Genomic DNA, 1,153,433 nt, shown 5'->3' with positions numbered 1-1,153,433 from the left:
TCCCCCTCCACTCCAACCCAGCTCAGCCCCAGCCCCACATCCTCCCCCCAAACCCACCCCTACTCCACATCCTCCCCCCCCGTCCTGACCCCCAAACCTGCCCCACATCCTTCCCCCAAACCTGCCCCTGCTCCACATCCTCCCACTGTCCCGCCCCCCAAACCTGCCCCTGCCCCACATCCTCCCCCCCGTCCAGCCCCCCAAACCTGCCCCACATCCTCCCCCCCGTCCAGCCCCCCAAACCTGCCCCACATCCTCCCCCCAAACCCACCCCTACTCCACATCCTCCCCCCCGTCCAGCCCCCCAAACCTGCCCCACATCCTTCCCCCAAACCTGCCCCTGCTCCACATCCTCCCACTGTCCCGCCCCCCAAACCTGCCCCTGCCCCACATCCTCCCCCCAAACCCACCCCTACTCCACATCCTCCCCCCGTCCAGCCCCCCAAACCTGCCCCACATCCTCCCCCCGTCCAGCCCCCCAAACCTGCCCCACATCCTCCCCCCAAACCCACCCCTACTCCACATCCTCCCCCCCGTCCAGCCCCCCAAACCTGCCCCACATCCTCCCCCCAAACCCACCCCTACTCCACATCCTCCCCCGCGTCCAGCCCCCCAAACCTGCCCCACATCCTCCCCCCAAACCTGCCCCTGCTCCACATCCTCTCCCCAAACCCACCCCTACTCCACATCCTCCCCCCCGTCCAGCCCCCCAAACCTGCCCCACATCCTCCCCCCAAACCCACCCCTACTCCACATCCTCCCACTGTCCCGCCCCCCAAACCTGCCCCTGCCCCACATCCTCCCCCCAAACCCACCCCTACTCCACATCCTCCCCCCGTCCAGCCCCCCAAACCTGCCCCACATCCTCCCCCCCGTCCAGCCCCCCAAACCTGCCCCACATCCTCCCCCCAAACCCACCCCTACTCCACATCCTCCCCCCCGTCCAGCCCCCCAAACCTGCCCCTGCCCCACATCCTCCCCCCAAACCCACCCCTACTCCACATCCTCCCCCCCGTCCAGCCCCCCAAACCTGCCCCACATCCTCCCCCCAAACCCACCCCTACTCCACATCCTCCCACTGTCCCGCCCCCCAAACCTGCCCCTGCCCCACATCCTCCCCCCAAACCCACCCCTACTCCACATCCTCCCCCCGTCCAGCCCCCCAAACCTGCCCCACATCCTTCCCCCAAACCTGCCCCTGCTCCACATCCTCCCCCCAAACCCACCCCTACTCCACATCCTCCCCCCCGTCCAGCCCCCCAAACCTGCCCCACATCCTCCCCCCAAACCCACCCGTACTCCACATCCTCCCCCCCCCGGTCCAGCCCCCCAAACCTGCCCCTGCCCCACATCCTCCCCCCAAACCCACCCCTACTCCACATCCTCCCCCCCCGTCCAGCCCCCCAAACCTGCCCCACATCCTCCCCCCAAACCCACCCCTACTCCACATCCTCCCCCCCCGTCCAGCCCCCCAAACCTGCCCCTGCCCCACATCCTCCCCCCAAACCCACCCCTACTCCACATGCTCCCCTGTCCAGCCCCCCAAACCTGCCCCTGCTCCACATCCTCCCACTGTCCCGCCCCCCAAACCTGCCCCTGCCCCACATCCTTCCCCCAAACCCACCCACTGGATTGAGCCCCGCCCCTCCTGTCGTCTCTCCCTCGGCAGCCCCGCCCGCAGAGACTCCTGTTCCAGCCCCGCCCATGTCCAGTACTAACCCCGCCCCCATGGGGACTCTCCCTCGATAGCCCCTCCCGCGCTAAGCCCCGCCCCTAGAAACTCCTGTTCCAGCCCCGCCCCGACGCTCATGTAGCCCCGCCCATGCCCAGCGCTCGGCCGCGTCTTCTGAGGCCCCGCCCATCGCCCGGCCTCTCCCGCACTAGCCCCGCCCATGGCATGAGGCCCCGCCCATCGCCGAGCCGGAGCCACCGCCATGAGCCGCCCGTGCGAGGAGCGGGGCCTGCGCGCCCGGCCGGTGCACTGCGAGCGGCTGCCCGGGCGCTGGGACCCGCCCGCCCTGCAGGGGTACGGAGCCCCCGCGCCGCTTCGGGCTGGGGCCCACGGGCGCCGGGGGGCTCGCTGCGCGTGTGGGCGGGGGCGGGCTGCGCGGGGCGGGGCTCGCTGCGCGTGTGCGGGGGGGCGGGCTGCGCGGGGCGGGGCGGGGCTCGCTGCGCGTGTGGGCGGGGGCGGGCTGCGCGGGGCGGGGCGGGGGCGGGCTGCGCGGGGCGGGGCTCGCTGCGCGTGTGGGCGGGGGCGGGCTGCGCGGGGCGGGGCGGGGCTCGCTGCGCGTGTGCGGGGGGGCGGGCTGCGCGTGTGGGCGGGGGCGGGCTGCGCGGGGCGGGGCTCGCTGCGCGTGTGCGGGGGGGCGGGCTGCGCGGGCGGGGCTCGCTGCGCGTGTGCGGGGGGGCGGGCTGCGCGGGGGCAGGCGGTGGCCGGGCTGCGCGGGGGTGCGGGGGCGGGGCTCGCTGCGCGTGTGCGGGGGGGCGGGCTGCGCGGGGGCGGGCGGTGGCCGGGCTGCGCGGGCGTGCGGGGCTCGCTGCGCGTGTGCGGGGGGGCGGGCTGCGCGGGGTGTGGCTCGCTGCGCGGGGGCAGGCGGTGGCCGGGCTGCGCGGGGCGGGGCTCGCTGCGCGGCGGTGCGGGGGCGGGCTGCGCGGGGGCGGGCGGTGGCCGGGCTGCGCGGGATCCCCATGACCCCCCCCCCCGCACCTCCCAGAGCCCGGCGCGGGCCGCGCCTGTTCCGCGCTCCGGGGCTGTTGGGGAGACACAGGGCAAGGTCCCTGCTGCTGGGCAGCCCCGCAGGCTGGGAGTCGGCACCCGCCGGGCTCCGGGGTTGGCGCTGAGCGGTGCGGGCCGGCGGGGGTTGGAACAGGGGTGTGCCGCGAGGACTGGGGTGGAAACGGCTCGCTGGAAAATCCTCTTGATTTGTCCCATCCTAGGTAGAGCAGGACCAAGGCAGCCCTTCCTGGGATGAAATGAAATGCTCTGTAACCTGCGGAACTCACTGCTGCAGGGTGCTGTTGAGGCAAATGCTCTGTGGAGCTTTGTAAGGCTGAGGGGGATCTTTAAGTTTTATTTCTAAGACTAAGAACAGCATCTGTAGTGACACGGAGTGGGATAAAAGCCACAGGCACTCTCAGTCCTTATCCAACATCAAGGCTTGAGTTGACCAGCTGCTGAGTTCAGGAGAAATATCTGTTCTGCAGATGGGGCGGTTTTGTTTTTGTCTGAGGCATCTGGCTCTGGCCACTGCCTGAGCCGGGGACATGGGACTGGATGGCTGTCCTGGTGGCGTGCACTGTGTCTGATTGTTCCCTTCCCCTCACGTCTGCAGTGGGAACGGTGTGATTCTGGAGGGAGAGCTTCTTGATGTCTCTCGTCACCTCATCTTGGATATTAATGGCAGGAAGGTGAGCAAGGTGCCTTGTCCCGGGCTTCCCTTGGGGAGGAAGAGGCGCACAATGGGTGCTGGGGGTGGGGGGAGTCAGAGATAAACGACCATAATCTGTCTAGAGCTTGGTACAGAGAGGGCAGCAGCAGCAGACTTCCCCCAGGCAGGGCACAGAGGGGGCATGCGAGCCAGTCGTGGGAGGGCCTCCCGCCAACGATGATACTTCACACTGGCATTTTTCTCCATATTTCTCAAAGCGCTTCCCACAGATGTGTTAGGATCTTTATAGCCATTTCACAGCTGGGGAAATTGAGGCACAGCGATGGGCATTGACTCTCCTGTGGCCACGCAGGGAGTCGCTGGCAGATCTCCTGGGCCGTATCCACTGTATGTATAGTGCTGGCCATGCAGTGCATAGCTGTCTGTCTGTCCCTCTTTCTGCGCATCTCCTGCTTTTGCTGATGCCTGCCCTCAGGCACTAGGGTTAGGGTTCCTGCTTCAGATGTTTGGCAGTCCAGCGGCGCACCTGGTGCAGAGTGGGAAGGTGCTTTTCTTGCTGATGCAGGTGCCCGTCTTGGGCGGGGTGGGTGGGGTGCCTCCTCAGAGAGGGGCTGGCACCGTGCTGTCTTCCAGAGCACTGTGCTGACTGCCTCCCTTGAATAGATGCTCCCTGGGAATGGCCTATCCCAGGGTGGACTTGTGCTGCAGTGAGCAGGTCCCAGCTGCTGTGTGGGGCTCTGGAGGCTGGGCCCTGGGGGTGTCGGTTTCTGCAGCTGACCTGGAGTGTGGCTGGGTAGTGGCGGCTTTGCCGGTCTAGGTCCTGTTACTGTTTTAAGCACTGGTGCTGTCCCAGGTTCACCCCCTTGCAGCAGGTGGGGTAGGGAATGCCGTTACTCTGGCTGTCACCTCCCTGCGACTGGTGGCAGTCTGCCGGTTGTGGGCTGCAGGCCCTGGAGCAGGGGGACAGGGAGCTGGTGACCTGCTGTCCGGCTGTGAGCATCTCCGGTTCCTCCCTGCTGCAGGAGCGATACTATGTGCTGTACGTCAGGCCTGGCCAGGTCCATCGCCGCAAGTTTGACGCCAAGGGAAGTGAGAGAGAGCCAAATTTCAGCAACGTCAGGAAGGTGAACACCGGCTTCCTCATGTCCTCCTTCAGTAGGTACTGGGAGGAGCCCTCCTGCGGCTCCGTCCTGCCCTGCTCTCCCCAGCGAAAAGAACAGGAGGACTTGTGGCACCTTAGAGACTAACCCATTTATTTGAGCAGAAGCTTTCACGAGCTACAGCTCACTTCATCGGATGCATCAGACTCACGAAAGCTTCTGCTCAAATAAATGGGTTAATCTCTAAGTGCCACAAGTCCTCCTTTTCTTTTCGCGGATACCGACTAACACGGCTGCTCCTCTGAAACTTCTCCCCAGCAGTAGCGCAGAATCCATCCTGGGCACATTCAGCTCAGCCGCAGGAGGCTGGCTCCACCTTTCCATTCTCTCACCCCGGGGGAGGGGGAAGGCTTGTACCTGGGGTCGGGGACTTGTGCTCAATCTCCTGCCCAGTGGTTGTCATCTTGCCCATGTCCCCTGCTGGTTTCCCCTCAACTGGAAGTGGAGGCCAGCGCTCACCTTTGAACTGAGCTGGGGGGAGGGCGTGCGGCTCTCTTTAGCCCCTTGGAGGCGTGAAATACCACTGGCTTTCAGTCCTGTCCGACCCTGATCTCTCCCATTGGGGAAAGTCCTTTACTCATCGTGGGCTGTAGAGGCTCTGTGTTACAGATATCTTGGCACTTTAAGGCACATGTGAACCAGGGAGCTTGGTGTCAGGATCCTCGGGACCAGTGACCAGAATCAGAGCCCACTCCCTCTTCCCCCAGCCCGGGACTCCTGGGCATCCTGTGCACAGCTTCCCTGCTGGGATCCATCCATTCCCCTGCGCTGAGAGGAGCTCAGTCTCCGAGTGCTGGGCATTTCACATACGCTGGCATTTGCTTTGCATGTGGCAGAAGTGGAAGCCAAAGGCGAGACAGACAGGCTGTCCCCCGAGGAGCTGAAGGGGCTGGTGAATAAGCCGGAGCTGCTGAGTGTGACAGAGCCCCACACTCCCAGGCAGGCTGTGGCCTTCTGGCTGCAGGAGATGGAGATGGAGAAGATGGAGCTGGAGCTGGGGACAGAGATCCGTCTGAAAACCCAGGGTGACAGCCCTTTCATATGTGAGTGACCCCCTCCTCCCAGGCTGGGCTCTTTGTGCACCTGCTCCCCATGGTGGCACTGGGTCATTGCTCTTGGCTTTGGGGCACCATCCTCCAGCTGCCTCCTGCCTGTTAGTTACTGGTATTGACAGGGATTGAGGCTCTGTGGCCCTGTGCGTGGTGTCGGGCTTGTCGCCCTTCGGGCGTTCTGAGGCCTTAACCCAGATCCCCAGGGACCTGGAGCAGATGTAGCAGCACCAACACATGCCCTAGGCGTTCCCCAGCTTACCCAGGAATGAAGATTTCTGCTGCTCCTGCCTTGCTGTTTCTTCTCTGCTGGCTTCACCCAGAGACAGCTCAGTCAACTTCCACATGCCAGCTGGGAAACTGCTTCCTCCAGCACCCCCTGCCCCCTCACCCCTGCTTCTGCTCCACGTAGCTCCTTTCTCCCTTTCAGTCTCTCTAGCCAAGCTGCATGCAGGGACAGTGACCAAGTGTAACTTTGTTGGCGATGGACAGGCTGGGGCTTCCTGGACAGACAACATCATGGCTAACAGACCTCAAGGAGGGCCAGCCCCCGAGCCCAGGGGGCAAGGGGACGGCGCAGAGGAGGATGAATGGGTAGGTGGAAATACTTTCTCCCGTTCCTGTTGAAGTGGGGAAGCAGGATCACAGGGCGGGATTAATCTTCTGGAAAGTTCCTCTCTGAGCAAGGTCCAGCTGCTCAGGTTGGAGAGGCTGGGATTGCAGTCTTGGGGGCTGACTCCTCTATGGCCAAGTACCAGCATGGTGGGCTGCCCTAGAGCAGCATGCCTTGCCAAGCCCTGGAGAGGAGAGAGGGGTGGGCAGCTCTCCTGAGAGCACAGATCTGCTAGGGCCGTACTGAGTACACCAACTCATCTTAGAGGCCACTGATCAGTTGTCTGAGTGGGAGAGCTCAGTGTGAAAGGCTCCATCCCCTGGGAGACAGCCAGTCCCCTTGCCTGCAGGAGCTGTGTATTCTGTCTCAGTGTCCTGTCTCTGACAGTGGCTAGTACAAGGTGCGTCACGGGGAAGTGAACAGAACAGGCCAATAGTGATCCAACCCTGTCATCTACTCCCAGCTTCTGGCAGTCCGAGGCCTATGGACACGCAGAGCATGGGGCTGCATCTCAGACCATCTTGACATGTGCACACCTGCATTCTGGGAGATGGCTTCTGTCCTTTACAGCCAATGCTGTGCTTATTCCTGTACAAAGTGGGACTGCCCCTGCTCCAAGGAGCCCCCGTCTCGATTCCTGACTCGTACTTTGTTGTGTTTGCGGCTTTTCCACGTCTGTTTCTTCAGCCTGTGGTCCCATGCTGCTTCTTGGACGCTCCAGATCCGTGGCTGCACAGCTTCCTCCTCGAGTCTGTGATGAGGCCAGCAGTGGGCGCTGCGCCACCAGCCAAACCCCCTCTGCTCTTGCCTTTCCCTCCTCCCTTGGCTCGCTGAGCCCATCCCTCAGTGGCCTCCCCTCTCCTGGAGACCCAGCATAGCTCCTGGGTTCTGAGCCCAGCTAGGATTGTCTTTCGCACTGACTGGCTCTGTTGGCTTTTCCCTTAGGATGACTGAGAGCCGAGGGACCTTCTCCACTGAGGCAGCAGCCGCTCTGTACAGTAACTGTTCTGTTCTCCCTGCTTTTGACTCCATGGCACCAGGGAGGGTGCAGAGCCTGGATGGGGGGATTCTCACCCCTGGGTTGCTCAGGATGCAGTTTGCACTGGGCCAGCCCTGAGAAAGAGGTCTCCATGCCCAGCTGGCCTTCGTATGTTTTGCAGTGTTTGTCCACAGAGGCCTTTGGGGTCCGTACGGCTCTGCCCTGGGTTCCAAGAGTCCCTCTCTCTCCTCCCCACCTGCGTGCTGCTTTGGGCGGAGGCTGTGGCCCAAGTGACCAAGCTTATGCTTCCCTTTGAAATGGATGGAATGGTCAGAGCAGGGCAGCTTGGGCTTTTCCTGACTGCTGTGAGCCATCTGGGGCCGGGTGAAGGTTGGCATTGCCCCTCTGCTTGGTGCACCCTGCCCAGTCGCTGCCCCTGAGAAATCCCACTTGGTACATGTAGATAATGCCTGTCTGCCCAGCCAGTCCCTCTCCCTTGGCCATGGAGTCCTGCTCCTTATGGGACACTAACCCATGTATCTCGCTGATTGGAAATGTCCCAAGCTGTCTGCACAAGCCATCTCTAAAATCCTGCCTGTGCATTTATGAGCAGTGTTTTTTTAATTAATAAATCTCTCAAACCTACACCAGAAGCATGTGACTGATGTTCTCAAAGCCTCCCCAGCCCTCTGCCAAGGGAGAACTGGCTCTTGTATCTTTTCCAAATACGGGCCTCTTAGTTTTGTCTGTAACCTAAAAAAGAAGAAACTTTCAGGGGCAAGTAATACAAGCATCTCTGGCTGGCTGGGAAGAGGAGGGTGGTTCTGTGGGGAACTTCCTTACCTGCTGGCTTAAAAGGAACTGCCCCTTAATTCCGTACCCTGTGTGTGGGTAGAAAGGGCACGTTTTGTTACACGGCCCACCTGGGCTGCCTGCTTTCCGGCAGGGATCTCTCACTGATGAGCTAGAGATCTACTGTAAATTAAAAAGAAGCAGGTAGTCTGCCACACAAGGCTGCCTGGCCCAAGGTGTGAACAGGGAAGAGGGGAGAAAGCATCTCCTAGACCCAGCAGGCCCTTCTGGGGAAGTGCCTCGGGCTGATTTCCCACTTGTGGGCTCTAGCTATGATTGCTGCTGTGGGGCAGCCGCCCACCTCAGAAATAGGGGACGGGAGTGCTTAGAGATGACGGGGTGCCTCCCCTTTTCCCAGGACTGAGTACTGCTGCATTTCAGCACCCCCCATGGCCCTGGGCCTGAGTCTGCCCCATGCAGAGTGATAATATGCCACGTCTGCTTGCCTACCAGCTGCCCCTGTAGCCCGGGCCAGTCCTGCCCCAGCAGTGCCGTGGGGTACAGTGAGGCGGTGTGTGGGAGTGGCACTCACCCAAGGTTAGGCCTGTTTCCTCCCTAAGGAGTGTGAAACTCCTTCCAGCTCCTGGCTCAGCCAGGGTGTGTCCTCCCCAATGGCAGGGCCCTGACCTCAGCAGCCCTGGGTGGTGTCCACTGGCCCTGGCTGCTCACTGTTTGTGTCCCCTGATGGCTGGGCCTGGCCACGCGGCTGCCAGGGGGTGGTAAAAGGGGCAGTTTGCCCCTGGCCCCCAAGCAAGAGGTCAGCTTTGAGTGGTGCTGTATGGAGCGGGGACAGGAGCCAGGAGCCCTGCTGTGCGGTGAGTCTGAGTCTGCCCTGTCTGTGTTCCGTTACTCGGAGGCTGCGCAGTGCTGTGTTGGGCAGGCAGTGGATGAGGATGGAAATGGTGTAGAAGGAAATTGCCACATGGCCTTGCTGAAGCAAGAGCTCTGCTCCAGAGGAAGACTGTTGGGCTGTGACTAACTGGCCTGGGGATGGGATGGCTCAGCAATCGGCAGTTATTGCATGGCGATGGTGTGAGCGCCGGGAGGGATCGGTGCCAGCCTGGTGTCCCAGTCCCGCTCCGTTCGGAGGACACTCAGCACCTTCCCTGGTCGTGCTTTGGCTCTCTGTGCCCATCTGTGCTGCTGCAGAGGGCATGGGTCACCCCAGCAAGCACTAGCGGCTCTTGCTCTAAAGGAAGCTGCCAGGGCAGCTGCTCCCAGCCCTGGGTTTTCTGCCCAAGGCTCCAGGAAGGGCCCCTCAGGCTCCATGGCACCAGCTCGGCTGCGCAGTTTGGGGCGTTAGTTCCGGATGTCGGAGCCAGCACCGGCTCTGCAGCCCCTGTCTGTTCCTCACGGCTCTTTGTGCAGGCTCTTGGCAGCGCTTGACCCAGCGACCATGCCGCTCACTGGTGCCTGAGGCCCAGAGCGCTCTCCTCAGCTGTGGCTGGCCAGGCAGGGGGACCCTTCCTAGTGAGCGATGGCCTGGTCCCTGCCCCAGGTCTGGCCCTTCCAGGCCAGGCTCCGCAGTGGGCCCCACTTCGCGATGTCCTGGATGAAGAGCCCTGTGTCTGCTCCGTGGAGGGGCTCGGCCTGGGGGGCCTGTGGTCCGAGCCACGCTGCTCTCCGGGAGGGCCCTCTGCCACATGGCCCAGCACCGCAGGGCTGCCCCGGGACTCGCACCATCCCAGGTCAGCGTGGGGCTTTCCCAGGACACAGGCCTCCCCTGGCAGCTGGCTCCCCCAGTGGTGCCCCAGAGCCCTGCAGGGCCCAGCACAGCGCCTCTCTGTCTGGTTTAGCCGGGTTCACCTGCTTGTGCCAGAGGCACCCAAGGCCCTGCCAGTGCAGGACAGGAGCGTGGGGGTGGGGCGGGGCGGAAGGGAGTGAGGGGAGCAGAGCAGAGGGGAGGAGAAATGAACAGGGAGGAGGTAACACTTCAAACAGGACAAAAGCCTCCTTGCACTGCAGAAGCCCTGGTTGCCTCCCAGTGTGAGTTGGCTCTGGCAGGCCCTGCTGCTGGTGTCTTGGGTCGCCCAGGGCAGGGGCCATGGGCTGGCGAAGGGGGGGGACGTGTCTGTCCTACTCCCCTGCACTGGATCGCTGCGGCAATCAGCAACTTCCTCACCAAAACATGATTCTGTAGGGGTCCGCTGACTCCGTGGGATGCCCTGAGCAGCAGTGAGAGGCCCGGCCTTTTCCTAAACTGCCCAGCTAGTATCACCCCCAGGCCGTCGCTGTGCACGTGGGGCCCGGCTGGTACCGGCGCCCCGGGCGTCTCCATGTGCGTGGGACCCGGCTGGTACCGGCGCCCCGGGCGTCTCCATGTGCGTGGGGCCCGGCTGGTACCGGCGCCCCGGGCGTCTCCATGTGCGTGGGACCCGGCTGGTACCGGCGCCCCGGGCGTCTCCATGTGTGTGGGGCCCGGCTGGTACCGGCGCCCCGGGCGTCTCCATGTGCGTGGGGCCCGGCTGGTACCGGCGCCCCGGGCGTCTCCATGTGCGTGGGGCCCGGCTGGTACCGGCGCCCCGGGCGTCTCCATGTGCGTGGGGCCCGGCTGGTACCGGCGCCCCGGGCGTCTCCATGTGCGTGGGGCCCGGCTGGTACCGGCGCCCCGGGCGTCTCCATGTGCGTGGGGCCCGGCTGGTACCGGCGCCCCGGGCGTCTTCATGTGCGTGGGGCCCGGCTGGTACCGGCGCCCCGGGCGTCTCCATGTGCGTGGGACCTGGCTGGTACCGGCGCCCCGGGCGTCTCAGTGTGCGTGAGGTGCGAGGGGGTGAGGGTGCGGGCTCGGGGTGCGGGCTTTGGGGTGGGGCCAGGGATGAGGGGCTTGGGGTATGGGAGAGGGTTTGGGGTGCAGGCCCCCCATGGTACTCACCTCAGGCACCTTGTGGGAAGCAGTGACTTGTCCAAGCAGCTCCTAGGAGCAGGGGCGGCCAGGGAGGCTCCGTGTACTGCCCCCGAGTTGGTTCTGCCCCCACAGTTCCCATTGGCTGAGGTTGCCAGCCAGTGGGAACTGCGGGGGCAGAACCAGCTCGGGAGCAGCGCACGGAGCCTCCCTGGCCGCCCCTGTGCTTAGGAGCTGCAGGGACAAGTCGCTGCTTCCTGGAGAGGGCCTGGTTAGCAAGGGTCACACCACCCCTTCAGCTATCTCAGCAAAGCCGTGCCCTGATAGCTGGTCGGGTTTCTTCACCTCCACTGCATATCTGCTGCAGGCCCTGGCAGTGCTGTTTATCTTCGTCAACCTTTGGCAGCCCCATAAAGCAATATAGAAGTCAGATGAAACAGCCAGCTGGGTTCAGAGAAGTGAACGGAGGGTCATAAACCCTTTATCTTGCCGGGTGAAGGTGGCTGCTGCTGAGACACCAGAGCAGCCTGGCACCTGGGCTGGGGCATGACGAAGGGGAAGTTGTTGCCACGGTTACTTTTAGTAAGTCACGGACAGGTTGCGGGTAATAAACAATAGTTCAGGGATGCAACAGCTGTGCTGCTGGGGCTGGGGGGTTGACCACCCAAACCCTGCCGCCCCGGGGTGGGGGTGGGGTTCGACAATCCGAGCCCTGCTGCCGGGGCAGGGCTGACAGCCCGAGTTGCCCTGCTGTCCGCAGGGGGAGGGGAGGGAGCTGGCAGCCCGAGCCCTGCTGCCTGGGGCTGAAGTCGTGGCCTCCGTGACCGACTCGTAGCCTTTCCCAAGCCCTGCATGCGGCGTGAACTCGGCCGATGGACTGCCCCCTTGGCTGGCGCTGGCCGCTGTCTGGCTGCGGGTTGCTGGCACAAAGCAGCACCCAGCGCCGGCATGGCTCCCTTCCCAATGCAGAGGGTAGGGGAGACGCTGGATTTACACCCAGCAAGGGGGACCCCACCCATGGCACAAGGGAGGTTAAAAGCCCTTTACAGGGAGCAGAAATTATCCAAAAAGCTGCCTACGCCCCTCTCCTCCCCCACCAGTGCTTGGGGATTCTGCTTGACTGCGCTCTGAGGGAGCCCGCGGCTCCCCAGGGCCTGTGAACGGTGGTGCACCCTGCAAGGCTCAGCCCCTAGCATGCCCCTTGGCTCACTGTGACTGGGCTACTGGTGACTCCTGCCCAGGTCTGGCCGAGCCACAGCTAACCTGGCAGCTGGGCTGCACGGGACCCACAGGTGCTCTGGCGTGGCTGGTGGAATGGAAGCCCTAGGCCAGGCTGGTGGATTATTGGTGGGAGGTGGTCTGGTCAAGGTCCCCATGTCTCAGTCCGTGGAACTCCGACAAGCACATAGATAACTGGGATCAGTCCGGCTCAGCTGTGGGTTAGTGGTGTTAAAGCAGGTATGAGAGCGATAAAGACATGTTTGGGGGTTCAGACTATGGATCGCTGGTGAGTGGCTGTAGCTCATTTCTAGCAGCTGGCTGCCATGTCGTAAGGGAATATTTGAGCGGGTGCATTGTGAGCCCCTGCGACTGTGTAAATCACCAGACAGGAGAGACTAACCAGTGCGAAGGGCTGACCCCCAACCGCAAGTGTCGCATCCTGCCCAGCAGGGACAGGCCATTGACACCAGGACTGTTGTGGGACGATAAAGAGGCCAAAGGACTTTGTTGTTTTCCTTCCCCAAGATGGGTCATGCAAGTGGATTCCTCCCGTCAGCTGAGTTCACAGCTCGGAGTACATGGCTGGAAGGGACTAAAACCCCTAACAAGAAGGAACTGGACGCTGGGGGCTAATGTTTTCTAAGCATACACAAGGGATCCCCTGCTGCTTAGCCTGGGTTAGCTCTAAAGCAGCATCTCTCAACGTTGTTGATACCCAGGGACCGGCTTGCTGCCTTCCTAAACTGTATCAGGTAGGTCTCAGTGATCAGTGCTGGTCCACAGACTGATCATTGAGAAACACTGCCCTAAAGCAGTGCTACTCAAAGTGGTGGTCCGCGGGCCGGTGCCGGTCTGCGAGCCATTGGCTGCCGGTCTGCGAGCACATTGGGAAAAAATTGCCGGTCCCCCACATCAGATAGCTTGAGAAGCACTGGCCTAAAGCCCAGCTAGAGACTGCTGATTATAGAAGCTTCTATTGCCTTTTGAAACTTAAGATAACTCATTTGTGTGTGTGTTTACTTGCTTTAACCTTGAAAACAATATTTGTTTCCTTTCCTGTTAATAAATCTGTAGATAGTTTATCATAGGATGGGCTACACGCTGATGGCTTTGGAATGCGATCTAAAGTGCAATTGACATGGGGTGAGCGACTAGCCCTTTGGGACTCAGAGTAACCTGAATGATGACGTTATTCTTGGAAGGGCCTATCTGCCACACAGACAGGCTCCCCTGGGTGGTGAGGTGGATCAGCGCACCCAAGGGGACTGTCCATGGCTCCATGTTCAGGCTGTCACAGCGCCTGAGGGGTTCACACTAGATAATGGGTTGGTGCAGTCTAGGTACAGAACTCCCCACCAGTCTGGGGTTTGTGCCCTGGCTCTTACCAGCCTGCCCCGAGCCTGGCACTCGTGCTCCAGGGCTGGCAGGGGCTAAGTGGCCTCGTTAGGGACAAGGGGCATTCGTGGCTCTAAGGGTTGGCTTGAAGTATATTTCAGCAATGGGCGGTGGTGGCCTTTGCGAGGCGGCCCCCCCCCAGGCTGAGGAGGGTGCGCCCCCCAGCGCGGGGCTGCAGCATCTCTCCCCGGTGGATGGGCGGCTGCGGCGGTTTGGGGCAGCACGTGAGGGCTGCGTGCCCCTGGCTGGGGGCTGCTCAGTCCTAGGCGGCTCGGCTGGAGTCAGCGTTCTGAGCTGGCAGCTCTGGTGGCAGCCACCCTGGGGTCAGGTGCACGCTGCCAGTGGGGTGGGGGTGGGGACAGACCCGTTTGTTTCCTCGTGCCCTTCTGGCACATGCTGGCGTTGGTGAGATCCGGCCCCTCCTGGCCAGCTTAGCCATGTGCCTGCCCTGCAGCACTCAGGAGGCCTGGCCAGTCCTTCCGTTCCTGGGCGGGGCTGGGAGCCAGTTCTGCACTGCCCTAGGGGCATGCAGTGGCATTGACATGGGGCAGGCAGTGGAGCGCTCCATTGCCTAGGGAGGTTTCCCTCTTTAGTCAAAACCAGCATGACCCAGCCTGGAGCCCAGTGAGCCACCGCAGCTCTCCCCTGCTGGCTACCTAGACCCCAGGTGCTACTCTGCAGGCATGTGACATGGTGTGACGAAGCAGGACTGTTCTTAACGTTTCCTCTGAATAGTGTGGGGGTGCCTCAGTTTCCCCTATGCAGTTCTTAAGTATCTAGGGGGTGGGGTAAGGGTGTATGATCATTGCAGAGCCCTGGAGGGCAAGTGTGTGCAGGGGTCTGGACACAGAGAATGGCCGACACCCTGTTTCCTGGCAGCTTCCACGGGGTGCAGTACATCCCACCTTTGCCACCAGTTGTCACGGAGGCCCCAGGCGATGCTCTGGAACTGCTCCCTATGAAGCCAGTCAGGACTCTGGGGAAGTCTCCTTTCTGGGAGCAGCCTGTCTTCAGACACAAAGCTCACATAGCTTCCCCCTTCCTGGGTCTGACCTCGGAGCATTCAGCATCCTCTGCCCCTCCATGCGCTTCTCACAGTGAGTCTGCCCAGGCAGGGTCCTGGGGAAGCCAGAGGGTCCTGCCCCCCAACTCCGCAGGAAGACAGGACTCTCAGCCAGCCAGTAAAACAGAAGGCTGATTAGATGACAGGAACATGGTCTAAAACAGAGCTTGTAGGTGCAGAGAACAGGACTCCTCAGTTGGGTCCATTTTGGGGGGCAGTGAGCCAGGCAACCCCGTCTGCACTTCACTCCATGGCCGCAGCCAGCCCCAAACTGAAACTCCCTCCAGCCCCTTCTCCTCTGGGCTGTGTCCCTTTCCCGGGCCAGGAGGTCACCGGATTCCTTTGTTCTCCAACCCTTTAGGTCTCACCTTGCAGGGGGGAAGGGCCAGGCCATCAGTGGCCAGGAAACAGGGTATCGGCCATTCTCTGTGTCCAGACCCCTTCACACACCTGCCCTCTAGGGCTCTGCAGTGATCATACACCCTTACCCCACCACCTAGATACTTAAGAACCTCATAGGGGAAACTGGGGCACACCCATTATATTCAGAGGAAACATTAAGAACAATCCCGCTTCGTCACAAGAGGCTCCAGCCAAAATACCCCCAGTTCCCCAGCCTAAGATCTTTGAGCTGTACCCTCCTGCCCTGGTCAAAAGCTTGACCAGTGTGTGAGTTATTACCCAGTCTGCCACGTCTGCAAAGGAAAGTGGACGTGCACCAACTCTTGTTCGTGAGCAGGGATCTCTCCCCCAAGCACTTCCTTTGAACTACACTGCTTTAGGTAAAATACAAAACAGATTTATTAACTACAGAAAGACAGATTTCAAGTGATAGCAAACAGTTCAAAGATGGTTACCTACACAGTAAACAAAATCACAATTTAAGTCTGATAGACTAGATAGGATTTGAATCAAGCAGTGTCTCACCCTGTTAGGTAGTATAAACAGTCCCCCAAGCATCCATACACAGGCAGGTTTCTTTCTTCCCTGCCTGGGACCCCTGTTCAGTCTTTGTTCCTCTGGTGTTTTCAGGTGTTCTCCTGTGTGGGGAGCCAGGCCCAGTCACGATGTCTTTCCCCATTTTTATCTTCTTCCCACTTGCTGGGAAGCTCTTTTGCTGTGACCTGGGTCAAACCGTTCCTATCATGTAGTGCTATCTCAGAGAGGTTTCTGTTGTACACAGGTGCTGGGGTCATCCTGGTGCCTGTGTGCATTTCCTCCATAAGCCATTAGGATTGTTTGGCCTTTTTATTGTCGTACCTGACAGGCTGCATGTGGGTGTTCCCACCCTCACAACAGGTTTCAGTAGCACACACAGAGCCCAACGTCGTAACTTCACATGCAACGGAAGCACACACAACTCAGCGGGGTATTAATGTTCAACAGATTAAGACATTTGGAATGACACCTCACAAGGCATACTTCGTACAGAACACATCGTCATCATATCACCATGGTGAATATGGGGTGCAGAGTGTCTCTTTGGGGCACACTCCACTCTACTGCCACCTGCCTGGTGGAGATCAGGCGGAGCAGTGCTTGCGAGGACGCAGAGGCTCTGACGTGGGTAGGCTTAAGGCCTCGGTAAGATAGCGGCAGGTGGTGTGAAGTCCAGGGTCTAGCGTCTTTGCGTGAGGGGCTTGTGCCCACACTGCGCGGGCGTATTCAGCAGAGAAGTAGCACACTGCCAATGCAGTCAATCGCAGAGTGGACGTCGATGTCACCAGCTTGCTGAGAATGTTGTTTAATCTGCCAACTTGGCTTTAGTCTTCTCAGCGTGCAGTCGAGAGTAACACCGTGGAATGCGGGATTCATGGAATGACGCTCTTTCATCCCAAGCCAGCTGATGTTGAGTTTGCGTTTGGCCTCTCAGCGTCTGAGATGGAATGTGGTTGCCTGCGTCTTTGTTGGGTTTGCGTGCAGTTGGCTGGCTACATAGTACTTGTCTAGGGTGTTAAGTGCAGGCACCAGGGTAATACACCAAAGTCCTTGTGTTGTGTGGACGCAGAGATAGTCTGCGTAGATAAAGCACCTTGTGCCCGGGCAGGTTGGCTGGTTGTTTGTGTAGATATTGAATAACATAGGTGCTAAAGTATTACTTTGTGGGAGGCCATTCTTTGTTCCAGCTCCATTTGCCAGAAAAGTTCACGAAGAAGCTTCTGTTCTCCAGGATGGTCTGTATTAGCTTCGGGAAGTGGTGGTTCTTCGTTACCACTAGTGCCTTGTCGAGGAGCCCCTGATGACAGATGACAAGACAAGGAGTAATGGTCTGAAGTTGCAGTGGGGGAGATTGAGGTTGGATATTAGGAAAAACTTTTTCACTAGGAGGGTGGTGAAACACTGGAATGCATTACCTAGGGAGGTGGTGGAATCTCCTTCTCTAGAAGTTTTTAAGGTCAGGCTTGACAAAACCCTGGCTGGGATGATTTAGTTGGGGATTGGTCCTGCTTTGAGCAGGGGGTTGGACTAGATGACCTCCTGAAGTCCCTTCCAACCCTGATATTCTATGACTGACTGCACCATAGGCAGCTAAGAGATCAACAGACACTGCTCCTGGCCATATCCGTCCCCTTTCATCCCCAGCTTGGGGCTGGTGGGTCCAATTCAGAATCTGTGCAGTGCGCGACTGACCTGGCCTGTAATAGGGTTGGAGGCAGCAGAGACAAGGTCACAGTTTGTTGTTTTGTGCTTATTTCAGGAGAGGGAAACGGAGCAAAGGAGAGAGGGAAATGAGTCAGCAGGGAACGTTGCCCAAAGTGATGAAGCAGCCGTTTGCCCAGAGCACGCGTGAACCGCTGCAGGGCAGACCGGAGAGGAAGTGCTCATGGCGCAAGATACATCACATGCAGAGCAGCCAAACCCCTTGGGAAGAGGTGCAGGTGTGGGGAGTGCAGGCCCGGGTGCAACATCCCCAAAGACGGGGAGCTAGCCAGGTGCAGGCTTCAGCAAAGCAGCTATTCAGCTGGTGCTGGCAGAAGTGGGGAAGGTCTGAGAAAACCAGAGGTACGGGCAGTCTATGAGGGTGCTAGCCTGCAGAGGGAAGGAGCGGGGCTCGCGGCGCCCAGGTGAAGTGCCCATGTGGCTGGGGAGGGTTTCCCCACGTGGGCACGGGCAGAGCATCCTCCCACTGCAAGCAGGTGGGAGTGATTTGCCCCAGACCCCGAAAAGAGTCACCCAGGCCACCGGGCTTGGGAAGGGACTGCCCTGGGAATGGCCTTCCAGCGGGAAGCTGTGCCAGATCCCACTCCCATCAGTGGGGGTGCTAGAACATGGGGCAACGCTGTGCAATGGGCTCTAATTCTGCACGTGCCTTGGAGCACCCCATGGCACTGGTTCCCGAGCTGTGGGTCTGTGTTTGGGGCAGGGCCTAGAGCGGAGCCAGGGGCCTGAGCCCCACCTTCCCTGGCTCCCCCTTCCCATGCCCACCAGCTGGTGCTGCTCTGCGGGAGGGCCCCAGGAGATGGCGGGGGCTGGGCCTGGGGCAGAGCAGGTGGCGCTGGACTCCCCCCAGCTCTTTGCTGTCTCTCCGTGTCCCATACCCCCTACATGGCACGCACAGTTCAGTGACGCTGGGTCAGCTGCTCTGAAGGCAGCATATGAGCAGCACGATGCCCGTGTCCAGCTCTCCCCGCTCCCAGAGCGAGGTGTGTGTGGGGGAGGAGAGGCGGGGGGGGTGCAGCTTGGCCTTCACTTACCAGAGCAGTGGGCTGGGCAGGAGCTGGGTGTCAAGGAGTGTGGGGGAGTCTGGGCCCTGCACCCCTCTTCCTGGGATTCACTGAGACTCTCAGCCAGCCAGTAAAGCGGAAGGTTTATTGGACCACAGGAACATAGTCCAAAACAGAGCTTGTGGGTACGCCCAGGACCCCTCAGTCAAGTCCTGCTGGGGTCTAAGCTCCCTGGGGTTCCCTGCATTCCTCCACCCAGCACCAAACTGAAACCAACCAACACCCCCGCCCCCAGCAGGCTTCCTCCTGCAGCCTTTGTCCAGTTTCCCCAGCAGAGGTGTTACCTCCCCCTCCCCCTCCTGGCTCAGGTGACAGGCTCTCAGGTCTCCCATCCCCAGGGCACATCCCCAGGTCAACACTCCCCCCTCCCTGCTGCGTCACATCTCTCCCCCCTTGGAGACTGAACTGAGCGGGGTCACGCTGACCAGTGACCTGGGGAAGTTCAGGGCCCCCTCTCCGGGACAGCGCATCCGCTATCAGGTTGGCCCTTCCCTTCACGTGGACCACGTCCATGTCATCACCCTGCAGGAGCAGGCTCCATCTCAGGAGTTTGGCGTTGGCTCCTTTCATCTGGTGCAGCCAGGTCAGGGGAGAGGGGTCGGTGTAGACGGTGAAGTGTCGCCCGAAGAGATAGGGCTCTAGTTTCTTGAGGGCCCACACCATGGCCAGGCACTCCTTCTCGATGGCTGTGTAGTGTTGCTCCCGGGGTAGCAGCTTCTTGCTCAGGTACACGATGGGGTGTCTCTCCCCCTTTTCATCCTCCCGCATTAACACTACCCCCAGTCCCGTGTCCGAGGCATCGGTGAACAACACAAAGGGCTTGTCAAAGGTCTGGGTTTGCCAGAACTGGGCCACTGACCAGAGCCTCCTTCAGCGCCCGGAAAGCCTCCTGGCACTGCTCGGTCCAGACCACCTTGTCTGGCTTCCTCTTCTTGCCTAGCTCAGTGATGGGGGTGGCTATGGCGCTAAAGTGGGGCACAAATCTTCGGTAGTATCCTGCCATCCCAATGAAGGCTTGGACCTGCTTTTTGGTGTGGGGAGCGGGCCAGTCTCTGATCACCTCCACCTTGGCTGGTTCTGGCTTTAGGCGGCCGCTCCCCACCCGATGGCCCAGGTAAGATACTTCCGCCATCCCCACCTTGCCCTTCTCCGCTTTTACAGTCAGCCCAGCCCCCTAGAGTCGGTCCAGCACTTGTCTAACCTGGGACACGTGGTCCTCCCAGGTCTGGCTAAAGACACAGATGTCATCAATATACGCCACGGCAAAACTCTCCATCCCCCTCAGGAGCTGGTCCACCAGGCGCTGGAAGGTGGCCAGTGCTCCCTTGAGGCCAAAAGGCAGGGTCAGGAACTCAGAGCCCCAGAGGGGTGATAAAGGCCGATTTCAGCAGGTCATCTGCATCCAGCGGCACTTGCCAGTAGCCCTTTGTAAGGTCCATGGTGGTGAGGTACCGAGCTCCTCCCAGCTTGTCTAGGAGCTCGTCAGGCCTGGGCATGGGGTAGGCATCAGATACAGTGATGGCATTGAGCTTCTGATAATCCACACAACTGGACCGACCCGTCCTTTTTGGGGACCAGCACCACCGTCGAGGCCCAAGGGCTGGCAGATGGCTGGATCACCCCCAAAGCCAGCATGTCCCGGACCTATCTTTCCAGGTCCTGAGCAGTTTTCCTTGTGACTCGGAAGGGGGAGCATCTTATCGGCGGGTGCGACCCTGTCTGCACCCGGTGGACAGTCAGATTAGTGTGTCCAGGCTGGTTGGAAAACAGCTGTCGGTCTGGATGCAGCACCCCCCTGACCTCAGCTTGCTGGGCAGGGGTTAGCTGATCCGAGAGGGGAATTGTTTCCAGGGGGGAACCAGCTCTGGTCCCATGGAATAGATCTACTAAAGGGTCACCTCCCTGCTCCTCCCACTGTCCACACACGGCCAACACCACATTCCCCCTGGCATAATATGGCTTCATCATATTCACATGGTACACCCGGCGGTGGTGCGCCCGGTTCGACAGCTCCACCACATAGTTTACCTCATTGAGCTGCTTGAAGACCTTGAAAGGGCCCTCCCAGGCGGCCTGTAGTTTGTTCTTTCTCACTGGGATGAGAACCATCACCGGATCCCCGGTGGCGTAGGCACGGGCCCGCGCCGTGCGGTCATACCAGACCTTCTGCTTCTTCTGGGCTCTGGCCAGATTCTCCCTGGCCAGGCCCATGAGTTCAGCCAGTCTCTCTCGGAAGATCAGGATATATTCCACCACTGACTCTCCATCGGGAGTGGCCTTCCCCTCCCACTCGTCTCTCATCAGGTCCAGGGGGCCCCTCACCCTCCTTCCATATAACAGTTCGAAAGGAGAAAATCCAGTCGACTCCTGGGGCACCTCCCTGTACACGAACAGCAGGTGAGGTAAGTACTTGTCCCAATCCTTTGGGTGCTGGTTCATAAAGGTTTTCAGCATCATCTTTAGCGTCCCGTTAAACCTCTCCACCAGCCCGTTGGACTGGGGGTGATAAGCTGAGGCCCAGTCGTGCCGGACCCCACATTTCTCCCACAAGCACCGGAGCAGGGCCGACATGAAGTTGGAGCCTTGGTCTGTCAAGACTTCCTTGGGGAACCCCACTCGGCTGAAAATGGTCAGGAGCGCATCGGCCACGGTGTCTGCTTCAATGGAAGCTAAGGGCACTGCCTCGGGGTAGCGGGTGGCAAAATCTACCACCACCAGAATGTATTTCTTCCCCGACCGGGTCGTCTTGCTGAGAGGCCCCACTATGTCCATGGCCACCTTCTGGAAAGGCTCTTCTATGATGGGCAAAGGTCTCAAAGCCGCTTTCCCCTTGTCCCGGGCCTTCCCCACCCTCTGACAGGGGTCACAGGATCGGCAATACTGCCGGACCGTGGTAAAGACCCCGGGCCAGTAAAAGTTCTGTAGCAACCTCTGCCAGGTGCGCCGGATTCCCTGGTGCCCTGCGAGGGGGATGTCATGGGCCAGGTACAGGAGCCTGCGGCGATACTTCTGGGGGACCACCAGCTGCCTCCTGATCCCACAGGACTCCACTTCCCCTGGGGGAGCCCATTCTCGGTACAGGAACCCCTTCTTCCACAGGAACCTCTCCTGGCAGCCTCTCCCCATGGTCCGTCCCACCCTGAGGTCGGCCAGGTCCCTGAGCTTCCGCAAGGAGGGATCTTTCCTCAACTCGGCCTGGAACTCAGCGGCTGGGGAAGGGATGGGGCCCGGTTCCCTCTCACTGGCTGGGTCTGAGGCCACAGCCTCTCTGAGCCATGCCCCTCGGCGCTCCCTCCCCACCAGGGTAGGGTCCTGCGCCTCCGGTGTGGCACCCTCCCCAAGGTCAGGGCGCAGTGCCCCTCACCGGCTCTGACTACGGGTCACAACCAGGGCGGTCTGGGGCTTGCTTGGCCAGTCCTCTAGGTCTCCCCCCCATCAAAACCTGAGTGGGCAAATCCTTGGGGCCCTCCTTGGCCCCCCATTTCAGGTGTACCCTTGCCATGGGCACCTTGAATGGGGTCCCGCCCACCCCTGTCAGGGTCAGGTAGGTGTTGGGCACCACCCGATCTGGGGCCACCACCTCGGGCCGGGCCAGCATCACCTCCGCGCCCGTATCCCAGTATCCATTGACCTTCCTCCCATCCACCTCCAGGGGAACAAGGCACTCTCTCCGGAGGGACAGCCCCGCGCCCACCCTGTAAACCGAGCACCCTGAGTCCAGAGAATCCAGCCCTCTGGCGGGGCTGGCCTGGGGTACTTGTCCCTCCCAAGCAGGTGGTAAGCTGGCAGCCCCCCTTGCTGGGTCATCTGCCCCTCGTCCAGCTGGGTCCCTACCCAGTTAACCCTGGGTAGGTTGGGTCTGCTCAGTCTGTCCCTAAGGCTGGGGCACTGGGTCCGTACGTGGCCTCTCTGGCCACAGTGATAGCAGCTCAGGTCACGTTGGTCCCCTCGAGCGGGTTGGAGGGGCCCGACGCCAGGCATTCCCCTTGGGAGGGGGTTCTCCACATTTCCCTGCTGGGAGGCCCCCTGGTGACTCTCTCTCTGCATCGGGGGGGAGGGGGGCTGTTCTTTTGGGGCTCCTCCTGGCTACCCCCTGACCGACTGTTCACAAACTCGTCGGCCAGCTGCCCTGCGTGCTGGGGGTTCTCTAGCTTTTTGTCCACCAACCACAGCCTCAGGTCGGAAGGGCACTGATCATACAGTTGCTCCAGTACGATTAGGTCAAGCAGGTCCTCTTTAGCTCGGGCCCCAGCTGTCCACTTGCGGGCATACCCCTGCATCCGGTTGGCCAGTTGTAGGTAGGTGACCTCAGGCGTTTTACGCTGACTCCAGATCCTTCTCTGGTACATCTTGGGGGTCAGCCCAAACTCACGGAGCAGGGCCTGTTTGAACAGTTCATAGTCCCCTGCCTCCGGCCCTGTCATCCGGCTGTACACCTCCACGGCTTTGGGGTCCAGTAAGGGGGTGAGAAACTGGAGCCTGTCTGCAGGGTCAACCCTGTGCATCTCACAGGCGATCTATGTCCTCCCCCTCCTTACGCTGGGCCAGGAAGCACTATTCAAAGCTCCTTGCAGTCTTGGATCCCCCCGCACTCACTGCAGCCGGGGCCCCACTGCTCCTCAGCCTGGCCAGCTCCAGTTCATCCTGTCTCTGCTTCTTTTCATGCTGCCTCCGTTTCTCCTTCTCCTCCCGCTCATGCTGACTTTGCTTCTCCTCATACTGATGCTGCTTTTCATGATCCTCCAGCTCCCTCATTTTCATCTCCCTCTTCCATTCCAGCCGCCTCCGGTCCAGGGATGGGGAGCTCCGCTGGGAGGATCCCCTGCTGGCTGCCGGGGTCAGGGTGCTCTCGGTATTCGCTGGGCTTCCCTCAGGGACAGGGATCGGGTCATCCAAGCGATCCCTCTCCTCCAACTGGGCAATCAGCTGTTCCTTGGTGGACCTCCCAATGCGCAGCCCCCTCTGCCTGCACAGCTCCACCAGGTCGCTCTTAGGGCATTTAGTATATGTCTCCCTGCTGGCCACTTGCAGGCCGGGCAGCTTTCCACGGTTTCCAGGGAGAATCCCAAGTGTGCCAGCCCTTCTTGAGGTCACCACCTCTTTGCCAGGGTCGAGCTGCAGACTCCTCCGCCCCTGGGACCGCTCGCTGCAATCCCCCGGGGGACCCTTTACTGCGAAAGTCCTTCTCTCTGGTCACACACTCCCAGGGGTTAACCGCCCCCTGAAACTGTCTCTCTCTGAATCTTCAGCACGCCTGATCCCCGTCAATCCCCCTTCGTTTTACTGCTCCCCAGTCACTTACTGCAGGAAGCGCCGTCCACGGGGTGCAGTACATCCCACCGCTGCCACCAGTTGTCACGGAGTGTGGGGGAGTCCAGGCCCTGCACCCCTCTTCCTGGGATTCACTGAGACTCTCAGCCAGACAGTAACACCAGCCCTGGGGTTCCCTATGTTCCTCCACCCAGCCCCAAACTGAAACTAAACCCCCCCAGCAGGTCCTTCCTGCAGCCTCTGTCCAGTTCCCCGGGCAGAGGTGTCACCTCCCCCGCCCCCTCCCGGCTCAGGTGACAGGCTCTCAGGTCTCCCATCCCCAGTGAAACTCCCCTGCCCCATTCCCAGGTCAACGCTCCCCCTTCCCTGCTGCCTCACACTGGGCAGATCCTGTCCAGGCAGGGCGATGGGGGTGGTAGCGTCCAGGATGCTGGGCAGGGGCCAGGGACTTTCCTACCAGCTCTGCCGAGGAGCCTGGGGCTTGGTGCCATCAGTGGCACAGACATTGGGTGGCAGGTGCGTGGGCAGCATGGGGCAGAGGCGGCGGAGGTGAGGGCATTGGCGAGGGTCACATCCACATCAGATTTCTCGCTCTCCCATCTGCTCCATTCCCCTGGGCCTAGGCGCCCCGATGCCACGACAGCTCCAGCACATGGCAGGCTTGACGTGCAGCTGAGCCCCCATTTCCAGCCTTCTGGCTCCAGCCCCGTGGAGGGGGAGCAGGTCTCTGTCCCCTTGGCGGCAGGGGCTGGAATGGATATGTGCTGGCAGGGCCCCCCCCCCCCCCCCGGTCCTTCCCCCAGGCAGGGCCCAGCTCCTCTCCCGGCTCTGCCGCCGTTTCCCTCAGGCAGGGAAGAGATGACTCTGTTTGGAAGGAATTTTCCTGCGGTTTCCTCTGCTGCCTGCCCCACACTTCCCAGCCAGGCTTAACCCTTCCAGCGCTGGCCAGGAGCCACTCGAGCATTGCAGGGGCTGGGCCGGGAAGGGCCATGGTGCACACCAAGCCCTTGTGCTGCACAGGGCAGGGAACTGCCCCTGGCCCCGGGGCTGGCAGGGAGCACGGCCAGGGCCGCGCTGCCCCCTGCAGTGAAGCAGCCCAGCTGAAAGCGGAGGAAGGGCTTGCGGGGGCGCTTAGCACCAGCCACAGGGTGTCCCTATGTGCTCCCTGCCCCTTGTGGCAGAGAGCAGCGCTCGGCCTAGCCCCATGGAGCTGCACACACCTGCACATGTGGGAAACGGGAGGCGTGTGCGTGTACACAGGACATGTGGGCAGGACCAGCTAGGGGGTGCAGGCAGCTGCCTACAGGCCTGTGTTGATATGGGCAAAGGCGGGGGAGGGATGTGAGTGGTGGGGGTATACAGATGTATACCCAAGTATACAGCACGTCTGCACTGGGTGGGTTGCTGGCCCGGCACCCTTGGCTCTTTCCCATTCACATGACCAGCTTTTCCTTCCTCTGGGCTCAGCTCCCCCCTCTGGGCTGTCTCTGAGAGCCCGGTTGTGCGGCTGGGAGTGGGCTGTGAGTTGGGGGAGCCCAAGTTGGCAGAGCGTCCCCACCCGTCTCCTCCTGGTGCCCCGCTTGCAGCAGCTGGCTCTTGTGCTCCCTGGCTGTGTCTGGGGCTGCAGTGCAAAGGGGGTCGCAAGGGGGTTACTGACATATCAGCAGGCTCCTCCCTGGGGCAGCAGCTTGCCTAGGCTGGGCCTTTGGGCTGTCCGCTGCCTGGCGATGGCTGCAGGGTGGAAGTCAGTGAGCCAGGTCACTGCCAGCTGGGTGCTCCGTGCCAGGGCAGGCAAGGCGGATCCCACGCGGCCCTCCTCTCCATGGGCTGCCAGCGCAGGCTGACGGGGGCAGGGAGGCCCTCGGTGGAGGGTGGTTTACTAACCACTGGGGTCCCAGCCCTGCTCTGTGCAGATGGCTCAGGCTTCTCCTGGTCCCCATCAGGGGACTCTCCTGCCTGCTCTTGGCCAGACCCCATGCTGCAGCCTGTCTCCAGCAGAGAAAAATCATTGTGCACCTTAGCGAGCCGTGCGTTAACCCCTCGACACCCAGGCTACGCCCAGCGAGCAGCAGGTGTGCCCCTACACACTGCCCCACACAGCCGCCAGGTCCCTGCAGTGGGAAGGCCCCGAAAGGCAGTGAGGCTGGGCAGACCATGGGAGCGACGGCTCTGCCCTGGGGCACTCTCTGGATGGCACAAGGTGCCTGGCTGAACGATGCCTTTCTCCAGTCCTCCTTGTCCCAGAGCGTGAGCCTGGGTGTGGGGTCCCCCACTGTCCCACGTGGCCAGGGCAGGCATAATGGGCCATGAGCCAGCAGCTCCCACCATGGGCCAGGGAGGGGCCGCGCTGAAGGGAAGATCAGAACCACCCACTCGGAGCCACTCCTCACAGCCAGCTTTGGGCCCAGCTCCCTCCAGCCCCAGCTCTGCGAGGAGAAGCCAACTCACTGGGCTGCCTTTGCCGCCAGCTGCCTGTGCCCTGCAGCCAGAGCCCCTGGGTGGGGGTGGGCAGCGTGAGCACCGCGGCAGGGCTGGTTCCCAGCCGGGGCTCTGGAGCCGATAGCAGCTCTTTGGGGATGCAGGAGGGGCTCGGGCCAGTTTCTGGGAGCATAAGCCAGGCCCCCATGCTGTCCGCTCTGCTCCCAGGGGTGCAGGGAGGGGCAAGGCAGTTGGCCGGGTCCCTGGGCAGGGGAGAGTGAGAATTCAGGGGAATTCACCAGCTCATCTCCATCCTCAAGTCGGGATGGCTAGAAGCTGTGCTCGAGGCAGCTGGGAGCAGGCCGGGGCAGTCCCTGGCTGTGCTCTGCCTGGCTTGGACTCTAGAAGGGTGTGGGGCCATGGGGCTGAGCAGGGCCCAAGCACAGAGCCGTGCTGCACAGGGGCTGCCCTGGGAGCCGAGACCCAGAGACCTGCACAGGGGCCCAAGGAGACCCCTCTTGGGCTGGCTTCTGAGGCCTGACCCTCACGCTTCCCAGGAACTCCACTCCCAGCCTGGCTCAGCACGGAGGGGTCGTTACTGTACGAACGACAGGGGAGCAGCTCAGGCTCCAGCACAGGGGTGGTGTCACGGGGCGCGCTCACTCCACAGCGCCTCCTGTTGGTCGCCTCGGGGAATTAGCATCCAGCCTCCGGAGCGCCTCCTTCAGGCCAGTGCCTCGCCACCCCTGGCCCCCATGTCCCTCGCAGATCCCAGTGCCCTGGTCTTGGGTGCTGCTCCCTGGCAGTACCCCCACTGTTCTGGATCTCCCCCTCCCAGGGGAACCCCCACCCACTATCCCCACCTCACCTCAGTCTTCAGCTACTGCCAGTCACCGACTAGCCCCACTCCCTGGGGCAGACTGCAGGATAAGCTCCTCATCACAGGCGAGGGAGTTTGGACCTGCTGCCCCTGCAACCCCCGTACCTAATAGGCCGTCCTGGGCCCAAGCTCCCTTGGCCTTCCCCAGGCCTGCTCCCAATCTGGGCACTTTCTCAGCCCTTGCAGCCAGGTCACTGTCTCACCAAGCTAGAGAGAGACTCTACTGGAACTTCTGGCTCAAAGCCTTTCTAGAGCCAGCTGGGCCCTGACTGGGGCGTGGCCCCCAGCTGCTGCCACTCCCCCCATCAGCCGGGTGCTCCCTTCCCCTGCCCCAGCCGGGCTTTTCCAGCCCCTTCAGGGTTGGAGTGGGTGCTTACCCCACTACAGGTGGGTACCGGGCTTGGCACCCAGCAAGCTCTGCCCTTATCACAGCCTATTGCGCGGGTGAGCGCACCTTGGCACTGGCGTGGGTCCGCTGCAGTCCCCAGGCCCTGCCCAGGGGACTGCGGCCACACGCTGCCCTGGCACGACGTACTCTGCACCTCAGCCGTGCATTCCCCAGCTGCCGTGGGCGTTGCTCCCTTGTTTGCAGTACGGGGCTCCCTGGGTGGCTCATTGCTGTGGGGGGCGGGGTATGGGGCAGGGCTGCTGGCCCATTGTTGTGGGGCGGTGTGTGGGGATGGCATGTGGGGCGGGGCTGGTGGCTCATTGCCGTGGGGTGGCGTGCGGGGCGGGGCTGCTGGCTCATTGTTGTGGGGCGGTGTGTGGGGATGGCATGTGGGTTGGGGCTGGTGGCGCATTGCTGGGGGGCGGCGTGTGGGGCGGGGCTGCTGGGGAGTTCTGCAGGGGGTCGGTGCTAATGCCAGCAACATGTCCTGGCAGTGCCCGCTGCTGCGTCTGGGTAAGTGTGTGTGTGCGCCGGGCGAATGACACGCTCCAGTGTGCCCTCTGTCTTGGGAGAACCCCATGGACCAGAACCGCAGATGGGTCAGGACATGGGGGGCTCCCTCCTGATGGGCAGCTGCCTCACGGTGTCGCCGCAGGCTGGGACAGGGCAGCCGGTACTGGCTGGGGCTCGGTCCCTCCCGGGTCGCCCCAGCCTCTCCCGCGGCTCCCCGTGCGGCCTGGCTCTGCCCGCAGCCCTGGTGCCCAGCACTGCCCTCCCTGCTGCGGCCTGGCTCCCAACGTGGCCGTGAGCGAGCTGGGGCGAAGGCCTAGGCTGCCTCGCTCTCCCCCAGCCAGCATCTGCCCTCCTGGGGAGCTGCTTGGCGTGAGGCCGGTCCCAGGCCTGGGCCGTGGCCCCTCCGCCCTGTGTTGCTGGACCTGGGGGCTCCTCTGGGCGCTGGCTCTGCTGCGCTGCCAGCCCCTGCTCAGTACGACAGGTGCAGGTTTGTGCTCCCTCCAGCCCTCACCATCCCCTGCCGGGAGCTGGCTGCAGCCCAGCACTGGCCCTGAGGCTGCTTGGCCGCCCGCCCTGGCTGCAGCCTCCTTTCATGGCTCCCCTGGGGTTTCCATGAGCCCAGCAGGGCCCGTGGGATCAGTCACTGTCCTTGTTTCCATGATTATTGTTTATGCAGGAGGATAGTTCCACCAGGGGACCAGAAATGCCTTATTCAGCTAGGGGCCAAATGCTCTCGTGGCTCGAAACCCGCTGGAAAAGCCTAAGTAACCAGGCAGTGAGTGAGACTACCCCAGAGTGCAACAAACCCTTCTCGCCTGTGACCGAGGTACGGCCAAAGTGGCTAACCCAGGGATGCTGCGCCCCTCTTGGGGGGCTCCAGCAGGCTCTGGCACGTGGAGCTGTCACGGAGTGTGGGGGAGTCCAGGCCCTGCACCCCTCTTCCTGGGATCCACTGAGACTCTCAGCCAGCCAGTCAAACAGAAGGTTTATTGGACAATAGGAACACAGTCCAAAACAGAGCTTGTGGGTACCCCCAGGACCCCTCAGTCAAGTCCTTCTGGGGGAGCAGGGAGCTTAGACCCCAGCCCTGGGGTTCCCTGTGTTCCTCCATCCAGCCCCAAACTGAAACTAAACCCCCCCCAGCAGGTTCCCTGCTGCAGCCTGTCTTCACATTCCTGGGCAGAGGTGTCACCTCCCCCGCCCCCTCCCGGCTCAGGTTACAGGATCTCAGGTCTCCCATCCCCAGGACACATTCCCAGGTCAACACTTCCCCCTCCCTGCTGCCTCACATCATCACATGAGCAAAGGACCCTTTCAGCGTTTGCTTCATCTGGCCCCTGCTGTAGCCGAGGGCCGATAATTGGTAATGACCCACTTGTTTGTTACAGGGTATGAAAAAGGAGTTCCTTATGGAGCCAATTCCTGACCACACCTGTGGTTTAGTTCTGTTACGTCAGCCCACAGCTCAGCCAGCAGTGACATTTCACTGGGCCACTCCACAGGTAACACAATAACTTGGTGTGCTCATGAGCTCATCCCGTTCGGTCGTGTGCTTTGGGCCCGTGGCCTGTATTCTTCCAGCCCTCCTCGCTGGGCTCCAGGGGCTTGTGACCAGAGTCCTGGTGACTGGGCTCTTTGATATCAGCTGTCGGGCTCCCGGGGTGGGGCACGGGCCTGTATCCTGGCCTCTGGGGCACCTTTGGCATTGGCCTCTTGGTTCTCGGATGTGAACAGCTGTGACGAAGCGGGACTGTTCTTAATGTTTCCTCTGAATAGTGTGGGGGTGCCTCAGTTTCCCCTCTGCAGTTCTTAAGTATCTAGGTGGTGGGATAGGGGTGTATGATCATTGCAGAGCCCTAGAGGGCAGGTGTGGGCAGGGGTCTGGACACAGAGAATGGCCGACACCCTGTTTCCTGGCAACTGATGGCCTGGGTCCTTCCCCCTGCAAGGTGAGAGCTAAAGGGTTGGAGAACAAAGGAATCCGGTGACCTCCTGGCCCAGGACAGGGACAAAGCCCAGAGGAGGAGGGGCTGGAGGGAGTTTCAGTTTGGGGCTGGCTGGGGACATGGAGTGAAGTGCAGACGGGGTTGTCTGGCTCACTGCCCCTCAAAATGGACCTGGCTGAGGGGTCCTGTTCTCTGCACCTACAAGCTCTGTTTTAGACCATGTTCCTGTGGTCTAATAAACCTTCTGTTTTCCTGGCTGGCTGAGAGTCCCGTCTGACTGCGGAGTTGGGGGGCAGGACCCTCTGGCTTTCCCAGGACCCTGCCTGAGTGGACTGGCTGTGGGAAGTGCACGGAGGGGCAGAGGAGGCTGAAGGCTCCGAGGTCAGAACCAGGAAGGGGGAAGCCGGGTGAGCTGTGGGTCCTGCAGACAGGCTGCTCCCAGAGAGGAGACTTCCCCAGAGTCCTGTCTGGCTTCGTAGGGAGCCGTTCCAGAGCATCGCCCGGGGACTCCATGACAACAACCCAATGAAATCCCCTGGCGCAGGTGGCTGGGGCTGGGCCCGGGGCAGCAGAGGTGGAGGGTATGTTGTTAAATCCATCCAGGCAGCGGCTCTGGCTGGGTTCTGGGTTCTGCCCCAAGGCCCAGGAGAGCTGGAATCACTTTAAAGTGCCTGAAACAGCGAGCTGAGCGGACCTGGAAAGGCCTCTTGTCCTCCAGTGCCGTACCCTCCTTGGTGGTAGCGTCGAGTCGGCCCGGCCTGACCGTGCAGGGGCAGGGTCTCTGCGGCGGGGATACAGGCCTGGTTGCAGGGCCCATTAGACAGTCCCATGGAGCAGTGCGGGGCATGCCTGGGGAGAGGGGGCCCATGTGGGATTCTGTGAGCAGCCAACCGCGCCCGGTGCAGTTGGGGATCCCCAGCTGGACACTAATCTCCAGGAACTACCTGCGCCAAGGTCATCCACGCTGGCACAAAGAGCTGTGGCTGGAGTCTGAGGCCGTGGGGTGGGGGAGGGATTCGCTCCCACAGCCATTTCACACTAGACCTGGGGTCGCAAGATACAGATCCTGGCACAGCCCAGTCCCCCTGGCCTGGCTCCCAACTAAGCCTGGTTCCCAACTGACCCCAGTTCCCACGGTTCTTGCTCCTCTCGGATCCCAGCTCCGTACAGCTCCTGTGGTCTCCAGCCTGGGTGGCGCGCTGCACTGGGTGCACGAGCGTGAGCCACGTGTCTCGGCTGCGGTGGAGGGTGAGCACTGCTCTGCACGGGCCAGGCAACAGCCCAGCAGCCTTCGGGATGGACGGGCCAGGATCCCTCGTAACCGCCCCGGCTCCCACATGCCGCGGGGTGTGTGGGACACGCCATGTGCACAGAGCTCCGCTGATGCCTTCCGCTGGCGGCCGGGGGCTTGTTGCTCCAAGGGGTTTCTCCGGCACAGGGCCGTACGTTTCCAGAAAGCACCCGGCACTGCCAGGAATGGGGTGAGGGCCGGCTGGGTCAGCAGGGACTGGGAACTCGCTGAGGCTGGATCGGTGACTGGCGCCGGGGCGGGGCCCATGGCCTGGGATGTAGCAACAGTGTGGGGAGCTGTGCCCTCTTCTCTGATGTGTCCAGCATGGCTGGCTGCTGCGGAGCCGGGGCAGGGGCTCCCTGGGCAAGGCCTAGCAGGCTGCGGCCTGGTCCCTGGCACTGTGTGTGGGGCCGGGGAGCAGCTCCTCGCTCGGCTCCGGGGGCTCCGGGGAGCAGCAGGGGGGAGGCACCGTCCGCGGGCAGGGGGACTCCAGCACCACAATGTCTGTGGGCCGAATCTGATGTCCAGCCTCCAGCTCGGGCCCCAGCTCAGCAACGTGGGCACTCCTCAGGCCCTGGAGCCGGCGCATGGCACGTCCCTCGCTGCAGGGCCTGCCAGCCGCGCCAGGCCTGCTCACGCTGTGAGGTTCCCCAGGGCAGTGCCCTGTTGGCAGCCGTGCCTGGTGGTGGCTGGCCAGCAGTGCAAGGGTTAAGGTGGTGAGTGTGGTTCAGGTCCGGTTACTTCCCCTGGAGCATCGGAAGGAAACTTTCTTTTGCTGCTGGTTTGGGGCCAGCCGAGGGGAGGCGGAGGCGGAGGCAGATTCCGCAGCCCTGTGGCTCCACATCCCTGCTCAGGGGCTGGGACTGGCGGCAGCAGCCCCTGCGGAGTCTGGAGCTCGCACCCTGGGGATGAAGCCACAAAGGTGAGTGGGAGCCTCCTGCTCTGGCTGGGTTTGCTGCATCCCCAGCACCCCACCGACACCCTGCACACCCCTGTGCACACCCCACCTACACCCTGCACCCCCCAAAATCCATCTCCCCTGCACACCCCTGTGCACACCCCACCTGCACCCCCCAAAATCCATCTCCCCTGCACACCCCCTGTGCACACCCCACCTACACCCTGCACGCCCCTATGCACACGCCACCGACACCCTGCACGCCCCCCACAATCCATCTCCCCTGCACACCCCCTGTGCACACCCCACCTACACCCTGCATGCCCCTATGCACACCCCACCGACACCCTGCACCCCCCAAAATCCATCTCCCTGCACACCCCTGTGCACACCCCACCGACACCCTGCACCCCCAAAATCCATCTCCCCTGCACACCCCTGTGCACACCCCACCGACACCCTGCACGCCCCCCACAATCCATCTCCCCTGCACACCCCACCTACACCCTGCATGCCCCTATGCACACCCCACCGACACCCTGCACCCCCCAAAATCCATCTCCCTGCACACCCCTGTGCACACCCCCCCGACACCCTGCACACCCCCCACAATCCATCTCCCCTGCACACCCCTGTGCACACCCCACCGACACCCTGCACACCCCCCACAATCCATCTCCCCTGTGCACACCCCTCTGCACACCCCACCGACACCCTGCACACCCCCCACAATCCATCTCCCCTGCACACCCCTGTGCACACCCCACCGACACCCTGCACCCCCCAAAATCCATCTCCCCTGTGCACACCCCTCTGCACACCCCACCGACACCCTGCACACTCCCCACAATCCATCTCCCTGCACACCCCACCGACACCCTGCACACCCCACAATCCATCTCCCTGCACACCCCACCGACACCCTGCACCCCCCACAATCCATCTCCCTGCACACCCTCCTACACACACACCATGCACCCTGCGCAGCCTGTAAATTCCCTACACTCTCCATACACCCTCTTACACACACATCATATCCCCTGCACAGCCCGTACACCCTCTACACACACCGTACACCCCCTTACCTGCATCTCCCATACACCCTTACACGCACCATATACCCTGTGCACACACCCTGTACATCCCCATGCACACCCCTACACACCCATAGGCTCCTTACACACACGCACACGCACACACCCGGCATATCCCCTACAGACATACATCCTGCATACCCTGTACAGACCTCCTTCACACACCATACACTTTGCACACCCCATATGCCCCCTTACATCCCTACACACATGCCCCCCACCACACATACATTCTGTTACACACAGCCACACACCATATACCCCACATATTCCATACCTTCCTCTATACCCTACCTACCCACCCCATGCCCTGCGCACCCCCCACACCATAACCCCCCACAGTCCTACACACATGCACCTTGTACAGCCCCTACAGCCTGGACACATGCTTACACCCCATCCACCCTACCCACCTCCCCCACATACGCTCTCCCTACCCAGCTCAGACTCTTCCCCTTCTAACCCCTGCACACACTTGTTTGCACCTAGCATGACCAAGTACCTTCTCCCTTTGAAAGGCTGGAGTAAATTAGGGTCAAGTGTTTGGGGCTGATGGGGGGTGGGTGTCACGGCGTCCCCGGGCGATGCTCTGGAACGGCTCCCCAGGAAGCCAGGCAGGACTCTGGGGGAGTCTCCTCTCTGGGAGCAGCCTGTCTGCAGGACACACAGCTCACCCGGCTTCCACCTTCCTGGGTCTGACCTCAGAGCATTCAGCCTCCTCTGCCCCTCCCTGCACTTCCCACAGCGAGTCCGCCCAGGCGGGGTCCTGGGGAAGCCAGAGGGTCCTGCCCCCCAACTCCGCAGTCAGACGGGACTCTCAGCCAGCCAGTAACACAGAAGGTTTATTAGACAACAGGAACATGGTCTAACACAGAGCTTGTAGGTGCAGAGAACAGGACCCCTCAGCCGGGTCCATTTTGGGGGGCAGTGAGCCAGACAACCCCGTCTGCACTTCACTCCATGTCTCCAGCCAGCCCCAAACTGAAACTCCCTCCAGCCCCTCCTCTGGGCTTTGGCCCTGTCCCGGGCCAGGAGGTCACCGGATTCCTTTGTTCTCCAACCCTTTAGCTCTCACCTTGCAGGGGGGAAGGGCCAGGCCATCAGTTGCCAGGAAACAGGGTGTCGGCCATTCTCTGTGTCCAGACCCCTGCACACACCTGCCCTCTAGGGCTCTGTGACAATCATACGTCCTTACCCCACCCCCTAGATACTTAAGAACTGCATGGGGGAAACTGAGGCACCCCCACGCTATTCAGAGGAAGCCTTAAGAACAGTCCCGCTTCGTCACAGGGGGGCAACCCCCAAACAACAAGTGATCTGTGGGTGTGGAGGTGTCCTTGCCCCTGACACAGACCACAGGGTTGGGCTTTTCCCTGCACTTTGGCAACACTTGTGGAATTCATCCTGCTGGTAAAGTTTCTTTGAATGGAACTGAACTGACTGGATGTGCATGGGGGAAGTGGGGAGTGTGTGCATATGGCTGTGGGGTGTGTGACCTGGGTTGCTGTGCATGGGGCACATGGCAGTGAGTCCATGGCATGCATGGATTGTAGGGCAGCATGTGCACAGTGGTGAGGTGTGTGTGTCGGGTGTGTGTGTGAGGCGGGGTGGATGGGGTGTGATGGGGGAAGGGAGAGTGTGTGTGACATTGGGGGTATGGCGCAGTGGAGACATGTGCGGGGTGGGCAGCGAGGGTGTGTGTGACAGAGGGGTGGGGATTACTCTGTGTGAACAAGTTGTGGGAGGTATTTATGTGTGTTAGCTGGCTGGGAGGGCTGGGGGTGGTGTGAGCTGGGAGAGTGTGGGGGGCTGGCCTGGCTGTGCGAGCTGGGAGAGTGTGGGGGGCTGGCCTGGGTGTGCAAGCTGGGGGGTGAGCCTGTGGGTCCCCACCCTTCCCAGCCCCAGAAATCGACTCCAGAGATAGCTCCGGCCAGGGTCATTTGCAGCCTAACCTTGCTTCTGTCCCCCCAGCTAATCTCTGGCGTGAGCTCCACGCCTGCGGAAACATCTGGGGCTGGTTCCCAGGCTGGGGGGTCTGGGGCAGCGGCAGGGGGGCAGAGAGCTGCTTCCCAGCTGGGGATGGGATCATGATATTTTGCTTTTGGAAACTGTCAGTATCTTTTGCCAAAGCAAATCTTCTCCTGTCTGAACACATCCTTCCAGCCTGCGCCCAGCTCCTGGCGTGGGAACTGCTGCAGGCCCTTGAGTCCAGCCCGACTGCTAGGAACGGCCCCACTCCCCAGCTGTGCCAGGCAGGAGAGAGCCTGGCAGAGGGGAAGGCCGTGGGTGTGGCTCCACCACGCAGCAAATAACCAGGGGAAGCTGGGAAGGTTCCCCCCCCAGCGTTCACTGGCTCATTGGCAGAGCTGCCGTGTGCCCGAGCCAAGCTGCAGGCCGGGGGCGGCCCAGGAGGGCTGAGGCTGCATGGGTTTGCCATGTGCTGCAAGGTGCAGGGTTTGCTCCACACGACATCCTCTCCCAAGTCCTGCTGGCTCTGCACTGAGGTCTGGCGCCACTTGCTCCCCCCTGCTGCCCTCTGCCCCACACCAGCTGGGGCACGTGGCAGCCCCAGGACCTCAGTGCACTCCCTGGGGTGGCTCCCAGCAGGGCCCAGAATGGGGGTGTGCCTCAGGCTGCCTGGCTCGAGAGGCCATGGCCCCATGCCCTGCACTGTCGTGCTGCTGTCCTAGAGCTCGGAGAGGGTCGCTAAGCACCCCGGCTTCCCAGTGCAGAGCTGCCTCGCAGACACGCCTCACGTGACTTCCCAGCTCCTGCACCCGGGGGTCCGGCGCTGCAGGCTCACAACTCTGCAAGGACTCAGGATGTGGGGCGCCAGGAACCCAGCAGTTCCTGCTGAGGAGATGGCTGTCCCGGCGTCCCCGGGCGATGCTCTGGAACTGCTCCCTGCGAAGCCAGGCAGGACTCTGGGGAAGTCTCTCTGGGAGCAGACTGTCTGCAGGACACACAGCTCACCCGGCTTCCACCTTCCTGGGTCTGACCTCGGAGCATTCAGCCTCCTCTGCCCCTCCGAGCGCTTCCCACAGCGAGTCCGCCCAGGCGGGGTCCTGGGGAAGCCAGAGGGTCCTGCCCCCCAACTCCGCAGTCAGACGTGACTCTCAGCCAGCCAGTAACACAGAGGTTTGTTAGACGACAGGAACATGGTCTAAAACAGAGCTTGTAGGTGTAGAGAACAGGACCCCTCAGCCGGGTCCATTTTGGGGGGTGGTGAGCCAGACAACCCCGTCTGCACTTCACTCCATGTCCCCAGCCAGCCCCAAACTGAAAACTCTCCAGCCTCTCCTCTTGCCTTTGTCTCTTTCCCTCCCGGGCCAGGAGGCCACCTGATCTCTTTGTTCCCCAACACTTTCAGTCAGCACCTTTGCAGGGGAAGGGCCAGGCCATCAGTTGCCAGGAAACAGGGTGTCGGCCATTCTCTGTGTCCAGACCCCTGCACACACCTGCCCTCCAGGGCTCTGCAATGATCATACACCCTTATCCCATCTCCTAGATACTTAAGAACTGCCTAGGGGAAACTGAGGCACCCCCACGCTATTCAGAGGAACCATTAAGAACAGTCCTGCTTCGTCACAGGGCCTGCACAGCAGCAGCCACTCAAGGTCCTTCACCTACAGACCTGCCTAGGGTTGCTCTGGGCACCGCCCAGGGCCCCTGAGCCTGTGAGCATGTCCCTTGGCGTGGCTTCTCTCTGCCTAGGCCCCTGACTGGCACTGGCATGCGGGAAGTGAGAACGCACTTCCAGGAGCCCTTGTTCAGGTCCTCTGCAAGTTATTTGCTCCCCCATAAGCTGATAAATTTTATTACACGATGGAGCAGATCATGGACTTTGGAAGCCTCACAGGTGGCTGGCAGAGCCTGCAACCACCCCAGCCTGTCTTGAGCGCTCCCACACCTGTCCAGCTCCACAGCAGCCTGCAGATGCTGTACCCCCAGGACCCCCACGTCAGGGCTCCCAGAGCAGGCAAGGGCTCCTGGTGGGTGACACTGGCCCGAGCCTGCCCCTCAGTGTGGGCAGGTGCGTCACTCAAATGCACACCAGCCAGGGAGGTGCACGCACTGACAGCCTGACAATGCATCGCGCTTCCCCTGGGCCTGCCCCAGCAGCACGAGGTACTTTGCAGGCAGCCAGGTGGTGGCCGCAGCACTGTGGAACCGCAGGGCTGGAAGGCCCCCGAGAAGTCACCAAGTACATCTCCCTGGGCCGAGGCTGGACCAAGTGCACCTAGACCAGCCCTGACGGGGGTTTGTCCAACCTGTTCTTCAAACCCTCCCCTGACGGGGATTCCACCACTGCCCTTGGCAGCCTGTTCCGGAGCTGAGCTACCTCTACAATTCGGAAGTTTTTCCTAATGTCCAACCTAAATCTCCCTGGCTGCAGATTAAGCCCATCGCTTCTGACCCTACCTTAGGGAACATGGAGAGCAAACGATCCCCGGCCTCTTTAGAGCAGCCCTTCACAGCTGTACAGGCTGTTCCCAGCTCCCCTCTCAGCTTCTTTTCTCAGGACGAAACAGGCCCAGGGTTTTAATCACTCCTCACAGGGCAGATTTTCCAAACCATGTGTCGTGTTCATTGCTCTCCTCTGGACTTGCTCCACTTTCTCCACATCTTCCCGAAAGCCTGGGACACAGCAGTCCAACTGAGGCCTCACTAGTGCCGAGTAGAGTGGGCCAGTTACCTCCTGTGTCTTCTATATGACACTATGGAGGTGACTGTAAGCATGTCACATAGGGGAAACTGAGGCACAGAGAGGTTAACGGGACCCAGGGTCCCAGAACAAGCCAGACATGGGTCTAGAACCCTGGAGTTCCGATGCCCAGTCCTTCCTGCTTTATCCACTAGCACCCACTCCCCTCCCAGCATTGAGGATAGAACCCAGGAGTCCTGACTCCAGTCCCCTGCTCTAACCATTAGCACACATTTTCACATGTGGTGGGAGACCTGTGCTGGTCCTGTTGGAAGGAGACTGATCCTGCAGGTGCTGCGCACAGATGCCCTGTTTCCCATTAACTTCCTCTTGGAGCAGGTGGGGGTGGGGTTGGGGTGCTTGTCCCAGATGCTGCGAAGCTGCAGTGACCTTTGTGAGCCTCCCAGCCAATTAATACTTCATCCATTAACCCGAGGAGCGGAGAGCCCCCAGGGAGCGGGGGATAAAAGGCTGCTGTGAACCTGGCCCTGTGACTGCCCTGCCTCTCCCTCCCCAGCAGCGCACCATGGCAGCCGGCTTCTTCATCAGCAAGACCCTGGGCATCGTGAGCATCATCCTGGGCGTGGGCGCCGTGGCCACCATCATCGCCCTCTCCGTTGTGTACTCGCAGGAGAAGGAGAGAAATGCAGTGTCCCTGCCCAGCGTCACTTCCCCGCCGGCCAATGTGACCACCACCCCCCTGTCCACCACGGCCGGCCCTGCCAACCCTTGGAACAACTTCAGACTCCCCCAGTCCTTGGTCCCAGAGCAGTACACCGTGACCCTGCAGCCCTTCCTGACCCCGAGCGCCTCCAGCCTCTACATCTTCAAAGGGAACAGCACCGTGCGCTTCTCCTGCCAGAATGCCACCAACCTCATCCTGATCCACAGCAAGAAGCTCAACTACACATTGCAGGGCACCTTCCTCGTCTCGCTGCAGGGGGTGAATGGCTCCAGCCCCCCGCCCATCACAAATACCTGGCTGGAGACCGAGACCCAGTATCTGGTGGTGCAGCTCCAGGGGCAGCTGGAGAAAGGCAAGAGCTATGAGCTCGTCAGCAGCTTCATGGGGGAGCTGGCCGATGACCTGGCTGGCTTCTACCGCAGCGAGTATGTGGAGGATGGAGAGACCAGGTATGGCCCCAGGGTGCCCCCACAGTAGGAAGTGGGCAGCCGGCTAGTGGGGGGCAAGGGAAGGGGCAAGACTGCAGCAGAATTTGGGGTGACCTGCAGCACCGGGGGTGTGCCAGCTGTCCAGGGTTCCCTAGGCACGGGGCTGGCTGCAGGCTCCGGGTCACTCGCTTCCCATTGTGATGATTCTGCAGGCTGCAGCTGAGGGGGTAGAATCAATGTAAATGCCTGAGGGGCAGGGTGTCCCCACGCCCCCCCAGTCCAGCTTCCCCCCATACGCTGCCACAGACCTGTGCCATGTCCAGGAGGAGAGCTGCAAGGTATTTCGGGGCTGGGCACCCCCATCCTACAGACCGAGTATGCCAGCCTGACAGCAGCTGCTGGTGCCAGCTAAAGCCTGGTGAAATTTGGAAACAAAAATCCTACAAGCTGCAGCTGGCAGCCTGGGGCCCCAGGACTCCTCCCCCCACCATCCCTAATGTCACTGGGGGGAGCTCTTTGGGGTAGGGTCGCCTCTCCTGCTGTCTGTGCCCTTCCTCTCATCCCCCCTGGGCTGGGTCCTTCCTCCCCCCATTGCTCCCCCCTGGGCCCAGCCTGCCTGGCCAGGTCCTTCCTCCCCCCATTCCCTCTCCCCAGGCCCAGCCTGCCTGGCCGGGCACCTCCCGCACATTGCTCCCCCAGCCCGGGTGCAACCTGCCTAGCCGGGCTGTCTCTCCCTAGGTGGCTAATGCCCAGCCAACTTGACCGGGACTAACAGTGCTGGCCAGGCCCAGTGCAGGGCAGGCAGGGTCTGCAGCTGCCCCCCTGGCTCCCCTCCCCAGCCCGCAGCGCTGTGTGGTTCCAGGCTGCGGCTCTCCTGTGCAGACAGACCCCGCCGGGGGCTCTGAGCTGGCCCAGGTGTGAGCAGCTCCCTTGGGGTGCCAGCGGCAGGAGGTCAGGGGAGTCCGGGGCCTGCCTGCAGGACCCCCAAGCCATGGCTGCAGAGGGTGGCAGGGCTGGCTGGGCTGAGCGGGCTGCCTTTGATTGCAGGGTCGTGGCCACCACACAGATGCAGGCGCCCGACGCGCGGAAAGCCTTCCCTTGCTTCGACGAGCCCGCCATGAAGGCCAGATTCAAGGTCACGCTGATCCACAGCCCCAACCACACGGCGCTGTCCAATATGCCTGTGGAGAGTGAGTGAGCCGGGGCTCGGCAGCTTAGGAACCGTGTGCCCTGCACCAGCAGCCTCTGCCCTGCCTCCTGCCCCTCCCCAGGGCTGCGCCCCCTGGGCTTCCTCAGCCCCCCAAGGCTCCAGCAGGGCCCTGGGCTGAGTCTGCACCCCGGGACCCATGGGGATGTTCCCTGGCTAGGCCGGGTCACTGGGCGAGATGGAGCCGCTGTGAGATCAGCCAAGCACTGAGCACACCCAGGGCCCCAGATCAGCTGGAGCCCCCGGGGGGCAGGGGGGAGCAGCCAGCAGAGAAGAGGAAGGGGCTGCTGGGGATGAACTCTCACGCAGGCTCAGCACCGGGCTGCCCACTGGCTCCCCTGAGCCTGATGCCCATATGCAGGCCCCAGTAAGAGCCCCTCCTTGCTCGTCACAGGCTTGGGGCCGTTCTGCTCCGAGCTCGGCAGTGTGGTGGGGCAGAGGGACCGGAGCACTCGTCCCCAGCAGTGGAGGGGTGAAGTGGGGTGTGGGGGGAGAAGCATGAGGGAAGCAAAGCAGGAAACCAAACTGGAGTCAGGGGGAGAGATCCCCTGGGGGTAGGGCAAGGAGAGGGCCATGCAAGGGGCCCACTCTCCAGCCATACCAGGGGACTGCAGCCCTGCTTTGGGGGCTGGAAGGGGCCTGGCCGCCGCGGAGTGAGCTACACGCCCGCTATGGGGGAGGAAGGGGCTCCCAGGAGAGACTGTGCCCTGCTCTGGGGTGGGGATGGAGGCACGTGAGCCTCGATGATGGAGCCGTGGCTCTTCTTTCAGGCTCCTGGCAGAAGACCATCGATGGCACCACCTGGAACGTCACTGAATTCCAGACCACCCCCAAGATGTCCACATATCTGCTGGCCTTCATCGTCAGCCAGTTCCAGGCAGTGGAGGACATGCAGGACAATGTGCTGGTAGGTTGCTGCATGGGGCGGGGGCGGCCTGGCTCGGCTGTGGGGTAGGGGAGCCTTGGCTGAGCCTCGAGTCTCCCCCTGCAGATCCGGATCTGGGGCCGTCCGAAGGCCATCACAGCAGGGCAAGGGGACTATGCACTCCATGTGACCGGGCCCATCCTCAAGTTCTTCGAAAGGCATTACAACACGGCGTACCCACTGCCCAAGTCTGGTGAGTGCCCGGGCAACAAGCCGGCTGCTGTGCGCTCGGTGGTGTGTGTGCCAGGTTCTGCTGGGCTCTCACGTGAGGATGGGGGGTTCTGGGCTCTCCCGTGGGGATGGGAAGGTGTCAAGCTGCCTGCAGGGACCCCAAGCGTGGGTACCAACCTCAGGGCAGGCTGGTAGGAACCAGGGCACAAACCCCAGGCTAGCGGGGAGTTCTGTACTTAGATTGCACCAGCCAGTTATCTAGTGTGAACCCCTCAGGCGCTGTGACAGCCTGAACATGGAGCCACGGATAGTCCCCTTGGGTGTGCCGATCCACCTCACCACCCAGGGGAGCTGCACTTTAGATGGCCCTTAAGCCAAGAATTACAGTAATATTACAGTAATATTCAGGACCAGTCACTTACCCCAGGGCAGCTGCACTTTAGATCTCACACCAAAGACTGCGCTTGTAGCCAATTCAATAATAAACTCCATATCGACATATTAATAGGAAAAAGAAACTGGAGAGTTCTTTTCAAGGTTAAAGCAGGTAAACATAGATACACCAATGAGTTACAATCTTAATTTTCAAAAGTTTCAGAGTAGCAGCCGTGTTAGTCTGTATTCGCAAAAAGAACAGGAGTACTTGTGGCACCTTAGAGACTAACCAATTTATTTGAGCATGCACTTCATCCGATGAAGTGAGCTGTAGCTCACGAAAGCTCATGCTCAAATAAATTGGTTAGTCTCTAAGGTGCCACAAATTTTCAAAAGGTAATAGAAGCTTCTATAATGAGCAAGCTCTAGCTGGGCTTTAGGCCTAAGCAGCTGGGGATCCCTTGCTTATCCCTTATAAACCTTGCCCCCCAGAGTCCAAGCTGCACAGAGATCCAGTTCCTTCTTGTTGGTGGTTTTTAGTTCCCTTCTGTCTTGTTGTCTGAGCTGTGAACTCAGCGGATGGGAGAATCCACTTGCACGACCCGTTTTCATGGGGGGATAAGAGGGACAGCAACCAACAGTCTTTTAGAGTAACAGCCGTGTTAGTCTGTATTCGCAAAAAGAAAAGGAGGACTTGTGGCACCTTAGAGACTAACCAATTTATTTGAGCATAAGCTTTCGTGAGCTACAGTTCACTTCCTCAGATGCATATCGTGGAAACTGCAGCAGGCTTTATATATACACAGAGAATATGAAACAATACCTATTCCCACCCCACTGTCCTGCTGGTAATAGCTTATCTAAAGTGATTTCCAGCACAAATCCAGGTTTTCTCACCCTCCACCCCCCCACACAAATTCACTCTCCTGCTGGTGATAGCCCATCCAAAGTGACAACTCTTTACACAATGTGCATGACAATCAAGCTGGGCTATTTCCTGCACAAATCCAGGTTCTCACATCCCCCCCACCCCCATACACACACAAACTCACTCTCCTGCTGGTAATAGCTCATCCAAACTGACCACTCTTCAAGTTAAAATCCAAGTTAAACCAGAACATCTGGGGGGGGGGTAGGAAAAAACAAGAGGAAACAGGCTACCTTGCATAATGACTTAGCCACTCCCAGTCTCTATTTAAGCCTAAATTAATAGTATCCAATTTGCAAATGAATTCCAATTCAGCAGTTTCTCGCTGGAGTCTGGATTTGAAGTTTTTTTGTTTTAAGATAGCGACCTTCATGTCTGTGATCGCGTGACCAGAGAGATTGAAGTGTTCTCCGACTGGTTTATGAATGTTATAATTCTTGACATCTGATTTGTGTCCATTTATTCTTTTACGTAGAGACTGTCCAGTTTGACCAATGTACATGGCAGAGGGGCATTGCTGGCACATGATGGCATATATCACATTGGTGGATGTGCAGGTGAACGAGCCTCTGATAGTGTGGCTGATGTTATTAGGCCCTGTGATGGTGTCCCCTGAATAGATATGTGGGCACAGTTGGCAACGGGCTTTGTTGCAAGGATAAGTTCCTGGGTTAGTGGTTCTGTTGTGTGGTATGTGGTTGTTGGTGAGTATTTGCTTCAGGTTGCGGGGCTGTCTGTAGGCAAGGACTGGCCTGTCTCCCAAGACTTGTGAGAGTGTTGGGTCATCCTTTAGGATAGGTTGTAGATCCTTAATAATGCGTTGGAGGGGTTTTAGTTGGGGGCTGAAGGTGACGGCTAGTGGTGTTCTGTTATTTTCTTTGTTAGGCCTGTCCTGTAGTAGGTAACTTCTGGGAACTCTTCTGGCTCTATCAATCTGTTTCTTTACTTCTGCAGGTGGGTATTGTAGTTGTAAGAAAGCTTGACAGAGATCTTGTAGGTGTTTGTCTCTGTCTGAGGGGTTGGAGCAAATGCGGTTGTATCGCAGAGCTTGGCTGTAGACGATGGATCGTGTGGTTAGTCTCTAAGGTGCCACAAGTCCTCCTTTTCTTTTTGCAACAGTCTTTTGTCCTTTTTAATGTTCCACTCTAGTCCGTCTGGTGTCAACGGCCCGTGCCTGCTGGGGATGACGTGACACCTGCTGTGGGGGGTCAGCCCTTTGCTCTGGTTCATGTCTCTCTCCTGTCTGGTCATTCGCACAGTCACAGGTGCTCAGGTTGCAAACGCTCGGCTACCCCTGTACAGTATGGGACCATACTGCAGTAGCTCACAAGCCTACACACAACGCACATTCTGATCATTCTAGTGCCTGTTTTACAAAACACCCCGCTCAGCCCGACTGGTCCCAGCTTGGCACCTGGCAGCGTGAAGCTGAGACATGGGCACCGTGGCATGAGCTGGCACCTGGGCTGCCAGCATCACTCTCCCAATGCCCAAAGGGGCAGAAGGGGGGGTCTCCGGCACTCCCTAATAAGCCTCAGGGTCTCCCTTTTCTTTACAAGGCATCAGGATGCAGAGCTAGGCTCCGGCGTAATAGTCTGGAATTGGTCTTTTTGGCTCGCTGCACCCATATTAGCAGGGAGTGGCCCGTTAAAACCTTAAATCTTCTCTTATACAGATAAGGCTTAAGTTGTTGAATAGCCCAAACAATGGCCTAGCATTTCCTCTCACTGCCAGCACAATCCTGTTCAATGGGGTCAGTTATTTACCCAGGAAGATAATGGGGGCCCCTTGTCCCCCGCCCCAGCCTGCATTAGCATGTGCCTAGCTCAATGTTACACGCCTCAGGGCGCAGCTGAAATCAGGGCTGGCTAAAACTGGCTCTTTGGACAACGCCTCTTTTATGTCCTTTAAGCCTTTCTCCCAGGCCTGGTCCATACCAGCCAGGCTGGCTTCCCCTTTTTGGTAAGGTCTGTTATGGGGGCCACGATACCCCTTTGCAAACCTCCGGTGATAGCTGGCCAGAGCAATAAAAGATTGGACCTGCTGCTTGGTTCGTAGGGCTGGCCAGTTCTGAATGGGTTCTACTTAGAAAGAATCAGGATGAACAAACCCACTGCCCAACCTGTGTTCCCAATAAGTTACCTAAGAGGGCCCCATCTTGCATTGGGACACCTTGACAGTGAGGCTGGCTTCTCCAAGCCTCTGCAGTACAATTCCCACCTGGCTCAGGTGGTCTTAGAATCATAGAATCATAGAATATCAGGGTTGGAAGGGACCCCAGAAGGTCATCTAGTCCAACCCCCTGCTCAAAGCAGGACCAATTCCCAGTTAAATCATCCCAGCCAGGGCTTTGTCAAGCCTGACCTTAAAAACCTCTAAGGAAGGAGATTCTACCACCTCCCTAGGTAACGCATTCCAGTGTTTCACCACCCTCTTAGTGAAAAAGTTTTTCCTAATATCCAATCTAAACCTCCCCCACTGCAACTTGAGACCATTACTCCTCGTTCTGTCATCTGCTACCATTGAGAACAGTCTAGAGCCATCCTCTTTGGAACCCCCTTTCAGGTAGTTGAAAGCAGCTATCAAATCCCCCCTCATTCTTCTCTTCTGCAGGCTAAACAATCCCAGCTCCCTCAGCCTCTCCTCATAACTCATGTGTTCCAGTCCCCTAATCATTTTTGTTGCCCTTCGCTGGACTCTCTCCAATTTATCCACATCCTTCTTGAAGTGTGGGGCCCAAAACTGGACACAGTACTCCAGATGAGGCCTCACCAATGTCGAATAGAGGGGAACGATCACGTCCCTCGATCTGCTCGCTATGCCCCTACTTATACATCCCAAAATGCCATTGGCCTTCTTGGCAACAAGGGCACACTGCTGACTCATATCCAGCTTCTCGTCCACTGTCACCCCTAGGTCCTTTTCCGCAGAACTGCTGCCTAGCCATTCGGTCCCTAGTCTGTAGCTGTGCATTGGGTTCTTCCGTCCTAAGTGCAGGACCCTGCACTTATCCTTATTGAACCTCATCAGATTATTGAACCTCATCAGTCTTATTGAACCTCATCAGTCTTGCCAAGAGTCACTCAAAATAGCCAAGTGTGACGAAGTGGGACTGTTCTTAATGTTTCCTCTGAATATTGTGGGGGTGACTCAGTTTCCCCTGTGCAGTTCTTAAGTATCTAGGGGGTGGGGTAAGGGTGTATGATCACTGCAGAGCCCTGGAGGGCAGGTGTGTGCAGGGCACAGCTCACACAGCTTCCACCTTCCTGGGTCTGACCTCGGAGCATTCAGCATCCTCTGCCCCTCCGTGCGCTTCCCCCAGTGAGTCCGCTCAGGCGGGGTCCTGGGGAAGCCAGAGGGTCCTGCACCCCAACTTCGCAGTCAGATGTGACTCTCAGCCAGCCAGGAAAACAGAAGGTTTATTAGACGACAGGAACATGGTCTAAAAGAGAGATTGTAGGTGCAGAGAACAGGGCCCCTCAGCTGGGTCCATTTTGGGGGGCAGTGAGCCAGACAACCCCGTCTGCACTTCACTCCTCGTCCCCAGCCAGCCCCAACTGAAACTCCCCCCAGCCCCTCCTCCTCTGGGCTTTGTCCCTTTCCCAGGCCAGGAGGTCACTGGATTCCTTTGTTCTCCAACCCTTTAGCTCTCACCTTGCAGGGGGGAAGGGCCCAGGCCATCAGTTGCCAGGAAACAGGGTGTCGCAATTCTCTGTGTCCAGACCCCTGCACACACTTGCCCTCTAGAGCTCTGCAATGATCATACACCCTTATCCCACCTCCTAGGTACTTAAGTACTGCACAGGGGAAACTGAGGCACCCCCACAATATTCAGAGGAAACATTAAGAACAGTCCCACTTCGTCACACCAAGGCATCTCCACAGGCTTTGGTAAAGGTCTGTAAGCCCTGCAGCACCTCATTGACAGGCCTCTGAAAGGGAGCCCCAAAGGCAGAACCTTACAGAGGCCAGATTCCCCTGGGAACACTGACTTTCTCTGGGCATCAGCATCTGCAGGAATTTGCCAGTATCCTTGAGTCAAATCTAGAGCACTTATGAATTTTGCACCCACCCCTATGGATCCAGTCAGCCCCTAGCTAGGGTGTCACGGAGTCCCTGGGAGATGCTCTGGAACTGCTCCCTACGAAGCCAGTCAGGACTCTGGGGAAGTCTCCTCTCTGGGAGCAGCCTGTCTTCAGGACACACAGCTCACACAGCTTCCACCTTCCTGGGTCTGACCTCGGAGCATTCAGCATCCTCTGCCCCTCCGTGCGCTTCCCCCAGCGAGTCCGCCCAGGCAGGGTCCTGGGGGAGCCAGAGGGTCCTGCCCCCCAACTCCGCAGTCAGACGAGACTCTCAGCCAGCCAGTAAAACAGAAGGTTTATTAGACAACAGGAACATGGTCTAACACAGAGTTTGTAGGTACAGAGAACAGGACCCCTCAGCCTGGTCCATTTTGGGAGGCAGGGAGCCAGACAACCCCGTCTGCACTTCACTCCATGTCCCCAGCCAGCCCCAAACTGAAAACTCCCTCCAGTCCCTCCTCCTCTGGGCTTTGTCCCTTTCCCGGCCCAGGAGGGCACCGGATTCCTTTGTTCTCCAACCCTTTAGCTCTCACCTTGGAGGGGCGAAGGGCCCAGGCCATCAGTGGCCAGGAGACAGAGTGTCACCATTTATGTACTCTGGCCCTTTGCTCTGCAACAATTACATCCCCTTATCCCACCACCTAGAGACTTAAGAAATGCCTAGGGGAAACTGAGGCACCCCTACATTATTCAGAGGAAACATTAAGAACAGTCCGACTTCGTCACATAGGGTGTTGGGTAAGGGTCAAGTTGGGTGATGGCATTGACCCTTCTAAAGTCCAGAGTAAATCTCATGGTTTTATCCCTCTTGGCTACCATTATAACAGGAGACGCTCCTGGGCTTTTTGACTCAGTATTCACCCCATCCCTAGCACGCTCTCCCCCTCATCCTGACTGTGGCTGTATTTCTCCTGTAGCAGGACGTGCTCTGCTAGGAATGCCCATTTTTGTTCGTTGAACCTGGCAGGTTGGAAAGTACCTGCCTGTGGTCTTCCAAGGGGGCCAACATCCAAACCCTCCCAGATACCCGTGTTTTCTAGAGGCGTCTCTTCCTTCCTCTCCCTTGCCAGATCAATTAAAGGAGCAGGAAATGGTCCTTCATCAGCCCAGCAAATCATATTCACCCCCATCTCTCAGTTTTGGGAAGCTTTCAATCTATTGCTATGTGCTGTTTGCACAGCTCTCCTGCCATGGGGTGTCATTGCATCGTAAGTGACCTAATTCATTCACTCTCTCTGGTCACCTCGAAAGGGCCCCCCCAACAATCTCGCACCGTGTTCTTCTTCACTGGGATCAACGCTAGCCCCAAGTCACTATATGACAAGACCTTTCTCTACCACGCCCGTCAAACTGAGCTGTCTGGGGCACCTGACTCTTGTCAAGGCTCTGAGGCACTAAGTCCAGCATAACCTTTCAATTCTCTTTAACAGGAGTGACAGACCCCCCCAGGCTGTCCTGTCTTCCCTGTCCCGCCCTCCAAAGAGCCTCGGATCAAATCTAGGGGTCCCCTCATTTGTCTCCCATAAAGAAGATTAAAAAGGGCAAGCCCTGAGACCCTGGGGCGCACTCCTGTATGTGAATAACAAATAAGGGACCAACACATCCCTTTATTCCCCTGCTGGTAACACACATTCTCAGCATAGACGTCAATGTCCCACTGAATCTTTCTGCCAGCCCGTCGGTCTCTGGATGATGGGGAGGGGGCGGGGGGCAGCCTTTATGTGTCTCACTCCACACAGCTCCCATCACTTTCTGAAAACTACAGACATGAAATCTGAACCATGGTCTGACAAGATTTCCCTGGGAAACCCTACTCTGCTAAAATGGTGACGAGGGCAGTAGCCACGGTTTCACCTTCTGGGGTAGACGAAGCTGTGGCTTCGGGGTGCCTCGTGGCAGAACCCACCACAACCAGTAGATATGCCTTCCCATTTCTGGAAGGTCTGGGTAGGGGTCCCACAATGTCCGCAGACACTCTGGCAACACCTCATTAATGATGGGCAGAGGCTGCAAAGGTGCCCCTTTAACCTCTGATGCTTCTGACATAAGACACGACTCTTGCCATCATTTCTTACTGCCTCACACATGTGAGGCCAATAGCAATTCTGTCGGAGCCTCTCTCCGCCCCAAGTGTCCGGCAAAGGGACAGTCGTGACCCATCTGAAGCACCTCTGCCTTGTGCTTATCGGGCACAGACACCTGTTTGCCAACCTCAGCAGGGCACCTCTTTTCCCTTGTGGAAGCCTCCCTGGACAACTAACCACCTGCTAGGAAAAAGGGACCCTTTCCTTCCCTGGCTGGGGTGTGATTCCTCTCCTGGGCCAGGGAAGGATCAGCCTGTTGAGCCGCCATAATGGCCTTTGGAGGCTCCCTGAAGTTAAGAGCAAAGCAATGGTGTCTTCCAACCCCTCTGCGGCACACCCAGGCTACGGTCCAGGCTAGTGAGTAGCTGTGTTGCCCCTGCTCTTGGAACTGGGGTGCCCTGTCCACCGCTTTACTGCTGTAGCTTCCAGTCCTGGGCTGCTCACAAACAGCCTCCAGCATGTAAGTCACTCCCCACTTGGACTGTGTGCTGCAGCCAGCCACCCCTTGGCGCTTACCAGCCGGGTTTGTACTGCAGGGTGACCCCAACACATCCCCAGGCCTGGATTCCACCCAGAAATGTGTGTGCTGGACTGCCCAGCCCTCTCTTGGAAAGGACAAGCTTATACAAAGTCTCTCTTTTTATTAATAGAAATGACAATGCACAAATCCTAGGGCTGCCAAACCCCAGACTTGTCCTGGAGCCTCCAGGAATTAAAGATGAATCTTTAATTAAAGTGTAGGTCATGTGATGAAATTTCCAGGAATATGTCCAAACCAAACTGGCAACCCTACCAAATCCTGTTATCCCAAATGGACTTTGCCATACACTTCAGTTCAAACACACTGGATTAGCTAAGACAATAAAACAAGTTTATTATCTACAGAGCGGGTGATTTTAAGTGAATGAATCATACAAGTCAGAAATAGTTACAAGAAAAATAAAGATAAAGCACAGCTAAGGACTAACTCAACAAACTAGGTTAAATTCAAAGCCAAGGTTTTCTCACCACATGCTCTCAACAGTCTTGCTGGCCAAACTTTTTAGGCCAGGAGCCCTTTCCCAGCTGAATGGCTGCTTTCTTTTTCCCTTCGGGTGCAGTGAATCAGTGGGCAGAGAGAGAGCAGGGGGGTACACTACCTTGTCTGCCCCTGTTTTTATAGTCCTTTCCCCCCTCTGAGAAGCATTTCCAGCTGGGAACGAGGTAACAGGCAGGCTGTGTGGATGGGAACTCCAGACTGTATCTTTGCTAAGATGTAGATTTTTCGCCCCTGCCCCCTTTCCTGCCAAAGAATGGCCAGGTAGCAGGTAAGGGCCCATTGGCCTTGTTTATACCTGGTTGAGGCATCACCTGGCCCTTTGTCTCTGAGGAACTGGTTTGGCTGCTTCCCAGCCTTGGAACATGTGTTAGGCCATGTCTACCCTGCACTTTCATCATTAAAACTTTTGTTGCTTATGGGTGTGAATGACAAAAGTTTTACTGATGAAAAGCACCGGTGTGGACAGCGGTGTGGACAGCGCTGTGTCGGTGGAAGCTGAGCTCCCATCGATGGAGCTACCAGCCCTCGTCGGGGGTGGTGTTATTTTGTCTCTGGGAGAGCTCTCTCCCATTGACCGCGCACCTTACAATGGAGCGGCTGCACTGGGTAAGGCGTGCAGTGTAGTAACAGCAGACAGTGGAATCTTCCCATATTTGACCAGGAAATTAGGAGTTTTCGAGTGATACCTCCCAGGGCATCCCTTGTACAAAGCTTATTACGACAGTGGACACACCCCTGTCACCAGGGCCAGCTCTAGGCACCAGCAAACCAAGCACGTGCTTGGGATGGCACTTTTCAAGGGGCGGCATTCCGGCCCTTTTTTTTTTTTTTTTTTGCTTCGGTGACACTCCGCTTGGGGCAGCAAAACACCTAGAGCTGGCCCTGCCTGTCACACCCCTTACTCCTGGCTGACAAAGGACTGAGGGCGTGTGTCCCCCCTGCAGCCCTCCCTGCAGTCCACAGACAAGCCAGGCGAGGCAGAGCTGTGCTCTTCCTGGCTGTGAGTTACAATATGTCTGCTTGGGCAGGGCTAGAACCTCCTACCCTCGTCAAGCCTCAGCGGGGAGCAGATCCGAATGCCCATAGCACAATCTCCTTTACAACTCTCACGCTGCAGGTGAAGCTTGGCCAAAGGTCCAGTTCCTGGGGACTCAGCCACAATCGGTTTACATACATTCTTACCAGGAGGCCTGTCTTCCTCCCTTACCCAGCTCTCCTTGACCACAGTGACGTGGGACATGGGGTCCCTCCAGCCTGGGCAGGGTAGGCCATTGACCGTGGTGTTCTAATAAATTCTGCACCACCCTCCACAGGCTCGGTCCTAATCCAGCTCGCCAGGGTCCCTGCTGCTCACCGCTGCTGCTGGGGCACCGGGAGTGGGGCTTGCTGTGGCAGGTGGGGTGTGGATCGTGCAGTTACCTTGTTTTGGCAGGTTGGTTTTAGATGACTGGGAGGTCCACAGGGATGTCAGGCTGCCTGCCTGCCTTCCCTTTTGCTCTGGGCTCTAAACCCTGGGCTCCCTTGCGGTTTTTATCGAAGTTGGGGATAGGTTTATTTCCAGTCCCCTCTTAAGCTGCGTGATGGGGATTTCCCTTCCCTGGGGTAACCCCTCCCCCACCTCTCATGGACCCTTGATTCAACATATTCATCCACAATTTCTGCAGCCTCTAAAATCGTGGCTGGTTTTGGTCCCAGATGGCCACCTTTACCTCATCTGTGACACCTTAACAATTGCTCTGGGGCCATCCGATCAAAGATTTTCTGTCATCACCTTCAGCCCCACTCCCATTGTCCATTTTCTCATGAAATTACACATTTTATGTGCATATTCCACGTGAGTGACATTGTCAAACAGTCTGAGGTTTCTCCACTTCAGCCGATGGGGCTCAGGGGTGATCTTACACCTTTTCAATGCGTTTGCTTTACATTTCTGGTACACGTACATCACCCTCCTCCATCTCATAAAAGATTTGTCTGGCTTCCCCAGCTCCCTGGTTCAGAGGAGAGGCGGCTGTTTATCTGCTGGGATATTGTGCATCCCACGTAGTCTCCCAAAGGCAGACAGGAACCCTTTTATGCATCTCTTTGGGTATCAGTTGGGCAGCTTGTATCCCGCCCGTGTGTCATGGTGGGGCCGCTCTCCAGGTGAGGACGAGCTTCTATCAGCTTCCTGTGCGCCGTCTGCTCAGCGTCTTCATTCGCTTTACCCGCTGCTGTTTGTTCCATCTCCTTGGTGGCTTCAGTCTCTGACCCGCAGTTCTGCCAGCAGTCACTGGGGCTCGCTTTCTCCCTGGGCTCCCAGGTGCTGCAATCGGCCTGTTCCCCTGTGGTGGTTCCTCTGTGGCATGTGGGTCTTCTCCTCCCCTGGGCACCAGATCAGGAGCGAAGCTCTCAGCTCCGGAACTGGGACTTTCTTTGGATAGGATATGCCCCTCTGCAGACTTGGCTAGCTAGGGTCTTTTCTCATAAGACCAGCAGAGCCTGTGGCTCACTCACTGTGTCTGTTCTTTAACCTCCAAAACTCTCACTGTTGAGTTTAAATTTTAACAGCGCTGGGGTTCTGGTCTATGAGCTTAATTGACCTCCAGTATGTGAATCCTGTCAAGCTGCCTGCAGGGACCCCAAGCGTGGGTACCAACCTCAGGGAAGGCTGGTAGGAACCAGGGCACAAACCCCAGACTGGTGGGGAGTTCTGTACCTAGACTGCACCAGCCCGTTATCTAGTGTGAACCCCTCAGGCGCTGTGACAGCCTGAACATGGAGCCACGGACAGTCCCCTTGGGTGCTCCGATCTGTCTCACCACCCAGGGGAGCCTGCCTGTGTGGCAGATGGGCCCTTATGCCAAGGATCACAGCAATACTCAGGCAACTCCCAGTCCCAAAGGACCAGTAATTTAGCCTAGGGCAAATGCACCTCAGATCTCTCACCAAAGACAGAGCTTGTAGTTTATTATAGGACTGGCTATCTAAAGATTTATTAATAGGAAAAGGAAATCAGAGAGTTATTTTCAAGGTTAAAGCAGGTAAACATAGATACACAAATGAGTTATAATCTTAAATTCAAAAGGTAATAGAAGCTTCTATAATCCACAAGCCGTATTTGTCCTTTAGAGCTAATCCAAGTTAAGAAGTTGGGTATCCCTTGCTTATGGCTAGAAACCTTGCCTCCCAGAGTCCAAGCAGCACAGAGATCCAGTTCCTTCTTGTTATGGTTTTTAACCCCTCCTGCCACATACCCCTCCTGACCTGGGCAATCAGCTAATGGAAGGAATCCACTTGCATGACTCGTCTTCACAGGGGGCAGGGGGAGGGCAGAACAACACATGGCTGTTGTCCTCTTTATCGTCCCACAACAGTCCATCTGGTGTCAATGGCCCGTCCCTGCTGGGCAGGATGCGACACCTGCGGTTGGGGGTCAGCCCTTCACACTGGTTAGTCTCTCCTGTCTGGTGATTTACACAGTCGCAGGGGCTCACCATGCACCCGCTCAAATATTCCCTGACGACATGGGAGCCAGCTGCTAGAAATGAGCTGCAGCCACTCACCAGCGATCCATAATCTGAACCCCAAACACATCCTTATCGCTCTCATACCTGCTTTAACACCACTAACCCACAGCTGAGCCGGACTGATCCCAGCGATGTTATTTGTTCGTGTTCAGTGAGGCATGAGGAGCTTGGCATGAGCTGGTCCCTGGTGGGACAGTATTACAGGGGGTCCTGTGGTCTTCCAAGGGGGTCGGGGGGTGTTCCGTGCTCTCCCATGGGGTGGGGGGTTCCGTGCGCTCCCACAGGGGCAGGGGGTTCTGGGCTGTCCCACGGAGGTGGGGATTTTCATGCTTTCCCGGGGTGAGGGTGCAACCCTGCTAACGAGGCCTGTCCCTCTCCCAGACCAGGTTGGCCTTCCAGACTTCAATGCAGGTGCCATGGAGAACTGGGGACTGGTGACGTACCGGGAGAACTCGCTGCTCTATGATCCTCTCTTCTCTTCCATCGGCAACAAGGAGAGGGTGGCAACAGTGATCGCTCATGAGCTTGCCCACCAGGTACCCAGTGTATCCTGCTCTGCCTCCCTGCCAGCCCTTAGCTGGGTGTAGAGATACTGAAGGGCTGGAACTAGTCCAGGATTCCCTGGGCTCGGGGGCTCCCTGGCTGTGTGTGTGTGTGTATGTGGGGGGGCTCTGTCCTGGGGCTCCCTGGCTATGTGTGTGCATGTGGGGGGCTCTGTCCCTGGGCTTGGGGCTCCCTGGATGTGTGTGTTGGGGGCTCTGTCCCTGGGCTCGGGGGCTTCCTTGCTGTGTCTGTCGGGGGGCTCTGTGCTGGGGCTCCCTGGGCTCGGGGGCTCCCTGGCTGTGTGTGTGTGTGGGGGGGCTCTGTCCCTGGGCTCGGGGCTCCCTGGATGTGTGTGTCGGGGGGCTCTGTCCCTGGGCTTGGGGCTCCCTGGATGTGTGTGTTGGGGGCTCTGTCCCTGGGCTCAGGGGCTTCCTCGCTGTGTCTGTCGGGGGGCTCTGTGCTGGGGCTCCCTGGGCTCGGGGGCTCCCTGGCTGTGTGTGTGTGTGGGGGGGCTCTGTCCCTGGGCTCAGGGCTCCCTGGATGTGTGTGTCAGGGGGGCTCTGTCCCTGGGCCTGTGGCTCCCTGGCTGTGTGTGGGTTGGGGGGCTCTGTCCTGGGGCTCCCTGGCTGACCCTCCCCTTCTCACTCTCTCCTCAGTGGTTCGGGAACCTGGTGACCCTGCGCTGGTGGAATGACCTGTGGCTGAACGAGGGCTTTGCCTCCTACGTGGAGTACCTGGGGGCGGACTCTGCTGAGCCTTCCTGGCACATTGTGAGTAGCCCCAGGAGGGGTGGTGCTACCTAGCGGGCTGCAGCGGCAGGAGCTGGCCTTCCCTTGTCACCCGCACGGCCCCTTGGGCCACTGGTGGGCTCGCTGAGGTGGCAGGCTTCGGCCCAAGCAGGATCACCTGGCCGGAAGGAGCTGTGTGCTCCAGGGAGGGGCCCTGCTCTCTGCTTGGCTGCAGCCTTTCCTGGCGCTGGGACCCGGTGATGGAGGCCAGTGGGTCTCGGTCGTCCCTCCAGAGGGGCAGCCTGGTGCTGCCGGCAGCAGTGAGCGAGAGCTGCTTGCCGGGGCAGGGCCCACCCAGCTCCTGGTGCTGCTGGGCAGGGAGGAGGCAGCCCCCTCCGCAGGCCCATCCTGCAGGGGGTGAGAACGCCGAGCCCTAGGCTGGGCTCAGCCAGGCTGGGGGCAGGAAGGGAAGAGACGGCGCCGTGTCTGGGCTGGTAGCAGTCCCCACACGCCCGCGGAGGGGCCGCCCCGGCACCGCCCCAGGCAGGCTGTAACCTGCTGCCTTTGCAGAAAGACCTGATCGTGCAGAATGACATGTACCGGGTGATGAAGGTCGACGCGCTGGCCTCCTCGCACCCGCTCTCCTTCCTGGAGAGCGAGATCAACACGCCAGCGCAGATCAGCGAGATCTTTGATGCCATCGCCTACAGCAAGGTGAGGGACCCGCTGGGACTGCCCAGGGCCCGGGTTGGGGCAAGCCGGATGGGCTGTGCTGCCCTCTCGCGGCTCCTGGACCCTCGCTCAGCGCCTCTCTCTGATCTTCTTGCAGGGGGCGTCGGTGCTGCGGATGCTCTCGGAGTTCCTCACCGAGGACAGCTTCAAGAAGGGGCTGCAGGTGAGGCCCTGGCCGGACCCGCCTCGCCAGGGGCAGGGGCTGCGTGCCCAGCAGAGGGCTCAGCCGGACGCTGCCTGCATGGCCCCTGCTCCGAGGCAGGCATCAGCCTGGGCTCCCTTGGGAGGGTGCTCTGCCGAAGGGGGAACCTGCCAAGCCCCCCCAAACTCTGGCGGTGCTCACCGGACCCGCGGGCAGTCTGTCCAGGAGGCAGAGCCACGGGGGAGGCGCTGGAGGGGCAGAGGAGCGGGCAGGGCCTGAGGGCAAAGGATGGTGCTGGGGGTGTGCCCACGCACACATGCAATGCCCTGCTCAGCGTGAGTTACATGCCTGCTCTGTGCCAGTACCGAGGCTGCAGGCTGGGGCAGCCCCTGGCTACAAAGCCTGGCAATTCACTCAAGTGGCAGGCTTTGGCTTGCAGGTCCCTGGTCCAGTCGAGCGTTGGCCAGCATGGCAGCCATCATGCCCATGGTAGCCGGGCCTGGGGGAGGGCCCAGCCTGCGCACTCGCTCCCACTGTCTCAGTACAGCCCCCGGTGGCATGGCCCTGCGGTGCCCACTCCTGCCCAGACACCCTGCAGGGGAAGAGTGTGGGTGAGCAGTAGGGAGGGCACTGCTGCTGGGAGCCATGGGCCTCTGCCTTTGAGAGCCATGCCCAGAAAGTCTGGGACTTTGCTCAATGCAATGCCTCTGCCTTCGCCTGGCAGCAGGCACGCAGGATGTACTCTTGGGGAGGCGGCTCCCCTGCTGAGCCCCGACTCAGGGATCCCCATCTCATCCCGAGCGAATAAGAACATAAGAAGAACATAAGAGCGGCCAGACTGGGTCAGACCAAAGGTCCAGTCAGCCCAGTGTCCTGTCTGCCGAGAGTGGCCAATGGCAGGTGCCCCAGAGGGAGTGAACAGAACAGGGAATCATCAAGTGATCCTTCCCCTGTCGCCCATTCCCAGCTTCTGGCAAACAGAGGCTAGGGACACCTCCCCTGCCCGTCCCGGCTAATAGTCATTGATGGACCTCTCCTCCAGGAACTTATCTAGCTCTTTTTTGAACCCTGTTATAGTCTTGGCCTTCACAGCATCCTCTGGCAAGGAGTTCCTCAGGTTGACTGTGCACTGTGTGAAGAAATACTTCCTTTGGTTTGTTTTAAACCTGCTGCCTGTTAATTTCATTTGGTGATCCCCAGTTCTTGTGTTATGAGAAGGAGTAAATAACACTTCCTTGTTTACTTTCTCCACATCAGTCATGATTTTATAGACCTCTGTCATATGCCCCCTTAATCGTCTCTTTTCCAAGCTGAAAAGTTCCCATCTTATTAATCTCTCCTCATACGGCAGCTGTTCCACACAAGTGAGCTGTAGCTCACGAAAGCTCATGCTCAAATAAATTGGTTAGTCTCTAAGGTGCCACAAGTCCTCCTTTTCTTTTTGCGAATACAGACTAACACGGCTGTTCCTCTGAAACCTAATAATTTTTGTTGCCCTTTTCTGAACCTTTTCCAATTCCAATATAGGTTTTTGAGATGGGGCGACCAGATCTGCATGCAAGATGTGGGCGTACCACGGATTTATGTAGAAGCAACATGATATTTTCTCTCTCATTATCTATCCCTTTCTTAATGATTCCCAACATTCTGTTTGCTTTTTTGATGGCCGCTGCACATCTAGTGGATGTTTTCAGAGAACTATCCACACTGACTCCAAGGTCTCTTTCTTGAGTGGTCACAGCTAATTCAGACCCCATCATTTTATATGTATAGTCGGGATGATGTTTTCCAGTGTGCATTGCTTTGCATTTATCAGCATTGAATTTCATCTGCCATTTTGTTGCCCAATCACTCAATTTTGGCAGTTTTTGTAGCTCTTCACAGGCTGCCTGGGACATAACTATCTTGAGTAGTTTTGTATCATCTGCAAATTTTGCTACCTCACTGTTTACCCCTTTTTCCAGATCATTTATGAACATGTTGAATAGGACTGGTCCCAGAACAGACCCCTGGGGGACACCAGTATTTACTTCTCTCCACTCTGAAAACTGACCATTTATACCTACCCTTTGTTTCCTATCTTTTAACCAGTTACCAATCCATGAGAGGACCTTCCCTCTTATCCCATGACTGCCTGCTTTGCTTAAGAGCCTTTGTTCAGGGACCTTGTCAAAGGCTTTCTGAAAATCTGAGTACACTGTATCCACTGGATCCCCCTTGTCCATGTGCTTGTTGACCCCCCTCAAAGAATTCCAGTAGATCGGTGAGGCAGGATTTCCCTTTACAAAAACCATGTTGACTCTTCCCCAACAAGTTACTGTGACAATGTGACTCAGCAAGGAGGGGGAGTGTTGACCTGGGAATATGCCCTGGGGATGGGAGACCTGAGAGCCTGTCACCTGAGCCAGGAAGGGGGGGGGTCAGTAACACCTCTGCCTGGGAATCTGGACAGAGGATGCAGCAGGGAACCTGCTGGGTGGGTTTAGTTTCAGTTTTGGGCTGGGTGGAGGAACGCAGGGAACCCCAGGGCTGGGGTCTAAGCTCCCTGCTCCCCCAGAAGGACGTGATTGAGGGATCCTGGGTGTACCCACAAGCTCTGTTTTGGACTGCGTTCCTGTTGTCCAATAAACCTTCTGTTTTACTGGCTGGCTGAGAGTCTCAGTGGATCCCAGGAAGAGGGTGCAGGGCCTGGACTTCCCCACACTCCGTGACAACTGGTGGCAGCGGTGGGATGTACTGCACCCCGTGAACGGCGCTTCCTGCAGTAAGTGACTGGGGAGCAGTAAAACGAAGGGGGATTGACGGGAACCAGGCGTGCTGAAGATTCAGAGAGAGACGGTTTCAGGGGGCGGTTAACCCCTGGGAGTGTGTGACCAGAGAGAAGGACTTTCGCAGTAAAGGGTCCCCCGGGGGATTGCAGCGAGCGGTCCCAGGGGCGGAGGAGTCTGCAGCTCGACCCTGGCAAAGAGGTGGTGACCTCAAGAAGGACTGGCACACTAGGGGTTTTTTCTGGAAACTGTGGAAAGCTGCCCGGCCTGTGAGTGGCCAGCAGGGAGATGTACGCTAAACGCCTTAAGAGCGACCTGGTGGAGCTGTGCAGGCAGAGGGGGCTGCGCATCGGGAGGTCCACCAAGGAACAGCTGATTGCCCAGTTGGAGGAGAGGAATCGCTTGGATGACCCAATCCCTGTCCCTGAGGGAAGCCGCCCGGCAGACGCAGCGTGGGCCCTGGGGCCTGACGGGGCTGGGAGGGATCAGACGGCTACCGAGGACATCCCGAGACCCTTCCTACCTAGGCCTGGGGGAGGGGTTGGGGGAAGCCCAGCGAATACCGAGGGCACCCTGACCCCGGCACCCAGCAGGGGATCCTCCCAGTGGAGCTCCCCATCCCTGGAGCAGATGTGGCTGGAACGGGAGAGGGAGATGAAAATGAGGGAGCTGGAGGATCATGAAAAACAACGTCAACATGAGCAGGAGGAGAAGGAGCGGGAACGTCAGGAGAAGGAGAGGCAACGTAGGCATGAGCAGGAGGAGAAGGAGAGGGAACGTCAGGAGAAGGAGAGGCAACGTAGGCATGAGCAGGAGGAGAAGGAGAGGGAACGTCAGGAGAAGGAGAAAAAAAGACAGCTTGAACTGGAGCTGGCCAGGCTGAGGAGCAGTGGGGCCCCGGCTGCGGTGCGTGAGGGGGGACCCAAGACTGCAAGGAACTTTGGTAAGTGCTTCCTGGCCCAGCGTAAGGAGGGGGAGGACATAGATAGCTTCCTGACGGCCTTTGAGAATGCCTGCGAGATGCACAGGGTTGACCCTGCAGACAGGCTCCAGTTTCTCACCCCCTTACTGGACCCCAAAGCCGTGGAGGTGTACAGCTGAATGACAGGGGCGGAGGCAGGGGACTATGAACTGTTCAAACAGGCCCTGCTCCGTGAGTTTGGGCTGACCCCCAAGATGTACCAGAGAAGGATCTGGAGTCAGTGTAAAACGCCTGAGGTCACCTACCTACAACTGGCTAACCGGATGCAGGGGTATGCCCGCAAGTGGACAGCTGGGGCCCGAGCTAAAGAGGACCTGCTTGACCTAATCGTACTGGAGCAACTGTATGATCAGTGCCCTTCCGACCTGAGGCTGTGGCTGGTGGACAAAAAGCTAGAGAACCCCCAGCACGCAGGGCAGCTGGCCGACGAGTTTGTGAACAGTCGGTCAGGGGGTAGCCGGGAGGAGTCCCAAAAGAACAGGTCCCGCCCCCCCCATGCAGAGAGAGAGTCACCAGGGGACCTCCCAGCGGGGAAATAGGGGGAACCCCCTCCAAAGGGGAACGCCTGGCATCGGGCCCCTCCAACCCGCTCGAGGGGTCCAACGTGACCTGAACTGCTATCACCGTGGCCAGAGAGGCCACGTACGGTCCCAGTGCCCCGGGCTCAGGGACAAACTGAGCAGACCCAACCTACCCAGGGTTAACTGGGTAGGGACCCAGCTGGACGAGGGGCAGACGGCCCAGGCAAGGGGGGCTACCATTTTACCACCTGCTCAGGAGGGAAGAGTACCCCTGGCCAGCTCCACCAGAGGGCTGGATGCTCTGGACTCAGGGTGCTCGGTTTACAGGGTGGGCGCGGGGCTGTCCCTCCGGAGAGAGTGCCTTGTTCCCCTGGAGGTGGATGGGAGGAAGGTCAGTGGATACTGGGATATGGGCGCGGAGGTGACGCTGGCCCGGCCCGAGGTGGTGGCCCCAGATCGGGTGGTGCCCAACACCTACCTGACCCTGACGGGGGTGGGCGGGACCCCATTTCAGGTGCCTGTGGCAAGAGTACACCTGAAATGGGGGGCCAAGGAGGGCCCCAAGGAAGTGGGGGTGCAGCACCATTTGCCCACTGAGGTTTTGATGGGGGGGACCTAGAGGACTGGCCAAGCAACCCCCAGAGCGCCCTGGTTGTGACCCGTAGTCAGAGCCGGTGAGGGGCACTGCGCCCTGACCTTGGGGAGGGTATCACACCGGAGGCGCAGGACCCTTCCCTGGTGGGGAGGGAGCGCCGAGGGGCACGGCTCAGAGAGGCTGAGGTCTCAGACCCGGCCAGTGAGAGGGAACCGGGCCCCATCCCTTCCCCAGCTGCTGAGTTCCAGGCCGAGTTGAGGAAAGATCCGTCTTTGCAGAAGCTCAGGGATCTGGCCGACCTTGGTGTGGTACGGACCGTGAGGAGAGGCTGCCAGGAGAGGTTCCTGTGGGAGAAGGGGTTCCTGTACCGAGAATGGGCTCCCACAAGGGAAGTAGAGTCCTGTGGGATCAGGAGGCAGCTGGTGGTCCCCCAGAAGTATCGCCGCAGGCTCCTGTCCCTGGCCCATGACATCCCCATCGCAGGGCACCAGGGAATCCGGCGCACCCGGCAGAGGTTGCTACAGAACTTTTACTGGCCCGGGGTCTTTACCACGGTCCGGCAGTATTGCCGATCCTGTGACCCCTGTCAGAGGGTGGGGAAGGCCCGGGACAAGGGGAAAGCGGCTTTGAGACCTTTGCCCATCATAGAGGAGCCTTTCCAGAAGGTGGCCATGGACATCGTGGGGCCTCTCAGCAAGACGACCCGGTCGGGGAAGAAATACATTCTGGGGGTGGTAGATTTTGCCACCCGCTACCCCGAGGCAGTGCCCTTAGCTTCCATTGAAGCCGACACCGTGGCCGACGCGCTCCTGACCATTTTGAGCCGAGTGGGGTTCCCCAAGGAAGTCTTGACAGACCAAGGCTCCAACTTCATGTCGGCCCTGCTCTGGTGCTTGTGGGAGAAATGTGGGGTCCGGCACGACTGGGCCTCAGCTTATCACCCCCAGTCCAGTGGGTTGGTGGAGAGGTTCAACGGGACGCTAAAGATGATGCTGTAAACCTTTATGAACCAGCACCCGCAGGATTGGGACAAGTACTTACCTCACCTGCTGTTCGTGTACAGGGAGGTGCCCCAGGAGTCTACCGGATTTTCTCCTTTCGAAGTGTTATATGGCAGGAGGGTGAGGGGCCCCCTGGACCTGATGAGAGACGAGTGGGAGGGGAAGGCCACTCCCGATGGAGAGTCAGTGGTGGAGAATGTCCTGATCTTCCGAGAGAGACTGGCGGAACTCATGGGCCTGGCCAGGGAGAATCTGGCCAGAGCCCAGAGGAAGCAGAAGGTCTGGTATGACCGCACGGCACGGGCCCGTGCCTACGCCACCGGGGATCAGGTGATGGTTCTCATCCCCGTGAGAAAGAACAAACTACAGGCCGCCTGGGAGGGCCCTTTCAAGGTCGTCAAGCAGCTCAATGAGGTAAACTACGTGGTGGAGCTGTCGAACCGGGCGCACCACCGCCGGGTGTACCATGTGAATATGATGAAGCCATATTATGCCAGGGGGAATGTGGTGTTGGCCGTGTGTGGACAGTGGGAGGAGCAGGGAGGTGACCCTTTAGTAGATCTATTCCATGGGACCAGAGCTGGTTCCCCCCTGGAAACAATTCCCCTCTCGGATCAGCTAACCCCTGCCCAGCAAGCTGAGGTCAGGGGGGTGCTGCATCCAGACCGACAGCTGTTTTCCAACCAGCCTGGACGCACTAATCTGACTGTCCACCGGGTGCAGACAGGGTCGCACCCGCCGATAAGATGCTCCCCCTTCCGAGTCACAGGGAAAACTGCTCAGGACCTGGAAAGATAGGTCCGGGACATGCTGGCTTTGGGGGTGATCCAGCCATCTGCCAGCCCTTGGGCCTCGACGGTGGTGCTGGTCCCCAAAAAGGACGGGTCGGTCCAGTTGTGTGGATTATCAGAAGCTCAATGCCATCACTGTATCTGATGCCTACCCCATGCCCAGGCCTGACGAGCTCCTAGACAAGCTGGGAGGAGCTCGGTACCTCACCACCATGGACCTTACAAAGGGCTACTGGCAAGTGCCGCTGGATGCAGATGACCTGCTGAAATCGGCCTTTATCACCCCTCTGGGGCTCTATGAGTTCCTGACCCTGCCTTTCGGCCTCAAGGGAGCGCCGGGCACCTTCCAGCGCCTGGTGGACCAGCTCCTGAGGGGGATGGAGAGTTTTGCCGTGGCGTATATTGATGACATCTGTATCTTTAGCCAGACCTGGGAGGACCACGTGTCCCAGGTTAGACAAGTGCTGGACCGACTCCAGGGGGCTGGGCTGACTGTAAAAGCGGAGAAGGGCAAGGTGGGGATGGCGGAAGTATCTTACCTGGGCCATCGGGTGGGGAGCGGCCGCCTAAAGCCGGAACCAGCCAAGGTGGAGGTGATCAGAGACTGGCCCGCTCCCCACACCAAAAAGCAGGTCCAAGCCTTTATTGGGATGGCAGGATACTACCGAAGATTTGTGCCCCACTTTAGCACCATCGCCACCCTCATCACGGAGCTATGCAAGAAGGGGAAGCCAGACAAGGTGGTCTGGACTGAGCAGTGCCAGGAGGCTTTCCGGGCGCTGAAGGAGGCTCTGGTCAGTGGCCCAGTTCTGGCAAACCCAGACTTTGACAAGCCCTTTGTGTTGTTCACCGACGCCTCAGACACAGGACTGGGGGCGGTGTTAATGCAGGAGGATGAAAAGGGGGAGAGACACCCCATCGTGTACCTGAGCAAGAAGTTGCTACCCCGGGAGCAACACTACGCGGCCATCGAGAAGGAGTGCCTGGCCATGGTGTGGGCCCTCAAGAAACTAGAGCCCTATCTCTTCGGGCGACACTTCACCGTCTACACCGACCCCTCTCCCCTGACCTGGCTGCACCAGATGAAAGGAGCCAACGCCAAACTCCTGAGATGGAGCCTGCTCCTGCAGGATTACGACATGGACGTGGTCCACGTGAAGGGAAGTGCCAACCTGATAGCGGATGCGCTGTCCCGGAGAGGGGGCCCCGAACTTCCCCAGGTCACTGGTCAGCGTGACCCCGCTCAGTTCAGTCTCGAAGGGGGGAGAGATGTGAGGATGGGACGCAGCAGGGAGGGGGGAGTGTTGACCTGGGAATGTGCCCTGGGGATGGGAGACCTGAGAGCCTGTCACCTGAGCCAGGAGGGGGAGGGGGAGGTGACACCTCTGCCCAGGAATGTGAACAGAGGCTGCAGCAGGGAACCTGCTGGGTGGGTTTAGTTTTTCAGTTTGGGGCTGGGTGGAGGAACACAGGGAACCCCAGGGCTGGGGTCTAAGCTCCCTGCTCCCCCAGAAGGACGTGATTGAGGGGTCCTGGTTGTACCCACAAGCTCTGTTGTGGACTGTGTTCCTGTTGTCCAATAAACCTTCTGTTTTACTGGCTGGCTGAGAGTCTCAGTGAATCCCAGGAAGAGGGGTGCAGGGCCTAGACTCCCCCACACTCCGTGACAGTTACATTCATCAATGTGTCTGACAATTTTGTTCTTTACTAGAGTTTCAACCAGTTTGCCCGGTACTGAGGTCAGGCTTACCGGCCTGTAATTGCCGGGGTCACCTCTGGAGCCCTTTTTAAAAATTGGTGTCACATGAGCTCTCCTCCAGTCATGTGGTGCAGAAGCTGATTTAAATGATGGGTTAAAGACGACAGTTAGTAGTCCTGCAATTTCACCCTTGAGTTCCTTCAGAACTCTTGGGTGAATCCCACCTGACCAACCTTCCCTTTCCCTGTGTTTTCACAGTCCTACCTCCAAGCCTTCAGCTACGGAAACACGGTCTACGACGATCTGTGGGATCATTTGCAAAAGGTGCGAAGCTCCTCCCACCAGCTGGAGGAGCATGGCCAGGGGCTGGGGCCGGGGTTCTGTTGCATGACACTTAGTGGCACTTTCCTGTAAGAAGCCCGTTACTGTCAGGGACGGGGGGCTGGGGCCCACCCAGCCGTGATGCAACTGAAATTAAGGTCCCGCAGCCACCTTCTCTCTGCCTCCATTTGCACGACACGCTCCCACACAGGGCACAGTGCTGGCTGCATGCCTGGGCCCCAGCAGGCACGTGGGCAGGCTTGGCGCACGGCTCTGCTGGGCACAGGACAGGAATCGGTGCCGCTCCCTGGCAGGGGCCTGATTGGCGCTTGTCTTGCCTCGCCCGTGCTGCACGAACACAGAGAATGGCATGGCCCCTGCCCCAGAGAGCGCCTGATCCTGCCAGCTCTTGCGCCCGGCTCATGCGAACAGCGCCAGGGAACCCTGCTGAGGCCGGCCGGGACAACCGTACGATACCGTTCTTTCCAGAGCCGGTGAACGGAGTCCTCGTCGCTGGGGGAGGCTGGCGTGATGCCGCCAGTGACTGCCAGAGCTCTAGACAGGCCGTGGCGGGGAGTGTCCCTGTCACAGCGCATGAAGCTGCTGTGGGGGTTCAACCGAACCTTCCCAAACACCGAGCTCTGGGCACTTCTCTCTTCCCCCAAAGGTGCCCTGTAGAAGGGCAGGGGGTGGGGATGGAGCCGGGAGTCCCCAGCCTAGCCTCTGCGGGAGCCGATCCACCGAGAACAGCAGCCAATAGCCCCTTCCTGCCCCCTGCACAGGTGGTGGTTGAAGACAACATTCAGCTCCCCACCACCATCAAAGGCATCATGGATCGCTGGACACTGCAGATGGGCTTCCCCATGGTGACCGTGGACACGAAAGTTGGCTCCATTAGCCAGAAACACTTCTTACTGGACACCGAATCCGTTGTCGAGCGGCCCTCGGCGTTCAAGTGAGTGATCGAGTGGCCCTTTTTCCCCTCTGAGGTCCCACACTGGAGAGGCTGGCTGTCCTAAGCACGGTGGGGCGTGAGCCCCTCCCCTGCCACCACAGAGCCCCATGGCTGTGCCTCTCGGAGGGGGCCCTCTGTGGGATCGTGGCCAGGGCTGCACTGCGGCACCCCCAGGTAGAGCTGAGAGAACTGAGACCTTGAAGTGCTGGGTCCCCTGGAGCCCCATGGGCCTTCTGCCTCCGAGAGGCTGAGGCCCGAGGCCAGCCCCGTTCCTCCGTGCTCCTTGCAGGGACCTCCCCGTGGGGCGTCACCCCTTTGAGGGGTGAGGGTGTGATTTGGGTGAGGCAGCAGTGATCACCGGGGGGGTGATCCCTTGCACTGGGGAGCTGGGACTCTGCCGGGGGCAGAACCAGGCAGAGTAAGGAAGAGCAGGAGAAGATCCCAGTGTCTGTCTGTCTGTCTGTCTGTCTGCAGCTACACCTGGATAGTCCCTGTCACTTGGATGAAGCAGCAGGATGGGACAGAACAGATGTACTGGCTCACCGAGACCTCAGGTACTTGCTGGTCCCTGGCCGTGTCCCAGGGAACTGGTGTTGCTGCAGGACCAGGATATGGTGCTAGCAGTTGCCAGGTTTGCTATGCCAGTGCCATGGTCAGTGCCCTGGGGAGATTTCAGTGCGGTTACTGGGGGTGTCACTACCCCCTCTTCAGCCCAGACAGGTCTGCAGGGGAAGAGTCTTTATCAGGGAGCAGCCCCCAGAGGGGCTCAGTGGGGGGTTCTAGGGGGCAGTCTCTGGAGGGGCTCCGGGGGGGGTTCTAGGGGGTGGCCCCTGGAGGGTTCTAGGCTCAGGCACTCTCTGCTGTAGACTTGAAGGGATGGGCCCCACTAACGTGCTTCCTTTTCCTTTCTCAGCCACCAGCTCATCGTTTGTGGTGGCTGGTGCCTCCAACTGGCTCCTGCTCAACATCAACGTGACGGGGTATTTCCGGGTGAACTATGACCAGGAGAACTGGAACAAGCTGCTGAGCCAGCTGGTCACCAATTACGAGGTACCCGAAAGCCCAGCCTCTGCCCCCGCACCAGCACTCTCAGCCCAGGGGACCAGGCCCCTGCCGTGGGGTGGTCGAGCCCCAAGCTGGGCCAGGGACCCCACAGCCAGCCCAAGCTGAGTCGCCCATTCCAAGGCTCTTCTCTCCGACCTGGTCTGCTCCTGCCCCTGGTAATCGTGTTTGCACTTTTCCAGGTCATCCCGGTGATAAACCGAGCCCAGCTCATTGACGATGCCTTTAACCTGGCCAGGTGAGTCGCCCAAGCCGCTGGGCCGCCACGGGGTGACAACCAGCCTCTGGCCTCCTCCCCCAGCTCCACGGCGGCATCCTCTGCCCACGGCGCCGGAGCGCGGCTGGCAGGCCAGGGAGGAGTCTGTCCCCGCACCCCCCTTCAGGCAGCGAGAGGGAGGCCCCCACACCCTCCGGTTCCCCCTCTCTGGGCTGGGCAGGCCGGGAATCTCCCCCCCGCCCCACCGTTGTCTGGTCCCTGCCACAGCGGGGGACGAGGGGCCGGCAGAGGCTGGGCGCTGGCGTCCCGGCAGGCCCACGGGCAGGGGACTGGGCTGCTGAACATCTGAGGCGTAGCACCTACCCCAGGTACACAGCCAGCCTGCGCCAGGCTCTGTCCCGCCTGGCCCCCTGGGTCTCTCACTGCCGTGCCCTGGTGCAAGGGGGTGAGGGGAGCGTCCGGATGGGGGCTTGTGTGGGGAGCTGGGCTGCACGTCCTCCTCGCCAGGCCAGGCTGGCCCCTGTGCGTGGGGCAGCAAACATCCAGGGGGCAGGCGGGGGAGGGGGAGTAACTGAGCAGGCCCTGCAGGGGCTCTTCGGGATGGACTGGCCACTCTGCTGGCAGGCAAGCAGGGGGTCAGTCTGTGGGGTATTAGCAACAGGGGATGGGGAGGGGTCCATTGCTGGGGGGAATGGGAGGAGGCAGCCAGGTGGAGATGGGGGGGTCCATTGCCGAAGGGGATGGGAGGGGGTGGGGTCCATTGCCAGGCAGGGGGTGGGGAGAGGTTTAATTGCTGGGGGGTGGGATGGGAGGCGGTGGCCGGGCGGGAATGGGTGGGGGTCCATTGCTCTGGAGGAAGGGGAGGGGTTCTATTGCTGGGGGGGATGCGAGGGGACAGCCAGGCGGGGACAGGGGAGTCCACTGCTGGGGGGCGGGGATGGGAGGGGGCGGGGTCCATTGCCGGGCAGGGAGGGCGCAGAGGGCACGGAAATGCCAGCACATCTGGTGCTGTGACAGGAGGACGTGAGCACTGCAATTGGCTGTTTAGGGCTAAACACATCGACATCACGCTGGCTCTGAAAACCACCACCTACCTGAAGGAGGAGCGGGAGTACCTGCCCTGGAGCGCGGCCCTCGACAACCTGGCCTACTTCCGCCTGATGTTTGACCGCAGCGAGGTGTATGGCCCCATGCAGGTGAGCCCCCACCTGCCTTGGGTGCGGTGGATTGTGGGCAGCATGGCCGGATGGTGCTCGGATGGGCGCTCTGCCATCCCCACCTGTGCTGGGATCAGTTCAGCTGTGGGCCTGGCACAAAGGCAGGGCATAGGGTGGGCTCTGCAAATCACCCCCTGCGAGCCAGAGAGATGCCGAGGCAGGCCCCAGAGGGTGGGAGCTGCTCGGGGAAGGGCATGGGGTGAGGGAATGGAGGTGGCAGGAGCCGTGGGCGCGCTGGGTGATTGGGGCGTGGTGGGGGAAGGCTCAGAGCTACTGACCCTTCTGGCAAGCAGCGCTCACCCTGCCCGTCCTCCCCCAGAAATACATCCAGCAGCAGGTGATCCCCTTGTTCCAGTACTTTGGAAACATCACCTCCAACTGGACCAGTCTCCCGGAAGGCTTGATGGCGCAGTGAGTCCCAGCGCGGCGTGTCCTCTGGCCAGCCACAGGGCTGGCCCTGCGCCCCCGGCGCCCCCACGGCCTGGAGAACTGCTCCTCCCGTGACCACTGCTACCTCTCTGGGTCCCCCCTTCCTTGCCCCACCCCTCAGCCAAGGGGGCGCTGGGCCTGGCTCCCAGAGTGCGGGCACGCTGGGGCCGGTTGGGTGGCCCTGTGTTATGGGCATATGCCACTCTTCCAGACCCTGCCTCTCCTCCCGCTCTTCCTCCCTCTGCCCCACAGGACCCGAGAGACAGGGCGTCCCCTCCCCACTGGTGGGATGGCTGAGCTGGGCAGCGGCACCCGCTGGGGAGGAAGCAGAAGCAGCTGCCACGCGGTGCCCGGTGGGAACGGCCCCGGGTTCACCCAGGCCAGCACTGTCCCCGAGAGTGCCCACTGCTCACAGCCTCCGAGCGAGGTGACCCCCACCCAGCCCATGCTGCGCCTGGCAGATGGGGCAGCCGGAGAGACGCCTCCTGGGCCGGGCTGGTGATGGGCCGGTGGGCGCCTGCCTCTGTCACGGTCATTCTGCCTGGTCTCCCTGCCCCCTAGGGCCCCTTCGCCGGGTCCAGCCGCTGACACGGCTCCTCTCCCCACTCAGGTACAGCGAGATCAATGCCATCAGCACGGCCTGTTCCTATAAGGTCCCTGAGTGCAGCCAGCTGGCCACTGCCTTCTTCAACCAGTGGAAGCAAAACCCCAGCAACAACACGTGAGCCCTTCCCTGTGGCCTCTGGGATGGGGGGCTGGGCTGGACCGGACCGGGGCGTGGTACCCCTGGGATGGGGGGCTGGGCTGGACCGGGCCATGGAGCCCCCTGGGATGGGGGGCTGGGCTGGACTGGGCCATGGAACCCCCTGGGATGGGGGGCTGGGCTGGACCAGGCCATGGAGCCCTCTGGGATGGGGGGCTGGGGCAGGCCATTGAGGGAGCTCAGGCAGAATTTGCCTAGTTCCAGCTGGTAAATACCCAGCTCCCCGGCGCTGCCTGGGCCCTTGGTGTCCTAGTGAGATGCTAGCCCTACTCACGGGCCCGCTCTCTCCAGGTGGGGGTCGCCCCCCAGCACTCCTCCGTGGGAGCCTCTCCCCATGGTCTGCGCCAGGGCTCTGCTGAGTGGGGCCCGGTGCCTGAGTTTCCCCGGCACGGCCCCCATGACAGGCATGTTCCCCCCCCAGGATCCCCCCGAACCTGCGCTCCTCCATCTACTGCAGCGCCATACAGATGGGCAGCGAGGCAGACTGGGACTTCCTCTGGCAGATGTTTAAAAACGCCACCGTGGTGGCCGAAGCCGACAAGCTGCGCTCGGCCCTGGCCTGCAGCAAGGAGCCTTGGATCTTGAGAAGGTGGCGGGGGGGAAGGGCACACAGCTGCCCTTGGGGAATGGGGGCCTGTGGGCGTGGGGATGGGGAGGGTCCAGGCTGCCATGGGCACGGGGAAGGAGAAGGGCCTGGGGTTGCCTGCAGCGGTTGGCGGCCCTGCGTGTCCCAGCCCTGCCTGCCCCCTCCCCAGGTATCTGCAGTACGCCCTGGATCCCACCAAAATCCGGAAGCAGGATGCCACCTCCACCATCAACAGCATCGCCAGTAACGTGGTGGGGCAGAGCCTGGCCTGGGACTTCATCCGGGGCAACTGGAAGACCCTTTTCACGCAGTGAGTACCATGGAGGGGCAGCCCGGGGGAGCGGGAGGGGGGCTGGGGAATGCGGGGGAGCAAGGGGGAGTGGGGGAGCTATAGGGGATGGGGGGTAGGGGGATGGAACAAGCAAGGGGGAATGGGGGGGCAATGGGGAGTGGAGAAGCTACGGGGGATGGGGGGGTAGGGGAGCAAGGGGGATGGGACAAGTAAGGGGGGATGGGGAATGTGGGTGGGCAATGGGGAGCCTGGGGGAGGGGGAGGAGCAAGGGGGGATGGGGAATGGGGGTCAATGGGGAGCCTGGCTGGGGGAGGGGGAGGAGCAAGGGGAGAGGGGGAATGGGGGGGGCTCTCAGTCTCTCCCCGCACGTTCTGTGCCCTTCGTGCCATCCCGGGCTCCTGTGGCTCCTGGCGAAGGGCAGGGGGTGCTCCCTGCCCCCATGCCCTGAAGCTCTTCCCTTTGCTGAGCCCTGGCAGAGACACGGCCCCGGGGTGGCTGTTTCTGGGATGCTGCCCCTGTGGGAGGAAGGTGTCACGGAGTCCCTGGGCGATGCTCTGGAACTGCTCCCCATGAAGCCAGTCAGGACTCTGGGGCAGTCGCCTTTCTGTGAGCAGCCTGTCTTCAGGACACAGCTCACCCAGCTTCCACCTTCCTGGGTCTGACCTCCGAGCATTCAGCATCCTCCGTGCGCTTCCCCCCAGTGAGTCCACTCAGGTGGGGCTCCTGGGGAAGCCAGAGGGTCCTGCCCCCCAACTCCGCAGTCAGACGGGACTCTCAGCCAGCCAGTAAAACAGAAGGTTTATTAGACGACAGGAACATGGTCTAAAACAGAGCTTGCAGGTGCAGAGAACGGGACCCCTCAGCTGGGTCCATTCTGGGGGGCAGTGAGCCAGACAACCACGTCTGCCCTTCACTCCATGTCCCAGCCAGCCCCAAACTGAAACTCCCGCCAGCCCCTCCTCCTCTGGGCTTTGTTCCTTTCCGGGGCCAGGTGCTCACCTGATTCCTTTGTTCTCCAACCCTTTAGCTCTCACCTTGCAGTGGGGAAGGGCCCAGGCCATCAGTTGCCAGGAAACAGGGTGTCGGCCATTCTCTGTGTCCAGACTCCTGCACACACCGGCCCTCTAGGGCTCTGCAATGATCATACACCCCTATCCCACCACCTAGATACTTAAGAACTGCCTAGGGGAAACTGAGGCACCCCCACACTATTCAGAGGAAACATTAAGAAGAGTCCCACTTCATCACAGAAGGCACCTGCCCCACGCCCGCCTGCTCACCCCACCCTCCCCTCTGCAGGTACGGCGGGGGCTCCTTCTCCTTCTCGAGCCTGATCCAGGCGGTGACGCAGCGCTTTGCCTCTGACTTCGAGCTGAAGCAGGTGAGGCCCGTCCCAGGCCTGTCGGTGCGCTGGGGGGCGCGGCCCCTCGGGAAGGGAGAGCCCCGACAGGTCTGCTCTAGCCCCCCCCCAGGGCCTGGCCCTGGCTCCCCGCAGCCTGTCCCCGGGGCCTGGCCCAGGTGGGCTGTGAGCCGCCCGAGTGCTGGGGCCGGCACCATTTTGTGTGGGGTCGTCGGAGCTTTGCAGTCCCTCTCCATTACTGTGGCTCAGCCGCCAGGCCGGAGCTCCTTGCCTGGCCACCCTGCAACAGAGGGGTCCTGCCTCCCTGCCGGGAGGGTGAGTCCATCAAGCCCCCGTCACTTGGGGGCAAGCCAGGGCAGATCTAGGGAGAGGTCCAGCTGTGATGACAGCCCCAGGGACGCCAGCGCCCCGCTACCTCCAGACGCACATGCCCCCTGCCCGTTGGCGGGGCTGCAGCCGAGGAATTGGTGCTGCAGGAAACCTCGTGTGTTACCTAAGCACCCCTAGGCCCAGCCCCATGGGCCGAATGCCTGTCCCTTGGGTTCACATCCTGGCTCCCACCCTGCGTGGCCAAGCTGCTTCCCTGCTCCTCCTGAGTCCACCCCTCTGGCCCCGCGGGCGTCTGGGGCTGCGCAGCCCCCTGCCCAGGTCTGAGGTGCCCGGGTGGGTGCCAGGGCCGCCGGAGGGCACCGCGGTGCAGAGGTGGGTGCTGTCCTGCTGCCGCCCGCGCTCACTCTCGGGCCCGCTCTCTCTCGGCAGCTGGAGCAGTTCAAGGCGGACAATGCTGGCGTGGGCTTTGGGTCGGGCACACGGGCGCTGGAGCAGGCCCTGGAGAAGACCGCAGCTAATATCAAATGGGTGGCAGAGAACAAGCAGACGGTGCTGACGTGGTTTGAGACGGCAAGCAGCTGAGTGGGTGAACTCAGTAACACCGAACCCCCCCACGTCTGCCTCCTCCTGCTGCTCGGGGGGGGGGGGGGCAAGGGGGCTGAGCCCCGGGCTCCCGAACCCCATGCCCTGGGCATGCAGCCTCCTGAACTCTCCTGTCACTGGGCCCAGGCTCCCTCCCCAGAGAGCCCCACACCCTCACCCCCACACCCTATTCGGCCTACACCCCCAGCGTGCTCTGCACAGCCTGGGGCTCAGCCTGGCCGGGGTCCCACAAGGATTTGCACACTGGCCCCACTGCCAGGGCCTCGCCACAGCCCTGGTTTCCGTGACTGTCCCAGGGAAGCCCAGGTGCCCGTGGGCTGGTCACGGGCAGACAGGAGGGTGAGGATAGCGGGGCTGTTGACTGGGGACCCCCCAGCCCCGCTGTGGGCCAGGACATGTGCGTGGTGTATAGTCCTTCTCAGCCCAGACATTGTAAATAAAGGCTTAATGTTAAAAGGTAGAGCTGTGGGCTTGGGCTTGGCCTGGCCACACCCACGTCTCACTCTCACGCTCAGCTTGGGCAAGTGCACGGGCTGTTTCCTTTGCCGCCGGCATGGTCAGCGGTGGGGAAGGCAGGGAGAACTGCCGGGGGGAGGACGTGAGCCGGAGGCAGGTGGACCAGGGAGCGGGGGACCTGGGAGAACAGGAAGCGAACCCGCTGAGGCTGGTAGGAGCCCGGTGCTGGGTGGTGGCGAGGCCTGGCGGTGCCCGTCTGACGGCGTGTGTCAGCGATCCCCAGGGGCCAGGCCGGCCCCAGCTCTGCTCCCAGACAGGGCCGTGCAGGCTGGTGCAAAGTGACGCGGGCGAGGGGGGATCCGTGCGAGTGCCGGGGGCAGGGAGCAGGCCCCCTGAGAAGGCACAGGAGCAGCGGGCCCTGGGGGGAGGCAGGGGGAGCAGGCCCCACCACAGAAGCGAGAGGAGAGTTCCCTCCATCCAGTCCAACCCTCTCTCCGTGGTGCCCTGTGGCACAGCCAGAGCTCGGTCCAGCCTGGCTGGGAATCTCCCCCCGTGACGGGGCTCCCGCCCCGTCCCCCGGCGCTGTCTGCCGGGACGTGAGGCTCTGGCGGTGCAGCCCTGGGAGCCTGGCCCTGCAGGGACACGCTGCCCGGCCCTGGCTTTGCAGCTTGGCGATGGGGTCGGTGCCCAGGTCTGACCTGGGCGCAGCGGCCATTTGGAGAACGGGCCGGGGCTGCAGGCGTCTCTGGCTGCGTCGGGGGCAGCGCGGCAGCCCTGGGCTGAGGCCGGAGGTGTGATGTGGAACCTGGGTGAGCACCATTAGCATGTCCAAGCCTGGGGAAGGGGCAGGCAGTGGGGTGGGAAACCAAGGGGGCTCGGAGGCAGAGTCAGGCCTGTGTGACCCGTTCACGTCGTGCCATGCGTGGGTCTGGAGTCACTTGGATAGCAGCCTACTTTCCTTGCAGGAAGGTGGCATCGCCTTCTCTGTGTCCCCCCCTGAGCTCCGGCCCCAGGAGTCCCCTTGACCGCCCTCTGCCTGTGACCCCCCATGACCCACTGTGATTCGCCTGGCCCCATTGCCTCATGACCCCCATCCTTGTGACCCCCATGTTTCCCCTGAGTCCCTGCCCATCTCCCTGAGCACCCAGGTCCTCTGGCTAAGTCGGGGAGCAGGGGCCGGAGCTCCCGGCTTTGGGGGACTCAGGCCGTGTCAGAGGTGTGCTGGGCTGCTATCGCTGTTTCTCCAGGCTGCCAAGGGGCCCCAGGGCTCGCGGGGTGAGATGGGTCCAGTTCCGCTCGCGGTGACTTCGGGCCCTGCCCAGTTGCCTCCAAGAAGCGCCATGGGCAGGGGCTGGCCACGTGGGGAGTGCGCTCGCCCGCGTTCTGTGCCGCACCAAGGGCCCTGCTCCAGGCCACTGCCCGGGGCTGGAGAGACCTGTCAGCCCTACACAGCCCCGCGCCGGGCCCCACACAGCCCCAGGCCCCGCCCAGCCCCGCGCTGGGCCCCCCTCAGCCCCACACAGCACCAGGCCAGTTCCCCCATGTCAGCCCCACACAGTAAGACACTGGGTCCCCTTGGCAGCCCCCTGGGGGGCAGTGTCAGGCCCTGCTCCCAGACTGGGTCATTCTCATGCAGGCAGAAAGCCCAGCGCTGCCCACACAGCCGGGTAGGGAGCTGACAGCACCCATGGGGGCGCTCCCCCTCCTGGCAGGGGGCTAATGAAATCTGGGCCTGCTGGAGAAATGTAACCGAGCATGAGCCAGATCAGAGCATGGGAGGAGCAGGGACCCTGGTCATGCGGTTCCGCATCCATCACCGTCCACCCACCCTGCCTTCAGAAACTGTGTCTGCGGGCTCCCAGAGACTCCCCGCCTCCCCCAGCACCCGCCCACTCCCAGATACACCCCACCCCAGCACCCGCCCACTCCTAGAGCCAAGTCTGCCTAGCACCCACCCGCTCCCAGAGACTCCCCGCCCCCCCAGCACCCGCCCCGCTCCCAGAGACACCCCACCCCAGCACCCGCCCGCTCCCAGAGACTCCCCTTCTCCCACAGCACCCGTCCGCTCCCAGATACACCCCACCCCAGCACCTGCCCACTCCTAGAGCTAGGTCTGCCTAGCACCCACCCGCTCCCAGAGACACCCCGCCTCCCCCAGCACCCGCCCACTCCCAGATACACCCCACCCCAGCACTCGCCCACTCCTAGAGCCAGGTCTGCCTAGCACCCACCCGCTCCCAGAGACTCCCCGCCTCCCCCAGCACCCGCCCGCTCCCAGAGACTCCCCGCCTCCCCCAGCACCCGCCCGCTCCCAGAGACACCCCGCCTTCCCCAGCACCCACCCGCTCCCAGATACACCACACCCCAGCACCCGCCCACTCCTAGAGCCAGGTCTGCCTAGTACCCGCCCGCTCCCAGAGACTCCCCACCTCCCCCAGCACCCGCCCGCTCCCAGATACACCCCACCCCAGCACCCGCCCACTCCTAGAGCCAGGTGTGCCTAGCACCCACCCGCTCCCAGAGACTGCCCGCCTCCCCCAGCACCCGCCCGCTCCCAGAGACACCCCACCCCAGCACCCGCCCACTCCTAGAGCCAGGTCTGCCTAGTACCCGCCCGCTCCCAGAGACTCCCCGCCTTCCCCAGCACCCGCCCGCTCCCAGATACACCCCACCCCAGCACCTGCCCACTCCTAGAGCCAGGTCTGCCTAGCACCCACCCGCTCCCAGAGACTCCCCGCCTCCCCCAGCACCCGCCCGCTCCCAGAGACTCCCCGCCTCCCCCAGCACCCGCCCGCTCCCAGATACACCCCACCCCAGCACCCGCCCACTCCTAGAGCCAGGTCTGCCTAGCACCCACCCGCTCCCAGAGACTCCCCGCCTCCCCCAGCACCCGTGTGCTCCCAGAGACTCCCCACCCCAGCACCTGCCCACTCCTAGAGCCAGGTCTGCCTAGCACCCACCCGCTCCCAGAGACTCCCCGCCTCCCCCAGCACCCGTGTGCTCCCAGAGACTCCCCACCCCAGCACCTGCCCACTCCTAGAGCCAGGTCTGCCTAGCACCCACCCGCTCCCAGAGACTCCCCGCCTCCCCCAGCACCCGTGTGCTCCCAGAGACTCCCCACCCCAGCACCTGCCCACTCCTAGAGCCAGGTCTGCCTAGCACCCACCCGCTCCCAGAGACTCCCCGCCTCCCCCAGCACCCGCCCACTCCCAGAGACACCCCGCCTCCCCCAGCACCCGCCCGCTCCCAGAGACTCCCCGCCTCCCCCAGCACCCGCCCACTCCCAGATACACCCCACCTCAGCACCTGCCCACTCCTAGAGCCAGGTCTGCCTAGCACCCGCCCGCTCCCAGAGACACCCCACCCCAGCACCTGGCCACTCCCAGAGCCAGGCCTGCCTAGCACCCGCTCACAGAGACGCCCCACCTCCCCTAGTCCTTGCCCGCTCCCAGAGATGCCGCGCCTTCCCCAGCACCCGCCCGCTCCCAGAGACACCCCACCCCAGCACCTACCCGCTCCCAGAGCCAGGCCTGCCTAGCACCCGCCCGCTCCCAGAGACACCCCACCCCAGCACCTGGCCACTCCCAGAGCCAGGCCTGCCTAGCACCCGCTCACAGAGACACCCCACCTCCCCCAGCCCCCGCCCGCTCCCAGAGACACCCCACCTCCCCCAGCCCCCGCCTGCTCCCAGAGGTGCCCCGCCTCCCCCAGCCCCCTGTCCACTCCCAGAACTGGGCCTGCCTAGCACCCACCTGCTCCCAGAGCTGCCCTCCTCCCAGCACCCGCCCGCTCCCAGAGCCGGGCCTGCCTAGCACCCACCCGCTGCGAGAGCCACCCCCCTGCAGCGCCCACCTGCTCCCAGAGCTGCCCCCCCCAGCACCAAACCTGGCTGAGTGACCCTACAATAACAAACCAGCATGAGCCAGGGCAGGATGGAAAGGGTTTAATCAGAAGGCATTTCCCTGCCAGGCACGGCCAGAGTGAAGTGCGGGGCAGGGACCTGCCGAGAGCAGAGCTGCCGCCCTGAGCGCTAGTCCGTGAAGAGCCCCGTATCTCCGCACCCCAACGTTGCCAATGTCCTGCTTCTCATCACCTCTTCAGTGCCAGCGGCCCCCCATTCCTGCTGCTGGGCCGGCTCGGCCGGGATACCCCAGTGGTGGCTGCGGGCTGGCTGGGGGCTGGGGTCAATGGACCAGTCCAGGGCTGGAGACATGGGCCCTGCCTTGTGCCAAAAGAAAAGCCGTGTTTAAACAGGTGCCAGGTGGGCCGGCCAGGGCGAAGCGCACTGCACCCGTGCCAGATTCCACCAGCCCCAGTTCTCAGGCACCCCCTTGCCCAGGGCGCCGCGGGGATAGACCCTGTGCGCCTCAGCTGCATTCTGAGGGAGTATTTCCCCCTCCCCGCAAGGCTCTGCGTCAGCCCCAGCTTCTGGCTCAGGGGCCCCGTTGCACAGCCCCTCGGAGTCGTGTGCGGGTGTCACGGAGGCCCCGGGCGATGCTCTGGAACTGCTCCCCATGAAGCCAGGCAGGACGCTGGGGAAGTCTCCTCTCTGGGAGCAGCCTGTCTGCAGGACACACAGCTCACCCGGCTTCCACCTTCCCGGGTCTGACCTCGGAGCATTCAGCATCCTCTGCCCCTCTGTGCGCTTCCCACAGCGAGTCCGCCCAGGCGGGCTCCTGGGGAAGCCAGAGGGTCCTGCCCCCAAACTCCGCAGTCAGACGTGACTCTCAGCCAGCCAGTAACACAGAAGGTTTATTAGACGACAGGAACATGGTCTAACACAGAGCTTGTAGGTGCAGAGAACCGGACCCCTCAGCTGGGTCCATTTTGGGGGGCAGTGAGCCAGACAACCCCGTCTGCACTTCACTCCATGTCCCAGCCAGCCCCAAACTGAAAACTCTCCAGCCCCTCCTCCTCTGGGCTTTGTCTCTTTCCCTCCCGGGCCAGGAGGCCACCTGATCTCTTTGTTCTCCAACCCTTTAGCTGTCACCTTGCAGGGGGGGAAGGGCCCAGGCCATCAGTGGCCAGGAAACAGGGTGTCGGCCATTCTCTGTGTCCAGACCCCTGCACACACCTGCCCTCTAGGGCTCTGCAACGATCATACACCCTTACCCCACCCCCTAGATACTTAAGAACTGCCTAGGGGAAACTGAGGCACCCCCACACTATTCAGAGGAAACATTAAGAACAGTCCCATTTCGTCACAGTGGGGCACACTCGGGGCGCTGCACATTATACAAAGCGATGGGTAGTTCCCCTGGCTGGGCCTCCTGCTCTGCAGCATGGGAGGGTCCAGGTGGTGTCCCCGCAGCAGCAGCAGCCCCGGCAGTTGGCCCTGGCAGGGGGAGCGGGCCCTTGTTTCCAACCAGATGCCCCCCCGTCCAGCCGGGGAGCGGGTGTTGCAGACCCCAGCACCGTCTGCGCAGCAGCGTGCTATGCCCCCGTATTGCCCACATCCTTCCCTGGGCTCCCGGCGCAGAACCCACCTCAGGCCCGGGCAGGGCACAGCGCCAGGTGCCCCGGTAGCACCTGGCTGTCATGGCAGACCCTTGGGGCCCCATGCCCAGCGGCACGGGTGGCTCAGCCCCGGTACTGGGGGGGTGCTTTCTGCCCAGCCACCCTGCCAGGTAGCTTGGGCAGAGTGGCCCAGGGGACCCCAGGGGGCAGAGAGAGGCACATTAAAGGGAGGCTCCTGGCTTCCAAGCTGCTGCTGCTGGAGGGGTCTGAGGAGCCAGCCCAGATCTCTCCTGCATGGCATTCCAATCGGAGCTGTTGTGCCAGGGCCCAATGCCCCAGGCTTGCCCTGCGCAGAGCCCCGGGCTGCAAGCAGGTACTATGGTCCACCGGCTTGGATCCCCTCGGGGAACTTGGCCCGGTGTGGATGCTGCCGGCCTCCTGCGTACGGGGCCGGGAAGGGGCCCCCCAAGCTGCCTGCAAGACAGAGTGCAGTGTGTACCTGGTCGAAAGCAGCCAGCAGGGGGCAGTGCGTGGGCGATGTCCAGTGCCATGCGTCCGTGGCTCCGATCCCGTTGGGCTCAGGGGGGCCAGCCGGGCCAGTGCAGGATCCCCAGGATGCTGTGCCATGGGGCTCTGGAAGGCTCCCTGCCTTGGGGCGGGAGGTGGGCGAGCCCCAGGCCATTAAGTCTGAGATCTGGGCCCCACGGAGCTCCGGGGGAGTCCCTGTTTCAGAGCAGGAGGTGGGTGTCATCCAGGACGCTGCTCCAGCACTTTGAGTCCAAACCAGCTCCGGGGACGTCCCTGCGGCAGGGCAGCAGGTGGGCGACACCCAGGACGCTGCGGCCGGGGGGGACCCCTCCCACGGGGCTGGAGATGCTGCCTGGAGGCCAGGGGTCCTGGCCTGGCAGCAACCCAGCCCCTCGGGGCACAGCTGGCAGCGCCGGCATGGGCCCTCTCTCCTCTGGGCCAGCGTCTCCTCGCTGAGCCCCAGCAGCTCCGACAGGTGGGAGATGTAGCGGATGGTGAGGCGCAGGGTCTCGATCTTGGTCAGGCTCTGGCCGGCCGGTGCCACCGAGGGGGGCAGGTAGCGTCGCAGGGTGTGGAGAGCCTTGGACAGGTTCCTCATGCGCAGCTTCTCCCGCTCGCTGGCGCTCTGCCTCTGCCCGCTGCCTGCCCTGCCCTGTGCCCTCTGGCTGCTGCGGCAGGGATCCGCCCGTTGCTTGGGGGGCAGAGCGGGTGCTCGCCCCGGGAGGCAGCCGTGGAGGGGCTCCTGGGAAGCCAGGAGTGCAGAAGAAGGGGACAGGCTATAGGAGTCTGAGGAGGAGGTGGGAGAGGTGGAGGCTGAGTGGGCCCAGCCCCACTCCTGCAGCAGGGCCTGGCTCGGGAGCAGCTGGAGATTCTGGGCTAGGAGCTGGGCAGGACAGCTGGCCATGGCGTCAGGGCTTGGGGCTTCTCAGGCTGCGTGTGGGGAGAGCGCAGCAGTCCCAGGCTTTATGCTGAGGCTGGAGGTGTGAAGTGGCACCTTCCCAGGTTGCATGGAGGTGTCAAAACCCACAGAGCCCTGGCTGGGGCTGAGGCAGGAGGCCCCTGGGAAAGCCAGCCCCATTTGCAGAGGTGTCAGTTCTGACTCCTCTGCCCTTTAATTGGTGCTGCCCTGAGCTGGGAAGTGTGCAGGGGCCAATTCACATGGCAGTGAGAGCTGCTAATTTTCTTACCATCCCTCCTCAAGTCAACCGGCACAATCCCATAATGCCCCGGGCTGGGCCAGCGGGAGCTCCTCAGTGTGCCGGCTATGCTGGGACCTTGACCTTACCCAGGAGCGGGACCTCAAGCGCTTTGCCATCGTTAATGATGGGCGTGCTAACCTCTTAGAGTGCAGTGCTCAGAGGGCAAGGCTGGGCCGGCGGTTAAAGCCCAGGACGCCTGGGTCCTATTCCCAGCTCCATCAGAAGCATACAGCTGGAGCAAGCAGATTGGTAGATTTAAGGCCAGAAGGGACAGGTGTGGTCACCTGTCTGTGTAACTCAGGCTAGAGACATCCCTGAGTTAATTCCTGGCTGAATGGAGCAGGTCGATTACATTAAATTCAATGGTAGGTTTCAGAGTAACAGCCGTGTTAGTCTGTATTCGCAAAAAGAAAAGGAGTACTTGTGGCACCTTAGAGACTAACCAATTTATTTGAGCATGAGCTTTCGTGAGCTACAGCTCACTTCATCGGATGCATACCGTGGAAACTGCAGAAGACATTATATACACACAGAGACCATGAATCAATACTTCCTCCCACCCCACTGTCCTGCTGGTAATAGCTTATCTAAAGTGATCATCAGGTGGGCCATTTCCAGCACAAATCCAGGTTTTCTCACCCTCCACCCCCCCACACAAATTCACTCTCCTGCTGGTGATAGCCCATCCAAAGTGACAACTCTTTACACAATGTGCATGATAATAAAGTTGGGCCATTTCCTGCACAAATCCAGGTTCTCTCACCCCCTCACCCCCCTCCCAAAAACCACACACACAAACTCACTATCCTGCTGGTAATAGCTCATCCAAAGTGACCATTCTCCCTACAATGTGCATAATTAAGGGGGGCCATTTCCAGCACAAATCCAGGTTTTCTCACATCCTCCCCACCCCCATACACACACAAACTCACTCTCCTGCTGGTAATAGCTCATCCAAACTGACCACTCTCCAAGTTTAAATCCAAGTTAAACCAGAACATCTGGGGGGGGGAGGTAAGAAAAAACAAGAGGAAATAGGCTACCTTGCATAACGACTTAGCCACTCCCAGTCTCTATTTAAGCCTAAATTAATAGTATCCAATTTGCAAATGAATTCTAATTCAGCAGTTTCTCGCTGGAGTCTGGATTTGAAGTTTTTTTGTTTTAAGATAGCGACCTTCATGTCTGTGATTGCGTGACCAGAGAGATTGAAGTGTTCTCCGACTGGTTTATGAATGTTATAATTCTTGACATCTGATTTGTGTCCATTTATTCTTTTACGTAGAGACTGTCCAGTTTGACCAATGTACATGGCAGAGGGGCATTGCTGGCACATGATGGCATATATCACATTGGTGGATGTGCAGGTGAACGAGCCTCTGATAGTGTGGCTGATGTTATTAGGCCCTGTGATGGTGTCCCCTGAATAGATATGTGGGCACAGTTGGCAACGGGCTTTGTTGCAAGGATAAGTTCCTGGGTTAGTGGTTCTGTTGTGTGGTATGTGGTTGTTGGTGAGTATTTGCTTCAGGTTGCGGGGCTGTCTGTAGGCAAGGACTGGCCTGTCTCCCAAGACTTGTGAGAGTGTTGGGTCATCCTTTAGGATAGGTTGTAGATCCTTAATAATGCGTTGGAGGGGTTTTAGTTGGGGGCTGAAGGTGACGGCTAGTGGCGTTCTGTTATTTTCTTTGTTAGGCCTGTCCTGTAGTAGGTAACTTCTGGGAACTCTTCTGGCTCTGGAGGGTGAGAAAACCTGGATTTGTGCTGGAAATGGCCCACCTGATGATCACTTTAGATAAGCTATTACCAGCAGGACAGTGGGGTGGGAGGAGGTATTTTTTCATATTCTCTGTGTATAAATAAAGTCTGCTGCAGTTTCCACGGCATGCATCCGATGAAGTGAGCTGTAGCTCACGAAAGCTCATGCTCAAATAAATTGGTTAGTCTCTAAGGTGCCACAAGTACTCCTTTTCTTTTTATTAAATTCAATGATGGGAATCCACCAGACCCCTTGTAAGTTGTTCCAGTGCTTAGTTACCTGTCCTGGGAAGCACCCACGCTGAATTTCCAGGCTGAATTTACCAGACATTCGATCGTGTTAGACCTTCCTCTGCTAGATTAAAGTAAAACAAGCACTGGAACGTGGGGTCTGGGGGGCACCTGGCCTGGCTTTCCCAGCCCCTAACCTGGGGTCCACATGGCTCCTGGCCTGGCCTCCCCTAACTCCCAGAACCCGGGGTCTGCGGCTGGTCTCAGTGCCCACCCAGTAGCCCCGGCCCTGCTTTCCCTGTTCTCCTGGGCACTTTCCCCAGTGCGGCTCAGCGGTGGTGGATCCAGGGGGTCCTGGGCCCTGGTGTCACCAGGGTAGCTCCACGTCAGCCCCCGGCAGTGCCGGCTGGGGCCAGGGGGCCCTCGGGCCTAGCTCTCCCACTGGGGCAGCCCCTGCCTGTCTCGGGGACGGTTCCTGGGGCCCATTCTAGGGCTTGCGCTCACGCTGCCCTGGGGCGTCTCTGCTCGGTGGGGTGATTCCTGCGTGAGCCGGGACAGTGCGGCCAGGCTGCTACCCCCATGGGTGGCCTGGCTTGTGTCTCCCTGGGAGTGCAGAGCAGGGCAAGCAGGGCCTGGCCGTTCTTGTGTTGCTGCCTCGCACGCTGCTTCGCACACTGGGCTCAGCTGTTTGCACAAGTGCCACCTTGCTGGGCCTGCGGGCAGGGTTGCCAACCCTACAGGACTGGCCTGGAGTCTCCCGGAATTGGCATCAATCTCCCGGTGACTGTTGAAAGCAATCGGGAGATTTTAATATGTACAGTACAATTAATCTCCCAGAACAGCTTCAGCCAGAGTTAGCAACCCCACCCGCGGTTTCAGCTGGGCCATGGGGCAAGACACAGCCCTCCCACCACCCGCAGAGCTGGGCCACGGACCTCCTTCCGGGGCGCTCCCGACCCCCGCTGCCTCCCCCTCCACACACCCGTACCCCACTCCAGCTTGGCACAGGACGCCGTGGGGCGCTCCTGGCCCCCACTGTATCCCCCCACTTCACACAGCCAGCGTGAAGCTGTGCCCCTCACCCGCAGCGGGGCACCCAGGGGAAGGCCCTGGGCTGGAGGGGAGGTCAGGTGCCCCAGCGGTGCGTGGGGTACGAGCCCCTAGACTGAGAGGCTGGGCTGGCAGGGGCTGCGCCTCCCACTTCGCAGCTTTTCCAAACTGGATTTTAGGGATGTCTCCCCTCAACCCTTTCCCTGCCCCCGGGCTGGGAACAGGCGTCTCCCAGCCCTGGGCGGGGAACAGGCGTCTCCCACCCCCGGGTGGGGCACAAGCGTCTCCCACCCCCGGGCGGGGCACATTTCTCTGGGTGACCAGTACAATGCCTGGCTTCCAACCCTGCCTGCTGCAGGGCAGAGACCCATCACTGCCTGCGCCCACGCGCCCTGCGACGCCCCCTGCGCCCACGCGCCCTGCGACGCCCCCTGCGCCCACACGCCCTGCGACGCCCCCTGCGCCCACGCGCCCTGCGACGCCCCCTCCCCCCACGCGCCCTGCGACGCCCCCTGCACCCACACGCCCTGCGACGCCCCCTGCGTCCACACGCCCTGCGTCGCCCCCTGCGCCCACACGCCCTGCAACGCTCCTCCCCCCACCCGCCCTGCGACGCCCCCTCCCCCCATGCACCCTGCAACGCCCCCTGCGCCCACACGCCCTGCGTCGCCCCCTCCCCCCACCTGCCCTGCGACGCCCCCTGCGCCCACACGCCCTGCGACGCCCCCTGCGCCCACCCGCCCTGCGACGCCCCCTGCGCCCACGCGCCCTGCGACGCCCCCTGCGCCCACGTGCCCTGCGACGCCCCCTCCGCCCACCCGCCCTGCGATGCCCCCTCCCCCCACGCGCCCTGCGACGCCCCCTGCGCCCACGCGCCCTGCGACGCCCCCTCCCCCCACCCGCCCTGCGACGCCCCCTGCGCCCACACGCCCTGCGACGCCCCCTCCCCCCACCCGCCCTGCGACGCCCCCTGCGCCCACGCGCCCTGCGACGCCCCCTGCGCCCACACGCCCTGCGACGCCCCCTCCCCCCACCCGCCCTGCGACGCCCCCTGCGTCCACACGCCCTGCGTCGCCCCCTGCGCCCACGCGCCCTGCGACGCCCCCTGCGCCCACACGCCCTGCGACGCCCCCTGCGCCCACGCGCCCCACGACGCCCCCTGCGCCCACACGCCCTGCGACGCCCCCTCCCCCACGCGCCCTGCGACGCCCCCTGCACCCACGCGCCCCGCGACGCCCCCTGCGCCCACACGCCCTGCGACGCCCCCTCCCCCACGCGCCCTGCGACGCCCCCTGCGCCCACGCGCCCCGCGACGCCCCCTGCGCCCACACGCCCTGCGACGCCCCCTCCGCCCACGCGCCCCGCGATGCCCCCTGCGCCCACGCGCCCTGCGACGCCCCCTGCGCCCACCCGCCCTGCGACACCCCCTGTGCCCACACGCCCTGCGACGCCCCCTCCCCCCACGCGCCCTGCGACGCCCCCTGCGCCCACGCGCCCTGCGACACCCCCTCCGCCCACGCGCCCTGCGACGCCCCCTGCGCCCACACGCCCTGCGACATGTTCTGCTCCTGAGCTGCCCAGAACAGTCCAGGCCCCGAGGGGCCCAAAGGAATAGGCAGGCATCAGTTCCTGATCATGCTGCTGGGAAGGGGACGCTCCCGTGTTCGAGCCAGGGGGCAGTACTAGGTGGGAGCGAAGGGGTGAAGCCCAGACATCAGCACTGCGCAGTCCCCGCACAAATCCTGGAGCAGGTCCTCAAGGAATCACTTCTGAAGCACTTGCATGAGAGGAAAGTGATCAGGAACAGTCAGCATGGATTCACCAAGGGAAGGTCATGCCTCACTAATCTAATCGCCTTCTATGACGAGATAACTGGTTCTGTGGATGAGGGGAAAGCAGTGGATGTATTGTTCCTTTACTTTAGCAAAGCTTTTGACATGGTCTCCCACAGTATTCTTGCCAGCAAGTTAAAGAGGTACGGGTTGGATGAATGGACTATAAGGTGGGTAGAAAGCTGGCTAGATTGTCGGGCTCAACGGGTAGTGATCAATGGCTCCATGTCTAGTTGGCAGCCGGTGTCAAGTGGAGTGCCCCAGGGGTCGGTCCTGGGGCCGGTTTTGTTCAATATCTTCATAAATGATCTGGAGGATGGCGTGGATTGCACCCTCAGCAAGTTTGGAGATGACGCTAAACTGGGAGGAGTGGTAGATACGCTGGAGGGGAGGGATAGGATACAGAGGGACCTAGACAAATTAGAGGATTGGGCCAAAAGAAATCTGATGAGGTTCAACAAGGACAAGTGCAGAGTCCTGCACTTAGGACGGAAGAATCCCATGCACCGCTACAGACTAGGGACCGAATGGCTCGGCAGCAGTTCTGCGGAAAAGGACCTAGGGGTGACAGTGGACGAGAAGCTGGATAGGAGTCAGCAGTGTGCCCTTGTTGCCAAGAAGGCCAATGGCATTTTGGGATGTATAAGTAGGGGCATTGTCAGCAGATTGAGGGACGTGATCGTTCCCCTCTATTCGACATTGGTGAGGCCTCATCTGGAGTACTGTGTCCAGTTTTGGGCCCCACACTACAAGAAGGATGTGGATAAATTGGAGAGAGACCAGCGAAGGGCAACAAAAATGATTAGGGGACTAGAACACATGACTTATGAGGAGAGGCTGAGGGAACTGGGATTGTTTAGTCTGCAGAAGAGAAGAATGAGGGGGGATTTGATAGCTGCTTTCAGCTACCTGAGAGGTGGTTCCAGAGAGGATGGTTCTCGACTATTCTCAGTGGTAGAAGAGGACAGGACAAGGAGTAATGGCCTCAAGTTGCAGTGGGGGAGGTTTAGGTTGGATATTAGGAAAAACTTTTTCACGAGGAGGGTGGTGAAGCACTGGAATGGGTTCCCTAGGGAGGTGGTAGAATCTCCTTCCTTTGAGGTTTTTAAGGTTTTTGACAAAGCCCTGGCTGGGATGATTTAGTTGGGGATCGGTCCTGCTTTGAGCAGGGGGTTGGAGGAGATGACCTCCTGAGGTCCCTTCCAACCCTGATATTCGATGATTCTATGAGAACGCTCCCTCTTGCGAGGGGCGGGGGCTAGCGCCAGATGCCCATAGGACCAGACAGGGAGACAAACCTGTCCAGGAGTGCAGGGAGCGGGGGGCGAGGAATGGGGCAGGGGAGCCCACAGCGGCCCACTCGCCAGCCCCTCCTGGGCACACGCTGCGTTTGCTGGGAGGTTTTGCTGCACGCAGCCCCCTGTCCTGCTGGGCTCGGGCTGGGTGCATAGTGAGGAGCTTCCCGGGGAGCTCCCCATCTTGGGGAAGAGGGACGAATAATTGATTCCATATGGTGCTGCAGGCCTGGGGCTCGGCATGCTTCCTCCTGAGGCGGGGCAGAAGCCATGGGAGCAGGGGGTTGCAGCTGAGGCCAGGAGCTGAGCCCCAGCAGCATGCAGGATGGTGGGGGCTCAGCACTCCCTGTGACTGTGTTTGCCAGTGGGGGACGACTGAACAGAGATGACCGAGCGGCCAAACCCCAGAGACTCCGGGAGGTTCCCGGCGCTGGCGAGGGGCATCCCAGGAGTGATGGGCCAGGACCTCCATTCCCTGCCCTGCCCCGTTGAAATGGCTCCAAAGTGCAGTGGGTATGGAAGGCTCAGAGCGGGCAGGGTGCTTCCCGCACTCCCTGTCTGCTCAGCTCCCTGCTGCCCCTCTAAATACGCCCAGGGTCCCCATAGCATGGATGGGATGGATGGTGGATGCTGGAGCCAGCATCACACCCCTGCAGGGACCTCCCCTCCCATTGCAGGGGGTAGGGGGCTCTGATCTGTCACCTCCGTCTGGGACAGCTCGGGTTAACCCTGGGTTCCCAGTGCAGGTGCGGCCGGGCAGAGCCCAGCAGGGAGAAACCCCAGCACTTGTCAAAAACCCAGGTGGGAGGAGGTAAGAAAGGCCCCCCAGCTCCCTGCCCATGGAGTCAGCAGCCAGGGTGTCCGCTAATGGGAAACAGGAGGTGGGACGGGGGCGGAGAAGGGGGCAAGTGGAAATGAGAGCGGGGAACAGGCAGGAGACCCCGAGCACTGGAGCTGGTACAGGAATAAGTCAGGATTCCTGGCCTGGCCTCCCCTAAGCCCTAGAACCTGCGTGTGTGTGTGAACACACCTTTACGAGTGCAAGGAGGGGCTCTGGACATGCCTGTATTACTGCAAGGGCTATGTACACTCTTGTATTAGTGTGAGGTCCAAGTACACACCTGTATTAGTGCGAGGGGGAGCACTGTCCCTGCCTGTAGTCGTGCAGGGGCGTGCCTGTCTGTTGCAGGCCCGTATCTGTGCCTGGGGTCCATCTTCATGCCGGTATCCATGTGGGGGTTGTGCAGTCCAGTGTTAGTGGCTGGGGCCTGCGTACACACCTGTATTGTGCGGGGTTGCGTGTGTGTGTACAGCTCTGTGTCAGGGCAGCGGGTGTGTGTGTGTCTGTGTGGGGACCCTGTATTTTGGAAGCATGTCCCACGCCGCATTCCCTTGAGAGCCTCTCCCGTTTCTGTTTTCTTTTCCAGAATTGCAGCACTGGGTTTCCCTGGTAACCTTTACACCCGTCGTGTCAAGTGCCAGCTGCACTGGGCCTGGGAACGCAGCCCGGGGGTCCCTCCCAGCTCTTCACACCCTCCCTCCCTCCCCTCAGTGAGAACGCTCTGGCTCCAGGGGGACGCGTGGGGGGGCAGGGGGGCGTTCCACCCCTGACACTGCCTTGGGTCTGGACGTCTCATTATAAGAGAGGGGCCCAAGCTGGTCGGGAAAATCCTGGCGTAGCCCAGCCTCAGAACTCTCCAGCAGGGGTGCCCGGCCCCCCACTCAGGCTGGGGTTTGTCATATGGTTGCTTTGGGGGCCCCCGCCAGGGATCAGTGCCCCACAGTGCCAGGTGCTGACAGACACCCGAAGGGGGACACAGCTCCCACCCTGAGGAGCTTACAATCTAGCGCCATGTCACAGATCGGGAAACTGAGGCACAGAGCAGAGACATGCTGTGCTCAGTGAGTTAGTGGCAGAGCTAGGAGCAGAACCCAGAAGTCCTGGCTCCCAGTCCCAGGCCGAACTGCCCAGCCCGTCACATCCCTGTGCCAAGGCGGATTGCGGTGTGAGTGCCAGGGAAGAAGAGGGCTGGCCAGGCTGCTCCAAGGGAGGGCAACTGAGCAAGGGGAAATGGTGCTGACATCAGCCCCTGCCCCCCAGCTGGCACGTCAGCCTGTCGGGTGCCCATCCTTCTGGGGAGAGACACTGGCAGGGGCATTAGCCTCGGGAAGGGCTGGGAGCCCCATGGCTAGAGGCTCTTACCGCTGGAGGAGCCCTGGGGACAGACCTGGCCTGGCCCATGATGGCCTGGCTGTGACCCCAGGGCTCCACATTTGGGGGTTTATCTGGGGGCCTGTGCACCGGGTTGGGCTGCCGGGTGCACCTTGTTTCCCTCTTGTCACCCTCTCACAATGCACTGCTTTGGCCCCTTCCCTGCTGAGGCCCCTCCCGACCCCCCGGGAGTGTCCAGCGGGTATGTGTGTGTGTTGGGGGTGTGTGTTTAATATTCTTGCTTCACAAGTGCTCCAGTTCCCTGGGCACAGGGTCCCTGCAGCTGAGCTGTCTGCCTGGGATGGCCGCAGGCTCTGGGGCAGCATCTCCGAACAGCTGGGGCCAAGCCCACTGCTGCCCCCAGGGTCGGGGGCTCCTGGATACTTCCAGCCCTGCTGTGTGGTGGCTGCCCCCTGGGTGCGGAGGGCACAACGAGCCCCTCGCTGGGGCAGGTGCTTGGTGGCGAGGTGCCCTCACGTTCCCAGCCCTGGGGAGCTGGGTCTGCCCCTCCCCATGACAGCTACCACTGCAAAGGGCCTCTCACCCCATTGCCCCCCACCCCGCACGTGCTGATGGGCAGCCACAGACAGACAGACTGACAGACCCTTCTTCCTGGCCCCCTGCAGCCAGCAGGCCCGGGTGGTGGCAGAGCCCCTGAGCCTGGCCTGGATGTGATAATGCGGCTGCTGGGCTCATTAGTGGCAGGGTGTGAAATGCCATTAGCCTGGGGCCGGGAGGGGCAGGCTGCTCTGGTCCCTCGCTGTCTCCTGCCCCCTTGGCCCAGGCTGCCCGGCGCCTGCAGGGCAGCAGTGCAGTGGTGCCCCGGGAGCTGGCGCAAGGCTCCTGGCCAGGCCCGTGCAGGGGGAATCTCCCTGGGTTGCTGGGCCCCCCCCCGAATGTCGGGGGTTGGGCTCAGGAACCGGCTGGGGAATCAGGGCCTGGAGTTGGAGTTGGGCCCGATGCTCCAGCATCCCGGAGGGATGGGTTTTGGTTCAGGCCCTGCTCTAGGAGGCATCTGCCCCAGGCCCCTCTGGCCCAAGCTCTGCCCCCAGCCCACACTGAGTGAGGACGAGTCTCCTGCCCCATCACTCAGGGCAGGGCCTGGCCAGGTTTGAGTAGTGTGGGATAATGGTTAGCACCTGGGCGTGCAGCCCGGACTCCTGGGTTCTTATCCTCTCTGTGTGGCTTTGGACCTCTGTCCCCCACCAAGTAACATGGCTGCTGGCACCGCCCCTAGGAACACATGCACACAGCCTCTGGGGCGCCCTCCCACATATGGCTTCATCCTGCCCTTGGCAGTGGGGTGCAAGCTACCCCCTCCGAGCTAGTGGGGGCCCAGCCCAGCCACACAGAGCCGCCCGTGCCCTCGCCAGCTGGGCATGGGGACCTGGGCAGGCTCTGTCGCAGGCCGGCAGCTGGGGCTCCGTGGGGTCCGTGACCTGTCACACAGCTCCACCCCAGCTGGGGTAAAATTCAACACCAGCCTGTTCAAAGGAGCTCTCTCCCCCAGCCCCCCAGCCCCCCAGGGCTTTGATGTGTTGATGGTCCCTGCGAAGGTGCCACTTCACACCTCCGGCCTCAGCATAAAGCCTGGGGCTGCTGCGCTCTCCCCACACGCAGCCTGAGAAGCCCTGACGCCATGGCCAGCAGTCCTGCCCAGCTCCTAGCCCGGGATCTCCAGCTGCTCCCGAGCCAGGCCCTGCTGCAGGAGTGGGGCAGGGTCCAGCCCAACACGGAGGGGTACAGCAGCTGCTCCCCAACGCCCTCCACAGACTCCAGCGGCCTCTCACCCCTCTACCCCCTCTGCCCAGCTCCCCAGGAGCCCCGCAGCAGCTGCCCTGCAGCCCTGAGCCTGGTGCTGACGCCAAGACGCAGGGCTGGCCTGCGCCCAGCCTACGGGAGCAGGAAGGGCAGCCGGGGCAGGGCAGGCGGCGGGCAGAGGCAGAGCGCCAGCGAGCGGGAGAAGCTGCGCATGAGGAACCTGTCCAAGGCTCTCCACACCCTGCGACGCTACCTGCCCCCCTCGGTGGCACCGGCTGGCCAGAGCCTGACCAAGATCGAGACCCTGCGCCTCACCATCCGCTACATCTCCCACCTGTCGGAGCTGCTGGGGCTCAGCGAGGAGACGCTGGCCCAGAGGAGAGAGGGCCCACGCCGGCGCTGCCAGCTGTGCCCCGAGGGGCTGGGTTGCTGCCAGGCCAGGACCCCTGGCCTCCAGGCAGCATCTCCAGCCCCGTGGGAGGGGTTCCCCCCGGCCGCAGCGTCCTGGCTGTCGCCCACCTGCTGCCCTGCCGCGGGGACGCCCGCCGAGCCGCACGGGGCGCTCGGCACAGACACGGCCGCTTGGCTTTCGCTCCCTTACTGCCCTGCCGCGGGGACGCCCGCCGAGCCGCACGGGGCGCGAACCCTGGATGCGGGGCCAATGCTGCTGCCAGCTGAGTTTGCAGGCGCGGGCCTGTCCTCCCAGGTATGTTCACGCTCCGCCCCCTCGTCAGCCTAGGCTGCGTCCTCGGTTTACCTGCCAGAGGACGTGTTCGGTTCCCCAGATCTGGGGAACCCGCCTTCCGCCTGGCCTGGCGCTGTGACTGCTGCAGTTGGCAGGGCTCTGCCTGAGTGGCGTCCTCTGGGAACCAGGCACTCCCCACATTCCCGGCCGCTTGCAGTGGCCCGTGGGCCGGGACTGAGCGGAGGGCAGCATGCCCTGCCCGGGGAAGCGGGGGACAGCGGGGAAGGGTTTTCCAGGGCGGGTGCTGAGGCATGGGGAGCTGGGAGTTACATGCTCAGGGCTGCTCAGCCGATCAGCACAGCAGAGCCTGTGGGGGCTTGACACAGACCACCCCGCTTCCCTGGCCCTTGTGGGAGTCAGCTTCGGCTGACAGGGCAGCGCGAATGGCTCAGTGCCCTCGCTCCAGGGTCTCGCTGGCCCTGCCCTGCTTGCAGCCTGTCTGTGCCCTCCAGGGGCAGTTTGTGGGTCCCGCTCAGAGGGCCCCCCTCTCCGTCCGGATCCCGGAGTCAGCGCCCGGGGGTCTGGCCAGGGCTGTGGCTCCACTGATCCCTGTGCTCCTCTCTGCAGGATCTCTCCAGCGAGCTCCTCTCCCTCCTGGAGGCCCTGCTTCCCCAGGACTGATCTCCACTGCCCGGCCAGGGGTAGAAGCCTGAGAAGCAGCCAGTGGCAGAGCAAGTCCTCATGAGCCCGGCTGTAGAGGGCCACACGCACGGGAGGAATGAGAGGGACGCTGTTGCTGTCGCTGGCTGACGGACTCTGCCCTGGATCGTGTGCCCCCTTCTGAGGACAATGCCGCTGTGCATGGCCGTGCAGGCGTGGGGCACGCTGGGCACATGCAGGTCTGGGGCACGCTGGGGACGTGCAGGTCTGGGGCACGCTGGGGACGTGCAGGCCTGGAGCATGCTGGAGACGTGCAGGCGTGGGGCACGCTGGGGACGTGCAGGCCTGGGGCACGCTGGGGATGTGCAGGCGTGGAGCATGCTGGAGATGTGCAGGCGTGGGGCACATGCAGGGGTGGGAGGGTATTTATTGAGTTATTTCCAGGCCAGGGGACAATAGCTGAAGAGATCTGAAAGCTGATGTGATGCTGTGAATGAATAAACCTGTGTCTGTGACCTCCTGCCTCTTGCTGCCATGGCGTCCGGGGGAGCTGGGGGAGGGAAGGGGGAACCATTATGGATCAACAGGCATCTCTGCTTCGGCCTCCTAGCTAGAACTGGACCTGCTGCTTGGGAGGAGGCTGCCCTGCTGTTAGGGCACTAGTCTGGGAGCCCGGACTCCTGGGTTCTATTCGTGGCTTGGCCACAGAGCTCACGCCCCAGCGGTGGGCTCCATGATAAGCCCGTGGGTGGGTAGACATCGATTTGGTGTGGGGGCTTGTTGGGCAGCTCCCTTTGCCCACCCTCTGGGCCTCTGTTTCCCTCGGTCCCACTTGGGGAGGATGCTACACAAGCCCTTTGCCTGCAGGAGGGATTCTCCTGAGCTGTACGGGGGGAGGACCCAGCGTTTCCTTCCTCCCTCACATCCCTGTGACCCCATGGGACCACCACCATGCTGGGGCACCCCCAGGGCAGGGAAGGAGACTCGAACCAGCCAGTATGTGAGGTCCCTTGCCTGGCGCCCACGAGGAGCCGCTGCCTTAAGGAGCCATGGAGGCCACTGCCCCGGTTGTGGGGGGGGGGGGGGGATGGGGGATGGGCCCCTGCTCTCCTCTGCCCTCTCCTGCATGCACAGGCCTGGGAGAGCGCTGCACAGCCCCCAGAATCCCAGCTCTGCAAGGGGCGTGAGGCACCCCTGTGCGGTGGCTGTCCTGCCTTCCCCAGGGCTGGGTGCAGGCTAGTGCTAAGTGCCCCCAACACATGGCCTGGCTACTGGGGCTCATTAAAGATCACTTGGGGCTTAGCCCTGGGGTGGGTGAGCTCAGCCCGTGTCCTGCCCCTGTTCCTGTGTGGCTCATTTCACTTGGCCTCACTAGAGTCCACTGAATGCAGGATGCTTCTGAGCTTCCTGTTCTAACATGCTGTGTCATTTTGCTGCTGCATCCCACCCCAGAGGTGGCTGCATTTCCACAGGGGGTGAGTGATCCCAGTGTACGGGCTGGCAAGCCCTTTGCAATAGACGGTGCGGTGTTAGTTACACATGGTATCAATGGCGACTCTGTGATTCTGTGCCCAATTATCTCACAGCTCTGTCCCCCTGTAGGAAACTGGGTGTCGCAGGCCCAGCTTGCGGGAGTGGGGGGAACGACACAACAGAGAGGATCAGGATTCAGCCCCGGATAACTAGATGGAGATCCCTGTCACAGAGTCCCCGGGCGATGCTCTGGAACTGCTCCCTACGAAGCCAGGCAGGACTCTGGGGAAGTCTCCTCTCTGGGAGCAGCCTGTCTGCAGGACACACAGCTCACCCGGCTTCCACCTTCCTGGGTCTGACCTCGGAGCATTCAGCCTCCTCTGCACCTCCGTGCGCTTCCCCCAGCGAGTCCGCCCAGGCGGGATCCTGGGGAAGCCAGAGGGTCCTGCCCCCCAACTCCACAGTCAGACGGGACCCTCAGCCAGCCAGTAAAACAGAAGGTTTATTAGACGACAGGAACATGGTCTAACACAGAGCTTGTAGCTGCAGAGAACAGGATCCCCTCAGCCGGGTCCATTTTGGGGGGCAGTGAGCCAGACAACCACGTCTGCCCTTCACTCCATGTCCCAGCCAGCCCCAAACTGAAACTCCCTCCAGTCCCTCCTCCTCTGGGCTTTGTGCCTTTCCCAGGCCAGGAGGTCACCTGATTCCTTTGTTCTCTGACCCTTTAGCTCTCACCTTGCAGGGGGGAAGGGCCCCAGTCATCAGTGGCCAGGAGACAGAGTGTCGCCATTTATGTACCCTGGCCCTTTGCTCTGCAACAGTTACACCCCCTTATCCCACCACCTAGAGACTTAAGAAATGCCTAGGGGAAACTGAGGCACCCCTACAGTATTCAGAGGAAACTAAGAACAGTCCCACTTTGTCACAGTCCCATGACACCTGGACCCTGGGCAGAGCGGGGTCCCAGCTCAGAGCACTCTCCAATGCCCTGGTAAGGAAGGCGGGGCTCTGCCCGGTCGTAGGGAGGCTGGGCTCAGCTGCTGGGGCTTTGGCACATGTGTAAATGCAGCCAGGTGCAGGGTGTGAAACCTCCCAGCCCAGGAGGCAGCAGCCTGTGGGGGCTTGTGGGTGGGAATTGGGGAAAGTGGTCACAGCTGTTCCCTGGGGAGTCCCCGCCCCCGTCAGGCAGTGTGGCAACGGGCCTAAGGGGCTGGGCGGGTCCTAGCCCAGGGCTCTCGGCAGAGCTGTGTGGCCGCATTTCCCACCCCAATGCCCAGGGCCAGGACCTGTTGCTCTCTCCTGAGAGCTGAGACTTTCCCCATGACTCCAGGCATGAGGGGCATTGCGGGAGTGGTGGTGAGCACTGTGCTCAGGAATGGGGCGCTGGGGATGTGGGGCAGAGTGGGGCCTGTGTCCACGGGGGCTGGGATCCCTGCCAGCGCTGGCTCCTGACCCTGGCTCTCAGCATGGGGCCCGCTGTGGGGCGGCTCCGCTCCTGGTGTGTGGGGCCTGTCCTGGGCAGCTGGGAGAGCCCATTACAGGGATGTTGCTAATTGGGATTGACAGGGAGATGCTAATAGACCAGAGGAGGCTCCATCTCCTCCCCCCTCCCCAGGCTCTGGGGCAGGAGCTGGGCAGCTAATGAGCCCCACTTAGTTGTGAACTGACTTGCTAATAACATTAATTCCTTCTGCCAGAGGGACACGGCCTTTGAGATGCAAAACACCCCTGTTGTGCCCAGGCCTATCTCAGCATGGGCCACGCTGCCCCCCCCCCCAGTCCTGTGCTCCTCTGGGCACCATCGGTTCCCCCTTGGCCCCAGGTTAAATGGCCAGTAGCCCCGGGGTGCCAGCCTGCACCTCTCTCTGTGGCTGCAGTAGCCTGAGTCTTTGGGCACCCTCCATATGGGAACAGCCCTTCGCCACGGGCCGCTGGCCTGGAAGGGGCTGTGCAACGCACAGGGCCGCGGGCCATGGAGGTGGGGGTGGAATCTCACGGCGAGGTGGGGGCTCCAGGGCACTCAGCACCCCCAACAGATGGAGGGGCTGAGCCTCTGAGAGCCCCAGAACTGCACTCTGGAGCCAGCATGACGCTCGGTTTGTCTCAGAGGATCCTGGCTCTGCCCTGCTTGGTTCCCTGCTCTGCCACCTCAGGTCACCTGCGGAGACAAACAGCAGCCCCCTGTCTGGGCCTGTCTGGGCAAATCTCGGGACAGGGGCCACATGCTGCTCCGCTGAATGCGAGCGTGTGCGATCCCTGCACCCTGACGTGTCCAGGCAGTGCCATGATGCACGCGCAGAGCACATCCCCTGCCCGTGTGAGGTGAGCGTGTGACAGCACCATGCTCCCTGTGAGGTCGCACAGTCCATGGGGACTCAGCACCTCACTGTGTCCTGCGGAGACTCCTGCTGGCAGCTGGGCTGGGGGGTCGGGACCCACCGTGGGGTAGCTGGATTGTCCTTCCCCAGGCCTGTCCCGTGGTGCAGCCAGGCCAAGCGCATCAGCCACAGCAGCGGCTCAGACCTGGGTCCTGGTTGATTGAATCCAGTGTGACGAAGTGGAACTGTTCTTAATGTTTCCTCTGAATAGTGTGGGGGTGCCTCAGTTTCCCCTAGGCAGTTCTTAAGTATCTAGGGGGTGGGATAAGGGTGTATGATCATTGCAGAGCACTAGAGGGCAGGTGTGTGCAGGGGTCTGGACACAGAGAATGGCCGACACCCTGTTTCCTGGCCACTAATGGCCTGGGCCCTTCCCCCCTGCAAGGTGAGAGCTAAAGGGTTGGAGAACAAAGGAATCCAGTGGCCTCCTGGCCCGGGACAGGGACAAAGCCCAGAGGAGGAGGGGCTGGAGGGGGTTTTCAGTTTGGGGCTGGCTGGAGACCTGGAGTGAAGGGCAGACGTGGTTGTCTGGCTCACTGCCCCCCAAAATGGACCCAGCTGAGGGGTCCCGTTCTCTGCAGCTACAAGCTCTGTGTTAGACCATGTTCCTGTCGTCTAATAAACCTTCTGTGTTACTGGCTGGCTGAGAGTCCCGTCTGACTGCGGAGTTGCGGGGCAGGACCCTCTGGCTTCCCCAAGACCCCGGCTGGGCGGACTGGCTGTGAGAAGCGCACAGAGGGGCAGAGGATGCTGAATGCTCTGAGATCAGACCCAGGAAGGGGGAAGCTGTGTGAGCTGTGTGTCCTGCAGACAGGCTGCTCCCCGAGAGGAGACTCCCCCAGAGTCCTGCCTGGCTTCGTAGGGAGCAGTTCCAGAGCATCGCCTGGGGACGCCGTGACACCCGGGTCCAGACATCCGGCAGGCTGTCTGTGCTGGTGTCTGCCAGCTTTCCCCGGGGCTGGACATGTGCCCTGGCCGGCCACGGGGTGTCACTGGAGAGCTGTGTCTGAGGAGTGAGGCCCAGAGGCTGCAGGGCAGGTGCTTTGCCCGGGCCAGGCCTGCAGCACGGGGGCAGGCTGCTGCCAAGGGAGCACTGGGTGCAGAGTGGCCCCCTGCCCAGCACCGCTGCCTCCTATCAGGCAGGGACGTCCAGGCTTCCCAGGCTCAGGGGCGCCCCTTGCACCAGAGGGGAGTCGGAGGGCGCCGGTGGGCCCCGAGCCGATCTGTGAGTCTGGCAGCGATGGGGTGGATGTCCAGCCCCCCACCCTGCCAGCCTCTGGATGCCAAAGCATTGCTTTTGTGGGTCTAGCCCTGCACCACAGAGAGCTTAACAGACCAGCAACCACATCGGTTCAGTGGCTCCTGCTGAAAACGGCCAGGATGCGCTGTGGCCGCAGAGGTCATGCCAGGTCGCCAGGAGCTCCTGGGCTGCTCCACCCTAATGCCAGGTTGCACCAGCACCAGAGACAACCCTGGTGCTGCCGGCTGGGGAGACAGCCCAGCCAGAGGGGAATCCTGGGCACAGGGGAGACAGGCCTACAGCTCACCCCACAGCCCTAAGGACCTGGTGCACCCCAGCCAGGGTCCCCGGCTGTCCTGTCCACTTGGTCCCTGTGGGCAGGGTCTGTACCTGGCCCCTGGGCCCAACATCCCCAGACGTGGATCCAGCCCCTCATCTGCCCAGGGCTTTGGATGGAGGAGCTGCAGAGAGAGGCAAGCTGGGGTAGGGCTATTGTGCTTTGTGATGGGGCGCCAGACACCCCTCCACAGCGGAGACAGGCTGCTTGGCAGGGTTGTGTGCCCCATGCCTGCCCCACTGTCCAGCAAGGGAGGCTGTCCGGACAGACCACCGCACTCGCAGCAGCTCTTGGTGGGAGCACGTGTGTGAGAGCGTGGATGTGAGTGTGTGACCGGGCCTGTGATGCCGTGTTAGTGCACGTCTGACTGGGAGTGCGTGTGAATGAGTGTGTGTGTGTGGGTGTGACTGCATGTGACCCAGGGGTAGTGTGTGTGTGAGTGCGTGTGACCGTGTGTGTGGGTGCCACATGGGGGATGGGTGAGCAAAGCCTTTTAAACACAAGTTTATTCCATCAAGAAGCAACCTGAGCCGTCAAGGGCATCTCATCGACCAGCTGCGTCAGCGTCCAGCGAGTCCCGTGACGGGGGCAGGTGGCAGTGACAGCAGCTTCTCCCCCTCCCAGCCCTGGGACTGGTGGGACTGGAGCCCGAGTGGGGGCTGGCTGTCGGGGGGGCCCACCGGCTGGCTCACTGCCGCGGGGATGCAGTGCGACCCTAATGCCGAGGGAGGCTCCGGACACTGAGCAGGAACCAGCAGCACCAGCTCTGACCCACACAGAGCAGTGGGAGTTTGTGGCCGGAGGTGAGGAGGGGGGTGGGTGGCTTGGGGCCCTGCTCCTTGTCCTCTGCTGTCCCAGCTGGGAGGGATGCATGGGGCAGGGGAGGCTGGGCAGGCATCCCCTTGCCCAGGGGCCGGATGCGCCTGGGGGATGCGGATTGGTGCAGGCTGGGTGCGGGGGCTGCCCGGCCCCACAACCGCCTCAGCAGGTGTCTGGGTGGGACCGGCGGAGGGAGCATCTCCCACTGGTAGCGACAGCGTGGATCCTGTCAGGACGTCCACTCCCCGGGCATGATGGAGGGACGTCCCCTCCCTGGGTATTGCTGTGGACACGGCATGCACCTGTGTCCCAGAGAGTGTGGCACATGGCAAGGACGCTGACCTGGCATTAGAAAAGGTTCAGAAAAGGGCAACTAAAATGATTAAGGGTTTGGAACGGGTCCCATATGAGGAGAGATTAAAGAGGCTAGGACTTTTCAGCTTGGAAAAGAGGAGACTAAGAGGGGATGTGATAGAGGTCTATCAAATCATGAGTGGTGTGAAGAAAGTGAATAAGGAAAAGTTATTTACTTGTTCCCATAATATAAGAACTAGGGGCCACCAAATGAAATTAATGGGCAGCAGGCTTAAAACAAACAAAAGGAAGTTCTTCATTCAGCACAGAGTCAACCTGTGGAACTCCTTGCCTGAGGAGGTTGTGAAGGCTAGGACTATAACAGGGTTTAAAAGAGAACTGGATACATCCATGGAGGTTAAGTCCACTAATGGCTATTAGCCAGGATGGGTGAGGAATGGTGTCCCTAGCCTCTGTTTGCCAGAGGGCGGAGATGGATGGCAGGAGAGAGATCACTAGGTCCTTACCTGTTAGGTTCCCTCCCTCTGGGGCCCCTGGCGCTGGCCACTGTCGGCAGACAGGACACTGGGCTGGAGGGACCTTTGGCCGGACCCAGTCTGGCCGTTCTCATGTTCTTATGGCTCACAGACCCCTGGGACCACTCCGTGCCCGTTGCCAGCCTGGGGGTGGGGGAGGACTGGGAGCTCCCTGTGGGGGGAGGGGGCACCTGCCTTGCTCAGCACAGGCTGATTGCTGGTGACTCCACTACCCCCCCGGGCCAGCCTGGGCCCACTACTGAGAGCGGCCCTGGAGCAGAGACCGAATGGGGCGTTCCCTCTTTAAGGGAGCTGCTGGGGCCAGGGATGCTGTGGGAGCAGCTCTCTGGCCAAGGCAGGCCGGGGAGGTGAGGTGGGCTGTGTTCTGGAGGGTGGGACAGCTCCCGGCCCTCCCCTCGCTGGTGCCAGCTCCACCCTCCCCACTCCGATCGTTAGCTGGAGCCCATCACTGCGGCGTCTGGGCCGCACAGAACGGCAGGACCAGGGAAGTCGGTGAGAGTGGGGAGGGAGGAGAAGCTGTTCCTGGCCTTCCTCGGGGCCTGGTGGATCTTCAGGGAGAGCTTGCCTGCCAGCGTGTCCCCCCGGCTGAGCTCCCAGCCCCCTCCAGGTTCCACTCCCCAGCCGGGGCTCTCTGGAGGCTGCCAGGAAGTGCCCCCGGCTGGCGCTGGGTGCCAGCCACTCATAGGTCATTCAGGAGGCTGCTCCGAGAGGAGAAGCAGAGACACAAATAGCTGGCGGGGGCAGCACGGAGCCGGGCCAGGCCCACTGCCAGGCTGGGGCTGTTGGCTCCTGCCCTTGGCTGGGAGGCTGGTGTCCTATGGGGGAGCTGTCCAAGTGAGGGGTGTGGTGGGAGCCCCTGGGCCTGCAGCTCCCCCCATGCGGAGCTCAGCTGCCCCCTGGCCCAGGCCGACTGCACTGGTACGAGCGGGACCCCTTCATCCAGCTGCGCCAGGCTTCCCCGCCCTGCCGTGCCCAGGCCCTGCCAGGCTGTCTTGGCCCGGGGCTCAGCCCCATAAGGAGGTGCCCTGTGCAGTGCCAAGGATGCTGCCTGGAACCTGTGCCCATGGGCTGGGGGCTCTGCGTGGTGGGGAGTTGCCTCGGGGGTCACACTCCCCGGGAGTGGGTGCTGACGCTGTCTGTCTGTCTGTCTGTCCCAGCAGGGGGAAGCAGGCTGTGCCCCCCGTGTCTCTGTGATGAACGCCAGCCAGGGAGTGGGCCTGGGGCCCTCCAGCAGCCCCCCGCCCTCCGAGGGCAGCTGCGAGGGGGGCCCCTGGCCCAACAGGAGCGAGGGGGCTCTGCAGCTGCCCACCTTCTCCCCCGCCGCCAAGGCCCGCGTCATCCTCACCTTCGGGCTCCTCACCCTCTCGGCCGCTGGCAACCTGGCGGTGCTGTGGGCGGGCGCGGGCGGGCGGCGCGGGAAGCTCTCGCACGTCCGCCTGCTCCTGCTGCACCTGGCGGCGGCCGACCTGCTGCTCACCTGCGTGGTGATGCCGCTGGACGCCGTCTGGAACCTCACGGTGCAGTGGCGGGCGGGGGACCTGGCCTGCCGCCTCCTCATGTACCTCAAGCTGCTGGCCATGCACGCCTCGGCCTTCGTCACCGTGGTGATCAGCCTGGACCGCCAGGCCGCCATCCTGCGCCCGCTGGCCGCCGCCCAGGCCCGCAGGAGGAACCGCCGCATGCTGTATGCCGCCTGGCTGCTGAGTGCTGGGCTCTCCGTGCCGCAGGTACCGCCGGGCCTCCCCGCCCGCCGGGCCTCCCCGCCCGCCGGGCGCCCACCGGGCCTCCCACCCCCCGGATACCCGCCGGGCCTCCCACCCCCCGGATACCCGCCGGGCCTCCCACCCCCCGGATACCTGCCGGGCCTCCCCGCTCGCCGGGCCTCCCCGCCCGGCCTCCCCGCCCCCCGGGCCTCCCACGCCCCAGGTACCCGCCGGTCCTCCCACCCTGGGCACCCCCGGGCCCCACCCCCTGGATACCTGCCGGTCCTCCCACCCCACGGTCCTCCTCACCCGCTGGTCCTCACCCTGCGGATACCCCCTGCCCCTTCCCACCCCACAGATACTCGCCGGTCCCCGCCCCAGAGATACCCACTACCCCCTCACACTGTGGGTACACGCTGGTCCCCCACACCCACAGATAGCTGTTGCCCCCTTGCACTCCGGGTACCTGCCCCCTGCCCCTTCCCACCCCATAGATACTCACCAGTCCCTACCCCACTGATACCCACTGCCCCCTCACACCTCAGGTACACACCCCCTGTCCCTTCCTACCTCAAGTACCTGCCGGTCCCCACCCGCACATGCCTGCTGCCCCCTCCCACCCCAGGTACCCCATCCTCTTCTCCCACCGCAGATACCGCCCCGTTCTCCCCTTCCCCAGGTATCCATCCCATAGCCCCTGCTGTCCTAGCCCTGGGCTCCCACCCCAGTTCTGCCGAAGCCCCTCGTTACCCTCCTGCAGTCCCCTGAGCGGAGCAGAGTCTGCTGGGCCAGTTAGCAATGGGTGGGGATCTTGTGCCGTTAGCTGTGCGCAGAACGGGGGCCGCTGAGCTCTCCCAAACTCATCTCACATGGGAGGGCTCCTCGCACTGCACTGCTCCTCTCCCAGCAGGCTGAAAGGGGCCCCCAGGAGCCTGCCAGGGCTGTGAGTCAGGCTGCAGCAGTGTGAGCTGGGGGGTGGAGGGTGTGGGGGGAAGGGGTGGTATGCGGGGAGCTCTCTGGGGGCTCCCTCAAATGGCAAAGCCCAGCTAGTGCGGCACCCCCCTGTGTGGTATTCCCTGCAGTCGTCTCTCCGGAGCTGGGCTCAGATGGGCACGGCGGACGCCCCCATCTCCCTGCGGCTCAGCTCACACCACAGGACATGGGAGTGCTGGAATTGTCCCCTGATGTCCAGGTCCCCAGCAAGCTAGCTTGGCCCACAAACGTCTGTGGTTCCAAGCCCTGGCCCTCACCCGGGTGTTGGAGGGGTTGGGAGGGGCTGGCAAAGCCCTCTCCGTGTCTGGCTCTTGGCCCACGCCAGGGTCGACTCTCCTCTCTTTCGCTCTGTTTTGCTTCCAGCTGTTCCTGTTCCACACAGTCACCATCCGCTCCCCGCAGAACTTCACCCAGTGCACGACACAGGGCAGCTTCCCCCAGCGCTGGCATGAGACGGCCTACAACATGCTGGGCTTTGCCTGCCTCTTCCTCCTGCCGCTGCTCATCATGGTCTGCTGCTACGCCCGCATCCTGCTGGAGATCTCCCGGCGCATGGGCACCAGCCTCTGTGAGTGGGCTGGGGCTGGGAGGTGGGCCTGGGGACGCACGGGGCTGGGGTGGGGCTGTGGGGGCTGGGGAGAACCTGGTGATGGGGTGGGGCCATGAGGGGTCGGTGCATTGCAGGAGAAGACGGACTCCTTGGGCTGATACTCAGAGGGGCAGGGCAAGCCAGGCATCTCCTTCTGCCCTTGGGCTTCCCACGCTCCCAGATACAGATGGGGCTGGGGAGACGCTGGTGGGGCTGGGGTGGGCCTTGAGGCGGCTCTGGCTCATGCTGAGGGTTGGACCGGTCCTGAGTTCCAGAATCAGGCCCAAGGTCCCTGCCCCGAGGCTCGTCCGTGGGGCCAGGTTACCCAGAGAGCTGGTTGCCCCTGTGTGGAGTGCTGCAGCCAGCCTGGCCCTGGGGCTCACATCTGGGCCCTCACCCTTCGGATGGCCGCTCCTCTCCGGAGACGCCACCGACTAGCAGCGAAGCCCATGGACCTGGCACGCTGAGCGGCGTGGGGCCGCGGGAGGCAGCCTGGGCCCTGGGGTGCGCTAGCGCCCCCATGGCTAGCGTGGTGTGGGGGTGGCTGCCCCCTGCCCTGACAGCCCTGTTCCCTGTCGCGCTAGTCTCCTCCAAGGAGGTGCCCCTGCGCCGCTCCACCAACAACATCCCGCGGGCACGGCTGCGCGTGCTGAAACTGAGCGTGGTCATCGTCAGCTCCTTCATCGCCTGCTGGACACCCTACTACCTGCTGGGCCTCTGGCACTGGTTCTGCCCCCGTGCCATGGCGGAGACGGTCTCGCAGTCCCTCACCCACCTCCTCTTCATCTTCGGCCTCCTCAACCCCTGCCTGGACCCCCTCACCTACGGCCTCTTCACCATCCCCTTCCGCAGGGGGCCGGGGCACTGCTGCCGGGGGGGGCACAGAGCAGGGCCTGAGCCCTGTTCCCCGGCAACTGGATCCTCCCGCTGCTCCGCCACCTCCTCGCATGCCAAGCGGGGCGCCATGGCCACCCGGGCACACGAGACGCCCGGGGCCCAGAGCCACCTGGGCAATGGGACCGGCAGCGTCGACAGCAGCTGCCCGTGAGGCCAGGGCCTGGATGGGCCGGGCTAGTGGGCTCTGCCCTTGTGCCCAGCTCAGCCTGGGGCCATGAGGGGTCGGTGCATTGCAGGAGAAAACGGACCCCTTGGGCTGATACTCAGAGGGGAAGGGCAAGCCAGGCATCTCCTTCTGCCCTTGGGCTTCCCACGCTCCCAACACCCCACCGAACATCATGAATGGTGGAGCCCAAATCCACGCGGCTGGGGGAGGAGCATGGGGGGCACTGGGAGGGCAGGGGCAGGCGGTGACAGCAGCCGGGCCCTCTCCAGGGTCTCTCGCTCCCTAGGATGGGGGATAGGGAGCGAGGCTGGACACAATCAGCAGTGTGGGCCAGGAGCCCTGCAGGCTAGGAGGAGGCCATGTGGGAAGTCTCCCTTCTGAGGTTATTTGGGGCTGACGGTGCTGGCTCCGCTGGGCCCCTGGAGTGGGTGGGCTGCCCTGCTCCCTGGCCTGGCTGCGCCCTGGTTCCCGGCTGGGCCGGTCTCTCTGCTCTGGCCCCGGGGGTGCTGGCTGCACACAAGTGGGGCCGTGCAGGGCACCAGGGAGGGTGAATCACGGAGCGCGTGGCAGGAGTGAGGCTCCCACCGGAATTCACCAGCCAACCGGCAGCGTTAGTGTCAGGTGCAGGGTGTGGGGCAGAGAGCCAGCCCCACTCCTGCCAAGCCAGTCTCAGTGTGCAGAGGGGGCAGGACAGGGCGCATGTGGGCATGTGCCCCAGATGGCAGAAGCTTCTGTGGTGGAAAGTCCCATGTTGTCCTCCCAGCTGCCCCCTCCTTTTGTGTCTCTGCTCCAACCCAGGAGCATCAGCTGGCCCCATCCCCACTGCTTTGGTGCAGCATCCCCAGCTTTGCCAACTCCCCTCAATCCTGACCCGCAGCCCCCCACTATCCCAGCCGTGAGCTCCCCTCCACAGCTCTGCGGTGCCCCTCAATCCTGACCCGCAGCCCCTGCTACCCCACCCCTGGGCACCCCCACTCCGCTGTCAGCGCCCCTCAATCCATCCCGCAGCCCCCCGCTACCCCTCCCCTGGGCACCCCCACACCTCTGCCGGCGCCCCTCAATCCATCCCGCAGCCCCCCGCTACCCCACCCCTGGGCACCCCCACACCTCTGCCGGCGCCCCTCAATCCATCCCACAGCTCCCCACTACCCCAACCCTGGGCACCCCCACACCTCTGCCGGCGCCCCTCAATCCATCCTGCAGCCCCCCGCTATCCCAACCCCGGGCTCCCCCACACCTCTGCCGGTGCCCCTCAATCTATCCCGCAGCCCCCCGCTACCCCAACCCTGGGCACCCCCACAGCTCTGCCAGCGCCCCTCAATCAGAGGGGATGCATGGGGGGCATGCAAGGTCATGTGCCCCCCAGATTTGCTGCTTGGCTTGTACTGAGCATGCTCACACAGACTGAGTGGTGGGTTGCCCTCACTCTGCCCCCCCCCCCACTACCGGCAGGCATGGGTCGTCTCTGCCAATCCTGACTCACAGCCCCCACTTTATCCCAGACCTGGGCTGCCTCCCACAGCTCTGCGGTGCCCCTCAGTCCTGACCCGCAGCCCTCCTGTAATTCCAGAGCTGGAGAGTTCGATTCCTTCCTCTCCCAAACTTCTTTGAAAGGTGGATTTGGCTCCTCTTATGCCATAAATATTCATAATGGGAGTTTTGACTGACAATTGCCCTGCCTTAAAAGAAAGTGGGGCTTAGGGGCTGGGGTCGTACCTCCCCACTAGGGTTGCCAGGCATCTAGTTTTGTCCAGAATGCTTGGTCAAAAAGGGACCCTGGGTGGAGCTGACCGGGCTGTTAAAAGTCCGGTTGGTGGCACAGCGGGGCTCCTGGAAGCAGTGGTATGTCCCCTCTCCAGCTCTTGCGTATTGGGGCAGCCAGGGGCCTCTGCACACTGTCTCTGCCCCAAGTGCCAACTCTGCAGCTCCCACTGGCCTGGAAGTCCGGCCCATGGGTGTCGTGGCGGCAGCACCTGTGGACTGGCCACGTAGGAGCCGGAGGAGGGACATGCTGCCGCGTCTGGGAGCTGCCTGAGGTAAGCGCTGCCTGGAGCCCCCTCCTGCACCCCAAATCACTTATCCCTGGTCCCACACCAGAGCCCGCTCCCCCCAGCCGCAGCCCCCTCTGCACCTGAACCCAGCATTTCTGGCCCCACGTGGGAACATGCACTCCCAGCCCCTCCCACACCCCAACCCCCCGCCTCAGCCTGGAGCTCCCTCCCATACTCCGAACCTCTCGGCTTCCCCCCCCCCAGCCCGGAGCCCCCTCCTGCATCCCAAACCCCACCCCAGAGCCCACCCCCCCAGCCCCCTGAGCCAGCCCTGTGAAAATGAGCAAGCCAGTGAGAATGGGGAGAGTGAGTGACAGAGGGAGGAGGGGATGGAGTGAGTGGGGGCGGGGCCTCAGAGAAGGGGTGGGGCCTTGGAGAAGGGGCGGGGCAAGGGTGTAGAAAGTGGGCAAACCTGTCCCCGGGCAGGCTCTTTGTGTACGATACCAGGTGTGTCTCGTGGTCCTGGCCTGCGTGCTGTGGTCGCCCCTGGGCCTGCGCCCACGGTGCCTGGGTCTGGCTCAGCTGTGGTTGGGGCAGCCAGGCGTCTCCCGGCCAGGCTGAGCTGCAGCCCACGAGGCTCCTGAGGAGTGAAGGCAGCACATGGTGCGCTGTGCAGTGTTCCCTGGTCCCTGGGTGGAGCAGGGCTGCTGGACTCCTATCACGTGCTGCCCCACTGGTCTGCTCCCTCCCCCTCGCACTCGGCATATGCCCCGGGACCCTGCGCTCTGCAGAGGGGCTATGACCGCTCTGGAAGAGAGGGCAAGGGCCCCTCGCTCCCGTTCCCAATGCAGCCATGTGTGGCACGGCCCTGAGCTCGGCCAGGAGCCTGCGCCTCCCCACGGCTCTGTTGCGGGGCCTAACCCGCCTGTCCCTGGGGGCCCACGGGCTGCATCCCAGAGAGCAGATCAGAGCCGCTCTCCTCCCTAGCGCAGGGGTGGGCCATGGAGATCGCTCAATGACGGGGGGACCCTCTGCTCAGCACCTCGGAGATCAGGCCCACAGAGCTGGGCAGGAAGGGGCAGGCCTGACGCCAACAGAGGCAAAGGAACATGCTGCCCCTGTAGATCCAGATGAACTTGCCTGGAGGGCAGTTGGCCAGGGCTCCTTCCTGCCATCTGCGCTCCCTGCCCCACCAGCGGAGATGCCTTGGCAGCAGCCTCTGGGCATGCAGACTCCAGGCCTGGGAGCTGCTCTGGGACAGGGCAAGCCCCTCCCTCCCTGGCTGGGCTCCCCTCAGGGGATGGGGAGGACTGTGCACCGTACCTGGAGCTTCCTCTGCCGGCCTTGGGAATAATTCATCCTTCCTCTGCGTGGGGTGCTGGCTCTGCCTCCCCATCCCCTGTTCCACCCTCCCCTGTGCCCCGCTGGGCCTGCATGGGCCCTAGCCGAGGGCTGGCCCTGCTGTTGGTGGCAGGTGGGGCCAGATGGACACGGGGGTTGCCAGGACATTTGGCTCCAGCTCGTGGGCTCTGTGCCCACCCCTTAATCCCGGGAGCTCGTTCTCCTGGAAATTGGAGCCTCCCTGCTCTCACTGAAGGTCGCTGCTCTCCAGGCTCCGGAGCTGTGCACAGCGACAGCTCCAGGGTCAGAGCCATCTGCACACGGGGCAGGCCACGAGGCGCCCATCCTGGGGAGGGGAGAGCAGGCTGTCTGGGTTGCTGCCATCTGTAGTGTGGGATTTGGGGCAGTGGAGGACCCACGGGGTGGCCAGGAGTGAGGTCTTTGCTGGGACGGACTGGCCCTGGATCTGGGAGGTTCTGGACCCGGTTCCCTGTCCCCAGCACCCAGCAGGGTCTCACTCTACGCCTGGGATGGACCCCGAAGGGCCTGTCCCCCAGGTGAGGGGCTGGAACATGGCCAGCTGGTGCCAGAGCAGCGTGTGCGTCACCAGCCGGCTTTGCTGCAAAGCCGGCCGGCACAGCCAGTACCCGCTGCTGGAGACCAGCTAATCCCTGGGTCCTTGGGAGACACGCCGGCAGGCAGGACCTTGCTTCTGGATCAGCAGCTTCGCCCGCTCTCTCCCCTTGTCCTTGCACTGCTGCTGGCCTCCTTGCCCCCGCTCCACACAGGATGCAGGGCCAGGCTGGGGGGGGGTAGGGGGAAGAGCCAGTCCCAGGCCATTAGCTCTGCGTAGCCCCCCGGCCAGAATGGAGTGGGGGGAGTACCTTGCTGCAGGGTCTGGGAGGAGAGATGGGGACGGGGCTGGGGCAGGGGAATGGGTCGGCCATGGCTCATGTAGCCTGCTGCTTCCCCAGAAGGGCTGATGGGTGCAAGGAGGTGAGATTAGCAAGTAAACCACCCTCCTTCCTGGTGCCTCTGCCCCATCCCTTGCCCCCCTGAAATCAGTTTCTTAATGTATTCAGCTTAGACTTGCGTGTTTTTGCTTTATTTTTGCTTGGTGACTTACTTTGTTCTGTCTGTTACTACTTGAAACCACTTAAATCCTACTTTTTATGCTTAATAACATCACTTTTGTTTATTAATTAACCCAGAGTAAGTGATTAATACCTGGGGGAGCAAACAGCTGTGCATATCTCTCTATCAGTGTTATAGAGGCCGAACAATTTATGAGTTTACCCTGTAAGCTTTGTACAGGGTAAAACGAATTTATTTGGGGTTTGGACCCCATTGGGAACTGGGTGTCCGGGTGCTGGAGGCAGGAAACCTGCAGAGCTGTTTTCACTTAAAGCCTGCAGCTTTGGGGGTGTGGCCCAGACCCTGGGTCTGTGTTTCTAGCAGGCTGGCATGTCTGGCTCAACAAAGCAGGGCTCTGGAGTCCCAAGCTGGCAGGAAAAATGGGCTCAGAGGTAATCTCAGCACATCAGGTGACAGTCCCAAGGGGGTCTCTGTGACCAAACCCATCACAGGACCTATCCTCCATGAACGTATCTAGTTCTTTTTTGAACCCTGTTATAGTCTTGGCCTTCACAGCATCCTCTGGCAAGGAGTTCCACAGATTGACTGTGCGTTGTGTGAAGAAATACTGCCTGCTGTTTGTTTTAAACCTGCTGCCTGTTAATTTCTTTAATAGGTTGTGTGGGTAGCTGGGCCAGGCTGAACTGCAGCTGCATGTCCTGGCTACTTACAGCTTGTCCCTTGGTGTTGTCACAGATCCACAGGGTTGGTGCTATGCCCCCAGCTTTGGAACAGTCTCTCGGGGGAACCCCTTCGATGGGTCAGACCTCCGAGGGGTCTCACTCTGTTTTCAGGGTCAGCTACATGCGCTCACCACCTCCGGAGACTGAACCTCTGGGGCTCCAGCCCTCTTGCTTCACAGGGTGAGCTCTGCCCAGCGAATCCAACTGCGACAGCCTGGCAGAGACTCACCCACTCTGCAGGGACTAAGCACCTCGCCCAGCGGCTGCAGGGACTGTGAAAACAGTCGGGTTATAGTCACCTGGACACAGCTTAGGGAGGCCTTCGGGCAGCACAGAGAAATGAAGGTCCATGCTGGCCAGCCCACAGCACTTCACCAGCCCCACTGCCGTGAAGCCCAGTTCAGGCTCCGTCTCTCCCTGACTGCCTTCCTTATTCGGTTCCCGGATGAGAGCTCTGGCTCCTTTCAGAAGCCAGTTCCTTATTTCCCCCCTCACACCTCTCAGTCCTTTATTGTGGGTCAGCAGCAGCCAATCCTTTTTAAAGACCCCGTTGGTCAGCTCAGTCAGCTAGGTTACACCCTCTCCCCATATCTCTTAGCCTGCCCAGTGAGCAAACTCAATCCTCCCACAGGTGGGTAGCCATGCAAAGTTTAAGGGAAACTGAGGCACACATAGGACTCATAAAAATATCACAAAAAATTCCAGCTCTGTCACAGCCCAATATGAGCCTCTTCCTCCAAAACTGCACCTGCACCCCTGGGCCTCCTGAAATCAATGGGGCTCCTTTCCAGGAGAAAGGCAGCAAGATGGAGCCCAGAGCGGGGACTTCCCATTCTGCACTCCATGCTGGGATCCTTCCTCCCAGTAGCCTACCATGTTCTGGGCTTCCCTGCTGCCATGGGGCACTGCACCGACGGGAGCGGTTTGCCCCCATCCAGCACATCTCTTCCACAGTCAGGAGGGCTCAGCCCACCTTGGACCACTGGTGACGTCTTAGGACAGGCCATGTAGGTGTCACTCAGCCCTTCCAAGCATTTGACAGAAGCTCGAAGAGACCCTGGCCTCCAATGGCCCCTTTGGGCGAAGGCTGCCATAGGGCAGGAGAGCTGCCTGCACAGGCAGCGTTCAAAGGCAACTGCCGAAGGCTTTCCCGTGGAGCAGGGTCCGCGCCCAAACCCTTCATGCGGGAACACTGACGAGGCAGGAGGCTTGCTAGTTGCGTTATAAAACTTTCCCGTAGTAGCCAGGGGAGGAGAGTATCAAACCAGGTAGGGCCCTGTTTGGAAAGGCTCCTGCACCTGAGCTCACACAAGGCCGGGGGGTGAGCTGCGGGCCCAGGGCATGCAGAATTGGGCTAGTGACGTGCCCAGCTAGCCATCCCGTGGGTTCCGTCTGCTGCCCAGCCGCAGTCATGCACTGCTCTGCGGCCGTTTACACTGTCACAAACCCCGAGGAGCGCTGCTCAAGCCAGGGGCCAGAGGCCCGCTGGTTCATTCAGCACAGCTTCAGTGGGGTAGTCAAGGGAATTATGCTGATTTAACCCAGCTGTGGATCTGTTGCCTGGAGCCAAGCACGATGGGGCTCGGGCCAGGTGAGGGAAGGGGAGCAGGATGGGGCCTGCAGTTCCCGGAGCAATGTGCTCCAGTGGCCAGCATGGGGGGTGCAGGGTGATGGGGGCCTACAGGAACAGCAGTTGTGCTGCCAAAGGACGATGATGGAATCGGTAGGAAATGCATTTTATTTAAGGCTTCCTAGAACGTGGGTGTTACAAACAGTGAGCAAAGGATGGGCTGACAGGCCAGTAGCTGTGCCCTGAGAGGAGAGGAGGCTCGCTGTTACTGTATTGCCCTGCCCAGTGCCCGGGGGACAGTGTGTCTAATCAGTGGAGCAGGAAAACTGCGGTCTCATGGGTTTATTGAGAAGTGGCAAAGGTTGCATCCAGTGGTGTCAGTCCGGCTGAGCAGGGTCATTGCCATTCTTAATCCCCCCCACCCCGCCCATCTGGGTGGTTTAGTGCAAAGCACTGTCTGACCAATACTAGCATTGCAAAGGGTCTTGCACAACAGCCTGCGGTATCTGTTGCTGGCAACGTGGGGTGTATTCAGTGTAGTGGTTAAGTCAGGGCCCCTCTCCTGGGACAGTGGCAGGCCTGATCCATGGGGCTCCTGCTTTGTGTTCTGAAGAAATACCAGGACTTTAGCCCAGGAGGCTTTGCTGTCTGAGCAGAGTAGGGCATCCCCACGGGCTGTGCTAGGGAAGGGTCCTCTGGACTGTTCCACGAGGGGAGGTTGGGGCTCGGCAGCTCGAGATTCACAGAGCGCAGGGCAGAAGGGACCAGTGTGATCCCGCAGGCTGCCCCGTGTATAGCACAGGCCAGAGACCTGCCTCAGGAGCAGACCTTGGAGCAAAACCTCCCATCTTGATTTAAAAATGGCCTGTGATGGAGCCTGCACCACACTCCTTGGGAAACCGTTCCAAGGCTAACTCCCTCAATGCCTGATTTGCCCTTCTGGTTTCCGTCATGTTCCCAAAGGTCCCACGTCAGGGCTTCCGCCAATCCCTGCAGCAGCCAGGGCGGGACTCTCCTGTGCACTCCAACACACAATACTGGGTGTGTGTTTGGTTTCTAACTTGCCTTTCTCTGAATGGGGCCTGATCTATCGACTGCATGGAGCATCAGAGACAGCCGTGCTAGGAGATGGGTGATGGGAGAGGAAGGTCCACAGCTCTGGGGTGGCCGCGAGCGCTCCTTCCCCCAGGTGCTGGGCTGGCTGGTTCGTGGTCAGCTGCTCAGGATGTAACTGATCACCATGTGTGGGGTCAGGAAGGGATTTTCCCAGGGTCAGATTGGCAGTGACCCTGGGGGGTTTTCACCTCCCTCTGCTGCGTGTGGGTGGGGGTCACTTGCCAGGATTATCTGGGCATATTCATTTGTTTCCCACCCACTGCAGGTGCCTTGGGCATTGGTGCACCGCAGTCCTGCCTGTTCTCTGCCGTGGCACGTAACAGCCCAGTCTCCCGTGGGCTGTAACACGTTGGTCTCATTTCGGGTGTGGGGCTAGCATGCGGTGCTGGTGGCAAGTGCTATACAGGAGGTCAGGCTAGGTGATCGAATGGCCTCTTCTGGCCTTAACCTCTCTGACTCTCTGGGACCACATGATCCCTTTTAGCACAAACAAACCTGGAGGGAGCCAAGAGTTACCAATTTCTGCCACTTTTATTGAGCTGAATTTGGTGCTTCTCTGTAAAGTCCAGCTCCTGGAGTCCGGTGATTATGGGAGAATTTCAGGTTCCATTAAAAAAATGAGTAAGGTTTATAGCCTCTCTGGTTGGCAGCAGGAGCCACAGCTCACGTAGTGTGCTATGGGCAAGTTCCTGGCACTCTGGCGACCCTGGGCTGAGGGGGCTTCCTGACAATAAGCAGATGTTTGGGCACACCATAGGGGTGAGTGGGGTTGCTCTGACTCTTACCTCGGTCGTGGCCCCGGTTTGCAGCTCAGTGAACTACTGCAGTTCAGGCTGTCTGTACACCAGGGCACGTCTGGTGCCCCTTTGTGACACACTCCCCCACGCTGGCCTGGGACTCTGCTCTGTGCTGGGAGCAGGTGGCCCTAAGTGGCTCGGGGGTAGATATTCCGGCTGCATGTTGTGGTTACACCTCGCAGTGAAGATGCAACAGGGTTACAAATGAGAGTCAAACCAATGCAACGAATTACAGTGACACCGGTGCTAATGCTCCCTGTCCTAAGTCACAGCTCAGCTGCACAGAGAGCCCCAACCCCTGCACACCCATTGCTTCCCGGGGCCCCTCTGAGGCAGCCAGAGAGAGGGTGTTGGCTATTAACAGCTTTCACTCCATTAGAACCGCTGCTTAGGTGACTGTCCCGTGAATTCCTGTCTACTCCCTGTCCAGGTGAGCCGGGCCGGCCCCACTCACAGTCCCTCGGCAGCACTCCACTGTGTGACCCATGAGCTCCCCCAATACCGCCTCGCCACCCCACCCCACCCCACCCCACCCTCTGGCACAGGACCGACTCTGGCTTCCTAGGTGCTGACCGCCCCAGGGGTGGCTCTTGTCTCCGTAAAGAAGCTCTTGAGCAGCATCACTTGGCTGACGCTGACCACGAGGAGGAGGATGGTCTCTCCCACAGACCAGTAGGAGACGTGGTTGTTCAGCTCTTCAGCCCGGATCCGGTCCTGAGCCTCCCGCAGCCGGTAATGAGTCTGGGAGTCGATCACCGTATTTAAAGCTTCGTGAATGGTGACACAAGCAGATTCCATCTGGGGAAACAAACACACCCCCCTTTGTACCTGCATCACTACACGCAGCTGGGCCCAGCTGGGACAATCCACACATCTGCGGCTAGTGGCTGTATTCTGATGAGGGAGTAAAATGCCATCCTCCCACGTCAGAGGGAGGCAGAGGCTTCACGGGCCAGCACCATGCCATGCAAGACTCAACAGGACTGCACAGGAGGGGCAGAGGAGCGAGTCTTTGGCTAAAGACCGTCCTACTTCTACATGCAGGCCCAAGTTTTCAAAAGTGGTCTCTGATTTTGGGTGCCCAACCTGGGGCCTGGGTTTGGAGGTGCTTCGCACCCAGAGCTCTCCAGCTGGAGTCAGTGGGAGCTGCGGGTGCTGATCAGGCCCAGCTGTGTGGGGCTGAGAAATGGAGGTAGCCCAAAGCCAAAGCCACTCTTGACAGTATAGGCGAGTGTGTACATGGCTCACAATGCCTCTCTCTCTCCTTGGCGATAAGCCCAAGCCAACACGTGGACCCAAAGACCTCTGGCCCGGCCCCCAGCTCAGGAAAAATTCTGATCTGGATCTGAATTGTGTGGACTGGGCCTGTCCTTTACCTGAGACTCTGGTACATTTCCTTTTTCTAAGCCAGCTGCATTCTTCCCGTCTGCTGGAACAGGCATTGCATTGCCCTGCACACAGTACCGTTACCCTATGGCTGGAAGTTCTGCTTTTAGCTGAGTGCTAACCTGTGCACATGACCAGGACACCCCCGGGCCTGACAGTTTCTTTCTCAACCCCGGCCATGCTTTACCGGCATCTAACCTCAGAAGGCCTGCACTGTTCTACCACACGAGAGAGTGACGCAATTGCCCCACTCCTACGCAACGGACACGAGCAGGAACCCGACAGACCTGTGTCAAGGCTGTGACCCTGTGGCTCATGTCTGGGAGAATCGGGGGCTCGTCTCCAACTTGAAAGTCAAAGTAGACGGTTTTGTGTGAAAAAGTGGAGAACTCGTTGCTGAAGCAAAACGTGTAGATGCCTGCGGCTTCGGCTCGATGGGAAAAGCTGTCGTACTGCTTCTTCGCTTCTTTGTAAAGGGTCTTGCCATTGGGATCTTCCACGTAGCAGTCCACATCGTAATGCCCCCCTGAAATCACCTATTGAAACAAAGCATGTCTGCCATGGAGGGGGAATTCCCCTCCTGTTCACCCCTGGCTGGGCCTGTCTCCAGAGATCTCCAGGCAGAGCATGGCACTCCCTGTATCTCACTCAGGCCCCGGGGCCTCTGGCTCCAGCCCCCGGTTTTGTGTCATGCAAATACCCTCTGTATTTGCAAAGCTGTCCCTGGAGCCGGCCCTGGAGCCGGACTGGAAGGACCACCCTGAATCCCTGGAGCTGGGGGAGATTTTGTAGCTTTTAGAAATATTCCAGTAGCCCTTGTCTGGCTTGGCAGCTCTGAGCTGAGAAGTGTGTTCTTCAAAGGGATCCCGATTCTTTACACAGAGCTCTGCGGCTGGTGTTGAAATAAAGGCTGGGATGCTCATTATTTAAAGCATGGCCCGGCCCAGGGACCTTTTCTTTATCAGGCATTTCAGCGACCCGGGAATGCTCTCAACGCAGCCTTAAATCCCCGCGTTTTGAGGCAGGGTGGCCAGTGGGTTGCGTGGGAGGGAAGCTCGGCTCTAGTCCGGACCTGGCTGCCTGGCGAGTGCCCCGATCTCTGGCACCGGGCCGCTCCCCTCCCCTGCGGGCCAGGGCCGGGCCGTGTGCGGCGCACACCCGCTGCCGGGCCGCGTGAAAGGCCCGAGGAGTTTAACGGGGGCTCTCGGGATTTGTTCCCTTCCCGGTCACCAGCCGGAGCTGGCCGCCGGCAGGAGCCCCGGACCGGCAGGGAGGACACGAGGCTGCCCCAGACCGGGCAGGGACACCCGGCGCGGGCCGACCCGGGGCCGCCCCAGCCCGGTGCCGGCGGGAGGAGCCAGGCAGCGGGTCCCCGCGGCCGGGCCGGGCCGGGGCTGAGCCGCTCTCCCTGGTGCTGCAGGCTCCGGCCCCGGCCCCTGGCGCTGGGCCCCGGGAGGGAGGCGCCAGCCGGGGGCTCTGGGCGCAGCCGGGCCGGCGGTACCTGGCCCGGGGAGAGCCCGGCCGTGCCTGGGGCTTCTCCGCCCCGGAGCCCGGTCCCTCTGCGGGGACCCCGAGCCGCCCCGCCCCTGGCTCCGACCGCGGCTCCCCCAGCTAGGGCCAGCCGGAGCGCGGTGTTCGGGTTCGGTGCCTCGTGCGGGCTGGCGGGGCCCCCCGGCACCCCCCGCCCCCTCCCCAGCCGGGCCGATCGGGGCCCCCCGACACTCCCCGCCCCCCCCAGCCGGGCCGAGCGGGGCCCCCCGACACTCCCCGCCCCCCAGAGCCGGGCCGAGCGGGGCCCCCCGACACTCCCCGCCCCCCCCCAGCCGGGCCGAGCGGGGCCCCCCGGCACCCCCCGCCCCCTCCCCAGCCGGGCCGATCGGGGCCCCCCGGCACCCCCCGCCCCCCAGAGCCGGGCCGAGCGGGGCCCCCCGGCACCCCCCGACACCCCCCCCAGCCGGGCCGAGCGGGGCCCCCCGACACTCCCCGCCCCCTCCCCAGCCGGGCCGAGCGGGGCCCCCCGGCACCCCCCGCCCCCCAGAGCCGGGCCGAGCGGGGCCCCCCGACACTCCCCGCCCCCCAGAGCCGGGCCGAGCGGGGCCCCCCGACACTCCCCGCCCCCCCCAGCCGGGCCGAGCGGGGCCCCCCGGCACCCCCCGCCCCCCAGAGCCGGGCCGAGCGGGGCCCCCCGGCACCCCCCGCCCCCCAGAGCCGGGCCGAGCGGGGCCCCCCGGCACCCTCCGACACCCCCCCCCAGCCGGGCCGAGCGGGGCCCCCCGACACTCCCCGCCCCCCAGAGCCGGGCCGAGCGGGGCCCCCCGACACCCCCCGCCCCCCAGAGCCGGGCCGATCGGGGCCCCCCGCCCCCCCCCCCCCCCCCCAGAGCCGGGCCGAGCGGGGCCCCCGACACCCCCCGCCCCCCAGAGCCGGGCCGATCGGGGCCCCCCCCCCAGAGCCGGGCCGATCGGGGCCCCCCCCCAGAGCCGGGCCGAGCGGGGCCCCCGGTACCTGGAAGTCCAGCGTGAACTTGAGGCCGCGCTGCAGCCGCTGGTGGAAGCACTGCCGGGCGCTGTCGGGCAGCTCGAAGGTGAGCTCGGCGCCCCCGGCCCGGCCCGCCTGCAGCAGCCACAGCAGCCAGCACAGCGCCCGCCCGCCCATCGCCGCCGCCGGCCGAGACGTGGCAGCCGAGCTGGGCGGAGAGCGCCGCTTCCGGGCCGCCCAGCGCGCAGCCGTGCGCCCTGGGGCCGGGGCTGGGGGGGCTCAGCGGCCGCCGAGGGGGCCCCGGGCGGGGCGGGGGCAGGAGCTGGGGTCCCGGCTGGGGCAGGGGCTGCGCAGGGTGTGCCCGGAGTGAGGGTGTCCCGGAGGCCCCGGGCGATGCTCTGGGACTGCTCCCCGCGAAGCCAGGCAGGACTCTGGGGGAGTCTCCTCTCGGGGAGCAGCCTGTCTGCAGGGGACGCAGCTCCCCCGGCTCCACCTTCCTGGGTCTGACCTCGGAGCCTTCAGCCTCCTCTGCCCCTCCCTGCACTTCCCACAGCGAGTCCGCTCAGGCAGGGTCCTGGGGAAGCCAGAGGGTCCTGCCCCCCAACTCCGCAGTCAGACGTGACTCTCAGCCAGCCAGTAAAACAGAAGGTTTATTAGACGACAGGAACATGGTCTAACACAGAGCTTGCAGGTGCAGAGAACAGGACCCCTCAGCCGGGTCCATTTTGGGGGGCAGTGAGCCAGACAACCCCGTCTGCACTTCACTCCTCGTCCCCAGCCAGCCCCAACTGAAACTCCCTCCAGCCCCTCCTCCTCTGGGCTTTGTCCCTTTCCCGGGCCAGGAGGTCACCTGATTCCTTTGTTCTCCAACCCTTCAGCTCTCACCTTGCAGGGGGGGAAGGGCCCAGGCCATCAGTTGCCAGGAAACAGGGTGTCGGCCATTCTCTGTGTCCAGACCCCTGCACACACCTGCCCTCTAGGGCTCTGCAATGATCATACACCCTTACCCCACCCCCTAGATACTTAAGAACTGCCTAGGGGAAACTGAGGCACCCCCACACTATTCAGAGGAAACACTGAGAACAGTCCCACTTCGTCACAGAGGGACTGTGGGAGCCTGAGTCCCAGGGAATCCATCAGAACCATGTTACCCCAACCTGCCCAGCCCCCCCCCCCATGCACCCTCTAAGAGGCAGTGGGGTCGGATCACTCCCCGGTGGAAAATCCAGTGGGAATTCCCCTGGTAGCCTTTCTGAGGAAGCCTCCACTTCCCAGCAGGTCCGGATCCCTGCCTAGCACCGCTCTCCAGCCCCAAGGGGCCCAACCGGACATGGGGCATGCGGGCGCTTCTCTGGAAACTGTCCACCTCTGACTGGAATAGCTCATGCCCCAGTGGGGCAAAGGCCAGGCACCAGTGAGTAGCCAGAACCGAAAGGGAGCCCCACAAGTTTCATTCTCCCAGAGGCTGGGCTGCAACATGGCAGCTCCCGCTTGGCCGGCCCCAGGGGATGCTGGCACACCTTGCTGTTTGTCCTGGGGGCCTGCTGCCCTTTGCAGCCCGGCGATGGCAGGACACTGGAGCAAATATGATCTGCCAGAGGAGTGAATGGGCCTCTGGATGACTCCCCCTGCATGGAAATGTTGCCCTCCTTCACTGCGAGGGGGGGGTGAGTTGGGCTGCTGGGAATTCCTGAGCAGCCAAAGGGGAGACCCCAGTGGAGGGTCTCTGCCCTGGAATGGGAACGGGGTTAGAATCTGTAACTGGACCCAGGTAGTCCATGGCTGCCTTTGGGCTAAAGGAAACCATCTGCTCAGTTTGAACCCTAGTAGAGGGGCAAGGAACCAAACCGATGAGACAAGCCACAGCCCTCACCCGGCGCCATGGACCCGCCCGTTTTAGGAAGGGGATGTCTCCACTCCCTTCCCTTAGGGCTGCAGGCCTGAGCCAAGCCCCCGGGAAGTCAGAGGAAGACTCCCATCGACTTGGCTTGACTTTGGATCGGGCCTTCAGGCTGGTGGGCCTGGCCCAGCAGCAACCCAGTGGGTATTGCAACAGCAGAGCTATTCACCTGCTTGCCCTTTGCTCACTCGCCCCAGTGCTGTGGGAAAAGCTGGGGCTTCACAGTCTCAGGGGCGTTTGCTGATCCTGTGCGGCTCGGTCAGCTGGGTGCCAGGGGGATGGGGCGCGTGGGGAGGGAAGAGCCCCCGGTTGGGCGGGAAGGGGCCTTGGGGACTGGGCAGGTGGTGCTTGGCCTTGGGCGTGAGCACTGAGCCAACCTGCCAGCGCGGTGCTAGGGGAGCGGGGCCTGTCGCAGCTCCAGTGTCAGAAAGAGGAGCGCAAAACTTGATGCCAATTTTGCAGCCAACTCTAGATGGAAGCACCAGGGTGTAAAACCAGGGATCTGGCTGCCTGTGGTCAGAAGTGGTCCCCTGCTACCTTCACAGGAGAGGAAGCATTAGGAGTGTTAGTTACAAATTACAGTGTGGCTAATATACTCTGAAAACAGAATTTGCCCTGGGTTACTCTAAAGCCCACCTAATGTTTCAGTTCGGTACAAAATTCTCCTTTGCAGGCTTGGGACCTTAACTTCCCAGCTGTCCTGCAGGATGAGTTCCACTGAATAACGCTGGGCTGATTTCCTGTGGCTGGGTGGGAAGGTGCCCGCTGCCCACCAGTGGCTAACTGGCCCTACAGGCTTGTCACGTTATTGACTTGAACTGGGACTGTATAGAACATGGTTGCAACCAAGGTCCTGTAGTGGCACCAAATCTTGTATAAAGGGGGTCAAATAAGGTATCTAAGACAAGGTGTCTAAGGATGGCTGGTTAGGATTATGCTATCTCTATGCACGTATCATTTTGGTATTTAAAGTTATAAGTATTGTCTCTGTAGCTCAAACTTGTGCTGTGCTTCTGGGTGACACCCCAGACAAGCTGGTGTCAGCTCTGCCTAGCCTGCTGAATGGCTCATTAAGGACCATCAGCTACACAAATGACCCACTGAGAGAAGGCAGACATGCCTGGGGACTCAGCCAAGCATGCAGGGACCTGCCTATGGACAGAACTCTGAGGTTTTTCCAGGCCATGGGATGGGCAGCTTGTCTTTGGGACAAAGAAAGCAGAGACCACATGGCAAGAGACTACACGAAGCTGCTGCAGCTCCTCCATCTGGTCTTCAATCCTGCTTCCTACCTCTGGAGGGACTTTGCTACAATTGGAAGCTCTACTCAAAGGACTGAAGGACCCACCCCAGCTGGGCATGTTCTCCAGAGACTTGATTTGAACCTGCAGCTTATTCCATCACTGCTACAAGCCTGAACCAAGAACTTTGCCATTACTGTTTGTCATTGATTCCGTTTAACCAATCCTAGCTCTCATCGCTATCTGTTTCCTTTTATGAATAAACCTTTAGATTTTAGATTCTAAACGATTGGCAGCAGCGTGATTTGTGGGTAAGATCTGATTTGTATATTGACCTGGGTTTGGGGCTTGGTCCTTTGGGATTGAGAGAACCTCTTTTCTTTCTTTATATTTGTCATAAATATAAAGGGAAGTGTAAACACCTTTAAAATCCCTCCTGGCCAGAGGAAAAACCCTTTCACCTGTAAAGGGTTAAGAAGCTTGGATAACCTCGCTGGCACCTGACCACAATGACCAATGAGGAGACAAGATACTTTCAAAAGCTGGAAGGGGGAGAAACAAAAGCTCTCTCTGTCTGTGTGATGCTTTTGCCGGGGACAGAACAGGAATGGAGTCTTAGAACTTAGTAAGTAATCTAGCTAGATATGCGTTAGATTCTGATTTCTTTAAATGGCTTGTTAGGATATAGATATTCAGGCCTGTCTGCAAAGGCCTGTACTTTAAGACTTCAGGTATATTCTTATCACTTGGCTAGTCCTAGAGGTATAAAAGAGAGAATCAAAATCACTGTCTGCCGGTGTAAGAGACTTCTCTCACTGTGACAGTCTGAGGCCCTGTTCTTAGGCTAAGGCCTCTGGCTAAGCAGCAGAGGCAGCCATAAGCTGGGAAGTGACCGGTCACCTCCTCACATCCCGAACTAGTCACATTGAAATAAGGTGCTATTGGGCTGTTAGGAATACAATCCTGTCCTGATAATGCCTGTCACCTCCAGAGAAAGGGAAGTGCCTAGAAGATGTAAAAGGAAACTTAGTTTGCTAGCATCCTGCCTGGCAAGAACTCGCTTATCAATAGCTGGGATGTGAAATCCTCACTTCTGTATTGTTTTGTCATTATAGTTCCCACTTTGCTATTGTTTATTTGCATGGTCTCTATCTGGTTCTGTGATTGTTTCTGTCTGCTGTATAATTAATTTTGCTGGGTGTAAACTAATTAAGGTGGTGGAATATAATTGGTTAATAATCATATTACAATATGTTAGGATTGGTTAGTTAAATTTCAGGAAAATGTCTGCAGTCAATCAGGAAGTGAGTGGGTGGGTGTGGGGAGGTCAGAAATGGGAATGGGGGTGGGGAAAATGGAATCATGTTTTGCTAAGGGGGGTGGAATGGGAACTGGGACACAGGTGTAAGGCTCTCTGGTGTCAGAGCTGGAAAGGGGGACACTAAGGAAGGAAACTGGAATCATGCTTGCTGGAAGTTCACCCCAATAAACATCAAATTGTTTGCACCTTTGGACTTTGGGTATTGTTGCTCTCTGTTCATGCGAGAAGGACCAGGGAAGGAAGTGGGTGAAGGAATAAGCCCTCTAACATGGCTGATAAAATAAGCTGTGCTGAATGGAATGGATATTCCTGTTTTTGTGTCTTTTTGTAACTTAAGGTTTTGCCTAGAGGGATTCTCTATGTTTTGAATCTGATTATCCTGTAAGGTACTTACCATCCTGATTTTTACAGAGGTGATTCTGTTACTTCAATTAAAATTCTTCTTTTAAGAACCTGATTGCTACTTCTTTGTTCTTAAGATCCAAGGGTTTGGGTCTGTGTTCACCTATGCAAATTGGTGAGGATTTTTATCAAGCCTTCCCCAGGAAAGGGGTGTAGGGTTTGGGGAGGATTTTTGGGGGAAAGACGTTTCCAAGCGGGCTCTTTCCTGGTTATATATCTGTTAGATGCTTGGTGGTGGCAGCAATCAAGTCCAAGGGCAAAAGGTAAAATAGTTTGCACCTTGGGGAAGTTTTAACCTAAGCTGGTAAAAATAAGCTTAGGGGGTTTTCATGCAGGTCCCCACCTCTGTACCCTAGAGTTCAGAGTGGGGAAGGAACCTTGACAGGGGTATTGGTTTTCATCACCATTTGTCCCCATAACGAGCGGCACTGGTGGGGATACTGGGAAACTGGAGTGTCTAAGGGAATTGCTTGTGCGACTTGTGGTTAGCCAGTGGGGTGAGACCAAAGTCCTCTCTGTCTGTCTGTCTGGTTTGCCTTGGTGTGCACAGAAACCCCAGCCTTGGGCTGTCACTGCCCGGCTTGAAGCAATTTGTCCTGAATTGGCCCTCTCCGTTGGGTCCCGCCAGGACCAGTGTCATTACACAGGCACGTTTCATTGATAACCTTGGGGGAGGAGTGGTGCAGTTCAGAGGAATGTTACCCTGTTTATTAATAGGACAGGTAATAAAGTCTAAACTATCCCACAGTATCTTCAAACATCTTTGTCTGCACAGGCACGCTTTAAAATGTAACAAACAATATCACAGTATGTTACGCTAAAGGAGAATGTGGCATATTTCCAATCCAATGTACATTGCGCAGGAAGCTCAAAACATACCACCTGCGTTCTGCAGGGCACCATTGTCCTAAATCAGTTGCGAAGGACGTTCACCGTCAGAAAAAAAAAAAAGATTGTAATATCTAGGAATGATCAGAAGTGGCGAACTGTAGGCTTGAAATCCTCAATCTAAAATATATTTCAACAGACACTTCATTACAACAGGGAGAATATGCCTCAAGTTCCATAGAGAAGACACTTGACTTACAGTAAGTATAGACCTTAAGGCTCTAAAAATGTAAGCTCACCTTCGATCTAAAGAGGGTATTGAAATCTGAAATGCACGTTGAAAGAATGTTCTTGTGCAGTTTAAAGCACAGCTCAAGGCTGCTTTGGGCAGGAACCTTGGAAGGTTTTGCAACAGCCTAGAGAACAGCTAGTGCACTGGGGAAGGTACGAGCATCCTCAGGAGAGCTGCAAGAGGGGACTAAATGAAGCGCGTAATTTGGCTGGCCGGGGCAATGACACAAGGACGCAGCGCCCAAGGTCACAGTGAGGTACGTGCCAGGTACGGCTGGGCTGGGCTGGCAGCGGGAGTCAGGATATTGAGGCATTCATGAGCTAAGCCTGTGGCCATTCTCCTCGGTTGGGGTAAACTCGTGACACGTGTTTAAGGGAGATGAACAATCCAAACCGTGGGCGCCAGGGTTAGAAGGAGATTTCCCCTCCAGCAGAGGTTCTGGCTGAGTGGGGTTTAGCTGAGCACCTACATGCCAAACCAGTCCACTCGCCTACCCATATCCACCCCCGTACCAGATGGGGAGAAACACTTCTGGGAGTGGGGGAGTGCAGAGCGCTGAGATGGGGTTAGCTGCCCCAGGCCTTGCTGTCCTGACAAAGCAGCTGCAGCCGGTCTCTATTTAGGCCCCATTCCTGTAATGGGATGCCCGTGCAGAGCCGGCAGCTGAATGGGGGCCCAGGGTCCTCTGACACCCTGCAGGCTGCACGGACCCTACCGCATACAGCTATGTACCCACGTTCGCTCACTCCAGACGAAGGCTAGGCATAGGCCGTGTGGACAGCTCGCTGGGAAACTCATTTTGTAGGGCTGTCCCTGGCTGCCCCTCCCCCCGCATCACTACAGCTCCAGCCCCAATCTGCACTAGCTCAGGTCTGTCCCTGCCACCCTCCCAGCTCAGCTTTTGGGCTGGGGGCAAGGGCTTCCCCTATGAAGAGCCCAGCCTTGGCTTCTGGTGCAGGGAAGGTAACTGCCAAAGCAATGTGACGCCAATCCCAGCCCCCACTCTGGAAGTGGATGGATGGGGGGGGGGGGGAGAGGGCTAGATCAGTAAAACGCCCCGATCCTTGGCTGCAGGTGTAGAATGCACAGTGCAGCTCAGAGGGGTGTTGGCTCAAGGCATCTTTACCCTCCCCCAGGCCTGGACTGGCCTTAAACAGGCTGGTCCCACATCATGAGTTAGAGCAGCCTGAAGGCTGCGCCAATTTGTGCTGCTGCCAGTGGCCCCAAGGGCCTGTTGTGGCAGCTGTGCTCAGCAGGGAGAGATCAGGAGCTGCTGTGCTGTCACCAGAGGGTCCCCCTATGCTGGGCTGAATGGGCTTGGGGCCCCTTTGTGCCCCAGGTGCAGCCGCAGTGAAGCCAAGGGTGAGGGCCTTGCCCATGTCACCATGGATGCAGCGGGTGGGGGCTGACCCTGCAGCCCCTCACTCACCACCTGCAGCTGGCCGGGAACCCAGCGAGGGGCTCCCCCACAGCCTCTCGGGGGGGGCTATGTGCTGTTGGGGGGGCCCTTTGGGGGCTGGGGTCAGATGGCCATGGGGTAGAAATCCTCTGAGCCTCCCTGATTGGAACAGAGCCAGTAGCAGCATGTGACTTAAATGGCCAAGCACCTCCCAGGAGCAGAGCACAGGGCTGAATTCCCCACGAGCCCTTGGCCCGAGACATGGGCCCTGCTCTGCTCCACACTCCGGGTCCCCTCCCCCGAGAAAAGACCTGGCCGAGTCCCCGCCCTTCCCACGGGCTAGAGATGGGGAATGCTGCCCGCCTTCCCTGCCAGGCAGCGCAGTGCCCACAGCAGAGCATCTCGCCAAGCAATGGGGGGCCTGGCAGCCTCAGTGGCTGATTTCCCCCCTGGTGCAGTCCTGTTGCTTGCACTGGAGTGTCACCAGGAGCGGATCTGCTCCATTCTCCGGCCTGTTAAAGTGCTAAGATTTCTTGGAAGTCCTGTCCCTTCTCCGGCTCAGGGCAGGTGTCAATCCCTTCAGCGGGTCAGGGGTGCTGGGCTCTTCCTCCCCCTGGCAGCAGGAAGCCCTGCTCTGTTTCTGGTAGGCACTTGAGAAGTACACCAGCCCCACGGGCACTGGCAATCCCAGGACTGTTTCCATGGGGGTAGGAAAGACTAGAGATCAAGGACAGAGAATTGGAGAACGAAGGAATGGGGATCATGCTCTTTTGTGTGTCTCACACTCTAGGTTCCTCTAGGATCAACTCTTCGCCAGATCCATCCTGCGGAACAAGCCCAGACCTGGGGCACTAGTGGAGAAGCATTTTTAGTACTTGGTGCTGATTCCCCCCGTTTGTACCCGGTGGTGTCCCCGCAGCTGGGCAACGAGATTGTAAAATGCTCCTGGCTTGGCCCCGGTGCCCAGACCTCTGCAAGGTGCAAGGCTGTGGGGATCTGCCCCCTGCCCTGCCCCTCCTGGAGTGGGGGGTGTCAGCCGCAGGGACGCCCCTGTGTGGAGCACAGGAGAGCAGGGACCTTGTGCGTGTTTATGGAAAATCCATTGAAATACAAACTACTGGGCCACTATCTCCTCAAAATGGGGGAGTTGTTTCATTTGCTCAGCCTGCATCGAGTGTCTTCGAAGCAGCTTTGCGGTTCGCAAGCCACCCGTTCTCGGTGAGCTCGGAGCAGCGGGCACTATGGGTTTGAAGCCCCCAGCGAGCGGGGAAGACGGTTTGCTGGAAGAGCCAATGTTGGGAATTGGCGGGTTGGGGTTTACATTCAAAGGAGGCAAATACCCTGGCCGGGTATGAGAAATGTGATCGAGCAGGAGTGTCCCAGAGCCACGTCTTTCCAGCAAATTGGGCGGCCTGCGGCGACTGGTGCCGGGAGACGTGCTGGACATGCTGTCCAGGGATTCCCAGGAGCTGTTGGACTTAGCCAAATGGGAACTAGTGAGCTGTTTTCTCTCCAAAGGCACCTTCCCCGCATCGGCCAGAATGGAGCTGGAGTCACAGTAGAGCTGTGAATCCGAATCGTAATGCGCAGTGCCCAGCCTTCTCCGAGGCAGGGTGTCTTTGCAGGCTGCGGAGCCCGAGCCGGTGGAGCTGGGGTTCTCTGGCTCAGCAGGGACAGCGCCCCTCCTGGCTACGCGCTGAGGAAGGGCCTGAGTTTTGTCATAGGATGGTTTCCTTGATCCCGGCACAGAAGTTGCTGGGATCTTCAGAGCCTGGTCATCCCCCAAAGGGAAGAGGGACAAGTCGCTACCCTTCCTGCTGCCGTTCCTGGGTAAGGAACCCTTTCTGCGGAGCGACAAGTCATTGATGCCCAGGATGATTTCCTCATCTGCACGCACCGTCTTGGCCTCGTCCAGATGGGCAGAGGAGGCGAGAACAGAAGGTGCAACCAAGCCCCAGGGTTCCGATTGCAGCCTCTTCAGCTGCGGCAGACGGGCTCTTCTGGGGTTGCAGAATTTCCTGGTCGGAGAGCAGGGCTCGTGAAGGGCCTGGGCCAGCTGGCACCCGCTGGCATGTGCGGGGTGGAAGCGGAAGAAGGGCTCTTCCTTCGCAGCGGCTGAGGCCCCTGAAGTGGGCGCTTTCAATTCGGTCTCCGAAGGCGTCATGCACACGCCTGGGCGCCGCCTCTCCCCTGGCTCTGGCGATGGCGGGACGTTAAGGTATTGTTGGGTGGCTGTGGTACCTGAAGAGGACTTGTCCGTAGTTATAATGATCACCTCCTTCCCCTTAGCTCTGCAGGCTCTCAGGAGATGTTTCAGCACGTCCTGGTCATGTGCATTGACCGCATAAACCAGAGCAGAGGCTCCAGAATGATCTTCTAGGCTCGGGTCTGCTCCGTTCTCCAGCAGCAGAGAAATGACCTCTTTCCCAGCTCCTCTGAGGCACGCATGCATCAGGGCTGTTCTGCCGGCTTTGTCCTGGATGTTGGGGTCAGCCCCATAATCCAGCAGATACTTCACCATCCGGGCTTTGTCTGTACTCTGCTGATCCACGTGTTTAGTGAGGCAGGCCACCATGAGAGCGGTCTCTCCCTTCTCGTTGCTTTCACTAATGTAGGCCCCACCTTCTAGCAAGAGCCTGGCCAGCCGGAGTCTGCCTAGCCACACTGCCTTGAGCAGGGAATTCCCATCCATCCGCAGCTCCATCATTTCATCCATCGCACCAGCGAGTGTCTATTGGCCGGGAAAGGCAAAGGCAACCGGCACCTGTTAAAGCAACAGAGAAACCAGCCTCAGCACCGGTTCTCAAAGGCCTGGCTCTGTGATCTGGGCTCTTCCCCGGTTCCCCAGGGCATGTCACACTGGCTTCGGGCATCTCCTTTCTAAGGCAGGCAATAAAACCAGCAATGAACTCTCCACAGGGCAGGGGCTGATCTGTGCAGCACCCGCATGGTGCAGGCCCCTGGCCAATAATAGCTGAACTGAGATGGAGAAACGGGTATTTATGCTCTCATTTAGTCTCCATGGAAAACCACCGCTGTTAAAAGTTTCACAAAAAGAAAAGGAGTACTTGTGGCACCTTAGAGACTAACCAATTTATTTGAGCATGAGCTTTCGTGAACTACAGCTCACTTCATCGGATGCATACCGTGGAAACTGCAGCAGACTTTATTTATACACAGAGAATATGAAAAAATACCTCCTCCCACCCCACTGTCCTGCTGGTAATAGCTTATCTAAACTGATCATCAAGTTGGGCCACACACACACACACAAACTCACTCTCCTGCTGGTAATAGCTCATCCAAAGTGACCACTCTCCCTACAATGTGCATGATAACCAAGGTGGGCCATTTCCAGCATAAATCCAAGTTTAACCAGAATGTTGGGGGGGGGTGGTAGAAAAAAACAAGGGGAAATAGGCTACCTTGCATAATGACTTAGCCACTCCCAGTCTCTATTTAAGCCTAAATTAATAGTATCCAATTTGCAAATTGATATATATATCCAATGTGATATATGCCATCATGTGCCAGCAATGCCCCTCTGCCATTTACATTGGTCACACTGGACAGTCTCTACGTAAAAGAATAAATGGACACAAATCAGATGTCAAGAATTATAACATTCATAAACCAGTCGGAGAACACTTCAATCTCTCTGGTCACGCAATCACAGACATGAAGGTCGCTATCTTACAACAAAAAAAACTTCAAATCCAGACTCCAGCGAGAAACTACTGAATTGGAATTCATTTGCAAATTGGATACTATTAATTTAGGCTTAAATAGAGACTGGGAGTGGCTAAGTCATTATGCAAGGTAGCCTATTTCCCCTTGTTTTTTTCTACCACCTCCCCCCTTCCCCCCGACGTTCTGGTTAAACTTGGATTTATGCTGGAAATGGCCCACCTTGATTATCATGCACATTGTAGGGAGAGTGGTCACTTTGGATGAGCTATTACCAGCAGGAGAGTGGGGTGGGAGGAGGTATTGTTTCATGGTCTCTGTGTATATAATGTCTTCTGCAGTTTCCACAGTATGCATCCGATGAAGTGAGCTGTAGCTCACGAAAGCTCATGCTCAAATAAATTGGTTAGTCTCTAAGGTGCCACAAGTCCTCCTTTTCTTTTTGCGAATACAGACTAACACGGCTGCTACTCTGAAACCTGTTAAAAGTTTGGAACTTTCTGCTGATTTGAAGTGAGCTTTATTCACACACCGTGAGATTTTTACAAGTGACTTTCAATGGGACCATGCTCTTCAATACCCAGATGAAGCCCAGTGAGAGTCTATGAGATTTGTGCTCCTAAACCCTTTAGGTGCTTGTGAAAATCTCTCCCGTCACTCATACTCTCAGCAATTGGACTCACTTTGATTGCCTTCCATTGCTTTGTGTCAGTCCCAGAAATGCCTTTCTTGTACTAGCCCCTTGATACCATGGGGACGGGCACTGGAGAAGAACTTGAGCCAGCTGCGCAAACTTGTGTGGTTCTCTGCAGTATGGCCTCCTCCCTGCCGGCAGAGATCTGCTTGATTGGCCTGGCCTTGGCCTCCTTTCTCACTGTGCTACTCGTACTCCGGCCCTGGGCTCATGCTGGCCTGCTGGGCTTCGTGCTTCCTCTCCTGTGCGCTTAGCCCATGTGGAGAGTCTCAAGGCCTTGGCTCATTATTACCCATCAGCCACTTAGCTGCCCCCAGCCCACTGTACAGGCATCACCTCCGAGGTGTTTGCTCTCTCTCTTTATCCTGGCTGCCTCTCACCCAGTTTCGCTTCCTTCGTAAATGTGCTAACAGCTGGAGGCTGCCCGGGAATGTAGATTACCTTCCGGAAGGGCCCTGCTATGCCAGGAGTCCCAATGCTGACCCCTCTCTCCACGCTCCTACCCCCATCACATGAGGCCTGATCTGAACCCTGCTGAAATTAGCCCCTTGGACTAGTGTCGTATCGCTAGGGCAGAGTGTGTCCCATCCATACACGATGTTTGAATCCATTCCAGCAGCTCCTCCCGTAAATCTACACTGGCCCCATGCAGTAAATCCGTCCCTTACGTGAGTGGGCAGCACATGCCCGCCTGAAATACCGAGAGGAGTTTGGTTGTTTCACCATGGCCTACGGGGCCTGGTCCGAAATCATGCCATGCCCAAACGTCCTCTTACGATGACCTTGTATTAATGCTCAGGTGCGCCCTGCCCTGCGTGGTGGGCACCAAACTCATGGGATGGGATCCGGGGGGTGGCGGGGTGTGGACGGAAAAGGTGGATACATTGGGACATCCCCTCAGCATGACTCACTGGCCACAAGGAATGAGCTGAGCTCTGTGTGACCAGTCATGATCCTGAATTGCTGCTACCCTGAGGAACCCCAACTGTCCCTCCACAGCTTGGAGGCCTCCTGGAAGGCTACCTGTGCACGGCCCGTGGAGCCTCACAGGAATGCTGCCCGCTGTGGTGATGAGATGGGAAAGGGCCTAGGAAGGCAGGGCCTGAGGGTGGTGACCCCAAATCCATAGAAATGGTCTGTCTCCTGGATCTTCATCCACTGGATGGTCAGCGGGCCTTGCAGTCTGTTTGCTTCACACCTGCACTTACTCTTCCTATGAGAGGTATCCCTAGCCACCCAGGTGTGGTCACGCCTCCCCTTCCATACCTTGAGCTGTGAAGAGAAGCATCTGGACCTGACGTATGTTTCTAACTCTTCTGCCACCAGTTCCCCTGTTAATGTTTATGAAATCCTGCCCACGGCTGAACTCGGGTCTGTATGTCTGCGTCCCCATCACCACAGTACCTTAGGCCCCAGCTGTGTATAGTGCAAGGGTGCCGTTTCCTGGGTTCTCCCTTTCCTACACGTAAGGCCTGCCTTCTCTGCTGCAGGGCAAGTCCCGTCATATAAAAGCTCGCCCGCACTCCCCGGGTCATCGCAACACCTTGTCGCCCTCCGCTCTCCAGGGGAGACTGGGGCAAACTCTGTAGGGACAGTGCATCCCCCTCATTTTCCTGGGTGGGCCTCTGGGCCCTGACTGTATTTTTAAGGTGCGTGTATCCTTGGCCCTTTTCATTTCCTGCTTGTGCTCCACTGGGTCCTGTACCTGCAAGTAGTTATGTCTGGAGACACATGGAGCTACTGCCATGTTTGGTGTTTCCTTGTCTCTTCCTCTGGCCTGAGATCCAAGGAGAACTCAGACCTGCCCGTTTGCCCAGGAGGGATGATGGTGCCTGGGAACAGAAATGCTCTACAGCTACCTAATGTGGACAGCTCACAAGCTTCCTGGTGGGGCTTTGATCTCACCAGCTCGCTCAGAACAGCTGCTGCCATGTGCTGAGTGTGCGGGTTCTAGCGTGGGCCTTGGCTGCAGTGGTGTCTAAATTCCCCCTACATTTGGCCTGCTTTTCAGTGGGGCCTCCTGCCCGAGCACTGTACCAGGGTGGCCTGACCCATGCAGGAGTGTAGGGATGAGGGGTCAGCCAGCCCCTACTGCGTGGCCGGCCCTGTATGCTTTGGGGAGTTGTGAGGTACACAAGGGCCCAGGTTATGTCAGAAGCAGGGTCCTTGGAGAGAGGAGGCAAACTCCAGTGTTTGGGGAAAACCCCAGGCTCTTGTTCCGTGCACAGCCCAGGACCAGGAGCCTTGTGCTGCAGGGCGGGGAACGGTGCCCCTCTCCCAGCCAACCAGGAGGGCCGGAGTCCTGCCTAGGACAGCCTGGAGTGGGGGACAGCTGAAGGAGGAGCTGGCTGACAGCCACAGCTGCCCTCCATAGTAACCTGGCTCCAGAAGGAGGGCGGAAGGACTCCTGAATGTAGGAGAGGCCTGTCAGAATTAGCACCCCAGGAGAAGGGTTGGGTTGGCGGGGCTAAAGCGTTTTTTATCCAAAGGGGGATGCTTGTTCTCAGAACCAAGCGGTGGCCAGAGCAGTGTCCCGAAGGGCCACAAGGGGGGGCGCTTGGACAGCACACTGTTCCTAGCACACACCTGCGCCCTGGCAATCTGGAAAGCTGGGTACAAGCAAACAATCCGTGTGTTATTCCAGCAACAGGTAAAGACACACAGCGAGGGCCAAGGAACGCCGGCCACGCTTACAGCCTGGGGGCCTCTCTCCTGGGAAGCAGGGGCTGAAAAAGGGGCAGGGGTCAATCCGCTGAACATGGGCTCCCCGGGAGTTGCCACATGCGATGCATGAGCAAGGGACTCTCGCGTGGGAGCCGGGAGGTTATTTTCCCTCTGCGTGGATGCAAGCGCTGCTGCAATCCCCTGTCCAGTTCTGGTGCCCACAACTCGAGTTCAGTGATAAATGGAAGGGGTCAGGGATGATCTACAAGAATGGTTAAAGGATTAGAAAACCTGCCCCATGGTGATAGACTCCAGGAGCTCAATTTATTTAAGAACATAAAACGGCCCTCCTGGGTCCGGCCAAAGGTCCCTCCAGCCCAGTATCTTGTCTGCCGACAGTGGCCAGTGCCAGGTGCCCCAGAGGGAGTGAACCTAACAGGTAAGGACCTAGTGATCTCTCTCCTGCCATCCATCTCCACCCTCTGACAGACAGAGGCTAGGGACACCATTCCTTACCCATCCTGGCTAATAGCCATTAGTGGACTTAATCTCCATGAATTTATCCAGTTCTCTTTTAAACCCTGTTATAGTCCTAGCCTTCACAACCTCCTCAGGCAAGGAGTTCCACAGGTTGACTGTGCGCTGTGTGAAGAACTTCCTTGTATTTGTTTTAAACCTGCTGCCCATGAATTTCAGTTGGTGGCCCCTAGTTCTTATCTTATGGGAACAAGTAAATAACCTTTTAGCTTCACAAAGAGGAGGATAAGGGGTGACTTGACGACCAACATGGGGAACAACTATTTGATAACGGGCTCTTCAGTCCCTACAACGTGACCCAGTGGCTGGAAGATGAAGCTAGACAAATTCAGTCTGGAAATAAGATGCCGGTTGTTACTGGTGAGAGTAATTAGCCATTGGACCATTTCCCCCGGGGGCTGGTGGATCCTCCATCACTGGTCATTTTAAAGTCAGGACGGGATGTTTTGCTACAGGCCCAGCTCTCGGAGGTATGTGGGGCAGGTCTCAGGCCTACTAAGCAGGAGGCCAGGCTAACTGATCACAGCGATCCCTGCGGGCCCTGGCGTGTGCCCCCTTCCACCACTGGCCAGTGTGTGCAGCAGGCCCAGCGCACCCAGGCAGGGAGGGAACCCGCACAGCGGAAGCCCAAGGCAGCTGGGCACTTGCCTCCCTCAGGCCCCAGGGAGAATCCCAGGCTGAATGCAGGGCCAGGCTGACACCCCCGCTCAAGGCCGCTGCCGGCTGCAGAGGTCTGTGCGCAGTGTGCAAGCCGGGGAGGGACCCTGGGCACCCCTGGGAGGCCGGGGATGGGGGAACTCCCCCCTCCCAGCTCAGGGCTGCAGCTCAGTGGCACCTGCAGCCTGCTCTGTCCTAGACCCAGAGAGTAGTGGGAATATGACTGTACCGTTGTGGGGGCAGGTCCCACAGCTGTGACCCGGGGGCTCTGGAAGGGCCTCCAGGGTAAGCGCCCAGAGGTGAGACCTGCCCCGCAGGGAAGCGGCCGCTGACACCAGCTTAGCCCCCTGGCTCCTTCCTGTCTAAGCTGCGCTCTTTGGGCCAGTGCCCCCGAGCCAGGCGCCAGCCAGGGGACACTGCCCCCCACCCCCATGAGCATGGCCTGTCCCCCCGGCCCGGCAGGGACAGCTCGCCTCGGCCCCCGCGGGCCGCTCCCCAGCTACCCGGCTCGGCACAGCCCCTGCCTGCCACCCGCCAGGAGCCCCGCGGACCTTGGGAGCGACACGGGCGGACGGAGGGCCCCGGAGGCGCCGGGCCGGAGCCCCCAGGCGCGGGGGAAACCCGGAAACTTCGAGCCCCTGGCGCGGCAAGCGGGGCTGAGCACAAGCCGCCGGCGAGCGGCCGGAGCCGGGGGAGGACGGGGCGCAGCCCCGCGGGACTGCCCGTAGCGCCCGGGGCGTTAGGGGCTGTGGGGCGAGGGGGGCCCGTCCCCCGCCTTTTCCCAGCTCTCTCCGCTCCCTCCCCGGGTTAGCTGCTGACCCGGCTCGGCCCCTCCGCACCCAGCGGGTCGGGCTGGAGCTGTCCAGCGGCCGGGAGCCCGGGAGCGGGCGCGGCGCCTCTCTCCATGGTGCTGAGCAGCCGCCCGCGCCGCGCCCTGCCCCGCTCCCCGCCGCCCAGCCCCGGCCCCGGCCCCGGCCAGCGGCCCGGCCCCGGTTACCTGCTCCCGGCGGGGCGCATCCCGCCCGCTGGCTCCTGCCAGTTCAGGGGCCGCCGCCAGCGCGGGTCCCCAGGCGGCCCCTGCCGCGCTCCGGGGCGCCTCCGGCTTGGCCCCGGGCTGCGCCCTGCTGGCGACGCCCCGCGGCATGGCTGGCTCGGGCTCCCCGGAGCCGCTGCCCGGCAGCTTGGTCCCGTCCTCTGGGAGCCGAGCGCCTGCGTGACGGGAGCGGGTCTGAGCTCGGTGCCCGGCCCCGACCTGCCCCTGCGCGGCCCCGACCTGCCCCAGCCCGGCCCCGACCTGCCCCTGCGCGGCCCGACCTGCCCCTGCCCGGCCCCGACCTGCCCCTGCGCGGCCCCGACCTGCCCCTGCGCGGCCCCCAGCTGGCCCGGCGGCCCCCGGGCTCCTGGCCCTGCCCCGTGCGCCCCGCGGCGCCGCTGCCTCCCCGAGCCTCAAGCCCGGAGCTCCCGGTGCCCGTGAGAGCTGGCTGGGCAGCTGCAGCCCCGCCGCGTGGAGTCACGGGGGTGGGTGTGTCGGGGCGTGTGTGCAAAGGGGCCTGGAAGTGTGAGTCTGGGCGCGGCGGGGTGCGGTGAGCGTGTCGGTGTCACACCGTGTGTGGCTGCCCATATGAGTTTGGAGACGCAACATCCTCCGCTTTCCCTGGACATTCCCGGCTCCCTTCCCAGCTGCCCGCGCACCCACGGCCCTCAGCCCCTCAGCCCCCCAGCCCCGCCGTCACCCGCGCACCCACGGCCCTCAGCCCCTCAGCCCCGCCGTCACCCTCAGCCCCGCCATCACCCACGGCCCTCAGCCCCTCAGCCCCACAGCCCCGCCGTCACCCACGGCCCTCAGCCCCTCAGCCCCGCCGTCACCCACGGCCCTCAGCCCCTCAGCCCCTCAGCCCCGCCGTCACCCTCAGCCCCGCCATCACCCACGGCCCTCAGCCCCTCAGCCCCGCCATCACCCACGGCCCTCAGCCCCTCAGCCCCTCAGCCCCGCCGTCACCCTCAGCCCCGCCATCACCCACGGCCCTCAGCCCCTCAGCCCCACAGCCCCGCCGTCACGCACAGCCCCTCAGCCCCTCAGCCCCGCCATCACCCACGGCCCTCAGCCCCTCAGCCCCGCCGTCACCCACGGCCCTCAGCCCTGCTGTCACCCTCAGCCCCGCCGTCACCCACGGCCCCTCAGCCCCCCAGCCCCGCTGTCACCCGTGCACCCACGGCCCCCCAGCCCCGCCGTCACCTGCGCACCCACGGCCCCTCAGCCCCGCTGTCACGCACAGCCCCTCAGCCCCTCAGCCCCGCCATCACCCACGGCCCCTCAGCCCCTCAGCCCCCCAGCCCCGCCTTCACCCGCACACCCACGGCCCCTCAGCCCTGCCGTCACCCACGGCCCCTCAGCCCCGCCGTCACCCACGCACCCACGGCCCTCAGCCCCCTCAGCCCCGCCGTCACCCACGGCCCCTCAGCCCCCCAGCCCCGCCGTCACCCACAGCCCCTCAGCCCCCCAGCCCCGCCGTCACCCGCGCACCCACGGCCCTCAGCCCCTCAGCCCCACCGTCACCCACGGCCCTCAGCCCCGCCGTCACCCGCACACCCACGGCCCTCAGCCCTGCCGTCACCCACGGCCCCTCAGCCCCGCCGTCACCCACGGCCCCTCAGCCCCCCAGCCCCGCCGTCACCACGCACACCCACACCCTCCCATGGCCCAGAGCTGCCCTGTTTGAACAAAGACAATTACACGCTTTCCCACTGGCACTGACCCGGTTCCACGGCCCAGCGTGCTGCGGGAGCCCAAGCCCCAGAGAGGCCCCAAGGGGAAGCAAGGCCATCAGAGGGGCGAGGCTCTGGAACAGCCTCCCAACAGGAGCTGCCGGGACAAACAACTTCAGCAGTTTTAGGAGAGAGCTGGATACATTTCTGAGTGGGTGTGACGAAGTGGGCCTGTTCTTAATGTTTCCTCCGAATATTGTGGGGGTGCCTCAGTTTCCCCTAGGCAGTTCTTAAGTATCTAGGTGGTGGGGTAAGGGTGTATGATCATTGCAGAGCCCTAGAGGGCAGGTGTGTGCAGGGGTCTGGACACAGAGAATGGCCGACACCCTGTTTCCTGGCCACTGATGGCCTGGGCCCTTCCCCCCTGCAAGGTGAGAGCTAAAGGGTTGGAGAACAAAGGAACCAGGTGACCTCCTGGCCCGGGAAAGGAACAAAGCCCAGAGGAGGAGGAACTGGAGGGAGTTTCAGTTTGGGGCTGGCTGGAGACATGGAGTGAAGTGCAGATGGGGTTGTCTGGCTCACTGCCCCCCAAAATGGACCCAGCTGAGGGGTCCGGTTCTCTGCACCTGCAAGCTCTGTGTTAGACCATGTTCCTGTCGTCTAATAAACCTTCTGTTTTACTGGCTGGCTGAGAGTCACGTCTGACTGCGGAGTTGGGGTGCAGGACCCTCTGGCTTCCCCAGGACCCCGCCTGAGCGGACTCGCTGTGGGAAGCGCATGGAGGGGCAGAGGATGCTGAATGCTCCGAGGTCAGACCCAGGAAGGGGGAAGCTGGGTGAGCTGTGTCTCCTGCAGACAGGCTGCTCACAGAAAGGAAACTTCCCCAGAGTCCTGACTGGCTTAGTGGGGAGCAGTTCCAGAGCATCGCCCGGGGACTCCGTGACAGGGGGTGGATTTCTTGTCTAAGGGATTCAGGCCGCATCCTCTCTTTGGAGCTGCTGAGGAGTTTGGAAGGTTCGGGACAGTCCCTGGGGGAATGGCTAAGTGGGCACAAAGAAAAGGAGTACTTGTGGCACCTTAGAGACTAACAGTACAGGAGTGGTGGTCAAAGATGCACGACAAATCCAGTTTAACACAGGACCCTGCAATTTAACATGTGGCTATTGCCTCCCTAGAGTGGTATTTACTGTAGCTGTCTGGATCCAATCAGATTAACATCAGAGGAATGTGGCCCACAGTTACCAGGGCACTAGCTCAGATCTCAACCTTCATTCAACAGGAAGAAGAGCTGGGGAACAAAGAACAGGGATGGGGGGGTTTTATTTTCAACAATTTGTGTGAAAAAAGTTCCAGTTTCTTGGTTGACCAAATGTTTTGATGGAAATTTCCTGATCATCTCAAATAATACAAGGATGTGCTGGTAACATGCTAAATTACCAACATCGTGTGTGTGTGTGTGTGAGAGAGAGAGAGAGGTGGATTAAATTATATAGTAGAAACCTTTTACAAACAGAACAAATTTAAAAACACAAACTCTCTCCAGTAGGAACTGACCAGCCATTCTGAAATGCTCCCATTCTCCTCTGTTGAGAACATCGTGATCAAAGAAGGCTTTTGCAGCAACCCCTCTGAAGCAGGTGCAGCCAGACTGGCTCAAGAGAAGAAATCTGGACTATTTCACACACCTCTCAAGGCAATTTGGAGACTAAAGGAAGATGATGGCATAATTGCATGAGACAGGCAAGCAGCAGGGAAAGGAATAAAACGGTGCTTGGCTAACATCAAAGGACAGGTGTGTGAGATACCGGCCCGGGTGACAGGATGGGCAAACCAGCACAAGCACTGATTAACCATGGCAGACAGGGCTACCTGCTCCTATCAGAATTACTGCCAATGAAGAGAGAGCGCCCCTGAGTTTCACAAGTCCCAGCTCAGATTTTGACGGGAAAGACTTTCTAAACATGCTTCTGCAATACACTTTGCGGCACGTGGGATACACGAACATCTCTCCACTGATTGGTTGCACTGTTGGTTTCCTTCCTTTGCATTGACCTGCTCTGAGCAGTGTCTCTTCTGTAGTTCGCTTGTCTCAGTGGCCCCAGGGCAAATCCATTCAGTTCACAGTGTTCTAGGTGTGAATGCAGTGTGGGATCTGAAAGTCAAGCTGGGCTCTTTCCTTCTCATGCGTCAGCACAGCCAGGGGCGGCTGGAGAAGCTTGCTGGTGTACCCCCTGGCCTGGAGCAAGAGCTTTGCCTGAGTCAGGGCCAGGGATACTTAATCGAGCAGCAAAAGGGGCTAACGAGAAGGGGCTGCTGATGGTGAGTGACAAACCATCGAAAACAGCACTGTTGGTACCAATTAGTCATCCTTGAAGGTTTTTAAGGCCCGGGTTGACAAAGCCCTGGCTGGGATGATTTAGCTGGGCTTGGTCCTGCTTTGAGCAGGGGGTTGGACTAGATACCTCCTGAGGTCCCTTCCAACCCTGATATTTGATGATTCTATTCGATGATTCTGTGATCCACTCTGGGGTGCTGAGCACCCGGTTCCTGGGCTGCTCAAACAGGCAAATGAAATGGGAGAAAACAGCGCTAATAACATCTCCCTACTGATCCCACAAACCCTCCCCACTGCCCCTCCCTCTCTTGCTACTCTCCGCGAGATCTGATCATTTCGAAAGGGGCTGTCACTTCCCACCATGTGCCACACTCTACCTTTTAGAGCCGACACGGAGCCAGATCCTGCTCTCAGCGGCCCCAGCATACCTCTGGAGATGCACTGTTGAAGCCAATGATGCGATTCCTGAATTACACTGGTGGGACCAAGACCAGACTCTGGCCTGTTATTGACACTCTTGAAAGGGCTGGTGCTCGTTGTCTCCTCGTCCGTTCCTACCCAAAGGAATTCTGCCTTCTCCTCCCGCCCCGGTCTCTTGGCGTGGTCTCTGGAGGGGCCCAGCTTCTCCTGGCTGACCCTCCTAAGCTGTCTTCAGCCAGGTCAGGTTCGGGACCTTCCCCTCTCATTATGGCTAGCCATGCTTCCAGCTCAGGGCTTGCCCTCTGCCACAGTCTCTCCATGGCTTTCTTGGAGGCAGGCTGGTGCAGTGTGGCCTCCCCTTAGTTACCCCAGGCCTTTCTGCCTGCTCTCCCCTCTCGGTGTTCTCCCCTTCATAGCAGGCCTTGCGTCCTCTCTCGGCTGTGGCTGCGGGGGCCTGTCTGCAGGACTGGCAGCTCAGGCTGCAGTGTGGGGGTGGAATCAAGCTACTTGCTTGTAAACAGGAGAGGGTCTCCTCCCCCTCTGTCTCTGCTCAGCGTGGGGTTTGCACACCCCGTCTGAACAAAGGGTGGCTGAAGAATCCCTCAGGAGCAGTGTGCTGGCAACGCTCCTTTTCTGTTCACAGATTGGCTAGTAACAGGTTGCAATTTTCTCACATTTGTTCATTATTCAAAATTGTTTCCTGGATCATCTCTGGCAATAATGCTTGGCCTGTCGTGTGCCTATGAGCAGTTAATTGTGGGGCGCAGAGACAGAAGCGTGTGCTGTTCTGATTGCAGCCAAAGATCATGTGTGCTGGTTCTGGCCCCTGGCATCATGTTTCTAGGGTGAATTCTCAAGACACTGAGTTTGAAATTTACATCCCATGACTATTTTGTGACATTTGCCAGGAACCAGCTGCTTGGGCCACCACCCCACCAGTGGGCTCGTTTCCCTGGAGGAGTTGGGGAAAGGAATGCACAAGGGGTGCAGACAGAGCTGGAAGAACAATTTGCACTGATTCCAAGAGTCCCCGAAAGTGTTTTTCAGCATTCATCAGGCTCCAGTGTGAACCTTGTCTGTCTTTCTATCTTAGGCATTTCTAAACCAGGCATCACCGTGGGCTTGACACCCAGGTATCCAGCTCTCCCGGCCTCACCGGCTAAGATGCAAAGAATCTGGTCAGCTCCCATTTAAACTAGACACGCTTTGAATGCAGACAAGCAGCGGGGCAGGTGGAGAGCCAGGGAGACAGAGCGGAAATGGTGAGTAGCCTGCAGAGTTGCAGCCTTTAATTGTCTCTGTTTGCTGCCTTTAGAATCCAGCCCACCTGACGAAGGGTTCTGAGCTTCCTACAGTGGTTCCATAAGTGACAGCTGCAGACACAGAATAAGTCCGTGCGCCCCACTCCTGACAGAAGCCAATGCGGGATGGGCTGGGGGGTTCCGGCTCATGCGAGAGTCCCCGAGACTCAGGGGAGCCTTGACAAGCACGTAGCTGGGCTCAGCTGGCTCAGCTGTGGGTTCATGGTGTTAAAGCAGGTGCTAGACTGGTCAGAATGTGTTTAGTGTTCGGCCTTTATTGAAAGCAGGCAAGTTGCTCATAATAGCTGGATCCCATGTCGTAAGGGAATATCTGAGCGGGTGTATTGTAAACTCCCGTGCCTGTGTAAGGCCCCAGACAGAAGAGATGTTGTTGCAGAGACAAGGTGGGTGAGGTAGTATCTTAAGAACATGAGAACGGCCAGACTGGGTCAGACCAAGGGTCCATCTAGCCCAGTGTCCTGTCTCTGGCAGTTGCTGTTGCCAGATGCTTCACGCAGAATGATCAGAACAGGGCCATTTATTAAGTGATCCATCCCCTGCTGACCAGTCCCAGCTTCTGGCAGTCAGAGGCTTAGGGACACCCAGAGCACAGGGTTGTGTCCCTGACCATCCTGGCTAATAGCCATGGGTGGACCTGCCCTCCAGGAACTTCTCTTATTCTTTTTTGAACCCTCTTATAGTCTTGGCCTTCACAACGTCCCCTGGCAAGGAGCTCCACAGGTTGACTGTGCATTGTGTGAAGAAATACTTCCTTGTGTTTGTTTTAAACCTGCTGCCTGTTAATTTCATTCAACTCCACTATCCCCCAAAACAAAAATGCCCCTTAACATGCTGCCCTTGACCCTAGCAGAATTAGCCACCACCAAAAAGCAAAAAAAAACAAACTCACCGTTCTAAAACAAAACCTCTTTACAGCAAGCCACCTATCAGAACCAAAAGTATTCAGTTGCAGTACTCACTAAAAAAATGTTATGTTTTACCCGAAACCAATCTAATCCCTATAGGCATCCTATAAAAAAAAGCTCCTATGTTATTACACAGTGGGCTAATAAATATTAAATAAAAACCAACAAAAAAGGCCAACAGTGTAGGTGTAATAGTTCCTCCCCTTTTAAAAAAACACTTACAAATAATCTTACCACAAAAAAAAAATTTAAAAATATAACTTGCCGTCCAGTTAATATCTCCAATGTAGCAAGCCCAAGTAAAAAAACTCAAAGCCAAGGCTGTTGAGTGTTCTCAAAGGGGGGAGTTGTTGGGAACACTGGGGCATGGCCACTAGGTAACTCGAGGGGATGGAAGACCACGAGTGTTGATGAAGCCCCCTCGCACTAGGCCCCTGTGTCCTTGGCCCCCCACCCCCCGCCTGGAGGCACTCACAGCAGCTCTGCGTGCTAGGCCCCAGTGTCCTTGGCCCCCCCCGCCTGGAGGCACACACAGCAGTTATGCTGAGAATCTGCAACAGTATGTTGCAGAGTCAGACTGCCTGAAACTAAGCAAGGCCAAACAGGGAAAATATGAAAGAACAATGCTGAATAAAGCAGCTTTATGTATAATTTAACAAATAATACAAAGAATCAGGGAACTAGCTGGGAACTGGATTGGCTGGCTATATGAATACTTGGAGCAGCTTGCTATTAAATAAGTATGCTAAAAAAAAAAATGTATAAAAGCCTGTGTAACTTCCTGCTCTGTTGTGCAGGATTTGAAATTTTATTCTCCCTGTACCTTTTTGCAGCTGCAAATAAACTTTTCTGCGTCTCCACCCCGTTGTAATTATTAAGTGTAGCACACCAAGTAACAAACCACTCAAGCTGTTGTTCAGCCTCTCGGCACTGGATGCCGGCAACAGGGTGACCCCTGGTTCTTGTGTTATGTGAAGCCCACAGTTCAGGCCCTGAGCTCGGCGCTGCCTGGGCCTGGCTTTCGGAGCCAGACGGAGACACCTAGCTTTAAAAATCTTGCCTTGTGGTGCATGCAAGTTGCCCCAAGCTCCAGCACACGGGCCGAGGGGCCCCGGCTCTGGCGGCTCTCAGTAGGAAGAGTATCTAGCCAGGGCAGCTGAGGATGCCTGTGACAGAGGGACTCCTGGGCTAGTCTGGGGCTGAGTAGCCACCCTCTCCCCCTGCTCTGCAGAGGGGAGAGCCAAGGCGGGGGGTGGGGGGGGAAGGAGAGCGCAGGGTGCTCTGGCTGAGCCTCATTGGGCACCTCCCTGAATTCTGCCAGGGCTATTTTGGCCCCTGCCACTGCTGCCAGTCCAGGATTGGAGGGGCGGAAAGGAGCTCGGAACCACACTGGCCTCCTGCTCTCCTTAGCGGTATGAGGTGTGAACGTCCTGGATTCTGCTACGTGTCACGCACATTTAGAAACCCAGTTTCCCAGCCCCAAAGATGGGCAGAAATGTTACTGCAAGGAAGCCTGCTACCTGCTGCATCCTACTCTGCTGGAATGTCTAGTAGCTTCCTGTCACAACAACAGGGTCAGTGCAGCGGGGGTTTTGGCTGGTGCTCTGACTTGCTCTGAAAGCCCCCGGCTGAGTGACAGGCACGGGTCTGTCACAGCCCTGGCACAGGACCGGTCACGAGGGTCTGGTTTTGTCCCAGGTTTATATAAACCCCGTTGCTGTGTGGAGACACATCAGGCTGCGATGTGGCACGGTGGTTCTGCCTCCATGCCCAGCAGCAGGGGCCGTCAGCGGTAACTGGAGGGTGGCTTTTGAGGCCTCCACAAGGCCCTGGGCTTGGCAGGGAGCTCCGCTCACAACAGCCATTACGGGGCTTTTGCTCCTGCCTGCCCCACACACGCTGCAGTTGTTGGCATCACACAGCAATAGGGGCAAAGGCAAAAGACGAACCTGTCGTTTGCAAACTGACCCGCCCCCAGTGACCCTGGACCGGGTTCTGTCCGGCGCAGTGCGCTGAGGTCTTCACCGGCCAACCCAGCTCATCAGGCCATGGGGGAGAGGGCGGCTAGCGGGGCCCAACGGGGAGCCCATTGACACTGGCCTGCCGCTATTCCCACTGGCCCCAGGCCTGCTTGGAGGCCTTGTGCTGGAGGAGAGTTGGAGGTGGGGATTATGCATGTGGCTGAACTGTCCCTGGCAAAGTCTGATCTGCCCTGGAGAGAGAGTTTATGGCCTTCTGCAGCAGTGCACGATATCGGGCGCATCTCCCCCCGATGGCCTTATAGGGCTGACCTGGGGCCGCAGCCCTCTGGGCTGAAGAGGGGCAGAAGTGGATCCTAGGCCTTACGCCTCGAGGGGTGACACACAGGAGCAGAGTTCTTTCCCTGAGCCGCCAGTGACCGAGTGTCACTGGGCTGCGAACAGGCCAGCTGGGAGGGAACAGCCAAAAAGCAGGCGGAGCTGCAGGGGTCCGGAGAGCTAATAAAAGAGCAGAAAGGTCAGGCCAGTCCTGCCCCAACCATCCGTGGGACTCTAGCTGCACTGGCTGGATGCCGGTTGCTAAGACACACAGTAGTGAAACCACTATTTACAGCGGGAGCTTTCCAAACACTGAGCTTAGAAAAGTCAAACGGCCACAGCTTTTCCTTCCAGGCACCAGATGAGTGGCCCCACGCTTGCATTCGGTGCACGGACCCCAGTGTGCTGGGCGGGTCTGTATACGTACCTGGCGAGAACAGGGCTAACAACTCCCGGTTGCCTCCACACACCGATAACAACCCTGGACCAGAGATACGGGGTATTGGGAACCCTCCCTTCTCGTGTGTTCATGGAGGTGTGGCTGACACCCTGGGGTGACAGAGCTGGGGCGGGCCGGAGGGGGGCACTCGGCTACCTTTGCTCCCCACTCGCCCCTCCATGCCCCGGGGGGGGTCAGTCAGCAGTGCTCTTGGGAGAGTGGCTGATTTCTGCTAGTTCCATGCCTTTGCTTTCATCTCGGCCACAGAATCGCTCAGGCCTTGGGACTCAGGACTGGAGACTGCTGAACGGTTCTAGTCCAGCACCCCCTGCTCTGGGCCTAACCCCCCCGCTGCGAGGGGTGGGAGAGGGTCGGGGGGTGACGGCTTAGAGTGGGGGAATCTGTGTGCCAGACATGGCACTGTGTTGTGTGGGGAAGACTCAGGCTGGAGGGTCCGAGTGCTGGTCGGGCTGTGTGGGGGCTCAGGCCAGAGGGGTCCACGTGCCGGTCGGGCTGTGTGCGGATGGCTCCGGTCGGGGGAGTCTGAGTGCCGGTCATGCTGTGTGGGGACGGATGAGGAGTATTTCATTAGCCGATAAAAACACCTCTTCAGGAGGTCAAGGCATTGAGCTAGAAACCCTGAGCGCCGTGTTTGTGATCGCTCGTCATTTGAATACATCCAGACAGATCCACTGGAAGCACAGAACGGAGAGCTGCAGGGTCGTGTTTTGGTATGAAAGAATATTTAGGAGCATCCTGACCCAGCAAGTGCATATTAACTTCTGCTCTGAAGTAAATGAAGACTAGGAGAGTTTGGGGTTGTGACGAAGCGGGACTGTTCTTAATGTTTCCTCTGAATAGTGTGGGGGTGCCTCAGTTTCCCCTAGGCAGTACTTAAGTATCTAGGGGGTGGGGTAAGGGTGTATGATTGTCACAGAGCCCTAGAGGGCAGGTGTGTGCAGGGGTCTGGACACAGAGAATGGCCGACACCCTGTTTCCTGGCAACTGATGGTCTGGCCCTTACCCCCTGCAAGGTGAGAGCTAAAGGGTTAGAGAACAAAGGAATCAGGTGCCCTCCTGGCCCGGGAAAGGGACAGAGCCCAGAGGAGGAGGGGCTGGAGAGAGTTTCAGTTTGGGGCTGGCTGGGGACATGGAGTGAAGGGCAGATGGGGTTGTCTGGCTCACTGCCCCGCAAAATGGACCCGGCCATGGGTCCTGTTCTCTTCACCTACAAACTCTGTGTTAGACCATGTTCCTGTCGTCTAATCAACCTTCTGTTTTACTGGTTGGTTGAGAGTCACGTCTGACTGCAGAGTTGGGGGGCAGGACCCTCTGGCTTCCCCAGGATCCCTGCCTGAGTGGACTCGCTGAGGGAAGCGCACGGAGGGGCAGAGGAGGCTGAATGCTCCGAGGTCAAACCCAGGAAGGTGGAAGCCAGGTGAGCTGTGTGTCCTGCAGACAGGCTGCTCACAGAAAGGAGACTTCCCCAGAGTCCTGACTGGCTTCGTAGGGAGCAGTTCCAGAGCATCGTCCAGGGACTCCGTGACAGGGGTTTGCTCTGCCTTTCCCCAAGTGCTTTCTGCTCACACAAGCCCCACGTTTTTGTGCCCTCTGTTCCCATTGAGAGTGTCAGGAAGATCTAACTATTCCAGGCTCCCCGGCGGGTATATTCCGGCCCGGGCTGTAATGTGTGCTGGGCTTCGGGATCCCTGAGCGGACGGTGTAATGGAAATGTCAGTTGTTTATTAGAAGAGGAAATTTTTGATTTAATTGGAGCAAAAGGTCATTGTGAGCCAGTTCGGCTGATTTAATGAGAAGTCACCGAACCTGCATGAGACATTCAGGAAAACAAAGTAGCTCCCCTGAGTGTGACTCCAGAGGCTGCCCGGCCTGGTCAGGTGGCCAGGAGCCCACTGCCCCGACCTGCACTGTGACCTGGGGCTTGCCCTCCGTCTCTCGTCTCCTGAGGGCCAGACTGGGCGAGGCCAGCGGGACTCTGGTCTCTGCTGGGGCTAGTGCTGTACAGTGACAAGGAGGCTGCAGTGCCAGGCTGCACCCAGGGCACTGTCAGCAGCTGGACCGTCTATACCAGGAGCTCTTCAGGTCTGTCTACACTGCAGTGAGGCCCCCGCGGCTGGCCTGGACCAGCTGACTCCGGCTAAGGGGCTGTGCAATTGCCATGTAGACCTTCAGCCCCGGCTACAGTCCGAGCTCTGGGACCCTCCACCTAGCAGGGTCCTAGAGTCCTGGCTCTATCCCGAGCCGGACTGTCTACACCACAATTAAACAGCTCCTTAGCCTGAGGCAGCTGGCCCGGGCCAGACGCGGGGGTCCAACTGCAGAGTAGCCAGACCCTTAGAGCACATGGAGATTTTCAGCCTCTCTTGGGGGCCGTGAGACCTGTGCAGTTCAATTGACTCTTGTCTGTAAAACTTTTTGAGCTGACTTCCCTGAGTGGAGAAAATGCTGGTCCTGGTACCGTGCTGGGGATTGGGAGGAATGGGGTCAGTCACCAGGGGGTATCTTGCGGCCTGGCAAGCTACAGCTCTTTAGTAGCGTGTAGAAAACCCTGACTGCGCTCAGCAGCCAACACCCAGCTACCGACGGTGCTCACGTCTGTACAAACCTTCCCGGGACCCAGCGGTCCAGCCACGCGCCAGGGCTCCTGCACTTACTCAGACGGCAGCTCTTGGAGCTCGATTAGGTTGGTGGCATCTAAGCAGACAGATCTTAGCACTGGACGCAGGCCTCTCGAGGCAGCGGCTCCTGCCTGGTGCCAGGTTCAGTCACCCTCATTGCCAGGAGGCAGGTCAGGCTGTCAGCGATAGTTACTGCCTCCTTCCCTGAAGGCAATGCTGAGCTGCTGCAGGTTTTGTGCAGCTGGGAGGGGACCTGTCTTCTGGGCCTGGAGACACCCAGAACGTGTCCTTGTCCCATCATGCAGGACACCGCCCTGGGATATGGACATGGGGTTAAAAGGCGGGATAAGAACACCCAGTGTAATGGCCCTTGGGCATCAGCATGACCAGGCAGTGCCCCTCCCTGCTGAGGGTCAGAGGTCGGTCCCCTCTTTCCTTGTGCTCCCTCGTCAGCTGTGGAGATATTCTCCCCGGCTAGAGCGCCCCAGCCCTTCTGCCCCCGCGTCCACCAGCTGTCGTGCTCCAGGGCAGCGCAGGGCAAGATTTAGCCCTTACTTCTGAACGTTGGAGCTACTCCGGGAGCTGCTGCATCGGAGCGGCAAGACACCTGCACAGCTTGTAACCGGGTGAGCTAACCAGGCCCATCTCCCAGGGAGCCCGTGCTGCCGGTCAGAGTCTATTTTCGGTGGTTTTTGCAGATCAACTGGTGATCGTTGTTACACTGACTAGAAATAGCTCCCTTTGGAAACCTATTTCTGCTGGCTTGACTGTGCACAGCAGCATCTTTTAGACACACATTTCTCCCCAAGAAGGAAACACCGGAGCGCTCAGGGCTGTCAGCGAGAAGAAGGACAAACAGACAGCGAGTTGCTGGCACAGGGTTATTCAGGTCACACGTCTGAATATTACCCTGCTCTGAGCGCGTCCAAGGGTGGCCACGGCCGAGCCCAGGCCCGCATGGATTGGGCTGCAGCCTGTGACGTGGCTCATGGCTGAGGTCACAAAACAGCCCAAGTGTGTGGAGCTCCGGTGCATGCTGCAGGACACACCTATTTCCATGGCTGCTGCGTGTGTGTGGGGGGGCTTTGGGGCCAATCCGACCGGGGGAGGGGATCTGTTGCTCTGCCGGGGAGCTGACAGAGGCTCTATCACTTGGGACAGCCCCCTGAATGATTTTATAAATCAAACCACTGACAACAACAGTGTCTGGTGCAATCGGACAGTGGGTCTTGGCCCTGCCTTCGGGGGGTGGGGGGTGCTTACGTTAGTGCTGTGCCCAGGCAGAGGTGCTGGTACTGGGGATGTAGGGAGGGCTCCCGCACCCCCGGCTTGAAGCGGTTTACATCAGATCCAGGCTTTGCAGCAGTCTGGTTCAATGGCTCTCAGCACCGCTCCTGTTCCAGCCCCCGTAACCGTGCTCAAGAAACTGCCTCTGGCCCTTGCCCTGTCTCTGAGCCACCCTTTCTCGGGGAGGTCGCTGCGGAGAGTGGGAGAAGGCAGCAGTGACACGGTCTGGGGCTCTGGGACCCACTTCGGTGTGGTTTGCCGTGGCTCCACCTGTAACAGGCAGATTGCCCCTTAAGGGCCGAGGGGCCTGGGGCCGACCAGCCACCCTGATTATTAGAGGCACTAGGCTCACCTGGGCTGGATCAGGTACTAGAGGGCCCAGGTGGCTGCAATGCAGGGAGAAGTTCAGGAAACTGCAGGATGGAAGAAAGGCTTCTGCAGGGAGCCCCCTAAGACAGGCTCTTCTGCAGCCAGAAACCCGAGGCTCCAGCCAGGTAGGACCTAGGAGTGGTGGTAGCAGAAAAGAGCCCAGGCAGGGGGACTTGGGGGCTGCGGGCAGTGAGGGGTCTCCATCAGAAGGGCTGGGGTGCGGGGCATTGCTCTTGCGACCCCAGGTGGGACCAGCCCTAGGAGTGGGCTGGCGAGGGGAGAATGGAGGGGCTGTGATTTGGGACTTTATGAGTTTTATTCTGAAGCTTTATTTAGGTAAATAAATGTGTGCCCTGCCTCTCCCCACCGAGGGGTGGTGAACAGATGAGAGGCACCTGGATGAAGCTGGTTGAGAAGCTCTTTGAAGAAGAAATTGTTAGCAGGGCACCACAGAAGCCCCCCTGCCCAGGGGGTGTCTGGTCCTAGAACACGGCATGTGGAGGGCACCCCATGGGGCCAGGATCCCAGGGGAGACTAAGCAGCTGGAGACAGGGGGAGGTAGGCTGTGGATGGGGCCAAGTGGCAGACGTGTTGTCCAGTGTCGTTGTCTGTAGAATCATCTTCTTCCGAAACATTCTTTTCCTGGCCCTTAACTTGTATCTTGTACTTTTGCCTGGTAGCCATGGAAACAGAGAAGTGTCACTTCTCTCCAGTATCTGAACTTAAACTGAATGATGGCAGTAAACCACCCCTTGTGGCAATCAGAATTAAGGGGCGAGAGAACACCTGGTTTGTTCGGGAGCACAGGGCTCTCAGAGCAGTGTCCAAATCAGGTGGATGTCAGTGATCCTGCCATGAAATACAGAGTGCGCGTGCTTTTGAGATGTCTCTCCTCCAGACAGGATTCGGTGTGTGCGTGTGCACAAACCCTGTGTGTGTAACTGGGGAGAAGCAAGGCCAGGAAGGAGGTGTGCCGGAAGCCAGGCTCTCCTGGGGCCCAGCCTGTGCCCCACATACCAGGAGATCTGGGCTCCGTTCCCAGCTCTACGCCAGCTCCAGGTGTGACTGGGCACATGGCCCTGGTCCTGATCCTGCCAGTGCTCAGCGCTTAGCCTGCGAGCAGAGGTTACAGCGAAGAGCCTAGGGAGCTCTTGGCAGGAGCCGAGCCTGAATGTCTCTGCACCTCCGGCTGCCATCTCTGGAATAAGGATGATGAAGCCTTTAGGCAGGGAATGTCTCGCACTGTGTAAAACACACTTGTTTCACTGTCCCCGGGGCCTGCCAGTCTGTTTCCCCATCTGGTGGGGCTTGTCATAAACCACGGCTGTGAATGGTCTGGGGCAAACATGCTCCTGATTCCTTCTTGGTGCAGCACAGTGGGGCCTAATCCCAGCTGGGGCTTCTAGCAGTTACTGGATATAAACAACAGTGCCCAAAACCCCTTCCCATGGCCAGGTGAGGTCAAATACTTTGTTTAGGCCACCCCTCAACAGAACTGTGGGGCTCTTTAAGAATGTGGGGTTTGCATTGGGTAGCACCTAGAAGCCAGACCCCTTTGTGCCGGGCATCGTGCGCACGGAATAAAGTGCCTGTCGCTAAGAGCTGGGATATTTGTGTTTGCATCAGAAATAAGGCAGGCCCTGGAGAAGGGTCACCAGGGTTCACAATCAGGCACTTTGAACACTGGCTGCAGGGAGCCAATGCACCGCTCTGTGATAATTGTGCTTGGTGTTCCCCTTCTCGCTCTGGCAGGAAAGCCAGGCTGCCCCGGCTGCTGAGCGTCCCTGGCCCCTGCATGGGTCACGTGGCTGTTCAGGGCGCCCCAGGAGCCTGCCTGTCGGGGTCGGCCTAGCAGGGAGAGCTGGGGTCTGCGGGGTAACTCAGCATCCAGCCCAGGCAGGCTCTCCTGGCGCGCAGTCTCAGGGCCCAGTGAGGAATCCCACTGCCCAGTGTCCCAGCATGCCACCACCAGTTCCAGGTACGTCACACCCGAGCAGCAGCTCCCTGGATCCCCTTTCCTGGCTTGGCCTCTTATCCCCAGAGCTGTTACCCCGTGAGCTCAGCAGGCTCTCTGCAGGTGGGACGATCCCTTCTCCCCTCCCAAACGGCCTGCCTTCCTCCTGCACTGAGCTCCTAGGTGACCAGGCTGCTAGCTTCCAAAGGGCTCACACCCACTTGTGCAGGTGTTTGCAGGTTGGTGGCCTCTCTCTCTGACGCAGGATTACAAATGGCACCAGCTCAGGAGAAGTGCCTGTGGCTGTCCTTTCACAGTGGATGCCTGGAGCAATGACCCCATGTCCATCAGGCTTCATCAGTGAGGCAGATGCTTCTTATTCCGCCTCTAGGACGGGGCTTGGGGCTCTGCTTCAGGCCACTTCCCTTGACTGGAGCCCACCATGGCTATGACCAGAGCGGGAGTGGAGAGCAGGCCGCCATGGGGCGCTGCAGCGTGTGGAAGATGGGGCTACGTAGTTCTGACCTGACGCAGCCAGCCCAAGGGCTCCAGCGGATGGCGGGAGTCAGAGGACGGTGAGGTGGCCTGGCTGCTAGACCTGCTGTATTCCGGGCAGGTGCAGGGCCGCGGTGTGCCTCGGGCAGGCTGGAGGAGGAAGGTGAAGGAATACAGACTGGAGATGGGTGGGGTTGACAGAACAGAAGGGACACTTTAGTCGGGGTTAGTAACGCTGTGAGGAAGCAGAGGCTGGCACTGTGTGGGGGAAGAGGGAGCAGGTAATGCCCTCCCTCAGGTGGCAGGCTAGTGGGGAAGGCCTGGAAAGCAAAATCCGAGGAACAGCTGTTTACTTTCAGCAGGGGAGGGGAAGGCAGATCTGTCCCCGAGCTAATTCACGGATGGAGGAGCTTGTGTCAGGGTGGGGAAGGCTACAACAAAGAGTTGGTGGAAAAGCAAATTCCCTGGCTCTCAGCCAGCGTAAAGGACCATGTAGACATCATGCAGGAACTGTTCCTCATGGCCTTGGGTTGAGGGAGGAAGCCCTCCTAAATGCTCAAATAATCACCTGTTTGCATCACTTCTGATTCTCTACTTCCCTGCATTGTAGCAGCTGCTGTTCCCAAATCACCTGTTACTTCTGGGCTCTGCTCTGTTCAGGTTCTTATCTCCTTCCTCAGGGTTGCACCTGAGCATTTCTCCCCTGTTTGGAAAGACGTCGCCCTGTCATTCCCAGTTCAGCATGGCCCTCGCATTGCAGCAACTAGGGCCCAGCAGAAACAGTGTGTTCCAAATGTGCCCGGCTCTGTGTCTGCGTCCCAGCCCATGGCGCTGAGCTCCTGAGACCATCTCAAGAGGGATCAAGAAAGGAAATTGGGCTCCTTCCATAACTGACACCTTTGCAGCATCTTCAGGGTGGGCTAACGGCTGCTAAAGGACCCTGTCTGTGTGGCCCTGGCCAGAGCTAGATAGTAGACCCGCTTTCTGCACCCCTGGGGCAGGCCGAAGCCCAGGGAAGGAGGCTAGCATGGAGGCCGTCAGTGGCCCTGGACAGCTGCATCAGTTGCCCTGGACAGCTCTCTTCAGGGAGTTGAATCCCACTGCCCCGGGGAAGGGAGCGGGTCCCACCATAGACGACACAATCTGGGATCCTGACAGGTTAATTCCTTTTTGCGATTGGCTGAAAACAAGGAGGCACATCTGCGTAAAAGAGGCAATCCTCCTGCGAAACACGGCTCCTCTCTGGGAAGAGTTGGGGTTGGTCTCGGCATCCAGCGGATGACCCGGGTTACTGGCCTGCTCTGGCAGAGTTCGCTGACTCTTGGGACGCTTGGCTCCCCGCTAGGCTTGCACCTGAAAGGGTTCTGAGCACCAAGACTAAGCAAAGCCCAGAATGGGGCTGTAAGATGGAGGCCGAGCTGGGGCAGTGGGTGGTGGTTAAATGGGGATAACCCACCCTTTGTCTGTCTTGTCTAGTGAGATGGTAAGCGCTGTGCGGCAGAGCTGTCTCTCCTGCCCTGTGTCCAGCACGCAGCAAAACCGAGGTCTTGATCCCCTCTGGGGCCTGTTACAGGTGGGATGGCCCTAGAAAGAGACTGGCCATAGCTCCACCTGTGGCTAGTCCTACGTCCTCTCCTCGGAGGGCAGCGGTGGGGCCAGGTGGCGGGACATGGTTACCAGTCTGGCTTGATGCTGAGCTATGTTTGAACAGTAAGAGTGTCCCTTGGGAAAGAGAACGAGGCAATGACACTGGTGGGAACCCTGCTGATGTGCTGGTGGGTGAGTGGGCTGGGGGAGCAGGGAAACTGAGGCAGAGCCAGGATCACATGCTGGGTTTGAGGAGACCCTGTTTCGGAGCCTAATTACCATTGTGATAAACCAATGGGAAATCCACTCCTAGCAATGCAGGGCTGGAAGGGAGCTCCGAGGTCACCTAGTCCAGCCCCTTGCGCCGAGGCAGGATTAATCGCTGGCAGAGCCAGACCCTGTGTGCTTGCATTGCTCAGCCGCATGTCTCCCTGAGCCGTGCCGCGTGCTGTAGCGTTGGTGTGAAATGGTGCGGCTAGTGAATCTGAACACGGGGCGTCTCTGGGCCAGCTCTCGGGAAGGCATTGTGGCTGTCTGGGTTTTGCTAACACAGAGCAACTCTCAAAGGTCTGGGGCCTCCTATGCGGTGACTTAATGAAGCCAGGAGGCAGCCAGTGCTGCAGGGCTTCCAAAAGGGGCTGCGTCCCTGCAGGGAGGGCGGATGTTCCTATAGCAACTGCTGGCTGAAAATAATCCAGGAACAAGTCAGGGAGTCCTGGACTCCTGCCACTGGAAAGCTCCCTGAAAGCCGGGGCTGTCACAGGGGGCCGATCACTTGTGAAGTGATGTCCAGCCGTGTCCCAATAGCCTGGGGATACCGCCTGCCAGTTCTCGCCCTTGCAGCAGGGACTGTCCATCCTCGCCGGGCCCCCCAGCCCACACAGGCTGATCTGTGGGCAGGAGATTCTGGGTCAGACGCTGGGTCATCCCCTTCCGCTAACAGCCATCACACCAGCTTCCCTGGGGTGAAACGTCCCGCCGAGGGACTGGTGTGTGGCTCGCAACGCAGGGGAGCTGGCCGAGGGGGCAGGATACCCTCCCTCCAGCTGGGGGACACCGCAGTGTTAGATCTGGTACCTTGTCCCTCTCCTCCCAATACAAACAAAGGCTGGGCCTGTCTGGAACTACGGCGCATGGAGAGTGGCCCCCATGCTCCCCCTCCTAGAGGCCAGACACCTTGTGGCAGGGCAGAGGGGCGTTCCCTGGCCTCCGGTGACGAGGGTGCTACCCCCAGCATGGTTCTTTCGCACAGGCCCTTGGCAGACGGTCGATACACGTGGCTGCTTGGCAGGCAGGATGGACAAAATGCCTTTGGGAAGGCAGGGGCCCAGTCACAGTGCTCCTGGGACTGGGCTGAACTGTAACCTGGGCAGTTCGTGTGTGGAGCCAGTTCATACCCCACCCTCTGCTCCTTGGTGCTAGGCTGTGAGGAAAGGCCTGCTGCTGTTTTTCTGTTGAACCATTTCCCCAGCGTGCAAACCTCCCCTGCAATGTGCTCACACTTCCCCCCTCCTCCCACACGCAGCGTAACTCTGTGGGTGTGGGCAAGGCGACACGTGGACATCTGGGGCCCAACTTTCAAAAGGAGATGCAGGCACGTTGCACCCTGAATTGCTCGTGCAATTGCACTTGCAAATCAGAACTAGCCGTTGGTGGCTGCTGTCACACAGCTCCCTGTCCCTTCTGTGCTCACAAGTGCCACCATGTAATCCCATGTGCAGCTGCAAGGCTTGAGTCTCCAAACGAAGCACGAGCATTCGTGTGTAAATGCCCATTGATTCTGATCGATAACCTCCATCTCGCCTTGGTTCCTGCCTGTGGACCTGACACAACGAGCTGCTACCCTTGACTTCGCTGCAGGTGACTTGCCAATGTTTCTTCTTTTCCTCTTCAGTGCAAAGGAATAGACGAGAGCCTCCCCCCCCCCCACCCCCGGTGTAGACACTTCCCCTAGCCTCTCTTCCTGTAGAGACGGCTTTGCAGCCCACCCTGCTTCTGTTGAATGGACGTGGCACATCTCCAGCAAAAGGAGACTTATGAATCAGATGCTATCCAAGAGTCTGAAAAACAACCAGTTTCTTAAATGAATTAGAAGCAAATGTAGTGTCTCGAACTGATGACTCAGGTTTGTGTGGGAGCATGGGAACACAGCAAGTGTCCAGCGCCAGGCTCTGCTCCTGGGGCGGTGTGAGCAATGCCAGGGGAATGTGCATGGATCAGACCTGTTGGGATTCAGGTCTGGTTTTTTACTGAAGCCAGCGAAGGGACAATGCTGTTTTTTCCAGGTCTGTTTGCCACCGATCGCTCTCCTGGACTGCCCACGAGCTGCCTACCAGTTGGCATGCGTGCAGAGGACGTGCTCTAGTGCAGTGCATGGGTTTGCTGCTGCTCTTGGGAATTTACAGAGAGCCCCATAAGGGCCCCCCAGAAATGGTCAGTGTCCCAGGCTGAGCTGTGAGTGCTCTTCTGGGGCTGTTCCCAAGGCCAGGACTCAACAGCGCACAAGCCCCAAATCTCCCAAAGGGCCTTACCCTCCAACAGAAATTGCTGGGGGGGTGTGGGAAAGGAAAACAGGTCTTCCGAGCTCGCTTCCCCACCCACCTGCCATCCAGAATTAGATCAGGGAGCTGGTGGGGTGATTACCATAAAATAAGGAAATGGATAAATAGCGAGTCTGAGTCAAAATATTGAGGTGTGTTCGTGAGGGAAGGAGCAGGGCCTGCCTCTTTGGTCCTGCTCTGTGTGCATACCAGGACTGGGGGAGGGGAGGGGAGGGGGGGAATTCGTGAACGTTGGCTTTGTCACACAGAGCGTGTTAGATCTAGGTTGCTAAAGCAGATCCTATGTATACACACACTCACACACTGGTTTAAAAGAACATTTGTAAGGTTGCAGACTCAAGCACTTGGCAGCCAGGAAATGCCAGAATGAAAGTTGCTGGGGAGCCTTAATTTGTCCCCTGCCGTACCTAGGCATTATCTTTAATAGAGCTGGGCAAATGCCCCCCCCCTTCACTGGCAGGTCTGAGGAAAACAATTATTTTTGTTTCCATTTAACTCAAAACCTTTTGGACTTTGGGTATTTTTAATAAGAGCAAAGGAAATGAAGAACTAGTCACGAGGGAGCCAGCGGGGGAGGAAGAAGCCTCTCTCACCTGGGCTCAAGTTCTGGCTCAGCAGGGATCTGAACCCAGGTCTCAGAGGGCCCTAACCATGGAGCAAAGTGCCCTATGCCCGAGGCTGCTGCGCTTTCTGGGGCGGGGTCTGTCTCTCCTATTGTAGCTGGTTATACTGTATGAAATATTGCTGGGCTAGACTGAGCGTGTGATGGTTCGAGCAGTCAGGGGGCCACCTGGGGTCTGCTCCCTGCGCTGCTGAATATTTCAATTGCCCCAGCAAGAGCTGCAGGGCCCCCTCCCCAGGGGAGGGGAAGGGGTGGCAAGGGCGAGGGTTTCCAGGACTTAGCCCAGCAGCTGGGGTGTTTTCTTCTCTTGTCACCCCCAGAGTCCTCTGGGGTGCTATGGGCTGGGTTCCGCATCGCTCTGGGTAGAGCTAACAGCCTGTTGGTCACTAGAAACGCAGCACACTTCCTTAAGTTTCACACCCAACTTCCTTTTCCCCCCCGGGCTACAAATCCTCGGCTACAGCTGAGGGGTGCACAGAGCAGCTCGGGGGGTGCGTGTTCTGAGTAGACTCTGCTCCAGCCGTAGAGCTGGCCAGTCCTCGCTGAAAGCTGCTAATGGTCCCAGGGCTGCTCTGCTGCCATGAGTGGGAGGTGTGAAGCAGCCCCAGTCATGTCTCGTCTTCACCCAGGCCAGATCTCTGACTCCCACCAGGTGTGGATGGTGCTAGGGCGTGGCCATGCAGGCCCAGTACCACTCGAGGATTTCCCCAGCTCCTGTGGCCATCAGCAGAGACGTTCCTGCTCCTGTGTGTTTCCAAGCAGCTCTGCAGGAACTGAGCTTGGTCTCTGTCACCAGACGCATTGCCATCACGCCTCTGGAGTATGTGAACTACTCCATGTCGCTGATTTATCAGAAGGGGGGATAATTTGCTACGAAATCCTGTTATCTCTGTAAAGGAACTAAACTGAGGAGAAACACAGCCATGACTGCCAGCCTGGAGACATTGCCATAGTGTGACGAAGCGGGACTGTTCTTAATGTTTCCTCTGAATAGTGTGGGGGTGCCTCAGTTTCCCCTATGCAGTTCTTAAGTATCTAGGTGGTGGGATAAGGGTGTATGATCATTGCAGAGCCCTAGAGGGCAGGTGTGTGCAGGGGTCTGGACACAGAGAATGGCCAACACCCTGTTTCCTGGCAACTGATGGCCTGGCCCTTCCCCCCTGCAAGGTGAGAGCTAAAGGGTCAGAGAACAAAGGAATCTGGTGACCTCCTGGCCCGGGAAAGGCACAAAGCCCAGAGGAGGAGGGGCTGGAGAGAGTTTCAGTTTGGGGCTGGCTGGGGACATGGAGTGAAGGGCAGACGGGGTTGTCTGGCTCACTGCCTCCCAAAATGGACCCAGCTGAGGGGTCCTGTTCTCTGCACCTACAAGGTCTGTGTTAGACCATGTTCCTGTCGTCTAATAAACCTTCTGTGTTACTGGCTGGCTGAGAGTCACCTTTGACTGCAGAGTTGGGGGGCAGGACCCTCTGGCTTCCCCAGGACCCCGCCTGGGTGGACTCGCTGTGGGAAGCGCACGGAGGGGCAGAGGATGCTGAATGCTCCGAGGTCAGACCCAGGAAGGTGGAAGTTGTGTGAGCTGTGTGTCCTGCAGACAGGCTGCTCCCAGAGAGGAGACTTCCCCAGAGTCCTGACTGGCTTTGTAGGGAGCCGTTCCAGAGCATCGCCCTGGGACTCCGTGACAACTGGTGGCAGAGGTGGGATGTACTGCACCCCGTGGATGTCGCTTCCTGCAGTAAGTGACGGGAGAGCAGTAAAACGAAGGGGGATTGACAAGGACCAGGCGTCCTGAAGGCTCAGAGAGGAGTAGTTTCGGGGGGCGGTTAACCCCTGGGAGTGTGTGACCAGCAAGAAGGACTAAGGAAATTAGTTAGGGAAGTGGATTGGACTGAAGAATTTATGGATCTAAAGGCAGAGGAGGCCTGGGATTATTTTAAATCAAAGCTGCAGAAGCTATCAGAAGCCTGCATCCCAAGTAAGGGGAAAAAAATCATAGGCAGGAGTTGTAGACCAAGCTGGATGAGCAAGCATCTCAGAGAGGTGATTAAGAAAAAGCAGAAAACATATAGGGAGTGGAAAAAGGGAGGGATCAGCAAGGAAAGCTACCTTATTGAGGTCAGAACATGCAGGGATAAAGTGAGACAGGCTAAAAGTCAAGTAGAATTGGACCTTGCAAAGGGAATTAAAACCAATAGTAAAAGGTTCTATAGTCATATAAATAAGAAGAAAACAAAGAAAGAAGAAGTGGGACCACTAAACACTGAGGATGGAGTGGAGGTCAAGGATAATCTAGGCATGGCCCAATATCTAAACAAATACTTTGCCTCAGTCTTTAATAAGGCTAAAGAGGATCCTAGGGATAATGGTAGCATGATAAATGGGAATGAGGATATGGAGGTAGATATTACCATATTCGAGGTAGAAGCGAAACTCTAACAGCTTAATGGAACTAAATCGGGGGGCCCAGATAATCTTCATCCAAGAATATTAAAGGAATTGGCACAAGAAATTGCAAGCCCATTAGCAAGAATTTTTAATGAATCTGTAAACTCAGGGGTTGTACCGTATGACTGGAGAATTGCTAACATACTTCCTAATTTTAAGAAAGGGAAAAAAAGTGATCCGGGTAATTATAGCCCTGTTAGTTTGACATCTGTAGTATGCAAGGTCTTGGAAAAAATTTTGAAGGAGAAGGTAGTTAAGGACATTGAAGTCAATGGTAAATGGGACAAAATACAACATGGTTTTACAAAAGGTAGATCATGCCAAACCAACCTGATCTCCTTCTTTGAGAAAGTAACAGATTTTTTTAGACAAAGGAAACACAGTGGATCTAATTTACCTAGATTTTAGTAAGGCATTTGATACCATGCCACATGGGGAATTTAGTTAAATTGGATAAGATGGGGATCAATAGGAAAATTGAAAGATGGATAAGGAATTGGTAAAGGGGAGACTACAACGGGTCCTACTGAAAGGTGAACTGTCAGGCCGGAGGGAGGTTACCAGTGGAGTTCCTCAAGAATCGGTTTTGGGACCAATCTTATTTAATCTTTTTATTACTGACCTTGACACAAAAAGTGGGAGTGCGCAAATAAAGTTTGCGGATGATACAAAGCTGGGAGGTATTGCCAATTTAGAGAAGGACAGGGATATCCTACAGGAGGATCTAGATGACCTTGTAAACTGGAGTAATAGTAATAGGATGAAATTTAATAATGAGAAGTGTAAGGTCATGCATTTAAGGATTAATAACAAGAATTTTAGTTATAAGCTAGGGACGCATCAATTAGAAGTAACGGAGGAGGAAAAGGACCTTCGAGTATTGGTTGATCACAGGATGACTATGAGCCGCCAATGTGATATGGCTGTGAAAAAAGCTAATGCAGTCTTGGGATGCATCAGGAGAGGTATTTCCAGTAGGGATAAGGAGGTTTGAGTACAGTTATACAAGGCACTGGTGAGACCTCACCTGGAATACTGTGTGCAGTTCTGGTCTCCCATGTTTAAGAAGGATGAATTCAGACTGGAACAGGTGCAGAGAAGGGCTACTAGGATGATCCGAGGAATGGAAAACTTGTGTTATGAAAGGAGACTCAGGGAGCTTGGCTTGTTAAGCCTAAATAAAAGAAGGTTGAGGGGAGATATGATTGCTCTCTATAAATATATCAGAGGGATAAATACCGGAGAGGGAGAGGAATTATTTAAGCTCAGTACCAATGTGGACACAAGAACAAATGGATATAAACTGGCCACTAGAAATTAGACGAAGGTTTTTAACCATCAGAGGAGTGAAGTTTTGGAATAGCCTTCCAAGGGAAGCAGTGGGGGCAAAAGATCTATCTGGCTTTAAGATTAAACTCGATAAGTTTATGGAGGAGATGGTATGATGGGATAACATGGTTTTGGTAATTAAATATTCATGGTAAATAGGCCCAATGGCCTGTGATGAGCTATTAGATGGGGTGAGATCCGAGTTACCCAGGAAAGAATTTTCTGGAGTATCTGGCTGATGAATCTTGCCCATATGCTCAGGGTTTAGCTGATCACCATATTTGGGGTCGGGAAGGAATTTTCCTCCAGGGCAGATTGGAAGAGGCCCTGGAAGTTTTTCGCCTTCCTCTGTAGCATGGGGCACGGGTCACTTGCAGGAGGTCAGACTAGATGATCATAATGGTCCCTTCTGACCTAAATATCTATGACTGTGCAGTAATGGGGTCCCCCGGGGGATTGCAGTAAGCGGTCCCAGGGGTGGAGGAGTCTGCAGCTCGACCCTGGCAAAGAGGAGGTAACCTCGAAGGGCTGGCACACTAGGGGTTCTCCCTGGAAACCGTGGGGAGCTGAGAGCACACAGGCTTGTGAGTCCACAACAACTTGGGAAGAGCAGAGTGATGGCCTGTCACCATCTCCTTAAGAAGGACATTTTTACCCTGTGCAGAAAGAGAAGTTGAGCATTGGAAAGTTCACCAAAGCACAGTTAACCGTGCAGCTGGAGGAGGATGACCGCTCTAAGGAACAGATTCCTGACCCCAAATGGGGCTATAGCAGGATCTGGGAGGAGCCGGAGTGGGAGCCAGGCATCCCCAAGACTCCTGTCCCCGACCAGACAGGGGTCTTCATGATTGGGTTCCCCATCCGGGGATCGGAGATGGATGGGTTGGAGCTGAGTCCGAGAGAGACTCAGCTCCAACTGTGAGAGCTGTGAGAGACAGCGAGAGCCCAAGAAAGAGCTGCAGAAGCAGCAGCAGCAGCATGAACTGGCGGTGGGGGAGCGGAGAGGCCTAGGGGACCTCCCCGGGGTGAGTGGGGATAGACCCCGGGATGCCAGTTCCACAGGAAACCTCAAGACTAAATTGCTGCCCCTAGTTAAGGACGGGGTGGGATGTGGATGCTCACTACCTTTGAGCAGGCTGGCGATTTGAACCAGGGGGACCCTGCAGAAAAGCCCCGGTGTCTAGCTCCCTTGCTGGGTCCCAAGGCCATAGACTCCGTCAGCCAGATGGGTGGGGAGGTGGACAGGCTCCCACTCCTGACCCCAACCTATATGTCTGTGTGGAGTTTCCTGGGGCCAGGCCCCTCGGACCTCCAGTGGGAGTGGAAGGTGATGGTCAATGGGGAGACATTCCTGGAGTGGCGAGATCCTGGGACAGAGAGAACTGTGTCAGGCCCTGGATGGTGCAGCCTCAGATGCTGAGGAACTGGGTGAGGGTCCCAGGGATGAAGCCCCTGGCCCTGCCTATCGCCTGGATCCCTGTGCAGACCTAGGAGGGGTGGGGCTGGCTGGTCGTTGGGGTTCTCCAGGACACCAGCTGCGAGACCCTGTTGTGGGGTGACTGTGTCTCTTTGGGACAGGATCCAGGCCCTGCTCCAGTAATGGCCAAGGGTTTGAATTTGAATCCAGGGAACCAATTGGTGGAGAGGGAAATGGTCAGTGAAAATGCAGATGACCTGGCTGGCAGCGGGGAGGAGCTGCTAGGCTCAGGGTACCTGCCTGCCTGTAACCAGACCCCTGGGGCTGGGTGAGATGGAGAGATGCTCCCCACCCCCTTGCACACCGGAGAGGGGGCTCAGGCTGGCTCTGATGCAGTGAGGAAAGCAGCGAGCCCGCTGCCTACCCCACTGGGACAGCAAGGGCAGCGCTGAGCACAGTGGGAGCTGAGACCCCAGCTGAGCGGGGGAGACACAGACCGGGCAGGGGATCTGTTAGGAGTGGCAAGGTGCTTGGTAAGGAAAGTCTGGATGAGCCTAGGCAGCCTTGTGAGCTGATGGCTGTGTCTAGTCAGCAGGGTGGGAAGGCGAGGAGAGCGGAAGATGAGTGTCCCTGGACCTTACCTGTTAGCTGAGTGGAGAATTGTGACAGTGAAGGAAACGTGTCTGTCAGGGGTATTGACTTGCCTATGGAGGGAGCTACCCTGATCTCCAAGCAGTTGTCTGTGACCAGCCTTGTGTGCTGGGACCAGGGGAAAGAGATCCCAAGCGGTGTGTCTGGGAGAGGAGAAAGTGTGTCCGGCTCTTCTTTGTCTGTGGAGCAGACAGAGGGGGCCTTTCAGCCTGTGATGGTTGAGAATAGTGCAGTTGTCTCAGAGTTGGTTCTGGATTCAGCTAAAGCCCAGGAAGGGAATGGTCCTAAGTTTGTGTCTGCTCGGGAGAATGGCACTGTAACTAGGTCGCATCCCGTTAGTGTCTATGCAAAATCCCAGAGACCAGACAATTCTGGTGCTTGTATTTTGCCTGTTGCTAGTGTGTGGTTGGGAAAGGGTGTCACAATTCTGTCTAATCAGGGTGAGATCCTAGCCAGGGCACAAGGAGAGCACGAAGGTGATGTGATTGTGTTACCTACTGAGGGTGTGGAAACCTGTAGCAAGAAGAAGGAAAAGATTCCTGAACTTGTGTGTGGCAAAGGGAAGGAGGATGCTTCTGACCCTTTATCTAGGAAGTCTGTGAGCTTGCCTGAAAAGGGATTGTGTAGGAATCTGCCAGATGCGCCAGAGGTAATTCTGGATGTAAGGGAGACCCAGAAAGAGTCTGTTGTTGCTCAGGAAAGTGTTCCTCTAGAGCAAGCCCTAGGTGAAGAGGGTAAGGGCAGAATTTCTGGGAGGGATGAACTGTTGCATAGAAAAGCCCTTGGGAAAGGAATCCTCATGGAGTCTTTGCAAGCAGTTTACTGCAACTGAAGGGTGTGAAAGTGATTTAATCAAGAAAGTTTCAGTTCCTAACAGCCAGAAATTTTCTGTTATGAATGGATCCACTGACTTTCCTGTTGAAGGATGCAGTGTGGAGAGCTTTGAGAAGGTCTCAGATGAAGTGAAATCTGTTAAGAAAGTTAAACAGTCCTATAACCAAGTGGCTGTGTTTGGCCAGCATGCTGGGGAGACAAGGTTGTTGAGAAAGGGATGTCTCCATGCTAGTTCTGTAAATGAACAGTATGTGGCCCAGGTCAAGATGGGGGCTCTTAACCAAGAGAGCCCGAATTGCAGGCCTCCAGACTGGAGTGCTGGGAGAAGACCCAATCCCAATTTGACCCCCATGGGGTTTTGGGGTGGCAAAAGGGCACGGGCCGCATAAACCTTCCCGCATGCAAGTGCTATCGACTACCCCCGACCTAAGGGAGGGCGTGAAACTGGAAGGGCCTGGTGTAACTCCCACCAAGGAACGGGACAGATGCTGGGGCATCCATGGGAACGTTGGTGGGTTCGAACTTCCCCAGGTCACTGGCTAAAGTGACCCCGCTCAGTTCGGTCTCAAAGAGGGGAGAGATGTGATGAAGCGGGACTGTTCTTAATGTTTCCTCTGAATAGTGTGGGGGTGCCTCAGTTTCCCCTATGCAGTTCTTAAGTATCTAGGTGGTGGGATAAGGGTGTATGATCATTGCAGAGCCCTAGAGGGCAGGTGTGTGCAGGGGTCTGGACACAGAGAATGGCCAACACCCTGTTTCCTGGCAACTGATGGCCTGGCCCTTCCCCCCTGCAAGGTGAGAGCTAAAGGGTTGGAGAACAAAGGAATCTGGTGACCTCCTGGCCCGGGAAAGGCACAAAGCCCAGAGGAGGAGGGGCTGGAGAGAGTTTCAGTTTGGGGCTGGCTGGGGACATGGAGTGAAGTGCAGATGGGGTTGTCTGGCTCACTGCCCCCCAAAATGGACCCAGCTGAGGGGTCCTGTTCTCTGCACCTACAAGCTCTGGTTTAGACCATGTTCCTGTCGTCTAATAAACCTTCTATTTTACTGGCTGGCTGAGAGTCACATCTGACTGTGAAGTTGGGGGGCAGGACCCTCTGGCTTCCCCAGGACCCTGCCTGGGCGGGCTCGCTGTGAGAAGCGCACGGAGGGGCAGAGGATGCTGAATGCTCCGAGGTCAGACCCAGGAAGGTGGAAGTTGTGTGAGCTGTGTGTCCTGCAGACAGGCTGCTCACAGAAAGGAGACTTCCCCAGAGTCCTGACCGGCTTCATAGGGAGCAGTTCCAGAGGATTGCCCGGGGACCCCGTGACACATAGTAACTCAAGGAAGGGTTGTGTTTAAACAGAAGTAGCTGATTGCTTTCCTCTCGGGTAACTCTTTAAACTGGGCTGTGCTCAGGGTGTGGAGCCAGGTGCACTGGATGGTCCTAATATTTGAAATGGCAAATACAACTTGTCCGCAGAGCCCCTGAAATAAACCGTCTGAGACTGAAGTGCAGTGGGTGGGTAGGGATGGAATCTGTGGCTTGTACCCAATAGCTGTAGGGTGTGAGGCTCCCCCTCTACCTTTCCAGCAGTGATTCACAGCAAGAACGTGACTCCATCCCAGGCTAATACTTGGCTGGTGAGTTGAATGACCTTTCTGGCAGGTACATGCCATGGTTTCAGGTGTGTCTCAAGCTGAGCGAAACATTGCCAGTGACCCACCATGGGCATCCCGTAGTTTGGATTTTTCACAGTCCCCTGAAGTGTCACATCCTGTCTCAGTGGAAGATTCCTCTCCCCAGGTCACTAGCACAGCTTAGTGAGGGAGTTATCCAGGATCTCCAACATGATGGAAAGGGAGAGTCATGAGAGGATTAGTGGCCATAACCGGACTGTTGTTTCTACTCCCTGCGAATTGCAGGGTCCGACACCTCCAGGGTGAGCTGGTGACCCCACTGAGGTCAATGGGAACTTCGCTTTTGCTTCCTTGGAGTCAAGACTGCACCCTACATTTTTAACAATCCACCTTGCTCAAAGTCTCCTGTGAAAGGCTGGGATGGTCAGAGTCTAACTCCAGGGTTTCTTCAGCCCATATGGAAAAATACTCCATTTACTGAGCATATTGCTTACTGAGTGGGTGATGCTCCTAAAAGTATTACACATAAAACCTCTTACAGATAGCAGCTCTGTCACTGGGCATCCTACAGAGCCATCTTCTCCTCCCCTTCCAAGCCCTACAGAATGCCACCTCCCTTTGCTACAGAACCAGGCTGATCCATCACCACAATTCCAGCCCCTCCCCTGCTCCCTTGCCCCATGCCGCCCCTTAGAAAGACTTTCAGCTGGCTCTCAAGTCATCCCAGCAGGATTTAAGGACCCAGTCCAAAGCCCAGCGTAGTCCGGAAGACTCCTACTGACTTCAGTGGGCTTTGGACCAGTGCCCAAGTGCAGGAATGCCCCCCCATCCCCTGGTCTTATCTGAGCCCTGCTTAAGGGGCCCACTACTGGGCACTTGACAGACACGTTTCTCTTTTCTAATTATATAGCTAGCCACACCTGCTCCATCGCTGGGGTTTCCCAGTGCATCTCCTTGTCTCTAGGTCTGGCTTTTAGGCTAATTTCTCAGGGGCAGAGGCTGCTCCATCATTCTGAACCTTGTGTAGCAGGAAGAGAGCCTGAGACATGAGGCATGGTATAAGAGGCCTAGTGTAAGGCTTGAGGCCCAGAGTCACCACCAGAGTGATGGGATTTGTGATAGTCCTCGGTGTTAGAAACTTGAGCAATGCCAGCAATCATACTTGCTTGGTAAATTCTGCTGTCATGAAATTATCTGTTTAAAAAAAAATCTTCTAGTTTTGTGAACACAGGGACAGGCAAAGGCTCCCCATGGCCTAGCGTAACTCGATAAAATACAGGCAAACCTACGGACAAGTTCAGTGCAACACGTCAGCTTGTAACTAGGCTGAACACTTCCAATGGAAAATAACTTCACACTGATATTTCGGGATCTGCTAACCCACAGGAGCTCCCAGACCTGTGGAGGAGGCGCTGAATTGCAATTCAATTTGTAGCAATTATTTCCTAATTAAGACTAGCAGAGGCAAATGTCTGGAACGGGAGGGAAAAGCCTCTTTATTCCAAGGGATGGGTTTGAATAGGAGAGGGTGGGAAACTGGCAAGTACAATTATCGGGGGGGATTAGTTTTGGAGACTCTTGGTTCAAATAGTGCAGCGATGACGGAGGCCATTGTTAAACTGGCAGCACGGCTCACCCGACGACCTCCTGGGAATTCTCTCGGAGTGGGAGGTTGTTCTTGTGGGGCTGACGCCCAGCCCTTCTGCGGGAACCACTCCCCTGGAAGGCCAGGAGATTCTCAGCTGAGTGACGAGGGAGAAGTTACAGAGGTAGATAGAGGAAGGGGTGAGAGCAGTGGGGTGAGGCAGGAGGGGATGGGGTCACTGGAGCGGCAGGTGGAGGCATCTGAGGTAGGGATCAGGCAAGAAACCTGTCACCCTCCCTGAGGAGGGAGGTCCCCACAGGTTGTCTTCATCCTGCCTTGGAAAGCAGCAGCAAGGGCTAGGCTTCCCAATGCAGATCCAATAGCCTGGGGGTTAGAATAGTCCGCTGGGACATGGGACACCCTGGTCTGAACTGGGTAGAGTAGGGATTCACCCATGTCCTCCTGGGCTACTGGCTACCCACCCCGCTCTACCGGGGAATGATGCCTGTGGGAAAGCTGCCCACCTACATGGAGATGTGCTGCGGCTAGTCCTCTTTATTCCGGCAATTGCTTAACGCTCTGTTAGCGAGAGACCAACTCCAGCTGCAGATCATGTCCATAATGACTCAGAGATGCCAGGAGCTGGTCAAGTACTTAGGTCCAAGTTCTCGGGGTCCCATCAGTATATGAAAGTCCGAATAAGCAATCAATGGATCCTGCAGGGGTTGCTCTGAATCTCGAGGTGCCAACATTCCGCGCTGAGCCCGCAACGGATGTCACTTCTCTTGTTCTTGTAGAATTTGTACAATCGCGGCAGCTCACCACGGGCACTATTTTCAGGTCTTTTTTTCATTTACACGTTGCAATTTCATGGGAGCAGCGATAGTGTGTTGGACCCAATAATCTTCAGGTTCTAATGTTGTTAAATGGAATTCCGTAAATATTCCTCCAAATGAAATTAATGCAAAATTATGCAGTTCTTCAGTTTGGCTGGTTTAATTTTAGAAACTCATTTTCTCTTTCGCTCTTGAGTGAGAAGTCATTTCAATGTTCATTGGATTATGTCTAACGTCTAACCCTGTAAGTGTCTCCAAATGGAATAGTATGTTAGCAAATAAAGGGAAAATACGTTAGGGCCTTTTCCTTGAAATTTACAAAGCTTTCAGGCTTAACATTAAAGGTTTGAATTATTACAATAAGCAGAAAAGTGCTTTCCTGATCTGCGTGCAGGGGACTGGACTAGAAGACCTCTCAAGGTCCCTTCCCGTCCTATGATTCAGAGAACAAAGTGTCCTGCAGCTGTTGTATTCAGGGCCCAGAACTTGCTGGCTGCAGGACTGTGCTTCTGACTCTAACTTTTATTTTAAAAATCCTTCTCGACATTTTTATGGTCAGGAAGGAAACCTTTAAAAGCACAAGCTGGATGGGAGCTGCTACAGCACTGGCTCAGTCTGCAGACGGCCTGAGACCATTGCTTTTTCGGGCATGAACCATCCCAGTTATCCCAGCGGGGCACTAACTTTGAAACCAAACATCGGCACTGGGTTATTTTGAGAACTGATCTCTTTAGGAGAAACCTCCATAATTCCAGTCTGTCTTCTGTGCCTTGTGCAGTGCCAGAATCTCCAGATATCCCATAGCCAGCTGCAAAACCTCCAGCACCTTCCCCCATACAATTAAGCATTCTGAGGGCCAAAATCTGGGGCCCCCTGAAACCATAATAGTAAAAATAAACTCATTCAAATATCCAGATGCCACAACCAGTTCTCCTGGGATCTTTTCACTTCAGATGGGATTCATGCCAGACCTCCCTACATGAACCTTGAGACCCCCGCCCCCAGAGCTCCTTTCGGGTCAGGACCCCGACAGTTACAACAACTTGAAATTTAAGATTTTAATAGCAGAAATAATGAAATTTAGGATTTAAAAAAATCCTATGACCATGAAATTGACCAGAAGGGACCGTGAATTTGGTAGGGCCCTAACTATCTGCAAATGTAGCCCAAAGCCCTGGGGCGGCATTGCAGAGCAATGACCTACCTTTCCGATGTCGCAAGTCTTGGGTGCTCCATTTTACTGTCCCGTCTCAGGAGGAGGTTTGCCCAGGGATGATGCTCATGCCAAGAATGATTACAGCCAGCAAGAATAAAACCAGCCAGCGGGACCCTCTTCCAAACTTTACACAAAGGCTCCCCTTTCCCCGCACCTTGGGCCGAGGCCAGGCCTGCAAGCCTTCTCCAGAAAAGCGGCCCAGCGAAAGTTGTGGGTCCACAGTTACATGAACCCCGCACCTGTGCTGGAGGTTACAGCTGCTGTGGAAAGGGCTGGCCCCATCCCTCGGGCCCCGTCACTCACGTTGGGTGGAATAAGGTTTAAAAGCGGGAAGATGAAGTCAGTTGCTGGGCGGCTCTGGCAGAGAGCAGACTGCAGCCCCACCGTGCCCAAGGGGGACTGCAGGAAGGCTTCAGGGAAACTGCCCTCATGAAGGCCACTCACTGACTTCCCACAATGCCTACAAGGAAACAGCCACTGGGCGGGACACGTTTGGCAAGCTGTTAAGAGCTCCACGTTGCTACCCTCGATCCCTTCCTAGGGTAGGGACTGTGGGACTATATTGAGGGGAGCAGGAGCCCCCAGCCTAGCTGGCTCAGTTTTGCAGAGGAGATGCCTGTTTATGCAGACGGGGATGCCCTATGGGTTTTGCAGCGGCCAGACAGCAGGAAGCGCCTGTCGCAGCCTGAGGACGGTGAGAGGGTGGGAAAACACGAGGTTGTAAGTGAGACTGACCTGAGGCATATCGAGCACCGCGTCCAAACGACAGACAGCACCTCCCTGTCGGAGCTCTAGGGGATTCTGCTGCTCAAGGAGTGAGGAGCTCCTGAGTGTTAATCCTGCCTCTGACGCTGGCTCAGCACGTGGTCTTGGGTAGGTCACTTCACCTCTGTTTCCACCACCTCACTGGATACTACGAGGCCTAATCAATTAGCCTGTGTAAAGTGCTTATTAAAATATCGGGTCAGCTTGCTTTTAAAGCAGTATCTGGTGTCATGCAGGGCCATGTCCTGGCCCCTGCGCTCTCGTCAGGCAATGGATTTCATACTGCAGCTCATTCATAGGCATCGAGATGGCCGATCTCTTGCTCTCAAACCTTGATGATGCAGGTGACAACATCCAAAGCTCCGACAGGTTTCGCAAGGCGCTCCAGCAAATGGAGGAGGAGTTGGCCTCCATGTTTCATGGTCAAAGACAAAGCTGCAAAACCTAGGGTCAGACCCTCCCGTGACCCCAATCTTTCTGAAGCAGTCTCCAGCCTTTGCTATTTGGTTCTATACTCACCAGTTCCTGCAACTCGCACATGGAGGTTCCTCACCGGTTTGGCATCGCAGCGTCTGCCATGGGTCATTTACAATGAATATGGAACCAACATCTCAGCCTGACATCCAGGTTCCGTATCTATTGGAGCTGTATCCTCCCCTTACTGCTGTACGGTTGTGAAGCATGGACCCTATGCTGCTCAGAATGGGCAAAGCTGGAGGCTTTCCACACTCAGTGCCAACGTTGTATATTGGGCATAAAGTGGAACAACTTCATCCGTAATGCAGATGTTTACAGTTGCTCTGGTCTACAGACTCCTGGGAACATTGTCCGTGGATGGTGTCTTATGCTTTTCAGGCATGTCACAAGGATGCCACAAGACATTCCAGCAAACGGTGTTCTGTGGGTGGCTTGTGACTTCCAGCCCGGGACAAAATTCCACCAGCTGAGGGGTGGAGGCGGCCCAGAGGCACAGCCCCTGTTACATGGGTGCATTGAGTCTGTTCTGACGTTGGACTTTCAGCCTGTCAAGCCCATGAGGAGCGGACCAAATGGCAAACGACCACTATGGCCGCCCATTCGGCTAAGCATTGGAGAAGAAGCAGTGCACTTTTTGGCATCATTATACAGTCAGAACATAGCAGAGACGGTTTCCTAACTAGACTCTTTTGTGCTTTATTTTGTGGGTTTTTTTAGTATTCCAGCCTACAGTCCTGTAGTGCAACCCAATCGGCATTCCATGAATTCTTTGCATAGAAGAAAAAATGAAGCATGTGGTTTTTAATCTTTAATACCATTGTATTTCTACTTTTATGCCTTAAGAAAACTAAGGTCTTGAGCTGGCATCCATATACTTTACCATTCACATACTTTATCAAATTCCCATTCCAACCATTTCTGTGTACCAAGTAGGTTAGGTAAATATTAGCTCATATCTTTCTGGTAGTTCTATGTGCTTCTAACACTGCTAACAACATCGGAGGATCATAACCAGAAAATAATTCTTCCTCCTTACGATGCCTTGGATGTATAGGCTCAAATTCAGATGTGAGGTGTGAGCTGGGGTAAGGCACCCATCCTGACGAGTTGTGTGGGAACCTCTCTAGGCTGGCAGAGCATTGTGCCGAAAGCCCCCAAGGGGCAAGTTAAATGAAGAGTTTGGCAATTCAAACTCTACGCTCCTCAGTAAATTGCTTTTCTTGCTTCCCTCCCATTTCCTAGCCCGTGGCCACACCCTCGTGCTTTTAAATAATTACCCAGCTGATGCAAAGTCCCGGTCTCGGGATCATTATAGATCATTAGCAGCTGGCTTATGGAGAAAGCATGTAGACAAAAGGCGCGTGTGTGCTGTATAGCCAATATACACACAGAAATGGTATCAAAATGCACTTGGGTGAGAGACTGAATGAGAGATTAGTGATGGGCAAGAGAATCTTCTAGCTCTAGGATGCTGGTTCAAATCCAGCACCGGTCAGTAAGGACTGAAAGCTGGTACAGCTTTATGGTGGCCTTTATGCGGTGAGATTGCTGGCGTTGCTCCAGTTTCTAACACCGAGGACTCTATCACAAATCCCATCACCGCGACTCAAACTAATTGGCAAGCTTGTTCCAGTCCCACCACAGAGGCCATGGCAGAATGTCCCTGGGGACAGGACTTCGGGTATGTCTACACTGCAGTTAGACACCCGCGGCTGGCCTGGGGCTGCAGGGCTATTTAACTGCAGTGTAGACATTCTGCTCTGGGAGCCTCCCACCTTGCATGGTCCTACAGCCCAGGCTCCAGCCTGAGCCTGGACATCAGCGCTGCCCTGTGAGCCCGAGTCAGCTGGCATGGGCCTGCCATGGGTTTTTAATGGCAGTTTAGACAGACCCTTCTCCGGGGGCGAGAGGAGAACTCGTACTCTGCCCTAGAGAATTGTTCTGTAGAGGGCTGCAATCACCAGGCAGGGCAACCAATACAGCAGTTGTGAAGACACAAAAGAAGTTGGATCGGCCTTCAGCTTCCCATTCTGTACAGCCAACACTGGTTTGGAGTTTGTATGTCTGCAACTTTCCTGTGTCCCTCTATGTACTAAGTCCCTCACTGTGATTTTTCATGTAGGTTCTTCCATATGCAAGAGTCACTTTGTGTGAGATTTGGTGTAATGAAATTGGTCTTATACATGAAGTATGTTAAGAAATTGCTTGATGTGAAGTGTTGCTAGGATTCTGGGTTCTGCTCCAAGCTTTGAATGTGACTTTTGTCAAATCACTGCAAATGGATTTACCCATCCATTAAATGAGCACAGTAATCTGCCTGGTATCTACCCTGCAGGGGGTTTTATAAACCTGAGTTAGTGATCGGAGATCTTTGGATTAAAAACCCAGTAGAGGTGCAAAGTAGTACTAGGATTTTCTCCCCATATTTCTTTCTGTCCTTGGTACCATGTTGTTGTCTCTTGCAATGATTCGAGTAACCATACCCTCTCTTCTCCACATTCTGTGTGCCGTGCCACCGGGATTTTAAATGTAAATCCGCGTGGTTCTGAACAGGTGAGCTTTTTGCACAACAGTGAAAATTTAATTTTGTAGGCTGGAAAGTCTAGATTGTGAAAGTTCATGGAATAAGCATGGAAGTCAAGGCTCCTCCCTACGTGTCCAGCCTAGGACATACCACTCCAGAGCAATAGCCTTTCAAAATGCCTGCTTTGCCCACTGTCTGGATGGCTAAAGCAGGTGTGAGTCATACACAGCTGAAGGTCGAGTGATCTGTGCTGAAAAGACGGTCAGAGTGCAGTACTGCACTCTGACCATCTCTTTGCTTGCCAAAGCTGGTGCAGGACAAATGCCGCTTTGCTGGAACAACTCCATGGGCAGAATATTAGAGAAGCTCCTGTTCCAAGCGCAGATGCGAGGATAATTCTAGTTTGATGCATCTTCCTGGCTACAAACCTGAGTGTGTGAAGACCATGCTTTAAAAGCCGCTTGCCTTTCCTAGCTGTTAGAAGGAGGGTGCTAAGAAAGTAAACACCCAGCATCCTAATTCCAGAGCCACACATCTGCCTAGCTGCGGAGTGCAGGCTGACTATGGAGTATTCCCCCTCAGGGATCTGACAACAGTCTTCAGTCTCAGAAATGACCTTTTTAAGAAATATGATTTTTTTTTTAAAGACGCTTGTTCATTCTCCCCTCCCGCATTGTTTCCCTGCACTGCTTGCTGGTCCCTGTTCCCTCAGCTATAGATTTGCTGTTAATGAAGATCCCGAGCTGGATCTGTTTTCTGTTGTTGTCATGGCTATTGTGTTCACCCTGACTGGTTAATTGCCTTCATCCCTGCTTCAGCGTGTTCTCCAGTTGTACAGTGAAACTCTTACCACCTGCCTGGGGCTCTGGGTATTATCCTGTATTTGGGGTCCATCACCCTCCATTTTGCCTGGCCTCTAAACTGGAGAGACTGGGTTCACCCTCTGGCTTACACTGGCCACAGGTGGAAAAGGCAGGTGGATGGGAGGGCGGGTGGGGGAAAGTCTGCAGCAGCTCAAGGCAGCTGCCACCTCTCTGCTGTGGGCCCAGGGGGTGGGGGGAAGCACAGCATGAAAACTAGGCTGGACAGGCCTGGGTGGGGTGTAGCTGGGGCACCCAGGGGATGTCCTGGGGCAGCATTCCTAGGGCTTCTCCTAGGCAGAAACTCCTCCTGCCCCACAGAATTCCCCAGGGAGGTGGAAGTCTGGCTTAGCCCAAGCTGAATCCTTACTGGAGTGCATCACACCTGCCATCTGCACCTCCCTTCGCCAGCCAGAGTGACTTGGGGCTCAGTGCATGGAGGATCCAAGGTGGCCCAGCATGACAACTTGCCCTGGCTCTGTCTAGAGGCTCTGAGTTGTACCCCCAACCTCAAGTCCCATTGGAAATCCATTGTTTTTTCCAATCCCAGAGCCTATTCGTCCACCTCCCCTGGTCTCCACCACTCTGTATGTGTGACCCTGCTCCAGAAGGAACAGGGCGGCCCCCAGGGCAGTGGCAGTACCCCCCGCCCCAGGCTGTGTGGAACCAGCTCCCCTGGCTCCGCTCGGGGCTATGTCATGAGCTTGCACAGCCTCCTGCTTCATCCACAGCCCTTCGCAGTGGATCTTAGCATCCCAGTGGAAGGTGTACCCTGGCTCTCCAGGCTCTGGTCTTTCCACAGTGCAAGGAGCTGCAGTCAAATCCCCTTGGCTGAGCCCCCCTGCAGAAACAACCACGCCAGTTCAGCGGCCGCCCTGCTCCAGGGCAGCTCTGAGGAATGCGCCGGGTGGGCATTCAGTCACTCTGAAAGCAACATGGTGCAATTCAATACAGACAAGTGCCAAGTACTGCAGAGGGGGAGGGAAAGTCCAGTGGGCGACTGACTAGGTGGCAGTACGGAGAAAAGGATCTGGGGGTTAGGGTGGATCACAACTGGAATGAGCGTCGTCAGCGTGGTGCAGGCACACGGAAGCTGAGGGAAGATGTGGACAAATTGGAGAGAGTCCAAAGGACAGCAACAAAAGGGATTGATTCTCAACCAGGGGTCTTCCAGGGGTACATCAACTCATCTAGATATCTGCCTACTTTTACAGTAGGCTGCATAAAAACCACCCAGCCAAAGCCCACACCCCTGCCCCAGCCCGGTGAAAGTGAGTGAGGGGGGGGAAAGCGAGCGACGGAGGGAGGGGGGATCAGAGAAGGGGCAGGGCGGGGGCGGGGCAAGGGTGTTCGGGTTTGTGTGATTAGACCGTTGGCAACGCTAGCCTGAGCTGCGGCCCTGCCCACCACGCTGCTGCTTGGCCACCAAGGCCCTGCCCAGGCTCCCCTACCCCAGGCCCTGCTCTTGCTCGGCCCCCACCTCATGGGGCCCCCCTTGCTGCTCGCTCCTCCCCACCACCCCCTCCCCATAGCCTGCTGCCCCTCCTGCCTTCAGGGCATGTGACGGGGAGGGGGCGGAGAGGAGCGAGTGACGGCCCCCCCCCAGCAGCTGACAGGGTGGGCGGGTGCTGGGGGCCATAAGGGGCAGAGGCACTCCAAAGGAGCGAGTCGGCCTTTTTTGGGGAGGTTTAGCCTCCCCGGCCTGGGACACCCGCTGCCCGTGCCTGGAGCAAAAGCTCAAGTCATCACGGAAGCCTGCAGAGTGCCCCAGCACTGGGGGAGTGGTAAATAATGAAGAGCCCAGATCACTGACTGACACCGAACTGACACGGATTGCCATGCGTTTCTAATAGGGCTAAGTGTGTCTGTCTAGGAGCAAAGTGTGGGACGAGGGACTCTCTCCTGGGCCGCAGTGACAGCAGGATGTGGGGGTCGTGACACTGGCTACGTCTACCCTGGAATGGTCCGCTGACTCGGGCTCGCAGGGCTCCGGCCGCAGGGCCGTAACATTGCAGTGTAGACCTTCCGGCTCAGGCGGGAGCCTGGGCTCTGGGACTCTGCAAGACGGAAGAGCCCAAGAGTCCAGGCTCCAGCCAGGCCCCAAATGTCTACACAGCCATTTTTAGCCCCACGAGTCTGAGTCAGCTGACCCAGGCCAGACTGTGGGCCCTTCATTCCAGGGGAGATGTACCCGCAGTGGCCAAAAGGGCTAATGTGATCCTGGGATGGCTAAACAGGGGACTCTCGAGTAGGAGTACGGAGGTTCTTTTACTTCTGTGTTTGGCCTGGACGTGACCGCTGCTGAAATCCCCTGTCCAGTTCTGGTGCCCACAGTTCAAGAAGGAGGTGGCTAAATTGGAGAGGGTTCCGCAGAGAGCCAGAGGATGAGAAACGGATTAGAAGATATGCCTGATAGTGGTGGACTCAAAGAGCTCAATCTGTTTAGCTTAACAAAGAGACAGTTAAGGGTGTCTTGATTAGTCTCTAAGGACCGACGTGGGGAACAGATATTTGATAATGGGCTCTTCAATCTAGCAGAGAAAGGAATAACACCATCCAATAGCTGGATGTTGAAGCTAGACAAATTCAGACTGGAAATAACCGTGAGAAATTAGCCATTGGAACAATTTATCCAGGGTCGTGGTGGATTCTTCATCACTGACAATTTTTAAATCAAGATGCTTTTCTAACAGCTCAGCTCTAGGAATTACTTGGGGGCAGGTCTCTGGCTTGTGCTATACAGGAGGTCAGACTAGATGATCCCAATGGTCCCGTCTGGCTTGGAATCGATGAATCCGTCATGCATGCAGCAGTTTAGTAGGAAAGCTCCACACCAGGGTCTGATATAGATGCAACCAAGGTTCGAGGTGGAAATGGGACCGAAGTTCCCTTGAATATCTCATTGGGACCCTGTGCTTTTTTAAGGGCTTCAGGTTGCACTCCCTTGTCTCTTTCTAGCTCTGTCTGGTGCAGCAGCTGCGCTGGATCTGAGACACCTGGGCTCCCATTGCTCACCCACCATGCTGGATGTGCCCTCCCACAGGGATCTCCTCCTGGGAGAAGTCGCTGCAGCCTCGGAGTGCCCATGAAGCTGTCGGGGAGACAATGGCAGTTCAGTGCTGCTGCGTGAGGCCTTTCCCCTTCCAGGTGGAAATGGCCAGAGAAACACGCAGCGCTCAGGTGCAAGTAGCCTGGTCCCATTTCTCACTTAGGCGCTCCAGTCACGGAGCAGGACCCCCTGGCACTGGGAGCTGTAAGAACACATCCGTTGGCTAGGATTCCTTGGCAGTTCCAGGGACGTGTCTGCAGCATTTTCTAGCCTCCTGCACTGCAGCATGGTTTGACTTGTGCCTCCTGGCCAGAGACAAAGCAGTGCCTTATCTCTGCGCCGACCTCAATCCAGACCCAGTAGCATGAGCACACGGGGAGGGGACAGGGCTGCTAGTATCTCCCCTAGAAAGCACCAAGAGGGAGTGTGGAACCGAGGCTGGATCTATTGGTGCATCAAGGGAACGGCTGCTTGGAATGGCAGCAGAGAAGTGGGAGACAAGCATCCTTGGGCTGCAGGTCGGGGGTGAGGCCTGGGCCTGGGGTGGGAATGAACTGGACACTCCCCGCTGGCTCGTCTATGTGGGAGGGAAGACGGCGATCCCATCACACCTGAAAAGGAAAGACAACTTTCCTCCCACTGAGGCAAGGAACCGGGGAACATGCGGGCTGCGGCTGCATCCTCCTCCAGCAGCGACTTTATGTGGCAAGAGGAGTTTGGAGCCAAGCTGGGTGAAACTCCCAAGCCCCACTCCCTCAGCAGAAAAGGGAAGCTGCAGCTCGACCCAAACTTGGGGGGGAATTTATCAAATTTGCCAAGTTTAGGGCTTTTGGAAAAAAAATGTTTTAAACCAAAGTGTGACACTTTTGAAGCAAAACCTCTAACGTTTGGATTCAGAATGACTTGGTTTTGAAATTGGCCTTTTTTTTCTTGTTAAAGCTTGAAAATGAAACTCAACATTTGGTTCAACCCAAAACAATTTTTTCCCCAACTTCTTAGTACAGCCCATGAACCAAACCATGGGTTTCTTGCCCAGCTGTGGCTGAGCCCAAATCCCACTGACTTTGTGGGCCTCTCCCCTGGTGTTGCGGGTAGCGTGTCGGTGGCTTGCTGGAGGCCAGCACAAAGCCTCCATTCGGAACAGTTTATAGGCAGAGCTGAGAGCGCTGAGCAGGGCTCCTCCCACAGCCAAGGGCCGCTCTGCGTCTGGGCTCCAGAACGCACCCCTCCGGACGCTCCCCTGTGCTCTGTGTCGGGGGGCTGCAGGAGCCAGATCTGGGGGCTGGGCAATGGAGAGAGGAGATGGGGCCCAGGGGAAGGTGGTCCTGGGAGTAGGTGGTGAGGCAGGAGGGGGGAACTGGGACCAGTGGGGCAAGGCTGAAGGTTGATTGGGACACCTGAAGCCAATCGGGGCTGGCTGAAACTAGTTAAAAGCCTCCCAGTCAGTCAGGTGGGTGTGCATGTCAGGAGCTGTGGGAGGAAGTTGCGCTGTTGGAGAGGCTGTGCAGTACACACCATATCGGGCACAAGGAAGGAGGCCCTGAGGTAAGGGTGAAGTGGAGCTTGAGGAAGTGAGGACTGCTGTGGGGGAAGTAGCCCAGGGAATTGTACATGTCATGTTTCTAAAAGGTCAGCTACCATAGCTGATACTATTAGGGTCCCTGGGCTGGAGCCCGGAGTAGAGGGTGAGCCCGGGCTCCCCCCCCTTTGTCCCCTGACTAATCACTGAGACTGGGAGACAACAGAGACTGTGCAAGGAAGGATAACTTCTCCTCACCTCCCTTGCTGGCTTATGATGAAAATGGCTCAGTAGACTGTAACCCTTGTCTCTAGAGAAAGAAGGGTTATGTGGAGGGTCACAGTGAGCCTCTGAGGCTAGTGAAATCTGCCAGGAAACGCGGGACCCACGGAGGCAAGGACAGAGCTTTGCCACAACTGGTGTGAGAGTGGGATTAGCAGGGAGACCAGCCCGCCTTAAGGTGCACATTACTGCCTCAACTTTCTCCAAGTGGGTTCCCGAGTCTGGCATATGGATGATGACATCATCTAGGTATGCAGCTGCATAACTAGTATGGGGGCGCAGCAGCTTATCCATGAGGCGCTGGAATGTGGCTGGGGTACCACGTAGCCCAAAAGGGAGGACAGTGTACTGGAATAGCCCATCCGGGGTGGAGAATGCTGTCTTTTCTTTAGTTTCTTTGGTCAGAGGAATCTGCCAGTACCCTTTTGTCAGATCCAGTGTAGTCAAGAATCAGGCACTACCCAGTTGGTCAACCAGTTCGTCGATGCTTGTATGGGGTATGCATCAAACTGGGATATTTCATTCAGTCAGCGAAAGTCATTACAGAATCTCATGGTACTGTCAGGTTTAGGCTCTAGAACAATTGGACGGGACCACTGACTGTAAGATTCTTCAATAACACCTAATTCTAACATTTTCTTTACTTCGGCCTTGATTTCTTCTCTTTTGGCTGCTGGGATTCGGTAGGGTCTCAATGTTACCTTGGCTCTGAGGATCGTGTGGATATGGTGATAGGTTTCAGTCTTCCGCCCTGGTTTTGTAGAGAACAAATCTCGGTTGCGATTAATCATGTCGGCTGCCTCGATCTTTTGGATCGGAGTCAAGTCGGATGATATCCTCACTTGCTCGTGTAAGTTATCTTCCTGGGGAAGGGTCTCCTGCATAACTAAGCATGCCTCTCGATCATGCCAAAATTTTAGAAGATTGATGTGGTAAATTTGCTCTGATTTCCGGCGGCTTGGCTGCTGCACCTTATAGTTCACCTCTCCCATGGCTTCAATTACTTCATACGGTTCCTGCATGCAGAGTTCTTATAAAATTTAACACCCCCCCCCCCCCGTTTTTAAAATTTTTTTGGTGAAAATTGCTATTTCATAAACCACATTTCTGTGAGGTATGAAGTATGCATCAAACATAGCCAGAACCCTTTCACAGTCATCTTTATGATTGTCTTCAGTAGAGTCAAAGGATTTAAAGATCTGCTCTGCCTGCTTCCCCATAGCATCAATTAAAGAAGATACATGTATATCTCCAGTTTCTTTGTGGAGCTTGGTAGCAGCATGAAATTTTGCAAACTACTGTTTCCAGTCGGAAGGTTTTGTCAAAGGTGAAGTTCTCTAGGGCACTGAGGAGTGGCTTGTTGAGGAGATCCTGCAACTTATGTTGCTTTGTTCCTCCTGATGCCATGTCATGTCCCTGTACTTGCAATTTCCTGGTGCAAGTACTGGAGGAACCAACTAGAGGGGGAGCTTTTCTTGACCTGCTGCTCACAAACCGGGAAGAATTAGTGGGGGAAGCAAAAGTGGATGGGAATCTGGGAGGCAGTGACCATGAGTTGGTTGAGTTCAGGATCCTGACGCAGGGAAGAAAGGTAAGCAGCAGGATACGGACCCTGGACTTCAGGAAAGCAGACTTCGACTCCCTCAGGGAACAGATGGGTAGGATCCCCAGGGGGACTAACATGAAGGGGAAAGGAGTCCAGGAGAGCTGGCTGTATTTCAAGGAATCCCTGTTGAGGCTACAGGGACAAACCATCCCGATGAGTCGAAAGAATAGTAAATATGGCAGGCGACCAGCTTGGCTTAACGGTGAAATCCTAGCGGATCTTAAGCATAAAAAAGAAGCTTACAAGAAGTGGAAGGTTGGACATATGACCAGGGAAGAGTATAAAAATATTGCTCGGGCATGTAGGAATGAAATCAGGAGGGCCAAATCGCACCTGGAGCTGCAGCTAGCAAGAGATGTCAAGAGTAACAAGAAGGGTTTCTTCAGGTATGTTGGCAACAAGAAGAAAGCCAAGGAAAGTGTGGGCCCCTTACTGAATGAGGGAGGCAACCTAGTGACTGAGGATGTGGAAAAAGCTAATGTACACAATGCTTTTTTTTGCCTCTGTCTTCACGAACAAGGTCAGCTCCCAGACTGCTGCGCTGGGCATCACAACATGGGGAATAGATGGCCAGCCCTCTGTGGAGATAGAGGTGGTTAGGGACTATTTAGAAAAGCTGGATGTGCACAAGTCCATGGGGCCGGACGAGTTGCATCTGAGAGTGCTAAAGGAATTGGTGGCTGTGATTGCAGAGCCATTGGCCATTATCTTTGAAAACTCGTGGCGAACGGGGGAAGTCCCGGATGACTGGAAAAAGGCTAATGTAGTGCCAATCTTTAAAAAAGGGAAGAAGGAGGATCCTGGGAACTACAGGCCAGTCAGCCTCACCTCAGTCCCCGGAAAAATCATGGAGTAGGTCCTCCAAGAATCAATCCTGAAGCACTTACATGAGAGGAAAGTGATCAGGAACAGTCAGCATGGATTCACCAAGGGAAGGTCATGCCTGACTAATCTAATCGCCTTTTATGATGAGATTACTGGTTCTGTGGATGAAGGGAAAGCAGTGGATGTATTGTTTCTTGACTTTAACAAAGCTTTTGACACTGTCTCCCACAGTATTCTTGTCAACAAGTTAAAGAAGTATGGGCTGGATGAATGGACTATAAGGTGGGTAGAAAGTTGGCTAGATTGTCGGGCTCAATGGGTAGATCAATGGCTCCATGTCTAGTTGGCAGCCGGTGTTAAGTGGAGTGCCCCAGGGGTCGGTCCTGGGGTCGGTTTTGTTCAATATCTTCATAAATGATCTGGAGGATGGTGTGGATTGCACTCTCAGCAAATTTGCGGATGATACTAAACTGGGAGGTGTGGTAGATACGCTGGAGGGCAGGGATAGGATACAGAGGAACCTAGACAAATTGGAGGATTGGGCCAAAAGAAATCTGATGAGGTTCAATAAGGATAAGTGCAGGGTCCTGCACTTAGGACGGAAGAACCCAATGCACAGCTACAGACTAGGGACCGAATGGCTAGGCAGCAGTTCTGCGGAAAAGGACCTAGGGGTGACAGTGGACGAGAAGCTGGATAGGAGTCAGCAGTGTGCCCTTGTTGCCAAGAAGGCCAATGGCATTTTGGGATGTATAAGTAGGGGCATTGCCAGCAGATCGAGGGACATGATCGTTCCCCTCTATTCGACATTGGTGAGGCCTCATCTGGAGTACTGTGTCCAGTTTTGGGCCCCACACTACAAGAAGGATGTGGATAAATTTGGAGAGAGTCCAGCGAAGGGCAACAAAAATGATTAGGGGTCTGGAACACATGACTTATGAGGAGAGGCTGAGGGAACTGGGATTGTTTAGTCTGCGGAAGAGAAGAATGAGGCGGGATTTGATAGCTGCTTTCAACTACCTGAGAGGTGGTTCCAGAGAGCATGGTTCTAGACTATTCTCAGTGGTAGAAGAGGACAGGACGAGGAGTAATGGTCTCAAGTTGCAGTGGGGGAGGTTTAGGTTGGATATTAGGAAAAACTTTTTCACTAGGAGGGTGGTGAAACACTGGAATGCGTTGCCTAGGGAGGTGGTGGAATCTCCTTCCTTAGAAGTTTTTAAGGTCAGGCTTGACAAAGCCCTGGCTGGGATGATTTAACTGGGAATTGGTCCTGCTTCGAGCAGGGGGTTGGACTAGATGACCTTCTGGGGTCCCTTCCAACCCTGATATTCTATGATTCTATGATGCTGGATATGGACTGGCTACAGAGCTTGCTTTTACACACCAGATGTGTTGGTCATAGGATCTTTTAATGTTCTGCCAGGTATGGCTGAGGTTTGTTTAAATAAGGTATTTCACGCACAGTGCCACCTAGTGGCTCAACAGTACAGTACAGATCAGCATTTCACTAGGATGGTCTCCAGACATTAACTACAGTAACTCCTCGCTTAACGTTGTCGTTCTGTTCCTGAAAAATGCGACTTTAAATGAAACGTTGTTAAGCGGATCCAATTTCCCCATAAGAATTCATGTAAATGGGGGGAAAGGGGTTAGGTTCTTGGGAAAATTTTTTCACCAGACAAAAGACACACTCTCTCTCTCTATATATATACACACACACAGTATAAGTTTTAAACAAGCAATTTAATACTGGTACACAGCTATGTTGATTGTGAAGCTTGGTTGAGGTGGTGGAGTCAGAGGGGGGGATATTTCCCAGGGAATGCCTGACTGCTAATGATGAACTAGCCCTCGGCTGAGCCCTCAAGGGTTAACACGCTGTTAATCTAGCCTCACACTCTACAAGGCAGCACGAATGGAGGGAGGGGAGACAGCGTGGCAGACAGACACACACCCTGTGTGTGGGAGAGAGATGCGCATTGCCCCTTTAAGTGCATTGCCTTTTTAAGTTAATCAGCAAGCTGAGACAGCAGCTGCTGCCAGGAAGCTCCCTCCGTCCTGAGCCCTGTCGTGTGTGTCCCCTGCTCTATAGAGATGGAGTAAGTGGGGGGCAGGAGCAGGAGGGAGGGGGACACTCTGACATTAGCCCCCAACTTCCCCCACCCTGCCCAGCAAGCAGGAGGCTCAGGGAGCAGCTCCAAGGCAGAGGGCAGGAGCAGCACAAGGCAGTGGGGGGAGGGACAGCTGAACTGCTGGCAATTGCTAGCCTGCTGGGCGACTGCCGCACAGGGAACTTAGGGGAGCAGGGAGCTGATGTGGGGGCTGCCGGCCCATCCTGGTTCCAAGCCCCCACCAGCTCGCTCCAACGGGCTGCTCTTCCCGTGAGCAGTGGACAAAGCAGGCGGCTGCCAAACGACGTTCTAAGGGAGCATTGCCCAACTTTAAACGAGCATGTTCCCTAATTGATCAGCAACAAAACCACGTTAACTGAGACGACAAGGAGTTCCTGTATCCCTTGTTAAGGAAGGGATAAGTGGGACAGACCATGAGTGCGATTAATAGTGTCATGAGGGATAGCGGGTAAGGGCCCAAGCCTGCAAATGCTAACTGGCTGGCCCAGACCTTTTGGTACCCATAGCAGTATTGTGGCCAGCGGTCGGCACTGCCCCAGCAACAAGGGCTTACAGGGCTGGGCCCTACCTCTGGATGACTGAGGAAGCTTTCCCTGCAGTTGGTAGGCAGGGGGGTGATGATGCTGATTCTGATCGTGGGGCACACTGGAGTTGGGCTGTACTCATTGTGTGGAGGATGACTGGATCTCTGCCCTCTCTGTTCTGTCTTAGTCTGCTTACAGGCTACATACACAGACTAGCACATGATCATCTGGATGACTGATTCCTTAAGAGAGAATGAATTTAAGATGCTATAAAATATTGCAAACTTGTTCTTCGGCAGCATCTGTCATCTGAGAATCCTAGAGCGCCACGTCCATGCTCGCTACGCCACCCAGCGCTCTGGAGCGGTGGGGTAGGTCAGCATTATACCCACGTGCGGTACGAGTGGACTGAGACATGAGGAGAGGTGAAGGGACGTGCCCACAGAGCTGTGGGAATAACAGATTTTGGTTTTGTTTGGTGGCAGGACCAAAAACTGAAGAGGGAAAAATTTGGTTTTTGTTAACCCCAAACTAACATTTTTCAGGATTTTTGTCAAATAAAAAGTCAAAACTTTCATTTGGGGATGAACAAAATGTTCTGCTTTCAGGCATCTTAAACCGTCTTAAAAAACAAAAGCAAAGGAAATGAACGGCCAGATTCACAAGGAATCTCAGGTGCCATCCACAAAAGAGGAGGAATTGGGCCTTCTCTCCCATCCCCAGTGGCTAGGACTCCACCAAATTCATGGTCCATCTGGTCAATTTCATGGTCATAGGATTTTAAAAATCTTAAATGTCATAGATTCAGATATTTACACCTGACATTTCACAGTGTTGGGCCCCATGGTTACGACCCAAAAGGGAGTCATTGGGAGGGACGGCAAGGCGATTGTGTGTGTGTGTGGGGTGTGTGTGTGTGTGGGCGGGGGGGTCATGGTCTTGTCACCCTTACTTCTGCACTACTGCTGCTGGTGGCAAAGCTGCCTTCGGAGCTGGGTTCCCAGCCAGCAGCTGCAGAGCTCCCTGCAGCCAGGGGAGATTCCCAGAGGTGGGCCTGACCTGGTCCTGGGGGCGGCCCGTGCAGGGGAAGAGGAAGTCCTGTCCCTCCCCAGCCTGGCCAGGACTAGCAGCTGGAGCCCAGCGCATGGTAGGAGCCCCCGGCTGGGGCGTGCCCAGCCCTTCTGCTCCAGGCCCAGTACTCATGGGTTACGGGGGCCTTGGGCTGGCTGTGTGTGTGTCATCATTTCACCCTGGCCCATCTATACAGCCAGCCCTGCCCCCCAAAAAGTGAGGCCCCCATTCCATGCCACCCTCACTTCTACACTGCCGCTGGCCGCAGCTCTACCTTCAGAGCTGGGGGCCTGACCAACAGCAGCTCATTCCCCAGCTGTGAGCGACGCCCCGCGATGAGCGGTCTCCCACGGACTCGGCGGGACGGGCACCGCTAACCCACAACAGTTTGTCGAACTTTCCAGGCTAACACTTCTGTGATGGTAAAGGGCCCGATCCTGCTCTCCTTGAAGCCAAGGGGAGTCTGGCAGTTGAGTCAATGGGAATAAGAATGAACCAATTAGTTTAAAACCTTTAAACTTCCACCCTCTAGTGGCAAACACCTAGACGACAACTTTCTATTGCCTTTGGATCGATTCTTACGAAGGGGAGGAGCGTTATCCCTGGAATCAGTATCCTGGTCACCAGCCGTACGTGTCAGCACGGAAACTCCTCGTTTCCATAAACTGTCCTGCCCTTGGGCTCGGCTCCTTTTCCATCTTCATTGTCACCTTTGTACCCAAGCCTGCCACAGCTGGGATCAATGGGCAGCAGCCCCAGGCCCTTGTTTTGTGGGCTCCTCAAGGCAGGTGTTTGGTTCCTGCAATTAGTCTCTGATGCCGTGTGTGCCTTGACTGTGTGAAATCCGTCCCCATGGTACCTCCCCAGCACTTCCCAAAACACTGCATTACTGTTCCCTCTCTGTTCCACGGGGTCAGGGTCACGGTCTCCCTCATGTGAATGCGCACCTGTCGCTTGGGCGATTCTCCACCTTCCCCAGCTCAGTAGCAGAAGGAGCCCTGCAGGGCAACTTCTTACACCTCTGACACCGAGTGAGCCTGGGAGAGCTGGGAAGGATGCAGAGTTGACGTCAACAAAAACAAGGTTCTCCATAGCAGCAGGTCGGTGAAGAATCCGTTGGGCCGTGAGCTATAACTGCCCGCGGGAGGGGAGGTGTGTGTAGCAGGGTTGGTCTGCAAGAACAGAAATACTGGGGGTCTGGGCAGAGAGAGACTGTCTCAAGAAACAGGTTTTCTCATGTCCCCGAAATCGTTCCAGTGTGTGAACCAGGCACAATGAAACCCGAGCAGCAAGAACTGCCAGGAAACGTGCAATTCCGGTGTCTTTCCCTGTTTGCGGAGGGCGCAGAGCAGCATTGAGGACTCCCAGTTGCTGTCTGAAAGGTCCCTTTGGTGGGAAAGCCCGGCCTAGGACACCGGCGGAGGAAATGTGGTGTTAGGCTATGTTCTGTCTGCTCTGTGAATACATACTTGGATGGCAGCTATGAGTCTGCCGAGAGGAGGCTCAGGTTTGCTTGCAGTGCCCGTTCGAGGAGGGACTTTGTCTGCAATCTATAGCCTCTTCCGGAGAGAGCATGTATGGAAAGGTCAGTTCAGCCTCCCCTTCATATGGATAATGGGTCCTTGGTTTGCCTCGTGCTAGGTCTCAGCAGTTGCTCACATATGACTGGTCACTTGTGTTAATGGAGAATTAACAGTCTCCAGCACCGAGGGGCAGAATTTTGGGCTGGGGTCTCTCTCCAGGCTGGTGAGGAGAAGATGGATTTGCTGCTTTACCTTTAGAAATAAAACTGATATTTCAACTCTTCCTTCCCAACGGAGCCCTCCTCTGGGCTCCTACCTGAGTCAGAGCTCGGTGTGATCATCGCCCAGGCCAGCTTATTGTGCAGTGATCTAGTTGGTTTGGGAAGTCAGTTTATTTTCCTTCTCTAGAACTACCCACATCTTGTCCATCTTGGAGCACTTTACTAAGCTATAGTCGTGAGGGGTGGGACTTCCTGGCATTGGCCAAACTGGTCCCATTGCAATCCATGGCAAACCTCCCCTCGACTCCCATGGGAACAGAGTTCTGCTGAGCACGAATCTCACGTACAGAATGCCGACCCGTGCGACAGCCACCATCTGACACGCTTCATGGCAGTGAGGGGCTCAGCTTGGGTGAGGATCCCATAGCAAACTCTCTGCTTGCAGAGCGCGATGGGATTTCTAACGCCCTTGCAGAGCAGCTGGGACGTTGGCTCATGAGAACGACCCAAATGCAGTAACCTATAATATCTGCCTTAGGGTCAAAAAGTGAAGGGCTGAGCCGACCCTGCTGGGACTGGAAGCTGTGGTTCCAAGGAGTGCTGGCATGTTAAACCTGAGGCTGGATCACTGAGCTGTCTTGTCACTTTACTGGGATTTCACCCTTTGTCTCTTTCCAAGGCAGAAGTGAAACGTTCTGTAAACGCTTGGCTTTGCAGCCAGAGTCCCGAGCTTGCAGACTGCAGTGCAGTGTCAGCAGCATTCCAGCTGGGACCCACCAATAAGCACTTTTTAAAGCTACCATCTTCCAGTGGCAAGGATTATTTGTGGAAATGCAGTCACACAGCAGAGTACAAGAGATTAACCTGCTTAGCCAGCCCTCTTCCTCTCCAGGGCGGGCTCGGGGACAACTCTGAATGCCTCCGTGGTGGGGAAGCCAAAAACTAGGCTAATCGGGCCTTTAAAAGTCTGCAAATTTGTAAGCAAAAGGGAAAAATAAGGACTGAATTGCACATGTGCTTTGGAGCTAGGCCCCGAGCCAGCAAAGCACTTACATGCTTAACTTTAAGCTAATTAGTAGTCTTGTTAACTAAGCTAAGAATGTACCTGAGTGCTTTGCTGGCTTGGGGCCTTGATGCACTAGACGCTGCAGACGGCTCACTAGTCTGCCGCGACTCCATCCGGTGCAGAGTGTGACGCTCTTCTAGTTCACTTACAGACCGGCCGTTCTGCTCCCTATCGTCTATTTGGGTGACAGTCGCTTCTGCTGCTTTTCTGCTGCCCGCTGCTGGTTCGATGCGTTTATTCATGCGGCTCAGTGCAATTAAGGGTGGCTGGGCGCAGCCAGTTGTGCAGCGACTGATGCCGGGACCGGGGAGCTGTTGCTCGTGCAGGAGCTGGTAGGGCAGTGGATGGAAGGGCCACCTTTGTGCCCACCCCTCCACTTCTCTGGTCAGTTTGGCCCCAGGCAGGGCTGGCAACTCCAAGGGGCAGTTATGCCAGCTGTGGAATCCCAGAGCCTGGCAGGCCTCTGGCTGTGCCCCTGGCTGAGGCTGCCCGGCAGGGGAGTTGTGTGGAGCGAATACCCTGGCTCTGATTTGCTTGGGGGTTCCCCCTGTGACGAAGTGGGACTCTTCTTAATGTTTCCTCTGAATAGTGTGGGGGTGCCTCAGTTTCCCCTAGGCAGTTCTTAAGTATCTAGGTGGTGGGGTAAGGGTGTATGATCATTGCAGAGCCCTAGAGGGCCGGTGTGTGCAGGAGTCTGGACACAGAGAATGGCCGACACCCTGTTTCCTGGCAACTGATGGCCTGGCCCTTCCCCCCTGCGAGGTGAGAGCTAAAGGGTTGGAGAACAAAGGAATCAGGTGACCACCTGGCCCGGGAAAGGAACAAAGCCCAGAGGAGGAGGGGCTGGAGGGAGTTTCAGTTTGGGGCTGGTTGGGACATGGAGTGAAGTGCAGACGTGGTTGTCTGGCTCACTGCCCCCCAAAATGGACCCAGCTGAGGGGTCCCGTTCTCTGCACCTGCAAGCTCTGTTTTAGACCATGTTCCTGTCGTCTAATAAACCTTCTGTTTTACTGGCTGGCTGAGAGTCCCGTCTGACTGCGAAGTTGGGGTGCAGGACCCTCTGGCTTCCCCAGGAGCCCCACCTGAGTGGACTCACTGGGGGGAAGTGCACGGAGGGGCAGAGGATGCTGAATGCTCCGAGGTCAGACCCAGGAAGGTGGAAGCTGTGTGAGCTGTGTGTCCTGAAGACAGGCTGCTCACAGAAAGGCGACTACCCCAGAGTCCTGACTGGCTTCATGGGGAGCAGTTCCAGAGCATCGCCCAGGGACTCCGTGACACCCCCACACTGTGGGAGCCTTCGACTGCCTGGCTGGGGTAGCTTTCCGACCCCACTGCACCCCGGAGCCACACCAAGGGGCTGCCTCAGGCCTGAGGCTGTAGGGCTGTCAGCTACTGCCAACTCACGCCATGCTCTGCAAAGCACAGGCTCTCTGCTGTGCAAAACCATACTCGTACAACGCCCTTCTCATGGGCTTCACCCTCACCCTTACCTCTGCCCTGTCCTGCCCTCTGCCTGCTGTCGCTCTCAAGTTGCAGTGGGGGAGGTTTAGATTGGATATTAGGAAAAACTTTTTCACTAAGAGGGTGGTGAAACACTGGAATGCGTTACCTAGGGAGGTGGTAGAATCTCCTTCCTTAGAGGTTTTTAAGGTCAGGCTTGACAAAGCCTTGGCTGGGATGATTTAACTGGGAATTGGTCCTGCTTTGAGCAGGGGGTTGGACTAGATGACCTTCTGGGGTCCCTTCCAACCCTGATATTCTATGATTCTATGATTCCCCAGTCCGCCCTCCTCCGCTTTCCCCAGGCGCTCCCCTGCTTGCTGGCCTGCATTTCAGCATGCCCATCACTAGCCCCGGCAGGCTCTGTCTCTGTAGGAAATGGGTCTGCCCATCCCCTGGGCCCCAGCAGCTGTGTAACTAGAGGGGTTTGCACCTGGCTGCTGTAACTCCCACTTCATCTGCAGCAGGTGCCTCTTGCAGTGGGCTGCTGCTGGGAGACCTGTGCCTGCTGGCTCCAGAAAGAATCCCCTCCATGGTCACTTGATGGCTGAGGTCTTAGATCCGCAAGGAGGGAACTCGATGGGGTCAGTGAATGAGCTGAGACAACCCCACTGGCCCATGTGGGAGACAGTGATCTTGCCCCGCACTGGTGAGGTGTTTGACACGTGCAGGCTCTCACGTTCCTCGTTATGTAAATCACTGGTCCCAGCTGTTACAGTGGTGTTTCCAGGGCTGTCTTAAGGGCTAGGGTGGTTTTAATATCTCTGCTGAACGAAATTTCCTGGTTCGGCTTTGATGTCCCTCCGGCTGCTCGTGAAATATCCGGATTCTATTATTTTAAAGATGTGGAATTTCCTATTTATGGATTTAATAGAGAGGCTCCATGTTCTGCTGTTCAGCGCTTACTTCCGCTCAGCGAATGGTTTTCCTTTTGATCTGAAACTCAGCCGCCCGTACAGACCAGACTGGGCTTAGTTTCCCTTCGCTGACAGTGGGATTGCTATTGGTTCTGAGAACTCAGCTGTGTCATTCGATTCCCAGCTAGAAGTAAGCCTCCTTTTCATGGCTAATAAAACAGGCCGTGATGAATGAAATGTGAATATGCAACGACAGTTCTCAGGCAGCTCTGTTTAGATAGGGATCAGATGAGGTCTTGCCCATTTCTGAACTCCTCATGCCACGCTCAGCCATGGGAGCTCACAAACCTGGAACCCCCCATCCAGCAGCGAGCTGCAAAAGGTGCACAGTGCTGACCCTAGGAAAGGGAGGGGAACCGGCCGGCTCTTAGTCCCAGTGACTATTACAGCCACCCTGCTGGGGAGTAAATCCCGGAACGTGGAAGAGTAGAAGCTGGGACAAAGGCTCCTTTACCTGTGCTGGTGAGAGAGAGAGAGAGAGAGAGAGATCTACTGGTAACATAAGAGAAGCCCATTCAAAGGCAGACCCCTGAAGTGATCAGCTTGGTCCTTGGGGGTGGGATTAACTTTCTTCCCCCTTCTCCTCATCCTCTACATGCTCAACCTGGTCTCCGCACCCCCTGCCCTGCACAGTCCTATGGGCTGCAACCCCATCTTGGTGCCAGGTGTGCACCACGCCCAGTTCTAGACAATCAGCAATGTTCATCAGGCCCAGCTGCTGATTCCCTAAGGCACAGAGAGTTATGACCAGGCGACCCCGTCCTGCCTGGATAGGCAAAAATCCTCCAGAAAGCAATGGGCTGATAAGGAGCTGAGCCTCAGCCTGCCAGCCTGGGGCCTAGCATCTCAATCTTGTCATAAGCTGCACAAGGGCAGACCTGGAGCATGCATACATCAGCTCAAAAGATGCTTGTTGCAGGACAGGGGCTTTTCTGTGTGCAGGAGGCAGCCCCAACAACTAAAATGTCTATAGCGACGTTTGCTGGAGCACCTCCTGCCCTGCCAGGCGTGAGCAGGATCCACTAGCTCGGGTCGGACTTGCTGCGTGTATAAATGGGGACTAGAGAGAATATCTGCACTGGCACTGGGAGGGACTAGGGAGAGATGTGAAAGGAGCACAGGACAATGAACTGTCCAACTACTATTGAAAGTCAGTGGGCGCTGGGTGCCAAACCTCCTCTCCTAGGTAAACCAGTGTTCTCCACGTAGAATGTCTGTGTTTACCAGTGTTCGATGGCAGGTCCAATTTCATATGTACATCCAGGAAAGCAACCCTCTGGAGCCATTATTATTTTCAGGTGTATTGTACAATCAGCATTTTGTTCAGAGCCATTTGTCTTGACTTATATGAGAAGTGAACAATAGGAGAGCGGAAGCTATAGAAGTGTTTGTATTCAAGTTCTGAATAGTCCAGCCTGGAATATTCTAGTTAACAAATTTAGAAACCTATAGAAAGCTCCGATTTAATTTAAAATAAAGGTATTGTTAGTCTAACACTCAACTATTTACATAATGGGAAAATCCCTCTGACTAATACATGCCAGTCATTGATTTCATTAACAGTTGGCTACTAATCTCTTGTCTCTGACCACTGAGATGTGTGTTTAGGGCATATACTGGAAAGGGATCATGACAAATCAGTAATAAATCTCAGTGACCACTATAATCCCTGGCTAATTGAATGCTTTGCATTTGTAGCAGACCAGTAGCATCTTGTCTCTGCTCCCACAGCCCAAAATTGAGACTAAAGAATAATTCTGGTCCTAAGAAATAACTCTCCCGTGTCATCCCAATAAAGATCTTTCAGAAGCTTTAATCTCACCCCCTTTGCCCAAGCCCTGCTTGCTGAGCACACTGAATGGGACGGGGTTTGATACCCTTCTGTTTCCCCCTCCCTACCCTATGGAAGCGAATGGTGTCTCTGAGAAAGCCAGACCTAATCGCTCTCCTGACTAGACTCTGACCATGGAGCCTGAAATTACGATAGTGACTCGGAATTATGGTGGTTAGACTCTTCCAGAATTCAAAGTCCCTGGGGAAGAACTGGCTGATGTTGCTGGGGCGAGGTAGGCCGCAGAATATCCATGGTAAAGCTGGCAGCGTTCAGAGTACGGGTCCAATCCCGCATACTGGTGGTCCCCGATGGGCCCGATTCTATTCTGTAAAGGGTTCTGGACTGCGTTCCTCGCGCTTGTGTCTGAACGCCTTTGAGAGCGCAGTAAGCAGCGTGATTATGTATCTGTCATGTCTTGTTTATTCTCTCATCATCTCCCCAGATGATGAGAGAACAAACCAGCATGTGCGGTGGAGCGGCTTTCTTTGAATACAAATGTACCTGGTAAAGCAGGCCGGTCAAAGAAATGGGCCTGGCACTTGGAGCAGGAAGTAGCAAGGTTTGGGGTGATCCTTAGTTCTTGTGGGCGTTCGTTCCCCAGCCTGGGCCCACCCAGAGAAAGGCCTGCCTTCGACACAGACAAGCTTTACTCTGCCCAAGGAATGGAACTGATCTGGCCCCTTTGCCCGTGTTTAGTACCTTACTCTGCGCTCAGTTCCATTGTCGCCAACAAAACTACGTGTGCAGTGAGGCATCGCCACGCATCAGGAGTCAGGCTGGCAAAGTGCAGCCTGGGCACAAGGGTTTCTGAATCTGTAACAAACTCGACACTTGGGTCACTAGGGAACCCTTGAATTTCACAGACGTCCTTAAGCCAAACACAATGGCTCTAACTCTGCATTGACTTCACTAGGAGTTGCAGTGAAGTGGGACTTTCAATTATTAATGTGAGCGAGAGCCCAGCTGTAGACAACAGGCCACTCCCGAAATGGCGGGGAGAAACTTTCAGAGACCTGCAAAGGGGGAGGAGCGACTCCCGCCGCTAAGGCAGCCTGGCCACTGGTAGTGGTGGGGTGAGGCAGAACGCTCTTGTTCACGGACTTCACTGGAGAAGTGCTGCTCTGTCGTGAGAGAGACGTGTCACATGTGCTCCAGCCGCAGCGGGTTAGTCCTGCAGCACGTTGGCTGGAGGACGGGTACAGTGTATCAGCCACAGCTTGCTATAGTCAGAACTTTCCATTTATTTTAAACGGCCTTTCCCCACCCCTGAACCAGGCGGGAGCTTGAATGGCAGGTCAGGCCCAACAATGAGAACTAATGTTCGAAATAAAGACACTGCCAGGAATACCCCGAATGTTAGAGAAACAGGCAAGACTCTCAGTGACTAGCAGTTTGGGGGGCCAATCTGAGACTAAGATGTCTCAACCTGGACCCCCAGGCTCAGAGGGGGCCCCAAACCTGAATCTTCTCCATCATCTGTGGAACTGAGCTGAATGCCAAGAAGGGGCTGGCAGTGAGTGGGGGCAGGGCTGGAAGCGACATGGCCACTTAAACCAAGCTCCACCACCAAACTGATGCTTTCGGAGTTCCCGTGTTAATAAAATGGAAACGTGTTTCCTATGCACCAAATCTCTGCAGGATTTCACAGCACTCTGACACTTCCACCCCCGCCCCCGTCAGAGCCTTTCTGTTCTCCTGCGATTGGTGTACCACCTGGAGCTCTTGGCCACCCCGACCCGAAGGCCAGCAGAATCGGATTTTAGTAAACTCAGTTCAGCTGCTTTTCTCTTTGGCAGAGACCTTCTGCACTCACCTTCTGTCTCACTCACAGGAGTGCTTGTAGAAAGCAAAATTTAAGCTTGCAAGGACTGGAGCTCATGGGCCCAATTCTCCCCTTGCTCACTCCAGAGTAATTGCACTGAAATCCATGTAACGCCAATGTAAGCAGTAGGGGCTGGTGCATCTGCTACAGGACGGACACTGCTTGACAGCAAGGGGCCAGCGTTTTCCAAACCCCTCCCTGGTGCCGTGTCTCAGACAGTCTAACAGCCCAGATGAGATCCTGCCCACGCCCATCACAGGCAGGACAGTCTGAGCACCCAGAGTTACTCATTGTGGAGATGAGAGGCCCCTTGTCGCACTCTCTGGCTACTGGACTCTGCCAATAAGCCCTGCAGTAGGTTCATTCCAGCAAAGCTCAGGGCTCGTCTGCACCCACTTTTTGTACTGACCTTTCCAAACCGATAGAAACCCAGTTCAGTTTAAATCCATGCAATTCCCTAGCAGGGATGCAGTTTTGCCAGAATCAAAGTGCTCGGACGGGCCTAGCTATGAGCATCTCTGTGCTGATCTAACTCCGCCCACACAGGAGGGCTGCAGAGACTCGCTGGTTCAGTTAAGTGGGCACAATGTTTGTGTGTGCCAAGCCCTTCCAGGGGCTTTGCTTTTCCTTGGAACAGATCTGTGGGGCAGGAAGGGAAAAGGTTAGAACTCCTTAACTTCCTAATCCAGCTTGTGTCCATGTCCTTCCTCCCCCTGAACTAACCCTAACCCTTTCCCTGAGAAAGTCCAAGCTCCAAGGGCTTCTACAGAGCCGCCTGCTGCTCAGAAGGTGACCATCCTCTAATCCGGAGTGGGAACAGCGCCAGCTCACCATTCACTCCAAACTGTCCCAGGCTGGCTTCTGAGGCTTGAATGCTCGCTGCAGGCTGTTTAGTTGATCTACAGCACTGGGAAAACCCAGGTGCAAAATGTATATAAACGGGAATAAAAATACCTTGGCAGGAATGGCAATCTGACCATTCTGTGGGCATGAGAATAAATGACATTCTTTGCTGTGAATTTCCTCGTTTATTCAGTCGCCCGCTCAGCAACACATCTCACGGCAGCCCTTTGGCATTAAACTTGGAGACAGCCCTACACGGAGGCTGCCTGGGTTTGCGGATGAGTGAAATGACCTCATGCTCTGCAGCCTCCCTCTGTTTCCTTTGAGCCCGCTCATTGACGTGCCAGGCTGCACAGGTAACTGAGGGCAGAGTCTGACTGTGGTCAAGGGATAATGGTGTAGTTACCCAGCTTGGTAACACACCTTGCGATGTTCTGGTGAAGGCACCAGACAGACTCAATGCTATTACGTACCACGCTCGGTGTGTCATAATCTGCTCTATCAAAGGGGCCAGGCGAGATAGTTCACGGAAGACTTCCTGCTCCAAAGAGAGGCATTTATCCTTTGCATTCAGTGGTGAGGGTAGGTTAAAAAATAGAACCTCTGTGGAAACATTCTGGTAAATGAACTTGCAGACCCTTGCTTTTTGCACAGAAGGGGGCTGGGCCCAACCCTGTTATCACTCAGGGTGCTTTTTAACTCGGAAAATTCTCAGAAGTTCTCATTTGTGTGGCCAGTTTGGGAAGAGCCCTTGGTTTGGTTTGCCTCAGGCACCATAGAACGATAGAGACACACCAAGGGTCACCTAGGCACAGGGTCAGCAGGGCTCGGTGGATGGGTTTGGAGCTGCGTGCAGGATCGGGCCCCAAAGGGATCCATTCAGTGCAGCACGTTCTGTAGAGGTTTAAAAAGCCTGTCTAGCTTTCAGCACCAGCTGATACTCGCTTTGGAAAGGGCCATTTGAAGGGTCTGTCAGGAGATGCACAACATTGGGATGGGGTGAGGGGAAGCTCTCCAAAGAGATCCCCCTCAGGGGCTGATCCTGCCATCCCCACCAGTGTCAATGGGCGCTCTCCCTGAGCAAACTGGAGGATCAGGCCCCTGAGGTTTTTTTAAACTGAGACATTCTCTCCCCCTCCCCAACACACCGTCCTGCAGACAGGCAGCCCCCTCAGCTCTCCCAAGTTCCCTACAGTCAGCACAGTGCTGCGGTCCCTCCCTTCTTTTTATTTGTTAAAAATGATTGACTGTAGAAATCAAGGCTCCACTGCACAGAGGTCATGGGAGCTGGTCCCAGAGAAGCAGCGTTTCAGGTTTCCTGTATGAATAATAGTGTTGTCCCTCCCCCCGGTTTGGATCTTTGTCAGGCGCTGCAGCTCACGTGGGCTGGGATGGTTCGGGGCTTGCACAAGTGAAGTAAAAAAGTTAAGGATCGTGTACGTAAGAAAGGGCTGTACGTTGGGTTAGACTCCTCTTCCCCGCAGCTACGCATGCAGATAGTAGAGAAAGTAACAATACTTCGCGTTTCTCACATCAGAAAAATGCCAAAGTCTTCCACGGAATTAACCCTTTGCTTCTGTTAGTCAATTAAGTAATGCATTTCGGAGATCTCAGTCACTAGCTGTAGTCACGCTTAGAGTGTGTACATACACCCATGTGTACACCTACGTATCTAGCTACAGACACATTCATAGAAATATAATTTATAGTTAACTAACATTTTTGATTTATTTTCATAACAGACTACTTTTATTTTTATAGCTTTGGGGATATTTGCTGTTCCATAACCATTGTTTCTTTCATCAACAGTATTAAATGCCATATTGCAACTATTCATCTTAAAATTTAAAGTAAGTACTTGTCTGAAAATGTTTAATGTTTACAGTTCCAGAGGACTAGAAGAAGACATGAATTTATACTTGCACAGTAATTAATTATTCTCTTCACTTTTATACTTTTACTCAATAACCGCTCCCAAAGGACTTTAATGATGGAACTAAGTTCTTTGAAACACAGGCAAACTGTAACATCTAAAATATAATTAAACCCTTTTTATAAACATTATTCTCTATTTTTAAAAAACTGCAAATCTTGGCAGGAGAGCTGTTGTGGATGCTGAAAGATAAAAAGCATGTGATTACATAACATGTCACCGAAAGAGCAAAATCCTATGTTTAACCTTTGTGGTTGTATTGTAAGGAGTTTTACTAAATCAGAGACAAAAACCCATAATTTACGAAGATGCAGCTACAAAAGCGAACACTTGTAAAGTCACAGCGTAGCTACGGCGTCGCTCCCTCTCTCCTCAAGCTGACACCCGCACATCAGAGAATTCAGAAAGTTCTGAATGATTCAGGTGTTCGTCAGGTCGTTCATGTCAGTCACATACCCTTATCAGTTCTCCGTCCAACAGATACAATGAAAAAGCTGGGCTGGAAAAGTGATAAGGACATGAGAATGGCTACAGGAGACTTTTTCTAAAATTTCAGAGTATAAAAAGAGCTAAACAGATAACGATTGAAATAAAGTGTAAGACATCACCGGTCGTCTCTTCTCTCCAGCCCACATCTGGATTGCCTTTCAAACGCACGAGGTTGAACTTGTGTGCTGGCAAGCCCCCAGATGAACCTGCCGCCACTAGAAAGGCTACGCTCTGGTCTTCAGGGAGAGCTTGAGGGAAAAGTTTCAAGTTCTTTGGCTCTTATGAGGTGTCCTGCTGTGTTCGTACCAAAAAAGGAAAAGCGGAGGTGTATGATCTGGTCCCAGCAGCAAACACACCATGTGTGCCTGACCAGCTCTCTCTGCAAACTAACAGACACAGCCCATTCATAAATTTCATAACCTCGAGTCTCCTCCCTTGCATTGTGGGGATTGGACCTTCATGGTTCCTCATTCCTAGTCTACTTAAAGACTACATCTGAATGGCTGTGTGCAATGGTATGTCCTGTGTTAAAGGGGATTAGCCCGTGGGTGGAGTTTTGGCCGCTGAGGCTAATGATTAATGAGTGTAAATTGGCAAATTTGAACCCGTTGGGGTTGTCCTAACATTCCAGAAAGCCAGCGAGTAGCTCTGTCTAGTCTGGTGTCCGTGTTCATTACCTGTGCCTTCCCAAGAGGCCCACAGGAGGCCTGTGGAAAGCAGGACTTTACCAGTGATTTTGGTTGTACCCAGGGAACCTGGCTTTGTTGCTGTTTTTATTGGTTTGTGATAATCGTGGAACCGTGGAACCACACGGTACCGCAGCTGGGCAGACCTGCTCCCGTATTCCCTGCACATCTCCACTCCCAGCCATGTCCGTGGCACCTGAATAGTGACTAGTATCCCACTTGTGGGCATGGGATGTGGCTGTTGCAGCTTGCCAGTCATTAGAGTGAAACTCCATGCTTTTGCTAACCATGAAACCCTACTGTGCTCGGCTGCCCGAGAGGAAGCAGTTAGTGTACCGAGGAGTGGGGGCTAAACCATGGCCCCATGTCCTCCTCATCCATACAAAGCCACGGGCCAGTTAAGTTACAGGGAAACTCCATGAGTGAGGCTGCAGCCTTCCAGCTGGACTCTGCTGTTGTGGGGCTCAGGCCAGGGCCCCAGAAGCCTATAGCTGTCTCCAGCTCTGCAGGGATCTAGAGGCCCAGTGCCTCTGCGTTGTGTGTCCCGAGTGTACCATGCAACCTAGCAGATGGTGGGTTCCCTTAGGAGACAACTGGTCTCTCCAGCACCCAGGGGTGTGGGTGGCATTCAGTGACTCCCAGGAGCAGGCATTTGTGGGATCTGCTGCTCAGAGGCCAGCAGAGACATCCCACCATGTGCTGGAGAAGGATGCAGCGTAGTGTCCCTTCCTATGTACTGCCACCTGCCTGGCCCCCAGTTGAGCCCAGACCGGCCGAGCGTGTGCAGGGAGAACTCTGCAGGCCTAGGAGTGGGGGTGTTGTTGGCCCACACGCTCACCAGAGCTCTGGGGGCAGAGGATAGTCACTTACCTCGTCACAGCTGCACGTCAAACTGCACCGAACTGGCATCCTCAGAAGGGACGGGGAGGAGATGGCCCAGAAAGGGTGGGCGAGGGAGCTGGGCCCTGAAGGACAGTCTGAGGCCAGGTCTCTGTATCTAAGGCCAGTACCAAGGATCTGAATGGGAGACCCACACGTGGAGAGAAAGCAGAACACAAACTATCATAGAATCATAGAATATCAGGGCTGGAAGGGACCTCAGGAGGTCATCTAGTCCAACCCCCTGCTCAAAAGCAGGACACATCCCCAATTAAATCATCCCAGCCAGGGCTTTGATAAGCCTGACCTTAAAAACTTCTAAGGAAGGAGATTCCACCACCTCCCTAGGCAACGCATTCCAGTGCTTCACCACCCTCCTAGTGAAAAAGTTTTTCCTAATATCCAACCGAAACCTCCCCCACTGCAACTTGAGACCATTACTCCTCGTTCTGTCATCTGCTACCACTGAGAACAGTCTAGAACCATCCTCTCTGGAACCACCTCTCAGGTAGTTGAAAGCAGCTATCAAATCGCCCCTCATTCTTCTCTTCTGCAGACTAAACAATCCCAGCTCTCTCAGCCTCTCCTCATAAGTCATGTGTTCCAGACCCCTAATCATTTTTGTTGCCCTTCGCTAGACTCTCTCCAATTTATCCACATCCTTCTTGTAGTGTGGGGCCCAAAACTGGACACAGTACTCCAGATGAGGCCTCACCAATGTCAAATAGAGGGGGACGATCACATCCCTCGATCTGCTCGCTATGCCCCTACTTATACATCCCAAAATGCCATTGGCCTTCTTGGCAACAAGGGCACACTGCTGGCTCCTATCCAGCTTCTCGTCCACTGTCACCCCTAGGTCCTTTTCCGCAGAACTGCTGCCTAGCCATTCGGTCCCTAGTCTGTAGCTGTGCATTGGGTTCTTCCGTCCTAAGTGCAGGACCCTGCACTTATCCTTATTGAACCTCATCAGATTTCTTTTGGCCCAATCCTCCAAAACTACGAGTGCTCTGTACTGGGGCAAGAGGAGATTCTTGCCCGAAGATTTCGTCACGGCACCTGGGAGGTCTCATGTTACTTTGCTAACACATTCTTCAGAGGGTTGGCACGAGGGTGCAAAAGCTGCTACACGCGCAGGGATGGAACCAAGGCCGGCCTGCTGGCAAATCGAAGGCACAGACTTACAAAGAGGAGGCTTTTCTACTGCAGCAGGAGTAGGACGGATCCTGTTCTCCCCTGTAGGCTGCAAGTGCGCGGGCTGCTGCGGCACAAGTGTGGAGGAGACTCTGGCCCAGGAAGGACATGCTGTGAATAGTTTTTTACCCCACAAGCTGGCCTCTTGGCGCCCAGAGCCTAGTCCTGGAGGAGGGGTCTTCTTGGCGGGGGAGCGTGGCAACATCTGGCCCTAGCTGAGCGCAGTCTGTTTCCAGCTCCGGTTTCAGCGGGTGGGTAGCTGTGTACCCTCCCCAGCAGTCCTGGAATCCACAGCTCACGGCTGGCTCGACAGGGTGTGTGGGGGGGTCAGAACCACAGATCCCTAAAATCCAAGAATAAGTGAAATATCCCAAGTCTCCAGGAGCCCTGGGGTGGTGAAGAGCCAAGTTCCGTCCCCAGCGACCTGAGCTGTGAGGGCTGTATTTGCGCCCAGCCTTGCCAGGCCTGTGGAATGGAATGAAAGGTTCACCCTTTTTCTTGGCACTGCCGTTCGAGGAGGCCGGGGTAGAATGCAGGTGTACGACATTCCAGGGCTTTGTGCGTCCTGCCCAGGGAGTGGTTTGATGCCTCTTGCATAGTGCGGTGTGAACACTATTGCAGAACGTGTCCCATGCAATTACACGTCTCTGACTGACTAACTCTTGCTCTGGAATAAGATTTTTCTGGAGGCTGTTTTGGATCTGGGGTTAAGCAACAAAATGTAGCTCTGGATCTTAACTTTCCCACAGTTCAGGGGTGCTCGTATCAGGAGTTCAGGTACCCGCCCGCCTCTAGTCTTGCCTCTTGGTACCTGGCCAGGACTGGACTCAGGAGCACCAATGTACCAGGAAAATCCTACCATTATCAAGCTGCTAGCCCAGGTTTTCAGGCTGAAGACAGGTCAGCAAAGTTTCTGAGAAGCATCTGCAGTGAACATGGTACTGACCTTTGGAGGCTTCCCACCTCTAACTTTTGTTGTTAAATAAATCTCAATTTTTCAGTAGAGAGTGTGAGATTAGAAGTGCAGGGATCCCCTGCCCCCCCTCAAATCTTAACCTTTTGTTACCTCAGTGAAACAGGCCAAAAATGTCAAGTTTGGAAGCTTAAGTTTGACTCCTAAATCCATATTCAGGCACCTAATCAGTGGCTTACTTTTTGAGATCTCTGAAAATCATGCTGTTTATGTAGCCTCTCCACCCTGGAGGTAAGTGCCTACATCTAGGCTCCTGAGCTTAGCTTTTAGGGAGAACAAATGAGGACATTTGTATTCCCACTGTAGCAAATATTCTCCTATCTGTAGATTCCACTGCAACAGTGCATCTGAAATGGCCACAGTTACATGTGTCCTGATTCCGACTGACCGGTAGCAACGGAACAGCAGAGAAAATCACATCACGACTGGTTTGACTTTCTTCAGTGGGCCGTGAACCTGAAATGGGTTGCGACTCCGGTTTGCGGGGTCATCAGGGCAGGAAGCCGCAGCCGGGAGTCCCGCGGGGGGGCTGAAGGCGGGAGGGGTGTGATGTTTTTCTAGTAGAGGCTCCCAATTTTTTTTTTTAAGTCCAAATTAGGTCACCAGCATAACAAATTTGAGAACCACTGATCTAGCTACAAACCCAAGGCTAGGAATCCAGGCTGTCACTCCCTAACTCAGATACGTGCTTGCTTGGCGGCCTGGCATGACCTGTCAGGTCGATGGGTGCAGGCGTGTTCCGGTGGTGCCAATGATGAGAGAGTTACGTGCTGTTGTGTTAAGACCAGCTTAGACTTTTTTTAGTGCCTTTGTCATTGGCCAGAGGAATTAGAACAACTTCTCCAGAGCACGTGTAGGGCCAAAATCATCATGCCAGTCTTTGCTGAACAGCCCCAGGGCTAAATTCTGCTCATTCAAAGATCTCCAGACTTAGCAATAAACCCAGCCCCATCTCCGGAGTAGCAGGACTGGTGGCACTGTGCTGTGCAGGAGGGGAGCCACTGCCCAGGGAAGGGGCACCTCTCTATGACATGGGCCTGGCTCTGTGAGAGCTCCCTGCAGAGCAATCCACAGAGGAAAGAGGCAAACCAGGGCAGAAGCGAGGCTTGGAGACCTGACCAGCGGCTCAGGCTGGGCTAGGGCCTTAATGACTCTGGCACTTTGGTGGTCTCTGGCTGTTCCAGGGAGAGCTGAACGTTCCTGGTTTCTGAGGAGCTGGATGTTTCACCGACGCTGGGACCCTCTCCTAGAGTCAGCATGTGGGGGGCCTCTCTGCCTGGGCATGTCTGAGTCCAGCTTGTCCCTCCTGGCTGCCTGGCCAGGAGTAGCTACCCAGGCGATCCTTTAGTGAGTGCAACCTCGATGGGTAGAGTTGCCATGATTACGTATTCCTCCCTTTATGCTACTCTACAGCTCCATGGCTAGGCCCAAACAACTACGCGCATATGCCAGAAATACCCAGTGGGCCAACCACAGCCTCGACGTAAGATGCAGAACTCCTATGATCTCCAGGGCTGGATCTCATTGTCACTCCAGGGCTGGCCCGGCCCAACATGTATAGCGACTTCCCTCTGCTTCCGTTTTCCTCCTAGGTGACTGTGCCTGCCCCAGTCCGACCCCAGGACAGGGACTCTCTTGGCTGGGGTAGGGGAAGCAGTGCTGCTTCGGTTGTGGCTCTTGTGTGGGGTGTTTTTAACCCACACCATGGTCCCCAGAGCCAGGGAGGGGAGTTACGAGACGTGCCCGGCCCCCTGTGATGAAACACTTACCAGCAAAGGCTGCACCGGAGCCAAAGGATGCCAGGCTGGACATCACACCTTTGGCAGGGAGCGCTTTGGCTGAAACCTCGCTGTGGCCTACCTTTGCTTTCACCGAGGGGGAGATCATAAAACCTTGTGACCCCCTGTCGCACTCTGTGTGATCACTTTCCATCTTGTTTTGCCCTAGGACATGGGTAGGAGTGAGTGCACCCCCTTACCTTCAGTGGAGTTGCAGCCGCTTTCACAGCTCTGGATGGGGCCTGTGCGGGACTGGGATATGTTTGTTACTTTTTCAGTGTTGTATCTGGTGTTTATGGAACCCTGTAATCCAGCCAATGACTTCTGCATTTGGAGCCTGTAGGAATCGCCACAAGTCCACTTACTGCCTGAGGGCTGGAGGCTGCGTTTTGAGTCCTGAGCTCAGATGCGCACAGATCCTTGTTTTTTAGACTGTCGTACCGGCTGTGCAATGAGGAGTTACTGCTGCAGAACTCATTCCAGCAAGGGTCTGAAAGAAATTCTGCTCGGAGTGCGTAACTCTGCTGACAGTGACACCAGTGTGGGAATGCAGAGTAACTCCAGTGACTTCCAAAGGGTGTCCGAAGAATGGTAACAGCATGTGGTTGGGACAGCTGGCACAGCACTAGTCACATCCAGCAAAAATGGCCAGCCCTCCTCATGAGTTCTGGATTGTTTTAGCTTGGATCCAGTCCAGGGTCAGACTTCTCTCAGCAAGGGTTCAAAAGCCAATAAACGAGGGTTGATTCAGCCACAGCTCAATGTAAAGAGGAGAATTCCATCCCGTTTATAGTCCAAGTCACTGAATTTAGTCTGGTTTGGGGTTTGTAAAATCCCCATGAGCAAACTGCAAAAATGTGGAATTTATTCGTTCAAAACTATTTGGGAGTCTGTGCATGATGCAGATCCTGGATTTTAGATATTTGAATCACACACAATTCACCTTCAGCAAATGTTTGAGCAACAATTCTTTATGCTAGGAAAGCCTGAGCACTTGAGTGGTCACAGACAGCGAACACACAGAGGGGTTCTCTGTGTGTCAGCCTCATTGAGATCCATTTTCCAGCTGGAATTTTGTGGCTGTTCCCACTACACGCTCGGCTCACGAATCCCTGCAATGATAAAGAACATGGGGTAGCTCTAGGAGAGCCAGGACCTAACACCTGGGGTGATTCTGGGTTTGCCCAGGCTTCTCTGTTGGCCATGATGAGGGGACCATATCTGAGGTGCACTGCTGTTCAGAATGGCTGGGGCTTGTCTGGCTCTCTGATGCCACACAGTCCCCAGGGGGTGACATCCCAAAAGGCAGCCCTCGCTGGTTCAGAGGTAGAGATTGGTCAAGAAAAAATAGCCAGCTGACTCAAATGCCCCCAAAATCTCCCCTCTTTAATCTGGGATTTTAGGCCCTGACCCAGGGCATAGGGGCCCCTCAGCAGCTCCCATTGCACACCTCTAACCATAGTCAGCAATAGGTTACTTGTAGGGTGGTAGCACCGAAGGGCCTCAGCAGGGATCGGAGGTCCCTTTGTCCAAGGCACTGCACAGACAAATAGCACAGAGGCAGCTCCTGGCCAGAGAGTTCACCATCTAGGCTGCTGCTGAAACTCATGTCACATACTTTACTGAGCCTGCGATTCAAGCTTGGAATAGTCACAAGATTTACAGCAGATAATGGTATTTAAGCATAATGGTAAAGAGCAGTTTGGGGTTTGCATCCATTTCCTCTCAACAACTAGTGTAGCATGGCCCAGGTTTGGTTAGTTACATGGTTTTTATGTAAGTCTAAAATAAAAACATAGAGAAGGAAAAATTGCAAATAAATGTGGAGTCAATAGAATAACTATTTGGATCCATACTTTTGTGAGTGGAATGACCTCCCTAAACGGCTTTTCTAGCCTGCCTGTTTCTTTGTGTAGTGTGTAGTGGTCTTCATTCTGCTGGCCTTCCTCTGGCCCTAGTGTCTGTGTGTCTATCCCACCGTTTCTCTGCCTGCGTGTCGTTGCATGGGTCCCGGGACTTTCACAAGCACACAGACTTTGCTAGGCAGAGGTATCTTTTAGAGGGTTGGAACAGGTTTTTTTTTAACAAGACTTGATGAACTTTGGTTCAGTTCTTTCCTCACAAGATGCTGAGCTTCCTGACCCTTACTAAACTAACCTGACCTGAAAGCTCAGCATCTGTCCTAGACAGCTTATCTACAGGAACTGAGTCTTTGCACTTAGCGCTTACCGCTCCATGCGCAGAGAAAGCCCAACAGACAGAGCAACAGCAACCGCAGCCCGCTCCAGGTGGCCTTATTTTGCAAGCCAGCTGCAGAACCTACCACCACAGCTCTTTATTCTTATACTCTTTTGTGGGGGTGTCTGGGCTAAAGTGAGCACAGCCCCTAGGAGCAGTAAAACTCGCCATGGTAAAGTAACGCCCCAGTGAGTGAGAGCCACCTTTCTTCTCACGCAGTTGTCCTCCGTCTCCCAGCTGCATGATCTTTGCTGCCAGTTTAACGAGCTCAGGAATGTTATCTGTTAAAAGGCCCAATGTTTTATTAAGCCCTTTTCAATCTGGAGCTTGCCCCAGGCTCCTGATGTCCATTAGAGTGAGCGTACAGCTCAGCAACCGGAGCACATCCTGCCGACTCCATAGCCGCAATGGCTTTATAACCTCACTGCTTTTTCAAAACCTAGCTCTGAACTGCTTCCACTTACTGGTTTTAATAAATGTATGCCAGACACAGGCAGAAGTGAAATGAAACTATTGACCCTAGAGCACAAACTATGGAGAACTTAGTTCCTAGGTCCATCCTCAGCTTGAACCGTAACCAGCAAATCCAGCTTCCTGAGTTACTTTGGAATGATGTTTAAGAAGACACTACATCCCTCCCTCCTTTCACCTTGATTTTATATAAAGTTTGTGCCCTGACTCTTGGCCAAGAGCCAAGTTCAGCATCTGACTTTGCTCGAAAGTACAAAACACTTCACTTGAAACGTCTGTAAAGCGCAGAGGAAGGAAAAGAGACCGAGCTCTTTCTGAATTCTAATGAATTTCTCCTCCTTTAGTGGATGTAGCAATGGGTATTGGAAAGAGAGAAGGAAGCACCCACTCTTCTACTTACCAGCCAGTTGAACGTGTATTTGAAACACCAACTTAGTTCTGTTTGCTGCTGTATTCAGACCTGTACCCTAACGCTTTCTGTCATCTGCACGCCTCCGGTGTAGCTGTTTGCACTGGGAAACAAGGGTGGTACATGCCAAATTCAAATTGGTCTGAAACAGCTGCCCGGCTCATAACTCTGTGTGCGCACATGTAAACGAGGGAATTGCGGCCCTGGGCTCACTGGGCCTCTTTGGTGTTTCCCGAGAGCTCATGTGCATGTGGCTAGGGCCTGGCACAGGCTGTTGCCATGATGCGAATAGAGCTCTGACAATCCTTTCCCGAGAACACTTGCCAACGTTTAGCCAGGGTCCCTGGCCACCGAGCCGGAATGCGGGACATGGACGGGCATTTCAGGGGGGTCTCCTGCAGTGCAACCATTCTAGCTAGTGCTAGGCCATAGAGATCTGTGTGATCAGACTGGAACACCTGGGGCTGGTGCCATGTGCGGCAGTTCACACCTACAGAGTGGGTTCCCGCTTCCACGCAGCCTTGTGCCTAGCGCGATGGAGCTCCTCTCTTCCCCTTTCCATGCTCCAAGCTGCCCTTCAACCAGCCCAGCAGGGAAGGCAGCGCTCAGCAAGGAGAGCAGAATTGTTTCCGTGCCAGTCACTCCTGTTAGAGTCCCGTCCCTCTGCCCAGTGTAAAACGGGAGCTGGCTTCCCGCAGCTGGCAGGCCAGGCAGCTGGCAGTGCCCTGCATGGGGCGGTACCGGGATGTGCCTGCTGCCCAGCAAGACGCCCTCACCCCAAGGTGATGGGCTGGCTGCCAAGTCACAGCTGAGCCCTCTGTGTGGCGGGCGGGGCCGGGTCAGGGCGATGCAGCCAGCACCGGGGCTAGCGATTTCCCTGCTCTCAGCACGGCCCCAGCAGCGTACATGGCAGTGCAGCGGGCCCGTGTCTCCAGCAGCAGAGCAGGCTTGGGACGAAGCAGGCTGGGGATAAGGCCACCTTAGCAGCTCCTCGCTCGGGGCAGGGGACAGCCTCAATGGCTGCTAGGGTTTAGCACAGCCCCTGCCATGCAGAACCAACCATGCATTTGTTTCCTAGCCCAAAGATGAGCACTTCTCCCCGCAGCGCCAGGGCTGAGTCTGGCCTGGCCTCCTCCAGCCCAGCCTGCAGCACCTGGCACGGCACAGCCTCAAAGCCATTCCTGCTGGCTGTGGCCGCCAGCTCCCTCCAGGGACAGGCTTGAACCCACTGAGCCTCCTCCAGCCCCCTGTGCCCTCAGCGCATGTTCCGGCCGCCTGCCTGCCCTGGCCTGGCCCTGGCGCTGCGGTGGATGGCCGTGTGTGTAGCAGCCTTGTTAACCAAGAGAACTGCATTGCTGCCCGGTACGTCACTGTCTGACGTGCCGCCCGACTCCATCGCTGGAGCAGAGTCCGTGCACTCTGGCTGTGTAACTGGTGGCTGTAGCATCCCCTACGCAGAGCTTATTAAACTGCTGACAAGTGTTTACAGCCTGTCCGGCCCCAGGAGTCTAATAAAGCAATTCCGTCTCTCCAGCCCTGAGGCAAAGCGGGGAATCGGGCTGCTTCCCTGTCGCAGATCCTTGCAGTCAGAGAAGCAGGGCTGTGGGTTTGCTGAGGGTTAGCGGTCCCTTTTCATAGTTACCAGCGAGTACACGCTGCGTTCTCTGCCTTGCTATTTACCAGTGTCTGAGTGCAGGGCTGCAAAGACAGCTGCTCGCCGAGCTATCTGCTCACAGGCCTCGCCGCTGGGTCAGGCCACTGGGCTCTAGCCGAGCTATCTGCTCACAGGCCTCGCCGCTGGGTCCGGCCACTGGGCTCTAGCCGAGCTATCTGCTCACAGGCCTCGCCGCTGGGTCCGGCCACTGGGCTCTAGCCGAGCTATCTGCTCACAGGCCTCGCCGCTGGGTCCGGCCACTGGGCTCTAGCCGAGCTATCTGCTCACAGGCCTCGCCGCTGGGTCCGGCCACTGGGCTCTAGCCGAGCTATCTGCTCACAGGCCTCGCCGCTGGGTCCGGCCACTGGGCTCTAGCCGAGCTATCTGCTCACAGGCCTCGCCGCTGGGTCCGGCCACTGGGCTCTAGTTCTGTGCTCACTGAAAGAAAGGCACAATCTAAGCTGTGGGAAAGCAATGCCGGGCTCAGCTGAACAATGGCGCCAACATGGCTTGCGTGATTAGCCGCTGCCTGGCTGGAGCCTCCCTTTTATATTTGTGAGCTCCCAGCGTATAATTGCAAAGAGAACAGCCGTGGGCCTCGTGTTGTTTCTGACCATTATGTAGTTGAGTAGCTCGGAGGGATGTAAATGCTGGTTTCAAAGTCTCTGTAGTAGCTTCTGAGCCTCCGCCACAATATCTGATGATGTTGCTTCCCTGGCCATGGAGATAATCCCCAAAACTCAGCTGTGGACCAGGGAGAAGGGCCCTGTTCCAGCGCTGCCCCTGGAAGGAGGTGGGGCTGTTACAGCGGCAGCCTTGGCTGATGTGGCGGACAGAATCAGGGCACCCTGGGGCTGAACGGCTGAGTGGAAGAGCCAGGCGCTGTAGCTGGGGCTGTTACAGACGGGCACGTGCAGTGGGTCAGGCTTGGGGGGAGGAGGCATGTAATGAACACTGGCCAGGGCCACGCACAAAGGTGAGTTTAATGCTTTAGCTTCTCCCCTCCAGAACCAGAGAATCACACTTTACATAACGTCACAGGGCAATGAGTTCAGGCCAATCACTGTTGTGTGTCTGTCACAACCGTGCCTGGAGACCCGGACGGGGATCAGAGCCCTGCACACACAAGTAACAAAACACCCCAGTACCTGCCCCAAAGAGCTGACAGGCCAATAGGGCCAGAATCTCCGATTCAGCCCAGCTCTGACTGGCACAAGGCAGGGAAAGCAAAGGCACCTTTAAGCTGCCTTTGGCCTCCCCTGATCCTGGGGCCAGCCAGGACTTGGTCTGTTTCCCCCAGGTAGGCTGGTGTGTGACTTTCACCTGGCTGCAGGAGTGCTGCAGCACTGTGCTGATGTCCACAGCTGTGTGTATCCCAAGTTGCATGCTGAGGCTTTAAGCCATGAGTTGTCTGGAGCCCGTGTGTCTAGCACACATCAAACCTGAACACTCCAAATGCGGAGACATGGGAAACTGCTGGTTTGATGGTGCTATTTCTGTGTCCAATATTGAAACCCAGAGAAATGCCCCTGAAGCCAGCAGGAGGGGAACTGTAAACCGGGATAAAGAAGATAAAGATAAAGGGTTAAAGAAGCCCAGACATATCCAGCTGAGTCTGAAATCACTGTGGTGTGCACTGGTCACCTTAATCCGTGGTCTCCTCCACCCCTTAGTGTCTGAAAAACTCACTGCTTGTCTTCAGGCCTTTGGGTTGGGGACCAGCTTTTATTCAGTCTGTGCGACACCCAGTGCAACAGGTCCCTGATCCCTGACAGGGTCCCTTGGTATAACCGCAGGACAAGTTGCCTTCCTTCATATGGCAAGAGAGGTGATTAGCAATACTGGGTCAGACCAAAGGTCCATCTAGCCCAGTGTCTTGTCTTCCGAGAGTGGCCAGTGCCAGGTGCCCCAGAGGGAATGAGCAGAACAGGGAATCATCAGGTGATCCATCCCCTGTCACCCGTTCCCAGCTTCTGGCAAACAGGCTAGGGACACCCAGAGCATGAGATTGCATCCCTGACCATTGTAGCTAATAGGTCTATCAATAGCTTTCCTCCATGAATTTACCTAATTCTTTTTTGTACCTAGTTATACTCTTGACCTTCACAATGTCCCCTGGCAACGAGTTCCACAGATTGACTGTGCATTGTGTGAAGAAATACTTCCTTGTGTTTGTTTTAAACCTGCTGCCTGTTAATTTCATGGGGTGACCCCTAGTTCATAGAATCATAGAATATCAGGGTTGGAAGGGACCCCAGAAGGTCATCTAGTCCAACCCCCTGCTCGAAGCAGGACCAATTCCCAGTTAAATCATCCCAGCCAGGGCTTTGTCAAGCCTGACCTTAAAAACCTCTAAGGAAGGAGATTCTACCACCTCCCTAGGTAACGCATTCCAGTGTTTCACCACCCTCCTAGTGAAAAAGTTTTTCCTAATATCCAATCTAAACCTCCCCCACTGCAACTTAACTGGGTCCAGTTCTTGTGTTAAGAGGAGTAATCAACACGTCCTTATTGACTTTCTCCACACCAGTCATGATTTTATAGACCCCAATCATGTCCCCACCTTAGTCATCTCTTTTCCAGCTGAAAAGTCCCAGTCTTTTTAATTTCCCTCCGATGGAAGCTGTTCCATACCCCTCATCAGTGTTGTTGCCCTTCTCTGTATCTTTTCCAATTCTGATGTACCTTTTCTGAGATGGGATGCCCAAAACTGCAGGCAGCATTCAAGGTGTGGGCGTACCGAGGATTTATATAGTGGCACCACAGTGTTTTCTGTCTCATTATCTATCCCTTTGCTAATGGTTCCTACCATTGTTGGCTTTTCCGACTGCCGCTGCATATTGAGCAGGTGGTTTCAGCGACGTTCAAATAGCCAAGTCCAGATTAGTGAGTCCATGGGTAGCTTCGGAAGTGGCTCTCAGTCTGCCTGAGATGCCACCAGCAAACAGTCACAGCAGGCACTGATGTACGCTGTGGTCCATAGTTTGTGACCGGTGTCCACAGCCATACTGTGCATTGTCCCGTATCTTCCAGAGATGTAAGAGATGTCATCCCAGCCAGGCGACGTTCTGAAATGGCTCAGTGGGGACCACAGTTTCCAGGGTAGATTGAAACGTGGAAGTTGTTTTGTGAGATGGGCTGCCAGGTATTTGTTTGGGGCATTAGCATTACCTCAGAGTTCTTCCCAGAGTGCCTCAGGATTGAATGAGGATCCCAAAATGGCTTGTGAGATTTCAGGTGTGTCTTTGGAAGGTTCTGGAGGTCCTGGTGAATTCAGATTGGCCATGCTTCGCTTGTCCTTGGGGTCTCTCTGGATCTCGGGTGGGGATTTCTGTGTCTGTGGGCAGCCATTGAAAGGGTGCGGATTTTAATGCTCCAGTTAGAATTCCTATTGCAGGACTAAGCAGCACGCCCAGAGCCTTGGTGTGTCCCCCGCACAGACTCGTGTGCAATATTCAGCAATTGATGCCGCAAGCTGTTTGCAGGGTGTCTGCCTCTGCACCCCCAGTTGTGCCCAGCAGAGTTTTGGCTGAGTTTTTGGCTAAAACTCCTTGCTTTTACCGTTATGCACGTCTCTCCCACCCGAGCTGTAAACGTCAAACCTCTGTCCAAAGTCACCCCCAAGGACTGGATGGGGCTGTTGACTGCAAAAGGTACCACTCAGTGGTTCCTGGTGGCTCTGTTTAGATAAAAGGCTTTGGAGGTCTTGGGGTACAGCTTCCAATCCTGCCAGTGTCCTGCCATTCTCTTGAGGTCCGTGCGGCGTGTCGCCCGGGTGGTGAGGGCTTTGCCTTGTCCCTCGAGCGGTGTCGTCCGCACAATAGACGAGGGGGGAATTGTCGGGCAAGTTGCTGTGTGGCGCTCTTACTATTGCTGAGCCGTACAGGTGGCTACCAGTAGCGACAGAGGGCAAAGCCCCCAGTCTTCTCCGGGGAGTGAGAGCTGGGTCCATTCTTGGCCCCCGGCAGCAGGGTTTGTGATGAGGGGGAGGTTCCTGGAGCTATTGGTAGGAGGTGGGGTGTGATGGGAACGTGGCACAAAAGGGGCAGGTCTGTGCACCGTGTCCATAGAGCTCTCTGCAGGGTCTCCTCACAGAGGTAGCAGGACCCCGGGGAGGGGGAGAGGGCAGCAAACGGAGCAGGGCTCCTCCCTCCCCAGGGTGTTGGGAGCAAGCAGAGCGGATGGCTGTTTACTGAGCTGTCACCTTGAATTTGCCCAGTGCTACTGTTCCATGTTTCTGCGGAGCACAGAGAAGGTCAGGCCGTTAGTCATCCCAGCCAGTCCGTGTCCCCACTGACTGTCCCTGCCCAGGCCACGGCGGCGTGAGACACGGGGGGGGGGGCGGCAAACCAGTGCTCAGGTCGGTGCTTTCCTGAGAAACGGGAAGCAGCATGTGCGTGCTGGGCTCCTCCCAGCAGTCCCAGCCACACACCTGCTCCCAGAGGGACAGGCGGCTCCTCCCCGCAGGCCCACGGGTGGGAAGAGCTGCATGGTGCCTCCTGCCGTCTACTGCAAGCATCACAGCATGGGGCAGCATCAGCCCCTAGGCTGCTTTCCCCCTCCCCTGTGCAGGCTGGTGCAGGATGTGAACGGAGCCTGGACTCCCCGCAAACCTAGGAACCCTGCCGGGGCAGGGGGGGCAGTCGTCTGTGCCAGGCAGCGAGGGCTATGCCGCATTCGGCCCCGCGGGAGCAAGGAGGGCCAGGGACTTGGTGTGTTTGAGGCACAGCCAGTCCTGGCCAGCTCATGGGGCAGCGTAGCTGTGCACTGCCCCTTCGGCAGGGCTCCTAAAGTCACGGCCCAGCCCCACCTTGTCTCCTGTGGGGGGCCTGGTCCAGGAGCCCCTTGTCAGCCCTGACTCAGACACCGCCCCACTTCCCACCAGTCCTGCCAGGGTAAGGGCTCAGAATAGGGCTGACAGTGGCTTTGTCGCATCAACAGCGATGCAAGGTGCGGGCAGATCTCTTGGGGCACTGGCCCGAGTGAGACAGGGCAAGATGCTGCAGTGACCAGCACCAAACGGCTTCCCCCGCCCGGGGGCAGCGGGGAGGAGACCAGTGCATGGGGCAGGACGGCAGCTCCAAGCCCAGAGGTGGAGGTTTCAGAAGCATTTGACACTGACCAGGGCCTGCCGCTGTTGAGGAGAGGCTCAAAACGCCCAGGTGTGGCTGCAGTCCTGACCCTGGATTTGCTCTCCATGCATTCGGTGGGGGTAGGTCAGCACCCATTAGGATGACCCTGGCCTTCCAGGGCCCTGCGAAGAGGCCAGGCCCACACGGGAGCCCGTGTTCCTGCGCTCTCCCGACAGGCACGATTCCGGCTCACGAGTCCCGGGGGCAGCGGTGAGAGGTCACGGTGTTGCATCCTAGTCCTTTGTGACCGGCATGCTCCCCTCGAGTCCCAGGAGGCACTGCACAGCTAAGGGCAGCCCGCGGGCCGCGGCCCTGCGCGGTGGGACTCCCGTCCCGTCCCGGCTGAATTCCAGAGCAGGCGTGCGCTCCCAGCGCTGCCAGGCAGCCGGCGGGGCAGCTGGCTTAGGACCCTCCCCTCCCCTGCCAGGCTGGAGCTGGGGTGTTGGCAATGCCCGAGCGTGCGCTGATGGGGTTAGCTGGAAGGCTTTAAACACCTCAACTCCTAGGGCCCTCTGCCCTGCTCCCAGCTTCTGCCCCAGGGGCTGCTGAGAGGAGAGGGAGTGTGTTCTTCCGCCGCTCTGCCTCGCTGTTTGTGCTGTGTTGTGCCCCCAGGCAAAGCCCCCCGGTGTACAGATATAACCGGGACAGTCCCTGCCCCCAGACGCCTTCCATCTCAGCAGAAGACAGAGACCACGGCGGGCCGCGAGAGCACGCGTTGCCGTGAGACTGGGCGGTGCTTCAAGTGAGCGGTGGCCTGCACTGCCCGGCAGACGGTTCCCCCACGTTGTCACCGCCACAGCATCCGTGTCAGGGTGCAATCCTGCCCGTTGCTTCTGCAACACGGCACCACGCTGTGCCGAGGGGGCTGGCTGCATGCCGGAGCTCGAGCCAGCCAGGCAGCTGGAGCTGGGCGAATATTGCAAAACACTCACTGCAAATACTGGCGGTCGTCCTCAGGAGGATTTCGTTTGGCCCCGCTCGCACCGGGGGTGTGTGTGTGGGGGGCATGAATGGAAACTGAATTTTAAATTTCCATATATGAGCATTCAGACTGGAACCGCCTGTAGGATACCGCCGATGAGTCATCAGCTGGGACAGAGGTCCAGCACCAGAGCACAGGTCTCTAACACTGGCGCAGGAGGAGTAACTCCAGGAGCTGGCTGCAGTATGAGGTTGTTATCCTCTCTGGGTATGTCAGCACTGCAGCTGAGCAGACAGACTCGCACTAGCTCAGCTCAAGCAAATGCGCTAAAACTAGCATGTGAATGTTGCAGCTTGGGTGCTCGAGCCCTCCCCACCCCCTGGGGCCGAGCTCAGGGTGCCAGCCCAAGCCACAGCTTGTGCCCTAACGGCCACGGCTATTCTTAGCACGCCCGCTCCAGCAGCATAGCATAAGTCTGTCTGCCAGGCCAGGAGGCTGGCTCCCAGCTGCGGCATAGACACATCCCTGGTGGGGGGACATAACCCGTTCAGCCACCATTTCGTCCTTGCACAGCCAGCCAGGCAGGGCACCGAGACCATGCCATGTGACCGCCACAGCTCAGAGTGACAGCACACAAGTACCGAATGCAGAGGGGGAAAGAGCTGGAATACAAACACTGCATCCTTTCGGCTCTGCGGATGGCACGAGCCCGGAGGCGGGGGTCTCACTGGGGACTAGCCACCAGCTAGTGGGCCCAGGGCACTGCCAGGCTCACTCTGTGCTCCTCTAAAACAGAGCAGCCGGTGTCCCCGGCTCGCTCAAGCTGCACCCCACAGGCTGCCAGCTGGGGCCCGGCTGTGCCGGCAGTGGCAGGAGCAGCCCAGTCCCATGGAGCTCCGCTGCGCCCCGTCGGAATCACACCCTGCGGAAGCGTGGCAGGCAGGAAGGAGCTTCTTATGGGCTCAGCCTGTCCTGACCCCTGTCACAGCCCCCACAGCAACGCTCAGATCCAAAGGATTAATCCTGTGAGGGGCTACAGACGGGAGCCCAAACTTCTTCTCCCCGTGGCCTTCTTGCCATGACACGGCACTGTGGTAGATGATGGAACAGCCATGGACCAAGTCTGGACTCTCTTAGTTTAAAAGTGAGGCACCGCTGAGAAGGGCAGGAGGGAGCTCAAGATCGGGAAACGGTGGCTGCTCTGTCCGGCTGTCTCAGAAACCTGGGCTTGTGGATGGCCGAGGCTGACCCGGCCCTGCTGCGAGAGATTTTTCAGCACTCCAGTAATTACTGAAAGCAGCCACTGGATGTCAGTTGTGCTATAAACGATGCGGGGATCGTGTGGTGGGGGGTCCTGCAGGCTCTGAGTGGCAGATGAAGGTGCTGGGACTGACAATAGCGAAGTGATGACTTTGAAAGTCCTGGGTTTTGTTGTTTTCTGAAAGGGGCCTTGGAGGCAGCTTGGAAATCAGTGTTTCACCAAACTCCTTTAAGGAAAACAAGGAATTTCACCATGGCCAAAGTGCTGGATCCAGGCCGGCCTTAGGACCCCGCAGTGCTGTTGTTTGCACGCTCCCGTGTTCTGAAGTGCCAGGTGTGGGATTTAGCTGGGTTAGAACAGGTCACGTGGTGTGGCGGGGCTTCTCACAGGGCACCCCCTGCAGGGTACCAAGAACAGAGTCTGGCAAACCCGGGCCCAGCTCAGCCCCTCTCCAGAGACACATGAGTCCAGCCTGGGCTCTGTTTTTGCAAGTCACAAAGCAGGGCCTTGTAGCTCTGGGTCACGCTTCCTTCAAGCCCCCCAGGGGCAGGGCTGGGCTGTTCGGAGACTCGGCCTGCCGTTGGAACCCAGCTCTGCGGTTCCCGGCACAGCAGCTGCACAGTGACTGGGTTGCTGAGCACTTGCGCAGTGTAAGGAATTCCTGATGCTAATGCGAGCCTGCCTCAGGGCCCAGGTGCCCAGCGTAGAGTCAGGCCAGATTAGTGCTTTGAAGGGGATTGTGGGCCAGGGCACCTGGGTTCCGTACCCAGCTCCGCTGCTGACTTGGGCGGTGACTTGGACAAGTCACTCCTTCTCTCGGGTTCTCCCTCACCATTGCAGTGAGTAGAGTTCTTACCTACTCAAGGCATGAGTGACCCCTCCCTCTTCCTCTCAGCAGTGCTGTGAACCCAGACCAAAGGGCATGCTGCTAACCGCTTATAATCCGTGAAACGGACGGAACCAACCAGGCTGGTTTCGCTCTCCAGGCCTAGCGACGTGCAGGAAGGAAGCGAAGAGCACGCATGGGGCCAGGCCATTAGCTAGACTAGCGCTATTCAGGCTGCACTTCCTGTGGGCTTCTGGCAGAAGGGACAACAGCATCTGCCTCGGTGGGATTGGTGCCAGCAGCCGGTCCATGCGCCCTTGCAGGAGAGGTGGATGAGAGAAGAGGCTGGCAGCAGGTACTCAAGGGCTGAACGGCTGCTTCTGGCTGGAGAGCGAGAACAGCCAACCCTTCCCCGCCTCGCTCTCTGCCCCATCAGAGAATTATCCTCCTCCCCAAGGCTCTCGGTGTAGACAGGGCCCTTGCTGGAAGCAGGGGCTTGTTGTGGGCTATGACACCTGCCCTGTCTTCAGTGTTGGACATGCAGGTGAAGACAACTGGTGTGGGGGGTGGGAGCTAACAAGGGCTGCTTTTGAGTCTCTGGGATGTCTGAGTCATGTTTAAACACCTGATAAACCCTGCACACTGGCCCCTCTCCTCACAGCTTGCCAAGTCGTACGCTGACACCAGGGCTGAATTGGATTCAGCGTCTCACTCTCAGTTCTGGGTATGAGGCCAAGCTCCACTTCGGGAATTAAGGCTCGAGAGGTGAGAGCGCTCCCAGCTGGGCCACACCATCACCGGTATTTCCAAGACGCTGGCTCAGCCCCGGACCGGCAGAGCTACAATGGAACTGTGGAAGGTGCTGGGAGTTCATGGCATCGGTGCCGAGGTGCCAGCTAATGCAAGAAACAAAACGCTCAGCTACTTGGCTGGTCCTATAATAGCTTTTTAATAGGGCTGTCAAGCAATTACAAAAATTAATCGCGATTAATCGCGCTCTTAAACAATAAGAGAATACCATTTATTTAAATATTTGTGGATGTTTTCTACATTTTCAAATATATTGATTTCAATTACAACACAAAATACAGAGTGTACACTGCTCATTTTATATTTATTTTTATTACAAATATTTGCACCGTAAAAACCAAAAGAAATAGTATTTTTCAATTCCCCCATTACAAATACTGTAGTGCAATCTCTTTATCATGAAAGTTGAACTTACAAATGTAAGTAAAAAACCCCTGCATTCAAAAATAAAACAATGTAAGACTTTGGTGCCTACAAGTCCAATCAGTCCTACTTCTTGTTCAGCCAATCGCTCGAACAAGTTTGTTTACGTTTGCAGGAGATAATGCTGCCTGCTTCTTGTTTACAGTGTCACCTGAAAGTGAGAACAGGCATTCTCATGGCACTGTTGTAGCCGACGTCGCAAAATATTTACATGCCTGATGCGCTAAAGATTCATATGTCCTTTGATGCATCAACCACCATTCCAGAGGACATGCATCCACGCTGATGACGGGTTCTGCTCGATAACAATCCAAAGCAGTGTGGATCGACACATCTTCGTTTTCATCATGAGTCAGATGCCACCATCAAAAGGCTGATTTTCTTTTTTGGTGGTTCAGGTTCTATAGTTTCTGATCAGACTGTTGCTCTTTTAAGACTTCTGAAAGCATGCTCCACACCTCGTCCCTCACAGATTTTGGAAGGCACTTCAGATTCTTAAATCTTGGGTCGAATGCTGCAGCTATCTTTAGAAATCTCACATTGATACCTTCTTTGCATTTTGTCAAATTTGCAGTGAAAGTGTTCTTAAAATTAACAACATGTGCTGGGTCATCATCTGAGACTGCTAGAACATGCAATCTATGGCAGAATGCAGGTAAAACAGTGCAGGAGATGTACAGTTCTCCCCCAAGGAGGTCAGTCACAAATTTAATTAACACACTTTTTTAACGAGTGTCATCCGCATGAACGCATGTCCTCTGGAATGGTGGTTGAAGCATCAAGGGACGTATGAATCCTTAGCGCATCTGGCAGATAAATATCTTGCGACGCCGGCTACAACAGTGCCATGAGAACACGTTCTCACTTTCAGGTGACACTGTAATTAAGAAGTGGGCAGCATTAGCTCCCATAAATGTAAACAAACTTGTTTGTCTGAGCGATTGACTGAACAAGAAGTAGGACTGAGTGGACTTGTAGGCTCTAAAGTTTTACATGGTATTGTTTTTGAGTGCAGTTATGTAACAAAAAATCCTACATTTGTAAGTTACACTTTCACAATAAAGAGATTGCATTACGGTACTTATATACTTATATATTGAAAAATTCCCAGAAGTCACCTACTACAGGACAGGGCTAACAAAGAAAATAACAGAACGCCACTAGCCGTCACCTTCAGCCCCCAACTAAAACCCCTCCAACGCATTATTAAGGATCTACAACCTATCCTGAAGGATGACCCATCAGTCTCACAAATCTTGGGAGACAGGCCAGTCCTTGCCTACAGACAGCCCCCCAACCCGAAGCAAATACTCACCAGCAACTACACACCACACAACAGAACCACTAACCCAGGAACTTATCCTTGCAACAAAGCCCGTTGCCAACTGTGCCCACATAACTATTCAGGGGACACCATCATAGGGCCTAATCACATCAGCCACACTATCAGAGGCTCATTCACCTGCACATCCACCAATGTGATATATGCCATCATGTGCCAGCAATGCCCCTCTGCCATGTACATTGGCCGGACTGGACAGTCTCTACGTAAAAGAATAAATGGACACAAATCAGATGTCAAGAATTATAACATTCACAAACCAGTTGGAGAACACTTCAATCTCTCTGGTCACGCGATTACAGACATGAAAGTTGTGATATTACAACAGAAAAACTTCAAAACCAGACTCCAGCGAGAGACTGTTGAATTGGAATTCATTTGCAAATTGGATACAATTAACTTAGGCTTGAATAGAGACTGGGAGTGGCTAAGTCATTATGCAAGGTAACCTATTTCCCCTTGTTTTTTCCTACCCTCCCCCCCGACATTCTTGTTAAACCCTGGATTTGTGCTGGAAATGGCCTAACTTGATTATCATACACATTGTAAGGAGAGTGATCACTTTAGATAAGCTATTACCAGCAGGAGAGTGGGGTGGGGGGAGAGAAAACCTTTTGTAGTGGTAAACACCCATTTTTTCATGGTTTGTGTGTATAAAAAGATCTTCTGTATTTTCCACAGTATGCATCCGATGAAGTGAGCTGTAGCTCACGAAAGCTTATGCTCAAATAAATTGGTTAGTCTCTAAGGTGCCACAAATACTCCTTTTCTTTTTGCGAATACAGACTAACACGGCTGTTACTCTGAAACTTGAAAAATACTATTTCTTTTATCATTTTATCGTGCAAATATTTGTAATAGAAATAATATAAAATGAGCACTGTACACTTTGTATTCTGTGTTGTAATTGAAATCAATATATTTGAAAATGTAGACAAACATCCAAAAATATTTAACACATGTCAATTGGTATTCTATTGTTTAACAGTGCAATGAATCGTAATTACTTTTTTTGAGTTAATCGCGTGAGTTAATTGCAATTAATCGACAGCATTACTTTTTAATATTCCCCTGTGGACATGATCATCGAGCACCTGTGACATGTTAACCAAGAAATAATGGCTGCAAGGCACTATTATGGGGTGTAGGATCGAGGTCCAGCTGTAGCCTTGATACAAAACAAACGCAGAGATGAAGCAAAGACACTTATTTCACAGCCAGAGCTATTGATCCTGTTGTGACAAAGCTTCTTCATGGTGATTTTATTTCATTTATGCCAAGTGACTGACACACATGTAATCATTCTGTCTGTTGCTTGCTGTGCCATTATTAAATAAATGCATTCAGATCGTCTTAGAGAACAGACATCTGTGCTTGAGTCCGAGATCACCCAGCCAGAAACTACTGTGCTCTTATTAATAATGGGTTGGCCTCTGACTGGCTGGGGGTTGGTTGGCCAGTGCTCACCTCTTTAGTATATTCCAGATATTACATTCCTTTCTGTTTGGTAAATGTGGTCAGAGGCTGGAAGCCCCCCTGTCTCTGTGCAACCTGTAGTGAAGTCTATGGAGGATGCTGAAGTGCAACTGAAGGGCTAGCTGGAGCTGCTGGAAACCCTCCGTTGACCGCAATGCTTGGTTCTTTAATGACCACAAGGCATGGGTGCTGCCCTCAGTGGGGTGGGCTTTGGCCTCTTGGTGCAGTGCTCCCCAAGGCTGACCCTGCGCTGCCCGGACCTTTTCCACTCTTCTCCTTGGCCGCAGCTGTGCAGTACGGTGAGAGAAGGCAGAACTCCTGGCAGCAGAACTGGCTTCCTGCTAGGCCTCTGAGACACCCCACAACCGCAGGCCCCTCCCTCACTCCCTTTTCTCTGCTTCAAGCAGCTGGCTGGAATGGGCCAGAGAATTGGGTACTCGGGCTGGCAGGAGCCTCGTGTTAGAGATAATGGCAAAGGGTTGCAGCTCCCACAAACATCTGCACTCTGCCCCCTCAGAATTCCCCGCAGCTGCACCCCCAGGAAGATGCCCCTGATTTGCTTCTTGGGAAACTAGTGGGTTAGGCCAAAAATCCTCCTTTAGTTCCTGTGCCCACTCCTGAATCCCAATTCGTACCTCGGCGCTCCGCCAGGCGGATGCACTTACGCACAGCCAGAGACTGGCGGGGATGATTCTGGCTGATGCCATGTTAATTAACATGATTTATCAGTTTAAATTAGGTGGCATAATCTAAGCATTTTCGTGCTTCATTTCATGTGCTCTGCCTGGAGGCAGGGCGTTTGCCCACTGTCTTAGGGCTGGCAAACCATAGAGTGCGCTGGAAGCTGAATGAGAAGAGGCCCAGAAGCTGCTACTAAAGCTGCTACATGAAACCTAGAATTACCCTGCCTGGTGAACTATACACACCTGCATGGGTGGAGAGGGCCAGAAGGTCACGCCCAGAAGTTTCGCTCTAAAAGGGCTGAAATTCGGCTAATGTCACCAGCTGATGCTATTTTTTTCGAGCAAAAGCATCACTTTCAAATAGGATCCTTCCGCTACTGTCTACTTAAAATAGAGATGGCCACTGCTCTCATGCTTCCAACTCCTGACTTGCTTTCAGGCTTCTGGGATCCCCTTACATTCTGAGATGTCACCTAAGTAGTAACCAGTGGTTGAGCTCTGACAGCCAGCCCGTTTCCCATCACTTTATTGCCTGCGAATGAGCCTGTGTGGTTGACAGCCGTGGCCTGTAGGTGCCAGTCTTGTTCTGCTCAGTAAGCAGCATAGCTGGAGGCAGGAATTTGTTCCTTGACTCCATTTTTTAGGTAGCAGAAGAAGAATACCTTATTTCCATAGTTCTTTTCCAGAGGGTCCCTAACCAGGTTCCAAACCCAGGTGCAACCTGTGACTCCCCAGGAAGGGGACTGTCTCTGTCTCGCACATGGTATAAGGCAGGCGCAGAGAGCGTAAGGCCTGAATTTTCCAGTGTTGGCTAGTTTTGGGTGCCTCCATTTTGGGGTATCCAAGGAGGGAAAGCGGGGACCTGATTTAAGAGGATCTGAGCAGCTGAAGCTCCTGCCAGCCTCAGCTGGTTTTCTGAGTGCTCAGCACCTCTGAAAACACGGCCCCAGGAAACCCAGCCAGGCACCCAAAATTAAGGTCAAAATTGTTCAGAGTTGGGAGCAAGTGACTTGGTCAAGGTCACTGAGCAAGTCATTGGCAAGGGCAAGGACTGAACTCAGCTGTCACTGTCTGTGCCATCTGCTGGCGACTAGACCATACTCCCACTGGGGTGTAAGTGAGACACTGCGCATCCTCCTTGTGCTGGCTCTTTGCACGAGGGAGAATCTCGTCACAGAAGCGGGGGCTCTGCCCTGAGATTCCTGGTGCTTCCCACTCCATAGAGAAGTAACACAAGTACAGCTTCTCATGGCCTTTCCCCCTTTCCAGTCTGGTCCTGTCCAGAAACCAGAAGGGAAAAAACACCTAGCCCCAAGTTCCACAACTTCATATTAAAATGGTTCTGTTCAAGCTAGTTCCTTAAAATGGGGAAAGACTCAGTACAGGTGTGGGAGGAGCGTCTGTCTGTCTATAACCAGTTTGCAACTCTGTAAAACTAAGGAAAAGATTTGTAATAGCCCCTCAATATCTGGGACTTACTGCCTCAGTCTCCATCTCTTTTCAACAGTCTCCTATCTGTTTCAACTCAGGTCGCTGGCTAGCGCTTGCAAGGACTGGCTCACTGGGACGTCTGTGATCTCAGCCCATTTCCCAGCTGCACGGGAGTCCCAGATGCACCAAACTGCTGCCCTAGATGCGGTTCCTCCAGTCTAGGGTTGAATCATGGGGACAGCTGCCTGCACTCCCCCTGCCCCTGCCACAGTGCTGCAGCCAAATACAGGAGCTGTTTGTAGGGCAGGCGGGCGGGCACTTTCCATCTGAAAGCTAAATGCACTCCATTACAAACGTGGCATTTAAGAACCAGGCCCAGGACTGGTAAAATCTCTATTTGATACCCTGCCCTCCCTCCTCAATGGAGCAGCCTCATTTGATAACTGGCCCCATTCCCCACCTCATGCAACAGCATGAAATAACCAATCTGCTCATGTTCTCGTGCTCACCGCTCCCTTGCCGTTCCCCTCCCTCCTTGCCAGGCGGGCCACGCTGGTATCTTCCCTGGGCAGGCGCCTGTTGGAAGGGCGCTAAGGGCAAGGTTGGCCTGCGTTGTGGCTGTTTGTGGTAGTTCTCCACAGCCAGCAAGTGGATTCCCCTGGATGCTGAGGGCAGAAAAGGGATTTCTGAGTGCCCCAGCCCGAGAGCCTCCCCCTGCCCACCAGCCCCGTCTGGAATCCGCTCACGCCGGGCCTGCTGCAGGGCCTCGGAGGGCATCCAGCATGTGACAGAGATGCCTCCCCAGGGGTATGTTTGCCCTGCACTGCAAAGCAGAGGGATTGGCAGGAGGAGCAGGGCAGAGCTGGGCAGAGGAGGGAGGTTCTCTGTCCCACACCTGAGCCCGGTCGTTTCCTCTCGGATCCTGGAGCTACACAACTGGGTGCAAAGTCTAGAAAAAAAGGAATCCCCTCCACACCCATTTTTCCCAACCACTCCCCCACTCACTGCTTCTGAATTGTTTCTTTAGGTCTTGTGAGCGTGACAATTAAACCATGTCCAGCACTAATGCCTCCTACCCTGAAATCCCAACCACCTGCTGGGTCCAACACACCTGCGGGTGAGTGAGGTTCTCCCTTAGCAACACAGCAGCACCTCTGAGCCCAGCTGTGCCATGCGCTCACTCAGTGAATTCCCTCCCCCCCCGGACCTCAGTTTCCCCATTTCTCAAGCAGGGATACTGACTCTCGGACCTGCCTGTGCATCTAACCATCACTATTTGTTTGCACCACCCTGTAATGCTGGGTCTTGGATTCAACAGCAGAGCCGAACTCCCAGGGTTCTCATATTCCAATATAGTCAAGACATGCTAATGCTGGTTGCTGAACTTGGCCCTACCAGCTTCCCCAAAGACCAGGTGATCAGAGAGGGTGCCATACCCTACCTGAAAGTCATTGTTCGACACCACGTCCTTGACATGACCCAAGGAGCTGGGTCTGATGACCCCAGACTGAACTTTTCAGCCCAGGCCTTGCCTCCTGCGTGGCTGCCTTTCGCTCTCCCACCTGCCATGCAAACAGCACCAGCTCACGTGCATTCGGTCCTCAGCAGGCTGCCCACTTTGGGCCGCCAGCCACGCTCTTTGGTGAGCAAAGGAGTGGCTGCCTAAGCTGCCCGTCCAGGAGGGTGAGTGTTCAGAACTTTGGCCGCTCTGAAAAACTCGTACCCTCGTCTCTCTGATCAGCAGGGAAGTGTTACAGCTACTACCATGACGTTAGCAAGGCCGTATACGCTGCACCTGGTCTTCCTCCTCACTGGGCTGTGGTCTGGATTGTGGGACCACATGGACATTTAAAATGGCAGTGCCCTCAGCTGGGTCGCAGAGCTGTAAACTGTCCTAAGTGTGTGGCTGAGGCTGGTAAATGCCAACATGTTATCGAGCTGACGAGACCTGTCCCTGGCACCCCAGCAATACTGTAAAGATCTAGAACAGCACCTGCCGTGATCTGCAAGGGCAGGTGGAATTTACAGGGCAGCGGGACAGGAGGAGCCCGTGGCTTCCTGTCACCAGCAGGGATGTAGCGCTGGCTTGAGAGGGGGGACACACGTTCTGAGATGGCTGCTTTAAAAAAAAACATGAGAAAGTTAATTTTTCCCCCGTGTCACTGAACCACTGACCGTCCTGAGTGCCTGAGTATATCCTGGGTCCGTCCTCAGCACACTGCAGGCTCAGTCTGCCAGCTACCTGCAGGAATTCTCTAGCATGGTAAATAGTACTCCCTGCCCTGCTAATATACCTGCAAAAGGAATAAATCTCCAGGACTCCCAAGCACACGCCTGCTGGGAATATTGTAACAGAACTGCCAATCACCGGAATGAACCACACCTGCAAATCTGCACTGCACAATTCAAGTCCCTCAGTCAAACGGAGGGTCCCACAAAAGGAGTTCTCAGTCAGTAAGACAGGAACTCTTCCCATTTCTGTCTGTTGCTTTTGGCTGGAGCCCCTTTGGCTGGCTTCCCTTTGTGAATTTGCAACAAGACTCAAAGCAGCGTGAAAAAAAAGAAGAAAAAAAAAGGGCAAGTGAAAGATAAGAATTTGTTCAGTTCTTACCAGTTCCCCAAGCTTGGCTCTGTGGTGCTGTTCCCAGATTGCTGTTTCTTTTCAGCAGCTGTTGACACCTCCACATTCAATTTCCTGAAGCTTGGCTCTGTTTCTGCTGCTCCCAGATCATTATTCCCTTCTGCTCCTGTTGACACGTTTACATTTGATTTCCCATTTTGGATTTTTGATACCTTTCTGTCAGCGCTCAGACCAGTGAGATTACAGGATTGTGGGCTATTCTCTTGCAGGGATGTGGAATTCTTCCTGGGAGTAGTTTTTAGATTTATTTATTTATTTATTTATTTTTAAGGAGTGCTGTTTTCATGAGAGGTTGGTAAGAACTATAAAATTACTACAGCTGTAATGACATGACTGCGAGTACAATATACTTCCAGTTGGCATTTTCCCCCTAGAGAGCAAATTATTCGTTATTAAGTTTCATTTTCACATCTACATTGTTCCGCTATTGTAGGAGATGCCCTTTTAATATTTAATATTAGTAACTGAAAGAATGATATGCAAAAATGTTTCCAGTTTAGCTTCTGCACCAAGTCTCTCTTGTAAAGCACCCAACAGAAGAGCAGGATTTTAGCTGACATTTCATTGCACTGCTCCTATTAAAGGGTCTGATCCTGCGAGGTGCTGAGCCTAATTCCTACTGACTCTAGCAGGAGTGGAGGGTACTCAGCACCTGGCAGCATTGCTCCTAATTTTGTTTAGATTTTTTTAAGTTCCCATGAGTATTTTCAACTAAAATATTGAATTGATATTGTGACTATTTTTCAAACTAAAGCTGCAGCACCTGGCGTGTGGCTGGGGATGTGCAATTTATTATAATGTTTTAAAAGGGCCATAGGCAGCATGATCACGTCCTGAGAACTATTTCACTCTCACTCCCACCCACCAACCGCCCCTGCACCCTGCTGGATTAATGCTGTACTAGAATCCCCAAGTGTTCGTCCACTTGGTATCTCAGAGCCAGCGGCTGTGTTCTGAGCAGCCCCATGGAACGGCCAAGCAGGTGGGCTGGGCTGGCGGCCAGGTGTTACTGCAGGGACTCTGTCCCATGGCCCATGCAGCCAACTGCTCCCAGCTCCTGCCCCTGCTATTTGCCTGGCTTTTAACAGAGGGCTGTCTTGTTACACCTGAGCCTCTCACTGATCGGGAAGGATGTCATCCCACGGTACCGCCCACAGCACAGGTTCAGGTGTGGACACTCCGGTAGCACGGTGACAGGCCGTGCTATGGAGCTGTGGGTGCTCACCACAGCCGCTCAGCGGATCTCGTTCTCCTCCAGTCCCCTTTTGCTCTGGACTGACGGTAAACGCTTTGCTGTCAGTTTGCAAGGCCGGGCACTGGAAAGGTGAACTGTGTTGGGTAGTTGTTGTAAATCGTCACATAGGCCACTCTGACTGGATGCACCTGATTAGCCCGAGGCCTTGAAAAGGCCAGTTGGGTTCTGTATCTCTTGGGAAGAGGGAGCAGGCCAGGGAGTGAAGCAGGATGAGGAAATTGTAGACAAACAGTAACCTTTTGCTTTCCAGCTCTCCCAGGCCTTGCACGAGGGCTTCAGGCTTACTGGCTGGGAGCAGCGATTACTTTCACTTCTGTTGCCTCTTTCCCATTGATTAGTTGCATTTGCCTCCCTAGTCCCATTTGTGAAGGGTGTAGCCAGATCCTCGACTGGTTTCTTTAATTTCTTCTGTGCCAGGGCTCTGGTGAGAGGTTTTACAAACATGGACCTCTCCTCCCTACCCCGCTGTCAAGCAGTGGCCTCTTCCAGGTAAAATATATCTTCTCTGATGCAAATGCTCAAGCAAGTGAGCTCAGACTTCACTTTCTGTGGGCAGAGCATTCACAAGTCACTCAAATGAGCCTGGCCAAAATACAGTCAGCTGCAATTCAAGCAAATGGAGCAGTTCTTGTTGCGTGTGCTATTAGTGACTGGACACATGGAGAGGAGGCTGGCTGGAAAACTCGCCAGTGTGGGGGTGGTTAACGCTGGCCAAAACCCCATTGCAGGCCCCCCAAAGGAAGTATGTTGTAGGGAGCCCCACAAAGCTCCACACTTCCCTCCTCCTGGGCAGGGGGTCTTCATGGGGTGCTATTACAGTGCAGTTGGCCCATTGCTGTAAACTACTGGGTAGGTCAGGCTTTCAGAACAAGTATCGCATCTGGGGGGCATTCCTCACCTGGGGCTGAGTCAGCACCTCCTGTGGTGAAACCCAAGACCCCCCCATTCATGCCTGGGGGTACCCAGGTCTGCCCAGTCCCCACCGAGAGCCCTCTGCGAGGGCTGGGGCAGGCAGTGCAGTGGAGACAGGTGCACCGTGTCCCAAGGTCTGCTCCAGGCACAGATCTGGCAGGCAGGCTGACCTCAGGGTCTATGTGCCAGGTCCTTGACACACGGTGTGGTCAGGCCTAATTTCACAGTGGCCTTGGAGCAGTGGCAAACGCAGCTGCCCGCTCCTGTACCGATTCCACACCTGTGTGTAAGGCCAAGACTGGGGGCTGGGACTGGTGGAAAAAGCATATTTCCTGTGGCTAATCCCAAGGCATTCAAACATGCAGACTTCCCCTTTTGCAGTTGGGGACCAGAGGCCCAGAGAGACCAAGGCCTGAATCCCCCAAGGTGTGTCGGCATTGCACTACCTAGCCCCTAGGCAGTTTGCCCCACCCCCCGAGTCCCCAGCCTCATGCTCGGGGAAAGGAGGACAAACAAAATTGTGTTGAAATCTTGACCTGCTCACCTGCTTGCCTGGCTGTGCTGCTCTTCCAAACACCAGTGTCCTGCCCCTGACCTTCCTGCAGCTCTCAGGCCTGCTCAGAGCACACGGGCAGGAAGGGGCCCCGCTGCCAGTCCCCTGTCCAGGGCTCCGGCTTCAGAGCTTTGGCTTGAGCCAGGGCTTGTCAGCTGGGGACAGCGCCAGGGCATCACACACTGACTGATGGGAACTGAGGTGTGAGGTGGGTTTGAGGGCAGTGTTGGGAGTGTCAGTGATGCCATGGGGTGCGCGTAGGCCCAGACCCTGCAAGATACATAGGCTCCTATCCGCCTCTCCAGGTGCCTAATGGCTCGCCAAGGAGCACAGGGAGTCTGTGGCACAGCCAGGGATTGAGCCCCATCTCCTGGGTCCCAGTCCAGTGCCTTAACCAAACAGCCAGCCTTTCTGTTGCACCCACAGTGTCATGGGGTGGGGGTGACATGAGAACATCAGAACGCCCAGACTGGGTCAGACCAAAGGTCCAGTCAGCCCAGTGTCCTGTCTGCCGAGAGTGGCCAGTGCCAGGTGCCCCAGAGGGAGTGAACAGAACAGGGAGTCATCAAGTGATCCATCCCCTGTCACCCATTCCCAGCTTCTGGCGAACAGAAACTAGGGACATCATCCTGGCTAATAGCCACTGATGGACCTATCCTCCATGAATTTATCTAGTCTTGGCCTTCACAACATCCTGTGGCGGAGAGTTCCACAGACTGACAAACTACAGCCTCGCTGGAGCCTGCTACAAGCAAAGCTGGGTGAAGTAGGCACCTGCCTGCACAGGAGAGCCTCCCTCTGGCTGCGTCATACCCCAGAGATGAGATCAGCAGAGGTGTCTGAGCTCCAGCTCTGCGGCTATGGATGAGACGGGGCAGCTGGTACCAGGTGTTCTGCAGGAGGTCCTGCAGCTTTGGAATTTGCTCCCCTCCTTGGTCCAAAACAGCCTGAGGATGTGCTGCAAACGAAGCTTATCTCTTCATGGGCATTTGAAAACCAGGAGGAGAGAGCATGTGTGTAACTGGAGGGGGCTTGTTGGGGAGGGGTGCTCTCCGGTGCGTTGGTTTGCCAGGGCGGGGTATAGTGCAATGGTGGCGCACCTCGGGGGCCAGTGTTGTGGTCGGAAGTTCTGACACAGACCTGTAGAGACGCTCACTTTCATGTCACCTTCTAACTCAACCCGTTGCTGTTCAGAAACTTTGGTGCAAACAGACCCGGCATGTTCCTGCCCACGGCCGCTCACTGGGGCACACCTTTGTTGGCTTGGAAGGAGGGAGGCGCAGACACGGAGGCTGGACATATTCGTGTGGCTATCTGGAAACTGCGGGGTTATGAGAAGTCCACTTAGGAAGCAGGACTGTACCCCAGGACTTGGGTGGCCAGTCACACAGCATGAAGAGCACATACTTGAAGCTACAGTCGTGGTGTCTGCAGCATGAGCCTCCCCAGGCTGCCAGGTGCTCACGTGGGCTGGCGAGCACGGAACGTGCGAGAATGAATACGTCTGTGAAAACTGAGTCCTGCTTGCAGGCCATTCCTGCACAAAAAGTGTTTAAACTTACCAATCGATGATTTGCTGTGAATAAGGTGCCACCAGCCTGCAAGCTGTGGTAACCGTGGTTTGGGGCTGTGGACGCTTGCCCATTAGAAAATGGAGTCATACCCATAGCCATCACCTTTTGGTCACTTCCAACCTGAGCTGGATTTAAACCAGGGCCTCAGATATGAATTGTTTGATATCCCATGGCCAACCACAAAAACCATCCCCCTCTCTCCACTCCTCATTTACGGCATTGCTGGGGCCAGTTCTTTTCCTTCACACTGGCTCCCTGATCTCTCTGTCCACAGTAAGAAACAAATCACAACTTTACTCTGACTGCAATGTAGTCCTCCCCCATAAAGCCTACCCTCTGTCAGCATGCAACTGTGTAGGCATCTGTTGGAGAATTAGCCCCCTACAAGCAATTCAACATAAATAAGCAAGAACAAAGCTGGGATTTTTGAAAGATTTCCAGTACAACCAAGGAAAATGCTGATTAAACACAGTAGGGTTGTTTTTTTTGCAGTGAAGCACAAGCTTGAGATTTCAGCTACCTAGCTACCCATGTGCCCTTCAGGCTCCAGGAGCTCCTGGGGAGCAAGAGGGAACTGAATTTCAGCAGCAATTGCTGGGAGAGGAGGAGAACCCCTGTTGTTTCTATGCAACATGGAGTGTGTTTCAAAAGCTATTTTAACAGAAATAAACTCTAGGTTTGTGGTGGTTTATTTTGTTATTCAAAACACAGCTAGCAAGAAAAGGGATCTGGATCTGAAACTCGCATCTCAGCTGCGTTGACACCTCCAGGCCAGAGAGAAGCAGCGCTCGAGAGGTGCTGGGCCTGAGTTGCTAAGCAGGGTGGTGTGACGTAGGCTAGTGTAAACCCAGGCCATGCAGCAGAAAGTGCTGGGGATTTGAGAAAACATGTTTTTTCATCATCTCCCACTCAGCTGTTTGGGGAAGCGAACACCCAAGCTGCATCTATTACTTCCCTCAGCTAATTACGGTGAGGAGGAGAACAGGCAGGTTCCCCCAGTTCAGCACATAAACAATACTTGGGCTGATTTTTCCATCAAGCCTTAGTCAGGGAATGGAGGGAGTTCTGAGGAAATATTTCACTCGCCTTATTCGCTAAAGAGCAGGGGCTACCCAGTGTCAGAATGTTACATGCCAGAAAAATCCAATAATTGGCCTTCGGTTCTGGAAACACCTTTGCCTCGCCTCCTGCTTCTTGTTAGTATTTGTAATAGACAGTTGGCACTGCAATCATTGCCAGCGTTCCTCTCCAGTTTGGAATCATCAGCATTCTTTTCATCTCTTTAGTTTTCCAGAAGAATGAAAATTGAATAAAAGATCAGAGTTCAGTGATCAAGAGGGCAGAATATTTCTGGAAAGCCTGCAAGCAGCAATTGTTTATGTTCCACGGCACATCACATCCAATGAACGTCGCCGCGCAGCGGAGAGCGGGAGGAAAGATGTCGGGTCATTCCTTAAAGAAGTGGGGGATTTAAATTGACCGACAAAAATGCTTATTGAGAAAGATTTGCATCATGCAATGTGGGGATCATTAGTACCCTCGAGTGTTCTTTTAAAAAGCAAGGTAGGATAAAAGATCTGGGTATCACTGTCTACACGGAAAGAATGTTTTTCATTAGAAAGCCATACTAGGTGAGCCTGGCAACTAAGACAGGCCTCAGCTCCCAGTCCTGAGACTCGCAGTAATGAGAGCCAGCTATTTCTAGTGCATTTGCCTTCTTTGTGTTGGGGGAGGGGGGTGTTTTTTCAGGGAGGCCTTTATTATAGAGGTTAAAATACCACATCGGGCTAATAATGCCCAATCCAGTCTGTGATCTTAATGGGTCCAGGTACACCTGTGAGCTTACATTAGTCCCTCTTTCAACTGGCTGCATTTAAGCTTGTTGCAAGAAGTCACTTGGAGTGAGCACAACATGGAGACGGACATCTGGCCTATGGAATGGCACAATGCGAGGGAGGCCACAGCAGCTCCAGTAAAATGCGCTATCAAAATCTTGTGCCTGGGAAGTGATCGGCCAGGAGAAGAAAGCTTAAACAATCTGCCTCTTAGGAGCTGCTCACGGGACTGACAAGACCCAGGTGCTTAATGGGAGTTGGCATACAATAAAGACGGAGCAGAACGGGGTTGACACGACACAACTGGGACACTTGGGCAGTCTCTTCAGACAAAAGGTTGCCTGATAAGGGCACTCTGAATCCCCTCTATGTGCTTTACTGTCCTTCCTACATATTCCAACCTCATCTGCTCAGAGCTCCGCGAGGTACAGCCTGGGGTCAGCACACAGCCCAGTTCGCCAGGCTGTGCACTAGTGATTTTCATCAGGCAAAGAGCTGACCAGGCCCTAAGCCCTAGTGACAGTGAGGCTGTTTTGCAGCCACTGATGCAGCTTGCGGCCGCAGTGATTTGGACTCCTGCTGCACGGACACACGTGCTCTGCATGCAGGGAGTAGATGGTGCATCTTGGGAGGTGTGGAGCCACCAGTCCCTCCCCAGGGCTCCAGATGCCCCGTCTGCAGTGCCAGGGTGGAGCTTCGGGAGAGCTGTCCGAAGCACAGGGCTCTGTGTGTTCCCAGCGTTTGCTGTGAGCTGTGCTCTGGGGGCAGAGGCCACTGGGATAAACGCACAGGAGCTCTGCTGAAGTCTGTATTGCTGGCGATATAACTGAAATCAGGATCTGCCGCCTTCCGTCCTATCACGAGCCACTTACCGTGCAAGCCCAGCCCAGCAGTGATTTAATTATCCACGGCATGGGTAATTATGGTGAAAAGTGCTCATGAGGGCATTAAACACTAGCCCACACCACGAGCCATGTGCTAACCTCGGTTCGGTTCAAAGGGGATTGCTCAAAGATGTCGCTGTTTACCACGGGGCTGGGTCTCCAGAGACCACACCTGCCTGCAGTTGCTGTCAGTACCAGAGCATGTTCTCCAGCAAATCCATTTATCACAAAGTTGCATTCGCTCATTGGTAAATGATGAGAAGCAATGGTGTGGGAGAGACCCCAGGGAGTACTTGTTGCCCACACTCCCAGGAAAACCCTAGAAATCATTGGGACTTGGAACGGAAAGACAGGGTGGTATATTATGCCTATAAACTAATGGGGTCTAAATTAGCTGTTACCACTCAAGAAAGAGATCTTGGAGTCAGTGTGGATCGTTCTCTCAAAACATCCACTCCATGTGCAGCGGCAGGTAAAAAAGTGAACAGAATGTTGGGCATCATTAAGATAGGGAGAGATAAAAGACAGAAAATATCATATTGCCTCTACATAAATCCATGGTACGCCCACAGCTTGAATACTGGGTGTAGATGTGGTCGCCCCATCTCAAAAATGATTTGTTGGAATTGGAAAAGGTTCAGAAAAGGGCAACAAAATGATTAGGGGTTGGAACGGCTGCCGTATGAGGAGAGATTAATAAGACTGGGACTTTTCAGCCTGGAAAAGAGACGACTAAGAGGGGATCTGATAGAGGCCTATAAAATCATGACTGGTGTGGAGAAAGTCAATAAGGACATGTTGATTACTCCTCATAACACAAGAACTAGGGGTCGCCAAATGAAATTAACAGGCAGCAGTTTTAAAACAAACCAAAGGAAGTATTTTTTCACATAACACACAGTCTACCTGTGGAACTCCTTGACAGAGGATGTTGTGAAGGCCACGACTATAACAGGGTTAAAAAAAGAACTAGATAAATTCATGGAGGACAGGTCCATCAATGGCTATTAGCCAGCATGGGCAGGGGTGGTGTCCCTAGCCTCTGTTTGCCAGAAGCTGGGAATGGGCAACAGGGGATGGATCACTTGATGATTCCCTGTTCTGTTCATTCCCTCTGGGGCACCTGGCATTGGCCACTGTTGGAAGACAGGACACTGGGCTAGATGGACCTTTGGTCTGACCCAATATGGCCGTTCGTATGTTCTTATGTTACTGCATGCGGGCAGAGATGACCAGCAGTGAGTGTCAGCTTAGCTGACATGACCATGCAATTGGTCACAAGTGTTTTTGAGCATTTTCTCGCTGCAAATTTAAGCTGTGCCTATCCTGAGAACTGAAGCTCCTGGGAAACTTCTGGCATTTCTCATTTCACTCAGACCAGAAATTCCACACAAAACAGCCTCGTTCTTGCTGTTTTGTTCCCTTCAGTCCTGGTCAGAACCAAGATTCAGTGGCTGGAAGTTGAAGCTTGATAAATGCAGGCGCAAGGCGCCCATTTTAAAGTGAGGGTGATTAACCCTGGAACAACTTGCCTGGGGATGTGGCGGGTTCTCCGTCATTTGGAGAGTTGAAATCCAGCTTAGGTGTCTCGTTCTAAAAGACCTGTTCTAGCTCAACCAACACTGCAGAAATCAGTGGGTGAGGGTTTCTGGCCCATGTTATCTACGAGGTGGGGCTAGATGGTCACAATGGTCCCTTTAAGCCTTAAAAAACCCCAAACCAACCAACCAAACCCCCTGTGAATCTAAGAAGGGCAGAGGAGCACAGAAATGAAAAAATAATTTCAGATGCTCTCTGGGTTTCTCCTTTGAACCTTAAAATTGTTTTGAGTCTTGAAAGAAAATTCAGCATGGGTGGGTCTGCCTTTCTCTAAACACGTTCCCACTCCAGGCCAGGCGGGTGCAATTTGTCCCAGGCATACCGGGGGAGTTTTCCAGCTCCAGCATTTTGCTGTCTCTTAGTTTAGCTGAGCAGAGTTTCAGTGGACTCCAACTGTTTAAGATTTTGGTTCTGGAGGATGAAGGGATTGCTGAGTTTGACATTTCTCACTGGGGTTCAGGACTCGAGACCTGCATTAATTTATTCGGAAATTCAAAGTGATCTTGCAGGGGAATATGGATTATTCTGAGATGGCTCTTTACATTAAATTGTGGCTCTGATGGTTTCTACTTCAGGGTGTATGTTTGTGTGTTTGGTTCTCTCTGAACACATACATAGGTAGGAATCCTGCTGGTAAGGTAGTTTATAAAAGTGTCTTTCCACATCTCCTCTTTCACTGCATATGCCTGGCCCTGGGAAATCCTCTCCTGCAAGCTAACATACCGTGATGGCGGGGGATTACTTGGTTAATACAATGCAATGTTGCACACACCGAGAAACCAAAAGGAAAGAAACTTTCTGATGCTCTTCTGCCAAGCCCAAGCCCTTCTAATCTAGTATCCTTTTGTTCTGACGTCATATCAAATACTGACCCCGATATAGCGTGGGTTAAAGAGAGACCGGGGCACATGCTCCATCACTCTGAACACATCACTGACACTAGGCCTATTTTAGGAAGGCAGCAAACTGCTAACGCCATTAATAGGCTGAAGGGTATGTAAATCAGCTCTGGAACGAGGCTACAGCTCCCGACAAGACTTTTCTAGGTTTAGCAAAGAAGCTGAGGTTTGCTGTCTGTGGGTGAGGCCCTGAAACGGCCCTTGCACTTGCTGGCCCTACAAAGGCAGCGGGCACTCCGGGGATTGCACCGATCACCTTCGGAGCACTAGTCCCCACAGCGCCCCCTGCCAGGGTGAGGGAGACTCTGATGGCGATTACTGCAGAGGTGGGGAAGCTGAGGCAGAACGGGGGGCCTGGTGTTCAGAGGCGTTATAACGCACTGCTGTCCCTGACTTCAAGTGGGATTTTGGGTGGCCAGCCCCAGTGAAAGTCCGGCCCTAGTGTCTTACCCAGAACCAAGGCGGGAGCTTGCTTTGGTACCAGGACTGGACCCAGCACCTCCACAGCGACCAGGCCCGTGCTCCCCCCACTAACCCCTTCCAGGGAAGAAGGGGAAAAGGGGTGCGTGTTAATTTCAGCTCCCGGGGCTGCTCCTCTTTCCAAAGCAGCACGTGTGACCATGGCTTTGGTGCCTGTGCCGTTGGGCTCCCTCGCTCCCGGGGCTGCTGTGAGCCTTGCCACGTTCTCACCACCATTCGCTCTTCCCTTCCCCTCATACGCAGGGGCTGTGTCTGCTCTCCAACAGTTTTGTCGCAGAAGGAGAGGCCGGCTTGCTCCCTCGCTCGGGCTGCTGGGTCTGGCCCCACACTCTCTTGCTCCGCTCAGGCTGCAGTCCGGGAAATGGATTCTACTCTGGGCTGTGGGGGTGGGAACGTTACCTTGGGGGGGCTCTTGCAAAGCTGTTTAGGATTGAGTGAGGTTCTCAAGACCTAGTGCATGACTATGCTTTGCTGATAGCCCCAGTCCTACTCCCCTGGGGGCAGTGGGCCGAGTAGATTTCCAGGCTGAGAAGCTGGGAGGAGACAGGAGTTGCCTGTGAGCAGCCCCAAAGATTGACTGATGGTTGCTGGCTGGTTTTTGCTGAGGAAAACGGGTGGGGGCGGGGGGCTGGAGACAAGCTACTGCGGGCCCAGATGGTACGCTGGCCCTTGCCAGCACCTTGGCTAAAGCAGGAGGCAGCAGAAGGGAGTCTGGAGAGCTGCTGATGCTTTAAAATGGAGTTTGCCACCACGGGCCGTCCCCTCCCCACGCCCAGCTTGACTCTCCCCTAGGGCCAGCTCTCAGCCAGCCGTGGTCGTGGCCTATATGTTTGTCTAGAATGAGCTGTGCTTTGCGGCCAGGATTCCAGAACAGGGTGTCCAAAGTTAGGCAGCGAAATAAGTGGCCGGCTTAGGACCCCATTTTTATAACTCAGCCCATGGTGCTGTGCTGTTGTGACCAGTGTGTATAGGGTTATGTTACCCATTAGCAAGGGCTGTGGTTCCAATCTCTGGTGGCTGGCCCACACAGGAGAAAAGCCCACCACTGCTACCAGGCCTACTTTAGCTCAGCCCTGGTAGGTCTGCCGCGCTGAAGGTCGCCTGTTCACACTCTGCTGACAGCCCCCGGGGGCGGCGTTGCTACACGTACACTGAGACAGGCGCCGAGTTGTCCCTGGGACAGCTGGAGTGTGTTCTGAAAAGCTGCTCTCCATATCGTTTTCAGAGTATTGTTCCTGGTAACGAATCCATCCCCAAACTACTAGTGTGAACGCAGGCTGCAGGAAGGCTGCAGGACTCCTGACGCGGGAGGCCAGTAAAACTTTCCAGAGGAAGCCATGTGGGCTAGAGGAAAGACCCCCATGCGCCGGAGCAAACTCCCTGCAGTTCAAATAGCTCCACTGAAGCATAAAATGCAAGAGTCGCGGGCTGCCGGGGGAGAGCAGAAATCCACGTCGGAGACGTGAGGCTCAGTGAATCTCCCCCAGCAAGGAAGTAACTCCCAAAAGTGTCGCCCTGCCCCGCCCCCCGCCGACAGAATGATGGTTTTTAGTAGCACTGGCAGTTACAACACACACTATTTTAGGGCTGTTTTCAGCATAAATTACAGCCAGACTGGGAATAAGTGCAATAACGAAGGCTGCAGAACGGTTTTCGTTATTGAGGCCTGTAAATAGACAGGGTAGAGTCCGTTTCCTAACTCTGTGAGCTAGTCACCGTCTCTGGCTCGGGCTCGGCCCAGAAGAGTGTCTGCTGGCATTCGACAAGTGAACAAAAGTGGTTCGGCCATTTTGAGGTGAGGAGGGCGAGGGACACTATAGAAGAAATCTTGCAACCTCTTTTTAAACAGCTCCCCAGGTAAAAAGACTTTGCTGTGACTAAGTGAATAGGCCTCCCCAAGGAGCAAACACATGGTCTTGTTCTGGAGAACCCAGCTTTGGTTTGGCTGAGTTCTGAGTGCCCGCAGGTTGCTGAGTGTGTGTGCACAGCGGCGTCTATTGCTGAGCTCATGAAGGCCCTTGCCCGGCAAACATTGGGCCACCCGACAGAAGCCAATAGGCCTGCTTAGGAGTTTAAAGTTAAGCATGTGCATGTGTGTTTGCAGAATCAGGGCCATAGCTGTGCACCAGTGTCGTGAAGGGGTGGGCAGGTGTGGCTACATGCCCACTGACCTCTCTGTTCTCCAGTGTGCTCCCAACTGGCCTGGACATGCCTCAAATACTCAGTCATTGCACCAGCGGGGGAATAGTAGGCAGGGAATATGGAACAAGTGACTCACTCAGTCACACAAAGGCTGCCGTGTGGAGAGTTCAGTTCCTTAGTGCAAGGAAGTAACTGCCCCCCTCCCCGGTGAGAGTGGGTGACTGCCAGGTTCCCCACTGGGGGACAAGGGGGGCCTGGAAGGCCTAGTGGAGAAGCCATACGTTTCAGAGAGATGCAAGAGCACAGGTGAGCCTAGCTTGCGGGACTGTGTCTCTCCAGCTCCAGATCCTGGTGCCAATTCCTAGCGGGATGGAAGGAGAGAGTAGCAGAGTGGTGGGGGCTTGCTGTGAAGAATGCAGGGGGAAAGCTGGGCAGAGCCTCTCAAAACTAGAACCTTCTTTTCTTTCCACTCACCTGCGCCCACGCTTTCCAAAGAGCCCATTCCCGTAGGTTCAGAAATGAGCTGATGAGTTTTTCTTAAGCGTCTAGTTTCCAGTTACTAAAATACTCCAGGAGATGCTCCTCACCCGTTATCTCCATCCATGGGCAGAAGTGGACATGGCAAAAGGGTCATGCAAAATTCTCAGAGATTCTGAGCCCATGTTTGCATGGTTCATATAAGCACCTGATCCAACCTGCTGGATGTTTTTCCACACTGAATTGGAGCTCCAAACCCTTTGAGTTTAGGGTCATCACTGGCTGAGGCTGGGACATTGGGACATAGGGAGATACTGTGTTTAATTCCACACAAAATAAAATGTACACAATAAAACTAGTCTTAACATCTGACTGGAAGTTGTTAATTTTTCTGGAGAAAGAGGGACATATAATTCCCAAACAGCATCTTTACAATGGTTCCAGGGCGTGCTTTGGCTTCTTTTATGCCATAAATTCAATACTTTCCTTTTTGTTTTCCCTAAAAGCTCCCGCTGTACTTTCTCTAAGGACTGTGGGTTAGTAGATGGAGATTTGGTTTTCCAAAAGAATGCTCTGGGTCCGAGTTGCTTCAGACTGAGGCTACGATCCAGGAACTTGTTGTGTTGGAGAAACAACTGCTGTTCATTTGGGGCTCTTTATTAGAGATATAATTCTATTTATAAGAAAAGAATAGGGGAAATGTATTATAAATCCTTCAAATCTTGCTCCATCGAGAAAGAGTCCAAAATGTTGTAGCAGATGTCTCTGTGTTTGCCTCGGCACAAGTAATTTTTTGAGTGGACGACAGGAGCGATCACGCATAACTGCGCTGTCCTGTGGATCTGGTATTGGCCGATGTCAGAGCCAGACTGTTTGTGGTCTTAGCCAGCATGGCAGCTCTGATGTTCTAATAGGGGCTAGTCTTTTACAAGGAGTAGGAAGAGCCTTGTAATGTACCAAAGTTATGAAAACTCAATTCAATGCTAATGTCCCTCTGGTGACTGAGCATTGCAAATATATACTTGTTCCTTGACTTACATGTCATTTTGACTTACTTTACTAGTCTAAAGCATTCTTGCCACCTTCTGCCCTGCAGGGTAAACATGGCTAATCGCTCAGACTGTGGTCTTTCTGTTTCAGACACTGCACAAATAACTCTACCTCCTGATCTTCTGTTCTGCTGTTTTGAATGTTGCTAGTGCTGATGCGTGTTATTCCAAGGAAATCTCTGGTTTTCTTTGATCTGGAGACATACAGGGAAAACCTTCTGATTTGACTTGCAAATTGAACAAATGTGAGACATAAAGCAGAGAAGGACTTTTAAATGACTCTAATAGGTACATTTTAAGTACAGTAAAGAAGACAGAAGTAATTATTAGCTGATAATATTCTACTGTGGTTGCAGCATGCGTTATGGACGTTCTAATGGTATGTTATTAGTGCTGGGGCTTTGTAATTTTTGCCTAGTTATTTCATATGCATAATAAAGACAATCGGGAGGAAAAGTAAATGTATCCACACCAGAGCCGTATTTTAACAGCACCTCGGAGATTGTTATACCTCTGCTGAGCATATCTCAGCCCTGGAGAGAGGCTGGAATTTGTTCACTGGGCTGGAAACCAGTCAGGCGCATACTTAGCAATTACCGAACTTTGTGCATTTTTCAGCATGTCACTAACATTAACCTCTAATCCTCCCAACACCCCTGCATGGAAGGGAGGTGTTTGCCCCCGTTTGACAGATGGTGCAGCTGAGACAGACAGAGCAATGACGTGTCTCAGGACGCACACACTCAGCAGCATCAGGAGTTCCTGACTTTGGCCCTGTCATCAACCCACAGGAATTTGTTTACTTTCACAACTAACATGCAAGGCTCTGAACTGCCAAGCCCAGACATGCCAGGGCTATGAACTGCCACGCCTAGAGGTGCCAGGACTAGCCCTGGAAAGCCTTGGCACAGATTAAGCACTGCTTACACCACAAGATACTCAGCATTTCTCTGCTGTGTAACATGCAGTGGAATGAAAGGAGAGCTGTAAGGCCGTGCTCCAAAGATGATGAACCAGCTGCACCCAGTAACAGAGTCAAGGAGATAACGGATGGAGTTTGGAGTGCTAATGAGTTGGACACATGAGTACAGCTCAGTGACTGCACTGAACAAAGCCAGGATCCTTTTGGTTCTCTGCTCAAGCTTAGAACCCCAGACCCTGCCTTGTCAAGATCCCTGCCATGTTACCAGCTACCCGCTCTACGTTTGGCTCGTGGAGGAGACACTTGGATGCAATAGAAGAGAGACTCTGATAATGGGAAGAAGTTTAAAAGATGAGGTAGTGGGCAAGCCCTGTTGCGCAAGCCATGTCACACAGCGTGATATGTGAGAGCCACCCAGGTTTCCTTGACATGCACAGGAGGGATGGGAATAGGCAGGGAGTTCCACAGATTAATGGGCAGGAGGCCCATGGACAAAACAGCTACTGTATGTTGCTTCAGTACCAGCATGGAAAGTACCCAGAGCACCAGAGGACTCAAAGCAAAAGAACATTTGTAATCACACAAAAGTGTGTGGAGAAAACTTTGCTATAGACACATACCGCGAATGCATACCAGATGAAAGAAAATGGCTAATAAATCTTTTTACAAATAAATATGAAACCCACCTTAACTAGAGTGGTTTAAAACCTCACCTTGTCTAGAGGCAGATAAAATGGTGAGGTTCCAAGGTTGTGAATGCTGGAAAACAAATTAGTGACCACCTACCCCTTCAATATGAAGTTTGTCAGGATGCAGCATCCTGTGGCCACCCAAACCTGATGTCTGCAGCAGGGATAGAACTCAGACTGACCTCTTCTAAAAGTCACCGACTTGAGCAAAAGAAGAATCTCCTTTAGCAGCCTCTGACCCACAGTTGAGCAGTGCCTAGTCCATGCAGCAGGGGGCAATAGCACACACACACACACAAACACTACCCGTTTCTGTGCAATGATGTGTTAAGGGTTCCTCGGAGACTTGGCTTATGAAGATCTCATAAGGCATTCAGTTTTGGGTTGATTTTTTCCCCTTCTCTTGGGGTTTATTTCAAAATGTTTTTTTGAAGTTAGTGGGTGTCTTGTTGCATTTGGTTTCCTGCTAACCCCGCCCTCCAGAATGGTGCTTTCATGAGGGACAAAGTCATTGTGTGGGGGCTTGTGCAGTAGTTCCTGGACATACGGCCTTCTGCCAGCGTTCTTACCTCCAGGGAAAAGGTGAAAGCGGGGACATACAGATCAGTGAAGTCTTTTGGGCGTGATCCTGAGAACCAGGATCTGGCTGGTAAATTCATCTCTGATTGACCTCACGGCCTTTCGCTGGAAGTGGGGGGCATTTACCTGTGATGTGTCTAAGGGGCTGGAATTAGTACAACTCCATTACACTGGATGTTATCTAATGTGTTTAAATGAAAACGCTGCACTGAAAAGTGTCCTCAGCGTCTGTTTTCACCATCCGAAATGAGACCGTGATGACAGTCGTACTGCAGGAGGGTGGCAAGAAAAGGCTTGCATTGTTCTCCCGTTTGCAGGAGCCGTCCCTGGATCATTCCTACAGCCTGCACTGTGGCCAGCCAGTCCCTGAGTTGCCTTGCAGCCAGCTGCACGCTCGGTCCCCTCCTTAGCTGTGTTCTTGGTGGGAAGAACATTTCGGTTTCTTCTTTGCCATTTATTTTTGGCTCCTAAGATGTCATAAATGATTTGAGCTCAATAGTTCTTTTAAATGCGAAATTGAAACCGCTATTTAAAGCCTTTGCCAGGATGCAGGAGTGTAGGAAACACTTATTTTTAGAACCATTTTTAGCAGAAGAGTCTTGGGCAGAAGCAGTCTTGTCTCCTTCTGCTTCAGGCTGATTGCATGAGACACACTGAAAGTCGAATAGGGAGCCGCCTGGGGACCGGGATACAATGATGTCACTCTTCCCACTCCGGCGCCGTTGCTCTTCCCAGAAGCTTCTCATTGTGTTCTACATTGCAGGCATTGGTCCCCTAGCCCTTAACCTCCTACTGAAGCCTGCCTGCCTTGTCTCCTTCTCTCCTTTGTCCCTTCTCCTGGAACTTCCTCCTCACCCCATCGTGCCCACCTTCTCTTCATTCAAATCCCTCCTTTCAACCACTTCCTCCACTGAGCTCCCAAAGCCACCCCATGTCAGGACATGCTGTCACCACCCTGTTATCCACCTTCCTTGGGCAAGCCCTTGCGCCGAGGCATGGCTCTGTGCCTGCAATTTGTCCTGCTGAAGTCCATAGGGCCACTACTATTGGTAGTTGCTGGGTTGGGGCTGAAATTTACACTGTTCTCTGAGTATCCCAGTGGGTTTGTATCCCACCTTTGTCTCTTTGGATTGTAAGTTCCTGGGGGCAGAGAACAGGTCCTCCCTGGAGCCTTGCATGCTGTCTGTGCTTAACAAACAATAACAATGTTCCATGCCAGTGCCCTGGGGTTTCTTGGGGCCAGGGGAGATGCTGTGGTAATAGGCACCCCTGCATATGCCATAAAAAAACAGTCTGACAAATGGGCCATTCACTGCAGCTCCTGTCCCTTGCTCCCAAAACGGCTTCCCCTGCCAAAGAAGAAATAGGCGAGTCCTATTTAACACGAAGGCCATCATAGCAGAAAAGCAACCCATGAGGCATGACAAGAGCCAGTCTTGTTCTTGAGGTGGCTCCGTGCGTGAGGCTGGCCGCGCCGGCAGGAGGCATGGCATGAGGCTGGCAGGGCTCAGTTCACCCAGTGCCTCTGTGCAGCATGTGCACGTCTTGCTGACTTCTAATTTTTAAATGCTGTGACAGTAAAACGTTGCTGCCTGTCTCTGTAAGATCTGCAAGGGATGTAGGGCTTGGGGGGCTATGAATGCTTGTGACTTTCTCCGATTGCAATACGTGGTGCGCTGACCGAGAGTGAGTTCATCGGGAGTAGCCAGCGTAAAGCAGAATGCAACGATTGCAAAGAGGTTTCCAATCTGACCATTTTCAAAGGTCTGATTAACGGACAGAGAAACTGACTCCATCCATTGTATGCGCGTTGCTAGCAGTCCCAGATGCCAAGTCCTCCTCTCTCTGTATTTTGGTGAGGAAGCCTCACATGTACATTTGTCTTGCAAAGTCCAGGAGTTCTGTTGGCCTCAAATATTTTATTTTTCCACAATGGGGGACTCTAATTCTGATTTAGACTCTTTCTTTGGCCTGCATGTAATTTGCCATAATTCAGAGGTTTTCATAAGTCATGCCTCATATGCTTAAGTGATAATGTGGTATTTCCACGCTGAATCACCAAGTAATGATTTACAACGATGATTTTGTTATTAAATCTGCAGCCCCTGGTTCCAGAGAGTAGCTTTCTGAAGCCGTCTGTTTGCTAATACATGGAGACACTGGAATGCAAGCAGAAAATATTATGAACTCATCATTAGAATGCTGACATATTGATGTGACACCTGCACCTGCCTGCAGCGTTTTCCAAAAAATGCTCTTGAATGTAGCTGACAGATTGGTTATTTTCAAATTCAGCCTGCTTGTTTAATGTGCTGGAGCCAAGCTCATAAACAGCCTGTTTAGGCAGCTAACTCTAGAAAAACACATCCAATGTGGAACTGGAGATGTTTGGGCAGTTACCCTGTAGTCTTGAGTAACCTCCAAACACAAGCTAGCCCCACTTCTATCCTCTCCTTCCAAACGCAGAACTGCAGGGACAGAGAATTTGCGGACAGTCATGCTTAGCTCTCTGCTCGGTACCTGCTGCTCTACAGCATCCCTCCATCATCACTGCTTTGGGATTTCTAGAGAACATGCTTGTGTGTGGCCACTTTCCCCAGTTTCTGAGTGGAGGTTAAGGTCATCTAGGGGAGTCACGCTCAGTTCCAGTTTGACTTACTTTCGTAAGTATGCTGGAAACCAAAACCAGCCCTGAGTTGTACTCTCTCCTGAGCCTGGTCTGTCCTGAGTGCCTGGGAAGCTTTGCTGGTCTGGAGAGGTAGGTTTTCTTCTCTCCACTTTGAGAAGTTGACTTTCCACCAGGCCAAAAAATGCTGCAGTGGTCGGGCATGGCAGGTCTGGTAAGCCGAGGCTTTGAAATCGGAAATCGGAGAAGGCGCCATCTCTCAAAGTGCTCTCAGACGTGAGGTGAGGCCCAGGACTGCAAGGGATCAGTGTATCAGGACACTGGGAGTTGGCTCTCTCAGTGTGAGGTGGGGCCAGGGAGTGGCACAGGGGAGATGTGTTGCAGGCCCAATGTTTGGACTCCAATCCAAATTTCCCCACAGCTCAGAGTAGTTCAGATCTAGGGTTTTGGCTTGGGCCCATTTTTAGTTCTGATGGAAGATTTTCTGCTTACCTGTGTGGGACCTGTGAGACCAAAGAGGTCCAAGCCTTGCCTAGCTCTGCAGTAAAGGAAGGAGAGTTTGTATCACAGACACACCCTGACTGTCCAGAGTTGTGATTACCCAACACTCTGGCCATCGGTCTCTTTTGGATGTTCCAAGATATTCTGGGCAGACCTGGACTCAATTTACTAACTGAACAGACATGAATAAGAATTGGGATTTGCTGACCACCTTACATGACTAACATTTGCATGTTTCAGGCTAGTAACTATCATCGGTTCACAGTTGGTTTTGTAGGTGGGGAAAAATATAGATACCTTAACGTTCAGCTAGCAACTTAGCGGGTGCGCAGAAAGCTATTTACCGGAAGTCAGGGTTCAGGAGCAAACGTTCCCATCAGGGAAGCCTGGTTTCAGTGGCACCAGCAACGGCACAAGGCGTATTATGACATCATGTCCTTTTTCTCTGCTGCAGCTGCTGGTCCTCTCCTGGTGCTAAGGGCACCATCTACTCCCAGGGCACAGTGCAAAAAGAAGAAACGATCTTGTAGCTCTCAGTGAAGCTGACGGCTTTGGCAAATTGACCTCAGCTCCTCCCCACCCTTGGAAGGCAAACCAGATGGGAATTTTTAACAAATTCAGTGGATTGTATTCATGGGGCAGTACAGCAATTTCTATCTGTGGTGATTTCCCCCTAGGAAAATGTGAAGAAATGCATCAAGTAGGTTTCTAGCAAGTAAACACAAAAATGCCTCCCTCAGGGAAAAGGTGAAACAAGTCTCCAGCCGTTGCTTTTATTCATGGTCAGGGTTGCCCAAATAACCATATCCCTTTGCATAAGTTATATATACACTGGGATCCTAGCTACCAGGCAGGACCTCCCACCCCTCACAAATGGGCCCTGTCTGATGAGTGGTGGATATTACCAGGATCCAAGCAAATCACTGCTCCCAGCCCCAGAACAATCCTCAAGGTAACAGTGAATGATGCTCCTGTGGGCTGTTTAAAGACTTATGGGTGTTTCCAGGAGGTTTTAAACATTTGGATATTTTCTGATGTATCAAAAATCCCCAAATGACCAATAACATTTGCAAATAGATGCATGTGAAAGCTGCAAGTATTCAGAGTTCAGTAAAGACACAGGTGACCTCCATGATGACAAGGCAGAGGAAAGCTTTCAGTGACGGTGATTGACAGGAGTGTCCTTTATTCATCTTCACTTCGGTATGACCCAGACTAGTTACATGTGTCAGGTGAAGTGACATGAGACATGCTCTGCACACAGGCTAATATTGGCTACATGCTAGTCATATTCCTTCCCGGGTTGGTATCAGAGCTATGCAAAGCAAAGGGGCAAGACTGTAAATGACCTCTCCTCCTCGGCCTGGGCTAAAGCGGGAAGGGATGCCACAGGTACGGTCTCGTGTGTGAGCCTCTTTGATTCGCAACTGAACAACGGGCCCTAAAGAGGCCTAACTGAGTGATGGACAGTTACCTGGGTGAGCTGTTGTCTTGTGGCTCCTTTCTGTGCTGAAGTAAAGGTGCACAGGTATGAAAATATGGGCTCATTCCGATCTACTCAGGAGCGCTGGGTTTCCCTGATTTCCCATGCTGCCTTTCCTGCTTACAACAGAAATCACTGGAAGAAGCCTCTCCGTGCTTGACATTCCTGCCCAGCAAGGGACGAGCACAGTCCCAGTGGGTGTTCTGGAGGAGAGATGACTTGCAAAACCCAGGTTAGCTCCTGGTTGTCAGGTAACTAAGGTTTGACAGTCGCTCACTTTTCCCTGGAGCTCTGTGTGGCATCGATAATTAATTAGCAGAAGGTTGTAAGGTGCTGTGTAACAGCTGGATGCCGTTACTTACATATCTGTCATCTCAAATATGGATTTGAAAAATTTTATTTTGACACAATGTAGCTTTTTCCAATGTACTTTTTCAGAAACAAGAGCCCTTTGGAACCAGTTTGCATGCAGGGATCTCCACTGAAGAGCTGACAGCTATCAGAAGCTGCTTCACCACCGCTGTTAGTAAATGGCAGCTACTCCAAGACTTGCCCATGTGGCTGTAGGAACCTCACACACCAATGACCAAGTCAAAGCTAAAGACTGAGAAGTGCTTCCTGACAACCATGGTATCAAATGTTGCAGAGGCCAAATCCCATGAAGTGCTGAGCCCCTCCTGCAAGGGGATGGGCTCCTTCAGCTCTCAGCGAAGTCGATGACCCAGGTCCATGGCCACAGAAGTCCATGAGAGCCGAAAGCACCCTGCATCTCACTGCATCAGTCCCTGCTATCAGAAATACCCTTTACAAAGCAAGCAATCCAGGAAGTTTTTGGAAAGCGTAGGGGACAATTTCCTGGCGCAAGTGCTAGAGGAGCCAACTAGAGGGGGCGCTTTTCTTGACCTGCTGCTCACAAACCGGGTAGAATTAGTGGGGGAAGCAAAAGTGGATGGGAATCTGGGAGACAGTGACCATGAGTTGGTTGAGTTCAGGATCCTGACGCAGGGAAGAAAGGTAAGCAGCAGGATACGGACCCTGGACTTCAGGAAAGCAGACTTCGACTCCCTCAGGGAACGGATGGCCAGGATCCCCTGGGGGACTAACTTGAAGGGGAAAGGAGTCCAGGAGAGCTGGCTGTATTTCAAGGAATCCCTGTTGAGGTTACAGGGACAAACCATCCCAATGAGTCGAAAGAATAGTAAATATGGCAGGCGACCAGCTTGGCTTAATGGTGAAATCCTAGCGGATCTTAAACATAAAAAAGAAGCTTACAAGAAGTGGAAGGTTGGACATATGACCAGGGAAGAGTATAAAAATATTGCTCGGGCATGTAGGAATGATATCAGGAGGGCCAAATCGCACCTGGAGCTGCAGCTAGCCAGAGATGTCAAGAGTAACAAGAAGGGTTTCTTCAGGTATGTTGGCAACAAGAAGAAAGCCAAGGAATGTGTGGGCCCCTTACTGAATGAGGGAGGCAACCTAGTGACAGAGGATGTGGAAAAAGCTAATGTATTCAATGCTTTTTTTGCCTCTGTCTTCACTAACAAGGTCAGCTCCCAGACTGCTGCGCTGGGCATCACAAAATGCAGAAGAGATGGCCAGCCCTCTGTGGAGATAGAGGTGGTTAGGGACTATTTAGAAAAGCTGGACGTGCACAAGTCCATGGGGCCGGACGAGTTGCATCCGAGAGTGCTGAAGGAATTGGCGGCTGTGATTGCAGAGCCATTATCTTTGAAAACTCGTGGCGAACGGGGGAAGTCCCGGATGACTGGAAAAAGGCTAATGTAGTGCCAATCTTTAAAAAAGGGAAGAAGGAGGATCCTGGGAACTACAGGCCAGTCAGCCTCACCTCAGTCCCTGGAAAAATCATGGAGCAGGTCCTCAAAGAATCAATCCTGAAGCACTTGCATGAGAGGAAAGTGATCAGGAACAGCCAGCATGGATTCACCAAGGGAAGGTCATGCCTGACTAATCTAATCGCCTTTTATGATGAGATTACTGGTTCTGTGGATGAAGGGAAAGCAGTGGATGTATTGTTTCTTGACTTTAGCAAAGCTTTTGACACGGTCTCCCACAGTATTCTTGTCAGCAAGTTAAGGAAGTATGGGCTGGATGAATGCACTATAAGGTGGGTAGAAAGCTGGCTAGATTGTCGGGCTCAACGGGTAGTGATCAATGGCTCCATGTCTAGTTGGCAGCCGGTATCAAGTGGAGTGCCCCAGGGGTTGGTCCTGGGGCCGGTTTTGTTCAATATCTTCATAAATGATCTGGAGGATGGTGTGGATTGCACTCTCAGCAAATTTGCGGATGATACTAAACTGGGAGGAGTGGTAGATACGCTGGAGGGGAGGGATAGGATACAGAAGGACCTAGACAAATTGGAGGATTGGGCCAAAAGAAATCTGATGAGGTTCAATAAGGATAAGTGCAGGGTCCTGCACTTAGGATGGAAGAACCCAATGCACAGCTACAGACTAGGGACCGAATGGCTAGGCAGCAGTTCTGCGGAAAAGGACCTAGGGGTGACAGTGGACGAGAAGCTGGATAGGAGTCAGCAGTGTGCCCTTGTTGCCAAGAAGGCCAATGGCATTTTGGGATGTATAAGTAGGGGCATAGCGAGCAGATCGAGGGACGTGATCGTTCCCCTCTATTCGACATTGGTGAGGCCTCATCTGGAGTACTGTGTCCAGTTTTGGGCCCCACACTTCAAGAAGGATGTGGATAAATTGGAGAGAGTTCAGCGAAGGGCAACAAAAATGATTAGGGGACTGGAACACATGAGTTATGAGGAGAGGCTGAGGGAGCTGGGATTGTTTAGCCTGCAGAAGAGAAGAATGAGGGGGGATTTGATAGCTGCATTCAACTACCTGAAAGGGGGTTCCAAAGAGGATGGCTCTAGACTGTTCTCAATGGTAGCAGATGACAGAACGAGGAGTAATGGTCTCAAGTTGCAGTGGGGGAGGTTTAGATTGGATATTAGGAAAACTTTTTCACTAAGAGGGTGGTGAAACACTGGAATGCGTTACCTAGGGAGGTGGTAGAATCTCCTTCCTTAGAGGTTTTTAAGGTCAGGCTTGACAAAGCCCTGGCTGGGATGATTTAACTGGGAATTGGTCCTGCTTCGAGCAGGGGGTTGGACTAGATGACCTTCTGGGGTCCCTTCCAACCCTGATATTCTATGATTCTATGATTCTAAGTTTATAGTAACAGGGCGGATCTACAATCTATCCTGAAGGACGACCCATCACTCTCACAGATCTTGGGAGACAGGCCAGTCCTTGCTTACAGACAGCCCCCCAACTCCGCTCTGTGTGTCTGCAGTAAAATATACTGTTGTAGCAAACCCATGTTTACACAATCTGAATCCCACTGGACACCACGGAAATCTAGCAGGCTTCTTTGTTTTGCAGCCTTGTTTTATGAGACTTGCTTTAAAATGGGTCAAATATTGATTCCTTAGTTTTCTCAGCATTGACATGTTTTTCCATGAATGAGATGTTGTAGTTCAAATCTTTCCAGAGTAGCTGGTGTGTAGAGATATAAATAATTTGCCTAGAGCAACATGGTGCTGTCCACTTCTAGATCTTCTCTCTGGCCAGAACAGGTTCACGCACACCGATGTGTATGGCAGGGCTGTGATAAAACAAGGAGGTACAAACTGGGATGTTTGCCCAGCAAGTTGTCCCTGTGTCTAGTTGCCTTATGAATCCAGCTGCAGGGGAGCTCAGATAACTGCAGACTGACTCAGCTGTGCCATCTGAATGTCTCTCTCTCAGAGGCCTAAAGGACGAAGTCAACATGAAAGGGCATCTGTGCTGCCTGAAAAATCACTGTCAGCAATTAGAGAAATTGTCACGGGATCCAATACATGTTTGTGTGTGCGTTCCCAGTGGGACTGACTCTGAACCGCACTTGCCCGAAGGCTGGAAGGGGCTGGGCCCACCGCTTGCTCTAGAATTAAACTGTGAAGTTTAACAGTGTCCCGGGGTCTCTGCTGGCATCATTTGTACGCAGCCTGGCATTCTCTAAGTTAGATGCTATAAAACAGGTTGAAAGTGAAAGCAAAGAAGATAGAATCCAGCAGACCTTAGACAGTCCTTGGGCAAAACTCCCAGTGAACTCAGTGGGAGTTTTGACTGAGAAATGACTGTGGGATTTGGCCCTGGCAGTGCCTTGTTAGGAACATGGAAGTCACTAGCCCTGCATCCGACTTTCAGACCAGTTGTCCCTCTAGTTCAATAATCTGGTTCTGACAGTGGCTAGCATCTGATGCTTCACAGCCAGGTACAGGGCCTGCAACTGCCTGACCTGCCTGAGGAGACACATACTAACCTGAGCAGTCCCACCCAACTCACCAGGACTGCTCATCTCCATGAACGTTTGTAGGCTCAGGGCCTCAAGTCACATGGCATTATGCCTCCCGGACGAAAAGCTCTCCAGGTTATTCAGTCTCTGTGAAACATGCCAAGCCAGTTTATGCACCTATAAACAAAGCCCCCTAGATGCCTGTTAATAGCAACTAGAGGTTGGCAAGTTTCTTGAATAACTCTCTGTGAAGATTCACACAAAGCCTGGCTGTGTTTGCCCCCCTTTGCTTGCTACACCATCACTGTTCCAGCCAGCATTACTGGTAGGAACCTTCCCAGGAAAAGGTTTCAGAGTAGCAGCCGTGTTAGTCTGTATCAGCAAAAACAACGAGGAGTCCTTGTGGCACTTTAGAGACTAACACATTTATTTGGGCATAAGTTTTCGTGGGCTGATGAAGTGGGTTATAGCCCATGAAAGCTTATGCCCAAATAAATTTGTTAGTCTCTAAAGTGCCACAAGGACTCCTCATTGTTTTCCCCAGGAAAAGTAACTATCAGCAAATAATCTCGCCACAAACCTGATTCTACGAATTACGCTGACTCGGTCCTGGAACAGAAGCAATGCCATGTGTGTGTGCATCAGAAGCACCCCCCAGAGCGTGAATTTCAGATGTGGATTACTTGTAAATACCAGCCCACGAGTGTTCTACAAACCCAAGATGATTTGTGGAAATCCTTCAGTGACTAACTCTGAACGCGGAGGAGATCTACAAACATCATTAAACTACTTGTGGTCAGTTCACAAACCGGAAACGATGTCCTGTTGCACGGAGTTAGTGGGACTAACCCGTTCTGGGAACGCCCCAGCGAGGCACTGTGACAGGCCTTTACTTTGCCTCTTAAACTGTGACATACACCGGGCACCGCAGCTGGCTTACTGGAGATGCCAAAGATACCAGTAAAAACTGAAGTCCTCTTGTAGCGTGGCGAGCCCTATGGCCAGCCTGTCTGGATGATCCTATCAATTAATTCTTCTGAAAACTGCCTCGAGTCAAGCCCTGCCTTCAGTGACCTCGTTTGGACCCCCATCTGAGGGCTGCGCGGTGTTACTCGGTGCGTTGCTCCGGGGGGTTGACAAGGGCAGGGGCCAGGGTGTGCAGATTGCACTGCTGACGCAATAGTCCCTGCACTCACACATTCGCACCGTCCTGACACCTCAGCAGCTCCAGGAATCAAAGGGTTGCCTTAAAGATTTTGTTGCTGACTATAATCTCTTCCTTAGTACGTACCTGGGGATACGCCTCTGAGGCCTTTGTGCCTGTGTGGGTTCCAAAGCCAGAAGGGACCATTGTGATCATCTCGTCTGACCACGTGTAACACAGGCCAGAGACCTGCCCCCACAATAACTCCCTGAGCTCGGCTTGTAGAGAAACATCCAGTCCTGATTTTAAAATGGCCAGTGATGGAGAATTCACCACGACCCTTGGGAAATTGTTCCAATGGTTAATTACCCTCCCTGTTAAAATGTGACCCCTTATTTCCAGCCTGACCTTGCCTAGCTTCAACTTCCAGCCACTGGATGGCGTTTGACTTTCCTCTGCTAGACTGATGAGCCCGTTATTAAATATTTGTTCCCCATGTAGATACTTCCCTGCGGGTTCCAGCTCCAGCATGATGCCAGGGGCACGAGCCAGTAAAGCCGTGTGGCACTAGTCCACTCGGGTGCGGCGCAGGCTGCCTGTCTATTGCAGCGGTTGGTACTGTTGAGCCAGCCACAGGACCCTCTTCTCTAGACTAAAGAAACCCACTTTTTTCAGTCTTCCCTCAGAGGTCATGTTTTCTAGACCTTCCATCATTTTTGTTGCTCTTCTCTGGACGTTCTCCAATTTGTCCACATCCTTCCTGAAATGTGGCGCCCAGAACTAGACACAAGACTCCAGTTTAAGCCTAATCAGAGCAGAGTAGAGCAGAAGAATTACTTCTTGTGTCTTGCTTACAACATTCCTGCTGATACATCCCAGAATGATGTTTGCTTTTTTTGCCACAGTGTTACACTGTTGACTCCTAATTAGTTTGTGATCCACTATCACCCCAGGATCCCTTTCTGCACGACTCCTTCCTAGGCAGTCATTTCCCATTTTGCAAGCGGGCAACTGATTGTTCCTTCCTAAGTAGAGTACATCACATTTGTCCTTGTTGAATTTCATCCTATTTATTTCAGACTATTTCTCCAGTTTGTCCAGATCATTTTGAATTCTAATCCTGCCCTCCAAAGCACTTGCAACCCCTCCTGACTTGGTATCGTCTGCAAACTTTATAAGTGCACTCTGTATGCCACTTTCCGAATCACTGATGAAGATGGTGACTAGAACAAGACCCAGGACAGATCTCACCTTGCCCATGCAGCTTGACTGTGACCTATTGATAACTACTCCCCGAGTGCAGGTTTCCAACCATTTGTGCCCCCACCTCATAGTAGGTTTGTCTGGCTGTGGTTGCTCATGAGACGCTCCTGTGAAGGTGTGGTAAGGACCCAGTGCTGGTGCATTAGGAAATTGCATCCTGGGGATGATATTCTCTACCTACAGCAGAGGACAGTCTGGTAAGTTCTCCACGCTGCTGGCAGAGCAATTCTCAAACATGGGTGGTGACACCTGGAATTGGTGTGTGGGAACACAGTCAACATTAGATCTGGTGATAACTGCACAGACGCTGACCAGTCATTTGAACCTGGTGCAGCTGTTTGGTTTGACCCTGCTCATGCCTCTTCTTACCTGTGAGGGGTGAAATCCTCCCTCTCCCCCCACCCCTCAGAAGACCAGCACAAGGCATACGCACCACATAAGTCCCATGTAAGCAGCCATGGAGGCTAGGCTTATCCAGACAGAGCCATCAAACCTTTGGAGAGTTTTTCAATCTCTGTTTCTGATTTGCAATGAGCTAAGAGACTGTAGGCCAGAAGGGCCCATTGTGATTATGAACCTCGCCCAGGGATTCTGCATCAAGCCAATAACTTCTTTTTGCATTCAAGCAGATCTTCTAGAAGAGGCATCAGGCTTGATTTAAAGACTCTGAGTAGTGGAGAACTCACCAATCCGCAGATGAGTTGTTTCAATGGTTAATTCCACTCCCTGTTAAAAGTGCGCACCTTATTGCTAGTCTGAATAATTTGTCCAGCTTCAATGTCCCACCACTGGATGTTGTTATGCCTTTGTTTGCCACATGGAAGAGCTGTCTGCTACAGGAAATCTCTTCCCATGAAGGTACTTGCAGACCATGATTAGGAAGAGAGGGCTCCCCAGAGCTGGACACAGTAACGCCCCTGGGGGAAGAAAGTTAGGAAATGACAAAGGAAGGAGGAACAGAATAGAAGAAAAGTTGACATTTCAAAGCCATACAAAAGTATTTTTGCCAGCTCATCCCAGTGAAGGAGGACTGGAAGGAGGCAGCTGAGAATGGGTCAGAGTCAAATGGATGTAAGCAGAGTCAGGATGAGCTCCACCCTGACATCTGGTGGTGAGGTGTGGCAAGTTGTGGAAAAGAACTTCAGGGGCTGATCTCATTTGCATAGGAACACCCACCCCGCCTGGAATGAGGCCATAGCTGCCCAAATGGTCACTTTGGCTGCTGTGGGATCCCCAGTGTCTCTGTTATTGGGGCAGGAAGAATAAATTGTGATTACCCTGATTATGAGAACTGTGCTGGGAACTGTACGTGGCCTTTTGTTATGATGGAGGGACTCACCATCAACGAAATAGCACTCGCTAGGCAAGGGTCATGGGTTCCAAAACTCTGTGAATTGAGAGAGATTGGGGATAAGTATTAATACTTGGTGCCATGGGCCCCTTGGTGAGGGCCTTATGTGCTAATTGCACTTTCTCCTCTCTTCACTGTGGACTGTCAGAGCTGATTTTGATTCCATTAGGAGTCTAGTCACAGGCTGCTGAGCTCACTTTGGGCTAATGATGCACCAGCACTGAGGCTCCCTTACTACAAGCTGAATTCACCAAAGAGCTGAAGTCACCAAAGAGCTGAAATCACTGAGCGTTGTGTTAAGCAGTGGGGGAGCCTGAAGATATATTGTGGAGCAGTTTGCGGGACGGCTGGAGTGCCTCGGGGACAGGCTGGTGGAGCAGTTCATAGGATGGCGAGATCCGCTTGTGGGACACGGAGCAGTTTGTGGGACAGCGGGAGCTGCTTGTGGGATGCGGAGCTGGCGGAGAGGAGCCCAATGGAGCTGTGGGGCGGTCAGCTTCAGATCACGTAAGGTGCCCCTTACCTCTCTCTCCCTCCCCCATCTCCGCCCAGGTTGGGAGGTAAAGCTCTGCAGATAAACTTTCGAACTCTGGGGCTGCCCTGACCAGGGACAGAGACTTTTGGGTCATTGGACTTTTGGGGATTTGGGTGATTTGGGGTTGCTGGACTCAAGAACCAAAGGGAAAGGGGCATGCCCCAATTTGCTTGGGGTGGGTTTTTGCTCATGGGTTGTGTTATGAATCCTGTTGGTGGTGTTTCCCTGACATAATGCCACATTGTTTCTCTCTGTTATTAAAAGGCTTTTTGCAACACTCAGACTCTGTGCTTGCGAGAGGGGAAGGATTGCCTCTGGGAGGCGCCCAGCGGGGGTGGTATATATTGGTCCCAGGTCACTGGGTGGGGGCTCAAGCCAGTTTTGCATGGTGTTATTGGAATGGATCCCCTAGATATTGAACCCGGCCCTTGTTGCTGCCAACTCTGACGGGCAGAAGGATTATATGTAGGTCTAAAAGGAGGATGTGTGGCAGGGTGAGATTTGAAGGACAATTGGCTTAGAGGACCGGGAAGAGAGAGCTCCACTGAGAAGGGACAGCAGAAGCAGAAGTAGCAGCCTCCATGTGTGGATGGCTGTGGGGACCGGACAAGAGGTAGCTGAGATTGGCAGATAGCAGATTTAGAGTAGATGCGCTGGAGGTTTGAATGACCAGGGGGGTGAAACCTGTGAAGAGTTTGCATACCCTTTGTGAATTGAGTTTCCATGTCTTTAACGGTGCTCGTGACAAGCAAGGTAGATATTTTCATCTGAGCTTACAATGTCTGGGGCAAACACAACCACTCCTACAACAGGGCTAAGAACAGAAGTGGCTTTGGCATTACTCTTGTAGAGTAGTCAATAAAATAAACAGCTTGTGGCAAGCCATCCCTTCGGGTGGACTACCCAGTGTAGAAACACGGTTTTAGCACTCTGCTATCTGTGTTTCGAGTTAGCTCAACTGAAAAATGCTGTTTTAGCTACAGCTTAGTTTCCTTTCTTTTCAAGGTATCTGGTAGCAAAGGATGGGACACATTTACCAACACAGGTTTCCACTCAAGTTCGTGCTTTAACTGTCTGTAAAGTGCCCTGTGCACTAAATAAATAAGGAAGCACGGTACAGTTTAAGTACACATTCTCTAGCGTATTATCCCTGCTTTCTTCTGCCTGAGACTGAGTTCTGCCCGAGAGCCCAAGGCCAAGCCCTACTGGCGTCCACAACCAGATACACCAGCCTGCTCCCGGGCCATTTGTCTGGCTTAGTCCAGCGCAGTTATAGCAATCCTGTTCGATCTCTGCTTTTGTGGTTTAAGGAAATAAGACTGTATTCCTCCTCTTGTGCTAATTGCTAAGGGGCTGAGATCCAAGCTTGGGGATTCAGAAGGATATAGTGCCATGAATGTTTTAATTGTAGTGGTTTTTACTCTCCACCGCAGACTGGACCAGCAGGCCAACGTTCTGTTCGAAATGCTAGAAGCTAATACAATATCTGCAGATTCTGGCAGAATATTCCAATGGGAGATGCAACCACAAGGTGGCTAATGGTAAGACACTGAATGGACATCCACAGCTTTCAGCAAGGAACCAGAGCTTTCCAGTATGGATTAACTCTTTCACAAGGGTCTTTAAATTGCTAGCTGGTTTTATACTGTCGGCTCTATGTAGTCGGTGTCAGATCTGACTATCCTAGCAGACTGTGTGGAGAACGGAGCAAGAATGTATAATGCAATTAGATTTGACAACCTACCTTCCTGGGAAAATCAATGTAATCTGTAAAAAACTTAGATCAGCCATCTGAAATTGCCACTGAGCTACTGCTAAATCAAAATGAATTTCTCTCACGAAGGAATCCTGTCTGTTTCACCCCACACTAACTTGTCAGGTTTAGTTGGAGATCAACACCTTAAGCAGTGAAGCGTGTGCACGGTGTTTTCACTGTTTTAAATTAAGAGCAAAAGGCAGATGAAATTTCCTGGTTCATGCAAATAGCAGAGCCTTTTGGCTGAGGAAGCATCATGTGATACTTGACCAATGTAGCTGCAACCAGCCTGTAGCTCGCCCCAGCAAAGCTTGTCCCGCGCAGTCTAGGCCTAGGGCAGCTACGGCCTTTTTTGGAACCCTCTGGTTCAGAGTGAGGCACTGGGGCCTCGGATGGGACAAGGTCACTGCAGTCTGCAGCCATTCACTTTCATTTAGGAAACAAACCCCTTTTCTCGCTCCTCCCCTGATCCCTGTCCCCTCTCCTTGTGCTGGAGTGAGAGGGTTCCCCGTGGGTTTGTCATTTAGCTTGACATTGTCACTTTGATTTGGTTTTTACAGGTTTAGGTTCAAATACTTTTTAATTTAAAAGAACTAATGAAAATGAAAAACTTGGTCAGTATCTTTCTCCTCTTGTACTTCAGAGGCTTTTTGGCTTTTTTAATTTTCTCTTGAATGTCCAGCCTTCACAACCCAGACAGACAGAACTCGGTACTGTTATATGACCAGATACCTCTGTAGATTTTAATCAGTGCGTAGACTGCAGTTAACTGGTCTTTCCTTTGAGGAGATTCCATTTTCTGACTATACATTCCCTACCCTGCTCAATGAGAAAAGCAATATTGTGGTGAATTTGCTTTGCTTTATAGTTTGCTGTATCTTTTAAAACCTTGATTAGAAGCCTAAAGGGGACAATTTTAGATTCCTATCTAGCTGCTTTTCCTGCAGCACAAGAATGCATCAGATTTACATTAGATGCTGATTCATGTCCTACTTGTTAGTGTTAATTTTATCAGTAGAAGCAATGCCTCTTTGAGCATTTCAAAGACTTATGCTCTTCAACTAACGAACTAGGTAAATGTTTGAGGCTGCTCCTATATTTGCACCGTTGGTTAGGAACATAAGGTACCGAAGAAGACACAGAAACCATCAAGGTCTGCATCTGTAACCAATATTTCACCTTCAGCTAAAAACAAAGCATGAAATGTTTTAAAACTAACAATTACCATCACCAGTGGGCAAAGTGAGCAATCTCTAAATCCCAATTAAATTATAGGGTTTCTGCTCAGCTGCCCTGCAAATCACTCCTCAAACTGACACACAAACAAAGAAACGTAAGCTGAGTGGGAAAGCCAGGAATGAAACATGTCTCGTGGAAGAGGTGGCTGCTGTACCCTAGTCCATAAGGGAACTAGCTCTTCTATTTGACAATTGCTCTCCAAATCTAGCTTTCTTCAGCATGGCTGGTTTCCCACATTAGCCATGTTGTCAGCAGGCCCTGAACTCTGAAAGCCCAAATGTTGAAGACGGCTAACATTGCGATAGCAGCACCCAATCGTCACTGGAGTTAAATTGCATTTAGCGTTGAATCAATATATATTGCGTGACCCACTCAGAGATTCTCTCATTCCAAAGGTCCGGTGAAGACTTGATTGAGACTTGGCTGAACGTAAGGGTGGCAGAGGGTAATTACTTTGCCATAGGTGTCCATTTGGGAATTGCAACATGTTCCAGCTTTTTAGCTCCTTTTCTTCCAGAGCCTGGCTGGTTGTAACCTAGAGAGATGACCTGCTGATTAACAGTTAGAGCTGCTGGGTGCTCAGCACTTGAAAATCCAGCCACTTATTTAAGCTCCTAACTATGGAGTTGAGCCTCACTTTAGATGACCGTTTCTTGAAAAGCTTGGCCTATATGTATGAAGTTCCACGTCCTGCCAGCTCAGACAGGAACTAGAGCCGCGTTGACTGCAACAGTTGTTCACCTCGTAAGATCCGTCCGTCTATTAAACGGGTCTTGGGAGCCTCAATATTTGGAGATCACTCAAAAATGTCCAGGAGCCTTTAGGCCTGCACAATCCAACATCTCAACTAGCCTTTGCACGCTAAGAACAGAGGGTGGGAGAAAGGGAATGTTCAAGGCAGATTCAGCTGTAACAGGGCAGGAATACAGAGTCCAGATCATTATCTGTATCCTTTGGCAGCATACGCCAGAGTGGCAGTTCTTGGTTACTCAGAGTTACGTTTAGTGCAAGGTAACTTCTTACCTTGACCAGGCACTCCTCAGACTTCTCGGAAACCACATGGTTTTGGTTTCGCCAGATCGGCTGGGTTAAGCAAGGGTGAAGTGGATGATGTGAGGAGTGTCTTGCATTGTGCCACAAAGTATAATTCCAATCTCTTGGCTTTATGTTTTCACCAGCCCAGCTTTGTAAATATATTGTTTGTTTAAGTTTTCCTATCTGTATTTTCTTCAAGATGCACTTGTTGGGGGCGATGGATCCATGTCTGATTGTACTGTTCTGTGCGTTTAGCTGCAATGGGAACCAAAGTATAGGCAGATTTCAGAGTAGCAGCCGTGTTAGTCTGTATTCGCAAAAAGAAAAGGAGGACTTGTGGCACCTTAGAGACTAACCAATTTATTTGAGCATAAGGTTTCGTGAGCTACAGCCCACTTCATCGGATGCATTCAAATGCATCCGATGAAGTGAGCTGTAGCTCACGAAAGCTCATGCTCAAATAAATTGGTTAGTCTCTAAGGTGCCACACATCCTCCTGTTCTTTTAGAGTATAGGCAGAGTAAATCTTGTGCATTCTTTATGGATTGAGTACAAAAGGCAGAGGGACACTGAAGGGCATGGGTACTTGTGCACTAAGATTCAGTCGGACTGGGAAACATGCAGCCAAGAGAGAAAGCAGTGTGACTAATCTCGTCACGCTGAGCCATGGCAAGTCAATTTAGGCATTAGAATAGTGGGAGGAAAGTTCCAACCATGCTGTCTGGGGCATGAATTCTCAAGGACCATAGTACCTGGTGGGCAGAATGCAGAGGACAGGCAAGAGAGAATTCCCATTCTGATAGTTGGAGCAGAGATGTTGAAATGTGTTTGCTTTCACTTTGGCCGAGTTTGGGTTCCACATTACCGCAGCAAACCAGCAGGCCTGCGGAAACGTTCTCCAGATAAAGGGAATTTTGTGCAAAGATTGCAGAATTCATAATCACCACCACTTGTCTGATTTTAGGGGTTTGGCTCATCCAACTGGAAAACAAAAATGAAACGTGACAACTGTCCAATCCACACAGCTCAGATTTTGAATACTGAATACATACAACAATATGAATAAACAACAGACCAAGCATTATTCTGAGAAGTTATTTCTACTATTGATTCTCTGTGCCATTCATTCCTGGCTTCACTTGATTTATGTGATCCATCGGTCAGCAGTCCCAGGTCCTCCAAAGCAGGCCACATGACTGAATCTGCGGTAGAGATGAACAACGCATAAAACACACCGACAGCATTGCCACTGGATTTTAATGCAATTCCACTGATGTGCGCCACCCCCATCAATTGCCACCATAGTGCTCAATGTGGTTTCATCTAGAAATAACGGCTCAGACTTGTGCATGGGGTGATTTCCCTCACATCAGTGCTATTAAACCAGGGATGAATTTGGCTCAGTTTCATAGTATTGTAGCCCATCGTGAGATCTCCTGGGGAATGGATTAATGCAGTGACTGGGAAACGAATGCAAGTCACCATGGTAACTAGATCTAGAAACATCATCAAAATGTGTCAAACTCTGGGAATTCAAAAATACACGTTTTGGTGCCAATGAACATGAATGTGTTTTCGTTCAATGCATGTAATTTCTGAAAATATTTTGGTCACATCTTTATGTCATTTTATGGGTAAATTCCTGAGTAGAAATTTAGTATCTAAGCTCCCTGCAGATGCTCCGCTTGGAAAGATCCTCAGGTCTCAGGACTGGCAATAGCCCGTTATCTCATTACCAGACAGAAGAAAATTATTTTAAAATTGTTTCCTCATTTTCAGATTTTCTTGCTCTTACTGATCCACAGAGCTAGCTCTGGTATAGCACTTGGCAGCAGAGGTGAGTATCATTATCCTGAGCTCCCAGAATGGGGAGCAAGATGAAGAGACTTGCCCAAGGTCAGCCCACATGGCAGTGGCAGAGCCAGGAGGAGAATGCAGGTCCTTCGAGTCCCAGGCCAGGGTCCTGTCCAGTATGTACTGCCTCTGTATTATTTATATTACAGTAGCACAAAGGACCCCTGTCGGGGCTCAGGCCTGCCATGTGTTGCGCTGGGAGCTGTACAGAGACACACTGAAAAGGAGGAAGAGCTCCCGGTCTAGGTCCTGACAAGAGGCAACCGGAGAATGAGACAGACACTGAGGACGGGGGCCGGGAAGGACGGGGGGACGGCAGAGCGAGTGAGCTGTCACGCCTTCAGCAGAGGAGAGATACTGAGCAAAGGAGGTCAGGAAACAACCTGCTCTTGTGATGCCGTCACGCACTGAGGAGCTGATCAGGGGAACGTGGGGGACCTGATGCTCAGCCTGGGTGACGGGCTCTGTGTATGGATCCCAAGGAGCAGGAATTCATCCCAAATGGAGCAGTCTGGAGGGCTGACGTGCTGCCGCCCTGCACTTTCTATGCAGCTCTTCCTGACTGCTGGATCCAAATACACGGGATCCAGTTGCCCCTCCCCCAGCCCGCTCCCCTCCATGCTGACACATTCGGAGCCAGTGTAAGAACTTACCCCCCAGTTAAGCTGGGCGCCCAGAAGCTCTCTGGGGCCCAACCCATGCACGGCAGCTCCAGGACTTCAGGGAGGGCTAATGTAACTTGTACAGCTCCCCTGGATTCCCCTTTCCCTTCAGTACGGCTGTGTGATCCTCAGGCTCATGCCGTCCCCGCTGTGTGAAACAGTGGGGACCCCTTGGAGCCAGGTTGGCAAGAGCCAGCTCTGAACACCCTCTGTACCATCCTAGGGGCCCATCCTTAGGGAAAGCTCCTGCCCCAAGCGAGGGACAGTTCGTGTGTAGCCAGCATGTTTCTGGAGGTTAGAAAAGAAATGTTACAAGTCAAACTTGGCTGCCTTGGGAATTGACATGCTTGGGCCCACATGCCGTGACAGGAGCAAGTTATTAATGAGTTTAGTTTAGAAGGTTTAATGCAGAGGCTGGAAGGATTATTCAGAGCACAGTAGCTAGGGCTGTGACACTGAGCAGTGCTTTGTTGTCATTTGGGGGCTCGGGTCATGTAGTTTAATGTGCAGAGTGAGCCCAGAATTCAGGCTCACGGCCCCCGGAGACACGCAAGTGCTTCCTGTCTCCTCCTTTACTCTCTGGCACATTAATTTTCAATACGAGGCAGCATGTTTGTTTTCAAAAAAATAAATTAATTTGTAAGGCATTTGTGCTATTTTAATTGTCACTTTACCATCCCAGGATTTACAATTTAATGCACTACATCAGTTAATCAAAATTCTGTTCCAGCAATTGATTTAATTAAACCCACTTTCGTTCTTTTTTGCTAATTCAATGCGGTAGCTAAAGGCTGCTAATTAGATCATGATTTTCTTTGTTTTATATTCACAACTTACATTACAAAGCAGCTGCAGAAAAGAGCCCAGCCTTGAACAAGCTGTCCGTGAGGGTGGTTCAGTGCATCTCACACACATCAAGGTTCTCTTTTCACTGGCCGCTTTTCCTGACATTTCGCTTTCAGTGACCTAAGGCCAGATACAGCATCCGGAGAAGGGGGCCAGAGACAGATGGCCCAGGTTATTGGAGATCTGAAGGGAGAGACTCCTGAACGAGGACAGTGAAAAGCTGGAGACTGTTTAGTTCAAAGAGGAGGTAAACAAGAAGGAAACAGGGTAGAGGGATACAAAACCATGGACGTTACCTAGAAGTTACACTGGACACTTCTGTTGGTGCTGTGCTGTAATACAAGAAAGAACAAAGGGATCGGGAATGAAGCTGAATGGCAACAATTTAAAACTGGCAAAAGGTGTTTACATCATATATAATTAACCTGTGGGACTCGCTGCCACAAGAAATAATTGAAGCCAAGAGCATAATAGGAGTCACAAAAAGGATAGAAAGTTTATATTGATAATGAGGATGGTTGCAGGTACATCAGGGATTATAAACAACAGTTTCTTAGCAGGAATAATAAGCCTCATGTTTCAAGGCACAAATCAGCTGCTGGGGATCAAGAAGGAATTTCACCTGTGAGCAGGTTTTTCCATAAATGCATCTGGTGCTGGCCACTGTCAGAGGCGTGGCTAGAGGGAGCCCTGTTCTGATCTGAGCAGTTCCTCAGTTTTGCTTGGTGTAGCTCAGTCCAGCTTTTCTGAATAAGGGGATCACCTGGCATGTGTTTCAAGTTACCCGTTCAACTCTAGCCGATAACATTTCTGATATCAATGAGTGCGTGCGCATGCGTGTGAGAGGAGTTTGGGGGGACGGCAGTTCTATAGCTAGAGAAACCTATAGAGCTATGGGGAAACAGGGCAGCATTCCTAGGGGAGCAACTGCAAAGGTTCTCTCTGCAGAAGTTCAATATTTTTCTTTTAAAAGAGCATGGAAACCTCAGTTATTCCATGATGTTATTCTGCTAAATCTGGAGATCACCACGGTGTGAAACAGAGGGATTTTCTTCCTGCTTTCAGTGCAGATTTCAACAGAACCTTATCTTTGGATACCTGCCCCCACCCCACCTCCCACCCCCAGTACCCCATAACGCAGATGGGTTTGATGTTTAATAATGGTTAGAAGTTGGAGCAATAAATTCATTCTTTAATTGTAACTCAGCTTACAAAGTGCAGATCAAAGGCTAAACTGTCAGAATGGAGCAAGTGTCTGATCCATGGGCCCCTTTACAAGTAATTTCCCCGTTGGTTGTTCCAGGTATTGCCGGCTGTGGCTCATTTATTCAGGCTGCGTTTGTGTCTCTGCTAAACGTTCACTTGACATATCAAGTGAAACATGGTGTGACTGTGGCTGCCAGGGCTGGGGTTGTTGTTATCTCCTTTAGCGAGCTCAAGCCGGATTGATCAATGGCTTTGGTTCAGCACGCTGGGAGAGGAGGTGATATTTTAGAAACAGGGGGGCCAGTTCTGCTCTCAGAAACCTGCCCTCATTGGAGTTACTCTCGATCTGCTCAGTGTAATGGAACTGCAGCCTGTGCTGGGTAGAGTACAGAGTTAACAGGGATCAGTTATTTGCCAGGAAATGAGACAATAACGTCTGGTATAGTCAGAGGCGGCCCAGAACAAGGCGCTCAGTGCTGAGGAGCACAGATAAGAGACCCAGACTTCCTGGTGGCTTGTGCGCTGCTGGCCTGTCTGCGATCCCAGCACTGCCTCCTTCTGCAGGGGGACGATGGATGAGCTGGTTTAATCAAGGGTTTGGGTACTGGAGGGAATTTCAGTAGACACAATAGATGGGGACATGACCTGGTTTCAGAGGATGGGGAACTGGAGGTAAGTGAGGATCAGGTAATTGAGGCTATGCAGGGTTCCTGTGTATTGTCAAGCATAGCATGCAGCTCGTAGTAACTCCATGTCTCCGATTTAGTGTTGCCAGCCAAAGCGCTACTGCCAGACAATTGAAACGTGGCAAGTGTTCCCTGCTCCTGACTGGGGTTCTGAAGGATCTCTTTTGTTTGCTCTGTTCTGGTGTCTGTGTTCAGTCTGAATGCATTCTGGAAAAAATCCTCCAGTATCTCACAGGATGTCCAGGAATATGACAATGAGATGGGGGGGGGGGGAGAGGCGGGGGGGAGATAACCCAGAGTTGTGCCTCTCTGTCTTTTATCAATTATCCAGTCCTCCCCTAACACCTAGATCAAACCACTGTCCTAGTTAATATTACAACCCAACACCAAAATTACCAACATCCTGTGAGATCAGCCATGAGTCAGTGAGCCTTGGGCCTGTTCTTGTCTCCGAGACACTGGTGTAACTGCACTGACTCCAGGGGAGTTATTCTGGATTTACACCAGTGTAATAAATTGCACCCCTGGCTTGTACACCCCCCCCCCACACACAGTTACAGTCTGCCTAAGAAATGAAGGTTTCTGTGAGTAGGAAGAGCAGCGGGAGATGAGGCAAGCTCTGTATATTTCATACCAATGGGATGTCACTTCTAATGGGCCAGTCTTGGTAACAGGGGTGACCAGAAACGTTTGACCCTGGACTCCCATTCAGTTAATGTGCTGACGCTGCAAACAGAGGCTAGGTCTGGAGTTAGGGTGCTGGTAAAACACTCGGGGGGAGGCGGTGTGTTCACATCCCTGTCTACTCCACGACAGATTTCCTGTCTGAGGTTTGGCCAGTCACATAGCCTCAGTTCCCCATCTGTATGGCAGGGACAATAGCCCTGCCCTGCCTCACGGGGGAGTGTGAGGGTCAGTGCATTAAAGTCTGGGAGGTACCTAGAGACTGGAGACGGGGGCCACAGAAGTATCTAAATAGACAGAAAGATTTTCTGATCTGCACCTGCTGAAGCCAAAGTGACTTAACTGGGAGCAGGAACCAGCCCCAATTTAGCTCCAGATTGGTTCAAACAGGCCTTTAAAATGGGTAAAATAGAATAATTAAAGGGATGGAACTCAAGATAGCCAGACGGTGATGGATTTTCAAGAGTTCAGCTCCCAAAATAAGTGGCCCATGAGGGGGTGACCTCCTTGAAAAGCTGGCTGTGAATGGCTTTTCAGCTGTGTCTGTCCAAAATGGTTCACCAGAGTCGTCATTATAATGTCATTAATCACAATGGGCTTCCTAAAGTGAGGTATGACAAGAGATGAGTCTTCTCCAGAACTCCCCATGGACAAGCATCCGCCTCCTAGATCAATCACACTGGGCCTCTGGGTTATGCCAGGGGGAGTTTTTAATGTTATGCAGGTTTTAAATGTAAAATCCCACATCTGATCACGGCTTCCTTGTGCTCAGCTGGGCTGAGGAGTTCTCCTCAAGGCAGCCCCTCCCCAGCTAGCTGGGGGCAGAGATCATCCTTTGGCCTGTTGGAAACAAACAAAAACAGAATCCAGCTTTTGTAGGACTTATGGACAAGGCTTTGGAAGAGGACGGGGCAGCCTGGCCGAATGCTCAGAATTTCCTACCAGCTTCTTGCTGGGTTGTGTGTGTGTGTGTTTGTGCGTGCCCTACTGAGGTTGCGTAAGCACTAGGATCTGTGCACTCTCAGTCAGAGATGTTAGTTGGCAATGCCCACAGCTCCATGCTTACACCCTACACATCCCTGTTCTCAGATGCGAGGGTGTGTAGGGAGGGGTAGACCCACCAACCCTCTGCCCACAATTCCTTCTCAGCTGCCCTCAGCTCGAGACGGAGCATTGCAGTGTCTGCTGCTAGTTTTCAAAGTATTTCGTTTTGGTTTATTCCTGTTTGTTATTTTATTTATTTACTTTCAGGTGTGTTCATTCAGGGTGGCTCCCCCCAGGCCTTTTTTAGGGGCGACGAGGGCCTTCTGCCCTCAGCCATCGTCGTGTGCAGCCTCCCTGCTTGGGTAACGTCAACGACTCCAGGTTTCATAGCCTGCCAGGCCCACTACAGGTCTGTCCCCTCAGTGACATGCATTTCAGCGCCTCCCCTGCCTCAGAGAGTCCAGCATCCCATCGAGCACAAGGTCCGCTCCAGATATAAAAGCAGATCTCACAAGCTGGGGGGGGATAGCTTGAAGCTCCCCCTGATGGAGCGCTCCTGGAGGCTTGGAGGATCCGACTCTCCCCCGTGTACGTCAACCTCAGTCTCTCGGGCTGCACCAGTGACTTCCATAGACAATGGGCATTTAAACAGGGCAAGAGACTCCGACAGGAGGAGAAAGTCAGTCCCCTCTCAGGACGGGAACCAAGGAGACTCTGTGTCCCAGTGAGGACACCGCTGAGGTTTCTGCGGGTCCCAGCACCATGCCAGTATCCCCCAAGAGCACTTCTGGCACCACTTGCATGGACCAGTCTTCTAGCAAACGGCACCATGAAGCACCACTGCTGGTACCAGAAGCAGGTGCCACCAGACGCAGAGACTTATCCAGGCAGAAGGACTCTAAGCAGCCTTCTTTGAAGGCTCTGGTACGGCTCCCCTCCAGTCACAGCTACCAGGGGCACGGATGAAGACTCTACCCCAGGACTGCTGCACCTTTTGGAGCTGCACCCTTATCTCTCGTACTGCATCAAGCCCAAGATCTCACTGCCAGTACTGACCCGACTGCCAGCCCCTCCTCAGCCTCTGGTACCAGTACGACCCCTGGTACGGATGCCTGGAGTTCATGCTTTGGACATGGGAGAGGATACCTCCTCTAATTTGGACATTTCCACCTCCTGTCTGTAAAATCCTCCTCTGCAGAAGATCTCAGAATCCCGCAGGCCTCCACATCACCCTGGCAGGAAAATGCCTGGGGACCTTTCCCTTATGCACCCACAGTGGGTCTTCTGGAACCCTTGGGGTCCTTATAGTGACCGGAGCAGAGGGTGCCCTCTTATAAGAGACCCTGTTGTATCAGCAGCCACCAGTATCTCAACAGCCACTGATACTGCAGGGACCTTCCACCGGCAGGAAACCCTGGAGGAGAAAGACCCAGAGGTGGAGGAGGAGACACCTCCACCATCTGATGCTGATGACTTAAACTTAACTGGATCCCTCCAAATCCCACGGAAGGAAGTCCAGGAAACTCAGCACAGCCTGATGGACATTCTGCCCCCAGGGCAAGGTTGCCTGAGCTATTAAGAGGGCTTTACTGCCATCAGCCCATACTGAGTGGCAGTCACCTGCCAGCATCCTGCCCACCTACACGAGGCCAACAAAAATATTATTTACTGGCTAAGGGGCTCCCCTCGCCCCGCAACTCCTTGGCATTGGGCATGGTCAGCAAGAAGAATCAACAAGTTCTCACCAAATCGACTCCCTTGGACAAGGAGCTCAAGCTGCTCTCCAGTTTAGGGTTGCGAACTATCAGGCCTTGATGGCAAAATATGATTAAACAAATTACGCAAAGCTCACACATTTTATTGGCCACCTGCCACAACACCAAAGGCAGCAGTTTCAAGCTCTCATTTCAGAAGGCCAGATGGGTGTGGAGGCTTCCCTTCCGGCCTTCCTCAATGCTGCAGACACAGCCTCACACTCTAGGCAAACGCCATCACCATGCGCTGATCCTCCAGCTTCCTCCGGGAGTCCAGAACGCTGGGGAGAACCTTCCTTTTGGAGCTTTCAATAGCGACACCGACAGCTCCCTCCACTCCCCTCAAGGGTTCCAGGGCGACGCGGCCATGCTTCAGGATCTAGACACCTGTAACCGAGATGATGTAACAATCACAGACTGCTGGGCCCTAAACAAACTGAATCAAGAGTGAGCGGTCGCTATCCTAATAGCACCATCCTGGCCAAGGCAGGGTTTTGTCCCTCTCTGCAAGCGCTTCGTCCCTTTCCTCTCATAGCACATCTCTTGACATGGGATTTGGTTGCCATCGCTCATCCCAGTTGCTCTTCTCTGCCCCTCAGGGCACGGCTCCCAGGTGTAGAATTGGGCAGCTCTCCCACGGTTCAGTCTGGACTCCTGGGCAGTGGGAAACCAGGCACTAGGAAAACCTATTTGCAGAAGTGGAGGTGCTTCCGAGTGTGGCGTACCCATCATGCTATGCCCACCTCTGAATCTCTCCTCATGGGCAGCTGGATTTAAAACACAAGGGTCAGTACTGAGCCATTGCAGCCTTTCATCCTCCAGCCAAAGGATTTTCTGGTTTTGCTCATCCTGCCACAGCCAGGTTCATTAAGGGTTTGACTAATCTGTTTCCTCATGTCAAGGATCCCACCCACCCTGGACCATAATCTGGTTCTCCATGTTTTAAGCAACCCTCTGTTTGAACCTGTGGGTGGCTGTTCACGCCTCCACCTACCTTTCAAAGCTTTGTTCCTTGTAGCCATAACTTTGGCCAGAAGGGGAGGGGAGGAAGGAGACTTGCCTCTAGAGCCTGGAAGTGAGGCAGGCTCTTGCTTTCTACCTCAGCAGAACAAGATCTTCTTCGCCAAGAGAATCTAGCGGCAGGCAGGTGTGACGCAGAGGGGATGAAAGTGGATTTCTGGATGCAGCCTAGCTTGTTACAAAGCTGCTGGAGCACATCCTTCTGGCAGAGCGACTGCCCATTCTGCCAGGGCCCAACAGCCCGGCTTCAAGACATTCCCCGTGTGGACGCAAGCCGGGCAGCAACCTGGTCCCCCATTCACACAGTCACCAGGCACCGTGCTCGTCTACCTGCTTCCAGAGCAGAAACAGCCCTAGGTGACGCTGCACTGGATCCGCCTCCTCGTTAACGTACCACGGGGGAGTCTCCTGGGCGCAAGCACCCGCGTGTCTCCTCTACACGGCAAGAGACACCCCCGTGGTGGGGAGTCTCAGAGTCTGCGTCACCTGACAGGCTCACGCTATGGGGCTAAAAGTAGCAGTGTCGACATTCCTGCTCAGGCAGGAGCCCGGGCTCGAAAACTTGGCAAGGAGGGTTGGGGTTGCTTAGTCCTGTTCCAGCACATGGGGCTGGACCTGATGACCTCTCAAGGTCCCTTCCAGCCCAACATTTCTATGATTCTGTCTGAAAAATAGGGGGGAAATGAATTTGCTATTTTCTTTCTAATTTTCCTCAATCTTTTGACTCTCGTGACCTGTTCAGCCCAGTTCCTGTGGCCCGGGTCTCTGTCCTCTTGCTACATTGCTAGCCCCTGCCCCTGCCTGGCTGAGCCTGTGGGTGAGTCTCGGCCTTGCAGAGTCACACTGACTCTGAGCAGTGATTGCAGGAGGATGCCTGTGTCCGCGTACCGCTGTCTGTGGTCACAGCGGGCAGAGAGAATGTGTGCCTGAGTGGTGGTGCCGGCCTCCTTCCTTCCCCAGCCTCCGGCCACACAGCTCATGTTCCTTCCAGCCCGAGAGGCCTCCCTTCCCAAGGCTAGGAACTGCTCCTTTACCTGAATAGCTCCTCCGAAACAGCCACGCTCTGCGCAGGCTCCCTGGAACAGGGGAGCCCTGCAGCAGGGGGTCCAGAATTTCTGCTACCTTGACTGTCCTTTTTCCATAGATACATATTCCAGGGGTATCAGCCCAGCACGAACGCCTTTTAGTGGTGAGGATAAAGCACATCTCGTCTCAGGCTCCAGACATTCGGTTTGACTTTGGATGTGGCTTCAGAAGGGTAAGGTTTGTATTACAAGGTGCATGGACTTGCCAAAATACTCAGGCTGCCAGGTCTAGATTTAAACATTAGCACAATGGAGGTGCTGCCTAGGCGGCTGGACTCTCACTTTCCCAAATCAAAGCAATAAACGGGAAGAAGCCACATTTCGGTGCTGTTTCCAGTAGATCACTCTTATGTAAATAATCCACCTTCTGCAGGCTTCAGAGCTGGCTAGCATGCTAATGGGGATGGGGCATTAATGTCATCAAGACAGTTTAATTAGGAAAACCAGCTTGAGATTTCTTGGTGCACTTTGCTGGCGTGGAGTCTGTCCCCGTTAAAGATGTCTGGGAAACGACGTGCCGGCACAGGCTCCTGCTGGAGGGGTGTCGACAGAGCTGTGCGGGCAGGAGATGGTGCTGTGCTCCTGCTGATGGCGGGATTTCCGTTCTGCCAGCGAGGCGTGCTGCAGAGTGACTATGTAACACCGCTGTATTGGGTACTCGTTCGCCTTCGCATCTCCAGCCGGTTTTTTTTAACTATGAAAAGAAGCATTTAAAATCCTTGTTCAGAATACCCGTAGGCTGGATGGATTGGCAGGAGTTGCTGGTGCAATGCATATATAAATAGCCAGACTTTGAATCGAGAGCAGAGCTTTGGCCTGTCTCAGACGGGTGTACTCACAGAGGAGAGAGCCCAGGTGTGTCTCCTAATACAGAAGAGGCAGGTCTGAGGTTTGATGGATATACAAAGGATTCTTTATCGAGGCTGCTGGATGCAGACAGACCCTGTGGTTCTCTGTGCGTCTAGCTCCCAGACTCACTAACACAGCCTCTGCTACCTACCGCCTACTGTCACCACGCAGGGTCGCCTCACGTCTTGCCCCGGACTCACCACCACGGGTAGGTCTCTCACCAATGCAGGAGACCTCTTCCTTTTCCCCTTAGCGCTCACAGGTAGGAGCAGAGCAGGATACAGAGTAGCCCGGGTGAGACACCCTCCTGCTCCATTGGCCCCAGGGGATTGGTCACCCCGTCAGATGTCATGGGCAGCCTTGGGACCCCGGTCCCCTGTGCTGCTGGGGGTGGCTGGCATTGGGCTGTGGTGCACCTGATTCTTTATGGAGCAGCAGCAAGAAGCACTGTAGAGCGATTCCCCTCCCCCCCCTCCCCACCCCCAGACCTGCCTGAGCTATCCTGCCTTGTGCTTGCTGGATGGGACAGAGACTTAGCAGCCCCTGCTCTGCTTCTCTTCCCTTGCCTGCCCCAGCGGGAGTTGCAGGCCTGCAGCCTAGGTGTTGCCTTTAGCGACTTAGCTGCAAGAGCAACTTAGACTTAGTGGGATAAAGACTGCAAATAATGATCTGCTACGGGCCTGATTTCCGGGGGGGCAGGGCCACCCCTGCAGTGGAGGTCAATGAGAGCTGCAGGTTGTTGGCACCTCTGAGCATCAGGCCCGAATAATGTTATTGCCCAAACTTATTTCAATCTATACAGGAGATTTCTGACCTCCAGGAGAGGTTAAACCTTAATACATATATTTTACTAGTCCCATGGTATTAAACATGCAACCAGTGTACAGTTAAGTGTAAACCCAATACATGGTTGAGGTATTTTAATGTTACCCAAGGAACTATTATTGTATTTGGCATTGCTAACGTCTTTTGTCCCCATCAGACTTCCAGTCTAGGGCTTACTTGTCTCTGCCATGGGTGAAAAGCTAATGAGATCTGCACTACGTTAAGATACTTGCAGAGGAGTTCTTCAGTCCATGCGTTTATATGGAATATGCTGACATGGCATGCTGTGATAGGCACAGGTGAAGTCAAGGTGTGGACCCCCTTTTTACTCCTGAATGTATTTGCAAAGCAAACTAAAATCAGTATGTTAAAAATCCATGGAAGAATTTAGCAAAGGAATTTCCTTCCAGGGAAAATTCACTGCAAGGTTCAAGGTGAAAAGTACTAAGCCACAGAGACTGCTGGAAAGAAAGAACGGAAAATGCCGGTTTAAATAGATTGAAGCAATGTACACATTTGACTAGAGAACGTAACAGTGCTGGGATTGTTAGGTGCGGTTAGAGAAGGATAAGGAAATTGGAGTACTGTACAGGTATTTGGAAATGATACATACAGCAACGGAGAAGACAGAACGTGGATTTGATATGTAGAATCTTTGAATGGCTATCGCACTCGTTGACAACCGCAAGCAGCACGAATTAGCATTAGCAAATCTAAGCTGAGGAGCCCTGCTACAAGCCCTGGTTTATTCTTCGCTTGGACGGTAGTTTTCGTTTGATCACAGTTAAATAAATTATGCTGCCACCTGAGGGATGCAAGTCGTATTGCATTTTCAGAGCGATTGCTCAGGAGTAAATCACTAAAAGTATCTGACTTTTGATAAGAAAGGTATTTATGCCTTATTGTTGGTAGGTTTCAAAAATATCTAACGCTGTTGTTAGTCTGGTTCTCAGTGTTAGGCGTCGTTTACACAATACTGTTCTTTCTCTAACATCGATGTGCTCCCGCTTCTAAAGACTTGGGACACGAGTAAACAAATCACAGGTTACTTCATAGAATCATAGAATCATAGAATATCAGGGTTGGAAGGGACCCCAGAAGGTCATCTAGTCCAACCCCCTGCTCAAAGCAGGACCAATTCCCAGTTAAATCATCCCAGCCAGGGCTTTGTCAAGCCTGACCTTAAAAACCTCTAAGGAAGGAGATTCTACCACCTCCCTAGGTAACGCATTCCAGTGTTTCACCACCCTCTTAGTGAAAAAGTTTTTCCTAATATCCAATCTAAACCTCCCCCACTGCAACTTGAGACCATTACTCCTCGTTCTGTCATCTGCTACCATTGAGAACAGTCTAGAGCCATCCTCTTTGGAACCCCCTTTCAGGTAGTTGAAAGCAGCTAACAAATCCCCCCTCATTCTTCTCTTCTGCAGGCTAAACAATCCCAGCTCCCTCAGCCTCTCCTCATAACTCATGTGTTCCAGTCCCCTAATCATTTTTGTTGCCCTTCGCTGGACTCTCTCCAATTTATCCACATCCTTCTTGAAGTGTGGGGCCCAAAACTGGACACAGTACTCCAGATGAGGCCTCACCAATGTCGAATAGAGGGGAACGATCACGTCCCTCGATCTGCTCGCTATGCCCCTACTTATACATCCCAAAATGCCATTGGCCTTCTTGGCAACAAGGGCACACTGCTGACTCATATCCAGCTTCTCGTCCACTGTCACCCCTAGGTCCTTTTCTGCAGAACTGCTGCCTAGCTATTGATAAAAGCCTCCATTGTTCTACATGTCAGACATGCAAATTGTGCATCGTTCACCTTAATCCCAGGCCTGCATTACTATCACCGCCCTCTCCAGTACCTTTCGGAAGCTCTATCAGGTACTGTTTGTATTTCATGGCTCTGGTCCCAAGCTGGTACTAGGGAATGAATCGCTGGTGTGGGTTGTATATTTTGGGTAACTGATTTTGAAAATTGTATTTATTGATGTCACTGAAATCAGCTGGAACTGCTGTCAGCTCCAGTTCTTTTCTCACGTAAGCAAGAAGACAAAGCGCTCTCTCCGGTGCCCAACGCAAGCGACTTAGCTGGCTGCTGGGGAGCTCTGTGGAAATCTCACTCCCAGGGTATGGCGTCAGTGGAGCTGTTCCCAGGCCACTGCTCAAGCCTAACGAATGAAGCAGCCTAATGAACAGTCCCACGTACCCCACTGTACTGGGAAAAGGCCTGGGGAATTCATATACACATTGTATCCTTTTGCCACACCAGGGTCCTCTGCACCCATGGAGGATGGAGCAGGATATGCCCCACACCAGTGCAGGATCATCAGCTATAGTACGTTTTAAAGTCTATTTTTAGAAGTCTCTAGGAATAGGGCATCTGCTGCTCACCCTGAAAGGTTCTGGCTCTGATCCCAATGGCACAGAACTACAGAGCTTAGCCGTCTAGATGCTAAAACAGTGAAACTGTGTGTTCCGCTTTGAGGCAGGTGCCAGAGCTCCCTGGTTTACTTTGGAGCAGATTGTACAAGGGCTGTGGCTTAGATTTTCACTGGAACCCATCGATTGGGGTGGTTCTGTATTCTTCCCACCAACACAAGGTCATGACTCATCTGCAACCCAGTCTCAGCCAGGCCCTGGGAAAGTGCAAATGCACTGAATCAGGTGGGCCTGATTTCAAGCCAAGTATCAGCTATTCTATCCAATAGAGACATAGGAGTTGCCCATTTGGATGGGTCCCAAGGTCCATCTCGCCAAGGGTCTGGTCTCTGACTGTGGCAGCACCCAAGAATCCCACAAGAGCAGATGGGGATAATCTGCTCCCACATGAGGTCTCAGCCTGGCGTCTGATAGATAGAGTCTGGCTGAAGCCCTGAAGCAGGAGGCTGAATATCCCTTGTTCCCATTAGCTATTAGAACTCTGGATGTCCTTGTTACCCACATGAATGTTCAGTCCCTTCTTGGTTCTTGTTAAGTTCTTGGCCTCAAGGACTTCCTAAGACAGTGTGACAGGGCATTGTCCCACTTCTCTTTCCTAGCCACAAACACTGGGAGACCTTTGTCTGGTCAAACACCTGGTGCAATTTATTTACACTGTTCTCCCCAGCAGCCTTATAAACTTTGTGCAGCTCTGTATTTACCTCCCCAGGTCACTCAGCCCTGGGAGGGGTGGAACAGAAAGTAGCTTCCCCCTGAGAGATCTCTCCTGGCTCCGACTCTCAAGGATCGGGTCAAGGTCAACATCAAAGCATTTCCTTCCTCTGCCTTTTGTACTTACTGGGCTAATGGGTAAATTAGTCTTGTAGCTCTCTCCAGCCCATCCCCCAGAGACCAGTTAGGCCCAGCGTTACCCTTCAGGTTTGCTCCTGGGCGATTTAATTGGTGAGCAGAGTGCCCAGATAACTGCTGTTGTCCGCACCCTGTCACACGTGGTGAGTTCCACCATCGCATTACGGGCTGTGTGAAAAAGTGTTTCCTTTCACTGCTTGTGAATTTCCCACTTCTAGAGTGTCTGAGTGTTCCCTTGTGCTCTACTACAGGAAAACGGACATTCCTGATCTCTGTTCTCTAGACCAGTCGCTATTATACAGACTTCTGTTGCATCCCCTCTTAGTGGTCTCCTCTCTAGAGCAACAATCCAGTCTCTTCAATCTCTCTTTACAGTAGAGTTTCCCCAGGCCCTTGATCATTCTCATCACGCTTCTCTGAACCCCTAGTTCTGCTAGATCCATGTGGAAGTTCTAGTTTCATGTAGTTGATACTCTACCCGGAAGCAGCATACCCAGGGATGCAGTGCCCGCGTGCATGTTGGCGATACACCCGTTAAACGGTGTCCGCAACAGACTGAGGCAGTTTGCTCAGCTTCAGAACCTCCTTTATCACACAGATGATGCCGGGAGATCATTAGAACCAGGTTCACTCTGAAATGGTGCAGCCTGCCATTCTCACTGAGTAAAGACAGTCCACTTAAGCCAGTGTTGCTCTAAAAATGAAGCCCCTTAGCCCTAATCTGTTTTTAAGTGGGAGCAGGCATCAAGGATTTTGAAGTAGCCTATTGTTCTTGCTGACTATATGTTTTACATTTCAGGTAACTCCTAAATTAGCTGCTTTCCTCAGGAAATTGCACAATGAAATGACAAAGCCACTCATAGAATACTGGCATACAGAGCTCATAAAATTCCTCACAGACACAGTTCCTTCTCCTTCAGCTGAATTTCTCATTCCATCCCAAAACCAAACCGCTCCACAGCAATTGACACCTGATCTGTTATTCAGATTCAACAATGATACCTGCTCTGACAACTTGCTAACAAGCTTCTATGACAACAGTCAACATTCTGAAGTAAGTGGCTTTGACAGTGCCTTTGCTAAATTAGCAAATGTAAATGTAATGCAAAATGTTATTCTGAATTTATGGTAGTCATCTTGTGGCAAAGGCGGACTAAATATATTATCACCATTGCAAAATGCAATATGTATTTACATGATATTTGGTACTCTGCAATAAACTGTATCCCTCATAACGGCCCAAATACAACCTTCAGTTAAACTTCTCCAAGGAGGTCTCTACAGACTCCCATTTGTGGGATGTTCCTTCTGGTGCTACTGGGCTCCATGAATCTTCTCATTAAGCAGTGCCATTGAGAGTATTCGCTCTCAGCATTGAATGCTGAGAGCTGAGGTTATAACAGGTTATGCTGCACCCAGCTGCCTCTGTCCCTACCATGGCTTGGTGGGAATGTTAAGATCCATAGTGCTGTGCATGGAGAACATACGCTGGGGTCAGAGCAAGGGTCCATCTAACCCAATATCCTGTCTAAGACAGTGGCTCGTGCCAGATACTTCAGAGGGAATGATCAGAACAGGACAGTTATTGAGTGATCCATCCCCTGTTGTCCAGTCCCAGCTTCTGGCAGTCAGAGGTTTAGGGACATCCAGAGGATGGGGTTGCGTCCCTGACCATCTTGGCTCAGAGCCATTGATGGACCTATTCTCCGGGAACTTTGTCATTCCTTTTTTCAACCCTTTTACTGTTTTGGCCTTCACAACATCCCCTGGCAAGAGTTCCACAGATTGACTAACACTGCATTGTGTGAAGAAATACTTCCTTTTGTTAGTTTTAAACCTGCTGCCTGTTAATTTCTTTAGGTGACTGCTGATTCTTGTGTTATGTGAAGGGGTAAATAATACTTACTAATTTTCTCCACCCCAGTCCTGATTTTATAGACCTCTATCATATCCCCCCTTAGTCGTCTCTTTTCCAAGCTGAAAAGTCCCAGTCTTATTAATCTCCCTCATATGGAAGCTGTTCCATCCCATTAGTAATTTTTATTGCCCTTCTCTGTAGCTTTTCCAATTCTAATATTTCTTTTTTGAGATGGGGGCAACCAGAACTGCACACAGTATTCAAGATGTGGGCGTACCATGGATTTATATAGAGGCAACATGATATTTTCTGTCTTATTATCGATCCCTTTCTTAATGGTTCCCAACATTCTGTTCGCTTTTTTGACGGCCGCTGCACACTGAGTGAATGTTTTCAGAGAACTATCCACACTGACTCCAAGATCTCTTTCTTGAGTGGTAACAGCTAATTTAGACCCCATCATTTCTTATGTATAGCTGGGATTGTGTTTTCCAGAGTTCATGACTTTGCATTTATCAACATTGCATTTCATCTGCCATTTTGTTGCCCAGTCACCCAGTTTTGTGGTCCACCGTGCTAGGCATTCACATCTTACCATGCCCCATTAATGTGTTTAAACCTGAATGGACCATAATTACAGGCAGTCTTTGTGGTTTCCTCCCCTGAGGTCTGACTCTAATCAGATCAGCAGTTGCATAGTTGAGTACAGAGCATTGTTTGTCAGTGCTAGAAATGGCTGAGCAGCTCATTGACCTGGTGTTGGCAGCCAACTTCAATGTGGTCCCATCAGGTGGAAACACTAGCACTTGGAAAGTGGTCAGGGAACCTTTCTGCCACACCAGCTGTCCCCGCTGCACATCACAAGAAAGGCTTTAAAGATGTTTTGCTGCTCACTTGGGGCTTTTCTACACACAAAGTCTGACTGGACACTCTTATTCTGGAATAGTTACTGCGCTTTAAATTCATGCCCTATCTTATGTCAGAATAGCTAGACAAGCCCTTTATCTTGTAGCTCGAAAGCTCATCTTCTCTACTTTGCATAAGGGGAGAAGGTTCTACCGAAGCAGGCTTTCTATTTCAGAATGGCTCCCGTCTTCTAAAACTTACACCATGCTCTTCATCCCCAATCCAGTTTGTCAGCTTCAGGTGATCAGGGACAGTTTGCCAGCAGGCAGCCTGGAGGGAGGCAGGCTACTCCTCCGGTTACCAAAAATGACAGCAATTAGCCGAGCTGTCACACAACAAGGCCCCCAGAGGCTAGGCCGTGGAAGGTCAGGCCGAAAGGACGTTTCTGTGCTTGCATGTGTGTCTTTTTGGATCCTAGATGTTCTTGATACTTGTGATTAGTTAATATTGTTGATTGGATAAGCTGAAGTTCTGGCTAAGTAAGTGGAGTCACTTTACTTTCTAGACCCTGTTTTATGTTGCTTTGTTGACATTTCTCCATAGTAGACCTTGGGTGACCCATCCTGGAGATCTAAATATTGTACTCCTGGCCTTAATGGATCCCGCACTGCATCATGCTGACTTGTAGTCCAACGGGGGAACCCAACCCATAAAGGAGATTAGGGACATGAGGCCCCAGAACTACAAGTCCGATGACTGCAGAGGTATTTCCATTTTTTTTTCAGATGTAATTTTTCAAATTTTTAATGTTCTTTTTTATGAAGTCAAAATTTTCTACAGAAAGATTAAATGAAATTTTTCATAATCAAAAACCTGTTTTTTCCATAGAAAAACAGTTTTGTCAGAAAACTTTTGCCCAACACTCGACCCTTTCTCTTTTTTTAAAAAAGTGTTTTAATTTACTGAGGTGCAGAAACGCACAGATCATGGTTAGATTTCCCTGGCTCTGAAACATTCCTACTGTTCCTCTTCACCACACGTACACACCAAGACCAACTGAATGAATCACGTTTGGCATCAAGCCGGTTTTGAAACTAAGTAACTGACATGCTGATGACAGGAAATCTGTTCTATTTACTTGTACAACCAGTAACGCCAATCGCCGCTTTTCCTTTCCAGCATCGTTTCGAAGGCATGCTCATCCATTTACTGGAGTCAACGGGAACCAAGAGACCAAACCCAACATTTGACACATCTTAGACTGCTTGGAAAGATTGTTTTTATATGCAGCAAAACCCAGCAAGCTTGACATTTGAAACTCACTTATTTCACTGCAAGGCAACATCTTATGCCTTTATACAGGATTTTTCCTGCTGTTTCTCAGCCCAGGAACGCTTGCTTACTGTAGCTTCAGATTGTTATGAACTGACCAGCATGAAAACAATCTATGCAGTAAGAATAACACTGGCATGGAGACTGCCGAAATCTGGATTGTCCAGGTGGGTCAGCCTTAGAGGACAACTCCTGTACCCACCCACACACTGGCTTTGTTACTCCCATATAGTCATAAGCAAGGAAGAGATGAACAGCAGTTCTCATCCTGACCACCTAAGCCACAGGAAATATAAGACTTAAAAAGACTGTTTGATGTTTAGGTTTTTTTAAATTAATTCATGTATTAAATAATAATGGCTGAAGTGCTGCAGCATGCATTAATGTAAAACATTTACCCTGCAGGGATGAAAAAAAATTATATTTTAAACTTTCATGGACTCTGAACGTTCATACAGCTGCTCCAGATACTTGAAACCTTTAATCCATCACTTGAGTGATTTTCCTCTTCCTTTCTCAGACCCTGATCGTGTTGAGTAGACTTACACTTACACCTGCTTTGTTAAGGCACCTCCTATCCTTGATTTTTTCCTGCCTTTCCCTTGGTTTGCCGGCGGAAGGAGTTCAGGGGAAAATGAGTTGATTGGTGTCCAAGGTTCTGTTTCGAATGCCTGGAAGTCAACGGCCCCTTTAGCTCGTTCTTCCTACAGCTGTTATCCCATGGCTGCTGTTGCACCACGTAGGGGGGCGGTTAGAAAGGGGTTAAAAGCAGTCAGGGGAGGCTGGTTGGGTGAACAGCCGCAGGTGTGGCTGCACCCAATTCGGCCACAGCTGACCCTGATAAAAGGGCAGGCTGAGGGAGTGAGAGGACCAGGCTGCCTGGGAGAGCAAGCAGGGTACCTGGGGCAGAGCAGGGCTGAGGAGCTCTGGCCTGGTGAGTCCCCAGGCTGAGGCCTTGCTAAAGGCCAGGGGAGGTACTAGGGCTGCAGGGAGGCAGCTGGGGCTGGAAAGGCCGCAAATCCAACCCCCCGGCCGATGATGAGTGTCCATTACAGACTGCAGTTTGCCCCTGAGGAAGGGGCTAGATAAGGACTGGCAGTGGGTCACTGAGGCGAGGTGGGCTTAGGGGATTGGGTTCCCTGGGGAAGGGAGACCCAGAGTGTGGGGGCACTGCTGTGGGGCAGCACCCCAAGGTACGGGGCACCAGGATCCGGGAGGGACACAGGGCTGGAAGTGCTCTAAGTGGTGGAGGTCGGGAAGAATCAGGCACTGGTAGGAAGACTCTGGCCAGCAGGAGGCGCTCCGAGGCTGGAACTGAGCTAGTTCCCAGAGGACCAGCAGGAGGCGCCGCAGCGGTGAGTGCCCACCGTGCTGCACACCAATAAACCCTTCTCTGAGCCACAAGAGAGGGCAATGGTGGCAAGTCATCTACCAGAACTCTCTTTTCCACAGTGCCGTTCTGCCTGTGTTCCACTGAGTTGCCTCCATTGTTTGGACCTTGTTCTGTATGGCCTCTGATAAAGCCATTGCTTGTCCCCATTAAATACCTCCTTTATTCTTTCACATCTCTGATTCTGGGACCTTGCGGGGACACCCAGGGGTTCAGAGCTGCACAATACAGGAGCTGGATATTTTCAGTGTTGTGGCCTGGTGGCTCATGAACCAACTGTGGTTCTTCTCTTTCTTTTGTGGAGGTGACGAAACCGCTACGGCAAAGGCGCACAAAGCGGAACCGCTGCAAATCGCCAATGGTCAAGTCATGGTTTTCGGTAATTCCAGGAAGTGGGGCACACGGGGTTGAATTAGTGTTGCACAGAGGTCCCTGCGGTTCAGAGGGTAACACGCTATGTTACGCAGGAGCAGCGGGGGTGGGCGAGTCAGTCCCATGGAGCGTGCAAGACCCCACACAGCCCTGCACTAGTCCCTGGAGTGCATCCAGTTCAGAACTCTTCTCTTTGCTGCCAAGGCTCTGGGCAGCTCTGTCCCAGCCCGCTGCCCCTTGCAGCTGGTCACACACCACGCCCTTGTTCTGGCTCCTCGTGCTTCCATTCCTGCTTCTGCCCAGGCCCTTACTTCCTCCTGGCTCCTGAGCTCCCAAACCTTCTCCTCTGGTGCCCCCGTCCAAGCATGTCCTCTCCTCACCTGTTCGCTAGGATACCTCCCACCCCTCCTCTTCCCTGCTCCTCAGACCCCTTCTTTCCATTCTCCTTTCCCCCAGCAGTGACTCCCTGTGAGTTATTTAGAAAGATGACCTGCTCTCTGAGCATATGTGTTGTGTCCAACACACCACCCAGTGCCGCACTCATACATTCCTCCATCCTCCGCCGGTCCTTCCTCTCTTTGCTGGCTGTGTCCAATCGACATTATACACGCCTGGGCAGGCCCATGGCCACATTCTCTCTCCATGCACCCGGCACGCCTCTGGCCCAGGTGCAAATGGCAAAAACAATGGGGACACACCCGTGGTACCCAATATCGACAAACCCTGGGAGTTGACAGGGAGTTGGCTGCCCGAAACCCCAGACCATGTCCCTCCATCTTCTCCACATTCTTTCCTGCCTTGCCGTGTTTCCTTCCTGTCTTCCCTTCCCTCCCCCCTTGCACGAAGATACAATTCATGTAAAAGAGACAAAGCCCCACCCCAAACCCTATCTAAACAAAAAGGAATTTTGGGACTTCCATGCGACCTGCATGCTGCTTGCTCTGCTTGCACCACAGACCCCTGTGTCTCTCGCCTGTGGTGTGTAGTCTCTTTAGGGCACGGATGGGTTTGTACAGCCCCTAACACAGTGGTGCCCTGCTCTTGATTGGGGCCCTACCATAATACAAATAACAGCAGTGCTATCTTTCCTGTGCTCCTCTAAACTAGTGATGCTTTCTCAAATCTTCAAAGGCGCATGGGGCTCAAGGGACTCGTCGTAGGAGGTATGGATATCACAGTGAATGATTTATGAGCTATTTTGAAAACAGAGTTGAAGCCCCTAGAGCCAAGCTGTCTTTTCTTTCTAAGCATTATCCCAGAACTGCACGGTCGCTCCAACGCTGGAGCACGTGGAATGATTTTTATAGCTGTAGCTAGGGTAGAGGTTGCCAAAACAGTCCTTCAGCTTTAGTCAGCTATTTGCCAAGCAGGCTTCTCGCTGTCGTGGGCTGGAAGAGCGTGTTGTAGCTCTGGGTCACTCCGCACCGACATTGTCAACACTTCCTTGCTGCCCTGCTTGAAATGCCGGCTGTTCCCAGAGCCTGCAGAAATCTTCCCTTCCTGGGGGCAGCTTGGCTGGTATTTATTAGTATGTGATCTCACGTTGCTAGCCAAGATGCAAAATGCAATGGGAAGCCAGCTGCCAGGTCCTCTCCTCAGTAATGATCTTTGTGAGAGGTTCCAGGTTAATGCATCAGTGTGGACGGAGAACCAGGGACCAGGTCCCTAAGAAAGGAGTATGACATGTGGACTGGCATTCAGCATTACAAGACCCGGGGCTATTCCTCGTGGCTGTCTAAGACCAGCTCAGAGGCACGGACACAGAGGTAAGGGCTTGATTTTTGGAGGTGTTTGGGTGCCTCGCTGCATCTTTAGGAGTCTAAAATATCTTTACAAATCTAGTCTAACTCCCTAGGGAAGGGCTCCTTCTCTATTGCCAGGGGATAACTAGCTCAGATCACACAAAATGGGCAAGCAAAAGTTTCAGAGACTTACAAGTGGAACAGGGGAAAGCCAAACTAATGATCACTGAAGGCCAATTAATGTCAGTTAGTGCTTGGCCACCAGGTGCACTGAGCTACATCAACGGAGAGCTCAAGAAAGTAGTGTGGGAGTATTGCATAGTGCTGGTAAGAGCCAGGGTGGGCTGGCTGGAGATTAGACCAAGCCACGTGCTTTTCTGGTTTGTGCTAGGCATGCTTTTCCCTTCACCTGGCTCCTTACCCATTGGGTCCTGCAGCAACCACCCGAGCAAAGGGGTGGCAATTCTTGTGTGCAAGCTCTATTTTTCATGCTTTTCAGGCTTATATTTAAGGTGAGTCAAAGAGGCTGGAAACCCCCCTTGAAGCCATTTTAACTTCCTCTGTCCTGGCTGGCCTGACGAATTACAGCACTGCTTACAAAACTATGAAATTAACACTCTACAAAGTCAGTGCATTAATTAGATGGATTAAAAACTGGCTAATAGATAGATCTCAAAACTAATTGGATGATGATTCCCCATTTACAATTAGGGTGTGTCTACTGAGGTCCCGCAGGGAGCTGTTCTTGGTCCAGCGCAATCCAATGTCTTTATCGATGATCTGGAAGGAAATGGAAAATCGCTGCCGGTAAAGTTTGCAGATGACACAAAAATTGGTGGTTTGCAAAATAGCAATAAGGTCAAGTCAATTCTACAGAGCAATCTGGATCTTCTGGGAGCTGGGCACACTGGAACAAAATGCATTTGGATACACTGAAGTGCAAGGTCAGAATCCATCAGGGGACAAAGAATGTAGGTCACACGTATAGGATACGGAATGTACTTTGGAAAGCAGTGATGTAGAATAGGACTTGGGGATCCTCATGAATAACCAAGTGAACATAAGCTCTGAGTGGTGCAGTGGCTGAGAGCTAATGCAATTCTTGGATGTAAAAACAGAGGGGTATCAGGTAGGAGTAGGGAGGTCGTATTAGCTCTGTCTATGCATCAGTGAGATCATTACTGGATACGGTGCCTAGCTCTGGTGTCCACACTTCTAGTAAAAGGAAATTTGATAAATTAGAGAGGGATCAGAAAAGAGCTACACGAATGATTTGAGGTCTGGAAAACTTGCCTTACAGGGAGAAGCTAAGTAAATTCAATCTATTCAGTTTAACATGGAGGTTAAGAGGCAACTTGATCACAGTCTGAGAGTATCTACATGGAGAACAGAAATTTGATTCTAGAGGGCTCTTCAGGCTAGCAGACAAAACTATAACAAAATCCAGTGGTTGGAAGCTGAAGCTAGACAAATTCAGACTACAAATTAGGTGCAGATTTTTAACGGTGTGGGTATTAACCACTGGAACAATGAGCTCAGAAGGGAATGGACTCAATGCCATCTGAAGTTTTTAAATCAAAATCTCATGTCCAGCTTAAAGATCTGCTCCAGCTCAAGCGAAAAGTACGGGCTTGAAGCAGGATCCCCTAGCAGACCGTCTCTGGGCTGCGTTCAGCAGGGGCTCAGGTCAGAGGACACTCGCTTCCAGCCTTGGAATCTAGCACTCAGTGCATTGATTGCAGCACGAGGAGCTGCTCAGTCACTCAGGGCAGTGAGCGCATACACACCTGAGAAACAAAGTCGCCTCAAGCCTGAGTCTTCTCTCCCCAGTGCGGGTACGAATTGAGGTGCTGGGTAGCTGTGGGTGCACCTCAAAAGGCTGGGTGCGGAGAGACACCCCTGAGTGCCCTCGATTTGTTCATCACTGCTGCGGAGCTTTGCAGGAGGCGGGTGTTTGCAGCAGGGCCTTTTAAAGGGCCAGTGAATCTCTTTTTCATATCTCCCATTGAACCCAATCGCCCTGTTCTCCCGTGCTGCAGTCGCATGAGCATTTCTAGGGTTACCCTCGCGGGCAGTAACTGGCTGCTCTCCTGGTACCCACCACTTCTGGGAGCCCTGATTCTCCCGTCTCTCCTGGATCAATGTAAAGCACTGAAGTGAGTGAAGTTCTGCTGGGCTGAGAGGAGACCCCAGCCCTGGGTGTGCACACAATGGTCTGGATTGTCCCGTGGCAGGCGGAGTGACAGCAGCCTGTAAGTGCTCTCCTCATGCTGGGAAGCTCGCTGCCGGGTACAGCTGGTGGAGGCCGCAGAGCTGTCTCCTGGGCCAGCTGCTTTCCCTCCCCCTGGCAGGAAGGGAGGAAGGAGGCATGTCAGAAGTGTGCTAGGCAGGGTGCATGGCGGGCAGGGTCCCTGGGGCTCCTTACCACAGCAGCGTTAAATGTGAGCTCTCATTTGGGCCAGGGTTCTGCAGCTTATGCTCCAGGACCTTGGATGCAGGTAAGAATATGGCGTAGTGTATTTGTCCAGCCTACCATGCGCTGGGGACCAGCAGGGAGTCTATTCAGGACTCTAGCTTTACCAGCTGCATTTTGTTATTACCGATAAACATAGACAGGAAACTCGGCTTTCAGACCCAAAGTGCCCACCAGCCTACGGGCATCACCAGAAATCAATAACAACACCCCATTGCCCTGGGCGTTATGGCTGTGCACCCCAGGGAGAAGGGCTCCTCAGATTGATCAGTCTGATCTCCGAAATGAACACCAGGAAGAAAGTGAAACATCTCTATTATTTGCACTGCCTGCCTGAAGTTTCTAACTAGGTCATGTCACGTATGCAGCAGCCATGGTCGAAGTCCAGTAACCACCTGAGTGAGCAAACTGATGTGAAGGGCGTGATGGGTGAAATGCTGGTGCCGTGTGCTGGCATAATCCTCCTCAAAGACAGAAATATGGATGGACTGGGAAATGCCAATCGAAAGTGCTTGTACTAGAAAGCCACTGGCTTAAAATAAGTAATTGACATTGTGACAAAGTTCTTCCTCTGCCTTGGTGGGTCCTGCGCTTATTGGTGGATTTTCTCGCCTCAGAGGTTCACGGCAGCCCTCAGTTTGGCCACTTTCGTGGCTCATATCTGCCGTTCACTCAGTTAGCCTCATCACTGGCCAGCATGGAGAAAGGAAGAAGAACAATCCCCGCAGTCTCTGCTGATCCACCTAGTGGATTGGGGAACAGGCCAGAGACCTTCCCCCCAGTGGAACCCACAATCCAGTTCAACTCCTCCGGTATCAAGTAGGGAGTTGGGGGGATGGGGGGAACCCGGGCCCGCCCTCTACTCCGGGTTCCAGCCCAGGGCCCTGTGGAATGCAGCTGTCTAGAGTGCCTCCTGGAACAGCTGTGTGACAGCTACAACTCCCTGGGCTACTTCCCCATGGCCTCCTCTCAACACCTTCTTTATCCTCACCATAGGACCTTCCTCCTGGTGTCTGATAATGCTTGTACTCCTCGGTCCTCCAACAGTACGTGTTCTCACTCTCAGCTCCTCGTGCCTCTTGCTCCCAGCTCCTCACACATGCACCACAAACTGAAGTGAGCTCCTTTTTAAACCCAGGTGCCCTGATTAGCTTGCCTTAATTGATTCTAGCAGCTTCTTGGATTGGCCGCAGGTGTTCTAATCAGCCTGTCTGCCTTAATTGTTTCCAGAAAGTTTGTGATTGTTCTGGAACCTTCCCTGTTTCCTTACCCAGGGAAAAGGGACCTACTTAACCTGGGGCTAATATATCTGCCTTCTATCATTCTCCTGTAACCATCTGGCCCGACCCTGTCACAACATTAACCTACTAGCAAGATAGCAGGGACAGTGGGGGCATTACTTCAGGGACAACTCGCAGGAGAGGTAACTGCATGACAGCGAGGTGGCTTCAAAATGTTGATATCAATACAGAGCTGATAATTAACATAACTTGGGGGGGGGGGATATTAGGTAAGGAAGATGCTTCTCTTCCATGCATTGAAACAAAATATATGTGTCCTAGAAGCAGGGGAACTGCGAGTGAGATCTGAAATGAACCAAATTAAGAGAAAAATTCAAGTCCCAAAGCAGGACAAGTAGAGGGGACAGAGGACTCCTCATTAGACCTTATGAAAAAAAGAGTGAGCCCCATCTTCCTTCAGCTTCGCACCTAGGAGGTGGTTTCTTTGGGGCATCCTCCCCCTGGGGAAGAAGCAAGCAAGGGGGATGTTTTTCTTCACCTAACTGAAGAGAGAGAATTTGGTACCCAGGATCCAAGAAGTGGGAGTTATGGTGGCAGGTTTTTCCCAGATTTTTCCACCCTCTTCCTGTTCTATGCCAATCCCTTTCCCTACCATTTTTTCTGGAGACGAAGTACCTAATATGCATGTGCTGAAGACGAAGCCCTTAAGCACACGGGTAAATCCCACTGAAGTCACTGAGATTATGCATGTGCTTAAATTCTTTGTTGAACTGGGATGGACTTGAGCACGTCTGTTTGGCTGATTTGGGGTCTAATATAGCCCTGCTTAGTGTAGTCAATGAAGGCTGCCTTCATCCATGTAGGAAATGGCTAGTGCTCAGATTCATACTTACTCCGTCTGTCTGCATGTAGCTTTTTCATTCCACATTGTGTCTCCTGCATTTGATCTTTCAAATTCATCAATGAAGGAGAGGAAAACTTGCAGTGAAAAGTCTTTCACATCCCCTGAAATAGCATCACTCCTCCCTCCCTTTGTGGCAGACTGCTGAACAAAATCCCCATTATTACAGAAAAGTCACTTGTAAGATACAGAAGCCGCACATAATGTCTGAAAACTCACCCTCAGTAAGGCTTTCTTGTCTCAGGTGGTGCTAAGAGCCAAATGCCAGTTCATTGTTACCTCCAAATGTAACTTTGGAGCCACACATAACTTGGTAAGAAGCAGTGGCTTTACTCCTGTCTATTTGTGGATAAAGTGTCACTAAGAGTTGTGGATCTCACCGTGCTAACCAGGGATCTGACTGGAATCAGCCGTTTTCAAGAAGAGAAATAGATTTCTCCTCATAATGCGCCGCGAAGCACAATATTTTCAAGCTTCTTAGCAGATGGATCAGGCCCGCTCAGTAGATCTCAAACTCATCAGCTCCCCGACAGCTCAGAAAACAAAACAACAGTTTGAGTCTCTTGGTGAGAGAAGGGCATTTCTAATCCAACTAGCTACATGCCATGGTCTGGTGATTTAAAACACCCAGCACAGTATTTGATTCATGGTGTTGGAAGGGCCCCATTCTTACTCCTATCTTGCCGCGTTTGGTAGTCTCATTTTAGTGGTCACATAAGGAGCAACACAAAGGAAGCCATTTGTTGTGCACAGCAACAAGTGTTATTGGTCCTATAAAACCTGATAACTATGCTACATCCTCTTGAGTGCCATCTGTTTGGCCCTTCTCTATTAACTCACCAGTGACGCGTACAGCCATAAAACACTCCCATAACGCCATTGATTTTGGCTGAGCTGCTCGTGCAAAGGGAGGCAGAGAAACCATCTTCGGGCCCAGTCACGCAGAGCAGATCCGTGGGGTCTGGGGCTGTGAGAGTTAATGTGCACCGTTTCTGTTACGCTGCCAGGCCGGAGTGGGGGGCGGGAAGGTTCCAGGAGCAGGGAGAGAGGCCTGAGGAGCATTGAGCATAACTGTAAAACGTGTTTCCAAAGCCTCCTTCATTTAAAAAACCTCTTTCCTGAGCCCCATGTGAAGTGCTGCACAGACGTGACCCTTCCTCAGGAACCAGTTTCTAGCCTAGTTTCCAGACAAAGGCGTTTGGCTAGCAAAGTGTTACTTCCTAGGGGCTCCTCTCGTGAGAGCTCAAGTGTTTAGCTGAGGCTGGTTTTTAGTTCTATCCAAACTCATTCTCCCATCACACCTGGGGATGAAATGGGGACGCCCCGGTAGCCAGTTCAGCTGGCTTTCTGGAACCTTTGCAAGGGGCTGCCGGCGCAAAGCAATGAGAACGGGGCCAGAATCAGAATCCGCATCAGAACTGCGTTTCAAGGCAACAAAATCCACCCTCTGCTGTGCGCTCTGTCCGGGAGATTCTGTTTGATAGAATTGCCAAAGAAATGTCACGTGAGTGTGTTACTATCCAGTGCAATAGGATTTAGTAGAAAATTCCTTGTTTTCAAATGAAATTGATTTTGTCTCCCCCCATAGTCCTGGTTTCAATAGACCAGCAGTTTGTTTAAAGTGCTTTCCTCATGACAGAAAATCTATGGGAAAGCAGCAGCGTGATTGACTATTCTGAAAGATTTTATCATCAGTTCTCACCCACTGCAAAAAGCAATTTATTTTTAGTGAGCTCTGGGAACTGAGCAGTAATATTTTTAAAAAATTCATTTTTTTTTTGTCACAGAGCCTGTAGTTTTGTCACTAAGTTGTTGTTCTTTGCAGCCTATTTGTATTCCAGACCATACACTGCTGGGGATGATCCATGGATACAGGGCCTGGGTTTTAAAAGGTATAATTTTCTAACACTATAACTTTAAACACAGTCAGGTAGTTAATGCAGAGCAAATGCCTCAGGCCCCAGCCCTGTAAACACGTACATCCATGGTTTAGCTTTACTCACACAAGGAGCCCCGCTGAAGTCAAGGAACAATAGGCGGGATGCCGGAGCCAGGGAGATGAGTGTATTAATGAGGAGGAGGTGCAAGACAGACACGCACACCCCCTCAGAGGGTTATAGACACCAGGGATCACTTGGCCACATCTTGCAGGCAGGTGGAGACAGCCAGCCAGAATCCTCTCTGCCCATCTCTCCTCTTTAGCTGAGCCATGAGCCAGCCAGTCCAGTTATCTGACTGTCAAGCTCTCAGGATTTTCCCACGGCTGGTAGAAGATTCTGGCTGTCTGCCTTTCCCGCCTCCCCACCGATTCCTTCATGGTGTGTTCAAAGTGACCGCAGTCTCTCAAACCTGGTGAGGGTTCCTGTCAGCCTGCCCACACCTCTTGCTCCAAGGGCTCATTGTTAATGCCCTGGGTGAAATACTCTGCATGCCTTGCTGTAACCAGCTGTAACATAGGTCCCCATCCAAGGGGACTCAGCCATTTCTACCTGCGCTCCTAGTTCCCCCACAGGGTCCAAATGGGCAGGAATACCCTCAAGGGAAAAATACAATAAAAACTAGAGGGATTTTCTTGGGCACCTAAAGGCTGAAATTCAAGCAAGTGAAATTCATCTCTGGGTGTTTTAAAAACTTTTTCTTCATTTGGGGCTGTGATTCCGAATGCAAGGCTGCCACTCTGACTAGCTGCTAGCTTGGATTCTCCCCCAGTGCTTGACTGCACTGCTGTAAAGAGAGAGATTTATAAAATATCCTCTCGGAATGGAGATGTAACCCTTTGTATCTCGTTAACAGATGGTGCCCAAGCAGCTGGCAGATGGACCTGGTGTGGTTTAATTGCACTGCTAATATGTCCTTTCCAACTATGAATCACCACATTTACAAGCAAGCATGTTGGCCGGTACAGAAAGAATACAGCTGTGACATTCCATTCCATATTCCCTAGGAAAATATGCTTACAGTATGAATACGACATAGCGGAGATGTACTTTATACACGATAGCTCATGGGAGATATCACTGGAAAGGTTCTGATTTACTGAATGTGATTATCCAGTTTGTATGCCTGTATCATTTCTGTATTTGAAGTTAGGAATATTAACTATGTATCTGTATTTAAAATGTGCTACTTTGGGTGTCACCCCCAACCAGCCCTTCAGGTACAACAATGGAAAAGCCAGACAGGGATAATAGGCCATTAACAGAGACAATGGACTGTGAAAGCGCTTAGCCTTCCTGTGGACGCTGGAGACAGCCCATGAGCCATGGCTGCCACAGTCCTGCAGAGACATGGGTCCGAGTCACCTGGGGCTGGATACCTCTCCTCCCCTTTTGGAATGCCAGTGGTTTTCCACTAGAAGACAAAGGGTTCCCTGCCTTACACAAGAGCTATATAAGGCAGGAGAGTGACATCATCATGGTTCTCCTCTGTCTCCCCACTCGAAGAGACACAGAAAAAGACCTGGAAGCAAGAACTGAACAGGGCGGAAGAAGGGTTGAATCCAAGCTGGAAGGGCATCTAGCTTGTGAGTCTCAAGAGGGAGACCAGTGTAGCTGCCTTTCAAGACTTTCTGTAATCTGCCTGTAACAATATCTAGGGTGAGACATACTGTTTGTTACCAATTTCTTTGGTGAAATTAGCTTCATTTGCATGTTTGGTTTCATTTGCTCAGTAATCTGGTTTGTTCTGTTCGATTCCCCTTTTACCACTTAACATCTGCCTTTTGTAGTTAATACAGTTTGTTTTGTTTATAATGTAACCCAGTTTCTGTCATTTCTAACGGGGGGGGGGGGGGCGTGAGAAGCTGTGCATACCTTCCTCCACACTGAGGGAGGAGGCGAATTTCATAATATACCTTTGGGTCTGCACTCCAAGAGGGGGGGTCACCTGAGTGCTGGAGCAAGTCCCTTAAGCTGAGTCTTCCCAGAGCTGATCTGCAGCTGGGTGTGGCCCTGCCTGTGTGTGTGTGTTAGAGGAGGTTTTACTAGCCTGGCTCAGCAAGACAGGTAAAAGGGGGCCAGGCTGGCAGAACAGGTAAACTTAGTGGTATCTCAGATGGCTTCCTAAGGGGAATAACCCATCACAATGGCCGCTGCAGCATGCTGCAGCTAGAGGAAACCCAGATTTTAAAATTGTACCTTCCCATCCATTAATTCAGTGCAGGAAACCAAAAACGATCGCAGCTGCTGTTTATTCAGGCTGTACAGCCAGCCTCAGGTTTAGAAGCACATATTCTGTAGAAGATTTATGGCAAGGGATAATAGCTTGTTTCCATGTACTTATGGAACGAACTTCTTACTTCATCTTTGGCCCAAAGACCTGGAATAGCCGTAGTGTCACCAAAAGAGTACTTCAGAATAAAATACTTGATCTCACACTTTTTTAACATTTCAGAAGAATCTACTTTAGGGAGGTAAAGTTTTCCTAGAGCCTGTTTTCAGTGAGCAGGGTATTAGGAGAGAAATCTGTGCATTGAGGTTTGGTTTGGTTTTGACAATAATGAACAGCCCTTGCTGTACCATGATATTAGCTGTATGTAAGGCTACACACAGACACTGATGCAGCATATATGCTCACATGAACTTCGTAAGCAAAAAAGATCATATAATTTCATTGAATTGGTTAAATGATGAAAAATGATATTTGTGAATAATTAATTAAAGAAAAATGCCAAAATTCATCAGATAATTTATCTGAAAATAATTTGACCCACTTTAGTGCTGAATAAACACTCAGGGCCTGATTCAAATTCACTCTCAGACCCTTTTACACGGCTCTGGCTCTGCACTCCCACTCTAAGTCCCCTTTACACTGCAGGAGCCTTAGTGTAGATGAGAATCAGGCCCTCGGATCTCCATTTCGGGAGCACAGAATACATATCGCAAGTGTTCAAGGCAACAGTCTCTTCTTCACGAAGAATGTAACTGGTGGGCCAAAAACTAAAGTATGTTCTCCATGTTTCCTACTCTGCACATTTCCATGGAAGAAGAAAAAGATACATCTTGCTAACAAGCTTTTTAGCTGTGCATAAATCATAGAATCATAGGACTGAAAGGGACCTCGAGAGGTCATCTAGCCCAGTCCCCTGCAGGACTAAGTATTCTCAAGTCCATCCCTGACAGGTGTTTGTCTAACCTGCTCTTAAAAATCTCCAATGATGGAGATTCCACAACCTCCCTAGGCAATTTATTCCAGGGTTTAACCACCCTGACAGGAAGTTTTTCCTCATGCCCAACCTAAACCTCCCTTGATGCAATTTAAGCACATTGCTTCTTGTCCTGTCCTCAGAGGTTAAAGAGAACAGTTTTTCTCCCTCCTCCTTGTAACAACCTTTTATGGACTTGAAAACTGTTATCATGTCCCCTTTCAGTCTTCTCTTTTCTAGACTAACCAAACCCAATTTTTTCAATCTTCCCTCAGAGGTCATGTTTTCCAAATCTTTCGTCATTTTTGTTGCTCTTCTCTGGACTTTCTCTAAGTTGTCCACATCTTTCCTGAAACGTGGCGCCCAGAACTAGACACAAGTCTCCAGCTGAGGCCTCATCAGTGCTGCTTAGTATTGTTAATAATACTATTGGGAGGAGGAGTGCTAAGAAAGTGGCCCCTTACTTCTGAAATACCGTGTTGGCTACCCTAGCTCCCAGGGCCACACCATGGCCCAAAGGGCTAATGCCATCCTTCGGTGCATTAAACAGAGGAATCTTGAGTCAGGTAGGGACTTCTGTGACCTCTGTATCTGGCACTGGGATACCACCTCCAGCTCTGGTGCCCACAAGTCAAGTAGGATGGTGGTGGATTGGAGAGGGTTCAGAGAAGAGCCCTGAGGCCGATTAAAGGATTGGAAAAACCTGCCTTACAGTGAGAAACTCAAAGAGCTCAGATGACAGCTTATCAGACAGGAGGCATGAGGATTTGGGAATCTGTCTGCACAGTTTAGTAATTCAGTGTGAGATTATGAACTTTCTGCTCATATCAATACCAAACTGCCAACTCCATTGTGAACATGGGGGCAAATTGCCCTCTCTGTTGGGCTGTTACCTCCATATCAGACTGAAATGCCAAGGCGCCAGGCTGGCAAAAGAGGGTAATTAACTTGGTTGGCCTGCTATTCAAATACAAACATCCTCCTACACAATAGACTAGCTCCTAACCAGAGGTCACCTGGCAGGGGAGGGGTCACCTAGCAATGAAGTCACCTGGTAGAGGTTTGGGATCACCTGAGGCTGATCCAGGAATCACCTGACGGAGGGACTGGGAGGTTATAAAGGGCAGGGCCTGAGCTTCAGCCATCTTTACCAGCTCATGAAGAGGGAAGCTGCTGCAGAAGCCTGGTGAGGCAGGGGAGCCCCGCCTACCTGAACCCAGGTAGTCTCCCAAGGGACGGGTGAGCTGAGGGAGGGGCATTGTGTTCGGGGGCGGGGGCTTTTCTCTGTGATCCGCACTTGGTGAATTACAGCAATACTCAGACCTCAGGGGTTCAGGAGCCAAATCAGTGATCAGCATTACCCCAAAGAGCCACAGGAGAGTGACCTCATTGTGTCATAGCGCTGGAGATTCACGTGGAAATATTCCATTGCTATTTATTATTCTCACAGGAAAATGACTGCCCAAGTCGTAGTATTTTACGTACAGTTGCTTAAGAATGCAGGAAAAGGCTCCTGATGGTTAATATCCTGGGCTGCAAGGAGCTGCAGAAGACACATTAAATAGCCACTTGGGCTTGCGGGCCTCGGACCACCCCGGGTGCATGACGCTGCATGCAGGGCATGTTAGAATCTTCTGCAAAGCGTCTGCGTGCTAAGGGTTCCCCCCTCCCTTGCAGATCCCTGGAGAAGTAACCCTGCGGGCTCGCGCCTGGCGGGGAGATCTGGGAAAGGGGTGACAGATGAAGGGTCCGTTCCTGGGAAAGGTGCCCAGGAGGAGCCAGGGCTGCAGCAGCCTGAGGCCCAGGGACGCTGAAAGCGCATGGGGGTTTGGGGTCTGGATCCCCTTGCAGCGAGCTGGGGAGCTGCCAGCAGGGGACCAGGTCTGTGATGAGGGCTCAGGGGTGAATGGATCATAGCCTGCCGGGGGACCAGATATGTGATCCCAGAGAGCTCGTCAGCCTAGCAGACAGAGGCGCAGTGAGGCCCCGTGGCTGGAAGTTGAGGTTCGATCATTCAGACTAGACACAAGGGGCACGTTTGTCGCAGTGAGGGTAACTGAGCGAGGGGGAGGGGGTGGATTCTCCGTCCCAGGCAGAAGGGGAAGGTGCTTTATCAGTAGCAGAGCATCCGTTGTCCAGCTGTCCGTGCTGACGGGCCGGCGTTTCGCCCCAGGCTAGGTCAATGTGGGGTGGGGTAGGCGGCAGGCCTACGTTACCCACCGAAAGCTAGTTTGAACTCTGGGGATGGAAAGCGTTGCGAAAGTGCTAAGAATGATTGTTATAGCCCCAAATATACGAACTTCCTTCACCAAAAAGCAATCGCGTCAGCTGGCTGCCAGCTGGAGCGCCTTCCTGACAAACCAGGGAAACACAGCAAGGGGGGGAAGTTTCACACATAATCCCGAGGAGTCTTAATATAGCCGGTCCCCCAATGAGTGATGTCACAGTCTGCAGCGCCAGAGCTGAGGGGCCCTTGCTATCCTCGCAGATTTCCTGCAGGAGCATCGAGGGGTTCCTTGCACGCGTCAGTCCGTAGTGCGAGCAAAGCCGGGCACACAGTCTTGTGGCCAGGTAGCGACAGCTAGTACAGAAATCCCTGCGTGGCCGTGGTTCTCCGGGGAATGGTATGGGGTAGCGCTGTGAGGCCCACGCACAGCCACTGCCTGCCCTGTCTCAGATCCTGGGGCGTGGTAACTCCAGGGAAATGCTTATGCCTTAATGATGACCACCGTCCAAACCTGGGAACGGTTCGGCATTGGAGTTCCTCTCCAGCCCCGTTGTGCCAGCAGCGAGAGCCGGCTCCCGCTGACCTCCCTGCAAATTGGGGGGCTTGACACCAGGCAGGACTGAGCCCTTGGCCCCCGTCTGGGACCTTCCAGGGGAGCGATTCTGACAGGAAACGTAAACACTCAAGCCAGGCGCTGGGAGCGCACCCCAAAAGCTACATCGTTATTGGGGTCCAAGCCCTGAGATTCTTACTCCGGTGTAGGAGGGGCGGGACTCTCCACAGCTGTGCCATAGTCAGCTCACTCCCAGATCCCCCCTCCACACAACGGGGGTTCTGCTTGCGGAAGGACTGCAGGGTCAGGCCCTGTACACTTTGTCCCTCTCCTGCGTCTTTGCTTTCGCTAATCCGCAGCTGGGCTGGGTTCCACTCCAGCGCAACAAGGGAGTGAGGGGCCGACGCTGTAGCCCAGACAGTTACAGGGCTGGGATTTCATACAATTTTTGTACGTTTCTGCGACATGGGATGACACCAAAAGAGAAAAGCCTCCTCAGGGAGCAAGAGCGTAGCGTTCCTGAGCTTGGGCTGTTGTTTCCTGCCTGCAGGGTATGTTCAGACGGGGGGGAGGGGCTTTCTGATCTTCACGTCAGTGGGGCAGAATAAACTACCCGAGGTACTGAACACCTCATTCCCCTCGCCAGCCCCTTACCATGGTCCAGGGGCGGATTCCAGGGAGGAAGTCAATGCAGACATGTTACCACATCAGGCATTTGCCAAATGTCAAAGTAGCAGCAATCAGGGAGATGCATTTATGTGCCGGGCAGCTGCATGAAATGTAACTTACCTGCTTTTGGAGGGTTGAGTCAAACCTGTAGCTCAGGCCAAAGCCATCAAGCTGCCAGTGAATCTGGGCTGGGGTTCAAGTGAAACTGCTCCAGCTCGAAACCCTGTGAAATGTGGCAATTTTAAAGGAGTTTTGCTTTCAGCGTTTGGTTCCATTTGAAGCAAGCAAGACTCCAGGTAGAAGTCGTGGGGTAGGGAGCTAGGAGGAGAATGGACGTGAAACAAGACCGGGAAGTAGATTTGTGCAAACCCCTGCAAACTCAAACTGCTGCGCAGTGCAAAGTTAGCTTATTTCAGACCCACCAATGGCAATAGGCACCAGCTTGGGCTCCGGAGACCAGAGCTAAATTCCCAGTAGTGCCACAGATTCCTGGTGTGACCTTGGCAAAGTCATTTAATCTCTGTCCCTCTGCTCCCCCTCTTTAAAATGGGGGTAATATAATAATGTGCCTTTTCTCCCATCCTTTGTCTCGTCTGTTTCATTCTGAGCTGTTCAGGAATGAAGAAACCAGTAACAGGTCTCCCAGCCAGTAACTACATGTCGGGCAAACCAATCTCGCCAATAACAAATGTTTGCTGAGAAGCGAGGAATAAATGCAGCATGTCATGGATGCATTAAAAAGCCAGACTGAAGCTATCAACAGCGCATTTATCGCCTGGGAGAAAACCAGCAAGGTTTAGAAATATTCACGTTGCCTCATAGAGAGCTGAGAATAGCCTTCTCCCCCTCTGGCGAGGCCGGCCACATCCGTGTCTCAGAAAAATTAACAGGCTCAGATTGAAATTAGACACTGGTGGTTGTCAAATGAAGATGTCAACGGGTTTAATTCTGCCACCTGGTGGCTAGCGGATATAACGCTTTAGCAAACTAGGCAGCCAGGCAGTAAGAGGAAATACCGTGCACCTGCTTCTCTGTTCGGTGTCAGAAGAGGTTTCATCAGGGCTCTGCTCTGGTCTCTCGGGCTTGAAGCATTTAGCAGACACATACTAGCTGGAGGCCTAGACGTACTGGCCAGAAGAAGATACCAAACATGAGGGCACTGGGCTGGGGGCAGGGCCCTGCTGAGAAGTCAAGCCAGCCCGTCCCCCTCAGCTGTGAGGAAGAAGGAGAGAGCTGGGATTTCTACCCAGGGGGGTCTCTGCTATTCTACCCCTCCCCCAGCCTGGCAACGGCATGGGGAGGGGTCTGCAGTGCTCTCCATCTCCTGTGCAGCGTCAGCGTGAGGCCAATGTGATTCCTGACAGGTATTTGTGCACCCTTCCAGGAACACGCTCCTGGCTGCTGGGCACCTGCCCACTGAGGCCAAATGGTCTTTGCAGCTGCTCAGGTTCCTAGGGCAGCCCCACGTCTCCGGGAAAGATCTGCTTCTCTAGGATAGCTGGCCCATCATCGGATTCTCCCCTGCTCCGTTCTGTGCATGCTGCAGGGATGCTATGGGAAAGCAGGATTAATCCTGTAGCAGTGTAATTCCCTGACGGATTCTATTTTTGCAAGGTGTGGGGGCTGTGGCATTGGAAGTGGGGCACTCTGCTTGCCAAACAGCAGTTGTGTGCAGACAAATAACTTCATCGGGACTCTCGTTTCTTTGCAAAGCAATTTGAGTGCAGTGGGGTTGTGGAGAGGAGCAGTTAATCCTTCTGGGCATCCACACAGTGGCCTTCATTTGTATAATCTGACCCGCTTGCCTAAGCAGCTACTGGAGATCTTCTTAGTTTATAACAATGAAACATTTGCCAGCCTCTTCTGAATTGGAAATCCACCTGACCATTGTAACTGATGGAAACCTGGCCCCTCTGCAGCGCCTCAGATTGTTGGAGCTATTTATAGGCCTGTCCTCTAGTAGGACTCATTTCACACATTAAAATCCAAACTCTGCACTTATCACACTTCTTCAAACAATCGCTTATTAATCCAAAGGTCCGTGGGATTTTTGCTCCCTCTTATGCCTGCTGGGAGGAAGAGAGGCAAAATCCATTTCTCCCTGATACCATGTATCACCATCAATTACTCACCAAGAGCCAGATATGAAACTCTTAATTAATTACCAATGGGTAAGAATTAAAGTAATAGTGCCCACAAATTCCAAGCTGATGAATCTCTTCCTGGGTGAGCAAAAGGAACAATCCCTGGTTCACATTATTTCCAGAGGGTTGTTCCCGTGACACTGAAATCTTACAAAAGTGGGTCCCAAAGGTTAGGTGCCTCGCTGCTTCTTTAGGCCCCTAAAGTCTTTTGAAAATCTGGCCCAGGCTGAGCTGCCTTCAGCTGCCCAACTCCCACTAACCCTAATGGGAACTGAGCAGCCAAATCTCTTAGGGGGCTTTGAAAACCTCACCCCTAAATTCCTATTTAAATGAGCGCGGCTAGATGTCAGGTGATCGGCCTGGCCCTAGCAATGTAAAAGCTTAAATATGGATTACAATGACTAATTTTATGCACCCAAGTTTGCACCCAAGTATGCACCAGTCGGCCCTGGTGTTTCCCATAACATACTAGTCCCAGAATGAGTCTCTATCAGAACAAGTTATTTCTTAGTCCCTTACCTGGCTCTCACACGGCAGCAGAACCCGAAATGTGCCGAGTGGTGTCGAGTCCTAGAGGAAGAGACGGTCACTGCCCCCGTGCAGCATCAGGTCTGTTAGTGGCCACGTGGCATTGCACTGACTCCCTAGGAACGCAGGGGCCGGGCTAGCGGGTCCCAGGCAGAATCAGCGTCTCAGGTCTCGTGTTCAGGTATCTCCCAGAGAGGGATCTTTTCAGTTTTGCCTTTTCACCCTCCCTCATTTGGGAGCATTCTGTGCAGAGCCATCCAAAGCCTGGACCTTTCGCACTCCCTGGAGGTGGTGCTCAACATGGGGGCAAACAGGCCCCAGTTCTTCATGGTGTCTCTTCCCAGCCCAGAGCCTGGCTGTAGGGAGTCATCAGCACGGTCCCTAAGATCACAACAGCTGCAGGTCGTTTTTAAGTTTATTTTTATTATTGCTGTTTGGAACGGCCTTCAGAGGCCTCCTATGGATGAGAGGATCTGCACACACAGGATGGCTGCATTTCATCAAGGGGCAGACTAGGACAACCCTTAAATCCCTGATTTCTGGTTTTATTTTTGGATGATTCTGAAGCCCACTAGAAGCTGGAGAGACCATGTTACTCACTGGCACCCAGACTCCCCGTTCTGTAGCTGGGACAGGCCCGGCTTTCGAGTGTCCTTCATCCTGTCCTGCAAGCTTTGTGTTGTGTGTTCCCAGCCCTGCCCAAGGTGCTGTGGGCCTGCCTCCCTTCCCGAGCAGCCTGTTACCAGGACCCAGATCAGGAGAACTCAGTGTCTTACAGTGTTGGATCAGGAGCGGCTGAGTGATGACTCTGAGTGCCAGATGTAATGGATTAATCCTTGGCCACGAGTGTGAAAGGAAACAGCCCAGCAACTAGGAAGCAAAGTCACTTCCCTAGTGAGAGAGTTGTCACAGAAATGGCCTCGCTGAAATACTGCATCAGAGGAGGCATTCTGACATTTGTATAATCTTATCTCCCAGCCCGGCTTCTCAGTGGCCCCTGCATTTATTGTAATAATTGACAGAGGGGCCCTCCGGACGGCATCTGGGATCCTCACACGCTAAAACTAACATCCACTTATCAGCAATCACAACAGACAGCTCCACTGGCTCATCTGTGCTCAGCCAGCCATCCACAGGCAAGGGAGAGGAGACAAGACCATGTCAGCGTAGACCCATCCAGCAGAAGTATAGCTGGGAGGGTGGGCCTTGCTCCAGGCTCTGAGCGCTACAAACATTCAGGCTCTGATTAACTCCCAGGGATCAAGGGCTGGAGCCTAGGATGTCCTCGCCCTCCCCCCACCCGAGAATGCCCAGCCTCTTGGCCTCCAGATCTTCCAGCTAGGGGCAGGCAGTGGGATCTGGCCGTGAGACTTTCTTTGGGAGATGGTTGAAGAGCTGGGGATCCAAATGTAACCGGAGATTGGACACCGCTTTGCCAAAGATGCTCCTATTCTCCTCATAACCCCCATCAGTTCCTCTGGCGGCTCCCTGCTTTAGATAAGCATCGCCTTTGTCTCCTCCAGCATCAGCCAGCTCATCCCTATCCCAGTCTCTGTCCCAGCTTTGCACTGGGCCAGCAAGGAAGCAGCACAACCTGGATGCGATGAAAAGCGGCAGTGGACCTGAGCGCCCTTATTACATCCTGATAACGCTACACCCTGAATGCCTCCCCGCCCCAGCCCAGTGCAAACCTGGCCAGCAACTACCTAACGCCAGAAGGGGACCAATCTGCTTCTGAGCTGAGGCCTTCTGGATTCACCAGGCTGCTCCTCCCAGCCAGGGGAGCGCACTCCGCCCATTGCTCACTCAGCAGCTCTGTAATGACAGGGTGTGACGCAGCAGGGATGGGGAGTGTTGACCTGGGAATGTGGCAGGAGAGTTTCACTGGGGATGGGAGACCTGAGAGCCTGTAACTGAGCAGGGTCACTCTGACCAGTGACCTGGGGAAGTTCGGGGCCCCCTCTCCGGGACAGCGCATCCGCTATCAGGTTGGCACTTCCCTTCACGTGGACCACGTCCATGTCGTAATCCTGCAGGAGCAGGCTCCATCTCAGGAGTTTGGCGTTGGCTCCTTTCATCTGGTGCAGCCAGGTCAGGGGAGAGTGGTCGGTGTAGACGGTGAAGTGCCGCCCGAAGAGATAGGGCTCTAGTTTCTTGAGGGCCCACACCATGGCCAGGCACTCCTTCTCGATGGCCGCGTAGTGTTGCTCCCGGGGCAGCAACTTCTTGCTCAGGTACACGATGGGGTGTCTCTCCCCCTTTTTCATCCTCCTGCATTAACACCGCCCCCAGTCCCGTGTCGGAGGTGTCGGTGAACACCACAAAGGGCTTGTCAAAGTCTGGGTTTGCCAGAACTGGGCCACTGACCAGAGCCTCCTTCAGCGCCCGGAAAGCCTCCTGGCACTGCTCGGTCCAGACCACCTTGTCTGGCTTCCCCTTCTTGCATAGCTCGGTGATGGGGGTGGCTATGGCGCTAAAGTGGGGCACAAATCTTCGGTAGTATCCTGCCATCCCAATAAAGGCTTGGACCTGCTTTTTGGTGTGGGGAGCGGGCCGGTCTCTGATCACCTCCACCTTGGCTGGTTCCGGCTTTAGGCTCCCCACCTAATGGCCCAGGTAAGATACTTCAGCCATCCCCACCTTGCCCTTCTCCGCTTTTACAGTCAGCCCAGCCCCCTGGAGTTAGTCCAGCACTTGTCTAACCTGGGACACGTGGTCCTCCCAGGTCTGGCTAAAGACACAGATGTCATCAATATACGCCATGGCAAAACTCTCCATCCCCCTCAGGAGCTGGTCCACCAGGCGCTGGAAGGTGGCCGGCGCTCCCTTGAGGCCGAAAGGCAGGGTCAGGAACTCATAGAGCCCCAGAGGGGTGATAAAGGCCGATTTCAGCCAGGCATCTGCATCCAGCGGCACTTGCCAGTAGCCCTTTGTAAGGTCCATGGTGGTAAGGTACCGAGCTCCTCCCAGCTTGTCTAGGAGCTTGTCAGGCCTGGGCATGGGGTAGGCATCAGATACAGTGATGGCACTGAGCTTCCGATAGTCCGCACAGAACCGGACCGACCCGTCCTTTTTGGGGACCAGCACCACCGGTGAGGCCCAAGGGCTGGCAGATGGCTGGATCACCCCCAAAGCCAGCATGTCCCGGACTTCTCTTTCCAGGTCCTGAGCAGTTTTCCCTGTGACTCGGAAGGGGGAGCATCTTATCGGCAGGTGCGACCCTGTCTGCACCCGGTGGACAGTCAGATTAGTGCGTCCAGGCTGGCTGGAAAACAGCTGTCAGTACGGATGCAGCACCCCCCTGACCTCAGCTTGCTGGGCAGGGGTTAGCTGATCCGAGAGGGGAATTGTTTCCAGGGGGGAACCAGCTCTGGTCCCAGGGAATAGATCTACTAAAGGGTCATCTCCCTGCTCCTCCCACTGTCCACACACGACCAACACCACATTCCCCCTGGCATAATATGGCTTCATCATATTCACATGGTACACCCGGCGGTGGTGCGCCCGGTTTGACAGCTCCACCACATAGTTTACCTCATTGAGCTGCTTGACGACCTTGAAAGGGCCTCCCAGGCGGCCTGTAGTTTGTTCTTTCTCACGGGGATGAGAACCATCACCGGATCCCCGGTGGCGTAGGCACGGGCCCGCGCCGTGCGGTCATACCAGACCTTCTGCTTCCTCTGGGCTCTGGCCAGATTCTCCCTGGCCAGGCCCATGAGTTCAGCCAGTCTCTCTCGGAAGATCAGGACATACTCCACCACTGACTCTCCATCGGGAGTGGCCTTCCCCTCCCACTCGTCTCTCATCAGGTCCAGGGGGCCCCTCACCCTCCTGCCATATAACAGTTCGAAAGGCGAAAATCCGGTCGACTCCTGGGGCACCTCCCTGTACGCGAACAGCAGGTGAGGTAAGTACTTGTCCCAATCCTGCGGGTGCTGGTCCATAAAGGTTTTCAGCATCATCTTTAGCGTCCCGTTAAACCTCTCCACCAGCCCATTGGACTGGGGGTGATAAGCTGAGGCCCAGTCGTGCCGGACCCCACATTTCTCCCACAAGCACCGGAGCAGGGCCGACATGAAGTTGGAGCCTTGGTCTGTCAAGACTTCCTTGGGGAACCCCACTCGGCTGAAAATGGTCAGGAGCGCATCGGCCACGGTGTCTGCTTCAATGGAAGCTAAGGGCACTGCCTCGGGGTAGCGGGTGGCAAAATCTACCACCCCCAGAATGTATTTCTTCCCCGACCGGGTCGTCTTGCTGAGGGGCCCCACGATGTCCATGGCCACTTTCTGGAAAGGTCCCTCTATGATGGGCAAAGGTTTCAAAGCCGCTTTCCCCTTGTCCCGGGCCTTCCCCACCCTCTGACAGGGGTCACAGGATCGCCAATACTGCTGGACCGTGGTAAAGACCCTGGGCCAGTAAAAGTTCTGTAGCAACCTCTGCCAGGTGCGCCGGATTCCCTGGTGTCCTGAGAGGGGGGTGTCATGGGCCAGGTACAGTACCTTATGGCGATACTTCTTGGGGACGACCAGCTGCCTCCTGATCCCACAGGACTCCACTTCCCCTGGGGGAGCCCATTCTCAGCACAGGAACCCCTTCTCCCACAGGAATCTCTCCTGGCAACCTCTCCTCATGGTCCGTACCACACTGAGGTCGGCCAGGTCCCTGAGTTTCCGCAAGGAGGGATCTTTCCTCAACTCGGCCTGGAACTCAGCGGCTGGGGAAGGGATGGGGACCGGTTCCCTCTCACTGGCCAGGTCTGAGACCACAGCCTCTCTGAGCCGTGCCCCTCGGCGCTCCCTCCCCACCGGCGCCTCCAGTGTGGCACCCTCCCCAAGGTCAGGGCGCAGTGCCCCTCACCGGCTCTGGCTACAGGTCACAACCAGGGCAGTCTGGGGGTTGCTTGGCCAGTCCTCTAGGTCCCCCCCATCAACACCTCAGTGGGCAAATGGTGGTGTACCCTCACATCCTTGGGGCCCTCCTTGGCCCCCCATTTCAGGTGTACCCTTGCCACGGGCACCTTAAATGGGATCCCGCCCACCCCTGTCAGGGTCAGGTAGGTGTTGGGCACCACCCGATCTGAGGCCACCACCTTGGGCCGGGCCAGCATCACCTCCACGCCCGTATCCCAGTATCCATTGACCTTCCTCCCATCCACCTCCAGGGGAACAAGGCACTCTCTCCGGAGGGACAGCCCCGCGCCCACCCTGTAAACCGAGCACCCTGAGTCCAGAGCATCCAGCCCTCTAGCGGGGCTGGTCTGGGGTACTCTTCCCTCCTGAGCAGGTGGTAAGCTGGCAGCCCCCCTTGCCTGGGCCGTCTGCCCCTCGTCCATCTGGGTCCCTACCCAATTAACCCTGGGTAGGTTGGGTCTGCTCAGTCTGTCGCTGAGCCTGGGGCCCTGGGTCCATACGTGGCCTCTCTGGCCACAGTGATAGCAGCTCAGGTCACGTTGGTCCCCTCGAGCAGGTCGGAGGGTCCCGACGCCAGGCGTTCCCCTTGGGAGGGGGTTCTCCCTATTTCCCCGCTGGGGGCCCCCTGGTGACTCTCTCTCTGCATCGGGGGGGGGAGGGCGGGACCTGTTCTTTTGGGATTCCTCCCGGCTACCCCCTGAACGACTGTTCACAAACTCGTCGGTCAGCTGCCCTATGTGCTGGGGGTTCTCGAGCTTTTTGTCCACCAGCCACAGCCTCAGGTCGGAAGGGCACTGATCATACAGTTGCTCCAGTACGATTAGGTCAAGCAGGTCCTCTTTAGCTCGGGCCCCAGCTGCCCACTTGCGGGCTTATCCCTGCATCCGGTTGACCAGTTGTAGGTAGGTGACCTCAGGCGTTTTACGCTGACTCTGGAACCTTTTCCTGTACATCTCGGGGCTCAGCCCAAACTCACGGAGCAGGGCCTGTTTGAACAGTTTGTAGTCTCTTGCCTCCGCCCCTGTCATCCGGCTGTACACCTCCACGGCTTTGGGGTCCAGTAAGGGGGTGAGAAACTGGAGCCTGTCTGCAGGGTCAACCCTGTGCATCTTGCAGGCTTTGTCAAAGGTCGACAGGAAGCTATCTATGTCCCCCACTCCTTACGCTGGGCCAGGAAGCACTTATCAAAGCTCCTTGCAGTCTTGGGTCCCCACTCATGCACCGCAGCCGGGGCCCACTGCTCCTCAGCCTGGTGAGCTCCAGTTCATGCTGACGTTGCTTCTCCTTCTCGTCCAGCTCAGTTTGCTGCAACTTCTCCTCATGCTGACGCTGCTTTTCATGATCCTCCAGCTCCCTCATTTTCATCTCCCTCTCCCATTCCAGCCACCTCCGCTCCAGGGATGGGGAGCTCCGCCGGGAGGATCTCCTGCTGGCTGCCAAGGTCAGGGTGCCCTCGGTATTCGCTGGGCTTCCCCCAACCCCTTCCCGAGGCCTAGGTAGGAAGGGTCTTGGGATGTCCTCGGCAGCTGTCTGACCCCTCCCAGCCCGGTCAGGCCCCAGGGCCCACGCTGTGTCCACCAGACAGCTTCCCTCAGGGGCAGGGATCGGGTCATCCAAGCGATCCCTCTCCTCCAACTGGGCAATCAGCTGTTCCTTGGTGGACCTTGGCGCAGCCCCCTCTGCCTGCACAGCTCCACCAGGTCACTCTTAAGGCGTTTAGCGTACATCTCCCTGCTGGCCACTCACAGGCCTGGGCAGCTTCCCACGGTTTCCAGGGAGAATCCCTAGTGTGTCAGCCCTTCTTGAGGTCACCACCTCTTTGCCAGGGTCGAGCTGCAGACTCCTCCGCCCCTGGGACCGCTCGCTGCAATCCCCCGGGGGACCCTGTTACTGCGAAAGTCCTTCTCTCTGGTCACACACTCCCAGGGGTTAGCCGCCCCCTGAAACCGTCTCTCTCTGGACAACAGGAACACAGTCTAAAACAGAGCTTGTGGGTACAACCAGGACCCCTCAGTCAAGTCCTTCTGGGGGCGCAGGGAGCTTAGACCCCAGCCCTGGGGTTCCCTGCGTTCCACCACCCAGCACCAAACTGAAACTAAACCCCCCCAGCAGGCTCCCTCCTGCAGCCTCTGTCCACATTCCCGGGCAGAGGTGTTACGTCCCCCTCCCGCTCCTGGCTCCAGGGCTGGGGTCTAAGCTCCCTGCTCCCCCAGAAGGACTTGACTGAGGAGTCCTGGTTGTACCCACAAGCTCTGTTTGAGACTGTGTTCCTATTGTCCAATAAACCTTCCATTTTACTGGCTGGCTGAGAGTTACAGTGAATCCCAGGAAGAGGGGTGCAGACCCCGGACTCCCCCACACTCCGTGACACAGAGTTCAATGACAAAGCCCTCATCACAACTCTAACCTACTGGCAGAGGTGTGGGACATGAACTGGTAGGGGCAGCATGGGAAGGCTTGGCTGGAGGGTGTCAGTCTCCAAGTCTGGTAGTCATGTGCCTTTCACTAAATTCACACTGGGGAAATAATGAAATACATTCATTTCAGGAGCCAAACCTTCAGCAGGTGCGGAGAGGGAGTCAGCGTGGGAACAATGTGCCCACGTGTCCCTGCGTTGACCTGCAGATCAGGCAATTGTGCAGGCAGTCAGGTCGCTGTTCACATGCAGTCTCCATGTTCTGGGTTCAGATACAGGTGCCCACTTGCCAGTGTGTGTCCAGGCTTCAGCGTCAACTTGTTGCAGATTTGGATCTAGCTGTTGAAGAGCGGCGAGGAAAATGTTTGAAAACACTTGTGCAATTGGCTGATTTGGTTGGAAATGAGTTTGTGGGGATCTTCATTGCCACATTTAACACAGAAAAGAACCTTTCCCCCTTCTTGCTTCTCTTTCTTCTAATGTAAAGAGACAGCATTTAAGGAACAGGAGCCAATCAATGCTCTGAAGAATGGAGAAGAACATAGCTCATGCCCCATAGAGGGAATTGAACAATTTAAATGCCTAGGACTCGGAAAATGCTACTTTCTGGGCCTTTGAGAGCACAAGCCCCAATGGCAGGGTGGGGTTTTTTACCCTAGTGTGCAGCCTTCAGAGTCTGCTGATGCCAAGGAAATGATAAAGGGAGGAGTGCAGATGGGAGAGCTGGCACTGCCTGAGGGACACGAAGGGAAGGAAATGTCATGGGATGAGACCCGTCTGTAACTCGCCCATTGGTCCTGCTGTTCGTTAATCTCAGACCCTAAACCACTGTTCCCCATAAACGCCCTGCCTGTAACTAACACAGAGCTTCCATATCCCATGTAGCTGCATTAACCCCTCAGAGGGACAATGCCATGGAAAGGCACTTCCTAGCAGAACTGCTGAGCTGTATTACCCTGGCAATACATCAACCCTACTAGGTCACTCCATAACAGCACTTCCTATCCAGATGATGCTAGTGGGATAATTATTAATGTCCATATTTAATACATAAGAAGAAATGCACCAGCAGAGCAAACTATGGCTCCCAGTGTGAGAACTATGCATGATCCAGCCCTAGTTCTCACCATCCGTCTGGAAACACGTGCACAGAGCAAACCGGGCAGCACGCCAGCCACACGCTGTGCTAATATAAATAAGAGTCTCGGATACAACAGCTTGTCTGTCCGGCTGTGAACAGGCTGCTGCCCGTCCTGCTGCCCCCTCGCTGCAGTCTGCACTGAAGAGCTCTGCCCTTTGCTTTCACATATATTATGCAAAATGCAGATATTGCGATCGCTACATTAATCACTGCATGTGAGTCGACATCTCCATCCTGCCTTCAGTCTCCCAAGCACACACTCCACCCCCCAGGGCAGAGCTGACCTGGTGTCTTTCTAGGTTTGCTTGTGCCAGCTGGAGATGGTTTCATGACCCCTGGTAACATCAGGTGTGCAGGGTCCCCCAGAGTTACAGTGAAGCAGGAATCCACATTAATGTCAGTGGTGCTCAGGAGACAGAGTCTGCCTCTGCCAGCTTCTGAACTGTCCAGAGTGTTTGAAAATTTTGGCATGATGCCATTTGCCTGGTCTCCCCATGCACCTGTCCAGGAACCTGCCACAGGGATCAGGCTTGTGCACCAGGGGGTAGTCCCTCTTCTGGTAGTGGGCTCATTAGGGTGCATAGACTGGGCATTTGGGGCCCACCAGTGGCTCCTGCACATGTCAGGAATCCCAGGTTTTTAAATCCCTTGGTTAGCTCTGCCCCTCTGGCCAATTGAATGTATCTGGAGTTAGCGCGCATAGCAGAGCAAGCATGGCCACACTGTGCTGTCATGCCCTCGGTTCAGTGACAACAATTCAATTCCCTAGTACAAACACAGCCTCGCTGTTTTATTTAGCGCCTTCACCAGTGTCACATTTAACACTTCATCACGGCTTTAATTATTTGTTTACTTGTTCTTCACCAGTGCAATGCCGCATTCGTTCAGCGGGAGGACAGAAAGTCGCACAGTCACTCTCCTAAAACTACAGTTTAAAAAAGTATTTAACGCTGCAGTTAGTCTTTCCTCTTTCACCTCAGCTGAGAGCCTGCTTAGAGGTGGGACTCAGGATAAAGGAACCCCGCCAGCATCCCTCTGAGTTCAGAGAGCATCTGCAGCGACATTATGGTGACCACACACAGGTACCAGGCTTGTTCAGTTCTGCATCCCAATGGGTAAGGCAGGAGCCACTTTTGCCTTTTGCTTGGAGGCCCATGCAAATATTGTTATGCCCCTGTAATGATAGCTCTGGAACAAGTGTGACCTGCTGTCATTCATCCCAATGGAGCATTAACTCTGAACCCTAACAAGGGCAAGCGTGCGATTAGGTTAAGTTGAACGGATATTCCACAGGAAAAGGTTTAGATTTAAGCATGCAAACAATTGCACCAGAATCTGTGACAGGGTCCTGGTACTAGGGCGCAGATGCGTTAGAAATGTTAGTGGATAGATGAGATCGATAGAAGGCTACAATTGGATGGTCCATGAGAGGGGCATGCTGGGAAAGGCTTCTGTATAAAGGATAAGCCCACATGGAAGAGTTCACTGGTACCCAGGCAGGCAGGCACAGAAGACATGGCCAGAGATCTGGAGGAAGGATGTGCTAAGGGTTTTGTTGAGGAAGCTTGCGATGATTCAGCCAGTTATGCACTTTAACAGGTTTCAGAGTAACAGCCGTGTTAGTCTGTATTCGCAAAAAGAAAAGGAGTACTTGTGGCACCTTAGAGACTAACCAATTTATCTGAGCATAAGCTTTCGTGAGCTACATCTCACTTCATCGGATGCATACCGTGGAAACTGCAGAAGACATTATATACACAGAGACCATAAAACAATACCTCCTCCCACCCCACTCTCCTGCTGGTAATTATCACCCCACTCATAGTCTCTGTGTATATAATGTCTTCTGAAGTTTCCACAGTATGCATCCGATGAAGTGAGCTGTAGCTCACGAAAGCTCATGCTCAAATAAATTGGTTAGTCTCTAAGGTGCCACAAGTCCTCCTTTTCTTTTTATGCACTTTAGTTTACTTTGATGATCTGTTTTTTGTAACAACCATCCAGGTGTCTTGGGGATGCCTAGAGTTTTTCATCATCCTGTTGCTAGGAAGACTAAAATAAAAGATAAGGCCTGTGGAATTATAAAAAATAGTTTGACTTTAAACTACCAGCTGAATAAATGCATCTGTTAAGTTATTAATACTCATCTGACCGTGCTTTAAAAGTCCCATGGATTTTCTGGCAGGTGTTCTGAAAATTTTCCACCGATTCTGGGACAAACGTTCCCATGGCTTTCCAGTGGCTCTAGTCATGATCTTACCAGAAAGCAGGCCGCTCCAGAGAGAGTGCCAATGGAAGGTTTCAGAGTAACAGCCATGTTAGTCTGTATTCGCAAAAAGAACAGGAGTACTTGTGGCACCTTGGAGACTAACCAATTTATTTGAGCATGAGCTTTCGTGAGCTACAGAACATTTCCAGAAGATAATGGCCTCCTGCTGCTAGATAAATGCCTTGGCTGTCTTTCTGATTCTATGGAAATGAGATGCTGAAGCAAAGCTGAGATGTTTATTTTCTAAGCAAGAGTCACTGGTCCTGTAGCAAAGGCCTGTGAGCTAGTTTGTTGCTCCCAGAGCAAACAGGGTGTCTTGCGTGTTTGCTCAGTGTGTGGTGCAGTGCAGTGACCGTAGCTCCTGCTGTGTGAAATTCACCCAGTGCAAAGTGCCACTGCAGAGACAGGTCACGTCTGCCGTACGGGACACGGTGCAGGCCAGGGGCCAGGACACCGGGGAGGGGGGGGAACCAGAGACGCCGAGTTCTAGTCCTGCTGTCGACTCAGAGTGTGACGGGGAGTACGCCCTGCAAATGGCCCCAAACTGGGCACTCACGTTTAGTGGAGGCTTTTGAACTTAGCTTCAGCCTCTCTGGGTAGGTCCCCGCTGCAGCTGGGAGACGGCCTCGCACACTTGCACGAGCCTGCTCGAGGTAGCGTTAGTGTGGACAGGTGGCAGCTTGGGACCAGGGGATTGGGCAGGCTTGGATGCCGGCGGGCTCGAGCTGCTGTCCAGGCTGCAACGTCCACACTGTTATTTTGAGCATGCTAGCAGGAGTCTGCCTGCCTGGGCTCAGCCGCTCACTCCTAGCTGCAGCGTGGACATAGCCGCTGCACCTGAGCTAGGACGGCAGGTCTGGGCCTGTGCTCAATAATAGGCAGGAGCCCAAAGATACAGTCCTCCAGTCCTTATACACACACAACGTATTGAGTTCACTGGACGTTTTAGTTGAGTAAGAACTGCAGGATTGGGCCCCAAAACTGTCCAGAACGTTTCTTCCTCCACAGAGAACTGCTGCAGGGACACTTCATTTAATTACCAGGCAAGTTGTAAAGGGCCAGGGTCAGCAAAGAGCCTCACCTGGCCCAAAGCCTCAGAAACCTTCCAGCATGAATCTCATAGACTGGAAGTGTGGTCTCTACAACTCGGGCTGGGACGGCAGAAGGGTGGGGTCCCTTCTCAGCTCTTCCCGGCACACTGTATGGCCGTCACTTTGGCCTCAGAGGAGCATTGTAGGGAGTGGTTCTTTCATACTGAGACAGTGCTTGGAGATCTTCCGACAGGAGGTTCTAGAAAAGCACAATGTGTTGTCTGGCAGGCTGCCTTCGAGGTATCGGCACGGCCCATTTAGAATTACCGTGGAGTCTGGAGCCACGTCCCGTGCCGGACACCAGACGAATGGACTTCACTGGGCAATTGGTGCATGGAGTAGCTGGGCCCTGCGGAGAGAGGTTGAGAAGGAGATGAGAAATGAGTCAGTCACTGATATTTATTCCATTCCCTTTCCCTCTGTCATTGTTAAGGTTCAGGCTAAGAAGTAAGAGAGCAGTTCACATCTGCTGCCAGGAATACATCAACCCTCTAAACGTCTTTTTTCAAATCTATCTGCAAAGACACGCGTAATAGATCCTAGAAATCATCTCACTGCTTTGATGTGCGGCTCTCTCCTTCCCAATCATCTGATTTACTAAACAGAAATGATACAGAACCATGTGTTTGCGCTCTCCCACGCAATCCAGAATATTAATAAGGGTCTGTTAAATGCCACGGGAAAAAACAAGGCTCCGGCTGGAAATCAGTAGTAAATAGTATTAGGAAGTAATTTCAGATATTCCATATGTAGCCCTGTAAATTGGGGAAAATGCATTGGTTCAAACCAAAGGCGTAGATTGTCCATTTCCCTTTCAACTCACACCTTAAATTCTAATCTAAATGCTCCAGGAGAGCCCCTGTGGGCTCCGATGTGCAAATAAATTCCTGGGCTCCTCCAAATAATGTAACTCTTTAATATCTAATCCTGTCTCTGTGGGAGGTTTGACAAAGTCAGTGTTGCCAACAGCAGCTTAAGGCAGCCTTGCGGTGAACAGGCAGGAGGCAGGAAGAGCACAATATCCAACTTTTCCTTGGGAGGCAGCTTTCCCTCTGATCATCGGACAACAAGCTGCTCCTTGTATTTGCTGTTTAGCCCCTTCACACTTTTCATCTGCAGAACTCCGCGTCCCCCCTGCTGCCAGCTGCAATGCACCTGCTGCCTCCGACCCCCTTAATATTCTGCATCAGGAAGCGAGTGTATATTCTGTTGAAAGAGAATGGAAGGAGATTTCTTAGGTGTCTGCCTCAAACTGAGGCCGCAACGCTAGCTGTTGCTATTAAAAAAGAAAAGAAAAGAGCTGTAGTTGGAAGATGCCAGGTAACTCCAACAAGAAAATGGCAAACCAGGTGCATCCCAGAATGAAGGCTATACAGCAGGGTGCAGGTGCAGGTATTTGTGAATTACATTCCTGTTTCTCCAATGTCAGGGGACATTTAGCAAATCTGCAATTATGATCTTCAGTGTATTTGCGGGTTTCAGATGGCATCCGATGAAGTGAGCTGTCGCTCACGAAAGGTTATGCTCAAATAAATTGGTTAGCCTCTAAGGTGCCACAAGTCCTCCTTTTCTTTTTGCGAATACAGACTAACATGCCTGCTACTCTGGAGCCTCTGATAGTGTGGCTGCTGTGATTAGGCCCTGTGATGGTGTCCCCTGAACAGATCTGTGGACACAGTTGGCAACAGGCTTTGTTGCAAGGATAGGTTCCTGGGTTAGTGGTTCTGTGGTGTGGTGTGTGGTTGCTGGTGAGTATTTGCTTCAGGCTGGGGGGCTCTCTGTAAGCGAGGACTGGCCTGTCCCCCAAGATCTGTGAGAGTGATGGGTCGTCCTTCAGGATAGGTTGTAGATCCTTGACGGTGCGTTGGAGAGGTTTTAGTTGGGGGCTGAAGGTGACGGCTAGTGGCGTTCTGTTATTTTCTTTGTTGGGCCTGTCCTGTAGTAGGTGACTTCTGAGTACTCTTCTGGCTCTGTCAGTCTGTTTCTTCACTTCAGCAAGTGGGTATTGTAGTTGTAAGAATGCTTGATAGAGATCTTGTAGGTGTTTGTCTGTGTCTGAGGGGTTGGAGCAAATGCGGGTGTATCGCAGAGCTTGGCTGTAGACAATGGATCGTGAGGTGTGGTCAGGGTGAAAGCTGGAGGCATGTAGGTAGGCATAGCGGTCAGTTGGTTTCTGGTATAGGGTGGTGTTTATGTGACCATGACTTATTAGCACTGTAGTGTCCAGGAAGTGGATCTCTTGTGTGGACTGGTCCAGGCTGAGGTTGATGGTGGGATGGAAATTGTTGAAATCATGGTGGAATTCCTTAAGGGCTTCTTTTCCACGGGTCCAGATGATGAAGATGTCATCAATGTAGCACAAGTATAGAGTAGGGACGTTAGGGGACGAGAGCTGAGGAAGCGTTGTTCTAAATCAGCCATAAAAATGTTGGCATCCTGTGGGGCCATGCGGGTACCCATAGCAGTGCTGCTGATTTGAAGGTATACATTGTCCCCAAATATGAAATAGTTATGGGTGGGGACAAAGTCACAAAGTTCAGCCACCAGGTTAGCCGTGACATTATCGGAGATAGTGTTCTTGACGGCTTGTAGTCCATCTTTGTGTGGAATGTTGGTGTAGAGGGCTTCTACATCCATAGTGGCCAGGATGGTGTTATCAGGAAGATCACCGATGGATTGTAGTTTCCTCAGGAAGTCAGTGGTGTCTCGAAGGTAGCTGGGAGTGCTGGTAGCGTAGGGCCTGAGGAGGGAGTCTACATAGCCAGACAATCCTGCTGTCAGGGTGCCAATGCCTGAGATGATGGGGCGTCCAGGATTTCCAGGTTTATGGATCTTGGGTAGCAGATAGAATACCGCAGGTCGGAGTTCCAGGGGTGTGTCTGTGCGGATTTGTTCTTGTGCTTTTTCAGGGAGTTTCTTGAGCAAATGCTGTAGTTTCTTTTGGTAACCCTCAGTGGGACCAGAGGGTAATGGCTTGTAGAAAGTGGTGTTGGAGAGCTGCCGAGCAGCCTATTGGTCATATTCCGACCTATTCATGATGACGACAAAACCTCCTTTGTCAGCCTTTTTGATTATGATGTCAGAGTTGTTTGTGGTGTTACATTTGTCACATTTAACTGCTGCCTGCCAGCAGGGACCCTCTATCCTTTACAGGATCAGAAAAAATATCAAATCCATTTTGTGCTCAGCAATGCTGAGGCATTTGTAAAACCTTGGAGGTTTCAGAAATGCCTCGATACTATGGTCAGCCGGCAGCTTGCTAGTCTGATCTGCCATGTGATGAAAATTCATAAACCACTGTGTTGTATCACTTCTTACCACAGATTATCTGTCGCAGCAAAACCAGCTTCCCTGTAAGAGCTCAGCAAAGTATGTTCAAATGCACCTAGCTAGGATGCCTATAGGAACCTATTTGTCCCTAACACTGTACTTGTATCTCTGAATGCCACTGTCAGTTCCCTGTCTGACACCATCACCAGTGACATATTTGCCCTTAATCATGCACTTGTCGTTCAGCGGTAACACCATCATTTCAGGTTTCAGAGTAGCAGCCATGTTAGTCTGTATCCGATGAAGTGAGCTATAGCTCACGAAAGCTTATGCTCAAATAAATTGGTTAGTCTCTAAGGTGCCACACGTCCTCCTGTTCTTTTTACTATCATTTCAAACATTACTTCATATTTTTCCCTGGAGGCTCACTGTCTGGCGCTACCAACCCCACCCCGGTATGTTCACAAGCACATAAAAGGTTGTTACGAGGAGGGAGAAAAATGGTTCTCCTTAAGCTCTGCGGACAGGACAAGAAGCAATGGGCTCAGATTGCAGCAAGGGCGGTTAAGGTTGGACGTTAGGAAAAACTTCCTGTCAGGGTGGTTTCAGAGTAGCAGCCGTGTTAGTCTGTATCCGCAAAAAGAAAAGGAGGATGTGTGGCACCTTGTTAGTCTGTAAGTTGCCACAAGTCCTCCTTTTCTTTCTGTCAGGGTGGTTAAACCCTGGAATAAATGGCCTAGGGAGGTTGTGGAATCTCCATCATTGGAGATTTTTAAGAGCAGCTCAGACAAACACCTTCTCAGGGCTGGTCTGGATACCTAGTCCTGTCAGGAGTGCAGGGGTCTGGACTAGATGACCTCTCGAGATCCCTTCCAGTCCTATGATTCTATGTTATCACAAACACTGACCAACAGCTTCCAGGCTCTCAGTAATGTTCTCCCCTGATCTATGACATTCGTATTTATTTGAACGTATTAAGGTGAGGATCACAACTGAGGTCAGGCCCCCAGGTGCTGGTGGGGTACATACACAGCGTGAGAACCGGGCCCTGCCCTGAAGGGCTCTAATTGGAGCTGCCAAAGGATGTTCTGGAGGGATGAGGGCCCACCACGGACACCCTGGCGTCTGTTGGGGGTCCAGCTCTGGAGTCTCAGCCCCGTGCCTTCACCACAGGCCCCTCCTCCTCCCACACTGCCGGGCCGTGACCGCAGCACTGCCAGGACTGGGCTGGCAGGTCTCCCGGTGTTTCCATGAGTCCTGCGGTGCTGAAGCTTTCCACCTGGCCTCTCGCAAGCCGGGCCAAGCCTCTCCCTGAGCTGTCGCTGATGCGGATTGCTGACCCCAAGGGCAGCTGGGGAGACTGAGCAATGGGGGGAGGGATAGCTCAGTGGTTTGAGCATTGGTCTGCTAAACCCAGGGTTGTGAGTTCAATCCTTGAGGGGGCCATTTAGGGATCGGGGGCAAAAATTGGGGATTGGTCCTGCTTTGAGCAGGAGGTTGGACTAGATGACCTCCTGAGGTCCCTTCCAACCCTGATATTCTATGATTCTATGAAACTGTTCTCATCCTGCAGAGTGAGTCTCAGCTCCCCTGTGCCAGGCTTGGTCCCAGGCACCCTGGGGCCGGGGCAGCAGCAGGCTCCTCCTGCCCTCTGCAGCTGCCCAGCACTGAGTGGGGTGAGAGAAGCAAAGGGGAACGGGAGGGGGAAGGGTGGTAGATGGAGCCTAGGCGTGGGGCCCCGACCTCCCCAGCGGGCTAGGCAGGGGCACTGTCTGAGAGGAGGAGCTGGGCAGAGAGCAAGGCAGGAGAAGGAGAGAGGGCAAAGCAGAGGGCAGTTTCCAGGGGAGGGAGGTAGCTGAGATCAGTGCCTGGGGAAGGGACGGGGAGTGCCCCCCGCCCAACCAGCAGGTGCCCAGGTTGGACGTAGCTTTGTGCATTTCAGGGCCAGTGGCCGGAGTAATTTGGGATTCCTCCCTTCCGGTTCAGGAGTCGGAAAATGCCAGCGGAGGAGGGGCTAAAAGTTCATGAGCGGTTTTTAGTCTCTTTCTTGGGGGGGTGGGGGAGGGGCAGGTGTCTTGTCTCATGGCGTTTGGACTGAAGGGCAGCCTTACCCACCTCCTGTTAGAGGGGAAAAGGATACACCTGCCCCAGACACAGCTGCCCAGCCACCGTCCGGCTCCGTCAGAGATTGCTTGCAAAGAGCCAGGCGTTCTCTGGGGTCTCGTTCCTAGCGCTGCAGACATTTACACGAGGGTCCCTGCAAGCTCCGAGTGGCCATGTCTGTCTGTCTAGTCTGAGTCAGATCGGCAGAGACCGTGGGAGGTTTCGCCTTCCTCTGCAGCATGGGGCACGAGTCACTTGCAGGGTTAAACTAGTGGAGTCTCTGTGACCTGAAGTGCTTAAATCAGGAGTTGAGGAGTCCAGGCACTCAGTTACTGGTCGTTACAGGTTAGGGGACATTACAGGAGGGGGTGGGCAAGATTCTCTGGCCTGCGACGCGCACGAGGTCAGACTAGAGATCACGATGGTCCCTTCTGGCCTTGTAGCCAGGAGTCTGTTTGAGAGGGGCCCATCTCTGCTGTTGCTCTTGCCTGGATCACCCAGCCTGGACCCAGACGTCGAGTGATGCAGAACAGGGAGCGGTGCATGTTTGTGTTGATGCCTCTGTGCTCAGCACTTGCGCTGTGCACCGGGACAGGTGCTGGGGCAGTGGGGAGAGAAACAAGGTAGGAAATGGGGCCCAGAAAGGGAATCCAAGATGGTGTTTGTGGGCTCAGCCCTGACACCTGCGTTCAGTGCTAGACTGCAGGGAGCAGGGCATCACTGTGCCCAAAATACTGGGGGATATTTGGGGGGCAGGGGGATTTACCTTCTCTGTAGGATCACAGGACCCCAACACTCACCCTCAGCCTTCATTAGGTTCACGCCACATGGCTTTCTTTCTCCCCACCCCTCTTAAAGAAAGAGACCCCCCAGTACTTACATTAGTTCCCCTGCCTCTCCTGTCATGCCCCCTGCCCCATCTCTGCCCCCCAATAGATTCCTCCCCCTTGTGCCAGTCCCCCCATCTCTGCCCCCCAATATCTGCTCCCTCCCAATAGCTGTCACTCTCTTTTGGAGGCTGGGACCTGTGCCCATGCAGCTGTCTCTCCCCACGCATGACTCTCCCCGGGGGGACGTCCAGTGAGAAGCTGCTGCTCTCCCCCAGCCCCTGGCTCTGCGGACTGCGACCCAGCAGGGGACAGGCCCTGAGAAGGACAGAGCTGAGCCAGCTGCTAGGGGCATCCACAGCCACGGGAGTGCTGGAGACAGGCCCAGCTCCCCCAGAGGGCCGGGGGCACATGTTAGAACAGCCTTGCTGCCCCCTTGTACGTGGTGAACAAGGGCTGCCACTGGCAGTAGCCTCGGGTGGCCCCAGCGCTCCCCTGATGAGCACAGGGCTGGGCTGGGGCCAGGGCCCTGCCATGGGGTGTGAATGAGGAAGGCTTCTTGCCTGCTTCTCCCACCCTAGGGGAGACCCTGCCGCGTGGTGGCAGTGAGAACCCAGGAGCAGCAGGGCAGGGATGCCCAAAGAAGCAAGGGCCGGTTAGCGTGACTGGCTACAGATGGATAAAAGGCCCCCTCTGAAGAGTCCGTGGCAAGGTGAACAGCTAAAGAAAGACTCACCTGGCTACCCACAGCCTGGGGCCCTGTGGTGCCTGTCTCCTGTCAGGAAAACTGCAGCAGAGAGTTAAAACTGGACTCCAGGGACACCCTGAGCTGAGGACCGGCTCTGAGAGCAGGGAGTGGTCCTGGCCCGCACCTGGGTGTGTCAGTTCAGATCTTCCGCTCAGATGGGTGTCGAAAACTGTAGCTACCTGAGTTGACAAAGTGATTGGTGGTGATGCAAATCCATACAGCTCTTGAACCGCAAGACAAAATCTGGCTCTCATTGCCCCTGCTCACCTGACGCTGCAGAACCAGCTCAGCCACCAACGGACTTTACAAACAAACAGCTGGTTCCCACTGGAAAAAGAAGGCAGGTCCCATGAGCCTGGCGTGAATGGAGCCTAGCAATGAATGAGGCTTTGGGCTGTCAGCATGCGGGGCAGAGCTGCACTCCACTTCAGTGCCCCTGCTTCCGTTTCACCATCCCTGGATTTTTGGTCATTTCTTCAGCACCATTTACCTCAGCCTCCTGGTTAGACCCTGGCGTTTCTGCTGTAAGCCTTGCTTTTCTGAAGCTTCTGCCCTGGCTGGGAGGAGTCATTCTGGGCAGAAAGCTGGCCTCTCTGTTCCAGGCTGTGCAATTACAAGCAGTATTGTCAGGGCTGGCGAAGTTGTTTTCGTGCTAGGGCGGGACTGTTTGGTGGTCTGTGTGGAATGAGTTTGGTGGCCTCACCCAATTCCCAGTGGACACGGGTCTACACTGCAGAAAGTGTCTCCACATTTGGCATGGACTGACCTTCTTCACAGCCCTGGAGAGACTCCGAATTGGAAACAGGCCTGGAGCCTGACCTCTCCTCTCATCCGCCGAGCGCTGGGCCTGGCAGGCTGGGGCAGAGTCACATTGGCAGGGCCCTGTTGGGATGCTCATGGCGCCACGGTCTGTTCTGTGGATGGAGGACTTCAGTCCCCCGTGGGCCACACACCATCATTAAATCACAGAATCGTAAGAGTGGAAGGGACCTTGAGAGGTCTCCTCGTCCAATCCCCTGCACATAAAGGCAACACTTTTCTTCTAAGTCTGTTAAGTGGCGAATCTTGCATCCCAGCACTGCATAAAGAGGAACAAGAAGATTTGCCAACAGTCATCTCTGCATGCTCTGAAAGTAAGTGAGAGAGATGTTGGCATAAATTACCACATTGTCATCCAGAGCTCTGAAATTCCCACAGAATATTTAGCGGTTCAAAGGGCTGTTGAAATAATTTTGCAGAGCCTAAGAACAGTTGGTGAGCTTGCCATTTAAAGTATGTCAACAAAACCCTGATTTCCTAGCACAGAAGATTTCCTGGCATCAGCAGGTCATGTGCAGCCGGCCCTTTTTTACACCAAACACAGCGAATTTAGTCCCGAGTGATTCATTAGCCTAATGAACACGCTGTGCCTTCGTTCTTGCCTGGTAGGCCTGAGGTATACATCACGCTCCCCCTGCACTTCAGCCCGAATGTCACTTTCCCGTCTGCTCCGCTCGCATGTTCCTGACTGGAGTCGCTGGCAATGTAATCACAACTTTGAAACATCAGTGTTGTCAAACCAACATGGTCCGAGCCCAGCCGGTCAAAGGGAGCTGTGATATGAAGGTGTCCAGTGCAGTCATCACAGCAATGTCTGTGTACAAAAGAGAGGCCGGCCGTTCCAATGACACTGGACAAGCCCATCACACACTGAAAAGCCAGTTAAAAACCAGTTTTGATTTTAACCACTAGATGGGAGGGAACTGCCTTCTGGGTAGAGTCACAGAGTCGGGCCTGAAGGGAGCACCACATCATCTAGTCTGACCTCCTGTGTGTCGCAGCTACCAACAGAAGGACAGGGCCATCACTGGCTATTAGCCAAGATGGTCAGGGGTGCACCCCATGCTCTAGGTGTCCCTAGCCTCTGACTGCCAGAAGCTGGGACTGGACGACAGGGGATGGATCACTTGATAATTGCCATGTTCTGTTCATTCCCTCTGGGGTACCTGGTTTTGCTGTTGGAAGACAGGGCACTAGGCTAGATGGACCATTGGCCATTCTTATGTTCTTAACACCATCCAGCACCCACTCACTAAACCCAGCAACCCAAGTATCACATCCCACAGCAGACTAGACTGTGATGTGCCACAAGCAGAGACTAAGGGGCACCAGTGCCCCAGGCCCCCACAGGGGCAGGGAATGGATTTAGTGAGATACACCCAGACAACGCTGGGAAGTGTCCCACACCCACGCGCTGCAAAGGAAGGCAAAACCCCTCCAAGGTCCGGAGGGAAAATTCCTTCCCGACCTCATGTATGGTGCTCAGGTAGACCCTGAGCATGCAAGCAAAAACCAGCCAGCCAGGCACCTGACAGAGAGTGCTCGGAGAAACTAGCCTAGTGATGCAGGCTGCAGGAGCTTTTTGAATGGCTTGAATTTTCTCTTACAGCCATAACTGATTATTTCAGATTTCTTGGTTGCTGGATTCTCACTTGAAATCAGGGCTGTGTACGCAGGGAAATGCCACTTTTAGAGCCCACTGCTGGCAGTAGCTCACGAAGAGCCCAGTGGCTGGCCACACCCAGGAACTGGAGCTTCCCATCATTGGGGAAGGTTTTTCTGTGGCAGGAGGAAGGTTCTCTGGTGAACTGTGAGCCAGCAGGGTGCACAGGCTGCTCCTCCCCTTCCCAGTCCAGTGATTTGATGATTAATGGACCCTTTTCAGTTCCAGGCCCCTGCCAGGATGGGCTGTTATCTGTACGTAGGAGTCAGCCTTGTGCAAACCCCACAGCCTGCCACTCCCAGCTGCCCTATGAGGTTCCTGCAAGTGAACGACCAAAGCTGGTAACTGCCACCCACTCGCCACTAATGAAAGGAGCCTGTGTGTTAGGCGTGACACGGCCCCACACGGCAGGGACTTGGCTGGAGATCTAAACCCTCCTCTGGCTGATGGTGCAACACATTCATGTCACTGGTGATGATTATGGGACTTCTAGAGGTCAATATCCATGGGAAGGTCCTGCCAGGGGAGCCCCTGGTCGTGTGGGGAAAGGGGGGTGGGTGTGATCTCCCAGGCTGATAGCTCTGTTCTCTCCACCCCCTTCCAGGCACTGGGCGGGGAGGGGGGAGGTTCCTAGCCAGAAGCAGGGGTTACGCTCCCCAGTGAGATTCTGGCCAGCCCAGTGCAGGAATAACAGGGGAAGGGGAGCTGATTATGTCCAACCCCTGGTGCGTTGGCCCAAGGCTGATCAGGACTAGCTCGGTGATGCTGTTGATTCTGGAGCGCTGACCAGTGTATCCTGCTAACCGGTAGAGGGGAAAGATCACTGTGTGGTGCAGTGGCGGATAGGAACCCAGCCAGCGTGCCTATGGATTTGGATGGAAGAGTCGCTGAGTTTGAGGCCTAGGCAGGACTTGTTTCCTCTTTAAATCCCAAATTGTAGCATTTCTTAGGCAAATACACAGAGCACTTTGCAAATTGGTGTGTGATACAAAGTGGGGGCGGAAAGGGCACTGCTGAGCTGTCATTTACTGGCTCTTCTGTTGGTTTGGGCAGAACATATGGAAAGCAAAGAGTGGAAAAGCAGCTGCTCAGGGCACCCCTTAGGTAGGGTGACCAGACAGCAAGTGTGAAAAATCGGGATGGGGTGAGGGGTAATAGGAGCCTATATAAGAAAAAGATCCAAAAATCAGGACTGTCCCTATAAAATCAGGACATCTGGTCACCCTACCCCTAGGATCTGCTGTAGGTCACTCAGTGCAACCAAGCATCCCGTTAGCACATCTCCAGTCACCGAACTCCGCAGGTCTCAGCTCGGAGCCACACAGCGCATACAGGTTTATCACACAATGTAGACAGCAGAGTTGTGTCTGACTGGCAAAGACCGAGGGCAGATCCAGCTCTGGTTAGGGCAGCTTTGCACATACCCTGCAAAGCTGGCAGATCATGCCAGTAGAGAATCTCCTTGTCTAAGTGAATCCCCAGTTGGCACAGACCTGTGGCATCTATTCCCTATCCCCTCCCATCCCCTGGCAGAGTGGGCATGGCTAGGGAGAGAAGGGTGTGGCCAGGGCATCCCTTTCTCTGTCATGGGTGGATGGTACGATTTAGACCAGCCTTCAGACTGCTCTGAGTTGCACATCAGGACATGACCAGCTTAAAGCAACCTCCCTGTCACCCACTTCTGCTGCACCCCCACCCCCCCCTGCACCGGGTGCACAAAGCATGGACCCCAAACTCTGGCCCACTGTTACCCCCTGTGTTGTTTTATTCAGACTCCTTCTCCTGCTGTGCTTGATTGGAACATGGATTTAAAATGATCTTGACTGGTTTCTTCAGTAAAGAAAGCCCCGTGATGGATTCAATCGGTATCTAATAGCACTTCACTTCTACCTGGCATTCAAACAATTGCTTAGCTACTGCTAAGGTTTGGCTTGATTGTTCTCCTGTCCAAATACGCAGTGAACAGAGATTGTGTTAAGGGCCATTTACAGCCACTGAGCATACACTGCATGTAAATGCTTCTAAACCAAAACTATCAGTCTCTGTGATTGCACATGTATACACAACAGGTTATTCCTGACTGGAGCCCTGTTTGAATTTTAACCCTATCCTCCAAAGCACTTGCAACTCCTTCCATCTTTTGTAATTTGACCTAGTTTCCACTTTTTGTAGGACTTTTTTTTTCTTTTCTTTTTTAAGATCATTGAAGGTCTCCTGGTTAAGCCATACTGCCAGACTTCCTGTCTTTCCTATGCAGTGGGATAGTTTGCTCTTGTACCCTTAATAATGTCTCTTTGAAAAACTGCTAATTGTCTTCAGTTGCTTTTCCCCTTAGAATTGCTTCCCATGGGATCGTACCTACCAACTCCCTGAGTTTGCTAAAGTCTGCCTTCTTGAAATCCATTGTCTCTATTGTGCTGTTCTCCCTCCTACCATTCCTTAGAATCATGAACTCTTATGATTTCATGATCACTTTCACCCAGGCTGCCTTCCACTTTCAAATTCTCAACCAGTTCCTCCCCATTTGTCAAAATCAAATCTAGACCAGCCTCTCCCCTGCTAGCTGTCTCCACCTTCTCAACTAAAAAATTGTCTCCAATACATTCCAAGAACTTCTTGGATAATCTGTGCCCTGCTGTGTTGTTTTCCCAACATATGTCTGGGTAGCTTGTCCCCGATCCCCACCAAGGCCTGGGCTTTGGATGATTTTGTTAGTTGTTTAAAAAAAGCCTCACCCACCTCTTCTTCCTGGCTAGGTGGTCTGTAGTAGACCCCTGCCGTGACATCATCCTTGTTTTTCACCCCTTTTATCCTGACCCAGCGACTTTCAACTAGTCTGTCTCATTTCTATCTCAACCTCAGTCCAAGGATGTACGTTTTTACTATATAAGGCCACACCTCCTCCCTTTTTTCCCTGCCTGTCCTTCCTGAGCAAACTGAATCCTACTCTACTAATATTCCAGTCATGTGTATTAGCCCACTAGGTCTCCGTGATGCCAACTAGGTCATAGTTGTGTTTATTTACTAGCATTTCGAGTTCTTCCTGCTTATTCCCCATACTTCTTGCATTAGTATACAGACATCTCAGATACTGATTTGATTCCCCGCTCCCCCAGTTCTGTCTTGTCTCTCCCTTATCCCTGCTATAACAGCCCATGCTCCCCCCAAATTCTGACCCTTCTCCCAGGTCTCCATGTTTTTGACTTACGCGTGCGCTTTGGTGTCCTGCCCCCTTCGAACCTAGTTTAAGCCCTCCTCACTAGGTTAGCTAGTCTGTATCCAAATATGCTCTTCTCCTTCCTCGATAGGTGGACCCCATCTCTGTTTAGCAGTCCTTCTTCCCAGAACAGCATCCCATGGTCAAGGAAGCTGAATCCCTCCTGGTGACACCATCCTCGCAGACAGGCATTCACCTCCAGGATGCATCTGTCTCTGCCTGGGCCCCTACCCTTGACTGGAAAGACTAAAGAGAACACCACATGTGCTCCGAACTCCTTCACCCGTACTTCCAGAGCCCTGGAGTCACTTCTGATCTGCTGAGGGTCATACGTTGCCCACATGGATGAGTAGCATGGGGTAGTACTCAGAAGGCTAGATGATCCTCAACAATCCCTCCATAATGTCTCAGATACAGGCCCCTGGCAGGCAGCATACCTCCCGGGATGCCATGTCAGGGTGACAGATGGGTGTCCCCGTCCTCCTCAGAAGAGAGTCTCCAACCACCCCTACCCTACGTTTCCTCTTGGGAATGGTGGGTGTGATTCTCCCAGCCTTGGGAGTACATGGCTTCTCCTCCTCCTCCCTTGGGGGTGATTCCTCGTTGCCAGGGCAGCATAACTGTTCTCCATGACCATGGTTGGGGGGTTGGGAGTAGGGTTGGAGTACTGTCTGCTGCCAGAAGTCACCGGAGCCAGTGTTCTCCCTGTGACAGAGCCACGTCGTCCTCCCCCGAGGGTGTGACAGCAGTCCTCTGTAGCTGGATAGCTTCCTCAGCCTTGGATGTCTCCAGGTGAATACTCTCGAGGAATTCCTCGTGTGCAAGGATGCTCCTCAGCCAAGCCACCTCCTCCTGTAGCTCTCCCACCTGCTTCCTGAGAGATTCCACCAGCAGGCACCTCGCACACCGGATGGTCCCCCCAGCCTGGGTTTCTGTGAGTGGGAAATGCAGGCTCCTGTCTCTGCAAGTCCACACCAGGATCTGGGTGGAGGCCTCCACGGTCAGGTTCTCCGTCTGGACACAGGCGCAGGTGGAGGAGACAGGAGCAGCGTGGGCATTGGCGATGCGGCCTTTCCTACCCGTAGCGACTATATTACGTCTCCCTCCTACGAACTCCCTCTCAGACGCCCCTTGGTCACTTACCCTCTGGCTTTCAAGGCCTTCTCTCCTAGCTCAGCCCTGCCCCCTCGTTAATCACACAGGGGGAGGGTGATCACAAGGCTGACTGAGGCTGATCAAAGATGATCAAGGATGATCCAGGGAACCAAAGGTTCAAACAGGCCCCAGACACACAATCCCAACTGACCCAGTAACTGAAATAACTTGAAAGAGAGAGAGAGAAAAACACAAACAGCCAAACAAACTCACTCACCCCAAAGTTAGTACTCGCGCCCTGTTCATTCAGAAGGGAGATCTCCTTCTCCCCACCTCAGACTCCCCTGTTTTATCAAGTGATCCATCTCCTGTCATCCACTCTCAGCATTTGAAGTCAGAGGCTCAGGGACACCCAGAACACGGGGTTGTCCCTGCCCATCTTGACTAATAGCCACTGCTGGACCTGTCCTCCATGAACTTATCTAGTTCTTTTTTTGAACCCAGTTATAGTTTTTCCCTTCACAAGTAACATCCCCTGGCAATGAGTTCCACAGGTTGACTGTGCATTGTGTGAAATAATACTTCCTTCTGTTTGTTTTAAACCTGCTGCCTGTTAAGCAAGGATGTTGTGTTTTTACACAACAATTGGTGTAGATTTTTCTTTGAGATATTGTCCCAGTCAACCCATGGTTTATGTAAAGTCCGAATGGGCTTGCATAGCCTCTGGTACCCCAATTTTGCACCAGTGAAACTTCATTAATGACAATAGAGTTACTCCAGATTTACACTAGCCCAAAGAAGAGGAGAATTAGACGCAGTGTGCAAGTTCTTGTTTGCTTGTGAGGCATGTGTACATGTGTGTGTGCGGGGCGTCTGAGCACGTTGTACTCCTGACCTGGGCTGCAAAGCCGTTGGTCTGCTCATTTAAATCCCTGTGACGATTCACTTCTCCCACAATCCCTACAAGAAACGACCTGACTGCGGGTGCCGCTCATTCACTCTAGCTATTTATCTGCTCATTGCAAAAAATAGATTCGTAGCTGCATTGTGCTGTGCACTGCCCCACTCTGAACAAGGACATCGGTGCCCCTGATTTTCAATTCCTGCCCCCACGTCCTCTTTGCACCTCTGGTTGGGCCGTCTGCAGATAGTTTGTACACTTCTTACGGCAGGGCTCATGCCATCCCTCTGCCCTGAGAGGCACCTAGCACATCCTACTGCCAGTACAGTAATAAGCAATAGTAACAATTGAATGCGTACAATTTTCATTGTTTGTCAGCGGACTGGGGTACCAGAGCAGATAAAGCATCCAAGCCTCTTAACGAAGTCATTTGCTTTTGCCACGAACCAGGCTGCAAGTTTCTGACTGCGTCCATCGGCGTCAGTGTTCGTTAGAATGTTGATTTTCAGGCGCTGAGCGTATTGCACGTGTGGGAATCATTAAGTACGCTTCCCTCCCAGCTATTGAAAGGAACCTGTGTTACGTGCACACATCAGCCATTGATAACTGCAGCCTGGGGAAACGAAATCCATTACACACAAATCGCAGCTCCCAGGGGAGAGGATTTGACAGTGTCTGACAACGCGTCTGGTGCCCCCGCTGCAGGTGGGAGCGTTGCTGAAGCAGGGCGGAGGAAACACCGCCTCTGTCTGTTACACAAAACTACAGGGTTCGTGGAATTTGGGCACTTTTACAACCATTTCTTACGGGCTTCTTTCATTTATAATCAGCCTGCTGGGCTCCCCAGAGCCATCCCAGCCCCAAGCCACTTCTATCTCCAGCAGGGCCAAACTGCAGCCCCTTTGGTTTAAGCAGCAGCTTATCCGACTTCAAATCTTCCTCGCTGCGGACTGGGTTATACAGAACGGCTCAGGACAGGCCCGCACTGGGGTTTGCTGCCCTGGCGTGCAGGGAATGAACCAAGGCCCCACAGACCAGTCGGAGACACGTGACGGGATGAGCTGTGGCCTGGGGGGCTGTCAGCCTCAGCTTTGCTCTAGCTTTAGGGCTAGTGCTTCACTGCAATCGCAGCGGAGCGGAAGGTTGGTCTTTAGACAGTGAGAGTGGTTCACAAAGCAGCCCCCACACCGAGGGGTCTCCCACCAGCACATCCACGCTACGTCTGGCGCTGGTGTCCAGAGTCACACAGCTAGCGGCTGTGTAGCCATTGAAAAGACCTGGTAGCTCTTGGCCACCCGCTCGTGGCTGCTGCATAAGTCCGCACCCGCCGCAAACCGGGAACGCGCGGTGGCTCTGCAGAGCGCTGAAGGAAGAGAGGATAGCGAGCGATGCAGTCTGAGGCGTGTGCGTCCCACGGGGACGGTGCCGGGGCAGTGCTTCACTTCCAACCATCTGCCTGCTGTCAGCGCGCACGCATTCAGTCCTGGCAGTAGGATGCAGGTGGAAAAGGAAACCGCCCTAGCTAGAAACCAACATCCCACCTCCACCAGCCTTTGGGGGGTGTATTCAAACCAAGGGAAGCAAGCTAAACAAACCGGGGCGGTGAGAACCCCGAGCCAGCGGCGCACGGGCAGACCTCGAGCACACGTGGCCCCGGGTTTGCAGGGCTCGCTGATGGAAGCAGAGCTGAGCCTTGGCGTAGCCTTCCGAGTGTGGAGTGGGTATGGAGAGCAAGGGCCTCTCTGTGTCCTGCCTGTCAGAGCTGCCAGGGGCTTGTCCAGTCCGTCTCTGCTCCTGTTCGGGCACCTGCGCCCACTGAGGCCAGTGGTAACAGTCCGCTACACGTCGATGGATGCAGGACCGAGCCTTAAGGCCTGATCCAGTGCTCATTGGCTGCAGTGGGTGTCTTTCCACTGAGGTGGATCAGGCCCTGATTCACAGGGGGTGTGTTGAGTCCAGTAAAGGCTGTTTCCTGCCCGTCCCGTGACTGGGCCGTAAGGAGAGTGAAAGGAAGGTATCGTCTGAACCCCTTCTTTGAAAGTGGTGCCCAGCCGCTCAGCGCACAGCTGGTGTAAAGCAGGCCTCGGCTCATTCTAATGCAGCAGCAGCAACAGAGGGAGAGAGGAAAGAAGCTGGGAGGGCGGCACTTCCAGGAGCGCCATGCAGCCCCCGGTAGTGCTCCGAAACTCTAGCTGCAAGGCCCCCCTTTGGTGCAAGCACTGGCTGGGAAGAACTCCCGGGATAGCTAGGGCAAGGAGGGTATTCTGCTGCAAGTTTCATGTGGGTTATTTTGGCTCTTCTCCAGTTTTTTCACCACCAGAGCCTCTAAAAACTTGAATCTGATTCAGGAAATCATGAAGGTTATTGTACAGTGTAAATCACTGTAGTTTGGTGCAGAACCAGCATTCCTTCCTTTGTATTTGGTGTTTTGTGCCTTTGGGAGAAGAAAAATTCAGACGGGCGACTGGGTCATGATCGTTCTGTGGGGAATTCTGAAATTCTGCAGTCCTGCTGTGGATTCTGCATTTCATTATTCAGGACACACCTCTGAATTTTATGGGCAGGTTACAGTGAACGCAGGCTAGCTGTCACTGCAGTACTCAGAACACTCTGAACAGGATTCTAGTGACTGTCTGGGCAACAGTCCTTGTGTGTGTGTGTGTGCACACGCACGTTCATATTCTCTCTCTCTATTTATATGTTAACAATATCTATAACAATCTATAATTAATACAACCCTAATAGTTTCTTCACTTCTAGTCATGGAATAGTTCCCTTGCACTGGTGCAGCTGAAATAGTTTCCTCTGATCATCCAGAAGAAGCTGTTGAAACAAGGTGATGCAAATAGCTCACGAAAGCTCATGCTCAAATAAATTGGTTAGTCTCTAAGGTGCCACAAGTCCTCCTTTTCTTTTTGCAAATCTAGTCCGCAATCCTGCAAACTCTTATGCATCCAAATAGGCCGGATCCACCAGTCACCCAACTGAAGCTTTTCTATGAACCTCTGACCTTGCAACAGACCTGCATGTGGCTCTTTAAAACACTCAGAGTTCTTTGCTAGCGTGAAGCTTTCTGTTAGTTTGTAGTATCCACGCTCCCACACACGTGTCTTTTTCTGTCCCCAGCAGCTTGGGCCAGCGTCTGCATTCACGCTGACGGTCTGTTGCCCCACACAGGGGGGCATGTGAAATGCCTGAGCCCAGTTCTCTGAACATCACTTTCTCTCAAGCTTCATTTAACGTGAGAGCAGCATGATCGTTAATGTGAGCAGAGAATTGCTCAGCCAATACCGAGCAGCATGACATCTGCCGACTGCAGTCCAATCTCATCCTTTCAGCAAGTCTACAAACCTTTCGAGTTCTTGCAATCGGCAAGCGTGCTTCAGCGTCGCATTCTCACTGCTATGGCCTGTGCGCCTGAGCCCCATGGTACCTTGCACGGGCTCTGCAGCCTGCCTCGTAATCATGGTGCGCCTTCTGTGCGCTCAGCGTCGCCATTGCTCACGGATGGTGCTTCAGAAGGCTACAGCATAGGATGCGATCAGGAGTAGGGACCCTGCTAGCTGGTGATGTCAAGAGTCCCGGTGCATATTCTGGTAAACATACACATCTCAGGAAAGCACCTGGACTTGACAAGCATGTCGTGTCCGAAGGCTGAAATTCACATATCAACCAACTGCGCAGAAAGAAACCTCTCTGCTTCCAAGGATGAGGAATCTGCTTTACAAGTAGGAGCACAGGGAGTAAAACACTTGCCAATAGCGTTGGATCAGTGAGAAGTAACGTGTGTAGAATTACCAAAGAGCATTTTGGCGTGGGAGGGACGTATTCCATGCGGGTACCTATCAAACGGGCGTTCTTCTGCCAACCCACAGGCAGCAGAGGTTGATTCTGGCCAGACATGTGCCAGGTGACACAAAAGTAATTTGATCAGTTGGTGAATATGGATGTACGTCAGTGAGCTACCAGTTGGGATACCAGGATTTAGGATCTGTCCTATTCCTATCTGCCTGTGGAGCCAAGTAGAAGAGTCTGGACTGCCTGGACTGATGATGGAAAATGGCAGATTGTGACCAGCGTGTGTACATAACTTTCTTTATCTGTAAGGGAGATTATCTACGCACACTGAAAGTGAAGTATGTGCCTCTTTCTTCACTATGACCTACTTTGCTTTCTCTCTCTGTTAATTCCATCCTCTTGGTCCATATCCATTAGGAATCATTGAAATTGATGCCCAAATATCTCAAAAACCTCCATGTTCTTAGGCAGGTACCCACGCGCATGCGGATTCCCAGTATTTTGCAAACATATGGTCTAGATAATAGTTAGTCCTGCCACGAGTGCAGGGGACTGGACCAGAAGACCTCTTGAGGTCCCTTCCAGTCCTACATTTCTATCCAATAGCTGTGCAAAATTAACAGTTGATGTTTGATGGAATGTGGTACTAACTTCTTGTGCTGCTTTGTGGAGAGTTCACCCTTCTTTTGACAAAGTGGCTATTTTTGATCAAAATATGCGTTTTTATGGTTTCTCTGTGGAAGCTCCCAAAACAATCTGCTTTTGCTCAGGAACAGGCCTGGTGAAGGGGCCCATTTTCACTGGGAAGTGCGTGCACCTTAACGGAGATAGCTGGGAAGACGGCCCCTTTCCCAGTTCATATGGAAATATTGAACACCTTGCATTGCAAACAACTTTGCCTTTCTTTCTACCTATTTTGCACATCTCTGAAGCGGACCCTGCCCCCAGCTGTTCCATTCCAGGGGGCTCTTGTCTAGGGTTCAGTTTGTATTTAACGTGTTCATTACACAAAGTAAAACTATTTCCCCATGTTTATTTCCCCCCACCCCCACTGTTTCTCACATGTTCTTGTCAACTGCTAGAAATGGCCCACCTTGATTATCACTACAAAAGGTTTTTTTTCTCTCCTGCTGGTAATAGCTCATCTTAAGTGATCGCTCTCCTAACACCCATTGTTTCACGTTCTCCATGTATATAAATCTCCCCACTGTATTTTCCACTGAATGCATCCGATGAAGTGAGCTGTAGCCCACGAAAGCTTATGCTCAAATAAATTTATTAGTCTCCAATGTGCCACAAGTCCTCCTGTTCTTTTGGCGGATACAGACTCACACGGCTGCTCCTCTGATTCCTGAGCTGAATAACCCTGGCTAAGATCACAGAGGTTTCTTTACTAATGAAAACGAGGGGGAAATGTGGTTGGCCAAGATCAGTTTGTGCCTACTGGGGCCTGATTAAAATCAACGTGGTTGTTGCTCTGGCTCATATAATTAGAGACACTCAGTTGTTTCTATCCTCTCTATACAACCACTGTAAACTGTTTTGTGTTTGGCATTTCCCTTTTATATTCCTTTTCATTCTACATTGTCCACGGGGCAAGTAATGACCACGTGTGTCTGATTTACATGAGAAACGCAGGAAAAGCTTGCAGAGAGATCGGTCATAATCTAGCCGACTTCACATTGCCAGCCATGCGGTGGGACACGCACCCATCCCACTGGTGGACAGGCTAACGAGCATTCCTGCACTCAGACAGTGCCAGCTGGTGCCCCTGCATAACATGCTCCACCTGGAGAAGTGGCGTTTAAATGGGTGAGACTGGCCGCAGAAGAGGGGAGGAGTTTTCCCAGGAGCAGGAGGCTGTTTGGGACTGCTAGGAAGCTGCAGAAGTAAGGGAATCTCAGCCTGAGGCAGTTGTTAGCCTTCTCCCACCCCCCCTTGTTTGGGGGCAGCTTGATACTATGAGCTTGGTCCTAACAAGGGGCCCTGGAGGGCTGCTCCCAACTGGTAACCTGTGGTAGGACCTGGGGGGGCCCTGCCAAGAGACTAGAGGTAAGTGGACTATAACTGGGCTCAGAAAGGACCCCAGGAGTGAGCAGAACTCCCGCTGGGAACAGTGAGGCTGCCCAGGAGTGCAGGCTCCAGTAGGACACGTGGGGGCAAGAGCCTCCGACTGGTGCTGAGCCCAGGCTGGGGGTCAGCTGCCTACCAGTAGCTACTCGTGATAACGAAAGAGCTTTCCCGTGCATGGACAAGGTAACTCCAAGGGGCCCACCGCGAATCCTCTGGTTTGCGTTCATCATCCGATGCTCTGGTCCCAGCCGCAGTGAATGGCCATGAAGATAGAGGGCTACATTTGGATTTAAAGCCCTGGCGGCCAGGCAGTGGGGAGCAGGGGTCACCTCGCAGAGTGTGCTTCAGCAGGGTTATGGATGACCCAGACAAGGCGCCCCCAGGAGCTAGGAGAGGTGCCAGGGGTTATGAGCCCTGCCCCTTTTTATGGAACCGGGGGTGGGGTGGGGGGGGTCCTGTTTCTGTCACCGCTCTCTTGGCCTCCTTTGGGGAGTCTAGTACCAGCCGTGAACACCAGGCCTGGGTTGCCTTTGCACTCCCCACTGGTCCCATGGGTGGCCCTGGCACAGGGCACAGTGTGGGACGGGGCAGGATATTTGTGCCCTGCTGCCATGCAGGGCCAGCCCCGAATGCTCAGCGTGGGCTCTTCGAAAGCACTCAGCGATGGCCCAGCGCTGCCCTGGTTGGGATCACAGGCAATTTGCCACCGACTGCGGCGGAAGCAGGGTCAGGCCAATGTGTAGAGCTTTGAAAACGCCACCCGTATGCCACACCATGGGGTTCCACAACCCGTGGGTCATGACCCAAAAGTGGGCCACCAGAATGTGTCAAAGGGTCACAGGGGAGATGCGGGGGAGGGCCAAGATTGGGTCCTACCTCCGGGAGTGGGGGGAAGCCCTGGAGGGGTGGTTTGCAGAACCTACCTCATGCTCACCCTGCCACGACGGCTCCTCTCCTGCGGCACCACTCAGGTCTGGCCCAGCCTCCCCTCTGGCGTGATGACAGGGGGGCTGGCCTGGGCAAATCTCAGCGACCGGTACTGTGACCCCCATCTGCCAGTCGCAACCCCAGCGCAGGGAGCTGAACCCAGCCAGCCCTGCAGGACAGGAGCTGCCATTGCAGGTGAGTGTGGGGCAGGCTCTGCAAACACCCCCCAGGATCGCCCACCCCCCAGGGCAGGACCCGGCCCCCTCCCAGAACCTCCCACCCCCACAAGGGTGGGACCGAACCCCCACACAAAGCTTGTCACGTTGTGACAGGATGCAATGCCCAGAGTGGGGAGCCGAACTGAGCCAGCCCCACAGGACAGGAACCATCGTGGACCGTTGACAATTTAGGGACGTACAGGGTCATGCCAGGCCATCGAGGTTTACAAATGGGGTGTGACCTCCTGAAAGGGTAAGAACCGCTGCTCCACAAGGGAGTTCCCTGGAATGTTTGCTGGTTGGGTGAAAGAGAAGCTGGATTAGGAAGGGGTAAGGACTGGAGATGAAAAGAATGAGACGAGACTTGGCCTATTAGCAGAGAATTATTTGTGCAATAAAATGCTGAAGCTGTCTATCTGCCATGGCTCTTGGTTACTGTGAAAGAATGACGTCCAATGAAAGGGGACAATGATCTGACCCTTGTAGCACTGAAAATTTGTGAGAGATACTAAGTAGAGGGTGGAATGATCTATAGTACATATGGATCCTCACATGGTGTAAACTGGCATAGCCCCACTGTCTATGCTTGGTTTGTTTCCTCCTCACTGTTACTTGATGGTTGCATTTAAAAAATACGGCTTGTCTCAGAACCTAAGCTAGGGTATCTTCTTATGTAGAGTTGATGGAAAGATTTTCTGCTTTGGTTTCTCATTGTGAGATATCTATTAATATCTATTCAGGTACCAGTCCCAGTGTGTATTCAGTGAAATCTGTTCTTAATAGAAATCCACAGGACTAGCAAAAATTGTTTGCCTAGCGAACTAAAGGTTAAATATACCTGCACTGGAAACTTTACAGACAAGGGGTTTTCTGTTTGGGGTTATCCCTCATGTCGGTCTCACCATAATCACACTGGGCATGAATTTCATATGTACCCCGTGGGCTGGGTGCTGCTGAAAAGGGGAGGTGCACTGGAGATGTTTGCCCCACCCCAGTCCTAGGGCTGGTTCTGCACCAGCCCAGACTCTGGCGTACGTAGAGCAGCCTTGGGGCTGAGGTAAAGTATGCTGGCTCCCAAGGACATTCCAGCCGTCAGAGATGGCTGGCGCACGCTCTCTCTTCTCCAGGAACCTCCCCCTGCCATGACCAACAGCCAGCAGGTTCCCCTCTCCAGGGCCAGAACTACTAGGTTTAAGTCCAAGCACAAAGCCGAACTAGTGGAGCCCAGGCTCTGACCCAACGACGTCTCACTTCTGGCCAAGTGCAAGAAGCATATAGGGAAAAGCTTTTCAAAGGTGTAAAGGGCAGTTTGGCACCCAACTCCCACTGAAAGCCAGTGAGAGTTGGGCACCAAATTCCTATTCATGCCTTTGAAATTTTCTTCCCTTGACTTCATTCCCCCAAAGGTGAGCAAAGCGAGCTGGCTAAGGAGGGCGGGCAGAAAGGGTTACTGGAGCACGTGGGGGTGAGATCAGGGAAAGGTGAGCAGGCTTTCCCCAAATCCTCCATTGTTCTAACAGCCCAGAGCCTCAGAAATAAATGTCCGGGGACTGACTCTGATACCTCCACATCCACTGATGATCAGGGGGCTAGGACAATTTGGATTGTGGGAGTGCTGAAAGCCATTGAACCAAACTGTAACCCCTGGATATGATGGAAACCACGTCAAGCCATGGCGTGCGGCAGCCTCCCAGCACCTATGCTGGTGATCTAAGAATGAGAAGACCTGGCTTGGCTTTGCTCTCTAAATTGCCTTTCCGATTCATCCTGTGATCAAACAACTTTGCATTTTTCAATTACAGAATTACCATGTAACTATCCAGTCTCCTCTTTACCCATCTAGTCCTGGCCTAAAGTACAGCCTCAGTGAACAGGAATTAAACTTCGGTAGGACGTCACATACCTGGTACGTGTTAGCCTTGTTTTTATAACTGAAACGCTTGTTCCCTGGCCCCTAAAAGTGCAGCTGAAACTCCTTCAACAAAGTGGGGGGGTTTCAAAAGCACCAAACAGTACATCTACACAGCAAAAAAACCTCATGGCAGCGAGTCTCAGAGCCCGGGTCGCCTGCCTCAGCCTTGCAGGGCTCACGCCATGGGACTAGAAATAGCAGTGTAGCTGTTCCTGCCCGGGCTGGAGCCCGGACTCTGAAAGGCGGGGAGAGGTGAGGGTCTCACAGCTGGACTCCAGCCCGAACGGGAACAGCTACACTCTGTTTCTAGTGCTCCGTTTGCTTGAGCCAGCTGATGCAGGTTCGGAGCCTCGCTGGTGTGGGATATTGTTTTGCAGTGTAGACACACTGTCAGTGTCTTAGGCACAGAAGTCCCATTGGCCTGACTCTCGGTCGTGCTCAGAATCCTAAATCACGCAGGTGCTTTTCAACCGCAACCCTGCCCCCCAGTGTTCATGTGGGAGTCAGGTGCACGTAGCTTGTTTCCGCTCTAAAACGTACCTCACCCAGGGAAATCTGAGCATTCAAACTGGAGCGTAGGTGAGGGCGTCTGAGGTGTGCATCGTGTGGTCACTGTCAAGATTTTGGTAAAGAAAACGTGACCCAATTGTCACAGCTCTGGAAGTTGCTGTCCTGGGAAAGACATTTCAGTGACCTCAAGTGTCAACCCCTGACCTGCCCCCTCTGCTGCTTCCCTGGGCCAGAGCTGACGACCAGGCCGGTGCCGCAGAACCGTAGCTGTATGAAAATGCCCAGGCTTCAGTGCCACCTCGGGAGTCGGGACACTAACGTGCAATCTGCCGTGCGAGCAACTGAATGGGCTGCGGCGTTTGGAGCTCATGGAACAATGTCCAGGTTCTGACTTATGTGCTGGCTTTTGGCGAGCTGATCCGCTCTGCTAAGCTAGCTGAGGTTTGTAGGCATGTCAATCAAACCAGGCCTCGCAGTGCAGGTCTGAGACAGGAGGGGAGCATTTGGTAAGCCCCAGCTCCCACGTTGTCCAGCAGTGTGTGGTAGAGAAGGAAAGGGTTTTGTTTTGTGCACGTGTTTAAGGTTAGTGTGCTCAACCTGTAGCTAAACCAGGGTGGCTGGTAAGCGTGAGGACCTTGTCCGGAATCCATGAACAAAAGAGAGAGACCAGCATTACACACAGGGCTGATCACTGCCCACGCTGCAAGGCTGCATTCCCCCCAGGTAGTGCATTTGGAGCACACCTTTGCTCCCTGCATGCAGCCTACACACTGCTGGTCCCTGAATGTCAGCAGGGGGAGGAGGCCTGGGGGGTGCACCACACTGCTCTTTGACCTTAGGATGAATGTTTATTAACCTGCTGTTTGCCCACTGCTGGCTCATGTCCGCAACAGATGCAGCAGATGCGGGCGCCCTGGTAACCAGCCCCCTGCTAGGTTCCTCTCGAGTGTATTTCACACACACCGGCAGCACCGGTACTGAAAAGCCAGCCTTGGCGTGTGCTGGGTGTCACAGTCAGGTGGGGGAGGGAAAACGGAACATTCTGAAACGAGGTTGTCAGGGCACAGGGAGCAAAGCCAATTTGCGTTGTCTGTGGCTTTACAGCAGCACTCAGAATAACAAATCTTTTCTTCCATCCAAGCTTGAATGCTGGCGGAGACTCTGTAGAAACGGAATTGATTAGCAGGGTGCTGGCACATAAAAGATAGCTGTCTGCACAGTAACTGAGCTGGCAGTGGGCAAACGCAGGAGCCTAAATCCCCCGACAAAACAAATCCCAGCCCATCTCACCCCTCTCTCCCCACTATATTGGCACAGCAACGGTGCCAGGCTTGTGTTAGTAGACAGCCAATCTGCAACCCTAGTTATTGTAACCCCCACAACAAGCGCTGTGAGATCAACTGGAACTCAGCAAACCCACATCACCGGCCTTCTAGTATTATTGCCAAAATGACCAGCCACTCGACTGAGCGACCTTCGCTGTGGGACAGGCGAGGGGCTGGACTCAGATTTTTAGAACTGGACATTACAATGTCTGTAGCTGTCCATGAAAATGAACACTACGCCCTGGAACCGCTTATCTGCACACACACTTACCGCAGCTGCCGGTGCAATCACAGCACCTGCAACTAACTTATCTCGTTGAATGTTTGACATGCAGAATTGTTCAGAGCATTTCTAAATGTTGGGGCCTTGGTTTGGTGCCTTGGCCAATGGTCCAAACACCACTTACTCACCTCACTGTCGTCGCATCCTTTGGCCCTGCAAACCATTCAGAACATGTACTTTAGAGCTGCATGAGGCAGCGTTCCATTTCTCTTTGCAGTATGTTGAAATACACGCTGTATAGAAAATATACAGTGCGGGGCCCTTTCCCTTTGCCACAGTTCTGTTATTACCTGCTCGTCTCTCCTGGGATTCTGTCCTGGGCCTTTGTGCACCACTCATGTTCCTCCTCCTGTCCTGTGCACTGGGACAGCAGCCCAGGGCCCGCTCTTTATGGGTGTTGCACTTTTTTCATCTTTGCCGTTACATCTTGCACTTTTTCTCAGGTATATGGGTGGGACTTCAGACTGGAGGCCTGGGAACATACTGTGAGTAAAAATACATGAATGAGCTTCACACAGGGCGTGGATTAGAGTTGGGCTGGGTGAATGATTTTCTGCAAATAACATATTGGGAAAATACATTACAGATCTAGTGTGGGCAGCAGCCATCTTTGTTCTGTTTTTATACAAGGAGAGCCTGGCCCCTAGGTGCTTCTCCAAATAAAAATAACGTAAGTTTAGGCACAAGTATGAAATCCCAGGCCTTGGCCTTAGACTGCTATCATGAGCAAGCAGCGCAAGAGAGAGCTTTAAAAGTTGATTAAGGACAGAGAGAGAGAAGAAAACATTGCCATTAAAATATTTGGAAACAGAGAAAGAAATTAACATTTGTTCTGGAAAAAAAATCCTTTTTATTATTGGTTACATAAAGGTTTCAGAGTAGCAGCCATGTTAGTCTGTATTCGCAAAAGGAGGACTTGTGGCACCTTAGAGACTAACTAATTTATTTGAGCATAAATAAATGGGCTACATGGGCTTCGTGGGCTACAGCTCACTTCATTGGATGCATTCAGTGGAAAATACAGGGGGGAGATTTATATACATAGAGAACATGAAACAATGGGTGTTACCATACACACTGTAACAAGAGAGTGATCACTTAAGGTGAGCCATTACCAGCAGGAGAGCAGGGTGGGGTGGGAACCTTTTGTAGTGATAATCAAGGTGGGCCATTTCCAGCAGTTACATAAAGTTTGTAAGTTAAAGATGTCAGTAAAATGCCCTGGCAACTCACCCTGTTCCTTTGGGTGGAAAGAAAGATCAACTCAAACATTCTAGCTTGGGCCTGATTCTCCAGCTGTCAACTGGAAGCAGATCCACAGGAGGTCCCAGTGTTACAGCACTACAAGACTGGAGTAAGGAAGAGCAGAGGCAGGCCCATTTCCTCAGCAGCTGGGATTAATTCTGGCTAATTCATGTAGAAGACAAGAGAGAGGATAGAAAACAAATCAAAGTTTCTTGGTGTGGTGAATTATTCTTTTCCCAGCCTGCTGCTCCTGGACACATGGGCTCATTTTTTGCTGGCATGTTTGACATTCAGCCACCAGTTCTTTCACCCCAGCTGCGTGACATTCAGCCTGTCATGGTACAAAGCACTTGAGTCAATTGTGACTGCCAGGACTGGAAACAAAGAGACAAAGCTACATGCTGGAGAGTGCCTAGGACAGGCTAAGACCGTATGTTAGGGAATATTAGACTGGGGTGGGGGGATAACACAAGGTATCGCAGGCACTTGAAGCCTGCGTTGTCTTTGTGGTTAAGGTATGATGTCCTCTCTGGTTTCCGCAAGGGTGTCGCTGTAGCCTCGATGTGCTTGCCAAAGCCACACCTCCAGATCCAAACACCAAAAGGTCCCCGTGGGGCACTAGACATGGCCACCAAGGGTGTGGTCACATGAAATGTCCAATCAAATCAGTTCCTCGGTGCCTGCAAATGTGAACAACCTTCTTATTGCCCAGACCATTCCTCGGTGTTACCATGGCAATTTGTGACCTCATTAAAGTCCTTGGAGGCCTTCTAACATTTTCAGTCAAATTAACATAGTTTTCCCGATTCCCTTCGTGCCTGCTTATGGGAGCTAGGTCACACCCTGGGCCGGGGGCCAGGGGTTCCTTTTCCACCTCCTCAGCTTAGCCATGTTTTCAAGCAGCAGGTTCATTAGTTCAGGGCCTGGTCCAAAAGCCCATTGAAGTCAACAGGAGCCTTTCCACGGCTTCCAGTGGACTCCGATCAGGCCCTTGCAGTGTTTACACCTGTGCGGATGGGGAAACTGTCACAAAAGCATGATGTCAGATATAACTCTACAGAAGTGAATAATTGTCCTCTGTGCGGCTCCCCGCGAGGCTTGCAGATCGGCTGGCAGCCGATATAAAGTGCACGGCATTTGTGGACATACAGGGCCTCACTGTCTTTCAAAGGCCTCAGCCCAACACCTGACTTTGCACAGGTGCAGTGCTGCAAAGGCCCCTCTTCCATCCCCCTTGCCCCCGATCAGCTGCCACTCCACTCAGGGAACTGAAATTTCTGCCTGGCGTAGGTTTTACTTACCATGGTATCTAGGGAAGCTGGGCAGAGTTTGGTGCCATAGCTCCTGTGTAGGGGAGTGGGATGATACACATTGGCAGAGCCCTGTCCTTCCTGCCGGCCAGAAAGGGAAGGGGTAACACCCTACAGCTTCCCCTTCCCCTTCCCCTGCACACAGCTCTCGCCTGGCTGCTTCTGTGATTTTCTTCCACTCCGGAAGTACACAAGGGCCAAAAGGAAGGAATTGCAGGAAACTAAATTAGCCCAATGGAAATAAGCAGAGGGGTCTCCCTTTCTCCCCCTCCCCCACCTGTTCCTGTGCTCAACTGGTACTAAACCATTGGGGTGGCCTGGAATATCACCTGGGGGTTGTGATGGGAAGCAAAGGAGCAAAGACAACCGGGAATGGGGTTGGAGGTTTTTGGATCAAGAATGCTTTGGCGTTCAGAGGGTTGGTCTCACATTACCCCAGCCTGGGAGGATCCCAGCGTACACAGATTAGGAGATTCCTATTCAAGCTGAGAGCTCAGGGTGGGAAACTGTTTACATTACTCCAGCCAGGCCACAAAGCCCCTTACAATGTAGCCACAGGCGGTAGTTAGTAGTTAACAGATTACTGGGCCGTTAATCAGTGAGACTCCCTACGCTGAGGGAGAGCTCCCCGAGCTCTGCTCTCGGGGGGAGGGCGGCACTGAGGGGCGATGGAGGGGGCCGGCCTCCTTCAAATCCAAATCCAACTGCCCCAGCTCGCAAAGGACGGCCGGGCTCTGCAGCCGGACTGCGCGCTCTCCTTGCCCCCGAAGGAGAAGCTGCGCATCTCGCCGCAGGGCTAGCGCCTGCCCGCTCCCGTCTCTGCTCCCGGGCGGGGGACGCAGCCTTCCCTGTACTTTCCACGCCAGTGTGTAGGCGAGGAGAAGCTAAAAATACCGCCGGCTCTGCCGTTAAGGTGCCGCCCGCCGCACGCCGCCGCTGCGCCTCGGACGCGGCTGGCCGCACACTCGCGCTTCTCTCCGAGGGGCCGGGAAGGGCTCGCCCGGCGCGGGGCCGCTGGGGTCCCGCGGGGCCCGGCGCCAGGGGCGCTAATTGCGCGCCCGCGGCCAGGAGCCGGGGGCTCTGCGCGCGGCGCTGAAATTCGCGGTGCGCGCCGGACGCGCTGAGCCCGGGGCAGGGCGCGATGCAGCGGGGGCCGCCCCGGCGGGCTGCGGGCACCCGCCTGCCCTGACCCCCCCCCGCCCCGGCCGCGCCCGCCCTGCCCTGCCCTGCCATGGAGACGCGGCCGCCTGCGCGCCCGGCAGGTCCCCCCTGCCCGTAGCGGGCCGTGCGCGGCGCGGTCCATGCTGCCGCTCCTGGCTCGGCTCGGCTCGGCTCGCATCACATGACTCCCCCGCTGGCAGGATCCGGGGCTCCCGCATCCAGCCGCGCTGCCAGCCCAGCGGGGACGCGTCGGGCTCGGGCTCCGTCCCCCGCGCGCCGGCCGGGGCCGGGCGCCGGGCGCCGCTCGCCGGGGGCCGGCTGAGCACCATGCAGAAGGGGATGCGGCTGAACGACGGGCACGTCGCCTACCTGGGGCTGCTGGCGAAGCGGGACGGCAGCCGCCGCGGCTACCTGAGCAAGCGCGGCGGCGACAACACGAAATGGCAGAGCAAGTGGTTCGCGCTGCTGCAGAACATGCTCTTCTGCTTCGAGAGCGACTCCAGCTCGCGGCCCTCCGGCCTCTACCTGCTGGAGGGCAGCGCCTGCGACCGGGCGCCCTCCCCCAAGCCCGGGCTCTCGGCCAAGGACTCGCTGGAGAAGCAGGTCGGTGCCGCGCGGGCTGGGCGGGCGGCTCGGGGCCCCGCAGCCACCCCAGGGCGCGGGGCTGCGGCTGGCCCGGGCCCGGCCCCGCACAGGGCGAGCGGGCAGGGACCGCTCCTGGGCACCCCGGCAGCGCGCTAGGGACCGCCCGGGGCGGGGGTCGCAAGGGCCAGGCTGCCAGGGAGCCCTGGGGTAGAGTGTGCAATACGGTGTGCGCGTGCAAAACAGTGCGTGCGTGTGCAATGCCGTGTGCAAGGCAGGGCGCGCGTGCTCCATCGCGTGCAATACGGCGTGCAATGACATGCATGCAGCATAGCGTGTGTGTGCAAGATAGGGCGTGCAACACAGTGTGGCTAGGTGTGCAGTCTGGCGTGTAGGTGTGGGCAGTACAGGCGGTGTGCACGCACGGTCGGTAAAGCCCCGGGCGGGCACGGTGCTGCCGGGGATGCTGGCGCGGCCAGGTAGCGCGGGAGCTGCAGTGGCGGGGGCCGGGCCAGGAGCGGGCTGTGCCCAGCACCGGGTGCCCGTCGTGCCCGCAGAGCCGGCGGGTTCGCGGGCGCTGCGGTGCGAGCTCTGGCTCCCGGCCGGTCATTAGCAGGCTGGAGCCCGCTGCGAAATGCACCGACCGGCGGGCGGCTCTTGGAGGCGCTACGGAGCCGCAGTGGCCAGCTAATTAATTAGCGTTCCGCTGGGGACTATCAGGAGAACGTTTCCCCTACATTATGGGTAATCAGCCGGATTTAATTAGGCGGGTCCTTGCAACGCAACGGCGCCCTCCGATGGGCGCCGAGGGGAAGCGGCTCTTCCGCAGCCCCCTCTGCCCCCAACGCAAAATCCGCGCCGGAGCCGCGTTTCCGCGGGGGGAGGCTGGGCGGGCGCAGCTGGCCTCTGTCCCTGCCCGGCCTCGGGGCCTCGCTGTGCAGCGCAGGGTGCTGCTGGGATGGCACCAGACGAGTATCCTCATGTGCTTCCCTTGGAGCCTAGGGACAAACCAAGACTGGGCTCCCTTGTGCCCGGCGGGGCACAAACCCAGAGGTGCCATGGGCCCTGGTCCAGGACGGCTGCGGGGTGGGCGAACAAGGGCATGGCAGCAAATATGTGATTTCCGGGGGGTGTTTCAAAAACCACTGAGGGTGTGAGGAAAATACCTAGGAGCGTGGGGCTGGAGAAGCCCTGTGGGGCCAAGGAATCCGTGCCAGGAGCTGGTGCAGGAGAGCGCCTTCCCACTTATTTCCCAGCGCTGCCCTTTGCATTAGTTCAGGGCCTGGTCCAAAAGCCCGTTGAAGTCAACGGGAGCCTTTCCACGGCTTCCAGTGGACTCCGATCAGGCCCTTGCAGTGTTTACGCCTGTGCGGATGGGGAAACTGTCACAAAAGCATGATGTCAGATATAACTCTACAGAAGTGAATAATTGTCCTCTGTGCGGCTCCCCGCCAGGCTTGCAGATCGGCTGGCAGCCGATATAAAGTGCACGGCATTTGTGGACATACGTGGCCTCACTGTTTTTCAAAGGCCTCAGCCCAACATTTGACTTTGCTCAGGCTATGTTGTGCTCTGGCTGTGGGCACGCACGGCAGTGTTGACATCTGCCTTCCGGAGCTATGCACACAGGAAGATAAGTAGATGTCTCCATGCTGTCAGTTGCGGCCATAATTAATCTTGGGTGCCCAGCTGCAGGTGCAAATATGTGGTGCAGAATCACATCTGACACACCAGAGGCCAGTGGGAAGCCCCTGGAAGATTCAGGGCCGTTATGTTTGTCACCAGAGCTTTGTCTCGGTTCTACACGTCAGAAGACTCGCTACGTGTTTTTCCAACCAAAGGTCCTATGCTAGGTTCCCGCCATCTTGGAGGCACTTAGGGTCGAGACTCTCACGTAAGATAACATTTCATCAAGCGTTACGTGTTTCCAGTGTGCCCATTAGGATATCATCTGCCTGAATTGTGGTATGTCTCCCATAAGGGAGACATTAATGCAAATTCTACAGCTACAGGAGAAAAAAAGTGTTTTCAAATCCGTGAATGCCAATCCACATCCCAAATTTGACAAATGTATCCCAAGCCAGCTCTGTTCTACGGTGTAGGCAGTAACTGCTTTATTGTAATGGCATTCACCACTCAGATTATATCCTTTCAGTGACACTGCACATGAAGGTCAACACCTGAGGTCGAGAACATACAATCGAGCATCTCAGAAGTGTCAATAAGGATTCATTTCTCGTCATTTGATGTCAAGTCTGTGCATTGACAAGAATCCCAATACATTGTGGGTCTAGTCCTGAAGTTCTTACATAATTCTTCCTCGGGCAGAACTCTCACTTACAGCAGTGAGAGCGGCTTGACTCAGAAGTGCAGGATTGGGCCCCCAGGGGAAGATTTAAAAGGTGACATATTCTGGTGGATCAATCCGTGCCTAACTGTCTCCAGATGAAGATGGAATGCTCAGCACTCAGGAAATAGCAACGTTACATTAGTAAATCTATGCTGTAGCCCTCGCACACCCTGGCAGATTTTGCTGAAGGAAACCTTTCCAGCGTGGGTTAGGGTACAAATGGATATGTCCTCATTTGCAGTCACTGGCCTTCTTTCAGTTTGCAAGGCTGAGCAAAAGGGAAAGTTCTATTCTCAAATATTTATAAAGGTAGGAGCCTGGCTTCCTTGTATCTAGCCTGCATGGAGTGTGATCAGCTCTCAAGGGGACTTTCACACTGCCGTACCAATTACAACAGCCCACCTCCCTTTAGAACGTAACTCTATAGATAGTCCTGCTCACATCGAGTTGCTCTTACACAGTGCTGGCTAGCTGCATTATCACTGTTTGTATTTGTTGTAAGGAGCTTCAGAGCCGTTAAGCCCTAACATAAGAATGTCAAAATCCCTTCAGATTTCAAATTGCTCCTAGAAAAATGATCCTAAAGGTAAAAGGCAGATTGTTATCACATGCTGTAGTAAGCGCCTGCCGAACCTGTATCCAGCGTAAATACTTCGGAGTCAGTGAAACTACGTTGATTTACAGTGGTTTTGGATCTGGCCCATACTGTCATATAATTTGTTAGGGCAAACAATTATATAAAACTACTCAAGCAGTTGAAGGCCTACTGCTTTGTAAATGAATTAATCAGCGCTTTAGATGAGGTAAATGGCAGCACAGTTGTGTTCTGGATCTGCAATATGTTCTGTCAGAGGCAGTGGAAGAAGAAAATGGCTAGCAAGATTTGAGGTTTGCAGCTCCTAAAAAGAAAGGTAGCTGAAGTCTGTAAAATGAATGCAATATTTCCTTAATACACCCCTTGAACAGAACCATATTCCAGGGACACAGGCCTTTCCCTTCCATTCTAATAATAGATCATTGAAACTAATTTGAAAGGAAAAGTGCTGAAGACTTTTCCAGCACTAGATATGGTTGTTTTTTATTTGTTGCCTATGGATACTTATCTATCTAGACAGCTATCATTAGAGCCGTGTGGAAGATGGAAGTTCTGTTTCACAAAGGGTTTTGAGATTTCACAACATGGCTCCATTCTGAATCATTGTGAAATTGTTTTGGGCCATTCAAAACATTTTTTGTTTTGACAAAATTATATCATTTGTGTTTTGACTTTTTGTATTATACCTTATAATAATATCGAATATAATACAACATAAATGACAAAAGGAAAAGCCATTTCAAAATGAAAAATCAAAATGTTTCATTCCCAAAATGTTAAAATGTCCTGTGATTAATTTCCCCCCAATTTTTCCCTAAACAAGTTCCAGTGAAATTGATTTGATCTGTGTTTTGATTTCAGCTGAACCATGTATTCCAGCAGACTATGGTCCCATCAAAGTTTCTCTGCCCAGCTCTAGCTATCCCACTCATCCCCAGAGTCTCTGAGCACCTGGTCTGTTCTAAAGAGACTACTCGGAGGGATCTTTTCTCTCTCCATCCATGCCCCGTTCCTGGGTTACTGTGTGTTTTGAACTGATGATTGTTGTTGTGGGGAGCCAGTTTGGAAGAAGCCAGCCTGGTCTTTCAGTCTGATGGCAGTGAATTGTGATCATTCTCATCAGCTCCGGACTGAGCCAGCTGTCTGAAAAGCTCCATCTCCAGGGGCAGCCCTTTCATCCTAGGATTCAGCATTGTAGAATCAGTAGATTCAGTTCCTTCAAGTAATCTCACTTGATGTTATGCTCGTGATTACTGAGTTCTATAGGAGAGACCACATGGGCTAAACAGATGGGGGTATGTAGGGTCGCTGTAGGGCTATTTATGGTTTATGGTCTGAGTTCATCAGTGTGCTAAAGGAGCAGTTGAAGGGATGAGTTCCGCTTTCAAGGCACTCTCTTGGTTGTCTATGCATCACTGTGTGTGAGCAGGGCAACAGAAAGGAACCTGAGCCTTGTCCTTTGAGCAGCGCTGGCCTGTCTGCACTGGCCCTGGTCCAACACGGATTGCGGGCTGTGCACCTCTCAGTTGCACAATTTGTTTGTAGCCAGCAGTTGTCTCCGCATCTGTTACCTGAGCGCGTGTGGCATGGAGTCAAGGGGTGGTGCTGGGCCAAACCCTTGACTTGACATTCAGATCCAAGGATTCATGGACGTGCACTGTCTAGCTGGAGCCATTTTCCCATCTGTGAGACTTGTGCCAGGCATGACGTGGATTGTTCGCCCTGTCAGGATGGCCGTGGGAATTTGAGGAAGCTTTGCATTATGTACTGTAAACCTTGAGTTGAGTTGGTCAGCTGGTTGGAATCACATGGGATTTGTTCTGGTTCCCTGATTGGCTGGATCGACTGCATGTGGTTAGAAGGACTGCAGAAGCCATTTCCACCAGTGTCTCGGAGGAGAGGCTGTCTTCCCGCTCTCTGTAGCGCTTTCATTTCTGTCCCTTTCCTGCAACAAGCTGAAGCAAGAGCTGGGGGCCCCATAGAATTTCGCCTGCACTGGCTGCAGGAGCTGGATAAGCAGTGTAAAGCCATCCAGCCTGCACACGACACCTGCAGAGTTTGTGTGCCACTTTGCAGCTGTCTGGCAGCAATGGCCCCTGCGATGGGGTGTACCAACCCCACCCCAGGCCAGAAGGGGTTAACGAGAACCTGTGGGCTCAATCAGTCCTGCCCTGCTACACCTGCAAGAGGTGTCAAGCCTGGAGGGAGGAGTTCAAGGGACTGAACCCAGGTCAGGCGGGGCTGATCAGGAAGGAGAGCAGCCCTGACTCTCACTCAGTGAGAGAAGCCTAGTGGGAAACAGGGAGCTGAGATGTCCTGCTGGCAGACACCTAGAGGAAGCTAGGCCTGCCACAGGAAGCCCAAGAGAGATGGGGAGGAAAGCTGGAGGGGGTGAGTCTGCCCAGGGTTTTCCACGCTGGTGGAGGGGCCTGCGGGGACAGCCCTGCCAGGGGATTAGAGAGAACTGGCCTGCAGCAGACCCGGCTGGGTGGCAGGCCATGCTAAGAAGCTCTCCAGGGAAAGGTTTAGAGCAGTGGTTCTCAACCAGGGGTACGCAGGGGTCTTCCTGGGGTACATTAACTCAGCTGGATCTTTGTCTGTTTTTACAACAGGCTACATAAAAAGCACTAGCAACGTCAGTGCAAACTAACATACAGACAGTGACGTGTTTATACCTCTCTAGGTACTATACACTGACATGTAAGTACCATATTTCTATTCCAATTGATTTGTTTTATAGCTATATGGTAAAAAGGAGAAAGTCAGCCGTTGTTCAGTAACAGTGTTGCTGGGACACTTCTGTATTTTTATGTCTGATTTTGTAAGCCAGTAGTTTTTAAGTGAGGTGAAAGTTGGGGTACGCAGGACAAATCAGCCTCCTGAAAGGGATACAGTGGTCTGGAAAGGTCGAGAGCCGCTGGCTTAGAGCACGTCTGATACACTGCATGCCCGGGAAGAGGCTGAGGCAAAGGTTGGAGACAGGGCAGGGTAGCAGGTGCTCTAGAGGAACAGCAAGGGGGGTAATAAGCTGGGGAGGCCCGACAACAAGGGGTCTCTGGACTGGAACCCAGGAGAGAGGGCGGGCCAGGGTCCCCCACCAGGCAGCGGGGAAGGTGGAAAGGAACCCCCCCTGACTGAGGTAAGGACTGTTGGAAACCCCTCAATCCTGGGATAAGGACTACTAAATCCAGAGTCTGACCAAAGGCCCCTCGTGAGATGGATGGCGGGTTGTTGGTTGGACTATTGGCTTGCTCTGGAGGGGGTGAGACTGCATGTGACCCAGCTGGAGAGACCACTGCAGGTCAGAGCAGCTGTCAGCAGGGGCTACAAAAGGAGGGGAACCAGCTACCTCACGCCTAGCCAGGAGGGGTGTACTGGCTGGTGAGTCGGGCCCCTACAGTCCAGCAGCCCTGAGCAATGTCCCCAGGCCCACCTGGCTCTGCAGTGAGACACAGGGAAAGAAGCAAGCCCAGCATTGGGCCTAGACTTGCCGGGCGTGCGGGGCGGGAAGCTGGTGCACTCTGCTCTCAGCTGTTCTGTGTGGTGGCAGCCTCACCTCTGACATGATCCCCAACTGCTGAGCGCCTGGCTTTGGTACCGTAGCGCTCTTTCAGGGCAGTTTGGTATGCAGTGTCCATGGGACGGGGCGCAGGTTAACACAGCAGGGGACAAACTCTGAACCTCTCAGCAGAGCCCCTGCGCAGAGGCAATTCAACAGGGCAGACCAGGGTCTGGCCATATAAGCTGGATGGGGTGCACGCATGCTGCTGCTCTGTGGGAAAGAGAGGAGGAAAGGGTACATCTACATGCTGCTTTGGGAAGGAAAGTCAGATGCTCGAAAGTACCCTGATCCTGTTCATCTGCAATCCCTCTCTGAGAGGTCTGTGCTCCAGGGTTTTTTTTGAAGTCCTCCTGATAATACAAGTTCTGCTTATCCAGTCAAAGGGTAGCATAGGTGTGTGTGTGTATGAGACAAATTACAACTAGGCAACAGAACTGAAAGTTTGACGAAAGAACGTCTAGTACTTGCAGTGACTGGTTCAATCCCCAGACTAAAAAAATTCTCCCCCAAATTTGACACGTCAGTCCAAATAATGAGGAAATTTGAGGAAATCAGTCTTCTTGCTGGCTCTCTGTGCACAGGAAAAGAATCTAAAGTCTTATAATTTATTCTCTCAGTGGTAATCGTAACACAACTGAGAAAAACAATAACATATGAGGCAAAGCTACGTTTCAAGCCGAAAGCTAGATTTATTGCCATTTACAACCATCACCTTGAATCCAAAACCACGCTGCTGGCAGTGGGAAGTAGAGCAAATGAATGTGTTGTATTTATGAACTGTTCAGTGCAGGGTTTGCTAAATATCCTAATTTACCACAAGCAATCAGGGGTACATTTTTCGAAACACTGACATAAGAAAGGATTCAAATGTGCCTTGATCAATACAGTTCCCTGTTGTACATCATCAGAAATACAAATCACATTTTAATTAAAATAGTTTCTTGCACAGTTTCCCCGTCTGTCACATACAGCTCCAAGTATATCTGTTCATCGCACCATCAATATTAGACACTCAAATGCCCCTGAGCCCTCAATCAAGTGCAAATTTCACCAGATTCCTGATATTTTGCCAGCCAATATTATGGGCCAAATTCTCTGTAGGTGGAAATAGGCACAGTTCTGCTGCAGTCAGTAGAGCTGCACCACTTAGAGCTGCCGGGAATTTGGCCTTGTGTTTCTGGCATATGTGTAACCTCTACCGTTAAACAGTTAAGATTTATTCGGTTTTTTTGTTTTCTCTGTTGCTATTAACTTGCATTCCATTCCATGAAATCCTGGCCCCATTAAAATCAATGGCAAAGCTCTTAGTGACTTCATCAAGGCCTGAATTTCACCTCTTGTATCTTTTTTACTTTTGATACTGGGAAATCTTAGAGCATGGACTTAGCCCTGCTCAGGCCCAGCTTGTTCCCTCCTGCCTGTCTCTGCCGCAAAGGAGGGTCAGATTCTGCTCTCCCAGCTGTGCGAAGCCCATTTGCCATTTCTCTGTTCACACGCACAGCTATTGGCCTCTCATTCTGGCTCTGAGAGAGAGTTGTGGTTGGAGCACAGGCCTGGCATCAGGAACACAACGGTTACAATCTCAGCTCTGACACAGGGATGTCTAGGTGGGTTTTGTGATATGTTCCCCCTGAGGTGCCATTTGGAACTGGGGTACCACTGAGCCCACCTGACCCACCAGCCTGGGCTCCCTGTGACAAGTTGCCAAGCTCTCCAAGCTTGCTTTTTCACCAGCATACACACAGGTAGGGACACACCCAGCTGCAGCTTCGCACAAGTGCTGAGATCAGCTCTGCATGGGAAGGCTTAGCTAAGGAACTGCCCAGTTACTCAAGTGCACCCCCCCTTTGAAGGGTAAACCTTAAATTATACCCTCTTGCACTACACAGGGAACTGTACAGCGTAAGCTCGTGAAGTTCACCCCCTCCCTCCATGTGGAGGAAGATGTGCAACAGCTCTCTGCTCCCCGGCCCCCAGTTATGATTTCCAGACACTGGGTTTAGACCAAACAAAAACAAGTTTATTAAGTACAAGAGGTAGATTTTAAGTGATTATAAGGGCTAGCAAACAGATCAAAGCAGATTACCTTAGTAAATAAACAAAAACCGCAAACGGAGCTTGACATACTAGATAGGAGGATATGAATTAGCAAATTCTCACTCTGGGTGATAAACAGGCTGGCAGAGGCTTAAGGCACAAGCTGCCTTGGCTTTCCCAGGTTTTCATACACTGGCTAAAAATCCTTCTAGCCTGGGACCATCATTTCTCACAGTTCAGTCCTTGCCCCTCAGGTGTTTCCAGGTATGTTGTTGCAGGGAGAGTGGGGTCCCCCCATGATGTCATTTTCCACTTGCTGGAAAGCTCTTTTTTTGTGACCTGGGTCAAACAGTTCCCATAATGTAGTGCTATCTTGGAGAGGTTTCTGTTGTACACAGTTCCTGGGGTATAACCTTTGTGCTTGTGTGCATTTCCTCCATGAGCCATTAACATTGTTTGGCCTTTTTGCGGTTGTACCTGAAAGGCTGCTTATGGGTGTGTTCAACCTCACAACGTGTTTCAGTAACACATACATCTCCAAACTTCATACGACGATAGCATGTACAATCCAACGAGATATTACTGTCTAGCAGATCAAGATTTTTAGAACGATACCTCACAAGGCATACTTTGTACAAAACATATCCTGATACATGACGGGGTGAATATTGGGGTGCCAGGGTGTCATAGGTTTGAACAAGTCTCTTAATCTTCCTGTTCCATGGCTACAACGAGGAAAACGGGGACTTTTTCCAGAGCATCTCAGTGACAAGTGACATTAGTAACTGTACAGAATTGCTTTGGCTAGTCACCAAGGTGCTTCTGAAAATGTTACCACCTATTCAAAACATTGTTTGAGTCTACATCCTTGGAGTTTCAAAACGATTCACGCCCCCTCCCAGGAGTGCAGGGAGCATTAATGAGTTATTCTGTACAGTTTTTACTGTGCCAGCTCACACTGGAGTTTAGGGAAGATGGAATAAAGCTGCTAAAGTGACTAGGTGACCAACCAACCAAGACTGCTCCTGGCTGCATGGCCAGAACCCTCCTCCAAAAGATTAAGGCAAAGTTTTTCACAATTTCATGACGAATGCTAGGTTCCAAAATCCAGAGCTAGACCCCTAACTGAGTGGCCTGATTTTAAAAAAAATTGGGAATATGTGATTTGTTTTGATTTTATGATTTTTTTTAAACAAAATTATAATCAACATTTTAATAAAATAATTTAAATCATTATCAAAATGTTTATTGAAATGTCATTTACTGAAGACTGGATTTTCAGTAAAACTTGGTTCCTGATAAACAAAATATGTTTTTGATTTTTAAAAAGTCATAAAAATAGCAAAAAAATGAAAAATTTTGAATAAATCAACAAGTTTTGGGGGTTTGTTTTCAAAAATGAAAATTTGATGGGAAAAATCTTTTGTCCATTGCCTCTCCTGAGTCTGCAGCTGTTCCCATTGACTTTAGGCACCTGGCTTTGGGAACCTTGGCCTAAGCCTCCATCACATGCTAGATATCCTGTAGACATTTAAAAGCTTTTAATTGAAAACTTTTTCTAGGCTCCCGCATCATTAGCCAAGACCACTGCAATAGGTGGAGCCTGTCAGAAACTCAGCTTCAGGCTAGTCAGTGTTAGAAACCTGAATTTATCCAGAGGAAATCGGAATTTGGAACATACACCTACGAAGTCACAGACTTCCCTATTTGTTTTTGAGCCAGGACCCTCATGTCAGTCCTTCCATTTTTTCAAACATTCTCATCTGATAGATCTCTAACGCCTGCTGCCAGAGACCCAAATTGCCCGAATAAGAACGATACCATCCCTGACAAGCACAGCCACGGCAACTCCAGGACACCCTGTGCTGTATTCACTCAGCGACACATACCCGGCTTGCAGATTGCTGTAGCATCTCAGCCTCTTTACAAGCAATCAGAATATTAATTATGTAAATATTTTACTGCACTATGAATGTCAAACATTGCCAGGCGTAGGGACGTCATATAAGAGTAATAAGTTTCTTCCAGTGACTATTTTAATGAAGAATAAGGACCCTGCATATTAACACACTTCATTTTCAAACCCACAATAAGGTGAATTTCTGTATTATTTGGGGCCTTCTCTTTCTGTCTAGCTCCCAGCAGTCGTTTGAGTGCAGTGTTACCTGCTCACCTGAGCTTGGATAGGTTTTCACGCTGACATTCACATTTACCACATAAAAAAGAGACGCAGGGGATGAGCTTTTCCATTCCATTGCTCCAGAGGCAACTAAGCACATCATCACTGCGTCTCTCAGGGAGCAAAAACCATTCACACAAGCAGTCCTGTCATCTTCATTCCAGCCCTAACCTGCCAGTAGAAAGCACTGCCCAGACTCCCAGTGCAGTAGAAATCAGCACAATAATCAGAGCAAGGTAGGAGAATTCAAACGAAAGAACCCAGAACTGGGAATCAATGCCCCAGAGAGAGAGAGGGAGAAATTGATCAACATTAAAACAAATCTAAATATTGTGTTACTACAAAAAGCAAAGGAAACAATTAGGATGAAATTCACACCGGGTGAAATTCACTCCTGTGCAGCGGGGTTCACTCCAGGGTCGGGCAATAATTAAGTCCCAGCAGGCCAATGCGCCCTCTATCACCCAAAGGCTGAAGCAGAACATAAGGGGTGCAAAGATCTGGTGCAAGCTCTCTGCAGAATGCCCTGGAGTGGGGATTGGAGCAGGGAGGGGCTTGGTAACAGGTCACCAATTTGAATTCAGCCCCAGGTCAGTACTGACCACAAGTTGCTACCATCTGCTGTTGTATAATGAACCCGTTCCCAGTAGACATACGTCCAGACTACAGACAAAAGCACGTTGCAACTGGCACTCTTGCTGGCTATGCTCCGAGGGAGCCTCGGACAGAATAGGCTGTGGAAGTGGCTACACATCCTATAGGAAATTAGTAGTTGCTAAAAATCAAAATGAAAATTGAATGGGAACAGGGTGCAGGTCCAACAAAGGTGATTCTGCACCTTGCAGAGCGGACCCCCCTGGCTCTGCGTTTTCTCCACTCACAGGAGCGTGCTTGTATTCGTCATTTATGTGCACATGCACAAGGAATATTACTTTATGGCCTAAAGCTGAGGGCAAACATTTTGGCCTTGGGATTTTCTGTTCTTTTCTGTAGGCAAATGAAGGGTATGGGTCATTCATCCCCTTCTGTCTGCATGACAGGCCCTGCCTTCTGCAATACAAATGAGATTTAGGTCAATGAAGTTAAAAGCTTTATTGCTAGCTGTTGATTTTTAGGCTCATCCACCCAAAGCAGGAGAATGCCGCCGTCTCGCCCTTTATGTCAGCTGCGATAACCGTCAGCTGCTTGAACGCACCTACCCGCCATGACAACTGGAAGGCAAATTGGGTCTCGGGTTAGGCACTCTCGCCAGTTCCAGAAGGCACTCACAAATAAGTGAACGTTGGGAGACTAGGATAGTGCATAAAAGGCCCTAGGTAATGACACGACAAAACCACTTCACGTACTCAAGGAAAGGGATTGCTGCTTGTGACTCGGCATGGTTTCTAGTGGCCATCTTCCGTCAGCGTTGAGGTCTGCTGCAGGTCCGATGACTGAATTTCTGTAGAATTTCCTAGCCATCATATCTAGGGTTGAGCTAGAGGAAGGCGGTGGCCAGGGGAGAAAAGCAGTGATTTTCTACCAAGCCCCACCCATGGAGCTGCCAAAGTCCCATGTATTCTGTTGGGCTCCACTGCCTGCTCTCTCTCCCTGAAACTTCCCAGCAGTGTTGAACGGGAGGGTAAATGAGGGGGAGCCCTGCTGCCCCCAACCAGGGAGCCCTCAGGATGTGTGACGGGTCACCCCACCACACCTGAGCCCTCTCGAGGTCTGCTCCACCCCGCCCCCCGTAAGCCGTGGTGGCAGCACCTTGGAGTGAAAGGCATCGCAAGGGATCCACATGGTCACTTGATTCTCACTCGTCCTTGGCCTCCAGCCCAGACAGACCAGGCTGATGGCCGTCGGCACCACCGGGATTACTCGGGTCACTTTGGCACAACCTGATCTAGAACCTTCCAAAGGGTCTTCTCATCTGAGCAGTCCGCAGGCACCCAAGCTGTTTCCGCTCCTCACAGCCCCGTTCAGCCTCGGTCACCCGCCAGTTCTCACAAAGGACGGTCGTACTGGCTTTACCTGCGGATTGCACACCCAGATGCTACGGTAGCAGCCAGGTAAGTACCACGGAGAAACGAAGGAGCGAGAGTCCGGGTAGGAGCAGTGGACCGGGGACCCTGGGGTGAAATTCACCCCATGCAGAAGCCAGCACAAATTTGTGCATCACTTCAGGCCTCGCTAAGTTCCATTCTGAGGGCTTCCGCGGTACACAGGCCCTGTGCTGGTCCTCTGCGAGGCAGGGCCGGATTAACCGATTAACCCTCCCCAGAGCGAGGGGCCAGCCAGGGGCAATGGGGCATGGCATGGCAGGGGCGGCCCTGCTCCGCCCAGCGCGAGGGCACTAGTCCCTTCCCCTCAGGGGCGGGCTCATGCCGCGCCACACAGCCCCCCCACCCAACACCCCCCCGACTCCCTATGTCCAGAGCCCCCCCGAACCCACTGTGCCCAGCGCCCCCCCAGATCCCCACACACAAATGCACAGTGCCCTGCACAACACCACCACTGCCCACAGCCCCACCACAACTGCCCAGCACCCCCCGCAGAACCCCTAGTGCCCCAACACACACACATCCTCCCCGCCCCTTCACAGCCCAGCACCCCCCCAGACTCCCCACAGCCCCACTCCCCCACGCCCTGCCTCCCGGCCGCACGCACCGGCCCTGCTGGGAGGCGACTGTGTCTGCCGGGCTGAGCCGGCAGCGCAGCCAGGGCTGGTCCCAGGGCCGGGAATCGCTCCGGCCCCTCGGGAGTGGCGCGATCAGCTGGGCCAGGGCCTGCCCCGGCCGGGCTCCCTCAGGACCCACTTGCCTGGAGGGGCCCAGCCAAGCCCCCTCTCCCCCCAACAACCTCCCCTCCCCCCACCTGGCTGAGACTGGCCAGGCTTCTGCACCAGTCCCAGGCGGCTCGGCTCCGGGGAGACAGGCGGGGCCCCACAGGTGGTGGAAGCGGAGCCTGCCCGGAGCTGGAGGTGTCCTGGGGTCTGGCCCGGGGGCTGAGAGGAGCAGGGGATGGGGCCAGGAGAGGAGAGGATTCCTCGGCCAACTGGCAGGCAGGCCGAGAGGAGCAAGTGGTGGGCGGGGGGAGCCAGCGGGGTCTCGGGGCGCAGTGCAAGTGTGGCAGGCTGGGGCCCCTTCTGAGCATGGGCCCAGCTCCATGGAGCCTCTGGAGCCATTGTAAACCCGGCACTGGCAGGGGGTGAAATGGGACAACTTGCCCGAGCCAGAGGGGCTACCAGATGGGCTCTAGATATGAGGGGAAAACCGTCTCCTGAGGTCGGTCAGTGGAAGCTGTTGGCAGGACCTGGACAGAAAACACCTGAATGTGCTGAATGGGAAGGTGTTGCAGGATTCTGCTAAAGAGAACGGGGGAAGGGAATGACTAGACGCTGTCAGCCGAACACACTGTACAGCCACACGGCTGTAACGGAGACAGGGAGAAGGGTGCTGGGTGAAACTGCTGGAGTAACAGAATATAAATCAGACTGTACACCTCGACCCCGATATAATGCGGTCCTCGGGAGCCAAAAATCTTACTGCTTTATAGGTGAAACTGCGCTATATCGAACGTGCTTTCATCCACCGGAGTGCGCAGCCCCGCCCCCCCAGAGCGCTGCTTTACCGGGTTATATCCGAATTCGTGTTATATTGGGGTAGAGGTGTGTTTAGATGTGAAGTTCTTTTTAGACCTCCCCTGGAATACTTAACCATCGCTGCAGGGCAGATTGTCCTCGAGGAAGTGCAATGTGGAGGATCAGGAAGGTTTGGGTCTCAGAGAACTGGAACAAAAACCAGCTTAAATAACATTGTGGTTAGTTTAAAATACAAGTGCCGCTAAAAGCCAAAGGTGAAGGTTGCCTCCACACTTCGCTCCTGCTGCTACGCCTGTTTGACACCTGGGCTGGACTGAAAGAGCCCAAATGTCACAACCCTTGGGCACTGAAACACTTTCAAATGGTTATTTTTACAGTATAAATACCTAGTGGAGAGGCCACGAGGTTGGAACAGAGACTGTGTCTGAATCCAGTCCCCACCCCGTTCGCAGACATTGAGCCCCATGTTCAGATCCGTATTATCAAGCTTTAGGCTGGGATTTTCAAAGCAGCCTAAGGGGGTTAGGCACTCTGTTCAGTGGGAGTTAGGCATGGCAGCTAACTCTCGTAGGTAGGCCATGAGAATCCCAGCTCAAGACACAAGTCTGTAGTGCAGTGTGATCAGTGCAGTGATCGCTGCAGCCAGCTCCAGTCTGCCCCACAAACAGCCCCGTGGGCTGATGTCCCAATCTGCCCAGGGATCAGACTGTTCCACTGAACAAGGAACACGATGTGGGGAGCCATGCGGGGTGCCAGAGAGCCCAGCTCCCCACACAGGTAGGTCTGCCATCAAGGCAGGGCTGATGGACCCCCCGCTATCCTAATCCACTAGCCATTGCCCCACGGGGATGGGATGCAGGTCAAGGGGCTGGGAGTACTGCAGCCTCGGGGGAATATGTCTGCCCAGTGGTCCGCTCCCTTACCAGGAGCCACCCTGTACCTGGCTACCCAGTCAGAACAGGTGCAGAGGGTTTACCCATGAAGCAGTCGGTCTATGTATGTAACATGTACATTATAAAATCATAGAATATCAGGGTTGGAAGGGTCCTCAGGAGGTCATCTACTCCAACCCCCTGCTCAAAGCAGGACCAAGCCCCAGCTAAATCATCACAGCCAGGGCTTTGTCAAGCCTGACCTTAAAAACTTCTAAGGAAGGAGATTCCACCACCTCCCTAGGTGTCATGTGCTTCTTCCCTTGGCTGTGAGAGGAGGGTGATGATACCGATCTCCTTCAGAGAGCGCGTGGTGATGTGCTGATGAACAGTGCTAGGGGTTGGCATTGTTACTGGCTGTTAATGGCATGGCCTGATTCTGCAGTGCGCTGGATCTGGTGCAGTTCTGTACCAGACAGTGAATAGCTACGTAGAAAGGCTTTAAAGTATCGTGGATTATAAGGGCTCCAGTGTGCTGGGTTCCTAATACCCCGGGAGGGACATCAGATGCATCAGGATGAAATTCCTGTGGAAATAGTTCCTGCCCATTAATGGCTCGACCAGTCTCCTTCATTAATCCAGAGTCATTTGTGAATGACGGGGAAGTGGAAATAGCTTCTAGGCAGACGCTTTGCTAGTGTCTGCACTTGTCTCAGTAAAAACAGCCAAACGAGGGGTTGGGGCTGGTCGGAAATCAGCAAATGCATCAAATGAAGCTCCCGGAGTTGAGAACGCTCTTGTGCAGCTTCAGTTTTGTACAGCTCAGCTGCGAACCCCAGTGTGACGGGGTGTATGTGTCTCTGGCTGTACCCCTGAGAGACTCCAGCCCCTGGGCTGGGCTGAGAGGAGAGTCCCAGGCTTTAGAGACTGCTCCAGCTGCTAGGCCCGGAGAGAGGTGCTTACAGCTCTGGCCTGTTCAGATATGTCTGCGCTGCAGCTGGGGCAAGGCTCCCAGGCCGGGTAGACAGACTAGTTCGTGGGGAGCAGTGCAGCGTGCTAACAGTAGCTGTGTGGACGTGGCGGCTCCGGTGGAGACCTGGGCCAACCACCTGAGCTCAGACCCAGGGGCCGAGTGGGCTTCTGAGCCCGAGCTGCTATCTGACCCACAGTGTCCACACTGGTGCGTTTGGTGCGCTAGCCGGAGCAGAACTAGCATAAGTTGGTTTCCTGGGCTGGGCTGCTCGCTCCCAGCTAGCCATACCCGCCGGCTGCTAGGAACCAGCGCTGACCACTGTGCCCCCAACCAGTGCTGCCAGGTAAGATGCAAGGGGCCCTGTGGGTTTGGTTCTGGAGTCTCTCGGGCTAAGAACAACCAAAGCATTTCTTCCTTGTCCCTCCCTCACCTCAGAGTGGGAAGTAAGGAGAACCCAGGCAGCTGGCCACCTTTCCTATACAGGAGGGTACACAGGTCCCCAGACGGTATAAATACAATGAGGCCCACTTTATTCTCACTGGGACCAGGTGAAAGGCAGCTGCCCTGGCTTGTTATGTTTCCCTCTGGGTGAGGCTGCAGGAAGCTGGGACTGACACATCTTTTCTTTTGGGCTGTGGCTTCCAGGGGCTGTGACCCCAAGGTGGGCTGGTCCCATGACACTACTGCAAACCCAGCTGTGGGAGTGTGAATGGTGCTGACCTTGTAGGGATCTCTTTGGTACAAAACATAGGTACAGGAATGCCCATCCCCATCTCCCAAAACTAAAGCTGTCTGCTGCGTGGAGAATCGGTGTTGTTTGGGCTGCAGTGAGACAATCATTAATTATGTGTGTTGCAGTAGTGCCCAAAGGTTTCAGTTAGGGCCCTGTTGGGCAAGGTGCTGTGCAAATACTCAGGGACATGTGGTTCCTGGCCTGAAGAGCTCACGGTCTAAATAAGTAGGTAAAACAAAAGGTGGGAGAACGGGGTGCTGGGTCCCTGCAGTGATCAGGCTGAAGAGGGGCTTGTGGACTGTCAGTTCTGTTACTGTTTTTGATTCTGGGGTGCTGCAGTGGAGATTGGTGGATAGGAAGCATGTAGTTGGATGGCAGGGGCCACTGGAGGACAGGTGCCTCCCCATCATCAAAAATGCATGGTCTTCTGAAGAGCATTGTGCCAGCTAGAGAGATCCCACCAGGCCTCGTGCAATGAAGTGCAAAGAATCTCTGGGACAGCTTCACAGGCAGCACCAGGTAGGGTCAGGGCATGCACGGTGTCAATGCAGAGATCGAGAGAGAGCGCAAGGTGCTGCGGTGGTTTTGTCCATCCCAGTGACATGGGTGTATGAGGCTGCTTTTGAATGTAATGAGGGACTGGAGCAAGGCCAGATCACTGTGAAATGGGGACTGTTTGCACAGGCAGAAGAGTTTATGCTGTTAGCATATACCCTGCTCCAGAGGGTCCAGGTTTCTGACCCATAGAGCAGTACAGGTGTACGCAAGTTTGAGAGATCCTGAACTTTGTCTCTGTGCAAACATGTGGTTGTGGCCATAGGCGAGACTGGGTGTCACTCAGGAGGTGGCGAAACCTGTTCATTGAAGAATGTCCTGACTGTTTGAACTCTGCTTATGGCCTAGGTAGATGAACTTGTCAGTGTTCTTCACTGTACTCGATCCCACCCGCACCAGGGGTTCTGGTGGCCCAGTTCAGAGGTTCTGGACCTTGGTCTTCAGCCACAAGACATTCAACCCCATAGTGTGGGTGGCAAGTTGGAGACCTTGGAGGGTGGGGCTGAAATTCTGACTTCTCCTCAAGCAAGGCAGCGTCATCAGCCTAATCTTGGTCATTAAATACGTCTTGAACAACCTGGATTCTGATGTATGCAGTGGCAAGTCCTAATATCCAATCGATAGCTCAGCAGAATGGTGCTGGGGCTAGAATGCATCCCAGTTGCTCACCTGAGATTGAGCAAAAACATGGCAAAAGCCATGAACCGATGCACACTCTTGCACCAGTGCCAGCATGAAGACCATGCACATTTTTAGCAGAACATCTGGAATGCCAAAGTGCTGACCTGTCAGCTGAGTCAAGAGCTGCTTTGATGTCGATATGTGTCATGTGAAGCGGGTGGTTAATTCTTGGGACAGCTGAACCAGAAGGGAAGGACAGCATTTGTTGCTGACTGCCCACAGTGAAACCTGATTGCTGTGCATGATGATGTCTGTTAAGGTGCGGCTGCCTCCTACCCACCAGCATGTGCACAAAGACCTTTCCAGGGGAGCAGTAACAATGAGATTGGTTTGTAGTTCCACGCTCAGTGTGGTGTGTCTCCACGAGCTCCACTCCCTCACCCCCAAAGTCTGGGGTACATAAGAGAGCTCAGACTGGGTCAGACCAAAGGCCCCTCTAGCCCAGTGTCCTGTCTTCCGACAGCAGCCAATGCCAGGTGCCCCAGAGGGAATGAACAGAACAGGTAATTTTCAAGTGATCCATCTCCTGTTACCCATTCCCAGCTTCTGGCAAACAGAGGCTATGGACACCATCCTGGCTAATAGCCATTGATGGATCTATCCTCCATGAACTTATCTAGTTCTTTTTTAAACCCTGTTATAGTCTTGGCCTTCACAACATCCTCTGGCAAGGAGTTCCTCAGGTTGACTGTGCATTGTGTGAAGAAATACTTCCTTTGGTTTGTTTTAAATGTGCTGCCTATTAATTTCATTGGGTGACCCCTAGTTCTTGTGTTATGAGGAGTAAATAACAATTCCTTATTAACTTTCTCCACACCAGTCCTGATTTTGTAGTAGGCTAACTAGGAGGCAGCCACCTATTCTTTTAAGGTTGCTTATTCTTGAAAAGGGCCAGATTAACAGTCTGGACACTGATGCTCCCTGCAAATCTCTCCCCAGGTTGTACCAGGGTAATCCCCCCTTTGACGTGGGACGCGCACCTGTGAGTTAGCTCAGACTCCGGGTCCACTCAGGTCCTTGGCCTGGTTGCTGGGACTGATCACTGCTGTGCTGGGACTGAAAAGAGAACCCAGGCACGACTGTGGTTGAATGCTATTGAGAATGAATGGGTGTTTGCAAAGCTCTCTGAGGGCCTTGGAGGTGAAGTACTAGCATGTGCCAAGATGCAAATATTATTACAGGTCTGTCGTTAGGGTTGGCTTTGCATTAGGAGACTCTGATGTCTGTTGTTTATAATTTTTGCCAAACTTAAACCATTCAGGGTAAAATTTTCCCTGCTGGGTGTCTGCCACAGGCTGAATTATTTGGGGAAATTTCAGCTAAAGTGGTTCCGCCATTTCTGAGGATAAGATCAGGGGGAAAATACCTTGTTTTGCCCATGTGAAAACATTCTTACCACGGTTTCAGTGAGAAGCTCTATTATGTCCAGGATTAAGCACAGAGAATTGAAAGTTGGCGAGGGGTGGGTATGCTGGTGGCAGGGAGTTGCCTTTGCTGCTTGCATGAAAATTTGCCCAAGTTATAATCCTTTGAAAAATCTCAGTTCAGACATGCTCAGGAGAGACGGGTTACAGTTTGGCTACTAAATTCTCCAAAGAGTCTGTGTGCACTGAGCATGCTCCATCCCCTCGCAGCTCCTACATGCCGAGCAGACTGCCTGCACCGTTCTCACCGATCAGCCGAGCATGCGGCATCCTGGGACTGCAGGGGTGGAGCAGGATTTCCCTGCAATTGCTCCTCCCGCTGCTGGGGGCTGCTGTGCTGCTGGTCACCAAAATAACCTGCAGGCGGACAGTCTCTCCTCTGCTCTCAGTGCTTCTGCTGCTGGGGCCACGAAACGTGGTGCGGAAGGAGGAATAGAGGGCAAGAGCTATGGTATGGGAGGGTGGGTCAGAGGAGAGAGGGATAGGAGGGAACCCAGGAGTCCTGAGCCTCACCATTCCTCTGATAGCACATCGATGTGGACTTATTGTTGCAACATAAACTTCCCAAAAGTATGAAAAATCATAATCTAGTCACCTGACACAAAACAGACAATTAATTAACAAGCAAGAAACCCCAAGAGACCAACAAACCAAACCAGCAATAGATTAAACATTGTTTAGAGCAGGCCCAGGCCCTATGCTTTGTACAGCAATACATTAGCTGCTGCTCAAAGCCTCAGTGACTTCTGTTTTTGCCTGTTGGCGTTTCTCGCGGAAGGTTAGTTAGAAATTACAAATGATGAATAAATTTGTAATTAATAGTTAAGGCCAGGCAGCGAATATAATAGCGGCAATCTAGCCCTATGGGCTACGGAACCCACTGGCAACGTGTGTGATGCTTGCTTCACATAGAAGCTAAGATTACTACGGCTACCCGTTACTCTCTGAGCTCAGATGGGAGAGTTCTGAGCTGTGGATCGAAATGTCCACATCCTGCTGATGACTCGTGTGGTTCCTCGTGACAGCATTTCTGTCTTTTTGGTAGTGGGTTTTAAAGTAGAAAATAACATTTAAAAAACCTGTGGTAAAAGAATGTTAAGGGTGCAAAGTGAAGCCCTCAGAAGCTAGGAAAGGCCAGAGTTAAGGTTGCCTGTGCAACGATTGGCGGGCGGGAGAAAATGCCTGACAGCGAGAGGCTTGAAGAGCTCGATCTGTTTAGCTCGTCACAATGCAGCCTAGATGACAGCGTCAAAGCGCCGTCACAGAGGAGATACTGGGAGCTAAAGGGTCTAGGAGAGGAAGGCAGAACAAGAGGCAAAGTCTGGAAGATAAAGCCAGACAAATTCAGATTAAATCCAAGGCACAACGTTTGAACAGTGAGGAGGATGAACAAACTCCCAAGGGAAGTGGGGATTCTCCAGCCCTTGGTGTCTTCACATCAAGACGGGCAGCTGGGGGATGCTGTTAACCAAACACAAGTTATTGGGCTCGCTGCAGGGGTAACTGAGGGAAATTCTGTGGCCTGTGATATCTACAATGCCATGATCCTGCCAATGCAGGCAGACACTTGTGCCTGTAGGGTGCCCTATGGGGCACAAAGGCCCACTTGTGTGGATCTGACTGTAGCATCGAGGCTCAGACAGTGCTTGCCGGGTTCCATCCCTAGCGCCAAGCGAGGTCAGAGGCTGTGACGTGTGGGAGCCTCAGCCCACAGTGTTAGCGTGCTCCTTTCAGAAATAATGCCAGGGTGTTGAGTTTGATGTGTGAGTGTGATACCAGAGAGGGATCCTAATTCAGTAAGAGAGAAAAGGTGGTGGGAGTTTTATTATTCAAACATAAAATAATTTCCTTCTTTCACATGCACCGTGCTTCCTGAGTTCTGTCTGGGAATAAATCCGTCAGAGTGGTACAATGAACCCCCAGGTATACGTTCCAGCAACTCCCTGAATTAGATTTTAATTGTATATGAACTGACTTTCACTGCTTCTAGCATGAGCAAAATCCTCTGGTCTAGTCACATGAGTGACTTCAGCCGACTGCCTGCCTGACGTGGGAAGATTTAGCCCCCATGTCTTCAAACCTGAAATTGGAATGCAAGGTACAATTACAGAGAGGATTTAAACTGCAATTCACTGGAGAAGTGAAACAAAAACCCCAAAGGTCCAACTATCAGAACCGGCCAAAAGACAGACACTGTAGGTGGAGTTCCCCACAGGAAAGTGCATTGCACACAAAGACATTTTTGATCCTGGCCCTGGCATGTGTCCCACTGTCCCTGAGCTGGCAAGGACTTGTGGCTAAAATCAGTGATAGGATGGTGGTCCAAGATAGATCCTCTTATGCTCATTTCAACCCCCTTGGTCCTGCTCCTCCCTGTTGTAGCCATGTGAAGGGGAAGCTTAGTGCCTGTCACTTGCACTCACACCGTCTTCTGGCTCCTGACATCTGACATGGATCCCAGCTACTTTATCTTTCATCTTCTTAAATCCTCACGCTTCAGGGCATAAACCAAGCTCCAAGAAATGAAACTGATTAAGGCAGATACTTCCCTGCAGGTAGGTCACCCATAATTGCCTCCTGCTGAATTTATTGCTCCTTCCTCTTAAGCAGTCGGTGCTGGCCAGTGTCAGAGACAGGAGAATGGGCTAGCTGGAGCCCTGCTGGGACCTGCTCTGGCAATTCCTACGTTCTTTCTGTTCCTCAGGGTGTAACTGGGACCCACTTGGGCTCCGTACCCATTGGTAGAGAGGAGGCAGGTAACCCTAAGGGGTTCCAACTTCCACCTCCTTGCATGTCCTGTCTAAATGTGGCCCTGTGTACGATACAGGAGAGGCAGCTTCTGGTGCTTCTCCAGCCCGTGAGGAGTGACGGGAGGAAAGCTCAAAGCTGTTCTAGTTCCTGGGACGAAGGCTGGTCACTGTGATGTGGGGCTTTGCTGGGCAGGGGTGTACAGTGCGGGGCTCCCAGGGCTCAGCGGGAATACAGGGGATCACTGGGGAACACAGAGTTGGACTGTGACCTGAACTGACCAATGCAGGGATGTTTCCTGGTTCAGCACAAGGGGCTAGAGCGGGGAACGTTAAGATAGCAGCATTCAGCTTTGACACTGCATGTTTGAGCCTTAAATGGGACTCTCCAGATTTTTGGACTCCTTAATTTTTTCCTGTAGGTTTTATGGTGTGTGTTTATCTTGAGGACACAGTAGGTGATGCCTCCCTTCCTCAAGTCAAGGCTGAACAAATGCCCCAGCTCCTAATCGCTGGGCCATTCACAGAATCATAGAATATTGGGGTTGGAAGGGACCTAGTCCAACCCCCTGCTCAAAGCAGGACCAATCCCCATCTCAAAAGAAAGCATTTAGGTACGTGTATGGCCCTCATCACCCCCGGATCTGAGCAGCTCCCAAACTGATATAAAGAACAACCAAAAGCTCTCTCTCTTCTCCACCTGTACAAGCAGCTTGAAAGACAGCAGAATGCATTCCTTCCACCTCTCCCTCCGGCTGCCCCATGCAAGCCAACGGTCAGAAGAGGCAGGAAAGCGAAGTCAAAGAAATACTTGCATGTCATTCTGAGCACAGTGTGGTCTCTTGTGGCACTGAGTTCCACCGTCCAGGCCCAACTCTTGTGAAAGGTTTCTCTCCCATGCTCTCAAACCTTCTCTCACTGCCTGACAGGTTCGTTGTGCCAGTGGAGTGTAGCTGGCATGGGAAGTCCTGGTTGCAGAGGGAGAGGCGATCTCTCCAGTAGCTCAAGCCATTCCCATGGTGGGCATTGACTAGCAGGACAGAGGTCTTGCACTAGCCTCGTTGCTCAGTGGGGAGCGATTGCAGAGAGCAGAGCACCTGGCTGTTGTGTTCGCGGAGACCCATGTTGCTGAGCAGAGAGGCTGCTGAGGTTGGTACCAGTTGGAGATGTTTAAGATGCTTTGGCTTCATGCGCAGATCTATGAGGTACAACACTGGAGACCAGAGATCACAAAGGCATGAATCCCGGGGGCAGATCTGTGCCTGATGGGGTGAAGTGCAGACTTCTGGTCAGCTCTGGGTCACGAAGGGCATTTTCTGCAGCTGTGGCTATTTGAACATCCGGAAGCCCTGGGGCACCCAGAAGGGCACAGAGGCTGTGAACTGACTTTAGCATCATTAAAAATCCTATGGCATGATCAGCAGGAATGCTGAGTCTGTGAACTCCAGTGCCCCAGGCAAATGCTTACACAGGCAGTTATGTTCCTAGCCCATCGTACACCCCTCTCAAGTGCCCCGCATGGTGCAGGACATCCTGCATCTGCCCTGACTTGTAAAGTAGTCCTGTGGTCCCAAATTGCCATTGGGAAATCCTGCTCCAGCAACTGGACACACCCATGCCCGACAGCAGTGGTAGATCCCACCTCCGCCCTCTCTGCATGCACCGCACGTCACCCCACGTCCTTCCAGGACAGTGGGCAGCTGAGAAAGCTCTCCGTGGGGCTGCTGGGGACCAGGCTGGGCAGCAGGGGTGGGACAGGCCCCATGGGGAGGGGAGGGAGTTCTGACATGGGGAGAGGGTGGACTGGGGATCTCTGACACAAGGACGAATGGGGGGTAGGGAGGGACACAACACAATAACAGTGAGCATTAGCGCAAATGGACTTTTTATTTTGCTGTAAATAGTGGCTTTCTGCATAAAGTGTGCTGTGTGCACAGCATCCTGGTTTGGCTTCAGTATCAGAAGTTCCAGGTCATTTGTTGGTTTAATAAAACAGTGTGTTCAGTACAGAAAAAATGATGTTCCTCAGGGTCCCCCATTTCTGAGGCCAGGGGGTCAGAGCTGGACTGTAGGACTTACGTTCCCAGGCTGGTTTCAGCTGGGGAAGTTAATGTTCTCTTCTGTCTTTAACAGCTAGGTCCTGTTCTGTGTGCTGTGAAATAGCCACCATGCCCTTCCCCAGAGATAACCGCATTTCACTGCGGAGGAAGTGATCCCCATGTACAGCCTATAAAACAGGGCCAGTTCCATTGAGAGATGAGAAAAGAAAACCTCCATTTACATCTAGATGCTGTGAAAAGGCTCATTTCCATAGCTTTCAAAGCCTTCCTTTCGGTAGTTACATTTACAGTGTAATTATGTTGGAAGCTTAATTAAATTCCCAGAACGGTAAAATGTATCAGCTTTAAATCAAAGGCGCTGGAGTGGTGCTAGGCCCAGTTCGCTCACGCTCTCCCAGGCTTGTCACAAGTAACGTAGCAAACGCCACAGCAGGCCCCTGCGGGGCAGCACCCACAGATATAGAGGTCTGGCCTTGTGTCATTGGATCTGTAATTATTGGTGGGCAACTGCCCTAGCTGAAAGTGTGCAAAGATCTAAGTCATGACCAAATCCTCTAGAAGAACAAGCTGGATGGCCTTGAGCCTCCAGCTGGAAAGAGTGCGACCGGCCCTAAGAAGGGGTATGGGTTTGCTCCTGAGTAAGGCAGCTGTCATCTTCTGCTGGAAAATCAGTTGTGACAGGCTTGCAGCTCTGCGTCCACGCCCCACGGAGCTTTGAGTTTAGACTCCATGGCAAAGCAGTGAGATGTTTTGCATGCATCAAGTGAGAACAATATCCCCTTCCTAACAGGGCAGCATGCCTGGGGGACGTGGGCAAAGCCGGCAGCCCTGCTGACAACATGGCCTGGCGGAGGAAGGGAGTTCCTGAGGGAAAGAGGGGGACTTTTTTTTTTCTTGCAAGCAAGATGCAAGAATACGTTGGAAGGATAAATCTTGTCCGTGGGATCAGCAGCGGAAAGGGACTCAGGGAGACATCTCAGGCGGAAAATTCTTCATGAGATGGTGGGAATAACCCGGCATTAGGTGGCGAAATCAGCGCAAGACTGCTGGCATTTTCAGAAAAGTTCTGGAGAGGTCACTGAATACATGCGAACTCTGAGGGGGGCGGGAAATGTCCTTTCCATGGCTGGTACAAAACACTGAAATGTTCTAAAGGCTTTGACTGCCAGAACCCCCGGGGTTCTGTGTGTTAGGTTCAGGCTGCAGCCACCTCTCCCCCACGCCATTGCGCACCCTTCCCTGCGCCGCGCACTGTAGCTAACACGCTAGAGCGGGTTTATGGTGCACATTCCTATTTCACTAGCTGGGGAGAGCTTCAGGACTAAGCTCTCTTGCAGATCTAGTTAGAGAACTGCAGCAGGTAGAGAAGGGCGACAGATTCCCACCTCTGAAAGGACCATGTGTTGGAGCATGTGAAGAGCCTGCCCCACCTGGAGCGATGTACAGGAAGTTCGCTCGGGGTCAGGAAGAAATAGAGCAGACCCTGTTGGTATCCAGTGATGCGCCAGTTACTGAGACAGGGTAGCCAGCCAAGCCGGCCTTGTTCTAGAGGACAGGCATCACTTCAGTCTTCCCACAGGTCTGTATAAACCAGCCACAGCAGACGGTTTGTGCAATACGCTCATGTGCTCTCTGCATCTGCCTGGAGCTGCAGGTCAAAGCCGCCTACAAACTCCGGGTAGCCCAGCACTCTGCTCCTGGCCTGGGAGCAACAAAGGCCTGTGCACAAGGCCCCGCCATTGCACTGGACTCCTTCATTTCTGAGCTGAATGAAGAGACCTCGTCCTAACCTACAAGGGCCAGGACTGGAGACGTCAGAGGCTGCCTCTCTATCCACGACGACCCACCAAGACGAGTGCTCTCTGCAGCCCGCTGCAGCTAGCCAAGCCCAGAATAAGGTTCTCAGACCTGGGGGCCCAGCGTTTCCAGCAGTGAGACCTGGCTTTGGGAATGCTGTAGAGAGGAGATCGGACTGAGGCCACACCTGTCCCAAGTCCTGGTTTAACTGAAAACCTCTCCTCTCCTCAGTAGTGACACCTGCCTCTGGCCACCCCAGGAGGTGCCTGTAATGGAAGTTAGGACAAAAAGAGAGAGTGGAGGAAGAGAAGGATCAGAACAGGCTGTGGGGGACGTGGGAATGGGGGCAGACGGAGTAGAGCACCTTTGGGGAACACTCAGGGCTGCCTTGTCCAGCACTTGGAATATCACTGTGATGAGCAACTTATGGCAGGTAGGTAGATAGGCATGCCTGACCCTGAGTGACCTTCAGTATACAGTTAGCACATTTCCCACAATAAACCCTTCTAACCAGGGAGAGAATTGCTGTGAAATGTGTGTGTCTTGTCTACTAGCTGACAAAAAATCCAAATTCAAAAATAAACGGCCATGGTCCATAACCGAGCTACTGTCTGCCTGTAATTACTGTACCCGCTTATGTGGCTCAATGGAATTTGTGCTAGCAGGCATCCTGTTACCTGGAGGTCTCGGAAATATTTAGACAAATCATAGAATCATAGAAGATTAGGGTTGAAAGAGACCTCAGGAGGTCATCTAGTCCAACCCGCTGCTCAAAGCAGGACTAACACAGACTAAATCATCCCAGCCAGGGCTTTGTCAAGCCAGGCCTTAAAAACCTCTGAGGATGGAGATTCTACCACCTCCCTAGGTAATACAAGTGAGTAAGCTGCAAGCTGTTAGTTTTTTGCAGAGATCTCTGTTAATTCAGGTTTCTTGCTAAACTTTACTACAGACCAGAAGCTAATGGCAGAATGAGCATGTTCTAACAGGGTTTGTATGAGTTCGGTGTAGTGTCTGACATTAGAGTACATTACCTGTTTCCTAGGAGACAACAGGAAAGTTCATGAACAGCGAAATCCTGGTTCCTGTGCTGGCTGCCACCATGATCACAATTAACACAAATACTGTAAATGTCAAGGGAAGCTAAATATAGTTAGTGCGCTGAGTCTTATTGTGCTGTTGGCCATTTGAGCCTTGCTCTCTGCTGCAGGCACATGGAGTGGGGCCTGCACTGAATGTCAAACCAAAGTCAAGGCATCAGGGATTGAGTTTAGGACACGCTGTGCCATGGTACGTCCATGGTCATGCCTCTCACTTCCATTCGCACGTAGGCAATGGCTAAAGGCCAGGCTGAGATTCCCCAAGCCTGCCACAGGGGATTGCCGTTTGTACCCCCCTGTGCCAGCTCGGCCCCAGGGGCCAGGGTGAGGTTTACTCCGAGAAGCACTCACCTGGCTTCTCTCCTGGGTAGCTGCAAGCGGCTCACCCTGAATGTATATGGCAGATTCTATTTGCCAGTAACAGAATTCAGTCGGACCCTCTTCCCTGCCTCTTTCTCATTTCCACCTTCATTCCCACGTACAACGTGCTGACCTGGCCTTCCCACCGGGCGCCACTCTCTTGTCTGACGCTTTGGGTCCAATATATCTGTTTCGCAGGCTCTTCTTAGGCAATATTTCAATGAGCTTCGTAACGAAATGAAACGTGGATGATCATAAAGTAAAAGCTCTGTTCCTAGTGACCCTGGTATGTTGGTAATCGTAGTATCTTTCTTTTTGCAGCATTATTTTACGGTTAGTTTCAACCATGACAATCAGAAAACCCTGGAGCTGAGGACAGAGGATGCCAAAGACTGTGACGAATGGGTAGCAGCGATAACTCACGCAAGGTATCACCTTCTGAAATCGCAAATGCCAAGTGACCTGGAGCATTTGGCTGCCAGGTGCAGAGCAGCAGTTTCAGAGTCCAAACAGGAGTGCTGTTCAGTTAATGGAAAACGATGGTTTGGTGAAGGGGCCTAAATTGTCACAACTCCCTGCTGCTTAAACAAGCTGCAGTTGGTCAACCTGGGGCTTGCTCTTGCAAGAGGCCGCTGGTGTCACTGGGAGTTGCGGGAGTGCGGCAGCTTCATGGGAGCAGAAATGTGTGTGTGTGCAGGAGGCCCAGCTTCAAACCCTACTGCCCTGGGGGAGCAAGAATTCTAAGGGCCTGATCCTGCAAGCTGCTCTGTGTGGATGGATTCCAGGTAGGTGCACCCACAGGCAGAAGCTGGCAGAATCTGGCCCAGGTTAATAGTTGCCTCTCTCTGACCCGACTGACTGGCCAATGGATTAGACCCAACTTTGGTTTCAGAAAAAGTTACTTAATTTTTGTTCTGATCTAAAGAAAATCTGCAAAGAGCAAAGATGAAAGAATAGCATTGGACAGAAAGAGATACTCAAAGCCCATGTTCTCCTGGTTTGAAAAGGGGAATGCAGCTCATTTACAATTTTTGGGTGGGAGAGTCCGTGTGGCCAGCAGCCTGCATCGCTAAGGAGAAATACCCAGGCTGGGGATGGGGGGAGAAGATGTATAGTATTTGTGGGATGTTGGATAAACCTGTCTGGTGCAGTCTCTTAACAAAGGTGGATGTTTGTAAGAAAAGCAAGAGACAGCGACTTCCCTTCTGCTAAATTCATGGAACTTGACTGGCAGCTGTGATGGGAGAGGGGAATCTGGCCCTGAACGTTTTAATCTCTTTGCCACGTCTCTAGAAGTCACACGCTCTCTGGGTTTGATTCAGGTTCAGATGCTGATGCCTCTCACTTGTCATCAGTTCTGACTGAGTGTGTGCAGCCAGGCATTTCCGCACCCCATGTCAGAGAAGGGCATTTGCCCGGCGGAAGAGGCTTCTTGCCTGGTGATAAGGAGCTAGGAAACACTGGAGTAGTGGCCCTGATCCTGCGTAGCTTTACTCATACGAGTAACCTCATCAGAATCACGTGAGCAAAGTTATGCACGTTCTTAAGTGTCTGCAGGATCAGAACCAGCAGAGCCAGATCCCGCATGACTTAGTCTGGCAAAGCTTTCGACCAGCTTCAACAAGCCCTTGGCCTGAGCAAGGCTTGCAGGGTCAGATCTGTAGAATATTCCTCGCTGGCGGAGCGTCCAGTGGTTCCTGAGCCCCTCGCCTGTAGTGGGCTGGTGTCCGTAACCGCAGGTACCATAGCACAGACTGAGCAAGCAGCAGAGAATAGAGAGCAAGGAGGTAAAGGAGGATGGAAGGGAAGGAAACATTTTAACTGATGTGTCTATATAACAGTTATAGGAATCTTGCTACAGAGCATGAAGCTTTAATGCAGAAGTACCTCCATTTACTTCAGATTGTGGAAACCGAGAAAACTGTTGCCAAGCAACTAAGACAACAGATTGAAGATGGGGAAATCGAGATTGAACGTCTGAAATCGGAGGTAAAGAGCCCAACTCTCCAATGATACCGATCATTCTGAATTCAAAGCAAGAGGCACTGTTGTTTCATTTCCAGTAGGTTACTGGAAACATGCAGGTCACTTGGTTATATGGGTGTATTTATCACCTCATTTATTCTGGCATAAAGGTGAGAGAAAAGGACCATAGTCATTGATGGAGTCATTGGATGCAGTTACACCAGGAAGAGGATTTGGCCCTATGCGTTTATATTGTCCTACAAATTCTCCTACTCAGGGTCCCTGCAGTGGGTTGTCAAGGTGTTTTCTAGTGTCATTGCAGTGTTGGTCTAGCTGTATTGGTCCAAGTACATTAGAAAGATGCCCACCAGGTGTTTCTAGGGTCATGAAATTTTCAGCAGAATCTGCGATCCCATCTGAACCAATGACCTCTCTGACTCTCCCCTGCCCTGCCCCTTGTGTGGTTATTTACAGCAGTGCAAAGGAGCTGTAAAACATTCTCTTTTGGAATTGGAGGCATGCCACGCCCATTTTGCAGTTACTTTACACCGTTGCCAGTGACCACAAGAGCTACAAGGCAGTGAAAATTCTGCACTGTTTCTAGCAATTAGGGGCAGCCGTTCAGCCTGTTGGATGCATGCTTCTGCCTAATGCCTGGAATAGAAGGCCTGTTTGGGCTGCATGTAACACATAGGTGAGTGATTTTAAAAAGTGACTATATTTTACAGGTCAAGGTTAACGCTGGTGGTTTGAGGTGGTGGGTGGAGAAAAGTAGAGAATTCCTGTGTTATTTTTGCCCGTTGTTCTATGTAACCCAATAATTAGATGTCCATTTACAGTAAAAACTTTCATAAAGAAGTCAACAATTAGGTGGCTAGAAAGAAGGAAAAGGAAAAAACATGAAAATGGATATGATCTGCTGTTTCTAGGGCCAGGTCAAGCTTTGTAAGTGACTCTCCCTTTGCTATATACAAACTGCCATGACGTTGGTACCTAAATACATTCAGGGCAATTCATGTTAATGAATGCTTTACATTACATTGACAATTCACTAAGACTAAGCAAGTGGCTTTGAAAAGAGAGCAGCTCTGAAAACGTTTCTAAGTGCTGCACTGCCTTTACCACATTGCAGCTGTGGCATATGCATCAACTTAATGCCCTGTAATTGTAAATGTGCAGGATACAGCAGGAATAGAGACAATGGAAATTAAAACATGCAAAGCAGCAAAACACAAAAATTATTCAGCAGAGCAATACTGAATACGAAAGGGGGAAATCATTAACGTAATTTAGACTGAAGGCAAAAGTCTGGGGATCTGTTATACTTTATATATTTGCCTCTATTGTTAAGAGTGTAAACATATGGGGATGTATGTTCCCCAACTTGGCATCCCATTAATGATATCATGAGCTGTAGAGATGACTAAGGGGAGAATTACACCTCATAAGCTCAGTTCCATATCTCTTGTTTTACCATTTTTAATAGATTTTTAAGCTGATGGTGTTGTAATAATCAAGGTGAACCAGTAGGTGGCACTCTTCCTTGAGCCCCTACTGACTACCGGCCCACTCTTACCGTACAGTGCTGGATCACTTCGGGATGAGTCATAACTGGAGGAGAGCGGGAAACCGTTTTCTTCTCCTGCAAGAATTTTCGAGATTTAGAAGAGGGTTCCCATCCCAAACCGGCATGAAAATCCGGCAGCTCGAAAATAGTCACGAACCAATGCGCTGAACGTTTATTGGATCAGGTCAATCAAAAGGGAATGTTTTAATAATTTCAAAATGTTTGGTTTACATTTTGCCCTTTCTGTATTTTTTACCTTTTTTTAGTAAAAATTACCTAAAATTTCGAAACAAAAAGTTGTGCTGAACCGAAAACAAAACTGTTCAGTTAGAAAATGTCCAAGTGGGACGCTTTGACATCTCTGAAACTTTGTTAAAACAAAGTTCCGATTGGGAGAGTGGTTGAAACGGAACCTTTTTTGGACAATCCCTGACCCACTCTGGTCCTAGCACTCGAGACGCTAGCCGGGAGGGTTGTTAACGATCCCATGGCAGTATTCTAGGCAAAAGAGTCAGCCCTGGGATCCTGGTTACTTGGGATACTGATTCTTCCTTTTTACATTTTAATGATGCTTGACTACAAAAGTCTCTGGGTGCCTGTGCACCAGCACCCCCCCAAAGTAATCAAAGGGACTCCCTCTCCCCCAGAAACTATGCCCACCCACCTCCCAGCCAGCAGCCCAAGGACAGAGAGAAGCTCTGGGCCACATCCTACAAATTAACAAACTCTGTCGGAGCAGCAGGGGGAGAGAACTTCATAGCTGAGGGGCTTTGCCACCAAGAACGCTTGGTCACCAGCTGCCTTGCCCTGAAATCTGGTGCCTGGTAGCTCAGTTTCCCCCCCCCCCCCCGAGTTTTCCCCTAGCAAGGGGCTCTCTGTGCAGTGCCTAAAGCAGAGCCAGCATCTCAGCCAGGACCCTGGGCTTTAGAGATCAGTGCAACACTTTGAATTACACCCAGAACTGAACAGGCCTGCAGAGCAGCTGGCAAAATAATTACAGCTAACAAAACTGGGGTGTCCTGGGCTGTCTGTGGCTGGTTCCACTATGCAGGGCTGGCAGTGAGAAAAACACACTCCACTCTCTGGACCCTGGGCGCAAGCTGGTGCTTGCCAAAGGCAGAGAAGTGAGCTCTTCTGAAACACCCGGATGAGTCCGGCATAAACGTCACCTCTGCAAGGGTTATCTTGCAATATGCAAAGAGGGAGTAAGTGCCATCCGCAGTACCCTCCATTTGGGGGCAGGATTTTTACGAGAATGTCACTGAGTCCCAGGCCTGCAGTTGGATCCACCGGGGGGCAAGTGCGCACACTGCAGGACAGAAAGGCCGAGCTGACCCTGAGGAGCTCTGGAAAAACAACCCCACGGTCCGGTGTACTGAGATTTTGTAATGCAGGCTTTATTATTTATAATCACCAATTCCTAAGTGTTAGCACTTGGAATTAAAAACAGCTGGCTGGTGTTGAACCCCTGAGGCCTGATAGAGATGGTAAATGAAACCCTATGGACCCATGGCAGTTGTTAAATAAAAATACAGCTGTTACCGCTCTCCGAAGCGATGGATGAAGTGAGCTCTCCTAATATCCATTTTCTGCTGTTAATCTCAGCTGGGTCAAGTTTTCCATCCCGCCTGTCCCTGGCGATAAAGGCCTCAGTGATAATTATTGACATTTTAATAAGGCAAATATGGGAGTTGTGTGCAAACCCTAAAATTGGCCAAGGGATTATGGATTAAAAATGCCAAGCAATCAATAATCTAGGAACTGGCCAAGTGCTAGCAGTTAATTAGCACTTCCCTGAGCCCAAATGCATTTGATTTTACCTTGTGGTTTTTTTCCCCTCTTCCGTGTTCTTTGAAGTAGAGATCAAATAATCAGCTTCTGCTTTAATGTGCAAATTCTGCTTACTTGATTTAAAAAAGAAAGAAAAGAAAACCCAGCCCTTTCCCACACTGTGTATTAGTTAGATGATTTAAGCCTCGCTCCCAGCTCGGAGAAGTAATTTCACCCATTAGATTGTAGGAAATCTGAAATAATTCAGTTTTGTCATTAATGTGCTGTCTTTGATAAATTCTAATTATTAATTAATTATGCCGTTTTGCGGCTGGCCCTGTGGTGCAGTTGGCAGAGCTGAGGAGACCTGCTTCCAAGTGAGGCATCTGCTATTCTGGAGCCAAACCTTAGAACTCCTGTTGCTCGGCCTAGCAAGGGGCTGGGAGCATTGTGGAAGAGATACTCAGGCCAGATCCTGCATAGTTCTGATTGCTTCCGAGTAGTGCTGAACCCCAGCAGCTCAGAGAACGCAAGGGCGCTTGGGACCTCTTGGGAGCGCTCAGCACTTTGCAGGTTTGGGCCCTTAGGCCCAAATTCAGAAAAACATCCTTGTTCAGCAACGCGCTTGAGGAGGCGCATAAGTCGAGTGGATTGAAACATATACTTAAAGTTAAGCACATGCTGCTTTCCTGAATGAAATGCTTCGCGCTAGAGCAGAGCGGTGGCAGTCTGGGTCGCTCTGTACGAACGGCTGCAGCTGGCTGTGCAGTGAAAATTCAGCTGCAAAACGACCTGTTGCCTGTCAGTCATAAAACAAGGACTGGAAAGGGAGATTTGAAAAGTAAAAGAGGGCCCTGGAAGGACGGGAAAGAACAACTCTGCTTCATCTTGTCTTTCCTTTGAATCAGCAATTCCTTGGCTTGGAAAGCCCCATACCCATACGGAAAGGCCGGATAGAATTGGATAGAGAATGTTACCACCTTGCTGTAGCGTTTTTCATGCAGCCTATCGAAGTCTATTGCAGAAGTGCAATTTCTTTAGGTTGGTTTAAAATTCTGTAGAGAGGCACCCCATTCCGTATTAAATTCTATATGTTAAAAATCACTTCTATAGGAACCTATTTAATTTCTATAGGGGTTACTGATTTCATCCCTAGTAAATTCTATAGGGCTTTATAGGGATATGGAAGAAATGTTTCCTGTTAGGGATACAGCAGGTGTTCTGTCAAGATCCCAATTGCCCAAGATTCTAACCGCTTTGTCAGAATGGTCTTGGCACAGTTCAAACCCTGGAGAAGGCCTGTTTTGGATATTCACACAGTTGCCCCCATGTGACAGAAGCTATTTCAATTTCAAACTCCACCCACCTTCTTCTGCCTCTCCTCTCTTGTCCTGAGATGATGTTCTCCGCCTCCTTGCACTGGTGACCCCCCAGTAACCCAGCGTATTGCTGTTTTGCACCATAGTCACCCCGTTCCCAATACTAGGACAGCACATTGAATAGAGCAAGTTGATTCCTTGTTGGAAACTCTTTTAATTTTAATTTTAGTTTTATTTGACAAAATTGAAAAAAGTCAATTTTTTTTCAGTTTTGTTCTTTGAATTATGGTGTTTTCTCTCCCCCCCCCATTCCCTCTTTTCCTGCCCCGTTTTCAGTGACAAGATGGGGGAAGGAGAAGGGAAGGGAGGAAGATTTTTTTTAAAAACTGAAATTATTTTGACAATGAAAATTTAATAGCCTAAAATGTTCCATATAAATGTTCATGCAAAATGGTGAATAAATGAAAACTTGTTCATTTTTGAAAGGTGCAGGATGAAAGTGACTTGAGAATTTTCTGCAATTTCTTCCCACCCTATTTCTTGACAAGCTCTGTCTGGAGACTTTATCATAGAGCAGGTGCCCAGTTTTGCATTTGGTATCTGGCAACGTTTCTAGCCTAGAACTGTTACATGCTATTTCCCATTTTTTAAAATATCTTGGATAAAATGTGTTCAACCCATATTTCAGATACATTCTGATACATACAACTGGTTTATTTTGTTGATCTTTACGATACTCTTGTTGTCTTTTCATCAGTGCATCCGTAGTGCTTTCTCATTAAAGGCAGAATCAACACAATCTATTACATTGTAATTTAAAATGGAATCAGGGCTAGATCTCAGCACTGCACGGGAGTCGAATGACTTTATCACGATTCACTTCTGACCCTTGGAGTTACTGGCTGGTGCCTGCATGTAACTGGGGACAGGACTTAGCTCACACATGTCTTTTCACTTCCCGCGCTTGTGTACCGAGATGTCTCGCAGTGCCGGTGTTGGACCTGTTGGTCAGCGTGTTTTCCTGTGTGTTTGTAGATTGCCTCCTTGCTTAAAGATAACGAGCGCATCCAGTCCACTCAGAGCAGTGTGCCAAATGACGATGACAGCGATATCAAGAAAATCAAAAAGGTTTGTTTTGTCGTGTTAAAGACGTTCGCAGAAGTTGTGACTAAACCCTGGCACTGGGTACTTGCTAATGGCCTTTAAGGAGCTGTGACGTGAACACTTGACTTGAAATTTATTTCAGGGAGTGAAGCTTGGTCTTTGCTACCTGTTTGGGTGTTGCCTGGGCTGGGCTGTTCGACGAGCCGTCCCCACTCTATGAATTCATGAAGGAGAATGTGCACCACTGCTCTGCAAAGCTTTATGTTAATTGTCTCTGTCTTCTTCAGTACTGACCCCTTCTGCTGTTGGCGTGGGCACCTCACTGCCCTAATGGTGCCAGCACCTAGATGAATAGCCCCGTCTTAAATCTTGCCACATCCGTGCAGTGGGGACCTGTGAAAAGCAGGATTCCCTACAGGCAGAGATTTACAGACTGCGAGATGCTGCAAGGAAATTGTGTTAGAATGGATTATTCCTTGCAGAGAACAAATAGTCCTTTAAAGCAATCACTATTTGTTATACAGCCTGCTCTAATATTTCTAAAGCTACCAGCAGAAAAGGAGTTAAATCTGACCATTGCAGGAGAGCATCTTGGGCTAACTACATCTTGCACACAAAATCATCACCGTCTCTTCTTGGGGTCAGTTTCACCTGCACAGAAACCTGGTCCTGCAGTTACTCCACCTCCATGGAGAACTCCCACTGACTGCAGTTAGAGTGACACATGTACAGGAGAAGGAGTCCTGGCCATGCCCCCACCAGTGCAGAGCTGTTGAGTTGTTGGGATGCCTTTGTTTGTTGTGTAGGAGATTTCAGCCTTAAAACATTGCACTTTCAGGTTTAAGTGGGTGTGCGGGGCTGGCTGCATATATCTGTCTGTGGCTAGATCTAGATACAGATTTGGGTATATTCCAAAAGCTTTTTGTTTTTAACTTAGCAAATCTGTCTCTGTGTGCGCACAAACCTACTGGTTGATCAGTTAATTGGTAGATGGACAGATGGACAGATATGTGTTAGGTACTGGGTTGGTTGGGTATTTTCATACCCTGACAGTCCTGCTGACAGTATAAGGCGCTGTACTTTTTACATGTGCAGTGGAAGGGGCAAATGTTAATGGGGTTTTCTTTTCATTTAATAGTGAGACTTACATTCATCTTTGTAAAAGGAGAAAGAGGCGATCTCATTTAAATGAGTTATTGTTCATTTCCCTGCAGCGAGGACATACCGAAGTACAGATAACAGAAACCGTTATGAACGGTTCAGCACAAAGCCCCATGAACATCATTAGCAAATGTATTGAGGTAGAACTGCCACACAATGGTCTGTTAATAGAAGAGCTTTTTGGTCTTTGCACCTAAACTGCTGCATAAATGCTAGCCCAGGCTATCGTGTAAAACCCCTAATGAGATTGTCAATCTGTTAACAGGTCCAGAGCTTTCTACGGGGCTGGCTATGCAGGAGAAAATGGAAGACGATCATTCAGGACTATATCCGATCTCCTCACGCTGACAGCATGAGGAAAAGGAACCAGGTTGTCTTCAGCATGCTGGAGGCAGAAGCAGAATACGTTCAACAGCTGCACATTCTGGTCAACAACTTCCTTCGCCCGCTGAGGATGGCAGCGAGCTCCAAGAAACCTCCCATCACCCACGATGATGTCAGCAGCATATTCCTGAACAGGTGAGCACCGTTCTTGGATGACCCATGCTCAGAGGAAGCTGGCGGTGTACTGACGGTAACGGGACAGGATGCAAAGGAAGCGGGGGTATATGCCCAGTCCCCCCTTCACAACTGGCTGCTTGGTGATTGCAGGCACTTTTGCTGGGTTTAGAGCACTTGGTGTCGGTGACTGTCCAACCAGGGAGCACGTTCCTGCGTCAGGGAGGTCAGGGTTGTCAATGGATTCACTAGACCTGCCATGGGATTTTGGTCACTCTGATGAGCGCCTGCAGGCCTGGGCAGTGCCCGGCAATGTTCCCGACGGAGGGACTCCTTGACAGAGCTCTCTGCAGCTAAGCATTCAGAGTCACCCCTAAGGGTGCTCTTTCTCTCGGGAGCAGGGGTTTCAGAGGCCTGGGGAGAATGAGCGGGAGAATACAAGGAGACTCTTGGCCCCCCTCTTGCCTAGCCTGTCACCTACATTAGGCCTTTTCTGCATGGGACCAGATTTAGGAGTTTCTCAGCTCACCTACCCATCCCCCAGTCCTCTTCTTACTTATCCAGAAACAACTTCCAGTGTTCCACACGGGGGAGCATGAGGCCAGGTGATGAACAAATAGCCCAGGCCTTGAAGAGCAAATAAATAGAGGAATCAGCTTCCCTGATTTGCTATAAGGTGCTTCTCATACCTAAGGTTTCCCCTAGTTTTTGGATGGCTCCAGGGCTTACATCAATCCCACCCACGTTCCAAGCGTAAAAAAGTTTCCTTACGGCTCTGCTCCCTGCAGTAAGGGTGGGTGCCTGGTATCTAACTAGAAAAATGTCAGTCAACTCCCTGCCACAGGAAGAAATCCAAATGTGCAAAGGGTCTGTTGTGCACAGAGGAGCCATACAGTGAAATCTCTCAGCAGCGACTGTGTGTTCATGCACTCATTGAAAACGGGAAGTGCTACGGATCCTTGTTTTTCAAAAGAGTTGAGTTCTGTGCCAGCTGCTCTGTCCTGAGACAATGGGATGTGCACCGGGACTGACAGCTGAAGGAGCTAAGTTAGATTGCTTTGGTTTCCCATTGGCTTAGGCAAGAGAGCTGAGGTTATCTCTGTATAATGAATGGGTCACTGAGGAAAAGGAACCAGGTTATCTTCAGCATGCTGGAGGCAGAAGCAGAATACGTTCAACAGCTGCACAGAAGAAAAAGGGAAGGAGAGAACATACTATCTGGGAGATGTTTTGTGTAGAGAGAGCAGGTGTAATCCCTCACCTGCGGTCTGCATAATGCTCTGTGCTTTGAGCGATGCTGTAGGTCAGAGCCACCATGAACTGCACAGAGCCCAATCCATCCACAGGCCCTGGCTGAGGAGGAAGAATTAAGATGCGTAAATCCGGCCTGGGCCAAACAAAGGCATTGCCAAGTGTGTCTCTGTGACATGCCAGGTTTAACAGTAGCAATCCCTGCTGAATCCTGCATGAGGACATCGACTCTCGGACAGATCGTAATACAAAGTCCTACTCTAGAGCTGGTCTTGCTAGAGAGAACGGAAACCCGCCATGGCCAACATCTGCCCGATGGGTAACATCTGGTGTGCGACATCCCCTAGAGCACAGTTCAACTCCTCGGCGGTTGGGGTACAAAGCTCTTTCAATAGAGTCGTTCCTGGCTCACTCCTTTAAGGTTCCCAGTGGATACGCTCAGTCCGATGTCAGCCTTAGCAGGCCCCTGGTGTGGGAGGGAAAGTTTAGCACTATGTTACTATTTACTACACAAGTTGATCATCTGTCTCCCCCTCCCTCCCCTCCACCTCCTACTGTACCCCCAGAAACCTCCTACTCTCCCTGTCTGGGTTGTCAGTCCAACTGACCTAGGAAGAGAGGGGAGAGACGTAGAAACCCCAACCCAGCATCAGTGTTATTTTCCCAAGGGCCCGTCAGAATTCAGTGCTGGTTTAAGGTGCTGATACCCGAGTGGTTTTGTTCTGGCTATTTACTTTCACGGATCATGTGACAGAAAATGGTTCAGCAGGAAGCAAGGAGAGACTCTGCAAGGCCTGTGAGGGAGGTGGTCTAGTCTGGGAGAGCAGAACTTCGCACTGGCTGCTGTCGGGTTTGTCCATTGACGGGCTGAACTAACTAACCTAGGGAAAGAAAAATCCCCTAGTGAGTTAAACTGCAAGAGGCCAGCTGAACAGTGCAGGCCATGCCCAAGAGGGATTTGGCCTCCTAATTACTAGGAGAGGACTGCAGAAGGCACGAAATTTGGACCAAACCTTAGGACTAGAGGAGATTGCAACCTCCCCTGGGAAGAAGTAAGTTCTTCAGCGTTAAGGACACACACACTTGAGGGGATGCTGCTGCCGTTATCTCGCTGCAACTTCCACAAAGCTGTCCAGGAAACCAAACCCGCCTCATGTGGGATTTTCCAGTGCACGCCCATGGCAGGCAGTGCTGAGCTCACCCCTTCAGGCCAGCCCAGTGCAGTGCTGAATGCTCTGTCAGAGGGAGCTGAAACTCCCTGAAATCCTGCTTTCATCACTGCGCCTGTCATCCAGAAACCACTCGCTCTGTTGCTATGGCTACAGATGCACTGTATCCTTCCCAGCACTGAAAGTGCCAACCCGGCATTCATTTATGGGCAGACTCTCTAGCCTGTTTTCCCCCTCCCTTAGGTTGGGGCCAGTTTTAACTGGGATTGGACTAATGAAAAGTAAAATACTTGTCCTAGAGTGTTGTAACACCCAAAGGACAGAAATGGTCCCTGGCGACAGAATTCCAATCCTCACGTTCCCAAAGCTCCAGGCCCATTTGCAGCTGGGGTTTGGCCCATTATAGAGAGATGGAGAAGCTGCAATTTGACCCTGGATCTTGATCTGAGCTTTCCCAAACTCTGCAACTGTTCACATCCAGGATTTTGATTCAGGACCGTTTTTAATTCTAGGCCTTCCAAGATCTATGTAAATGCATTAAGTTAGACCACCCCTTAGCCCCCATGTTGCCTTGTTTAGCTTACCTAAAGATAAGCCCTTCCTTTGGATTAGTGTTGAGTGGATATTGAAATATTCAGAGACACATCTGAACTTATCAGAACAGCCCTCTCTGTTCTGGGAATCAGGAGATCTCATTAATTTCCTGGTATTTCCCAGTTTTAGGTAACTCAGAACTATACTAAGAAGAGAATTTTTCAGGCTATTTCTGATTCCAGCTTAAACCAGAAAATGCAGAGCCCTACGGAAATGGGCGAGAGAAAGTTAGTTGACTTTTACTGACCCTCAGAAACGGTTTGGCTGAGTTAGCAGTGAAGTATCGTTAGTGTGTTCAGAGGGGCCACACAGGAGAGGGAGCCCTGTATCCTGACTAGCTTCCGACTCTGGGGATTCCTTTCTTCATGTAGGACAATGGCAGAACCTATTTCCCCGTTTCCTTGCTGTCGCATTGCTGGCTAGCGCAATCCACCCCACAGCTCTCCGTGCTTCAGTTGTGGGTGAGCGGTTCCATCCCCTCTGGGAAATGCAGTGACAGCTCTTGCTCCTGCTGTAATGAGACGAAGTAGGTTGAAGAGGTGATGCTTTCAAGAAGATGGAGATTATCTGATACAGCCTCAGGGAAATCATCAGACATCAGACTGGAAGGGGTCATTGAGTCCGGTCCCTGCTATCCAGGGCCGGCTTTAGGGAAAATGGCACCCTGGCCAAACTTCTATATAAACTCCCCCCCCCCCCATCACCCCTAGCCTTCACGGGCTCTCCCCCACCCACACCAATCACCTCCAGGCCCTGCTGCCTCCCCCAGTGCTTAATTTGTATTGAAAGGGGTGCCAGAGCTCAGCCCCGGCACAAATTAAGCCCTGGCAGATCCTTGTTGGGCGAATGTCCATTTTTTCAAACCCAAAATACAGACACGAACCCATGAGTGAAATTTCACTCCTATAAATGTGGCACACAAACCCAGAGCAGTGGCTACCATCTTCATTCAGACCGGGCGGAGGTGAGTGGTGTGTGAAACTGTCCACCAGGCACCGATGCCAGGGGGAAGGGAGGGCCCTGAGAGGTATCCCCATCAGGCACCAAGAAGCCTGCAAACACAGCCAAGTGACTTTGAGAGAGCGTGAAAAATGAGGAGAGCAGCACAGCCGCACCCAGCAAAGAAAAACTCTGCAAGAGGGTCACAGAACTAATGAGATCTGTGCCTGGGGCAGCAGGTCAGGGAAGGCAGCAGGAAGGGTCTGGCAAGCAGATGGCAAAGGTCATTTATGTACTGCTGAAAATTAAACAACTCCTTTGCCTCCCTGTCAGTAAAGGAAGATGAGGGAAATGTAGCAGGGGAAAGCAGAAATTCCCCAGAGAAGGAAAAAGTCGTAGCAAAGGAGGAAACCCTAATCGGCACCTTGCCTGCAAACTGGGGAGGAAGAGACCTGACAACTGTCCCAAGCCGGGGGCATCCCGCGCTGAATGCAAAAGACAACAAAAACTAGGCAACCCTAACCTACCAAATCAGACACCTGTGCAGAGGGGGGGTGGGCGGGGAATAGCCGAAGGACTTGCTGATAATAAAGCCAGGTCCTTGGTACAGGAAAGTACAGACCTGCACATTTGAATTCTGCAGGTAGGATGATAGTGGTAAAACTAATTATGGCTGTAATGGTGAAGCACCTAGACTGATGAGTTAATCGAGGACTGTCAACTCTGAATGCTGGAGGGAAATCGTAACTAATTGATGCAAAATTATTTTGGGGTGCTTCGATAGAGAGTGGAATGGAAGCTGGGGAAATCTACGGGGCAGGTGCAAGGTCAGGGCCCACCTGGGCCGCTGTGCAGCCTTCTGCTCACCTGGTTATTAAATGAAGAAGAGAGACAAGGCAGGGACAGAGCAGAGGCTAGGAGCAGCAGACAGAGGCTCAAAGAGGTTATTTAAGAGGGTGTGAGAGAAACTCGACAAGCTCCAGCACTCTGCATATCATTCCCAGTCCTTTGTGGAGGGGAGCAGCAGCCAGCTGGACTCAGGAATGGCCCCAGTCGAGGTGTGGTGTGCACGTTTGGTGTCTTGCTAGGGAGTGGCTTTGGGCAGCTGCCCGTCTCCAGGGAATCCGTCTCTCCAGACTGAAATACAGGACGCCTCTTGCTAGTGCACGGTTCTCTTGTTGTCCACGTCCCCGGGTGTGGTGCTGGCTGCTTGTTTTAAATGTTCCCCGGGATGATCCTTCATTACAGCACTTAGGAGACTATTCACGGGATCCTACATCTCACTACTGGGAAACAGGACCTGCTCACACTTTCCCTTTCTTCCTCATATCCCACTATTCCCACTAATTCTTCCCCTCGTCCCACGCTGAGGAATTTCTCTCCATCCGTCACTCTTTCAGTCTCTCCTCATCAGCCAGTCCACCCAGTCTCATCCTCATTTTGCAGTGCTTATCTGGCCTCCCCCCGTTAGAAGTGCCAGGAGTCTTACATTGTTAGCTGGTTCTTGTTCATCCACCTCTTTACCTTTTGGTTTATCTTTCAGTGAAACAATCATGTTTTTGCACCAGATCTTTTATCAAGGCCTGAAAGCAAGAATCTCTAGCTGGCCAACGCTAGTGCTTGGTGAGTAGATGCTGTTTCTTTATTGCATGTTCTTCCTCACTCTCATTAGCTCTTGCCTGTCCTTTCTTCTAATAAACTTTACAGTTGTTCTCTCTGAGCTACGTCACTGCACTGAATTGTTGCTAATTGTTGTGGTAAGGCATACATTTTTTTCATTCGTGGGAAAAAACCCCAAACCCATTCTAGTCGACCATGCAGCTCAGGTCCTAGTTTTGTAATCCAGTGACCTGACTGGCTGACCTCATGGGACTTTTCTTTATTCACAGAAGAGTTTATTGTGATGCTGAAGGTTCTTGACATGTGCCCAGGCATGTTACCCACACAGCCCTGGTGGATCCCACAGTTACATCACAGAGATTTGCCAATCCAGCAGCTCCTCGCTGACTGTTCCACCCCAGCTCCTCGTTCAGGAGCTGCTCCAGTGCTCTGCGCAGTAGTTCTCAGACAGGGAGCACAGTCTTGAGTCCCCCATTGTAAAGCTCTCTTCCTGTGGTTTTTGTGGGCGCTCAGAGGGTGCAGGGTGACATGCCTCACCCCTCAATGCCATAGGAAACATGCAGCAGGCAGGGCTTCTCCACCTGGCACGATGCAAGTCCCAGCACCCCCACCTACTGCCTGACACACCTTGGAAGGTGCATGTCCCTAAAGCGGTGAGCTCCAGGAAGGCCAGCCAAACTGGGCTTGGATTTCCTCGCTGTGCAAATGCCCATTTCTTCAAACCCAAAATCCAGGCACAGAGCCAGCGTGTGACGTGTCACTCCCGTAAATGTCAGACACACCCACAAATCAGTGGCTCCCGTCTTCATTCGGGCCAGGCACGGGTGAGTGAGCCTGTCCGCCCGGCACCGATGCTGCCGTGGCTGGAGCCCAGTGGGAGTGCGAGGCTCTCATGCGGTGCTGTAACCAGCTCGTTGCCTGCTTGCTTGCAGCTGATTTGTTTGACATCCTGCTGCCCATGCTGAACATCTACCAGGAGTTCGTGAGAAACCATCAGTACAGCCTGCAGATCCTGGCCCACTGCAAGCAGAACCGCGACTTCGACAAGCTGCTGAAGCACTACGAGGCCAAGCCGGACTGCGAGGAGAGGACGTTGGAGACCTTCCTGACGTACCCCATGTTCCAGGTGACACGTGGCTCTCGTGGCAGGCGCTAGCGGGCCATAAAATTCAGCGAGGAAGCCTCTTGCTCCCCAGATCTGTTGAGTCTCCTGCGCGCTGCGTATAAATAGTCTCCCAGGGCAATGGAGAAGGAGGGGGCCTGGCTGGCTGTTTAGAAGAGGAGTTCCTTTGCAGTATTCCAGGCCACGAAGTGACCAGCCAAACGTAGGCTCAGCCTCTCTGAGCCCGGTCACAGCCCAGCGGGCTCCCTCCCTGCAGACAGTCATTCGCACCCTGCATGGGGGCAGGGATGGCCCCTAGGTTGGCTTCCTAGCCTTCCAATCCCACCTCCCACCCCCTCCACCCCAGCACCATAGACCATTCTGGAGTCGCTCTAGACTGAGCTCAGGGGGGTGCCTCAGCCTCAGCCCCTCCTTACAAGGGCACTGGAGACCTGGCAGTGTGAGAGCCCGACTCCCTCAGCCGGGAAAGCCACACCCAGCTTGAAACACTCACCCACCAGGTAACGAGCCTGTTGGACTCTGAGTTACTCCCATCGCCGGGTCCCTCTCCATTCACCCACGGCCTCCGGCTGATCCTCCAGAGACCCCAGGGGGCAGAGTCAAAGCCAGCCAGTACTCCCCGGGGCAAGCCTGGGGCTCCTCACTTTGCTGCCATGCTCAGTGATGGGAAACGAAGCCCCTGTAAGTCTCAGCATCCCTAAGCATGAGCATTGGGCGGGGCCCGCCACCCTCTGCCTGTCCGAGACCGTGGCAAGCAGAGTACACGTGAGCGCGAGAGCCGTTCTCGCTTTCCCAGACACAGGGAATAACTCCGCTTTAGAACCACCATCCTGCGAGCCCCCTGCCCGCCATGGCTGGGTGGGACATAAGGGTTATTTTTGAAACGAAGCCTCCAGCTGAAACTTGTGAGTTCCGGAAAGACCAGGGTGAGGCCCAGTTAACCATTAAATGCTGGTACCTGAATTACAGGATATGAACCGGGGCTTGGTGGAGGACCCCAGTAGTGGTGCTGGGGCAGGACCTGGGCCTGTGCATGGGGAAGGGGTCGCTTTCCGGAGTGGGGCTCGGTGCAGGGCTGGATAGGTGGGCGCTCGTGACTTTATGGAGCAGCACAAAGAAGTTTGTGGAGGCTGGGGGCCCAGCCTTCCCTAATTGCCCAGTTCACTTTGTACAAACCAGTCGTCCTTACGTGAGAGTTAATGCTAATTCGCTGCCGTGATTGTTCCTTCTGCTGACCCCTGATTTCCGGTTCCGACTCAGATTCCCAGATACATTCTGACGTTACATGAGCTGCTGGCGCACACGCCCCATGAGCACGTGGAGAGGAACAGCTTGGACTACGCCAAGTCCAAGCTAGAAGAGCTTTCCAGGTCAGAACCATCACGGGTCGATTCCTTCTCCTTCCAAGGAAGGCTTCAAAGGCTCTGCCACGGCAGCGGTTCTTGTCTCCATAGGGCAGGCGTGGTGGAGAGGCCGTGTGTATGCTGGGGGAGGGGAAGGGGTGTTCCTTTTGAGGTGAAATATAGGAGAAGCTAAGGGGAAGCTGAATCCTTTCTTAGCCATTTCCCTCCCAAATGCGTGAATATCATTCTGGTCTGCTGCTCCATGAGGCCATCCATGAACTTGCTGAGTGTGCCGAATCTGTCGGCACTGCTTTGTGGCTCTATGGTAGTGAGTCTGCCGGGGGGACCAAAGTGGCGTCCTGAGCAGAATCTGTGGTGCACAGGGTGCAGGGGAAAGGACGGGTCCAAGGTGGCCTGTATTATTTCAGGTTCGGACCTTCCCTTTGAACATCATGATGCTCGTTGTACGAATGCTGAGAAGCATTGAACGCTCCTTCACCTGCGGGTGCCAAGGGCATGAAACCACAAACCTCCCAAATAGAACCGAGCACTTGTGTCACATCCTGTCGTTCTGAGCTCTGTGATTTACAAATCAATGAATTAGATTTGTCAATGAATCAATGAATTAGTCCCATTTGCCTCCCCTCCCAGAAAAGGACAGAGTCCTCCTAAAACACAGTAGTTTTGTCCAGACCAGGACAAGAAGCTGCTGCTGAAGCTGGTTGTCTGTGTCGATTTCCCCTGAATCAGTACTGAGAACAGAGCAAGGGTGAGTAAATCAGTTCCAGCAGCACTTCAGAAAGTGTCTTGAGACACTGCTAGCATTCACAGCCTCTTTAGCACTGATCTGGGGGAACCAGTGCTGAAATCCATTTTCAAACCCTGTCCTCCAGACAAGACTGAGGAGTTCGAGCTCGCGGAATCGTTGCTGCACGGAAGGGGTAAGAACCGGAGCCATTAAATGCATCCGATGCATCCGATGAAGTGAGCTGTAGCTCACGAAAGCTTATGCTCAAATAAATTGGTTAGTCTCTGAGGTGCCACAAGTCCTCCTTTTCTTTTTATTAAATCCTCTGGAACCCAGAATTTGTCATGCGAATCACAGGGCTCTGTGCTGGCTGCTCCCGGAGCCAGTCACGTGGGTGCCAGCCTGGCAGCACCTGTACTGGCTCGAAATGAGTCTGCTTTCAGGTGCATGCCTGCACAGAGGGGCTTTTCCTCTCCTTTCCAAGTGCGGCGTGGAAACACTCACATTTCAAGTGGTTTCGGTTTCCTTCTGAAAAATGCAAACGCTGTTGGCCATGTCCTCGCAACAGTGCACCGAGTTGATCTGAGTGGCATCACTTGTTGCTGGCACAGTCCAGCCTGCACCATTTCTTCCTCCTCGAGCTGTAGAATCAGCTGATGCAGGCCATGCTGTGGGCAGAGCCCGGAACTGCAGCACTCGCATACAAAATGCAGAAAGCCTGTCTCCGGCCCTGACCCTGCAGCTGGGCCCACGAGTGCAGACCAACAAGCCTGTGTGGAACCTAGTGGGCTCTGGGGTCCAGGGTAGGACCCAGAGCCAATTGCAGGATTAGGGCCTATATTTTTATCTGCAGTCTGTGCTCTGTCACTGGCTCTTGCAGTTAGGTATCACAGATTGAGTATGTTGAGGTATTTTAGGCCCTGATCCAGCTAATCACTTGAGCACATACTTACTTGTAAGCGTGTGCTTCTCCCCACTGACTTCAGCGGGGCTGCTTGTACGCTTAAAGTTAAGCACACACGTAATTGCTTTGCCGGGTCAGGAGCTTGACGCTGACTCAGGTGGGTGAGGAGCTCGCTAGCATGGCACGCCCAGTAGCCCCGAGACCAGTGCCACAGGCTTCCTCTTGTACGTTGTCTGGCTGTTGGAAGAGTTTGTACAACGCACTGTGCTTTCCTATCGGCAGAGCACATCTGGAATAGGCCAGCTCCAGCCGAGAAGGGCTGCCCAAACCGGAGTGCTTTAGCATTTGTAATCCGTAACGAGTCGGCCGGTGACGGGGTGGTGGGGTGGGATTTGCTGCTGTGGATTCAGGGGTATGCTGTGTAGCAGCAGATGTTGGAGAACATCCCAGTATTCCCGGAAGTGCCATCCTGGGGTCAGAGGTCTGAAAAAGGCTTGACAGACGCATGGGCCTGTGAACACCCTACCCAGGGCCAGCTTTCGGATTGTGGGGGAACCCGAAGAAGCGCTCTTGGGGCTGGGGGGTTTCTAGCCTCGTCCTGTTCATGGCGTGATGATGTCAGTGCTTGCCCTTCCCTCCTTTGTGACGTCTGACGACACCGCCGACACCATTTTGAAAAGCGCCTGCCACCCTGTGCCCGCATGATCTCGTGCAGGAACAGCGCGTGGGGTCACGCTGGCGGGGGCGGAGCTGCGCGCTCTTCAGAAGGACGTCATCTGTCTGTGATACTGGGCAAAACCACGTCCAGTTTTGTCTGTGCTGGACGGGGATAAACCACAGGGAAAAAAGGACCCTCTGGCTTAAAACCAGACAAATGGCCTGCCTAGGGAGAGGTCATCCAGCCAGACGGGGCAGTTCCCAGCAAGAATGGAAATTCAAAAATCCGCCAACATTTTTATATTTAGAAACGTAGCAACTCCAGGTGGACGTGTGTTGTCTCCTAGCCTCCAGGGTATAGGGCTGTATGTAGAGGGCAGTGCTGGGTTCCTTTTGCCGTCCTTTATCTCAGCTATGCTTAATGCAGCTACTGTTGAGTGTAAAAGCCACATTGCCATCTTCACCAACAGTTCTCTGGCAGATTTCACTGTCTCCAGTTGTCTCTTCTCCTCTTTAGGATAATGCACGACGAAGTGAGTGAGACAGAAAATATTCGAAAAAATCTGGCAATAGAAAGGATGATTATCGAAGGGTGTGAAATTCTCCTGGACACCAGCCAGACTTTTGTCAGACAAGGTATAACGTTTACACCTGTATAACTCCCCCCTCCTCTGTCCGTGCGATGCATTGCACTGGTGAGCTGCCTGGCTGCCCGTTTCCAGTACGGTGACACCGCGTCGGGCACAGTGCCATGACATTGCGTGGAGAGCTGTAACATTAGAAATAGGGACCATTCATTCCTGCTGTAAACCTACTGGAGTGCGGACGGTCTCTGTTCCTGGATTGCCCTGCTCCACAGAGCTGGCATGTGTGTTATAGCATGAAATAGTTTTCTAGTGCCAAGTATTGGGCGGGATCCTGACCTTCTGGTAACCGGCACCCAGGGGAATGCCCAGGGTGGCGAGTCAGTTTAGCCTCCAGCCCTGTGGAGTGGGCATGGCCTGGAGAAAGGGGCATGGCCGGGGTGCTGCTGCTCTCTGGCAGCCCCCCACGGTCAGACCAGCCATTTGGTAGCTTGTGTGCCACCACAACTTACAAACGCTGCCCTGCAGGGCTGGGCCAAGCAGGGAGGGCTGGCCCTGGGGCTCCAGCTCGCTGGCCCTGGCCTCCTAGTAAGCGTTGCATCCCGTGAAGGATGTGGCTTTGTACCAGGGCCATTCCCCAGAGAGCTCGTGGTGGATGGATCCCTTTCTTTGTGCCTTTTCCCCGAGGTCTAATTGCAGCCCAGGTTTGGGTCAGCCATGGTGAGGTGCTGCTGTTCTCCACGGGGCTCCCACAGAGACTTCCCCTTAGTGGGGGACACGCCAGTGTATTGGATCCCTGCCCTTACTGCCCTTAGATGTGGAGAAGAGTCAAGGGCCTTGTCATGAGGAGCTCCAGCAAGCCTCCAAGGGCCCCCTTCTCACCACGTCATGGCTCGGAGGTCCAGTGGCAGGAGGCGGTCGAGCACGCTTGGCTGGAGGGGCTCGGGGCCTGCCATGGAGTGAGAGTGGCACACAGACCCCCTGCAGCACAGCGGGTGTGCAAAGGCCCCCCTACATGGCTACTCCGCCAGTAGTGCTCCCCCGGCAGCCCCACCATGGGACCTTGGGGGTGGGAAAGTCGGTGTGGGGGCCCCTGGGATGTCTCACCCCGGAGCACTCTTTGTGTGCCAGGGCTGCTAACGGAAGCCTTCATTTGATCCGCTTCCCTGGTTCACAGCTGTGACAGCTGGGTCTTCCTGCCCTTTGCAGCACATGGCTTCCTGCCTGAGGCATCCGGCTACTTTCTTCACCAGCTGCCTTGCCAGTCTGACTCTGTCATCGTGTGTCTGAAACAGAACTAACTACACCCCCTGCAGGCGAGAAGAGACACAAAGGGCCAATAATGGGATTTTGTCCTCTCAACAGGTTCCCTCATCCAAGTGCCGATGTCCGAGAAAGGGAAAATCACCAGAGGGAGGCTGGGCTCCCTGTCCTTGAAGAAGGAGGGCGAGAGACAATGCTTCCTCTTCTCCAAGCACTTAATTATCTGTACAAGAGGCTCAGGTGGCAAATTACACTTAACCAAGGTGCGAATTGCAGAAAGGGCCAATTCTCTCACACTCGTGCAGATAACGAGCCCAGTACGGGGGGGAGGGGGGGGTCACCTCGCCCAGCAATCCCCTTTGAAGTGTCATTTCACTGTGGGAGCTCAGGGTGACCCATCCGCCCCCGCTGCTGGGCAGGGTCAGTACAGCAACGCCGGCATTCAGAAGAAGATCAGGGGTGGAATTTCCAATTGGCCTCCAGCCAGACCCTATTTCCCTGCCCCTCCGTTTGAATGAGTAACTGACTGTGTGCACAAAATCCACCTCTAAGTGAGCAACTGTGACTGCAGAAGCAGGCAGTGGGAAATGGAGGGTGCAGCTGATACTTTGTCCTAGAAAGCTTTAACCCCACCAGGCCCTGAAATGCAGCAGGAGCAGTTCCATGGCTTCTCTACTGTGGGACTTCAAAGTCAGCCATGCTCCAGGGCGACAGCTTTCCAGGCAGTGTTGTAAGAGAGAGATCTGCCATGAGCAGCCTTCCAGTCCCCTAGAGCCTTATTCTCCGAGTGCTGCTTTCTGCAGCTGTGTGGGACATGGATAGTCCATGGAACACCACTGGAGAACTGCAGCACTCTAGATTCCCAATGGGAATTAGGCACCTGAATACCTTTGAGGAGCTGAATTTCTGTCTCCGTTAAAAGTAAAATGGATGGGGGGACTCCAGGAAGCCAGGCCTGCCAGACTAAGCCTTTCCAATGTCCTATCAAACTCAGTAGGTCTGGAATGCGGGTTATAGTCTGTCTTATTACCGTCACCTTTGCAGCTCCTAAAACAGGTTTCTTAAGGTGCCAATTTCCCTCACATAATTGTAGCTTTGCAGATGTCTAAATGCAATCAAACAGGGCAGTTCAGCGTATTGCATGTGATTAGGACATCCTGTCACTTACGGAATGAGCTCTGTGTCATGTGCTAAGATAAAAATTACAAGTTCTCAGCAAGAGAAGTTATTTGTGATTTGCTGCGAGAATACTGACAATCTATGCAGTGGGAATCTTTAATTAGGCCTAAATTTGTACATAACACTTACAGGCTTCTCCAAACCATTCCCAAGACACTCACATTTGTCTATGGATGTTTTGCAGTTAATTTAGTGAGAATCTTAGAAAAATGGTTCTTTACTGACATTAAATTACCAGTTTGAAAGATTACAGTCCATGGCAAAGAGTTGCTGATTATCACAACAGACTTTGGGGAAACTTAATTTACTGTTCTTATTAAATAATTTATAAACAAATTCGTTTGATCAGCAGTACAGGGAAAATTGCAATTTCCAAGCATTTAATAACTTATTTTCTACCAGTTAAAACACTGAATTCATTGGCAATAGGATCTGCTTTCAAATTGTAATAAATAAGGCCCCGATCCTGCAAACACTTGAGCACGTACTTAACTTTATGCCCAGGAGTCACCCTGGTGGGTTCCTGTTTGCAGGAACTGGGCTCAAAAAGCAAAGAAGATGGACACGTCTCCCCCTGGCCGCCCCTCCGAGGGGTTTCTGCAGAGATTGATTGATGTGTGCCTGTGCGAGTGTCACATTTCTTCCCTCTGTGGCTGTTCCTCTCTTTCAGAATGGTGTGATCTCTCTCATCGACTGCACCTTGATGGAGGAGCAGGAGAGCACTGATGAAGAAAGTAGGTATCAGCTGGAGCTGGGCAAACCCAACCCCCGAAATCCCTGTCCATTATTATTGGTGCGAATTTAAAAAAGAATTCCCTTCGGGCGCGTGCAAGCCCCGGGTGCGTTCCTTGGAGCTCTCCTCACGCACCTGCTAATGGAAGGAGTCATGTTGGAAACGAGTACTGGCCCCGTGTTTGGTGTGGGCTTGGACGCTGCCTGACCCAACAAGGGGGCAAAGTCTGCAAAACCCTCCTCAGAGCCAGGACCCAGAAGCGTTAGAAAAGACCCATAAGGACTGACCATCCGCTTGCGATGAGGATTAAGGGCATGTGCAGTTAGGTTATGTGTATGTGATGCAAGAAAATGAATATAAATTCGGGGTCCAGCCAGTAACTCAATCAACTCATTTTGCTCCCAAGGCAAAACCTACGCCTCCCAGACAGAGAAAAGATTTCAATGGCCCAACCCTGCTTAGCAGCTGCTTCTCCCTAACCTGCCACCTGCGTCTGGGAGATTCCAAGCCCAGGCGGCTTCTAAGGCCACAGTCTTGAATACAAGAGTAATTCTCATCAGACCAGGACACGGACGTCGTACTCTGTGACCCACAGGCCATTTGCAATCATCCAGCATGGCTGGAGTTTTCATGGCAGTTGACAGCGACTTGCAGGGAGCTGTTTGCAATCAGTCCATAGAGGGTAAAACCAAAAGTGCAAACAAGTTGGTTGAGCAAATTCAAATAACGAATAATTCAAGGACAGTGTGATCCACTGGCAGCCATTCCATAAGCGGAAAACAAGGTGTCATGAATCAAATACATTATCTGCCGTGAACAAAACAGAGGCACGTCTATGCAAATATAACTAGGGTGACCGGATAGCAACTGTGAAAAAACGGGACGGGGGTGGGGGGTAATAGGCACTGTGACAAAGTTCCTCCTCTACTTTGGTGGGTCTTGCGCTTATTGGTGGATTTGCTCACCTTGGAGCTTCACGGCAGCCCTCAGTTTGGCCGTTTTCATGAACCCTCAGTCCAGGTCAATTCCTCCTGTGTCTGACCAGGACTTGGGAGGTTTGGGGGGAAACCGGGCCCACCCTCTACTTCGGGTTCCAGCCCAGGGCCCTGTGGAATGCAGCTGTCTAGAGTGCCTCCTGGAACAGCTGTGTGACAGCTACAACTCCCTGGGCTACTTTCCCATGGCCTCCTCCCAACACCTTCTTTATCCTTACCATAGGACCTTCCTCCTGGTGTCTGATAATGCTTGTACACCTCAGTCCTCCAACAGTCCACGTTCTCACTCTCAGCTCCTAGCGCCTCTTGCTCCCAGTTCCTCACACGCACACCACAAACTGAAGTGAGCTCCTTTTTAAAACCCAGGTGCCCTGATTAGCTTGCCTTAATTGATTCTAACAGCTTCTTGATTGGCTGCAGGTGTTCTAATCAGCCTGTCTGCCTTAATTGTTTCCAGAAAGTTCGTGATTGTTCTGGAACCTTCCCTGTTACCTTACCCAGGGAAAAGGGACCTACTTAACCTGGGGCTAATATATCTGCCTTCTGTCACTCTCCTGTAGCTATCTGGCCCGACCCTGTCACAGCGCCTATATGAGAAAAAGTCCCAAAAAATGGGACTGTCCCTTTAAAAACGGGGTGGATGGTCACCCTAAATATAACCTTCCGAAGGTGGCCAACCTCGTCATGCACTGCAGTGTTAATGGCCTAATAAAACCAGGCTGCTGTAGGAGTGCAGCAAGCCCTGTCTAATTACAGTCTTTGTCATGGAAAACTCAGCTTGCTATTTTCTGTCCTCTTCAAAATCTTCCTCATACAACTAAGAGCAGTGTGGCGAAACTCCGCCCACCTGTGACAGCCGCACACCTGGCTGTCGGGTTGGAGGAGTGACCCAGGGAGCCAAACGTTTGCAGCCAAGTTCTCAAAACTAGCCTCTTGGCTTTTCCTTAATCTAAAACTGGGGAGTCCCCCACTTTATTGCCTCTGTAGGTCACACTCCTTGCTTACCTCAGGGGCTCTTTCCATCCCTCCATTCCCCCCACAAGATCCCTGTGGGTCATGCTCCCACCCACCCCCCTCTCAGCCCACTCCCCTTGCTCATGCTAGGGGTTCTGCATGGCCCCCCTTCCACCCACTGTTATTTCGCAAAGTCACTCAGGGTGTTAAACTCTATTGGGAGGATAAACAGAGTGTAACCCAGTTCTGTGGTCTATGGATAATTACAGACCTGGCTGAGGATGATGGCTCTGCTAACCGGACGCATGGGGCTGTATGTGTTCCCCATTTCTCCTTTCTGGCTTTCTCATTTTGACCAAAATCAATAGGATTTGGGCCACTGATGCCTAAAACATTCCCAGAAGTTTTGGAATTGATCGGATGCAGCATTCAAAAGGTATTGCATTGAAAGAGCCAGATACCATCAACTTGAGAACAGGGCCTCACTTTGGTCAGCCAAAAAAAGCTATTCAGAATGAAAGTATGGGTTTGCTCTCTCTGCATGAAAGCACAAATCCACAGGCTCCCCCCAGTAATGATGCTCCTTGCATCTGCGAGAAGGAGAAGAGGAAAGCAGTATGAGTTGGTGATTCATGGCCAACATGGAAGCTTAGGCTCTGAATTTGTATCCTCTGCACGGTTAACTCTGCATGCCATGGCCGAACAAAACCACAAAGTGCAAATGTTGTTTACAAGCCTATTGGAAAATGTCCTAGAAAAAAACCCTCAAACCTTACTCTGCTTGTTTATCTTGTCTATTACAAAGCAAAAGCATCAGGGCAAGACATAGACCATCTTGATTTCAAAATTGTAGTGGAACCAAAGGATTCTCCATCCTTTACTGTTATCTTGGTGGCATCATCCAGGCAAGAAAAGGCTGCATGGACCAGTGATATCAGTCAGGTAAGAAGAAATCGAGCAAAAAACCAATCCATTTTTGGACACCTAACGAGGTGGGCTGATTTCAGAGTCGCGCTGGGTTTCCATGGCTGTTGCAGATTGCTTACTGCCTCTGAAATCAGGCCATTTATTTGGAAGCTCACATATGGGTATCATGCCTGACTTTAGGCACCTGAGTTGGAGAACATCTGCATTAATCTTTCTATGCATCACTTTTCTTATCTAGAAAAATAGAGACAGTGCTTAACTCATGAGGGTATTGTGAGGTTGAAGTCATTAAAATAACTAGAGCATCAGGAGAAAGTGCCATGTGAAGTATTAATAATTCTTATTTCTTATTTTATTTTGTTGAATTCAGGCCTTTCTGGCCACTCGGCAGTTCACACGCACACATCAAAGGTGGGAGTAAATCTATGCTAAAATTGGGGTCCATTCCATTTGGAAAAATACTATTGGCCCAACCCTCCCTTCCCGTGCAGCCAGCGGATCATTTACATTTGTGCAAAAAGAGCATAAAAGGCTGCCAGCTCTGACTTTCCCACTCACTCCCACCAGTGGCAGCCATTTACACCGACTTTGCACTCACTTTGCAGACCGTACATGATGCCACAAGGTGCAAAGAAGTGAAGAGTTGGGCCCATATGGTTACGTGAAATGTATGGTCTGCTCTTCCAGCTGGGAGGAAGAGAAAAATGAATGATTTCAATGGCAGATTTTTATAACATCTCGTTCTTAGCCACCTTTTCGCTGTGCAATGTCCTGTATTCTTCAGCGAGGAAGCAGTGTAGTATGTTTAACTCTTATCATAGCTTCCCAGGATAGATATAGGCAGGAACCTTAGATACGCAGGTGTAGGCCACATGCTGAGAGAGGCTGCCATAGAGTATATAACCGAAACTAGGTGGGCCAGGTAATATCTTTTATTGGGCCAACTTCTGCTGGTGAGAGAGACAAGCAGGGCAGCTTGAAAGCTGGTTTCTCTCACCAACAGAAGTTGGTTCAATAAGAGATTATCTCACCCACCTTCTGCACTAGTATCCTGGGACCCACACAGCTACAGCAACACGGCATATAGTGTGTAACCGGCAGAGGAGGAGGGGTCAGGGCACTCAGACTAAGGTGTGAGAGAGTATTTCTACCAGGACTATCAGGCAGAGTCCTCTGAGAGGAGACTTGGGCTGGAAGAGTCTAACTGGGAGAACAGAGGTGGAGAGAGCATTTCTGGAGATCCCTGTCTGTGGTTTTGCCCAGTCCACCTCTGATAGTTTCAGTCTAAATATGCCAAATCCTGCATTAGAAGAAAAGCTAATTTGTGTAGCTCTCTGTAACATCTCCACTAGCAACTGGAATAAAGACTGACCGCCATGAACTCTTCTCCCTCTGGTCACCCAGTATTTATTGCCATTCATATCTGAGGAAAGCAGCATTTCGAGCATCAATTTCATATCAAATGGCCCTTGGCAGATAAAATGAGTGAGGATGTATCCAGTTTGGATTAGTTCAACATCACGTCCGCTTATGCTGTGATCTCAGCAACTGATCAAATCCTATATCGAGCCTCGAAACAAATTCTCTTTCAAGTGTAACTTGCGTTCTCCATTCCCCTGACCCTTCTGTGTTTCAGTGTGTAGACAACATTCGATGCAATGGCCTCATGATGAATGCATTTGAGGAGAACTCAAAAGTCACCGTTCCCCAGATGATCAAGTAAGTGCTTTGTGCGTTGGGAGACGTGTAACGTTGAGTGCCTGTGCAAATGTAGCTTGGCTACAGAGGCACCTGGGTTTAACTCTGCCCCTGAACCTGCAGAACTCCCTTTGGACCCCATAGCGTTCAACTCACTGGGATGGCTCCATTTGGAAGCCGGTGGGAGCTTTGCCTGCGTAATCAGTGCAAGACTAAACCCTTTGTATGTAATCCTACTTGTCACACACCAGTAATCGATGACCACCATAGAAATATTGTAACAGTTAGTGATGGGCAAGGCTGAGGAGACATTCTACAACAAAGGCCTGTGATGTTTGTTTGGGGCCCTGGAGATTTTTCTTTGTGTCTAGGAGCTGTTGTGTGCTCTGTTGAGGTAACGAAGCACATTAGCAGGGTTTTGTCGGTGGTGTTTGGGGAGAGGACATTTGCTCAGGGCTGTGTGAGGGGAGGTGGGAGGAGCTGTGTGGGAAGGGGGGAGCTTCAAGAGGACAAATGCGGAGGAATAAAGAAAGGGAAAAACAAAAGATTAAAAAGAAAGGGCTCAAGGAAATAGAAAGGCAGCTACCTCTGTGGATGCCGTATATACTGGTGCAGTGTGTATTTCTCCTGGTCTCCTCCCATGCTGCTCACAGGCCTTTACATTGGCGTAATTCCATTCTGGGCGTTAGGATTCTATGGTTTCTTTGTCAGTGATCTGGCAATAATTATTACTGACGTAATGTTTTCTAAAATACAGATGAAATGGGTATGGGGGCGATGAAGGTGGGGAAGGAACCAGAGTCCCCTACCTCGCAGTACACTAGCAACCAGGCCAGGCGGATATGGTTCTATGACAGGACATCTTCCAGTAGACACCCATCATGTTCCTCCTGGTCCACAGTCCAGCGAGTCAGTCCTAGCTCTTATCAATGCCAGGTGGAGGTGCTGGAACTGGGGGTGCTGGGGGTGCTGCTCCCGCGCCCCCTGGCTTGAAGTGGTTTCCACTTTGGGTCGTTGGCTCTCAGCCCCCCCCGTACACATTGTTCCAATAGCCTTGATGCCAGGAAGTTTCCACCCTCGACCCCATTTCATTCTAGTCTCCCCTGACCACAAAGCAGTGTTGAGCCTCGCTCTTGGCTGACCCTTTGCTCCCTGTGACAGATGGGGATGAGCCCAGTTCATCCCTGCGGTAACCCCACAGCTCTTAGTGCATCTCGGGGAGGGCGGGGCTATGGCTCTGCCCTCTTCCCCGTACCCAGCCAGCCTGGCATGGCCTGGGGAGTCCTCTGTGCCTTTTCCAGGGCGGTGCAGCCTGCGCACCTGCGTCTGTTGCAGGGGAAAATTCCTGCTGATTCAGGCTGCAGCCGATGCGTGGCCGTCCTGCCCCCTCTCTGAGGCGCCTGGTTGTGTGGAAGCCACAGTAAGAGTGTGCGCATCCCTAAATTCTGACAAACCCCTCCCGGGGGCAGGGGCTGTGGGCCGCTCTGCTCAGCTGCTTTCTCACGCCGCAGACACTGCAGAACTTCAAAGTTTAACTCGTTTACAGCAAATCTGCTGCTTTTGCATGTCCCAGAGTGTTTCCATGCACACTGGGATGGCGATTGTCACGTTCCCCTTGGGAGGCTCACAAATCAGAACGTTAATTAAGAGGCTCTCCAAGAGAACACCAGTGTTCAGTTAACCCTGGATATTAGGAAAAACTTTTTCACTAGGAGGGTGGTGAAACACTGGAATGCGTTACCTAGGGAGGTGGTAGAATCTCCTTCCTTAGAGGTTTTTAAGGTCAGGCTTGACAAAGCCCTGGCTGGGATGATTTAACTGGGAATTGGTCCTGCTTTGAGCAGGGGGTTGGACTAGATGACCTTCTGGGGTCCCTTCCAACCCTGATATTCTATGATTCTATGATTCTATGAACCGTGGGGAGTCAGTACTGTCTCACTCTGCACCCCACGTAGGTATATCCAGGTGAAGTGTATCTGCCTACACAGCGCAGTGGTGTCACTCCAGGCTGGATCAGAGAGTTTCTGTATCCCCCGCAGGTCTGATGCCAGCTTGTATTGTGACGATGTCGACATTAGGTTCAGTAAAACGATGAATTCCTGCAAGGTCCTTCAGATCCGCTATGCAAGCGTGGAGCGGCTCTTAGAGAGGCTGACGGACCTGCGGTTCCTTAGCATCGACTTTCTCAACACGTTTCTGCATTCGTACCGGGTGTTCACCACGGCGGTGGTCGTTCTGGACAAACTCATCACTATCTACAAGAAACCCATCAGTGCAATTCCTGCCAGGTGAGGCTGCTCAGCCTCCTCTGTGCGTGAACCGGAGCCCTGACACCCAGGGGAAGTGGCCTGTGATCTGGGGGCTAGAGAAGGGGCTCTGAGGTTAGGACTCCTGGGTTTTATCCCTGGCTCCCTCAGTCCCTTGCTGGGTTATGCTGGGCAAGACATACATTCACTTGTGTCTCAGTTCCCTGTCTGTAAAATGCTCAGATGTCACCCGCCCGCCCACCCCATTATGAATTTAATTTGGCTGGAGTGTTGTTCTTTAAAGTTCCTTGATAATTTGAACACTACTGTTACTACTGCTCATATTGTAATGACACAACTTCCCCCATTTATCCACCGTGTTGCAAGAGTTAGCTACTTTTAGCTTTGGCTAAGCAATGACTTGGGAAAATAAGTCTACAGAAATCAAGGAGAAAGCAGAGTCTTTCAGAACAGTGAAAAGGGCTGGAACGAGGAATAAGAGGCAGAATTAGGAAGGGGAAGATTCGGGCTGAATAGTGGGTCACGCGAGCCCCTCCTGCTGCCTGCCTTCTTGGGGATGGCCCAAGGTCCCCCCCACCTCCTGCCCGCTTGAGACCAGCCCGAGGCCCCCCTACCTCCTGCATGCAGGGCTGGCCCAAGATCCCCTGCCACCAGCCCGAGATGCTCTCCCAAGCCCTCCCTCCCACTCAGGGCTGGCGTTGCTGCTTGCCCCCTCCCCCTCACATGTTCCTCTGCACTCCACTAGGGGTCGCACCCCACTAAGGGTTGCACCTCGCTTTTTTGGCTGATCATCAGTTGACAAGAGCAAAAGGGACAAATGCCCAGTTTTGCCAAAAAAGTCAGGACAGCCAGGACAGGGCTTAAAAAAGGGACTGTCCCAGCCAAAACAGGACCTATGGTCACCCTAGCTTTAAAGCAGGATGAATGGGAATCCGCTTTTGTTTCAACGCAGGTCACTGGAGCTCTTGTTTGCAAGCAGCCAGAACACCAAACTGCTTTACGGCGAGCCGCCCAAATCTCCAAGAGCAAATCGGAAATTCTCATCCCCTCCCCCGCTGTCCATCACCAAGTCATCCTCTCCGAGCCGAAGACGGAAGCTGTCCTTAAACATCCCCATCATCACGGGAGGGAAGGCTCTGGACCTGGCTGCACTGAGTTGCTCCTCCAATGGCTATGCAAGCATGTACTCTTCCATGTCACCCTTTAGTAAGACCACTCTTGATATAAACAAACTTTACGTGTCCAGTAACTACCCCAATAAAATACCTGATGAAGGTGAAACTGCATCTGAAAAACAAGAGGAGACTCCTCCGAACAAGCCAGGTAAGTCACTGTTAGTTCACAGGCTGGTGAGAGGTTCTCAGGCAAACAGTGGGGATCTGAGCAGAGGGAGGCAGTAGCAACGGGCCCAGTTTTTTCTTGCAAGAGAAGAGTGTGTGGCATTTGTAGGCTTTAGCAGGAATGTATAATTCACATGCAAGAGGCCATGAAACTTACCCCAGCCTGCGGGGACCATGCGGCAATCCAACCAACCTAACGTGGGGAAGAAAATGTCTGTAGGTGGCTGAACACACACATTAGTGCCTGGCTGTGGAGAAGTGAGGTCAGGGCACCCAGAGCAACAGCTGAGGCGTGTGAGTCAGGCGACATGGAGAGGCCAGGACACATGGAGACCCCCATAAGGTGCTGAAGGAAGAGAGCCTGAGCCAGGTGGGAACACAGCTGTCTTACCACAAACGGAAGGTGAACTGTCCTGGCTGCTGGCTGCCGGCAGCCCCAGCTGACATCAAAACACAGACCTATAAATGCCAGAAAGACAGAGCAGGAGAAAGGAAGGGGAGGCCAAACCTGGCCAAGTGTAACTGTAACCCTGGCTCACAGCACAATCCGTGGGGAGGGACACTCTGAGCCGGGCAAACTGACCAGCCCCTCAAACTGCTCAGTGCCAGGGATTTGGGATTAAACACCCACCCGACATTAGCCAGGTCTCCTGCCAGGTACAGCTCTAAGGATCTGACCAGAGCCTGTCGGATCAAGGACCGGGAAGAGCATATTAACTTGGCAGGCCTGGCACCGTTTCTCTCCATCTGATTGACAAAGTCACAGTTATTTGCACCTGCAGTTTGTGGGTGAAAGAGCAAAGGGCAGCTTTAAAAAATCTCTCCCTTTGTGTCCAAGCGGCGCCAGTAGGGAGCCAATCCTGCAGATACCACTCAGAACTGGCCTGTCCTTCGCCAAATCCAGGCTCCCACCCCTTTGCGCCAGCCCAGTTGCATGGTGCAAGTGAGGGCAGAGATGGGAACTTGGCCTGGCTAAGGAGTGCAGGGTCAGCTACTACCAGTACGTTGAATTAAATGAGGCTCATGTCAGACTGCTGCTGGGAGAAGCATGTCACAAGCCACGATTCAGACATGTTCCCAAACCGTCCCAACTTGTCCTGTTGGGAACACAGTGTTACTGGTGTGTGCCGTGGTTTATCACAGGTCAGTGAAAATTCCTGGTTTGACGTTGCCAGCATCTCCCTGGAAGTTATCAAAGACAAAGAGCCTGATCCCCGGTTGGTGTAAATCAGCTTAACACCTCTGACTTCTGTGGAGCTACACCCATTGTAGGAACGATGGGGACAGATTGGAGAAAGTCCAGAGAAGAGCAACAAAAACAATGAAAAGTCTAGAAAATATGACATATGAGGGAAGATTGAAACAATGGGGTTTGTTCAGTCTGGAGAAGAGACGACTAAGAGGGGACATGAAAGTTTTCAAGTACATAAAAAGTTGCTATAAGGAGGAGGGAGAGAAATTATTCCCCTTAACCTCCGAGGACAGGACAAGAAGCAATGGGCTTAAATTGCATTAAGGGAGGTTTAGGTTGGACATTAGGAAAAACTTCCTAACTGTCAGGGTGGTTAAACACTGGAATAAATTGCCCAGGGAGGTTGTGGAATCTCCATCATTGGGGATTTTTAAGAGCAGGTTGGACAAACCCCTGTCAGGGATGGTCTAGACAATACTTAGTCCTGCCACATGTGCTGGGGACTGGACTAGATGACCTCTCAAAGTCCCTTCCAGTCCTATGATTCTAGGATTTACACTAGCTAAGAATCTGGCCTCAAAAGTCTAGAAAACGTTGTTTGAAAGGGAAATGCTAAGAAAGAGATGGACAGATCTATAACTAGTTACTCCCAATTAACACATGCGCCTCCTAGAATCTGCCCCATTTTCACTTGGTATTCACTTGGGTTGTGAACACCACTAGGCCCCCTGCTGTCCTGAGGGCACTCTCATTTGTACGCACACACCTCAGCTTGTGTGTGGAAATGTTATCATTTGAGTGTACAAAGTGCACTCTGACCTTGGTTCATGAACTGTACCCACTGGTGATTGGATACACACAGTTAGAGGCCCTGAGCCAGGCAGAAGACCAAAGGCCCATGTGGTGACATTCTGAGATGGCATGGGATGTGCAAGTGGGGTAGGATAGGCATCATGGAACCCCACTTCCCATTGACAGGTTTCAGAGTAACAGCCGTGTTAGTCTGTATTCGCAAAAAGAAAAGGAGTACTTGTGGCACCTTAGAGACTAACCAATTTATTAGAGCATAAGCTTTCGTGAGCTACAGCTCACTTCCTCAGATGCATATCGTGGAAACTGCAGCAGGCTTTATATATACACAGAGAATATGAAACAATACCTATTCCCACCCCACTGTCCTGCTGGTAATAGCTTATCTAAAGTGATCATCAGGTGGGCCATTTCCAGCACAAATCCAGGTTTTCTCACCCTCCACCCCCACACACAAATTCACTCTCCTGCTGGTGATAGCCCATCCAAAGTGACAACTCTTTACACAATGTGCATGACAATCAAGCTGGGCTATTTCCTGCACAAATCCAGGTTTTCTCACATCCCCCCCACCCCCATACACACACAAACTCACTCTCCTGCTGGCTATTACCAGCAGGACAGTGGGGTGGGAATAGGTATTGTTTCATATTCTCTGTGTATATATAAAGCCTGCTGCAGTTTCCACGATATGCATCTGAGGAAGTGAGCTGTAGCTCACGAAAGCTTATGCTCTAATAAATTGGTTAGTCTCTAAGGTGCCACAAGTCCTCCTTTTCTTTTTTCCACTTCCCATTATACGTAGTGATTTGGCCTGAAGCGTTCAGTGGATGACCAGTATAAATTCCCCGCGTTACACCATTAACCATCTATTCCATCCCAGTGACCTTACACCTACGTTTAATTTGCACTAGGCTGTTGTGTTGCTCAGCAGTTCTGTTACCATGTTCACCACCAATAAACAGAGCCTCCATCTTCTGAGCCCGACGCAGACATTTCAGCGTAGAACTTCCAAACCCCGGGAACACCGTCAGCTGAAGTTATTTACATGCCGTGTGGCAACTAAAAGCTGAATAACTTTCTGAGCTGTGTAAAGGCTTGTGGGTTACCCAGGTCAGACAGTGACCAGTTTAATTGTGCAAAACATTTTAGAATTCAGGACCAAAGAAAAACCAAAAATAATTCTCAGGCAACAGAACTTTGGTGCTTTTGATTCTCGTGTGTCCAGTGCTGAATAAAGCAGGGTAACGAGTCCCTTTTGGACTGTAGAGAGATTTGAAGGCGCTAAAACGTGCCTGGTTCACACCGGCTTCCAAACCTTGTTTTGCTGCAGTATCGACAGTTACAAGTGGGGAATCTGAACCAGCTCCTTGTTTCCTCCAGGTTCCGAGGTATCAGTTCGGGAGGAGTCAGACACTGATCCAAACCAGAGTGATGAAGCAGAAACGGAGACCTCGCCAACGAAATCTCCAACTACTCCTAAAGCCGTCAAATGCAAAAATTCATCAGGTAACGTGTGCAGAAAGTCATCTAGCACCTGGGATATTTGCACCACTACGTTTAGGATCTTTAGACCTGATTCTCCTCTCAGCTCTGCTGGAGTAAATCAGGAGAAGTTCCATTGAAGTCAGTGGAAATACACTGGTGTAAAACTGGTGTACATGGGAAGAGAAGCAGGACCTTTCTCTTGATTTTTTTTTTTCCTACAAGAATGGTGAAGGGCAGAGTTTTGTCTAGTTGCACCTGTGTCCTGCAGATGTTTCACTCTGGCCCAGTGGATGAGTACCTTCCTCCAGGGCTGCAATGCATTCTGCAGTGAATGTTCCTGTGATGATGTGAGCTCTGGGGTGACGCTAGGAGCCACGCTCTTTGAGTGTCTTGTCAGAAATAGTTCTCTTCTCCTTTCTGAGGGTGTTAGCAACCTGAGCAACAACTGGAGTGTGTTAGCCAGAGCCCCTTTGTGAAGCCATTCAGCCTGGGCTCTGAACTGCAAGGCCTAAGAATCAGTGCTGCATCATCGTTTAGGTCTGCCTCAAACTTCTATGCTGTGCTAGGTGTCCCAGGGAGGAAACTAGGCCTGCATCCCATAAAGGGGTTAGGGTGTGTGTAGAGATTTGTGAGATAATAGACTGTGCACACAAGAAATAAGTATTGCATAGCTTTGTGGGGCAATGCCTAGAGAACATGAAAGCATTCTGTACGTTTTAACCCCCATTCTGTGGGATTGAACAGAGAACTCTGTCGTTCAGTGAGACGTTTGATAAAGCCTAGGGGGAGGATAGACTCCTCTCGTAAACTCTCCCGTGGTAGATGTTTTGAATTTCTGTAGAACACTCTTGGTTTATGCCCTGCTAAAGCTGAGAAGGTGGCAGTTGGGCTACGAATTCTGGGGATGCTGCTCATGCGTTTCCAAGGGCAGCATTCTGTCCCATGGGGAAATGGGTAAACGAACGGGTAAAGCTGAGGAGACGACCTTTACCTTCTGTGCCTGACCTAGTTCTCCCGCTTCCTTTTCTAGATTTCTCATTGTTTTCTTATAACAATGGAGTCGTTATGACGTCTTGCCGGGAGCTTGACAATAACCGCAGTGCCCTGTCAGCTGCTTCCGCTTTTGCGATTGCGACTGCTGGAGCCAACGAAGGCACCCCGACCAAGGAGAAATATAGAAGGATGTCGTTAGCAAGTGCAGGTGAGGATGCACTTGGGAGAACAATGCTCTGTAGCTTGGGGCAGGTTGCAGTTCTCCCACGAGAAACGTGAGCTACACAGCTATGGAGTATGGGACAAAGAGTTTATTTATAGGGCGACCATCACCGCTGTATCTGGTTACTGTTCCCTCAAATAAATGCAGCATCATCCCATATTATTCAATAGGATGCTTCCCTTAAAAAAAATAGACTAAGGACAAAGGACAACCCACTGCATATTAGATCATGCTGCAGCAGAGAGCATGTGGCCAGGTGTAGTCGGCTGGCCCTCAGCTTGGACTTAAGCCGTGGTAGCTTTGAGTCTCTTGCCCCTGGGTGCCCAACATGAGCCCCCACTTGTGGGCAATCTCATTGTTCTCGGCGGGAGTTCCCCTCACTCCTCGAGTCCTTTTCAGAGCTCGATTGACAGTCCCCTTCTCGTTAGCCTCTAGGAGCGCTTCCCCGCCCCACCCCCGCAGCCCCCCAGGGCCTTCGCTTGTATGCATCTTGTCAAATCCGACTGCCTCAAACAGGGGGCTGAAGGGAAAGGTTAGCAACTGCCTCAGGCTGAGCTCGCCTTGTTCCTGGGCACTAGCCTTCCCTGTCCCTGGGAAAACTCCCCACCCCCTTCTGCGGCCAGTCTCACCCATTTAAACGCCACTTCTCCAGGTGGAGCACGTTCTGCAGGGGCACCTGAGTACAGGAATGCTCGTTAGCCTTTCCACTGCAGGGATGGGGGGTGCCCCACCACACCAGGGGACCAGCAGCTCAAACATGGCTACTCACCTGTGCGGTAGCTGGGCACAGTGGGAAGGATGGACTCTGAGAGAAAGGGATCCCAGAGGATTTAGCCCTGTGCAGGTGATGATCAGTGTATTGTATTGCACCCATCCATTTGCACATGCGAATGCCGAGTCTCCATTTGCATGTGCAGTTTTGTTTGCGCACCCAAATCCAAGTGCTTGAATGCACACAGCTCTCTCGTGTGCCCGCCAGAGCCTCTGCCTACAAACAGGGTTAGTTCTCAGAGTTTCCCTTTAAATGTAAGGGATTAACTGGCCATTCGGGCTGTTCCACATGATTTCTGTTAAATTGTTAATATTTTTAAAAAAGAACAGGAGGACTTGTGGCACCTTAGAGACTAACAAATGTATTTGAGCATAAGCTTTCATGAGCTACAGCCCACTTCATCAGATGCATGCAGTGGAAAATACAAGTGAGGAGATTTATATACACAGAGAACATGAAACAATGGGTGTTACCATACACACGTAGCTCACGAAAGCTTATGCTCAAATAAATTGGTTTGTCTCTAAGGTGCCCCAAGTCCTCCTGTTCTTTTTGCGGATACCGACTAACACGGCTGCTCCTCTGAAACTTAATATTTGAAGTAATTCCTAAAATAATTGTATATGTGCTAAGTTCTTTGCAATGATTTTAGGCTTTCCCCCTGACCAAAGGAATGGGGACAAAGAGTTCGTGATAAGGAGAGCTGCAACCAACAGAGTGCTCAATGTTCTGCGCCACTGGGTCTCCAAACACTCGCAGGTACTTGTTAGCCCTGGGACAAAGGGATGGTTGCGCGTCTCTATGGCTGTGTTAGGCGGAGGCTGCACTGAGGCAATAGGATGAGATTTTACTGAACAATACTGGGACAATGAGCAGTCCTGTTGATTACGGTGAAATTCACCCAGTGCAGAGGGCTCTGTACACCCCTTAATAGGCCTTGGGGGTGCTCTCTGCTTGGGGGTGAATGCCACTGTACGCTTATTGGCTGAGCATGTTGGCCATCAGCTGGAAGAACTGCCTTTCCCTGTGTTTGTATAATTTGCACAAGGAGAGAAAAGCTCCGAGCTGCTGAAGAGGGGAGGCTGAGGAATCTGCAGATGCAAAACAGAACAGTCACTGATGTTACAGCAACGTAGCATGTACTGAGCATCCAAACCAACAGAACCCTCATTGTTTGTCCAACCCGGGTACCAAAATACAAGGCTGGGTCATAACAGTGGGTTGGGTTTTGTGTGCAAGAGGAAGGGGTTGCAGGAGGAGGTTAGTAAAACGTGTTCAGGATTGAAATGGCCTGAGGGCTGCTCAGCTCCCTGGGGCACCATTCCCCTTTCTCTCTCCTGCCTCTCAGCGCTGGCATTGCTTTTGGTGCTATGTGGAGCCACAGGAGCACCGCAGTTTATTAACAGTCGTGCCCCAAACTCTGCTCTGTCCAGATGCCGTTCATGCAAATGCAGAGACCAAAGTGGGTGCAGGGCCCTCCCTTTTCAATTCCTCTCTTGAAGATCTTCTGCGGCACAAACAGATTGTAACTGACAAGAGGACAAGCTGTTTTTCTTCCTTAGGAGGAGCAGACAGCATGTTCTGTCTCTTCTTGCAGGCAGAGATACCATAATCTCTGCCTGCAATTAATCGCGGAGAGGTTTATAAAGGGAAATAAGACAGTGAACCTGCTTGTAATGTACTATAATCTGAATAAAATGCGTGAAACCCTTTAACTGTACATGCTTTTGGCAGGACTTTGAAACCAATGATGAACTAAAATGTAAAGTGATCAGCTTTCTGGAAGAAGTTATCCATGATCCTGAGCTCCTGACCCAGGAGAGAAAAGCAGCAGCCAACATTATAAGGTAAAGGCTTATTAGTGGGAATGCATGTTTTCCCAGAGCATTATGCTGTTGTTAGCAGCTACCACCTGCTTTCACCCAGGATGGAGGGGGAGTAACATGTTCTTTGAGCAGTTTTACCAGTAATTAGATTATACGATTCGGGAAGCAAACATCAAAGATGAGCCAGATTCTCTGTTCAGTGACACTGCTGTAAGAGCGGCAAGTTACTCCCTGCCCAGACTGAGTTTGTATATTTAGATTTTTACAAGCTCCAATGAAAGAGCACAACCCCTCCAGGGCCCTGGGCGCCGGTCAATACTCCATGAACAACATACTAAACAAACACATCCTTCAGTCCCCCCCAGTTGAATCAGATAACCCAGCATAAATCACCCACCCCTCCCCGCCCATGATATCCAGAGTCCCACACCACTTCTGCCAGCCCCGCCCAACACCCAGCTCCCCACAGGTGAGGGAGAGAAGGTGGGACTGATGACCCGCTCTGAGGGCTGGTAGAGCCCTGAGGAAGGAGAGAGTTCCAAAGGTCAGCAGCAGGAGTAAGTGTCACGACTGGGGCTTGGGTGGTCACCCCAAGTGGTCAGAGTCAGGCTCAGAGCCAGAGTCAGAGCGTCAAGCCAAGAGTCGGAGACGGGGGCAGGAACCAGGTGAGGCGGCAGGGTCCAAGGTAGCAGCCAGCCAGGAATTCGCCCAGTTGGACAGAACTTCCTGTGCCTCCTTCTGGCTTAAATATGGCAGCTGGCTCAATCGGGGCCGGGCGCTCCTCCGATCAGGACGCCTGTGGGCGGTGCTTCTGGTGGGGCCAGAGTTCCATTGGCCACTCAGCCCACTAGTTACTAACCAGCCCCCGGACGGTGGCTGTGCAGGCTGCTTGGGGACCCGCAGACCCGGGTTCAAGACCCAGGGATCCTCGCAGTAAAACCTGTTGGCCAGTCCTGCAAACAGTCACTGCAGCACGGTGAGTTATCCCTGCGGGGAGGCCTGCTGACTGCAGTGACACCCTGCGCAGGAGGAGCTGTCCGCGCCGGAGTACCTGATGGCGGGATTGAGCCATGCCGTGGCCTCCTGGGCATGCCACGGGCTGCCCATTCCCTACACACACACTACCTCTTCTCTTACCTTGCAGTGAAGAGAAGTGGGGGGGGGGGGTTGAGATGTGCTGCTGTCTCAGTACACAGGGCTACGGCTCATGCTTACCCTTCTCTGCACCAGGGACAGTCTCCTATCGCCCTGGATCTGGAAAGCAGCAGCCCGGCATGCCTCGCTTCCCTGCGCACGAGCACCTGCAGGCCCAAAGCCTTAGCTAGAAAACTCGTGGGGCTGGGAGCCAGGCACACGGTTCCCATTCTCCAGGGCTGTCGCTGTTTGGCATGTGCTTTGTGCGCATGAGCGGGCCTGTCCGTATGGTGCGCTACTGAGCAAAGGCAGCGTGCGGATCTGCCTCCGTTCAGTCATTGTCCGACTGACATTAGGATGGCGCTGCCTGTGTGCAGGAACGCATTTGTTACACTGATCCTCTGCCCACTCAGCATGTGGCATTCCCACCGAAGTCAACAGGAGGCACTGGGGTGGAATAGCCATGTAGACCGGTGGGAAAGAGAAACAGACCCACCACTTCACACAGGACGGTATTGGCTCACACCTTTTCAGTGTGCGGGGCTAAGTCTGCAGACCCCTACTGACCCCAGTGGGAGTTGGACTCACAGGGATCTGAGGTCACAGTTTGGCGCATTAACTTTTTCTTTTTAAATAAGTAAAATGACAAATCTGACTCCACAGAAGCAGCTTCTTCCATACTCCTAAAAGTTTACTCTATCAAAATATCCACGGAATGAAACTCTAAATGTAAAGCTGTGTTCTAGACCCGCGGCTCTCAGTCTTTCTGGACTACTGTACCCCTCTCAGGAGGCTGATTTGTCTTGCGTACCCCGAGTTTCACCTCACTCAAAAACTGCTTGCTTACAAAATCAGAGGTAAAAATACAGAAGTGTCCCAGCCACTGTTACTGAACAACGGCTGACTTTCTCCTTTCTACCAGGGAGCTTTAAAATTAATCAATTGGAATAGAAATATGGTACTTCTATGTCAGTGTATAGTATATAGAGCAGTATAACCAAGTCCTTGTCTGTATGAAACTGTAGTTTTTTACTGACTTGGGTAGTGCTTTTTATGTAGCCTGTTGTAAAACTAGGCAAATATCTAGATGAGTTGATGTACCCCTGGAAGACCTCTGCATACCCCCAGAGCCAAGAAAATGTATACAACCTGTTGTTCTTTCAGCTAAAGTAACACTGCCTTTCTATTGCATAGAACTTTGACTCAGGAAGATCCAGGAGACAATCAGATAACACTGGAGGAGATCATACAGATGGTAAACAATTTTCTCCCCTCACTTCTTTTAATTATCATCAGGTTGATAGAGTGAATTACTAATATTCTGCTGTGAGGCACCCAGTCAGTTTTCGCATAGCCTAGATGTATGGTAGCATGATTGGCTGGTAACCCCTTCCAGCCGTGCTTTATTTGGACTGCTCAATTTGTCACATAACCCTGTCCCTTTGTAATTGTCAACAGAGATTATTTTCTTTAGGCTCTTTTATAAGGTGCAGCTCTCCGTTACCCTGTGAATCATCTGGTGCTAAAGCTGGGTAAATAATGCACAAAATGTCTAGAGAATTTATGCTTGCATGTTTTTGTGTGCCTGTACTTGGCCCTTTGTGTTAGCTTCCAGCTAGTCATGAACATTACTAGTCACGTTTCACTAGCATGCACTCATGGAAAGCAGATTTCAATGTCCCATGTGCAAGTATTTTCAACGATGAATTTTAAATTCACACACACAATTACCTCTAGTGGAAGGGCTCTTGTGCTCATCCAATCTGGGACAGAAACTATCTAACCAATCAAAATTAAGAAATACAGCTAATTGTAATTGAGAGTAAAACAAATTAAAAACCTATTCCTAGCACAGATTAAAATAATGAAAACACATGAAAAGTTAGCCTGCTCTCAGGCAAAAAAAGTCAAATTTCATCCAGCAAATCATTCATTGTGAATTATTGACATAACTCTATCCAGTGTGATACAGCTGACCACTGTCTCCCCTAGAGCCACCGAAAGGTAATGCACACTTTCAGCATAGTGCATGGGGAGCTGGTCACACAACTCTCCATGTCTGCAGAATTTGTGTACAGGTTTCACCAGGAACTGGATTGAAATAACAAACCCCCGTACATCAGGGTTTCAGTTCACCAAAGGGTGGCTTTTCCCTTGTGCTGGTAAATCCCCAGACACATGTAACATGTATTGATATCTGAGTGCTTGTTCTGACTGCATCCAGTTCAGTATTGCCAGCCCCAAACCTTCAGAAATCCTGAGACAGGTCCCAAATGTCATGAGATGAGCTTTCAGGAGATTTACCGAAATAATAAACGTTGTTGTCTTTTTATTTGCCTTCTGGCTTCTGGTTCCTTAGGGTTCATTCACTTCACGTTTTCAAGCTTTTCTCTACAATCATGAGGGCTAGAAACTTACTTTAAAAATACCAAACAATGTGGAGATTCTTGTGCAGTCTCTCGATCCCAGCAGCTGGGATTTTAGGAATAACACCAAGCACTGCGAGACTCACAGGGAACTCCTAAGAATTGGCAGCACTGTGTTCTGGATGTTAAACATGCCCATGTGCACTCAGTCATTTGGGCGTGTTCTGATTTGAGGTTTCATTTCACCCTAATCATGAACTTTGAGACCAGGTCTGGGTCTGGGTGTTATTCAGGGTTCTGGTTTCGGCACATCTTGAGTGTTCACCTAATTTTTGTCCCTTGCAGCATTTCCACATTTTGTCCCTACTGGAGAATCAAAGGGTTAGAAGGGACCATGGGGTCATCTAATCTAGCCCCTGTCAAGATGCAGGATTTGTTGTTTCTAACCCATCCCAGAGAGGTGGCTCCAGATGTCTCCTTTTGCAAACCTCCAGTGAAGGAGCTTCCACAACCTCCCCGAGCATCTGTTCCATTGTCCCACCGCTCTTACAGTGAGGGAGGTTTTCCTGAGGTTGGATCTAAACCTGCTCTGCTGTAGTTTGAACCCACTGCCTCTTGTCCCGCCCTCTGTGGCAAGAGAGAACAAATTTCTCCATCTCTTTCATGGCAGCCTTTCAAGTATCTGAAGACTGCGATCCTGTCTCCCCTTAAGCTCCTCTTTTCCAGACCGAACATACCCAGTTCCTTCAGCCTTTGCTCGTATGGCTGCATTCCTTCCCTTTGTCATCTTTGTCGCTCGTCTCGGGATCCTTTCCACATCCTTTCTGTACATTGGTGACCGATGCTGGACACAGTTCTCCAGCTGAGGCCTAACCAGTGACAAGCAGAGCGGAACTATCTCCTCCCGTGACTTGCATGCTCTGTACCTCTGTCAATGCAACCTCAAATTGCATTGGCTTTTTTGCAACAGCATCGCATTGCTGACTCATGTTGAGGTTGTGATCCACCCCAACTCCCAGATCCTTCTCAGACGTGCTGCTGCCAGGCCAGTTCTCCCCCACTCTGGAATTGTGCATTTGGTTTTTCTTCCCAAAGTGGAGCATCTCACATTGGTCCTTGTTGAATGTCGTTGTGTTGTCAATAGCCCAGGTCTCCAATTGATCCGGATCCCTCTGAATTTTAGCTCTGTTCTCCAAAGTGTTGGCAACCCTCTCCCCAGCTTTGTGTCACCTGCAGACTTCATCAGCGTGCTCTCTAGTCCTCCGTCCAGGGCATTAATAAAGATCCTAAATCACACCGGGCCCAGAACTGATCCCTGTGGAACCCCACTGGAGACCCCTCCCTCCAACCTGACCTCATTCCATTCCTAGTCACTCTTTGTCTGTGGTTGTTTAACCAACGATGTGTCCGCTTAATGGTAGTTCTGCTGAGCCCACATTTCTCCAGCTTACTTGTCACAATGTCTTGTGGGACTGTGTCAAAAGCCTGGCTGAAGTCCAGGTATATTATGTCCACCGCATTCCCGCTATCACCAATCCAGTTACCCTGTCAAAGTTGGAAATCAAGCTGGTTTGGACGATTTGTTCTTGGTAAATCCATGCTGGCTACGAGTGATTGCGCCTTCATCCTCCAGATATTCGCAAACTGAATGTTTTATACATTGCTCTGATACATGGGTGGCCAAACTTTTTGGCCCAAGGGCCACATCTGCAAACAGAAATTGTATGGCGGGCCATGAACGCTCACAGAATTGGGGTTGGGGTGTGGGAGGGGGTGAGGGCTCTGGTTGGGGGTGCAGGCTTCGGTCTGGGGCCAGAAAGGAGTTCAGGGTGTGGGACAGGCTCCAGGCTGGGGCAGTGGGTTGGGGTACGGGAAGTGGTGCAGGCTCCGCTGGGGCTGTGGGCTCTGGGGTGGGGCTGGGGGGCTGGGGATGAGAGGTTTGGGGTGCAGGAGGTGCTCCGGATTGGGATCGAGGGGTTTGGAGGGGGATCAGAGCTGGGGCAGGGGGTTGGGGCATGGGGAGAGGCTCGGGGGTGCAGTCTCCCAGCAGCACTTACCTCAAGCGGCTCCTGGAAGCAGCGGCATGTCCCTTCTCCGACTCCTATGCAGAGGCGCAGCACGTCGGCTCTGCACACTGCCCCGTCTGCAGGCACCGCCCCTGCAGCTCTCATTAGAGCGGGGCCATGCTTCCGGGGAGCTGCGTGGACCGGCCCCTGATGCTGCGCCCAGGCTGGAGGGCCAGAGAGGGGCAAGCCCCAGACCCTGCTCCTCAGCAGGAGCTCAAGGGCTGGCTTCAAACAGCTCACAGGCCGGATCCGGCCCAGGGGCCGTAGTTTGCCCATCCCTGCTCTAATAGCTTCCCAGGTATCAAAGTCGTTAAAGTTTCTGTTTATCTGGCCGCGTAAAGTATTTGCTGTAGCCTCCATTTGGATAGTCTGGCCCCACTTTGGCTGGCATGGGACCTGCCGATAGGCCCCCTTGACTCTGTGGGCACTAGAGATATAGTCACAAAGAAAATCCACTTGGACATTTTCTTCCTGGAACCCATTTGTACAGAACAATTCCCTTTGGCCAGCAACAGACTTTAACTAGCCTCTTGACTCCCGTTCCACCTGGCTGGCTTTTAGCTGCTGCTGTCAATGAGGCTGGAGTTAGTTGCTCAGCAGAGCCAAGCCGTATTTTACTTGAGCAGCCTAGGAGATTGCTAGCACACTCCAGTGCTTCTGCTAGGGAGGGAACCCGGGTCTAATTCAGCTCGTGTTCGAGGACGTCTCTCCCCGTCCCCCTCCCCATGATGTCTTCTTGCACAGGGAATGTCAGACACCGTTCTGAATTCTCTTTCTTTGCTGGAGTCCTTGGTTTCTGGACAGTAGCTGGGAGAGTCTGTTCCCGTTCGGAGGACAAAAAGCTCTATCAAAATCCACTTTAAAAAACAAATCAGAGAAGGGAGAAGCAGCCTTGCATTTCATACCCCCTGCATGTGCAGGCCATGCCACTTCACAGCTAAGCCCATTGCCATGACTGATCAAGGTATACCACTTCCCCCCAGGAGCTAGACAAGTGCCCCTTATGCTTCGCATTGCAGATACTCACAGGACTGAGGCCAGGACTAGAAGTGCTGAAGCAGCAAAGTATGCCTGGCTGTTAATTCCTTGAACAGAGCTGAGATACTCTTCAGATCAAAGACCGTATTAACATTGCATGGCACACTGTGCAGGGTACAACAATGCAAGCATTTCCTTTGGCAGACATTCTTCTGTAGGAGGATGGGCTGTGGGCATAGGGCAGGCACCCACTGGCATGCTGGGGAACTGTATGGGGTCTGTGTCGCACGTGGGAGCGACCAGGAGGAATTGCAGCAAAGCCATCCAGAATCCCTCCAGGGGAGCACATGCCAGAGCAGGGGCCCCACCATGTTTTCAGGGAATGCACTGTGCTCTCCGCTCCACATCCGGCCAGTTTGAGGGAACGGGGGGACATTGCTTGGCCTTGCCTTATGCTGCCTGCACCCTTTCAGGCAGCTAATGCCCATGAAGGTGTGAGCTGAGGGCACAGACTATTTGCCCCAGGGAGATTCAGGCCAGCAGCCATACAGAGGACAAGAGCAGGGGCGTGAGTGCCTTGCACCCCACACAGGGGCACTGCCTTGGGGTCCCTGAGAGTAGCCAGGGGAGCAGCAATCACCAGTTTAGAAATTCCTTATCATGGCACTTCTCTTAGGTGGAGGCCCAGTCAGGCACTGACCATGTCTCTAGCCCTGGATTGCTCCTGGCACAATCTGTTCCTAACTTCCTTACGGCCTTGACAGTTCAAGGTACCCAGTCTGCCAGATCCCCTCTTGCCGGCTGCTGGGAGGATAGAAAATCTGCTTGTTTTCTGGGGAGAGGGAAGCTGTGGTGGTCTATGTTTTCCTGGCAGGCCCCCCAGGTTGCTAGGAGCATGTGCCTCAGCCGGCTACTGATCTCCCTGGCCTTGGATTAAAAGGGGACAACAGGTCTGAGGAGGCAGCGTTCAGGCCTGGCTCTGGATTAGGCTTAGGTAGGGGACATGGTTCAAACTGTGAAGTCTTGTGACCAGTCGTGGTGACATTTTGGAGCCAATTGCTAGACTCTCACTGTTTGGAGATGGCAGCCATTTTATCCCAAACCAGAGTCGGAAGATAGGCACTCGCACTCTTAGCGCCACCGCAGAACCAGACCCAGAGAGGTGGGTTTGCTCCCCCGGGACTCAAATCTGAACCTTGTCCCCTAAAACGTGCAGGGGTGGGGATATGAAATTCCAGTTTTGGCTCATCTCAAGTTTTAATGCTCTGGGCTGAATTCTCCGCTAAATTCACTGGTGCAGTCATCTACAATTGCTTTGCTTGGTGGAGGCAGCGGGGAATTTTTGTGCTCGTTAGAAATTATCCCATTGGCTCTATACAACCTGGAACTAGTATTTTTAAGCCCAAGCAGTAGGCTCTCTATAGATCACTTGGTAAACTGGGTGCCAGTGAACAATATGCATTTCAACATGACAGATGTAAAGCCCTACATCTAGGGACAAAGAACGTAGGCCACACTTACAGGATGGGGGACTCTGTCCTGGGAAGCAGGGACTCTGAACAAGATTTGGGGGTTGTAGTGGATAATCAGCTGAGCATGAGCTCCCGGTGTGATGCTGTGGCCTAAAGGGCTAATGTAGTCCTGGGATGAATAAACAGGAGAGTATCGAGGAGGAGCAGACAGGTTATTTTCCCTCTGTTTGGCACTGGTGCGACCGCTGCTGGAATCCCCTGTCCAGTTCTGGTGCCCACAATTCCAGAAGGACGTTGATAAATTGGAGAGGGGTCCGAGAAGAGCCATGAGAATGATTAAAGGATTAAAAACCTGCCTTGTAGCGATAGACTCAGGGAGCTCCATCTACTCAGGTTTTCGAAGAGAAGAGCAAGGCCTGGGTTGATCCAAGTCAGTAAGTACCTGATAACAAGGATGTCGGGTGAAAAGCCAGCCTGTCACAGGAATTAATGCTCCTTGATTTGTTACATTTTAACATTTAAATTATTTAAATGTAAACGTTGATTACTTGTATAGTATCACACGGAAGCAGACGATTCCTTAATTAACCTGAGCAGATTCTCAGACATTTGTAAAGTCACCCCGTCACAAATCCATCTGTGTAGGATGGGTTTCGCTTCAGAGCCCAATCCTGCTTCTGTTGAAGCCAATGGCAAAATTCCTATTGACCTTAATGGACACAGGACCAGGGCTTTGTTTTCGGGCCACATTCGACAGTCTATCCCTGCTCATGACAGCACTCAGGTACGTGCTTAGTCAAGCTGGTGGATTTAAGCATGTGTTTACCTGCTCTGCTGGCCTGGGGCCTTGGTGTCACCAGCCTAGCAACAGCAAAGAAGTTTGGCCTGGAAAGTCCTGGTGCTGATCCGAATGTGGGTAGATCAGACAAGAAAACAACCTGACTCAGAGACTCCGTGTTCACATCCGCACAGATCGTTTGAGCCTCAAAGAAAACCAACTTCCAGGACATTATGGACACAACTGGGCTCCTCTTCCTCTCTCTTTGCTACCTAAGCTTGTCGGTGTCGTTCACGGAACAGCTGCTACTGCATACTCATGACCCTGTAGAAAGATCTGTGGCTCAGGGCACCACGGACAGGGTATGGTTGCTGGTAACTGGCTGTGTCTACACTATATCATGGATAGCGCCGCCGCCGCACTGACGCACCTGGGCCGCGGCCGCACCTCTGGTGAAGACGCTCTACGCTGACGGGAGAGAGCCCTCCCGTCGGCTGAATCACTGCTCCCTCCCCCAGGGGGCGCTCTCCTGCCGGCATAGCGCTGTCCACACCGGCGCTTAGGTCAGTGTAACTCCCGGCGCTCGGGGGGCGGATTATTCAAATGACTTCTTATTACTGATTGGTTGATTATTACTTCAAGTTATACCAAAGTGATTTGTAATGTAGACGTAGCCTCGGAGTGTGGTGGTGGACCCCTCGCCCATATTGGTGGGCAGTTACTCACACACGGAGTCCCATTAAGAGAATGGAAATACTTGTGTGAGTCACTGGCCAGTGTGTGTAAGGGGATCACAGTGTGGCCTTCAAATGATGCTTGCTGCATAAGCTGCATTCTTATTTGTTTCTGGCTAAGATAGCAGGGCTGTAACACTTTGGGGAGACTCTTGTATTGGATCTGACATTCGTTTTATTTCAGTGCACAGATTGCAAATGATTCTTAATATATTCTTAACTAAATCATCCAGTAAAACACATGTTGACTCTTTAATTTAGGCAGAGGGAGTCAAAGCAGAACCCTTTGAAAATCACTCCGCTTTGGAAATAGCAGAACAGCTGACATTGTTGGATCACCTGGTCTTCAAGAAGATCCCATATGAGTAAGTACTGACCGTTCTCTGGCATTACACTTTGTCGCCTCTCCCAGCCGGACGGTTGCTGGTTGCGATGATCAGGTCTACAGCACGATGATACAGGCAGGATCCACCTGCAGCGTAGCAAAGCCTTGTACGGACTCCAGGACTGTTTCTAAATGCCCCTCGCTAGGGGCAGGGGAAGTAGCAGTGTTGGGGATGTGCCTGCGAGGTGGGTGGCCTAGGCAGATGAACACGCTCCCCTGCTGGCATCACGAAGGCAAAGCCTTGTCCTTCCCTAAGCGGGGCTCTCCCGTGGCTTTTCCAACCAGACCCCCACCCTGTACGTGCCCGCTGCTGTCAGCACAGCTCTGCCCTCTGTAAACTGGCTTCCCGTCTCCACCGCCAGATGCTGAAATGGGGAGTGAAGCAGTGAGTTTCCCATGAGCCAGCCCTGCCTCACCCGTCCCGGGGCTCAGGGTAGCCATGGAGCCGGTGGCACTTCTCCCGGTTTACCTGCGTATGCTACTAGGACACGGCCTGTGGTCCCCGCCCCTCCCAGAGTCACTGGTTTCTGGGCAGGCTGTGTCCCGGGCCAGCACCGATATCAAACCGGGCGCGGTTTGGCTGGTATCATTGTGCACGCACGGAGGGTGCCGTTTCGCAGAGCGCACTGCCCTGTCCCTGCCACCATCACCTTGCTCGTAGCGCTCGTGCGAGGTCGCACCGGTAGGGACAGTAGAGTTGCCAACTTTCTAATGGCACAAAACCGAACACCCCTGCCCCGCCCCTTCCCCTAGGCCCCGTCCAGGCCCCGCCCCTTTTCTGAGGCTCCGCCCCCACTCACTCCATCCCTCCTCCCTCTGTCCTTCTCTCCCCCCACCCTCGCTCACTCGCTCATTTTCACTGGGCTGGGGCAGGGGGTGAGGGCTCCGGCTGGGGATGCAGGCTCCATAGGCCAGAAATGAGGGGTTCGGGGTGCAGGAGGGGGCTGTGGGCTGGGGCAGGCCAGGGATGAGGGGTTTGGGGTACAGGAGGGGGCTACAAGCTGGGGGGTGGAGCCAAGGGGTTCAGAGTTTGGGACGCAGCTCTGGGCTGAGGCAGGGGGTTGGGGTGTGGGAGGGGGTACTGACTCTGGGCTGGGGGGTGCGGGCTCTGGGGTGGGGCCAAAAATGAGGGGTCCAGGGTGTGGGAGGGGGCTCCAGGCTATGGCAGGGGGTTGGAGTACAGGGGAGTGCGGGCTGTAGGGTCCAGGAGGGAGATTGGATATGAGAGGGGGCTTAAGGCTGGGACAGGGAGTTGGGGTACGGGAGGGGGCTCAGAAGGGGGTGGGGTAGGATGCAGGCTCTGGGAGGGAGTTTGGGTGCACAAGGGGGCTCAGGGCTGGGATGTGGTTGGGGTGCAGGAGGGGGTGCGGGCTCCGAGCGGTGCTTACTTCAGGGGGCTCCCCGGAAGCTGCAACATATCCTTCGGTGTAAGCAGAGGTGCAGCCAGGCAGCTCTGCGCGCTGCCTCCGCCCCCGCAGCTCCCATTGGCCGCACTTCCTGGCCAATGGGCGCTGCGGAGCCGATGCTCAGAGCAGGGGCAGCGCGTGGAGCCCCGCTGACTGTGCCTCCGCCTAGGAGCTGAGGGACATGTCGCTGCTTCCAGGAGCTGTGCGGAGCCAGGTAAGAAGCCTTCCCACCCTGCCAACCGGACTGTTAATGGCCCAGTCAGCAGTGCTGACTGGAGCCGGTAGGGTCCCTTTTCGACTGGGTGTTCTGGTCAAAAGCTGGACACCTGGCAACCCTAAGGGGCAGCCCCAGAAGTCCTGTATTCTAGGGATGCATGCGTCAGTGGTTTCTGCAGAGTAGCAAGACAATAGCCCTTGTCTCTCAAGAGCCCAGCTCATGCGTGACAGCTGTGGCTCCTCTGGTCTTGGCAATTCATGTGTCAAAGTTTTCTGTTATGCGGCAAAGATGGGGGTGGAGAGAGGGAGGGAGGGAGGGAGGCCGCCTGATTCCTTCCCCCTTGCAGATGCAGGAAATTAACCTTCTTCTAACAGAGAATCCCTCCTCAGTGCTCCAGGGATGACTTAGAGCCAGGGGGTCTCAACCTCTTTCTTTCCAAGGCCCCCCCCAACATGCTATAAAACTCCATGGCCCCCCTAGGTCACAACAACTGGTTTTCTACGTATAAAAGCCAGGGCCGGCGTTAGGGGGTAGCAAGCCGGGCAACTGCCACCATGCTACAGGGGCCCCCACGAAGCTACATTGCTCAGGCTTCAGCTTCAGCCCCGGGTAGCGGGACTCAGGGTCCCAGATGGCGGGGCTTCAACTTTCTGCTCTGGGCCCGTGAGTCTAACGCTGGCCCCGGACTCCTGGTTTAGAACCACTGACTTAGAGAACCCCAGTGTGTCTGGGGAGAACTTCCTTCCTAACCCTGCATGTGATGAGTTGTGAGAGAGTATCTCTGTCACCAAGCCTCTTCTATCATTTGTCCTGGGATACCGCTGAGGCTGACCATTGCCCAGTTTTTCTCTAAACGAAGGAAGGCAGCTTCTTCCTGTACATCCGGATGCTTCGTTCTGAAGGGTGAGAGCCCTCCTGGTGAGAACTCGTTCCCCAGGGTATTTCTTAGGCAGTGCAGGGTATGGGGAAGAGTCAGTGATCCAGGGAGATGCAATAGAATTGATCCTGGATTTTGTAATTTGCAGAGAGTTTTTTGGGCAAGGTTGGATGAAGCTTGAAAAGAATGAAAGGACTCCTTACATTATGAAGAATACTAAACACTTCAATGATGTAAGTACAGCGCAGGCAGGCAGGGATATCGTGGTGCAGGTGGTGTAGGAGGAGTCAAGGCTTGCGTTGCATACCCTACGTCTGAGATTTACTGACCCCATTTCTATGGTGATTTCCACAGTGGGAGACGAGGCTGAACGGAATCCCAGTACAATGTGCTGATCCAGTTCTCTTAGAATGGGCCAAACCAACCCCCAGACCCAACACAAGGGAGTGAGGGGGTAAAATCTGAATCCAAACTTCCCCCTAGTTCAGGTTGTTCAAATCTGGCCCATTGTACAGGGAGATCTGAGCTGAAAACCTGGGTCCAGGGTTTGGGTTTTGGACCCATCTCAGCATAAAATATGTCGGAACTGTGTTCTTACCCAGAGCAAAGTGAAATGGCCAGGGAAATACAAACTGAAGAGCATGGGCCACCATTTTCAATTTTGGACAGTTGAAGTTCAGCTCCTAGAGTGAAATCCTGACTCCCTTGGAGTCCCGGGCAAAACTCCCTATGACTTCAGGGCCCTGGATTTCCCCCCTAAATCTGTATCTGGATTCCTAAATCCGTGGCCTGCTTTCAAAGTGCTCGGCACCCGTCGCTCTGCCCTCTGAAAACGAGGCCTCTGCTCTAGGGGCTGATGTTTGAACATGTTGATCAGAGTGTTCCCCATATCCATCCGAAGGAGCCTGAGCTCCCTCTCTAAGACATGTATACCTCTGTACGGGCCAGCTGCAGGCCAGTCAGAAATGTTGATACAGGCACTTAAGTACGTGCTTACATTCCATTGACTTCAGAGTTAAAGTTAAGCATGTGCCTAGGTGCTCTGCCGAGGCAGGGAGTCTCTGAACGTTTTGTAAGTGGACTGCAGCTGGTCCATACATATGCTGCAGCTGGTCCATACATACGCTGCAGCTGGTCCATACATGTACTGTTAGTTGCTGTCTCTGTGAATTCCAGGAGGTGGCAATATTTAAATTCTCATCATGAATGAGATGCCAGAGTGGTGGATGTCTCAGAATGTGTTGCTGCAATAAAGCTACCATGCGGTTAGCACCTTCTGCTGGGAAAGTGCTTGCAGCAGAATCAGCCCTGTTCCTTCCTGTGGCTCTTGCTGAGAAGGACAGTAAAGGAGTGTCCGGGTAAAAGATCTGCAATGAATTATTAGTACAAGCCCTTCTATGAAAGTGTTCCTAACATGATGGATTGTAACCTTGATCTCCCTGCAGATCAGTAACCTGATAGCTTCTGAAATCCTCCGCAACGAGGATGTCAATGCCAGAGGGAGCGCCATTGAGAAGTGGGTGGCTGTGGCAGATATCTGCAGGTGTCTGCACAATTACAATGCAGTCCTGGAGATCACCTCCTCCCTGAACCGCAGTGCCATCTTCCGGCTCAAGAAAACGTGGCTCAAAGTATCCAAGCAGGTACGTAGTTATAGCCGTTCTTTACGACGTGTCTCGCTGTAGAGCCTGGGAGCCCATCCTGTCCCAGGACCTATTGTGTGAGGTGCTGTACCAACAGGATAGGATTGGAAAGAACTCGCAGCCAGAGGGAACAGGGGATAGGCTGGAGAATCGCACTGTCACCAGGAAAAGGCAGGTCTATGTGATCGGGGACTCTTTACTGAGAAGACTAGACAGGCCTGTAGCCAGAGCTGATCCAGAGAATAGAAGGGTGTGCTGTCTTCCAGGTGCTAAGATACGGGAGGTAGACCTGAGGTTGAAAAGGATCCTAAAGGGAGCAGGAAAGAATCCCCTAATTATCCTTCATGTGGGAACAAATGATATGGCTAGATTCTCGCTGGAAAGTATTAAGGGAGACTGTGCTAGGCTGGGGAAGACGCTTAAGGAAATCAAGGCGTAGGTGATCTTTAGTGGGATTCTGCCTGTTCCTAGAGAAGGGCAACAAAGGTGTGACAAGATCAACAGACAGCTCAGGCAGTGGTGCTAGAAGGAGGGCTTTGGGATCTATGGCCACTGGGAGGCATTCCTGGACAGAGGACAGTTCTCTTGGGATGGACTTCATCTGAGTAGGGAAGGAAATAGACTTCTAGGATAGAGGCTGGCACAACTGATTAAGAGATCTTTAAACTAGGAATTTGAGGGAGATGGTTGGGAGATGTCCAGGTAATCTCCACGCTGGATTTTAGCATTGAGAGGGAAGAAAACGAAGGGAAGAGCAGTGTGGATACCAGTCTAATAGGTTATTCTGGCAGTAGAATGACCGTGCCCAATAGGGTACAGAATGTGAGCGAGGCCAAACAGCAAAAATGAAGATGTTTGTACACCAACGCGAGGAGCCTGGGTAACAAAATGGAGGAACTAGAGCTCCTGGTGCAGGAAATGAAACCAGATATTCTAGGGAGAACAGAAACAGGGTGGAATAGTCGTCATGACTGGACTACGGGTATTGAAGGGGATGTGCTGTTTAGGAAAGACAGAAATAAAGGCAAAGGTGGTGGAGTAGCACTGTCTATCAATGATGAGGTAGAATGTAAAGAAGTAAGAAGCGATGGAATGGGTAAGACAGAGTCCGTCTGGGCAAAAATTACACTGGGGAAGAAAACTACCCTAGAGCCTCCCCTGGGATAGTGCTTGGGGTGTGCTAGAGACCGCCGGGATCTAATGTGGATATAGATAGAGTCCTCTTTAATATTTTTAATGAAGTAAATACTAATGGGAACTGCGTGATCATGGGAGACTTTAACTTCCCAGATACAGACTGGAGGACGAGTGCTAGTAATAATAATAGGGCTCAGATGTTCCTAGATGCGATAGCTGATGGATTCCTTCATCAAGTAGTTGCTGAACCGACTAGAGGGGATGCCATTTTAGATTTGGTTTTGGTGAGTAGTGAGGACCTCACAGAAGAAATGGTTGTAGGGGACAATCTTGGTTCAAGTGATCATGAGCTAATTCAGTTCAAACTGAATGGAAGGATAAACAAAAATAAATCTGTGACTAGGGTTTTTGATTTCAAAAGGGCTGACTTTCAAAAATTAAGGAAATTAGTTAGGGAAATGGATTGGACTGAAGGACTTGTGGATCTAAAGGCAGAGGAGGCCTGGGATTACTTCAAGTCAAAGCTGCAGAAGCTGTCGGAAGCCTGCATCCCAAGAAAGGGGGAAAAATTCATAGGCAGGAGTTGTAGACCAAGCTGGATGAGCAAGCATCTCAGAGAGGTGATTAAGAAAAAGCAGAAAGCATACAGGGAGTGGAAGATGGGAGGGATCAGCAAGGAAAGCTACCTTATTAAGGCCAGAACATGTAGGGATAAAGTGGGACAGGCAAAAAGTCAAGTAGAGTTGGACCTTGCAAAGGGAATTAAAACCAATAGTAAAAGGTTCTATAGCCATATAAATAAGAAGAAAACAAAGAAAGAAGTAGTGGGACCGCTAAACACTGAGGATGGAGTGGAGGTCAAGGATAATCTAGGCATGGCCCAGTATCTAAACAAATACTTTGCCTCAGTCTTTAATAAGGCTAAAGAGGATCTTAGGGATAATGGTAGCTTGACAAATGGGAATGAGGATATGGAGGTAGATATTACCATATCTGAGGTAGAAGCGAAACTCGAACAGCTTAATGGGACTAAATCGGGGGGCCCAGATAATCTTCATCCAAGAATATTAAAGGAACTGGCACATGAAATTGCAAGCCCATTAGCAAGAATTTTTAATGAATCTGTAAACTCAGGGGTTAGACCGTATGACTGGAGAATTGCTAACATAGTTCCTATTTTTAAGAAGGAAAAAAAAAGTGATCCAAGTAACTACAGGCCTGTTAGTTTGACATGTGTAGTATGCAAGGTCTTGGAAAAAATTTTGAAGGAGAAAGTACTTAAGGACATTGAGGTCAATGGTAAATGGGACAAAATACAACATGGTTTTACAAAAGGTAAATCGTGCCAAACCAACCTGATTTCCTTCTTCGAGAAAGTAACAGATTTTTTAGACAAAGGAAACACAGTGGATTTAATTTACCTAGATTTCAGTAAGGCGTTTAATACCGTGCCACATGTGGAATTATTAGTTAAATTGGAAAAGATGGGGATCAATATGAAAATTGAAAGGTGGATAAGGAATTGGTTAAAAGGGAAACTACAGCGGGTCCTACTGAAAGGTGAACTGTCAGGCTGGAGGGAGGTTACCAGTGGAGTTCCTCAGGGATCGGTTTTGGGACCAATCTTATTTAATCTTTTTATTACTGACCTCGGCACAAGAAGTGGGAGTCTGTGCTAATAAAGTTTGCGGATGATACAAAGCTGGGAGGTATTGCCAATTTAGAGAAGGACAGGGATATCATACAGGAAGATTTGGATGACCTTGTAAACTGGAGTAATAGTAATAGGATGAAATTTAATAGTGAGAAGTGTAAGGTTATGCATTTAGGGATTAATAACAAGAATTTTTGTTATAAGCTAGGGACACATCAATTAGAAGTAACGGAGGAGGAGAAGGACCTTGGATTTTTGGCTGATCATAGTATGACTATGAGCCACCAATGTGATATGGCCGTGAAAAAAGCTAATGCGGTCTTGGGATACATCAGGAGAGGTATTTCCAGTAGGGATAAGGAGGTTTTAGTACCATTATACAAGGCACTGGTGAGACCTCACCTGGAATACTGTGTGCAGTTCTGGTCTCCCATGTTTAAGAGGGATGAATTCAGACTGGAACAGGTGCAGAGAAGGGCTACTAGGATGATCCGAGGAATGGAAAACCTGTCTTATGAAAGGAGACTCAAGGAGCTTGGCTTGTTTAGCCTAACCAAAAGAAGGTTGAGGGGAGATATGATTGCTCTCTATAAATATATCCGAGGGATAAATACTGGAGAGGGAGAGGAATTATTTAAGCTCAGTACCAATGTGGACACAAGAACAAATGGATATAAACCAGTCATTGGGAAGTTTAGACTTGAAATTAGACAAAGGTTTCTGACCATTAGACGAGTGAAGTTTTGGAATAGCCTTCCAGGGGGAGCAGTGGGGGCAAAAGACCTATCTGGCTTTAAGATTAAACTCGATAAGTTTATGGAGGAGATGGTATGATGGGATAACATGATTTTGGTAATTCATTGATCTTTTAATATTCATGGTAAATAGGCCCAGTGGCCTGTAATGGGATGTTAGATGGGGTGGGATTTGAGTTACTACCGAAAATTCTTTCCTGGGTATCTGGCTGGTGAATCTTGTCCATATGCTCAGGGTGTAGCTGATCACCGTATTTGGGGTCGGGAAGGAATTTTCATCCAGGGCAGATTGGAAGAGGCCCTGGAGGTTTTTCGCCTTCCTCTGTAGCATGGGGCACGGGTCACTTGCTGGAGGATTCTCTGCTCTTTGAAATCTTTACACCACGATTTGAGGACTTCAATACCTCAGACATAGGTGAGAGGTTTTTTGCAGGAGTGGGTGGGTGAGATTCTGTGGCCTGTGTTGTACAGGAGGTCAGACTAGATGATCATAATGGTCCCTTCTGACTTTAGTATCTATGAATCTATGAACAGAACAGAAAGCCCCACGGAGCCGTGCTGAAGTGATTCTTCGTACGCATGGGGTGTGATGAAATGGTGTAGGGAGCCACTGGGGATATCTCCATTTGAATGGCCTAAAATGAACGCACACTAAAAACCCAGGGAGTAAAGAGATTAACCCTTTCAGATCATTGCAAACAGCCTAACTTCTGCATTATCGTCAGGTGACACTTCACCCCGGGGATTGTTCACCCCGCAGGAGTACACTTCTCAGGCACGAATGCTGCTTCACGGCTAATGCTGTAAGCCCAGTCATTTCAGTTGTGGAGTTGGAAAGTTACCGCTGTGGGTTAATGCGTTTGTGTTTGGAATGGGGGGAGGGGTTCCCAGGGGCAGGGGCATGTCTTGCCCTGGGATTTGCACAGTGACATGGCCACGGCAGGTCCTGCTCTCCTTGCTCTTCTAATGCAGTCTGGTGGGGGCACGCAGGAGTCAGCTCCATCGAGCCCCAGCAGTGGAGGAAGTTGGAGTGAACTGGGGATGTTTTACAGCATTTCAATGGCCATGGGGCCAGAATAGGCCCTTTCCTACCCAGCGCAGAGGGTGCAAATGGGGTTTGCATGCCCCATTTTCCTACAGGGCCAGGTTCTCCTGCCCGTACAGTGAGGAGTGCCCCGTCCCACAGCTAGCGTGAGTACGAGCGTGAGACTCCGGATCATGGCAGCGGTTTAGATCTGGTGAAGTCAGGCGCCATTTCTGGCCTGTTTCCTGGTCTTCCTCTCCTCAGTGTGTCTTTGCCAGCATTGACACCCCACTGGCAGTCAGCCGAGAGCCCTTCTCCGGGCTCAGGCACGTTGCTCTGATGGGGAGGTGAGAGCAGTCTTTTCGCACTTCGGGCTTGTTTCCATGCATTTATTGCTTGACCGGCCCTCAAAATGGCCGCCAGGGTTTGTGCACGGCACAGCGTCTGTTTGGCTGATTAGGCTTTGCATCCCCCTGAACGCTCCATATGAAAGGCGAAGGGACGAGCTCCCAAAGCGCCGGCTGCCAGGCGAATACCGGATTGCCTCTTAGGATGTGTCTGCATTGGAGCTGGGAGGCGTGATTCCCAGCTGGTGTAGACGCACCCACACTCGTTCTGCCTGAGCTAGCGCCTACAAATAGCAATGCAGCAGGGGAGCATGGGCGGTGGCTCGGACTAGCCATCCAAGAGCCTGCTCGGGGGAGCGGGTGGGCAGGTACTTGGGCAGCTCGCCCAAGCCGCCGTCCACACTGTCCCGGCAACGTGGCAGTTTGTGGGCGCTAGCTCAAGCACCCCCCTTGTAGACATACCTTTAAACAGCTCGGGTCCATTCACTGTCCCAGGCTGAAATCCTCATCCCTGCACACAGCTCTGGTACATGCATTAGGGCCAAGAGGACAGAGCTCTTCTCCCCAAATCCAGGCAGATCCACCCCGCGCCCCGCTCTCAGAACCTAAAGACCCCATGTGCTGGGGCGATCCCATATGGGCTCCTCAACGCCTGCGCCTCCTGCCGAGTGTGTGCACTGCGCTCAGGACCCTCCATGCCCACAGTGGGGAACGGGAGCAGGATATGTGCCTAGGGCAGGAGTCTTAACCCGTGGGCTGCAAACAAGGGTCCAGGGGTTGCAAGCACCCTGCCCTTCTCATGCTGCGTAATGGGGCAGTGGTTGTCCCAGCTAGATGGGAGGGGAGTCTTAGGATGGAAAAGGGGTCCCTGGTCACGAAAGAGGCCAAGAACCCTATCCCCCTAAGTCATTACATTGCATATCCTGCTGGCCCCTTTCTATCACAGGCCCATTCTGTGCAGGCAAGGTCTGCTTCTGTGTAAGTTGTCAGTTGCAGGAGCCTTTTGTTTCTTTGCACTGTGACTTGGGAATGACGTCTCTGCCCTGCCTGGGCTCAGGTGGGGAGTCCAGATGGACAAGTCAGCAGTGCAGTCTCCTGTCAGCTCCCTTTGCGCTGTCGATGTTGCATCAAGGGGCACCTCCTGCTTTCCCTGCTCTGTGGGTGCAGAGGACACTGACCAGGCTGAGAGGCAGGATATGGGGTGACCTCTCAGGAGGTCTGCCCCTCCGCGCACAGCTCTGAACATCTCAAACGAAGGCCCAAGCCCTTGACTGTCAAAGGTTTCAGAATCACTCTCACTTCTGCCCCAGGGGAAGGGTGCAGCTTTTCCCAGGGCCTTTTTCTAACTCCTACATGCTCTTAATTCCTTGCAGACGAAAGCTCTGATTGATAAGCTCCAAAGGCTGGTGTCGTCGGAGGGCCGGTTTAAGAATCTCCGAGAAGCTCTGAAAAAGTAAGTGACACGTGACTGTCATTGTGTGTTTGCTGTTGAAAGCCTGTTACACATGGTTTCCGACAGGCAGCTTGCCTGGGTTTGTCACAGGGCGTGTGTCCTCCTGAAACTCCCCGGGGACCCAGCCTCGTCCAGGGGCAGCTAACACAGGGCTGCCAGCCTCTGCAGATAAGACTGGGATGTCATTATGCCAATGCATGTGTTCCTGTTTCCTACACACAGCCCCCAAGTGAGAGAAACAGTCCCTGGAAAGGAGCTAAGATGACATCTGCAAAAGCCTTACTAAAAGCACCTCTGAAGGGCAGGAGCTAACGTCAAGGACAGGAAACATTTTTCCATAGATGCATGGAGTTGGTGGCCAGAAGCGACCACTAGATCATCTAGTCTGACCTCCTGTGTAACACAGGCCCTTACATTTCACCCGGTCACCCTGACTGGGCCCAGTAACTTGTGTTTGGCAAACGCATGTTCCAGAAAGGCTCCAGTATGGATTGGAAGCCATCAAGAGATAGAGAATCCACTGCTGGCATTGGGAGTTTGGTCCAAGAGTTAATCACCCTCCCTGTTGAACATTTGTGCCTAATTTCTGATTGAATTTGTCTGGCATCAGTTTCCAGCCATTGGTTCTGGCTCTGCCTTTCTCTGCGAGATTAAAGAGCTCTTTAGTACCCAGGATTTTCTCCCCATCAAAGTGCCGATACACCAGGCTCAAGTCGCTGCTTGCTCTTCTTTCTGATAAGCTAAACCCGTGGAGCTCCTTAAGTCTCTCACTGTCAGGCATTTTCTCCAGCCCTTGACAAATGTTTGTGGCTCTTCTCTGCACCCTCTCCAGTTTTTCAACATCGTTTTTAAAATGCGGACACCAGAGCTGGATGCGTTGTTCAGGTATCGGTCTCAACAATTAAACTCCCCTCTTTGCTCCTGCTCCTCCCCTGTTTATACGTCCAAGGATTGCATTAGCCTTTGTGCCACAGCATCACGCTGGGAGCTTGTGTTCAGTTCTTGTCCATTGTGACCCCTACATTCTTTTCAGAGTCCCTGCTCTGCCCTGACCCCATCATTATTTACCATTCCACCAGCCTTCGGGTCATCTGCACATTGTATTAGCAGTGATTCTATATTTACTTGCTGAATAGCATCAGGCCTAGAACCAATCCCTGCAAAGCGCCACTAGATGCATCCCCAGTGATGCCCCGTGGACAGCTATTTCTTGAGACCTGTCAGCTGGCCAGTTCTTCATCCATTTCACTTGTATTGTATTGATATGGTATAGCGTTGATTTTCATCAGAATGTAGTGAAGTGCTAAGTCCAGTGGCTGACAGAAGGTGGAGTGTATTACGTCTGCACACTTACCTTTATCAACCAAACTTGATTTCATTCTTTGATGAGATTACGAGTTTATTCGACAAGAACAATTTTTTGTAAAACCATGTTGATTGGCATTAATTATATTCCTATCCTTTGATTCTCTATTAATTGAATCTGGTACCAGCTTTTCCATTATTTTACCTGGGGTGAATGTCCGGCTAACCTGCCGTGTCATCCTGCTTGCCCTTGTTGAATATTGTCAGGACATGAGCACTCCTCAGGTCTGGAATTTCCCCCGTATTCCAAGATTTATTAAAAATGAACAGAAATGGGCCAGAGATCTCCTCAGCCTGCTCTTTTAAGTCTTGTTTGCAAGGTATGGGGGCTGCTGATTTAAAATGTTTATCCCCAGTAGATGATGTTTAATATCCTCCTCAGCTCTGCCACATACCTACACCAGCGACAGCATCACAGGACCTAACCAGATCAGCCCCACCATCACCGGTTCATTCACCTGCATGTCCACCAATGTAATCTACGCCATCACGTGCCAGCAATGCCCCTCTGCCGAGCGTGTCGGCCAAACTGGACCGTCCCTACATAAAAGGATAAATGGACACAAATCCGATATTAGGAACGGCAATATACAAAAACCTGCAGGAAAACACTTCAGCCTCGCTGGACACACAAGAGCAGATTTCAAGGTGGCCATCCTGCAGCCAAAACACGTCAGGGCCAGACTTCAAGGAGAAACTGCTGAGCTTCAGTTCATTTGCAAATTTGACCCCATCCACTCAGGATTAAACAGACTGTGACTGGCTCACCAACGACAAAAGCCATTTCTCCTCCCTTGGGTTCACACCTCAGCTGCTAGAAGAGGGCCTCATCCGCCTGATCGAACTAACCTCCTTATCCCGAGCCTGATTCTTGCTTGCATATTGATACCTGCCTCTGGGAATTTCCACTCCACGCATCCGACGAAGTGGGCATTCGCCCGCGAAAGCTCCTGCTGCAATCCGTCTGTTGTCTCTAAGGTGCCACAGGACTCTCTGCCGCTTCTACAATATCCTCCTCAGTTACTGGGGTAGACGCCGCTGGGTCTTCCACGGCGCTGTGCGTGCACTCAGCCCACCAACGGCAGAGCTTTGCCTGGCAGTGCCTGGCGGGGCGGCGTTCACCCCCTGGCCCTAGCCCCTCCCCTGGCTGTATAGGAGCAGCACCGCTCTGACCCCTGCTCCTCGGCTCCTCCTCACGGCCCGCGGCTAGCACCGGAGCTCTGCGTGGCGTTTCATCCCGTGTGTTCGGTCTCAGCTCTTGGGAGTCTTTGCCCCTAGATAATAGTCAGTAGTACCCTAGGTTAGTCTGGCGTTAGCGATTGGATGCCCTCACCAGGGTTCAAGTGCCGTCAGCCGTATGGGGGGCCTTCCCCAACAGTGATCGTCCCCGAGGCGCTCGCCGTGTCTACGTTACGGAACGGCGCTCCGTCTGCAAGGCGTTCCCCAGGAGGACTCGGGTGGAGCGAGACTTACGGCTGCAGCAGCAGCTCCTGGAGCAGTCACGAGGCTCGTTTCAGCACCGAGACCCTCGTCTGATCGGCAGCCGCCTTCGGAGCCGGCAAGGGATGCTGCGCTGCATGGGGGCCTGGGGTTCCCCCAAGAGGAAGAGGAGTTGTTCTCCCTCCTCCTGTGCAGCGAGGAAGACGTCCTATAAGACTAATTGGAAGCACAGCAGGGCTTGGGGAGACTCTCCTTTATCTCCTAACGAGGTGTGTGGACCCCATGCGGGATGGAGCAGGTCCATCGAACCACTCCCCAGTACCGCACGGAGACCAGTGAGAACCCGGACTGTTGACTCTCATTGCGGCCCTGGCTCAGTGCCAGTGACATCGGCAACGGCCCGACTGGCTCCATGCTGGTGGCAGGTCGGGCAGCATCAGACCTGCTTTGCCTCTCACTCCCTGACTCTCCACTGGGCCAGGAGTTTCCCGGTGCCGCTTCCTCCTTTGTTATGCCCTGGGCACCTTCTGGCCAGGTCGTAGAGCTGCCAGGTTCGTCCCCAGATGCTGGAATTGAGCCTGACACTGTGCCCGCACCGACAGCCCCCTCGACGCTGGTCACCCTGTGTCGCTGTCACTGCCCTGGCACCAGATCCCCCCGCTGAGCTCAGTACCGCCCTTCGGGCCTCTTCCAGTACTGGGCCAGAGTGCGTCTCGCTCATACCGCCAGTGCAGAGCCCCCGTTCCTCATCTGCACCGAGGCCGCCCCCATGCTGGGCTTCAGATGAGTCTGATTGTTTGCTCGCCCCATGAGGGCTGGCTCCCCGTGTCACCAGAGAATCTCCAGGACTTCTCGAGATCCAGCCCAGGGTCATTCTCTCCGTCGTCATCACCCGATAGGCACCAGACCATCCTCGGTACCAAGATCGGTGTCGTTCCCACAGTGGGGACAGGGGCTCCTGGTGCCTCGTGGCCATCAAAGCCTGCTCCATTTGCCCAGTGGCCCACCTTGTGCCTCAGTCCGAGAGGTCCCAGTCTTCGACCCGCTCCAGAGTGAGATCACTGGTCCCATTGGTGGCTCTTGTTCCCAAACCATGGCAGCTACAAGGGAGTGCTGAGCCTGTTCCCGCTGGGCCTGCAGGGTTGTCCCACCCGGAGCCAGTGGTTCAGAAACAGGATCCGTTTCTGGCATGGGAAACCACTTCTTTGTCCTCTCCGGACGCCTCTGCCATGCCAGGCTCCTTCCCTACCTTTGCCAGGTTGCCTCTTTCTTTCTTCAAATGTGGCTGAAGTGGATCTATCATCCAAACCATCATCCCTTGGACAGACTGCTCTGACTTCCGCTGCCGATCCTGGACGGCTCATGGCAATGTGTGACAGGGCATCCCCGTCGCTCGGTACCTGACGACCACAACAATTGTCACCTCTGGGGTTGCTGACAGTTCGAAGCCTGTGGTTGGAACAGGAAGTCTCTCTGCATATCAGCACCCTGCAGCTTCGTGCTAGCTCCCATGGCCATCCAGCCCTTCGAGATCATGTCAGGGACACGGTGGTGAACATCCTGATAGTCCATACCCCTGCAATGGATTATGTGAACAGATGGGGGAGCCCACTCCAGTGTGCTGGGTCAGGAGCAATCAGGCTCTGACCATTTTTCACCAGGGAAGACATTACCCCTGGGGCTGATCACTTTCCTGCTTAGCTTTTATTTGAAGATTGTGTCCAAAGTACATAACATAAGAATGGCCAGACTGGGTCAGACCAAAGGTCCATCTAGCCCAGTGTCCTGTCTTCCAACAGTGGCCAGTGGCAGGTGTCCCAGAGGGAAAGAACAGAACAGGGAATCATCAAGTGATCCATCCCCTGTCACCCATTCCCAGCTTCTGGCAAACAGAGGCTAGGGACACATCCCTGTCCGTGCTAGCTAACAGCCATTGATGGACCTACCCTCCATGAACTTATCTAGTGGTTTTTGAACCCTGTTATGGTCTTGGCCTTCACAACATCCTCTGGCAAGGAGTTCCTCAGGTTGGCTGTGTGTTGTGTGAAGAAATACTTCCTTTGGTTTGTTTTAAACTGCTGCCTACAGTATTCATTTCCTTTGGAGACCCCCTACTTCTTGTTATGAGAAGGAGTAAACAACACATCCTTATTTACTTTCTCCACACTAGTCCTGATTTTATAGACCTCAATCATATCCCCCCGTAGTCGTCTCTTTTCCAAGCTGAACAGTCCCAGTCTTATTAATCTCTCCTCATACAAAAGCTGTTCCACACCCCTAACCATTTTTGTTGCCCTTTTCTGAACCTTTTCCAATTCCAATATATCTTTTTTGAGATGGGGCGTCCACATCTGCACCCAGTATTCAAGCTGTGGGCATACTATGGATTTATATAGAGGCAATATGGTATTTTCTGTCTTATTATCTATTTATACAACAGTTGGAAAACCCCCCAGAAATTCTGATTTCTGCATTCTGTGCTGCTAAGGGGGTGGAGATAGGAGGAGGCGAGGGTCATTTTAACACTGATATTATTAGAAAAGAAGTTGTGAAAGTTCTTTCTAACCTTTTGCTAAAGCTCTCGTGGACTCAGGAAGGCGTCTGCTGGGGAGGGAGGACTCTGAACCTGCCCTTTTCTGCTCCCTACAAAGCATGTTCCCTTTAGTAGGGACCCTGTCCAGCACACCATTCACCACGAGACTCCAGTGGGGGCTAGGCATGAAAGTGTGCGTGGGACGAAAGGTCTGCAGGGACAGGCTGTAGACGTGCCATCTTCTTGCTGTTCGAGAAGAGCAGGAGGACCCAGAGGTGGATTGAGTAGATGGGCTTCTTTATTGCGGTGCTTGTTCCCCTCAACCCAATTGTCGAGTAAGCCCTGAGTTAATTACCTTGCGCTCTTTTATCTAAGTTAATAGGTAAATACCCACATTTACTACAATGCCCCCCACCCCTTTAGGTGATCATATAAACGTCCATCTAATGAATATTCCTAGCTATATACTGAATACAATTATACCCGCCCCTGTTTACAGCATTATGCATATTCTACAGACATTTTTACCTTGAAGATACATTTCTTTGCAGTAATTGTGGCCATAAGTTCCCTTACTCAGCAGTTCCCAGGGAAGGGAGTATCCTTTAGTCCCCCACATTCCTTATGCAGCTCCAGCGCTTATCAATCCTTAACAAGCAGAAGGGAAGGGAGAGGGGTAGCACTTTATCTATCAAGCCCAGAAACGGTGCTTGCCCGTGCTTCTAACCACTAATACTATGCCAGCACACCAGCAGTTTCCCAGGTCTCTGCTTAACCCTTACATATCCCAACATTTGCTTCCCAGAGAGAGGTGGTTTTTTTCTCAAAGCTGATTGAACAGTTTCTCTATAGCTTCTTTAAAAAACAAAAAGTATGATTATTTTTTTCCTTTTCTCTGATTTGCTTTTAAGTTGCGACCCACCCTGTGTTCCTTACCTGGGAATGTATCTGACCGACCTGGCATTCATAGAGGAGGGAACTCCAAATTATACTGAAGATGGCTTGGTGAACTTCTCCAAAATGAGAATGGTGAGTTCCACTTTGGGGTAACTTATCAAGGTGAAATAAAGGAGAGTTTGGTACAATCCAGGACCAGGCTTGTGGAGGACTGTAATTGGAGAGAGCCTCGTGGCAATTGCACCAAGACGTTGCTGTGTTCGTACTGCACCAGAGTCCGCGTCCGCGTTGCCCTGCCCCAGAACTCCGCTGAAGCCAGCTAGTGGCTGGAGGATGAGATGCAGGTCAGCACGGCCAGAGCGTTAAAGTCTGTGGTAGAGAAGTGCCTCTAGAGATAATGCCATTTGTTGGGGCCACATTCGCAGTGGGTGTAAAGCGGCATAGTTCCAATAAGGTCAGGGGAGCCACGCTGATTTACACCAGGTGAGAATGTGGCCCTATGTTCCCAGTTAGTTCTTGAATTTCTTACTGCTCTACAAATACCTGGAACTACGGGAGCTGAGTAAAACTGACGGCCTCGACAAACTCTCCCTTCAAGGCGAAGGTCTCAACCCCCCCACCCCCACCCCACATGGTGGCTTGTCAGCAGGGTTTGAACCCAGAACTTTCAGCTCCACATCACAGACTCCCATCACCTGAGCAGAAGGAATAACTTCCTTAACTGACCGACCGCCCCCCCCCCCCCCGCACCCCACAGATAAATGTTCTTGCAGATGAAAGGAACAAATATATTTTTAGGGAATAAAGAGAGACTTTTTCATTGAAGGCTAAATAATGTCGTGTTTCAAAATTACATTAATATACAGAATGATTCTCTCTCTCCGCCCCCTCCCCCATTTGTGTCTGGGATGGAGCATGAGGTATTTAGGGAAGTTTGATATTGGCAGCTGCAGTAATATAAGACATTACACTGTTTTATCTCTGGACAGATTTCCCACATCATTCGAGAGATCCGCCAGTTTCAGCAAACGTCCTACAAGATAGAACACCAAGCCAAGGTATGTTCTTCCACTTCGATCTTCACAGGCTCTCCATCCTGCTCTTCTCAACTGCTGCTGTAGCGGTCACAGCAAATCTGCTTTGCCTTTCCGACTGCTGCTCCAAAAAGGGTTTGATATTTTTAAACTAAATTTAAAATAGAAGAAACTAATTGGATCAGTTTCTGATGGTTCCCCGTGGAGAGCCTTCTGGAGCTGAGGGTGTGCAGGATGGGGTGTGTGGAGCAGAAGAAATGCTACATGGGCTCCCCACTGAGGGACTTGATGTCTTGCATTTCTAGAGCAGCTTTCATCCCCAGATGCTGGTCTGCAAATGTGCTATCCTGTCCTCAGGCATCTCTTCGCTCCACACTGCCCCTCTGGCCCGTATCACAGCACAGCAGCGTGGCAAGGGAGCACGTCTCATTTGCGGAGTAGGGTGGCCTGGGGATTCTTCTACCTTCCCCATTTCTGAGACACTCTCCTATTCTGCCCCAAGCCCCTCAAACCCTTTAAAATGGCACTTCTCTCTCTGTTCAGTGTGTGTTGAGAAATGTCAAACTCACTCGAGAGCCATGTGGTTTGGGGCTCTAGGCTCATGCTCCTCTGTCTCCTTCCTCTTTCTCTCCTCCCCTTGTTGGCCTGTTCCCCTTCTCACTTCTCTCAGCCAGCCTGAGAAACCAGAACAGCAGCCAAAGGCTGTAAACACTTCAGTCATGAGACCAGAGTCTCCCTTAAAGTACCAGCTCCTGTTTAAACCAGTGGGAGTGGTACATACTTATCTACAATGCAGTGCTTGTTCTTTGTGTGCTTTGTGGGGCATTTCATTTCTTAATGTTTTAACACTTCTAGGGCTTGACGCTCATTAGCTTCACTGGGGAGCAAGGTCAAGTCCCTACTTAATAATGATTTGACTCTGCAAGTTCAATTTCTTTTCCAGGTGACACAGTATTTACTGGACCAATCATTTGTAATGGATGAAGAAAGTCTTTATGAATCTTCTCTTCGAATAGAACCTAAACTGCCTACCTGAATGTAGAGCAGTGGCCGGCAGTTCGTCTGTACACATCCTATATCATACTGTACATACCTGTTTGTTTATGTTGGGCACCCTAGATTGACTTCCTCGTATGTGCTTCTCAACTAAAACAAAACTTCCTCTTGCTATTGGAACACAGTAGAACTTGACTAGAACTTCCTGCATTGTTTAAGGATTCATGCATAAAGCATTTTGTTTATGGCAGTCCCGGTTTATTTTAAACAATGTTATTTTTGTCATTTGGTCTTCTCAGGGGGTGGGGAAGAGTTGGGGTAGCAGGAGAAAAACAGCAAATACACAACAAACCACCGGCAGAGCTCCAGTCGCCTTTCCTTTCCACTCTAGACACTGCTGTTGTGTTGGACGCACAATCAGGGCACTCACCTCAGCATGTTTCACGTAATTATTGTAACTGAAGGACCCTTGCTCTGGAGTCAGGCAATTTAAAAAGATTCTCCTATAATGCAGTTTAAAACAATAATTATTGGTCAAGCAGGTGATCTAAATCATTATATCACTGAGCCAACTTTGAGGCAACAGACAATCTGTAATTCATCACATCTCCATTAACCTGCGCTCTGTTTCTATCCCACCATCCCATTGGCTGTTCTGGTAACACCAGATAGCAGGACTGAGCTGGATGAGGCCCTGTGCCTGTGTGGGGAAAGAGACATATGTGTAAATTACACAATCCTTCACTCTTGTTGGTTGCTGCCCAGAGTTCATTAAGAGTAGGGGAGAGACAATATATCTTTTAATATTTTAGCTGCATAACACTCATTACACGCTTCTGTGGATATGCTATAAATCTGTATACCTTGTGACAATTATTAGTAACACAATGTAGAATTAGGAAAAAATGACCAAGTGTTTTTATTACATATACTGTAATCCTGTCTAACCACCGTCTAGCAGGAATATAGTAATGTAGTGCTTATTCTGTGAATACTACCATGTATTTTTTACATTGTACAGTATATAAACACAGTTTAACTTTAAAGTGGCAGGCATGCTCCACTGTAACAAACAGAAAACTTTTGCTGTAAGCAATACCTAGTGGTATGAGAATTCTATTTCAAGCCCTAAAATATTTCAACTTACAGCTTGTTTGGAAAAATATTTCCATTTTTGTAAAAATATATGTTTCCTGATTACCTCTTGCTAATAAATCTATTCTATCTCAGGGTGAACAATGATTTAAGAATTTTTTTTCAGCCTTACTTAAATGATTGTTTGCTTTGCTGAAGGTTCCTTTAAATAACTCATATCAGTCACTCAATTTCTGTGATTAAATGATGTGAATGCAGGGTCGATCCAGATGTTGGGCCCAATCCTACAAGGTGCTGAGTGTGTTCAGCTCCCATTCATTTCTCTGGGAGCTAAAGGTGAGCGTGTTTACGCTAAGCAGAAAACAGGAAGTCCATTGGCACCCTCTTAACCTTTGACTCTGAGCTGCATATGAATGTGTGTGGCAAGAATGGAAAAGCATCAACAAGAGGAGCGAGGGGTCTCTGTGTTTTTATAGAATTTGTTTATTATCTTTCCTTGAAGATGGATGATCCTTTCCTTTCCTTTCCTTTCCTTTCCTTTCCTTTTTCCGTTCCTTTCCTTTCCTTTTTCCTTTCCTTTCCTTTCCTTTCCTTTTTCCTTTCCTTTCCTTTCCTTTTTCCTTTCCTTTCCTTTTTCCTTTCCTTTCCTTTCCTTTCCGTTCCTTTCCTTTCCTTTCCTTTCCTTTTCCTTTCCTTTTTCCTTTCCTTTCCTTTCCTTTCCTTTCCTTTCCTTTTTCCTTTCCTTTCCTTTCCTTTCCTTTCCTTTCCTTTCCTTTCCTTTCCTTTCCTTTTTCCGTTCCTTTCCTTTCCTCTTTCCTTTCCTTTCCTTTCCTTTCCTCTTTCCTTTCCTTTCCTTTTTCCTTTCCTTTCCTTTCCTTTCCTTTTTCCGTTCCTTTCCTTTCCTTTCCTTTCCTTTTTCCTTTCCTTTCCTTTCCTTTCCTTTCCTTTCCTTTCCTTTCCTTTTTCCTTTCCTTTCCTTTCCTTTCCTTTTTCCTTTCCTTTTTCCTTTCCGTTCCTTTCCTTTCCTCTTTCCTTTCCTTTCCTTTCCTTTTTCCTTTCCTTTCCTTTCCTTTTTCCTTTCCTTTCCTTTCCTTTCCTTTCCTTTCCTTTCCTTTCCTTTCCTTTCCTTTCCTTTCCTTTCCTTTCCTTTCCTTAAGAATCTGGTCTACGATCTAGAATTTGTTCCAACAGATGCTCTGAGATACTCATTTCTTTCCAGGCCTTTGAAAAGAGTGATTTCCTCCTGGAACTGATAATACTGCATGTCTCCTTCCACTCCTCCTCCTCCTCATGGGGGATGGTCTGAAAACAGTCTGGGCCCTTGCAGATGTACAGAGCAGAGCACGTGGGCCAGGTTCTTGTCTGACGTGGGTGTGTTGTTCCATTAAACTCAAGGTGAAACCCAGAGCAGAATTCTGGCCTGTGATCAGCAGAAACAAAGATCAGCACTCAGGTTAGTATCCACCTAACCATGTTCCCCTAGCATGTACCGAGTAAGGGCCAGGTCTGCTCTCCGGTGCATGCGCCCAGCTCCCTGTGGCATCAGCTGAAGTGTTGGATATTCAGTTGACAGCAGGTATTTAGAATCAGAATCCCTCTGAATACCAGGGAGAGGCATTGTAATAAAAACGGGAACAGTCATTGCCCTGCTAGCCAGTGTGGTGAGCTACCTGGAAGCTGGGCTAGCATTGCAGTTACCTGTCAAGACGTGGATCCTGGGCTGCAGCTAAGGGGGACACAGCTCAGCAGGAATGAGGTGCAAAGGGGGGTTTCAAACCCCTTTGCTCTCCCCTGGTCCTGGGTCCCTCACACCTGTCCCCCTGCATATATTAGAGCACAGTGTAGGCTGTGGTGCTGAAGTGGGAAATATCTGTATTACTGTTTGTGACGATGGGGCAGGCCTCCGAGTGTTTGGTGATGGTGGGTTACAGGAGACTACAACTGGGCATCCCACAGGAAATGAAACAATGGCAAAGATAAGACAGCCCGGGGTACGCACCTTCAAAGGAGCCATGCTAACAGTGGCTTGGCCATCAGTGGGGAAGAAATTACCTGTCTGGCTCCATCCAAGCTAGAGCCTGGGTTAAGCCTGGGATGAAAGGAAACCTAAAGCCTCAAAGACCCTAGAAAAATGGAGCTCAGGGAGGCTCCACAAGCGTGCCAATGCAAAGCTTTGTGCCACCCCACAGAGGGAGAGAGGTAGAAAGTGCAGTAGGAGCAGTCTGCTTCTCCTGGCTCAGAGCTGGAGTTAGCTGGGCCGAGGGGAAGGAATCCCCAGGCGTGCAGGGGCTTGTCTCTCTTCTCACCCTTTGTACCTTTGAGGAGTGAATCCACGACGACGTTTTGTTTGGAAGACGCGGGTTCTGTGTCCCTGCAAACAGGTGATGTCACAAGCTCCTGAGGGGAAACTGCCAGGTACAAAGGCTGCATGAGGCTATGGTGTAACCACAGTTGGGAGCCAGCCAGGGGCGCCGCAGCCCAGACTCAGTCTGCGAGTGGCTGGACCACGAGGCTCTGCCCAGAGCGAGGTGCAGGAAGCCAGGCTGGTCCCCTGAGGGTACGCTTCAGAGGGACTAAAGTAAGGTGTTAAGTCGCAGTTCGCCCTGTAGCTGTCACAGGCCCCAAGAAGCTGGTGAGCAAGATAGGGATTAGCAGGGGGCAGGTATATGTTAGGGGGAGGATGGTGGAGGGTTTCGGGCTGGTTTGCAGCAGCTGAGTATCTGGGCCTAATACCCAAATTGGCAGAAGGGAGGGAATCCATAATGGCAGATTTCAGAGTAGCAGCCGTGTTAGTCTGTACCGCAAAAAGAAAAGGAGGACGTGTTGGCACCTCAGAGACTAACCAATTTATTTGAGCATGAGCTTTCGTGAGCTACAGCTCTGCATTAGTGACTCCAGGGATCCTGGCAGGAAGAGGTCAGAGTGTTTGCGTATAAATCAAGCTGTATTTCCAACTGGCCTTTTATTATTATTAATTTGCATTTCAGTTCCATGTCGAGGTAGCAGTCGTGAATCAGGCCCCCCAGGGAGCTAGGTGCTGTGTAAATGCACACGCACACTACACAGACAGTCCTGGCCCTTATGGTCCCGAAGTCCTCACTCTCACACACTGCCCTTGGAGGTTTTTTGCCTGAAAAAGGCTTACAGATTTCAGGGAATGTGGCCTCTGGTGTTTCCCAGCTGCTGGGGTGTTTCTCAGGAATGAGGGGTGAGCCCGTGCTCTCATGACCGTGTGTCATCCCTGCTGAAACGACAGAGCCTAATTTTAATAAAAGGAGCCATAAGCGTCTCAAAGTCCACGAAGAGCTGCATGGAGCCCGGCCTGCGAACTTGGTTAATGATTCTATCGGCGCGCAACGAGGAGGGAGCCTCAACTGCAGGGTTAAGACTGGGCTGAACGGAGTAGCGAGGAAGGAAAGAAAAGAGGGATCTGGAGCCTCCCCTTCTGCAGCAGGAAATCTGGGCAGCAGCAATCAGGAGTGGAAGCTGCGCAGTGCTTCATTGCAGGGAGGCTCTTCAGTCTTTGGCCAGGGCTGAACCCTAATTCTCCCCCTTTTTCTGCCAAGGGGTCTAGACCCCAGCCCCAGAGGGAGGGTTACAGACCCAGGCCCGGATCTCCACCGGCAGCCCTGGGGACCTAGGAGGGCTGCAGGGCCCAGCTCCAGGCCAGGCCAAAAAACCGAGGAGTCCAGTGGCACCTTAAAGACGAAACAGGTTTATTGGGGCAGAAGCTTCTGTGGGTAAAAAACCCACTTCTTCAGCCACTCCTTCAGATGCATCCGTCTGAAGAAGTGGGTTTTTCACCCACAGAAGCTTCTGCCCCAATAAATCTGTTTCGTCTTTAAGGTGGCACCGGATGCCTGGGTTTTGCGGATACAGACTGACAGGGCTCCCCCCTACGTGATGCCAGGCCAGGGGCCTGACTATTCCCCCCTCCCCGCAGCTGCTCCTCCTCCTGCCCCCGTCCCCCGCCGCGCCCCGCCTCGCGGTGGCTGCCCCAAGGCGGCGTCTGCAGCGGATCCTCCCCCCAGGGTTGAGTCCTGGCCGCTGGCCCGCCCCCGAGCGCACCCTGCGCCGCGCAGCCGGCTGGAAATGCGCGCAGGCATGCTGGCGGGGCGGCGGGCTCTGCTGGGGCTGCTGGCGGCGGCGGCGGCCGCGCTGCTCCCCTGCGTTTGCAGCGCCCCGGCGGTCAGCGCGGAGGGTAGGTGGCGGGGTCCCGGCCCGGGGGTCCCTGCCGGGGAGCGGAGGGACGGAGCCGGGCGCGCTGCGGGGCTTGGCTGCGGCGCTGGGTGCGCCCCGAGCGGGCCCGGGGGCTGCGGGCGGTGGAGCCCGGGGCGCTGCTGGGTCTCGCTGCCCAGGGTCGCGGTGGGCCCCGGGCAGACGGAGCCGCTTCCACGTCTGTCTCCGGGCGCGGGGTCCCCGGGGCTGAGCCGGGTTGGGTTCATTTCCCTGCAGTCAGTGGGCCCAGCGAGTCACAGCCGGTCGGGGGAGCCCGGCGCTGCGCAGCGCTGAACAAGGCGCTGGGCTTGGGAGCCAGGGGGGATCCCAGGCACCGCTGCGGGCTGGGGACCCGCCGGCGAAGCGGCAGTTCTGCGGAAAAGGACCTGGGGTGACAGTGGACGAGGAGCTGGATAGGAGTCAGCAGCGTGCCCTTGTTGCCAAGAAGGCCAACGGCATTTTAGGCTGCATTAGCAGGATCCTTGCCGGCAGATCGAGGGAAGAGAGTATTCCCCTCTATTCGGCACTGGGAGGCCACATCTGGAGTATTGCATCCTGTTTTGCCCCCCCCCCCCCCGAAGGGATGTGGACAAATTGGAGAGAGTCCAGCGGAGGGCAGTGAAAATGATTACGGGGCTGGGGCGTATGACTTATGAGGAGAGGCTGAGGGAAGTGGATTTATTTAGTCTACAGAAGAGACCAGTGCGGGGGGGATTTGATAGCAGCTGTCAGCTACCCAAAGGGGGGCTCCAGAGAGGATGGAGCTGGGCTGTTCCCAGGGGTGGCAGATGACAGAACAAGGAGCAATGCTCTCAAGTTGCAGTGGGGGAGGTCGAGGTTGGATATTCGGAAACACGATTTCACGGGGAGGGGGGTGAAGCGCCGGAATGGGTTCCCTAGGGAGGTGGTGGGCTCTCCATCCTTGGAGGTTTTGAAGGCCCGGCTTGACAAAGCCCTGGCTGGGATGATTTAACTGGGAATTGGTCCTGCTTTGAGCAGGGGGTTGGGCTAGATGACCTCCTGAAGTCCCTTCCAACCCTGATCCTCTATGATTCTGTGACCTCGCCTGCTAGTCTCATGGCAAACCCGCCATTCAAACCCTGTTCAGTCTTCGATGAGAGATACAGAAAAAGAGGAAAAGCAGTTAAAGGATTTGAAATTTAAAGTGTTAATTTTAACAACATCCCTTGTTCCCGTTCCCTGTAACTGCAGAGAGTTTTGGTGTGGAATCGCCCCTGGTTTGACACTGGGTTTGAGGGTATTAAAGAGAGTAACTGTCTTTTAGGAAAAAGAGATGAACTTAGTTGAGCTGGGTTGGAGCTGCTGCTGCTGCTAAAGTCTGATCCGCCCTCCCCTCCCCTTAAAGACAAGAGAAGCCCCCCCCCCCCCCCGCACGGAGAGAGAACAGAGCCGCACAGCTAGAAAATGCAGCTTCTGGCTTTGGAGATGACTTTTCTTTGCTTCCTCGCTGCTGGAAAAACAAGAGGCCCAGCACACGGTCTCATCAGCCGCCCCGAGACCTGGCAAACTTGTACCCGCATCAGGCTGTTTAAGGCCCTGCTTTCTGCTCCTTTCTTCTCATGGGCTCAGAGCAATGTTGCAAATGCTGCAGGCTTGGCCAGCTGAGCCAGAGCCTTATTAAACAGAAAGCAGCAGGAGAGAGAGGTTGGGGAAAGAGGAAATAGGGAGGAAGGCAAAGGCCACCCAAGGGAAGGGTGACAGCCGGAACCCCAGTCGCATATTCCAGGTGTAGTTAGCTGAAGTCAGGGGTGGCACCAATGTCACCTGGGCCACTGTAGGGAGACAGGATACTGGGCGAGTGGGATCATTGGTCTGACCCGCTCTGGCCATTCTCAGGTTCTTCTCCTGGGGTCCCAGGAGACAGTGGGAGCCTGATGGTGGAGCTGACTCCTTCCAGTCCACTCACCCTCCATGGTTTGATCTCCCTGGAAAATCTCCGTTTCCAAGGACCCCTAACAGGGGTGAAATAGCCCACCCCCCTCATTACTGTGTTCACCAAGTCAGCCTCATTTCCGACACACCAGTTTGGATCCGTTCCTTCCCGATTCCATTCTTCTTTTGTTCACCAGTCACAATGTCAGCGAAGCCTCTGAGTCTTATCAGCGACCTCTGCTCTGCCAGTAACTTTTGCTGACTGTTATAAACAATTTCACACAAGAGGCTGAGCTGGACAACTTAGTTCACAGACATCTGCTCGACGGCTCTTGTTTACTGAAGGGTACAGGTGCTGGAACTAGGGGTGCTGCAGCACCCCATGGCTGGAAGTGGTTTTCATTACATAAAGGGTTTACGGTTTGGTTCAGTGGTTCTCCGCACTCCCACCATACGAATTGTTCCAGCCCCCTGGCTGAAAGGTGGTTTTTTCTGTCGATATTAGGCTCTGTAAACACTGTAAATTCTGAATGCAAAATCACTTTAAGCCCCAGCGTGTCTTTTTAAACACCAGGTTTTGTTTTAAAACAAAATCAGATCAAACGCAGGTGGGGGTGGGGAGGGGAGCAGGCAACATCCTTCTTCTAACTTTCAGTTAAAGTGGAAATTGATGTTAGCTAATGGAGGCAAACCCTTTCTTTAAGCTACACTAATATGTAACATTTTGGTTAGAAATAGGCAAAGATTGGTGAGGCTGTTATCCTAAACGAGTAAAGTAGTTTATTGAAAATTCAAGTTTAGTTTAATTTTTTTTCACTTGATAATGTTTATTATGGTAGTATGGAGGGGCCACCCAAGAACAGGGCCACATTGTGCTGGGGGCTGTACAAACACAGAATAACAGACAGGCGTTTCATGTACTTCAATGCTTGTTTCTTTATTTCTCTTTCCAGAGGAATTTCACTTTAAGTCCTGGATGCTGCAGGTAAAACTTCTTCTTTTCAAAGGGTTCAGAAGCCAAATGAACTGTCACAGGTTTGCTCCCCTCAGCAGATGTTCAGAATGGTCAGTCAGTGAAATAAACTTCTGCAAATGGAGAAAACAGACTAGTTTCATTATTGTTGTTCAACCATTTTGCACGGCAAGGGACTTCCTGGAAGGGGATTTTCCATGCTGGCAAGTGACCAGTTGCCAGGGACTCAGCCAAGGCTAAGTCTGGAGAAATAAATGCTCACAATAATACTCATGCATAACTCAGATTACAAGGTGCCTCCTGCCAAGATATTTCAGATGCGGTACAGTTACATTAAACAGCGTAAAACAGCTCACAGCAAACTCCCTGCATCCACCCAAACTCCCTTTCTCCTCCACTGAGCGTGAGGATATCTCTTCTCACACCGCCGGTCCTCGTGGTTTTGTATGGTGGACTCCACTCCCGTTCTCCACCCCCAACCCCTCTGGGATCCGGGAGCAGTGTGTGATGGGAAATGCCCTGGCTATGTAGCTACATGTGTTTTTTAGAGGAAGATCTCTGCCCAGTCGTGATATGCACTGTGTGTATTTTCACTTCTGTATTCTGCACCTGCCATTGACTTCTTTTGTGTCTTTCATCTTTAGAACAACAGGAAGTACAGTCTGGAGGAGTATTACCAAAGGCTGCAGATCTTTGTCACCAATAAGAGACGAATCGACAAACACAATGCTGGGAATCACACGTTTGAAAGTCTGAGTTTATGCTCTTTAATTTCATTTCCTAATTCTCTCTTTTTATCTGGAGTGATGTTTTTGGTTTAGCTCTTTGATTAATAAAACTTCTTCTTCTTTTTAGTGGGTCTAAACCAATTTTCAGACATGACATTCACAGAATTTAGAAAAAAATATCTCTGGAGTGAACCTCAGGTAAATGTATTTGTTTAGTTTCGGCAGAGTTTTTGCTGACTTACAAGTACATGGCTCCTGTGGCCATGTTACCCGGGTTAGGGTCCCCTGGACACTTTTATACACCTCAGCTTTATTTTGTTCTGCCTCTAGCTATGGCTTTTAATGCCTCCAGAATTGTATTTTTCTTGGGAAGTCAGTGGGACTGATCTTGTGGTATGCTGAGCCACAGGATCTCACTTAACTTTGAGGGTTGGATTGAGTCCCTGACGAGCCCCCACAACTTCCATTGGCTCCACTGGGTGCTATGGGGGCTCAGCGCTTCCCAGGATTAGGCCCAACATAAATATTTTTCAAATCCACGCTGCAAACAATGCTGGCATGGTGAATCTAGCCATAAGGGCTGGTGCATGGAGCCCCAGAGTATGGGCTCGTGACATGATAGCTGGTACCACCTCGGCCGCAGGAAGAGTAATTTCTCTGCAGGCTGCCGTCTTAGAATCATAGACTATCAGGGTTGGAAGGGACCTCAGGAGGTCATCTAGTCCAACCCCCTGCTCAAAGCAGGACCAATCCCCAATTTTTGCCCCAGATCCCTAAATCTGATGTTCCATAAGACACAGCTATCCGCTCATCAGAACGCTCTCCTGTTGGTTGTAGAACTGCTCGGCCACAAAAGGGAATTTCCTGGCCAGCTCCGGGCCATGTCCCTCCGCTATCGACTGGAGGAAAAAAGGAAACTATGTGACCCCAGTGAAGAACCAGGTAGGCAAAGTCTGTCAGCTCCACCACGCTCCGAACGGTTCTCTGGCACGTCGCTGCCTTCGCACGTTCTGGACCAGTGGGAGAGAGGGAGAAGCTGGGGATAAAGCCACAAGGGCAAGTCTCTGACATCCCCCAGCCCAGCTGGGAGCACAGCGGGTATCCTGGGGTCTGTACCGTTCCCAAGGGGAGCATCAGGGCTTACGGGAGCCCCTCCATAGGGCTAGGGGGAGCATGGGCAGGCAGAGAGGTTGGGTTGGGGAACAGCTGCTCTTTATGATCCTATAGGAAAAATCCCCCAAGAGCGAGTGAGGCGCCTGTTAGCCCCCCAGAATCCCACGGCGTGCTAGCTGCACCCCACTGGAGGGACAGGGGAAGGTGCAGCCCAGGATCAGATGGAAAGGGAAAGCTAGGTGCTCCTAGGGAGAATGGCTTCCAGCACACAGCGGAGGGCCTGTGGGGTAGTGCCCATTCCCACAGGTCTGCACAGAGCTCAGGGTAACCATGAAGCCCCAGCCCCTATCCCTGATGGGATGGGGCATCTGGAGCTCATGAAGCTCCCGCTCCTCTGGGCTTTCCCGCGGGAAGGGATGATACAGCCCACAACATTAGGAACCTGTTAACCTCCTGCTCCTGGTTCCTGACGCAGGGCGGATGTGGCAGCTGCTGGACCTTTTCCACCACTGGGTGTTTAGAGTCTGCAATTGCCATAGGAACAGGAAAGCTACTGTCACTGGTAAGAGATTCTCCTTTTCAGTGCACCGCTGCCAGAGAGCCTGCCTAGCACCTGGGGCACGTGCCCAGGCTGTGCAGAGCCCTCCGGGCGGCCCCAGCCCTTGAGTGTTCTGTCGATTCTAGTCCCTCGGCTGCTTCTCCTGAACGGCCAGGTCACGCTCTCGTGCACGCGACGGCAGCAAAATACAGACGATGCGATGCAAACTGCTCAGCAGCGCCATGTGAGCACAGCAAGGCAGCCACAGGAGCAGCGGTGTGCAGCAGATCAGGGAGTCTGTCCCGCTCGAGACGTGTGTATTGCTGTCCTCACTGCAGCATCTGAGCACCAGGCTGGGGCAGTACCATTCATCTGGGAAAGGGAAATGGGAACTGATGGGACCTGACCTGCAATCCCTGGCTCCTGGGAGTAGATCTCATTAGTTAATGGGACATCTGAGTCATGTTCCCACAGTGCACCATGAGCCTGCGGAACTCAGTGCCACAATAAAACAGTGGATGAAGGAGAACCAGATGATATAATTTATCTATAGACTTTTAAAAGGCTTTTAATTATTGGGGCCAAGAGTAGAGCAGGATTCCAAAAGGGATTAGAGATTTGGATGGATAACAGACTATCCAAAGCAGTTGCAACAAGTATTGAAAATAAGCAAGAGCATGGGAAGGGCTCTAAACCATCCTGCTCTGGGCATGAGCCAACCTCCAGCTATAGGGGCTGGGAGGAACGTTCCCTGCTGGCCAGTTAGCCCATAGCTGCCTGCTGAGGGATTCCTTGCACCTTCCTGCGAAGTAGCTGGTGCTGGTCCCCATCAGTGACACAAGAGCGGACAGTGCGGTCGCTGGCTCTGATCCAGTCTAGCAATCCCTGATCGCACTAGAGGAACACCCATTGGTGTGCAGTAAGGAAAAAGCTTCAGGGTGATACTATCTGCCATGTCATTTTAAATACAAAATACAGAGAGAGGAGGAGATTGCTCTTCTGGATATACACTGATTCAAAGTATTTCTCTAGGCAGAGCAACAACTGGTTGACTGTGCTCAGGACTTCAATAACCATGGATGCAGTGGGTATGTAGCGTAAGCTGGGACCTACTAGAGATAAGAAAACTTGGCAGTCATAGTTTACAACCTTCAAGACTTACTGGGGGGGATCTTGAATTCCGACCTTTCTGGAATATGTGATGTGTGGAGTTTGTTGGGCTTCACCAAACGTTTCCCAACACTCAGGGTTTCTCCCTCCCACCGGCTGTTTGGCCACATCTCTAATATGACAGTTATTGGTGGCTGAACACTGCAGGGGAAAGTGAGCGAGGTTTTGGCAGTTTCTCTGCGGCTGGATGACATTTGTCGGCGAGGCTCTGTGTTGAGCGTGAACCAGAAGGCCCCCCCAGACACCTCGGCCTTGCCTTCGGGAAACTCCACTGGCTTTCTTAAAGTGAAAGCTGCAGAAAATAAGCCCTTTTCAAATCCACTGCCTCCCGGAGCTAAACGCACCCTGAAGCGCACAAACACCTTCGTTGTATGAGACCATGTTCTGGCACCATCTCCGGGACATTCTCGACTCCTCCTCACCTGCCTTCTCATGGCCCGTCCTTGTCCTCCTGGAAACAAGTTGTCAGAGAATTGCTGCAGGGGGCTGAGTCCCGTCCCCACCTCCCCCGTGCCCCGTCACATTTCCTTTGTCAGTTTGCTCTGGCGGGGGCGGGGAAGGGACATGAGCAGCTCCTCGCTCAGGGCTGGGGATCTCCTTGCCAGCCTCTTCTTGTGCAGCGCTGGCGTCGCAGCCAAGAGCCTCCTGGCCGCAGGCCCCCAGCAAAGGTCTTGCAGCCTGAGGGCCAAATTCACCCTGCCCCGGAGCTGAGCTGGCATCACACGGGGAGCGGGCTTGGCTGGCAAAGATGGTTTGGTGCCTCCTGAGTGTTGGAGCTGCTGGGGCCTGTTCTTCCCCAGCACAGGTTACACTGAGGGGCTGCTTTCACTTGCTTCTCTGTGGGCCGTTTGGCAGCCAGGGTCTAGGAATGGCCCAGCCATGTCTCCCTCCCCCACAAATATCCCTGATGTGCCTCCTGCACCAGGGTCCCCGATTAGGGGTGGGGCATAAGTCTGCAGTGGCTGATTCTGCAGCTGTTGGGGGCGCTTCTCATCCAGGGGAATTCCTTGTTCCTTCACCCCGCCCAAGCTGCCCACCAGGGACTTTAGGGCTCTGATGGGTCAGGCCCCGAGAGCCCTGGGAGGAGAGTGGTAGCTGGGATGTGAAGGGTGGGTGACATTTCCAGGTCCGGCGCTGTTAGCGGTACAGGATGTGGCATCCCGCTGCCCATACTCGGATCACAGTCCAGACGCTTTATGGCTCATCCTTGAGAGAAAGCACATGGACTGATTTTTGCAGAAGATACAATGTTGTGGCCCTAATGAACTCACGGTTTTGCTGTGGTGTTTTTCAGGGGCCTGCCAAGCCAAGCTTTTGAGTACATCCTATATAACAAAGGGCTCCAAGGAGAGGATACGTATCCTTACAAGGCTCAGGTATTCTTACCACTGCAGCAGAAGCATATTCAAATGCTGGACGTGCTGGTGACGAACGTGGGTTTAACGTTGATTCCTTTGTGTTTGCACAGAATGGAACCTGCAAGTTCCAGCCCGAAAAGGCTATCGCTTTTGTCAAAGATGTCGTCAATATCACCCTGGTCAGTTCCTCAGGCTTTGATTTAACAGTCACTAATGAATGCACTGAGAGGCCCTGGGAATGGGGAGGCCAGTGCAGCGTGCACATTCCGGCTGTTGCTTCTCAGATGAGGCTGGTCTGTTGAAGTATTTCAAGTGCGTATTCTTCCTTCTTCCTGTGCATCATCAGTGAAGCTAATTTCCTGGATGTACCTGGGTTCAGTTGATTTTTTGGCACCTAAGTTACTGCCTTCTACTGAGAGGCCAGGGCACTTCTCTTGGTGCCATTGTTTCAGAAAGTTCATCATGACAATTCTGAGTTCCCGCCAGGCTGTCTGCATTCTTACCGATATTTGCCATAGAAGTGGATCAGGTCTGTGGACACTAACAAAGCTGTAGAACCTGGTTGCTAGTATTTCATAACAAGCCAACCTCTCTGCACGATTCTGCCTGCTGGACTGAAAATAACTTGTTTCCCTTATTTTTAAAAGCACTCTGTGCATGGTAGACAGCTCTCAGGTCCTGACTCAGAAAGTTTTTACAGCCGAACAGGCTAATCCAGAAGGGACAAGGGTTGCACCTACTACTTCCTTCTGCTCAAGTTTGTTTCTCTCCTCTCTGCCCCCAACTTTCATTCCCCATTATACAACTCACCTGTCGTGCCTGCAGCAAACTCCTGCTGCCTCTAGAGGGAAGTCATAAAGCACACTACAACCTCTGCAGACATGGAGTGTCCCATGGCCAACTCTTGCTGCTGGCAAATGAACTTGCCTAAAACAGACGGATCTGCTAGCAGCTCTTCGACAGGGTCAGTCTCCTATCTCCTGGGAGAAGGCTGGCCCCGTGGATGTTAGTAAGGCATGGCCTTGCCCTACCTGGGGAGCCCAGCTTTGCTGCTCCCTGTGTGAACAGGGCTGAAGTGTCTGCCATCTGTGTGTGTTTCCTCATTTGCACAGAAGAGGAAGCGAGGTTTATTCAGCTTGGCCAGTCTGTCTTTCTGGGGTGTCTGTCCCGTAGTGACGCTGACCAAGAAGTAAATAACGCTTGGAATTGTCTCCTTCCAGTACGATGAGCTGGGCATGGTGGAAGCGGTGGGGAAGCATAATCCCGTTAGCTTCGCTTTTGAGGTGACTGACGACTTCTTGGGCTACAAAAAAGGCATTTACTCCAAGTGAGTATTTCTGAATGCAGAGGATGCCGCTAACCCATAGCAACGGAGTTGCTTTAACCATGTTCATTCCCCAGCTGGTTTCCCTTTGGGTTCCCGAGGAGAGTCATTCTCTGGCTGATTAGCATTTTTTAAAGACAAAGACAAAAAGAGTGGGAAGCTGCAGTTAATCTCTGAGTTCCCAGGAAGATGAGACAGTAGCGTAGAGTAACAAACCAGGGCCTGCAATGTATTTGAAACTTACAATTAGGAGTAGAGCCAGTCAAAAGCCACTGAAGATTGTTCACAAAACACTTTTAATTTTTGAAATGTGTTTGAAATGCTGTTGACCAGCTCCAAGGCTGAGCCTGTCCCTGAATGAGCTGCTGCATGCTTCAGACAATCCAGGGGAGGTCCAGTCTCTGGGAGAGGCCTATGGGAGCTCAGCAGGTAATGTGTGACCTGTGAGATGTTTGCCTGCAAACTCCCATAACAAAGCTTGGGGAAATTCATTCCACTGCTTAAAGCCTGTGTGTTTGAGCTCTGTGCAGGGGAGTGTGGGGAAATCTGCCTTTGTCACGCCAGGCGAGGGTGTGGGGCAGCCTCGCTGGGGTGGCTCTTCCATCCCAGGGGCTGTAATAGCAGCTGTTGAACTGCACCTGGCCAGCCTGCACAGCTGCCTTCTGTGCTGTGGTCCTGAAGCTCAAGAGGAAGCTCTGCAGGCCAGATTTACAAACGTGTTTAGGCCCCAGAGATGCAGATAGACACTTAGTGCAATTTACAAAAGCACCTAAGCAGGTTAGGTGCCCAGTAATTTCTAATGGGAATTAGGTGCCTACCTCACATAAGGTGCTTTTGAAAATCCCATTAGTTGCCTACCTGCATCCTGAGGCACCTGAACTCCTTTGTAAATCTGGACCTACTAGAAAAGAGGCAACGGGAGAAGTGTGGGTTTGAGGATGGGAACTGATCGGGTATAAAAATGGCTCAGGAGAGCAGTGTGTCCGCTCCACAGCCAAGGTGAGTAGCTGCCGAAGGGGCTGATGATTAGATTTCGGAGAGGTGGATTAATTCCTATTCCTGTGTTTATGGGGGCAGCGTGGGAGAGAGCTTGAAGGCGCTCATTTGAGAATGTACCAAGTGGGTGATGGAGGCTGGCAGCAGGGGCTGATCAGAGCGGGGCATCGACAGCTTGACAGTGAATGAGAGATGACTGGTCAGGTGGGGATAGGCCACGAGGGGCTTTGAAAGTGAAGACATGCAGCTCGTGTTTGATACCATACAGAAGGGTGGGGGAGGTGTCTGTGGAGGGATGCAAAGATGGGGTGACATGGGCCAAGTGACAAGCTGGAAGGAAGATCTTTGCAGCAGGATTCTGAATGGGTGTGAGCAGGGCAAGGTCACATTTGTCAAGGCTGGAGAAGAAGACACTGTGGTAATGGAAGTGAGAGGATGAGAATCTGGACACGAGTTTTTTGCTGTGTGGCTGAATAGGAAAAGCCATATCTTAGAGACGTTACGCAGAAAGAATCTGCAAGACTTGACACAGCCTGGATGTGAGGCCCTAGAGAGAGGGCTGAGTCGAAGCTGATGCCCAGGTGATGAGCCTGAGTAGCAGGTAGTATTGTGGTGTTCTCCACAGGGGTTGAGAAAGGAGCTTGGGGTGTGGGTGGAGATTAAAAGCCTTGTTTGAGCCATGTGGAACTTGCGCTGATGGCTAGACAGCCACGAGAAGGTGTTGGAGAGACAGGCCGAGATTTTAGCTCAGACAGGAGGAGACTGGTCTGGTGTAGAAAGATAAATCTGTTTGTCAATACAGTGATGGTAACAGAATCTGTGTTTGTGGCTGAGATGCACAGAGATACAGTGTAGAGGGGAAGTGAAGTAAGAGGATCGGGTTCCCCTCATGAGTAAGCAGAGACATGATAAACAGATATAAAATAACAAATGCTGAGAGAAGGTCGATCGGGGCTTCTGGTCTCATAACACAAGCACAAGGGGACATGCAATTAAATTGAAAAGTGGGAAATTCAAAACCAATGAAAGGAAATACTTCTTCACACAACACATAATTAGACCATGGATCTCATTGCCACAGAAAGCCATTGAGGTGAAGAATTTAGGAAGATTCAAGAAGGGGCTGGACGTTTATTTGAATAACTAGAATATCCAGAGTAATGGTTAATCCTAACACACATTTTGGCAGGGATATTAAACCTCATGCCTCACAGTTTAAGCCAACCTCTGAGTAGCAGAGACCAGGGTGTGGGGCAGATTGTCCCACATCTGCTACTGTGGGGTTCTTTCCCTTTCGCCCAGAGTGTCTGGTTCTAGCCACTGCCAGGGACAGGATACGGGATGCGATGGACCGTGGATCTGATCCAACCTAGCAGTTCCTGTGTGTGTTTGAGAGGTGCACGTATTTGGATTATAATGGCTCTGTGATCTATACTCACCTTCTTCCCGCCCTCTGGGCCCGTGATTTATGAGTCCACACCAACCATTCGTCAGTGCCTGCATTTCAAAAACTTCTTTAGACGCAGTTGTCCAAATAATCTGGGACCCCTCCCCTGCTGGGACGCTCCCCCCGGGGGTTGGAGCTCTCCTGCAGCCACGGGTTTCCATAAAACTGGAAAATGAACTACAGCGCTCCAGTGGAGATGGCCTTCAGCCTAGAAACATGGGCTGAATGACCCCGCTGCCTAGGCTGTGCGAAGTGTTCAGTACAGAAATCAATACGTTAATTTTAACTGTTAAAATCCTGCTTGGTGAAATCCTCTGGCACTTCATGCTGAACACGTCCCCGAATGCACCGTCCCGCCACATGTGGCCCAGGCTACCGAAGAGCAAAGTTCAGTGGAGTGGAAACGAAGATGCGAGTGAAGTTGCTGCATGTCGTTAGTCTGTTTTCCTTTAAGAAACTGGTTGTGTTAAAGGGCCAATGTGTCCCGCGTGTGGGGCCTGGGAGCTCGTGCAGTATTCTCATAGCAGTGGGTCAGAGTGGTCCATTCGCTTTAAAATAACAGCTATCCAGTCTCAGCCAAGATCCTGCAGACGCACTGGTAGGTACCGTCACTCACAGCTCCAGTCCCATTGAATAACTGTACTGCGTGCATAAGGGTTTGCAGGATCAGGCCCTGGAACTTGAAGGCTGAGCAAATGGTTACAGCTACAGCTAAGACTTTGCACCCCAAAATTCATGTGCTAATTTCCTCCATTGTAGTTCAGTCTTGTGAGTAATCCTGTTGATGTGAATTGCCTCTTTCGACTGAATAATGCGTAGTGCTTTTATAGCCTTTTATATCATCAGAGTACAGTGACTAATTAATGACAAAATAGGTTTTCATATAATAAATGTGCTTTATTTTTGCCGTTTGTTTGCAGCCCAAAGTGTGATAAGACTCCAGACAAAGTGAACCATGCAGTTCTGGCTGTGGGTTATGGAGAAGAAAATGGAACTCCCTATTGGATCGTTAAAAACTCCTGGGGCCCATTCTGGGGCATGGATGGGTAAGGAGCTTCTGGCTGATGTCCACCACAGCTGGACACGCTATGGCCTAACTGAACCTAATCAAGAACCTCACATGCCAGTGTGCCTATAAAGCACCAACAGGTTCTAAGCGACTGTTTATCAACTAGTGAGCAGCCAGGCTTTCTGCAAAGAAGCTAGTGCAATGGCTGAGGATGTTAGCACCTTAAAACTGCTCAGTGTGACTGGTCAGATCAGCATCCAAATATTACAAACAAAGCCCTTTTGTAGCCACAGTACAGTCAGGCAGGGCATTTCTGTGAGAGGCTCAGGCTGTGTTGAAAAGTTTTCTTAACATTCGTCATAACAGCCCTTCCTCATACAGGGGAAACTTATCCTGGGACACTTCCTGGCCCCCGTGTTGCTGCTTCACACTGGCGTGCGGCACAAAGTAGCCACAAGCCTGGCTTACTTGCAGGGGTGCTGGAACGAGGGGTTCTGGGGGTGCAGCAGCACCACTGGTTTGAAGTAACAATAACAACTAAATATATGGTTTCCCGCTTGCCTGGCTACATGAGGAATTCTCCCTGCGGTGGTGTAGCCAGCTCTCTAGGACTCCCCTGCATCCCATGACAAGAAGGTCAAGGGCAGGCGAGAACAGGGCTTGGCTGGTAGGCCCTTGCCCATGCAGCAGTCCAGCCACTCACATTGCTAGCGGATACAATTTAGAGCAGCCCCAAGGGTGAAAGTAAAATTTTGCAGGATTGGGCACTAACTTGGCTAGTTTATGAAAGTGACTCTGCCAATGAATTCCATTGCCTGGTGCAATCCCATTATTTGCAAAAACAAAAGACTCTGACGTACATCAACTCCTTGCACTGATAGGAGAAGGGAATTCACTTACTTTGTGCCGAATGATGCCGATCTGAACCATAGGTGACATGGTAACCTCATGCCAGGTCAGTTGTGTCTCGTGCTGCTGAAGGGGAGTAATGGGGAATGCTCACTAATCTGTGTTTATTTCTCCCTTTAGCTACTTCTATATTGAACGTGGCAAGAATATGTGTGGTCTCGCTGCGTGTGCATCTTATCCAATTCCTCAGGTCTAAGGTGGGGTCAGTGGCTGGGAAGAGTGGCCAAGGAAAGCAACCGATCTACTGTGTAAGCGTCTCCTAAACACCAAAGTACAGTACGTCAGAAAAATGAGAGATGGTAAAGGCCCACTAAGGTCCTGATCCTGCAAAGAGCTCCACACAGGCAGACTCCTGCATTTGTGGAGAGCTCATTGCAGGAGACAGACCTAAGTCACCTCTTCCTCTCCTACTTCAAATTCATGTATGTTTCTCTGTAGCAGCAGTTCTCAAACTGGAGTCCTTCAGGGGGTCCACGAGTCATGTCAGGTCCGCTGGCCTGCTGATCAACTCCTCCCCTCCCTCCCAGTGCCTCCTGCATGCAGCGGAATAGGTGCACTCGGGGGAGGGGGCAGAAAGAGGAGGGGCAGAGGTGGGGCGGGTGTGGGGCCTTCGGGGAAGGGATGGAGTGGGGGTTGGGGCTGAGCGGGGTTGAGCACCTCCGGGGAAAATTAGAAGCTGGCTTGGGGGTCTGCGAAAAATTTTAAATCAAAATGGGGGTCCTCGGGTTGCTAAAGTTTGAGAACCGCTGCTCTGTAGTAAATTCTCCAGCGTTGTGGTGTGTTCCATGGACACGGCTGAGAGCCAGAAACTCGTGTCTTCTAATCCCAGCTCAGCTCAATTTACCATGTGCTCTAGGAAAAGTCTCTGAGCCTCTCTGCCTCAGTTTCCCCATTTGTAAAAAGGGGGTAATACTACTTAACCTACCTCTCGGGGTGTGGTGATGGTTGATTAGATAATGTTTGTAAACCACTTGGATGCTGAAAGCGCTGTGCAGTTGTATTATTATTAAGTAGCATTTGTCAGCCCAGTTTGAAATTACTCCAGCAATGAGGCTTCCCCTTCCCGGGGGAGACTGTCCTGCACGTCAACAGATCTCCCTTCTAGGAAATCTGCATTCTTTTGACAAATGATCTATTTTTAAATAAATACTAATAAGTGTGTAAGAAAGCTATGTCTATTTTCATTCAATCTAAGATTTGATTATTTTTGCAAAAATAAAGAGAATATTTTAATGAATATTAAAAGCATCAATGATTTTCTATACAGTTAAGGAAAAAGCAGAAACCTTATTTCAGCTTTTAAGCAGGTTTTTCAATATATTCTGTCTTAAGAGGACTCATGTCATGTATGCAAAAGGCATTTCGACTGCGTGTCATTTCACATTGCAGTACCGCCACCAAGACGTTACTGTGCGTTATGGAAATGAATAAAAACAACTTGTCACTTTTGTGGTATCTTTTGTGTTGCCTTTTCAATGTTTCTTCCATTAATTTAGTGTTTGTGAAAGATGCTCTATTAGCATTTGAAGTTCTTTCCTTTGGAGTTTTGCCATTGAGTTCATTAGGAGCAGGACTGAATCCTTCGTCTTTAGACACATACATCACCAGTTTTTTGCAGTGCTTTAACTATATCTGTTTCTAAATTGATATAATTAAAATCCCCTCCAGTGTGGATGCAGTTAAACTGGTTTAAAGGTGCTTATATCAGAATAGCTTATTTCTGTAAATAACCTGAGGAACTAATTAATATTGTTAAAATGATACAAAAGCTTTGTGTAGACAAGCCCCAAATCCAGGTCATCGCCCCAAAGTGTTTACAGAGTAGGACCCAAGTCCTGCAAGATACCCCATGCAGTTGACCCCATGTGGAACCCTACTTATGTCACTGTTACTATTCATGTGCATAAAGCTGAGAACAGGTGTAAAACTTTGCAAGATCAGGGTCATCATTTGAATCAATGGACTGACATCTGCTTACAGTAGCTCTGGATTTAGCTGGCAGAATTCAGGTTCAATCTGGTATACACATGTTCCAGTGGTATGTTACAAAAGCAACTAGTAGTGTGTTGCTGCAAACATGCCCAATAGCTGATTCTACAAAGAACATAGCGATGTGTCTACAAATTTCTGGTCAAAGTCAAACCCAGAGTGTCCATTAAGATGCACCCCTAAGATTATGCAGCATTTTTAAAAAATCAGAGTAAATAATTAAGGTGGCCTGATATGTTCTAAGACCCTGTTTTCGGTTGCTGATAACTTTTCCAAACCTAAGCCATTTGGGCTGAAATTTTCCATGCCAGGAGTCTGCCTCAGGCAAAAGTTTTCTGGAAAATTTCAGTAAAACAGTTAATCCATTTTTCAGAACAAGATTAGGGAAATAGACATGCTCAGAAATCCCTACAACAATTCAGTGGATGATCTCTAGCACTTCCCTTTTTCGAAGGAGAGACGTGACATTTTGCAGGGGGGTTCCCCTGGTGTTGAGGATGGCCAGTGCCACATCCTTATGAACATCCACCCAAATTTGGCCAAGTTATCAGCCTCTGAAAGTCTTTGCACATGCTCAGTAGAGACTTGTTAAAGTTTGGAATTGGCAGCTAAATTCTCCACATTCTGTCTGCTCTGAGCATGCTCCCGTCCCTCACAGGATGTACGTCCCAGTCTGGAGCTGTGGGACCTGAGCAGGATGCCCGGCAATTGCTTTTCCTGGCAGCCAGGGGCTGCTGAGGCAGTAGACCTAGGAACTGATTGCAGAGAGGCTGAGGGCGGGCAGAGAAGGCCACACAGGCTGTGTGCGCTCTGGAGCAGATCTCTGGTGACCGCTGTAGTGCAGAGGAAATCTTGGGGCAAACTGGGGAAAGGCAAATGTTTAATCAGCAGGCTTGACTGCTGCCCACAGCCCCTAGAACAGCCGAGAGGCTGCAATAGCAGTCACAGAAGGGTCATGTGCCAGCACCACAAGCGGGATTCAGGTTGGGATGTGGACACTTTCTGCCCCTTTCCCCCCGTCTCTGCCCAACTTCCCCCAGCAAAACTAGGGTTTGCTGGGTGTTGAAAATTGTGCCATATAGTGTATTAGACATGAATCCCTTTGAAGTCCCCTAAAAGCCAGTTCTGAACAGCAACCTTCTGAGTGCCACTAGGGGTCCCGTGAATGAATGCCTCACTGGGACACCCGAAAGAATCCCAATGGCTTTCCTTTCCGTGAAATCTCAGGTGGTTGTCAGAGCCTTAATGCAGCAATTCATGATAAATCACGCTTTCAGCATAATGATGTCCTTTATTCACCAACTGCAAACAAAACACGAGTGATGCAAAGGAGTGCAGCTGTAATGTTTTCATAATTGCTTTTGTTTAAAAATTGGATAGCACAGTGTTTTTGAGCTGCTGCCATGCGAATTTAATGCTAGGTGGTCTACAAAGTGCTCTTTCAAAGAAACACAAAGGGTGATGTGAGAAGCTATAGTGATGACAATTGGGAGGTTATTTATCAGCTAAGAATAGTACAGTATTTAGTTAGTACAGTATTTAGCAAAACAGTTAATCACAGAGACAATGTGTCAGATGTGGAAAAATATGTAAAGTCTCCAAGTTCAGGCTTTCCCTATTACTTGAGTTTATCTGCTTTGAGAATAGAAATATGCCAATGAAGATGGAAAAGATGGTTTTGTAGTTAAATCACAGAAATGAGAGTTGAGAAATTCAGATTTTATCCTTTGGGCTACCACAGACTTCCTGTGTGACCTCAGGCAAATTACACAATCTCTCTGGTCTGGTGGCAACAGCTACAGTTCCCATCCAGGTTATGCCAGGGCTGAATTTGAGTTCCAGAGTCTGAGGCAGAGCTGTTAGACTAGGACGAAAGGAGATTTGCAAATAATTTAATGAATAAACCAAGCAGCTTTGTGCTACTGTTATTTCTGAATCTGAATCCTTACATGCCATCAGCCATTGTTTAGGGCATCAACAGTTTGGGTCATATTATTAGTTATTTGTGAGTATTCAGGCAGCCGCAGGTTTAGTCTTCAAAATAGTATAGAATCATAGAATATCAGGGTTGGAAGGGACCTCAGGAGGTCATCTAGTCCAACCCCCTGCTCAAAAGCAGGACCAATCCCCAATTAAATCATCCCAGCCAGGGCTTTGTCAAGCCTGACCTTAAAAACTTCTAAGGAAGGAGATTCCACCACCTCCCTAAGCAACGCATTCCAGTGTTTCACCACCCTCCTAGTGAAAAAGGTTTTCCTAATATCCAACCTAAACCTCCCCCACTGCAACTTGAGACCATTACTCCTTGTCCTGTCCTCTTCTACCACTGAGAATAGTCTAGAACCATCCTCTCTGGAACCACCTCTCAGGTAGTTGAAAGTAGCTATCAAATCCCCCCTCAGTCTTCTCTTCTGCAGACTAAACAATCCCAGTTCCCTCAGCCTCTCCTCATAAGTCATGTGTTCCAGACCCCTAATCATTTTTTGTTGCCCTTCGCTAGACTCTTTCCAATTTATCCACATCCTTCTTGTGGTGTGGGGCCCAAAACTGGACACAGTACTCCAGATGAGGCCTCACCAATGTTGAATAGAGGGGGACGATCACATCCCTCGATCTGCTCGCTATGCCCCTACTTATACATCCCAAAATGCCATTGGCCTTCTTGGCAACAAGGGTACACTGCTGACTCATATCCAGCTTCTCATCCACTGTCACCCCTAGGTCTTTTTCCGCAGAATTGCTGCCTAGCCATTCGGTCCCTAGTCTGTAGCTGTGCATTGGGTTCTTCCGTCCTAAGTGCAGGACCCTGCAACTTATCCTTATTGAAGTTTGCGATTATAAACATGGAAAGATTTAAAATAGTCTCTAGCTGAACATTTCCCAACCATTTCTATGGCTGAGTTGCTTTGTGGGTGTGTGTGGAAAGCAGAGATTCTGAGCCTCAGATGAATAATCAGTTCTGTACATAAATCAGATTTGGCAAATCGTGTATTAGTGTAAAATCCATATTTCCAGGGAGCCACATGTGCACATTAAAAGGCAGAGCTTGACCCAAGGTATGGAAATTACACAGTCAGTTACCTGATGAGAACCCCATTTTTCAGATAATATATATACCTGTGTTTGTGTATATAATTTATCTGACATTTCCCATTGTACTGGCTATCATGCCTTTGTATTTTCTATAGCAGGCTTCCTGTGTGAAGAGAATTAACAATTCCAAAAGATTTTGGCTGCTTTTGTGAATTGTCCTTATTTGTTTGAAATTGCCTAACTGCCCAGGGCTAGAGAGTAACTTCCTCTCTTTGTCCACTAAGGGTTATTGCACCTTTCTCTGAAGCAGCTCGTGCTGGGCACTATCAAGAGGCAGGACACTGGACTAGAGGGACCCTGGGCCAATCTGGTCTGACAAGCCCTATATCCCTAAACCTAGTGCTCAGTTTCCCACAAACGCTCCACTCCATCTGTGTCAGATATGAAACATATCCTGTCTGTTCCTCTGTTCCTGCACCTGGGACAGAGATTGAGGGTGTCACAAAAGTGGCTTTATGTGACCTCTGCACACCCTGTCTTTTGAGTCTGCACAGCTTCTGGCGTACACCAGAGCCGACTCAGAGCTCTCCAAGGCCTGGCTTCACCATGCACCGTCTGCGCGCCAGGGTGAAGCTGAAGGGTGGGGGGCCGGGGACGCTCTGCTGTATTGCAGCCCAGGCTAAGTGACACCCTGATTCCCAGGGCACTCCTTATCCTCTCCACGGATAACGAGTCAGCAGGGCCCCGGCCTAGGTCACGACCCTGGCCGTAAGGGGCTCAGCACTGCCCTCTGAGCAGGCCCTGCCGATCGAGGCTGAGCCCTGTTCACCCCGTGACGCTCCAACAGCAAACCGCCCGGTCTGGCAGGAAGGGCAATGCCACAGACTGGGGACGGGCTGCATCCCCGTTCCAGGGGGGTGGTCAGGGTGGGGAATATGGAATAGCCACCAAACAACCCACCCAGAATGATGTGGTCCAGAACCCGCCGCCAGCTGCAGAATGGAGTGACCTTGACCCCCCCCGCCAGCTGCAGAATGAAGTGACCCTGACACCACCAACTCCCCCAGATGCAGAATGGAGTGACCCTGACACCACCAAACCCCCCCCCCCCCCCAGCTGCAGAGGGAGTGATCCTGACAGCACCAAACCCCCCCCCCCAGCTGCAGAATGGAGTGATCCTGACACCACCCAACCCCCCCCAGCTGCAGAATGGAGTGATCCTGACACCACCAAACCCCCCCCCCCAGCTGCAGAATGGAGAGATCCTGACACCACCCAACCCCCCCCAGCTGCAGAATGGAATGATCCTCTCTCTCACACACACACACACACACCCCCAGCTGCAGAATGGAGTGATCCTGACACCACCAAACCGCCCCCCCGCTGCAGAATGGAGTGATCCTGACACCACCCAACCCCCCCCAGCTGCAGAATGGAGTGATCCTGACACCACCAAACCGCCCCCCCGCTGCAGAATGGAATGATCCTCACACACACACACACACCCCCAGCGGCAGAATGGAGTGATCCTGACCTCCCCCCCCGCCGCCAGTTGCAGAATGGAGTGATCCTGACCCACCCCCATGTCCAGAATAAGTTCGCCCTGAAGTCGCGCCAGAACGGACAGTCCCATTCTCTGTGTATATATAAAGCCTGCTGCAGTTTCCACGATATGCATCTGAGGAAGTGAGCTGTAGCTCACGAAAGCTCATGCTCTAATAAATTGGTTAGTCTCTAAGGTGCCACAAGTCCTCCTTTTCTTTTTGCGAATACAGACTAACACGGCTGTTACTCTGAAACCAGTCTTGAAATTAGTTAGCTCCCCCTCCACTCCAGAATGGAATGGCCCCAAACTTGTGCTCCCCCCCGCCCTGCAATGGAATCACCCAGAACGCCCGGCCGGCCTGCGCTGACCGCGCACACCCCTAAAGCGCTGCTGGCCGCTGCCCTGGGGGGAGGGGACGGAAGCGTTCTGTCGTCACTTCCCCCCGAGTCCTGCAGCCAATGGGGAAGCCGCACTTTGGGGAGGTGGGTTGGCGCCAAATGCGAAGGGAGCGGGGCGCGCGGGGGCCCAGGAGGGGGCCGGGCCGGGCCGCGCCGCGCCGCGCGGCTGGGACAGGTGAGGGGGCAGCGGGGCCGGGCCTGGGCCCGGGGCCGGGGAAGGGCCCGGCGCTAACACAGGCACGGTCGGTGGCCGCGGCTCCCGCCGGCCGGCCGGTCAGGGCCCCCTCGAGCCTGCTCCCGCTCCTCGCCCTAGCTGGCTCGGGGGGGGTCCCGGGGGGCGGGGGGGAGGCTGCCCCAGAAACGGCCCCCGGCCTGGCACCAGCGCCTTGGCGGTGGCCCCCGCCTGCCCCACGGGGAGAGGCGCTCGGGGGGCAGGCCGCGGCAGGAGCCCTGCCTTCGAGCCACCGAACGGGGCGGGGACGCGCCGGGCCGCTCGGGAGGAAAATCCTAGATTATCAGGGCTGGAAGAGACCTCAGGAGGTCATCTAGTCCAACCCCCTGCTCAAAGCAGGGCCAATCCCCAGTTTTTGCCCCAGATCCCTAAATGGCCCCCTCAAGGATTGAACTCACGACCCTGGGTTTAGCGGGCCAATGCTCAAACCACTGAGCTCTCCCTCCCCCCGAAAAGGCCACGAAGCTTCTGCCTAACTGCAACAGCATGTCCCCAGAGCATCTGCTGTGGCTGCCGTGAAGGATCCCGAAGGCCCCGAGTCTGACAAGGATCCCGAAGGCCCCGAGTCTGACAAGGATCCCGAAGGCCCCGAGTCTGACAAGGATCCCGAAGGCCCCGAGTCTGACAAGGATCCCGAAGGCCCCGAGTCTGACAAGGATGGCTTCAGTTGCTGCTAAGCTGACAGGATCCTTGGGGTGAAACATGGCAGCCGTTTGCCAGCGCACGTCACCACAGAACAACAGTTTGGGGCAACGTGTCAGACTCGGAATTCAATTGCATTTTGCTGACCCGGCAGAATGTGATTTGCCCTCCTTTCTGCAGGCTACCACACTGTGGCCCTCTTTGTTATCTGGTGCGGTTCATGATCATGTTCAAACTTTTGATAGTCTTTTAAGGTAGACAAGTCCTCAAACATCACAAAAAGAAAAGGAGGACTTGAGGCACCTTAGAGACTAACAAATTTATTTGAGCATAAGCTACAGCTCACTTCATCAGATGCTGTAGCTCACAAAAGCTTATGCTCAAATAAATGTTAGTCTCTAAAGTGCCACAGGTACTCCTTTCCTTTTTTCAGAGTAACAGCCTTGTTAGTCTGTATTCGCAAAAAGAAAAGGAGTACTTGTGGCACCTTAGAGACTAACCAATTTATTGGAGCATGAGCTTTCGTGAGCTACAGCTCACTTCATCGGAAACCACTCTGAAACCAGGTCCTCTTGGTATGCCACTCTGAACGGTCCATAATATTCTGGTGTGATGACAGTTGCACTTTGGTATTTTGGTACTCTCTTGACTCAGCCACTACCAATAATGGTTTAAGCCTGACTGTTAAGGGTTTCTGTTTTTTAACCTAGTTCATATTAATTCATGTTTTCAGTTTTAAGCTGCACCATGACTTGAGCCAATTGGTGGTGATGACATTTCCACATAAGAGGTGCTACAGTACCTGAACAGAGAAGTTGATCTTGGAGGGAGGCATTAAATGGGTCCTGCTTATGCCTTTTCTAAAAATCCACATAAATGGCCAAACAATTTCAGCTTGGCATAACAATAACTTTGCTTTATTGGTCACTCACAAGTAATGTCTTGAATCGGAAATGTGCTGTGTAATCACTTACACTTACATAGCACCTTTCATCATGAAAGATTCCGTAGCACTTTACAATTTAACAAACTTAAATGTCCTTTTGTTCACAGAGCTCTGCTTACTTTTAAATTAGCCTACTGTGTATGTCTCTTATATGGTCTTATTTTACTTTAACTGTTAACCTTTCCTGTTATGATGATGATAGGATGAAGTTTTTGGTCTTATTAGGGAAGCAATGTATATACCGTAATCTGTCAAAGATTGTTAGCACTCTTACTGTCCATATTTACACTTGTAATCATCAATGCCCAGTATATCACTCTTCCACAAAAATAGCCTGTAGGTGGCAAAATTTCAAAAAGCCTTCTTAGTTTGAACCCATAGGAGAGTTTGTGTAGCCAGTGATATTCTTAATGTAATACCTTAAATCGTCTTTTTTTTTTTTTTGGATAGCATGGCTGATCTTCCACAGAACAACCTCCAGAAGCAGCTAGAGCTTCATTCAGCAAAAGGAACTCACAATAAACTAGCTCTTCCAAAACATAAAGCAGCGTAAGTATCAGTCTAGCTTGCTGCTCATCATCAAAAGTAACAAAGAAAAGTACCATGGTTGTCAACTTTTGTCAGTTTGGGTTCTGGTCTTTTTTTTTTTTTTTTTTACAATTTCTCTGCTTAAAGTTGATGCAGAAAATTAAACAGAGGGCCTGCTTCTGGGTTTTTTTAAAAATATTCTTCTGTGTCTCCTAAGTAGAATGGATTGTGTGGGCTTCCATGGAGTGGCCAAGATAGGCTTATTGTTTAATTGGCATGGAAAAACTACACTCACTACAATCAAACTAAAGTATAATTTTCTTACTAACTGCATGGAATCCAGACCACTACTTCTGGTGACATGCTGCTTTATGCTACTGAGTATCAAAGTATGAAAAATGTTTTTATCAATATTGAAGTAAACTTCTTAACATCTGAGTGATGTTCAAAGCAAAAGTCATGATACTTAAGGCCAAATGGCCTGATTTTCAGAGGTTCTGTTAGCACCCACAACTTCCATTCTAGTCGGAGGGAGCCTTGTGTGCGCAGCACCTTGTAACACTTGGTTAAAATGACTTAAGATACATAATTATGGACATAAATCATAATCTGTGGCATTTAGGGTGCTTAATCCACATAAAATAAATACTATAATCCATTAAAAGCTAGAATGCCTATGTGTGAGACTGAAATATAGAATTCAGAAAAAATAGCTACCAATAGCTTCTCAGTTATGTTAAGTGCACACTTTTGATATTTGGTCGTGTGAAGGGATTTTTGATGTTGATGAAATGTAGCTTTATTTTTGTTTTTCCAAAAATAAGTAAATTTTACAATGTTAAAAACTCTGAAAAAATCCATTTTATTTTGCAGAGGTTTCACTTTCAAAAAGAAAAGTGCTCCAGGTAATGCTGTATCCATAAACTGTTTCAGTGTTACAAAGAGCTCTGCATTGAAGGAGAAGGACGTTAATACTTTCCAGACTAAATCTGTTGCATCTTTTCCCACATCAAAGGATAAGCAGATAAAAATCAATGACCTCTTTGAGAAGACATCCAAACAGCACGAAATACAACAACTTTGTCCAAACTGGATATCGTTAAATTCTTTTGAATGTTCCCAGCAAGTTTCAAATTATTTACCTCCTAGAAAGGAAGAGAATGTAAGCAAGAAACCAGGTGATTCTGCTTCCCAGAAAGTAGACCACAATTGTTCAGATGACTCCATTATTACTATAGAAGATGACTGGGATGACATAAATGACTTTGATATATCTGGTAAACAAAACTCAAAATCATTGGTTTTGTCCCCCAAAAATCCAATTGTAAAACCCAGCAAGACTCTTCAAATATCCAATTCCTGTACAGTTAGATTATCTAAGGCATCCAGGACTGTGAACAGTGAGCAACGACTGTCAAAACATTGTCTTTCTGAGAATGATGAAAAATCACTGAATGACAAACAGCCAGCTCTATCAAACAGATCTTTGATTTGTCTTGATGTTTCAGATCCCAAAGATTGTAAAAGACTTTTAGGTGAAGATCTTCATGAGAAAAAGTTGTCTACAGAAACTATTCTGAGTGACGAAAAAGAAGAAACTCATACAGGTAATGCATTCTCTTAATGTATTTTATATGTAATATTTCAAATAAAATTGGCCTGATCTCATAATAAACTTAGAGGACTATTTTCAGGTCTACACACTAAGGGTCTGATTCTCAGAAGTGCCTAGCCCTCACCACTCTAACTAAAGTCAAATCAGGGAGCTGAAAATCAGGGTCTAAGTGTGTAGCATATGGATTTTGTTGTAGAAAGTGCCATCACTGATGTTTAGAACCTCTGTTTGACAATGGACTTTCACTCCTGGGGAAAAACCAGTAAGCCCTATAATGTACTGTTGGAGAAGGAAGATCTCCTGGAGTAGCATTCAGGAAAAAAAGAGGCACTTGCAGATGCTGCAGTGAAATTAGACTCCCAATTTTAATTCATTGCAAGTGCTTTCAGTTTCCATTTATAGTTCAGTGTGACTATGGGAAATATTGAGTAATAGAAATTAATCTGTATCACGGCATTTTAATCCATTACATTTAAAAAGTGCATGAAATGGGGAGTTTACTATCCGTTAACTTTGAGCTGTTTCCTGCTTAGCTGCTCATTGTTTGCTTTAGCCTCTAAATAAATTTGTTAATCTCTAAGGTGCCACAAGTACTCCTTTTCTTTTTGTGCTTAATGTTTCTTGATTGTTACATAGGGTAGATTCTTATTCTTCATTTTCCTTATGGAAAGGAATAGGTACTTTATCCTTAGACTGTAATATCTTAATGGCACAGGGAATAACAAAAACCACCTCAGTAGTCAGGATGTGATTTCTCACATTTCTGAAGAATCCATATTTTGCTAAAGATACCTCATTTAATTCTCACAATAGGGAGGGCAAGTAATTAGAATAGATAATAGGTCTTGTCTAAACACACATTGTGCTGCTTTAAAATGGTACACTTCCCTCTGCCCCCCTCGCTTGCCACCTCCCCTCCCCCCCCAGCATGGATGCAGTTATATCAGAATAAAGATGCTTTATACTGGTATAACTCTTCTCATACAAGAAGGGAAATAGGCTTTACCTGTATATGGTATCTTTATGCTAGTATAACTGTGTCTACACTAAGGGTTGTATTGGTATGACTCTCTCATTTAAAAAATATTGCACACCTAACAAGAAATAGTTATACCAGTGCAAAAAAAGTGTATAGATTTGGGCCTTAGAGCAGAAACATCTTCTGTATACCAGAGATTCCCAAACATTTTTTTTTTTGGCTGAACCCCCGTTTGGAGATTCATGTCCTATGCATGCACACCCTTTTTCTAAGGGGAGAGGGGTGCCCTGTACTCATGAGGGGTGCCCGAAATCTCCTGGAGGAGTGACGGGGGAAAAACTCACCATATGGCAGTTGAGGAAGCCACCTGGTTCCTGCAGTGGTCATTTGGTCTCAGCTGCCTGGACTCAGTTCCTTGCCTGTCAGGAGGGGAGCAGACAGCTGCACTCCTTGAGTACTGGCCCCCTGCTGAACAGAGTTCCTTGCTGACCCCAGCCCTTGAGCACAGCTCCATCAGCTTCCCCTGCATAGGCTCTTTCCAGCAGAGGACAGGGCTCTGTGCCCTAGAACTGTGCTGAAGGGTTGGCGTCAGCAGGGGGCTTTGACTGGCAGGGAAGAGTCAGTAGTTCAGCTTTCCGCTCCCTGCTCACATAGTCCCTGGTGCTACCCCAGTAGAGGAAGGTAACTGTCCATTGGTGGCTGCTGCAGCTGTGACAGTGGAGCAGCAAAAAAGACAGGGAGCCTGGTCCTGGCAGCTGAGACCACCTGTATAGAGCCCCATCTACTTCCAATTTGTACAGAGTCCCCTGCTGACTCCGGACCTCCAGTGCACCCTGTCAAGTCTTTGTACCCCTCGATAACCTCTTTGTGTGCCCCAGTTTGGGAACTTCTGTCTTACACTACAAATGAGGGAAGAATACATAAACTGTAAAAATCTATAATACCTAATCCATATTATGGAGATGGCTTCTGTTTATAAGGTTAGTTTTCTAGTTCAGCTATAGAAGATGTAACTACTCAGAAATGTTTTGAAGTTTCAGCTCTTGAGAAGACACTTGTACTATAATAAGAAAAATCTGCAAGATGTACTTTATAGAAGTTGTGTTTGAAGAAGCACCATTTTTGTCCTTTGTAATGCCCCAGTTTTCTAAGCCACTTATTTAAAATTATTTTGGAGGGATTTGCTTTTTATGCAAAAGAACATTGTTGTGGGAATAGAGTCTGTATCATTTATTAAAGCTGAGAAATAGTAAACTCCATTTGAAATATATAGAATCCTAGGTAGTAAAGCTTCATTGTTCTTTTTTTCAGTTGCGTCTTTGGTTATTTCCAAAATGAAGAAAAGGTTATAACCTTGCCCAACATCTCTCTTCTGTTTCAGCTCTCAGTAAAAAACAGCATAATGGCAAACAAAAGCTAAATGAGGGTGAGAAGAATAGCTATGCGTTGAAGGAACTGGCTAAAGGATCGGATGAGACTCCTGATTACACTGGAATTGAGGAGGATGATTACCTAGATTTCATTCCACCCTCTCCAGAGGAAGAAGTGCTTTCTTCCTCATCTTCTATAAAAAACATTAGGTAAAACAAAATTCACTATAGCAAATGTTTATCACTAGGATGGTTTAAACAGGTTAAAAAAGGATGCTAGTCCTAAAATCTCCACTTGTTAAAATGTTACTGGCTGAATTGACTGGGTGAATGAATAGACTTGAGACCTTGTTTCTTGAACGAATGGCAGTGTAGCAATTGGCAATAATGAATGTCATGAAATGCAGTCTTCTACTATGCTCAGAGTGGTGTTAGCTTCACAGGAAGCACCATTTCCACCCTAGCCAAGCCTGTATCAAGGGCCTAATTTGGTTGTGAATCAGGTGGGTGGAAGATGGAGTTACTCAATTATTTACTTGGGGTTCACTCGTTTTTGAGAGTTAAGTAGTTTTGTGTAATATGCATAGTGCATAAAACTGTTATCCTAAGCATGCAAATTAATTTCTCCTCCCGTGAAAATAATTTGATTTATTGATATGTGTTTTAATGACTTTTCATTTTAATATTAGTAATATTTTCAAAGAACCTGCTGTAGATGGAAAATTAATGATTGATAACAGTCTGTCAAAACCTGGGAAAATCATCAGAAAGCAGCCTACCAGTGGGACCAGTATAGAGCATGCAGGTATAAGAAACACTTCAGCTGAAACATCTATGCATTAAATGTCTCTTGAAGGGTGTGCAATTCCTTTTGTTCTCATTTTCTTCATCTACTGTGCTACAGGAATGAGCATTTGCTAGTGGTTAAAGCACAGGACTGGGAGGCAGGAGATTTGGAGTTCCGTTCCTGATTCTACCATTTACTTGCTATGTAACCTTGAGCACATCACTTAGCCAGAATCACTGGACTCTTTTGAGGCTATCTGTTCCTGGGTGCCCTGCCAGGGATATCTTGGGCCTGATTTTCTGAAGTGATGAGCACTCACAAGGCGTCAAACTGAGTTCTCAAAGTGATCACTCTAGAAAATGTTTCCTCTTAATTTTTAATGCTTGCCCCCCCCTTTTTTTTAACTATGGAGATCATACTCATTTTATAAGGAGCGTTGAGCTAAATTAACATTTGTAAAGAATTTTTCAATTCTTGTATTGAAGATAAGGTTTTACCATTGGTGCAACATTAAGACTGCAAATTTAAACAGACAGTCCAGGCATATAACAAGTTATGGCTCAGAGTAATATAAACTCTCTCAGGCTTTACATATTTCATATATGAAGTTACACATTCAACATTACTAAAAACATATGTGCAATGTGGGTTAGTTAACAGTACTATTCTGGAAGCCAGACTCTGAGAGACAGAGGTTGATCATATTTTTTTCTTGTGCACCATCAACAAAACAGTTTGCCAACTTTCAATGTTAGGGCCAAATTGTGCCCTGGGTTCCACCTGTGCAGCTGCATTAAAAACCAGTTCCATGGGCGCAAAAAAAAAGTATGTATGTATATATAGCTTAAAATTTAATGTTGCATGCATAGAAATAGTCTTTTGATTGCTAATAATTACATAACTTTAAAATATACCAAATAAGCAGTTTAAACTTTTATACATATTACATTTTTCTTTGCCATTTGGGGAAAATATTGACATCACATAATTAAAACTTTATTAAATGTATACTATATTACTTTGCAGATGAATTCTTAAGTTTGGAACAGCATCTCTTCAGTGTGATGGAGGACATCTGTAAACTAGTAGATTCTATCCCAATATATGAACTTAAGTCTTTGTCTTGTGGGAATGACCTTCTTCAACAGAGAAGTCTCAGGTGTGTTTTAATTAGGAGTCTTTAGTACTACTTCTGCATTTTTGTGCGCATCAGCATCTTGATTGTATGTTTCAGAGTAGCAGCTGTGTTAGTCTGTATTCGCAAAAAGAAAAGGAGGACTTGTGGCACCTTAGAGACTAACAAATTTATTTGAGCATAAGCTTTCGTGAGCTGCTCAAATAAATTTGTTAGTCTCTAAGGTGCCACAAGTACTCCTTTTCTTTTTGATTGTATGTGTTTTCTATCAGACTGGTAAGGTGGCAGTTAATATTTTTAAACAAGTTAATATTCCTGGGTAAATGAAATGATCTTTTCAATGGTGTAGAAGTGTTAACTCTTTTTGGATAGAATAATTAGGGATCTGTAAGAACAGAAACTGCCAGACTGAATCAAATTTGAGGTCCAGCTAGTCCATTATCCTTTCTCTGACAGTGCCCAGTACCAGACACATCAGAGGAAGAACCCCTGTGGTAGGCAGAAATGGGATAATCTGCCCTCTGCATTAAGTCTAACCCTGGTTTCTAATAGTTAGAGATTGCCTTAAGTCCTGAAGCATGAGGTTTAATATTCCTGCCAACATTTTTGTTGGATTAACAATTATGACTCTAGATATACTAGTTTTTCCTATAATTGTCTGTCTAATCCTGTTTTTAATCTTGTTGTGCCAATGGTTCTATAGTCTAATTATGCATTGTGTGAAAAGTATTCGTTTTATTGGTTTGAAGTTCCCAGTTTTTTTTCTTGTGTTACGAGACAGGAGAATACAAGCTCCCAATCTACCTTTTCTACACCGTTCATTATTTTATATATTTTTATAATGTCCCTTCTTATTCTCCTTTCTTAAGTAAACAATCCCAATCTTTTAAGTCTTTAAGAAATAGATAGGGAAAATAATATAGCTCAAGCATATTATTTTCATTTTCTTCAAATTGAGGCCCATAATTATTAAACTATTAAAACTATTTCCCCCTCCAACTGTGTTCGAGGATTATCTATTTATAACATTACTTCAGTGTCATGCTGGTAGCAAAACCAAGGATTTAAATCTTTTTGCTAGGACATTTAATTATTTTACTTTTTAATTGAAAGTAAGGTTTTTTCTTTTTATTTATCATTTCTTAATAATTGAGATTCATAACAAAAGACGAGTTTAAAAAATTATAAAAATAAAGTATGAACAGTTTTTCTTCCATAAAAAGTTTTTCCTTTTTCTTAAGATATCTGATAACTACTCAGATCTCAATACTGTATCTTTGATCTCAGAATCTCCAGGGTGCAGGTATAGCAAATGCTTATGCACGTTTGACTTTAAGCATGTTTGTAGTCCCTTGACTTCAAGGGGGTTAAACAAGTAAAATTAAGCATATATTTGCAGGATTGGGGCCTAAATTAGTCAGCTAACTCAATCTGATAGAGGTCTGTTGGGTCAGTGTCAGAATGATTAAGCATATTCACAGAACTGTCTTCTATTTTGAGAATCAAGAAAAGCTGTCTACATAATTTACAGTAAAGAAAAAAAAAATACAAATGGAATGCTTTTGGTCTTTAACTTAATACTGTCAGGAAACAAAACAGAAGCAGAAAAAACAAAATAGTAACAAATACTGTCTTAAGCAGGTATAAGTTTTTACATCTGGAAAAAGTGATTTCTAAAAATCCAGAGATTATATAATTTGTTATATCTAACTACCACTCTCACTCTCCCACCTCCTTCCCCCCGCCCCCAATGGTACTGTTACATTTGCTCTTACCTGGTTTGGATTTAATAACGTCTGTCTCTGTTCAGCCATTGTTACAAATTTCAAACCCAGTAGTCTAATTCAGCAAGATACTTGACAGATTTTTTGTTTTTTACCCTCTGCCAAGCAGTGTAGAATTGCAGAGTAACCTAGAAGTGAGAGAGGTTGTGCAAATAAGAACTTGTTTTCATTTCATCCTCTCTCTGACCAGTAATCCTGACTGTCTAGGAGTCTGGAGAGGTGAGTGGTGGTTCCTGAAGCCAGCCATTGCACTCTCTTCTTTTTGTACAGTTGGCTTTACAAATCAAGAAACATTCCATAGAGCAAAATATGGATATGGAAGCTCCTATTAGGCCCTTTAACAAATCAAAGCTGCACTTAAAGCTTCTTCAAAGCTGCTTCATTTGTCTGGACCGTTTTTTTGGTTTTGTCTTTGGCTGTTGGAGAATAGGAAATTTTCTAGCTTGTGAAAAGGTTCCCAAACTTTTTTTTGCTAAGCCCCACTTCAGAGATTCATGTCCCATGCACATACCCCCTCTTTTCAATGGGGTTATGGGGGAGGAGTACCCTGTAACCATGGGGGACAGGTGGGGTGCTGAAAGGCTGGAGTCAGGAGGGGGCTTCTGTTCCCTTCAGCAGTCAGGCAGTCTTGGCTGCAGGAACCAGCTCCCTGCCTGTGTCACTCCTCACCTGTGCAGGGGAGGTGAACAGGGCAGCACTGAAGGGCCCTGGGATCGGGAGGGAATGGAGAGATGTACCATGTGAGTACTGGCCTCCTGCTGGACGGGGCATCCTTCTGACTCTAGCCCTTGTGTGCGACCCTGCCTGCTTTTCCTGCGCAGGATCTGTCTGGCAGTTCAAGTGGATGGGGCTCTGTACCCTGGAGCTGCACTGAAGGGTCAGGAGGGGACTTTGTCTGGCAGTGGTGTCAGTATTCCTGGGGTGTAGCCTTCTGTTCCCTGCTTGCAGAGTCTCTGCCAACCTCCCCAGCAGAAATGCGTAACTGCTTGTTGGTGGCTGCTACTGGTGTAGCAATGTGGGAGTGAGGTGCGCAGGGATCCTGGTCCTGGCAGCTGCAACCACCTGCACAGAGCCCTGTCTGCTTCCCCAAGGTCTTCGTGCCCCCTTGATAACCTTATTGCTCTCCCACAGGGGTCAGCAATAGTTTGGGAACCTCTGCTCTACAATTTTTAAACACCAGAATTCTGGCACAGTTGTGTTATAAACTAACTCACTTTATTTGTATATTTTAAGGAAGCCTTATTTTTTCCTGTGGTGGCAGAAGACAAAAGACAATATTTGAGTGTTGTAAAATTTATGATGTCTTACTACTCTGTGTTTTGTTTTGTTTTTTCAGGAGAGAACTGTTAGCTAATCATATTGATGCAAATGCAAACAAAAGTGACTTAGGTATGCTCTTTGCCTCAAACTGGAAATCCCATCCTGGGCATGTTACCTCTATGGATGACAGCATTCCTGTTCAGTCAGGTCAAAAGTATAGCTTAAACTCTGAAGGAAACTCATTCAAATTTACAAAAGTTCCCTCTAAACTTTCTGTTGCTGTTGAATGTCAAGGAAACCTTAATATGAGCACCTTCTCTACAACAAAACTTCAAACCCTAGATACCTCAGGTACATCAAATTTTTTGCAGTGTGCTGCCCTGGATACCAACATCACAAAAAATGCAGGACTTTCTTTTTCGAAGATGGATGTCAAAGAAAGAACATCACTCAGCTTTCACTCTGAGATATCCTCTTTCAACAGTAGCTGGTGTGAAAAACCAAGGATGGAAAAGGATGGAAGCTGCCTCTTTTCAAAAATGCCTGTAACAAGCACTACTTTGAAAGTTGAAAATAAAAGGTCTACTAGTATTAATAACATAGGAGGAGATGACAATTTAGGAGCAAGGGACATAGACTTTGATCTTGATAATTTTGTTCTTGATGATGATTTTGATGAGAGGTGGGATAATCCACTGTATGTTTCAGCAAATGAAAAGACATCTACACCACTATACCAACCTATCAGGGAAGGTCAATCTGCAAAATCATTATTGAAGTCATTTTCGACAGTCAAGGAAACTAGCCCTATATCTAATCCTGTTTCAAAACCAAATATCTTGGTGTCAGCCAAGAACTGCTCAGGTAAATTATACTAATTTTGATTAATTTATCATAGCAAAAATTATATGCTAAAAAGTATTGTGAGGGGTGAATTTAAGTAATTTACGATAGACTGTAAGTATATTTTGTTGTGGAAATTTCTACTGGTGTATTACTAATTGCAACGTCACAATTTCTAGGTAACATGCTCTTTCGTCTAATCAAATCACACTTCACAGCAATGTGTATTTGCAGGGCAGGTTTCTGACTTCTAGCAGCTTCAGCTTTGCAAAATTTGAAACAAATGTATTTATTATAGTAACAATCCTGCAAGCATTAGAACTAGGCAGGTGACTTGGAATTAACTTTGTTATATTGTGCAAGAGAGCATATTTGCATATACATCACTTCTTAAAACAAATCTAATCCTTCTGGTAGGATATAGGTCAGACTATCTGTCCCTTTGTTCACAGGTGCTATAATGGCTTTCAGCCTTCTTTTTGGCTCTTGAATTCTAGTCTGCAGTGTAATTTAGAGCAGCTTTGAAGTTATGCTAAATTGCACAAGCCTGTATGTAATGGGACCCTTCCAGACAGTTATACCAACTGGAGCTCAGTATGTTCTGGCCACACCTTCTCCTGAGGCACCATGCTTAAAGATATGGGGTGTAGTGGAGCCATTCTGTTCGCTTTATGTCACCTGGCAAGCCCCCTTATGTTGTGAACACTCCTCAAGGACTGCTTCCTTTCTTTTACAGCTCCTTTGTGCTACAAGAACACTGAGGGCTGGAGTGTTCTGCAGAAGTTGACTCACTGTTTTTTATGTGGAAGAATTTAAATTAAACAGGTTTTTGTCTGTAGTCTACAAACTCATCCAAATTATTGGACCATCGTCATGGGAGAATAATTTTAAAACATAACCAACCTTGACCAGGCTTATCTAAAAAGAGGAATTCATTGTTGCCTAATCTGGCAGTTTGCATCCTTCTGTGCTGTCATATCTACTTACTAAATCCTGTTCCGCTGATTTTTAAAACAGCCCCTTTAAAAATGAACACCACAAATGTATGCAATTTTGAAAAAGGTATTTAACAGAATAAGGTTATGCATTTCATATAATGGGCCACTGATATAGTGCTTTTCATTCACTGAAATCCAAACAGTACCCAAATGTGGATGTAAGTGCTACAGAGTTCAAAATCTACTCTCTTGACTATCTTGAGCGCTATATGCATGCATTTTTCTTTAGATAATTCATGTTTTTGTAGTGATGAACAGTTAAGTGGTGAATTAGTCATCTGCGTTACACTTAAAGCAAAACAGTTTTTGTTTTATATTGTAAAACATGTCCAGTGGAACCTGAAGTCAACCTTGGAATTAGCTGAACTTTTAGGTCACTAGGTTACAGTCCTTGTTTGACAGAAGAATCTTGATTTGTATATTAGCCACTTTTGAAATGATCTGTATTGTTTTATAAATGCAAACAGGAGCATAATGAGAATTTGCTAAATTGCGCATGATTTAAAATGTTCCCTAACTTACACACACATCCCCATTTAAGTAAAATTTTTATAACATGGGTCTTAATTTGTGCTGCTTTAGCAACTGCAAAAAGAATTAAAGGTGTCCATCCCCCGTCCCTCCCCATTTGGGGCTACAGTTTTTTCATAACTAACACACATATCGAAATTGTTTTGTATGTGGTCATAAAATGTCTAAAAGTAAACTCTAATCCTGATGCTTTGCTCTGAGAATCACCTGGATTCTCTGCAGGGTTTGGCTCTGTGTGGAGTGTAAAATAGTAAGATTTCTCTGTATCTGACTGTTTTATTGGTAACCAATTATGATGCTAATTTTAATAGGCTTTCCTTTTCTGCTAGACCCACCGCTGAAAAAATCACCATCCGAAAATCCAGCACTAGCACGCTTCAGAGGCTTTACGTTTTCCCATTCTAAAGATATGATGAAGATATTTCACAAAAAATTTGGTCTGCACCATTTTCGAACAAATCAGCTGGAGGCCATCAATGCTTCCCTGCTGGGTGAAGATTGTTTTATCTTAATGCCCACTGGTACGTATCTATGTACATCAGCCAACTGGAAACTGTCAGTGGTGTATGACTGTCACGGAGTGTGGGGGAGTCCAGGCCCTGCACCCCTCTTCCTGGGATCCACTGAGACTCTCAGCCAGCCAGTAAAACAGAAGGTTTATTGGACAACAGGAACAGTCCCAAACCGAGCTTGTGGGTACAACCAGGACCCCTCAATCACGTCCTTCTGGGGGAGCAGGGAGCTTAGACCCCAGCCCTGGGGTTCCCTGTGTTCCTCCACCCAGCCCCAAACTGAAAACTAAACCCACCCAGCAGGTTCCCTGCTGCAGCCTCTGTTCACATTCCTGGGCGGAGGTGTCACCTCCCCCTCCCCCTCCTGGCTCAGGTGACAGGCTCTCAGGTCTCCCATCCCCAGGGCACATTCCCAGGTCAACACTCCCCACTCCCTGCTGAGTCACATCGTCACATCTCTCCCCCCTTCGAGACTGAACTGAGCAGGGTCACGCTGACCAGTGACCTGGGGAAGTTCGGGGCCCCCTCTCCGGGACAGCGCATCCGCTATCAGGTTGGCACTTCCCTTCACGTGGACCACGTCCATGTCGTAATCCTGCAGGAGCAGGCTCCATCTCAGGAGCTTGGCGTTGGCTCCTTTCATCTGGTGCAGCCAGGTCAGGGGAGAGTGGTCGGTGTAGACAGTGAAGTGTCGCCCGAAGAGATAGGGCTCTAGTTTCTTGAGGGCCCACACCATGGCCAGGCACTCCTTCTCGATGGCCGCGTAGTGTTGCTCCCGGGGTAGCAACTTCTTGCTCAGGTACACGATGGGGTGTCTCTCCCCCTTTTCATCCTCCTGCATTAAGACCGCCCCCAGTCCCGTGTCTGAGGCGTCGGTGAACACCACAAAGGGCTTGTCAAAGTCTGGGTTTGCCAGAACTGGGCCACTGACCAGAGCCTCCTTCAGCGCCCGGAAAGCCTCCTGGCACTGCTCGGTCCAGACCACCTTGTCTGGCTTCCCCTTCTTGCATAGCTCCGTGATGGGGGTGGCGATGGCGCTAAAGTGGGGCACAAATCTTCGGTAGTATCCTGCCATCCCAATAAAGGCTTGGACCTGCTTTTTGGTGTGGGGAGCGGGCCAGTCTCTGATCACCTCCACCTTGGCTGGTTCCGGCTTTAGGCGGCCGCTCCCCACCCGATGGCCCAGGTAAGATACTTCCGCCATCCCCACCTTGCACTTCTCCGCTTTTACAGTCAGCCCAGCCCCCTGGAGTCGGTCCAGCACTTGTCTAACTTGGGACACGTGGTCCTCCCAGGTCTGGCTAAAGACACAGATGTCATCAATATACGCCACGGCAAAACTCTCCATCCCCCTCAGGAGCTGGTCCACTAGGCGCTGGAAGGTGGCCGGCGCTCCCTTGAGGCCGAAAGGCAGGGTCAGGAACTCATAGAGCCCCAGAGGGGTGATAAAGGCCGATTTCAGTCGGGCATCTGCATCCAGCGGCACTTGCCAGTAGCCCTTTGTAAGGTCCATGGTGGTGAGGTACCGAGCTCCTCCCAGCTTGTCTAGGAGCTCGTCCGGCCTGGGCATGGGGTAGGCATCAGATACAGTGATGGCATTGAGCTTCCGATAGTCCACACAGAACCGGACCGACCCGTCCTTTTTGGGGACCAGCACCACCGGCGAGGCCCAAGGGCTGGCAGATGGCTGGATCACCCCCAAAGCCAGCATGTCCCGGACCTCTCTTTCCAGGTCCTGAGCAGTTTTCCCTGTGACTCGGAAGGGGGAGCATCTTATCGGCGGGTGTGACCCTGTCTGCACCCGGTGGACAGTCAGATTAGTGCGTCCAGGCTGGTTGGAAAACAGCTGTCGGTACGGATGCAGCACCTCCCTGACCTCAGCTTGCTGGGCAGGGGTTAGCTGATCCGAGAGGGGAATTGTTTCCAGGGGGAAACCAGCTCTGGTCCCAGGGAATAGATCTACTAAAGGGTCATCTCCCTGCTCTTCCCACTGTCCACACACGGCCAACACCACATTCCCCCTGGCATAATATGGCTTCATCATATTCACATGGTACACCCGGCGGTGGTGCGCCCGGTTTGACAGCTCCACCACATAGTTTACCTCATTGAGCTGCTTGACGACCTTGAAAGGGCCCTCCCAGGCGGCCTGTAGTTTGTTCTTTCTCACTGGGATGAGAACCATCACCTGATCCCCGGTGGCGTAGGCACGGGCCCGTGCCGTGCGGTCATACCAGACCTTCTGCTTCCTCTGGGCTCTGGCCAGATTCTCCTTGGCCAGGCCCATGAGTTCAGCCAGTCTCTCTCGGAAGATCAGGACATACTCCACCACTGACTCTCCATCGGGAGTGGCCTTCCCCTCCCATTCGTCTCTCATCAGGTCCAGGGGGCCCCTCACCCTCCTGCCATATAACAGTTCGAAAGGCGAAAATCCAGTAGACTCCTGGGGCACCTCCCTGTACGCGAACAGCAGGTGAGGTAAGTACTTGTCCCAGTCCTGCGGGTGCTGGTTCATAAAGGTTTTCAGCATCATCTTTAGCGTCCCGTTAAACCTCTCCACCAGCCCGTTGGACTGGGGGTGATACGCTGAGGCCCAGTCGTGCCGGACCCCACATTTCTCCCACAAGCACCGGAGCAGGGCCGACATGAAGTTGGAGCCTTGGTCTGTCAAGACTTCCTTGGGGAACCCCACTCGGCTGAAAATGGTCAGGAGCGCATCGGCCACGGTGTCTGCTTCAATGGAAGCTAAGGGCACTGCCTCGGGGTAGCGGGTGGCAAAATCTACCACCACCAGAATGTATTTCTTCCCCGACCGGGTCGTCTTGCTGAGAGGCCCCACGATGTCCATGGCCACCTTCTGGAAAGGCTCCTCTATGATGGGCAAAGGTCTCAAAGCCGCTTTCCCCTTGTCCCGGGCCTTCCCCACCCTCTGACAGGGGTCACAGGATCGGCAATACTGCCGGACCGTGGTAAAGACCCCGGGCCAGTAAAAGTTCTGTAGCAACCTCTGCCGGGTGCGCCGGATTCCCTGGTGCCCTGCGAGGGGGATGTCATGGGCCAGGTGCAGGAGCCTGCGGCGATACTTCTGGGGGACCACCAGCTGCCTCCTGATCCCACAGGACTCTACTTCCCTTGTGGGAGCCCATTCTCGGTACAGGAACCCCTTCTCCCACAGGAACCTCTCCTGGCAGCCTCTCCTCATGGTCCGTACCACCCTGAGGTCGGCCAGGTCCCTGAGCTTCCGCAAGGAGGGGTCTTTCCTCAACTCGGCCTGGAACTCAGCAGCTGGGGCAGGGACGGGGCCCGGTTCCCTCTCGCTGGCCAGGTCTGAGGCCTCCGCCTCTCTGAGCCGTGCCCCTCGGCCCTCCCTCCCCACCAGGGTAGGGTCCTGCGCCTCCGGTGTGATACCCTCCCCGAGGTCAGGGCGCAGTGCCCCTCGCCGGCTCTGGCTACGCGTCACAACCAGGGCGGCCTGGGGCTTGCTTGGCCAGTCCTCTAGGTCTCCCCCCATCAAAACTTCAGTGGGCAAATGGTGGTGTACCCCCACATCCTTGGGGCCCTCCTTGGCCCCCCATTTCAGGTGTACCCTTGCCACGGGCACCTTAAATGGGGTCCCGCCCACCCCTGTCAGGGTCAGATAGGTGTTGGGCACCACCCGATCTGGGGCCACCACCTCGGGCCGGGCCAGCGTCACCTCCGCGCCCGTATCCCAGTATCCATTGACCTTCCTCCCATCCACCTCCAGGGGAACAAGGCACTCTCTCCGGAGGGACAGCCCCGCGCCCACCCTGTAAACTGAGCACCCTGAGTCCAGAGCCTCCAGCCCTCTGGTGGAGCTGGCCTGGGGTACTCTTCCCTCCGGGGCAGGTGGTAAACTGGTAGGCCCCCTTTCCTGGGTCGTCTGCCCCTCGTCCAGCTGGGTCCCTACCCAGTTAACCCTGGGTAGGTTGGGTCTGCTCAGTCTGTCCCTGAGCCCGGGGCACTGGGACCGTACGTGGCCTCTCTGGCCACAGTGATAGCAGCTCAGGTCACGTTGGTCCCCTCGAGCAGGTCGGAGGGGCCCGACGCCAGGCGTTCCCCTTGGGAGGGGGTTCTCCCTATTTCCCCGCTGGGAGGCCCCCTGGTGACTCTCTCTCTGCATCGGGGGGGGCCTGTTCTTTTGGGGCTCCTCCCGGCTACCCCCTGACCGACTGTTCACAAACTCGTCGGCCAGCTGCCCTGCGTGCTGGGGGTTCTCGAGCTTTTTGTCCACCAACCACAGCCTCAGGTCGGAAGGGCACTGTTCATACAGTTGCTCCAGTACGATTAGGTCCAGCAGGTCCTCTTTAGCTCGGGCCCCAGCTGTCCACTTGCGGGCATACCCCTGCATCCGGTTGGCCAGTTGTAGGTAGGTGACCTCAGGCGTTTTACGCTGACTCCGGAACCTTCTCCGGTACATCTCGGGGGTCAGCCCAAACTCACGGAGCAGGGCCTGCTTGAACAGTTCATAGTCCCCTGCCTCCGGCCCTGTCATTCGGCTGTACACCTCCACGGCTTTGGGGTCCAGTAAGGGGGTGAGAAACTGGAGCCTGTCTGCAGGGTCAACCCTGTGCAGCTCACAGGCATTCTCAAAGGCCGTCAGGAAGCTATCTATGTCCTCCCCCTCCTTCCGCTGGGCCAGGAAGCACTTATCAAAGTTCCTTGCCGTCTTGGGTCCCCCCTCACTCACCGCAGCCGGGGTCCCACTGCTCCTCAGCCTGGCCAGCTCCAGTTCATGCTGTCTTTGTTTCTCCTTCTCCTGACGCTCCCTCTCCTTCTCCTGACGCTCCCTCTCCTTCTCCTCCTGCTCATGTTGACGTTGTTTCTCCTTCTCCTCCTGCTCATGTTGACGTTGTTTCTCCTTCTCCTCCTGCTCATGTTGACGTTGTTTCTCCTCATGTTGACGTTGTTTTTCATGATCCTCCAGCTCCCTCATTTTCATCTCCCTCTCCCATTCCAGCCGCCTCCGCTCCAGGGATGGGGAGCCCCGCTGGGAGGATCCCCTGCTGGGTGCCGGGGTCAGGGTGCCCTCGGTATTCGCTGGGCTTCCCCCAACCCCTCCCCCGGACATAGGTAGGAAGGGTCTCGGGATGTCCTCAGCAGCAGTCTGACCCCTCCCAGCCCGGTCAGGCCCCAGGGCCCACGCTGCGTCCCCCGGGCAGCTTCCCTCAGGGACAGGGATCGGGTCATCCAAGCGATCCCTCTCCTCCAGCTGGGCAATCAGCTGTTCCTTGGTGGACCTCCCGATGCGCAGCCCCCTCTGCCTGCACAGCTCCACCAGGTCGCTCTTCAGGCGTTTAGCGTACATCTCCCTGCTGGCCACTCGCAGGCCGGGCAGCTTCCCACGGTTTCCAGGAAAAGCCCCTCGTGTGCCCGTCCTTCTTGAGGTCACCGACTCTTTGCCAGGGTCGAGCTGCAGACTCCTCCGCCCCTGGGACCGCTCGCTGCAATCCCCTGGGGGACCCTGTTACTGCAAAAGTCTTTCTCTCTGGTCACACATTCCCAGGGGTTAACCGCCCCCCGAAACCGTCTCTCTCTGAATCTTCAGCACGCCTGGTCCCCGTCAATTCCCCTTCGTTTTACGGCTCCCCAGTCACTTACTGCAGGAAGCGCCGTTCACGGGGTGCAGTACATCCCACCTCTGCCATGGTAGCGTGGCCGAGTGGTCTAAGGCGCTGGATTTAGGCTCCAGTCATTTCGATGGCGTGGGTTCGAATCCCACCGCTGCCACCAGTTGTCACGGAGTGTGGGGGAGTCCAGGCCCTGCACCCCTCTTCCTGGGATCCACTGAGACTCTCAGCCAGCCAGTAAAACAGAAGGTTTATTGGACAACAGGAACAGTCCCAAACCGAGCTTGTGGGTACAACCAGGACCCCTCAATCACGTCCTTCTGGGGGAGCAGGGAGCTTAGACCCCAGCCCTGGGGTTCCCTGTGTTCCTCCACCCAGCCCCAAACTGAAAACTAAACCCACCCAGCAGGTTCCCTGCTGCAGCCTCTGTTCACATTCCTGGGCGGAGGTGTCACCTCCCCCTCCCCCTCCTGGCTCAGGTGACAGGCTCTCAGGTCTCCCATCCCCAGGGCACATTCCCAGGTCAACACTCCCCACTCCCTGCTGAGTCACATCGTCACAATGACATCTTGCACAAACTTCTGATAAGTAGATCAGAAGCTATAGAGATTAATACAGATTCAGTTCCTATAGGAAGACTAACAGAATTTGTGGTAAGCTTAATAAATTCCCTACATTTGGGGAAGTGATAATACATTACTATGCTCCCAGAATCTGTTGGCTGTAGGATTCATGATATCTCACTAACCCTGGAATTTATTTAGCCTTTGTCTTTAGTTTTAGATTATTAGATTTCTGTAATAATCCACATGGTAACTCTGCTATGAGATTGTAGGTTATAGAATATCTTATTATATTTAAAGACTTCAGAACAGTTGAGATATGTCAATGTAATTTTAAAGTTACCTAGTGATATAACTTGCATCCCCGTTGGTAATAAGTTTTAAGAGGACAAAGACTGCAGTAAAATGAGACTTGAATGCTGAACTCTAGAACATGATATTTTTTATAAGAGTACTTCAGAAGACATCAGGTTAAAATTATATTTAATAGAACAAAAATCCTCATGTAAATTACAAATTTCTTTTATTCTTAAATCTGAGGAGTTTAATTTTCACTATTTAGGCTTTGTTTACTTCTGCAATTCTCTCCACTTCAACAGTTAAAATGGTTTCATTATCTGGTTCACATACGCTAATGCAATATTGTAATCACTTCAGGGAATAGTGTTTTAAAAACAAAGTTATAATTCAAATCCATAATTTAAACTCTTCTTTGGGCCTTCAATTTTTTAGATATGTAATTTGACCCACCTACATTTTGAGATGAACTTAACAAATTTGATTCCATCTTTTCCACCTTAAATAATCATATATTTTGCCTTGCATTTTATATAGGTGGTGGTAAAAGTCTGTGCTACCAGCTACCAGCCTGTTTATCCCCTGGCGTCACTATTGTAATTTCTCCACTGAGGTCATTGATATTAGATCAAGTTGAGAAGCTAATGACGTTGGATGTAAGTTCAAACAATTTCTTTGCACTTAAGGAATGGGATAAAGGTTTGAATTGTTCCTGATGAATTTTATTCTCTTTTTATTTGTTTTTTGTATATGAAATAGTTGCATATTTGAACAGAGAACCAGTAAGCATACATACATTGTACAAATACCTAGGAAAGGGAAAACAAGAGTCACATCAGCTAACTGTAAATCAGACTAATTAGAAGTAACCAGCAATTTTATCATTGACTCTGTGAATGCACACAAGCAATAATTGCTAGGGCTAAACTTTCAAATGTAATGCCTAAATATAGGTTCCAAAGGCCATGTTTAGACACACAAAAAAGCAACCCAATATTTTCCGGGAAGCTAAGCACATGCAGTGCCTGTTGACTTCAGTGACAGCTGTGGCTGCTCAACATTGCTGGAAAAATGGCATGCATGGCGGGAAGGCACTTAGAGAAAGCATAATCATGGTGGTACATTGCAAAGGATGGTTGAGAATTTAACTAGGAATTGCCTGGTGGCTTTTTTACTGGTTATATTGGTGGACATTTTGAGCACTTTTCTAAAAAAAAACAGTTACAGTTGAATAGTTTTTGTTTTGGGGAATAGATAATACATTTTAAGGGCAAAATGCTGAGTGCAACTAAGGTGGGGGAGAGGTGCAAACAGGAGCATGCTACAACTTCCCAATCCTAAGTCCTTAAACTGCAAACTGTTACTCTGGCTGGCTATGATCCCCAAGTGACAACCTGCCATCCAGGGAATGCTGGAGCAGAGTGCTTTGTCCATGCTCTCTCACCACACCTCCTTGCTGCCAACAAACACATCTATGCTGAAGGCTGCAAGGGTGGTGATGTAAGACCCAGCTATACTTGCTCTGTGACTGCTGGGGACTTGCCTGCACTGGAGGAATTCCCGACTGGAGAGCTGCAGCTGTCTTTTTCCTCCACCTTAGCAGAGCTGAGGGCCAGGATTTGTCCCTGTATGTTGATTATATTACACTTTCAAAGTAAGTTTGTCTCTCTTTCATAGCAGAGTCTAATTCATATGTTACAATTTACTGTTTATACTGAAGTTAATTGTTAGAGTATAAATTACTTTCTTCCTTGGAATATGGGTCATCTGTTCTGGCACCACATTATTATATGTTTGTGGGTACTAGGGAAGATATTAATTTTATTTAAAAATACTTCGTGTCTTCTAAGAATATCCACAGTGCTTCTCACATAAGATCTCAAATCACTTTACAAATATTACATAAGCTTTATGACACCTATTAAGTAAGCAAGTATCATTACAGCTATTTTATTGATGGGAATACTGGAGCACAGAGTAGGTAGGTGACTCCCAAAGTCACACAGTGCTTCCTTGATAGTTTGGAGCAGAACAAAGGAGTTCTGATTCCCATTCTTTTGCCTGATTGCTAGAGAGCACTGTGATGCCTGTAGTATGACTAGGTTTTTGTATTTTGCATGTATTTAGCATTTTCAAGATTTTTTTTCAAATTCTGTATTAAGTGACAAAATGTATGAATACAGACCAGGTGTGCTTTTAATTTAGAAACAGGTTAAATGCTACATTAAGAAGAAATTTCTGAAGTTAAATGGATGTTAGATGAAATCTAAATATCTTTTTTCTTCTATATCACATAGATTTCTGCTACTTATCTGACTGGTGATAGGACTGATGCTGAGGCTTCAAAAATCTATATACAGCTGTCAAAAAAAGATCCTCAAATAAAACTTCTTTATGTTACTCCAGAGAAGGTTTGTATTTATCTTAAAAGTGAAAAGTGTCATCAAGGCAACAAAACAAAGATTTTTACTAGTGAAAATGTTTTGTAAGAATTTTTAATGCATCTAAATTTAAAAAAAAATGCAACAAACATCTATCAGGAAACAACAAAAAAATCATTACAAAGGGATAAGCTACTAACATCTTTAGATAATTCTGTGAGATGCTGCCTGTCTGTAACTAATATGAATCAAAGAACAGCCCAAACAAAGCACAACCAAGTAAGTGGTGAAATTTGAAATGAAAGACTGCCATGTTAATAATCCTTTCTAGAATGTATACCAGTCTGTCTCCCCAGCTGGTTGGGATAGAGTAACCTGTTATAAGTCTAACAGATCCAGGAGCTGCACTCTCATTTTCAGCCAAAATTCATATGGCTGTTTTGAGAGAGATTACAGGGGCAAACCAATAATTGTTATCCACCCAATCAAAGTAATTGGTTACAGATCAATATCAAAGGAACTATTCTGCTGCATTAATTTCCTACTGTAAAAATCGTCAATATGAAATGCTGTCTCTTTGATTATTCCTTGAAAGCCTTCTGGGGGAGCTGTTTAGTGGTGGAGGGGTCATGCTAATGAGTCTTTCCTCCCCCCAAGTCAATTTTGCATTTGATTTGGTGAGAAATAGGCTCTTTAAATGGCCAGTCACAGAAACCTGTGGGATTCCCTAACGCTGCTTGTTAAAACAGAATTTTGGCTGGATAAAAAAATAAGGATTTTTAGTTCCACATCAGTTTTCTAGTTGTTCATGAAAATCTGTCTAGAATGATGACCATTAAAGACTGCTTTAAAGGTTCTGTAGGCAGTTAAAAAAAAAACAACAAAAACAAAAAACCACCTCTCTACAGAATCCTTAGTTTCATAATCTCTTAATTAAATAGGGTGGTGATTATTGTTAGGGGGCTTATTCCTTCACCCTCTTACTTCCCTGGTCCTTCTCGCATGAACAGAGAGCAACAATACCCAAAGTCCAAAGGTGCAAACAATTTGATGTTTATTGGGGTGAACTTCCAGCAAGCATGATTCCAGTTTGCTTCCTTAGTGTCCCCCTTCCCAGCTCTGACACCACAGAGCCTTACACCTGTGTCCCTGTTCCCATTTCTGCCCTTAGCCAAACATGATTCCAATTTCCCCACCCCCATTCCCTGTTCCCATTTCCCCCACCCTTACTTCCTGATTGACTGCAGACTATATAGTAAAACTTGAGTTCTGCCTAGCTATACCTTAACCAATCATTTTCCTGAAATTTAACTAACCAATCCTAACATATTGTAACATGATTATGTAACCAATCATATCCCACCACCTTAATTAGTTTACACCCAGCAAAATTAATTATACAGCAGACAGAAACAATCACAGAACCAGATAGAGACCATGCAAATAAACAATAGCAAAGTGGGAACTATAAAGACAAAAAAATACAGAAGTGAGGATTTCACATCCCAGCTATTGATAAGTGAGTTCTTGCCAGGCAGGATGCTATCAAACTAAGTTTCCTTTTACATCTTCTAGGCACTTCCCTTTCTCTGGAGGCAATAGGCACTATCAGGACAGGATTGTATTCCTAACAGCCCAATAGCACCTTATTTCAATGTGACTAGTTCGGAATGTGAGGATGTGACCGGTCGCTTCCCAGCTTATGGCTGCCTCTGCTGGTTAGCCAAAGGCCTTAGCCTAAGAACAGGGCCTCAGACGGTCACAGTAAGAGAAGGCTCTTACACTGGCAGACAGTGATTTTGATTTTCTTTTATACCTCTATAACTAGCCAAGTGATAAGAATACACCTAAATTCTTAGAGAATAGGCCTTTACAGACAGGCCTGAATATCTATATTCTAACAATTATGTTTTAATGTTTTTCCTGTTAAAAACACTTGGTGGTGCGTCTACCTAGGTTTGTTCAAGTGGCAGACTGATTTCAGCCCTGAAAAATCTGTATGAGAGGGACCTATTGGCACGTTTCGTTATTGATGAAGCGCACTGTGTCAGTCAGGTAGATAGATACCTATTGATTTTTATTTTGAAATATCCATAATTTCAAAATAGTTGGAAAACTTTATTCAGTAGAGTGTGAAAAGATTAATTTTGTTTTTTAAACTAGTGGGGCCATGATTTTCGTCAAGACTATAAACGGCTGAACATGCTTCGCCAGAAGTTTCGCTCTGTTCCTATGATGGCTCTTACTGCAACTGCTAATCCCAGAGTACAAAAGGATATTCTAAATCAACTTGAGATGCTAAAACCACAGGTGTAAGTTGTTTGGAAGTATTAAGAAAAATTTGTATAAATTGCACTTCATCTCTAGGCAGAAAAATTTTCACTTTCAATTTAAGAAATGAACTTGTGTTAATCCCTACTCAGTCACCTGAAAAATATAGATATTTGTATCTAATGTGATGGAGTACATGGAATTTAAAATCCATTAAATACGAAAAAGGTTAAAAATGAAGAGCAGACTTCCCAAATTTCTTTCCCCACTTGGGGACACCAACTCTTCACACAGTAAAGTGTCATGAAGTTTTCTTTATCATTGAAAGGATGGGAGGGTAAATTGTAATTTTTGGGCTGGTAAATTGTCATGAAAACCTTGCAAAGCTGGTAAAGAATACGATCTATAGCATTTAGTGGGAAAATTCCAAAGCTTGAGTATGGCAAGGATTTTTTAATGTGGTAAACAGTGCAACTAAGGTATCAAATTAAATCTGGACTGTATTGCATTTGCACTGCGTGCAATAGAAAAACTGAAGTAATTTTGTCCTCCTTAAATCTATTGACTTCAAAGAGACTATCTGTGAAGTAAGGTGCTACTCAGGGTGAATAATCTGCTCCATAGTTCTTTAGCATCAGATCTGGTAAATTTCTATTGCTCTTGGAAACTGTGATAGTCTGTTATTAAGAAACAGATATGCTTCAATGCATGCATTTGATAGGTTTTGGAGTTATAAACCATTACAAACTCTGTTACCAGTGTACATCAGGCTTCACAAATAGATAAATCAGGTGTCACTTTAAATAGTGCATAAAGATTTGGTATCTTAACAATCAAATGGTAGATTTGATGTGGACATTTGGGCTTTTTTATGGTTGACATGTAAAAGAAATGTCATCTAGTGTAGTTCATGCCCTGAAGAATGCATATAACAATCCTCATATTCTAAGCATGTCAGGATTTAAAAGGGAAAAATTAAGGTGGGTAAATTTCACTTTTCACCATATATATAAATATATATATATATAAATTTCACCAAATTTCACCAATTTTCACCATGTGTTCTGTCTCTGAGCATGTTTGTCCTGCTGGTTTATGTACTGCAGAGAGTAGGCCTGCTTTCCCAGCCATAGGATGAACACAACAACACTAGCATTTACCGAAGTGATCCCAGATCCAAAAAGTGAGGAAAATCAATCCCAACAGGGCCAGGTAGAATGAAAAAAGACCCCTATTCAGAGGTTTAGGGGAGGAAGTAGTAGTTAATCTTAATTTGGAGTCCGTCGAGACAATTCCTATCCTATGGAGATTACTACATAGTGCAAAATTGTGCAATACCAGGGTCACTCATTAATATCCTGGATTCAAAATTATGTTCTCAATGACAATCTAGTCTCATTTGCTTTGACCTTTTACTCTGAAGACTTGTAGCACCTCTTTTAAAAATATACTATGTATATGATGCTAACATGCTTTGGACATTATGTTTTAGGTTTACTATGAGCTTTAACAGGCATAACTTGAAATATGATGTATTGCCCAAAAAGCCAAAAAGGGTGGCATTGGACTGCTTGGAATGGATCAAAAAATATCATCCGTGTGAGTATTGAATCTTCTTGTAGATGGATGTGCTCATATACATTTCAATGAATTACAGTTCTTGTATAAGGCAATAGTGGGTACATAAAACTCTACTCTCCTATGCCTTTTGAGAGTACTGGTAAATGTAGAAGAACAAAATGCCGGAGGCAGAGTAATTTAGTTCTTTGATGCCATGACTTAAGTTTAATCAGTGGGACACCTTAAAATAGAGGTTCCTGATGGGAATGAATAGGAAAAAGGGATGGCAGGGACTTGTAGGTTAAAATATCTAAATAAGAAAATTGCCTTTGCCATGCAAATGTTTATTTTTTTAGCAAACTCTTAATGGATTTTATTAAAGCTGGGTTGACTGAGAAGGCTGTTGATCCTTGTGAAACAGAAGAACCTACATTCCAGCACAAACTTTCTCTTTATATTCACAGATGACTCTGGAATAATTTACTGCCTCTCACGACAGGACTGTAACAAAACCGCTGAAATTCTACAGGAAAAGGGTCTTGCTGCACTTGCCTATCATGCTGGCCTCAGTGACTCTGTTAGAGATCTTGTACAACGAAAATGGATTAATCAGGATGGGTGTCAGGTAAAAAGGAAAAACAAATGAGAAGGTTAATAGAGATTCTACAGGAAGAATGTGGGACTCTCACAAAAGCTCAAAGTGTAAACTAGAGCAAAATGCACATAAAAAATGAAACCAAAGTTGATATAAAAATCTTACATGACTAGACATGGAATTAAATAACTGTGCAGAATAGAGGGTCAGAAAACAGTTGCTAGCCCTTCTGTAGGGGAAGTGCTAATGTCAGCATCGCATTTACGTGGAATATTTATAAGCAACAGTAATAAATATTATACTTAAGAATTTTACAGAGGTTAAGGACTTGAGGCATTGTCGTACTGCTGTGAGGGAAGGCACCCTTTCACAGGTGGGGAAAATAAGGCACAAAGTCGTTAAGTGTTTTTGCACAAGGTCACACAGCAAGTTTATGGCAGAGCAGGAGCTTGAGCTCGGATCTTCTCTCAGTTCTGTGCTCTAACCACTAGACTCTTTCTGGGAAAGTAGCTGACATTTGTAAATATGTTTTGGCTGAATGTGTCTTACTCCTCTTGGGATACACCAAAATTAATTTTGCATTCAATACAGGATCATATTAGGAGGGCCGTACCAAATTCACAGCCATGAAAAATGCGTCATGGACCGTGAAATCTGGTCTCCTCCCTTCCCCCCCCACCCGTGAAATCTGGTCTTTTGTGTGCTATTACCCTATACGCTACAGGTTTCATGGGAGACCAGCGTTTCTCAAGTTGGGGGCACAGACCCAAAAGGGAGTTGGGAGGGGTTTGCAAGGTTACTTTAGGGGAGTCGCAGTATTGCCACCTTTACTTCTGTGCTGCCTTCAGAGCTGGACAGCGGCAGCTGCTGCCTGGGTGCCCAGCTCTGAAGGCGGCACTCTGCCAGCAGCAGTGCAGAAGTAAGGGTGGCAATACCAATCCGTGACCCCCTGCAACTCTTTTTTTGGGGGTGGGGTGGGGTTAGGACCCCTACAATTACCACACTGTGAAATTAAATAGCTGAAATCATGAAATTTACAATTTTTAAAATCCTATGACCATGAAATGGACTAAAATGGACTGTGAATTTGGTAGGGCCCTACATATGAATGATCACAATACATTCATAGTGTAAAGTTGCTGTATGAATAGCTTGCATTAGCTTTATGATTGTATAATAATTTATGGCTCTTATTCCAGGTTATATGTGCAACAATTGCTTTTGGCATGGGAATTGATAAACCAGATGTACGCTATGTTGTTCATGCATCTCTCCCTAAATCTATGGAAGGTTTTTATCAAGAATCTGGCAGAGCTGGACGAGATGGTGAAGTTTCTCACTGTGTGCTTTTCTATAGTTATAGTGATGTAACCAGGCTCAGAAGGCTAATACAAAGTAAGCAAAGGCTCCCATCTCTGATATATCAAATGTTATGACAGGAAATAAGTAATTCAGTCAGTGTTAAGTTTTTGTCCTGTTCTATTTACATATTAGTTTGCTATTTTAAAGATCTTCAGAATGCCATATAATGCTGGACTGAGTCACTGTAGTTGCAGAGTCCCCCCAGCATGCTTTCATTGTTCCCCTCTCTGAAAATTTTCTTTACCTATACCTTAGTTTTAGTTTAAAAACCCAACCAATGTATTCATTTTGCAGAATTTCCCAACTTCTACTTTTGGGGCAGATACTGAGAGCATTTCTGTGGCTTTCTTTCTCCCCCATGTTCTTAAATTCTTAAAAGTGGAATGAGATGTCTTGACTGGCTAAGAATGTATTTTTTTGCCTAGGTAGCTGACTACTTTTATCTAAGTGCTTGAGGTAATTTGTTTGATCAGTAATGACTTTAGCCTTTGTGTACATTGTGTAACAAATACAATGAATGCATCCCTTTTATTTCAGTGGAAAAAGATGGAAACAGCCAAACAAGAAAAACCCACTTTGACAACCTTTACAGTATGGTTCATTACTGTGAGAATGTACATGAATGCCGGAGAATACAGCTTTTGGCTTACTTTGGGGAAACTGGTTTTAATCTTTCCTTTTGTAAGGAACACCCAGAAGTAACTTGTGACAACTGCTGTAGAAAGAAGGTAAAAAAATTACATCTGTAAATTTCAGCTCTTAAAATTGTGGGGTGTTTTTCTTAAGGTTGGTTTTAAAAAAAAAAAAACCAACAAAAAAAACCCCTTGATAATATATTCTAGAAGGCAGTACAGAGATACTGAGTGAGATCCTTCATGCCCTGTGATACCAAGTGTTTTGAGTTGGTCCCAAGGTGTAACCTAGAACAGACTTACACTAGTTGCATTTGGACCCCAAGAACTGATGGAGCAGCTGGGGACTGGGAAGTTTAACGATACCCTCCAACACCTCTTTTCTCCCAGCCATGCCTACTGTGCCAGAAGAAGTTGGCACAGAACTCACTGTGGTGGCTATGCCACCTAGGAATTCTCCCCCACAGGTGGAATCCTCCAGCTACTGTCTAAGAGGGCTCGAAGGCAGCTTTGTTTTGGGGTAGGAGTTTTGGGGTAGGAGAGGGTTTGCAGTCTCTCCAGGTCAAGGTCTGTTGACCAATAGATTGCTAGTGTGAACAGGAGTAAAACAAAAGGGTTGATGGATATCTTAAACCCACCATTTTGTCCAGCTTTGCAGGCCAATCAAGCATCTACCGATATTTGGTTTAAATATCTGGTGCTCCTAGTAATTCAGTAGATGACATTTTCAAATAAATATTACAATTTTAATAATCCACAAAATAAAGGCCAGGTTTAATTCATATATATTGACCTACTTACTCGTTACTCATATTTTCCTTTATCTGAATTAACTTTTAAAAAGGTATTCAATTGCAGTATAAATTACTGTCTTCAAGAAAAGTTAAGAAATAGTTTTTAAGTGCCTTAGAAAGGAAGTCCTGTTACCTTAAGAAAAAACTAATTGGTGGGAAAAAGTGCAGGAGGACTTTTTTCCACACCAAATGTAAGATTCTTTAATAAGTCTGCTGATTGAATTTAGTACATCTAGTTTTTAAACTGCAGAGGACTTCAAACACTAATCCCCATAATACCTCAAGGTAGGTAAGTATGATACCATTTTACAGATGGTGAAACTGAGGCAGAAAGGTGTTTGTTTCCACAGCGAGTCAATATTACAGTCCAAAGGACTTTATTTCTTAATCCTGTGCTCAGTGCACTACCCCACACTCTTCTCAGTTTTAAACCAATGATAATATTGAATAAAATAATGTAGACTCTACATAGTATATTATCATTTGGATGCACTAGAATTTATGCATCCAACTCTCGTTACTGTTGAGTTGAGTAAATCCTATATGGATATTTTTAAAATTAGTTAACTTGATCAACACAATACTCGAACAGTACTCTTGCAGTTTGAGTGTATAAACTCTGTTAAACCAAATAGAATCATAGAATCGTAGGACTGGAAGAGACTTTGAGAAGGCTTCTAGTCCAGTCCCCTGCACTTATGGGAGGACTAAGAATTCTCTAGATCATTCCTGAGAGGTGTTTGGAGATTTTTAAGAGCAGATTAGACAATGACAGAGATTCCACAACCTCCTTAAGCAATTCATTCCAGTGCTTAATCACCCTGACAGTTAGGAAATGTTTCCTAATGTCCAACCTAAACTGTCCCTGCTGCAATTTAAGCCCATTGCTTCTTGTGTTATCCTCAGAGGTTAAGGAGAACAATTTTTCTCCCTCCTCCTCTTTTATGTACTTGAAAGCTGTTATCATGTCCCCTTGCAGTCTTCTTTTCCAGACTAACCAAACCCAATTTTTTCAATCTTCCCTCATAGGTCATGTTTTCTAGACCTTTAATAATTTTTGTTGCTCTTCTCTGGACTTTCTCCAATTTGTCCACATCTTTCCTGAAATGTGGCTCCCAGAACTGGACACAATACTTCAGTTGAGGCCTAATCTGCATGGAGTAGAGTGGAAGAATTATTTTTCATGTCTTGTTTACAGCACTCCTGCTAATACATCCCATAATTATGTTTGGTTTTTTTTTCTTTACCTTTCTGCAGTACTCCTTCCTCGGCAATCATTTCCCATTTTGTATGTGTGCAACTGATTGTACCTTGCATTTGTCCTTTCTGAATTTCATCCTATTTATTTTACACCATTTCTACAGTTTGTCCAGATCATTTTGAATTCTCATCTTATCCTCCAAAGCACTTGCACGTTCCAGCTTGGTATTGTCTGCAAACTTTATATGTGTACTCTCTATGCCATCCATCTAAATAATCAATGAAGATACTGAACAGAACTGGACTCAGAACTAATCCCTGCGGGACCCCACTTGATATGCCCTTCCAGCTTGACTGCAAACCACCAATAACTAGTCGCTGGGAACGGTTTTCCAGCCCATTATGCACCCATTTTACGGTAGCTCCATTTAGGTTATATTTTCCTAGTTTGTTTGAGAAGGTCGTGCAAGACAGTATCAGAAGCCTTACTAAAGTCAAGATATACCACATCTACCACTTCCCCCCTATCCACAAAGCTTATTGCCCTGTCAAAGAACGCTATTAGGTTGGTTTGCCATGATTCGTTCTGGGCAAATCCTTGCTGACTGTTACTTATCACCTTATTATCTTCTAGGTGTTTGCAAATCGATTGCTTAATTATTTGCTCCATTATCTTTCTGGGTACTGAAGTTAAGCTGACTGGTCTGTAATTCCCTGGGTTGTCCTTATTCCCCTTTTTATAGATTGGCACTATATTTGCCCTTTTCCAGTCTTTTGGAATACTGTATCAATTTTGTACAACAATAAAATTGCTTTGCAATATCTATGTTCTTTAACTTTATTGATCCTTTTACATTTTCAAAGGATTATTTACTAACCTAAAATTCCCAATGCCAATGGCATATCAATGTAAATAGGCAATAACTAATCTGTATGTGGATCAGAATTAATTTATGATTGAAAAAGCCCAGCAGTGAGAAACAAAGTTGTCAGTAGCAAATGGTATTAGTTACAATGGAAACAAATCTTTCTAATCAAATCTATTGTGATAGGATTACAAATCAAGAAATGTGACGAATGAAGTGAAAAGTATTATAAGATTTGTTCAAGAGCATTGTGGACAAATGGGGAGAAGAAATGCAAGTTCTGGAAGGTATACGTTGAACATGATGATTGACATTTTCTTGGGTAAGTTCTGTTCTACCGCTCAAATTTGGTGTAGGCTGTATGCCAGAGGGCCCATAAAGCAGAGGCAGAAGCTAGAAACAAGATATATACCAATAGGGTTCCTTTCTGAGAGTAATCCATATGGCATGTGCTCTAGAATAAATAAAAACCCTAGCCTTAACTGGACTATATAGTGTAGATAAAATGATAATTATTGTAAGTCTTCAAGCTTCTGCCACTTGTTCAGGTTTTTGTGAATGGGCTGTGCAAAATGGCTCCATAGCCTTCTACAGTTGCGTAACTTACTGGCTTGGTTATTAGACCAATTCTGTTTGTTCTTACTAAACAGGTACGAAAAGTGCTAGGATTCAGTCTGGTATATTTGGGAAGGGAGCTGCTTACTCACGACATAATGCGGAAAGGCTGTTTAGAAAGCTGGTACTGGATAAGATTCTTGAGGAAGAATTGTATATCACTGCTGCCGAGCAAGCAGTAGCATATGTAACGGTAGGAGAGAAAGCGCAGGCTGTCCTAGATGGATATCTACAGGTGTGTAACAAATTTACTTTAATTCTACATTGGTGTTTCCTTCTTAAATTAAAATGAAACTGTTGCTCTTCTCTGCTTTAAGAACATGCTTTGAATTTACATTGAGTGCCAGGATAGTTTAAAAACAAAAATAACTATATTTCTATAATCTCATATATTCAATAATTTCAGGGTGCTTTGCAACCATTAGTTAAACTTTACGAAACTCTGGTGAGTTGTCAAGAGTACTAGTATAACCTGCTTGTAGATGATGGAAACTGAGGTACAGAAATTACTTGTCACCTGTAGGAAATAGTATGCGGTAGGTCTGGTTTCCAGTCCAATGCTCTAACCAAGCACTTCTCAAGTGGTAGGGCATGACTCAAAAAGTGGTTCATAAGGGGGCATCAACTGGGTTACACCCCACAAGGGGAGAAACAAAACTGGCAAAATCCTGTGATCCCTAGGACTCAAAAGGAGCTAGTTAAGTGGAGGAAAAAAGCAACTCTCTCCTTTCCTTGAGGCTGTTTCTGCCTTGCTCCTTTCTCTCCTAACCCCAGTCCATCTGCAGCTCCTCAGCCCTCTTCACCAGCCAGTGTTAAGCTCCAAGGAAAGCTGCACTACAAGAGGCTGCATAGCCAGTGCACCGGTAACTCCCCTTTCAGAGCAGTCCTGTGTACGTAGAGGTAAAAGAGAGAAGCCATTTTAAGCAGCCAGCCCTCAACAATAGTCCCACCAGCTCCATCAGCCCCCACCCAAACTTGCTGTGTGTTTTTTTGTTTTTTTCCTGTTTTTTGTGAACTCAGTCCCACAATTCTTTTAAAAAGGATTGTGCCTACTAACCACGTGGCTTTGGGATTCCTGGTGAAAAACCCCATACACATAAAAAGGATCTTGTATAGAGTTGTTCTTCTTGTTGGGTAAACAGTTACCTTAAGTCAATAACAAATGTTATTAAAAAAAATTTTTTTTTCAGTTTTAATACCTGTTTTTACTGGTTAAAGGCCAGATATCTGCTGTTCAGCGGCTCTGGAATTTCTCTCATATAAATTAATCACTTATTTAATTTCTTATTTTAACAGGTGGAGTTTTATGAAACTGAGAATGCCAGCAGTATTCGAAAGCAAAGGGCTTCAGTGACAAAAATGTCACAACGGGAAGAGATGGTTAAGAAATGTCTTGTGGAACTTACAGATGTTTGCAAAACTCTTGGAAAAGTTTTTGCTGTCCATTACTTCAATATTTTTAACACTGCTACACTCAAGAGAATAGCAGGTAATGTTTATCCTCATGACCAAAACTCCTATGGGGGCAGTAGGCTATTTCTGGTTCAGGGCAGGATTCATCCCAGGGTGGGCTTACACTTGGTGGTGGCGGGCACGCTTTGTGACAGTTTGAAAGCACACTGATTGACTTCCATCCTTCAGCTTACTGCTGACAGTAGTGTACATGCTAACTAACTGGGAGGCGATCTGCTGGAAGAGAGGCATGTGCGCTATTCTGCCCTGATTTCTTTAAACCCCCGTTCCTAAACTGTGCTCTGATGGGCATGATTAAGTGCTATTTGTCTACTGCGTATTAAGCTCTATAATGGAGCTCTTGAAAGAGTATTTAAGATTTTCTCTGATTGTTTGTTCCTTGTTTAGTATATGAATGGGAGTTGGTAGTTCTGACATCCTACTGATGGGCAACATATTGCCCATCTTCCAACAAAATTCCGAAAATACATCTGGTTGTCTGATTCAATCCTGTCTACACTTTACCTGAATTTTAAATCTACAAATGTTCCTTTGGTTTTTTTTTTGTTTTTTTTTTTTTAAAAGTGTGCAAAATCTGTTTTGTCTGATATAAATTTTATCTAATCAAAATTTCTTTACATCTGCATACAGAAACCTTGTCTTCTGACTCGGAGGTTTTGCTTCAGATTGATGGTGTTACAGAAGACAAATTGGAAAAGTATGGTGCAGAAATAATTCAAGTCATGCAAAAGTACTCTGAATGGACACTGCCAGGTATAGTATGCCTTGCATCCAAATGGGTGTGCTTTTTATTTAAAAGCCTTTTCTCTGTATGAAGTTACATAAATAAGGGGTCCATGTTAAAATACAGCTTTATGGCCTGTGTTCAAACTTTCATTTTTAAAAATTGTGGCTTTTCAGAGCACAGAAGCATCCTTAACTAAGAGGTGGGAGGGGAGGTGGAAGAGGAGAGATTCACTATCTATCTTAAGAAATAGACAGTGGTGGATAACTGGACTTCAGATGTCCTGGGTAAGAACAAGAGAAGAAAAGTAAGATTGCTCATCTGTTGGCACGCCTTTCATGGCTGGGAGCATAGAGGAGATTTTCAGCCTTGAGGTGTATCGTGCACTGTAATTTTCCCATTCGCATCAACTAGTTATGGGCTAGCATTGTAGCATGGGTGAACAAATCAGACTAAAGTTCTCCAATGACTCGTGTGTTGGTCAACTGTAAATCTAGCAGAGAAAAGTGTAACCTGATTCAATGGTTGAAAGTTGAAGCTAGACAAATTCAGGCCAAAAATAAGGCATAAATTATTAGCAGTGAAGGTAATTAGCCACTGGAACTATTTATCAAGGGTTCTGGTGGATTCTCCATCACTGACAATTTTTAAATCAAGATTGCTCTAGGAATTATTTTGTGGAAGTTGTCCCAGACCATGTCCCAGTTGCATTAGTTTTAACAAAATGTCCTTTTGTAGAAGACACTGACTCTTACCACACTGTGGACACGGACGCTGGAAAATGTGAAAGTGAGGAGATAGAGAAGACACACACAACTTCTAGCTATTTTTGCAACAGCACAAACAAAGGAAAGAAGAGGAAAAGACCACCATTCTTCAGAGAATCCAAGAAGAAAAAAACAGGTTATGGTGGTAGCCAGCAGTCTCGTTCCAAGGGGTATGTAGTTTGTTAATACTTGTAACACGGATTTAACCAAAATAGCATGATAAAAATACCCACTAGAGTGTTGGATTAAGGTTGCTTTAATTTAATGTTGAAGAATATAGTCAGTAGGAAAACGGTGAAGGGGGAGAGAGGCATTAGCCCAGCCGCATGAAAAACATGGATTTGGAAGTATTTATAACCTCTTTATAAAGTCATTATTGTACAATGGTGATACTTCAGAAGCACACATGACTCCTGTGGAATCCCTAGATCTGAGAGGTGGTTGTCTCTCTCTGATTTCACACAAGGCTAGAATATGGAGTGCAGAGCAGATGATCTCTTCCTTGCTCTCCAGGCATCCAGGAGGGTAGCAGTGTCAGGAGAAATGCACCCCATGTAGCAGTGGGAAATGGGTTTGAAGCAAGAGACTGATCTTATGCATGACAATATGTTAAGGATTTCACTCCACCAATCTCATTTTAATCAAGTTAAGGTCCTGGAAGACTTATATCCATTCCATAGAATTACAGTAAACTGAGGGATCCAGGGATTGAAAAAATCTTACATCACACTCACAACTGTTTTCAGATAATGAAAAAAATATTCTAAGCTTGATTCTGTGCCTTCCCTTTGAAATCTCCTTCTGTCTCCTAAAAATGGAAGTGGGACAGACGTTCCCCAGTTATAATTTTTCCATCTGGAATCTCCAGTAAATATATCTTTTAAATGCTAAGCAGCCTGCCAGAGCCCTGAAATTTAGGTTCATTACTAAACATTAGTTTTGTGGTTTTCAATACAGTACACAACTGCAGATGTGCTGGTGGGGCAAATGTTCTTGTTTTCCTTTGTCACTGTAATTGGTGACATCTATATTTCCCAAAAGCTCCTATCAAAGTTGCATGCTTTGCAGCAGTTTTTAATTCTGATATTAACTTAAAGCAAGCCACAATTTTATTGGCATACCTTTCCACTGTTTTTGAAACTTTTGCAGGCAAGGCAACAGAGAGAGCAAAATTTAAAGAGATGCTGTCAGGAATCTTTTGTTTATTTTTTGCTTACTCACTTGGAATTAGTGCTTAAAAAAATGATTTTGGAAGCTTGAGAATTAGTTTTGTCTTTCTGGTTTTTCCTTTTCCATTTGTAAACATTTTATCTTCCTCCCCCTTCTTTTGCCCACAGCTTCTCACATAGAGCACCCAACAATATAGCTCTGCTTCACTTCCTTATCTGTATACTATTGGTATTGGTAGCATTAAATTGTGTTTCTTAATTTGTGCTCCATTTGTTCACTATGGATACATATATACCACCCGAACAAGCAACCTTGTAGGTCCTACGTACACAATGGCTATTTAAGCATTCATTTATTTCTTGCAACAGCAAGGAGGATTTTGAAATACAGAGGACATTTCCCCCAGAAGTTGGGGCTTAAACTGTATGGTGGTTTGCTGCTTAACTTTCTGGGTTAAATGAATTTATTCCATAACAGCAGTATTTAAAACATTTGACAGAGAAGGTCTGAACTTAAAATGAATCATGAGAGACAAACTCTGCATTTGATATAAACAAGATTAGTGCAAACATGTTGTTTTTACCCAATAAGTTTCCTCTTCTAGATGAGAATCACAGGGGAAAAAACCCTGGATAATGTTAATACATAACAGTTACTTAAGTCTAAAGACACGGGAAACTAAATGTAGGTAATACTCATTTTAGAAAATTAGAAGGAAGCTGGAAAGCACAGAAAAATTGTCTGGCCTCATTAAGGCATTCAGAGATCCATCTTCAAAATGGATCTTTTCCACTCATACCACAAAGTTCATATCAATTGCTCCCCCAAAAAACTTTTACCTTAATTGTGCAGTGTCTGCAAAGATTCCCATCTTCTCCATGCTCTTAGGTAACACATTTTTATTCTATTTTTATTCTTGAATTGGCAAAATAAATGATTTCCCACTATTCACAAAGATTACCTATGCCAGCAGCCAGAGGTGTTTTTTACGTAGCACTAGCACATCTGCATGAACGAACATGCTAGGTCCAGATCAGAAAATAATGAAATTTACGTGGGAAGAGCAAAGGTTACCTTCTGGTTCATTTGGAGATGTTATTCACACTTACCCTCCTAAAAACTACTGTGTAGTGTTCCAGGCACAAAACATTGTGGCATCCCACCACAGAAGGGGAATAGTAAATGGTGGGTGAAATAGTTATGGAGGGAACTGATCGTATAGCACTTTCTATTATAAAGGATTCTTCTGACCTTTTTCTGAGACACACTCAGACCTTCATTGTTTGCAGCAGCCTTTGATATTTGGCTTGAGCTAGGGAAGTGCCTTTTCTTTGTTCCCTGCAATCCCATTCAACTTTTTGCTGACATATAAATTACTAAAAATTGCCATTTCCCTTCTCCTGCTTACATAGCTCATCATGAGAAAATAACTGAACACAATAACATTCCAAAGTGCTCATCTCACACCACCACCAAATCATCATTAGCAGATACTATACCTGGGGTTGCCCCAGAACAGCTGTAATTTGTGGGGGAAGGGGACTGAGTTGGGATCCTTGGACCCAGCAGATGGCCCTAATAGATCCATAGCCCCCTCTGGGTGCACCTGCATGAGGCAGAAACCAGGCTGGGTTCTTCCCCATCCCTTCCACGTAAGTACCTGGCTCCAGTTGCACCATCCCCCGGATTCACCATATGAAGCAGGAATGCCAAGTCCTGGAGATGAACAGAAGGCTAGGCTGGATTTAACTCCATTCTTCGTGGACCCAGAAGTCCATCCTCCCTCTGGGACGACAGCCTCCTGCTGCCAGTTAAGTTAGCCCTGGAGCTCAAGTGGTAGCAGCCTGTGCTGTAGGTTCATGGTACAAACCCTGATAATGATGGATTGGGGGGAGGGGAGGAGAAGAGGAATGGTGGTTAGTTACGCTAGTAAATTTATTTTTTCTTTTAAAATACAGTTAGAAAAACATACAGAAAATTACACTAAAGGTCAAGCACGTGAAAGTTAGGAGATTCCAGATTTATGGTTATCTATAACATTAATTCTGCCCCCTTGTGCATATGGATTATGGAACAGTCTAGGTATATGATCATATGCAGTTTTTCCTCAGGATTCCTGCACATTCAGAGTACAGGGTGGACATGCAGGAGTGCAGACTTATTGTACAGGCAACCATAGATCTGGCATTTCTTCGTCTGAGTGCTTGACTTTGCATTTTAAACAACATTCTTTTAACAAGCTTTGTATGTAATTCCTATAAGGTCTGTAAATTGCTTTGGTAGCTTTCCTAGATCAGGGGAATCAAACTCATTTGGAGGACAGGGCCAAATTGTATAATTAATTATAGTTCTTGAGCCTGGCTATATAGGACTATATATATATATAGGACTGTATACTCACAATGCAGTGGAACACCCACTGATGTCAGTAGGTGGTTTTCAGAGAGCAAGAAAAGACAATGGCCTGTATGTACTGATTATGTTCAGTTATTTATTCAATGCCTTTATTGAGAAAAAATAAATCTCCTTTAATCCCACTGCTGTTTCTGCCCTCTCTTTCTCTCCATCTTTTCTGGATTTCGTCCTCTGCAGGAACTCCCAATTTCCAATCCAGTGAACTTTCCTACCTTTCTATCCTCTAAAATGATCAGTGATTTCAGTATTTAAAGTTGTCACTAAGGTGTCATTTAAAGTTGTTCCACTAATCAGATTAATAGAGGACAAGGGACTTCACCCTTTTGCATAACTGTTTCAGGCTGTCCGCAGACATCATAGCCTATATTACACTTGGTTCACCTTTAAAAGGTTACTTCTGCACCCATGAGCTTTAGAAATTTACTTTTGTTTTTAAATGAAAGATCATATTCTGGAGAATATGAACGTGTTTATGCAAGCCACATAAATACATCATGCAGGTGGATTTGGCACATGGGTCATATATTTGACTCTCTTAGATAAAATGTAATATATAGGTTTATGGTATTGATTATCATGTTGATATGCTAAATCATCCTTTTTTCTCTACATTTGTAGGGGTTATATCAACAACAAAAAGGTCTCTTCTAACGCCAAAGCCCAGACATCATCAAGATACAATTCAACATCTTATGGTGCTACAGTCATGCCAGGAACCAGTAGGAAACTGGGGATTATGGCACCACCAAAGCCCAAAACCAGACAATTCCTTAAACCTTCCTACTCACTATTGTAACTACTAGAATGTAAATACTGTATAAAGCTACAAGCTGTCAGCATTTCCATTAACTTCCAGTTTTTCAAATGTATTAAAGCTTCGACATCATATCTGTACAGTACAAAGAGTGTATTTGTTTAAATAAATGCTTTTAGATAAATGCATCTCTTTATTTGGAACTTTTAATTCTTCCCTGATGCTAAATATTCTTCTTATAAAAAGAATATGCTAATTTTGATTGATTATAGAAGACTTAGTAGTTATTAATCATTGTAAGAATGCTCTAATTCTTTGAGAACTGCCTTTCTCTGATTCCACATATGGGATGTATATGACTGTAGCTCAAACCCAGTTACAAGCAGTGATGGTTGGAGCCACAAACCTCATTGACCATACTAATAAAGGATGATATCCTTCAGTAGTTCAGGGCCAGCTAGCTGGTCTTGAATGGCTTTCTATAAAAAAATCTAGGTTTTAGGATGACTTTCTTAGTTTGAGGTGTTAGGTTAATTTAGTTTTGGTTTCATAGTCCTGGATATTTCCCCCACATCTCCTGGGTCTAGCAGCCCCTTGGGGCATTTGAAGTGTTGCCAAGAGTATGTTTGAAAACTGCAAGGCTTTATAGTCTGTCAGACACACAGGTGCTGCCTGAGCTAAGGGCATTCTTTGGATCTTACCTGGCTTGTGGTGGGGTTTCCTTCAGAGCTTCAAAACACCCTTCTGTCCTCATGAGCTCTGAACTGCATCAACATAGGCCCACATCCACACTTGATAAATTGCACTTTCACCCCTATCAATTTATTTAAATGCTTCACAGATTTTTTAAGCCTGGAAGGGACCATTATGACTATCTTGTCTGACCTGCATAACACAGGTGAGAGAATTTCACCAACTCCTGCATCAAACCCATAACTTCTAGTTGAGCTAGAAACATATCTTTTAGAAAGACAGGCAATCATAATTTAAAGACTTCAAGTGATGGATAATATACCACATCCCTTTGTAAGTTGTTCCAATGGCTAATTACCCTAACCATTACAAATCTGCCTCTCATTTGTAGCCTAAATTTGTCTAGCTTCAGCTTCAAGCTATTGGCCCTTATTCTTTTGTCTCCTAGCTTTAAAAACCCCTATCAAATTCTTCTCCCTGAGCAGGTACTTGTAGACCACAGTCAAGTCACTTCTTAATCTTGTCTTTAAAGAAAATCTATTTAGTTTAACAGTTTCACTGAAGGCAGGTTTTTCAGACTTCTAATCATTGTAGCTCTTTTCTGAACTCTCCAGTTTGTCAGCATAGGCTTCTTCTCATATTAGCATCACTTCAACTGTACCTAGTTTGTTATATGGACTTCTCTAACTCTCTTAGGCAGTGGGAAAGCATAGAAATTTCCATAATCAGGATTCTCACTGAGCTCGATACTCAACCAACATAGAAGGTGCTGTAGATACTCTTACTATGTCCCTAATGGTCATACATGCATATTGAACAGGAGCAATGAAAAGCTGCAGCTTTACAGACCACCAGGAGTTTCCTAGGTAAAGCATAGTGGCAAGTACCCATTACCTTCTCTAAGATCTCCAAAGAGGAAGGAAAGAATCTATCTAAAACCGCCCACTTGTGAAATTCTGAAGGCAAATCAACAAAATGTTGTGGACTCAAGTTACCAAAATCTCTTGATAAATCTAGGAAAGACATTTTACCTTCCTCTATTGCCAGGAGAAGATCTAGTTCATCTACTCTGGGACTAATGCACAAATGCTCTCTGTTCTGTATAATACCAGCTAATGGGCTTCTTCACTTCTGTCAGGAAAGGTTGTGGAAATTTGTTTACATACTCTCCACTCTTATTTGGCAACATACTGGTAATGGTCTGAGGTTAAGAAAAATCTCACCTGATCTCTATTCAACTCCTACATTTTCTAGTGCTGTATGGAGGCAAGTTTTAAATGAGCCAAGCAATGTGCTTTTCACCCCTACCCTGCCATGCTATGCTAGTCTGATTAGCTATTACAAGCAGCAGGAGAGTGAATTTGTGTGGGGGGGTGGAGGGTGAGAAAACCTGGATTTGTGCTGGAAATCACTTTAGATAAGCTATTACCAGCAGGACAGTGGGGTGGGAATAGGTATTGTTTCATATTCTCTGTGTATATATAAAGCCTGCTGCAGTTTCCACGGTATGCATCCGATGAAGTGAGCTGTAGCTCACGAAAGCTTATGCTCTAATAAATTGGTTAGTCTCTAAGGTGCCACAAGTCCTCCTTTTCTTTTTGCGAATACAGACTAACACGGCTGTTACTCTGAAGCTCCCCTTACTTACATTTCATCTCATTCTTTTACCTGTTACTTCTTCTCCCTCATTAAACCATTACTTTCTAATCATTACTGATCACCATAGTATTATGTGCTTGCAGAAGCATGTTTCTTTATAACAGGACTCCAGCCTGATATATGGAGAGAGTCCAGCGGAGGGCAATGAAAATCATGAGGCGGCTGGGGCACAGGAATTACAAGGAGAGGCTGAGGGAACTGGGCTTGTCTAGTCTGCAGAAGAGATGAGTGCGGGGGGGGGGATTTGATAGCAGCCGTCAGCTACCCAAAGGGGGGCTCCAGAGAGAATCATAGACTATCAGGGTTGGAAGGGACCCCAGAAGGCCATCTAGTCCAACCCCCTGCTCGAAGGGACCCCAGAAGGCCATCTAGTCCAACCCCCTGCTCGAAGCAGGACCAATTCCCAGTTAAATCATCCCAGCCAGGGCTTTGTCAAGCCTGACCTTAAAAACCTCTAAGGAAGGAGATTCTACCACCTCCCTGGGTAACGCATTCCAGTGTTTCACCACCCTCCTAGTGAAAAAGTTTTTCCTAATATCCAACCTAAACCTCCCCCACTAAACCTCCCTCCCCAGAGGATGGAGCTGGGCTGTTCCCAGGGGTGGCAGAACAAGTTGCAGGGGGGAGGTCTAGGCTGGATATTCGGAAACACGATTTCACGGGGCGGGGGGTGAAGCGCCGGAATGGGATCCCTGGCGAGGCGGTGGGCTCTCCATCCTTAGAGGCTTTTAGGGTTTTTGACAAAGCCCTGGCTGGGAGGAGGACGCGGGTACCCAACAGGCGGGGGCGGGGGCGGGCAGCGTTGATGTTGGCGCTGCTGTGAGCCGGGGGCGGGACTGGAGGGCTCCTGAGGTCCCTTCCAGCCCTGGCCTTCGCGGAGTCCAAACGCTGGAAACCCCTTGGGGCCGGGGGGGCTGCCGCAGGCCTGGTCCCGGCACCAGCGCCGGAGGGGCCCGCGTTTCCTCTCGCCCGCCGGGGGCGCCTCTGAGGGAAGCGTCGCGCGGGGCCCGCCGGGGCGAGCGGGTCTGTGCGGGCGGCTCGCAGCCCCGGGCCCCCCCGCGCCGTTAGGTAACCGCGCCCCGCCCCCTTGCACACGCGGGAAGGGGAGGCCCCGCCCCCGCCCCCGCCCCCGCCGGGGAGATGCCGTTGGCCGAGGCCGCGACGCTCGGGGCTGAGGAGCCGCTCTCGCCGCTCGCCCGGCAGCGGACGCAGGTCAGGCGGTTGGGGCGGCCAGGGCAGACCGGCCTCTGGGGCGCCTCTTCCGCCCTCAGCGCCGCCCCGGGGACCGCCCCGGCTGGGCTCGCTGAGCCCCGAGCGAGCCCGGCCCGGGGGCGGCCGCCGCCCCGCTCCCTTCCCCGGCGGCAGCGCCCTCCGGCCGCAGCGGGGGCCGCCGGGCCGGGCCCGTTCCTCGGCAGGCTCCGCTCCCTGGCGTTGGGCGCGCCTGGGGGGCGGGGAGCGGCTCCGCCGCCTTTGTACAGCGCCGGGCACCCACGCGCCGCTGAGCCAGAGCGGGCCGGGGCCGGGGCCCCCCCATCCCGGGTGCGAGGGAGGAAACCCAGGCAGCAGTTGCGTGGCCTGGAGGAAAGAAAACGCCGCGGCTGGGCGGGGCGGGGCGGGTCGGGGCGGGTCTGCGCGCGCGGTGCACCTGGGTCGGGCGGGGGGCGGCTCTCCCCGCCGCCCGGGGTCTCGGCCGTGCCTGGCCCCGGAGGACGGAGGGCCACAGCCCTCTGCGAGCCGCGGGGCCGAAGCCGGGGCGATGTTTCCATCCCCGTGTTGTAAGCGCTTCCTGGCCACTGCGTCGGAAGGAGCTGCCGGCGATGCTTGCTCTGTGAGCAGGGACCCACCAAGCGGCTGGGAAGGGCCCTTCCTTTTGGGAGGAAAGCTCCACGCCTTGGGCTCCGCCTATAAGGCAGGAGAAAACCCAGCAGCAGGATTTTATTTTATTTTTTTTTACACTGAGGCGTTTGTATATTTAATATGCCACTGGTTTTCGCATGATTTGTGCCTGGTGCCAGTCCTGTGGAGACAAGTTACAGGAGCGGAGCTCGAGTGCAGGTTTCGGAGGAGCAGCCCTGTTAGTCGGTACCCGCAAAAAGAACAGGAGCGCTTGTCGCACCTTTAGAGACTAACGCATTTATTTGAGCACAGTATGCTTCATATTTTTCTCTACGTCATTTGTGTAGGAGCACACCCCTAAAGACAACCCCGGTATGAGCTATGTATCAGAAAAAGCTGAACGAAGAGCAGTTTTTGGAAAACAAGTGAAAGTTCTTCTCACCCCCTTATCCATGGAAGAAGAGAAACGCAACAAACGTCTGCCCCAGAAACGCTTACTAGAAAAGTTTTCTAGTACTGAAGGGCCTTCAGAAAGAGAACCAAAAGTCAAAAAATCCCGCGATGATCCCACAAGTCAGCAAATAAGAGATGTATCCTACAAGGCTTCTTCCAGTCCACAAGGAGTAATCCCCAGTATGTCTTCACTTCATCATAAAAGTAGGATGGTGTCACCCACAAACGCCTCAGTTACAGTTGATCATGATTCAGAAAACAATTGGGATACAGACAGTGAAGGAAGTAATTCCGATGTCTCTTATGTGGTAAGAAACCAAACATTTTTTGTGACTATATTCTCTTTTGCTTTTAGCTTCCTCTGTATATTCTTAGCCTAGCCCTCAATTTCTGTTGTTTGGCATCTTTTACATTTTGAAACTTCAAGTATTGATGATTTTGTAAACGAGGAACTGTTTGCCCCCTAGAAAATAGCAAAAGGAATAAAATTATTGTACTCTTTTTAAGGGAATGCAATTATTTTACTTCATTTTTTTTAAAGGTAGAAAAAGAAGACCATGTTTTTCATAATTATTCAATATAAGTTATTCATTTTTACATAGCCCTCCGTTTTAGATCTTTTTCTTAACCATACATATTGGCTGTAGATAAATATTAGTATAGTTAACATAATTAATCTTGACAGTCTGTAATGTATGAGAGACTATTTCTTTCAAGCAGTCATAGCTAAACAAAATCCCGACAGCAAAAATCCAACCTAAGGTCTTGATCCTGCCACTGACTCCACATGGGCCTTCCTGAGTAGTATCAGTTTCAGGATTGGCTCGTAAAAGTTTTGTTACCAGAAAAAGAAAATTATTCTATTTTATTATCCTATTGACCAGTATTGTCTTGTCATTTCCTTGTACTCTGTCTGTCTAGCCATCTGTTGTCTCTTCTCTTAAGCTTAGATTGTAAGCTGTTTTGGGCAGAGTCTGCCTTTTTGTTCTGTAGTTGTACAGGATTTAGTACAGTGGGTTCCTGGTCTGTCACTAGGGCTCCTAAGTGCTATGGCAATCCAAATAATAATTTTCAGACTGTACCACATTTCCCTTTTTCTCTAAGGTACCAAGAAATAACACACCGCTTACTCCATTTGCATCCAGTATTTTGCTTATGAATATAACTGAAAGATGTATATCTGAATAACTCCACTCTTATAAAGACTTTAGTTACCTTTAGTTCTAAAAAGGACTCAATTTTTCTATAAACAATACCATAGACAACTATTATAAGACAGCCTAATATCTGTATTGTTGTACATTTCAGTGTTGTATAATTGCCTCAGGCTTTCATTTCTTATTTATCAATGTAATATTAAAGATATTATTGAAATAATTTTAACATCCATAAAGAACTTTGAGACTAATCTTTAACACTCCATCTTCATAAGTGTGTGCCTGAGCTGAGTGTGCAAAACACTCCTATCCTGATACAAAACCAGCTTGGCTTCGGTCAATATGTGCAATTAAAGGTTTTCTAAAGTTACCATATTGACTAGCTCCCCCACATTTTTCTTCAGATCTTCTTCAAAACTCAGCAGGTGTGCCTTCAAGAAATTTTAATTCAGTCACCATTCCTTAAATATCAGTCTCTGGGGCTGGTCTGTTTTATCCTTTCCTGTTGTGGTGTATCTCTTGGGGGGTGGGAGGGAGAATGCTTCTGCAGCAGGGTAAAACAAAGAATCCGCAGCTTCTCTTTGTATTAAGGCAAAATATAAATTTATATTCATGTTTGTGATTGGACACTTTCTGGCCACACTGATGGAGCTCTCTTAAAGCAGTACTGCCTAGGAGTTTGGTGTAATGTGCCACTTTTCCCCTGTTCCTCCCTATTCTGTTTTAACCAGTTTGTCAACTTTCTAGTGTTTTGTGCCTTTTTGCTTTTAATGACCGCATACTTTAACAGTTGTTTGGAAATGGAGGAATGTCAGGTACTCCTTACTATAAAGTAACATTTATTGTAAGAGAAGTTTGGAACCTAAAAAAAAAAAGGCCATGCAACTTTGTACAGTGCTTTATTTTCTCAACAGTCCAGGCCTTTTTTGTGCACTCTGTGTAATATCCTAAACATTATCCTACAGAGTAATTGCTTTTATTTGTTCGTGCAGGATGGATCTTCACAGCTGTCAGCCTATGAAAGAAAAAGACTAAAGAACATTACAGAAAATGCTAATTTTTTTGCTTCTCTAAAGCTGCTTGAGGTTTGTATGATGTCTCCCTAGAATAAGAATAAAATTGTCACTCTAAACATAATAGAAATTGCCATACTAAAACTGACCCATAGTTCATTTAGTTATGAAACATGTCTCTAACAGTGGCCTATACCAGATGCTTGAGAGAGAGGCATAAAAACTTCACAACTGACTTTGCAATGATATATTGCAATGATCTCCCACGGTGATCTGATTATACTTTGCATACTTTTTGATAGGGCTCTATTTTTTTTTGAAGGTGGGATTTAATTCATTAATATGTATAAAGTACTTTAAATTATGGAAAGCATTATAAGTGCTGTGTATTATACTGCTACACAGTGGAGGAAGTAATCCAACAAATTAAAGTAGTGACATTTTAAATGTTATCTACAGACACGGGTCCTGCTCTTCCTCTCCTTTCCAGGTTCCTTCTCTCTCCTGTGTTCTGTTCTGTTCTGTTCTCCCTCATAGGTCCACTCTTGCATTAAGGAGTAAGCTCCTTCCTTGAAAGGTCACTCCTTTATTCACCCAGAGCTGGTTCTGCGCAGTCTCTGCTGTTCGTTCTCACAACAGAGCTAGAAAAGCTGGAGATGGAACTGTTCAGTCCCAGGCGCAGAGGCACAGAGAGCCCTAGCTGGGAGGAAATAGGGCTTATGCTCACCAAGACTCAACCTCTGTGGTTGGGGTAGGAGGGAGTGACTTGAAAAAATCTCCCCAGATGTCTCTGAAGAGCTCAGCGGAGACAAGTTTAAGCCCCTCCCTCCCTCCCCCCCATGTAGCACATTGGATTCCTTCCTACCTGTGTACACAAACCACTCTAAAATTCCATATGTCTAAAGAAATAAAACACTGAACAAGCACTCGGCTGTCCCCCAATTTGGACTTTATCCCTGCAGTTGTATGCTGAATTCAAGTCCCATAGTGATTATAATTATAGTGAATTAAACTGCTGATATTTCAGCTTTTATATATCTAATCCTCTTACGAGTCTTATTCATAAATTCAAAATCTAATATAAGTTTTTATATATTGGCATCTCTTTTAAAATATGATTTCTGTTCAAAGTCACTTTCTCTGGTGCTTCTTGTTTAGGATTTTGTTTTTCTTATCACTGCAAGATGTATACAGCTGTAGAATAGCAAGATGGACTGTATTCTGTTCTTGTTTGCCATCTACATTATTCAGTGAATTTTGTTGGTAGTGGGTAACAACTTGAAAGAACAAGAGGTAGAAACAACTCAGTTTGAGTTTCAGATTTACTCTTTAGTTTGTAGAATTGGAAGTTAGGAAAATTTGACTGGTAAACTGAACAAGTCAGATAATTAATTGAGAGAATAAACACAAAAATTGTAATTTTTAGTCACTTCATAATCACTAGTTTCCTTTAGTTAACTGCATTGCACAAAAATATTCCAAAAAAACCACTTGTTCATCTGACTATATTTCTTACATTTCTACACTTTTCTTTAAAGTCAGCTGCAAGACTTCGCAAAATGGCAACCAAAGGACAATCTCATGGAATCAAAAGGTAAAATAACATCAATATTTAAACAAAAATAAAAATCAACATTTTTTTGCTAATTCTACTTTTTTCATTATATATGTATGCAGTACATATTTAAATCTTGATCTAGGCCAGGGTTTCTCAAATGCGGCCCCCAGGGGCTTGTCTTGTGGCCACAGCCTTCTGGACTGTGATGGGGGACAGGGCAAAGCAGTGGCCCCTTCCCCGAGGCTGCCAGCAGGGGTTGGGTCCTGCCCCCTTCTGGAGAGACAAATGCTGGAGGAGCAGGCTGCTAGTGAGTTCCTCACCTTCCCTGGGGTGCCATCCATTCTCCTCTTGTCCCCCCATCCATTCTCCTCATTGCCTTTGGCCCTCAACGGTACTGTACCCACCTCCCCATCCAGGGCTTAATTTGTCTCTGGGCTTGCCAGGGCTGCGTAAGTCTTCTGCGTGTGAAAAGTAATATTTGTATGTTTGTTAATATCACTTTTCACAACAGCAGACTTAATAGTTAGCAAGTCTTTAAAAAAGCAACCCAAAACACACAATAAACAACAACAGCAAAAGACAAGAACCTGCAAAGCACCTTATTTGTGTTTCTGTTCTGTTTAGTTCCAGTAAAGAATAGAGACAAGTGTACATTATTTTTGAGTCTGCAAAAAATACCAACATAAATAAATTGGAATGATTTGGACATGTATATGTGCATATTTATTTCTGTCTTTCCTAAACTTAATTAGGAATTTTAGTTAAAATTGTAACAGCGGTCACCAGCAAGAGTTGGTGGCTGCACTCTGAGGCCGTGAGAACCCCTGATCTAGACCACCAATTACCTTAAACTGTCCATGTGACTTCTCCATTGGTAGGTTTTCACTTAATGTATTTCTGTACCTCATCCTTTTTTTTTTTTTTTTTAAGAGAAGTAATGGTAGTATGAATGTCTTTCTGGTCAAAATAGCATGAAAGTAGCAATTGTATTTTCAGTGAGATTTCAAGAGCAACTTGTTCTTATAGAATCATAAAATTTAAGGCTGGAAGGGACCTCAAGAAGTCATCTAGTGTGATATCGAGCTTGACGGCTAAGAAGAAAAAAATCAGTCTGATAATGGAACAAAGGGAAAGGGAGCTGGAGAGGAAAAAATTGAAAGGATAAAAGGGAATATTAGGTATAGGTATAATAAGTATAGAAACACTGGCATTAAGTAAAAACAGGAAAACAAGCTACAGGACAGAGGAATAAGAAGAAAATAAAATACAGTATGGAAGACGATGTAAAGGAAGACTAGTGGATAGAATGGAGGCCTGGAGAGAGACAGATTCAACATGTACATTTCAGTAACTGTGGGGTTGGCAAAGTAAAGGCGTATGTGTTAACGGGGTGTATTAGGGCATTGCTGAAAGAGGTCAGAGCTAAGCTTGCATGGGCAACCTTAACTTTGCATTTCCTGATTTCAGAAATTTTGGGTTTTGCTCCACTCACTGTTCTGCCACAGGATGACATACCCCCAAGCAGCTTTAAATTAGTTGTTTGCCACTGAATAAATAGCTAGAGTTGGGGAGCGAGGAGAACAGGGAGAAGGTAGATCATAACTGAAAACCAAAAATGTAATAAAGGTAAACATTCCTAGACAACAAAAAGAACGAGGAGTATTTGTGGCACCTTAGAGACTAACAAATTTATTTGAGCATAAGCTTTCGTGGGCTAAAACCCACTTCATCGGATGCATGCAGTGGAAAATACAGTAGGAAGATATAAGTAAATACACAGAGAACATGAAACAATGGGTGTTGCCATACCCACTACAACAAGAGTGATCAGTTAAGGTGAGCTATTATCCGCAGGAGAAAAAAAACCTTTTGTAGTGATAAACTGGATGGCCCATTTCCAACAGTTGATAAGACGGTGTGAGTAACAGTAGGGGGGGAAATAAGCATGGGGGAATAGTTTTACTTTGTGTAATGACCCATCCACTCTCACAGCAAATCTGGTGGCTGAACTTTGTCCTCACCCATAACTATTTCACATTTGGGGACAATGTATACCTTCAAGTCAGCGGCACTGCTATGGTTACCCGCAAACTGGACACCATTAAATTAGGTTTGAATAAAGACTGGGAGTGGATGGGTCATTACACAAAGTAAAACTATTTCCCCATGCTTCTTTTTCCCCCCTACTGTTACTCACACCTTGTCAACTGTTGGAAATGGGTCATCCTGATTATCACTGCAAAAGGTTTTTTTTTTTTTCTCCTGATGATAATAGCTCACCTTAACTGATCACTCTTGTTGTAGTGGGTATGGCAACACCCATTGTTTCATGTTCTCTGTGTATAGACTTCCTACTGTATTTTCCACTGCATGCATCCGATGAAGTGGGTTTTAGCCCACGAAAGTTTATGCTCAAATAAATTAGTCTCTAAGGTGCCACAAGTACTCCTCGTTCTTTTTGCTGATACAGACTAACACGGCTACCACTCTGATTCCTAGACAACGTAGACTAAAGACATAATGTGGTGTAGTAATTCTTTTGTAGGTAAACACCGTTTGGGATGGCCTAAGTATACTTGGTCCTGTCTCAGCGCAAGGGGCATGGACTAGACAGCCTCTTGAGAGGGTCCCTTCCAGCCCTACATTTCTATGATTCTGTGAGCAAAACACATTTCTAGAATGAATCAAAGCTATTTGTGATATTAGTCTGGGTCAGAGTTCTGGAAATAAAGATCCAAACCTATTTTGGATTTCTTTACCACAGGAACTCATGGCTTATTTGAATATATATTGTTTGACTATTTCCATTCCTCTAGAGTTAAGCCCAAAAAGACAGAAGCTGAGACAGTACGTCGAAGATCTATGCGCTTACAAAGAGTAGATCCATCAGGAGTTCCATTGCCAGAAATTCCAGCACAGCCAGAACCAGTAATTGATGAATATGTAAGATGGTGAAGGAAAAAAGAAGAAATACAGTACAGTGCATATTTGGCAGCTTTATGAAAACATGTTAGATTTTTATTTAGAGATATTGAAATTTTTAATAAATCTGAATGGGTTTGGCTGTGATAATACTTATCCCTAATTGGCTAAATAAGTTTTATTCGATAACCTGGAGATACTTGAGAAGTTTTTCATGCAGCCAATAGTATGGGTCAGATTCTTCCACCCGTGTTCATGTTGAGTAGTACTTTGTTCCATGAAGAGCCCCATTGGCTTCTATGGGACTTCTCAAGAGCAAGAACAGGAGAATATGACCCTGTGAAAGTGATCTAGGGTTGTGCAGAAACAAAGTAAATTCTATTCAAAATGATCTCAACAGAGCATGCTCTGAGAAGTTCTATTGAAAGTAAATCTGATGGTAGAAGTGGAGTGTGCAATAGTTAATTCTGTGTTCTGTGGCTCAAGCTGAAGATATAATACTTTCCCACTTCTGCATAACATTACAGAATCTTGATAGAATGTAATGTATGCTCAGTAATTCATAGATTCAGCTGTGGCAGCGTTAATTCATATTTTTCTTGTTCGGGTTTTGTGTTTTCAGCATACCTTGAATCTAACTTTTCGTTAGCTTATTTTTTTCCTGAGACATGTACTACCTTATTTGAGGAAGTTATACAGCAACATGTAAAACTGTATTCCTATGTGAGCTGATAATTTAGGTTTTTTGCATTACTACGGAAATAACGCTAAATTTCTGCAACATATAGTTGTTGAAGACGATGCTTCTCGGAGTCGGGAGAAAAGGAAAGGGTATAGGAGGCTACCTTTTTACACACTTGTATTTACTATTTCCTGCCCTTCCTTCCTGGAATAAGATATATTTTGATATGAATTTCTTTTTATGCACATTTTAATATCTTGAAAGGATAGATTTATGTTTGTGGCATATATAATTGCTGAATAGCTCCCTTTGCTTATCCATTTTTCTAGTTGAATGAACTGGTTGGGAAGCTGTAAAAGATGCACAGGGTATTTAACATAGTTTCTGCCTTTTAAATAGCCTCAGTTGCCACCTGGACCTCTTCCAATGGTACCTACAAATCAGAATAAGAGCAGTGAATTAACGGATGGGTTTCTGGATACATGGACAAAGATAAGTCAGGTATCCGTCAGAATTCACTAATTTTTTGGGGCATTTAGCCTGAGCTCACAATAACTTTGCCAGTAAATATGTGCCCAAATTTAACTGGTACTTTTTCCCCCTGTCTTACAATGCAGATAAACCCTAATGATACTGAAAAACACATATGTAACTTAGAAAGGTAATCTATAAACAACTTATTTCTGTCAATTTTAACTTTTTGGCGGGAAATATCTAACAATTTAATGATGTTGCCTAGATACAAAGCCAGTCTGAGTCATATGATCCTGAGTGAAGATGCTGTTACAAAAGTTGTCAAAAATAGAATATATTCTGTGGCTATCCATCCTTCTGAAAGCAGGACCTTGGTGGCAGCCGGAGACAAGTCTGGACAGATTGGTCTTTGGGATTTGGTAAATTGCTTGTGTGATATCTCTTTGGGGGAGGAGAGGGTTGTGCTTAGGATTCATTTATTGGGAATCGTATGGGGTGGGAAATCAGATAACTGGTGAGAACGATTTTAGTAAATCTGATTAGTAGACCGTTACTGAAATGCGGTTCCAGTGCTAAGGAGGTAACATCTATGAGACAATACAGTTTTGGGGGGGTAGGCAATATAATCTTTATGTGCATGAGATTGGGATGATGGCAATGAGGGAATCATGTCATCTCAACTAGTGTAAATAAAATTGTTATGCCATCACACACTATCATGCCTTTATTTATGCTACATTGTCTCTCTCATCAACAGAAGTTGGTCCAATAGAAGATATTACCTCACCGACCTTTCTCTCACATTGTAGAACATTATTGAAAATTTGTTAGCAAATCAAAACTACTATTTTTCATATCACCTTGACTCTGAAATCAACTTGTCTTACTTATTCCTACAATCAAAGTTCTTGTCCATGTCTTTCTCTTGTGACTTGATTATTGTAGCTTCTTTCACTTTGGCCTCCCTGACACCCGCATCGGCTCCCTCAGGTTCATACAGAATGAAGCTGCTAGTATAATCTTCCTTGCACACTGTTCTGAATGTTCCAGCTCTCTCTCTGTCTACTCTAGCACTGTTTTTTTCAAATGCATTACATTCCAGTTTCTTGTCCTCCTCTTTAAGACCCTTCACAATTCTGCCTTTTACTACTTATTTGCAAATATCTTGTATTGTGTCACCATCCTCTCTGTTCTGCCATAGATGCCCATCTTAAATGCCCATTTCTCTCTTCTGCAGCTGTTTGCTCTTCCTTTCATGCTGTCCCTTATACATGAAGCCACCCTCCCTGACTTAGTGTGTAAAGCTACTGCCCTTCATGTCTTAAAAACCTTCCTCAAAACCCATTTCTGCCTTGATGCCTCCAAGAAATCAGTCAGCTAATCTTAGCTAGATTAAGAAACTCAAAGATAACTGAATAATACCAGCTATGTATAGGGTTAAAAAAATCTTCATAATTTAGAACCATCAAGTTGTGCCAACCAGTGTTGTTACATGACGAGGCGAAGTATGATCCAGTGGTTCTGATGCCAGCTGTCCCAGGTCCGGTTCTAAGCTTTGCCATAGAGTCACCCTTTGTGACTACAGGCAATGCATTTAGAGTGAAATCCTACCTCCATTGAAGTCCGTGGCAAAACCCCCTTTGACTTCAGAGGGGCTAGGACTTTACCCTTTAGTCTCTCTGTGCCTCAGTTCCTCACCTATAAAATGGGAATAATAGTACTCCCCTACTTGACAGGGATGTTATGAGGATAAAAATGTTAAAGATTATAAAGTGATCATGTACTAAAGTAATGGCGGACCCACAAGATCGTTGATCTCTTAGGTACCTATTTTCATAACGCTTGTCCTCCTTTTCTTCTGTTTGTTAGAATTGTTACGTTGTCTTAAATTCTAAGAGCAGAAGCTATATCTTTATATATGCTTGTATAGCCCCCTGCACAACATGGTTATATTCTTGATTGGTGCCTTTGGTCATTGCTGCAACACACACAAATAATACAGGCCATGGAGTGACACACAAAAAAATGGGAATAAATTGTAAAACCCTCTAAAAATGACCTAATGTAATTTTTCTCTATATCTGTGTTCAGTGTCCATCAAGGATAGGACAAGTTTAGTTTGCAGTAAGGGAGATTTGGTTTGGATATTAGGGCAAAACTTTCTAACTATACGGCTAGTTAAGCACTGGAACAAGTTACCTAAGGAGGTTGTAGAATCCTCATTCTTGGAGGTTTTTAAGAACAGGTTAGACAGAGACTTGTCAAGGATGGTCTAGGGATATTTACGCCTTCCTTATCATGGGGGAATGGACTCTAGATGACCTCTTGAGGCCCCTTCCAGACCTACGTTCTATGGTTGTATAATATTGCAAATCAACAGAACAAGAAACAAATGCTTTTGCCATAAGCCTGGAATCTCCCGTCTCCAGTGGAATAAGGCAGAAATTATCACATTACCACATACAGTTGTGTACATTAGGCCTACAGAATTATCATAATGTGCTTGGGCAACAAGACCTATTCACCCTCTTACTCCAAATGACTAATGATAAAGGAAAAGCAAATGCTACTTTAACCTCCTCTGGAAAGCTCATCCACAAGAGAAGCTTGTGTCACTAATTAAGATGTAATAGCTGTCTTAGTTTTCTCTGAATTCAGTCTAGGTTTACTGAAGGTAGCTCAGTTTGGGGGCAAAGAATAACATCCATAGAAGGAAGAGAGTACCGGAACCAAAAAATAAGCATTTGACTGTATTTTAAATTTTGATTGGATGCTGTAGTGGTATTAGCGTTATTAGAAGATAAGATGTAGGAAAGTTTTACTGTCCAGTTTTTAATTCCCAAATTGAATGTAAACCAATTCTAGCAATAAAAACAATATGATGAAATAGAACTTTACATTATAGCACCTAAATTTTGTTAGTCTCTAAGGTGCCACAAGTACTCCTTTTCTTTTTGCGGATACAGACTAACATGGCTGCTACTCTGAAATAAGTTATAGCAGAAGTTGTAGCTCTTACTCTCTGGGAGGTATAGTAATTATGAAATTGACAGTAAATGTCTAGCTCATGTAACTAAGCCTGTTGTACAGTGATGAAAAGGATGAGGGGAAACAAAGCATAGGCCTGTCAGTAGTATGTTGAACTGTAAATTGTGAGCAAAATCCTGCACTATGCCCTCAGGCAGAACTCATTGACATCAATGGCTGTTTAGCCTGATCAAGGGCTCCAACGACTTGCCTCAGAGAGGCTCAGATAGGGCTACATTTGCAATTTGGACTACTGGAAGCAGTCTTGTTCTATTAGTTTACCTAGCAGAATGAATTTATTGCTGTATGCAAACATTCAGAAAAGATTAGGAAAAAGCAAATCAATATTAGTTGTGATACAGAATTGAGACATAAGTAACTTTTTGAAAGAGCAATAAATGTAAAAGTAGAAATGACATGGTTAATTTAACATTGTGTTAATTAAATCTTTTTATTTTCAGAACTCTAAATCTGAAGATGGAGTATATGTCTTTATACCACATAGTCAACCAGTAAGCTGCATGTATTTTTCTCCATTTAATCCTGTTCATTTGCTATCCCTGAGCTATGATGGAACAGTACGATGTGGAGATGTTACCAGAGCTATCTTTGAAGAGGTGAATGTTCATGCAGTTCCATTATGTATAAGTCTCCTTATGAATCTATCAATATATATAGCTATGAAGTATATTCAGCCACTTAATACCAAAAATAATTTGTTAGCTCCTCGGATTGCTGGAAAGTTTACCAGTATTCCCTCATAAGGCAACATAAAATAACCATAAAAAACATTTTCATAAAAATACAGTCCAAAAAAAAATATGGAAACCACATAGCCAATCAAATATCTGGAAAATTTGCCTTGTTTTTGATTTGACTGCGGTGTTTTAAGAAAACATCCTCATAACATGTCATGGACACCCTCTTTAACTTATTCTCACTAAGGAACTCTGTTTCATGTTAAAATGAGTTTCATCTGCATCTATGTGACTATTTAACCCAGTAAATCTCTTCATTTTTTTTTAAGAGTATATTTTAAAGCAGCAAATTAACAGTTTTTCTTTAGAGGAGCTCTGAAAATATCAATCATGGTGCAACGTAAAACTCCTGTTAGCTTAATTGTTCTCACCCATTCCCCAGACAACTGCTTAGAACTCCACAAAGGGGCCAAGTGACACATAACATCCTAGCTTTGTGGATCCTGGGAAGAGATTTGCAATTCTTCTCTCCTGTTTGCCTGGTCCTGGCTTCTCATGGTCACATGGCTTCTACAAGAGGAGTGCTGCCATTGGCCAGGCTCCCCTGGCGGGCACAGTAATGAAGTCTTAAATTAATGTTGCTTAAAGTACCATTACCTTAACTGTGGATAATGGCCACTATGCTGGGAGACTGGCATGGACAAAGGCTCGTTCTGAGCTTGTTCCTCAAATTCCATGGAGCCTGATCCTCCTTGGTGCACCCCTGGGCCTGGGGTGGGGACAGCCAGTACTACCCATTTCAGTACCCGACTGAGATTTGCTTGGTGAGTCTTTCCTTTGCTTGTGGAAATAGTTGGATGACAAGACCTTATGTGGGAGTTATAAATACTTTGCATTCTGTTCAGTCTATTGTCCAAAATACCCTATATAGAGACACTTTCTGTATTCCACCTGCTCTCATGAAAAAGCTACTTAAATGGATCACTGCTGCTGTTTTAACTGATGTTACTAGCATAATTCAGTGTGAAAGGACATAGCTGTAGTTAAAGCAGATTACATTCTATTGTATACTTCAGTTGCTGTGAAGTATCAATATGGAAATGGTTGATTAGTCTGATTTTATTTTTAACCAATTATACATTGCTTTACATAAATGCCTGTTTCATACTTAGGTGTATAGAAGTGAAGAAAAACGCTTTTCTTCCTTTGACTTCTTGGCAAACAATGCCTCCACGTTGGTGGTAGGACAGTGGGATGGTGACGTGGCTATTGTGGACAGACGGACCCCAGGAACCTCTTCTGAACTTACTGCAAATGTTAATGCAAAGACAACAAGAACTGTCCATGTTCATCCAGTGAACAGACAGTATTTCATTGCTGCTGGTGCAGTGTATGTACTTCAAAATGTATTACAGTGACTTGTGCTTTCAGAACTCTGTGCAGCGGTTTCACAGGAAGGCCTTGGGAATCAGCTGTAAATGGGATCGGTTTGGGGAGAGCGATCATCTACTGATATTTATAATAGGGAAGTTAATTTTTTAACTTAAATATGTATATTCAAGGTTTTTCTGATCATTTAGGAAAACGTTCTACAAAGAAACTTAAAATCTGATATAATTTGGCTTTCCCTAATATTTTGGTGTTGGGAGTAAGAAAAGGACACTATGCGACACTTCAGTTTTGGGAAAAGAGGATTAAAAGTACTAGCACACCCGCAGTTGTCATTTTCATGGATGGTGCCACTTCAAAAATAATGAGTAGCATCTTTTTTTAGGCTTCAGAGGAGCAGCCGTGTTAGTCTGTATCTGCAAAAAGAAAGGGAGTACTTGTGGCACCTTAGCGACTAACCAATTTATTTGAGCATAAGCTTTCGTGAGCTACAGCTCACATCCTTGGGGAAATAAAGGCTTTTGGTAATGGCTTATGAAGGAATTGACATTTGTAATTACTGTTTGCCTTGTGAGTGGTTTAGGGCAGGCTGTACTATACATTCTAGCTCTTAAAAGGCAATTATTATTATATTTAGGTTTTTTAAGGTGCAGCTAGTACACTCTGTTCCTCCACTTACATGGAAGTGAAAACTGAAAATTTAAATTTTAAAGACTATGCAACTACTTGACTTTAGAGTAGTTAGTTAGTTAACTACTTAACGTTCCATAATGATACCTGTTCTAAAATGGCGCTGTGTGTGTCTTGCAGGAATGTTTGCATTTTTGATACACGATACCTGAAGCCTAATGAAAACAAGCCCATAAGCTTTCTCAGTGGACACACAAAGAGTGTTGCTTCTGCGTATTTCTCACCTATTACTGGTAACAGAGTGGTAACAACGTGTGCTGATGATATGTTGAGGTAAGGGTGTGGGAAGGAAGAGAATACAGAAGTACAATTCACTGCCTAATATTTGTTCTTGATAGCTTTTTCTTTACATTTTTAAGTAGAATTTCTTGTAATAGTTTTTATAACTAATGATTTCTTTGCTTACATTTTTGCCCTCATTTCTCTTTAGAACCTACAACTGTGACCATAAATAGACACAGTGATAGGGCTAGCTTTTAAAAAACCTGGTTAATGAGTCCACGTATAGCAGTTACAAGCGCTGAGGTCCTGAATTTCTTCAGTGTTCCTGCTAAAAGTCTGACAAAAGAACTGGTGTTTTTATATGTTGCCTAGAGGTGGATAAAGCATATGACATAATTAGGACTGAAATTGTCGTGGGGACTGTGTTTTTTAAAAAGTCTCACTTTTCATGCTGTCAGTTTGTGATCATTATTTAAATAATCTGGACATCTAAGTATCTGATTACATCCACAAATCGGGTACTTAAATGTTTAAGTAACCTAAATTACATCACAGAATAGTAGGCACAAAATGGGAGGCCTGGTTAAGGCTGAAAAATCAGGCCATATACAAAACTGTCTGTGTTTTAAAAACAAAATCATATTCTTTCAAGAATGTATGCAATAGTCATATCGCTATAACTGACATGTCAGAGAGAGGAGGATGAGAAGACAGTGAAGAGAGCAAAGAGGAAAGCGCAGCAGGCCTCAAGTTGTAATAGTGCACTGGCTTCATCTTCTGGCCCTGTGCTTTACCCCGGGATATTCATGGCAAAGACTATTGCTCAAGAATTGGACTTTTCAGCCACTTGCGATGCTGCAGCACAACAGACAGTAACTGAACTGTGGTGGTGCTTACACCGTCATGGTTCAGAATGGATGGTTGCTATTAATTCATAAATTACGTGTATATATTAGATACTAAGTCTGTGTAGACGGGAGGAAATGCAGCTACACAAATTCTTGTATATTCCTTGCAATACATCTTTACAGCTCCGTATGCACAACAGATATTCAAAGACCTACTCTTAAAAAGTAGGGTGTGATACGGAACCAACCCAGTAGTAAAGACTTCTTAAATCTTTGCAGTTTGAACAAGACAAACATAGAAGTTCAGCTATTCCAGATATATTTTCAAAGGAGCATATTAGTACTGGGTGGGGGTCTGTGTGAGCTTTTTACATCCGGTAACCCTCTACTCCATAGGCTTTGGAGCCAGGAATGGGCACCAGCGCTTTCATAGACTAAGGTTAGAAGGGATCATCATGATCATCTAGTCTAGCAGCTCTCAACCAGGGGTCTGGGACCCCTGGGGGGCTGTGAGCAGGTTTCAGAGGGTCCACCAAGGGGGGTTGGCATTAGACTTGCTGGAGCCCAGGGTAGAAAGTTGAAGCCCCGTCGTGTGGGGCAGAAGCCTGGGGCCTTGAGCCCCACCACCTGGCTGTGAAGCTGAAGCCTGCACAACTTAGCTTTGCGGGGCCCTGGGCAGTTGCCCTGCTTGCTATCCTTAACGCCGGTCCTGACTCTTAATCTACTGGATATGCAGAAAAACAGTTGTGGCACGGGTGGGCCATGAAGTTTTTATAGCATGGTGGGGTAGAGTGTGGAGAGGGGCTTTCAATGCAAAAGGTTGTGAATCCCTAGCCTCTGACCTCCTGCACATTGCAGACCACAGAACCTCATCCATCCACTCCTGTAATAGACCCTAACTTGAGGCTGAGTTACTGAAGTCGTTTAATCATGATTTAAAGACTTGAAGTTAGTTAACTTTTTTTTTTTGGCTGGGATAAACTTGAGTGGTGCTGTGACCCCACATGCCAGGTCCCAGTGCCACTCACTTAGATTTGGAGGGTGTGGGTGTAGGGGCTCATGGGCCAGGGGCATTAGGTTGCTGGTGTGGTAGGGCACCTGAGAGGGGAAGAGGAAGATCAGGTGGAGGAGCAAATCTTTGCCTCCCCCTACCCCAGTTTAAATTGCCCTCTGCAGCCCCTGCTCCGCTCTAATGTTATAAGGTAACAAACTAAAGTAATTCTGTTCAAAAATACAAAAATTTGCTTTAGAATGCGTATCTATTAATGGAATCAGGACTTTAACACCTATCCCTAAATTGGATTTCACAAGTACAGAACCTATTACTGTATTCCAAAACTTGTATTGTCTGATACCTGTAAAATGCCTATGTATATAGTCAGGAAAATCTTGTTTTTATTATTGTGTGTGTGTTTATATATAGTTTTATGATTTGCTTTACTTCACAGAGTCTATGATACCAGCTCTTTATCATCTACGATTTCTGTTCTCACTGCTGTCAGGTAAGGCACATATACTAGTGCTAAGGATCTTGCCTTTTCTGGCTGCTTTGAGTTGCTGTAAAGCTAGCACAACCACCTGGTGGAGAGAGCCGCCAGGTAGCAGAGAGCTGTCATAGTGGCTTTTACTGTGAAAAGGGGGCATGGCGGGGGCTTGCCCTAAACCTGGTGATTCTCCAGCCACTAGAACAGCTATTGGTGTCCTAGGCAGCTGCATAAGAGAGAGCAGCCCTGATGCTGTTCTTTATTAGACGGAGGACTAGCTTTGGTCCTCAGCTAAACCCAGGATCAGGGTTGTATATAGCCAGCTTTGAGTCCACTAGATTTGTGAGGAGGCTTTTAATATCTTTCTGTGTAACTAGAGTATTAAAGCCTGTTATGTCCCTGTACTTTTGAGAAGTTTTCTCATGTTTCAGGGTGTGGTCTCATAGGTGTTTCTTTTTAAAATTATTTTGTAATTCTAAAAATATTTTGCAATTGAACAAGATACTCAAAGCAACACATTTTGATAATAAAGGGCACTGCTTATAAATGGAGATATCTATCTTTTCCTTATTCCCTTTCCTTCATTCCTGCTTCGCCCAGGCTTAAAGCTTGCAAATCCTTTCTGTGAACAAGAAAGGCGGGACTCCCTCCATCATATCAGTCATTGCCACCTCTGGGGTCACTGAGGGGTTGGTATTAATATGGCTGGCCTGAAAGTTTAAAATTTTGCATTTTTTAAAAGGCCTTAATGGTTTTCCCCTGGATTTGTATCAAGACAATTCCAGAGCTTGAGTACCTTTTACAAATAGTTGCTTATTATGTCAGAAGATCTCTTGCTACACTTTTCTTGCCTTTAGTTCTCCTTTTTGTCCTGTTACAGTCCCTTCCTCTAGGTCTGTGAGAGGAAAGGGGTGGCTCTTATCATTAATGTACACTTCTCCTCTGATCTGTTGAGGAGTAGTGTTGAACAGTTCTGAAAAGTACCATTCCCAAACTAGCTGAATATGATGATGGCTAGAAGGTGAGGATAGACGTGTGGCTAATGGATGCTCTAAACAAGAGCACCTGAAATGGCAGTATTTAAATATGCAACTTACTAAATTCAGTGTTTGATTTTTATGTTTTCTTTCATTTTTCTGAATAGACATAACAATAACACAGGACGCTGGTTAACTAGGTTCAGAGCAATATGGGACCCTAAACAGGAAGACTGTTTTGTGGTTGGCAGTATGGCACGCCCAAGGCAAATAGAAATCTTCCAGGACACTGGTGAACAGTTACACTCTTTTTATAATGTAGATTACCTTGGCTCTGTTTGTTCCATCAATGCTGTGCACCCTACAAAGAATATCTTAGTGGGTGGTAACTCCAGTGGTCGTCTCCATGTTTTCAAGGATTGAAAAAGTTGCTGAATTTTTTTCCTACATAAAGTATGTTTGTTTCTCAGGACAAAAATATGCATTACAAGGTTTTAAATTACATTTTATTAATTTGGAAGCATTCTGTATTCTTTTTTTAATAAGTTACAAATATTAAATCTGTAGCAATCCTACTACACCAACCTATGGTGAGTTGTGTGTATCCAAGTATGGGAGAAGCAGCATTCATAATAAAAAGTCATATTTCCTAAAGCCATTTTAAGTATGACCTTTTAACAAATATTTATCATGTATAGCTCTAACATTAGACCTTTTCTAGATTGGGCCTCAACTTGCTTTTTAGATGTAATACATCATGATTGTGGTTTTTCTGAAATTTATCTTAAGCTTACTATACAACATAGTCTGTGTTTCAGTAAAACATATCCGTTTAGTAAAATGTCTGACGTGCCAGGAAATTTTACTCCCAGAATTGTTTAATATGGGTGTGTGTAAATGAATGTTGTCAGGTGCATTAAGAATTGGGTGAAGACAACGATAATAAATAGCAATACATTGAGTTGATCAGTTGTTTTGAGATGCTGCATTAGGTGGGAACTATAATTTTACTTAACGTCTTCACTGATACTTGGAAATGAAAGTAAACAGCACTTTGATGAAATTTCACAGATAATATTGGGAGATGTAGAGCTGGGGGTCATTGTGTGGGTTCATTATTATGGTAGCACCTTCAAACTTGTCTCTGGGATTAAGGTCCCATTGCTGGAAGCACTGTGGATATGTAACAAAGACAACAGTCCCTGCCCCAGAAAGTTCACATTCTAGATGTAGGCTAGGACACAAGTGGTCTAAATACAGAGAGGATGGGGTGAGTTGAGAGGATGAGGTAACAATAAAATAAACAGGGTTTTGCAGAAAAGCACAAATCACACATTGTTGCTTGCCTAATGGTTTCACTGTAAAGTTGACAATAGTTAAGGTTGCAGCAGGATATTCCCTCTTTAAGGTGGCTAAGCTGTTGAATAATACAGTGGAAAGGATTGAGCCTTGCCCTTCTGCAGTTGAGGGATTTGGATCTGGGAGAACAACTGAGCATAAAGACTCTGAGTTCAGTCTGAGTGGAAAGACTTGAGCCATTCAGGATATTTCCATGCTCCTCTGCAGCTGTCTGGAGGCATGGTAGGTGTATATGGTGGTGAATAGTACTAAATGCCACAGAGAAGTCCAGGAGGAAGAGTAGATGCATACCACATAACTATGAATACCAAATGGTCTTCTACCAGATCAACAAGTCTGGCCTGACTGAGAAGGAACGATTCTACTGACTGCTGACAAGTGACATTGGAGTCAGTTTTTGCTAGCTTCTTGATTTTTAGCTTGTGTAGAAAAGATCTGTAGTTGTGACACTCCAGCATCACAAAGTAGTTTCTTTTAGTATTGGTTGTAGTATAGCATCTTTTAGTATGGATGCTAGATCGTCATCGCTGCCTTTGACAGGAGCAGTCCCTTTTAGGAAGGGGCTGCAGATGTTTCACTCTCTCTCCTTTAGCATCTGGCAGGGGGTCAGAGTTGCAGGTGGTGGCACTGACTGTTCTGTGTTTCCATGACGCTCTTGTGCGAATGGGCTCAAACTTTGGAAAGAGGGCATTGTGTTTCTGGTCCTGCTTTCACCTTCTTCTTGATGGCCCAAGGCTATCCCAGATGTGGGTGATTTCTTTTTTTTTCTTCTGGGAAGTAAGAATTCTTGGCAACAGGAGATAATGAGTTACCGGGCCGAGGGGAGATGGTCTGCATCAGACCTCTTGCCTGAGGCAGGTTCAGCCTTACTGCCCCATATTCTCAGACTGTGTTTTGCAGGATAGGACCGCTAAAACCTCTTTGCATAGACACCCCTACTCTGCTGTGGGCCACTGCTCACTGCCCGCCTCCCCTTTCCTTCAAGGGCACAAAGAGGCCTGGAAGGGAAGGAGTGGAGCAGCCAGGGCGCAGAGGAATCAAAGTGGCCACAGGCCTCTCGGCTCATGAGACGCTGTGGCTGAAGGAGTTTAGAGCTGTGTGGACACTTGCACTCGCCCTGCTTGGCCCGCTTTCACTTTCATTGATGTGTAAGCAGGTGCTGAATGAGCTCTCCCCTGACAGCTAATGGTGATCTGGAGGGAAAGACCTCAGAGCCGCCTCTCTGCAGAGACACACCTACTCTGCCCAGGGGATCAGCAGACAGACCTGCATTGCTGAAGTGATTGGTTTTGGGTTAAAATTCACTGTACTCATACAATAAGGATATTTCATTACCACTGCATTCAATATTAAAGACAGCAGGACTATACTTAGTGAGCCCTAATGGGGTGGGGGGGGGGAAGGTGGTCACCCTAACTTTAACCTCTCTCATTGTCAGGAGTAGTGATGCCAAATGTAAGAGTCAGAGGGGGTATTTAAACGGGTCCACACAACCAGGCTTAAAGGTGCCAGAAGCCATTTGATCCTCCCCGTCACTGTTTGGAGACAGCTGACTAGACGCATTGTAGAGGCCTGGCTCCTTCTCAGTGATACGCTGGCCTACAGGCGCAAACCTTAGCCCTGGCACAGAGACAGCGCAGAAGAGATGGCAGCAGAGGTTCCCGGCTCTCCTGTGAAATCACTGATGAGCTGAGATCACTGAGAATGGGATGAACCCAAGAACACCGCTGCCACCATTACTGCTGCATCTCTGATGCTGGGGAGCCATGGCAGAGAAACTGGCAGGCCACCACCTCCATCCCTCAGGAACAAGAGGTGAACACCCCCAGACATGTCCCTCAGACCACACAATGAGTTGAAGTCCAAGGGATGAAAGTCTCTACCATGCCCCTCTTCTGGAAACCAACAGCACAAGGTGGGACTCAGACAACAAGGACACTGCCCAAGATACTATGGGGTGGGTGTTTTACTTCTCGGTGTTGTACTTTCAAATCCTGGTTGCAGGGTTTTCCCAAATTAATGCTGTTTTCATCTTTAAAAGTTTTCTTGTATTCTACATAGACTCGGTATTTGTGAGAGAGCTCTTGGAGGCACCCAGGGTGGTGGTTCGTTCCCCTAGATTACTGGAGAGGTTGGGGGCCAGGGTGAGTGAGTGTGTGAGCCAGCTCTGTCCTGTAAAAGAGGAACCTGTCGCTTGTTGCTGCCTAAACTACCTGGCAGAAGGGTTACACTGATTCACCCTGCAAACATAAAAACCTACAGTGTGATACAAAAGATCAGGCAAGTGTAATGGATACAAACCTTCGTTGCTCAAGTCTAATACACTTCTGGTTTCAAGGGACAAGAGGGTCCTGCAAAAGTCAGCTGAAATGAGGTCACTTTAACACACCGTGTCACCACTCTGCTACACAATGACCTCTCCAGTGGGTAAGCAAAGAAGTTGTGCCATTTTCTGCCTTAAGTTCCCAGCCTGGCTTGGCCTTCACTCTTGAAGCTGGCTCTGTGAGCCGTTTTCAGTCCGGCTTAATTGCTGTTGGCTTCAAAATGCAGGTGCTTTGGTATTCACACTCTGCATGTAGGCTGCGTGTAATGAGTTTAACTGTGATCAGTTAGCCATGACTGGCCCAATGCCCAGCAGAACAGGAAGAGGGAGCAGAAGGTGATAGGTGTGCCTGTCTCTATGATGTGTTAGATTCGTCTTTCTCTATGGGGTCAGCTTCATTCAGGCAGCAATGCATATTTATAATGTGCCTGAATCAGCTCTTTTGGTTCCGTTCCATGTTTCAAAGGATGGATTTTTAGAAAACGAGGATGAAGGCAAAATTGTTAGCCATGCAGATGCATAAAATGATACAGGGAGATCATGCTTGCATTAGGCTTATCTGTGTTTATAATTTTGGAATTTCTCTGCTTAAAAGGCCAAATTCTGCACTGATTCTCCCCCCCAAATGGGAAGTTAGTGTAAGTTAAAGGTGCAGAATTTGGACCCATTGTGTTTAAGGGCCAATTTCTTCAGTTCTTGATCAAGTAAAACTTGTTGAAGCAGTAAAATACTATCATCAGTCAAATGAGCAATTTATTTAAAAATAAAAAATGCCAACTCTTGTTTTCATGATACTTAAATATTTATTTAAATTTAAAAATACTTTTCATGGCACCAATGATTTTATGCTAACTACATATTGAATATGTAGAAAAAGGTACATTATTTTGGAGGGAAAAAAAGTAACTTACAGTATATGGCACATGAAAGGTTAACTTCTATGAAAACTAAGAAATTCACATTTTCAGGTATTTTTACCCTCTACTGCTTTAAAGATGCAGTACACTATTCTTTATTAAGAGCTTTGCTTCCTCTGATAGAAGAACTATCGAAATGACTTTTTCTACAAATGACAGATAAAACGAACAGCTAGCAAAACATGAAACATGGCACATAGAGGGGAAAAACCGTAAGATTAAAAAATTACTAATTGTAATGGTTTTAGGATAAAATGCCAGGTGAAAACAGCAAAAGGTTAAACAAGGTGTGGTATTTATTACTATTCTAAAAGCAGACCGATGCAAAAGTTTTTCAAAGTTAATATTTCATATCTTGTGGTTTTTGAAAATGAAAATGTTTAAAGTGCAACACATTGGAGCTGCACCTGTCACTGAATGATAATGTATTGTTATGACAAACAAGTAGTATTAGCAATTAAAACAATGGAATACTGCATCTTTAACCTAGGATGAAAAATGTTTAGTTGAAGACTATCACTCACTGCATAGAAACACCATTTACAGACTGAGGTAGGAACACTACACTAAAAGTTAATTTTGCTATGTTGCATAAAACAGTGTATATATCCATGTAAAAATCTAGCCTTTCTTCTCCTGTGGTTGGCATTCACAACTTAATATTAAATTGAATGCAAAATCTTTTTCAGCTTTTCTGACAATCAAATGGCCATGGTTAATGTTTAAAGTAAAAATGACAAACTGCATTTAAAAAAAAAAAAAAGATCTGACAGACTAGTAAAATGGACCTTATTTATTGCAGTGACAAATAGTCTGAATCTAATTGACTTTGATTGTTCTCTATATTGATGATTGAGCATTTGGCAAAAAAGAACAATTGACCAGTTCAGGACGAAATCATAACTCATCTTCAAAGTGAATGGGGGGGGGGTGCGTGTGTACACGCACGCATCAGCACTGCTTGAACTCGTGTACAGAGATGGTTGATGGTGCAGAAAATGTAAATCGACTTTTAAAATTGGGTCTATGGCCTCGGCTTGCTTAAAATCTCTTCCCTGAGATGAAATGAAACTCTTGCTAGTCTGTTTTTATTCTGTTTTGTTAAATATGCCCAGCTTCACGAGAAACTGTACAGTAGTGATTATTGCTCCCCTTACAAATGGGCTGCTATTTTTGCCAAATAATAAGAGTCAAGTGTTCATGTCACAATAGAAATTAGTTAATTACACCTTTTCCCCCTAAGGACAGAGCTCATATTTGTCTTGGTGTTTTCCAGTGTTGTCTCCACTTCTGTAATTCTGCTCTTTACCTTTGAAACATTTCAAAAAATCTGCTGCTCTTTTTTCCAAAACTAGTAATGGGTTAATCTGCCATTAGAGTCCCATTCTACAAACAAGTTATTCTCAAAATAATTGGCTTACTCCAGTCATTTTGTATATCATGCTATGTTCATCTAATCCATAAAGTTAAAAAGACTTGATTAGTATCAATAACAAAATGCTATTTTGTTTAAAATATAGGTTTAACAGTTAGTTATTTTTTATACAAAACACGCACAACTTTCTGAGGCAAAACGTATCCCAAATCATCAGGTATGATTCCTAACTACACACCCAGACTTTGTAGAACATAACTGAGTACATTTATCTACTCCCCCCGTATACTCCACTCCCACTGTCGTTAGGGATTTAACACCTCTATAGTAAACGCCACTGTGGTGCACTACAGGTCCAAGGCTTAACATATTCTGAAAAGGCCTAAGTGCTAGGATAGGACAGGTATTCACATCTTTCTATGCTATTTAAAGGAACAGACACTGCCACTCCTGGCTTCCCTGTTTCTTGCCCACTCTGTTGTTTGTGAAAACGTTTCTAAGTTGATAATGATATTGTACCAGATCGCTTTCTAAGGACTAAGCCATTTGCCAGTTAAGAAGCTCTGGGTAGTAAAAGGAGGATCTCTAAAATACTAATTTGAAGGTGGAAGTGCTGTGCACAGAGGCAGTTTTAATAATGAAACAATCTACTAGCATTTAAATTACAACTCAGTAGCACCATTACTAAAGCTCCTGCATAATGCAATATCTCTAGTCTTGGACTAGTGCCTCCGCTATGGGCTGGCACTAATCAGTAGTAATAAAATAAATTCCTCTTATTCAATACTTCCAAAGTAATACACACATCTATGAAAATTAACATCTTAAATTATTCTGCAAACTTCAAGGATTAAAAACTGAATGGTTGAATGCTTCAGGAAAGTGGAGCTCTAAATAAATGCGTTTTTAATCTGGCATAAATCTATCGCTTTCTTCTTCCAGGAACAAACCTCCTAGGGTGCAGTGTACTTTGATTCATGAAAGGAGGACTTAGTTTATGGGCCGATGGTGCCACGATGGGTCCCATTTGCTGGGAACTGGTAGCAGGTATCTTCTGAATCCACCTGGCTAGTTATTAGGAAGTCATGCCTTCAGGTGTCAATGAGCAGGCTCAGCACGGAGCGGACTTTGCAGGCAAACCATCGCCTGAGGGGACAAAAGTATTGATAATGGAATTGTTCAAACTCGGGGGTCTGGCGAATATCACGGAAAAAGGCAATGTCAAGGTCAGACTCGGTAAGGATGATCAGGAGAAGGAGCAAAACAAAGAGGAGTCCAACTGTCACAAGGAGCAAACGGAGGACACTTAAAACAAACTTATTCACCTGTGCAGCTTGTGTCCCGCCATTGCCACCAACACCCTGGCACAAGGCTTTGAACTCGCCTCCCATCTCATCAGCCTCAGTTGCAGTGGGTGTGTTGGCTTCAGACTCCTTTTCTTCTTCAATACTGCAGGGGGCACCATTGATCTGCCTGGAGAGCAGCATCAGCTCCAGGCTGTGTTCTGCCACCGGTGTGGGAAGCACGCTGTCTGCGGGGCTGTAGATCTCGTCAGAGATGACTGCCACTCTCTCGCTGCTCTCAGCTCTGCTGCTCCGCGAATGGGACATGAAAGCATCGCTGTGAGAGGCTGAACGCACGGGGGTCGAGTGAGCGCTGTCCCTCAGAGACTCCAGGCCTGGAGAGGGAAGGACAGCAGTGAGCGTGATGGGCAAGGGCTAGGAGGCAGAAGGGGGTTAGTGACTGGGTGTGGAGCCCTTCTCCTGTATAGACCAACTCTACGCTGCACTTACATCACACTCCAGGAGCTCAGACGGCTTCGCAAATATGAGAGCCACAAGCTGGGTCAGGCAATAACTTCTATTGGACCAGCTTCTGGTGCAGGGAGGAAACTTTCAAGCTTACACAGAGCTCTTCTTCAGGTCACGCATACAAAAGAACGAAGCCTGAGACACTGCCATGGAGGTCATTATTATCCCCATCTTATGGATGGTGAAAACAAAGCCCAGACAGGCTATGGCCTTACGTTTTCCAAGGGTCTGCTAATTTTGGGTGTCCACAATGAGTGATCTGGTCTGATTCTCCATTCCTTTAACGTGTGGTTTTGTTTGTTTTTTGGTTTTTTAAATTCTGCTCCCTTAATGCTTTTGATGACTAAGGGGCTCAAGTTGTGGTCCAGTAGCATCAATCCCAGTAACTAGGAGGCAGCCTGATGTCTGTACTATGGGCCAGACGGTTAGCTGGAATAAGTTCATGCCCCTGGAGTCAATGAAGCCATGCTGACTTATACTAGCTGAGGATCTGACTCTAGGTATTGCTTTCTCAAAATACTGCAACTTCCTAGCAGCACAAAACTGCATGAAATTATAACCTCAGACCCTGCATGTCCCAAAAATTTGTCACCTGCAGGAGTGGCAGACAGGCTATCAAAACCATCATTCATGTGGCAGGATGAACTTCCCTCTGGGCGAGGGTTCGCCCCAGCCTTGGCCCCCTTACCCTGTCTGCATTCCCCCTCGGCCAGAGCCGTGGCCCTGCTCCCAGTTCAGGAGGGGGACGGTGTAAAAAAGTTTGGGACCATTGTATTACAGACAGTGAACCCCAGCATGCTGGGCCCCACCTGTGCCTGCCTGCCCTACTTCCCCTAGGGCATGGCCCTGGAAGGAGGGGCAGTGGCACAAGCTCCCCACCCCAGCCCTACCTCTTGGGGTTGCCAATCTGCTAATCGCACAGAACTGAACACCCTTCGCAGAGCAGGGCCGGCTCTAGGGCTTTCACTGCCCCAAGCTGAGGTGGGGCTGGGGCTCACAGTTGGTGCTGGAAGCGGAGGGTCGGCACCTTCTCCCAGTGCCTGCAGGGGTTTTCCCCGTGTCCCTGCCGCGAAGCCCCAAGATAAGGGGCAGCCCAGCAGCCAGGGCACAGACCCAGCTGCCCGGCAGGACTCGCCCTCTCCTCCCCAGGTAGTGGCTGGGCCCGGGCAGCTCAGCATCCCGGGGCTGTGGTCGGGGGCGGGGAGGCGCAATGCCCTCGCCCCGTCTAAGTGGCACAGCTCTGAGAGTGCAACTGCCCCGAAAAAAAAGGAGGGCTGGGATCCCACCCCTGGCAATGTGCCACCCCACACACACGCGTGCTTTGGGGGTGCCTAGAGCCGGTCCTGTCTCTGAGGCCCTGCCCCGTGGAAACACGCTGGCATGGCCCCGTCCGTTCTCAGCCCCCCCCCCCCCCCCCATAGGAGGGACGCACTTGCACAGGGGGAAAGGCAGCCCCTATAAATTAAGGCTGAAGAGGCTGCATGGGGCAACTCTGTACCCCCTGGCCCAGGCAGCGATGTTGGCTGAAAAACAAGTGCAGGGGGACAATAGGCCGCTGCCTGCTTAAAATTCAAGCCGCTAGCGCAGGTGGGTGCAGGGAGGGCACAAACCCCACTCCCTCCCGCTGCACGAGCGCTGCCTGGCCCGGGCCAGCAAGCGCCACTCGAGCCGTTCGTATGAGCACCCTGGGGGCTGAATTCAAAGCCCCCTGCCCCGCCCCGCGGCCTGCCGCTCTGAGCCGCGCTGTTCGTGCTCCAACCGCCCAGCTTTTGCGCCAAGGCCTTGGGGCTGCGCTAATTTACAGCATCCCGTCCCAGGGACACGCGGGTGCTGCCTGCTCTCAGGCCCCTACAGGCGAGCGCCTGGTACGGTGTCAAATGGTCCTAGCCCCGCTCTAGCACTGCGCCTGCGTCAACTGCCCTGCCAAAAGACCGTGACACAAGCCTTCCCTTTAAAACACGGCGGAGCGCCTGTCCGCGGGCCTTAAAAGCCAACCTCCTTCACCCTCCCACCCCCAAATCGAGCAACTTACATTTCCCTCACCAGCCTTAACTCGGCACCCACCCTGCCTGCTGACTTTCCACCCATGGCTGGAGTCGCCCTCTGGCCCCCGCCTGAAGCTCACCCGCCCTCTGCTGCGGGGGGGATTGGCCGTTAAGCTGTAGAACAGCCGCCTCCCCCGCGCTGTGTCTGGGGCCTGTGCCGGTGAAGCCCCAGGCAGCCGGGTCTGTTGTCACTGGCAGCTAAGGTGAGAGCAGCACGCTGGCCACCCCTAGGCGGTGGGACGGGATGGACATGCCTCTAGGAATAGGGCCCATAGCATGGCCTAGATCTCACACGGGGAAATCCCCTGCTGGGCCGAGGGGCAAGTACAAAACCCAGACAGCTTCAGGCTGAAGAAGTGGGGCCTAGGTCTCATACCAGCCACTCTGCCGAGGGCTGCGTTTCCTCCTTAGGCAATAACAGCAAAAAGTGCCCGGTCCCCCTCCAATCAGGGCCCCTGCCCGTGGCTGCGGCAAGACGAGAACATGATAATTTCAGTAGAGCGAACACTGCTACTGTTTCCCCTGGAGCGAGCAATCACCAGCGCGCTGGGTTGGGGGCGGGGGCTGAACCTGCTTCCAGCCAAGTGTGGAATCTTCCCCATCATATTTTCCAGCTCGCACCCTGGGCTCCTTCCTGAGTACGCAGCCCTCCTGAGCCCACTCGTTTTAAAATGAATGACTTGCTCCAGGAGGCATTTGCCCAGCCCTGCCTGACGACATGCAGGATGGCCCCAGCGCTAAGCACAGCAGAGCAATGAAAATGGTCGCATCCCGCCACGTATTTTTGTTCTAAGGAGGCTAAAAGTTTCTGTAAGCCAATCCCCAGGCTGCAGTCGTGAACCTTTCTGTCTGGGACAGCACGTTGACTAACGCCTGTCAGACACTGCTGGGGACTTACACAGCGAGCTTTGGGTTTTCTGCTGCTGCCGGCCATCACCCTGGTATCCGAGCTCCTGCAAGTGTCGGAACGAGCACTCTCTGTCCATGGACTCCTGCACTGGGGACCTTCCTATTCAGCCCCCCCGCAACCGTCCCTCCTGGCTGTTCTCTCTAACAGAGTCTGGTCTAAGCCACCAGCGCCAACCACGCCGCCCTGGGGGAAAGGCGTGAGCCAGACTTAGGCCCAGCGGTAACACAGGCCAGCTGCTGTGGAGAGCACAGTAAAAGTGCAGGAGGGGACACCACGTTGATTTGAACCTGGAGCAAGGGTGCCCATTCCTCGCGCCCAAGGCCTGGCTCGGTGGGAGGGGAGTAGCGCACGGTAGCGCCGTCCGGCCAGCGCACAAAGTGCTGGGGACGTGCGGGTGTACGAACAAGCTAACTGGGAACGGCAAAACGCCAAACAGCGACTCCCAAGCAGGGATGTGGCCGCTACTTACCTGGTGTGAGCACGGCGCGCTGGTCCCGGGGCGCATCGCGGGCGAAGCCGGGGAGGGCCGGGAGGAGAGGCGAGGCACCGAGGGCTTTGCCCAGCAGCCGGGGGCCCAGGTTCAGCACTCGCACCTTCACATCCCGGCAGCAGTGGTTGATTATCCGCAGATGGACGGAAACTTTTGTTTTAATCTTTATCAGACACTTCCCCATGGTGACCTTGGACTAGCCCACTTCCTGCAGCCTCCCCGCTCCCCTGCGCTCAGCAGCAGGGCACGGGACGGAGCCGCCGCAGGAACTGCGGGAATGCAGGGTGAGGGCTGCAGCCGCGTCACCCAGTGGCACGCATGACCTCAATGACTGCGGTGCAGCTGACCCTGGAGCCAGCGCTATTTTGGGATCCCGTGTTTCCGGGTACCCAGCTGAAGTGAGAGTGAGGAAAGGCAGCTGCAGTGCTGGGGGTGGACAGCCTGGGGGTTGGTTAGAATAACGCTGTTAAATGTTATTTAATTCCCTGCTTGCTTTGCCGTTGATCCTTTTGTGGCACATTTGACATGCTACAGCACTAAGTCCTGTGTCACAACAACACAATGGGGCTGGCCATGGGCTCCGGGGCTGACCCCCCCGGCCCAGCCAGTCAGCACAGAAATCAACCTGATATTCGCTGTATTCAAACCAATCCTTTACCTCCTCTGGGACCATCCCCAGTCTGCTCAGCACCCCCTAGAACAGGGGTGGGCAAACTTTTTGGTCCGAGGGCCACATCTGGGTGGGGAAATTGCATGCAGGGCCATGAATGTAGGGCTGGGGCAGGGGGTTGGGGTGCGGGAGGGGGTGCGGTGTGCAGGAAGGGGCTCAGGGCAGGGGATTAGGGGGCAGGAGGGGTGCATAGTGTGGGAGGGGGCTCAGGGCAGGGGTTGAGGTGTGAGCTCTGGCCCTGCACCGCTTACCTCAAGCGGCTCTGAGGTGGCAGCGGCGCATAGTGGGGCTAAGGCAGGCTCCCTGCCTGCCGTGGCCCCGCACCGCTCCCAGAAGCGCCCAGCACCACGTCCCTGGGGAGGGGGCAGAGGGCTCCGTGTGCTGCCCTCGCCTGTGGGTACCTCCCCCAAACCTCCCATCGGCCGCGGTTCCCTATGCCCAGCCAATGAGAGCTGCGGGGGAGGTACCCGCAGGTGAGGGCAGCGCACGGAGCCCTCTGCCCCCCCTCTCCAATGGGCTGCAGGGAGCCTGCCTTAGCCCCGCAGCACCATGGGGGTGGCAATCCCACAGGCCAGATCCAAAGCCCTGAGGGGCTGGATCCGGCCTGCGGGCCGTAGTTTGCCCACCCCTGTGCTAGAATGCACTATGGGCCCAATCCTGCCTCCACTGAGGACAGTGGCAAAACTCTCTGGCTACAAGGGGGCAGGCCTAGGCCCTGCAATCGTGCTGCGTCGGAGCCGGAATACACTGGCTTTGGGAAACCCCGAGGCCCAACAGCCTTTCCCGTGGGAGGCTCCGTCTGTATCAGTCCCCGTTCCATGCGCCAGCCTGTGGAACAAGGGCATTCTGCATCTGCAGTGGGGACTAGCTCTGCCCCAAGCTTCCCGACGCAGCTGAGTGCAGGGCTGTGTGGGGCTTGTTTCCCACGGAAAGTGTTATTTGGGCTAGGATACAGCGACGGGCAGGCAACCCTGCCCAACACACCTGTTATCCCCTGGGATTTACACCACCGTTTCCTTTCCCTGACACCATCAGCTGCTGCCCGGGAAGGAAAGGATCTGTTTGGCCGGGATGCCTTTCCCCTCCCGCCGGAGCACAGATCTGTCTGTCACTGGGAAGGGCTGTTTGCAGTCAGCAGGCAGATATTTCAGTGAAGCCGACAGACTGAGCAGAGGTTTCGCTTTCACCAGCAGGAATCTTTTCGCTGCCCAGAACTCCCACCGAGCATCTGGGCGCTAGTGACAGTGACTCAACCGTCCCTCTGTTCGTTTTTATTTGAAAGTTGCCACTAGCTGTTGCACCACGAGCTTTGTCGTGATGGGGGAGCCCTGCGGGAACAACCCCCTCCCCTCTGCACAGGGCCAGCTAGGGTAAGTTATCAAAGGAATGCCTGGTTAGTCAAGCACCTCTCATCCCCGTTAGCACAGGTTCCCAGGCTACAAGGCCGTGCACGCTTTGAAAATGCAGGGTTTCTGTTCCAAAGCATCCCCTCCCGCCCCGCCAGCCGACCGCTGGGAGACAGCAGAGCACGGACGAGCTGTTTGCTACTGAATCAGCTTTATGTACCTGGAAGCATTAAAATACAACTAATTCCCTGGCTGCTGGGGCTGCGGTCTGGTTCTTAAGCCCCGGGCTAAGGTCGGGTGCACAAGGCTTGGGAGTGGGAGCTCCCAGCAGCCTTCGGGCTAGTAAATATGACCTGGGCCAGGCTTTCGCCCAGCCGGGGAGCCACCTCTCTCCAAAGTGGGCAGAAGAGAGCAACGGTCCGAGAAGGGTAAGGGCAGTGGTCGGGCAAGGGGGCCTTATCACTGCCCTGCCTATGCAGGATTCCTGTCTCTGCAGACAAGTTGTGAAGAAACCAAGGGAATTCCTAGGCCACCAGCTTGTTACACCAGGGCTAAGACTGTAAATAGCTACCAGCCACCTTAAAAGCAAGCTGCAGTTCTCTTAACCCACACAAACGTTAGCCTGACAATTCAAAACGATTGTTTTTATTTGGTTTTTAAGTGAATCCCGGAAGAAACCTGGGAATGAAAGTCCCTCGGCAGCCGAGAAGCCAGGGCCTGATTCTGATCTCACTGCCGCTGGCGTAGCTCTGCCATCTTCCTGGGAATTTCTCTGGATTTGCCGCCATAAGAGATCGGCGTCAGGCCCGCAGCCACATTTTCAGCAGGCCACTGGCCCTGTGTTCACACCTGTGAGTGCATAGGTTTGCATGTGCAGAGCAGAACCTGGGATCTGTCTGGCACGCACAAATGCAGGTTTTGTGTGTGCAAAACACAATCACAGATGTTCCAGATAATATTAGGGGGGGGGGCGATCAGTGACACTCTGTCACAAAGAGCCTGCTCTGTGCAGGCCGCAGCACAGCCTGGTGGCCAGGTTGAAAATTAAAAAGAAGTTTATATTTCATGAACTCACCAAATCCCTGGAAGACTTCCTCTCCTCCAGCTCAGAAACAGCCAAACCAACGTGATTATAAAGATGGGGGGAAGGGGAGAAATAGTCCCTGGCCAAGTCCTTGTGTATCTAGTTTTAGCCTTGAGGAAACTTTCCTAGCTGAGTGATAAACCAGCCGCTGAGAAATGGCCCTCATGCTGGATTGCTGCTGGACCCTGAATTAAAGGTTTCAGAGTAACAGCCGTGTTAGTCTGTATTCGCAAAAAGAAAAGGAGTACTTGTGGCACCTTAGAGACTAACCAATTTATTTGAGCATGAGCTTTCGTGAGCTCACGAAAGCTCATGCTCAAATAAATTGGTTAGTCTCTAAGGTGCCACAAGTACTCCTGAATTAAAGGAGGCCCAGCCCGTCTCACACACCCCCAGGCTCTCCTAAAACCTTCACTTTCATTGTCAGAGCAGAGCAATAAAGTTCCATCTGTCACCAAAACAAGTAAAGAGCAATCAGCAGAGCAGTTCCCGTGTGAGACACACATCGGGGGCAGCCACTTCCCCTGGCCTTCCACAGCCTCAGGGACTGAGTGGCAGTCAGTGAACTGCCCCCGCCTGGTGCAGCCCCCCCACAAAAGGGAAGGAGGAGACAGGACTGTTCAGAGGAGGAAACGTACGTTGGCTCCCCCAGCTCCATCCAGAGTGCAAGTTTGCAGCCAGAACTGAAACAACTCACTCAAAGGCACCAGAAACGTGATTCATGTTGGTTACACAAGGGCCACTTCTCTGCTGTGGAGAGAGGCCCAGCTCGCTAGTTAACATGGGAACTCGGGAGTGTATTTCATGGTCCGCTTCACACCTTTTATTCCCAGTCACCCTGGTGCTCAGGCTCGGCAGGTGTGGGCTCAAAGCACGCACTGTAGCCGGGCACCTCTGGCACAATCCAGCCAGGGACATTGGGTTTTTCTCCAGTACCAGGCGCCGAGGGAAGCCAAATCCCTGGAAGCTGTGCAGAGGGCAGATTCCCTACGAGCACGTTGCCATGTCTTTCCTCGTCAGAGCTGCAGCTCAGCTCCGCATGGCTGAGAGGAGCCAGGGGCAGGTAATGCAGCATCTCCGTACCCTATTGCGCACTTGGATCGTCCCCCACTCCTTGGTGCAGCAGTGACTTACTCTCGCCAGTCGGTACACGTAGCAGAGAAGTGGGATGTGTGTAAGCTACAAGACCACCCTTCTGCTTTCCTCCTTTCACACCCTGGATTCTGCTACACAAAGCAGGCAACTAGAACAGGTCTGTCGCTCCGCTGGGGGTGGGGCAGCGATGGCTGAGTGGCTAAGAGCTGCCAGGTTTGCCGGAAGTGAGTGCAGTAGCTGCAGCCAGTCATTAGCAGCAGGGTAAGTGGAGGGGGAGTCTGGCCCTTTACAGGCAAGGGAGGTAGTTTGGGGGGACAGTTACCCTGGTCCATGTGTCCAGGGAAAGCAGCTGAAGGCTGGAAAAACAACAGGCAGACCCAGGGAGGGAAAATATGGGAGCAGTTAGTGTCTGGGAGAGGGAAGGTCTGGGGTCATCCCAAACCATTGTTCCATGAAGGGCACCCTCTCTCCCAGCCAGCGCCGCCGGGGAATTGGGGTTATCAGACCCACCTGCAGAGAGTCAAGGGACTGATGAGCTGGCTGGGTGGGTGACTCAAAAGTCAAGGGAGAGCTGCTGTGCCTGAAAGGAAGAACTCAGCTGGGACACAACCAAGGAGGAAGGGCTGGGGCTGCGGGAGGGTACAGGCCAGGCCTGGAAACACACAGCTCCTAAAGAAGGCTGTGAACCCCTGAATCTAAAAGGGGAGCTGGTTAGTATGACTACATTACCCCAAATGAGGGGGCATATTCTTCTTACAGATATTGGGTGTAAAGGGATGAGGGATAGCTCAGTGGTTTGAGCATTGACCTGCTAAACCCAGGGTTGTGAGTTCAATCCTTGAGGGGGCCATTTAGGGATCTGGGGCAAAAATTGGGGTTTGGTCCTGCTTTGAGCAGGGAGTTGGACTAGATAATCTTCTAAGGACCCTTCCAACCCTGATATTCTATGATTCTATGAGGGGGTGGGTATTTGGGGAAGAAGCCAGAATAGGGGCAGGGAGGGGGCTGAGTGGGGGCAGAGACTTTGGGGGGGAGGGATAGCTCAGTGGTTTGAGCATTGGCCTGCTAAACCCAGGGTTGTGAGTTCAATCCTTGAGGGGGCCATTTAGGGATTTGTGGCATAAATTGGGGCTTGGTCCTGCTTTGAGCAGGGGGTTGGACTAGATGACCTCCTGAGGTCCCTTCCAATCCTGATATTCTATGATTCACAGGATGGATTAGATATCAGGAAATGGACTAAAATAACGAAATTCTCTGACCCAGGCTCACATTCTCAGCCCTCATTTAGGGGGGAGGGATAGCTCAGTGGTTTGAGCATTGGCCTGCTAAACCCAGGGTGGTGAGTTCAATCCTTGAGGGGGCCATTTAGGGATCAGGGGATGGGTCCTGCTTTGAGCAGGGGGTTGGACTAGATGACCTCCTGAGGTCCCTTCCACCCCTGTGATTCTGTGATTCTATGTCTATACATGTATGTATGTCGTACCTATAGAACTATATATGTGCATAGCTCTCCGTTTGTATATATAATATACATCATTACACAGATAAACGCCCATTACCCGAGAGTCAACTACTCCAAATAACCTGTACCCACCTTTGGCACCTGGGGTCCATATAGCTCTCTCTAACCACACCCACCCACACATTTCACTGGCATGGGAGTCCCCTTCTTTTGACTAATGCCAAGAAGCTGCTAAGATCTATTCTTGTTTCTGTAATGGAGATGAACTGCCCATTGCTGTATTTGACTAGATCCTTTGATCCTTCCTGAGCAGGCCCTTCTGAGTGGATGAGCAGCTACAGCCTTGTGGTGCTGATTGACATCTCCCCTTTACTGGTGACTGGAGCAGAGGAAAAGGGGAGAAGAAATCAGCACATACGTTGCTAGCTGGTAAGGCAGAAACATCCACTGGACTCATAGGTGATTTCTTAATGGAAGTGAGCCACAAATGAGTGTGCAGCTGAATATCTCTGCTCTCAGCCAGGGATTCTCTGCTCTGACTGGCAATTATTCCATTCAGGAGGGGACAAGGAGCATGGATCCAGCTGAAGCATCATTAACTGCACTCTGAGAGGGAGGAGAATGGGAATGGAACACCGCGAATGCACGTAAAACACAGCCAGAGTTATCCATGCCCCGAGCTCACCTTCCATGATTGATATGTGAACAGCTCTCCGTCGAGTCCTGGGGACACTGCTGAGTCTTGGCCCATGAGTGATGGAAGGACAGCTGCGGCTAGGAACCAATCCTGCTCTATAGAAACAGAAAAGAGATGAGCGCTGACACCTAGGGACTAGTAAAAGGAAACCAAGCGAGAGGCAGAAGAGCCAGGCAGGTGCAACTTAATGAAAATGCACACGGCTGCGCTCCCCTTGGCAGGCCGCTCAGGAGCCGGGCACGGGGCTGCCCGACCAGGCGTGGAGAGCCCAGATGCAGGATGTGGGCAGGCACGGTTTCGCTTTTGGCTTCTTTCCTGAGCTCTGCAGGCTCTGGATGCCGGGAGCTGAGAGTGGTGTTTCAAACAAGTAATTATTCACCCCCCCCTCCACAAGCACTGGAGCCCCCCCACCCCTTCACACCAGACAGAAAACAACCTCCTTACAAAACTGAGAAGACCACGAGTCTCTTCCAGAGATGTGCAAAACTACGTCTTTGCGGCTCACGTCGCAGGCACAGCAAACCAAGTGCCCGCTGTTCTGCTCTCCAGGGCACAGAGGAATCCAGGCTCCGGAGGAGCAGGCCTGGGGTCAGCAGAAGTCTTGGAACTGCTGCTTGTTCAGCCCTGTCAAAAGCACGTGAATGCCTGGGAGCAAAAGCTCCACCCTGAGCGTCTGGGAACAGAGCAGCGCTCTGCAGAGCTCCAGGCAAAGCAATTCTCCCCCAGATGTAACCACCGCTCCTTGGCAGGCAGTGCTGGGGCCCCATCTGAGCTCAGTGATGTCTGGTCGGAAAAGAATAACCAACGAAAATATCAGCAGATACTTTTAGCAACAGCTGGATGGACACATGGACATTAAATCAATGAGTTCTTGTGACATGGTGGCTTGGAGCTAAAATCTGCAGCCCTTCCTCAGCTAAGCTCTCAGGGTGGTTTTAGACTAAACTAAAGCTGAGTACGGTTGTCAGGTTTTTGGTCTTTTAGGAGCAGCAAAGGCAGATGCTGGGGACACCTTTTGCTTGGTGCACACACTACACACAGGGCCTGACAACTGAGTGACTCTGATAACACTTGTGTAATGCAGCGGAGAAGCAGCTTGCAGATATATTATAGGTAGGGCCCTACCAAATTCACGGTCCATTTTGGTCAATTTCACAATCATGGGATTTTTAAAATTGTAAATGTAATGATTTCAGCTATTTAAATCTGAAATTTCACAGTGTTGTAACAGTAGGGGTCCTGACTCAAAAGAGGGTTATGGGAGGATCATAAGGTTATTGTAGGGGGTCGCAGTATTACCACCCATACTTCTGTGCTGCTGCTGACGAGGCCTTGCCTTCAGACGGTAAAAGTACACAAGAGACCAGATTTCACGGGGGAGACTAGATTTCCGTGATGCGTTTTTCACGGCTGTGAATTTGGTAGGGTCCTAATTATATTGCACAGTGAACAAGAGAGCATCTCATGGAAGGATCTCCTCCCTGGCATGGGGACTGGAGACAATACAAATGATCCTGGAAGTCTCACTGTGCCTCTGAACATCCCACAAAAGAGAGTACAGACAATGGCAACCAGAAAAAGGTTAAGAGGGCAGCTGGCAGCAGTAAGGAGAGACAACCGGAAAAGTCCAGGCCCTCTTTGGCAAAAACACCAAAAGCAGGGAAGTCAATCCTAGGATCCTGCAGCAGCTGGATTGTGGGTTTTTTTCAAAACGGATTTTCACACATAGCAAAAATGCGAGAGCTTCACTTACAGAACGACATTCTTACACGTTGTAGCTGGAACATGCTGAATAGCAATATAACTACCACGAGAACATATCTGCACAGAGTGAGACTAGACAAAGAGCGTCACTGAATGAGGCTTCAAACCCAAGCTTTTGGAAGAAGGTGGGGACTGAAGTGGGTCAGCAAAGGGCACATTGCAATCTGCGTTGGGACCATTGCAATCTGCGGCGTACCGTCACGAGCAAATGTCTGTGCAAATATGAAGCTGAGCCCATATCCGCCACTCAGGGAACCTCCGACAGAAAAAGCAACACAAGCAAGTGCACGAGAAATAGCAGATTAAAGATGAGCAAGGATCCTCATTGGACATACTGGATGACATCCTGGCACCGCTGAAATCAATGCCAAGAGAACAGATATATTGGAATTGGAGAAGGTACAGAGACAGGCAACAAACATGATTAGGGGTGTGGAAAGACTTCCATATGAGGAGAGATGAATAAGACTGGGACATTTCAGCTTGGAAAAGAGACGATTCAGGGGGCATATGACAGAGGTCTATAAAATTATGACTGGTGTGGAGAAAGTAAACAAGGAAGTGTTATTTACTCCTTCTCATAACACAAGAACTAGGGGTCACCAAATGAAGTTAACAGGCAGCAGGTTTAAAAACAAACCGAAGGAAGTATTTTTTCACACAGCGCACAGTCAACCTGTGAAACTCTTTGCCAGAGGATGTTGTGAAAGCCAAGACTATAACAGAGTTTAAAAAAAAAACCTAGATAAATTAATGGAGGATAGGTCCATCAATGGCTATTAGGCAGGATGGGCAGGGATGGTGTCCCTAGCCTGTTTGCAAGAAGCTGGGAATGGGCGACAGGGGATGGATCACTGGATGATTCCCTGTTCTGTTCATTCCCTCGGAAGACAGGGATACTGGGCTAAATGGATCTTTGGTCTGACGCAGTCTGGCTGTTCTTATGTTCTTAATAAGTCCCCAAGCCGAGATGGTATCATCCAAGAGTTCTGAAGGAAATCAAATGTGAAATTGCAGAACAACTAACCTGTGGTATGTAACCTATCACTGAAACAAGGCTTTGTACCAGATGAGTGGAGGATAGCTAATGTGACACCAATTTTTAAAAAAGGCTCCACAGGTGATCCCGAAAATTACAGGCTGGTTGAAACCAGGCAAACCGGTTGAAACTACAGCAAAGAACAGAACTATCAGACACATAGATGAGTATGATCTGTTGGGGAAGAGTCAATACCGCTTGTGTAAAGGGAAATCATGCCTCACCAATCCATTAAAATTCTTTGAGGGGGACAACAGGCATGTGGACAAGGGTGATCCAGTCAATATAATGTACTTGGATTTTCAGAAAGTTTTGACAGAGTCCCTACGAAAGGCTTTTAAGGGAACTAAGCTGTCATGGGATAAGAGGGAAGGTTCTCTCCTGGATCAGTAACTGGTTAAAAGACAGGAAACAAAGGGGAGGAATAAATGGTCAGTTCTCACAGTGGAGAGATGGAAACAGTGGGTTCACGGAAGGGTCTGTACGGGACAGTGCTGTTCAACATGTTCATAAACAATATGGAAAAGGGGTAAACGGCGAGGCGGCAAAATTTGCAGATGCTACAAAATTACTCAGGATAGTCAAGACCGAAGCTGACAGCAATGAGTTGCAAAGGGATCTCACAAAACTGGATGACTGGGGAATAAAATGGCAGGTGAAATTCAACATTGATAAATGCATGCTAATGTACATTGGAAAAAATATTCCCAACTACACATATATAATGATAGGGTCTAAATGAGCTTTTACCACTCAAACGAGAGATCTTGGTAGTCATCCTGGGTAGTTCTCTGAAAACTTCTGTTCAATGCACAGCAGTGGTGAAAAAGACTAACAATGTTAGGAACTATTAGGAAAGGCGTAGAAAATAAGACAGAAATGATCATAACCATCATATAAACCCACTTTGAATACTGTGTCCCTTTCTGGCTGCCCGTTTCCAAAAGGACATAGTGGAACTGGAGAAGGTGCAGAGAAGGGCAACAAAGATGAGTAGGGGTACGGGGTACGCAGCAGCTTCCATATGGGGAGAACTAAAAAGATTGTGGCCAGTCAGCTTAGTAAAAGGACGACTAAGGGGGCTACAAGAGAGGTCTATACACTCACGAGTGGGGTGGGAAAAATGCATAGAAAAGTGTTATTTGCCCCTTTCCCAAAATACAAAAACTAGGCACCATCTGGTGAAATTAATAGGCAGCAGGTTTAATATAAACAGGAGAGAATACTTTCTCCACATAATGGACAATTAACCTGTGGAACTCACTGCCATGGGATGCTGTGATGCCCCAAAGTATAGCTGGGTTCAGAAAAGAACGAGGTAATTTCATGAAGAACAGGTCCATCAATGGCTATCAGCCAAGATGGTCAGGGATGTAACCCCATGTTTGGGGTGACCCTAAACCTCTGGTTGTCAGAAGCTGGTTGCCCTGTTTTGTACAGTGCCCCTGAAGCTTTGGTACTGGCCACTGTTGGAAGACAGGATACTGGGCTAGGGGGACCTTTGGTCTCACCCAGTATGGCTGTTCTTATGTCCTTCATGGCAAAACTTACACTGACTTCATTGGGGCCAGGATTTCACCCACTGTCTAGACACACCAGCAAAGCTCATTAGCAATGTATTTAAACAAGCCTCTGGGATCTGAAACACCTCACTTAGTCAAAGAATCCAGCCCCACTTCTAGTGCTGCTCGAGTACCAGACTGCAAGAAGTGCTCAGCGTTACCGTTAGACAAAACAGAAGTGAACCAGCGTCCTTACCAGCTAACAATGCCCTTTTACTACCAACCTCGGCTCAGGAATGGTATCGCAGTGATATGCACCCTACTCGTGCAGGAAGCAGCTTGAAAGAGCACTTGCTACACTCTGGCTGTCTACAGGATATTCCCCACACTTCAGGCGGGACTGAAATCAAGGTGAGACGTCGTAGATCAATGCACCTCGTGTCTAGGACTGTGCTATGAAGATGCTGATGGTACTTACCTGTGAATTTCTGGGGGCTCCCTCTTGATCTTGGCACTAGATTCCATCACTTCTTTTGCAACTCGGCCACTGCAAGTGGTTCAAGAACAGAAACAGGGCAAGAACTGAAAAAGCATTCTGGCTATTGCTGAGATTTTTCTACTGCTCTGATAAACAGTCACCCCTTTGCCCCCCCCCCGCCCCATAACAGTACATCCTTCAACAGAACTCCATCCCTACTCCAGTCTCACACACAGGAACCGAACGCTGTGGGCAAACAGTCTCCAAATGGAGAAGAAAAGACAGACGTTTGCTAAAAATGAACAGGTTTGGGGTTCCAGAAGGGCAGCAACCCTTTCGGTCACATCCTGTTCAATCAGTCCGTCCCACCTCCTGGAATGCCACATCCCCCTTGAGTGGAATTTCATTCTCCTCTGATGAGTAGGATTCTGACCATCAAACAACAGCGGACACTCCAGACTGACGCATGTGTGCGTGAGATCAGAATTTGGCCCAATGTCTCCACACTGTTTGGAGCCTCTTTACACACCTCTAACACTTGGCTGTGTCCCACACTTTGATCGTTCCTTACAGCCTGCTAAAATTCAGCATCTAAACTTCGGATGCAGGAAGGAACATCGCCTTTGAGGAACTGGAATGTTTCAACGCGTTGCTGTATTTTTAAACATCAGCTGCAATTTTTTCTCTCTCACTCTCTCAATTTTTTTTTTTTTTTTTGGTCTGTTGCGGTGAGAGAGGTGTAAGGGATAAAATTAGGAACAACACGTAGCAAAATAAAACAAAGCCCAAGGAAATATAAAAGGACAGCTAGGTTACTTGGCTACCTGGAAATGCTTTGATACAAAAATCTCCTGCGACAAAGGAGTCTCTTTTCAGTAAGACTTTCAGAAAAGTCTTGTATTTAATGCAGTCAGGAAGCTGCTACATCCACCACCCAGGAGTGTCTGAAAATATATCCAGTAACTGCTACTTACTGTCATTATTTACCTGTATCGGAACCGGCTTCCTTTAAAGAATAAGTTGCTGCTGGATACTGTGCGGACCTGGCTTGACTTCTCCAACCTGAAACAAGACCAAGAACATGGAGAACCCTCCACAAACAGGTCGGGCTGCGGCAGGCCAATGCCTATGGATGCGACACAGCTCGCTGGCCATGTTTTACCAAGAGCGGCAGCCCTGGCCTTTGGGGTGCAGCTGATTCTATTAAAGGATCGACCAGTGCACCCTCAAACGGAGCCCACGACAGACAGCGCCTTCCCTTCCGCGGCCCCTACCACACATTCTCCGCTTCCAACCCCAGGTGGCAGCAGGGAGCGGGATCCTGAAGAACTCGAAAACATCTACACAGGCACTCAGTGAGGGCATTACCAACTGCCATCAAACAGGGAGCGGTTCTGAGCACCCACAGCCCCCAGGGAATCAGGCCTGCTCAGGACCAGCCACTTCAACAGACAGTAACACCCCGTGTTACTTGCAAACGCAGCCCAAAACGTGCCAGTCGGCTCTCCTTGCTCAGAGCCAGCTCCCTCCCCGCATCCCTGGGGGCTGGAGCATGGAACTGACGGCAAACCATTAGGCCATCTGCGAAACAGGGCTCAGCCCTGAGCTGGAGGGAAAGCAGCCAGCCCACATCATTAACCCAGCCCTGAATGGTAAGCATGTAACCCAAGTCCCAGGGACACTGCCCCTCTGGCAGGGTGGGCACAGATAGCCCTTGGGGTCCCTGCAGCCCCACCGCGCTGTACGGCCGACAGTCACGCGGGCACGGTGTGACCGGACTGTCCTCACGCCACAGCGCTGCAGTCCCCGCCGCAGACGTTCACTAGAAGAGCGCACGCTGAAGGCAACTTCGGAGGGGCGTAAGGGCGACGCAGGGACAAGTGGACTGTGAAAGCTGTTCGCCGTGGGGTCGAACCTGCCCTCGGGACAGCGAGTTCTGCTTGCTCAAGCGCATTACAGCCACGCCCGTCGGAAAAGGGCAGATCAGACATGCTGCCAGCTTGCTCCCTGGAGCCCAGGAGCAGACGGGCTGCCGGCTCCGGGTCGCTATGGCACTGCACAGGGGCTGTGTTCTGGTCTGAGCTGGCCGCGGGAGAAGCCCCCTCCCACGGGGGAGCTGTGTAACCATCTCCTCCCACACCTGCCACAGGGGAGCGAGGGTGTGTGGGACCGTCCCCAGGAAGGGAGGGGTGGAGTGGAGCTCCCCTATCCTCCAGGGGCACAAACTGGAGCAGGTCCCCAGCTGCTCTAACAGACCCCAGGGCCCGCTCCCTGCAGCCCTCGCCTCTCAGCTCTGCTCAGGCACAGGGGAGAATCCGGCCCTCTAGTCCCCTCCCCCGCCCCGAGCAAACGTACTTTGGGTGCAGTCTGCTCCCCAGGACCCAGCCCAAGTTACTGCGATGGGATCTCCAGGGACAGGGGGATCCCTCCCTCAGGCCGTGCACACTGCTCCAGCCTCGGGCAGCTGCACACTCTCTGGTCCCATGTTCCCGTCCCACGGCGACAACGGCAGAGGCATTCATGCAGTGCTGGGTGCACCCCCAGGCCTCGCTCACGGAGCCACGCATGGATCTGCACCAACCTTCCAACCCATTCAGCAGAACCGCATGGTCCTGCCACGTCTGGGTCAGTCAGAGGAGCTGGCAGGGTTTGCTCCTCTCAGCAGAGGGGATTCACAATGGTCAACATACCGGCTCTTCGTTCTACTGCCCGTGGCACGAGAGGCAGCCCACACATGGTGTGGGAAAGCCGCACAACTGCCGGGCTTTGCTTTTCTGTTCCATGAAGAGGATTGCCTATTTTGGGGGCGGGGGAGGAGTGGCGACCTTTTGCAGGTTTTTGCCCGCAAGCAGAACTGCTCTTGAGTGAAAAACTGCAAATTCAATACAAGAATCCTGATTTCAGGCAACATGAATGGAGGAGAAATCAACGCCCCCCTCCTGGATCACATATGAACACACAGGAAGTGCCGTCCACGGAGAAAACGGCTAGTCTACAAAATGGCCTGTACAGCAAATAACCCTTTCATTGCGCAGCCGGAGCCTGAGGAGCTGGACGAAGAAACTGTCAGCACTAGCCAGCCTGTCCTCTGGGGGAGTTTATTTGGTTAGTGATGTTTCTATGGCTTCTGCATGTAAATGTCTAGTGAGCTCTGGAACATGCTGCTAGCTTATCTTGTACCAGCGCTTGTCAGGGTAGGGTGGCTTGTGGGACATCCACATACAATGACTCTGACTTGAAATGATTTAACTGTGGACTTTATCTGTGACCTCGATTAACCCCAAACCATCACAGGCAAGGAACTGCGCAGAAGAATGGGCGGACCCCGGGAGTTGCTGAGCAAATGCCGAGACCCTGCAGCTCCCACCGCCTCAGAGAGCATTTGCAGCTGCTTGGCTCCTCCCAGGACTGGGCCCAAATCTGCTCCCAGGACAGCCCTGCTATACATGAAGTTTCGCGGTCGCCGTGATCTCTACGGGAGGGTCCACTGCTTTAGCCCAAAGCTGGTGCACACGCTTTCAGGCAACATCACTTAAGTGTTTTCAAAATGTTCTCCTGATGGAGCTTACTGGAATCGCAGCACAGTACAGAGACAGTGGTGCGGTCGCAGGGCAACAAATGCCTTTCCCCGAGCCGCTGGCCTCACCTCTTCTACAGCGCGCAAGGAAGGGAACGCAGCCCTTTTGGGCTCCCTGACACACAGCATACCAGGGCAGGCCTGCCCCTCCTCCTTCCACTACCCCTTCCCTGGGGGAACAAACAGCTGTTTTTATTCTACTTAGATCTGGAGCTGATTGAACCTTTGTAGTCAAAACTTTTTTCTGTTGAAGGAGGTGGGTTCTTCCACCTTTTTACTGCCAGAAGCAGGTGGTTACATTTTTCAGGCTTTGTCCATCACAAATGGAAAATGTTCTGTTTTCCACAACTGAACAAACATTGAGTTTTGACAAAAGAACCAGAACTGGGTGAAACAAATTCATGGATATAAATTTTTTCATCCTTTAATTCCAAACAATTTTCACAGAACGTTTGAAATCCATTTTTGAACCAGCTCCAGTTACGATCAGGAACAGCCCTGACCTGGAAACTTAAATCCAACCCTCCCTCCTCACCAAATGTCAGGAATTTGAATTCCCAGGTTCCATCCCATCCCAACAGGTTTGGTTCTGATGCTGATCCAAAGGTGGGAGGCATCTGATTCAGGCTGGAGACAGCATGTGGCCAGCCCAAGATGGCAGAAATCTTACAAGAACAGTTGCTCTCACGCCAGCTGCACCATTGAACGTGGCGTTTAAGAATGTCAGCACCAGCGTCTAACCCCCATCCTGCAAACACTGAGCACACTGATGCACTTATCTGCTCTGAATAGTCCCATTAACCCCCAGAGGTACTCCTACAATCAATGTACGTGAACGGGACTGCTTGTGCCAGTAAGCAGCATGGTTGGCAGAAAGCATGGGCAGGATCAGGCCCCTCATCTAAGGTGGATGAGGATACTGCCTCTTACTCCAATCCTCTTAAAAGAAAATGGTAACTAGAGATGGGGCAAGGAGCTGTCGCTCTGCAGGGAATCTGCACATCCCATAGCTAGCACTATGTGATGGACTCCAGAAACAGCTCCAGTTATTTGTGGTTTATCCTCGTGCAACAGCAGCTAATGAGGGAGAGGGTGGAGGCAAAGAGCCAGGGCCTTCTGGCTGCCACGTTCCTTTCATTCTCCCGCTCTCAAATTGATCTCACAGATCTTACCAGATGTAACTTTTAGCAGCAGCAGCAGATAGGAGTCTGACACTGACTGAGAATGGTAATGAGACAGAATTCAAAGAGTCGGCCCTCTGAGATATATAACACAATGAGATAAGATAAGTGGCTTACACAGGACAGTAGGCTGGAATGGAAAGGACTGCTAAGAGCTTGAGTTCTAATTATATCTATTCACAACCCTCCAATCATTAATACTGTACCTCCCTCGGCGACCTGCCAAGAACTGGGACAGACACGTTTCCTGAACTTTACCCAAGCACCCTAAAGGCCTATTACAATGAGCTGCTCTTTAACCATGGTGCAGCCCTTTGAAAGAGAACCTGGGCTCAGACAGCATCTCCAGCGCAATGAGCGCTCAGAGGAGGGAGACGTGGAGGGTCTTTATTCGGTGGTGATGTAGGAATATGAGTTGCCCCTGGCTGTCCACTGGTGGCATTCTGCCACGCTGGGCAGTCACAGATACGTCCAGACACAATGAACACAGGCATCGCACTTCACCATCAGGCCAAGCCAAGAACACTGCACCCCAGGAGACGATTAACAAGATTCTGTGTTTGGTTTCTGTGTGGGCTGAAACTATCCAGTGTATTAAGATACCTACCAGAACCTCTGACTGGGAGGATGCTGAGTACACAGATCACGCACTACCTGGAGGCAGCCTGGCACCTTTCTGGATGAGACTTTGGTCAGAAATACATCAGACGCCCTGACGGATGACACCACCTGCTCCTCAGTCATCCCGGGAGAATCCAGCATGACCCCCATTGAGCAGTACACACACACTGCAGCATGAATGAAACCACGATCCATTTTAACGGGTGCGTAACCCACCAACATTATTAGTCGTAACAAAAAGTTGTAATGCAATAGAGCAATTTCATTTCATGTTCACATAACGAGAAACGAAACCTGCTGATTGCAGTATTCCCAAAGAGAATACAGAACACTTTATCTTACATCTCACTGATTACAATAAAACTCATTACAAAGTACAAAACAGTCTATTTTTAAGTAAAACAGAAAGCAGTGTGGTGAAACCAAAATGTTCTATCTGATGTCTTATTGATTTACAGATCAGTGACTTCTTTCATACCCTGATTCTTTCAAGATCAAACTAATTAATCAAAAGAAGAAAGGAACAGAAAACTGACGTGTTTTCCCAAACAAGCATCCCAGAGAGTTCCGGCTTTGTAAAGGTGCAACAATTTCTACCCTAAAGGCTTCCCCACTTTTCAGCCCCTCCCTCTCCCTTTTGGAAACAAGGAATGTCTGTCTGGGGTGTTCTGAATTTGGTGACAAAGCACCGTACATTTATATCACAGGACTGTAATTCTTCAAGGATTGCTGAAAGGTTGTATACTGAAAATTTTTGATTTCACCCAAGAAAGCTGACGCAGTACGATCCCTGGTTCTTCCAGCAGCTGTCCAGTCCTCTCCAATGCAATTTCAGAAACTCTCTTTGAGACAAAACTAATGACAAACTCTTGAGTCCTGAGATAACCATGTACAAAAGAGCAATGTGAGATGAACTATCCCAGTGCTTTGCAGTCTGCTCTGAGGAGTTCACTTTACAAACTCCACCATGGGTCATTGGGCGGGAATTAAGTGGTGCACCGGCCTCAGGCTGCCCCTTTGCCTGAGGCTTGTTCCATCAGTGGAAGCTGCTTGCATGCATTCAAGTGCAGAGCTGGGCCGATATCATTTCACAGCGAGGGACCCGAGACTGCAGTTTTTACTGAGAATGAGCATTAAACCCCCACCCGAGACTAGGTCTGTACATTAAAGGCTGTTCTATTTGGCGGGGGTCTGATATGGCTCATCACCATAACAGCTGAGCGCCTCACAATCTTTAATGGATTTTATCCTCACAAGACCCTGCTGCTCCCTATAGTACAGATGGGAACTGAGGCACAGAAAGATTAAGTGACTTGCCCACGGTCAGACAGGAAGTCTGGCAGAATTGGGAACTGACCCCGGGTTTCTGAAGTCCCAGCCTAGTGCTCTGATCCCTAGACCATCCTTCCTTCCCTATTCAGAAGGGAGAAGGGCTTGAAGTGTCCGATCACGGTCAGGAACATGTTTCTTTCAGTTCTTCCCTCTGAGCTGCATTTGCATTAGATGCCTCAAACTTTCTGATACATAAACTCAATACAAAAAGGAGAGATGCCATGGGCCCGATTCTCTGTCCTTCCAAGACCCTTCATGGTGTTGGGCTTAAAGCGACCGTCGGGCAGGAAATGAGGACTCTTCAACTACTGGAGATGTCTTGGATAGCTCAGGGTAGGGGTGGGGACCCAGGGTGTGCTGGGCTCTGGAGATCCCAACTAGTGGAGTGGGAAAAGGGAAGCTGTTTCACTTTTTGCCAGGGGCCGGTCCACCCACCAGCACCCCCATGGTCAGTGGCTTGGAGTCACCGAAGCCCCAGCCCCTGTCTCCAGGTGTGCGGGGCACACCTCTGGCACGCTGTGGATCTGGCCCATCGTTATAAGCCAGGACGTGCCTGATCTCTCTGCACTGGTGAGGTTTAGCGCTGTATTTGCTGTAGCTGAGCCCTCAGAGGCAGGCTCTAGCAACGCATGGGTCGTGACCCCAAACTGGGTTGCCAGAATGTGTCAGAGGGTCCCCTGGGAAGTTGGGTCCTGCCCCCAGAGGGGTGGGAGGACATGGGCTGGGGGGTTGCAGTACCTACTCTCCGCTGGCGGCTCCTGTAGCTCGGGTCCTGCAGGGCAGGCTGGGCTCAGCTCCCCACTCCAGGGGGTCACGGTGCTGCTCAGATTTGACCCAGGCATCCTTTGTCGTGATGATGGCCCCCCCCGCATCATCCCCTGGGGGGGGGAGCCAGGCCAGACTTGGTCTCTATCAGCTGTTTAGTGTTAAAGTTTTAATCTCCAAACAATTAAAGTTTTAATTTCCTTCTTAAACTTTTACGACTAAGCAATTAGCCGTGGAAGTTTTAAATGCTAAGCACTTGGCTGCATTCCAGAACCAGGAAGGGGGCAGGGACGCTCCCAGTCTGGTGCGTAGGCACCCACGGCAGATGGCAGACCTGCTAATCATTTTTTTTTTTTTAATTAGATGCTCTCATGCCCTGTGACACATGAGGCAACCCAGGTTGTCCACGTCCATCTGTCGAGGGCCACGTTCCTTGCTCCATTACAGTCTATTTCCGTGACAGCAACATGGTATTTGTATACGTCATCTGTTGTCCGCCTCTTTTCTGTCTTCCACCAGGTCTAAAGCTTGTCCAAGAATACATTTTGCCTGAGGCATCCTAAGCTACCAGCGTGTCCCTCAGGTGGCGGATGAGGGAACCCCATACACAGTATGGGCTGTTCCAAATGTATTGAATAAGGAGCCATGGACCTATGGGGTAGTGTGTCAGGCTAACCACTCACCCACATGAAAAAAAAGACACAGCTATGGAAACCCCTCTGAAATCTGCTAAGATCTAGCAGAGCAGGGCTCCTTTCCTCCAGGCCTTAGCAGAGGGAGGTGAGTGACCTGGGTGGAGGCATGGAAGGAGTTGGTTTGGATCTGGATCGGATTCTGTGCTGCCTTGATGCTATAATCACATGTTCATACAAGGCCTGTTGCTACAAGCCCACAGAAAACGTACAGTACAAAAAATTAAAAACTCCTAATAATCTTTGTACTTACTTGTAAAAAGCTTGGTTTTCTATCCCACATTTCCAGAGATGCTTGCACGCTTCTGGTGTTGGAGCAAAATAAGTAAGAGCAATTTTCTTTTCCTACAAAAAATTCCACATGGAAACAACTGAGTGTGGTTAGCAGGCGGCATATTTACAATCTGCAGGGCAGCTGAAACTAAAGCAGCTCATTTATTACACAGCAAACCTTCAAGACTCACCACAATACATGGAAACATGTATCTGACTGACTGATCCTACTGGAAATATGTCTGATTTCCACTGGTAAAGACTCAATTAACTGATGCTTGGTTCATCCATATTCCTGTGTATCCAAAAATATATATTTTAAAAATTCACAGGGATTAGCTAACTCTCTCTCATGTGCTGTACCGTACTTAACCCATTTCAAAATCGAAGTGTGCACACTCATTTAGATAATCAGGTCCGACTGGGATGGGCAGGGCTAACATGTAGCCCTCAGAAATAATATCCCCAAAATGCAGTGTGAAGCCCTGCCCTGAGCAGATAATATAGATATTGAACTGGATGCCCTCCAAGGGATACCTGAATGTTCTGACCCTTGTATATGTAAGCAGAGTCAGGATGAGCTCTACCCTGACATCTGGTGGCGAATTGTGGCAAGTTGCGGAAAAAAACTTCAGGGGCTGATTTTGTTTGCATAGGCACACCCACCCCGCCTAGCATGAGCCCACAGCAGCCCAAATGGTCACTTTGGCTGCTGTGGGATCCCCAGTTTCTCTATTATTGGGGCAGGAAGAATAAAGTGTTTTTACCCTGATTATGTGAATCAAGGACAGTGGAACTGTTTTATGACGGAGCGACTCACCATCAACTAAGTAGCACTCACTAGACAAGGGACATGGGTTCCAAAACCTAGTGAATTGAGAGAGGCTGGGGACAGGTATAACTTAGATAATTTTTTCACTTCAAGGTCCAAGAGATACAGACAAGATTTTCATCTCAAGTCCAAAAGACCAAAAACATCAAGATACTTGGATAGGCCAAGAGACTACTTACACTTGATCTTAGCTCATAGAGCCGAGAAGCGAAATACTTGGTGGCATGGGCCTCTGGTGAGGGCCCTAAATGCCAATTGCACCTTCTCCTCTCTCCACTGTGGAATATCAGAGCTAGTTTTGATTCCATTAGGAGTCTAGTCACAGGCTGCTGAGCTGAATTCACTTTGGGCCAATGGTGCACCAGCACTGAGGCTCCCTTACTACAAGCTGAAATCACTAAAGAGCTAAAATTACTAAGAGCTGAAATCACTGAGTGCTGTGTTAAGTAGTGGGGGCGGGGGCTGAAGATATATTGCCAGATGGCTGGAGCAGCTCACCGGACAGCTGGTGGAGAGAAGCAGTTTGTGGGACAGCTGGCAGAGCAGAGTGGAGGCCCATGGAGAGACGGAGCAGTCAGCTTTGGACCATGTAAGGTGCCCCTTAACCCCCCCCCATTTCCACCCAGCCTGGGAGGTAAAACTCTGCAGATAAACGTTCAAACTCTGGGGCTGCACTGACCATGGGCAGAGACTGTTGGGTTGTTGTACTTTTGGGACTTTGGGTGACTTTTGGTTTGCTGGACTCAAGAACCCAAGGGAAAGGACACAGCCCAATTTGCTTGGGGTGGGTTTTTGCTCATGGTTTGTGTTAGGAATCCGGTTGGTGGTGTCTCCCCAACATAATGCCACATTGCTTCTCTCTGTTATTAAAAGGCTTTTGCTACACTCAGACTCTGTGCTTGCGAGAGGGGAAGTATTGCCTCCTGGAGGCGCCCAGCGGGGGTGGTATAGATTTGTCACTGGGTGGGGGCTCGAGCCGGTTTTGCACGGTGTTATTGGACTGGATCCCCTCGATACTGAACCCGGCCCTTGTTGCTGCCGACTCTGACGGGCAGGAGGGCTACACACAGATGCCCGACCACTGGACTGCACTGGTTTGGGACCCGGAATGCCTACACCTGAGTGTCAGAGGGCTGCCGTCGGTCTGAAAGGCCATTTCGTTTGCCACTGCCAGATCTGTGTATATTTTTTAAATACGTGTCATAACCTTCATTTCTATTTTATAAGTAAGGGCTGGATCCTGCTTTCCTTGGAGCCAACAGAGATCAGACCTTAACTGTGTGATTACAGGAGAAGGCTGCAAAAGCAGGAATAAAGTAGTTATTACTTAGTCCTGCGTGGAGTGCAGGGGACTGGACTAGATGACCTACTGAGGTCCCTTCCAGTCCTACGCTTCTCTGATTCTAGGATTAAATGCAGCGTCGTAGGTCGGTAACAGACTTCTGGAGCTGTGTTTATTTTCTCTACCAGGCACAATAGCAAATGTTTAATATTTGAGGCAGAAGTAAAGACTGTACCTAGTGAGCCCTGACATGATGAGAAAATCCACTCACCTCTTTCTGACTTACATATAAACAGAATGTCTTTCCTTCGAATTTCATTTTGGCTACCTCGTTCCTAAAATTACAAAACCACATATGTAACAGACATGTTGCTCATCACCCATATCACTGTCATTAATGCAGAACCCACACACAGTGGAATTGGATCCGGTAATATGCACAAATTAAGCCAAATTGTTTGTATGAAACGCGAAGTTAATCAATAGACTATTTTCAGAACAGTAGTTGGAACAGCCTCAAAGCCATATTTTTCAGTTCGTCCGAAGTGTAACATAGTGACAAGAGGACTCCTGGCTCAAAGACAGTGGCTGGAAAGGGGAACGTCTCGGGATGGAATGTGACTCGCAGGGGAACGTCCAGGAGTCGTCTGAGAACTTTGCTTATATATGTGCATTATCTGGATGAAAATATCAAATGTAAGATACCACACTGAGCTGATGAGGCCAAAATTTGAGATACAGCGAAGAATGAGGAACAATGCAACCAGATTCAGAGGGTCTGGGGGGGTCTTTCAGGTGACTGGGCCAATACATGGACAATGCAGTTTAATGTAGACAAATGTAAAAAATAATAAGTCTGGGGCAACAAACCAAATATAGAGAGTACATATTACATGGAACAGTCATGCAGCGTACTGACCGGGAAAGGGGTTTAGGGGTTATTGTAGAAAAATCCTTGAAGCCATCAGCCCAGTGTGTGGCTGCAGTAAAAAAGGCAAACAGGATACTGGGATGCATCAACAGTGGGATAGAATACAAAGCAAGAGAAGTGATACTGTAACTGTACATTGCATGGGTTAGATCTTAGCTAGAACACTGCGTTTGGTTTTAGTCACCCTTTCAAAGGAAAACACCATTGCCCTGGAGAGGGCAGAGTTCAGAACGCCCAGAGTTAACCTAGTGGCAGCAATTAAGAGGACTTTCTCTTTTTCTGCAGCAGAAATATCCATCTGCCAAGAGACTTCCTCCGTTTAACAGATACTGTGTGTACCTGTGAGATACGTGGTGTTTGCATTTACATTGCATTTTCATTTCTGTTTATGGCATTTTCCAGACTGCTTACCAATTAATGCTTAAGAGCATGAATATTCTGTGTTTGTGACACACTTCCAGTGGTTCATGCAACAGGCCAACCAGGCAAAATGTACCCTTTGCACCAGCAAATCTGCTTCTGTGCACAACCCGGGTAGCTGCATGTCTAACCAGGCATTCACAAACCTCATTACCAGGATTTGTGTATGCAGTCGTCTGTCTACACATGCTACGTAGGGCTTTGCAAATACAGAAAATATGCATGCAATTTGTGGGAGTCATCAACTGCTGGCATCTTTAAAAACCCACAGGTGCACACTACATGAACCCAATCCTGCATCCACAATGCCCATTGAAATCAATGGAAATGCTCGATGTGCAAGAAATGCAGGATAAGCCCTATAGATCTCTAGAGTATCTAAAGGGTTAAGCTGGCAAGAAGCCCCATTTTTGAGACCAGCCACAGTGTAAGCTCACTGCCATCACCAACACTGGGCAGCTCTGCAGAAAGATTTTAACCAAATATGATGATCCCACATTTTAAGAAAAGTTCTCATAAAGGAAAGGCTAAAAAGACTGAGCCTGTTTTCGTTAACGAACAGTCACGGTCAGGGTGCCCTGAAGTGCCCCAGCTCTCTCCAGTAAGATTAACCAGTTTAACCCACACAATGTTAAACCAGTTCAAGCTAATTCCTGGCCAGGGTACATGGAGCCAATGCGGGTTTAAATAAAGTTGGGGCACAACAATTTAGCCTCTGTCTAGTCACAGTTTGGCCCCATTCATGCACAGTGGCCAAACCATCTCTAAGCCTAATTAGCTCAAACCTGTTTAAAACAATGCTTTGAATCGGTTCTTCAAACATGGTTTCAGCTGTGGGGCCAAAGTGGAACAGAATAAACTCCTCACCCTAAAGGGAGAGACAATCTAAAAGGAATTTACAACTAACAGTTAATTGGCAAATTTGTTTCACTTCGATTCCCATGTATAGGCGAGCTGCTGTGTACCATACACTAAAATATGCAGTTACTCTGGGCAGGGGAAACACTTGTATATTTCCCCTTGCAGGGGGATGAAAAAAGCAAGTTACACAAACTCTCCTTTTGGGGAGAGGAGGAGGCAGGTGAAAGGGGGAAGCAAAACCTGCCAGAAAAAGATGTGCCCAGATCCCAAGCTGAACACATGCTGAGCATGAGTCCCACACAGTCAGACCCCATCACATAATTATTATTAACCATCCAGGCACCTTCGAATAATCCCATAACCACAGACCCATGCCATGTTCATAAATAGATCAACCAAGCCTCCTACTCTGCCACCAGTTGATTGATGCAGCTGACAAACAGTTACTATGATCTTTGCACAAGACAGAGAATGGGGAAGGGAGATTCTGAAAGCGTCGAGGAAATGCACACTATCCAGTGCACAACCGTAATTTACAGCAGAATTTAGCCTCCTCCATTTAAAGGAAACATGTTGCAATAGGCTCCCTATTAGATTTATTGTTCCTTTTAAATCATGTGAATTTGTAATCACTGAAGAGGCCGTACTGAGCCTCAGTAAAACAGCATGACATTATTATTAAGAAATATACTCTGATTTTATAAATACACGAAATAAGAGGGCAGTAAGAACGATATCAAGCACGTCCCATGTGCAAAGTGCTGCGTGAACATGGCCAACTCACCATCATGCTGCAGAGCTGTCTGGTCACCACTGGAACACCTTGCAGTTAGTTCATCGCATGAGCAGTCAGGAATCATGCACAAAATACTAGTGCAATCGGGCTAACGTGCACTGGGGTTTATGGATGTGAGGAGATGATCTTTGTTCCTGGTGAGATTCTGTTTGGCAGCATCCCAAATGTGTTTCTCTTTCTTTCATGTGTATGGTGTGAAATTCACCCCATCCAGGAAAATCCCAGGAGGTACCTATCTCCATCCTTAAGTTACTCCATGCCTTCAGAAATCTGCCTCTTCAGCCCCAGTTCAATTGCCCAGCAAAGGACAAACCTTCTCCCCAGCAGGAGTCGCTCATCTGGCCACTAAGGGGTCTATGCCGGGGCAAGCAGGAAGAACTCCTCTTCCCCAACACTAGATTCTCACTTGGTTTGGGAATGCACCAGAGGCCCTGGCACACCAGCAAATCCTCTGGCCCATTACAGGGGACTCTGCTCCCTCTCAGCTGCATTCTAAAACCCTGCTCAGCCGGCCAAATGCACAGTGGAAATGCATCAGTTCTGCTACCCAGGCTGCAAAGAGAAATGCAGAATTTCCTCTAAGGTCCTAGAGGAGGCTGCTGCCAGTGATACAAAGGGCAGGACCTCTGCCCTGAGGGGAATTTAGCCCACTGCACATATTGAGGGTGCAGAAACATGGATTCATTTACACTGTGGATGAGGTGGAAAGTAGGTACCTGTATATGGAACTGGCTGTAAATTGTCCCCTGATATAAACACCTTCCACAGGCTGTTACAAAGCTGCGCATCTCACATATCAAATGGGCAGAATAGGCCAACTGATGAGATGCCAGGGTCAAGACACACAAGTTTGTGCCTGTGATTGGAGATGACCCAGAGAATATGTAAAAAATGGGACAGTGCCTATCAGGCCATCAAAGCAGAAAGTACAGTGGTGTATGAGACAGACATTTCATGGGAAGAAACATCAAGGGGTTGAGAGAGAAAGCAGGAAGGTGGCAGTGAGACAAGCTTAAGGGTCTCTGACAAGCAGTCTAGGCCCAAAATATGACCTCCCTCACTCAAGAGACAGCCCAATCTCCATGACTACTGCAGGACAAGCCACCCCTCAAACCTTCATCGGTGAGAAAGGAGGAGAGGTCTTTTTGTTCTCTTCCTAGTTATCGACACACTCAAAGACCTGTGGCTTGTTACTGTGCTTGGAGTGAACATGCAACTAACGCTCATGACCTGTCCACACCTGCCGACTAACCCTTCACATAAGGGGGTCTTGGAGACGTCAGCTCTCAGTGACACTGTGGTAAAGCTGGAGTGACTCCAGATTTAAAAGGAGTTATTCTAATTGACATAAGTATTATTGAGATTGGAATCTGGCTCAATTAATATAAATATTTCTAAATACATTTTTAACAAATGAAATTGCTAGCAACAGTTAACCCGGGGGTAACATCCTTATGGGCACAGGACTATCCTCACACAGCACTGATGATCTTGTTTTGCTCCTCCAACCATCCCGAACTAGCCTCTCTCCTCTTTTTCCCAACAGGGAATTCCAACCACTATTCTTGGCAATAACAATGTAAGAACATCAGAATGGCCAGACTGGGTCAGACCCAAGGTCCATCCAGCCCAGTGTCCTGTCTGCCGACAGTGGCCAGCGCCAGGTGCCCCAGAGGGAATGAAAAGAACAGGGAATCATTGAGTGATCCATCCCCTGCTGTCCAGTCCCAGCTTCTGGCAGTCAGAGGCTTACGGACACCCAAAGCAATTCCACTTGTCAGTGCCGTTTGTTGGACTAGTAGCTTTTATACTCCCCAGTGAATTTTAACTTCTTCACAGAAGACGCTGTGAATGGGATTTTCAAATGCATTTGGTATTAGCTTAACTCTGCTTCCATTTTCGTCAGTAGGAGTTTTCCCACTAATGCCAACGGGAGGTAAGTTAGGTCAATGCAGAGCTCTTTTCAAAATCTAACCCTACCGCTCAAGTAGCACGCCTACTATTTATCACATGCCACGGCTATATTGACGGAAACACAGCTAGTGCTATGCTTTATCCTCGTCCTTTGGATACATTTCTTATTGTTGCAATCAAGAGAAATAATATAGTGAGTTACCAGCGCTTGATAAAAGCATCTTAAACAAACAAACACTAGAATGGGCTGAAATTGGGGGAACTCACCATTTGATGAAGTGAATTCTCTTGTTTCCCTGCAGAACAACAAAACCAAAGGGAGTGAAGGCCAAAAATGCCGCATTTCCTGACACATCCTAGAACACAAGAAGATCTCATCAAAACGCTGCAGCGCCAGCAAAGTTTACACGTCAATAGCAACACTCAGTCCTGAATACGGTGGGGTAATGAATCTTCCCTCTTAAATTACGCCAACAGAACAGTTCCTGGCAGCCTTATCTAGACCGTGACATCCTGCCTATAGACGGGAATCTGCAGGAGCACAAAAAACACGACTCGCCCAGCAGAATATACAATACAACTCTCGGACCTGTGGGACTACTGATTTACTGTCTAGCGCTAACCAAGGAAGAAAGCTCCCACGTATCACCGAGTCTCCTTCTTAAACCTGAAAACCTTAAATTGTTAGTTGCACAGATCTGAGCAGCACGTACAAAAGGTCCAGCTGGCCAGAATCAAGACATTTTTAAAAGCAGTGACTAGTGTCATGGACAGTGCGAGTCAGCAGTTTAATTTAATCATAATGTTTAGGCTCTAGTGAAGGGAACATTAATTGTCTTGGCACTTGTGGAGAAAAACATGCGTCAATTTTTTAAAATATTACACGCAGCAGTGGGCGCTGTGTAGGTAAGACTGGAGGTTTCTTTCTTTTATAAACTGGATTTTCAACCCACGCCCTAGCCTAAGTTCCCTGGCACAGCAGGCTATTAAGGGCCGCGCAGGCTCGCAGCGGGGAGAAATGCCTCTCCCTCAGCCCCACCGGAGCTGCTGCGGCACGGAAAGGCACCTCTCCCCTAGCCCCGGGCTGCTGCGGCGAGAGAGGGCTGGGGGGAGTCCTCTCTCCCCACCACAACCCCGGGGCAGCCTGCACCCCAAATCTCTCATCCACGGCCCCACCTCAGAGCCCGCACCTCCAGCCAGAGCCCTCACACACACACCCCCGCACCCCAACCCTCTGCTCTAGCCCGGAGCCCCCTCCCACACCACAACCTCCCCCATCCCCGGCCCCACCCCAAAGCCCACAGCCCCCTGCACTCCAACCCTCTGCCCCAGCCGAGCCCCCTCCCACACTCTGAACCCTTCAGCCCCACCCCCGCCACTCATCACCTCCATATTGGTGCACATAACAAAATTCATTCCGCACATGGGCATAAAAAGTCAAAGGGAACATTGGCCCTAATTTCTTTAAAAAGACCCTCATCTGACTGTAATTTTGTATGCCGCACGTCATCTCAAGGTACAGGCTTGCTGGGAAGTTTGGTAAAAATCAGACAGAGTTTTGAAGCTGGTGTTCTGGAACGTTCTGAACACATGGCTCTAGTTCCCTTCTTTTCTAGTATGTGACCACATTTCTTGGTTCAGAGAAATACGACGTGGCCTTAATGGAAGGCAGAATCTAACCCAGTGAGGTGCTTCTGCATACAACAGACGGACTGAATTATCAGCATTCAAAATGTTCCCTATATGTTTCCTCATCTGACAATGATCACAGTATGAACCACCACATCGTCTGTCATTCATGATCATTAAGGCTGCAATTTAGTCATGGATTCCGTGACTTCCAAACACCTCAGTGACTCCAGCCAGCGCCGGCTGGGAGATGTGGGGAACCCCACAGTTCCTGGCCACAGCAGGCGGCAGGGAGGATCCCCACCGCTGCCAGCCACCACGGGCAGCAGGGGCACCCCCATAGCTCCCGCTTCTCCTGGCCGCTGCAGGGGGCAGGGGGGACCCCCGCAGCTCTCAGATGCCACAGGTGAGATCCCTGCTGCTCCCGCCACTCCTGGAAGCTGCCGGAGGCAGGGGGAACCCCCTCTGCTTGGAACTGCCAGCGGAGGGGGACCCTGAAGCTCCCAGCCCCGCCGCAGCTGCCCAAGCCCCCCATTTTGTCACAGATATTTTTAGTAAAAGTCAGGGGCAGGGAATGGGCTTCTGTGAATTTTTCATTCTTGCCTGTGACCTGTCCGTGACTGTTACTAAAAATATCTGTGACAAAACCTTAGCATTAGTGATTATGAATGCTGACAGATGTAGGCAGGCAGAGGTAGGTCCCAGTTTTTGTTGTTTAGGCTGCTGGTATGGAATAGAAATGGAGGGACTAGAAATGGCGGGTTAGCAGAGAGAAATGCTGAGAGTAGGAATCTGGGGGAAAGGAGTTTGTGGAGGAGTTTAAAGGAGTGGAATTTCTGATGATCTGTGTGAATTACAGACAGTCCTGATGTTTCTGACACATTGAAATAGCCCATAATAGTGCTGTCACCGTGCGAATGCTCTGACAAAGAAGGAGCTGCCCTGTACACGTCTGAGCGCCGTGTGTTGGCCTGGCTAGTGGGATGGGGTTTGCTGTACGAATTCATTTGGGGGGTGGGGGTCTGTCTGGATACAGACAGAAAGGAGAAGAATGGCTCCAGATAGCCACCTAACAATGGCCAGAACTATTCGCTTTGATGGCTCTGTCTCCATCTCTGGCCAGTCTCCGAGACAGGCCCAGCCAGGGACTACCCAGGCCCTGCAAACACAGGAAAGCAAAGAACTCAGGTGGGTTTTACAAGGAGCACATCTGACTGCTCAAACGCCATGTCACACTAGCAGAAAATGTATGGCACTCTAACGACACCAGCTAATGCACCCCTGGGATAAGTTGGCTTTGAAATCTTTAGATCTAATTAAATAAATAGCATATAATTTATTCAGTGCATAACCAACAACTTATTATCTCAGCAAACAACGAGGGGCGAATGTTAAGATTGGTCCGGGGGTGTAACTAGCCATCTTCTGAGATGTCATGAGCTGTAACCTCTATTTCCATCCAACGCAGAAGAGGATTTCTCTATCCTCAGCTGCAGCAGCTGAATATTTGCAAAAGCTCCCAAATTAGAGGCTCTATCGTTCCACCTCTTCGAGCCCCAGGCATTTACTGATGCTATAGGACGTCATGGTTACATTAGGAGGGTCGCATCTGGTTTTTAGACATGTTACTTAAAACATGACCGTTCCTTTGGCGTATTTAAGAACTATCAGGCAACTGCTAGCGAGACAAGGTAGATGAGGTAACACACAGACCTCAAAAGCTGGTACCTTCCTGCAAAGGAAGCTGCTCCAATGAAAGATATGACCTCACCACCTGGTCTCTCTAATGTCCTGGGACCGACAGGGCTGCACACTGCACCTGGAGACAGCCATCTGTGAAAGCCCCGGGTGTAAAACATGTACACCAAGGATCCATGAAGGGGAAAAAATTAATAGTTGCCAATATACCACCACTCAGATCCGACTCCGTTGGCCAATACCACTTTCTTTAAATGCAAAATCAAAATCAAAGCTACTTTTTAAAATTCTGCATAAGAGTGTAGTTGTTAACTCAAAAGAGGCCCAGAGCCCTTTAATTGCTGAATGAGAGCAGGCAGCTGCTGACAGCTCCTTGGTGACAGTTTACCCTGACATTGTAACTGCTACCAAATATCCACGGATCTCTGTTTGGGGTCTCGGCAGCACAGGAACTTAAAAGAAGGCGCAGACTTTCCTTTGGCTTCAAATCTACACCACAGCAAGTGAGAGAGGACCATCACCATGCCTTCACCCGAGCTACTCCTCTTACACCACACTACACTGTTACCCCTTCTTGACACAGCTGAGACTTTTGCGGGCTAGCCGTGCTCACAGATGGGTTATCCTGCCATCCGCTGGCATCTTTCACTCATTGCAAGACAATGTCAGAGACGGGCCTATGGATCTCCTCGCCCTGGAACCTGGGGGAGCTTGGAATCTGGATCTGAATTTTTGGCCTTACTACAAAACCTCATAACCACGTATAATCAGCAATTACTGCAGCTGTCACTAAGCTCTCACTTTTTTAATATCAAACCTGGAAGGCCTCCTATTGGCACACAGTGCATAGAAATGAAGCCATTTTTCATTCTAATCAAAAAGCTCTCAATGGACAGTACTAATTGCTTCTTGAAATCGCGGGCAGGCTTCAGCGCAAGACAATCCTTGTGCCAAGCTCAGAGAGAGATGGTGCTATTGGGGTGAAAGTTGGACAAAAGATGATCATGATTGCAGCATTATAGGCTCATGTAGGTACTGTGTGGTCCAGCTATTTAGGGCATTATTTTTTATTGGACAGATCACCTCTAAATGCCTCTACAAACAAGAGCTTCAGAGTGTAATTAGAGAACGGCACAGTGCCATGGGGCGACCTCAGGCAAATAACACAGTGGGTTTGAGAACAGCTGACAATCCCTCACAAAAATCCCAGACACTGTGGCATATGATCATTAAAGGCCATATGATCCCCAACACAGGACAAACCCACATGGGAGCAGGGAACATCATGAGTCTCCGGCGCACTGGTTCATTGGCAGGGCTGTGTATACCGCCCCCCATATCCCTTGGTACACACGTGACCCTCATCACTGTTCTGTCCGAACCCTGATATCACACCTAGGGTTGCCCCACGTTCCATAGAGCAGTGGTGCCCAACCTTGCCCCTCACGCCCCCCTTACCAGTAGTGGAATCTGTCCGTGCCCCCCCGTACTGCACAGTCGGCTCAGCAGAGGAGCTTGGGCTGAAGACGAAGCTGGGGGCAGAACTGGGATGGGGAAGGAGCTAGGGCTAGAGGGAGAGTTGGCCTGGGGTGGAGAGGGAACGAGGGCAGAGCTGGGCTGCGGGTGGAGCTGGACTGTGGTGCAGCAGGGGGCAGCGTGGAGCTGGGCTGGGGGCGGAGCTGGGCTGGGTGGAGCTGGACTGTGGTGCAGCAGGGGGCGGCGTGGTGCTGGGCTGGGGGCGGAGCTGGGCTGGGTGGAGCTGGACTGTGGTGCAGCAGGGGGCGGCGTGGTGCTGGGCTGGGGGCGGAGCTGGGCTGGGGGCAGCAGGGGGAGGGGTGGAGATGCAGCTGGGGGCGGAGCTGGGCTGGGTGGAGCTGGACTGTGGTGCAGCAGGGGGCGGCGTGGTGCTGGGCTGGGGGCGGAGCTGGGCTGGGGGCAGCAGGGGGAGGGGTGGAGCTGCAGATGGGGGCGGACCTAGGCTGGGTGGAGCAGGGGGAGGGGTGGAGCTGCAGTGGAAGGGGGAGCTGGGCTGGGGTGCAGCAGGGGGCAGCGTGGAGCTGGGCTGGGGGCGGAGCTGGGCTGGGTGGAGCTGGACTGCGGTGCAGCAGGGGGCGGCGTGGTGCTGGGCTGGGGGCGGACCTAGGCTGGGTGGAGCAGGGGGAGGGGTGGAGCTTCAGCTGGGGGCGGAGCTGGGCTGGGTGGAGCAGGGGGAGGGGTGGAGCTGCAGCTGGGGGCGGAGCTGGGCTGGGTGGAGCAGGGGGAGGGGTGGAGCTGCAGCTGGGGGCGGAGCTGGGCTGGGTGGAGCAGGGGGAGGGGTGGAGCTTCAGCTGGGTGGCACTCACTCCCTGCCCCCCGTGGAGGCTGGCCTGGGCCCTGCGCCCCTGAACAGTGCTCTGTGCCTCCCAAGAGGGGCGCACCCCACACTTTGGGACCACTGCCACAGAGAAATTGTGAGGAGCATCACAGGAGCCTAAGCAGCTATGGACCCCCCACTGAGGGCTACTCATGAACAATCCTCCAGTATCGCTCCCCACAGCCCCCCCAGAGCCTGACCCCTGAGGATTAGGAGCAGAGGGGCTTCCAGGAGGTTAGGCCACAAAGCTGCGGCTCTCCCCCTGTGGCCAGTTTCTGGTGAGTTTGGCTACCTCCTGCTCAAAGAATGGGAACCTATAGGCCTCGCCACCGTGCTCACTCTGAGTGCAACTCTGTAAATCTGATTATTGTTAGTAATCGGGCTGGTGGTTCAGTGCTCCAGCCCTGCCTATTACCAGCTCCCCACCTCACTTATCCAGTGAGCCCTGCCAACCATCGCCCTTTTACACAGCACCATGCCCTCAACACCCCTAGAGGGGCGTGCCCCAAGGGTCGGTCCTGGGGCCGATTTTGTTCAATATCTTCATAAATGATCTGGAGGATGGTGTGGATTGCACCCTCAGCAAATTTGCGGATGATACTAAACTGGGAGGAGTGGTGGATACGCTGGAGGGGAGGGATAGGATACAGAAGGACCTAGACAAATTGGAGGATTGGGCCAAAAGAAATCTGATGAGGTTCAATAAGGATAAGTGCAGGGTCCTGCACTTAGGATGGAAGAATCCAATGCACCGCTACAGACTAGGGACCGAATGGCTAGGCAGCAGTTCTGCGGAAAAGGACCTAGGGGTGACAGTGGACGAGAAGCTGGATATGAGTCAGCAGTGTGCCCTTGTTGCCAAGAAGGCCAATGGCATTTTGGGATGTATAAGTAGGGGCATAGCAAGCAGATCGAGGGACGTGATTGTTCCCCTCTATTCGACATTGGTGAGGCCTCATCTGGAGTACTGTGTCCAGTTTTGGGCCCCACACTACAAGAAGGATGTGGATAAATTGGAGAGAGTCCAGCGAAGGGCAACAAAAATGATAAGGGGACTGGAACACATGAGTTATGAGGAGAGGCTGAGGGAGCTGGGATTGTTTAGTCTGCAGAAGAGAAGAATGAGGGGGGATTTGATAGCTGCTTTCAACTACCTGAAAGGGGGTTCCAAAGAGGATGGCTCTAGACTGTTCTCAATGGTAGCAGATGACAGAACGAGGAGTAATGGTCTCAAGTTGCAGTGGGGGAGGTTTAGATTGGATATTAGGAAAAACTTTTTCACTAAGAGGGTGGTGAAACACTGGAATGCGTTACCTAGGGAGGTGGTAGAATCTCCTTCCTTAGAAGTTTTTAAGGTCAGGCTTGACAAAGCCCTGGCTGGGATGATTTAATTGGGGATCGGTCCTGCTTTGAGCAGGGGGTTGGACTAGATGACCTTCTGGGGTCCCTTCCAACCCTGATATTCTATGATTCTAGGCGCTTTTCAGAAATATATGCTCAGAAACGGCGGTAGCTGGGGATGCACCTGCTGGGCTTATATTTGCTCCATGAAATGCAGGGAAGACAGGAGCGCATTTCCCATGACTGCAGACCCTGCAGCTCGGAGTCACTTTACAAGAGATGTACGCGGTGGTGAACATGCAGATGTTTAGCTCTTGTGGCCATCGTGCTAAAACCCCAAGACGTCTCAGCTTCATTGGGTCAGACAGGCTGGATTTTCTCTGATTCCATGTCCCGGTGTTGAGCTGTTGCTTCAGGTGTAAGCTTTCTCTTTCTATCAATCCACTCAAGGGATGGGCTCCTCACGAGGGTTTATTATTTTTACCTACGGTGCTTGCAATGGCTTCTGACCAAGCCATGCAAGGACGCAGAAGACAACCCCCATGCCTATGGGTGCACTGAAGAAGTCAGTGTGGCACCCATCAATTGGGGAAAGTAGACTGCTCAGCACACCTGCCCTGTATAACCTGTCCTTACTAGACATCATGCCCAAGGTGAGTTATGTAGGTAGAAGGCCAGACTGATTTCAACGGGGGGATGCTGATTTACATCAGCTAAGGAATACTTCATATTTACATCAAGCGACAAGACTGAGTTAGCAAATATCCATACCAAAACCAAAGCCCTGCTTGACAGCAAATAGCACACAAAAACATCAGCAGATCTGGGGCAGGGAGACCCCACCAGCCCTAACCAGGATCTGCAGCCCAGAGCCCACCTCCTGCCCAGGGACTACAGCATTGTCAGTGGTTTCTGATTTGCACAGTTGTAACATTTTAGGGTGTTTCCATCATCTCAACACAAATCTCAGTTATTGTCCTTGTGTTTCAGCTCCACACAGCAGAGAGGAAGTCACCTGAAATACATGTCAGAGCCATACTGGCAGCTAGTTTCTCTGATTAGATCGCAAGAATTTGAGTAGTGAACAAATTGGTTTTAAATCCAGATTAGAGTGAAATCCATCTCAGTGTGACAAGGGTGAATGGTCAAAAGTAAAAAGCATTCTCTGAACAACCTCAATCCAATCTCCTGCACAAAGCGACACATAAATCCCCAAACTAATCGCGTCTGAGATTCTGGACACAGCTTGAGAAAGTGGAAAGGTCTCCATGTGTCTCCACCGTGACCAGGCTCTGTTTCCTATGTGAGGGAAGCGTTGCTGCACACAGAATACTCCCTAACCACGGGCCAGATCCCAAGATCTAGCCTTGAAGTGCCTGGTGCAGCTCAGGGAATACAGCTTTGGGAATACAAAGGTGATTTCGTGCCACTGTTCCCTTCCCCTGGTCCTGGGGCCAGTTCTCCAGGCTGCTCTGCACTAGGTCAGCTGCCCACAAAGGACCATTCTGGAAGCCATGAATTGCTGGGACGGAAGGATGCCATCTGATCCCCCTTTCCCTGGGCTGCATCGCCTCAGCTGGAGAAGGGCACAGGAGCAAGGATAGCATCCCTGGCCGGATTTCCTCTCTAGGAGGATCTGTCAGTGGCTCTGGTTGACATGGCACCATGCAGGCTGAGGTGTTAAATGACTATTTTGCTTCAGTCTTCACTCAAAAGGTTAATTGTGATCAGATACTTAGCACAGATAGTATCAATAGCAAAGGGGAAGGAATGCAAGCCAGACGAGGGTAAGACTAGGTTAAAGAACATTTTTCTAATTTAGGTGTATTAAAGTAGGTAGGACCTGACAAAATTCATCCCAGGGTACTTAAGGAACTAGCTGAAGCAATCTTGGTATTGTTCACTTGTTTGTTATTGTTGGCGATCACTTTGAGAACTCCTGGAGGATGAGCCAGGGCCCAGAAGACTGGAGAAGGATAAACATAGATCCTATCTTTAGAAGAGGAACAAAGAGGATCCAGGAGTTATAGACCAGTCAGCCTAGCTTCGATACCTAGAAAGAGACTGGAACAAATCAGTAAACCATCAATTTGTAACCACCTGGAGACTAACAGGGTGATAGGGAATAGCCAGCATGGATTTGTCAAGAACAAATCATGCCAAACCCACCTAATTTCCTTCTTTGTCGGGATTAATGGACTAGTGCCCAGGGGAGAAGCAATAGATGTGATATATCATGATTTTAGTAAGGATTTTGATACAGTCTCACAGTCGAACTGTGGAAATGTGCTCTGAATGAAATTGCTATAAGGGGGGTACACAACTGGTTGAAAAAATGTACTCAAAGGGTAATCATCAATGGTTCCCTGTCAAACTGTACAGAGGTGTCTGGAGAGGTCCCACTAGGGTCTGTTCTGGGTCCAGTTCTATTCTATACTTTCATTAATGACATAGATAATGAAGTGGAGAGTACGCTTCTAAAATCTGCAATGACACCAAGCTGGGAAGGGTTGCAAGCACATTGGAGGGCAGAATTAGAATTCAAAATGACTCACAAATTGAAGAATTGATCCGGAATCAACAAGATGAAATTCAGTACAGACAAGTGCAAAGTACTGCCCTTAGGAAGGAAAACCAGCTGCATAACTATGCAATGGGGACTAAGGGGCAAGGCGGCAGTACTGCTGGAAAGGACCTGGGGGTGTGAGCGGATCGCATGTTGAATATGAGTCAACGACGTGGTGAGTGTGTGAAAAAGGCTAATAATGTTCTGGGGCGTATTACCAGGAGTGTCTTACGTGCGACACGGAAGGTCATTGTTCCACTCTGCTCAGCACTGGAGGGGCCTCTCAAGATCCTTCCCAGCTCTATGTTCTATGATTAAGCTGAGTAGGAGGTTGCCTTGTGCAATGGGCTGAGTATCGGGCACAAAATATTATGTTAAATTGGAACATTCCAGTCCCCTTTGAGGTTCAGAGCTCGCACAGATTTAACCGATTTCAAGTGACTTCTTGCATCTAACGTCTATCAGTATTTAAAGGAGCAGGTTTTTAACAAAGAATCTGTCTGTCTGAGGGTTTTCTTTAGCTCCCTTCATTGTCATTTGCAAGTGCTTCCCAGACAGACCAGACCTGCACAGTGAAGTCCCTAGTGACTTCATGGAGCTTCCACTCTTCCCCTTTCCCTGATGCAGGAAGTTCTCTGCCTATTAGTTCTCTCTTTGGCACAGAGAAAAAGGCTTCCCAAAGGAGTGTTCACACCTAATGGACAAAGCACTGGACTGGGATTCAGGAGACCTGGGTTCTATTCCTGACTCTGCCATTGGACTCAAGGGGAACTTGGGCAAGTCATTTCATTTGCCTCATTTTCCTCATCTATAAAATGGGGATAACTATACTGACCTCCCTTGTGAAGTGTTTTGAGAGCTACTGATGAAAAGTACCAGATAAGAGCTAGGGATTATCATCTTATTTTGATATCGCTGAGGTAGTTCAGATATGACAAATAGAAAGTATACCATTATTGTCTCCTTAGTGCTTAGATATCATGTGGTGGGGATTAGCTATAGAGATCATAAAGGTTCTCAAAAACTGTTGAATAAAACATTGAAACATGATGGACATATAAAGAACAACTAAAACACAGGCCAGTAACAATCAGTACTTCATAAATGTGTGCATCCAGACATGTGGCAAAAGGAAAACACAGCATATGGATTAAAAGCCTTCCTGATCAGGCTACAAATTCCCATCAGGAAGTTAGCTGAAAAAAAGGGATTTGGGAAATTACAAATTTGAATTTAATCAATTCAAAAATTGTGCTGGATGAGAGCAAAGCAAAGGGAATGCATGATCCCTATGGTATGCAGGTGTGCGCTTTTCACTTCATCTGGTATGAGCTCCTATTGGGGTTATTTGGGTGACATTTTATTACATTTCTACTATATTGTACTTGGGTAACATTTTAAAAGGTACCCAAATGACACAGACTCTGTGTCCTATTGACTTTCAATGGGATTTAGGCTCCTAAATCACATAGACACTTTTGAAATGGTTACACTTTGTCTTTTTTGCTTTGCTTGGTGCCCTGAGCACTTTGGCTGGATGGGAAGGGATTAAGGGAAATGCTATTAGGGTTTCTTGTTTTCTTTACACATTCTGAAGCAAATAAACTAAGATTGTGATGTAGCAAAAAAAAAATATGAAAATAGAAGTCAAACATACAAGTCACAGAAAGAAAAGGGTCCACATTAATATAAATTAAATGTAGCCTTTTTAAAACCGTAGATTAATTATTAAATGCACCGTCTGTGATGTAGCACTGTTCCTGTCAAACGACGAATCTCAGGGCAGCCCCATATGATAAATGCTTTCTCACAGCACAGTCCCATTTTAATTTTCCTCTGATTCACATCTAATGTTAATAAATCTCTATAAACCTCTGGGAAGAGGAAGGGATTGGCAGAATGGAATATTCCATAAAGATTTAGCATACTGTACTGAGATGGGATTTGTGGGTCACTGGGAATGGAGTTAAGTCACAGAGATCTTGATGATGATGATGATTTTGCAGAAAAGAGATTATCTTCACTGTCGGACTCTTTTATATTCCACTCCCATGATTCCTGACTCCTATGGATAATCGAAAAAGAAACTTTACACAGGCCACGCAGCTGACCATTCCCATAGTTCTGCCTGCTTGTTGAATACATTCTTCAGTCAGAGGCTAGGTAAAAAGCCAAGTGATTTATATATTTAATTCCCAATTTTCTTCTATTATCTATCGACTCCTAAGATTTAACATATTCACATCTTCTCAAAGAATTTGTTTGCTTTAGAAATGAGTTTGCCCCCGACAAGATTATGCAGCCACTTCCCCTGCTGGAATGCTCCCAAACTGCTAATGTCACTGGTGAAATAGTGTTAGAGTCCCCTAGCACCTTATACACACACACAAGCACAAACACACACACACACACACACACACACACACACACACAGAGTGACAGTCTGAGGATAGGTTCCCCCTGTCAAATCAGGCAGGCAGACACACACACTTTTTGAAGTACACAAAAAGGGAACAGTTTTATTTCAGTAAGAATATTTTACATCAAAGCTTGTCCCTCCCTGTGTCGGAGTAAGGACCTTAATGCTCACACACACTTGCAAAATCCTACCTGCTCAGGTGAACTCCTTTAATGGCACAATGTCACAAAATAAACCAGGAATAAAATGAATGGTAGAAAATTAAACATTGTGTGCCTGGTTCTCATTTACACACCTCTAACAGTATAAAGGGGACTTAAAGTGGGTGTGAAAATAGGAGTGATGTAAATGGGCCTCAGGCCTGGTCTACACATAAAAGTTAGGTCAACGTAGCCCTGCGCTAAGGGGTGTGAAAAACCCACACCCCTGAGTGCTGTCACTATGGCAACCTAACTCCCGGTATAGACGCAGCTAGGTCAGTGGAAGATCACTTCTGTCGACCTAGCTGTGGTCACGTGGGGAGATGGAGTTCCTGCACGTTTCTTCAGCCGCTGTAATCCGCATCTCCAGAACGAATTTACGCGGCATGCCTACGGCACACAGCTATGCTGCTACAGCATTGGTAGCACAGACATGGTCTTCGAGTAAATGAGACTTGGGCCCTGTGCTTTTCCTGAGTGAGCACCATCCCATGGCACGTGTACCATTTCCTCCTTTTGCCACCTGGGCCTAGGCACTGCAGCTGGCATGCAGCGTACAAAGAGGAAACCGAGCCAAAGCATGGAAGAAATCCAGGGGCACCCTCACAAGGATTCTGAAGTTACTCAGTTGTCTCCATTACCTTGGCCATGTTTCACCAAACCAAGTTACAACCCCATGCAATCAGAGCTCATTACAAAACATGTACTTCGCACCGCAGCGTTCCAACAGGGTCCCAGAGACTGAGTCGGTGTCTTCAGCCAAGGAGGTGAGACTGACGAGAGAAAACGTGAGTCCGTGTCTCACAGGGAGGAAGGGGGAGTCCCAGACAGATGAGGCAGCACAAGCAAAAGAGGGTCGGCGCTAGGGCACAGGCCAAGGCTGGAGGGGCAGGTTCAGGAGCGTGGATGGAGGTAAATCAGGTCAGCGCGGGGGAAAGCAGCAAGTCTGTGGAGAGTTTTGAAAATGCCGCAAAGCAATTGTGAACAGGCCTGGGAAATGGAGAGGAGGCTGGCGAACGTGCCCGAAAGGGAGCGGGGAAACAACCGTATCATGATCCTGCTTCCTGAAATTCACAGGAAAGACTTCTAAAGGTGATGGACGAAGGCCTGGAGAAAGATTTCCACAGAGGCGAGATCAAGGGGACGTCTCTCTCTATCATCATCACCGCCCGGAAACGTTTATATCAATGAATGATACTGCCAGAGGCTGGCTACAGGGACTGCTGCTCCAAGTACCAAGCCACAGTCACACGAAATGAAAGCTTATGGTCCCAGTGACGTGTAACATTAATCTTCCTCCGGACTCTGAGGACCAACAGCCAAGCATTGGCTTGGATCAATGACACGTAATAATTAATTAAAATGATGATTTAAAAATAACAAGTTCCAAGACACTGAGGGCTTGTCTACAACTAAAGCGCTGCAGTGTAGACAGTGTCTACATGACAGGAGGGGTTCTCCCACTGGCAGGGGTAATCTACCTCCCCAACCTAGTGCCGTCTATGTGGGGACGTAGGTCATCTTAGCAATGCTGCTGGGGGGTGGGGGGGGCTGGATTTTTCACACCCCTGGGCAATGTAGTTAAACAGACCTAATTTTCTAATGTAGATCAGGCCTAAATATGGGATGGATTCAAAATTCTTGTGTCTCTCGTTAACACCAGCCAGAAGCATCATACATGTGCAGATGGCAGTGTCTGGATATGGCCAGAGAGCCCTGAGTTGAGGGTCCATCTACACAGCAGCTGGGGGACCAGAGTCCCAGCTCAGGCAGATGGACACACAACTACTCTGCTCGAGCTAGCACTTCAAAGCAGCACCATGGCCACAGCCAGCCCGGGCAGTGGCTTGGGGCGGCTGCCCGAGTGCAATCCACTGCTGCCCATGCCGCTGTGGCCACGCTGCCATTTTTCGTGTACTAGCTCGAGCCGAGCCGTTGTGCGTACGTCTACCCAATCCAGGAATGCCACCTCCCAGCTGTCGGGCAGACACACCCTAAATGTGATGGCCATGAAGTGGGAAGAAGGGAGAAAGGGGAAAGTAATTGTGAGGCTTTCAGTGAATTCTCTATAGTCACCATCACCAGACACTGGACAACGTAATCAAGTGGAGTTTGAGAGACCAAGAGGCCGGAAAACCACGTTTGTAGAAGTACAGACCGTGTAAGTTAATGGGCCTGATTCTGCTCCCTCTGTCAGGACTCCTGTACACTTCACTGGCCTCACTGGGGGCAGGACGGTGATCAGTGTTTGAATATCGAGGAGACTCCATCAAGTGGTGCCACTAAATACCACAGAGACGGTCATAAGAACGGCCATACTGGGTCAGACCAAAGGTCCCTCCAGCCCAGTATCCTGTCTACTAACAGTGGCCAATGCCAGAGGGAGTGAACCTAACAGGTAATGATCAAGTGATCTCTCTCCTGCCATCCAGGTCTCTGCAGGATGCCTCCGCTCTGTGCCAAACTGGATTTAATCCTTAGGTCAAATATCCAAATTACTTCATGGATAGTAAAGTCACTGACTTAAAACCCGAGGTGTGTGGAGAGGGGGCATTCCATTTCAGGGAGGGGTTCAATACTCCAGAATTTTGTCCCATTCCAATTTGGAATGAAAACTAAACATTTCAGGATTCCTTGTGAAGGGGATAGAGCCCTTGCTGATGGGCAGTCCACCTTGTGGGCTGCCCCAGAGCCATGGACCCTCGGAGCCCTGGGGTCACCTCTGGGGCAGTTTGGCATGTGGGCTGCCAAGAAGCCGGCCAGCATACTAGCAGAAAATCAGGGAGGTCTGAAAACCTGCCTGGGAAGGCAGGGTTCCGATGGAACTCCACTGAAACCAAACCATCTCCGTGAAACGCCTGGATTTCAACAAAACTGGCACATTCCCATTAAACATTTTTTTCCATCAGAATTTTTCCAGCGAGCTCTACTTGACGTGTTTATTCCTGAATCAAGCACCCCCATAACTGAGTCTCACAAATGTGATAAACTGGAGATAGTTGTTAGCCCAGGAGAAAAACAACCCTTCCTGCTTCTAAGTAAACCAGCGTTAGCTCTTCTGGAACTGTGAAAGCATCCTCCCTCTGCGTCCGACACACCATCAATTAATCAGCTTTTCCTCTCTAGGGAACAAGAGCTGAATGGGCAGCACGGGAATACCTCTGGAATTCTGCTGATTGGAATCTGATCACTCATAGATAATAAGGGCATCTCCTCCTCCTTAAATTAGGTAGCTGATCAGACTGGGCATCAGTGGAGAGACCAGTCCGATTTTATTTAATTATAATCAGTATGATTCCCCTTTTCTCATTTTTCCCAGGGCAGCAGGCCCCAGATTCCACCAGCCTGGTCATGCTCTCGAAGCGAAGAGAGATCATTTTTATTTATTACACTGCATCTCTCTTGCTGCTTCCATCTCTTCTAGTAGGAACATTAACGTGGATGCTGGCCAGAAAACTACCCAGGTGAACTCTATTTAGCTAATAAGGAAATGTCAGAGAAACTCTCTTAACGTCTCTGCTCTTCTTATGTGCTGGTGGCACATTGTAAGGTCTCTTAGCGACTCTCACACATTCAGCATCAGGCTATCAGTGTAATTGACTTCAGTGTTTTTTCCACTCTGGCTACAGTCCCATAGTCAAGGCTCCTGGTTACAGTTTGAGATAGCACCAGAGTGCAGGGTCTCACTGTCTCTGCTGGATGTTTGCAAGTGTGACTGTTAACTAGCCTTCTTCTGTAGGCATCCAGCACCCTATATGTCAACAAAATATCCTGGCCACAGGGAACCTGACGGCTTGCAGGCCTTCTGATTGTTGTTGATTTTGCTTATGTTAGAGTCAGCTCCCCTGACCCCTCAAGGGGTGTTGAACTCTGTGGTACCCTGGGCATGCTGAAAGGGATCAAATAAGTTTAAACCTGTTTTAACGAAGTGTGGTTGAACTCACTTGGGCTTTTTCTCTGCTAGGAAATGGACCCTAAGATTTCCCACTATTGCTAATGCTGCTTCATCTCCGTCCGTGGCAGCAAAGACGGGCGCGCTGAGGCAGACGAGGTGCTGGCAGCTGCTGGAGTTTTACGTGTCAGGTTGTGGGGTAGGCCTGCTCTCAGCGGGCAAGTTGGAACAGCCTCTAAAACGCTGGTGGCACCTCCAGGCTGCTCTCAGCTGTTCAGCACGACCAATGGCAGAAACTAGCACTCCTAGGGATGCTCCCACCGACGGAGCTGAGCAGCTGATAGCAACAGAGGGAAAATCTAAGGACAAAAGGCTAATGTAAAGGCAGCCTTTGAATGGGGGAGTCCACCAGAGTTTGGGGCTTAACAAGTGTTGAACTTGGTTGATCCTATCAATGGAGTTCAGCACAACAATAGTGGGCAGAGGCGCCCCACAGTCAAACAGAACAGAGTATTCAAGTACAGACAGAGCTGAAACGCCTCCGACTGTCTCACTATCTGCCTACTCTCGATACTTACATGGTACTACAGTATCTGAGCAACTCCAAGCTTCACTGTATTCACCCTCACAGCACCCCTGCGAGGAAGGGCAGAGTTGTTATCCCCAGCCCAATTCACAGAGGGGGAACCGAGGCACAGAGAGGTTAAGTGACTTGCCCAGGGTCACACACTGTGGCGGAGATGGAAATTGAAGCTCCCACCTCCCAGGCTAGTGCCCTGACCAGTGGCCCAGCTTTGATTTTTGTACTGGTGTTCTCAGCAATGTTTGGAACTAGTGACACCCTGAATATCCACCTCCGTAGCAAGGCGACAGCTAGAGAATTACTCCTTGGGGACGGGCTAGTTTTAAGTGGATGTGGGAAATAAACATATCTGAAAGGGACAAGCATAAGGGAGCCTAAAGGAGAGGAACATGTAAAGTACAGCTCTGCTACGGGGAATGCCAGTGCTGAGGCAGGAAAGACAAGGGCTACTATGTTAATACGTGACAGTTGTTTTGCAAACCAAGAAAACTGAACTGACAAAAAGAAAAGGAGTCCTTGTGGCACCTTAGAGACTAACCAATTTATTTGAGCATGAGCTTTCGTGAGCTACAGCTCACTTCATCGGATGCATTCAGTGGAAACTGACAAAGTAATTCATTTGTCCCAACTCTGCATTGGCCTTTCTCTGTAGTAAGGGCTAACTGCTTCGTAAATCCAAAACACAGGGCAAGACAACGCCAGTGAATGGGGCAGGCAACCCATCCCAACAGTAGCACTTTTACTAGCCACTGGCAGGCATGTATGCTGTATAAATTCACTTTAAATAACTGGAAGACCCCCCACAGAGTAAAGACACTGACGTCATGTACATACTCGCTGTCTGCTTTACACTGTTGCACATTCATAAACGTGCAATGGAATTCTATGGGGCACATCATAGCTTAATGAAATGACCATGTTACCAAAGTCAGTAAAAACCGTTTTGTAAAGAAAACTAAATTATGGGCCAGGAAACGATGGGAATTGAGCCCATCTGTGGCGGATCAATCCCTATGGATCTCTCTCACATATTACTGATCTTGTCATTTCCTCAAAAATAAATGTTGCTACAAAGGATAATTAAACATTGTCCTTTCATTTGTCTTCATTTAAATTTACTTTCCTATGCAGTAGAACACCAGAGTTACAAATTGACCAGTCAGCCACACACCTCAGTTGGAACCAGAAGTACACAATCAGACAGCAGCAGAGACAAAAAAAAAAAAAAAGGCAAATACACCACACTGCCATGTTAAACATAAACTACTAAAAAAATAAAGGAAAAGTTAAAAAAAAGTTCTGACAAGATAAGGAAACTATCAGAGTGGTAGCCGTGTTAGTCTGTATCCATAAAAACAACGAGGAGTCTGGTGGCACCTTAAAGACTAACAGATTTATTTGGGCATAAGCTTTCGTGGGTAAAAAACCCACTTCTTCAGATGTGGTTGCATCTGAAGAAGTGGGTTTTTTACCCACAAAAGCTTATGCCCAAATAAATCTGTTCGTCTTTAAGGTAAGGAAACTGTTTCTGTGCTTGTTTCATTTAAATTAGGATGGTTAAAAGCAGCATTTTTCTTCCGCATAGTAAAGTTTCAAAACTGTATTAAGTCAATGTTCAGTTGTAAACTACAACCATAATGTTTTGTTCAGAGTTATGAACTTTTCAGAGTTACGAGCTACCTCCATTCCCGAGGTGTTCGAAACTCTGAGGTTCCACTGTAGTTTCCTTAAATACTCTGGTGGCTACAGTTCTTAGCAGCACCCAGAACCAAACCTTTATGCCATTTTTAATCCAAGCAAGCAAATGGACGGCTAATCAGGCCTATCCCTTGAAGAGGGCCTGCAAGCCACGTACAGAACATGTCACTATCGCATGGCCCTGCAAATGCCATGTGAGGCACTATGATAGCAAGGATAAATTGCTGTACCTGGAACCAATCAATGTAACCTTTGCAACTTGTCATTTGCTCGTAATCTGCAAGGCTGAAAATCTAACAGAAGAAAAAGCTTTTAGAGATGAGCTTTACCTTGCATGGGTGTGGGTCAACCCCGTATGTCTCCAGGGTCTGGGCTTTTCTTAAAAAATTTAACTCTGAAGTAGCTGGTGTCTGACCACTGGAAGAAAGAAAATCAGGGAAAGGTGTGAACATCAGGATCAGTCATTATGTTCACTCTTTCCATTAACAATACCAGGCATCAAATCAAGCAGATTCCTTTGACTTCATTCAGCCAGCATACTGAATCTAAAACAGGATCTTGTAAAGGGACTCGGCTGTTAAGCCTGTCCATCCCGTTCTGCAAGCTGGAGTTCAGCAGTACAGAAGACAGTCTCCCAACGCTAAAAAGGAACAGAATAAAGGAGCCTCTGCAAAAGGTACGGTTTAATTAAATATAATCAGCCCAAGCTCCGATAAGCATTTCACTTGGTTGTGGAGCATTACATGCAGAAAGCAGCTCATTTCATATACGTTTTTCAGGTCCCTTTCATGATGTCACATCAAATGACGTAACATCTATACATGTGTCTGAGGTTAAAAACAAATACAGAACTCCCTCTTCGGAAATGCGAGAGCTGGTAAAAGGAAGTTCAAAAAATTATCTACGGCCCATGGACAGCTCATAACTCCTTCTCTGAGCACCACAAGAACAGATTTACTATCTCTGGCTCCCAGGATGCCCATTCTGGATTCTTATCTTGCCGGCAACCTTGCAAGCCTTATTGCCTGGGTCACCTTCACACAGTTTTGTGAATGGACTTGAAGTGTAATAGACTGTGGCTTGTCATATGTCATAAACAAAGATACAGCTAGTATAATGGGAATATCATAATAGGATGATATCTTACTTTTATACAGCACCTCATCCCAAAATAGTATTTGAATAATAGAGCAGGCAGCTGAAACTGCAGGGGGAATTTAGGAAGGCAGACTATATTTATCCAGGATGAAATATAGTTACCATCCCTGCTCGATAAGAAAAAGCCATGGGATCTTTAATCAGCCCGTAAACTGGGCTGAGTTCAAGACTCAGCAAAATAAATAAATAAATAAATAAATAAAATAGAAGTCAGAGACTCCGCCTGAGCTGGGCCCCGGGCTCGTGTGGAGATATTAGGAAAGCATTGATACAAACTGCCTGAGCCATACATTTTCGTTACAAGCTAATGACATTCCACTGTTGGGAAATGATATTCCCAGCACTCCACTGAGACCACTTTAGGCCTTTCTATAATTCTACAAATGGTCGGGACCTCAGTTTGAAATCTCATCTGACGGATGTTCAATGGATAAAAAAGATTTCAGGTTTTTTATTATTCTTTGATTATTTACATTTTAAAGCACTTTGGGTAATTTTTTTCAGGCAGTTTATTATGTTCCTATTTCAGGAAGTAGAGGTTTGGTATTAGATGCCATGTCCTATTCCCAGAATATTTTTATTTTTGTTTTGTTGTAATGCATCTAATAGTGCTTAACAAATTGACCTTAATTTTTAAGAACATCTCCATTATTTTCCCTCTTATTAAATGTGAAACATGTTACCAAAAGAAACTTTTTTTCTGATTTAGTGTATGTACAAATGCAATAAAGCTCCTCATCCCCTTACACAGAACTGTTATGTTCAAAACCTTAAATAGGAATAGCAGCAAACAAAGTACCAATAAGTCTATAGTTAATCAACATACATGAACCCTTTTAAATGGTACAGTACATTAAATCCCAAAGCTAATGTTACCTGAGTTCTGTTTTGTGAATCTCTGCAATTTTCCTTTCCAGCTTTTCCGAATGTTTGGGGAAAAACTGGAACTTGGAGCTGTAGCCTTCTGGGTGCTTCCCAGGGTCATAGTCCCCAATCTCCGCTAGTAAAAGAAAGAGAGGCTATATAATGAAGTAACAAGGTTTTTGTCATTTGGAGTGAAATCATTTTAGAAGTAACTGCAATTAAAAGAACAAACTGGTTTAATATTAAAAGTCAAAGGGCATCTGCCCAGAAAGGGGGTTTGTGGGTTGGAAACAGAAAACTGTTTCTTCTCCAAATGAAGTTGATAGCGAGGGGCTAACTAGCCGAGGGGGCTGGCAATGGGATACTGAGCAGTTCCCTTCTAGGGGCCCGATCCTCCAAAGTGATGGGTACCTTCAAACCCCCCAGGTGCCGATGAGAATGGAGGATGCTCAGCACCTCGCAGGGGTAGGGATCAGGTGACCAGTTCAACTCCAGCCAAGCTGGTGGCGAGCCTGGGTGAGTGGAACCCTGTGTGGAATTAGTTTGATGGGTCTCTGTCCAGTTCCCAGTGCACAGGTGTCCACAATACAAGAAATCCACCATCACACCTGGGTCCTAGTCTCAGCAGGGAAATCAGAAAGTGAACAGGCCTGGAGAGTGAATGAACCTCTGACTCCTAGCCAGAGCTAAGGCTCATCGCATGGTGAAACAGCATGGGAAAACTCGCGCTGCCGATGCCTGCAGCTGGGTGCAGGGTTTGCAAGGAATCATGTCTCTCTGACTTTCACTCTGTTTGTGAGCAGATGGTCACTGGCTCACCTTTATTCATTCTTCAGAATTATTCTGTCCAGTAATTAATAGGAACTACTCTCGGCCTGCAGTGCATTTCCAAGCAGTTCACTGCCAATATTAAAAGTAGAGTTATTCTGCGAGGACCAGTCGTTCACATGGTGTAGCCCTGTTCCTACTGGAGGAGCAGAACTCTAAGAATCAGCGTTCCAGAGCAAAAACTCCCCCTTCTAAATGTGAACCCCCATCTTGGAATAATCATAGAATCATAGAATATCAGGGTTGGAAGGGACCCCAGAAGGTCATCTAGTCCAACCCCCTGCTCAAAGCAGGACCAATTCCCAGTTAAATCATCCCAGCCAGGGCTTTGTCAAGCCTGACCTTAAAAACCTCTAAGGAAGGAGATTCTACCACCTCCCTAAGTAACGCATTCCAGTGTTTCACCACCCTCTTAGTGAAAAAGTTTTTCCTAATATCCAATCTAAACCTCCCCCACTGCAACTTGAGACCATTACTCCTCGTTCTGTCATCTGCTACCATTGAGAACAGTCTAGAGCCATCCTCTTTGGAACCCCCTTTCAGGTAGTTGAAAGCAGCTATCAAATCCCCCCTCATTCTTCTCTTCTGCAGGCTAAACAATCCCAGCTCCCTCAGCCTCTCCTCATAAGTCATGTGTTCTAGACCCCTAATCATTTTTGTTGCCCTTCGCTGGACCCTCTCCAATTTATCCACATCCTTCTTGTAGTGTGGGGCCCAAAACTGGACACAGTACTCCAGATGAGGCCTCACCAATGTCGAATAGAGGGGAACGATCACGTCCCTCGATCTGCTCACTATGCCCCTACTTATACATCCCAAAATGCCATTGGCCTTCTTGGCAACAAGGGCACACTGCTGACTCATATCCAGCTTCTCGTCCACTGTCACCCCTAGGTCCTTTTCCGCAGAACTGCTGCCTAGCCATTCAGTCCCTAGTCTGTAACATTCACTTCACATTTACTGTTTGGGCAACATTTCTGCCAATAAACTAATTTGCTAGCATAGTGCTTGAAAATGAGCACAGGAGTGGCATGGACACAACCGAAGAGGATTTTAAAGTGTGAATGAATATCTACAGAATAGTTTTGCGTGGTATCTTCCCATCTCTACTGCACTGAACCTGCTCTAGGGAAGATTGGAGGAGTCCACCTGGCAGGATTGGCAATTGGGCAGCTTCCCCTAGCATTAATGTACACAAAAATGTTAACAAAAATAAAATTTACATCTCTATCCATGCCATCTCCCACAACAGCCACCACATGGCTGTAGAACAGGGACCAGCTCCTGAAGTCACCAGGATGTATTCCTGTGCTCAGAGGACGTCTGCTGTCCTTTCACATTAAACAAGACAGAGCAATGAATCACGCTCCACTTGTCTAGATGGGAAAATGATTCTAATACCATCCAAGAGGTTCTGAGGAATGCTGGGTCCGTAGCCACTAATGTCTACAACAGAACTCCGGAGGCACAGTGCGCCATTGTATCACATCTTATAAGCTCAGAACAATTCAAACTACCGTGGACATTTAAAAAAAAGATTTTTGTGTGCTCCGTGGATGTGACTCTGCTTGCATCTCAGAAAAACAAAGTTAATTAGTTGGAAAGATCTTCAGATTGGCACTGGCAGAAAGAGCCTTTTGTTTTCTTTCTGAAATGAGCAAATTCCCAATGAATAATAACGAAGATAACAACCCTAATGGCCCTCCTGTATGACACGCCATAGCAGGGGACTCTCTTGCAGGGAACTTATGCAAGGATTCTCACATGGACGTTTCCACTATATCACCTCCTGGCAGGATGGAGTTTGCTCCTCCTCCTTGGAAAGGTTGCTCCCAAACGTGGCAGACACCCTTGGGCAGGGCTGGCTGTGCGGAAGCCCTGTATCCCCCCAGAGGCTCTAGTCCCATAGTACCAACTCCAGTGACATGATTCCACTGCAGCCACACTACCAGGGACTCCCCTCTGCTGTGGCATCCCCGAGGAACCACTTTAATATATGGTGAGGTGCCTCTACAGGATGGGGGTGGGTGAAGACAGCTTACGTTGAGCTACTCCTTGTCCTGTCCTTTCCCCCTTCAGTGGCTCATCCAAATACATCCCATCTCCCCAGACAGACCCCAGGCCCCACCCACCCATGACACACACAAAACATACCCACCCTGAATCCAGGAAATACTCAGCAACCAGGAAAAATACCCCATTCCAAATTGTTAAAAACCCGGGCATGTTCAATGTTTGCTTCAATACAAGGACATCACAGGGCACTCTCTGGGTTCCATGTCTATTTAGAATCTTCCCATTGAGACCAGGTTCATGACTCTGTTGAGCAAACTCAAGCCCCTGTCAAGAGAACCAGGCTAGGAATCCTGCACCAATCATGTGCAATTCATGCCTTCCAATGGCCCCAGCATGAGATCAGGTGAGACGTGGCTATTCCCCCACCCTGAGGTTTGCTTTGAGATTGGGAGGCTTTTCCCAACCCAAAATCTAAAGAGCGACACTGAGCTATGAACCCACAAGAACACAGCCCAACAACAACGTCTGTGGGAGCCTCAGGCAAGCAAAACTCCTCTAGGCCCCACAGTCCCATCAGAAACATCGAGGATTATGCAGGTGAATAGCTCAGAGCTGGTTCCTCTAGCTCCATCACACGTTCAAATGTGTTTCATAATCTCTCCTGAACAATTAGCATGAGGAGGAGCAGGTCCTGCAGCGGTGCAGCATATAGCTGCCAGGCTGGAGCTGCCCATGAAGCCAAGACAATAAACTGACTTATCAGCTGATTAAAAGTCAGCTCTGCTCTTTTCATACATCTGAAAGAAATGGGCTGATTTCTCCTCGAGACAGGCTGAACAGGCAGCTACCCTGTTTCCACTTGCATCACCCTCTGGGAAGCAGCCAGTAATTAAATCCAAATTTGACTCAAGCTGCAGTAAAGGGGAACAGAAAAGAGGAAAAAATGGTCCTCTCTTGGCTGAACAAGGCAGTACAGTATTTCATCTCTGTCTCGTACTACTGAGCTGCGTATCTGCTTTCCAGACTATATACAAGTCCTGCATCTGCAGCATCTCACAACTCAGCTGGAAAGGACCCCCCCCCCCCCTCTCATCCAATTTCCTTTGGTCTGTGGCTCCTAGTGAAACGTAGATGTGATATTAATGTGCATGCTTCCCCTGTAAAATGCTGAAGGGGGGAAAATACACCCGTATTTCAAAACTAATGATTAGTGCCTCTAAAAAATTCAAATATATTGAACTGTAAACACATGCGTGAGTGTAGAAAAAATATCCGGTCTACTATGAAATATCTTGTACGTGCTTTGGAACTGGAACTTGTCATTCTGTACATCCATGGCTCTATATAAGCGATGACACGCACAAAACGACATTAAAAAGAGCATTATTAGGCCTATGCCACCTTAAATCAGCTCTCTTATTATGCACATGCATTGTGACAGAGTCTTTAATTATAGTCACGTTGTATTTTTGCCATAGGCTTGGACAAATCTGAGCAGATTTCATGGGAATGGCAGACAGTACACCCCAGACACAAATGCCACCCCGCTGCAAATTTCAAGTCTCAGCTCTCAAGCTCTGGGGTGCTAGAATTTTTTAACATGGACGGAACAATGTATTTTGCCCTAGTCTCATTCTCAGAAACAGATGAACTTGTTTTGGCTGAAATTAAAAAATAAACCAAAAATCAGCCTGAGGCAGACACTCAGAATGGAAAATTTCAGCCCAAACAGTTAAAGTTTGGCAAAGTTATAAGCAACTGAAAACAAGGTCTTCTTAGGAGAAGTGTCAGTCAAACTTAATACGAGGCTGTGCTACCAGAACGTCTACAGATTTTCAACCCAGACCTTCGGCTGTTCAGTCCTTTAGGACTCCACAAACTGAAGGGACGTTGGCCTCTTCTGGCCTTTCCATGTCTTGGGCTGGGGATATCCAGACAAGAGTGCTTTGTGTAGCAGAGACACTGGCAAGAACAGGAGTGGTAAAATAAGCAAGAGGTTTCCAGATATTTTCCCCCACCCCACACTGTGCAACCAACCTGGGTCCTGTCTGCGACTTGCTGACAAGTTGTTTCTTGGCTGATGAGCTTGATGGAAAGCCATGAATTTGCATAAGGACATGTTCATTTGTGCCCCCAGCTAACAAAGCTGTGTTTGTTGTACTCGGGTCCCTCTTTAAAGCCACACACTAGAAGGGCATGCAGTCACTCATGTGGAAAGAGCAGTATTTTCTTGCAAGGCTCTTTAGGACTATCCATGCTCATTTGTCTGGTGTGTACATATTGGAGAGACCAGGAGATGGTAACAATGCAGTCCTTAATGTTTTAGCTGAAGCACAAACAATTATTTCATTTTTCCTTAGTTAAAATGTCTGGCTCCATAAACCAGGTCTTTCCTTTGGAATCCACCCTTCTCTGAGGTTTGTAAAGAGATGCCCTTCTACAGCTAATAGCTCTTACCCAGGAATTCTGACTTTCTTCATTCAGACAAGGGGAAAAAATAAATGTCAGTCTCAACTTTCAGTAAATGAGTCTATTTCTTATCTATCTTCTCTGTCTGTTGTATTTAGATTTATATATTTTAAGGCCAGGAGGGACTATTCCTTCAACTAGTTGGACCTCCTGTATAACATAGGCTACAGAATTTCATCCAGTTACTCCTGTATTGAGCCCAGAAACTTGTGTTTGACTAAAGCAAATCTTTTAGTAAGGCATCCAGTCTTAATCTGAAGACTTCAAGAGATGGGATTTACAGAGCCAGTCACCATAATTGCAGTTTCGAGAGACCTTCTGCAATACTGAAAAATATAAACATAGCCAAGCTTCCTTCTATGTCTTTACTGATAACTAGGCATCACCCTGCCAAAACTGGCCACACTTGCTGTCTAGCACTGGGATGTCTCACGGAAGACAGGAAGGAGAAAGTTACGCTGAGGAGGGTAAATCAGGACAGGACCAACCAATTTAACTTTGAGATTCCAAATCAGAGGGTAATAACAGCAAGAAAGTGATACTCTCGAAAGCACCAGTTATCACATCTATTGCGCAACTACTGCACTGATGCATGTCTGGACACCAATGTCTGGTGTGTCTGAGGATGCAGCAAAACTTCTGTAGGAAGTCTCAACACACGAGAGTGTTTTCTGCCCTGCAAGTACCCCAAATTACCTAGGAGGTTTCTCTGAAATCAGTACTGAGTCCCATGCTGCTACAAGCCTCACCTACCTATTCGAGAGTATCACTTCAACTCCAGAAATCCCTGTATCCTAGTTACAGAGGAAGCGTGGATTAGGAGCTGCAACACAGTGACCCGGAAATCAGGAGTTCTAGATGCCCTTTTTCGCTTTATCACTGAATCTGTGTCGCTTAATGCATGGTGCCTCATTTCCCATCTGTTAAATGGGGATAAACCCACCTGCCTGACAGGGAGATTGTGATTTTGTAAAGTGCTTTGAGACCCTCAGATGGAAGCAAGTGCAAAATACTAGACACATAATGTTGATCAAAGGGCCATTTATTCAGACACAACTGACCTGAATCCAGGTGGAATAACTTTGAGGGAATAGATGGCAGAGTTGTTGCTTCTGGTACAGTTTTAGATCACACTATCAATTCTAATTTTATTATAGACCAACGTGGTACTGGCACAAGGACAATCTTGAAGTATGAGCCCTGAATTGGTTAGATGACATTTGTATTCAAGGTGTAGTGATCTATTGTAAGTGAAATAATGTAATCAGTACTTAGCATGAAAAGAAAATTTATCTTGTCACAAAGCATTACCTTGAAGGATATAGGCAGCTAACAATGCAGCATCCGACGTCTTGCAGAGAAGGCGACCATGGTAGAGATCTCTTTTGATCTGCAGGAAGACTAAATACCTGAGGAGAGAAACAGAATTAGCTCTGAATTATTTCTTTTATTAAGCAATGCTTAAGTTACCTAAACGTCTGACTCAAACAACGAAAATCTATCGAGACACTTCCACTCTACATTCTCCCCAAACATTCCGTTTACAAGATATTACATCAGCTGTGACTTAGTTAAGTGCTAATTTGCCAGTCAGTCCCCAAGTTAGGGTCAATTCTCAGGGCTCAGAGGTATGCATGCCGCTCCTGCTGAAGTCCACAGGAGTGGCGATATGCATATATATGAGACAAGAATCTGATTCATAATTTGTCGTGCAGGTCTGAGACACAACCATCTAGTCACTTACCTGCCTTCTTACAGGTGCAGAAATTAAAAAAACAAAGCCGAGATGCAGACAGAAATTAAGAGCTGTGTCTTTAATGCGAATACTCCAGAGATCTTTTTCCACAAGACCAGAGGAAACGCGGAAAGGAAGGAACATTCGTACAAATATTTACTCTAATGCCAACTCTCTTCATTTCCATTCAAGCCCACTGAAATCAATGAAACCCTCTCACTGATTTCAATGGGTTTTGGATCAGCCCCAAAGAGAGGTAAAATAACAAACAAGGGCTTTCAACAATCCTAGCTTCTACATCAGAGAGGTCTCCAGAGTCCTGTATTTCTGACGTCCACAGAAATGAGCATGATGTCACAAATGTCTGACTCTCCCTCAAGGCCAAAGACAGGAAGGGTAGGACCAAACCCTACTCTGAGCACCTTTATACAGAATTGGAATGGTCTCAGCCAATCAGAGAACAGACTGCTGTGCCAAACTGACCAACAACTATGCTTATTTCTTATTTATGCAATTCTCTTCACTCCGATTAGCTACTGGGATATGATTTGCATAATGGTTTCCAGTTATTTTTCACCAACTGCATAGCACCGAAATCCCTGTAATCTAATGGTTAATTATTGGTTTTTTACTCTTGGTCTTGCAGTAGTGCCAAAGTCCCCATTGAAGGCTATTCCTCTGGTTTTAAACTTCTCTGAACTTGCACTTCACCCTTGGAACTCAAAACCTTTACAGAACACCGACTTAGAAGAACCTATTCTTCCCTTAATGTACATCTGTATGGTCTAGTAGCACTGTTACAATTACTGACATTATTATGTGCAAGGTCCACTAACATTATTCCCCTCTCTGTGCCTCGATTTCTCTATCTGTAAAATGGGGGTACTGATACTGACCTCCTTTGTAAAATGCTGAGAGTGACACTGGAAAGCATGATACAAGAGCTAGGGATTGTTATTACTACTATTATGAGATATTTTAAGAGCTTAGATTCCTCTGAAAGCATTCACCTCTCTCCTTGGCATCTGTCATTAGTGGATAATAAAATCAGCAATTCCTATGCTTGACAGTCACTATTTCTCTAGATTTTATGCAATTTCAATAAATCAAAGCCAGCAAAAAGAAAAAACAAAATATGACTAAAAATTATAGTATGATAATAATGATAATAAAGTTAAAATAAGTAACTGTGTGGCAGTTCAGACTGAGTTACGATGGCATTCATTACATTTGGGAAAAATAATCTGATGTAAAACATAACTCACGTAATTAAGGAGCAAACTGTAAACTGGCATGCTTGGAAATATGTTTAAATAATTTAATAATTTAACTTCCATTCTGCAGAACCTCAGCCAACCTTGATTTCTTGAGTTCAGATTTCTGATACTGCAAGCATCATCATTTTACTGGTAAAATTACAAGAATGTTGAGAAAAATCCAACTATCATAACCCACACCATGCTCCCTCCTGCTAGGACAATTGCAAGCCCCAGCTCTGCTCTTAGTTTCATGCATACATCTCATGGCAGATTTAGACTCAAAATATCTTTATAAGTAGAACCAGTCCCTAGCAGCTAATTAGCTTTTACCCTTTGCTATCCTACAGAATGAATATCCATGTCACCATTCCAGCTGTTTCGCTATGTATTTCAATTTCTACTCTCCCCACATTGAGTACTATTCATATGTACCCAAATCTCACTGACATGCTGGTGAGGTCAGGTGCGCTCTGTAATCCTGTTTGCAGATGGGAGAATTTCTGCCATTTCTACCTAACCACTTAAACCAGTTCTGGAGGGTGGTTTTTGGTGACCCAGGATGGTTTCCCTATATGCCTATACCTTTAAATGGCACTGGGAGTCAGACTTTTCCACCACAAAGGGACACAATGGCAGCCCTGGCTCTACAGGCATGAAGGAATTAATGCAGAGAAGTGTGGCTTGCGAGGTGTGGACAGAGGGGGAGGCCCGTTTTTAGAAGATTAACGCACAGGGATGCTGGCTATTGCTCGTGGATAGTGGGAACCAGGATGAGACCTCTCATTGGCCTGCAGTCAAGATGCCAAAATAGAGAGTCCTCAGCAGCAACCGAACGGTTACGTCCCAATGGCATATTTGGTAACTGACATGGGGGAAAAAGCTAACTGTGTTTGTGAAAAAATCACTGTCGTTCTGATTCAACGCCCTGCCTTGGCTGATTTTGAAAGACACACGGAGAGGGGAAAGAAGAGACCGCATCAGCCCTGAAGTCTGCAGGCAGCACGAACATGCAATGTACTGTCTTTCCCACACCTATACAGAGCTACCTTAGCCCCTGCCATGCCACATGACATGAGCCACTTGCAGACATACAGAAGAAATCTTCCCACCCCGCCCCCATGCCGATGCCAAATGTGTGAGTATTTGCTACCGTCACCCAAACAGCTCTCCCTCTTTCTATCCCAGCCCCCAAAACCTCTTTTCATCTTACAGGCCTTAATTAATGGACTGTATTTAAAAACAAAAGAGCAGATGGTGCAGGACACATAATTTAAGCTTTTCTGTTGCCTGACTTTTGTCACCGTTGCCAACATTTTCTGGGTATATTATAGTTTATTAGACAATAACAAACACAGGCAACTCTCAAGCTACTTGAACACCGTCTTGTCCACTGGGTAACTACTGGCCATCTCATCGGCAAAAAATGCTGAGTCATTCAAATGAACTAATGAGTCAGCTGATGACACTTCAATCCACCAATTGTGATGTCCGATGCCTCATGCAGATTCCCAGCAAATCTAAATCTGCCCCACGTCTGTGCAATGGTGGGACCGCAGAAGCACTCAGTCAGTCAGTCTCTTTTGGGTTTCAAGTACAGGATCTGTATCGAATTATTAGATCATCAAAGAATAGTGGAAAGAAGTAGATATGGGTGAACTAATTTGGCCTACTGCCAAACACACATGAACATGGAGGGCAAAAGTTGGACGCAGACAAGAAGGTTATTGTGTTTATGCTCCACTAAGGAAAGAATGTGAAAAGGGAAGCAGACAGCAGGAGAGACATCTAATGGCAAGGTAGGGTGGAAAATGGAGCAGAGATTGGGGAGAGTGAGTGACAAATACAGAGACGCTGAAAAAAAAGCTGAGAAAAAGCAAGAACCTTCTGAATAAAAAAAATGTAGCACGTGCACCATGGACGGAGCTATCTGGCTTCCAGAGAGTTCTTCAGTACCTGATACAAAGCTTTCCCTCACCTACAGATATGTGTTGTACAAAAACTGAATCAACCTTGCAATAAAGCCCTGAAGAAATCATGGGTTTAAATTAGGGAAAATACATTTGTGAACTTCGTCTGGTTTTGTGAAGTGCAGCAAAAGGTTTCAAGAGGTCTCCAACACAAGGAACTTGCAAATATTCCACCGTCTGTAGAAAACACCCAACTCAGCCAGCGAAAGGAAATTTCCAAGAGAAGGGCTTGTGTTCTGGAAATGTCGTTTCCTTTAAAAATGTAGTGAAGAAAATTATGCAGTTTTCTGAACTAGAGAGTTTCCTCTGTCACAGCTCAGCCACTCCTCCTATTGCCAATTTTCTCTTCAATCAGGAACTTTTAAAGCTAACTTAACTCTGAACTCACTGAAGTTTTTTCCTGATCTCAGCACCAATCAATACCTGAAGTTTCTTAGGACCAGCATCACTTATCCCCCCTGTTGATTACTTTCTAACGGATTCCCTCTGTCCGTCTCGCCAGCGCGTTGGGACTGGAACACGGACAAAGTGAACGACAAGTGACCCCCATGCCTAAGAATAGCTTTTTCGTCCATGAACCCCCCCCCCCGGGCTTCCTTTGAATTCTTCTGCCTGGGAGAAATGCATGTCACTAGACCCCAAAGACAGTGGGAGTGTGAGATTTACATACCTGTAAGAAAGTAGCTATGCCGACGGAGCAAAAGCTGTCATCAAAACATGCGATCACGTGATCTTGGAAATAAGCCACAGTCTGTCTGGTTCTAGACTCCAAGTAACACAAAGTGCTACTGCTCCTCCCTCCCCCACCCCCTGATTGCTATATTAAGTGCAAGAGGTTAAATCTTCAGTGGCCTTAATTGGCGAAGTTTTCACCCCGCCCTCCCAAAGCAGAAATCTGACCTGCATTTCAATTCTTATTATACCTGACAACTGCAGATGTTGTGCTGATCTCGCATTACAGAAAAGAAATAGAATACCGAAAGAACAGCTTAATGACCATGCCCACCTAATAGCGATCGCTGTTCAGAGAGATGTCACTGGCCATTTCACATTTAAAGTGAGACCTAATGACTGCAAAATTTTGCAGTTGTTAGGAGTTAACATAAAATCTGCAAATCAAATAAGTGGCTCTTAAAAAAGAGCAAACACATGCATCTGTCTGAGATCTATGCCTGGACACTTCTTTGTTTCTTCCCAAATGTACCTGGAACAAAAACCAAATCAATTGTATCTGGGAAAGTTGATTCGGGGCACCTTCTTATAGAAGCAGAAATGCTTGTGTTTTGGATATGAAGTTATTTTAAAACAGGCTCAGCAAATAAGAATGGCCTATTTACAAATGATTGATTTTGTGCTCATCTGACTCGACTATGGGGGCTGGCAATCAGGTTCAGAAAGAGTTGCTCATGTATTCAGGATACTAACTTCTCAGACTTTCAGATAAGAACTATGGGTTTTATTTGTCTCTCCCTGAAGCACAAGAAAAGCTTCCATTAATTCTGAACATTATCAAGAAAGGCATAGAACTCCAGAATCCCTCTTCCTATGCTGATCTCATCTTCTATTGTACATCTTCTGTTTTCTAACCCATCCTTCTAAAGAAAAATATATTGAGTTTATTAATACAAAAGCAAAAGGTACATAATCCTGCGCCCAGAAGTATTTCAAATACACCATATAAAAGAGGGCAAAATCCCAGAGTCCATCCAACCAAGGTCCTCGCTCACCAGACACCAGAGAAAGAGCACATCCAAGGGATGGTATGCAGTGGGCTGGACTAGAAGACCTCCTGAGGTTCCATTCAGCCCTACACGTCTATGGTTCTATGAATGCTGGAATATATTTAGCCCTTCCAGAAAGCCTACTTAATTCTGGAAGAACTTAGTTTTGATCTTGACTATCCATCTTTGATGTTTAAAGACGTACAGAGAGGCCTGTGCAATATGATTCCTCAAATGCCAGTGGGAAAAACATCAGATGGCAGAGGGGACCAGCAGAGGGATTTAGAGCCTTCCACCTTCAGGTCACTGAGCCTAATCAAGCCCACGTCCGTGACCACTGAGCTTTGTCTCCACCTGGCAACCATGGAGGGCATACGGAAATAAGTCTTGTGGTCTTGTAATTTCTAGAAGACATGCAGCTACCTCACTCAGCAACTGCACGTGATTTGAGGATACAAAGGGGAAACAGCTTGTGCTGCTGTCCCTGGTTTTACTCCATACAGAAATGGAGGCATTCGTTCGCCAGGGCTGTCAATCTAATGCCTTTAATTAGCACTACCTTCATCTACAAATTAAAAAAGCAAAGGACCCCTCATCAATCTATTACGCCAGCAGTTAGTAAACAACTTTTCTAATCCCAGCATCACCCTCCCCGCCCCGTGTCCTCTGCTCCATCAGCAGTCTGTTGACCATCACCTGTGGCGATTTCAGGTTCTTTTACAACATACACATGTAGGACAAGAAAATTAGTCAATAAGGGCTACTTCTAAAGAATAAAAACCGGTACTCAGGTTTCATATGCAAGAGTTAAAAGCTGATGGGTGCAAATTGGTAACTGCATAGCAAAATATGCATCTGAATGCACAGAATGGGTGTCTTCACACGCACCCATCTGCACGTACAGTGATCTATTTGCAGACACCTGATCACATTTGCATACACAACTTAACATGTCATTTTGCAGATTTGACCCTCAACATTTTTGTTTCCTTAGGTCCAGGAAATAAATACATATCTCCACAGAATACTCTGATCACTGTCAGGTAGATTGGAATAGACTCGTGCCCCAGTTCTCTTAAATTAGGTTTGTTTCCCAAAATGTTTGTCTCCTTTTGACTAGATCTGGGATGTAGTCAAGAAAAACTCTCTCACATTTACTCTTTCAAATGTTGTTTCTCCAATTTATAAACCTGTGTTCAGGATTTGATTGCATTCACTGGCAGGAAATCATGAAATTAGGATGTTCAATAAAGTTTACAGAAGCCTCACTATAACAAATAAAACAAAACTATTTCAGCCCCAAAGGGTATGGTATGAAATGGGCCCAGAGTATGTAGAAGCCATTTAAACACGAAATTGTCCCCGTTCTCTTTAGCCAGCAGATCTGTAATTCAAGTGGACACATCCCCAACCCGTACTTCCCATTAAATAGGTTTGGATCCGTGTGATCAGTCTGGCTGTTTACTTGTGTTCTGTAAACGATTAAATCATAGCAGCGACTGATGGTAGCTTCTAAGGTTCAACTTCTCATCTGTACCAGTCAGCTGAGAACCCAGCTGTTCCAAGGTGCCACTGACCATGGAAACGCTGGCTGTAGCCCGGATCCAGCCGTCTCTGGGTCATCATCTCCTTACCCCAGAGCACAGGACAGGCACCTTTACCCAAGTTTAATTCAGTACTCGCTCCCTTGATAAAGGAGACCCCCGGCTTTGCAAGCGTCCATGCCTGGGTCCAGAGAGGCTTGCTTTGAAGCCTTCGCCAGCTAAGAATGTTCTCCACACCCGACTCTTTCCATATCACCTCTGTCACAGCGCACCAGTGCAGGGAATGTTCACACTCAGCCATGCACTGGAACCATAGACCAATATCCAGCTGATCTTAAAATTAACCACAATAAAAGTGAAATTAAACAGAGCTAAACAATAGATTCTGCAAAAGCTTCTGACACACTTTAGCAGTGCCCTGCCATCCCACTTCCACACTTTTGGTTCCTTATCCCTTTCTCTGAGATAGAAATGTTGTTGCATGCTTCAGTGCTTAAGATCCTAGTAGAAAGCGATGGAAAACATCTACTGTATTGTTGAGACCACCCCCCAGCAAGGACAGGGTCTAGTCTCCCACTAGCTGATATTATATTGATTTTACACGTTGTCTTAGCCAAACATTTCATGACGTAGGGAAAAAAGCGAAGTCTCGGGTGCTAGAATGCTGACACCAATTTCCCCTTTATTTCCAAGGAGGGAACAACTAGGCATTGGAAACAGCTTTGAAGATTTCTCACCTTTGCCGCAATGCAAAATATATTGTGTTGTTTACCTGAAACTGAAACATGTCTCACCAACGTCTCTATATTCTCTTTCCTGTCAACTTCACCCTCTCTCACGGCAAATCCTAATTCCTTTGGACACCTTATTTTCCAAACTTGTTAGGACACAGATGTGTGTTTGGAATTTGTTCTGTCTGAAAGAGTAATTACACTTTGGACAGAGTGGACAGTGTTGTAAACAACTCTACCCAATAGCTGCTTTTGGCAGAATTATTTGTTAATGATGCTGTTCTGTTCCAATGTGCTCAATTAACATTTGTGCTACCCTCCTTTCTGGAGAGCCAAGAGGATATTTAGCATATTAAACACTGCCTACTGCAAAGACCTCTTAAAAAATTAAAGTCATTTTTAATAAACTCCACATCATACTATACCTCCCCTCCCCCCACCTGAGATCTGCAGCACAGAAAGAGAGGAACATCCATTTCTCTGAAGATGACAAAAAGCATTCATCAAGGTCTTTGGACTAAATGTATTGCCTGGGAAGTGTCCAATTTACTGAACCCAGCTCTCAATTCCCCATCTCATTCTGCCTCAGCTCTGCTTTACAGCAGCCTTCTAAAAAGACAAGATTATAAGGCAGGAATCGAGCATCCGAACCATCTCAAAGCGCAGCACTGACAGCTGCATTTGTTTCGCGTTCAGGTGGTGGGACAGGCTTTTTGCCATTCCTTGACTTATTATCCATCTGCAGCATCTGGGAACAGGTGCGCCTTCCTTGTAGCAGGCAGGAAAGAAGAGTGGAAGGGACTCACAGCTGGCTTGCAGGCAAGTTAACACTGTGCAAGTGGCAAGGAGAAAGGGGAATCATGGGGAACAAATGTCAGAATTAGCCAGTTTTGGAATTGTTGTATTGGCCTGATAGCCGCGTGCTGTAACTTTCATTATTAAAACTGCACGTCTGGAAATTCTTCACACCCCAGAACCAAAGACATGCTCCTGAAACAAACCTGCCTGTTTTTCTGTTTGCTCCAGCTGGACAAAGGGCACAAACAAGGGTAGGGCTCCTACAATCACACAGTCTGGAATGGACACAGTCTCCTGCTCCCTCCCTGCCCAGCCAGTGCTCCTCTAGAACCTGTTCCCATCGAAATCAAGGAGAGTTGTGCCATTCGCTTCATGGAAGCAGGATTGAGCCCTTACTGCCTTGAGTGTTAGAGTTAAAGGGACACTGCCAGCTACTCATAAGCATTTCCCCCCTCTGCTTTTCCTATCGCTTCTTAGAAGCCTGGAAATAAACCAGCTCTCCCTCAATGCATACAGCGGACAAAGAACAAACATCTAGAGGGGACGTGCAGTGGAAATAAGCAAGTAGCAGGGCTGTTCATCTGGCTCCATCGTTTAAGCAGAAGAAGCAGATCAGTGCCTGCATTGGCCATCAATTTGCTGCAAACAACATACAAGGAGATAGTCAGGCTAACAGAACCAGCTATGAAAAGGTTAGACAAAGAGCCCTGGAGACAAATAACAAGCCCCGCTGGGGGCTCAGGAAGGGCGTGTTTAAACAGGTCATTAGATCTGGGAGTGAATCTTGAGTATTGGAAAGCAGGAAACACCCCACCCTCTTCGAAAAGGCAAAGAAACAAAGCAGGAAATCTTTGGTCCTGTGATTAACAGCTCTTCTGATGAGACCTTTGGAAAATGACTAGCGATGGCCTAAGAGATCTCTCCCAGCTCTGTCTTCTATGATGGACTGGAGACAACGGGAACCAAAGGTAGCATTTCCAAGAACACCACCTTGCGGTAGCTCGTGGCAATACGCTCCACTACCACAGCAAATTCTAGCGTGAAAAGCTCAGCTCTCTGGGTTTGGTGCATCGCAGCTACTGTGACCTGTTGTGTGTGAACAGAGCTGTGATGAATGTTCTTACACACATCCCAAGAGAGCAGCAAGCCAAGATGTGAAAGCGTTTGGGGGTGGTGTCAACACATGGGCAGCGTGGCTAACTCAGGCATGTTTCCTTTTCCATTTGCTAGCAAAATCTAGGAACAAATCCACATGCTGAGCCCCAAACCACCCCCCTTCTTGATGCCTACACGGACACGTGTGACAAATTCTGCACTCCCGCATGCAACCCGCTGGCATTAGCTTCCCCTCCCCTGTTCTGAAGTCACACCCAGCACTTCCTCACCTCCCTGCAGTCCTAATCACACCCAGCCTTTCACATTCAAGCCAACTTCATCTCTCACCGCTCTGCAAACTCCACCCCATTGCTTTTAAACAGTGGTGATAAATTCCAGATCAGCATTTAGTGCAATCGACCCCCTGCCAAAGACCCGTCATCTGAACGGGATGTCACAAGCGAATCTACTGTTACCTGAGCAGTATTACAAATGAGACATTGCAGCCACCGAGCCAGATTGGTCTTCCAGACGCAAGAGAATTTTAATATTTATGGCCCACCTAGAATCAGGCACATTTTGTACAAAGAGTCAACTAAGTTCAGATAAAGCGTGACTGTCTAAAGATGACTGTGAATTACCCCTAAGAGAATGTCTGGCAGCCAGCAAGGCTGGATGGGCAGCTAAAGTCTAAGTACTGAAAACAATTTAAAAACAATCAGGCTTCAGCCAGCTTAGTTACATAAATACAATACTTTTTTACGGGGGAGTTCATGTCGGATTGGCTGAGGCAAACAATAGGATTCTGCTCCGCCCCCGAAGTGAATCTAAATGCAGCATGTCAGGAACAGTGAGCAATTCAAACTCTAGTGCACCAACATCTACCAGGTAAAATGATTCAATCTGAATCAGTCATTGGATATGATAGAAACGGAGTTACCGTAATGGAATGCTGTCAGAGGATCCAGTGCCCTGCCTTGAAAATAAACGACTCAGCTTTACTCCGACACGCATGTAGCAGCGGGAGGGCATCACGCTCTGACAACATTCCAGCTCACTGAAATTCTCTCTGAAATATGCCTACCCAGCGCTCAGATTCATGGGGAGCTAGGGGTGGGGAAAATGTAAATCCCCGTGAGTGAGATGTTTCATATACTGGCATAGGGAGAAGGAGGACATTGGCTCTCCTGCCCTTCAGGAATGTTCATCATTCCCATCCTGTGGCCAGACCTTGTGGGAAATGCTGCTATTGTCCCATGACTTCATCAGTGTCCACAGGACAGGAATTCCCCCATCTGCTGTTCAAAGGCCACAGGCTTCTTACAAACACTTCAGTCCACCACTAGGCGCGTGAACCTGTGAGTGTCAAACACTCTGCTCCACAGCCAGGCATACCATGGAGACACAGGAGTAGCGGCCCATCAACTGTGCTGGGTCTGGAGCAAGTGGCTTCAGTCAACCCAAGAGAGGGCTGGATTCCCCAGATTTGATCCCGCTTAAACCTCGGGTTTCCTTCAGGTTTGTCCGAGCGAAGCTGAAATGCCAAACAAATCTCCGGATAAAACTGCCTAAATATTTTCTTTTCAGCAGCATTTTTATTCCTGGGACAAGACCACTCTGTCAGGGCTGAGTCAGCAGAGCCCAGGAGAGGCCAGCTCCACCAGCGACAGGAAAAGCATCCCTTCAATCAACCCCTGGTGGGAGTGCTGGGAACCTGCCTCCGCACATCACTGGTTAAACCTCGTGAGGTGTGGCGGGGCAGATGGGGCCCGGAAGGGGTTCTTAGCAGCCTTGACACAACTCATGCCTCATGCAGTGAAACTAGAGAGTTTCACATCCCCTTCCCTGGCTGTCACCTGGAGCCCTACCTCCTTCCCTCCATCGACAGGACTGGCACGACTCACATGGGATTTCTCCCCCCTCCCCAAACATATGTCAACCCCCTGTCCTCCACTGACCCGAGTGTAATCTCATGACCACTTGGCCTGCTCTCCCACCTTGAACCTCCAGGGGAACAAGTTGGACCACTGCACCCCACAAAGGACCATAAAGCACCCACTATTTAGGATCTGCAGGGAGGAGGAGGTCCTAATCTTAATCAGGTGCCCAAATATAGCTGGGTCAAACATTTCCATCACATCAGGTCACCCCCATACCCCAATGCAGCACAAGAAGAAAGATCCCACCAGTTCCTTCAATCACTGCAGCTTGGAACCACGCTCCCCGCGTTCTCACATTTACCCTACTGGCCAAGGCCATGCGCCTTCCCTCCTCAGAGCAGACGATGAACTGGGGACTGAACTAAGCCAGGGTTTGCCCACCCCCAGCAGATCAGCAGCTTGGTAGCTGTGTTCCACCATCCCAGTCAGTGAAGAGACCTTTGAGGGACTGGTGAATCGCCACAGATTCACTGTTGCTGTTCCAAACTACAGAGCAACGGAGTCACCTTTCAGCAGAGACCAACCGTGGCTAAATTCAGCCTCAAAGGTGAAAGTTACAAGGAACTGAAATACCCAGGGGTTAGACTAGAACCTGTTCTGCGATCATAGCTATCATAGTCACTGTGGGTATGTCTCCACTGCACACTACGGCCCAGTTCTGAGTCTGGTTTGAACCTAAGCCCCACTTCCATCCACACACAAGACAACCTGACTCAGGTCAGCAAGCGCTCAGGATCTGGGTCCTAGGACCCTGTTAGTGGGACAGGCCAGAGTCCAAGTCATGCTGTGAAGCCCATTTATTTTGCAGCATGGATGCACCTCAAGCCACAGACCCAAGTCAGGAGGTCTGTGCAGTGCAGTGTGGACGCATTAGCACGGCTGAGACACCTGGGTCCAGCATCGTAAGCCCAGATTTACAGTGCAGGGTGGACGCTTAAGTGCAGGCCTAGAAACACCGAGTCTGCAAGCCCCGCTCTCACAGACCCAGGTTTACAAGGCAGCGTAGACGGACCCTCAGGCTCCTGCTATAATTATGACATACACTCTAAGTGCGGTGTTCTGGCAACTCAATCTTCTTAACAGACTGTCGTGGAAGTTCAAGCTAGTGAGTTTAAATCAACAGCTAATGATAAACATCCGCTGTGGCGGGATGACTTTGCAAGTCAATAAAATGCTTCCAGTGTATAGTAACAGTATTGTCATGCTTCTTTATACACAAACACGGTGGGTCACACTGACTGGTTCTGTTTAGGAAAATCTGACAATTCATAGATGGCTCTGTAACTCACAACAGACACAAAACTTTTCAGGTTGAGAAGCTCCAAGCGTGTCTGACCTTTAACAATACCTTCTGGGAGCACCCAACGCAAACCCCATTCCATGGCTACTAGCTTCAGTCTTACCTGGTTATTTCCTCTTTCAGAGCAGCAGGGTCAGTGGGATAAAACTTCACACGAAAACACATGGTGAAGGGAGGCTGGGCTGCAGTGTAAAATGACAATGTACAGTCACCTGAATTGTATCCATTGAGAGCAAATACACCAGCATCTTCCTCAGCTATTAACTCAAATAAAGGAGCTATTCAAATCTTTTTCAGGACCAGATCTGGCTCCTCAGTTACATATCCCCCCAAAGCACAGACAGAGCATTCATTAACAATAAGGGCAGTTGTGATCACAACTCCCCATGCACCAAGAGAAAGAATGGGCCTCAAGCACCTCCCTTTGTCATAAAGGCAAAAGAATTCAATGGGAAAGCTAAAAGCCCTCCTTTGCCCCCGTTTTGCGCAAGGATTGTGGCGTAAATAGCAATCTAGAGTCCCCCAGTGTTTCTAGACACCTAAGAATACATGGAGAACACTGCTTGAAATCTGAATGGCCTGTTTATCTGCCCCCCCCATCCCTACCAACACAAACACAGTACACACACACACACACACCCCATGTACACTTTATAGGCTAGACTGTGAGCAGGTCTTCACAGCCACAGAGGGCGGGAAGCATCAGAAAGATGATCCTCACCCACCTTCACCTTAGCCAAGCAAGGGCTGCTCATGACAGCAGTCACTGTGCCCCCACACTTGGCTTCCACCCTACAAACAGGATGCCAAAGACAATGGAGGCGGACAGGGAGGGGATGGGGTTTCTGCCACACAATGCCCATGGCTCCTCCTGCATTGGCCCATGGAGCAGAGGGACAGCTTGGGGTGGGGGGCACGATCTCTAAAACACAACTCAAGGAATAACGGGGCATTTCCAAAGGGGGTTTTCATTGGGCTCCATGGCTGTGTCGACAGTACATGTCACTGTATCTGTTGTGTGGGCAAAACAGGTGGGCTTGCAAATTGTTATTTGCACCCCTGAATCATTTTTCCATGCAGTTACCTGTTTTGTTCAAGCAAACACAGATTTTGCATGTGCAAAATGGACATACTTACATTGGCACAAGAAGGGTGGCTTAATGAAAATGTACCCCAGAGAGAATTATTTCATTGTCAACGTAACAGAGATACTCAGAAGGGTACATTCGCTAGGTGATGCACAGGGAATAAGCCACACAAGTCAAGTTTCTGAACCAGAGGCAAATGCTTATAAAATTAAGGGGAGCATGCATAGTCTCCACAGGACATCTTCATACAGATGCACAGTAAATGCAATACTCACCTCTCATCTGCTTCACGACAGACTTTGTAAACTCCAACCAATGCTGAAATGAAAAAAAGATTTTTTTTTTAAAAAAAGGACCAGTAACAAATACCCTCACGTTCATGTTGCAATGCCTCCCCTTTGGGGTAAAAATAAAAGAAATAGAAAAAAACAGGTTGAAACAGAGGCATGTTTCTTTGAATGACCAATACGTGATACAGAGAAAGAGGTAACCATGCAGCAAGTTTAAAACGCGGGGGCCTGATATTCCACTGCCTCACATCTTCTATCGTTATCTACACCTGTGCAAGGCAGGCATACAACACGAACAGGCTGTACAGGTTTGCCATGGGTGTCAATAGCCAAACAAAGGGTAAGGCAGTAGGGTATCAGACCCTAACGTGTCAGACGCAAATCCCCATCACTACAACAACCAGCCACTGGGATCCTGAGTTTGTCAAAATACCTGGAATATTTTAGGAACATTTGCTCAACCAGCTGCGCTGCAAGCAAGGCTGAGAAAAATGCCTGATCCCTGGAATAACGAGAACTCATTCCTGCTCCCGTGGAAGCTCCTGAGAGTTCTACCACTGACGTCAGTGGGAGCAGGGTAAGTCTTCTTCTAGTCTGGCCACGTGCTCACAACGTAGTTCATGCCAGCTCACATGGGGGTGGCAAAATCTAAGAAATCAGTAGGTGAAACTGATACCTCACAACTGACAACGTTCCACCCAGAGCAGGCAGTGCCGCTTCCCTACGACCTCTGTGGGGCGACAGCTTGCAGTAGAAATGGAGTCGGAAGAGGCAGCCTCCGATACCATGGGCAGGGCTAGCAGACAATCTGAAAAGCCAAACCTCCATCCCACTACAGTGGGGTTTAACCCTGACAAGGACAGTACACCTGGAAGAGCCAGCTGCTGCTACGTGCTGGGACAGTTGGAAATCACTGGGCCCAGCCATGCGGGTCATATAGTCATGATGGGTGCCTCTGAGCAGGCCAAGCAAGGAATCCGCGACATGGCATGGCTCATCTGAGTGGGGCAGCAAGGACTGAGGTTTGCTCTGAAAGCTGTCCCACCTCCAGCTGCTATCCCAGCAAAGCACACAGCCCCTGGCTAGCCCGGTCACTCTGTCCTCAGACTGCCCAGACTCCTAGAACCCGCAGCCGGAGAGACTATTGTAAGCAGAGTCAGGATGAGCTCCACCCTGACATCTGGTGGTGAGGTGTGGCAAGTTGTGGAAAAGAACTTCAGGGGCCGATCTCATTTGCATAGGCACACCCACCCCACCTAGAATGAGTCCATAGCTGCCCAAATGGTCACTTTGGCTGCTGTGGGATCCCCAGTGTCTCTGTTATTGGGGCAGGAAGAATAAATTGTTATTACCCTGATTATGGGAATCAAGGACAGTGGAACTGTACTTGGCCTTTTGTTATGACGGAGGGACTCGCCATCAACTAAGTAGCACTCGCTAGGCAAGGGACATGGGTTCCAAAACTCTGTGAATTGAGAGAGAAGCTTGAGACAGGTATTTGTACCTGGTAGCGTGGGCCCCTTTGTGAGGGCCTGAAACACCAATTGCACCTCTGTCTCTCTCCACTGTGGAATGTCAGAGCTAATTTGGGGCCTATTAAGAGTCTAGCTACAGGTACTGTGCTGAATTCACTTTGGCCTTATGGTGCAGCAGCACTAAGGCTCCTGCTACTCCCAGCTGAAGTTACCAAAGAGCTGAAATCACTGTGCCAAGTAGTGGGGAGCCTGAAGATGCAGAGCGGTTTGTGAGACAGCTGGCGGAGTGGAGTGGTTTGTGAGACAGCTGGCGGAGCGGAGCAGCTTGTGGAGTGGATCAGAGTGAAGAGCTGTGGGGCAGTCAACTTCAGGTCATGTAAGGTGCCCCTTACCTCTTTCCCTCTCCACCCCACATTTTAACCCAGACTGGGGAGTAACACTCTGCAGATGAACTTTTGAACTCTGGAGCTGGACTTTTGGGGTGGTTGGATTTTTTTTTTGACTTTGGGTGATTTCTGGATTGCTAGACTCAAGGTTTGGGTTGTGGGACTCAAGAACCTGAGGGAAAGGATGTGGTCCAATTTGCTGGGGGGGGGGTCTTTGCTCATGGTTTGGTTGATGACCCCTAGTTGTGGTGTTTTCCCAATTTAATGCTGATGTCGTTTACCTCCTGTTATTAAAGATTCTCTGCTACACCGAGATGCTTGCAAGAGGGGAAGTATTGCCTTTTTGAGGCACCCAGGGGTGTGTGTAAGATTTTCCCAGGTCACTAGGTGGGGGCTCGAGCCAGTTTTGCATTTGCTTTGATAAGAGGGAACCCCTGTGTACTGAGCCCAGCCCTTGCTGCTATCAACTTGGCCTGGCAGAAGGGTTACACTATGACCGGGATGCAGTGGGCATTTCTGGCAGAGCACTCTGATGGGTCTGACTTGAACCACCTTATTTCCCAAAGGAAGACCCCCACCTTTGTTTAAGTTGTCCCCTCTCCGCTCCTTCTCAGGGCAGCACTCGCTTGGCTGCTCCCCCCGGGTCAGTTGGGGGGCATCCCCTGACCTGCAGTTTGCAGGGCCTCTGATCAGCACTAAATATGGCAGGGAATAAGATGGCATCAGTGGATATAAAGTGTCTCCCCAGCGTCAGAGTCTCTGTTTAAAATCCACCCTCTTGCACAGAAAAATCTTTCAAGGCATTTCCTTCCCTCTGGCGTCCTCGGGGGTGGGGAGCAGAGGAGTTGGAGGGAGAATTTCCCTCTCTCCCTAGTGTGTGACCAGCCAGCAGTTTCCCCTCTGCCCTTGCTCCTTTAGACCCCGGGAACCCAAGAGACCACGTTACATTTCTATTACAATTCTTGCTCTGCGCTCCGCCGAGATGGAGAAGGTTTGCCACACTTCCTCTCAGCTGTACCATTACATCTGACTAGGTATCACCATCTGTCATAAATATAAAGGGAAGGGTAAACCCCTTTGAAATCCCTCCTGGCCAGGGGAAAGCTCCTCTCACCTGTAAAGGGTTAAGAAGCTAAAGGTAACCTCGCTGGCACCTGACCAAAATGACCAATGAGGAGACAAGATACTTTCAAAAGCTGGGAGGAGGGAGAGAAACAGAGGGTCTGTGTCTGTCTGTAGTCGTCTTGGCCGGGGACAGAACAGGAATGGAGTCTTAGAACTTTTAGTAAGTAATCTAGCTAGGTATGTGTTAGATTATGATTTCTTTAAATGGCTGAGAAAAGAATTGTGCTGAATAGAATAACTATTTCTGTCTGTGTATCTTTTTTGTAACTTAAGGTTTTGCCTAGAGGGGTTCTCTATGTTTTTGAATCTAATTACCCTGTAAGATATCTACCATCCTGATTTTACAGGGGGGATTTCTTTATTTCTATTTACTTCTATTTTTTATTAAAAGTCTTCTTGTAAAACACTGAATGCTTTTTCATTGTTTTCAGATCCAAGGGGTTGGGTCTGTGGTCACCTATGCAAATTGGTGAGGCTTTTTACCAAACCTTGTCCAGGAAGTGGGGTGCAAGGTTTTGGGAGTATTTTGGGGGGAAGGACGCGTCCAAACAGCTCTTCCCCAGTAACCAGTATTAGTTTGGTGGTGGTAGCGGCCAGTCCAAGGATAACGGGGGTAATATTTTGTACCTTGGGGAAGTTTTGACCTAAGCTGGTAAAGATAAGCTTAGGAGGTTTTTCATGCAGGTCCCCACATCTGTACCCTAGAGTTCAGAGTGGGGGAGGAACCGTGACACCATCCAAGTCCATTTGAGTGGGAGCGTTTTATCTTGCCGGGTTAAGCAAGAACTCTCCCAGCCGGACAGCAGTCTCTTCTGCTGGCATCTCGAAGCACTTGCCGAGGTGAAGCACAAGATAGTTGGGAAATATTTCCCCTTGCTTTATTAGCTGCAGCATCCCAAGGTCAGGTGCAGGTTTCCATTTGCGACAACAGATCAGTCAGGTTACGTGTCAAACACATTAATCTTCGGCTTGGGCACCTTCCATTAGCTGGTGTCTGTAGCTCTGTATCACCTGACGGTCTGATTCCTTACAGAGCACAGCGAGCTGACAGGACCCTGTCAATGTCTAGGCCCATGGGTTACACCCACGTGTTCTAGCTGGACACGTGCTTTGTGTTGTGAAAACAGACATCTATCACTCCAATTCTGAATGATTAAAACCAAAGCCCAAAGTGGGGTACTTTTAGGCCTGGTCTACACCCAACATGTAGGTTGACCTAGCTACATTGCTCATACCACGGAGACGTTGTTAAGCCGACCTCAGCCCCAGTGAAGACTCCTGTTGATCTAGCTCCCGCCTCTCAGAGGGATGGAAGACACCCACAGGTTCAGCTGCAGCATTTCTAGCGTGGGCGTACCCTTAGTATCGATCCTGCACTATAAACATGTACACCAACACCTGCACGCGTGCTGTGACAAACCCCTCCCTATCTGAGAAACTGCCTCTTTCAAATCGCAGCGGGAGGATTTTGCAGCTACGCCCCAAGCCTGCTGGATCTCTCCCCCTGTCCTGCACAAACCCCTCTCTTTTAAAGGGATGATTCTTGTTATTTAACTGTGCTGCCGTGCCAGAGATACAGGCAAACAACGCTGGGATGTACGATCAGCTCAGCTGCATCTGCAAAATGCCTTTTCCCCTTGGCACTGCCTGGACTGATAGATTGAAATCCCCCAGCGTAAGCTGGGGGGGCAAAAAAAGCTCACCTTTCATTATAACGTGACAGAGCAGGTTACACCTGAGGCCTGTCTTTCCGGAGTGACTCTGACAGCACCTTCCAAAAAGAAGCCCGAGGTCCTTACTGCAGCAAGGGTTTGCTACCATCGCTGCTCAGGTCTGTGGCCCAACTTAAAGGGAGATGCAAGAAACGGAAAGATTTCCCTCGGCATGAAGAGGGGGCTAACAGATGCCTGGGGAGAGGTACCACCACATAGCAGAGGAAAATGACATCACAGCCGTCACGGGACAGGTCAGTGAACACAAAACATTGCAGGCAGCGTGAAGAACCATCCTGAGGAAACAGCAGGCCCGCCCCAGGAGCCAGGAGCTCAAAGTACACCGGCAGTGCCATCGCCGGAGAAGCCGTTCGTACGAGACATGCAGCACATGGCACACCCCAGCGAGGGCAGCACGCCGCCCCCACCCTTTCCTTGAGAGGGGCTCGAGCTCTTGGAGGCCTTCGCTGAGTCCTTGCGGAGGGAGAATTTCTTTGGGTGGCCAAGGGAGGAATGGGATTGCATGAAGGGAAAGGAAATGTCAGCAGCGCGTCAGGAAAAACCTTCCCCAACAGCGAGCGGTGTCTGAGATCCCCCAGGGAAGTGGGGAAAGTCCCATCACCTGGAACACTTCACACTGGATCAGATAAAAACCAGGACACCTCTGGTAGGGGAGGACCCTCGCTCCAGCTGGGGTAGGCTCAGGGCACCCGTCATCAGAAGCCATCACCAATTTCTAAGATTTTTATGGTATGAGAAAAATTTCAAAACCACTGTTTCTTCTGTTTCTGGCTCCACAGTCTCTCAAACCACCCTTTCTAAACTGCTGACGGTTTGTAGCTATGCAGAACAGTTTCCTTGCCAAGCCTGGCCATACTCCGCAAATAAATACGTTTGCAATAAATATCAGATACTTTTTCTGTATGGCCCAGAACTCTCTGCCAGGCATGTGCTCGGCTGGTACAATCACATTTCCTGGAGCCTGCGAACACTGGAGTCAGCTTTGTGCCTCCTAATTCACCCCAGACACACTGAGAAGGCAGCACGCAAGCCTGGCTGCACATCCATTTCCAGCAAGCCCCTACAGCTGCCCACGCCTCAGATCAGTCACGTCACTGAGCAGCAAGGGTTTGCTTTCCAAGAAGAATTATTTACTTGTGTATCAGTGATAATGGATTGAGGAGGCCGCCCCATTCATCAGGTGTTCAATGCGGTGCTCGTAACTGAGAAATGCAAAGCCTCGACAGCTCTTTAATAACAAAACGGCCACATTTTAACTGCAGAGGTTAAAATGATTCCTGCTCAGCCCCCTCGATTCTGGTCACACTGAAGCCAGTCTGACACTGGGGTCACTCCACTGAACTCTGTGATGCCTCCCATCATACTACACACCAGCCCATTGTACCCTTTAACTGCAACGGCTTTAATGGGCTCAGAACACCCCCGAGAAAAGCAATGACAAAAAGGAGGACATTAACACAACCCAAGGGTGCTGGTGACCCTCTGAGGCCAACCCTGCCCATTTCGAGGGTCGGGGTCCACCTGACCAGCTCTTTTTGAACTCTGCATCCAGAATCTTCCAGGCCTTAACAATGCCATAACCCCACACACAGCCACGTGAGTTGTCCAACTCAGTGCACAACTTCAGCAGAGGTCCTTCTGATCTACCTGTGGTCAGTGATGTCAGGACCAAGCCCAGGGTTTTTTTCACACTAAATGCCATTATCACTTCAGTGTGGACAAGACAAAACAGCTCATGTTCTCCAGGCCTCCATCCCAACCAGTTGTGCAGACATTTCAATAGAAGAAACAATGTCACTGCTTGAATCTATTAATATGTACGGAGAAATTCCCAGAGGCACTTCTTAGCCTTTTTGTGGACTCATGGTGCATGCAATTTTCTGTAGGGTGGTCCCTTTTCAATGGCCATGCAAACAGACAACACATTCCAGTGTATCACACGCAAGGCCTTATCTGTACATATATTTAAAGAAGCTATTTGCCAACAAGCAGGAAAACAAAGAGGCAACACAACCAAAGCGGCAGTTAGTGATCAGTCAGAATCGCTGCAAGAAAAATGTTGCTCTCCACCGCTAAAGAGCCACCATAGTTTAGCCCATTACGAATTCAGCCGCTCCTTCAAATGAGGTTATTCATCGCCCGTGACACTGATGAGCAGGAAGAAAGGTCGGAGAGATTTCAGAGAGGAGCATGGAAGCACAAGTGCCCAGAAAAAAACTTGCAGGGTTAAAGAAAGGCATTGGGAGTCAGCTGATCACGAACACACAGGAAAGACATTGTGGCCACTGATACTGCTGCATCATTGCTAGCCAGGAATTTAGCCACGGAGGCGGGAAGCACAAAACCCAGCGAGTGCCGAAGAGACAGCAAGCAGAGCCTCCTGGGCACTGGTGTGTGTTCCGCTGGGAGAGGAAAAGGAGACAAGTGAAAGACCCAAACTGCCATCCCCGTGCTTAATGGGAATTAACCATAACAGCTGTTCAACAAGGACAGCTCATGGCACCACCTCACTCTTCAGGGAGCTGCGCTGTAAGTTCTCTTCCCCTGCGTATCCTCGCTGTTTCTCTGATGCCATGATGGGTGCAAGGGGACTGAGCAGGAACAGACATTACTCCTGTTCTGAGGCTTTTGGGAAAGGTCTTAAGCTCAGCAGCAAACTCAGTGCTACCATCAGAGTAAAAACCAGTTGGGAGTTATACAGAGCTTCCAACCCATCCATTTTGGGTGCTCATGTGGCACGTGCTGTATGCGTGTACACATTCTGCATTCTTTGTGTGTTTGTAAAGGAATATTAATCTAATGTAGAAAACTAACCTTGAGAAGTGGCAGAAATAACACACACACATTTGAGTTCTTGGCGATACTGTGATATTCATTATATGTAGCCACAAAGGCACAGCTCAGCAAGTCCCTGTTCCTGCAGTAACAACCACTGTTGTGTACCCCTGCACCTGGGCAGAGTTGTTTTGACTTGAAGGGGACATTGCAAACGCGCATGGATTGGGGCTCGCAAACTGCACTGTGCGATCGGCACCCATCATCCTGCTGTCTGAAACAATCTCATGAATGCAATGCACAGCCAATTCCTAACCTAGAAGTATTCTCTATCAAGCTTCCACATACTGTATTTTTTCTTCTCATGCTTTATTGCCCCGGGTAGCAGCTGCTCTATTTCCTACCCTAGAGGGGATTGTTGCATTTCAGTCTCTATGTGAAAATGTGGTTCCGGGGGCGGGGGGGGAGCTCAGTGGTTTGAGCATTGGCCTGCTAAATCCAGGGTTGTGAGTTCAAACCTTGAGGGGGCCATTTAGGGATCTGGGGCAAAACAAATTGGGGACTGGTCCTGCTTTGAGCAGGGGGTTGGACTAGATGACCTCCTGAGGTCCCTTCCAACCCAGATCTTCTGTGATTCTACTTGGTAAAGCTATCCTGAAAAAAATGGGCATTAGGAAGTTCCATGTCTGCTCCTCCTTTTCGCCCCTACCTATCTGCTCATTTTACAAATGAAAAGATTTTTTTCCTAAGTGCCAGCTCATCCTGGGATCTGTGACTCCTGCTGAGTTCTTTCTGGTTCACACATCACAGCCTAAGTGAATAATTCCGTTGCTGATGCATGAGCCAGAATGCGATCCAGCTCCCCTCTCAGAGCCGCATAGGCTCTGAAATGCTTGAGGGAACAGAAAGTGTCAAAACATACTTTTGTAATGAAAGGAAGCAGATGAGACTCCTCCCCTGGTACAGTGTGAATGAGGGAGACCTCTGGCTTTTTGATTGACAGGTGGACCACATTACCCTACCAATTAACCCATTGGGGTATATACAATTTCTCAGGCTGGTCTTCTTGCAGAACAGCAGAGATAGGAAAAGCTATAGAGAAAGACTCCTGACAAAGGGCTGGGTTGATTTCTGTTTTAAATAGTTTATTTCCCTGTTTGTTTTGCAGTGTGTCTGTTAGTCTCATGAAAAACAACAATTCTCTTTCTCTCTCTCTTTTTTTTTTTTTTAATAGTGAATCACTAAGAAAAAATACAAATACAAACCCCAGACAGGAAGGGTATATTTTCCCCAGCTAAGGACTGTGACATGTACCTGGAGCAGCACTGCCTTAGAGGTTTACTGTAGGGAAAATTCCTCCAGACTATCCAAGCATGTCTTGGAAACAGATCTTAGTGTAGCTCGTAACTTGGCTGCTACTTACCCTTTGCTTGTCCGGGTCCACAAACCGAATTCCAAAGTAGTCTTTCTCCAGTAAGTTTAGGTGGTGGCAGAGAAGGTCAAACAGATACTGACCCTTGGCATCTCTCTGCAAGATAAAGAAACTGCATTTACAAATGGATAGACACACACCTGCTACGTTTAACTAAAAAGCAAAACCACAGCTCCCCTAGAGCACTGAAATACTCAACAGTACACCCAGCAAGCTTTGCTTTTGCTGAAAACAAGATGGTGAAGGATTTGCAAGTGGGAGCATGACATACCAATACGCTCGGCCATCTGAAACCTAGGATCACACCCAGGTTTGGTTTAGTCCCATTAATTTCCCTGGAGTTTTATCACAGATGAATTCATTTCAGTGGGTCACATTCTGCTCTCCCCTACACCGCAGAGAAGTCCCGTTCATGTCATTAGGGCTGCACAGGTGTAACGGAGAGTAGAACCCAGTGTGTTTTTATCTGATTGGTCCTGGCCTGAGAAATGTAAAATCGTCACACTAAGCACTCAGGATTAATATTAACAGGGATGTTTCTGGGTTATGTGAAATACCCACAACCTTTTGCAATCAAGTGGAGTCTAGCTCAGGTTGACAAAAGAAGGAAGTTCTGAGTCCAGGCTGCTCCACACCAACTTACCCTGCCTGTGTCCCAGGTTTTAGGAGAACATGTGATCTGAATGATCAGACATGCTCCAATATTATGCACAATGGAACAAACTATCAACCCTAATTGAATTATCTTCCTTCTGTTGCTCAGCTCAGACTCTACCAACTCGTGGGCCACTATTGACCGACGCCCCAATTCAGCAAAGCATTTAAGAATGTTCTTATCTTTAAGCACATGCTTAAATCCCATTGAAGTTAAATGTCTGTTAGTGCTTGCTGAATTGGGGCCTCAGTGTGGGTACTCCTCCAAGTTGCTCCAGGCTTCTGCTGGCCTGGCAGTAGATCACTCAAATGGCCCCATTTAATTTTATTTCAATCACCATCTATCGGATGGTTTCCCAATTCAATAAAAACCCCTTTCAAATGTTCACGCAGGGTGTGCCAGTATTTGCATCCAGGCAATCACACCCTCATTCCCCAACAGACTCCTTGCAGAAGAACGCTGCAGCCTGTAGTCTGACACTTCACTAGCAGGCACGTAATTTATTAGTAAGAAAACTGCTTCTAAGTAACCCTGCTTCATTTTTTCCATGGAATGGCTGTCACTGGAGCCAGTCCACCCTAATAAAGAACAATGATGATGCTCTGAAACACTGTAATTACATTCTTGGATACTTCTGAGGGAATGTTTTCACTGTTTTTTATAAACATCTTGCCAGAGATTCATGTCTGTTTTCACAAATTTCCTGCTTTTAGTAATTTTCCTTTCACTTGCTTCAATAATATTTAGCATTTATGTAGCACTTTTCAAACATTAACTCTCACAACCCCCTGTGATGCCATCCTTTGTTCACACGTGCACAACTACCTTCTCTCATAAGGTTACATAAGTCCACATTGGCCTTTAGGTCACATTGCAAGGCATATTTCTTTTTCCAAGCTTTGAGGGAGGAGGGATAGCTCAGTGGTTTGAGCATTGGCCTGCTAAACCCAGGGTTGTGAGCTCAATCCTTGAGGGAGCCATTTAGGGTTCTGGGGCAAAATTGGGAACTGGTCCTGCTTTGAGCAGGGGGTTGGACTAGATGACCTCCTGAGGTCCCTTCCAACCCTGATATTCTATGATTCTATGACCTCCTGAGGTTCCTTCCAACCCTGATATTCGATGAGGACACCTCAACTGTATGGAGGAAGGGGTTTAAACTGTTTGTAGAGCCCTGCATGGATACCTGCTCCCCGGAATAGAAAGTGGGGATATCCGCAGATTTTCAGAGCGGCAGCCATTTGTTAGCACTGGGATTAGAACTCATGAATGTCCAGTTTACAGTGCTCTGCTCAGACTGTGGTATCTCACCTCCTAATTTCTGTTGTCCAGCGTTCTACATTACGGTTCCACAGCAGAAGCTGTAAGATTACCACTCTTTTTTCAAAACAGTAAAGCAGCAGAACACTGCACTGATGCTTTTATAGATTCATAGAACTTTAAGGCCAGAAGATATGATCATTCGGTCTGGCCTCTTGCATAACACAGGCCAGAGAACCTCACCCAGTGACTTCTGCATCAAACACAACTTCTGCTTGAGCTAGAGCAGATCTTTTAGAAAGACATCCCGTCTTGGTTTAAAGACCCCAAGTGATAGAGAATCTACCGCATCCCCTAGCAAGTTGTTCCAATGGTTAACTTCCCTCGCTATTAAAAATTTGCACCTTTTTTCTAGTCTGAATTTGTCAGGCTTCAGCTTCCAGCCATAGGAGCCTTATGCCTTCATCCACTAAAGAGCCATCTAGTGTCAGAAATCGGTTCCCCACCTATGTACCTGCAGACTATGCTCAAGTAACCTCTTGGCTTTTTCTTGGATAAACTAAGCAGGTTGAGTTTCTTTAGTCTTTCACTATTTTATGATTCAAGGACTAACATTTATTTTTAACCTTGTCAAGGTTCCTTCCCCACTCTGAACTCTGGGGTACAGATGTGGGGACCCGCATGAAAGACCCCCTAGTCTTATTTCTACCATCTAAGATTAAAAACTTCCCCAAGGCACAAAATCTTTGCCTTTGGACTAGGGTATGCTTCCACCACCAAGCGCTTTAACAAAGAACCAGGGAAAAGGACCACTTGGAGTTCCTCTTCCCCCAGCTATCCCCCCAAGCCTTTACACCCCCTTTCCTGGGGAGGCTTGAGAATAAACAAGTTGAACACAGACCAGCTTGGGTTTCTTAGGACCCTAAAAACCCAATCAGATTCTTAAAAAAACAGAACTTTATTAGAAGAACAAAACAAAGATAAAAGAAACACTAAGATTAGAATGGAAGATAATCTCACAGGCAGTCAGATTCAAAACACAGAGAATCCCTCTAGGCAAAAACTTAAGTTACAAAAAAATACACATTCCCTCCAGCACAGCGAATTTATAAGCCAAAACAAAGAAAACCTAACGTATTTTCTAGCTAGATTAGTTACTATCTTTACAGGAGTTGGAAGGCTTGCATCCTTGATCTGTTCCCGGCAAAGGTATCACACAGACAGACAAAACCCTTTCCCCCCCGCCTCCAGATTTGAAAGTATCTTGTCCCCGCATTGGTCATTTTGGGTCAGGTGCCAGCGAGGTTACCTTAGCTTCTTAACCCTTTACAGGTGAAAGGATTTTGCCTCTGGCCAGGAGGGATTTTATAGCACTGTATACAGAAAGGTGGTTACCCTTCCTTTTATATTTATGACAAACCTGTTTTCGCTCTCTCCTTTTCTACTGAGATATTGAGACTAATTTCTTCTTCCCTTCCTGCTCTACACTGGTTTGCATTGCTGTGTGCTGTTAAAGTCTATATTTATCTATAACCAGCGAGTGCTTTCACGACTCCATGCTAAGGAAACACCCACTCCTAAAGGGAGCTTCTAAACATTCTAATTCATGAAAGCATTGCTGAATTACAGCAGAACTCCTTTGGAAGAACAGGATGAATATCCAGTCCAATTACCATTAAGAATAGGACAAGGCATCTACGGAAAAGTAGCAATGTTCAAACCTGGTCCGTGTAATGGCATTGATTAGCTCTGCTTCCCAGTATGGCTAAACAGAACGTTTTAAGAGGCATGGCTGGGGGGGCTAAGCCACAGTCTATTTTTTTCTGGTTCTTACAATTCAGTCCCTCCCTGAGTCACTTCAGCTAATCTGCCAAGAGGAACTGGTATTGGTTTTGGGCAGCTTCTTTAGTCAGCTGTGTGCAGGTGAAGGTGCTTCCGCTCTGCATTTGCTGCAGCAGAGATATCAAAGACACAGCGATGACTCCTGTAAGAAGCTGAATAGGCTGTCTATGAAAAACAGGTTTCTGCCCAACTACCATGCAGTTTTATAAGGTCCCACGTGCCAGGACAATTTCTAAATACAGCTAGACTGGGAATTACAGAGGAATTTTGAAGTATCATAGACCTAACACTTGGTATATTTTGAGATTATTAAAACCTGAAGCCCAGTCCTGCAAAGCCTTAGACACATGCTTAATTCTAGATAGTGAGAGTGGTACCATTGAAGTCCATGGGGCTGCAGACTGTGTATGAAGTTAGGCACAGGTTTAGGTCCTCAGCGGATAGTGCCTATATATCCTCTAGATTAGAAGTATGATTACTATTTTTCCAAAACTTTCTCCAATCCACTGCTGAAAGTTTTTTGTTGTTTTTTTTTTGGGGGGGGGGGGGAGAGCCAATATTAATGTAGGACCTACAAAAATATTTGTTGCACTTGGTCTTTCTTTGTTCTCCAGCATCACTTAACTAAGGATTGGTCCATACAAAGAACTGTATCCATTTAATCAACAGTGTGATTTATTATTGATTTAGTTAACCCAGTACATCATCATCTCTGGACACGGTTGCATCAGTGTAAACCTGGCCCATAACCATTTAGTGGGTGTCAGTACATTTACAGACACAAGCTAAGTCAATGTAAGCTGCTGTTTTAAAACAATACAGAAGTGTTCGCACGAGGGGGGTGGGGTTGCACTGGTGTAACTGAATTCTTTTTTTAACTGATTTAAGATAAACGAGTGCAATTTGTGTGTATAGACAAGCCCTAAGAAACACTATTCTCAACCCTCCCAACCCCCAAGTGCTATGGACACAGAGGCAGGTGCATACAATGTCCATTTCTTGTGTTCTGGGCTCAGAAGAAAAACTAAATACTGATGGGAAAAAAAAAAGGTGTCTGTGTCTATTTCAAGATCTGTTAGGAACCACAGGGGGAAAACTCACCATTTACCAAATCGACAAGAGACAAGATTGGATGGGAAAGAAATTACATTTCCAAATTCTGAGAGACTATTACAAATAATGATGGATTTTCAAGATAGTGCTCAGTAAAGCATTATGCTGATGACTCATTCTGTGGTATATTTTGTGGAGGGGAATATAGTGCTCATCAGTAAAGGGCTAAGAGCACCTTGGAAAGCCAGGTGCAGTGTGAACAGGATGAGCACAAGCTTCCCCACCCATCACTGCCATTGCATCCCAGTTTGGAGCGCAGCACCCATGCCAGGCCAGTTTAGAGGCTAACCTTGCTAAATGGTGCTAGATTCCTGAGGTGCTTTCATGGCTTTGATAAAATGCTGCCCTCAGACCCCACTATGAAGATCTACTTCAAGAACTCACGGACCACCTTTCAAGTCAGGCATTTGCACTCACTATCAGCATTAAGAAAACGGTTGTATTAGGACATGGGGTTCCACAAGATCCTTCAATTACCTTAAACGTAAACCAGCTAGAGGTCCAAAAGTTCAGCTATTTATGTTCTACAGTGACCACCAACCTCTCACTGGATGAAGAACTAAATGTTTGCATTGGAAAGGCTGCCACCATCTTTAGCAGATGACCTAAAATAGCATGGAACAACTCAGAGCTTGCCAACAAGACCAAAATACTAGTGTACAAAGCTTGCGTCCTCAGCGCTCTCAAGTGTGGTGGGGAAACATGGACAACTTGTGCTCATCAGGAGAAAAGGGTGAACAGTTTCTGCCTACACTGTTTACGCCGCATACTCAACACCAAATGGCAAGATCAAGTCACCAACGCAGAGGTTCTTCGAAGGGCAAATTTACCAACCTTGACAGACCGGCTCAAGCAAAGACGACCGCGCTGGCTGGGCCATCTGAGTAGGTTTGAAGACAGACGCATACCCAAGGACATGCTGTACGGGGAGCTATCTGAGGGAACAAGAGCAACAGGACATCCCAAGCTTCGCTATAAAGACACATGCAAGCGAGATATGAAGGAATTTGGAATTGATCCTGACCAATGGGAAATCTTGGCAAGCGATAATAACAAGTGGCGCCATCGTCTCCATTAGGGTATCAAAGTCCATGACAGAAGTTGGCCCGCCAAAGCTTGAGGAGAAACGAGCCCGAAGGAAGCAAGCAGCTCCCAGCCAAGGTACAGACATTTGCAACAACTGCCAAAGATCATTCAAATCTCAGATTGGACTGTTCAGTCACATGGAACATTGCAAACCATCTACATCATAGGCTGCCATTCCCACCATCTCCTGCAGATGACAGGATACCAAAAAAAAAAAGAAAAAGAGACTGGGGCCATGTCAAGGTTCCTTCCCCACTCTGAACTCTAGGGTACAGATGTGGGGACCTGCATGAAAACCTCCTAAGCTTACTTTCACCAGCTTAGGTTAAAACTTCCCCAAGGTACAAATTAATTTTATCCGCTGACCCTGGATCTCCACTGCCACCACCGAACTCTAACTGGGTTTACTGGGAAACATAGTTTGGACACGTCTTTCCCCCCAAAATCCTCCCAACCCTTGCACCCCACTTTCTGGGAAAGGATTGGTAAAAATCCTCACCAATTTGCATAGGTGACCACAGACCCAAACCCTTGGATCTGAGAACAATGAAAAAGCATTCAGTTTTCTTACAAGACGACTTTTAATAGAAGTAAAGGAATCACCTCTGTAAAATCAGGATGGTAGATACCTTACAGGGTAATTAGATTCAAAACATAGAGAATCCCTCTAGGCAAAACCTTAAGTTACAAAAAAGACACACAGACAGGAATAGTCATTCTATTCAGCACAGCTCATTGGCTTTTCTCAGCCATTTAAAGAAATCATAATCTAACACATATCTAGATAGATTACTTACTAAAAGTTCTAAGACTCCACTCCTGCTCTATCCCCGGCAAAAGCAGCATACAGACAGACCCAGACCCTTTGTTTTTCTTCCTCCACCCAGCTTTTGAAAGTATCTTGTCTCCTCATTGGTCATTTTGGTCAGGTGCCAGCGAGGTTACCTTTAGCTTCTTAACCCTTTACAGGTGAGAGGATTTTTCCTGTGGCCAGGAGGGATTTTAAAGGGGTTTACCCTTCCCTTTATATTTATGACAGGCCGTTATGCTCCTTTTCACTTCTTACCTAATTAGAACAAGAACACTCGGACCCCATGTGGTGCTGAGTGCCCTCAACGCCCGCTGAAGGTACCCACAGTGTCCGGCCCCAAGTCTCCAGAGGCAGGAAGCTGGCGTATGATGCTCCCAACCAAGCACTATGATTCCAAAATGACTGATTTCCAGAGGGCAGGTGCTCAGCATCTTCTGACGATCGGGCCCCCTTACAACGGCTCCAGTTGGGCACCCAAAAATCACAAGTCACATCCGGAAATCTCAAGCCATGCTACCTAGCCCTAGCAGTGTTCTTGGAAAAGACTCCAGGCATAAAGCTTTCCAGGGGTTTCTCTCACTGCAGTTCTTACTTACTGTAGTGGGGCGGCTGCCCCACTCCATGAAGAAAAGGGCTAGAACAGGCCAGAGACGCTGTGCAGACCAGCAGCCAATCAGCAAGGGCCTGTGGAGGGCCAATCAGGGCTAAGGAAGAGGCAGCTAATCAGGGCCGGACTGGGCCCTATATAAAGACCGCCTAGCAAAGGAGAAGGCAGTCTCTCCCTGGCTAGCAAGGGAGAAGGACTGGCTCCTGAGGTAAGGAGGTAGCACTTTAGACAGAGCAGTGCTGGGCAGGCTCGGGGAAGCAGAGGAGAGCTCCGGCCCAGTTACCTGCCAGGCTGCAGCCCCTGCTAGAAAGGGTCAAGAAGGTGCACTGGGCCAAAGGGGAAATGACCCAGGGAAGACAGGCAGACAAGAGGGGAGGGAAGAAGGGCAGAGAGAGGCTGCCACTAGAGGGTCCCTGGGTTAAAACCCAGAGTAGCAGGTGGGCCTGGGTCTCCCCTCCCCCTTGCACTGCACCTGGCCACAGAGGAGTGTGGCCAAGACAGACTGCAACTTGCCCCTGAGGTGAGGGGCTAGACTTTGGGGTTGTGGTTGGCCACTGAGGCAGGTGCAAGACAAAGGACTGTTGTTATCTCCCCCTCCGCCCGCCCCCCTGGAAGGGGGTGAGAATGGAGAGGACACTGCCGAGTGGGGAGCAAGGTGGTTCCCAAACCAGCAGAGCAGACAACGGGCGAGACACCACGCGCAGAAGGTGCTCTGCAGCTGACAAGAGCTCATTCCCAGAGCAACCAGCAGGAGTCTCCAGCGGTGGTGAGTCGTGACCCCGTTACACTTATCAAGAGAAAAAAGAGAAAAAGCTAGGGGGCCAAATTCTGCTCTTACCTGTACCAGTGAGAATCTGGAGCCAGTGCACCACAGCCATTGGATCTGGCCTGTCCATCTGGCATGGTCTCGTTCATGGTATGCTAGTTCTGAAAGCACTCCAGCACCTCTTTGCCTTGCCAGAGACACACTCGGTAACCTGGCTGCGCTTGCGTTCTCAAGTCAGCATGAGCTGTGCTTTAATACTTTTCATCTTGCACAGATCAAATGTTGCTTCTGACAGCTGACAGGGCTCCTTTAAGATAACACAGGATCCTATTTTCCTACAAATCCATTTAATGAATATGTTGTTATCTGATCAAATAATCACTCACTAGAAATAGGCCAGGCAATCAGGGAACCCCTAGAGGTCTGCCTCTAGCGCGTTTCTGGCATTTGATACATTATGGTAAATGTCACTGCATTTTAAATCAATTGTGCTTCATTTAAAGAGTTAATAAGTTCAGACTGGAATTATGCCAATATTGAAATGATTTGCTTACTCCACATCAGCCTGTACTTGCTGAGGTGTCCGACCTTTCCAAAGGGCTTGCAACAAGCCTCCCAGAGTCAGGCTGGAGCAGTAATGGAAGGGCTGACCCCAATCCTTTGCAACAGCAGGCCTGTGTTTCCAAGTATAAATGCATGTCAAGGTCTATTCCGTTTGCAAGTCTGCTGCATTTAATTGGCTCCCATCCTGCTGTAACAGGTTACTAGTGTCTCGTGCAGCCATAGAAAGAAGTCAGCAGTGATGGGAACAAGGAGAGGGACTCTGCTTGAGACACACCAGGTGTGAAGTTCCAGCTCCAGCAGAGAACGAGCCTGTGGAAATCCAGCCACTGCATTCAGCAGAGTGACAGAGGGGAGAATGGCAGAGTGAGCTGGACACCAAGTAGAGTCCACTGAGCATGGAAATCAGTGCTCATTCTCTTCCACTGCTTTGAAAAGCTTGTAACCTGGGGTGATCACTTACTCTGAGCTTTCTTCAGAGACTCGTGTTGCTCCTACTGGGAAACTATCACTCGGCTGTGCCTAGAATTCTCCTGCCTTGTGACCAGGCTGTCTCCTTTACAAACTTGCCGCACAGTCTTTCATTCTATACTAATTTCCCTGCTCTGATACCTGCTTTACACACCTGCGGTCTGCACAAACCTCCAGAGGCAGAATTCTCTCCAGAGCCAGTCTGCGAGCACAGCCCTCATACGCGACGCGAACCTCACTGGCACTTTTCTAGGTGATGCCATGGATGATTCTGCTTGCCTACAAGGCTACTCACTGCAGTCTCACACCGTCCCCCAACAGCTACCTAGCCAGCATTCCCTTAAAGCCTGGCCTCAGCTGTAGACCTGAATAATTCTTGACAGCTCTCAGTTAGCACTGCATCAGTTGGTAACCGTGCTTTCTTGCAGCACTGTCAAGGTTTCTTCCCCACTCTGAACTCTAGGGTACAAATGTGGGGACCTGCATGAAAACCTCCTAAGCTTACTTTTACCAGCTTAGGTTAAAAGAAAAGGAGTACTTGTGGCACCTTAGAGACTAACCAATTTATTTGAGCATGAGCTTTCGTGAGCTCCAGCTCACTTCATCGGATGTAGCTCAGGAAAGCTCATGCTCAAATAAATTGGTTAGTCTCTAAGGTGCCACAAGTACTCCTTTTCTTTTTGCGAATACAGACTAACACGGCTGTTACTCTGAAACCTATCAGCTTAGGTTAAAACTTCCCCAAGGTACAAACTATTTTACCCTTTGCCCTTGGTTTTTCACTGCTACCACCAAACGTTTCTCTGAGTTCCTGAGAAAGTGTTGTTTGGAAAAGTCTTTCCTCCCAACCCTTGCACACTACTTCTCGGGGAAGATTTGGTAAAAATCCTCACCAATTTGCATAGGTGACCACAGACCCAAACCCTTGGATCTTAGAACAATAAAAAAAAGCATTCAGTTCTTGAAAAGAAACATTTTAATAGAAGAAACAATAAAAAGGAAAGAATCACCTCTGTAAGATCAGGATGGTAAATATCTTACAGGGTAATCAGATTCAAAACCTAGAGAATACCTCTAGGCAATACCTTAGGTTACAAAAAGACACAAACAAGAATCTACGTTCCATTCAGCACAGCTTATTTTCTCAGCCATTTAAAGAAATCATAATCTAACGCATCTCTAGCTAGATTACTTACTAAGTTTTAAGACTCCATTCCTGTTCTGTCCCCAGCAAAAGCCTCACCCGGACAGACACAGACCCTTTGATGTTCTCCCTCTTCCCAGCTTTTGAAAGTATCTTGTCTCCTCATTGGTCATTTTGGTCAGGTGCCAGTGAGGTTATCCTAGCTTCTTAACCCTTTAGAGGTGAAAGGGTTTTTTCCTCTGGCCAGGAGGAATTTAAAGGTGCTTAGCCTTCCCTTTATATTTATGACACTGGCCTCAGCTGTAGACCTGAATAATTCTTGACAGCTCTCTGTTAGCACTGCATCAGTTGGTAACTGTGCTTTCTTTCCACCCTTACCCGCTGGAACTCACTTGCAGCACAAACTGGTCTCACTGAAAGAAAAGGAGTACTTGTGGCACCTTAGAGACTAACCAATTTATTTGAGCATAAGCTTTCGTGAGCTACAGCTCAGATGAAGTGAGCTGTAGCTCACAAAAGCTTATGCTCAAATAAATTGGTTAGTCTCTAAGGTGCCACAAGTACTCCTTTTCTTTTTGCGAATACAGACTAACACGGCTGCTACTCTGAAATTGGTCTCACTGAGTCATTAACTAAGTTTAAATCAAGTCTAAAGACTCTCCTGTTGCAACCATGATTGATCTATTCGTAAAGCGTCTGTGATGCTGTTGTGAAGGGCGTGAAATGTAATGGTTGACGCAGTACATACCATTTGAAAAGACTGTTTCAACATGCTGAGAGCTGAGAAAGACAAGTGAGTTCACTACTGCAGGTGCAGAAGGTTTTAGAGACTTCGCATATCTTTGCTGATTATATAGTGGGTTATGTTGAAATATGCAGTGTATGTGAGTTAAAAAGACAGTTAGGAAAAGCTTCATTTGAACAGACAAGAATGTTTCAAAATGATTTATCAACAGCCACCTCCTCCCAGTGAAATTAGTCAAACCTGGGGGCTCCAGCAGCCTGCCCTTGGAATATAATTAACAGTGCACATGGCCCCTAGCTAAAGCAGTAACTAGAGTCTGTGTAACCCAGGGCCACATTTTATGCGATTTTACATAACACTGAAGGACCAATAAACTGGTTTTCAACTTGTTCCAATTATGGTAACACAAAATGGAACCAGAACAAGTTTTGTGAACAAATCCACATGGACAAATTTAAGAGGTTCCTATCTATGAGTGGAAACACCCTGCTGTCTTATCCCCTTCCTCCCAGGCCAAAGGCCCCCAAGCATTATAGCCATGACCTACACGGCAGAGGGGCCCCCCTTCAGCTGGAGCCAGAGCCCTTCCCTCCAAGGGCAAACTAGAAATACCACTGCTCCTGAAAGTATATGCTTAACATATGCAGGGCTTTCCCACACAGGAGGAAACCACAGAGAACGTGTTTAGGGCACATCTGTCCATGGAAATTCATGTCTGTTCCATCGACTTAGCTCTCTGTAGTGCTCATCACTGTATCATCTAGCACCCCAACCTGATCAGAAAATTTCCTGTGGATTTCTAGGGGCCCTAAGCACTGTGTTCTCTTCTGCACTAGTGTTTAGAAATGAGAGGGGCCCTGTGTTAAAACCAAGAAACGAAAAGGCTTTTGAGCCAAACGTATCCCACCTTTCCCCTTCATTGTTTGCCATAAATGCAAAGGACCACATTTGTTCCTGGTGTAACTCCACTGGCTCCTGGAAAGTTACACCAGGGATTTATCTGGCCCAGAGTGACAGAAACCACATCAGCTGCTCTCCCTGGGGATGTGGAGCTGTGACTCTCACTTTGTACGTGTTTGTTTTCTCTCAGATGAGTTTTTAATCTGTGACCATCTGACTAGCACAATAAACACCCCCATTCACTAACGGATGCAAGAGGCAGCTCAATATAAAAATTCCTTCCTCTGATAGCAGCAGCAGCAACAAACCAATGCCATAGAAACCCCGAAGCTGCGATGGCCAGCAGTGTGCACAAAGGAACCCATGGCCAGAATGGCACGAACTAATGTCTAGTCTTCACCATTGCTGCTTCTTTGAGTTTTTCCTGAAGGTATCTGGGAGCCCCCTGCAGGGCCTCTGCTGCTAACCTCTCCTGCTGACTATTTAGTATTCATCCCTCTCATTCCTATTGATAACACAGAACATAAAAACCCGGGCATGGATGCTATTCAGCACTTTGCTCTATTTACAAACACTGCAGACGTTCAAGGGAGGAGTTAAATATTTATAAATCCAGCCTGTTGTCTCCCACTCTTGTATTTCCTGGCTGGAGATACTGTGTGCCTCTCCCCTGAAGCCCATTAGATACATTTCCATTGACAGCACGGAGGCTCAGCAGTAAAGCAGAGCAGACCCACAGCTACATCTCTGGCTGCTACTGGTCTCATCTAGTCAAGTGACACTGCCCCAGCTTACGGCATTGAACCTGGGCTGCAGAGCTCAGAGCTAGAATTGGATCTGCGACCGGGTGCCTGGGACGGGCCATGCCAAGGGCAGACTATCCCCAAGGCTGGTGGTTTGCTCTAGAATTAGATTCACCAGGCCAGTAACAAAAGAGCGGTTAGCCAGAAGCCAAACACCATCCCCTGTAGGCATCCCAGCCCTTTGCTCCCACCCAGACAACCCAATCTAATACAGTGAGAGGTTATTGGAAACCCATTTAATCATAGGTGAGGTTCATTCTAATCCCAAAGGATCAGACACTTCCTTACCCCCAGGTCAAGATGGATCTCAGATCTTACCCAAATATCACGCTGTGAACTAATCTTTAGTAAACTAACTAAGGTTTAACAGTAAAAGAGAAAAAGGGTTATAAATGGCTAGTAGATCATACACATACAAATGATTGCAAAGTCCTTGCGTTAGGTGTGTAGCAGTGGTGGAAGAGACAGCTGGCTCGTAAAGTCTCTGGTTCCGTCCAAAAGATTGGAAGGTGGATCCATAGTTCATAATGCTCCTCTGAGTTGTAAATCCACAGTCCAGAGAATTGGAGCAGGAAAGAGACAACATGGAGATGTCTCAGGTGTCTTTTTAGATCCTCTGCCCTGTGCATGGAAATTTCCTGTCCCGAACAAAGCCCACAGCCCTGGTGAATGGACAGTTACTGGCTCCAGATGGAGTCCGGGGTCACATCAGCCTATCATGTCCTTTCATGGTTTGCTGAATCACAGGGGGTGGCCATTGGTCCTCGCTGTCTGAGGCATCCACAGGAAGAGTTATCTGGGAGGGGATGAGTTTCTTCCATGACCCATTAGGAGAGTGCGCCCAATTCTGTATATAACACAATCTTTCAGCCTTCCCAGATGATCCTCCTTCACTGGCTTCTTGGCTGTCTTTCATCACCAGTTTACATAACCCTGATTTCGTTACATGTAGAGCACGGCATTCATTCATTATTATCATCATCATCATCAGAGCACCTAGGAACCCGGTCTCGAACCAGACACTGCTGTTCTCAGTGCTGTACAAAGAGAGCCCCCCAGACCCACACTCGAAGTGCGCTTTCTTCTCTCCACACCATACACCGCTCCAACATAGAGCTATCCATAGCGTGTCACGAGAGCCAACGTAGTCTAAATGCGTGCAGTCAGTGTCTGGGACTCTCTCCCCTGCTACTGCACAGAGTGAGACTGACTCTCGGACACAAGGAAGTAAGGGCACGGTATTAAAGAAAATAAATCCTGCTTCAGACACTAGTAAATCTTCACCAGGCTCTGTTTCAGTCACTAAAGGCAGCATGTAGGAAGAGGCTGTGACCATTCTGTACAGAGTAACGTAGATTCACAGATCCCAAGGCCAGAAGGGACCATTGTGATCATCCGGCCCATGGGACCATCCTGCCTGGCTCCTGAGCTCCCGGACGGGGAGGCCTCTCCCCCGCTTTCCCCCCTCCCCTGCAGCCTGCCGCTCTGAGCAGCCTGGTAAGGGGGCGGGGAGAGGAGGGGGCAGGAGGTCCCGGGGGGCAGTCAGGGGACAGGGGGCGGTCAGATGGGGCAGAGGTTCGGGGAGCAGGGTAGTCAGGAGACAGGGAGTAGGGGGGGTTGGATAGGGGGTGGGGTCCTGGGGGGGCAGTTAGGGACGGGGGTACCGGGAGGGGGTGGTCAGAGGACAAGAAGTGTGTGTGGGGGGATGGATGGGTCGGGGTCCTGAGGGGCCTGTCAGGGGGCAGGGGTGTGGATAGGGGTTGGGGCAGTTGGAGACAAGGAGCAAGGGGGCTTAGAGAAGAGGGGGGTCTGGGGGGGTTAGGGGCAGGGGGTCCCAGGAGAGGGTGGTCAGGGGACAAGGAACAGGGGGGTTGGATGGGTGGGGGGTTCTGAGGGGGGCAGTCAGGGGGCGGGAAGTGGGTGGGGGCCAGCCTGTTTGGGGGGCACAGACTTCCCTACCAGGCCCTCCATACCGTTTCGCAACCTCGACGTGGCCCTTGGGCCAAAAAGTTTTCCCACCCCTATCTAGTCTGACCTGCTGGGTGACACAGGCCACAGACCGTCCCCATAATCACTCCTAGAGCAGAGCTTATAGAAAAACACCTCACTGTGATTTTAAAATGGTCAGTGACAGAGACTCCAGCATGACCCTTTGCAAACTGCTCCCAGGGTTAATTAGTCTTGCCGTTAAAAATGCACACCTTATTTTCAGCCTGAATTTGTCTAGCTTCAGTTTCTGATCACATTAGACCTTTCTCTGCTAGGTTAAAGAGCCCATTATTAAATATTTGTTCCCCATGTCGCTACTTACAGACCGGGATCAAGTCTGCCTTTGACCTTTTCTTTGTTAAAGCTAAAGCGATTGAGCTCCTGGGGTCCGCCACCAAATGAGGCACCACCCTCGTCCTTGCTAATTATCCAGGTGCCCTGGAAGCCTCTAATCATTCATTCCCCACTGCTGATACCGCCGAACTGGAAGGCTGGGAACAAGATGGTGACCGCTGTGTCCCTTGCCACGGACCTTTTACTGTCCACTGGTCAGCCTTAAGTAACAACACTGTGCAAGGTGTGGGAACCCCACTGCTTTAGATGCAATGGCATCATAACAATGCAACACATTATGCGAGTGTAAAGTGAAGCTTCTCAGGATGTGTCTGGCCTTGCCGTTTCCTACTTTCATCTCACACTTCACCTGCTGTCACCTTTCAAGTGCAGCTAAATTGTTTGTTGCGTTCCGAATGTCACTGCAGTTTGATTACACTGGGAAAACATGCAATTGAACTGACAGACTGACAGCGATTAGCATTAACCATAACTCTTCATGCTGCAATTGCAACAATTGTGTCTAGAGATGAGACAAGCAGTTCTGACAAAGCAGAAATTGAGTCAAACCCTTGCCTGAGCCTTGTACAGCACACAACAAAACTCTGTAGTGTAAGCACTAATTCTGATCTCGCTCCCACCCAAACTGGACAGTCTCTACGTGAAAGAATAAATGGACGCAAATCAGACGTCAAGAATTATAACATTCAAAAACCAGCTGGAGAACACTTCACTCTCTTTGGTCACTCGATTACGGACCTAAAAGTGGCAATTCTTCAACCAAAAAAACTTCAAAAACAGACTCCAACGAGAGACTGCTGAATTGGAATTAATTTGAAAACTGGATACAATTAACTTAGGCTTGAATAAAGACTGGGAGTGGATGGGTCATTACACAAACTAAAACTATTTCCCCTTGTTTATCCCGCCACTGTTCCTCACACCTTCTTGTCAACTGCTGGAAATGGCCCACCTTGATTATCACTTCAAAAGGTCCCCTTCCCCCTCCCCCTGACCCTCCTGCTGGTAATAGCTCACCTTACCTGACCACTCTTGTTACAGTGTGTATGGTAACACCTATTGTTTCATGTTCTCTGTGTATATAAAATCTCCCCACTGTATTTTCCACTGAATGCATCCGATGAAGTGAGCTATAGCTCACAAAAGCTTATGCTCAAATAAATTTGTTAGTCTCTAAGGTTCCAAAAGTACTCCTTTCCTTTTTGAGGAGTAACTCTGTACCCACAGAAGTCAGTTTCGGCCCTGGATCCTTTCAACAGTTGCTTTTCCCTAATCAGTCTTTGCTGCAGCACAAACAAAACAAAAAATCCCAACTTCCTGTGCAAGACTGCAAACAGTGAGAAGCCACCGTCACTCAATCAGTTTGACAATTATTATAAATGGCTGATCGCACACTTGTGACTGACAAAGGTCCTGCAGGCAGACCGCTACTGTGCACCAAGGGGCACTCCGTCAGTTGGTATCATTAACACAGCTGGGAAAATTACAGTTTCACCGTCACCCACATAGCTTATGCCAGCATAACGTACAGACTGATGTTGGGAAGTGGCTGGGAGAAATCCTAGGATTTCTTTGTTGCCCTTTCCAATGTTAGACAAGGATGGAAAAAACACAATTTTAAGACATTTCCTAGAGCATTTTAAGCAACAAAGCTCAGCTTCTTGATCAGCTGCTGCAGTAACCTCTGCAGCCTACATGGACAAATTTCTGCATCAAGGATAAACATACGATAACATCCCGCCCATAAAGATTAATGAACAGCTGGCTGAGATTCTTTGCATCAGCTGCAGAACCTCTCGAGCCCAGACAGCTCATAGGTCTCTGGCCGTGAAATCACCCCACGGGACCTAGAATTTGTTTAACCCCATCAGTTCACTTCAATGCACGAAGTAGCAGCAAGACAAAAGAGGAAAACCACAGCAGGGATGCATCCCTGGATATGGAATCTGCTAGAGAGGCCAATGCAGCAAAATTCAGAAACCTTCCAGCCCAGCCCAGCCCAGCCCAAAAGAAAAGTTCAGAGGTGTCCACACGCGCGGCTGAGGTTCAGCCCTCTCTGTAGTACCTCACTAACCATTCCCCAGGGACTGCTGGGTATAAAGGTTTAAATATTAAAACGATAAGAGCAGGAAAAGACCAACTCTGCACAGCAATGTTTAAACCTAGACTCTCTTTTCATTCCACGGATGTGCTTCAGCCTGTGGACTTTTGATTCTGATCAGAATGAGATCTACAGATGTCCCACCCACAAAGACAGGTCTCCAGATCCCCTCTAGTCAGCACCAGCCGATTGTGCATTCATTTATCTGATGCCTGCACTGTACGGTATGTAACGTCTTCCCACCAAGGAGTTCTTCTCCATTATTCAAGCTAGCAGCATGAACGCGTATCAAGAAACAATCGCACACCAAGAGAGCTCTTCCCGGTGAGTACGGCAGCTACCGTTCAGAAGGTGATTGCGTAAGGCTGGCATACGTAACATCAAGGGGGTTTGTGCGTAAGAGAAAACCACCAGGAATTACCTGGTGTTGAGGGCGCCTTAGCTGCACCGTTAGCTTAAGCTACAACTTTAGTTGTGTCCCTAACTTAAGTCATGACCCCACATACACACACATCTCTAAAGGGTGCTTTCCACCTGAGCTAGCCCACTGGGTCTGGGGGGAAGCTACACAGCTATTTTTAGCATGCTAGCTGGATCCAAGCCAGCGCACGTCCATCCACCTCCAGCTGCAGAATAGATGCACCCTGAGTAAAAGGTGGACTCGGGAGGCAGTGGCGGGTAGTGGTCAGTGGCAGGGCTCCGGCTGAGACATTGATTTGCGGCATGACCTATGTTCCCCAATCTACAATAATTTACCCACCTCCCAGGGAAACTATGCGGATTAATTAGATAGTGTCTGTGGCGGGCTTGGAGGGTTTCAGTGGGACTGCTCAAGCCCTTCTAGTTAAGCACATGCTGCAGTTCCGGGCTGCAAAGGGATGCGTAAACATCCCTGAAGTCTCTTCCAACCCTAATCTTCTATGATTTACCTGAGGAGGGATTTAAATAGTTTTAAAAGGAAGTGAAATGTGAATAAAAAGTTGTCAGACCCCAGCTGAAAAGTGAGCTGGGGGGAGGGGATCTCCTGTTTTTCCAATGACACTTGTGTCTCAAGTATCTGTTGTCGATCGTTTCTTTGTTCTGTTCCACCCGTCCCAGGGCTGGGATCCTCAGTGGAACAAGCAGCGTCTCAGCTACAGAACTACAGTACACCTGCTTGCCTCCTTGTAACCCCTTTACTGAAAGGAATTTGGATGACACAGAAACAGGGCACGTGGGTTCCTAACGCTTCTATTACAGACTGCCCAAGCGAGGCCTTGCAGGGACTGACTTTCCCCCAATGCTTTAGGCTTCTGCTCTGTCACATGGGCAATTCTGAGGGAGGAGCAGTGCAGGAACCTCTCGAGACAAACTGCTAGTCAGACAGTGGCTCCTAGCGTTCCCTTCTTATGCTGGGGGTGCTAATTTACTGCAGCCCTTCAAAGGAAATGGTGCCGTGCACTACCCCTCTGCTGGCCCATGCGTGATGGGCTGGAGCCATGACTCTGCTCCCTCTTCTCCACCCTCTCACCCCCAAAGAGCACTCTGCCAGGAGGATCCTCACCTGGGGAGTTGTGACCACCTTCCTTCTCTTTATGCCTGGATGGGAGGCAGGTCCTGGAACTCTAACCGGTGGCAGCATACATGAGTGACAGTCCAGGAAAGGCTGAGACCCACCAATTGAAATTCTGTAACCAGCACCAGCCCCCTAGCTCTGAGTGATCTATTGCAGGAGCTATCAGGGAGCAGGGCCCCCTCGTGTTGGGCACTGTCCATTCACACCGAGCGAAAAGACGGTCCCTGTCCCAGTTTACAGCTCCAGCAAACACTTGGAACCCCTCCAACGCTGGGCACGTTTGCATTTTGAGATAAATTAGGGCCAAGCCAAAAGCCTGGATCCAAATGCCCCAACCTTTAGTAAGGTTTAGAGCCAAATCTGAACCTGGCAGCTTAGACTCCTCTCTAGTTCGAGCTCGTTCTCTTGCTACCATGGTCACAAGCTGATTAGTAGCAGCGTCCAGCATGGCAGAGGCAAAGCCAAGAACAGAACCCAAGCAGTCCTGGCTCCCAGTTTAGTACTCTTACCACTGACGTGTGCCTAACTATTTAACAAGAACTGCACAAAAAGTGTATTAAACAGCCACGGCTTTAAGCACCGTCTCCGCTGTAACAACTGTGGGCAAATGAATGAGTTCTACTAAGGGCCTTCTACATTTGAGACAAGGAGCTAAAGAGAAAACAAGCCCCCTGGGCTGCTAGTTAGAAAAGTAATACAATTTTAAATGCGTCCACATTTACTGGAACTATAAAAGGCATTCTGTGAAACGGGGCTTGCCTTACTTGTCCCTCAGAAAAAGTCTAGATTACTCCACGTTGGAGATGATGCCACCATAAGCTAATTGTAGCCTCCAACTTTTCCCCCTTTGGCTTTCATAGACGAATAAGCATCAAACTGGCAGACGAGGAGGAAAAAAAAAGCAAGGGAGCTCAAAGATTATTCCGCACGTTTAGTCTGCAGCTGCAGCATTCACACTGTAAGGATGCTATCCGGGGCACTGGCCGACGCTGCGCTGTCTGATAGGAAATGCAAGGCAGCCGTATCGACAAGGTTACAGCATTAGCACCCTGGCCTGCGTTCACTAATTCCACTCACTAAGGCTGCTCGAAGCTTCTCACATGGAAATTGCCCGCCACTGCGTCTCACGTGTGTTACAAGCTAATGAGCACTAATAATGGGATTTGGGATTCTAATCACCACTCCACTGTAATAACGCTTAGACCAACATCATTTACTACTGAACAGCTTTCTAACAAACCACTGAAAGGCCACCTGTGCTGAAGGACCCAGACTAAATGCCAGAGTAGGAAGACTGCAACTGCAAGTCTCACCAGCTGTCTCGCAGAGGCAGAGAGAGAAGCAACTAACCGACAGGGTTCTTTCCTCTCCATATCCCAATCCAAAAATAAGTGGGCTCTGAAAATAGCCATTTCAGCGAGCTCTGGTGTTGTAACGCCCTGTCCCCTGCAGGAAGCCAGATGGTGGGGTGGTTCTCTCTAAAACAGCCCTGCAATCACGCCCCTTGCCGCCATTCGCAAGCCCTGCTTTGGCAGGCTGGATTGCCATCAGGGTGGAAAAGCAGAAGCGTCCTCACCTGTCCCTCTGCTGCCAGGGATAAAACGAGGTTCTGCTTTAGAAGGGACTCGGACACTTTTCTCAAAGGCTGAATTGGAACAAAATCAGCAAGACAAAACAAGAACGGGGGGGAGGGGGACAAAATTCACCCAGCTGCCTAGCTAGCCAGCAGAGCACGCATCAGTCCAAGAAAAACCACCATCCTGTTCTCTTTCCCTTTTGGTATGCAGGGGATTTAGCCACACAACTCCCAGAGGTTTTAACAGAGTCCCAGCGAGGTTTTTATAGACAACAACATAACTGCTGTGCTCCCTTCTCATCTCCGCTGCTTTCATGCGCGTGGGAGTCCTGGGCTGCTGGCATCCCCACATTTCTTTGTTAAAAGACATCTCCGTTTCGTGTATTGATCTTTTCGGATCAAAACCAGGTGATAAGTGGGTTGAGGGGGCTTGTTAGAACAAGATGGTTATTCTCCTTTGTGACACATTATGTGGAACCTAAGGACTGTTTGATCAATCCAATATTAAGCAGTGAATCACCACTGTTCACTGCCTAACCTTCATGGGTGAACAGGCCCCAGTGTGTATCAGACCCCCTTGCAGGGGCTTACAAACAATGCACTCACACCAGCATTACTGCTCCTCTCCCATACTCAGATGATAGCCTGTCGTCTTCAGACTGGTTATCCCTGAAACAAAAGTTGAGATACCTCCTGCCTGAGCTTTTTATACTGTGAAGTGAATGTACTTCTTTCCATTCCACATGCATGTTCCAGGCCTGATCTAATAAACAGCCCTGTGCAGCAGATATCACACCAGTTATACAGATGGGGAAACTGAGGCACATTGAGATGAATTAATCATAGCAGGAAACAGTTATAGTCAGAAACTGGCCTTAGAAGTCTTGGCTGCCTGTCCTTTGCTGTCATCAACAGATAACACTGATTTGTAGGCGTTATGTAAAGAACTTCAAAGCGTACAGTTATCAATATTAGAAAGGGGTCTATCTTGATCCACCAAGAGCCAGCAGTATTCAGATTTCAGGATGACACGCCATCTGTAAACTGCTCCATTGTATTTCAGTGTTGCAATACACAGCCCACATGATACAATACAATAGCTGCTATTCCGAGGTTCCTGGAGAAAAGACGGCCACCCTGAGAGCAGCAGTGGATCGTGAACAGGACGGTCACTAGACCTGAATTCCATTACTGGCTCTGCCTCCAATCTGCTGTGAGATTTCATGGCAGTCGCTCCTATGCTCTGTGCCTCAATTTCCCTACCTCTAAAATGGAGGTCTATAGATGAACAGCACTATATAAGTAAGAGCAAAGTGTTATCATTATGCTGAATCAAGAAGAATCATGTATTGGGTTGGGGAGTCATAATTCTGAATATCTTGTGCCTTGGTGGGGTTCAGACAGGTAGATCCTACCCGCTGTTCCAACACATCTGACTGTGTGGAATTCTGCTCATCCAGAGATTATGGCTCGTGGAAGTCTGCACAACGGTTCTGGGTACATCTGGGAGGTTATTTTAAAATTGTTCTGCGCGTGTGAGAATCTCAACTGTGCATTTTTGTATTTTAAACATTACGTTTAAAGGGAAGAAGACGGGAAGAATCCCTTTGAGTAAGTGAATGACAGAGGAGACAATCTTTGCTAATTTGTCTGTGTAAATACAGTTCCCAATCAATGAAAACTAACCTGTTCTTAGGGAAGTTTTCCGGCAAGTACTTAAAATGTAGCAGTGCAAATTCACTGCTGTAATGAGAGTAAATTTATCTTTTATCTCTCACTTCAGAGCCTTAGGAGTATTGATGCAAGACTGCAATAAAAAACAAGTACCTGCTACCAACTGGTGTTTTAATATACAGCAGAAGCAGCTTTTCCTTTGAAGAGTTGATCTCAGACATGCTGGTGTTGCTATCCACTGACAAAGGAAAATCCAAGGGAGCTGGGCAGTGAATGCAGATCCACTGAGTCCAAGTCCTGTGCCTTGACCACAAGACTGCTTCCGGTCACTGACCAGCCTTGCAGAGCCATGACGATGAGCTTTTCTCGCTGGGTTTTGAGTCACATTCGCTCCCCACTTCTCCTCTTTTTCTGCTTTGTGAAGAAGCCATAAAGCACTTAAAACCGCCGTGCTGGTGTTTAACAAATACCCCCAACTCCCTCTTCTCCCAAGCCCCAGCATCACCGACACACGCACCGTCATGCTGGGTCACATCACGCAGGGCAGCACACACAAAGAACTGGGCTGTGGGAAAGGCGCTGATCGTTCCCATCGCTGGGCTGACTGAAGACTGAATTTCACATCCTGCAACTCTTTTTTATGCCAAGGCTAACAGGTGCAGTCAGGCTAACTACAGAGAGCGAGTCGACCCTGCAAGGCACAAAGGATGGTTCAGGAGCTAGGATATTCGCTTAGAACTCAGGTGACCTAGGTTCAATTCCCTTCTTTTCCACAGACCTATGGCAAGTGCTTTAGCCTCTCAGTTTTCCCCTCTGTAAAATGGGGATAACATCTCCTCACAGGGTGCTGCGAGGACAGCAGCATTAAAGACTGTAAAGTGCTTTGAGATCTACTGAGAAAAAGTGCTATACAGGAGGCAGGCATTATTACTGTATCTTTCCGAGCAGAGCCTGTTAAAGGGATACGTGGCTCACTGCAGCTCCAGTAACATTTAACATTCATACAGCACTGCTCCTTTAAGGACCTCACAGAGCTTTATAAACATACATTACACCATATTATCCCCCAAGGTAGGCAGGCAGGCATTACTGTGCCCCTTACAGACAGAATTTGGCCCTGTGTGTCAGGTTCTGTCAGTAAGGGGGCACAGTGCCCTTCCATTGGTGTAAATCCACCATGGATTCAGAGATACCAGTGGAGACATTCCATATTTGCACAGGTGTTGCTGAGATCTGATTTTGCCCAATTCTTTTAAAACCTTCTAATCTCAAAAACAAAAATGGCAAAGGAATAATCAGAAGCTCAAAGAGATGGATCAGTGATGAAATGCCATGGTCAGCCCAAGCAAGTGACCCCGGGGGAGCCCACTTTCCTGCCTCCCCCAGTCTAAAGAGAAGCGGGGAGCTCCTCCTTGTTTATCTTGATTTGATCCTTAGCCTCTATATTGCAGAGGACATGGCTAGATACTGATTGTCTGGACAGTACAGAAAAGAGCTAGTTTTCAAAATTAGCAATATAACTATGGTATTTGCACATGCAAATTGACCCTTTGGACACTTCACATTACAGCACAAAAATGCCTCCTTCAGAGTGCAAATGGGGCGTGCAGCCGTGTTTGCTGGTGCAATCAGGTATGAGTGCTGAAGTCAGCACAGAGAGCTGGAGGCGGGGTTGAAAGAGAAGCCCCCCAATGTCTGATGCTGCCACATCATTTCCATACTTGGTCACAGTAATTTGTTCTTGACTGATAAGATGATAACAGAGTGTAAAGCTAATTCAGCTTATTCACACATCTTATTTTTAACTTAATTGTTGCAGTTATTCTGGGCCTGACCATGCAACCATTACTCATGAGAGTAGTGTTTACTGATAAGAATAGTCCCAAATAAGCTTGGGTGAGTAAGGATTGAAAGGTAAGTATAACAGTGTGGAATTGAACTCACTAATGAAAACTACAGTCTTAGTTTAGAACTTACCTACGAGAACATCATGGCCCAACAGTATTTCCCGCTACCATTCCACATGCAACTTATAGAGTATGAGAATTTACTGTAGGCTACATGCATCTCTATGATAAATCTTATGAGCGATCACTAATTCATTTGCATTGCACGATCACTCAAAGCCAGCACGCTATTGGTATGGCCACCACAGAACGAAAGGAACAGGAGTTCTCAAGGCTGAGTGGGAACAGATGTCCTTCTGAGTTCACATGGTAAGTACAGGTTTCAGAGTAACAGCCGTGTTAGTCTGTGTCCGTAAAAAGAAAAGGAGGACTTGTGGCATCTTAGAGACTAACAAATTTATTGGAGCATAAGCTTTCATGGGCTACAGCCCACTTCATCAGATGCATCCAATGAAGTGAGCTGTAGCTCACGAAAGCTTATGCTCCAATAAATTGGTTAGTCTCTAAGGTGCCACAAGTCCTCCTTTTCTTTTCATGGTAAGTATGTGACTCTTAGGCTTTGAACAGCAAACTGAAGTTGGAGGCATCTGGCTGTAAATACATGTGACCAGTTACTTGGCATCACAAACTGCAATCAGGGGGAAAAAAATAAACCCAATTTTTTGCACAAGTCGTGGCAATTAACAAAACCTCCCAGAAAAGGGCGGCTGTTTTATCTGCAGGACTACCACGGGCCCAACAGGGCACTAGGGAAAACAACTGGCTCTTTTTGACAGGAGTAACAGTCACAGGAGCAAAAGGAAGATGGTCTGCAGGGGTGAACCTTCATGCATGAGTGAGTCATAACTCAAACAGGAGGAGCCACGTTCTTGTCTCCGCTGGAGGCCTGCTGACTTCAGCAGAATGGCATCAGTGTAGCTGGGAAGCACTCAGCATGGACTAACAAGTTACGGGAGGCACATCTAACACAATCAGTGGGCGAGTGATTCCCTCCCCACAGACAGGCTCTTTGGAATTTACGTCATGTCAGAACAGCACTGTACAGTAATAATGGCACAGCAAAGATGGACAGATGCAGCAGCATCTGGATCTAAAAGACACCGGAGTGAGAATTTGGGATTCAAATTTTCCTCCAAACTCAGGCCCAGATACACATTCGGATCTGGTGTCCCAATGAACATGGCAGCGCTCTCGCAAGCATTGCTGCTGAGGGGCTAGCTGTTAGAGTGGGGAGTGACGGGTGCTGCTCCCTACTGCCCCAGATGTGTATGGAGGAGGGATTAGGTGGGCTGTCATCCATAGAACGTCCCCTAAGGTAGTCTAATGTGGAAATCTTTTCCCTCCCTCCAACTCCTGAAGATTCACCAAGGGCAGCAGCCCTCCAGCACCCTTTGGAGAGCCGGGAACTGGAAGAGTGCTCTGTGGGCATCCCTCTCTGAAGACAGCTGTGGCGAGTGGGGTATGGGACAGTTCTAAGTGGCAGCCCTAGGGCAGGACATGGGGTGAACCAGTGTGACGGGGTGCACTAGAGCCAGAGGCCTCCCGCTTGAGGCCTCGCAGCCCTGACTCGCCATGTCCCAGAAAAGAGCAGAGGAGAAGTCCTCCAAGCAGCCAATCAGAGGGGCTGCTGGAGCGACCAGTCAGGGGCCAGGAGGGCCATATAAAATGAAGCTGCAGAGACAGAGCAGTCAGTTGCTGCCTGGAGCCGGAAGAGAGAGAACCGGGTTCCTGGCTGGCTGGAAGAGCATCAGGACCATGGACAACTCTGCATGGGCAAGACTGAGCCCAGGAAGGGCTGCTAAAGACTGGGGGAGCTAACTAGGAGCTTGCAGGGCCAAGCAAGGACTGAGCCCAGAGCCTAGCCAGACCAAGCGCGGGTACCATGAGCCCAGGGAGGGCTGCCAAAGAGGACACAGCAACTGAGGGTACTGTGATGGGCCCTGTTGGACTGTTACAGGAGGGCAGCGTCTCCGGGGAGAAAGAGGCTTCTTTGTTTGTCACGTTTACAGATAGTGTGAGAGATTTGGCCAGAGGGCTAAGTCACTGAAGACCTGTTGAAGAAACCTGACCAGAAGGGGGCGCTCATGATAGGTGCCACCCCATTCCAAACTGAGAAACTGCAGACATGCACTTGGCCAAAGGGGGGTGCCTGCGAGAGCAGCTACCAACCCCGTTACAACCAGAAACTGGCCTTTTCTGGGATTTGGAGCCAAATGGATCAAAACTCTGGAAAACTGTCTGGCTCCAGACCACCTGCACTGGACTGGTCCCAAATATCAGGTGGCTCGAGAGTAGTAGGGAGGGTCCCTGACTTCATCAAAGATTCTCAAAATCAATACCTAAGCTAAAGGGGAATTGGCCTGGAATCTAGATACCTGCCAACAGCAATTGGCCCAGCTTTCAAAATATTGCTGTAAGAACTAACAGAGCTAACTCCTAGCAGATCTGCTGGCTACTCTAGGCTGTAACATTCAGCCCAATGGAACGGATTCCTTCCTACGACATCACGACAAGCGCGCCAGTCATTTCAGTCTACTGAACCTCCCGTCCCCTCCCTCAAACCCAGGTTATTTCTCAGCATTTTCTAGGAGTCTGCCTGGGAAACTCTAAGCAGGTGAGCGCTCTCAGGGCGGGAAGGAGTGGTCAGCTGGTGTGACAGTGACTGTTGATAGTATTTGCACATGGATATGGTTCTATTTTGACATGTAACAAAGAAGTCGGTGTTTCTACCAATGCACTGCGTACGCCATCAGTGCTAAGAGCATTCTGGCAATGCAGGTATATCGGGCATCCAGATCTCACCCTCCACAGCAGTGCAGCACTAACAAGGGTGCTGTGACCCCCATTGACGTTGGGGTGATGGCCCAGTTGCTAGTTACACCACTGCTCCTTCTCCAGTTCCCAGCCTAACCCAAAGCCATCATCCATACCTGCAAAGGCCTTTCCCCCGCTGCCAACACACTAACCTGCATGTCTCTGAAATATTCAGCGCCGTACATCTACCTGTCCATCAGAGATTCACTCAGCAGAGCGAGAGATTCACATTTTCATATTTGGATTCTGAGATTCATATTTCACCTGACACCCACAGGACCCTCTCCCCTTGGCTGGATAACAAGGGTAGATTAAGTAGCTGGTCAGCCACCCAAGTCTCCAAAGAAGTCATTTTTAATGATGTCCCTGAAGCCCCAGCAGTCTAGCACAGAATTGTTCGCGGAGCCAGGATATGCAACAAATTGTTAGATTTCAAGGTGGTTTTACCTCTATCTGCAAGCCACAGATCACAGGTTGCTTTCCTGGAGATCTCACACCTCTCGTCCTGGCTGAGATCAGGTGTCCTACCTCTGTGATCTCCCTGTACTGTGCCAGACTGTGACCAGCCATCTCTGGAGCAGCAGGTTCCAAGTACCCGTTTTCGGGGGGCTTTCGCCTCATCCACTGTCTCCTGTTTGTGAAGTTGCCCTTTTTCCTGCTCATCCTACAAACTGCACCCCTGGTGTCTTCGTGCTGGGACCCTGCCCATTCCCCAAACCCCCTGGGTATAAATCCAGGCTGCTCAGTGCTGCTTCAAAGGTTTTCACAGAAACACTTTTTTATTTTATTTTATTTTTTTAACAAAAAATGCTTTTTTCGTTAAGATCCAAAGATTGTGAAAAGTGTGTCAATTTCTAGAAAAATTCCCCTGGAAAAGGCATGTCAAACTGTTTCATTACAAACAGGAAATACTTTGTCCTAAAAAAGAGGTTCAGAGGTTTCAATCAATACTAAGTAGCAGCTGTTCTTAATAATTTTAAAATTAAATAAAAACAGAGTATTTCAATTATATTGTGTCACATAATTAGAACGGACATGTCACAAAGTAAAATAAAAGAAAAATTGAAACCATTTCAGAAATCTGAAACTAAAACTTTCCAAATCTAACATTTTGCAGAAATTCTGTTTTGCAAAAAGGAGAACAAATTTTGAAATGACAATTTCCTGCAAAACGGAACTTCTCGGTTTTAACCAGCTCTAATGCTGTCTCCCCATCTCCCCCCGCACTCACTTTGTACTGTGTCTCTGCAGTAATTCTTTTGTCCTCTCTTATCCCTTGTTTGTTTTATTATCTATATATTAGTTATTGTTTCAGTCAATGGCGGCTGGTCACCCCTTTGCCTCCCTGTGACTGCTTTGTGCACAGTTCTTCCCAACTCAGCACCGCCAGGAGCTCTGAGAACCCTGCCCAAGGCCACAGGGAGATGACTCTTCCATCATCCAGGCTTTGTACAGGAATCTCTGTGGGGACCAGAGTAACCTCGACTTCCCACCATCTCCAGGGAGAAGAGCATCAGCAGAGCTACTATTACACGTTCAGGGCTGCAGTAACAGTATTCCCGCTACGCATTCTCTACATGGAGGACTGGGCCAATATAGCCATGGACCAACTGAGTCGCAGCCTTGCCCCTCTCCTGGCTCCCACCCCAGAGGGGGAGCACTCAGCCCTCTGTTCTGGAGGTTGCCACTGGGTGGGAGTGATGGGGATTCATGCCAATAGGTAATTACTCATTCAGGAATGGCAGACTTATTACAGGTTTCAGAGGGGCAGAGACTAACAAATTTATTTGGGCATAAGCTTTCGTGGGATATAACCCAAGTCCTCGTTGTTTTTACTGATACAGAGTAAAAACAACAAGGACTTTGGGTTATATCCCACGAAAGCTTATGCCCAAATAAATTTGTTAGTCTCTAACGTGCCACAAGGACTCCTCGTTGTTTTTAGACTTATTACAGCAGCTAATCTCTCCCCAACTCCTAGGGGAAATTTGCAGGGCCTTTCCTCTGGACTCCCATTTTCCTTTTAGCTGGTGTAGGTCCTTGATGTAACAGAGAGGGAAGAAAAATGCATGTGAATACTAAAGAAGAGACACTTCCGGAAAGTCTCCAGTAAGCACCTGGGGACTTTGCACAATTACACTATGTGGACACCATTACAGAGGTTTTTTAGAACGCTTTTTTTTATCAGATTGTACAATGAACCAGTGAGGGTTTCCAGCCATTCCAAAGGCCTCAATAATATAACAGAAAACCCACTTGTCCAATAAACTTACTCAGCAGCATATTTGGAAAACCAAAGGAAGAGGGAGAAAGAACAACACGGAACTCTTCCAATTTAGGTGGTTTTAGAGACTGTGTGTGTGAGTGTGTGTGAGAGAGAGATATGTATGGGTCTTCAACAGAGCCTGCACCCAGGACCTTCCCACAGGAGTAACTCCGTGAGCTGACGGCAGTAGTGGACCGTTAGCCTCTAATGGACCAGCCACTAAAGGGAGGCAGCACACACGCTTCGGTTCGTGTGCGTCACGGTGGCAATCTGCTTATGCAAAGAGGTGTCTGTATGAATACGCTGGGCAACTGCAACACGTCCATTAGTTTTTGATGGAACTGAAATCAGCAGGAGGGTGCTCGGCCCTCACCAAAGGGACACCAAAGGATGGGAGTCTGCCCTTTACAGGGGCTGCTCTGAACAATTTACTGATAAACCAGAGCCCAGCTAGGAGGCCTAAGGCGAGGCAGCCTGATTTCCAGAGCAGCTGAGCATTCACAGGCCCAGTGAAGTCACTGGGGGCTGCGGGATGTCAGCCTCTCTGGAAACGAGGCCATTTATTGAGGAACCTAAATATGGATTTAGGTGCCTAGCTTTAGACACTGAAGTTGGAAAATTGTGGCCTAGATTTAGCTCTATTAATAGACTTTTGATTGAGTTTGAGTATATCATTCATCATCAGGGGCAACTGCCTCCTACCACTGGAGAGTCTGTCTTGCAGAACTACTAGGCCACAGAGTGAAGAAAATAACTCAGCCTGCTGGATTCATAACTCCTTGGCCTGGGTCAAGCGAGATTTTAAGCAGCTGGTTTTCAGTTGAATCATGGTGTTTATGTTTTCAGTGAATGGGTTTAAGAGACGATATGGAGCTTGAAAACAGATGAATCACAGCAACACCTTTGAAAAGAAAGGGAAAATTGGAGTCATGGCAGCCATAACTCCCTATCAGGCAGTGAAACAATCTGTCATGGTCACCTGTGCTCTACATACTAGGAATAACGTACCCCAGGCAAGAAAATATTAGGTGGAAATTTTAAATTATAAAGTTGTTTTGGTTGATTTTTATAGGAAAAAGATGTCATTTTGCAAATCCTGCTTTAGAGAGACACATTTGACATAAGTCACGCTTATCATAGCTTAGTGCAGAGCTTAAATCTATCAACCCAATAATAGAAATTGTACTTGCATAAATAAAGAGATACTTGTAAATTCTTCCAAATTAAACCTGAAGGGCTGTTAAATAGATGCAGCTCGTCGAACAAATGTAATTTCTGTTCCCACTTTGCGGCTAGTGGTGCAGAACACACACACACTAACACACACTGTTTGGAAAACCGCACTAAAGCTAAGCAGATCTGGGAAGCTGGAACTGTGTTCTCTATTGACTGCATTACTGCAACTTTAACTCTGTCATATTAATGCTAGTTTAACTTCCACACTCAGCAGAGTCTGTTACAGACATGAAAAATGTCACAGGAAACTGCATTAAGCACAAATACTTCCACTTCAGCAAGACAACAAAAGGGCTGATTTAACCCATCCACTTCTTGATGAGATTTGCTACAGGCATTTTGTATTTGTCAAAGTAGCATGGATGTCTGCATGATGTTTTCCCTTCCAATTTTAACATGTAAGCAGAAATACAGCCAGAACAAATCAGACATTCTCCCCATCCAATGAAATGTGGCTAAAAAGTGTAAAAAAACAAATGGTATTATGGGGAGGAAACGGTTTCATATTTGATCTCACTCACTTGAATTAAACATAATTTAAATTAATAATTGAGAATGTGTCTTTTAGGGAATTATCTGGACTGTCTTTACAATCACAACTTAAAAGAGCGGTCAATTGCATAACATCCATTTAAGATTATTTTTATCTTTATAAGAACTTATAAAACAAGATTTACATCTATCTTAATTATTTGCTAGTTTTCTAAGCTCAGCCTTAAATCTTTCAGGATACAGTAGCCCAATGAACAGAATATAATGAACAGATTTAATTGGGGATCGGTCCTGCTTTGAGCAGGGGGTTGGACTAGATGACCTCCTGAGGTCCCTTCCAACCCTGATGTTCTATGATTCTATGAATATTGCTTACTGCCAGTGTTACTGAAAAAGTAAAATAAAAAGCTCCTTATGTACAAACCTCAGTGTCTCTCCAAAGCATTAAACCTGAATTTCTGATAATCCTCCTTTGCATAAACTTGGGTGTTGTACACTAAACTGGCATGCATCAAATAAGGTTATCTGATGCTGAATATTAACACACGCTAATCGTTTCCTCAGGTCTTAAACATCCATTGCATTTAAATACTGGAGGAATTATGGACAACCACACTGAGTACCATGCCCATTTGGAAGCAGGAGGACAGTATGTTATTAATAATCTGAATAGTGCAATCACACAAGATAATAAATGGGTTTATACTCAGAATGTTGTTTACGGATGCAAATGCATAGACAGCTTGTGTGCCAGGAACCCACACAGCTATGTAAATTGTATTCTTCTGGCTATTGATTTCACAGTAGCAGTCACTATGGATAATACAAATTGTCAATCGCTCCTGACAGACCGTGCAGAACTATTTTGATGCATAATATCCCCTAGCTTTGCTAGTAGCATGTTTAATAGGATGAAGATGTGCTGCCATTCTCAACAGGCTGCACTATGGCATGGTAAGTCAGGCAGTCTGCAATCCCATTTCTCTAAGACGGTGGAGTACAGTATTCATCTATAAAAGGTCTTCACTGGGACTCACTCTTTCCCGATATTATCTAGGGAATTTTTCTGTGTCAAGTAATGGGGGGCAGTGGAGGGGGGGCAATGGGGAAGCTGTTCTTCACTTTTAAAATCCAAGCAGCAAAAGGCGTGTGTGTTCAGTTTCACGAATGCCTGGCCCCTTTGAATGCTTAAATTAGATTTTATACGATGGCTATTTAAACACCAAATAGAATGGGTCCCTGGTGCTCCCAGAACTAGAACTGACTGACTGGGATAAGAGGAGCAACAAGCAAAGAGAGCTTAACAATGCAGAATTCTTTGCCATAGGTCAACAGTCACAAAGCAAGGGCCCGACCCTGCTCCTATTCAATCTAATGGTAAAACCTCCATGGATTTCACTGGGGATAGGACTGGGTCCCACGCGAAGGTAGAAATGTAAGACAATACAAGACCAGCCATCTAGCTATTCAGCCAGTGACACTCTTCAAGGGTTTGGTCCTTCCATGTGCTGAGCATCTTGGCCCAACCCAGCAACACACTTAAGTGCATGGTTCCCATGAGGGGCGACACTGAAGAGATGGAGCAGGAGTGCTCCACACCTGGCAGGATCAAGCCCCTAATGATCACTGACACCCCCCCCCCCTAAAATCCCTGTGCAAAGAGTCTGCTCCAGAGTCATCATTCTGGGACGTATGGAAAGACACCCTGGAACTCTTCTAGATGCCCCTTGTTCCTGAAAAAGGGCCGAACCCTTCCTTGGAGACTCCCAGATCATCCGACCGCTTTTACGCCTCCAGACCACAACCTTGGGTGGTGCAGCCTCCCACACCTTTGCAGAGTCCCTTTAACTTCACTAGGGCAAGCTGAGGGCTCAGGGAGCCAGGCTACCATGTGCTGATTCTGGACTAGGCTTTAGCCTGTCAGCTCAGAGGGGCTGGGAAGTCTTTATGTCTGTGCAGCATGAAGCACCTAGCTGCCATACCTCAGCCAAACTAAGAGTAAATGTGACTACAGCTCTGCAGTTGGGAAGTTTGCTTTGGAGGGAATTTTGGGGTGAGCTGAATGGGATCATTTCTCCCTCTCTGACTCCGATCCCTGTACTGCATGCAACATGGAATGCACAAAGCTTTGCCTTATCCTGCAATGCCCCAGTTTTCAAACCTCCTCCCTTGGATGAGCGACAGCAGAGACAGCTGAATGTATCCTAATTCTTATACCTTCGCCTATAATCACAGACCAAGAGACTGAAAAAGGCCAAGTACAGTAGGACCTCAGAGTTTCAAACACCTCGGAAATGGAGGTTTCTTGTAACTCTGAAATGTTCATAACGCTGAACAAAACATTATGGTAGTTCTTTCAAAAATTTACAGCTGAACACTGACTTCATACATCTTTGAAACTCTACTATGCCAAAGAAAAATGCTGCTTTCCCTTTATTTTTTAGTAGTTTATGTTGAACACAGTATGGTACTGTGTTTGGTTTTTTCGACTCGGCTGCTGCTGGACTGTGTACTTCCAGTTCCAAATGAGGTGTGTGGTTGACTGGTCAGTTCGGAACTCTGGTGTTGTAATTCTTAGGTTCTGCTGTAGATAATTGGAGGGAACTCCTAAGGAAGTCAGCCAGATCACCTTGTTTTGGTATCTGGCTTCTCCAAGCCACTTCCACCTATCTTTGTAGAGGGAAGTACTTTTCACTAAAGCTCTTAACTGCAGCGGTTTTCTGAAAATCCCTCTTCCCTCTCCATGCAGCTAGCAGAACAGCGAGAGGCAGATTGTCAGGGGATGCAGAGGGCTTAGAGAGCACAGGATGGAAAAGGAAAGGAGGAACGAACCAGAAAAAGTTAACTGAAGAGGAAAGTGCGGGGCATAAGGAAGACTGAAAGGGTGAGTGAATGGGTGGGAAGAAACAATATTCACAGCAGAAAGGAGAGTTCGGCTGAATGATAAAATCTAAACAAAGGACAGAGATTCCCCAATGCCACCTGCTCCACTGTCTGCTTTTATTTATGGTGATCCACCTAATTTAGAGGCACCAGCCTGCTTAGGAGGGCGGGAGTGACGGATCTGGCTCATAATTTGTAAACTCCTTGGGCCAGGAACTTTGTTTGCTTGGCCTATAACGTGCCACATAGACCACTGCCCCCATGGTACCACACAGCAGTAAACAACAGTTCTGTCAGGCTGGAGATGTCCTGGGCTCTAACGTGTCAGGGCTCTGCTGACATCAAACAGCAAGAACATCTAAGGGATTTAGGAATGAACCCAGCCCCCAGCTGACCTACACTTCCAAAGCGCTATGTATGCCAACCACTAGGATTCCCCATTTCTGGTGCAGAATCCGGTGCTTTAATACTAATTCCATTAAAGGAAATGTAAGACTGCAGGTAGGTAGGTAGAGAGGGGTGAGAGTGTGAGTGAGAGAGAGAGAGAGAGAGAGAGAAGGGGTGCTCTACTCACTGCTGGATGGTGCCTCCTCCTGGTGGTTCTGGGGATTAGCTTGGACAGGCCGCTGCCCCTTCCCGCAGTTGCACTGTCTGTTTCTAAGGCTTGGTCTACACTCCCAACTTGTCAGTGTAATTACATGGCTAAGGGGTACGGAAAATCCACCCCGAGTGATGTAGTTATAACGACCCAACACCTGGTGTAGACAGGGCTTCTCCTGTCACCATGGCTACCACCTGTCGGGGAGGTGGAGTACCCACGCCGACGACCGGAGCAGCTCTCCTGTCAGCAGAGGCCGTGTCTTCACTAAGCTTACGGAGGTGCGCTCGCTCCGGGGCAGCTCTCCCCCGGAGCGCTGTCAGTGTAGGCAAGCCCTCCATCTGCGGCCCCCGCTCGCTCCAGGAGCTGCTGCTTCCTCTTCGTGGCTGGGCCCTCCGAGCAGGTCACTGAGTGGCTTCCCCTTCTGGGGTGGTCTTCCAAAGTTTCTCTCCACAAGCAGCCTCAGGCAGTCCTCACGCCTGCTGCCCTGTGTCACACCCGCAGCCACCCCAGCTGTCTTCCAATCCACTGCCCTCAGCAGTACTGCTCTGCAGGGGCTGGCAGGGAACCCAGGCCTGCCCCCTATTCCGGGTCCAGCCCAGGGCCCGGTAGTGAACAGTTACCGTCTGTAGCTATGCCAGCCTTACAGCTCTCACCCCTGGACTCCTTCCCACCATGCTCCAAGCTCCTGGTGCTCTGAGTGGCATGGCAAGGGGGTGGCGCGCGCGGCAGTGATGGGGTTGGGTAGGGGGTTCTGGGGGGCAGTCAGGGGACAGGGAGCAGGTGGCGGTTAGGGGCAGAGGGTCCCGGGGGGCAGTCAGGGGACAGGGGGCGGTTGGATAGGGCGTGGGAGTCCCGGGGGGGCCTGTCAGGGGGCGGGGGTGTTAATAGGTTGGAGCAGTCAGGGGACAGGGAGCGGGGGGAGTTGGACAGGGGTGGGATACGGGGGGGAGGGGGGCTTGAGGCAGGGGGTCCCAGCAGGGGGCAGTCAGGGGACAAGGAGTGGGAGCGGGGTTGGATGGGTGGGGTGTTCTGAGGGGGACAGTCAGGGGTGGGGGCCAGGCTGTTTGGGGTCACAGCCTTTCCCACCCTGCCCTCCATACAGCTTCGCACCCCGATGTAGCCCTCGGCCAAAAAGTTTGCCCACCCCTTCTCTAAATCCTCATTATTCACTCATTAGGGTCTGTAAGGTGAAGTGGCAGGGTTAGCCAGTCACTGGATAAGCATGCACTGACCATGTCTTCGTAGATCAAGTAGAGAGCCAGACGTGAAGCCAACAGGAGTTATGGATTTAGGGATGAATCTCCCAGATAAAGCTTAGCCAGGGCACCAAGGCTGACACCCTTGGCCTCTGAAAAACAATGGGAGCAAAAACTTTCACAGCAAGTTCTCAGGATTTTAACTTCATGACTCATCCAAAACACAGCAAGCCCATGGGCAGAGCACTCCCAAATACCAGGCTGGGGGAGCCAGTTTGATACCGACTCCAAGGGAAGAGCGCCATCTACTGAATCAACAGCACATCATCATCCACCTGGGCTTTTCTTGGAGGTCTCCCATCACAGAGGCCGGGCCAACCTTCCTTGCTTTAGGAGATCCGTTGAGATCACAGGTCAGAGGTGCTATGGGCTGCAGGCTGCTCTTACAGCTGTTGGCAACATCTCTAACACATCCACAGGAAAGTACACAGGGAAAGAAGATCTCTTCAATATATTTCATTTTTCTAATTTCTTATGCTCCCCTTGATATATTTGTTGTTCTCCTCTAGTTATTCAACATCCTGTTTCTATATTAGACACATTACAGCTCCATATTGTGTTGGCTGCTAATTATTTTCAGACAATGTTACAGAATCTATCACCCAAATTGGAGAGGAAATGTTCCTGAAGGATGCATCACAGTTGTTACATTTCACAAAAGGAGCAAATGGAATCCTAAACCCTTATGACAAACTAGATCAGCTAAAGAGTCAGAGAGAATATCCACAGAATTAAGCAAACAGCCATGTGCTGGCAAATGCTACCACTACATAGTGACATGGGTAAAAAGCAAAGCAAGCAAGCTACTTTAAAATGCATTGCAGTCTGAAGAGAAGAAACTGGAATAAGGGGATTTTAACCTTAATCACCATAGCATAAATAAATACAAACTAAACATTTCATAATACCAAAAAGCTTCTGAAAAGTTCTTACACAAAGTCCAAGTCAAGGGAGGTGGATAGTGCAGCAGAATCGTGAGCTAGCCTTTCACAACAATGCAGCCAAGTTCCTATGCCAGTTGGGTTAAATCACAAGTAGAAATGGGTTTTGCAGGCCTTGTCCTAGTCTCCATTTGTACACAAGACAAAACCACCACCCAATTCATATGATTAGCAATCTCTTTTCAAGGGGTGCCCAAGCCAGGAATACCAGAGTAGTTGTACACAGGAAAGAGTTGCGTTGTCAGATCTGTAGATAAAATGAATAATGAGGGATCAGCTCTTTCCATCTTCAGAACACTTCAAACATAGTTAATCCCTGGTGAGTAACAGCCATGGAAACATCAACTGCACCTGAGCTATCACACCGTTATTTCCTCTTCCATGTCAGGGGAATCTGAGTAATACCTTCTCACCTTTAGGGCAGACCACTGCAAATGAAGTTAATTTTCCTATCTACAAAAGGGAGGAGAATAAAGACAGAGAAATTAAAGACCTGATTTTCAGAGGTGCTGAACACCCAAAACTGAAGGTAAAAGTCAACAGGGGATGCTGGTGCTCAGCACCTATCAAAATAAGATCCTCAATGACTTGCTAAGTACAAACACAACAAGTCAGCATTGCGATTAGTACTCAGGAGCTACTGATTCTCAGCCCAGTGCCCTCACCATTCCCCCAGATCCTTATGTGCCTGTATGATGTTCAGCAGCATGAGCCTTACACTGTCAGTAACCACTGTAGACCCAGCCATTTTTGAAGTTAATGGGACTGCCCATGGGATGAGTTATTAAAAGCAGAAACGTTTGTAGGCTCAGGTTCTAAATTCAAATTCATTCAAGGTTCTTTTAGGAGGAGATTCACGAAACAAAAAGTCAAAATAAGTGTTCAAAATGTGCTACTTCTGGAGGCCTAGAGGCTGACAGGAAAATTCCAAAGTGAGGCCAAAATTCGAATTCAGAGAGTCACATGCCTCCCTGGTGTAACTACTCTGAAATTACTTCATTGAAGATGTTTCATGGCGTTACTCTAAGGCCTGGTCTACACTGGGGGGGGGGGGTGGGAATCGATCTAAGTTATGCAACTTCAGCTACGTGAGTAACGTAGCTGAAGTCGACGTACTTGGACCTACTCACCACGGTGTCTTCACTATTGTGAGTCGACTGCTGCCGCCCCTGCGTCGACTCTGCCTGCGCCTCTCGCCGCGCTGGAGTACAGGCGTCGACGGGAGAGCGCCCGGGGGTCGATGGTTGCCCGCCGATCCAGCGGGTAGTAAAGACATACCCTAAGAGGGAGTTTAGTTCAGATTTTCCATTCTTTTAATTTGGGGGCTCCAATGCTAGAGAACAGGGTATAGACAACCAGAATTAATATTCTTCACCCCGACTCAATTGTTCTTTATAAAAATGTTCTTTAATGAGATCAGCCTGGTGTCATAGCAGTGCTTATGTAATTACTTTTTATAGCTCTGTCAGCTGAAGGCAATGGGGGAATGAAATCTTATCAGTGTATTACAAACGAATAACTCCTACCCATACCTTCTCTACATAGTGCTGCAATTGGCATGCTCCAGTATCCTAGCAATTATGCCAACAGAAAGCTGGAGTCCCATTAATGCTGGCAATGCAGCGCCTCTCCCCATCTGCAGGATTTCTCCCTTCAGAGATCAGACTTTGGAACCCTTTGGGAACACATCCTTTCTGCTGCAACACTTCAAAATGAGAGCAAATTCCTCTTGGCATCGACTCTGTAATACACTCAGTAAACTCTAAGACACAACTTGGCCCATGTTGTAATAAGATAACCCCATGCCTGGGGTGCTTGAGGAAGGGAACAGCACTTCCCCCATCGAAGGTCTGGGTTTATAACTACTACTGTGATTATTGCTAGGCCAATCCTGATCTATTTGCTTAGTCAACACAGTTAACAAGAACGTTATGTGAATAAGGAATGAGGTCTGAAATTTAGGATTTTTACCATTATAAATTAATAAGTGTTAATTATTATTACTGAGATCACCAGATATATATATATGCACACATCACCTTCTTCTAATTATCTGGTTATAACATGCCCTGGAGTGTTATGATATTTTAAAATGTATATATGTATTAATATATGTATATATGTGGGGGAGGTTTAGGTTGGATATTAGGAAAAACTTTTTCACTAGGAGGGTGGTGAAGCACTGGGAGGTGGTAGAATCTCCTTCCTTAGAGGTTTTTAAGGTCAGGCTTGACAAAGCCCTGGCTGGGATGATTTAATTGGTGATTGGTCCTGCTTTGAGCAGGGGGTTGGATGAGATGACCTCCTGAGGTCCCTTCCTACCCTGATATTCTATGATTCTATGAATAAATGTTCTAGTGAGATGGAGTGAAGATTTAGTGGTTAGAATAGGAGATTGGCAGTAAAACCTCAGTTCTGTGCTTGACGCTGCTACTGGATTGCTACATGACATCAAGTAATTTATTTAACCTCTCTGTGCCTCAGTTTCCCCATATGTGAAGTGAGGATAACACTTACAATGTCTCACAGTGATTTATAATTAATGTCTGTAAATCACTTCAGGATGAAAGGCACTATAAAAGTGTGCAAAGACCTGGCACTGAAAGTCTCTGACATTCTTATCACTGGTAAACCAGTCGTGTGTGGAAGCTTTGAATAACTGAATGCAAAAAAATAATTCTACAATAGGTTTCTGCAGGAAAACAAGGGCCTAGCATACAATCAAAGAGTAAAATCCCAACAGATTTTTAAGACGCCAAGGTTAAAACAACCTTGTATCTTCAATTTTCGAAAGAAGGTCATTGGGGTCAGCCTAAGCAATTGAAATTACAATTCATAGCCACTACTAACTGACTCTGCCAAGCGTTAAAGAGTATTTCAACAGGATCCTGTCAAATCTGCAGAAGTGAAAACATGTTATCTCTCCAGCAGCAAAAAATCTCTGCACATTCCATGACATTTATCTGAGCCCTACATGAAACCAAGGTACAATCCAGAGCGTCACTTAAGCATGTGCCTAACTTTAACCCCTGAGAAATCAATGAGAGTACTTGTACTTAAAGCTAGGCACATGCTTAAGTGCTTTGTAGCATCACCCAAGTTCACTTTGGCACTGGAAGCTACAGAGAGGTGGTGTATGGTTCTCTAACTCTGTGTTGGTGGTGGAAGGTGCGAGGGGGGGAAAACAAGGACATCAAGAACAGCCTCGTAAAGGTCCGAGTCAGAAGCTACATCTCACTTCTTGAGACAGCTTGAAAGATTAAAGGGCAAGCGTTGGAAATTCCCTAAAGGTTCTGAACTGAGACCCAGTGCAGGAGAACACGATAATCCTCCCTGTAGATGCTTTAGATAAGGCCCAGTGCTCCTTTGGGGTTAAGAAGGTTTTTTTGAAATAAATTGTCTTTACACAGAGTGCGCTTTTCCTTCTATTCCAATATGCACAGAGCGCAGCTCTTCGCACTCCCCTGTGTTTTCCATTTGGAACGTGGGTTCATACTTTCCTTGCAGGGCCAGATTCTGACCTCACTCATGCTGGTCTAAACCTGAAGTAACTCTGGGATTAGACACGGGTACCCAAGAGCATAATGTAGCTCAGTCTCTTTTATATTACACTGCTGAATGAATGTTATTTGCAATTTTTCCTCACTGTGAGCCTGCTGTTAACTATCTAGCACATAGAAGAAGGAAGGAAGCTGAGTAACATGAGCACCCTAGAAATATGCTCCTGTAATGTCAAGCATCAGAACTCTCAACAGATGTTTGCTAGAGATCTTTTGAAGAGAAAGATACGTTTTGCAGAGCATATTTTAAGCAGTTCAGTCTGTGACGCATGTTTCTGGGCACTGACAGGGAAAGTTCATGGCAGAAGAACTCGAGATTGATTATGCTGGTCACATAAGGTCCAGTAAAACAGGCCTTAGCCCTAAGTACTGTGTGCACTTGAAATGGGTAATTACTGGTGTGAACAGAAAGGGTAGCTAGTCATGCAGCTGCTTGATTTGGTGCATCGCTGGCTGCTGGGGGAGATAACATAGGTTCACAGTGATTACGGCTGCCGCAATCAGATGCATAAAATGGAGCCAGGGCTGACTATGTGGTCTTCCCTTTCCTTTGTTGTTGGTGGCGGCGTTTTGGGGTGTTTTTGCTAGAGTATGTACACTGCATGACTTCCTGCTTTATAACATTTACATGTGTAGCCATTTGATGTTGTTAAACTACTCATCTGAGCAGCCTAAATGTGTTACTTTTCATCGTTAAATAAATCAGACAAAGCTGTATTACACAATGACAGGGAAACTGCTCATCCATGTATTTTGTTGAATAGATTCAATTAAAGACCATCATGAAAAGGACTGTTCAGTCTACACGTTCTCTTCTCTTCAAGTTCTAAAAGACACACAGAGCAGCCAGCATTACAGAAGGATTGGAACCATTCAGATTTAAACTGACAGTAAACACATTAATATCTGGGCAGCCTTTTTACCTGGAAAAACTAACGGCAGTTATGATCCGGATGCTTTTGGGGTTGCTAACCTGCAGGATGCTCTTTTCTTTTTGTACTATCTTTAGCTCTTAGTTAATAGCCCCATTACAGGCTTTGCTCACCAGAGAATACAATTAATTTTTTACATCCTTCCTACAGAGCTCTCCCAAGACAGTCCAATAATCGGAAGTGTGACAGCATGCGGCTAGTCTGACTCCGCAGCAGCAGCAAAGAGCAAACCACGATTAGGGAGTATTGGTGCAGTGAGACACCTCAGCAATGTCAAGGACTGGAGCCACCCAACTGAGAGCGATAGGGGCAGAGCACAGCAAAACACTGATCTAAGCACTATAATGTCTGGAGACTAAAGGTGAATACAAACTCAGTCTTCAGTCCTTACTTATGCAAAACTCTCACTGAATTCAACTGGAGTGCTGCAGGAGCAGGCTGTATCATCACAAATTTGTTCCACAATGCAGGGAAGAATATGACATGATCACACGGTATTCATTTGTTTTCAGTCATCAAGGTGTTAAAGCAAACACTTTCTGGATCAACTGGGCCGAGCATGGCAACCAACAGGCGCATCTCCAATAACAGAGTTAGAAAATCCTGTTCATAAGGGATGGAAGCTTTCAGGTATTTGGCAAGTTAAACATTTACTGTTGCAACAGAATTTTGAGAGGAGAAAAGTAACAATGAAAGAAAAGCTGTGCCAAGCTGCTGAATTTACATATGCAAAATAGGCACCTGCAATTTAACTGTGGGCATTAGTCAGAGTACTTGTATAAGCCCTAGAGCTATAAGGAACAGATGCTCTTTGGCATCCTTTGTAGGTGAAGTCAGAGCCTTGGGGATGTGTACCCACCCGCTGCCAGGCTAATTTGCATATGCTACTCTCTAGCTCCCCCTACTGATAAAAGGGGAAATATAAGGAGCTCCCTACCTGCAGGTATAATTTGCATACACTTTGGAGGAGTTCCATGAAGTGCCAAAAGCAATTCCCTCCAGCACTTCTCCATGCTCCACACTCATGAGCTGCATTAAACATGATACATAATTGCAGATACCAGAAAGGAGCAACAAGTGTGAGAATTCATGGGCTTTATTCAGTGGGGAAGGTGGGCCATCCTAATCTGGCTGTCAGTGGACCCAGATTGGTTAGTCAGGCCCAAGAAGAACAAAGGAGACCAGGGATTTCAGTTTGGAGTTCTCTTCTCTCGGCTTTGGTGAGAAAGATTCTAAGTGTCTTGGACTCTGCTGGAGAACCAGACAGACCCTAGAAAGGATGGGCTTGAGCTGACTGGGTGGAGAAGCAGCAGCAAACTGGATGGGAGAGAGCTGTGTTGGGCCCAAGCTGACTTTGGGAAGTGGTAGCAATAACTGGACAGGAGCTGACAACTGAAAGCCAAGGAGACAGTGGCAGATTTAGTTGGGGGTTGGTCCTGTTTTGAGCAGGGGGTTGGACTAGATGAACTCCTGAGGTCCCTTCTAACCCTGCTATTCTATGATCCTATGACTGAATACACCTTGTGTCACTTGGCCACAGCAAGTCCACGACTGAAGGGAGTGGCTAAGGGGAGCCTCTGCACCCACCTGACTGAGATGGGGTTGGGCTGGTTTTGTGGGGGAGGCCTACATGGGGCTTTCTGCCGGCAGACTATTTAGTTTGTTTTCCCAGTCAAATTGGTTCTGTTTCCTGATAACGAAGACTCCAATGTGTGCCGGGGGGGGGGGGGGGGGGGGGAATGACCATTAAAGATGGGGCGGGGCAAGAGCAGGGCGAGAGTTTTCGGTTTTGTGCAATGAGAAAGTTGGCACCCTAACCTCACCACTACCTGCTCTGAGGGTGAAGCCATCTTGTCTGTGCCTGCTGTGGATCAGCTCCCTGAAATCATCAACCTCTGGCCCACAAGCACGGCCCCCTGGGCTCCCGCAGGCCTCGCTCCCTCTGCAGGGACAATGATAGGCACATGCCACCCTCCGAGCCACTGGCGCGTTCCCTGCAGTGTTCCGACCCTCAGCCACTGAACACTCACAGAACAACGAGGCCCAAAGGACAAGCGCACACCAGCTCCTGAGATTCAACTCACGACCCCCACTTTGCTCAGCACCACCCTGCTTGGATAGCTTTACAGTGAAAACAAGAGTAAGGTGGATTACCAAGGGACAGTGAGTAAGAATATTGGAAACATATGGTAACATACAAAACAAAATCATATCATGCTTTCTAGAGACTGGCTGAGACCCTTTTTCATACAGCAATCTCGCTGTCCATTTACTTCCTCAGGGAAGGGATAGAAGGGTGTCTCCTTTGTCTCCCAAATTTAGCAGAGTAAACCATTGCTGTGCACCTCGAGATACGGGGCTCTCCCTCCCTGCCCCACCTCCCAGCAGTTTTTCTCTACCTGTTAGTTTGTTTCTTTCTGAAGTCTGTGCCAGCTCTTCGTTAGCACTTGACTTACAACGCTAATTGGTGCCCATTGTGAATGAGACAATACTCAATTGACATGTAACCAGAGAGATGGATAAATGGCTCTTGCCTGACAGAGAACAACCAGCTTCACGTTTGCGGGCCACCAACCCCCCAGTTGCCTATCCTATGAACATAACGCTCAGCACACTATGACTTTTCCCATCGTATCTGTACATCACACATGTCACGGTGACACTGACAACCAGCACTACCCAGGCTGTTACTAGAGACCTCATGTGACACTCAGGTGAACTAGAACGTAAATACCAAACTCTGGGGGGTCCTGTTCCCTTATGCCCTCTGCCAGTTGGCATCAAAAGGTCCCTGGGTCACAGAGGAAGGGATGGATTTTCTTCTGTTGCCAGCATGAGCAGGACACACACTGCACTGGAGTGCGAAGATGAGGGGAACCCCACTCTGGCAGGCTGCTACTCCCCAGATCCTGGCAGGGAACGAGGAGGTAGGGGCGCGGAATGGGTGTAACCTTAACTCTGTCCCCCAGTGCACTAGTTCCAATGCAGAGGGGGAAGTAAAATGTGCCAAAGGCCAGGCACAGATCACGTTCCCTGGTAGCCAGAGGAAGCAGAAACTAGACTGACTCACAGCTCCAGTGTGGTTCCTGCCCCTCTGGAGCAGCGAAGGTGCATGCTACCCCTCACCGGGAGCAACTGTCCGGTTCCAATCCAGCCCTCCATGCCCAGACAGGTCATTGTGAAATCACATCCCAGTTCCTTCACTTTGCTCCACCTCTTAACCAAGAGGGAAATCCAAGCCCCTTCCCTTTCCCAGCCAGCTATCCCGACATGCAGAAGTACAGATGATTTCAAAGCCTATCTGTGCAGACTAGAAAGAGAATCTATTCACAAGCGTAGCTGTGTTCTTCTCCATTTCAGCGCAGTTAACCACTGGCGAAAGCCACTGGAAGACTCACTGCAAACTGCATAAGGAAAGGTTTGCGTCTCTCGCCAATGTCATAATCTGACTCTTTCCTTCACAAAAATTCCATGCAATCTTTTCTTTGTTTTAATTTTCTTTATGGGTTCATGAAAGGTGCCAGGAAAATGGCACCAGCAGCTTCAGGCCCTCTATACACCCAGACAGAGGCAGCCGTGGAGCAAGCTTTTCAGACAGGAACTGGGAGGCTTAATTCAGGCTGCCCCACTAATGCAGCTCAGCCCTGCCCTGTGAGACATGCCTGGATGTCCCTTTCACCCGGTTTAGCTTGCTGGTTTCATGTAGTAACCTGTCCCTGTCCCACTCCCACACCAGCCAGATTCAAACCCACTTACACCAAAGCTGAATTTGGCCCCTGAAGTCATCAGGTTTGTGGTTTTGTTTCCTTCTTTCCTGCAGCCAACAACTACAAAAGGGGGAGAACTGCGTGCTGCCCCGTGTCCCCGAAATCTCATCCTGGAATGCCGAGGAACAGGCTGAACGAGGGCTCTCAGAAAGCACAGAGCACAGCGGCTACAGATGGCACCAGCAGAAGAGGAGTTCCTTGGAAATGCTGCCTCATACAGACACCCGTTGTGCCCCTCACTCCTGACCTCACCTCACTGTGGCCCAATTCCAGGGCCCCAGAACTCCATTTGCTTTTATCCAGGAGACTGAATTTCCTAACTCCAATAGTTTGCATTTGTTTAAATCTTTTAGTTAACAGTAGTTTGAAACTCAGCTCCCTTCTTCCGCTAAGGTTTCACAAGCTCCTTCTGTGGCCAGCCCTTCCTTCCCCCTTCATGGACTTAGGAATGTAAAAATTAAAGGAAGAAATCTGCCAGAAAAACCCTAACATTATTCTGTATCATGAAGTTCAGGCATAAATCTCTATGTCTGCAACACCTGAGCCATAAGAGATGAAAGTCCCATCACCTCCACTGCCCCCCTGGAGAGACTGTCAGTAATGATTTGGTTTTAGTATTGTGGTTTAAATGCTCAGCTTTCAAGACTACACATTGTTGTGTGAACCATAAGAAGGGTCCTTTAGAGGTTAGCTAACAACCTTCCAAAAGGTAGCCTTCAGTGGCTGGAAGGTTTCTTAGCTTCTCCACAAATAAGCTGGTTTCTAGCCAGAGCTACAGCATGACTAAGTGGAGGAGTATTTAAGGAGATATGAACTTGCGGGAGGGGGAAAAGTACAATTCCCACTTTCAGGTGGGGGAAACTGAGGCACGGGGGAACAGCAACTGGCTCCAGGTCACACAGAAAGTCTGCGATGGACAGGGACGAGAACCCAAATTTGCAAGCTCCCACAGCGGTGCCTTATCCACAACTTGCTTCCTCTTCCTATAACTCCTGTAGGGCCGTACTGTACATGAAAGGTTCTGCCCGGGCCCGGGGTGGGGACGCACAGTGCTGGCACAGGAGCCCCTGGAGGCACTGTGTCTGCAGAAACCAGTGTAGAGGACACGAGGACACATGCTTCAGGTGCTTACTACGTGAGTTCCTTTCCCAATGTGCATGTAGGTGGAGGGGGCCATGGGCACATCTCCGGCCAGAAACGCCTCCCCTGGAGCCGGCAGTATTGGGCACACCTCCCTCCGATGTTGACATATTACAGCTTGTTCCTGTGTGGGGCACCGTGGTAGTGAAGGGGCTCCTGCCCCCCCTCCTGCTCCCACGCAGCACGGGCATCTCTGTATAGATTGATGGATGAGACTCATTTTGGGCTCATCTGGTTTCTCAGCAGACATATTGCACATTACTCCTCAGATGTTTGCTTCTATCACGATTAAGCGTTATCCTTAGTCAGTATGAGTCTTGCTGCTCCTATGACGGATTGAGAACGGACACTACGCTTCTCTTCAGAATAACTCAGATCATTTCCGATTCCCTCTCCAGCCTTCCCCTCCACTCCACCTCCACGCCAGGCTGGTCACGCCTAGACAAAATCAGCGCTGAGCTGATAAATAGGAGAGCCCGTTTTGAAAGCCAGCTCTTGACACAGTGGCCAGGGAGAAATGGCTGAGGGACATTTGCAGTCACGTGTCACATCCCAAGAGACAGCCCTGTTCTGTGGAGGTGAAACAGGCTTTGTCAGATGCTAGATATCATTAGGCCAGTCTCCAGTCAACTGTCCTATTGGGTTTAAAGGGAAGTAACCAAAAATCAAAGTGGGGGGAAAACAATCAGCATTTATTGGAACAAACAAAAAATAGAGCATGCTCGGTGGATGAACCGGTAACTTTTGCCTTTCCTAAAGATCCCAGAGTTTTGCCGGTATATCAGAATGTTTTATTTCAATCTGGATAATTCATTCAGTGTAAACAGGTGAAATTCACCTCTGTGCAGAGACCAAGACCAGGCCCATGCACCACATCCCACTAAGGCTTTCAAACCAGGGATTAAGCAGCCCTTGAGCACTTTCTGCATCTGCCTGGCACTGCACAGTGGCAGAGAGAGCAGGCTCAACTTCCCGGGAGTTATCCCATTGCAGGGCTTTGATGTGCTAGCCTGTTCAGAGGAGGGGCAGCAATATGCCACAGAGCATAGGGGAAGGATGCAAACATCCCCAGGGGCACAGAGTCACAGGTTATTAACAAAAAGAAAAGGAGTACTAGTGGCACCTTAGAGACTAACCAATTTATTGGAGCATAAGCTTTCGTGAGCTACAGCTCACTTCATTGGATGCATACCGTGGGAAATACAGTGGGGAGATTTATATACACACAGAACATGAAAAAATGGGTGTTATACACACTGTAAGGAGAGTGATCACTTATGATAACACCCATTTTTTCATGTTCTGTGTGTATATAAATCTCCTCACTGTATTTCCCACTGAATGCATCCGACGAAGTGAGCTGTAGCTCACGAAAGCTCATGCTCCAATAAATTGGTTAGTCTCTAAGGTGCCACAAGTACTCCTTTTCTTTTTGCGAATACAGACTAACACGGCGGCTACTCTGAAACAGGTTATTAAGAGGCCCATCAGATCAGAGTGATGCCTTGGATGTACCACAGACTTCGGAGAGAGAGAGAGAGAGGCCATTGTGCTCCCAGTAATAATTACAGCCGGGCAAAACCTGCAAGTGAATTTCCACAAATGCTCACGTGAGTCGCTCACCTCAGCTGTGATTATGAAAATGGGACTTATTGATTCTGGATTACATTTTTAAAAATACCAAACTGTGTTTGTGGGAATTGCTCCATCCTCTGCTGAAATGCAGCCCCGTAGGAAATGCAACAACTGTCTAACACTGGCCAGAAGCACTTCACAGCACACTAGGCAAGAAGTGAAAAATGCTATCCATCAGATGCTTCAGAGGAAATTTTAAAGCAGGCAAAATTAAATTTCACCAATGGGACAAGTTCTATCTAGACTTACATCTTTTTAGTCCATCAGTGCACAAGTGTAACTGATGGCAAAACTGGGCCAGGGTGTTAAAATCTCTCATTTATAGCTTTCAGTTTTGCCTCTAAAGTTCTTGGCTCCATCCCTGGAGAAAACACTCCAAAGTACGGTAGTTCAGTTCTTGTATGGAGACAATCTAATGAAAATAAGATAATTCCATAACGAACCAGCACAGGATTAGCGATTTAAAACCAAAGGGATGGGACTGGATCTGGAGAGAACAGACAGCGTGTTATTATTACTAATTAGTTGTACTACAGGAACAAACATGGATGAGGGCTCCATTGTCCGAGAGACTGTATAAGCATGTAGTAAAAAGACAGTCCCTGACCCAAACAACGTAAAAGCATGGTTAATGAGAAGATGCAACACAGGGAAGGAGCAAACTGGTCAGAGTTAGGGGAGGAGAGGGAAGGAGATACCAATAACATCAGCATGTTTTCATGTAGACTAGAGGTACGTCTACATAGCAACTAGACACCTGCAGCTGGCTCAGCCCCAATATATTTCACCACCTGCCTAGCTACTATCAACTGGCAACATCCTACAGGTCTTGCAGGTGAAGCAAGTCTTAAGGAGGGATCGATTTCTCTCTGCAGAGTGTTCGCATTGCAGCTGTAGTCTGATAGCTTTTGAGTTATTTCCATCTTCCTGCTATCCCCTTCACTAGTCTCATTGCAGGCACGTACAGTTTTAGCAACTAGAAAGAGTGTCCAGACAGAAGGTTCAGAATTTAGAAGAGCTTTTGAAAGACTCCATGTAAATATTCTGTACTGTCATAGATTTAAAATGTGGCACATCTTCTGGGTATATATTAAAACAGAGAAAATGAGTTGATAGATCATAAATCTAGTCTGGTCTGCACCTTGAAATAAATATTTATCTGTTTAAACATTTTACAACTGACCTGTTATTTAGCACTGAGTAAAAAGCCTTTTATAAACCCAAACAAGGACAAATATATCCTGCTTCGACTACAGGCATTATTACAGTGTCAGGCCTTGGGTAGAGTTTTCATTGTCAACAAAAAATTACCTGCATAGCTCCTCAAGCAGAGAAGAGACTGTAGCCCAAGGAGTTTAATTTGAAGCAGGTCATTAGGTAGATTTTAGCTCTCCATCCATTCACCTGACACCAGACGGTAGAGATTCTCTCCAAAATGAATTGCTAAAATCCTCAAATTACAATCTAAACAATTTTATGGCCAATCTCCAGACAAATGTCAGAGGACAGACTTCCATGGCTTTCATTTTAGAAAGCCTTTTCTCTGGGCCTGGGGAGAGAAAGAGGTGATCATCGAAACAGAAATCCTCACCTTCGCTGATAGCACACCATATTTGACTTTGCGGACAAAGGTTTCCAGCAGCACCGAAATATCCTAGACTAACGTTGTTCTGAGCTCGCCCAGTAGTAACATTCTGCAGTATCAATTGAAAGTCACGGCTTTAATTCCCTGCTCTAACCTGGAGCTTCCCAGGACACCAACTGCTGGAAGTGTGGCAGAGGTTGCATACATTGCCTGGCAGGGATAGGAATTGCCTCACTCAGCCGTGACCAGATGATTAGGGAATGGTGCGGACGGATTTCAAAGACAATCCTGGAGAGACAGATTTTGCCTGTGAGGGAGGGATGTCAAGCAATGAAAACTGGGTGGCTCTTAAGGGTCCTAGCAGGGATACAGCGATCAACGAAGGGAGCAAAAAGCACAAGCATCAGTTTGTATTACCGCCCTACATATTAATTCTGACATCTGTGCCGAGATAAACAAAAATGTAAAACCGGGGTTAGTTCTTGGCCACTTGAAAACTTCACTTGTCTGACATGAGTGGCTATGAAGCATGGACATTTCCACAGTGAAGGAAAGTGCTGCTGACTACTTACCTGGCAGAAATGCTGGCACTAAGGCAGGTGCCATTTCATTCATAGTACTGACAGCTTGACATGGTTCCTGGCCCTGCGTAAAGAGATGACTAGAATCTCCCAATCCCCAGCTAAATGGACCCAGCTCTCCTACATTATTAATCTCTCTAACCAGAAGCTGCAGCCCAGTCTTCCAGAGAAGCTCCTGCCCCAGGATGAAGACCTGTCTCTTCTTGTAGAGTCACAAGGAGGATGCTGGAAGGCAACAGAAACACACCTCTCAGCTGTGACAGCAGGCCAAAACTCAGGAGCCACCTCTAAATAACCAAAGGACAGGACGGCTCAGGAAGCTAGTCTAGTAAACAAGCCCGATTTAAAGTACATTAAAGAATGCTACATAGACACTTCTAATAGGCAACACAATATTGAGCTCACAAAAGCTCCAGTCCCAGGAGAGGTAGGAAATCAATGGAAACTCTAGCCCAATGTCTTTGGACCTTTTCCCAAAGGCTGGCTGTCCAGCCTGTTCACACAATGCACCAGGTAGTGTAACAGACTCATTAACCAGGAGAAATGAAAGAAAAGGAGAAACTGAATTCAAGAAAGACAAAAGAAAAGGAATAGCTAAGTCTGGGCACATATGCTTCCAGCGCAGGCACTGTGCAGATATTCATTCTACTCTGAGATCACGTAGCCCAAACAGTCCCTCTGGAAAATCCTCTAGGCTGGATCTGTGGGGCAAGTTTGCAAAATGATAGCATCACCCAGGCAGCAAGATACCCCTCAGCACAAACACTGTCAAATACATTTCTTGTAATTTGCTGGAGATTGCTTGCTGCAAAGACCCAGCAAAGAAACCTGATCATTCAGTCTTAGTTACTATTCAGAAAGGGTCTCTTGAGCTCTCCAGATCAGTTTTCATGTCTGCACATCCTTCTTCAGCAAGGGATGCTCACGATGGGTGAAGTCCTGCCCTCAGAGTTGCATGCATGGCTGCCCGTGGGAGCTGTATATCTGAGGGCAGGATCTGGATTTTAATGAATAGCCATGTCCTGTGTGTCACACGGACAGATCTCTATGAAACAAACAGGAAAATCAATTTGCTCAAATGAAGAAATAACTGTAGTCACTTTTCTCACTGCAGAGACACTGTTGCTAAGATAGCAATGAAATCAACCACCTAAAAAACGAGTGCTAATTAAATGACTTTCCCAAGGTCAGAATGTATGGCAGTGGCAGAATCAGGAATATGCTCCGGGAGTTCTGATACCCAGTCCCCTGCTTTAACCATTAGGCAATACTTTCACTAGCATGTACTACAACCACTGCAATATATGAAAAACAGCATGAAATAAGAATCCTTCTCACATGTTAATTTTATCCAGGCCACCAAAGGACAATAACAAAGAAGGCCGGGTAACTGTAGGCTTATTTTCACAATTTTACCTAATACTTCAAGTGCAATCCTTGCATATTTATAACATACGCGTTTCAAGACTAATTCTTTGCCATCTATAATCCTATTTATTCTTAACTGACACAATAATCTCTATCTTCAAGCCTCATCATGGGAGTTTTCTCCATAGGATTATAAATCTTTTAAGAAAATAAATTACTTTGAAAAATTACTTCTAGAATGTCAAGAGTCTCTTGGATCCTTAAACTCTGAATTACAGTTTCCATTTCTTTAATTTTAATCCATGAACTAGTTTTTAAAAACCTTTCATGTGCCAATTTATGTTAAATACCTCCATGTTAGAGCTCTAGGTCAGTATGAATTCAGTATCTGATATTTCTTCTGCTCACTTAGGTCCCAATTCAGGAAAGCATCCATACTCAGGAGAGCACTTAAGCATGTGCTTAATTTTAAGCTTAAAGTTAGGCACATGCTTCAGTGCTGGCCTGAACAGAAAAGAACATGTTTCCTGACTCAGAGACCGTTTATGCCAGCTTTCAGTAGTAAAATTAAATAGACTGCAGATGTATAAATGAAAGACTAAGCCTGGTCTACACGGGGGGGGGGGGGGGAATCAATCTAAGTTACGCAAATTCAGCTACATGAATAACGTAGCTGAAGTCGACGTACTCAGACCTACTCACCGCGGTGTCTTCACCACGGTGAGTCGACTGCTGCCGCCCCCTCCTCGACTCTGCCTGCACCTCTCGTGGCACTGGAGTACAGGCGTCGACGGGAGAGCGCCCGGGGGTCGATTTATCAAGTCTAGACTAGACACGATAAATCGATCCCCGCTGGATCGAGTGCTGCCTGCCGATCCAGCGGGTAGTATAGACATACCCTTACATTACCCCCCACCAGCAGTATTTCACTGCCTAGCTCGGAAGTTTTTACTTAGGAATGTCTATTCCGTTAAACAGAATGCATTGTTTCCCTGCCAGGTCCAGGTGCCCAGTGGATTTTGATCATCTGTGACCTATTCTCCCCCACCTGACCTGATCCTGATAAAAATCCGAATACTGAAGATCCCACCATGAAGAGCAAAGCACAACCACTCCTGCCATAATTTGAGGGAAATTAATATCTTCCCAGCCAGAGATAGCATGCTGCCAGAATCCTGCAAGGGGATAAGAAGCAAAGCAACCTGTTGCTATCGCACTGGGCCACACCTGGTGTGGCAGACCCTGCCTAGTGTCATCTGCACTCCACCAGTGCACTGTCACAGCATCTGCAAGGGATCACTTCTGCACAACTGGCCACCTTGTTTACACAGATTTTCACATTCCTTGGAGCGACCCTGGATTGGCCCTTGCTGGAAACAGGATACCAGAATGTGGATGGACCATTGATCTGATCTGTCCCAACATGGCAGCTCCCATAAGCCTCTGAAAATATTTCCCATCCCCTCTATTTGTCTGAACGAGCATGAATGGGAAAATTATGCTAGTTTTCAACACAATTATGCCATTACCTGAACAATGCCTACGACCTGGCCAAAACACGCTATAAAATTCTATTTCACCTTTTCCTTTCCCTGTTTGCCTGTTACTCAGACGAAAGGCTCATGGATGAAGTCATTTAAGAGGAGGGGAACAAATATGAGTGCTATGTCCAATCCCAAATCCCCAAACAGGACTTGAACGAAGAAACCAACCCTCTCACAGAAAGCACCCACTAACAATCACAGACTATTATGTGTTATTCAAAACAAAATAAACCACAGTAATTCCATGAAAAATGTCTCCTATTTGGACCCAGTCTTGCTGCTTTGATTCCTGTAACAGGGCCATCTGTCTGCAATTCCTTACATGAAAACACTCTTCAATGAATCACAATTAAGGACAAGAAGATGCATCCGATGAAGTGAGCTGCAGCTCACGAAAGCTTATGCTCAAATAAATTGGTTAGTCTCTAAGGCGCCACAAGTCCTCCTTTTCTTTTTGCAGATACCGACTAACACGGCTGCTCCTCTGAAACCTAATTAAGGACAAGGAAGACACAAGCCTCTGCCAGAATGATAAATTTAACACCATTCAAACATTCATAATGCCTTAAATACAGAGGATTTTTATAAAAGGGTTTCAGACAAAAAATATTTTTGTTTAATTTTTAAAATAACCCTACCAAACCTACCGTCATCACTTGCTGCTCCCAGATGGCCTTACAACAAACAAGGTAATCAGTGCAGTGCCTGTGAAGTTGGAATTCACACATCAAGAATGTGAATAAGAAATCAGTGAGCAGAGAACTATGAACACCCTGCGCCATTGTATTACCCAGATGACAGTATTTTTTGGTTAGGACAGCATTTCTATAACAAGATCAGGATAATGCAGGCCAATATTTCTGCTTAGCTCTATTTCACAGACAGTTTAAAACATTAATCTAAGAGATGAAGAGAAATGTTGCAGCAGAGAAAATTCAAGCTGCAAGCTAGATTTTCAGCACACTTGCTTCTGAAAAGGAAACTGAGATCATTATTACAAAAAGCTGAGTTATTAATATATGCAAGAGAAATGGGAAGACTAATACTGAGTAATGGAAATCCAGGTCCCATATGACTTCGCTGAGCCTTGAAGCTATAGTTCATTTTGAAATGAAAACTCCATTGCAATTTTATATTTAGCATGATCTCAACTAGCCATATTAACAGACACAATGTGCAGCTATCTTGCTTTCATGAAAAATCTGCACCAGGCAGCTCTTCTAGGGCTGGATGCTATCAGGTGCTAAGTACTCTAGCCACAGTCTAGCAAAGCACTTAAGCACACGATTCATTGGAAGCACAGACCCATAGGTATAAATTTATATGACACACAAAACACCAGTCCAGGGTTCAGATCCTAGGTTTTTCTGTTGGTTGCTGGCGGTCGTGAGTGCCTTGAAAGGCCCTGAGCTGCCCCTATAAAGAGGAAGGCATTCCTCAAATCAAGGACTGCCTTGGCATGTTCCAACAACATAGTACCAGTTCTCCTTAGGTCAAAGAACGATGGCCAACACATGGCGCTTTCGGGATAGAAAGTAGAGACATGCTCAGAGCTCTGGCAGAGAAGATGAGGTCCCCTTCCCATCCAGGAATAAAATCAAGCTATCGTGCTTGTAGATGTGGTTGACAAATCTGATGCGTGACATGCAGGTAAATAAGCATGGACTGAAGGAATCCTCTGGGATTAAGATTGTGTGCTATAAACAGCAATTGGTTTAAATTTCCACCCTCACCCAGAATAGACTCAAGAGTTCTAAGTGAAACACCTCTTCAAACCACTCATGAAACATCAGGGTTTAGAGATATCTAAGTTGGAAACATCTTTGACATCTAATCAGAAATGCCAGCTGATTGTACAGGCAAAGATACTATTTGAATAGCTTCTGATAAGCATACCACTAGTCCAGTGTCTCCACTACCATTATGGACATATCCCGAGGCATCTGGTAATGTGCATAGCCTGCAGAGAAAGCTAAGAAACACAGAGCATCTCTGTGCCAGCTGAAAATCCACAGAGGGCAACTTCTCCTGTTCTCACTTGCTAAAGCAATTACAATCTCTTGCTTTATATCACTGGAGGGTGCTGCTGCTGGAAAAGGGGCTGGATGAATTCCTTTTATCAAGGAAAACCATCAGCAGCTTGACAAATCCTGTCTGTGTTCGGTGTTTTTAAAGGCTTTAGGCTGCATGAATTTCAAGTTATTTGAGAAAACAGAGACTTTTCTCCCCTGACCACCTTGGTTGTAACAGCACCTGCCTTGAATAGGCCAAAAAGTAAAAAGAAAAGGAGTACTTGTGGCACCTTAGAGACTAACCAGGTGCCACAAGTACTTCTTTTCTTTTTGCGAATACAGACTAACACGGCTGTTACTCTGAAACCAAAAAGTAAAGTCATTGGTTAGGGGTCTTGCATTAAGCCCAGAGCAGTAAAATAGTACATCGGTGCTAATCTGGAGCTGTCAGGACACATCTGAACTGAACTTCAGTCATTAAATGTCCATAGAGTATAAATGGAAGCAATTACCAAGTTTACTTTCGTAGTAATCTGACTGCTAATCTGAGAAACAGGGATCATTTGATTGCATACTAGTACTTCCTAGTACTCCTAACTAAAGCCAACCTGTCTGGTGCATCCACTGTGGGGCAGAGGAAAGAAAGACCAGACAGAGCCAAGCTGGGACATCAAGGAGGTGTGGGTGCGACTCCAGAGTTTCAGAAACTGAAGCGGATCCAATGACTCCAGGAGGAGGTGGTGGTCTCTCTCGCTGGCCCAATTACTCTTTCAATATTTATCCAAAGTGGAACAGTCATTGGGCCAGAGGAGGGGTGGGGGAAGTTTTCAGATTGTTTCACTACCCTGCAATGTGTAAATTACAGTTGTGGTAATGGGAAAACCCCACATACTGTGACACTGCTGTGTGAAAAGAAAAATCTCCTTCATGCTCAATGTCTTTCATGTTATTTCCTGTTGGAGCTGCCTCAACTGACTTGTGCAATGTGTCAAAATAAACTTTTGCCCGTATTTTCTTCCAAAAACTCACGGAGTCATAGCAGGGCTCTAAGAACTATGTTTAATTTCTAACTATTCCAATAATTTATTTGGTCATCACATATGCTATTTTCTGCACACACCAATTAATACAGGGCAACTTGTATTCATTTACTAATTATGCCCCTAGTCTTGTGATAAATGCCACGCAGACACAAAGATCCATTTTTATAGATCCCACTACAGAACAGGAACCCTTGAGAGGGCCACACAAACGCCTTCTTCAGAGCTTTCCTGAGCCCAACAGCAACACACCTCAGTCCTTTCCTATGCTTAGCACTCCCAGCGTTACAAGTCCTGGCGGTTGATGACACGTCATCTTACATTTTGCTACTGTACAGTTTTTATGAATTAAATTTCAAATGTATATGTCTACAGTGTAGAGATACTGAAAATCTCTCTCCATACAAGCAAATCAGTGTGCCCACACTGGCATCCTTTAATTCAAACTCACTCTCTTTCATTCCTGCCAGCTTGGGATGACTCCATGTTTGCTCTTATTTAAACTGGCATGCTGTATTTTCATTAGGCTGCAATATATCCTTGATGCATCTCATTCCAGTTTATTTTATTCAGCGATCTGCAAACTCCTCCACAATAGTCCTCATTAGAGGAAAGATATTGTTTTGCCAAGGAGCAAACTCTACTTGCTGTATATAAATAAGACCAATTTTGAATTTAAGTTATCCTGATTGTTTCATATAAGCTGGAAATCAATACGCTAGCTCTCGCTTTGCACCTGGGCATTGTTGAGTGGACTTTTGAAAACCAGGGGTGTCAAGCTTGGCCTGGGCAAATGAGAAGCTGGGTAGTTACACTTCCAAGCTAGAACTAGGAGCGACTCAACTCAGTGACCCTGAACAGTGCTGCTTTGCAGAACTGCCCTGGATTGATCTATGGTCTGAGTGATGCACGCACTGAAGTTTTGCTTTTGCATATGGAACTTATGCCAGCAGGAGCTTGCAATAAATCATTAGTAAGTACTGTGGGTTTGAGCCCCAGAGTCCCATTAGAGTCCAGCACATTCAGGACTGATCCCACTTGCACTGCAGCCTATGAGTCCCTCACATTGACTTCACTGGGAGCTGGATCAGAGCTTGTCCGACTGAGATGTGTGTTGAGATCACTGAACATCAGCGCAGTACATGGGCCTGAGTCTCTTCCCATTTACACCACTGTTAACCAGGAGTAATTCCACTAACGTCAATGGACTTATGCCGGTGAAAACCACTGTGAGTAGATCTGGTGCAAGTCAGTCTAAAGCACCAAAGAGATGTTAATTGCAAATAGATCTGGATTCCACATCCTACTGAAAAGCTTAGTTTCCCTGCAGGGATCTGCAGGGGGTATTTGCAAAGCCCTGCAGGGAATCTCCATTATAAAAACGAGTGCCTCTTACGAGACCCTTCAAGAGCAGGCTCTGTGCTTTGCGGCTGATGCTACTGCACGAATAGTTGATTTAAAAATCGAAGGAGGATATATTACTTACAATCAGAGAAACAGGCACCCTTGCTTAGGTTTTCTTGGCAACATTCCTGCAGAGCTCACTTTTCTTCTAGCAACTGAATTCAAGAAAAAGCTCGGGGAAAAAGGAAATTTATAAATGGTTCATAAAAAATTTACTTTTCCTGAAAGTGAAGTGAGCTACAAAAGTTAAAAAACCGCTTAGCAAAGCCAAAGCTAAACAGAGTCCTTTGCTAGCCTTACGCAATGCAACCATTCAAGATAAAGCCCTGCTATTTGTGGTAATGCCGTGTATTATCACAGAGCGTTTAGCTGCTTCGGTAGACATTCAGTGATATGGTTTCAGAGTAGCAGCCGTGTTAGTCTGTATCTGCAAAAAGAAAAGGAGTACCTGTGGCACCTTAGAGACTAACAAATTTATCTGAGCGTACGCTTTCGTGAGCTAGAGCTCACTTCATCGGATGCATTCAGTGGAAAATACAGTGGGGAGATTTTATACACACAGAGAACAGGAAACAATGGGTGTTACCATATACACTGTAACCAGAGTGATCAGGTAAGGTGAGCTACTACCAGCAGAAGAGCGGGGGAGGGGGGGGGCAGGGCGGGGGGGAACCTTTTGTAGTGATAATCAAGGTGGGCTATTTCCAGCAGTTGACAAGAACATCTGAGGAACAGTGTGGGGGGGGGGGCAGGGGGGAATAAACATGGGGAAATAGTTTTACTTTGTGTAATGACACATCCACTCCCAGTGTTTATTCAAGCTTAAGTTAATTGTATCCAGTATGCAAATTAATTCCAATTCAGCAGTCTCTCATTGGAGTCTGTTTTTGAAGTTTTTTTTTTGAAGAATTGCCACTTTTAGATGTGTAATCGAGTGACCAAAGAGACTGAAGTGTTCTCCGACTGGTTTTTGAATGTTATAATTCTTGACGTCTGATTTGTGTCCATTTATTCTTTTATGTAGAGACTGTCCAGTCTGGCCAATGTACATGGTGGAGGGGCATTGCTGGCACACGATGGCATAGATCATACTGGCAGATGTGCAGGTGAACGAGCTTCTGATAGTGTGGCTGATGTGGTAATAGCTCACCTTACCTGATCACTCTCTTTACAGTCTGTATGGTAACACCCACTGTTTCATGTCCTCTGTGCATATAAAATCTCCCCACTGTATTTTCCACTGAATGCATCCAATGAAGTGAGCTGTAGCTCAAGAAAGCTTATGCTCAAATAAATTTGTTAGTCTCTAAGGTGCCACAAGTACTCCTTTTCTTTTTTCAGTGATATGGGTCTCTGCTAGTCCACAGCACTGCGGAAGATCTCAGCTGGGGATTAGCTGCATTTTCATTAATGTGGAGCTTTGTCAATCTTCCATTAACATTTCAGAATTAAAAAAGGAACAGGATTTTTAGCGATGTTTGAAACACAGTTTAAAACCCAAACCCTTCTTCAGCAGGGTTTGTTGTATTTTTTATAAAGGGATTGTGCCTTGATTTTTAATTTTCTATCTATGCAACCTAGGCATTTTCTCCATATTATTCCTTTATATTTTGTATTTATCAACATAAATAATAATCATTTGCATTTAGAGACTAATATGACGCTCTCCTCAATGCAACGCAGACCCATAAGCCACTGTGTTACCCCTCTGCCTTAGCAAAAGTGAGCTTTGTAGACTGCATCAGCTCCCTGCTACACCAGTCTGCCAGCTTCACAGCAAACTCCTTGAAACTCTGTCCGTCTTCACCTTGCCTGGCAGATAACAACCAGTGAACCCCCATTCCCGAGATCCCCAGAGAGGTCTCTCTGCAGCATCCATTCCCTCTCACTGGACACTCACAAAAATTATCAGTATCGCTACCTCCAAAGAGACCCTGCACACACCAGTCAGCTGGTTTAAATGAGGACTCACACTTCATTCAATGGAACAGCACTGATATGGTTTACAGTAAAACTAAAACTAAATTTATTAACGAAGAACAGAAACTTCAGTGACGCTGCACAGAGGTAACAGAAACAGAAAATAGTACAAACAAAACAACACAGGCTTTCTAGTGACTAAAATGTAATTTTAGCAGGCTACATTCTACACACAACAAATCCTGCATCTTGGTACGGGCTCAGACTAGATGACCCTGGCGGTCCCTTCTAACCCTAGGGGTCTAGGATTCTATGATATCTTTGTCTAAACAGTTTCTCACTTGCAGCAAATTATCAGCCTCCTGCCCTCAGGCCAAGAGGATCCACTGTTCACAGGTTCCAAGGGCATTGTGCTCAGTCTCCCCTAGGTGATGGATAATTACAATGTCTTTGTGTTCCCCTCATATTTCCCAAAGTCCATTGTCTTTGCCTCAGGTGCCAGGCACACTTCCTGGGGTGCAAATTCTGTCCCCTGGTGTGCTCACTAAACCGAATCCTCTGCCGCTTGTTAGCTTGATTGCTTTGTTTAACTTCTATGTAAATGTACTTTCCTTGTCTTGTTACAAAGCTTGACTCAGACAGGTAAATCCACACACCTCTGTCTAAGGCAGGCCTCTTTACCAAGTCTGTCCCCAAAACGTATTTTAAGAATGTATTTCCTGCACACATACATAACTCTTTGTACACCACCCATACACATATCATGCAATGGAGGATAGGTCCATCCATGGCTATCAGCCAGGATGGGCAGGGATGGTGTCCCTAGCCTCTGTTTGCCAGAAGCTGGGAATGAGCAACAGGAACTGGATCACTTGGCGATGACCTGTTCTGTTCATTCCCTCTGGGGCACTTGGCATTGGCCACTGTTGGAAGACAGGATACTGGGCTAGATGGATCATTGTTCTGAGCCAGCCATTCTTGTGTTCTTAATGATCTTCATAACCAGCATGTCACGGGCTTTCATAAAGACCATACTTGAAACACTCATAGTAAAATAAGATTGCATACAGTCAGTTGATTCAATTGTTTATTCTTTGGGGTTCAGACCCCTTGTTCTGCACCACGGATGTCTGGACCCTGATTGTCACAATCACTTATCTCTAGGTCTCAAAGCATTTTAAAATGCTGCGGAAGTCTCATTATCCTCACTTTAGAGGCACAAAGCATTTATAAGATTTGCCCAGAAGCACAGAGCCAGGAATAAAATCTTGGTCTCTTGACTCCAAGTTCATGGGTTTATCACAGGATCATACTGCCTCTCCTTCCCTAAGAGTTCTGCTAATAAAGCACATCTACAGTGGTGAATACTGAAGAGTGCCAAGTTTTCCTTGTAGTTGCCTGATTATGGGAGACAGTGAGTTGTAATTAGCATGCCCTTATTTGCCATCTCTCCAAGCCCCTTCTGCAGGGATTTCACTTTTCTGCTGACTTTACTATACATACCCTGCACTATCAGCTGGGTTATTTTTAAGTTTGTTTTACCCAAAATCCAATACATGCAGCAGATCTTCTGTCACCTACATAGCTTGCAATGCCCAGTTACTTGGGACACACCCTTCAGTTACAGCCTGTGTGTCCTAGACACACCCCATGGGCCATTTCACACACTTAGTGTAACTATTCCAAGCCCACATGGGCTTCACAGTCAACAGACAGAACAGAATGCAAGAGCTTCTGCTCACAAAACACAAGCTGGGCCCAACGGAAGGAGAAACTCTCTTAGCTGGTAGCTGTATTAAGAGACTTGGCCTTTCTGCAGGCCATAGAACTATAGGATTATCACAACCATGCCAGAGCAGGACTGACATTCTGTCCACTAGACAGCACTGTGAGCCACACACACTAGACAGGGTTCAGAGCAGCAGCCGTGTTATTCTGTATCCGTAAAAAGAACAGGAGGACTTGTGGCACCTTAGAGGCTAACAAAATTTATTTGAGCATAAGCTTTCGTGGGCTAACTAGACAGTTATCCATAGATCAGGACCTGCTGAATGATGGGAGACTAGCAGAGATTTGTCCAGGGACACAGTGGTAATGTGTTCCTTGGCACCAGGTAACAGTGCTTATCTATGCTCTAGCGGATCCAAAAAAAATCCAACTTTTTTCTGAATCTACAGGCAGTTTCTCACAATTTGTTCAGCAAAGCAGACAGCTAACCAGGAAAGCGAGCGTGCCCTGACATGCTCTCCCAGCCTTTCTGTGACGCTTCCTGCACCTTCGATCAGCTTCTGCCATAGGCAAGATGATGTCTTTTATGATTAAGCTAGCCTCCTGCCCTTTCCCTCCCCTCTTCCTGCTGGGGGTTAGTCCACTACTTGGTGTATGATTTATTTGTTTAAAATAAACACACACACACACTTCCAGTATCACAAGGGGATGATTCCGTCTCTTTCTTCCCTGGTGCTTTATGCTTCTACCCTGATGCTTGCTGTTCATCTTCTTACACTGTGAGTTCCTGGGGGCGCGGGCGAGGAGGACTCCATGCAGCCCCCAGGAGTGCAGCTAAACAAGTAATAATCACTGTACAAACCACACATCCTAGGGAAGTGGTTGCCAATAACACTAAGTATCAAAATATGCCTGCAACGATGAAACAATCTGTTTAATTTGTTTTTTAATGAACTTCAAGTGTCCACAGAACAGTTTGATATTGTATTGTGTACGCCTTTGAAATAATTAAATATGAGAAATTAGATAAAACAGCCGTGGGCAAATCCTTCCCTAAAATGCATGACAAGCAGATAAATATGAAATGGAACAATATCCCCCTCATACTTGAATCATCTCTAAAAAATAAATACCCAGGCTTATGACTTTCCCAGAATCATTACCCAAAACAAAGTTCACCACACCCATCTATGCACTTCTCCCGCTCCAGTAAAGTAGAGAAGCTAATAAACGTATAGAATAATGAATTAAAATATAAGAAAGATAGGTGGTAAAATCTGGCACAAAATGCATAAGATAAGCAAACTGTCCCCGCATCAAAGACAACATCTAATCCGAAATAAAATAATATTCAGATCTTCCTGAACTCTGGCCTGTGAATGAAAACTGTCAGAAAGGGAAATGACAAATGCTGGCTTTGCGAGAAAGACAGAATAATTCTAATTCACATGTTATGGAACTGTCCATATATATATTCCCTGTTGGGAGAAAGTAATCAGAAGGATTAACATGATAATGAACTCTGATATACTAAGCAACCCGAAGATCTTTGTCCTTGGAGACATTACATTTCATACTGAATATTAACAAGGAACAAGAGAAAATTTTGCTCAGGGCATTGGCTGTCTGCAAAGTGATTAATCCTCCAAAAAATAGATATCTGCTAGAAGAACTGAAAACTGCAGCCTTGTACAAAGGCCTAAATGAACCAACTAATCTAGAAAAGGTAATATTCCAGGTGGATAGGGAAGAAAGCAGGAATATTCCAATACATCCAATCGTGCTTTCATTTTTTTAAGACATCCACAGTGTTTTACTGACTATATAAAATAAATATTAGCTACCGCAGAGAGTGTGTCATTCTAAGAGAATCTGGAAAGTCTGCTTTTGAACATAGTTTATCCTTGGTTAGTGTATCCTCTTCTACACTGGATCCATTCCTTCCACTTACCTTTGACAATCTTCAATTGGGGTAGAACACCTCTGTGGAAACTCTTTATGGAAAAGCACCAGCAAAAACCTTTCCCATATTCTCAAAGATGCCACGTGCGGGGCTGCTCCATGCCCCTGTGCCCTTTCTCATGGCTGAGAGGGAGTCACTGATTCCCCATCACACACATGCGGCCTGTGGCAGGACAGAGCTGCACAGCACTGGGGAGCTCTGCTGGGGCAGGCGGGAGAATGCTGGAGGGAGTCTGGGGGGGCCTTTGGAGGATGTCAAGGGGCGCTGGGTAGCTGGGGGATGGTGGAGGGTGTCTGGAAATATCTGGGGTAGGGTTAGCTGGGGCAGGGATTACACTCCTCACCAGCAGCAACCATCCTTTTGCAGCTCCCTCCCAGCAGGAGCCCGGAGAGGGGGAACAGAGAGGCCCTGGTTGCTGCCTACTGTCCGGTCACCACATTGGACCAGGAAGAGCAATTGCAGCGCTGTCCCCCAATGCCAGCCGGTTCACTCCCAAGCCAGGCCTCCCCCTGCATCTCAGGGCAATGCCAGTAAGTGACAGGCCTCGTCTTTTATTTCACCCTCTTTTACGAACCAATTTCTACTGGCTTGTTTGGTGAGCGACTGCAATGGCTAATAGGCACCACAGGCTTTGGCCTTCCCTGGGACAGACGCATGAGAAATCCTTGCACCGCGAATCAAGCTCTTACTTCTCCTAACAATTCCCAGGGGCCTAGTGCCACCAACAGAGCATCCTGCTACCAGGCCTGGTGACAAAGACAAAGCCCATGACCATGACAGCCAGAGTAATGGGATTGGGTCAAACTAGCCATGAACTCACTCCTCCTCCTAACATCAGAAGGGACGTGGACAGTTTAAGGCATCAAAAGCAACTGCAAACTACTACTGTGGATTTCTGTGACATTGCACTGGGTGGGATGACAGCGCTGCTCCCCCAGGTAAGCGGCATTATCCCAATGTTGGTATCCTAAGGAATTCTGAAATCTGATGGACTAGAAGTGGCCGCTGCATTCCCTCTGAAATTAATGGGAGTTTTGCTGTTGACTTCAAAAGAAGCATGTTGGGGCCTTTAAAGAGTCACACTGCTTCACAAACCTGGGAGAAGAAAACAGAGTACCGTGGCTCTGAACAAAGGGAGGGTAATCTTTGAAAAAACAGATGTGTAACCTTTCAGTCCCCACAAAACAAGAGTCCTCTACTCTTTAATCACTGCATCCACAAGCAAGGATCAGGAAATCTAAGTGTCCTGCCTAACACCAGCCGCAGAAACCCATGCCTAGGGCACAGTGGGGAGAGTCCAGCCTCAGGAGTGGGAGAAGAAATGGTGGATCCAAAGATGATGGGCTGCCCTGGATGAAGAAAGCACTCTCCTACTGAGACATTACATTACTGAGTACAGAGATGCTGAGAGACTATAAGGAAGTGAGGAGGAAAATGTCCCAGAGGACCTTAGTTAAGAAGGAGTACTTGTGGCACCTTAGAGACTAACCAATTTATTTGAGCATAAGCTTTTGTGAGCTACAGCTCACTTCATTGGATGCATACTGTGGAAAATACAAAAGATGTTTGTTTTTATACACACAAATCATGAAAAAATGGGTGTTTATCACTACAAAAGGTTTTCTCTCCCCCCACCCCACTCTCCTGCTGGTAATAGCCTATGCAGAGTGATCACTCACCTTACAATGTGTATGATAATCAAGTTGGGCCATTACCAGCACAAATCCAGGTTTTCTCCTCTCCCCCCCACACACACACCCTCCCCCAAAACAAACCCACTCTCCTGTTGGTAATAGCTTATCTAAAGTGATCACTCTCCTTACAATGTGTATGATAATCAAGGTGTGCAGTAAGAGGCTCAAAATCTGATGCTAAATAAATGTGTGGAGATTCCTGAAGGTGAGAGCATAGATACATAGCAAGTGCCAGAGTGGGCCTATTTTGAAAGGGCCAAGAATCTCAGAAAGAAGAAAGTACAACAAAGCAGGGTTGTGCGACTGCATCTGTCCATCTCACCCTTGGCACAGCAATGGGCATCATGCTCCATGAAAACAGCGGTGGAACTCAAACTGGAAGAAGCAAATACTCCAAGTCTAGGGCATGCTCTTGAGGCCCTTATCATAGAGTGTGAGTAATTGCTTCAGGGGTTAGTAACGAGTAAAGCAGCTGAAGCTAATGAAGATTATTTTGGACGGCGTTGGATTACAAAAGAGGCAAAGGTGACTGCTCTTTGGAAGCGGAATGGTCACAAACTTTGACATGGTGTGACATTATTGACATAATCCGGGACCATACAGATCATTCTCTGTCAATCTTGCATCTCTTTTGAGCAGAGGCTGCCAAGTGGACCACTGTTTGATAACAACACTTCTCGGTGACTGGGCTGCAAAACAGTTAACCACAGATAAAATCACAATGTCTTGACTGTAAACTTGTGACCACTGGCAACTTTACCACCAAGGGAGAATTTTAAGTGAAAAAATACTGGTTCACGTGCTTAAGCACCTTGAGACCAAGATGAAAGGTCAAGGCCACTGGGACTTAACTAATCAGCTAGCGGCTCATGTAGAGAGAGTCAGGGGTTTTCAATCTCAGTTAGAGCTCAGCTGTCATAAAACCTGCCAGCATCACATGAAGATGAGAGATTCAGTTTGTGGTTCATTTTTGCTTTGCACAACGTTATTTCAAAGCAGTCTGCTCCCACTCAGAAAGGCAAATTTGTACTTTTCCTGTTGGTTCTGATCTTGCAACAATCATTCTCTCTGCAGTAGCTGCTCAAATCAAGCTTTTACCACTCGTTGACTATCTTTTCAGGGAGGTTCTTGAGGGGAGGCAGGAGGCATGCTTGATTACAGCTCTGTTCTTAGACCTAAATGCTTTACATGCTATTGCAGAGAGCAATTGTTTTATTCATCAAGAGTCTGGAATCAAAACCCGTTAGGATGGAGAGCCCTTCAGAGAAAGAAAGGGTTGTAACTATTTATTATACCGGTCCCATGTCCCTGAATGTACATTGCAATTTGCATGCGACTTGGGCTCAGCATCTTTTTTCTGTGCAACCAGAGACTGGGTTGTACCTACTTGTAACTATATTTAGTGCAGTCTTAAATATCTAGGTATGGAGAAAGCACAGTGCTTCTGTATGAGGAGAAAGAGATGCTCTAAAGTGTTTACGTGAGATAATAGGCATACGTAGCACTCACTAATACCAATGGAGTTGTGTGTGTGAATGAAGAGAAGAAAGGACTTGGCTTGCAGGACTGATTGCATTGCTCCTGTTCATTAAAAAAAATAGCCAAATGCAAGCACATTACGGAGCACTGCACTGACGGCAAAGGGGTGTATTCCCTGCAAATCAGGCCCTAGCAGGTTGATGGCTGTACAGTTTCAGCCTATACGTTCCACATTCCCATGTCAAGTATGGGATTCACCTCAGTTCAGCACAGTCATTGTAGTACATTAACATCCTGCCCCCAATGCGTGGGTCTCAAGTTAACCCAGTCCAGGCTGACTCACTTCTCAGGTGCCTTTCATCATAGGATCTCGAAGTGACTCACATTCATTAAGTCTCCCATCACCTCAGTGAGCTAGGGGAATTGTGTTATCCCCATTCTATAGATGGGTAAAGTGGAGCACAACAACATTACAGACAAAGGCTGGAGTTTTCCAGAACTGAGTTCCTAAAGTGTGACTCCTAAATCCATATTTAGGTGATGAACTGATTTTCAAGAGTGCTGGGCACCCAGATCTCGATCTGAAATCCAGCGATCAACTCCCAGTCCCTGGCTCTAATCCCTGACAACTGCCGTCTCCTGCTCTCCTTTGACAGTAACCCTCTGGAAGATGATGCAGTTTGAGAGGTTGCTGCCCTCCAGCAGAGAATCACACCTTTCCCCTTCCCTCACCCCCAATAGCAGAATCTGACAACAGGAAGGAGAGATTATGCTAGCAGAGGGAATGGGGAGGCAGGGGTCGAACACTCTTTTGGGTGTTATCTCCACCATCTGACCCTAGCAGACCTGCTTTTAGCCCTGCAGAACCAGGCACAGAGAGAAGACGGATCGAGAACAGCCTACCATGCTACCAAAGGCTCTGATTTCTGTGTCCCGTTATGTCTCCCATGCCTGCACATGTGCATTCCCACCCAAACCATAAACTCCCCCAAGAGGGCGGGCTGTACGGTGCGGGGTCCCTCATCCATAACATCACCACATCTTCACTGGTGCAGTTGATGAAAACATGATGGCTCACCAAGATGTTCCTGAGCCTGATCTACTTCTGGAGAAGAACAACACTGTGGCTGAATGATGAATCCAGATCAATGGCCTCCCACCCACCATTTCTGCTGATTACAGCCCCACACAATCAATCTCTAATCCCTCCCTTTAACACTCAAGAAATGTCGGTCTGCTGAGTTAACTGACTTTCAGGATCATCCAATATGACGCCAAGGTTCATTGTTTGTGTTTTAATGTAACGCCACCCAGTTTGCTTCCAGTAATAACGTGGTTGGCAGATTCTGAGTTGGGTATCCTTTGGAAAACCAAAGCCAAGTTACAGAATCTGTTATTACACTGCACCTGAATTAACATGGCACATATTCCTGGGGCTGCAAAGATGAGTTCTATTTAATTTACTTCTGGGCATTGATTTAAAAACCAGATTTAGATCCTTTGCTTTGAAAGAGCATGCAAGAGCCCTTCATCTTCAGGGTAGCGTCTCAGCTGGTGAGATGATGTTCTTTAGACATTCCATACATTACAGACTGCTACTATTTGTACAGAACTGTTTTAAACAGAACAGGTTCATTGCATCCAACAGTCTACATTAGCCATGTTGAACTGGGATAAGTTTTGCTTCATAACCACACCAGCACTCATCCCAACCATTTCAGCTTCCATGTGCCACAACCCTGGGCTCTTTTCCTACAAGCAGCATGGTCTAGGGCAGTGGTTCTCAACCAGGGGTACATGTACCCCCTGGGGGCATGCAGGGGTCTTCCAGGGGTACACGTACATCAACTCAGCTAGATATTTGCCTAGTTTTACAATAGGCTACATAAAAAGCACGTACAAACTAAAATTGCAGACAATGACTTGTTTCTACTGCTTTATATACTACACACTGAAATGCAAGTACAATATTTATATTCTAATTGACTTACTTTATAATTACAGGGCAAAATGAGAAAGTCAGCAATTTTCAGTAATAGTGTGGCTGTGACACTATTTGCATTATGCCATGTCTGATTTTGGAAGCCAGTAGTTTTAAGTGAGGTGAAACCTGGGGGAACCGCAAGACAAATCAGCCTCCTGAAAGGGGTACAGGGGTCTGGAAAGGTTGAGAGCCACCGGTCTAGGAGACGTAACATGGCCAGTCGCACATGAGGACAGCAGCAGAACGACAAGTTGAACCATTTCAGCTTGTATAAAACCATACTACACTAAACCAGTTCAAACCCAACAGGTAAAGCTTTAATCAGTCACGAAAACTGCCAAAGGATCATCTCATCGAACTGGCCATTAGACCATTTGTAGAGCTGTTCAGCTATTTGTCTGTGAGGACACAAAATGTTTTATGCATGTTCTAGGGGCCTTAACTAGTCTGACTGAACTAGAGTAAACCAAGCCTTGGAGAAAAACAAGGAGAAAGAAGGGTGTTTATAGCATGTAAGATTCCATTTGCCAGCCTCTCAGCTTGTGAACGTCTTAACTAGCTTTTCAGCATTTAAACTAGTTGCCCCTATTGTTTGGGACTTTTCTTTGTGCTCTGGTAAAAACTGCCATCTGGCTGAAAACAATAGCATTTACATGGTCAAAAGGATCCATCTCAGAATCCCCATGAGAGTCAATTGCTAGGCAACAAGCTATCATCTCTCTGGTCTAAACTATTGGCTTCCAGGAAAGCAGCTAGCCAGCCATTAGCCTAGAAGACATCAAGTGCCAGGTGCTTCTTACTGGTTAATAACCATGGGGATTGAGGAGCTGTTCGTGGGAGAGAGGAGGAGGAGAAGAAAAGGAATTTAGCAAATCCCAGCCAGGTAAGGTTGTGGAATGGTTCATTCCCAATATACAGCTCTCTGAAAGGCCCTTTAGGGCATGAGTTCCCTGCAGCACAACCCTGTGTGGATTTCAGCACAGCTCTGCTAGCGTGTCCAGTGAACACCGCCTTTGTTGCCCCAATGAGTTTGAGAAACCGTGTGACAGCTTAGAAGATGATGAGAAACTGGAGGGCACTGAACCAGCAACTGTGAAATGAATGGCAGACAGAGAGACTGAACGTTGAAAAAACCGTCAAGAAGATGGAGGTGTTAGGGTCATGGGCTATGGATTGTACTGTAGTCTAGTGCAAGACAGGGGTGTAAAGAGTAGCTAATTACAATAAATATTCAACAGGGTTCTGGCTGATCCAGACCCTGACTTGATTGCATGTATCTGTCTAGTTTGCATATCAGTTTGCTTACATTTGTAAAGCAAGCTGGGACCACTCAGGATACCGGGCATTGTGTGATAATGGGGGTGGGAAAAAAAATCACAGAAAGTCTCTTTCTGCAAACTCTGAACAAGGAACTTCATTAGAATAAAGAAAACAGTACTGTTCCAAAAACTATGCTCATAGAATCAAAGAAATGTAGGCCTGAAAGGGACCTTGAGAGGTCAATTAGTCCAACCACCTGCGGTGAGACAGGACCAAGTAAACCTAGACCAGCCCTGACAGGGGTTTGTCCAACCTGTTCTTCAAACCCTCCCGTGATGGGGATTCCACAACCTCCTATGGAAGCCTGTTCCGGAGCTTAACTACCCCTATGGTTAGAAAGCTTTTCCCTAATATCTAACTTAAATCTTCCTTGCTGCAGTTTCAGCCTATTACCTCTTGTCTCTCTTCAGTAGTCCTGGAGAACAACTGATCACCCTCCTCATTATACCAGCTCTTAACATATTTGAAAACCGTTATCTGTTCTCTTTCCTGAAGAGCAGTTCCCAACATTGGACACATTGCCCCAGTTGAGGCCTCATCAGTGCCAAGTAGATTGAGACAAATACCTCCTGTGTCCCACATCTGACACACGTTAACATACCCAGAAGGACATTAGCCTTTTTAACAATAGCATCACATTGTTGACTCATATTCAGTTCGTGATCCACTATTACCCCCAGATCCTTTTCAGCAGTTCTACACCTCGCCAGTTATTCCCCACTTTGTAGTTGCGCACTGGATTTTTTCCTTCCTAAGTGAAATGCTTTGCACTTGTTTTTCCAAATTTCATCTTGTTGATTTCAGACCAGTTTGTCAAGATCACTTTGAATTCTAATCCCATCCTCCAAAAAGTACGCGTAACCCCTCCCAGTTTGGTGTCATCCGCAAATTGTATAAGCATACCCTTCTCAACTGTTATCCAAGTCATTAATGAAAATACTGACTAGTATCTGACCCAGGACAGTCCCCTGCAGGACCCCAATAGATAATCCCTACCATTTTGACAGCAAACCATTGATAACTACGTTTTGACTACAGTCTTTCCACCCGTTGTACACCCACCTTACAGTAATGTCATCTTGACCACATTTCCCTAGTTTGCTTATGAGACTGTCATGTGGGACTGTGCCAAAAGTCTTAATAAAATCAAAATATATCCTGTCTACAGCTTCTCCCTTATCCACTGATAAAGAAGGAAATTAGGCTGGTTTGACATAATTCGTTCTTGACAACTCCAAGTTGGCTAATCTTTGTCACCCTGTTATCCTCTGCTTACAAACGACTAATTAGTAATGTGTTCCATTATCTTTCCAGGCATTGAAGTTAGGCTGGCTGGTCTATATTTCCCCAGGGTCCTCTTGGTTCCTCTTTTTAAAGATAGGTGCTGTGTTTGCCCTTCTCCACCCCTCTGGGACTCGCCCATCCTCCAGGAGATCTCACAGATAATTGCTAATGGTTCCAAGATTGCTTCAGCTAGTTCCTTAAATACCCTAGGGTGAATTTCACAAGGCCCTAACAACTTGAATACATCTAACAATATAAATATACTTTAACCTGTTCTCTCTCTCTCTCTCACACTTCCACCAAAAAACTCCCTAAAACCTTCTTCAGCCCCTAGACCTGGCTTTCTATTACAGATTTAAAAAACAATCTTACATCCCTACATCGCCTTCCTTCCCCCATTTTTGTCCTATACCTTTAACAACAATTAATATTTAACAATAGCTCCAGATGCAAAGGTGCTCGGGGGGTGCTACTGCCCCCCATGGCTTGAAGCAGTATTAACAACCCAAATACATAGTTTCTGTCTTTACCCCCTACACACACTATAAAAATTGTTCCAGCACTACTGTCCAGATGAGATACTGGCTCCACCTCTCCTTCAGATCTGGCCACCTTACAAATCTTGAGGAGACTCCTGTTGCATTCACTGGGAGGAGCAAATCCCAAAGATGCAAGTGCCTCTTCTCAGCAGGACTAGCTCCCTTCACAAAGACTGTGGAGTTAGCACCATTCTACTAGACTCACTCAGCAACCAGCTGGACTGAGAACAAGTTGAAATTGTTGCATGTTGAATATTTTTGCTCATCCAGTTTTATCAGGACTGGGTTCCCTAGTTTAAGCCTGGGTAAGCTTCAAGCAACATTGCAAAGGTTAAAAAAAAAGTCTTAAGAAAGGAAGGCTAGTGCAGACAAGGCCTTAAAGAAAATAATGCCCTCTAATGAACCACCAGCAAGCACTACTGTCTGCAGTACCTTGGGTTTTCTCAGCAGGTCTCCCATCCAAGCACTGACATGGCCGGATCCTGCTAAGTTTGTGAGATCTGAAGGGATTGCCTTGCAAAGTGGTACAGCTCCAGGAAGGGAGCTACTCACAATCTTTAATACTTTTTCATACTTTTTTAAATTGAGATTACATGGGATTTTAGGATTAACGTGATTGTGGGATTGCTCTAGGATTGTAGGCCCACACGTTTATGATTTGTATCCCACACAGAGCCCATAATCCAGCATTTCTTTTATTTTTTTTCCTCTCAATGGATTGATAGCTCAGTTCCACATAAACAGTGAAGTCCTGTTTTTTCAGAAAAAAAATAATTACCTTATTTGGCGCTGGGGCTTTTCCAATATCAAAAAAGCACACAATGTGGTATGTTTGTTATCTCAGAAAGGTCTTTATTTTGCCTGTAGGGTGTAATGTTTCAAAATATGTATTCATTTAAATGCAAATTTTTGCTTCCACTTGAGACTCAACAAAAGCTTTTGCTGAAATGAAAGTTGAACTTTCACATTTTCTCTCCATTTCCCCATGTTTTCTTCTATGAATTAAAGCCTTTAAAGATGACCAATTCTTTCACACTTCACTATGAAGAATATCAAATGAGAAAGAAAAAAGGAATCCTGATATGTTTTCACCTAACACTGGTTTTTCCTCTTTAGTAAACCAAATACAAATTTACAATGATAAAAGGAACAACTCTCTCATTCGGCAAAGAATCTGTGATCATAGCTTCCAAAGTGTCACCGTGTTGTCATTACAAGAGGGAGTAGCCAACTTTCCCAACAAAATCATGTTTCCTACATTAGCTGATTCTGAGGGTTAACTGGCTTCTCAGCTGGCAATCTAGACCACACAGTCATACACCCTAGCCCCTCACTCCCATTTGCACCAGAACTCTGAAAATGGAGACCATCAAACAAATGAACTGATTTCCAACTCCTCCACCACCTACTGTTTGACCACACATCTACATCTGGACAAGTGTTGCAGTTCAGAAATGCTGAGAAAATGTTAGACCTCTGTTATCTTGCAGAGCAGTTCAATGAAAGCCTGGTCTACTCCATGACGGTATTGCAATCCAGCCAAACAGATTTAAAATGAAACGTATTACAAACTTCAGCGTGCTTACGCCAGTTTCTCTCTCAAAAACTTGGCGGTATCATCGGCAATACCAGGAGAAAGGAGCTGGAGTGTCACTGAGAAGCGAAGTTGGGAAAGTAACTGAACTACTTCTCTGATGGATTGTATTTTCTGAGGGACAACCTACCCTTAATTCTCCATTACTGAGCGATAATCTACACTCGTTGCTATATTTGCTTTCCACAAGCTACTCTTAGTATAACCTTTTATGAGTGATGTATCCAAATATTTAGATGCTAATATTTAAACTGTATCGTTAAATTTATTAACCTTAATTTGGGACATTGCAGATTATGTACTATGTGTATTTTATGACTTTTTAAACCACATTTTGTACTTTTGGATACTTTTAGCATTATATCCAGGTATATAGAAACGCCTTCTTTCTTTAGCTGTATATTAGATAGTTTTAACATTAGCTTTAATAAAAAGTTTAAATATTAGGTGCTGAATATGCCCATCATCATTAGTCAGATGAATTATCATACCTGCTGTGTTATTTTATCAAAATCATTACCAAACCAGGAGGTGAGAGTTTTAGGAATGCAACAAAATCACACAGAATGTGGTTACCATCAGTAACATATTTAGGGACATAATGTGGGTTCCTTTGGCACATTTTTAGATTCCCTTTAATTACTTATTTCCATATCAGCCACATGTCAGTTACACTGTAAATAATTTAGTAATGTGAATTTAAGACAAGTACTGAAATCTGGTGTCCTATCTACAAATAATGTAACTAGACCTAGTGATTCAAATTCATCCCTTTCAAGAAAGGCCCTTCTTCTTCCACTGGGCAGTCACACACGAACGCCACACACCACCTTTCAGATTAACCTGAGAGGGCAAAATGCATTTCCTCCATAAAGTGCCATGTTGGGAGTGGTTCTGTGGATTGACAGCTTCACTCCAAAACAGCCACAAGAAGCAGAGGCTTAGGATTTTCAGAGCACGCACGTGAAAGACACGTCAGCAAACTCCAGCCATGTTCAGGACCAAACAAACACAACATAAAGCAAGAAAAGCAAATTTCGCAGCCATCAGAGGCGTGGGACAGCACTCCCTTCTCCACCCCCTTATCCACGGCCCATAGGCGTGGGACAGCACTCTCTTCTCCACCACCTTACCCACGGCCCATAGGCGTGGGACAGCACTCCCTTCTCCACCCCCTTACCCACGGCCCTCTAAAAAGGACTCTTCTAAAAGACCAGGGATGGAATGCTGCATTTTGGCAGTGTGACATGCCACCATTACTGTGCTGAAATGGTATCTCTGAGTTTCAGCACTTCACAATGCTTATTGGTGTTCAGGTGCTCACTGGCCACGCAGAACCCCTTCAGCTTCCATAACACCACGGCAATAGCACGCTGCCTTAGGCACCAGGCACAGGACAACGGCTCAGAAAAAAAGGAATAAAGCAAGGGGCCAGGCACCTTTAAAACTAGGGGATAATAAAGACTGAGAATTGATATCAATCTGTTCCACTCCCACTTCCTTCCAGATGCTCATACTTAAAATGGGCCTCCCTTTTTGAGTCTTTTAGTTCTCTAGTTACATGATATGCAGGTGCAGCCAGGTAAGGCAGGCAGAGGTCCAAATGACATAAAAAACACCCACAAAGAACTGCAGGGACCAAAACGGAGGCTTGATTAAGACCAGTTTGAAAAATCAGGTCCCATATAGTTTAAAACCATCCTAATGGAATGTTACAGTTGATATTTAAAGCCATGGAAATCAGGAAACTTCAGTTAAGCATCCCATCTCTTATGGAACACCTCCTATGTAATTGCACAGAAAATTATAACCTTTCTGTATTTCTAAACCAGTCTATAAAATTCTACAGAAGAGATACAATTGTCTATTCAATTTAACAGGCTGAGTTAAGAATTAAATAATATGCATTATTTTTCCATTAAATTTGATGGGCTTTTAGGGTAATTTCTATAGAACCTTATTAGTTTAATCCCAAATACATTCTGGATCTGGGAATACCACATAAACAGTATCCTCAGTCCCAAGCTCAATGAAGTCCAGATAGTTAAGAACAGCATCTGATGGGCTTTGATTTGAAAGGAGTCAGCACTGGGCTTCTCCAGAGACAAGGACAACAGCCAAGAACTAGGGCTTTAATCATGGTGGACGGGGGTGAGAGGGGTTAGCAGAGGGGAGTGACAGAGTGATCCATTCAGCTCTAACAGAACCTCCTGAAAGAGAACTTAAGGGAGAAACCTCTTTGTAAACCCCAAATTCGTTCCCTGCTGTGACGAAGCAAGAGCACTCCTCCTAGGAAACACATCCTGGGTCTCTAGATGCAGGAGCACTTTCTGCATTTTATTTTGCTGACAAGTGACCTACCCCATGCTAATCATATTGCAGACAGTATATTTCTTTCCTCAGTATATCTATAATAATCTAATTCCATATATACAGTAGGCACAGAGCATGCAACACTCCCTGCATGCTAAATTCCACGGAGTGAAATTAAGTAATTGCTGGGGATGAAACGATCCTTGGCTTTGCTGCATACTAAAATCCTGAATGTAGCAGTAGAGTGACTTTACATGAAGGTGTTTACCTCCGGGAGAAAAGAAAGGTCCCCAGCTTGACTCAATAAAAAGGAAATCTGGTGACCCATCCTGTCCAGAAGCTGAAAATTAGTTTGTCAGTGCATCGTGGGGGGTTGATTGCTTAAAGAAACACATCACTCAGCTACGGCTGCATTTGCAGAAAAGGCCAAAGGTGAGAATCTTGCAGTAGCAGGTAAAAACCTTTAAGCCATGGTATTTAATTTAACCGTCTACCTGCTCCATCACTTACTCTCAGGATGTTGCATAATGAAGGGAAAAACACTGAGCCACCGAAACAACATTCACCACACATAAGGGTCTGACTAAAAACCGCAAATGCCAGGCAATTTGGAGCTACGACTGAACCTGTTTTAAAGCCATCTTACTGTGCCTAGATTTTTCAACACCTTGGCATGTCTGATCACCTAGATTTTTTTAGATACCTGTAATATATAAGTGTAACACTTAATGTGCACAGCTCTTGGGGATGGCTGTAGGGCCAGGGATTGGTAATGAGCCACAAAGACCTTCTCCACTATGTTCCCCATTCTGTTCTGGCAATAACAGCATTGTTCCATTGTGTGGTTATTTGATGGCCTTGATGATTTCAGTCCCTTCCTAATGGACAGATGTCCACAACACAAAAAACACCACCCCAACTGAAACCAAATGGTACCCTGACTGAGAGTCTCAAACGGGCATCCAAGGCGTGGACTGAGTATGGGGACTGAACCAGCCTCCCTATTCCTAGAAATGGCCCCTCCAGGGCAGAGCTAAGACGCACCGGTGGAGCAGCATGGGGAAGCCTGCACGGCTGCTGACTGTGCTGTATTTTGTTCCGTGGCATGATAAAGGTCTCCTGCCTCCTGGGCAATCAATCTACCATCTTTCAGGAGCGAAGCCGTCAGCCATGTAAAACTACTTTGCGTTGACTGCACTTGGCACTATTCAACTGAGCAGATGTACGGGTCACAAGCAATAATTAAGGCTCACAACAACCCAGTGAGTTAGGGAAGTAGCCCTGTTTCGATGGCTGAGGAACTGTGGTCAAAGGCCACAACAGTGTCCACTCATTTTGGATGCTTCCCTGGTTGGGTGACAAAACGGTAACACTTAGGGCACTCAGTTCTCAGTGGCTTCAAATAGACATTTGGTGCTGAGCATTTCTGCGATCTAGGCTCTAGATACCTCACATCCAACATCATAAAACTAAAACAGCACAATTAGTGGCTGCTTTCGAAAATTTGGGCTTAAAATTACTTTCCCGGGGTAACAAAGCCTGTCAGTAGCAAAGCTAGGAACAGAACCCAGGAATCCTGATTCCCAGCCTGCTGCTCTAAGCAATTGGGTATATGATGTGCCATGAAGTATAATGGGATGAATTAAGAATAGATTATCAGTCTGAGTTTATTAATTTCATGCTTGGACAGTCACAGTCTTTAAGTTACTGAAAGTACAGACGTTTTATGATTTAATTTCCTCATTTGCTATTGCATATATGAATAATATATCAAATCCTTTCTTAGATACTATGAAAAAGGATCTCACAACATACAGTGGATGTGCTATAAAGATTCAGGCTCCTGAGAACTAAATGCCATGTCAGACACATGGGAGGGTTAGTCAAGATTTTGAGGTTACTCAGAAAGCACGTTACCTGTATGCCCCTAGCTAATTTCTTCAAAATTCCTATTGAACATGGGATGTTTAGCAATAATTATTACTTACGTAGTGCCATAGGGGCACATGCCACTTTAGATACAAGTATAAGATACAGTTCCTGTACCAATGAACTTACATTCTAGGGACCAAACCTGCAAACACACACCACAGTAACTTTACTCATAGGAGTATAACCACTGAAATCACGTACTCATATGCATAACTGGGTCTCAGGAATGCGTGCTAACAGCAGCCTGCATCTGCAGCATCCACAATTCCACGTGCCTATGTGAGCAGGTACAGAGATCCTAACTTTAGGAGGCAGTGGACAAGGTCTTGGTCTGAGGCTTAGGAAACCTGCATCCTACTCCTAGCCGTGACCTTGGACAAGTCCCTTCACTTCTCCGAGCCTCTGTTTTCCCTTCCCAGATTTTGTCTGTCTTGTCCATTGAGATAAGATCTTCAGGGTGGGGATGGCCTCTCATTATGTGTTTGTACACCTACACGCTACCTCAATGTCAAATATTAAATGTGTTCGTATTATCGTGTCCTTTCCAGATGGGTGAAAAGAACAACAATGCTTCAGAAGTGACTGAGATTTTTTAAAAGATTCAAATCCAATATATTTAATTTTGCTTTTGCATTCTCCTCATTTTCATGAAATCTGCATTGCATTTTCTCCATTTGTGTGTCCGTATGTCAGAGAAAGACAGAGAGAGAAAATAATAATATTTGCTCCTGGCCCGTATGTCCCATCACGGTCTCTGAAAACAGGGTCGGGGCAATGCTGGAGCGGACGTTGCTATAATATGAGGCTGGTCTGTGCTGTGTCAGCAGCGGACCAGACACACACAGCTGTCTATTCAGGTCTAGTACTCACAGACGAGGAGACTGCCTGGTTCCTGACCTGCCAGCAGAAACTGCCTGTACTCTCAGGCTTACGTCCACACTAGGCAAACAGATGTGTTTTTAAAACACATCCGCCAACACGTTTCAGAGCCCTAGTGTAGACAGGACAAGCTGTAGTTTTATCATATATTAACTGTTCAAGGTGAACCCTAGGGGAAAGCCAAGGCTACAACACACAGCCGGGCAATGCTGGTCCAAACACGTGTGCCTGCCTCATAACAGGGCTTTTCAATTGTGTCACCCTAAATCAACTGAGCTAACACACCCCTTTTTGCCCATCAACACAGGGCCACAAAGCCAGAGGGAGGCGCAAAAAGGGGTCTGGTGGTGCAAACCCGGTTCTAAACGCATTGTAATCAAAGGGAATCTTTCCATTGGCTTCAATGGGCACAGGATCAGTCCCCAGAAGAGAGACAAACGCTTTCACTAGAGCATACTCAGGGATGTTTTTCAAAAAATTTCCCACGGTTGCACAGTTTGGCTGTTCTGGTGATGGGAAAAGTGGCCAATTTTAGGTAAACCATCCCGATGCAGGCATCAGCTGGGCAGCTCTGTACAAGAGGCAAGGACTTTCCTTTCTCATCAGAAGCAAAGACACAAGCTGCAGCTTTCTGCTTGACGCAGTGATGAGCCAAGGAAAGCTCCCGAAAATGGACTGAGCTAAATAACAAGTTTCATTACACTAAGTGAAGCAAGGTCATTCTTTTTAATTATTGCAATGTTTTTAGCCAGACAATAAAACATTACAGCAAAATGACAGAGATGTCATTTGACCCCTCCCTGCATATACTGCAATAATTCTCCTGACACAAACTTCAGGGCTCGGCTGCTGAGCCTGCATGCTGCCTGACAGGGCCTGTCTGAACAAATAGTTACTGGGGGAAAATAAATGGGATATAATCTCCTCCCAGCATGACCAGAGGTAGATAGTGCACTTGGTGGTGCTTTGCTTCTGCCTGGCATTCAGGGATCAATGCAGCTGTCACTTTCTCAGATCTCCCCGCTTCTGCCTTTGTTACCTCAAACAATCATGTGGATTTGTAAAGCAACTAATTAGGAGAATTACTGAAGTAAGTAAAACCATAGCTATCCCAGCGGGGTACAGAACAGGCTTTGGAGATATAATGCTGATGGCATGCCACTGAGCCAGGACTGCACCAATTCTATTTCAAACCACAGGAGGTCAGGCATGGAACCACTCGACAGCAGGCTCTGAGACCAACTGGTTAAGTTCTCAATCCCCACTCCTGGCTTTGACCCCATCTCCTTCTAACCCACCATCCTCTTCAAGAAGATCCAACTGTTACGAAGACTCCCTGCTGAGGGACATGTCTACTGCCTGCTCGTGGCGGTCCCAGGAGTAGCATAAAGCAAAATGAAAGTAGACAAAATGCAGAGAAACATGTATGAAAGAGCATTTATACTGGTTGCTCGTGTATGTTGATGGCTCTTCTTGTGAGTACAACCTAGATTAGAATCTACTGCGAGTAGTGTCAGAATAAGCTATTTACACCCACTACAGAAATTAACCCACCTCTGGGGTGGAAACTGACAGCAGCTGAAGAGCACAGAGTAGCACTTTGCAACAATTCAGACCAAGGAAAGAGGAATATTTTATCCTAGTGAAACTAGAGAGGGAATTTTAGGCAAACAGACTATATTCATCCAGTTAGAATTTGACTGGAATATTAAAGGGATGCTGTCAAGTTAAAACAAATGCTCTTATCTATGTTACAATCAACATCTTGCCATATCACAAAACTTATTTGAAACGTCTAAATTCATTTTCCTGCAGCCGCACTCTTTGTTTATAGTCTCCTTTTCCTTCGACGCTCAAACTATGCAGTTAGTCTCACTCTCCAGCTCGCTTGCCCTATTGCTATGACGCTGTACCACTTATAACTGCTGCAGAGAGTTAAACTTTTTAGAATTAAAAAATACATCATAGAAGTACGTCCTTTGGTCACAGGCTTGGTAAAAGTGAATTTTTACAAAACCTAAGTTATAGGGCAAATTTGAGCTGAGAAAGTCATTTTATGAGGTCACGGGAACCGCCTCAGAACTATATTGTGAGTTTTTCCACAGAGGATACAAGACAGAGAGTGAGCACTGAGGTCCTCCCAGAAGAGTTTCTGGCTAAACTTTCTCCCTGGTAGGACGAATTTAGGGACTCCCAGTGGAGCTCAGGGGTGCAGCCTCCCAACCATGCAGATCCCCATAAGGCAGCCAGCTAGACAGACAGATGGACCAACCTTCAGGGAAGTGCTATAGCGGTGTTTACACAGAGCTGGCCTCTCGGTACTGTTTGCTGTCCTGCCATAGATTTCCAGTCATAGACTGGAAGATCAGGAGGGACCATTACGTCATGTAGCCTGACCTACATAACACAGGCCATCACATTTCATCCAGCAACTCCTCCAATGGAAGGAATCCCCCTTCCTTCCTCAGGAAGTGTCACTATGGAGCCCAATAACTTGTGGGTCACTGACCTGCACAAAACCCTTCTCTGGAAGGGGGAAGGGTGTTGCACCAGAGGTACTTTTAACGTCATTAACTGGGTCACGGATAAAGGCTATGGGCCATGCCATGGAAAGCAGGTGCTCCAAATTCTGCAGAACCTTGGCCGCATGGAACTGGAGAGGAGTCCCATTTAACCACTTCACCAGTGTAACCAGTTTACCTAATTCAGCTTACCTAATTCAGGCATATCTGTTTCTTGTACACCAGCAGTCACCCATCAGTCTTACAAGGGCCTAGCAGACCAAAGTCCTTCCATCCCTTCTGCAAGGGACAGAAGGTCCTATCTGCCAGTTGCTAGATTGCAAAAAAGGCCCTGAGTCACTTTAAATGCAGCCTTTTTCATGCCAAAAGCTCTTTGTCTGTTGTTTTCTGGCAAATCCAGTTTGAACCAGTATAAAGAAGCCTCCCCAAGGGTGGTTACCTCTCTGGAGACGTTTACAACTTGACTGATTCACCTTAATCGTCCCCCATTGTTCAACCTTCCCCCAGGGAGTTGCATACATAAACCATTCATACACTTAATACAATATGGTCTCCAAAGACACTGCATGCAGTTGCAATGTCTGTCACAATATGCACAAAACCATGTGAGAAAAAACATACCACCAGACTGAAAACCCAATACAGGAATAAGCAGGTGCCTATCATGTTTCTACTCAAATCACCTGAAGAAACATTTTATTGGTTTTTAATAAATGATGGAAGCTTCTTGCTTTAAATCAAAGAAGTAATAAATATTTCATTAAGTGAAATACCTATGTGGGAAAATTCAGGGAGGAAATTATAATGCATATGAATTATTCAATAAGCCAGGTCTGTTCATTCCGATTACAAGAGGCAGACGACTGAGCTTTACAAACACCTAATTTGATTGCCATTTGAAAAAACACCTTTTGGATATAACCAGCTCGTTCAGCCCTGCATGCCAGGTCACTTTCCTTCTTAAGGCCCAATCCTGTGAGGTGCTGACTGCCAGCAAGTCCCACTCAATTCAACATGCACGGATATGTGCTGGAAGGGGGGAGGGCAGTACTGCATGGAGCTCTACATCTCAAGAGCTTCCCCTTTTCCAAGTCACAGGGTCTTTGCAGCTCTGTTTCCCATGGCCAGGCCTCAATGCAGCACCCCATCCCGCCCCGCAGTGACTCTCTCTAAAAATTCTTGACTTTCAAGAAACCCAAGCGCAAGAGAGAGCTTGGAAAGGAAAAGTTGAGGGATCCAGCCATAGCCATGCACTGGGCCTTGGTCTATCATTTTACCAGGGGCTCCAACGGTTGTTCTGCACAGGAAAGAAGGGTACGGCCAGCGAGGCAGAAACAGAGTACTTATTCGAGAAAGCCGAGTAAATGGACATAACAGCTCTACTACAGCATATGCCTCACTTTAAGCAGCAAGAAAACCCACTACAAAGACAGTGATTAAAGGGCTATGGCATGGAAAAGAGCCAGAGAAAAGCATTAAGAGCTCTTAGCTACATTTACCTCAGGAATCCAGCTACAGAACACACAGCTTAACAGTGGGCTTTGCCCCCCCCACCCCCACCCCTGGTACACACGCTAAAGATCCTCCAGGACAATCTGTATGCTTCTCCAAACGGAATATACTGGAGGCCACTGAGAAGCAAGGATTGGATCCAGTCTAGTACATGCATCAAGTAGTCCCATCTCCTGTATGAATATCTTTCCCCCAAAGTGTAGGTGATTATTTTTTCCTAACTGTTTAAAATCTTTGGAATAACCTGGAGCACTGGATACCTGACCCTATCTTAACTAATCCTAAGGAGAAGCCTGGCCAAGCAGACAGACAGCATCGTGAGTGGGGTGCACAGCTTAGGATTTACATGGAACTTGATTCGGTAACCAAGCATTTAGTGGGCCAGCTGGAAAGGTATAGCTATAGGATACCCTAAAGAAAGGGGAAAATATCCTTTGCATACAAACTTTTTGAGTTGCACCTTTGAGTTGCCTCAACTATTGTCACATTGCAAGTGTTCTACGCTAAGCAATCTGGACCTAATCCAAAATCCACTGCAGTCAATGAAAGATTTCCCACCGATTTCAACAGACATTAGATCAGGTCCTCTAACATTAGAAGCCTGTTAAAGACATCCTTGTGAGGTGTGTCTCACTAAGCTGACGTTCTCCAATAGAGTTCTTCTTTATTATTCTTGTGTGTGTGTGTATGTATTACACACACACACACACACACACACACTTCTCACAATCCCTGGGGGCAAATACAATCAATAAGTCATCAATTAAATTAAAAATTAATCTGAAAAACTCTCACCAGATTCCAAACAGCCCACCACACTCAAACCACCCACCCCTGGCTACCGGCTGAGAGTTCAAATAAATCCTGCAGCTTCCAGAGTTCTTCTAGGAATCCATTTGTTTCCACTGATTGTGTACAGCATTCTTGGATCAGAAGCACTATTCACAAGCTTCCACTCAATATGGTCAAAAGCCCTTTCTTGCACTAACTTAAGAATATGCAGGCTGCACTTTAAGAAGTTTCTGGTATTGTTTCTCTATCTGAAATGCTTCACAGACCTTGTTTCTGTTGAGACAATTCATTTAGAAACCTCTTGTGTAGAATTTTACCCCAAAACCTGGCATCCACCGTGACAAGATGGATAAAACATAATTCACAATTTGTGCATCTCCCCCCACACCCAATTTCATATGAACAAGACAAACAACAGTCTCTGATTGCTCTGGGGTAATTTTTTGGAGGTACACAGATTATTCACAAAACTGTCTAACCTCCACATAAGCTCCATTGGTATCAACATTACAAACAATGTGCAATAGAAAACAGTATGTACTATCATGTTTGTTGGGATGTTTTAAATGTCCATGCTTGGTGCTCCACAAAACCAACAGCAGAAAGCTCCTTCCAGTCACCTCGCTACGGCAGTTACCAAGACTCCAAAGGGCAGCAAAGCTGATAAATGGTCTATAGCGTACGGAGAGAGAGATGAAGGGTACTGAATAAATACGCTGGTGAACAAGTCAGCAAAGGCAGTGCGCAAGATCAGTGGGCTTAGTCCTACGAAGTGCTGATTTCATCCTGCTAACGCATCTTCAGTTCCTGTGAAGTCAATGGGACCTGGAGGGATCCTGCGGCTCCCGGAATGCGGCTTTGTGCAGGGAAGTGTAACAAAGAAAAGGGAAAGTAAACACTGGACGTGGCTCATGGAGCATCACTAAGGGGAATGGCCACAAAACAGAAAAGGGGAAACTAGAAGTCAGATATTAGGAAGCACTTTCCGAACAGCAAGGTCAGTTAGAAAATGGAACCATTTGCCAAGAGAGGTGGAGCAGGTGTCACCTCTAAGGGGGTCATGATGAAGCCTGCAAAAGGCGTCTGGGTTTAATGCAGAGGAGACTCCAGCCTCACAACGGTCATACTCTGTGCCATGCAGAGCACGCCGACACAGGGATCGCAGTGAGTTGCCCTGTGTAGGGTCTCTCTCCCCCACCCCTCCCCACTTTGCTTTTCTGGTGAGATCCAACAAGTGTCAGGACACAGGCACACACCCAGGAGCATTGCATGTACTGGCACTTAATGAGGACGCCGAAGCGGGAAGGCGTATACCGAACCTGTCATCAGAAATTCAAATTTAGGGCAGCTTGAGCATGCATATGGGACACACCGACTAACTAGGACAGCTGAGTTACCTGCTACCCCACAGACTCGCTCTGTGACCTTGGGCGAGTTATCTAAAGACAAATTGCAGAAGGGATCTAACCCTGGTCTCCATTTGCTTGCACCAGTGTGACCGGTGTAGTCAGTCTTTGAGCTTGCTCTGTCTCTCTCAGCTGCATAAAATAGATGAACTGCTCATGAGTAAAAACCCACTCACACTCAATTCATGTAAAGTAGTGTGCTACAGGGAATGATTCTACTTGGGCAGGGAACGCACCGGATCACCAACAGGTCCTGGTTTGGGGCTGCTTGTAAATGACGTGATGCATTAACTGCGTGCGTTGCAGTGTCACAAAGGGTCTTGAAAAAAATCACCAAAAATCACCACGTAACTTATGGACAGCTCCTTTTAGGAGTCGACCATTAGTGTGCAAAACCCGCATGCCCAAGTGACTGCCCAGGCAAGTTGCATGCGCAACGAGAGGCGACTTTTGGAAAAGGCAGCACGACACGTTTCTGCACCTAGAACTGTATTCAGATCGCGACAGGAAGTTTAGGAAAAGCTGAAAGTGTTCGAGTTGTTCTGCATTTTTCATTTTTGTACTTACTCTCGGTCTCCTTTATTTTTATAATGCCACAGTTACTTATTTTATTTTAAATAAAAAAAGAATGGCTTGCACTCCTGAAATCATTTTAAAAACCACAGACCCCTCATCAAATCATGACAAAAATGAAATCCGCATGCTTTCCCACATCAAATCTAATTATTTTAAGGCTGCGGGGGAAATTGGGCCCGCAGGAAGATAGTGTCCCTTTCAATAACTCAGCCAGGAAGGCTGTCAAGATAGGCCCATCATTTCTTATATGGCTCTATGTGGATCCCATCGGGTGCCAGAGCCATGCCAGATTGTACGTCCAAAACAGCTATTTTTACCTCCTCTGTAATGATCTAGGCATTAAGAAGATCCCAGTTTTGTTCATCAGGGGTCAGTAAAGGCTATGCTCCGAAGGTAGATGTCTAACTCAGTCTGTTTGGCCTGAGAATCAGAGTGACATCATTTACTATAATACGATGTAAAAAGGTCACAGACCTCATCAAGAAGGAATGCAGCTCATCCATCCTTTAGAGTACAGACATTTGCTTTTCTCAAGCCTCCTAGTCATTGCTGCATGGCTAGTAATCTGCCTGGTCTGTCATCCTGTTTGACGAACCTCCGCCTTATTATCTTTGAAAAGCCACTCAATCTCTTTAGCCCGCACCTCAGCTAATTTAGCTCTGCCTCTCCAAAACTAAGTAAGCAGAGTGCTCTCCGCCCTGCGCCGATTGTTGATGCAATGGCTCCAGCACTTTACTTTCCATAATCAGATGAGTCTTCTCTTTTAATTTGTTCTGCTAGGAACAGGAGGTGAAAGCAAGGCAGTGCCCACTTAATGCCACGCCTGAGCGCTTCCCAGCATGCACCTACTGGTTATCTGGGAGGAAAAGCCTTCTGTCTTAGTCTGGAGTCATTTAACTACAGACTCTTTAGCCCAACACTGGACATTAGAAAGCTAGCTGTTGTCAGGTTTCTCTGAAGCAAAGGAAGGAATAGCGTGGGGAATACATGGTGATCCATTATAACCATAGGCAAAATATCACCACTTAGTGCTCTAGAAAGAAAGGAGTGAGGAGAAAATCACCTTAGATCTGTGACAGGCCTGGTGAGCAGCAAAGGAAAAAGGGTATTCCCAGGGAAGGAGGCAATGCCAAACACCACAGAAAGTCTTCCAACGCCTGCTGGTTTCAGATGAAGCCATAAACGAGACGCAAGACTCTCTCTGGAAGGGCATACTCCTAAATTAAAATCCCTGACTACTGGGATCTATTAAGTGTAGCACAACAGAAGTGGCAGCCTCCCATAAGAACAACTCATTGTCATGGAGCAATTAACATGAGGGCAGCACAAAAAGAGTGAGAAATGTTGATATTCTGAACCCTGCTCCGGCAACCATCTACTTTAATTAGAACAAGGCACTTCAAGAGCAACCTTGCTGGAATTATTCTTCCCCGCTGGCTCGATCCCGCAAGGTCGTGGGCACCTCCTACACATGCAGGCACTCCGCCAGGCTTACGCACAGGAGTCAGGGCTGCCATAGCTGGTTTGTAAAGCCCGAGTAAAACCAGCCTACTTTCTTTTTGTCGTACAAACGGCAAACAAGGCAAGCAGATTCGGCAGTGCGGAGAGCCAGAGAAATGCCCCTACCTAGTGACAACGGCAATGCAACAACTGAATTTTAAAATGCCACAGCTTCCCAACTTCCAAATTGGCAGCGTGTTACACAAACAATTCAATGGAAACAAGAACGTCACAACGGCCAAATGCGAGGAAGTGCCCTTCAGTTCTGCCACGCGCCAAACGACTGTCCAGGACCAGAGGATGTGAAATTTGGGAAAGTCTTGCATCATAGTTAATAAATTTCCATCATGAAGAAACAATTTAGGCTTCAGTAATTAACAAAGTATTCCACACCTGCTGGTAAAATGCACCTCTCAATATCCAGCATCATTGGGATGGATGCATTTTCCACTGTTCTCTTAATTAATGCTAAAGATGTTATTATAATCGGCAGGTTTTAAAGAGTCCTGTACTGCAAGACTTCCTCCCTCAATTTCTAGAGATGAGCACGTGGCACAAGAACCTTCGATAGCTCTAAATCTATGTAGACTAGAACACCTCCTTCGCCACCGACCAAAATCAAGAAAACCCACCTGGTCTTGTGCCACAGCTCTCCTTGTGGAAGATAAGGACGTCTGCAGAAGATGGTCTGAAGCCTGGGCAGCTGCTGATGTACCAAACGAAAATCTAGTCGACAACCCAACTGTGCAAGTGCCGGGCTTCTCCTCCCCACAGTGCACATGGACAGCTCCAAACCATATCCACACCTGACGTGGAAGATGCACATACTTACTCCATAGATGGAAAGTGAGGGAACCGCCGAACTGCGACTGTGGCGTGGTGCAAACTATCGGATACATCATGAGCGAATGCCCAACCTGTGCACATCCTGGAGGCGTCACAGCCATTCACATGGCTACCCCTGTGCTCTGGGCTGGATAAGAGACCTTAAGACCCAACTGTCGTTACGCCGTTGCTTTCACTGTTCCACTATCACCACATGAAAGAAGCAGCAGCTCCAAACCCCTTTAGGACCTGAGACAAAGAGTTTATATCCACAATGCTGGACCCTAATATTACAGGGTCAGAGTTTCACAAAAAGGTAGGTGCACACAACAGATGACTAAGAGGCCCTAAGTGGGACTGAAGTGGTACATAAGTTTTGCGTTGGCCCTCTGCACAAGGGATGAATTTCACTGTGCGCGCGCAGTTTTGTGCTGATTTGTGCAGGCAATTAGCACAATTCCACATGGAAACCAGGTACGCGTCTAATTAGTCGTTTGACAGGCGCAACTACCTGATGTGCATGCATAGTTAAGGTAGCCGCATGTAAATGTTGGCAGGAAATTATGTGCATTTTGTGGGACTGCCTTCGTTTGCACATCAGTTTGAAAGCTGGCCATGATTTGGGTACATTCCCCTTCTGCAGAGCAATTTTGCATTTACCACACACACAAAATTTCAGCTCAGCAGATTTTCATTCCTGAACATTCTGAGCTGACTCCAACAATTCGCTCCAGCGTGCAGGCCAAATCGGCCTGACAGGGAACAATATGAGGCTGCCCCCTAAGGGACTATCGCCAAATAGGACTACAAAACACACAATCATTGCTTGCTGGGAAACATCTACCAATTACTGTACATTAAGCAAACCACCTCATGACAGTTCTATTATAAATTTGCAGCAGTCTCCCAAGGTATTTTTGTTTGTTTGTTATTGATAACAGTGCCCTAAACCTTCAATGAAAATAGAACAGAAAACAGTTGCTGAGTTGTGCATAGATCTTCTCCTTAACCCAGACAGGCTTAACCCTTTATGCCTGCACACTTTGCAATTACTATTTATCCTTGGACAAAGTGCACCAAAGCTAATGGAATTACATCAGGGCAAATGTGGCCCATTATGTTCTCATGTCATTGCATGAAGAATAAGATTTGTTGCTATAGTAATGATACCTCCCCCTCCCCGGAACCATGTTACCAACTCACAATTTTAGGGCAATGTAGTGGGGTGGTTTCCCCGCTCCGGCCCTGGAGGCCTTAAAACAGCCCTGGGAGAGGGTTGTGGCAGGGGAAAAGCTGGGCTGATTGGGAAAGCAGCCACAGCTGGAGCCAGTGCAGTCAGGGCCGGAGCCAGGGTCAGTTTCAAAATTCCAAGAAAAAATGCAAATGACCTTGAATGTGTCCTTTCTAACAGATACATTTCACCCCTTTTTGGACAAGTCATGCCTTGCAGAACTCCAATGACTCTCACTGACTTTCCCAGTTTCCTACTAGTTGTGACAGTCACGGTCCAGACACTTCAGAGGGACAGCAGGGGGTTTGAACACCAAAAAATAAGCAACTGAATCAATCGATTGTATATAATATTACTGTATTATCAGAGTGCATTGAGTTAGGTCTTTTACCCTCTTGTAATTAATATTATGTGATGTATGTACAGATAGGGTGTAAAGAGTTATGCAAGAGTAAAAAGTGCTAGAAATATGTTCTTAAAATATACTGTGGAAAGAGTTGATAAATAAGCCTGTCTTAGACAAAGGAATGTTGAAATTACCTGTTTGGGTCACACTTTCTAAGCTAGAGGACAAGGAAAGTACATGTAAATGTACGGTAAACAACGCAAACAAGCTAACAAGCAGCAGCTTAGTGAACACACTGGGGGACAATCTGCACTCCCAGGAAATCATCCTGGCTCTTAAGGCAAAGACAATGGACTTTGGGAAATAATAAGGGGAGCAAACAGATATCCTCGTTAAGGAACAAAGGGGACAGCCCCCTATAATTCTGTGAAAGTTGGATCCTCTGGCCTGGAGGGCTAGAGATGCAGGTAACCTGAGGTAAGTTAGGAAAACTACTTAGGCAAAAATTGTAACTTGCTAAACTTAAGTTATAGTCACTTGAAAGCAAGTTTTGGGTTTTTTTGGTAACCATCTCTCGCTTTTATTCGTGCCTGGCATCACTTAAATCTGTATTCTTTATTAATAAACTTATTCTTGTTTTATTACAAAGCCATCTTGGTGCTGTTATTCTGAGGTAAGTGTGAATCCTCAAGTTAAACCCGCTGACTGGTGTGTGCACTGCCTCTTTGGAGGCAGAGAATTTGATAATTTCTAAAGAGGGAACGCACGGAGATGTCTCTGGGGAGGTGTCACTAATTGTTACCGGCAAGGTAAGGTAAAGATGGGCAGAGTCACGAGGAGCTTGCTGATGAGGCGGACAGACTGGTGTGGCAAGGCGCTGACGCACAGTCTAATCTCCAACAAAGCTGACGCTTGTTCAGGTACGGGGTAACAGCGCCTTTCGGTTCTGTGTGTCCTGAGGAGAACGTCACAAGAATGTCACCTGCAAACATCTGAAAAGAGCAGTTTTGGGAAACAAACACTCCATCACGGACAAACTAAGCAAACCACTCCCAGAGACAAATGTGAAATAGCACAGTCTTGACTAACAGCACAAAATATCAAAACACAAGCAAGGGTTTTAAAAAGCAACAGCTTTCATCCTGGCTGTATTGAATCTTATCCCTTCACTGAACAGTTTTAAATCTCTTGGTTTGCAGAAATGTAGTTACATTTGGCAAAAAGCTAGAAATAATTACAAAGATTAATCTTATTAAAAGATAAGCCAACAATAAAATACACTGGAATTGTTTTTTCTGATTACTTATGTGATTATCAGATACCCAATTATCATAAAAACGATACTCCAGAGAATAACTCTTTAGAGCAAATGGAAACTGTAGGAAGCGGTTACAAAAGCTGAGCACCCAAACCAGTCTAGTTCATGTAGGTGTTAAAACCGGACCCAGGAAAAAAAAAAATCTATGAAAATGTGTATGTCAGAGGAACCACCAAGAATGTTTTAAATACCAAAGAGCCCTTAACATACTGTGCATGTCCTGTATTCCGTTTCTGATGGCAGGGCACACTCAAGCAGTCAGACACCATAGGGATGAGGAGCATGGTATAAAAACTTGGACAGATTAAACCATATTCTGCAGCTGGAAAGTCAGTCACTAGTCTTTCAAGGTCAAATCTACTCAGCCTTGCCACTGTACAGCTTCTGTAACCCAAATGGATTTCCCTGGCATTTCTCTGTGCAACTGAGAGCAGAATTTAGCTCTCACATACTGCTGCCAGAACCAATTTTAAGGGCTGAAAATTTCTCCCTCAATTTTACTGAACTGCTTTGAAATGAAATGACAGCCATTATAGCATGATCATTCCCAAACACCAGCATCCCCGTATCCCTCTGCAGCACATTCTCCACTCCGGCGAGTACTTAGGAGAGCAGAGAGGAATAACTCCACTTTACTATTGTTCACAGAAACGAGACTGTCAGAAGTAAGGCACAAACTCAGCCCTTCAACCTCTAGTGCCTTGCACAATAAAACAGCTCGAGGGGAAACAATCTGCAGCTGTCCCTGAGACGAAGCACAGGGTGAAAGCCAATAACCAGAGAGTTATTAACACTGAACTGCATGTGTCCTTGCATAAAGAACTTCAGGGCTACTCTGGTTCACCTTACTTTGGAACTCCACTGACTTTGTGAGGAGGCTGCAGTAAGCAGGATAGGGCCTTTAAGGCTTTCCCAGCTTTTTTTGTAATTTGACCTTGGGTTGTGGGATACAGAGTTTTTGGCAAAGACCAGTTTTCCTTCTGAGCTGTCCTGTTATGTTGTAAAGAGAGGCTGCTAATGAAGTCTGACAGTTTCTTCTCCCCTTCTGGGTGCATCTTGTAGTGCAGAATACACTTCGAATGACTCACACTAAACAGGCCACTCAACCCACATCAGCAATATTTACCTCCCTTAATTAAATATGGCAATCATAAACATGAAATACGGGAGAAAACAATACTGCCTCAGGGAGTAAATAAATAAATAAATACTGCCTCAGGGAGCTTAGTATGTCCTTGTGAACTGAGCTAGAAACACGCAAGATCAGATGCTGTATCATTCTTAACTTCAAAAGGTATATTCCCACATAACAGCAAAATTATAAAAATTCCCATCATACATGAGACTTGGGTGTGACTGGAACCACCACACGTCAGATACGAGAGGAGGGGAGAAAACGTGCTACTTGGTTCCCTCCAAGGAAGAGGGCTAACAAGTGGGGGGAACAGAGAATTTTAAAATCAGTAGTGTTGGAGAAGAGCTGCTGAGTGTAAGGATTAGCTCCCAGGCGGGCCCTGATCCAGCAGAGTGAGGCATGTGCTTATGCATGCAGACAAGTCCCATTCAACTCACAGGCACTGCTCACGCATGTCAAGTTAAGCACATGCATGAGTCTTTGCAGATTTGAGGCCTTAGTATTTTTTCTAGGACGTGGAGGGAAGCCTTGCTGGACATCATTTCTTCTGTGTGCTTGAAGGGCAGGGTCACTAGCCTCCATTTAGAAGAGAATTATGCTCCCCACAACTTGCGTGCTCAGTACAAAGTGGGGAACCACAAGAGAAACTCAATTACAAGGAACTACGAAGGCCTCTATCAGTCAATCTTTTGGAAGGGCTCCGGGGGGGGGGGGGGGAGGGGGCGGAGAGAGAGACTGGCAGAGCCTGAGGGTAGCTCCCCTTGCATTGCTTTTTTAACACTAATTGGAAAAAGAATGCTTCCCGCAGATGCCAAGTCGTCGTTTTTTCTTAAAGCACTCTCAGCCCTGGTCTACACTACAACCCCTGAGCAACGTCGTGATACCGACCTCACTCCCAGCATAGACAGTGCTAAGTCGACAGGGGCGCTTCTCCCATCGTCACAGCTACCAGTTCTCGCGTGGTGGAATACGCCACCAGAACCACGACACTTTCCAAGGCTTGAGCCCTTCTGTCGGAGCAAACCCATTCCAGCATGCCCTGCCTTTCCCAAAGAAAGGAGAACTCTCCCCAGGGATCCTGCCAGCTTCTCCAGGATCGCTGGTTACCACACTGGGTGCCTCACGGAGCCATCTCTGCCACTCCACTTCGGGGATCTAAACCCAAATCCCTTCCAATCAGCTGAGCGTTAAATGCTGCAGCTGCACCAGGGCAGCAATATAAGTGTGGACGAGCCCTCAGTATTTTGTCTAAGGAATCATTTGGGGAACACCATACTCTCGACTGATAGATGAGTTACCAATTCAGGAAACTACCACTGAGGCTGTTTTGAGAGATTGTCATTATTCCCCTTTGTCTTTTCTCATTGGACCCAATCTCTTTTACACAACGGGCCCTTTACACTGAGGCCACATTGCACTGCCCTGGCAGTTTAAAAGGGCCCTAATGGGCATAAATTATGTATGTACTCACTTTAAAGCCCTTTTACACAGTTGGAGCAGTGCAACTTGGCCTCAGTGTAAAACAGAATTAGGCCTTTAAATTTCAAAGCTAAGTGCTTCAACTTTCATTTACTTCAATGGGAACTGTTGAGTGGACGCACTTTAGAAATAAGGCCGTGTATTTTAGGTGCCTAAATATGGCCTGAAGAGTCTAACTTTAGGCCCCAGTTTTCAAAATCTTGGCTAATCAAACTTCCTTGCCTGTGTCACTAACAGGGCACTAGATTACCAAACCTGAAAGAGTTAACACGACTTTTCTCTGGTCTGAAGTAGGGATGTAAAATGTTAACCGGTTAACCAATAAGCATCAGTCTTACCAGTAACGTATTCAGTTAACGTTTAAATGCCTAATGTGCCAGCCCAGCCCCAGGGTCCCACCTGCCGGCTCTGCACCCACCCCCAGCTGTGACCCCAGCTTCGGCCCCCTTGCCTGTCTGGGAGCGGGGCGGCAGCCTCGAAACCAGGCAAAATGTGGGGGTGCTGCAGCACCTCCAGGACCCAGAGTTCCTGCACTTATGTTGTGAACTTGTTAACAGTTAAACGTTTAACTGATAGTTTTAATAATTTAAATGGTTACTTTTTTAAAATGTTATTTACATCCCTATCCTGAAGAGTTTACCCTCAATCCTGCGAAGACCTATGCACAGGCTTGACTTTAACCTCTGAGTTCAGTGAGAGTGCTCACTGGCTTACAGTGAAGCTTGTGCATAAGTCTTTGCAGGATCAGGGTTGAAATATTTAGATAGTCCCTGCTCCAAAGAGTCTATAGCCTCTTCCTGTTTGTCGGTACAACAGGGCTCCAATTTTCACACCTATAGGTGCTAGGGTCGTTTTCTTTTTTCAAAAAGAATGAAAGAGGAAAGGCTGGAACAGAAAATATGGACTGAATGATTCACTTCCTGGGGGTGCTGCTTACACTTTAGCTCCGCTTGCAATGTCTGGGTTGCAAACACTGCAAAGAGGGTTAAAAACAAGCAGAAATCGGTTGTCATTGATTTTCTTATAATTTCACAGAAATTTTTCTATAAACATTAGGGGGTGTTTTTGTTTGTTTTCATGTCCAGTTTTGATTAAAACGTTCCGTTAAAATTTGCCAAGGCTGTAGGAGTCCTATTGCATTTAAACCACTTCCACAGCTTTCACAATGCGGGTCTTAGGAGAAAAATCTTCCCCCTACAGTTTCATTTTTACCAATTCCTTATAATGTATTTTGTCATCTTAGAATTTATTGTAGTTTTGATCCTTAGCTGGTGCAGTTTATTGTGACGAGTGGCTGGTCAGAGGCAGATTAAAGACAGGGGAATGCATACAAAAGTGGCTAACAACTAAAGGAGTGAGAAACAGTAGAGGCTGTTTGCTGCTGTCCAGCAGCTGTAGATCAAGGCTTCTTACCATTTGGGATTGTTGGTAACTAAATATTAGAAATACAGCTTCTCCTGCTCTAAAATCCTGACACGGCCTGGTAGCGCCTCTCCAAACACCAGCCCTGAATAGTTGATACAGGTTGGGGACTGTCAGATTTTGTGACATGCATACCAAGAGATGGGGAAATCCTTTCAGAGCTGTATATAACTGACAGCAAGCAAGCAGAAGAGATTTGCATTTGCCTGTTCATCTCACGATCCCATTCCTTTGTGCAAAGTCAAAATCATTCATCTCTCCCCGAAAGAATGGGATCAAAGGTGAATCTGAGTGTAAAGGAACCCCAACCACATCACTCGGACAGACAGCCAGAGAACAATTCTGGAGGCCTATAGGTACAAGATAAATTTTTAGTCTTCTAACATTCAGACATTTGTGACTGCATCAAAGGGTGTCCTGCAAACAGCCTCCGCAATACAAAACATTCTGTAAGATTTTCAACAGCTATTAATAATTTTCCAGCCTTAGCTGAGCTAGCAAAAAAAAAGCGGGGGGGAGGGGAAAGTGACAGGTTCCCCCCCGGGGTGTCACTTGGAACTGGGGTGCCACTGAGCCTGCCTGACCCACCAGCCTGGGCTCCCTTTACACTGTATTGCTGAGGCAAGCCAGCCAAGCCCTCCCTCAGGCTTCGGATTGCACTTAACCAGCACACATGCAGGTAGGGATACACCCAGCTGCAGCAACACACACAGATGCTGAGATCAGCTCTGCATGGGAAGGCTCAGCTAAGGAACTGCCCAATACTCAAGTGCACCCCCACCCCCCGGGAGTGTAAACCCAAAATTATACCGTCTTGCACTGCACAGGAACAGTACAGCATTAGCTCATAAAATTCATCCCTTCCCTCAATGTGGAGAGAGATGTGCAACAACTTTCTGCCCCAAGTTACAATCTACACACACTGGTTTTAGACCAAACAAAAACAAGCTTATTAAGTACAAAAGACAGATCTGAAGTGATTATAAGTGATAGCAAACAGATCAAAGCAGATTACCTTAGTAATTAAAAAAAACCCGCAAACTGAGCTTAACACACTAGATAGGTAAAATATGAGTTAGCAAATTCTCACCCTGAGGCTGGCAGATTCTTAAGCACAAGCCGCCTTGGCTTTCCCAGGTTTTCATACACTGGCTAAAAATCCCTCTAGCCTGAGACCATTACTTCCCACAGTTCAGTCCTTGCCCCTCAGGTGTTTCCAAGTGTGTTGTTGCAGGGAGAGTGAGGTCCCCCAGGATCTCATTGTCCCCCTTTTATATCTTCTTCCCACTTACTGGAAAGCTCTTTTGCTGTGAGCTGGGTCAAACAGTTCCCATTCTGTCGTGCTATCTCGAAGAGGTTTCTATTGTACACAGTTCCTGGGGTAACCCTTGTGTCTGTGTCCATTTTCTCCATGAGCCATTAACATGGTTTGGCCTTTTTATTGTCGCACCTGTAAAGCTGCTTGTGGGTGTGTTCAACCTCACAACAGGTTTCAGTAACACACACAGAGCCAAACTTCATAACTTCACACATGACGGCAGCACATATAATCCAAGGAAATATTACTGTCTAGCAGATTGACACATTTAGAATGATACCTCACAAGACATACTTTATACAAAACATATCCTAATTACATGACGGTAGTGAATACTGGGGTACCAGGGTGTCACAGGGGGGTGGGCAGAAAGGAGGAAGACAACAGACCGGTAGTGAGACCATCTGCAAACAAAGGTTCTGGTTGAAAAAAAATATAGCACTTCTCAGCCTTTCCAACAGATTTTCCCCCAAGCCACGAAGTTTGGATAAGGGTTCAGATCTCAATCCAAACTTCAAGGGGGAAGGTTCATCCTCATTTATAGGGCTATATGTCCAATGAGGGAGGTCAGCTTCAGATCGAGACCTGAATTTTCCCAAACTGGATGTAACGTTCTGGTCAGGGCCAATTTCTAACTTCCAGGTTGGGAACGAGGAAGAAATTCTATTGTGGCACCTGGATGCGTAAGTGCAATAAGACGTCTAGCAGATTCCTCGACCTTGGAATGGCTTTTGACTTTTCCCCATCAGACTTGGTAAATGAACCAAGCTGGGTTTTGTGTCATTATTTCATTGTGCTCACGCATTCCTGTTTCTGGTGGTTTCTCCAGACCTTATCAATTGCTATTTTCATTCCTACCTTTTGGAAAAACACAATCCACCAATATCACCACATGTTGCTCCTTAGGAATTTTCCATTTTATAATGGTCAGGGACCAGTTACAAGGCATTTTCTGGGAAATGGGGTTCTAATGAGCATAAATCATACCCACCATGAACTGACAAATCATTTTGCTTTTATGGTAATTATTTTAATACTTCAATCACCTCAGTGGTATCAGGATTTGTTCCCATCACTTTAACCCTCAGAATTCAGCTCTGCTTCTTGGTCTTTAAGACGTTCGGCTTATTCCAGCCCAAGCCCAGCCAGAGAGCCAATGGCACCTTATGAACAAGCCCCTGCGTGTCTTATATCAAGAACATGAGCTAGGTCCAGGCTCCAAACCCATTCAGCCTCTCCCCAGAAGCTGAAGGACCATTTACCTGTCCTTGTCCAATAACCCCCCAAAAAGCCAATGGCACAGATCCCCCACACAGCTGCAGTGGGATAGCAAAGATGGTTTTAAGACTCCTTACATTTCCCCAACCCTGAGATCAGCTCCCAGACTTAAGTCACAGCTGCCCACAAACCCAAGGGGCCGTTCCACCTGTTAAGAGTCTCCAGTCACCACTATGTAGCTCAGTATGCAGAACAAATGACCTCGGGTCTGGATCTTCAACACCTAGCCCAAGTTTTCACCAGACAAAAATCTCCTCCCATAACTCCAGAAGTTAGTACGGATTTTCTCTGGTGTACATGACAGGAAGAACAGGGACACCTACTGTGGCCAGAGAAAATACTGAGTCATTTGTCTCTATCAAGTAGGCTCCTTTGCAGGCAGCAACTAAGACTGCCAAAGGTCCTCTCCTGTTGTGAGTAAATTTTACATCTGTATTTCATTTCTGATTTTGAAGTCCTCTGGTTTCAACACTGTTTCCACTTCCATTTCCCTGATGACCATTCAGCCTAAGAACTGTAACTATTCAGCAAAGGTTTTAGCTGCAGTTTCCTGGAACTCCTGGCAAGTTACAATGCCAGCTTGAAATTTGTTTATATACATCATAAAAATACAGAAACGGCCACTTCATGCATTCAAATGGAATTTCTTCAGAGGAAAAAAAACCCCAAACATTGTCCACTCCATTGGCCCTACATTTCCTGCACCATCTCAGTCGTCTCTCTCCGGCTCCGAAATGCTGGCCATGGTATTGGAGCCTCTCCCCCAGTCCACTGCTACTGTCACTTGGGATTTTACCTGAAACCTTAAAGCGTTATTCCTCGGGGTCAAAATGTGTCTCTGGCCCAAATTCTGTGCCAACTTTCATCACGTGAAAGCCCACTGAAGTCAAGAGTGCTAAATTCTAATCTCAGGAACGCTAGTGGAAATCTGGGGTAACTCCACGGACCCAGTGGAGTTAAACTGGATTTCCAGCAGGACATCCAAAAGCAGATTCTGGCCCTGAGGTTACATTAATGTACCATATTTTATCCCAAAGCCCCCTAGAACGTCTTTACACATTGCAACTGCAGGAAGCACTTCACTCACCATCTCCGGACAGAATTTGGCAGCTATTTTACACTGTAGAGGAACGCAAATATTTAATGCAGAAAGCCAGCAAAAAATAACATATCCAACTGAATTTGCATTAAATGTCAAATGCTACCAAAGACAATCAACATTGCCAGCATCATCAGAAAGTCACTGGTCAGAGGATATACTTTCATCATTAATGCTTGGATGTAAAATCAATCTCGCTTATTCCTAGACTAGTTCATCACCAATGAGAAGGAAGGTTGAGAAGTTAACGTATCTATTATTCATTTCCTAAGTCTTAGATGCATTGCCAATGCTGTTAGCTGGATTAGTGAGACGTAATCACACTATATATATTTTAATATCAAATTGCACAATGTACTGAGACAGCATTGTCCAAGGACTTGCATGGCACCCCATCACCATGCTTTCTGAGATAGGATCTCGTGATTTGATCCTGGGAATGGGAGCCAGTAACTCCCAGCATGGACTTGCTGTGTGGACCAGTCAGTTAACCTACCTGCATCTCTGGGCTGGATTCTTCACAGTCTTTCGTTTGGACCAGCACAATGTGGATGTTCAATGCTACCAACAGAGGGAGTGAGTGAAGGATCTGGATGTGCCAGAGTTGGACGGCTGTTTGCACTGGTGTAAAAGAGGGCACTAAGCAGTGGGGAGCATCAGGTTCTCAGTTTCTACATCTCTAAAATGGAAGTGAGAATACTTAGCCCTGGTCTACACTTAGCATTTAGATTGATCAGCTACATTGCTCAGGGGTGTGAAAAATTCACAACCCTAAGCGCCATAGTTAAGCCATCCGAACCACTGGTATAGACATGGCTAGATCAAGTGGAGAATTCTTCTGTCAACCTAGCTACTGCTAGTCAGGGAAGTGGATCACATACGTCAACGGAAAACCTGCTGTAGCGCCCATAATGTCCACATGCACTTTGCCTACCTCAGGTGGCTGGTGTGAGGACCAGTTAATGCGTGTTAGGTGCTTTGAAGAAGAAGAAGAGCTAAGTGTTAAGTCCTGTTTGCTAGAATCGCCTTTGTTTTAGCCGCACAGGACCTTATTGTTCTCGGCAGCTCTCAGTTTTTTCTATATTTACCAATACTGTGACATAACAGAAGCTCAAAATTACTGTATTCATGCAGTGGGGAGAACAATATCTGCACATTCGTTGTATATAGCATAGCATATGGATAGCGGCAATAATTGCATATTAAGCAGTATTTTTTAAACAGCTGTAATCCACCCAAAGCAGACTTTCATAGTCCATCAAGAGCAACTGATTACTATTTATGACTTTTTCATTTTACATTAAACACTGATTACATAGGAACTCTCGGACATGTAGTTCAGTGACCATTCTCCTCACTTTGATTTGATAACTGTTCTAATAGTTACGTTTATTATGTAGAAATGTTACCTGTCAACACCACCACTAAGGCGCAGCCTCTGTGTTACCCTGTGTATTTGTAGAGATCCTCCACTGGTCTCAATCACTGCAGCTCCAAGAGCTTCAAAAGAGCAATGCCAATTTACATCAGCTAAGGAACTGGCCCACATACTGAGGGCCAAATTTCCACAATGCCCATGTAATCAGCTGTACACGCCTTCTCTTGCATCTCACCACTTGCCCATGAAAATGACGGAATTTAAATGCAAGACCCCATTTTATAGATTAAAATAGAGCACAAATGGGTTTTTCCACATGTAAATTTTATCGTTTGCCTGCTGAAAGCGGCATGTGCATAGATGGAGGCAAGTATGAGGCACATATGACAGCATATTAACGTATTTACCCATGGCAGTGCTACATGCATCATATAATGATATTGTAATAATATCAAATCCATTAAATCATCATGGATTTTTAACGAGTATTTCCAACAAACAGTAAAGATCTGTTTCAGTGAGTGCATCTGGTCTGACCTCAGATTCTATTGTCTGGCTATTCACAGTTTTGAGGAATGGAAGACAAACGCTAGTGTCTCCTGTTACAGAGAGAGGGAACAAACACATTTTAAAGAACTGCACTGATGGGCTGACTCAGTGATTATCCAACAGCACATGCATACATAAAAGCTCAAGCACTTCTCTGCTGCACCAAATTATATGCAGTAAAGTTTTTGACATTTAAAAATAGTCACAGACCCATACACTATAAAAAGCAATAAGTTGACTGTAGTAAGTTAAGTGGAATTAATTCCATCTTGGCCTTCTGATGAAAATCACACACAGCTCAAGCTCCACTCAGACTCATACATTTTAAGGTCAGAAGAGACAGTTATGATCATTGACTCTGACCTGCTGCATAATACAGGCCATAGAATTTCACCCAGTGATTCATGCATCAAAAACAGTAACTTGTGATGAAACTAGGACACTCTTTTAGACGAACATCCAAACTTGTTTTACACATTGTAAGTGATGGAGAATCCACCACTCACCCACCGGTAACTTTTTTTCAATAGTTAGTTAACATCACTGTTTGAAACAATGTTCACATTATTTGTAGTTTGAGGTTGTCTGGCTTCAGCTTCCAGCCAATGGGTCTTGTTATGCCTTTGTCTGCTAAATTAAAAACTCATTTAGTATTTGATACATTGTCCACGTGTGTGATGGGATGTCCACCCCACACAGGCCTGGAAGGGTTAAGTTGGCCAAGTGGGCCTATTAACTCCACAGGCTGCACCTGAAGGAAGAGCCAAGGAGTAGGGAATTGACTGCAACCAGGCTCAGCTGTGCAGGAGCCTATTAAGCCAGGAAGCTGGCAACAGACAGGGGCAGCTGCTTCTGGGATAGGGCAATCACTCCCTGGGAAGAGGGAGGAGGATTTGGAGCTGGTACACCCAGAGCAAGGGGGGGAACCAAGAACTGTAGGAAACAATCCAGGTAAGGAGCAGTGAGGGCTGGGAGAGGAAAGCCCAGAACTGCTGGGTTGAGGGTCCCTGGATTGGAACCTGGAGTAGTGGGCGGGCCCGGGTTCCCCTACCAGCCACCGAAGAAGTGGCACCGGTGGGACAGTGAATGGGAAGACTGCCTGGGAGCGAGAGAGAACTGAAGGACTGTACCCAGGAAGGGGGGAAACGCCGAGTGACCTGGCCAGAGGGCTGAGTCACCAAGACAATGCTGCAGTTCCAAGGACAGGAGAAGAGCTACAGACCCAAGAGAGAGACAGAAAAAGTGCAACCACAGGAAGGAGCGTCAACCTCGAGAGCTAAACCCCAGAGTGACCAAGAGGAGGGGCCACACAAGCAGTGAGTGGTGCACCCCATGACAACACACCAGTACTTACATAACTTGATCAAGTCACTCCTTAACCTTTTTGTTAAGCTCAACAAACTGAGCTCCTTAAGTTTCTCATTGGAAGGCCTGCTTTCCCGTCCTTAGATCATTCCTATAGCCCCTCCTGTGGCTTCTGTAACCAGAACCACCGCAGTTGTTTTCTCTAGCTTCACCACATCCCATCCCTTATTATCTGTGTAATAAATGTATTACCAAGTGTAATGTAAAACTAAACACAGCTGGCAGTAAAGCACACACAGCAAAAGATTCGGAAGAAACAGCACCTGATTCCGCCTCCTGCAAAGGCAGCATTTATCCTCCAGTGCAAATTTTTTCTAAAATTCATTTTATATCAGAGTCAGAAATAATCTAGTTATTTATCCTTTAGGTAGAAAAGGCAAACTGCTAGTCATTGTGACCCGAACTCCTCAAGTTTGGATCAGCCCAGAAGTATTTTTGGCCATTACAAATCTGGAATCCCAGACTTCAGCTAATAAGCATCAAATAAAGAGGAAGAAACCTTCAATTCTAAAAAGCACATTAGTCTGTGAGCTGTGAAATTCATAAAAATCATTTTGAGGATATCAGCAGGAGGATAATGGAAGGTCTTTTATGTTTCATAACAAGGGCATAACTAGTAACTGCTATCGTACAGAAGCCTGTTTTCCCCAGGGTACAATCACCACCCCTTCTGTTGTATGCCACACTGTCCTGCTTTCTTATCGGTTTCAACAGCTCACAAAGTAACTTGACATTTTTAGAATACTGTTGATCAATTACCAAGGTAGCTTTTACCATTTTTTGTGCCAATCCTATTACTACATAGATATTTCAATATTGCGCACACCTTTCTGGAACGTAGGCAACTAGCTGCTAGCAAGTCTTCTGTAATGCAAACAGCTCTAATTCATAAACTGTAAGGCCAGAAGGGACCATTGTAATCATCTAGTGTGACCTCCTGCATAACAAAGGCTACAGGACTTCTCTGAATTAAATTCCTGTTTAAACTAGAGCATCTCTTTTAGAAAAACATCTTAAAATTTCCAGTGAATGTAAGTTGTCCAGTGATTAAAAAACCACATTTTCAAATCTGCACCTTATTTCTAGTCTGAATTTCAGCTTCCAGCCATTGGATTTTGTTATAGCTTTGTCGGCTAGCCTGAAGAGCCCGCTAGTATCAAATTTCTGTTCCTCATGTAGATACTCAGACTGTGAATAAGTCATCCTTTAACACCCTAAATAGACTGAGCAAATTGAGTCTTTCAGTATAAGTTATGTTTTCCAATCCGCTGCTATAGGGAATGGTGTTTGGTTACATTCATTCTCCTAACTCTGTTTTAAGGTATAAGCAGTTGTAGGTTAGAATATTTAAAATGCACATTTTTGTAGCAAGAGGGACACACACACAAACGCTCTCTCTCTCTCACACACACACACACACTTACACACACACTTAGCATTTTTAGATTAAAACTATCACTGCTTGATGATGGTTTTCATATGCTCAGCAGACCTTTACAAAGACTTATGCCCCAAGTGAGGCTACTAGAAATGATTTTACCACCGAAATTCCAAAGTGACCTAAAGTAGGGATGCGAGCCATTTCACCTGCAGCCTTTTACTGGTAATAACAACATATACCACAATATCAACTCAACAGTATCATTTCCAAGATCTGCTCTGCTGCTGCAAGCAGTATAAAGTTTGAGTATAAAGTTTAAAACCCAAACTTGTTGTGAAGAAATAGCTTGAAAAATGTATTTTTCTACCATAGCTTCAGAAACAGATTATGTAGCAAACTTTCTCAGCTGCCTCCCTTAAAGCCTCTCCAAATAACCTGCAAATAGGCCTGCCTGTGTGAAAAGCAAAGAAAGAAAATAAGTATATTGTGCAAATCTCAGCATGGAACCACCAAAGGCATTGATCAGTTCTAAAAATATGAGCTGTGAAAAGGGGTTCTTAAAGAAACATAGTACAGGGAAGGGAGACCTAAAATCTGCCTTTTACAGTGTCAAATACTTGCACTTTTCCTGATAAAATGTGATTTACTTCAAGTTGTTTCTTCTATTTGACAATAATATAATCTCTGCATTTCACAGGATTCCTGATGGGAATTGCAAAATAACCCGGTCAGTTACTTTTATAAGCTCAGGGCAATTTTTAGCCTTCCCAGCAATTCTGTGTTTGACAGCTCTCACATATCTAAGATAGATCAGCTCCACAAAGCCAAAGGGGAAGAGGTGACAATCTACTGCCTCTGTCCTGTTCTACCCCAGTCCTGTCACTGGCCTTCCCATTGGCAAAGATCCAGGGTGAAGTAGCTCTGTTCTTTAAAAGAGCACAGAGCTGTATATCCTGGTCCTCTGTAGACTTTGACCACCTCCTCCTTCGTGCAGGCAGGGACAGATCCTCAGCTGGTGTGAACCTGTGTAGCCCCACTGAGGGCAACAGGCCTTCACCAAGTCACCCCAGCTGATGATGTTGCCCGCGTTCTCTACCATCTACTGGCTGAGGCATCATGCCAACCGTCTTACTGAAGGCTGGCAATGAATTCCACAGAAACCAGGGGATTTTCCTGTTGGCCCTGTGAATACACGGGGAGGAGTGGGAGGTATGTCTGCTTGGGAGCTGAAATCGTGCAGCATTTGCTTGTTTGAATCTGTCACTAATACCAACGCATAAGAGCTGAAATCACTAAGTGTTGTGTTAAGCAGTGGGGGAGCCTGAAGATATATTGGGGAGCAGTTTGCGGGAGGGCTGGAGTGCCTTGTGGACCGGCTGGTGGAGCAGTTCATAGGACGGCGGGAGCTGCTTTTGGAATGCGGAGCAGTCTATGGATCGGCTGGTGGAGCAGTTCGTGGGATGGCAGGAGCTGCTTGTGGGCCACAGAGCGGAGCCAAGTGAAGCAGTTCATGGGGTGGTTGGCGGAACGGAGGCCTATGGAGCTGTGGGGCGGTCAGCTTCAGATCATGTAAGGTGCCCCTTACCTCTCTCTCTTCCCCTCCCCACCCCCCATCTCCACCCAGGTTGGGAGGTAAAGCTCTGCAGATAAACTTTCGAACTCTGGGGCTGCCCTGACCAGGGACAGAGACTTTTGGGTCATTGGACTTTTGGGACTTTGGGTGATTTGGGGTTGCTGGACTCAAGAACCAAAGGGAAAGGGGCATGCCCCAATTTGCTTGGGGTGGGGTTTTTGCTCATGGGTTGTGTTATGAATCCTGTTGGTGTTTCCCTGACATAATGCCACATTGTTTCTCTCTGTTATTAAAAGACTTTTTGCTACACTCAGACTCTGTGCTTGCGAGAGGGGAAGTATTGCCTCCTGGAGGCGCCCAGCGGGGGTGGTATAGATTTGTCCCAGTCACTGGGTGGGGGCTCGAGCCGGTTTGCATGGTGCTATTGGAATGGATCCCCTAGATATTGAACCCGGCCCTTGTTGCTGCCAACTCTGATGTGCAGAAGGGTTACAAAAGAAAACCCCTAAGTGACACAATTATATTACACCCTGCAACTGCTCATTACTGACCAGGTCAGCTGTACATGGTAGCATTCAAACTCTTTCCCCATGCATTATCTTTCTAGTTTAGCAAGGTCTTGTCCTTCCTTTCTATGAATATTTCCAGCTTCCCCCTCTCTCATTCCTATTCCCCTTGCACAAAATATTATTGTAAGTCCTTTCTGCCGAACCACATAATTATCAATGCTTCCCTTTGCATCTATTGTACCCAGACCGGCCATGTTCCATACCGTACTCTCTTCTTCACATTGTATTAGTCTATTCCTCTGATTCAATGTCTCATTTTCACTTCTTTTGCTTCTTACTAGATTTCTACCTCCTGCCACAAACATATTGTTCACCATTATACTGCTGCAACTCAATCCCTACCTGATGAATTATCAATATTGTTTTGGCATAAAAAGTCCCTACATTGTTCCTCTTTGAAGAACAATCCCTGTAACTAGGAGGCATTTGTATGAGTCTTCACAATCATTTTAGTACCTTATGCTGAAGTGATAATATCCTTTTATCTGATAAGTTTTGAAGTTTTCCAATAGAGGCTATATCACACATAACGCACAAAGAGAGCACAGCCCCAATTATCTAAAATATTCCAGACACCTCAAACACACGAAGGGAAATGGGGGGTTGGCAACTAATGGCGAGCTGCTGGGTATGTGATTCATAGCTGAAGACAAAGACTTAAACGAGAGGGAAGGTTAAATGGGACTGCAGTATGCATGTGAGCGCGCGAACATACTTCAAACAGAACTCTGCAGTGTGTGCACACCTGTTCACAGGATGAGTGTACACACACACACACACGGTTTGAAAGAAGAGGGTTGAGGAATATAATTTTCCCCTCTCTGCTATTGATAGCAACCCCCTTGCAAGTTATCAGCTGGAATCTGTTTCTCCTCCATTGCACTTGCTCGCTGCTTTGTTACTAGAGCGTTATTCATAAGCGCTGGGCAACTGGCATTGATGTTTTAGCACCGATGCATTTGGTTATAAAGACACAGATTTTTAAGAAAGAATATCAAAATTAAGGGCCTACCTACCTTGAGGTTGTCCTTTCAATGACTCTACAATATCACAGTTAACAATATGACACCCAGCAGCCAGAACAAAGATTTCATTCCCCTCATGACTATGCCACGTGGCAGTATTTACATCACCTTTTGTATGGGTGTACCCACCCACCACCCAAAATAATAGTGACTGTCTCTCTTTATTAATGATTTAAAAACACAAGACTTAAACCATGAAGCTTCATCTAAGCTATCTAACGCTCCTGGAGACTGGGAGATGAGTAAATATTTATTAGCTGTACATGACAATATGGAAATTAATTGCCATGGGCAACACAGTACAGAAAGTCCCTGATTTGGTTGCGGGCTGCTGCCACTGTACAAATATCTCAGTGGACAGCTGTGAGTATTTTTATACTAGTGACATCATGCTCAGATTTGTCATATTGCTTTGAGTCACACAGATGTCCAAGAATGAGCTGCTTAACCTTGAATGGAACACGGACTGTTTAATCAATTAGTGCAGAATCTGGTATTAAAAAAACAGCCCCAAATACATGAATGTTGTGTGTCCACACGGAATTAGCACGGACACAGAAGAGGGGCACAGAGTGTGTTTGAGGGGAAAGGCTGTTTGTTTTTCTCACGACTTTTGTCATCTTACTTTCACTTGCTGATGTGCTATGGTCTTAGGATCAGCTAAGAAGTCATCTCTGTCAGGCAGATGCTAGGTGCCAGATGAAGCCCTTCGAAAGGCAAAACTGCAGAAACTGACCCTTTCAGTGGATCCAGGCAGCAGAACTTCTACCCGATCCTGGCCTTTCCTTCAGTCCCCATCACCTGCACTGGAACAGCCTGTTTGCCGAAACGGAATTCAAACCAGTTTGTCACATACTGTACCATTCCTGCCCACCATCATCCTGCCAACCAGCTGCAGGACTTCAATGTTTGTATCCAGCTAGCAAAAGGCTTGCATCGCTGCACCGAAGAAATGCATGGCCAGTTCTCAGCTAGTTGACTTCAAAAACAAGGCTCCGTTTAGCCATCTTTAATCCTTCATTCTGGTTTTGAAACACAAAATGGGCTGCTTTTATTTACCTGGAAGTAGGATTGTTTTCCTCAGTGGAAATACATTATTCCATATTCTAAATATTTTCCAGAATGATCATGTATTGCTGTTATGGATTAATGGTACATAATGGAAATGTCTGTTGCAGCATAATATAAGGAATTTCCTAAAGCCAGCAATTCTAGATCTGCAAGATGCTTGCACAGACTATGCCCCAGAAGCACTCCAGTGCAGTCTGAAAGTGTCAAGGGATGAAAAGGATGCTTCTAAAACCTAAAATACATACAGCACTGCAATACAGCTGACCTGTATTATATGTGGAATATATGTACATACTATACTGCAGTAACACACTGTCAAGATTGCAGAGCCTTGCAGTGTGTGTCATGAGCATCAATGATGTATTAGACATTTCACTCAACCACTTTTCATCCCACTTTGAGCTCATTAAACTAAGTTTTTCTTCTTCCTCAGATTTGATAATTTCTATTTCTGTACATTTGATTCCATTGCTCATCTTGCCTTCATGCCCCTGTATCATGTTACCATCCTTACTGAAAACCAAGGCAAAGTATTCATTTAATTTTGGGGGCCACACCTAGATTATCTTTACTCTCCTTCCCATCCCCACTGCACAATGGCCCAACCTCATTCTTCCTTATTCTCTGTTTATTAATATAGCCAAAAAACCTTTAAGTTATTTTAATTTCCTTGGCAAGAGTTAATTCAACTTTTAGCAATTCTCACTTTATTCCTACATTTTCTATCCTCCAATATGTAACTTTCTTTGCTGAACAACCCGTTTATCCACTCCCGACAGGCTCTCTGCTCACTCCTAATAACCTTTTTGATATGATTATTCATCCCGCTAGATCTGAAGCCTTTCCCTGGAAGTTATTTCCCCTTGCTTGGGATGCGAATTTCAGATATAGTTTTTACATAGTTAATCAAAAGAAATTCCAAGCCTCCACCACATTTAAGTCCTTGAGCAATTCAGTCTAGCAGGCTCCGTTAACTCCATTAATTGCCCAGTGTCTCACCTTTTGAAATAAAGAACTATAGTCGATGACCTGGTTTTCACTGTCCTTCCATTTAATTTAAACTCAATGAACTCGTGATCACTCAATCCAAGTTTATTTCTCACAACCAGCTTTTCTACGATGACCCCACTACTTACCAAATTAAATCTAAAATTGCATCCTCTATAGTTGGTCCTGTGACAATCTGAAAAAAGTTGTCATCTATCAGATCCAGGAATAACTGGCTCCTACCAGTGTAAGTAGCATTTATTCTCTAATCTAAATCTGGCAAGTTAAAGTCTCCCATTATGACAATTCCCAACAGTATTTCTCTCTCTAGCAATATTAAAGGGATTGCTATCCATATCTGAGTCTGACCTTGGGGGTCCATAGCAGACCCATAACATTATCCCAACAGAATCTCTTTTTCAGTCCTTACCGAAAGTGGTTTTGACCCAAACAGATTCTATTTTGTCCACACTGTCACTTCTTATTTCTTTATTGTTTACCACTTCGTTGATGTACAACACTGTTCCACCGCTTGGCCTTTACTGCTATTTCTCCTGAACAGCATATACCCTTTCCAGCTGGGCCATGACTCTGCCAGCTTGCAGCAAGACAAAGTGGGTAGCAAGCCACAGCCAAAACGGTGCATGACGTGCCTTCTACTTCAAATGGTATGTGTGCCACAAAATATTCTCACAAATTATAAAATGAACAGTTATTTGGTCTGCTGCTTGCTCACAAATTGTGTCCTACAAGAGTTAAAGGAAAATTAATTTTACTTTTGATTAGCACATGATGCTGTTGAGAGGATTACGTATACTCTTCACCTTATTCATAATTGAGAGGTGTGGGGTATTTCGGGGTGGGGTTTTTTTCTTTTGGTAATTTGGAATATGGATGCTTTCCTCTAAATGGCAAGAACAGTACTGGCACAAGATACAGATATGACATGGATCACTGTCATCCATTCATTTAGTTTATACTCCAAAAATCTCACATGTCCCAAATGTCATATTTTTTTTAAAGTAAGGTCGTTATTGGAGATCTTTTTTAAAAGTGACGTTTAAGCAGGCATTGTAAGCAAACAGGGTCAACTAACCTTACAAGGGAGTAGATCAGCTGAAAGACCTAAGCATGACATACTATGAGTGAGCAGAATAAATTAAGGTGGGGGGCCTACAACAGGGTCAGAGTTCCAGAATTTGCATTCTGAAATCTGATAAATGCAAAATTGTGTGTAACCAGACAACATCCCAATCTATCCAATTGCCTGCACATCCAAAGAAGCTCAAAAGGGTTATTCCACTTACTTCCAAATGTTTCCAACAGTATCACAGGAATTGGGGTGGGTTTTTTTGCTTATTTCAATCACATTTGGTCAGATCTTGGTCTACTCTTTCTGGAAAAACACAGCGTAACAGCAGAACCTTAATTAATTCAAAGGCTGCTGAAAAACATCCATAAAGCCTGATTCGAGAGATCCACAGTGCTGAGCCAACAGTAGCAACTGGGTCCACTGCATAAAAGTACTAAAATAAAATGACAGATGTCTACCGACTTTCATGCATCTATTGGCTTGGCATGATTTTCTCTTGACCATTTGCTCTAGGTTGTACATTGCTGCTAAGAAATAGTGTATTGTTCACAAATAAAAGCAGCACTGGCCATGATTTTGCCCTACAATAACACTTCTCCTGCTCACTCTTCCATAAAGTTCCCCTGGAGATCTCTTTGAGGCAAGGTGGACAGGTTATGACAGCATTCATCATCTACATCAATGGCTAACTTGAGGGCATTACAGATGGTCACTGGTATTACCCTATGAAGGACTGCAACTGGCAATGTAAAAATATATACATGTGCCTTTTTATTTTCTGTTTCCCCCCAAAACCACTAATTTTGCCTTTTATTTGACAAGGGGTGGCCTGAAGATGCTAGGGCTTAATTACAAGGTAGGGGAAGGGAACAGACTGCTTACCTTTCAAGGGAAATGATCTACTAGCACATTTAAATGTACAAAGGTGAAACGCAGATGCAGTGCTGTTCTCCCTGCGTGAGCCAGTCCCAACGTTAGAGAGTAAATCACCGTAATGCTAATAGTAACAGCTGCCCTAGGTCTGACTTCAGTTAAATATAAAGACCTCTCCTGCTGCACATGGCTCTCAGATTTTCAGGGAGCTTCAATGAATTGGCATTGGTGGTAGCAGCTTCTGACAAGATGACAAACTGCTGGTACCCCTCTTCCTCCCTCCTGGAATCTACTGCCTTCCTCCCAAAGATCTGCTCACTAGTGGATGTGACAGATCCCAATGCGGGGAGAGCAAGCAGAGATATGGTAGAAGAGGTCTGGACAAGCCAACAAGTTCATAAGCATTCTTCTCTTGAAGAGGGACTCAGAGGAGAGGGTGCATATATTACAAAAGCCCCCAGGCAGTGCTTAGCTGACCAACACTTACTCGGCAGATTGCATAGGTCTCAGGGACGGTTGGCAGTACTGCCGAGGTTGTATATTCACATGGGTGAACTGTTCCTGGACAATTTCCCCAAAATCTTTGGCACAGACTTGCTTTTCTTCTCCAACAGGGATGTAAGTTATCAAGCTGCTCCTTTCTTGCACAAATGTATTTCTGGTGGCCATTACAAGGGAAATCCTGCTTTCCGCTCATTCTTTTTCATTTACTTTTTTATTGCGGTTTAGAAAGATCACCCTGCTAAGATGACTGCACGGAAATAAATAAATAAATAAATAAGTACTTACCACATTCTCAGTCTTCAGGAGACCCAGTAACTGTTCCCAATATACAGCCACCCGACTGCGTTACCAAGTGACAATGCAATTTCTCTCTTTTGGAACTCAGTAACAGAATGTAACTTGGAAGGATGCCTTGGGAAAAGGGAAGAGGTGAAACAGAAATTTTTCTGCTCCACCTACAGAACTGCACCTCAGACTCCAACAAACTTTCTGAAGTTCATAAAATTAGGGAAGCATTTATCCCATCGATTTAATTCCTGCACCTCTCTTCACTGACAGGATCCATCCAGGAGTGGATACAGAAGTGTCGAAATAGTGAGAAAAGGCCTTTTCGTTCTTATCGGGTCTGGAGCTCAAACAAAAGTAGGAGGCACTGGTCATCTCACTAGAAAGTCTGCTTTCACACCTTTTTTCACACAACTTTTGCAGATTCGTAAGGTATGGATAAGCTGGGGATCAGCATCCAAATGCTCAGAGGCCCACCTGCACCATGCTCAGATTCTGAACCTTCACTGATTTGTCTGTCACCTTCCGAGCTGCAAGTGCAGAACCCAGGAAAAGGCTATATAATGACAATGAAGTTCACTTGAATAGATTTACTGTCACTTGATGCAAGCAGAGATCACTCACTCCCTACCCCCAAAATGTTTCTCCAAAATCTCAGAGATGGATTGAGTTGAAGAGACCTTGACACAATGTACAGCCTCACCGCTTCCTTGTGCTTTTCCATCAACCCACATCCGCCTGTTGTCTCCTGTTTTATACTTAGAACCCCTGCCCCACAGAGCTTACCAACTGCTCTCATATGGGACCGAGAGCAATGGGACTGTGGTCCGTGATAATACAAATCATAAACAACAACAAAAAGGAGGTGAGCCAGTGCCTGGATATCAAAAAGTAGGTTTCACCCTAACTGCAAGGAAATCTAGAGTTTATATAAACACAGAGAGCTACACTGTAATTGGCCCTTGTCTGGTTGTGGGGGAGGAACTGCTCACGTAACTGAGCACAGAATGTGATGCATAATATTATTTAGCAACCAAAGTTTGGTGACAGGACCAGTGTCCCTCGCCCAAAGGGGGCAACAGGTAAGAAAACTGCGGGGTTCACCCTGCAGAGGTTCCTCCAGAGGGGTACGTTAGGAATGAAGGTCCCACAGCTCTAGAGTGATGCTCTGGTCAACAGTGCCATTGGCAGAGGCCCTGGGCATGCTCAAAGTTCATCCACCCCTCCCCAGGGACGGGTGAATCTGTACCCTGTCCATGGTACACAATCAGGGCCATAGAGCTCATCTGTGAAACCTTCGATTACACAACCCTTCCATGGAGGTTGGTGGGCTGCATGGTTTCAGTGGGAGTCTTGCCTGAGTACGGTCTAGAGGGCTGAGCCCCAGGAGAGAAGTTCCCCAAACGGGGCCCTTCAGAAACCAGACCAACCTTAGCCTCTCTGGCCCGTCCCTACTCCCAGCACACCTATGTCCTATCGACTGTTCCTTTCTTCAAGGCAGCGCTGGAGGGCGCCTCCACAGCATGCTGCTGTGCAAAGACTCGTGCGGTTCACAGGATGCTGCCTATGGGTTAAGTGCAAGTTTCCCCCTGCTGAGCCGGAACCATCAGCCTAGCCAACGGCAGAGGTCTGGGAACAAGCTTTCTTACTTTGCTGCAGGTGGTTTTCCAGACTGACATGGAGACAGACCCACTGCTAACATGCAGAAGCTCAGCAGCAGTACTGAATCTACCTGCTTGTAAGTTTGAAAGAAGCCAGAATACATGGCAAACTCTTACCGTTTCTGAGGACTGCAGAAGGCTACAGAGCTGTACCACCCCTATTAAAGTAAATGGTAGTTACACAGCCAGAGCGTCAGACCACTCTTTGAAAATGGAGGAGACAGAGTTTGATTTAAGCTGTCTTTGTGAAAAAACATAAAATGCAACTAGCTCACTTTTTGCTTAGCTCTCTTCCAAGCACTGCTATTTCTTTCCCTTTATGGTTCTTTCCTTACTGTGTCAATTAAGTTTATATATTTTCCAACTGATTTGTTCTGAATGGCTCTCCTTGTGTTCTCTTCTCAATGAAACGTTCACCTTTACTGACTTGCTGAACAAAAAATCATTTGGATAAGAGAGTCTAAGCAATATCACATGGCTCGTGTGATGTGAGTCAGCCCAATCATCTCTGAAATCGTAGCAACCAAAACTACAGTAAAAGAACAGCTGTTAAAAGTTTAAAATCAAATTTCTGAGCATAGAAATAATCAGACGCAAGTAAGATCGGCATCCAAAACCAAAAGTGACCCCTGCTTGTGATTCAACAGTGGATCAAACATTATTCCTAAATATTAATTCAAAAGCACATGCTAAAGAGATAGGCCTTGGTGAATTAAATTTGCAGTGTGTAAATATGGTATTAATAAGAATATAGAAATCCTATTCTCCATTACACATTTTACAGCATCACTTACAGACTTTGAGAACACAGTACATCCAAATGCAACTGTTTATCTGCTCCATTGTTACTACATCTAGATAAAATAAGACTAATATTTTTTACAGCAATAAACAAGGTAACTGTCACCCCCAAAAGAAATCAGAACCCTGAGGGCTGCTGCTGGAATCAACTTACTGCATGTTTGCAATAAATTCAGAGCAAAAATGCTACAGGTGACAAGTGAACCAGACATACTAACAGAAAACTGCAGCTACAGTCAGTCTTTCCCAAAATACAATTTTTGAAAGGGGGTTCCAAAAAGGATGGCTCTAGACTGTTCTCAGTAGCAGCAGATGACAGAACAAGGAGTAATGTTGTTGTTGGGGAAATTTAAAGTTGCAGTGAGGGAAATTTAGGTTGGATATTAGGAAAAAAATTTTCACTAGGAGGGTGGTGAAACACTGGAATGCGTTACCTAGGGAGGTGGTGGAATCTCCTTCCCTAGAAGTTTTTAAGGTCAGGCTTGACAAAAGTCCTGGCTGGGATGATTTAGTCGGGGATCGGTCCTGCTTTGAGCAGGGGGTTGGACTAGATGACTTCCTGAGGTCCCTTCCAACCCTGATATTCTATGATTCTATGACTCTATGATCAGCAGGAGTTACTCCTACCTGCAATGGGAGAACAGGACCGCAGAAGCTGATTATTTCCTTTGGGGGATAGAAAAAAGACAAAACAGCCACAGAAGATTGTATCCTAGTATGACTTATGTATGGTAGGGAAATGCCTGATCAGAAATAAAAAGATGACAAGCCAAGTGCACTTTGTAACTCACCAAGGCCTCCTGCCACTTCCCCAAACCAGCCGTAGAACCAAATCTGAGACCAGCTTCAAGGACTCCAAGAGAGAGAGGCACTCAGGATGAATTTAGAGTCATGAACATGGGCCTGCACTAATCACTCAAAGCTATATCCCTGAGGGGCACAGCAAGACCCCTGAGGGATCTGGCACAAGAACTGTGGGGGGGCCCCTTCCCAATTCCAAAATCGGAAATTTTGCTTACCTTTACCATCTTGGAAAACCAGAACACATCCATTTTATCCATAAACATACCACCACAATATGCAGGCTATCTACAAGCAGAAAAGATCTCATTACACGTTTATACAAAATGCTCACTGGCAGTGCGCACTGCTAACTTTTACAGTGCAAGAGCTCTGTAGAAATGATCTCAACTTGGTAATTCTGTCGAGCATGAGATTGTTTCCAAAATCTATCTTGTGTGATACATTATAAGATAAAGCACCCATATTCAAAACCTCACTAACATTTCACCAGTATATTTTCTCCAACTGAAAATCTGCACAACAGTAATTAGTAATAAATACACAGAGTGTATCAACATAGAACAAACATAACTCAGCTTTTATATGCCAAACTATAAACTAAGTAGCAAGGCACCTCCTAAGCACACATGTAGTTAGTCAAAAAACCCAAGGGACTGAGTCACCATTGTGTTACTCCAGTTTCAAGTTGGTGTAATTCAAGTGGAATGTAGTGGAGTTACACTGCTGTAAAAGGGGAGTTATGCAGTGAGGAATCAAGCCCCAAATCTTTACACCAGAACCCATAATTTTGCCCATAGAAAAACTCGCTATTTGATCTCAGCCAGCATTTCCTCTACATCCACCAATCACATGTATGTGACTGGGTGCCAAATGGAAAAAAGTGTCACAAATATACAGGCCTCGCCTCTGGGTCAGAGAAACCAGACACAAGGATCTATACTGCCATGCAATTGAAAACAGAGAAACACAAACCACCTATTAAACCAACTACATCCTCCGCACTTTTCAAAGACTGTGATACCTAGTCCATTTTACATTACTAAGTCAGGCACGTATGGTCTGTCTGCTTCCATAGCATAGAAACGCTACCTGACCTAGATAAAACGCCAGCTCTCACCAACACCTGCAACATCTTCTAAGTATAAAATCATGAATGGTGTGAAGGAAGTGAATAGGGAAGTGTTATTTACCCCTTCGTGTAACACAAGAACCAGGGGTCATCCAATGAAATTAATAGGCAGCAGGTTTAAAACAAACATCAGGGAGTATTTCTGCACACAATGCACGGTCACTCTATGGAACTCATTGCAATGAGATGTTGTGAAGGCCAAAACTATAACTGGATTAAAAAAGAATTTGATAAATTCACAGAGGATTGGCCCACCAATGGCTATTAAGCCAAGACAGTCAGGGACACAATCCCATGCTCCTGGTGTCCCAAGGCCTCTGACTACCAGATGCTGGGACTGGATGACGGGATGGATCACTTGACAATTACCCTGTTCTCTTAACTCCCTTTGAAGTATCTGGCACCGGCTGCTGTTGGACGACAGGACACTAGGCTAGATGGATCCTTGATCTGTCCCACTATGGCCGTACTTATGTTCATGTTTTTTAACATACATACGTTATTTGATTAGGGTTTAATCCAACTTTACATGGGGCAAGGGTCATAGTATGCTCCAGCTATTCTTGGGCCATTCCAGCCACTCAGTTTAACTGGCTGACCAGACCACGCTGACAATATCAAAATGTTGTGTAGGAGCTAGAGTGCCCAAGTGAATCCGGCCTAGATCGGAGAAACACATTCCACCAGAGTAAAGAGTTTAATTCTGATCAAGGGCTGATCCCCATTCTCCCTCTGCCACCCCCCACCCCCTGGCCTCTTCCACTTCCAGTGCTGCGACCCACTCCTCATTTGCCCCCCACTTCAACCCTTCCCCGCCCTCCCCATCCCCAGCCCACCCAGCCTCCCCACCATCCGCCTCCCCAGCCTCCCTGCCCCACCCATCCTCCTGTCCCACCATCCGCATCCCCAGCCCCAAAACACAAACCCAGTTCCCCCCCTCCCACACCTTTTAGGATTAGCTCCTCATGGCTGAAGTGGCAGTAGGGGCCAGGGCAGGGGAACAGCAGGTGCGGGCTGGGTACCACTCACAGAGCCACCCAGCCCGATGCCCAGCGCCTGAGGCGTGGCTGGGATCCTACCCAGGCCGGGGGCAGGGAGTGGGAGTGCTTCCCCAGCAGCCCAGCTGAGCGCTGCTTCCGGTATCTCGAAGCCCCAGCTGGTGGGCAATTGCATCATCTGCCGATAGGCGGTGTAACAACTAGGATAGAGCAGTCTCTGTAGGCAGGCCATAAGCATTCCAAATGACTCGCCTCGCCACACAGCCCAGGAGATCCCCAGTGCCTCTTGATCCTTCCCGCAAGGAGTCTCCGTCCCATTGCAAATGGCTTACAGTGAGACATGTGTTTCCTACCTTTACCACTTTTGCTGCACTAATTTGTTCCATCTGTATTTTTACAACGGGCTTCATGGTTTCAACACACTTTATAAAACTCTCTCACTGAACCAACCAGCTATGGGCTGCTTTCATCTCCTCCACAATACAGAGCGCACACAAATTGCTAGGTGATCTTTTTTATTGGACCAAATCAAATTAAAATGGGCAAGATTTGAAAAATCAAGCCACACCCCGATGAACTCAAACCGTCAATAGTTAATTTAATTCAAATCCATAGTAGAGCCACTGAAAGATGCCATCTATATTTCATAGTAAAATCAAGTATTTGGAAAAAAATACATATAGGAAAAATTTCCAGTAAATTTTAAGAAAGCCCATCATATTTCTGCATTTAAGGCTGTTAAAAAATACATGTTTATGGACCATATTGTAACATTATGGAGGGGTTTTTTTAAAATTGTAATTGATTATATTTTTTATTTTTATTATTTACCAGTGAATTGGGGCCCACTGTCTACCTTTGATTCACAAGGATACCAGTTTTATAACAACACGAACAATTGTTTTGGCAGGGTATAGCCACGCATAGATTTACCCATGGAAATCAAATATGGCCACAGGGAAATAGCCCCGTCTGTTCGCACTACATTCAACAGCTGGAGTTTACATAGATTCTTATTTAATAAAAGTGACAGAGCCCATCTTTGTGCAGCATTTTTAAAATAGAACTAGCTAACGACTGAAGAAGACTGCTTAATGCAGAGAAATATCTGATCTTATTGCTCTCTGATAAGGGTCACTCACTCAAGCTGGTTAATAAAAAGGTAAATGAAAACAATTTGGAGAGAATGGAGAAAGCAGCTTCTCTAGCCCTGTGATTATTAATTAGCCAATTTCTTACAGGCATCACGACACAGGGGGATCTACGGGAAGAACTGATCAGTCCAGCGTGAGTTCAGTGAGGAGGAAGGCGACGTGGGGAAGCTGGTGTGAGGTGCTGGCTAACAGGCAGAAAAGACTGGGGACACTTGGTGGAATGGTGGGAACAGAGCAAGAAGAGACAAAAGGGGATAAGACAAGGATTGAAGGCGAGGGACAAGAAGCTGGCACTGACATACAAACAGAGCCAGTGGAGGGATTCAGAGAGGAGGGTCATGCAGTGAGAGCCATGGGCAAACGAGGGCTTCATGCGGTGAGGGGGGTGGCACAGAGCATAGGGCTCTGGATCAGGAGAGCAGGGTGCTGTTCACAACTCTGCTGTTGACCCGCTGTGTGACTTTCGGCAAGTTGCTGCCCCGCTCTGTGCCTCAGTTTCCCCTCCCAGCCTGCGTCTGTCTTTGTCTGTTTAGATGGTGCCATCTTCAGGGCTGGGACTTTCCCTCACATGAGGTTTGCACAGTGCCTCACGCAATGCCACCTTTGCATGCAGGGCTCCTGGCTCTAATGTAATGCTATTTATAAATGAACTGGAAGGAATATAGGTGTGAGCAAGACGCTACAGCAATCAAGGCCAAGCTAGCTGGACAGAAAGAAAACGGTGGACCTTAGATCTGCTATGGAGGAACCAGCAAGATGTGGACCCAGACTGCATGGGCAGGGCAAAAGAGGCAGGAGTTGAAGCTGGTCCCCAGGTTACGGACCCAAGGGTGGTGGCATTGTCAGCAGTTAGCGAGTGAGGCCAGACTCACTGGTACGCTCCAGCTGCTGCGCGCAGCTCTGGAGACACAAAACTGCCATGAACCCAGCCTAACCGAGCTTACGGCTGCCTGGCATGGGCGAAGCGGGCAGAGGAGATAGAGCACTGCGATGAATCGGGGCAGATATGTTGATGGGGAGACGTCCAGGAGGAGAGATTAGAGCAGGGGTCTCAAACATGCGGCCCGCGGGGTTATTTCCTGCTGCCTGCCAAGCTCCCCACGCCCCCCCGGAGCAATTTCCGGCGGCCTGCCAGGCTCCCTTCCCCCCAGCGCACCGCATCCCTGCTCCTCTGCCTACCTGCAGGCGCTTTCCAGGAGGAAAGGGGGAGGAGGAGGCAGCCGGTGCACAGGCGAGGTGGCAGAGAAGAGGTGGGGCAGGGGTGGGGATTTGGGGAAGGGGGTTGGAATGGGGGCGGGGAAAGAGTGGGAAGAGGCAGGGCCGGGCGGGGCCTCATGGAAGGGGTGGAGAGGGGGAGGGGGGGAGCATGGGGGGTGGTCAGTGATGCAGCCCTCAGGCCAATGTACTAGTCCTTGTGTGGCCCTCGTGGTGATTTGAGTTTGAGATCCCTGGGTTAGACACACACGCTGAGTGGTGGAGTCAGAAGTGCGGAGAGATCCATGTCTCATCAGGGCAGACGACGTAGCCGGAGCTGGGTCAGCAGGCAATATCGTCCAGAGTGAGAGCAGAGCTGGGAGCCAAGGACGGAGGCCCACGGCCACCCCCAAGGCAGAGTGTGAGGGCAGGGGAAGACCCACCAAATGAAACACTAAAGGAGAGATCAGAGGAGCAAAAGCAGACCCGGGAAGGGCGGAGTCCCCCCCGGGGATGCAGCCCAGGGGGCAGGTGGAAGGGTTAGACAGAGAGCAGATGAGATGGTGAAAGGGGATGAGGAGCAGGAGGAGAGGGGTGTTGGAAGGGAAGTGGGGAAAAGAAGCCAGAGGGAGGTCAAGGCCAATCTTTTCTTTGACAGAGTCTGAATTTCCAAGCTGCTCTTTACTGTGAAGTTACAAAGTCGAAGAACACGCAGGGGTGATACTGTTGCTGCCTCCCCAGTTCCTCTCCGATCCTGGATCCTTAAGCTAGCGTTACCTCCTCGACATCTGTCCTACACTTCAGCCTCCACCGACATGAGAACACGAATGCTAATTCATCAGCACTCGAGCTACGCTGCTAACCTATCAGTTAGATTATTCATAAACCGGGGGCTTCCAATCATTTAAATCTCCCACTACACAACATGCATCAAACCTGATGAGAGGCGTTACAGCGACTTTGAACAAAGTGGAAGAAAACCGAAGAGAAAACACACATTCTACTGATCATTAGAGGGGGGGGGACTTTTAAAAGGTCATTTTCTAATTTAAAAACAGTCCGCAGTAGGGTTCTTTGCTGCTACTAGTGTTATTAATGCCAGGCCATGTGCATCCCTGGTGTAACTCAGTGAAGTCAAATTAACTATGCCTGGGCTGTGGCTGGCCCATTTTATCTATTTTATTTAAATGCAGCCAGCACAGAGATATGATGTAGCAGAATACGATTACACACATCAGTGCTATCGACCAGTCTTTAAGATCTCAAGAGTGTTACCAGGTACAAGCAAATGTAGTCCCATGCCAGAGGATTTCCTGGTAATTTATATATGTTATAGTTATTATTAATGCAAACTAATCACACAGGGATGTGCACTTGCTCCTGGGTTGGTGTGGGTTTTTTTTTTTTTTTTTTTTTACATTTTGAAGGCAGGATGCAACAATACAGTATGCAACACAAAGATTGGGGGTCGATGCAAAATAGAAGACTAATTCGATGTCGAGACTGGATGGTGTAACACCCAAAAGGAACGGAGGAAGTTTAGGATGAAGGCATACCTGCAGCTGGAACCCTTGGGCACATGCATTATGATTCCAGGATACATTTTTCAAAGGCACAGGCCTTAAGCACCTAGTTTCCTTAACTATGTGCCTTTGAAAAACGGTACAAATATCCACTGCGGGGCAAACACACTCCATTTGTCAGATAATACAATGCAATGGCTCTAAAATCTTAGATACACATGTGTCTTTAGGAAGCCATCATCATATAATAAATGTATGCATAAATGAGGTAGCAGAATTAGGTTTGCATATTCGACAAAGGGCCATATCTTCACCTGGTGTAAATCTGTATAGCACCATTGACTTCAGCAGAGCTACACCAGTTTACACTGCTGGAGGGCCGCCTGGTATGTGTCCCCTTTCCTTACTTTTAAATGATTATTATTCTCAATGTTGGTTTTTACAGAGGAGAAGCAGCATAAAGAAAAAAACTCTAGTTCTGTACCTAACAGACATTAGTCAGCAAGGGTCCACTGGCACATAGCAGCGTCTTTACTAAACGCAGCATCTGTACACGAACAGTCATCCATCAGCCAAGATCAAAAAGATTCTGTCACGAGGACAGGCTAGGTAAGCCGTTTCTGTAAAAACACGCAGTACTCCATTGGAACAAGTCCGTGGTTCCCAAGTACACATGGGCTGTCACTACACCACAGGGCACTCAAACTTCACAGTGAGAACGCGATGGCACTCCAGGCAGCCTTGTGTTGCAAAACCGCTACGTCGACCACCTTACCTAAAGGAGAACCTCGCTCAGCTGTCTGCAGTCTACCTGAGCAAGTAACAGCTAACACCCAGACTGTCCGAGCAGGAGTCATACAGAACAATCCAGATCACTTCCAAAGCTAGGCCCATTCAAACAAAATGTGGGTTAACACAGCAAAGCGAGAGGCCGGGTATGTCGAGAACAGGGGTAGCTATCCTGGAGAGCAGTGACACTAAAAGGGAGTTAGGGTTCAGAGCGCACAAGCAATTTGACTTCAGCTCCACTGTGGCAAGCAGGGCAAATGCGATCCTGAGCAGTGCAAACAAAGGAGCGGCAAGTAGGGGCACAGAGGTGATTTTTACCCTTTCTATGCACCGCTACTGTCCACATTTTTAAAGAGATGTTGAAAATTGGAGAGGGGGCAGAAAAGAGCCACAAAATGATTGAAGAGCTGGAGAAAATGCCCGTTTACCAGTGAGACTTAAAGAGCTCCATCAGTTTAGCATTTCTCAAAGAAGACTGAGAGGTGACTTGAGTTCAACGTACAAACGCCTCCATGGGGAGAACATACCAGGTACTAAAGGGCTCTTCAGTTTAGTGAAGAAAGGCAGGACAACAAGCAATGGCTGGAAGCTGAAGCCAGACAAATCCAAATTGGAAATAAGGCACAAATTATTAACAATGAGGGTGATTAACCATTGGAACAACTCCCAAGGGGAAGTCACAGATTCTCCTTCTCTAGATGTCTCCATATCAAGACAGGTTGCCTGGAAGATGCTTTAGCCAAAAACAAGTTATTGGGCTCAATACAGGGATAACTGGATAAAATGTAATGGGCATTTGATATACAGGTCAGACTAGATGCTTTAATGGTCCCTCTTAGGCTTAAAATGTATGAATCTATAATTTCAAATAAACACAGGTGATTGTTTACAAAAAGTTGACAAGCAGACTGCAAAATAATCAAATATGTTCATTTAAAACTATTTGCAAATTTCTTCACAACATTCTCCCTTATATAAATAGCTTGCAAAGCATTCATTGCAAATATATGATATTCAACATCAAAATTCCCAGTGTGTTGGTTGGTTACATGACAAGGTGGTATTGTTGCAATTCCCTGATTGCTTTATGCGACAAGCCAACACAGTACAAATTTTGCACATGAATATAGATCTACTTCATATTTTCCTTCTGGTGAATGTTTGAGCCTTCAAGTTTAAAATTCACTTTTGTGCAAATGCTCATTCTTAGAAAGCTTGACCACTCAAACCTGGCCTGAGCAGAAAGCAAGACTGAAAGGACATCAGCCATGGTCAAATGGAAATTAATTTCAGAACTGAAAAAATATTTACAGAAACACAGAAAAACATTACCACCTATTGGCTGTTCCCACTATTTGCTTAGTTCTAGTTAGCAGAATAGAGCCTATGATACAAATTTGAGCAGTTCTGATTCTTTCCAGCAGAAGACAGTAGTTCACATGACTAGCCAATATTGTACAAGTATTGTATACTGTAGGGATATTACACAGAAATAGAATGCACACATATACTGTATATCTGCATTCCCTGTTTTCATCTAAAATTATGTTTTATTTTCAAATACTCTGCATTGCATCCTATTTTAAAATGAACTTTTGCTTTCAACACTGTATGTAAGACACACGCACGCACACACACACGCGCTAGAAACTAAGAAATGTGCATTAAACAAGGCAGCAGGCTAGACAGGCTGAATGGAGGACAGAACAAACAGCCAGAAATAGCCAAGAAACTATACATACGTTGGAAAAGCAGCTGTGCTGAAGTTATAAATGTAAATAAATAATTTTGGAATCTCTTCTTCTGATGCTTTATGTGCATGATTCCCATTCAGTGTCTGTTGCAGGTATAGCTGAGATGGCAGCAGTCTCACCATGGACACAGGAATGTGTTGCTAGGGGATGATGCACTGTAAAAGCTGGTGTGTCTTTCACCAAAGGAAAGGAAGCAATATTTTGCTAACTGTAGCAGAGTGGTAAGAGTATTTACAATCACATTTTGGAGTACACCAATTTTTTTAAACAAAGGATAAATATCCAAGTTCTGTAAATTTCGACTTAAGACAAAGAAACTATGATGAATTCTGCATTCAGAAGGTATTATGTTAGCATGCAATTCTGGTTTGCTGTTTGCCTGAGGAAGAAACATATTTCAGCCACTTTAAACATGTTCCAAAAAGGAAGTAGTAATTAATGGGAATAATTTTTTAAAAGTTTGTTGTGGATCCATCAAGGGATTGTTAAAGCATTTCTCATGGTTTAAAATGCAAACCACCCAATATGAGAAAATGCCAATTTGTGAAAATGGTTAATTTGCGCAGCATCTAACTCTACCAGCAGGGGAGCCTCGCTCCTAAGGTACAGTAACCATGGAAACATTAGGTAACACAGTTATGACATAAATCGAGGACACAATTTTATTGCCTGAGCCCTGAGTTTTTTAGATCAGCTTCTAGGGACTGTGTGTTGATAACAATTTCATTCCATTTATCATGGGTCTTTATTGTCTCTTTAATGAACCTCTAGGAAAACCTCATTCCTCAGAGAATGAATGCTAAGAAATAAAATTCCAAGTTAAGTGGTTTCATTTGCTGGTGAATTCCTTATATATGCAAACGCCTTCAAGTACGTAGGAGCCTGATCAACTATTAATAACAGGACATTTACAAAGGCCGCATTACAGTCTATTTGGGTGCCATTTCTTCACTAGTGCATCTCAAGCGTTAGCCTCAACAGGCTCCTCCATGAGAGGTAATGGTGTAGGAGATAACACTGGGGATGCAACAACTCCTGGACTACGCATGTGTGAGTGAGTTTTACAGTCCCAATTGTCACAAGCACAATATTTTTCTCACAGTCCGCTACTTCCTAGCTAGCATTTCCGTTACGCCACTGCACATTAAGAAGTTTGTAAACGTTCATACCGCAGTATGTCACTTGTCACACACACCATGAGACTGATTCACCACAGCGTTCCTCTAATTTTAGGTCAGTGTATGTGCACTGAAATCAATAGACACACAGAGACGCACCAGACCCACAAGAGTCAGTTCAGATAGATGATTATGGAGAAGAGGAGGACTGGTATATATGTAATTAAACCAATGCATGTTCAAAATAAGAATGCAACAAAACAAATTTAATCATAACAGTAAAAGATGGGAAACTTTTGAAATATGGCAATACGGTTACTGTGTTATTAAAATGTTTATTATGTAAAAATAAATCCCACAGTCTTACTGGATGGTTTTCATCGCGTTTTAACTTATATTAATTCCATCACCTACAGCATTGTAGCTTTGATAATTACGGAACACTTGGTGCACTATTCTAGAATTGTATTAGGAAGTGAATAAAAAACTACATTCCATCTGAGAGTCAGCTACTTGTATGGCACAACCAGAAAGCCTCAATTTCTCTTGTCTTTTGCAGCGAACTCATTGACCTCTGATGCAAGAGTTTCTTGAGAACACAGATAGAATCCTGCAAAACTGAAGAGATAGAGTTTAGAAAAGTTGTTGCACTGTTCCAGTACCCTTCCTGATTCACATCCGCAAGCCCATTATCATCACGAGATCTATCGCTGTGAAACAGCCTCACCGACAAATTGATTCTTTCAAAAAATGTTCTGAGCTAAGATTCTAGATGAAATATGTGGTAGCAGCAATTCAATTTATAGTGGATACGTGATGCACGTCAGCACGCCCAGAATAATATGGCCCAGCAGGTCATTTCTGCTTAGAAGATATTCAGCTAATGAACAGGAACACTGGACATAGGCCTGGGTCCTCCTAGGTCATCAAGACCTGTCCCCCAGCTACCACACGCAATCCTGTCATATAATCGCATTCAGAAACTTACCAAGCTTCCTCTACAAAGAGTTAGGGTTTTTTTCCCCCACTCCTCCTCCTCCTCTTGAAATTATGATAGCTGAACTGAAGAATTGTGAGGTCACCAGTTCAGTGCCTATATGCACATACAGAGCAGAATGCAAACACACATACAATGTAAATCCCACTGCTAGGTCATAGCAGAAAACAGCCAGTGACACAGCTCCATTAACTGACTCCCCTGGGAAACTTAGGGTTGAGTCGTCGTGTCACTAATATTTCTATAGATTTACCAACCGGCAATGGCATGTGGTGCTACTTATTAGGCACCTAGGTAACCACACACCTGGTGCATTGTGGCTGAGCAGAAAGGATGCTGATACAACAATGTATTCACTTCCACCCCAGAATGTCCTCAGTAACCAACAGAAATTAACACACATAGAATGCTCACGCTCCCACCCACCCACGCCCAAACAGGAGAATCCCTTTCTCTCCAGATATATATCCAAACATTCAGCTCTGTGTACTTCTGCTTCCAAAGCAAGCAGTGCCTTCTCTGCTAACTGAGGTCAATCAATAGCAATGGCTCAATCTTCCACAGAATGTCACTTACTGAGAACGAATCTAACTTCTTCCTCCAGTTCCTGGAGGTGCTATATAGAATTTCCTAATCCCTTCCTCCATCCTGTACCTCTCAAGTGGCTCTTTATAATGTATAGGTTTTAGCCAAGTTCTCTTGAAGGGTTAATTTAAAGAAGAGAAACAAATATAAAGTTCTGTTAATGGTAAGTTAATTTTTGGTTGAGTCAGTCAGATTGCATAAAACATGATCCTATACAGATTCTTTATGGGTAACAACGGACTCCCTAGTGTCCAACACAGAATTTAAAATATACTTTCCATATCTTGGAGTCAGACACATTCCAGAAGCTACAGGAGAAGATAGTACTTTGTATCTCTGTACTGCCTTTCATCCGAGAATCTCAAAATGCTTTGCCTAAATTGCAATATGCCTGTGAAGTCAGCAAGTATTCTTACCTCTTTTTCCCATTTCACATATAAGAAAATAGAGGCAGAAAGATTAAAATGACTTGCCCAGGGTCACACAATTAGTCTGTGGCAAACACAGGAACAGAACCCCAGGTCTTTTGACTCCCAGTCCTGGGCTGGTCTGCACAACCTCACTAATCTGCTCGTCACCGAATCTCACTTTAGTCACACAAAAACGGTGGTGTCTCCTTATTTCCCAATAATGTTGAAAGGAAGAGAGCAGTAGTGAGGTCTTGCATGAATAAGGCTACATTATTCTGAAGAATATTCTATAGCATGTTGACTTGTTCATTACAAAGTAGTCTATAAAACTACAGCCAACAAAATAAATGAACAAGGCACCAATTATTATTCAGCAGCCTGGAATTATTTCATTTATTTACTTATTCATTCATTTGGAAGGCAAATTACAAATGACTGAATTTTGCAGTTATTAGTGCAAATAAGGGCTCGGGAGATTCTGTTGCATGCACGCACGCACACGCACACAGAAAAACTCCAAATACTTAAAAAGCAGAGCTGATAGGTATGCAGAAATCTAACCAGACAGAATATTTTTGGTTACGGTTTAACTTCCCCATATCTCAGTGTGAAAGCGTAGCTGTACAAATGGATAATCAGAGCACTTCACTTGTACTTTGCAGCTCAAAAAGGTACCTAGCAATGAAGCTAACCCACTACAAAATATAGCCCACATTTCCCACCTCAAGACACTGTGCTGAACTGTGATTTGGCCAGTGACCAATTTTAAGAGTGTCATTCCTTATTTCTTGTCCCTATGTGGTCATGTACTTCGAAGAGTAAAATAAAAGGCACCATAGATATTTCAAATAAATTCCATCCCCACCCCTCTTGGAAGTTTTTATTCTCTACAGAAGAATATATTTTAACATAATTACTAAAGCCTTGAAGTATTCCTGTATCTTTGTCCTCTCAGAACCCCTTCATCTGTCAGCTCAGCCCCAGTCCTCACAGCAAGCAGATGTCAAGCTGTGGAAGGCAATTTTACAGTCTCTTCTGCATAAGCCACTGTTGATATGATCAGGTGCTCTGCCATGTCCTCCTTAATGCTAACACAAATGAGCATTTGCATATTTCAGAGTAGCAGCCGTGTTAGTCTGTATCCGCAAATGGAAAAGGAGGACTTGGGGCACCTCAGAGACTAACCAATTTATTTGAGCATAAGCTTTCATGAGCTACAGGCTGTAGCTCACGAAAGCTTATGCTCAAATAAATTGGTTAGTCTCCGAGGTGCCCCAAGTCCTCCTTTTCCATTTGCATATTGTAACCTCTTCGGGAATATGGTTCAATATGTGCAGCTTTTCTCCTGAGATTCATGTACAAGCTCTGACAGCACGGGAAGATCATTCCCAAAGGCAAAGGATATGCGGCATGCCTTGTATAAGTCTCCTGCATGGACTGACCTTGAAGACTACCACAGGTCATTTGCACACTATTTGCAACCAACAAAAAAGAATGTTCTCCATTTACGCCCTTTGTAGCACTTTTTAACTCCATTCTCTCTGCACTCAATGAATTTTTCTGGCGAAAAAAATCTCATGTGTTCTTTCCAGTCCGTCTGCATCCAGAATCCTTATAAAAAATTGACCTTTTTCTCTGATTTGAGCAGCAGTGAAGTACTGCTTTCTACGTGGTGTGGCCGAAAGACAGGTCTCATTGTCATAGTATTTATGGTATTTCACTAAACTACCCAATAAGAAAACTGGAATGACAATTAATTTTCATCAAATATTTTGGAACTGTTTCAGAAAAGTGCTACACATCCCAGGCATGTCAAAATCCTTAACTGGCACCAGAATTCACTACATGCCATCAGAAAAGAGGCATACATGTGATATTATTAAAAGGTAATTGAGGAAAATCCAACTCTTGTCTTGGCTGTTTGTGAAGAAGTCCACTCTACATTGTATACTAATCATTCAGTTTTTACTATGTCAACAAACAAATTCTACAACACAGTTTGTAACTTACAATCATTGAACATCTTCTAAAAAACACATACGCTGTTACCTAGTGTCGATTTATTTTAGTCTGCAGGTTGTTTCTAAGAGTAATTTTGCTGAATGAACACCATAGGAGTGCTGATTCTGAAGGTTTCAAGCAGGAGTATAAATTTCTCTATGAAGCCTGGTATGTTCCTCAAGAATGACAAAGAACTGAAAGGGAAAAAAATTCTTAGCTGTAATTTTGGTTTCTCCAAATATGGATCTATTGAACTGGACAAACACTCCCTGTGCTTAAAAAGAAAAGGAGGACTTGTGGCACCTTAGAGACTAACAAATTTATTTGAGCATGAGCTTTCGTGAGCTACAGCTCACTTCAAGTATCACAAGTTAACTGGGTTTGGCATGGGAATTCTGTTTCGTCTTCCTGCAAGACAGGAGAGGGAAGATGAAATGGGGCTAAAATGTCTCTGTCTCAGCACAATGGCTATGTTCGTGTCTGCAGTTTAAATCCTAACAATTGTTCTAACACTTGGAGAGGGTGTTGTCAGTTCAGCAAATATACCAGCAGCAGCAGGGGCAGCTTTCAAATACAGTTTTAAAAAAAAGGAATTCTACCTCCAATAGGTTTGACTGGTCAGAAAAACTCATGAATTACAAGACCTGTCCAGAGTACTGCATCCACCACAAGACAGACAACATTATTCTCAGCCCATGTGTGGCTTGAGCATATGACCTAGAGCCAGCAAACCCAGAGTTCTTGTCCTGATTGCAAAAGTGACTCCCTCTGCAGACAGACAAACATTGCTTCAACTCTTTCTGTTGCCCTGGCTATAAAATGGGGGACAATACCATTGAAAATAACCTTTTATCTGGCTATTTACTGAAATAGATTTGTCAAATACATTAAATAAACTAAAAACATGGACTGTCAAATTTACAGCAACTTTAGGATTTTGAAAAAAATTATGATGCATGAAAAGAACAAAAGATAGGTAGGGCGCTCAGAATGCACAAAACCAAGCAAACCAAGCCCAGAAATGACTGTGGATTAACTAGCTAATGTGTACACAGCGCCTTAGAGAGATGAAAGGCAGCAGGTTTAAACATGACAAGTATTTTCATCATCCAGTTACTGACAGTCTTCCCATTATCTATCATTCAGAACTACCCTCTGAAGAAAATGGAAGCCGAGTCCATGGACATGTAAATTGCCTTGGCAGAGTTTGATTTTTTAAAATATAATTTCAATAGACAATATTGATGTTTATTTTTAAGCTTTTTTATTTGTATCCATTTACATTTTCACAGTTGAGCAAAATTCTGGGGCTTAAGCATTTACCTATTGTTATCAATTTACATTTTCACAGCTGCAGGAAATTACAGGGGATGGGGGGAAATCAGACAATAATTATTTAGTAAGAGGGGATGCTGTGATTCAAGAAGCTAAAGCTCTCTACTGTTAAAAACACAAATTGTTAGCATCGTATACACAGTAAAGATTCTTAAATCAAATTCTAATAAGCTCTTAAGCAGCATTTTTCTTACTTTGCCTTTCAGTAACTTACAGATATCAACAAAAATATATTTTGCCAATTTTTGTGTGTATGGCGCGATCAATGTTTACCAACATCTACTGATAAAAATCTCACCCTCCCAATCCTGCCTGTAAAGAATCATTTCCATTTACCCCTTTCACTGCTGCACATTGTCTTGGAAAGGACTCTACTGGCAAACTCTGTGGTTAAGATTCTGATTTTACTCTACACATGTAGCTCCACCAACCTTCTACCTTCTCTGTGTCGTTTGCACCTGGAGAGACCTGACTGCACATAGTTTGACAAAAAAGGGATCCCGAGTTGGCTACTGGATACTTGTATGTGGCTGAGGTTTGGCAAACCACACATTTAACGGTGGATCAGACTGTGACCTCTCTGGGGCAAGAACTGTCCGTTATTTGTTTGTACAGTGCCTATCAGACTAGGTCCTAACCCAGGTTTAGAGGCCCTAGGCACTACTGCAATACAAACAACATAGCAAGGGCATGAGAATTCTTTTTATTACACCACATGACACAAAGGAACAAAAACTGATCTAAAACACTGGCTTAACCCTTTAAAATGTATTTAAAAATTAAGATCTGGGTTCTGATCCTGTTCCACTGAAGTCAGTGGGAATTTTGCCACTGACTTTCAATGACAGCAGCATCAGGCACCCAGGATACAAGTGTTGGTAGGTTTTACAGAGGAGCAAAAACTAATTCAGCGCAATCTCCGTATGCTGATCCTCTTTAAACAGCTTCTGCCATTGTCACCACTGCAGCATAGTCACAAGAGACAAGACTAGGGACACATTTGGCATCTTCTCATGCAGTCATGGGGGGAAAGCAATCTGCAAGCCGAAAAGTCACTAAATGCCACTCGTTCTATGGAGCTGGGTTTTGTGGTTTTATTTTTAAAGCAGGGCTATGTAAGACACAGACCTGTTTGGAACAAGACCCTGTCGCGCATCCCTGACCTAGAATATCATGGGAGCAACTCTGGAGAACTCCAGTGTCAACGGAGAGGGAGCATTTCCTTGCGTTGTTTGTGGAAGAAACAAAGTAGCTGGAACAAGTGGATGAGCATGCCTGCAGGTGAAAGGCGCTTCTGTGCCTAGCACATTGGGAGCATTGTTCACTAGCCATTCACCCTTGCGTGAGGATTGCCCTTGTAATGCTGCCAAGGTTAATCTCAGCTGGGGCCACCAGCGGCGTAAGAGGTGGTGGTTGTACTTGCACAATTGACTTCTTGGGAGCTTCTCTTCTGTGAGGCTTGTAAATTGTGTTCAGCCGAAACCCGGGAGCCTCCCTTTGCGATTCCTCTTCCCTTTCTTAGCACGCTACATCCAAGAAGAGAGGGCTGCTCTAAGGGTTGTGCTAATAACAGCGCCAACGTTAGGAATTGGTCCACGCGTTCCGAAGAGTTGAGATGAGCAAACCAATAGGAGATTTTGATTTTGTAAAATGAACCAGAAGCTGGGGTGATCTGTACAGGGTCCCCATTTTATCCAAAATCCTTCAGTCTGGAAGGGGGGAGAGCTCCGTCTTGCAAGGTCCTCATCTCCTAGTGACTCCAGTGGGAGCTGAGGATCTTTCCATGATCAAGCCCTCTGCAAGGAGGAGTGAGCTAATGTCTCGGAAGGTGGCCAGGATCTCTGGGCTGATGAAAAACCACCCCAAGAGGCAGAGTGTGAAATGCAGAAGATGGAGGAGAGCGCCCGCGTGCACAGTGGTGCTGGCTTGTGGTGCTGTTCTTGGAGGAACAGTTCTCTCACATTGAGTTTTATTGTTATACCTACACAGTCATTCTCGGCTCAGTCATTTCTGGCTAGGAGTCCCAATGCAAGAGTCCTGCCATGACTACACCTCAGCACACAACAGCCTAAGTCTAGGTCTCCCCAGCCACATTGTCCCGATGGCAGAGTAGCTGTGCTGGAGGGTTACGGATGATAAAGCAGGCAGAAGGTGACAATTCATTAATCCAGATGACTACAAAGTGAGGAGTATCCACAGGGCATCAGCACCAGAAAGCACTCCAGTGAGACCTGCATGACAGGGAGGTAGGTAAAGAATATTAAATGGCAAACTAAGGCAGTGACATCGATCCCTAAGGGGAAGGCAAATGGTGTATAAACTGAAGATAAATGGGGGCGCAAGGGAACACACCTTCTTCCCATTTCAGAATCCATCTATGGTTTGACTTGTTGCTCTCAAAATTCCCTGCAGTAGATACTAGTTCCTGCCCATGTGTTTTCATGCAATGCTATTCAGTTGTTAGTCACGCTTGCTGAAAGCTGGTTAAATGGTCCCGTGTGGACCGTGGTAGTATTTTTAGATTACTCTTGGTTTTTAAATTCAGAATAAACTATAATGTTCAGTCAAGGTGTAAGGTGGGTGGAGAAAAGAAACTGCCTTTCATCCTCATGGTAGCATGCCTCAGAAGCTGGCTGGAGCAGTTTCCAGAATTGGAATTAAGAGCCTCCCCAAATGTCTCAGATTCTGACCTGTAACTTACTCTTTCTGAGCTGTTTTGACATTATATTTTCATAGTGAAGCCATTGGCAGGCTGAAAGTTAAGGCTGCATGAGGATTTTTAATGGAGATAACTGTTTTTGCAAAAGCTGTTAACAGTAAGAATAGGCTGTGGGGTGCAGCTCCTGACACACAGTCTCAGCCGGGAAATCTTTCATCCACCAATTACTCCAAAAGGTTTGGATTTGTAATTATATAAACAAACATTTACTGATTTGACCCTTTGACTTGTGACCGTGGCGGTGAAAAATCACTGATTTAAGCAATTACATTTAGCAAGCTGGTCACAGATTAGTGCAAGGTCTAGTCACTTGTGGTATTTGGAAAAAACGAACAGGAAATATTTAATTACCTCCCTCAATAAGTTTACTATGTTCAGTCTCAGAAGCAGGACTGATCAAAAAGATAAACACTTCTGCAGATCACCACAGTTTACAGGTTCAACTGCTCCAATGTGTTCACAGTCCAAGAGCCAAGACAGATCAGAAGGATGAAACAAACAAGCAGGTGGGTTGGAGGGGAAGGGCATGGTACCAAAAATAACAGCACATATTAGCAGAGACTAGCCAGTTCACAGCCAATCAGCAGCAGTGATCACAGCTCACGATTGGGTGATCAGTCAGACACGTGTCTTCAAAAGAGGCAGGTGGTAAAAACTACAAATCTGAACCTCCAAGGTGCTGACTGCCCTCAACACGCTTTGGAAGTCAACAAGAGCCGAGGTGTGCTCAGCAGCTCAGATAATCAGCCCTGTGTATTTCAATGGTTGCTGCTGTATCCTTTCCAAAGGTGTTTCAAAACCACAGTCCAACAACGCTGAGAAGCTGTCAGTCATGTCCACTTTCGCCCCCCTTTTTTCTGTCCTCTCAATTAAAAACTATTCGTCACTCTTGAAGAAACAAGGACAATCAAATGCATCATCTGTGCTTAAATCACATGCAGGCCTTTGCACTGCCAAACCGAACACAGGAGTCAGACAATGCAGCACTGGGGCTGTGAACTAGGGCTTTATTTCACATACTCACCCACCCACCCGGGGATGAGCCAAGGATAGAACAGGGAACTCTGTTTCCTGTCCTTCATAATAATTTTAAAAACATACCTGGGAGGCGGAGTCTGGTGTGTGAATATGAATTAGCTTGATCTTTGCTGCAACGAAATCAACAACTCTCTCTCGCTTCCAAAGATTGTAATGTCAGCATGTGATGTGAATGGAAAATACAATGCAAAGATGCACAGCCATGATCCCACGCCACAGAACTCAAAGGGGGGGAAAACGGGTCTTGGACATGGTGCTGGGTTCTTGTTGTTTATTTTTACAGAAAAGATACCATTAAAAAGCCCCTGAAGCAGAATGCACACATACAGCACAGAAACCTCAACACTCGCATGCCTCTGTCAGACAGAAGTACACGTCTGGTGTGCTACAACTGCTTATTATCCTTCAGGCAGGAACACAGGCACCTACTAAACTTTGGAACACTGTGGTCTTTTCCTGGCGTATCTAAAAGTAACTCATGCTTGACTGGGGTTGTTTCGCTTGGATTTTCTTAGGAATACGCTGATCAGTTACCACCATGAGTTATATTTCGCTCACGGCAATTGCCAGGGAATTGGGAGGAACCCCTGCCACCCGGGCTCAGCCACTTCACATGATTCCCTTTGGACAGAATACCCCACGTGTGCGGAAAGTCTTCATAGAAATCCACCCCACTCAACCCCAAATCAGTCAAGGCTTGGATTATTCGCCTTGTTGCTCTGATATACGTTGCCATATGGCAGTGAGCACGACTGGGCTAGGTGCATCAACAGAGCAAAGGAAACACTGATTCCGATGTACACTTCCTAAGACCCCGCTCTTTGAAGTCCTGGTCTAATACACTTTGGCCACATAATTGTCCGCAATCCCTAGACACAGTTATACAGTGCTGTCAGTTGACAGAGGAGAATTTACATGGCCAAGACAAGGAGTCCCCAATGTCCAAAGCCAGTAACTAAAGCAGTCCCAGTTACTCAGGTGAATAAACTCTCATTTCCTCTCCGTCCCAATCCATTTCATTTGTTTAAAAGCATTTCTAGGGCACTCTTGAGCTTCTCAACCACCAATGAATGAAGACCTCATTTCCCAGAAGCATCTATTGATTTTGGGTGCTCAGTCTGAGACCCCCTGAGCCAAATTTTCAGAAGCACTGAGCCTCTTCAACTCCTGTTGACTAAAGCTGGAGACGTGAGTGTTCAGCACCTCTGAACAACCCGAGTTCATAGGGGTTCCACGCCGGATACCCCAAAACAGAGGAACCTACAAGTAGGAGTTCTTTCAGAAAATTGTAGCCACCACCTCACAAAAGGGACTCATCATCCCCACCCCATTTTACAGATACAGAAACTGAGGTACAGTGAGGTCCAGCAATCTGCCCAAGGCCCCACAGGTAACCTGAGGCAGAACCATGACTAGAACCCACTCCCATCCCCTGACTCCTAATTCTGTGGCTTAACCACAAGATCACTTGACCCCTGCACAACTACTGCTGCCAGCAAGTTCATTGTTCTACCGGAAACCACTAAGCCAAACCCATGTCCTTGATGCTGACAATAGTTTTGAGAAACTAGAGAGCATTTTTTAAACAATTTCTTCCTATTTACACACAAAGGAGATAGAGGCCAGCCATTTTACACTTGATTCCGACTAACAGGGAGGAGAAATTGGTGTGACTCTGAAGGCAATTTGGGTGAAAGTGATCAGGAAATGATGATTTCTTGATTCTAAGGAAAGGAAGGAGTGAAAGCAGCAGAATAAGGACAATGGACTTCAAAAGAGCCGACTTTACCAAACTCACAGAACTGGTAGGTGAGGGAAGAAAATCTAAGGGAAAAAGGAGTTCAGGAGAGATGACAGTTTCTCAGAGAGACCATATTAAAGGTGCCACAGCAAACGATCCTAATGGGAAGGAAAGATAGGAAAAATACTGAGGCAAATATGGCTCCATGAGGACCTCTTTAATTACCTGAAAATTAAAAAGGAAGTGGAAACGGACAAATTGCTTAGGATGAGTAAAAAGAATACCACGAACATGTAGGGACAAAATCAGAAAGGCTAAAGCACAAAATGAGTTTCATCTAGCACGGGACATAAAGGACAATCAGAAGAGGTTGCATATATACATAAGGAGCAAGAGAAAAGTGAAGGAGAGTATAGGTCCTCTACTTAATGAGGAAGGAAAGCTAACAGACAACATCAAGGCTGAAGTGTTTTGCCGATTTCAATGCAGTCTTCAGTAAAAAGATTAATCATGACCAGATACTTAACATTATTATTATTAAAAACAAGGGGGAAGGAAGTCAAGCCAAAATAGGGAAAGAACAGGTTAAAGAATATTTAGATGAGTTAAATGTATTCAGGTCATCAGGGCCTGATTAAATTCATCTTCGGATATTTAAGGAACTAGCTGAAGCAATTTTGAAACTGTTAGCAATGACTTTCATGAACTCCAGGAGAACAGTGGAGGTCCCAGAGGACTGGAGAAGGACAAACATAGTAATCTATTTTAAAAGGGGAACAAAGAAGATACAGGAAAATATAGACCATCAGGGTAAATTCGATACCTAGAAAGATACCAGAACAAATTATTAAACAATGAGTGTGTAAGCACCTGATCAATAACAGGGTTATAAGAAATAACCAGAATGGATTTGTCAAGAACAAATCAGGCCAAACCAACCTAATTTCCTTCTCTGACAGGGCTACTGGCCTAGTAGATAGGGGGCGGGGGACTGTAGACATGATGTATCTTGATTTTTAGCAAGGCTTTTGACACTGTCCCACATGACAGTCGCATAAGCAAACTAGGGAAATGTGGTTGAGAGGACATTACTTTAAGGTGCACAACTGGTTAAAAGATTGTACTCAATGAATAGTTATCAGTGGTCCGGTGTCAAACTGGGAGCACATATCTTGTGGAGTTCTACAGGGGTCTGTTCCGGGTCACGAAAGCTCATGCTCAAATAAATTGGTTAGTCTCTAAGGTGCCACAAGTACTCCTTTTCTTTTTGCGAATACAGACTAACACAGCTGTTACTCTGAAACCTGTTCTGGGTCTGGCACTATTCAATATTTTCATTAATGACTTGAATAATGTAGTAGAGAGTATGCTAATAAAGTCTGCAGATGATACCAACATGGGACAGGTTGCAAACACTTTGGAGTGCAGGATTAGAATTCAAAATGACCCTGACAAATTAGAAAATTGGTCTGAATTCAACAGGATGAAATTCAAAATAAATGGAAAGTACTACACGTAAGAAGGAAAAATCCAATACACAACTACAAAATGGGGAATTAACAGGCTAGATGGCAGAACTGCTGACAAGGATGTGGGGGTTATAGTAAATCACAAATGGAATAAGTCAACAATGTGATGCACTTGTGAAAAAAAAGTATAATTCCAGGGTGTATTAACAGGAATTTGTATATTAGACACAGGAGGTAACTGTCCAGCTCCACTCAGCACTGGTGAGGCCTAGGCTGGAGCACCGTGTCCAATTCTGGGCACCACACTTCAGGAAAGTTGGGGACAAATTGGAGAGACTGAAGTGGAGAGCATCAGAAATGTGGAATAAATAGAAAACCTGATCTATAAGGAAAGGTTAAGAAACCTGGGCATGGTTAGTCTTGAGAAAAGAAGGGGGGGGGACGTAATAACACAGGCTTCAAATACATTACAAAGAGGATGGTGATCAATTGTTGTCCCGCCTTCAGGGGACATCAAGAAGTAGTAATGAGCTCAATTGTCAGTGAAGGAGGTTTAGGTTACACATTAGGAAAAACTTTCTAGCTATAAGGGCAGTCAAGCACTGGAATATGCTTCCAAAAAAGATCATGGAATCCCCATTATTGGAGGTTTTTAAGAACAGGTGAGACAAATACCTGTTGGGGTGGTCTAGGTTAACTTGGTCTTGCCTCAGTTCTGTGGGCTAGACTAGATAACCTCTCAAGGTCCCTTCCAATCCTATACTTCTATGATTTTATGATAGCACCAATGGAAGCTCCAGACAAAATTCCAACGTTAACACCATCTGGAATTTTTTGTAAATTCCAGAGTGTAGACATGGCCACAGAGTCTTTATATATGCTCCCTGTCCTTGTATGATCTTGAATGAGCATATAAAGGCTAATAAACTTTATCTTCAAAACTCACACAAAGCACCTTACAGGTTCAAGCTAATAATTATGAATAGAAATAGGACTGGAGTCTCTGGCTTGCATAACAAGCAGCAATAAGCTAAAAGAGCAAGCCCCGGTATCAAGCCCCGAGGAGGCTTGGGTTATTTTAAACTGTTCTTTGCAGCTCCAGCGTGGTTAGTATTTTGTTTTGCTGATGGAGCTGTGACCTCAGCTGGGCTGGCATTTGATCCTGAAAAGGGAGAAAAAAAAGACACTACTGTACAAAAAGTTGCAGATGGCCTAAAGCAGAAATATGCTGGAGCAATGAGCTTCTCATGACTCAAGTTCAGCTGCACAAATTGTACACTTGATTAACTGTGCTATAAACAGTAGATGTCATTGGACTCAAAAGGAAAACCAGCAAAGGGTTCCAGGGTACATGGCCAAGAGTGGCGAAGCAAAAAGGCACAAACCAATATATGAAAGAACATTCCAGAGAGGAAACTGGATCTTATGAAAGAGGCAGGAAGAAGGGTAAGGGTGAGTTCTACATACCAAGCATGGTACAGTTAAATGAGGAGGGAAAAGGAGAGACACTGAGACCTTGTGTGTTTCTTTTGAAAGGTGTATGGTGCTCAGACACTATGGTGATGAACGCAGTATAAAAACCTAATCAGATTGGACAGACAGAAAGCAGCTTTATGTACAATCAACGTCAGCTTTAAACCTGTGCGTATAGTGGTTCTAGGTCTATGGTTACTTAGGGGGTGGATTGTGTTAACTAACAACTGGCAAGCTAGCAGCCTACAAAAAATCATGTCATGGGTTCTTCAGCAAAAGGAGCTAGGACTTCGTAATCCACCTCCTCTGCCTACCAACATTTAAGCTAATTGAAAGATGATGGGCCAGATCCTTAGCTGGTGTAAATCAGCACAGCTTCACTGCAGCCCTTAGAGCTCTGCCAGGTTACACCAGCTGAGGATCTCAAAAGGGAAATCATGAATCAAGGACAGTGGAGTCCCAGACCTAGAATCTAATTTCTTATACCAGTGTAGGGGTGGAGTAGCTCAGTTGACTTCCAGGGATTTTCTTCAGACTTCCCTCAGCGCAACTAGGAATAAGACTGGCCTCAAGAATGCAGTATGCTCCGTTCAGATCAGGGCCCTATATTACCAGAAAGATTCTGACAAATAGGAGTCCGGAGAAGAATAACAACAGTGATGAATGGGCTGAAGGGACTGAGTTATGAGGAAAGATTAAAGGAGATAAATACAAACAGCTTGGGAAAGTGGCGACTTACTGGATATAAGAGCATAGAACCGTGCAACTGGTATTAACACCAAAGGTACATGCGTACGGTACATGGTGGGTAGGGGTGTTAAGGGGATTAAATTAAGAAAAGGGAAATGTAGGCTGAATATCAGGGGAAAAAACTTTCTGGTAGCAAGATAGTCAGTCAGTCAGCGTGTACCACACCTGCCGAAGGCACGGTGCACACCACACCCGACGGGACACCCCCAAGAAGAGTGTGTCCGAGGGAACAATGGTACGGTGGGACAGGGACTGGGTGCTAGCTGGCCTGCACCATCTCTCCGTTTCTATAAAGGTGCAACTGATCATTTGCAAATAAAAGCAACTATACCAGGGGAAGAAACTGACAGGATGGTGATCAAGAGAAAGGAAGAGTTTTATAAATAAGTCAGTAAACAACTCAATGGCACAGCAGCTGTGCAGGAGACCCAAGCTCAGGAAGTAGCCTCCTCTTTCTTCTTTCTTGGGCTACTGGAGTTCAGTCTCATAGAAAAAGACGTAAATTTATTTTGAGCATCAAGTGAGCAAACAGACATTCTCTACACCACTACATTGTGCCAACCAAGCCAAGATGTGACATTAACCTTAGTTTCAGAAAAGCCTAATTACACATCACTTAGTTTAATGGAGGAGCATAACTATGGCAGCCATAGCTAAAGCAGCAGTATAAATGGTTTACGGGCAAAAGAGACACTCCAGCAAAATAAAAGAAAAAGAATTCTTATAATCCCCCATCTGGGTTGGGCCAGTCACCACATGAAGATTTAGCTCAATAGATGCCTTGAGGGTTCAACTAAAAAAAACTAAAACTTTTTTTAGTGAGTTGGTATCATCAAGATACAAAACAGAAAATCTGGTATAAACATGATCTTGCCACTTTAAAAGGATTAACAAATCAAATGGAACGGATTGGTTGGTACTATGTTTGTTTTAGCTTTTTGCTGTAGACAAGAGCTGGTAACAACTCCATGCTGATGTCTTTGTTGATCTATGATCCATCTAAAAATTCTTTGCCAATAGCTTTCTACACATGCTGTGAGCCAGCTATTGATTTTTAGCAACAGCAAAAGGTTATTTACAAGTAGACGGATGGGGATAGAGTGACGCAGCAATGGTCCTGTGTTCCCGTCAAACGATTTTTCTCCCCTTGCTAACTGAGGGATAAAACTAAGAGGCTAATTCAGACAAGAGGAGCAGATTGTGTCTTTTTTAATACTAGGCAATAATTAGTGTGATTCTTTAATCACCAAATACAGCTCGAGCACAAGTTCTGCAAGAATGCACTCTTTCCGATGACAAAAAAATCTCTACAAAGCAGATCACTTTGCAAAAGTCAAGTTCGATGGGAGAGGGCAGCAGGATAGCTAGTTTTAGGAGAATGCTAGCTACTCAAGGGAGCTCACTTTTTTAGATGTTTTCTGAGGGAAAATGACAGGGCAAAACTCAGAATTTGCCCTGTTCTGTCTGAAACTGCAGAAACTCCCTAGAAACTCATTTATAAGCCTACATAGCTGAGAGATAGCCATCCGCTCCAGAGATCTCTTGGGTGCCAGTTGCAGAATATCACATGCATGAAGAACAGAGTATCTGCACATGAAATTAGCAGCAGAGGCTTGGAGCTGTCCTACCTATGGAGATCACTGTAAACAAGTACCATGTTGAAAGCACGTTTCATTTAACTATAAAATGTCCAGTGTGATAAAAGCACTTCTGAGGACAGCAGGTGCACAAACAACATGCCTGCCGAGTGTCAAGGTTTTACTGATTGGAGAGAATTCCTTATTTATATAACGGGGAAATATGGACACCAGCTGAGGAACATTTGAGTGTACCCACTGCGCTATTTTTAAGTGTCACTTTCATTGTTTGAGGAGACATTCTACTGAATAATTTCACTTAAAAATTAGTAAAATTCTCAAGGTGTCTTGGACAATCCTATGCTCCACCCAAGTATCATTTGCTGGCATCTCTGCTCAAGGAAAAAGTTTTCTCCGTTGGGAAGCACGTTATTCTGCAATTAGTCCCATTCGTTTCACTGACATTACTTGAGTAAGGTTCTACAGAACATGAGTAAAAATGACAGAGTCAAGCCCCACGAGAGTTCTATTGCAGATATATTTATTGTAAGCCTTTTTTCAAAAGTCCCTCCCACGCATAAAATCCAGTATTGGGTTTAACTTTTTAAACCTCTGTGCTTGGTGAACAAAAGAGCAGAGGAATGAAAAGGAGAACCTTCACTATGTAGCTAGAATCCCGTGTTGCTTGGAGAATTCTGTTCTCCCGACAGCCCGGTATAACCATTTTCACAGCCAGGAGACAATTCCCCAAAATAATCACTATCTAGTGAAAGGTTTTTATTACACAATGGGGCCTTCTTCACCATTGCGAGGATTGTCCCCCTTCAGATCTTTACAAAAGAAGGTTCTCTTCCCTCTCTGGAATTTGTCACTAAAGAGAGGGGACACTTTTCCCAAAAGGTCCTTCCACATCTCTGTGTGTCCTACCCATAATAATCCCACTATCACCAACCCTAATTGTTCAAAATCATGAGTCACATCTCCGAAAATCACGATATTTAAAAAAATACATGAAGGGTTCTTTTGATTTGCTTTCATGTTTTGGAACCTTAAGAATTTGCCTTTTCAGGTCTTTTCTCTGTAGCCACAAAGGCCAGCACCTTACCTTTTTAATAAATGGCTGAGATTCTCAGGTGGTAACACCACTCCAGCAGCAGCTGGGACTCTAGCAAAATACCAGTACAGTGAGCCACGTGACCAAAACCATCAAGAGTTGGCAATACTGTGATCCTATCACGATGGCACCCTTGAGGCAGTCTCCCACCCTCCATTCTGCTGGAGCAGAATAAATTCCATGTTTGTGTAATGCTGTACGATGACTGTCTCCATGGTATAGCATTTATAGCATCCAGCACATTATGAAATATTTAAGTCTTGTTAAACATTTAAATTGAGGGTGACCAAATGGCACCACAACTGACATACATCAGGGCAAAAAACACTCCATTGTCAGCAACAAAACGTCAAGCTACAAAGCCAATAGGACAAAATGGTCTTTGTTAACTAGATGCTTTTGTTTTAATGCCGTCTGCTCAGATCTCTCTGGGATTTCTATATGGGATGCAGGGACTCAATGACCTAAGTCTTTTCAGTTTCTGATTGTGAAGCCTAAACAGTGTTTAGGCCTCTCTTAATATCAATGCTTTAACCTGGGTCACGTAGCTCAGTTAATTCTTCTTTATTTAGCAGATTCGGCTTCCCTTACTGGAGTAGTGCCTTTCTCCTGGAAATGAATGGGGCTACTTGAGTAGTAATTTCCTACTCAACGTAAGTGATATTGGCAGACTCCAGCCTTAATGCAGATTTTGCAGTTATGCCATGTCCTTTTATTCCCACTTTGCCTATACACATCTGAAGACAGGTTCGTTACCTTTACCCTTGGTAACCTCACCTTTGTTGATTATTACACCATAGTTGATTTCAAGGTTCACGAGTAGGTGACTGTTACCCTTTCATTTCCTGCTTTGGTGTAGTTTGGGATGTTATTCCTTGAAATAGGGGGTAGAGCAGCCATTGATGTTTGGCCATGTAGATTTTGTGGTCTCGCTACTAATCTTGCCACCAACCATCTCAAAAAGCTGCCAGCCACGCATCTGTATGAAAAACCCAACAAGAGCACAGATTGGGCAAACAAATCCCAGGCTGGATTTCCAGGATATGTTTGTGAATACATTTCCCAGCTGGTGCTCTTGCTAACTGCCATCTTCCTCCTCTTGCAAAGCTTTCCTTAAACCCCACTTTCTCCCTGAATCCGTCCTGCATTGTTCTCCCCACCAGTAATCTCGCTGCATCCCTACCCTGCATGAGCCGCTTCCCAGTCTGTTTTAGGTTTCAAGCTCCTCAGGGCACAGAACAAGTCGTATTCTAGGTATGCAATGTGCTGCGTACATTTATGGCACTACACATATACGACCTCATACTAATAATACTAACAAAGAGTGCTATGTAAATGCCAAGTACTGTTATTATATTGGAGACTCTCTCAGATACAGTTCAATCTCCAGTGCTCTCTGGGACTTCTCCTGATGCGTTTTGACACATCCCCTGCTTGTTCCTACACTGAAAATCAAACATCCAGAGCTTTGTTACCTTTCCAAAGCTTTCCACATTCTTCTTTTAACCAAACCAGCTCACCCATCTCTGTGCAAAATCACTTTGTATATGACAGGTTAATTACAGTTACAAGTTTTTTGAATATTAGTTTATTAAAGCAAAAATCATTATCTTAGCATTACTAAATTAATATATTTTAACTAGTCTATCACAAAGTACTTTGCCATGCCTTATAATGCAAAACTGCAGTAACTTTATGCAGGCAGAGAGCTAAGCAGCCTTAAATGAGCTGTAACATTTCATGTTTGTCTTATATCATGTTGATTCATAAGACGAGAGGAAAATAAGATAGGAATTCTCGCCATAATTTCAGTTTTTAATTCCCCTTACTTCTTATCAGCAGGAATGCAGACACCTGAGTAAGAGTCCACTCCCCTTCGAACGGCATGGTTTGTCACAGACGCTTAAGAAAACCAATAAATTTCCTACAGAAAAATGCTGCCATAGCAAGCTATGCAGTAATCCCACTGGACATCCTGCCATAACCTGTGACTGAGAAACAAAGTCCAAACATCTGCACCCAGGTACCCTGATCACCAACAATTGCATGTCAGAGGATTAATCCAGGAGTTGCAGTAGCAGAGCCCAGAAATCTGCAGCGTGATCATAATTCTTAATAAGCTAACCGAGCAAGTGAGAGAACATAAAGGGCCTGGTTTTTAAAAGACTCAACTCAGCTTCCTATTTTGTGCCTGCAATGTTGAGCAAGCTAATAACTGCTGTTACAGTTAATCTTGGGCACAAATTATGCCATGTGGACACCTAAATAGTTATGCAGACTATGGTGCAATCAGGTAGATGACAAATATCAACGTTAGCGTCTCACTTGACACAGTTATGGCCACATTCGGACCACTCTTACCCACCGCTGGGGAGGCAGTGGGGCCTAGTAGAGAAGGCACTGGACTGAGACTCCGGAGACCTAGGTTCAATTTCCGCCACTGCTTCACTGGATGACCTTGGGCAAGTAACTTCCCTCTCTGTGCCCCAGTTTTCCCATCTGTAAAATGGGGATAATGATACTGACTTCCTTTGTAAAGCACTTTGAGATCTCTGGACAATTAGAGCTAGATATTAATTACTATTATCGATACCCTTACCTGGGGGAACTCCTACTGAAATAAGTGGGACAAATCCCAAAGTAAGGTTTTATTCAGAGTGCATAAGAGTGGAAGAATCTAGCCTGCTGTTCCAGGGATAACACACCACATAAGGTACTTCTCAATATGAGGAAGACAGAACCTGTGCTGTAATAAACTGCAATAACTGTGCCAGGAAGCAACCCAACTCAACAAGCCCTCTCATTCAGAATTACATCAGGAGCTAACATTGATCCTCTTTCTACAGAGCTCTAAACAAAGGCTTTGTTTCCCTCGGTAGAGAACCAAAGCAAATATTTTGAAAATACAACAGTGGTGTGTAAGCGTGATTTATTTTTTGAAAGCACATGGCATTTTCAACTTTCCCTACATGAATTCATTGTGGTCTTCAAGGTGCACAAAAAATCTAAAGCCTATCATCACACGTTAGATGGAGAAAAATTGCATTATTTCCTTAGCCAGCTCGTTTCAATGGAAGTTTAAAATATTTACTGCTTTCACCTTCCCATGCAGTCAGTGAGTGTACTGAACCATCACTGTCTGATGAAAGCCTAATTCATTTTTTTTTAAAATACCATACACAGTAGAGATAAAATTGTGTGTGAAAGAGAGAGGGAGAGAGACAGAGAGAGTGAAAGGTTACTGATCTTACATTCGATTTGCCCAGAGAAATACCTCGCTTTTAACTGGCACGTACACAAAGTTCAACTGAAATTTTATCTTTTCCGCACATACAAAAACTGCTGCCAGAGGAATTTGCAGATCCTCTCTCCCTCCATAGATTTACATCTTTCAACCGGCATGGATCACGAAAATTTCAAATACCTTTAAAGGGACACTGTCAATTTCTTTAGGTCCAAATTTTAGCGTTTTTTTTTAACTGGTGTTTATAAACCCCAAACAAAACTATATTCTTTACATAATTACCTTTTAATTAAATGAAACCAGCTGTGTTGTAAATTCCCACATAGCAACATGGAGTACAGGGGAAGTCAAAAGTGCCTTCTCGGGTTCCTGTTCCACATTGACTGCCAGGATATTGGAGCAACTAGTTCAGGGTCACAGTGCAGCATAAGCAGGACAGGCAAATGGCATCCACAGTGAACTATGAACCAGATTATAAATTTATTGTGGGTTCAATAACCTAGGGCACGATAGGTGACAGGGACCACAAGGGAAGGTTTTACTAAATAACTCCTATTTTGAGGGCGTCCCTTTAAAATGTAAGAAGGAAAAACAATTACAATAAAATTACAAATCTGTTGGAGAGCTAGAGTGGGTTTTTTCACAGATGCCTAAGGGAGCTAGGCACCAAAGTCTAATGACAGACACCTCACTTGCGTATGTGCCTTTGAAAATGCCACCCTGACCCTGTATGGTCCGACTGAATTCAGGTTAACAGCCCCCCAGCATGCTGCAGGCTCAGCCCCATAGCTACCGTGGAAATGCAGGACACTTTCTTCCCTGAAATAAAACATATAAGATCAAATTCTCAGTTTGTGATTCTGGGCAATCGCTGAGTAGGCATGAGAAACTGGCCCATAAAGCACAGAAGTTTAACTTCAGTACCAAAAGCTGCTCAACCTTCTCTCTGACCTGCAGCACTGATGTGTGTTCATGTTAGTCCCGTCAGGAGAGTTGATGTCATTTCCTGCTACCCTGTTAACCATCAGTGGGTGCCCATAATACTGTGGTGTTAGAGCAGTGGTTTCCCACCTGGGGGTGGGGCAGGGAGGCACGCAGGTCGAGCTGCGTGTGACTTACCAACATTACACCACACGCAGCACAAGTGGGGAAAGAACAAAACAGACAGACCAGAGGCCCAGTGGCGACGCATGAGCTGGAAAAAAAAAAAAACCTAGTGGGACCATCAAAGCCCCAGCCGAGTCCACGGGGTGGGCAGTTAGAAACATCTTTTTACTTGTGAACCAAGCACAGAAACCGCTGGGAGTCAATGAACATGGATCCCTACACTGACGTTTTTACACAGCCACTTTTCAGAGTAAAACCTCACATTAGGGACAGACACAAACTCACTGTACACACAAGCATGCCCATAAGTTCAGATCTGACCCCATGGTTCAGACCCCGGATCGTCTGCTAAATAAGGGAAAGAAGAGCATTCTGGGTACCAGCATGCAAACGAACACATTTTACTTTGCATTAGGAGCAAAACCCTAACCCACCTCACATGAGGGATCCGAGGTCAGCTTTGAACCTGGGCGTCCCCCACACTGAAGGCAGGTGCACCAGCAGTGAGCCATAGGTCTGATATGTGTTTGTGAAAGACCTCACTACCTGCGACAGCGCAGGGTTATAACACGGAAACAGCGGGAAAGCCCCTTCCCCAGCCCCAACATACAATATGTATTGCTAAAACAGTGTTAGTAGGGGAGGAGGAGAGTACTCTGAGGTGACAAGAAGCAAGCTGCGGTTCAGACAAGCTCATAACAAGAGAGATGAATAGTGTAGAGAGAGAGAGTACACGTAGGTAATAATTCTTACCACTTCTACAGCACTTTCCAGTCACAGATCTAAGTGCTCTACCAAGATGGGTAAGCACCATTCTCCACATTTTACAGATGGGGAAACTGAGGCACAGAGCAGTTTCAGGGGGTGATTTGCTCTGTAGATTACAGATATAGAATGCCATGTTCACCTTCCCCTCTCTCACTCAGATGGACCTGAGTTTTTCCAAAGCAGCCCAGCTCATCTCTACTTGCAGTGTTTCACGCTAACGACCTCTCCATAGGAAAGAGAACCAGAATGAATCCTCATGGCCACATGTTGCTCCGACATTCATCACACCCTGATGCCCCCAGAAAGGATTTTTTAAAACTACGATCAGATTTAAACATACGGCTCCTGGCACAATCCCAAGGGCTCTCTAATTGCAGCACTCTCTCCCTTCACTATTTTAATATTTATCAGACTGACAATCTCTTACCCTTTAGGAACTCCTGCAAACACTTTGCCCAGAGCCCTTAAACCTTAAAGACACCTCTGCACCAGCATGAACAAATGTTACCAAGACCCACAGCTTGCCTAGCCTCGCATCAACTCTGCTGGGACCAGGAAGGATAACTTCTAGACCCAAACGTGAAAGGTGGAAATCTTTTCTTGGTTTTGCCATTACCGTTTGTGTCTGTCAAGGGCTACACTTCTGTAAAGCAGCCTCCAAATGAGGGCACTCAAAACTTGGATTTCCTTGTGCAAATAACAACTGTGACCCCCAAACGGCACAGGTACTGTAAGTATTTAGCTATCCAAGCAGAGCAAACAAGAGGCCATTAGCATGAACGAATCCGAGTTCTGGGAGCCTCAAGGTTTGGAAGCACAGATTTAGAGATTGGATTAAAACCCAATTGTAAGTAAAAACTTCTCCTCTCCCCACTCCCATTAAAATTAGAGTGAATTTTTTAGGACCAAAATATTTTTTCCCGTGAAAGGTACTTCACCTGTCACCACAGCATCCATTTTACTCTAGAATTCAAATACAAAGTAAGGGTTTTCAGGGGGGTTGGGGGGGAGTAATCTGGCCACCTTTTGTCCCTTAAACTTCATTCTCAGCCATGGTTACTGGCCATGAAAATAGCACACCGGACGGTAGAGGACCTGTTACTCCATGCCCTTTCGGACTAAGAAATCCCATTACAGTTGGCTCCAGACAATCTTCCTATGCTGCCCCTAACCATATGTGGCCTTTGAAGTGTCCATAATTAAGCATCAAGCATTAACATTCATGATTTGCATCACTTATTTCTTAATAATTCCTACACACAGATACAGTCTAACTGCTTAGATACCTAACTGCTAATGCCCCCTAAATCTCCCTTCTTGCAGAATTCTTTGGCGTACTATACAAGTTCGTGATTACTTGATTGTGTCTCAGAAGGGGAGTGCAAAACACCTGACCTGGGATTATCTCCATAGGTGTCTCTCATTTTGGCTACACTTCAGTCTTTGATATAACTGCTCCCACAAAGCCTTAACTTAATATAACAGGCTCTTAACTACAGCAAGCTTAATAATAACCCATTTACTTATGTTCACTTATTTATCCCCCGTGCATATTCCAAGCTAATAAGCAACATACCCATCAATCTTGTACTCCAATAAATATCACTTTACCTCCACCAAGCATAAAATTATCCTTGAGACATGACACAGAGTCATAGGTCATAAGATCAGGTCAGGGGTCAATCCTGTCTCGGACTCTGATCCCCCAGTATCTGAACCAGCCTGGTTCCCAACTCCTGCTCCAACCAGTAGGTCAGACTGCCCATGTCAGTACCATCACAGGTCAAGTTTTGTACTTAATGACCTTGAATATGTCCTTGTATATCTAACCAATCCATTCCTTATTAAAACAACGATTAACAGTATCGCTGCTCTACTGAGCTGCTTGAGACACAAAATAACGTTCCCACGAGCAGCCTATAATGCCGGGTTAACTTGCCTATTTGAGGCGACACTTATCTACAGCCATGTTCGCAGATAGACTCTGCAAGTCAAGTTTCATGTACGAAGGGTTCTGCCTGTCTGTTTCAGTTAGTCACGACGGACCATGTTTTCACATATAATTAGAGCATTTTTCTACAAAAGGAAAGCTATGTCAAGTGAAACCTGCAAGAAAACTACTTAAAACACACCCATAGACCATTCAGATAGACTGCAGAGGTCACTGCAAGTTACACTAATTTTATCATCAAGAACAAACATTTTAATGATATCATGTAGCACACACAAAAATAATTCCTTGCATTCTACAGCACCTTCTATCCAAGGATCTCAAAGGACTACGCAGTGTGTCTGTGTGTGTGTGTATATATATATATATATATATATATATATATATATATATCAATGAAATAAGGCTCTATCATCCCCATAAGGTCTGTAAAGTGTTCTCCTCCCTTCATTTTACAGATAGGGAAGCCAATGCCCACTGGTTAAGTGACCTACTTAATGTTACACAAAAGGTCTGTGAAAAAAGACATTACAGACTCCAGCTTAATGAGCCCCTTGTCCTATCTAGCTAAAAGTATATGGCATCCATCTCTGCATCTCACAAACATGAATTTACCCTACTGATACTCCTATGGGGGAGTTTCACAGCGTGACTGAGTGACTTGCCCAAGGTCTGTCACTGAACTCGGTTCTATATTACCTCCCAGGCCTCCGCGTCAGATGCAGGAGTTCATTCCTTCAGAATAACTGAACTATTAGTAATATTCACAGAGCTAAAATGTGGCAACCACAGTTGTTTTGGAAACTCCAATATCAGATTCTGATTCAACAATTCTTTCTGGAAGCTGCGGTTCTTCAAAATGCGTGAGAGAAAATTTCTCAACGTATATAAGCAGAAAATGAAACATAGGGTGTATATGGCAAGGTAAGCTCTGAGTTAGGAGAACTCGAGTTAGCAGACCCTGGATTTGATAATGTAGGGCTTAAGCCTCTGCACTCATTCGTAATTCCAGGTTAGGAATTGTTGAACCCTGGGTCTCAGCCTGGGGCGCCAATGTCTCCACTGCCTTATGCAGACCTGAGTCCAACCATCCCTATCCCCGACTTCCTAGCATCCTCCCCAAATGGGGCTGCTCTAGCAATTTGTGATGCAGTCTGGGAAAACTTGACTGTCCAAAGGACAAAGAAAATCTCCTGTGGGATGTGGAACACTTTTGGCGGATGGCCAGAAAACGAGTCCAGTGAGGCTGTGTCTACACTGCAAAGCAATAGGGCTTGGACCCTGGGTCCCAGCTTGACTCAGGCTCTGACCCTTCCTGGGACCCTGGGTCCAAGCCCTAGATTAGCACGATTTGTGTGTAGACAAAAGGGTTAGGCTTGAGCCTGAGTTTGAACCCTGGGCTTACAATGCTGTGTAGACATACCCTCAGTGCTATTACCTATGGCCAATGTAAGGAGTCAGATAAAAAGAATTTGCATGGCAACAGGTCAATCCATGTTTGTCGGTACTAAGGGCCAACTAGAGCATCAGTGGAGCAAGGATTTCACCCCAATATATTCTTTCCTTGTAGACACAGAGCTCTATGAAAGCCGTTTTATTATTGTGGGGTCTCAGATTGATTATTTTCTGGGGGGGATTCCATTTTAAAAAAAATCCATCTTTATTTTTTGAATCAAAATTGTTTGATACATTAACAATTAAGTAGCCTTACTATAAATGCATAAAAATATTCAGAATTGGATTGCAATGGGAAAAATTGGTTTTACAAAAAAAATCTTACAATTTAAACAAAACATCCTGCAGATATACAGTACGCAGTAAAAGTAACACATTTTAAATCACTTTTTACTTTGGGCATGTTACTCAGTAATAGGACCAAGCTGACATTGCTGATCAATAACACAAGAAGTTCACAGAAGTAAAAGCCTCTTACACTGCCAATGTAACTGAATTTGTATTTGAATAATTTAAAAAATTTAAAAATGCACTAAACATACAAGAGAAGGTTACTTGCCTTGTGCAGTAACTGAGGTTCTTTGAGATGGCTGTCCCTGTGGGTGCTCCACTTTAGCGGTCTTGGCGCCCTGCACTTGTAAGGTCCCACATAGGAGTAGGGTCTTTCAGAGGTGGGTAGATGTTAGTCATGCCCTTTAGGAAACGCTTAGTTGTTGGGTGAGTAAAGATGGTGATTCCGTCTACCTTATTGTGTAGTGAGGTGATTGCAGCTAGGTGGACCTTTATGGAACTGTTGGAGAGGTCCGATTTTTTAAGGCCTAGTATATAGTCCAGGGTAGAGGAGCGGAATGAGGGACATGTGGTTAGCCTCACGACAGGTGCAGAACCGTACCCACTTCTGAGCATATGTTGTCCATGTGCTGGGCCTGCGGCTATTTAAGAGAATGTCTTTAACTTCCTCGGAGTAGTCATTATCCGGCCCCGTTAGCCATGGAGTAACTCGTGAGAGGGGTTCCTGAAGAGGGACAGGGCAGGTGGGTGGGTGGGGTAGAAGTAAATGGGATAGCACAACCCTTCTGGATGATTTCCAGAACCCATTTGTCTGTAGTAATGTTGTTCCAGACTCGGTAGTGTGATAGCAAGCGGTCTCCAAATGGACTGGAGGTCATCTGATATTCCGAAATGGGAGAACATAGAGCTCTCGATCCCTTGACCAATATTTCAAAACGATTGACATGAGGTTGAAAGTTGAGATGTAGCAAGCTGATCTTGGTTCTGCCTGTGTCTCGACTGTTTTTGTTTGCAGCGTTGATCATAGTGTCTCTGGGGTTGGGAGTATTGGGGTAGGATGGAATCTTTGAGTGTAAAATCTGCTCTGTTTCTTCTTATTTGGGGAGACGTAATACCCAAGGTCTTCAAGGTGGTTCTCGAGTTCTTTAAGGCCGTGGTTCTCAAAGCTGGTCCACCGCTTGTTCAGGGAAAGCCCCTGGCAGGCCAGGCCAGTTTGTTTACCTGCCACGTCCGCAGGTTCGGCCGATTGCAGCTCCCACTGGCCGCGGTTCACCGCTCCAGGCCAATGGGGGCTGCAGAAAGTGGCGTGGGCCGAGGGACATGCTGGCCGCCCTTCCCACATTGGCCTGGAGCGGTGAACTGCAGCCAGTGGGAGCCACGATCGGCCGAACCTGCGGACACGGCAGGTAAACAAACCAGCCTGGCCTGCCAGGGGCTTTCCCTGAACAAGCAGCAGACCAGCTTTGAGAACCACTGCTTTAAGGTATGTAGAGATGCATCTGTGCTTTCAGCAAATAGTTTTTGCGTCCAAAGAGGTCAAGCCTTTTCCAGTCTTTGCCATAAGGGATGTTTTTTGACTGGTGCTATTTTCCCCTTTGGTTTCCTGCCTCTACAACCAGTGAATTTGGAACCAGGTGAGTAAATAAGAATTCAGCCTCCTTCATTGGTACGGAATATTTTCTGTCCGAGCATTTACAGGAGGCTGGGATAGTGGCAGGTGTCTGCCATATTGTCTTTGCAGGATCCATTGTGGCAGCATTGATGGGCAGGGCTATCTTTGCTGATGGGGATGCCTGTAGGATGTCGGTAAGTTTGTGCTGGGTCTCTGGCAGCTCTGCGAAAGATGTCCAGGGATTCTGCATCTCTTTTGAATAAGTCCTGGAAGGACTTGAAGTCATCTCCTGTGGTGGGAGGTGGTGGCATAATTGTTTCGGCCGGGAATGAGCATGAAATATGGGTGGATGGCAGTGTAACTCCTTCAGGGGCCTCTTCGGGCTCCGCTCCCTCTTCCTACCAGGCCTTCGATGGTGATGGGCCCCAAGGGTGAAGGGGTCTTTCATGCTGATGGATTGGGAGGTTTAAGATTCTGGGCCCTGTAGATTGCCCAGGGGTCCCAGTATGGCCAATTGGGTGGCAGAGCAATGGGTGGTGGCATCCATGGTTGTGTCTGCAAGCTTTGTTCTAGCACAGGTGCTTGTTGGTGAGATGGTCCCGGTTTTGGGGAGGAATGACCAGGGGTCTAAAGGCCCGAGTGATCCTCTTCATCCTTATCACTGGATAGTGGAGGTGCAGATCCACTAGGAGTGCCTATTTAGCTCGGTCCTGGCCTAACTGGGGTACCTTTGGTGCCGAACAAAGGAGTCCCTGGCATGGAGGTGACTACGAGGTCCGTGTGCCTGCTGAATTGGCATAGTACCGGGAAGCTCAGTGCCGGGGATGGGAGTACACTCTGACTTGCAGTTGATGTCAGAGCGGTCGGTATCGCAGACTTGCTGTGCTGTGTGGGTACCAAGGGTGGCACCATTGCACTGCTCGGTGCCAAGGATTTCTTTGGCTCCACCAGTGCTGAGGTAGGTCTCTTATTCTGATGGCGTGCACCCAAGAGAGAGCTTGCTCATTTTTGCCGAGTCTTTAGTCTTGTGGTCCGACGGTTTCCGTGCTGTTGGTACTGAGGCAGATTTTCCCTTGGAGATCACTTTCTTTTGGGTGAATCTCTCTGTGGGGATGTGTGGGTCCACTTTTTTGAGACCTTTTTGGAAGCAGGCTCCTTGGCAACAGTCTTAGAGATAGAGCCCCTGTCAGAGGCTGCCGATGGTGATTGTTGGCCCGGAGGTTTCCTGGTCTCAGGCACTCTTCCATCATTAACAGTTTGAATGGGAGGTCCCTGGCCTTTCATGTCCTAGCAGTTAACTTTTTACAATGCAGCACTTCTGGGCAACATGAGTCTCTCCGAGGCAGCGGATGCACGGAGCGTGGCTGTCTGACACAGGAATGGAGAGTCTACAGGTCAGGCAGCGTTTGACACCAGGAGAGCCAGGCATGCCTGAGGGAAGGAGACGAGTCCCGCACTTGGCTGTTGTTATTCAAAGTGGGGGCCACACTGGAGGCGGGGTGGGTAGAAAAAAGAAACTATAAAGAAAAAGATAGATAGATAGATAGATAGATAGATAGATAGATAGATAGATAGATAGATAGATAGATAGATAGATAGATAGATAGATAGATAGATAGATAGATAGATAGATAGATAGATAGATAGATAGATAGATAGATTTTAAAGGGTAAAGCTAGGGTAAATAAGAGAACAAAATGAAAGGAAGGGTAGTTTATAAAGAAAAAAGGGTAGCTATCTACCATTTGAGAGAGGTGCTGCTGTCGGTCCTACTCAAGCCGAAGGCGGCAGAGAAGGAACTGAGGGCGGTTGGCTGCGCACGCTAGGTAACCGCTTGGAGCGGCACAAGACAGCTGCCATGCATGCGCAGCCAACCAGGGCACAGCTACTACAAATCTCCAATTACAAGCGCAAGGCGCCGTGACATCTAAAGAGGAGCACCCACAGGGACACTCCTCAAAGGAGAAGATTTTATCCTTTTGCAGACACTGCTGCTGTTTTAAATTACACTCAGGACTTTCAAGCTGCCTCTATTCTGAAGGAATGCTTCAATTAATCTCAAAATTGATCAAATAATTTCAAACTAGGAAATCAAGAGTTTATTATTGAGGAGGATTACGAATTGACAAACTTAAATGCCATTATTTTTGCCATCTCTGGCAGACCTCTGCATTGTGGAACATTATGGTTAGCCTTTCAGTGTTTTCCTCAGAAACGGATTCCCTCGTGTCTGTAAGGTAGATTTTTATATTTTCTAAAGCTTCTCTCTCTGTCTACAGAGCTGACAAGGAAGATGATGTAAGGTAAGGCAACCTCTGCTACTTTAGGCACTCGTCCTTTCATAACCTTCAAGTAAGCACAAAGATCCAGTGGATCTGGGACGGGCTCATTCTGAGTGCTGGGCAGAAACACCAGCCATTGTTCATACAGTTGTGCTGAGGGGTGGGTGAGAGGCGGTAACTTGCTTGGGAACTTGCTGTAGTCTGCAAGGGATCAATCAAAACACATCTTTTGGTGGATAGACATCCTCGTATTTGGAGAATTTGGTAAAAGCAAGCTGATAGACTTCCTGCAGACTATCCAGGATATTTCTCTTCCCTCTTATGGAGAAGTCATCCAAGAATCTGTCAGTTTTTTCACCAGCAAACCTACAGCTTTTGGGTGTTCCAGAAACCAAGACAGATCCCAGGTCTTCCATAATATTGAAAGCTGAGACAGCTGTATGGTGGCGGGTACCCTCAAAGACGGTCAGGGCTGTTATGAGTTTGGGGCAAGCTTCAGACATGAAAACTGTCTTAAGTTCTGGCAAGTCGGATTTCTCCTGACTGCTAAGCAATGTCAAAAGGTTTGTGTCAGCCTGTGCTGATGACTTCTCTTTTTCAAAAAAAGTCCCGGTAGAGATCAATACGCTCTGCATGGTATATTACTGCCTGAAACCAGCTATTCCATCTTGAGTGTACTGCTTCAGAGAGGACCTTTATGGTGTGCACGTCTTCTTTGGACTTAAGAAAAGCAACCCATCTTCGCTTTCTGGCTGGCTTTTTGAAGAAGGCAGATTTCATCCAAGTAATGAAAGATGCCACATCGCTAAAGAAGTGAAAATGCTGCCATGTCTCAACAATCAGATTGATTATGTGACAGACATGTCACATGTACACTGTTGGGCATGACACATTTCAGGGCTTATGCTTTGATGCAGTTACAACTGCCCAAACATCCCTGGGCCTGGACTAGTTCCAATTCATTGACTCCACAGCGGCCTGTGAGAACGTGGAGTGGTTGCAGCTCTCCATGAATATCACCTCAGTCAAACAGTGCGATCTTCATCACCTGAAAAAAATATATATATTTTCTTGGCCTCATTTTTATACTTTTGTTATTGGAGGATTTCATTAAACAAACTTAAAACTCTGTAATGGAAAAAAAAATATCCAGCTTCCAAATCACTGTAGTATCATTTAATGTTAAAAGGTTTTTTTTTTTAATATTATACAAGCATAATGTTACAGATGCATTGCAATACACAATTACATTTCATAATGCATATTAAATATAAAATGCTTGATAAAATTATTAACTAGCATTTTCTAGAATAGCTCCAAAATCCCAATGTGGCACTTTTTAAAAAAGCTTTTAAAAACTTTTTTTCTTAAATTATCTGTACTTAAAGTGTCTAAGTGGTTAGCCTTTTCTACGTATAACCAACATTTTCCTAAATGCACATATTATAAAAAAGCACCTACTTAGGGATCTGTCATTATAGTAAAAGAACAAAAACTTACCTATGACCATATTTAGCATGCTCCAGTTTCGGATATCTGTTGTCTAGATGATCACCACGGAAATCTTTTCCCCGTGGATTTAGGCCACCAGTGCCACCATGTGCTCCTGACAAACACATGGCAGGTGAATCTGCCAAAGCACCGCTTCATTTTCAGGCAACCCCCCCACAGTATTTTAAAGAGAAAAGGTTGAAGCTTCTTCACTTTTTCCAGCGGGATTTCAGCTTCAGCACAGACCCCAACAGAAACTTTCCCAAACGCTTGTCTGGCATCTGCAGATTTCATACTGCCTGCAACTGTTCTCTGCGGAGAGTGAGAACCTCGATGATTCTTGTCATTTGTGGCATGATGCTTCAGATGGGTTTTTGACATTAGCTGCTCATTGCAGGTAGCTTTTTCGGTTCAACCTAACGTATGTTGCCAGCATCTGCTGAACATCATACCTCCTGATTCATAGACGTCATCAGGGAACGGAGTAGCTCTTAACTTGGGTGTCAGCATGTTGTTTCTTAGCTTTCTAGATGAGCATTTTCCAGGTACAGAAGGCCTCGTAGACATGTTTAAATCACACAGTGAACCATGCGGGGGGAACCACACTAGCAGTAGCAAGCCGCGTCTCTAAGCAATGGTCAGTTAATCTACCGCAGCTGAGAAGGATGAAAATGCATATGGAGTACACCCTCACTATAATGCTCTTTGCAATAGTGAACCTCGGGCAATAGCAAACCCCATTCCTGGATCCCCACCTCAAGTGGGCGGGGCCACAGAGCTCCTCTGGCCCCTGGGCCCCAGCCAGGACATACAGATCTTCTCCAGCCCCAGAGCCACGAAAACAAGACATCTTTCTTTTTTTTTTTTTGGTATAGCACCGGATTTTTTTTTTTTTTTTTACACAGCTCTGGATTCTACGATATTGTTTTGATTTAGCGATTCCATCCATGTTCTCGTTAACGTGGATTTCACTAGGCCCTAGACACAGAGGGTCTCTCACTTATATCTGCATAAATCTGGAGTAATTCCATAGAAATTGATGGCATTAAATTGGCGTAATGAGAGGAGAATCAAGGTCATGCAGATATTTGAATGTCTAATTCCTTATCAGACTTCTCCTGACCACAAATTCTCTAACAGAGAAAGGAGGACAAGGTAAGAAAAGCAATCCAAGCATAACTGATAACCTACCTTTTTATCCAGGACAAGCTGACAACAGTTTTGCATGCACTCTTACAAACAGAGTTAAATAGATGCAAGTATATTTTTAACAAATATTCAATGCACATTAAGAGTAAAAGAAGGGTCTGGAGTGAATTTCAGCCTATTTTAAGTACTGAGGAAACTGCACCAGCCAGCTGCATAAAGTCATCCAATTATACCTGTTCATATAATGGAGCAAACCCTGTTCCTTGAACAATAGTGCCTAGTGCTCCTCTGTGAAAGCACCAGAAATGCCACCTTCTTTCAATGTGTCTCACAAACCTGGGTCCTACAGGCAGGTGCCACCTTCAGTCAAGGATGCTGGCCAGTTAGCTTATTCCTTTAAGATGTATTTAAAACTACCCCCTTTGCCTCTTCAAGAGTCAAGGATCCTCTGCTTAGCAGGTAATCTCGAACCTATGTTAAAGGGCTACAGCTTATGAAGCAGTTCCACACAAAGCCAGCATTTCTAAAAACAGAGCACAGATTACCGTTACTGACTGCATGCCATTGTCATTTTGACATGTAACCATAACAGTAACCACCGTCTTTTCAGAAGTCTATCAGCAATTCACATTACTGCATTCAAAAACCTCTCTCCGAGTAACGTTCAAACACTCGCTTAAAGAGAGAGTGGAAAGTCAGAACTAAATAGTCCTCAGCCCATCTGACTGTGGTGCCTAGGGGAGTGCAATTGTCTAATAAAGACCCCTCCATGGACCCTCCAAGTCTCAGTCAGAGGCTCAAATTGCAGCACAGATTTGTAAAGGCACCTTGGGGACAATCCCTGAACCCACTGACGTTAATGGCAAAATTCCTGCTGATGTCAAGACGACCAAAATGTGGCACTTTCTGCACCTAAATGCTCATATGAGAATTTAAATAAAAGATCTGGCCATCACATTAAGATGCCCTTGCTTGAAAATGTGACCCACATGTGGTTCCAACATCTGCCGTGGCAAAGTGGAGTTTCATTTCTATCCCGTGGTGATAAGCATTATTCTACACAGGCCGTGGGGCAAAGCGAATCATTTCATACATCAGCTTGCGTGGTGCTAGACGAGTGCCACGGCTTCAGGTGGAAGCCATCAGAACCCAGGTGAGATCATGCTCTACCTTGAGAGAGGTAACCCCTAGGTGGTCTCTTATGAGCCGGATAATAATGCACCACCGTGTCACTAGGGACCAAATTTAAAACACGATTGTGCATGAAAAGTAAGGCCATTCCCCCCCCCTCCCCCGACCACCACCACTTCTTTGTAAGTCCTTTGAAGGGCTGATGAATTCACTATGGAGCATGAAAGGATTTGAGCCCATTCACTTAAACAGAACGAGGTGTGTTTGCAGTATAGTTAAGGTAAGACTCAGCTCAGATGGTGCCTGGACTCAAAGTTGTACTCAAAGCTTCTGTATGCTTTAGCATAAAGACGTCCCAAGTCTTGAACCAATACCCCAGACCTGAACACTCCAAATTTTGGAAAATTCTGGAGCCAGATCGGAGTTTTGGGTCTTGTCCCCATCTTCATTTTGGTTCTTTCCCTTGATGCTGCCTGTCTGTCTTCCAGAGCATCTGGTGTACGTCAGACTCCATACAATAAGCAAGTTACAATGCACATGCCCACACAGTTACCTAGCAAGACCCTTCTCTTTATATGGTAGGTTGCCTGCAGGCATTTGGGCAGGACACAAAGGAACAGTAATAATTCCATAGCACATGTGCCAGTCATGTTTCAAAGCTAAATACCATGCCCACTTAAATTTAACCAAGTAAAAAAATTTATTTCAAAATATCACATGGCATCAGTTTACTTTATTCACTATGCACCTGTATAAATTGCTATTTTAATTACAGCAGGCCAGAAAAATAGCAGGGGTTTTATCAAAGAACTATGAACTATTTAACTGCTTTTGAATTATTTAAAAATATAATAAAAACAGAATGTGCACAATTTAACTGTAATATGATTTCAGGGTAGTGTGAAAAGACTGAAAAACTAGCTTAGAATTAAAAAAAAAAATCTCATCCTTAACTATACAATCACAAAGATGACGCTATCTTAAATTACCCAACGTCATTACCAGATCAATACTGTTCATGGAGTCCGTCTCCGCAACCGGCGCGTCTACACTGCAATTGTGGCATGTCCCAGCTTTCATTTAGCTAGCTTGGGTACCAAAAGCAGTGAAGCCACGGAAGCACGGGCTGTACAAAGTGCCCGGGACCCCACGTACACACTGGAGTGGCTAACCTGTGGTGAAGTCCATGCTGTCGCAGCGTACCCAAGGTAGCTATATAAAGTTGGCCAGGTATTCATACGAACGCTGCAGTCACAACCCCTAACTGCAGTGCAGACTGTCCACTTGACTAAAAGGCAGAAGGAAACATACACAAGAAACATGAACTGTCTTAACACCACGCCGCCAGCCCTGTACTGATACACCAGGGGAGTCACAGTGACATGCCCTCGACAGTTTCTCACGCAGAAGCTAAACATCCCAAAGCAAGGCCCAGTCCTGCAAACCCCGATCACAAGACTTCACTGGGAACGTTCACTGAGTCAAGGTGGGCCCAGAAAGTTATCAACGAGAATTCCTAGCAGCATTTAATTGGTGAGACAGATAACTTGGCACGAATACTATTAGCTATTCTGTTTGTTACAACTGGGCAAAGCCATTGCTGGGTTTCTATACAGCACCTGAATGCTTTACAGAGCAAAAAAGCAAGGTACAGTTATGTGAAAGGAACTACAGATCTCCGAATTATTACTGATGTTGTTACAACTGCACCCCGCAGGCAGCATCTCACGATTTGTTATTTCATTAGTATTTTCTTCGGTATTCTAAAAAACCCACAACTCTTTATAACCATCAGGCTGCAAAATTAATATAATAGCAAAAGTCTGGTGTAAGTCTAGCGACTAAGGGTCTCAGCTAGGGTCGCTTTCGTAATGGTTTCCCTTCTGAATGTCAGATTTTTAAACTGACTAGCATTTGCAGGGAGGTTTAGCGACCAGTCAATTATATTTATGTATGTGATTATCAAGCTACTATATTTTATGGGATGTATTTAAATACAAAAGGAAACTATGAAGCACCGATCACACTTTATGCTGGAGACTGAAGTAAAACCCTAGCATTTAATGATTACAAGAAGGGCTCCAAGCCGCTACCCCCTAACACCAGAGCCCAGTTCTACAGCCCTTACTCTGACAAGACTCCAAGGGTCTGTCTACACTGCATTAAAGCACCATGGCTGGCCTGTGCCAGCTGACAGTCTTGCGGGGCTCGGGCTGCAGTGCAGATGTTGAGGCTCAGGCTGGAGTCTGCACACAGGGACCCTGCGAGGGTCTTCAGTAGGTGTCTTGCCAGAGTAAGAGCAGCAGGAGTGAGACCTTTAAATTACTTCCTGGACACTGCTGGTCTAGTGCCACATTTGTTAATGTGTGTAAAACAGAATGCCTGCTAATGGGTGTCATTTACACTCTAAAGCCTAAATCTGAAACGCGGCCAGACGTAAGCTGCTAATTTAGTTTCATTTCACTTTAAATTCTAAGCTGCTACTTACTGTGCACAGGGTGGTTTGGTTTTGGTTTTTTTAAATGCTTTTTTACTCATTCTTCTCTGGATCGCAATTTTTTGTAAGTTCTTTCTGCGCGCCACAAAACATCCTTTTTATTTTACTGCACCAAAGATTGCAGACAAACAGCTCAGGCATGTTTCGTATACATCCTAAACATACTGATTCCACTTTCAGCAGTTGCTTTTTTCTGAGAACCACAAAGGGTAAAAAGTTTCCAAATGGACAATTTTGTGACTTCAGAAAAGGGCGCAGAGCGTATGTGACTCACATTGCGCTGAGCACAGATTTCACATTTCTGACCTTTCAAAAAAAGCCTCAAGGACTTTTCACATTATGTTAGTCACTTGCCCGCTTAGATAATGGATTCATATTTCACTTGACTATGTAGGGTTTCTTTCCTGGTCTAAGGCTTCATTTCTGTAACACAAACACGTCTCTTTGTTCAACCCATAATGAAAACCCTCTTCTTGACTAAGCTATTAGTTAAACTGGATTTTCAGTGGATTGCTTCAGGATTTCGTTTCACCAGTCCCTGGCAGGTGATGTTAGCTCAGATCAGCTCTTCCAAGGGAGTTTTACATCCTGTGCCTCACCGCTATCCGGTGAACACAGTGGAGCAAGCGAATTCTCCTGGAGTCCACTGACTTCAAGGATGAATCTGGCCCAGTAAGTTTCAGCTTGAAATAGGAGATGAACTGACTGCCACATTTTTTTTTAAATGTTGGGCACAGGTAAGCAGAACAGAAGGGTTTGCTGTAGGTTTATAGACTTTTCAGGGAACCCAGAGGGAGAAAAAGAAATAGGAGTTTGCTGTTTGCAGCCCCAGGCACTTGGACCCTTCCAATCATTTCCAATTTCTTATTTCTCCACTTCAAAATTGTCATTACTGGTTCCACTCCATCCATCGCCCTACAGAAAGTGATAGCAAGACAACACTGCCTTTTTGCTTGCCTCCCAACATCTCTTCCCCCACCTGAAAGCAACAGCCCAAGAATGTGATCACCAAGGCTTGTCATGAATCTAAGATGTCTCAGATAGAACACACAGAAGGGGACAGTTTGGGGGGTAAGCAGCCTTCTACCCCGTCCCCATCTCCCTACCCACCCCCGTCCTACCATACCCTACCCATGCAGAGCCCAAGCACTCGGGCTTTATGCCGGTGGTATGAACTCCACTCTCACTGATCAGAAGGCATCAGTAGCCATGTGCAGCTGTCAGCATAAAAGTCTATCCACATGTGCAGCGAATGGAGACAGAGACAGTGGTTCTGAACAGAAATAAAAGACCAAAAAATAGGAAGTGCTTATATAACGGCTCTGACTATTAGCTTAATTATGGTCCTTACTTCTTAGAGACAGATCCCTGAATGAATCTGTCATTTTTAGCTTCAGTCGCTTTCACTCTGCAACGTGGTCAGTGCTGGCTGCATCTCAGAAAGAGAGAGGAGACCACAGGGACTCTGATCTCCAATCTTATAAAGTCTGAACTCACTTTGGTTCCTCAGAATCACAGAAATGTTTTTTCCTATGAGCCTGATATGAAAATACAATTTCAACTGGTTACTATCTCCAGGATCCACTGCTCTCTGTCACTCAGACAATGTTCAAAAAGGAAACAGAGACTCTGGACTATCTGAGATTTAATTTAGAGCCTATACGAAAGTGCGTCTATCTAAACTATCTAACTGCATTTGAATTATTTTAAAAAATAAGAAGAAGAACAGAATGTGCACAATTTAAATGGAATATGATTTTTAAATGTAATTGAGAAACATACCTGGATTTTATAATGATGCAATAGCAGAATATTTCAGCATGCCAACAGCCACATCTATTTGTCTGTTTAATGCCTGATGACGACACATCCTTCTCAGTGCCTCCCTGTGCACACACCAATAATACCATATAAAAATGCAAAGAACCGTCCACAGAAATAGGGGGATAACCCCACAGAAAACAGAAGCAAGCCCATCCCCTTCGATGCAAAAGCTTGTGCGTACAGATGGCCTTTGTGCCACGTCCGGAAGATGAGCAAAGAGAATCAGGCTCTGCTGGGCTGAATGGGAGAGATGAATTCCTCCAAACCAAGGGCCATTCACTGAAAATAGCCTGCTAGTTCAAATCTAGTGATTGTTCATCCAATTGCTTAAGCTCATCTCCGCTGCCGCGGTCAAGAACTGGGAGAAAGGTGATTCTTAGATGCTAAGCACCCAAGCCACTTCAGGTTTTAAATAATACAGGGGGGTAATATTGACACACGGATGTGTTCTTCCCCCGGCTCACCTCCCAGTGCCCCACGCAAGCGAGCTGACTAGGCCTCTGCCTTGGCCAGCTCAGAGCATTTCTTCACACCGCCTGCTTGTAGAGACAATTTTTAAATTAAATCATCGAAATTACTTAGCACATTTTCACTGAGCGGGGGCCTGGTTTACACAGCAAAAACAAAGTGTGAGAAATCGAAGCGTGACTGTGACCTGGAAAACAGCATGGTTTAAGCGGCGCACAGGCCAAGCACAGAAGAGTGAAAGAAATCTCTGAGGCCAGCCTTATCCCCTGGCAAAAGAAAGGGGAGAATCCGGAAAGAGCTGGGAGAAAGCAAATGGGACTCTCTTCCTTCCCTTTGCCCTGCCAGTTAGACAGCACCCGTACAGCTTTCAAGAGAGACACAGGGTTCAATTCACCTCGGGCAGGAAGCAGGCAAAACTCCACTGAAGCCGATGGACTTGCAGCCAGTAAAGCTGGTAACAGAATTATCCCATGTGTTGTAATAATTGGGGGCCTAAAAACGTATTCTACTTGTGAGCTCAACTGAAGAAGCATGTGAAAGTTCACAAGATGTTACAATAACCTATAACAGGTACTGAGGGGGAAACAGACCTAAATTGGTCTAAACAAAAAGGCCTTCGGAGGTCATTCAAGACCTGACATGATTATACCATGCTTGGTAAAAACAGAAGATGTGGACCTGGAAATTCATGAACCAGATTTGGTGTGTCTGATATTAGGCCTTAGTGGTGGACAAAATAATGAAGAGATGAACTATGCCATCCCCTTCCTTCCCCCCGCCTCCTCTTTGCAGTTTTTGACAGAAGACTTTGGGGTGAAAAAATCTCATCCCAACACATCTTCCCTTCACAGCTCTCATCTTGTCCCAACTGCTCTCATCTTCCTCGACCACGAGATAGAGGGAGGAGGCTAGACCAAAAAATTGTCTTCCCGAGAGGAAAGTCATCAGGCCTTTGTTGCTTTTCATCTGAGTGTCATAATATCATTGTGACACCCAGTCCTCTGCCCATCAGTGGGGATAACTGATGGCTAGCATAGCAGAGGCTCAGAACATCCTGTTCTGTCTCCCTTCCTTGTTGTGTTACTTTCTGCCCAATCCTCTTGCTCTCTCAGCTTCTCATCAAATCCTGAAATTAACAGTACTGCTTCAGCATAGCAAAAGGAGAGGGCCCCAATCCTGCCCTGTCTAAGAAGAGAGGACCCAACCAGACGATGTCCGTGATAGGGACATGAGCCTGGGGCCAAGCAACAGGCGTTGTGGTTGCCCTGCCAGTCTAAAGCATCTATCGGTAACTGACCAGCTGCCCGGTGTTCTCAGAACATCTATAAAAGGCTGCATTTCCCACACCCAGGGAAATAAAATAGGAGAACACACCCTGCACACATCAGGGCAGAGAAAAATTAACCCTTTGCTTGTCATCAAAGAAAGGTTGCTAATGAAAATAAGAGACTGATATTTTGCTTCCAAAAGGATAGACACTTTAATCAGTTTTGATTATGTTTGTTTTGTAGAATTCTCAATTTCTGTTTAAATATAAATGCTTGTTTAATTTTGGAAGGGGGGGAGATTGTGTTTGACAAATAAACTTCCAACATTAGAATAAACGCTTTTGGGTGTTTGCCAAAAAAAGGAGCAAACCAGGGTCTTGGTAAGGGGAAAAAACCCAAACCACTGTTTTAATGTTGGGCAGAGACCGAGTTTAACACCTTTAATGCTTTTGGTCTTTGATATTATACAGCAGGTACCAGAAGAGCTGTTAGATGGGACTCAGACGCCAGAAGGTTCCATGGCAGGTGGGATGGAGATCGGGACAGGTCAGTGATGTCTGAGGAGGGGGGGGAGTTAACCTTCTGGGCCAAGTTCCAACCCTGGGAGTCCTGTACTCTCCTCTCCGAAACCTAACTCAGTTTACTAGAGCTTTAGGGTACTTGGCTTAAGGTATCGTTCAGGAATATGGGAGTGTCAGGCAGGCAGCTGTAAGGTCTATTGAAGGTTTCACTGCCACCTAGTGGAAACCTCTCCAGAAAGCACAGCCAGGTCAACTCATCACATGAAGGAGACAAACCCCAGTAAGAACCGCTGTGAAAAGCTGGACCCATACCCGTTTTCCTACCCTGGGGAAGGAGGGAGGAGGGTATTGGGAGCACTGACTTTTTTCTGCATTTGGTGTTTCTGCACCAAATCAGTAACTACTTCAGGAAAAAACCCAGTACAGAAGTTTAAAATCACCCAGCAACACGCTCCAAGCAACCCACTCAGTGTTTTCAGTTCATAGAATCTCAGGGTTGGAAGGGACCTCAGGAGGTCGTCTAGTCCAACCCCCTGCTCAAAGCAGGACCAATCCCCAATTTTTGCCCCAGATCCTGAAATGGCCCCCTCAAGGATTGAACTCACAACCCTATGTTTAGCAGGCCAATTGAAGTCCTGCTCCAGCCAAGTTGGTCAAACTAGATACTAACAAATTAAAAGAAAGGCTTTAAGCTTTGACCCATAACCAAAGAACTTTCCACAATTTGAAATAAATATATACGATTACCACGTACTTATACAATTATTATCGTAACACTTTGCTCGTGTTGATATCATCACTCTATGTTTGTTATTGACAAGCAATATAGAGATCACTCTGCCTTTATAAAAATGATAATACTGTATTTATATTCCTAAGCAACTGCACTAATTGCACAAAACATCTAGGTCTCTCCCCTCACAACTCCTGGCCTGTCATTTATTCCTCTCAATACTGCACTTCAGCTTTAAGAAGCACAGCATGTCTGGAAAGCACAGCGTCTAGCTGAATTTCCTTCTACTTGATTTGGATTTGGGAACCTGAACTGACAATGGAGAGTCTTTTAGTATACAACAAACATGCTGATGCTGTGAGACGACAGTTTGTTGAAATCAGCAGATAAACTTCAGCAAACACCTTTAACCTATTTCCCAAAGTTCCAGTGGGAGATTTTCATTAAACTCTCTACATAATTTTTTCTGCTCTTCAGCTTTCTTGTCAGTCTAATAATTCCCATCATTTTGATGATTACATCAAAAACTTCTTCAAAGAACAATGGAAAAAGGGCTTAGCTATTTTTTCTCCTTTGCAAAGATTATGTAATCCACATGCTGTCAACCCTGCAGTGCTAAAGACAGCAAAGACGTGCAGGACAAAGTTCACTTGTTTTCCTTTGACAGATTTCTGCTGAAGAAGGTTTTATAGTCAAAATGTGGCAATTAAATTTACTTTCTATTTTTTGGCCTTTATTTTAACTGGAGTTGTATGAAATAATCCACATCAGTGGCAAAACGGGCCCCAAAACAATCACTTTTTTGTTAGATCAGTGCAGATTGGGAAGCGGTGGTATCTGGTCTTTGGTCTGGATTTGGGGGGCCGGGGAGGGGCGTAGAGAAGAGGGAAGGAGTGAGGCAAAACCCTAACCTGTGTCCAGCAGTAGCCTCTGGAAAGCACCACGTCCTTCTGCATGCCTGGCCAGAACATACACTTTTAAAATCGTCTCTGGGAGGCCCTTGCCACCAGCTCATGGAGCTCCCCGGGTACCGTTTCCATGGCAAACGGCAACAAACAGATTTTCATGAAAAAGTGTCAAGTTTTAGTGCCTTCAAACCACTTCCGGCCAGCAGGAAATACGTAGCACCACTGCAGGCCATGTAGGCGCAAGCAGAAAAAAAGCGAGCCTGCTCTGGGGGACAACGCATTCACAGGGAAACGGTGCCAAGGGATGCAGGGGGAGGGCACTCGGGTCCCCTGCCTTCTGTCCCTGACACCACCAGGGAGTCTCCGTGGGATCTTGAGTTGCTTCATTTAACTCTTCTGTGCTCCAGCTACCCCGGCTGTACAACGAGAAAAACACTTCCCCGCTTAATCAGTTTCTGTTAATCACTTTGGCTATGTCCACACTGCCTCTGGAAACCAGCCCCCCAGCTCAGGTCCACGGACGGATGTTAGCAGGGCTCACGCTAGTGTGCTGAAAAAGAAAAACCCCAACATCATTATACAATGGCCCTTAGCACGGCTGCTTCGAAGCAGGTGACTGCAAAGGTTTGGACAGTTACTCTGGCCAAGTCCCACGGCAAACTCCTAGGAAATAGCTGGAGTAAGTTGAAGACAGTTGGTTAAAAGCTGGGTTAATTAATTTAACCCCGAGAAATAAGTCTCTAAAAACGACATTGTTGGGGTGGGGGAAGGATCCGTATTATTTTGCCCCACTGAGCTCCTCAAATTTGTTCACTTTACAGTGAACAGATTTTCTTGTTCTGAACTGCCAGCCTCACACACTGTGCCTCGGATCTGAAGTCATGCCAGGGTCTCTCTGGCTTTCTCATCGCAAATAATGATTCTGCCCTTGGAATTCAGTTAACAATTCTATTAGCGACACTTGAGCCAGCAGAAAATGCAGATCACAGCTCTGGTGGTACTGCCAGGCAAGCAGGAAAATAATATTAAGGGCATAATCCAAAGCTCACTCAAGTCAATCAAATCTTTCTATAGATTTCGATGCATTTTGGATTAGACCTTAGAATTTATTTGGTCTCTAAAGCGACCTGGAGCAGTTCTGCTTAGTAAGAAGCTGCCAACTGTACATGGCAATTTTTCTGACCATAACCACACTTTAAAACAACATGAATATGAGTAAATCTGCAGCTCTGTAAAACATAAATTATTATACGACAAGGCTATTGCAGTTACACTGCGACAAATAATCAGGCATTTGGGACTATTACAGGGATGTGTGAACTGGAAGAATTACAGCCCAACATTCCTGTGTATGAAAGAAACAAGGAAACCAGACAGACATAAACCTGACTGTAATTGTTAAAATATATTAGAGATTATGATAAGACACAGGTTTGCACAGGATTGAAAATGCATCATAGTGCAAGACTAACACCTCTGATTTAGAGAAGGAAAATTGTGTCAAATAATATTGTGCATATTTTAATACATTATCAAATTAGTTACAACGGTGAAACAGTGGTGGACGTAATTTATCTGCATTTCAGGCGAGCGTTAGATATTGTAAAACATGACAAATTGATTTACGTAGTTAGAAGGCAAACTGGTATCGGGAATAACCACTGCAATGGATTAAACATTGGCTCAGGGTCAGGAATCATCCAGGATCAGGAAAATCTGATGCACAGAGAGGTACAGAAGAACTTAACAAGAAAGGAAAAGACTGATGCCAGTGAAACATTGGGACAGTTGGCAACTAACGCCAGAGAAAACAAGAGATCAGAGGCGGAGGAAGAGGCTAGCACGGGAGGCGTTCTATAGCTTTTGACGGCATGGTGTATGACGGGAATACAGAACAAGAACTAGTTTTAGCAGCAGAAGTGAGCAGAGTGCAGTACACCCAGTCGGGAGGAAGAATACACACTGTTAGCAGCTATTGCTGAACACAAGGCTTTGCTGACATGCCAGCTGTCCCCACCAGGGGTTGGAATCACTCCAGAGCATCCGTGCTTCTGCCTTCCAGAGTGATCCCAGAGGACGGCCATAGGTAGCTGGTTGTTTGCCTACCTGAAGGACACACTCAGTGTGCCAGAAGGCTCAGTCTTGTTGGCACTTCTTGTCCATTTGCTTCTGGGGCCACTAGGAGGGCTAGCAAGGATCCATAGGCTGTAGCGCTTCCCTTTACACGGACAGATACAGAGCTGTATGTTAACCTCTCCTGACCAAGCTGGGGCAACTAAGTTTATAACTTCAAACTGGGGCTTGGTGAGAGTTAGCTGGAGAGACTGCTGGCAGGTGAGGAGAAGTAACCCAAAGAGATGCTTGAGCTCGGATCAGCTCCCTTTCTCGGAGGGATTGGGCCTGCCATTCGAGGCTCATCTTAGACCCGAAGCCGTTCCTGGATGAGCAGGCAGCAGCTGCCACAGGACTACTTCTCCCACCCCCGTGCTTGGGGAGAAGGCTGTGAGCCAGGCGCTTGTGTCTTTGCCCCAGCGTTAATGCAATGCTGTAAAACTGGGACTATTCCAAAACTCAAGCAAGTACGGCGGAAGCCCTCTGACTAAACCATGCTTCATGCTGGGGGTACATCACAGTAGGGTGCCACAGTCCGCAGTAGACATGGGCTGGTTTCCTGTGCAGCTTACGCGGTTTGTCTTGAGCTCTAAAGCCCTAAATGGTTTGGGACCTGGCTACCTGAGAGACTGCCTCTCCCCCATGCCGCTGAGATCAGCTGAGGCAACAGTTCTCTAGCCCAGCGGTTCCCAAACCTTTTTCCTCCAAGGACCCCTTTGGCATCTTACCAAGTGTCCTGGACCCCTTTCATTTCTGGTACGACGGGGATGACCCCGCCAGCGTGGGGCTGAGTAGCCCTTCCACTGGGCTCAGATGCTTAACACAGACTATGCCCAGGGTTTCCCTCAACAGGAGGGTACATTGTGATGAAGTGAAACTGAGGCCACTGTAACTCGGATACATTTGGTTCTTTGTACAAGTAAATCAGAATGGGCCAAGGCCAACAGCAGACACGTGCATTACGGCCTTCCTACCCATTCCTCCCCCCACACATCTGTTTTTACACTCAGTTCACTCAGGAGACCTGCCTTTTATAAGGGTGTAGTAGGTCCACACCGCACATTCAAGTGTGGCTGGGGCATACTTTAATCAAGCTAGCACAGGTAACCCTAGTAGCGTAGTCATGGCACCTAGACCTCAGTGCAGGCGAGCCACCCATTTACTAGCCCATCGGAGAGCCTGGGTGCTCACGTGGACTGCCAGCCCACACGCACGTCTCTGGTATTGCTGTGCTATTAAAGCTAGCACGGGTGCGCCAACCCACAATACAATTAAACCTGAATGTGTGTGACTTGGAGCTCTGCTATCAACGCAGAACTGAGTGGGCCGTTTGAAAATCTTTTTAGAAAGCCAAACACCTTGTTTTCAGCTCTTCACATCAAAAGGTAATTCACCGTAAGAGCTCTTCTGATATGAATACAGGATGTGCAATTCCAGCCTGGAAACCATGCGCTATTTTTAGCATAGGAGTGTGAAAGGTGGTAGATTGACAAGAGTTATCCCTCAAACACCACCACAGCTGACTTATTTTCTAACTGAAAAACTCAGTTTTAGTAAGTTCTGTACCCCTCAGAGACACTAGCGCTGCAAACACACATCAGGAACAGGGACCCTAACACCGGGTAAAGGACTACGGGTTAAACGATCCTCTGCCCCCCCCCACAAACGCACAGGCTGCCATTCCACGCAGCACTGGTGCAGACGACCCCTTACGCTCTCCCCACGCACCTCAGACACATTAGGAACCACAGAGCGACCTGGAACAGAATTTGGTCCTCGCACAAACTCATGTCAATGGGGCTATTTGTAAAACAAGGTGCTACTCAAGGTGAGCCACAGTACAGGAAGCTATTCAGATAATTTACATTAGAAGAGAACGCACTGAGCGTTGTGGAGCCCCCGGCTTACTTCTCTGCACAAAGGCAATCTGAGCATATCAGGCAGCACCCACAGTGTGTGAAATACTCTCCAGACAAACAGCGGGACACAAAGCATGCTCCTCAACTGACAGACAAGTAAACACCTGGAAAGCCCTGAAAGGCAAAAAGGGTGTATTTACAATGGTACTAGCTCAGAACGATTGTGACATGACTGAAAAACTCCATTAATAAAGGCCATGACATGGCTAGCTACTATGGGTTCAGATGTGCTCACTTGCATTTTAATGGGGTTTTTCTATGACATTAAGCTAACTCAACTAAGTTACACCCTGGCAACACACCTTTTTTGCCCCTCAAGACAGACCCAGGGGATCTGAGATGGGGCTGGGGGAGAGAGAAAACAACTGTACACCCAAAGGTAGTTTAATATATATTTTAAAGACTCTCACACACACACACTTACTTCTATCCAGGCCATTATTAGATGGCTAATTTCTTGTAGGCATCATGGCAAAAGTGGGTACCCCGGTGGGAGACGTAGAATGACTGGGCACCCTCCTCCTGAACTAGTTCAATAGATGTGGTCCAGGCATATGTGGGTGAAGAAGAAAACACAAGATGTTACAGAGAAGCAGACAGATGTGGGAAGCGGGGAGGGATGGAGATGGGAAGTGGATGTCAAAGCAGGTTAGATATATCCATACATGATGACTTAGTGAGGGCCAATGGCTCCTGCAATAACAAAAGTTATCTTATTTTATTTTATATGAAAAGTCAAATATTACGTGAGCACATAAATGATCTTGGCCATCTGAATGTAACAGATAAGCTGGGTGGGAAGGAATTTTCCTCCAGGGCAGATTGGAAGAGGCCCTGGAGGTTTTTCGCTTTCCTCTATAGCATGGGGCACGGGTCACTTGCTGGAGGAGTCTCTGCTCTTTGAAGTCTTTAAACCACGATTTGAGGACTTCAATAGCTCAGACATAGGTGAGAGGTTTTTCGCAGGAGTGGGTGGGTGAGATTCTGTGGCCTGCGTTGTGCAGGAGGTCAGACTAGATGATCATAATGGTCCCTTCTGACCTTAGTATCTATGAATCTATGAACATGTTCAGTCCAGGTTCTTTTGCTATCCACTTAATCTCCACAGGTGAATTTCCAAAGAGTCACCACTAGATGGGGCCCTACAAACCTTGTGCAGGCATTTGTTCCCCGGTTCCTTTAAGCTAATTGCACACACACACTGCCTTTGAAGTCATGGTTCCTCTTGCAACGTACCATAAAGCACAGGCTATTCCATCCCAAGGCATCCAAATGGGACTGCCTGCCCTGTTGCTTAGAAGGCATTTTCCCAACCCCAGGAGGAACATTCCGATGCAGAACACAGAAGCTTAACGTTTGCTTTCAGCTGAGCAGCAAAAAAAGAAGGAAAGCGAGAAGGAAAGAAAGAGAAAGAGAAAAAGAAAGAGAAAAAAGAAAAAGAGAAAGAAAAAGAGAAAAAAGAACAGCACACACCAATACGCTACTTTACTTAACTCACAGTGCAAGCGGCACAACTGAAGGGACGATCTGTCCAGTTCAGATGGGTTTTGATAACTTCTGAGCAACCCCAAAGCAGTGCTAAAACATATGCAGCCTTTAAAATCATAACCTTCTTATCTGACAGCGAATGCAGAATTGAGGGTTGGTGCTTAGATACCTCAGTGACAAATACCTAGGAATGCACTTGGGCCAATTTTTCATCCATGCAGAACAAAAGCACGGGAGCTTACTTAAAAACATGGTAATCCACCAGGCCACCTTGAGTCACTGGCAAAAAGTACAAAACCACCTTTCTGTCCTCAGGCTGTTTCACTGCCCCGCGGGTGACAGAGGAAACTAAGAGAGGAGAGGCTGGCTTACACATTGGTATGAAGAGAGGGCAGCAAAACAAATGCACAACAGCTGTCGTCCAACTAACGCTGAGAAAGGAAGCACAAGTGCCCTGTGGCCCAGTCCTATATGCAGAAATCACCTTTTCAAGGTTACTAGCACAACCCACCATTGCGTTATGAAGCTCTCCTTAGGCCCACACGAACTTAATGGTTCATTTTTTAAAAACCGTTTTAAAAATAGACTCCCAATACCATTTCACCTGAAGCCATAGGCAGCTCATGGCATTCAATGAAATTTCTCCCTGAACGCTTGCTTAAATGAGAGGCAGTAACGACAGATGCGCCAGACCACTGTAGTTCATGTAGTATGCACTTAAACTGGGTACAGATTACACGGCCTTCGTTTGAGTGAACCTGTCGCTTTCCCTCCCCTGCCCCCCACAGCCTGCAGTTTACTCTGTACTACCTCTGACCCATGCTCTTCACTTCAAGACCACTGAATTATACCATGGAACCAACCTTGCATCAAACGAAAGCTCTGAACACATGGACCAGGCTGAATGTAATGGTGACAGAAGGATCAATTGTATTCATCGACGTCTCTCTTTGGCTTTGTCGACAGTGGCACTTTCGTCACTCATGGGTATGAACACACACGCACACACCCCCGAAGGACAAAAGAATTAGCGATGAAAAGCACCGGAGTCAACAGCGCTTCATTGGTGGGAGCCGCGCTCCCGTCGACGAAGCTACCGCCCCTCGTTGGGGGTGGTTTTAGTTTGTCGCTGGGAGAGCTCGCTCCCATCGACAAAGAGCGGCTACACCGTGCGCCTTACAACAGCATAGCTGCAGCGGCAAAGCCACACCATTGTAAGGGTCGCAGTGCAGACGTAGCTTTAGGTCCTGTTGTTACCGAGAATAAAATTATTTTGTTTTTCTATTGACACTTAAGAAGAGATGGTAACAAACATACTGGCACTGGTGACCCATAACATTCGTACTCGACATGGGACTTCTTATGGCCCTCTTGTATGTCAAGTTTATATAACAGCAGCTTACTCTCTTTGGAGAATAATGCTATGAAATGGTAACATGCTTTCTCTGAAAAAGAAGGAAGAAAGTTGTACAGTTACTTCAGCAGCCCCACTTTGCTCCCAGAACGTCAACATCAGAAGCACACAGTACAGTACACCGTACCACGGTTTTGCTTCAAAAAGCTGAAATAGGCTTGTCATAGGACTTGAACAATCTTCTTATTTTCAGACAAGTTGCTATAGTCATCTAGAACAACTGGGGTCAAATTCTGGCCAATGCAGGGAAAACAACTAAACTAACCCCCTGAATGGGCACGTACCCATCATGCATGGGGCCCCTGCACTCACCTCTACAACAGGTTCTTGCTAGGAACAGAGGTTACACCAAAGGACCACTGCCGGGACAGGGATTGCATGAGTATTAACTTGTGCACTCCTTGTGTGTCCTTAACTCTAGGGCACCCCCTCCAGCCCAGACACAGTATTGCAGGAGACTTTGCCTTCTTCACCACCTCTGGTGGCCACTTTCTCAACCATGATGGCCAGTCCCAGCCGGTCTCCTCTCCAGATTCTCACTGAGTCGGTCTCCTGTGGCTTAGCCCTCTGGCCAAGTCACATAAGAGTTCTGTCCCCTTCTAAGACGAAAGGTCCGTCACCCCTCCTGGTCTCAGCTTCAATTCTTCAGCTCAAGACAGTTAAGTCCCAAACAAACTGCGAAGAACTATAAAAGGGTCTTTCAAAACTGGGTGACTGAGCAACAAAAAGGCAGATGAAATTCAATGTTGATAACTGTAAAGTAATGCACATTGGAAAACATAATCCCAAGTATATATATAAAATGATGGGGTCTAAATTAGCTGTTACCACTCAAGAAAGAGATCTTGGAGTCATTGTGGATAGTTCTCTGAAAACATCCACTCCATGTGCAGCGGCAGGCAAAAAAGCGAACAGAATGTTGGGCACCATTAAGAAAGGGACAGATAATAAGACAGAAAATATCGTATTGCCTCTGTATAAATCCATGGTACGCCCACAGCTTGAATACAGCCAACCAGCAATGCCGCTCTTTCCTGTGCCCTGCCTATGTGACTCATGTAGAGAAGGATCTGCAGAGAGGCCTCTGAGGTTTGGAGTCGGGATGGAGGAACATCCCCTGCCATGTGATACAACACCTCTACAGCATGCGTGCCATCTTGCTGGGATCAGTTCACGTGCATGGCCAATGAGGACTGGGTCCTGTACAAGCCATTACCATTAATTGTGATAGAACATTAAGAACTGAAGCATACAGCCACCAGGATTTAAACCTTCCTATCAGTGCAGACAGAACTCACACTGGTAAAATTAGGCAAAGTTAAACTGTAATAAAATAGCATTTAAAATAGCCTACACAATGGATGCCCAGAAATGCAGGATAGTCTCCATTTGTACGGCAGCTTTACTAGCAGCTACATACCCAGTAATGATCTTCCGACCTTTGCCTCAGAGCTTAAAAGTAACCTTGCTTTTGCTGGCAATGGGATACACCAGGACATTCAGAATCCCAGCACTTAGTTGCTAATAGTACAGGACGCTATCCTTTATGCACACCTGGTAGCAACAACAACAGAAAAACTGAATACGACACATCCTAAACACAACAGATCCAGTTCTGTCCTCAGAAACAGGAGTGCAAATCACAAGCAGTGTCTGAGTGTACAACTGACCCTTCGGACTATAATTGAACGGATTGAAGGGAATCCAAGGTAATATGTGGTTTATTGGTATTAATGTGATGCTCAAACAGAATCTGAAAAAAAAAAAGAGTAGATACCATTAAAAAAGGGACATGCACAAAAGCAGACACAAATACTGATCACTGCTTGCATTTCCTAATGAAATCTAATTCTCAAAATAGAGCAAAAAGCCATTTCAATGAGGCAGACCTAAAATATACACAAAATAAACCAATACTAACCAACAAGTGGCCATATTTCAAAACGGGATCCACAGCCAAACACAGAAAATTCAGCACAGAACTGTACAGGTACCAGCGACACACAATCCCGCCAAGGGCCTCAATGCCTGCAGCCAGCCAGTTAAACCTGATGTCCGACCATGGTACCAAAATATGCATTAAATGACCCTATCTCTGAGAAATAGACCTACACCATTGCACATGCATTGCTAACTTGTATGACAAAGATTTCTGATTAAGTGCGTATTCTGCATAATATTTAAGTTAATTTCAAGCGAAGTTTCAAATTGGATACAGAAAGTAGGAAACAGGCAACAATTCACAAACATTATTTTGTTACTAACTTTTTAGTAAAGAACCAGAATTGTTGATGATTCTAGTTATTTTTTACAAAACTTACAAAAAAGAAAATGACCAATAGAGAGAAGACGATTTAACCGTTAGGCTGCTGGTTTGTGGCACAGGAGACCCATGTTCCTCATTTGTAACATTGGAATACCACCTTGTGGGGATGACATGAGAATAAACATATTTACAGATGTTAGGAACTTAGGTACTGTGGTAAAGGGGGCCATATAAGTACCTTACCTAGACAGACAGACCGGTAGGAAATACCACAGTGTTGTTGCAATATGGGTTTAGTGTCACAACCTAGCGATTCTAACAGTGAGAGCAATTTTTTAAAAATCTTAATTCACTTGTTACTCGAACACAGGGCAGCATGCTTTATATGACCTCATTTCGCTTAGAATATTTTATTGTGGTCGCCGCATTTCCATAGATGGTCTTCTATTTAGAAACCAGATAATGACATTCACCCCGTGCAGAGCATCACCTTGGCCCATAAATCTTAACGTAACTCCCATTTAAGTCTTGAAAACAGAACTTAAGTGGGACTTGAATGGTGAATAAATCTTAGGGATGTCTTCTATCCAGGAGGTGAATTGCATCCACAGTGATGAATACATTGCTAGCTGCAATCACAAGATGCTGAACAGCGGTGTCTCGGTCTCATTTCAGCAGATAAGAACACCTTCCTAATGCCACCACAGTACCTGGAATTTGGGGGATAGATACCCATGAAATAAATTATAATTTTCTAGTACTAGATCTAAGTTCCTTATTTAAAGAGTGCTTTTTAAAAAAAACAAGCCATGCCAGGATAATAAAGTTTCAAGTAACATCTAATCTAATTGAAGAGCGAAGATAGTCTCGTTCATGATTTAATTTTCCTGGCATTGATGAAAGGGATGCTTTCATGAGGTCACTTATTTGCTGAAAGTGATGTGCTACCAAACCCACACCGCAGCCTTGAGGGACAAAAAGGACCCAATTCACCAAAGCAAATGCTTAACTTTAAACACACGATTAAGGGCTCTGCTAAATCAGGACCAGCGCCACAACCAAACACCTCATGGTACCAGAGTCCCTTCCTGATTTTGAAGAAACTTCTCCCCTTTAGCAGAAATACTTTGCAGTGTCACATTGGAGGTACCAAATGTGATTTATGCCTCTCCCACCTCTACTAGGGAAAAGCGTAATAAACCTACTTCGTAGATTAGTGGAATGAGATACACAGAGCTGAGAAGTGATCCTATGAACCTTGGGGTCCTACACTCCTTCCCTAACCACTAGGCAACACCAAGTGTACACAGCTGTCTATCCAGGGTGCGATTTTCAGAGGCACAAATGGCAGGTGGGCATCTAACAGGCATTTCTGCCTCTGAAGGTATCCCTCACACACACACAGTTTTCTTGGCATGTAAGGACCTGCAGTGACCTAATCATGCAATAGACAATATTGTTTCTCATCTGAAATTATTTTCTTATGACCAGTTTTGTTCTTGGTATGAATTAAGATGAAGTTATTCCCTGCCCCAGTAAAAGTTCTGACTATTCTGTTGCGTGACAATAAAGATTCTTAAGATCCCTGATTCAACTATGTGGAATTGCTAAAATATGTGCATTTTTTACCTTTACTCCCTATTCTCTGAAACATCAGCGTGTAGGGAGCTGGTACGGTTGCCCGGTGCCCCGGAGAGGGACAAACCCTCTCTACACAGTCTTATTAATCAGGTTTTAGTCTTCTGCACTGGACAGAAAGATGTGTACCAAGGTCCAGTGCAGTATTTTCAAGAAGGTCCTCGCTGTTCTAGAAATCACATCTAAGATTTTGTTAACAGGTGATGCTACAATATCAAACCACGCACAGCACTATGCAAACCAGGTGCACAGCACTGGGTCTGGGAAGCCTTTCAGTACAGGATTATAGTCTCCATTCCTAGCCAATACTGGAAGAAATAGCAGCAGCAAAGATTGCACAATCACTTCGGCTATCCCAAAGTCCAGGTTTGAATGAGCTTGCTTAACTTAGAGAAGTACATGGATTCCTATGTATGTTGGTGTCATTCCCTGTCCTTCTCCCCTGGCACATGAAATTGGGGCTAATCTTTCTTTTAGTTACATGGGTGCATCCCTGACAAAACTCTGAGGTTGCACTGGAGTAACAGAGCAGAATTGGACCCCGGCATGCAAAACTTGGTGGGGGGGGGGTTAAAATTCCAATTCAATCAACTCTGCGAGCCAGTCATGCATCCTAATCAGCATGTGATTCCTTCATTTTACTCTTGTTGATAAAAGAAACTTATTTTAACCTTAAACAGGCAAGATCCAATTCTGCCCTGACTTACACCTTGTGCAGTTAATTTCAGAAATAGGATTTCAAAGATTTTTGTTTTACTTTACAGCTGTAGAGCCATCTGCTTCTTTTTAATTCCAACTGGCAGTGCATGAAGAAGGGATTTTATGCTGGGTTTTATCCTTTAAATGTTCATCATGCACCTTCCCAGGTAACTATTGCACTAGGTGTTTTTATCTGTTGTGTTAGGCACCCAGAAGACCTTGGGCATCAGACACCTGATAAACAAATTTTTGTTATTAGGTACGGGTAGGAACCTCTGCCTGAATACTAGGATCCACGGTCAGTAGAAAACAGAACAGAAAAGAACAGACAGCAGGATTTTAAGTATCTATAATGACCAACGTCACAGGATGATGGCTATTTTAATTAGGCTGTATTCCCCAAAGTTTGCTTCTGCCACTCCCTCTCCTGTGCACCCCTATCATTCTGCCTGGGATCCTCCCCTTTCCCCCACACTGTCCCCAGTGCCTGAGTCCTGCTCCTGCTCCCTCCAGCCTCCCCATTCCTGCCCCAGGAGACTGCAGCTATCAGTGCGAACATTCAGTTCTTGACAAAACCGAAAGCCACTATTTGGTATTTCTACAAATACCACATCAGAGGATTCCCCGCATCCCTACGTGACTACTGATGGCTTTGGATGAAGCTATGTCTGAAATAAAAATGGGGAGGTTAAGGTGCCTCACAGTTACTTTCACTGGGGGAAAGTGAAGTTCCTGACTGGAAGTTTTAGCACAATGTCCCATGAAGTGAGCATGGAGGGCATCTCCTAGGCAATGGCACCATTCATCAGACATGGACAGTTGTATTTCCTCTGTTTCCATGGCAATCACAGGCCCAGCCAGCTGCCTTCAAACATTGACTTTTTTTTCTTGGAGATCCAACGAACAAAACAAAGCAAAACAATTAAGCCCTGTCTCTAGGGGTCAAAATACAGTCATTCCTTTCAAAGAGATTTACTAGTTTCCAAGTTCCATAACAAAGCCAACCTGAAACCCATTATTTGCTACTTTTTACTTTTATCCCTATCTTGTGGAGGTTTTATATAAACACAAAAACTGCAGCCCAGTTGAACTTACCTCCTAGTCATGTCATTTGACTAACAGGCGTGATGCCAACCACCACTTTCAAAGGTTAATTCTGCAAAGCTGTCCATATTTGTGTCTGGGTCCAAGACCATGCCTACCAAAGGATACAACCACTTTCCAGGTGTAAAGAACAATCAACAGGCAAGAGGAGAACTAAGAGAAAGGGAAACTTGTGACACTGACATGCTTAAAAAACCCAGAACTTCCATGAAAGAGGCAAGACAGCCAGGGGTCTTTGCTCAGTGCAGAGGACAGGACACCAAACCTCTGTTCCAAGAACATCAGCAGCTTTGCAGTCTGGCCAGCTTTCTAGAAACTGCACTCAAGTTTGCACTGGTTTGAAAAAACCAGCCCGTGTTCTTATCCTGCGGTACAGCATTTATATAAATCCAAGAGAGCATTCGCAAATTTTGATTTATCAGGAGTTTTGTTCAGTGAGCTGAAACAGGAATAAAGTCCTAGAAAAAAAATGAACTAGAAATAAAAAATTGTTTAAAAAAGCCAATTATATTCCAAGAATATAAAATAATAACTCTTCCTGCCTTGAGAGTGCAAGGTTTAATTGAGATGCTTAATGCTATCAGTTGCTAATGCACCTTAATGGAGAAATCCTCTTCTACTTCCTCTTTATTCGATGACACAATAATTATCATTGGGTAGCACTGTTGCCATGGTAAGAATTCCAGCAAGCTTCCAAAGGGAAAACCCTTCTCCTTGGCCTTGAATTGTCTTTTGCTTCATTCCATGTTTGCCTTGGTTATGACATCATGCCTCAGTGGTGACCTCATAACTTGCAGGCTCACCAAGGCAGTCACGTGAAGTAGCTGGTTATTATGAAGGATCTGGTCAGAAGTCCATGGTTAACGTGGACGTGAGCTTTGCACTTCAAGCAGAGATTAAACCTCTCCGTTATGCGTCAAGAAGAGACTGTGTTTTCCCCAAATTTACAGCATTTACTCCAAGTACAGAAAGTATTTCTGAGAACTTACCAATAAACTTGTTAGCTACAAGAGCTGCTCTTGCAGCTACACTGCCAGACTATTTGAATGAAGACTCCAGTTCTAGACACAACTTTTTTTTACTACTGAACATGTCTACCTGTCATTGTGCTGATGCGCACAAAATATTACACACCTCAAAAGGGCACCTGTGTGCCTCTTGGCTGACGTGGTTTACCTTCCTTTGTAGTCCCACATTTCGAAAGTAACAAACTCAATTGTCCCAAATGGAAGTGAATTAATATCTGTCTATCATATCTACAATTACAAGTGTCCCATCATTGTATCCGCCAAGCCCTAAACAGCAAGTCTCTATCCATACAGCCCCCATCCCCATTGTATCTGAGCACCTAACAATCTTTAACACAGTTATCCTCACAAAGCCCCTGCGAGGTAGGGATGTGCCATTATGCCCATTTGGGAGACTAAGGCACGGAGAAGCTAAGTGACGTGCCCAAGGTCACATGGGACATCTATGGCACAGCAGGGAATTGAACCCATCTCTCTCAAGTCCTAGGCTAGTGCCTTACCCACCAGACCATCCTACAATGTTTTTCGACACTGCCTAACAACTGGAAGGCAGGGTTCTAAAATGATTCATCGATAACCAGGGATCTGATATAAATATTAGCCATGGAACAGAATTGTATCCCTTCTGGAAAAGTCCTATAGAATTGACTCCAGAATGATACACTTTCTATAGAATTTTCAGCCAACCAATAGCATTTTAAAATGATTCTAGATATAATTAAAATTCATTTAGATCCCACTAGAGAATGCTTTGAAAAGTCTACGGAAAGTATAGCATTCGCCATTCATTTGTATAGGGGTTTTACTGAGTAAGCTCTAAAGAAAGCTATTTAGTTTTTAGAACACTCTGAGTTTCATCCTTATTTAATTCTATGAGGCTTTTCCATAAGGGTAATACCACAAATACCGGACATCTACATGCTTAACTTGAACCATCTAGTAATGGTGGGAGGGGAAATGGATCCTTATTATTCAAATCACCCCACGTAGGAATGAATTTTTAATGAGGTAGACCTCATGTATTTCTAATTCTGCTCTAGCACCTTCTTTATAGCTGTAACTAAATCTCACTGCATCGCTGTGTTGTTAAGCTGCAGGACACAGTATCCAATTAATACCAAACCAGCATTAAAGCAACATAAAAGGTCCAACTTAAACCCAAGGAAGTAAAAAAAATTCAGAGTGAAAGCTGTCATGCCATCCTTTGCTCTCTCCGACGGGCAGCTGCCCTGAGGTTCCTGGTTTGTTCTGAAGTCCCAGATGGAGGATGATGTCATCCGTACAAACTAAGTACAACAGGTAAGTCAAAGACCTAACAGTCGTCATAATGGGTTGACTCAAGGACGTGGTGACAGGCTGTAGAGCCTCTGATCTCTAAGTCACTGGTCTGAATTCAGTCCTCAATGATAACGATGCAACATTTTGACTACCTAAGGAGTAATAAGCTAAACAGAAAGAAAACACTCAAGGGAAGAACAGGCGTTTGGGACAGAAAAAGAAAAGCGCCAGTTTAATAACAGGAAACCGTTCTTAACCCTAAGATGAAACCAGGCAATGTAATATTTTAGGCAAGAAGGTGTTCAAAAGGAAGTTACATGCAGAATTTAGAGGGAAGTGATACAGGAATTCCACTGGGTGATGTGGGAACTGTGCATATACGGTACATCAACATAGACCCCTCTTTGGGTAAACCCCAACTTCAATCAATAGGAGTTTATACGAAGGTATATGCTGCAATCCTCTAAACAGCAACGCTCTATATGCAGCTGTTACCCAACCCTTGAATCCGACCTCTTAGCTATAGTAGCTTCTATCGTGACAGTCTGTTGAGCTGAATAAACGCATAACTCTCCAATGCTTTCCCAGCTTCCTATGTTGTTCTACTTTTATTCCATCTGTACCACCACAATCCTGCCTCACTCAAGCGCTGCGTTGAGCCATTCTTCCTCCTTCAGATTTCTTCTTATCAACCCCAGTAGTTCTAGGACCTCCTGAATTTCAGATCCCAAATACATTCTATTCACATCACACATTTCCTCAGGAAGCTCACTGACATTTGCATGCCAAAAATTTTAGTCAGCAGGCCGTACAGTGCAATGATAATGAGAATTAAATTGATTCAAGGAAAGCACCTGCTCAGCATGTTCATTTGCTATTTTTCAGACATAAGTATATTGACATGGGCGTTTTTTAAAATCTAAAAATGCAGTCTATCCTGGGCTAACCGAATGTGTAACATGGCAAGAATCACCTCAAACTACCAACAATATCCATCTTTAAAGCACCTCTCTAGCTACAAAATGGCTTAATCGATTCTGATGATTTTTTTATAAAAGAAAATTTCATATAGGTAACTAGATGGATACTGCTCCTGGGATCAGTACTTACGTGCCAAGCTTAAGACCAATATGATTTGAAACAGCCAAGCTATAAACCCTCTCTGCAAAATGGAAAACTGTGACAGACGTAACAGACATGCACTATAATTAAAGTCTTTGGTAAATGACACTAACACAGCCAAAATTTTCTATTTCAAGCTATAGCATTGATCAAATTTTGACATGCAAGATTAACTGGAAGGATCTCTCTGGACTGATGAGAACAGTAAGCCACAAAGCTTGTGTTAATTTTCCTTGATACATTTGCATTATGCATTTGACAAGATACAGGCATCTAGCAAGTACTGACCTAAGTGTTTTATTTGTAACGCTACTGAGCAAACAAATGCCCCTCCTTTCAATATCCCAGACTATCAGAAGATATTTCTCTATGCTCAAGAGTCAAGCGATTATATTCTTTCCTCCCAGATATGAAAGTTTAAAATATGTGCCAACCTTGAATTTCCAGTGAGAAGTTCAATCAATGCAGAAAACTGAGTCTCTCAGGAAGAAAAACAGGGTTCAACAGAATGCACTGTTGTAAAGAGAATACTAACCAGTCAGGAGTGGCCAAGGTGTAGGGCCATAACAAAAACTCTTTGACAGGTTTCAGTGTAACAGCCGTGTTAGTCTGTCTTTCCAAAAAGAAAAGGAGTACTTGTGGCACCTTAGAGACTAACCAATTTATTTGAGCATGAGCTTTCGTGAGCTACAGCTCACTTCATCGGATGCATGCCGTGGAAACTGCAGTAGACATTATATACACACAGAGACCATGAAACAATACCCCCTCTCACCCCACTGTCCTGCTGGTAATAGCTTATCTAAAGCGATCAAGTGATCTGTAGTGAGCTGTAGCTGTAGTGAGCTGTAGCTCAGGAAAGCTCATGCTCAAATAAATTGGTTAGTCGCTAAGGTGCCACAAGTCCTCCTTTTCTTTTTGCAAAAACTCTTTGTACTCCCAACTCAGAAATCAAAAGAAAGTATTTTAAAATTAAGTAGACTCATCCTCCTTCCTGTTTACCAGGCAGATTTCAATTCTCTTGCGCATGCTACCAAGCTGCAAGCCAGTTCGGTGGCTGTTCAAACCCTCTCTTCTCCTCAGGCTGGGGGGGAACTGCACCTGGCTCTCCCACATCCCGGCTGAGTGCTCTGACCACTCGAGTGGGAGCGGTAAGGTAGGCAGCATCATCACCACCTCCTCTTCCAGCTTCCAAATTCTGAATGGAAGCCGATCTGATAGGTAGCTTCTGAGCACGCCTACCAGATCAGGCCGCAGAAGTGAGATAGGCAGACGAACACTTATCTTCCCTGGATCATGGATGGCACCACGGCTTCGATAGGAGACAGGTGTCCAGACACCTAATCGGAGGCAGCAGTGTGCATGGCCGGAGGCAGAAACACAGGCCCTTAGGGAACTTTTACCCTAACAACTTAGGCACGTAGAGAATTTAGGTGCCGAGTTTGGCAACAGCCAGCCGGGAGTTTTGTAGATCACAGTGAAGCCTAAAACTGGGATTTAGGCACCTAAATCTGGGGGTTAGGGTCCAAAGTACCTTTGTGGATCTAGGCTCAAGAGATTATTACAAATGATCGAGGAAAAACCTGCTATAACCAAGGAGTTAACAGCATTCTTTCAAACCATCCCCTCAGTCATGCAAGACAATTCATTTTCATGGATGTGCATAGGTAAGGATGTAATTTAACCAGATTAGAACTATTTCACATTTCCTTGTTTGCATCTCCAGGGCTACAAATAAAGCCATACTCCATGCAATCATACACACTGTAAATTCAGCAGCCTTACAGGCAATTCTAGAATCATCAATATGAAATTGTTTGCACACTGCTGTGATAATTTACCCTGGAAAAAGTTCAACACAGAAGGATATGTTCCAAAACGTCCTTATTGCAAAAACAGCTCCAAGTCTTTCTGTAAATAAATAATAATTATTCTTTTGACCACAATCAAACAGCTGCTGAGAGAAGTATAGTTCAATTTTGCTATCTCTGTAACAGCACCATTTACTGACCCATATATTGATGAGCTATAGCCAATATTTGACAAAACTGAAAATAAACATGTCTTTTTTCAACAGCGAATCCCTGCTTGTTCCCTAGACTGGTTTAGTAATGTACTGTCATTTATAACAAGTGACAATTGTGCCACATTTCTTTTGCTGCTTGAAAATGGGATTTTCAGAGCCTGCTGATTTCAGAGGTTTTTCCACTCCTATAATTTAATTTCCTATTCTGAGAAGACAGCGACACTGAGTAAACCAAAGGGGACTACTCTCATTTGAATGAGGTCATACACAGTATTGGCTCCACATTTTGGATCAAATTTTAATTTGTTACAGTATACCCACAGAGTGTTGCACTACCTATTATCTGACTGTGTGCGTACTGGAAAATGTTGAACTGTGAAACTAACAGCACATACGTGCCATTAGAGTTCAGCTCTCACGTTAACAGACTATGCTGTTCTGCAGACTGATGTCAAGGCAAGATGTTGCACCTGTGCAATCCTATTGACTTCAGTGGTATCATAGAGGCGTGAATTGGAACAGAATTCAATCATTATTTTCAAAAAGAAAAGGAGTACTTGTGGCACCTTAGAGACTAACCAATTTATTTGAGCATGAGCTTTCGTGAGCTACAGCTCACTTCATCAGATGTTTACCGTGGAAACTGCAGCAGACTTTATATACACACAGAAATCATGAAACAATACCTCCTCCCACCCCACTGTCCTGCTGGTAATAGCTTATCTAAAGTGATCAACAGGTGGGCCATTTCCAGCACAAATCCAGGTTTTCTCACCCTCCACCCCCCCACACAAATTCACTCTCCTGCTGGTGCTAGCCCATCCAAAGTGACAACTCTTTACATAATCAAGTCGGGCTATTTCCTGCATAGATCAAGGTCCTTGCCTACAGACAGCCCCGCAACCTGAAGCAAATACTCACCAACAACCACATACCACACAACAGAACCACTAACCCAGGAACTTATCCTTGCAACAAAGCCCGTTGCCAATTGTGCCCACATATCTATTCAGGGGACACCATCACAGGGCCTAATAACATCAGCCACACTATCAGAGGCTCGTTCACCTGCACATCCACCAATGTGATCTATGCCATCATGTGCCAGCAATGCCCCTCTGCCATGTACATTGGTCAAACTGGACAGTCTCTACGTAAAAGAATAAATGGACACAAATCAGATGTCAAGAATTATAACATTCATAAACCAGTCGGAGAACACTTCAATCTCTCTGGTCACGCAATCACAGACATGAAGGTCGCTATCTTAAAACAAAAAAACTTCAAATCCAGACTCCAGCGAGAAACTGCTGAATTGGAATTCATTTGCAAATTGGATACTATTAATTTAGGCTTAAATAGAGACTGGGAGTGGCTAAGTCATTATGCAAGGTAGCCTGTTTCCTCTTGTTTTTTCCTACCCCCCCCCCCAGATGTTCTGGTTTAACTTGGATTTAAACCTGGAGAATGGTCAGTTTAGATGAGCTATTACCAGCAGGAGAGTGAGTTTGTGTGTGTATGGGGGTGGGGGGGATGTGAGAAAACCTTGATCTATGCAGGAAATAGCCCGACTTGATTATGTAAAGAGTTGTCACTTTGGATGGGCTAGCACCAGCAGGAGAGTGAATTTGTGTGGGGGGGTGGAGGGTGAGAAAACCTGGATTTGTGCTGGAAATGGCCCACCTGTTGATCACTTTAGATAAGCTATTACCAGCAGGACAGTGGGGTGGGAGGAGGTATTGTTTCATGATTTCTGTGTGTATATAAAGTCTGCTGCAGTTTCCACGGTAAACATCTGATGAAGTGAGCTGTAGCTCACGAAAGCTCATGCTCAAATAAATTGGTTAGTCTCTAAGGTGCCACAAGTACTCCTTTTCTTTTTGCGAATACAGACTAACACGGCTGTTCCTCTGAAACCAATCATTATTTTGTGAACTATAGCACATGGCTAAGAGATTAATTTCTTTTGGAGAGCTAAAACTTCTTTTCAGTTCATTTTGTTACCTTGTCCTCCCAACGCATACATCACTTTTATCCATTACTTGTTACACGCTGCCTGACATGCAGATTGTGGTTTGCAGCATTGCTGTAGCCGTGTCGACCCAGGATACCAGAGAGACAAGATGGGTGAGGTAATGTCTTTCATTGGACCAACTCCTATTCATAGAATCATAGAATATCAGGGTTGGAAGGGACCTCAGGAGGTCATCTAGTCCAACCCCCTGCTCAAAGCAGGACCGATCCCCAGCTAAATCATCCCAGTCAGGGGTTTGTCAAGCCCGACCTTAAAAACTTCTAGGGAAGGAGATTCCACCACCTCCCTAGGTAACGCATTCCAGTGCTTCACCACCCTCCTAGTGAAAAAGTTTTTCCTAATATCCAACCTAAACCTCCCCCACTGCAACTTGAGACCATTACTCCTTGTTCTGTCATCTGCTACCACTGAGAACAGTCTAGATCCATCCTCTTTGGAACCCCCTTTCAGGTAGTTGAAAGCAGCTATCAAATCCCCCCTCATTCTTCTCTTCTGCAGACTAAACAGTCCCAGTTCCCTCAGCCTCCCCTCATAAGTCATGTGCTCCAGCCCCCTAATCATTTTCGTTGTCCTCCGCTGGACTCTATCCAATTTGTCCACATCCTTTCTGTAGTGGGGGGCCCAAAACTGGATGCAATACTCCAGATGTGGCCTCCCCAGTGCTGAATAGAGGGGAATAATTTCTTCCCTCGATCTGCTGGCAATGCCCCTACCTATACATCCCAAAATGCCATTAGCTTTCTTGGCAACAAGGGCACACTGTTGACTCATATCCAGCTTCTCGTCCACTGTAACCCCAGGTCCTTTTCTGCAGAACTGCTGCCTAGCCATTCGGTTCCTAGTCTGTAGCGGTGTATGGGATTCTTCCATCCTAAGTGCAGGACTCTGCACTTGTCCTTGTTGAACCTCTTCAGATTTCTTTTGGCCCAATCCTCCAACTTGTCTAGGTCCCTCTGTATCCTATCCCTACCCTCCAGAGTATCTATCTCTCCTCCCAGTTTAGTGTCATCTGCAAACTTGCTGAGGGTGCAGTCCACGCCATCCTCCAGATCAGTAATGAAGATATTGAACAAAACCAGCCCGAGGACTGACCCTTGGGGCACTCCGCTTGATACCGGCTGCCAACTAGACATGGAGCCATTGATCACTACCCGTTGAGCTCGACTATCTAGCCAGCTTCCTATCCACCTTATAGTCCAGTCATCCAGCCCATACTTCTTTAACTTGCTAGCAAGAATACTGTGGGAGACCGTGTCAAAAGCTTTGCTAAAGTCAAGGAACAACACATCCACTGCTTTCCCCTCATCCACAGAGCCAGTTATCATAGAAGGCAATTAGATTAGTCAGGCATGACTTGCCCTTTGTGAATCCATGCTGACTGTTCCTGATCACTTTCCTCTAAGTGCTTCAGAATTGATTCCTTGAGGACCTGCTCCATGATTTTTCCAGGGACTGAGGTGAGGCTGACTGGCCTCTAGTTCCCTGGATCCTCCCTCTTCCCTTTTTTAAAGATGGGCACTACATTAGCCTGTTTCCAGTCATCCGGGACTTCCCCCGATCGCCATGAGTTTTCAAAGATAATGGCCAATGGCTCTGCAATCACATCCGCCAACTCCTTTAGCACTCTCGGATGCAGCGCATCCGGCCCCATGGACTTGTGCTCATCCAGCTTTTCTAAATAGTCCTGAACCACTTCTTTCTCCACAGAGGGCTGCTCACCTCCTGCCCTGCTGTGCTGCCCAGTGCAGTAGTCTGGGAGCTGACCTTGTTCATGAAGACAGAGGCAAAAAAAAAGCATTGAGTACATTAGCTTTTTCCACATCCTCTGTCACAAGGTTGCCTCCCTCATTCAGAAAGGGGCCCACACTTTCCTTTACTTTCTTCTTGTTGCTAACATACCTGAAGAAACCCTTCTTGTTACTCTTAACATCTCTTGCTAGCTGCAACTCCAGGTGTGATTTGGCCTTCCTGATTTCACTCCTGCATGCCCGAGCAATATTTTTATACTCTTCCCTGGTCATTTGTCCAATCCTCCACTTCTTGTAAGTTTCTTTTTGTATTTAAGATCAGAAAGGATTTCACTGTTAAGCCAAGCTGGTTGCCTGCCATATTTATTATTCTTTCTACACATCGGGATGGTTTGTTCCTGTAACCTCAATAAGGATTCTTTAAAATACAGCCAGCTCTCCTGGACTCCTTTCCCCCTCATGTTATTCTCCCAGGGGATCCTGCCCATCAATTCCCTGAAGGAGTCAAAGTCTGCTTTTCCGAAGTCCAGGGCCGTATTCTGCTGCTCTCCTTTCTTCCTTGAGTCAGGATCCTGAATTCCACCATCTCATGGTCACTGTCTCCCAGGTTCCCATCCACTTTTGCTTCCCCTACTAATTCTTCCCGGTTTGTGAGCCACAGGTCAAGAAGAGCTCTGCCCCTAGTTGGTTCCTCCAGCACTTGCACCAGGTAATTGTCCCCTACACTTTCCAAAAAGTTCTTGGATTGTCTGTGCACCGCTGTATTGCTCTTCCAGCAGATATCAGGATGATTGAAGCCTCCCATGAGAACCAGGGCCTGCGATATAGTAACTTCCATTAGTTGCCGGAAGAAAGCCTCGTCCACCTCATCCCCCTGATCTGGTGGTCTACAACAGACTCCTACCACAACATCACCCTTGTTGCTCACACTTCTAAACTTAATCCAGAGACTCTCAGGTTTTTCTGAAGTTGATGAAAGAGACAAGCTTTGAAGCTCAGAGCTCTTCAAGTCTGGGGAAGACACTCACAGTGTCACAGCTAAACACAAGGTGGAGCACATAAGGAGTTAACACATGTTGCAAGAGACCACAGAAGAGAAGGAATATTGGGACTCATAGAAATCAGCCTCAAACCACTCATCACATAAAGAGAGAGTTTTCTTCAGGACACAACTGACTTCCTCCAGAAACTCTGCAACATTAACAACCACCTCAAAACACCATCCTTGCCACCAGGGATGTCACCTCCCTTTACACCAACACCCCTCACAATGACAGAATCACTGCCTGCCTCAAATATCTGCAAGACAACGGACAATGCTAAGATAACTACCCCGAACACATCACCAAACTCATCCATCTCATCCTCCCCCATAGCAATTTTACATTCAACACTACATGCTTTGTCCAAACCATGGGAATAGCTATGGGTACTAAGATAGCTCCCCATAATGCCAACCTCTTCATAGACCACCTAGAGGAAGAATTTCTGGACAACTAGACCATAAAACCAATGATATACCTGAGATACAGTGAAGATATTTTCATCCCCTGGACAGATGACCCAAACTCCCTCATAGATTTCCACCACAATTTCAGTGACCATCACTCATCCATTAAACTCTCTTTAGAACATTCCCAATGCCAGCATCAACTTTCTGGACACCATGATCAGCTTCAACAATGGAACCCTACAGACAACTATATACAAGAAACCCACTGATCACCAAGCCTACCTTTACAGATCCAGTAACCACCCCAAACACACCAAAATATCTGTTATCTACAGCCAGGCTCTCAGATACCACAGTATATGATCCACGGAGAAAATCCAGGATACACACCTTAACACTCTTAAAACTGCTTTCACTAAACAAGGATACTAGTGCATTACAGAACGTGCCACCCAAACACCCTGAGAGAACCTGCTTCAATATAAGGGAAAAAACCTTCCGTTCACACACACCCCTAGTTGTCACTTACCACCCCACTCTGGGACCCATACAGGGTATAAACAAACAATTACAATCCCTACTCAAGAAATCTTTCCCAAACCCCCTCTTCTGGCCTTCAAACAACCCCGCAACCTCGCCAAGCTCATCATCACAAGCAAGCTCCCCAAAACCAGGGCACACAAACTCAAAACAGCATCAGACCTTGTCATAACAGATGCATCAGCACAGTTATGACGATCAATACCCTCCACAGCACACCTTTCAAGATCCACTAGCTCTACACATGTCCATTGCAACATGTGGTGTACGTCATCCCATGCACTAAATGCCCCAACAACAACTATGTGGGTGAAAAGAGACAATCACTACGCTCTCAAATGAACTCTCACAGAAAAAGGATAAAAGACAAAAACATGACATCATCTGTGGGCAAACACTGTTCACAAAATGATCACTCCATATCTGACCTCTCATTCCTCTTTGTCAACAGAAACCTGCAGCACACTGGCAAAAGACAAGCCTGGGAACTTAAATTCATAACTCCGCTAGACACCAAAAATCATGGACTTAACAAAGACACCGGATCTATGGCCCCTTACAACAATCTGTAACCCACTAACCCTCCTTTGTCCTTCAACTGTAAAGGTGGTTTCTATGAGTCCCAATATTCCTTCTCTTCTATGGTCTCCTGCAACTGTAAAGGTGTTAAGTGCCTACTTCACCTTGAATGGTCTCTTGCAACATTTGTTAATTACTTATCTGTTCCACCTTGTAGGTAGCTGTGACACTCGAGTACCTTTCTCAGACCTGCAGAAGAGCTCTGTGAATGCTTGAAAGCTTCTCTCTTTCACCAACAGAAGTTGGTCCAACTAAAGATATTACCTCACCCACCTTGTCTCTCTGATGTAGATGGGGAACATTCTGGGGCAGGTACTGTTTTTACATTACTTGTCTGGGTAGTGCCTATCACAACAGGATCTCAAGGCTTCCGGGGGCTCCTAGACATCAATATAATTATTTTGTGACTCAGTATTTTAGAGGAACTTGAATGAGCCACATCCAACATTTTTTACTCAGGCAAAACTCCCACTAACTACAGTGGGGACACATACCACAGTGTGGAGAGAGTCAAAAGGGTTGAATAGGACCACGTGTCATACCTATACTTCTGTAACACAATCTTGCTTAGATGTCAGGTGTAAAATGGTTGCCACATAATGGCAACAGCAATTTTGGCTCTTTGTTGACAGCCAAAATATCCAAACACTACAGAAGCAAATACTACGCCCAGTGCTCCCTCTCAAACTGACCAATGGACCTTGCCATGCTGTGCTATGAACTCCAGGGTCAAATCCTGGCCCTACTGAAGATTAGTACTGTAGAAGCTTCCCCGTGCACTTCACAAGGGTTCAGATTTCACCCCAGCTCTTCATACAATAAGCAATTGTCCAACCTTCATCTGATTCCCTCTAAGAGGAGCCCGCAGTTGGAGGCTTAGTTAGGAAGTGTATCGTAAACAGACTCACTAGTCCCTCTTTGTTTAGGGACACCAAAGACCATATCATGCCATCAGCCCGTGTGTGGGACTCCCACTGAAATCAATGGAAACGCTGTCCAAGATTCAATGGTAGGACAGAGCCATGAATGAACACTGCTACCACTGTTCTTTTATTTCAGTATGATCACTTTACCAACTGAGGAGAGAACTTAAAGGAGTCTTGTACATTCCAAGTCCTTTAAGTACGTGGGGTATGTCAGACACCCTAGAAACCTACAACTTCACTAGCTGATTTTACTGGATAAAAGCAGAAACCATCTTTTCCATTAAGCTATATATGATAAATTCAATGTTATGCACTTTTTAAAAAGAGATTTAAATAATTCCTCAGTATCCTGAGGGTGGAAAAAAACTAAAAAAAATATTCACCTTGGAAAATGGCTACGGAACGAGAGGATAGGAGAGAGTTTCTATGTTTTACAATGCCAGCTCCTGTGCAAGTTAATAGGATGCGAGCACTTCAAGAAGCGTTGCAGTAGCCGCAGTAAAAATAGTCTCAGTGTATAGCCATGACATTTCCACTAACGCTAGCTTCCACTAAAATGGAAGTAAAGACGGCACTGTTTGCTTTAGTGGGAATTTCTGCTTTAGCACCTTTTCAACAGCTGTCTTTTTACATTCTTACAATTTAAGATATACACTTGGAAACTAAATATGAAGTTAAAACCAAGGAAATTCTGAGTTCAGGGTACCACTAGGTTTCTTAACACCCACACATTGTGTATCTCTGCACATACGCACACAATTTTGCTATTGGAAACTTCATTAACGCAACGAACCCACATACCATGTGCACTTAAATGTCTAGGCACTGAATTAAGCATGCAGTACATATAGCATGCAGTTCTATAGTGATTTAGCTAGGCACGAATTACAGGTTTCTCTTACAAATGAATTTTTGTTTTTATGAGTAAATGCATTATTGGTCAATAGATTTCACGGAAAAACAGCTATAAAGAAGTCTTGTCAATACTATTTTTACCACTGTTAAAATTGTATGTCTATAACATATAATAGTATAGGACACATGTGGTGAAATCCTAGACCCACTGAAGTCAGTGGGAGTTTTACCATCCCAGTGACTTCAGTGGGTCTAGGATTTCACCTAGGGTCAATATATTCCTGCCGATACAATTACATTACTTTAATCTTACTGGCACCTTGCTCTGAGATCGTGCAAAAAATCCACAGAGCTCTACCTACCATATAGACAAACAACATTACCAGTGTGTTTGTTCCTCAAATTCATTCTTACTCAGTGTTTCTGAAGAGGTGTCTCTTGTTTGCAGTACTCCCTTTATTACCTGCAGTTAGTTTTCAGGCTGAGGAGAGACTAATGTTTCTGCCTTCAGAAACAGGAAGGCACGAGAAACAGTTCGAAACTTTATAACATGAAGCCTCACGGTTTCTTGAGTTCACAGCAGTAGGCAGAGAGTTATAATCCTCAAATGAAAAACACATCACCTTTGCTTGAGATTTCAGACAAGTAATCCCATTCTGTAAGTAGAAATTTGCTACCATCTTTCCCAGAAAAAGCAATTGGAAACTATCAGAAGATTAAAAAAAAAGATCGTGAACAAGCTGGGATGCTGGAACAATTCTTATAGCGGGAGTGCTGAAAGCCACTGAACAAAACTAAATCCTCTAGATCAGTGGGTTTTAACCTTTTTTCATTTGCAGACCCCTAAACAATTTTGAATGGAGGTCCGAACCCCTTTGGAAATCTTAGACATAGTCTGAGGACCCCTAGAGATTGCGGACCACAGGTTGAAAACCACTGCTCTATACGATGGAAGCCATGCATTCTGTTGCGCTTACTTTTAGCCCAGGGATACTGCCGCATCTCCAGCACTCCTGTGTACAAGTAACCTTCACTCGGCTAGACCTGCAAGAAACAGGGGTTCCTATAGTCTATTGTGTAAATTATCTGTTAATGATCTTGTCAGGTCTTCCAATGAACTTTGCATATCGTATGGATTTTTGTCCAAGGGAGCAAAAGACTGTTAAAATTAGGACAGTTTTAAAGTTATGTGAGAAACTGTTAAATCGTATATCCATATTTTATGTATTCATGTTTCTCTTCCCAAGCATTCACGTTCTGCTTTTCTGCAACAAAATATCAACTGTCTTTTCAGTAAAGTACTTGGTGCCCTTATGCAATAAATCATTCATAATTTCAGGTTCTTTATACTACCAATGATATTGACATCATAGTGAAAATACTAAACTTTCCTCGGACAAGTAATATTTTTCAATGTACATTTTATTCAAAGTTTTATTAGTTTGCCTTCCTGATAAATTGTTTCATAGGGGGAACAGACATGACAAATTAATTATATGGCTACACTAGAGTCAAAACTGATGAGACCAAGCTTGATAAGTTTATGGAGGGGATGGTATGATGGGATAGCCTAATTTTGGCAATTAATTGATCTTTGACTATTAGCAGTAAAGATGCCAAATGGCCTATGTTGGGATTTAGATGGGGTGGGATCTGAGTTACTACAGAGAATTCTTTCCTGGGTATCTGGCTGGTGAGTCTTGCCCACATGCTCAGGGTTTAGCTAATTACCATGTTTGGGTTCGGGAAGGAATTTTCCTCTAAGGGATATTGGTAGAGGCCCTGGGGTTTTTTTGCCTTCCTCTGCAGCGTGGGGCACGGGTCACTTGCTGGAGGATTCTCTGCACCTTGAAGTCTTTAAACCCCATGATTTGAGGACTTCAATAGCTCAGACATAGGTGAGAGATTTTTCGCAGGAGTGGGTGGGTGAGATTCTGTGGCCTGCGTTGTGCACAAGGTCGGACTGGACGATCATAATGGTCCCTTCTGATCTTGAAGTCTATGAGATGAACAAAAGATTTAAGGTTCCCCATGTTCTCCAGGTGATGTGTCCGGTATTGGGATTTTTAGGAACGGCTGGGATTCAGAACTTGGCTGCAGTAGTGAATGTTTAATGTTTATAAAACTTCTGTCATGTAACAGCATAACTGAACCGTGACAATCTCCGACACCTAAGATTTCTGACTCACCATCAGTTTTAGAAGCAGGGATGATACTGGTTTTACTGCTTCTAATAAAAAGAAAAGGAGTACTTGTGGCACCTTAGCGACCCGAAGACCACCTAATACTATTAAACCAAAAGCTTTCCCAAGCCATGAAAATATAAACATCTGTATGCTCCTCTACACATATAAAGTCATTGAAATAACACCACATCCCTTGTAAGTTATTGAAATCAGTGATCCTGCTTGTATTCAGACACTGAGATCAGCGCTACACATTATATCAAGGACTGTGGCTAGGAAAATAACCCTCTGATGTCAGACTTCTAGTGGATAAGAAGAATACAAAAATGTTTATGCGGGGCCTGATCCAAAGCCCACTGAAGTCAAGGTACAAAGACTCCCATTAACTGCAATGGTCTTTGGATCAGGCCCATAGTTATTTGGCTTGGGAAGGACCTTTACTGAGGCAATTAGCCCATTCAGACTGGATGTTTTAGAATGCAAATTAAGACCAAAATAGACAAAGGATTCAGCACAGCATAGATGCTGACATGCTCATTTAGTGCAGCAATATTAATAAATGAGATTTCTGTAATCAAGTTCATAAAGATTTAATTGAGAAAAGGAATATTCAAAGTAACTGTCTACAAAGCATATCATTAGATGTTCTCTGTCAAGCAAAGCCAGAGGTTAAGTTTGGTTAACGGGTTTAACCAGTTCTCTTAGAGATGTATTTCTGTTAAAACCAGATCAATTTCTGAACTGTTCCTCTTTTTCAAGCAATACAAAAGCCAGCCAACGTGTCAGATGTTCAGCATTCAGAAACATGTATGTGCCACTGATGTAAATCGCTACTCAATCTCTCTCTATAGCCAACTACTATATGTGTCTCCATTCCCATTTACAAAATTACAAGCTTCTACAGAACATCCTCACTAACCTCTTTCACATTCTGTGTATCACATTTAATGGTCCTACACACTGAAATTATAACCTCTGATTTGTATGTTGTGTCTCTATATTTAACAAAAAATGGAAGCATACATAAACAAAAATGAAAAGATACATATCAGTTTGGATGAAGAAACGCCATGGATCTGTGCAAGACAGAAGAAATATCTGCATTTATAAGGTAATGACCTTCAAAACTCATTCACTGTTCTCTAGGCTGTAAATTTACAGTGATTTTCTCATTCCTGAGACATTATACATTTCCACCATGTATGCTTTAATTTGTCATGGAATATAAATACTTTTGCTTAAAAGTCAGCATGAAAGCAACAGAAAAACATTTACCTGTGGTAACCTTGAGTGTGAGGGTATTAGGAGCTGACGCTCTTTTACCGTAAATCACGCATACAACATACCAGTATTTCTGTTCACTGCCCCCAAAATCATATAAACTGGTGAAACACAGCATCAAGTGGCATTTTATGTCAAAATTATATACAAGGATACTCTTATTTTAATTCTATTCCCAAGTAAATCAAAGAAAGACAATCCAGCTTTCTTCCAAACTGGATTCCCCGTACTTACCTATCTAAGCTACATTTTTATCCAATTGATTTATATTAAAAGCCATCTCTCAAAAATTAATTGATTTTTGTATAAGCACAACTAATTTGACTGCCATTACAGCCACTTAAGTCACTACTTTGCAGTTAAGGTGGGGGAGAGGCAAGCTAGGGAAGGAAATCAGTAACATAACATTCCTGAGATGTTATTTACACAGAACAGATTTTTAAAAACACATTTATTTATTTTCCTTTGCTTAAGCAGAAGTGAAGCCTCCCACAGCCTGCAGTATTTATTTGTAACCAGTTATTTAATTCGAAGTATGCTTCTGCATGCATTTAAAAGATTTTCTACTTGCCCTAGAGCTACAATCGAGTCAGAATCAGCAACACCCAAATAAATCAGTGGAGAGATGGGAGTTGTTATTTACACGTTGTATCACAATTATCCAAAAATCTTGCCTGAATTTTCTACAGCTTACAAGTTGGAAGAGTGCCAGTTGACACTGTCAGGAAACAGAATCAACGAGTAAGGCTACGAATCTGTCATGGACTCCATGATTTTACGAGACCTCCACGACTTCTTGAAAATTCCAGTAATTCAGCCCCGGGCAGTGGGAATCGGGCTTCAGCCCCAGGCGGCAGGACTCGGGCTTCAGTACCGAAGTAGTTAAAACTGCATTAATGTGTGTACATTTCTGTGATTTATTGTTTATTGCCCGCATCCTGTCCATGACTTTTAATTAAAATACCCATACCAAAATCTTAGCCTTAACAATGAGTGCTATGGTGTACATTCAGTCTGCATGCTTATCACATGGATGTTCTCTGTTATGATTAAAAAATTAAGATTAAAAACTGTCTATACAAAATGGAAACCTCCTGTACATGTCAGCCACCCTGTTTCCTCTGTCCTAGTATTATAGTTCTTAGCTAGTTGTTAAAGCAATAGTGTTGTGACTAGGTTACTCACGTTCAAAACATTCTGGTAGTCTAGTAGCCTAATGATGTATCACTAAATCCTTACTAGCAAATCATTCATATCCAGATTAGAGAGAAAACTGATTTTGACTCAAGAAAATTTCATTACAACACAATATCTGAACACTTATCTGGCCTAGAACACTTTGAATAGTGATCTAGACTATTTTAAAGTTAAATCAGTCATTAGAGCAGGATAGAGGCAGTACTCCGATACATCTCCTAGTATTTGTGTTTGGCTCTGACAGCATTTACTAAACTTTAATTTGCATCAAAATCATTTTTAAAAGAACTTACTATATGTATTGCACTCATAGAGTCCTCGGCAGAATTGTATAAGTCTAAGAGCACCAATTTTACTCAGCAAGAGGTATAAATTAAGCTCTTCTTCCATCATCCAACAATGTTTACTTGATTTGATTATACCCCACCAATGGAAAGCAGCAGCACGAGAGCTGTTCTGTAATCATATTTGCACCAGGGAAGGTTAGTGAAAATTGCGGGGTTTGATTTTGAACAGAAAAAAGAATGTCAGTAAAACTTGCAGCAATCGTCCATGTTCTGGTTTATTATAAAAGACTGAATCAGGGTAATATATTAGTTCTATAAAATAACAAAGACACTTATTTTACATACGGTATATCCAATAATAGTGATGTTGTGGGAAGGGGTGGAGGGTAAGGGGGACACAACTTTAGTCCACTGAAATTCATCATATTCCATTAAATTGTTTGGGTTTTTTTGAGGGGAGGGGAACACAGTCGGGAAAATGGTAAGCTCCGTGCTAAAAGCTAGAGACTACCCCCGTTTCACAGGGCCACTTGGCCTGCGAGGAGCTATTCTTTTGTGAATGCCGAGAATTCTGACTCACAGAAGTGCTGATCAAAATAATGACGTGAGACATTATTTTCCTGGTGGAATCAAAAAGCTTCTGTGTGACTAAACTCCCTCCCCTGAGCAACATCCCAGTCAAGCTGGTCAGACTTTTCTTTCTGAGGGCTGAAAAACTGGATACATCAATTTGCCCAGTTGAGAAAGGCGGGGCGGGGGGGACGCATTTCAGAATTAAAGGTCACTGAATGAAGTGGGGATTCATTTGCTTTCTTCCCCCTCCTCCCCCCACTCTATGTGCAATGCTTCCAGCTGTTGCCGTCTAGAGTGGCTGTAATTCACTGACGAGCACCGGGCTCACACACCCCCAGCTGGAAAGCTACGGGTCTGTCTTTGTTCCCATCCGACGGGAAAACCACCCAGATCCTGTAGCATCCTCCATCCAACACAAACTTTACGACGCCAAGCCCAGGAGCGGCGTTCATGCTTCGGAGCCCCAGGGAACCCGCTTCGCAGCCCAGGGGCCACCCCGCGGGGCGTCTCTGCGGAGCGGCCGGAGGAGGAGGAGGAGGACGCGGACAGCCAGCGCCGGATCCCGCGTCGCTTTTGTTTGCAGCCCGCGGACTCCATTCGGCAGCCCGGGCGGGGGGCGCTGAGAAGTGAGACTGGGGGGGGGGCGCTGGGGTGGGGGTGGGGGGGTGACACGGGGCTGCTTCTCCCCGTCCCCGATTCGGCCCCATCGCCAGTGTTTTTGTTCACACCCGCACCGATTTTTTGCCCCCACCGCGCTTCGGGAGCCGGCGCCAGATTAAAAAAAAAAACACACACACACACACAACCCCCCCACACACACACACCCCCCCACACCCCAGCACGCCCGTTTGCGCCCCTCCCCCGAAACAAAAGTAACGTTTTCCCCAGGGGCCCGCACCCGCCGGGCTCGGGACCGCACCCCCCCGCAGGGTCAGGCGAAGCCAGGGAGTTTTCCCAAGGTCGGGCGCCCGCCAAGCTCGCCGGCTGTGCGCAAGTTCGCGCGGAGCCCCCCCCCCCCGCTCCCCAAGCCATGCTCGGGACAGGTCGCCCCCCTCCACCGGCAGCCGCTGCCCGCCCGCCCCCCGCGAAGCCCCGTCACCCCCCCGGGGGCCGCCCGCGCGCCTCCTTCCTTCCCCCCCCCCGCGGCGCGCAGGGCCCCCCCAGCCCCCCGAAGGGTGAAGTTCTCTGCGGCGGGGGCGAGCCTGCGGGGCTCGGCTCGGCTCCGCTCCGGGGGCGGGTCACGCAGCGAGCCCGGGCGCCGCGCTCTGCGGGCTCTGCGATGCTCGGTGCAGCCCGGGGGGGGGGGGCAGCTGCACCCCGCGCCCCCCCCCGGCCCCGCGCCGCCCCCCGAGCGCCCGGCCCGCCGACCTGGAGGGTGCAGGTGTACTCGCTGTCATCCAGCAGCCGGACGGTGCAGCCGAACTCCCGCTCCAGGCTCCTGCTGCTGCCGCTCATCCAGCGGCTCAGCATCTTCCCCGGCCCGGCCGGCGGCGGGGCGCTCCCAGGGGCCGGGCGGCTCGGCGGGGGCGCTCGCCCGCTGCCCGGCTCCGCGGCTCCCCAGCGGCCCCGACGCCGGGCAGAGCCGAGTGCGAGTCCCCGCGCCGCGCGCCGGCCGGGGGGGCGGGGCCGGCGCTGAGCGGCGGGCGGGCGGGCCAATGGCGGCGCGGGGCCGCCGCAGGCCCCGGCGCCGCCGGCGGGGAGGGAGAAGCCCGGCCGCGGCCTGCGGAGCGGGGCCGCCCCCCGGTGGGGCCTCAGCCTCGCGACCCGCCCCCGGCCCTGGGGGGCGGGGACTGCAGGGACCCCCTGTCTGGGGAGCCAAGCGCGCAGCTGCGGGGCGAGGGACCCCCCCCCTCCACCCGCCCTCCAGGCACGGGGACCCCCCTCGACCCCCCCTCCGCCCCCCGGGGACCCCCCAGGACCCTCCCCAGGCACGGGGAGCCCTGCGAGGGACCCCCCTCCGCCCCCCGGGGACCCCCTCCGCCCCCCCAGGCACGGGGAGCCCTGCGAGGGACCCCCCTCCGCCCCCCGGGGACCCCCTCCGCCCCCCCAGGCACGGGGACCCCCCTCGACCCCCCCTCCGCCCCCCGGGGACCCCCTCCGCCCCCCCAGGCACGGGGAGCCCTGCGAGGGACCCCCCTCCGCCCCCCGGGGAGCCCCTCCGCCCCCCCAGGCACGGGGAGCCCTGCGAGGGACCCCCCTCCGCCCCCCGGGGACCCCCTCCACCCCCCGGGGACCCCCTCCGCCCCCCCAGGCACGGGGAGCCCTGCGAGGGACCCCCCTCCGCCCCCCAGGGCCACCCTCCACCCCCCCCAGGCACGGGGAGCCCTGCGAGGGACCCACCTCCGCCCCCGGGGACCCCCTCCGCCCCCCCAGGCACGGGGAGCCCTGCGAGGGACCCCCCTCCGCCCCCCGGGGACCCCCTCCGCCCCCCCAGGCACGGGGAGCCCTGCGAGGGACCCCCCTCCGCCCCCCGGGGACCCCCTCCGCCCCCCCAGGCACGGGGAGCCCTGCGAGGGACCCCCCTCCGCCCCCGGGGACCCCCTCCGCCCCCCCAGGCACGGGGAGCCCTGCGAGGGACCCCCCTCCGCCCCCCGGGGCCACCCTCCACCCCCCCAGGCACGGGGAGCCCTGCGAGGGACCCCCCTCCGCCCCCCGGGGACCCCCTCCGCCCCCCCAGGCACGGGGAGCCCTGCGAGGGACCCCCCTCCGCCCCCCGGGGACCCCCTCCACCCCCCGGGGACCCCCTCCGCCCCCCCAGGCACGGGGAGCCCTGCGAGGGACCCCCCTCCGCCCCCCGGGGCCACCCTCCACCCCCCCCAGGCACGGGGAGCCCTGCGAGGGACCCACCTCCGCCCCCGGGGACCCCCTCCGCCCCCCCAGGCACGGGGAGCCCTGCGAGGGACCCCCCTCCGCCCCCCGGGGACCCCCTCCGCCCCCCCAGGCACGGGGAGCCCTGCGAGGGACCCCCCTCCGCCCCCCGGGGACCCCCTCCGCCCCCCCAGGCACGGGGAGCCCTGCGAGGGACCCCCCACAGCCCCCCGGGGCCACCCTCCACCCCCCCAGGCACGGGGAGCTCTGCGAGGGACCCTCCTCTGGTTCCCCCCCCAGGCACGGGGAGCCCTGCGAGGGACCCCCCTCCGCCCCCCGGGGACCCCCTCCGCCCCCCCAGGCACGGGGAGCCCTGCGAGGGACCCCCCTCCGCCCCCCGGGGACCCCCTCCGCCCCCCCAGGCACGGGGAGCCCTGCGAGGGACCCCCCTCCGCCCCCCGGGGACCCCCTCCGCCCCCCCAGGCACGGGGAGCCCTGCGAGGGACCCCCCTCCGCCCCCCGGGGCCACCCTCCACCCCCCCCAGGCACGGGGAGCCCTGCGAGGGACCCCCGCTCTGCCATGCCCAGGCACAGGGAGCTCTGCGGGGGACCCTCCTCTGGTTCCCCCCCCAGGACATGGGGAGCCTGGACACCCCATGTGTCAATGGGAGCCAGGGTGGGGATTCAAGGGGTAAGAGCAGCATCCGCCCTGCCCCATGATGTGCTCGGGGAGCCTCTGCACATGCCCAGGCTGCTGCGGCCCCAAGGAGCAGGGGCCAGGTGGGTACAGAGCCCCTGACAGCCACTGCCCTGACCCCATCCTCTGCCCAGAGCCAGAGGGTAGGAACGGGCCTGCAGAAGAGAAGGGCAGATGGGCGTGGAGGGGGCACAGATCAGGGGCATCAGTGTGCGTTGGGAGAGACTTTAGAACACCTGTGTGGAATCAGGGCCCCATGGCGCTAGGTGCTGTACAAACAAGTGACATTCTAGCAAGCCCAGCCCCAGAGAGCTGATAGCCTAGTTATGGGGCTGGGGGAGATGATGGAGCAGAGGAGGGTGGAGAAGCATGTCTGTGTGGAGATCTAGGTAATGGGGGCGCGGAGAGGAGCCCATTGGAGTGCCCCTATTAGAAATGCTAGCATTAGGCACCATGCCCACAAAACACCTTTTTATAAGTCTTTTTGTCCTCCCCCATGTAGGGGGTTGGTCCACCTGGGCAGCAGTCACCCCTCTTGCTCCTATGCTTTGTCTCTGTGGCTGGAAGATATGTCTTCTATCTCCTCAGACTATGAGAGGGAATTCTCTTTGTCAGCCAGCCTACTTGAGAAGGACAAATTTCCCCCCTTCCTCCTCCCCTGGAAGAGAAGCACCCAGCCTGTGGCAGCAGAATGAGCCCCTACGAACCAGTCCTCCTAGCTCTCACTAGGGAGAGGGAAGTGGATTAGCAGGTTGATGTTCTAGTTTAGAGGTCCAACATCATAGCATCCAAATACTGAGATAATCCCAGGGGCATCTGTGGCCCTGTCTGCATCATTTGACTAGGAGAGCAGTGTCTTATTTCAGATTAACTAATAAATGACCTTTTTTGGTTCATTTCACGTGTTTATTCAGATTTGGCTGCAATTGCTGTTATCACAGCTGACACTGTGGAAGTAGAACATCCGATGGTCCTATCGTACATGGGTGAGGGCTTGCATTGCCGCAGATCAGACCAGAGTTCTGCCCACAAACCCACTCATTTTCACTGACTCCATGGATGGTTGCAGCAGGGAGATGGAAGAGAGAGGATCCTGCCCAGGGAGTTCACTAAAGTTTCACCAAGTTTTCCCCCCAAACTCCCTGCAAAACAAACATCCAAAACAGACAAACAGCCACGAGGTCATTTATATCTATCTCCAACTTCCCTCAGTCTGTCACCTTGAGAACCACTGCCTGGTGTCAGTGTTCTCTCAATTTTATGGTAAGTCCTGTTGTATAGCTCCTGACACTTCCTCCCACCATTCCTTATTGTGCCTCTAACTCCCATCAGTCCTCAGAACTACAAGTTCCAGAATTCCTCTGTTATGAAGCGGGAACAGGGCTGTCCTGGGCCTGTAGCCTGCCATTAAGGGCCTGCGTGCCCTATTACAGAAGCTCATCCCTCAGGGGTCACCCAATAAGTCCTGCTCCACTTCTCAGTAGGCTTTGCCTTACCTCAGTCCTGATCTGCTTCGTGCCCCTCCTCAAATCCTTTCACTCCTGCCCTGCATGTCCTCCCACACCCGGCCCATTCTTCCCTCCTAGCCAGACCCTCCCCAACATTAGGTCCATCTAGGCCCTATCTACTCCTCTCCCACCTCAATCTTATACTCTCACTGTCTTCTAGAGGGAGAGCATTTAGGATTCACATCACAAAGGCCTCTTACCCCACCCTTGGCCCTGACAACATTGGGTGTGGCTCTTAACACTACCACTTCTGCATGGTCTTCCAGGGGCCCTGGTATCTGTCTTTGGGGTCCTAAAAGTCAGGCCTTCTTCCCCTTCCCTGGCCACTTAACATTTAGCAATTTTCAGGAGACCACCCCTATAATCTGGCAGCATCAGGGCCTCTGTCCAACTGACACTGCAACAGGGGACCACGCTATTAGCTTGGTAAATCGTAAAATGGAGACAAGATGAGGCAAGTTCCACAGTCTTGTAGCAGAGCATGAAACACAGGTTGTTAGGAGTGATTTGCACACCGAAGTGTTAAATATAGGAGATCATTCTCAGAAAGGAGCCCAGAGCTCTGTACACTGCTGAAAACAGGTGCTAGAAGTAGGTCAGAAGCTTACCCTGTGGACTGATAGGGGCTAGCTTGGATAACACATTATCCAGTGCTATTTGGGAGAAATAATGGCAGACCAACAGCATCAATGTGTATGGGGCATCTATTGGTACGATTTGAACATCATGATACCATAGAAGATGTATATCCCTTTTGCCCAAGATGTTGCTATAGGATTACTGAGAACTAGAGATCCTAGTTAAAAAATGCAAATAATCTTCCTTCTGTTGAAATATAACCATAGTCCTATTATTAGCCATTAAAAGTCTACTGTATATCATCTTCAGTTATGGCTCAATAATGTTACAAAAGAAATAACACAAAACACCTTCTTACACCAACAAAAGTTGGTCCATTGAAAGGAATCACCTCACCCGCCTTGTCTCTTTCATGTCCTGGGACCGACATGGCTACGACTAGGCTGCAAAACACTTATTAATTCCACAAGGTGTAGACAGTACTGCATCATAGAAAATGAACCACAGAACACTTCCCAGCCAGCTCTATCCTACACATATGCAATTATGGAGGCTACATTGGTATTTGGGGGGATACACTGGCCAAGACTGAGGAAGAATGAATGGGGATAGGAAAAGTAGGAGATAAGTTCAATCAGGAGCCAGGGAGAAAAAATGGACCTTGAAATAGGCTCTGAAAAGAGTATAGAGAGCGGCAAGGTTAGTAGGTACCTGTGGAGACTGTTCCAGTTCCTGGGACAGTGGGAAAGAGAGAGCAGAAAGAACCCTTACAGTCAGGCCAGTGGCTCTCAATCTTTCCAGACTACTGTACCCCTTTCAGGAGTCTGATTTGCCTTACATACCCCAAGTTTCTCCTCACTTAAAAACTACTGGCTTACAAAATCAAACATAAACATACAAAAGCATCACAGCCACTGTTACTGAAAAATTGCTGATTTTCTCAGTTTACCACATAATTATAAAATAAATCAATTGGAATATAAATATTTTACTTCCATTTCAGTGTATAGTATACACAGCAGTATAAGCAAGTCATTGTCCCTATGAAATTTGAGTTTGTACTGACTTCGCTAGTGCTTTTTATGTAGCCTGTTGTAAAACTAGGCAAATACTAGATGAGTTGATGTACCCCCTGGAAGACCTCTGCATACCCCCAGGGGTATGTGTACCCCTGATTGAGAACCACTGGGTTAGAGCACTCTCCTGTAAGGTAGCTGTTCAAAACCCTCTTCTCCTCAGGCTGGGGGGGAACTGAATCTGGCTCTCCCACATTGATCAGGGGTTCCCAAACTGTGGTACGCATCCCCCTGGGGGCACGTGAGACATCTCTGGGGGGTATGCAGGAGAAATTGTGTAATGGTGGGTTTTATTTATTATTTCATTTATTGGATTTTCATAATAAGCTACTCAGATGCAGCTTTAAAACTTTCTGGGAATTTGTTATATAAAATATGGTAGTTAATTACTTCAAGATGTACCAATGAGAACACAAATACACCGAGACGCAGACGTACAGAACCCTTCCTCCAATCACCGTACAATGCGGGTTCAGTTGCCCAGCAACTGTCCCGTCTCACTGAGCTCAGAACTTAGTCAGGAGTTTTTATTCGGTTGTCTACGTCATGCTAAAACTATATCTGTACGTAAAAGTGAAATATGGAAGATGGCTAAAGACAGGTGAGATAGTGTTAAGGAGAACATACAAAGTATCAGTGATGAGTAGGGTAGGGTACACGGGCAGCTGGTAGATCTGGAAAGGAGTACGCAAAAAGAAAAATGTGTGAACTTCTGGCATAGATAACACACCACAACCTTAATTCTGCCCAGCAGCCCTTCAAGGCAGGGACCGTTTCTTTGTTATATGTTTGTATTTGGACAGTGTTTAGCACACTGGGGCCTTGAACTGTAGATGCTACAACAATCAGAATAAAATAATCATAAATAATAATTAATGCCAGCATTTGAGCACCCTTTCTGCAAACTCACCACAACCACAAAAAGACCGGACTTCCTTTCCCTACTATCTTTTCTGCACAATTCTGGAGAATCACATTTACCCATGTGTAGGGAGAGGGTGCTGAAAGGCTAAAACTCCGACTGGGGCAGAATTAAGGGGTGTTGTCTGTGGTATATGTTGGTTGTTCCACAGGTGAGAGGTGTGTATCTCTGGTAGAGGAGTAGATGCACTGTTAGATGCCTTAGCTTTTCATTTGTTTGCATGTCCTTTCCTTTCTTTTTGTGTTAGGTACGTTATGTATAGAACAACTTTAACTCGCTCAGAACCTAGTAATTGGCCAGGTTTTCTTAGATTCATAAAGAATCTCCAAAACCACAGTGGCCACTTTCATAAAGAATAGGATCTCTGTGAAAGTGCCCTTTTGTGAGGCTGGAGTTCTTGAACCAGCTGGGTGGTTTCACAAACATCCTATTTGTGAACAGCAGTAGCTGCTGCTTTGTCAAAGATCTTCCTCTGCAAATGCAATAGCAATGCTCTGGAATAGTAAAACTCTGTTCCTCTCCAGCACGTTGGGGCCCAGTTGTGAAAGGAGGCCACGCAGCTTGGGGCAAATGCTAACAGACAATATTGTATGTCTCTTCTAAGTTGTTTCAAAGTAGAGGTGGCCGGCCAACTTTTTATTTTAAAAGGGAAATGTATGCTTTCCTTAGCAAAAACTAAACTTTTGTGTGTGGGGGTGGGGGGGATGTGAGAACCTGGATTTATGCAGGAAATAGCCCAGCTTAATTGTCATGCACATTGTGTAAAGAAAAGCTCACGAAAGCTTATGCTCTAATAAATTGGTTAGTCTCTAAGGTGCCACAAGTCCTCCTTTTCTTTTTGCGAATACAGACTAACACGGCTGTTACTCTGAAACCTGTCATTGTGTAAAGAGTTATCACTTTGGATGGGCTATCACCAGCAGGAGAGTGAATTTGTGTGGGGGGGTGGAGGGTGAGAAAACCTGGATTTGTGCTGGAAATCACTTTAGATAAGCTATTACCAGCAGGACAGTGGGGTGGGAATAGGTATTGTTTCATATTCTCTGTGTATATATAAAGCCTGCTGCAGTTTCCACGATATGCATCTGAAGAAGTGAGCTGTAGCTCACGAAAGCTTATGCTCTAATAAATTGGTTAGTCTCTAAGGTGCCACAAGTCCTCCTTTTCTTTTTGCGAATACAGACTAACACGGCTGTTACTCTGAAACCTAAACTTTTCATGTTCTCCATTAGGTGAACAATGCACATAACGATTCAGCTACAAGGGCTGATGCTAATAGATTAAGAAAGGCTCTTCGACACAGCAATGATTCCTTTCACAAAGAACAGAACCCGCCTCTGAACTGACTCGGCACTTTCATGAAGATCCTAATATTTGTCAAAGTTGCCACTACTTTGTCATAGATCCTGTCCTCATACACTGTTCATCTACCTCAAAGCTCCCCTTCTGAACTGCTCCTGAGTAATAGGGTCATCGCCATTCGTGGTTCTTGTTTTCATACAGACCAGGAGCTCGTGAGCCAGCTGAACAGTTTAACGAAGAACAAAATTCAGGACACACCAGCCAGCGCTTTGTCAAAGATCCTGTTCTCCTGTCTACTGTTCAGATGCTAATTAGGTTTGTTCTGGAACCAACTGAACAGTTTCATCGAGAGCCTGGTCTTTGACAAAGTAGCTGCTATTTTTTTGAAGATCTTCACCGAAGCAATGCAGAAACCCCTTGAGTAGTCACACTCATTCCTCATCCCCAGGCCAGCCCCAGGGTTTGGACGCAGGGACCTTTATGGAGTTGGGAGGTCTATGTCAAAAATTGGTTTTCTTTCCTCATCCAAACCTGTTTAAAAAGGCTTCCCCTGTTTCAGATAACAAAAATAGCCCATGAAAGTTTTCTCTATTGTCTCATTGCGGCAGACAGAAATTCAGTTTTGATTAATAATGCAACTTTTTTCTTTTTATTAATTAACAAAATAATTCCATAGCCGTAAGGAGCCCTGTGAACTCTCACGACGAGCACATTTTGACTCTACGGTTTGTAGTTTTAAGTTACAGGAAAAAGTCATGAGGCTCAGCACGTGAATTTTTTGGCGCCATTTATTAATCAGTTAGAACTCAGAAATGACTTTGCTTGAAAAGCCTCTGAAAATCCAAGCTTTGCTCAGAGTTTATGTGCTGAAAAATTTGGGCAGATACACTGTCGTCTGTTCCAGCCCCAATACCAATACCAAAAATTGTGGTAGAACTCCTTCTATGAGTGCAAAATAGAAGCCAACCTTAACAATGGCATGACAATGGCTTCCTCATAATAAAGCGACTAAGGCCCTGTCTACCCTGGCAGGTTTCTGGGCAGCAAAGCTGGTTTCTGCGCTGTAACGCCCGAAGCGAACACGCAGCCAAGCTACTTAGTGCTCAGAAACTGCGCAGTTGCAGCGCTGTAAAAACCCACCCTGACGAGCGGCGTAGAGCTGTCTGCGCCAGGGCTACAGCACCGCGGGGCCAGTGTAGACACCCTGGTCGATGATAGCGCTGTGACTGGCCTCCGGGAGGTGTCCCACAATGCGTGTTCTCGCCTCTCTGGTCATTGGTTTGAACTCTACTGCCCTGCCCTCAGGTGATGAACCGTGAGCCCCACCCTGTAAATTCCTTGGGAATTTTGAAAGTCCCCTTCTTGTTTGCTCGGTGACGCATGCAGCGGTCTCAGTGCATCTTTCCAGGTGGCCAGGCCTGCTCCACGCAGCAGGCGATCCCCCGCTTGGAGCAATGCCGAGCTGCTGGACCTCGTCAGCATTTGCGGAGAGGAGGCTGTCCAGTCCCAGCTGCGCTCCAGACAGATGTCACGATGCATGACAGAAAGAGGCCATGACGGGGACAAACTGCAGTGCAGGGTCAAAGTGAAGGAGCTGCGGAACGCCTACCACAAGGCGCGGGACGCAAACCGCCGCTCCGGGGCTGCGCCCATGAGTTGCCGGTTCTACAAAGAGCTGGATGTGATACTCGGTGGCGACTCCACCTCCACTGCAAAGGCCTCATGTGCCAGTCGAGAGTGGACTGAGCTAGGAGGAGGAAATCTTGGATGAGGCTGTGGAGGGGGAGGGGGACCCAGAGGCAGAGGACGATTCAGAGGTCAGAGATGCATGCAGCAAGGAGCTCTTCTCTACCCTGGAGGAGGCTAGCCAGTCACAGCTGTCGGATGTTGGTGAAGCGCAAACAGGAGAGGAGGCCCCTCGTAAGTGGCTTTGATTTTGGGAATCGCTGAAGTGAGTTGTTGGGGGCAGGAGGGTTGCAGAAAGCAGGCTTGTGTCTGGATGACGTGTGTACCACCGCATGCCTAGTCTGAGCGGCGGAACAGGGTGTTGATTGACTCCCTCACTTCACGGGAATCTGCCTCAGAGATCTCCACGAAACTCTCATAGTGATACTGGGCAATCTGCTGCTGCAGGTTCTTTGGCAGAACTGCTTTGTGTCTTGCCCCATTAACGGTAACTTTCCCAGGCCACTCTGTCATCACAGGGCGGAAGGACCATTTCTGTATACAGGCAAGCCACATAAGGTCCAGGGCAGAAGCCGCAGGCTTGGAGAAGACCCTCCCTTGATTCCCTGTTCACACTCAGCAGCGAGATATCTTCCATAATGAGCACAGCCTGTGGAAAATGTGGGGGCAGTAATGATTATAAGCCTCCCTCCCCCCCACAGTGCTGGCTCTCCCCAAGAGCCACATGCCCAGTGCACAGTACAGTCCTGGAACGTTGATTTCCCCTGCCCCTGCAGTTACTCACCATTCTGGGGGTCTCGTGGCTCATGTGTGCTTGCCTGGGGTCAGCCAGTTAGTGACAGGTGTGTGAATAGTGGCTGTGTTTTAAATCACTGAGTCAGTGGTCTGTGTATTGCAAACAACGCTGCTTCTGTAAAACGTTGCATTTTGGCTTCACAGAGCTGACCTTGGGAGCCCAGCCTCCCTCTTTGTTATCGGTGGCAGAATGGTTGCGCAGAATTAGAAAGCGGCCACGAAGAACTAACGAGGACTTTCTGCGTGAGGTCATGATGCACTCTGCAGCGGAGAAACAGGAATTGAAGGAGTGGGCGGGACAGGGAGAAGAGGGACGGAAAGGAGAACGCGGCGCGCCAGGACGAAGCCACGGAGCAGCTATTAAACGTTACGGCGCGCCAAGTGGACGCGCTCCGGGTGCTACTAGCACTGCAAACCGAGCAGCTCCACGCCTGCCCGCTCCTGCAGCCGCCGTCGCAAAACTCTTTCCCATGTGCCCCCCAGACACCGCCAGCGCACACTTCTCAACCTCCTGGCTCCAGTCTGTACCCGCTGCGTTCCACTCCTGCCCCGTCACAGTCCAGCCCTGCGGACTCCCAGTACCCACTGCCCTCCACACCCGTCCCGCTGCAGTTTAGCCCTGCCGAAGTACAGTACCCGCTGCACTGGACTCCAAAGGGGAAGGTTGGAGATGGTATCTGGACATACACAAATCTTCAACCGTTCCCCACCTCCTCCTGGGACCCTCCCTTCCCCCATCCTCCTCAGTGCTGATGTGTTTTTTTGTTTGTCTCTCTCCTCTGGTTGTCGTTTTTTAATAAAAGAATTGTTTTGGTTTGAAAGCAATCTTTGTTCCATTAACTGACAGCAAACAGAGCCCTGCAAAGCAACAGGCAATTTTCTTAAACCTTCCTAGGGCATCGCCTGCACCAATCACAATCACCTCCTAGCATTACAAGCACTGCACTCAAGAGCATAGCAACAAATATTAGTGGTTTTCAGCTTCAAATTGCTGCCTCAAGGCATCCTGATGGCCCCATGCTGCACCCCTCTAATAGCCCTGGTCTCTGGCTTTTCAAATTCAGCCTCCAGACGCTAAGCCTCAGCGGTCCAGCCCTGAGTGAAGCTTTCACCCACCCCTTCACAAATATTATGGAGCATACAGCATGCGGCTATAAGCATTGGAATATTGTCGTCAGCCAGGTCCAGCCTCCCATATAGGCAGCACCAGCAGGCCTTTAAATGGCCAAAAGCACACTCAATAGTCATTCTGCACTTGCTCAGCCTGTTGTTGAACCGCTCCTTGCTGCTGTCAAGATGCCCCATGTATGGCTTCATAAGCCACGTCATTAAGGGGTAGGTGGGGTCTCTCAGGATCACAATGAGCATTTTGACTTCCCCTACAATGATCTTCTGGTCCGTGAAGAAAGCCCCTGTTTGCAGCTTCCTGAACAGGCCAGTGTTCTGAAAGATGCATGGGATCATGCACCTTTCTGGACTAGCCTGCGATAATGTCCATGGAATGCCCACGGTGATCCATAAGTGCCTGGAGAACCATTGAGAAATACCCCTACCGATGAATGTACTTGGTGGCTAGGTGGTCTGGTGCCAGAATTGAAATGTGCCTGCCGTTTATTGCCCCTCTGCAGTTAGGGAAGCCCATTTGTGCAAAGCCATCCACAATGTCACGCACGTTGCCCAGAGTCACAGTCTTTTGGAGCAGGATGTGATTAATGGCCCTGCACACTTCCATCAACACGAGTCCAACAGTCAATTTCCCCACTCCAAACTGGTTAGTGACCAATTGGTAGCAGTCTGGAGTAGCCAGCTTCCACAGTGCAATCGCCACGTGCTTCTCCAATGGCAGGGCAGCTCTCATTCTTGTGACCTTGCACCGCAGGGCTGGGGCGAGCTCATCACACAGTCCCATGAATGTGCCTTTCCTCATCCGAAAGTTCTGCAGCCACTGCTCCTCAGCCCAGACGTGCATGACGATGTGATCCCACCACTCAGCGCTTGTTTCCCGAACCCAGAGGTGGCGTTCCATTGTGGTCAGCACCTTCGTGAATGCCACAAGCAGTCTAATATCGTAGCTATTACATGTGGCAAGATCAATGTCAAACTGCTCTTGCCTTTGTCATTTAAGGAATAACTCCGCTGCCTCTCGTGACATGTTAATCAGAGCGAGCAGCATATTGGGCAACGGTGCGGGATCCATTCCTGCAGCCCGAAGAGGCAGGGCAGAGCGCGCAGTACACAAACCATTGAAAGATGGTGCCAAATGCGGATGGAAACACAGGGATTCCTGGGATGTGAAGCAATGCATCGTGGGACATTGGGACAGGACCCAGAATGACCTGCGACCCCTTCCACCTTTGCACAACTCTTAGCGGCAGAAGAGGAAGAGCTGTTCTGTGGGACAGAGTGCACTGCTCCAAATATCATTGCAAGTGCCGCACGTGTGAACACACCATTGCACAGGCACCTGACAGTGTGAACACACAACAGCCGTTTCCCTACAGCACTCTCTGAGCAGCGCTGGAACTCCACCAGTGTAGACATATCCTTAGCTTCCCAGAGCTACGAAACTTCACTTAAATAACAGGAAAAGATTTTCCAAAGTCAGACATCAGGGGGAATGTGTCCAAATGCAATCAGAAACTTCATTTCTGTCCATTTCTACTGTATGCAAACTGACCTAGGCTGGTTTTGAACTATTGATTGAAAGGTGAAAAGTTTTCTATATCCAATTACCAAGCCCATGAGCCAGTTAATACTACTGACTGGACAATTTTCATCATCCCAATCAATAGGTTTATAAACAGGATTTTACAGTATGCCTCAGGCTCTCTGTTAACCATACCCTTGTATCCATCACATTTAGGTGCAAGCCTCTTCCCTTTTTGATATATCTTACAATGTAAACAGCATAGCAGCTAATTATTTACATTGCTTGTCATTTGTTCAATGACAATCATATACATGCGTTTCCAATGAAAATTGACAGTGTGATCCAGTCTGGCAAGTTTTGCTGATATTTAGAAAGTGCTCCAGCTGTTTTACAAGGTGTCTAATAATCTGACATTGACAAAATCAATGATTCAATTACCAACTTAAATTTTAAAAGGGGGCAATTTATTATCCTCTTTCTGTTCTGGATAGAGCCATGGGAATTATGATACATCTTATTTTTATGATACATAATAAACATCTAACCTTAGTACAGAAAGCGGGTATGATTGCAAACAAGGCTAAGAGAACAGAATATTCCATGTCCTAAGGAGGCATCTGGCAATAAGGAGAGCTTTCTGCTAGGGGGTCCCTAGATTTTCCACTCTGGAGGATTCATCTGTTCATATAGGATTCTGTTTACTCAGTAATAACACTACTGAATGGCTGGTTTGACACAATTTTAAAGGGTAACTGCTTACTAAAAAACATGTTTTTAAAAATTCTCCTAATATGCTACTTATAATATCTTTATATTCATATTAAATATGCAATACATAAATCTGATTTAATTTCCACCATTAACGCTGTTTACTTTTTGTATTTCATTCTCTCATATCCTGGCTACAACAACACTGCAAACAATGTTGACATTTGCATTATTTCTTCTGAGTTAATAGCCCATTGACAGGAACTGGGGTCAGTCACACTTCTCTGGGCTATTCTTTCAGGCAATCTGCCAACACAGGCAGACAGCTCTTCTTTGGTTTACTTCTTTCTGGCCTAGGTTTTTCTTTTTATAGACTTAAATCCGAATTCTCTGTTGATCCTTAATTTTTCAAATCTTGCCCTTAATTTATTTGTTAAATGAAATACCCTGGAGGACAAGACTGCAGCCTCCAGGGAGACGTTGCTACTCACCAAGGTGCCATAAGCCAGCCCAATTCAACCTCTAACTTCCACTCATTTTCACTTGCTCTCGATCTAGAACAAATGCTTGTGTGACCTTCGTCATGTTTTACTGGATGTTTCCTAAAGTAATGAATAATTATAAACATTGTGGTAATCAAAAGGGACTCATCACGAGCTTTTTGGCCAATCTAGAATTGTGTCTGGGTTACAGATGGCAGTGTTTCTCTTTTCCGGTGGAGTGTTCTACCATTTGGTGAATCTCCGTGAAGGGGAGAAGCAGCCCTTCAGCTAGCGTGGGCACAGCTCTCATCCTCCGTCGAACGTTAGTGCCCGAGTGGAGTATTTGCCCCAGCAACTGTGTTACCACCGACAGCAAAATTACATCAGGTCCGGAAGTTCCACTCGTGTAGAGCTAGACTGTGCCTTTAAGGCATGGCATACCGCCCCTGGGGTCACTGGCTCTCCACAAAGCCCCGCAACAGCACAGTTCTTCCCAGGGGTTCTCCTGTTGCATGGGGGAGAGGAATAATTTGTCACACCACTATATAGGAGCGACATATTTGTCCCATGCAGCCGTTAGCTCTGCTGGGCAGTGTATGGGAGGCAGACCCATGGTTTCACCTGTTCTCCTGTTCCTCCCTGGGGTGGGGGCAGTACCTGGCACACAGGGGCTCTGCACTTCTGAGGGCCTGGAACTGGGATTCAGGCAGCCCAAATGCAGTCATGCAAAAAGAAATCCTTGTATGGTTGCATTAGGGCTAGGTGCAATCTAATTCTAAATGCTGCACGACTGCAACTTGTGTGGTGTCATGCTTAAGTTCTCAAGGCTGCAGGGGAATGTTGAAATCTCCACCACACATAAAAACCCTGTTATCTTTTTCTGAGTTCATAAGAAATCCTACATGTGGGTCCTAAACTGAGCTGAGAAAATCTCTTTATACAGAGTATTTTTTATACTCAAACAAAAATAAAGTTAGGACAAATAATATTTCACAGATCATAAGGCCAAAAGCGACCACTTTGATCATAGTCTGACTTGTCTAAGACAGGCCAGAGAACTTCCTTGAATTAATTCCTGTCTGAACTAGAGCAGATATACTGGGAAAACAGCCTTTCTTGATTTAAAAATGGCCAGTGCTGGAGGATATTTAACATGCCAGTCTGCAGAAGCAAGAGATTTGCAGCTGTCTGAGGCACCTGGGCCTGAGTTTTAACATACACCTACTCAGCCTCCATTTTACCAATACTATTTTGCACTTGCAAGTAATTTGTGAAAGGAACCAAGCACTTAGACTCCTGCGTGGTAGAAGCTGCTCCTGCAGGTACTTGCAGGCACAAAACTGTGACTGTGAAAAAGGGGGAGCCAGGAATGACGATCTGGCCCTAAGCCACCAGGCGCTGATCAGGGAAAATGCCAATCCCCATTCAGCTGAGCTGTTACATCGCGTCTCTTCTTATCCCACAAGATTGTACCTCATTCCAAAGACAAGCGTGGCACTTCTGTTTCTCTCATGGCTGGCTTAGTAACCTGTGAAACACTGCTGATGAGAACGCAGTGTCTGAGCCCTGCTAGTAGGGCGAGTGATTTGATATGCCCAGGTGTGAGGATTGGCTTTATCCCAGATTATACGCCATGGTTACTAACGAAAAGAAAACGTTTTCCATGTGAGATTATCTGGCTGTAGTAACAGAGTGTTATGTGAACATCCTTTCTCTGACTCAGAGGTAGTGGTTGATGTTTTAATATATTTCTTTTAACACTATCTGATGAGGGTGGGAGCTGCTCGATGGTGCAGATGGTTTGATTTGCCACTAGGGAAGAGCATTCCTCCAGATTTTCTTTGAGGATAAATTTTCCTCTGACCCAAAAGAAAACATTAAGAGGAAGCAAGAAAAGGAAGAGAGGAGGGGAGGGCAAAGAAAGGAGAGGAAAAGCCAGAGACTGATGGCCTGTCTACACTGCAGATATGACAGCAGCACAGCTGTAAGCCTAGGGCAGGCTTTCACCTGTTCAGAAGTATTGGGAACCTGCAGGGCAGCAGATTAATTACTGCTGGTTTACTGGGACAGGCTTATTAGCCTCAGATCTGCTTGAGTTCTTCCATGGGCTGTAGGGCATGATGCAGGAATTTCTGGGTGTAATGCTATGGCCTGCGTTAGGCAGGAGGTCGGACTAGATAGTCACAAAGATCCCTTCTGGCCTTAAAGTCTGTAAATCTTTTGCTCTTCCTTGAGCATAAGGGAAGTGGGAGTAGCCCTGTGGAAGAGGGAGGTAAGGTTGTTTGCAACGAGCCCTGAAAGCACCCAAACACAGGACAAGGCTCAGGTTAGGGTTCCTGCTAGGGTATTTTGGAATTTCCTCTTTGTTAATAAAAGCAATCCCAGGGTGTGGTGACTTTTTCAACTCTTCTGTCCAGATGTGACTTGTGTTGATGGGAGGAAATGGGAGTAGGGATCCTAAAGGTCCCTGCCTCAAAAAACAAAGCACAAGAAACAAAAACCCAAATCCCACAATCTGAGGTAGCATCTGGAAGGGAATATTGCTCTAATCTAGAGTTTGACCAAGGTACACAGCTATCAAGCAACCTCTGCTTAGCTCCAAAGCCTACAAACAATCCATTTCACAGCAGCATAATTACTATGCCAACAACATTTACAAACCTTATTCTAATGCCATCTGTGTAGCACTCTGCCCCTTCACTTGGCTCAGTTACCCAGGGAGAGACACATCTCTCCAAAGAGCGTGTAGGGCCAAACCACCCAGCAATCTCCAGCAAAAGGTAACACCCACATCCAGGTACTCCCAGCAGGCTGAAGGGTTTCTTTCAGGGGCTGGATGCTTTGGTCATAGCTGGATTTTATAGGGCTGGGCTTGCTGCAGAGGAAGCTGTAGCTCACAAAAGCTTATGTTCAAATAAATTTGTTAGCCTCTAAGGTGCCCCAAGTCCTCCGTTTCTTTTTGCGGATACCGACTAACACGGCCGCTACTCTGAAACCTGTCGTTGTAAACTGCGTTGCTTCTCTTTTTACACTAAGTGGTTAGATATCTATCTAGATACACACAGCATGTGTTTAGCAAAGATTACAAACAAAGGACCCTGGAATCGAGGTACCTGGGAGGTTACCTTCCCAGTGCTAGGGCAATACATCCTACCTGGAGTACTCTTACTATTCCAACCCCGAAGTAAGATCATTATGTTGATTTGCGCCTACTGACCTGATGTAGGCAAAAGGTCCACAAGGGACTAGACTAATGCTGGGATTCACTGTTTATTTCATTAATGCGTTAATGTTTTAACAGCTTTTCAGAAACAAAAAGTTGAAACCATAATCCACCACATTGCCAAAATCTGTCAGTTGTTCTATCATTCCTCTTCGGCTGCCTTCCTGCAGTGTCTGAGCCCCTGATTCAGGGCACTCTGACCTCACCTGGCTTTCAGGGGTGTCTAATTTTGGCTTTCCTTTCATCTAACAGAAGCTCTGCCACACCACAAGCCTCGCAAGGCCTTCTCAAGTTGCCATGACACCAGCATCACTCCACAGAGTTGCCAACACTCACGATTTTATCACATCTCGTGATACTTGGTGTTTTTTTCTGAAAGCCCTAGCTCCTGGCTTCATGTGAACATGTTGGAATGTTTAAAATAAATACATACAGTTTCTATCCTTCATGGTTGCAGCAAGAAGCTTGAAAATGTGACCCCTGGGCACTCCAAAGGCTCAGAAACCAGAAGGCTAACAAAAGGAACTCCTAGGGTTTTTTCAATCTCATATTTTGCTAGCCAGGCTCATGAGTTGGTGGGGGCAGGCTCATGATACTTGAACCCTTGCCGCTGCTGCGTACAAATGTTGGAATGCTAAATGTCTAGGTGCAAAGAAAAAAATAGGGTCCAAGGGCGGGATTTTCAATGGGGCCTCAAAGTAGTTAAGTTTTGGACCCTCCTATCTTTCCAGAGACAACCCTACCCTGGCCTCTGCCTACTTGGCACGGAACCCCCACTGGCACCAACCTACTGACATGCCGGGGACGTTTATTTATGTCACCCCTGAATTTGTCCCTGGTGCTGGCCACTGTCAGAGCCAGGAGGCCAGACTAGATGGGCCACGGGTCTGGTGCTATCTACCAAGTCCGTAATTTCCCTCAGACCATCAATACTAAAATGCCCTAAATGAAAGTCCATCACATACAGGACTCGGGACTGACTCCATGTCAAGTAAGCAACTCTGTAGTAAGAGACTGAGACATCTCCTTGTGTAAAACCATCTCATTGCCTGAACTGGATATTATCCAAGACTACACCATAGCCACTGCTGCTGCAGCCCCCATCTGTAGGGCTGTCAGCCGGCAGTCTGAGCTGACCCAGGCCTAAATCTGTAGCTTTGCCACAGGGGAGAGTAAATCTGGCAGACACTGCAGAAGAGCTATGGCTCATTCCCCACTGTTAACTCAGGCCTGCAACCCCTTTTCCATGATTAGGGGTGACAGAGTTAGAGCCTTAAGGAAACTCTCCTAAAAATATCTTTTCCCTTGGGATCGGAGGAGGGAGAACTGCCCTGGGTTAGAATAAGTCTATTCAGCAGTAGCGTGAGCCTATTAATAGCAAACAGCCCAACACTCTGTTCCAGCCACTTGTGGTAATATCACAAGGTTTGACAAGCACTGGATTTAATTTGGATTTAATTTAAACTACTTATGGCATTTCTGCTTTGAATTCTGCTTGATTCTTCCAGTGACTGAGTTAGAAGAAACAGGAGGAGCGGATGTCACTTCAGCTCAAATACTCTCCATATGTGCAAAACATACAGTGTGTTTTTCAGCTTGTCTAGCTTTACTGTGATGAGGACAGTATACTCAATGCTTCACCAGGCGGGATGTGTAGTGGTTCGAGCAGAAGACAGAGTCAGGAAGCCTGGACTGTATGTCTGACTCTGCCTCTGGCCTTGGGCAAGAGAATCGCTCTGTGTCTCAGTTTCCCCCACTTGATGGTCATTTTTACCCACTTTTGTAAAGTGCTGTCAGATCCTTGGACCAAGATGCTGGCTAAACCTTCCTTGCACCGTGCTATAGGGGTGCACAACTCTTCACAGACAAATGCAGGATGATGCGCTTCCAACCCTGAAGAGCTTACGTCTTCAGCATCTGAGTCTGCCACCCTTAAATCCTGTTGAGAAGCATTATGTCTTATTCCACCCGACTTCAGTGGTACTACCTGCACAGTAAGGCATGACTGAGCACAAGGCTGGCGAAATGTATTGTCTGAATTACTGTAGCCCCAAAGAAGCCCCCGCGATGGATGAAGATCCCACTGTGCTAGGTGCTGTACAAACATTTAACCACAAGACAGGCCTTGGATGCCTAAAACCTACCTTTAAGACAACACCTGGATATAGACAGATGAGAGAATACAAGTAAACAGTGAGACAGTACTGGGCAGCATGACAGCATTGGTCTCTGTATTCTAGTAGCGTAATGCTTGTCATTTTCTGTAGGCGTGATGGCAAAGGAGAGTTACGTATATCCAAAGGAGGTGGGAAAGGACGTAACAGTCAGTGAAATATGCACTGCTGAAGTTTGGTACTTTTCTTGTAGGATCTATTTGTAGGTATGTTGTAAAATAATGGTCTATATAGGCAAGAGAATGGGAGAGGATCGTTAGCAACAGAGGGCTAGCCACAAGGATGGTTGGGAGGTGCTGAAATGGAGGCAAGAGAAGCTGGCTGATCCATTAGGTCACACAGTGTGTTCTAGGCATAAGGCATAATAAAAATATTAATTGCTTTTATTAATTATTTACTCCATATATGGAAAGTTTTTTCTCCCTCTCAATAGCATTTTAAAATATTTCTGGTTGCATGTTTGAAGAAAATGGTATCCTATATTGATTTTACATCTACAAATTCAAAAATTTGGGTGGAATCTTTACTAGTTGCTATCAGCAATTCCACGTGCAGAATTTTTGATAATTCCGTCTGCACGAAAGCTGTATAGAAGATTTTTGCATTTACAGATTAATTATTGGTTTACTGATTGGGGTTGAATGATCTTTTACACTGTGTGAAACATACGCAAGTCTACTGTTCATTGCTGGTGGAATAAGACCTTGTGGCCTAACAGGAGAGAGTACACAGCCGTTTTCTCACTAGTCACCCATCTGCATTTTCTTCAGTCTACACAGCACCTTTGACAACAGAAAAATCTTTGACTACTTCAGATTACACAGACTTTCAAGAGATGGCTGGATATTTAGGCTGGAAGTTAGAAGGTGGTTTCTAGCCAACAGAGTAGTGAGGTTCTGGAACAGCCTCCAGATAGGAGCAATGAGGGGCAAACAATTTAACAAGATGGAACTTGACAAGTTTATGAATGGGATTATATAACAGGGTTGCTTGTATCAGGAGGGAACTGGACTTGATGACCCTTCCAGTCCTATGTTCTGATAACGAATCTCAGACTGGACTTGGTGGCCAATAAGTGGAGGGTCTTCTACTGTATGTCTAGCCAGACCATGCTGTATTCTTGTTTTTCTTCATGCAATGTAGGGCTGGAAGGTACCTTGATAGGTCATCTAGTCCCATCTGCAGCACTGGGGCAGGGCTAAGTATTTTCTAAACCAGTGGTCCCCAAACTGTGGGAAATGCCCTCCTCAGGGGGCACAGAGGAATGTTCAGGGGGGAGTGCAGCAGGGCAGGGCCAGCCTCCACGGGGGGGAGAGAGGGAGCACCCCCAAGCCCCAGTATGCCCCCAGCCACAGCTCCGCTCCACCCCCAACCCAGCTCTCAACACAGTCACAGTCCCCTCCGCCCCCAGCCCAGGTCCAGCCCCAGCCCCAGCTCCACTCTGACCCCTGCTCTGAGCCCAGCCCAGCTCTGCCCTCGTTCCCTCTCCACCCCAGGCCAACTCTCCCTCTAGCCCCAGCTCCTTCCCCATCCCCAGTTCTGCCCCCAGCTTCGCCTTCAGCCCAAGCTCCTCTGCTGAGCCGACTGTGCAGTACCGGGGGGCACGGACAGATTCCATTACAGTAAGGGGGGCGTGACAGGGAAAATTTGGGCACCACTGATCTAGACCATCCCTGACAGGTGTTTGTCTAACCTGTTCTTACAAACCTCCAGTGAGGGAGATTCCACAACCTCCCTCGGTAATTTGTTCCAGTGCTTAACCACCCTTATAGTTCGAAAGTTTTCCCTGATGTCTAACCCAGGGGTGGCCAACCTGGGGCTCTGGAGCCACATGCGGCTCCTCAGAAGTTAATATGCGGCTCCTTGTGTAGGCACCGACTCTGGGGCCGGAGCTACAGATGCCAACTTTCCAATGGGCCAGGGGGGTGCTCACTGCTCAACCCCTGGCTCTGCCACAGGCCCTGCCCCCCACTCCACCCCTTCCCACCCCCTCCCCTAAGCCTGCCGTGCCCTCGCTCCTCCCACTCCCCCCAGAGTCTCCTGCACACCACAAAACAGCTGATCAGGAGGTGCAGGAGGGAGGGAGAGGTGCTGATCAGTGGGGCTGCCGGTGGGCGGGAGGCACTGGGAGCGGGGGAGAAGGGGGGCTGCTGACATATTACTGTGCCTCTTTGACAATGTACATTGGTAAATTCTGGCTCCTTTTCAGGCTCAAGCTGGCCACGCCTGGTCTAACCTAAATCTCCCTTGCTGGAGTTTAAGACCGTTCTTCTGGTCCTGTCTTCTCCTCTTTATAACAACCTTTTACATACTTGAAGACTCTTATCCTGTTCCCCCCTCAGTCTTTTCTTCTCCAGACTAAACAAATCCAGTTTTTTCAATCTTTCCTCAAGGGCCATGTTTTCTAGACGGTTAATTTTTTTTGTCCTCTTCTGAACTTCCTCCAATTTGTCCACATCTTTCCCAAAGCATGGTGCCCAGAGCTGGACACAGTACCGCAGCTGAGCCCTTATCAGAGCTGAGTAGAGTGGAAGAATTACTTCTCGTTTCTTGCTTACAACACTTCTGCTAATACACCCCAGAATGATGTTTGCTTTTTTTTGCAACAGTATTACATTGTTGACTCAAATTTAGTTTGTAATCCACTATTACCCCAGATCCTTTTCTGCAGTACTCCTTCCTAGACAGTCATTTCCCATTTTGTACATATGCAGTTGATTGTTCCTTCCTAAGTGGAGTACTTTGCATTTGTTCTTATTGAATCTCATCCTATTTACTTTAGACCATTTCTCCAATTTCTCCAAAATTCAAAAATTTTGAATTTTAATCCTGTCCTCCAAAGTACTTGCAAGCCCCCTCAGCTTGGTATCATCTGCAAACTTTGTAAGTGTACTCTTGCCACTATCCAAATTACTTATAAAGATATTGAATAGAACTAGATTTAGGACCAATCCCTGCGGGACCCGACTCAGTATGCCCTTCCATCTTGAGTATGAACCATTGATAACTACTCTGAGCATGGTTTTCCAACCAATTGTGCACCTACCTTATAGTATGTTCATCTAGGCTATATTTCCCTAGTTTGTTTATGAGACAGTCATGTGAGACAGTTTCAAAAGCCTTATTAAAGTCTAGATATATCACATCTATTGCTCCCCCCATCCACAAGGCTTGTTACCCTGTCAAAGAAGGATATTAGTTGGTCTGACATGATTTTTTAATGAATACATGTGGACTGTTCTTATCACCTTATTTTCTTCTAGGTGCTTACAAACTGATGTTTGATTATTTGCTCCATTATCTTGCATGGTACCAAAGTTAAGATGACTGGTTTCTAATTCCCTGGGTTGTCCTGATTCCCCTTTTTATAGATCGGTACTACATTTTCCATTCTCTTATGAATTTAATACTTTGCAGAGCTATGTTTTCTCTAATATACACTAATAAATTAAATGCTAAGTGTTTCTTCACAAACACATAGCTACTGTTAAGGTTTCCAACCCTCCAGGATTGTCTTGGAGTCTCCAGGAATTAAAGATTAATCTTTAATTAAAGATTATGTCATATGATGAAACCTCCAGGAATACGTCCAACCAAAACTGGCAACCCTACCTACTGTGCAAATGCTTAACGTCATTTTATTGATCCCAGCCTAAAAAAATCAAAGCAATGATGCCTGCTTTTTATTCAGTATATGGCATTTTCCTCATAAAGCAGTATAAAGAGTTCACATTATTGAGGTGAATCAGTTTTTAAGGGGAAAGGTACAGTGTGTTTCAAAGGGTACTGTATATGCATTGTGCAACACATCTGTCTTAAAACTTCAATAAGTAGCCCTGTAATGGTCCTGCGCTAGCTGCACTGGATGACAAGATAAGGCTGCCATTCCACTTTACCAAATTCCCATGTTCTATTTTCTCTGTGTCTGTCTGATATTCCCTTGTCCCTCCAGCTTTTAAACTGAGCGCGGTTTGGATTCCAATCAGAGAGTGTGCCAACTCACAGACAAGAGGGAAAAACATGTTTAATTTATTGCAAAGGCAGATATTTTACATGGACAAAAATTAATTAATTAGCCACCTGAAGGAAAATACCCCAATGTAATTGTATTTAAGAAAGCAGTTCTTAGCTAATTTTGTTCATCACTCCCCAAAATGCAAGCAAGCAGTTTATCCTCCCATTAAAACCCAGGGGACATGAATGAGTAGCTCCTTCCCACATAAACCTTCAGTACATCAGTGAGAACACAGGCTCTGTTTCTAGATCAGAGTAATACGTTCCCCCAGGTCACCATATATTACTGATGAGTAGAACATCAAATGGGATGGGGAGAGAGTAGTTTTCTTAAGTTGGATAAACTGCAGTGAAATAATTCATCATTTTCTTTCCTAAACATTTAGACTGTATTGCCCTTTGTTGTAAATGATCAATCTATAAAGGACACATTTTAAGTGAAATCATAACCTACAGCTTCATATGGAAGCATTCCTAGAATCCTAATTTTACCCACCCACTTCTTAAACTGCAACACAGAGAGTGCATTTCCACTTTCAGCAATGGTTGCTCTGATGGTCCCTTTAGATAATCTAGACAGTGAGGGCCATATTCTGGATATTAGAGTTCAGCCCGGATGTGCTCAGGAAATGGCAAACTAAAGGTGCAGGGCCAAAGCATGGACTTCTCAGTCCAATATTACTCCTGGGGGGAACTCTGCACCACTGTGCCTGCGCAGAATTTATGTCCTCCACAGATTTCTTTGCTTCCCCACAGAAAAATGACTTTCTGTCAGGGAAGCAAAGGGAAGCTGCAAGAGCGGCCACGCACCACTCCCACGCTGTGCAGGTACATTGCTTCAGGAACCTGGAGCAGCCGTTGAAGAGGTAAATCACTGCTGGGCTGGGGACACCCCAGCCAGTGGCTCCTACCCTGAGCTGGAATCAGCTGCTAGTCCCAGCTGGACTGGAGGCAGGAGAGGACAAGACTTTCTCTTCCCTTGCAAAGAGTGGCTGGGGCTGTGTCAGACCTACCCCCAGAAACTTCCCACAGCTGCAGGAAGCTCAGCATCCTCTCCTGCTTCCTGCCCCAATTGGTCCTCAGCTGTGGGGGAGGGGTCACTGTACCAGGAGCTGCTCCCCCATCTGCCCAATCACCATGCATCTGGACCTTCCATACTAGACACCCCTACCAAGTCTCACCCTCACCCAGAACCCCCCTAACCTCCATACCCGAATCCCACCATACTGAACCTCAACCCCTGCATCTGGAGCCCCCCTTCACCCAGACCCCCTGCCTCTGGACCCCCACCCCTGCACCCAGACCACCTCCCACTGATCTCCCTGCACTCAAACCCCCCACCCTGATGAGCCTGAGCCCCCACATCCAAACCCCCATTCCACTGACCCCCAACTAGCTGCACCCCAACTCCCACCCCACCAAACCCCACTCCCACAGCATCCAGACCCCCCTGCTGAGACCCAACCATCTTCACCTGGAAGCCCCTGCAGAGTCCCCTTGGCCCTGTACCTGGAACCTGCCCCCCCCATGAGCCTCTGTGCATCCAGATCTCCCACACACACCTAGACCCCCCACTGAGCTGTCTGCACCCAGATTGTCCCACACAGAATCCTCTCACCCCACATTTGGATCCCCCACATTGAGCCCCTCCACGCTTGGTTGAGCAGGGACTGCCTGGTTGAGCCTGCCTGCCCCACACCTGGTGTGCATGGCACAGAGCAGCAGGGACCCAGAGTATTTCTGGGACAGGCCCAGGCCTTGTGCTCGGTCAGGGTCAGGAGCAGCCTCACCACTGAGTCCATGTCCTGGGGGTTGGGTGTGGGGAGGCTGCCAGGTGATCTCCCACCTTCGTACAGTCGGTGGCCTGTGCTTCTTACTGCCATGCTGGAGCCGCTGCATTTATTTATTGACAAATAAAACTTGCAGAATTTTAAAATATTGTGCGCAGAATTTTTAATTTTTTCGTGCAGAATGCCCTCAGGAGTAATTCAATATGCACCCAACATAAGGTAACTATTTTGGACTTCATTATGATGGATAAAGTTGAACTGATCACTGGCCTGGAAGTAGGTGGTTGCCTAAGGACCTGTGATCATGACCTCATTATAATGGATATGGGCAAACAGAGGACTCTGCCAATCAGTAATATATACTTCAAAAGGACTAAGTTCCCAAAGCTGAGGGAAATTTTGAGCCAAATTAATTGGGAGGAAAAAATTGAATAGAAAAATGTGAATAAAAATTGGGAGTTCTTTAAGAAGAGTTTATGAGAGGGCCAAAAAACCCACAGTTCCACAATTCCACAATCAAGAAAGAGGACAACTTTGAGTAAAAGCCCAAGAGGCTAAAATTAGAAATAAAAAACAAGTGGGTAAAAGGGGACATAGATAGCAATTGATATGTTAGAAGCCATGAAGTGTAGATGATTGATTAGAGAAATGAAAGACATAAGGCAAAATCCACGGCTGATAAGGCTAAGGACAATAAGAAGTTTTTTATGTATATCAGAAACAAAAGAAATCCTAGCAGTGGTATGTATATACCTTTCAGAAGTGGTGTGCCGAGTCTTCATTTATTCACTCTAATTTAAGGTTTCGCGTGCCCGTAATACATTTTAATGTTTTTAGAACGTCTCGTTCGATAAGTCTATAATATATAACTAAACTATTGTTGTATGTAAGGTAAGGTTTTTAAAATGTTTAAGAAGCTTCATTTAAAATTAAATTAAAATGCAGAGCCCCCCGGACCAGTGGCCAGGACCCGGGCAGTGTGAGTGCCACTGAAAATCAGCTTGTGTGCCGCCTTTGGCACTCGTGCCATAGGTTGCCTTCCCCTGGTATATGCCCTTGACGAGAAGTAGATTGGAAAATAGTTATTACCGATGTAAAAAAGGGCAAAGTGTTCACTAAATATTTCTGTTCTGTATTTGGAAAGAAGCAGGAGGCTATCCTCATATCACATGAGGATGATGAAGTACTTTCCAGTCCATTAGTAACCAAGGAGGATGTTAAACAACATCTATTAGGGATAAACATTTTTAAATCAGCAGGCCTGGATAATTTCCACCAAAGAGTCCTAAAAGAGTTGGCTAAGGAGACCTTTGACCTGCTGACATTAATTTTTAATAAATCTTAGAACACTGGGGAAATTCCAGAACACTGCGAGAGTGCTCATGTTGTGTCCATATTAAAAAAAGGGCAAGTGGGATAACCAGGGTAACTACAGGCTAGTTAGACTGACATTAATCCTGAGCAAAATAATGGAAAAGCTGATGTGGGATTCAATTAACAATTAACAGTTATAAATACAATTAATGCCAGTCAATATGACTTTATGCAAAATAGGTCTTGTTGAACATACCTGATTTCATTTTTCGATGAGATTAAAAGTTTGGTTGATAAAAGTAACTATGTAGGTAACAGTAGGGTATTTGATTTAGTACAGCACGACATTCTGATTACAAAAATAGTACATACAACAAGAGGAAAGCACACGTTAAATGGATTAAGAATTGGCTAACTGACAGATCTCAAAAAGTAACTGTCAATGGGGAATCATCACTGAATGGAGGGGTTTCTAGTGGGGTTCCACAGAGATTGGTACTCAGCCCAATTCAATATTTTTATCAGTGATCTGGAAGCAAGTATAAAATCACTGCTGATAACATTTGCAGATAACACAAAATTTGGTGGAATGGTAAATAGTGATAAGGACAGGGCAGTCATACAGAGAGATCTGGATTGCTTGGTAACCTGAGCTCATTCAAACACAATGTGTTTTAATACACCCAAATGCAAGGAACAAATAATGTAGGCCATACCTACAGATTGGGGACTATCTCCTGGAAAACAGTGACTCAGAAAAGGATTTAGGGACCATGGTGGACAAGCAGCTAAACACAAACTCCCAATGTGATTCTGTGGCAAAAAGGGCCATTTCAGCTCCTGGATGTACAGACAGGGGAATAGCGTGCAGGAATAGAGAGATGATTTTACTTCTGAATGCAGCACTGCTGAGCCAGATTCTGGAACACTGCATCCACTTGTGGTGTCCACACTGAAAAATTGGAGAGGGAGCAGAAAGGAACCACCAAAATTATTTGGGGGCACTGACTACAGTGGGAGCAGGACCAGGTTTGGTGGGATGGTATCAGCCAGATGGGAGTGTAATGGTGTGATCTGGCACACAAGCTAGTGGGAGCTCTGTTTGCCAGATGTGTACACAGGATATCCACCACCTCTGATACAACCCTTTCCTCATTTTTGTTCTCACTGTTTCTGAATCCAAGTCTATTTTGGAGCCATAAGGGATGAAGTTCTAAAGCCAGCTCTTCGTGAAAACAAAAGGGAACATGAAAGCAGAAAGATTTAAGCACAAACCAGACAAACTTAAAAGCTTAAAAGCAAACACTAATTAACCTTCATATTTTGAAAATCTGGCTTCACAGAGCACAGCCAACCCACATCCTAGATGGGGGCGGCCATGTTCAGACAGTACAGGAAAGCTCCTCTTCTGCAGGGAACATAATGCAGTTTGAAGAGCTTGTTTTTAGCCCTGCGCAAATGAGTGATTTCAGAATATGTGTGCTGGGCTGCTTAGTGTCATTTTAGTGCCGACACAAGATGCCACGCGTGTTCAGTGGCAACACCGGCTTTTCCATGTGGCCCCACTAATGTGGCTCTGCCATTGCGCAGAAAGAGCACGTGTGAGAAATGTTCATTCTCTGGGTCTAGTCAGTACCTGGCCTCTCTGTTCCCGATCCCGATTGGGATGGAAGCACCTGTCTGCTAGCAACTAGCGCGAGCCCCCCAAATGGCATGTTGTGTTATTTCTGAAGGATAGTGACAACGGCTGTGGCATAAAGAGATCTGGCAGTCTATGCCAAAAGGAGAGAGAGAGAGACAGATCAATGGACCACAACCACTGAGGTGTGCAATATTCCTCCTTCCTGGCCATCAACAGTAAGTGGAATGAGTTCAATGAAAATTATATGTGGCTTTGGCAGGTGCATGTGCTGGCCTCCCTTGATTTCAGGGTAACTAAAGCAGACAGACTGAGATGTTTGATCAGTGGTCGGGAAGGTTTTAAACAGCCAGACACCCGTATATGCTGTACCCAATGGACTTTTCCTCCTTAAATACACTGGAGAGTCTGAGCTGCAGACTCCCTTGCTGCCTCTGTACTTCCCTCTGTTGTAGCCTCTCACCACTGAAGTGAATAGCACTTCCCAGGGATTCCATCGGTGGCACATAGCCCTGCAGCAGAACGGGAGTGATTTCATTATGCAACGCTGTATTTTACTAGTCAGTTGAAATGGCTATATTAGACCCTTGCATAATAAAATCTTTACTGTACCACTGCAGAAAACCCACACAACGACACAGCACAGTGCTTCAGTGGGGGAACATCGCAACAGAACAAAAAGCCAAAGGCAGCAGCCGTGGCAAATTAAGACAGGATCTTTTTTTGAACCAGGATATAGGCCCCTGGTGTCAGAGAAAGCCTCTGATTTGGAAACACGAAGCAGGTGGTATGAAGGATCTGAGAGCTCAGCACGAAGACCCAGGGCTGTTTTGAAGCCCTTAGTCCTTTTCTCACCCATGTGAGAGGCTTCAGCACAGTGCAGATGGGACATGCAGGAGGGAGACAGGAACTGTTGAGACTCTTTCTAGTTAAGTGGAAAGCAGCAGCATGGGCTGCTCAAACTACTGCCATGTCCGCACTGCCATGGAAACCCTCAGTCCTCCACCGAGAGTGAGGGGACACAGTGAGCACCCACCTCTGGGAAAGGCTAGGATAATCTGAGCTTCCGGCCCCAGTTCCCAGTGAAAGCCTGCAGTAGTAACCCACTTTGCTTCTGAGCAGCCAGTTGGGAGGAAAAGTAACCGAACAGCAGCATTTCAGGGAGGGTTTTTCGGAGAAGGCTGAAATGTTGGTGTGTCGAGGGTCCATTTTGTATTAACTCCCCCTTGGAAAGCAGGAACATGCAGAGGAATCTGTAGGTCGGACTGTTCTTTTCCTTTCTCTGAGGACATCCACTGTGCAGCTACAGCAGTGTGAGAACTCAGCTGCCAGAACTAAGGGACCCTTTCATTCGGCATGACCTATCATGGGATACAGGGATTCTTCTTGGATTGCTCGGGCTGAGACCTGGCAAACATCTAATGGCTGTACCATAGCCGGCCCAACAGTAGGTGACCAGCCAGCTGCAGTAGCATTCTTCTACCTGCACGCAAATTGTAACTCTTAGCACCGAGAGGGACAGGGGCCAGGTTCCACTATCCATACTCACACTGCATAGCGCCTTACTCTGGGAGCAGGTTCACTCAGACAGGAGTACGGGTGACACAATCTGGCCCTGAGGAAACACTCACCCAGACAAAGGACTTTAAGTGGGAAGCCTCAGTACACTCAAAAAAATAACACGGTGAATTGCCTAATGAAGCAAAAAACACATTGGCAAGAAAACAGGCCTGTGGAAGTGACAAAACCGAAAAGGAGTTCAGATTTCCTCAATGTTGACCATAATCCTTCATTCTGGTAAGTAAGGAGAACTTCCACCAAAGTCAAAGGGAGCTCTGCCTGTGTACACACTGTAGGATCAGGCACTGGATCAGCTGGAAACCGCATGACCACAGCATTGTCTCAGTGCATCTGTGGTGGGTTTTAATCTCAAACCTCCCTTGCCATGTTCACAATGCCAGAATTCCCTCCTCAACACACTCAGCATCCCTGATATCTATGCACTACAGAGATCTTGTCACATTCACAACGGACCACCAGATCATCTAGTCTGACCTCCTGTATATCACAGGCTACTTAACACCACCCAGTACCCACACACTGAGCCAACAACCAAAATCAGACCCAAGTATTACAGCCCTCACTGTGTTGCTGTACAGAACCAGTCCAGCCCACTTCCACCCCTGTACATCAGCAAGGTACTATTCACAATCCAAAAATTACTGACTTCTGAAAGTATCTGCAGTGTCTTTAAATACAAAGTGAAGCAGGAGTATTCATAAGTGCAGAATGAAAATCTGCTTAGTGAATAGAAACATCAATTCCAAACAGTGGACTATCTGTCAATCTAGCTGGTCATAATGCCCACAGTGTTCCAGCATCTGCCAGTGGCTCATACCTTCAGTTCATGTGTACCACCCCTCTGAAATGACCTACTTTTAAAAAAAATATTTTTAAGTATTTGCAATTACGCGGTTTATCCTTTTTTTTAATCCTTTATCCCAGTGGGGCCCACTTCATGCCTCATGAATTAAATTAAGGACTATAAAGTACCATATTGGATTAAGTCCTGTGAGGTGTTGAGCATGGCAATTCACCATCTCAAACGTTAACCAGTGGACTACAGATAATATTTCATCATATTGTTAATGACATTTACAGTCAATGGGTCTGTTCTTGTTTCCATGTAAGTTGGGGAGCTTTGCCATTGACTTTAGCAGGAGCAGGCATTTCGTCGTGTAAGAATAGGCTACTCTTTGAACTGGAGGGACAGCCCAACACTGAACTTACATAGAAAGTGTTCCTGCAGTACACACAGGGCTTGCTCCTGTCCTGTCCCACTGAGGTCACTGGGAATTGTGTAGAGAGCAGAATCAGGCCCACAATTGTTTGCAATCAGCTTCTGATCGATTTCTTATTATTTGCCTCTACAAGTTAAAAGCCATTCGATTTGGGTTGTCCCCTTAGCTATGCACAGAGAGGGTGGCTGATAAGAGTAATGCCTTGTGATGGAGTAGGTGACTTCAAGTTCACAAAGTTGTGAGAACTTTACAGTCAAGGCTTTTTGTCGACCAGGAAGCCAGCAATAATAGACCAATTGCATGAAAGCCCACCAATACTCCAATCCCAGTATCTCTACAGAGGATTTGCTGCTGGCAACAGCGAAGATGAGGTTCCCATGGGAACTGAGAGTGCTGACATCTCCAAACTAAAAAAAGGAAAGAAGAAGCAAAGTATCTGGTCTGCAGAACTGCCTGGACATGGATGTATAGAATATATTTCTCTCTTCCCAGTAAGGAGCTTTTCTGTGCTTGAAGGTAAGATGCTTTTAAAATAATCCAAGTATAAAGATATTAGCATGTTTCATCTCGAGGGCAGGATGCAAGCAAAGTTGTATTTATCTATTTTATGTTTGCTGTGTCATTCCAGGAAGATGCCCTGGAAAGTTCATTTTTACGTGGAGACTTTACCTGTAACTACATTAAAGAAGACAAAGCGCCAGCACAAAGTCACACTGAGCCATTTGTCTTTCCCATGCAAAATGACTGAGATAAATACGACACATTCAAATGCCATAGTGCTGGTGTTCAATTGTTTGTAAAGGCAATGCAGTACTGTACTGCTGCATGGTCGATTAATGCCTTAGAGTTTCAAACAGAATCCCTTTTTGGCTTGAGCAGATGTATCTCATTCTGTCAGTTCAAAACAGCGTCAGAAGGGTGGCTGACTCCGTAATGAAGTAGCCATTGGTATCCCCCTGTTAAAATGGCAATGATACCACCCCAAATGCAGGTCTCCCAGACAAACGTCCTGGATTGACTATCATACATGAAGTTTCACTGGTGAGTGTAATCCCGTTATTCTGCACAGCACAAAGTCACACCACAAACCGGCTCCATTATTTAAAGTCCAATAAAATTTCCCACAGAACTAAAGGGTGGGAGGGGGATGGACTCAGGAACAAGGACGTCTGTGTGAGCTTCTGCTCTTCTTAGTACAAGATCCTTGAGAGTGAGTGGTAGGAAAAGTGTGTGGGGAGGGGACTTACACAAGTGGTACAGGATTTTGAAAGTGCGTCAGTAAATATTCAGGGGCAGGAAGAGAAACAAGGAGGAAATACTACATTTTGTTGACCTGGTGGTACCTCTGTATAACAAAACAAAACAAAATCAATGAACTGCATCATTTTGGGATGCCAAACAGCATCATCTATTGTGGGCAGGGACTGCTGTAGGTTTAAGGGAAAGGTAGCTGCTGATACACCTGACAGATTTATGGACAGGATTGAGAGGCTCCTCCATTGGACAGACACCCTCAACATCCGTAAATGTGACAAGCCGTTAAAAAGATTGGTTGTAGCTCTGCAAGGGCCAGAAAGAAATCCCTCAACGTAAGGCAAAGAAATAAGCCTGACTGAAAACTTCCCTCAGGATTTACCACACAGCTGGAGACTTCCTCCTAGTTAGCCCTGCAGACTGAACCACAAGCTGAAATGGACAGGGGAGCTGATGAAATCGTAACACAGCTGGAATGAAAGAAAGCCCTTGAGAGAGTGGATGGAGCCCTGGACCCACGCTGAGGCTAACATATCAACCACGGAGGTAATGACAGCTGCAGAGAGCTCAGCAGTGCAGCTGCAGAAAGGAAAAGTAACAAAGGTAATGAACCAGAGGAAGCCCAGGACATGGTGGGAACGAGACAAGAGCAAACAGCCCCAGTGACTGAAGTGATCCATGATAGAGAATTATCAGGACTTGTTTAGCGATGCTGAGCCTGGGATCTGCACTCATGGAAGCAAAGCAGAAGGGAAATGGAATAGCAGCACCCAACAAATATTAACAACTTATACACAGATGTAAATCTCCAAAAAGCTTGAGGGGCAGGTTCTGAGTTGGAGCTCAGCACGGCTCCAAGGAGCTGAGCATCTGGAGTTCAGAGAGATTCAAACTAATGCAGCAAGTGAGAGCATTAACGATACCTGTGAACATGCACGACGCAGGCACAAAAAGGTGCTCATTTGGTGGAAACTTCTTATGGGACAGATCCTGCCCTCTCTGGCGGTTATGACGAGTCCCAGCCTGTTAGTGTGGGTCTGTTTGGGCACAGAAAATGGAGAGTCCACACCTATTCTTATTGGCATCAGAGGAGCACCCAGCTGTCGCACTCAGGATCAGGGCCCCGTTATGTCACAGACAGATAGTAGAAGGCAGCTCCTGCCCCAGAGAACTCACACTCTAAGGATATGTCTGCACAGCTGTAATTTCCAGATCTGGTAGATGTACACGCACTACCTTTGCCAAGCTAGAGCCTCAAAGTAGCAATGGCTGCCCGAGCTGGAAATGATACCTCCCAGCTCCCGTGTAGACGTTCCCTAAAAGACAAGATGTAAAAGGGGAGTGAAGCAAATGAGGGTGAGGTGGACGACAAGGCAATGATCACACCGGCGTGTTTGGCCATTTGCAGTCACACAGTGAATAAGCAGATCAACAGCAGCAATCACAACTCCCCTCCTGCTGAGCTGGTGTCAGGTGCTAGCATGCTGTAGGCCCCGGGTCAGTGACTGCAGGGGATTGAAATAGGAGCTTGAGCTCCCACAATGCACCAGCCAGGGACAGAGGTGGAGGGAGCTTGGGTTATCCAAGCCATGGGGAGGCTCCCCACACTGCTCCCCGTTTATTTTATACCCTACTGAATGCCCCTTGCAGACTGCAGCCCTGCTCTGCAGAAAGAAAAGGAGGACTTGTGGAATGCAGGTCAGAACTCCTGTAAGGAGTTAATAAGCAATCTAGTTAGATATGCATTAGATTCTGTTTTGTTTAAATGGCTGATAAAATAAGCTGTCCTGAATGGAATGTAGATTCCTGGTTTTATGTCTTTTTGTAACTTAAGGTTTTGCCTAGAGGGATTCTCTATGGTTTGAATCTGATTACCCTGTAAGGTATTTACCATCCTGATTTTACAGAGGTGATTCTTTTACTTTTTCTTTAATTAAAATTCTTCTTTTAAGAACCTGATGGCTTTTTCATTGTTCTTAAGATCCAAGGGTTTGTGTCTGTGTTCACCTATGCAAATTGGTGAGGATTTTTATCAAGCCTTCCCCAGGAAAGGGGGTGTAGTGCTTGGGGGGATATTTTGGGAGGGAGACGTTTCCAAGCGGGCACTTCCCTTGTTCTTTGTGTAACACTTTGGTGGTGGCAGCGTTTAACCTAAGCTGGTAAGAATAAGCTTAGGGGGTCTTTCATGCAGGTCCCCACATCTGTACCCTAGAGTTCAGAGTGGGGAAGGAACCTTGCATGTCCTAGTGCAGCAGGGCCTGAGTGTGGGCAGGGTGTACCTCTGAAACTGCGCCACCAGTCATTATCCTCCGGGAGCAAGGGCTGCTGCAGCCTCAGGACTGTAGTAGCAGCCGTGGAAAGGTGGGTTCCTTGCCTGTGTTCCCACTTCCGGATCCTGCCAGCTCTAAGTCCAGCTACTCCAGGTACGTTGGTACCAAGGCAGGATTTAACCCTTAGTGCAGTGGTGGCTTTGTTCCCCTGCTGCCCCCAAATTCACTCTAAGCAGAGTTTCCCTGTAATAGCAGAGGACAAAGCCATTCTGTCCTGCTGCATGGAGTGACTTGCACAGATTACTCTAACTTTCTTACCTTCACTTTAAATTTTCCCTACAACAATTACAATGTATTTTAGGATATTATTATAGAAAACAACAGTTACCAGCCCCAAATTCCCCTCAGTGCTCTCCCCTCACATCCCCTCTCCCCCCACCCCACCCCCTCAAATTCCCCCCCCATGCTCCTTCCCCAGCTCTTTAAAATATCCGGACGTCAGTTCTGATTTGCTGCATACCATACAGGAGGGGAAATAAAGCTAGCACCCAAAGAAAATATCTCCCGCGTGTGCTCATTATTCTCATCAGCTGCCTCATTCAGAGAGCTGACAAAGAGCTCCTCGATTTAGCAGACAATCGCCCTGAGTTAGCAACCAGTAAAGAACAATGCTCCTTTTCCATAGTATTACCATTCCCATCCCTCAAGTCCCTTGCAAATAACTTAATTTGGGAAATTTCAAACTTGTTGGATCAGTGAGAGATAGAAAGAAAATGAATCTGAGACAGGCGGGGGAAGCCTTTAGCTCTGAGAGGTAATGAATTGTTTTTGGAAGGGTGGGTGATGGGGAGAAAGGCTGGCGTTGTTTAGGCATATGGAACCTCTTTGGAGCCAGAGCCATGTGGCCAGCCACAGACCCAACTGGTAACTCAGAGCTGGAATGCTATCACGACAGGAGAAGTTCTCCCATCAGCGTAGTTAACCCACCTTCCCAAGAGGCAATAGCTAGGTCAACAGAATTCTTCCATCAACCTAGCACTGTCTACACCAGGGATTAGGTTAACTACATCCCTCAGGAGTATAGATTTTTCACACCCCTGAGTGACATAGCTGGGTTGGTTTAACTTTTGGGTGTAGACCTGGCCTAAGTGCATTTTACAACAAGCTCCTGTTGGATGTTGGTTTCTTTGCCATTGGGTGTGGAGTGGGTGGGGAAGTAGGTTAGTACATGTGATCACGAGTTTTACAGATGGAGAAATTGTGGCTGAGGGGTTAGAGAGCTGCCCAGGGCCACAACAACGGTTAGGGTCGCAGCTGGGATTACAACCCCGAGTATTCAACCGTGCCTCTCTCTAGTCCTAGAGTGAAATCTTGGCCCCCTGAAGTCCAGGGGAACTTTGCTATTAACATCAATGAGGCCAGAACGTCACCCAGGGTGACTCACCAGTTCCTACCTAGAGACTGGGGAGGGAATTACTGACCGTAAATTTGCAGGTCTCTCTTTGTCTCGTGATTGTGTGCATGCAAGTGTGTGCGCGCCTTCTTGTATGTTCTTAAATATTTGTTCCCTAAATTGTTTGGAAATATTTTTTGAATTGCTTGTTCCCCTCCCCTATGTGTGGTTTATAAAAAACAGCAGCAGATTCCCCACTGGGATGTTGCCTTTTTGGGAGGTAGAAACATTATATTAAACAAATGGATGTGAAGGGAGCGCTTTCCCAAGCAAACTAACCAGGCGAATAGCATGAGTTCGGTCTCCAGACTGTGTCCTGTTTTCACCGTCAGAACAGTGGCACTCCAGTGAATGAAGCAGGAGGGATGAGTGTGCGCACAAATGACTCGGCCAGCTCACTGACCTGCAGGTGGCATTTGGTCAGCACACCCCTCATTATAACCAGGGCTACTTACAAGTGTCCATTATTTAGCTCAAAGGAGACAGTAATTTTCATAAATATTCGCTCCTAAGTACAGCAGAGCGTATTTTCTAAATCAGCTTCTATACTGTGCTCCCAGCCTCCCGCTGCTCTCCTCTTGCATCGCGTCACATCACATTACTACTTAGTGGTGACTGCGCCTTTCCTGATGCAATATGATGCTACACCTACAAATACGCGTTCCTGGTGAGTACTGGGTATTTCCAATTTAAGGCATCCAGAGTCTGGACATAAGCAATAGGGCTCTCAATGCAGGTGCACACCAGTACTGTAAGACTCATGTTAATGTACACAGATTGTACAGGCAATGATGTACCTGGGGACGGCTCTTGCAGAATGTGGGGAGTACTCCATACACACGCAGACCAAGCAAAACAGGCAAAAAGGCACTAAACAAGAACCGCTGTACCATCAAACAGACACACAATACACAGCACAGTAACGGCTGCTGCCTCTCAAGAAAAGACACTGCTCAGAGACCAGGCCACCCATCAAAATGTAATTAACTCAGGTGAGGCAGCATCTGCTGTGACCTATACACTTTTCACAGCCACTTGTGCAAAAGCACTTGCAGCAAATGTTGCAGGGTCTTCCCAAACTGCACTGGAACTTTGGGAGGACAGACTTCATTATTATTATTAAGAGCTGAAAAAATTCTGTTCATAGCCATGTGTCCTCCCCACTGGGGGCAAATGGGCTGGTACTGTCACTTCAAGACAACACTTGAGACACCCATCCCCCACCCACCCCGCCAACTGCTAGGCAAGGCCTCGATCCAGCAAATATATGCTAATAGGTACAGTTCATCTCAGGTGTCAGCAGAACCACTGAGGGTAGTAAGCACTGCACCCAGTAGTGTGAGTCAGGCCCTCTGCTATGATATCTTACAACCGCTGTATTTCCCCAAAGGCAAAACAAAGGCAGCTCCTGTGTTATTCACAGCATGAAGCCATTGCCAATGTGTAACTACTCACTGATGAAATACTGCTCTGAAATGCATCAGCTTTTCTGTGTGAAGAATTGGGGGTGATCAGGTCAGGGCTTCCCTGCCAATATTCTCACACCTTCCTCTAGGCAGACTGCTCGCCCCCCCAGCTGCCAGCTACCTCACTTTCAAAGTCCTCGTAATGATGCTGCTCATACTCTAAGGATGGGAGAGCACATAACAAAAGTGGCTAGAGAAGTCCAACGGAAAACATTGCTCAAAAAGAGCCCATCTGTGGGGATTTCTCTGGCTGTTTTATGTGTCACTCCCTCTTTTTAAGCTATTGAGTGGGCTTACGCATTGTTTGGGTTAGGCCATAACCCTCTTTTCTTTCAACAAGAAGAGAGCAAGCTTCTCTCTGCAGCTGTACATTGGGTGTTAGCACCAGACCTTGGCTTCCAAGGGCAAAGAAAGTGAAGCAGCGCGTTCTGCAGGAAACAGAGAGGTTGAGACGTAGCCCATTCTTAGCATGAACCACTCGCAAGCAGACAGGATTACAAGGGCTGCCTCAGGCCTGCATGACAGACCACATGCCTAGAATTTGCTAGTGCTTGCTCTGCAATGGCTTGTTCTTTGATTGCAGTTGCTTGAAGAAATTGTATGGTAACAATGGCACAATGAAATATTTCTTTTTTTATAAGTGTCTGCGAGTCAAATTCTGACCTAAGTTACTGAAGTCCCAGGAGCAACTCTGGTGTAATGAAGATCAGAACCCAGTCTTGACTTTGGATTCCCTAGACTCCAAACTGCTCTCACAAATAGCGACAGAATGTCCCTCCCTTTCAGCTCGTCACTTGCCACAGGGAAGAAAAGGAAAGGGATCATTCATCTTCATGAGGCTATACCTGTATCTGCATTAGCCACAAAAGGACAGTGCAAACCACTGGACAGACATGATTCCCATTCCCCCTCCCCCCGTCCATAATGCAATCCCCCAGTAATGCTGAATGAGGTGAAAATGAGATTCGCTCTTTATGCCAAGATGACAGGTTCCTGCAGTAGATGCTTACTGATGCAATGAGAACATGACAATTTTGGGTAAATATCAGAACAAACTTCCTGACAGGGAATTAAATTGTGGGATAGACTTCCAAGGAAAGTGGAAGAAGTCTCTTTGCTTGGAATATTTTCAGCTTGATCAGAAAAGCACTGGAGAGTATAATGCAGGGAACAAACCTGCCTTGGAAGAAATCTTTTCCATCTCTTATTTTTGATTCTATATATTACTCAAAGGTACCAAAAAACCATTGCACAAATGCTGTGTAATGTAGCTCAGTAGAGAAATGCATGTCACATCTGGGTGTGACCTGACCCAAACCCCTCGATCTGAACTCCCCTAACCTTTGGGGAAGTTTGATTCTGGATTCAAACTTCATGGACTGGCCTCATCTCTAATGTGCTAACCTGTTGAATCAGGTCATGATTACAGTCTTTGTTTGTAGAAACAGATTTTAAATCATCCACATGACAGATATAGTCCATCTCTTGCCAGACCTACTGTCTAGGTCAGAAACTCACCACTAGAACTAATGGTAAGCATATGAAATCATCTGATAGTCTGACTCCAGAAAGTCAACCCAGAGCCCAGCTGAAATAAAGACTCAGCTAAGGAACTAACATAGCTATTCTTTCCATCCATCTGGCATCACTTCTTTCTCTGAGGATGCAGGCCCTGCATTTCAGCCTGCCGGTAAGGGGAACCTCCCTTTTGGCACCTGAAATTGTCTAGACATAAATAACTTGCTAAGTAGACAATGAGAAGTGGTTTGTCAGAGCCTGCCAATGTGCCACATCAGCAAAGGCTTGCGGGTCTCAAAGTGCCAATGAATGCAGCTTATCCCTGAGAAGAGGCAGGACCACAAAGGGTAACTGGCTTTCCCCCATCTCGGTATCACTGTCCATCACCAAGTGGACTGGTATTTTTCCTGCTAAAGTCTGAATTCCGGAAAGAATGTATTGGTGGGGTTTAAAAACAAAATTAAACTTCAGATTGCTCACTTGCAACAGAAGATCTTTGTTCCTGACTGATCATAAGCAGGAGCTGCTGGGATAAGTCACAGCTGTAGTATGGATTGCCATCCTCACTCAAACTTGACAGGATAAAGAGGGGAGGAAAAGCGACAACTGAGCCTGTATGAGCTCCTGACATTCTTCCTTGGATTTACATTTTTAAGTGAAAACTTCTACTTGAATTCCACTCTTTTGGATAAATATGAATTTTTAAAATGTGTTAAATACAGATTTGTGACAGGCCATGCAGCTGTGAGGGGTGAATGATCAGAACTGGCTTCCTAAACCCCTTTCATTCTAAAAGTGATACTCTTTATGAAAACAGGCTCATATTATTGCTCTCCCTCCCTAGCATCCAGGCACTTGTTTGTCTTATGCACCTATTGCATCTTATTAACCAAGACTGCAAGCTCTTTGGGGCAGGAACTGTCTTTTTACTAAGGTGGTGTACTGAAAACAGTGACTTAGCATTTTAAATTCTTTGGGGTTTTCCTGATCCTGCTTGCAGGCAGGGTGGCTCTGTAGGGAAGCATGCCATCAGAATCAGTGTGCAGACAGGCGGCCTATGCTGAAGTGGGGTGAGCTGTGCCTTTCTGTACTAGGAAGCAGCCTGCTTTGTCTCTCTCTGTACAGTGCAGTCCTGATCCCTGTGTGGGGCCCCTAAGAGCTACTGCAATAGAAATAGAAATAACTGACAATTAATTTGAAATTATATATTTTTCACTCAAGAATCACCCATGGCTACAGAAGTGTTAGACAATAGATACCTATTATTTATAAATACATGTATTGTTTATTGTGCAATAAATGCTGGTGCAGAAATAGCGTGTTTAGGCGTGGGGATGCAAGCCACCACGGTCAGCTTCAGAAACTGCCCTGATCTGAAAGAACCACGTCCATTAGTAGTATGGCTTTATTATTTCTGTGAGTTGGCCATTAGATATCGAAAAGACCCATTAGCTCCTCCGGTCCTTCTCTTTGCTAGTTCAGGGAATTCACATGATTGTACGCAGTGAACATTGTTTTTCAAGATTTTCTTTTTAAAGCTGGTTTATTTAATTCCCACAGTGAGAACACCTCAATTAAATCAGGTTTTGTAGTTTAAAAGCCATTACAAATTGTCAGTTATGGAACAAGACACTACCAAACACCAATGTTCCACATTTTGATCATGTGTCACACATTTTGACTGCTGGTATCACACATTGTCAGGATTAAAGGCTGAGACTGAAGCTGCTTTCACTCTCCAGTGTGACTTTTCTATAAGGAGAAAATACTTTGGGTCTGAAGGGTTTAAAAACATTTCTTGCATATTTTAAAAGATTTAAATGTTTGCAATCAAGTGGAAAAAAGGGAAAAGAAATCCTTCCTCTCTCATCTCACGGACTTGACCTTGTCTGGATAAGGGAGAACTCACATCTCCACAAGTCCTGAGCATAAGCAAAACAGCTGACATTACAAGGGATGCAGCAATTGCACCTGCATAACTGAGGACAGGATGGTGTCCTCAGACCTTTAACAAAAACACTTACACAATAACAATCTAACGGAAACAGCTAATGAACAACACAGCCTTTCACCTGAGAAACTCAAAGCACTCACAGGGTCTGATTCTCATTTATACTAGTGCCCCTTTACACCACTTTGACAGCATAAAAGAGCCTTTATGTGGGTGTAAAAGTACTTTGTACTCACTTTGTGGCCTTTTTCCACTAAGTGCCATACTCACAGGCTCCACTTTTCTCCTGTCCTAGAGGCTTTGGCCTCCCCAGTCTGGCACTGCAGGTACTTCTGTAATGAAGTAGGTCTGGAGTGATATTCCTGTCTTCTGCTGTGCTCAAGAGAACCAGCAGAATGCTTTACGTGACCCCGTTAACGGGGGAAGGAACGCTGATGTCCAGGGTAGGGAGGAATAATATGTCTACACAGCAATCCACAGCACCAAGTCTCAGAGGCCAGGCCAACTGGCTGAGGCTCACGCTACAGGGCTAAAAATAGCCAAAAAGATGTTCCCCCTTGGACTGAAGCATCTATGCTGCTATTTATAGCCCCCTAGCATTGGCCTGGGTCTGTCAACCCAGGCTCCGAGACTTGCTGCCATGGGTTTTGGTTCTGCTGTGTAGACGTACCCAAAAGATTCCACAGTAGGAGCTCCGGCCAAATGGCACTTGAAGGAAAACAGGGGACAGGGGGTGTACACCAAGGAAACGTGAAGTGAGGCAGAGGGGAGGAGGAGAATGGGGTAAAGGGAAGGAAAACAGAGGAAATAAAGGCTGGAAAGAACAAGAAAACAGCTGTTGGAGTGTAATAGGGCACATCACTTCCCACATGTCCCCTCAAGACCTGGTGTGGCTCTGTAGAAGCCTTTTTCAGTTTCAGTTTCTCTCAGAACTCTTTAATAGGCTCCCCACAGGCAAACACCATCCCTGCCCGGGGCTGGTTTAACGACAGACTGTTGAAAACAATGTCCAAAGTCCCAAAATAAAGTCCATCACTCCAACCCCAAAGTTCCTACTCAGCTCCAGCATCTTCAGCCAGTCCTGGAGCGCATCTCCTCTCTCGGCCTGCTCTCCCGCAGCAGCCACTCCCAGCCCTTTCTAGCTAAAGCCCAGCCTTCTTCAGCTCTCTCTCAGGCCACCCCTATACTGCGTGTGTACGCACACCTGCTCTAGCTCAAGAACAACAAGCAGTGTCGCTGTAGGAGCACGGGCAGTGGCAGCTCGGCTGAGAACATACCCAGTGGTTTCAGTCATCCTTGTTCTCGGCATGACTCAGCCATGCCTCTGCTGCCATTACCCACCCAATGCAGCTATGCTGCTCTTCACACTCGCGCTCACTCAACTGGAGAGTGTGAGGACGCCGGGTCACATCCCGAGCTCGTAGTGTAAACGGAGCCTCACAGGTCAACAGGTAAACACCTTCTGCTGTTCCCCTGGCTACTCAGAGTCTCCTGCAGGAGCCTTCTGCTCTCTGCAGCCTCTGTGACAGCGTCCTCCAGCAGCACCCTTACCTCCCTGGGCTGAGCAAAGATCAGTGGATAGTCACCCTCCTCTGCTGGTGTTTCCTCTTTGTAAGGCTCAGGTGCCCGCCCTTAAACCCTTTGGGGCAGCAAGTAAGGAGTCACTGGACCTGCTCTCTTTTAAAGGGGCCAGTCAGCATGTGACAAGGAGCATAAGCATTTTAAGAGCCTGGCATTGCAGAGAGTCCCAGGTCTGTTGACTATTGATGGCTAGCAGCAGAGGACCTCTGAGCTGCAACAGGAGACTAGTTCTCAAATAAACTGTTCCCTTGGCACAAGGTAACAGAGAGAAAGTCAGGAATGAACAGAATATGACAGTGAAATGTGAGTGCATACAGTTGTTTAGCAAGAAGTCTATTTGGCATTAGACTGAATTTTACTGGACTGTAAGTTTAGTTGAAGTTTCTGTAAGTATCAGTTTAAACAATATTTAGTTATCAAGTTTCTGAAAATACAAATCTTAAATTGAATTTTGGTAAGTAGCAATTAAGATCCAAGTTTAGATACTAGCTCTTGAAGACAAGTAAGGTAATAAAACTTAAGTAGCCCGTAGTTACTTCTTTAAAAATAGCTCTGGGGAGATCATAGAATCATCATAGAAGATTAGGGTTGGAAGAGACCTCATGGGGTCATCTAGTCCAACCCCCTGCTCAAAGTGGGACCAACCCCAACTAAATCATCCCAGCCAGGGGTTTGTCAAGCCGGGCCTTAAAAACCTCTAAGGATGGAGATTCCACCACTTCCCTAGGTTACCCATTCCAGTGCTTCATCACCCTCCTAGTGAAATAGTGTTTCCTAATATCCAATCTAAACCTCCACCACTGCCACTTGAGACCATTGCTCCTTGTTCTGTCATCTGCCACCACTGAGAACAGCCGAGCTCCATCCTCTTTGGAACCCCCCTTCAGGTAGTTGAAGGCTGCTATCAAATCCGCCCTTGTGCTTCTCTTTTGCAGACTAAATTAAGCCCAGTTCCCTCAGCTTCTCCTCGTAAATCATGTGCCCCAGCCCCCTAATAATTTTCGTTGTCCTCCGCTGGACTCTCTCCAATTTGTCCACATCCTTTCTGTAGTGGGGGGCCCAAAACAGGATGCAATACTCCAGATGTGGCCTCACCAGTGCCGAATAGAGGAGAATAATCTCTTCCCTCAATCTGCTGGCAATGATCCTACTAATTCAGCCCAATATGCCATTAGCCTTCTTGGCAACAAGGGCACACTGCTGACTCCTATCCAGCTTCTCATCCACTGTAATCCCCAGGTCCTTTTCTGCAGAACTGCCGCTTCGCCGGTCGGTCCTCAGCCTGTAGCGGTGCATGGGATTCTTCCGTCCTAAGTGCAGGACTCTGCACTCGTCCTTGTTGAACTTCATCAGATTTCTTTTGGCCCAATCCTCTAATTTGTCTAGATGGGGTGGTCCAGTAGACAGGACTCTGGACTGGATTTCCACAAACCTACTCTGAAACCTGTCACAAACCTCACTTCTCTATTTCTGGGTCTGCTATTAGCTTGCTCAATGACCTTGTCAGGTCACTTACATCGCTCTGGACCTTAATTTCCGCAAGAAGGCTAATGCTAATTTTCTTTTGACATTTACAAAGTGCTATATAAGAGCTAAATGCCATTAAAAAGAGTGAATCATAGAATCATAGAATAACAGAGTTGGAAGGGACCTCTGGAGGCCATCTAGTCCAACCCCTGCCCAGAGCAGGACCAATCCCAACTAAATCATCCCAGCCAGGGCTTTGTCAAGCCTGACCTTAAAAACTTCTAAGGAAGGGGATTCTACCACCTCCCTAGGTAACGCATTCCAGTGTTTCACCACCCTCCTAGTGAAAAAGTTTTCCTAATATCCAACCTAAATCTCCCCCACTGCAACTTGAGACCATTACTCCTTGTCCTGTCATCTGCTATCACTGAGAATAGTCTAGATCCATCCTCTTTGGATCCACCTTTCAGGTAGTTATAAGCAGCTATCAAATCCCCTCTCATTCTTCTCTTCCATAGACTAAACAATCCCAGTTCCCTCAGCCTCTCCTCATAAGTCATTTGTTCCAGACCCCTAATCATTTTTGTTGCCCTTCGCTGGACTCTCTCCAATTTCTCCACATCCTTCTTGTAGTGTGGGGCCCAAAACTGGACACAGTACTCCAGATGAGGCCTCACCAATGTCGAATAGAGGGGAACGATCACGTCCCTCAATCTGCTGGCAATGCCCCTACTTATACACTCCAAAATGCCATTGGCCTTCTTGGCAACAAGGGCACACTGTTGACTCATATCCAGCTTCTCATCCACTGTCACCCCTAGGTCCTTCTCTGCAGAACTGCTGCCGAGCCATTCGGTCCCTAGTATGTAGCTGTGCATTGGATTCTTCCGTCCTAAGTGCAGGACTCTGCACTTGTCCTTGTTGAACCTCATCAGATTTCTTTTGGCCCAATCCTCCAGTTTGTCTAGGTCCCTCTGTATCCTATCCCTACCCTCCAGCGTATCTACCACTCCTCCCAGTTTAGTGTCATCCGCAAACTTGCTGAGGATGCAATCTACACCATCCTCCAGATCATTAATGAAGATATTGAACAAAACCAGCCCCAGGACCGACCCTTGGGGCACACCGCTAGATACCGGCTGCCAACTAGACATGGAGCCATTGATCACTACCTGTTGAGCCCGACAATCTAGCCAACTTTCTACCCATCTTGTAGTGCATCCATCCAGCCCATACTTCTTTAACTTGCTGACAAGAATACTGTGGGAGACCGTGTCAAAAGCTTTGCTAAAGTCGAGGAATAACATGTGGACCTATTCGAAGTGAATAGAAGGAGAAGCTGAACCACAGAGACATTCTGCATTAACCCACCTATTCCAATTCACACTTGTTACCCAAACTGGGTAATCTGACGCTGAAAATTAGCAGGGTCAATAGAAATATATCTGCTATCCACGGGTAAGTGAGCGCACACACATCCAGAAGAATCTAATCGAAAGAGTAACCATTTACAAAAATGTTAATGCCCTAGGAGTAATTTTATGGTCTGCTGTGCTTTTGATATGCATTAGTAACTATAATGTTGCTGGAAGTTACTCTTGAAGAGGAAAATATACTAATTCACGTACAGCTTCGCTGAGGAATTCTTCAGTCTCTGCATATGCACGGCTCCACAGAGAGATTAACAGTGTCAGGCAGAACTACCGCCAAATGCATGCCAAGCATGACTGAATATGAAAGGTCCGTAGTCTTCCCACCCTGCTCATCTCAGAGCATCCTATAGAACCCAGGTACTGGAGGTGGACTATCAGTGATATGTAGCATTTACTGTATTTCAATCTGTGATCACTCAGGAATACAAATACAACAGACTCTGATAATACAACACTGACAGATTTTACACCTGTATAAGTCAGGAAGCTGAAAATTATGGTTCCAACAGAACTATAACTGGGACACATTACACATCCATATGAACACAGGTAAGCCATTGCCATATTCCGTAATACAAAACACTGTATGTATCCATCATACGTTGGAACTCCCTGACCTTTTGCTTCTAAAATTTCAAGTATAATGTTGCATTTTATATAATTTATTTTGCATTGAATGTTTACAGTCTATATATCTATAACAACACAACTATTAATCTGCGATGCCTCTGGAGTCATTGCTCTAGACACAGTACTAATCACTATATAAATGCAAAAGCCTGTTTTTATATAGAGCCTCAGCCTGGTCCTCCTTTTTGCACTTACAGATGAGGACATGTGCAGATCTCACTGCCTGGTTGACAAGTGCAATCAGATATTTAGATTTACATCTGCAAAAAGGAAAGCTGGATTGTAAAAATCAGACCCAAAGTATAACAAATGTTTGGCAGTCTCAAGAACTGCACATATAATACTTTTATGGAACAATTCATCAATGAATTGCATACCAACTATCAGAGCATCTAATCAGATTTACTCAGGAACAAAGTGTAAAATATAAAATAAGTACATTTAACATTGCACTTGTTGCCCTCGGGCGCTGGAATTATTCCATCATTCTGTACATGGGGTGTAACAAAAACATCATCAGATTCTGATGAAAACAGATTGCTCTAGCTCAAGGGCATAAAATACAGCATGTTTTGATGGTATTTAAAATGTGAAACTAGAGCTAAATAACTTCCCAAGGTCAGCTGTTTCTGGTCTTCTAGCCATTTTTAACAACACGTTGTGTTCTATTTGTGTCTGTTTCAGATTTATAAAATATGCAATACTCAACACTGTGGTCCACTTTTACACACTTTGCATATGTAAATAAAGTTAGATATGTAAAGTATACGTACATTTATGGTAGCGAAAGTCTATTTGTGTCTCTAGAGCCTGAGCCCTGTGTCTTTCTGCATGCTTCTCTCTGGCTCTGGGAGCATACAGGCATCTATGACCTACACAGGGAGTCTTTCCTTCTATGGAGTGTATATGCTAATAGATATGTTCCTTTTTTGCACTTAACCCTTGGTCTGGGGACATGCCATTAAGCAATCATAAAAAGAGCCATCCTGCTAGAATTGGAGATTGCAAGTCTTGGTCAGTGACAGTACAAGTGTCTTCATAATGCTGTCAGTGGTCTGCAGCTCTGACCAGAGGAACCTCTTCTGGAGCCAGAGACAAAATGTGAAAAAAGAGCAGTTGTGAAACTGACAAGAATGTCAATTTCACTGCTGGTAGACTCCCTGCTGTGAAATTGAGTCTCCAGGCTGCCAGTTCCTGGCAGTGGGGAGGACTCCAGCTGACAGCTAACAGCAGCTGACAGCTAACAGGTGCCTACAGAGACACTGCATCACCCTAACTATATCAACGTAAGCATTACTCCTCTTGTGGAGGTGGAGTTATTAATTTGATGTCGTGGGCCATTTACATGGATGGGAGCACCATTGTAGTGCAGACACTGACTAACTCTCTAGTGTGGACCAGGCCTTAAGGTACAACATGGGCACAACAGTAGAAAGGACTAAGGGTATGTCTACACTACGAAATTAGGTCGAATTTATAGAAGTCATTATTTTAGAAATTGTTTTTATATAGTCGAGTGTGCGTGTCCCCACACAAAATGCTCTAAGTGCATTCACTAGGCGGAGTGCTTCCACAGTACCGAGGCTAGAGTCGACTTCCGGAGCGTTGCACTGTGGGTACCTATCCCACAGTTCCCGCAGTCTCCACTGCCCATTGGAATTCTGGGTTGAGATCCCAATGCCTGATGGGGCAAAAAACATTGTCGCAGGTGGTTCTGGGTACATGTTGTCAGGCCCTCCCTCCCTCTGTGAAACCAACGGCAGACAATTGTTTGCACCATACCATAGACGCCATACCACGGCAAGCATGGAGCCCGCTCAGCTCACTGTCACCGTATGTCTCCTGGGTGTTGGCAGACGCAGTACTGCATTGCTACACAGCAGCAGCAACCCATTGCCTTGTGGCAGCAGATGGTGCAATAGGCCTGAAAACCATCCTCATCGTGTCTGAGGTGCTCCTGGCAGCCTCGGTAAGGTCAGTCAGGAGCGCCTGGGCAGACATGTGCGCAGGGACTAAATTAGGAGTAACTCAACCAGGTCATTCTCTTTAGCCCTGCAGGCAGTCCTATTGTACCATCTTATGGTGAGCAGGCAGGAGATGTGGATGGCTAGCAGTCCTATTGCACCATCTTCTGCTGGGCAGGCAGGAGAGGAGGATGGCTAGCAGTCCTATTGCGCCGTCTGCTGCCAGCCAAAGATGTAAAAGATAGATGGAGTGGATCAAAACAAGAAATAGACCAGATTTGTTTTGTATTCATTTGCTCCCCCCTCCCTAAAATCAACAGCTGACAATCATTTTGGTGAGGTCTGTCAGGGGCACCTTGAAAACTTTAATGGAGATTCAGTCCTGCCTGAAATACCAGAGGGAGGGATAGCTTAGTGGGTTGAGCATTGGCCTGCTAACCCCAGAGGTTTGAGTTCAATCCTTGAGGGGACCATTCTGTATGACAGTTGTTTTTGTTTCTCCTTGATGTAAAGCCATCCCCGTTGTTGATTTTAATTCCCTGTAAGCCAACCCTGCAAGCTATGTCATCAGTCGCCCCTCCCTCCGTCAGAGCAATGGCAGACAATCGTTCCAAGCCTTTTTTCTGTGCAGACGCCATATCACGGCAAGCATGCAGCCGGCTCAGATCACTTTGGCAATTAGGAGCACATTAAACACCACACGCATTATCCAGCAGTATATACAGCACCAGAACCTGGCAAAACGAAACCGGGCGAGTAGGTCATGTCAGCGCGGTGACGGGAGTGATGAGGACATGGACACAGGCTTCTCTCAAAGCACGGGCCCTGGCAATGCGGGCATCATGGTGCTAATGGGGCAGGTTCATGCTGTGGAATGCCGATTCTGGGCTCGGGAAACAAGCACAGACTGGTGGGACCGCATAGTGTTGCAGGTCTAGGACGATTCCCAGTGGCTGCGAAACTTTCGCATGCGTAAGGGCACTTTCATGGAACTTTGTGACTTGCTTTCCCCTGCCCTGAAGCGCATGAATACCAAGATGAGAGCAGCCCTCACAGTTGAGAAGCGAGTGGCAATAGCCCTGTGGAAGCTTGCAATGCCAGACAGCTACCGGTCAGTCGGGAATCAATTTGGAGTGGGCAAATCTACTGTGGGGGCTGCTGTGATGCAAGTAGCCAACACAATCAAAGATCTGCTGATATCAAGGGTAGTGACCCTGGGAAATGTGCAGGTCACAGTGGATGGCTTTGCTGCAATGGGATTCCCTAACTGTGGTGGGGCCATAGACGGAACCCATATCTCTATCTTGGCACCGGAGCACCAAGCCGGTGAGTACATAAACCGCAAGGGGTACTTTTCGATAGTGCTGCAAGCTCTGGTGGATCACAAGGGACGTTTCACCAACATCAACGTGGGATGGCCAGGAAAGGTACATGACGCTCGCATCTTCAGGAACTCTGGTCTGTTTCAAAAGCTGCAAGAAGGGACTTTATTCCCAGACCAGAAAATAACCGTTGCGGATGTTGAAATGCCTATATGTATCCTTGGGGACCCAGCCTACCCCTTAATGCCATGGCTCATGAAGCCGTACACAGGCAGCCTGGATAGTGGTCAGGAGCTGTTCAACTACAGGCTGAGCAAGTGCAGAATGGTGGTAGAATGTGCATTTGGACGTTTAAAAGTGCACTGGCGCAGTTTACTGACTCAGTTAGACCTCAGCGAAACCAATATTCCCACTGTTATTACTGCTTGCTGTGCGCTCCACAATATCTGTGAGAGTAAGGGGGAGACGTTTATGGCGGGGTGGGATGTTGAGGCAAATCGTCTGGCCACTGGTTACGTGCAGCCAGATACCAGGACGGTTAGAAGAGCACAGGAGGGCGCGGTGCACATCAGAGAAGCTTTGAAAACTAGTTTTGTGACTGGCCAGGCTACGGTGTGAAAGTTCCATTTGTTTCTCCTTGATGAAACCCCCCGGCCCTTGGTTGACTCTACTTCCCTGTAAGCTACCCATCCTCCTCTCCTCCCTTTGATCACCACTTGCAGAGGCAATAAGGTCATTGTTGCTTCACATTCATGCATTCTTTATTAATTCATCACACAAATTGTGGGATAACTGCCAAGGTAGCCCGGGAAGGGTGGTGGAGGAGAGAAGCACTGGGCGGAGTGGTAGAGGAGGGAAGGACAAGGCCACACAGCACTTTAAAAGTTTAAAACTTTAAAACTGTGATCCTTGAAACACATGCAGCTGGTGGAGAAAAAAAAAGGGGGCACTGGTATTTAAGACACATTTTATAGAACAATGGGTAGACTCTTTCACGGTAGACCTTGCTATTAACATTACATACATAGCACATGTGCTTTCGTTCCAAGGTCGCATTTTACCTCCCCCCACCAAGTGGCTAGCCCCTCCCCCCTCCCTGTGGCTAACAGCAGGAATGTTTCTGTTCAGCCACAGGCAAACAGCCCAGCAGGAACGGACACCTCTGAATGTCCCCTTAAGAAAAGCACTCTATTTCAACCAGGTGACCATGAATGATATCACTCTCCTGAGGATAACACAGAGAGATAAAGAACGGATGTTGTTTGAACGCAGGCAAACATACACTACAATGCTTTGTTCTACAATGATTCCCGAATACATGCTACTGGCCTGGAGTGGTAAAGTGTCCTACCATGAATAAGGCTGCCCTCCCCAGAAACCTTTTGCAAAGGCTTTGGGAGTACATCCAGGAGAGCCGCAAATGCCAGGGCAAATTAATCCTTTCACATGCTTGCTTTTAAACCATGTATAGTATTTTAAAAGGTACACTCACTGGAGGTCCCTTCTCCGCCTGGCAGGTCCGGGAGGCAGCCTTGGGTGGGTTCAGGGGGTACTGGCTCCAGGTCCAGGGTGAGAAACAGTTCCTGGCTGTCAGAAAAACTGGTTTTTCCGCTTGCTTGCTGTGAGCTGTCTACAACTTCATCATCCTCATCATCTTCCTCGTCCCCAAAACCTGCTTCCGTGTTGCCTCCATCTCCATTGAAGGAGTCAAACACCATGGCTGGGGTAGTGGTGACTGAACCCCCTAAAATGGCATGCAGCTCATCATAGAAGTGGCATGTTTGGGGCTCTGACCCGGAGCGGCCGTTTGCCTCTCTGGTTTTCTGGTAGGCTTGCCTCAGCTCCTTAAGTTTCACGTGGCACTGCTTTGGGTCCCCGTTATGGCCTCTGTCCTTCATGCCCTGGGAGATTTTGACAAATGTTTTGGGCATTTCGAAAACTGGAACGTAGTTCTGATAGCACGGATTCCTCTCTGCATACAGCGATCAGATCCTGTACCTCCCGTTCGGTCCATGCTGGAGCTCTTTTGCGATTCTGGGACTCCATCATGGTCACCTCTGCTGATGAGCTCTGCACTCACCTGCAGCTTGCCATGCTGGCCAAACAGGAAATTGAAATGCAAAAGTTCACGGGCCTTTTCCTGTACCTGGCCAGTGGATCTGAGTTGAGAGTGCTGTCCAGAGCAGTCACAATGGAGCACTGTGGGATAGCTCCCGGAGGCCAATACCGTTTAATTGCATCCACAGTACTCCAAATTCGACCCAGCAAGGCCAATTTCAGCGCTAATCCCCTTGCCGGGGGTGGAATAAGAAAATCGATTTTAAGAGCCCTTTAAGTCAAAAAAAAAAGGGGGTTTCGTTGTGTGAATGGGTGCAGGGTTAAATCGATTTAACGCTGCTAAATTCGACCTCAACTCCTAGTGTAGACCAGGGCTAAGACAATATGCTCACCTGGAACTTTCACTTGCATATAAGTTTCATTGTGTCTTATATTCACGCTCATAACTCATGGGGCACTAGCTATGCAACAATATGTGCCGGAACTAAAGGTATGGGGGGTGCTGATGGTGGATGGATACATTTGACTTCTCTGGATGATGCTACTATGATAGTCACTTACCCAACACTGAATTAATTGTTTGTGCCATCAGAAGCCATATGCCAGAGACCCCAGTCATGCCCTCACAGGTCAGAACTTTTTCTAACTAATCCAGTCAACACAGAAGCAGAGATTCACACCATTAAGAGTTGACTGTAGCAATAACCATGGTGATTGGTTGGTTTTATAGCCTCAGCAATAGAGGACCAAAGAGGATCAGGTTAAGTTTCCCGCCCCCCACTCACCTTTTCTGTAGACATTTGCCATCCCATGCAATTATTAGCATTTCATGATGAATGGTACTTTGGAAATATTGGTCAGGTCAGTAGCCGGAGCTCCCGTCAGTAATCCTTGCCCACATCCCTCTTAACAAATCTACATTCTGCAGAATCCTCCAATGGCTGCTGCCTGGTACCTTCTCTCCAACCCCAGACTGTCTCCCTCAACACGGAGCCCGTCCCTGGGGGATCTTGCATGAAGGAGCTTCCCCAGCATCTAAGTTTGGAAGGAACATGCTGCAGAGGAATGGCTTCCTTTTCCCACTGATTGGGCCCATTTTTCTCCACACTGAAGTGCATAAAGTAGGGCACCACGTGGCCTGTCATCAGCAGTAAAACAACAGTGTATTGTCGCCACTGAGATCAACGTAAATCAACACAAATAATTATACAGAATATCATGCCTATTGAATGGCCAGACTAAAAGCTGATTTGGAGGGGAGTACTATAATTTAAAACCAAGAGGAAGGTCCCTCACGAACATTTCCACTGGCAGGTAAACAAACTGCTCTGCAAACACAGGATGAAATGATGCTGAAGCTCAGACTCAGCATATAGTGCAAGACGGATGCTCCTGAATTTGAGAAGTCTTAAAAAACTTTCAACAGAATCTGTTAGAGAACTGCAGGGAGCCTGGGGGAAATGCTGCTCTTCATCTTAAAGAGTGAAGTTTAACTGAAACCAGCTTGTGTAAGGGATCTCCCAAAACAGGGCATGTCTGTGACATAACAGCACAGTTCTAGTGTATTGCTCAGCCCTGGGCCCTGCACAGTCCCTTCACACCCGAGAAAGTGGAAGTTGTCCCCCGTAATCACACATATTGGTGTCTTACATCCTGATCCTGGAGGTGCCGAACACCTGCTGCAACTCCCACTGTAGGCAATTCTGAGGATGTGAGGAAGGGTTCAAGCTTGCAAGTGAAAGGGAATGAACCCAGGATGAATTAAAGGCACAGTACCGTGTGCATGCAAGAAACACTTCCAAATGAGCAGCTATGTCTTATAATGCCTTCTTTGGAAAAAAACATAGATCATTATAACACAAACAGGCTTAAGCTGCTGTATTAAAACCATTCCATTCAGACCCCTCAGGACCAGATTTCCAGCTAGCCAATCAGATTATTCCCTCAGTTCTGCCCTGGGGATACGGTACAATTTCTATGATCTGATCCTCACTTTATCCAAAATAGGGTCACGTCCCTGACGTCTGTTGCTTTCACTGAAGACGCTCTCAACTACGTGAATGTATTAAGTGCCTCCCATGACATTTGAATAATCAAGGTCACACTGTACATATAGCCTTTGCCAATCTTCAGTTTGCTATCCATCTTTATGTGCTGAGTGCTTTTATGCACAAGGGAAATGTGTATGTTTTGAGACATAATATGCTGCTAAATAGCAGGGTTTCCATTATTTTAATCCAAGTTGCTCAGGAGTAACTGAATTTTCCAAGTGTTAGTTGAACCCAATTAACTGATATAATACATGACGGCAGCTTTCCTGAAGGAAGAGAAACATCTTGTATTCTGCTTATGTCTGACTACCAAGGTGATTTTTTAAAAGTTTAATTTAATTAACTTTTTGAGAATGAGAATCTGTTGAAGGAGTGTCATTGACAAGGGCTGCCCGCTGCTGACATACTCTAGTACTCTGGGAAAAAAATCTTAAGGAACACTTGGAAAAACACAATCTCATTCAGGAGAGTACATGTGGACTTCAGGAGGGTAGGTCTTCCTTTCCTAATCTCTCGGAATTCTTTAAAAATATTGTGGCAAGATAGGGGAATCATTAAATGTAAATTTTCAGAAAGCATTTGCTAAACTTCGACATCAGAGATTAATGGCTAAGGTAAAGAGATGTTATTAGTGTGTATCTAAGGTTGTAGAAAAAATGTTTATCATATCATTTCTCAAATAATACATTAAGTGATCATATAGGTAGGGACTGTAGGTAATGCATAACTTCAAGGGTTTCAAAAAAGGAATCCTACAAAAAGTAGAAACATTGTCAAATTGCTAAGAGGAAGTAAAAAAGAATAGCACAAGCATATATGAACAAAATCAGAAAGGGCTCAGGCAAAAAATGAGTTACACCTACCAAGGGTGTAAAGGCAATAAGAAGAGGTTATTTTAATATATTAGGAGCAAGAAAAAAGACAAAGGAAAGTGTAGGTCCTCTGCTTAGTGAGGAAGGAAAGCTAATATCTGATGACATCAAGAGAAAGTTGAGTTAATGCTTATTTCACTTCAGTCTTCATTAAAAATGTTAATTATGACCAGATATTCAACACTATATCAACGAGGGGTAAGGAGTGCAAGCCAAAATAGAGATAGAACATATTGAACAATATTTAGGTAAGTTAGATGTATACAAGTCAGCAGGACATGACAAAATTCATCCTAGGGTACTTAAGGAACTAGCTGAAGCAATTTTGGGATCGTTAGCAATTATCTTTGAGAACTACTGAAGAATGGGTGAGGTCCCAGAAGACTGGAGAAGGACAAACATAGCACCTATCTCTAAAAAGGGGAACAAAGAGGATTCAGGAGTTATAGACCAGCCAGCCTAACATAGGGCATGGCTACACTTGCAGATGTAGAGCGCTTTGAGTTAAACCCGCCTTTGGAGAGCGCAGTAGGGAAAGTGCTGCAGTCTTTCCACACTGACAGGAACAAGCGCAGTGGCGTGGTCACATTTGCAGCACTTGCAGTGGCATTGGGAGTGGTGCATTATGGGCAGCTATCCCACAGAGCACCTCTTCCCATTCTGGCACTGTGGCTTGTGGGAAGGGGGCAGGGAGTGCAGAGCATTCTGGGTCCTGTCCCAACGCCCTGTGATGCATCAGTTCGCATCCCAGCAATCCCTGTGCTTCTGTCCACATTTGGCACCATCTTTCAACATTTTTTGTACTGCACGCTCTGTCTTCCCTTTCAGTCTGCGGGAATGGAGCCCAAACTGCTGAGGAGTGTGCTGACGAGTCTTGCCAGCATGTCACGTTTGGCAGTCGAGTTATTCTTTATGATCCAAAGTGACAGCAAGGGCTCCGACAATGATATCGACTTGAGTAACGCATATGACACGAGTTTGCTTGTGGCATTCACGGGCATGCTCACCACCGTGGAACGCCACTTTTGGGCTCAGGAAACAAGCACTGAGTGGTGGGATCACACTGTCATGCAAGTCTGGGATGACAAGCAGTGGCTGCAGAACTTTCAGATGAGAAAAGCCACTTTCATGGGGCTGTGTGAGGAGCTCTCCCCTATCCTGTGGCACAGGACATGAGATTGAGAGTTGCTCTGATGGTGGAGAAGCGGGTGGCTATTGCAATCTGGAAGCTGGCAACTCCAGACAGCTACCGATCAGTCGCTAACCAGTTTGGAGTGGGGAAGTCAACCATTGGAATCGTGTTCATACAAGTTTGCAGGGCCATTAATCGCATCCTGCTCAGAAGAACCATGACTCTGGGTAAAATGCATGACATTGTGGATGGCTTTGCACAAATGGGTTTCCAAGGGGCGATAGATGGCACACATATTCCAATTCTGGCACCATCCCACCTAGCTTCCAAGTACGTTAATCGGAAGGAGTATTTCTCTATGGTTCTCCAGGTGCTTGTGGATCAGTGTGGGCATTTCATTGACATTAACGCAGGCTGGCCCAGAAAGGTGCATGACGCACGCATCTTTCGGAACACTGGCCTGTTCAGAAAGCTGCAAGCCGGGACTTTTTTCTCAGACCAGAAGATCACCGTAGGGGAAGTCGAAATGCCCATTGTGATCCTTGGAGACCCCACTTACCCTTTAATGCTGTGGCTCATGAAACCCTACACAGGGAGCCTTGACAGCAGCAAGGAGCAGTTCAACAACAGGGTGAGCCGGTGCAGAATGACTGTGGAGAGTGCTTTTGGCTGTTTAAAGGGCCACTGGTGCTCTCTGTATGGGAAGCTGGACCTGGCCGATGACAGCATCCCTGCGGTTATATCCTTGTGCTGTACCCTCCATAACATTTGTGAAGGGAAGGATGAACGATTCACTCAGGCATGGAACTCGGAGGTTCAACACCTGAAGGCTGAATTTGAACAGCCAGAGAGCAGGGCTATTAGAAGGGCCCATTGTGGGGCTGCCAGGATTAGGGATGCCTTGAGGGAGCAATTTGAGGCTGATAGCCACCAGTAATGTCTGGTGCCCTACACAGGAGTGAAGTGCAGTGGTTCCAATGTTAGTAGGAATCTGTGTTTGCTACGCTGACTTGCAGTGCCTGTTTCTTTCCTGGGCTAAGGTATCTTTTACTTTATGCAATAATAAAGGATGTTTTCAAAGACAAAAAATCCATTTATTGAAAAGAAAAATTCATTTACTGAAAAGAAACACAACTGCCTGGGAAACAGAAAGGGCAGGGGGCTGGGGTGGGGAACGGTTCAATCACAGATTTGCATATGTCTTGTTATCATACTCAGCCTTCCTGTCTGGATTGCTGTGCAATGAGTGCTGCACTTCAGGATGGCTGTACTGCATGGTGATGGGGGTTGAGTGCAGAGGGTCAGGGTCGTAGTTTTCAGGGCTGGGTGGTGAAGCTACAGGTGCTGGAGGCAGCTGGTGGTGGTAAGAACCTGGATGTTGGGGAAAGTGGGTTGGAGGTGACATGGGGGCACAAGGGAAAGAGCTTTGGGACAAGGGCTGCAGGGGGGGTCGGGCACAGTAGTGCTCCGCCTGCGTGGCTACGAGTGCCTGGATCGAGTCTGCTTGGCGCTCCATTATCCTTATCAGCCGATCCGGGCTTTGCTGCCGGAGCACCGCGCTTTTGTGCCGGCGCTCCTCATTCTGCTGGCGGATCCTCCTTTCACTGTCCCGCCACTCCTGCACTTTTCAATTTTCATTACTTGAATGCTGCATTACTTCATGCAACATGTCTTCCTTGCTTCTACGTGGCCTCTTTCTGATTCTTTGGAGTCTTTCGGCCTGTGATAACACGGATGGCTGAGATCTCACGGTTGCATCTGTAAAGGCAAAATGCAACACTTACCAGAGGCAGCATTGTTCACACCAGACAGAGCAATGATTCCCCTGTACTTAAGTGCAAGCACAGTCTACACAATAGCATCATTTGCCCGTCCCAAAGCAAGTGCACATAACCCACAGAAGTCTCAAAATGGTGAGTAAGCACAGGGTCAAGCGTGACTGATTGTTTCACGGCTGTACTGTCCTCTGGGTTTCTGTGCCTTGGGGAGAGCCAAGAGCGGCAGGGGGTCCCTATACTGAACACTGTCCCCACATTTTCCACAGGAGTTCATCCTGGAAGCTATCTCGCTGCTGAGGGTGACCTGGGAAGCAAGGGAGGGCCTTCAACTGCAATGCGGATTCTGCCCTGGCCCATATGCAGCTTGCCTGTGTGCAGCAATGGTCCCCCGGCCCCTCACGGCACAGTGGCATGGACAAGTTAGCCTTACTGGGACAAGGACCACAGTGGCTCTCCCACGAAACCTGTGCAAGCACATTTCAAAGGTCTCATCTAGAACTTGGGCAGAAATCACTGAGGCCGATTACCACGATGTGAGAGAGCACATCAACGCCCTACTCCGCATCTAGGCATGCGCACAGCCCTAACCCTCCTCGCCCTAAGAGCCCGCACCAAATAACTTTCTTCCCAAAATAAAAGCCGTTTACTGGGAACCTCCTCTGGTGTTTGTCCTTCCCCAAGCACCGGCCGCCGCGACTGGCTACCTTCCTCCTGGCTTGAGAACAGCTCCTGGCTACATGCATCTAGGGATTCTGGGGTGTCTTCCTCTGCCTCAGCACCCTCGCTCCCGCTTTGCTCCTCTTCCTCCCACCTTGTTGAACTGGGCTCTGAAGTGTCCATGGTGGTACTCGGAGTGGAGGTGGGGTCGCCCCCAAGTATCACGTCCAGCTCTTTGTAGAAATGGCAGGTTGCGGGGGCAGCACCAGAGTGGCGGTTTGCCTCTCGCGCTTTGCAGCCGGCATTCCGCAGCTCCTTCACTTTAACCCTGCATTGCAGTGCGTCCCGGTCATGGCCCCTTTCCATCATGTCCCTCGATATCTGCCCAAAGGTATCGTAATTCCTACAGCTGGAGTGCAGCTGGGACTGGACAGCTTCCTCCCCCCAAACACTGATGAGGTCCAGCACCTCACCATTGCTCCATGCTGGGGTTCGCCTGGCTCGTGGAGGCATGGTCACCTGGAAAGATGCACTGAGAGCACTCCATGCCTGGCTGAGCAAACAGGAAGGGGATTTTCAAAATTCCCAGAGAATTTAAAGGGCAGGTCTGATGGTTGGTCACCTGAGGGCAGGGCAGTAGAGTTCAAAGTGATGACCAGAGTGGCCAGAACAGGCATTGTGGGACACCTCTGGAGGCCGATCAGAGCGCACTAATGGACCAGGTTGTCCACACTGGCAACGCGGTGCTCCCGTGGGGGTGCAGCAAATGTTACTCCACTCGCCAAGGTGGAGACCAGCAGCGCTGTAGTCATGGACTCAGAGCGCTCTACGTACCTTGCCAGCATGGACGGGTAGTGAGCTAGTTTGCCCGGGGCTCCTTTATTGCACTGCAACTCGCAAGTGTAGCCAAGCCCTTATATATCTGGAAAGATATTGGAACAATCTATTAAACAATCAGTTTGTAACCACCTGGAGAATAATAGGGTTATAAAGAACAGCTAACTTGTATTTGTCAAGAACAAATCAGGCCAAACCAACCAAATTTCCTTCTTTGACGGGATTACTGGCCACATGGCATTGTCATAAACAAACTAGGGAAATGTCATCTAGATTAAATCACTATCAAGTGGGCACACAACTGGTTGAGAGACTATACTTATCAATGGTTCATTGTCAAACTGGGAGGTTGTATCTAGTACGGAGCTCACAAGTCAGTCCTGAGTGTGGTACTATTAAATATTTTCATTAATGACTTGGATAATAGAGTGGAGTATGCTTATAAAGTTTTCAGATTGCATCAAACTGCAGCAAAAACTTTGGAGGACAGGATTAGAATTCAAAATGACCTTGACAAATTGGAGAATTGGTCTGAATTCAACAAGATGAAATTCAATAAAGTCAAGTGCAAAGTACTTCACTTGGGAAGCTAAAAATCCAATGCATAACTACAAAATGGGGAATAACTGGCGAGGTGGTAGGACTGCTGAAAAGGATCTAAGAGTTATAGTGGATCACAGATTGAATATGAGTCAACAATGTGATGCAGCAACAAAAAAGGCTAATATTGTTCTAGGGGGTAATTAACAGTACTGTTGTATGTAAGACATGGGCGGTAGCTGTCCCGCTCCACTCAGCACTGGTGAGGCATCAACTGGAGTACTGTGTCCAATTCTGGGTGCCAAACTTTAAGAAAGATACAGATAATGTGGAGAGAATCCAGAGGAGAGCAACAAAAATGATAACAGATTTAGAAAACCTGACATACAAGGAAAGGTTAGAAAACTGGGCATGTTTAATCTTGAGAAAAGAAGAGTGAGGGGGGACCTGGTAAGAGTCTTCACATACGTTAAGGGCTGTTGTAAAGAGGATGGTGATCAATTGTTCTCCATGTCCACTGAAGATAGGACAAGAAGCAATGGGTTTAATCTGCAGCAATAGAGATTTAGGTTAGATATTAGGAAATGCTTTCTAATTATAGGGGGTAGTCAAGCTCTTTAACAGGCTTCAAAGGAGGTTGTGGAATCCGCATCATTGGATGTTTTTAAAAACAGGTTGGACAAACCCCTCTGAAGGATGGTCCAGGTTTACTTGGTTGTGCCACACTGCCTGGGGGTGGGCTTAATGACTTCTCAAGGCCCCTCCCAGCCCTACATTTCTGTGATTCTATAAGGGGCAGAATTAAGGTTGCAATATTGTTGCCTTCCCTCCTTTACTGTGCCTTTTGTATGCAGCAAGAAAGTCAGCACTGAGCAGTTTTATTATTTTATAGAAAGATATTTTTAAATGAAATTTCAGATTGCCCAGCACATAACTTGATGCTGCAAAGGGATCTGCAAGAGTGGACCTTTCTGCTGAGTAGAGTCCCCTGGAGTGTAGTGTCAATCAGAACAAGCTCACTGCTATGGCAATAACTAATTACAGGAATTTATTTGGAGACAGGCTTCAACTGATTTAGTATGAATGAATGAATTGGGCATTACACTTTTTTTTCTTTTAGTTTAGGCATGACGCAAGTAATAGACAAAGCGAAAGCAACTGTAATGACCCATACAGCCCAGCTGTTAGGAGACGTGGGTTAAAGTTTGGCCTGATGTAAATCACTCCTGGATTCAATCTAAGTTAGCTCCCACTGCCTCTACCTGGAAAGCTGGGATGGATTTTAGGCCACAGAGATATTTTAAACAGAGAGTGGCGATATTTTAAAATGAACAGAAAAAAGAAAGCAGGTGGAAGCAAAAGAAAGGGAAACAGAATAAACAAGACACGTTTATTATTAAAATTTACAAACCAAAATGTTGCAACAATCGAAACACAGAGTGTTCTATTTTATTAAAATGGGGTCTAAGAGATCAACAAAAATGTGACTATTCTCTCCAGGCTCTTGTAACTCAGCGAGGTATCTGAGCGACCACAGATCCCTCCATTGACTGCTCTAGGATGCACAAGGAGTCTGGTAAAATAAGGGTAGCAATGAGACACTTTTTGTGAGCCCCTCAGAACATACTGCTTGGGCTCCAGGTGCACACCAGCCAGGCCGGGGTGCGGCTACATGTTGCCTGGCTCCTGTATCTCTCTCTAGCCGTTCCAGCTTCTCCCTCATCAAACCTTCATATTCATTTGCTCACTGGCCCTTATCCTGTAACCCACTCCAGCCGGAGATCTCCAGGGAGTAATCCAACCCCACTTCATGCAGGGCCACTTGAAGAACTTCTAACAGTCTCTAGATCAGTGTTTCTCAATGACCAGTCTGTGGACCAGCACCAGTCCCCAAGATCTCCCTGACACAGTTTAGGAAGGCAGCAAATCAGTTCCTGGTCTCAAAAAGGTTGAGAAACACTGCTTTAGATGATCCATTTCAGTTTCAGCACCTACCAACGGCCATCCCACAAGGCAACATGTTTATTACATCAGCATGGGGGAAAATAAGGGACTGGGATAAGAAGGAAAATAGTATGTGCAGCAAGTGAAATGGAACCAAAAATACCTTCTTGTAAGTGACAGCAAGCCCAGGGCATTTTCACCTTTCTCTCCCACAAGCCATAGCCACCAACACGCTCTGCAGACCCAACCATCGGTAGGAGAAGGATGTTGTAACTCAACAAAATGTAGGCACAGCCTTCGTGGGCTTCTGACTCTGTTACAGAGACGTTTCCGTGTGGGGCCCAACGTTTGTGGCGCTGCCAGTTGCCGCAGGGCACAGGGCCTCACCCCGCTGGCTTGAGGGAGGTGATACACGCACAGCTACCTCAGCACTGAGGCCTAGTGGTGCTGGAGCTGGTACCAGGTGGCTTCTCTCTCCATTTCCCCTCAGCCAACTCCACTCTCCAACCCCAGGAGCTTCTCCTCACGATGGATCCCCAGGTTTGTCCTCACTGCCATCCATGAGCCTACCAGTTGGGTCTACTACCAGTTGGGTGGGGGTCACACGAGGGAGGCTGATACCTTTTGGCCACCACCTGGCAGCAGGAGCAAGTGGCGTTCTGAGGACACCAGAGTTACAGGATTGCCTCGGCTATGGCTGAGCCATTGTGGCGCTCTCAGCTAGGGCAGTTGTGACCCTAACACAGGGTGCTCTTTCCTACAGTGGCATTCTTCTGCCTGCTCAAAAGAAATAAATCAGACCCAAAACACGTATTGCCTGTCCTCGCCTCTTCTCCCCATTCCCATCAACCGATGCTACACCACACTTGGTCTCCAATTTAAGGCAAGGCTCACAGGGCACTCAGGAAAGCAAAAGCTGGGCCCAAGAGGCCTTGCCTTCTTGAGCTCTCCATTAGTGCAGGTGATCAGGCTGAGTGATGTGACTCCAGCCCCAGGGCTTTTAGGGAGGCAGCGTCTACACGCAGTGGGATGGAGAGGCAGAAAAGGAAAGCAATCAAGCTGTTGAAAGCTGCTGCATTGCTTCTCCTCTCCTGGGATGCAGGGGGTGGAGCAACATCAAGAAAACCCAAACTCCTAGTACAGGTCCTCCATCAAGGGAAGAGAGTGAAGGCAGAAAAAGCCACTTCTGCTTCACAGGGAGAAGTGAGTGGCCCAGGAGAGGAAGCCCCTCCTCACACTTCCCTTTGGGGAAGGAAAGGAGGAGACCAGACCATGAGGGCCTCTCATGTTTCTCTCCTCCAGTGAAAGGGTGTTTGGGGGGTGGGAGGCTTCCTGAATGTGGAGCAAGCTTCGGGCTGGGGGGGAGCAGAAAGGAAAGGGAAGTACATGGGAGACATCCCACACAGGGGGAGTACATGTGATGGACATCAAAAGGAGGAGGAGGGCCACCAGCACCGTTCCCTAAATACCAATGCCTGTAGGAGAGTGGTCAGAGGAGGAGCAAGAGAAGCCAGTCATCAGACCCTGATGGTGCCTCCTGTGTATCTTATTTGTAAAGGGTGTCACAGGGTGACAGTGGCCCTCTGAGGGAAGAGGTCAATGCACCCATGACTCCTCAGCTGACCCCAGTTTGGCTTAAGAGAGGACACCTGAGTCACAGAAGGAGGAAAGTGCTGGTGGGTCAGAGCTGCCTTGTAGCAAAAGAACAGCAAGTGAGAGCTGCTAGGAGACTGTGGGAGGTCCCTGGATAAACTGGAGGAGCTTCCTGGGGGAAGGCTGAAGAGCAGCAAGAGGGGTTTGCCAGCTGAGTTTCCCAAGCAGAGGGCTGAAGGCCAGACACCAGTGGAGGGTCTAACCCACTGGTTCTGCCACAGCCTGCCACTGGAGGTCACGCCAAGCGGGGTCACCCTAGACACGGGCTTTACAAGGACATCATCCATAACATACTTCTTCTCTGATTACAGATTTGCCTCACCCCCTTCCCAGACTACACAATGGCTCCATGAAGCAGAGTCCCTCAGGCTAATGAATTTTCTCACAAACTCTTCTGATGCTCTGAGTAGTTTGAATCAGCAACCCTCAATATATAAACTATCCACTGTGCTGCTAACTGTCAGGGATGTGATTAAAAAGAACCAACCTTTTTATTTCCCTGCTGAGGTAGCTCTTGATGGTGAGGAGATAACATTTGATTTCAGTTTTTTCACTAGACTGATACTTGCTTTATGTATGGATTTTGTTGTGTAATTGCATGTTGATTGCTACTTTTTCATAATACAAACGATGAAATTACTTTTTACATCCTTTTTGATTAGTTGCTAGCCCTATTCATCTAGAAACCAAACATGGAAGCGAAGAGGGATGTTTTAACCCCCGACTCCCTACTGAATCTGACAATTCTCTAAGTGGTACAGTGAGGATGCATTACTATCCCTTTTTTAAACACAGTGGGATTACGTAAATGTAGGAGACTAAAGATCCTTGGGACAAGAACTGTCTAGCCAGACACTTAATACAGTTCAGACACAAGAAAAACAGGATAAGCATCCAGTATGTTGGTATTGTGTTTATTGTAATATGCACAGTGGGCCAAATTCTACTCTTGTAGTTGAACTGGGTGGTCACAAAGTTACTGTAGGGGGGACTGTGGTACGGCTACCCCTACTTCTGCTCTGCCTTCAGAGCTGGGCAGCTGGAAAGTGGTGGCTGCTGGCCGGGAGCCCAGCTCTGAAGGCAGAGCCCCCGCCAGCAGCATCAAGGGTGGCAACACCAGGACCCCCCTAAAATAATCTTGCGACCCCCCCCTGCAACTCCCTTTTGGGTCAGGACCCCCAATTTGAGAAACACTGTCTGCCCCATGAAATCTGTAGAGTATTTGCTAAAAGCACACAAAAGACCAGATTTCACGGGGGGGGGGGGGGGGGACCAGATTTCACGGTCTGTGAGGCGATTTTCATGGCCAGGAATTTGGTAGGGCCCTACTCATGTGATTGAGCTTTCACAAGCAACCCCACTGCAGGTGATAGGACAATTCACAGCCCAAAAAGCATTGTGCAACTTGCCCTACATTTGGAAAAAGCCACACTGCTGTTTGAATTTAGTTCTTTCTGCAGTGTTTTCCTGGCACTTCACTTGCCAGTTGGTTATTTCCTCCTTTTTAATTCTTAGTGTTAAAATGTTTTCTTGTATCCAAAAGGTTTGTCTTTTTATTAGTTTTCATAACTGGGCATTTTTGTTAGAGAAAGCTTTCCTTGGAGATTGGGACATCTGGTCTTTACATCGCTTTCCTTTTGCAATCACAGTATTGGCACAGGGAAACATAACCACAACTGCTGTGTATTGTTAAATTTCTGACTTTGGAAGCTGTGTTTCTATTCTCAGGGGTCAAAAACAAGTCATTCCCATTCCAAACTGTGCTTCCCTGTTATAAAGTATCTGCTTGTATAAACTTCACCTTCATATGTTCATTTTACAATTTCAGTCCTCGAAATCTTGTTTAATAATTTTGTAACCTGACCCAACACCTCTGAGATTGTTCATCTTGATGCCTTGAACCAGCAGTCCACCCTTAACTTTCAAGCATGTGCACCGTCGCGTTGATTTCAGTGGGACCATCACACCCTTCAGCACCTGCCCACACAACGCTAATTCAGCTTCCTCTCAGCACTGTTCAGGGCTTGTTTAGCTCCTCTGACCAAGCAGCAACTCAGTTATTTCATTTCTCCTTCCTGACAGGACACATGTCCAATTTATTTCCCCATGCTGGACAGCACCAATTGCCCCAGTTTATCGTCACCACATCCAATTCCAGGGCTCCACTATCGAGGTTACAAGTAACTCCTAGTGATTTCTAGCTCAGAGAGAGATATAGGATGCGCCAACAAGAGGGGGAGACAGGATACTTTAATGGGACGCAGGCCACACAGACTTCCAAAGAAATGTACTGGAGTCCTGGTTAACAGCCTGTTTGGCAAGAACAGAGCAATCGGTGAAGACCCCAGCTGAGATAACCAGTGTACTGTGTAACTAAGCCTAGAACCGAGCTAGCTACTCTTAGTGTAGCAGTTAGTCTGTGTTTATATCCTGCTAACATCAATTTTGTTTGTGATTTTCTCATATCATATGCCAAAAAAACTTGGCTTTTATTTACTGTGCCTGGGGCTTGATTCTCCCCCTATGGAATTGCGAGTAACTTATTGATTTCAAAACGCAAACAACAGGGCCAGCTCAGAGTTACCTGATGACTTCATGTGTTCAATTCTCCATCTCTAGCATCCATTAGATTGCCATCTCGGATCCAGCATATCTCTTGGGAAATGTGTGGGATGTGTCCCATCCCTGCGACCCTTTAATCTGGAAAAGAAAAAAAAACCCATCAACCCAGTTTGATGCCCTTTTGTTGAACGACTCCATTTTCTTCAAGCTTCCAGGATGCTTTATACTATGCCCACGGGCCATCCTGGAGGTGTGGATTGCTGGAGCGCAGCTTGCTGCAGACATGCCCCTCCTTAACTCACCTCTCTCACCCTTCACAAGGTGGAGCTGCAGGCCCGGTGGCATAGGAGTTGGCTACACCAGCCCTAAAACAGCTGGCTCCCCAAGCCTGAGATCCCCAGCAAGGAAGAGCAGGCTGCTTTCCCGTCCCTTGCACGCTGTGAGTAGCACAATAATGGATCCTCAGCCCTGCTCTCTTTATCAGCACGACTATGGCCCTATGGACACAATAATGACCCACAACAATTACTATTTTAGTGATACATAAATGAGATCAGAGCTGTATAAAGCTCATGTGATTAATAGGTTAATGCATAATCTACGTGGACAGTCCTTCTAGGCCTTGGGTCAACCAAACTGCTGCTTTTCCAATATTAACTTGCAGAATCTTATTTATAATACAAAAAACCTGCCAAATTTCTGCTATAGGGTGTCCTTTACACAAAGGTGGCTTTAGCTGGGGTCCCTGGGTGCAACTGCATCCACAGAAATCAGGCTAGGTCAGAGTGGTGACCTGCAACACAGGGCAGAGGGTCACAATGCCACCCAAACTGAAAGGGAAGCTGGCCGTCTGAGCAAGCGGCATTGCGATCCTGTGTGCCAAGTTGCAACACCACACAGGATTGGCCCAGCTGCTCCTCTGTCATGACGGAGCAGTGAGACAGCCCAATTTGTGTGAGTGGACCTGGAGCACAGAGTCACAGCACAGCTCAGGTTTGGGGCCCACCATAGATAGCATGGGGAGCTGCTTGCCCTCCCTGGCTGGGCCCTGATCCCACTGGCATCGTCACCAACATCCTGGTGGGCCCAAGCTGACCTGCCAAGCCAAGACCCCAGAACTGGGAGCAGGGCTGGGGATGTCACTCCCACCAGCAGCGGGGCTGGAGCTCATGGAGATGTAGGACCAAAAGAGCACCCTGGCTACATGTAAAGCAGAGCTCCCCACATACCCACAGGCAGGACAGTGACCTGGCCTGGGCCCTATCTGACCTCCTGCACCCCAGCATGCATTGAATAGGGAAGTTCCATCTGTCCCTGCCTTTAAAAACCCTCTTGGATTCTTAAATATGACCGAAATATTTTCAGATCCATGTGATTTAATTATTTCTCCTGTTGATGAGTTGGGCCAAAAAGAGATGGAACAGCTAGCATTTTTCTGGAGTGTCTGAGACTACAAAAGCCCTTTATAGATTTAGTCAGAGATACCAGAGGTTACCTAGTATACCAATAGTCTGGGATGCTTTTAATTTGTAGCTTTCTTAGACTACAAGAAAAATCAACCAGGAATCAAAACCACTAGCTAAGAACACAGAGCACAAGGAAGCTGAATATTCAGGTAGCTGTATTCCTGCACTCAAACCTGAGGATTCTAATCCCGTTTGGTGCAAGCGCTCTAAACCATTTGAGTCATTATAAAGAAGGCAGGAGTGGGGCTCCTTCCTAATTACTTTTCACCACAGCACATTCTGCCTCCATTACAGAAAATGAAGCCTCCATGCCATCACAGATGTCACACTCAGAGCTCTGATCTGTACACACGAGTAAGCTTTTCAGCAGAGAAGCCAATTGTACCACGCAATTGAATTAATAGATTGAGGTGTTGTAGATAACCCACATCACCATGAAAATTCAGGTACCAAGCCTCAAAACAAAAGGTTTCACCAAATCATAAGTAGGATACCCGTAGCATTTTGATGTCTTTCATTCTACTTGCTCAAGGGGCAGAACAACATACCACTATAACCAAGGCATCCCAATTCCAAGTCTACTATTTTCTTGTATTCCAACTCAAAAGCAGAAAGCAGCAGTGACCATTAACATAACAGGTTGGGAAAACAAAAAATTAGCACGATTTCAGCATAATTGCTTATAGCCCAGTGCACTCTCCTTGAATCTCTTAACCCTTAAAAAGGATTAATCAGTTCTTAATTGCTGATTAAGTTAATTTTAACCTAGTACTTACGCCGTAATTGATGGGCATTGTTTGCAATAGAGTTTTATAGCACTTCAATACAGATGAAAAGTCTTGCTTCAGTTGTGTTCTTGTGTTCATGACGGCAAAGCACAATGGAAACCAGCACCACCTAGTGCCCAACTAAAACCCCTCCAACGCATTATTAAGGATCTACAACCTATCCTAAAGGATGACCCAACACTCTCACAAGTCTTGGGAGACAGGCCAGTCCTTGCCTACAGACAGCCCCGCAACCTGAAGCAAATACTCACCAACAACCACATACCACACAACAGAACCACTAACCCAGGAACTTATCCTTGCAACAAAGCCCGTTGCCAATTGTGCCCACATATCTATTCAGGGGACACCATCACAGGGCCTAATAACATCAGCCACACTATCAGAGGCTCGTTCACCTGCACATCCACCAATGTGATCTATGCCATCATGTGCCAGCAATGCCCCTCTGCCATGTACATTGGTCAAACTGGACAGTCTCTACGTAAAAGAATAAATGGACACAAATCAGATGTCAAGAATTATAACATTCATAAACCAGTCGGAGAACACTTCAATCTCTCTGGTCACGCAATCACAGACATGAAGGTCGCTATCTTAAAACAAAAAAACTTCAAATCCAGACTCCAGCGAGAAACTGCTGAATTGGAATTCATTTGCAAATTGGATACTATTAATTTAGGCTTAAATAGAGACTGGGAGTGGCTAAGTCATTATGCAAGGTAGCCTGTTTCCTCTTGTTTTTTCCTACCCCCCCCCCCCAGATGTTCTGGTTTAACTTGGATTTAAACCTGGAGAATGGTCAGTTTAGATGAGCTATTACCAGCAGGAGAGTGAGTTTGTGTGTGTATGGGGGTGGGGGGGATGTGAGAAAACCTTGATCTATGCAGGAAATAGCCCGACTTGATTATGTAAAGAGTTGTCACTTTGGATGGGCTAGCACCAGCAGGAGAGTGAATTTGTGTGGGGGGGTGGAGGGTGAGAAAACCTGGATTTGTGCTGGAAATGGCCCACCTGTTGATCACTTTAGATAAGCTATTACCAGCAGGACAGTGGGGTGGGAGGAGGTATTGTTTCATGATTTCTGTGTGTATATAAAGTCTGCTGCAGTTTCCACGGTAAACATCTGATGAAGTGAGCTGTAGCTCACGAAAGCTCATGCTCAAATAAATTGGTTAGTCTCTAAGGTGCCACAAGTCCTCCTTTTCTTTTTGCGAATACAGACTAACACGGCTGTTCCTCTGAGACGCTGAACTGTGACACAGTTAACTAAAACACGAAGATTCCTACTGAAACCCCTGTTTAAGAGTCTTAGTCATACTGTTTACTTTAGATTAAACGGATTTTAGTAAATTACTACAGTAGCTCTAGTTTTCCTTGAGTGAAAGAATTTTGTCATACAAAAACACAGTCAAATTGCATTGGGGGTGCATACGGAGGAGTTCTGGGAGGGATTAGACAAATTTGGCATAATCATGACACTCAAATAGCCTAATCCTGTGAGGTGCTGAGTGTCCTCAACTCCTGTTGTCTTCCATGGGAGCCAAGAGTGCTAAGCCTCTCCCAGGATTGGTCCCAAAGACAATAAAAGGGAAAAAAAAGAAAAGCCACTCTGTGAAATCATACAGTGTGAGCTTCCCAAACTTACAGGTTGTACTGATGCACCCACTTATTTATGCTCACATGACTAGGTAGGTGTTGGATGGCTCCAGGAAGATTTACTTCTCACTTATACACCTTTGACAGACAGAAAGTCCTTTATTTTATGTTACATACAAGAGGTTAAGTATATTTATTAGTCCAAAGCTACTGGTACTAGAAAGCAGCCTTCCAGGATCTGCAATTATAGGTTAATGAGACTTTAACTGAGAGCCCCCCCTGTGCATCAGAGCAGAATTTGGCCCTTTAAAGTGTAAGGTTAGATTTTAGTTATTGATGTGCTTTCATTGTTAAAACCAGCAAAGAGTCCTGTGGCACCTTATAGACTAACAGACGTATTAGAGCATAAGCTTTCATGGGTGAATACCCACTTCGTCGGATGCATGCATTCACCCACGAAAGCTTATGCTCCAATACGTCTGTTAGTAAATAAGGTGCCACAGGACTCTTTGCCACTTTTACAGATCCAGACTAACACGGTTACCCCTCTGATGATTGTTAAAACAATTATAGTTATTCAACAAAAGGAAATCTAACTTGGGTGTAGTTGTATCTGCCAGTTGGTCAACACTATAAAGGACTTGACAAAAAGCTCAGTGGTTGGATAAATAATGTGTGGCCCACACATTTTGTAACCATGGCAAGAACTGCCTTCATATTCCGAAGTCAGGTATTTTAGCAGGTGACTGAAGCAAACTCACATATAGCCAAGTTAGCAGAAGTGTGCTAAGCTTGTCTACTTGAAAGTCTCACAGAGACGCCAACTCTTGCTGTTTTATCATGTGTCTCATGATATTTGATGCTTAACTTTAGAACTTCAGCATCCTTTTTGCAGCTTTTATATATTTGTTATTAACACATTAATTGTAGGGTGAACTTGTTCTACCAACAATAGTTTTACACTGTGAATCTGAGATATTATTTCTATTCCAGTAGCAATTGCAATGTGCAAGGTAATTTCCACACATGAGACACAGAAAGAGCTTATAGTCTAGAGATCACAATTTAGAAGATGTTAAGACACTATTTAGTAGCAATACAAGGGGATGAAGTATGCCTAAAAGGGTTTAAATAATACAGGAGGTAACAAATGCAAGTTACTGGGCTTTGAGGTACCCAGCTGATCAGTTTGATCAATCCCTGTGAGTTGATTGGCATTGGCACCCTGACAGCAGGATTGTCTGGCTATGTAGACTCCCTCCTCAGGCCCTACGCTACCAGCACTCCCAGCTACCTTCGAGACACCACTGACTTCCTGAGGAAACTTCAATCCATCGGTGATCTTCCTGATAACACCATCCTGGCTACTATGGATGTAGAAGCCCTCTACACCAACATTCCACACAAAGATGGACTACAAGCCGTCAAGAACACTATCCCCGATAATGTCACGGCTAACCTGGTGGCTGAACTTTGTGACTTTGTCCTTACCCATAACTATTTCACATTTGGGGACAATGTATACCTTCAGATCAGCGGCACTGCTATGGGTACCCGCATGGCCCCACAGTATGCCAACATTTTTATGGCTGATTTAGAACAACGCTTCCTCAGCTCTCGTCCCCTAAAGCCCCTACTCTACTTGCGCTATATTGATGACATCTTCATCATCTGGACCCATGGAAAAGAAGCCCTTGAGGAATTCCACCATGATTTCAACAATTTCCATCCCACCACCAACCTCAGCCTGGTCCAGTCCACACAAGAGATCCACTTCCTGGACACTACAGTGCTAATAAACAATGGCCACATAAACACCACCCTATACCGTAAACCTACTGACCGCTATTCCTACCTGCATGCCTCCAGCTTTCACCCTGACCACACCACACGATCCATCGTCTACAGCCAAGCTCTGCGATACAACCGCATTTGCTCCAACCCCTCAGACAGAGACAAACACCTACAAGATCTCTGTCAAGCTTTCTTACAACTACAATACCCACCTGCAGAAGTAAAGAAACAGATTGATAGAGCCAGAAGAGTTCCCAGAAGTTACCTACTACAGGACAGGCCTAACAAAGAAAATAACAGAACGCCACTAGCCGTCACCTTCAGCCCCCAACTAAAACCCCTCCAACGCATTATTAAGGATCTACAACCTATCCTAAAGGATGACCCAACACTCTCACAAGTCTTGGGAGACAGGCCAGTCCTTGCCTACAGACAGCCCCGCAACCTGAAGCAAATACTCACCAACAACCACATACCACACAACAGAACCACTAACCCAGGAACTTATCCTTGCAACAAAGCCCGTTGCCAATTGTGCCCACATATCTATTCAGGGGACACCATCACAGGGCCTAATAACATCAGCCACACTATCAGAGGCTCGTTCACCTGCACATCCACCAATGTGATCTATGCCATCATGTGCCAGCAATGCCCCTCTGCCATGTACATTGGTCAAACTGGACAGTCTCTACGTAAAAGAATAAATGGACACAAATCAGATGTCAAGAATTATAACATTCATAAACCAGTCGGAGAACACTTCAATCTCTCTGGTCACGCAATCACAGACATGAAGGTCGCTATCTTAAAACAAAAAAACTTCAAATCCAGACTCCAGCGAGAAACTGCTGAATTGGAATTCATTTGCAAATTGGATACTATTAATTTAGGCTTAAATAGAGACTGGGAGTGGCTAAGTCATTATGCAAGGTAGCCTGTTTCCTCTTGTTTTTTCCTACCCCCCCCCCCAGATGTTCTGGTTTAACTTGGATTTAAACCTGGAGAATGGTCAGTTTAGATGAGCTATTACCAGCAGGAGAGTGAGTTTGTGTGTGTATGGGGGTGGGGGGGATGTGAGAAAACCTTGATCTATGCAGGAAATAGCCCGACTTGATTATGTAAAGAGTTGTCACTTTGGATGGGCTAGCACCAGCAGGAGAGTGAATTTGTGTGGGGGGGTGGAGGGTGAGAAAACCTGGATTTGTGCTGGAAATGGCCCACCTGTTGATCACTTTAGATAAGCTATTACCAGCAGGACAGTGGGGTGGGAGGAGGTATTGTTTCATGATTTCTGTGTGTATATAAAGTCTGCTGCAGTTTCCACGGTAAACATCTGATGAAGTGAGCTGTAGCTCACGAAAGCTCATGCTCAAATAAATTGGTTAGTCTCTAAGGTGCCACAAGTCCTCCTTTTCTTTTTGCGAATACAGACTAACACGGCTGTTCCTCTGAAACCTGTGAGTTGATTGCACATGTAGGGTAGGATTAGGTGTTTTTAAATTGATTGCCTTCTCACCCTGATGAGCTGTGTGTGTTTGATTTTTGGAGATTCTGAGCATCAGCAGCCACCACTAACTTCAACTGAAGTTGTGGCTGTTCAGCACCTTTAAAAAACCAAACACCCCCGCCCCGACCTACGCCAATATTACCTTTTGTGTAGATTACGAATGTGCACTGCATTCTAGTTACCTCATAATCCAAATGTGTCAGTGGTAACCAACTCACTAGTTCTCTTTTTAGTTCTCTCATGTGAGCATGAGACCAACATCTGTTGCCAGAAACATGTCCAAATTACAATTCAAATACACGGTGTCCAGGAAATCTTGTGGAACTGGAGATAACTGAGGTGCAGAAAGGCAGCACATTATTCTTTAGAACCATTCACATGTCAAAGAAAAGCTGAATATCTTGAAGAATTAGAGTCACATTAAATGCACACAACAGTCCTGGGTTAGCCTTGCTTTGTAGAGGGTGGAGGAATGTTTACTAGGAGGGTATTTTAAAAAAACAACAACATGTGTATCTTAAAATAGTGCCCAGGAGTCCTAACTGAGATCAGGGCCTCATTGTCTGAGGTGCAGTACAACACATACAGACAGCCTCTGCCCCAAGAGACTATGACTGTATCCGAGTGACCATAAACGTAGAAGGAAAAGGACACAGTCAAAATATTTACAGCTTTCAAAATTTACATTCTTGAAATTCTAAGGGCCTACTTGTGAGACTTGTTTCCTCCTGGTCTTACTATAGAGCCCACAGATAACTACCAATGCAATGAATGACACTTGGACATCTCTGTGCCTGAAAACCAGGCACCATCAGATACGTTATAGGAGGAACTGGTAGAAACTATATTAGGTAGCTCAGCACCTTTGATTATAAAAGATGCTTGAGACCTTTTTCTGGGAAGATCTAATACCTCCATTGTTTGAGGATGGTCTCTGAAATCTGGCATGGAGGTAGCCTCGGGCTAAAGAAGTGCCTTTTCTTTGTCTCATGAAATTCCATCGAGGTTTAGCTGAGTTATAAAGTATTGATCACTATTTCCCTTCTCTTGCTTGTTTTCCTCAGGAAAATGCTGGCACACACTAGAACAAGAGCCCGGGTCACATCACCACTACAGCAGTAGCAGAAGCAATGCACACAGTCTGCCCCAAACCAAACTTTCTGTACCCAGAACGTGACCCCAGCATCGCATCGCATCCCATCCCCAGCTTTGGAGGCACCAGATAGGCAAGAGACCCCCACATACTGGGGTGGAAGAGCAAGACGCACACATCCCGGCCAGGTGTCCCCTAACTATGACCAGACCCAGCACATGACACTAGTGGGCTGTCCCCCTTCTGAGATGAACAGCTTTCTTCTGCTGAAAGTCTGCATAGTTATCCTGTAGCTCAAGAATTCCCTCGGTAGAAATCTACGCCTGTTTGAAAGCAGGGTAGATCAAATCACAATACAGAACTTCTAGTGAGCAGAAGGGCCCATGCAAACACTTAGTTCATGACAGGCCATTGCGGGATAGATTTATACCCCAGCTTGCTGTGAATGAAGTGTTTGTGTAGACAAGCCCTTAGATTGGAAAGTCAGGTGATCAAAAGCTAGCAAATACCAGATTTACAGTTACCAGTCCAATCTTAATTCTGCCCACTTGTATGATTGTATTAAATTAGCTTTCAATTATGTGACCACATATTTTCCGTAAAACTCCTGTCTCATTCAGTACACAAGTTGGATATACAAGGGGGCAGAATTAACGTTACACAGACAACCATAATTCCAGCATTTCCTAGATTCAAGTATTTGATTTTGCAACCTAAACAATGCTCTTTTAAAGTAGTTCTTGTACGCTCGTTATCTACACATATCGATAACGCACAGCCGTATGAAAACCAACGTATTATGCACTCAGCCAGCGTCCTCTCACCTGCCCATTTACCTTAGTGTGTCTTTACCCTGACAATACCAGACTTCAAAATCCACGTCACCATGAACTACACTGTATGTTTTCTTTTTGCATAATTTCAGTACTAATGGGTATTAATTAAAGATGACTATTACTCAGTAAATACAGAATTTAAAGAGACAGGTGTTCTTTATTTGGTATCCTATGTATTTCCTTTAATTAGTTTCCTTTGTATTTGTCTAAGAGGTGATTTAAGGGGTGCAATCTTGTTCAATAACAGCTGGTGCCTTGGTTACTCCCCCCCAACTGTGCCTCAGTTTCCCTCTCAGCTGGCAGGACAGTTGAATTTAGCCCAAAAAACAAACACACACACATAGTTCTTCACCCTTTCTGGACCACAGCTCCCTTCCTAGGGTCCTTCTCCCTTAGTAGCAGCGGTTTCCAAAAGTCATCCTACCCGGGCTGGAGGGAGTCCAAGCTCTTCAGCCACTGCAGTTCCAGTTCTTGCTGGGTTTAGGACCAGCTCTCACTCCACTGAAGGAGGAATGGGGGTATGGGTACTTCCTCTCCTAGGAGGCCCAACCATGGGCCCTGCAAGCAGTTCTGGTTAGAGCACCATGGCCCACCTGGCATCAGAGCATGGCATTGCAGGGGTCTCCATCTCCACCACCCTGGCTGACGACTTCTTTGGCACTATAATGGCCTATCTGTCTGCATCTTCCATATCCTAACCCTCCATCCAGCTTACCTTTAATTTCATGCATCTTCCAGGTGAACAAAAGTGCAACTGAAAATACAGATAAGGGATTCTTATGCCTCTCTTCAGCTCTGCTCAAGGTCCCTGCTCCGCTCCCCTACTCGCAGAGTTCTTCTATGCTTCCTAAGCAGAGCACTGCCTCCCAGGGCTTTTCTCCTGGAGGCCCTTCTTTCAGCAGGTTTCCCCACTGCCTGCAGTCCCCAGGGATCCCAGCCACTTCTCCCAGGAGTCTCCCTGCTTCCAGACCCCCACAGGAACATAACCAGGTCCCTATAGGCTCTCTTCCACCTACCTTCAATCAGAGCAGAAACCTGCTCTCTTCCCTTTCTCTGTGGCTCTCCCTGACCCTTCCACAGCTGGGATCACTACCTGTAACTGAATCCAGAACAGGATCAGCTAAGGGTTTACTGCTAGGTCCCCAATTCCTCTTAAAGGGCCAGCCAACCTGTGCTAGCACCTTGAAAAGGAAGAAGCTGCTCACCCTAGGTTTTCTGCAAGCTCTGTCTCAATGTCCAGGGTCTTATCCTTCCCCCACTTCTGCAGCCTGTTGGTAGACTGTAGATTACAGCACTGTTCAGGCTGCTTTCTGCAGGTCCTACCAAGCCCCCAGTCAGCTCCTCCTTGGCAAGATCTGACAGCAGCCCTGGTCTATCCAAGTCTACCCCTGTTCACAGAGTGATCCATAGCAAGGCTTTCCTCTTCTCTGGTCATTCTTTCTGGAGAAAAGGGAGCTCTCTTATCTCTGTGTACCCTTCCACAGCATATGTTGCTGGTCAGCCTCTGTCCCACCAGATTATGTCCATCAGAGCTGAACAGAGACTGCACTCCCCTTCAGGAGCCCAGCCCACAGTTACAGGTGACAAACCCTTTCCCAGGGCCACTTCTTCCAAGGACAGTCCTTTTGGTGTGGCAGATGTTATATTACAAATAAAGAGTCTAAAACAATACTTCACCTTTTTAATAGCTGTTCAGAATCTCTAGTGGAGCCTTTCAGAACTTCCTGCTTTTTACCCTCACTACAGAGGTTGTTTGTTGCTGAAGGAATATCACAGGTACATGGATGCCTGGAGGTCTGGAATGGCACCACAGTAACTTCCATTTTAAAAATTACTCTTTCTTTTTTGCAAGTGTGATTTAAAGAAGGCATCCCCTCTCACACTGCCTGACTTTGCACTGAAACTCCCCAACCACTCGTCACGAACAGATGTCTCTCCTCCTCCCGATTGGCTTGAAACTTCAAATCAGTTACTGTTCCCTGTACACAAGTGTATTCTTTAGACTGTTTTTTTCACAACATTCTGCCATTTCACCTGATTCAACCTCATTATAACCCCAGATGTGTCTCAGCTTGTTTTCATAATGCAACATATATCTTAACAATCCCCTATAACAACCCTCCAAGCTACTTATCCTCAAAAAGCCTTCCATGAATATTACTCAAAGGGACTTCATTTACATAAAGAAATGTATTGATCTAATTGCCATTTTTCCCCAAGCTGTTCCATGTATAATTTTATCCCTAGAGGTAAAAGCACATATTTTCCCCTAGTAGAAAACATGCTTTAATATTTGCCTTTTGCAGCCGAAGATTCATCCTATCTCAGTGACTGGGAGATTGTTGTTTAGCTGTTTATGAACTGAAGTTAGAACTCAGGCTAGTGATTCACAACCTTTAATTTTTCTTGGGTCAGCTTCCACCCCTCCAGTGTCCCTTTACAACACATCCCAACACCTCCATCTCCCCTTTCACCATCTATTTTCTCTCTGTCTGTCCTTTTCTTTTTATTTTCCTGGTCTTTCCCTCCCTTCTTCACTTTGCTCTTTTACAAGCGTTTGTGTGTATGTTCCTCTTCCCAGTGGTCCCTACTCCTATGGCTTTAATTCCTGCTCCCACATTCCCTGCACTTGCTGGAAAGTGGCAGGTTAATGGGTGTGGAATGCATCTGTTACTGCCACCCAAGAATGAACTGAGAAGCTTGGGCTCGAGGAAGGTGGCTTGTAAGAGCTTTGTCCATGTGAATGGCTCCCCCAACTGGTTACTTTAGGAGCAGTAAAGGGAGCAGGGAGAAAAGGCAGAAGGGACTTTGAAAGACTCAGCTGCTGCTGTACCTGCAGATGTAACAGTACATTTAAAGAGTATGTATGTGTAGGGAGAAGATTTGAGGTCCTGCAGCTTTCTTTATAAACACACAGATGCTGTCCTCTCCTCTATGCTCCCCTACCCCAGGAGTAGTCAGGCACCCCCTTCCCCAGATTAGGACAAACAGTAATTAGCATTTTGAAAGTTGCAGAGGACTGGGAGCCACTCTGGCTTTTGACAAGACAGATTGCTTTTACCCTTAAAAGACATGAAATCTCTTCCAAGACAGATGTTACTAGTAAACCCTGGGCATGCTGATTCAAGTAATTTGTTGTTGATAATGAGCTTCGATAAACTTTCCAAATGCAGAAAGAATTGTCAGACAAGTTTACAAATTACTTTGTTAAGGTGTTGAATGTTAAGGAGTGCAAGCAGCCTGGTATACCCGTAAGAATTGAAGAACTCAAGGATCTGAATGTGGAAGAGTCTTGGAATTAGTTTGTCAAAGTTGCAGAAACTATCTGAAGCCTGCATCTTGTTGCCTGTATCTCAGACAACAGGAAAAAAATCATAGGGAAGGATTGCAGACCAAAGTGGAAGAGCAAACATTTCAAACAAGTTATTAATTCCTCTCTATTCGGCACTGGTGAGGCCACATCTGGAGTACTGCATCCAGTTTTGGGCCCCACACTACAGAAAGAATATGGACAAACTGGAGAGAGTCAAGAGGAGGGCAACAAAAATGATTAGGGGGCTGGGGTATATGATTTATGAGGAGAGGCTGAGGGAACTGGGCTTATTTAGTCTGCAGAAGAGAAGAGTGAGGTGGGGATCTGATAGCAGCCTTCAACTACCTGAAGGGGGGTTCCAGAGAGGATTGAGCTTGGCTGTTCTCAGTGGTGGCAGATGACAAAACAAAGAGCAATGGTGTTAAGTTGCAGTGGGGGAGGTCTAGGTTGAACATTAGGAAACACTATTTCACTAGGAGGGTGGTGAAACACTGGAATGGGTTACCTAGGGAGGTGGTAGAATCTCCATCCTTAGAAGTTTTTAAGGCCCAGCTTGACAAACCCCTGGCTGGGATGATTTAGTTGGGCTTGGTCCTGCGTTGAGCAGGGGGTTAGACTAGATAGCCTCCTGATGTCTCCTCCAACCCTTATCGTCTATGATTCTATGATTAAAAGAAAACCTACAAGGAATGGAAGCTACTCTTGGAGGTCAGAAAGCACAGGTGAAAAGTGAGAACTGCCAAAAAACAAGCCGAGTTGGACCTTGCAAAGGAACTCAAAACCAATAATAAAAGGGTTTTTAGCCATATAAATAAAAAGAAAACAAGGAAAGCAGTGGGACTGCTAAACCCGGAGGATGGGGTCGAGATTGAAGATAATCTAGGCACGGCACAACATGTAAACAAATATTTTGCCTCAGTTTTTAAAAAGGGTAATGAGGATTTTGGGTGCAGAGGCATGGTGGCCAATGGGAATAAGGATACAGAAGTAGAAATTACTGTATCCAAGCTGAAACCAAACTCAAACAGTTAATGGGACCAAACTGGGGTGGGGGAGCTAATCTGCATCCCAAGATTATTAAAGGAACCGGCACAAGAAATTGCAAACCTAATAGCAAAGATTTTTAATGAATCTGTAAACTCGGGGATTCTACCTTATGACTGGAGAATTTCAAATATAGTACCTATATATAAGAAGCGGGGGAGGGAACTGATCCAGGAAACTACAGGCCAGGTAGTTTGACCTCAATTATATGCAAATTCTTAGAACAAATTTTGAAAGAAAGGGTAGTTAAGGACATAGAAGTAAATGGTAATTGGGATAAATACAACATGATTTACATAAGGTAAATCATGCCAGACCTACCTGATCTCTTTCTTTGAGAAGGAAATCATTTTCTAGACAAAGGAAATGCAGTAGATCTAATCTACCTGGATTTCAGTAAGGCATTTGATACAATTCCACATGGGAAATTTTCACTTAAATTGGACAAGATGGGGATTAATACAAGAATCAAAAGGAAGGTAAGGAACTGGTTAAAGGGCAGACTACAGTCAGTCATGCTGGAAGGCGCACTATCAGGCTGAATGGAGGTTACTATTGGAGTTCCTCAAGGATGGGTCTTGGGGCCAATCTTATTTAACATTTTTATTAATGATGTTGGCACAAAATGATTTTATTAATGATGTTGGGAGTCTGCTAATAAAATACGTGGCTAACACAAAACTGGGAGATATTGTCAGTAAGGAGGAGGACCAGAATATCATACAAGAAGATTTAGATGACCTTGAAAACTGGAGTAATAGAAATAGGATGAAATTTAATAGTGTAAAGTGCAAGGTCATGCACTTACGGACCAGCAACAACAATTTTTGCTACAAGTTAGAAACATATCAGTTGGAAGCAACAGAGGAGGAGAAAGACCTGAGTGTATTGGTTGATCGCCAGATGACTATGAGCCACCAATGTGATCTAGCTGTGAAAAAAAGCTAATGCAATCCTAGAATGCATCTGGTGAGGTATTTCCAGTAGAGACAGGAAAGTGTTATTACCATTATATAAGGCACTGGTGAGATCTCATCTGGAATCCTGTGTGCAATTCTGGTCTCCCATGGTTAAGAAAGATGAATTCAAACTGGAGCAGGTGCTGGAGAAGGTGTACTAGGATCATCAGAGGAATGGAGAACCTGCCTTACAAGAGGAGACTTAAGCTTGGCTTGTTTAACCTAACCAAACAAAGGCAGAGGGGAGATATGATTGCCCTCTATAAATATGTCAGAGGGATAAACACCAGGGAGGGAGAGGAGTTTTTTACGTTAAAGACTAATGCTGGCACATGAACAAATGGATATAAACTGGACATCAATAAGTTTAGGCTTGGAATTAGACAAAGGTTTCTAACCATCAGCAGAGTAAAGCTCTGGAACAGCCTTCCAAGGGGAGCAGTGGGACAAAAAACCTAACCTGTTTTAAAACAGAGCTTAATAAATTTATGGAGGGAATGGCATAATGAGACTGCCTACAAAAGCATACCGCCCATGCGCAACTGCTATTAGCAAATATCTCCAACAGCTGGCAATGGGACACCAGATGGGGAGAGCTGAGTTACTACAGAAAATTCTTTCCCAGATTTCCAGCTGGTGGGTCTCATCCATGTGCTCCAGATCAAACTAATCACATTTGGGGTTGGGAAAGAATCTTCCCCCACGTCAGATTGGCAGAGACCTTGGGGAGTTTTCACCTTCCTCTGTAGCATGGAGTACAAGTCATCTTGTTTACTTTTCTGACCCCAGCTGTACACTGAGCTGAAGTCTTCAGTGAGTTGTTACAATTAATTAAGAAATTCATTATGTGCATGACTGATTTAAATTTTCCCTCTAATGTAAATTTTACTTCCTATCACATTGCCTGTTCACCTAGTGTGGTTGGATCCCTCTGAAATTCCTCAAAATATCCTCTGGTCCTTAATAATCTAAATAAGTTTGTGCCATCTACAAACTTTGCTACCTCACTACTCACCCCCCTTTTATGATCTTTAATATATTAAACACCACTGGGCCCATTAAGACAGCATTTCTCAAATATGGCCACCAGAGGCTTTTCTTACAGCCACAGACTCCTGGGCAGTGACTGGGGGAGAAAGTGAAGCAGTGGTCCCTCCACAAGGGCCACCAGCAGGGATTGGATCCTGCCTCTCTCGGGAGACACAAATACTGGAGGAGGAGGTAACTAGTAAGTTCCCCACCTTCCTGGAGATGTAGGGTTGGGCTCCAGCTCTGGAGGGGCAGGCAGAAGGCTCTGATCATGGGGCTCACCCCCTGCTGCCTCTGCCAGCCTGTCATGCATTCCCCTTCCCCCCTACCCACCTCCCCAGCCAGGGCTTAATTTGTCCCCAGGCTTGCCAGGACTGAGTAAGTCTGCTGCTGTGAAAAGTGATATTTGTATGTTTGGCACCTTAGAGACTAACCAATTTATTTGAGCATAAGCTTTCATGAGCTACAGCTCACTGCATCAGATGCTTATGCTCATATAAATTGGTTAGTCTCTAAGGTGCCACAAGTCCTCCTTTTTCTTTTTGCGAATACAGACTAACGGCTGTTACTCTGAAATTTGTAGGTTTGTTAATATCACTTTTCACAGCAGCAGACTTACTAGCTCGCAAGTCTTTTTAAAAAAGCAACCCAAAAAAAGGAAAAGAAGCAACACCAAAAAAGACAAAGAACCTGCAGAGCACCTTATTTGTGTTTCTGTTCTGTTTAGGCCCTGTAAAGAAGAGAGACACCTATACATTATCTTTATTATGGAGTCTGCAAAAAGATTCGATACGTTTACCATGATTTGGAGGCGCGTATGTGCATCTCGATTTGTTTTTCCTGAAGTTAATTAAGGACTTTAGGGGAAAATGACAGCAGGGCCACCAGCAAGGGTGGGTGGCTGCACGGGAAGGCCACCACGCAGCGTGTTGGGAGAGGCCCCTGCGTGAGGGAACCTGCAGGCTCCCTGCTGCCCGTCTTGGGCCAGGCCGAGACCGGACCAGGGCACCCTGCTCCTCGCTTCGCCTCCAAGACAGGTTCTGACCCAAGGCAACGCCTCGTCCCTCACGCCAGGAGCGCCCAACAACGGACCTCAACGGGGCAATTCTGGAAACTCAAAAAAAAAAAAAAAAAAAATTTTTTTTTTCTTCAGAAACAGAAGCTGCAGCCCTGGAATTAATGCGCCGACGAGACACCGTCAGACTGGGCCTGAGTAAAGACGGGGCGTGGCTGGGTCACTACAAAAACCTTAACCCCCCCTCCTCCCCCCCAACTTCTCTCCCCGCTCCCCTCACGCCTCCACACCCGCTCCCGTACCTGCCCCCGTCACGCGGGCTTCCAGCCCAGGAGAGCGCGCGCGCGCCCCCGCCGCCGCCGCCGCGCCCGCCTCTCAGGCGCCCCAGGGACTCCCTCGCCTTCCTGCGGGTCGGGGCTGACACGGCTCCCCCCGCGGGCGGCGGCCCGGCGGAGCGAGAGAGGCCGCCACGCCCCCCGCTCGCGGCGGCGGGGCTCTCGCGAGAGCTCGGGGGGAGGGGGGGCTTTCTCGCGAGACGCGGTAACGCGGAAGTGGCGGGGCCTGCCCGAGAGCCGCCGGCGGGGTCCGGGACCGGCGCGGGAGGAGGAAGGAGGGCGCGCGGGGTCGGCAGCGCTTCTCCCGTGCGGGGCGGGACGGCGCTCCGGGTCCCCTCGGCCGCCGCGAGCGGCCCCTGCCCCGCCCCCCTCTGCGGCGCCCCCCTCGTAGCCCTGCCCCGGTGCCCCGAGGGGCCTCCCCCCGTCCCGCCGGGTCCTGAGGGGCCTTCCCCGGGCCCCGTTCTCGGCTTCTCCCCTCAGCGGTGGGCGGAGGCGGCGCGCGGCGAAGCCCCCCCTCCCCCCGGCCTCCTCCATGGTGGGGTTCGGGGCCAACAGGAGGGGCGGCCGTCTCCCGTCCTTGGTCTTCGCGGCGCTGCTGGTGCTGATCGCCGTCCTCGCCTTCAACTACTGGAGCGCCGCGTCCCGCCAGGCCCTGCTGCAGGAGGAGGTGGCCGGGCTGCAGGGCCAGGCCAGGCGCGGCGAGGTGGCCCGCGGGCGGCTGGAGAAGAGGAACTCGGACCTCATGCTCAGGGTGGACTCCCAGCAGAAGCAGCTGGAGCAGAAGGAGGCGGACTGCAGACACCTGAGCGGCCAGCTGCAAGCCAGGGACAGCCAGGCTACCAGATGCGAGGACAGCAAGGTAAAGGGGTGCGGGGCTGACGTCCTGGCAGGGCTGGGGGGTGTGTGAAAAGTACCCCTGGAAGTGAGAGTCCCTCTGTACTTCCTGGTGTCGGGGATCTCTCTTCTTTCCTTCCACTCTCAGTCCTCTCCAGTGCCCAATATAGAGAAATAACAAACCTCAGGGCAGAGTTTGGGAGTTACTATTGCTGCCTCTTCTAGGACTAGTGACAGGTTTCAGAGTAACAGCCGTGTTAGTCTGTATTCGCAAAAAGAAAAGGAGGACTTGTGGCACCTTAGAGACTAACCAATTTATTTGAGCATAAGCTTTCCTGAGCTGCAGCTCACTTAATCGGATGCATACTGTGGAAAATACAGAAGATGTTCTTATACATACAAACCATGAAAAAATGGGTGTTTACCACTACAAAAGGTTTTCTCTCCCCCCCACCCCACTCTTCTGCTGGTAATAGCTTATCTAAAGTGGCAGCTCTCCTTACAATGTGTATGATAATCAAGGTGGGCCATTTCCAGCATAAATCCACGGTTTAACAAGAACGTCTGAGGAAGGGGGAGGGGGGGGTGTAGGTAGGAAAAAACAAGGGGAAATAGGTTATCTTGCATAATGACTTAGCCACTCCCAGCCTCTATTCAAGCCTAAGTTAATTGTATCCAATTTGCAAATGAATTCCTATTCAACAGTCTCTCCCTGGAGTCTGGTTTTGAAGTTTTTCTGTTGTAATATTGCAACTTTCATGTCTGTAATCGCGTGACCAGAGAGATTGAAGTGTTCTCCAACTGGTTTATGAATGTTATAGTTCTTGATATCTGATTTGTGTCCATTTATTCTTTTACGTAGAGACTGTCCAGTTTGACCAATGTACATGGCAGAGGGGCATTGCTGGCACATGATGGCATATATCACATTGGTAGATGTGCAGGTGAACGAGCCTCTGATAGTGTGGCTGATGTTATTAGGCCCTGTGATGGTGTCCCCTGAATAGATATGTGGGCTAGTGAGTTTGTTATCCTAACGTTTTGCAGCTCCTGAAGGATGATGGAATGGGTGCAAGAAACAAACTCGAGGCTTTACCCAGTGTTGGATGTTGGCTATTTGAGTATAACCTTGGAAGTGGGTTAATATACTGCAGGTCAGCTCATTTTTTCTTGAACTCGTTTTCTTCCATTGATCTGATCTGTTCTGACTAATGAAAAAGAGATCCGAAGCTTTAAAGCTAGGGAACTACTGTTCTGTCTAGCTTAATGGGTGACCTGTTATGGAAACATAACTCGTTTAAACAGCACATTGAAAAACCAAGATAGTACCTGCCTGTGCACTTTTCTTCACCACTTTATCTTGCAAAACTCTGTATAGAAAGTTCAAAAAATACCTTTTTTTCTTTCATAATTTCCTCGCTAAAATCAGTCATGGCTGGTGCTAGTCCACTCTGTAGGGATATTTTAAACTAACTATGCAAAATGATATTTTTCCATTTGGTTTGTCATGGAAAAGAGTGCATGAATAGATTTTGTGCTAATGGGGTACATTTTCATGACAACTTTGCCAGGCTGTGTTAAACAAGCAGCTCTTTTTAATAGTAAGAAACTAAAGATGTGGTGGTAATAGTTTGAGATGAGTGATGTGATTGAATATTGTAAGAAACACTTTGTATGGTAGTAAGTGCAGTGTCGTTTGAATGGAGCTGGGGATCGTGGTCTTGTGGTTGAACAGTTTGTACTTTTTTAATTACTATTTTTGTCATAGAATTTAAGGAAATACCATTGTGTGACAAATTTTACTGCTTTTTTTGAATGTCTTTCTTTCTGATTCACATCACACAATTAATTTTGCAACAAAATATCATGATCAAATAGCATGATATGAAGTGTGATGGTGTAGTTTGGTAAGTGGAATTTGACTGACCTGCTGAAATAAGAACTGTCAAGGTTGGTTTTAAAAACTGTCCTACTTAAACAGCAATTATCCCATGTCTAAATGAAAAATGCATCTTATTCCGATTAGCAGGAAATATGGTGGGAGAGCACCACAAATTTTGCCTCTTAAATGGCAGCCCAGCATATTTTGGTCTGTCGGTAGTGAAGTCATTATTTCCCACTGCAACAATGAATGAGCTATTTAGATCTTGCCACTGAGGTGATAGGTTCTTCCAATAATTCAGTGTTTGCTGAGAATTAACTTTTGAGTGCTTAGAAAATAGACAGTGTGATTAAGTATGTATTTTTAGAAGTTGATATACCTCTCTGGAAAACAAATGATACAGAATTTAAAAAAAAAAAATACTACTACTGCATTTGACTTCGCAGCTGTTTGTGTTTGGTTAATTACTAAAAAGTATGTTCTACAGGGATACTAAAATTAATTGGAAATTCTGACCCTTAAGGCACTTGGAAAACTACATTGTACAGTACCAGGATAGTGGTGTGGTTTTCTTGGTTTTTTTTGTTTTGGTTTGTTTTTTTAGTGATTTGTAAGTTACAGTTGGCTGAAATTTTCCAAACTCCAATTTTTTTGTTGAGTTTTTCATCATTATTTCAGTGAAATCAAGTGGTGGGGTTTTTTTGTGTGAACTTTATCAAATTCATCCTACTTCTTGGCCAGCTCTTTCTAAATATTGCTATGACACTAACTAAGAGGCTGTCTTATATTCTAAAATGTTTGGCTTATTACTTTTTTACTCTTATTGCACGGATTTTAAAAGCCAAATGTTTAGTAGCATGTACAGTATTAAGCATATTTAACAGGTTTCAGAGTAGCAGCCGTGTTAGTCTGTATTTGCAAACAGAAAAGGAGTACTTATGACACCTTAGAGACTAACAAATTTATCTGAGCATAAGCTACATGCACTACATGCATCCGATGAAGTGAGCTGTAGCTCACAAAAGCTTATGCTCTTTTGTACTACTTCAGATCATAACCCTAAGTCTGCTGCTTGAATTTTACCTAAATGTAGTCATCCTGAATATACATATTCAGCTAGAGATACAGTATTACAACTGACTTACACAGAATCTGTGGTATAATAAAGAACTCTTCATTAGTACATTGTTATAACTGGCAACTATAAAACTGTACTGGGAGCACTCCATGGTAAACTGGTAGTGATTGGGTTAAATATTATGACTTGCTTATAACAGAGAACTGGTTTTTTGGGGTTTTTTTTTTTAAGTCTGTCTTCTGCAGCGAGGACTAAATCTATTTTCCCACTTGAAAAGGCTTATGAATACTTCCCTGTGGTTTTAGGGTTTTTTTTTTTCACCTGTACTTAATTCAAAAGAGATGAATGTTAACAATTGAAAGTTTATGGTTATTTAGCTGCATTTATTATTTTTAAGATAGCAGCTCTATAGAGAGAGGTATTATATAAAGTACCTACTTTTCATAGCACTTCCATTTATTCCAACCTGACAGCAGATGTAGCTTTAAAAAAAAACAAACCAGGTATTCCAAATGCCTGACTCAAAGATATTAAAACTTCAGAAAGTAGGTGGGGATTGAAATATCTAATACCCCTTTGCTTTGGGGAAAAAAGGGATATGTTCATATTGTACAATTTTAAAAGTAACTATAAATAAATTGGTTTCAGAGTAGCAGCCATGTTAGTCCGTATTTGCAAAAAGAAAAGGAGGACTTGTGGCACCTTAGAGACTAACCAATTTATTTGAGCATAAGCTTTCGTGAGCTACAGCTCAATTTGTTAGTCTCTAAGGTGCCACAAGTCCTCCTTTTCTTTTTATGAATAAATTGTGGCTACTTTTTAAAAGGGAAGATAATTGAATTCTAATGTTTAGTTTAAACCTAAAAGTTTAGCAGCCCTACTGGGGAATACTTATGACCCCAACGGAGACAAGTTTCTTTCAAAAACTAACTGTGCAGGGGTCAGTTTCTGACATAATTCCTTGTCTCTGCATGGTGTTTCTTTGGTTCGAGACATTGTTCCCTCACTTCTAACATTTTTCATCTTTGCTTTGGTTGATTTGTTGTTTGAAAAAATAAAGAAATATAAGGTATTTTGGCATGATAATGGCTTTATATTTACACTTACCTTTGCATGTGTTCTCATTGGTTGTAATTGTTAGTGCTTTTACATAATTAAAATATCTAATCAAAAAATCCTTCATAGAAGTCTGGCTCCATCAGAGCTGAGGCAGATCTCTTAAAGACATGCTTTCATATGAAAAGTATTGTTTAAAGCAAATATTCTCAGTTGTTTTGCCATTGCTTTTCACTTTAGTACAACTGAAACATTTGTAAATGATTTTTCACTATTAATACTGTTTACCTTGCAGCACTTAGGCTTGGACAGTGAAATCGTGACTCGTATGTTCAGTTTTTCATGCAGTACCACAATGCAATCTTAATGTTACAAATGATAGATTTAAAGATATATTTATTTACTTTGTTAGTTTTCAGAAAATATTTCTATTAAAGGTGGGTTTAGCTAAACCTGTCTCAGCAAAACTTAGGGACTTAACTTGTAAGGAAAATGTATGATTGATTTTACTTGCAGTACCTTCCATCTGTGATTCTGAAAGCGGTTCACACAAGTTTGTAAAATGACACTTTTACTTAATTGTGAGATCAAAATGTGTTCAAATGCTTCTGGCTTATTTAGGTGTAAATATATATTTACATCTTTAAACTTCTTTCTTTGCAGATCAAACTACAGAACAACATATCATATCAAATGGCAGACATACATCGTTTAAAAGGTAAGGAACTTACTACTACACATCGTTTGAGAATAGCATACGAACACTAAAATCTTTTAGAATTCCCTAGGTATTGAGGAGTGCATGCTGAAAGAAGAATCTAGAGTATGTCTGAGGCTGGAGTATTAACAAGTGGCAGCTTGGGTCTTTCAGCTGCGGAAGTTTTATAAAACGTAATTCTTTATCTGGCTTAGATAATAAGGGCTGGATGGATTTCCATATCCGCCTTTTCATGTTATGCAGTGGAGGGAGAGGATACATTCTACCAAAAACTTTTCTAAAATACCCAAAATCATTTTCAAGGTGAAATGTAATGTAATATTCTAGGTACCAGTAATATCAAATTTTTTTAAGTAATTTGTCTATTGATGTAAAAATTATGACTGAAGGAGTGAGGGGAGAGGGAGTCTGACTCCTGCATAACATAGAAAATTATAGAAATAAAAAAAGGACCAGAAAATCTATCTACGACAGTGGTCACCAACTGGTCGATTGCGATTGACTGGTTGATCCTAGAGTATCTTCCGGTCGATCCCAGAGCGGAGCTGCTGCTAAGGTAGGCTCCCCAGCTGCCCTGGCCCCATACCACTCTTGGAAGCGGCCAGGGCGGGGTCTCCCTCTGCATGCTGCCCTGCTCTGCAAGCATTGCCCCTGCAGCTCCCATTGGCTGGGAACGAGGAGCTGTGGCCAATGGGAGCTGTGGGGGCGGTGCTTGCAGAGAGGGGCAGTGCATGGAGTTGCAGGGGCACATTGCCACCTTTCGGGAGCGGTGTGGGGCCGGGGTATGCAGGAAAACCCCTGAGGTTCCTGCAGCTGGAGGAGATTTGTGAAGGTGGGTCCAGTATCCCCCTACTCCTGGAAGCCCCCCAGTCAGTGAGCTCCTAGCTGTGTCCCTGCTGGGCTGGGGCAAGACAGGACTTGTCCTTCCCTTGCCTGGCAGCTGCGGGGGAGGGTGAGAGCAGAGGGAAGATCAGACCCACTTCCGGGTACCTTTTGGGTTGGGACCCTCAAGGTTACAACATTGTGAAATTTCAGATGTTAACAGGTGAAATTGTGAAATTGACCAATTTTAAAACCCTCTGGCCACGAAATTGATCAAAGTGGACCTGAATTTGGTAGGGCCCTAGTAATGTTGACTCCTAACTTGCTTAATATCTTGGTTTTCTGTTTAAAGCAATTACAAGTAATTAATATTCAATAAATATGAGTAGGCATTTTATATCTCACATTTGCACCCAAAGCAGCAGGGAGGTGAAACTTCTAAAGTAGCTGTTTTGAAAACTAAAGTGTATGTTAAATGTTAATGTAGATAGGTGTAAAAATATGACATGTATTTTTAAAAAAAAAATTTTGGAGTAAAAGAAGCACAGAATGTCTGCTGCATGCTAAGGAGGATGATTATATAGTGTAAATGGCTGACCCTGTAGCGAGAGAGAGGGTTCCATTTATACTGCTATATTTTTCAAAATAAGACTATATATTAGGAGAAAATATAATATATAAGGAGATTAACATGAAATTATTTCTCATAAGTAGATGAATCATATAGCCCTTTGGAATGAAGAGTTAAATTTTTACCATATATTCTTATCCTGAAAGTATCTTATCACAAGTAGTACTCTTGGCTTCAAAATAAATGTGTATGAATTGATTTCTAGTTTACAATAATAACTTATTTGGCATGCTGTGTGGCTATGCAATGGGGGCAGGGAATCAATAAATACAGCAGAGATCAGAAAGATTTGAAAATGAGCATTTTTCATCTAAGAAGCATCAATGGTAAAAGGTATTAAAGGGGGGCATTTTTCTACTCACGTTGATTTGTGCAATTTGGCCTAGAACAACTAGCAGAATTACGCCAAGAATTCATTCGTCAAGAGGACCAGCTTCATGAGTACAAGAAGAACAATACTCGTCTTGGGAGGAGGCTGGAGTATGAGAGGTATGATGCTTTTCAGTGTTTTGTATTAACCATAGATTTGTGTACCGTTCCCATAAATGTGAACTCCCGTTAAATCACAAACTAGTCAAATAGATCTTTATTCCTCAAATAGACCTTAACCAATAGATAGCTGACAAATCAAAGAAGCTGTCAGGGTTTCTAATGTAAACCTTTATTTTCTGGTGTTTTGTGTTTTGTTGGGAGTGGGAAAGTCTCTAGAGAAATGTGACTTCCCAGAATTGTGCTTTTTATTCAGTTTGACTTAACTCGTACTTGAGACGATATGTGATTTGAGACAATAGAAGAACAATTATATTTAATCAAACTGTGGGTAATTGAAGTGTTACGGGTGTGTTTATCAAAGTCTTCATGACCAATTTATTTGATTGGAATTGAGGTAAAAATACTATGCTTAGGCTGAAATTAACTCGAAATGTCGGCTATAAATTTGGAAGAGAAATCAAATTTTAGGAAGCAATTCTTTCCCCCCATATATTGTAGGGAAGGGTAAGACACAGTAACACTGAGAAAAGGCTTAAAACTTCTGAAAGCATAATTTATAATGTGTTTGGTTTAAAATATGTGTATTGGAAGCTTTCACAACAAAATACATAGAGTAGAAAATTTAAAGCTTTGCAGGGCTACTACCTCTTCACATGTTATCCCCAAACTCCTCAATTTGTGGACCATCCTTGGTTCACTTCTAGGCCTAAAAACTATTTTTAAAAATAGCTTTAAGGGTCTGTTACTTTTATATTTGTTCATGTGTTCCACCTTTCCTCCTTGAAGCTGCTGTGATAATCTCATGCTCTTTCGTCATCAGTATTAATTGGCTGTGGCTAGCACATAAGATACTACCTTCCTCTCTGTCAACTCAAGCCTTACAAGAGATAAAATACAGAGAGTAGAAGGAGGCAGACATAACCATCCTGGGTTTAACTCCTGAAAGCCTAATGGAGTAAGCCAAGCAACTCTCCCATTTTGAGATGATAGCCCTTTACTTGTTTCAGTTATGTGCCCATAAATAAACATTGTATGGAATGGAACACATTAAAACTGTCACTTAGCATAACTGTTTATTCAGCCAATATACATGCATAGGAAGGAATGCACTGCATTGTATCCTGGTTCCTTTTAACTTGAACAAACTTCTAATAATTAGAGAAACCCTAATATGTCCTTGTGGACTGCAGTTTTATAACAGTGATTTGCTGCTATTTTAACCAAATTAATGGGCTTTTCATCTAGGGCATTCTTAAACATACTATTAATTTTACAGCTTGTAGGAATTTATTTGTTTCCATGATCGGTTCTGAAACTTATCCAAAAATATTTAAATACCTTAATGATACATTTCAGATGTAAGATCCATTTTGAGCAAATAAACACAGTTCTAATAAATGTTGTTTCTTTGAAGATAAGAATTAGTGATTTCAGAAGAATAGAGAATTCAGGTGGGTGAGAGTGTGTGGAAAGTTACTTTGTTTAACTGAAAGGGTTTCTAAAGCTGTATTCAAAATCAGTTTACTGACCACTGGCTTTTCTATTATAAACAAATATGAAACTCTTGCAGAGATTCTCTTCTCAATATAGAATTAGTAATATTTTATATATATATACTCAGTATATATAAACGGTATTAAAAACATAAAGGTTCAAATTCAAGCACTCAGAACTTAAGTAATGCCATAATTAAGGTTACCTGTGCAACTGTAATTTGGTCTCCTTGTGCATGTGCATTACAATTGTCTTTAATTATGGTCACATTTCTTTTGCATAGTACCTTAAGTATGGCATTTCCTAACTGGAGTTCTTTACTCTGTACCCTTAATATTTTCACTATAGTTTTGTTTTTGTTTTTTTTCTCTTTAAATCTGACAAAACATACCATCCTAGTGCATAATATAAATACACCCACATAGTTCATCAGCATGGTTGGAATCTTTAGATCCACTGCACAGACCCTGTTACTAGAGCCAACAGAGTATCTGGTAGTAGAAGTAGTTTGCCATTCTTTATGAGGATGGGCACTGGAGAGGATGAGACACTTTACTCGTGAGTTTCACAGATATTTGCTGATAGAGGAATGGTGAAACTCAGGAATTTTGGGTTCTTTTCCAGGCTTGTCAGGGAGTGTACTCTGCTGGTCACAGACCCTTCTGCTCACCCCACCTTTGAAACCATGGTATTTTCTACTATATCCCAGTTTCTACTCCTCAAGCTTCCTGTGCCAGTCCATTTTCTTTTTCTCCCAGGCAGTTATGGGAGACTTGGTATAATCCAAATCAAATGTGTAACTGTTAGTGTGCTTCCAATTAAGTTTGCAGTGTGGACAACAAATCAAAGACATGAAAATGCAACATGAAGAAAATATAAAGAAGTTAATGGACCAAGGTGTACAAGAACAAAAGGTAAATAGTAGCTAAAAATAATCCTGTTGTTGAAACGGGATTTTTGTTTCAATTTAATATCATCATCATCATCATCTTGAGCAATAAAATCGGAACTAGTTTGGATGTCTAAGAACTGGCTTGGGTTCACCAAAATGTCACCTTGTAATTATTTTGTTTTTTTATTTTGTTTTAATTCTATCACATTTAAGGTCTGTCTGGTGAATCAGCAGCTCTAGAAACTCTTGCTGTATCCCATAGTGGAGCTGGATGCTAGATTTTGCTCATGAGATATGCGGTGGAACTACCTGTTAGTCCAAGGCCTATGTATGGTAACTTCCCACTAGAGGCAGAGTGGTAGAAAACCTATTAATAATGATAAAACTAATTTTTTCTAACCTTTACTGTACAATATAGTACAAGCAAAATACATGTATTATGGTGGAGTAACTGTTTTCTTGGTGGTCCTTTGGGATGATTGTGATATCTGCTTCACAAATTGTATAAGAAGTTCCGCCATTCCAAATTCATGCCAGTGAAAGCTTTGTACAACCACACAATCCTCCATTTTCTCTCTAGATATAAATGTGATGGCATACTTTCAGCCAGACAGCAACCTAGCAACCCTATTTGAGGGTGAAGTTCATGTCTGTAAAATGAACTTCAGGTACAAATCTGAGTAATTGCACCTTATTTAATATGCACCTTTGTTCAGATAGAGGTATACCTACTCTGTAATTTCACCCTTATTCTATTCTGGGGATATAAATTGTTCCTGCAAAAGGGAATTACTGAATTGAGCACCATATAAACCAGTTAAGATCTGTCTTGCTGTAAATGGAGTCATTGATTTGGTACAGGGTATTCAGGAATCCTTACCCTTGTGATGCACCTGTTGGAGGAAGAGAAACATGGTCAAGGTGGGCCCTTTACGAGCCATAAGCCTAGATTCGCTCAGGGACGTCTGTATTTGTGTTTGAAGTCTGATTTTGTGTTACCTTTCTGAAGGCTCTTTTCCCTCTTGTCCTGAGACACAATCTTTGATCTTACAATGTTCTTGAATTGGCATTTCTTTCTGATAGTCTGTTCCTGCACAACTGCAGGAATTGACTCATGTTTGGCGCACAGTTACCAACTTCCACACAGTAAATAAGCACCCTGACTTTCACAATAAACCAAAAATCAAGCTAATCCCATTTCAAAACAAGGCCAAAACAAGCCAATCCCTAAGAACCCCAACACTCTGTGACTAGATTTCCTCCCTGGCATGCAGTCTGGGACTGTGGTGGGACCGCTTTGCATCCCGGACTCTATCATCTCTTTTTTCCCCCTTTTGCCCCTGCTTGCCGGGAGCCAATCAAAAAAAAAGAAGCAACAAGCTACAATCCAAAAACTAGTCAACAAACAACTCACAAGCCAATTAAGCCAAAAACAAGCCCAGTTTTTGTGTGTGTGTGTGTGGGTTTTTTTTGTTGGTTTTTTTTGGTGGTTTTGGCATGTCTGGTTTGGAGGGCATGGGCAGCATGTATACCTGGCAGGCAACGGCAGATGTTGGTCTATAGGGGGTCTGGCTCATGCTCTGTCATATTACCCACTGCTCTCAAGGTTCATTCTCCTAAGGAGCCAAGACATAGGTGTGAGAACTCGGCAAGATATGTTCAGAGAAGCAGCATTGCAAGGTGTAGTGAGTGATTTCCCCTCTCCTTTTAAGGGTCATCTTGATTAATGTTTAATCTGTTTTAAAAACAGGATGCACAGAGAATCCAGCCAAGACAAGACATTGAACAGGGTTTGAATGATCAAGCGATATCTAAGACTGTTCAAGAGACACGTGAGAAAAATTTAGTAAAGAATGAAGAACCCTCAAGCAATCACATCCCTAATGGCAAAGGTATTTCCTTTTTGCGTCACTGGATAAATGTGTTAATTGTGTTCTACCCTCCCCGTCAAACAGAATCATTATTGTTTTTGAGGTAGGACAGTCAGCAGTTTGCCTCAGTTCAGTTGTGATTGGCTAGATATTCGGATTACAAAAGCTACTGCTATGATGCCCTTGTCCTTCTCCGCACAGAGGGAAAAGACTGAGTTCCAAGTCCCAACTGCCCTTTCATTGGTCCCTCCAGAACAGAGTGGAAGTCCACTAGCAGGGCAGTGTGTGGAATCTTGTGCTGTCATTGCTGACACGCTGCCTGGTCTGTGGATAACTGACTCAATTCCAGTGCTGTCAGCCCAGTGCCTTTCACCAATGCGAAATTCACTATTAAAGTCAAAAGAACAATACAGAAGAACTTCATGTTTTTATTTTGACAGAGCAAATCAAATCAGGAGGTGATGCAGGCATGCCTGGAATAGAAGAGAATGATCCTGCTAAAGCTGAAGATACTCCTGCTGGTTGGAAAAATCATGTTCTAATTGGATAGGATATTGCTATTTGATATCATTCTGATTTAAATCTGTGAAATGTTAGACAGCCAATTAGTCAGTGAACATAGTCCAGATGATTTAAAACCCATATATGTTAGGAGTTGTGTCAATACAGACTTTTCGGTGAGAAAACATTCGGATTTTTGGTAGAAGGTAAAATGTCAAGTGCTTAAGTCACTGGGGATTAAGCTGCTTCATCATTCAAGCTCTTTTTTGAAAACTTTACTCAGAAGTTTTAATTTCTCAATTGTAGCACTGGGATTTTAAAATGAAATTTGGTATAAATAGAACTTTGTTAAAGCAAAGCCTAGAATGTAGTGGTGGTTCTATTGGACAAAACTCTTATTGTGAATCCATTTATTTTCTTTAGCTTTAAAGAAGCCTCTTATTTCAGCTTCTCAAAGTGAAGGTCATCAACCCAATCTGAATCTTCCTACTTTACAGCCCCATATGCCAAATATGGTTCCAGGTATGAACTCTAACGGGCAACACTTCAAAATCTCATAAGATCTTGTTCAATAGCTAATTTCTGCTACCAAATCATTTAAGGTTAGCTGCAAGCATCCACTGATTCTGACTTTTGAAACCACAAGAAACAGTAACTTATTTTTCTAAGCCTAACCAGTTAGATTTAGTTCTATTAATGTCAGGCAGAGAGCAAGGGTACAGAAGATGATGATGTGGGTTTGGTTTCTGTTTTTGAAGTCCTGGGGAAAGGTTGGATTCTGTCTACACTATAGTTCAAAATGCATGTTCAAATGTTGTTAGGAAGGTGAAACATAGTTTGTGTGTAAATTGACCAAACAGCTTTAGGATATTTATAAGTTGTGCCAGTAGAACTACCAGTGGTCAAAGAAAAAATATGTCCCTTAATGGTCCATTGCAAATTCTTAAAGAAATTAAACTTAAGATACTAAAACTAGTGGATTTTTGTGTTCAGAGTTTGCATAGGTATAAGCTTAAAAATGTTTTAAATATCCAAATAGTAGGTCTTTAAGAAATGACTCTTTCTACATCTATTTCTATAATTGTACATGGCTCTGACTTTGTTCCACAAAAGCTATTTCGTTCTGGGTAAATTAGTTTTCCTCATCTCTAAGAAAAGCAGTAGAGACCATGTGAAATCTTGGCCCCACTGCATTCAGTAAGAGCTTTGATTTCAGTGGCAATGGGGCAAGGATTTCACTTTCTGAAAGGATTCTCCGTGCTCCTTATTCATGTGTATCTGCCACCCCATTTGCAGTAACTTTGCATTTGAATTAAGGCTGTCAAACGGTTTTAAAAAAAAGTCTCAATCACAGTTTTAATTGCATTGTTGAGCAATAATAGAATACCAATTTACATGTAATTATAAATATTTTTGGATTCTTTTCTACATTTTCAAATATGTTGATTTCAGTTACAACATGGAATACAAAGTGAACAGTGCTCACTTTCTTTTTTACATTGCAAATATTTGTAATAAAAAATAAAATAAACACAGAAATAGTATTTTTCAATTCACCTCATACAAGTCTACTCAGTCCTATTTCTTGTTCAGCCAGTTGTTAAGACAAACAAGTTTGTTTACTTTTACAGGAGATAATGCTGCCTGCTTCTTATTTAGGTCACCTGAAAGGGAGAACAGGCATTGGCATGGCACTGTTGTAGCCAGTGTTGCAAGGTATCTACCTGCCAGATATGCTAAACATTCATATTGTTATACCAATAAAATAAAAACCAGCAGGATCTTACTAAAGAGGCAAAGGCAAAATACCACATTTATTGTGAATACAGAAAGAATCACAGTAAGCAGTTAGTTATAGCTATGACATTCCATTCAATCTCATATTTATTCACACATTCATTCATACACACACACACACAGAGGTTCTGCAAGGTTGTTATCATAGTTACCAGCCTTAGAGTTGCTCATGCGAAGCCACTGGCCAGGTGGCCTGGACATGAGGAGGGAGCAGGGCCTTGTCAGATGCTCCTGGAAGTTGGTTTGCAGAATCAGACCCCCAAAGTTCTCACTTTCTAGAGTCTGTTTTTATAGGAATTTCTTCCTAGGCCAGTCTATGGGAATTGCTTCTTCATGCTGTTGCTGAATCAATTAGCAGATAACATCTAGCAGCACGGAGCCATCAGGAATGTGCTATCTTGTTCTTTGGTTCTCCCATTCTTGAGGCTGTTGGGTGGATTCCAGTCTGCCCTCTGGGGGTCCTCTGGTTATTTCCACTTGACGCCTTCTTCAGCCGATGGACACTGGATTCTTAGGCTGGCACCTCCCTGATCATTCAGTTATTATCCACACCAAGCATCCATCCACATACATCCTCTATCTCTATTTTAATCACAATTGTTAATACAACAAAAGGGCGGGGAGTCTGTGGGTGCTGTTTCTGTTGTTACAGAGTATTGCTTTGAGTCTCTCTCTGTGTGAATTGCTTTGAGAACATACTCTGTCTTAGAATGTACTAACGCAATTAGCAGCTTGCAAGTTTCACACATAGAGGGAGAGAAACAGTACCAAAAACCAAGAGACCTCTTAATTAGTAATACCCTGGAATTTAAACTATGGGGAATCAAACTCATTTGTGATTTTAATACAGAACTTCTTTAATATGATCCAACATAATGACCCTTCATGCTTCGACATGTAGACTCTATAAAGTTTTACATTATTTTGTTTTTGAGTGCAGTTATGTAAAATAAATAAAAATAGTTCTACATTTGTAAGTTGCACTTTAACAATAGAGATTGTACAACAGTACTTGTATGAACTGAATTGAAAAATACTATTTCTTGTTTATAGTGCAAATATTTGTAATCAAAAACAGTAATATAAAGTGAGCACTGTACACTTTTTGTATTGTGTTGTAATTGAAATCAATATATTTGAAAATGTAGAAAAGAATCCAAAAATATTTATAACAACTTTAAATTGGTATTCTGTTTAACAGCACAATTAAAACTGCGATTAATCACAATTATTTTTTAATCTAGCTAATTTGTTTTGCATTTATCGCTTGAGTTAACTGTGACAGCCCTAATTTAAATCATTACTTTTGAAATCTTAAATGCTGTACAGGAGGTACTGATTAAAAATCCAGGACAGAATGCATGTGGGGAGGAAGCTTAGCACAATACGTTGCTTATTGGGTCAGAAACAGATTGAAAAGTATCTGAGTGAAGCAATCAGTGCCTTGCCCTCGTCGTCAATATAAGTATGGACTACACTAAATTATCTTCTTCATGCTGTAGATTTAAATGCTGACAATGAAGGAAATGTTAATATTGTGAAGCAGATACCTCCAAATCCTCCTCAGCTCTTGATTCCTGAACAAAATTTGGAAAGTAAAAAAGAACACAAAATTAAAACTGAACTTGGAAAACAAGCTCCAAAGGATAGAGTTGGTGAATTCCAGAAGATGAAGCAAAGTAAGTTAGTCAATACCATTGTACTTCAATACCTTGGGATGCATCTGTCTTTTCATTTGTATCTATTGCAATAACACTCATTAAAAACAGTGACCAATTGTGTGGGTGGCCTTATAGAAATTAAACATGCAGAAAATTTAAATATGTAAAGATATTACTACAGAAAGTACATTCCTTAATTTTCTTAAGACAATAGCATGTTACTATTAGAGAGATTAGTTTTAATTATTAAACTATCTTTATGGGTATTAAAAATGTAGAAATTTATAACAAAATTTACATTTTAAATAATTAAGTATGAAGACATTCAATCAAAATATTAAAATCAGTTTGTATTTTGCAAGTAGACAGCTGCTTGTATCTATCAATATGACTTAACTCCGTTTTAACTTTTTCTTCTTAGTGGCTATGTCTTGAATGCTCTTAACAAAGAAATAGTTTGGTACTATAATGGGGGAGGAAATTGACTTGGTTTGGTTGCTTTTTGCATATTGTTGAAAAACTTGTTCTGTTCCAAACATATCATCCAGAAGAACCCTTATGTTGCCTTATGTCCATGTTGGAGAATTGTTTTTATTCTGAGAGAAGCAAGTTGCACTTAATGTGCAGAATGAGTTGTTGTCCTGCCAAGGATGGATTAGTGGGCAGAGTGTAGGTGAAACAAAGGTGCATCACAAATACAATTTCATGTGGCTCTGTAATTTATCATGTGGACTGCATGTTGTGTGTTACACACATAGTATGTTTTGTGTTATTTCATCTTTAAATTGTAGTTTTCAGTCTTTGAAACATCAAGTTTTTCATGTTAGCATTGAGGATACTCTGCTCTTCAGTACATCTTAACCCAGTTATTTTTCAAGACCTAATTTCATCTGTTTAAGAATTACTTGTTTACAATGCCTTTGGGGTGAGAAAAGGCCATTTACAATAACTTTAGCACTGTATTTTATTTTGTCTTATTTTCCTGGGAAGTCTCTTCTTCTTGTAAATCTGTTGACATTTAGTAGCGTTAGAAGCTCAAGGTTGCACTGGCATGAGCATTTACATTGATTTTATATATTTCATCCAGGTTTTTTTTCCCTTACATCAAAACAAAGCTCTTCAAACTTTTCAGATGAAAAGTTCCCTGTGAAGTGTGGTTCTATGTACTGGGATAGGTTTTGTACTTCCTCTTAAAATCCCAGATTTGTGCTCTTTATAAAAAAAAACAAAAAAAAAAAACACAAAAACTCTTCTGCTTGCTTGTGTTTTTTTCCAATTGAAAAGCATTTTATAAACATATATCTGTAAAAATAAGTGACTTTTGTTTACTGTTGACTTTTTAAAAGCACATTATCCAAATGGTGTGCATGTTATTCATGGAAGAAACAAAAGACAAGTTTTTTTGATTAGACATTCTTAAATCTACTTCTGAATGTGAAGCTTTAGAACAGTGAAAACTAACTTGTCTATAGTAAGTCTGAAGCACTTGGGCTGCTTTTAGGCAGGAAGGGTATAACAATTCTTTTTTTTTTTTTTTTAAAGTAAAGCAGAATCAATTAAATGAATGAACTGACTTTGATTCAGAGTAATTATTTTGCATACCTAACAAAATGTGAACTGGACAAACTTTCTCCAACAGTGCATTGTAGTCTATTATTCTAGTAGGAACAAATATCTAAAGATACTGAAATATTTAGTTAATGGAATTCTTGTGTTGACTCTTTGGTTTCCCTTGCCTTTTGGAAGGGAACACTGTTGCTATAGAAGACCCCAAAGAACAGCTACTTTTCCTATAGCCTGTTCTTTCTTTCTTTGACTGATTTGTCCACATGTATTCCAGTTTTTGTGACTTGCAAGCAGTGAACTCGTGTTCAGTGTCACTGAAAAATGACTGTATGATAGCTCTTCCAAAGAACATATCAGACCTGGAGCTCTCTACCAAGGATTAGTGCTGGGTAAAGGTGTGACCTGAACTCCAGGTAGCTGTTCTACACATCTGAGATTGGAACACCTTAGTGAAACTGCAGAAGCTGCTTGAGCTCTGGGAGAGTAGGTTCTGATCTGTTTAGGTGGGTCCCAATGTTCTACCTCAAACATGTTCTAATGCAGTCCAGAACCCATTTAGATAGTGTGACAGGGTCGGGCCAGATGGCTACAGGAGAGTAATAGAAGGCAGATATATTAGCCCCAGGTTAAGTAGGTCCCTTTTCCGTGGGTAAGGTAACAGGGAAGGTTCCAGAACAATCAGGAACCTTCTGGAGACAATTAAGACAGACAGGCTGATTAGAACACCTGCAGCCAATCAAGAACCTGCTAGAATCAATTAAGGCAGGCTAATCAGGGCACCTGGGTTTAAAAAGGAGCTCGCTTCAGTTTGTGGTGCACTGTTTTTGAGCTGGGAGCAAGAGGTACTAGGAGCTGAGAGTGAGAACACGTACTGTTGGAGGACCGAGGAGTACAAGCATTATCAGACACCAGAAGGAAGGTCCTATGGTGAGAATAAAGAAGGTGTTGGGAGGAGGCCATGGGGAAGTAGCCCAGGGAGTTGTAGCTGTCACACAGCTGTTCCAGGAGGCAGTCTAGACAGCTGCATTCCGCAGGGCCCTGGGCTGGAACCCTGAGTAGAGGGCGGGCCCGGGTTCCCCCCAAATCTCCCAACTCCTGGTCAGACACAGGAGGAGTTGACCTGGATTTCGGGTTCACGAAAACGGCCAAACTGAGGGCTGCCGTGAAGCTCCAAGGCGAGCAAATCCGCCAATAAGTGCAAGAGCCACCAAGGTAGAGGAGGAACTTTGTCACAACTGGTTTTGGGTACAAATGGGCTATCCTTTCACTCTACCAAATGCCAGAAACACTCTAGGTGAATTCCTGAATGTTCTTGTTCAATCCAAACAGTAAGAGAGAGTCCTGATTACATCTTAAAAGTATGTAATCTAGCTTCCACCCCTGACTGGTATGAGGCTTGGGGAAGAAAACTAGCAGGTGGATCGCTTATTTAGGTGAAAGTCGAGGACTACTTTAGGTGAGGGCAGGAAAATTGATCCTGTGGTTCTGTGTGGTTGTCGTCTGTGCTGTCAAACCTGCTGATGGGAGTGGAGGAAGGGTCAGAAGGTTGTCTCCTCTGGGACCTCTCCCTCTTCCTTGGAGGCTGTGTTATCTGTTGGCCTGTATTGCTTCCTCCTGGAGGTGGGGCTGTATGCCCCCAAAGAGCACAAGGTGGCTCATGAGTCTTTTAGCATACGTAAGGCCTCATTGGTATGGTACTGAGAAGGTTATGATCCTTGAACGATGGCTCCTTAGTGGTCATTTGGGCCTTCTTCAGAATACTGGACAACTGCAACCAAGATGCTTTGCATGTAGTAGTTGGGGTTGCTATGGTGCTTATTGACATCTGAGACATCTAAGGATGCTTGTAAGGAGGTGCAAGTTACCAGTTGCTCCTCAATGATGAGTCTTAAGTTCTTTCCTATTTTCCTGAGGGAGTGTCTCAATAAAATGATGTTCTGGCCCAATTCAGGAAGTTGTATCTAGCCGAAAGTTTTTGGGAGTTTGATAGGTGTGTCTGTAAGTTAGCTGAGGAATGGGCTTTACAGCCAGAGAGGTGTTGCTTTGGGTGGTCTCTATTTAGACCTCTTTGGGACAGCTGCAACTACCAAGGATCCAGGTATGGGGTGATTATAGAAATACTAATACCCCTCCAATGGGACTTGGTAGTGCCTATCTGTCTTCTGTGACGTGGGTGTCACTGATCTTTGGGTCTGCCATAGATCCCTTGTTTATTCCAAGAAACCTTTGATATTTTGGCATTGACAGTCTTCTAGAAATTGAATATGGAATGTCAAGAAGTATGTGCAACTTCTCTTGTGCTATTTCTACTGGAATTTCCAAGATATCAGCCATTCATTGGAGGTGCTCCTGGAAGATCCAGTAATCACCTGACTGGGTTGGAACAGTTGGAGTGACAGCTTCATTAGGTGATACTGTATTGCCATTGGGATAGGCTGGACATCTGTCTCTTGAAGAAATTTTTGGTCTAAATCCTGGTCCAGATATTGGGAAGTATGGTGCACCAGTCGCCCTTCTTGATGTGGTCTAAGATGTGAGGGAGGACCTGGTTTTGGAGACAGAAACAGTTGATGAAACTTTCTGTTGTTGCGTCTCGCAACGGCCCCAGAATGGCTATGATTGTACCTGTTTGGGATGTGGTACTGTTGGCCAGAGAGGATTCCCCAAGAGGGCCCAGGGATGAGCTCCCTCCCTCCCCTTCACCTCCTGTTGTCCTGTGGAATTTTGTCCATGTCAGAATGGCTTGGCTCAAAATGAGGAGAGCATGGTAAGTATGTGGGTGACATCTCTACTTTACTTGGCTGAAGTCGAGGAGGGAAGAGTATATGTCCTCCAGAAGTGGAGCCATTCTCTCAGACAGTGTAGATGGTTCCTAAATATCTTGTGTACAAACTGAGGTGGTTGACCCAGATGCCCCCAGAGCTAGGAGTTTTTTATTAGTGGCCAGCAATGGCAATTCTGGGAGGCTGGTTACTGTTAAGTCTCCTGGTACCAAAAAGATCTGCTCTGGATGTGCATCTCACACATTAGCAGGTAACATGGTAGGTGGTTTGTTGCCGGATGTCTCAGTGCCGGTGCTTTGGTACTAGTCAAGGCATGTACCAGCTCATGAAACAGTGCAGAGGCCATCTGGAAACCTGCTGGTGTTGAGGTGTCAGTGGCACAACGGGTCTCAAACTGTCTCCTACTCTACTGGGTGCTGATGAGGGAGATCTGTCTCTCCTATCCCTTTGAGAGCAGTGTTCTTTCCTCCTCTCTCCTCAGAACTCTGCAGCGAGGAGAGTTTGGAGGTTTTTGCTGATTCTGTGATGGATGTATGGAACTTGCTTGATGAGGCCTGGACCCAGGGCTTGCAGGAGCACTAACTGACACTGTCTACTGTGGCTTGGAGGATACCCTCAGGGACCTTTCCATGAGGAAAAGTTTTAGGTGGGATTCCCTCTGTGTGTTTGTGTGTGTCTGAAAAAGCATGACATTGAGCACTTGAGCAATATGTGTGCTTCAGTGAGGCAGAAGAGGCACTTTAGGTGTCCATTATTAATATGAATAGTGACTTTGCAAGAGGGACAGGATCCTGGGGATTTTGATTTCACCACGTCCAGGTGGTACTGTACTGGAGCATCTCTCATCTAAATTTTTTTTTTTGCCAATGAGTTTAAAACTTTTACTAATCTACCTAAAGAATTATAACTACAATACTGACTTAAAAACTTGATAGAGAAGGAAACTGCACAGTGCTCAGCATGGGTTCCAGCTTGTCTTTGGTAGTAAGGAGATGGACAGCCACAACCAGCCTTCAACCCTTATGCCTTTGGTGACAAGGCTCAGGTGAGGCCCCGGGGGACGGTGCTGTTCAGAAGAATCCAACTTTGTATGCATGGTGGGAGGGGAGGCATGCACACCAGAAGTGGAATACTTGTGGACAGTTTCCTAAACTGTAATGGTTTTGTAGGAGCGGTTACTTAGCTTGTTTCCATACCTAGCTGCAATCAGCTCATTCAAGAAAAAGGGCAGATGATGGATCATATAAATATAATAATTTAGCTCTTGGTGCTTCTGAGAGTCCATAGCACTTTACAAATATTAATATAACAAAATATCAAGCTTTTGCAGGGCACAATGTAAAGAGTGAGAGTTTAAGTAAAAGTGAAATCTCCAGGAAATCTGTTTTGTAAATTAACAGAATTCTCACTACAAGCTTTAAGTGGGAAAAACTCAACACCTAACCTACATGACCAGTTTACTGAAAGCTTTTGTTTTCTTGTTGGGTGCAGTGGTCCCTTATTTTTGTAATATCTTTTGGAATTTTCTATAGCACCTTTTTACCATAATATCAAAATCTATATTTTTCTTTTTCTCTTGTAGTACAGTGATATGGTACACTGCTTGGTTTAGTTTATCCTTTGTTTAGATTGTTAAACCCTTTGGAACAAGGAGTGTGTCTCATACCTCGGATGTGCATATAACAGCTAGCACAGCAGAGCTCTGATCTCATTTGTACTTCCATAATACAAATAAATAATAAGCCTCTGTGCTTCCATAATACAAATAAATAATAATCTTGTCACAACTTGTAGGAACACCTGGGTATGTTAACTAAAAAGAAAAGTAACTCTCATGCCAAGCTCAATCTCTGAAAATTGAATATTTTTAAATATACTACAGATTTCCTTGACATTGATCGGAAATTATATGCCCTTATTTTTAAGTTGAGAAACTTGGTGTGCAATATCAGTGAAATTCATTTTTTTTTATCTTTTTAAGGACTTGAATGGTTTTCATTGCCAATTTTACTGTCCTGTTGAATCATACTTGGTCTGCTTTATTTTATTTTTTTTTTTATTTTTTTGAACACTAGAAATTGGTCCAAACATTTCATCTCCTGCTTTCATATTTTACATTGAGGCTTAACTTTTAACAAATTTTCAAAATGATTGATGTTTTTCATGTGTCTTATATACTGATACTGAAATTTGATTTTTTTTAAACATTTAAGCAGAGTGTCATGCAATTGAGATTAAACTATTTCTATTCACGTATCAATGGACAAAATACTGTATTATACGAATATTTGAAATCAGGAAAATTTAATGGAACTATAGCCATGGAAGTTGTTTGAATCTCCAACAAAAAATTTCCCCAAAGTGAGTATGTTCTTAATAGCAAATTAAGGTTCATCTGTGCATATGAATCTCTTTATTTGATAGTATTTATAACTAATTTCAACTAAACCAACCTAATAGGCTGTTTAAAAATAAACAAATATAGACTATTCTGTTTAGTCTTCTACTAAAGCTGGGCATATGTAAATAAAATAACATTGGAGGCGAGTTGAGTGTATTAAAAGATCATTTTGTGTCCTTACATGTGTTCCATATAGTTTTATCCTTTTAGAAATTCTGAAGGGCTTGGCATTTCTTTGAAACAAGGGTATGGAACTCCCTTTTAACTTTTTTATCAAGTGGCACTTGTCCACCTTATTGTGCCTTCTGGCTGTTCACAAAACCCATTCTGTTGGTGGACTGAATATCTGAACCACTTGGGGCCCTTCCTAGTCCTGTAACATGTAAGTAGATGGCATACCAGTCTATCTACGTGCTATTTGCTACAGAATAAAGCCTCAGATAGTAAGAAATCTTACAGTAATGTCTCAAATACACACTTAAACAATGACTCTGCAAAGCTAGAAAACAATCGAACAATGAAAAAATGCAGAACCTATAGTCTTGTTATATCAGTTGGCACTGTGCCATCTGTTGGCCATAGATTCTCTTCTTAGAGGGAAATTTTTATTCAAAAATACAATTTTCTGATGTTTCTGGCACATGATGGCTACAAGTCAGTACCACAGAATCACTTGGGTTGATAGAAACTCCTGTTTGTCCTCAGATATATTGCTTCATTGTGGCACAGTGGGTTTAATTATTCTTAAATAAACTCGATAAATATTTATCCATTCTAGCCTTCAATATCTGCCACAACTCTTTAGCAGCTATGTTCTGTTTCCTACCTGTGTGCCTCAGTTTTTAACCTGAATTATCTGACTGTAGGTTATGCTAATTTTGGCTGACTAAAGTTGATCTATTCTCTTCATATTTGAAAACTTAACACATGTACTTCTCTCCTGAGTTCTGACCTTTATTTGTTTAAAATGCAGTACCAAGAATACACGCAGTAATTAACTTAGTGCTAATTAAAGCAGTTGTCTCTAACATCTTTTTGATACATTCAGCATTTCACACTCGTATCTAAATGACTTTTTTGCTTGTGAGCTGGTCATAATTTTTTCTAACCTGTTATATGAAACTATATTTGTGAGTCGTCTTATATATGGATTAATTTTGAGAAGTTCTGAGAATAGGTCGGTACCGCTCAATAGACATGTGCACTACCTGTGATTGCTCAAATAAGAAACATGGTATTGTTTCTGTTCCCTGTGGGTTTTCTGTTTTTTTTTTTTTAAATAAATGCATGTAGTACATACCTGTGCATGTAATCTTCCAATTTCCTTGTATAAGACTTAGAAACTTTCTGTGGACACTTGTGCCAGTTAAACTCAGATTTGCTTTCTGTGAATATTAGTGCAATAAAAAAAATGTACAAACATAGCTGAAGAGAACTCACTTAAAAATTCAAGCAAATATTTGTGGAAAACCTTACTCAGTATTTGCCAATCTCTGTTAATCACATGTTACTGTACACAATGAAGCATTAGCTTTTCCTAAAACAATGCCACTCTGTCAGATCATCCACTGCACGCACACTTTTCTCTGATACTAATGTTGAAGTGGCATTCTCCCATTCAGTTTTTCTGCATTTAATTGCTTTTTACATATGTGACTTTTCATCTGTCATGATTGTGATATAAACAAATCTCAATTTTCTGCTCATCTCGAATATATAAAGATTGTATTGCATTTTAATCTAGTCTCCAGTTGCAATCCTTCCAGGTTCATATCTGCGAATTTGATTAGCATATTGCACTCCCTCCTCCAAGTAGTTGACAAATTTGTTGAATTGTAGTGGACTCGGACCCCCCGGATACTCAACTGAACACCTGTTCTCAATTTGACATTAAACCATTCATCTTTCCTCATATATTTTTAGGTTTCAGAGGAACAGCCGTGTTAGTCTGTATTCGCAAAAAGAAAAGGAGTACTTGTGGCACCTTAGAGACTAACCAATTTATTTGAGCATGAGCTTTCGTGAGCTACAGCTCACTTCATCAGATGTTTACCGTGGAAACTGCAGCAGACTTTATATACACACAGAAATCATGAAACAATACCTCCTCCCACCCCACTGTCCTGCTGGTAATAGCTTATCTAAAGTGATCAACAGGTGGGCCATTTCCAGCACAACCTGGATTTGTGCTGGAAATGGCCCACCTGTTGATCACTTTAGATAAGCTATTACCAGCAGGACAGTGGGGTGGGAGGAGGTATTGTTTCATGATTTCTGTGTGTATATAAAGTCTGCTGCAGTTTCCACGGTAAACATCTGATGAAGTGAGCTGTAGCTCACGAAAGCTCATGCTCAAATAAATTGGTTAGTCTCTAAGGTGCCACAAGTACTCCTTTTCTTTTTGCATATATTTTTAGTTTGTGTATCCGTTTTGTAGTTCCAACTAATTCACATTTTTATAGTACTTTATTTCATTATGGAACTATTCCTCATACCCGTTTAAAAGCTTAAGATATTTACTATATTTTTGAAACCTTTTAATCATAACAAGAAAGTTAGTATAAAGATATACTAACTACATAGTTCAACAAAAATATTCAAGACTCCACACAGATCTTCGTTGGATTGGACCCACAGACAGCATGGTGCACTCAAGAGACTAGCTGAATTCCTTTTGCAGTATTTATACTTCACCACTGTGAGCAGAAAACCACCAATGTGCTTTCTAAGGAGAAGATTTTTTCAATTTTTGCCAATGTGATGGTAAAAGTCAGGCAAATCTAACTTCAGAATTCTTCATTGTCATGGATAAATCCTGGCATTCGAGGAAAAGTGAATGGTATTTCTGGGTCTTCCTATATGGAGCCTTCTATTGAAACACTTTTTTTTCTCCAAATTGTGAAGCCCATAGTAACCAAATGCTGTAAGAGCTAGCTGGCATGTGCCACTGACCAGCAGAATTCTCCAAACTCCTTTTAAATAATCAAGTAAATCTTTTTGCATGGAGATGTTTTCATAAAACAGTATTCGTTTTTCACAACTGACATGGCTACGAGGACTGAAGAATCTAACCTATGATCTGCTTTGTTAGAATCCTTTCTTTTCTTTCCTTTCCTCTTTGCTTCTGACTTAATCCTTTGCCTACTTCACAGGCCGATTCTTTGATGAGAATGAATCCCCTGTTGATCCGCAGCATGGCTCTAAATTGGCGGATTATAATGGGGATGATGGTAACGTGGGTGAGTATGAGGCAGACAAGCAGGCTGAACTTGCCTACAATGAGGAAGAGGATGGTGATGGTGGAGAAGAAGACGTCCAAGGTGAGCTTGGGCCTTGTCTCCATCCCACTAAAGAAAAATCTACACTGAGTTTACTTGTTGAATTTGTGTACAGCTCCAATATTACTAGCTAATCAAAACTGCCTTAGCATAAAAGAAATTTTCTTCAGGCAGTCTTTCACTTACTGTTTCAAAACCAACCTTATAACGGTTTTCAATACAGTATATTTTAACATTGTGTAAATCTTTGAAAGAATCTGCTTTATTATGCTAGTAAAGTTAGCATGACTGAAATTTCAGGAACAGTTTTATTTGCCTTCAATAATCAGGAAGTCTCATAGCTAGTTATTTTGAACATACATGCTTCTGCATTTATTAAAACAATTTCAAAGGCATATTAACATGTATTTTGAGACTACTACTTATATCTGTAGTATTCACAACTATCTTAGGGTGTTACATGTTTTATGATCAGCAAATTATCAGCACTTAGTAGCTAAAAACTATACTAAACATTTTTGTGCTTAATACACAGATTCAACAGACATTCAATTTACCCTATTAACTTCAAAACTAGTTAACTCAGTGATAGTCTAATATCCACTTATATGTGCATGCCTCCATCTTTTGTTCTGCGGGCACTTCAGTGTATTGACTCTTCATAGAATCATAGAATATCAGGGTTGGAAGGGACCTCAGGAGGTCATCTAGTCCAACCCCCTGCTCAAAAGCAGGACCAATCCCCAATTAAATCATCCCAGCGAGGGCTTTGTCAAGCCTGACCTTAAAAACTTCTAAGGAAGGAAATTCCACCACCTCCCTAGGCAACGCATTCCAGTGTTTCACCACCCTCCTAGTGAAAAAGGTTTTCCTAATATCCAACCTAAACCTCTTCATGGCATGTTTCCAATTACACTATTAATGTTGTATGGTAGTGTAGTAGTAGTTTGTGAAAAGTTTGCACAATTTTGTGGAGAAATTGTTTCAGGTACTTTATCTCCAGCTAAAAGAAAATTGCATAAGACAAAATATTTTGAAGTTTTATAGGTGCCTGTTCTTGATCATCTTATTGTAACCGCATATTCTTTTCCTGAAAAGTTCCCAGATAACAGGGTTTGTACAGCAGGAAATAAATTTGAAAGACTTTCTTCTACGCGTAGTTAATAGAGACCCTAAATATGGTTAGAACCAACCGACTCCTGTAGCTGTGCACTTAAATATGCATCATGCTGTGGCCGTGTTGGCGTGGGGAAGCTAATGAACAGGTGAAGGAGTACGTAAGTACAGATGAGAACTTTGAGCAATGAATTAACTTACTGACAAACAAAGCTTACTGCTGCTCTTCCAGCATGAGGCTCCTGTTGCGGTTTTGATCAGCGGTGACAGGTGCATTTCTAAATGCTCTGGATTACTGTCTTCAGTTCTGTCCGTAAAACCCACTTTGTATCTTCGATTTGGAGATCTGACCTAGTAGAATACATAGCCTGTTTGTTTTATTGCCATTGACTTATAGAAGTATGGGATTTCTGCTCTTAACCATACATCTTGTAAAGTTAAGGAAAGAGTTCTATCTAGACACTCATGTGTAACTGTCTAAACCATGCATTCAGATTTTCAAAATTAGGAGCTTAAAGTTAGGCTTCAGTCTGGCTTTTGAAAAGAGATGAGCATCCAACAGCTCCCTCAGTAGGTACTTGTTGGATGCTCATCTCTTTTGACAGCTCAGGCTGGTGACTAAATATGACTCCAGTTTTTTAAAACCTTGGCCATATTGCCTAGCTTTTCATTTTAGTCCCTACAATACTATGACCACTCTTAAATCTCCTCAAAGTGCTAGTTTTCTGTATTCTACTCAGTATGGTCCGCTCTCTCTCTCTCTCTACTGCTGTGCTCTATGAATCATAAATTAGAGATGGGGGGAAAACTGATTAGGTCATCTAGTCCAATGCTATGGACCAGTGCAGGATTGTTCCCCCTGCAGTATGCAGCTCTTGCTCAACTGACTAGATCAGTGTGTGAGTTCTTAGGTTGGATTCAGTTTTGACTGACCTTTCAATACTAACCCAGTGTCGTAGTGGTTTGTATTCTACAGAGCAAGTGATGAGATTGAGTACACATAACTTGTGTTGCATGCCATTATAAACAGCATATTTTAGTATACTATTCTGTACACCAGTTCTTACAGCACGATTCTATAAGGTATGTTGGTGGGAAATTGAAAAGTTAGAGGCACAGAGAGCTGTGGTTAAATTGTATTTATTCAAATAAGCCTTGGGTTGTAAATTGCTTTAACTTGTTTGTACTTAATATCGATTTGGATCAGCTGGTGGCAAAGAGAAATTGCTTTGTAAAAGTCTTGGACGTTTACAGATATGATGCCTGACAATTCAGTAATCTGGGTTCTGCGGCTTTATTTTGGACTAGCAGATAGGAAACTTAGATTTTTGGAACTCATACTGTATACATCAAAAGTGACAGTGGGCTTAATTTTTGTCAGTAAAGGTCAGTGTGTTAACTTGTGAGCATCTGCCTGAAAAGAAGAGTAGCAGATACGATCTCTACAGGTTCAAGATGAAAGAAGTGGCTTGGAACTGAAGGGAAAAGGAATGACAGCTGGGTATTTGCTCTGTTTTTCTGTGTGCTGGTTATTTGCCTGATTTTGGTGTACAGATCAATGGCAGGGAAAAGCCAACAATACTTTGCTCAGGGGAAGCATTAAAAATGTGTTTAGTCAACACGCTTTTTGGTGACATGGCTTCATTGTTGTAATGAGTGGAAGGGAAAAATCTCAATGGTCTTTGGCTAAAGTGAAACCGAAATGTTTTTGGAAAATATTCTGTGGCTTTAAAGGCAAAGCAGAAAGTATTGTAGGTACAAACAAATCAAGTTAAGCAGCTCTTGTTTTTTATCACAAAATGTTTATATTCCAGGTTGTATTTAATAGCAATATCAGTGTTTGAAAATTCCACATTCGTATAAGAGACATCACCCAGGGGATGCAGTCTTCTTGAGTGGCTTTAATTGTTTAATAATTCTTGACACCTGTATTATGAGTCTTTGGCTCAACTGAAATACCCCTGAGCCAATGGCAGCCTGGTTTCATTGTAATGCGCATTTCACAGAGGTTAAATTTGAGACTTGGACTATTGCAGTATGTAATAGAACGGTAAGACTCCTTCCAGAATTGTTAGAAGGATATTACCATTAAAAAACTGAAATTTTCCAGCTTGCAAATGCAAAGTACTTTAGGAAGGAAGATTTCAGTGTGAACTTTCTGAATAAGACACATTTTGAGGAAAGATCTAATTAAACCTCTTCCAGCAGTGAAACTTGCCCATGTTACTTCTAGGAATGGGAGGGATGCAACAAATTTGGAGAAGGGGAGCTCTAAGCTTTGAAATATCTTTCAGAATTTGCCATTGCTGTATTTGGAACTTCAGCTTTCTTGGTTTGAAAGCAGGAAGGAAAAGGCCAGAGCCCCATGTTAGGTTGGAAAGAAGAAATAGAACAGGACAGTAAAGTTTGACAATTGCTGTGGTAGGCTGTTAGGGTATTGGAAAGTTTGGTGAAAGTGAGAACTCCTCTTCCCTTCCCGTGATTGAGGATGAAGTTACAAATCTATCAAAAGCCTACCAATCAAAGGCTGATATGAAGGATACAATCCTCTATGCAGTGTTCACACATGGTATCTGATTAGAAATTCGACCACTTTGCAGCATCTGGAATTAGCAGTGGGGTTGGGCATTTCCCTTGGATCTCACCCTCCAAAGAAATCTTTCATCTCTACCTCTGGCTAATGTCTGGCTTAAAATATTTTTTTCCCCAAGTCCTGAGCAGGTAAATGTCATAAATGACATGGTGGATATCAGTCAGATGATAACCTTTCTGGATAACTGCATTCATCTTTTGAGCAGAAAGGGATAACTGAGAATTTTATCATGGGCAGTATGATGATATTGAAGATGAACACACAACAAAGATTGAATTGACCTGAAGATGAAAGAAAAATATAAAACCGTATTAGAGCTAATATATAAAATATAAGACTGAAGCTTAGAGTTTGCTGTTTAAAGACTTCATAAGACACTGTACTATGGTGTCTTAGAAGCACAAATGTGAACTTTAATATAGCAGACTTCAAAAACACTGATTAAAAGTACAATTTGAAATACTGGGCATGGATTCCACTGCTTCACAATTGACTGTGCCAAAGATTTTTGGAGTGTTCCTCCCTTTTATGCTCATGAGGAAGAGAGAGAAGAAATGTATAGCTTGGTTCATTATCAGACCATATACAGCTTTTTTGGCAGTGGGAGCTAGAGGCAAGAGTGTAACTTTTCTGCATGAGGTACACAGTTTTGTTGTGTGGTGTTTTTTTCTTGTAATGCACTGTCTGTGAAGGTGGGGGAAAATGGAGAAGGCACAAAGTCTCATTCTTCTGGAAAGGATTTGGATTTAATAGGATTGTCTGGCCCATTTAAAAGGGACATTCTCAACTGATAAATATAACCAGTCCTAGAATGTCTTAAAATCAATCAAATCTCTGAAACTCAGCACTCCAAAATAAGGGTATCTAGCACCATCAAAATCCCACTTCTTCAGCAGAGGCAAACCAAAAAATGAAGACCACTGGGTTTGTAATTAGATATAGCCATCATGGCATCTCTGGCATGTCTAGTCTATTCTTGTGAACAGGCTGGTTTAATGTAGTGTGCACCCATGTCAGTATCCACATATATCTGTAACCCGATGTGTTCTGGAAAGCTATTTTTAAATGAGTTTCAGTAGTGATCATTTAGTTGTATATTAATTTGGATCTGAATATTTCATTTGCAGATGATGAAGAGAAAGAACTTCAAATGGACCTTGGAGACTATAGAAAGTCACGCTTCAATGATGTGCTTTAAAGCCTGAATTAAAATCTAAGAGAATTTGCAACAGAACTGAAGCACTGCAAAACTGAACCATTTTTGTTTCAGTAATCCTTAAGATGGTAATAAAGAAACAATAATAGGGTTACTTAAAATAAATTTACTTAATGTTAGTTAAGTAATGGAAGGAGACACAAAATGCTGTGTGTATATATGTACATAGTTGTACTATTGCAAATTGTATTATCAAAATGACATTTCTGTTCTGTTATAGTGAGCCAATTAAATTTAAAGACTGTACCTTACCTGTAATCTTTGCTTTTAAAACAAACTAATATATTATCAATTTAGTCTGAATTGTTTCTGCAAATTAGGAAATCTTGTAAACTGGAGAACTTGTACAGTTTGTATCTTACATATGGAAGAAATATACTGTGGAAACAATTGGACAGCCGAAGGACTTCTTTTATACAGGAATATATCATCTGTATGAATGAAAATACCCCTTGTTTTCCATGGGTGCTGTATTTTGTATTTTGCAGGTAAGCTTTCAATTGAGACAACTGAATGAAAATGTGTAAAAATATTTATGGGTTGCACCTTCCTTAATAAATTAAGGACAGAGATAGGTGACTGAAACATTCTACAGCAACTTTCTAGAAATCCGAGCCATTTAATCCTAGCACACAGTGACCAAAGTTTATATCCATAGTTGGAAATCAGTGATATTAGAGTATTAGTAACTTCATCCATGATGGAAGAGGTATGGCTAGCTGATTTCACCAGTCAAACTAAAAACTGAATCAGTATTTTAAAACTTCCCTTAACAAAGCTGTAGGAAACTTATTTGCTAACACCTTTAAAGGGTACAAGTGTTTCTTAAATTAGAAGTAGTCTACAACAGTTCTGTATAAATAGCTCACATTAGAGAAAACTAAAGGAAAGTATGTGCAGTCTTTGCAATCACGAGATATCATATGAACCCTCTTAATTTCATGAACAGCTCAAGTCTGTCATTTTAATTTAAAGTTTAATACTCTGATACAGATCTCTTCAAACATTTGACATCTGCACTGTTGCTTTTCTATTTCAGAAGAGTTTGTACTTGTTTGTATTCTGGGTTGAAATACTTTCTGAATTCCACAGAAATGGTTAAAAGAAAAGGAGTACTTGTGGCACAGAAATGGTTGTTTATTTACAGTAAGTTCAAATTTAAGGTTAACGCTACCTGTCTCTCAAAAAGGGCTACTGGGAATAGAATTTATGGGGCCTATGACGGGGTGATTGTACTTTGCTATCTCTGTACTCAGGTTCAAATTTAAAATAGCATCGTATTACATTTAAGGTTCATTGTGGTGATTAAGTGAACATTTTGAATAAATTTTGAGTAAATAGTAAAAGGTCATCAGGTTTTTTTACTTCAGTAACAATTCGTAGTTATACAATAACTTCCTGAAAACAAAGCTTTGAGAAGATTCTGCTTAAGCAGCTGACTTTTTTTTTTTTTTTTTTTGGAAGACTTGAGCTTTGTCAACTTAAGCCAGGACTATTCATTACACACTTTAAAAATATTGCATGATGTGAGTATATTTTCAACATGAAAATAAAAAGCTGAACCTGCTCAGTGAGATGCCATAACAATACCCCATTACGATACAAATCTTAAAATTCTAAATTTGCAGTCTTCAGTAGATAACACTGTACTTTGTACACTGCAAGATTTTACTTAAGATGCTTTCAAAATGTAACTTTTGTCCTGAATGAGGTGTTCAAGATTCAGTTACTGAAACCATTTATTGGGTTCTAATAAATTAAGCTAAGTTTTCACTGTCTCATTATTGGCTTTGTGGGCTATTTTAGACAAATCATATGTATCTGAAGTTAATTCTTTTCACCTCGACTTCTTGTGTGTGGTGTTGGGTTTTGTTTATTTTTGTACTGGATTAATGTCTTCATAAAAGTGATGGATTGCTGAATACTAGCCATGCGTAAGCAAATGATGTGAAAGCTGCTGTTTATATGCCAACCAGAATAGTTATTTTGGATGAGACCATTCACTTCAAGATATGCTTTCACTTGTGATACTAAATACAGGATATTAACCTAGATTTTCATATGCGGAAAGGCTAGGCCACTGCAGAACCTAGCTCCCCTTCTAGGTTGGTTTAAGAAAGTTATAATTTTTCCTTAATACCAAATGCCAGAATGAAATGTGGACACTAAATATTTTAATGTCCTGTGGAAACAGTAAAGTAGGTGTGTCAAGGCTGATTCCCCACTCTGACACTTTGAGTGCAGACGGTGGGGCCTGCAAGGATTTTAAAAATTAACGCCGTCTACTCCAGGCTGGTATTAAACTCCCAAGGTCACAGCTTCTTTCTGACCATGGATGGGTAGATGCTGCCACCACCCAAGTGCAAAAAAACAAACCCTTTTGAGCAGTGGGTCTCAATCTTCAGCCCAATCAGCACAGCTGCGGCCCATGTGACATCCTCAGGGCCACACAGGTAGTATTGGATGTGGTCTACAATGGTAAATAGGTTGAGAACCACTGGCTTAGAGTAACTTTATTGATATGATTCTTTCCTTCTTTAATGAAACACCAACTTGACAACACTGCATATACCTATTACATAAATCTGTCACTATGTAACTCAAGTGTTTGTTTTTCAGATTTAAATGTTCAGTCCTCTCTAGGTCTGATTTGTGTGATGGTCTCTCTCTGTTACACCATTTCATCAGGAACTCCACAATCATAACTTTCTTACCTACATTTGGGACTCTGCCCCTTTTTGAATATTTATTTTGTGAAACAATGGCTTGTCTACTTTAAAAAAAAAAAAAATTGGTCCTAGAAAAGATTTCACCCACCTTGTCTCATTTAAAAAAATGTCTTGCACCAAAATTGGGTGCAATATTCTGCCATGCACTGGCACATCTTGATATGGTTAGTAGCTCTGTCTGAACAAATATCCTATCTAGAATAGGTCTCAATATTTTACATCCTCTGTGGCTGCTGTCGCCTGGCAACATTTGTTATAAATGGAGGAAATTATGCAATCTGCCATTTTTAGACACTAGTAAAATCACTAAAGTGGATACAGTTCATATGGGATGGTTGGTGTACTCACCATCTAATACCATTCTTGCTGTGAATTATAATTAAGCCCTTTTGTTTTCAGTTGAATCCGATTTTTACGGGGAAAATTCCTGGGTTTTACAAGAAGCATGCATTTTCCAATTTTTACTCTACTTTTGTATCATTCAAATATATAAAAAAACTTAGGAGGAAAATACAGTACATTGCATGAGATATTTATTATGATGCTGCATTCGTCTGTGTGTATATGCAAAGCTGCCTGTTGAAGTAAGGCTCTATTGGTCCAGAAGATACACATCAGAGCTTGTGTGCCTCTTTGTTCAATGTGTGTATGTCCATCTGAACATACTGATGAATCTCAGGTCCCCACATACACATTTCAAGCTGTTAGCAGATAATGGTTTGAAGATTTGATGCATAAAAATGGGAAGAAAATGAAAATCTATCCTGTCCACTAAAGTAAACCCTGATATTTATCCAGAAAAATTCCTAACTTTTTGCACTGATTTTCAGCTGGTTTTGTTGTAATAAACACCAGTAAATTCCTGTGGAAAATCAAAAACAAAGGGTCCTAACTGTAATGCAGGGATAGTCATTGTCAAACTTATTTCATATAGTTTTCATTTTTGTGATCTTCAGACAGATTAAGTATTGGCCAAACCATTCAGGTGACAGTGGCTGTCTGTCTACAGTAGTCAAAATGACTTGTCAGATCATAACCAGTGAGACTGTGCATTGCCCAGTCCTAACATTCACATTCCTAGGTATGCATACAGGCCAATAATTTACATCATATAGACAGGCAGAAGAAACTATACATGTCCACCCTTGTTCATGCTGTTTTAATAGGAAAACAGAGGAAGTTTCATGTTGGTACTGTTAGAAGGGATAACCTATTAACTCATTATGAGTAACTCAATTCTTCTTTGAAATAAGGCCCTATATTAAGAATTAAATTTAGATTCCAAGGACAAAAGTAATAGGTATGGCTTCCACAGTTTATTTCCTAGTTAATCAAAGCTATAGAATGACGATGAAAAATGTCAGAAAGAGTCTAATCCTGCCTCCTGGAGTAGGAGTCCAGAAAAACATAGTGCATGCTGATATTGGTGTCTGGATCTCTTACTGAGAGAATTCCACTTCTTGAGGGCTTTTAGCAGGGGTGCTCTGAGGAAGGTTCCAGCTATATTTGACTACTGTGGAGAGAGATTACAGAGGAACAGCCGTGTTAGTCTGTATTCGCAAAAAGAAAAGGAGTACTTGTGGCACCTTAGAGACTAACCAATTTATTTGAGCATGAGCTTTCGTGAGCTACAGCTCACTTCATCAGATGTTTACCGTGGAAACTGCAGCAGACTTTATATACACACAGAAATCATGAAACAATACCTCCTCCCACCCCACTGTCCTGCTGGTAATAGCTTATCTAAAGTGATCAACAGGTGGGCCATTTCCAGCACAAATCCAGGTTTTCTCACCCTCCACCCCCCCACACAAATTCACTCTCCTGCTGGTGCTAGCCCATCCAAAGTGACAACTCTTTACATAATCAAGTCGGGCTATTTCCTGCATAGATCAAGGTTTTCTCACATCCCCCCCACCCCCATACACACACAAACTCACTCTCCTGCTGGTAATAGCTCATCTAAACTGACCATTCTCCAGGTTTAAATCCAAGTTAAACCAGAACATCTGGGGGGGGGGGGGTAGGAAAAAACAAGAGGAAACAGGCTACCTTGCATAATGACTTAGCCACTCCCAGTCTCTATTTAAGCCTAAATTAATAGTATCCAATTTGCAAATGAATTCCAATTCAGCAGTTTCTCGCTGGAGTCTGGATTTGAAGTTTTTTTGTTTTAAGATAGCGACCTTCATGTCTGTGATTGCGTGACCAGAGAGATTGAAGTGTTCTCCGACTGGTTTATGAATGTTATAATTCTTGACATCTGATTTGTGTCCATTTATTCTTTTACGTAGAGACTGTCCAGTTTGACCAATGTACATGGCAGAGGGGCATTGCTGGCACATGATGGCATAGATCACATTGGTGGATGTGCAGGTGAACGAGCCTCTGATAGTGTGGCTGATGTTATTAGGCCCTGTGATGGTGTCCCCTGAATAGATATGTGGGCACAATTGGCAACGGGCTTTGTTGCAAGGATAAGTTCCTGGGTTAGTGGTTCTGTTGTGTGGTATGTGGTTGTTGGTGAGTACTTGCTTCAGGTTGCGGGGCTGTCTGTAGGCAAGGACTGGCCTGTCTCCCAAGACTTGTGAGAGTGTTGGGTCATCCTTTAGGATAGGTTGTAGATCCTTAATAATGCGTTGGAGGGGTTTTAGTTGGGGGCTGAAGGTGACGGCTAGTGGCGTTCTGTTATTTTCTTTGTTAGGCCTGTCCTGTAGTAGGTAACTTCTGGGAACTCTTCTGGCTCTATCAATCTGTTTCTTTACTTCTGCAGGTGGGTATTGTAGTTGTAAGAAAGCTTGACAGAGATCTTGTAGGTGTTTGTCTCTGTCTGAGGGGTTGGAGCAAATGCGGTTGTATCGCAGAGCTTGGCTGTAGACGATGGATCGTGTGGTGTGGTCAGGGTGAAACCTGGAGATTGACTATCCCTTTATAGCAAAGCGAGTACAGAGGTAGAAATCTCATTTTCTCCATAGTTTTGGAAAATATTTAATTATAACCAATAGAAACATCTTTTGGTGGTCACAGGGTATCAATTTATGGAACCTAATTTAGGTCACTGAGCACTTTACCCTTCATTCTTTAGTGAGCCAACGTTTAAAGAATTTTGTTCCCAATGTGAATTATACTGTCAAACCAATCCCACTTCAGTGAAAAAAACTCTGCATTGTTATGGGAAACTGTCAGTTTTTCTTTAGAGGCTATATGATGATCTATTCATGCCAAAAAAGACATCACTCCAGCCACTACTTAAACTAGAAAACAGGAGAACAAAACTAAAGCTGTAAGCTACAATCAGCGGCACCTTCATTCTCCAGTAACTTCCAGAGTAGAACAACAAAAAAGGTCTAGAAAACATGACATCTGAGGGAAGATTGAAAAAAAACTGGGTTTGCTTAGCCTGGAGAAGAGAAAGTGGAGAGGGGACACAACAACAGTTTTCAAATACATAAAAGGTTGTTGAAGGGAGAAAAAAATTTCTTTTTAACCTCTGAGGATAGGACAAGAAGCAATGGGCTCAAATTGCAGTAAGGGCAGTTAGGAAAAACTTCCTAACTGTCAGAGTAGTTAAGCACTCAAATAAATTGCTTAGGGAGGTTGTGGAATCTCCATCATTGGGGATTTTTAAGAGCAGGTTGGACAAACCCCTGTCAGGGATGGGCTAGAGAATACTTAGTCCTGCCTTGAGTGCAGGGGACTGGACTAGATGACCTCTCGAGGTCCCTTCCAGTCCTACGATTCTATGTGCTCAGTCCCATCTCAAATATAGAATTTATACTTTGGACAATATCCTGAGTGGCTATAAGCATGGCTAGTTCAATCCTAATGCTTAAGCTAACTATATTGTGGCACCAATGAGTTCTATAAGTAACACTCTTGCCTGTAAAAGAGGTATTCATAGAGGAGATTCACTTCTAATCATAGAATCTTCAAACCACTCGCTCCAGCATGAGGAGAGAATGACAATGCAGATATATGATTAATCTGTTTTTTTAGTCAAGAGGTTCTCAACCTTTTTCTCTCTGACACCCTCACAACATGCTGTGAAAATTCCATGACCCCGCTGGGCCACAACAGCTGTTTGTCTGCATATAAAAGCCAGGGCCGGTGTTAGTGGGTAGAGAGCCGGGCAATTGTCTGGGGCTCCACACCACAGGGAGCGCTGCAAAGCTCAGTTGCTCAGGCTTTGACTTCTGCCCTGTGTGGTGGGACTTTGGCAACCAGGGCTACATAACTGTGCGGTGGGACTTTGGCTTTCTGCCCTGGGCCCAAGCAAGCCTAATGCCGGCCATGCTTGGTGGACCCCCTGAAACCTGCTTGGGGGCCCTGGACCCCTAGTTGAGAACCATTGTTTTAGATGCTACTAAGATAAGGTTCAAACTCTCAAGAAGTCTTAAAGGTCTAGGGCTCCCTAACTCACTATTGGAAGATTAATTTTGTAAATTTGACAAATTGCTGAACGCTTGTACTTCTTACTCATTTCAATAGATAAAAATATTTAATCTGACTTTTATGGGGAGTGAGATGTGAGTGCATTGCGAGATCTTATCTTCCTTCAAGTAGATGAAAGGAGGAGACTGGTGCAAGGATTTTTTAAAAAGTTTTTTTTAAGTAAGTGGATCAATTTTTTAAAAATATTTAAAAAAAATTAATTTAATCACAGGATTTTGCTACTGCAGAATCATTTGAGCTGACTGCTTTCCTAGGAGCAACTATAGAACAGAGCCTTTGAAATTTAGCTATGTTCCATCCCCTGCTACAATTAAAACTGACACACGGTCAACAAAAACATAAGTGACTTTAAACTATCCAGTTTTTTAAAAATGGGTAGTTTAGAAATACCCAAACCATTCTTGCTAAATCAGTATCAGTTTCCATGGAAATGGCAGCATACAAAACGGTGACAGATTTCAGAGACACTGCTTCTTGAACACCTACTTGCCTAAAAACACCACCTAGACTTCAAAATTAAATTGATTCCCACAGTCTGTAGTATTAGTTTTAAAAGAAAAATTAAAACAAAGCACCTTTAAAGGACATCACCAGGGTTTTCTCTATATGTTGATGTAAATAAGAAAATTAAAATAGTCAAGCTAGTCCTGATCTGTGTGCGCATCATATACCCACACAGCTAGAATGGTATTCAGCTCATCAAATTCTTGTTTTAATGCCCACAACAAAGTACTCTCTCTAGAAAGCAGCAAATAGGACCAACTGGCCATCCTTTTTCAAAGCTTTACATAAATTCAAATTAGATTCTCTTACACTAAATGCTACGTTCTTCCTCTAAAGCTTGTATCACTAACTGCTTGGCCTTGTCTACAGTAGGAAAATAGAGGCATGGCAAAAATGGCCACCTGCTCTACACTAGAGTGCTACACTAGTCCTCAAAATATTTTACAAATGTTCCTATTGGTTGTCTAAAACATTCTAGAAATAATTTTAACTGAAAATGTATTTGAGTTTTAAACACAGCTCCTTAAATTAGGTAAAAAGCCTTGAGGTGAGAACTGACTATGTGTTTGGGCTTTCCAGTAAGTAATTTGCCATCGACTTAAATTCAATAGTTTCCCTTTGGGGAGATAAAAGGGAGAGAGTGTGAAGTAGTGCAATAGTTTACTATTTTTCAGTTAAAAATTTTTAGTTCCTAACTTTTTTCAATAAGGTCTTGTGAATACTACTATTTCTCTTTTGACACACATGCAGTAGAGCCAATAAAGGAAAATAACATGAAGTAGCCAAGTTGTTTTTTTCCCTAGCCTATATTTTAAATGTGCTTCTTACTGATACTAGATTCATCTGTGTAAATGAATATGTTGAACAAACCAAACCTCTGCCTCCACCCTGCTATAAATAAATAAAAATATATATAACCTACCACTTCCAGTTAATGATGATTTAACTGGGAATTGGTCCTGCTTTGAGCAGGGGGTTGGACTAGATGACCTTCTGGGCTCCCTTCCAACCCTGATATTCTATGATTCCCTAAGACAAAAGCCTGAGTAACCACATTAGTTTTACCCCATTTGCTGAACCTCAGCAAATGTGGGCTCTGTCAGAGCAATGAGGGAAGTAGGTTCCAGCCACAAGAGCTATATGCTGAAAAAGCCCCATCTGCTGCACCCAGAAATTCAAAGGTAGAGCCTGTGGGTGAGAGTGCATCTCAGTAGTTGTGGTAATACACAGCAGAAGTTGTCCCTTTGGTAGCAAGGACCAAACCATGCAAGTGTGTAAACATCAATGTGAACACTTTGAATATCACCTAGACATGAATAGGAAAACTGCAACCTCTGGAGCACTATTACAGGTTTAGATCACTGCATATTTCAACAGCTTTAATTTCCAATTTACCTGCAAGCATAGCTGCACATGGAGCTAATTGTACTAACTTTGTGGAGGTGACAAAAGCAGTGTTGCCAAAATTGCAGGTCTAGTTATATTTAATGTTTTTCTTAAAGCCCCTGTTCCTGGATTATTGTTACGTGAGACTCTCACCTTTCATTAAAAAAAGTTTCTAGTCTTTATAATTGTGAAGAAAAACTTGAAAATGGGAACTTAACAGCTTTAAAAAGACAAATTAAAAGAATCCAAACTTTATTTATTAAAAATCTCATGATTTTAAACATGCGAGGTGGTCAGTACTATAAAGGAATGGTTTACTGAGGCAAAGCCCATTGGAAACTGCCTAATGACAGGTTTCAGAGGAGCAGCCGTGTTTGTCTGTATCCGCAAAAAGAAAAGGAGGACTTGTGGCACCTTAAAGACTAACAAATTGTTTACCCCCTCCCACCCACCCCTCTTCCTCACACGTTCTTGTCAACTGCTGGAAATGGCCCACCTTGATTATCACTACAAAAGGTTCGTCGTCCCCCCCCTCCCTCCCTCTCGCACTCTCCTGCTGGTAATAGCTCACCTTACCTGATCACTCTTGTTACAGTGTGTATGGTAACACTCATTGTTTCATGTTCTCTGTGTATATAAATCTCCCCACTGTATTTTCCACTGCATGCATCCGATGAAGTGAGCTATAGCTCACGAAAGTTTATGCTCAAATAAATTCGTTAGGCTCTAAGGTACCACAAGTACGCCTTTTCTTTTTGCCTAATGATAGCTAGACAAGTGGCTTGAGAGTGATTTTTATAACAAAGCATTCACTTACCTTACTACCAAAATGTATGCTTCCATGTTATACAGTTAATATATATACATAACCTTGTGTCATCACTGTTACCCTTGTCTCTCCCTCTCCACTTATTCGATACCCAACTGTTGTGTTTTGCCCAATTTACATTGTAAGCTTTCTGGGACAGGGACTCGTGTTGTCATCTGTGCAGTACCTAGTACAATGGGGCCCTGACCAAGCTGGGGCCTGAGTCCTATCATAATAGAAATAACAACTATTGATGAAAGAAATGAACTGGCTACTGCAGCCTTTCAAGAGTCTAGGAGAAACTGGTGAAGTGGGAGTATCCAAACAGTGCACCTCACAGACAAAGGGAGGCAAAACCATGTCAGTAATGAGGGAAGGAGGAGAAGAGTTTTTATAAAGGCTTCCCCCAACCACTGAGCAACAACTTTCTTCAATTTCCTCAACCAATTTTAATGTATCTTGCTCTGGCACTTGGGGAAGCAGACACTGCACTGTTCAGATGCAATGAAAGAGACATAGAACTTTGAACTCTATTTTCTTACATCAGTGGTTCTCAGCCAGGGGCACATGTACCCCTGGGGTACACAAAGGTCTTCCAATGGGTACATCAACTCATCTAGATATTTGCCTAGTTTTACAACAGCCTACATAAAAAGCACTACCCAAGTCAGTACAAATTAAAATTTCATACAATGACTTGTCTATCTTGCTCTATATACTATACACTGAAATGTAAGTATAATATTTCTATTCCAACTGATTTATTTTATAATTATATGGTAAAAGTGAGAAAGTAAGCAAGTTTTCGGTAATAGTGGACTGGGACACTTCTGTATTTTTATGTCTGATTTTGTAAGCAAGTAGTTTTTTAGTGAGATGAAACTTGGGGTACACAAGAGAAATCAGCCTCCTGAAAGGGATACAGTAGTTTGGAAAGGTTGAGAGCCGCTGTCTTACATCATGTCCCTAACTCTATCTGAGCATCTCATATTAACATACTGAGGCCACCACCGCCCAAGCAGCCTCTCTGTATCTTGTTTGGCTTCACCTACTTTGAGAAGGGAAGAACATTTGAAAAGTTGGGGGAAAATACTACAGTTTGAATTAAAAGTTACCTTTTCTTGGTATTGCTATGAACTTTGGCTCAGGCCTTTGCTTCCATATTCCTCCTCAATCCCTCTTTTCATTTATTTTTCCTTCCAGAAAAGAAAATGGAGACAGAGATACATACTAAGGATTTCAGCTCTGCAAGTTAGAAATCAAAGTAGTATATTTATTTAGTTGCCCCCTTTTCTGGCACTTTCCCGATGTGTCTCCTACTAAGCTAGAAACCTAAAAAAAAGTTAAAGCAGCTTTTAAAACCAAAAACCTTTTAAAGTTTGGAAATCTTAATTTGTCTAGCAATATTAACAGCTGTTTATGGCACAGCAGATGCTATGCTGACTGGTGCTTTTTGAAAATTTCAGATAGTACACAAGGCCATTTATCGGCTTTAGGGGATGATTAAACACTGAAGTGCTAGTGCCATTAACATCCAATTATAATATAACAATAATATTCTTCTTGCTTTGCAAGTTCTGCATTGTTACCTTCTTGTACTTTTTGGGGTATGGTTTAAATAAATAATTGTCCAAAGACAAATCTAAAAGGTGACTAATTGTTCAAGAGCACGTCACTGTGACTGAATAGTAATTATTGTTGAACAATAACGATGTTAGCAAATTGTGTGAAACAAAATAGTATTTATGGTTTGTGCCTACTGAAATCCTAGGAATATTTCTAATATTAATCTACTGCAATTTTGCAATTGTAGTTAGGCACGACAGGGCATGTGTTATGCTATAACAGAACCACTTCTTGGATGGCTTTCTTAAATCTCATGCTTTTAATACCTAAGGCATACTGCAACATAAACTTTCTCATTACTGCTTAATTAGCATAATTAGTTCCAACTCACAGCTGTAACAACAATACAGCTAGTAGTCATTAATCAGGTCTCTTAACTTATCCAAATAATTCTGCATTTAAAACATAGACCTGGAAAAGTTTGTGAAGGTGTAACCCCCAGGCATTGTTGCACTCCTCACCTATTCTTGATTTTTCAATCCACTGGAAGAATTCCTAACTAAATTTATTCTATACCTCAAACTCAATGTGGTATCCTAAAACTCAAACTGCATGCTTTCTTCATATATCCACAATACAAATTGTGGAATTCTAGTGTAACTGGCAAACCTACTGATTTGGAAGAGAACAGAATACAACATGCTCTTTGTAGTGCTGACAACAGTAAGCTGATTTCTGTCACAAAATGAATGATATATATATAAAATATAGTGAGATGATACATATAGTAAAAGGGACCAACTATTACAAAATCACTTTCCTAACCTAAAAAGAAAAGGAGTACTCTCTAAGGTGCCATAAGTACTCCTTTTCTTTTTGCGAATACAGACTAACACGGCTGTAACTCTGAAACCTTTCCTAACCTAGTTTATTTTAAAACTGAATAAAATCATTTAGCAAGACAACCCACCACACAAAGATTTCCACCCAAAAAATATACTCATCCTTCAATAGAAGAGACACTAGAAATCCATGTGTGCAAAATATCCATACATATTTGGATGTTTTCTTCAGAATTTAATATTTTATGTTTTCCTCTCTTCTTGTTTCAGTAGCTAATATGTTCTGTATCAATCCACTGGGTCACAAAAGTGTTGAACAGGACAAATTGTCATTGCACTGAGACATCATGCTGGAAATTGCCCTGACGTCAACTGGGGAATTTTGGGATTGACAAACTCCCATAAAGCAACTTCCAGAATTTTTTTCCTAGTCTAGAAGTTTCCCAAAATTAATTGTACCATAGTCGCTACTGAGAGACCATGTAATAATTGCCCAGGTAAAAATACTGTTGTGCCAAAAAGCAAAATTGCTTTCTGGATATCCTCAGTTGTTAGGGACATCCAAAATCAGATTTATCATCAGATTTTCTTATTCAACAGAATCATCTGAGACTTACAAATAATTTGTCTGCAGTAGGGTGGAATAATTTAAATCAAAGCAATTTAAATCACCAATTTTAATCATGATTTAAATCAGCAGACAAGAAACCTTGATTTAAGTAATTGATTTTAATCTTGTTTTGCATTTATATTTTTTAGTTTTTTTTCCTGAAGAAAGGTTGAGTCTCATTGGTTGGTAACCTTTAAAACATTTTGATTTGCAGTTAAATATAGCTTTTACAGTAAATTAGCTGCTTTTTTGCTACCAGTAGCAAACACTACATCTTATAAACATTTATTTAAACAATTATGTAGTATTTATTCAGATTCTTAATGTTTACATTTGTTAATGTTAGAAAATGGTGAATGATACATTTCTTATTTACTACATGATAATTATTTTTTTACTCACAATTTGTGTCAAACTGTATTTGGATAGAAACTGGAATTCAATTTAAAATGCACAAAACAGCATTTTTTATTAGTTAAATAAAATTATCTTGAGTGTGCTGGATACGTAAGAACCAATAAGTTTTTCAAAACATGTTTTGCATTTAAAACTGATTTATTGAAACAAATGAAGTGTTATCTGTAGTCAGTGACTTGAAATGATTATTCTGAACACTGTCTAAATATTAGGATGGGTGAACTAGAGAGCATGGCATTAAATGAGGTTATTGATATAATAGGCATTGTGGAAACTTGGTGAATGAGAATAATCAATGGTACATGTAACACCAGGATAGAAAGTACATAGGAATGACAGAGTAGGTCGCACTAGTGGGGGAGTAATACTATATGTGAAAGAAAGCAGAGTCAAATAAAGTAAAATTGAAATTAATCAAACTGTACAGAATCTCTATGGATAGAAAGTCCATGCTTGAACAGTAAGAGTATAGCAGCAGGAATATACTACCAATCATGTGACCAGGATGCTGGTAATGGTAACTGTGAGATGCTCAGGGAAATCAGAGAGGCTAAAGGCAGAAAATACAACAATAATGGGAAATTTCAACTGTCCTCATACTGAGTGGGTATATGTCACCTCAAGAGGAGATCCAGAGGTAAAACTTCTAGACACCATAAATGACTGCTTCTTGGAGCAGCTTGTCCTGGAACCCACAAGGGGAGAGGCAATTCTTGATTTAGTACTAATGGAGCACAGGATTTGGTCCAAGAGGTGAATATAGCGTAACCACACGGTAACAGCAACCATCATGTAACAAAATTTAACATCTTTGTAGGGAGAAAAATGCCAAAGAAACCCACCACAGTAGCATTTAACTTCAGAAAGGGGAACTATGCAAAAACGAGGAAGTTAGTTAAATGGAAATTAAAAGGAATAGTCACAACAGTGAAGTGCCTGCAAACTGCATGGGGACAACTAAAAACACCATAACAGAAGCTCAGACTAAATGTATACCCCAAATGAAAAAAATAAATTAGGAAGAGGACCAAAAAATGCCACCATGGCTAAACAGCAAAGTAAAAGAGATGGTTTAGAGGCAAAAAACTTTAAAACTTTAAAAACTGGAAGTCAAATCCTACTGAGAAAAACAAAGGAGCATAAACTCTGGCAAGTCAAGTATAATGAGGCAGCCCAAGAAAGAATGTGAAGACCTACTAGCTAAAGACACAAAAACTAAAAACAAAAAAAGTACGTGCATAACAGCCAGGAAGCCTGCCAAACAGGCAGTGGGGCCACTAGACGATTGAGGTGCTAAAAGAAAAGGAGTACTTGTGGCACCTTAGAGACTAACCAATTTATTTGAGCATAAGCTTTCGTGAGCTACAGCTCACTTCATCGGATGCACTTCGTGGTATATAACCTATCACTTAAATCAGCCTCTCTACCAGATGACCAGAGGATAGCTAACATAATGCCAATTTTTTAAAAAGGCTCCAGAGGCAATCCTGGCATTTACAGGCTGGTAAATCTAACTTCAGTGCCAGGCAAATTGGACACCATTACATTAGGCCTGAATAAAGACTGGGAGTGATTGGGTCATTACAAAACCTAAACCTAATTTCCTCCACACTAATTTTCCCCTACTGTTACTCACACCTTCTTGTCAACAGTTTGAAATGGATCACTCTCATCACCACTGTTGTAAGAACGCTTGATAGAGCTCTTATAGGTGTTTGTCTCTGTCTGAGGGGTTGGAGCAAATGTGGTTGTATCTTAGAGCTTGGCTGTAGACAATGGATCATGTGGTGTGGTGTGGTGTGGATGAAAGCTGGAGGCATTTAGGTAAGTATAGTCGTCAGTAGGTTTCTGGTACAGGGTAGTGTTTATGTGACCTTCACTTATTAGCACTATAGTGTCCAGGAAGTGAATCTCTTATGTGGACTGGTCCAGGCTGAGGTTGGTGGTGGGATGGAAATTGTTGAAATCATGGTGGAATTCCTCAAGGGCTTCTTTGCCATGGGTCCAGATGATGAAGATGTCCTCAATATAGTGCAAGTAGAGTAGGGGCGTTAGGGCATGAGAGCTGAGGAAGCGTTGTTCTAAGTCAGCTATAAAAATGTCGGCATACTGTGGGGCCATGCGGGTACCCATAGCAGTGCCGCTGATTTGCAGGTATACATTGTCCCCAAATGTGAAATAGTTATGGGTGAGGACAAAGTCAGGACAGGGCTCTGCATCTTACTGCGTTGCTTACTGCTGCTGTCAGCAGTAGGCCAGACTCCTGCCCTGACTGTGCCTGTCAGTTCTAGCACTGCCAACTGCATTTCACCCATGGGAAAAACTGGGGAAAAGGCTGTCTATCAGTGTTGCTATAGCCACATTGGTCCCAGAATATTACAGAAACAAGGTGGTGAGGCAATATCTTTTATTGGACCAACTTCTGTGGGTGAGGGAGAAGCTTTCAAGTTCACACAGAGCTCTTCTTCACGTCTTGCTGACCAGACCAGACCCGAAGAAGAGCTCCGTGTAAGCTTGAAAGTTTCTTTCCCCCCACAGAAATTGGTTCAATAAAAGATACTAGCTCACCCACCGTGTCTCTCGAATATGCCTGTCCATCTATTTATCCCATACCAATCACAAGGGTATCTGAACCCACTGCCTCCTCACAGTGCCGGAGTATGGGCCTCTCTCACACTATAGTGTATAGTGCAGTGCTCACCCAGGCCTGCCTCCCCCTCCCGTGTGAGGTGCCCCCCGCCACTCAACCCTCTTCTGCCAGTGTGAGGTGCCCCCCGCTGACAGCCCCCTCCCAGTGTGAGCCGCCCCCCCCCCCAAGCCTCCTCTCACTGTTAGGTGCCCCCCCACTGACAGTCCCCTCCCAGTGTGAAGCAACGCCCCCACTCAGAGCCCCCTCTCACTGTGAGGCAACCCCTCCAGTGTAAGGCGCCCCCCCCAGTGTGAGGCAACGCCCCCACTCAGAGCCCCCTCTCACTGTGAGGCAACCCCTCCAGTGTAAGGCGCCCCCCCCAGTGTGAGGCAACACCCCCACTCAGAGCCCCCCTCCCAGTGTGAGGCAACGCCCCCACTCAGAGCCCCCTCTCACTGTGAGGCAACCCTCCCACTCAGAGCCCCCCCCAGTGTGAGGCAACGCCCCCACTCAGAGCCCCCTCTCACTGTGAGGCAACCCCCCCAGTGTAAGGCGCCCCCGCCCCAGTGTGAGGCAACGCCCCCACTCAGAGCCCCCTCTCACTGTGAGGCAACCCCCCCAGTGTGAGGCAACGCCCCCACTCAGAGCCCCCCTCCCAGTGTGAGGCAACGCCCCCACTCAGAGCCCCCTCTCACTGTGAGGCGCCCCCCAAGTGTGAGGCAACCCCCACTCAGAGCCCCCCCAGTGTGAGGCGCCCCCCCACAGCTCTCGCCCCACTGACAGCCCCCCCAGCGTGAGGCGCCCCACAATCCCCTTCCCAGCGTGAGCCCCCCGACAGCCCGACCGCCCACTGACAGCCCCTCCCGGTGTCGGCCGCTCCGCCTCAGCCGCCCGCTCCCCTCGGCGTTGCCCCCCGCGCGAGGCCCCGCTCCTCCCCGGCACCGTCCCGACCCCCGCCCCCGGCAGGGCTGCGCCTGCGCGGCGGCCCCTCTCCCATCCGGGTCCCTCCGTGCGGTGTAGCAGGTCGGTAGGCGGGAAATGGCGACTGGCTGCTGAGCGGCTGCGGAGCCCCGGCGGCGGTGTAAACACAGCGGCGTCCGCCCGGCCTGGCCGCCGGGGCCCCGGATACCGGGGCCCGCCTCCTCCTCGGCACCCCGCACCCACAGGTAGCTGACACCCCCTCCCAGCCAGCGCGGGGTCCCGCCCGGGATCGGGGGGAGCCAAGGGGGCTCACTCCCAAAGTGGCCCTGGAGGAGCCCCCCTCCGGGCCTTGCCCCCCTCCTTACTAGCGGGCTCCCCCCCCCGGTGTAAACCCTTCCCCGTCGGGGGCTCCTCTGCCCCGGGAGTGAGGAGACACCGCTTCCCTGGTCGCCCTCCCTCCCCACCTCAGAGGCCACTCAGTGCACCCCCCTCCGGAGAGGGGCCCCAGCCTCCCCCCCCGAACCCCCCTGTGCTGGGGGAGGGGGCTGGGGGACTGTCACCTCCCCCCTGACACCCCGAGCCTCCCCCTTCAGGCCTAGGCCTATGGTGAGACGACTCCGCCTAGAATCCCAGATGCCTCCCCCAAGCTGCTCCCCCACCTCCGGGCTGCCCCCGGTTATTCTGGGGGGGTCGGTGTGTATGGTTAATGCTCTGACTCGGTAGGCTGCCTGGGTGTCCAGTGGGGGGTACCCCCCTGCTGCTGCTGGCTTGTGTGCATCCCAAGTTGGGTTTGTTTAGGGGGCGTAGCTCTGCTGGCTGCATCCGAGTCCATGTTACACACAAACACGCGCACACACAGGGGGAAGTGTGGGGAGTGCAACACCGGACCTGCCTGTTGCTGACTCTTGTCGCAATTATATTGGGGAGTGAAGCACTGGACATGGCTGTGGGCTAACTCTGAAAGTAATAGCACTGTAGTATGGGATGAGCCTGTCCTGGACTGAATAATGATGCTGGGGAACGCTGTGCCTGTGCATGCCTGTCACTGACTCTTATTGCTGTGATATTGGGGAGCGCAGTGCCAGCTGTCCCTACCCTTGACTCTTAACAATAGTAGGAATGGGGTGAGTAGTGCCAGATAGGCTTGTTGCTCTGTCTATTGGTAATAATAATGGGGAACATAACCTTGGATGTGCTTGTTGCTGACTGTTAAAGGAATAATATTGGGGAGAGCATCACTGGACATTCCTGTAACTGACTACAGTAATATTATTGGAGTGGTAGACAGCCCTGTAGCCTTTTACAGTAATTAATTGGGGAACTGCCACAGTGGACATGTCTCACTCACTATGATAATATTGGGGACCACTGCATAAGATGTCCCCATCACTGAGTTGTATCATAATATTGGGAATGCACTGCTGCACTGAATGTGTCAGTTGCTCACTTCTATAATGTTGGGGAGTGCAGCAGTGGGTTTGCCTGTTGCTCATTTTACAATAATACTTGGGCCTGCATCACAGAATGGGTACAATGGTCATTTTTGCAACAATTTAGTAGGCTCTATGTCAGAACCTGCTATCACTCCTTTTATCATAATACCAAAGAGTGCATTGCTGGGTGTGTTTGTTCCCTTTCATGATGATGATTTTTGGGGATGTAGTTCAGTACCTGTCTCACTCTGTTTTATTAGAATATTTGGTTTCACAACTTCATATATTTATTTTTCATTTAAAAAATAATACTGAGGATCACAATGCTGCATATGCCTGGTTCTTTCCTTTTTTGGATGATGACAGAGTACTTTTCACTCTTATAGTGCTGTGGTGTATGAGAGGATCTCAAAGCACTTAATTATTGCTCTGTTGCCTCAGGCAAGTCACTTAACCTCTTTTCTGGTTTTCTCATCAGTAAAATGGGAATAATACCACCTCACAGGGTGTTGTGAGGATTGATTAGTTCATGTTTGTGAAGGGCTGTGAAGATAAAAAGACCTGTATAAATGTTATTATTATTATTATTGTGTCATGGCACACTGAGGTAAGGTAGTTATATTGTACCTATTTTACACATGGCTGAACTGAGGTATAACGAGGTTATGACTTAAGTTACACAAAAAGAAAAAAGGAGTACTTGTGGCATTTTAGAGACTAAAATTTGAGCATAATCTTTGTAGCTCACTAAAGCTTATGCTCAGATAAATTTGTTAGTCTCTAAGGTGCCACAAGTACTCCTTTTCTTTTTGCGAATACAGACCAACATGGCTGCTATTCTGAAACCTGTCAAAGTTACACTGAATGTTTGACAGTGGCAAAAATAAAATCCTGGAACCTTAATTCTTACATGCTGTGAGCACAAGAGAACCCCACTACTTTTATTTCTGTCTAATGGGTATATTATAATATTTTCTCAGATGTTATTTGTCCTAGGAAGTGTTATGATTTTGGTGAAGCTATTTTGTTTTACTTAGTTTTGGTTTTGCACACATGTCTTGCCCATTTGTAGACTTTAAAGATGTCATGGCACTTTTTGTAAGAATTAGGGGTGTGTGCCCCAGGGTTCTGGACAAATTCAGGTAATTGCATTTCGCCTCTCTAAATTCTGTTATTCCTGCCAGGATATTTACACTGTGTAAAGCGTTTTTCACTTTCTTTCCTAAAATATTGTGTGGCATTTTGGTCAAGACTTCTCACTGACTTCAGGGGTACAGAATAAAGTTCCTAATCATTACCCTGTACCATCTCATATGACTGCATTTCAGGGATTTGTCTTTAGATATCCCTTTCCTGCGCCACACAGGTTTTCAGAGTTTTACTGTTTGTAAAGTTATTGGAGATCTCTTGTGAGGGGTATTATAGAAGTTGAGGATATTATTTTGTAAATGTCCATGCATTTCAGTAACCTAAAGGTAACTTTACTTCAATAGAGTGTAAATTTAAAGCTGGAGGGAAAGATGGCACTAACAAGTTACTGTGAAAAAAGTCTTACTTTGTTCATCAAAAGAATGACATAATGACAAAACTTATTTTTGGAATAGCCAAGTTGAGTGGTGTTCTTTGTTTCCTTTTTAATTACATTATCCTCTTCAGCCATTTAGCACCCTTAATTTTACTGTGTTTGTCAGTAGCAGTCTTTCATGATTCATATAAGTGAATATTTCTTTTCTTGACACCAGTTAGTGAAATTAAGGTTGTGACACTAATAAAAGCAAGGAAATACAAAATTAAAACTGAAATTGAGACTGAGGCCTGTCCTATTGTAACTGGTAGGTAATGAAGCATGATTTATATATAAAATAAATCACTGTTAGGAGACTCTTTGCAGTAGGGGGTGTAAGAGGCACAGCTTACACATGGGGTGACAGCAAAAATGTAACCCTTTGCTCTGGTTTGTTTGACTCAAAATTTGAGTGTTAATTTTGAATAGTAACTATTTTTAATCAGAATTTTTGAAGAGGTGGAGAAGAGAATCCCAAAATAGAGTATCAGGGTTGGTCCTCCTGAGGTAGTCTTCTAGTCCAACCCCCTGCTCAAAGCAGGACCAATCCCCAATTAAATCATCCCAGCCAGGGCTTTGTCAAGCCTGACCTTAAAAACTTCTAAGGAAGGAGATTTCTACCACCTCCAGATAAATAGGTTGAAGAGTTGAAATGTATGTTAACTTCATTTAAGTTTTAGTTTTTAGAGTAATTGAGTATATATTTATTAACAATGTATTTATGAGCAGATGGTAATGGTTTCTTTGGATTGTTTACGACATTCATGGACAGATTGTCTGATGTGCTCATATACATAGACTGCTTAAAATAGTTTTCTGGTCTCTCCTGTTTTACCATCCTTGAGAACCCCATGTAGCAGTGACCCTTCATCTAGCTGAAGGCCACTGGACATGACCTCCTCTAGAGCCAAACTAAAGCTACCCTGAGGAGTCACTTGGAGAGGTTTCTTAAGTATAAAATAATGATTTCTTCCCCAAAGAGGGACAGGTGTTCTGAATCTAAAGAACTTTTAGCTCTTGACTTTATGTTGAGTGAAGAGCCAAATTCTGTCTAGAAGCTAAAAGAAAAGGAGTACTTGTGGCACCTTAGAGACTAACCAATTTATTTGAGCATGAGCTTTCGTGAGTAGCTCACGAAAGCTCATGCTCAAATAAATTGGTTAGTCTCTAAGGTGCCACAAGTACTCCTTTTCTTTTAGCGAATACAGACTAACACGGCTGTTACTCTGAAACCTGTCTAGAAGCTATATCCTTTGCTGGGCTGATTTTTACCATTTCTGTTTTTTCAAACACAGAAATAAGAGAGACTCTGTTTCTGCAGAATTGTGTACTGTTTGTTACTAGAAGACAAACTGGAACTTTCAGAAGTGAAGTAACATGTACTCATGGATTTTTTGTTGGCTATTTCCCTAACTTCCAGTCTGTTCATTCTTGGAACTCCTGGGCTCTGTCCCCCTTGCTGCCAACTGGTGTGCTTACTATTTTAGCCTGGCCTCCCCTGGCCAGCCACGGAGTATCTCACACTGTTTATGGACTGCATTGATGTCAGAACAGGACTTTAATTCAGGCTGCCAAGTTTTCTTCCCTCTTGATTCCACTCCCCTTCCTTGCTTTGTCTTAGGAGCATTCCTGTTGACAAAGTGCTGTTGTGATGCACGAACGGATCAGACACTGATGCTCCCAGCTTTTACTGTCCCAGGAGGAGAAGGACTAAGCCTGAATCAAATTCTGTTCCTTCATGTAGTAGCACTTTGCATTACCAGTCATTAGAAGGAGCTTTTCTTTATTATTTCACACTCTCCCAATCAAATTCATAGTAAGTTATACTTAAGGATGGAATTTTTTGTTGGGGAAATCCTTCTCTGATTCTCCAGCGGAATAGTAAATTCTCCCTATAAGCTTGGTCAGTAAAGTAGAATTCTGGTTCACATTGCCTTTGGCATTCAAAATGTCAAGCCCTGTAAAACATTCTTAATATTGTAGGTTGTTATGCTAAAATGTAATGCCTGTTGCAGAGTAATGTTGTATTGATTTGTATTTTTTTAGTTTTGCTTTTCATAGATCAAGCTATTTGGAAACAAATCTGTTGATGTATGGTTGTGTTAAACTGTCTACATTGCCACTACTTTAAAATATAAAGTGGATTTATTAGTATCAGTTTTACATTTCTAGGTGAAGGTCTTAATTTTTCAACTACTATTGAAAAATTAAGAGACAATCCATACACTTCATGGATCCCTATTGTGATCACTTAAAAAAATGGGATTGGTGGATTTTGAATTGTTGGCATATTTCATTTTATGTTAAGTGATTTCCATAAAGTCAGTTTCAGGGATTAGTTCAACCAAGGCTTTCTTAGGGTTTGCCTACACAGGGCCATTCAGAAGAGATATATCCAGATTAATTGAAGGTATGAATTTAAAGTGAATTAGTTAAACCACATAAACCCCTATGTGGATGCTCTTATTCAGAATTAAAGTGACCTTAATTTGGTTTAGGAAATTAAAGTAAGCTGAAGACCAACCTCTTTAATTCTGAAAGACTGCACCTTCACAGGAGCTTGTTGTTTAACTAATCCACTTTAAATTCAAACTTTAAGTTAATTCTGATTAGCTTTGAGTGTCCCTGTGTAAACAAGCCCTTAGTCATGTGTAAAATATTGTAAGTGGCTTTGGTTTTACCTGGTTGTCTAGGGAAGGAGATTTGGGGAGGGAAGAGGGGGACATTTCAGATAGGATGGCCCAGTGACACTCTTGAGTGTCAAGAGGCTTGTTTAATCCCAGCTCTGCGAATGACCTGCTGTGTGACCCTGAACAAATCACCACCTCTGTGATTCAGTTTCCTGATCAGTAAAATGATTTATTGTAGTTTATAAAGCATTAAGATCTATGGGCAAGCCTGTGTGATGCAGAAGTATAGCTGGTGCTGAAGAATGTGTCCAGTTTTGGGCCCCACACTACAAGGAGGATGTGGATAAATTGGAGAGAGAGTCCAGCGAAGGGCAACAAAAATGATTAGGGGTCTAGAACACATGACTTATGAGGAGAGGCTGAGGGAGCTGGGATTGTTTAGTCTGCAGAAGAGAAGAATGAGGGGGGATTTGATAGCTGCTTTCAACTACCTGAAAGGGGGTTCCAAAGAGGATGGCTCTAGACTGTTCTCAATGGTAGCAGATGACAGAACGAGGAGTAATGGTCTCAAGTTGCAGCGGGGGAGGTTTAGATTGGATATTAGGAAAAACTTTCACTAAGAGGGTGGTGAAACACTGGAATGCGTTACCTACGGAGGTGGTAGAATCTCCTTCCTTAGAAGTTTAAGGTCAGGCTTGACAAAGCCCTGGCTGGGATGATTTAACTGGGAATTGGTCCTGCTTCAAGCAGGGGGTTGGACTAGATGACCTTCTGGGGTCCCTTCCAACCCTGATATTCTATGAATATTCTCTTTACTAGCAGCTGCATGTGATTCCTTCTGTTGTAGTGGAAAATCTAATGAGTGTAGCTCCTGACAGCTGGTTTTATGAGAACCCAGCCCCCCCATCAACCAGGCTTGCTAAAACTAACATTAAATACAATGTTTAAAGAACCCCCTACATGTTGCAGCAGATCTAAGCGGGATCCACTGCCTAAGGGCTTGTCTACACTTGAAATGCTACAGTGGCCCAGCTGTAGCACTTAAGTGTAGACACATACCAGAGCAATGGGAGAGGTTCTCCAATTGATTTAGTTAATCCACCTGCCTGACAGGCAATAGCTAGATCAATGGAAAAAATAGTCCATTAATCTAGGGCAGTCTATACCTGGGGTTAGGTCAGTTTAACTATAAAAGCAGCAAAGAGTCCTGTGGCACCTTATAGGCTAACAGACATATTGGAGCATAAGCTTGTGGGTGAATACCCACTTGGACGTGCATCTGACAAAGTGGGTATTCATGCACAAAAGCTTATGTTCCAATATGTCTGTTAGTCTATAAGGTGCCATAGGACTCTTTGCCGCTTTTAGAGGTCCAGACTAACACAGCTACCCCTCTGATACAATTTAACTAGGTCACTCAGGGTGTGTGACTTTTTCGCACTCCTGAGACACCTACATAGGTTGACCTAATGTAGGAGTATAGACATGGCCTAAGTTTTGTGTAGGCAGACAGTGTTGGTCAACTATGAAAATGTAGGCCATAGAAAATTTCTTTCAGAGCTCACATTCAGACTTCCTGTTAAAAGTTGGAGAAATCAAGCAAAAGATACAAAGAAAGCATAAAAATTAACTCTTCGTGAAATTTCGCACTGTTCTTCCACCTGTCTTTAGGTAAACAGGAATTTATGCCTCATTTTAAGCCCATTTTACTGTGCGTAGTAACTATGGAGTTGTTACCAGGCATCTCCATAATCATGGAGGACATAGGTGAGGAAATATTGGTACAAGCTTACATGTTTTGTTTCCTTTTTTTTCCAGTTTTGAATTTGCAATACTTATTTTGCCTTCATGTAGTTTAATCAGGTATAAAATTATTTAGTGAGATGCCTCTCCCATGATTAAACAAGCCTTCACCTCATTTAAAAAAAAAGTGGCTTTTTTCAGGTCAACAGTGAGTTTCACTTTGCAGAATTACCAGCTCCTGTTTGATGTGATGCCCCAGGATGCCTGCTGCTGCTACCCATCTCATCCCAAAAGCTGGGGTATAAAATTAATTTTATAAAAGAATTATAAAGACAATTCTAAATTTATTTAGAAATTCTTACTTCATAGGTAGGCTCCAATATTTATTGCTTTTTTGTGGTGAGTGTGATGTTGTCAAGTGATCAAGCTGGTGATCTGCAACACATTTGGACTTTGTGGAATATGCAAGTAGCGGAAGGCAGCAAGTACACAAGGCCAAACTTAGACTTAAAAGACTAGACTTTAAAGGTGTAATATTATGTAGTTACCTACCTCAGGTTAGGAACAAGCAATTTGTTCTTAGGGTGAGCTATGCTGACCAAGTCAAAGCTTTAACAACCATATGCTAAAATTCAGTTGCTTAGACTTAAACTATGTTCAGAAAGCATTAGCTAGATTGAGCTAAGTTACTCAGTCTAATATCACATTTGTAAATTCTTGTCTAGATATCTGCAGCTACAATAGAACTACAGGATAATTGCAGGTGCTGAATATTTCTTAAAATCGGGCCTAAATTTGTTTAATTACCCTGTGTAATAGATTCTTACCTCATCTATTGTTCAACACTTCTGCTGCCTTCAGTGTATCTCCTTCCATAAACTGCTGGTGGTTTTGAAGTAGTCTCTTCTCGATAATCTGGTTTACTAACATGAAACACAGTTAAAACTAGAATGTCCCAGCCTTCTTCTCAGGGCTTTGTAATCTGTTTTGCTCCTTCATTCCATCTGAAGGGTTTTGCCCCTCCCTCTCCATAGCTCCAGCTTTCCTGCTGGCTGGTAGGGAAGAGCTTCTTCCGTGGGTCCCCTCTGGATTCCTTCCAGTTCTCTCTCCTTTTTACCCTTATAGCTCAGTGCATTAGATGACAGCTCTTTTCTAGCCCTTAGTCTCCTCACCTCTGAGGCAGCAGGTGCCCTTTTATAGGAAGGACTGCCCTTGGGCTATAATGAGGTGCCTGCTCACCTGACCCAACCACTGGCTCAAGCCCAAATCCATCACCTGTGGGGCTGGGCCCATCTCCCTTAAAGGACCAGCCCAAACTGTGGTATTCTGGCTGTTTGGAGCAATGTGCACATGCTTGTAGTGCGTGTATGTATAGGTACACACTTTATTTATACATTTTGAAAATGAAAGCTTCTATCAGAATAATTAAAAAAGCATAGTTGTGAAAGAGTTACATTGCTTCTGTGAGGAAAAGGATTATTAGGACTGCCTGAGGCCATAAGTCAGAGATCAGTTTTCTGGAAACAGCAGACAGGAAGTTACAGTAGATAAAGGTAATATATAGATAACAGAAATAGCTATTAAAAAGTTAAATGTATTTACAGACCTTGCCTAGACTAGATTTAAAGGTATGATATTAGATTGAATTACTTAATTCAGTCTAGTTAACACCTTTTAAAACTAATAAAGACAAAGCAATTATACTTTTTTAAACTGATTTAGTTTAAACATGGTTGAAAAACACCCTGTTAGCCCATCAAGACAGGGCCCATGATTGTTAAAGGAAGTGAGCCAGGAAGTTCTTTGAACCTTGACATTTTTAGTGGACATTCTTAAAAGATCAGTAAGTTTGGAAGAAACTTCTGAGAATTTGAACGTGGCAAACATGATTCCATTGTTTAAAACAAGTGTCAAAAAGTTACTTGAGTTTAGGGGTATCCTGCTAACCAAACTGTTGGAGTTATTTAGAGGTATTTCTGCTTGATAGGGAAATTCAGTTGATTTACTGCACTTAGGTTTTCAAAAAACATAGCATAGTGTTCACCTTCAAAGATTGATAACCAGTATAAATGTGTCCTGGACCAGTGCATGAAGTAGGGTTCCAAACTGTAAAGTGGCTTGAGATCAGGAAATAGAGGTCTGTCATAGATGGTTCCCTACTTTTCATGTTAAAAAGATATTCCAAATGGAGTGCTCTTGCAGCCTCTCTCCATATATTTCTTTCTTCTCCTTTTTGTTTCAGGTGGCAGCAACTTTAGAGATGGAGGTGTGACAAAGTGTGCTCCTGCATATTCACACTTTTCCAGTGGTAGGGGCAATTGGAAATTGGCCTCAACTACACACAAATTTTGTACTGGCATAACTATTTCAATTAGGGGTTTGATTATTTTTTTACCAAAATAATTATACTGTACAACCCCTAGTAAGGACACAAATAGACTGGTATAGATTATTCATCTTGCTGTATAGATAGTTATAGCAGTATAATCACTTTTATACTGGCATAACAGCACCCGTACTGTGGTCAGTTGCACTGTTTTAACTATACCAGTATAGTTAAGTTAGTACAGCGGTTCTGAAACTGTGGGTTGGGCCCCCAAAGTGGGTCGTGACCCTGTTTTAATGGGGTTACCAGGGCTGGCCTTAGACTTGCGCAGGCCGAGGGCTGAAGCTAAAGCCTGAGCCCCACTGCCCGGGACTGAAGCTGAAGCCTGAAGGCTTTAGCCCTGGGTGGTGGGGCTCAGACTTCGGCTTCAACCCTGAGTAGCAGGGCTCAGGTTACAGTCCCGACATTGGGGGATGAAGCCCTCAGACTTTGGTTTGGGGCTCCTATCCCCCCTCCACCCCTGCTGGGGCAGCAGGGCTTGGGCTTGGGCTCAGGCTTTGGTCCCCCTTCTTGGGGTCGTGTAGTAATTTTTGTTGTCAGAAGGGGTGCAATGAAGTTTGAGAACCGCTGAAGTAGTACAGCTTTTGTATGCAGAAAAGGTGTGTAGATAGTGTAAAACCAGTTGGTCTCATGCTTCTGTGGCTGCTTTCAGTCAGGACAGCACTCTTCCACATGAATGATTTGATCATTCTGTGAAATTCCCACACTAAAAATGAAATAATAATAGTTGGGGGGTTGTAAGAAAAGATTTTGATGATTCTGCACCCAGTGTCACATTTCCTTAACACAAAGTGGAACAACTGAAGTGGTATTTTCCTATTTTCAGATTCAGAGTACAAATTAAAAACTACAGTGTCTGACCGGGACACTCCCTCTGAAGTTCAGAATTAGTGACATCTTAATTTGATATCAGGGTGGATAAAAATCAATGTGTGTTTTTTTTTTAATCAGAAAAATCTGATTTTTTTTTATTTAAATAGGATTTTTTTTTGATAAAATGCTTTTTGAGGAAAAAACTGATCTAAAGATAGTTTTTATTAAGATACATTGTAACTCAAAGATATTTCATCATGGAATCGGGATTATAAATTCTAATTGTATAGTATGAGACAATATATTCATGTAATGTTTAAGAAAAGTTTTGTAAATGAGTTTCAGTAGTTCATGGATTAGAGACCCAGTTTTATGAGGTTTCAGGGGCCTCTGTATAGATTATTTAGGTTAATCTTTCTATCTACCCAATGGGACTCAGTGCTCAGAAGATACCATCAGAGATGCTTAGTTTTGCAGTTCTCAAACTGTGGATTTGTGTCCCCAGAGATAACATGCTTGTTAACAGCAAAAATGTTTTAAAATAAATAAATAATATATAGAGGTGAGAAATAGCAGACCTCAACCCTATTGTCCCTCTGCAAATTTGTGTACACAGAGTGAATCCCTCACCTCTCTCTAAAAGTGCAAAGTTTCAAAAAGTTCAGTGAATAGGTGCATTTGCATGAGCTGGCAGTCATAGTGTCTCTGGAGCCGTGGTGGGGTTACCAACCTAGCCAGATCCTGATAAGCTCTTAGTGGAAATAATAAGGGAAATGAACTGTGGTGATAAGTTTCAGAGTAACAGCAGTGTTAGTCTGTATTCGCAAAAAGAAAAGGAGTACTTGTGGCACCTTAGAGACTAACCAGTTTATTTGAGCATAAGCTTTCGTGAGCTACAGCTCACTTCATCGGATGCATACTGTGGAAAGTGTAGATCTTTTTATATACACACAAAGCATGAAAAAATACCTCCTCCCACCCCACTCTCCTGCTGGTAATAGCTTATCTAAAGTGATCACTCTCCTTACAATAAGAAAAGGAGTACTTGTGGCACCTTAGAGACTAACCAATTTATTTGAGCATGAGCTTTCGTGAGCTACAGCAAATAAATTGGTTAGTCTCTAAGGTGCCACAAGTACTCCTTTTCTTTTTGCGAATACAGACTAACACGGCTGTTACTCTGAAACCTCTCCTTACAATGTGTATGATAATCAAGTTGGGCCATTTCCAGCACAAATCCAGGTTTTCTCACCCCCCCCCCCCCCCCCATCACACACACAAACCCACTCTCCTGCTGGTAATAGCTTATCTAAAGTGACCACTCTCCTTACAATGTGTATGATAATCAAGGTGGGCCATTTCCAGGACAAATCCAGGGTTTAACAAGAACGTGGGGGGGGGGGGGGAGGAAAAAACAAGATGAAATAGATTACCTTGCATAATGACTTAGCCACTCCCAGTCTCTATTCAAGCCTAAATTTTACCTTGCATAATGACTTAGCCACTCCCAGTCTCTAGTGGCTAAGTCATTATGCAAGGTAACCTATTTCACCTTGTTTTTTCCTACCCCCCTCTCTCCGCCCCCAGACGTTCTTATTAAACCCTGGATTTGTGCTGGAAATGGCCCACCTTGATTATCATACACATTGTAAGGAGAGTGGTCACTTTAGATAAGCTATTACCAGCAGGAGACTGGGGTGGGAGGAGGTATTTTTTCATGCTTTGTGTGTATATAAAAAGATCTTCTACACTTTCCACAGTATGCATCCGATGAAGTGAGCTGTAGCTCACGAAAGCTTATGCTCAAATAAATTGGTTAGTCTCTAAGGTGCCACAAGTACTCCTTTTCTTTTTGTGGTGATAAGGGTACACTCAAACTTGCCTACAGGAGAAAATGGAACCATTGGGGGGGAGGGATAGCTCAATGGTTTGAGCATTGTAAATTCAATCTTTGAGGGGGTCATTTAGGGATCTGGGGCAAAAATTGGGGATTGGTCCTACTTTGAGCAGGGGGTTGGATAGATGACCTCCTGAGGTCCCTTCCAACCCTAATATTCTGTGATATTCTGTGAATAGAAGATTGTTGGTGGCGGAATAGAGCTGGGCAAGGAGAAGCAGTCTGGAGATAAATGTGAGAAGGGAGGGACAGGCAGTAGAAACAAAAGTGAAACTGTTTGAGCAGCGTATTCCAGAATGCACTTTTATGTAGAAATCCATGATTAAATCGAGTCTTCCTGACTAATGATTTCAGTAATTATTTTAATCAATTTGATTTAAATCAAATCCACCGTGTGTGATATTCAAAAAGCGCATGAGGTCTCAATCAAAGCTCTGCAGAATTGATTAATGCATTCTTCAATCTGTTTTCCCTCAATCTCTGACTTTTAAAAACATGTTTTGTGGGAGTGTTCTACCATTGTTGTCTCTGATGCTACCTGCTACTCTGCCTACTTGTTAAAAATTATAAGTATTTGAAAATAAGGCTGTTGTTTTTTTATAAATAATTGGGATTTCTGAGCTTGCTGTTGGTGGGTAACTATCTTGCTAAAAAGGGTCCACATTTGTGACACTTACACCATGAGAGCGCCTTATGGCCAGGAACAGAGCTTGGGGAAAGTGTTAAAGCATGGTATAGTTAAAATGGCTTCTCAACAGGTTTTTGTAAGTAATTATGAGTTGGAACAAATTGTGTTAAATGTTTAAAACAAACTCTGCCTAGGCTAGAATGCACTTTTTAAAAAAACATCCTTAACTTGTTCACATTAGCCAACTAAAATGTTAGAAGTCAGTTGTGTTGGACTTTGTTCAAGCATTATTTCCAAATTTGGTTCCAAGCCCACTGTGTACAGGACATAAGGAAGCTAGAAATTAATGTCTAACATTCTTCAAAACTGATTTAACACTTACGGACTTGTATATGTGGGCTTGTCCTACATGCAGGGCTTGTCTGTGCTGCCCTGCAGTTCGGACTATGGGGCTGTCAACAGCAGTGTGCACCAAAGTACTGCACGGAGGCTCCCCTGTCTGGACACTGCCTGCAGAAACCAAAAGGTTCCTAGTTCACATTAAAACATTAAACACGTTGATGCGCTTTGCTATTCATACCTGCAGTGGTCTGAACTGCAGGGCAATTCAGGCATGGCCTCAGTAAAGTTAATCTGAATTAACTTTCAAAGTGGTAGTTAGACCACATTAAATCCCTGTGTGGATACTCTTATTCAGAATTAATTAAATTGAATTAAGCTAACCTGAATTAAGGCCACTTTAATTCTGAATAAGAGTATCTACACAGAGGTTTAAAGCAGTTTAACTTATCTACTTTAAATTCACACCTTTAATATCAATTGGGTTCATTTTCTTGAGTGGCCCTGTATAGAAAATTCCTTATCTTTTTTTTTCTTTTTTTTCCCTTCCCCCTCGCCCCCCCTTCAGTCATGATGTATAGTGAAGAAGGGCCTGAAAGAGGTGTTTGGGTGAAAGGAGATATTCCTCTTATTTACATGAGAAATATTAAGAATTTCAAGAATGGTCTTGCCTGCTTTTGCTGGTGAGCTTCTTAAGAATTCCCCAGGATGTTTATTGTGAGCTCTCACCTTAATTGAAGAGGTAGAGGTGATGACTACCTTTTGTTCCAAGTATTTGTTAAGCAGTGAAGTTAATAGTTAACAAAAATGAACAAAAATATCTGGCATTTTAAACAGTGTGACTATCCTTTCCTGTCTTATATGCTCACTTCTTACTCCTTTTCTTTTTGCAAATACAGACTAACACGGCTGTTACTCTGAAACTTGTTTCTTATGATGTCAAAATTTCTCTAGCTTTCTAATTGCCATAAAGTCTCCTATGTTAGAGAAGACCTGAATTTCTAATATAAAAATTAGAAAGCCTCCCCAATTCACCCTTCCCCGCACCAAAACCCCCCACCTCCCCGCCAAACCCACAAGTCACTAACAGTAAGATCTCCTTTAAATGTCGTAAACAACAAAGAATACAAGCCCATTTTTGATCCTTGCAGGTCTGTTTTCCCTCTACAGTTTTGTAGTGCCATATGAATATATATACATCAGTATATTGTATACAACTGTGTATAAGGATGGAAAATAATGAATTCGATGAAACTTGAAAATATGAGATGATAAAGGTTATTTTTTGTTATGAGTGAGGGGAAAGGAAGATAACGATTATTCTCATCTGTATTAGAATCCAGAGGATTCCCCCAAACAGTTGTATCTCTTACTTTTATATAAATCACTCTATCACTGCAATCATCCTAATAGTCAAGGAGGACTAGACTAGAATCCCTTTGGAGCCTGGCATCATTATTCCCTAAACAGCTGCTTACTCCTGGGGGAATTCTGCATCACTGTAGATGCCCAGAATTCATGTTCCCCGCAGATTTCTTTGCTTCCCTGCAGAAAAATGACTTCTGATGGGGGAGCAAAAGAAAACTGCAAGAGCAGTCATGTGCCCCTCCCTGGCATCACAGGCAGGTTGGTTCGGGTGCCCAGAGCAGCCAATAGAGATGTAAATCACCAGCTGGGGTGTGTGAAGGGGTGAGCAGGCGTGCATGAGAGAGAGAGAGACTCTGTCCCTCTCGCTCACTATTGTGGCACGCTTATCATGGAGGGAACTGAGATTGTTTAGTCTGTGGAAGAGAAGAATGAGGGGGGATTTGATAGCTGCTTTCAACTTCCTGAAAGGGGGTTCCAAAGAGGATGGATCTAGACTGTTCAGTGGTAGCAGACGAGTAATGGTCTCAAGTTGCAGTGCAGGAGGTTTAGGTTGGATATTAGGAAAAACTTTTTCACTAGGAGGATGGTGAAGCGTTACCTAGGGAGGTGGTGGAATCTCCTTCCTTTGAAGTTTTTAAGGTCAGGCTTGACAAAGTCCTGGCTGGGATGATTTAGTTGGGGATTGGTCCTGCTTTGAGCAGGGGGTTGGAGGAGATGACCTCCTGAGGTCCCTTCCAACCCTGATATTCTATGATTCTATGAGGAGCAGGGCTTCGGAGTGTGTCTGAGGAAGTAGGTGTGGTGCAGGCTGTCCCCTCAGGCAGAGCAGAATGTAGCAGCCTGCCTGCTTAGTGAATTGTTCCTATTGTCTTTGTGAATTCTCCCAGGAGCATAAAACAGGTGTAAAAGTTTTAAAGCTCCTTTACACGGCCAGAGTGGTGTAAAGGACAGTATGGCCTTATAAATGCTTATGGTGCTTTAGTGATGAGAACTGGTCTAAATTTTTGGACTGAAAAAATTTCTCATCAGAATGTACTCCATGAACTGTTTGCTACTGATCTTTCTGGAGATGGTCAGTAGTCGATATAAATTGTGAGTTTGATTCCCCAGCCCTCACTTGTTCTTCAGTTGCCTATGAAGTAACACTGTGCATATGGATGCAGATATTTGTTGACTAATAACTAGAAATAAAGGGTCAAACCTAGCTACATTACTATTAGGCAAGGGGGCTTGGGGATTTCCTCCAATGCTCCCCCCTCCCATTCTTCATCCATTGTATTGTAGTTTAAATAAATTGCCTAATAATTGAACACATTACCTAATAATTGAAACCAGCGTGATTATATTGCATTATTTTGACAAATAAAATATGCAGAATATTAAAATATGATGTGCAGAATTTTTAATTTTTTGGTGCAGAATTCCCTCAGGAGTAACAGCTGGAGGGGTTGCTGATGAGAGACGCAAGGCATTCCATCTCTTCCCCCCTCCCGGGGGGCTGCCTCCACAGCAGGGAAGGATTTGAAAAATCCAAGAACCACATAAATTCACAAGTACTGTTTGCCAGTGTAGACAAGCCCTAAAAGATGCAATAATTAAAGTGCTGCCGTGGAGGTGTTTTAACATGGCTTGTGAGGTCGCGGAACAGGGCTGGGAAAGAGCTCTCCCAGTGCTCTAAAAAAACCCACCTCCACGAGGGGTGTAGGTACCAGTACTGGAAGCTCGGCTCCCAGCGCTGGTGTACTGTCTATACTGGCATGTTACAGTGCTGAAACTTGCAGCGCTCAGGGGTGTGTTTTTTCACACCCCTGAGCGAGAAAGTTGCAGCGCTGTAAAGTGCCAGTGTAGACAAGCCCTTAGTCTTGCAGGTCTATCATAAATGTTAACTAAAAAATCTCAAGTTACACACTACACTAAAATACCAACTTGTTCACATTTTCAGCACTTGAGAATGTGTCCGTGTTGTATTGATTTAATAATCGTAATATTTAATAATTCTCTAGCACCTCCTTTCTGAGGAACTTTTTAAACTTGAAAAAAGAAAAGGAGTACTTGTGGCACCTTAGAGACTAACAAATTTATTTGAGCATAAGCTTTCATGAGCTGCAGCTCACTTCATCGGATGCATGCAGTGGAAAATACAGTGGGGAGATTTATATACATAGAGAACATGAAACAATGGGTGTTACCATACACTCTGTAACAAGAGTGATCAGATAAGGTGAGCTATTACCAGCAGGAGAGTGGGGGTGGTTGTTGGGGGGAACATTTTGTAATGATAATCAAGGTGGTCCATTTCCAGCAGTTGACAAGAATGTGTGAGGAACAGTGTGTGGGGGGGGGGGGAATAAATGGCAACTTGTGATGTTTTTTGTTGTTGTACCCTGAAAAATGACAACATAAAAATGGCATCTTCTTCCTCAACAGATCTGGTTCCTCTATATTTTGAGTCACCTCTGCTTACTTTTATAGTGCAAAAATACAATGTCACTACATTTTACACCTGTTAACATGGCAGAGTCATCACTGGTAGAATAAACTGGAGCCAATTAGATTGAATCAATTTAAGTGCCGCTCAGGGCAGAATTTGAGAACAGTGGGATCATACTGATGTAGCTGAAGACAGACTTTAATGTAGAGAATTGTTATTTTTTTCATTTTTTCTTAGGGCACTTGGGAAATCTTTGTGATAATTCATTTAATCATTATTTAGTATTTATACTTTAGTAGCACCCAAACTCGTCTTACAGCTACAACCTGTTCCCCCACATAGTCAGTCAGTTTTGCCCTTTCTGAATAGATTGTCACACAATCACGGGGAGGAAAAATCATTTAACAAAATAGGAAAATAAGGTTGCTAAATCACAAAAATTGGCTAGGGGACTCATCTGAAACTGAGTAAATTTGGAGTTTACCATGTCTCTTCAGTGTTTTACTGTTATGTCAAAATATATATTAAAATAAACAGTATAAAGCAGCACTGAAAAGTTAATATAGCTATTAGAACCTTAACTCTTGGAGAAAAAATACTTTTCGCATTTTTTAACTGGGCATCCTTAATGATCCATTAACACAATTTTTTGTGTGCACACATATATTAGCAAGTCACTTTGGATCTCCCTGTATGAAATTGACAATAATGCAGCTCTTCAGGGAGAAATAAAAAATGGACCAAATTTGATCAGAGGAAGAATAGATTTATATCCGCATAAATATGTGTTGGAAATATATACAAATATTGAATATATGGTGTCAATAATTGATATTGAAAAAAACTCAAATTTTAACTATAAAATAAGAAAATTTGAATGTGGTAGTATCTTGGGGGTTTTTCACAGTGAGGTTGATTGACTTCATTTCCTTTAGCAGAAAATTTGTACAAAAGGAACATTCTGAATAGTCCCAAATGGAGGAAGAGAATAATTAAAAGTAGTTTAAAATATTTGTGGTGGTAATATATTTTTTTTGCAACAAGGCAGTAGAATAAAAACGAAGCTGTGTGTGTGTTACTGATGTTTTGAAACTTGTAATTTCAAGGATGTTAATGATGTGCATTTCCTCAATACTCTCACACTTAAAAATCCTTCTTACCTTTAAGTTTATGTAATTATATTTTTGTGTTTCCAGCTATGGAACAATTAGGGAACTATTTAATTGTACGTTCTATTGGAGATAATCAAAGAAGAGTATGTACAGGAGTTTGGATACATTGTGCCCTTCTTCTCTTCCTACAGACTAGATAAGATTTCCCTCTGTAAGGGTTTTTATACCTCCAGCCCAATTGTGCTATGGAGAAAGGCATTTTTTTATGCTAAGTAGTTTTTTCAGGATTTTGGAGGAACCCAATTCTCTTTCTTTTTTTTACCCAAACCTAAAGTTCAGGTGTTTCTGTAGGGAAACAATAAAATTGTTCTTTATTTACTCTAAAGGAGTCTCATTCTACAAGGAGAAGGTATATTGCTGTTGGAGCCAAGGTAACAGATCCTTCATATCATTTGTCGTAAGCTTTCTAAAAGATAGATAACACACATGACATCACATATATGTAATATGTGGCTGTGTCTCTAATGCTGTGGGAAGATAAAGGTAAATGGGAGTAAAAAAATTTTCCTGATGAAACTCAAGCAAACAAGGCTCTCTTATTTGCCCCAGTATTGCAGTGCATATGACCTTTCCACCACAAATATAGGGGGGCTATTCCATAGTCTTCTCACCACAACACAGTTTAACTTCCTAACATCTTTAAATAAACGTGTTTTCCAAGTACAACTGGCATATCTGAGCTTGCGTTTAAGACTTTCTCAGACCTCTTCTTTAGGAAAGAGAGTTGTTCATGGAGGTCCATACATATCTTCAAGATGTTTCTGATTCTAAGATGTCATTGACTTTAAGACAGGCACAGGAGATGATAAAAGCAGTGCTTTTTCTATATTTTATAGCTTGTCTGCTTCCTCTAACGCAGCTCCTCTAGAGAATTCAGGTGTACCTACATATTCTGCAGAAGAAATTCAATAAGGTGACTGTAGTACCCAACCCTAAGTCCTTAGAATCTGCATAACCATATAATGCTAGGTTTTTGTTTTGCTTTGATACTGCTTTTGAAATATGTCAAGGATAATATTATATATTACAGCACAGAGTGGAAGCTGATAACAGCTTATTTAAAAAAAAAATCCCTATGAACAACCATAGCTGTTGACAAGAAGAACCTCTAGAATTTCCTATATTTCTGAGCTTTTTTATTTAAACTTACTAACATTCATGAGGACATGAACAGTTCAAAAGTACTAACAAAATTATTATGTGAGGTCATAGTTTTCCATGACAGCCGGTTAGATATGTTCAGGAAGTGTTTAGCAACCTGGTCTACACCAGGATTGTAACAAGACTTCCAAAAATAGGCCTCTACGTGCCTTACAGCATGAATTAAATGTCCAGTGTCTCTAATGTGTCTAAAGCTGGTTCATTCCACAAACACAACAGGAATAGTGCAGGTTTTAGTGGAATTTATAATTCACTCATTTAAAATAGAGCATTCTGGTCATCTAATCCAGAACGTTTGACTTTCAGAAAGATCCACCACTGTTCAGACATCCTACTTTTAGATTATTCTTCTGTTCTAAAAATCATACATTTCCATGCACTGGCCCTTGCTTTGCCTATATAGTTTTGTTTTGTTTATGGTGCAGAAGTTGGAGGTGCAAATTTCTTCATTTATAACATATGGTCTCCCAGCCTACATAAGACTAAATTATATGTTCTTTCTGCTATTTGAGACTGTCAGCCAATTTTGATATATGTTAACTATTTTAAGATAGATTCAACCTCAACTTATCTCCACTGGGGATCGTCTGAGTCAAAATACAAAGACTTACTTTTTATCATTTTAGTGTGCATCATACTATCAAATACTATCAAACTACAGAAAATGTTGCGAGAAGTCAACATAAAAAGCAGCCAACTCGGACTGAAAATTAACCACTCCAAAACGAAATTTATGTGGTTTGATACCTCGCCAAAAGCCCAAATAACAATCAAGGGAGAACAAATAGAAGAAGTTGAGCCATATGTCTGTTTGGGCCAAGAAATTAACATGTTCCACGATCAGGAAGGTGATCTCTTGAGAAGAAAGAAAGCAGGTTGGTGTGCATTCAATTCTATCAAGGATGTCCTCTTCAACTCAACAGTACTGCCAGCAATGTTGTACGGCAGCGAAACATGGGCGCTGATCAAGATGGAGGAGCAGCGACTCATGGAGAGGGCGATGGAAAGAAGAATGCTGGGAATTTCAATCCGCGACCAAGTCCCCAATGAAGTGATCAGACAGTAGAGTGGAGTGGAGGACGTCGTTGTTGAGAGCAGGCATAGTAAAATGCAATGGGCTGGGCATATAGCAAGGCTCACTGGCAATTGATGGACTGCATCTGTTGCTGAGTGGTACCCACGGGACCTGAAACGACCACTCGGCTGACCTCCAAAGAGATGGGAAGATTTTATTATGAAAAGACATGGCTGCACATGGAGAAGGAAGGCCAGGATACAAGAAGAATGGAAGACGTGTTGTGATTGGCGTAATCTATACGAGGGCTGAAGGACTGATTGATTAAGATGATCAAGGTGAGTGTGCATCGTTTGTTACAGGGAGAAGACTTTTGTATGGAAAAATAATAAACTAAGAGCAGCATTTCATTTTTTGGGCTATCTAGGCTGGGAGATCATGCATTATTAGTGAAGAAATTTGTAACTCCAACTTTGCAAACAAAACTACATAGGTAGGCAAAGCAAGGGCCAGCGAATGCATGGAAGTGTATCATTTTTAGATAAGAAGAATAATCTAAATGTAGAATCTGTGAACAGGTGCTAATTACAAACAAACCCTCTTCATTCCTAGTCAAAGATATAATCTTTCTAAAGAAGGCAGAAAGTTATTGTGACATGGAGTTGATATATGATAGTTATGAATACTTCAGCAGTCCAACGAGTGAGTCTTTAAGTTTTTAATTTTTAAAACTTGGGTCACCTCACAACAATGAAACTTGCTGATGTGATCTGACCAGGATGATTCATCTAAAAGGAATTCAAAGATAACTTTTACTCTAATTAAATTTCTGTATCTCTGAGTCTGGCTTTTGTGTTACTGTTTGTCCCAAATCTTTTAAAAGTAACATTGACAAAGTTTCTTATCAATGAGATCTGTTTAGCTGAGGTGAATGTTAATGGAATATTGAGCTTTTCACTTCTAGGGTCACAGGTTCAAATCTAGACTAAGTTAATAGTAACAGAAAGTTGTCATTGGAGCAGTTCACTGCTCTATATAAAGTGAGTTGATCACAGACAAGTGTCCACATTATAAATGGCAGTAATTGACATCTTTATGAATAGTCTCAGTAGAGGGATTACTGAGACTGATTTACCTTCTTCTCTTTGAGAACATTGTTAGAGATGCATGGATGGGGCAGTGTGGGAAAATGCCAGTCTACAACTCTAAGACTTGAGCACAGATGAGTATAGTATAAAGATACCTTCCTTCTTCCATTCCAACCCTTTACCCTAAACAAAGGATGTTCCACTCCTCCACAAAAAGTCATTGCTGGCCAGGAAGAGCCTCTTCCTGACATCAGCCAAGCAGAATCTCCTTAGTCAGAGCAGGGAGAAGAATGAGATTTTTTGAAATGCACTTGGGTCTACATATCTAATCTGAGCAGAGAATGCTTAGATCAGGGATGGGCAAACATTTTTGTCCGAGGGCCACATTGGGGAATAGAAATTATATGGCGGGCCATGAATTCTCACAAAATAGGGGTTGGGTGGCATGAGGGCTCTTGTTGGGGGTGCAGGCTCTGGGGTGGGGCTGGGGATGAGGAGTTTGGAGTGTAGGAGGATGCTCTGGGCTGGGAACGAGGGGTTAGGAGGGCGGGAGGGGGATCAGGGCTGGGGCAGGGGGTTGGGACGTGGGGAGAGGCTTAGGGGTTCAGGCTCCGAGCGGCGCTTACCTCAAGCGGCTCCTAGAAGCAGTGGCATGTCCCTTCTCCAGCTCCTACTCAGAGGTGTGGCCAGGTGGCTCTGCACGCTGCCCTGTCCGCAGGCACCACCCCAGCAGCTCCCATTGGAGCTCTGCAAGGGGCCATTGGAGCATGTAGGAGCCAGAGCGGGACCATGCCGCAGATTCCGGGAGCTGCGTGGTGCGGCCCCGACCCTGTGCGCCGGCTGGAGCGCTGGGCAGCCCCTGACCCAGCGCCCGGTTGGAGTGGGGCCGAGCTGCATGGTCTGTCCCCTGACCCAGCAGGAGCTCACAGGCCGGCTTAGAACAGTTTGCCGGCTGGATTCGGCCCACGGGCTGTAGTTTGCCCGCCCCGGCTTAGATACTACAATGATGGGTGCTGTAGGAAAAGAACAAACAAACAAATGAAAAACAACTCCAAACTTTTTCACATACTTTGCTTAGAATTCATTTGCTCCTGCCACTCATTTAAACCACACACCAGCAGTGACTTTAATTTCAGTTCCTGCAGTGCTGCTATTAATCGTCTACAGCATATACCATACTTATTCTTGGAATATATAGGCTCTTGAGGGATGGCAGTCCAACATGTCTGGTCACCTCCATAATTCTTAATTTTCTTATCAAGCATAATTTACCGTTAGCATTGTCATGTGTAACATTGTTCTTGCTGTTTTACCTTCTAACTGTTTTGTCTTCCAACTTTTCAATTTGGGTGGCATCTTCCTTAAGCAGTCTTTAGAGCTTTAAATTAATGGTATGTGCACACTTAAATCTGCTTTTAGTAGTTTCATAGAAAATTAGATCCTGCTCCAACATCAGTGACGGAAAAAATTAAGAAAAATTCATCCCTGATTTAAAATTGTGCAGAAATATGCTCTTTATTTAGAAATGCTAGTCATACAAAGGAGGCTCTTTCCAGTACACGCACAATATCTAAGCTGTAGAACAGAGATAATATTTAAAAGGTGGTGAACCTTTACAACTCAGTACGTAAGAACTTGAGGGAATAGAGAGAAGCTCTTTAAACTTCTTGGTTTTAACTGTTCCTTTATTACTTATTTTCCCCTCTGTCACAGAGTGCCGAATCAAGGTTGCAGTTATAATCAGGATGGATTTGTGTGAGTCAACCTGATTTAAATCACCAGGTGGAAAGCATTGATTTAAATAATTTTAATAAATTTTTCCATTTGTATTACAGTTATTTTTTAAATTCAGATGAATTCTTATTGGTTGATAAACCATTAAAACATGTTGATTTACAGCTAAATAGAACCTTTACACTAGATTTGGTACCTCTTTTTGCTACTTAGGAGGGTAAACTATAACTATATACATTTATTTAAGCAATGATATAGATTAATATTTTCAGATTCTTACTAATTTTACATTTTTAGTGTGTTAAAAATGCTGAAAGATGTATTGCTTATTTACTAGTTAATTAACTTTTTGCTCATGATTTGTGTCAAGCTGCATTAGGATGGTGCTTGGAATTAAACACACAATAGCAAATATGATTTATTTTTATTAAACAAAACAAATGTTTTGTACACATAAACTTCTATAAAAGTATGTTTCACATTGTAGTCAGTTAGTTAAAGTGATTATTTCAGGTCAGCCTGGGAAAATTTTCAGATATGCCTAAGTGAAAGGGACTGGAGCTTAAGTTCCTGCTTGCCTGACTCTCTTGAAAATGAGACAGTTTCCTAAGTTACTTCAGCTATCCTTCAAACTTTTAAAACTAGTAGATCTCACCCCCGGCTTCCTTGATTTTATTCATTTTAAACAGGTTTACAATTTTATTAAAATTAAATAACACAATAAAAACATTTTATTTTTTTAAATAATTGATTTTTATTCACCCTGGTTATAATCCCATTCTACCCATTCCTTTTCTTTAAAGAATGAATTTCAGAATATTGTGAACTCATAGTTTGTCTCCAACCTTTCATCATATGTTTACTTTGTTATTGTTTAATTTTTAAGAATTGGACAAGGAAAGAAGGGAGGCAGGATATTTCTCAGAATTTTTATGTTATATAAATAAAATACGGGGACACCAATGACTTTAATCTTTTAGTGTTGAGCACATCTGCGGTAAATGTATTTATTAGTCTTCAAGCTCTTTGTGCTATGTTAACACCTTTATGAGCTTTTCATGATGTTATGTAAATAATGTTATTTTATAAGGTGGGAATTCCAGATTGGCCAAGCTATCTGCTCTTGAAAGAGACTGCTGCAAAGGAATTTGTTTGTTCAAATTATTTTTTTCTACCAAAATCCCAAAGGCGCAGTACAAATATATAGTTTATATGCATCCTCTTTTGTACTAACATTGTAAAGATACAAGCAAGTCTTGTCTTAGCAGAATGTGGTTAAGTGAAATGTTCAGTTACATAATATATTGCTCAGGCTCTTAATTTAATAGGATACTATGGTCACTATCTGAATAGTATGTGTGTGAGCAAAGAAATTCATGTGCATGTTTAGGCTAAAGTATTTGTACACAGTCTAGTAAGTCAGTTTGTTTTGTGCATGTTTTAAAAAATCACACAAAAGTAATACAAGTAAAAGCAGCACACTGCTGGCTGCATTGAGCATTAGGAAAGCAAACTTCTGTCATTGAGAGGATTGTAGGTAACTGTTGCTAAGTCCATTAGGGATATTTATAACTTGAGGCTTGATACCCAGGATGTGAAGTAAGCCAAAGAACTCTGTGGCATTAATGTACGGATGAGTTGAACAGTACCTTAACAGGATAAATATATATATACCATTTGGAAACATTAACTCAGTTCATATTTTGATTTCTTAATTTTTGTTCCCTTTTCGAAACAGGCTACATAAGTTGTAGTTATCGTATATTTTATGAGAGATTTCCTTCACAAGTTCTATGTTTATATTACTAATGTTTCTTGTAATTAAATATTCTTTCTGGTATCTGAATTTTACAGGTATTTTGTATAAACATATACATGCACATTTGCTTGTTACAGTAGAACTTAGCTCATTCAGACCCCAAAAATGTCAGTCTTTCTCTGTTTCTCATCAGAATTTTATTAGAAGATTGCTGTAGAACTGTCATATTATTAAGGTTTGTTATTACACTAAATATACTGCAGTACTTTTGCTAGGACTTCATGAAGCATAAATAAAATTTGTTCATTTATTTTAACAACTGTAGTTTAACTTTTGGGATATATTAAACCATACCTTATTTTATTGTTTATTCACTTAATACCTAACTTGTAGTAATCAGTATTTGATAGGTATCTCAGTCAAAAATGTGAATTAGTGAGGTTCTGCTGTGTTCTTGTGCTGTTTTTTGTTTTTTGTTTTGGACTAGATAGACAAAAAAAAATCTACTTGAGTATAATTTTTTATAATATAATTAGGAGATAATGAATGTTTGAATGATCTGATGAAAACTATTCCTAAAGTATAAGATCTAGAGTTCATGGAATATGTTATTGGAAGTTTCACTTTCTTTAGATTGATCAGTTTACGTACTTATGACCTCCCATCACATTAGTGTGATTGTCTCATAAACACTAGTGAATTTATTTTTATAACACCCCAGTGAGGAAGACTAATATTTATCTCCCTTTTCAAAAAGGAGAGCTGAGAAACAGAAAAATGGTGATGTACAATGATCACACAGGAAGTCTGTGGCAGAATTGACCCCAGATCTCTGAGTTCCAGTCCAGTACCTTAATCTTGATGAGCAAGAAGGGAGGAATGTGTCAGATTTGACCTTTCTGTCACAGTAATTTGGCCATCGATATATCTGTGGGTACCCCTATTCGTAATTATATATTATGTTTATATAGCATCTTGAATACCAGAAAAGACCTGGAGCAATATGTAAACTTTGCCTGTTTAGGAATCATCGCAGCCATCTCTGGGGTGGAATTGGCAGTTACTTTATAACACCCTGCAATACTATATAACGGTTTAGGAATACTGTATTAGATTGAAACTACTGGAGAAATTTAAATAGATTCACAGATTTTTCTTAAGGCCATAAGGTAATAGTTATTCAAATTAGAATTTGATTAGGATTCTGGGCTTAACTCTTATTTGATTTTCAGATATAGCTATTTTACAACTGTTTTTATACAGTAAGAATGCAGGCTGGAAATGGTATTGGTTAGTTTTGCTTGAATTTTTTTTCTGTTTCTTTATAATATGTAGTAGAGTTTACATCGCTAATTAGTAATGTATGTATTAAATACTTATCATCCTAATAAACTACCTTAAAAGAATGTAGTAATTGTAAAGTCAAGCTCTCAAAAAGTTAGGAAATGCCAGAATCAATGTTTTGTGTACAACCTTAATTCCCCCCCCCCCGTGTATATGCATGTGTAATTAAAAAATGAATCATAATGCACAAGCAAAAAGGAGATGAGTTAGGGTTGCATGGGCATTATTAATTTCAGCATTTCCTAACTTCTGAGAGCTTGATTTTGCCTTATATTTCTGTCTTTGAGGGGGAGCATTGAGAGTTGAAGAGAGACAGTCTCTCAGTTCCTGTTGTTACCCAGGGTTTTCAGAACCCAAAGCAGAGGTAACTTAACTGTTTCACTGCAGGTGGAAAAGGAGTACTTGTGGCACCTTAGAGACTAACCAATTTATTTGAGCATGAGCTTTCGTGAGCTACAGCTCTGACGAAGTGAGCTGTAGCTCACGAAAGCTCATGCTCAAATAAATTGGTTAGTCTCTAAGGTGCCACAAGTACTCCTTTTCTTTTTGCGAATACATACTAACACGGCTGTTACTCTGAAACCTGTCACTGCAGGTGGTATCAGGAATAAATCAATGGGAGCACAGCACTTTCGGCTGATGAAAGATTAATGCAAGTAAGCGTGCTCTTATCTAAAAGTACTGTTTTTTAGATTTAAGTACACATAGACATAAGCAATAGGTTAGAACATCACAAATAATTACCTAGAATCTGAGATGGTACTGAGTAATTAGCAGCATGTTAGCGATGGCCGTTTTTTTACCCACCAGGGAGCATGGTGTCAGGAAAAAAATCTCAGGCTCGCTTCAGAGAACTGCTCCAAAGTACACTCTATTGTCTAGTCTTTTTATAACTAATTTTTAGAAAACGCATAGCTCATAGTGACCTCTGTTGGGTCATCTCTTCTCCTAACTTCAATAAACTACTTATCAACAAAACATTTCTAACAATCTTAGGCTATGTCTACACTACGCAGCTTTTAGCGACACAGCTATGCCGCTACAGCTGTGCTGCTAAAAGGTGCGCAGTGTAGCTGCTGTTTGTCAGCAGGAGAGCTCTCCTGCCAACAAAAAACTTCCACCCCCAACGAGTGGCGGTATCTTTATTGGCAGGAGAACGCTCCTGTCGACAAAGCGCTGTTCACACCGGTGCTTTTCCTCGACAAAACGTTTGTCTTTCGGGGGGTGTGTTTGTGTTTTTTTTAACACCTCTGCTAGTGTAGGCAAAGCCTTAGTCATAATAAGCTTCTGTATCAAAGGTGGCCAAACTCAAGATCTCCATCCACTTATTTTCCCTCAGTCTCTATTTGTTGACCCTTTTCTCACCTTCTCCCATTCTGATTAGCAGAAACTGCAGGCCTGCAGCTAGTATTTAACCTTACCTCCAGAAGCTCTGCTTGTTCAAATTAACCCTTAACTATGTGGTGTTCTATTGTATTAATTCATGGTGGCTGAATGCACACAATATGGTTGCAATTAGCTTGTTCAAATTCTGGGATAACACACTCCTCCATTCCGGGGCAGCACTGTGCAAAGTGCCAGAGTGGCCCCTGGAGGCTGGAAGAACAGTTGTAGGAAAAATCCTGCTCAACTCCTGCAGCCCAAGGATGAAGCATGCTCTATGAGGATGGTGCATAGGAGCTATGAGCTAAGTTCTCTGTAAGCTGCGTGGCCATGCAGCAGCCTGTTTAGCACTGTGCAGGCACTTAGGGAATCCGCCCGGGGACCTGCTGGAGATGGGACGCCCCTCCCCCAGCCCCAACCTAGCCCAGCCCCCAACTTGCTGTGGCTGGGGTGCCCCTCTGCCGGCCTCAATTCTGCTGTGGTCTGGAGGACCTGCCATGGCCGGGGTGCCCAGCCCCGCTGCGGCTGGAGCGGCGCAGCCGGCCTGGCCTGGCCCAAGGCGCAGCTCAGCTCGGCCCCAGGCACGGCTGGGGCACCTCCCCTGGCCTGGACATGCTGTGGAAGGAGTGCCTATCCTGCATCCCCAGCCCTGGAGCTGCTGTGCCACTGAGAGGCGCCTCCCCCCCAGCCCAGCCGACATGCTGCTGCTGGGAGAGAGAGCTGGGGGGGGGGGGTCCTCTCTCCCCGCCGTAGCCCTGGAGCACCCTCCTGTACTCCAAGCCCCTCATCCCCGACCTGATCCGGAGCCCTCACACCCGTGCACCCCAACCCTCTGCCCCAGCCCTAAGTCCCCTCCCACACTCCAAACCCCTTGGCCCCACCCCCAGCACATGAATTTTGTTATGTGTACCAATACAGATGTGGTGTGTCACACATCACCTCCATATTGGTGCACATAACAAAATTCATTCTGCACATGGGTGGGAAAAATTAGAGGGAACACTGGCTGTGAGCAAATGGAACATGCACAATGCAGACAGAGCCTTTAGAACAGGGGTCCCCAACGTGGTGCCCGTGGGTGCCATGGCGCCCGCCGGGACATTTTTGTGCACCCATAGCACACCCCGCTGCCGAGAAGTGTTGTCGTTTCTCGGCGGCATTTCGGCAGCGACGCTTCTTGCCGCTGCCACTTCTCGACGGCGATGAAGTGAGCTGTAGCTCACGAAAGCTTATGCTCAAATAAATTTGTTAGTCTCTAAGGTGCCACAAGTACTCCTTTTCTTTTTACCCTGTTAAAGTGCCCCTACTATAGATTACACAAAAAATGAATTTAGCAGCCTCAGATCATAAAGAAGAAAAATAAGAAACAAATTATATTAGTAAATGCTGCTGTTTTACACCTTCATGTAAAAAAGTTGAAAATAACTTCATGTTCTTTTTCGAGTGATGGTCCCTATTATATTCCACTGTGGCTTATGCATGTGCACCATAAACCTGGAGCCGGAAATTTTGAAAGTAGTGATGGTTGGTCCACATGTGAGCTCTGGCTCACCTCGTGCCTCTGATGGAGGGGATAAAGAGAAGGGCAGATCATTCGCTTCTCCACTTCCTTCTCACCACTGCATGGTCCAGGTCAGAACCCTTAGTGTCTGCAGCTTTGACTTCACCTACAAACAATAAAGAACCTTATTGTAAATAGTTATCAATCTTAATCATTTATTGTTTTAGCAGTTTTAACAGTAGTTTTAGCATTAGATTAGACTTCATCAGGGTAACCCTAAATTCTGTCACAGTGTACCTGCTTGTGGACAGATTTCAGACCATGAACAGTATCATAGTTCACATCACAAGCAACCCTCAGGAACTGGTCAAAACATGTCTGTCCCTACTAGGTCACATGGCTTGTGCACTTATATCACCCTGTTCTCAAGTCTCCACTGTTGTTGCCTTTGAACTTGGCTATAGTCAGTATGCTCCCCAAGCCATCATTCCATGAACCCCATGGTGACAGTTCCAGCCAAGGTACTGTCCTCCCTGTTATGGGGGACAAATTCCTCATCAAGTATGTGTGGGGGTCCCCTTTCTCTCCAGACAGGATCATTGGTACAGACACATCCCAAATAGGTTGGGGAGAGCACAAGAACAACCACTGAGCTCAAGGGGCTTGGACAGCTCGAGAGGCCAAGATGCACATCAATATCTTGGAACTACGGACAGTATGGAAGGTGTGCAAGTCTTTTTTTTCCATCCGTGCTCACCGTGTCCTTATATCAGACAACACTACAGTTGTCTTCTACATCAACAAGTGAGGTGAAGTGAGGTCTGCCTCCTTGGGAGCAGAGGCCGTCAGCCTCTGGAACTGGTGCTTCAGCACCCTATGAGCAGCCTACCTTCTGGGAAAGCAGAATATGTTTGGAGACTCCTTCAGCAGACATTTTCCACTTGACCATGAGTGAGAGCTTCATGATGCAGTACTCCGCAATATTTTAACTCTATGGGGAACCCTGACCAGGGATCTATTCGCCTCTCAAGCAAACGGCAAATGCACCACATACTGCGTCAGAGGAGCCCTAGGTCACCACTGCCAGGACGATGCTCTGCTTTTTAATTGGTCAGACCCCTTCAACTATGCGTTCCCTCTTCCACCGCTCCTGCCATGAGTCGTATGGAAGATCAAGCAGGACAGAGAGTCATCTTGATCACCCCCTTTTGGCCCAGACTGTTCTGGTTTCCCAACCTCCTAGCATGTCATCCTGCCAACCAATCATCCTCCCAAAGTTCCCCGAGCTACTTACCCAGTGGAACAGCAAGATCAAACACCCCAATCCATGGCTGCTCCACCTCTGGGCCTGACATTTGGAAGGGTAGCATCCTTAGAATGTTCTTGCTCTTCAGCTGTATGAGACATTCTCTCTAATAGTAGAAAGGAGTCTTCTAGAAAACGTTACTTAGCTAAATGGAAATGCTTTTCATCTTGGACACAACAAAGAGGCATTCTACCAGAGACTATAGATATTCCTCTCATCTTAGACTATATCCTGTGCATGAAAACTGCAGGTTTATCCATCAACACTTACAAATCCAGTTGGCCGTGATCATGCATACCATCCACCTTCTCAAGGCTACTCAGTTTTTGCCGACCCGCTGACCATAAGATTCTGGAAAGGCTTAGTAAGTACCTTTCCACCTGTTCAGAAGGTTGCACCCCGGTGGGATCTGAATCTTGTTCTCTCAGTGCTAACAAGGCTCCCCTTTGAGCTTTTAGCTACATGTTCCATGTCCCTCCTTTCCATCAGTCGTTTTTCTCATAGCTATCACATCAGCAAGAAGGTTGGTGAACTTGGAGCAATGATGGCAGGGCCTCCATACACAGTATTCCATAAGGATAAGGTTTTTTTACATCTACACCCCAAATTAATCCCTAATATAGTTTTGGAATTTCACCTTAACCAATCCATTCACTTACCTGTGTTCTTCCTGAAACCATATTCTTCTGCAGAAGAATGAAGACTCCACTCCCTTGATGTTCGATGAGCGTTGTTTTTTTACCTGCAGAGAACACAACCAATCAGGAAATCCCTGAGACTGTTTGTTGCTGTAGCAGAAGGAGTCAGGGCATGCCATCTTTACCCAGAGAATCTCCAAATGGATATCCAGCTGCATTCTACTCCTGCTATCAGTTCTCAACCCCCCGCCCATCTCTTACCCCAATGGGGTAAGAGCTCATTCCACAAGCATGCAAGCAACAACTGTAGAGATTCTTCAGAAGGTAAGGCCTCCTGGACATTTGTAAAGTGGCCTCCCGGAGTTCCATTCACACATTTGCAAGGGATTATGCCCTGGTGCAGGACTCTTCTGCTGATGCCTCCTTTGGGGTGTCGGTACTCCGCTCAGCCCTTCCGTCTACGTCCTCGTACCCTCCTCATATTTAGGTATTGCTTGTCAATCACCCACAGTGGAATACAATAGGGACCAGTACTCAAAGAGGAGGAGGAGGTTACTTACCTGTAACTGAAGGTTCTTTGAGATGTGTATCTGTATTCCACTACCTACCCTCCTTCCCCTCTGCTTTGGATCTTATCTGATTCACAGTAGAGAAGGAACTGGAAAAGCGATTGGTTCACCCTGCCCTTTATCCCCTCAGTCAGAGGTATGAGCTGAGCCAGGGCGTGTACGCAGATCAAAATACGCTGGTTTTGAATTGCACAGCTCCAGCCTCATGGGGCGCATGAGTAACCCACAGTGGAGTGCAGATAGGGACCACATGTCTTGAAGAACCTCCAGTTACAGGTAAGTAACCTCCTCTTTTGGTGAATAGGTGGGAAAAGATAAAATGGATTAAAGTCTTATAGAAGGTTTTCATTATTTCTTTGCCTTAACCTTTCTGTATACATTTTTTCACAACTAAATGTGATTTTATTGTAAATATTAATATGAAGACATATAAACCTAGACCCTGAGTAGTAATGCTTCTGTTACTTGATACACACAAGATTATAAATGGTCAATTTTTATAAATTTGTGTTACAGTTTCTGTGGGCCTTCATTAAATTTTGGAGAACACTAAGTATTTATTCCAGTCTTTGAAAAACCTTAACTCCTTTTACTCTTTGATATAATAGTTGGCGAATTTGGTGCTGGTTAAAAGTGCCAGATAGGGCTTCATTTCCCACAGATGTCAATGTTTGTCAACAGTTATAGAAAGTACAACATAACTAGCAGCAGCATAAATCATTCTAATGCAGTTCAACCTTGTTCTGTTGAAAGGCCCTGCCAGTTCATCACTTTGCTGCCTGTTGAGTCTACTGAAAAGCATGTAGGTAGTGATACTTTTTGTTACATGATCATCTCTGTACTAGGAATCGAGTTGAGACTACTCAACTGCCAGCATTTTTTTTGTAACTTTGATCACTGTTTACTTGGGTTGGATTTGAAGTGGCCTACGGGTGAAAAGCTCAGAATCATATCATTGTGACCATGAACCATCCATTTCCCTGCTGGTATCTTTTCCTAAATCCTCAGAACAGTTGTTGTTTTGTAGTACCTAAACCTCTACATATGATAGGTAATTTCATCTGTCTACTCAGCAGTTGGAGTTAGATGAGCACTAAAGAAATTTCTGAGAAAAAAACAACAACCATGTGATGCGTATTTTATAACTAAATCCTATGTCGTAAACATGTTTAGGACATATACATCAGTCTCTTACGATAACTCCAGGTATGGTAGTCCAGGAGATCAGCTTTCTATTCCTTTGGTAAATTGTGATAGCCTAACACACATCTAATGCACAGTCTCTACTATGATTTATACTTTGATGCAAAGCGTGACACCAAATTAGCTCTATTGCCTGAATATGCAGTATTCTTTACATTAAGGGAGATACATAGTGAGTGAAAAACTAAGCACAGTGCATCAGACGAATGTTTGTAAATATATGCCTGCGGGGGATTCATACTTTCAGGCTTAATACAGTGCCTCAGTAACCTACTGTTCTTGTTTTCCCCTTTTTACAGGTTTACATGTGGTACACGTAGAAAATGAGGCTGAGAACGCGGAAGGCCTCTCAGCAGTCACATCAAATTCACACCCAGCGTGCTTTGCGAGCAAAGAGGAAACATTCAGAGGTAGAAGAGAGCTTACCTGTTGGAGGAGGAAAACCACAGCAGAATGAAACCGGCCTGTTGTCATCAATTAAAAAATTTATTAAAGGAAGCACGACCAAGGTATGAGCTCAGTGTTTTGTTGCTTTTTTTAAAATTTTTGAGTCGTATTCATTTTTTCTAAAGTTTGATCAAGTATTGTCTTAAGAAGAATAAGCATTTGTAAAAGGCATGTTTTATGGAGGCAGAACAGCTTTATAAACAATAGAATACACAAATTGCCCCATAATAGTTGTGTGTGAATTCAGATATAGAAGTTAAATTGCAAAGTTGCTGATACTATCCAACTCTGTATAAAACAATTACAGACGTTTATGATAGTGCCGTAAGTTTGAGGACTTAGTATCAGATGTTCCATTGGAGAAATAAGAAATGTTGCCTTATAAATACAAGAGGCCAAATTCAGCTATAGTATAATCAGGTATAATTTCTGTGTGCCTCAGTGAATTTTGTGCCTATTTATCGCACCTTAGACATGAAGTTTCAAGGCTAAATTACTGAATCTCTTTCAACTCTATCTAGACACAGATCTGAAGCACACAGATTTTCATATTTAAAACTTGCTCAGTGCAAATTATTAGGGGAAGATTATATACAGTACGTTACTTTTTTTGAGTGAGTGCCACTTTGAAATAGTTTTCAAAACTGTTATTTTTATTGTTTTTTAAAAAGATGGTCTGATTTTATAAAACCTTTCTTCAGTAAGTCTTATCAGTCTAGAAGTTCTGATGTTGCCATTTAAAAACTGTAGATACTAAAAGAACAAGAGCCAGGATGCCAGAAACATACAAAAATATTTCAGAGAAATACATGGCAGATAAATTAGTTTAGACTAGAACATGTTTTTTATTGTTAAAGTGAAGTGTTAAAAATGGCAGTTTTGTAATTTTGCATTATAGTTAAAATAATACGTAAAGATGCAGTGAAGTATAAAAAATTCTAATCAAATTGTCTCAGAAAGCTGGGTGACTAGGCAACAAAATGGCAGATGAAATTCAGTGTTGATAAGTGCAAAGTAATGCACATTAGAAAACATAATCCCAACTATACATTCAAAATGTTGGGTTCTAAATTAGCTGTTAACACTTGAGAAACAGATCTGGGAGTCATCGTGGATAGTTCTCTGAAAGCATCTGCTCATCTACAGCAGCAGTCAAAAGAGAAACAGTGTTAGGAACCATTAGAAAAGAGAGAGATAGTAAGGCAGAAAATATCATAATGCTAGTATATAAATCCATGGTATGCCCATACCTTGTGTACTGCATGCAGTTCTGGTTGCCCCATCTCAAAAAAGATACATGAGAAATGGAAAAGGCAGAGGAAGGGCATAAAAATGATTAAGGGTATGGAACAGTTTCCATTTGAGGCGAGATTAAAAAACCTGGGACCGTTCATTTTAGGAAAGAGATGACTACATGGGAATATGTTAGAGGTCTATAAAATCATGAATGGTGTGGAGAAAGTGAATAATGAAGTGTTTACCCTTTCACATAACACAATAACCAGGAGTCACCCAGTGAAATTAATAAGCAGCAGGTTTAAAACAAGCATAAGGAAATATTTCTTCATACAATGCACAGTCAAACTATGGAACTTTGTTTCCAGGTGATGTTGTGAAGGCCAAAAGCATAACTGGATTCAAAAGAGAATTACATAAATTCCTGGAGGATAGGTCCATCAATGACTATTAGTCAGGATGGTCAGGGACACAACCCCATGGTCTGGATGTCCCTAAATCTCTGACTGCCAGAAATTGGGACTGGACAACAGGGGATGGATCACTTGAAATGGTCCAGTTCTTTCAATTCCCTATGAAGCATCTGGCACTCGCCAGGATACTGGGCTAATTGGACCATTGGTTCCACCCAGTATAGATATTCTTATGTTCTTAGATACCATGCAACTCAGTGTGTCCTAGGAATTTGTTCAGCACCCATTGTAGCAGGAAATAGGCACTGACTTAAAGGAACTGTAAAATCATATATATGTTAACATTTTTTTTTACCTGTGGAAAATTCTGTATTGTTAAAACTGTTTGTTTAAATTTTGCATATTACTAAACTCAGGCAATAAATCGATTTCACTTTCTGACTCCTATGCTCTAGCACAAAGCAAAATACTTTGGGTTGCGAACACTTCAGGGATATGGTTAAGTGCAAACAAAAACAGTTTTCATTGGAATTAAAAAAATAATTGGGAAGATTTCTGATGATTTAGATTTTGGAAAATTCCCCCATCCCTTTTTTAATCGTAAATATTCATCCTAAATTTTATCTTCACAAGTTCCCTTTAAATATAAAATTCCATGTTTTTCATAAATATTGTCTGTCTTGTCTTCTGTGTCCAGAACAGCACTTGTAGTGGCAGTGGCATTAACATTGCATGCTATTGATTGATATTGCTGGGCTATACTGCAAAGCTCTCATGACAACACAAAGTAGTCTTGTGGTTACCATGGTAACATCAGAACTCTTTCAGGTGGTATGTGTGTTATATTATACAATAGTTCAGTTACCTGTATATTATAATATAAATTAAGAGATAGATTGTATGGATCTGTGGCAATAAATGTATAGCAACATATACTTCAAAATATACTAATTCTGACATCAGAGTCATAGTCCATTACTCTGACATCATACTGATGGCTTGTGGGGGTGGGTCATTAACCCCCCCCAAAAAGTTCAAGCTATTTACTTACATAAAAGTAACTAAAATATGGTTAATAAAATTCTGATGACATTGGGCCTTATCTTATAATCTACATAATGCTCTCAACTCCCATTTAAGTGAATAGATAACTTTAAAACAGTCATACTAATTCTAATATCAGAGTTACAGACCACCAGTCTGACATCATAGAGAAACTAATGCAGATAAGGATGTCGTTTAGATCAGGCACCTTGCAGGACTGAGCCCTGTTTAGAAAGCATTTTTAACAGTTTCTAAGAAGTTTAAGATAGTAGGTTTTTTTAATGATAACACATCCAGTAATATTTTTTAAAAAGTTTTAAAACTTGAAAAATTACAACAAATTGACTGAAGTAAGTTATACCAAATTTATTTTGTTTGTGGGTTCTGGTAACATCATACATTACATTAGCTTTGCTTTTGTGACTTGCAGTGCATCCTCTTCTTTGGAATCATTGCAACCCATTCTTTAACTTGCATTTTTATTCCATGGTTTCTGAAAAATCTAAAGAACAGATATCCCATTGATATCAGTGTGACATTGCCATATTAGTTTCAGTATGATGCAATTAGTAATACTAATTGGATATATTCAGGATATTAATTGTAAACAGAAATCTTTACAGTAGAAATTTGTTAATATAAAGCACATAGAACAATGACATAATATTGTGCCATTTTATTCTTGAATGCTATTGACAGACACTTAACTCCACTTTTGTTGATCATGATTTTGCCAGAACCGCTCTTGTTCATTGGCTTTTCTTTCCTTATTGTATTTATTTGTTTTGCTGCTTTTAGTCTTTTCTCTGGATATTTTATTTTAATTCTTTGTTTGTTTTCATCAAATAAATATCTTTTAGAAGTGGTGGAGTTTTCTTTTGGCTTTTCTTACAGGAAAAGGAAAGTTGTCTCTACAGTTTGGGTTTTAACTTTTTTAGTGACTGTAATGCTCCTGAGAGGTGCAAAATTGACAGTCCTGGAGACTGAAATCCATTTTCCACAGAACAGTTACAGCCAGGGCAGCAGCAGTGGTAGCTTCCCCACACCACCGTGGTCTATTCTTTTGGAGGGACCACCTCTAGGATGAAAGGGTAGTTCAGTCTCCATGCTCATTCAATTCTTTGCCTCTCTTCTGAGACTATCAATAGGAGTTCCACTAGGTGCCAGTCATGATAGTGTTTTTTGGTGATGATTCTGTATCTGTCCACTAGGAACTGGAATGAGAACACCAATGCTTTTCACTTAGGCCACTGAACAGTCATGTGCTCCAGCCCCCTAATCATTTTTGTTGCCCTCTGCTGGACTCTCTTCAATTTTTCCACATCCTTGTAGTGTGGGGCCCAAAACTGGACACAGTACTCCAGATGAGGCCTCACCAAAGTCTAATAGAGGGGAACGATCACGTCCCTCAATCTGCTGGCAATGCCCCCTACTTATACAGCCCAAAATGCCGTTAGCCTTTTTGGCAACAAGGGCACACTGTTGACTCCTATCCAGCTTCTCATCCACTGTAACCCCTAGGTCCTTTTCTGCAGAACTGTTGCCTAGCCACTCGGTCCCCAGGACCAACCCTTGGGGCACTCCACTTGATACCGCTTGCCAACTAGACATGGAGCCATTGATCACTACCTCTTGAGCCCAACAATCTACCTTATAGTTTCAGTATGCTGCAGATTGTCATCTTTAGGTTTCAGATTTAACATTCTATTAAGGTTCATGGATAGGGCCCTATCAAATTCATGGTCCATTTTGGTCAATTTCACTGTCATATTTCAGAGTAACAGCCGTGTTAGTCTGTATTCGGAAAAAGAAAAGGAGTACTTGTGGCACCTTAGAGACTAACCAATTTATTTGAGCATAAGCTTTTGTGAGCTACAGCTCACTTCATCGGCTGCATACTGTGGAAAGTGTAGAAGATCTTTTTATATACACACAAAGCATGAAAAAATACCTCCTCCCACCCACACATGGGGGGGTGAGAAAACCTGGATTTGTGCTGGAAATGGCCCAATTTGATTATCATACACATTGTAAGGAGAGTGATCACTTTAGATAAGCTATTAGCAGCAGGAGAGTGGGGTGGGAGGAGGTATTTTTTCATGCTTTGTGTGTATATAAAAAGATCTTCTACACTTTCCACAGTATGCATCCGATGAAGTGAGCTGTAGCTCACGAAAGCTTATGCTCAAATAAATTGGTTAGTCTCTAAGGTGCCACAAGTACTCCTTTTCTTTTCACTGTCATAGGAACTTAAAAATCATAAATGTAATGATTTTAGCTATTTAAATCTGAAATTTCACGGTATTGTAATTGTAGGGGTCCTGACCCAAAAAGGAGTTGTGGGAAGGGGTGTGGTATTGTTACCCTTACTTCTGCACTGCTGCTGGTATGGTATGGTATTGCCACCTTACTTCTGTGCTGCTGCCTGCAGAGCTTGGCCCTCAGGAAGCAGCCGCCCAGCTCTGAAGGCGGCAGCACAAGAGGAAGGGTGGCATGAATTGCTGCCCTTACTCCTGCATTGCTGGTGCCGGGGTGCTACCCTCAGAGCTGGGTGCCCGGCCAACAGCCGCCGCTCTCTGGCTGTCCAGCTCTGAAGGCAGCACATAAGTAAGGGTGGAAATACTGTGACCCCTCTAAAATAATCTTGCAACCCGCTCTGCAACTCTTTTTGGGTCAGGACCCCCTATTTGAGAAATGCTGGTCTCCCCCATGAAATCTAGTATTTTTAGAATTTTCTGGTGTATTTAGTGGAAGAAAGGACACTATTCAGTGTGTTTTTCCTTTTCTGTTTTAAGGAAGAAAGAGAAAATCCGGCAAAGAGAAGTAGAATTGAACGTGATATAGATAACAGCTTGATTACTTCCACACCTCGAACAGGAGAAAAGCCTAACAAACAGATCTCTCGAGTAAGGCGGAAAAGTCAAGTAAATGGAGGTTTGTAAATATTTCATTCCTATATTAATAGGACACAGTTAGAGGGTCAAGATCTAATACTTGCATGGTGACATATTAATACAGGGCTTGACTCTGCCCTGTTGGAGTAAATGCAAATTTTGCCATTAACATCAGTGGGAGCAGAGTTGGACTCACAGTATCTGAAGTATTCTTTCCTGGAGAGTAATTGTAAGTATACGGCGTGGATGAGACTGAGAAACAATCTGATTAATATGATTTTTCTTTTTAGGAACCATTCAGTTATGGGAAAACCACCACATATCTTGGAACTATTTAGCCATGGTATTTTCCACTTAGAAAGACAATAGGAATACTCATTATGTGAAATTGCTCATCTTCACAGTGTTTTACGACAAGTGAAATGTCATTCCTTAACAGGTAGTTTGTATAAGAATCATTCCACTTTGCAGGTGCTGAAGGCACTTGGTCAAATAAGCGCAAGAAATGAAATTCTTTCACAAAAGCACACACAGGCATGTATTATTCTGTGCTTGTAGTAATGCCAATTTTAAAATGTAAAATTTATATTCATATTTTAACATTCTTAACCACCTCTGCTGTTCTAGCCCTAACCTACTCCATAAAGTCAGGCTTCATCTTTAAACAGATTTCCCACTGAACTCATAACTTAAAATCCCCCCCCTTTCCTCTCCCCGCTTTATTGAAAAGCAAACCCAGAAGTGTCTTGTTCTTTGGATTATTTAAAACATTTTAAAATCTTTTTAAGGGTTGTTGAATAGCTTTGTGATCTGGTTGATAGATAGACTTTCTATTTTCAACTTGTGTGTTTATTGGGATAATTACATGACTTGGAATTCTTTGTCAGCTGATCAGACTGCAGCTTTCAAGCTATTTTCTAACTAGCCATGACTTGTCTGGTGCAGTAACAAAGGAATGTTCTATTTTCAGAGAATGTAGGGATTACTTAGTGCAAAATTTTCTTAATGAACTCATTATTTTACATCAGTTGAGTACAAGTTCTTATATTTGACAAGAAAAATAGTTGTATAAAGAATAATGTGTTCTTAATTACTTAGTAAAGCAATAATTCCATCATTCGAAACTGGTGATAATGACCTAAACCATGAATCCTATTTTAGACCAGAATAGTCTGTTTGTCACCAGTATCCCAAAATGAAATTACTTTAATGGGCTTTGGATTGAGCTGCTAATACATAGGTTGAGGAAAACAGTTTATTTTTGTAGTTGTGTTTCATCGTCCTTGTCCCTGTTCTTACTTCTTCCCCTTCTCCCCCACTTTTTTTGGTATCTCAGATTCCCAGATTCATTAATTTTAACTTTTTTTTCTCTTTATAATAACTGATTCTTGCTAATTTTGATTCCTTATTTAAAGTGCTATAGAAAACTGATGTTATTTTTGATGGTGAGATATTTAATTTTCAGTAAGTGATGGTTCTTTTTTAGTAAAATTCGTATGTCAGCTTATTTGACCTGTGGTGGAGAATGAGGAAAATTCACCGTAGCTCATATAATAAAAATTACAACAAGAAAAGAGCGCAAGTAGACATGAGGAATAAAATCAGTCCATTGCAGTTTTATATCTTTTTTTTCCTCCTTTTCTTTTACAGAAGCTGGAAGTTATGAAATGACAAATCAACATGTAAAGCAAAACGGAAAATTAGAAGATAATCCTGCCACTGGCAGTCCGCCCCGGACTACATTATTGGGGACCATATTTTCTCCTGTTTTCAATTTTTTCTCACCAGCAAATAAAAATGGTAATTATTATCTAAAGCTACATAATATATATTAACATAAAAGCTAAGTATAATTCATATTTTTTTAAAGTTGTCTAGACCTCTTATGCAACAGATGATCCTTCTTGCTGACCTGCAGAGCAAGAGCTACAGTTGCCATAAAGAAAACTGTACCTAACTATTAGAAGGGTTGCTTGAGCTATATAAGAGGAGGCATGGGCTTAGTTGCATTAACATATTTGTTTCCTTGTTGTATATGTCTAACACTTCACTTTGATTTACAAGGTGTAAGAAACTAATTTGGTATTTTTCACCCTATCCAAAATAGATTTCTCTTTCTCCACCCACTTTTGGTTTGTATTTTAATATCGTGAATTAATTTAGGGACATCTTCAGTTATTCCAGAACACATTATCTCTGCATCTACGAATATTGATATTCTGTGAAGTAATTCGACGTTAGGATAATGATTGTACTGAAACCTCATTTCAGGAACATCAGGATCAGATTCTCCTGGGCAAGCTGTTGAAGCTGAAGAAATAGTCAAACAGCTTGATATGGAACAGGTGGATGAGATCACTACCAGTACTGCAACATCGACCAATGGAGCAATTTACACTAGCCAAGCAGTGCAAGTTAGATCTACTATCAACAACGGTTTGGAAGAAGTGGAGGAAACAACTGATCGTGATCTACCACCACTTACAGGTAAGAAACTTGCATTTTCCTGGTACTCTTAAGTTAAATATGCAGTAATAAAAATATGTTTCTACATTTGAGTAGAAGCTTTCTAGCCCAGAGTGTTCCTGTATTTTATATAAACAAAGATTCCGCAAAGCGTTTACTTGCATATTGATTTTCGTGAGCAGTAGCCTGGGAAACACACTTTGTTATTCGCCAAAAATAGAATCTCATTGTAAACTTCTCAGGCCAAATCCATTCCTGGTGTGACTCAATTGACTTCCAAATTAAAATAAAGCCTAATTCAAATGAATATTGTGATTCCAGGTGTCAGATTTTCTGAGTCAATATTTTAATGCCAAATGTATTAGAATAAAATGTAAACTCTTGAAATGCCCATCACCAAAAAAAAGTTCCCAACCCTTTGGTTGCTGTCACCAAAATAACATAGACAAATGACAGATTTATATAGGTCCCTCCTTAATTTACAGTGTTTCCTTCAAGAGAATCATCATGTTCTTTTCGGATGAAAATTCTTGAAACATTAAATTTACCATTGTGCACAGGGCCATCACAAGCCTATGCACTATTTAAGTCTCACTTTAAAGTTTCACAAAATTGGTATTTAAGTAGAGCGTAGCTTTGTGTGGGTTCACTGCTGGGAGGTGAATTTCACCCTACAAGACGTAGGGCTGAGGTGAGGAGAAGAAGGTGGAGAATTTTCACGCTGCTATGAAGACTTGCGCATTAAGTGCAAAATTTTCACATTTTAAAACTGCACTAATAAGACTAGCTCTTGTGGGGTTTTTTGTTTTGTTTTGTGTTTTTTCCATTGAATTTTAGCACCAGTATCTCCAGACAGTGGTTATTCATCAGCTCATGCGGAAGCCACCTATGAAGAAGACTGGGAAGTCTTTGATCCGTAAGTGTTAATATTTTTACTGAAACACTACTTTTATAATTTTGGGCATTGGATAAAAAAAGCCTTTTATTTGAGCAAGTGCTTTGTCATGTTTAGAACTTGCTTGCTGTGGTGAACTCTATTTAAAACTGCTAATTGTAAAACTAGTATATTATGACTGTTCATGGCTTGTTATATTCAGTTTAAATTGTTTCTTACATTGTCTTAATTACTTTAAATTACTTTAGTTGACTTACTGCATTGTCAGTTAAGGTAATGTGAATATAGTTACACAACAAATTCTCTTTCCTTTTTAGATATTATTTCATCAAACATGTTCCACCACTAACTGAAGAACAACTTAATAGGAAGCCAGCTCTTCCACTGAAAACAAGAAGCACACCAGAATTCTCTTTAGTTCTAGACTTGGTAAATATGCATATAGACATAAGTTAGTAGTGGGGGAAGAGTGAATTTATGTTCCACTTATTTTACATATTGGACACATTGGGAACATGATGCTCTCATTATTAAAAAGAGACCTTATTAAATGCACATGTTGAAAGACTATAAATTATTCAAAAAGCTTTAAAAATTTTCAATTAAAAAGACACTGAATATAAAGAAATAATTTGAGAAACTGTCACTGAGTAACAAGAATGGAAAATTCACTGCATTTGTTGCATGATTCAACATTTTTCTTAAACATTTCAATTTTTTTTTAAATCTTCATGAATAAAAGTTAGCTGACCCTCCAGAGGTCCTTCCCAAAGGAGTAGTGGAGAAAATCAGATATAATAAAGGAGAAAATTCAGCATTACCTGTATTTGATGAAATATTTACAAAAGGATGCGTCTCCCAGTGAGATTCCCTTAAGTCTGAGAGAACTTTTCTCACAGAGAAGAAAGCATGCTTCTCTTTAGAACTATTTGTTTTCACCCTCTGTTGATCCATTTTATTGTATTTAAGCAGTTGTTACTGGATAATTCAGTCACTGGTTATATATAGTTGTCATTTAATGAATAAAGAAGTCTAATTTTTTTAATGAAATGGGGGAAAAAACAAATAACTCTAGGAAGACTCATTATATAACAGCTAAAGTTGAGATTGATATTATAAGCACTGTGTTAATGCCACAGTTACAAATGAAATTCTTTCAGATTTGCAACATTAATGAATTGTATAATATACTTATAGCTATCTTTCAAACCTTAGCAGCAGTACATTAAAAATTAAATTGACCAGACTGAATTATAGAGTATATTTCCCTTCCAAAAGAACATAAAGAAGCAAATAGTCCTTTTCAACAGTCCTGTCACAAAATCATCTTAATTTAGTATGATCTTTTTATTTTATTTTTTCTAGGATGAAACATTAGTGCATTGTAGTCTAAACGAGCTAGAAGATGCTGCACTCACTTTTCCAGTGCTTTTCCAAGATGTCATTTACCAGGTAATTAGAAATATATAGGAAAAATATACTTCTTTGTTTGTTTAATAGATAAAGAGATAAAGTTATCATGCCTATGTAATATCTTCATGTCAGGAGAGAGATAAACATTGATTGGCATCTAAACAGCCATTTGAGTTATACATTGCAGATTTGAAATTTTGTTAGGCAGGTGGTCATGTATTAGAAGTATTGTGGAGTACTTTTTATTACTACAACGTGGTAATGATGATTAATAGTAAAAATGTCAACAATGGTTAGTAAGAAAATGTAAATATTCTTTTTAGCAGCAGTATTCTATAGCAGCCTTTCTCCTTACCAGCAGATGGAGGCAGGAACATTGAGAGTTCAGGCAGTATCGTTTCCCATGTAATAGTTTGCCACAAACTGTTAACTTTCTTCCCTGCCTGGGAAAACCAATTCGTGCTGGTTGATCATTTCTTACTGTGAAAAAGGCTAATCTCCAGAGCCTGAAGTTAACTAGCTTCTATCTAGCACACCTAGTCTTGCATATCCTTTGCCGGTAACGTTTCCACCTCTTCCGCCCCAGCTAGATTCTACTTGGTGATTACAGTTACTTTAGATTGTCTTGTGGAAACTGCTAGTCATTTTTCCTGCTTCAGGCAGTATTATTAGCTTTATATGTTTTACATTGACATACCGTAGAGGAACAAGCATGGGAAAGAGATCTGTTCCAGCAACTGCCAAAGATGCTGCACTGACCCAGGCTGTTGTTCTCAGGTCCTTTTGTGTGATGTACCTGGGAGAGGCAACAGCTTCCCCTCCATGTAGTTCGCACGATATTGGACCCCTCTGTAGTATCTTTGGAGAATGAGCCAGTCATCAGGCACCTTAAAAGGACACTTGTCCAGGTATTTTTCCTAATTTTAAAAATGTTTTCCTTCATTGTTGCATATAAAACCCCTTGGAATTTTGAAACTAAAATAATTTTTTTAATGGGTTTCTTAACTTGTCTCCTATTTGGTGACTGCCATTCTCAGTTTCCTCCTGGATGAGCTGGAAAGGAAGCTTCAAATTAATTCTTTGGGGGCAAATAGATTAAAGCCTGTTTTTTCCTTCCCTCTCTGAGGATCTCAGTATGATTTGAGTATTTCTGGCTGTAACTATGCTCTTTTGGTGATGGTGTGTTTTACTGAGTGTAGCTGAGAGCCAGCTTAGGGTCTAATCAAAAGGAAATTTAAGTCAATGAAAAAACTATCTTACAAGGTTTCTGTATCTGTATTTAATAACATTGTACGTAAACCTGTACCTCTTTTTATCCAATAAGATGATAATGCAGTTTCATCTATTGTGCCTTAGTTATGTCCCAAGCTTAGAATTGCAAAGGAGCAGTACCTTCACAAAGTAGACTTGATAAGGACAGCCTGTGTCTACATCAAGTATGTTGTTTTAGGATTCTTGCCCATCTGTTTATTTTATTGAAGTGCTTATACACCAGACATGGCAACGCAGAAAACATTCACCTCTTGCTACGTGAGGGATAATAAGCAGGAGACTAAACTGTCAAGAATTGAGTTATAACCGTAAAATTCAGGTAATTCCTGAACAGAAACTGGTTAATATTACATACATTCTTAGCTTTGTATTGTAGACAATAGCTAGCTATTTCATCTGCTTTTGAAAAGTGATTCTTTCAATTATCAATTTGGTCATCTCCTATGCAATAGGCCCATCTGAATTTCAGATCTCCAAACTCGCCCACAGAGTGTCATTTAAGCTTTCACTGGTATTGTCTCCTCCTGCTGGCAAGGAGGAAGTAAATGTCTGAGCAAAAGTTGAAGACAAATTATTAGGTAAGAAAATACTGTTATGTGTTTATAAACTACAATACAGTGTAGCTCATTGAAAACAATACCTGACATGGAAAATCAGTTTGTGAAAATGTTTTCTATTAGTCTCTGAACATTTAATGCCTTCAGTTAGACTCTTTTAAGAAATACTATGAAATTAATGATCAAAAACATGCTTAAATCTTTTTTTAAGAAAGAGTAAAACTTAGCTCAGTACTTCTTTTCCTACAGGATTTCTCCATTCTCTCACACCCAGTTTCACTAATAATTATGCAAATGGAGATCTGGGCTTCATACCATTATGAATTCTCTACCTAACTGAAGGTCATGAACCGATACTTTTGCAGTAGTGGGAGGGTGGATGAGCAAGTAGCTTACTTTGAAGTATATTCCAAAACTGGCCAACAATGATGCAGGAATGAAGTGATTATAAATATAGTATCCATTGAATGCTACAATACTTCTGTCTCTGGAGAACAAGAGTAAATATTTAATTCTTTAGTACTAGTGTATGAATTTATTTCATAATGTATTAGCACTTTGTGTCAGACACTCCCTTTTGTTACTTGGTTAAGAGGTTTGCACTGTATTTAGTTTATGCTGCAGAGCCACCAATCCTAGACACTAGGTCATCTTGCTCCCTCCTCCATCCAGAGGATACCTTCCCTTTACAAGTAGGCCTTACTCAGTCAAGAGATTTCTTTCTGTTCACTCAGTTCTTGGGCTCAAGAGTCTCACTGATCTTCCTGTTTCAGCTACATAGCCCAATAGTAGCTGATCAAAAGACATTTCACATATTCTACTCCACTGCAGCCAAACATAACTGGATTGTTCAACTCATTACTATGATAGGATGTGGCAGGGGTATCTGAGAATTTTCATTCCCCTTTTGGTGAAATGCTATTCCAGTAGTTTCTCTAAAAGAGCAACAAAACCAGCAGCCTTTGGATCAGTTGTTCAGGCTTCAGTCTGTGGTAGACACCCACAAAGAAAGCTACGATCAGATTGGGACCTCTTAGCCTCGATCTAATTGGACTTCTAGAACTATGTTTTTCTCACCTGGAGAGCCATAATCAACTAAGAATCTGCTGTTTCTGTTCCTTTGTATGATGATCTTCATCTTGAGTCTTTTACGATTGGGTAAGATGAGTCTAGTTGCAAATCCAGAACTGCTGAACTTCATTGACCTATAACTCCTCAGCATTTCTTTCAAGGACAGAGGAAAAAGACCCCTAAAGCACTGCAGAGTGGTGGACATCTAATTTAATAGGAAATACACATCTGGAGTTCTGCTCCTGTTACATTCTTCCTTTAGTAAAATAGCATTAAAATACAGGTCAAGACTGTTTATTTGGCTAGGTTGCTGCTGCTTATCTAAGATTCCTGAATTGTCACTCTGTGTGTCATTCGGAAGCCTACAATGTCTGTTGAGTAAGTGTGAAGCAATGGAAACAGCTACAAACATGGTTGAGAGCTCTTTTTGTTTAGAATGTCACCAGGTTACCATCCAGTTTTAAAGTTCTCAGCCATTTGACTTTACAAATTACATCCATGTGAAAGCAAGGCATGTATCTATGCCGTGCCAAGAGTCTCAGACCGTTGTGACATCAGAAGTAACTGAGCCAGTCACGACCCTTATGCTATAGCTAAATAGAATGCACTGGTTTCATTGGTTGAATGAGGGAGACTGTACAGATGGTGGATTACTTGGCCCAACTTTCACATCTGTGCAACAGCATGGGCTTTCAGCTACTAGTAGTCGTCATCATATGATATCTGGGTAACCAGACATATATTTCTGTGGGACATGAAAGAAGGAAGGGAAAAATAAGTAGTTAGTTCATCTGGTATGATAAAGTCTTAATGATTGTCTAGCTAATTATAGGATTTTTATTTAGAGCTGTGTCAGAGTGTTTATGATATTACAGAATATTTTCTCCTCCTCTTCTTGTTTGTAATAATTCCTTAGAAATTTAACTAAAATTCATGTCCTTACCAGTTTCTACCCCTCTTCTGCACAAACATTTTGTTGTTGTTGAGCTGCTGGCATTGTTGTTTAAAAAAACATAGTAACAATATGGAAACATTGTGGGGGAAGGGGTTGTACTTGTTTTCATGGATGGAGGTCAGATATACACAGTTACATGGACTATATATAGGAAAAAACTGCATGGCACAAATTTTAGCCTATGATCATTAATGTCTCTATTTCCTTGTTAAGAGAATGTAAGGTTTTCATTAAAAAACAAAATAACTTCTTTAATGAAGATTAACTAGCTAACTTAACCAGATCATGTTTAATTTTTCTGTTTGCTCTTGCAAATTATTGGATATCATTATTAAACTATTTTAAAATATCTGTTTACTTTTTTCATTCTTACCAGTTTTGAAGCTTGTAGTTGATCATTTTTGTCTTAAAAATATAGATTACTCATTCTGAGAATCACTTTAAAAAGTGCAGTTTCTTGAGTTCCATAGCTCTTCATTTGATTTATTTTTCCTTTAGAAGAATTTGTTTCATGCTGTATATCAAATAAAATAAATGCTATATGCTTTTTCCAAATTAGCCACTTGACGACATTTTGAAACACTTATAATTACAAATAATTTTGGTTTTCTCAACCGAGATTGGCTAATAGTTAAAGTCTGACAGCTGGCTTGAAAAATTTGGTATACATTTTCAAAAATGCTCTGGTCAGTGTTTCAGAGTAGCAGCCATGTTAGTCTGTATCCGCAAAAAGAAAAGGAGTAATTGTGGCACCTTAGAGACTAACACATTTATTTGAGCATACGCTTTCGTGAGCTACAGCTCACTTCATCCGATGCATCCGATGAAGTGAGGTGTAGCTCACGAAAGCGTATGCTCAAATAAATTTGTTAGTCTCTGAGGTGCCACAAGTACTCCTTTTCTTTTTTCTGGTCCATGTTGTGGCTTTTAAGTCATGGCTCGAGCTGAAGTGGTGCAGTGCTGCAGAAACCCCATAAGGAATCCTGATTTAGTCAGCTGGTGTTCCCTCTCAGGGGTTCTAGGTAGTGCAGGGACAGTTCCACCACCCTTTCAATAGGTGTACCTGCCTCTTCACTCAGTGGGAGTGGAGCCACAGAATTTAGGCACCTAGTGCCCCTAGTGGGCTAGCCAGGAGCAGAGCCTGCATTTCCCCTTGGGATTGTTCCTGGTCCCTTTACAAGGGCACATCGAGGTCAGGCTCCTTGTGTCATTATCTCTTTCCCTGCTCTTGTACACCAGATTAGACAATCAAGCCTTGTGTTCGTTACCTGTTATGATTGTAACTTACTCTCTACACCCTACTACTTTGAAAACATGAGGCACTGCTAGTACCTCTCTACATTGAGACAATACTTTATTGTGCAAGTAAGAGACAGTCTAGTCTAGTATTCTTATAAGTTTTCATCGTCATTCTGCCACTGACTCAGTGTGGCCTGGGGCAACTGAGGAAATCTCTCTGTCTCAGTTATGGAAAGTAATGGCAAAAATGACCATTAATCATAGCTATTTCTTTTCAAAAACTACATGGTGGACCAGAAAATGCCGGAGTTGGGGGTGGGACGGGACGGGGCGGGGCAAGACTTTATGTGTGCATGCACATGCAAGGGAATGTAGGCAGTGAAGGAGGGTAGGCAGAAAGTGGGGTGTGAGTATGCAGGACAATGAAGGGATGCAGGTGGGAAGGGTACACATGTTTGTGTGTTCAAGGGAATTTACGGTGCAGGGGAGAGAGGGAAACTTGGGTTGTATGAAGGAGAATGTAGAAGAAAGTAGGGAGGGAGCATTTGGCATCTGTGCACAGGGATAATGTAGGGAGTGACAAGAGAAAGGACAGGTTTGTAGGATGGGGAAAGTGGGATATACTCTCCTGTTGCTTTACTATGCTCTGGTGAAACAAAGCAGCTGTAAATGCAATTTAACTGGCTAGTATGCTCTTGCTGCAGAGTGCCATAAAGGAGTCTCAGCACACCAGTGAACTGACCATAAAAGTTATTTTTTTTTTTTAAGGTTGATACTTCATATCTTCAAACAATTGGAAATAACACATGATAACATTCTCTTTGGGTTATGAAATTTTAAATTAAAAACAAACTGGGAAATTCTTAGCCCTGGTCTACACTGGGGGAGGGGAATTGATCTAAGTTACACAACTTCAGCTACGTGAATAATGTAGCTGAAGTCGACGTACTTAAATCGATTTACTGCGGTGAGTCGACTGCTGCCGCTCCCCTGTCAACTCTGCCTGCGCCTCTCATGGCGCTGGAGTCCAGGAGTCAATGGAGAGTGCTCAGGGGTTGATTTATCACGTCTAGACTAGACGCGATAAATTGATCCCTGCTGGATCGATTGCTGCCTGCCGATCCGACAGGTAGTGAAGATATACCATTAGAGAAAGGCATGTTAATATGGAGGTAAGGGTGAAAATACATATCAGTAAGGCTACGATTTTGTCATGGATATTTTTAGTAAAAGTCATGGACAGATCAAAAAGTCATGGATATCATGACCTATCCCTGACTTTTACTAAAAACATCCCTGACAAAATGGGAAGGGAGGAGAATCCAGCAACATGACAGCGGGGTTGGAGGGGGGGTGTTAAAATCTAATGTACATATAAAAATCAGTTTAATCTAACCTGGGACCAGCAATACTAGAATGCTGTAATCCTATAGGCAACTGTTTGATCATGGTGTATGTGTAAAATGTCTAGTCAGGTGCCTGATGAATCCGCTTTTGGTTAACCAGCCGAATTCGGGAGCGACCCAGCTTGTTACAAATTTCACAGATTCATGTGTTCTTTGAGTGCTTGCTCATGTCCATTCCATATTAGGTGTGTGTGCTTGCCTCATGCACCAGTGCTGGAAGTTTTCCCCTCAGTAGGATCCGTAGGGGACCAGCTCTGGCGTCCTCTGGAGTGACGTCCGCATGGCGCGGTATAAGGGGCACCGCTGGCTCCCCCCACCCTCAGTTCCTTCTTGCTGCAGTGATGGTGCTGGAACATCTGCTGCTTCGGCTAGCATTGTTTCGTTCTCTGTCCTTGCAAACCTTGAAAACCTGTAATATAGTTGTATATAATTAGTAGTTGAATTAGTTACCCTTAGTAGTAGTTCTCAAACTCTTAGTTAGTCCCGAACAGGACTCAGCCAGGGAACGGGGCGTGCCCCGGTCGCCAGGCTTTAAGTCCTGCAATTGTTGCAAACAGTTTATGCCCGTCAGCGATCCTCATAGTAGGTGCTTCGGTGAGGGGCACATAAGCGACAAGTGTTGTCTTTGTAAGTCCTTCAAACCCAGCACAAAAAAGGATCAGGACAATCTCTTGAAGGCCCTCCTGACGGAGTCAGCATTCACTCCGGCACTGGAGCAACAATCTGACTTGGCACCGAGCATTGCAGCATCAGTGCACAGTGCTCCGCCGTCGACATCCATGAGTCGCCACCAGTGCCCCTCTGTGGCTCCGGCCAAGATGACAGGAAGGGGAAGATCCCCTGCCTCCTGCAAGGGAAAAGAGAGGGCTGGGGGTGAGCCAAGACCCACACTGGGCAGCTCAATGCCCCCTTCGGGAAGTCAGGCCCCAGCTCAAGACAAGTAGTGTAGTCCATCCCATGCTTTGCCTGTGACTCCAGATAGTGGTACAGGCCTCTGTCAGCTCCAGGTGCCATCGATGCCTGAGGCTCTGCAGGCAGCTCAGGAGATTGTGACGCTTCCGGTGCTGCCCACACCGGCTCCAGCGGTACCCAGGTCTTGGGGTAAGCCCGCCTTGGGATCTCCGCATATGTCCCTGCCCCAGCGGTACCGTTCCCCATTGCGTGGGACGTCCTGCCACCACTTGCCTGCCCGAATCCATAATGCCTCTGATAGGCAGGCTCAGCGGAGCCCTCTTTGGTCCCTGGACCTTGGGCACTGACAGCAGGATCTGAGGCGTACCTCGACGGTAGCCTGGCACAGATCCACTGAGGCATGCTCCCCCCACCCCCCGGTAGGAGCACTGAGACCAACCCCTGCATCGCAGAGAGCTCGGTACACATCCTGGGACCAATTGAGGGATTGAAGTCACCGGATTGCCGTTGTCAGTCTCTGAGACGGGGATCGCCACATTTGGGGAGTTCCTCCCGGCAACTGGCACGTGATAGCTCCCGGTCCTGCTCAACGTCTCAGTACCAGTCGGATAGCATAAGGTGTAGATAGCCAGGTTTCCGACACCGATCAGCTGAACACCGTCAGTCCCCAAGGCCCTGACCAAGACGTTCATCTCGCTCAGACAAGTCTGCCTCCAGACTCAGCGACGAGTACTGATCAGATAAGATCTGCCACTCCGCCAGATCCTGGTCGCTGGATAGTGACTGCTCTGGCTACAGTTCCGGCATCCAGCAGGGCTTCCTAACTGCAGGGCAACCTCCGATGCCTGCGTCATCACCTACATCATCAGCACCGAAACCTGTCCCATGGCCCCAAGCACAGTGGCCAGCATCATGGTAACCATAGAACCCCTGGGGGTTCACCCAGCCTTCCCAGGCTGCCCGCTCAGTGTTGGCAGCCTCAGACAGGCCAGTGGCCTCAACATCCTGACTTCCTCCAGTGCCCGGAACTTCGGGAGGAAGGACCCCACAGGTCCAGGAGGATGCAGGGGAGCAGCCTGCTGGACCACCAATGTACATGGATGCTCCTGTGGTACCAGCATCGTCCTTGTCATTGCTGGACGAGGCTATCACAGAACCCCCTCACCCAGTTCCTCAAGATGACGCTAAGGCGCACCAGGAACTATTGAAGAGGGTCGCATGTCAGACTCTGTGTTTGATGTCCTCTGCTCCCAGCCTGCAACTGAGAGTGGCCAATCACCAGGCCCTCCTTGGCTGCTATGATTACAACATGTGGCAGGCCATGGCTAAGTTCAAGACTTTGCTCCCTGAAGGGTCCAGGAAGGAATTCCGGGCGATCCTCGAGAAGGACACAACAGCTGCCAGAGTGGCCCTCCAGGGGGCTTCAGACGCGGCAGACTCTGCAGCCCGCACTATGGCCTCCACTATTTCCGTGCAGCGAGCTTCCTGGCTGCTCCTCTCGGGCTTGTCCACCGAGGCTCAGCAGTCAATGCAGGACCTTCCCTTCGACGGCCAGACCCTATTTGCAGAACAGATACCAAGCTGCATGGGTTAAAGGACTCCTGTACCACCCTGAAAACACTGGGGCAGTATGTCCCAGGCCTGGCACATAAGCGGTTCAAACCGCAGCAGCCTCAGGGACAAGGGAACCAACCTTGGCAGGACCCGCCTCACAAAAAGGTCAAGGGCTAAAAGTGCCACCCGAGCCACCCCATGCTCAGTCAGGCTCCACCTGGAATAAGCAAGGGGCCAAGTGACTGTTCTAAGGGTGCACCCAAGGGCGACCTACCAGACTATTCCCTGGATCCATCTTCTCTGTTTTTTCCCAACTGCCTTTCCTTTTTCCTCCCTGCATGGACTGCAATAACCTCAGACTGTTGGGTCCTGAACACAGTGGCGCAGGGCTATACCCTCCAGTTTCTTTCTGCTCCCCACTTCTGCACCCCCTTCCCTGTCCCTCTTCAGGGACCCTTCTCACAAGACTCTCCCTGTACAGGAGGTTCAAGGGCAGCTGGGGGCCGTGGAGGAAGTTCCTCTAGAGTACAGGAACAGGGGGTTTTATTCCCAACAGGTCCTCCTGGGAAGTAGGAAGCCCTAACTAGACTGACTTACCTGGCCAAGTGGACAAGATTTTCCCGCTGGGCATCCGAGCATGGCATCTCTCCCTTGTGCTCTTCCATACAGGCTGTCCTAGATTACCTGTTTCATTTGAGGAACTAGGACCTGGCACACTCTTCCCTTAGAGTACATCTCAAAGCCATCTCCACTTTTCACCTGCTTTTCACCCCCAAGGACAGACATTTGTTTTCCCATGACGTGACAGTCAGATTTTTGAGAGGGTTTGATATACTCTTCCCGCAGGTACAGACTCCTGTCCCACAGTGGGATCTTAACTTGGTCCTCTCTAGGCTCACTGGCCCGCCCTTTGAGCCGCTGGGCCCCTGCTCCTTTTCCCACCTGTCATGGAAGCTCGCGTTCCTGGTGGCGGAGACATCGGTGAGACAAGTCTCTGAGATTAGAGCCTTGACCTGAGAACTGTCGTACATCGTCTTCTACAAAGACATGGCTCATCTGTGGCCCCACCCAGCTTTCCTGTCAAAGGTGGTGTCTACCTTCCATATGAACCAGGACTTCTTCCACCTGGTGTTCTGTCCCAAACCGCACAAGACCAGCGAAGAGAGGTGTCTTCATGCACTGGACGTCCGAAGGGCCTTGGCTTTTTACTTAGAACATACCAAGCCTTTCCGTAAATCAACTCAGCTCTTCATCACTATAGCGGATAGGATGAAGTGCTTTCCGGTGTCCTCGCGGAGGATTTCCAATTGGATCACCTTCTGCATAAGGACCTGTTATGACCATCCAGATTGGATGGGATTCTGTGTGGTCCTCCCAGCTTTCTACACTGATGTAAAAGGATGTCATATAATTTTTGCACATGTCGTGGTACTGCCATAAAGGGCGACCCCACTTTCTAAAGCTGTCTCGAATGTTGCTGTACAAAATGTTCTTGGGGATATGGTCTCCTTCCATTCTCCTGATATGACTGAGCCATTGCAACCTCCTCTTCTTGATAGTAGTTTCTAAGTGTATCTATCATGTGCGCTCCAGCACCTCTGTGTTTGGTATTTTGTCTTCCTGCTCTGTTTTCTGGATCTTGCCCAGCCATCTCATGTGGAAGCTATTCAGTCTCCTAATGTGCCTAGCATATGTAGTCCATGTTTCTGAACATAAAGCAGGGATGACAGCATACAAGTCTCATAGATTTACATCTTCACCTTTGCCAATAGTTTGCTGTTATTCCATGCATGTTTCTGTAATAGCCCAAAATTCTTAGCTGCTTTTCTGATTGTTAGTTCAGTCTGATGGTCAAGATTTCTGCTGATCATAGAACCCAAGTAGCAAAAGCTGTCAACAACGCAGAGATTTACCCTCCAGAGTGATGTCAGGCATTGGTTCTTCCACCCTTTGGTACACGATCACAGTCTTCTTGAAACTAATTGTCAACCTGAAGCTCTTGCATGACACACAAAATCTACCCAAGAGATTTTGCAGGGAAGATTCACAATGGGCAACCAAAGCTGCATCATTTGCAAATAGGAAATCTCTCAGAACCAGCTCTTCCCCCTTGGCTTTCACTCTAATTCTTGCTATGTTGAACAAGCCTCCATCTAGTGTGGTTCGAAGATAAATTCTATCATTGCTGTCCTTAAATGCATCAGAGAGCAGGAATGCAAAGTAGAAGTTAAAAAACACAGCGGTTAGGACACACCCTGTTTCACCCTGTTGTTGATGTCAAAGGCACTTGATTCCTAGTCAGCAACGATGGCCCAGCGGTTAAGGTGATTAACCTAGATCTTGGGAGACCTGGGTTCAATTCCCTCCACAGACTGCCTTTGTGACAATGGGCAAGTCACTCAGTCTCTCTGACACTGTTCCCCATCCTGTGCTTTGGATGATTTTGTTAGCTATTTTTTTAAAAAGCCTCATCCACCTTCTTTTTGGGTTAGGTGATCTGTAGTAGACCGCTATCATGATGTGTATTAAGGTTCTTCAAGTATGTGTCCCTATGTGTTCTCCAACATAGTGTGTGTGAGTGCCTGTGTGCACTCAGTTGGAGATTTTAGCAAGCAGTGTCTGAATACACAACTGCACACCACCCATCATCATGCTCCAGTATCAAGGTTTATAAGGAGGTGCAAACCCACTACCACTCCAATTCCCGCTCCATAGTCCTTTGCTCAAGATGTATCTTAACAGTGTCCACTGCTAGATTTACAGCTTCCTTGCTCTTGCTTAGTATTTTATTTTAATATGTTTTTTCATTGCTAATGTTTTAGCACACATTTATGCTTTTTTGAGGGAACGGTTCCCACATCTAATCCCTTTCCTTTGTCAGAACTTTCACTTTCAGCCGTTGCATCTTTTCTGTCATTTTCCTGCCTGGGTTATTCCAAAGATCCCAGGCTTTAAAACCTGCTAGACCTGCCAAAGGTCTTTTCCCCTCAGTGACAGTGATTCCGTTGTCTCTGCTGTCAGGGAGAGTTCTGCGTCCTTTGGCCATGGTCTCTCTGACTGTGCCAGAGCCTTCAGCCTTGTTGAGTGAGGACCATGGGTCAGCTTCAGAAGTGAACCATTCCAAGAGGAAGAGACCCCACTCCCTGGCGAGAAACTCCAAAAGAACAGAAAAGTCACCTTCAAGGCCAGGACTTAAGGAGAGCTTGCATCTAGGTCAGCGAGGTTCTTTATGCTGGCCCTGTGGACGTACAGCACCAGAAGGTGCCAGGGCTGACCAGATGCATACTGCTAAGGGAAAAATTTCCAGTGACTGTACTTGGGGCATGCGCATGGCTACAATGGAATGGACATGTGCAAGCATGTGAAGAAGAACTTGTCATGAACAAGTCCATGATTGGTTGAGCCCATCTGGAAAAGGTCTGAACCAATTGGTTCTTCAGGGACCACTCATGCATCTGTGAGGCATCTCTCCTGGGGCGATCTGCAACCACATTGTTTTCCCCTGCCAAATGTATTGCTACAGGGTAAATGTTGTGGCGGATGCACCAATCCTATTTCTTTATTGCCTCTGCACACAAAGAGTGAGCAACCTCGTTTGTTTATATAATACATTGCCGATTTATTGTCCGTTACTTCCTGCACAATCTTCCCTTGCAAGTGAAGAAGGAATGATCTGTGGGCCAGGTGAACAGCTCTTAATTCCAGTACATTGCTGTGCAGCGTTCTTTCTTGAGAAGACCAGTGTCCTTAAACCATTAAGTTGCTCAAGTGTGCTCCCTAATCCTTTGTTGATGCATCTGAAGTCACTGTCCAGCATGGTCCTGGAGGAGTGAATTGCACACCTTTGAGCATGTTGGTCCCGTTTGACCACCAGCGTAGAGAGGCTGTAATTTTCTGGGACATGGTGAGAGACAACTGAAGACAGTCCAAATTTGGACTGTAGATAGGGATGTCCAGTGTTGCAAAGGTATCATTGTCAGAAGGGCAAATGGAGTCATGTAGATAATGGCTGCTGTAAACCCCTTTGAGATCCAGGAGGAAGTTTATCATCAATGTGGGGCAATTTCGGATCTTCAGTAGGCACTGCTCCATTTTGAGAAATCTGTCTTCTGGGAGAAGGGCTCTCCCTGCTGTTGAGTCCAATATGCGACCTATAAAGGGGATTTTTTGAATAGGACAAAAGACCGATTTGGAAAGCTGAGGAAAAATTCTAGACATGATAAGAGGTTGGTTATGGCTACAAACACTGTAGAAAGCTTTCTGTTCAAGTAAGACCAGGTTTTCAGTGGTCAAGAAATGGATGCTTCCATCAGAAGACCAAGATCCATTGCAGTATGACTGTTGATGATATAGAACTTCCTATTAATCTGTGGAGTTCCCTGTTTGTTCCTTCTGAGTACTCAGGCCTTGCCTACACAGAAAATTTACACCAGTTTAGTGAAATCAGTGCAAACCCTGCGTGGACACTCTTATTTTGGTACAAGAGTGACTAATTTAAGTTTAGCTTAAATTTGTTCCTAATTGACTGAAGGGTATACAAAAATAAAGCTGATTTAAATCAAAATAAAATTGCACAGTCTTTTGCACCAGTTTAACTAATTGGTTTAAAATAACACCTTTACTTAAACTGGTGCAACTCTATATGCAAACAAGTTTGTAAAAAAGGTAAACAGAGGACAATATCCCCCTCCTAGCCCTTTGGTAGCCTTCCTGATCCTGGTGTCCAGGATCTCATCCCTGCTCAACAGTAGTAGAAATTTCCATTTGCCAATTGTAAAATCTAGTGTCACAAGGCTGGTGGTATATGACACTTTAAAATCCTGTCTAAGAATCCGTCGTCTTAATTAAATTTTTGATTTTCTGCCATGTTCAAGATGTAGCAGCTAAGATTATGCTGGGTAATACTGGTGGTTTGCAATTTGACAGTGAGATTTCTTTTTTGTGTTTTTTCCCAAATGAAGTACAAATTCAAGTAGGTAATTTTCATGACTCCTAATCTAGTGCTATAGGTATTTCTTCAAGCCCAAACCCATATAATATAGGTTTCAGAGTAGCAGCCATGTTAGTCTGTATTCGCAAAAAGAAAAGGAGGACTTGTGGCACCTTAGAGACTAACAAATTTATTTGAGCATAAGTTTTCGTGAGCTACAGCTCACTTCATCGGATGCATTCAGTGGAAAATACAGTGGGGAGATTTATATACATAAAGAACATGAAACAATGGGTGTTACCATACACACTGTAACAAGAGAGTGATCACTTAAGGTGAGCTATTACCAGCAGGAGAGTCGGGGGGACGGGGGGGGGACATTTTGTAGTGATAATCAAGGTGGGCCATTTCTAGCAGTTGACAAGAACGTCTGAGGAACAGTGGGGGGGAAGGGGGGGGAATAAACATGGGGAAATAGTTTTACTTTGTGTGATGACCCATCCACTCCCAGTCTCTATTCAAGCCTAAGTTAATTGTATCCAGTTTGCAAATGAATTCCAATTCAGCAGTCTCTCGTTGGAGTCTGTTTTTGAAGTCTTTTTGTTGTAATATTGCGACTTTTAGGTCTGTAATTGAGAGACCAAAGAGATTGAAGTGTTCTCCGACTGGTTTTTGAACGTTATAATTCTTGACGTCTGATTTGTGTTCATTTATTCTTTTACGTAGAGACTGTCCAGTTTGACCAATGTATATGGTGGAGGGGCATTGCTGGCACATGATGGCATATATCACATTGGTGGATGTGCAGGTGATCGAGCCTCTGATATTGTGGCTGATGTGATTAGGCCCTATGATGGTGTCCCCTGAATAGATATGTGGGCACAGTTGGCAACGGGCTTTGTTGCAAGGATAGGTTCCTGGGTTAGTGGTTCTGTTGTGTGGTGTGTGGTTGCTGGTGAGTATTTGCTTCGGGTTGGGGGTCTGTCTGTAAGCAAGGACTGGCCTGTCTCCCAAGATCTGTGAGAGTGATGGGTCATTCTTCAGGATAGGTTGTAGATCCTTGATGATGCGTTGGAGAGATTTTAGTTGGGGGCTGAAGGTGACGGCTAGTGGCGTTGTGTTATTTTCTTTGTTGGGCCTGTCCTGTAATAGGTGACTTCTGGGTACTCTTCTGGCTCTGTCAGTCTGTTTCTTCACTTCAGCAAGTGGGTATTGTAGTTGTAAGAATGCTTGATAGAGATCCTGTAGGTATTTGTCTCTGTCTGAGGGGTTGGAGCAAATGCGGTTGTATCGTAGAGCTTGGCTGTAGACAATGGATTGTGTCGTGTGGTCTGGATGAAAGCTGGAGGCATGTAGGTAGGAATAGCGGTCAGTAGGTTTCCTGTATAGGGTGGTGTTTATGTGACCATCACTTATTAGCACCATAGTGTCCAGGAAGTGGATCTCTTGTGTGGACTGGTCCAGGCTGAGGTTGATGGTGGGATGGAAATTGTTGAAATCATGGTGGAATTCCTCAAGGGCTTCTTTTCCGTGGGTCCAGATGTTGATGATGTCATCAATGTAGCACAAGTATAGAGTAAGGGCATTAGGGGACGAGAGCTGAGGAAGGATTGTTCTAAGTCAGCCATAAAAATGTTCGCAAAAAGAAAAGGAGTACTTGTGGCACCTTAGAGACTAACCAATTTATTTGAGCATAAGCTTTCGTGAGCTACAGCTCACTTCATCGGATGCATACCGTGGAAACTGCAGCAGACTTTATATATACACAGAGAATATGAAACAATACCTCCTCCCACCCCACTGTCCTGCTGGTAATAGCTTATCTAAAGTGATCATCAGGTGGGCCATTTCCAGCACAAATCCAGCTGGTGATAGCCCATCCAAAGTGACAACTCTTTACACAATGTGCATGACAATCAAGTTGTCACTTTGGATGGGCTATCACCAGCAGGAGAGTGAATTTGTGTGGGGGGGTGGAGGGTGAGAAAACCTGGATTTGTGCTGGAAATGGCCCACCTGATGATCACTTTAGATAAGCTATTACCAGCAGGACAGTGGGGTGGGAGGAGATATTGTTTCATATTCTCTGTGTATATATAAAGTCTGCTGCAGTTTCCACGGTATGCATCCGATGAAGTGAGCTGTAGCTCACGAAAGCTTATGCTCAAATAAATTGGTTAGTCTCTAAGGTGCCACAAGTACTCCTTTTCTTTTTGCGAATACAGACTAACACGGCTGCTACTCTGAAACCCATAAAAATGTTGGCATACTGTGGGGCCATGCAGGTACCCATAGCAGTGCGCTGATTTGAAGGTATACATTGTCCCTAATGTGAAATAGTTATGGGTGAGGACAAAGTCACAAAGTTCAGTCACCAGGTTTGCCGTGATATTATTGGGGATACTGTTCCTGACGGCTTGTAGTCCATCTTTGTGTGGAATGTTGGTGTAGAGGACTTCTACATCCATAGTGGCCAGGATGGCGTTTTCAGGAAGATCACCGATGGATTGTAGTTTCCTCAGGAAGTCAGTGGTGTCTCGAAGATAGCTGGGAGTGCTGGTAGCATAGGGCTTCAGGAGGGAGTCTACATAGCCAGACAATCCTGCTGTCAGGGTGCCAATGCCTGAGATGATGGGGCATCCAGGATTTCCAGGTTTATGGATCTTGGGTAGCAGATAGAATACCGCAGGTCGGGGTTCCAGGGGTGTGTCTGTGTGGATTTGTTCTTGTGCTTTTTCAGGGAGTTTCTTGAGCAAAAGGTGTCGTTTCTTTTGGTAACCCTCAGTGGGATCAGAGGGTAATGGCTTGTAGAAAGCTTATGCTCAAATAAATTTGTTAGTCTCTAAGGTGCCACAAGTACTCCTTTTCCATATAATATAGACACGCATACACATTTTTACTGAGTTACTAAGTATGCTTATGTTTTTGTCAGCCTGGGGCATTTGAATTGGTGGAACTTCTTTATTGGCTTCTGATACCTGTGTATCAGATGTGTAATTCTTAATGGAAGAAGGTCATTGAGAAGGCTGACTAACTAGATGTTGACAGTCATCGTCTTGTAACGTGTGGCTACTGACTGACAGAACCTGAAGCAGATTGATCAGAGTTGCAAAATACAATTTTTAGTTAAGAAATTATTACCTGGTTCCTGTATTTTTAAAATGATTTCTGACTGCATCAAGTTTTCCAGTAAGTCAGTTAAAGATTACTTTACCATTTTACCTTTTCACTCATAGAAGAGTTGACTGATATTGCAAGTTAGTTGAAATATTTTGAATGTTCAAATATTACTGTATGAGTAATCTATCATTTCTGTTCAGTGTATTCATAATGACCATTTTTCTTTAATAATCTGTACAGACTGTCTATAGCTTCAACTGTCCCTACAGTAAAGCCACTTTGAATCTTTCCGTATTATTTATTTAAATCCATCTCTTATTTCTATAGGTTTATGTGCGGTTAAGGCCGTTCTTCAGAGAATTCCTGGAACGTATGTCTCAGATATATGAGGTAATAATACTTAGATATCTCCCTGAAAGTTTTTTTATATTATATTTACTCATTTATATATGATGCTAAATAATGATGCAACATTTTCCTCCTCTAATTTATAGATCATTCTTTTTACTGCTTCTAAGAAGGTGTATGCAGACAAGTTACTGAACATACTAGATCCTAAAAAGCAACTGGTCAGGTAAACTTGATTAAAAACTTGTGTAAATATCTAATGTTAGGCTAAATGATTTCTTAATTAAAATTTTGTGAAAAATAAATGGATCATTACACATTAACTACTTCGTTGTAGTGTGCCTCACTAAATTGACCTAGTGTGTATGCATGAAGGGGGAAAATGAGAGGTGGAAAGGTAATTGAATTATTGTACAAGGGATACTAGTGACATAAATCCTAGCCATTTTTGTACTCCAGTCTGACGCTTAAAGCGTATGTATCCCTTGATCCATCATAACATATTTGAGATTTACTCATTACATCCGATGAAGTGAGCTGTAGCTCACAAAAGCTTATGCTCAAATAAATTTGTTGGTCTCTAAGGTGCCACAAGTACTCCTGTTCTTTTTGTGAATACAGACTAAAATGGCTGCTACTCTGAAACCACTCATTACAAATGTAATTCTTCTAGCACCTCTTTCTCTGCTACATCATCAATATTTGACTCATTTTTAAGTGTATATCAAGAAAACAAATTGTTTTTGTCAGAAAATAATTCATTATTTGATGACTTTTTAAAATGACTTTTTATAGGACAATTCATAAAACTAATTTTAAATCTGTTATCTGCAGGATCAAAATATTTGCATCTTTCATTCAAGCATGAAATGATTTGTTGATGATTCTGGTAACAGTTATTTAGCCTTATTCATTTCCTAGTCTCTTTACCTGAAGCCTGGGCTATGATGTAGGGGAGTGTCTTGTATTGCTCAAGAACAATTCCTCAAGATTTTTAAGGAAATGTTGGAGGGATTTGCATAGTGATCCTCATCGGAAGGATGACAGACTTTTTGGATGGGAAAGTTGAAGCAGAAAAAAAGGGGAAATCCTCAGGGATCCATCCGAAATGTGATATCCTTATTAAAGGGAATAAATAATTTCCGCCTTCTCTGATTAGGGAATGCAAGATACTATGCCCAAGAGCTCATTTGTAAACTTCTCATTTGCATCATGTTAGCTCAGAAAACAGTGTGAAATCCCAGCCCCACTGAAGTATATGGAAAAACTCCCATTGACTTCAGTGAGATCAGGATTTCTCCTGTTGTTTTTAAAGTATGGGACACCAATCATAATTTACTTTAAGGCTTTAAAGATATATTATCAACTTGTTTTAATTCAAATATTTTATACTTTCTAAAACTTCAGTATTCTACTAGCATTTCACCTAATTGATATTTTTATGTAAATACTAAGCACTCTGGGGTAGGGACTGTCTTTTTATTACCTGTATGTACAGCACAGCAGAGCCCTTGTCGATGATTGGGACACTTACATGCTATAGTCATACAAATAATAATAAAGTTTTACAGTGTATAGATTCTGCACCCAAGCTAAAGCTATATTTAGGCCTGGCAGAATTTGATGTTTATTTTTTTCATAATTTTGAGAGATATCTGTTTATTTTTAGGCATTTTTTTCTTTAATTTTTGTTGATTTAAGTTTTCGTGGTTGCAGGAGATTATGGGAAAGTCAGATAATAGGGTTCTCAGACAGTAATTTAATGATCGCTATTAAGATTCAAAAAGTTAAAGCTTTATAACTGTTAAAACACTAACTGTCAACATCCCATGTCAAAATATATAAAATAAATACCCTCAAATCAAGCTCTAATAAGTTCTCAAGCAGCATTTTTCTTACTTTGCCTATCTACATTTTTTGATTATTAACAATATAAATTTTTGTTGTCAGTTTGTGTGTGTGAAATCAACATTTACAGACATTTACTAATCCTGCCAACCCTAGCCATATGCTAGCCTAGCTCTAGGAATTATGTTCGGGAAGTTGTATGGCCAGTGTTGTACAGAAAGTCAGACTAAGTGATAACAATGGGCCATTCTGGCCTTGGAATCTATGAGCTTATATTTAAGGACTATAAATACAGAAGTACTTTTTATCTATTTATGGAATCTAAACTGTGTGAGTTTCAGTTAAATAGATCTTCAGTATTGGTGTGTGGAATCTGGACATATTTCTTGTACCTTTTTAAAAGGCATTTATTCACAGATTCACTACTGTTATATTCATCATGCCAGTGTCCTCCTTAACATGCAGTAATAATATTCTTTTTGGACTCTTTTTAGGAAACCTAAACAAATGTTTTTAGATGCATTTTATCTCATTTAGTCAGCATTATAAATTTGTTTTTGATGAAAGTCTTTAAATAGAATCAAATATGAATAACATAAAAAGTAATTGTAAGTATTAAAGGAATCTATCCCATCAATGTGTGGGAGGTTACATCGCTATCTCATTCTTAATGGGAGTAACCTATGTAATACTTCACAAGTCTCTGAAAAAGTCTTTTACAGCTCTAATTTTTATGACTCAGAATGCAATTTTAAACTTATTGGGACAGGATAGATATAATGGAATGGGCTGGTGCATCTGAACTAAATTCTAAGAATTTGCACTGGATCGACACTTGTGATTCATATGCCACTGAAAAGCTGACATCAAGGCTTGATTAGTTTTGACTTTAGCCTAAAGGTAAACTTCTCAGGCACTCCACACTTATGACTCAGAATTTACATATCAAATTGTTTGTCACTGAGCCATCAGCTTATTTTCTTCCATAGTAACAGTGGGAGCTCCACCCCTTTGTGAAATTAAACATTTCAGATACAGCTTTTTTTTAAAATTTTCGTTTAATCAGGTTTCCTAAGTTGTTGAACAGCCTTAGAGAGATTGTCATAATAAGAAAATTTAAAGCTTAGAAAGATGCACTTAGATTGTAATATGATTTTAATGTAACCTATATTTGAAAGTCAGTTTATTCTATAGTTGATAAGGTGATGAAGCTTCAGTTGTATTTTTAATCTACTTTAAACAACCTGACTCCTTGAGCACTATCCGAACATTTCTAATTATTATACAGCCTCTCTCTGTTGAATTAAATGGGAGCAGGGCAATTGGGGGGGAAAAAAGCAGTTGATGGAATGTTTTGGCCTTGAGGCTTTTCTTAAGTTGTTGTAACTGAAATAGGTTAATTGCCAACACAAGTAACTTTCAACAGAAAACATTCCTTCTAATATTGTCTATTCTGGCATGTACAGGGATCGGGAGGCTCTATTCTCTACTGGTTAGAGCAAAGGACTGGAAGCCAGGGTTCCACTGAGGGGCTAACCCCTGACATACTATGTGACCTTGGGAAGTCACTTGAGCTCCTTGTATGCCTCTGTCAGCTCATCTGGAAAACTGGTTAAAAAGCAGGACCTCACTGACAGCCAGATGCTGCATCTTAACTGTCATGGGCAAATGAATTACAAAAGAAAGTACAGAATTTTATTAATCCCTCTCTTTGGTTTTAAACATTATATGTTTAGAGAAACACACAAGTTCCATGTTAAGGCATGGCAATACTTGAATATAAGGTCTACCTATTTGCTAAGAATTTTGATGATGAAAGAATAGCCCAAAAGAGAGCCTGTTTATAAAAGGGCAGGTTCTTAAGAAGAGCTAAGCACATCAAGAAAGAAAAGTTAAGATTTTAACTTCCATAACAGTTGGCAGCATTTAATTTTCCTTTTCTCTGTGCAACATATTTTTTAAGTTACTAAATTAATTAATTTTCCTTTAACCCATAGGCATCGACTTTTCCGTGAGCATTGTGTTTGTGTACAAGGAAATTATATAAAAGATTTAAATATCCTTGGTAGAGATCTTTCAAAAACGATCATAATTGATAATTCACCACAAGCCTTTGCCTATCAGGTAAGCATTTTTGTGATAGTCACACTTTTTAGAATTTGTAAAAACCTTCTCTGAAAATGAAAACAAAAACTTTTAATTTAACTAGGTAAATTCAGAAAATGGTAGGTGTAAAAAAAAAAAAAAAGTACCTCACTCATTTGTAATAAATTCACCTCAAAATATGTAGGGTACTTTTTTAATAGGAACATTTTCGCATTTTAGGTGTTCCTTGAGCATTTCAAAAATAGTTTAATTTTAAAAAATAAAATAATGTAAGTGAAAAGAATTTCTGTGTGGCAAACGTTCTTCAGAATACTTCACCATACTCACAACATTTCCTTTGTATTTTGATTATTTTTAATTCTTTAACACTTTTACTCAATCAATTACCTCTTCTAGAAATTCAGAAAATTCCAGTCTGTTAGGACTACTCTGACTTGGGCCGTGTTCACAAAATACACCCTTTCAGAACTAGCAGAAGAATTATGAGAAAATAAATTGCTGGTTGAGGTGAAGTGTATACAACTATCAGACTCCTGTATACTAGAGGTGTTCAAGATACATTCCATGATCCAGATTTAGTCCAAATATATGCGCGCTCTCGCTCTCTCTCTCTCTCTCTCAGATCCAGTCTCCATAATTGTATAGACATGAGGGAAATGGAGAGATTAATCTCCAGAGTCCCTCTACATTAGAGAACAGAACTAGGGTTGAAAACAGCGGTCTGCCACAGGGGGGTCTCAACCGTTTTCAGTACCTGTTCAAAAGCTAGTGATACAGTTTTGTTGTCTATAAATTCTGCACTGGCTCAGGGAAATCCACGGCTCCCAACTGGCGTCAGCACGATTCAATCTCATATTGTAAGCTGGGCTTCTGAACCAAGATCACGATCCAGAACACACTGAAGTTAATTGAAGGAAAGGACTTTTTCTGATGTCAATGAGTACAATACAGGTCCTGATTTTGCTCCCGAGACGTTTCCTGGATTTGGTGGGCAACGAAGATCATGTTGGTTGTCCCACGGGATGGTCTAAAACCGCACTGAGATTCCAGCAATATTTCCTCAGCAAGGGGAAATAATCGGTTTAAGACGATACGGGCAGAATTTTCCCTGCTGTAGATAACAAGGCAATGCCTCCATAGTTTCCACACTTTGACTTATCTCCTTTCTTAATGATAGTAACAATGTTAGCGTTTCTTAAGTTGTCTGGAATCTTCTTCTTATACCAGATATGAAGAAAAAGTTTGTGGAGCTTCCTTACCAGTTCTTCACCTCCAAACTTGTAGACTTCAGCTGGTATGCCATCAGGCCCTGCTGCCTTGTTGTTCTTAGTTTGCATAATGTCTCGCGTTACTTCTTCGAGGGTGAGGGGGTTCAGCAAGAGATTCTTTTTCATGTTGTTGAGGTATAGATTCGATACTGGCATCAGGGACAGTTGACTCACTGTTCAGGAGAAACTCAAAATGCTCCTTCCATCTGGCTTTGCTGTCCTTACAATACGTTGACCCATCTTGGGCTTGGAGTGGTGTGGATCCATGGGAGCATGAACTGTAAATGGCCCTTACTGCCTGAAAAAAAACAAAACTACTCATGTCCTGTTTATCAGCATAAAGCTCCATCTCCTTGGCCTTTCTCGACACCACTTATTTCTGATGTCATGGATTTTCCTTTGGGCTTGAGCCTTGAGTTGCTTGTATGACGTTTTTTTCTGCTGGTGTGATGTCGTTTTGCCACATGCGATGAGCTTTACTTTTCTGGTTGAGCAGGCCCTGAAGCTATAGGGCTGTAGGGTTAGGTGCCACCACCTTATGTGCAGGTTCCAGTCATTCATGTCATGGAGTCAGCATAGAGGAGCATGATCTGTGATTAAGGAGAAGGGGCTGCCCAGCAGGTAATATCGAGGGAGTCCACAGCCCACTGAATCACTAATGCCTTCTTTTCAGTAACTGAGTGAGCCTTTTCTTGATGGAATAGCTTCCTGCTCAGATATAGGATCAGGTGTTTTCCCCCCTCCAAGTTATGCAAGAGCACGGTGCCAAGGTCAACATCCGAGGTGCCTGCATGTAGTATGAATGAATGGGAAAAGTTGGGGCTGATGGGTTTCAGCCGCGGGGCCCTGCGGCCCCCCGAAAGGGTTTGAGACCTCCAGCTGAGAACTGCTGCCCTAGCGGACTGATGGTTTTATTCGTAAACAGCTGGAAAATGGTTGCAACTCCCTGGAGTTCTGAATGCCTGAAGGGGTTGAGAAAGAAGTTTTCTCTTGCGAGGATGGGAATAAAGGGATCTGTCAGAAATCCTTCATCAGTTTATTAGTGCTCAGGTACTTCACTGGTCCCAGCCACTCTAATAAATTGTCTACCCATAATATCAGATAGGCATCGAATTTTGAGATGGAGTTACCTTTCCTGAAATTGATGCAAAATCGAATCGTCTGGTTTGGGAACCACAACTATGGGGTTCTTCCATTCGCTTTTTGACTCCCTGATTATCCCAACCTCCTTGATCATGACTTCTCAGACTGTGTCCCACCACCTCCATAGTAAGGGCCTGGGGTTCTTCCTGACACATTAGCCCAAGGTGGTTTCTAGGTAGTGTTGGATTAACTGTGTTCTCCCTGGGCAGAAGTAAAATACAGTAGCAAAGTCATTGGTCAATTGGAAGAGTTTCCTCCTCTTTACAGCGGTAAGTGCCTAATCTGCAAGAGTTGGTGTCGGGTTTTGGCCACTGGGTGTTTGGAGTCCTAGTTCAGGCTCCGTAGGGAAGGGAGTGAACAGCAGGTTTTCCTTGTGTCTTCTAAGGTTTAAGAAGATTCACATGATAAATTTTGGTTTCCTTCCTTCTGCCTGTCATTTTTATCTCATCATCCACTGGCCCTTCCTGTTTAATAAATTCAAATGGACCCTGCCACTGGGCATTAACTTTGACTCGGCCAAAGGAAGCAGTAAAAAGACCTGGTCACCCGGGTAAAAGACCCATAGTCATGCCCCTCCATTATAATTTTGCACCTGCACTTATTCAACCTTTCTTAAATGTCCTCTGGTGAATACCCCTACGTCCCCGAGTCATTCCCTTCATTGTATGATGTGCTGAATCACACTTAAAGCACCTACGTCTTGTTCCTCCCAGCCCTCTCAGAGCAAGTCCAAAATTCCCTGTGGCTGGTGGTCATAAAATAACTTGAAGGGAGAGAACCCCGTAAAGGCCTGCAGGACCTCCCTTACGGTAAAAAGGAACGGTTAGACTAGCCAGTCCTAGTGCTTGGGGTCATAACTAACAAAGCTTTTCAAAATCCCCTGTGGAGTTTTATTAAATTGCTCCAGTAGGCTTATTAGCGCTCCGGTGGTATGCTGGTTGTGGGTGGCACACAGAGGTTTTCAGGGACTTGCGCTTCAGAAAGGCACGTACCTTGTGCATCATCTGGGAGGTGAAATTAGTTCCTTTATCTGTTAGTATTTCTTGGGGAAATCCCATGCATGAGGAGCTTCAAGAGCTCAGGGGTTATAGCCGTAGTTTTCACTGAGCGAAGGGGAACAGCCTCTGGGTACCTGGTTGCTTAGTCAACAGTTACTAATATGTACTGGTGTTTGGATGCAGTTATTTCCAGGGGCCTCTCTGCCTTTTGCATGGTAATATCCTTATAAATTGTCCGTTAACGGTCAACATGGGCAGTGGGTTTCCTCAGAAATACTCAAACGGTCTAAAACGGTGAAATTAAAAATGTATTTACTCTGTATGTCAGAATTAATGCTGTTAGGTTTTGAAGGAATTTTATATGTTCTCAACAATTAGCAAAATACAAATTTTGTCAGTTTTATATGTCATTAATTTCAGTGAGCAGCTGTTAAACTCAACTTCACTTGTGTATGTAAACTGGGGTCAGCATTGGTTTTACAAAAGTCTGCAGTATCTGCCTGTATTTGAACACTTTCTGAACATTTCTATGTATTTCAGTCCAGCAGAGGTTTTAGTGCTATTTAGGTCAGCATTGATGTAGAGTATCACTAGTGTTCCTTTTTAACAGTTTTGTGCAAAGGAGGGAAATTTTTTACAAGTGGATTTTAAAACAACTTCTAGAACAAAAAATATGCATTGTTAAGTTCTGTTGGCACAAAATATATTTTACATAAAATGCACTATGTCATCAGTGGTCTTTTCTGGAGATATTCAGCATAAAAATTAACATATCTGTGATTTTATTTTAGCTTTCAAATGGAATTCCTATAGAGAGCTGGTTCATGGATAAAAATGACAATGAACTGCTAAAATTAATTCCTTTTCTGGAGAAACTTGTAGAGCTGGTGAGTAATGTATTCATCTTTTTTCATATACACTCTAGGTAAAATTTCAAAATTGTCTAAGTGATTTAGGAGCCTACATCACTTGGAAACTTCTGAAAATGTTTTACTTAGGAACTTTCCAAAACTGTCTTGTCTGGACAATAATCCAAAATATGTATAGGGAGTACTTATTTTATTAGTAAAAAGCAGAATGTATTGGATTGAGTACATGGCTAGAAGATTAGTTCCAGCTCTGACACTACCTGTGGGACCTTCAGTTAAGTGATTTGGCTACCTGCACATCTGTTTCCTCACTTGTAAAACTGAGATTCTACTTATCTCACTGGGTTTTTGTGAATGTTAATTAGTTAATGTTGTAAAGCTCTTTGAAAATATAAATCACTGTAAATGGTGTTGTATTATTATGTATACTAACATAATTTAAAAACATAACTCTTAAAATCTGACATGTAGATACTTCTATTATTTTAAAAACTGTAATTTTATTTTTTTCTGCAGAATGAAGATGTCCGACCTCACATCAGAGACAGATTTCGCTTGCATGACTTGCTACCCCCAGATTAAAAACCAAGCCTTTTATCAAATTACTGAAGGGGGAGAAAATGCAGGACCCTTTTGGACTAAAACAAAAACATTGCCATTACTGTTGAAATTTTGCATTTTTGTACCCCGTCTTGCTTTTCTTATCTTTGGTGCCCAACAGTAATCAAGGGTTACAGAAAGAGACTTTCTATATCTCAGATTGAATACATACAGTACAATACAGTAGGTAGGCGAGAACAGAAAAGTCTTTAGAACTAGTGCAACTCCAATGAAATTTTTTTATGTACAGGACATCTGCAGTTTATAAAGAATTCTGTTTCTGCCACCAGCAGTTTGACCTGTAGAAACACAGGATTTTATGATATAACAGAGATTGAAAATGGACTCTTATTTTCTCTCTGTTCGGTGCTCTAAGTGGGTTTGTAGCCACTTTTCTGTTACTTTAAGATTCTCATTTCAACAGGAATGGCCAGTAAAAGTTGTTTTATTTTTCCTGTTAAGGTTTATAACCTTTTTACATTTTTGACCTGTATTAGCTTAGAATTTCATTATGCATTCCTTTTAGTTGAGGCGCTTCATAGTTTTTCTGGAAATAGCCAAATTTTATTAGTTTTTTATTATACAATTGAATGGCCGTTTTCCTGCTTTGTCTGCCTGCATACTGTATATTTGTTTAAAAATATTCTCTAGTTTTAGTCCATGTAAGTTTCATTTAGAAATACCTGCATTTATATTTTGTTTCTGTAATATTCTACTGTAGTTGAAATCTTTTCAAAAATCAAGAGACTGGCTAGATAAGAATATAAGAATTACTAATATTCAGAATATTTAAACCATTGTGATGGCATGTACTCTGGACAGACAATATCTTGCAGTGGCACGCTCAATTGATGGACAAGGAATACCTCAGATTATACTGTGCATACAAATCTTTAAGGAGAATTATTTGGTCACCTGTTGGGTTTGATGCAAATCAATTACTGCTGCCTTCGGATTCCCCCAAGAATGAAGTATTCTGCACAGTGGCTCAGTATTTTAAGATGTTTTGCATGGGCTGGTGGTACCTCCTGTTATGCTGTTTGTTTCAATCAGTTTTAAACTTTGTGTAACAGTGAAGGTACCTAATAGTAACTATGCATAATCCTGTGATACAGTACACTCCCATGCCACCAATGCAGTTAATATGCTATCATAGTGGTTTTCTATGCTATATGGAAATAGTCTTCAAGCCCTGGTTCTCTAATGCAGCTACCACAAGAGGTTGATATTTTTATAATGGTGTGTACTCTCCTTTTCAGGAGGCTTTTTATGGAAGGTATAATTTGTAAAAGTTAGGATGCTTTGCCTCTCGACTGCATTAACATGCCACAGGCTTGGACTGTTTTTGTGTAAAGGATGTCACAGAACGGCACTTTTTCTAAAGAGAAGTTTGATATTTTGTATGCTTGTTAAGAAAGTACAGTATTGGAAATTAAAGGTGGACAACTGATAATTGAGAAGTATGTCAATTAATTTTTTATGTATATTACCTGTTTACTTGTACAATTTTATTGTACAAATTACATGCAGCTTCATTTTCAAATGAGTCCTTAAAATAAGGAAAATCTTTTTAGGAAAACATTTAATTTTGTATTTTTGATTTTAAAAGGCATGAGTTATGTCAACTTTTTCCAGTGTATTAATGAAGATTTTAACTTTTCATCAGGTTGAGTGTTTTCTTACTATATTATCTGTTGTGTATGTAGCTAGCACATTGTGTCAATGAACTGTTAAAAAAAATTAGCATGTAGAGCAAGCCTGTTTTGTGGAAAATCCGTATTCATTAAAAAAAAAGTCATCATGGCAGATTTTCTGCAAAAAAAAAGTGAAAAGCATTTGCAATTCAGAATACTGTTTTTTTTTTTTAAATTTTTTTTGTATTTAAAGAAAGGTATTTTGCTTGCAGGAAAGAAATACTACAGATTCATTTTAATGAGAATCTTTTAAATGTATTTATCTTTAGGGCATCTGGGCATCTTTACGCTGTTTGTCTTATGTCTTTATTGAAATAAAATGTACATAACATTACCTTTATATATGCTTTTGCGCAGACGTGTGAACCCCAGAACTACCCCCACCCCTGCTGCTTTTATGCTAATATAATGGATACCCTTACTGATTTGAAAATGGTTGGTTTGTGTTTGAGTTGCTGCAAGATTCTCCCACAATTTTTAAATTATTATTATTTTTTAATCTCCCTCTCAAACGCAAATCTAAGACTTTTTAAAGTTAATTTAACAATGAACTCCTCTTCAGAATGGAACTTCTTCCAAATTACCATAAATAATATGCTATACCTTATTAGGATTTTTTTTATTCATTGCTAAATAAATCTAGCATAATGGAACTACCTTGAATAAGTTAATCATGGACATTCTCTGTGACTCAATAAAATGGTACAAGGTTTCCACCGATTAGAATCATTTTCCTAAGCATTTGCGTTCTAATTTACGCCATTTTGAGTAAAACTGTTAAAAAATTGGTCTTTTTGGTTAAGCCAAAGTACACATTTCATTTTATACATGTATCTGTGTCATGATTTCAGATCACTGAGGAAAATTAGAATGTGAGATATTGCAATCTGGTTTCTAGGAAATGTAGGGATAATTGGTGATTTGGTGCTACCTAGATGCACAACAAAAATAATCTGTATAGACTGCTCCATAATACATATTAAATACTTGAATGTTAACATGCTGCTAATCTGATTTTTATAATTATAATCCTGCTTTGCTGAGAGAATGTCTTTTTTAAAAAAAATTAAGCTTATAAAAATGTCAAACACTTCTGATCTACATTATCTTTCCATCTTGTGTTCTTAGATGTAATCAGATTTTTTCCCCTGTTTTTCATTTTATTGGATTCTATGATGGGGTGGAATGACAAGAATTAAATACTACTCTGATCTTAGAATATCATACACAGCTAATTACAACCCATAATTATTGCTGATAACTGGGTGGGTTTTGGGTGTACAAGGTATTCAGGCTTTGGCCCTTTTTGAGTTACCTCACTAGTATGCAATTAATCTTGTAACTGTATCACTTACTCTGATTTTCTTGTTTTTAGAGAATTTATCAGAAGCATAGCATAACATCCTCTTTCTACAGTAAATTCTTGGTGATTTTATTTGCCGTCTTTCACTACAGCCTGCTGTTTGTATAGTACTTTTACGTGTTCTGCACATGTTCCAGTCTAGCTTTGATCATTTTTACTTGACTTTAGCAAAGCTTTTGACACGGTCTTCCACAGTATTCTTGTCAGCAAGTTAAAGAAGTATGGGCTGGATGATTGCACTATAAGGTGGGTAGAAAGTTGTCTAGATTGTTGGGCTCAACGGGTAGTGATCAATGGCTCCATGTCTAGTTGGCAGCCGGTGTCAAGTGGAGTGCCCCAGGGGTCGGTCCTGGGGCCGGTTTTGTTCAATATCTTCATAAATGATCTGGAGGATGGTGTGGATTGCACTCTCAGCAAATTTGCGGATGATACTAAACTAGGAGGAGTGGTAGATACGCTGGAGGGCAGGGATAGGATACAGAGGGACCTAGACAAATTGGAGGATTGGGCCAAAAGAAATCTGATGAGGTTCAATAAGGATAAGTGCAGGGTCCTGCACTTAGGACGGAAGAACCCAATGCACAGCTACAGACTAGGGACCGAATGGCTAGGCAGCAGTTCTGCGAAAAAGGACCTAGGGGTGACAGTGGACGAGAAGCTGGATATGAGTCAGCAGTGTGCCCTTGTTGCCAAGAAGGCCAATGGCATTTTGGGATGTATAAGTAGGGGCATAGCGAGCAGATCGAGGGACGTGATCGTTCCCCTCTATTCGACATTGGTGAGGCCTCATTTGGAGTACTGTGTCCAGTTTTGGGCCCCAGACGACAAGAAGGATGTGGATAAATTGGAGAGAGTCCAGCAAAGGGCAATAAAAATGATTAGGGGTCTGGAACACATGACTTATGAGGAGAGGCTGAGGGAACTGGGATTGTTTAGTCTGCAGAAGAGAAGAATGAGGGGGAATTTGATAGCTGCTTTCAACTACCTGAGAGGTGGTTCCAGAGAGGATGGTTTTAGGCTATTCTCAGTGGTAGAAGAGGACAGGACAAGGAGTAATGGTCTCAAGTTGCAGTGGGGGAGGTTTAGGTTGGATATTAGGAAAAACTTTTTCACTAAGAGGGTGGTGAAACACTGGAATGTGTTACCTAGGGAGGTGGTAGAATCTCCTTCCTTAGAAGTTTTTAAGGTCAGGCTTGACAAAGCCATGGCTGGGATGATTTAATTGGGGATTGGTCCTGCTTTGAGCAGGGGGTTGGACTAGATGACCTCCTGAGGTCCCTTCCAACACTGATAGTCTATGATTCTGTGATACTTCTGACAGCAGAACTATGCTCGGGTGAAAGATTATTACAGTGTCTTAGGATTTTGCAACATGCAATATATGTGGAAGCTTTTTTTTTTAAATTTAACTGTTTATGTAGAAGGGTAACTGTCTCGATTTTATTGTTTTGTTTGTTCACATTCAATTATTTCACCTTCCATTTACATAGTAAAATATCTTTCATTATTACTCAGAAACTTTTAAAAGTCTGAATTTTTTGAGGCCTGATCAAATATTGATCAAAGGCATCCTTCTGTTGGCAGTTCTTTGTCAACCAAGTGTAAACTAAGGACACTGTGTCAACTTCCCTAAGACCCCGATTCAAGCATTTAAACACTTGATAAAAGTTAATTATGTGTTTAAGTGCTTTATTGAATCACGCTTTCATTCACAGAGCTTGTTTTGGATATTTGACAAACATTGTACAAGAAAGTAAACAGTCATGTGTGCATCCATTTTCCTTTGCTTTCTCTTCTGGCCCTAGCTTCCTTGGAGTGTTCGAATTGCTCATCACATTCCTTTATTATTCTTTGTCTAAACATCTAGCTCCATTCTGTTATCATATTACAATTGATTCTAAGTATTACAGGTCATTTGGCAATTTAACTTCAAATTCCTAAGTCATCATCTGATGCTACTTGATCAGAATTGACAAGAATATGTTTTCTTTATTTCTGACATTGAAACCGACAGATAAGAATTCATTTCACTTTCCCATCACCTTGTGGGTTCTGGAGGGCAAATGGGAGTAGTATAAACTTATTGTTGTCACTAAAGTCAGCAGCTATGAGCCAGAATTAATGAGCCATTGTCATTTTAGCATAATTTTTCTAATTCCTTTAAGTTTTTAAGAGCTAAAGTGGCCCCAATTTGGGGCAGCACACAATCTATTTTGCACCACTCCATTGGTGCAAAGCACTCCTAAATCCAGTGGATCCAATCAATAGAGAGTCTTCCCTTCACAGGATTCTTGGGTTGCAGAGCCATAGTGAGTCTCTGTGGTCAAGTTATGGGGTGTGGCTATAACCTCCATCTGCCCTGGTGATCTGTGACTAAGGTACTATCCTTCCCCTATGATTGGGGACGACTAGCACAGAATGGAATTGGGGGAATGGAATAGGTGACTTTGCACGCTCCTTCCATCCCACAGCACCGCCAAGTACTCCTTGATGGCAGCTGTGTGGCTCAACTGGTAAACCCTATTATAGAAGCCTTTGTTAAACTAATAAACTTCAAAATTATTGAAATATAAAATTCTAGATTTAGATAAAAGATGCTTAACAGGATAACACTACCCATAGCATGTATGTAGATATTAAACCTGCTACCAATTAAAAAACAAAAAGTGACCAAGTCTGACTACTTGTCTTCCTGTACAAATTCAGACTGACAAGTTGCGTTTCTACATTCGCAGCAGGTGCAGAGAGAAACCAATCTCAATGCTTTTTTTTTTATTCCATTGATAGTGAGACTTCAAAAGCTGCAGCATTTTTCTAGTGTGGAAATTATGTATATATACGTGGCAGGGGAAAGCATGCCATCCAACTAGTCAATAATCGTTCCGGTTATATAAAAGCAAATAACCCCTTCAAGATTTTTTAAAACTACTTAAAGACTGACACAGAGGTAGATTAATGCAAGAGCTTTGGATCTAGGCCCTGGTCAAAAAGGACCCAGATGGAGCAATGAGGTAGGGCAGTGGTTCTCAACCAGGGGTACCACATATCCCTGCGGGTACACCGAGGTCTTCCAAGGGATACATCAACTCATCTAGATCTTTGCCTCATTTTACAGCAGGTTACATAAAAGCCACTAGTGAAGTCAGTACAGACTAAAATTTCATACAATGATTTGTTTCTACTGCTCGATATACTATACACTGAAATGTAAGTACTGTATTTATATTCCAATTGATCTATTTTATAATTCTATGGTAAAAATGAGAAAGTCTGCACTTTTTCAGTTAGAGAGTGCTGTGATGCTTTTGTATTTTTATGTCTGATTTTGGAAGCAAATAGTTTTTAAGTGAGGTGAAACTTGGGGGTACGCAGGACAAATCAGCCTCCTGAAAGGGGTACAGTAGTCTGGAAAGGTCGAGAGCCACAGAGGTAGGGTACTAGACAGCCATGCACAGCTGATTGATGTTGGCCAGCTGCCTTGTGAGGTAGACTAAACTTCCTCTTTTGGGAGAAAGACAACTATTTGTCTGGGGGAGGGAGAGGTGCCTCAAAGTTGTTTTTTCCCCCTTTTTTTTAGGAGGGGTGGGGAAGTGATTTTAATGGATTAGCATCCCTTTACCATTAATCTATCCCTGACGATACAAGTGTGTATAGGATTGTAAGTGTTAATGGTGTTTTCCAGGCTAGAAGAAAGATGAGGGCTTACAATCTACGTAAATATGTAAGGAAAAGTATTTCTTCTGAAGTCATTCACCTGAGGTTAGGTTTCAATAGTACAGCCTTTCTAGGAGAAACTAAAGGGATGCACTCAAGGATTGCTTAGTCTAACCATGTGTCACTCTAGATTTACACCATTGTTCCTGATACTGAATATTTAAAAAAACCAAAAACTTTAAATGAACCAGTGTGTATCTGATAGGAAGTAGCATACCTGTACCATTTTGTGTACTATAAATTAAATATCTCATTATGCTGTTGATATTTTTCAGCACAGGCTGCAATCTTTTTCTCTCTTCTTGTGTGGGGAGCAGGCAAGGACAGATGGATGAAGGTGAAGATTTATTCACTTGGTCCACTGTTGAGGCACATAAAATTTTAGCTTGGTAACCCTGGATGGTAACATGAAACAATTTGTTTTGTTCTGATTGATCCTTGTGTCAATTCAGGTACTGAATAGTGCTGAATGCCGAGTAGGTATTTTTATAGAGAACGGATCTACCAATTTGTGCTGCTTCTGACAAAACTGCTAATACTAAGAATCACAAGATTTGTATTAAATATTTGTTTTAGCTACTGTATTGGGATTTTTAGCCTATGTTAATTCTTTCATCTGGCATTTATCAGCAAATGCCCTTCTTGCCTACACTCCCTGCAGAAACAGTTTTCTTCAGAATATGAATTTTATGTAACTTTTAGGCTCTAAAATTGGAGGAAAAATAAACTTGTTCTTTTTTTAAAGTCAGTAATGGAGATCAAACAAGAAAAAAAAACAAATACATGTACTTTATCTGATAAAATTGTTATAGCTGGTTCATTTTGATTAGTCTTGATTTGATTCTGATGTTATATATTGTACACGGTCCAATGCATATCTTTTGTATAACTATCATAGGGCTTTAGGTGAGCAATTCTGACCTATATTATCTTCTAAGCAGGAACCTTTAGATATGGAAAGCATTTATATTAAATGAGAGTGTGTGGCCTAGGAGATAGGAGGGAATTGAAGTCCGAGACTCATAATTCTGCCACTGATGCAGCAGGTGATGTTTGGCAGATTATTTTGTTTATCTGTACTGTAGCTTGCCCTTCTGTAAAATGGGAATAATACTTGGATGTTTTAAAGCAATATAAGGTCCTGGGTGAAATGTGCTATAGAAGTGCATAGTATTTTTATAATTAACAATGCCCTCTTCTCCCCCACCCCATATTTCATGGTGGTCTCATAAAGATGACTCCTACCGTGGAGCTTATGAAAATGTGTTTGAACTTGATGGTTTTAACATTTAGTTGTGTCTGTGCTTCTATTACTTCTGCTCCTATGCCAGGTAAATGGGCAACGGAAGAGGAAACCATATATTTTGAAGTCTTTTTTTCTCCAACTGATTAAAATAGATCTTCAGAGCATCTTCCAGTTGTTAAAAGCCAGACTGATATTTTGTCTTCAGAGGAAGAAGAAATTTCCCATTATCTAATTTTCCAATCTCTCACTTCAAGCGAAGCCACAGAGAAAGAGCTAGTGAAAGAGCACGTTCATCGTCTTTCCAGGAAGTCAAAAAGCCAGTATCCTTTTAAAAAGCATAGCAAGGAAAATTAATTCAAACATGATGTTTTCCAAAAGCTCACACATCTATATTCAAAGAGATTCAACCACTTTGTATAACTACAGAAAATATTTAAATGCTAATAATGTATTCAGTGCTATACAAGATGTAGTTTCACAGTCGAGGAGCGTACACTTTACAAGACAGATACAGATAAAAAGATACATTCATGTAGGAAAATGAAAGGTTATACTACTAGGAACAAACAATGTTAGTCACACTCATAGGTTGTAGGACTGTGTCCTGTAAATGTGACTTACATTCTTTGTTCTTAGATATATAACTTGTGATTCCTGAAAAAGGATGTGGGGTGACAGTGAATAAACAGAGGTTTTTTACCTTGTGCAGTAACTGAAGTTCTGCGAGATGTGTTCCCCTATAGGTGCTCCACTCTTGATTGGAGATTTTCATTAGCAGTGTCCGTTTGGCCCACGCAAGTGCTGTTGGTATCCTCATGCCCTGCACCGAGGCTATGTCAGACTGCACAGGCAAACCACCCCCTCAGTTCCTTCTCCACCACTGAGTCTCAGAAGAAACTACGAAGCAGAGGGGAAGGAGGGTGGGTAGTTGAGCACTCATAGGGGGATACATCTTGAAGAACTACAGTTACTGCACAGGGTGAGTAACTTCTCTTTCATCTTTGAGTAGGGTCCCTATGGGTGCTCCATTCTTGGTGACTCCCAAGGAGTATTCCCAGAAGGAGGGGAAGGGGCCTTCAGAATGGAGTCCATCACAGAGGCGAGAACTGCATTGCCAAATGTAGTGTCAGATCTGGAGGCATCAACCAGGATATTGTGTCTAGAGAGAAGGCATGCACCGAAAACCATGTGGAGGCTCTGCAGATCTCTGAAATAGAAAATTTTTTAAGGAGAGCCATAGAGGTAGATTGTGATCTGTCAAGTGCGCCGGTAGAGGTGGAATGTCGATACTATAGTAGCATACTACAATACACTTGGAAATCCATTTAGAGAGTCTCTGGGTAGAAATGGCAGACCTGTCTGCAACCAAAACAAAGAGTCTAGTGGATTTACGAAATGGTTTAGTTCTATCCAGACAGAAGGATAAACGCCCTCGTGACATCTAGAATTGGAAGTATATGATTTTGGAAGGTTGGAAGTATGTGGTTTGGGAAAGAAAACTGGTAGGTATATGATCTGATTCAGATGAAATTCAGAAGTTAGTTTAGGTAGAAACCTGATTCTTGTAGAATATTGTGACGTGCGGGAGGAGGTCCGCCATTAAGGCCCCAATCTCTCTGACTCTGCAGTCTGAGGTAACAGTCACTAGGAAGGCTGTTTTACTAGACAAATCCAATAAGGAGCAGGTGAACGTCAGTTCAACAGGGTTTTTGGAGGCTTTTGAGAAACAAGTTCAGGTCCTAGGCAGGGATAGGAACCTTTATCTATAGGAAGACATTCCCCAGGCCTTTTATAAATCCTGCAGTTGTGAGGTTAGCAAACAGAGAGAACCCCTCAATAGTAGTATGAAAGGCTGTTAGGGCCACCAGGTGAACCTGGAGGGAATTATGAGACATGCTGATTTCTTAAGATGTAGCAGGTGCTTGAGGATGAGCGAAGTGGGGCAGATTCAGGAGCAGCATCGTGGAGTTCACATCAGTGGCCAAATCATGTCTCCTTTTGAAGGTAAGACGTTCTGGTGGAAACTTTTCTACTATTTAATAGTATGTGTTATATCTCACAGAGCAGGATGACTCTAGCCCTGTGAACCTGTAAAGGAAAGACGCCTTCAGGCAAAGAATGCCCAAGTTGGGATGCATCAGAGGACCAGAGTCCTGGGAGAGGAAATTAGCAGCTGGGAGATTTATCGGATAGAGAGCAAGATGAAACAGGTAAGGGAACCATGCTTGCTTTTACCATATCAGGGCTATCAGAATGAGTCAGGCCTTGTCCTGTTTGATCTTATTGCCTTGAGGATGAGAGGCACTGGAGGGAAGGTATAAACAGCCCCTTCATCCATGGCAGGAGGGAAGGCCTCCTCCAGCGAATTGTGATCTAACCCACTCCACTGGACAAAATAGGTGGCATTTTTTGTTTGTAGTTGTGGCAAAAAGGTCTACTTGTGGAAACTCCCAAGCCCAAAAGAGTCCAACCAGAACCTGGGATCTAACTCACATTTGTAGTCTTGGAAGAAGCACCTGCTGAGCATGTCAGCTGTGACATTCTGTATGCTGGGCAGCTGTGTTGCTAAGATTCTTATGTGATACTTCATGGACCAATTCCACTCATTTTATTGCCTTTGCCCAGAAGGAAGGTGATCTTGCCTTTTCTTGCCGCTTGATATAAAACATGCAAGCCATGTTGTCTGTCATGACTTTGATGGATCTGTGTCTGATGAGAGGAAGGGAATGAAGACAGGAATTTCTGACTGACAATTGCAGACCAATTTCTAAAAGCAACACTTTACACTTCTATAACACTCAAAGATCTCCACGTACTTCACAAATATTAGTCTCTCAACAGCACTGCAAGGTAGATATTATTCCCATTTTTCAGATGCGGAAACTGAAGGATAGAGAAATGAAATTACTTGCTCAAGGTAGCATATCATTTTTGGCTAGCCAGAAACAGAAAGAATTGTCTCTGTACTACTTCTGTGTTTTAACCACACATGTAGAGCATGCATTCTCTACAGGAATATAACAACTTCTGATTCTATGTCAGATAAAAGAAAAGGAAAAACACACTAGGAACTGGAAAGATGCCAAAACATGGTAAATTGAGATACTCTTCCCTAACCTATGTAAGAATTTAAGTTCCCTTTCCTCTCTCCTCATAAAATCTGATTTCTTCAAGAAGAGGATTTTCTACAATCAAAATAGTGATCCCTTGGCAGCAAATCCAATGAGGCCCAGTTTGGTTAATGTTTGTTTTTAATCCCCTTCTCTCTCCTGTCTCCTACAAAGACAGATATGTAAGTGAGAAATACATAATAGTTTATCTCCCTTGATGTTTGACTGTTCTATATATGACCCAGCAGATAGGTAAGATCTGTGCTTAAACTTGTGTAAAAATTGCAGCAGCGTGTGCAGTGGGAGGAGGAGATAGGATGTGAGCCAGTTTGGCTGAAGCTAAGGACTGCATGCACATAGCCTGATATTCCCCTCAGGACTGCAAGAACACAGCCAAGCCTAAATCTGGCATGGACCAGACAAGAACAGTAGCAGCACCATGGGGGATGCAGAAGACCATATGAGGCTACGCTTCCCTCCCAATCCCCCTGGAACCAGAACATGTCCCATTGGGGCACCAGGACCCATATGGCCTCACCAGTGTCCCAGCCATGGGAACTCGGTGAAATAAAAAAAAATGACAAGGGTGAAGCCAGCTTGAAGGCAGAGACTCAACTGGCAGGAGAAGAGACCTTCCAACACTGATTGTCATCTTGTTAACTTCCTACAGTTTTTATTCTGACCATTCCTTCCATCAGTTGGCTGCTGGAGCAAAGCTTTCCCTTGCATGCCCATATCTCACATTCTCTCAGAAATTCTACTGCCCTCCATCCTCCTCTCCTCCCTTCTCTCAACATCCTTGCTCCTTTCCTTTGTCTTTTCTTGTAGCTAATCCTCTCCTAACACAACCCCACACAATAGTTTTAAAAGAAAAACCTAAACAACACAAGCAGTAACAAAAATAGTGGAACTAACTTGGTGTTTGCAAATCATCACATTGTTCATTTTGTTTGAATGTTGTTTCCCCTCCTCCCCACACTTTGTCTTGTCTGTTAAGCATGTAAAATCTTTGGGGTATGGACTGTCACCAACTCTGTTTGTACAGGGTCCAGCACAGTGGGGATCCCAGTCTCAGTTGGGATCTCCAGGCATTACCTAATACAAACAATAACTGAATGCTAGTAAAGGAACTCCTACCCACACGTATTTTTATAGGACAGAACCTTACATGAGGATAGCATGCATGTGGATGGTGAATAAAACAAACAGTAAATCGTTCAAACCCTGCAGATTGTTTCTCTGTCTTTGACCAAGATGTTATCTTGACCCCATTCTAGACCCATACAAATCTGTTTAAATGAATGCTTTACAGTGTAAACTCTTCTATTCTATACCTATCACAGTGTTTCTAATCAGTGTCTTCCTCTAGCCCCTTTCTCGTCATCGAGTGTATGCCTGTGATAAATGAAAGGGGGTGTGTGTGTGTGAGTGTGTGGTGGTGGTGGTGGGGTAGCTCCCTTTTATGGACAACCAGCCAGTTAGCTATAAAATCCCTCTTAGTAGTTGTTTTTTACTTGCTTTACCTGTAAAGGGTTAAAAAAATGTCCCTGCATAGGTAAAAGGAAGGCAATGGACACCTGACCAAACGAGCTAGAAGTTTTTAAAATTGGGAAAAAACTTCCCCTTTGTCTGTCTGTTGTTCTCAGGGAGAAGCAGAGACAGGGCTGGAACTATGCTGTAAGAAGCTTGGGGCCAGGTATGAAAAATCATCTGACTCATACCTAGAAACTACTCACTTGAAACCCCCAGATACGTAAGGAGATCAGGAAATGTCCAGGAAGACGCAATTAGGTTTATCTCTGTTTGTTTCTTTATGGTTTGTGGACTCCTCTGTGCTAACCGAAAATGCTTTTGTTTTGCTTGTAACCTTTAAGCTGGACCTCAAGAGGGTTATTCTTGATGCTTAATTCTTGTAAGTGGGTTTTTAAATCTAGCAATAGCCTGAATTTTCAAATGTATTTTCTTTCTTTTTGTTTTTAATAAAATTTACCTTTTTTAAGAACAGGATTGGATTTTGTGTCCTAAGAGGTTTGTGTACATGTTGTTTAATTAGCTGGTGGCAACAGCTGAGTTCCTTTGCTTTCTTTCTCAGCCCTTCCCTGGAGTGGGGGGAAAAGGGTTTAAGGTTACCCCATCATAGGAAGGAATTCCCAAGTGCACCTTCCTGGGTTCCAAAAAGGGGGGTTTTGCACTTGGGTGGTGGCAGCATCTACCCATCCAAGGTCAGAGAAAAGCTGTAATCTTGGAAGTTTAATACAAGCCTGGAGTGGCCAGTATTAATTTTTAGAATCCTTGTGGGCCACCACCTTCTGCATTCAAACTGCCAGAGTAGGGAATCAGCCTTGACAATGCCTAAACTACAGTTGCCAGTGGGACAAAGTCAGGCCGGATGGCTGCAAGAGGGTCCTGGAAGGCCAATATCTTAGCCGCAGAATGTTAAGGGCCCTGTTTCTGACAAGCTGAGAAGGGGTTACCTCAGGTCACTTAGGGACACCTGAATCCAATTAAGGGCTGCCTGAGGCCTTTAAAAACCCCTCTGAGGGAGAGCAAGGGGAAGAGAGAGACAAGCTACTGCCAGGCTAGTGGCATCAGGGAAACCAGCTCTTCCAGGTTGAGAGGCCGTGTTCTTTCCCATAGGGGAATGGCCAAACTCAAGGGCCTGCGAGGGGAAGCACTGACACCCCAAGGCAAGCACCAGGATGACACCCTGCCTCAGTGAGAAAGCAGGGAAAGGAATCCCCTTTTTGGTTCTGGGTTTACAAGACGCTCTTTCCTTTTTCCTTTGGGTAAGGATCACCCCTTAGGCTGACCCTGGGGCCTACCCTGAAAACACAGCCAAAAGAGCACAGAAGAGGGAAGGCACACTGCCCAGAGTGGGGCTAATTTACCCCAGGCCCACCATTGCCAGAGAGGGAAGTGCTAACTCTGGCGAGACAACGGAGGTGCCTTGCCACACCAGAAAGCAAGGAAAGGTGTACTTCCTTTCTTCCCTCCAACACAGTAGCTTCAAGCAGCATTGTCCCTTGGCACTTCATGGAGCTGTCTGCAATGGAAAGCCTTTGGCATTCTGCAGTTACCACCGCAGAGGTAGTCAGTAGGGATGGCTAGTTTTTATTGAGTTGAACCTTAAATTATATGCTATGTTTATAAAAGTTGGATTTGTTTTTAAAGAATGGCATAAATTGTTCTTTCTGGGCTAGCTTTGGCCTCTTTTTACTCTGCACATGAAAAGTACATACACCGGACCCTCGCTAGAACACAGGATTTGGGATCCATGCGCGGTACCGTGTTAATGTGGGGACCGCGTTAAAATGAATTGCAATTAAAGTGATTAAATTTGGGATCCATGGCCGCAACTGCGTTATATGCGAATTCGCACTATATAGATGCATGTTCTAGCGAGGGTCTGGTGTATATGGTGATCACAGTGCCTCAGCCAAAAGTACTCTGCTAAAGACTCTCAAATGACAAATCAAGCAGTATAAACTACCAACTGCAATTACACACTCCTGTATAAGCTGATTTCCAGATGCCTCTGGTAGGGTGACCAGATGTCCTGATTTTATAGGGACAGTCCCAATATTTGAGGCTTTTTCTTATACAGAAGCCTATTACCTCCCCACCCCCTGTCCTGATTTTTCACAAGTGCTGTCTGGTCATCCTACTCCGGACACTACTTCTAGGAGGACTTGAGGGGAAAAAATGGTTAATTTCTTGCTAGTTTCAAAGGATGATCCTCATGCTGGGTGGTTTACTTCAAATTTATATCTAGTTTAAAAATTTGTTCAATTTAGTATCAAAAGCATGTCTCACAGCACACTTGAAATTAGAGCTCAACCAGTCAGAGCTTACAAACAGCACTTCAGTGCTTCTAAGAAGACATATATGAGCCACTCACCTTTAGAAAGTAAAAGATGTCACTGTCAAGACAAAAATTGCATTAAAAATTCATTACCTGTCAATAATACTTTAGATTATTAAATCATATTTTAGATTTAAAGATCCCCTTGCATCCTGAAGGATCTCAGTGTGCTTTAAAAATAATCAAATGCAACATATTACATAAAATACAACCAATTCTAGACTGAAATGTAACAATTGTTTAACTACATGCATCAATGCTGCAAACAGTCTAAGGCAGGAAGTGAAGAATATGAAATCCAATTTAAACTCATAGAATTTCAGAAGAAAGATGTAAATGCTCAGTTTGCAAGACAAGGGGGTTAACCCTCATGTCTTGGCTGAATTCAAAGTGCCATGAGATCTTTAGAGAGACAAGGTGGGTGAGGGAGTAGCTTTTATTGGACCAACTTCTGTTGGTGAAAGAGACAAGCTTTCGGCATGCATCCGATGAAGTGAGCTGTAGCTCATGAAAGCTCATGCTCAAATAAATTTGTTAGTTTCTAAGGTGCCACAAGTCCTCCTTTTCTTTTTGCAGATACAGACTAACAGGGCTGCTACTCTGAAACCTGACATCTGTGCGAGCTGCTCAAAAGCTTCTCTCCTTCACCAACAGAAGTTGGTGCAATAAAAGATATTACCTCACCCATCCTGTCTTTCTAATATCCTGGGACCAACCCAGCTGCAACACTGCAAACGAGATCTTCAAGCACTAGTCAAGACCTTCCTGCAAATGACAGTACCCACAGAAGCACAGTAGGTGGCATTCTTCCCACTGAGTCAGTACTGAATTCGTGCTCTCAGAAGGTTCCCTTTACTAAAGCACCAACTCCACTCACCACAGCACCTGTGGGTTTCTTGCGTCTCTCCCATCCTAGTACTCACTCAGACACTGCTCAGCCCTGATGAGTTGTTTTAGAATTGACTGCATCACAGCACAGGATGGTAAGTCTAAAAGAACTGTAGCAGTCTTAATTTATTTTCATCATTCATGTTGTTTATTGTTTGCATTTTCCTCTGCTTGAGTAGTGTATAAATATGTTTAATAAAGGAAAGCATTTTCAAAACACTGTGGATTGCATTTAAATGTTTCTTTTTTAGAAAAAGAGAGAGAAATCTGGTGTAAGTGGGTGCAACTCCTAGACAAGTTGATAGACGTTGCAGCTGTTTCCAATAGGGATAAAAGAAAAGGAGGACTTGTGGCACCTTAGAGACTAACCAATTTATTTGAGCATGAGCTTTCATGAGCTACAGCTCACTTGGCTGTAGCTCACGAAAGCTTATGCTCAAATAAATTGGTTAGTCTCTAAGGTGCCACAAGTCCTCCTTTTCTTTTCGCGGATACAGACTAACACAGCTGCTACTCTGAAACCAATAGGGATGAATTTCTCCAGTATGTATTTTAATATGTTAACTTATCTACTCTTTTAATGGCTTTAAGATTTTTTTCATAATTTGCTCAAGCTTTTAGACCCCTGAGATGGGGTCTAAATTAGCTGTTACCACTCAAGAAAGAGATCTTAGAGTCAGTGTGGATCATTCTCTGAAAACATCCACTCTATGTGCAGCGGCAGGCAAAAAAGCAAACAGAATGTTGGGAATCATTAAGAAAGGGATCGATAATAAGACAGAAAATATCATATTGCTTCTATATAAATCCATGGTACGCCCACAGCTTGAATACTGCGTGCAGATGTGGTCGGCCCATCTCAAAAAAGATATATTGGAATTGGAAAAGGTTCAGAAAAAGGCAACAAAAATAATTAGGGGTGCAGAACAGCTTCCCTAGGAGGAGAGTTTAATAAAACACGGACTTTTCACCTTGGAAAAGAGACGACAAAGGGGGGATATGATTGAGGTCTATAAAATCCAGACCGGGGTGGAGAAAGTAAATAAGGACGTATTATTTACTCCTCCTCCTAGCACAAGAACTAAGGGGGGGGGGGTCACCACATGAAATTAAGGGGCAGCAGGTTTAAAACAAACCCAAGGAAGTATTTCTTCACACAGCGCACAGTCAACCTGTGGAACTCCTTGCCAGTGGATGTTGTGACGGCCAAGACTATGACAGGGTTCAAAAAAGAACGAGATCCGTTCAGGGAGGACAGGTCCGTCAGGGGCGGGTAGCCAGGATGGGCAGGGAGGGGGTCCCCCAGCCTCTGTTTGCCAGCAGCTGGGAATGGGCGACGGGGGAGGGACCACGGGGTGACCCCCGGGTCTCACTGCCTCTGGGGCACCTGGCCGTGGTCCCGGGGCTCGCTGGACCCTTGGCCCGGCCCCCCGTCAACGCCCGGCCGCTCTGAGGGGACCCCCCTCAACGCCCGGCCGCGCGAGCCCCGGCCAGAGGCGGCGGGGCCGCGCCTCGCTCTCCCGCGCGCCCTCGCGATCCGGCCCCAGGCGGGCCTTGCCGGCCCCGTGTCCAACCGCCGCCCCCCTGCCGGGATTTCAAGGCGGCCGCTGCGCCACGTCAGCGCGTCCCCGCCCCGCCCCCTCGCCAGTCCCCGCCCCCTCCCCCTGTGCGTCCGCCGCTATCCCGGCGTGCCCCGCGCTCGGAGCTGGCCGGGACGCTCTTGGCGCGGCTGGGGCTGACTCACGCCGCCGCGCTCTGGCTGTGCCTGCGGGAGGCGCCTGTTCCGCGGGGGCAAGATGGCGGCGGAGGCGGATTCGTGGGGTAGGTGCTGGCCGCGGCCTCGGTTCCCCGCCCGGCTCCCCTCCCCCGCCCGCCCGCCCGCCCGCCTAACCCGCTCTCGTCTCCCCCACAGATGCCGACAGCTTCGAGGTGGCGGAGCCGGTCGCGAAGCGCCTGGTGCCCACGCCGGGGGCCGGCGGGGACCGCTGGGCCGGGGAGGATGAAGAGGACGAAGTGAAGGTGGGGGCCCGGGCGGGGGCGGCGAGGGGGCGGAGGAGCGAGCTCCGGGCGGGGGCGCCCCGCGCGCGGAGAGCGGGGGCTGGGGAGCGCGAGGGGGGCGGCCCGGCCCCGGCCCCCCCCCGGGTGTCTGTCCGGAGCCGGCCCCGGCCATGCAGGCTGCCATGTGTCCGCGCCCGGCTGCCGGGGGTGGGGCGCATCGCTCCCCGCCAGATGGTGCGGCGGGGCTCCGGCGCCCTTATCGCCCTGCTTACGCTCCCGCTCCGGGCGAGCCCGCCAACCCGTCGCTTAAAAGCGGCTGGGGCGGAGGGTGCTTGGCGGGTGGTGGCCCGGGGCAGCCGGGGCGGAGAGCGAGGGGCTGTCGAAACGTGGGCCCCCTTGGCTCAATGGCGTGCCAGCGTCTCGCTGACACCGTCAGCAAAATCTTTTCGGAAAGGGGAGGAGAGACTTAAAAACGGCCTAATTAAGACGGAGACTCAAGGAGTCTCCTAGCAGATGAGTAAAACTTGTCAGGTGAGCTTGTGGGGACGGATTAGATTCGCCCTTCTTTGTGCGCTGAGAGGTGGCAGAATAATGCTGGCAAAGTTATGCTAACACTAGGCGCCTGAGTGATAGGTGTAATGGTGGACAGTGATGTGGCAGGTTTTTGGTCGCTTGAAGTCTTTAAGATAGTATGTTCTTTTAAAAAATATGCTCTAGTTCCATCAGCAATTGAGCTCGATGTAGGCGTTATTAGGTGAAGTTCTGTAGTCAGTATTATGCAGTTTCATATGCATTGAAACCTGCCTGAATTGGTGCAATGGGTGGTCAAAAGTTGGAAGGTCAAATAACAGGACTAGAAAACCTCTGGAATGTATTTCTGTAAATGGGCCGCTTAACCCCCAACTGAGACCTGTACCTGTTCTTAGGTTTCTGAGTTGAATAAACATGGTTTCCCTTCTGTAACTTCCTTCCCAGCAACCAGTCCTCTTTCCCAGCTCCACAGCAAAACCCCTGTCAGTTGAGTCTCAAAAGGTGTCTGTTGTCCCATTGAATGGAGGGTCATGGTTTGTTTTTTTTCCCCCACCTGCTGTCTCTAAGCTGCTGGCAGGTCTCTCAGTACAGAACTGCTCTGGTATCTGCCAGATGGTATTCAACTATTGGCCTCTCCTCTGGAGAGGCTCTTTATTCCATGCCCCCTTGCAGGCTCTTAGCCTGAGGGAGCATCTGGGGAAGAGGTGGGTACAGAGGGATGACAGGCTGAGGGAGGCTTGAATATCTGAACTTCTTCCAAATAGTCCCATCTTGGCACTATCTCCTACAGGCCAGAAACTTTCCTCCATCCTAGTGTTGTCTCTTCTGACTTCCTCTCAATCTTGTGAAACTAGGCATTCCTTCATGGTTTCTTTAGGATTTAGGTAGTGTTCAGATGGTTAAAATGGGGTTTATCTACTAGAGAATCATGGAGCTGGTTTCACTGTATTTCAGTGTTAGTCTTTTGCATTAGAGTTTGAACTAAATGTCAAACTGTAAATCTGCTCTATTAAATCAGAAACATTTAAAATGTCTAAATCCCATGCAGTGTAGTTCCCATATGTTCCTTAACCAGAAAGATCAGTTGAGTGATAGATACCTCAACAATTCCAGATCTTTTTATTACAGCTTGGACAGATCATGAGTGCAGATATCAGCAACTGGAGCTACATACTACATCTGGAATATAGGACTCTTCAAAAGGGTATCTGGTTCTGTGGAAGTATTTACCAAAAAAATTGGTAAATTTAGTGTCCAAAGTTAAACATTGAATCATGCTTTTGTTTCAAATCAAGACACTGAGAGATTGCTATAGACAATCTTAGTACTGATCACTAGATAACTGAAAAAGGTTAATATTTTATCATTTGTTCAGACATGGGCAGGAAGAGGAAAGCAGTTCAGATTAGAGTAATTGATTCTTGCTAATTGAAGACTCTGGCACTGATTGTTCATGTTGCACCAAGGTAGTGCTATCTGTAATAACTGACCGTTTGTGCATGCACTGTATTTCTGAGCATCAGTGGTGACGGGGGCTTGGGCTCTTCTATGTAGTATAAATCTAAATAGATAAAATGTATTACTTGTGTTGTGAAGACTTCTTTTGAGAACCTGAGAACAGCCTTACTGAGTCAGACAAATGATTCATCTAGCCCAGTATCCTGTCTTCCGACAGTGGCCAATGCCAGGTTCTTCAGAACAATGAACAGAACAGGTAATCATCGAATGATCCATCCCGTCGCCCATTCCAAGCTTCTGGCAAACAGAGGCTAGGGACGCTTCAGAGCATGGTTTTGAATCCCTATCCATTCTGGTTAATAGCCCCTGATGGACCTATTCTCCATGAACTTATCTTGTTCTTTTATAAACCCTGTTATAGTCTTGGCCTTTACATCATCCTCTGACAAAGAGTTCCACAGGTTGACTGTGTTGTGTGTGAAGAAATACTTCCTTTTGTTTGTTTCAAATCTGCTGCCTATTAATTACATTTGTTAACCCTTAGCTCTTTTGTTAGGAGTAAATAACACTTCCTTATTTACGTCACACAGTCATGATTTTATAGACCTCTATCATATACACCCCCCCCTCCTCTTAGTCACCTCTTTTCCAAGCTGAAAAGTCCCAGTCTTACTAATCTCTCCTCATATGGAAGCTGTTTCATACCCCTAATAATTTTTGTTGCCCTTCTCTGTACCTTTTCCAGTTCCAATATATCTTTTTTTTTTTTGAGATGGGGCGACCAGATCTGCCCGCAGTATTCAAGATGTGGGTGTACCATGGAATTATATAGAGGCAATATGATATTTTCTGTCGTCTTAGCTAGCCTTTTCTTAATGATTCCCAACACTGTTAGCTTTTTTGACTGTTGCTGCATTTTGAGTGGATGTTTTCAGAGAACTATGCACAATGACTACAAGATCTCTTCCTTGAGTAGTAACAGCTAATTTAGACCCCATAATTTTGTATGTGTAGTTGGGATTGTTTTTTCCAATGTGTATTACTTGCATTTATCAACACTGAATTTCGTCTGCCATTTTCTTGCTCAGTCACCCAGTTTTCTAAGATCCTTTTGTAACTCTTCTCAGTCAACTTTAGACTTAACAGTCTTGAGTAATTTTGTATCATCTACAAACCTTGCCACCTCACTGTTTACCCCTTTTTCCAGATCATTTATGAATATGTTGTAGAGCGCTAGTCCCAGTACAGATACTTGGAGGACCCTCTCTCCAACTGTGAAAACTGACTTACTTATTCCTACCCTTTGTTTCCTATCTTTCAACCAGCTACTGATGCATGAGAGGACCTTCCCTCTAATCCGATGACTGCTTACTTTTCTTAAGAGCCTTTGGTGAGGGACGTTGTCAAAGGCTTTCTGAAAGTTTAAGGTTGGATGGTGTTCATGCTAGCGTAATGTCGCCTATTCTGCAAGGTGAAGCTTAATAAATGTGATAGAACAAATTGACACTGGACGCTCTATAGCTTTTAAATATGCTCTTTCTTCCACACACATGACCCTGCTGGGCAAAATTGTTAAAGATATCTCAGGGCACAGTATTTACACCAATCTTTAAAAAGAGTATTGACAACCTGGATTGGAGCTTCACAGCCCCAAAAACTTTTGGCAAAAGAGGCTTTACTTTTCACATTTTCCCTGAAACTCAAGCGTTTACTATCTGTAATTGAACATCTTTCTAATAACAGCTACTTAAGTGTGCTTTCCAGCTGTCTACTTCTTGAAGGACAGTAAACAATAACTGGACAAAATCGTAGTCCTTCCAAAAATATGAAGACTCCTGCTTTACGTGGCTATTTTAGCATAAGACATTTTATTTCCTCTACTAGTACTCCTCTGAATGCCTATGGCTTTAAAATTAAAAAGTTTAGGGTGTATTTGGAGGGAGTGGGGAAAAGGAATACTACAATTAATGATCTTGTTTGTTGTACTCTGATCTGTGTTCATGTAGTAGATGCAGAAGTTGGGAAGAATCTACAGCAAGCTAGGTGTTTGCCTGGGCTCTAGATATTTTTTCCTTCCAAAATTGGCGAGTAAAAAGGAAAACTACAGCACAGTAAGCAAAAGCAAAGTGACCTAAATATAGGCCCTTAGTGTTTTCCAACTAGTGGTTTCTCTTTAGGGTGTTTCATTATTCTTTAGAGTTTCTTATTGCCAATTTAGGAGTTGGGATCTTGTTTTTTTCCCTGAAAATACTTGGATTACAAGATTTATTGTAACTAGTGAGTTGGAGAAACTTTAGATGCTGCAGAAGTTACAACTAAGATATCCTTTTAAAGTAAAAGGAAATTATTCTAAAATGTTACCTGGAATACAGAAATTACCAGGAAAACAGACCTGCTGCCAAGAAATTTCTGTGTATTTGCTCTTCGGCAGTCCTGTCGCTAAAGGAGCCAGAACTAGGAAACACATTCAGGGAAACAGTCTAGAGATTTCCTTGATCAATATTTCTGATAGTTCTGTTTAAAATAGAAGTCATCAGGGACTCAGACACTGCAGTATCCTGTCACTTTCCAAGAACGCTTTGTTTTTAGAACTTGAATTGTCATGCATTAAAGCTACAAATGATACCACATATAAATGTATAGCACTCAGCTGATTACTTCTGTTTGGTATGGGGTTCATTTATGTGGAAAGGGGGACATTTTCACTAACCATATGTTATAGCTGGATTATTACTCATTTAGTCATTTGAAACTCTTTCAAACTTAATCAAATATGTTTATAATGATTTAAACTACATTGTAATAGTGTCACATTGGAATGAAGAAAACTAAGGATGTGTTGTCACTGGACTTCTCAGTTCGCATAACAATGAACAGACGGTGAAACTTGTTTTCTCCGAATGAAATGTATTTAGATTTCTAGAATGTAATTGTAGGTGCACATCCTGAGCCCTGGACACCTATCCCATAAATAAAAAATCACAAAGGACTGCCCATAAATATATATACCTCAATTGAGTGCTCCCCAGCAGTTTAGAGAAGTGCAGGAGGCAGGGGAAGGGGATAGGATAGGTTTGGCAGACCAAGGTGGGGCAGTGAGTCCTGAAACAGGATCTCTCACAGAAAATGCCCTGCTAGCAGATCTGCCTCATTCATCTAGAAAGAAGTGCAGCTGGAGTGCCTCTACTAATCTCAACTGTGGCAGCATGTCACTGGGGGAGAGATGCTCAGTCATACAGTCAGGTCTATTTTAAAACCATTTTAAAATCAACACGTTGAATTCCCACCAGATGTTCACTGGAACCCAATACAGATGATGAAGCATTGGTCTAATATGCTCCCAGTGTTCAACTAAACTTAATAAGTGAGTTGCAGTATTCTATGCTAGCTTCACCTTCCAAATGAGGTCAAGGGGAAGCTCCATGTAGCGTGCATCACAGCAATATAATCTTGAGATGACAAGACATGGATAATTGTGGCATGGTCTGCACTGGAGAGGAAAGGTCACACTCTTCTTGGGAGGCACAGGTGGGAAGAAAGCACTCTTGGCTGCAGCGCTTCATGGACCAGGAGCAGCCCAGGGTCTAACACCCCCAAGTTGTTTACCTGTCTTACAACTGATTGTGATCCTTCTGTAAGGGGTGCGGATACAAATTCTGCAAATCCTTCCAGCTGCTTTTCCCAGCCTGTGAAGATTCTTAGTCTTGTCTGGATTAAATCTCAGCTTGCTCTCATCTAGGCACCATGTGGTTTGTCCTAGCTGGGTCAGATGTGATAGAGATGTAGTGCTGGGGGTCATCAGCCTGCTAAATGCACTGCAGCCCATGTGTCCTCACTAAACCTCTCAGCAGCAGCATATGCACACTGAGTGGGAGGTGACCATGTAGGCTCCTGTGGCATACCATGAGAGAGTCCTTGGGGCAGAGGAACAATTGCCCACAACTCCCCTTAGAGAGGGTTCCTCAGGAAGATACCAAGCAGCTTGAACCAGACCCATTATTGTCTGCAAATGAGTTTGCAAAATCTCATGATCACAGCACCCCACTTCTACATGAGGATTTCACTCCAACCACACACTCTTAGAAAGGGTGTATCTGTGAAGGATGGGATCAGATGAGGAAGCAATCTGTAAACTGTACTTTGCAACAGTTGTGAAAGTAGCTGTTTATGAAATAAGTGTAGTTGACAGATGCAGGGTTGTAGTCATGTTGGTCCCAGGATATTAGAGAGGTGAGTGAGGTAATACCTTGTATTGGATCAACTTCTCTTGGTGAGAGAGACAAGCTTTCGAGCTTACACAGAACTCTTCTTCAGGTTTGTGTACGCTTGAAAGCTTCTCTCTCACCAACAGAAGTTGGTCCAATAAAAGATATTTTTTTCACACAGTGCACAGTTAATCTGTGGAACTCTTTGCCAGAGGATGTTGTGAAGGCCAAGACTATAACACAGTTCAAAAAAGAATTAAATAAATTCATGTAGGATAGGTCCATCAATGGCTATTAGCCAGGATGGGCAAGGATGGTGCCTCTAGCCTCTTTTTGCCAGAAGCTGGGAATGGGTGAGAAGGGATGGATCACTTGATGATTGCCTGTTCTGTTCATTCCCTCTGGGGCACCTGGCCTTGGCCACGGTCAGAAGACAGGATACTGGGCTAGAGGGACCATTGGTCTGACCCAGTCTGGCCACTCTTACGTAGTCAGACTTGCATTAGCTCAGCACAAGCTAGCACGCTGACAATAGCAGTATGGACGTTGCAGCTCCGGCTGAGACTTGGGTAACCTCTCCGACTCGGGGAGTTGGGTGGGCTGGCGAGCCCAAGCTGCCAGCGAGTCACAACATCCACTCTGCTATACTCGAGATGAGCTAGCGCAAGTCTGTCTACTCAGGCCGGGAGGCTCCCTCGAAGCTGCAACGTAGACGTTACCTTACTGGCTGCATCCTGCATCAGCCTTTTCATAATTTTGCCTGGGGTCAACGTCAAGCTAACTGATCTATAGTTACCCATTAAGGTAAGCTTAGCGATTGCAAAATTCAAGGTTTACATTCTTATTGCTGTGCTACAGTGTTTATCTGATGCCCTGACAATAATGGAACTAAGCATCAATACCTCACTTTAACCACTAGTATGAGACAGCAGACCTCAGTTTTTAACTGTGATTTGATGAGCCAAGTACCAGGACATCCAAGTTCATCTACATATTAATTTAAGACTATTTGGCATTTGTAAGACTGATTCTAGCTTCCCCTCCAGTACACTTCAACTAGTTGACATGAATTTCCAGTAACAGTAGTCATATTTTTGGGGTCATAGTGGACCACAAGCTAAATATGAGTCAACAGTGTAACACCGTTTCAAAAAAACGAACATTATTCTGGGATGTATTAGCAGGAGTGTTGTAAGCAAGACTGGAAGTAATTCTTCTGCTCTACTCCGCTCTGATTAGGCCTCATCTGGAATATTGTGTCCAGTTCTGGGCACCACATTTCAGGAAAGATGTGGATAAATTGGAGAACATCCAGAGAAGAGCAGCAAAAATGATTAAAGGTCTAGAAAACATGACCTATGAGGGAAGATTGCGGGGGAAAAATGGGTGTGTTTAGTCTGGAAAAGAGAAGACTGAGAGGGGACACAACAGTTTTCAAGTCCATAAAAGGTTGATACAAGGAGCAGGGAGAAAAATTGTTCTCCTTAACCTCTGAGGATAGGACAAGAAGCAATGGGCTTAAATTGCAGCAAGGGCAGTTTAGATTGGACATTAGGAAAAACTTCCTGTCAGAGTGGTTAAGCACTGGGATAAATTGCCTTAGGAGGTTGTGGAATCTCCATGTTGGAGGTTTTTAAGAGCAGGTTGGACAAACCCCTGTCAGGGATGGTCAAGATCAGAGGTGGGCAAACTACCGCCTGCGGGACATATCCGTCCTGTGGGACCGTCCTGCCCTGCCTTTGAGCTCCCAGCCAGGGAGGCTAGGCCCTGACCCCTCTCCCCCGTAGTTATGGCGCCGCACGGACAGTGCGGCTTGCACCCACCCACCGCCCAGGCTTTCCAATAAGCCAGTCCTGCCACTCTAAGTGGCATGGTAAGGGGGCGGGCAGCGGGGTTGGATAAGGGGCAGGGAGTCCCAGGGGGCTGTCAGGGAGTGTTGGATGGGGCAGTGGTTTGTGAGGTGGTGGTCAGGGAATGGGGGGGTTGGATAGATGTGGGAGTCCCAGGATGTGTGGATAGGGTTCAGGGGACATGGAGTGGGGGGGTTGGATAGAGGGGAGGGGGTGGTCAGGGGCCAAGGAGCAGAGGGTAGGGGAGATTGGATGGGTCAGGAGTTCTGATAGGGGCAGGAAGTGGAAGGGGGCGGAGAGGGGGCAGGGGCCAGGCTGTTTGGGAAGGCACAGCCTTCCCTACCCGGCCCTCCATACAGTTTTGCAACCCCAGTGTGGCCTTCGGGCCAAAAAGTTTGCCGACCCCTGGTCTAGATAATACTTAGCCCTGCCACGAGTGCAGGGGAGTGGACTAGATGACCTCTCAAGGTCCCGTCCAGTCCTATGATTACCTTGGCTTATAGTAATCTCTCAATTCCAAGGACAAGGTAGGTGAGGTAATACTTCATTTTGTTTGTTTTACACCTGGTAATCTGGTATGGTAACACACTGACTATTAACATGATTTGAAGGAAAACAGGTCTTGTGAAACTTGATATTATTTGTTGAGGTTAAGTGTAGGTGAGAATATAATTGTGTTAACATACTTAGATTTTTGTAAGGAGGCTGACTTAGTACTCCCTAACATTCTGACTACATTACCCTTTACAAAATCAAAGCAGCACAGATTAAATGCATTTAAACTGATCTGAAAATAATTTTAAATGGGAATCCACATCCAGTGGGGATGTTCTGAGCAGAGTCCTGCAGGGATCTATTCCTGGCCTAATCTATTCAATATCTTATGATCTGGAAGGAACCACTGCTGGCAAAGTTTGTAGCGGATGCAAATTGGTGAAGTATTGAATAATTGAAGAGTTAGTTCTATAGAGCAATGTGTCTCTCTTGGTAAGCAGGGTTTACTTGAACAACGTGCATTTTAATGCATGAGTCATACACCTAGGAATAGAATTTTGATCACAGTTATAGAATGGGGAACCATGTTTTGGAAAGCAGTGACTCTGAAAGAAATGTTGGGGTCAACTGAACGTGAGCTGATGTAGTGCACTGGCTAAGAATTAACATGATCTTTTGATGTATAAGCAGGTGAATGCTGACTAGAGATAGGTAGGTGTTTGTACCACTCTGTATAGCTTTAGTGAGACCATTAAGAGACATTTTAAACTGATGGAAAAAATTGGAAAGAGTTCAGAAAAAGTACATGAATTATTTGAGATTGGGAAAATACGCTTTTTGATGAGAGTTAATATCAATCTATTCAGTTTATCCAAGAGACCGCTAAGCGGTGACTTAATTATAGAAAAGAGATATGACAGTAAACAGCTCGTTAATCACATGGAGAAAAGTGTAACAAAATCCAGTGGCTGGAAGTTGAAGCTGAAAAAATTCAGACTAGGCAAAGTGCAAATTTTAAAGTGAGAATAATCTACCATTGGAACAACATTTACCTAGGGACATGGTGGATTCTCCATCATTTGGAGTCCTTAAATCAGGATTGAGTGATGTTCTAAAGGATAAGCTGTAACAGCTCAACCAGTAGCTATGGGTTCAATGCTGGAATTACTGGACAAAATTCTGTCTTTGTGGTACGCAGGAAGTCAGTGTGACATGTCAGAACTGGAAGTGTAAGGAATTCAAAGGACTATTGAATGTACTAGATAGGCAGGGACTTTAAGGACAATAAGTGTTGTTAACTAGGGAGTGGTTAATGCAAATTATGCAACTCAGGTTATGTAAACCCCCCTCCTTTGAAGCTACTCCTGAGGAGAAGGCCATTGACTAGTAAAATTCCCTGAGACTGGAGATCAAAGGCCCGAGCTGTGTAAAGAAATAGTTGAACTATCCAGTTGGGGTCTGGTTCCTGATCCCAAAAATTATGTGAACATGTAACCAAGGGTGCAAACCCAGTTGTGGAGTTTGAGAGACAGGCACAGCAGAGCCCCATGATGGGGCTGGAAGTGACCTCTGGTAGGCTTTTAGCATGCATGTAGATTTTTTTTTTCTGTCATGCTTTTGCCCCAAGAATAAATGTCGTTTGCTTTGTGAAGGCTGGTTGGTACCTGGTGTACAATGTTATAGCCCCTGGAGAAAGAGTTAACCACAGGTGCTGGATCCTGGGCAGACTTGCTGGAAAATCGCAGTGAGGTGCAGAGGGAACCTAAACCTCTAGTCTGAAAGAAGAGAGACGCAGGTCTCCGCTGTGAGAGCGGTGATGGCTGGGAAGCCTAAAATCTTAAGTGGGTGCCCTCGAGGAAGACCAGGAAGGGGATCAAAGGTGTAGTTAACCCTGAAACTGACAGATTAGTTGATCATAATTGTTCCTTCTGCCTTAACTCTATGAATCTAACAGTGCTCCTGTCACAGATACTGATAGTTTGTCATCCCCCTGGTGCATTAAGTGGTATGCCTGTCATGGCAGCTTTTGACATTTTTAAACCCTGATGGGAACTAAGTGGCTTATGTTCAGATTTAATCACCAAATAACACTGCTGCTGCTACCAGGGCTCTCCGCCCTGATTCTGTAATGCTTAATTTATGGCACAAAATCAGTCCCCTCTATATGCTGTTAAGCCTGTTTTGTTTCTGGTGACGGATGTGCTATAGAGAAGAATCAAGTCATTCTATCAGATATCTACTCATAATTAATTTTTTTTCTTATAATAATTTTTGCCCAGCAAATGGACTGTGGCATTTTTTTGTCTTGCTTCTGTAACTGTGGTGAACATGAGTTTGCCTGTTACTGCGATATACGTTAAGGCCATGTCTACGCTGTGCATCTTATAATGGTGCGGCTTTGCCTCTGCAGCCACACCATTGCAAGGTGCGCAGTGTAGCCACTCTTTGTCACCGGAAGAGAGCTCTCCCAGAGACAAAATAAAACTACTCCGAATGAGGAGCGGTAGTTTCATTGATGGGAGAGCGGCTCCTGCTGAGAAAGCGCTGTCCACACCAGCACTTTTTGCTGTTAAAATTTGTCTTTCAGGGTTGTTGGTTTTTTTCACACCCCTGAGCGACAAAAGTTTTAATGATGAAAGTGCAGTGTAGACAGTTCTTTTTGCACAGATACCTTTAGTGGTTCAGAAGTAAGATATAAATACTGATAACTCATACTCCTTCCTGTTTGGTAGGATAACTGGGATGATGAAGAGGAGGAGGAAGAAGAAAAAGAGACAGAGATAAAAGCAGGTGAGGACTGTGGGAGGAGCACACTTCATTGTATACAGAACAAAGAAGAACATTGGCTTCTGTGTTCCAAGTTTATGAACTGTATTTATGGGACATAATAGACCAAGGGTTGTGCATGTGTGGATGACAGTGCATGCTTTTCACATTAGTCACCTCTGGTTTCTGAATTGGATCGTAGCTCTAGGTGCTTTTTTCCCCACATTGTGACAATGTTCTTTATGCACTAGATTTCTTTAAAAGGGCTTTGTTCACTGTTTTACAGAATCAAAAGTTTCAGAAAAGAAGAAAATAGCAGAAAAAATAAAAGAGAGAGAAAAGCAGCTGAAGAAAAAGCAAGAGGAGATTAAAAAAAGAGTAAGATGTCACTGTCAGGATTTTAGCTTTTTATGGGAAGAGGGAGATCTGCTTATTGTTCAGTCTAGAAAAACAAATGTAGTCTGAGAATTAAAGGACTGATACTTACAACGTGGCCCTACAGTGAGTTATCTAGGAAAGAATAGTCCTGATGTAGTCTGTATAAGAACTTGAACATCTAAGAGTTTGAAATAGTACTTATCCTATTTCCATCCTTCTTCTAAGTGTGTACATTAAGTTTATAATACTCACCATTGTGTGAAATTACTTTTGTTGAGGGTTTTGGTATTTTTATGCCTGTAGCATGCTTGTGGTTTATCAGCATTTCAGCTTGGAATGTTTAAACACAGGTTAGGCTTGCTGTTAAGAACAGAACGCCTGCACTTCAGGAATAATTACTTCAAGCAGAAGCATGTTGTTCAGTTAGCTTGTTGAAATGACCACACCTGCAACTGCTCCATTCCTGGGCAAGAAATGTAATTCACTTGCCACCAATGTAAGCTGACATTATTTGAAGACTTTTAGTTAAGTAGATTGCTTAGGCTTGGTTAGCAATAATGACCGAAATGGAAGACTTGCCATGGGTCAATCATGCTACTTTTTATACTTTTTTTTAGTTAGAGGCACCAGAGGAAGCTAAAGAACTTACACCAGAAGAACAGTTAGCAGACAAACTACGGCTAAAGAAATTACAAGAGGAGTCAGATCTTGAGTTAGCGAAAGAAACGTTTGGTAAGTGTGGATACACCTAATCCAAGCAAGTAGTTGGTGGTGGTACAGTATGGGAGAAGTAATTTAGAAAGTTAACTGCAATCAATTCTAAATCTAGTTTTCAAGTAAAGCAGTATATTGATCAAAAAAAGTAGGACTGCTGTGATATTACTCTTACTGGTATAAAAATATCAGGCTGAAACTTGGCATCCAGCTAAAGCTATTTCATAACTGTCTAGACAGTCGTAGGTAAGAATCAGTGCCTTTTGGTGTTGAGAACTTTTAAGACACAGTATGTTTGGGGAAACATCTGTGATGTGTGTTGTATAACTAGCACAATTACTTTCGATAGTTTGGAGTCCGACATTACAAACGTCACAGTGGATGTGAGTTACGCTGATATCAGCCAGAAGTTTGTGTTCAAATGACATGTCTATTTATATCTGGAAGTATAGATCATAATGACTCTCTCATTTCAAGCACCACACAATGTCTTTAGAAACTAAAAGAACAGGAGGACTTGTGGCACCTTAGAGACTAACCAATTTATTTGAGCATGAGCTTTCGTGAGCTACAGCTCACTTCATCAGATCCGATGAAGTGGGCTGTAGCTCACGAAAGCTTATGCTCAAATAAATTGGTTAGTCTCTAAGGTGCCACAAGTCCTCCTTTTCCTTTTTGCGAATACAGACTAACACGGCTGCTACTCTGAAACCTGACAAAAGAAATAGTATTTTTCAATTCACCTCATACAAGTACTATAGTGCAATATCTTTATCATTAAAGTACAACTTACAAATGTAGGGTTTTTTGTTACATAACAGCACTCAAAAACAAAACAATGTAAAACTTTAGAGCCTACAAGTCCACTAAGTTTTACTTCTTGTTCAGACAATTGCTAACAGAAACAAGTTTGTTTTATGTGATACAGCATGGCCAGAGGGCAGCAGGAGAGTGTTAAAAGGGAGCCTTATTCCCTGTAGAGGAGAGAAAGTTTGCTATAGATTAATTAAAGCACCTGAAGCCAGTCACCTGATAAAACCCCCCTGCTTCAATCAGACAAGGGAAGTAGTTGAAGCAGAGTGGATTGGTGTTGGAGCAGAGAGCAGTTTGGAGGGAAGCAGAGGAGAGTTTGGAGAAGTGCTGCGGTGGGCTAAGAAGTCTAAGACCCTAGGTAAAAAGACACCTGGTTTGTGCAGAGGGAGGGCAGGAAGCCCCACAAGCTGAAGGGCAGGAGAGGGAAGTAGCCCAGGGGAAGGAACCGCTAGTTCAAGTGGTTTACCGCTATCCATAGGGCTCCTGGGCTGGGACCCGGAGTAGAGGGTGGGCCTGGGTCCCTCCCTCTCCACTCCCCTCCTCTAGGACACTAGTGAGGCAGTTAATACCCCAGTTCAGGGGCGAGAAATGGTGCCCTGAACCCTCCCCAAGAAGAGAGAGCGCGAGACCCATCAAAGTAGTGCCAGCAATTTGCCACATTACATTTATGGGAGATAATGCTCCCCGCTTCTTAATTAGTGTCACCTGAAAGTGAGAACAGGCATTTACATGGCACTGTTGTAGCTGGTGTCGCAAGATATTTACGTGCCAGATGCGCTAAAGATCTATACGCCCCTTGATGCTTTGGCCATCGTGCCAGAGGACACGAATCCACGCTGATGATGCTTGTTAAAAAATAAGGGGTAAATTACATGTGACTGACCCCTGGGGGAGAACTGTGCGTCTCCTGCTCTGATTTACCCGCGTTCTGCCGTAGATCTCATGTTCGAGCAGTCTGGGATGGTGACTCAGCACATGCTGTTCATTTTAAGAACACTTTCACTGCAGATTTAACAAAACACAAAGAAGGTACCAATATGAAATTTCTAAAGATAGCTACAGCACTGGAACCAAGGTTTAAGAATCTGAAGTGCCTTCCAAAATCTGAGCGGGACAAGGTGTGGAGCATGCTTTCAGAAGTCTTAAAAGAGCAACGCTCCGATGCGGACACTACAGAACCCGAACCACCAAAAAAGAAAATCAATCCTCTGCTGGTGGCAGCTGACTCAGATGATGAAAATGAACATGCGTTGGTCTGCATTGCTTTGGATCGTTATCAAGCAGAACCTGTCATCAGCATGGATGCATGTCCTCTGGAATGGTGGTTGAAGCATCAAGCGACGTATGAATCTTTAGCACATCTGGCATGTAAATATCTTGCGATGCTGGCTACAACAGTGACATGCGACTGCCTGTTCTCACTTTCAGGTGACACTAAGAAGTGGGCAACATTATCTCTTGTAAATGTAAACAAACTTATTTGTCTGAGCAATTGGCTGAACAAGTCAGACTCAGTGGACTTGTAGGTTCTGAAGTTTTTACGTTGTTTTGTTTTTGAATGCAGGGTTTTTTGTACATAATTCTGTTTAGTTTGTAAGTTCAACTTTTATGATAGAGATTGCACAACAGTACCCGTATTAAGTGAACTGAAAAGTACTATTTTTATTTTTTACAGTGCAAATATTTGTAATAAATATAAAGTGAGCACTGTACACTTTGTATTGTGTTGCAATTGAAATCAATAATGGAAAATGTATAAAACATCCACAAATATTTAAATAAATGGTATTCTATTAACAGTGTGATTAATTGCGATTCATTTTTTTTAATCGCTTGACAGCCTGAGAAAAGTCACAATCCTAATAGTCAATTTAAAAAATCCCAACTAAACCTAGTACTGCAGGCTTGAGGCCTAGAATTTATGTAAGGAGAAAATACTGTCTCCAGTACTATTCCAGAGTAGGTGGTTCAGTACAACTCATGGGATATGTAGCCTTTCACTTAAATCACTAGTTCAAATCCAGCATGAATTGTTAGTAACTGAAGTTGTTTGGGCTCTTGCTGCCTTGTTGGTCATTTCAGCTGAGGTAAGGAACTGAAGGGGAGTAGAGATAAATTACCTGCTCTGTGGCTAGAGGGCTTACGTTGTGTGGTCAGTCTCACCTCCCACACAAACTACAGTTAAATGCACCAATATTTTCTCTGATACTATGTTTTTCACTGCAGGTGTAAATAATACTTGTGGAATAGATGCCATGAATCCATCTTCAAAAGATGACTTTACGGAGTTTGGCAAATTATTAAAAGAAAAAATTACACAGTATGAAAAATCTCTACATTATGCCAGTTTTTTGGAAGCATTAGTTCGAGACGTATGTATTTCATGTAAGTCTTTATTTCAAGTGTGAGATTTCCTAGCACATTCCGTGGAGGGCTAAAGTAGTAAACATATTAATCAAGTAAAACTGAATTGGGATTTATGCAGTCCTACATTAAATGATGCACTGATACCCCTCCCAGAGACTATTTTTGACTACTACCTGACTGAGAATCAGTACTTGCATGCTGTTAATCTTTTAATGAAGGTGGTGTTTCCTCTGTGATTGATCTTCTCTGAATGGTGCTGTCAGGTCAGGATAGCCCACTTAAACATATAGGCAAATTTTGTACTGATCTAAGTCTTACACAGCCTTGCAGAACCTCTATTCAAGAAGAGGAAAAGGCTCCCCGATCCATTTAATTCTAAATAGCTCAGTAGGGGAATGAGATCCTATAACACTGGAAATTTAGAGCAGTTTAATTCCAAAACGTAACTGTCTGTTGAAATAAAACTACAGGTGACTTGTTTTGACTGCTTTGGATGGCTGAGATATTTGGTGCGTAATTCTGTTTTGAGACTTCCCTTTTTCCTGTGCTTGTACATCCTGTCCTTCAGTGTAGTGGCAATTTGATATTGTGGCGTGTGTCATATAAATACATTGTGGGTGGTTGGCCTACTGCAACAGATGCTGAACTGTTAGATTGGGGTCCAAATCCTCTAACATGAAGGAGTGTCAAACTGAGCATTAAGTGCATGTAACATCCCTCTCCACCTGGATGCTTCTCTCTCTCTCTGAGCCTTCAAACTTATTTTAGGCAAAACATTTACCTTCAGGCACAAACAGTTGACCATATTACAAATCTAGCAGCATAATGTGCTGCTCATAGAGTTTAAGGCCAGAATGGACCACCACATAACCTCGTCTTACCTCCTGTATATCATGGGCCTCCAACGTCCCCCAGCACCTGCAAGCTATACTGAACAATCCAATTGAGACCAGGTATTACAGCCTACAGGAGACTAGATTTATGTGCCACAGATAGAGAATAGGAGGGACTGAAGTGCACCAGGGCTTGAGGCCCCCATAATGGCAGGAAAATGAAACATACCCAGATAATCCTGGCAAGAGACCAGTACCCCCACACAGGAGAGGAAGCTGAAAACCCCCGAAGGTCACTGCCAGTCTGACATGGAGGAAAATTCCTTCCTGACCCCACATATGGTGATCAGTTAGACCCTGAGCATGTGAGCAAGAACCAGCCAGCCATGCACCTGAGAGAGAATTCTCAGTGGCATCTCAGAGGCCTAACCCCCCTTGCCCAATGTCCCATCCCCAGCCATTGCCATTCCTGATCCAGAAGAAGAAGATTTAAAAACTAACATGGATTTGGGGGAGGGGGAATCACTTGCTGACCCCTACCAATGGCAGACTGAAACCTTGAAGCATAAGCTTTAGAAACATAAGATGTAACTGTGTTCAAATGTTGGCCTCCTAAATGTATTGATTATTATGTTGGCCATCTTATGCTGCCCATTACACAAGTTATCAAGGGGATGTGAGATCCTCGACTGTGATGCCAAGAATCAACATTGCCCTAGTGTTAACAATGAGATTTTGACTCCAGTTAAAGGGGTAAACTACCAGATATAAATCTCCACTTAATGGATTTTAGAGGATTCAATGATTATTTGAAGGCTTTCTGAAAACTACATTGGTAGAAGTCTAATTTTCTTCCTCTTTGTAGTGGAAGTTGATGATTTGAAAAAGATCACAAATGCTTTGACAGTGCTATGCAGTGAAAAACAAAAACAAGAGAAGGTAAGACTTCTGCATCTTTCTATACTGTCTTTCCATAACTTGCATAATCCCAGTATGCACTAAGATGTGCACCTTCTATAAATCTAAGGGGTTCTAGGTTTTGAATTCAAATGTGCTTTTGACTTAACACTGTTAATGAGAAGACGGTTGAAATTGAAATTCTGATTTGGGATATCGTCCTAGAGCTAAACTTGAGAATGTCTCAAACGTAAGTACACTCATGTAAAGTAAGCACCGTTCTGCCAGTAATCTTTAACTTTACCTCCTTGCATATTTGCACTGATTCTGTTCAATTTTTTGGCCTCTGTGCTGGAGTGGAAGTGTCCAGTTGTCCTGGAAAGGTGGGAGAAGCGTATATTTTAGTTAAAACCAGAAAACTAGAATCAGTTAAACGTGTTTATGGAAGTAATTTGAATCTTTATCCTCAACCTTTAATAAAACTAAGATCAATGTGATCAGAGTGACTTAACAGCAGATAACAGAACTAGCTAGCATGTCAGTATGCCTCTCTGGTGTGCCATACAACTTAAGTGGAAAAAGCATTAAGTGAGTGATAACACTGTATCAGATTATAGGATAATTGGTGCTTTGTGATTATACAGATTGTGTAAAATGTTTCTTGTGCAAAAGTTATAACATTAAAGTTGTGAGGGAATTGCATAGCTAAAGGTCAATGAGACCAGAATTTTAAAAAATAGTTAACTGAACATTAACTGGCAAATCCAAGCCATGCTGCCTAGCAGATAACTGAAATGAGACTGGTTTCAAAACTTATACTAGAGAGTTCTTTGAAGGAAGCAACCTGCTTCTGGGCCTTCAATGTGAATAATAAATGCTCCATAAATGCACAACTCTGCTACTTTCTACCCAAAATTGGTGGGTGATTGGAAACATTTTCTAGGCATGTGCTCCAAACTGCTCTCGTGGCAATGTACAATAAATGGTTTAGTTCAAAAGAAGAGTAACAGTGTAAACTTGGCTATAAAAATCATCTGTAGAGTGATATTGAACTAATTCTGCATTTCTAATAGAACTAGACTTTTAGTGAGATGAACTTCCCTGTCTATTTACAAAGCTAAGAGAAGGGCAGGTGCAGTTGTGGCTGAACGTAGTTATGCTGTTTGTGCTTCACTGCTGATTTTGGTAGCTGAGTTTCATCAGGATGCTAAACTTGGTGCTTTTTTTTTTAAATCAAATCTCAGATTTGGAGGTCAGGTATTTATTTCTTTGGTCTAGCTAACTTTTCTATTAATCCTTCTGTGCCTGGCACCTTTGCCCCATCCATTTACGAAGAATTTACCAAAGTGGTTAATGTTAGCATACAGGAAATAGCTTGCCCCTCAACTCAGTAACTCACAATATTGTAGCTCTTTGGAGTATTAATGTACAATATTGGAAGAAGCTCACAACGTACCACTTGTAAGTGATCTTGGCTGAATCATGTTTCGTTTTTTTTTAAATCAGCCAACCAAAAAGACCAGACCTGAGCAAAGTTTTTACCTTAAAACAGAAGAACCAGACACTCCATCAATTCACTCGGGATTTTGCTCCTGACTTTACGTGCTCTGATACTATGGTGATGGGAAGCCATATAAAACTCTACAATAAAGATTCCCACCAACTAAATCAGTAACCGTATAAACCTGAACATCTGTAATTTTGCATTTGGGAAGTGTCTCCCCTCCTTCAGGAAAATAAGCTTATGCTGCAGATAGTGTAATAAGTTCGGTGAAGGGTGTTCCAGTGTACCATAGAGTACATGCTGCTATTCTGATTATGGTGAGGCGAGTCTGCTAGACATAGTGTGTTTGCCATGAATAAGAGTTGAACTTAAATTCAGTTGCCTCTGGGGTAAAATTCAACAGCAGTAGTGCACACGCCTTACGTGGTAGGAAGTGAACACTTTTGCCAGCTAACAGATCAGAAGTACAGGGGAATTGAAGTGTGCTGTATTTAGTTCCCAGATAGGAAACTGTCAGGATGCTCGGGTTAATATTCTTCATATTTTTTACCAGCACTTCAGGGAAATTAGCATGTTACATTTAATACTGACTCTAAAATAAACCAAAGCTTTTTTGGTCTTTCCTCAGCAAAGTAAAGCCAAAAAGAAGAAAAAAGGGGTTGTGCCTGGAGGTGGTTTAAAGGCCACTATGAAAGATGATCTGGCAGATTATGGAGGATATGACGGAGGATATGTACAAGATTTTGAAGACTTCATGTGACATCTTTCCTTGTGTTGTCTTTCTTTTGCCCTTAAACATGTAGCACAACTTCTTTTCCTTTAAATTCTGCCAAATGCTACAATTGGAAGTGCAGTATCTTTGTGCTGGTTATTTAACTCTTTGACAGGGTGGTGCTAAAGCATTGGGATACCTGTGTCGTCAAGGGGTTGAAATGATGAAACTCCATTCCTATATAAATCACAGAAAAAACAAAATTCTAATAATGTTTTTAATTGTTGCTATCTGGTTTCATAGTAACAAAACCACTAAGTTGGACATGAATTTCAACACAGCAAAAGTTGTATTATTACCAGCACAGTTTAGTAATGCAGCCTTAACTGTACCTCCTTGAATGATTTACCTTGTGAACAAAAGCAGTTTGCAGCAAAGGCATGGTGTGCACTTAGTATTAAAATTGCTTTGTCTAAGTTAGAGCTTGGGTTTTTTAAAAATAGATTGTGAAGGGGACTGCTAACTTCAAAGTAAGGATACTGCACCTGAAAATTAATCACTTGATACGCACCCATTCTTTCAAAGCATGACATTTTAAAATAAAACTTATTTTGGTCAAAACAAGAAAATAGTTCCTTGTTGCATTTGAAAAATGATTTGTGGTATCTTGAGTATAAGCAGTTTACATTTATCTGAATATTTCTACTAATGCAGCTGTATGGGTTGGTTATTCTAACAGTTAACTGCCTGGTTTAAGTGTCTATCTGAGAACCAAATTTCCTTTGTTCTCATGGGCTGCGATAGAACTCTCACAGGACTTTACCATTTTCTTTCATTTACAAAAACCTGCTTAGCAAACTGCAACAGTTACTACAGTTGGGCAAATTGTTATGTTAACAATTATGACATCTGCAATGTTTTATAAAGCAACTAATTTAATAAAATCACTATTGTGAGGACTTCAGAGCCTGTGTATTGGGAGTACTTATTTTAGTGTTAACTAAGCTCTAGAACAGTGTTTCTGGGCCACATAGCTAAGCTGACAAGAGGAAAGAGGAGTCTCTTCAATATGAAGTGGCTGCTTGCTTCAGTGAGTGACCACCAGACAGCTTGTCCCTATAGTCTAGTATGCATGTCCCGTTTCTTGGTGTGGCTTACTTCACTGTTCCAAATGAATGAACCTTGAAATTGGCAGTATAATGAAACAGAACTGGGGCATGGGATTGCAGTGTATTCAGCACTGCGATCCTTTATTTGAAATCTGTTTCCACACCTTAGTTGAATCTAAAGCAGCAATTTAAAACAAGACATACTATTACACCCCACCTTACTAAAAACAATGGCAAGGAAAGGTTACAAAACCACTTGGGACATCATCCTTAACACTGAATTCAGATACATGTGCACAAAATTTTGTTTAGTTTTTAACCTTCATGTCAGGAATGTTAAGCCTGGGCTTAGTGGACCTTTGGAGATTTCCATATGGTGGGAGTTCATATCACTTGCCCCTTAACTAAAGGGCGAAAGAATGTTAGATGTGACATCTCTGCTCAGTCTGTAGTCTCAGGTCTTTCTATTTCTGCATTACACAGAGCTCCAGCTTAAACAAAACTGGAATTTTGTTAAGGGCCAGAATTGTAGTTTAAAACTATTTATTTAATGGAATGTCTGAAGGGCATGGGCCTGAATACTGTATGTAACCTGGGGATAGTTTATGGCTATATTAGAATATTTAATAGCAGGGATGTATGCAAAACCCCAGAGGGAGAGGATACAATGTCTCCCAATAAGCCATCTCTTGGGAAACATGGTGGGGGGTCATTGCTGGATAATGCCCAAGCTATGAGTTGGGGGGGTGATAATTCCAGGCTCCAGCCAAAGTTACAAGACTTGTTTTGCCAACCAAAGCTGGAAGCCTGAAGATCAAAGGACACTAAACAGTCATTACTGAGAGAGGGAGATGCAGCTGGCAGAGCTGTTCCTGGCAAACATGCTCTCTTGCATCTCTGCTGGAGGATCAGAAGCAAAGCCTGCCTTGTGCACTGCCGCAGGGCTAGAGCTTAGTCAGATGTGGATGCATCTAGAGACAAGTGGTGGTCAGAGGTGCAGCTAGCTCTACAGCCTTCATCCTTTTTATCTCAAGTGTATTTCTACATGCTCTGAAAGGCATTAGCATCATTCTAGCTTTGTGATCAGTCTTTATTTTCTTGACTTTTTCCCCAGTATTACAACTCATGGGGACTAACTGTAGATGCTCCACTACCTCCAAGCACAGTTGACAGGTATGTATCTACCTCTTGGGTGTCACTAGAATTTACTTTTGTGTCTCAAATTATACCAATTAAGATGGGTCATAATGCTACCTTTTTCTTGCTTAACCTTAAGGGTCTTGCTCTTGTTTTTTGGGCAGCCAATTTCTAATGTATGGGGGGGTGGTTTTGTTTACCTCATGTGACTTTAGTGTCACTTTAAAGATGTAGCCTGGATCTGACAGGACCTTCTTTAAAACATGGTTTGGCTAATAGGCATGAAAAATCCTCACTGTGTTGCTTTTTCTATGAAAAAATATTTTACCTGGCAGAGGCTGGCTGGCTGCTTCCTCATTCTACCTGTGGTACTCCCAAGTAACAATACTGCTTTCAGTTGCTCAGAAAAAATCTTTCAGAGATGTATGTGTGAACTGAAATTCAGCTGCCTCTGGGGTAGAATTGAAGAATGGTGCTTTAGGAATCAATGTTCAAGTTATTTTGTAGCCTTTATCATTAAAATAAACTTGAAAATGTGAACCAAGTGCAGACTAATAGCCCAAAATGAAAAGCAGTCACTCACCCCACTTAACTAAATTTCATCTTTAAGAAACATCCCACTTAGATGTCAACTGTTAAGATCGCTTTAGCAGAAATAGCCAGGTGTGCTTTTTCCAAACACAACTGCACCATGTCAAACAAGCCTCAATGCTGCAAACAGTTGTAGATGTACATACTTAATGTTAAGTATGTGATTAGTCCTCCTGACTTCAATAGAGTTAGCACATTGGGTTCTAGAGTAAATTCAGTTTTTATAGCCTACACAGTGCAGCTGTAGCATGTATTCTTTATATGTATTAAACCTCCATTTTTTAAATTTAAGAATGGAATGGAAGCAGCTGCACAACACACAGGACCTTCAAGATAATCTTATTATCCAATTAAATGCAAGAGCCACTAATCAATGGACTCACTGGATAAAGAATCTTCAGCTGGCTATTAATTACCAAGAAATATGGAACTCCAATAGTCAGTGTATCTGGTAGGACAGTCAAGGAGCAAATTACCAGAATCTTAATCATACAAAAATGCATTATCCTAGCAACTAAGACAAAATTGTCTGAAGCCTGCAGTGTGTAGGTGAATGGGAACACTGCTGAATAGGATTAGGCTACTGGATACTCTTGGCAGCTTGAGGAAAAGCTGTTTGCTACAGTTGGACAATTCTTCCTGTTTATGAAATGTGTGTACTCTGGGTTATGGAACAGAAAACTTCCAACCAAGACACCCAGCTCCAGAAATAGGTCTTTGCTTTTAAAATACACTGGTACAGCCAAAGGTAAATAGCATTTGAGTCTTACTGAACATTTAACTTAACCATATCTGAAGCCCTTCCTGTGCTCAAAGTACTTCTGGGAGTTAAAAAGCTACTCAAACGAAGACATTCTTAGCCCAGGGCGAGGAAGCAAATCCTGAGACTCTAGCCCTTCATTTCCCCTGAGGAGCTGCTCTGTCACAATGGAACTAGTGCAACTCAATGTGGGGGTGAATACTGAGACAAAACAGCCTACGGCAATAGAAATACTTGGTCCCTTCCACTAGAGCAGACTCAGCTCCCCTACAAACCAGTGTCATCAGGATCAGCGATGAGGCTTTTCCTGATGGAAGGATCATTCTTAAACAGCCTGTTGAAAGACATCCAAGCCCAGTTGTTATGTTTGATATTCCTACTACAGTGATAGGCCACCACCTGGGAATGCTGCAGACAGAACGTGTCAGAACACTCCAGGGAAAAGTTTATGAACAATAATGTCTAGATATTTTGGAACTATTCAGAAAACTGTAAACAGATTTCCCCCCTTTTTCCAAACACTTCTGGATAAGTTTGCCTTGAACAGTTAACTAGTGCACATGACTCCACCCCAAAGCACTCAGTGGTGATTTACTTTTGCATGTAAGACACAAAGACTAGGAACTAGTATTTAAGCAAGAGTTTCCAAAATGCATACAGCTGTAAAGAGGTTTATTCCTAGCCAGTCAATACCAATGCTAGAGGCTTTAAAGAATACAAATATAGCAGCAAACAAAACAACTGTATATGGTGAATTTGTGATAATGTGTGCACACACAACACCCGTAGCAAATTCTCCTTTGTTTCACTGGTAAAAGAAGAGTGTACTCTAAAAGCACATAACATCTTAACTCTCTGTGAACACAGAGGTAGTCCATTCTTGTCACTGACTATTATGGTATTCCTATAAATCTTACAGTGGGCAGGTAAAAATAATCTCATTTGCATAAAGCACTAGAGAGGAGTATCCTAGGCAAATTGCTTCCTCTGAAGATTTTGGAAAAATAGGCAAGAGACTTTTTAATATGAATGTTTCAAGTATTGTACTTGCACTAATGAACTTGTAAGGTCAGCAGAACATCTATTAGCCCATTTTAAACAGATAAATATTTGATCTGATGTTCCGTTTAAGTTACTGTAAGTACCACACATTAATTTTGCAGCAGTAAGATCCTCAGCATTCGGCAGTTTTTTGTTTTTAAGAAGGCTTGCATGCAATTCCTGCTAAAGCCAGTAATCCATGCCTCTAAATTAGCCAAAGTCATTTTAGAATAAAGTCTGGCTGAAATCCCAGCTGGCCAGAGCACCATCTTCTAGGCCCACCAAGCAGGCTTTTACAAAACATTTTGTTCAAGTCTGATTTAAATATTAAGAATTGTTTATTGTCCAAAACAACTTTGGGTTAATAGTGTCTGTGTTTCAGGGACGTTCAAAACAGTGCTAGGATTTTATAGTAAATTTCACATACTGAAGCAAATTTTTTTTAAGGCACCTAGCAGCAAGTGACCAGGAGCTGGACAGTGCAAGCCATGGTACTCCTGCTTGTCTGGGCTAGAATCTTCATGTCACTTAGGCTGGAATCTAATTTGCCAGCATATCCTTTAGACAGCAGCCAGTCTGCGCATCCTTCAAAAGCATATTTACCACATCATAGAACTTGTTATCATACGCCAATTTGTAGTACAGGTAGATGTCTTCACAGTAGGTCAGTAACGTCTTCAGATTTTTCTGAGCAGTCTCAGTTGGCTGGTGCTGTTTGACCCTGAGACAGAATTTTGTGTTATATTAAAAGGGAAGAAAGGGCAAGCTTACAAATAAGATTGACAAAGCTGAAGAACATCACATGAGATGGGAAGAAGTTCTGATATCTAAAGAAAAATGCAGGCTGGGGGTGGGGAGGGGGGGCAGAGGAACTTGTAGAGATGGTTCTTGGAAAGGATTTGTGTTTTGCTTCTCCATACTCTTCTGCAAAGATTATTTTAAAGCTAGACATTTGTTAAAGACAAAAAGCTGACTAGGTTATAAAGAGTTCTGAGCCCTGCAGGAAGTTCTCTCCACCACACTAAATGGCTGATAGTATCTGACAGCACCTAAGTGTGCGAAGTGCCTCACAATATAGTAAATAGCACATGGACTCTGCCACCAGGAGCAGTGAATCTCATTCTGTATATGATGCAACAAAGGGCCAACAGAACAAGGTTTAGGGAACCCAACAGAGGTGGCAACAATAACATAGGGTAGTTACTCAGCCAACGTGCTTTCACAGCATTATCTATGGCAGAGATGGCAATAGAATCCAAATGTCCTGACTCCCTGTGCTAGCCACACAATCCTCCTTCCCCTTCACAGCAATCAGAGTGATTGACATGCACAAAATGCCACACAAAGCAATTCTCACACCACCTCTGGATAGTTATTTTACAGATTGGGCTGGAGTCTGCCAACCTGCACGTGAGGTCAATGAGAAGGTACAAAAATGAAGATCTGAACTGGGTATGTGAGAGATGATTGAAACATATTTAATTTCATGGCATATCAGTAACTTCTCCTTATGACTATGCAATGGAAGAATTAGCTGCTAATTTCTTACACGTTGTTTGTGAGATCAATTAAAGAAAGAACACCACTGTTACTAGTTTCATTCAGGAAATAACTTTTTAGCTCAACAAAAACTAGTTTTGTACGTATAAAAACAAGTGATCTATGTTATGAACTGTCTTTAAGCACTGATGAATTAATAAATTAAACCTGTTTTCACACTAGCCTACAAGAGCACAATTATTGAAACAGTGTATCTACTGCCTTGAGAGAAGGTCATGAGAGAGAACAACAAAACTCAACTACAACTAGCATTCAGGGGATCTCCATGCCACTCACTTCGGGATCACCATTTTACCCCTCAGTGTTCCTAGATCTGAGGAGTTACCTCAGAGGCCAAGCTAGCACAGCTGCTCTTAGAAAGGAGGGGCAGGCTACTTTACAGTGCTGCTCCCTCCGGAGGGCCAACTGCATGGTTGCCGCAACACAACATGCTTAAGATTGGGAATAAGGGGCAAGAATCCCTCCTGAACTTTGCTCTCCCCAAGCAGTGTACTGGGCTGACACCACGCCAGATGACTTGTATTCTATAAGCGAATACAAATAAAACCACTCTCTTTGAAGTCAATTGCCAGAAAGACAAAAGGCATAGCCATGCAGGGTTGCAGAAATACTTACTTCTTCGCAATCTCCTCAAATACATTGGATTTGAGTAACCTTTGTTGCTTAAATTCTTCCAGGTAATTGAAGTCGCCCTTTATAATCACTTGTTGATACAGAACTTCAGCCCAGTCTGGAACAAAGTCATAAGCCTCAGACACAATAGCAACCTAAAAGGAGAACATGCCAGAATTACTGACTAGGATGGGCCACAAGCTGGTTTAACTGATGAAGCTTTCCAGCCATGTGGTTTTGCCTGCTTTTGTTTGCACTTTGGCAGTACTCAAGCATTTCAGGTGCAGACTGCCATGGCCTCTCTGGCTCAGTTCTTTACACTGTTGTCTCAAGGCCATTCTTTTAAGGAGGAACGCAAGGGTCACTGTGGAACTATAGATAAACAGAGGGATGTGGAGTGGGGAGTAGGTATGATGGAGAGGGAAGAAGAAACTTGAAAATAGGATGGAAATTCAAGGCTAGAAGATACGGTTCTTACTGAAGTTAAAGGGAATTTGAAGCAGTTTGGGGCCTTAAGAGTTGGGAGAAGAGAGAAAGGAGAAGATAGGATTTTGTAATAGACCCAGAAGATTAACATATAAACACATTCAAACATTAATATAAGAATGGCCATACTGGGTCAGACCAACGGTCCATCAAGCCAATTATCCTGTCTTCTGATAGTGGCCAATGCCAGGTGCCCCAGAAGGAACAAACAGAACAGGTAATCGCCAAGTGATCCATCCCGTCTCCCATTCCCAGCTTCTGGCAAACAGAGGCTAAGGGACACCATCTCTGCCGCTCCGGCTAATAGCCATTGATGGACCTATCCTCCATGAACTTACCTAGTTCTTTTTTGAACCCTGTTATAGTCTTGGCCTTCACAACATCCTCTGACAAGGAGTTCCACAGGTTGGCTGTGTGTTGTGTGAAAAAATACTTCCTTTTGTTTGCTTTAAACCTGCTGCCTATTAATTTCATTTGGCGACCCCTAGTTCTTGTGTTATGAGAAGGAGTAAATAACACTTCCTTTCTCTACACAAGTCATGATTTTATAGACCTCTATCAGATCCCCCCCAGTTGTCTCTTTTCCAGACTGAAAAGTCCCAGTTTTATTAATCTCTCCTCATACTTCAGCCGTTCCATACACCTAATCATTTTTGTTGGCCTTTTCTGAACCTTCTCCAATTCCAATATATCTTTTCTGAGATGGAGCGACCACATTTGCACACAGCATTCAAGATGTGGACGTACCATGAATTTATACAGAGGCAATATGATATTTTCTGCCTTATCTATCCCTTTCTTAATGATTCCCAACATTCTGTTCACTTTTTTGACTGCCACTGCACACTGAGTGGATGATTTCAGAGAACTATCCCAATGACTCCAAGATCTTTCTTGAGTGGTAACAGCCAATTTAGATCCCATCATTTAATATGTATAGCTGGGATTATGTTTTCCAATGTGCATTACCTTGCATTTATCAACACTAAATTTCATCTGCCATTTTGTTGCCCAGTCACCCAGTTCTGAGAGATCCTTTTGTAGCTAACATATAAACACAGAGTAGCAGGTCCCCTTGACATTTCTTTAAGAACATGGCAAGAGGGGGAAAGAAAGGACAAGACATGGCAAAATAGGGGTCACTGAACAGCCAGTGAAAAGGTCCAAAGGCCACACAACTGGGAAACATATTTTGTCTGGAGAATTCATCTCCTTTAACTTTGAAAACCAAAGAGGCCAGAATATTCTCACTTCGACGTGCTGTTGGAGGGAGGGTCCATCTCTGGTGTTGAAGTGCTATTGGTTCTCTTTAAAAAGTCTTTGTTTCTGTCTGAGGTCCTTCTTGCCTTAAGTGAATTCCAGAAGCTGAGAAGGAAAATGCCTTTTCCCATTGGCTTCCCACACTGCTGGGGCTACAGGTGCTGTCACCTGCCTGTAACATGGCCACTGCCACCAGCTGTCTTTATTCTCAAACATATTTTCTATTATAAACCTGGGGAGCAGCATTTCACCTTGTGAGCCTTTATAGTGCTGTGGTGAGTGAAATGGATGCAGCATCCCTTACTCAGTCACTTTACCTGGTAGAATCTGGGCAGGGACATGATGCAATCCATCAGGTTCTGTCTGTTCAGGTTAATCAACATCGTGCTCTGATTCGTGTTCAGAAAATGAAGCTGGAGGGTTATCAGCTTTGTCAACCGGTTGCAGCGCAAGGACTGGCGGATACAGGAATCCTAATTCAAGAGTCAAAACAGAAAAGCAAAACCAAGCTCCTGGCGTAACGTTTCTATCGGAAAGCTGGGGTGCATGTTCCCAAGCACAGCTCCGGGGGCTTCAGACCTATCTTAGTATTTTGTCTTGTAAATCACTGCAGTTGCTTTGATTAATCACTTTTAATGCACCTATATATGAAGCCCCACTCAGCAACTCAATTTTATTGTAATACGTGGAGGCCAGTCTTTAATCACACCTTTAATACTGTTCTATTTTCCCTCACCCCAGATTAAAACGGTTAGCTCAGCACCAAAGCCAACTGATTCTCTCCTTCCCATGAGATGAAAGCTTCTAAATTTAATCCCAGATACTAAATGCTGAGCAGGGAGCAACAAGTTACTCTTTGATTCAGTGGTCATGTGGATAAGCAGGCTCAGGTATTAGGCTCTGTCAGAGGGATCTCTTTTGCCCCTGCCCTGCAATGTGGCACATCATGGGTGGCTGCTTCAAAAGCTCCTTTTCCTCTCCAACCAGGATGGGTCTCTGAGCATCACTCCCAGGGAAGCTCTGCCTACTATTCAGCCTTAATCCATCTCTCAGCCTTCCTTGGCCAATGCTGATAATTAATACTTTACAAAGTTCCAATTCCATCTCAATTTACCTTAGAATAACTTTCGGCTGCATCAATAAAGAGTGTCAGAGCTTTCATCAACAGTTTCTTTAAGTTAGGCACATCTCTGAGAGACTCTTCTGAAACAGAAAAAGAACTTTAAAACAAGCACCCAAGGCTTTTACAGCTGCAGCAGCAGACAATATGCAACAAACACTTTTGTAACTCACATTTGAAAATTTCTGTCTAACGACATTTCAGAAGGCAGCAACATGCCAAAATACCTTAGAAAGCATCTCATGCGCTAACTCTGCACAAAGCATAAGAAATGCTGCTCTGCTGTGTACAGAATAAAATTCCAAGCAATTACAATAATCCAATCAGGAGTTTTAAAGGCAATTTGAAAACAAATACAAAATATCCATTTGCTTTTGTCATGTGTGTCGACTGCCCTCAACAAACCAGGTTAAGGAAAGCATTCAACAGAACTCAAGTGTTTTAGATCCCTTTACACCCCCACTGGGTCTTGTTCCACAGTGACACTCCTGCATGCTCCATTCATTATGACATCAGACATGCATGACATGCATGCAACCACTGGAAGTTTAGGCTGATTAAAGTATCTATTATACCTACAAAGGTAGAAAATACTTTGAAAATGGAATAATGTCCTAACACACTAGGACGCACCTGGTTAGTGGTGCTAATGGGGTTTTCCACCAGCACAAAACCCAGGACCACCACAACTTTCTGGAAAGGAAGAGCAACAAAATAATACCTCTGAGCCTGGCTAGTTGGGCCACTCAGTGCATCCTGCTGATGGAAATGGATTTTTCCATTTTTACGTGCAGGTCAGCAGGAAAGGCAACTGGAACTGTGTTTACTAGCCATATCTCACTTAAACAACAATGCATCTGACAGAAAAAATGCCCTTAATTTACAAAGTATTTTAAATTAAGCCAATTTTTTATTATGTACAGCGATGCAATATGCTTATACGAGAAGCTATATTCAAACACACTTAGTCTTGGTTCCGTAATTCCTACTCACCCCATGGTTGAGATTCAATGAGCTTAAGCTGTATACAAGCAGCTGCCTCATGATTCTCTCCAATTTCTCGACACATGCTAAAGCACAGGGCTATCATATTGTGCTTTTCACTGTCCCCTGGCCGACAGCGCTTTATGTAATCCAGCAGAGCTGTCTTCAGCGTTCCACTCTGGTTAGGAGAAAGGGCATCAGAACAGGCATTCAAAAGAGTTGTGGTTTTGGTTTTTATTAAAAAACTTGCAAGGAAAATCAAATCCAGAACAATTTTCAAAAAAAGTGGTCAGCACGCCACCTTAAGTTTCCCCTCAAACATTTCAACACATAATGGGAATATGATTAAAGTATCACTGAGAATAGCAGACTCCTAATTATACTTAACAGAATTGCTAAAATCTGGCAGCCTCCAAATTTCTGTATGTTTAATTGTAAGTCAGCACTCTGTAACAGAGTATCTATCATGTAAAACACAAAGAGGGTCCAACCTAGCACAAAATATATAGGGTCCTCCAAATTTCTATTACTGAAGTTGAGAGAAATAGCTGTTTTCCTTCCCTCCTGCACTGATTTTTACTGTGTCTAGGACATCATGAGACAATCTAAGCTGTTAAAGTAACCACGTGAGTCTCTTTATAACTATATGCAAGAAAGAAGAAAATATGGTAAAGTATTTCATTTAAAATTGTGATTTGTATTCATCAACCATCTAAAGACATTCGCTTTGTAGAGTGAGATTTTAATCCCAATACTCAAATTATTAAACTCCCCAGATAATGTACTGGCAGTGAAGGTATCCATTTTTTCACTCACTCTCACTCACACACGTTACTGGGTTTTTTGGTTTTGTTTTTTGCACCTACCGGGTCCAACTTTTTTCTCATAAGCACTTCAAAGTAATGTTTCTCATGCAGCAGATCGAATATGTACGTCATTTCATTATATCTTCCAATACCAGTAAGGAGTCGGACCTTTAGAGAGAACGGCATAAAGATCAGTGGATGATGGAAAATCTTATCTCACAAAGGAGCAGCCGTGTATATTAGGGTTAGTTTGTTCCCTTTTAAAAATTTTTTAAATTTTTTTGTTTGTTTTAAAAGGCAAAATGATCAACAGCCCAAATAACCACCCCCCAAAAAGTAAAGCTTTCCATCACGTGCAATCCATGCAGTGAGCTTTCCAGTCCCCTCCAGTAATTCCAACTTGGAATGATATCTCATGTCACTAAGCTGGTATGTTTCAAGTCAGGTGCGGCCTTTATTAAGCAGCAATAGAGGATGCAGGTTAGCTTGGTAATGTGGATCATTGCATTTCACAAAACAATGTCTGACAAACCTTGAAACTCCAAAACCAAGACATTGCATGCTCCCCACCCCTCCATTCTGCCACAGCCTCATCCATTTTTCTAACAAACTATTATGGTGGTCCCTTTGTGATGTGGAAACCTGGCCAGTAGTAGCTGTGATCATCAGGCCACAAAACACACATCACAAAGGTAACAACCTTTGGGCTCTATAGATGTAGGCTGGACAAAGACCAGTGACCTAGAGATGAAAGCTTTGTATTCCAATTCCATGAGCCATCTAGTCCACATGCTCACGTGGTTTGCTACCATTTGCATGGAGAGCTGTGTACAGAGTGTGGTTAGCACAGTATGGTGATGGATACATACCACAAGGCCGAACTCCTCATTGGGGGCCAAGTGTGCCTCAGTGAGAAGTCGAGCAGTTTGCAGGACTCTAATAATTCCTTCCATGTGACATGTCAGACTAAAGCAATTATGGGCCAAAATCAGCAGCTCTGTAGCTAGAGAATGAGAAAATGTGGGTGGTTCAGTTAACAAGCTGAGGAAGTTAGTCATTGCATCTCTGTTGAAATCGCTGCTAACTCGGCAGATGATTTACCATTTTTCAAGTTACAAGCACTAGAAGTGAATCAGAGGCATCTACTAGCCCTTTACAGCTTCTGTAACTGGACACATTCAGTCTGATTCAGTTGCTGCTAGAATCTGACCCTTTGGATTATTCTCTGCAATGTGAATATAATCCTTACAAGGAAAGGAGACTGCTTGACAAATGCACAGCGTATAGACCAGCCACCATCATACCAGGTCAGTTCTCAATTTAAAAAGGTAAGTGTGATGGGATCTACCCCACACAGGCGATGAGAGGGCTAATGTGGGCCTGAGAGGCCAATTAACACCACATGGTTACACCTGGAGGGTGGCCAAGGCCCAATTAAAGATGAGTTCCAGCTGGGGGAAGCCGAATAGTTTCTATAAAGACAGGATACTCAGAGTAGGAGGTGGCTACAGTGAGAGAAGGAAATAACTGCAGTCCTTCTCGGAGCAGTACAGAATGGACCTGAAGAGAAACAGAAACCACCAGGGTGAAGCAGGTTTGAGTGATAAGCTCTGACAAAAGGGCAGGACCTGGGCCTACAGAGAAAAAACCCAGGGAGGCATTCAACTGAAGAGGAGCTTCAGGAGGGTGTTTACACCCTTGGACAGGCCCTGATGGGAGAGGGCATCAGGGTGAAGGAGACTCCTGGAGTTGGCCTGAGAAGAGGCCACCTGACAGGCAGACAGCCTTGGGATAGACAGGAACGAAGGATCCAGAGTAGAGACAAGACTCCCACGAGGTAACTCTTGAGAGTCAGCATTCTGCAGAAGAATAGAGAGTTGCGGGAGGGACACAGGATGGATTAAAAATGTAAGCACAAGGGAGGGGGAAGAAGTTGCTTCCACTGTAGTTTGTGTTTTGCTTTTGAGTTTGGTAAGAAGTCTCCAGAGGAGCCGTGGGGCCACTACTCTGCGTGGAACAGAAGAGGAGCCCTAGGGGAACGAAAGACATTATATCAATGTCTGTCAAGTGGGACACTGCCCATGTGGGACACTGACACTGCAGAAGACGAGAGACTGTGAAGTGACCTGGCCAGAGGTCCAAGTCATGAGAAGAGAGACCACAGAAGGACCGGAGTGGCAGGGGGTGGTAAATAAAGACCTGCTACATCATGTCCAGCCATGAGACGGCGCTGAAGCAATAAGTCCATTTTTCCACACTAAGATCCAAAGTTTTGCATCTTGGTTTGAAAAGACCATTCATATATTTGATATACCAGGTGGGATTTGAGATGGAACAAGTTCACTCATCCACAATTTAAAATGGATTAAATGTATCCATTTGCAGATAAACCATTTTACTAGAACACAGATGAAAGATTCACATTTGGCTGATTAATGGGGCAGGGTCTGGAAGCAGGAAACTTGGTGTTTTACTTTATGAAACATTGTGGGGTGGAGGAGGGGAGGAGATACGATTTTATGTATGTATCCAGGCTTGTGTGACAGTGTCCTTCACTGTCGCACCTGAAACTAGCCAGCAGGGAAAAGGGTTAACCATGGACTCAGAGCAGGGATATAAACAGGTGGCAGGGGAAGAGGATGCTCTCCCCAGGGAAGAGAAGAGCTAAGAAGGCTCCCAGGCACAGACAGAAAAGGAAATGGGAAGCTATTTTACTTATCCATAATCATTACACTGGAATTACTCTGGTGACCCAAACTTAACACCCCCAAGGTGTGCAAAAATGTGTTCAAAAAGTTAATAAATGACTAGCCTATTATGAAATTCTTTTTCCTATAGAGAATCGGTTTTACTATACCATAACAGCACCATAACAATGGGATCCTGCTCCATGACAGCTCCTAGGCACCACCACGATACAAACACACACACGCTACTTTGTCACTCATTATAAATGTTAGCTATTACACCACATAAATGACAAATACATGCAAGGTGCATCATAATTTAAAACCTTCACCAGCATGTAATCAACACATTTCAGAACAAACTAATCGCTCATTCCCATTCCATTCATAAAAATGTTGTTCTACTCCAATACCTAGACATTACACTTGGAAAAGCTATAGAACTCTGGCATAATTGAATGTTCCCTGGGACTTCTTTTAAAGTCTGTACCCCACATTTAACAGTCAGTATATGAAAACAGCATTTGTCCTACATCGTATCTCCAAAATAAGGGGGCAAAGTTAAGGTTGGGTGACAGTGCAAGCCCCCTGGGATAAAAGCGACTGATGAAAGATAATATCGAAGTGGAAAACTGTCTGGATCTTTTAATTGTTCATTCTTTTAAAAAAATCTAAAAAAAAGTGTTGGGGGGGAGGAGGTGTAATTAGCTGGATTCTATTGTAACACACTTTCAACCTTAACTTTAACCAAGATTTTGTTTCTGAATAAAGCTCTTTTCAGGCTGTAGATTACCCCAACGTACTAGAGAGGCTATGAATGGAGATCTTCCAGTTGCACCTGTGTTAATTTTAGTAATCTTTGGGACAGAGAACTTTCACTAAAATCCTTTTTCTCAGAGGTACATTTTCAGTATTATAAAGGATCTTACTTAGCCACTGCTGGCTGGCTGCTAAAAGTATCTTGGCTACATTTTGTAAGCGTAATTACACCATGCCCATGAATGGACAGCTATACAACGGGAGTGAAGTTTTAGCCAAAGACAACCTATAAATATTTAGCAAAGAAATATGTAAAATACCAGGCTGCTAAATCACTTTCCTAAGAATTTGGCCAGAAGACTTTTCTAAATCCATCCACAAAACTTTAAATAACTTATTGACTTGAAATTTCCAAGCTATTAGTTCAAGAACTCCTCTTCAGTCTTAGAGAGGATAGTGAATTCATGTATGGATGCCCTAGGCACTTATGCTTTGATCTATTTCTTATGAATACATTTTGAAATCTCTCTTTAATAATTTTTAGCAAAAAATCAGCAATGAATATTCCCCTCACCAGTGCTCCAAATACTTCATGATGTAATACAGAGCCCAAAATAGCCAATGTTATTATAATGCTAGTTACATATAGTATTATTTGCTATTTACTTACTGCAAGATAGTTCCCCACAGGGTACAGATGAAATTTTATCCAATAACTTCATGCCAACCAGTGTATGATCCTTGCACAATTTGGCCAACTCTAGGAATGCTTGAGTCTCATCTGCTGGGTTCACAATCTGCTTTTGCCCTGTGCATATGTGAAAGACACAGACAGACAGTTATGTTACAAACACTAATTGTTCTTGGAGGAAAGGTGAGCTACTTTTATGGAAAACAGCGTATCCTCTTCCTGCCTGATGCAGGGGCTGGAACTAAATAATCCAACAGGGCCCTTTTAGTCCAGTCATTTATGTCTAAAAGTCACACATCTTTTCTTTGCCAGATCAACCCAATACAAACCCACTGCATGTCTATATTGTTTGTTACAACTAAGACTGGTTGTTTCTTATTCAAAAATACATTGACTTTGTCACAGCTAAAAAAAGCCTCCCCATTTATAGAAAATAATTCAAACAGATTCACATCATTTTGAGCAAAATATCATTTATTTTGCCAGGAAAAAAAAAATCTTTAAAATACCAGGCCACTCTCCCATTCTTGCCTTTGTAAGAAATTAATGGAGGAGTCTTGTCCACCAGTTGGATGGCTGGAGTTACAAAGGCCATGACTTGTTATTTAAAAAAATTCAGATAGCACATTTTTTGCTATTAAAAGTCTTGTTTGTAAGAGCCTTAATTAAAGCAACAAAGCACTGGATACAACAAGGTAAACAGTGAACAACACTTAATACATTAATAGAGCTTTACAATTTCAAAGTATTGCCTAAATGCTGAATACTATAGTTACCACATATACACAGTCAGCAAGTGTTTTTCAAACACACACACACACACACAAAATTTACAAACTAAAAGTTTTTCTAAAAGGACTTTAGGTGCATGCAGAGGTGAAACACACAACAAACCACCATCATCACCTTTTCTTTCAGAAGATACCAGTAACTCCTGCATGATTTCTTCAGCCACAAGTTCTGCCACAGTTTCAGACTGGAGACCCTGTGTTTTGATGAACATCTGGGCTTTCTTGCATCTGTCAGGCTGCTGCGATGAAAGGATCGCTCGAAGCACCTTTTCAGAATCATGGGCTGATATTTCACCGTAGGAGCAATTCAGTTCCTAAGAAGAATACAGCACATTTAAAAAATGCTACATAGAATATCAGGGTTGGAAGGTACCTCAGGAGGTCATCTAGTGCAACCCCCTGCTCAAAGCAGGACCAATCCCCAATTTTTGCCCCAGATCCCAAAGTGGCCCCCTCAAGGATTGAACTCAGAACCGTGAGTTTAGCAGGACAATGCTCAAACCACTGAGCCCTAGAGGAAAATGCGCATGATGGAGTAGGTATTCACCAACAAAGCTCTATCATATTGAAAACTCAATGCAAGGTTATTCAAAATCGTGTGTGAAAAAGCAGATGTAGGTCTAACCCATCTTTGCACCAATCAATATTGCATTGATTTGTGTATGTTAACTACTAAGGGTTTGATACAAGAAAGCATTTTAACGTTTAACTTTTTGCTTGAAGTAAATGTGTGCTGAACAGCTGTCCTGTTTCTTAATTGTGGACTGTATCAAAACAGATAAAACATGCTTTCATGAGCTAGAATTTTCTTGTTTTACTAAAGATCATTCCACAGTGTTCACTGATGAGATTTACCTTCTCACCGCCAAATAATCCCAAAGCCTCAATACAAAAGATGCAAATTCCAGCTTAAAAAGAATACTACATGTAAAGATAGATAGCCCCTCAGAAAGAAGAAGTAGACACTGATGTGTCCAGGATTCTAGACTAGATACACTGCTGGTTTGATCCAGCAGCGCAAATGCTATGTTCCAAAACTAAGGGGCAAATCTTGGGGAAGGGACAAAGAACGTGTTTAGTGGTTTTGCTCCATGAGAAAACGTCTGGAGCAGGATCCTCTGCCCCAACCTGTACAGCTGGGCTACAGCCACACATGAAGGCCACAAAGAAGAGGAGCAGCAGCAGATGTAGCCCACTACTTTTGCCACCCCTGGGGTTAGCCCGGTGGATCTGCATAATCTTACGGGCCTACCTGCAAACGTCCCTGTAGTAGAGAGCTGCCATAGAACAGAGGGTTTTAAATCCACTCAGGTTTTAAATTGATGTTAGGCCTTCTGAAGGCAACATAATTTTTAGACTTAAAGTACCAAAATGACTAATAAATAATTTATTTTTAGCACATGATAAAATAGGTCAATTAAAGAGACATAGATAGAAATTTGGCTTAATGAAGTAAGATGACAGATCGGAAGGGTTTTGTTCATTTCAATACTTGATCATATCTAGGATTTGTCTGAGTAGTGGGCCATGTTACCATTTGATAAATATCCCCCTTATTTTTCGTTTCAGCACTCAAAAGTGTTCAGGAATGAATACCTCGTACATTATTGTGTGACCTCACAATAGCTTTAGTCTCCATAACTCTGTGGGTTGGCTTGAGACAAGCAACATTATAGTTTTGGTAAATGTTGCCAGACACATACCTTCGAAAGCTCATACAAACAGACGACTTGTCTGCAGTAGTTTCTCCCATGAACACACTCATCTATTAGAGTCGTCAGACTGGTCATTACCAGATCATCTGGAGATGGAGCCAGGACATGTGACCAATTTTCTATGCTTGAGGCTGGAAGCAAAGTGAATACTGAAAATGCACATCTCAAAGGAAAAAGCACACGGGTAGGGCTTGTCAAAACAAAGGCTCACACCCAGAATAAAACTTTAGGAATCAGGGCAAATATTATGTGCTAAACTTTTTCAATCTTTAAAAACGGAACTCACAGTATCTGTGAAGAATGGGAGAGGTACCCTAATGAGGTTTTAGGAGATAAGCATCATTAAATAAACACCACACAACACAGTATTATCAAATACAACATTCTTAAAGCCATCTGAATACAAGTGTATAAAGCAGCCCAGACAATGTTCAGCTATCTTTCTGCAGCCTCAAAATGGGAATAATACATTTTGTTCTAGCAAGAAACATTCTAGTTCTAGCTAACAGATTACAGATTTACTAAGATTGTGTGCCCATACACTCACATACAGATGACATATAAGATGTTATCACTATTTTTTCCACTATTAATAGAAAACAACGTTCCCTTATAACATGCAAATATTGGGAAAAAATGTACTAATAAAAAAATCTTCCCCACACTGCAGCACTAGAAACTACAATCAAGCTTATCTAAAATTTGTATTCCAAAAGCAGGAATGTAGATTAGCATTGTGCTGTCCTGTAGCACTTTGGCTGAAGAGAACTGCAAATCTATTAAGAATGGATATTCAAAGGATGACATGAGATTGTTTATAGAATAATCTTGCCTGAAGTATATAAATTCAGTGTGGGATGATGTTAGAAATTCCCCAGAGATTTCTGGGGAAATTAATTTTGTTACACAAAGGAGGAACCTATAGAAATCTGACAACTTGTCACATGTCTGCAGCTGACTGCTAGGATTACTTACTGCTTTGTAATCTTCTGGGCTGCGTGTCTCTCTCATCTGCTGTATCTCCCACCAGAAGAATAGCTCGAATATCTGGGTGTAAGCTGTTTAGATCAGCCTCCCCTGAGGCCAGTGCTCTGCAGTGCAATACCAAAGAAACATCTCTGCTATAAAAGTGAAAATACCGGCAAACACGGCTGGCTTCGTGTATGCTTCCTTCATCTAGAAGACGTCCAATCAGAAAGCGAAGTGATTCTACCTCAGCTTTATCCAGAATGTTTTCAGACATATCTTGGAATGCAAGGCCATCAAGTTGTAAATATTTTGATGTATTCAGAGCAGTTAGCTTTGAAAAGGAAAACTCCTTAGCTAAGCTATCAAAGGAAAGTTCACCACTCGCTGAAACCTGGTGAGAAAATCTTGACTTGACCAACACATCGTCTCTATTTAAGGTTTGTTGTGCAATGCAACAAAGCCAGATCTGTTTCTCTATTTCTTCCAATTTGTCCAGGGTCACAGAGTCACTCTGTGCTAGCCAGTGGCCAGCCAAGGTAAGCAGCAGGTGTTTCTCCATAATGCTGTTTACCTTCTCATCAGCTGAAGGTTCAGACACTGCGTTTGCCTCCGCTAAGAAAAAGGCAGATGCTGCTTTGCTGGAGACGGAATTTCTCATAAAACGGTCATGACATTTTTTCCAGAAGTTAATTCTAGTTTGTTTTTGATGCCACGGTCCAATGTGCTCTAAGAGATGTAAATCTTGAAGTACCTGCACAATTCATAAACGCCTTAAAGGACTTATCCTACAGAAACAATTCTCACTTCTTGAATAAACATGTACCAATATTAGAACACCACAATACTGAATTACCATCCCAGGCTGTAAAGTACTCGGCACACCTGTTTTTCTGGAGAAATAAAAGTAACAGAATGCAGCAAGTAACAAAATGCCACCATTTTACTCAGCACAGGATTCTAAAAGTTTAGATGACTAGCAGATAAACTGAATAATATTTCAAATTAGTTTCAGAGTAGCAGCCGTGTTAGTCTGTATTTGCAAAAAGAAAAGGAGGACTAGTGGCACCTTAGAGAGTAACCAATTTATTTGAGCATAAGCTTTCGTGAGCCACAGCTCACTTCATCGGATGCATTCGATGAAGTGAGCTGTCGCTCACGAAAGCTTATGCTCAAATAAATTGGTTACTCTCTAAGGTGCCACTAGTCCTCCTTTTCTTATTTCAAATTAGGCAATTTATGCATGCCATTTCTAGGTCCTTCTGGATGGCATCCTCATGTTGGTGAAAAGTTAACACTTTTGATACCATCAGACATATGGGAGCTTAACAACCAGAAAAGAAACTTGACTGTGCAAACATTTTACTTTAAGTAAAAAACAGCATTAGATAACTATACTATACCTCTTGGATAACCACACTGTCCACAGGCAGTTCAGCTAATTCTGCAACCTTCCTCGCCAGTGAGAACAATCCTCTCTCTTGCAGCTGCTCTAGAACTGATCTGCATTCATTCTGAAAATATTCTGTGTCATAACTGGTCAGGATAGAGCGATTAATAGATATAGATGAATCCTTCAAAATCTGACTGAGTGCACACAGTTTCTTCACATCTGGGCCTGTTTCAAAAGAGACAGTACAAATATTAAGGCAACTATTCTTTAACTGAAGAAGTCACTGATATACATTTTCAACAACATGTAAGCCTGTGGGGAACGGAGTATATGTATAATATGTTTAACATACTAAAGTTTCATATCATCACAATGAATTTTCAGTTTAAAACTGGAACATTTCTGTTCATTTTCCATACATTTTTCACTAGTTTCACACCGGCTCCAAAAGAAGCCTATATTTTCTTCCACATCTTTCTGTAAAAAAATAAATCTGGCTTCAGAAATTCCTTCACATTATACTACAATACTACCTGCAGATTTACAATAAAAGTTTATCACGTTTTCCTTTTTCCATAAAAATAGTAACATACTCCAAGCTACAGTATAAAATTAGTGAAGAACATGTAATTTTTAAAGTACACTTCTCATAGGGTTAGATTTTTTAAATCATTCTTATACACTTCAAAGTTGAGAAAGCAACCAGACCATGTAATAGAAAAAATTGTCCTTACCATCAGGTAGAAGTTTATCTATATCTGCAAAGAGCTGTAACAGTTTTCCTAATTCATACTGTGTTCTACATTGCTGCATCATCAATTCAAGAAGAAAGAATGCCTGTGACTCCAGCCATGGTACTGATATTATTGATGGTGTTGGTTTATCTGCAATTTTAAGCTGTTTAAATAAAAAGGATTAATACATTTCTTACAACATATTCTGCAGTGAATATAAATACAACTTGTTTCTAGTTAGATCAGGTCACACTGAAAACCGAATAATACCAATTCTAATATACAATATGTGGCTCCAAAAAGTTTTGATGCTCCATCACCAATATCTTGATTTTAATCTGGAAATAGTTCACTTTCTGTGCGTATAGACAAGATTTCTGGCAATTTCCCCTGAAAATCTGTATTAACTGCATAGATAGAATGTCAAAAAGATCATGGATCGGTAGGAAAAAAAAACTTCATTAGAAACTAGCAGCCCTGACATATCTCATCTGCTTTATACACATACCCACTACATGGGGTCAGAGCATGATGCGCTGAGTAGGAAAACCAACCTGCCCAACCTTGATTTGAGTCACAAGAAGGAAAACAACCAACACTAAGGACATGAAATGTTAGTTACTAGGAAACCAAGAAAACTGGAAGAACGAAGAGATATAGAGGGGAGAACAGGAGTAATTGTTGTATGTCTAGCTCTGACAATGTAAAGAAAAAGAGTAAAGACATGATTCCAAATATTCCCTCTATGAACTTGAGTCTCAGCAACTTGTGGGCCAAATTCTGTCCCCGGGTAGTTTCTGATCTAGCAAAGCACTTGAGCATGTGCTCAACATTACACATGTGCTTCAGTCCCACTGACACCAATTGCTGAATCAGGGCCTTAATGGGTTGCTTAGGTGTAACTCGGGCCAACTGTTTTCAAAGAATAAGTCAACGTGGTCTTTGAGACTGCTGGCACCAAGGTGATCTTGATGCTTTTTTCAAAAACTTCCATTTTTCAGAAAGCCACCAATATATTCAAGAGCAACTGTTTAGCCTAAGAAGATTTTCTCTGAAAGTTACCACCTTATTAGCACCATCATTTTCACTTTATTTTTAGAATTAATGCTATTTACTAAGGCCCGGAGAATGAGATACCATTACTCACCATAAATAGTACCTTACACCAGAAGGAATTAGTGACTCTAAGAACCCTTCAATGACCACTAGCAAGGGGGGTTACAAGAATATCCTGATGTGTACATTCTAGTTCACCAAAGAATTTCAAGTGAGGTCTTAAATAAAAGCCAGAATCATGCTGGTCATTAGTATCATTGTGAAAACAAATACCATGTAAGGAGTCATACCATGTATGTAAAAAAAGTACGTTCCTAACACCAGAGAATAAACTGCAAGGGGGTAGAGGTCATCCTGACTCTGAAGTACAGACCATGAACTTTGGGGAATATTGGGGGGAAGACCAGGAAGACACCCCTTTATCCTGCACCTAGGAAGTAATTGGGCAGTGCAATTACATTAAGGAAAATAGGATCTCAACCAGGCTTGGTTGAAACGCTCTTAAAGATATTTTGGTTCAGACAAACTTATTTAGACTAAAGGTTAGCCTGTTAAGTTTAGCTTCCAGGAATCATAATATGATTTTGTTTTATACATAACCCTTCTGTTTCCGTTATTCTTATTCATTATCTCTAAAATTTTGATCTTTGATAATAAACTTCTGATTGTTTTCACTATAAATTTGTCTCAGTGTCGTGTTATTTTACAATGAGCCAATCCTGAGCTGAATCACTGAAGCAGGTGTATCCACTGTTCACTTGGGGACAGCAGACCTGGTATTACTGTGAGTGCACCTACTGTCCACCTGGAAGGCAAAGTAAGGCCTGGCATAATCACCCAAGCAAGCTGGACGGAGTTAACAGACTGGAGGTATCAGCGAGGTGACAACCAGTTAAGCACAAGCAGGTCTCCCTCTTACTGGAGACAGGCGGGTAACAAGATGACTCTCAGTTCTGGGCACCCTAAGAACCATCATATAATCCCACTGAAGTCAACAGGATTGCTCATGGAGTAAGATACTACTTCCTGTGAATTAGGGTATCACAATCTGGCCCTAAATAAATCAGATGTACTGATTTAAAATTGCATGTAGTTTATTCAAGCAACCTGCTCCTTTTTACTCCAAAATTCAGGTTTTCCACAAAGTGGAAATGATGAAGGAGTTGTTGGACACCTATTACTCCAAAACCATCTCATGAATTATGTTAAGCAGACTCCTTTTCTTTGTTTTAGCCTATGGCATTAGAAAAGATCAAACTGTAATATGACGACATCTAAGTAAAGACATTTACAAAACATCTGCTTACATTTGCAAGACTTGTCTGGAAGTTGTGGAGTTTGGTTTTGGCTTCATTATATTTTTTGTAGTCCATGCACAGTTCATACATCTCCAGTATATGTAATAAAGGGGAATCCTTTAAAGATAAGCAAAAAGGTTACAAAAGTCCACTGAAAGTACATTTGTCTAATAAATGGAAAGTTTGTATCAATTGGTGTAAGAACAATGCTTGTCTTGGTTTGTTGTCTACAAAAAGGTATATAAACCTGACAAATTATTTGCAAGTTTGTAACTGTTTATTTTCCAAGTCTAATATTTTCTCATAGGGCTATGTAGCACAGTGGATTATCTTGCAAATAATTTGAAAGACAAGGTGGAAAGCCTCCTCTATGCAAATAAGAGAATCTCTAGTATAGGAGATCTAAATACACAGAAAAAAATATAGGCTAAAAATACCTAAGTAAATCATTACCTTGAGAAAGAGCCGGAAACCATTCATGAGAGTTTTATTTTTTTGTCTTCTTAAAAACATCTTCCAGATGGTGGAAAGGTCATGAAGATCCCATTCATGATTTTCTACTGAGCCTTGAATATGGTTTGTTGCTTCAGCAGCAGTAACATTATCCACAGAGGTAATTATCCAAACACAGAGACAGTGAATAATGTTGGGATCCTGCCAAATGGACAAAAAAATCAGACATTCTTTTATTACTTAGTAATCTAGCTAGAGAGCTGTAAAACATCACATGAAATGTGTCATACTAATCAAATTATTTTGATAATTGGGGAATACTTGGTGTATACAATGTATATATTTCCGCTCTGACATAAGTATGTGAAATAATTTTCTGAATGGTCTCCAGATGTGTAGATTTTTCCTTGTATTGCACCACACCTCTAAAAGAGAAATACTTTTGAATAGTTCTTACCTGAAAACAGGCTGCTAAGACACTCAAGAAGGGAGCATGATGCCTCACTCCTTCAGCCAAAAGGTAGCACCCAGGGTTAGGACTTTCTTGACAGCACAACAGAATTTGAAAGAGGTCACTTGTATGTTCACTCTGCCTGTGCTCAGTCTTGAGTGGACTGGTGTTGTTGTTGTGATGACTCCCTGTATCAGAGCGAGAGCGCTGCAAGTTCTCAAAGGCCAGCATCAAATGTTCTTGCAAAATGGGAGTGAAATCTTGAAGAATGGAAATGACCTAGAAAAGATAATCAAAGGCATCTTCATACAGAAAACTTGCAGAGAGCAACTGGGGGAGGGGAGAGCTATTGTGTACATGAAATAAAAGTAAACACAGAAGACATTTTATCAAACCGATTTTACAAGGTATACTTCTGGAGATCTGCAGATGAAAGTGTTTTAGAAATGCACAGTATCACAATAAAATATTGAAATTCCTCCCTTTACATAAAACATACACTCATTTTCAGCCCCAATGACATCCCTGGCATAGACGGTATATCATTGAAAGGAATTTTTCAGTAAGTTGCTACCTGAGGTTTATTTGCAGGTGACTGCACACTTAATTATATTTTTCTATTTTGAAAACATTCAGGGTAGGATTTTCAAAGAAGCCTAAATTAAGCTCCCCACTGACAACAGGATTTGAGATCCTAGCTCTCTTAGGCTTCTTTGAAAATTCCAACCTAGAATTGTTTGTATAAGAGACAATATGCTAGTATTTGTGAAAAGATACCTTAGGAGCCGATTGTGCCAGGTATGTGTGTTCAAATCTTACCAATTTCATGGGAGTTACCTACAATGGTTCTTATTATATATGCGGGCTGCCAAAGATTATCATAGCAACGCTGTATAATGTACATAGTGTAACAAGACTGAAAAATTCTACAGTAAGTATGTGTCTTCTACATACAGTAAACATTGCAAATATATTTATGAACATTTCAGAAATTCTGGCTATATCAATTTAATCTTACCAGTTACTATGCTGATTATACAACAGATAGTGAAATTGGGTGTGTGAATGTATTTTAAAACCTTGATTTTATTTTAAACTAGTCCATATTTGAAGCATATTTGCAGTTCACAGCTGTTTCTTAGAAGGGAGACTCTTATCTTCTGGAGAAGCTTTTTAGCTTAATAAAAACAATTAAGCCGGACTTTTTTTAGGTCCCATTTAATGAATGATCACCGACTTGTACAAGACTTTACCTAGATCAGAACATATTTTTAAAGATTATGTTGCACAGCAAAAGTGGAAGACTTTTGAAACTCTTCCAAAACACACAATATAATTACAGCATAAATATTTGCATCCCGACAATACCATTAACTAATCATTCTATATGTGAAACAAAATACCTATTTTATTAATACAAATGAGACTGCTGCAAAATATTAACATATCTCCAATACTGAAATAGTAACTGAAACATTTAATTTTTAAAAATGAACTAAACCTAAATATCCAGGATGAACATACCATAGCCGTAAGTATAATTAAAACAGAATTAAGTCCCATTTGGGCAGGTATTTATGTATCCAGCTCACCTCGAAGAACACTCAAAAAAAGTCACTTCTGTCTGAAAATGTTATACAGTAGAACCTCAAAGTTCCCTTGGAAATGGAGGTTGTTTGAACTTTGAAATGTTCAAAACTCTGAACAAAACATTATGTGGTTGTTCTTTCAAAAGTTTACAACTGAACGTTGACTTAATACAGCTCTGAAACTTTGCTATGCAGAAGAAAAATGCTTCTTTTAACCATCCTAATTTAAATGAAACAAGCACAGAAACAGTTTCCTTACCTTGTCATATCTTTTTTTTTTTAAACTTTCCCTTTATTTTTTTTTTTAGTAGTTTACATTTAACACAGCACTGTACTGTATTTGCTTTTTTGGGGGGTCTCGGCTGCTGCCTGATTGTGTACTTCTGATTCCAAATGAGGTATGTGGTTGACTGGTCAGTTCATAACTCTGGTGTTCCTGAGGTTCAGCTGTACCTACTACTGATAGAAATTAACTCCTCATCTTAATATAATTAAAAGACTAGAATAAAAACTTCTATTTTACCAATTTATTCATGTGCATTTGACAGCACTCTGTGTATAGTCCTTACTGATTCTGCTGTAGACCCTGCTGCTCTTTTTGGTGTCAGCTTTTCACACAGCAACAGAGAAAAATATTATGCAAAAAACAAGAAAATGTGACGGTAAAAAAAAGAAATGATAGGGAGATTTATGGGCAATTTAAGAGCCTGAAACAATTTCTAACTTATCATTAAGCTGACTAGATTTAAATCTGATGTTGTTTCTTTAAAGAGACATCTATTTTAAAAACAAAGACTACACTATTAACAATGCTTGTTGTTTAAAATGTCTCTGGTAATTTTTAAATTAAACACAGTAGCTCACCTCATCTATTTGGTAGCTGTACATCTGGGTCTGGATGAGAAACTGCAGCCAGTCATTGGATCTAACACATTCCTTTAGGTAAGATGTACTCAGTTTGATATCATGGAGCTTACAGAACTGCATCACCAAAGACCACTGTCTTCTAGAGTCACTGGATGTTCTGTATAGCAACGAAAGAATTTTAACTAAAAAAAATCTGTCCACTTTTAATTATTTAAGTAGTAATTGTCCCTTCATCTTCCCGTATTTAACGGCTACAGATGCAGACAGGTCTTCCAATTGTAAAGAATCAAGATTTCCTTCCTGAGACTTCAGCAGGGACTGGGATCAGATTCGATCTTGGGGGCCTAACCCTACATTTTTTGCCCATCCAAATTCTCAATTTTCACAACAGTTTTGCCTTTGCGAGGAATTCCAGATCACTCTTTGCTCCTAATTCAGGAAGTCCCAGCAGTGCAGTAAAGGTAGCACAGTCAACATTATGCATTAGCTTCCCTTCCTTATTACGAGTGCTGAGGAGGCATATTGCCTATGGTATCTGATATACAAAGAGGACTCATTTCTTACCCCCAACATGTGGAAACACTTGTTGCTCATAGGTTTTGTTTACTGCACTTGCCATGCAGAGTAGCTGTGTCTATGACACATGGTAATGCCTGACCACATAAAGGGTAAAATTCAGTGCTTTATATCAGTTGGCCAGTATAAAGAGCATTAAAAGTGTAGTTCGCTCACTTCTTTATTTCTTGATGTTCGATTTTATCCCAAAAAGCTTCTTCCAAGGAGATTAGCACTTCTGCTGCTGCTGTTTTTTCACCATCCGCCAATTTTGTTAGATTTCCAACTATTTAAAAAAATTAAAATAAATATTACTGGGGCTCTGTTTTCACATTATAGTAAGGAAATTTTTCAAAAGTGCTTAGGTAAATTCTCCTAAGTGCCTACATCACTTTTGAAAATGAGAGTTAGGCTCCTAACTCAGGCACTTTTGAAAAAATTGTCCTATATTTAAATAAACATACTTTAAAGAGCTTTATCACATAAAAGCTAAACAAATGAGAAAACCCGTTAGGTTTCCTAACTGGAGAAAAAAGCTACATCACATGGAACACTAGCTAAAAATGTAATTTTCTTAATTTAAGTTCTTCCTAGAAAAATTCTCATGGTCAAATTCAAATATCTAATTTCTACGTAGTTTACAGAATGAATGCAGCAAGGGCAGAGGAATTTGGCATTTTTCTTCTAATCATCTTATGTTACAATATTAAACAAAAACTGACTACCATTTTTGAAAGAGCTATTACTCTATGCCTATGGGTAGCAGACTGACACCAATGTGTTGCATATGAGACATGTACGATTATTCCAGTTCCAGCTGTCCCTTTGGCATACAGACCCTTTGCTATTTTATCAGTAGGCCGAGTCTGGATTAACCATGGGATTACCCCTTCACAGATTAGTGAAAAATGGGTATGTAAGAATGGCAAAGCTCTTAACTCCTTAAAGAAAGGGTGCTCCTCCTACATTCCCTGGACATTATTCGGGCTGGGCACCATAACCCCCTTCATCCTCTGATAGCTGTTTTATACTGCTCAATAATTATAAAATATGCAAAAGTGTACTCTACCCAAGGCTTCTCTTATTAAATTGTGTTGAGAGTCTTCATTTCTAGACTTGAAGCTCCAAATTATATCTGCAACTTTAATATCAACCCGAAGTTTAAGGCTGTCAAGACCAAGTAACTCTAGAAAACAAATGCATGCTGCTCCTATTGAAGGTATATAAAAGAAAGAAAGAGCTAGAGCGTAGGCTTCATTCCCTGCTTGCTGAATCCTAAAATAAAGGAAATGTTAAAGTTAATTCAATAGAAATTATGACTGAAATCTCAAAACACAATAATTCACAACATAAGCTAATACCTACAATTGCTGAAAAATATAATCAAGTGAATTTGGAATAAGTTTAATTGTGCTGAAAATATGTTAACTGCCTAGGGCAAATGTGGACCTGAATATAGGAAAGAAAATAAACATCCCACAAGAAAAATGTTAAAAAGGACATACCTTAAAATTGCAATTTGTTTCAATAAGCTTTTATAAAACCTTGAAGCCAAAGAAAATGATTCCGTAATTTAGAAAAATTATTCTGATATGCAGGCAATGTTATTAGTGACAATGCAACCAGGGCATGTTCAGAATTGCACCTGAATACTCCCACTGAATATTTGAAATGTACTTTATTTCAAATAGAGCGAGAAAAGTTTCATTTGTTACCTACAGAGTGTGGGTGGGTAGACAGATGGGGGCAAGATTTTTCTTGTAGTCCTGTAGCCTACAAGTATTGTATGTTCTTATGGTCATTACTATGGCAATATATATGCACGTATCTACATACAGAAACTCACGTATGTATTTATGTGCATATACATTATATTACCATAGTAATTAGCATAATAATGTAGGATACTTGGAGGCTATAGGACTATAAGAAATATCTCACCCTCTATTTAAAAACCCCACAGTAATGCCTCTTTGGCCTTGCCCATGTGAAATGTGACAACATAATTACGCTGATGTTCTAATCTAGCAAATGGAGTGTCTGCAATACTTTCCAGCAGTAAACAGGGAGTCATACGCTATAGTCCAGGGATCGGCAACCTTTGGCACGTGGCCCGTCAGGGAGATCTGCTGGCAGGCTCGGACGGTTTGTTTACCTGCAGCGTCCGCAGGTGAGGCTGATCACAGCTCCCACTGGCCGTGGTTCACCGTCCCCGGCCAATGGGGGCTGCGGGAAGCAGCGCGGGCCGAGGGATGTGCTGGCTGAGGGATGTGCTGGCCGCCGCTTCTTTCAAGAAGAAGGGTTTTCTTCTTGAAAAATGACCTGAACTCCAGCATAAAAGTACAGTCTCTCTCTAGAGAAAAGATGCCGCTTCTCTGAACAGTCTCCCAGTGACGTTGCTCTTTCAGTTCAGGCACTAGGAGAAAAAGGATCTAGCCCCTGGTACCATAAAAAGTGAGTGAACAAATGAATGTTTCTATAGTATCAAACCCCCACCCATACTAAAAGTGACAGTTAAATTAGACACACTTCTGCCTGAAGATGTGTAATAACCTACTAATCTTAGAAACAACATCGAAAATTACTATACTAAAGAGATATATAGAGAAGAAATAATGATCTTTTCCCCAGTGTGTTTAGTTTGTACAGTTGGCAGCAATTCCCCATAGACATTTTCACTGTTTCCCTCATATAGTCAGTGAAGTTACCTTTTTGCTTATGTTTCACACAGCAACAGAAGAGACAAAACATTAAAAATAGGAAAAGATTATTTTAAGACAACACAATGTAGCACGGAGACACAAAGGCAGGTGTACTAAGTAACTACTTTTAACTTTTTGAAGTGTATTAGATTTCAGATTGATGGTGTCATTTTCACACTAATTAATACAAATAAAATGCCACATATATACACTGAAGATGAAAAAAAGCAACCTGTCCTATTGTTTTGGTTAATGTACTTTAAGACTGATTTCTTATTTGTGTGTCAGATTCTGGGATTGCGTTTTATATTTTGCTAAATAACTTCTATAAATTAAATTATGTTTTCTTTAGTTTAAACAGGGAAATTAATACCGTTAGTGAAGGAACCGATAAGGAAAGAAAAAATAAACAGGCATTTTCCCTTTATCTAATGTTAGTTTTCAAGTCTAGGTCCAATCCTGAAATCATTATTAACGTGAATACTCCACTCAGGTAAAACAGATTTGGCATGGGTATGAAGAAACTGGATGACCTTTGTTTCTAAGAGCAGACTGTATATATTAACCACACCCCCAACAACCTATTAACCAAATCTATATTCCGCCCCTCATATACTAACTCATATAAACACTCTATATCCCATTTTACTTACATAAAGCTATTTTCAAAAATCAACTTCCTTGGGCCTAAAACTCCACCACAACCACTTAATCTATACTTTTCATTTTCACCGTTTTTCACTTTTTTTGTCCTTAAAATGTTTTTTGTAGTGAACATCTATATGTGATGCACAATAAATGACATTTCAAAATAGAATGCTGGGGGTATTTCTAGCAGGACATTCCTGCTTCTCATTTTAATTTTTTCCTAGCATGCCGCTATATATTCACATGGCAACTATTATTTTTTAAAATACTCACAGCTGCTTTGGGGATTTGCTCTTTACTAATTGCTGGACCAAAAAGGTACCAAAAGCAAATGATGGGCGTCCATGGTGCAAGTAGTAGGAAAAATCCAGTCGTTCCATTATGGCATATTTGTTTACCAAATCAGGGGACGAGAAATGAGGGAGGTCACTTGAGATGTCTGGAAAGAATGTCACAGTGTTTCTTAATTGCATAAATGTTTGATTTAAAAATTGGGAGATATCTTTCTGCTACTCAACAACTTCTATGGAAGAGGAAACCAAATACCACACTAGCTCTGCTTTAAATTATTAAACTTTCCAGTACCACTCAAATTCTAATTCTGGTTCCCGTACAACTGGAACTCTGGCACTGACTTTTGTTTAAATTGCCATGGGCAGGTCACTTAAGTAAACTGAGGCAAGGATGCTCTCACTGTCAGAGGGAACATATTACTTATCTAATTCACAGTAGGTTTGTAAAGATTATTGTTTTATACAACATTTCTTGTGGAAAAAGCTCCACTAACATTCAGATATTCCCCATTCTATCATGAGGAAACTAAGTGCTGTAGCCAGACCCAATAACACCTTTGTAAACAACCATTTTAAAACAAAACCTTTAGAAAAATATAAGAAATATTTTTATACAGAGGAATACCTACTGAAAAGAGTAATTTACTGCGCAATTCTACTGTGGAGAAAGGAATATGTTAACTTGAAATGGTATATGAGATGTTGTTGTAGGGTAAATGTTGTCAACCAAAATTGTTAAGTGTTTTTATAGGGGTATGTCGTTGAAGACCAAAAGAGCACGTGTCACTGGTGCACAGAGACACAAAGTCTCAAACTCCTGAATGGAAGCTTCACCTGAACTACATGTTCAGAACTTCAGGGTGTTTTGAGTGTTAAGGGTCATCACTTGGCTCCTGAGTAGAGAGGGAGGGAGCAGGATCACACAGGGGGTTGAATAGCTAGACTGTGTTCGGGGAGGGAAGCACTGCTGGGCTCTTATAAGTCTAGGCATTCCCTTTGGGAATAAGTAGAAGGTCATAGGTGCTGGAAGTAGGGGAACTGGGGATGTTGCAGCACCCCCGGGCTTGAAGTGGTTTCCATCACATCACAGGGTTTACAGTTTGGTTCAATGACTCTCAGCACTCCCACTATCCATATTATTCTAGCAGCCCTGTAGAAGGTTGCTGAAAGCTATTGTTATGATTATGTTTACTCTGGTCAAATAAAAGTTTAGTGGTTTTTCAAACCCAGGGTCAGAGGTGTAGTCAACTGGTGGGTTCTGAAGAGATCTGGAAGACTTTCAGAATAGAATTAGGGAAAGCAGCCAGGATATTCACAGGCTGTCAAGTGTCCCGAGAGGAAAGTTAGAGGAGTAAAAGGCCTGTACCAGTACCTCAGAGAACCGGGGTTGAACAATGTCTGTGCCCAGCAAGGGGCAAATTGTGATATCCACTGAAAAGTACTTCATTCAAAGTTCGTAGCCTAAACACAAGTATTTTACATTTTAAAATTAATTACCTGCTATGGCAAGAGTATTTGACGACTGCCAGCCAAATAATTTAGTGGGATCAAAAGGCGCTAATGACTGAAAAATTAAAAACAAAATATATGCAGATAAACTGTTCAAAGCATCATGATTTTAAAGCCAATTAGAACCAAAAAAAACACTTCAGGAATCTCTAGCAGTTGATAGTAAAGCTCTTGCTCCTGCTGCAGTAACAAATGTCTCAGGCAGCTCTTTCTGGGAAGCACATATTTTCAACTCATACAAGACCCGGTTGTGACTGCAACTTTAAGCACATACTTAAGTGGGACAGCATGTGCGTAAGTGCTTTGCTGAATGGTGGTCTTAGTGCGGCTACTGCTGTTCTAGTAGTTATGAGTCCAGTAGACTATTCCCAGCTATTAGGAGGTCATCTCATCACCCACCTAACTTAAGCCAAGGAGATCTACCAACAAGGAGCTTTCATGTGACTGTCTGTATGGTGTCCCTCCATTTTCACCCATCCTTTCATTCTAGGTCTCACTCTCCTTCCTCCTCCACTTAATTAAAAAAATAACTCTAATTTTCAGTGACAGTTGATAACCTGCCTATTGAAAATACTAACAACATAATCCTAGAGCTGCCAGCTTTCACTGGAGCCTGGGATTGCCGCATATGTGAAAAATCAGGCCACTTATTTAGGTGCCTAAATATGGATTTAGGAGCTTAACTTCAGCCACCCACTGTCTAAAATCTTGGCCTGAAGCCTTAGTGTCAGTCCCAAATCCCAGGATTTGCAGAGTAAAATATAACAGTATATTATTCTACGTTCAGTTGTGAAATCAAGTCAGCCTAGGAGCGTAGTCCAGACTTTTTCCATAAATGATCGGGTTTGAGCCTTAACAAACAACATTTAAAAATTATCTATCAAATTACAATATAGATGCTGTAGTGGGGAGGCTGCCCCACTCCCCTAGAACAGAGGTTAAAAGCAGCCCTGGAGAGGGCTGCGGCTGGGAAAAGAAGTGAGAGCAGCTGAGGGAGTAGCTGACCACAGGCGTAGCCAGCTCAATCAGGGCCCAACTGGCCCTGATAAGAGAGCTGGGGGCCAGGAGCTGCAGGAGTCTCACTCTAGCTCTGGACTGGGAAGGGCCTGGCTGCCTGAGAGGAAGGCACCTGAAGCAGAGCCATGTTGGGGAAGGGAAGAGGAGCTGGGGAGCTCCAGCCTAGTAAACCCCCGGACTGCAGGCCTTGGTGAAGGCCTACAAAGGTACTGGGGCTACAGAGGTGCAGCCTGGGGAATAGGCAGAGCAGCTGGTCTTACCCGCTTGCCAATGACGAGTGGTCATTACAGACTGCAGTCTGTCCCAGTGAGAGGGGGCTAGATGATGACTGGCTGTAGCCACTGCAGCAAGGTGGGTTTAGAGGACTGGGGTTCCCCTGGAAGGGGAACCCAGAGTAAGGGGGTACTGCTGGGGGCAGAATCCCAGGGTCTGGGAGGGACATGGGGCCTGAGGCAGGCAAGACACCGGCCAGCAGAGGGTGCTCTGGAGCTGGAGTTGAGCTAATTCCCAAGTCAACCAGCAGGAGGTACTGCACTGGTAAGTCTCAACCTTGTTACAGTTGCTTTAATACAAGTTTCATAATTTTTGGTCTGATGAAGTATATACTCCATGCTGGCAGCAAAAGGGATAACAGGAGCCTGGGGGTTCAATTAACCCACTTGGTGGCACAAGAACCAATTCATTATCAGATGCAGCTGAGGAGGAACTAGGTGTTGTTCACACAGGGAGCAGCTCAGAGCAGTGAGAGGGGGCTGGGGGACAGGAAGCTGGGGGAGAGTAGGCCCTGGGATCCTCTCCTAAGGAGGGAACACTGACAAAGGGCTAGGAGAAGCGTTGGGAAACCACAGGGGTGGAGCAAAGTCCAGTAGTAAGCCTTGACAAAAGGGCAGATGCCAGGGAGAGGAAAGAGAGAGAGAGAGACACACACACACAGCCTTGGAAGAGGCAGACAGGAGCTGGGCCTCCAGGGTGAAAGTCCTAGGAGGTATCACTCAGTACAAGAGCCAGAAAGGGCTCTGCAGAGTCTGGGAAGGGGCAAATAATCTGTGGAGGAGTGATCCCAGGAAGGGGCTGAGGAAAAGGGCCTAGAGACAGGCTCAGTAGTTCAGGGAGTCGCCATGGAGTATGAGGAAGCAAATATTAGCTGAGCCTGGAACCTAAAGTAAAGGGAAGGCCTGGGTTACTTTATCGACCACTGAAAAAGGTGGTGAAAGCCCCTGGAGATAAAAAGTGTAAGGACCACTGAGCCCAGAGCTGGGCTGAAGACATGGTGTACAGTCACTGGACTACTGTTTTGTGGGAGGGACTCTGTTACCCAGATGGGATAGGACTGGACCAGTCTGGAAGGGTGAGTCACAAGAAGAAGCAGACCACTGCAGAAATGGAGCACCCATCAGCAGGGGGCCTGAGAGAAGCACCTGCTATGCCACACCTAGCCACGAAGGGGTGCACCAGCCAGCAAGTCACTCCTTCACACTTGTGCTAAATCGAGATGGGAACACATACTTTCAAAGTGTCTGTAGCTCAAAACGGAACTTCTCTGAAATTCTTGCATTCACTTTGATATGCAGCTTCATTTACAATGCATTATATATACCTGCATAAGATGGTAGAGTGAGATATCAGGTGGCAAAATTCCATGAGAAGTGCTCTGCGGAAAGAGAGCAGCTTTGAGTTTGGGGTAAGGCGTCAATGCCATTTTTAACAGCTGTGGATCCACCTTCTTCAGGGGCTTTTCAGTATCTTCATTCTGAAGAACCTAGATTGAAAGGAAATAAGAACAGAACATTTCACTCATAAAAAAAAAAAGTAACTGTACATGAGCATGATCCTGCATTCCTTGTACACCCAAAACTGAAGATCCCAAACTACCTACCTACCTCAAACCAATAGAAATACATTGGGTGTTCAAGAAATGCAAGACAGAGCACTAGATGTTGAATTTGTTACAAAACTTTCATGATTTACAGTCCAGAAAAATATCCAAGGATATCCCTGAGAATTATTCTAAAAACACCTCTTTCAGCAGTCACTGCACTATTATACACAAGCAAACAACTAAACTGTTTGTGTTAAATGAAGTCACATCTGAAACATGAAGCAGTATATTTAATAAAAAGATATTAAACATGCTTATATTTTAAGTCTTTACAAAACAATAAACCAATAAGCACATTTTCTGTTATGTGCCATGATTCATAACTTGACAAACAGTTGAAAAGTGGAAGCTGAATCCCACCTATTCAGAGCAAAATAGCACACCAGCTAAGTCACACATTCCCACTAACTGTTTAATCAGAGCACAGACTTTGTGGTTCAAAATCAGAGGTTTTGAGTAAGTGAAACAAAGGGCACCTACTTTGACACTTACAACAAACTTTTCTATGATATAAAATATAAGCGTGGAAAATAACCCTGTTAATATCTATTAACTACAGCTACTTTTAAAAAAAAGTATAGGAAAAGTTTAGAAACACATTCTACCACCTTAACAGCCAATCCTAATGGCTTCTGTACTTCATTGTTATCTACACCTAAAACATAACCACTTTAAGAAGGTATTGTACTCATCAGTAGCATTATTTTGAAACTAAAAGTAACCTTTAATCAATTTTTCATTATGTATTGAAACATACTACTCCAAAGGAACACTCCCATCTCTGTGAAAGGAAGTTATGTGGTTGCATTTGTGTATTTCTTTGTATTGAGTTGAGACAACATCTCATTTTGTTTTCATAATCTATGTAGAAAGAGACCAAGATTATCACTCCTGTGTCACTCTGAAGCCTAAATGTCTGAGTCAATGGGATAAAACAGAAGCAGTTACAAGCATGGTTGAAACCTCTCTGTTCAGAATATCACCAAGTTCAGTCATCACTTGGATTTGTGTTCTGTTACTGTCCAAATGAAGTTCTCATTTTGACTTTACAAATTATACCCGCACGCTGTACAGCTACAGTAAGGCATGTATCTATGCCATGTCAGGAGTCCTACACCATTGTGATATCAGAGATAATTCAACCAATTACCTTACTCTACATCTAATTTGCATGCAACAATTTCATTGGTTGTGAGGGAGACTGTACAGATAGTGGATTACTCAGCTCATCTATGTGCCCAACTGCCACCCACACAAACCAAGAGATCTAGCACAACCACCCACACAACATAGCAGCATGTGCAATAACCCCCGCATGGCCCCTTACCACAGCATACATCCCTGATTTGCCACCCACACAGCTGTCCCAGCACAACTCAAATCAACAACTACCCACACAACACAGCCAGCACACACAACAACCCCAATCATCACTCTGAAGCCGATGGAAATGAAGCATGGAGTGAAGCAATGGAAACAGCTACAAGCCTGGTTGAGAGCTCTATGTTTAGAACATTACCTGTTCAATCATCACTGGGATTTGCAGTCTGTTACCATCCAACCTTTAAGTTCTCAACCATTTTCAGCCCCCCCCCCCCACTTTTTTTTTTTAAAAACACACGTGACTTTACGAATTACACCCATGTGACAGCACGGGCTTTCAGCTTCTAGTGATAGGAGTAAGTTTCCAGAAATAGCTGACATATTAAGTACCTGATCTATACCGCCAGGTGCATACATTGTGGTTGCAAGTGCTAAAAGTGTATGTCCTTCCAACAGCATGCTGCTCACACTAGCTTGATTACTAGGAATCAAGATCTGAGCATTTGCAAGACTAGCCTGAAATATCATCTTTGGATCTGGAAAAAGAGAAAAAAAGTGAGATTTTTCTTCTCTGAAAAAACAATTATATTATTAAATTATTCATATTTTAAATTTGATTCAGGATTAAGAAAAATTACTTTATTAAACTCATGCAGATGGCACACTATATAGATGGGCAGACATGATCCTAAAACTCCTCCAATGTATTGACAATGTTCCTATTGAGCTTAAATAGGAATTCAGCCTATAGGAAGAGGATGGGAATCTGGTCCCATATTTTTACAGTGCATTACAGAGCAATTCTTTATCTTATGTACATATTTTCTGAAATAATAAATGCAAGCTTCATTCAAGAGTTATTTATTTGTTAAGCAATGATGAAATGGTTGGCCCCATTAAAGATTAATGAGATTTCCAAAGTATCTAAATGAGTTAAGAGCACAAGTCCTTTTGACTTTCAGTGCCATTGATTAAAAACCAACCTAGCCAGGGGAACATATAATCTAAGACACTGATAAGCCAGCACATGCCAGAAGACCCAGAGGAGGCATTAGCTGTAAATGTAGTGCTGTGTGCACTGTTTCTGTTTAGATTTTTACTAACTAAGGCAATCATCACTGCCGCCAGTTGATGTTTCTTTGGATGAACTCATCATGTGTATGTGAAATGAATGAAAGCTGGGATCCTACCTCTTGGGTTACTGGCAACCCCTCGACACTGCACTAGAAATTCAAACCAGGGGTGAGCCTCATGCAATTCCTTTTTATCCAAAACAGGACAATTCGAAGGAGTTAAACTGAAAACAAGGCAAGAACAGTAGCATAATAAAAATATAAAATGCATTAATAAAAAGCAACAATGTACAATCACCATTCTCTTCTCTAAACAGTTACTATGTTGCACTCTTTGGGTCAGGCATTTCTAAAAGAACTAAATCTACGGACTCTCTCACTTGTTTAACAACCATTCCCTCTATGGGTACATCTAGATTCCGAGCAGAGGAGACATAGCTACTGAGGGCTCTTTGAGCTGGCACACTGAAAAAAAAGACTGTAGCCACAGTGGCATGAGCAGCAGAAAGGGCTCGCTGCCCCAAGACATGCCCGTCCGAGGCACTTGGTGCTTATCTGGAGCAGCTCTCACTGCTCGTGTCACCACGACTACACTATTTTTAGCGCACTAGGCAGAAGAGAGTTACACCTCCCAGCTCAAAGAGTCGACGTACCCTAACAATGACTGCTGGGGAATTTTCATTCTGCTAGAACAGGATAGAACAGTAATCTCGATGACTATGATCTACTTCAAACTACTGTTTACTCCTTAGCCAGAAGGGCTGGGAGGAGAGGGGGGAATTGTTCTTAAAGCAAATACATTTTCTCTTCTCCCAGAGTCTTAACTAGTTCTGATTTAGAGGTAATCTTGCAATGAATTTAGCAGTCAACGTGTGTCAAGAGTTTGGCCATACCGGAGCCTGATTCAGACAGGTTGTTTATAATAAAATTAATTAATTAACTCACTATTAAGATCAAATTATTTAAATCAGTGCTCTGTTTCAAATGGTCACAATTGTAATGCTTTCCCTTAAATCCGAAATGGTATGAAAGCAGTTGCCATCAAGGATGACACAAAGGAAACTAACATCAGATGGCAAGAGGAAATCAAGAAGTGATGGTCTGAGCTCAGTGTTAAACTCTGGATTACATTTGAGAGCCAAAACTGCAACTACAACGTCAAGCCATTACAGTGCTAGTTATGGGAAAAAGCTACACCTGAAAGCTCAGTATCTCTCTCTCCCCAATCTTTTCATGGAGTCAGTACTGTACTGACTCTAACCACCTTTAAACAGTCCTTCTTCCCAAACAGTGATCCAGGTAACTACAGGCCTGGTAGTTTGACATCTGTAGTATGCAAGGTCTTGGAAAAATTTATGAAGGAGAAAGTAGTTAAGGACATTGAGGTCAGTGGTAATATGGGACAAAATACAACATGGCTTCACAAAAGGTAGATCGTGTCAAACCAACCTGATCTCCTTCTTTGAGAAGGTAACTGATATTTTAGACAAAAGAAACACAGTGGATCTAATTTATCTCGATTTCAGTAAGGCATTTGATACAGTTCCACATGAAGAATTATTAGCTAAATTGGAAAAGATGGGGATCAATATGAAAAGTGAAAGTAGGATAAGAAACTGGTTCAAGGGGAGACTACAGCGGGTCACACTGAAAAGTGAACTATCAGGCTGGAAGGAGGTTACTAGTGGAGTTCCTCAGGGATTAGTTTTGGGACCAATCTTATTTATTCTTTTTATTACTGACCTTGGCACAAAAAGCGGGAATGTGCTATTAAAGTTTGCGGATGACACAAAGCTGGGAGGTATTGCTAATACAGAGAAGGACCGGGATATCATACAGGAAGATCTGGATGACCTTGTTAACTGGAGTAATAGTAATAGGATGAAATTTAATAGCAAAAAGTGGAAGGTCATGCATTTAGGGATTAATAACAAGAATTTCTGTTATAAACTAGGGACGCATCACTTGGAAGTAACAGAGGAGGAGAAGGACCTCGGAGAACTGGTTGATCACAGGATGGCTATGAGCCGCCAATGTGATATGGTCATGAAAAAAAGCTAACGCTGGAACAGGTACAGAGAAGGGCTACTAGGATGATCCAAAGAATGGAAAACCTGTCTTATGAAAGGAGACTCAAAGAGCTTGGTTTGTTTAGCCTAACCAAAAGAAGGCTGAGAGGAGATATGATAGCTATCTATAAATATATGAGAGGGATAAATACCAAGGAGGGAGAAGAATTATTTAAGCTCCGTACCAATGTGGACACAAGAACAAATGGATATAAACTGGACATCAGGAAGTTTAGACTTGAAATTAGATGAAGGTTTCTAACCATCAAAGGAGTGAAGTTCTGGAACAGCCTTCCATGGGAAGCAGTGGATGGAAAAGACACATCTGGCTTCAAGACTAAGCTTGATAAGTTTATGGAGGGGATGATATGATGGGATAGCCTAATTTTGGCAATTAATTGATCTTCGACTATTAGCAGTAGATATGACCAATGACCTGTGATGGGATGGGATCTGAGTTACTACAGAGAATTCTTTCCTGGGTGGCTGGCTGGCGAGTCTTCCCCACATGCTCAGGGTTTAGCCAATCACCATATTTGGGGTCAGGAAGGAATTTTCCTCCAGGGCAGATTGGCAGAGGCCATGTGGTTTTTTTGCCTTCCTCTGCAGCATGGGGCACGGGTAACTTGCTGGAGGAGTCTCTGTACCTTGAAGTCTTTAAACCACGATTTGAGGACTTCAATAGCTCAGACATAAGTTAGGGGTTTGATACAGGAGTGGGTGGGTGAGATTCTGTGGCCTCTGTTGAGCAGGAGGTCAGACTAGACTATCATAATAGTCCCTTCTAACCTTAAAGTCTATGATTCTGTGATTGATTCTATGACCTAAGTTGCACTGGAAAATTCTCATCACCGACTATTTAAGTTGTATTTTACCAGCTTCCAGTTTTATAAAGATCTGCATATAAAACACTTTTTTTATACTGATGAATAAATCCAAGTAGTTGTACCTGTAATAGTCTAAATATGTGTATAGCAGATGCTGCAGACTACGTTCTAAACAATAGAGGATGAAATGGGTGTGGAAATCCAAACCACTCGCAGAACTGTATTTTGGAACAGGATGTGGATTTTGCATCACTCCTCCAATATGGCTCAATCTTAGGAGGAGGAGTTCAAAGTCGTCTTGTTCAGATGGGACAAAAATTCCATTTCTAGCAAGAAAAAGATAAACCACACGCTTTTAAATTGAGCAGTTGTCTCAGCTGAAGATATCTTCACTGAATGGCTAAATAAGAGATCTTCTGCCGACACTGAATTGTTTTACTGCATAACATGCAACAGTATATTTCCTTACGATGATCTCACAGCACTATATATTAGTTTTAACTGATGGAGTTCACTGTGAAAAAGTGGGAGAGAAAGAAACATTACATTTATGGCAACTAACATAGGTAATAAAATAAATATGGCATAAAATAGAATAAAATATGGCAGCTAAAATAGGTAGCAGAAACTGTTGTGCATGAGAACTAAGGGCTGATCGTGCATTTTCTTATGCCTGTAAGACTCTCATTACATTTAATGGGAGTTTTGGGTATGCAAAGAATCCTGGACTGAGCCCACACTTCGTAAATGGTTAAATCTATTTAAATCAAAATACCACATCATTACAATTAAATGTATATCTTAGATTTTACATGCATACACTTCTACATCAGATTCTGGTTCTCCTGAAAAGGTAAACTTAGTATTAACACAGTGAGGACACTTACCTAGCCAGCTTGTCTAATATTTCATTTCTCATATAGCTGCTGCAGAATGTATTTTGGTCAATAATATCTGGTGTCAGAGAAGGCCAGTTAGCTTGTTGAAATAAGGTATGACTATGTGGCTGGGATTCTTCAATCCATGAGCAAATGTTAAGCCAGTCATGCTGGGATGTCAGATACATCCAAAGAACCGCAGGATTACAGGACTTGAATTCTGTGTTTAAAATAAAACAAACACACACAAATAACATTAGGGTAACAGTGAGACCCTTTATAATCACATATGTACACCTGGTGAACGGATCCAAGGTTTCTTCTTTTGTTAATACAATGCAATTCTTTTGCTAATAAATTAAATACACTGTCATAACTAGTTAGAACTTTATGGTGGAAAAACAAAATGCTACAATATAAGCAGCTTTCTGGAACAACCACCATCATGCAAGTCATTCACAATATAAAATACTATTTGAGAAGTCCTTTTTAGCTAGCCTCTTTCCTCTCTTCCCCAAAGCATCAAAGGGTAGACTCATTTTCGTGCCCACATTCTGAAGGCTGATTCAGCCAAATTTCACAATTTATCTGAGTTTTTTCTCCCAAAACACAAGTTAACCTTTCCTCATACTGGAACTGTGAAAATAAACCAAACCTGACTCTATGAACCTCCCTTTTGCTCATCTTGAACTCACCACATCTATGCTCCACCAGCCCAAATACAACTCAATGCTACAAAGGCACCTTTAGTTTTCAATGTTTAATTTCTTCGACTCCTTAGTACTGGAATACTTGCCTTCATGTGATCTTTTGGGAAGAAGAATCATTTCCTGAATATCCTGATCCCACCACTGACCCCAGTTTAACATAATTCTGTGCTCCCTGTTGTAAATCTGAGGTTTGTCACAAGTCAAGAATGTATCCAAAACAGCTGTGTGACTGGACAGATCTTGTTCTTTTTTCCAATTCCTGAAACTGGCAGAAATATTTACCCATTAAGATGTTTTACTAAACTGTAGTTCACAGTATTGGAACATTTAACAAATTCATTAACGCTGTTATTTATAATTTTTAGTGGTGCTTTAAAAGGGATACCAACAAGCAGGGCTGGCTCCAGGTTTTTTGCCGCCCCAAGCTCCGAGAGCACAAAAGGATGGCCAGAATGCCGCCTCTGGAATTGTGCCGCCCCAAGCCCATGCTTGCTTTGCTGGTGCCTAGAGCTGGTCCTGCCAACAAGATCTGTATCTTCAAAAAAGATTTTTGGGAATGCTTATAATGTACTAGTATCTTCGGAACAAATGAATGTAATGCGGGAAAAAAGCTAGTTAATTGCTAGGCACAGTAGTAAATATTCAATGCTGTACAAACTGAACTGAGATAACATGTACTGTAATAAGTGTGTTTTATAATGAATATGATATTAATAAAGCCTCTTAGCATGTTCTCATTTCCAAGTTCTGTAGTTTGCAATATTATAGAACACTCATAGTGTTGAAACAAAAATGATTCACCTGAACAGCAACACTAATATTTAAGGAATGTGTGTTCCAACCGAACGTTAAGGAACTATCATAAGAGAAAATAAAAATTAAGGACCTGATTGTGAACCCCATAATGTTTTACTTTTTCATAAAATACTTGAATAGTCATTTCTGGGGTAGAATGAGGATGACTCTAAACCCAATGATCAGGGCTCTCACCTGAGATGGGGAGACCTGGTTTCAAGTCCCCGCTTCAGAGCAGGGATTCAAATCTGGGTTTCCCACATCCCAGGTAAATGCCTTAATCACTGGGCTAACAATTATACATGGGCACGAGCATTACCACCACCTCAGTTTTGTGAATCTAGCTCTTCATGGCCTTTACTGTGATTAAAAATGCTCAAAATATTTTGTTCAACCCAAAATGTAGGTTTCTTTCCCTTGACTCTTTCAATTTGCCAAAAATTTAGTTTTGGTTCATTCTGAACTGAACAGTTTAAAAAAAATTTTTTTTTCAGAACTGCCAGAAAACCGAAAAGTCAGTTATTCGTGCTGCACTAGCTCTAGTAAAGGGTTCACCATGTGACTCCAAAGTTGGAAGGGCACCTGTAATCTGTACTGGCTGGTGCCTCACCTATCCCATGTGTGCTGCAAACAGCAGTATTACAGGTAATTGCAGAAACACTGGTTTTAGTACAAGACAGATGGATAAATGTTTTGCAACACACAGACATTCACTGAATGTTACAGCTCACAGAATTCTCATTAGAGGTTAACAATGGAAGAGTCCTATTAAGTCACTGAGCTCCTCTGCCAGTGAAGGATTGTTCCACATGGTAGTTACCCACAGAAGTAAAGTAACCAAAAGCCAAAACACTTTTTTTAAATTAACTGCCATCTATTGTACCTCAAGCAATGAATAAAGAAATACCATAATGTAAGCAATACATCCAGTAGGTCTTAACATGTCATTAGCTTGGTTTTGTATACCTAGTTATTTTATCAATAGTATATGTCTCATAGATCCCAAGGCCAGAAGGGATCACCACAATCATCTAATTTGGCCTCCTGCATGAAATAGGCCACAGAACTTCCTCCAAAGGATTAATAGAGCAGATCTTTTAGGAAAACATCCAATTCTTAATTGAAAAATTGCCGGTGATGCAGAATCCTCTATGACCCTGGGTAAACTGTTCCAATGGTTAATTATCCTCATGGTTAAAAATGTACACCTTTTTTCTAGTCTGAATTTGTTTAGCTTCAACTTCTAGCCATTAGATCATGATATATCTTTATCTGCTGGACCTAAAAGTCCATTTTCAAATATTTTTTCTCCATGTAGGCGCTACTCATCCCTTAAACTGATCTTTAATCTAAACAGATAGACTCAAAGACCTTGATCATTATAAGACAGGTTTTCTAATTATTTAATTGTTCTCCTGGCTCCTCTCTGAATCCTCTTCAGTTTATCAACATCCTTCTTGAATTGCTGACACCAGAAATGGACTCAGCAGTGGTCGCACCAGTGCCAAACAGAGGTAAATTAATCTCTCTACTCCTACTTGAGATTCCCATTTATGCATCTAAGGATCACATTAGTCTTTTTTTTTTTAAGCCACTAGCAGCATAAGCCACTGTTTTATTTACAGTAGAGGTGACATAAAAAGGCCTCCACTAAAATTGACAGTAAGAAGTAGGCCTAGAAGAATTTTTTTTTAATAATTGACAGATAATATCAATGTTTATATATTTAAGGGGTTTTTTTTAGATTTTTATTAATTTAAATTTTTACAGTTGCCAAAAGCTATGGAGAAGCCAGACAATTATTTAATGACAGTAGATGCTGAGATTCAAAAAAAGCTTTATAAACCACTAAAAATACAAACTGTCAAAATATACACAGTAACTATCCTTAAATCAACAAAGCATACCTATTTTTACTATTCACTTGCTAGTCCATATGTCACAAGCCTAAGTCTAAATCACTGTATTTTGACTGGAATAAGTTCTCAGGCAAAGAAAAAAAAATGCTGCTTATCTGTAAATTTCTATTATGATCGATAGAAATATTTTTTGTTGGTTTGTATATACAGCTAAATCAACATTTACAGATATTTGCCCATTAAAAAATGGTATCCTTCTATGGCTAATGATCGACCAAGTGTAGTCTGCAAAGATTTTACACTAAGTTCATGATAACAAGTGTCCTGTCCATGAAGAAAATAATCATCTTCCAGAGCTCTTAAAAACATTTTACCCTACGTAACAGGAACCCCATGCCACTGTAGTTGGAGAATTACAAAAGTCCACATTTGTTAGCACAGAAAAACCTACAGAATACAAGTCTTAGATTGCCATAGTTCTTATGTTGTTCATTTAAGATAAAAAGGCAATTAAACCATGTTACCTGGAAAGAGGCTGAATCTCTTTATTGTCTTGGAAGGATCCCGAATAAAAGTTTTCAACCTGATGCACAAAGGCTATCACTCTCTTCTCTTTTTCAGAAAAATAGTTTTGTTCTTGCAACACTTTCACCTTTGAGTAAAATTAAAATACTACTTTTGATCACAAATATATTTCACAAATTATTGTCATGACATAAAAAAGAACTTAATCTTTTTGCTGACTTCTTTGATAATAAAAACATTAAGACAGAAGTGATCCGGGGGAAGGAACCTGGGGATCTGTGAGTGTGGTATAACAGACTGTGGTGAAATCCTGGCCCCACTGAAGTCAATAAGAGAGTCTGACAGTGACTTCAGTGGAGTCAGAATTTCATCCTGTGTATAAAGTCAGGCAAGAAATGCACCAGGGACAGGATAAACTGTCACTTCAACCAATTTTAACTTCAACTGCAGATGGGAAAAAAAAAGGGGGGGGGAGGCAACGACAAATCTAAGACCAGTGCATGGTTGCAGGGGGCACAATAGAATTTGTATAGGATGGGTTTTGAGAGGTTTTGAGATAGCGAAGAGTGTGTATTCTACATACAGATGTACAAAAAGTTAACTGTTCTGTGCAACTGATAATGTAAGTCAGAAAAGTCTTTTCTCCACTTACCAACAAGTTGCGTATGTTTTTATCAATAGTGTAGAAACATATCTTATGCAACTGCTCTTTCACATCAAAACCCTATAAAAAAAATCAGAATTTCCATTACAGATAACACAGCGTAATACAAATTCTATATGTAGAAGTAGTTTTCGTCACTCATGACAGAACACATATTATTCTCTTTCATAAGCTCAGCATCTTCAATATGTGTACCATAATATTTCCCTCCACAGATCAGAAGAGAGAGAATTCAGTACTTCCATTCCCCTAGTCTGCATATAGCCAACGGAAGTATTGCAAATGTCCTGGGGCCTGTTTGATCTCTTTAATCCCTTTGGATATAAAATGTATAGCCAGCTGTCAGTGTTCAAGTCCAGAAAATACACACCCCTATGTATACTAAGTATGGGTATACTGAACTCGAAGCATAAGGCAGTAAGTAAAGAAATGTTTTATGCCATAATATTCTGTTAGCAGTTTCTCTCACCAATCACTAATGGGTAACGCCCCCTCACCCCGCCCCCCCCCCCCATCTGTGGAATTTGGAGGGAGGCCACCATTGGTGCTGGAGTCATCAGGGCTAAACCCTACTCTTCAGCTCAGGCCACGAGAAAAGTTCTTCCAAAAAGTGGAGAAACCCTCCAGCAACCAATTATTATTATTATGACAAAACCTTGATCTATTAAACTTAAACCAATTACATGTCTAAATCTCCCTTTAGAGAAAAATTTTGATTGATTACAAATTGTATTCCAGTCATTTACCAGAATACAAGGGAGGGGAGGGTGACAAGTAGAATAAAGAGAAAAGTTGCTAACAAAGAAAATTATCCAGTAACAATTTTTATTCTGCTGCACAACTTCTATCCTCATTCATCACTAATGAGAAGTAGCAAGCAATGAATTGCAGAAGTAGGGGGGAAAGGATAAGCAGAGTTATAATTATTATAGTAGAATAATAGGTAGAAATAGAAGATCCTCCCATTTAAAGCAAGAGCATTATAATTTAAGGAATAATGTGGGAAACATTCTGTTGCAAAATGCCAATTTGTCTATCAACGACTTCTGCAGGAACATATTATTTTGACAAAATTTTACTTGGGGAGAAAAATATCTAAACAAAACTTTTCGATAAGGTTGAAACAGAATGTTTTAGTTTTCTGTTTTGAAACTACTTCATCTAGAAATTTGTATAATTTTTATTTTATCTGATATAAAATATAACTGTGGACCACTTCTGAATTCCACAGGTGGAGTGGCATTAAATGTTAGTCATGAATGAGAAGAGAAGCTGTGCAGCAGAAAGACAATGAATATACCTAGTTAATGTAAAGATGATAAAATTGCATTGGGACAAAGTCACTATGAGAACACTCTCTAATCACATTTCTAAAATGCTTTAGCTTGCTAAATGTCTGTCCCTCCAAAGAGTTCTTAGACTTTCTAGAGAAGTGAAATGCATTTTAGGGGCTCTAAGACTAACAACCTGTAAGGAAACCAGTAAGGGTTAAGAAAAAAATTAGGATAAACTGCTTCCTTTCCCTCTCCTGTGAAGAGAGTTCTACCCAGCTTCTTGATAGGACACCCAGATTGAAAAAAGTTATTATACTGCAACTTTCACTTCTCCTTCAATGTATTTTAGACTTGAAGGTCTAGAAGGTTTTTTTGTTTTGTTTTTTTTTACTCAGACAAAACAGACACTGAAAGAGCAAGGAAAAAATATGTAAAGAAAAATATTTTATTTCTCTTCTATATAAACCTGGTAGCAGCATACTGTATCTAAACACTGCAGGTAGACAGCTAGATTAACTGTATTTAACAAGCCATTAACAACTTCTGATTATTCAACTGAAAGAATTGTCTTTATGTTCTTTCCTAACCATTATATCTGTCACAACACATTCACAGCATATTACATAAAAGTTTTGAAGGAATGTTAGTGGACAATTTTTCCTACAAATAATGTTCATTTGACTATTTACTGTTCAAAATAAGTTTTGTGTATTCATAACAGCTGTGGGACGCTAACAAAAAACCCACTTCTAGTGTACATTTGTTTGTTTTTTAGCCATAAGGAAATTCTTTCAGATTTAGCAGTATTTTAATCACACATCACTCACCATATTCCTTATGAGTTCTGAGGCCTCTTTGACATTGCCCTTTAGAAGACTGTCATAAACAAGTTCAAAACCTATTTGAATCAGCTCTTGAAGACTCTGAGCAGGGTTCTGATTCACTCGGAAGAACGTCTGAGCCTCTGGTATTCTGTTGTTTAAAATGGCCTCAAAAATAACTTGCTAAAAGAAAAAAAAAACAAAACCAATTTCTACAGATCTGTTCTCCAGTAGAAATTGCAAGGTACGCTGCTTACAATCCTTGTGCTTTTTGTTTTGAGCAATTATTTGAATAGCAAATATAAACCAAGTTTATTTAATTTTTGCTTATTTTTTCAGTAGTTTGAACCTAACTCCATGCTGTTCATTTCCTTTAATACATTTCATGGGAATTTAATATCCCCAAACTAATTATTTGTTTTTACCTCCGGAGTGAGTGTTTCCCACATTTGGCTTTGTTCTGTTCTGGGAATGTCTTCATCAAAATCACATCTTATATTTATGAGATTTGTCTGCTTTCGAGGAAACTTTATCATAAATGTTCTAAGTTCGATAATGTAGGTGGTTAAAATATCCACACATTTCTGCAAGCACTCATCGAGTTCTGTGGGGGGCAATAATGGGCCACTTTAATAAAAATAAAATGAACACTACAGCACTAACCCTTAGAGCTCAATAAAGTTCAGCATTTATCTCTGATCTCAATGAACACAAAGCACAATGGTACAAACAGAGACCCCAATCTGTGTGGGCAAGCCCATGATAACAGTGGTGCTCCACACAGGCCCACCTGCACTGATTTCACTGCAGGATCAGAGCCCTAATTTTTGACATTAAATTTATATTCAACCAACTCTTATTTATACAAGTTACCTTTAAAATATACGAACATTTTAATATAATATTCCAAGTGCTACCTGAAGTTAAGGCTACGATTTAGTCATGGGTATTTTTAGTAAAAGTCATGGACAGGTCACAGGCAATAAATGAAAAGTCACGGCCCCTGACCTGTCCATGACTTGTACTATAAATACCCATAACTAAATCTTAGGTGCTGGGGAGCGGGGAGCTCCAGCAGACGATGCTGCTGCTCTGGGGTGGGGTGGGGCACTCTGGTGGACTTTGCTGTTCCTGGGGGGGAGACGGCCTGGGGCCCCGCTGCTACTCCTAGACCATTGCTCTAGAACAGCAGAGCCTGGGACAAGCTGCCTGGGACCGCCTGAGCAGCGGCTGGAGTGACTGGCCCCAGGGCTGCCCGAGCAGCTCCTGCAGCCCTAGGGTCAACCACACCGGCCGCTGCAGAAGTCACGGTGATTTCTGTGAAAGACTCACTGCCTTACTTATAGTGCATAACATGTTAAAATGACTGTCATGGTCTCCCAGCGGCTATGTGCACTACTGCATGAGATCAGAGTTCAGTTTCTAGGTTATGATCTCTTTTCCCCCTGGTTGGCATGGACTACTGAGCACTCCTGAGACAGGAGCTCAGCCTCAGGAGAAGGGAGAGTGAGCCAATGTGTTGGTCCAGGGTTCTTAACCTCTCTTTGAAGCTCTGCCAACATGCTATAAAGACTCCATGGCCCAGCTGTGCCACAACAACTGGTTTTCTGTATATCCACTAGATTAAAACCCAGGCCGGTGTTAAGGGGTAGCAAGCAGGGCAATTGCCTGGTGGTACACACAACAGGGGGCCCTGCGAAGCTACATTGCTTGAGTTTCGGCTTCAGACACATCCCCACATGGTGGGGCTTAAGCTTCGGCTTTCTTCCCTGGGCCCCAGCAACTCTAATGCTGGCCCTGCAAAACTCCTGTAGGTTTTGGCAAACCCCCTGAAACCTGATTGTGGCCCCGCAGGAAGCCTTAGACCGGGGCAGGCAAATTTTTTGGCCTGAGGACCGCATCGGGTTTCTGAAATTGTATGGAGGGCCGGTTAGGGGACGCTGTGCCTCCCCAAACAGGCAGGCATGGTCCAGCCCCTGCCCGCATCTGACCCCCCTGCTTCTCGGTCCCCTGACCACGCCCAGACCCCCCACCCCTAACTGCCCCCCACCGCCCCATCCAACCCCCCCTCCTTCCTGACTGCCCCCCCCCCCCGGGACCCCTGCCCCATCCAACCACCCCTTCTCCCTGATCGACCCTGGACCCCTCACCCCTAATTGCCCCCCACCCCATTCAACTCCCCCTCCTTCCTGACTGCCCCCCCCGGACCCCTGTCCCATCTACCCCCCCTGCTCCCTGTCCCCTGACAGCTCCCCTGCCACCCCATCCAACCCCTCCTCTCCTTCCTGACTGCCCCCCCGGGACCCCTGCCCCCATTCAACCCCCATTCCCCACCCTCTGACCGCCCCAACCTCTATCCATGCCCCTGACCACCCCCTGCCCTCTATCCAACTCCCCTCTGCCCCCTGCCCATGCTGCCTGGAGCGCTGGTGGCTGGCACCACAGCTTCACCAGGACAGGCAGCTGCGCCGCGCAGCACAGAGCACCGTGTCAGGCTGGGCTCTGCAGCCGTGCCGCCCAGAGCACTGCGCCACGCGGCTGCAGGGGAGGAGGGACAGCCTCCCGGGCCAGGAGCTCAGGGGCAGGACGGTCTCCCGGGCCGTAGTTTCCCTACCTCTGCCTTAGACCCCTGGTTGAGAACCACTGTGTTGGTCTACAACAACCCTTCCGGTTGATATGGGAGTAGCATTTACAGGTTTTAAAGAGTCCTATATTGTTCTCTTTGGCCAGAAAGATCATGACACAAGGCTTTGGAAGTAGGATTGTAACCTGGGGAGCAGGGAAAGGGAAAAGTCTTCCATAGAAGAAGAAAGGGGCCGGGGAAATAATACTTTGCTACTTTTTGAAATTCAGAATTAGGAGTTTACAGAGATATCAACTCTTATGTTACACATTGGCCCTTTTAGGGTCTGATCCTGCATCCTTATACATGCAAATCTCCCACTAAGTCCAATGGGGGTTACACATGAGTTAAGGCTGCATGATCAGACCCCTACTGGCCTCCCTGATACTCGAGCTTTATCAGTTATTTATCTTAGTTATTTCAGCTGATGTGCATTTTATTCAGCCTAACTTTTCATCTCCCCGTTCCCTGTAAATATGATCTCTGATTCAACGTAATCTCCAGCCTAAATTCATTTGTGAGAGCGAGAATCCTAAGAGAATAGTTTTGAAAAACTTAGAACCTGTGTACAGAGTTTGGGAATCTTAAAAATAAAGATGTGCTATTTAGTCCTTATTCATGGAAACAGGACCAGATATGAGCTACTACATGTTATCCATGTTAGTAATCTTACCTTTTGTGTGGATAAAAATCTCTCTGATTTGTTTGTTAAGAAAAGCCAAAGTAAGGTTTAGCAGCTGCTCAGAGAAGTGTTTACTCTGAGCTTCCAAATCATTTTCTCTGATTGCTGAGCAAAGTAAATCTAAAGCTGGCTTCAGTTCTTCCACACCTATAATCATATAGGAAATTAAAACCACACACACAATAAAAGATGATGGATCACATTACATAACAAGAATTAAACAAATAGGCCATAAAGGTAAGTCACCTAAATCTTTTACACTGTGTAATTAACCAAGTCACACCTTGCAAATACACTACTTTCTCTTCACATTAAAAATGTTTAGTGTAGCACAATATTGGAACACAGCCAAACAGCTTAAATATTGAAAGTCTTGTGCAAATTTTCTCTCATTCACTTGGAGGGGATAAACCTAGACAGAGTATTGCCATCCAAACATACACCTGAGTGTGAATAAATGAAGTGGCAATTTGACCTAACAAAAAATTAACTACTTACAAATAAAAAAGCAATTAAATTGAAATGTTAATGTTGCTTAAAATATTTGACTTACTTCTCAAGTAAAATTGGGGTGTGATATTGGTAGATTGCTCTGGTAAGGAACAGGCTGAAGTAAGATTGAAAAGATTCTCTTTGCTCTTTAAAAAGAAGTCTACTGTGTCTAGCTGACGGTTCTCCAAACCTGCCTAAAGAAAGATGCAACCATACTGTCACAAATATGTGAATCATAGGAAAGAGATAGTTGTAAACATGTTGATTTGGCAGATCAGTACAAATGTTTTCAGGACCAATATTTGTCCATGCACTCGTCCAGGGCTCTTGATCAGGAAAAAAAAAATCACTCTCTCTACAGTATGTTAACTTTTACTTTACATTTCCTTATTTTCTTGGATTTCTAATGCTTGTTTTTTTAATAACTACAATATTCTTGCACTTTTTTTTTTTAACCCTTAAGTTACTGATACACTCTTAACCTTAACTCAACTTGTTGTGGGGCTTTGTTTGTTTGTTTGTTTTTTGGACTGGTAAAATCATTATTAATGATGAGAGACTAAAATAAGTTACACGCACTTCTTTAAGGACATATTCTCCTGATCTATAATAGATAAACTACATTTTATTTTACCTCTAATGCATGTATGGGAATCGAACATCTTCCCCACCCATTGAGATGACAAAGAGAATCTACAATGCCAGCACTTCCATGGATTATCAGTCTATTCAAGAATTCCTCTTGAGTTAAACCAAACAGAATCAAGGAGAGTCCATGTTCTAAATAGAAGAATGAAAATGACAGTCAATACATTGACAGGTTTCAGAGTAGCAGTCGTGTTAGTCTGTATCTGCAAAAAGAAAAGGAGTACTTGTGGCACCTTAGAGACTAACCAATTTATTTGAGCATAAGCTTTCGTGAGCTACAGCCCACTTCATCAGATGCATAGAATGGAACATATAGTAAGAAGATATGTATACATACAGAGAACATGAAAAGGTGGAAGTTGGTGTCCAAGAGAAGCTGAAGAAAACACAAGAATGTAGTTTGAGTCAGAGAATTAAGTGACACAGCAGAAGACCACTGTTTGGAAGGTATCTTGGAGCAGAGTGATCTACCTATGTAAATATCCATAGAATCTGTTTTTTCCTACCTAATATTTATGTTTGCAGTGTTGTTGTAGCAGTGTTGGTCCCAGGATATGACAGAGACAAGGTAGGCGAGGTAATATCTTTTATTGGAGCAACTTCTGTTGGTGGAAGGTACAAGCTTTCGAGCTACACAGAGCTCTTCTTCCTCCTTGTCACTTCCATCAACAGAAGTTGGTCCAGTAAAAGATAATACCTCACCTACCTTCTCTCTCCTGATACTAAGTCAGAGAGGTTCAGGGATTCACAAGAAAAACACAATAATTGGTTTAAGGTCAAATTCGGGTATTCAAAACATAAGATTCTCCAGCAGATAAAAAGAATGCATTTAGCAAACTAGTCAATATGGTGTATACCATACTAAGAATATCAGTCAGTATACAGATTCAGGTTTCCTAGTGAAGATCCATGGAGGCAAAAACCTCTCCAGCACATCATCAAAGATTTACAACCTATCCTGAAAAATGATCCATCTTGGGAGACAGACCTGTCCTCGCTTACAGACAGCCCCCCAACCTGAAGCAAATACTCTCCAGCAACCACACACCAAACACACTAACCCAGGAACCTACCCTTGCAACAAAGCCCGATGCCAACTCTGTCCACATATTTATTCAAGTGACACCATCATAGGACCTAATCACATTAGCCACGCCATCAGGGGCTCGTTCACCTGCACATCTACCAATGTAATCTATGCCATCATGTGCCAGCAATGCCCCTCTGCCAGGTACATTGGCCAAACCAGACAGTCTCTACGCAGAAGAATAAATGGACACAAATCTGACATCAGGAATCATAACATTCAAAAACCGGTAGGAGAACATTTCAACCTCTCTGGCCACTCAGTAAAAGATTTAAGGGTGGCAATTTTGCTACAGAAAAGCTTCAAAAACAGACTTCAGCGAGAAACTGCTGAGCTTGAATTAATATGCAAACTAGATCCCATTAACTTGGGTTTGAATAGAGACTGGGAGTGGCTGGGTCATTACACATATTGAACCTATTTCCCTGTGTTAAGTAACCTCACACCTTCTTGTCAACTGTCTAAATGGGCCAGCTTGATTATCACTACAAAAGTTTTTTTCTCCTGCTGATAATAGCTCATCTTAATTAACTAGCCTCTTACAGTTTGTATGGCAACTTCTACCTACTCTGTATGTGTATGTATATTGTCTTACTATATGTTCCATTCTATGCATCCGATGCACCGTAGGCTGTAGCCCACGAAAGCTTATGCTCTAATAAATCTGTTCGTCTCTAAGGTGCCACAAGTCCTCCTGTTCTTTTTGCGGCTACAGACCAGCACGGCTGCTCCTCTGAACATGGAGGCAAGGAAACTAACTAGGCACTCCATGGAGCTTGCGTGTGTGACCCTATGAGGAAAGCATGAACTACCTGCCTGTGCAGGAACCACAAAAAGCCCCTTCCTAGATCAAGAGAGAGAGACTGCCACTTGCTCCCATCACCGCAAACATAAAACCATTCCCGCTGGGGGTGACATAAGGAGAAACGAAGGGGAAACAAAGCAGACAAAAAAGAAAAGAAAAATGCACTAAACAAAGAGACCCCAATCTGATTCAGATTCAGGGTCACAGGCCATCAGTAGGGTTGCCAAGGCTCCAGGATTGGCCTGGAGTCTCCCAGAATCGGCATCAATCTCCCAGAGACCATTGAAAGCAATCCAGGAGATTTTAATAGGATATTTTAAGAAAATGACATCGCCTCACGTTGGGGAAAAAAAATCTCCCGAAATAGCTTCAGTCAGAGTTGGCAACCCTAGCCATGAGGAAGGGCTCTCGCTTTATGGGCCAAACTCTGCCTTCAAATATAACACACACAACTCCCAGTGGAGTTTATATGAGGTGCAAATTTATAACTCAAAGCAGGATTTGGCATTAAACTTTTCATGAAGCTCTGACTTACAACAAGAAGTATGATGAATCACTGTCTTTGAAACTTAATGTTCTAAATGGCAGGGTTTAAAATAAAACATAGATTTAGCAAATATATCTATACTTCCTATCTAAACCTGAAAATAAAATTGGATGGTTATAGGTTTTTCTATACAATGTAATTATTCACTATGATTGGTGAATTCATACTAAATCAGTATATCAAAAAATTACAAACTATGCACCAATTTGTTTAATTTACACATACTGAATTTCTGTTAAAACAGGGCCACAAAGCTATTGTAGGGCCCTATATGACACTCACCCTCAGCAGAAAAGCATTATGAATTGGGGAGAATCATATTAGGTAGACGGGGGAAGCATATTGTTAGTACAGACCAAAATGTTTTCAACAGAAGTCTTCACCATATTAGTTAAAACCAAAAACCTCACCTGTCTGAATGACACACAACTGCTCCTCTCCACTGCAATCCACATAAATACAGTTTTTGCCAATGTGATAATATGTCACATCTTGCGTCTCTAAATCCCACAGAGCAACAGTCAATCCTTTGTCACCAGCTGATAATGCAAACAGTGCACTAAATCCTGTCACAGATTTACACTCAAGTTTCATCATTTCTTCTAGTCCTCCTGGATGGATTTTTTTCCATTGTCTTCCTATGTCATTGATATTTGCATAATCTTTCTTTGTTGATTCGGAAAGGATATAGACAATGTCTTGTGGAATGGAGGACAAGATCTTCTCAGATGTCTCACAGATTTTATAATCATAATGTTCAAGATGGGGAAGGTACTGGTACCAACGTAAGCAAATGTTAGATACCAAATTTGGAGAGTCAGCTCTCTTTGACGTGTTGCATAATGAGGACAAGTGTGCTTTCCATGACCTCGAGAAAGAGAGAAAAACGTACAACCAAAATCATAATGACAGTCATTTACAGGCTTCAATTTTAAAAGGTTACTTTGACCAAAAACAACAACATAAACTAAGATTTATGGACAACATCTAAAATCCTGCACTCCACCCTCAAAATACGGGCAAAGTAAACTAAAACTATTTTAATATGATGATTTACTTGGTGCAGCTGAGTTGTATGTTTACAGCCACATTAGCTCATAAATTTCACTAAGTTCAGTACTGATCTTTGTTTTTAATTTTCTCATAGAATTTCTCAAGGACTTTGTGAGGTTTTTTGGCAAATAAGACATTCATCAAATCAAGAGAACTATTTTGACTACATAAAGTTGTTACAGCTTTAGATTTAAGAAGTTAATATTAATGGTATATTGTTTATCTCTAAGACTATCCATACATCATAGTTAAAATACTAAAATTAAAATACTACATGTGAACAAAACATATTCAGACTATTTTTATTCTAATTTACTGAAGAAGTCAACAAGCAAGTGGACAACGGTGATCTAGTCGATATACTGTAGTATACTTGGACTTTCAGAAAGCCTTTGACAAGGTTTCTAACCAAAGGCTCTTAAGCAAAGTAAGCTGTCATGGGATAAGAGGGAAGGTCCTATCATGGATCAGTAACTGGCTAAAAGATAGGAAACAAAGGGTAGGAATAAATAGTCAGTTCTCATAATGGAGAGAGGTAAATAGCAGGGTCTTCCAAAAATTTGTACTGAGACCTGTGCTGTTCAGAATATTCATAAATGATCTGGAAAAGGGGGTGAACAGTGAAGAGGCAAAATTTGCAGATGATACAAAATTACTCAAGATAGCTAGGTCCAAAGTTGACAGTGAGGAATTACAAAGGGCTCTCACTAAACTGAGAGACAAAATGACAGATGAAATTCAACGTTGATAAATGCAACTAATGCACATTGGAAAACATCATCATGTAAAATGATGGGATCTAAATTAGCTATTACCAGTCAGTAATGATCTTGGCGTCATCATGAATAGTTCTCTGAAAACATCTGCTCAGTGTACAGTGGCAGTCAAAAAAAGCTAACAGAACGTTAGGAAGCATTAGGAAAAGGATAGATAAGACAAAATATCAAAATGCCATTATATAATGCCATGGTACGCTCACACCTTGAATACTGCATGCAGTTTTGGTTGCCCATCTCAAAAAAGATATATTACAATTGGAAAAGGTGCAGAGATGGGCAACAACAATGATGAGGGGGATGGAACAGCTTCCATCTGAGGAGAGACTAAAAAGACTGGGACTGTTCAGCATAGAAAAGAGATGACTACAGGGAGATATGACAGAGGTCTATAAAATCATGACTGGCATGGAGAATATGAATAGGGAAGTGTTATTTACTCCTTCACATAACGTAAGAACTAGGGATCACTTGATAGAATTAACAGGCAGCAGGTTTAAAACAAACAAAAGAAAGTACTTCTTCACACAATGCACAGTCAATCTGTGGAACTCTTTGCCATGGTATGTGGTGAAGGTCAAAAGTATAACTGGGTTCAAAAAAGAATTAGATAAGTTCCTGCAGAATAGGTCCATCAACGGCTATTAGCCAAGAGCAGGGATGCCACTCTATGCTCCAGGTGTTCCTAAGTCTCTGACTGCCATAAACTGGGACTGGACCAAAGGGAATAGATCACTCAATAATTGCCCTGTTCTGTTCACTCCCTCTGAAACATCTGGCACTGGTCACTGTCGGAAGACAGGATACTGATCTGACACAGTAGGGCCATTCTTATGGACAAGGATATGTATTCATCTGTGTCAAGCATAAAGAAGTTCTGGTGGGACTTGTAATAGGACACCATGTCTGTCAGTACTGGTTCAAATCTAAGTCATAGTAGTATGACAAGGACACTATTGTCTCAAGGTTGGTTAGTGGCCTATGGAAAATGGACAGAGACCATCTAATTAATTTCCTAGCAGTGGCCTAAGGACCACACCATTTTTAAACTAAGATGAGCTAACAAATTTGTGCACAGCTGATTTTAGAACTTGCAAAATTTGTAATTAAAATTAAGTAGTCTAGTAATATGTGAATCACCTAGATCAGTGACTCTCAAACTTATTTGATCGCACCCCCTTCTTCGTGTCTGTAGTTTACGCCCTTCCCGCCATGTACATACACTGATAAAAAAAAACTCACTAAATATTAAAAACAGTAAGACATTAATTCAAACAGAGCCAATGATCCACTGTAATAAGAGCAAACACAAAACTCCGACTGAGGTCAATGCTTACAATTAAACATACACACTGTGGTGTAGCAAATGGATTAACGTACAGATGACAACAACTTTGTATAATGCTATGGAATCTTAACAGAAATCCATCAAAATGCAGTGCTATCTAGAGTCAAATGCACAGTGCCATCTGAGGGAGGACCTGATATGTCTGGAGGAATCAGCTCTGCTAGTTATTCATTGTTGTGGATAAAATGTGTGAAGTTTTTTCCTAAAGCTTCTCACGCCCCCGCAGAATACATTCCATGTCTCCCCAGGGAGGTCTTCCCCCAAGTTTGAGAATCTCTGACCTAGATTATGATGTAGCAGGAACTGTAATAGCTCGTGTTAGAAGGTATTTATATTTACATACCTGTCTGTCCGGAAAGAAAACCTCATAAATTTCATGCTGTAGTCAGAGCTGGCAAGGTCATCCTCATCAATTTCTTCCAGTCGTGTCACAGGAAGATTCTGAAAAATTTTCTTACAAAATAAATGCCCAGGGAATTCTCTGCAAATAAAGATATTAAAAATAATTCAAGTTACACCGCCACCAAAACTTTTAATGACTATTTTTAAAATGCAAATTTTCATATTTATTCTATAAAGTCACAAAATTATTCTGATGAAAAACTGGAAGATAATATTGCAGAGAAGTGGTCCTCTCTCTAAACTCAACAGCATTCCATATAAATGCATTCACATAATATAAACCCAGAATATGATTCTGCAACCCTATTTCAGGGGAGCAATTCTTGCAGGGTCAAATCTCCAGTCAGCAGTTATCAAATAGAGGTGGTAAATTTAAATTGCTAAGCAGTTCCAATAGAATACCTGTAGATACTTCAAGGAGCTGCTACTACCCAGTGCTATCTGAAAAATCACAATATATCCCTCGCCTCCTACAGCAATCGTACACGAAGACTATTTTTCTGCTTGCTCGAGTGGAAGAACATATGTTAAAGGCACACTGATTTGCAAAATCTGAAGAAACATGATTTTTTAATACGCTTTTACTATATCTCGGGCCCAGTACTACCCAAATGGACGTTAATGGGAATTTGGCTTCTGACCTCAACAGGCGCAAGATTGGCAATAATTTAAAACTAGCTAGCCTCATAAAAATGTATGTTAAAATTGTGCAGCAAACATACCTGAAATACAAATTTAGATCAATAGAAATGGCACAATTAGAGGAATTAACGATCACAGCGACATTGAGATCGTGCGACACCTTTACCGAAGTGAGGGGAGATATGATGGTTGTATTCTTGTTCTCATCCTGCACGTTTGCTTGGAAGAGTGCAACATCAACATCTGCTAGATGCACACCATCTATTGTATCAAATATGTCTTTATGCCAAAGTCAAAGAAAGTGACAGGTTTCAAAACTCTCCAACAAGCAAAAAATACATAACAAAATATGACAGTGAATTTCTTGTACTTTGTTTCCCAAGGCAGGTGTATATGTATATAGTCTTCAAGTTCTTGCACAGCAAGGTATTTATAATTATTACCTTTTTATGTTTCACAGTAGCACTCAAAGGCCCATTCAGGATTAGAGCTCCATTGCGCTAGGTGCTGTACAAATGCAAAGTATGACATGTGCCCTGCTTCATAAAAAGGTGACAGTCCAATTTAACTAGAAACTCTCTGCCACTAGAGCACATATTGAACACTATTTCTACATCCACTCTCCCTGCTGCCCCGAACTTCACTCTTGGACAATATGTGTTTTTGATTATAAAAGAAAACTTCGAAAAGTACAGTTTTAATTAACAATGACTAGAGCAGAAGAGGTCTTTTTAAATTTTGGCAGTACAAATTGCAAGGTTGCTAGAATAACAGTTTTAGACTGAGTGGACTGAAGTTGAAGTAAAACAATCACTCTGAATAGTAATTAACGTAATGAATATTGGCCTATTGGTGAGAGACTGCTTGAAAAATGTTCACAAGCCTATTTTTGAGTTCTGGATAAGAACATGGAGTAGGAGCATTAACAAGAAGTCAGCCACCAAAACTGATGCAATGGACTCCAGTCTCATATTAGAAATTGTACCACTGCTATTTAGCAAGACAACAAGCTACAGAATTTGATCAAATTTGAACGACCTTATCTAGTTGTCTTGGAAAGTACAACCTATAAATTACTTTAAACAAATATTTTGAAGTTACTTGTATAAGTCTGTAAAACCATTAGAAATGTAATTAAAAATCAACTAAAATCTAAATACTATTAAAAAACCCTGGACCTCTCTAAACATGCCTTCACTTTTTTTGGCAATTGCTTATTGCCAGACGCAGTTGGAAGAACAAAATAATGGGATTATTACACAATGTAACAAAAATTAGCTGGGAATAGAGATAGCTGAACAGTTTGTGAAGCAAATGGCCACCATCCTGCCCACAAGAGACCAAAAAGTTAGCATCTACAGTGTAATAATGAAGCTCCACTGGCCTGATGAGACCATGTTGGTACCTGTACTTCAGCTTTTCACATTGAACTATGCTATCACATGGACTAGATGGATGAAATAACTTCAAAATAGCAAGGCTTGAATTTCCTTCACGAAACTTGTGTTTAGTCCTGAAAGGGTATCAAGAAATATTTTTTCCTATTATCTACATTCTTTTTCTTCATAGTATGACTTTACTTTGTTTGATCAATTATATTGGGAAACAGTCTCCCTCCCATTGCAAAGGATACATATCCAACCAGAGTTATCTAACAAAAATAGAACCCCTCTACAAAAGTTCACATCTGTTATTCTTTCCAAAGCTTGTGGAGACAAATCAAGGATAAAGCAGTCAAGTGCCTGTAATTCTGTATCTTCTCCAGGAAAATCAAGGTGCACAAGAATAAAATTATTCAACAGCAGCAAAGATGTGCTCTTTTTAAATGACAGAATCCTCACGGACGATATTGAAGAAAGACCTGTAAAATTATTTTTAAAGAATCAAGTTTTTTACATATCCAGATTGGTAGTTTTGATTGGAGAGACACTTTAAGATTATAGCTTAAATTCATTGTCTTAGCCTTTTGACCAATGTAGTGTGCCAAGATCACTGTGGTCAGAACCATTCCAAGAATAGCACTAATTTATTTAACCAACTGCTGCTACACAAAGCCAACGGGGGGGAACACAAAACACCATTTTCTTAGACACTAAAAATACTAATTTTGAAAATAAAATATTTTAGCAAGGAGACTTTAGGGAGAGGGATCTTAAAGTTATTTAATGTATCAAGGCCCTGATCCTGCAAAGATTTACATATCTGCTTAACTTTATACAGTGACTTCAATAGGCTAGTCATTGTGTAAAGTTAAGTAATATGCTTAAGTCTCTGCAGGACCAGCGAGAATATTTTCAACTAAAGAAATTTCTTATTTTCATTTGATCAGGTGAAGTGCATGTCAGTCTGTAATATTTATATCATTGCCATGCAACAAACCCATTAGCATTATTGATGAGCAAGCACATGCCTCATCAACACAGGGAGTTCCAAACCCACAACATTAAAAATGACAGCATGAAAATATTTTACACCTTCCTAGGGCCCAATCCTGCAGCCCCTCCTCATGTTAATAGTTGTTGCAGGATTGGGCCCATAATCACCAAAATATTAAAAATATGGAATATACATTTAATATACTCACTAATATTTTTAACTTCCAGAAGTTTTTTAAGTCTCTCTTCATTCCAGCTGTACAAGGGAGCTGTGTCAGATTTTCCATCCTCTCTATTGAGCTCATAGACAAACAGTTCATTGTTTTTACTAAGAGCCAGGAGTTTTGACTTGTTTCCTTGTGGATCATTATTTTCTGCATCCTCCCACATGAAGCTATATTTAATAACAATATTTAATATGTTACATTTATTCACATTATTGTCTTCCAACTTCAGTCAACTCCACAGTTCAGAAAACATAACAAAGCAGTTAAAAAATATCCAGTGTGGTGTTTTATTCACACACACAAAATTAGGACACTGAAAGGAAAACAGTGAAATATATACACATAAAATGCTATCAAATGTCCAAACTAAACACTAAAAAGGAAAAATATTTTCTTGCTCTTTTATCTGTTTTAGTTATAGTGATCATAAGTGTTACTTATGTTGTAACAACAATAGGCACAATGCTTTCAAAACATAGTGAGAACATAATGAGATTTTTAAGCTGTCAGTGATGCTTCAGTTTTCAGGGAGGCTGTAACAGTTTGTCTGTGTTCCAAGACAGAGAATATTGCCACTCTTCAGAAAGATAAGGTGGGTGAAATAATACCTTGTATTGGACCAACTTATATTGGTGACAGAGAGACAAGCTTTCCAGCTGCTACACAGTGACAGAGCTCTTCTTCAGGTCTGGGAAAAGTTCTCCCAGGGTCACAGCAAAATGCAAGGTGGAACAGATGGCTTAGCAATCAGTAGTTAGCACAGGGGTAGGCAACCTATGGCCCGCATGCTGAAGATGGCACGCTGGCTGATTTTCAGTGGTACTCACACTGCCCGGGTCCTGGCCACCGGTCCGGGGGGGCTCTGCATTTTAATTTAATTTAAAATAAAGCTTCTTAAACATTTTAAAAACCTTATTTACTTTACATACAACAATAGTTTAGTTATAATATTAAAGATTTATAGAAATAGACCTTCTAAAAATGTTAAAATGTATTACTGGCACGCGAAACTTTAAATTAGAGTGACCAAATGAAGACTCGATACACCACTTCTGAAAGGTTGCCGACCCCTGAGTTAGCACATATTGGAAAAGCCACTCCAGGGAGAAAAGTATCAGGGGGTAGCCGTGTTAGTCTGTATCTACAAAGACGATGAGGAGTCCGGTGGCACTTTAAAGACGAACAGATTTATTTGGGCATAAGCTTTCATGAGTAAAAAATCCACTTCTTATCTGAAGAAGTGGATTTTTTACTCATGAAAGCTTATGCGCCAATAAATCTGTTCGTCTTTAAGGTGCCACCAGACTCCTCCTTGTTTTTACCCCCGGGAGAGTGGCCGGCTAACGCCTCTGCAGTCAGAAGACAAATAGAGGGGCTTAGTGGGTCACAGCAAGACCTTTGCAGTCTCCCCCAGTCCATTAAGTCTCCCCCATTCAGGGCCGTTAGGGCTTGAAGACGGCCCTGGAGAAGAAGCTTATGTGCACCCCTGTGGCGACGAGCAAAACAACCCCCAGCGCGTGGAGACACACGGGCACGCCAGGGCGCCGCCCGACAACCCGTGACAGGGTTAAAGGCCCGACAGCCGCCAGACAGCATCACCCCGCCTGAGGCGCGGCTCGGGTCCCCGCGCGCCAGCCCCGCCCGCCGCACAGCGCCTCCCCGGGGCTCGACGGGACCCGCCGCGCCGCGACCCGCCCCGCCCGCGGACCCGCCACTTACTCCGCCCACGGTCCAGGGATGGGGCTGCCGCGGGCCCGGCCGGCCCTGCCGCAGGCCAGGGACCTGAGGTGGAGCCCCCCCGAGACCAGCCGGCTTCCCAGAGCGTCCTGCGCCCTGTTGAGCTTGACCTGGGCTGTGTCGCCCGGGGGGCTCCGGGCCTCCCGGGCGAGGGGCACCAGCAGCACCCGCAGCTCCCCCTTCGCCCCCTCCATCCTCCGGGGGCCGCCAGCCAGCTTCCCCCAGACCGAACTTCCGGCTTCAGCCGGGCGCGACAAGGGCGCGGCCATCTTGCGCAGGGCACGACTTCCGGCCAGCTGGCGCGAGAGGGCGACGAGACCCCGAAATCGCTCTCTTCGCCTCACGAAGCGGGCATTCCACTGAGACTACAACTCCCAGAATGCCATGCGGCAAAGACGAGAGGCTCTTGTAACCAGAGGGAGTATTGCGTGGTGGGATTTGTAGTCTCCGGGCGTGCTGGCTGTGCAGTGCAACCAAGGAGAAGCATGTGAGTTGAAATTCGTAGTCTTATGGCAGGGGTGGCCAGCCTGAGCCTGAGAAGGAGCCAGAATTTACCAATATACATTGCCAAAGAGCCACAGTAATACATCAGCAGGTCCTCATGGCAGACTCAGGGGAGGGGCGGGAAGGGGTGGAGTGGGGGCAGGGCCTGTGGCAGAGCCAGGGGTTGAGCAGTGAGCACCCCCCCTCCCCCCGGCACATTGGAAAGTTGGCATCTGTAGCTCCAACCCTGGAGTCGGTGCCTATACAAGGAGCCACATATTAACTCCGGAGCCACAGGTTGGCCACGCCTGGTCCATGCCACACTGAGACTAGTCGTCTGCTCATATCAGGAGGGTCTCTGGATAGATTGCTTGCTAGCTAGTCCAGTTTAGATGAAGCATTATATGCTGTGACTTCTGTTTTCAATGGGCTCCTAACCTCAGATTCAATCTTAGACACTGAGTCTGGGGACACACACGTTTGAGCAAGCAGTTGGGACTCAAAGAGTGTAGGAGCGGCCTAGAACCTGTATCAAACTTAACCCGTAACTCCCATTGTCCAGCCAGCCATTTTCTGTTTATTTTGTAACTCCTAACTGGTTTGACCTTGACTAATCATTTTGTAATGGAAATTAAGTTTACCACTTTATCAGTTGCTCTCTGAAAATCTTACAGGGTACTAATATTTGAAAGTAGCATGATTTCTCAGAGCAGACTGCCAGAGACTTTTTATTCTGCTCCTGTGCATGTGTCAACGCTATCATTTGTTTGAGGGGAAACTCTCAAATACAATAGGTTCAAAATATTATATTAAAACATTTCCATGACTCCTTCCCTCACAGAGACATTCCAAAATAAAATTTCCTGGTGTAAAATACCCACTGGAAATAAAACAATAACACCTAGTAGTCCTCCAAAGAGGGTACTACAACAGTATTTAAATTACAACAGCTAGATTGTGCACCTCACAAACTATCAAGTCAGAGGCTCTCTTAACTGGGATTATAGATGTGTATGTATCTATGACAGAAGCCTGTTCTCCAATTAACCTTTTTCTTGCTCTCACTGCAGGAAAAGCAGAGGAGCAACAATCCCGACAAATGGTTTATATCTGTGATTGTACGGCTGTTGCAGCCTCTATTTTAGATGCTGGTCAGTTTTGTAATGTATTGTACAACATGGCCCCAGTTCGGCATTGAGCTCGGCAGCTGGAAGGAAGGGGACTGTGTCAGTAGAGCTTGTTGCAAGATCAGAGTCTATGTGCCACTCTTGCCCTGTGCTGGATGGAATTTCAGACCTGCTCAGATCTGGATGATTGTTTTATCCACCAGCCACTGAACTACAGTACAAATGAACGCACAGCACTGAGGGATTTCCCTAGACCCCCCCAACTGTCCCATCCTCCTCCAGTGGTCAACCAGTTACCCCTGCAGTGATGCCAATGTAGTCGTTTTCCAAAACCCCTCTTCCCCCCCGTAAATTCGAACACCCCCTCTAATTTCAAGCCCTGGGGAAGCCTCTGCTACTGACATCTCTAGAACGTGCTGTCACCCTGCAGGGGTTGCACCCCACACAGGACACAAACCCTGCACAAGTATGCCTGTTTTAGGGGCTGCTCTCCCCAACCCGGGAAAGGTGTTAACACACTGAATTGCTGCAAAGCTCAAGTCAGGCTTACACCCAAACGTGCCCATTACAAACACGCCCCTGGCACAGCTGCTCACCAGGGCCGGGCTGGGTGGAGCGGAGCATCCTCCAGGCTCCCCCGCCCCTACGAGCCCGGGCCCCGCCTAAACCCCTGTCACGTCCCTGGGCCCTGCACGCTCCGCGCGCCTTGTATGCCCCGCCCCTCGTGATCTGGCCCCGCCCGCTCGCCGTCGCCTATCCGGAAGCTGCCAGGGAGGGCCGCAGGGACGGTGGCCGCGCGGGGCTGTTTCTCTCCCCGATGGCGGAGCGGAAGGATGTCGCTGGTGGCCGGGCTGCTGGGCCGGGTGCTGTGGCTCTCCGGGCTCCGTAGCGGGGACCATGCGCAGGGGAGCCAGGCCATGGAGCAGGACAAAGCGCTCGAGGTGTATGGTGACTATCTCAGCCGGTGCGGGGAGCGGGGGGGTCAGTGCCCCGGGCGCGGCGCTTCTCGGTCATTCGCCCCGCCCGAGAGCAGGGGACGGGGCTAGAGCAGCTCTCGGGGTCCCTTCCAGGCCTGTGAGGCGGGCGGGGAGTGGCTGCTCTGGAGGAAGGGGTGCCCCGGGCGGGCGGCTGCTCTGGAGGAAGGGGTGCCCCGGGCGGGCGGCTGCTCTGGAGGAAGGGGGGTGCCCCGGGCGGGCGGCTGCTCTGGAGGAAGGGGGGTGCCCCGGGCGCGTGGGTGGGTGCCCTGGGGGGAGCGGGCGGGCGGGCGGCTGCTCTGGAGGAAGGGGGGTGCCCCGGGCGGGTGGGTGCCCTGGGGGGAGCGGGCGGGCGGGCGGCTGCTCTGGAGGAAGGGGGGTGCCCCGGGCGGGCGGCTGCTTTGGAGGAAGGGGTGCCCCGGGCGGGCGGCTGCTCTGGAGGAAGGGGGGTGCCCCGGGCGGGTGGGTGCCCTGGGGGGAGCGGGCGGGCGGGCGGGTGCTTTGGAGGAAGGGGGGTGCCCCGGGCGGGCGGGTGCTTTGGAGGAAGGGGGGTGCCCCGGGCGGGCGGGTGCTTTGGAGGAAGGGGGGCGCCCCGGGCGGGTGGGTGCCCTGGGGGGAGCGGCGCCCCGGGCGGGTGGGTGCCCTGGGGGGAGCGGGCGGGCGGCTGCTTTGGAGGAAGGGGGGTGCCCCGGGCGGGCGGGTGCTTTGGAGGAAGGGGGGCGCCCCGGGCGGGTGGGTGCCCTGGGGGGAGCGGCGCCCCGGGCGGGTGGGTGCCCTGGGGGGAGCGGCGCCCCGGGCGGGTGGGTGCCCTGGGGGGAGCGGGCGGGTGGGTGCCCTGGAGGAAGGGGCGCCCCGGGCGGGTGGGTGCCCTGGGGGGAGCGGCGCCCCGGGCGGGTGGGTGCCCTGGGGGGAGCGGCGCCCCGGGCGGGTGGGTGCCCTGGGGGGAGCGGGCGGGCGGCTGCTCTGGAGGAAGGGGGGTGCCCTGGGGAGGGAAGGGCGGGTGGCCGGCCGGCCCTGGCAGGTGGGTGAGTGCTTTGGTTACTGAGAGCTTTGGGGTGGGTTGTTGGTGCCCAGGTGCAGTGGGGCAGGGAGAGAGAGGTGCCTAGGGACCCCCCTGGCCCTGCGATCTCTGGAGGGTGGGAAGCTGTCTCCAAAGCCCAGGTGTGAGGTGAACCTCCCGCAGGGTCACTTCCACTGGGGAAGTTCCCTTGTTACTTCATCCCTCTGGCTAGGGCACAGGCCCCACGCCCTTGGCAGTTAATGTGAGGCGGGTAACTCCATAAAGGGCAGACAGGGCCGGATTAACCTTTTGTGGGCCCAGCGCCAAATAGATTTGTGGGCCGCCCCTGGAGGCAATGGAGCACGTTGCGGGGAGGTCAGCTCCCAGAGCGAGGGGCCAGCCAGAGGCAATGGGGCATGGCATGGCAAGGGCGGCCCGGCTGCCCCCAGCCCAGCCCAGCCCAGCGCGAGGGCACTATTTACAAACCGGCAGTTGCCAGATGCACAGTGGCCTGGCCGGCCCTGTGCTGTGAGCATGCCCTTTCCCCTCAGGGGCGGTCCCATGCAGTAAGAATACTGTGTTTGTAGTAGTATTTTCCTATAAACACTGGAGCAATTCCAAACCACAAGTCATCTAGTTTACAATCTAAATATTAAAACCAAATCTGGTGGCAAAAGCATTTCTTCCATACTTTATAAATCAAGTTTAGATTTAGTTTTTAGCCGGAAGGGCAAAAAATAGCAAATACTGAATTGGAGGCCAGATTGAAGACCTTGTGCACACTGTTCTAGAGCCACTCTGTTGTAATTACTGATGGAAAGAGGGAAGTTAGCAGACTTGAGTGGGTCATCAGTGGCACACTTTTCATTGGCATTAATTCGGATTATTAGCTGCACTTCAGATACTCAGTATTTGGATCCCATATGCTATCTGAAACATAGCCTTTTTAATATACTAAATAACTCTAAAATCTTAACACTGTTCAGAGATTAATTTTACTAGGAAGAAGGCACTCTGATTCTTGATTTTATTATGCAACAGATCATCCTGGACATACATTAATTCCACTGTGTAAACTGATGAGTCACTGTCTGTCAGTAAAATTTCCTGGCAGGAAAGTTCATTGGGTCAATTTCAGCCCTTGTGTAACTCCACTATAGTTAATGGCATTACAACAGGGCTGAATTTGGCCCATTTATATATAAACAAGTTTATGAAAAGGTCCAAAGGTATTTGATTCAATATTAGCTTTTATTGCCAGCATTAAATGCTATCGCACATGTAGGATGAATATTGTATTCACCAAAGGGCTTTGAGACATTACTTTTAGAAAATGACTTCTCATGCAGTCTATGGGTAGAAAATAAAGCCAGTTGAGAGGACCACACTGAGTACTCAAAGAATGTAATCAAAGTCCTTTTGCACACTCTGAGTTCATCCATTGCTGGAATGCTTTTCCACTGAAAGAGCTTGGGGTTGTTTTTCAGCAAACTGCATTTGCATGGCGTACCCCCTTTAAAAAAAAAAAAAGGATTAGGTTTGTAGTATGGGCTCCAGTCAGCCACATCTATAGTAGGTTGATTAAAAAAAATTTTTTTTCTTTTGTTAACAAGGTTGACTTAATCTGAAATTAATCAGATAATGATTTTTACGAATTTATTCTTTATTTGCAACTGTTGATGTTAGCTCATGCAAACAAATTTTATCCTGTCACTTGTTCATGAATTCCTCACTGTAAGTATTTGGTCACTGAAATCGTATTGTATTGTTTCTGTCCAGTGATTGGATGATCTAAACTTATAAACAGGAGGATACCTCTTTTTCAGTTTATGAATTATCCTTAAACAGTTGTAATAGTTTTGAATCCACAATGTAAGCACTTCATCCTGGAAAATGCTTAGTGTCTCCAACTTCTATTGATTTTTTTTGGGAGCAAGAGTGGCTTAGAACCTTGCAAAATTTGCCCATATACCAGAAGTTCTTCAAGTCAAGGATCTTATTTTCCTATTCTTTTGTGAAGTGCTAAGCATACCAATTTCAGTAAGAGAGAGGTGTCAACAACCACATTGCCTGTGTAAAGGGTGTGATGTAATAAGATAATACTATAAATTAAATCCATACTGTGTTCTGGGTAAGGTCTGTGTTTTGCCTGTCAAAACAGTGCAGAGCTGATGCACTCCATTTGTAGGTAGTAAAATGCTATGTTCTTTGACCATGAAAGGTAGAAATGTTTGCATTGTATGGAGAGGAGCAGACCTGGTGAGGTACAGGTGGTTTGGTTTCTGCTCCTCTTGGGTGAACTGAGTCAACAAGATGTTTGTATAACTGGGTCTCCCCCGGAGAGGAGGTGAAAAAACTAGGCTGGGAAGAGCAACTTGTTAAAAACCTGTGACTTTTCCCCTAACCCTCTAATGTATAAAAGGCATTTCATTTCTGGTGTATGCCCTTATGCTTTAGATATAATTCGAACTATCCGGGATCCAGAGAAGCCTAGCACTTTAGAAGAACTGGAAGTGGTAACGGAAAGTTGTGTTGAAGTGCACGAGATAGGAGAAGATGAATATCTCGTTATTATCAGGTTTACACCAACAGTACCTCATTGCTCTTTGGCAACTCTCATTGGTAAGATTCATATTCCCATAAATGGCCATGTAGTTTTCTTCTAAAATGTGCAACAGTAAACCAAATACAGTGGATGTTCATATGAGTAACACTAATAAAAATAAAGTATTTTTTCCCTTTTTTTTTTCTTTGCTTGGACTTGTATATTAGAAAGCATTATACAAAGCAGTCAAAAGAAATATTGCAATATTTCTTAAACTGACTAGCATTTTACGAAGCAAAAAGATCCTCTAGGCCTTGTTCAGGGATGATGGCTTTCAAAAAGCCTCTTCATGATTTGGTAGTTCCAAGACGCACGGAGTTAAGAGAGGAAGAAAAGGAATTGTGAGTTACGTGTACATGATTGCTGCTTATTAGGCCCTAGCCACACTAGTTTGAATAGTATTGGGCTTGACAACTGTCTTCAAATATGGCTGTCACGGACATGGACCTACCACTCTTTTACAGTTCAGTGTAGCCAGAGGTTTTCTACATATGGTAGTGCAAACAATGACACTGGACTAGTCCCTTTAAGGTAATCTATAGCACAACTTCTGAATACAGCTGCAATATGGTTTGGTGTGGAAGTAAACCATTTAACAGCTTATTGTTGCTGTAGGTGTTTCAAAATGTTTAACAAGCCACAGTACAGATAGGGCTTTAGTATTTGCTTTGTTGCTTCTTAGCTAAGGAGCCCAAGGTGGCCTTAGATAACTATGGTGGCCAGACTTTAGAAATAATGGGGAGAGAGGAAGCATTAGTGTTGAAATGAATGTAGAGCAGTGATTGTTAAGTAATACTGTGCCTTGGTAGTATATGATGAATAGGGAGTAAAGCAATATGGTTTATAGTGTAGTCTTGTCTTGAGAGATTAATCTTCACTGATTTAAGAGAAATAACATATTGGGCTCTCTTCAGCAGTTCTTACTCATGCAAAACTCCACTGAAGAAAATACTATGGGATTAGAGCTGTGATGGCTTCTGTGTCTAGGTCTGTTAAAAATTGAAGTTATGTTTTTAATTTTTATTTATTACAATCTAGGGATTGTACATTTACCCAGCTTGTATCCTCCTGAATACGAATAGCTGATAGGAGTTGATTTTTACTTACGCTAGAAGGGTACGTTCCAAAATGTTGTATGGTTCCAGCATTACTGCAGAAGTTTAAAGAAAAGCAGTTTGTCAGATCTTTAAAAATAAAACAAACCCTCTTATGTACTGTTAAAAGGTCACAAAGTAGAACAAGATTCTACTCTTGCGTATTTTCTTTGACTATGTGCTTAGTTGGGATGTTGTTTATCCTGTTTCCTTCCTGTGATGAAACCAGATTTCAGTTCTCTGCAACTATGCTGCTTAGTTATAACGTATCAAGATTAACAAGCTTTATAATTCTAAATTAACACAGACAAAGGATTCTCATTTTACATTTTAAATACTTTTTTTCCTTGAAGGAAAATAAATGTTTGAATTTAACCAAGAAGTAATTCATGCTGAAGTATCACTCCACTTCTTTGTATGGGAAAGTGAAGTACAAATGGTTAAGAATTAATCGGCCTAATTTAGGACTGGCAGCTACTTAATCATTTACTTAGGGCTTATCTACATAGGGAAGCTGTTCTGAAATAAGATAGGGTGTGAATTTGAAGCGCAGTAGTTGGTCATGCTATCTCCCTGTATAGACACTCTCCTGTTCCACACTTAGTGCCTTTGTGTAGAATAAGAGTGTTCATATTGGGAGCTAGTATGGAATAACTATTCCACAATAGCTATTCCAGACAATGTGCTGGGGTAGAAAAGCCCTTACAAAAAACAGATTCTGTGAGGTCCAAAGCACTCTCAACGTCAGTAGGATCAGGCTCATGTACAGTAGCTATTACTTACAGTATATGTATTTAAATAGTCTGAAGATTTTTACTCTGATTTTTAAGAAATAAAACAGCTGACTCTTTTAGAGTACTGTGAACTTGACTGCCACGGTTTGATTTCCACAGGCTTTGTATTCTTGTGTTCTGAGTGACCTCTGTTTTCTCCACAGTTCCTCATTCTGTAAAAGGAAAGGGCTACAGCAAGTATATTTAAGCAGCTAGGCAGCACATGTAAGAGTACAAGCAATAAGCAGTTTGCCAGAGTTCCTCTCGTGCATAGGCTACTTGATTTTAAATTGGTGTTTTATGTCTTTTTACCTACTAGGCCCTAAATAGCCTGGGACCAACCGATTGAGAGTTAGTCTGTGTGGTGGTGAATTTCTATCCTCCTTGATAGAACTGGGTTTGGCAGAACTGAATTTTTATTTATTTTTTTTAAATAATTTTGACAGATAATAGCAATGCTTATTTTAAAGCTTTTTAAAATGATCGTTTTTTAAATTTTCAGTTGTGGGAAATTATGGACTGGTCTGATAATGGGGGGGGAAGTCAGATAATTATTTAATGACATGTTGAGATTCAAAAAGTAAAAGCTTTATAACCATTAAAACGCACATTGTCAACATCACAGGTCAAAATATGCAAAATAAATATCCTTAAGCCAAACTCAAATAAGTTCTCAAGCATCATTTTTCTTACTGTACCTATTGGTAAGTTTTTATTATTATCAATGGAAATATATTTTTCATTGGTCGGTATGTGTACATTGAGATCGACATTTACTGACATTTACCAATTAAAAAGCTGACCCTTCCAAGCCTAGATATAATAGAGAGGGGAGTGGCTGCCAGGGTGTTCTCCATAAAGGCCCCAGGACTCTGGAATCCCCTCCTGCCCCTGCTCTGAAGTAGTCCAGATTTGTTGACTCTAAGGCATCTTGGGGGGCCTATTTCTTTCAAGTGATTTTTGAGGCATGGGCCAATGTACTAAGGTGTTGGTATTTCTGGGGCTGCTGCTTGATAGAAGGGTTGAGCTGATGGTATGGCGTTTTGTTCTAACTAATTGGCAGCACGCTCAGAACCTGTGCATGGGCACTCTTTACTATCTTTCAATTTAGAATAAACAAATACATTTTTAAGAAGTCTGTGACGGCCTGGATGTTTACTCTCTGAAAGGAGCTCGGAGAGTTATGGTGGTTATTACTGTAACTGAGAGTGGCTCCTGGTCAGTCCAGTGGCTAATCTCCAGGTCACTGAAAAATGAGTCACATACTTGTAGTGGTCTTCTGTCCCAAAGAATTGCAGGGTGCTTGCCTGATCTGTCATACTCTGTACTGGATTCAAGCATCCTCTTCATCTGTCTGCCCTGTGCTAATGATTACGAAGATGAACCCATTAGATTTCAGATGTTTCTCTCTAGGTTAGTTGCATGTCATCTCCTAATTTATCACTAAAAGCATATAGTGACTACAGTGATGAGTACAATAGAAAGGCCTAATTTAGATAACATTATGTTTGAATGTTACATGTAAGCAGTCAATACTTTTTTACTGATGTGTCACTTGCTGGGTTTTTAGATTAATCCAAGATTTAAATCATAAGGTCCTTAGGACAAGGACTGTTTCCTTTCTGTGGTTTGTATGATACTGAGCACGTGTTCAGAGTTTAACAAATAATTTAATGTACATTGAAAATTAAGCAAGGGGTAGATGATAAATTTGGGAGACAGAAGAATTCCCTGCTCCCCCAAGTTGTTCCAAGATTGTGTTCTTTTCAAACTGTTTGCTGAACTTCTAACAAAAGAGAAATCTTCCAAAAGAAATAGCTGCATTATGTCCTCAGCGGAAGTTAAGTGCGGCCACAGTAGTAGGAAAGAACCTCTAGTACAGGAATGTAGATGCGGAGAGGAGTGATCATTCTATAAAGTGCTTGGAGACTAAAGTCTCTCTCTCTCTCTCTCGGTACAAAGCAGGCAAAGAAAAAGCTTAGCCTGCCTTGTCCTAGATGATCTGGAAGAACCATATCTTGGGGTCAGAGGGTCTCCATTGTCATTCATTCATCCCGCCTCTTTCTGCTGAGAATGCTACAGTGGTGACAATTGCCAATTGTATAGATGGCTTTTGTGATGTAGATGTATGTCCACTGGGAATTAGGCAGACCAAAAAAATTGTTTAAATCATCTACAGAACTCCTTGAACTTGCGCATGAAAAAAATGTTTTTTATTGTTTGTTTTTAAACAGGGCTTTGTTTGCGAATAAAACTTCAGAGATGTTTGCCTTTTAAACACAAGGTAAAGTATTCATTTCTACCATTCTCACATCAGATTGTGCGTGGATGTATGCCCAATACCAAATGACAAACTTAAAAAACCAAACAAACTGCAAGGTTGCTCACTTAGTTTTAAAATTGTGGTCAAAAAGATCTGTTGGTGTTTTTAAATAGTGCATAGTAATTTGCATATGGAATAATAGGATATCTTGCTGCACTGTCCAGCATATAAAGGAACTTATGAGTAATAGTGATTATCTTGTTCCTCAAAGCATTTATAAAAAAAATCCTGTTTGTTCTTTCCACATAAATCGGGTTTTGCTAAACTCTGGAAAGGGGAACTGTGCTAAGGGCAACCTCCTGACTTTTCCACAACCCATGTCACTTGATTTTTGACATGTGGTCGGGATGGATTATGGAAAATACAGGACATCTTAAAACAAACAACCCCAAATATCTATCTAAGTCCTCCTAATGCCTTCAAGGGAAAGAATTATGGGCCACAGGAACATTTCAAAGCAGCCAGGCATTGTGAATTTTATTAATGTTTAACTGGTTACTGAGTTTTTGTACCCTTGGAATAACTGGTGGTGGTTGTCCCCAGTGATTCCTGAGTGAGTAAGCGAGACAAGGCGACCTGAAGGTAAGGTAGTGAGTAACGTGCCAGTTGGAATTCTGATGGTAAGGAATAAAGGTGCCCTCCACAGTTCATGTGAAGATTCTCTGCAAAACAAACAAAAGGGAAATGGGAGCTCATAGTGAGTTTGCTTGGAGAATTTGTAAGTACTGAAAAGGTAGGAAATGGAACCAGGATTTGAAATGAGATTTCTTATTCCTGTAACTTAAATAGGAACACAGGGATTGCCATATTGGACCAGGCCAGTGGCCTACCTAGTCCAATATATCATCTGACAGTGGCCAGCACCAACCACTACAGTGGAATATGCAGGAATCTAAGGAAATTTCCTAACCCCAGTAGTTAGAAGCTGGTTCATGACCTAAAGTGTGCGGGTTTATAGCTCTTCCAAAACTCACTTAAATACTTGTCTCTGGACTTAAATACATTTCAAATTTCTTAAGACTGTGGCTAACATCCAGCTTCTAAGGCTTTGTCTTCACTACCCAAAAGTGTGTGTTGATACTGCAAAATAACAAATGCATGTTGGTTATTTTGTTGTGAAGAAGCCCAGAGGCCTGTTTTGGCAGTGAAGACCTAGCCTGAGTGTTAGTGCCTTTCTGTTGCATAGGATACCAAATACCATAATATGTGATGTTAGATATATTTGCTGCAATACTTTGAGCTGATGGCCTGAATCATTCCCTTATACCAGAGTTTCAGCACTGGATTTTCTTACTTTTGTAGCTACTTGCCTGAGGCTTCATGCTTTTGGGAATAGTCTCACCACAAAAACTGTGACCCATGTTTCTAGAAAATTGTGTTAGTGACGCTGTGCGCTGCCAGCTATTTAATCATAACCAATCACTTAAGGGCCAAGGGTATGTAGTGAAAACAACTTAATTGCTTTAAGTGCTTTAAATTAATGAAAGGTATGTACAGTTCATTTCCTTAATTTATACAGCAGATAACTTCAGTAAATAAACAACTTCACTACAAATAGCCTTGAAGTTCAAATTTGTGGATACCATTAATATGCTGCCTGGGAACAGCCTTTTTTGAGAACTGTTATACTTTATAATATAAAGAAAAGGAGTACTTGTGGCACCTTAGAGACTAACCAATTTATTTGAGCATAAGCTTTCGTGAGCTGCAGCTCACTTCATCGGATGTATCCTGTGGAAAGTACAGAAGATTTTTTATACACACAAACCATGAAAAAATGGGTGTTGACCACTACAAAAGGTTTTCTCTCCCCCCACCCCACTCTCCTGCTGGTAATAGCTTATCTAAAGTGATCACTCTCCTTACAATGTGTGATCTCTATCAAGCATTCTTACAACTACAATACCCACCTGCGGAAGTGAAGAAACAGATTGATAGAGCCAGAAGAGTTCCCAGAAGTCACCTACTACAGGACAGGCCTAACAAAGAAAATAACAGAACGCCACTAGCCGTCACCTTCAGCCCCCAATTAAAACCCCTCCAATGCATTATTAAGGATCTACAACCTATCCTGAAGGATGACCCAACACTCTCACAAATCTTGGGAGAGAGGCCAATCCTTGCCTACAGACAGTCCCCCAACCTGAAGCAAATACTCACCAGCAACCACATACCACACAACAGAACCACTAACCCAGGAACCTATCCTTGCAACAAAGCCCGTTGCCAACTGTGCCCACATATCTATTCAGGGGACACCATCACAGGGCCTAATAACATCAGCCACACTATCAGAGGCTTGTTCACCTGCACATCCACCAATGTGATATATGCCATCATGTGCCAGCAATGCCCCTCTGCCATGTACATTGGTCAAACTGGACAGTCTCTACGTAAAAGAATAAATGGACACAAATCAGATGTCAAGAATGATAACATTCATAAACCAGTCGGAGAACACTTCAGTCTCTCTGGTCACACGATTACAGACATGAAAGTTGCGATATTACAACAGAAAAACTTCAAAACCAGACTCCAGCGAGAGACTAGTCTATTGAATTGGAATTCATTTGCAAATTGGATACTATTAACTTAGGCTTGAATAGAGACTGGGAGTGGCTAAGTCATTATGCAAGGTAACCTATTTCCCCTTGTTTTTTCCTACTGCCGAGCCCCCCCCCCCCCCCTTGTTAAACCCTGGATTTGTGCTGGAAATGGCCCACCTTCATTATCATACACATTGTAAGGAGAGTGATCACTTTAGATAAGCTATTACCAACAGGAGAGTGGGGTGGGGGGAGAGAAAACCTTTTGTAGTGGTAAACACCCGTTTTTTCATGGTTTGTGTGTATAAAAAGATCTTCTGTACTTTCCACAGGATGCATCCGATGAAGTGAGCTGTAGCTCACGAAAGCTTATGCTCATATAAATTGGTTAGTCTCTAAGGTGCCACAAGTATTCCTTTTCTTTTTGTGAATACAGACTAACATGGCTGTTACTCTGAAACCTATAATATAAAGGCTATCCAAGTTTGGAATTGTAATGTAATATACTTCCGTGCAGAGGATCTGTAATAGTATTTTGAGCTCAAACTCTTGCTACTTCAAGATACTAAGCCACGTGGAGGCAAAATGCACTTCCTGAAAGTAGAGAAACCCTTTTTGCTCTGTATGTGACAACTCTCACTGCTTCTTCACATCCCCTTCTCAGCCAAAAGATTGAACTGCATTGACACTTTCCACAGAAAGCCCCATTAGTAACCACTGGCAAAAGCTGAGTATGATGTGACAAAGAGCTTTAAAGAATGTGGGGTGGGGGTGGTAAATATCGCTTAGGATTTCCTCCCTGAAAGGGTCTTATTTTTCAAATGTGTTTAAATAAGCTGTTTATGAAAGTGACTGTTGCAGTTCCTGTAGCCTCTAGACAAACAGCTCCAAAATCAGGATCTACAGAACACTAGCTTGTGGTTTACAGAGAGCTGGCTGGAAAGATAGTGCTGGCTCTCCTCCCTATTTCCAGCTGCTTCATGGCATTAAAAGAAAACTTAACATACACTTAAGTACTTTCCCAGTATTACTTAGCCATGTAAGTAATTGATATGGTTACCTCAGTTTGACCACCAATAGGAGTGATCACCAATAGAGCTGTGAATTGGAGGGGAGATGTCCCGTAAGACATTCTCGTAAAATCTAGACGATGAAAAAGCTTGAGACCTGCCTATTGTGGACAACAGGATAGGATAGTTCACAAATGTTCATTGTTAAATCAGTGTGCATACTTTGTACAGCTATTTCTCTTTCCCAACAGTGTGCGGGAGTACCGCTATTCTAGTGTGTGGCTAACATTGTTTATTTCTTATCTAGTTGGAAATTTATATATCTGAAGGTGCCCATTCCACTGAGGAGGACAGTAAGTGGATTTTTATAAATTGAATGACTGTGGCTTCAGAATCTGTGTGTGGCCCACCACCCTGGGTATTAGTGCAGTGTCATAGTTGCAGGATGAACCATGCCATTGGGAAATCTCAAAATGTAAGTTGCTGCAATGAAATTCAAACTTGTTCATGTTGCACATCTAATATATCTTACTGTGATATTGAGGGTTACATTTTTAAAAGGGGGGAAATAAATAGGAAGTATTGCATATGTGCAGCTAAGTACATTTCTGGAATTTCTTTACTTTGAGTGGTTGATCTTGCAATCTTATATTAATGCTAGACTGTTTGTATTATGTTTTTTAAAATGTGGAGGAACTGGACTGGCAAGCATGTGCCATAGAAAATCTGAATTGTAAAAATTATTAAAATAAAACCAATTTTTTTTCCAAATAAAAAAGAGCCACAAAGGACTCCACCCATGCCAGGTTTTGACCTTTCACTTCTTTTGTTCTAAACCTGAATAGAATGGTTTTTTTAACATGGAAAATTTGGGGTGTGTTTGGGATTTTTTTTCCTTTCTCTCAGTCACATAACTAGAAACTGAAACTAGAGAAATTCAGACTGACACAATTTACCTAGGGATGCAGCGGATTCTCCATCACTTGGAGCCATTAAACATCCACTCTTGATTTTTACACTCTAGCTTAACCAGAAGTTGTGGACTTGATGCTGGAGTCACTTTGTGAAATTCTACGGCCTGTGTTCTGCAGGCAGTCAGACTAGGTGATCCTAATGGTACCTTCAGGGCTTAAAATCTATGCAACTTTACCAAACTTCAATGGGAACTAGTAGTTGAGGTCCCAAATGCAGGGATATTGGAGCCTAAGAAATTAAAAGCAAAATTTAGAGCTCATAAAATTTCAACTTTGACAATTCCTACCCAAGATCAGGATATAGATGCAAATGTAAGAAATGAGTATTAGTGCTATTATGTCTTAATGATGGCTTTTCTGTTACAAGGAAGCAAAATACAATGTTTGTTCCATATTAGCCAGTTGTCCAGATTGTCCTGTTGTTGTGAAGGGTTGAGAGGAATTTAGGGTCGGATGTGGCTCTACAAATGTTACATTACTTAAGGACTGCAGAATATCCAGCATGAACAGGGTGTTACGTATTCCTTTCCTGGACTAGAAATGCCATGAAAGTGATAGTGATTTCTAGTGGCTGTGTGTGACCTTTCTCCCACTTGCCTCTCTTTCCCTTATCTCCTTCTAATCTCTCTTTGTTCCATCCAAGATGCCCAGTTCAACACCACTTTCATGTCATTTCCCCCATTCCTGTGTGTTTTCGGTACGCCAGGAGCATCTCCTTCAATAGGTCTATCTTGCCATCTCCATTTCTACCTGCGCTGCACTCCTTTGGACAAATCTATTCTACAAATCCTAGTCCTCTTCTCCATAGAGCAAAGTGATTATAGTCCCTCCTATCAACATTTAAAATTAAAATTATAAAATAGAAGAAAGATGTCACAATCCATTTATTCCTTTTGTCTGTTGTCTTCCATTCCCATTGCTTGAGATTGCTAGTGTCTACAAAGATTTCAGGGACCTACTTCAGTGCAGGGTCAAGTATCTAGCACAATGTGATTACTGTACAAGAATTCCTCAGTAAAATGGCTCTGACTTACTTTTCATCTGATATTTTGCAGTCAACAAGCAAATAAATGATAAAGAGAGAGTAGCAGCTGCGATGGAGAATCCAAACTTGCGTGAAATTGTGGAGCAGTGTGTTACAGAACCGGACTAGCAGCTACAGTAACCACAGAGCTATGATTATTTTGATACATTGGTTTAATTATTTGTAAAACTTCAAGGCCTTGAGTTTAATACTTACATTGTTTGTACCTTCCACATGATTTTTAAAGGAAACCATTTATAAAGCGGATGTAAATTATAAGAAGGTGGGTAGCAGTATATACAATTATATGAAGTGTATAGTGTTCTAAAGAATTTGTAATATTCAGTGTTCAAAGAGAAATATTTTAACTAGTTATTATGATCCAGCTGTGTTGCCTTCTTCTGATGCACATTGTGATACAAAATCAATTTTTCAGGTTAAAGTTCCACTGTGCTCAAATGGAATATGTTTCAATCACTACACTGTAAAAAAACAACAAAAAATAAAAATTGATTCTTATAATGAAAAGCCACTTCCTGTTTTGAATGTTTGTGCTCTTAATTTTACTATCTCTCCTGGCATGGTAACTAACAGAGAAGTAAACATTTTGCTCAAGTGTTTTTGCTGTTGGTAAAATGTTTTCTCATAAAAATTGAAATTAAATTTAAAACATTAGCTGACGCTCTAAACTTGAATATATTTTATAAATGGTCAAAAGATCAATAGTAGTATACTCAAGAAGTGTTAAATGAATACTTCTGCATTTCAAATGCTCTTTAACCTTTAATCTTATGTCTGCAAGAAAAGCACTTCTTGTACTGCCATGATGTCCAAATGATATTAATAGAATTTTTCAGAAGATTTTAGCAGCAAATGCTAACTACTTCATTGCTGTTTTGTTTGTTTCTTTATGCAAATTGTTTGAGGCATGTTGATTTAAAATCTGATCAGAATTCAGTCATAGGACTAGCAGATTTGATACAGTAGAACTTCACTGATTCTCTCTATGCTAATCTTCGAACCTAAAAGATCTCCTACTCCCCCTTTCTTCAAAGATTTCAGAATGCTGTAGTAATGCCTCACTAGTAAAACTTCGTCACTTTTTCAAAATTCTAAAGTATATAACATTAAACTGCACTTGATACATAAACATTTTATTTTTACTTTAACAGTATGTCTGACTGTTTTCACATTGGTTAGGTTATTAATTTGTAAGAAGTTACTCAATCTCCCAGTCATTAGTGTCAATTGGAGCTTGTATTTTCAGTGTTTCTGTCTGGAATCAGTTATTTTTAAATGAAATAATTAGGAAACAGCAAATCTAACCAAGTACCATTATAGCTGATAAACAAGTTAAAATCTAAATTGACCATTTTTAAATTTATATATATAACTTTATGCAATATCCTGAAGCACCATTGACTGACTTAGTGCTGAGAGAGGTACATCATGTAAGAATCTGGATTAATTAGGAAAGGAATGAATATTAAAAGTAATTGTTGTCTTCGCAATTTGGAATAAACATGACTTTAAAAAAACTATAAAATATTTAGGGAGTGAACATATGCTGGAAAACACAGAAAAGAAGTAATTCTGGAGAATGAAAGTGCACAGAAACCTGTCCTATGTTAAGCTTTAATCAAGTGCATCAGTCAGCAATTTCTTCAGTATCCATTACAGAACAGCATAACATCTTGCACAAAAAAACAATGTCACTCAAGAAGAGTTATGTATTAGTTAGAAATGATCTAATGGGTATGATTGATTCTTTTAATGTTTTTAGAAAAACTACAACACTAATTTAAATGATGCTTTCCTCTCCAAGTTATATGATGGCTATATTTCCAAGGGAATCAAAGTTTCCTATACTTTTTTGGTCAATGTCTTCCCAGCCTATATGAGTTTGTCTTTACTCTTGCCATCAAAAAATTTTTCCTTTTAAAGAGCTGCTTGCATATGAACAGGTCCAAATTGTGTGACTTAAAATTCAATTACTGTTCACTTAACTACTTAGCGCCACCTATATGCAAAATGGGAAGAATTTCTGCCATAATGAGAAGGAAGCTGAGAATAGCCAAAACTAGACCATGCCATTAATTTATATTGGTGTTGGTGACCAGTTATGGAGACAAGAACATGCTATCTATGATTCCAGACTGTTCCATCTATTATGGATTCATGTTACTATGGGAACCTTTCTGTATTCATTTGTATAACTGAATGCTCATACAATATTGTAAAAAGAAAAGGAGTACTTGTGGCACCTTAGAGACTAACCAATTTATTTGAGCATAAGCTTTCGTGACCTACAGCTCACTTCATCGGCTTATGCTCAAATAAATTGGCTAGTCTCTAAGGTGCCACAAGTCCTCCTTTTCTTTTTGCGAATACAGACTAACACAGCTGTACTCTGAAACCTGTCAATATTGTAAAAGTCTTTTTATATAATTTATTTTTGCTGTTCTGTTGCACTAATAATTCCTTTCTATGTATCAGAACCTGATATAAATGATGGAGTCCTCCAAAAGAGCTCTCTTGATGAGAACAGTTCTTTTCTGGGCATTTATACCATGCTAATCACCTTGATGTCAAAGTACTGAGATTCAAATTTTGTTGAACGTGCAATTCTACTTGTGTGCCAGTTTGACTGTGCTTACTGCAGAAGCATCTGCTGCTCAGGTAAGCACAGAGAGAGAATAGTAACAGAGGTTGGTATTTCAAATTTACTATTAGGTGGAATTGGTTTTTGTTCTTCTAGTTATCTCTAGAGTGTGAAAGAACGTCCGGTTTGGAGCCAACCTTGCCTATATGGCTGCCCTGTCTCAATCACAATTAGCTTTGTTACTGTTTTCTCTACATGGTTAATAGATCTATTTACTCAATATTATGATGAAGGATGTTTGGCATACTCTGTGCTTTCTTCTATTTTTAAAATTTAAATATCATACCACTTCTTTATCACTTAGGAACTGCAAACTACGGTTAAAATAGTTATTGGAACAAGTCATCTGTTGCAGTTCAAAGACTGATTTCTGGATATGTTTTTAGAATTCCAGTGTTTGAAATTCTTATTAAAGCATTGTTTTCTAATCATTATCATAAGAATGGCATACTTGGTCAGACCAATAGTCCACTGGTTCTCAATCAGGGGTACACATACCCCTGGGGGTATGCAGAGGTCTTCCAGGAGGTACATCAACTCATCAAGGTATTTGCCTAGTTTTACAACAGGCTACATAAAAAGCACTAGCTAAGTCAGTACAAACTAAAATTTCATACGGACAATGACTTGTTTATACTGCTCTGTATACTACACTCTGAAATGTAAGTACAGTATTTATATGCCAACTGATTTATTTTATAATTATGTGGTAAAAATGAGGAAGTCAGCAATTTTTTGGTAATAGTGGTGTGACACTTTAGTATTTTTAGGTCTGATTTTGTAAGCAAGTAGTTTTGTGTACCCCCAAATTTCATCTCACTTAAAGACACATCAGACTCAACCTTTCCAGACTACTGTACCCCTTTCAGGAGAGTCACTGCAGTAGTCCATCTAGCCCGGTATCCTCTCTTCCGGCAGTGGCTGGCGCTAGAGGGAATGAACAGAACAGGGTAATTTATTGAGTGATCCATCCAGTCCCAGCTTCTGGCAGTCAGAGGTTTAGGAACCCCCAAATCTGGGGTTGCATCCAGGACCATCTTGGTTAGTAGCCACTTATGGATCTATCCTCCAGGAACTTACACAATTCTTTTTTTGAACCCAGTTTTCGCCTTCACAACATCTCCCTGGCAACAACTTCTACAGGTTAACTGGGTGTTGTGTGAAGCAATACTTCCTTATGTTTTGTTTTAAACTTACTACCTGTTAATTTCATTGGGTGACGCATGGTTTTTGTGTTATGTGCAGGGGCAAATAATACTTCCCTATTCACTTTCTCCACACCAGTCCTGATTTTATAGACCACAATCATATCCCCCTCTAGTAATCTCTTCTCTAAGATGAACAGTCCTAGTCTTTTTAATCTCTCCTCATATGGAAGCTGTTCCATACCCCTAATCACAGGCAGCAGGTATCAAAGGCCAGGGCAGGCTAAGCCTCCCCTAACCCAAGCCATGGCCCTGCCCTGTTCTGCCCCAAGGCAGTGCCTCACTCCCTGTCTCCCCTGAAGACGGCGAGGGCTCAGCTTCCGCCAGCGGCCTGGGGCTGGGGTTTGCTGCTTGCCGGCACCTCTGGCTGTCTCAGGAGTCGGGCTAGTGGCTTGGGCCAGGGGGCCTGCGGGTGGGTGGCTAAAGCTCCCCTCCAGCAGCATTAGGGGCGGGGGAGGCTTGGGGCTCCTCTTGCAGCGCAGGGTGGGATGTGGGCAGAAAGAGTGGGGCCGGCAGTTTAGCCTCCCTGAAGGGGGGCTCACCTGTCGCCCGTGCGCCTAATGATTTTTGTTGCCCTTCTCAGTGCTTTTTCCAATTCCAATACACCTTTTACTGAGATGGGGCAACCAGAACTGTACACAGTATTCCAGGCATGAGCGTACCCATGGCTTTATATGGTGGCATGATATTTTCTGTATTATCTACCCCCTTTCCTAATGATTCCTAACATTGTTAGACCTTTTAACTGCTGCTGCACATTGAGCAATATTTTCAGAGAACTTTCCACAGTGACTCCAAGATCTGTCTGGAGTGGGAACAGTTAATGTAGACCCCATCATTTTGTACATGTAGTTGGGATTATGTTTTCCAATGTGCATTACTTTGCATTTATCAACATTGAATCTTGACTGTTATTTTGTTGCCCAGTCACCCAATTTGGTGACATCCTTTTGTAGTTCTTCGCAGTAAGCTTTGGACTTAACTAGCTTGAGTAATTTTGTATCCTCTGCAAACTTTTCCATCTCTTTATTTACCCCTTTTTCCGGATCATTTATGAATATGTTGAACAGCACTGGTCCCAGGGCTGATTCTTGGGGGATTCTGCTATTTACCTCTCTCCACTATGAAAATTTATTGCTATCCTTTGATTCCTATCTTTTAATTAGTTACTGATCTATGAGAGGACGCTCCCTCTTTAGTCCACGACTGCTTACTTTGCTTAAGAGCCTTTGGTGAGGGATCTAGTCAAAAGCTTTCAGAAAGTACAAATACGTTATATCCACTGGATCACCCTTGTCCACGTGTTTGTTGGTCCCTCAATTAATTCTAATAGATTGGTGAGGCATGGCTTCCCTTTACAAAAGCCATGTTGACTCTTCCGTGCTGACTCTTAGGTGTACCAACTTTTGTAATTGCCAGAATTGCCTCTGGAGCCTTTTTAAAAAATTGGTGTTACCTTAGCTATTCTCATTCAGAGGCTGATTAAAGCAATAGGCTACACATACAGTTAGTAGTCCTGCAATTTCACATTTGAGGTCCTTCAGAACTCTTAGGTGAATATCATATGGTCCTGGTGACTTAGTCCTGTTTAATTTACTAATTTGTTCCCAAACCTCCTCTATCGACACCTCAATTTGGGACAGTTCCTCAGATTTGTCACCTAAAAAGAATGGCTGGCGTGTGGGAATCTCCCTCACATCTGTTACAGGGAAGACCAATGCAAAGAATTCATTTAGCTTCTCCACAACAACCTTTTCTTCCAGGAGTACTCTCCACTGATCGTTCGGCAGGCGGGTTCTGATGTGCTTAACAATTTTTTTGCTGTTAATTTTTGTGTCTTTTGCTAGTTGCTCTTCAAATTCTTTTCTGGCCTGCCTAATTACACTTTTACACTTGAAGAAAAGGAGTACTTGTGGCACCTTAGAGACTAACCAATTTATTTGAGCATAAGCTTTCGTGAACTACAGCTCACTTCATCGGATGTAGCTCACGAAAGCTTATGCTCAAATAAATTGGTTAGTCTCTAAGGTGCCACAAGTACTCCTTTTCTTTTTGCGAATACAGACTAACACGGCTGTTACTCTGAAACTTTTACACTTCACTTGTTAGTGTTTATTCTCTTTTTCTATTTTCCTCAGTCAGATTTAACTTCCAATTTTTATCTCTGCCTCTTTCACATTGTTTAGCCATGGTGGCATTTTTTGGTGGTCTTACATTTTTGGGGGAGAGAGGGGGAGTGTACATTTAGTTATGGTGTTTTTAAAAAGATTTTATGCAGCTTGCAGGCCTTTCACTCTTGTGAGTGTTCCTTTTAATTTCCATTTAACTAGCTTCCTCATTTTTATGTAGTTGCCCTTTGTGAAATTAAATGCTACTGTGGTGAGTTTCTTTGGTATTCGCTGCCCCCCTACCTTACAAGCATGTTAAATTTAATTATATTATGATCACTGTTACTGAGCGGTTCAGCTATATTCACGTATTGGACCAGAAGAGGACACTCTTCTTAAGGTACCTTGACTGAGGACAACTTAGGTCTGAAATGTTTGTGCTAAATAAGAAAACTATTGTCAATTTTTATAGCCAAACTGAGTTGTTATATCCTTATCCTAAGTGCACAAAAAAGCCTCTTATGTGCACTTAAAACTCTTGCATTTGTGTGACCAGGGCTGAAAATAAAAACTAATCTTCCTCCTCAGTTTCTTTATATGCGCTATTGAATGGAAATATCTGTGCATATGCAGGGTGTTTACATTTTCAACTAACTATTGAAAACATCATAAATCTTCACTCCATCTCTGAAGTACTCTTGTAGTAGATGACATATAAAGCTAGGCAGGTGTACAAATCCTGAAGAGCATTATGGGTCCAATGGACTAAACAGAGTCCTAGGAGAAACTCAAAAGTAGCAGGCCATTTAGTGCCATCCAAACGCAAACAACTAGCCTTAACTTTGAGCTCTAGGTGATGTCCTGCACCCAGAGCGATATTCGCGTCCTCTATCTTGTGCAAAGCAAAAAAAGAATGTTTTGGGTGATGCCTCCCTTTAAAAGAGAACTGATGCTGCAGACAGAAGGTGCCGTAGGAGTTTGGAATGGCAGTTGGGATGTTGGAAGTGGGAAGTTCTGGGGCAATTGGGGAGAGATGGAACATGAATCCCAAGATTCTATAGCAACTGAAGGTGGATTTGGATGGCTGGAGAGGGAGTCTAAAGAAAGTGCAGTGACAACAGCAGGATCCTTTTGAGGAAGAGAGAACTAGGGAAGAGTTTAATAGGAAGCGGGACAGTGCATATGAAAAGAACACTGTAAGGGACATGGGAAAAGAATTGCAGGGATGGAATAATCTGAGCAGGGGAAAGGTGGTGGAAAAAGAGACTGAAAAGATAACTGTGCCTCAGTTTCTTCCTTGCTGCATGGAACATATGAAGGGTTTGAATTGCTGCCTCCGGCCTTAAAATAAGAGCTTTGTTTTTCCCTATTGGCAAAATTCTTCTTTCCACAGGCCAAGTTCTGCCTTTGTGTAAAATTCCTGGTGAGTTCTGCAAGGTGATGGAATATAGCCCACAGGTGGAATTGACTCTGGTGAAGGGTTTAACTGATTGGGTGGGTAATCACTGTTATATTACAATGTAGCATGATCATTGGAGGTCATAGACATGACTTTTTGAGTGGGGAATTCTGGGTTGCCCTTATTTAGTTATACATGAATGCATGGCTTTTAAGTTTAGGTCAGGAGCAAGTAATATTTTTATTTTATTTTATGTTTTTATTTTTTGGTTCCCTGGGTTGCTGGCCGCCTGTGTGCTCTAAATGGAAGTATATATCTTAGAACACGTTGAACTGAGATGCAAAAATCGCAGTGAATGTCCAACTGACCTCATGTTTGTGAGGATTTCAGAAGTTTCTTTGTTTAGTTTTAACTTTGCCTCTAAATCCACTTCAATCTGTGACCTTGTGATACCATTCTTGCAAATAATGCTCCGCTTGGACAAAAGGTGAGTGAGACAGCTCTATAACTTAATATCAACTTTTGAGCAACTAATTCATTTACATTTCTTATGCCTTTTGCAGGTAAGCAGTACAGGTGAGGGAAGGTAGCATTTCCTGCTTATTAAACTGAGACCTGTGGCGCTTACTAGAACTGTGTGAATAATGGTTTTTTAGGTTTGCTGGCCATTAAAATAATTGGGTGAAAAACATTTTGGGTCAAATAAAATGTTTTGATTTTGACCATTTAAAACATTTTTATTGTTTAAAAAAATTAAAAGGAAATTTTGAAAATTTTTCGGTTCAAAATGACTTGAAGTTCTTATTTGGAATTTTTTAGGATTTTTTTTTTTTTTTTTTTTTTTTACTGAAACAACTTGGCATCATGGGATTTGTAAAACATCTCAATATCACTGGATCTACATTTTTTTGTCTCCCTCCTCCCCCACCAAAAAAAAAAAGCTTTAGTACAAAAAATTTTGCCCAGCCCTGACTCTCAGAAGTTACGAGCAGCTGCTGCTGCCATGGATTTGATACACTTAACCTTGAGCGTATGGAGCTTCTCTGCATATATCTTTTTGGGATGACTTCTGATTATTCCTTCACTATTCCTTAATTGTAAATTTAACCAATTTACCCTTTAAAAGTGTGCTTCTAATTTAGACAAAAAACAGTTTAATATTCTTTGCAGGTAAGTGATGATGTAATTTTATCTGCATGTATAGTATGTGCTCTAAGAAATGGTGGGAGAAGATTAAGGTTACTAGACACGTTCCTTAGCATGCACCTTTCCTCTGCCTAGGGGGAGAGCTTATGATTTTGATTTCAGAAGAGTGGTACTGCCATTCCTCATGGAGCCATGGGAGTGAGCCGCTGGATTGGCCAGCATCTCTTGCTTGATTTATATGGTGAGGACTGCATTCTTTTGGGTTTTAAATGAGTTGTGTGTTGCTAGACAGTAATATCTCCTTGGATTGTGTGTGTTGTTGTATGTGAAGTTATGAAGTTTGGTGATGTATGTGTTACTGAACACGTTGTGAGGTTGAACACACCCACAAGCAGCCTTTCAGGTACAACAGTAAAAAGGCCAAACAATATTAATGGCTTATGGAGGAAATGCACACAGGCACAAGGGTTACCCCAGGAACTGTATACAATAGAAACTTCTTCGAGATAGCACTACACGATGGGAACTGTTTGACCCAGCTCACAGCAAAAGAGCTTTCCAGCAAGTGGGAAGAAGATATAAAAGGGGGACAATGACATCCTGGGGGGACCTTACTGTCCCTGCAACAACACACCTGGAAACACCTGAGTGGCAAGGACTGAACTGTGGGAAGCGATGGTCCTAGGCTAGTAGGATCTTTAGCTGTGTATGAAAACCTGGGAAAGCCTAGGCAGCTTGTGACTTAAGAATCTGCCATCCTTTTTATCACTCAGGGTGAGCATTTGCTAATTTATATCCTATCTATCTAGTGTGTTAAGTTCAGTTTGCGTTTTTTGTTTATTTACTAAGGTAATCTGCTTTGATCCGTTTGCTATCCCTTATAATCACTTAAAATCTACCTCTTGTACTTAATAAACTTGTTTTTGTTTTCTATACACCAGTTTGTGCAATTCATAACTGGGGGGGCAAAAAGCTGTGCATATCTTCCTCCACATTGAGGGAGGGGGCGATTTTCATGAGCTTATGCTGTACAGATTTCTGTGCAGCACAAGACAATTCTGGGTTTACACTCCAGAGGGGATGTGCACTTGAGCGTTAGGCAATTCCTTAGCTGAAAGCCTTCCCACGCAGTGCTGATTTCAGTGTCTGCCTTTCTGCAGCTGGGTGTATCCCTACCTGTGTTTGTGCTAGAGGAGGCTTGAGGGCCTGGCTTAGCAGGACAGGGTGAGGGAGCCCAGGTTGGTGGAACAGGCAGGCTCATTGATACCCCAGTACATCAGGTAGCATCACAGAAGAGGGAGCAACCTGTCACAGGTGGGTGCCTCAGTTTCTTCAGTGTGCTGCATGGTTAACTAGGGGGTGGAAAAAAGTTGTTACTCTTTCCAGAGACCCAGACATATAGATGTGACTGACACCTAACTGTTTGCCCCCTGGACCCATGTCCATGTAGAGTCCTAGAAGACAATGGCCACTCCAATTGCCCAGACATTTGGTATCTAGCACCTAATGACCATGAAAGGACCACTCCTCCACAGAAAGCCAACCATGTTTCATCAGATGGAGAACAAAGGGCTGAGGAGGAGGGCCAGATGGGAGGTTATTAAGAGCAGACTGCTGGGATAAAAGAGGGGTCAGAGAGCTCTGGGCTTGGGGCTGACCATGCTGTAACTATCTGTTCTCTGTGCTAACCAGGGACTTTCTATGCTGTGTCCCAGACATCTAATAAACTGCTTTTACAATGCTGGCTGAGAGTCACTACAGATGCTGAAAGAGAGGGTGCATTGCTCCGTTTGGATGTATGTTACTTTCAGGTGTCCAAGTAGGGTGAACTTTCTGAAGGGAGCTGATGGTGAAAAACAGGAGTGCTGAAGGCTCTGAGGTTCGTCTAAGAACAGTGAAGCCAAGTGGCTTACCCTACTGACTAAGACTGGTGGGGTTGGCATACTGAAGGGATCCTCCCAGGGACTGCTCCAGAGCATGACAAAAGCAGGGACAAAATTTTCACAAACATTTTTTCATTGGCTCTAATTAGAAATCTTTAAATGGAATTCCTTATTCCCATTGGGTCAAAAATCCTTCAAGAATAGCCTTTCAAATGATGTTTTGATACATCTGTTTCTTGGTGAACTCAAGAAGGGGGGGGAAAGCTATCAAAAAGTTTCCAAAAGCAGGCTTGAGTTTTGAGTGAGAGCATGGATTGGTTTATGCTTTAATGGAAGTGGTTTTCCTATCCCTTCCACTTAGACACAATTATTGGAAAGAGTTTTGGATCGGATTAAGAAATAAGATATTACTTTTATAAAAGGGACAGAATTATGATCTGAAAATAAGTCTTCGGTTATTTCAGAACCTGTTTATGAAAGGTTGTTGGTTGGGGCCCATTCTATGCAAATGAAGTGAAAAGCCCTAGATTCTATAGTGGAAACAAAGCCATGTTATCTTTTCCTGACCAATGCAATTTTCTTCTCTTTTAAAAGAAGAGTAGGTCTATTTTAATTGATTAATTCCAGCTAAAATGGACTTTCTAACTTATATTTTGGAATTTGACTTTCATATCAATACATGTTATTTTATATAAAATTTATATAACGGCGTTCTAACCATGCGAGCACACACAGCTATAAAACATAAATTTGGAAGAGATAAATGACCTTTTTCTTAACAGCTTTGGTGTTTGTCTGTAGGATGTCACTAATGGCCAGCATGGACTAATATAACTGTACTGCACCAATAGAGAGAACACACATTTTTAGTGAGGTTACTTCCAGGAATACAGAGAAAATACCATTCAGAGCAAGTTTTGTTAATATGACCTTCCTGTACTGCTAAAGGATGAAGCAGGATCTCATTCTAAACCCACACTAATAGGAGTCTGAAGCAGTTTTTTTCTTCAAGTGATGAAGTTCCATCAGAAATTATTAAAATAATTCATATACTCAGAATTGGAAAGGATGCATACAGTGATTAATACAGGATAGCAAAAACACTTGGAAGGATTTCAAAGGAGAATCTTATAAAGACTGAATAACCCCAGCTCTCAAAAAAGAAGCTCATGGTGATCTAACTTAAGTATTCCCGTAGAGCTAAGTCTAAGGGCGTCCACTTATATTTATATTTCTTACGGGAGAGGAAAGGATGCCTTCTGAGTTGACATGAAATCTCTGTAGAATTTTTTTTTTTTATAATCAAGTTTGTCTTATTGCTTGACAGCCTTTTGAAGGAGCATTTAAGTAAATGTATTTGTGTATGAGCACATCAGAGCTAGACGTATGCCCTGTGTTATAAAAATAGTTGAAAGAGAAGTTCTTATCAACTGATAAATATCCCGAAGAGAAGTATTAATTTAAACCCACTAACATCAGATGGAATTACTGTTCAGCTAGTACAGTGAAAGCTCACTCCTATTTCTTCCCAGCAAGATGATACATATTTTCTCCCTAGAATTAAGACCTTTAATAACAGCAGTGAGATTACTTTAAGTACTATGATTGTGAGCTATGAGACTTGTTTCTTGGACTGACTTGCTTGGTAATTTATTGGGTAAGTGATTGCCAATGAAGAGCCTCAGATTACATCACCAAAAGAAGATTTTCAGCAGATTGATTTTCCCCAGAGGAATCTGTTTTGAAGGGTACCAGATTTTACTCTATACTTTACTGACAAAGATTCACTTTCTCCAAATCAAGTTGGAAGAGGGGATGTTTTGGAGAAAAAGTTCTGGTGTGGGCCAACTCTGCTTACAAATCAATATATCTTCCAGCAATGTAAGGAATAAGTGTAACTTTGAAATGTTCAAAGAATGCTATACTCTCCCCTCTTGCTCTTCTAGCCCCACAGCAAATCAAGACTTACACATCTTTTTACCTCACCCCTCAGTATGCTGTGGGGTCTGTTCTTTGTTTAATTGTAAAAATAGGTGCTTTTCCAATCAGATCTGAGAAATCATGAATATTTTGGATTCTTCAAAAGTGAGTAAGTATTGGGATAGAATCTTAAATATATGGATTAAGATTCTCAGATTGGCAGAGGAGTTGCTCTCTTATATTGCCCTAATATATATTATTTGCATCTACAAGAACAGCACATCAAATAAAATATTGTGGCTGATAGGTAGCACATAAACAAGTTCAGATGGAATGAATATTGTTAAAAACACACACACATTATTACTCATGACAATGATTTGTAGAACACCAGCATGTACAAGGGCTGTACAGACAAGTATTATGACACAGGTCCAAAACTTGCTCAATTACATGCGGAAACAAGTGGACTTTGCACTCCTGTAACTAAGAGAACAATTTGGTCCAAATTCCCTGCCCAACCAGCTTACTGTCTAAATAGAAAATGTGATGCAGGATGAAAGACTACTAAAAACAGAGTGACTGAGCAGTGACGTTTAGTGTGTGTCATGTTAGCACCATGATTTTTGTCTGACGGTTTCCCCTCCATCCAATGAAACTTCTTTTGTTTGCTCTGTAAATACTCATAGATTCCAAGGCCAGAAAGGACCATTGTGATCATCTAGTCTGACCTTCTGTGTAACACAGGCCATAGAAGTTCCCCAAAATATTTCCTAGAGCTGAGCTTTTAGAAAATCATCCAATCTTGATTTACAAAGGGTCAGTGATGGAGAATCCACCATGACCCTTGGTAAGTTGTTCCAGTTGTTAATTACCCTCACTGTCAAAAATTTACACCTTATTTCCAATCTGAATTTATCTAGCTTCAACTTCTAGCCATTGGATCTCGTTAGACCTTTCTCTGTTGGACTGAAGAGCCTATTATTAGATATTTGTTCCCCACCTAGATACTTATAGACTGTGATCAAGTCACCCCTGAGCCTTCTATTTGTTAAGCTCTTTGAATCTATCATTATAAGGCATTTTCTAATCTTTTAATAATTCTTAAAAAGAAAAGGAGTACTTGTGGCACCTTAGAGACTAACCAATTTATTTGAGCATAAGCTTTCGTGAGCTGTAGCTCACGAAAGCTTATGCTCAAATAAATTGGTTAGTCTCTAAGGTGCCACAAGTCCTCCTCTTCTTTTTGCGAATACAGACTAACACGGCTGTTACTCTGAAACCTTAATAATTCTTGTGGGTCTTCTCTAAACCCTCTCCAATGTATCAACATCCTTCTTGGATTGTGGGCACCAGAACTAGACACAGGATTCCAGTGGAGGTTGCACCAGTGCCAAATCTGGAGATAAAATGATCTCTCTCCTCCTAGTCAAGATTCCCTGTTTATGAAGCCCAGGATCGCATTAGCTCTTTTGGCCACAGCATGAGACTAGGAACTCATGTTCAGCTGATTGAAAAAAATTTGGGGGTCGTGGTGGACAGAGTCAGTACTTCCTAGGATAGAGTCCTCCATCCTGTATTTATCTTTGTTCATCGATATATACATTTACATTTAATTGTATTAAAACACATTGTTTGCTTGCACCCACTTTACAAAGCGATCCAGATTGCTCTGAAATAGAGACTCATCTTCATTATTTACCACTTCCCCAATTTTTGGGTCATCTACAAACTTTATCAGTGATCATTTATGTTTTCTTTCAAGTCATTGATAAAAAGTGTTAAATTGCAGAGTGAAGAACTGATCCCTGTGGGACCTTGACTGGAAACACACCTGCTTGATGATGATTCCCTGTTTACAATTACATTTTGAGACCTATTAGCTAGCCAGTTTTCAATCCATTTAATGTGCACCCTGTTAATTTTGTTCTTGTTTTTTAATCAAAGTGTCATGGTATTAAGTCAAACCACTTACAGAAGTCTATGTATCTTATATCAACACTATTACCTTTAGCAACCAAACATGCAATCTCACATAAAAACATAAGAACGGCCATACTGAGTCAGAGCAATGGTCCAGCTGGTCCAGTGTCCTGTCTTCTGACAGTGGCCAGTGCCAGGTGCTCCAGAGGGAATGAACAGAATAGGGAATCATCAAGTGATCCATCCCCTGTCACCCACTCCCAGCTTCTGACAGTCAGAGACTAGGGACACCCAGAACATGGGGTTGCATCCTTGACCATCTTGGCTAATAGCCATTGATGGACATATCCTCCAGGAATTTATTTAGTTCTTTTTTGAACCCCATTATAGTTTTGGCCTTCACATTAGTTTGACAGGATCAATTTTCCATAAACCCATGTTAATTAATATTACCCTCTTTTAATTAATTAATTTATTGAGTCCCACATCAGCCACTCCATTATCTTGCTCAGGATCAATGTCAGACTGACAGGCCTACAATGACTTGGAGCATCCTGTTTACTGTTTTTAAAAAGTGGCACAAAAGCCATTTTCCCCAGTCTTCTGGAACTTCTCCAGTGTTCTAAGAGTTACTCAGAATCAACATTAACAGTCCAGCAAGCTCTTTTACAACTTTTAAAACTCTTGGATTCAAGTTATTGGACCTGCTGATTTAAAAATGTCTGACTATACTAGCTTCTGTATCCTCCATAGATACTAGCGGAATGGAAAGAGTATTATCACCATATGATTTGATTATATCATCTGTTTTTCCCCAAATACAGAACAGAAATATTTATTGAACACTTCTGCTTTTTCTGTATTATCATTGATAATTCTACATCTAGTAATAGACTGATACCATTGTCAGAATTCTCTTTGTTCCTAATTTTAAAAACTATTCCTTACTGTCTTTAATCCTGATGGCCATAAATTTCTCCTTGTGTCTCTTTGCTTCCCTTTTAAATTTTCTATAATTCCTAGCTTCTCATTTATATTCACTACTATCAAATTCCCCTTATTTCCATTTGTTATATATTATTTTTTTATTGCTGCCTTTACTTCCCCTCTAAACCAAGTTGGTTTCTTAACCTGCACATCCTTCTTTCTTTTGGGGCATCTAGAAAGGAGTTCTTAAATAATTCCCAATTATCACCAATATTTTTTGATTAAATTCTTCATACCAGCTGATTTGGCACATAATTGTTTTCAGTTCTGTGAAACTGGCCCTATTAGAGCACCATATATCTATCTATATATAACTAGCCTGGACATCATTCCTCTTGCACACCATAAATATGAGCAAGGCATGATCACTTTTACCTAAGCTGCCATTAATTTTTAGTTCTGAGATGAAGTCATAGAGGCCTATGTGGAGTTCTCCGGCCATTCCCAAACCAATGGGAACAAAACACATGACACTTGCCATCCTCGCAGGGTCCTGTTTCAGAGAAAGAGAACCTTCCTGCAATATCAATGTTTCATATTTACAATAAAAGAATCAGAAATAATGTGAATCAACTGCAGAGGGCAGTAGTGAGCCAGAGCAGCACTGGATTTTCTGAGCTTGCTCTCAGAATGCAGGGTCTGACTTCTCAGAATTCTCCACTCTCTCATATGGCTAATGACTTTCTGGGGCCATAGGAGCATTAGAATATTCAGGGACTCAATAACAGGGTTCATGTAGGGGCTGCTGGGCTGACTGATTCCACAGGCAGTGATCTGGATTCCAGGCTAGTGTTTTACATTTTTAAGAGAGGAATCAGATAGGTTTACAAGTAAGTGTCTTGGATGAAATAGGGACTAAAGAGCTAATTGTGCGGGTGTAAGGCTGAGCATTGGTTACTGGAGAAAAGTATCCCTGCGCTTACGTGTTCTCCCTTCCCTTGGTGCTGTCGGCCCATGGGACAGTTATACCTATGAGGTGCTGATAGGAGCATACAGTAATGGGGAAACTGTCTGTATAGGGCTATTAAATTGTCTGAAGAAGTAAGAGTCATTCTGGGCAGCCTACCTGGAGAGCTCCAAGCAGGGGCCGCCGATAGGGCACTCAGGCTGGTTTGATCCCAGTCCAACAAACAGCCAAACCTGGGCTTCCTGAGCCAGAGCGTGAATCCAAACTCACAGAGGGGCGTGGGCTTTGCCCAGCTTTCTACCTGGGATCAACATGTTGCCCAAAAAAATGACTGTGTGTAACTGAAGTTCAAGTCCTTCACAAGGCAGGCTGGGTGGGGTCCAGAGAGGGACTTAGGCAGGATAGCACGGAGTGCTGAGACACCCAACTTTCAGGCAATTAGAAGAAAAAACAAAAACAAACCACAGGAACAACACATGATCCCCAAAGTCTGAATTAGGCACCCAGGCTCCCTTTACAAAGAATAAGGCACCTAGCTGTCCCCAGACAGCGATTCACAAAGCCAGCACGCGAGGCTGGGAGCCACCTAAGCCAGCCCCCGGGAGATGCTGATCAAAGCCCAGTCCTTCTCTTGGGCTCTGATTGTCACAGGTACCTGACACCCAAGGTATAGGCCCCAAAAATGAGCAATTGAACCAACTGGTTGCATGCGGTATCATCATACTACAGAAGTATATTGAGCAAGGTCTTTTATAAAAGCTTGTAATGTTCTAAATTTAATAATCGTTGCAGGCCGTGGTTATGAATCTATGTATTTGTGTATATAGATAACTGTGCTTGTAAGCTCTGGCTCTACCTCATAGCAGTGCAAAGCCCCATCAGACAGGGAGAGACACCTCTCAAGCCAGGTGTTTACACAAAACTGGGCAGACTTACTGATCCATTGTGCAACCCAGGAAAAGACAATGATGGGCCATTCGAGTTAATGGAAAGACATTGAGACAACTGGAATTTCCCCACTTTGAATATTATACTGACTGAAGAAAACAGCCCTGTAAATCCCGTTAAAATGAAAGGCGGTTGATGTGAAATCCAGAGACTGAGGACAGGAAGCTGTCCATGAAACACTGGATCCACCTGCTCGGTAGGTGTGCACTACGAAACTGTTCAAAGGCAACTTGAATTAGAAAAGGGATTTTATCTAATATGGAAGTGTCAAATCTAAAGTTGCATCTTTATTTATTTTCTGCATGCCTTGTACATGTTTGCTCCCCCTTTTTATTTAATCTTTGAATCTGTGATTTTCTATTAAATAAATTGTTTATTTTTCTCCCAAGCAGCTAGCTGGTATGCAAACTCTGTGGAGTATGTGCGCCAAAGTCAGCTGATAACTGGGGGGCTGGTGTCACCTTCAGGGGTGACAAACCAGGGAGAACATTCTGAATGTCTGGTACTTAAGGACTCAGGGAGGATGGATTTGGGGAGACTCTAGACTGAAGAGCTGTAGGTGTTACCTTGGCCTACTTACTCCTTGCAGGCTGAGACTTTGTGCACGTGGGCAGGGTCCTGGTTTCAAGAATCTTCTGAACCATAGCTGCATGGCACCAAGGCACCCCGAAGTTATAGGGGAGGTGGTGATGGAAGTCCTTACCAGTATGGGTGGTCCCCAAAACATCACAGTGCCGAAGTCTGGGCTGGAGGAAAGCACCTCCCCCTGTTTGTGATCCATGCATTGTGGGGGAGGGGGGGGAGGGAGAGTGGGAAGATTAGGCATTCAGTGCCAAAGTTGTGTGTGAGACCTAAAACAAATGGTTTGGGAGGGGGAGGTGCTCCTTATAACCTTTAGCCTAGTGGCCAAGGTAGTCACCCAGGATGTGGGAAACCTGCACGTTCAAGTTTCGGTTCCTTCGGAGGTGGGAAAGGGATTTGAACATGGCCCAGCCATCTCTTGGGTGAGTGTCCCAACAACTAGGCTATGGAATATTCTGACATGGGACTCCAGCAATCTCTCCTACTGACAGAGCCGTCCCGTCCATAGGGAAACTTTGAGGAGCCCCATGTTTCGGGACACAGGGTCCAGGGCGGCCTGGCAGACTAGAGGGGGGCCTGGCGCCAGCTGTGAGCAACCCAGCCTGCCCTGCTCCACCAGCTCCCAGTGTTGCTCAGGGGAGGGAGCGGAAGCTGGAAGGAGGTGGGGTGGGGTGGGGTGGGGGTTTGGGGCAGGGGCAGGGCAGGAGCGGGAAGACGGGCTTGGGGGAAGGGGTGGAGTGGGAGCAGGGGCTTGGGCCAGAGAGGGAGGGTTGTCCCGGGCCCCGCACCCCCCTAGGGACAGCCCTGCCTATTGAAGCTGTTCCACTTTAATTAAGCAACTGAATCATTGAATGTTAATGGAGCCCAGGAAAGTCACAGTGACTCCATAATCTACAGGTTGGGGCTCTCACCTGAGAGATGGTGGATACCTATTAAATTCCTTCTCCCCTTCTGGAGGAGAGGGGACTTGAACTGGCAGTCTCCCACATCCTGGGTGAGTACCCTCGCCTCAGGGCGAAAGGTTATAAGGGAGGACTGCCCCGTCCTCCTGCCCTCGATCAGGGCTGCTTCCCCCTCCGCCATGGCTTGAGCTGCCAAAAGCCTTCCTTTCCCATTTGTGAATTGCTCTGGGGCTTCGGCGGGAGATGGGCATCTGGACACCTCTCATGGGGCAGCAGAGCACGTGCGGAGGCAGGATATAGGTGCCAGTGTCTAGAATGAGGCTGCAATGCGTATGCCCAGAGGAAAAGCATAGGCACCTAAACTCACTTGGTGCCTAAGGGGTTCAACAGCAGCTGAGTGGGAATTCGCAGCAGGTGGCTAAGACCTGGTTTTCAGCACCAAGCACCTTTCTGAATCCCACCTTCTATTCCCAGTCTGCATTTCCTCTATTACAGGCCAGCAGCTACCCTCATTCCTTTACCTTGGGTTTAATCACCTGCCTTGCCACAACATGGACTAGTTCGTACACCAGCTCTGCCCTGAGTTCATACAGCTCTGGGCTATCCTCTGCTCAGGGAGGCCATGTTAGTTTCCCCCCTGGCAATCCTGAAAGAGGGTCTGTATAGCTCACCACAGCTTGGGCACAGTGAGTGAGGACTTTCTGGCTTACTGGGATGCTCGCAGAACACCAATGGTCCATGCAGCATTTGAGGGAGACACGGCTCATCACACTTCCTTGTGCAACGCTCCTGCTCACTGATGGAACTGAATCGCTCTTCTCCTGCCAGGCAAAAAATAAATCAGAATGATGTGCAAGGCAGGAATACTGTAGGGAAGTCGCAGCTGTCCCTGTGTCTGGGAGAGAGGCTGCACCCCCTTGCTACAAGGCCTCTGGAGGGGCATGGTTCAGGGAGGAATTAGCACCTCCACCACTCAGTGAGTTAGAGCAGTTAGTAACCTCAGAGCCCAGGCCCTCAGGTTACTAACAGTCAGGGGTCCTGGCTCTGGCAGACTGCTGATAAACACGGGCCTCTTGGCCTAGACTGGGGGCTTGCCACCCCTAGGTGAGGTGGTAGGGGGAAAGATCACCCAGGCCCACCCAACTCCACCAGGTACCAGCCCAGGATCCTAATAGTGACAGTGGTCCACCACTGGGTCAGCAGGGAATCCAGCCACAACATGCTAGTCAGTGGTCAGTCAGCAACACAGCTAAACTATATTCAGCTTCCCGGAGCCACTTCCTACACTCCCAATCAAGGGTAGGGTTGCCAGGTGTCCGGTTTTTAACTGGAACGCCCAGTTGAAAAGGGACCCTGGCAGCTCTGGTCAGCACACTGACTGGGCTGTTAAAAGTCTGGTTGGTGGCACAGTGAGGCTAAGGCAGCCTCCCTGGCTCCACACAGCCCCTGTAAATGGCTGGCATTTCCCTCTGGCTCCTAGGCAGAGAGGTGCAGCCAGGGAAGCTCCGCCCCCAGAACCACCTCCGCAGCTCTCATTGGCTGTGGTTCCTGGCCAATGGGAGCTGCAGGGGCAGTGCACACACTGCACAGAGCCACTGGACCGTGCCTCTGCCTAGGGGCCTAACATGCTGGCCACTTCCTGGAGCAGCATGGAGCCAGGGAGCCTACCTTAGCCCCTCTGCGCTGCCGACCAGGAGTAACCGGAGGTAAGCACTGCCTTGAGCCTGCACCCCAAACCCCCTGCCCCAGGTCAGAACCCCCTCCCACATCCTCACCCCAATCCCTTGCCCCAAGTCAGAACCCCCTCCCATACCCAAACTCCCTCCCAGTGCCCACACCCCCTCCCACACTCCCCAGCCCCAAGACCCACTCCCACACTCCGAACCCTTTGGTCCTAGCCACAGGCCCTCTCCTGTACCCCAAACCTATCATTCCCAGCCCCATCCCAGAGCACATACCTACAGTCAAAGCCCTCACCCCCTCCTGCACACCAGCCCCAGGCAAGTGAGCAAGGGCAGGGGAGAGCAAGCAACAGAGAAAGGTGGGCTGAAGTGGGGCAGGGAGCAGCAAGGCCTTAAAGAGGGGGCAGGTAAAGAGTGTTCAGTTTTGTGCAATTAGAAAGGTAGCAACCCTATTCAAGGGGGTACCTGGGTCCCAGAGTCATCATTCATCTCACCAAGGTAAACTGCTAAAGGCAGCCCCAACAGTGCCTCAGCATCTCTGGCAACTAGCAATCCCTCCAGGTCTTGGACACTGTAGTGGCCCTGTCTGATCCAAGCTCCAGCAGGAGGAAAAAGATATCCTACTCTTTCCCCCAAGGAAGCTGGCGGACCCGGCCCACCTTTTATATTTCTGGTTCTTGGCCCGCCCCTCTGCTTCCAGTGGGGTGGGCATGGGTGTCCTGGCTCTGCCCACAAGGGGCCAGTCGTGGCTGTCCATCTGTCCAGCTGGGAGGGAGGCCACGCCCCTCACCACAGGTACTAATCTATTAGGCTACTATGGAAAGGTCAGATCACAAACTGTTAGCTAGTTACGTATTTAGAGTCCTTCTGACTCTTGTGGGCCATCTCTGTGACAGAGTCACTTTGGTTTAGTGGTCTGAGACTGGATTGAGGCACTTTCCCAAGAAGTTTACTTGTGGGTGGGTTTGGCCAGCAGGAGTGGTACTAATTCTCTAAGGCCTGATGAAGCTATTTGTTCCCTCACTTATAGACTGCACCTGGGAGGCCCAGGCCTCTGCCCTGATAGGGAGTGGGGCTATAAAAATAAGTCCTGGGGCCTAGCTTGGCAAAACTTATACTACAGAAGGGAAGCTCAGAAATCTAGATGGGGAAAACAACAGAAACTGAAATAGGGAAAGCATTGTAAGCGGGGGGCCTCTGAGGAGCTTAATCAGGGATAGAGGTGGTAGACAAACCTTAGATTGAAAAACTGCAAGACCAGCATGGCTTTGAGAAATATAGGGTCTTAAAATCCATGTGACTCTTTTTATTAATGCCCCTGTTCATTCTCTTCTTGGGCCGGTTCACAGGTTCAACCTGCTTTTTCTATGGGGGGAACCCCTGGCGTTCCATTTGTTTTAAGCTATGTGTTGGATAAGAGCTATAGGGGAGCTTAGCCTAAGGGCTGCCCAAGCCCCACTCCCACCACAATCTTGCAGCATGTTTTCAGTCACAAACTCTGGTAAAACCAAATATAGCTTTCTGGTAGGTAGGATCTGCTGCAGTAGGCTCTTGAGAAGTCTTGTTATTTTCCCTTTGTATTTTTTGTTTTCCTTCCTCTCTTCTGCTGATCATGGTGTTGTTTCTTACATGTCTCCTCATATAGTCAGATGACCTAAATTTCAGGTGCCAGGTATGCAAAATGGTCAGAACAGGTACGGCCCATACCTTGGGGTTTTGGACACTCAAATAAAGGGTAACTTTTGTTTTGGTAGTGTTTCATAGGCACTCAGGAACCAATTGTCCAACATCACCGAACCTTTTTGGGTATTGCCAACTTCTTTCATTCAAAAATCGTCAGCCAGAGTCCAAAAATTGTGAGATTGGCTTAAAACTCATGAGATGAAAAGTCCTTTTAGGTTCCTTTTATTTGCCTTCTGTTTTTTGAGCTTTTAAGGTGTGTTCAGATCATGTTTTCAAGCTTTTCTCTGAAACATTCAGGGCTAGAAACTTTTTTTAAAAATGAAATGGAGATTTTCTTCTAATCAGATGAACCTGAGAGCAGGGGCTTTGAGAGAAACGTCAATTCTAATGAGACTGGCAACAATCCTATGTATTAATATTACTTACCTCCTAAAGTCTCAATTGGGCATCCCTTGGTTTAACTAGGACTATTCACACACTTAAATTCTTTGCTGGGTTGGGGCCATATAGTAACTTTTAGTCACCGCTGTCAAAGCCCTCCACAAACACTCTGCTCAAGCTTCTGAAAACTAGTTCACGCTGGGCATATGTAGCGGCTTAAAATAAATATTAGTACAGTCACAAGCAGCCTAGCATCACATCATCTTGTGTCCATAGTTACTCCAACACTAGTAACTTATTGTTACAACTTTCCCACTGCCCTGACTTTGTGTGAGTCATATCTCTTTCCCTCTAGAATCATGTTTCTCTTTGGCTCCTGCCAGCTTGAGCTCCTTCCTCCCTGAGCTCCCTGGTTAGAGCAGAGAACTTGTCTTCTGGTAGTCAGCTGACCTCTCCTGTAGCCTGTTCTTTAAGGATGGAGTATTGAAGGGCAGAGATCTTCTCCCCAGACAGCCTCTTTTTGCCATGGAATGTCTTCCATACTAATCGTGTCCTTCTGTAAGGTGGGTCCCTAGGGAGCTGCCTGTCCAGCCTATGCCTAAAGCCATCACTAAAATGACTTACGTTCACTCTCCTGCTTTGCTAGAAGACCTATTTTATAGCACTACATTTAATTTGTTTGTTTCCTTCTGTCACTGAAATGAAAGTTTTCATCAGATTTAGGTGCCCAGATATGTTCCTTTAAACCCTTTCCTCCTCGCTTCTCACATGCACACGTACTTTCTTCCTCCCAGGGTTTCTATTCAGAGCTGGAGAGGCACCCCTCCTTTTTGCAGGAACACACAGAACTGGTTTAGATATCATGTACAGTATAAATGTGCACAGTATGAATGGATATGAAGATTAAGGAACCCATTTTAAACATCGTACACAGCAGAGAAAAGTTATTAAAATATTGACATGATTTTTCAGTCCCACAGGTCATTCACTAGCTACACCCAGAAAGCTGATCTGATTTTTTACTCTCATTTTGAACTGTAAGGAGTAGGGAAAAAATACATTCTTTGTGTCCTTCAAGAGACCTATTATCAGATCATTAAGTAATCCAAACTCATTGCTTTGGTTTAAATAATCACATAGCCAGATGAATTCACTGTAGGTAGGCAAACTTACTTCATGTAACCTTGGCCTTGCACTATTACAATATAAAAACCAAATGTTACGTATTATATTAAGATCAGTAAATCAACCGCCATTGTGTAAATAATAAATTAATTTTGTATCTCAGAAATCCTTCTATACCTGGCTACACTATTGTAACACCTTGATGCATCAAAGCACTAGAACATATCATTCGAACCTGTCTCATGCTCATCTGGTTTTATCTTGTTTTCAGTAAATGTTTAGATCTCCTCTCTGTGTAGCCTCCAGCTTTTTGCCTCAGAGAGCGGATCTTGCCGGGCAATCTCAAAACCAGATGTTGGTTATTTATTTGGTATAGAGGCAAGACCGTTAGTCATTGGAGAAGGGAATGGTGCAGCAGAGGCCAAATGGCCGAAACACCAGGGATGTAGGAGTCAAGAGGGAGCAGCAATGCGGATATCCTAGAAAGGTGTCGGTGCAGTTCCAATGGAACATCAGGTTCGCTAGTCTCTGTTTCAAGACTTCTAATGCTGTGGAATAACATTGTGTGTGTGCCTAGATTCTGGAGAACAAGATAGCTGCGACCGAATGTGGGCAGGGTAGGGACCAAATCCTGGGAAATGGCGCACACAGTCCACATAACATGAGCAGAGCACTCTCACAAATGTGCTCAAAGGCGTAGTGGAGGGATTCAGTCCTGCACACTGGCTATGGGCCGTGGAGCTGAACCACAAGCCACTCTGTTTTGCAGGAAGGCTGGTGAATGCAGCCTGATGATTTCCCCTTATGTGGCACCCACTGGCTAGGCCCCCAACAGGCCCACTGTATCTGCTGTCTGTGTTCCACTGCAGAGAACCACCACAGCATGTCCGCTGCGTTTTGAGCCTCCTGTGACTTTGCAAGTCTCACAGGATTTTGCTCTTATGCAGTTTGTCCCTACACGAGATGATTTCTCTCTTAGTTCCGTTATGTAGAATTGTGTTCTAATGGCTGCAAGTACTGCAGTAATGCTGCTGGCGGGCCACGCAGTTCATATATATTTTTATTTGAATAAATGCAGACTCTTGTCTTATATGAAGTAAAAATTTTATCTTGTCTACATAAATAAAAGAGCCTTTTGCATACCCTGCTTTTGGAGTAACTCAGATAACGCTGACGACGTGCTCTCCAGTCCAGTTAAATGTAATGTCAAAAGAAACAATCGCAAGGGACTGAGTTCGTGCGGGTTGGCTGCAGAGAGACCCATCCCTTCCGAATAAGTCAGAGCTGCAATAAGTAAACAGACTGGTTGTGCCAACTGCGGTTTGGCAGGAGTGTCCTGGCCAGCTTTCCATTGTTGCTATTGCAGAATTATGTCACTGCATGGAATCTCTTCTTACCAGAAAATATGTGAAAGTTCTTCTTTCCCCAGGAAGAAGATGGATGTGAAAAGCAAAAAGAGCAACAGTTTGTCTTTTATTGTCTAAATAAGGAGATATTGGAACCAGGCACTGCAGCCCATGGTTTCATGTCCCATGATTATGTCTGCTGAAAGACCACATGCAATTTTGGCTCTTAGTTGTTAATGGTGTGCTCCATGGGCTAAATTCACTCCGGTGTAAGCGAGAGCTGCTCCATAGAGATCAGACTTTATACCCTATCTGCAGGGAACTTTACTGAGTGATACAGTCAAAAATATGATTAACACTTCCCACAGCAGGTATCTATGTACTCTGGTCTATTCTTTGAAGATACCTGCTTATTGTCTAAATAAGGAGATATTGGAACCAGGCACCTCAGAGGGAAAACTGCGCCAAACTGATCTCTGGTACAATTCCCCTGAAGTCACATGGATGCTTGGATTTATTTGGCCCATCCTGTTTCTTTAGCCATGAGAAGATGTTTTCAAATTATAGTTCTAGTACGAAAGCATGGAGACACTACCCTAGTCACCTAAAATTTCTCTTGCTAATATAATATTTTCTGTTGCAAAACTGGACTGATTTGTTATGATAATTCCAATCACAGATTGTTATCCTGTATTCAGTCAACTCTTTCATGGCTATATCTTAGCACATTCCCCCTGACTGTGTCTGCACATTTTTTCTGTGCACTTTCCATGAATATTCTAGTGAATTAATTTACTGGCAAGAATGGTTGCCAAAACAGCAAATGTTAAGCAACTATTGCAGAATATTTGTGGAGAGTGAATTTTGAATTTGTAATTATAATAATTTGTATGTGGAATCTGATTCTAAAGGTTATACTCATCCAATTAGAATAGAAAATATACCCTGTGGTCCATTTCCAAAACAACTGGAATTATAAATAGGGCATATTTGCACCAAGGAAGAAAGAAACTTCCCCTGTGGAGAGATTATCCCATAACTGACTATTATGCCGTTTCTTGCGCCTTCCTCTGGTGCTGGCCACTGTTGGAGACAGGACAAAGGAGTAGATTGACCCTGGTCTGGCGATCATTATGTACCTCGGAAGGTACGGATCAAGAACTACTTGCAGGATTATTCACTGATTTCATCTGAAAATCAAAATCATCTGAGAAAATTGGCATTTGTTTGCAAACAATTCACCAACTGAAAAAGAGGCAAAACCAATTAATTGAAAAAATATTTATGGCTTATTCACTAAGTTCCACTCATAGGACTGGAATGAGAGAAATGACTGTGTATTTTTTAAAGAGATCTAGGTGCTTCTCATAATGTCACTGTTTAAAGTAGGCATTCTAGCAGTAGATTCTAGTCTAATGGAGAGGGAATGGATGCACTGTGATACTCCTGTCTCATTTATTTTAAATGTGGACCATTGTGCTAATGCAGAAGAAGGTGCAGGGACTGGTTTAGAGTCGAGATGGGCAAACCTACTGGTGAACCTCATGTTTTCAAGCTTTGGCTTGTTCGACAACCTGAACTATTTCCCCCGGTCATTTTAAAGCCATGTTTCATCAATGGAAACTTTAATCAAACCAACCACATTTTTCTTGCTGAAAAGGACATCTGTGATCTGTTTAGGGCTAGAAGAACTCACCCAAAGATAGGCTGGCCCATGAGGTGCCTGGGGAGACTGATTTTTCGTTAGATCATTTTAATCTCTGCCTTGACTCAGACCTTTATTCGGTGGGGGATTGAGCAACCCATAATGCTAACTGTCTGGACCAATGATGTTTGAGTGAGTCTGAAATGCGCTGGCCGATCCCTGCGCTGGCAGATTTGAAGGACAGTTTTGTGGAATTTTACAAGGAGCTGCACACACAGCAGCTCATCTCCACTTCAATTACAGATCTAGCAGGGGAAGTCTCTATATCCTACCACTTTATTTAAAGCTCAGTGCTGGAATTTTCTGTTTTTCCTGGGACCTCTGCCCTAAGGAAATCTTGGTGTGGAAGGCTAACAAAAGGAAAAGTTCAATTTTTGCTCCATTTCTCCTGTTTCCATGTTTTTATTCCTGCCTTTCCACTGGAAAAACTAACCTTGTTGTGGAACGTTATCTGCTTGCTGGCCATCCCATGGTCATTCCTGTCCAGCAGTGACAGTGTGCCTGTATTGGGTTGGTGAATTTCTAGCAACATCTGTTACCCCCATTACGGAGACATCACTGATCAGAGCTTTGCTTCTACTTCCATGGCTATGCATTGCTGTTCTTGGCCTCCTGCCTTCCACCTCAGACACGGATGGTGCACTTGTCAGTTGAAGGTCTCTGGTGTTTTGGTTTCATTATGTCCAAATTTCATTTGGTTTTTCCGTCTCTTCCCTTTGTTGCAGTAAAATGCTCCACTGTAGGATCCATTACAGATGGCTGGATTCAGCTGGAGCCTAAAGTTGTTTCCGTGGATGAACACTCCATTCATGACGAGCCGCTTGCTTTGATTAGTGATCTGATGACGGGCATGACCTTGGACTTTGTTTATATTAGAGACGCCTGGTTATTTCAGTTGCATTTAGTAATCCCACTTGATGCATGTCCTCCCAAATCCTCATGTGCCTCCCAGGCCAGACTAGAGCACATTTTACCTGAGTAAAATAGTAGAAAGAGTAGAGCCGTGAATGATACCAACCACAAAATCTCAGGATCAGGTTCTCAGTTTGGCAGTCCTCCTTTCCTCTGTCTTACAGCTGTGTTTTGGGAGACCACTGCCAGGGGGTTGGTGGCATGTTTTATTCTCCTTTTGTACGCAGGCGCCTATCAGATTCCTAATCAGATCATCCCATTTTATTTCCATATCATACATGACCCAATAGGGAAGGGCTGTGAGGGCAGATCCAGGCATGGGCTTGCATACTCACACAGTTAGTGAGACCGCTACTATGGGAATTACATTTACCACATCTGTCTCCAGAACAGTGGGCTGGGTCCAGTTCTTGTTGAAGTCAATGGCAAAACTCCTAATAAGAGCGATGGAAGTAGTGCAGGGCCCATTGGTTGCATCATCACTCAGAGGCAGCTTGGGGGTCACAGAGGACATAAAGTAAGAGACACTGGGGTAAAGCCAGACAATCACTAGATTTAAAGCCTGATTCTGTGAGATGCTGAGCACCCTTAACTCCCACTGAGGTCAAGTTGGAGTTGAGGTCCGCACTTCCCGGTAGTCACTCAGCACCTTCCAGGCTCTTTTGGCTGAATTCAGCCTTCATGCCTTGTGCATCCCACAGTGATGTCAGCTGGGTTGCAAAGGGCATAAACATGAGCAGAATCTGCCCCTGAGAACCCCACTGCAGCATTCCAATGAGGCTGCTGTGTTAGCAGAGGCTTCCACTTTCCCCATCCCTTGGAAAGTAATTTTCAGCAATTTCAGGTTCTAGTGCCAGAGGGATCTGTGGCCTGTCAAAAGACATTTGATATTTAACAGGCAAAACTGAGGCCAAAGGAGTTCAGTTTATTCCCCAGCTAATGTTTCCAGTCACACTGATGTTTCCACTTTATTGGACAGTTGCTCTAGTTCTAAATGGATGTTTACTTTACCAGGCAGATAATAGATCTGAGAGACTTTGAGCCAGTTGCAGTCTATACTCTCCCTCCTAGAAACCTGACTCCTGCTCTGTGCGTGAGTATCTACTGGCACAGCACCCTCCTTGGCCCAGTGATCTTATCTTCACGTGACCCCAGCCTTCTCTGTGGATCCACTGATTATTAAAAGGCCAAGTCCCTTTGTGGGGTGACGCACTGTTCAGCCATGCAAAATCATGCAAATCATTAACTTCTCATATGCACACTCCTTGCTGCAGAAATGTCCTGGGAACTGGGTTATGACTAGAAGTTATAGATATAAAACCAATAATGTAGGAGACCACACAAAGAAATCTACCGCCTTTCTGAAAAGGCCTTATATTTGCACCAGAAGCAAAGTCCCTGGGATTTCAAAGAAGTCAGGATATGAATTCCAAGTCTTCACCCCATGGTATAGTCAGATGGATCCAACTAGAACACCAGCTCGAAACCCTCTTCAGCTTTACACCAGGTCAGATCTGGATCCAAACAGCACAGCCCAGCCCCAGCTCTGCCTGTGATGAAAGTAAATTCTGCATACAAATGATGACGCTCCATGTTCTGCAGGAATGGGTTTATTTCACAACTTTAAAGTGTTCAGCTCTCTCTCTCTCTTTTCATCAGTTCCTTGTAGTTCATCTATGTGTTAGTGTGTGTGGAGTATTATTTAGTGTGTATCCTTCAGTGGCAGTTTGGCCTGTGCAAGGCGAATGGCAGCAGGCCCTAAGTGGCATGGCTTCCTTCCCCACACTAGTAAAGCCAACGGCTGTATATTTGCCTGGTTTGCAATACAGTATATTCAGTGATGTTGACTCTGAATGCCATATACTGCTCCCCCTAAATCTGAGTTAAATTATGTTAGTTAATCCTCATGCCTCAAAGTCACTTTCCACTGGTTTATCCACGGTAGATTTCAATAACTTTCCAAATTCAGAGAGGTTAAACTACCTGGTCTACATTCTCTTGGATCTTGTCAATACTTTTCAAGAATAACAGCAGTTAGGTCATTGCAGTTGAGTGTTCTTTCTAGTCTCCACTTGCTGGGTCTGAAAATCCTAGAAGACCTCATCTCAATGGGAGTTCTGTTCATGGAGCGGCTGGAGGAGCTGGGACATCCCTGGGCCAGAATAGCAAAGTTCAGATATGAATATGAACTTTTGCAAGGTTTGTGGAAGAGGACAGCAGAAGGTTTCAGACGCTTTGCTCTGGTGTGGGCCTCTCTCATCAAGTCACTGTTAGGTTGTATACACGGGCAAATCTTGCTCCCTACTCCTTGATATGGTTCTGCTGCATAGGCCAGGAAGGAGGATTTTTGAGAGGCCATTCTGGAAGTGCATATCCCCAGTGTGGTGGGAGAGCCAAGTTCCCCAGGGGATTCCTGCATCAGGGTGCTCTGGGGATGTAGTTTGGATCACCGGACTCTCCCCTCACCTGCAGAAGAGGGGGCCTGTGGCTGTGGAGGCTATTCCAATTACTGGTCTCTGCAGAGTGCCCCATAGTCTTGGGGCAAGAATTATTCCTCCAACCTTCCTCTATAGAAATCCCCACTGCCCAGCATGGTTACTTGGTCAGGGCGCTAGCTGATGATTTACCCTACTGTCTAGCTGAAATTAGCGGCTTCCTGCTTTACTTTTGTCACATTTTCTTTAAAAAAACCCCAATGGCCCACATGACTAGGGGACAATGAAGCTTAGTTAATTTACTAAGACTGAGCTAAGATTAATATTTTGAGAAGGGCTGGTTAAAAAATGGTATTTTCCATGAAAAGGTTTTGTGTATTTCCAAATTCCTCATGAAAACTTTTGATTTTTTTCATCTAAATGAAAAACTTTCAGTTTGCTGTTCCCCTCTTTCTCCTTTCTCTTTATTTCACCCCTTTATTCCACTAGAAAGGGAAGAATAGTGAAGGGGGAAAAAAGAGAGAGAAAGGTATAGAACTACCAAACCCCCTGAAACCAAAAGCATTTGGGCTTTTAATTCTAGTTGAAGAAAAATGGGAAAACCTTCAATGGAACAAAATTTTCCATAAACCATTTGTATAGCTTGAAAAGCCTTTTTGTTGTTGTTGTTGACAAAACTTTATGATGAAAAAATTTCAACGAGCTCTAACTGTGAGTCATTTGTTTCTGATCCATTTATTTAACTGAACATATTTACTCACACCTTTCCATGGTAGATCATAAAATTTTGCTTTTTTTTATTTTAAAAAGTGGCTTCATTTAAATTAATCCATGTCTGTCATTTCCCATAAAAGTATTAGTCACTCAAAAATAAAATTAAAAGTTTGCTCCACAAGCATGAGTGGCCTGGATCATATGGATAGTTTACTATACAAGTCTTCAAAACTCTTAGTACAAATCCAGATTTTATCCCCTGTCCAGAACAGTGCATTGTTTGAACAACTTACTATCACCTCTACATACCCAGTGCTGCTAATGCAGCCTACACATGCCTAACCAAGAACCATGCCTTTAAGGAAATAATTGTAAACCTTTATTTTAGAATCAAATTATTACAGAGCCCAATTATTCTCTGGAATAATTTTGTCTTTTTTATTAGTTCTTCATAAAAAATGCCATGGAACCATAAATATGAAGGCATTTCTCTTGTGTCTTTAATGCCGTCCTTAATTACTGGTAGTCTGGTTGTGTGCATCTGCTAGGTTGGGGGTAACTGTGGGAAAGAGTCTTGGAATGCATATTGGCATTTTGAAATATGCATTGTGTGTGGCTCTTACACCAACCTTCTTTTGCCTACAAGGAAACGTGTTGCAATCTGAAGGTAACAAAGAGAATATAGACTGCCCAATCTGATCCATTCTAACTCTGAGTCTAAAGCTACCTCCTGGAGGGATTTCTCAATAGATCCGTACATCGATAACAATAGTTCCACAAAAAAGAAACCAGTGTACCATGACAATTTTAGCTTGTCCAAAAAAGCCTGTCTTTAATTTATAATGTGTTACTCCAAAAAGTGGCATGTTAAGCTCCTGTGTAAATCTTTCCACGTTTGGTAATTAGCTGCCATAAGCCACTGCCAAAACACAGTAGCACAATGGATTTTAGGAAACTTTGCTGAAACACAGTTAAAAAAGCATTTTGTTTGCTTTGTTTCTTCTGTGGGAAATATAGGAAAAGACCATTTATGAATATTTCAAAACGTAATGCTCAGTCTATGTAAATAGCCTTAAGGTCAGAGCAATATCATGTGGGATAGTGCACTGAAGAAGTTTTTTTTTAAAAAAAAAGATCGTTAAACATAGAAACATGAGCATATTGAATCAGGGAGGACTACAATGCACAGATTTTTGGCTCTGATCTTTGAAGAAGCTGGGATGTGGATCCAAGCTCTCTCAGTGTTTGGAGGGGAGTCCAGGGAGATATTGGGTGCCAGAGTTTTATGACAGGCTAAATTACAGTATTTTGGAGTGCTGGATTGTTTTGATACTGGGGTGCAATGGGAGGTGAGATGAGTAATGTAATTCTCTAAAATGGGGAATATAAGGGTGCTTTTGTCTGACATTTTACAAGGAATGTGAAGGTTGGGATGTCAGCCTCTTGCAGTCTCTTGTTGAATGAAATAAAGATTCTTTCTCTCTCTCTTTTTTTTTTTTTAAATTTATGGATATTTTTGGTTGATTTTGATTTTTTAGTCTTTTATCTAGATGTGCAATCAGTCTCCTATTTGAAAGGAACTTCCCCCAAACTAGCCATTTGAAATATTTCTTATTATTTTTAACAATTAAAATGTGAGAAGGCAAATTTTGGAAATCATAGCAGTAGAGAGTTGAGTATTAAATCTTTCCCCCACCAACAGGAACTTCCATAGTGGTGTTTAGGATTATATGATACATCTATATAATCATGAGTAAATTTCAAATGTACATAAAACAAAGAAATGGCCTATGAAATCCTTAATTAACATTTTGCTGTTTTCAATTCACCTGAATCGATTTGTGAACCTTGAAAAGATTTGCCATTAAGTTCCAGCTAGCTGTATGCAGATTGATGCCTTGCTGTTTCTACTTGCATTTGATTCATGGATTAGGAAAAAAGAACCTTCTGTTTGCAAGTGTTCAGTTCTTTCAGCCACGGAAGTTGTTTGTGGGCTAAATCTGATGCAGTAATTTTTTTAGGTAATATTTTTTTAGCAGAAATCAGAGCAGTTCTATAATCAGAGCCCACTACTTCATCATATCAAATAATGCCCAGAAAGATCAGACTGGCTACTTCACAATAAAAACTTGAAGTTTTACTTTCCAAACCATGTTGTTTACAGCACCTGCACCCGCTCCCCAAACAAAACAACCTCCTCTCCCCACAAATAACAGGAGAAACTCACTCTACATGAAGAAAAGGAGGACTTGTGGCACCTTAGAGAAGTCTCTAAGGTGCCACAAGTCCTCCTTTTCTTTTTGCGAATACAGACTAACACGGCTGCTACTCTGAACCCTGTCACTCCACATGGAGTGCTGTCCAATACACAAACTAAAATGACTGGAAAGACAAACAAATGGGGCTAGATCTCCTTTTCCTCTAGCAAGCTCCCAAGGACACGACAACCTGACTGCTCAGGTTGTGTGCTGGGATTTTGGGCTAACAAGCAAAATAGCTAACGTACAACCACAAGGAGTTTTAACGAGTTCAAGAATCACTGAATTTTATTACAAAGCTTTTCCAACTCATTTGTCAATGAAACAATGTATCCACTACAAAACACAGTGCATGAGAATGTTGCAGCGTTCAGTAGCGTGAGGATTTACTTATTTTGATTTCCTGAGTCTCTGCTTTGCGGTTTGAAAGGCGGTGTGTTCTTTTCTGATCTCTCGTTCAGTGCAGTGGGGTTGTTTTGGGATCACTACCCAGTCTGGAGCCCATCGGACCTGACAGAATGGTATTCATTAGAACCATGATTTGTTTATTACATGACTGACCTCTGGAAAGGCCAATGAGTTTCAAATCAGAGCCCAATCACAGCAGCTGAGGATTGGGCTGCATATGATCTCCTAATTCCAGCTCTGATCAGTGCTGTGATAACTACTGTCTTAAAGTGAAAAATCCAGAGGATTTGGACAAAAATAGTGTGCCCGCTTGCTTGCTCAGAGGATATGTTTGCAGCTGGGATTGAATTTCTAGGGCTTGCTGCAGTGGCATCATCAAACTCCATGAAAACTGAGCACAGTAGAAATGCCCTGATAGAAAATTTCTGAGATCAGATGTGTGGATGATCATGAGGTAAATGCAGACCCAGCTTTTCTTAACAGGCAGCTCTTGAGGTGACTATCCAGGGAAATACTGAGCTCAGCTTTGCCTCATGAGCACTTACCAATGTATAAGCACAATATTTGAATTCATATTTAGTGAGGCTAATCCAAGGACACATTTAAAAGACTTGCCCTGTGCTTTTGTCTCTTGTATTTACCATACATTCTGTTTCCTGAAACAGCCATGTGTATTATGAACTTCTTCAAAGCCTCGTCCAGCTATTATTTTCCATTTCATTTACAGTTTCCTTCATGGCAACCTGCCCAATTATTTGTGCTTCCGTGGTTCATAGGTACAGCAGCAAAAGGAGGTGAGGAAATAGCCTTAGGGCCTGATCTGAGGCCCTTTGAAGCCAATGGTAGTCTTTCCATGTGGCTTTGGCTCAGGCCCTATGTGGGTAATGAGTTGTTTTTTGCTACCTAGTGACATTTTGGCACATTGCTAATAATATAACAATGCAGCATCACAACTGGACTATGAACAATAGTAACAGTCTACAGAGAGCAGAGGAGGGAAGAGCTGGTCCCTTAAGACATAATAGGAAGCCTAAATTTAAAACTAAAAAGAACTTAGAATGTCTCAATGGCCCTGGACATTTGCTGTTGGATTTCCTCTGGTCTATGGGAAACTGAAGGGTGGTGCTTATACAATTAGGTTATGAATGCTATGTGAACTTACTAGCTA

General features: G+C 47.5%; 16 protein-coding genes, 1 long non-coding RNA gene and 1 other non-coding gene across 56 annotated transcripts; 13 read left to right on the top strand and 5 right to left on the bottom strand.

The window, feature by feature from the left end:
- The first annotated feature begins 1,896 nt into the window (after positions 1–1,896).
- ARPIN (actin related protein 2/3 complex inhibitor) lies at positions 1,897–7,835 on the top strand. Of its 2 annotated transcripts, none has more exons than XM_073304573.2 (6): positions 1,897–2,026; positions 3,333–3,408; positions 4,412–4,544; positions 5,386–5,592; positions 6,029–6,192; positions 7,157–7,835. In XM_073304573.2, exons 1-6 carry the CDS (start codon positions 1,935–1,937, stop codon positions 7,163–7,165), a joined length of 681 nt encoding a protein of 226 aa, XP_073160674.1. In that variant the 5' UTR covers positions 1,897–1,934; the 3' UTR covers positions 7,166–7,835. The 2 variants fall into 2 exon arrangements, with proteins under 2 accessions (XP_073160674.1, XP_073160673.1); XM_073304572.2 differs by lacking the exon at positions 7,157–7,835 and adding an exon at positions 6,899–7,150.
- A 23,957-nt stretch (positions 7,836–31,792) lies between these two features.
- ANPEP (alanyl aminopeptidase, membrane) lies at positions 31,793–72,226 on the top strand. Of its 2 annotated transcripts, none has more exons than XM_073304571.2 (21): positions 31,793–31,917; positions 38,213–38,826; positions 39,853–39,995; positions 40,783–40,919; positions 41,004–41,130; positions 53,510–53,664; positions 54,328–54,441; positions 54,970–55,113; positions 55,229–55,294; positions 63,889–63,954; positions 64,734–64,906; positions 65,381–65,460; positions 65,820–65,956; positions 66,151–66,206; positions 67,234–67,381; positions 67,722–67,813; positions 68,442–68,552; positions 69,016–69,183; positions 69,350–69,490; positions 70,773–70,854; positions 71,593–72,226. In XM_073304571.2, exons 2-21 carry the CDS (start codon positions 38,219–38,221, stop codon positions 71,743–71,745), a joined length of 2,901 nt encoding a protein of 966 aa, XP_073160672.2. In that variant the 5' UTR covers positions 31,793–31,917; positions 38,213–38,218; the 3' UTR covers positions 71,746–72,226. The 2 variants fall into 2 exon arrangements, with proteins under 2 accessions (XP_073160672.2, XP_073160671.2); XM_073304570.2 differs by having other exon boundaries at positions 38,210–38,826.
- Positions 72,227–89,423: 17,197 nt separating this feature from the next.
- On the top strand, positions 89,424–102,324 carry LOC140895202 (uncharacterized). The gene is made up of 4 exons (XM_073304659.2): positions 89,424–90,251; positions 99,149–99,718; positions 101,051–101,255; positions 101,861–102,324. Exons 1-4 carry the CDS (start codon positions 89,424–89,426, stop codon positions 102,322–102,324), a joined length of 2,067 nt encoding a protein of 688 aa, XP_073160760.2.
- A 6,868-nt stretch (positions 102,325–109,192) lies between these two features.
- On the bottom strand, positions 109,193–115,055 carry TMED3 (transmembrane p24 trafficking protein 3). The gene is made up of 3 exons (XM_073304569.2): positions 114,863–115,055; positions 112,645–112,893; positions 109,193–111,769 (listed from the first exon to the last, which is right to left on the bottom strand). Exons 1-3 carry the CDS (start codon positions 115,010–115,012, stop codon positions 111,533–111,535), a joined length of 636 nt encoding a protein of 211 aa, XP_073160670.1. The 5' UTR covers positions 115,013–115,055; the 3' UTR covers positions 109,193–111,532.
- An 8,277-nt stretch (positions 115,056–123,332) lies between these two features.
- On the bottom strand, positions 123,333–124,934 carry ANKRD34C (ankyrin repeat domain 34C). The gene has a single exon (XM_073361502.1). It carries the CDS (start codon positions 124,932–124,934, stop codon positions 123,333–123,335), a length of 1,602 nt encoding a protein of 533 aa, XP_073217603.1.
- Positions 124,935–333,099: 208,165 nt separating this feature from the next.
- RASGRF1 (Ras protein specific guanine nucleotide releasing factor 1) lies at positions 333,100–429,900 on the top strand. Of its 2 annotated transcripts, XM_073304567.2 has the most exons (27): positions 333,100–333,418; positions 361,327–361,433; positions 362,847–362,994; positions 368,662–368,754; positions 370,157–370,410; positions 375,886–375,965; positions 376,895–377,088; positions 378,346–378,455; positions 381,255–381,373; positions 382,687–382,847; positions 384,434–384,497; positions 387,251–387,387; positions 389,009–389,091; positions 391,110–391,358; positions 392,290–392,660; positions 396,063–396,188; positions 397,198–397,368; positions 398,808–398,914; positions 399,890–400,002; positions 402,310–402,370; positions 409,771–409,874; positions 412,543–412,627; positions 413,840–414,037; positions 420,328–420,407; positions 426,657–426,774; positions 427,632–427,700; positions 428,620–429,900. In XM_073304567.2, the coding sequence occupies exons 1-27, from the start codon at positions 333,143–333,145 to the stop codon at positions 428,710–428,712; spliced, it is 3,771 nt and encodes a 1,256-aa protein (XP_073160668.1). In that variant the 5' UTR covers positions 333,100–333,142; the 3' UTR covers positions 428,713–429,900. The 2 variants fall into 2 exon arrangements, with proteins under 2 accessions (XP_073160668.1, XP_073160669.1); XM_073304568.2 differs by lacking the exon at positions 333,100–333,418 and having other exon boundaries at positions 361,328–361,433; positions 362,908–362,994.
- A 3,903-nt stretch (positions 429,901–433,803) lies between these two features.
- CTSH (cathepsin H) lies at positions 433,804–448,891 on the top strand. Its single transcript, XM_073304566.2, has 12 exons — positions 433,804–433,968; positions 436,832–436,863; positions 437,496–437,601; positions 437,707–437,777; positions 438,417–438,521; positions 439,168–439,254; positions 440,263–440,318; positions 441,695–441,776; positions 441,869–441,937; positions 442,979–443,085; positions 446,446–446,571; positions 447,564–448,891. The coding sequence occupies exons 1-12, from the start codon at positions 433,860–433,862 to the stop codon at positions 447,637–447,639; spliced, it is 1,026 nt and encodes a 341-aa protein (XP_073160667.2). The 5' UTR covers positions 433,804–433,859; the 3' UTR covers positions 447,640–448,891.
- A 5,615-nt stretch (positions 448,892–454,506) lies between these two features.
- BLM (BLM RecQ like helicase) lies at positions 454,507–494,769 on the top strand. Of its 2 annotated transcripts, none has more exons than XM_073304563.2 (22): positions 454,507–454,584; positions 456,680–456,778; positions 457,631–458,364; positions 460,733–460,931; positions 461,411–461,526; positions 462,535–462,667; positions 465,764–466,551; positions 468,389–468,580; positions 475,557–475,675; positions 477,317–477,430; positions 479,357–479,455; positions 479,564–479,712; positions 481,164–481,270; positions 481,696–481,856; positions 483,026–483,221; positions 483,726–483,916; positions 486,867–487,002; positions 487,331–487,530; positions 488,592–488,784; positions 489,399–489,521; positions 490,231–490,429; positions 494,463–494,769. In XM_073304563.2, the coding sequence occupies exons 2-22, from the start codon at positions 456,681–456,683 to the stop codon at positions 494,638–494,640; spliced, it is 4,425 nt and encodes a 1,474-aa protein (XP_073160664.2). In that variant the 5' UTR covers positions 454,507–454,584; position 456,680; the 3' UTR covers positions 494,641–494,769. The 2 variants fall into 2 exon arrangements, with proteins under 2 accessions (XP_073160664.2, XP_073160665.2); XM_073304564.2 differs by lacking the exon at positions 454,507–454,584 and adding an exon at positions 454,837–455,494.
- TRNAL-UAG (transfer RNA leucine (anticodon UAG)) lies at positions 474,238–474,319 on the top strand. The gene has a single exon. It is a non-coding gene; the product is annotated as a tRNA-Leu (tRNA).
- Positions 494,770–498,055: 3,286 nt separating the features above from the next.
- On the top strand, positions 498,056–517,346 carry WDR76 (WD repeat domain 76). 2 transcript variants are annotated; one of them, XR_012154121.1, is made up of 14 exons: positions 498,056–498,162; positions 499,134–499,547; positions 501,389–501,481; positions 502,948–503,003; positions 505,784–505,910; positions 506,971–507,072; positions 507,189–507,232; positions 507,311–507,464; positions 510,534–510,689; positions 511,943–512,160; positions 512,970–513,122; positions 515,368–515,421; positions 516,284–516,424; positions 516,548–516,609. XR_012154121.1 is itself a non-coding variant. In XM_073304536.1 (13 exons), exons 1-13 carry the CDS (start codon positions 498,091–498,093, stop codon positions 516,801–516,803), a joined length of 1,899 nt encoding a protein of 632 aa, XP_073160637.1. In that variant the 5' UTR covers positions 498,056–498,090; the 3' UTR covers positions 516,804–517,346. The 2 variants fall into 2 exon arrangements, 1 of the variants encoding a protein (XP_073160637.1); XM_073304536.1 differs by lacking the exon at positions 516,284–516,424 and having other exon boundaries at positions 516,548–517,346.
- On the bottom strand, positions 499,311–802,466 carry FRMD5 (FERM domain containing 5). Of its 5 annotated transcripts, none has more exons than XM_073304542.1 (15): positions 802,304–802,466; positions 604,324–604,428; positions 595,392–595,434; positions 594,132–594,210; positions 581,250–581,347; positions 574,638–574,761; positions 572,933–573,020; positions 554,492–554,580; positions 549,574–549,637; positions 547,169–547,260; positions 539,735–539,809; positions 538,748–538,816; positions 533,953–534,059; positions 523,680–524,032; positions 499,311–499,702 (listed from the first exon to the last, which is right to left on the bottom strand). In XM_073304542.1, the coding sequence occupies exons 1-15, from the start codon at positions 802,403–802,405 to the stop codon at positions 499,616–499,618; spliced, it is 1,575 nt and encodes a 524-aa protein (XP_073160643.1). In that variant the 5' UTR covers positions 802,406–802,466; the 3' UTR covers positions 499,311–499,615. The 5 variants fall into 5 exon arrangements, with proteins under 5 accessions (XP_073160643.1, XP_073160645.1, XP_073160647.1 ...); XM_073304544.1 differs by lacking the exon at positions 499,311–499,702 and adding an exon at positions 520,865–523,500; XM_073304546.1 differs by lacking the exon at positions 499,311–499,702 and adding an exon at positions 520,865–523,500 and having other exon boundaries at positions 549,589–549,637.
- Positions 802,467–858,597: 56,131 nt separating this feature from the next.
- LOC140895157 (zinc finger and SCAN domain-containing protein 29-like) lies at positions 858,598–884,437 on the bottom strand. Of its 10 annotated transcripts, none has more exons than XR_012154128.2 (6): positions 884,245–884,437; positions 883,727–884,041; positions 867,519–867,634; positions 860,795–860,882; positions 860,008–860,341; positions 858,598–859,283 (listed from the first exon to the last, which is right to left on the bottom strand). XR_012154128.2 is itself a non-coding variant. In XM_073304561.1 (2 exons), the coding sequence occupies exons 1-2, from the start codon at positions 860,471–860,473 to the stop codon at positions 859,153–859,155; spliced, it is 654 nt and encodes a 217-aa protein (XP_073160662.1). In that variant the 5' UTR covers positions 860,474–860,786; the 3' UTR covers positions 858,598–859,152. The 10 variants fall into 10 exon arrangements, 2 of the variants coding, with proteins under 2 accessions (XP_073160662.1, XP_073160663.1); XR_012154130.2 differs by lacking the exon at positions 883,727–884,041 and adding an exon at positions 883,629–883,657; XR_012154127.2 differs by lacking the exon at positions 883,727–884,041 and having other exon boundaries at positions 859,958–860,341; positions 884,245–884,436.
- Positions 884,438–884,482: 45 nt separating this feature from the next.
- On the top strand, positions 884,483–916,730 carry GOLM2 (golgi membrane protein 2). 4 transcript variants are annotated; one of them, XR_012154122.2, is made up of 11 exons: positions 884,485–885,136; positions 889,791–889,845; positions 891,685–891,787; positions 894,108–894,198; positions 895,927–896,068; positions 896,488–896,568; positions 896,972–897,070; positions 899,848–900,024; positions 909,909–910,076; positions 914,871–915,447; positions 915,999–916,730. XR_012154122.2 is itself a non-coding variant. In XM_073304559.2 (10 exons), the coding sequence occupies exons 1-10, from the start codon at positions 884,810–884,812 to the stop codon at positions 914,939–914,941; spliced, it is 1,314 nt and encodes a 437-aa protein (XP_073160660.2). In that variant the 5' UTR covers positions 884,485–884,809; the 3' UTR covers positions 914,942–916,730. The 4 variants fall into 4 exon arrangements, 2 of the variants coding, with proteins under 2 accessions (XP_073160660.2, XP_073160661.2); XR_012154123.2 differs by lacking the exons at positions 914,871–915,447; positions 915,999–916,730 and adding an exon at positions 904,837–906,716 and having other exon boundaries at positions 884,483–885,136; positions 909,909–909,982; XM_073304559.2 differs by having other exon boundaries at positions 914,871–916,730.
- Positions 899,941–1,003,960, top strand: CTDSPL2 (CTD small phosphatase like 2). 12 transcript variants are annotated; one of them, XM_078854692.1, is made up of 16 exons: positions 931,883–932,068; positions 955,205–955,246; positions 957,178–957,219; positions 957,742–957,914; positions 965,228–965,437; positions 970,864–971,002; positions 972,613–972,762; positions 973,234–973,449; positions 974,266–974,344; positions 974,641–974,752; positions 975,689–975,775; positions 993,080–993,142; positions 993,247–993,326; positions 996,946–997,072; positions 1,001,255–1,001,350; positions 1,001,849–1,003,960. In XM_078854692.1, exons 5-16 carry the CDS (start codon positions 965,252–965,254, stop codon positions 1,001,912–1,001,914), a joined length of 1,401 nt encoding a protein of 466 aa, XP_078710818.1. In that variant the 5' UTR covers positions 931,883–932,068; positions 955,205–955,246; positions 957,178–957,219; positions 957,742–957,914; positions 965,228–965,251; the 3' UTR covers positions 1,001,915–1,003,960. The 12 variants fall into 12 exon arrangements, with proteins under 12 accessions (XP_073160652.1, XP_073160653.1, XP_073160649.1 ...); XM_078854691.1 differs by lacking the exon at positions 931,883–932,068 and adding an exon at positions 951,835–952,741; XM_078854693.1 differs by lacking the exon at positions 955,205–955,246.
- A 15,529-nt stretch (positions 1,003,961–1,019,489) lies between these two features.
- EIF3J (eukaryotic translation initiation factor 3 subunit J) lies at positions 1,019,490–1,059,438 on the top strand. 4 transcript variants are annotated; one of them, XM_073304532.1, is made up of 9 exons: positions 1,019,490–1,019,630; positions 1,019,722–1,019,828; positions 1,031,079–1,031,136; positions 1,031,399–1,031,490; positions 1,032,108–1,032,222; positions 1,035,244–1,035,402; positions 1,037,083–1,037,156; positions 1,041,554–1,041,612; positions 1,057,294–1,059,438. In XM_073304532.1, the coding sequence occupies exons 1-9, from the start codon at positions 1,019,606–1,019,608 to the stop codon at positions 1,057,337–1,057,339; spliced, it is 735 nt and encodes a 244-aa protein (XP_073160633.1). In that variant the 5' UTR covers positions 1,019,490–1,019,605; the 3' UTR covers positions 1,057,340–1,059,438. The 4 variants fall into 4 exon arrangements, with proteins under 4 accessions (XP_073160633.1, XP_073160631.1, XP_073160632.1 ...); XM_073304530.2 differs by having other exon boundaries at positions 1,042,460–1,059,438; XM_073304531.2 differs by lacking the exons at positions 1,041,554–1,041,612; positions 1,057,294–1,059,438 and adding an exon at positions 1,039,247–1,040,294 and having other exon boundaries at positions 1,019,492–1,019,630.
- On the bottom strand, positions 1,037,540–1,103,395 carry SPG11 (SPG11 vesicle trafficking associated, spatacsin). Of its 4 annotated transcripts, XM_073304528.2 has the most exons (41): positions 1,103,094–1,103,395; positions 1,101,357–1,101,541; positions 1,100,406–1,100,633; positions 1,098,853–1,099,051; positions 1,098,072–1,098,209; positions 1,094,962–1,095,419; positions 1,092,099–1,092,244; positions 1,091,526–1,091,658; positions 1,090,964–1,091,119; positions 1,088,093–1,088,271; positions 1,087,674–1,087,850; positions 1,085,561–1,085,632; positions 1,084,908–1,085,035; positions 1,081,816–1,081,994; positions 1,081,029–1,081,239; positions 1,080,264–1,080,467; positions 1,077,363–1,077,469; positions 1,076,563–1,076,708; positions 1,074,568–1,074,729; positions 1,071,942–1,072,008; positions 1,070,425–1,070,590; positions 1,067,871–1,068,076; positions 1,066,979–1,067,087; positions 1,066,244–1,066,403; positions 1,063,797–1,064,069; positions 1,063,340–1,063,540; positions 1,062,896–1,063,003; positions 1,060,533–1,060,695; positions 1,059,809–1,060,023; positions 1,058,415–1,059,159; positions 1,057,428–1,057,570; positions 1,055,840–1,056,038; positions 1,054,913–1,055,050; positions 1,051,666–1,051,799; positions 1,050,857–1,050,964; positions 1,050,000–1,050,168; positions 1,049,001–1,049,089; positions 1,048,204–1,048,359; positions 1,046,144–1,046,295; positions 1,044,572–1,044,689; positions 1,037,540–1,039,567 (listed from the first exon to the last, which is right to left on the bottom strand). In XM_073304528.2, exons 1-41 carry the CDS (start codon positions 1,103,378–1,103,380, stop codon positions 1,039,538–1,039,540), a joined length of 7,344 nt encoding a protein of 2,447 aa, XP_073160629.2. In that variant the 5' UTR covers positions 1,103,381–1,103,395; the 3' UTR covers positions 1,037,540–1,039,537. The 4 variants fall into 4 exon arrangements, with proteins under 4 accessions (XP_073160629.2, XP_073160626.2, XP_073160628.2 ...); XM_073304525.2 differs by having other exon boundaries at positions 1,037,540–1,044,689; XM_073304527.2 differs by having other exon boundaries at positions 1,037,540–1,044,689; positions 1,049,001–1,049,086.
- Positions 1,103,396–1,105,471: 2,076 nt separating this feature from the next.
- CIAO2A (cytosolic iron-sulfur assembly component 2A) lies at positions 1,105,472–1,119,572 on the top strand. Its single transcript, XM_073304534.2, has 5 exons — positions 1,105,472–1,105,669; positions 1,109,153–1,109,317; positions 1,113,402–1,113,451; positions 1,117,354–1,117,399; positions 1,119,076–1,119,572. Exons 1-5 carry the CDS (start codon positions 1,105,555–1,105,557, stop codon positions 1,119,171–1,119,173), a joined length of 474 nt encoding a protein of 157 aa, XP_073160635.1. The 5' UTR covers positions 1,105,472–1,105,554; the 3' UTR covers positions 1,119,174–1,119,572.
- Positions 1,119,573–1,124,936: 5,364 nt separating this feature from the next.
- LOC140895149 (uncharacterized) lies at positions 1,124,937–1,128,501 on the top strand. Its single transcript, XR_012154120.2, has 2 exons — positions 1,124,937–1,126,905; positions 1,127,700–1,128,501. It is a non-coding gene; the product is annotated as an uncharacterized LOC140895149 (long non-coding RNA).
- Positions 1,128,502–1,153,433: the final 24,932 nt, after the last annotated feature.

The sequence above is a fragment of the Lepidochelys kempii genome, chromosome 10 (genome assembly GCF_965140285.1).
Source record: "Lepidochelys kempii isolate rLepKem1 chromosome 10, rLepKem1.hap1, whole genome shotgun sequence".
Classification (NCBI taxonomy): domain Eukaryota; kingdom Metazoa; phylum Chordata; order Testudines; family Cheloniidae; genus Lepidochelys; species Lepidochelys kempii.
Note: the sequence above shows the minus strand (reverse complement) of the source record. Positions and strands in the feature narration are given on the sequence as shown.

Bases quoted from the DNA above. Each gene is read 5' to 3' on its own strand.
- CTDSPL2 (XM_073304551.1), top strand. From the start codon at position 965,252: ATGAGGCTGAGAACGCGGAAGGCCTCTCAGCAGTCACATCAAATTCAC. The intron at 965,438-970,863 runs GTATGAGCTCAG...TTCTGTTTTAAG, and splicing joins TTAAAGGAAGCACGACCAAG to GAAGAAAGAGAAAATCCGGC. The intron at 974,753-975,688 runs GTAAATATGCAT...TATTTTTTCTAG, and splicing joins TCTCTTTAGTTCTAGACTTG to GATGAAACATTAGTGCATTG.
- ARPIN (XM_073304572.2), top strand. From the start codon at position 1,935: ATGAGCCGCCCGTGCGAGGAGCGGGGCCTGCGCGCCCGGCCGGTGCAC. The intron at 2,027-3,332 runs GTACGGAGCCCC...TCACGTCTGCAG, and splicing joins GACCCGCCCGCCCTGCAGGG to TGGGAACGGTGTGATTCTGG. The intron at 6,193-6,898 runs GTAGGTGGAAAT...CTGTTTCTTCAG, and splicing joins GCGCAGAGGAGGATGAATGG to CCTGTGGTCCCATGCTGCTT.
- ANKRD34C (XM_073361502.1), bottom strand. From the start codon at position 124,934: ATGGATGAAATGATGGAGCTGCGGATGGATGGGAATTCCCTGCTCAAG.
- EIF3J (XM_073304530.2), top strand. From the start codon at position 1,019,606: ATGGCGGCGGAGGCGGATTCGTGGG. The intron at 1,032,223-1,035,243 runs GTAAGTGTGGAT...TTTTCACTGCAG, and splicing joins GTTAGCGAAAGAAACGTTTG to GTGTAAATAATACTTGTGGA. The intron at 1,035,403-1,037,082 runs GTAAGTCTTTAT...TCCTCTTTGTAG, and splicing joins TCGAGACGTATGTATTTCAT to TGGAAGTTGATGATTTGAAA.
- LOC140895157 (XM_073304561.1), bottom strand. From the start codon at position 860,473: ATGCCTCCACGAGCCAGGCGAACCCCAGCATGGAGCAATGGTGAGGTG. The intron at 859,284-859,950 runs GTAAACGGCTTT...TTGCCTTTACAG, and splicing joins AACACCAGAGGAGGTTCCCA to ATGCAACCGTGAGATCTCAG.
- TMED3 (XM_073304569.2), bottom strand. From the start codon at position 115,012: ATGGGCGGGCGGGCGCTGTGCTGGCTGCTGTGGCTGCTGCAGGCGGGC. The intron at 112,894-114,862 runs GTACCGGGGGCC...TTGTTTCAATAG, and splicing joins AGTTCACGCTGGACTTCCAG to GTGATTTCAGGGGGGCATTA. The intron at 111,770-112,644 runs GTCTGTCGGGTT...TTGTTTCCCCAG, and splicing joins GGGTCACAGCCTTGACACAG to ATGGAATCTGCTTGTGTCAC.
- LOC140895202 (XM_073304659.2), top strand. From the start codon at position 89,424: ATGGCCAGCAGTCCTGCCCAGCTCCTAGCCCGGGATCTCCAGCTGCTC. The intron at 99,719-101,050 runs GTACCGCCGGGC...TTTTGCTTCCAG, and splicing joins CTGGGCTCTCCGTGCCGCAG to CTGTTCCTGTTCCACACAGT. The intron at 101,256-101,860 runs GTGAGTGGGCTG...CTGTCGCGCTAG, and splicing joins GCGCATGGGCACCAGCCTCT to TCTCCTCCAAGGAGGTGCCC.
- ANPEP (XM_073304571.2), top strand. From the start codon at position 38,219: ATGGCAGCCGGCTTCTTCATCAGCAAGACCCTGGGCATCGTGAGCATC. The intron at 54,442-54,969 runs GTGAGTAGCCCC...CTGCCTTTGCAG, and splicing joins CTGAGCCTTCCTGGCACATT to AAAGACCTGATCGTGCAGAA. The intron at 66,207-67,233 runs GTGAGTCGCCCA...TTGGCTGTTTAG, and splicing joins GATGCCTTTAACCTGGCCAG to GGCTAAACACATCGACATCA.
- CIAO2A (XM_073304534.2), top strand. From the start codon at position 1,105,555: ATGTCGCTGGTGGCCGGGCTGCTGGGCCGGGTGCTGTGGCTCTCCGGG. The intron at 1,109,318-1,113,401 runs GTAAGATTCATA...GTTTTTAAACAG, and splicing joins CTCTTTGGCAACTCTCATTG to GGCTTTGTTTGCGAATAAAA. The intron at 1,117,400-1,119,075 runs GTAAGTGGATTT...GATATTTTGCAG, and splicing joins CCATTCCACTGAGGAGGACA to TCAACAAGCAAATAAATGAT.
- WDR76 (XM_073304536.1), top strand. From the start codon at position 498,091: ATGCCGTTGGCCGAGGCCGCGACGCTCGGGGCTGAGGAGCCGCTCTCG. The intron at 499,548-501,388 runs GTAAGAAACCAA...TTGTTCGTGCAG, and splicing joins ATTCCGATGTCTCTTATGTG to GATGGATCTTCACAGCTGTC. The intron at 503,004-505,783 runs GTAAAATAACAT...CCATTCCTCTAG, and splicing joins CAATCTCATGGAATCAAAAG to AGTTAAGCCCAAAAAGACAG.
- CTSH (XM_073304566.2), top strand. From the start codon at position 433,860: ATGCGCGCAGGCATGCTGGCGGGGCGGCGGGCTCTGCTGGGGCTGCTG. The intron at 433,969-436,831 runs GTAGGTGGCGGG...TTCTCTTTCCAG, and splicing joins CCCGGCGGTCAGCGCGGAGG to AGGAATTTCACTTTAAGTCC. The intron at 439,255-440,262 runs GTAAGAGATTCT...GTATTTCTCTAG, and splicing joins CAGGAAAGCTACTGTCACTG to GCAGAGCAACAACTGGTTGA.
- FRMD5 (XM_073304538.1), bottom strand. From the start codon at position 802,405: ATGCTGAGCCGCTGGATGAGCGGCAGCAGCAGGAGCCTGGAGCGGGAG. The intron at 594,211-595,391 runs GTGAGTATTGCA...TTTACACTGCAG, and splicing joins TGTCGTGAAGCAGATGAGAG to CCCAGCCTCCCTTCACCATG. The intron at 524,033-533,952 runs GTGAGCTCGGGG...TTCCCTCTCCAG, and splicing joins TCACATATCAATCATGGAAG to GCCTGGAGTCTCTGAGGGAC.
- GOLM2 (XM_073304559.2), top strand. From the start codon at position 884,810: ATGGTGGGGTTCGGGGCCAACAGGAGGGGCGGCCGTCTCCCGTCCTTG. The intron at 885,137-889,790 runs GTAAAGGGGTGC...CTTTCTTTGCAG, and splicing joins CCAGATGCGAGGACAGCAAG to ATCAAACTACAGAACAACAT. The intron at 894,199-895,926 runs GTAAATAGTAGC...TTTTAAAAACAG, and splicing joins AAGGTGTACAAGAACAAAAG to GATGCACAGAGAATCCAGCC.
- RASGRF1 (XM_073304567.2), top strand. From the start codon at position 333,143: ATGCAGAAGGGGATGCGGCTGAACGACGGGCACGTCGCCTACCTGGGG. The intron at 368,755-370,156 runs GTTTGTTTTGTC...ATCTGTTAACAG, and splicing joins ATATCAAGAAAATCAAAAAG to GTCCAGAGCTTTCTACGGGG. The intron at 426,775-427,631 runs GTGAGTTCCACT...ATCTCTGGACAG, and splicing joins ACTTCTCCAAAATGAGAATG to ATTTCCCACATCATTCGAGA.
- SPG11 (XM_073304525.2), bottom strand. From the start codon at position 1,103,380: ATGGCCGCGCCCTTGTCGCGCCCGGCTGAAGCCGGAAGTTCGGTCTGG. The intron at 1,099,052-1,100,405 runs GTATCCTTTGCA...TTTGGCATAAAG, and splicing joins AGATAACTCTGGTTGGATAT to ACATATTTGATACAATAGAT. The intron at 1,056,039-1,057,427 runs GTATGTGTCTGG...TATTCTTCTTAG, and splicing joins GTTTGTATGAGCTTTCGAAG to GAACTGAATTGCTCCTACGG.
- BLM (XM_073304563.2), top strand. From the start codon at position 456,681: ATGGCTGATCTTCCACAGAACAACCTCCAGAAGCAGCTAGAGCTTCAT. The intron at 458,365-460,732 runs GTAATGCATTCT...CTTCTGTTTCAG, and splicing joins AAAAGAAGAAACTCATACAG to CTCTCAGTAAAAAACAGCAT. The intron at 489,522-490,230 runs GTATAGTATGCC...GTCCTTTTGTAG, and splicing joins CTCTGAATGGACACTGCCAG to AAGACACTGACTCTTACCAC.